General features: G+C 47.2%; 5 protein-coding genes across 28 annotated transcripts; 3 read left to right on the top strand and 2 right to left on the bottom strand.

Annotated features, from left to right (window-relative positions):
* Positions 1 to 369: 369 nt before the first annotated feature.
* Positions 370 to 1,272, bottom strand: LOC140424903 (ragulator complex protein LAMTOR4-like). The gene has a single exon (XM_072508504.1). It carries the CDS (start codon positions 1,209 to 1,211, stop codon positions 912 to 914), a length of 300 nt encoding a protein of 99 aa, XP_072364605.1. The 5' UTR covers positions 1,212 to 1,272; the 3' UTR covers positions 370 to 911.
* Positions 1,273 to 12,180: 10,908 nt separating this feature from the next.
* dnajc1 (DnaJ (Hsp40) homolog, subfamily C, member 1) lies at positions 12,181 to 341,041 on the top strand. The gene is made up of 12 exons (XM_072508505.1): positions 12,181 to 12,408; positions 69,715 to 69,816; positions 69,904 to 69,950; positions 146,393 to 146,558; positions 166,894 to 166,991; positions 182,165 to 182,258; positions 230,162 to 230,252; positions 231,972 to 232,141; positions 312,115 to 312,234; positions 321,187 to 321,235; positions 329,702 to 330,168; positions 339,378 to 341,041. Exons 1-12 carry the CDS (start codon positions 12,265 to 12,267, stop codon positions 339,444 to 339,446), a joined length of 1,617 nt encoding a protein of 538 aa, XP_072364606.1. The 5' UTR covers positions 12,181 to 12,264; the 3' UTR covers positions 339,447 to 341,041.
* A 22,953-nt stretch (positions 341,042 to 363,994) lies between these two features.
* Positions 363,995 to 862,383, bottom strand: mllt10 (MLLT10 histone lysine methyltransferase DOT1L cofactor). Of its 24 annotated transcripts, none has more exons than XM_072508507.1 (23): positions 862,202 to 862,382; positions 860,258 to 860,402; positions 855,380 to 855,459; positions 853,978 to 854,032; positions 839,425 to 839,534; positions 755,294 to 755,397; positions 708,054 to 708,147; positions 659,880 to 659,975; positions 658,132 to 658,396; positions 594,267 to 594,857; positions 581,043 to 581,218; positions 533,719 to 533,883; positions 491,303 to 491,420; positions 482,315 to 482,425; positions 458,323 to 458,392; positions 425,535 to 425,689; positions 397,408 to 397,596; positions 397,200 to 397,288; positions 380,626 to 380,682; positions 378,482 to 378,828; positions 368,829 to 368,928; positions 365,648 to 365,821; positions 363,995 to 365,282 (listed from the first exon to the last, which is right to left on the bottom strand). In XM_072508507.1, the coding sequence occupies exons 1-23, from the start codon at positions 862,238 to 862,240 to the stop codon at positions 365,235 to 365,237; spliced, it is 3,378 nt and encodes a 1,125-aa protein (XP_072364608.1). In that variant the 5' UTR covers positions 862,241 to 862,382; the 3' UTR covers positions 363,995 to 365,234. The 24 variants fall into 24 exon arrangements, with proteins under 24 accessions (XP_072364608.1, XP_072364607.1, XP_072364611.1 ...); XM_072508506.1 differs by having other exon boundaries at positions 365,648 to 365,848; positions 862,202 to 862,381; XM_072508510.1 differs by lacking the exon at positions 533,719 to 533,883 and adding an exon at positions 549,734 to 549,811 and having other exon boundaries at positions 365,648 to 365,848; positions 862,202 to 862,380.
* A 5,712-nt stretch (positions 862,384 to 868,095) lies between these two features.
* Positions 868,096 to 873,567, top strand: skida1 (SKI/DACH domain containing 1). The gene is made up of 2 exons (XM_072508533.1): positions 868,096 to 868,322; positions 868,492 to 873,567. Exon 2 carries the CDS (start codon positions 868,505 to 868,507, stop codon positions 871,019 to 871,021), a length of 2,517 nt encoding a protein of 838 aa, XP_072364634.1. The 5' UTR covers positions 868,096 to 868,322; positions 868,492 to 868,504; the 3' UTR covers positions 871,022 to 873,567.
* Positions 873,568 to 1,033,292: 159,725 nt separating this feature from the next.
* On the top strand, positions 1,033,293 to 1,033,899 carry LOC140425844 (large ribosomal subunit protein eL34-like). Its single transcript, XM_072510231.1, has 2 exons — positions 1,033,293 to 1,033,554; positions 1,033,790 to 1,033,899. Exons 1-2 carry the CDS (start codon positions 1,033,293 to 1,033,295, stop codon positions 1,033,897 to 1,033,899), a joined length of 372 nt encoding a protein of 123 aa, XP_072366332.1.
* The last annotated feature ends 119,534 nt before the right edge of the window (positions 1,033,900 to 1,153,433 follow it).

A 1,153,433-nucleotide genomic window follows, 5' to 3' on the forward strand; every position in this document is an offset into this window, starting at 1 on the left:
CTTCAACTTCATCTTCACTCTCTGATTTCTCCTCTTGTCTTAACCTGGGACTTTGCGACCTTGTGACTACACAATCTGGAAAAATCCCAGGATATTCGTCCTTTAACACTTCAGTTGTCTGATTTTCCACTGCCTTATCAACCACAGTAGGCATCACCCCCACCTAAGATCCAGCTATATCATTACCCAAGATAAACTGTATTCCTGGACAAGATAGTTTCTCTATTACTCCTACTATCACTTCACCACTCTTCACTGGACTTTCCAACTGTACGTTATATAATGGAACACTACTCCTCTCGCCCTGAATTCCACATATTACCACCTTTTCTGGCAACATTCTTCCCAAACTGCATAACTTCTCATCTATTTTTTTTTTTTTTTTTTTTTTTTGGAGTGTGTAACAAAACTTTATTGTGACTTAACTGAAACATGTTACAAGTAGAGAAGCAAAGATTGGTTCCACAGTAACAGCTTCCAAATTTCTACCAATCTCTCTCCCTCTGCAATCCATGAATATACAGGAGAGAGCCTGGTGATACTTAGACCAACGCACGTTGAAGTAATCTTTTTACTAGTTATTGCAAACGTTGAGAGGGGGGGGGGGAACTGATTAAATATAACAGCTTCATAGTCTCGGCAATCTTTTTGATGTCTGGGTAGACGCGATGGAAGTGATTGTCAAACAATGCAGAGGAGTCGCAGCCATCGATAGATTGGGCTGGAAGAAACCACACGGTGTTACATTACTCGCCGCACAATTCTGCTGAAGGAACTAGTCAGGAGGCAGAGTAAATCAGGCCGTTGCTGAACGAGGATTGTGTCCAAAGTCCTCAAGGGGGTGTGCGATGCAGACAAGCAGGAGCAGGAAAGGCTGCTTCGTCTCTCTCGCTCCCCTCCAAAGCAGGAGTTTACACTTCAACTGCCTCTTGAGGGTTATTGTGCCTTTTCACCACAAACACCTTCTGTCCAGAGATCGTTGCCATGTACGTGTGCTCCCCGAATACCACGGACATTCTCTTTAAGAAAGGCTCGGCGCTGCCGTTCATGCAGAGTTTGACAGCGGTCTGCACCATGCGCATGATCACTCCGGCAGCATGTTCATCGTTCTCCAGTTCACCTGCCGAAGCCAATACTCCATCTTCACTAATGACCAGGTAACCCAGCTGGTCTGGGATTCTCTCCAACCCTTGCGTCAAAGCAGAAGCCATCGGCTACAGACACCGGAGCCGCTCCAACGTCCGTCCGCCCGGAGATCGCAGCAGGTCACCTCCATAACTTCTCATCTCTTACCATTAAAGATTGACTAGCTCCCGTATCTCTTAAAATTGTGACTTCTTTACCTGCTTCTCCTGATACACATGAGTAAACTTTACCCACACAAGTAAATTCTTTAAAGAGATCTGGCACCTTCTTATCAATCACCTCTTGATCAAGGTGTGCAATCTTTTGCACCTCCTTCGCTTCACTTGGGCTTTCCTTTACCACTCTAACAAACCCCACTGTCTTATCCTGTTTTACCACATCAGCCTTCCCAATGCTTTTCTTCAACCACCAACACTGTGACTTTACATGGCCTAGTTTATTACAGTGAAAACATTTGAAACTTTTCATTTCTTTTCCACCCTCCTGGATTTCTTTTTTAATCTGAGGTATACTCTCCTTATTATCTCCCATCAGATCACCTTTATCTTTACCACTTGAGTGTTTCTCATGTCCACAGTTTCTATCCCTCACAGGCTGAAACTGATGTCGGAAACCAAGCTTTGATTTATGAACTAATTCATAATCATCTGCCATTTCTGCTGCTAATCTCACAGTTTTAACCTTCTGCTCTTCCACATGAGTTCTCTCGACATCAGGAATTGAATTTTTAAACTCCTCCAAAAGTATAATTTCTCTGAGAGCTTCATACGTTTGGCCTATTTTCCCTTATCCACCTATCAAAATTACTCTGTTTGGTCCTTTCAAACTCCATGTACAAAGAACAAAGAAAAGTACAGCACAGGAAAAGGTCCTTAGGCCCTCCAAGCCTGTGCCGACCATGCTGCCCGTCTAAACTAAAATCTTCTGCACTTCCTGGGTCCGTATCCCTCTATTCTCATCCTATTCATGTATTTGTCAAGATGCCCCTTAAATGTCACTATCGTCCCTGCTTCCACCACGTCCTCCGGCAGCGAATTCCAGGCACCCACTACCCTCTGTGTTAAAAAAACTTGCCTTGTACATCTCTAAACCTTGCCCCTCGCACCTTAAACCTATGCCCCCTAGTAATTGACCCCTCTACCCTGGGGAAAAGCCTCTGACTATCCACTCTGTCAATGCCCCTCATAATTTTGTAGACCTCTATCAGGTCGTCCCTCAATCTCCGTCGTTCCAGTGAGAACAAACTGAATTTATTCAACCGCTCCTCATAGCTACTGCCCTCCATACCAGGCAACATCCTGGTAAATCTCTTCTGCACCCTCTCTAAAGCCTCCACATCCTTTTGGTAATGTGGCGACCAAATTTGAACACTATACTCCAAGTGTGGCCTATCTAAGGTTCTAGACAGCTGCAACATGACTTGCCAATTCTTATACTCAATTCCCTGGCCAATGAAGGCAAGAATGCCATATGCCTTCTTGACTACCTTCTCCACCTGTGTTGCCCCTTTCAGTGACCTGTGGACCTGTACACCTAGATCTCTCTGACTGTCAATACTCTTGAGGGTTCTACCATTCACTGTATATTCCCTACCTACAATAGACCTTCCAAAATGCATTACATCACATTTGTCCGGATTAAACTCCATCTGCCATCTCTCCGCCCAAGTCTCCAAATGATCTGAATCCTGCTGTATCCTCTGACAGTCCTCATCGCTATCCACAATTCCACCAACCTTTTGTGGCGTCTGCAAACTTACTAATCAGACCAGTTACATTTTCCTCCAAATCATTTATATATACTACGAACAGCAAAGGTCCCAGCACTGATCCCTGCGGAACACCACTAGTCACAGCTCTCCAATCATAAAAGTACCCTTCCATTGCTACTCTCTGCCTTCTATGACCTAGCCAGTTCTGTATCCATCTTGCCAGCTCACCCCTGATCCCGTGTGACATCACCTTTTGTACCAGTCTGCCATGAGGGACCTTGTCAAAGGCGTTACTGAAGTCCATACAGACAACATCCACTGCCCTACCTGCATCAATCATCTTTGTGACCTCTTCGAAAAACTCCATCAAGTTAGTGAGACACAACCTCCCCTTCACAAAACCGTGCTGCCTCTCGCAATACGTCCATTTGCTTACAAATGGGAATAGATCCTGTCTCGAAGAATTCTCTCCAGTATAGTTGATGAAAACAGCGGGCCTGGTGGCCTGAAGTGCATATGTTTTAATGCAAGAAGTATAACAGGTAAGGCAGATGAACTTAGAGCTTGGATTAGTACTTGGAACTATGATGTTGTTGCCATTACAGAGACCTGGTTGAGGGAAGGACAGGATTGGCAGCTAAACGTTCCAGGATTTAGATGTTTCAGGTGGGATAGAGGGGGATGTAAAAGGGGTGGTGGAGTTGCACTACTGGTTAGGGAGAATATCACAGCTCTGCTATGGGAGGACACCTCAGAGGGCAGCGAGGCTATATAGGTAGAGATCAGGAATAAGAAGGGTGCAGTCATAATGTTGGGGGTTTACTACAGGCCCACCAACAGCCAGCGGGAGATAGAGGAGCAGATAGGTAGACAGATTTTGGAAAGGAGTAGAAGCAACAGGGTTGTTGTGATAGTTCAACTAGGGAAGGGGCTGTACTGATCTGGTATTGGAGAATGAGCCCGGCCAGGTGGTAGAAGTTTCAGTAGGGGAGCATTTCAGGAACAGTGACCACAATTCAGTAAGTTTTAAAGTGCTGCTGGACAAGGATAAGAGTGGTCCTAGGGTGAAATTTCTAAATTGGGGGAAGGCTAATTATAACAATATTAGGCGGGAACTGAAGAACCTAGATTGGGGGCGGATGTTTGAGGGTAAATCAACATCTGACATGTGGGAGGCTTTCAAATGTCAGTTGAAAGGAATTCAGGACCGGCATGTTCCCGTGCGGAAGAAGGATAAATATGGCAAACTTCGGGTACCTTGGATAACGAGAGATATTGTAGACCTCGTCAAAAAGAAAAAGGAGGCATTTGTCAGGGCTAGAAGGCTGGGAACAGACAAAGCCTATAGAGTCCCCTATGACTATTGCCCTTCTGCGCTTTGAACCTCCCTGCTGAACATCAGAGCCAGCCGTGGTGCCACAGCTCTGGCTGCTGCTGTTTTCCCCTGATAGGCTATTCCCCCCAACAGTATCCAAAGCGGTATACCTGTTCAAGAGGGGGACAACCACAGGGGATTCCCGTAATAAAAATAAAAATCACTTACCTTCCCAGGATGCTCTCTGGTCCTCTCCCTGCAGATTAACAGTTAGAGGCCAGAAGAAAGAGAACAAAATGGGAGGGAAAAAGCACCTTCTCCCACTCTGCACCGAATTACCTCACTGCACCAAATTACCAAGTTCCAATTCCCACTCTGGATGTGTCTCACTCACTCAGGATGTGTCTCCTTCACCTGCGCAAAGCATGTATGTTTGACTAAATTATTTCCTTAAATTTCTAAACCTTTGTCTGTAGGCTTCAGGCACTAGTTAATATGCACCTAAGATCGATTTTTTTCACCTCCTCATACGTCCCAGATACCTCCTCCGGTAATGATGCAAACACTTCCCTAGCCCTACCTATCAGCTTTGTTTGAATCAGTAATAACCACATATCCTGTGGCCATTTCATTTGTTAGCTACCTTCTCAAATGAAATATAAAAGGCTTCCATCTCCTTCTCGTCAAACCTTGGCAATGCTTGGACATATTTAAATAGATTCCCACCAAGCCTTCGACTATGACGCTCTTTCTCACTATCCTCATCACTATCCACCAACTGTACGTTTTCCTTTACGCTTGCCAATTTGAACTTACTGTCATGTTTCATGGCCATTTTCGGAAGTTCAAACTCTCTCTCTTTATCTTTTTCCCTGATCTGTATCTCCCTTTCTTTCTTTTTGTTCTGCTAGGGCTATTCTTTTTGTTTTCCTTTCTTCTCTCTCTTTTTCCTCTCTCTCTCTCTTTCTCTTTTTTTTTTCCTCTCTCTCTCTTTCTCTTTCTTTTTCCTCTCTTTCTTTCGTATTCAAGCTGCTTTAATTCTTTCTCATGTTCAAGTTGCTTAATCTGCAACTGGGTCTTTGCCATTTCTAATGAGTCAGACTGTATCTCAGGCAACTTTAAATGCTTAGCCACCGCCATAATTACCTAATCTTTTCGCTTTTTGTCAGGTAATGTTAACTGCAATGGTTTTGCCAAATCTAACAGCCTGCTTTTAGTCTCTGTCCATAAGGTACTGCGTGTGACCGCCTCCACCCCCAAAAACGTCTGAGCCTCTGAAAGAGCCATTGTCCACAACACACTCCCTACTTAAACTAAAATACCACACCTGAAAAGCACCCACAATATGCTCACCCCTCACTGTCTTTAAGTTCACTAAGCCAATCCAGTAGATAGACTTTTATCCCGGACGAGCCCCCAATGTGTTATAGGGCAGGGTTTAGAGAACCCCAAAGTGTATCATGGAGTTCACCTGACCCACAACTTTTAATAGATTGTGGTATGGGGAGCACACGACCCACTCTACAGGTGTGGTGCAGCAGAAATGGAAAAGTATTTTTTAAAGCAAACCAATGTTTATTCTATGAACTCAAGTTAACCTTTTTAAAACATAGTGAACATCTTAGCAACCATTAATTCAAATACAACTCACAAAGACTACAACACTAAGCAAACCTTTAAGCTTTCCTTTTTAACATCCATACGACTTAAGAACAAAACCTTGATCAGAAGTACATCAGGTTAAAGTCACTACTGAAAACATTCATAATTCTGAATTCACCAAATGATCAAGAGATAGTTTTTTTGATAGCAGAGAGAACAGCAGTACCGCTGCTTGGTGTGGCTTCAGCTACAACACTGGAAACAAAACTAAAACACTGGTAGTCACCACTGTTGTATTATATTGTATATACTGCACTGCATACGAGGGTATTGTGGTAAGGCCCCTGTACTACAGGTACGGGGGTAGATGCCTGCCTGCTGGCTCCACCCAGTAGGTGGAGTATAAATGTGTGTGCTCTCCGAACTGCAGCCATTTTGGCAGCAGCTGTAGGAGGTCACACATCTCTGTGTAATAAAGCCTTGATTACTCTCTGCACTTGTCTCGTCGTAATTGATAGTGCATCAATTTATTACACAGAGGTTTTACAAAGTTGGATCTCCGCATCAAGCCGGATCGCCTGCAGCTGCATTCTCAAGCAGACAACATCAAAAAGGAATTTGTACATTGGCTAGCTTGCTTTGAAGCATACATCGGATCTGCGACAGACCCAATTCCAGAAGCACAGAAGCTCCCGATTCTGTACACGCGGCTGAGCTCTGATGTCTTTCCCCTCATCCAGGGCGTGCCTACCTACGCAGAGGCCATGGCACTACTGAAGGAGAACTACGCTCAGCAGACCAACAAGATCTACGCCAGGCACCTCCTGTCCACGTGGCACCAACAGTCTGTGGAAGATCTCTGGCGTGCTCTGCTCGCCCTGGTGAGGTACTGTGATTGCCGGGCTGTTTCGGCCGTTGAACATTCTAACCTGCTAATGAGAGACGTGTTCATTACGGGTATAGGGTCGGCCTACATCCACCAGCGCCTCTTAGAAGGGGCCACGCTTGACCTCGCGGCGACCAAGAAACTAGCGCTCTCGCTCACAGTCGCCTCACGCAACGTACAGGCGTATGCCCCCGACCGCACGGCTCACCCTTCCTGGGCATCGTGGATCCCGCCAGCGGCCACCCCATTGTGGACCCCATCAGCGACCGCCCCCAGCCAACCCCCCGCCTGCGCCGTGTGGCAGCCAACCAACCCCGGGGGACCCAAGTGCTACTTCTGCGGACAGACAAAACACCCCCGGCAGCGCTGCCCGGCACGGAGCGGGCTCTGCAAGGCCTGCGGCAAGAAAGGACATTTCGCTGCAGTGTGCCAGGCCCGCTCAATCGCTGCTATTCTCTCTGCACCCCCCATGTGCGGCCAGTGGGCACCGCCATCTTCCTTGCCTCAGACCACGTGCGGCCCATGAGCGCAACCATCTTGCTCCCCTCACAACACGTGCGGCCCGTGGGCGCCGCCATCTTACTTGCCTCACAACCAATGGGCGGAGCCATCTTGCCTGCCCCAGGACGCATGTGGCCAGTGGGCGCCAACATCTTCCCCGCCTCAGGACTCCTGCCCGTCGGGCACCTCATCGGGCCACTCATCGCCTGCAACCGGCGACAACGAGCCGTGTCTCGCCTCCGTCACGATCGACCAGTCCCGACCGCACAACCTCGCGACCGCGTCGACAAAGGTGAAGGTCGACGGGCATGAGATATCCTGCCTTCTGGACTCCGGGAGCGGTGAGAGCTTCATCCACCCCAATACGGTAAGGTGCTGCTCCCTGGCGGTACACCCCATTAACCAAAGAATCTCCCTGGCCCCTGGATCCCACTCCGTGGCGATCCGGAGGTACTGCATCGTCACCCTCACCATCCAGGGCGTAGAGTTCAGCGGCTTCCGGCTCTACGTCCTCCCCAGCCTCTGCGCTGCCTTGCTACTCGGCCTGGACTTCCAGTGCAACCTCGAGAGCCTAACCCTGAAATTTGCCGGACCCCTACCACCCCTTACTGTATGCGGCCTCACGAACCTTAAGGTCGACCCGCCTTCTCTGTTTGCAAACCTCACCCCGGATTGCAAACTCGTCGCCACCAGGAGCAGACGGTACAGCACTCAGGACAGGACCTTCATCAGGTTTGAGGTCCAGCGGCTGCTGCGGGAAGGTATCATCGAGGCCAGCAACAGCCCCTGGAGAGGCCAAGTGATAGTGGTGAAAACGGGGGAGAAAAACAGGATGGTCGTTGACCACAGTCAGATCATCAATCGGTACACGCAGCTCCCGCGTACCCCCTCCCACGCATATCTGATATGGTCAATCAGATTGCGCAGTACCGGGTCTTCTCGACAGTGGACCTGAAATCTGCCTACCACCAGCTCCCCATTCGCAAGGCGGACCGCCTGTACACCCCTTTCGAAGCGGACGGGAGCCTTTACCATTTCCTTAGGGTTCCCTTCGGCATCACTAACGGGGTCTCGGTCTTCCAACGGGAGATGGACCGAATGGTTGACCGGTACGGACGGCGGGCCACTTTCCCGTACCTGGATAACGTCACCATCTGCGGCCACGACTAGCAGGGCCACGACGCTAACCTTTCCAAATTCCTCCACACCGCCAAACTCCTCAACCTAACCTACAACAAGGAGAAGTGTGTGTTCAGCACGAACCGATTAGCCATCCTCGGCTATATGGTTCAGAACAGAGTTCTAGGGCCCGACCCCGATCGCATGTGCCTCCTCATGGATACCCCCCTTCCCCACTGCCCCAAGGCCCTCAAACGATGCCTTGGGTTATTTTCGTACTACGTCCAGTGGGTCCCTAATTATGCTGACAAGGCCCACCCATTCATCCACTCCACCGGTTTCCCACTGATGGCCGAGCCTCACCAGGCCTTCAACCGTATCAAGGCCGACATCGCTAAGGCCGCGATGCACGTGATCGACGAGACGCTCCCCGTCCAAGTCGAGGGCGATGCATCAGACATCGCTCTGGCCACCACCCTCAACCAGGCAGGCAGGCCCGTGGCATTCTTTTCCCGCCCCCTCCATGCCTCCGAAATTTGGCACTCCTCTGTCGAAAAGGAGGCCCAAGCTATCGTTGAAGCTGTGCGGCACTGGAGGCATTACCTGGCCAGCAGGAGAAACACTCTCCTCACAGACCAACAGTCAGTTGCCTTCATGCTTAACAACACACAGCTGATTGAGCTCTCCACCTTTAATTACGAGATTTTGTATCACCCCGGTGAGCTCAACGAGCCCCCCGATGCCCTGTCCCGAGGTACATGTGCCAGCGCACAAGTGGACCGATTCCGGACCCTGCATGACGATCTCTGTCACCCAGGGGTCACCCACTTTTATCATTAAGGCCCGCAATCTGCCCTATTCCATCGAGGAAGTCAGGGCTATCGCCAGAGGCTGCCAGGTCTGCGCGGAGTGTAAACCGCATTTCTACCGGCCAGACCGTGCACGCCTGGTGAAGGCCTCCCGCCTCTTTGAACGCCTGAGCGTGGACTTCAAAAGGCCCCTCCCCTCCACCGACCGCAACACGTATTTTCTCAATGTGGTCGACGAATATTCCAGATTCCCCTTCGCCATCCCATGCCCTGATATGACGTCTGCCACCATCATCAAAGCCCTCAACACCATCTTCGCTCTGTTCGGTTTCCCTCCCTCCGTCCACAGCGACCGGGGATCCTCATTTATGAGCGATGAGCTGCGCCAGTACCTGCTCAACAGAGGCATTGCCTCGAGCAGGACGACCAGCTACAACCCCCGGGGAAACGGGCAGATGGAGCGGGAGAACGGGACGGTCTGGATGGCTGTTCAGCTAGCCCTACGGTCCAGACATCTCCCGGCCTCCCGCTGGCAGGAGGTCCTCCTCGACGCACTTCACTCCATTCGGTCGCTCCTGTGCACGGCGACTAACGAAACCCCCCATGAAGGTCTCTTTGCCTTCCCCAGGAAGTCCACCTCCGGGATTTCGCTCCCAACGTGGCTGGCAGCTCCAGGACCCGTTCTCCTCCGCAAGCACGTGTGGCTCCACAAGGCGGACCGGTTGGTTGAGAGGGTAGAGCTACTCCACGCAGACCCGTACGCCTACGTAGTGTACCCCGACGGCCGCCAAGACACAGTCCCCCTCAGGGACCTGACACCAGCTGGGCCTCAAACCCCCCCACTCTGCCTTGGCGCCACCCTCCCTTCCCCCAGCGCACCCCACCACAGCCCCCGCTCCAGGAAAATCCGTCCTCCCCTTGGTCCTACCCGGAGATGAAGAGGATGTCGACACACTCCCGGAGTCACCGACGACCAAGCCGACACCTGACTCACCACCAGCACTGCAGCGCTCTCAACGACGGATCAAGGCGCCCGCCCGTCTAAATTTGTAACCTTCTCTGAAATTTTAATGACAACCTGTATGTAAATAATTTTCTACCACCCCCGCTGGACTGATTTTTAACAGGGGGTGAATGTGGTAGTCACCACTGTTGTATTATATTGTATATGCTGCACTGCATATGAGGGTACTAAAGGTACAGGGGTAGATCCCTGCCTACTGGCTCCGCCCAGTAGGCGGAGTATAAATGTGTGTGCTCTCCGAACTGCAGCCATTTCGAAAGCAGCTGTAGGAGGCCACACATCTCTGTGTAATAAAGCCTTGATTACTCTCTACACTCATGTCGTCTTAATTGATAGTGCATCAAACACACCCTGCAGCCTGCTCAAAAATGAAAGTAAAAAGCGGACAGACAGCCCAGCTCCACCCCTCTCTGACATCACTGCAGTAGTAAACACCCATTTCTTAAAGGTACTCACACTACAGATATTTATATACACACCCATTTATAAACACCCATTTCTTAAAGGTACTCTCACATGACACTTGTCCACAGATCCCTGAGGGCAGCAGGACAGGTTAAGACAGAGTAGTTAAGAAGGCATATGGGACACTTGCCTTTATCCATTGTGGCATAGATTAAAAGAGCTTATAAGGTTATGTTGGAGCTGTACAAAATGGTGGTTAGGCCACAACTGGAGTACTGCGTGCAGTTGTCTTCGTGTCACAAAGGAAGGATGTGGTTGCACTGGAGAGGATGCAGAGGAGGTTCACCAGGATGTTGCCAGGGATGGGGAATTTTGGCTGTGACGAGAGGTTGGATAAGCTTGGGTTGTTTTCTTTAAAGCAGAGAAGGCTGAGCGGGGACCTGATTGAGGTGTCTAAGATTATGAGGGGTATGGACACCGTGGAAGGGTCTTATAATTTTAAGGTGTGGGGCAGGAAGTTGAAAGGAGATTGGAGGAAGTTATCCATAGGATGGTGGGAGTGTGGAATGCACTGCCTGGGAGGGTAGTAGAGGCGGGAAACCTCACAAACTTTAAAAAGTAAGTCAATGAGCACTTGAAATGTGGTAACATCCAAGACTATGGGCCAAATGCTGGAAAGTGGGATTAGTGTAGATTTTGTATGGTTTTGTCTGTGCAGACTTGATAGGTTGAAGGGCCTCTCTGTCCTGTATGATTCTTTGACTCTCTGTTGTCAGAGCCTATACCCTTTGCAGAATCCAGTTCCTTCAGCTGTTTCTTGCTATCTGCCTGGGTCTTCAGGAGGGGGCTTAGATGGATCATCCACTCAGCATTTCTGGGTGAAGGTGTCTGCAAATACTTCAGCCTTGTCTTTTGCACTGATGTGCTGGGCTGCCCCACCATTGAGGATGCGGGTATTTGTGCAGCCTTGTCCTCTGGCTAGTTGTTTAACTGCGCTTCAACATTCATGACTTTGGTTTGATCCATTAGGATGTGCTGCACGACATGTCAGAGTTGCATGGTTCAGACATATTAAACCGAGGCTGCCCTCTCCTCAGGCGGATGTAAAAGGTTCCGTGGCACACTTCTGAAGAGTGTATCACTCAGTGGACATCACGGAGAAAAGCAGATTATCTGGTCATTATCATATTGCTGTTTGTGTGAGCTTGCTGTGCGCAAATTGGGCCTGTGTTTCCCCCATTAAAACAGCCACTACACTTCAAAAGTACTCAATTCGGTCGACACGGTAGCACAGTGGTTAGCACTGTTGCTTAACAGCGCCAGGGACCCGTGTTCGATTCCCGTTTTGGGTCACTGTCTGTGCGGAGTCTGCATGTTCTCCCCGTATCTGCGTGGGTTTCCTCCGGGTGCTCCGGTTTCCTCCCACAAGTCCCGAAAGACGTACTTGTGAGGTGAATTAGACATTCTGAATTCTCCCTCAGCGTCCCCGAACAGGCGCCGGAGCAAGGAGACTGTGGGATTTTCACAGTAACTTCACTGCAGTTAATGTAAGCCTACTTGTGACACGAGTAAAGATTATGATTATTAAAACGCTTTGGGGCGCCCTGTGGCCGTGAGAGGCGCTATATCAATGCACGTTTTTGCTCGGAAACAGTTGAGTTTGGTCAGACGAGTGTGGCCCCTTTAAGAAGTGGGTGAATGAGCCACGTCCCCAGGCCGGTGCCAGGGACTCAGGCAGGCTGAGAGATGCCGTCTCCCCTCTCGCCTTGGGCTCTGATGCTGCTAATGTGTGTGCCCCAGTCCCTGGGCTGGGACACGGCCGAGATGGAGCTTTTCGACCTGGTGGAGGAACTGCAGGAGAACTTTTACCGGTTCCTCGGCGTGGAGCAGGTGAGGGATGGGTAAACAGGCCCGCCTCCGGCCACTGGGCTTACTCTCTGCTGCTTTTGTTGGTCCGGGTTGTGTGTCTCGGCCTGAGTGATGGTGCCGAGGCAGCTCCAGGCTGCCGGGGCCTAGCCCGGGAGCCGCTCCTTTCTGGTGAGGCGAGGCAGGGTTGAAGGAGTGAGAGCGGAGCCGGTGAGATAGGGCCCAAGTCTCCAAGCTCGCCCAGCTCACCCTCCCACCGCTCTTCTGGTGTCTGAGGATTTGTGAAAGAAAATCCCGCTCCCCATCTCATTCACTTAATCGTTTAAGACGCTCAGAAGTACAAACTCTTTTTTAAAAAAAAGTTGGCCAAGGGCTGGTGAAAGGTCCTTTGCTGCTTTGAATACATTTTGTCACAATATCTCTTTTAAGAGAGGGCTGATTTCGTGTGAAGTAGCTGCTTTGCATTTTCGTTTCCATATCAACTGAAACACCTCCAGACTGTATAACCATTGCTACAGTATGTGAGGATTGTTAATGTGTTATGTTGTAAATATGTTTTTTTTTTTTAAAAAGGGAGTATCGATGCTTATTGAAAATCATTTTAAGACTTGTAATCCTCATCCTCAATGTTCATCATCCTCTTTTTGACGTACTGGTGCTGTGTTCCTGTTGCCTTTTGGTTCCCAGATATTGTTCATTAACACACTTTTTGTAAGTCTGTAAAGATCAGAAACGCTATGTTTAATTTTGCCATGCTGATTGGTTTCAAAAGAAAAACTAGATTGGACTGGTTATGTGCACATCGCTTCAGTCTCCAGTGCAGCCGTGAAAGATGGCTCCCTGAAACACTTGCACATAACACCTTAGTTCCTAGCTATCTACGATGACAAAACAATATATAACATCCTTATTTCTTTAAAATGTATGCCCCAATCAATCTACCAATGTCATTAACTTGCTTATTTGAAATCACAAGTTTATGGAGCACTGCTCCTTCACCAGGTGAAGTGGAGGCAGATTCACAATTGCAGCATATAGGAGAGACACAATTGCAAGATAATTACAGATTGGAATGTGAATCTTTAAAGGCAAACAAATCTTTACACGACCAGACAGTGAGTGGAGTGAGTAATAATCACAGGTAATTGAGTGTGAATTATCGCAAGCCAGGATGTGGAGATGCTGGCGTTGAACTGGGGTGAGCACAGTAAAAAGTCTTACAACACCAGGTTAAAGTCCAACAGGTTTGTTTCAAATCACTAGCTTTCGGAGCGCTGCTCCTTCCTCCGGTGAAAAAGCTAGTGATTTGAAACAAACCTGTGGACTTTAACCTGGTGTTGTAAGACTTCTTACTATCGCAAGCCAGGACAGTTAGCAGGATTCTGCAAACCCAGACAATATGGTGGGGGTTACATGTAATGTGGCATGAACCCGAGATCCTGGTTGAGGCAGTCTTCATGTGTGCGGAACTTGGCTACCAGTTTCTGCTCGGCGATTTTGCGTTGTTGAGTGTCTTGAAAGCCGCCTTGGAGAATATTTACCCGAGGATCAGAGGCTGAATGTTGCTGACTGCTGAAGTGTTCCCCGACCTGAAGGGAACACTCCTGCCTGGTGATTGTTGTGCGGTGTCCGTTCATCCATTGTCGTGCATGGTGGGGGTTGTGGTGGGGGGGGGCGGGGGGGGGGAAGGAAGAGTTGACCGGGAGACATTCATTCTTGTCCAAATTCATCAACTTGTACCCAGAGAAGGAGCCAAATAGAAACAAGGCGAACACAAAGCAACTAAAATCTACTTCTAATAAACCTAAACAAAATAAGAACTCTTAAGTTCATTTATCTAAAAAACTACTATAATGAGCTGCAGCCAACTCTTCAACACTGCTCCTGTTTTTTAACTCTTAGGTTAGCAGGGAGACTCCCAACTAGAGTTAAGAAAAATGGTGACAAACAACAAAATACTAAAACCATTGCGCTCTGGACAGGGAGCTACATATTCAGAACAGCACCCCTCATAAAACTAAACCGGAAACTGTAAAAAAAATTCAACCCCAGCAACAGTGGGAAAATACAAAAATAAACATTGAATCATAATAATGTAAAGATTCACATGTCTGTCCCCAACACCCAAAAAAACTCAATCAAACACTGCGCCTTATCTGTGCTTCTTAACAAAGGAGTCCGCCTCTCCCGGCTCATCAAATAAATAATCCTTTCCCTCTAAAGTTACTCTTAGCTGTGCCAGGTACACCACACTAAACCAGACTCCACTTAGTACAAGGCAGCCTTGACTTTGAACGCAACCCTCTTGTCTGCCAGCTTCGCTCCCACTCCTTGGTAAAACCTGATGGCATAGCCCTCCCATTTGAAGTTGCGATGCTCCTTCAGGACAAGGCCTCTGCTGGAGTGTACAATAGGCTTGGTCCAACTCTGAAGGGGACGTGAATCCATCTTCCTCCACCATCTTCCCGAACATCACGGTGGCACAGTGGTTATGCTGCTGCTTCAAAAGCGCCAGGGACCCGGGTTTGATTCTGGCCTCGGGTGACTGTGTGGAGTTTGCACCTTCTCCTGTGTCTCCGTGGGTTTCCTCCGGGGGTGCTCCGGTTTCCCCCCACAGTCCAAAGATGTGCAGGTTAGGTGGATTGGCCATGGTGAATTGCCTCTTGTCCAAAAGGTTAGTTGGGGTTATGAGGATAAGGTGGAGATGTGGGCTTGAGTAGGGTGCTCTTTCCAAGGGCCGGTGCAGACTCCATGGGCAGAATGGCCTCCTTCTGCAATTAGATTCAATGACATCTGCAAAGTACTCTTTGGCGTTGTGCCTTCCACCCTCTCTGGCAGCCTTTTGCCTCCTGAACCGACTCTCTAAAGCATTTCCCTTGCCCTTCAATGATTTGTTCGCTTCAGCTACCAAAGACCTCTCTGCTTCCAATGAGGTAATCTGACCACTGTGTCTCAAAAGGGACTCGTGGCTCCATAGGCTTTCATGGTTTCATTGGTCTTCTCCAGAGCCACTCTGCTGTGGGCCAAGGCCTTCTCTATTGTCACAAGTAGTCTTAGATTAACACTGCAATGAAGTTACTGTGAGAAGCTCCGGCGCCACATTCCGGCGCCTGTTCGGGTACACAGGGAGAATTCAGAATGACCAAATTAACTAACAGTACGTCTTTCAGGACTTGTGGGAGGAAACCGGAGCACCCCGTTCAGTTTGTACTGCTCCCACCTCCCCCAGAACTGGTCCCAATGTACAGGAATCTGAAACCTTCCCCCTCACACCATCCCTCCAGCCTTGAATTCCTCTGATCTATCCTGCTATGTGTGCTCCGACTAGCACGTGGCACTGCTAGTTAATCCTGAGATCACTACCTTCTGAGGTCCGGCTTTTCAATTTACCCCTATATTCTGCATTTAGGACGTCATCTCTTTTTTACTTATCAAAGTGTACTTTGACGGTTGGCTGAACACCCTCCCTCTCCCGAATGTCCTGTAGCCACTCTGAGACTCTTTGACCCCAGTATCAGGGAGGCTAGAATGGTTCGCTGGAATTACAAGATCTCCTCTTGCAAACTTTGTTCAAACCTCCGTTGGCTGGAGCTGCTTGGAGGCTGCAGGCCCCAGTGTGGTGCATCTCCAGTGAGTTCAGATGTTCACTGGAGATGCACCAGTGAGCACCCTTTTTCTCTCTGCACTGGCTGCTGGAAAGCAGGTTGCTTTAAAGGGTCCAGTGAAATTGACAGGCCAGGGAGGGGCCAGTAAAATTGACAGGCCAAGGAGAATATAAGCGTACAGGGGAAGTGCACGAAATTTGCAGGGTGCGCTTTTGGAATAGGGGGAGGTGGCGATGGTCACTGAGCGAGCTGAGCCAAGTTTGTGGGGGGGGGGGGGGGGTTGAGCAACTTATGAATTTGGCCTGCAAGTTGAAGGAAGAAGTGTCCCATGCAGCCAGGATGTGGCGGGTATCCCATGCAGTGGTTAAAAAAGGTATGCTGAAGTGGTTTTATTTCTTCTAATTCTTCTAACTCTCTGAGTCTTATCTGGGAACTTCTGAGATAGATTCCCCAGCACTTATTTTGTGTACTCCCCACCCAAATTCGACACTTGAGGAGCTGGAAGTTACAAGCCATTACCCTGGAGAATTCTGAATTCTCCCTTTGTGTACCCAAACAGGCTGCGGAATGTGGCGACTAGGGGCTTTTCACAGTAACTTCATCGCAGTGTTAATAAAAATCTACTTGTGACAATAAAAAGATTATTATTATTGCAAGATTATAGACTGAAGCTCCTGTCGTGATACTCTGACCACTGGAACTCCGTTTTCTTTCCGGCACAGTGGTTAGCAATGGTGCCTCACGGCGCTGTAGACCAGGTTTCATCCTGGCCCCGGGTCACTGTCCGATAGGAATTTGCACATTCTCCCCGTGTCGGCGTGGGTCTCACCCCCACAACCCAAAGATGTGTGGAGTAGGTGAATTGGCCCCACTAAATTAAAAAAAAAAAAAAAATATATATATATATATATATATATATATATATATATATATATTTATTCAAATTTTCAACAACCCCCCCCAAAAGAAAGAAACAAGAACACAGCAATCAGAAATTATACATTGGATTTCCCCCATATACAATAACCCCCCCCATATACCATTCACCTTCACCCAAACGCCACCCCAAAAGACCCCCCCCCCCCCGTTCGCCCTTGGGCTGCTGCTGCTGACCTCCTCCTAACGCTCCGCGAGATAGTCTAGGAACGGTTGCCACCGCCTGAGGAACCCCTGCACAGACCCTCGCAAGGCAAACTTTATCCTCTCTAGCTTGATGAACCCTGCCATGTCATTAATCCAAGCTTCCACACTAGGGGGCCTCGCATCTTTCCATTGTAGCAAAATCCTCCGCTGGGCTACCAGGGACGCAAAGGCCAGAATACCGGCCTCTTTCGCCTCCTGCACTCCCGGCTCGTCCGATACCCCAAATAATGCCAATCCCCAGCTCGGCTTGACCCGGGCATTCACCACCATGGACATAGTCCTTGCAAAACCCCTCCAAAACCCATCCAGCGCCGGGCACGACCAGAACATATGGACGTGATTTGCCGGGCTCCCCGAGCACCACCCACATCTGTCCTCCACCCCAAAGAACCTACTCAACCTCGCCCCTGTCATATGCGCTCTGTGAGTAACTTTGAACTTCATTAGGCTGAGCCTGGCGCAAGAGGAGGAAGAATTAACCCTACTCAGGACATCAGCCCACAGACCCTCATCTATCTCCTCCCCAAGCTCCTCCTCCCACTTGCCCTTTAACTCCTCCACCGAGGCCTCCTCCTCTTCCTTCAGCTTCTGGGAAATCGCCGAAACCTTGCCTTCTCCAACCCATACACCCAAAATCACCCTGTCCTGAATCCCACGTGCCGGAAGCAGTGGGAATTCCCTCACCTACCACCTCACAAATGCCCTCACTTGCATGTACCTGAAAGCGTTTCCCGGGGGCAGCCCAAACTTCTCCTCCAGCGCCCCTAGGCTCCGGAATCGGGATCCAAACCGAGGCTCCCACCTCGCCCCTGTGTCGCCTCCACTACCCCCAGATCTTCAGCGTCGCCGCCACCACCGGACTCGTGGTGTACCTTGTCAGCGAGAGCGGCAGCGGTGCCGTCACCAGCGCCCTCAGGCTCGTACCCACACAGGATTCCATCTCTAGCCTCTTCCACGCTGCCCACTCTCCCTCCATTACCCACTTACGGATCTTCCCCAAACTCCCTAAGGATCCGCATGACCTCGTCCCCCGGTACAGCCGAAAGTACTCCGACATCTGCCCGTTCGTAGCCGCATTCACCACTGGGGCTCCATATAGCAGCCTGACCCAACTGATGAACCCCTCCCCGAACCCAAACCTCCGCAACACTTCCCAAAGATACTCCCACTCCACACGATCAAAGGCCTTCTCCGCGGCCATAACTGCCACTACCTCCGCTACCCCATCCACCGAGGGCATCATAATCACATTGAGGAGCCTCCGCACATTAGTGTTTAGCTGCCTACCCTTCACAAATCCCGTCTGGTCCTCATGAATCACCCCCGGGACACAGTCCTCAATTCTTGTAACCAGCACCTTCGCCAGCAACCTAGCGTCAACATTGAGGAGCGAGATCGGTCTATACGACGCACATTGCAATGGATCCTTGTCCCGTTTCAAGATCAAAGAAATCAGCGCCCTGGACATTTCGGGGGCAAGGTCCCCCCCCTCCCTCGCCTTATTAAAAGTCCTCACTAGCAACGGACCCAGCAGGTCCACGTATTTCCTGTAGAATTCAACCGGGAACCCATCCGGCCCTGGGGCCTTCCCCGCCTGCATGCTCCCCAATCCTTTAACCAGCTCCTCCAGCCCAATCGGCGCCCCCAAACCAGCCACCTCCACCCTCTGGAACCTCGGCTGATCTACGAATCGTCGCATCCCCTCCTCCCCGCTGGGGGCTCAGACCTGTACAGATCCCCATAGAAGTCCCTAAATACCTCGTTTATTCTCACCGCACTCCGCACCGTATTCCCCCCTCTATCCTTAACTCCACCAATCTCCCTCGCTGCCTCCCTCTGACGAAGCTGATGTGCCAGCATCCGACCCGCCTTCTCCCTGTACTCATACATCGCCCCCTGCGCTTTCCTCCACTGTGCCTCTGCTTACCCCGTGGTCAACAGGTCGAATTCCGTCTGGAGGTTCCGTCGCTCCCTAAGTAGCCCCTCCTCGGGGGCCTCTGCATACCTCCTGTCTACCCTTAGAATCTCCCCCACCAACCTCTCCCTCCCCTCCCTCTTCTCCCTGTGGGCCCTAATGGAGATTAGCTCTCCCCTGACCACCGCCTTCAACGCCTCCCAGACTACCCCCACCTGCAACTCCCCGTTGTCGTTGGCCTCCAAATATCTTTCAATACATCCCGCACCCGCCCGCACACCCCCTCATCCGCCAACAGTCCCACATTGAGGCGCCACAGCGGGCGCTGGTCCCTCTCCTCCCCCAACTCCAGCTCCACCCAATGCGGGGCGTGGTCTGAGATGGCTATGGCCGAATATTCCGTTCCCTCCACTTTCGGGATTAGTGCCCTTCTCGAAATGAAAAAAATCTATCCAGGAGTAGGCCCTATGGACGTGGGAAAAGAAGGAAAATTCCCTGGCCAGCGGCCTGGCAAACCTCCATGGATCCATTCCTCCCATCTGGTCCATAACCCCCCTAAGCACCTTGGCCGCAGCTGGCCTCTTCCCCGACCTTGGCCTAGAATGGTCCAGTGCTGGGTCCAGCCCCCCCCCCCCCCCCCTTATCAAGCTTCCTACCTCCAGCTCTGGAATCCGTTCACCAGTACCACCCGCACCCCCTGCAACCTACCACTCACCATCACATATCGACCTCCATTATCCACTACAATATTCAGTGCCTCGAACGACACCCGCTTCCCCACCAGTATTGCAACCCCTCTGTTCTTCGCATCCAGCCCTGAATGAAAGACCTGCCCTACCCATTCCTTTCTCTGCCTAACCTGATCTGCCACCTTCAGATGTGTCTCCTGGAGCATAACCCTGTCTGCCTACAGTCCCTATAAGTGCGCGAACACCCGGGCCCTCTTGACCGGCCCGTTCAGGCCCCTCACATTCCAAGTTACCAGCCGGATCGGGGGGGGGGGGGGTGACTAGCCATCTCCTTTTCTAGGCCAGCCACGTGCCCGCGCCTCCTGCACCCTCCAGTCCTCCAGGCGGCGGACCCCCGCCCCAACTACCTCTCCTACTTCCAGCTCCCTTTTGGCCAATGCAGCAGCAACCCAGCCCCCCCCCCCCCCCCGCTAGACCCTCATCTAGCCATTTTGCTCCCCCCATGACACTCCCGTAAGTCAGCTGACTCCTGCTGACCCCGGCCTCTCCCGCCATTCCATCGACCCCCCAGTGAGAATCCCCCCTCCCCTTGGCAGTCAGTGTGCACTCCTCTCCAGCACCGCCCTTCACCCCCGGCCCCGCCCCCAACTTTCCCTAACGCGGGAAAAAACCTGTGTTTTCCTGAGCTGGCCCCGCCCTCTCTGGCGCAGCTCCTTTTTGCGGCCATACCCCAACTTCCCATCCCCGGGCCTCCACCCCCCTCTTCCTCCGTGGGGCCCTGCCCCTCCAAACCGACGCCCACACTCTCCCACAGCCCCCACATCAAATCCATTCACACATCCCTACCCAGCACTCAAACAAAAAGAACATTCACCAAACGCGGTAAACACAGTAAACATCCCTCCCACGACACAACCTCAATTTGAGTCCAACTTTTCAGTCTGTATAAAGTTCCGTGCCTCATCAGGCGTTTCAAAATAGTGGTGCCGATCATGGAACGTGACCCACAATCGCGCTGGCTGCAGCATCCCGAACTTCACCGCCTTAGCCCGGTTGAAACCAGCCCTCTTCTTAGCCACCTCTGCACTCCAGTCCTGATAAATTCGGATCTCCGTGTTCTCCCACCTGCTGCTCTGCTCTTTTTTGGCCCATCTCAGAACACACTCTATGTCCACAAAGCGGTGGAACCTCATCACTACAGCCCTTGGCGGCTCGTTGGCTTTGGGTCTCCTTGCCAGGACCCGATGAGCCCCATCCAGCTCCCGGGGCCTCGGGAAAGCTCCCGCGGCCATCAGTGAATTGAGCATCGTGCTCATATATGCCCCGGCATCGGGCCCCTCCACTCCTTCAGGGAGACCCAGAATCCGATGATTCTTCCTACTCGACCTATTCTCCAGGTCCTCGAATTTTTCCGCCAACCTCTTGTGCAGCGCCTCGTGCGCCTCCACCTTCACCGCCAGGCCCAAGATCTCGTCCTCGTTCTCCAAAGCTTTTTGCCACACCTCCTGGATCGCCGCCCCTTGGGCCTTCTGGGTCTCCACAAGCTTCTCAATTGCCGCCTTCATTGGCGCCAGCATTTCGATCTTCAGCTCCTCAAAGCAGCGTTTAAGAAACTCCTGCGACCACTGCGCCCACGCTGCTTGGTCTCCACCCGCCGCCATCTTGGTTTTCCTCCCTCGCACTTTTCGCTGCACTAGGATCACTTTTTTAGCTGCTCCACTCCTGGTCCAATCCACATAATGTCGGGGGGACCTTGATGTCACCTTCCCACACTGGAAGCCGTCGAACAATTGCCATTGGGGCCCCTCTGAAGAGCCCAAAAGTCCGTTCCCGTCGGGAGCTGCCGAACGTCCGACCGAACTAGGCATAGCCGCAACCGGAACTGGCCACACTAAATTGCCCCTTAATTGGAAAAGAATAATTGGGTACTCTAAATTAATTATTTTTAAAAATGTGCGCGGCACGGTGGCACAGTGGTAAGCACTGCTGCCTCACCGCTCCAAGGTCCCAGGTTCAATTCCAGCCCCGAGTGACTGTGGAGTTTGCACTTTTTCCCACTTTCTGCTGGGTTTCCTCCGGGTGCACCGGTTTCCTCTCACAGTCCAAAGATGTGCAGGTGCTAAGGTCAATATTTTCCCGCTTCTGTAGTAGAAAGATTCAACACACTCGTTAAGACAAAATAAGAAAGCTTTATTTTCGAAAAGACTGCATGCAGTACTGGCTGAAACTTGAAGTCAGAGAGCAGTCAACAAAACTGCTGAGTCTTTCGCAAGTTCCGCGCTTTCGCAGAGAATTAGCTCAATATGGAGACATTATCATTATCAAGATTGCGTGACAACAGTATAGTCAGGAATTTGATCGGAAATACAAACGGAAGCATAGAGCAGACCTTTTATGGGGCACATCACTCATACCATTATACCTTGGAGGAAACATTGAAAGGTCGGAATAGAATTATTTCTTCCTGAACTTATCTTGTTTAATTCCTACGGCCCTGGGTTATGACGAGTTAATTTTATCAGGAGTTGCCGAGGTCCGGTGTTTTGGAATGGCTTGACCTTCGCTGATCTTTTCAGACTTCAAGTTATGCAGAGTTGGCCTTATCAGTCTTACAGTCTGAAATGGTTAGGGCAGCATTTCTTACAAGGGTCTGGTGAACTGTGAGCATTCTTTACATGGGCCTGGTGAGCTGGAATGAGTAGTTCAGCCTTTCTTACATTGTATCAAACATTTTGACCAGTCTTCCCATTGACCAGATTCCCATCATGCCATTACTTAATTCGACCATATCACACCAGTTAAGTGGATTGGCCATGCTAAATTGCCCCTTTGTGTCCAAAAAGGTTAAGTCGGGTAACTGGGTTACGGGGTACGGTGGCAGGCCTAAAGTAGGGTGCTCTTTCCAAGGGCTGGTGCAAACTCAATGGGCCAAATAGCCTCCTTTTAATCTTTATTATCACAAGTAGGCTTACATTAACAATGAAATGAAGTTACTGTGAAAAGCCCCTAGTCGCCGCGGTGCCTGTTCGGGTACACAGGGAGAATTCAGAATGTCCAAATTAACCTAATAGCACATCTTTCTGGACTTGTGGGAGGAAACTGGAGCACCTGGAGGAAACCCACGCAGACACAGGGAGAACGTGCAGACTCCGCACAGCCAATGACCCAAGCTAGGAATCGAACCTGGGACTCTGGCGCTGAGAAGCAACAGTGCTAATCACCGTGCCACCCAAATGCTACCGTGCTGCCCAAATGCTGCACTGTAAATTCTATGATTCTTTCATCAGCTCCTACAGGTTTGCAGTGTGCTTTGACTGATGCAATATTAAGGAGCTCCTGTATTGTGTCGAGCCAAGAAAACTTCTTAACTCTCTCTTATCCCTAGAGCTTCCATTCCAGAGACTTTCCATGATTCTTTCAGGGCTCTGCTTGATTCCATGCATCCAATCCTTCGTGTTGCCTCCTTTTCCCTCCTCGTTTACTGAGGTAATCTGCAGCTTTTCTGCAGGGTAGCAGGACTCTCTGTTTCGTGTGTCCCTCTGATTTGGGTTGTTCCCAGCTGTTGAATCTCCGTCCTCCCATCTGTCATCAGCATGACGTTGCTTGATTTCCGAACATCTTTCTTTAGATTATCTTTCTTTGTTAAAATAAATTTAGAGTGCCCAATTCATTTTTTTCCAATTAAGGGGCAATTTAACCAATCCACCTAACCTGCACTACTTTGGGTTATGGAGGCGAAACCCACGCAAAGACTGGGAGAATGTGCAAACTCCACACAGACAGTGACCCAGATCCGGGGTCGAACCTGGGACCTTGGAGCTGTGAGGCAGCAGTGCTAACCACTGCACCACAGTGCTGGCCTGGATTATCTTTCTTGCAAATTTTTAGGAAAGACCTGGTATCATCTGAACAGGCTGATGTTACTTACTTTTTTCCTAGTTACTTATGAATAATGCAACAATATATAACGCAGGAACTTTTACCTGGGTGTGGTTCTCTGGAAATAGTCATGGAGCAAGGAGTCCTGCATCATGGAGCTGCTAGGGATGAATGTGACGAAATCCACTGCATCTCTTTCCAAACCTGCCTTGCAAAGGCACATTCCAGAAGGAGATGGACAATAGTCTGTTTCCTATTACATCCGCCTTGAAGGCAATGTGCAGAGAGGGTGAGACTTTCGGTGTGTAGGAAAGATCTGTCGGGGTGGACCCTTTTCACCACCAGTCAAGCCATGTCTTGCTGCTTTTTTGAAAGTTCTGGCAGAGGCATTCTGACAAATTAATTTACAGTCTACTCAGGGAATCATATTGCAGGATCTACCATCTCCTTTTCTCACAGAGCTTCAAGGATGTTACATGCAGACTACTGCCTGATGCACCTGTGGCCAAAGGTATTTTTCTCAATAAACGTCTCCACGAGGTATAGGTGGATATGGCACAATACAACTGAATTGATCAGTAATGTAGCCAGGCCTGGTTTTGTTTTAATGGCAACATGCTCCTTCCAGTTTATGGCGTACGCCTTGGTCCCTCTAAATGATATCCCAAGTACCTTCAGATTTTGTGAACTGACAGCAAAGGGGACAAAGGATCACTCTGTGGCTAACTTGTTGTTGTCTCTTAATTTGGCTCTGTTTAATTACATTTGCTCAAGAGTCGCCAGGTATCTTTTGATACCGCCACAAGGTTCAAAACTGAATACTGATCAAAGACTCGATACACCAGTTAGTAAGTCCAAAAGCAATGCTCATTTATTTACACACAGTCAAATCTACTCATGCATAAAATTCTATAACCTAAACTACCACTATTACTAAAAGCCTATACTTAGCTTCGGGTGCCCACTCGGTCAGAGGAACAATGGCCATTGGTCAGTTCTGAGGCTGCTGGGTCGAGCTGTTTACAGGGTAGCAACTAGGAGCGTCTATCTCGTAGCGTGTGTTGACTTGGAACTTACTTGGTCTGCAGCAGCTTTGGCGGGTCTCCCCTCGCCAAGGCCAAGAGAGCGATTCTCTCTTAGGGAATCCTTTTTATACCCCAAAAGGGCTTTGCGCACTTTTGGGCGGGCCTTGAACTTGGCCCCAATTAATTGGGCCGTTTCCCAATCGTTCCTATCGATTTTTCCTCCAATAGAGGGGTGGGTTCCCTGGTTGCTGGGCGTGTCCTAGGTGGCCGTTGGTCTGCTTTGTTTTAGTCTCCAATTGCACCTGGATGTCTGTCTTAGCATTGTTTACCTAAATGCTGCCTTTTGTTCCTGGGGATGGCTCATTAGTATGTAGATGGTTCTGCAGTCCTGTCTGAGAGCTGCAGCTCTAATCAACCTTGCACCTGCTTGCTTTTTTCGGTATTGTCCAATTTTCCCTGCATTCTTTGCAAAGTGTCCATTTTGTAATCGGGACGTGGCTATCCCAGATGGCTACAGCCCAGCCCAGTTTGCAGAGAACATGACCTTGCACTTGCCATGATTTACATTGGCTTCCGAGCCCTGTTTGAAGAGGATGTATATGCTCAACAGCCTGCACTGACGATGATTCTGAGCAGGAAACATTTCAGAAGGAGGGAAAACCAGTAACATGTGGCAGGATGGGAAACTAAAACTTGTGGTGGGGTAGCTCTGTTACTTAAGGATGACATTACTACAATAGTGGGAGAAGATATTATTTTGAAAGATCAAAACATAGATTCAGTTTGGATAGAGATAAATAGCAACGGTAAGTCACTTGTAGTAGTGTATAGGCCCTCTTAAGAGTAACTACACTTTAAGAAAATGTATACAGGAAGAAATACTGGGGACTTGTAAAAAAGGTAGGACAATACTCATGGATGATTTTAATCTACATTGGAAGAACCAGATTAGCAAAAATAGCCTGAAAGATGAGTTCATAGTGTTTTCAGGACAATATCTTGGGACAATACATTCTAGAGGGTGACACTGGTTAGCGCTGCTGCCCTCCAGCGCCAGGGACCTGGGTTTATTTCTGGTCTTGGGTGATTATCTGTGTGGAGTTTGCACTTCCTCCCATTGTCTCCGTGGGTTTCCTCCGGGTGCTCCAGTTTCCTCCCACAGTCCAAAGATGTGCAGGTTAGGTGGATTGGCCATGCTAAATTGTACCTTAGTGTCCAAAATGTGCAGGTTAGGTGGGGTTTATGGGGTTGCGAGGATGGGGCGGGGAATGGACTTGGATAGGGTGCTCTTTCAGAGGGTTGGTGCAGAATCAATGGGCCGAATGGCTTCCTTCTGCACTCTAGGAATTCTAGAGCCAACAATAGAGCAGGCTATTCTAGATCTGATACTGTGCTTTGAGGTAGGATAAATTAATGCCCTCACAGTAGGGTAGCAGTGATCATAGCATTATTAAATTTTCGTGTTGGTTGAGGCTGAGAAATGTGAATTGTGAATCTAGGACTAGATTTTAAATAAGAACAGAAAATGCTGGAAAAACCCAGCAGGTCTGACAGCACTGGTGGAGAGAGAAACAGGGTTAACCTTTTGAGTCAGTATGACTCTTATTTAGAGCTCCGAAGAATGGTCATACAGACTTGAAAAATTAACTTCTTTCTCTCTCCGCAGGTGCTGCCAGGCCTGCTGAGCATTGCCAGCATTCACAGTATTTTGCTTCTATTTTAGTGTTTAATTCACTGTCACTTTCTCTTACGATGAATGTAGGAACTTCAGATATATGTATTATCGGTACCTGGTGCAGTAATGACTAAAAGACCTGAGTTAGTGTGTGTACGTATCTACTGCAGTAAGGTTTTAAAAGTCCTGGTTTATAAGACAGGCAGACACTGGTGCTACAGAAGGGGTAATTAAAGTATTGTAAAGGTAAGATCATCATTCATTCCAACCATGTATAGTGTTTCAGTAGGGCAAATGGAATTTTGGTTATAGAAGGAAGGTTCCTTGAGGTTTAGATAATTGAGGGGTTGTGGTTAGCTTTAGTAAGATGGCCATAACCCAGTTATTGGGTTAGAGATGATGTAGATAATGGGAGGAGCCAGGGGCTGAAGCAGTCAAGTGTTGAGTTTCAGTTTAGATTTGGATGTGAACAGAACAGGAGCTTTTTGGCAAATGCTGGAAAGTTAAACAGTAATTTAACACCAGGAAGAATCTGAAGGCTGTTTCCTGAAGGATCTTTCTCTCTCTCTCTCTCTCTGAAGCAGTTTCCCCATGGCATCTCTATGCAGCAAGTATTCCTGTGTTTGCTTACTGTATTTAAAAGTAGATTTTGACCTAAGATGCGGTTTGCTTGAGTGGAGATAAAAGGATAGCAGTTAGGAGTTAAAGTGTTTCATTTTCCCATTGAGCATTGTTTAACTGGTAATTGTATGATGTTCTTATCTGATAAAGTTAGTTTAATATGTTGTGAATAAAGTTTGTTTTAATATACCTATTTGTGTGTGGAGTCATTCCTAGAGTGAAGTAACATTTCCTCACAGTCTTACAAATTAAATAAAATATTGGGGTTTCTGTCTGGTATCCTAGAAAATGTTGGGGCCTGGTCTGGGATCGTAATACTCTTCCAGGAATGATGTTTTATCATTTAAGAAGAGGAAATTACCAGGGTCTGAAGATAGTTGGCTAAAGTGAACTTAGAAATTAGGTAAGAAGTAGGTCAGTGGAGATAAAATGACACACATTTAAGGAGATATTTTGTAACACTCAGCAAAGATATTTCCAGCAAAAAAAAGATTCTGAAAAAGATGCACGATCCATGACTAAGGAAGTTAAATATAGTTTCAAATTGAAAGAGAAAGATGTACAATTCTGAGAAGATTAGTGGTAGGTCAAAAGATTGAACAGAATTTTAAAACCAGCAAAGAGATAATAATAAGGGAGAAACTAAAGTATGAGTGGGAGTTGGCTAGAAATATGAAAACAAGTGGTAAGGGTTTCTACAGGTATTTAAAAATGAAAAGTGTAACCAAAGTGAGCATTGGTCCCTGTCTGAGCTTGAGGAATTAGTAATGAGAAATAAAGAAATGGCAGAAATAGTGAACAGATATTTTGTATCTGATGTAAATAACATCCCAGAAATACTTATAATCAAGACTTGAAAGGGAGGGAGGAACTTAAAACAATTATAGTCACCAGGGAAACGGTACTGATAAAACTGTTAGAACTAAAAGCTGATGTGACCACAGGACCGGATGGATTTTAACCTCGAGTGTTGAAATAAGTGGTTGAAGAGATAATAGTTGTGTATTGGTTTTAATATTCATAATTCCCTAGATTCAGGAAAGGTCCCATCAGATTGGGAAATAGCGAATGTAACTCTTGCAGAAAGCTACAGGCACGTTAGCGAAGCAGCTATGGTAGGAAAATGCAAGAATCTGTTAATTGCTGTGATTTTAAAAAAAAAACCCAGAAATATTGATTTTTGCAGGGATAATGTAACCTTTTTGCAACAAGACACAAGAATGTGTTATGTTGCTTCTGGAACACCAAGCTGGACATGGGGTTCAGTTTGGTTCTAAAGAAATATTTCTCTCCCAACGACTTTCTCAAGATAAGCAAGTCAAACCTTTTTTTCATAAATTTAGAGTACCCAATTAATTTTTTCCAATGAAGAGGCAATTTAGCGTGGCCAATCCACCTAGCCTGCACATCTTTGGGTTGTGGGGGTGAAACCCACACAAACACGGGGAGAATATGCAAACTCCACACGGACAGTGACCCAGAGCCGGGATTGAACCTGGGACCTCGGCACCGTGAGGCAGTAGTGCTAACCACTGTGCCACCGTGCTGCCCCAAGCATGTAAAACCTGATAACATTATTCACTGGTGGTACCTTTAATATATATGTTTTTTTTCTCTTTTCTTTTTACCCTTTTTCAAAAAAACAATTTAAGAGTACCCAATTATTTTTTTTCAAGGGGCAATTTTGTGTGCCAATTCACCTACCCTGTACATCTTTTTCCGTTGTGGGGGTGAGACCCACACAGACACCGGGAGAATGCAAACTTCACAGTGACCGGGGCTGGGCTAGAACCTGGTTCCACGGTGCTATGAGATGGCAGTGCTAACCACTGCACCACCGTGCAGCCCCATATATGGGTTTGCTTAATTGGAATATATGTATATATCTATATGGTGCCAGGGTTAGAAAATAAGTAAAATGTTGTAACTGTTAAATGTAAGCTATTTCTTTTTGCTATTGTGTTAAATTCTGCGTCTAAATGAAAGTTTGTTTTACCATAAAAGCTGTCTGCTGGTCAGTGTATTCACTCTTGTGATTCAGTAATATCTCTCAATTTTCCAAAGTAAAAAGTTGGTTCCTGGTCTGGGCCCATAACAGTAGGGTCAGGAGTGTGTTGCCTGAGAGTGTGGTGGGGGCAGGTTCAATTGAGGTATTCAAGAGGGGATTGGTTATTATCTGAAAAGGGTGAGTGTGCAGGGCTGCATGGAGAGAGGGTGGGTGAATTGTTCCTTCAAAGAGCCAGCACAGACATGAATGATGGGCTGAATGAATGGGCCTCCTATGCTGTTTCTAATCATTCTGTGAATTCACTCCTCTATCATTTTCAGTATTTTTCTTGTGCCTTTACGTTTAAATTTAAATGTCACCATGACACAATGTAACATCCTTTTTGGACAATCTAAACATTAAGAACACCAAAACATATATCATGTTACTCAGCAATGTAAAAGTTAACCACAGTTTTCCCTCCCTTTCTGATTTTTTTATAAAACACTCTACGTTTTTACCTTTGAGTTCCAGTGAGGGTGGAATGATGTGGGTTATAGTCTTCTCTGTTTGAGTTTGAACTTAGTATGAACATTGTAGCATTGATATAGATTGAAGTGATGCAATGTTGTGCTTGTTTGTAAAGTAAGAAAGCAATGATTTTAATGTTTTAGGACTCGGCACAATTAAAAGGATTCTGAAAAATAACCAATATTACAGCACATGACACACCTTCCATTGCACCATCAGCCCACATAATGACATTTTAAAAATATAAATTTAGAGTACCCAATTATTTTTTTTTCCAATTGAGGGGCAATTTAGCGTGGCCAATCCACCTAACCTGCACATCTTTGGGTTGTGGGGCTGAAACCCATGCAGACACGGGGAGAATGTGCAAACTCCACACGGACAGTGACCCAGGGCCGGGATTCGAACCCGGGTCCTCAGCACCGTAGGCAGCAATGCTAACCACTGTGCCACGTGCTGCCCACATATTGACGTTTTGATTTGAGTTTTGATAAGTTTCTTTTAATATTTTGCCTGTTTGTTACAGTGCCCCTTTAAGGAACTATTATTTCCTTCTAAATTAGTTTATTTTACCTGGTTTACCACTGGTTTAGCTCAGTGGGCTAGACAGCTGAGTTCTAATGCAGAAAAAGGCCAGCAGAGCGGTTCAATTCCCGTACCAGCCTCTACCCGAACAGGCGCTGGAATATGTCGACTAGGGGCTTTTCACAGTAACTTCATTGCAGTATTAATGTAAGCCTACTTGTGACAATAAAAAGATTATTATTTTATTATTATTCTATTAAGTGACATGTAGTTACTGTTGTATTATTGCCAAATAACAAGCCAAAGAGTTGTGATGCCAGTATTGCTGCATTTTTTGATCAGCTGAAATGAAACTGTGCTTGCATGTTATACCCGTGAAGTTGTAAGAGGATGGACACTCTACCTTTTAAAAAGCAGAATGTAAAGGGATCAGGTGATCTTTTGTGTTTTCTGAATAGACACTGACTGACTGACAGAGACTGGACGTGTCTCTAGGAGGTTAATTACAATGTAAACAACCTTCTAAGGTGCCTAATAACTGCCCCTCTCCACTTCAATTAAAGAGACTCTGAGTAACAATAACTGATGGACTCAGAGGCCTTATAGAGATGGAAATGCAAATAAAGATATTCGGAAACTATTAATAAATGAAATGTTGGTGGGGATGTCAAACATTCCCCATTGTTTGACAATTGCTTAGCCCTTCAAACTGTATGTGCGAATAATACCGAAACTGCGGTCACATGACAAAAACTAGCTTATGGCAAGAAACACCTTATCAACTGAGATCTTGGCAGACAAGGGCAGTTAATCTGGGGTACAGAAATACCAATGGGAGAAGATTCCAGCCCCTTGCCTGGAAATTCACCAGAGGCAGAGAAATGGGGCTTTTCTTTTACCTGTGGATTATAACTTCACTACAGGGGCTTGACTACAACTTCGACTGGAGAATTCAGAAACTTGCTGTTGCATGGAGCAAGCCACTTTGAGTTCATCGCTGGAAACTTCCAACTCCATTGTTTTCAGTGCACCAAGAGAGGAATCTCAGACCTGCAATGTTTTCAATAACATCTCTAGAACTGTAAGAAGTCTTACAGCACCAGGTTAAAGTCCAACAGGTTAATTTCGAATCACTAGCTTTCTGAGCACTACTCCTTCCTCAGATGAATGAAGAGGTATGTTCCAGAAACATATATATAGACAAAGTCAAAGATGCAAGACGATACTTTGAATGCAAGCCGTTGCAGGTTATTAAGTCTTTACAAATCCAGAGAGAGGGATAATCCCAGGTTAAAGAGGTGTGAATTGTCTCAAACCAGGACAGTTGGTAGGATTTTGCAAGCGCAGGCCAGATGCTGGGGGGGGGGGGGGGGGGTGAATGTAATGTGACATGAATCCAAGGTCCCGGTTGAGGCCGTACTCATGTGTGCGGTACTTGGCTATAAGTTTCTGCTCGGCGATCCAGTCGGGGAACATTTCAGCAGTAAAAGGCATTCAGCCTCTGATCTTCGGGTAAGCGTTCTCCAAGGCAGCCTTCAGGACGCGCGACAACGCAGAATCGCCGAGCAGAAACGTATAGCCAAGTTCCGCACACATATGAGTACGGCCTCAACAGGGACCTTGGATTTATGTCACATTACATTCACCCCCCAGCATCTGGCCTGGGCTTGCGAATCCTACCAACTGTCCTGGCTTGAGACAATTCACACCTCTTTAACTGGGGTTACCCCTATCTCAGGATCTGTAAAGACTTAATTACCTGCAAAGGCTTGCATTCAAAGTATTGACTTGCATCTTAGACTTTGTCTATATATATATATATATATATGTTTCTGGAACCTACCTCTTCATTCACCTGAGGAAGGAGCAGTGCTCCAAAAGCTAGTGATTTGAAACAAACCTGTTGGACTTTAACCTGGTGTTGTAAGTCTTCTTACTGTGCTCACCCCAGTCCAATGCCGGCATCTCCACATCATCTCATCTCGAGAACTGGTAGTAACATTAACGTTTTGGACTCTTTCAGCAATCCAAGTATATGCTACATCTTGTGTAATCATCTTTACTTATCTGGGTATGGCCTTGTGTGAATGAGTGCTGTTGTGTGAATGATTGTGTGGGTGCTGTTGCGTTTATATTTCTGGTGTTGAGAAAAATAAATGTTTATTCTTTTAACTTAAACCTATGAGAAAGCCTGTCTTGTGTCTTTTACAGCACTCAAGGACAAAACACTTACCTAAAATACATTTAGCTGTGGTCAGTTGAGAGTTGGAAAGGGGGGGGGGGTAGTTATCCCACATCTCTTCCCTGTCTGTAACAATGTTAACTCCATGCTTGCTGTCAGTCAAATACTGGTTACATTTTTAAGGCATTGTTCCAATCTGTGTCACAGCCAAAAGAAGCCTTTGTTTTGTCCTGCTAGCATTATCATTGTTGTGCAGACCATAAGGCCTGAAGTTTTATTTTGGGCTGTGCTGATCTCCGTATAGGAGGAGTTGGACAATATAGTTGATCTCCTCGTCCTTGGATGAGAGGGGGGAAGCATTGAAGGTTCCCACTCGCTCTTGCTCTTCAGAGACTTCTTCTAAAAGTGTGCTGTATGGATATAAGGCAAGGGTAGAATTGGACTCCCACACAGAAAAGTACCTTGTCTACACTTTCTGTCTCTGTTCACGTGTGAAGCTAGGACGGCATACTGGAGAGCTGCTACAACCCCAGTAAGTGCTGGAGCTGTTGAAAGATAAAATCAGCAAAAAAACTTTCTATTATACTATGGGTGAAGGAATACCCTTGTGCTTCAGTGAGCGGTTTGCAGTTCGCTTATACAATGCAAAGAAATCCGCCAGGTCCTTAATGCGGTATTCTTTGGGTCCCCGTGATCTACAAAGGAATTAATTATCTTTTAATGCATCTGTTCCTCCAACCTTTAAAACTGCTCTGGTTCTTCTAGTGAAACATTTCATTAAATTATTAGATTGCACCTTATGAAATACAAGTCTTGTTTACTAGCTTAACGCTTTCCTTACTGGTGATCGCACTCTACTGGACTTCTCTGTAGTAGGCCAATATTTTGAAAGTCCTTTTTGTAATGAGCATTTAAAGATCATCTTCCTTTGCCCAGAAACAAATTCTATATTTGATATAGCTAAACTTTCCTTTTGATATCTTTATACGGCAGAAAACCTTTCATTTCCAAAAGGAGACCATTATGCTATTGTGCTGGTAAAATGACTCCAATCTACAAGATCCTAGAACTTAGAAGTTTTATGTTATAACACTACCACTCGTGGGGTAAAATTGTTTCCTTTATTGTTAGGGTATAAATTTGAGCACTGTGCACACTGTAGTATTAAATGGTCTAATGTTTACTGATATTTAATGCACAAGTGAAATGTTTCAGCATTGACCTGGGACACTGAAGTGCTTGCACCTTCTAGAGCAAATTTACTGGCTAGAATTGGCAGCCTCTCGAGTGGAGAGGAAGTTAACTGCAGCTATTTCTAGACCAGTTAGGGATTTCTTCCACCAGTCAACTTCATATTATTGTCAAAAATATTAGTTATTTTTTTCAGATGAGAGCTTTGGGGAATTTTGTTTGTTTTGTTCGCAGTGATGATTTCTGTCCAGGGACCATAAATATAAGGTGATCACAAATTAATTAATCAGGACTTCAAGAGAAACCAATTCACTCAGAATGGTAATATTGAACCTCCTTATTTCCTAAAATGTAATACCTCGTTCATCTCTGTTGAAATTCATTTGTCAAATATGTGCCCTTTCTGCAAATTTGTTAATATCTTCTTGTAATATGTTCTGGCCCATACCTCTCTCTCTCTCTCTCTCTCTCTCTCTCCTCCAGCCCCCTGTCCAAATTTGGAGTTATTTGGACATTGGGTTTATGATTCCAAGTCCAAATTATTGCACAAATTGTGAACCAGCAGTGGTGTTAACACTGATCCTTGTAGAATAACGCTTCCCTCCTTGTGCTTCTCTGCATAACTACCCTTTTACTCCTTGCTTTGTCTTGAAGCTAGCTCACAATCCATTCTGCTACTTGTCCCCTGACTGTGCATTCGCTGACATTAGTTTTTTTTATGTCACACGTTGACAAAGATCTTTTGGCAATCTAGATAAATTACATCCTTTTTTAGCTCTGTTATCTCTTCAAAAAAAAAATCCGTTAGATAGGTCAAGCTAGGCTTCCCTTTTTCATTATATTTTTGGTTTCTAGATATCTCTGTTCTCCCCTTTAGTAGGGATTCAATTATTTTTCTTACTCCTGATGTTAAGCTGATTGGCCTATTGTTTCCCTGAGCATTTTCTATCTCCCTCCTTGGATACAGGTAAACATTAGTTTCTGGCTCATCTCCTGGCGATAAACCCTTTTTCTATCCCTGGGTTTCCTCCAGGTGCTCCGGTTTCCTCCCAGAAATCCTGGAAGACGTACTTGTGAGGTGAATTAGACATTCTGAGCTCTCCCTCAGTGTACCCGAACAGGTGCTGGAGTATGGTGACGAAGGGCTTTTCACAGTAACTTTGTTGCCGTGTTAATGTAAGCCTACTTGTGACAAAGATTATTATTATTCAAAATGTGGAGCGATGCCTCTGCTGTCTCTTTAGATTATTTGAAGTGGTTTTATAAAAGCAATTGAAAATTCAGCCAGTATTAATAGTTCAACCAGTATTGTATTGTGTGGTATGTCTTAGTGCTGTGGTTAAAAAGCCCTGTTTTGTTCAGAACAGGTAGTGAAGAAAGATCTTTGTTTCTCAAGAGTTGTTTTGCATTTATAGGGTTATTTATGAAACTTTTTCTAGTTTGACATTTTTCGCAAATGTGTCTCAATCTTAATATAAAGCAGTACCTGGAGTTCAATGCCCATTGTGTGTTGATTTAGATGATTTCCTTCAGTGTTGGTCAAGTCTCTGCACTTGACATCAGTATCCTTGAGTTGAAGGGAAAAATTAGGAAGAATTTTCTTTCCTAGGCACTATCCATTGACTCTCTTGCCTTGCTGAAAGTGACCTGTGGACCTAAACTAAATCACAGATGAGTCTAATGCTGCCTACAGCTGAAGGCAAGTTTTACAGTGTAAATGTGGAAACCAGATGTTAGATGCTGGACTTGCCAAATCCAAATTGAAAGTGGGATATTTTCCAACAAGTCATGGAGCTTAAAAAAAAATGTATATCAAATTATTGACTTTTCTTTTGGTGTGAAGTAGCTTTGTCGCAGCTACTCGGGGCATTATATAAAATTGATCCCAACCTCCAGAGTAGACCACATTGCTCAAACTAGAGTCGAATAACAAATAGCTACTGAAGCGTGTGTACTCACACACTTCTGTTTTTATTTTTGGCTTAATAGTCGTTTTGAAATTTGGAACCTTGTTTACCATTTGCAAATGATAAATACATCCTAAATTCCTTGTGGGTTTTTAGTTTCCACCCCATCTTTTTCATTGACTGGCCATTTTTCATTTCTTAGTGTTATGGTTCAGCTCCTGTTGATCTATGCTCATCCTAATAATTGACAATAAAGACAACATGAAAGCCCTCATTGAAAAGCAGAATATTGCGGATGCTAGAAATCTGAAATAAAAATAGAAAATGCTGGAGATACTCAGCATGTCAGATCTGCTAAGTATTTCCAGCATTTCTGTTTTTATGTAAGCAAGCTTTGTGCTAATAAGGGCCTACTAAATCTCTCTATTTGAGCAGAAGTGTGTGTGTGTGTGCGTGTGTGCATTTAATAAGGTGAAAAAAGAGATTGTACTCTGGTAGCACAGTGGACTGAGACGAGTACAAAAAGAAGGTAAAGGAAGTTAAGCTGGTCTGCAGAGCTGGAATGGCAAATGAGGTCAGGGTATGTTGTGATGTTTAATGGTATTCTGTGATTTCTTTTAAATCATCAAGTAGGTCTGTTTGAACATAATTTTATTGCTTAACACTAATTGTGAATTACAGAAATCCTTAAAACTGGTAATTCGAATAAAACAAAAGCCTTTTAGAAACAACCTTGAAAAAGGAACTAATTAACATTGAAATAAATTAAAAAGGAGCCTTGAGAGACACGAACCGGGAAGAAGAATGGAACACTTGAGTTGTGTCCCATTGTTGAAACTGATAATTGGAACCTTTACATATGCTCTAAGAAAAAGTGGATAACACTGTTTAGTTTGGGAGAATTTTGTAATCAGCAAATGGGGTATAAACAGAGCTTTATAACGAAGCTCTGAGCCTTCTGAAAGAAGAAGCAACATCAAAAGATTGCGTCCCAGCCTGAAGGGAGAGACCACCAGAGCGAGGGGAATGAACACTTCACTTCTGATTAAGCCGGTGATGTTGTGAAATTCTGTTGATGAATGGTAACATGTGTACCTATCGATATTTTCTAATTGAATAAGAGTTACACACACATCATAAAAAGTGAGGGTATTCTTGGGAAGATACGAACAAGAGTAGGCCACTCGATCTCTTTAGCCTATTCTGGCGTTATAACCTGTCTGGATCCTATTGGCTGGAGACAATTGGTTACCCCAGATTTCTTGGGGAATATGAGCTCCCCCAATGGAGGGAGGGGGTGGGGGTGGCGGGCAAATGCTAGCAGTTGCAGCTGTATAAATATAGTTGGCCAGAAGGAATCATTAGCGAACTACTGCTGCTGTGAACATATTGTTGTAAATAAAGTTGCTTTCTGTATGTCTCCACAAGCTCGTGCTGAATTCTTTGTGGTCTCAAAAGTCATTCAGTTAGATTTTATCTGATCTTTACCTCCACTCCATTTCCCTGTGTTTGTTTGATATCCCTTAATGCCCTTGCTCATGAATGTGCAAACTCACGCAGTCACCCAAGGACGGAATTGAACCCAAGTTTCTGGCGCTGTGGTTAGCAGCGCTAACCATGGTGCCACCGTGCTGCCCCCTGTGCTTGTGGTGGATTAATGATCGAGTCTGCACTGATTCAGCTTAAGGTGGTACTAGGGGCTCACCTAACTAAGGATAAGATGAGTGGGTTATTTGCAGGAGTGGAGGACAAGCGTGAGCGGTGCTCTGTGGGCCCGCTAACCACACCCACATGTTCTGGTCATGTCGAAAGTTGGTACGTTTTTGAGTCTCCTTTAGCACCATGTCAGCGATTCTTAATCTTGTCCATTGGTGGCCATTTTCAGGGTGTCCGATTCGCTGGGGCTGCAGACCGGGGTGAAGGTGGATGTTCTCGCCTTTGCCTCATTGATAGCCCGGAGGTGAGTTCTACTTGGATGAAGATCTTCCGCTCCGCCCAGTGCCCTCGGCCTGGTTTGGTACACCGTTAGGAGGGGTCACTGGAAGGGTTGTACCTGAGGTGGCAGCCATTCATTTCATACTTTAAACAGATAGTCACCGGAGGGGAGGGGGGAGGGTAATTATTTCTCTCTCTCTCTCTCTCTCTCTCTGTCTCTCTCTGTCTCTCTCTGTCTCTCTCTGTCTCTCTCTCTCTCTGTCTCTATATCTATCCTCATAGAATCATAGAATTTACAGTGCAGTAGGAGGCCATTCGGCCCATCGCGTCTGCACCGGCTCTTGGTAAGAGCACCCTACCCAAGCCCACACCCCCACCTTATCCCCATAACCCAGTAACCCCACCCAACACTAAGGGCAATTTTGGACACTAAGTGCAATTTATCATGGCCAATCCACCTAACCTGCACATCTTTGGACTGTGGGAGGAAACCGGAGCACCCGGAGGAATCCCACGCACACACTGGGAGAACATGCAGACTCCGCACAGACAGTGACCCAAGCCGGAAATCGAACCTGGGACCCTGGAGCTGTGAAGCAATTGTGCTAACCACCATGCTACCGTGCTGCCCTCTTTGCTGTAAACTTGAAAGGATCCTTAATCTACAGAAAAAGTAGACAACATTGCCAGAGAAAACCATTGGAGGCCTCTAGATCCTTGAAGGAAGAGGAGCTGTGTTTCTCCATCTCTCTGCTGCTCGTTGCCGGCTGTTTCTGAGTCTGCAATGATGATCATTACAAGCTGAAGGAAAAGAAAGTAGTGAGGGAAGTTAGAAAGATTGGGGGGGGGGGGGTGCTGCTGGGAACCAGATAGTAGATAGCCAGTTGTATTTTTTGCCTATTTAATTATAATTACCATTAATAAAAGGTTACTTTAGGGCAGCACGGTGGCGCAGTGGTTAGCATAGCTGCCTCACGGCGCTGAGGTCCCAGGTTCGATCCCGGCTCTGGGTCAATGTCCGTGTGAAGTTTGCACATTCTCCCCGTGTTTGTGTGGGTTTCGCCCCCACAACCCAATGATGTGCAGGGTAGGTGGATCGCCCCTTAAACTAAATTGCCCCTTAATTGGAAAAAAATGAATTGGGTACTCTAAATTTAAAAAATAAATAAAAGGTTACTTATCTTTAATTTTTACAGACCTGGTGACTGTAGTCAATTTAATTCAATAAAGCAAATTTTACCTGTGTTGCGACACTAGGTGGTGTGGGGCTGGGATTGACTGCACACTAGCCCAGTGTGTCGTAACACAGCAAAGTGCGTTGGAATAGTGGATAATTTGCAGGTTGGAAAACGAACTAAAGGGTTGCTACAGGGGTCAGTGCTGAGGCCTCAACTGTTTTCAATCAATATTAATAACCTAAATGAAAGGGCTGAGTGTATTGCAGCCAAATTTAGAAGACATAATTACATAATCTTTATTAGTGTCGCAAGTTGACTTACATTAACACTGCAATGAAGTTACTGTGAAAATCTCCTAGTCGCCATAGTCTGGCGCCTGTTCAGCTACCAGAAATAGAAGGTATATTAGGGGCTGTTAAGAATGAGGAAATTATGGTAATTAATGTCAGGAGAGAAAAGTACAGGAGAAACTTGAGGGACTAAAATTTAATAAATCCCAGAACCCGATGGACAGCAACCCAAAATTCTAAAAGTGAGAGCTGCAGAGATAGTGGACGTGCTGGCTATAATTTTTGAAAATTCCACAAAAGTTAGAAACCCTAACACCGCTATTAAAGAAAGAAGGGAGAGAAAACCGAGGAAGCCTGACATCAGTCATCAGAAAGTGCTGAAATCTATTATTAAGAAAATCTAAAGAATGCAATTAGAAAGCATAGTATGATTACAACAATTCAACATGGTGTCATGAAAGTGAAATCCTGTTTGACAAATTTATTAGAGATCTTTTGAGATGTAACTTGTCATCTGAGAGTACCTTTAAGAAATGGGTGTTTATAAAAATATTTGTAGTGGATGTACCTTTAAGAAATGGGTGTTTCTCAGTGATGTCAGAGTGTGGATGGAGCTGGGCAGTCTGTCTGCTTTACTTTCATTTTAGGCTGTTTGCTACAGGGTGTGTTTCGTTTCGTTTTGAGAGCTGGATATGCAGGCAAAACAAGGAGCTGTATAAGGATCTCTCTGCAAACTAAAGACAGTCTCCAGATCAATTGGGTGATTTCAAAGTGCTGATTGCTCTCAGTAGTGAATTTAAACCTGATCTCTGTGTTAAAAAGAGTCTTTTGTCTTATGGATGTTAATAAGGAAAGATTAAGATTTACTTATAGAATATTGTATCTGTGTGGAGGATTGGTGTTGATAGTTGTTAAACAGTTTACTGTGGGTTTATGAAGTGTTAACTGGTTTCATAAATAAACATTGTTTTAATTTAAAAGTACTGTGGATCTCTGGTGCATCACACCTGTAAGGTAAACCCGTGTGCTCCCCACAACCACAATCTATTAAAAGTTGTGGGTCAGGTGAACTCCATGATACACTTTGGGATTCTCTAAACCCTGGCCCATAACAAACTAATCGGGTAGATAAAGGGCAACTAGTAGGCAAAGTATACTTGGATTCCAAAGGCACTGCTCTGTGTTCTCTGAAGACTTAATTTCTTCGTCCACGTGAAGCCCTATCTCTAACAGCCATCATCTAAAAAGTGTTCCAACAAAAATTACAATCTATATCAATGACTTGGAGAAAGAGACTGAGAGTAAGGTATCTAAGTTTGCTGACAATACTAGGTGAAAATGAGGATACAGAGGCTGCAAAGTGATACAGACGGGTTAAGTGAGTGGAGAACAAGGTGACAGATAGAGTATAATGTGGGAAAGTGTGAGATTATTTACTTTGGTTATAAGAATAGAAATGCAGAATACTTCAAAGGCATGAAACTTGTAAAGTTTGGTAATCAGAGAGACTTGGATGTGTTTATACAAGGAACACAAAGTTAGTTTGCAGGTTTTTCATAGATTCATAGAAGTTTACAACACAGGAGGCCATTCAACCCATCGTCAACTGGTCAACAAAGATCTGACTGTACTAATCCCATTTTCCAACGCTTGACTCATAGCCGTAACTAAATACTTCTTAAATGTTAGAAGAGTTTCTGTTTCAACCACCCTTTCAGGCAGCGAGTTTCAGACTCCCATCATCCTCTGGATCAAAATGTCTCTCCTCAAGTTCCCTCTTAGCTTTAACACATGCCCCCTGGTTATTGACCCTTTTACTAATAGAAAAAGTGTCTTTCGATCCATCCTATTTATGAGCAGTTCATTTAGCCCCATTCTCCCCATAATCCGACACATTCTTCCTTTTCAGATAATAGTCTAATTTCCTTTTTTTTTAATGCTTCAATTGGACCTGCAGCCACTGCGCTCAGGAAGTGCATTCTGGTTCCCAACCACTTGCTGTGTGATAAAACGTTTCCTTGGGTCGCTTTTGCCAATTACTTTGAAATCTGTGGCCGCTCATTCTCAAACCTATCATGAGGTGGAACAATTTCTACCTCGCTACTTAACAGACCCCTTACGATTTTGAATACCTCTATTAAAACTCCTCTCAGCCATCTCTTCAAGGAAAACAGTCTTAACCTATCCAATCTATCTTTTTAACTGAAGTTCTTTATCCCTGGAACCATTCTTGTGAATTTTCTTCTGCACTCTTTCTAATGCCTCCACAAAGTGCAGTGCCCAGAAATGAATACAGTACTCTAGCTGAGGCCAAACTAGTGTCTTATACAAGTTTGACATAACCTTGTTGCTCCTGTATTCTGTGCCCCTATTAAGAAAGCATAGGACACTGTATGTTTTTGTAGTACCCTCAATAACAACACGAGAGTGTGGAATGGTAAATGAAGGCTTTAATAAGCAGAGAACTAGCCAGCTACAGAGATGAGGGCGTCACCTTATATACGGCGCACTGGTGGGCGGAGCCGGAGGCGGAGTCCCCCAGGGTTCCAAACCCGGTCTTAAAGGGGCATCACTTACATGGTGTTAAGGGTACAGTAATCATTCAGCACATTCACCCCCTGTTTAAAAAAAACGCAGAGTCCGTCGGGGATGAAGTGGAATTACATGTCTATTCTTTTTGGCGGCCTGATCGTCCTCGTCGACCTTCTCAGCTCGGACGGTGGTGTGGTGGACACGGACATCTTTGGTGAGGGTACATCTGGGAGCACGGTGGTCGGAGCCTTCGTCTGGGTCGGGGGGCAGGGGGAATTGCTGGGGGTAGCGGTGCCGAAGGGGGGGTGGCGGTCGGTGTCTACCGGCAGTGTGGGGGTCCACTGGGTGGCCATCAGTGGGGGAACCAGCGGGTGCCAGATCCCGTAGGGAAACTGCGAGGGGGGGGGGGATCGTCAGTGGGGGAACCAGCGGGTGCCAGATCCCATAGGGAAACTGCGAGGGGGGGGGAGCGTCAGTGGGGGAACCAGCGGGTGCCAGATCCCGGAGGGAAACCCTGTCTTGCCTTCCGTCAGGGTGCGCGATGTAGACGTATCGGGGGTCGCATGTAGCAGTTGGACCCTCTCGACCAGGGGATCCGTCTTATGGTTCCTCGCGTGCCTTCGGAGCAGAACAGGTCCCGGAGTCATCAACCAAGGTGGAAGCAAGACCCCAGAAGTGGACTTCCTGGGAAGGCAAACAAGCGATTGTGAGGGGTCTCATTTGTGGCCGTGCAGAGGAGCGACCTAATCGAGTGGAGGGCATTGGGTACGACCTCCTGCCAGCGGGTGTTTGGGAGACTTTCGACTGTAGGGCCAGAAGGACAGACTTCCAAACTGTTGCGTTCTCCCTCTCCACCTGCCCATTTCCCCGCGAGTTATAACTGGTCGTTCTGCTCGAGGCGATGTCCTTGCTGAGCAGATACTGACGCAGCTCATCGCTCATGAACGATGTACCCTGGTTGCTGTGGATATAAGCGGGGAAACCAAACAGGGTGAAGATGTTTTGCTGTGCCTTTATCACGGTGGCCGAGGTCATGTCGGGACACGGACGGCGAATGGGAAGCGGGAGAACTCATCGATGACGGTTAGGAAGTAGACATTGCGGTTAGTGGACGGGAAGGGGCCTTTAAAGTCCACGCTTAGTCGCTCAAAGGGCCCCGAGGCCTTTACAAGGCGAGCCTTGTCTGGCCGGCAGAAGTGCGGTTTGCACTCCGCACAGCTCCCCCCCCTGGTCATGGCCTTGACGTCCTTGGTGGAGTAAGGTAGGTTGCAGGACTTGATAAAGTGGGCGAGCCGGGTAATCCCCCGGTGACAGAGATCATCGTGGATAGCCCGCAGGCGATCCTCCTGCGCGTTGGAGCGCGTGCCGCGGCACAGGGTATCTGGGGGCTCGTTGAGCTCCCCTGGACGGTACTTAATATCGTACGTGTAGGTGGAGAGTTCGATCCTCCACCTCCAGATTTTATCATTTTTAATTTTGTCCTGTTGTGCGTTATCAAACATGAAGGCTACCGACCGTTGGTCGGTAACGAGGGTGAACCTCCTACTGGCTAGGTAGTGCCTACAGTGCCGCACAGCCTCCACAATGGCTTGAGCCTCCTTTTCGACTGCAGAGTGCGGAATCTCCGAGGCGGTGAGGGTCCGGTAGAAGAATGCTACTGGCCTGTCTGCCTGGTTGAGGGCAGCAACCAGGGCGATGTCTGAATCATCGCTCTCTATCTGGAAAGGGATGGTTTCGTCCACCACGTGCATAGCGACCTTGATGATTTCGGCCTTGATGCGACTGAAGGCCAACCGGGCCTCAGCCGTCAGGGGAAATGTCGTGGCCTTTGAGTGGGCGGGCTTTGTTTACATATCTGGGGACCCACTGGGCGTAATAGGAGAAAAGCCCCAAGCACCGTTTGAGGGCCTTGAGGATACGGGGGAGGGGGAGTTCCTTAAGGGGGCACATGCGGTCGGGGTCGGGACCTAGGACCCCGTTTTCCACGACGTAGCCGAGGATGGCTAGTCTGGTTGTGTGGAAAACGCATTTTTCCTTGTTGTAGGTCAGGTTGAGGGCCCGGGCGGTCTGGAGGAACTTTTCAAGGTTCGCGGCATGGTCCTGCTGATCATGGCCGCAGATGGTGAAATTGTTCAAGTACGGATAAGTAGCCTGCAGGCCGTACTGGCCCACCATTTGGTCCATCGCCCTCTGGAAGACGGAGACCCCATTTGTGATGCCGAAGGGGACCCTGTGGAAGTGGAAAAGCCGTCCGGCTGCTTCGAAAGCAGTATAGAGACGGTCTTCCGGTCGGATAGGGAGCTGGTGGTATGCGGATTTTAGGTCGATAGTGGAGAATACGCGGTATTGAGCGATCCGATTGACCATCTCTGCTATGCGGGGAAGGGGGTACGCATCGAGCTGCGTGAAGTGGTTTATGGTCTGGCTGTAGTTCACGACCATCCGTTTCTTTTCCCCGGACCGTACTACCACCCCTTGTGCTCTCCGGGGGCTGTTGCTAGCCTCCATGACCCCCTCTTTCAGTAAACGCTGGACCTCTGACTTGATAAAAGTCATATCTTGGGCACTGTACCGGCGGCTCCTGGTGGCGATGGGCTTACAGTCGGGGGTGAGGTTCGCGAATAGTGAGGGGGGTGCAACTTTCAGTGTTGCAAGGCTGTATACCGTGAGGGGGGCAAGGGTCTGCTGAACTTCAGGGTCAGGCTTCAGTGGCTGCATTGGAAATCCAGACCGAGCAGCAGGGGGCGCAGAGATGAGGGAGGATATAGAGCTTGAAACGAGCGTATTCGGCGCCCTGGACCGTGAGTTTCGCAATACAATACCCCTTGATTTGGACCGAGTGGGACCCGGAGGCGACAGCTATGGTTTGGGAAGCGGGATAAGTGCGCAAGGAGCAGCGCCTTACTGTTTCTGGATGGACACAGCTCTCCGTATTCCCGGAGTTGAAGAGGCAGGGAATGTCGCGCCATTTGATCTGGACCTGTGTCATGGAGTTCCGTAGGTGCTTTGGCCACGATTGGGCGAGGGTGATCGCTCCCAGTTGGTGTAGTCTGAGTCCTCAGCTGAGTCCGATTCACAAAATGGTCACCGCCGTCGGTCGCACATGTTGGGTTTAGAAGATGGCCGCTGCCAAGATGGCCGCCCCCTTGACTCGCACGAGGCCGATGACGCATCAGAAAGGGGCGTGTCCGGCCGGTGCGCAGCTGCGTTGCGGGGCCTGCGGGCCTGTGAGCTCGATTTCCGGGCCTGGTGAGCTTTTTGTTTCTGGGCCTTGGACCTGGCCAGGCAGACCCTTGCGAAATGCCTCTTCTTTCCGCAGTCGCTGCAGATGGCGGATCGGGCTGGTCAGCGTTGACGTGGATGCTGGCCCTGCTCACAGAAATAGCACGGTGTGCCCCCGGTCTGGGTGGGTCTCCACGCGGCGCAGGCCCGTAGCGTGGCTGAGTCTGGGGAAGTCCGAGGGGTCCCGCGGGGTACGTGCCTAGGTTGTGGAGGGCCACTTCCAGTGAGGTGGAGCGTTACCGTGTCCTGAAGGTCTTAGCTCCATTTTCGAGGATGCACTGCCTGATATAGGTCGAACGGATGCCGGACACTAAGGCGTCTCGGATGTGCAGGTTCATGTGGACTTCCCCCATCACATCCTGATGGTTGCAGTTCCTGGCGAGCGCAGTGAGCTTTTCTGGCTGGAGACCGGCGTCCATCCTAACGTTTTCTGCTTATTAAATTGTAGTACCCTCAATAACGACACGAGAGTGTGGAATGGTAAATGAAGGCTTTAATAAGCAAAGAACTAGCCCGCTACAGAGATGAGTGCTCACTGAGTGCCGCCTACAGGGCATCACCTTGTATACGGCTCCCTGGTGGGCGGAGCCTGTGTCCTCCAGGGTTCCAAACCCGGTCTTAAAGGGGCATCACCTACATGGTGTTAAGAGTACAGTAACCATTCATCACAGTTTTATTAACCATTCTCAACCTGCCCTGGCACTTAGTTACTTATGCAGATATCAGCCCAGATCTTTCTGCTCCTGCATCCCTTTAGAGTCTGACCCTTTGTTTTATATTGTCTCTCTATTTCTTCCCACCAAAATGGATCACTTCACATTTCACAGCATTGCATTTCACCTGCACTTGTCCACCAACTTGTCTGCGTTCCTTTAAAGTTCTACACTATTGTCCTCACAGTTCACGATGCTATCAAGTTTAGTATTGTTACAAATTTTGACATTTTGGCCCTGTACAGGTCTAGGTCATTAATATATTCCAGGAAGAGCAAGGGTCCCAAAACTGACCTCTGGGGAACTTCACTACAAACCCTCTCTTTTATCTCTTCAAAAAGCTCCAGAAGTTAATTAAATCCAAATTTCTATTATCCGATCCATGCTCTCTTTCTTAATTAACCTGCATTTTTCCATGCAACTATTAATTTTGTCTGGAATTATGGTTTCTAGAAGTTTCCCCATCTCCAAAGTTAAACTGACTGGTCTGCAGTTGCTAGGATTATCTTTACACAAAAAGGCTGTAATGTTCACAGTTCTCCAGTCCTCTGCACCATCCCTGAATCCAAAGAAGACTGGAATATTATGGTCAGTGTCATTATGGTCAGAAGGTTATGCACCAGATGCATTTAATATCTCATCTATTTCCCCCCCACCTAATTCCTAAATCCCCTATTCGGCTGCCCTCATCCCCTTGTCAGCCGCTCATCCCCTTGTCACTTTTTTTACCATATATGCCCATAGAAGACTTTGGAATTCCCTTTCTATGCTGCCACTCTCTTTGCATACCCCATCTACTTCTCTGATTTGCTTTTTCACTTCCCCTCTGAAACGCCTACATTCAGCCTAGTTTTGGAGTATTGGTGGGGAGGTGGTGGCGTAGTGGTATTTTCACTGGACTGGTGATCCAGAGACTCGGGGTCATTCTCTGGGGATCTGAGATCAAATCCCGCCACGGAAAATGGTGGAAATTGAATCGAGCAAATATCTGGAATTAAAAATCTAATGATTGTCAATTGTTGTAATGTGGTTGAATCTTAAATGCCCTCTGAAATGGCCTAGCCAGCCACTCTGATGTATCAAACCGCTACAAAGTCAATAAAAAAGAAAGAAACCAGATGGCCCACCCGGCATCGAACTCGGCACTGGAAACGACATAGTCAGAATCATAGCTTCCAGATAATGTTCCAGACTGCTATCACCATCCCTGGCAGACCCAGCAGAGGTGGTACAGCCAGGAGAGAGTCTTCAATGTCGCCTCCGGACCACATGGCATGAGGTCAAACATGGGCAAGAAAACCTCCTGCTGTTGAACACCACTTGGAGGAAACAAGGGCACAGAATGTACTCTGGGTGGGGGACTTCAATGTCCATTACCAAGAGTGTCTCGGTAGCACCCTACTGACCGGGCTGGCTGAGTCCTAAAGGACATAGCTGCTAGACTGAGTCCGCGACAGGTGGTGAGGGAAGTAACAAGGGGGGAAAAACACACCAGACCTCATCTTCACCAACCTGCCTGCTACAGGTGCATGAGAGTATTGGTCGGAGTGACCACCGCACAGTCCTTGTGTTGTATGGCACTACCATCATGCTAAATGAGAGAGATTCAGAACGGATCTAGCAATTCAAGTCTTAGCATTCATTAGGTGCTGTGGGCCATAAGCAGCAGCAGAAGTGTACTCAGCCACAATCTGTAACCTCACGGCCAGGCATATCCTTCAATCTACCATTACCACCAAGCCAGGGGATCAACCCCGAGTGCCAGAGGGAATGCCAGGAGCAGTACCAGACATACCTAAAAATGAGGGGTCAACCTGGTGAAGCTACAGGACGGGACTGCTTGCATGCCATATAGCATAAGCAGCAAGTGATGGACAAAGCTGAGTGACCCTTCAACCAACGGATCAAATCTAAGCTCTGCAGTCCTGCCACATCCAATCATGAATGGAGGTGGACGATTAAATAACTCCCTGGAGGAGGAGGCTCCACAAATAGCCCCATCCTCAATGATAGAGGAGCACAGCAGATAGTGCAAAAGACCAGGCTGCACCATTCACAATAATCTTCAGCCATTCTCCAGCATTGGCTCCTTTTACTATTACCTCCCGACTGGTGTATGACTTGAAGGTTTATGATCGTTCAGGTGTAGTGTGAAAAGCTTAATGGCTCCTGATAGTTAGTAATTGTGTATTTACTGTGACGTTCCACTTATTCACCCCCATTTGCTTTCTTTGTGGCATGATTTCATTTGTGATTGCCTATAGGGTCCTCTTACCCACTTGGTATGTTGCGCAAGTAATTATTGCTGTTTGAGCATTGAGATCAATACTGCTAAGCTATCTCACTATGGAAGACATCATCGGTGAACCTAAACCTGTCCTGGCATAACATCTTCCTACATGCACGTCCAGTTGAAGTTGCTGTATAATAGAGAGCTTTTTTCCCCGTTTCCCTACTTCCAGGTGCACCGCCTTAATTTAGATCGGGTAACTTGACACTGATCAATTCTTGGAGTGGCTGGTGTCTGTGGTACGGTGACGGTGATGCACTGCTGCCTCACAACACCAGGGACCTGGGTTTGATTCTGGCCTTGGGTGACTACCAGTGTAGAGTTTGCACGTTCTCCCCATGTCTGTGTGGGTTTCCTCCGTGTGCTCATGTTTCTCCCACAGTCCAAAGATGTGCAGGTTAGGTGGATTGGCCATGACCAATGTATGGGGTTGTGAGGATAGTGCGAGGAGTGGGCCTAGGTAGAGTGCTCTTTCGGAGGGTTTGTGCAGACTTGAAGGGCCTAATATCCTGCACTGATTCTATGGTTCAGAGGTGGAAAGTTTACTTCTAGTTATTGGGATTCTTACTGTTTTCTATGATCCAACTAACACTTGCTTTAATAATCAGTTCTATTTGCCATATTATTTTTTTCTTCTTCTTTTGCCTTGCTAAATGGTTTCACTATCGGCTGGGCTATAGTTTTAAGTGGCAGTTACTCGTTTACACCTTTTTTCAGTTGCAATTATTCACACTTGTGCCTTGACAGTTAGTGTTGGCAGTCAATTTGACTTTGGCACCATCACAGCTGAGTCTAATCCTGTTCTTGCTCAATGCATACATAGGAGCATTTCCAATAGGGTAAATGAATACCAAGCAGCACCAGCCCTAGTCCAGAAGTGTGTTTTTTAATTATTGAAAATATGCTGGTGTGCACATTGATAACAGTACGGATAGGTAAGCCTGAGATGTTCTCATGATGGAATTGCTTGCTGAAGCAACATCCAGATTGTCACATGAGTGATACCCATTTGGCAGTGGCACAAATTATTATCCTGTTTTAAACCAGCTTACTGTATTCTCTGTTGAAGTTACTGGCGCAGCATTGGTTGTGTTCTTTGGATGCTAACTGTTCTCCAGTACACTTTCCTGCATCCTTTATTTGTGTTTGATGCTATATGTTGAGCACTGGCAGGCTATATTTGACATTGTAGATAATACTACAATTGACCTTGGACTGTCCTTTCCAAATATATATATATTTAAAAAAAATATATTTTATTAAAGTTTTTCGATCAACCAGAAATTTTCCATTTTTACAACTTTGTAACAGTATATACATTGTTTTAAAAATAATATATTAACTAACGGCAAGTGCCAACACAAATAAGAAACAAAAAGAAATAGTAACATTGAAAAGATAAATATGAACAGCAAATATATAACAACACACAAAAAAAACCCAAAGACCCGAATGCACCCTCCCCCCTGGGTTGTTGCTGCTACCTTTCCTATTTTCCCTTATCGCTCTGCGAGATAGTCAAGGAACGGTTGCCACCGCCTGGTAAACCCTTGAGCCGAACCTCTTAGTGCGTACTTTATCCACTCCAATTTTATAAACCCTGCCATGTCGTTTATCCAGGCCTCCACGCCCGGGGGTTTAGCTTCTTTCCACATAAGTAGAATCCTTCGCCGGGCTACTAGGGACGCAAAGGCCAAAGCATCGGCCTCTCTCGCCTCCTGCACTCCTGGTTCATCTGCAACCCCAAATATAGCCAACCCCCAGCCTGGTTCGACCCGGACCCCCACCACCTTTGAAATCACTTTTGCCACACCCACCCAGAACCCGTGCAATACCGGACATGACCAAATCATGTGGGTGTGGTTCGCAGGGCTTCCCGCGCACCTCCAGCACCTATCCTCCACCCCAAAAAACCTGTTCAATCTTGCTCCCGTCATATGCGCCCTGTGTAGTACCTTGAATTGGATCAGGCTGAGCCTGGCACACGAGGACGAGGAATTCGCCCTACTTACGGCATCTGCCCACAGCCCCCCCTCAATCTCTTCCCCCAGCTCCTCCTCCCATTTTCCCTTCAGTTCCTCTATCATCGTCTCCCCCTCGTCTCTCATTTCCCTGTATATATCGGACACCTTACCGTCACCCACCCATGCCCCCGAAATCACTCTGTCCTGGATCCCTTGCGCCGGGAGCTGCGGACATTCCCTCACCTGTTGCCTCACAAATGCCCTCATTTGCATATATCGAAAGGCATTCCCAGGTGGCAACCCGTATTTTTCTGTCCGTGCTCCGAGACTCGCGAACATCCCGTCCAAGAACAAGTCCTTCGGTTTCGCAATTCCTGCTCGCTGCCAAGATTGAAAACCCCCGTCTATCCTTCCCGGGACGAACCTGTGGTTGTTCCTTATTGGGGACCACACTGAGGCCTATGCGTCACTCCCCTATGTCGTCTCCACTGCCCCCAAATCTTCAGAGTCGCCACCACCACTGGGTTTGTGGTGTACCTTTTCGGGGAGAACAGCAGCGGTGCTGTCGCCAGTGCTTTTAAGCTAGTTCCCCTACAGGACGCCATCTCCAGCCTTTTCCACGCCGCTCCTTCTTCTTTCCTCATCCACTTACATATCATAGACACGTTAGCGGCCCAATAATAATCACTCAGACTCGGCAGTGCCAATCCCCCTCTATCTCTACTGCACTGCAGGAACCCCCTCTTTACCCTTGGGGTCTTTCCGGCCCACACAAAGCTCATGATGCTCCTGTCCACCTTCTTAAAAAAGGTCTTTGTAATCAGTATGGAGAGGCACTGGAACACAAAAAGAAACCTCGGGAGGACCACCATTTTAACCGCCTGCACCCTGCCCGCCAATGACAGGGGCACCATATCCCACCTCTTAAAGTCCTCCTCCATCTGCACTACCAGTTGTGTCAAGTTAAGCTTATGCAAGGTTCCCCAGTCCCTGGCCACCTGGATCCCTAAATACTGGAAATCTCTTGTTGCCCTCCTCAGCGGCAGCTCGTCTATTCCCCTGCCCTGTTCCCCGGGGTGCATCACAAACAGTTCACTCTTCCCCATATTCAGTTTGTATCCCGAAAACTCTCCAAACTCCCTGAGTGTCTGCATTATCTCAGGCTTCCCCTCCACTGGGTCCGCGACATATAACAGTAGATCATCCGCGTATAATGACACCCGATGTTCTTTTCTTCCTAAGTACCCCTCTCCACTTCCTCGAGCCCCTCAGCGCTATGGCCAATGGCTCAATTGCCAACGCAAACAGTAACGGGGGCAGGGGGCACCCCTGTCTTGTGCCCCTATATAGTCGGAAGTAGTCGGATCGTTGCCTGTTCGTAATCACACTTGCCATCGGGGCCCCGTACAGGAGCCGAACCCATCTAATGAACCCCTCTCCAAATCCAAATCTCTTCAGCACCTCCCACAGGTAGTCCCATTCCACTCTATCAAATGCCTTCTCTGCATCCATAGCCACCACTATCTCCGCCTCCACCTCCGGTGGGGGCATCATCATCACCCCCAACAACCTCTGTATATTGGTATTCAATTGCCTCCCTTTAACAAATCCTGTTTGGTCACCATGCACCATCCCAGGGACACAGTCCTCTATCCTTGTCGCCATCACTTTGGCCAATAACTTGCATCTACGTTCAGGAGGGAGATAGGCCTGTATGACCCGCACTGCAGCGGGTCTTTGTCTCTTTTCAGGATCAGCGATAGCGTCGCCTCCGACATCGTCGGGGGTAGTGTCCCCCTTTCCTTAGCCTCATTGAAGGTTCTCGTCAGGAGTGGGGCCAGCAGGTCCACATATTTCCTATAGAATTCCACCGGGAACCCATCTGGTCCGGGGGCCTTCCCTGCCTGCATGCTCCCGATTCCTTTTACCACCTCCTCTACCTCAATCTGCGCTCCCAGTCCTGTCCTCTCCTGCTCCTCAACCTTCGGGAACTCCAACTGGTCTAGGAAGTGCATCATTCCCTCTTTCCCTTCCGGGGGTTGGGCCTTGTACAGCCTCTCGTAGAATACCCTAAATACCCCGTTCACCCTCTCCGCTCTCTGTTCCATCCTTCCCTCCTCGTCTCTAACTCCTCCGATCTCTCTCGCCGCCCCCCTCTTCCTAAGTTGTTGGGCCAGCAGTCGGCTCGCCTTCTCTCCGTATTCATACTGTACTCCCTGTGCCTTCCTCCACTGCGTCTCCGCCTTACCCGTGGTCAACAAGTCAAAGTCCGTGTGTAGTCTCCGTCTTTCCCTGTATAGCCCTTCGTCCGGAGCCTCCGCATATTGCCTATCCACCTTCAGAATCTCCCCAATCAGTCTCTCCCTTTCTTTACCCTCTTGTTTCCCCTTATGGGCCCTTATGGAGATCAGCTCCCCTCTCACCACCGCCTTCAGCGCCTCCCAGACTACTCCCACCTGGACCTCTCCATCATCATTGACCTCTAGGTATCTTTCAATACATCCCCTCACCCTTCCACATACCCCCTCGTCCGCCAACAGTCCCATGTCCAATCTCCAAAGTGGGCGTTGCTCCTTTTCCTCACCTAGTTCCAGATCTACCCAATGTGGGGCATGATCTGAAATGGCTATAGCCGAGTACCCCGCTCCTGCCACCTTCGGGATCAGCGCCCTTCCCAGGACAAAGAAATCTATCCGGGAGTACACGTTATGGACGTGGGAGAAGAAGGAAAACTCTTTACTCCTCGGTCTAGTAAATCTCCAGGGATCCATCCGTCCCATCTGCTCCATAAAGCCCTTCAGCACCTTGGCCGCTGCCGGCCTCCTCCCGGTCCTAGATCTGGACCGGTCCAGCCCTGGGTCCAGCACCGTATTGAAGTCCCCCCCCCCCTTACCAACTTTCCCATCTCCAGGTCCGGGATGCGCCCCAACATACGCTTCATAAAGTTTGCATCATCCCAGTTCGGGGCATATTCGTTCACCAGCACCACCGCTTCACCTTGCAATCTGCCACTCACCATCATGTACCTACCCCGACTGTCCGCCACTATGGTCTTCGCCTCAAACGATACCCGTTTCCCCACCAGTATTGCCACCCCTCTATTTTTCGCATCCAAGCCCGAGTGGAATACCTGTCCCACCCATCCTTTTCTTTCCTTTCCAAATATTAACATACGCTAACTATACAGCAGGAGTAACTAAAGAATGTTCGGAAAGATGATGTCAATTGTTGTGTCCTACTGCTACTCCAACTTGGTTTCAGTTCATTTGACACAAACCAAAGATTAGATCTGGCCCGTACCTGGTCTGTATAGTTCACTGCTGCACTAGATGATGCACTGAGTCAGTGGGAGAAGCTGAAGTAAAAAAAGTATCAAGTTTGAAGTCTCATTGTTTAAGCTAGATCTGCAGGTCTACTGCCATTGCATGGTGTGATCGCAGAGACATCCAGACCTGGAAAGCTTCAGTTTGGTGTTAATTAATTTCAACTAAAAAAATAAATGAATTTCAACTAAGTTGCCTTTAGGGCACCATAACATTTGCTGGTGTGCCCATTGATAACAGCATGAATAGGTAAGCCTGTGATGGTCTCATGATGGAATTGCTTGTTGACACATCTAGATTTTCACATGAGAGATATCAATTTGGCAGTGTTTGCCATCTGTGGAACACTAGTATATTAACACGAGTGACTGTTTTCAGGGCAGGAGGGTAGAAATAGGCAAAATAAAATCTTAAAAATGACCTAGGTAGGGAAGTGTTGCTGCAGTTGTACTGGACATTGGTGCGACGACACCTAGAGTACTCTGTGTACTGTTTTGACCTTCTTATTTAAGGAGGAGCATACTTGAATTGGAGCAGTTCAGAGAAGTTTCAGTAGGTTGATTCTGGAATTAAGCTGTTGTCTTCTGAGGAAAGGTTGAGTAGGCTGGACCTATACTTATTGGAGTTTACAAGACCTAAGAGATATTTTACTGAAGCATATAAGATTCTGAGGGAACTTGACAGGGTGAATACTGAGGGAACATGACAGGGTGATTACTGAGAGGATGTTTCCCCTTGTGGGGGTGTCCAAAACTAGGAAGCACAGTTTCAGAATAAGGGGTCTCCTATTTAAGATGTGAGATGAGCAGGAATTTCTTCTTTCAGATGGTCATTAATCTTTGGAATTCTCTATGTCAGAGACCAGTGGGGGACTGTATTATTGAATATATTCAAGGCTGAGTAGTTAGGTATTTTATATTGACAAGGGAGTCGAGGGTTATAGGGGATAGGCAGGAAAGTGGAGTTGAGGCCTCTAGCCGGGCTGCCAAGTTTATTGAATGGTGGAGCAGGCTCGAGGGGTTGAATGTCCCTACCCCTCTATTTCTTATGTTCTTCCGTCTCACTTGATGAATCCTCCTCTTCTAGTTTAGGTATCCCACAAAAGGATTCCACACTAATTGCATTGTTTCTGCCTTTCTTTGGAATCCCGGCAGGTGCAGCTTTCAAAGAATTGAATGTGATACTTTGATTCGACACAGGTGCATTTGTATTGTGCCTTTTAACATAGAAAAATATCCCAAGGCATTTGAAGGAAACCTAAAAAGAACTGATGTCGAGCCAAAGAAGGAAAAATCAGCTTGGTCAGAGGGGGTTGTAACAATGGGAGAAACAGGTTTGAAGTAGAATGCTACTTTAGTAGGTTCATGCCATGCCATGTTAACGTAGACACTGCGTTACGCAGATTCTCCTCTCGCCCTAACCTTTGCGGTCAGACCAGGTTTTCTAAATTTTCTACAGCGCAGGTGATGTTTCTGTTTTTCAATTTACATCACCTCACATTTATCTGTTAAAACTGATTTGCCTCTTAATTGCTCAGTCGTCCAAGTTTTTTTTTTAATGTTGTCCTGACTGTGCTGCATTCTTGGTGTTTTCTATAACACCCATGCAAATAAAAATTGGTGTAATCTGCACAATGTTGATAGTGAATTACTTGCTCTTAAAACCAAATCATTAATTAATGAATAACCGTGGTCCCAGCAGTGATCCTTGTGGAACACCACTTTGTCTTCCGCCAATCTGAAATAATAATCTTTTTCTCATTTCTGCTTTCTATTTTCTTGGCCAATTGTGCAGTTATCCGTTTGTTCCCTGACCCCATATGCCTAACCTTTGCTATGAACTTATCATGTAGTATCATGAGGAAGTAATGGTGTTTTGCAAGAAACCTAATGGCAATAATCATGGGTGACTTTAATCTTCTTATTGATTAGACAAATCAAATTGACAAAAGTAGCCTGGTGGATGAATTCATGCAGTGTATTCGGGACAGTTTCTTCAAACATTACATTCCTGGACCTACCAGGGACCAGGATATTTTGGATCTAGTAATGAGACAGATTTAATAAAAGACATCATAGTAAAGGATCATCGAAGCAAGCGCGATCATAGCATGATAGTATTTCACATTCATTTGAGAGTGGAAAATGTGGATCCATAACTAGTGTCCTAAGGCTCAATTAGATAGATACTTGATTGGCAAGGGAGTCAAAGGAATTAAAGGATAGAAGGGAAAGTGGACTTGAGGCTGCAGTTAGAAGAGCCAATATCCTATAGAATGTTGGAGCAGGCTTGAGGGGCTGAGTGGCTTGCTCCTAATTTGTTTGTTTGTTCATAAATTAAACTTAAGGCAATTACATAGGTATGAAGACAGAGTTGGCTAAACATTGACCATCTTGGTTGAAAGCCTCAACTGGATTGTGCACCATCCGTAGGGTTGAAAGACTCAACTGGATGGATGCACCATTCTTAGTTTATTAAGGAAGTTAAGGGTGATATCAAATTGAAAGAAAATGCTGTGAAGATTAGTGGCAGGTCAGAAGAATGGGAACGTTTTAGAAATCAACAAAGGATGACAAAAAAGGCAAAAATTTGAGTGTGAGAGAAAACTAGCAAAAAATATAAAAACAAGTAAAAGCTTCTCCAAGTACATAAAAAGGAAGATAGTAGCTGAAGTGAACTTTAGTCCCTTAAAGGATGAAACTGTGGAATTAATAATGAGAAATGAAGAAATGGCTGAGGCTTTGAACAAGTATTTTGTATTCGTCTTCATGGTAGAAGACTTAAAAACTTCCCAAGGATAATAGAAAATCAAGAGGCAGAAGGGATTGGGACGGTTAAAATGACCACTAACTCCAGCGAATATGTCTTTTTCTCCTCTAGCAATCTCTCGTTCATGAGTATGATTGTCCACCTAAGAACATCTTTGTCAATGGTCATGGATTCTGTGGGTTCATGTCACTAAATAGTCCGATCCTAGAGGCACATCTCTGACCACAAACTTGGCAGAAGGTGGAATTGGTCCTTGGACCCAGGATTGCTGGTGTTCCTTTCTCAGGCTCCTTTTCTGGGCCTCCTCTTGCTGTCAGTTGTTACTGAAGAATTGAGCCACTTCAATTAGGAGGTTTCTTCTGAGCAAGGATCTCCTAGATGTTGACGTGTTGACGTCTATGTTGCATTTCTTGAGTTAAGCCTTCAGGATGTCTTTCACATGCTTCCTTTGTCCTCTTGTTTGTTCTGGTGTCTTCCTTGACCTGGGTGAAGAAGATTTGCTTTGGCAGTCAGGGCTCATCCTGGCCGGCCCAGCGGAGTTGGTTTTGGATGATCATGGTCTCGTTGCTGGTGTTCTTGGCTCCTTCAAGGATGCTGATAGTATACCTATCCTTCCAGCTCATGTGGAGAATCTATTTCGGACAGCATTGATGGTACATCTACATGGCCTTGAGGTGGCATTTGCACATAGTGCAGGTTTCTGAGCCATACCCAAGTGTTGGGAGGACGACTGTCTTGTACATGAGGATCTTGGTATCAGCATGGATGTCGTGGTCATCGAAGACTCTCATCCTTGGGTGTCCGAAGATGAAGCATGCGATTGAATATGGTGTTGGACCTCCGCGCCAATGTCCGCTTTCGATGAGAGGTGGCTCCCCACTTAGGGGATATGTTCCACATTTGAGAGGGTTTCCCCATTGATCTTGTTGGAGCGAGAGACCGGATTGTACCCTAAGACGAGTTGGTAAAGGACTGAGTCTTCTTGCAGTTGGGATTGTGACATGATATGCTTCGCAAAGGCATCAAACGTGGCTTGGAGATTATCTTCCGAGTGCGGCGATGGTCTTGTCAACCACGAGCGATGTCAGTGTTGTTTTCTTCTTGGATTTCAACCGGTTGAAGTTGAAGTTTTCCACCCATCCTGTAGACTGTCCACTCCACTGAGAAGCTTGTTCTTGACAAAGTGAAGGATGGTGGCGATGAAGATTGAGAAAAGGATGGGGGCGTAAATGCATCCCTGCTTGACTCCATTCTTCATGAATAACCTCAGCACGTATGGGAATTGAACCCGTGCTGTTGACCTCGCTCTGCATTACTAACCAGATGTCCAGTCAAACCGGCCCCCCTTGACTCTGTTTTTGACTTGGTTTTGGTCATATTTCCGTTGATGAGGACTGTCACCCACATCTTGCCACGGTGGAATTGGAGAATGTTGGTGAATTTATTTGGACAGCTGACCTTTGACAGGGTCTTAAATAGCGCTTCTCCCGATTGACTGAGTCGAAAGCCTTGGTCAGAGCGATGAAGGCATGTAGAGTGGTTGATGTTGCTCCTGGCATTTCTCTTGAAGTTGTTGAGCAGTGAAAATCATGTCCATTATTCCTCGGTTTGGTCGGAATCCGGAAGGATTTCTTCACGACACTGGGAGAAGGTGGCTAGCATGGATTCGGGTGATGAACTTCCCAGTGATAGGAGAGTAGGAAGATTCCTTGGTTGTTGCCACAGACACCTTTGTCCCCTTTCTTGAAGATGGTGGTATTGATGGCATACCTGATGTTGGCTGGGATTTCTTCACCATCCAAGATCTTCAGGAACATCTGATGGCGATGACAGGTGATCTCTACCCCAAGTTTGAAAATCTTCACTGGAATCCTGTGGCTTTTTGTTCTTCATGTGTTTAACGGCAGCTTCTACTTCATCCACGCTTGTTGGGAGTCCAAGCTCATCTTTGATGGGGAGTTGGGGGATTTCCTCGAACACTACATCATCTACGATTGTAGGATCTACTTCCCTCTGTTCCCTGCCCGTTCATATATCTGTCTAGATGCATCTTAAATGATGCTATTGTGCCCGCCTCTACCACCTCCGCTGGCAAAACATTCCAGGCACCCACCACCCTCTGCGTAAATAAACTTTCCACGCGCATCTCCCTTAAACTTTCCCCCTCTCTCCTTGAAATCGTGACCCCTTGTAATTGACACCCCCACTCTTGGAAAAAGCTTGTTGCTATCCACCCTGTCCATACCTCTCATAATTTTGTAGACCTCAATCAGGTTTCTCTATTACTCCTACTATCACTTCACCACTCTTCACTGGACTTTCCAACCGTACGTTATATAATGGAACACAACTCCTCTCGCCCTGAATTCCACATATTACCACCTTTTCTGGCAACATTCTTCCCAAACTACAGAACTCCTCATCTCTTACCATTAAAGATTGACTAGCTCCCGTATCTCTTAAAATTGTGACTTCTTTACCTGCTCCTCCTGATACACATGAGTAAACTTTACCCACACAAGTAAATTCTTTAAAGAGATGTGGCACCTTCTTATCAATCACCTTTTGATCAAGCTGTACAATCTTTTGCACCTCCTTCGCTTCACTTGGGTTTTCCTTTACCTCTTTAACAAACCCTACTGTCTTATCCTGTTTTACCACATCAGCCTTCCCAATGCTTTTCTTCAACCACCAACACTGCGACTTTACATGGCCTAGTTTATTACAGTGAAACCATTTGAAACTTTTCTTTTCTTTTCCACCCTCCTGGATTTCTTTTTTAATCTGAGGTACACTCCTTATTATCTCCCATCAGATCACCTTTACCTTTACCACTTGAGTATTTCTCATGTCCACAGTTTCTATCCCTCACAGGCTGAAACTGATGTTGGAAACCAAACTTTGATTTATAACTAATTCATAATCATCTGGAGGGCAGCACGGTAGCATTGTGGATAGCACAATTGCTTCACAGCTCCAGGGTCCCAGGTTCGATTCCGGCTTGGGTCACTGTCTGTGCGGAGTCTGCACATCCTCCCAGTGTGTGCGTGGGTTTCCTCCAGGTGCTCTGGTTTCCTCCCACAGTCCAAAGATGTGCGGGTTAGGTGGATTGGCCATGATAAATTGCCCTTAGTGTCCAACATTGCCCTTGGTGTTGGGTGGGGTTACTGGGTTATGGGGATAGGGTGGAGGTGTTGCACTTTGGTAGGGTGCTCTTTCCAAGAGCCGGTGCAGACTCGATGGGCCGAATGGCCTCCTTCTGCACTGTAAATTCTATGATAACTATGATCTGCCATTTCTGCTGCTAATCTCGCAGTTTTAACCCTCTGCTCTTCGACATGAGTTCTCACCACATCTGGAATTGAATTTTTAAACTCTTCCAATTTCTCTGAGAGCTTCATATGTTTGGTCTATTTTCGAAGCCCTTATCCACCTATCAAAATTACTCTGTTTGATCCTTTCAAACTCCATGTATGTTTGACCAGGTTCTTTCTTTAAATTTCTAAACCTTTGTCTGTAGGCTTCAGGCACTAGTTCATATGCAGCTAAGATGGATTTTTTCACCTCCTCATACGACTCCGATATCTACTCTGATAGTGATGCAAACACTTCACTAGCCCTACCTACCAGCTTTGTTTGAATCAGTAATACCCACATGTCCTGTGGCCATTTCATTTGTTTGGCTACCTTCTCAAATGAAATGAAAAAGGCTTCTACCACCTTCTCATCAAACCTTGGCAATGCTTGGACATATTTAAATAGATCCCCACTAAGCCTTCGACTATGACTCTCTTTCTCACTATCCTCATCACTATCATCCAACTGTACGTTTCCATTTACGTCTGCCAATTTTAACTGACTGTCCATGTTTCAAGGCCGTTTTCTGAAGTTGAAACTCTCTCATCTTTTTCCTTGATTTGTATTTCCCTTTCTCTTTCTTTTTCCTCTCTCTCTCTCTTTCTTTTTCCTCTCCACCTCTTTCGTATGCAAGCTGCTTTAATTCTTTCTCATGTTCCTTTGTTTAATTTTGAACTGTATTTTTGCCATTTCCAATGAGTCAAACTGTATCTCAGGTAACTTTAAATGCTTAGCTACCGCCATAATTCCCTCGTCTTTTCGCATTTTGTCAGGTAATGTTAACTGCAATGTTTTTGCCAAATCTAACTGTCTGTCCGTAAGGTACTGCGTGTGACCGTCTCCACTCCCAAAACCTTCTGAGCCTTTGAAAGAGCCATTGTCCACAACACACTCCCTACTTAAACTAGAGTACCACACCTGAAAAGCAACCACAATATGCTCACCCCTCACTGTCTGTAAGTTCACTAAGCCAATCCAATAGATAGATTTTTATCCCCCTCGAGCGCCCAATTTGTTATGGGCCAGGGTTTAGAGAACCCCAAAGTGTATCATGGAGTTCACCTGACCCACAACTTTTAATAGATTGTGGTAAGGGGAGCACACTGCCCACTCTACAGGTGTGGTACAGCAGAAATGGAGAAGTATTTTTTGAAGCAAAACAATGTTTATTCTATGAACTCCAGTTAACCATTTTAAAACATACAGTGAATATCTTGGCAACCATTAATTCAAATCCAACCCCAAAGACTTCAACACTAAGTAATCTTTTAAGCTTTCCTTTAAACATCCATAAGACTTAAAAACATCACCTGTAACTGAAGTGCATCAGGTTAAAGTCACTACTGAGAGCAGTTATTAGTTTTAAATCATCAAAGGATCGATTTACAGTTTTTAGATTACAGAGAGAGTGACTAATATCCCTTCTGGCTGTGACTGTAGCTATCCAGCTCTGAAAACAAAACTAAAACACACCCTGCAGCAAACAGCCTAAAACAAAAGTAAAAAGCTGACAGACAGCCCAGCTCCACCCACTCTGACATCACTGCAGTAATAAACACCCATTTCTTAAAGGTACTGTTACTACAGATATTTATATACACACCCTTTATAAACACCCAATTCTTAAAGGTCCTCTCACATGACAGAGTGGACAAAAAAAATTGCAGATGGAGTGCTATGTGGGAAAATGTGAGGTTGTCCAATTTGGCAGGAAAGATTAGAAAAACGGAATATTTTAAATGTGGAGAGACTGCAGAATGCTGCAGTACAAAGGAATTGGTGTCCTTCTACATTATTCACAAAAAGTCAGCATGCTGCCGCAGCAAGTAATCAGGAAGGCAACTGAAATGTTGGCCTTTATTGCAAGGGAGTATAAAAGTAGGGAAGTCTTTCTATTATTGTACAGTGTATTGGTGAGACCATACCTAGCAAACTGTGTAGGAAGGATTTACTTGCATTGGAAACAGTTCAGAGGAGGTTCACTCGGCTAATGTCTGGGATGAAAGGGTTGCCTTATGAGACAACCTTGGGAGATGTCTCTTATGAGACGAGTCTCATGCTGAGTAGACAGTAAGAGTGCTTTGGTTTTACTACCCCTGGATTGAGGAGGAGAAAATCAGATGCTAATTCACTGTCCATAATCTCCCTGTGGGATGGGTGTTTGTGTAGAATATTGGATAACGTTGGGAGCATCGCAATGAGTGTCTATAGTAAAATTACTTAGTCTCTATTGAGATTTATTAAGTGGCCAGGGGCTACTTGGGCAAGTTGTTGTTGGACAAGGTAACACAGGGTGCCCAATATCTGTATCTTGCAGGAGACGATGCCTGCAGGAGAGAAAATTGCAAAGGAAACTGAAAATGCTGCAAATACACACTGACTATTTGTCATTTAAAATGAAAGCTAGATTAGTGTTTTGTGGATGTCTTTATTTGATCGATATAAATCTTGTCTGTGTTTCTGATGCTGACTGAACTGCTTCAAAAATATAGTTAGCTATTCTTCATTTCCTAATGCAATGTCATATATCATGAAAGCTATTTGAATATTATGTCAATGTTTGCATGGTACGATCAGTTTATCACTTAAATTTGCATTTAAAAATGGTTACTTGTGGGATGCATAAATTATTGACTGTGTGAATTGTACAGTTAGGAATATTTATCCATTGGATAGGGAATTTTAAAAATTCATTCTCGAGATGTGGCAAGCCCATCATTTATTGCTCATCCCTATTTGGATGAATTTAGTTCATCGTAATTTATTTGTTTTAGGAGTCTTCATTTCAGTTTTGTCAGCTGAATTTGGCGCAGTGTAACTTCTGCTCCTTGACAGCTTAAATCTGTAGCAGCATGTCATGTATCTTTTTGTTATAAACAACAAACTGAGTGACCCTATGTCCCATTTGATCGACCTTTTAGACCAGAACTAGTTTCTGATTTCTATTGGCATTAATTCTTCAACCTTTGTCATTTTTACGTTCCATGTGTTCACATAGGGGAGGGGATGAAAAGTAGAAGCATTGTTTTATTTCCAAAGCAATTTAGTACACAAGCAGAGCACAATAATACCAAGGGGAGATGAGCTTCAGTTGTGACATCCTGACTAACCACTTGATGGCAGTGCTGTGGAGCTTGCCATGTCATGATGTGTTAACCACTGTTGATTTAATTATGAATTAAGAAGGAGTTTTATCTTAACTCAAAAGATTCAGTTGATGAATTCCGTACATTTAGTGTTCGTATTAATACCGTTGAAGTCAACACATATTGCTACATGGGTCTGATAAGTGTACTACACAGTTTTTCAAACAGAACTTAATTACAAAAATTAAGTTTTCCCTTTTTCTCTCTCTCCTAAATTGGGTGTTTGAATTTAAAATTATACTTTAGATTCATCCAGATGTTTCAAACTCCTTGATGTTTGTGCAGAAAATGTTGTGAAAATCAAACTAAAGTTTCAGATACAAGTTTATTTACTGCTTGTAGAAAAAGTTTAAGTAATTGAGAAATTGCACATCTTTACAACATAAATACTCTCTTCACATTGTTCATACACTAAAACTGGCATTTCAAATTACTGAAAATGCTAATCATAGATAGAAAGCTGAAACCTGTTCTGCCTGAGAAACCTATGCAAAATTCCAATCGCAGTACAAACTAAAATATATTTCTTTTTAAAAAATAAATTTTGAGTACCCAATTCTTTTTTCCAATTAAGGGGTACATTAGTGTGGCCAATTCACCTGCCCTGCACATCTTTGGATTGTGGGGATGAGACCCATGCAAACACACTGGAAGAATGTGCAAACTCCACACGGACAGTGACTCTGAGCTGGGATCGAACCTGGGTCCTCAGCGCTATGAGGCATCAGTGCTAACTACTGCGCCAGCGTCTGCCCCTGTAAAATAAATTCCTAACTTCTGCGTTGCCATATTCTGTGGAATTTGACATTTCAAAACTAGAGAAATTGGATTATTCAAACAGGTACATTTTGTGATGGTTAAGAAACCATTTAAGTAGCTAAGAATACCAGGAAGGGGCAGTAAGTGGGGAATTTCTTTTTACATTTGTATTGGTTGGCTTCTGCAATATTTACCTTGCATAGTTGCCTCTTGAGTGTTTCCATAGTTGTCCTGTTAATTTGGTTTTTGCATTGAGAGTTATTTCAGGAAGTGTGTTATGATCTGCACTGCTGTGGAAATTGCTCAGACAGATTCTCCAACTGCAGGATGTAATGTAAGTTTCCACATGTGCAACTTTAAAGTCCCTGTTTATGGTGGTCATGTTGGGGAAGGCAGTAAAATGATTGTAAATGTTTACTTTAAAAGTGCATGCATAAAGTATGGTTGTAGTGCTTCAGCAGCTTGGCCTGCTGTCAGCCATGTTTTTCTGTGAGATTATTAAAGACCTGGTTGCAGAACACCGACTTTTTAGATTTGTGTAGCATCACAAATGCATTTATTTTGGAAGTTTGAAACTCCTTGTTTTCCTTGCCTGTTTTTGTGCATCTGATTTCAGCTTGTCTTGCTTCTTATGTAGTGGGAATTTAAAATAAATGCAAAAAAAACACTAGTACTTGGAATGAGCAAGACTAGTTTGTGGGTCTAAGAAATTGACACCTTGTGAGACCTGACTGTGCTCGGGTACTTTTTCGAAATCATCTGTTTTCTGTTCTGTCAGTTTAACCTACAAAGAAGACTTTGGATATCCCAACTTTAAAACCTTTCACTGTCCTATATGAAATATCACTACTACGCAAAAGGGAAAGCAGTTATTCAGATTTGAAAGTGTGTGTAAATTGTTTCCTTTTATTATGTACTGTTAATTTGTCACCACTTCAGTTTTAAATCTTTAATTTAGAACATTTTGCATTCAAGAAAAGATGAAGATGATTGAATGTTTGTATGTATAGTGTAACTTGAGATTGCCATGATTTGTTATTTTAAACTGGGTTTTTACAATTGTCATTGTAAATTTATTTGCATATGGTTAATAGTGCATAGTTCAGTTATGGGCAGGCAGTGGCATACAGCAAGAAAGGTATTAAAGTTGAGTACATACTACAGGGGAGAAGGGAGGTATGTTTAAACTTTACAACAGATAGGGAGAAATATTGATTCATTCAGTAATGTTAAGCAAGCCATTTTTAAGATGGTGGGCCCTAAGGTAGTTGGTCGTAAATCCCCGGCTATTAGCTAAATCCTTAAGAGCATACTACCACAGCTAAATTTGGCTGCCCCAGTGAAAAGGGACGAACCACTGCCGCCCTCCCCGAAAAAAGCTTTGAAGCTGGGGCACTGCTTTTTTTCTGAAGCTGTTTTTTTTCTAAAAACGATTTGTCCCCTTGCTGTATCAGCTTACCTGATGCTTTCCCAATACAATCACACTTCTCAGGAATTCCTCAGTCTATCAAACAGAATATCTGTCTGAAGTATATGCACAGTGGTCCAATTGAATTATCTAACTTTGTAGCCCTTCTAAGTGTAAATCCTTCTGAACCTTCTTTTGTGTTGGTTGAACAACAGCTCAACACCACTGATTTCTGTCCATATATGTCCCCTTGCTAGACAGAGGTTAAAAGTAACCACTCTCAATTAACCAACATAATTGCGTACAATAAAAACTTACATCTCTTTGCTCGGCCCAGCATTAATGTTCTGGTTTGTCTACTATTACATCTTTAGTTTTGAAAATTTAAAGCAGTAAGGGTGAGTTATGTTCAAAACATATTGTCTTGCTACCACCTTAAATCGTTATTGTAGACAAACAACGGGTTTGCATGTGATATATTTGATCATTTTTAATTTGGTGAAGATGAATTCTTAATTAAAATCTGGCGGGTGGGGAGAAATCTACATTCCACAGAATCAGTTCATGCATCAGTGTAGCTTGTACTTAAAATAGTTTTGCATCACGGAAATATGCGCATCAGTGTAGCTTGTACTTAACATAGTTCGCATCACGGAAATATAACTTAGCTGGTATTTTACTAACTATAACTTAGCCAGTATTTTACTATCTAATCAGCTAACAGCTAAAGCCACTATGTGCTGAGCTCTAGGATACAACTTTTACCCTGAAGGCACTGATCCCTCATTTGCTGTTTTTTCATTTGACAAATTTTGGAGCATTCATGTTCCTCTTCATGCAATCCCTAATACTTTCAGTGCTTTCCTGTTAAAAATTCTACTGCGGTTGGTTGGCTCAGTGAAATCTCTAAATGTGATTTTGGTTCAAATGAGATGAGCTCTATGATGGCCGTATCTTTCTTTTTGCCCTGTATCTTTATTACAATTATCGTGGCTCACGACTCGTGATGCATAGAAGAAAGTACACAATTATTATGAGTTTTAATAGTGATACTATGTTGTTACAGTGTGTTATTGTTGCAAATGAAGGTGCTTTATACTGTAATTCTGCAAATTCTAGTGAATTATTTGAAGATTTCGGTTCACTTAATTAACATGGTTCTGCATAAACATAGTACTGAATTTGTACGGGTATATGCATAGGAGACAAAAAAATGTACTCTGGTTTTTGCTGTGCTAACCTTGTTTCAGAATTTTTTCCAAGGCCAGGCATAGATTATATTTAATGCAAGTAAATCTAGCTTGTCAAGGAGCATGCATTTCACACATTTTTATGATTATGCTACCAGTTACTTTTTAAAAGAAAACAAGGCTGTGTCTGTGCAAACAAAATTCTGCTCTAATTAGAATTGGTTTTGACCTTCGTCATCAATGATGCTTTGTAACTGCAGGACTAGAACTGAAAGATGAATAACATTTTTTTTGAGACTAGATAACGCACTGTAAGAAAACTCTTCACATACATGTGATTTTGTGTGTACAATATTGCTTTTTAAAATAGGAGTCATACGAATGGTTCCCTTTTTAGTGAAGCTTTTTAAGTAATTTTGTTTATAACATTAATTGGGTATTTCTGCTGGATTTTTTTTTTTGATTGGTGGAAGGGAGTACATGTTTTTGTCTAAACGGTGAGTGAGAATGACTTCATTGAGAGATCTGGCCAGTGTTACCAAGGCTGAGATAGCAAACAAGCTAAATTGACATCTGTAGAGATCGTCATTTACCAGTGTATTACAGTAATTCTGCCAGTTCATCCACATATGTTAATTTAGTGTTCTTTTACTGTGTAACACAGTTCTGTTCCAAGGTAGTTCCCATGGTGATATTCAGACTTGCATTATTTTTAAATGGGTTAAAAGTGGCAATTTTATTTGTTATCATTTGATTTAGTTTAAAAGAGAAATTGGTGTAATTTTGTGTTTAACACTGGATTCAGAGTAGGTGATGAGAAACAATGGCACAGAAATTATGTTGTGGCATACAAGCAGATGAGCACTTAATTAACTGGCCATCTTAAATTCCCACCTCTGTTTTTTACTGAAGGCATTAACCTGCCAGCATTTTCATGAAAATAATGGAGAAACAATTGTTGGAGATGAAGGTCATGTATTTGCTCACTGGTATTCCATGGTGTACATCTTGGGGCTAATACCTCTGGAACTGTTCAACTATCCCAGGTTCAATCTTTGGCCTGTCCTGAATTAAGTTTCTCTCGGTCAGAGCAACGGTGGTGGGGAAAAAGAGATTTAAAAAAAAATGAAATGACCGTACTCAATTGGTATTGAATGGCTCTGCTGAAAATGTGTCTTTTGGTTGACGCCAGATCTGGCTGGCATGTGTTGCTATCTGTGGTTGAACTATTCTTTGTCTAAATGGGTATCGGAGGGTGCTGTGTTATGGATCCATACTTTAGTGTAAGCAATCACAGGACTGGAGGGAAGAACATTTTTAATAAGTGATTTATTCAGACACGAATGGACTAAAACTTGTGCATTTAATTATATCATCCAATGATGCCCAATTGTTGATGTTTTAATTAAAATGGTCAAACGTAACCGCTCCCAACCAACTGTGCGCGTGGCAAATCTTAAATTATTGTTCAAAAGAAGGTTTTCTGAACAGTTTGAAAAAAATGTTGAGGTCACCTTGTGAACAAAAGCAATGAATTGTTTCAATCAGGGCTTTTAAAAAAAATTGAAGTAGTCAGATTTCCTGATGCACTTATGTGAATGTAATAAATAATTGCACCACAGCCTGGAGATTTTAATTGAAGGTCCAATATTGCATAAAGTGGGGGAAAAAAACAATTGGCCTTATTCAAATTAAAATTTGTCAATAAAAATTGCGATTTCAATTTTTGCAAGTATTAACATTTTTAATTCTTCAAAAAGTGAAATTTGTCACTATTGTCACATCTGAGAATCAAGCCAACATAATTAGAAGTTTCTGAGAAAATATGTCAGCTAGTTCACAATACTATGTTTGCTGCTTTGGCTTTTTTCCCTTTCTCCTGAGATGACGAACAGGCTCCATGGTCTTTTCAGGACTGCCCTTGTTCTGGCTGTTACGATTTACACAACGATTGATGTAGCATATGTGGGGTTGGAGGGGATTGGGGGGGTGGGATGCGGGAAATGCCTGACTCAATTCAGCATTTTCCTCTGTGGAGCAATGACGTAGCACTTAGTGAATTAACAGCACTCATCTGATTTATAAACGTTATTTTGTAGCTCTAAAGATAGTATTACGAAAATTTGTTCACTGTTAAACTGCTGAGAAAAGGGCCCGACAGTTTATAGTTTAATGTAACAACCCTTTGATTAGGGTTTTTACGAAATGTTTTATCTCTATATGCTGTTCGATTTTTTATTTTTGGGGGGGGGTGGGGGGGGAGTTTTCAATTTTTATTTCCGCTTCCAATGTTAACAGTTTTCAAAAATCCCCTATGTTTACGTAATCCAACCGCTGCATTTTTCAAAACTCCTATTTAATCCTAAAAAAACATGCTAAATTTGTCTTCTGTATTTCTTTACATAACTAAATTAGCCACTTTGTGGTAACTTGATGAGTAGCAGCAGCATTACAATGTTCATTTTATTTGCCTGTGAGCTATGTGGCACTTAAAAAGAGCAATTGTGCTTGGGGTCATTGTGATTGGTGCTTACATATATGAACAGTTTTAATACAAGTACAACATTTACAAATTACAATATTGTTATGCTGCAGGTTTATAGCAAAATAATCTAATAAACATGATATTCTATAAAGTAATATGCATTTTCCTAGTATACTTTAGGTTAGAGAGTACAGAACACTAAAGCCTGGATGGATGAATGCCTTGCATTTTTATGCAGTCATTTTGTAATGCTAACAATATTGACACAATTTTCTGAGACATGATGTGCACAGGTTATTAGTTATTAAAATAGAAGTGAAAGGGAATATGTCTGCTGTATCATTAGAGAGTACTGACAATTTGCCCTACACAAACTGAAAGGGTGGAAAAGGATTGTGGGTATATTGTATTTAAATAATTCTTTAGTTTTAAGTTTGAAATTAATTATGAGGCTTTATATGCACCAAGCATACTTGAACCAGATTTGTTCAAATTGTGGCAAACATTTCAGATTTAAAACTTAAGTTCTGGTCATGATATCCTAGTTGTTTCAGATACTGCAAACAATTCTGTGCTGCTAGTCACATTTCTTGTGCTGTTCCTTTTCCTTTTTCTTTAAAGCATAAATTATCACAACGTATTGTTGGAAGCAGAAGTGTGGAACCTGAGGGCTAAATGCTCAGATAACACTTGTCGTACTATTCTGTGTTAATGTCATTCTGTTACTCCAAGAGGCAAATTTTGAATTAAAATGAAGCCATTTGCAGTATTGAAGTAAATTTAGCTTTCAGGATTCTTGAATGGGCAGTGTACTTATTTCCAAGAGTAACATCTGTTCTGGCACTTAAATAAAGATTTGAAAATGTAGCAGGAGAACATTACAGAAAAATAAAAGTACTGCATAATGCTTAATATTAGAAGTTGAAGATTTGCACAAGCTTCTATTTTATTCTATGTCTTCCATTTTTGGGTTTAGTGATTTTAATGCAGGTGGAACATCATTAATTGAGAAATTGCATTTTGCAATCTGTTTATAGAAACCTTTGAGGGGAAAATGACTTCCTTTTTACATAGGTACGGTTAAGCATTATCAAAGTTTTCTAAAACTTAAACTGTATTGAGAAATATATGTTATGTAAATATTTTGAACAGATGTGCTGTTTGAAATTAATATGATGCAGCAAGACTAATTTAGCTGAAACTGTAAATGATTTGTTATTTTCCTATTAAGGTTCAAAACTAACATTTTGTGCAATAACTTGTATTGATTTTGGAATTGTAAAATTGCTTGCTTGATTTTTTGTGTTGTATAGATGTATCAAATCTTCTAATTACTGCTTGTTACAAGCTACTGTGTTTGCAGCGGTCTCACGCATGTAGATTGAAATCTCTTTGTCCAAAGAGGATAGAGCTCTGCTAGAAATATTAATGGTCGTGTGCAGTATTTTAAAAAGATCTGTGCAGCAATATGCAGAGGTTGAATAAGCAGAGACTTGGTCTCCAAGCAAGCAGGTGCCTCTGTTGTTGAGCAGTATCATGTTATTAGCAGGCTGTGTTCCCCTCCCTATTCCTTCACTGTTGAACAAAGTCTTTATCCAGAAGGTTTTAGAGAAAGTATACTGACTTTTTTGTGTTGCAGTAGTTCAGAGAAGTGAAAAAGAATAAGAAGTCAGAACCAATGACTGTTTAGTCATGTGCAGCTGAATGCATAGAGTGGCTGTTGCTCAAATTACATTGCCCGAGGAGCCGTACTGGGTCCGCTGTCTTCCTCGATCATAACACTATGCTAAGAGCCTTATATATATCTGACAAAGTCGACTTTGTATTTTTGCAGGATGCTTCATCTGCAGACATCAGGAAAGCCTATCGGAAAATGTCTTTGATCTTACACCCGGACAAGAATAAAGATGAAAATGCAGAAATTCAATTTAGACAAGTAAGGGCAGCCTTTATTTTTTTTTGTACTTTTCTTGTATTTGTATTTTTGTTTAAACATTTGCATTTTGATCTTTTTTGTTTTTAGTTGGTGGCTATCTATGAAGTTCTAAAAGATGAAGAAAAAAGACAGAGGTATGGTGTTTAATGAAGCCCATTAAAATGTACATTCTTTTGGAGTTAGCTATCATCTTGAATTAATGGAACGATACAAGGCATAGTAACTTGTTTTTAAAGTGTTTGTTCAGATGAAATAGTTATTGTTTGTTTTTGTTTGCTGGTTAAATGCTTTCTTAAAATGAGTGTGTCAATAATAAAACTGCAGGCTGTGATTCATGATGAAGACTGAAGCTACCCTTTACTGCTATTTACCTGTCCGGTTTTGTGCATGAACACTGCTTTAGTATAAAATTGGATTTTAATATTGTTATGATTAAATCGTTGTTTCACATGTGATGCTAATTTCATGTGTGTGTGTGTGTGTGTGTGTGTGTGTGTGGGGGGGCGGGGGGGTTGTTGGTGTTAAAAGCTTCTGAGACCTAAATGTTTTTCCGCTGCCACTGCCTCCTTGCCACTGGAGGTATAAATCTGTCTTATTTTGGCATTTCATGGCAAGTTACTGCGTTTACGATCTGCTATATTGAATTAAAGTGCTAAGCCTTTTTTTTCCCATAGCAATTTGGAAAATGTATTTCTGTTTTATATTGATTTAGTACTGAATATTTATTTGCATTAGTTCCTGGATGAAAGTCTTGAGACGGACAGATATTAATATATAATAGTCAATTCTGGTTTAGAGGATTTTTCAGATGTTAAACAGTCAGTTTGAAAGATGGTTGCGACCTCTGTTCATAAGGTATCCTTTGTTTGAGACATTGCCTTTAAAAAAAAAAAAAAAAAATCTACAAATACATTGAACTTGTGGGAAGAGCTATGTAACTTTCTTGTGAGGCAAAGCTTTACAGATGAATATTGGGTCATAATAGGTTGTAGTTGGTTTTGTATTGCTGTATGTTTAGGTCAGATTCCATGAGCTGGCTTTAAATGATTACACTGTTAAATTTGTCTCCCTATCCCAGTTTTTAAAGTCCTGCGAGTCTGGTGAGAAGAAAACCATGCAAACTCCAGAAACCAGCTTGCATGTTTGTCTACTGAAATCCAATCTTAAACCGCATAAGTTAAGAAGGGGAAGAATGTGCTATAATCGTCATTCAGTTACGCAGATTATGTTTTAATCTGTGCTTTTAATATAACTTTTTTCATTCTAGAAATTTTGGGGGCAAAATCAATCTTGACCTTGAAGTTAAGTGTAGTCATAACTTTCCATTGATCTTTATTTAAAATTTGTATTTGCTCGCAGTACTTTGTCACTGCATTTTTTCATTTAATTGTGTAGTTAAATTTAAAAATTAAACATCACTGCACCAATTAACCGTAGTTTTTAAAACAAAAAATTGTCAGTGCAATATGTATTAGATGAGTCTAAGGAGAAAACCTGCAAATACTGGAAATTGGAGATTAAAAAGTAGAAAATTCTGGAAATGCACAACTTGGTCATTCGCATCTGAAACAACAGATTAATATTTTAAGGATTCATCAATGCCGTCTTAAAGGACCCTCTCCTGAAACTGGAACCTGCCTTTTCTCTTTTTCAAAATGTGTGTAATCTGAGGAGCATTTCCAGCATTTAACAAAAAAAAAAAAAAAAAATTTGTAAAGTAACCAATGAACTATTGAGAAAAGACCTTTTAGGAATATAGAGTATCTGACACTATAAGATGTGAATTCAAGAAAGGAAACCACATGTAGCTGACCTAAGCCATTAAAAAATGCAACACAACTGTTCTTTTGAAATAACTGCATAATCTTTTTACATGTAAATTGTAGGAATTTTATGTACAGTGAGAGGACAAGTGAGTGACCACTTTAGTGTGTGTGTACAATATAAATCTGAATAAAGGTTATTTGAACAAAGTGTGATAATTACAAGGGTTACAAGAATGCATGCTGCGTGCAAGACTTCTAGTATAATGTAGATTGAAATGTTATGTAATTTATATTTTTTAAAATTCCCATCAACTCTTTCTCCCCCCCCCCCCCCCCCCCCCCCCCCCCCACACACACACCTGTGGGGCTGCAATTAGTTGCAACTCCCAGATAGACAAGAGTTGCGCTCAGAGCATTTGCATACAGGAGATAATCTGAGTAAACCAAATCTACCAACACAGCAGCACCCAATTTTCTCGTTTTTAAATAATTTTATTGAAACCAATTTCAATTTTACGGTTTACTGATTATCCAAGAGCTTCAATGCTAATCGTATATAAATTTACAGGCATACATATGGAAAGGAATGATGGGAAATAACCATCTGTCCCTTCAAAGCCACCCCATTCCGTATTGGGCAGCCTTTTAAACCACGGGAGCCACCCCTACATTCATACAGTCTCCTGGTATAGGGAAAAAGGATCCAAGGTCAATTTAGGAAAAAACTCATGGAAATTCCTCTCCAATTCTGAAATGCAAGCAAACTCCCAGGAGATCAGAGTAACCTCATGAGTTTTGCTAATTAATCCCAGCTACCCTTATTATAGCATGAATTGTTCTCTCTCAGGAGCTTGTCCAGCTCCCCTTTTGAGGGTCTGTAGGGATTCCATACTTAGTGCATGCTGAGGTAATCTGTCACAGAAGCCGATAACTCTCTCTGAAAATAAATTATTCTCGTCAGTGTATTTTATATTTGTGCTCCTTACTTTCCCCATCCTTATCTAGCCCAAATAACCTACCTATCAGGACAGAAACAATTCTCATCATCATTGCACTGTATACCTAGCATTCGGATTGAGCTTCTGGCGTAGAAAAACATCTATGAATTTTATTCCCTAAATAAAAGTAAAGTTTTCTGTGTGAATGATCTTGAAATCTGAAGTTTTTTTGAAGTCTTATTTTACTCTCCGAAAACTTGTATTTTGCTTAAGTTTCAATAAATCCTCTTTTAAAAATAACAAGTATGTTGGGCATCGACATAATAGTTCTTGGCTGGAATTTAGCTTGGATTATTTAAATATGAATATGATAGTATTCTTGGTAACATTATAAATTGCAAAATTCTGATACTTAGAATTAACAGATTTTAAAATGGCAGTTTTGCCTCTGTATGAGAGTCCAAGAGCAGGGAATAAAAATTAAACTGATCAGTATAAAATGTGCCAGAGAGAGCTTGAGGCAAGAATTGTATTCCATCACCAGGAGGCAGTATTCAATACAAATTTGACTGCAATAGCGATTGATTATGAAGTGAAATTGAGTAGCCACTTTGTGCAGTACGTGCTTTTAATATGTATTGAATGAAATGTTTAATGTTTTTCACTTTAGCTAGAACTATACATATATACATTCTGTTTCAAAAAGAAATCCTCTTCCCATGATCCTTAAATATGTGCTTATTTTTATAATTGTGCTGTGACACATGGGCACTATTTTATGTAGTACAGTCTTTAGAGGAGGACCAGATTTTGCAGGAGCGTGTCATCTCAGGGTATACTCCACTAGACATGCTTATGCATGTGTTTTATATTTTTACCCAAAGTTGCTGAAGGTGTGAACTGATGGCCCAGGAAGGGCAACCGGGTATTTCTGACCTTGGTGAACAACTGGATATGCAGGGTAATTCCTTAACCTCAGATTTCAGATATAAACTGAGAAGGCAGGTGAATTAAAGTGGGTGAATTCAATGTCAAATTAGGCACAGAAAGAGAAGTGGAAGAGTGAAAAAGACGGAAAGCAAAAGTTTAAAAGAAAAATGTAAAATTTGACATTTTAAAAATCTAAAACAGTTGACAGCCTGAAGAAATAAAACACCACACTTATAATTATTCATTTTCTGGCCAAGAGAGGTTGTTTGATGATCACTAATAATTTTCACAATGTTGAGATTAATGAGTAAGTGCAGTAACTTCATGAAATTCATGGAGAGGTTTTTAAAAAATATATATTTATTAAAGTTTCTTAACACAATTTTTCTCCCTTACAAACAATACCCCCCCCCCCCAAAGGTTGCTGCTCCTGCTGACCCACCTTCCTCTAACGCTCCGCGAGATAGTCTAGGAACGGTTGCCACTGCCTGTAGAACCCCTGCGCAGACCCTCTCAAGGCGAACTTAATCCTCTCCAACTTTATGAACCCAGCCATATCATTTATCCAGGCCTCCAGGCTGGGGGGCTTCGCCTCCTTCCACATTAGCAAGATCCTTCGCCGGGCTACTAGGCAAAGGCCAGAATGCCGGCCTCTTTCGCCTCCTGCACTCCCGGTTCGTCCACTACTCCAAATATTGCTAGCCCCCAGCTTGGCTTGACCCGGACTTTCACCACCTGAGATATTGCTCCCGCCACTCCTCTCCAGAACCCATCCAGTGCTGGGCATGACCAAAACATATGGACATGGTTCGCCGGGCTCCCTGAGCACCTTCCACATCTGTCCTCTACCCCAAAGAACCTACTCAACCTCGCCCCCGTCAAGTTCGCTCTGTGGACCACCTTAAATTGTATCAGGCTGAGCCTGGCACACGAGGAGGAGGAATTAACCCGACCTAGGGCATCAGCCCACAGACCTTCCTCGATCTCCTCCCCCAGCTCCTCCTCCCATTTACCCTTCAACTCTTCTACCAGCGCTTCCCCCTCTTCTTTCAACTCCTGGTGTATTTCCGACACCTTGCCCTCCCCGACCCATACACCCGAGATCACCCTATCTTGAGCTTCTTGTGCCGGGAGCAATGGGAATTCCCTCACCTGTCGCCTCACAAAAGCCCTCACCTGCATATATCTAAAGGCATTTCCCGGGGGTAACTCGAACTTCTCCTCCAGTGCTCCTAGGCTCGCAAACGTCCCGTCGATGAACAGGTCCCCCATTCTTCCGATGCCAGCTCTGGAACCCCCCGTCCATCTTCCCCGGGACAAACCGGTGGTTACCCCTGATCGGGGACCACACTGATGCTCCCCTTGCACCCCGGTGCCGTCTCCACTGGCCCCAGATCCTTAACGTTGCCGCCACCACCGGGCTCGTGGTATACTTAGTCGGCGAGAGCGGCAGCGGTGCCGTCACCAAAGCCCCCAGGCTTGTTCCTTTACAGGACGCCATCTCCATCCTCTTCCATGCCGCCCCCTCTCCCTCCATAACCCACTTGCGGATCATCGCCACATTTGCTGCCCAGTAGTAGCTCCCCAGGTTTGGCAGCGCCAACCCTCCTCGGTCCCTACTGCGTTCCAGGAACCCTCTCCTTACTCTCGGGGTCTTATTCGCCCACACAAACCCCATAATACTCCTGCCTACTCTCTTAAAAAAGGCCGTAGTGATCACGATGGGAAGGCACTGAAACACAAACAGAAACCTCGGAAGGACCACCATTTTGACCGACTGCACTCTACCCGCCAGCGAGAGCGGTAACATGTCCCATCTTTTGAAATCCTCCTCCATTTGCTCCACCAACCTCGTCAGATTCAGTTTATGTAGGGTCCCCCAACCCCTGGCTATCTGGATCCCCAGATACCGAAAGCTCCCCTCCGCCCACCTCAGCAGTAGATCCCCTATCCCTCTTTCTTGGTCCCCTGCCTGTAATACAAAGAACTCACTCTTCCCTACGTTGAGCTTATAGCCCGAAAACTTCCCAAACTCCCTTAGAGTCTGCAGGACCTCCACCATCCCCTCCATTGGATCCGCCACGTACAGCAACAGGTCATCCGCATATAGCGACACCCGATGCTCTTCTCCCCCTCGGACCACCCCCCTCCATTTATTAGACTCCCCCAATGACATGGCCAATGGTTCGATCGCCAATGCGAACAACAGGGGGGACGGGGCACCCCTGCCTCGTCCCTCGGTACAGTCGAAAGTACTCCGACCTCCGCCGGTTCGACACTACACTCGCCATTGGGGCTCTGTAAAGGAGCTTAACCCAACTGATAAACCCTACCCCGAACCCAAACCTACGCAGCACCTCCCAGAGGTACTCCCACTCTACTCGGTCAAAGGCCTTCTCCGCGTCCATAGCTGCCACTATCTCCGCCTCTCCCTCCTCCGATGGCATCATTATCACGTTTAAGAGCCGCCGCACATTGGTGTTTAGTTGCCTGCCCTTTACAAATCCTGTCTGGTCCTCGTGGATTACCCCCGGGACACAGTCCTCGATCCTCGTGGCCAGCACTTTTCCCAGCAACTTTGCATCCACATTGAGGAGCGAGATCGGCCTGTACGATCCACATTGCAGTGGGCCTTTGTCCCGCTTTAGGATCAAAGAAATTGTCGCTTCCGACATTGTCGAGGGCAGGGTCCCCTCCTCTCTTGCCTCATTAAAGGTCCTCACCAGTAGCGGGGCCAACAGGTCTGCGTACTTCCTGTAGAACTCCACTGGGAATCCGTCCGGTCCCGGGGCCTTCCCTGCCTGCATGCTCCCCAAACCCTTGCTCAGCTCCTCCAACCCAATTGGTGCCCCCAAACCAGCCACCTCTTGCTCCTCCACCCTCGGGAATCTCAGCTGATCTAGGAATCGTCTCATCCCCTCTTCCCCCGCTGGGGGCTGGGATCTGTACAGCTCTTCATAAAACACCTTGAATACCTTGTTTATTTTCGTCGCTCTCCGAACCGTGGCTCCCCTTCCATCTTTGACTCCCCCTATTTCCCTCGTGCCATCCTCTTACGGAGCTGGTGTGCCAGCATCCAACTAGCCTTTTCCCCATACTCGTAGGTCGCCCCCTGCGCTTTCCTCCACTGTGCCTCTGCCTTCCCTGTGGTCAACAGGTCAAACTCCGTCTGGAGCCGTCGTCTTTCCCCAAGTAATCTTTCCTCCGGGGCCTCTGCGTATCTCCTGTCCACTCTCAAAATCTCCCCCACACACCTCTCCCTTTCCGTACCCTCTGTCTTCTCCCTATGAGCCCTAATGGAAATTAGCTCTCCCCTGATCACCGCCTTCAACGCCTCCCATACCACCCCCACCCGCACCTCCCCTTTGTCGTTGGCCTCCAAGTACCTTTCGATACACGCCCTCACCTTCCCACGCACCACCTCATCTGCCAGCAGTCCCACATCCAGCCGCCACAGCGGGCGTTGGTCCCTCTCCTCTCCCAGCTCCAGTTCCACCCAGTGCGGGGCATGGTCCGAAACGGCTATAGCCGAATACTTCGTCTCCTCCACCCTCTGGGTGAGCGCCCTACCCATAACAAAGACATCTATCTGGGAGTAGGCTTTGTGTACATGGGAGAAGAAAGAAAATTCCCTGGCCTACGGCCTTGCAAACCGCCATGGGTCCACTCCCCCCATCTGATCCATTAAACCCCCCAAAGACCTTGGCCGCCGCCAAGATGAACCCCATTCGTGATGGGGATTGGGAATTGCAATTATTTCCCATGAACGAGGAATTCCCAGTAAGTGTGGGTCATAAGCTCGCGTTGATTAAGTCCCTGCCCTTTGTACACACCGACCGTCCTCTTTCCAGTCCTTGATTTGGAGCGGTCCAGTGCTGGATCCAACACTGTATTGAAGTCCCCTCCCATTATCAGGCCTCCTATCTCCAGGTCCGGAATGCGCCCCAACATGCGCTACATGAATCCTGCATCATCCCAGTTGGGGGCGCATACGTTTACCAACACCACCCACGTCCTTGCAGCCTACTGCTCACCATTACATATCGCCCTCCATTGTCCGCTACAATAGGCTTGGCCTCAAATGACACCCGCTTTCCCACCAATATTGCCACCCCTCTATCCTTCGTGTCCAGTCCCAAGTGGAATACCTGTCCTACCCATCCCTTTCTTAACCTGACCTGGTCCGCCACCTTCAGGTGTGTCTCTTGGAGCATGGCCACGTCCGCCTTCAGTCCCTTTTTAAGTGCGCGAACACTCGAGCCCTCTTCACCGGCCCATTCAGGTCCCTCTCATTCCACGTTATCAGCCGGATTGGAGGGGCTCAGCCCCCCCCCCCCCCCCCCCCCCCCCCCCGGCCGCCGACAAGCCATCTCCTTTTCTGGCCAGTCCCGTGTCCACGCCTCCCTCACCCTCCAGTCCCCCAGAGGGGGGACCCCCGTCCCGACCACCTCTTCTGTATCCCATTCCCTTTCGGCCAGTGCAGCAGCAACCCCCCCCCCCCCGCTAGACCCCTGTCTAGCTTTTTTGCTCCCCCCTCCCCATTTCACTCCCGTAAGTCAGCTGACGCCTGCTGACCCCGGCTTCCCCCGCCGTCCCATTGGCCTCCCCGCGTGGGAGTCTCCCAATCCATATGCATTCCTTCGTTCCCCTTCCCACCTTTCTTCCCGCGCGCGGGAAAACACCCCGCGCTTTCCAAAGCCTGCTCCGCCCCTCTGGCGCAGATCCTGTCGCGGCCTTGTCTCTCTCCTCCAGCCCATGTAACATTCCTGCGCGTGATTGACCCCCTATATACAACAACCATCACTCATCAAACCCCAAAACATCCCCCCCCCCCCCCCACCCTCAGAAACCCTCAGTTAGAGTCCAACTTTTCGGCTTGTACAAAGGTCCACGCCTCTTCAGGCGTTTCGAAGTAATAGTGTTGGCCCTTGTATGTGACCCACAGTCGCGCTGGCTGCAGCATTCCGAATTTCACTTCTTTCCGGTACAACACCGCTTTGGCCCGGTTGAAACCCGCTCTCCGCTTTGCAACCTCCGTGCTCCAGTTCGGGTATATTCGGATCTCTGCATTGTCCCACTTACTGCTCCGCTCCTTCTTGGCCCATCTCAGGACCCACTCTCTGTCCGTGAACCGGTGGAACCTCACCACCATCGCCCTTGGCGGCTCATTTGCCTGGGGTTTCTTCGCCAGCACCCGATGTGCCCCGTCCAACTCCAGCGGCCTCGAAGGGGCCTTCGTGCCCATCATCGCCTCGAGCATCGTGCTCGCGTATGCCCCTGCATCAGCCCCCTCCACTCCCTCAGGGAGACCCAGGATTCGCAGATTCTTTCTCCCTGACCTGTTCTCCAGGTCTTCGGGTCTTCCCGCGCACCTCATGTGTAGCGCCTCGTTCTGCTCCACTCTCACCGCCAGGCCCACAAGCTCGTCCTCGTTCTGACTGACTCTTTTCTGTACCTCCTGGATCTTAGCTTTGTGGGCCTTCTGCGTGATCCCGAGTCCTTCAATTGCCGAAAGCATAGGCGCCAACATCTCCTTGCGCATCTCCTCGCGCTGCTCCTCGAAGCAGCGCTTGATGAACTCCTGCAGTTCCCCTTTGTCCCTGGCCGCCGCCATTTTGTTTTCTTTCCCTCGCTGCTCCCGTTGCTCCAGTGCCGCTCCTTTGGCTGTTACACTTCTGGTCAGATTGCAGCTTTAAGGTTGCCCTTCCCCCGCCTGCATGCTGGAAGAGGCTTTTGTCTAAACCTGCAGCCAAAGCCAAATCTTTTACTGTTTCTGCCGGGTCCGGCAGCCAAAAGACATAACATTCCTGGGAGACACTGTCAGGGGAATGCTGCAGTATTCTTCCCACACCGGGAAATGTCAAACAAATGCCGTGGGGGCCCTGTAAAAGAGCCCAAAAGTCTGTTCCAAGCGGGAGCTGCCGAATATGCGACCTAGCTCTGCATAGCCGCACCCGGAAGTCGTTCATGGAGAGGTTAAGAACGAGATGGCATATTCGTTATTCATGGGTTATCTCTTCCTTGCTGGTGCTGGCTAGTTTCCACATTTGTTCAGATGACGTTTCATTTTGAGCAAAATCTTGCCCATCGTGTTTGTGTTAAATCAATAGGATAACAAAATAAGTTGATACGTTTTTATACTCCATCACATTCTTGACACTCGACCTGTGATTTGTCGATGATGGAAAGGCTCACCATATTCAGCCTCTGACCTCTTGTAGGTGCTGTATTTATCAATGGGAGATGGTTAGTTTTTCTCCTCTTAGTGATGGCACGAGGGCATGGCAACTGTTACTTGCCACTTATCAAGTGTGGGTATTGTCCAGATTTTGCTGCACGCAAACAGGGATTTTTTAATATCCGAGGGGTTATGGCTGGCACCTAAGACCATGCTGTCATCAGTGAACATCCCTGACCTTTTGTTGAAGGGAAGATCATTTGATGAAGCAGCTGAAGATGGTTGGGCCTTGGGTATTATCCTGAGGAACTCCTGCAATGATGTTCTGGGGCTGAGATGATTGACCTCCAACAACCACTATCATTTTTTGTGCTATGTATGACTGTAGTTGGTAGAGGGTTTACCCCATGATTCCCATTGACTTCAGTTTTGCTTGGGCTTCTTGATGCCATCTCCATCAAATGTTGCCTTGATAACGGTGGCAATCACTCTCCTCACCTCTGGGATACTACTCTTTGTCCTAATTATAATGACGTCTGTGACTAAGTGGTCCTGGCAGAACCCAAACCGAGCGTCAGTTAAGATATTGGTGAGTTAAGTGCTGCTTGATATCATAGTTAACGACCCCATCAATCACTTTGACAGTAGATTGGTATTTGTTTTTACTAGGGCTGGCATTTAGCTGGACTGGATTTGTTCTGTTGTTTTGTGGACATGACATACCTGGGCAGTTTTGGATAGATGCCAGTGTTGTAGCTGTTCGTGTATAACTTGGCTGGGGCACAAATCTTTAGAACTACTGACAATGCAGTGTCGCTATTCAAAGCATTTGCTGTATCCAGTCATTCACCCATTTTTTGATATTACTTGGAGTGACTTGAATAGGCTGAAGACTAGCTTTTGTGATGTTCGGACCTCGTCACGTTGGTTGAAGATGGTTGCAAAATGTTTTAGCTTGGTCTTTTGCACTCTGCGCTGTGCCACCTTTAGTAATGAGGTAGTGTTCATAAAATCGCTGCCTCCTGTTCCTGGAAACATAGAATCCCGACAGTGCAGAAAGAGGTCATTCTGCCCATCAAGTCTGCACAGCCCTCTGAAAGAGCACCCTACCTCGGCCAACTCCCCCACCCTACTCTCGCAACCACACCTAACCTGCACATCTCTGGACACTAAGGAGCTACTTAGCATGGCCCATCCACTAACCTGCACATCTTTGGACTGTGGGAGGGAACCGGAGCACCTGGAGGAAACCCATGCAGACATGGGGAGAACGTGCTGACTCCGCACAGACAGTGACCCAGCGGGGAATCGAACCTGGCGCTGTGACGCCACAGTGCTATCCACTTGTGCTACAGTGCTGCCCACATTCCATAAATGAATGCAAAATTACATACAGATTCTCATTATAGATGTTTACACAAGCAGTTTAATCAAGTATATTAACTTTAAAATGTTATTGAAAATATTGACACAGCACGTTTTCTGGGCATAGTGGCTATGCTCCTGGACTAGTAATCCAGAAATAAGAGGTCAAAACGCACGAGGCAGCTTGGGAAGTTAAATCAAATAAACTTGGAATAAAAGGCCAGTTGCAGTAATTGTGACAATTAAACTATGGCAGTCGGAGGTCCACCTTGTTCATTTGGAAAGGAAATCTATGCCATCCTTGCCTGGTCTGGTCTATGTAACACCAAGCCCACTGTACTGCGATTGACTCCTAACTGCTCTCAGATAGTCTAGAAGACCACTCAATTGTATCAAACCACTACAAAAACTGTAATAGGGATAAAATCTGACAGAGCTCTCCTGTGGTGACTTGGGCCTTGGTGCCCGTCCTGTGAAAACTTTAACTGGTGGCTGCAACCCATACCCGAGCTCCAAGCCAGGGGTATGTAACACCATTAGGATAATGATAAAAAATAGAGAAGGAGGTGCACTGACATTTACTGTACCATCTTCGTTAAGTGAGTCCTCTTTCAATGTTTAGTATTTGAAGCTGCGTGCATCTACCTACAGGGTTTACCCAGTGGTGGTGACTTCAATTAGATACTTAAAAACATCACTGGATGTTTGAAATTGCTGTAGGTGTTCAAGAAAAGGGAAACCTGGTGCTGCTGTAAATCCTAGAGGTAGTGCAGCTGGTTACGCTGCTTTCACAATGGAACCACATTGTGACCAGCTATCTCTAGAACCCCCACATTCCTGTGGTTGTGTTCATTTTCCTCGCCAGGTACATCAAGATGGCTAGGAAAAGCACTGAGATCAAGAACCCGTTCAGGGTTTGGATGGGAAAACAGCAGGTCAACGTTCCCTTGAAGGTGGACAACAATGGAGTGTCCTCCAGTCTCCCTCTAGCTTTGTTATCATGGGAAGTTAGGGCTACTTGGTAGACGCAGTTCACCCCAGAGTTTGTCACATCTGCATCAGATTTGATCAACTGCAGCTCAGTTGCCTGCAAGACTTAGAAACGTGAAAGCTACCAGAAAAAGGACCATAAGCAGAGCAAGTGCAGCAAAAAAAACCAGAAAATGCTGGAAAATTCAGCAAATCTGGCCGCATCTGTGGAGAGAGAAACGGGGTTAACATTTCAAGTCCATGTGACTTATTCAGAGCTAGAAAGGATGTGAGATGTGATGGATTTTGTACTGTTTTAAGAGGGGTGGAGCAAAGTAGGTTAGAGATAGTTGAGAGCAGGGGAGATTGGACAAAGATGTTTTGTGCACAAGACCAGGGCTCGAGAAGGTGCTGATAGTGACATAAAGGTAAGATAGCAGAATGTGTTCATAGCATCCAACTCCAATGCTGTAACTTGTTTGGTGGGTCAGGCCACCTCTACAAAATCTACCCAAAACCCTGACTCAGAACATCCCTATAGAGGCATACCAGGAAGGTTTTCTCAACCCAACAATCATGAACTTGTTCGCCAACCAATGCTCGGCAAATTTTTTTATGGCAGGTTGTACGACATGAAGCCCACATGACCTTCTTATGTCCTTTATCATGGACAACAGTACACAGAAGAGTCTGGACAAAGTGTGAACTCTGGACATGCTTATAAAAGCCAACAGGTCATTTGAGGCAAGTAAAACATCTGGAAGTGACGGTTTGTATTTGACTCTGTGGGACTGAATTGAATCCGACGTGTTGCAAGTGCACAAGAGTATGCCAGAATCCATGAGAAAAGGCATCATCAGCCTCATTTACAAGTGCAAGGAGGAGAAAAGGAGAGGGGGGAAATCCTAAATTGGAGGCCCATTTCCCTGCTTAACATGGACTACAAAATTCTGCTCACGGTCTTTGCCAATTGGTTAAAAGTCTGATCTGGAGTTGGCGATTCATCCTGATTACACCTGCACTGTGCCTGACAGAAAAATCTCATAGCCTTGCACCACTCAGGGATACATTGCCTATGTGTAAGACAAAAAGCTAGACACCCGCTTCTTCAGCTTGGACCAGAAGACTGTTGACAGAACAGCACACACCCACGTGATGGATGTGCTCCCTAAAATGGGGTTTGGGGAGACCAATTAAATCCCACAATTGGATCCAATTATTCTACACCAGCATTGATAAAACAGTTTCAATCAATAAGTGAGAATTTGCAAGTTTTCCACCCCAATCTGGATCCCGTGCGGGCCGTCCTCTCTCCCCTGTCTTGTTCATCTGCTGTATCGAACATTTAGCAGTTTGTCAAGAAGGATGCAGGCATAAGAGGGCTGACAATTCCAGGCTGCAGAGGCACTTGGGTCAAAACCATCCTGTACATGGATGATGTTGCGTTTTTGTTTGGACCGGCTGTTGATTCACAAACTTCGAGCATCTGCAACCATTCTTGTCACAATTATTTGCTTGAAGATTTTCCAAGATTTTGACCCAGTGACCGTTAAGAAATGACAATATAGTTTCAAGTCAGGGGATCTCGGGTGGCGGCCATGAGCTGATTGATTTCACATAAAGTGGCTCCCGCTTGGAGGCTTAGACTTTGACCCTTTCTACCCAGTTAAAATGGGTGCTTTGTTGGAAAAAGTGCAGAATAATTAGAGGGTGTTGGTTTCTCCTCCATGGGGGAATGTTGGCGGGTTACAATACCCGGCAGAAGTCGAATAAAGCTTCAACTCAAGAGGTGGAGAGCCCTTGTGGAGCAGCAACAGAAAGTATGGCGGAGTTGGGTGTGTCGTCATCGCCTACCCTACTGCCGGTGGAGCAGTTGATGGAGTTCATAAAGGGGGAATTCAAGAGGCATCAGCAAGAGTTGCAGGAGGACCGGTTCAAGGCCTGCAAGTTGTTGAAGACCAGGGTGAATGATCAGGAAAATTGACCCAGGAAGCAGAACCTGAGAATCGCCAGGCTGCTGGAGGGGGTCGAGGGAACGAGTGCCACAGATTGTGACTAGGATGTTTGTGAAGCTGGTCGACATGAGTGGGGTCCTTTGTGTAGATCTCCAGGTTTGGGGTGGGGGGAGTGGGGGGCGGGGGGGGGGGGGGGGTGAAGGCAGTGGTCTGATGGTTATATTTGACATCGGTGAGAGGGTGGAAAGACAGGTTGGTGGAGGCTATCATGCAAGTGGACCAGCGATCCTCAGTGGCACTGACTGAGTTATTAGCGGAGCGAAAGAAGCTGCAGGTGGAGTTTGATCTGATGTTGACGGGGAAGGGAGTGGGTCAGCTCTGTTGCTCAAGGGGCGTGTTATGGAGTATGGGGTGTATGCCTTGAGGTGACAGGCGGCCACACTGTAGATGGCGTGGGAGGGTTAAGTTGGGAAAGGTTTAATAAGAGGAAGAATTACGAATTGTTTGTACTTTAACTGTTTTTTGGATGGTTATGTAGTTTTTTGTTATGTTTGACAGCACAGTCGATGACCCCTTCTGTTACTTTGCAGATGATCAAGAGTAGACTGGTGGGGTGGTAATTGGCTGCGTTGGATTTGTTCTGCTTTTTGTGGACAAGACACTTGGGCAAGTTTCTACATTGCCAGGTAGATGCCAGTGCTGTAGCTTTCCTGAAACAGCTTGGCTAGGGGCATGGTTGGTCCTGTTGCAATGTTGTTGGAATATAGTCAGGGCCCAGGCATTTGCAGCATCCAGTGCCTTAAGCTGTTATAAATCTAGAGTTCCCAATTCTTTTTTTTCCAATTAAGGGGCAATTTATTAGCATGGCCAATCCACCTACCCTGCACATCTTTTTGGGTTGTTGGGGTGAGACCCACGCAGACACTGAGAGAATGTGCAAACTTTCCAGTGACCCGGGGCCTGCGATCGAACCTGGGTGCTCGGTGCCATGAGACAGCAGCATTCAGCTATTCCTTGATATCACATCGAATGAATTGAATCAGCTGAAGACTCTTATCTGTGATGCTGGGGACCTGAGGAGGAGACGGAGATGGATCATCCACTTGGCTCATCTGGCTGAAGATGGTGACAAATGCTTCAGCCTTGTCTTTTGCACTGATATGCTGGGCTCCCCCATCTTTGAGGATGGGAGTATTTGTGGAGTTGTCTCCTCCCATTAGTTGTTTAATTGTCCACCATCATTCACGACTGGATGTGGCAGGATGCAGAGCTCAGATCTGATCTGTTCTTTGATTTCTTAGTTCTGTCTATAGCATGCTGTTTCCGTTGTTTGGCACGCAAGTAGTCCTGTGTTGTAGCTTCACCAGTTGCCACCTCATTTTTAGGAATGCCTGAAGTTGCTCTAGGCATGCCCTCCTGCATTCTTCATTGAACCAGGGTTGGTTCTCTGGTTGATCCTCTGGCTTGTTAGTAATTGTAGAGCAGGGTATTTCGCGCCTTCAGGTTACGGATTGTGGTTGAATGCAATTTTGCTGCTGCTGATAGCCCACAGCGCCTAATGAATGCCCAGTTTTGAGTCATTTCACTGTGACATGTGGAGACAATGAAATTTGCTGTTCTTTGGAAGAAAATTTCTTCCTCGGTCAAATTTCTAATGTCCAAAATATTGTTTTGTAATGAAATGATTATTACATCATATTTACCGGGCGGCACAGTAGCACAGTGGTTAGCACTGTGCTTCACAGTGCCAGGGACTTGGGTTCGATTCCCAGCTTGGGTCACTGTCTGTGCGGAGTCTGCATGTTCTCCCCGTGTCTGCGTGGGTTTCCTTTGGGTGCTCCGGTTTCCTCCCACAAGTCCTGAAAGACGCGCTTGTTAGGTGAATTGGACATTATGAATTCTCCCTTGACTGTACCTGAACAGGCACCGGAGTGTGGCAACTAGGGGATTTTCACAGTAACTTCATTGCAGTGTTAATGTTAGCCTACTTGTGACACTAATAAAGGTTATTATGATTATTATTAACGCACAGTAACAGGCGACTTGGAAATTGTGAAAAATGTTTTGTTTGGGGGGAAATGTTTGTTTATAGAGTTTTTTTATTTATTCAAGACTGTGTACACCTCACACTTAATGGGCATGCATGTTAGGAAATTAATTCTCAGCTGGGTGTTTAGAAGCAGAAAACCTTAGCCTAAATACTTTTAAGGCAGGAAGGTAAAGATGGGAACTTGCTGCAGACAGGGAAAGCATGTTGACTACCTGAAAGTGCAAAAGGCCTGTAGCTGGATGATGTAGGAAGTTGACTAATGAGTGACAGTTGTGACTGATTTTTCCAAAACTGTATTTTGATTCCTGACATAGACATTGGGCGAAGCATACGGAGTGTAGTGCTACTCAGTAGAGAAGATGCATGGAGAGATCAGTTCAGTCCATAAGAGGGTCATTCAGGAATCGGGTAACAGCGGGGAAGAAGATGTTTTCGAATCTGTTAGTGCGTGTTAGTCCTGCAGGTCGGGTCATGTGGGCCGGGCCACGGATCTCGGATGATCTAGGGGCTGGTTTAGCACAGTGTGCTAAGACAGCTGGCTTGTAATGCAGAACAAGACCAGTAGCGCGGGTTCAATTCCCGTTCCAGCCTCCCCGAAAAGGCGGCGGAATGTGGCGACAAGGGGCTTTTCATTGTAACTTCATTGAAGCCTACTTGTGACAATAAGTTATTATTATTATTATTATTATTATTATTATTATTATTATTATTATTATTATCTTCTGACCTGTAAGTAAACATAAAAGAGAAAGGCTAGAGATAATGTTAGTGTTAGAATTAAATTTTAAATGGTTAGTATGGTTATAAGCGATGAAGGAAGAGGATCTGTGGGAGAGAGCTCACAGAAATTCGCCATGCTCCAAAGCCATCTTTGTTTCTTTCTGCTGAGCTCTCTGTTCCACAAATCTTCTGCCGTTTTTTTCATTCGTGGGATGTGGGTGTCGCTGTCTAGACTGACAACCAAATTCTGCACTCTGTGTTCAAAAGCTAGGGGCTCTTCCAACTTCTCCATCCTTTCCCCAGGTACTTCCAAATCTTAAGATAGGTTTCATATTGTTAAACTGCTAGACTGCATGCCACGTTTTCCTTGATCCCAGGCCAACTGGGATCCACTCCAAAATGCCGAGCAGTTCCCCTTCCCTCTACTCTCAATCCTCGGGCACGGCACTACAGGACCTGTCCCAGGGTTGACAAAACCATCCTTTCCAATTTCTTGGCACCATCTCTCCCATTGCTTCAGGAAGATTCACTTCCTTCATTCCTGGGATGAAGGACACTTCTTATGAAGAAAGGTGTAACAGGTTAGGGTACGCCTGTACCCATTGGAGTTTAGAAGAATGCGAGATGATCTTATTGAAACATATGAGATCTTGAGTGGACTGGATAAAGTGGACACCAGGAGGATGTTTCCTCTGCTGGGGGAAATTAGAACTGGGGGGGGATACAGTTTAAGAATAAGAGATTTTCCGTTTAAGACCGTGATGAGAAGAATTTTTTTCTCTTGAGTGTCATTAGCGTGCAGAATTCTCTGCCCCAGAAGATAGTGGAGGCTGGGTCTTTAAATTTTTTCAAGGCTGAGTTAGACTGATTTTTGTTAGTCAATGGGGTCGAGGGTGATGAGATGCAGATAGGAAGTGGAGCGGAGACCACATTAGATCTTATTGATTGGTGGAGCAGGCCTGAATAACCTGTTCCTAAGTCCTTTCTTCCCTATGTTTCTAGACCCACGGTGACCCCCTTTAAATAATGGCTTATGCCATGTTCCAATATGACCCATTCTCAATGTTGCTACATTACAAGAGTACCTTTTTCCTACCCCAACTCTGATTGCTGTTCAGTCATGCTTTTGTAATGCTTTTTGGCAAATGACCTTGTCCTTACAGGTATTGGTTGCTCTCCGTGGCAGAAATTGAACGTCACAACTCTCAGCAATGATTTTATTTTGGGCCACTTTCATAGACTAGATTTTTCTGCTTCACGCCAACATATGTTTTTATGATTATTAGTTGCTCTTTGGTATTTTGATAATCAAACTTGGCTGGTGAATATCAGTAAGCCCCAAGATTGTACAGGACATCACATTAATGCATGTTAATGTCCTCGTCTGATGAGTGCACTTCCAGTGATAGTTGCTGGATAGTGATCAGATGCAAAAGCCCAAACTGACTGAAGTTTGTCTCCCATTCCCACTATACATTAATTGAGGTTGGCCATTGTTCTCCGTGAAATTTCCCACACACTAATTTGTGCCAATTCATGCCTCCTTCATTCTACTCTACCCAGTGGGACCAGTTCCCCTGCCATTTGTGAATTTCTATCACCTTTTGTGTCACCATCTTACTATTAAATGTATGGTAGATCACTTTTTAAGTGTATGCATATTGAATCAATAAACAGTTGATGACTTCCGGTGGCGGCATGTAGAGTGGGAGTCGCATGGTGGGTGGCTCCTGCTTGAGGCGTGCTTGAGTTTTAAAGTCCGGTCCTGGGGGCAATTTGCGAATGATTGAATGAAGGAAGTTACAAGGAAGGCAGAGGATGCCAAAAGGATTAAGAAAAACAGCTGTGAAGAAGGGAGGGAGTGAGTGTTCACCGTCGAGTGAGAGGGCCAGCCATGGAGCTAGCAAGATGGCGGAGGCTGGGCTGCCGGGTGGGGCTGCACTGTTCACAGCAGAGATGACGACTGAGGTGATGTCTTTGGAGCTGGAGAAGCAGTTTGCGAAGCACATGCAGGCGTTGAGGAAGGAGATGGCGGTGGCTTTGAAGACGTTGGTGGCGGAGGCAATTGCCCCGGTGAGAGTAGCTGTGGTGAAGACATCGACCAAGGTGAGGGAGCAGAGCGAGAAGGTGAAGGGAGTGGAGGAGGCCATATCGCAGCACAGGGATCAGCTCACGCCGATGGAGGATGAGCTGCGGAGGGTGGTCGAGGCCATTAAGGGGCTTCGAGCAAAGCTTCAGGACCTGGAGAACCGCTCGAGGTGGCAAAATTTGAGGATTGTGGGTTTGCCTGAAGGGACAGCGGGCTCGAGGCCGACTGAGTACTTCGTCAAGATGCTGGCGGAGTTGATGGGGGAGGGTGAGGAGCCGTCCCAGTATGAACTGGGCCGAGCCCACTGGTCGCTGAGGCCGAAGCCAAAGTTAAATGAGCCGCCAAGGGCAGTGATCATCTGCTTCCACAAGTACCACATGAAGGAGAAGGTGTTGAACTGGGCGAAGCAGAAGCTGGAGGCGCAGTGGGTTGGTGCTGGAGTTCGCATATACCAGGACTTGACGGTGGAGCTGGCAAAGAGGTGAGCGGCTTTCAGCCGAGTTAAGACGACATTACACAACAGCGGGTTGCGATTTGGTATGGTGTATCCAGCGAAGCTGAGGGTGACCTACAACGCCAGAGATTTCTACTTCGAGACGGTGGAGATGGCGGAGGCGTTCGTGAAGGCAGAAGGCCTGGGACAGAAGTGAAGACTGGAACTGAAGAGGGGCTGTGGACTGCAAATGGGGAGCTGGGAGAATGTATAAATGTTTCAAATGGTTTTTTAAAAAATCTACATTGTTCTTTATTTACATCACGCTGTTATAGAGTTTAAGGTTTTTGATTGTCATTCTTTGTTACGGTGGTTTTATGTTATTTTATTGAGATGTTTGGGTTTGGTTGTTTTTTCCTGGGGCGGGAGGGGAAGCCTTGAGTGCGGCCTTCCCACGCCAGCTAACATGAGTCGGCTACAGTAAGAAGTCTTAAAACACCAAGCTAAAGTCCAACAGGTTGATTTCGAATCACTAGCTTTCGGAGTACTGCTCCTTCCACAGGTCTTTCACCTGTGAAAGGGGCAGTGCTCCGAAAGCTAGTGATTCGAAACAAACCTGTTGGACTTTAACCTGATGTTGTAAGACTTCTTACTGTGGTCACCCCAGTCCAACGCCAGCATTTCCACATCATAAGTCGGCTAGTGAAAGGAGGTGAGGTGGGGGAGCGGCTGCAGATATTGGAGTCTAGCGAACAGGTTTTGATGGACTGAAGGGGTGTAAAAACAGGGGGAGGGGATCGATACTGGGTGAGGGTTTTTCGAGAGGAAGTGCAGGGGCGAATCGGGGGGGGGGGGGGGAGGGGTTTGATGTTAACGATGGATGAGGGTTTGTCTGGCTCATGGGGTATGGCCTGGTGTTACGGTGATGGTGGATAAGAAGGGAGGGGGGGGGTGTGAGAGACCCCCGGTTAGGATAGTTACGTGGAACTTGAGCGTGTTGGGTGACCCAGTCAAGCGATCAAGGGTGCTGGCGCATCTGAAAGGTTTGAAGGCCGATGTGGCGATGCTGCAGGAGACTCCGTTGAGGGTGAAGGACCAGGTGAGGCTTGGGAAGGGCTGGGTCAGCCAGGTGTTTCATTCGGGATTTAATGGTAGGATTTAGCGGCCCTGGTTAGCAAAAGAGTACAGTTCCAGATGGAGAAAGTGGTTGCAGACTAGGGAGGCAAGTATGTGATAGTGACAGGGGCATTGGAGGGGAGACTGGTGGCGCTGGTAAGAGTGTATGGTCCCAACTGGGATGATGTAGGATTTGTGAAGAAGGTGTGTTGGGCCAAACCCGACTTGGATTCACATGAATTGATTAGTGGATTGGTGCAGGAGCCGAGATTAGTCAGGTCACGGTCTTGCTCACATCCTGTCAGGGGAGGCAAAGGAGTTAGCTGGACTAATGGTGGAAATGGGAGGAATGGACCCTTGGGGAGGTTTCAGCATCCGGGGGAGCGGGAGTACTCTTTTTAAAAAAAAAAAAAAAAAAAAAAAAAATCTTCTCTCCTCAGTCCACAAGGTTTATTCGCAAATTTAATTTTTTGTGGTGGGGCAGGCGCTGTTGGTTGGGGTTAAGGGGTCGGAATACTTGGCAATTCCAATATCGGATCATGCGCCACGTTGGGTGGATATGGTGTTGGAAAGGGGGGCAATGCAGAGGCCGGGGTGGAGATTAGATCGGGGCTGTTGGGGGACCGAGGGTTCTGTGATAAGATTGGGAAAGTAATCGAGGAATATGTGGGGTTCAATTGTACGGCGGAGGTCTCGCAGGTGGTGGTTTGGAAAGCTTGAAAGGCGGTGGTGTGAAGGACCGTGATCTCGCTTTAAGGCAACAGTGGATAAGGAGGAGAGGGTGGAGCATCAAAGGGTAATAGATGAGATGTTGGAGGTAGACAGGAGTTATGCACAAGTCGGGGATCCAGCGACGTTGGAAAAGACGAAGGCGTTACAGGCGAGTTTTGACTGGCTGTCCACCAGGAAGGCGGTGCGCCAATTGAGGAGGACAAGGGGAGCTGTTTACGAATATGGAAAGAAGGAGGGTGCATGTAGGCAGGCCAGCTTCGGAGGGAGCCAGCGGCGAAGAAATTGTTCAAGTGCGGGATAGGGCAGGGAAGTTGGTGGTCGCTCCAGATCAGAATATTAGGGTTTTTACATACATAGATACATTGAAGATAAGAGCAGGAAGAAGGCCTTTTGGCCCTTTGAGCCTGCTGCGCATTTCATCACGATCATGGCTGATCATCCAACTCAATAGCCTAAACCTGCTTTCTCCCTATAGCCTTTGATCCCATTCTCCCAAAATGCTATATCTAGCCACCTCTTGAATATATTCAAAGTTTTAGAAACAACTACTTCCTGTGGTAATGAATTCCTCAGGCTCACCAGTCAGTCTTTGTGTGAAGAAATGTCTCCTTGCATCTGTCCGAAATGATTTACCCTGAATCCTCAGACTGTGACCTTTGGTTCTGGACACACCCATCATTGGTAACATCTTCCCTGCATCTACCCTGTTTAGTCCTGTTAAAATTTTATAAGTCTCTATGAGATCCCACCTCATTCTTCTGAACTCCAGCGAGAACAATCTCAACCTAGTCAATCTCTCCTCATATGACAGTCCTGCCATCCCTGGAATCAGTCTGGTAAACCTTCGCTGCACTCCCTCGAGAGCAAGAACATCCTTCCTGAGAGAAGGAGACCAAAACTACACACAATACTCCAGGTGTGGCCTTACCTAGGCTCTGTATAATTGCAGCAACACATTCCTGCTTCTATACTCTAAACGTCTCGCAATGAAGGCCAACATACCATTAGCCTTCTTTCCCGCCTGTTGCACCTGCATGCTTACCTTCAGCGACTGGTGCACAAGGACACCCAGGTCCCGCTGCACACTCCCCTCGCCCAATTTACAACCATTCGGGTAGTAATCTGCCTTCCTGTTTTTGCTTCCAAAGTGAATAACCCCACACTTATCCAAATTATACTGCATCTGTCATTGATTTGCCCACTTGCCCAACCTGTCCAGATCATGCTGTAGGATTCCTGCATCCTCGTCACAATTCACCCTCCCACCTAACTTGGTATCGTCTGCAAACTTTGAGATGTTACATTTTGTTCCTTCCTCCAAATCATTAATATATATTGTGAATAGCTGGGGTCCCAGCACCGATCCCTGTGGTACCCCACTAGTTATTGCCTGCCAATTTGAAAAGGACCCATTAATCCCTACTCTTTGTTTCCTCTCTGCCAACTAGTTTTCTATCCTGTTATGGGCCAGGGTTTAGAGAACCCCAAAGTGTATCATGGAGTTCACCTGACCCACAACTTTTAATAGATTGTGGTATGGGGAGCACACGGCTCACTCTACAGGTGTGGTACAGCAGAAATGGAAAAGTATTTTTTAAAGCAAAACAATGTTTATTCTATGAACTCAAGTTAACCTTTAACATACAGTGAACATCTTGGCAACCATTAATTCAAATACAACCCCCAAAGAATACACTAAGTAATCCTTAATAAATTCCCAAACAACATTCAGAAGACAAAAGAAACACCTTTTAACAGAAGCACATCAGGTTTAAATTCACTACTGAGAACATTTATAATTCTGAATTCACCAAATGATCAAGAGATAGTCTTTTCATGGCAGAGAGAACAACAGTACACCTGCTTTGTCTGGCTTCAGCTCCAACACTGAAACAAAGCCAAATAAACACATGAACACACCCAAACATTTCTCAAAGTGAAACTAAAAAGCAGAGCCAGAGCTCAGCTCCACCAACACTCTGACATCACTGCAGTAGCATGAGCAGACAAACATTTCTTAAAGTGACATTCTCATGACAATCCACCTCAATACATTTCCCCAATCCCATGCGCTTTAAGATTGCACAATAATCTCTTGTGCGGGACTTTGTCAAATGCCTTCTGAAAGTCCAAATATACCACATCGACTTGCTCACTCTTGTCAACTGTACTGGTTACACCTTCAGAGAATTCCAACAGATTTGTCGAGCATGATTTTCCCTTCATAAATCCATGCTGACTCTACTGATCCTACCACTGCTTTCTAAATGATCAGCAAAAAGTCCTTGATAATGGATTCAAGCATCTTCCCCACTACCAATGTTAGGCTTACTGGTCTTAATTCCCTGCTTTCTCTCTACCTCCCTTTTTGAATATTGGAGTGACGTGACATACCCTCCAATCTGCAGGGACAGTTCCAGAGTCTATAGAATCCCGGAAGATGACCACCACTGCATCCACTATTTCCAGTGCCACCTCCTTAAGCACTCTGGGATGCAGATTTTCCCAGCACCATTTCTCTCCTAATGTTGATCTCCCTCAATTCTTCCCTCTCACTAAACCTTTCATTCTCCAACATTTCTGGTATCTGATTTGTGTCCTCTTTTGTGAAGACAGAACCAAAATATGTATTCAATTGCTCAGCCATTTCTTTGTCCCTTATTATGAATTCCCCTGTTTCAGTCTGAAGGGGGCCTATATTTCTCTTACCAATCTTTCTCTTCACATATCTATAGAAACTATTAGTGTCAGTCTTTATGTTCCCTGCAAGCTCCCTTTCGTACTGTACTTTCGCCTTTTTTTTTCTTTTTTTCCCCACAATGAATATCAAGTTTTTTTTTTTAATTACATGCAAGGCAGCAACAAAATGCCAAGAGGGAAGTCCATAACCTGTGGCCAAAGCCTGCATCATCAATATTGACATGGCTAAATTGGCGGGGAATGTTGACATTGCAATTTACAGTGGTAAATGTTTTGTACTTTCACCTTCTTAATCAATCCCTTGGTCCTTCTTTGCTGAATTCTAAACTGCTCCCAATCCTCAGACCTATTATTTTTCTTGGCCAATCTGTATCTTCTTCCTTAGATTGGATACTATTTCTAATTTCCTTTGTAAGCCATGGATTGGCCCTCTTGCCCCCTTTGCTTTTGTGCCAGACAGGAATGAACAGTTGCTGTAGTTCCCCCATGAGTTCCTTGAATGTTTGCCATTGTCTATCCACTGTCATCCCTTTAAGTAACTCTCCCCAATCTATCAAGGTCAACTCATGCCTCGTATCTTCATAGTTCCCTTTATTAAGATTCAGCACCCTAGTCTCCAAATCAACTACTTCACACTCCATTTGATAAAAAAATTCTAACATGTTATGGTCGCTCATCCCCAAGGGGCTCGTACAGCCAGATTGGCATTGATTCCCTTCTCATTACACAGTACCCAGTCTAAGATGGCTTGCTCTCTAGTTGGTTCCTCCACATGTCAAGAAAACCATCCCGTATACACTCCAGGAATTCCTCCTCTACGGCATTGTGACTAATTTGATTTGCCCAATTTATGTGAAGATTAAAATCACCCATGATTACCGATATTCCCTTCTTACATGCATCTCTAATTTTGTGTTTAATGCCATTCCCAACCTCACCAGTACAGTTTGGGGTCTATATATGACACCCACGAATGTTTTTTGCCCCTTGGTATTTCTCAACTCTACCCATACAGATTCCACATTGTCAGAGCTAATATCCTTTCTCACTATTATGTTAATTTCCTCTTTAACCAGCAGTGCTATGTCACCACCTTTTCTTTTATGCCTGTCCTCCCTAAATACTGAAAACCCTGGGACATTCAGTTCCCATCCCTGATAACCCTACAGCCATGTTTGTAATTTATAATAATCTTTGTTGTCACAAGTAGGCTTACATTAAAACTGCAATGAAGTTACTGTGAAAGCCCCTCGTCGGCACATTTTGGTGCCTGTTGGGGTACACTGAGGGAAAATTCAGAATGTCCAAATTACCTAACAGTACAGTTTCGGGACATGTGGGAGGAAACCAGAACCCTTGGAGGAAACCCATTCAGACACTGGGAGAACGTGCAGACTCCGCACAGACAGTGACCCAAGCCGGGAATCGAATCTGGGATCCTGGAGCTGTCAAGTAATCAGGCAGAGTCAATATGATTCTGTATTACGGTACCGGCCCAGTCCCCCCAATTATTGGGAAACAGGATGAGAAATCCCAACAATTTTTCAATTTGAAAGGATACTTCACCTCCAGGAGTGATTCCACTGACAAATAGGGATTTTTGTATTAAAACAAACTTTTATCATTAACACAGGGCTAATCCAGTGGTTAGCACAGCTGCCTCATGGCGCCGAAGTCCCAGGTTTGATCCCGGCTCTGGGTCACTGTCCGTGTGGAGTTTGCACATTCTCCCCCTGTTTGCGTGGGTTTCACCCCCACAACCCAAAGATGTGCAGCGTAGGTGGATTGGCCACGCTAAATTTCCCCTTAATTGGAATTTTCAATTAACAGTTAAACAATTCTTAAAACATAAAGGAAGGTCTTTGGGTGTACTTTCCCATCTACTACTGAAATTCCAATAAATCAAATTCCACATACTGGTCAATTGCCACTTATTAATAATGATGTGGAGATTTCAGTGTTGGACTGGGGTGGGCACAGTAAGAAGTCTTACAACACCAGGTTAAAGTCCATCAGGTTTGTTTGGAGTCACTAGCTGTTGGACTTTTACCTAGTGGCTTACAGATTGATTGATTCACAAAGCCCTTGGAGAGAAGCTTTTAGAAGTTGGTCTGAGAAACACAACTCCTTTCCTTAGAACCCAAAGCAGAACTCCAAAAAAATGAAGCTAAAAGCAGACACCGTGGAGAGCTGAAAAATGAAACTCAAAACAGGCCCAGCCCCTTCATGAGCAACATCGCAGCCTGCCGAGCTGTTAACTCCTGAATGACAGTTTTAGCAGACATATAATCTGAATACCTTAATCTAAGATCTTTTAATAACATTACTGCAGCAGACATATAATAAAATACATTGATCACATCTGTGAGAGGGAAGTCATGTCAAACCAATTTATTGGAGTTCTTTGAAGATGTAACAAGTGCTATGGATAAAGGGGAACTGGTGGATGCACTGTGCTTGGATTTCCAGAAGGCATTTGATAAGGCGCCGCACTATTATTGCAGAAAAAAAAAGTTCATGGTATAGGGGGTAACATATATTGTCATGGATGGAAGATTGTGTAGGTAACAGGAGGCATAACTGAATCATTTTCTGGTTAGCACGATGTAACGCACAGGGATCCATGCTGGGCCCTCAACATTTTACAATTTATGTAAATGACTAGCCTGTATTTTAAAAAAACATTATTTAGAAGGGAATAAGTTTGCCCCAACAGTTCAATTAATGTATGAATAATTTTCAGAGTTATCTGTGCGTTGGGTTCTAGGGGAAAGCCATCGGGGGGGCCCAGCATCCTGGGTGGTGGGGGGAAAAGTTAAGACCTTCCTTTCAATTCCAGAATCTCCTGATTATGCTCCCCTGCCCCTGGGAGAAGCAGAACCCATTTCTCAATTGGATTCTGAAATAATTTATTTTCTTTTTAGGAATATAAGAGGAGCCATTTCAACTGATGTATAGATAGGTTAAGTGAGTGGACAAAGATCTGGTAAATGGACGATAATATGGGAAATGTGAAATTATTCATTTTGTCAGGAAGAATGAAAAAGAAGCATATTATCTAAATGGGGAGAGATTGTAGAGCTCTGAAATGCAGAGGGACCTGGATGTACAAGTGCATGAGTCGCAAAAGATTAGTCTGCAGATATAGCAAGTAATTGGGAAATCTAATATGATGTTGTATATTGCAAGTGGAATTGAATACAAATGTAGAGGTTATGCTTCAGTTATACAGGGCATTTGTGTGACCACATCTGGAGTTCAATGTACAGCCTTGATCTCCTTATTAAAGGCAGGATGTAAATTTATTGAAAGCAGTTCAGAGAAGGTTCACTGAACTAATGCTTGGATTGAGTGGCTTGTTTGATGAGGGAAGGCTGGACAGGCTAGGTTTGAAATTCCTTTGTTTGCACTACTATTGTCTCATCTGGTATGGTTTTGGATTCCAGTGTTTTTTCAGGGAAATAGCTGAAATTCAATAAATGACTATTTATTTAAATATTTGAGGAGAACATTTGCAACAACTTTCTTTTAAGCTTTAGCAAGTGTATTGCGCATGCAGAATTTGGTGAAAGATTTTCTGAAATGCCTATTGAGATTTTTGAGAGATGGGTTTGCAATGTTTCATTTTGCAGAGAATCCTTTCAGCAAAATTTGGGAGGGTGCTTTTAATTTTGCTAGCTCCAGGCAAGACCATCAATACCCTCCACCACCGATGCACAGTGTCAGCAGTGTGTACAAGGTGTACTGCAGCAACTCACTATGGCTTACTTTACAGAACCTTACAAATTCGCAATCTCTACTACCTAGAAAGACGGGGAGGGGTGCAGATGCATGGGAACATTGCCAATTCCAAATTCTCCTCCAAGCCACACACCATTTTGACTTGGATCTAAACCGTCATTCCTTCATTGCCACTGCGTCAAAATCCTGGAACCCCTCTCGAATAGCACTTGAGTGTACCTACACAACACAACATGGACTGCAGGGGTTGAAGAAGACAGCTCACCACCACCTTCCTGAGGGCAATTAGGGGTGGGCAAGTGCTGCCCCAGCCAGTGACACCCATATTTTGTGAAAGAATGAAAAAAAACACAATGATTTTATAGCCATTTATTGGTGTTAATGCTTGATCCAAGTCACTTGCTCGAAGACACTTGCACGAAGTAAAGCTTTTTTTCTTTGTATGAACTCCACATATTGCAAATAACTGAGCTGTGACTGTCTAAGATGTCTGCTTTTAAAGTGTAGTTTATATATTTTTGGATGAGAATTTAGATCCTGGAAAATCTGATTTTATATTCATTTTATTGAACATAGTTATTTTGAATCTTTTGAACAGTGGTCAGCCTTGGTAAAAGTGGCCACATTTACTTCGGGAATCCATACGAAGCTGAGAAATAGAAGCAGTAGAAGATAATTTGGCCCCTTGAGCTTGCTCTGCAATTCAATGAGATCATGGTTGATCTGATTGCTGCCATAACTCCCATTTCCTGTCTATCCCCACAACCCTTGCTGCCTCCCTTTATAGATCAAAAGCCTAACTAAGCCTTAAATATATTCAATGACTTTACCTCCACTGCTCTCTCTGAAAGCAAATTCCAAAGGCTAACGACTCTTTCAGAGAAGAAATCCCTCCTCATCTCGGTCTTAAAATGGAGACCCCTTATTTTAAAATTGTACTCCCTTGACCATCCCCCTATGGGAGGGGGAGGGGTTAAGTGTCTCAGCATCTACCCTCTCAAGCCCCTCAGAATCTAATATGTTTCAGTAAGATCACCTCTCATTCTGATAAAATTTAGTGAGCATGGGTCCAATCTGCACAGCCCTTCATCATTTGACAGCCCTTCTTCCCAGGAATCAACATAACCACCCTTTGAGCTGCCTCTTGAAGAAAGTATATCCTTCTTTAAGTAAGGAGGCCAGTATTCTAGATGCAGTCTCACCAATGATCTGTTTTGTTGTTGCAAGACATTCCACTTTTATACTCCAACCCCCTTGCAATAAAGGCTAACATTCTTTTTGCCTGCCTGGTTACTTGCTGTGCCTGCATACTAAGTTTAGAGGATGCCCAGATTCCTCTGCATGACAAGACCTTGCATTGAGAACTGTCGCCACTAATGCCTCGCTAACACCAATATAAATGTAGCTTTAGATAGTGTTATCACCCGTTGTGACTTTTTATTGTACTTGACTGCAAGAGATTTTGATGACTCTATAGAAATAAAAGTAGTGTGTATAAAAATGCAAGCAGGCATTCTTGAAAGCTGAGGCTTGTGTTACACAGTTTGTTTAATTTTTCTTGTAATATGTAGCCTTCTAATTGAAGGGTTTCAGTAAAATTAATTGTACTTTAATTTAGCTATTTAATATTGAAAGGTCACTTCCGGTGGCGGCCATGGAGTGAGTGGTCGCTTATTTGGTAGCTCCCGCTCGTGGTGGACCTTTGGGACCTTTTTCCCCAATAATGGAGGATTCGATCGACAAAACATAAGATTGGTGACGTAGAGGAGAAGGATTCCCCACCAGTGTATGGATTTGTGGACCAGAAGTGGTCTGAAAAGTAGAGATCGTTGGTCGAAGAAAGGAGTGGAGTCTGGAAAATATGGCGGAGCGTCAGGGACAGAAACTACTGGCCCAGTGGTCAACGGAGGAGCTGGTGGTCTTTCTCCAGGAGAGCTTTGCTCAGCAAAGACAAGAATACCTGGATCCGATTAAGACGGGGATTGACCGTGTGGAGCAGAGATTGGAAGCCCAGGGCCAGGCGATCCAGAAGGTGGAAGAGGCGGTGGCTGAGCACGATGACCAGCTGGTTGTGATGATGACGGAGATGAAGCTGATGAAGGACCACCTGAAAAGGCTGCAAGAGTAAGTGGAGGATCTGGAGAACAGGTTCTGCCTGCGCAACCTAAGGATTGTTGGCCTCCCGGAGGGCAGCGAGGGATCGGACGCAGGGGCATATGTAGCGCGTATGTTTGAGAAGCTGCTGGGGACAGGTGTGTTTACTCATCCTCTGGAGGTGGACAGGGTGCACAGAGCGCTGCTAAGGAAGCCGTTGAAGAATGAGCCGCCGAGGGCGATGGTGGTACGAATGCACCGGTTCCTGAACAAGGAGCAGATCTTGAGGTGGGCCAGGCAGACCAGGAGCTGCAAATGGGAAGACAATAAACTGCGTATTTACCAGGACTTGGGTGTGGAACTGGCAAAAAAGGAGGGCGAGTTTCAACAAGGTGAAATCAGCCCTCTTTAAGAAAGGAGTGAAGTTCTGCATGCTGTATCCAGTGCGACTGTGGGTCACTTATGAGGGCCCCCTCCGACCAGGCTGATCACATGGAACGTGATGAGAGGGCTGAATGGGCCGGTCAAGAGGACTCGCGTGTTCACGCATTTGAGGAGTTTGAAGGCAGACATGGCAATGCTACAGGAGACACACCTGAGAGTAGTGGATCAGACTAGGCTGAGGAAGGGTTGGGTTGGGCAGGTATTCCATTCGGGGCTAGACTTTAAAACTAGGGGGTAGTGATTTTGATCATCAAGCGGGTGCTATTTGAAGTAGGGAACATAGTGGCAGACTGGGGGAGGGGGAGTGGCAGACTCAGGATGGGGGGTAGGTACGTTATGGTGAGTGGGAAGCTGGGGGGGGGTGGCGGATCATGCCCCACACTGGGTGGATTTATGGGTGAGCAAGGAGGGGGGGGGCCACATCCGCACTGGGGATTGGATGTAGGACTATTAGTGGGTGAGGGGGTGTGCGGGCGGATTAGGGAGGCCATCCAGAATTATTTGGAGATAAATGATACCGGGGGGGTTTCGGCAGCAACGGTATGAGAGGCACTGAAGGTAGTAATTAGGGGGAGCAGATTTTGGTATGGGCTCATAGGGAGAAGGTGGAGCGGGCGGAGATGGCTAGACTGTTTAGGGAGATACTCCAGGTGGATAGAAGGTACTCGGAAGCCCCGGAGGCGGGGTTGTTGAAGGAGTAGCAGATGAAGTTTGCTCTGACATCCACAGTGTCAAGGAGCGGCAGATGGAGTTTGCTCTGATATCCACAGTGTCATGTGAGAGTACCTTTTAAGAAATGGGTGTTTATAAATGGGTGTGTATATAAATATCTGCAGTGCGAGTACCTTTAAGAAATGGGTGTATATAAATATCTGTAGTGCGAGTACCTTTAAGAAATAGGTGTTTACTACTGCAGTGATGTCAGTGTGGGTGGAGCTGGGCTGTCTGTCAGCTTTTTACTTTCGTTTTAGGCTGTTTGCTGCAGGGTGTGTTTTAGTTTCGTTTTCAGTGTTGGAGCTGAAGCCACACCAAGTACTGCTGTTCTCTCTGCCACCAAAAGACTATCTCTTGATCATTTGGTGAATTCAGAATTATAAATGTTTTCAGTAGTGACTTTAACCTGATGTACTTCTGATAAAGGTTTTGTTTTTTAAAACGTATGGATGTTAAAAAGGAAACTTTAAAGGATTACTTACTGTTGTAGTCTTTGGGGGTTGTATTTGAATTAATGGGTGCTACGATGTTCATTGTATGTTTTAAAAAGGTTAACTTGAGTTCATAGAATAAACTTTGTTGTGCTTCAAAAAATACTTTTCCATTTCTGCTCTACCACACCTGTAGAGTGAGCCGTGTGCTCCCCATACCACAATCTATTAAAAGTTGTGGGACAGGTGAACTCCATGATACACTTGGGGGTTCTCTAAACCCTGGCCCATAACAAATTGGGGGCTCATCCGGGACAAAAGTCTTATCTATTGGATTGGCTTTGTGAACTTAAAGACAGCGAGGGGCGAGCACATTGTGGGTGCTTTTCAGGTGTGGTATTTTAGTTTAAGTAGGGAGTGTGTTGTGGACAATGGCTCTTTCAGAGGCTCAGGCGTTTTTGGGGGTGGAGACGGACAGAGACTAAAAGCAGACTGTTAGATTTGGCAAAAACATTGCAGTTGACATTACCTGCCAAACGCGAAAAGATGAGGTCATTATGGCGGTGGCTAAGCAGTTAAAGTTGCCTGAGATACAGTTTGATTCATTGGAAATAGCAAAAATTCAGTTACGAATTAAACAAATGGAACATAAGAAAGAATTAAAGCAACTTGAATACGTAAGAGAGAGGAAAAGGAAAGAGAAAGAGAGAGAGGAGAAAGAGAGAGAGGAGAAAGAGAGAGAGGAGAAAGAGAGAGAGGAGAAAGAGAGAGAGGAGAAAGAGAGAGAGGAGAAAGAGAGAGAGGAGAAAGAGAGAGAGGAGAAAGAGAGAGGAGAAAGAGAGAGGAGAAAGAGAGAGGAGAAAGAGAGAGGAGAAAGGAAAACAGAAAGAATAGCCCTAGCAGAACAAAAAGAAAGAGAAAGGGAGATACAGATCAGGGAAAAAGATAACGAGAGAGAGTTTGAACTTCAGAAAAAGACCATGAAACATGACAGTCAGTTAAAATTGGCAGACGTAAAGGGAAATGCACAGTTGGAGGATAGTGATGAGGATAGTGAGAAAGAGCATCAAAGTCGAAGGCTTGGTGGGCATCTATTTAAATATGTCCAAGCATTGCCAAGGTTTGACAAGAAGGAGGTGGAAGCCTTTTTCGTTTCATTTGAGAAGGTGATTAAACAAATGAAATGGCCGCAGGACATGTGGGTATTACTGATTCAAACAAAGCTGGTAGGTAGGGCTAGTGAGATGTTTGCATCATGATCAGTGGAGGTATCTGAGTCGTATGAGGAGGTGAAAAAATCCATCTTGGGTGCATATGAATTAGTGCCTGAAGCCTACAGACAAAGGTTAGAAATTTAAGGAAAGAATTTGGTCAGACATGCATGGAGTTTGAAAGGCTCAAACAGAGTAATTTTGATAGGTGGATAAGGGTTTTGAAAATAGACCAAACATATGAAGCTCTCAGAGAAATTGGACTTTTGGAGGAATTTAAAAATTCAATTCCTGATGTAGTGAGAAATGTGGAAGAGCAGAGGGTTAAAACTGTGAGATTAGCAGCAGAAATGGCAGATAGTTATGAATTAGTTCATAAATCAAAGCTTGGTTTATGACATCAGTTTCAGCCTGTGAGGGATAGAAACTGTGGACATGAGAAATACTCAAGTGGTAAAGGTAAAGGTTATCTGATGGGAGATTATAAAGAGCGTGTACCTCAGATTAAAAAAGAAATCCAGGAGGGTGGAAAAGAAATGAAAAGTTTCAAATGGTTTCACTGTAATAAACCAGGCCATGCAAAGTCACAGTGTTGGTGGTGGAAGAAAAGCACTGGGAAGGCTGATGTGGTAAAGCAGGATAAGACAGTAGGGTTTGTTAAAGTGTAAAGAAAAGCCCAAGTGAAGTGAAGGAGGTGCAAAAGATTGTACAGTCAGATCAAGAGGTGATTGATAAGGAAGTGCCAGATCTCTTTAAAGAATTTACTTGTGTGGGTAAAGTTTACTCGTGTATCAGGAGGAGCAGGTAAAGAAGTCATAATTTTAAGAGATACGGGAGCTAGTCAATCTTTAATGGTAAGATATGAGGAGTTGTGTAGTTTGGGAAGAATGTTGCCAGAAAAGGTGGTAATATGTGGAATTCAGGATGAGAGGAGTAACTGTGTCGAGGGTGGTAGGATCCAGGGCTGGGGGCTCGCAATATTTGGGGTGGCAGAGGAGCCGGGAGTGCAGGAGGCGAAAGAGGTTGGAATTCTGGCCTTTGCGTCCCTGGTAGCCCGGCGAAGGATTCTCCTTCAGTGGAAAGATGCGAGGCCCCCAAGCGTGGAATCCTGGATCAGCGATATGGCAGGGTTCATTAAATTGGAGAGGATAAAATTCACCTTGAGAGGGTCGGTACAAGGGTTATTTAGGCGGTGGCAACCGTTCTTAGACTTTCTGGCAGCACGATAGACATTGGTCAATGGCAGCAGCAGCTCGGGGGGGGGGGGGGGGGTTACTTTATTTTTGTTTATGTTATTTACACTGGAGGGTCTGAGGGGGTGTATACACCTGTTGTGTTAAGTCGGGGTGTTAATGTTAATTTATTATTTATGTACGGGGGTAGGGGTGCTTTTTTTAGATTGTGTTCTGTACTTAACCCTGTTGGGTTCTGTTTTCTTTCTCATTTTGTTATTGATATTTTATGAAAACCTTTAATAAAAATTATTTTTTTAAAAAAGGGTGAGAGGAGTAGTGTTCAATTATATAAGGTAAGGTTGGAAAGTCCAGTGAAGAGTGGTGAAGTGGTAGTAGGAGTAATAGAGAAACTATCTTGTCCAGGTCCAGGAATACAGTTTATCTTGGATAATATAGTTGGATCGCAGGTGGGAGTGATGCCTACTATGGTTGATAAGCCAGTGGAAAATCAGACAACTGAAGTTTTGAAGGACAAATATCCTGGGATTTTTCTGGGTTGTGTAGTAACAAGGTCGCAAAGTCACAGGTTAAAACAAGAGGAGAAATCAAGAGTGAAGATAAAGGTGAAGTGCAATTATCAGAACAGATTTTTGATCAGATGGTTGAAAAGGAACAAGAACAGGTGGAGGATGAGGTGGATATTTTTAGTTCAGGAAAATTGGCGGAGTTACAACAGAAAGAGATAGAAATAAAACGGATGTATCAGAAAGCATATACGGAAGAGGAATCTTTTAAAATTTTTTTATTTAAAAAAATATTTTTATTCATAATTTTTCACAGATTATTACAACAGAAAAATCGAAACCCCCCCTTTACACAAATAATAAAACAACGAGAACAAAAGTGCATAAATAAACAAATAAACGTTAAACAGTAAACAATAGTGCATGAAATGAAAATCGCTTATTGTCACAAGTAGGCTTCAAATGAAGTTGCTGTGAAAAGCCCCTAGTTGCCACATTCCGGTGCCTGTTCAGGGAGGCTGGTACGGGAATTGAACCTGCAGGTGGCCTGCCTTGGTCTGCTTTAAACCCCGGGTTGCTGCTGCTGCTGACCATCTCCTAAAGCTCCGCCAGGAAGTCTAGGAACGGTTGCCACCGCCTGAAGAACCCTTGCACAGATCCCCTTAAGGCAAATTTTACCTTCTCCAATTTAATAAACCCTGCCATGTTGTTAATCCAGGATTCCACGCTTGGGGGGCCTCGCATCCTTCCACTGAAGCCGAATCCTTCGCCGGGCTACCAGGGACGTAAAGGCCAGAGTACCGGCCTCTTTCGCCTCCTGCACTCCCGGCTCATCCGACACCCCAAATATTGCGAGCCCCCAGCTAGGCCTAACCCTGGAATTCACTACCCTTGACACTGTCCTTGCTACGCCCCTCCAGAACTCCTCCAACGCTGAACATGCCCAGAACATGTGGGTGTGGTTTGCCGGGCTCCCCGAACACCTCGCACATCTGTCCTCCAAAAAAAACGGCTTAGCCTTGCCCCGGTCATGTGCGCCCTGTGCAGCACCTTAAATTGTATCAGGCTGAGCCTTGCGCAAGAGGGGGAAGAGTTTACCCTTCCCAGGGCATCCACCCACATACCCCTCGTCGATCTCCTCCCCCAGCTCCTCCTCCCACATACCTTTTAACTCCTCCGCCGAGGCCTCCTCTTCCTCCTGCATCACCTGATAAGTTGCCGAGATCCTACCCTCTCCAACCCACACCCCAAAAGCACCCTGTCCCATACCCTGTGCGCTGGCAGCAGTGGAAACTCCACTACCTGTCGCCTAACGAACGCCCTTACCTGCATATATCTGAAAGCATTTCCAGGGGGGATCCCGAATTTCTCCTCCAGCTCCCCAAGGCTCGCAAACTTCCCATTTATGAACAGGTCCCCCATCTTCCTAATACTTGCCCTGTGCCAACTCGGGAACCCCCCATCCATTTTCCCCGGGACAAACCGGTGGTTCCCCCGTATCGGGGACCACACCGAAGCCCCCACCTCCCCCCTGTGACGTCTCCATTGCCCCCAGTTTTGAGGGTCGCTACTACCACCGGGCTCATGGTGTACCTCGTCGGAGGAAGTGGCAGTGGTGCCGTCACCAACACCCCCAGGCTTGTGCCCACACAGGACGCCATCTCCAGCCTCTTCCACGCCGCCCCCTCCCCCTCCATTACCCACTTGCGAATCATCGCCACGTTGGCAGCCCAATAGTACCCACAAGTTTGGCAACACTAATCCCCCCCCCTGTCCCTGCTCCACTCCAAGAACACCCTTCTCACCCTCAGGGTCTTCTTCGCCCATACGAACCCCATAATACTCCTGTTAACCCGCTTAAAGAAGGCCTTGGGGATCAGGATGGGGAAGCAATGAAACAAAAAGAAAAACCTCGGGAGCACCGTCATTTTAACCGACTGCACCCTACACGCCAGGGAGAGCGGCAGCATATCCCACCTTTTGAACTCCTCCTCCATTTGCTCCATCAGCCTCGTTAAGTTGAGCTTATGCAGGGCCCCCCAGCCCCTCGCCACCTGAACCCCCAGGTATTTAAAACTTCTTTCTGCCATTTTTACCGGAAGCTCACCAATCCCCCTTTCCTAGTCTCCCGGGTGCATCACGAACAGATTGCTCTTCCCCATGTTGAGCTTATACCCGGAGAAATCCCCAAACTCCCTAAGGATCTGCATCACCTCCGGCATTCCCCCCACCGGGTCCACCACATACAATACATACAATAGCAGATCGTCTGCATACAACAATACCCCCAGCCCCCCTGCACCAATCCGCTCCAGTTCCTAGACTCCCTCAAAGCCATGGCCAGGAGCTCAATCGGCAGTGCAAAAAGCAGGGGGGATAGCGGACACCCCTGCCTCGTCCCTCGGTATAGCCGGAAATATTCCGACCTCCTCCTGTTCGTGGCCACACTCGCCACCGGGGCCTCGTACAGCAACCTCACCAGTTGACGAACCCCTCCCCGAACCCAAACCTCCTCAGCACCTCACACAGGTACCCCTATCAAAGGCCTTCTCCGCGTCCATAGCCGCCACTATCTCCGCCTCCCCCTACACCGCCGGCATCATAATTACATTCAGGAGCCTACGTACGTTGGTATTCAACTGCCTCCATTTCACAAAACCCGTCTGATCCTCGTGTATGACCCCCGGAACACAGTCCTCAATTCGCATGGCCAATACCTTTGCTAGCAGTTTCGCATCCACATTAAGGAGTGAAATCTGCCTATATGATCCGCACTGTACAGGGTCCTTGTCCCGCTTCAGAATGAGAGAAATCAGCGCCCTAGACATCGTCGGGGGCAGGACCCCCCGCCCGTCCCTTGCCTCGTTGAAAGTCCTTACCAGCAGCAGGCCCAACAGGTCCGCGTACTTCCTGTAGAATTCCACCGGGAACCCATCTGGCCCCGGTGCCTTCCCCACCTGCATACTCCCCAGTCCCTTGACCAGTTCCTCCAACCCAACCGGCGCCCCCAGCCTCGCCACCTGCCCCTCCTCTACCCTCGGGAACCTCAGCCGGTCCAGAAAGCAACCCAATCCCCCTCCTCCGATGGGGGCTCAGACCGATACAGCCCCTCGTAAAAGTCCCTGAAGACCCCATTAATACGCACTGCACTTCGCACCGTGCTCCCCCCTCCATCCCTGACTCCCCCGATCTCCCTCGCTGCCTCACGCTTCCGAAGCTGGTGTGCCAGCATCCGGCTAGCCTTCTCTCCGTACTCGTACACCGCCCCTTGCGCCTTCCTCCCCGGCACCACCTCCTTCCTGGTGGTCAACAGGTCGAACTCGGCCTGGAGGCTTCTTCGCTCCTTGAGTAGTCCCTCCTCGGGGGGCCTCTGAGTACCTCCTATCCACCCTTACCATCTCCCCCACTAGCCTCCCCCATCCCTCTCTGTGGGCCCTATTGGAGATCAACTCACCCCTGATCACCACCTTCAGCGCCTCCCAGACCACCCCTACCTGCACCTCCCCATTATCATTGGCCTCCAGGTACCTTTCCATACACCCCCGGACCAGCCCGCTCACCACCTCGTCCGCCAACAACCCCACCTCCAAGCGCCACAGCGGGTGCTGGACCCTCTCCACCCCCAGCTCGAGGTCCACCCAATGCGGGGCATGGTCCGAGATGGCTGTCGCCGAATACTCCGTGTCCTCCACCCTCGGAATCAGCGCCCTGCTCATTACAAAAAAGTAAATCCGAGAGTAGGTCTTATGAACATGGGAGAAGAATGAGAATTCCCTGGCCCCCGGCCTCGCAAACCTTCACGGATCCACTCCTCCCACCTGGTCCATAAACCCCCTCAGCACCTTGACCGCCGCCGGCCTCCTGCTCGTCCTAGACCTAGAGCGATCCAATGCCGGATCCAGCACCGTGTTGCAGTCTTCCCCCCCCCCCCCCCCCCCCCCCCCATTATCAAGCCCCCTGTCTCCAAGTCCGGGATCCGGCCCAACATGCGCCGCATGAACCCCGCATCATCCCAATTCGGGGCGTATACAGGGCCAGCTACGTGCCCGCGACCCCCGCCCCGACCTCCTCTAGAGACTCCAGCTCCCTCTTGGCCATTCCAGCAGCAACCCGGTGTCGTCCGTGTCCCCCCCCCCCCCCCCAGCTAGGTCTCCCCCTAGCAGCATTGCTCTCCCCATTGCACTCCCCTGAGTCAGCTGACTCCTGCTGACCCCGGCCACTCCCGCCGCTCCATCGACCCCCCCCAGTGTGGGAGTCTCCCCTCCCCCTCCTATCCGTCAACGGGCTCTCCCCGATCCCACCCCCTTCCGCTCTCAGCGCGGGAAAATGCCCATGCTTTCCAGCACCGGCCCCGCCCCTTTCCACCCTCAGCGTGGGGAAAAGCCCGCGCTTTCCACCCGACCGACCCCGCCTCCTCTGGCGCAGCTCCCTTTCCAGGCCCAGTCCCAATTTCCCCGGCTCGGGCCTCCCTCCACCACCCCACCGCGGTGCCCCATCTCCATTTCCAGCCACTGCCGCCCACAGGCTTTAGAAACATTGCCCAACCAACCGCACAATCCCCCCCAAAACATGACACACCAGTCCCAACCTCCTCTCCCCCCCTCAGCATCCCCTCATTTCATCCCCAGCCCTCAATCCGAGTCCAGCTTTTCGGCCTGAATAAAAGTCCACATCTCCTCCGGCGTCTCAAAGTAATGATGACGGTCCCTGTAGGTCACCCACAGTCGCGCCGGCTGCAACATGCCGAACTTCATCCCTCTCCGATGCAGCATTGCCTTAGCCCGATTGTACTCGGCCCTCTTCTTAGCCACCTGGGTGGGGGAGGGGAAGGTGTCGGATATCTACCAGGAACTACAGGAGGTGGAGGAAACCCCGGTGGAGGAGCTCGAGGGTAAATGGGAGGAGGTGCTAGATGAGGAGTTGGAAGCGGGTCTGTGGGCAGAGGTCCTGGGCAGGGTTAATTCTTCCTCATCATGTGCCAGGCTCAGTCTAATTCAATTTAAGGTGGTCCACCGGGCACACATGACGGCAGCGAGAATGAGCAAGTTTTTTGGGGTAGAAGACAGTTGTATGAGGTGCAAGGGCAGCCCTGCAAACCATGTCCACATGTTTTGGGCATGCCCGGAGCTTAGAGAGTTCTGGCAGGGGTTCGCGAGGGCAATGTCCAAGGTGCTTAACACACGGGTGGTGCCGAGTCCAGAGATGGCGATCTTTGGAGTGTCAGAGGAACCGGGAGTTCGGGGGTGAAAGAGGCCAACGTCTTGGCCTTTGCCTTCCTAGTAGCCCGGAGACGGATTTTATTAATGTGGAGGGACTCGAAGCCCCCGAGTGTAGAGACTCGGGTTAACGACATGGCTGGGTTTCTCAGCCTCGAGAAAATAAAGTTTGCCTTAAGAGGGTCTACGCTAGGGTTCTCTCAGAGGTGGGAGCCGTTCGCCGGCTTTATCGGGGAAAATTAAAATGTCAATAGCAATCCGTAGGGGGGTGGTGGGGGGGTGAGTGCTTCATTGGGATGGTGTGGGAAGACTGAGTCGCGTGGGCTAATGTCTATTTAATTGTTATTGTATATTCTCTTTTTGCACTATGTTAATGTTCACTCCAGTTTGTTTTGTTACTATTGTTACTACTGTTTTATTATGAAAAATTCTGCGAAACCTTAATAAAAATACTTTTTAAATAAAAAGAAATGGGTGTTTATAAATGGGTGTATATAAATATCTGTAGTGCGAGTACCTTTAAGAAATGGGTGTTTACTACTGCAGTGATGTCAGACTGTGGGTGGAGCTGGGCTGTCTGTCAGCTTTTTTACTTTTGTTTTAGGCTGTTTGCTCGTTTTCGTCTCGTTTTCAGTATTGGAGCTGAAGCCAGACCAAGAAGGTGTACTGTTGTTCTCTCTGCCCTCAAAAGACGATTTCTTGATCATTTGATGAATTCAGAATTATAAATGTTTTCAGTAGTGACTTTAACCTGATGTGCTTCTGATAAAGGTTTTGTTTTTAAGTCGTATGGATGGTAAAAAGGAAAGCTTAAAGGATTACTTAGCGTTGTATTCTTTGGGGGCTGTATTTGAATTAATGGTTGCTAAGATGTTCACTATGTTTTAAAAAGGTTAACTTGAGTTCATAGAATAAACATTGGTTTGCTTTAAAAAATACTTTTCCATTTCTGCTGTACCACACCTGTAGAGTTGGCCGTGTGCTCCCCATACCACAATCTAGTAAAAGTTGTGGGTCAGGTGAACTCCATGATACCCTTGGGGGTTCTCTAAACCCTGACCCATAACACCAGGGAAGGCGGTGGGGCAGTTGAGGAAGGCGAGAGGGGCAGTGTATGAATATGGGGAGAAGGCCAGTAGGATGCTAGCACACAAGCTCAGGAAAAGGGAGGCGGCCAGGGCGATAAGAAGAGTGAAGGATAGAAGGGGGAACACGATTTTGAACCCAGCGGAGTGAATGGGGTGTTCAAGGAATTTTATAGTCGATTGTATGAGTCGGATCCCCCAGCTGGGGTGGAGGGGATGAGGCAACTCGTGGAGGGTTTGGAGTTTCCGAAGATGGAGGAAAGGTTGGTGGAGGGGCTGGGAGCCCCGATCAAGATTGTTGAAGTAGTAGAGGGATTGGAGGCCATGCAGTCGGGCAAGGCCCCAGGGCTGGATGGTTACCCAGTGGAATTTTATAAGAAGTTTTCTTGGGTGCTGGGTCCACTGCTGGTGAGGACATTTAATGAGGCAAGGGAGCGGGGTGTTCTGTCCCCAACAATGTTACCGGTTTCGATCTCATTGATCCTGAAGTGGAAGAAGGACCCAGAACAATGCGGGTCATGTAGGCTAATCTCCCTACGAAACGTTGGTGCCAAATTGCTGGCCAAGGTTTTGGCCTCGAGGATAGAGGATTATGTACCGAGGGTGATAGAGGAGGACCAGACGGGATTTGTCAAAGGCAGGCAGTTAACGTCCAACATTAGAAGGCTCTTGAATGTCATCATGATACAATCCAAGGGGAGGGAGGTGGAGGTCGTGGTTGCTATGGACGCGGAGAAGGCCTTCGACAGGGTGGAGTGGAAGTGTTTGTGGGAGGTCCAGGGGCAGTTTGAGTGGGCAGGGCTTTGTCGACTGGGTCAGGTTGCTGTATCAGATGCCGGTGGCAAGTGTGCTGACGAACCGGGTGAGTTCGGACTACTTTAGACTGAGCTGAGGGACAAGGCAGGGATATCCACTCTCTCCATTGTTGTTTGCCTTGTCTATAGAGCCATTGGCGATGGCGCTGAGAGCGTCAAAGGACTGGAAGGAGCTAGTCCAGAGGGGTGGAGCACAGGGTCTCGTTGTATGCGGACGACCTACTCCTATATATTTCTGACCTGTTAGGGGTGATGGGAGAGATTATGCGGATCTTTGGGTAATGTTGTCAATTTTCGGGGTATAAATTGAATATGGGTAAGAATGAGGTTTTTATGATCCAGGCGAGGGGGCGGGAGAGGAGACTGGGGGAGTTGCTGTTTAAAGTGGCGGGAGGGAGATTTTGGTACTTGGGAATCCATGTGGCACGGGGGTGGGAGCAGCTACATAAATTAAATCTGGCCCGGTTAGTTGAGCAGCACGGTAGCACAGTGTTTAGCACTGTGGCTTCACAGCGCCAGGGTCCCAGGTTCGATTTCCCCGCTGGGTCACTTTCTGTGCGGAGTCTGCACGTTCTCCCCGTGTGTGCGTGGGTTTCCTCCGGGTGCTCCGGTTTCCTCCCACAGTCCAAAGAAGTGCAGGTTAGGTGGATTGGCCATGCTAAATTGCCCTTAATGTCCAAAAAAAAAGATTAGGAGGGGTTATAGGGTTATGGGGATAGGGTGGAAGTGAGGGCTAAAGTGGGTCGGTGCAGACTTGATGGGCTGAATGGTCTCCTGCACTGTATGTTCTAAATGAAGGAGGATTTTCAGAGGCGGGAAATACCTGCGGGGAGGGTACAGACCGTAAAGATGATAGTTCTCCAGAGATTTTTGTTTGTTTTTCAGTGTCCCCCTATTTTTATCGCAAAGGCCTTTTTAAAGCAGGTTTACGTGGTGATTTCTGGGTTTGTATGGGCAGGTAAAACCATGCGAGTAAGGAAAGTGCTGTTGAAGCGGAGCCGAGGGGGGCCGAGGCTGGCCCTACCGAACGGTAGGAATTACTACTGGGCGGCAAATATAGCCATGATCAGAAAGTGGGTAGTGGGGATGCATACAGCAACAGCATCCATAAAACAAATGTCAGTCCAAATCCAAACCTCAGAATCTCGAACAGGTACCTCCATTCTACTTGGTCAAAGGCCTTCTTCACATCCATTGTTATGATAACCTCTGGCGCTCAATCCTTTGATGGCGTTTTTACCACATTCAACAGCCTCCTGATGTTGTTTGGCAACTGCCGACACTTAACAAACCTGTCTGGTCTTCTGAGACAGCATCCAGCACACACCCTTCCACTGCCTCGCCAACACCTGAGCCAAAATCAGAATGTGGTGGAAGAAACCTCCCCACTTTGATTAAGTTCCAAGTAGTTCTTTTAACACCAGGGCCATCTTTTTGCAGTATTTTTTATCTGCCAGGAGCGCTGAATCAAACCTCCACCCTGGTCTCTGCACCCGGTCTGTTTCGAACCTCATGTTTCATAGTTTCATAGAATTTACAGTGCAGGAGGAGGCAATTCAGCCCATCGAGTCTGCACCGGCTCTTGGAAAGAGCACCCTACCCAAGGTCAACACCTCCACCCTATCCCCATAACCCAGTAACCCCACCCAACACTAAGGGCAATGTTGGACACTAAGGGCAATTTATCATGGCCAATCCACCTAACCCGCACATCTTTGGACTGTGGGAGGAAACCAGAGCACCTGGAGGAAACCCACGCACACACTGGGAGGATGTGCAGACTCCGCACAGACAGTGACCCAAGCCGGAATCGAACCTGGGACCCTGGAGCTGTGAAGCAATTGTGCTATCCACAATGCTACCGTGCTGCCCATACCTGTTCACATAATGCAGCTCGTGGTCCGAAATCACTATCCCTGTGTATTCCGCCTCCACGACCACCGACAGCACCAACTTCTCCACCACAAAAAAATTAATACGGAGTGTACCTGATGTACTTGAGAGAAGGAGGAATACGCCATCTGTCCCGGATTCCTAACCAGCTCCTTTGCCATCCGCAACCTGGCTATTGACGTGGGGCTGGAAATATCCATCCTCTGGTCCAACTTGCAATTAAAATTGTCCCCCATTATCAGCTAGTTCATAATGGGAAGACTGCAGAGGAACATGTGTGCAGTTAATTGTGCTCTGCACCTGAAGAAATGTGGCTAATGTAGTGAAAGAGTGCAGCTGTAGCCAAAAGTCATAGAGCATAGACCATTATAGCGCAGTACAGGCCCTTCGGCCCTCGATGTTGCGCCGACCTGTGAAACCACTCTAAAGCCCATCTACACTATTCCCTTATCGTCCATATGTCTATCCAATGACCATTTGAATGCCCTTAGTGTTAGCGAGTCCACTACTGTTGCAGGCAGGGCATTCCACGCCCTTACTACTCTCTGAGTAAAGAACCTACCTCTGACATCTGTCTTATATCTATCTCCCCTCAATTTAAAGCTATGTCCCCTCGTGCTAGACATTACCATCCGAGGAAAAAGGCTCTCACTGTCCACCCTATCCAATCCTCTGATCATCTTGTATGCCTCAATTAAGCCACCTCTTAACCTTCTTCTCTCTAACGAAAACAGGCTCAAGTCCCTCAGCCTTTCCTCATAAGATCTTCCCTCCTTACCAGGCAACATTCTGGTAAATCTCCTCTGCACCCTTTCCAATGCTTCCACATCCTTTCTATAATGCGGCGACCAGAATTGCATGCAATACTCCAAATGCGGCCGCACCAGAGTTTCGTACAGCTGCAACATGACCTCATGGCTCGGAAACTCTATCCCTCTACCAATAAAAGCTAACACACCGTACGCCTTCTTAACAACCCTCTCAACCTGGGTGGCAACTTTCAGGGATCTATGCACATGGACACCGAGATCTCTCTGCTCATCCACACTGCCAAGAATCTTACCATTAGCCCAGTACTCTGTCTTCCTGTTATTCCTTCCAAAATGAATCACCTCTCACTTTTCTGCATTAAACTCCATTTGCCACCTCTCAGCCCAGCGCTGCAGCTTATCTATATCCCTCTGTAACTTGTAACATCCTTCCGCACTGTCCACAACACCACCGACTTCAGTGTCATCTGCAAATTTACTCACCCATCCTTCTACGCCCTCTTCCAGGTCATTTATAAAAATGACAAACAGCAGTGGCCCCAAAACAGATCCTTGTGGTACACCACTAGTAAATGGACTCCAGCCTGAACATTTCCCATCAACCACCACCCTTTGTCTTCTTCCAGCTAGCCAATTTCTGATCCAAGCTGCTAAATCTCCCTGAATCCCATGCTTCTGTATTTTCTGCAGTAGCCTACCGTGGGGAACCTTATCAAACGCTTTACTGAAATCCATATACACCACATCAACTGCTTTACCCTCATCCACCTGTTTGGTCACCTTCTCAAAGAACTCAATAAGGTTTGTAAGGCACGACCTACCCTTCACAAAACCGTGTTGACTATGTCTAATCAAATTATTCCTTTCCAGCTGATTATGCACCCTATCTCTTGTAAACCTTTCCAAGATTTTGCCCACAACAGAAGTAAGGCTCACTGGTCTACAGTTACCGGGGTTGTCTCTACTCCCCTTCTTGAACAAGGGGACAACATTTGCTATCCTCCAGTCTTCTGGCACTATTCCTGTAGACAAAGGTGACTTAAAGATCAAAGCCAAAGGCTCAGCAACCTCCTCCCTAGCTTCCCAGAAAATCCTCGGATAAATCCCATCCGGCCCAGGGGACTTATCTATTTTCACCCTTTCCAGAATTGTTAACACCTCCTCCTTATGAACCTCGAGCCCTTCTAGTCTAGTAGCCTGAATCTCAGTATTGTCCTCGACAACTTTGTCTTTTTCCTGCGTGAATACTGATGAAAAATATTCATTTAGCACCTCTCCTATCTCCTCGGACTACAAGCACAACTTCCCACTATTGTCCTTGACTGGCCCTACTCTTACCCCAGTCATTCTTTTATTCCTGACATATCTATCGAAAGCTTTAGGGTTATCCTTGATCCTACCTGCCAAAGACTTCTCATGTCCCCTCCTGGCTCTTCTTAGCTCTCTCTTTAGGTCCTTCCTAGCTAACTTGTAACTCTCGAGCGCCCTAACTGAACCTTCATGTCTCATCTTTACATAAGCCTCCTTCTTCTTCTTGACAAGTGTTTCGACTGCCTTAGTAAACCACGGTTCCCTTGCTCGACCACTTCCTCCCTGCCTGACAGGTACATACTTATCAAGGACACGCAGTAGCTGTTCCTTGAACAAGCTGCACATTTGCATTGTGCCCATCCCCTGCAGTTTTCCCCTCCATCCGATGCATCCTATGTCTTGCCTCATCGCATCATAATTGCCTTTCCCCCAGATATAACTCTTGCCCTGCGGTATATACCTATCCCTTTCCATCACTAAAGTAAACGTAATCGAATTGTGGTCACTATCACCAAAGTGCTCACCTACCACCAAATCTAACACCTGCCCTGGTTCATTACCCAGTACCAAATCCAATACGGCCTCGCCTCTCGTTGGCCTATCTACATACTGTGTCAGGAAGTCCTCCTGCACACATTGGACAAAACGGACCCATCTAAAGTACTTGAACTATAGCGTTTCCAGTCAATATTTGGAAAGTTAAAGTCTCCCATAACAACTACCCTGTTGCTTTCGCTCCTATCCAGAATCATCTTTGCAATCCTTTCCTCTACATCTCTGGAACTTTTCGGAGGCCTATAGAAAACCCCTAACAGGGTGACCCCTCCTTTCCTGTTTCTAACCTCAGCCCATACTACCTCAATTGACGAGTCCTCATCAAACGTCCTTTCTGCCACCGTAATACTGTCCTTGACTAACAATACCACCCCTCCCCCTCTTTTACCACCTTCCCTGAGCTTACTGAAATATCTAAACCCCGGCACCTGCAACAACCATTCCTGTCCCTGCTCTATCCATGTCTCCGAAATGGCCACAACATCAAAGTCCCAGGTACCAACCCATGCCGCAAGTTCACCCACCTTATTCCGGATGCTCCTGGCATTGAAGAAGACACACTTTAAACCACCTACCTGCCTGCCGGTACACTCCTGCAACTTTAAAACCTTACTCATGACCTCACTACTCTCAACCTCCTGGATACTGGAGCTACAATTCAGGTTCCCAAGCCCCTGCTGAACTAGTTTAAACCCTCCCAAAGAGCATGAGCAAATTTCCCCCCAGGATATTGGTACCCCTCTGGTCCAGGTGTAGACCATCCCGTTTGTAGAGGTCCACTGACCCCAGAATGATCCCCAATGATCCAGAAATCTGAAACCCTCCCTCCTGCACCATCCCTGTAGCCACGTGTTCAAGTCCTCTCTTTCCCTATTCCTCGTCTCGCTAACACGTGGCACGGATAACAACCCAGTGATAATAACTCTGTTTGTCCTAGATCAAAGTTTCCACCCTAGCTCCCTGAATTCCTGCCTTACATCCCTATCCCTTTTCCTACCTATGTCGTTGGTACCTATGTGGACCACGACTTGGGGCTGCTCTCCCTCCCCCTTGAGGATTCCGAAAACACGATCCGAGACATCACGCACCCTGGCACCTGGGGGGTAACACACCAACCGCGAGTCTCTCTCATTCCACAGAATCTCCTATCTATCCCCCTAACTATGGAGTCTCCAATGACTAATGCTCTACTCCTCTCCCCCCTTCCCTTCTGAGCAACAGGGACGGACTCTGTTCCAGAGACCTGCACCTCATGGCTTACTTCTTGTAATTCTCTCCCCCCCCCCCCCCCCCAAACAGTATCCAAAGCGGTATACTTGTTACTAAGGGGAACGGCCACAGGGGATCCCTGTACTGACTGCTTCCTCCCAGCCCCTCTCACCGTCACCCATCTAGCTTTATTCTTTGGAGTAACTACACCCCTGAAGCTTCTATCTATGACCACCTCTGCCTCCCGAATGATCCGAAGTTCCTCCAGCTCCAGTTCCCTAACACGGTTTCTGAGGAGCTGGAGATAGGTGCACTTCCCACAGATGAAATCAGCAGGGACACTGTCGGCGTTCCTCACCTCAAACATTCTGCAGGAGGAACATTGCACTACCTAAGTCAGCTGTTCAAATCTCCAAAACTGCTGAAACGTAGCTAAATCCCCAAAGACTATTTTAGAGACTTTTCTGAATGGAGAAGACCGTCTATTTAAATATTGCTGCTTCTGCTAACTTCCTTATTGTTCCTGTCATGTTTGTGAGGTGGATTAGTGATCAGCAAATAGACACCCCTCGGCTCTACTCTCCTGCAACAATACTAATTCAAGTGCAGGACTCCTATTTAAATATCATAATCAGTATTCATTTCAGGTGGCTGCTTGGATTATGTAAGGACCATCTAGACCTACATGGTGGCTGGTACAGGATACCAACCATAAAATTGATAGGTTTAATACCCGAGTTCGAGTAAAGGACAATATGCAACTCTGCCCAGGATAAAGCAGAATAATATTGAAGTGATAGGTTTTGGGTTAAAACTGAAATAGTATTTAACTTTTAAAATTCCCTTCTGCCATCCATAAGTGGTATGTGGATACTTTAAATTGTTTTCAGTTCTCGAACAACATAAATGCTATTTATCTAGGAGACGGGGATGGATTCACTGCACCTTCAGGTTCTACACAAAAGAATGTCTTGCCACTTTTTTGTTGGGCCTCATTATTTTGTGTTTTTAAGCAATGTGCTTAATCTTGGATTTCCCTTTTACATTACTTGCATACAAACTAAACAAACAGACAAATTAGGGGCAGGAGTGGGCGGCCCCACAAGCCTGTACCGCCATTTAATAAGATTATGGCCTCAAATCTACTTTCCTGTCTACCTCCTATACCCTTGACTCCCTTGTCAATCAAGAATCTATCAAACTTGACTTTGTAAATATTCAATGACCCTGCCTTCACTGTTCTATGGAGCAGAGAATTCCACAAACCAACAATCCCTTCAGAAATAATTTCTCCTCATCTCAATTGTTTTTTAAACTGTTAGCCCTAGTTCTAGTCTCTCCCACAAGGGGACCATCCTCCCAGCATCCACCCTGTTAGTTCCCCTGAGGATCTTCGATCTTTCAATAAGATCACCTCTCATTCTTCTAAACTCCAATTGGTAAAGGTCCAACCTGTCTAAACTTTCCTCATAAGATAACCCCCTCATCCCAGGAATCAATCGAGTGAATGATCTTGGAACTGCTTCAAAGGCGATTGTATCCTTTCTCAAGTAAGGAGACGAAAACTGTACACAGTACTGCAGATGAGGTCCCAACAATGTCTTCCATGCCATTGTAGCAAAACGTCCCTACCTTTATGGTATACTCCCTTGTGTTACAGATAGGAGTGGACAGTTCAAACTGCATAGTGTCTGTAAGCAGGTGTTTTGAATTAGATTTTTCAAAGAATAAGTGCATGTAGTAAAAATAATTATAATTATTATTACATATATGATAACTGTGTTCCCTGTTCCTCATTTTTTGGGATACAGTTGTACTAATAATCCAGTGTAAACTCAAGTTAGGGTTAACTCAGAGAGTTAGTTTACATTACATATTCAAACCCCCTCCACCCCCAAAAATGTTCACCACTTACCGCTCTGCACGTTCAGATTGTAAAAGTGGGATAGAGAAAAAGAGTTTTACAGTATAAATACCACAGAAAATAAATATTAGGCCAGAGGTTGTGTTTCCTTGAAACAAATGACGCTGCTGCATCTGTGATTAGGCCACTTGGCAAGTGTTGACTTTTAGAATTAAGCATACTTTAAGGAGTTGAGATTGCTTCCTCGGCCTGTCTTCTGGACTTCTGACAATTTGATGTTAAAACAAAAGTCTGCCTGCAAAGGCCAAAGATGTAATATTAAGCTGCCCAAAAGGACAGATACTTAGGTCAGGTGATTTCTTTCTCTACACTGATTTCAAGAGGAATATGTATCCAACGTCTGGAATTGGCTTTGATTTCAGGACTGATAATGTCTTAGTCATTAGTTATTGAAAGGAGTGTCTATGTTGAGAGGCACACCCACTGACACTGTGAGCAAGGTTGGCTTATCAGATTCAAATGACATCCCTTCGTTCCTTTTGAAATTGGCCTGAATAATCCCAGATGCAGTGCTAGTCTGTTAGTAGCACTCTCGGCATAACGAGGGAGAAAATAATTATTTTGTTCTTGAAACCCCAGCGGTTAGCTGCCAGACAGAGGGCCAATTTTATAATCAGGTGACTTGCAGCATCCATCTTGATCTTTTTAAGACCAGTTTTAAAAATAAATGACGACCGTGCCTATACCCTTCTATACCCCAACTATTCATGTGCCTATCCAGATAAGTCTTAAAGGTCGCTAACGTATCTGCCCCAACCACCTCACTTGGCAGTGTATTCCAGGCCACCACCACCCTCTGTGTAAAAAAAAAAAAAAAAAAAAAAAAAACTTTCCCCGCACATCTCCACAAACTATCCCCCCTCGCCTTGAACTTGTGCCCCCTTGTAATTTTCAATTCTGCCCTGGTAAAAAGCCTCCAACTGTTTACCCTATCTATACCCCTAATAATTTTATAAACTTCTATCAGGTCGCCCCCCCCTCAGCCACCGTCTCTCTCGGGGCAGCACGGTAGTACAGTGGCTAGCACAGTTGCTTCACAGCTCCAGGGTCCCAGGTTTGATTCCCGGCTGGGTCACTGTCTGTGCGGAGTCTGCACATTCTCTCCGTGTCTGCGTGGGTTTCCTTCAGGTGCTCCGGCTTCCTCCCATAGTCCAAAGATGTGCAGGTTAGGTGGATTGGCCATGATAAATTACCCTTCATGTCCAAAGGTTAGGTGGGGTTACTGGGTTATGAGGATAGGTTGGAGGAGTGGGCTTAGGTGGGGTGCTCTTTCCAAGAGCTGGTGCAGACTTGATGGGCCGAATGGACTCCTTCTGCACTGTAAATTCTATGATCTATGAGAACAATCCTAGTGTATTCAATTTCTACTCCTAGCAAATACCCTCCATCCCAGGCAACATCCTGGTAAACCTTCTCTGTACTCTCTCCAAAACCTCCATGTCCTTCTGACAGTGTGGTGACCAGATATGGACACAGTATTCCAAATGTGGCCTAACCACATTCTGTAACATGATTTTCAAGCTTTTATACTCGATACCCCGTCCTATGAAGACAAGCATGCCATATGCTTTCTTTGCCACTGTTTCAACTTGTTCTGCCACTTTTAAGGATCTGTGGACCAGCACGCCCAGATCTCTCTGTCTCTCTACGCTTCTGATGGTTCTGCTGTTTATTTTATAGCTCCCACCTGAATTGGATCTACCAAAATGCATCACCTCGCATTTGTTTGAGTTAAATTCCATCTTCCATTTCTCCGCCCAATTTTGCAGTCTATCTATATCCTGTTGTATTCTCTGACAATCTTCATAATTATCCGCAACTCCTGCTATCTTAGTATCATCCGCAAACTTGCTGATCAGATCCGCTACGTTTTTTCCCCCCCCATGTCATTTATATATATATATATATTACAAACAGCAGAGGTCACCGTACTGATCCTTGCAGAACACCACTAGCTACAGACCTCCATTCGGAAAAACACCCTTCCACTGCCACCCTCTGTCTTCTGTGGCTAAGCCAGTTCTGAATCCATCCAACTGATTCACACCTGACCCCATGTGATATAATCTTTTGCACCAGCCTGCCATGAGGGACCTTATCAAATTCTTTACTATAGTCTATGTCGACAACATCCACAGCCCTTCGCTCGTCAATCATTTTGATCCCCTCCTCAAAAAACATCAATTAAATTAGTGAGACATGACCTCCCTTGTACAAAACCACGTTGTCATGAAGGGGGGCATTTGGCGATCCCATAGTGGGGTGTCACTCTCCGGGGCTGGGGGAGGGAGGGGGGTAGGTGGTGGTATTTCGCTTTGAGATTGGGGACCCTGTTTCAGGTTTCACCCCTGGCTTCAAAAAAATTATTAAGTGTGGGAAAATTGCAATGGGAATCGCGGCAGAACAGCCTGCGCAATTCGCACAAGTTTTCCTGCCCAAAATAACAATTCAACATCGTTGTTTGCGATTGAAATACTAGAGTCATACCTAGCACAAAGGAAGATGGTTGTGGTTGTTGCAGGTCAATCATTTCCATCCTGGGACAGCACTGCAGATGTTCCTCAGGATAATGTCCAAGGGTCAGCCATCTTCAGCTGTTTCATCCTGTTATCCAATAGTCTTCTATCCATGAGAATATGTTACTCCCTACATCATGAGCCCTTATTTTGCCTGGTAATATTTTATGTGGCACCTCATCAAGTGCCTTTTGGAAACCTAAGTACACTGCGTGTACAGATTCCACTTGTTATGAAGTCCATTTTTTCCCATGTGTGAAGTTAGCAGTCTGGAGATAGTAATTGGTACATGATGACCCACTGCTTGTCACATTTGTTCCTGCCTAGTAACAATGGTGGGACATTCTTTGGACGTTTGGATAGGTCACCAGATCACTTCAAAATCCATGAACAGTCAGTTCAAGTCAGTCAGCTAGCAGATATCCCAGATAATGGATAAAGACACTGGACAGAACAGGTTCCAGTTAAGTTAAGGGAACAGAGAAATGGGTCCCAGTTATAAAAAGGGCTGAGGGGAGCCATTGAGGGGAAAAGTACCACTTTGGAACAGTAGTGTTCTGCTTGGTGTGGCTGAAGAGCTGAAATTGTGCTTGTGAGCTAGTATTTGTGTGTACTCTGGAATCCAGGGGAATGAAATTTCAAGAAGGCGGGATTCAAACCGTGTGAAGTTGATTATCGTCAAAGCCATCCAAGTTGTTGCAACGTTTGGAGAGAATTCAAGGGAATATTGAAAACCCCTGCGGAGTTTCAGGGAGATTGATTGACCCTCTGGGTGGGTTGTTGAGAAATCCATGAATCCATTTTTGTTGTATCTGCCATTTATTGTGTATTGTGGTGCCTTTGACCACAGCGGGCTTGATAATTCATATCTACCTTATCCTGAATGCTAGAATATAAGATAAATATTGGCAATTGTCTTATCTTTTTGAACTTGGAGAGTAAAGTTATTTTTTGTTTGTTCAAAGCACGTAAAATCTTGTGGCTTATTTCACTGAGTTAAGTGTCTTGCCTCTCAAACTTGGCCTACTTTAAAAACTTGGCCTACCCAATTTCTTTTCCAATTAAGGGGCAATTTAGCATGGTCAATCACCTACCCTACACATCTTTGGGTTGTGGAGGTGAGACCCATGCAGACATGGGGATGTGCAAACTCTACATGGAAAGTGACCCGGGGCCGGGATCGAACCCAGGCCCTCGGCGGTGTGAGGCAGCCACCGTGCCGCCCTACTTGGCCTACTTTAAAAAAAATGTTATTGGTCCTGAACAGGATCTCCCAACAACCATTGGTGAGGATCATAGCGCACTTTACTCCCATTACTTGTCACTCCCTCCAAGAACTCTAATAAATTAGTCAAACATGACTTCCTTTTCACAAAACCATATTGACTCGGCCTAATTGCAATAGCCTAATTGCAATAAGATTTTCTAAAGCCCTGGAAGAACCTTCATAATTGATTTTAGCATGTTACCATGACCGATATTAGGCTAACTGGTCTGTAGTTATCGGCTTTCTGCCTCCTTCCTTTCTTGAATAGAGGAGTTACATTTGCTAGTTTCCAATGTGATGGGACCTTTCCAGAATCAAGGGAATTTTGGAAAATTAAAACCAATGCACCTATTGTCGCTTGGTTATAATAGTTTTCTCAGTAACCTTGTCCTGGTGATTTCTCAGTACCCTTGCCCTGATGATGTAAGGACAGTGACAAGTTGATGGAGTGGGCAGATGAAGTTCAATGCAGAGAAGTACAAGGTGATTCATTCCAGTAGGAAAAAGATGGCGGGATAGTATAAAATAAAGTATATACTCTAAAGGGTGTGCAGGAGTAGGGGGACCTTGGTGTATATGTGCAAAGTCATTGAAGGTGGCAGGACAGTTGAGAGAGTAGTTACTAAATACAGCATACTGTACCCTAGGCTTTATTAATAGGGGTATAGAGTGCAAGAGCATGGAGGATATGCTGAACATGTATTGGACACTGGTTGGACCTCCGATCTGGGTGCACACTTTAGGAAGGATGTGAAATCATTGGAGAAAATGCAGAATAGGTTTACAAAAATAGTTTCCGGGATGAAGAACTTAAGTTATGAAGATAGATTGGAGAAGTTGGGGCTGTTCTTGAAGAGGAGAAGACAGAGGAGATTTCATAGAGGTGTTCAAAATCATGAGGGGGCTGGACAGAGTAGCTAAGTAGAAACTGGTCACGCTCATACAAGGATCGAGAACGAGAAGACACTGAGGCCTTTCATGGGCATGGCCCCCCCACTCCTGCCCTGACCCTTGGTAGTACCAACCTGGCATCTGGGCAGTGCCCCTGACACCCTGGCAGTGCCAGGTTGGCACTGCCAGAGTGCCCGGTGCCAGAGGAAGTGCCAGAACTCTGCCCTGTACCCGACCTCCCGGGTTGGGGGGGAGACATGAGCTACAGTGACCTCCAAGGCCCCCTGAGTGGCCATCGTGCTTGGTCTTCATTTGTGGTAAACAATACTAATTGGCCCCTGGGTGAGGCTTCACCAGTCCAACCGATGACTGGGTGTGTGCAGCCTCAACAGGTCTTGCCTAATTAAATGAACCTAATGGCTCATTTACACATAATTATATGGATCACGCCCTGTGAGGTGATCACTGCAGATGTTTTTTTGCGCCTGGCGCGAAGCCTGAATTGGACCTCTCCCGCGATGTTCCCGGCACAATGAGATCAGCGCCGGGTGCGAAGCGGTGGGAAAATTGCGCCCGGTGATTGGTTTCGGTATGGAATGCCTTGCCTTTGACAGGTTCTATTGAGTCATTCAAGAGGGCAATAGATAGTTATCTGATGGGGCTACGGGGAAAAGGAAGGGGAATTGTACTGCCCTAATTCTCATTTGGAGAGCAGGTGTAGGCACAGTGGGCCGAATGGCCGCCTCTGCACGGTAAGAATTCTGATTCTGTAAATGGCTTTAAATTTTCCACTACCCTACCATGAATCCTTGTTGGGTACAATTGCACAAAGTCAATTGCCTTCTTGATATTCAACCCACTTGATTGAGGTGCACGGATATGGGGAAAAGTGCAGGGAAGTGGGACTAACTGGATTGTTCTCAAAAAAAGCTGGAGCAGGCTGGGTGGGCTAATGCCCTCCTCCTATGCTGCACAATTCTCAGTTTTACTCTTTGATCCTATTCTAGTTTAGTCTTGTCAGCTAGTGTTGACAGACATTGGGCCGTACTTCATTTGATGCGCACATGCAATCCCTGTTGAAAGTGCATGTTCGATAATGATCAGCAGTGGGTGCCCTGACTAACTTTCCATCCCTAACACTATGGTACTGCAGGCAACTTTTTCTGCCATTTTGTCAAGATCAGGTGATTAAATATAGACTGTGATTGAGTAGGACACACATAGAAAATAGAAGCAGGGGAAAGAGGCCATTAGGTCCTTCGATCCTATTGCACCATTCATTATGATCGTGGCTGATCATCAAGTTCAATACCCTGATCCCCCCCCCCCCCCCCCCAATATCCCTAGATCCCTCTATTTAATTTCTTCTTGAAATTACAGAATTACATCCTCCAAAGGAAGAAATAACATTTTCTTTTACACAACATCAGAATGTCCTAAAGTGGTTTCATAGCCAAATGATTGCTTTGGAAGCAGCATCACTGTAGGTACATGAGAAACCGACTGTTAATTTGTACACACCCGAGGTCCCAAAAATGTTAATGAGACAATAATTAGATTTTTAAAAAATGATGTTGGTTAAGAGATAAATATTGGCCTGTGCACTGCCTGCCCTGTTTTTTTTTTTACAGTGTCATGGTACCTTTCAATGTGCCGCTGAGAGGATAGACTGGGCCTCGTTTTTAACTTCTCATTCAAAATACTTCTTTAGTCACAATGGCTCAGATACTTCCTGAATAACATTGCTGAGCTATTGGGGAGCCTTGTTTTTATTATTTTAAAGTAGTAGTAAAAGTTCTATTAAAAATGAACGTGTTAACTGAATACAGATGGCAATGCTTATAAAAAAATATTCTGGGAAACCTTTAGGTTACTTAATGATGTGAAGCTAAAATGCATTTTAAATATGGACTGCAAATCTATCAATCGACAGCATTTTGGGCACACTCCAGCATGGGTAAAACCTTATCTTGTGTTTTCATTTTTAAAATGTTGTCAACACCTTTAGAACTGCTTTTGGATTATGTAATTGATTTCTGCTGCAGCTTGTTCTGCTTACCAATGGTGACTACATTGATTGCTGTCAATTATTTCTTGACTGTGTGCCTGGCTGGAATCGCCTCCCAGATTCTACTTGAACAGCTAATTTTACAGTAATTATACTTGAACATTTTGTAGTAGTGCACAGCATAGCTAATTTAATACTAATTCTACACATCCTACCAAATACCCAAGGATAATCATAAACTGCTGTAAATGTTGGAAGCGGAAAGATGATTTTAGCGTACATATTGATCGCTGTGGGTTACAATTTTTCTTGGGAGTGGGCAGTCTTCTAATATGTTAAAGGGACTAAAAACTTCAGCAGTTGTTTACTTTGGATTTGGCGGGGAGGGGGTTGTGGGGGTGATTCAAATTAAGTTTTGGCATGCAAACTGTTTTTGTTGGCACATATTCACATATTTTTGCAGAAGCCTCAGGCAAGAGACGAGGAAATTTTCTATATGCTGTGATTCTATATACTTGCGTTCCATTATAAGTACAGCTTTTCTGTCATTTGTTTTGAACAGGACATTTTTCTTTGCATAATTTGGTTGCTTTTTTCACTATTTTGCAAATGTGCTGTGCTGAAAGGCTGCATGAACCCACTTCTGTTTTATATATTATTTGCTCCCCATATTATTTAAACTGCCCAGTTTAGTTTTACAAGTATTACTTGATAAAGTTGCTCAGGCTGTCTGTAATGTTTCAATTTCACAGAAATATCACGAAGTATGATCAGAACAGGATCTTTTGTTTGGATGCCATTTTTTATTTCACTCCCTCTTCCCGCACCCTCAAAAAATCAAAGGAACCAATTGTCATAATATCCACTCATGTATATAATGAGATGCAGACAGGCAGTGATTGACACAAGATAACCAATGAACACACACAACACAGAACAACCAATCACCAGACAGGACACTACCACTATAAAACACACAAGGCATTAAGACTCTCCCTCTTCTCACAGGATACAGCTACAGAGATAGTTAGAGTGCACAAGGCCGTGAGCACCGTCTCCATGTGACAGAGAGCTAGTCCGGTCAAGCCAGTCAGAGGTTATCAGTTTAGATTAGTAGAGTGTCAACCCACAGCAGATTATGTACAGCAACCAGCAGGTTCAATGAAACAGTGTTGGACCATCTCCTGTGTCGGAAGCCTGTTTCTAGTCTCACTGCATCCAGTTGCAGTCAATGTTAAACCAACTCAGATACCACATCATGGTACCAGGGAACTATTAATTCTAACGAACCTACCTCGAGTGAATCTGCAACGACCAGCAAGCAACCATCCAGCGGCATGGAAAAGATCCAGCCCCTTCCGCATCTCCGGCAACCTCGGCGCCAACTGGAAGGTTTTCAAACAGAAGTTCCTCCTGTATATCGAGGCCTCCGACCTTGAGGCAGCATCGGATGTCAGGGAGAACGCGCTGTTCCTGTCGACTGCGGGGGATCACGCCATCCACATCTTTAACTCGCTCACGTTTGCCGATGGCAAAGTCAAGACGAAGTTCAAGACCGTTCTGCTGAAATTCGACAGCCACTGCGAAGTCGAGGTGAATGAGAGCTTTGAATGGTACATCGTCCAACAGAGGCTTCAGGGTAAGGATGAACCTTTTCAGTCCTTCTTGATCCATCTCCGCATCCTAACGCAGTAATGTAATTATGACTCGACGGCTGATTCCATGCTCCGGGATCAGATCATTTGCGGGATCCAGTCCGACTCCCTGCGGGAGCAGCTCCTCAAAATCAAATAGTTGACCCTCTCCATCGCCATCGAAACGTGCGTTGTCTATGAGCATGCCATAAATCGTTACTCCCGCATCAGGGCGGCAGACACTGCAAAACTGGCCTCACACGAGGCAGAAAGGGTGCAGGCCATCGCAAAAATGCAAGGCCTGAGCATCGAGGAGAGTGGCTGTTTCGCACGCTTTTCCCGGGTCCCTACGCATGCACACCATGACCGGGAGGACGATGAGGCTGAAGACCCTACTGCGCATGTGCAAACGTTGGCCGACCACACTGCGCATGCGCGACGGCGCACAGAATGCGCTGACGTCAGCGTCATGACGTGTCCAAATTGTGGCTCCGCCCATTTAAAGCGACAATGTCCAGCCAAAGGCAGGCTATGTCTACAGTGTGGAAAGCCTGGGCATTATGCCTTCCCTCTGCAGGTCCGCTCCACTGAGCAACAGCCAGCGATCCCAGCTGCAGCGCAGACGTGTCCGCTGCGTACAACAAGGCATGCAGAATTCTGATCCCGAAAGCCCGACGGACCCAGGAAGTGTAGAAGATTGTAGTTTAGTTGGGCAGCATGGTCGGCACGGCTTGGAGGGCCGAAGGGCCTGTTCCTGTGCTGTACATTTCTTTGTTCTTTGTTTGTTCTTTGGACCCCGATGCTGACTGCCTCGAGTCTCCATATCAGGTTGGCATCAGCACCACACGCGAGCTGGTCTCCACCGTGCCTGCAAACCGCCTTTCAATCCTGAGTGTGGATCCTAACGACGAGGGGTGTGCTGTCATCACGGTCAACCAGTGTCGCATCCGATTCAAATTGGACACTGGCGCGTCTGAGAATCTCATATCACAGCTAGACCTCGACAGCAGCCGAAACCAACCTAGCATATTTCCACCAGCCTGCCAGCTCATTGACTACAATGGCAGTGCCATAGATGCCAGTGGATCGTGTCAGTTAGGTGTATCTCACAAGGTAATCAAGGCGACGTTAAGATTCGAGATTGTCTGGCCTGACAAAGTATCCCTGCTCGGTGCTCGCGCATGCAAACTCCTAAATCTGGTCCAGTGACTGCCTTGCCCAATGTGAACTTACAGGCTGAGATAGATGACATTCTCACGCAATACTACAATGTGTTTGATGGGATGGGTATGCTCCCATATCGCTACAAGATACTACTCCAGCCGAATGCCATCCCAGTCATCCATGAACCACGCTGGGTGCTGGCTCCTGTCAAGGATCGTCTGAAAATGCAGCTACGAGAGCTTCAAGACCAGGGCATCATTTCAAAGGTCACGGAACCAACAGACTTGGTCAGCTCCGTGGTTTGCGTCAAGAAACCCTCTGGTGAACTCCGCATTTGCATCGATCCCAAAGACCTGAATCGCAACATCATGCGAGAGCACTACCCGATCCCGAAGCGAGAAGAATTAACCTGTGAGATGGCTCATGCCAAATTCTTCACCAAGCTGGACGCCTCACGTGGTTTCTGGCAGATACAGCTGGACGGGTCCAGTAGGAAGCTGTGCATGTTTAACACTCCGTTCGGCAGGTATTGCTACAACTGCATGCCTTTCGGTATCATTTCAGCTTCCAAAGTCTTTCATCGAATAATGGAGCAAATGATGGAGGGCATGGAGGGGGTGCGACTCTGGACGACGTGGTCATCTGGTCCACGATGCCCGAGGATCACATCGCTCGCCTCAGACAAGTTTTCCAGAGGATCCACGAAAATGGCTTCCAGTTCAACAGGGCCAAATGCTCATTTGGTCGGTCCGCTATCAAGTTTCTGGGTGACCACATTTCGCAGCAGTGTGTGCAACCTGATGCTGACAAGGTGCTGGCAATCAATGCCATGAAGATCCCAGAGGACAAAAAGGCGGTCCTCCGTTTCCTTGGGATGGTAAATTTTCTCGGAAAATTCATTCCTAACATGGTATCCCACACCACAGCCCTTCGGCATCTCATAAAAAAGTCCACAGTGTTCCAGTGGCTTCCCGCACATCAAGCGGAGTGGCTTGAGCTGAAGGCGAAGCTCACCACAGCCCCAGTACTGGCGTTCTTTGACCCGACCAAGGATACCAAGATATCCACAGACGCAAGCCAGGACGGCATTGGTGGCGATGCTCCTCCAGCGAGACGATTCCTCGTCCTGGGCTCCAGTGGCATATGCATCCAGGGCCATGACTCCGACTGAACAACGGTATGCCCAGATCGAAAAGGAGTGCTTGGGTCTCCTGACAGGAATAGTCAAGTTTCATGACTACGTATACAGTCTCAAGTTCACGGTGGAAACAGACCACAGGACTTTAGTCCACATAATCCAGAAGGATTTAAATGATGTGACACCTCAGCTGCAGCGAATTCGTCTTCGTCTCCGCCGATATGACTTTGAACTCGTCAACACACCGGGTAAGGAGCTGATCATCGCGGATGCCCTATCCCGATCCATCACCACGCCGTGTGAACAGGGCGACTTCATTCACCACATTGAGGCACAAGTACAGTTGTGTGCCAGCAACCTCCCAGCCACTGATGAACAAGTTGTCCAAATATGCAAAGAAACTGCCAAAGATCCTCTACTGCAGCGTGTGATGCAACACCTCGCCCATGGCTGGCAAAAGGGGCAGTGCCCCCAGTTCTTCAACGTTAAGGACGAGTTAACTGTTGTTGAGGGGATCCTTCTTAAACTGGATAGAATCGTCATTCCCGAAAGCATGCAAACCATGGTGTCCAGACAGATCCGTGAGGGTCACCTTGGGGTCGAGAAATGTCGACGCAGAGCTCGGCAGGCAGTTTACTGTCCTGGCATCAGCCAGGACATTGTCAACACGGTCCTCAACTGCACAACATGCCAGAAGTTCCAACCATCCCAGCCCAAGGAAACACTGCAACAGCACAAGATCGTGACCTCTCCGTGGTCCAAGGTGGGGATAGACCTCTTTCATGCAAAAGGACGTGATTACGTGCTTTTAGTCGACTACTTCTCCAGCTACCCGGAAGTGGTGAAACCTCATGTCCAAGTCAGTCATCGAAGCCTGCAAAGAGACGTTAGCCAGGTACGGGATACCACTCACATGAGGGTCAACGGTCCATGTTTCTACAGCCAAGAGTGGTCCGAATTTGCACGACCCTACCACTTCAAGCATATCACATCCAGTCCCCATTACCCGCAATCAAACGGAAAGGCCGCGAAGGGGGTCCATATTGTCAAGCGGTTGCTTTTCAAGGCTGCAGACTCAGCCTCTGATTTTAACCTGGCGCTGTTGGCATACAGGGCAACCCCTTTGTCGACTGGTTTTTCTCCGCCGCAGCTGCTCCTGAATAGCAACCTGCAGTCAATTTTAAACCAACTCAGATCACACCCCCATGAGCGACAGTACCCTCTCCAACAATGAGACTGGCGGCACTACTGAAAATGACGGGAAGACCTTCCTCGCAAAGTCCCTCACCTGTCTGAAGTTCTCTGACTGTGAAAGCCCAAATGTCTCTGACAACTCATCTGGACACGCTAACCGCCCCTCTAGAAACCACTCCCCCAACCCTTCCACCCCCTTGTCCACCCAGCCTTGAAACCTGGCATCTAATCTTGCTGGCTCAAACATGTGGTTATCACAGATTGGCACTAGCTTTGACATCCTACCTAATTTATAATGCTGTCGGAATTGCCACCATTTTTTTTTAAACGTCGTGACTGTTATGACATGCAGACATGCAGATAATGGTGTACAGACAGGCAGTTAATGAACACAGAGAACCGGACATGACCAATGAGCAGCCAGGACACTCGGGGGTGGTATCTCACTATAAAAGGCACGAGGCACACTCACTACACCTCTTTCCACTGATGAACATCTGCAGAGTGAATCCGGGTGTATTTACAGTATCACACCTCCAGCACGTGGCTAAGAGCTAGTCTGGTTCAGTCAGACAGAGTAACCACACTTGGGTTAGCAGAGAGTTGAACCCATAGAGAACTGTGCTACTGGTTCAATAAATCAGATTGAACTAACTTCAAGGTCTGGAGTATGTTTTGGTTAAAGCTGCATCCAGTTGCAGCCTGTGTTATCGCAGAGTACATAACACAACATGGTACCAGGTGACTGCTTAATCTAGGTGGTTTACCTCCGTCCGTTCCGTTACGACGAGCAAATGTATCCCGGCACCATGGAGAAGATTCAGACTCCTCCCCCGCTCAGGACCTCCGGCAATCTCAGTGCCAACTGGCGGACATTCAAGCAAACGTTTCTGCTGTACATCGAAGCTTCAGACCTCGTGGGTGCATCTGATGCAAGGAAGATCATGCTTCTCCTCTCAACAGCGGGTGATCAAGCCATCAAACTCTTCAACTCTTTTCACTTCACCGAAGACCAGGACAAGACACAGTTTCAGACCATCCTGTACAAGTTTGACAGTCACTGTGAAGTAGACACCAATGAAATCTTCGAGTACTACATATTCAAACAGCGTCTACAAGGTAAAGATGAATCTTTCAACTCCTTCTTAATTAACCTCCGCCTGCTAGCGCTGTCCTGCAACTTTGGTGATATTGCTGACTCCATGATCCGGGATGAACCTTGAGCCATTGAGTCCTCGAATGTTTCCACTAGCAGCGGTATCAACTCATCTCACCTTTTATTTATTTATTTAAAAAATAAATTTAGAGTACCCAATTCATTTTTTCCAATTAAGGGGCAATTTAGCGTGTCTAATCCACCTACCCTGCACATCTTTGGGTTGTGGGGGCGAAACCCACGCAAACACTGGGAGAATGTGCAATCTCCACACGGACAGTGACCCAGAGCCGGGATTGAACCTGGGACCTCGGCGCTGTGAGGCAGCAATGCTAACCACTGCGCCACCATGCTGCCCTAGCACACCTTTTATAAAATTACACCGGGAACCCGTCATGCCCTGGTGCCTTGCCCGTCTACATGTCTCCAATTGCATTCCAAACCTCTTCTGCTCCCGTAGCTCTTCTAACCCTTCCCGATCTTCTTCGTCCAATGTGGAACACTCTAGCCCTTCCAAAAACTCACCCATGTCTGACTCGTCCTCTGGCGGTTCCAACCTATACAACCTCTCATAGAACGCCTCAAACATTGCATTCAACTTCACAGACGCAGCCACCAGCCCACCTCCAATCTCTCTCACGTGAACGATCTCTCGGGAAGCCACCTGCCGCCTCAACCGGCCAGCCAATAAATGGCTAGCCTTCGCCCCATACTTGTACATTGCCCCCCCCTAGCCCTCCACAGCTGATGTACCGTCATATCCATAGTCACAGATTAAACTGTGTCTGCAGTTTTTTCCTACTAGCCAATAGTTCCGGGGTGGTCCTCCGCATATATAATATCCTCCTCCAAAATTTCATCGAGCAGCCATTGCCGCTCCTCCCTAGCCTTCCTATCAGACTGCACCTTGTATGCACCACCGCCTTCAAGCCTCCCATAGCACCAAGGGCGAGACGTCCCCATTTTTGTTAAACCCTACATGCTCATCAATTGCCCACGCTACCCTCACACAAAGCCCAAGATCTGCTAACAGATCTACATCTAAACTCCCAGGCCGGCAGTCAGGCCTGCCCCTTTCCAGCACCACAGCTACTACAGACTGGGCATGATCTGAAATAGCAGTAGCAGAATACTCTGCTCCCCGAACCCCTGGTAACAGAGACCTCCCCATAATAAAGAAATCAATGTGCGAATATATCTTATGCACCGGTGAGAGAAAGGAGAACTCATTGCCCCCCGGGTGTAGAAACTGCCTTGGATCTGCTCCCCCCCCCCCCCCCCCCCCCCCCTCCCTGGAAAAAAAAAAAAATCTCTCTCTAAAATGCCGCCAATGCCTTTGTCCCCCCCCAATGGGGCCAAAGACTTTGGCTTGGAGCGGTCCACCTTCGGATCCAAAACAATATTACAACCACCCTCCCATAAAACAATTGATGCATACCCATATCCAGGATAATAGCCACTACCCTCTTCATAAACTCTACATCATCCCAATTTGAAGCCTATGACAAATGTTGAATTCTTTACCCGTCAGTCTGGCCTCAATAAAACTCGAGATGAATTTGTAGGCATAGTATTATTTATTCTTAACCAACTTGCAAGTCTGACTCCCTTCTCAGGGACACAGAACACAGAACCAGTCTCCTGGACCCCTTGGAAACGAATGAGGAAGGAGACAAAGGGATCTTTGCAAATACATTCAAATGGAAAATACATTCAAATGGCATCAAGTTTCACATACACGATTCCCATAGGTCATCCTATCCCCCTCCTGACCTGGCCATACATCCTGATTGGCTCACTTCCCATTCCTTAACCCTGGCTTCTTGTTACCCAGCATCCTTTTCTCCTCCTCTACCAGAAACTCTCCCCCCTTCCTTGCCATGCTTTCTGAAATCCTTTGTCTGTGAACTCACTAGAATTAGACCGGCCTACATCTACATTAATGTAACTAATATATTTAAACTAACTATTTTATATCACATTCGTCACCTATTCATAAACCAAAACGGATCTGCCCTCCAACATCCCGAGACCATCACATATCTGCCTCCCTAATCCGCCATCACTGTCTACATCTGAAATCCGACTCTTTAATTGACCAGGATTGCCACTCCTGGGCCCTACTGTCAAGCCCAAGTGAAATACCTGATTTACCCAACCCTTATGGAGTCTTACCTGGTCCCATTATTCGCAAGTGAGTCTCCTGTAACAGCACCACCTCGAGCTCTTCAAATGAGCAATAACTGTCGTTCATTTTACCGGGCCACCCCAGTCTCTGCACATTCCACGTCACCATCCGAATCTGGGGTCTCTCAGCCCCCCCCCATCAACTATCACCAGTACGGGGGATGCTCCCATCACCCCACCACACACCAACCAGAAACGCCTACCCAACCTAGACCCACCCATCAGATGGGACAACGAACACACCTTAGTCATCGTCTGCAACCCCATCCCCATCCCCCAAAAGCCCCAACTACTTCCTCTTTTTAAAAAAAACTGCTCCTATCTCCACCATCCCCATTTCCCCACCATTCACACCTCCTAGGCACACCAAAACCTGCACAAACAGGATCAACAGGCCGCAGCCTCTCCCGCCACATCACTGTTGTTTACTAGCGAACTGCAATTTGCTAGAGGGTAACATCCCCGCCAGAGTGCCCCTCACCTAATAACCAACAAAAATAACCCCAAGGAGCCCTCCATGCCCACCGTAATATCTTGAAAGCCCCTTCCCCCATTTCCAGCCACCCTTACCCCACCTCTCCATTCCCATACACCAGTACCAATCCCTAAAACAACAAAAGACAAAGGAGAGAAGCAACCTCATTCGAAGAACACTCCCAAAACATTAAAATTCACAATGCCTTAATACCAAAAGAAATAACAACACCCCAATAAATGTAGAGTAAGGAATATGCCTGGCATGAAGTTATAGGTTGGACTGGAATACAATTCTGCTGTTTCTGATAGTCCACTGAGCCTCAAAAATATCGACATCCATGCAACCACTTCCTTTATCGGGGGTAATGAGTCCTCCACAGACTGCTTAAAACTCTCCAGCATTCCCCTCCCATGTAGCTTGAAATATTTACTGAACTGCTTCTAAAATTCAGCCGGCATCACCTCTGGCAGCATTTCCATCGTTACTGAAGCAGCCCCACCCGGAGAGCCCGCCTCCACCATCTTTCCTCACACCGCACTCTTCACTGAATCCGACCCTGATGGCAGACTAACGTTCGCATCTTTCTTCAAAGTATTCCTCCTTTTGCAGTTAGACATCCTCTTGTAACCAGCTTTCATTTGGGACAGGTTTCCCTGCGGATTCTCCCCAATAATGGGCCTTTAAAAAAGGCCAAAACCATGGACTCTGGCAGGAGCTGCCCAACATGCCCTCCTACAGGTGGCCACCGGAAACCACCTCAACCATGTATCTACCTGCCACAGATGGATCTGTCCATGACGGCATTGGCAGGAGAGACCACGGCGCTGTCATTGTGGAGACAAATTCCCATCTTCATACTGAGGACGTTTTCCATTATGTTTGTTGCATTGCCCTGTTCCATATAGGATCAATTCAGAAGAAATACAGCAGTTTTAAACTGGGTATTTTTGAGGCTCAGTGGACTAACAGAAACAGGAGAATTGTATTCCAGTGCACCCTATAACTTCAGGCCTGGCATATTCCTTGCTCTACATTTATTGTCACGCCAAGGGACCAATGCTGGTTTCAATGAGGAATGTAGCAGAGCATGCCGGGAGGAAGCACCAGGTGTATTCGAAAATGAGATGTCCAATATGGTGAAGTTACAACACAGAACATGCATTCTAAACAATGGAAGCAGAATGCTACTGACAGAGCACGGCATTTCCCAAAGCCAACGGACTTGATTAGAGCTTGGTATTTCTGCCATATCCAATCATGAATGGTAATAGGTAATTAAACAACTAATGGGAGGAGGTGGCTCAATGATCATCCCATCCTCTGATGGCAGAGCCCAGCACGTGGGTGCAAAAGACCTGGAGTTTGCAGCCATTTCCGACCAGAAGTGCTGAGTGAATGAACCATACTTGCCTTTTCCTAAAACCCCATTAGTAAAGATGCCGATAATGACCAATTCTATTCCCTCCACATGATATGAGCTAATTGGGTGTAGCTATCGTTATGAGGTCTGACAAAATACTGCAAGATGTTCCAGTAAGTTGTAACATTGGCATCTACAAGACAATATGGAAATTGCCCAATTGCAGGTGGATTTCCACTGGCTATAGCATGAATAGCACAAATCAGTGGCTCTCCCTCTAAGAGAATATCAGAAGTGGGGATGATTGTGAGACAATATCATTCTGGACAACATCCAGTCTTAGTTTGATAAGTTGTGAGTACCATTTATGCCATATGTGCCTGGTAATGACCACCTCGAACAAGTGAGAGTCTACACTTCCTCTTGACACGCATGAGAATATAAGAAATAGGAACAGGAATAGGCTTCTGCCTCAAGTCCACCTTCCCAACCTATCCCTATATCCCTTAATACCCTTGGTACCCCAAAATCTATTGATCAATACAACTGAACACCCACAATCCTACCTGCAACCCGTTGAATTTATTCCTCCTCTTGATTCAAAATGTCTGATCCCTTATTTTTTTAAAAATCTGTCCAGGGGATCTGGGCCAGCATTTATTTTCCATCACTAATGGCCCTTGGGGTGAGTGGCTTCCTGGGCCATTTCAGACTGCATTTAAGAGTCAACCAGATTGTGGAGTCACGTGTAGGCCAGACCAAGTAAGGCAAGGACAACAGATTTCCTTCTCTAAAAGACATTAGTGAACCAGATGGGTTTTTGTGACAATCGCCAATGGTTTCATGGTCATCATTAGACTTTTAATTCCAGATTTTTATTGAATTCAAATTTCGCCATCTGCCGTGGTGGGATTTGACCCCGGTTCCCGGAGCATTATCGTGGATTTCTGGATTACTAATCCAGTGACAATATCACTACGCCACCGCCTCCCCAATCTTATTGAGACTGTGATTCCGAGTTCTAAATTTCCATAACAGGCGCAGCGTTCCCCAAGCATCAACCCTGACAAGCCTATTAAGTATTTTATGTGTTTCACTGAGCGCATTCTTCTAAATTATATGAAATTTGGCTTAGTCTGCTCAATTTCTTTCTCATATAATAATCCTCTCACCTCAGTAATGAGTCCAGTGAACATTCTTTGCACAACCTCCAAACATCCTTCCTTGATTAAGAGGCCAAAGACTGAGACTGGGGACTGACTTGGCAGAGTGCAACAAGTCCCAAATCTTGGCTATGCTCCCTGGTGATGTGACATTGTGACCATCTCGAAGGTTTGGTGCCTTGGTGTTTCAATGGCAGAAAATCATCATTGATCAAAAAATCAATCAGAATAGTCACAAACTGTTGCTTCAAGAGCAGGCCAGAGGATTTGTTTTCTGAGGCAAATGACTCATCTCCTGACTCCCCGAAGCCATGTACAAGGCACAAGTCAGGTGTTAATAGAATGCTCTTCACTTGCCTGAAGGAATTCAGTTCTGATAGTAGCTGAAGTTCGACATTGTCCAGGACAAAGCGTTCTGCTTGATTGCACCTGTCACCATCTATATGTTCAAGTATACAATGTAGCCAAAGCATGTGATATCTACAAGATGCACTGCTGAAACTCCCAAACCTGAAACTCCTACTACCTGGAAGAACCAAGGCAGGAGGAACATGAGAAGATGACTGCCTTCCAAGTCATGTACCATCCTGACTTGAAAATATATCAGTCTTCCTTTATCTTTGCCGGATCGAAATTTTGGGATTATTCTACCTGATACCACTGGGGTAATACCGACACCCCGTGTAGTGCAGTGGTTCAAGAAGATGGTTTGCCACCATCTTCTTGAGGACAATTTGGAATAGACAATAAATGCTGGCGTTGCCCATTGATTGAGGGTAATTGTTTCACTCTAATTGGGCAGAGATCAATTTTACCGAAGATCACCCAGAAATGAATCCTGGAATTCTATGGTCCAACATCACTTTGCCATTACTACATCTGCCAAAATCATAGTGGCATTTTCAAAGGGCTAATAATCCAGAGACCCAGGGTAATGCTCTGGGGAATCTGGGTTTGATTCCCACCATGGCAGATGATGAAGTATGAGCTCATAACATTTAAGAAGTATTCAGATGAGCCTTGAAACAAGGCTAGGGACTAAGTGGTGAAAAATGGGATTAGATTAGACAGCTGCTTCATGGTCAGCACAGACATATTGGTCTGAAGGGCCTCATTTTGCGCTGTTAAACTCTATAACTCTTTGCTGAGCTTTTGGCCCAACTTCAATACTCCATTCTTTTCTCATGAGTAAGAGAATGCTTTCAAAGCTCATGGTCTAAGATTGGGACTTTAGCAACTTGCTGAAATACCGTTTTCAAAAGATGGAATTTTTGGCTAGTAAAATTGATTTAAAGAAAGACTTACATTTATATAATGCCCTTCACAGCCACTGAACATCCAATGAAGTGCTTTATTTTGAAGTGTAGTCACTGCTGATGGAAACATAGTGACCGATTTGCTCACAGCATGCTCCCACAAACTGAAATGTGATAATGACCAGGTAATATAGTTTTATTATGTTGGCTGAGGAATAAATATTGGCCAGAACATAGAGCAAAACTCAACTTTCCAGTTCCTCTTTGAAATAGTGCCATGGAACTTTATTGTCCACCTGAGAGAGGGCCTTGGTTTAACATCTGATTTGAAAGATGGTGTCTCCAGCTTTGCAGCATTCCCTTTGTACTGGAGCGTCAACCTTGATTTTTGTGGGCACAGTAAGAAGTATTACAACACCAGGTTAAAGTCCAACAGGTTTATTTGGAATCTCTAGCTCCTTCATCAGGTGAGTCATTTGACTTTAGTGGTCAAGTTCTGGAATGGAACTTGAACACAAAATAGGTAATGGAGAAATGAAGTAACGGCGACGTGAGAAAAACCTTTCGTGCAGGAAGTAGTTAGATTCTGGAATGTAGGGTCAATTGGCATTCAAGAGGGACTTGGATTATTATCTGAAATGGAAAAATGTGCAGGGTTACAGGGCAAAGACAGGAGCCAGCACAGTTATTATGGGCTGAATAGCCTCTTTCTGTTCTGTGACCATTCTGTGATTCTGCTATTGTTGGTCATTCATTCAGCATCTTTATCTTGGAGCCACTTTACCGTGCTACCTTTTTATTCCTTTTTCAGAAACTACCTAACGTCTTTGATTATGTTTTCCTGTCCCTGCATAATGTTTCCTGCTTTCTACTCCACAATTTCAGCTCCCACTTGGAAAACACGCTGGGACATTTCTTTTTAGCTGTGCGGTATTGTAAAAACACTTGCAGAATTCCCAGATAGTGAATGTAATGTGACATTCCATTTTCTCTTTCACATTAAGTAGACAAGAGCAAGCAATGTGGGCAGCACGGTAGCATTGTGGATAGCACAATTGCTTCACAGCTCCAGGGTCCCAGGTTCGATTCCCGTCTTGGGTCACTGTCTGTGCGGAGTCTGCACATTCTCCCCGTGTGTGCGTGGGTTTCCTCCGGGTGCTCCGGTTTCCTCCCACAGTCCAAAGATGTGCGGGTTAGGTGGATTGGCAATGCTAAATTGCCCTTAGTGTCCAAAATTGCCCTTAGTGTTGGGTGGGGTTACTGGGTTATGGGGATAGGGTGGAGGTGTGGACCTTGGGTAGGGTGCTCTTTCTAAGAGCCGGTGCAGACTCGATGGGCCGAATGGCCTCCTTCTGCACTGTAAATTCTATGAAAAAATTCATTCTGAGAAACTGAGCCCACTGTCAAGCTTTTGTATATGCTTATCTGTATTGTAGGTCTCTGCATTTGGACAGTGAGAGATTATTTTCCCAAACGCATCCATACATGATAAACAGAATGGAATTGATATGGTGCTTGTAGAAGTGAACAAGTCAGTCCATCAGGTTTTCTGTTGGCACATTTGCAAACATTATTTCAATATTTTTGATTTAAAAAAAAAAAAAAAAAAGCATTGGTTTATGAACATATGAACCTCTATTTTACAATATATTTTATATTATATTTTCAGGCTTGAAATAACAAGTCACACTTCACATTAGCTTTCTGGATTGCATTGTTATTCTAATGTTATTATTTTAAACTGTGTACGCAAATCAATCCTAAGCTTTCACCATAAGAACTTTTCATCAGAAATTAAGCACTGGTGCATAATGATTCAGGTTGTGTGTCCGTCTAGTTTGGCCAGTCCTTGAAAACCACTGTTTGATTTCTCACTATGTGTGAACTATGATGCCATAATTATTCATGCAAGTAAGAGATACAGCTTCAGATTTCAATTTTATGGCTGGAAAATTTGTAAATAAAATGGTGGGAAATGTCAAGTGTAGTGTTTAACAGAAAATAGGAAAGTTTTTTTTAAAAAACAGAATTGAGGTATTAAAAGCTGCATTAAATGTACTTGAGTTTTAGAATTTTGCTTTCATGGCCAGCAGAAGACATGGTTAAGTCGAAAAATAGGTACACAAATATTTTGAGTACAAATGTGGTTTTGCAGCATAAGCCCACTGTGTAATTTCCTATCATGTTCTTAAATTCCTATCTGTAAAACCCATCAGAGGTAGGTAAATTATTTGCTCCGTACCCCTACCAGTGCACTTTTAAAAACTGTGGTATAACGTTGTGAGTTTCAAATCTGTTAACTCAAAATTTGAAAAATAAAACATTGCAAAATTTCAAAGACTCATTAAAACAATTCCAATGTGACACTAACAATTTTTTGTTAGCCATACCAACCAGTTTGAGTTATTATTGACTACAGATAAGTAGATTTGACTGTTTTGAAGGTTGCAAAGTTACATTTCTGCCATTGTGTTAGAAATTCAGGACTAGTGGTATTGTATTTACTCTGACTCTTTTAGGAAATAAATAGTACATTGTTATGGTACTAAATAAATAGAATCATACAATGGTTACCGCATAGAAGGTGGCCATTTGGCTTGTCATATCTGTGCTGGCCCAGGGACGGCACGGTGATGCAGTGGTTAACACTGCTGTCTCATAGCACCAAGGACCCTGGTTCATTCCCAGCCCCGGGTCACTGTCTGTGTGGAGTTTGCACATTCTCCCGTGTCCAACTGTGTTCCTTTGTGCTTGGAGAGGGCCACAGTGACGGATGTGACGGTTACTTAGCACTAGGGCCTTGTAAGGTAGAGAAGCTTTTAAGTTTTAGTTTAGCTTATTTGATAGTAGTTGGAGATGGGCAGTGAGAGAGAAGGCAGCTCTGCTAGAAACAGCTGGCTTAGATGGTTAGAAATGGAACATCTCTTTCAGATTTGCTAGAAGAAAAGCCAAACCATGGAGTAATGGTTAAATAAACCAGTGCAGAGATCTGAAACGTGGCTAGTTAAGGAAAATAGAGAATTGAAGAGAAGTTCCCAAGAAGTCTGAGGTAAGGGCACTCGAACTGAGAAATGTCCAGTAAAGATAGACTGAGCTGGGAAGAAGGCTGAGATGCCAGGAAGATATCTGAAGTGACTTTCAGGTTTGTTAGATTTTACTACAGCCTGTGGAACATGCGTTGAAATAACAATGGAAATCAGTGATGAATCTTGGAGTTTGTGTAAAAGCAGTTAAGACAAAGGAAACCTAAAAGGGAATGATGTAAAATCCTGGACTGGATTCGCTATTAAAAGTGGAGTGAAAGTGTGGGTTAAAAGAGTAATTTGTAAAACCCGGACTGGATTTTGGAATGCAACCTGCAAAGGGAAAAGTTATGAAAGAAAATTTTGAAACCTGTTTTAGAGAATTAGAAATTCTCATGTGACATGGGAGATATCCACAAACATTCACTTGGGGTTGAGAGGTGAGAGGGGTTGAGAGATGAGAGTGTATTTGCCCACAGTCATCTTGTATGTTTAAAAAGAACTTTCTGTTAATGAGACCATTGTAGATTAAGATGTCATAGAATCATAGAATTTACAGTGCAGGAAGAGGCCATTTGGCCCATCGAGTCTGTACCCGCCCTTGGAAACAGCACCCTACCTAAGCCTACACCTCCACCCTATCCCCATAATTCAGTAACCCCACCTAACCTTTTTGGATACTGAGGGCAATTTAGCATGGCCAGTCCACCTAACCAGCACATCTTTGGATTGTGGGAGGAAACTGGAGCACCCGGTGGAAACCCACGCAGACACTGGGAGAATGTGCAAACTCCACACGGACAGTGACCCAGGGCCAGGGTCGAACCTGGGACTTTCGTACCATGATATAGCAGTGCTAACCACTACTGTACCATGCTGCCCATTTATTAGCTATCCCTAATTGCCTTTGGTCAGAGGGCATTTAAGAGTCAAAACATTGTTGTGGATCTGGAGTCACATGTAGGCCAGACCAGGTAAGGATGGCAGATTTCCTTCCCTAAAGGACATTCGTGAACCAGATGGGTGTTTGCAACAATTAACGATGGTTTCACAGTTAAACATTTAATTTTTACTTAATTGAAATTTCACTACCTGTTCTGATGGGATTCAAACCCAAGTCCACAGAGTACTACCCTAGTACTCTATCATTTCCCCTCAGTATCTTGTATGTTTCAATAAGATCACCTCTCATTCCTCTAAACTTCAAGGGAATAGGCCCAACCTACTCCATATTTGTTTGTTAAATAATCAAGAATGAGTCAAGTGAACATTCTCTGAACTGCTTCTAATGCAGCTATTTCCTTTTTCAAATAAGGGAGACCAAAAATGTACACGGTACTTCTGGTGTGGTCTCACCAAGGCCCTGTCCAGCTGCAGTAAAACTTCCCTACTTTATAATCCATTCCCCTTACAATAAACACCAGCATTCCATTTGCTTTCCTGTTTAAAAAAAAAAAAAAATATTGGAAGGTTTTCATTTATGACAAACAAACAAAAAAATATACAATTGTAACACTTGTAATAAACATAGCAAAAATGTGATTAATCTTTTTAAAAATATATTTAGCGTACCCAATTCTTTTTTTTCCAATTAAGGGGCAATTTAGCATGCTTAGTCTTTGGGTTGTTGGGGTGAGACCCACGCAAACACGAGGAAAATGTGCAAACTCCGCACGGACAATGACCCGGTGCTGGGGTCGAACCCAGATCCTCAGCGCCGTGAGGCAGCAGTGCTAACCACTGCGCCACCATGCCGCCAGAAAATGTGATCAATCTACATAGTTGTAAAAAATGTAGTAAAAATATAGTCCGGAATTACCCCGTTGTAAACTGGAGAGGCAGATGAACACAAAATACAGCACCACAGGAAGAAGCAAAAAATGAAATAAAACTTAGCATGGAGATTTTGCTCTATGTAGGGCCGTGTTGCTGTAGTTTTGCTTGTGAGCACCCGCGCCCCTGGTGTAGTGCAAACATTTAGTTTTCTCTTTGTAGTGATATGGGTGCCTTTTTGGTGAGGATGACTGTGCCCAGCCTCCATGGGGGACGCTGGGCTCGGCCTGGCCATCTCCAACCTCACATCCACGTAGTGTGGTGCGTGGTCTGAGATTACTATTGCGGAGTATTCCACCCCTACTATCCCTGGAAGCACCGACATTCCCACTACGAAGAAGTCTATATGGCAGTAGGAATTTTGGACATGAGAGAAGAAGGAGAACTCCTTCTCCCTTGTATAATTGAACCTCCACAGGTCCACACACCCCTGATTTGCTGCATGAAGGTGGTTAATTACCTCCCCATTCCTGACTTAGTCCCTGGTTTGGGCTGGACCTATCTGCCTTTGGGTCCTGTGCACAGTTGTAGTCTCTCTGTCCACCCCCCTCATGATTGGTTGATGGGAATTGAAGTTGGGGATCTCTGCCATTGTCTTTTTGACAAACTAGTCTGGTTTCAATAGTATGGCTACCCCCTCACCCTCCTGTTGAAGCATGCCTGGTATGCCTGTCAATCCCAGCTTTTCCTTATCCTCAATTCTTCCTTCACTCTTAGATGAGTCTCCTGGAGAAAGACTATGTTGACTCTCTGGCTTTTTAGGTGAGAGAAGACTAGGGATTTTTTTACTGATCCATTGAGTCCTCTCACGTTCCAGGTGACTATCCTGACGGGGGCTTCACTCGCTCACTCGTCACTCGCTCACACTCTAGAGGGAATGGAGGGCACATATCCCCAAATACGGCCTGTCCAACATTCTCCGTATGGGGGCCAGTGCAGTTTCAATTGCCGACTTCATCGCAGACATGAGGTCCTCTTTTACCACCTCCCCATGTTTCTGGAGCTCTGTGGAGATGAACTCCATCAGTTTCTCCATCGACGACCGGCTCAACGTTGGCGACTCTGCTGGGTTGGCCATGTTTAGGTTTGCGTTGCCATGCGAGTCCCTCTGTTCTGGGGCTGGGGTTTTTCTTTCCTTGCTTTTGCTGGCTGTGGTTTGCCGGCATCTTAAATTGGGTGGGTTAGAGATGGGGGTTTGGTTGGTTCAATTTTCTGTATGAATGGTGCCATTTCGGTGAGTTCAAAATGCCCCACGAGAAGTTTCCAGTTGAGCGCCACCTTTTGTGCGACCGCTCAGCTCATCGTCTCCACCGGAAGTCCCTCCATTTGCCGCCTTAATCACTTTTGTACCTGCATTCTAACTTTTTATGATTCATGTACTGGGACACGGGCAGCACGGTAGCATTGTGGATAGCACAATTGCTTCACAGCTTCAGGGTCCCAGGCTCGATTCCGGCTTGGGTCACTGTCTGTGCGGAGTCTGCACGTTCTCCCTGTGTGTGCATGGGTTTCCTCCGGGTGCTCCGGTTTCCTCCCACAGTCCAAAGGTGTGCAGGTTAGGTGGATTGGCCATGCTAAATTGCCCATAGTATCCAAAATTGCCCTTTATGTTGGGTGGGGTTACTGGGTTATGGGGATAGGATGGAGGTGTGGACCTTGGGTTGGGTGCTCTTTCCAAGAGCCGGTGCAGACTCGATGGGCCGAATGGCCTCCTTCTGCACTGTAAATTCTATGAACTCTATGATACCAAGATTCCTCTGCACCATAAGAGTTCTGCAGTTTCTCACCATATAAATGCTTCCTGCCAAAGGGGAAAGGTTACATTTTCTCTCATTGTACACATTCTGCCTAATTTTTTCCCCACCTCACTTAACCTTATTTTTATCCCTTTGTGGACTCTTTTCCTCTTCTTGTCAACTTACTACCCCAGCTATCTTGGTGCATTAGCAAATTTAGTTACCAAAAACTTAGTCCCCTCGTTAAAGTAATTGATATAGATTGTAAATAGTTAGTCCAAAGCTGATCCCTGAGTATTCCATTAGTTAGAGCTTTGCAACCTGTTAATGACCTTTTTAATATTGCAACCCATCCACCTTTCCTTCGTTTCCTACTTTTCCTTCACTTCCTATCTTTCCTAACAACTTTTATCCAGGAATATTTAACACCGAGACCGAACCAGGTCTCTGTTTGCCAAAGCATATTTTCATAGAATCCGTACAGTGCAGAAGGAGGCCATTCGACCCACCAAGTCTACACCAACCCTCTGGAAGAGCACCCTACCTTGGCCCACCCCCCGCCCTATTCCCGTAACTTGCAAGTCTTTGGACTGTGGGAGGAAATCTGAGCACCCAGAGGAAACCCACGCAGACATGGTAAGAAAGTGCAAACTCCACATAGATGGCCCCCAAGGCCAGAATTGAACTTGGGTACAAAGCTGAGTGTAATGAATTATATTGCAATGCATTGTTGCATCTGTGTCACTAATGAAATAGCAGATAATCAAAGACTCCCCTTTAGTGAGTTTTCATGGGAAACCTGGCCAGAATATATCTATCTTGAATATTTGGAATCTGTTTGTTTTAAAAGAACGCACTTTAGGGTGGCCAATCATCCAGGACTAAAAGACGGGCAGATGATTTTCTCCAAGGTAGTATAGGTAGTGCTGCTCTTCGTCTAGCCACTAGGAGGTACCTGGCCATGACTAGGAGTTGCAGACTCATTTTAAGAATAGTTATCCACATGAACCTGGAGCTTAACGTGAAGGGCAAGTACTCAGTGGCTGTGGAACAGGACATTAACATGCTCAAGTGAAAACTTTCTGTTTTTTGTTTGTGCAATAGCATAAATCGGAGGCATCTCCATTTTGATTATCTTTTCAACGTAATGCTTGGGTTTTGGGGCTTTTTTCACTTGTGGATTGAATGAGTTGAGTGTACTTTGCATGAAGTTGGCATGATTTTCTTTTTGGTAATTGATAAAACTCGCATTAAATGCAGCTATTAATATGTACAAAATGATACATGGTGTAACTAGACTGTTACTTCCACAGGGCAACTATTTTTTGGATCATAGCTTGCAGAGCAGTTTTTAAATTTAAAAAAAATTCATGGATAAAATCCCTATTCACAGACGTAGTGTACCAAGTGTAACTTTAAATTTGTGGCAAAAACTTGAAAGGAGAATATTTTTTAATCTCCGATTCTCTGCAACAACCTTTCAGATATTTATATTGTACATTTTCTTTCTTGTTTGCAGATATGATGAAGTTTTGGAAAATGGCTTGCCTGATTGGCGACAGCCTGTTTTCTACTACCGGAGAGTGAGAAAGATGAGTAACGTGGAACTTTCACTGCTGCTTTTCATTATTCTGACTGTGGGACATTATGCCGTGGTTTGGTCAATTTACTTTGAGAAACAACTGGTAAGTTTATGTAGATACAGGATAGAGCATGCTGTTTTGGGGAAAAAATATTATTTGAATTTTATAAAAATATTTGAAAAATAATACATCTGCATTTGTAAACCATCACCCTACCAATCACTATGGCTAGTGTCTCTTTGTTAAAGACCATCCAAGTTTATATGTTTGTTTTAACATGCATTGCAGCATATTGTAGTAGATGTATATTCTAATTTACAAACTTCTTTCAGGTATTGCACATTGTGAACTTGATTTTTAGTAGGAATATGTATGCGTGTTTTTTGTGTGTCACGGACTGACAAATTGTATTGTTTTGAACTGAGATGGAGAAGAATCATTTATAAGATGGGAAATGAAAACTATTCAGCTTAAAATAAAACATTACAAAATGCTGCGGTTTCGGAAAGTTACCCAGGATTTTAATCTGATTCAGTGCTTAATATTTTACACTATGTATACGGATCCAGGCTAGAAGGTGCCATACCTGCTTCTCTGCTGTGAGGTTAACTTTGGGGGGGCGGGGGGGTGAAGTGGCCAGGGACCTACTTCTGGTTTCTGTTTGGCAACCAAAGCTAGGATTGTGTAGGAATGTTGGGTGAGAACAGAATTAAGCTTGATTGGTAAGTTGTTCACTTTTAAGCAGTAAGGCATGCATACAATTGAATCTAATTTGCAGAATAGAAGAAATAAAGAATGGTGAAGATCATTCAGTAGGCATTACAGCAGAATTTCCAAAGTTGTTTACAGGTTTGGGAAAGCTAAAAATAGCATATTTATAACATTAAGCTCAAAAACAAAACAAGTATGTTTATATACACCCAGTAAGGTTGCACCTTACTACCAAAGGTAAAGAAAGAGATTGACTCAATGATGAAACGAGGAGTCATTTCACCCGTAAAAGAGCCAAAGAATTGGTGCTCAGGGTTGACATTGATTGTGAAGCCAAATGGTTCCATAAAAATATGTGTTGATCTTGCACAACTGAATAAAGCTGTGAAAAGAGAAATCCATCAATGGTATCAGTTGATGAGAGTGTTGCAAAGTTGGGGGAAAGCCCAATAGTCTCTAATGTAGATACTAACAGTGGATTCTGGCAAATAGCCACTAGGAAGGGGTGTCCAAGCTTCAATCAACTTCATAATACCATTTGGAAGATTCGGTTTAAACAGTGATCCTTTGGAATAACATCGGCACCAGCGAATGTTCAAACAACAATGTCAAATCTTGTGCTTACGTGGAATTGTTTGCCACATGGATTACCTGTTGATTCATGGGTGCACACGAGCTGAGCATAATATAAGAGTGAGCGCAATGCTGAGAAGACTACAAGAGACAATATTGACACAAGAGTAAGTGAGAATTTTTATAGCCAGCAATCCAGTTTCTTGCTCATCTAGTAAGTGCATCAGAAATAAAGGTATATCCATTGAAAACCAGAGTCATAAAAGAATTTCCAGCTCCCAAGGAACATCACAGAATTACAAAGGTTCATGAATATCAACAACTCCAATGGTAGTTTAGTGACAACACCGAGAGAAGTCAATGCGGCTTTTGAGACGTTCTACAGACGTCTGTACAGGTCAGAGACACCGGAGGGGGTGGGTGTCAGATATGATGGAGTTTCTGGATAGGCTGTCCTTCCTGAGAATAGGGGAGAAGAGTTGGGAAGAGCTGGAGGCCCCGCAAGGCTCGGATGAAGTGCTAAGGGTGATTGGGTTGATGCAGATGAATGAAGTCCCGGGCCCTAATGAGTATCTGGTTAAAAATTAATAAATATTCTCTGACCAACTAGTACTAGTAATGGTAGATTTATTCAATGATGCTCTAGCTCGAGGTTACCTGCCTGATCCACTTTCACAAGCCCTTATTTTAAAGAAAGATAAGGGCCTCACGGAGTGTGGTTCTTACAGGCCCATTTTGCTGCCAGTTACTGACTAAGGTACTGGCTTTGCGGTGAGAGCCGTGAGTCCCAGATATAGTGGTGGAAGACCAGACGGGATTTGTGAAGGGAAGGCAGCTGTCGTCTAATATATGATGGGTCCTGAATGTTGTCCTCTCACCTTCTTCCGTCCCTGAGGCAGAGGTGATTATAACTATGGATGCAGAGCAGAAATTTATTTCATGGGTGAAGTTGCTGTACACAAACCCGATGGCTAACGTTTGTACCAATGCGACAAGATCGGGATACTTTCCTCTGAGCAGGAGTACAAGACAGGATGCCCATTATCGCCGCTCCTTTTCGCTCCGGCGATAGAACCTCTGGCACTAAGAGCTGACAGTAGGGTGGTCTAGCACTACCCAATTTCCTCATGTGTTACTGTGCAGCCAATGCGGAGGAGATGTTGGGGTGGTACAGAGAGTCGGACTCCATGTGGGGGAGAATGGGGGCAAGTTCGGGTAGAGGATTAAGCCTTTGGGCGCGAGTAACAGCATCACTCCCAGTCTCTCCGAAGTGATATTTCTCAAACCCAGTGGTGATTTCCACTTTGAATATATGGAGGCAACTCAGACAACAGTACAAGCTGAGTACCATGTCATTATTGGCTCCTATGAATGGTAACCATTTGTTTCCACCATTGGGATTGGATTCAACTTTTAAGGCGTGTGAAGGGAAGGGGCTAGAGTGCTTCAGAGACTTGTTTATAGATGGATGGTTCGCTGGTTGGGAAGAGTTCTCGGCAAAATTCCAACATCAGGGTCACACCTATTTCGATATTTACAATTGCGCGACTTAGTCCGTGGGTCTTGTCCTACGTTTCCCTTGGCTCCACAGCCTTCCCTGTTGGAGGAAATCTTATGGTTGGCAAGAACTGGGGTGGTGGAGGATTTCGAACATCTGGACCACCTCACTGGAATCTTGGTCGCTTGATTGGGTGAAGGCGGAAAGGGAGGAGTTGGGACCCATCATTGATGAGGATGTGTGGAGTGAGGCCCTTTGTAGGATAAATTCACCTTATCCTGCGAGCCCCATCCAATTCAAGGTGGTTCATAGAGCTCACCTAACCAAAAGTAGGAAGAGTGGAGTGGAAGACAGGTGGGAGCGGTGTTCTTGTGGGCCTGCCAACCATACCCTTATGTTCTGATCTTGTCCAAAGGTGGTGAGTTTTTGGCACTCCTTCCATAGCACCATGTCAGCGGTTCTTAACATTGATCTGGCGCCTTGTCTGTTGGCGGCCATTTTCAGGGTGTCCAACTTGCTGGGGCTGTGGACCAGGGTGAGGGTGGATGCACTCGCCTTTGCCTCACTGATAGCCCAAAGGTGAGTTTTGCTGGGATGGGGGGCATTATCTCTGCCTAGTGCCTCAGCCTGGTTGGGTGACCATATGGACTTTCGATACCTGGTGAAGGTCAAGTACATAGTCAAGGGTTTGGTGGAGAGATTCTACCTGAGGTGGCAGCCATTCATGAGTGGGATTGAATACACAAGTAGAGAGGTTATATGTTAGTTGTGTAGGGCATTGGTGAGATCACTTTTGTAGTACTGTGTGCAGTACTGTTCTCCTTATTTAAAGTAGGATATAAATGCATTAGAATCAGTTCAGAGAAGGTTTGTTAGACTAAATCAGGAATGGGCAAGTTGTCTGGACAGGCTAGGCTTCTATCCGCTGGAGTTTGGAAGAATAGGAGGCGACTTGATATAAAGGTATAAGATCCTGTGTAGGGGTTACTTTTTAAAAATAAGCGGTCACTCGTTTAAGACTGAGATGAGGAATATTTTTTTTCTCTTGAGGGTTGCGAGCCTTTCGAACTCTCTCCCTTGAAATGTGGTGCAAGAAGAGTTTTTGAATATTTCTAAAGCAGCAGTAGATAGAATCTTGATAAACAAGGGGGTGGGGTAGGTGGGAATGTGGAGTTGAAGTTACAAACAGATCAGCCGTGGTCTTATTGAATGATGGAGCAGATTCAAGAGGCCTACTCGTCCTAATTCATATGTTCGAAGGTGATATCAATGGTCCTCTTCTCTGAATTGTTGTGTATGCATTTTTGCTAACCTCTTAGAATTTAAGATAGTAATTTTGGTTTGTAATCTGCATCTAGACCAAGAAGATAATCGGCAAATTGCTTCATCCTCTATTATTGCATTCACTCTGTTTCGCCTCTCAGGGAATGGGTTGCGTAATATAGTGGTCAACGTTTTCCATCTGTCAGCATCCAAAAGAGTACAGCTCGCAGTCCTGTAGGAGATGAATCTGCAGCAATGATAGTGGTAGTTCTGGGTCAGGGATCTGGTGATACCAGCATCTCTTTGATTTTTTTCAAAAGTTCTCCTTTGTGCTTTCTTCCAACAACAGTATTTTCACATCGTAACAGCTGATGTGGTGCATCATTGACGACAGCCAGGTTGAGCAGAAACTTTCCGACTTGGTTTACCATACCCATGAATTTCTGGAGCTCAGTCCTATTCTGAGGAGCTGGAAATTCCTTGATTGCTCTTGCCTTCTGTGGACCAACTCTGACATTGATGCATCCACAATATTCCCTTGGAACTTGGCAGTTGGCTGCGAGAATTTGCCTTTGTTGTTGGGTGGAAACCCTATTTCCTGTGGGTGTTTTATCACGGCTCGCACTCTACTGTCATGTTCCTTCTGAATGGATCAGAACATCATCCATGTAACAGACGACTCCACCTAGTCCTATTTGGATTCTTGACATTGTTCTCTGGGAGAGTTATGGTGTTGCCGAAGGGATATCTGTTGGTACAATACGGCACAGTACAAAGAACAAAACAAAGAATAGTACAGCACAGGAACAGGCCCTTCGGCCCTCCAAGCCCATGCCGACTATGCTGCCCGACTAAACTACAATCTTCTACACTTCTTGGGTCCTTATCCCTCTATTCCCATCCTATTCATGTATTTGTCAAGATGCCCCTTAAATGTCACTATCGTCCCTGCTTCCACCACCACCCCCGGTAGCGAGTTCCAGGCACCCACTACCTTCTGTGTAAAAAGACTTGCCTCGTACATCTACTCTAAACCTTGCCCCTCGCACCTTAAACCTATGCCCCCTAGTAATTGACCCCTCTACCCTGGGGAAAAGGCTCTGACTGTCCACTCTGTCTATGCCCCTCATAATATTGTAGACCCCTATCAGGTCGCCCCTCAACCTCCGTCGTTCCAGTGAGAATAAACCAAGTTTATTCAACCTCTCCTCATAGCTAATGCCCTCCATACCAGGCAACATTCTGGTAAATCTCTTCTGCACCCTCTCTACAGCCTCCACATCCTTCTGGTAGTGTGGCGACCAGAATTGAACACTGTACCCCAAGTGTGGCCTAACTAGGGTTCTATACAGCTGCAACATGACTTGCCAATTCTTATACTCAATGCCCTGGCCAACGAAGGCAAGCATGCCATATGCCTTCTTGACTACCGTCTCCACCTGTGTTGCCCCTTTCAGTGACACCTAGATCTCTCTGACTTCCAATACTCTTGAGGGTTCTACCATTCACTGTATATTCCCTACCTGCATTAGACCTTCCAAAATGCATTACCTCACCTTTGTCCGGATTAAACTCCATCTGCCATCTCTCCGCCCAAGTCTCCAAACGATCTAAATCCTGCTGTATCCTCTGACAGTCCTCATCACTATCCGCAATTCCACCAACCTTTGTGTTGTCTGCAAACTTACTAATCAGACCAGTTACATTTTCCTCCAAATCATTTATATGTACTACAAACAGCAAAGGTCCCAGCACTGATCCCTGCGGAACACCACTAGTCAAAGCCCTCCAATTAGAAAAGCATCCTTCCATTGCTACTCTCTGCCTTCTATGACCTAGCCAGTTCTGTATCCACCTTGCCAGCTCACCCCTGATCCCGTGTGACTTCACATTTTGTACTAGTCTACCATGAGCGACCTTGTCAAAGGCTTACTGAGTTCCATATAGACAACATCCACTGCCCTACCTGCATCAATCATCTTTGTGACCTCTTCGAAAAACTCCATCAAGTTAGTGAGACACGACCTCCCCTTCACAAAACCATGCTGCCTCTCACTAATACGTCCATTTGCTTCCAAATGGGAGTAGATCCTGTCTCGAAGAATTCTCTCCAGTAATTTCCCTACCACTGACGTAAGGGCCAGCTGGATTATCCTTGCTACCCTTCTTAAACAAAGGAACAACATTGGCTATTCTCCAGTCCTCCGGGACATCACCTGAAGACAGTGAGGATCCAAAGATTTCTGTCAAGGCCTCAGCAATTTCCTCTCTAGCCTCCTTCAGTATTCTGGGGTAGATCCCATCAGGCCCTGGGGACTTGTCTACTTTAATATTTTTCAAGACGCCCAACACCTCGGGCACGATTCTCCGCCCCCGCGCCAAAGTGCCCACGCCGTCGAGGTTCACGACGGCGCGAAACGGCCACTATCCCGACCGATTCAGGGCCCGATAATGGGCTAGGAGCGGGGCCGCGTCATTTACACGCGCCAGGCCTTGTCGCCACGTAAAAGCGGCTCCGCATACATGACGCGGCCGGCGCCGCATAACTGGCGTCACCCGCGCAAGCGCAGGTTGGCCGGCGCCAACCCGCGCATGCGTGGTTGCCGTCCTCTCCGAGTCCGCCCCGCAAGAAGATGTCAGATAGATCTTGCGGGGCTGCGGAAGAAAGGAGGTCCTCCTTCAGAGAGGACAGCCCGACGATCGGTGGGCACCGATCGCGGGCCAGACCCCATTTGAGGCCCCCCCCCCCCCCCAGTGTTCCCGCGCTGTTCCCGCCGGCAGCGACCAGGTGTGGACGGTGCCGGGGAGAACCCGCCATTTTGGCCTGGCCGCTCAGCCCATCCGGGCCTGAGAATAGCAGGGGTGCCGTAGAATCGCCATTTTGGGTGTCTCGGGCGATTCTCCGGCCTGCGCAGCGCGGAACTCGACGGGGCCGTTCTCGCCGCTTGGGAGAATCGAGGGAGGGCGTCGGACCGGCGTCGCGGGAAATTCTGGCAACCCAGGCGATTCTCCCAACCGGAGTGGGAGCGGAGAATCCCGCCCCTCGTCTTTTGGGATCTGAATGTGACCCAGGCTATCTGCACACCCTTCTCCAGACTCAACATCCACCAATTCCTTCTCTTTGGTGAATACTGATGCAAAGTATTCATTTAGTACCTCGCCCATTTCCTCTGGCTCCACACATAGATTCCCTTGCCTGTCCTTCAGTGGGCCAACCCTTTCCCTGGCTACCCTCTTGCTTTTTATGTACGTGTAAAAAGCCTTGGGATTTTCCTAAACCCTATTTGCCAATGACTTTTCGTGACCCCTTCTAGCCCTCCTGACTCCTTGCTTAAGTTCCTTCCTACTTTCCTTATATTCCACACAGGCTTTGTCTGTTCCCAGCCTTTTAGCCCTGACAAATGCCTCCTTTTTCTTTTTGACGAGGCCTACAATATCTCTCGTTATTCAAGGTACCCGAAGTTTGCCATATTTATCCTTCTTCCTCACAGGAACATGCCGATCCTGAATTCCTTCCAACTGACACTTGAAAGCCTCCCACATGTCAGATGTTGATTTACCCTCAAACAGCCACCCCCAATCTAGGTTCTTCAGTTCCCGCCTAATATTGTTATAATTAGCACAATTTAGCACATTCACCCTAGGACCACTCTTAACCTTGTCCACCAGCATTTTAAAACTTAGTGAATTGTGGTCACTGTTCCCGAAATGCTCCCCTACTGAAACTTCTACCACCTGGCCGGGCTCATTCCCCAATACCAGGTCCAGTACAGCCCCTTCCCTCGTTGGACTGTCTACATATTGTTTTGAGAAGCCCTCCTGGAAGCTCCTTACAAACTCCGCCCCGTCTAAGCCCCTGGCACTAAGTGAGTCCCAGTCAATATTGGGGAAGTTGAAGTCTCCCATCACAACAACCCTGTTGTTTTTACTCTCTTCCAAAATCTGTCTACCTATCTGCTCCTCTATCTCCCGCTGGCTGTTGGGAAGCCTATAGTAAATCCCCAACATTGTGACTGCACCCTTCTTATTCCTGATCTCTACCCATATAGCCTCACTGCCCTCTGAGGTGTCCTCCCGTAGTACAGCTGTGATATTCTCCCTAACCAGTAGCGCAACTCCGCCACCCCTTTTACATCTAAATTCTGGAACGTTTAGCTGCCAATCCTGCCCTTCCCTCAACCAGGTCTCTGTAATGGCAACAACATCATAGTTCCAAGTACTAATCCAAGCTCTAAGTTCATCTGCCTGACCCGTAATACTTGCATTAAAACATATGCACTTCAGGCCACCAGACCCGCTGTGTTCAGCAACTTCTCCCTGTCTGCTCTGCCTCAGAGCCATACTGACTCTATTCCCTAGTTCTCCCTCAATGCTCTCACCTTCTGACCTATTGCTCCCGTGCCCACCCCCCTGCCATACTAGTTTAAACCCTCTTGTGTGACACTAGCAAACCTCGCGGCCAAGATCTTTATGCCTCTCCAGTAGCAAGCACTGTTGCTTCACTGTGCCAGGGTCCCGGGTTCGATTCCCGCTTGGGTCACTGCCTGTGCGGAGTCCGCATGTTCTCCCTGTGTCTGCGTGGGTTTCCTCCGGGTGCGCCAGTTTCCTTCCACAAGTCCCGAAATATTTGCTTGTTAGGTGAATTGGACATTCTGAATTCTCCTTATGTGCACTTGAACAGGTGCCAGAGTGTGGCAACTAGGGGATTTTCACAGTAACTTCATTGCAGTGTTAATGTAAGCCTACTTGTGACAATAATAAAGATTATTATTATACAAAGCCCCTCAAATGGTGCACTGAACATTCTGAACAAATGAAACTCTTCATCGAGTGATAGTTGCCAAAAGCTACTATTTGCATCTCTGATCATGAACGTTGAACTCTCACCCATTTTACTAAGTTCACAGATGACATAGGATAATATTTACATTCAACTGCTTTGTTCAGCTGAGTAAGATCTATGCAAATTCTGAACGATTCGTTGTGTTTTGACACTGGGATCATCCCCAAACGCCAGCTTGTTGGTTCTGTCACAAATGCAATAATCTCTTGCTTCAAATTAGTGTCCGTTTCCTCCTTTTACCTCTGGCAAGAGTGGATACATAAGGAATTTTTCAGACATACTTATTTTGTTTCAGGGCATAGTGATGTGGTTATTATCTTCAGTCTTCCAAATCCTGTTAACAGCTATGGAAATTCAGCTCTGAAGTTTTTAGCCTGACCTTCTTGGCTTTCTAGTTCCTCTACCCTGCAAATCAGATGTAGGTAGGTACAGGCTTTCCTGCTTAAGAGTGCATAAAGATTTCAGTGATTTTTCTTTCTCTACAATGAAGGGTTGCATTCAATTGTCCTATGACCTTGTTCTATATCTCTTGTAGCTTTTTGCATGGTGGCTGACAGGAATTTTTTGCTGACCACCGTTTTTTTGGTATTTTATGATGTGGGCATCACAGGCTGTGCCAGCATTTCTTGCCCATCTCTAATTGCCCTTGAGGGGGCAGTTGAGTCAACCACATGGCTGTGGATGTGGAGTCACATGTAGGCCAGACCAGGTAAGGATGGCAGATTTCCATCCCTAAAGGACATTAGTGAACCAGATGGATTTTTACGACAATCGACAATGGTTTCATGGTCATCGTTGGACTTTTAATTCCAGGTTTTTATTGAATTCAAATGTCACTGTCTGCAGTGACGGAATTTGAACCTGGGTCCCAGAGCATTACTCTGAGTTTCTGGTTTATTAGTCCAGTGACTATGCCACTGCCTCCCCTTTGTCTTACTTAAAGAGTGTCTTGTTTCCCTCTACCAGGCCATCAGCACACCTATAGCTTCTACTTGGTTCCTTGATCTCTCCAAGGAAAGGTGAATCAAATCATGGATACCTTCTATATCATGGATATTGCTGTCTTTTGAGGACTTCTCTTTTTGCTTCTCTGTATGAGCTTCTTGCTGCAACATACAGCCTGAAAGATAACCCTTCCTTCTTCAAAAATGGCATTTGGCCATTTTGGTGGAGCAATGTTTGAGCCTATTTTTCCTGCCACAATGATTACAGTTAGCTTGGACAATTGATAGATGCTCTTCCTGCTTCCCCTGCTTTTGTATGGTCACCACTTTGTTTTTAAAGAGCATGGAGAGAGAGGCGAGACTTCATTGAAGAACATGGAAAGAGAGGCGAGACTTAATTGAAGAGCACGGAGAGAGAGGTGGGACTTCATTAAAGAGGCGCAGAGAGGTGGGTTTTCATTAAAGAGGCGGGAGAGAGGAAGGACTTATTAAAGAGAGTGGAGAGAGAAGCGGGACTTCATTAAAGAGTGCGGAGAGAGAGGTGGGACTTCATTAAAGAGGTGCAGAGAGGTGGGTCTTCATTAAAGAGGCAGGGAGAGAGGAAGGACTTATTATAGAGAGTGGGGAGAACGGGACTTCATTAGAGAGGCAGGACTTCATTGAAGTGGCGGAGGGAGAGATGGGACTTCATTAAAGAGCGCAGAGAGAGAGGCAAAACTTTGCGGAGAGGTGAGACTTCATTGAAGGGCGTGGAGAGAGAGGCGAGACTTCATTAAAGAGCGTGGCGAGAGGAAAGATTTCAGTAAAGAGCGCGGAGTGAGAAGAAAGATTTCCGTAAAGAGCACGGAAAGATAGACAAAATGTCATTAAAGAGGTGGAACTTTATTAAAGAGTGAACGGTAGGGACAGAAAACCTAAAGAGTCTTAGGAAAACACTAAATTCATTGGCTGGTAAGAAATTGCTAATTTACATGACCTATTATTTTCTTTCAGATAAAAGGTAACCAGGAGAAATGTTTTACAAATTAGGCAGATTAAAAGCCAGCTGAAAATTTAAGTGAAAAATACAAATAAAATAAAATAAAATAAAATAGTGATGCAGGGCCAGGCGATTTGTTGTACCTTCCTGATCTGGGAGCTGGTGAACCCCATTGTGGTTCTGAGTGAACACATCTGCAGCAAGTGTTGGTTGCTTGAGGAACTCCGGCTCAGAGTTGATGAGCTGGAGTCTGAGCTTCGGATGCTATGACATATCAGGGAGGGGAGAGTTTCTGGATGCCATGTATCAGGAGGTAGTCACACCCCTTAGACTAACTATCTTGAATTCTTCCAGTGATCAGGGACAGGAGGGTACGGCTGTTAGTGCGGTAGGTAGAGGGATGCAGGAGGTAGGGTTACAGGAGCCTCTGCCCTTGTCCTCGTTCAACAGGTTGGGAATTCTTGCTCCCTGTGTGGACGGGAACGGGGACTGTGGGGAGGATGAGCAAACTGACCACAGCACCATGGTATAGGGAACCATTCAAGTGGGGGAGAGAAGAGAGATGTAGTCATAATTAGGGATAATATAGTTGGGGGCATATACACTGTTTTCTGTGACCAGGATCTAGTGTCCCGAGGGCTGTGTTGCCTACCTGGTGCTCGGGTTCGGGATATCTCATCTGGGCTGAAGAGGAATCTGGAACGGGAAGGTAAAGGTCCAGTTGTGGTGTTTCACGTAGGTACCAATGACATAGGTAGAACTTGGACAGAGTTTCTGCGAAGGGAATATGAGCAGCTAGGGGCTAAATTTAAAAAGCAGAACCAAAAAGGTATTAATCTCTGGATCACTACCTGAGCCACGGGCTAATTGGCACAGTATCAATAACATTAGGGAGTTAAATGTGTGGCTTAAAGATTGGTGTGGGAGAAATGTTTTGAATTCATCAGACTTTGACACCAGTACATGGGAAGGAGGGGGCGATCATGTTCCGATGGGGCGGTCTTCATCCGAATCATGCTAGAACCAGGATCCTGCTGAATGGCATAACAAGGGCATTAAACTGAATGAGGGGGATCAGTTGCAGGGAAAATTAGAAAACTAAAATTGAAGGATGTGGTAGGAGTGCAGTTAATGAAGTGGCAGATGGTTACTAGAAAATAAAGATGAGGGACAGAACGGGTGAATGTCATTTTGCAACAAGGAATTGTAAAAGAGTAGGGAAATTTGACAATAGCATAAATTTAAAAGCCTTGTATCTACGTATGAGGCATTCAGAACAACGGCATTCAGAACAAAATTAATGACTTAACGGCGCAAATAGAGACAAAAGGTTATGATTTAGTACCGATTACTAAGACATAGTTACAAGGAGACCAAGTCTGGGAATTGAATATCCAAGGATACTTCGTATTTTGAAAGGATAGACTGAAAGCAAAATGCGGTGGTGTGGCTTTGCTGGTGAAAAAAAAGAGTTCAGTGCTGTAATGAGAAATGATATAAGTACTGGAGATCAAGATCTGCTCAATCTGGGTAGAAATAAGAAATAACAACGAGAAGACGTCCCTGGTAGGAGTAATCTATAGGTCCCCAAACAGTAGTTCTGTAGTGGGGCACAGTATGAACTGGGAAATACTGGGGGCTTGTAAGAAAGGTACGGCAATAATCATGGGTGATTTTAATGTGCACATAGACTAGATTAATTAAATTGGCAAGGGACTAGTTTAATCAAATTGGCAAGAGTAGCCTCGAGGGAGAGTTCATTGAATGCATTAGATATTGTTTCTTGGAACAATGTGTTGTGGAGCCAATCAGGGAGCAGGCTACTCTGGATTTGGTATTGTGAAATGAGGAGGGATTAGTTGATGACCTCATAGTTAAGGGTCCCCTAGAATTCAAAATTCAGTTAGGGGGTGAGAAAGCAGAGTCCCACTCTAGCATTCTGGAATTAAACAACGGTAATTACATAGGCATGAGGACAGGTTTGGCATGGGTAGAGTGAGCAGGAAGATTAAAAAAACATCCACGGTTAAGGACAATATAAAGACAAAAAACAAAGGTGTACAATGTTGCAAAGGCCAGTGGCAATCTGGAAGACTGGAAAACTTTCAAACAAACAAAGGGTTACAAAAATAGTAATAAACAGAGCCCAGATAAATTCCGAAAGAAAGTTAGCGCAAAATATAAAAAAGCTCTACAAGTACATAAAAAGCGAGGAGAGTCCGTCACGTGAATGTTGGTCCTTTGGAAGATTAAACTTCGGAGACATGGATAGAGCAGGGACAGGAATGGTTGTTGCAGGTGCCGGGGTTTAGATATTTCAGTAAGCTCAGGGAAGGTGGTAAAAGAGGGGGAGGGGTGGCATTGGTAGTGAAGGACAGTATTACGGTGGCAGAAAGGACGTTTGATGAGGACTCGTCTACTGAGGTAGTATGGGCTGAGGTTAGAAACAGGAAAGGAGGGGTCACCCTGTTAGGGGTTTTCTATAGGCCTCCGAAAAGTTCCAGAGATGTAGAGGAAATGATTGCAAAGATGATTCTGGATAGGAGCAAAAGCAACAGGGTAGTTGTTACGGGGGACTTTAACTTTCCAAATATTGACTGGAAACTCTATAGTTAGAGTACTTTAGATGGGTCTGTTTTTGTCCAATGTGTGCAGGAGGGTTTCCTGACACAGTATGTAGATAGGCCAACGAGAGGCGAGGCCATATTGGATTTGGTACTGGGTAATGAACCAGGGCAGGTGTTAGATTTGGAGGTAGGTGAGCACTTTGGTGATAGTGACCACAATTCGATTACGTTTACTTTAGTGATGGAAAGGGATAGGTATATACCGCAGGGCAAGAGTTATATCTGGGGGAAAGGCAATTATGATGCAATGAGGCAAGACTTGGGATGCATCGGATGGAGAGGAAAACTGCAGGGGATGGGCACAATGGAAATGTGGAGCTTGTTCAAGGAACAGCTACTGCGTGTCCTTGATAAGTATGTACCTGTCAGGCAAGGAGGAAGTGGTCGAGCAAGGGAACCGTGGTTTACTAAAGCAGTCGAAACACTTGTCAAGAGGAAGAAGGAGGCTTATGTAAAGATGAGACATGAAGGTTCAGTTCGGGCGTTCGAGAGTTACAAGTTAGCTAGGAAGGACGTAAAGAGAGAGCTAAGAAGAGCCAGGAGGGGACATGAGAAGTCTTTGGCAGGTAGGATCAAGGATAACCCTAAAGCTTTCGAGTGAGCGTTGACTTGAGACTTACTTGCTTGGAGGCCGCTGGACAGTTCACTCTCAGGGGTTGCTTCTCGTTGCTGAGTGACCCTGTCAAGAAGAACAATTTGAACTTGGGGGCTTTACTTTATAGTCCCCAGGGGCTTCCCGCCCTTCGGGGCGGGCCCCATACCTGGTTCTGGACTTCGTTCCGTCCAATCACTTGGTTCGATTTCTCCAATACTGGAGCTGTTCCCTGATCGTTGGGCGGTCTTTAAGTGTCCGTTAACCTCTTTTGTGTTGGCTGCTGCTGGCGCCGAGGAGTCTGGCTTGGCTTTGTTTACCTTAAAATGTTTTGATTGCTCCGGGGATCGCTCATTAATATGTAGATGGCTGCTACATTACTATGCAGATGGCTGCTTGTATCGATGCTGTCTGGGTTTCTGCAGAGTCTTAATACACAGTAAACTTGCACCTGCTAGTTTTTGCCTGTGTTGGCTGAATTTCCCTTCAGCCTTTGCGGTTCTCCATTTTAAGTCGGGAAGTGGCCAACTCAGGTGGCTACACACCTTCCAGCTCTTGGTCTGTAGCCCTGTAGCACAAATCTAGTGCTCTTGATTAATAAGGAGATTTCTTGGGGGTCAGGGGTTATGGGGAGAAGGCAGGAGATTGTGGATGAGGAACATATCAGCCCCATAATCGAATGGCAGAGCAGACTCAATGGGTCAAATGGCCCAATTCTGCTCCTACGTCTTCTGGTCTTTAAATTGAACATACTCCGCACCCACTGAGTCAGTCATTTTTAGGCTATGGATCTCCCTCAGCCCGAATCACCAATTGACTTTGCTTTCTTACTGTATAGCTTTCTGCTTGGTTAAATTGCCTTTGTTTGGTTGAATCATCTCTCGACTGCAAGTGGTCAGACAATGCTTCATCCAAAACTACAAAACCAATTCTGAATCTGAATAGTTCATCTTTTAAGCTGCAATATTCTCAATTCTCTGCAAGTCTAAAGAGATCATTGATAAGTTTATCAATACTTTTACTTGTCATCTGCGACTTTGTCAAGTTTAGCTTGGTTGACAATTGTATTCTGTCTCAGATTGAAGTAGGATTGAAGTGCATTAAATATTTCAGAGTATGTAGCTTTTTCTGGTCCCTTGCCTGACTAGGATATTGTCTGCACAGCCACCCATTTCATATAGTACCATACTGCCCTCACTGCTCGGCTTTGCAGCAGAGCCTGACGTGGTGTGATTATACGGCAAATCTGTGATGCCACTTCAGATCTGCTTCTGCTTGGTTGTAACCTGATCAAAACTTTCAGGTAATGGCAAAGACCTTTCCCTGTTCTTTCTTGCATTTTGCTTGTTCTTTCACTCACTTGTCACCATTTAATACACTCAGTCTTCTGAAGTAAATCATTAATTTTATTGGAGCATCTCTCACTGCAGGTTTCCTTGCCATGAGGCCCACAAGAGAGAGCAAGATCATATGATAGTACATCACTTCCTGATGATTTGTACTGTCACATTAGCATATACACAGTTAGAATTACAGCACCTTCCAGTACTTTCCTGATTGAATGTGGACTTGGGGGGGGGGGGGGGGGGGGTAATTAACTGGATTGGATTAGCCCTGCTTTTTGTGAACAAGTCGCACCTAGGCAATTTTCCATGTTATCGGGTAGATGCCAGTGTTGTGACCGTACTTGGAACAATTTGGCTAAGGGGTGGTGAGTTCTGGAGCCCAGGTCTTCAGTACTGCAACTGGGTTGTTGTTGAGGCCCATAGTGTTTGTTGTATCCAGTACCATCTGCTGTTTCTTGATAATGCAATGTGTGTTGAATTCACTAAAGATTGACACCTATGATCGTGCGGACCTCAGGTGGAGGCCAAGGTGGATCATCGTTTGGCACTTCTGGCTGAAGATGGTTGCAAAAGCTGCAGCCTTGTCTTTTACACTGACATGCTGGGCTCCTCATCAATGAGGATGGGGATAGTTTAGGAGGCTCCTCTGGTTTGTTGTTTAATTGTAATGGTAGAGTAGGGGGTAAGCTGTGCCATTAGGTTACATTTCTGCTGCTGCTGATGGCCCACAACACTTCATGGTTGCCCGGTTTTGAGTATGAGATCTGTTCTGAGTCTATCCATTTAGCACAGTCCACCCAAGCGATGGAGGATATTCTTAGTGTGAAGACGGACTTGCCTCTAGAACTGTGCGGTGATCACTTCTACCAAAGCTGTCTTGGATCTGCAAAAGGTAGATTGGTGAGGACAAGGTCAAGTAGGTTTTATCCTTTTGTTGGTTCTATCGCCACCTACCAAACGGTAAAAATATTCTGTGACCTTGTTATCCACACTGTTTCTCTCAGTTCCTGTTCAACATGGAGTACTGGTTCATCAGCTGAGGGGAGGGGTGCAATAAGTGGCCATCAGCACAAGGCTTCCTAATCCATGTTTGACTGATGGAATGAGACATCATGGGGTCTGGAGTCAATATTAAGGAATCCACGGTCACTGCCTCCTGACTGACTACCGCTGTGTTACCACCTCCAGTTGGGTCTGTTCTACAGGTGGGACAGGAAGTGACCAGGAACGGTGATCAAGGAGTAGGGACATTGCGTGTGAGGTATGATTCAGTGGTTATGACTATGTTAGGCTGTTGCTTGACTAGCCTGTGTGACCACTCGCCCAGCTTTGGAGCAAGTCCTCTGATGTTGAGGGGAATTTTGCATGGTTAATAGTGATGATGCCATGGTAATTTCCGCATCGTAGGTTGACACTGGGTGGTCCGTCTAGTTTTATTCTTATTTGATTTTCTTGTAGCAGTTTGACGCAACTGAGTAGCTTGTTGGGCCATTTCAAAGGTCAGTTAAAAGTCAACCACATTGCTGTGGATTTGAATCCCATTTAGGCCAGACTGGGAAGAATGGCAGATTTTTTCCCCCCTGAAGAACATTAGCGAGCCAGTTAGGTTTTTACAACAGTCTGGTGGTTTCATGAGTCAAGCATTTTAATCCAGATTTATTAATTTAATTTAAATTACCCCAGCTACCATGAGGCATTTGAACTTGTGTCTCTAGAATATTAGTCTCAGCCTCTCCAAAAACATTATCAATATATGACTGTCACCCATGCAGCTGTGATTTGCAGATAGTACTGATAAGCAGCCCTGTTGTGCATCACTATTTTAAACTAAAGAACATATTACCAGTTAGTGTGATCGACTCAAACTTGCATTAATGCCAGCCATGAATCAGTCAGTAGCACTATCATCTCAACTTGCATTTATGCCAGCCATGAATCAGTCAGTAGCACTATCGTCTCTTGAGTCAGAGAGATGTGGGTTCATGTCTCAGTCCAAGACTTGAGTAAAATATCAAAGTTGACACTTCATGCAGCACTGAGGAAGGGCAGCGCTGTCAGTGGTGCCATCTTTCTGTCAAACTTGAGGCTCCATCTGTCCTCCAGGTGAACAAAAGCTCCCATGGCATTATTTTGAAGAAGAGCAGGGAAGCTATCCCTAATGTCCTACAATATTTATCCCTCAATCAACATCTTTTGGGGAGAAAAGACAGACTTTCTGGTCACTCACGTTGCTATTTGTGGGATCTTGCTGTGTGTAAATTAACTGCTGGATCATTTACATTACAACAATGACTACACATCAAAAGTACTCTATTGGCTGTAAAGCATTCTGGCACATCATGTGTTGTGAATGGCACTATGTATTTGAAAAAATATTTTTTAAAGTACCCAATTCATTTTTTGTTCCAGTTAACGGGCAATTTAGCGTGGCCAATCCACCTACACTGCATATCTTGGGTTGTGGGTTGAGACCCGCGCCGACAGGGGAGAATGTGCAAATTCCACATGGAGAGTGACCGGGGCAGGGATTGAACCCGGGTCTTTGGAACCCGGGTCTTTGGCGGCGTGAGGCAGCAGTGAAACCACTGCACCACCGTGCCCCTCCTGTGAATGCTGCTTTGTAAATGCAAGTCTTTATTTATTTGTGAGTTCTAGGCAATAATCTAAGTCATAAATAACTGAGCTGTTATTAAAAGGTAAAGTTCAGTGAATATTTCATGCTAATGGCTCTGCATCTTATCAATATCATGTGAAATGTCTAATCTCAAATGCTTTTTTTTTTGCTTTGCTCATTGTCTTTAAATCAGAAATTTTACTACACAGTTAAGAATGGTTAAAGAAAAGCTATGTTTGTTAGTATTCCCTTAAGAGTAGAAATATAGTAAGTTGAAAGACTACAATTTAAATATACTATTTTATCTTTGCATTTGGCTTGGGATTCCTGCATCCATAATTTTGGCTAGAATTTCCAATTCCTGTCCTTGACTGGTTCCTTGGTCCCTGTTGCATGGAAATACTAATACAATAATGAAGCCTCGCAAATGTTGAGAGTTATTTTCTTATAGCAATAAATATAAACTAGCAAAATAAACACCTGAGCATTAATTTGAGTTTACAAAAACAGTTCAATTTTGCTACATAATAGCATTCTCTGTAATAATCATTCTCAAATCCTTTTTTTGGGTTTGTGTTTTTTTTTAAATTGCTCATGGAATGTGAGCATCACTGCCAAAGCCAGCCTTTATTGCCCATCCCTAATTGTCCATGAGAAGGTGCTGGTGAGCTGCTGCCTTGAATTGCTGCAACCCATGTGGTGCAGGGGACCGATAGTACTGTTAGGAAGGGAATTTTGACCCACTGATAGTGAAGGAATGGCAATATAATTCCTGGTCAGGTGTGTGGGTGGCTGAGAGGAAAAGTTGCAGGTCTTCAGCCCTTGTCCTTCTCAGGTGGTGTTAGATGGTGCTGTTCAAGAGGTTTTGTTGAGTTGCCGCAATACTGCAATTTAAGGTTATTCCCGTTTATTCTAGCCTTTTTGTATCTTCAAAATAACTTGGGAAACTTTTAGTTGTCCATTTTCTTCTCCTTTCTGACACCTCTTCCTAATTCTGAGTGAGGCAGAAAGCCCCTAAAATGTGGGTTTTCACTGAGCGCTGATCTTGGCTGCGAGGTAAAGGCCAAACTGTTAGAATTTGAGCTTTGAGTCATTGGTGTGATGTGAGGAGAATCTTTTTTTTAAATGCTGAAATGTATCGAGGGAAACTGTTCTGTTGATTTGAGTACACATCCCAGTAACTCTTGAAGCCTGATTACACCATTCTGGCGCATCGTAAGGGTTACATTATTTGTTGCTTGAAATGGAGACCAATTTTTAACATTTCTAGTTGAAAGCAATTATTCTTTTGAGATCAAAATACTTACATATTATATTTCTGCAAAAATGTTCCAACTTCCGAATAACACAAAATTTGCCTAGTTAAGTGAACTCAGTAGGGGACAGCAGCTCATCGCTAACATTAAGAATTTCAGTGATATATAGACCGGTGAGCGAAACGCAGCTTTTCTCACAATGATGCAAATGTGATACCACTTGAAAGCCAAACCCCAAAACATACCTGAGCTAAAGCCAATGGATGTTCACAAATAAATAGAGCCCTGTTTTGGATGCTAACTTTTTGCTTCTCCATATTAAAATTATTTCACATAATTTCAAACACCAAATTATATAAATAATGTTTTCCAATTCTATGAGCAGAAAGTTTCAATATAAGTATTCTTATTTTAAATAATTGTGCAGTTCTATTTTGGAAGCTCATCTCCCACCATAAGGTATTTGGAGCTTAAATGAAGACAAATTTATTGGAGCTCTAAAGATTGTCTAGTGGCATTGGAACGATACACATGCCGAATGACTTAATAATTTGTGTAACAGTATTCTGCATTGGTTCGTTCATGAATGTAGACCAACCGTGGTTTCATTAGCAATGGAATAGTTTCAATAAGCTATTTTTAATTGTGGTAAAACTATTCCTGATGCTTTCTCATGGACCAATTTTAGCTGAAAGGGTTTGAATAGTCAGCCAAAGCGCACTCCTTGGAGTATTTATCCCTGTCATGCCATGGATTTTTATTCTCATCTTGCACAAAACAGATATTAATCACCTTCCCAGCTGCAAAATTGCAACTTTTTACAGACCCTTGCAAATGTGATTTAGTCTTTGTGTACAAAATCTGGTGACTCCTGCGGAGTGGGTAGGGTGGGGAAGGGATCTGGGGAAGAAAGAGTGTTGAATGATTTTAACTTTCAGAAGACATTGAATAGTATATACATTGGTATGGAAATGCGCGTGACTGATAGAGCTGGTCTTTAGTCACCATTTATATTTGGGAAGGTGAATTTGATACTGTGGCAACAGATTATATTGTTAGATGATGTTATTCGATGCAAAACCTTGCTAAAGTCTGCATTGGGTAACTGACATTTTTATTTAGATAACTGTAGGAGCCCACATAAAGATTGTTTCGAAGTCAGACGGTAACTTTGTTTCTTTTTTCTTTCAGGATGACCTCCTCAGCAGAAAGAAGAGAGAGAAAAAGAAAAAAACAAGTGGGAAGACTATGGACGAAGGAAAAGTTGGTGTTTCTGAAAAAAATGAAAGGTAACACTGCAAAATACTTGACATTGTTTGATTGTAAGTTCCTCGAATATTCACCATTGATTCTTAACTATTATTGCCAATATTAGTTGCTTATAACTGGAAAAAATATTAAATGCCTGCATACGTTTGCAGTTTTATGTTGATGATAATTTCATTTGTTGTTTCCTAAGCTGGGGATGTTTTAATTTCAGCATGAAGGTATAATTTGTGATATTGATACATTAGTGTGAGGATGGACAAAACTCCTGGATAGTGTCACTTTCTAATCCTTTTTGGTGTTCTGACCTGTTTCAAGTTTCTTTACTCTCCATGTTGCTGGCCCGCCTCCACATCAGATATTCTGTGTTTCCATATGTCATGTCTACTGTCCTCTTCTAGTTCATGACCCACTGATCCCTCTGCAAGGCTGCCTTGCTTTCTGAAAGTTATTTTTGGTTTGTTCATAAAAATTTCAACAATTTAAATCACTTAACAGTAAAAGTCCATATCTTCTTCCTCCAACCCACAATAAATTCCCTGCTAATTTTAGGTTAATGGGTGAAAGATTTCAAGAGTTGTTAAGCAGAAGATAAATGAAATGAGTAAAGAATGCACAGGGGCGGCGGTGGCATAGTGGTATTGTCGCTGGACTAGTAAACCAGGTACCCAGAGTAATGTCCTGGGGACCCAAGTTCAAATTCCCCCACTGCCGATGGTGAAATTTGAATTCAATAAAAATCTGGAATTAAAGGTCGAATGATGACCATTCTCGATTATTGTAAAAACCCATCTGCTTCACTAATATCCCTGAGGGCAGATATTTTCAAAGTGGTGGTCGCGACTCGTGGGCGGGTTTTGGGAGGATCGCGGCGTTCCGATTGCGGGAATTCATTCAACAGCCGCAGCAGCCAGCTTTCAATAATGCCGGCTGCGAACAGCTTTAAAAATGGCGGCCGCGACTAGCTATCAAAATGCGGGCGCACTGCACATGCGTGCCGCTCATAGTGCACATGCGCGGAGCCCAGCAAGAAGCACAGCCTCCTCCTGACATCAGGAGAAGATTGTTCTTAAAATTCAATGTTATCTTGCCTGAAGCGAGGCAGAGAGGTCACGTGCCCCGAATGCTGATGTCACGTGCTTTGGGCGCGATTGCCCATTTTGCTCCATTTTGTCAGCAGCTAACAAGTAAATGAGGACCAAGGAGGCTCACCTCTCGCATTAAAGGTAAGAGAAAATGGTGGCTCGTGAAGTCCGGCTGGTGAGGGCCCCGAAGGTTGACTGTTGGTAAAAATGGGTCCCCGGAAAAAAAAGTTTGAAAAAGATTGCTTTAGGGAAGGAAATCTGCCATCCTTATCTGTCCTGGCCTACATATGACTCCAGTTCCACAGCAATGTGGTTGACTTTTAACTGCCCCCTCAAAGGCAATTAAGGATGGGCAATAAATGCAGGCCCAGTCTTTGAAGCCCATGCCCCATGGACGAAAAAAAAAAAATGAAAGTAAAGTGCTGCAATAAATATCTTAAATATACAAGTAGGGAGTTTATTTCACAAAACCAGAGATATGCACATTAAGTAATGGCAAAGCCTTAAAAGCAGAACATTGGACTCTGCTTGCACTGACTTTCTCTTTCTCTGCCTGAGAGCAACAAACCTAGGCCAGGATTCAACGTTCTGGAGCTAAGTGCTCCTGCCAGCTGAGAATGGGGGCTGGTCTCCGCTGGCACTAGGTTGCAAGTTCGTCCTTTACCATACAAATTTATGACGTGGAGATGCTGGTGTTGGACTGGGGTGGGCACAGTAAAACGTCTTACAACACCAGGTCGAAGTCCAACAGGTTTATTTGGAATCACTAGCTTCCAGAGCACAGCTCCATCCTCAGGTGGCAAACAAACCTGTTGGACTTTAACCTGGTGTTGTAAGACTTCTAACCATACAAATTTATGCATGGGAGAGAGCTCGCCAGATTCCGTTGGAATCCTATTGAGCGGGCGGCCCGAACCCGAGGTCCGGCGTAGGCCCCCCCTCCCCCTGCACAAAGCTATTCCTGCCCCCCTTGCCAGCACTGACAAGTAGGGACATCCTCCTCTTTCACCCTTCCCCCGCCCTCAAAATGAGCAAGCATGAGGGTGACCCGGGCTGCCCTGCCTCTTCATCAGTCACCCCCATCGGGGAGCTTTGCGTTTCAAAGGCTGCCAAGGGATTTGAAGTCCTTTCAAGTGTGCTTGGCTTTCGAGGAAGCCTCTGATACTCGTAACAGTTGCTGCTTTAAACACTTTTTTGACTGAGGCAGCAGATGTTCGGGAAGGTAAGTGAAAATACAGTGATTTTTCACTGCACTGCCTGGACTGCTCTTCAGCTTTCAGGCAGGGGTCCAGGATTGGGGGTGATGTCTGATGGTGGAGGAAAGGGTTGGTTACCCTTGTGCGTGCTGGTGGGGGTGGGAGGTGCGGGGGGGGGGGGGGGGGGGGGGGTGGAGGAAAGAGGGAGAGAGGATTTCCCTACTTGTCAGGAATTCTACTGGACTTTGGGCGGCACCCCAGTTGTGAACTGACCTCCTTGACCCACCTCGGAGTCCACCGTGTCAGGGCCACGCTTGGGCAAACTTTCACGAAAGCCCGCCGGGGGATCAGACATTTTTTTGGAGGATGCTCCATTTTCCGCCCGACCAGGAATCAGATCACGGTGTCTGCCAATGGAGAATCCACCTCCTAGTCTTTTTTAATGATTGTTATTTCATTTATTTTAATGATTGTTACTGGCAATAAAAGCTCCACCACTTAGACGATCCAGCCCAATGCTTCACTTCATCCTGCAGACATAGTGCCTCAAGTTAGGACTACTATTGATTTTTGCAGATGAGTGCTTATGGGTTCATTTACTATTTCTTGTGGTTATTTTGACAGGCAACAAAAGGTTAAAATAGTAGGCTAATGAATTTCAGGGGGACAAATGCATGTTGCTGGAATGAGTTCTTTAGTTTGTTTGGAATTAAAATGCAGAATAACCTTCTGCAGAAGTGAAATGAAAGTCGCCTTAGTCTCGGAGTGTGACAGAGAGAGCTGACTGGTGGTGATTTAACCTAAGGGTCACTACACCTCAGGTAAGGGACGAGGTTGAGAAAGAGGGGCCTTTGTGGTAACCGGCTGGTAGGGGAAATGAACCCACACTGTTGGCATCGCTCTGCATCACAAACCAACTGAGCTAACCGACCTCTGGCACTCCTCATTGCCATTCAATGCAAGTAAACTCCGTACCCTTGCAATGTATTCAGAATACTTTTGTAACATCAATGGCTTTTTGTATTGTGGCATTAATGGAGAAAATAAGTATGGACAGAGGCAATATTATGTGAGATAACCAAATGTTTGGATAAAAAGGTGATTTACAAAGGCTGATGAGAGGCGATGGAGGTTTCAATGGATTTAGGAGCAGAATTCCAGAGCATAGATGGCTGAAGATACAATTGTCAATGATGAGGGCACAGAGGGGCACAGATAGAGTAGACAGGAAGAAACTTTTCTCCTTGGTGAAGAGGTCAGTGACCAAGGGCATGAATTTAAGGTGAGGGGATGTGAGGAAGAACTTTTTCGGCTAAAGGACGGTGGGTGTCTGGAACTCGCTGCCTGAAAGGGTGGTGGAGGCAAAGACCCTCATAACATCTAAGAAGCATTTAGATGTGCATCTGCGATGCCAAGGCATACAAGCCTATGGGCCAAGTGCTGGAAACGCAGTTATTTTTGACTGGCACAGATGTGATGGGCCGAAGGACCTTTTCCGTGCTGTAGATCTCTATGACTCTATGAAAGGAATGATGCACAGAAGGCCGGTCACACAAACTGAGATTCGACCGCAGCAACAAGAGTTGACAGTTCAGCCCCCTGTTCGACCATTCATTTAAATCATGGCTGATCTCTGCCTCAACTTCATTTCCAAATGATTGCATCATACCTCTCCCTAACATGGTTAATGTTATGTTATATATTTTTTATTGCTTTATGAAGTTTGCAATATTAATCCCATTAACATTGGCAAAAATAATAGTATAGTGACAGCATTTTCTGATGAGCGTTATAATTAAAAATGGGTATTTTACATTATATTTACTTAAAACGAGAAGGGTCCGGTGGATAATTGAAAATGGATAGGAGTGAGTATAGGTTGTGGGAGATCTTTTAAAAATAATTAGCAATGGTTTTTTCAGTTGAGCTGAGAATCCTTCTGTTCCTTCTTCCCAATTTTAGATTTTTACTCTTTTCCATTGTACATTATTCTTCGTAACCTGGAATGGTACCCTATTCTCACTAATTTTGCTTTATTACTCAGCTCCAAGAGAGAGTGCAAGGTTTGCCCACAACATTTTTTGTTCTTTCACAACAATTTTGTGCTCTCTGAAAAACCTAGCTAAAGTTGGGATTAGCAGCATATAGTGGGGCTGAATTCTGACCTACCTCTCATTGAAACATTGCCTTCACATGAATGTACTGTGCCAAAGTTAAGTTGTATATATTTTTATAATCGCAACTGGCAACGCAATTCAGCTTGCAGTTGATAATGTAAATAATGCAATTACACAAAAGCAAACAGCGATATCGTTTTGGTAGTTTTCCAAGTGTCTTTGACACTGATTTCTTGGCCCTAGAAATTGTGGTGGTGAAAGTGAAAAATTGGGCAGCTGCACATATGGCAATTAAAGCATTTTTGGAACCCTTAAAGTCACTGTGGACACTTTGCACAATGGTATGAGTATTTTTTAAAAAACGGCTACTAAATGTAGTTGCCATATGCATACTTTTTTTTAATTAAAAAAGAAGGATGGCCATTGGCCACCAGCTATCACTTGCTTTAGAAAGAGAAGAAGATTTTATTCTTTTTAAAAAAAAAAAAAAGTCTACAACAACAGTGTGCTGCCAAAAAAATCCTAGGAGCTTCTTCATGATTTTCTAAATATAATGAGATCGAGTATTCTATTGTTTGCAAATGTGGTAAATGTAAGGAATTGTCATAATTGCAGTAATTTTATTAAAACCTGGGTTAAGATGCATACAGTCAGTGTGTCTGTTAAAGCTGTGGTTAAGGGGTTGTAAAAGTGAGGTGATTGATTTTGCAGGTGAAGTGTTCTGCTAATGGAATATTGTTTTATGTTTAAGGGACAGCTTATCTACAGGTGTAGGTAATTTATGGTGAGTATTGTGTTTGGTCCTGGCTAACAGCTCATGGGGCATCTTATGGGAGGAAATTGAACAATACCTTATTCTTTGGGTACAGATTATGGAACTCAGGGGAGGAGCCAGGTCTGTCTGAAAAGTTCATTCTCCCTAGCATTTTAGTCTGAACAGAGATTTGTCAGTTTTGGTCCTGAAAGGTTCTCTATCCAAAGATTCTGCACAGAGAAAAGTCAGTGGAGACATGGTTGTTAATATTATCCATGAGTGGTATTTAGACTATATTGATTTACTTAATTGGAATACAGAGGCAGGTATAGAAAGTAAGTTAAAGTTTCTCTTTTTACTAAAGAAATGTTGTAACTGTTAACTGTAAAGCCATTTCGCCATTGTTAATGTGGTTAATTCTATGTTCAAATTAAAGTATTTTTAACATAAAAATATCTGTGGGTCAGTGTTATGACTCCTGTGGTGCAGTTACATTTCCTCACAATTTTACAAATTGTAAATAGTTGGGTTCTTGGGCACGATCTACCGGCCGGGTGCGAAAATGCGCGGGCTGGTTAGATAGCGAGAGAGGCTGAACTAGGGAACCATGCCAGGCGCCGATCAGTTTCCGATCTAACCGGCCCCCGTTGCAGAGATCCGGAGCCCTGAACAGTGTGGCGAGAAACCAATATTGTTCAGTCTCCTCCCATAAGATGCTTGGGGGGGGGCCTGAAATCGGCTCTCGTGGGTCAATGTTCTGGTTTGGTAGATGATGGGGGTGGGGGTCGGCTGGCAGCGGGTGGCCTTTCTTCTCCATTTCTCCAAATTCTGGGATTCCATCGATACTCATCCAAGTAAATCAGAATTAAAGCTAATGCCAAACTTTGATGTGAGATAGGTGAGTGTCGGCAGAGTATTCATTCATTGGGAACATTGCGGCATTTATAGCAGGATAGTGCTCAGTGGAAATCCTTGTTTTTCTCCTTTCTATTCTCCTCAGCCAATTATAGTGCACATATTGACATCCTAAGCTGGTGTCAGGAAAGAGTTAAATGTCCCCTTGTGCCTAAATTTGAATTGGGGTTTTAATTGTTTAATAGATTGCACCAATATATAAATGGGATACGGGTTGCATGTTTTGTTATTGAAGTGATTACTGAACTTGGGAGTCGAAGAAGTCAAAACTTGCTTCCTAGTTCTTACTATAGAGTGACCATCGGAGCTTAACAGCTGAGATCCATTAACTTGACCACTGACCAGACTTGACTTCTGCTTACATTTTGTTTGTATTTACGAATCGCACAAAAGTAGAATTGTTGCGTGGCACACTTTTTACAATGGTTGGATATTTACTTACCATGTGAATAGCAAATACAATGGTTTATGGACACAACAAATATTGCTTTCTTTCCCCCCAAAAAAAACTTTCAACAGTCAATTAGTTATCCTCCCTAGTGATTATTTTTTGCAGGATTTTAATGCCGAGCATAAGGTCAGTTAGATGAATTTGGTTTATGGAGGAAGGGCTGCTATATTTGGCACAGGGTACTGTAAAGATTATGGGCCCTGACGGCATCCCAGTAATAATACTGAAGATTCTGCTCCAGAACAAACTGCGCACCTAGCCAAGCTGTTCCAATGCAGATCCAACACTGGCATCTACCTTCCAATATGGAAAATTGATCAGGTATGCCACGTCCACAAAAAGCAGGACAAATCCAATCCGGTCAATTACTGCCCCATCAGTCTACGCTCGATTATTAGCAAAGTGGTTGTGAATGTGGAAGCATATTTTCCATGAGAATCTAAAACTACAGGTCACTGTTTAAAAGTAAGAGGGGCACCCATTTAAGACCGAGATGAGGAAAAAAATGTTTCTCGGAGGGTCCCCGAGTCTTTGGAACTCTCTTCCTCAAAAGACAGTGGAAGCAGAATCTTAAGGCAGAGGTAGACAGACTTTTGATGAGCAAAAGGAGGGTGAAAGGTTATCAGGAGTGAGGGGAATGCGGAGTTGAGGTTACAATCATGTCAGCCATGATCTTGAATGAATGGTGGAGCCAGGCTTATGGGGTCAAGTGGCCTACTCGTGCTCCTAATTTGTATGTCCTTATCTTATGATGGGATGTGTCATCAACAGTGCCTTCAAGGTGCATTTGCACAGCTAGATGTCATTGATGTCAGTTTGGGTTCCACTGGAGCCACTTAGTTCCTGACCTCATTAAAGCTTTGGTCCAACCATGGTCAGAAGAGCTGAACTTGAGGTGAGAGTGACTGCCCTTGACATCAAGGCAGTGTTTGACCCAAGGAATTTTAGCAAAATTTATGTCAATGGGAATCTGCTGAAAACTGTCCTGGTTGGAGTCATACCTAGCACAAAGGAAGATGGTTGTAGTTGTTGGAGGCCAATTCACCTCAATCCTAGGACATCACTGCCCAGGAGTTCCTTAATGTAGTGCCTAGGCCCAAACATCTTTAGCTGCTTCATCAATGACCATCTCTCCATCATAAGGGTCAGAAGTTAGAATAATGTTCAGCACCATTCTTAACACTTCAGAGACTGAAGCAGTCCCTGTCCATATACTGCAAGACGTGGACAACATTCAGGCATGGGTTGATATGTGGCAAGTAACAGTGCCACCCAAGTGCCAGGAAATGACCACCTCCAACGAGAGAGAATCTACCCATTTCCCTGGACATTTAATAGCATTACCATCACTGGCTTCCCCACTATCAACAACCTGGAGGCTCACCACTGACCAGAAACTGAAATGGACCAGCAATCTGTGGGCAGCACGGCAGCACACGTGGTTAGCACTGTGGCTTCACAGTGCCAGGGTCCCAGGTTCGATTCCCCAGTGGGTCACTGTCTGTGCGGAGCCTGCACGTTCTCCCCGTGTCTGCGTGGGTTTCCTCCGGGTGCTCTGGTTTCCTCCCACAATCCAAAGACGTGCAGGTTAGGTGGATTGGCCATGCTAAATTGCCCTTAGTGTCCAAAAAGGGTAGGAGGGGTTATTGGGTTATGCGGATAGGGTGAAAGTGGGGGCTTAAGTGGGTCGGTGCAGACTCGATGGGCCAAATGGCTTCCTTCTGCACTGTATGTTCTATGAATCTATATCTAAATACTGTGGCTACAAGAGCAGGTCAGAGTCTGCAAATTCCGCAATGAGTAGTGCACCATCCAGGTCCCCAAAGCCTGTCAACCAGCTGCAAGGCACAAGCCAGGAGTGTGATGGGATACTCTCCACTTACCGATGACGACCACTCCAACAGAACTCTAGATGTTCAACATCATTCAAGAACAAAGCAATACATCCGATTGGAACCCAATCCATCAAGGGGCTGTTTAGCACAGGGCTAAATCGCTGGCTTTGAAAGCAGACCAAGGCAGGCCAGCAGCACGGTTCAATTCCTGTAACAGCCTCCCCGAACAGGCGCCGGAATGTGGCGACTAGGGGCTTTTCACAGTAACTTCATTTGAAGCCTACTTGTGACAATAAGCGATTTTCATTTTCAACTTAAACATTCACCCTCTTCACCGCAATACACGGTGGCAACAGTGTGCCCCATATATAAAATGTACTGTAGCAAAGCCCCTTCAATAAAGAGCACCTTCCAAACCTGTAGCCTCTACCACCTAAAAGGATAAGTACGAAGTCTTACAACACCAGGTTAAAGTCCAACAGGTTTGTTTCGATGTCACTAGCTTTCGGAGCGCTGCTCCTTCCTCAAAAGATAAGGGCAGCAGATGTAGGCTTGTTAATGAAGCACGCACCCATTAGACCATAAGATAGACCATATGAATAGGAGCAGAATTAAGCCATTTGGCCCATCGAGTCAGCTCTGCATTCAATCATATCTGTTATGTTCCGCATCCTCATAACCCCTGATCCCCTTATTAATCAAGAAATCCCCTTATTAATCAAGAACACCAGATTTGTGCTTGAGTTGTTACCTGCAGGGATACAGACCAAGAGCTGGAAGGTGGAATTAGACAGAATAGATCTTTGTACATAAGAACTATGAGCAGGAGTAGGAAATGTGGCCTCTTGAGCCTGCTCCACCATTCAATACACCATGGCTGTTCTCATCATGGCCTCATCTCCACTGTCCTGCCCATTCTCTGTAACCCTTCAACCCATTACTAATTAAAAATATGTCTAACCCCTACTTAAATTTACTGTCCCATCGCCTGCACTCTGGGGTAGCGAATTCCACAAATTCACTCACGACCCCTTGGGAGAAGTAGTTTTTCTTCATCTCTGTTTTCAATTTGCCACTTCTTATCTGGAGACTATGACCTTTTGTTCTAGAATGCCTCACAAGAGAAAGTATCTGCTCTCAGTTTACTTTTTCTATACCTTTTATCATCTTGTATATCTCAATTTGATCTCCCCTCATTCTTCTGAACTCTTAGAGAGTATAGGCCTAAACTGTTCAATCTCTCCTCCTATGATAAACCCATCATCTCTGCAGTAAATCTAGTAAACCTCCTCTAAACTACATCTTTCCCCAAATAAGGGGACCAAGGCCGGGATTCTCCAAGCTCACGCCGAGTCGGAAAATTGGCGGTGACGTGGGAAATTCCCGCCACGCTGCTCCGACGTCGGGACGTGATTCTCCGGCGGCAATCGTGCCCGCGCGGTTGAAGCGACGCCGGTCGGGGGCCGCTGAAAGAGGCCCCCGTGGCGATTCTCCGGCCGAAGTCCCGCCGGCATGGTTCCAACCTGGTACCACCTAGCGGGAGCTCGGCCGCAGTGGCTGCCCTGGTGGGGGGGATCAGACTCCGGGGGGCGGCCTCCACGGCGTCCAGGCCCGCAATCGGGGGCAACTGATTGGCGGGCGCCCGCGATCTGGAGGGTAGGGGAGGGGGGCGGGGCCTACCTCCTTCGCGCGGGCCCGCTGTAGGGCTCCGCCATGTTGCGCGCCGCTGCTTTGGAAATGGCCACCACACGCATGCGCTGGTGCAAAGACTGCCACCATGCGCCGCCGCGGAGACGGCCTTCGCGCGCATATTATCGCGGCAGTGCAGGGCTGCGTTTCGGCGCCGGAGCATCGCGCAACACACCGGCGCAGTACTGGCCCCTGAGGGCCGCTGAATCGCTGGGTCAGGAGGCCCGTTGACGCCGGTGTGCACCATTACGGTATTTCCGTCAGCGTCAACACTTGACCGGGAGTTCGGAGAATCCTGGCCCAAAACTGTGCACAATACTCCAGGGGCGCGATTCTCCACTCCCACGCCGGTTGGGAGAATCGCCTGGGCCGCCAAAATTTCCGGGGACGCCGGTCCGACGCCCTCCTGCGATTCTCCCAAGCGGCGGGAACGGGCCGGTCGAGTTTCGCGGGCCGGAGAATCGCCGGAGATACCCAAAATGGCGATTCTCCGGCACCCCCGCTGTCCTGAGGCCCGGATGGGCCGAGCGGCCAGGCCAAAACGGCGGGTTCCCCCCAGCGCCGTCCACACCTGGTCGCTACAGTCGTGGGCGGTGCGTGAACGCTGGGGGGCGGCCTGTGGGGGGGCGAGGGGGGATCCTGCACCGGGCTTCACCTGCAATGTGGGGTGGCCCGCGATCAGTGCCCGCCAATCGTCGGGCTGTCCTCTCTGAAGGAGGACCTCCTTCCTTCCGCGGCCCCGCAAGATCCGTCCCCCATCTTCTTGCGGGGCGGATTTGGACAGGACGGCAACCACGCATGCGCGGGTTGGCGCCGGCCAACCCGTGCATGCGCGGATGACGTCCGTTATGCGGCGCCAGCCTCGTCATCTATTCGGCGCCACTTTTACGTGGGCGACAAGGCCTGGCGCGGGTAGATGACGCGGCCCCTATACTGGCCCATTGTCAGGGCCTGAATCGGTCGGGACCGGGGCCGTTCCGCGCCGTCGTGAACCTCGACGGCGTTCACGGCGGCGCGGCCACTTCGGCGTGGGTGTGGAGAATCCCGCCCCAGGTGTGGTCTCACCAATGCCGTGTACAGTTGCAACAACACTTCCTTACCTTTATATTCTATTCCTTTAGCTATACATGCCAATATTCCATTTACTTTATTATCTGCTGCACCTGCATGCTAGTTTTCTGCGACTCATGCACAGGACATACAGACCCTTCTGCACCGGAGCACCCCAAAGTCTCTCCCCATTAAGATAAGTTGCCTTTCCATTTTTACAACCAAAATGGATGACCTCACACTTCTCCACATTAAACTGCACCTGCCACGTTTTGGTCCACTCGCCTAATTTATCTAAATTCATTTGTAAGGTTCTTCTATCCTCATTCCAACTTCCTGTCCCAACTATTTTAGCGTCATCATTTGGGGCAGCACGGTAGCATTGTGGATAGCACAATTGCTTCACAGCTCCAGGGTCCTAGGTTTGATTCTGGCTTGGGTCACTGTCTGTGCGGAGTCTGCACATCCTCCCCGTTGTGTGCGTGGGTTTCCTCCAGGTGCTCCGGTTTCCTTCCACAGTCCAAAGATGTGCAGGTTAGGTGGATTGGCCATGATAAATTGCCCATAGTATCCAAAATTGCCCTTAATGTTGGGTGGAGTTACTGGGTTATGGGGATAGGGTGGAGGTGTTGACCGTGGGTAGGGTGCTCTTTCCAAGAGCTGGTGCAGACTCGATGGGCCGAATGGCCTCCTTCTGCACTGTAAATTCTATGATCTGCAAATTTGGCTATAGACCTTCTATCCTGGCATCCAAGTCGTTAATGTAGATTGTAAATAATTAGGGCCCAAGGACTGGACACTGTGGCATCCCACTAGTTATATCTTGCCATCCAGAAAATGACCCATTTATCCCGACTCTCTGCCTTCTGTCCATCTTTCTATCCAAGCTAATAAATTACCCTTAACCCCAAGTGATCTAACTTTGTGTATTAACCTTCTGTGCGGCACCTTATTAAACGCCTTCTGGGAGTCCAGGTATACTACTTCTACTGGATACCCATTATCCATTGGCTTGTTACACCTTTGATGAACTTTAGCAAATTAGTCAAACATGATTTACCCGTCATAAAACAATGCTGATTCTGATAGATTGCATTTTGACTTTCCAAAAGTCCTGATATTACTTCCTGAATAATGGATTCTAACAATTTCCCAAGAACAGATGTTAAACTAACTGGTCTGTAATTTCCTACATTCTGCCTCCCTCCCTTTTTGAATAAAGCATTTTAATTAGCATTTGTACAATCCACTGGAAACTTTCCCGTGGAATATTATAACCAATGAAAAAACTACCTTCGCTGCCGCTTCCTTTAACACCTGAGGATGGAGGCGATCAGGCCCTGGGGACTTGTCTATCTTCAATCCCAAGAGTTTGTGGAGTACTGTTTCCCTATTGATGCTGAAAGTTCCACACTTTCTATTACCTCTGAATTCCCCGTTCCTATTGAGATGGTACTTGTGTCCTCCACCGTGAAAACTGAGGAAAATATTGATTGAGCCTCTCCGTCATTTCTGTGTTTCCCACTATTAACTCTCTGGTTTCATTTTCTAAAGGACCAACATTCACTTTAGCGACTGTACTTGTAGAAGTTTTTGCTATCCTTTTTGATATTTTGCGCTGTCATTCTTTCATAATTTACCTTGGCTCCTTTCATTACATTTTTACTAACCCTTTGTTTTATGTTTGAAAGTTTCCCAATCTTCCAGCTTGCCATTGGCCTTTGCAACATGGTATACCTTAGTTTTTGTCTTTATATTGTCCTTAATCTCCTTGCTTAGCCGTGGATTCTTTTACCCCTCTTACCGTCTTTCTTCCTCTCTGGAATATATTTTAGTTGTAAGGAATTGAGTATCTCTTTGAACAACTGCCACTGCTCATCAGCTGTCCTACCTTTTAATCTTCCTGCCCACTCTACTCGGGCCAAATCTCTCCTCATGCCTATGTAATTACCTTTGTTTAATTCCAGAATGCTAGAGTGGGACTCCACTTTCGTGCCCCCAAACTGAATTTTGAATTCTATCATACTATGGTCACTACTCCCTAGAGGATTCTTAACTATGAGGTCAGCAATTAATCCCCCCTCATTATACAATACCAAATCCAGAGTACCCTGATTGGTTCCACAACGTATTGTTCCAAGAAACAATCTCTAATACATTTAATGAATTCTCCCTCGAGGCTATCCTTCCCAATTTGATTAATCCAGCCTATATGCATATTAAAATCACCCATGGTTATTGCCGTATCTTTCTTACAAGCCCCCAGTATTTCCTGGTTTATACTGTGCCCCACTGCAGAACTTTTGGGGGATTTATAGATTACTCCTACCAGGGACTTCTTCCCTCTGCTAACTCTTATTTCCAGCCAGACTGATTCACATCTTGATCTCAGTGCTTATGTCGTTTCTCATTACAGCACTGATCCCTTTCCTCATCAGCAAGGCTACACCACCTCCTTTTCCTTTCAGTCTGTCCTTTCAAAATAATGAGTACCCGTGGATATTCAATTTCCAGACCTTGTCTCCTTGTAACCACGTCTCTGTAATCGCCAGTAAACCATACGCGTTCGCCTTTATTTGCACTGTCAACTCATTAATTTGGTTCCAAATGCTTCGGGCGTTTAGATGCAAAGCTTTTCAATTTGTTCTATTGTCAAATTTCCTTACACTTTTATAATTCCCTCGCCTTTCTGCCCCTCACCTTTCTACCCCTCGCCTTTCTGCCCCTCGCCTTTATTTCTTGGTAACCATCCTCCACCTCGCTAACCTGCACTCCTACCTCCTCCTTTAATTTTAGTTTTCTGATTTTTAGTCCTCTCTGTGCCCCTGTTTTGAAGTTCCATGTATCTGGATGTGGGTTGAGGTCAGCATCGGGTTCAGCTATAATACCTCATGTAGTTGTATAGCCCGAGAACACTTGCTGTCAAGGGTTACGTATAATTGCCATTTGTGCCTACAGAATCATACCCCAAAAATATTTTAATGCTTTAAGGCAAGAAGGCAGGAAATTGATGATAGCAAGAATGATTGATTGACTGCAAATATAGAATTACAGGAAGTGGTACTAGTGTACACCCAGAGCTATTTCTTATATCACCAAATTTATTTTTATAAAATTATAACCCCCTTCCCCCCCCAACCTACCTATGTCCATAGCAATTCTCAAATTAACCAGTTAGTAAAAGAGACAAATAGAAGTAGTTGCAGATAGTAAAATGGAAAACTTGTTAACTTGTCTTAATACAGTCACTTTTATACTATGTGCTGTTGTTTAGTTCACTTTGTCATTTATGCTGTCGAGTCAGATCCACAGAGATCTCAAGAAAGGTTTCCCACGCGAACCTTTGCATTATAGTCCGAGAGAGTAGAACTGCTGACACCGTTATTAAAATTCAAACTATGTAGGATTTCTTTTCAGAAGAAAAATACGTATACATTCCTTTCACTGTAAAGCCAGGTTATGGGAAATTTGAAATGGATTTTGAAAAATGAAGTACAGCCAGCATCAGTTTGGGTGATGCAGTTCATATTTGAGCTACATAATAGCAATCAGATTTCTTCAGTAATTCCCAATCTTGGTCCAGGACCCAAAAACTCTATGAAAGGATCTAAGGTTCTGCATAAGGATCTCTCTCTAACTCGGCTATGTAGCTCAAATGAAAGCTTGTTGTGGGATTGAAACCCTGAGTAAGAAACTTCTAAAGTGTTTCTACAAATTTAATTTCTGAGATGCCACAGCTACTCACAATGTCTCTCCAGCCGACATCTGCCAGCTCCAGCACTCATTCTCTCCCCAGCTTCCCGCTGTTCCACCCCTCTTGGTAGCAGAGGATTGTGCTTTACGCACTCTTGTCTTTCCCTGTGGAGAAATAGCAGACTTTCACTTGGTGTCAATTCCGGTGGTTCTTTTGAGGTCTGTAACTTTTCAATGATTCCAGCTTTATGTATCTGATCTATTGGGTAACATAGCAATACGCCAGATTAACAGGCCAAGCGGTTGCATCCTCAAATAACATAGGACCATTAGCTTGAGTTGCATTGAAGTTTCACTTGTGGAACTTGCTTTCGATAGATTAATTTGTATTTTGTTATGCCTATTTTGCAGATCTGTTATAAAGCCTCACTGGCAGGACCTGTTGCCATGCAAGATAGGAATCTGGTTTTATTTCTTTCTGAAGTCATTACCACAGTGCTATCAGGTAAGAGGAGGAGCAACCTGTAAAGCTATTTATCTTTAATGATCATTTAGTTGAAAAAAACATTCTTATCCTCTCATGAAAAACACAGTTCCTGAACAGCATGCTCCAAAAATTCAATTTTTGCATCTGTAGCATCAAATCCAAAAAAATGTACTCTGCATTAAATATGATTCTGTTGTAGTAATTTTATGATCTATTAAATAATATCCTGCATTTTATATCCATCCTGGAATGTGAGCATTGCTGCCAAGACCAGCATTTATTACCCATCCCTTGAATCATGCAGGTTCCCCATGCTTATGCTGCTCTTGTCCTTTTAGCTAGAAGGTAGGCACTGTAGAAGTAGCTGTGACAAGGTGCACACAGCTGCCACTGTACATAGGTGGTGGAGTGAGTGAATGTTTAAGGTCATGGATGGGGTGCCAATGAAGCAGGCTGCTCAGATCTGGATGGTGTCCAGCTTCTTGAGTATTGTAGGAGCTGCATTCATCCAGGCAGGTGGACAGCATTCCATTCCATTTCTGGCTTGTGCCTTGTAGATGGTGTGCAGACCTTGGGGAGTCGGGGATGACTTACCCGCTGCAGAATTCCCAGCCTCTGATCTGCTTCTGTAGTCACAGTACTTGTATGGCAGGTCCAGTTAAGTTTCTGGTCAGTGGTAGTCCACAGAATGTTAATAATAATCGCTTATTGTCACAAATAGGCTTCAATGAAGTTACTGTGAAAAGCCCCTACATTCCGGCACCTGTTCGGGGAGGCCAGTACGGTAATTGAACCCGCGCTGCTGGCATTGTTCTGCATTATAAGCCAGCTGTTTAGCCCACTGTGCTAAACCAGCCCCTTTATTTAATGGGAGATTCGGGGGTTGGAATGCCATTCAATGTTTTTTTAAAATATGGTTTTATTAAAGTTTTCATTTTATAAAACACAAAATTTTCAAATCCAAACAAACGGAATACCATTTACAAATCCTTGACCTTGGGACCCCGCCACCCCCCCCCCAACAATGAAAATCCCTTAGTCCCAGTCAGATCCCTACCCCTCTTTCCTCTCCTCCTCTTTCCCCCCCCCCCCCCCCCCACCCACCAAATATACAATCTAGGCTCACTGAAGTCCAACAAGCTGCAGCTCCTCCCCCACCTCATTCCCATTGGTTAGCTGCAACTATATAGCTAGCAAAGGTAAACCCCCATCCAGGGTGTATGATCAAAGAACAAATGGCGCACTCCGGCCCGTCCTGGCTACGGAAGAGTAACCAGAGCCCAACACCCTTACATTACCAGGGGTCCTATATTCCCCCATACCGTTACCCTGACCATTACCCCTGGGCAACTGTAGCCCCTTCAATCCCAAATGTGTAACAGATACAAACTCCAACACATCTCAAACCAGCCCCTTCCAATTTTCCCCAATAAAGTCCCAATTGAATCCCTTCAATCAAGTCCAAGTCCATGCTCTTTGAAAAAAGTCTCTGCCTCCTTTGACATATTGAAAAAATGATCTTTCGACCGAAAAGTCATTCTTCACCTTGCCGGATACACCACTCCAAACCTGACTCCCCGCCTGAATAACCTGACTTTACCTTATTAAAAGTCGCACGCCGCTTTGCCAACTCCGCTCTGACATCTTGGTATATCCTGATGATGCTTCCTTCCCACCTTGAGTCCCGATTCACTTTGGTCCATTGCAGCGCGTGGCGGCTCATTCGCCTGAGGCATTAGGCGGAGTACTCTGTGACCCGATCCAACTCTGGGGAACTTGTCTTCTCCTCTCTCTTTCCCCCCCCCCCCCCCCCAAAACAATCACACACACATCTTTGGGTTGTGGGGCGAAACCCATGCAAACATGGGGAGAATGTGTAAACTCCCCACTGACAGTGACCCAGAGCCGGGATCAAATCTGGGACCTCGGCGCCGTGAGGCAGCAGGGGTAACCACTGCCCTACCGTGCCACCCTTCATCGAATGATTACCCCATGTAATCTTCTTGCCATTAATCTTCTCCATATTTTCGCCAAAAAGTTCCTTATCCTATATGATGGGCCGGTTTTGGTCACAAATCCCCGGAACCGGGTTTAAAAAGTCCAAGAAACAAAGACCATAGCAGATCTACCTTATGTGAACCTTCTCCTACCAGTTGCCACCGGAAGTCCCAATGCCATTTGAATGTTATGGCACATTGGTTAGATTGTTGTTGGAAAGAGTGATTCCCTGGCACCTGGGTGGTGTGAATGTTACTTACCATCTGAGCCTTAATGTGCCCAGGTCTTGCTGCATCAGGGCGGAATGGTGATGAACATTGTGCAGTCATCAGAGAACATCCCCACTTTTGACCTTATGATGGAGGGTAGATCAGTGATGAAGCAGCTGAAGGTGGTTGGGACTTGAACAGTACCCTGAGGTGCTACTACACCAATATCCTGGGGTTGAGTTGATTGGCTTCCAACAACCACACCTATCTTCCTTTGTGCTAAGTAATGACTCAAACCAATGGAGATTTTTCCTCCTGATTCCCATTGACTTCACATTTGCCAGTGGCGTACCGCAGGGATCAGTTCTGGGTCCTCTGCTGTTTGTGATTTTCATTAATGACTTGGATGAGGGAGTTGAAGGGTGGGTTAGTAAATTTGCAGACGATACGAAGATTGGTGGAGTTGTGGATAGTGAGGAGGGCTGTTGTCGGCTGCAAAGAGACATAGATAGGATGCAGAGCTGGGCTGAGAAGTGGCAGATGGAGTTTAACCCTGAAAAGTGTGAGGTTGTTCATTTTGGAAGGACAAATATGAATGCGGAATACAGGGTTAACGGTAGAGTTCTTGGCATTGTGGAGGAGCAGAGAGACCTTGGGGTCTATGTTCATACATCTTTGAAAGTTGCCACTCAAGTGGATAGAGCTGTGAAGAAGGCCTATGGTGTGCTAGCGTTCATTAACAGAGGGATTGAGGACTTCCGGTGACGGCGGACGGGAGGCAGCCGCGCGTTGGAGGGCTCCCGTTCGGGAACGGCATTGTCGGGGGTTAACGGCCGGTCCTAGGGCCAGCGAAGGCAGTAAAAGTCGGAGACAGCACAGAGAAGGGGAAATGTTGAAGACCAGCAAAAAAACGGCCGTGAAAAAAACAGCTGAAAGTCCGTCGGGGAGTGGAAAGGTCACCGCGGGGTCAGTGAAGAAAATGGAGGCTGGAGCACCAGGGGAGGCCGCATTGCGTACTGCTGAAGAAATAACTAAGGTGATGGCTGTGGAATTCGAAAGGCAGTTTACAAAATACATGGAGACAATGAGGAAGGAGATGAGGGAGGTTTTGAGTGCGCTGGTGGAGGAGGCGATTTCCCCGGTGATGATGGTGGTGGCGAGCGCAGTGGCGGAGGTGCGAGAGCAAGGGGTGGTGCTGAAGGAAGTGGAGGAGACGTTATTGCAGCACAGTGATCAACTTGCCTCGACGGGGAAGGAGATGCGGAAGGTGATGGACATTAACAAGGATCTGCGAGGAAAAATGGAAGACCCGGAAAACAGATCCAGGCGACAGAATTTGAGGATTGTGGGGCTGCCTGAAGGAGTTGAAGGACCGAGGCCGACTGAGTATTTTGCCGCGATGCTGGCAAAACTATTGGGGGAGGGGGAGGATCCCTCCCGATATGAACTGGATCGGGCTCATCGGTCGTGGAGGCCTGTACCAAAGGCGAGTGAGCCGCCAAGGGTAGTGACTCTGTGCTTCCGTAGGTACAGTGTGCAGGAGAAGGTCCTGAGCTGGGCCAAGCAGAAGCGGGTGGTGCAGTGGGCTGGAGCTGGTATACGTGTATACCAGGACTTTACGGTGGAGCTGGCGAGGAGGCGGGCTGCCTTCAACCAGGTGAAGAGGGCACTGTACATTAGCAAGGTGCAGTGCGGCATTGTATATCCAGCGAAGCTGAGGGTGACTTACAAGCTCAGGGACTTTTATTTTGGAACTGCAGAAGCAGCGGAGGAGTTTGCGAAGGCAGAAGGACTGTGGCAGAACTGAGAAATTGAGAAATGGCCATGTGCCGATGTAACCTCATGACTGTATTTTCTTCTTTTTTGTTTCACTGCGTGCAGGTGTATGGGCTAAAGAAGCCAATGTTGTATATATTTGGACAAGGGAAGTGATGGGACTTTCACTCGAAATGAGGGCTCTTTGGGGTGTAAGTGGATATGTGGGGTTTGTGTGCTAAAAGGGGATTTCTGAGCTTTCCTAGGGCTGGGCAAGGGGGAAAAGGACCCGGGCGGGGGCCTCCCGCTGGCCGGTTTAAGCCGGCCAGTGAACGGGAGTGAGGTGGGGGGAGGGGCTGCGGCCATCGGAGCCTGGCAGAACAGGGTCCGAGTGGTCTAGCCGGGGTGGAAAGTTGGGGGGAAGGAACCGAGGTTGGGGGGAGGGGTTTCTCCTTTGTTTCTTGTTTCCACCGTGGGAGGCTTTGATTTATTGGATGCATATATTGACAGGTGGGCCGTTGTTTGGGGTGGTGGGAGGATGGGATCGTCAGTGTTGTTAAGGGGATTGATTTTGTATTTGTTGCCATTTGCTGTTTGTGGGTGGGGTGTAAATTTTGAAGGAAAATGTGAAAATGGAGAATAAAAAAATATTTTTTTTAAAACCCCAAAAAACAGAGGGTTTGAATTTAAGAGCCGTGAGGTGATGATGCAGCTGTACAAAACTTTGGTAAGGCCACATTTGGAGTACTGTGTACAGTTCTGGTCGCCTCATTTTAGGAAGGATGTGGAAGCTTTGGAAAAGGTGCAAAGGAGATTTACCAGGATGTTGCCTGGAATGAAGAGTAGGTCTTACGAGGAAAGGTTGAGGGTGCTAGGCCTTTTCTCATTAGAACGGAGAAGGATGAGGGGCGACTTGATAGAGGCTTATAAGATGATCAGGGGAATAGATAGAGTAGACAGTCAGAGACTTTTTCCCCGGGTGGAACAAACCATTACAAGGGGACATAAATTTAAGGTGAATGGTGGAAGATATAGGGGGATGTATGAGGTAGGTTCTTTACCCAGAGAGTAGTGGGGGCATGGAATGCACTGCCTGTGGAAGTAGTTGAGTCGGAAACATTAGGGACCTTCAAGCAGCTATTGGATAGGTACATGGATTACGGTAGAATTATATAGTGTAGATTAATTTGTTCTTAAGGGCAGCATGGTAGCATTGTGGATAGCACAATTGCTTCACAGCTCCAGGGTCCCAGGTTCGATTCCGGCTTGGGTCACTGTCTGTGCGGAGTCTGCACATCCTCCCCGTGTGTGCGTGGGTTTCCTCCGGGTGCTCTGGTTTCCTCCCACAGTCCAAAGATGTGCAGGTTAGGTGGATTGGCCATGATAACTTGCCCTTAGTGTCCAAAATTGCTCTTAGTGTTGGGTGGGGTTACAGGGTTGTGGGGATAGGGTGGAGGTGTTGACCTTGGGTAGGGTGCTCTTTCCAAGAGCGGGTGCAGACTCAATGGGCTGAATGGCCTCCTTCTGCACTGTAAATTCTATGATAATCTATGATTAATCTAGGACAAAGGTTTGGAACAACATCGTGGGCCGAAGGGCCTGTTCTGTGCTGTATTTTTCTATGTTCTATGTTCTATTTGCTAGGGCTCCTTTATGCCACACTGGGCCAAATGGTGTCTTGATATCAAAGGCGGTCCCACTTGCCTCACATCACCTCGACTTCAGCTCTTTTGTTCATGTTTCGTCCAAGGCTGTAATGAGGTCAGGAAATAAATCAACCTTGTGCAACCCAAAATAAGTATTGGTGAGCAACCTATTGCTGACTAAGCTTGATAGTGATGTCGACCATCTATCACTTTGTCAGTGATTGAGACCGGACTGATTTGGCGATAATTGACTGGATTGGATATGCCATATTTCATTGTGGACAGGAAATACCTAGACATTATTGGGTAGCTTCCAATGTAGTAGCTGTACTGAAGCAGCTTGGATAGGGGCATGCATTTCTGGAACACAAGTCTTCATTACTACTGACAGAATATTGTCAGAGCCCATAGCCGTTGCTATATCCAGTGGTTTCTATTACGATCCCAGACCAGACCTCAACATTTTCTAGGATCCGGCACAGAAATCAAATATTTAATTTAATTTGTAAGACCAAGAGGAAAAGATACTTTGCTCCAGGAGTGACTCCACGCACAAATAGGAATATGGTATATTAAAACAAACATTATTAACACAGCATTAAACTAACATGAAAATCATACAGGAAATATCTTACAATGCTTAACAGTAAAATGAAACACTTTAACTCCTAACTGCTATCTTTTTTTTTATCTCCAATCAAGCAAAACCCGTCTCAGGTCAAATCCACTTATAAATTCAGTTAGCAAGCACACAAATACTTGCTGTACAGAGATGTCTTGGAGAGACTGCTTTGAGAGAGAACCAGCCTGCAGAGCCTTGCCTGTGTCAAACTATTGTTTAACTTTCCAGCATTTGACAAAAAGCTCCTGTTCTGTTCATATCCAAATCTAAACTGAAACTCAACATCTGACTGCTTCAGCCCCTCGCTCCTTTCATTAACTTGATTATCGCTGTCCCACTAATTGGGTTATGACCATCCTATTAATGCCACAACCCCTCAATTCTCTGAACCCCAGGGAACCTTTCTATAAACAAAATTTCATTAACCCCATTTAGGTAAACACTGTACATGGTTGGAATGAATCTTGATCTTACCTTTACGATTCTTTAATTATCCCATCTACAGTGTCTGTCCTTTAAACCAGGATTTTTTAAAACCTTACTGCAGTAGAGACATGCACACACACTAACCCAGGTTTTTAATGATCACTGTACCAGATATAAATAAATATATATATATATATTATACATAAAACAATATAGATCTGAAATTCCTACATTTATCACATTTCAACCTTATTGTTGATATCACATGGAGTGAATTTCATTGTCCAAAGACTTAGAGCTTTGAGACAGGGGACCTCAGAAGGGACCTGCAGTTGATCGGTCACATGGCACTTCTGGCTGAGAGTGATTGAAAATACTTCTCTTGCACTGACATGCTGGACCTCCCCATCATAGAGTATGGGGATATTTGTGGAGCTGCCTCCTCTGTCCAGTTAGTTTGTTTAATGGTCCATCAGTGTATATGTTTGAGGCAGGAGTGCAGAGCTTTGATCTGATTCATTGGTTGTGGAATCACATTGCCCTGTTTATCGCATGCTGCTTCTGCTGTTCTGCATGCAAATAATGCCGTGTGTTGTTGGCACTTAGTTTTTACGTCAGCCTGGTGCTGATCCTGATTTACTGATTTGATTTGATTTATTATTGTCACGTGTATTGGTATACAGTGAAAAGTATTGTTTCTTGCATGCTGTACAAACAATACATACCATACATAGGGAAGGAAGGAGAGACTGCAGAATATAATGTTGCAGTTATGGCAAGGTGTAGAGAAAAGATAAACTTAATACAAAGTAGGTCCGTTCAAAAGTCTGGTGGCAGTCGGGAAGAAGCTGTTCTTGAGTCGGTTGGTACGTGACCTCAAACTTTGGTATCTTTTCCCTGACGGCAGAAGGTGGAAGAGAGTATGTCCGGGGTGCGTGGGGTCCTTAATTATGCTGGCTGTCTTTCCGAGGCAGTGGGAATTGTAGACCGAGTCGATGGATGGGGGCTGGTTTGCGTGCTGAATTGGGCTACCTTCACGACCTTTTGTAATTTCCTGCGGTCTTGGGCAGAGCAGGTCCCACACCAGGCTGTGATAAACCAGAAAAAATGCTTTCTATGGAGCATCTGTAGAAGTTGTGTAAGTCGTAGGTGACATAATTAGTCTTCTGAGAAAGTAGTCATTGGTTGGCTTTCTTAACTATAGTGTCAGCATGGGGGGACCAGGACAGGCTGTTGGTGATCTGGACACCTAAAAACCTGAAGCTCTCGACCCTTTCTACTTCGTTCCCATTGATGTAGACAGGGGCATGTTCTCCACTACGCTTCCTGAAGTCGATGACAATCTCCTTCGTTTTGTTGACATTGAAGGAGAGATTAGTTGTCGCACCAGTTCACCAGATTCTCTATCTCATTCCTGTACTCGGTCTCGTCATTGTTTGAAATCCGACCCACTACGGTGGTGTCATCAGCAAATTTGAAAATCGAGTTGGAGGGGAATTTGGCCACACAGTCATAGGTGTACAAGGAGTACAGTAGAGGGCTGAGGACACAGCCTTGTGGGGCACCGGTGTTGAGGATGAGCGTGGAGGAGGTGTTGTTGCCCATCCTTACTGATTGTGGCCTGTGGGTTAGAAAGCTCAGGATCCAGTAGCAGAGGGAGGAACCTAGGCCAAGGCCACGGAGTTTGGAGATGAGTTTTGTAGGATGATGATGTTGAAGGCTGAGCTGTAGTCGATAAATAGGAGTCTGACATGGATGTCTTTGTTATCTAGGTGTTCCAGGGTAGAGTGCAGGGCCATGGAGATGGCGTCTGCTGTGGACCTGTTACAGCAGTAGGCGAACTGTAGTGGATCAAGGCAATCCGGGAGGCTGGAGTTGAGTCGTGCCATGACTAACTTTTTGAAGCACTTCATGATGATGGATGTCAGAGCCACTGGACAATAGTCATTAAGGCATGCTGCTTGGCTTTTTTTTGGTACACGGATGATGGTCGTCTTCTTGAAGCAGATAGGGACCTCCGATTGTTGTAAAGAGAGGTTGAAGATGTCTGCGAATACCCCCGCCAGCTGCTCCGCGCAAGACCGGAGTGTTCGTCCGGGTACCCCATCTGGGCCAGTGGCTTTCCGAGAGTTGACCTTCGAGAAGGCTGCTCTGTCGTCTGCAATGGTGATCTCAGATACAAGTTAATCCGAGGCTTCTGGAGTGGAGGGCTTGCTCTCGCTGACCTCTTGTTCAAAGCATGCATAGAATGCGTTGAACTCACCAGGGAGGGGTGCGTTGGAGCTGGTGATTTTATATGCCTTCATCTTGTAGCCCCTATGTCTTGCAGACCTTGCCGTAGTTGGCGGGGGTCCGTGTGGCCAGCCTGGGACATGAGCTTGGTCCGGTACTGTCTTTTGGCATCTTTGATGGATTTCTTTAGATCATATCTGGCTTTCTTGTAGAGGTCAGGGTCGCCTGACTTGAATGCCTCAGACCTAGATTTCAGCAAGCAGTGGATATCCCTGTTCATCCAGGGTTTCCGGTTGGGAAACACGCGGATTTGTTTCTTTGGCACACAGTCTCTACACACTTACGAATGAAGTCAGTTACTGCAGTGGCGTACTCGTTCAGGCTGGTCGCAGAGTTTTTAAATACTGACCAGTCCACTGACTCTAAGCAGTCCCATAGGAGATCATCCGATTCCACAGACCAACAATGCATGACTTTCTTTGACGGATTCTCCCGCTTCAGTTTTTGCCGTTTGGCCGGGAGCAGGAGCACAGCCTTGTGGTCAGATTTGCCAAAGTGTGGGTGGGCGATAGAGCGGTAGGCATGTTTGATATTTGTGTAGCAGTGGTCCAGGATGTTTGGGCCTATGGTGGAACAGGTGACGTGTTGATGGTAACTTGGTAGTACGCTCTTGAGCTTGGCCTGATTGAAGTCCCCAGTTACAATGAACAAGGCCTCGGGATGTTTCATTTCAAGGCCATTTGTGGTGGTGAATATTTCGTCCAGGGCGATTTTCACGTTCGCATGCAGTGGGATGTAAACTGCCGTCAGGATAATGGAGCTGAACTCCCTCGGAAGGTAGCATTTTAGCATCCGCTATTCTAGGTCTGGGAGCAAAAACCCGCCAGTGTTGCTACGTCTAGGCATTAGGAGGCAGACCCTACCTCCCCTAGCCTTGCCTGAGGCCGCCGTACGATCCATTCGATGGATTGAGAAACTCTCTGGTTGTAGGGCACAGTCCGGTGAAGCAGGAGTGAGCCATGTCTCCATGAAACAGAGCACACAGCAGTCCCTTAGTTCTCTTTGAAAAGTGAGTCTGGCATTAAGTTTGTCTAGTTTGTTTTCTAGATTAGCTAGGAGTAAGCTATGCAGAGGGGCTTTGGGGCCGCGTTGTTGCACTCTCACCTGCAGGCCTGCACGTTTTCCACGCTTCCTGGAGTGACGGCTTCTCTTTGAGCCAAGGAGACGGTGAGAGTATGCAGTGTTAAGAGTATAGTTGTGTCCAATGAGGGTCTTCAATCTGGTCGGTGGGTGGATAGAGGATTTGTTGACTTGTTTGTGGTTCCTGCCTCGGAAAATGGGTCTGCGTGGTCGAGTGTTCCGGGTCGCTGTTTGGCTGCGGTTTGGCTTCACAGGTCGGTGGATGTCCAGTCCATGCTGAAGACCGGTAAATGTATGACGTCTCTGGGGTCACGGTTGCGGATGAGGCGGCGGCCGGGTCCATGTGTTGGCTTCCGCAAGGTCCTTTCCAGATTGCGGTCTTCCTTCAGAGGTCGGAGGATCTCTAGACCTGGAAGTAAATTTAAACAATCAGTATTAGTGATAGGTTGTGGGAGTTGATTTTTAGGAGTGTGGGGCGACTGTAGAGGGGAGGAGTGGAGGGAGAGCTTTGGGGTCTGCAGGGGGTCGCAGCTCTCTGGGTCGGTGGCGTTGGGAGCTTTGGGGGGGGGCTCCAGCTGTTGGGATGCTGATCTGTTTTTTTCAGAGCAGAAGAGTGAAGGTCCCGGCTTCTGCGGTGTTTTCCAGGTCTCTGGGAGCCTGTAGAGTGAAGGCCTTGGCTTCCAGGGCATCTTCCTGGTCTCTGGCAGCCGCTATAGGGGAATCCCCAGGCCTGGGACTGCAGCTCCGGCAGCTGCTCTCACATGGTCAGCTGGGCCAGGTCGATTTCAGGTTGTCAGTTTCAGGCATCTCCAGGGTCCTAAAGATCGCTAAAGCTGGAAGTAATTGAATAAGAACATTGTTAGAGAGTTTAAAAGAGTTAGAATGAAGTTTTAGAAGCATAGAACGAGAGTAAACGATAGAATTAGAGGGTATGCTGGGTGCCTCGCTTCGGCGGCAGCTTGGAAAATTGATATGCTCCCCTTCACTCCTCATTAAACCACGATTGGATGGTAATGGTAGACGGAGGAATATATCGGGCCATATACTTACTGATTGAGGTTAAATACTTTTTAGTGGCTCATGAATGTCCAGTTTTGAACTGTTCTAAATCTATCCCAGTTATCTCTGTCACACGCAGCACAGTGGCGCACCTGTGACGGTACTTTGTCTCCACGAGAACTGTGCGGTTGTCACTCCTCCCAATACTGTCATGGATAGATGCATCTGCAACAAGTAGAATACTGAGAGCAAGGTCAAGTAAGTGTTTCCCTTCTGTTTTTTTTTTTGCATCATAACACAATCTTCCAATACAGAAGGGAAACTTTTGGTCTATTCCATTTGTACAAACTCTTCGAAACGCTATCCATGTCCTCTGCTTCTAGTTTTTCCTACAAGTGGAAACATCCTCTCCACATCCACTCTATCCAGGCCTCGCAGTATCCTGCAAGTTTCAATAAGATCCCCCCCCCCCCCATCCTTCTAAATTCCAACGATTACAGACCCAGAGTCCTCAATCGTTCCTCATACGACAAGCTGTTCATTCCAGGGATCATTCTTGTGAACCTCCTCTGGTCCCTTTCCAAGGCCAGCACATCCTTCCTTCGATACAGGGCCCAAAACTGATCATGATCATCTTCTCACATGATAGCCACAGGTTCAATCTTTTCCTCCATAGCTCTTGAGACCAGTGCAGCCCCGCTTCTGCTTCAGTTCAGATCAGCTAACTTGATGGGGATTAGTGATTCAACCATGACTCACCAGGTTGGCATTGTTACCTCAGTTAGTCTAAACCTCCTTCAACCATGCAAACCTCAAAACTCTTAGTTCCTTTAGCTCTAGTTTCACATGCAGTTTACCTGTTCCCTTCACCTCACCCTTGACAGATCATAATTTTAGCTGTCTAGGCCCTAAAAATGAGAATTCCCCACTCAACCCCGCCTTTCGCTTGCCTTCCAAACCCACTCGTTAACTCCTTTCGCTCGCCTCCCCCCCCCCCCCCCCCCCCCCCCCTCGCTTCCCCTTGTATAATCGTGTTTTAAATCTGATATCTTGATCAAAATTTAGTTACACTCCCTGATATCGGCACATTTGAAAATGTCAAATTGTGTTTGTTTTCACTCCTGTGAAGTGCTTTGGAACTTTTCTTACATAAACGGCAAGGTATAAATGCAAACTGTTTTGAATGGTTGTATCCTGAATCATAGTGGAATCTAATAATTCATATGGAAAAAAGCTGTCCTTCATGCAATGGGTTAGATAATAGCTGAGCATGCAATTAAATGCCAGTTTGATTGCTGATCTGGGCTGAGTGCAGTGTTTGTATTTTTAACCTAGGACTGCGAGATTTTTCGCTGAAATATTTTTGCATAGCTTCAGATTTTGTTAATGTATTGTATTGCATTCTTCAGGAATTTTACCATATCTGATATTACCACCTGCTCTGTCTTGTGAGATGTATCTAGTTTTACATTGGCCTTCAAGGGATGCTTTTGACACCTGTTCCAACATGCAGATCTTACACACCTAGCGGCAACCTGATGTGAATTGAGCCTGCCATTGAGAAGTCTTTGATTTGAGATAAATTACTTACTGACAGATGCTATTGATTAATTCAGCAAGTTGCTGCCAGGAGACTTGTATGTCAAGATCTACAGCAAAATGACCAATGAGAAGTAGCTTGCAGCCACTTGTTTTTTGAAAGCTTTTTAAAACAAATGTGGCTCTTTAGTTTCTGCCTAACTACAGTATGCATCATTTGTCGGCCAAATGAATGTGTCAGCAGATACTTGTTAATTGGCATCCGCCTACATCAGTATAACCAAAACACTACTGGAACTGAACAGCTAAAATAGTGGAATGCATGATCAAATTTAGTGCTGTAGTCAGAATGCACCTTTGAACAACCAAATAATTGAGAATTGTAGCTTCCTGTTAAATGTTTGAAATACAAAGATACAAGGGGCGTGATTCTCTGACCCCCCCGCCAGGCCGGAGAATTGCCGGGGGGCGGCGGGAATCCCGCCCCAACGCCGGCTGCCGAATTCTCTGGCGCCGTTTTTTTGGCGGAGGCGGGAATCGCGTCACACCGGTCGGGGGCCGTTGCTGGCGCCCCCCCCCCCCCCCCCCGGCGATTCTCTGCTCTGCGATGGGCCGAGCGGCCGCCCGTTTTCGGCCTGTCCCGACGGCGTAAATTACACAAGGTTTATACCGGCAGGACCTGGCTCTACGGGCGGCCTGCGGAAGTGGGGCGTGGGGGATCTGGCCCCCGGGAGGGGGCACGGTGGCCTGGTCCACGATAGGGGCCCACCGATTTGCGGGCGGGCCTGTGCCGTGGGGGCACTCTTTCCCTCCGCACCAGCTGCTGTAAAGCTCTCCCATGGCCGGCGCGGAGAAGAAACCCCCTGCGCTTGCACAGGAATCGCGCAAGCAGTTCTAGGAACACGCTGGCGCTCCTGCGCAGAGCTCGCACCGGCCGGCGGAGGCCCTTTGGCGCCGGTTGGTGCGGCACCAACCACTCCAGCACTGGCCTAGCCCCCGAAGGTGCGGAGGATACCGCACCTTCCGGGCGGCCCGACGCCAGAGTGGTTCACGCCACTCTTTGGTGCCGGTACGGCCGGCCCGCCGGATAACGGAGGATCCCGCCCAAGATATTTGCGATTTTCAGTCTTGAAAGGACATTTTTGACAGGTAATCTGACAAAGGTATGTAAGATAGTTAATTATATTTTTAAGTCAAATCAAGAAAATTGCTTTAAACTAATGTATTTGAACTACCATTAGGAAATTATTCTTCACACACAATGATCAATATATTTTATAGGCTGACAGGAAACCGCTAGAATAGACTTCTCAACCAATCAGCATTCTCTTCTCACACAGTAAAAATTGTTGTTCCCTTTACATTTGGTATTCTTGCAAATTGTCCCGATGAGTGCAAGATGAAAAGCTTCAACAAAAATGTGCATTTTTTTAAGCAATGCTCAATGATAATAATAATCTTTATTATTGTCCCAAGTAGGCTTACATTAACACTGCAATGAAGTTAGTGTGAAAATCCACTAGTCACCACATTCTGGCATCTGTTCGGGTACACTGAGGGAGAATTCAGAATGTCCAATTCACCTAACAAGCAGGTCTTTTGGGACTTGTGGGAGGAAACCGGAGGGCCCGGAGGAAATCCACACAGACCCGGGGAGAACGTGCAGACTCCACACAACAGTGACCCAAGCTGGGAATCTAATCTGATTCCCTGGCGTGTGAAGCAACAGTGCTAATCATTGTGCTACTGTGCTACCCTAAGCCATATACTACCAAACGACTATGAGAATCGTTTAGTTTAAATGGATGCTGCAGTGAGAGGGACCGTAGTATCTTAATTGAATGGATGAACTAATGTGGCCTGTATTCTTTTCTCATCTATAATTATCCTGTTGCAGCTGGAGATGTATTCAAAAAATACACATACCTTGGTGTGTTCACATCCTGGCCATCCAGATCTCCAGTTCACATTTATATTTGAGTTTAAGGGACATTCACTATTTATTATAGGTCAGTTTGGAGATTTATATGCATCATATTGTAGTGTTGCTGCAGTTCATTTGTGGAGGATGACCAAGACATCAAGGGATGATAAGTTGGTGGCTGAGGCAGATTACCTCAATTGTAGAGGTGAGACATTTGTAACCTACTTGATTAAAAGCAGGTGTGACTCTGCCTAGATGCAATATGATGGATATTTTGATTTGTATATCAGCCCCCTGAAACCAGGTGGCCCACCCGGTATCGACCTTGGCACCGGAAACTATAACGGCAAATGCAGTCCTGTTGACCCTGTAAAGTCTTCCTTACTAACCTTTGGGACTTATGCCTAATTTGGGAGAGCTATCTCCCAGACTAGTCAAGCAAAAGCCTGACATAGTCATACTCGTAGAATCGTATCTTACAGATAATGTCCCTGACACCACCATCAGTAGTGGTATGTCCTGTCTCACCAGCAGAACAGACCCAGCAGAGGTGGCAGCACAGTGGTATGCAGTCAGGAGGGAATGGCCCTGTGAGTCCTCAACATCGACTCTGGACCCCATGAAGTCTCATGGCACCAGGTCAAATATTTGGCAAAGAAACCTTCTGCTGATTACCACGTACCATCCACCCCTCAGCTGATGAATCAGTACTCCTCCATGTTGAACACCACTTGGAGGAAACACCAAGAGTGGCAAGGGTGCAGAATATGCTCTGGGTGGGGGACTTCAATATCAAGCATGAAGAGTGGCTCGGTAGTATCACCATAGACTGAGCTAGTCGGGTCCTAAAGCATATAGCTGCTAGACTGGGACTGCAGCAGGTCGTGAGGGAACCAAGAAGAGGGAAAAGCATACTTGACCTATCCTCACCAGCCTGCCTGCCACAGGTGCCACTGTCCATGACAGTATCGGTAGGAGTGACCACTGAACAGTCCTTGTGGCGACAAAGTCCCGTATTCACATTGAGGATACCCTCCATTGAGTTGTCTGGCACTACCACCGTGCTAAATGGGATAGACTTTGAATAGATCTAGTAGCTCACGATTGGGCATCCAAGAGACGCTGTGGGCCATCTGCAGCCGCAGAATTGTATTCAAACATGATCTGCAACCTCATGGTCTGGCATATATCCCACTCTACCATTACCATCAGGCTTGGGGATCAATCCCGGTTCAATGAAGAGTGCAGGATGACATGCCAGGAGCAACACCAAGCATACCTAAAAATTAGGTGTTAACCTGGTGTAGCTACAATACAGGACTACTTGCATGCCAAACAATGTTAACAACAAGTAATAGAGCTAAGCAATTCCGCAACCAACAAACCAGATTTAAACTCTGTAGTCTTGCCATAACCAGGCATGGATGGTGGTGGACAATTAAGCAACTCGCTGGAGGAGGAGGAGGCTCCATAAATATCCCCATCCTCACTGATAGAGGATCCCAGCACATCAGTGCAAAAGATAAGGCTGAAGCATTCGCCACAGTCTTTGGCCAAAAGCGCTGAGTCGATGATCCATCTCCATCTCTTCCGGAGATCCACAGCATCACAGATGTCAGTCTTCAGCTAATTTGATACACTCCACGTGATATCCTGAAACGGCTGAAGGCACTGGATACTGCAAAGGCTATGGGCTCTGATAATATTCCTGCAACAGTACTGAGGACTTGTCATCCAGAACTAGCTGCGCCTCCAGCAAAGCTGTTCCTCTACAGCACTGGCATTTCCCGGTAATTTGAAAATTGTCCAAGTATGTTCTGTGCACAAGAAACAGGACAAATTCAACCCAGCCATCAACACTGCTATCAGGCGGCATTTACTCATCAATAACCTACTTCCTGATGCTCAGTTTGGGTTCTGCCAGGGTCACTCAACTCATGACCTCATTACAGCCTTGGTTCAAAACATGGACAAAAGAGCTGAACTCCAGAGGTGAAGTGAGAGTGTTGACATCAAGGCAGCCATTGACCGGAGTATGGCATCAACAAGCCCTAGCAAAGCCTGACTCAGCGGGAATCAGGGGGGGGGAGAACCCTCTTCTGGTTGGAGTCAAACCCCTCTCAAAGGAAAATGGTTGTGGTGGTTGGAGGTGTGGTATTTGCAATAATTTGCAGCAAATCTTGGATGACTAGCCTGGATTTATGCATTTTATATGCCCCCGGTGGGCATAGTTCCTGTGTGAGGGGTGTGTAAAATGGAATTGGTGCTGAAATTGGTAGCCCACCTGTAATATTTAAATCATCAATTGAATGACAATTAGGCTATCAAGCCTGTTGAACCTGAAAGAAATGTGCTGTCCATGCCAAAATGTGTTTGGCGTGGGCAGCAGGGTGGGAGCTGGAAGCCAATTTATAACTTCAGATGGGGCGGGGAGGGGGCGGGGGCGGGAGTGCTTTGCTTTTCAGAGGCTGCCCTTTGTGGGGTAGGCGCCTACCCCCCAGGAGACTGAACCCTCTTGCTCCAAACCCTCCTGGACCAAGCCCCTGCACTTGCCTCCTATCAGAATGCTGGGCCTTGGGCTCCTCTCTTTAGCTGTAGTCCTAGCAGCTGCCACTGACCATAGTCTTATGCTGCTGGAACTGATGGCCATCGAGGATGGCACTTCTGCTGCAGTGAGGGGGCAGAAGTCCCACTTGCCCCTTGTTAATGAGCCTCGCAGTGCTTTATTGCTTCGGGGCCAGTCAGTGTGGTGCCATTCAACTTTACATCGTTGTGGCCCCCCAGAATTATTTCACCCTGTGCCTGAAACCGGTGCTTCTAATCTGAACATGTAAGCAACAAGAAACCAGACCTCTTCTTTCTTTGAGTCCCTTATGTTGACTTCCCTTCCACTGCCTCAATGCAAATTGCATACAGGAATTACTTTCTCACACCCCCAGCTCCTCCTCTCATTTATTCTTGATCCTCACCACCTGCGCTCCCCCTTGCTCCCCCAGCCAACCATGTATATCACCAATCCTGCTCTACCCCTCCACATCTAGGAGCTGCAACCGCTCCAGCAAGTTATACTCCGGCAGCTTGGGAAGCCCAACCTCTCCATTCCTTCCGCCCCACAACTTGCATATACCTGAACCTGCTTCCCTTCAGCAGCTCCACCTTCTCCCTCAGCTCTTCCAGACCTGCAAACCTCTCATCCAAGTACAAATCCCTCACCCTCACTAGCACTCCCTCCCTCCACTTCCTATACACAATCCGGCTTAAACCTGTGGTTTCCACACAACCATGTCAGCACCGACATCCCCATCATCCTAAAGTGCCTCCACACCCTAGACGTGGACTGCACCACCAGACTCACTGTGCACCTCCCCGGCGCCAGTGGAAGTGACACCGTCACCATTGCCCTCAGGCTTTACCTTCTACAGGATTCCTCTTCCATCCTACCCACTCTAACCCTCTCCTTCCCACCACCGTCTCATCTTCTCTCTGTTCACTGCCCAGTAGTAGTGCAACAGGTTTGATAGCACCAAACCCCTCTTTCTGCCTCTGTAACCAGGCCCTCTTTACCCTATGTAGCTTCCCTGCCCATGTAAACTCTGAGATCGCTGCATCCAAATTCCGGAAAAAGGCTTTGGGGATATAGATCGGGAGGGTCTGAGTTACAAACAAGATCCTTGGCAGAATGTTCATCTGCCACATGGCCCCTCCCTGCCAGTGTAGGGTGCAGCGTATCCCACCTCCTAAAATTGCCCCATACCATCTCCACCAATGTTGTCAGGTTCCACTTGTGCATCGTCGACAACTTCCCTGTCACCTGGACCCCCAGATACCTGAACCTGTCCCTGGTCCCCTCCTTGGTTGGAGCTCTCAAATCCTTCCTGTCCACCTCGACTATCTCGCCCAACAATTGTCCATACTCCTCCCCCCTCCTCCTGCCCCTGTGCGCCTTGAACGAGAACACCATCCCCCTCCGAACCACCGCCTTCAATGCCTCCCAAAATGTGGCCACCGACACCTCCCCATTCTGATTCAACTCCACATAAGCTCTGACCCCACCTTCTCACAAAACCGCTCATCCAACAAAAGCCCCGAATCCAGCCTCCATCCCGGCCCCTGCTCCTGCCCCAAACTAAGTCTAACCTCCAACCAGTGTGGCGCATGTTTCGAGATCACCATTCCCGCTTACTCAATCCCCAACCAGCACCGCTCGGCTCACGACAAAAAAAAATCAATTCTGGAGTATACCTTGTACACATGCGTGAAGAAGGAGTACTCCCTCTTCCCTAGGTTCCTAAACCTCCATGGGTCCACCATTCCCATCGGTTCCATAAACCATCTCAGCTCCTTCGCCATCCTCAATCTTCCTATTGATTTAGGGCTCGACCTATCCACCCTCGCTTCCAGCACACAGTTGAAATCACCCCCCATAATCAACTGATGTGTGTCTTAAGTCCTGAATCATTCCCAGCAACCCCTTCACAAACCCCACATTGTCCCAATTTTGTGCATATACATTCACTAGCACCACTGGCGTCTCCTCCAACACCTCGCTCACTTTCACATACCTCCCACCCAGGTCTTGCTCTTCCTTTGCCCCTGCAAACCCCATCCTTTTACTCAGCAAGATGGCCACCCCTTGCAGCTTTGAATCAAACCCCGAGTGGAATACCGACCCACCCATCCCGTTCTCAATGACCTGGTCCTTCACCCGGAGGTGCGTGTCCTGCAGAAAGACCACCCCATCTTGAAACTCCTCAAGTACGCAAAGAGCTGAGACCTCATCACCGGCCCATTCAGTCCCCGTACAGTCCATGTTACAAATTTTACCGGAAGCCACGCCTCCAATTGCCTTTACCTTCCGCCAGCATCCCCTTCCGATTCTACCTCTTTGAATTTTGGCCTGAACCGGGCCCACCCAAGATGGCCTCCTTCTCCATCCTTGGCCACGCTCAGTTTCCAGGTCTGCCATGTCGCATTCCCCTCCCACTTGGCCATCCCCATGGCCTCCTCTCCCATCCACCTCCGTTCACCAGCATTACCTGCCAGCATGGAAGCTCCTGCCCAAAGCCCCCTACGCTTGCCCCCCCTCCTTTCCTTCTTTGATCTGTGCAAACGGCTCCCTGTGGATCCCACCCTCCCCCACACCACAAAAGACACATCCAAAACCACAGGGCACCCCTTCCAAAAAAAAACACCAGCGCGGGGGAGGGGGGCAGTTACCCCTTATAAAAATCATTGGCCCCTAAAAAGCAGCAGCAACGACAAAATCACCCAACCCAAACAACCCCCCGCCCCCCCCCCCCCCCCCCCCCCACACTTTATCTGCATCTTTTAACCTCTGCTGTTCCAGCTCCTCTGCCTCCCATCGACATTCAGTTCTCCCCCAATTTATGGTCTCTTATGAAGTCATTGACCTCTTCTGGCATTTCAAAATAATACTCCCGACGATCGAAAATTACCCATAGTTCACCAGGTACAGTACCCCAAACCAAATCTGCCTTCAGTATAACACCGCCTTGGCCTTGTTAAATCCAGGACGCCTCTTCGCCAGCTCCGCACTGATATCTTGGTAGATTCAGACCCGGTTTTCCTCCCATTTGCAGTTCTGCTTCTCCCTGGCCCACTGCAGGATCTTTTCCTTCTCCACAAGCTTGTGGAGCCTGAAAATCACCGCTCGCGGTGGCTCCCCCGCGCTCGGCTTTTGCCTTGGGGACCTGTTCATCTGACCACCTCTGGGGCCTTGTCCAGCACACAAGCCTCGCCAGCATCTTTGAAACGTATCTTGTGGCACTTGTACCTATGCTGCTCTTGTTTGGCCCTTGTTCCACACTAACCAATCACCATTTGTTGGTGTACCATTTGTCAATGTACTCTGTCGATTATTCTTTTGTCTACTATGTACAGACTGTGTATGTTCCCTTGGCCGCAGAAAAATACTTTTCACAATACTTCGGTACATGTGACGATAAATATCAATCAATCAATAAAACTTTCCACACCCTCTGGTATTCCGACGATATGCCTTCTGGACCTGTTCTCCTGCTCCTCTACCTTTGCCCTTGACTTGCAAGGGTCCCCAGGAGCCCCAATACCACTGTAGTTGGACATCACCTTATCCATCTCCCGTATCTGGGACACCTGTACCCTCGGTGGCCTCGTGCATCTCCTTTCATTGCTGGCGGAATTCTTCATTAATAAACGCCATCAACTGCTCCATCTGGGACTTTCCAACTTGCGACAACCCTTCCCTCTCCGCCATCTTCACAATTGCTACTCTGCCAGGTCTCCTCCAGTTCCTTGGCCAGGTCCTTGACCTTTTTTTGCCAGGTCTGGTAACCAGCAGGCAAGCCACTCACCGGGGGTGGGGGGGGGGTTTCATCCTCCACACCTTCAGCTATGCTTTCCTGTCAAAACTTAACCCCACTTTTCGGTAAAAAGAGCTTGATTTACAGATGTGGGACAACCTTCCTCTGTCCTTGTTGGGTAGAGTCCAGACTGTTAAGAAGGACATTCTCCCAAGGTTTTTATTTCCATTTCAATGTCTTCCTGTTTTCCTGGCTAAGGTTTTTCTTTGCCAAGGTTAACAAGTTAATCACCTCTTGTATTTGACCAGGTAAGTCACCGAGAATTCGTAGGTATTCCTTCCGAGGGACCGGCAATTGGTGGGCCTGGCATTACCCAATTTGCTTGCTTATTACTGAATGGCTAATATTGAGAAAGTGCTGGGATGGTTGGGAGAGTCCGATTCGATATGGGGGCAGATGGAGGTGAGCTCTTGCAGGGGCTAGAGTTTACGGACTTCACTCCTGTTCTCCCCAGTGAGGGATTCCTCTAATCCGGTGGCTATATCTACTTTAAGGATATGGAAGTTTAGGCAGCATTACAAGCTGAGCGCTATGTCATTGTTGGCCCATATCTGCGGCAACCATTTGTTTGTGCTGTCGGGTCTAGATCGATGTTTAAGTCATAGGAAGGAAGGCCTTGTGTGTATTGTGGGGATCTGTTCATTGAGGGACAGTTGGCTCGTTGGGAGGAGTTTTCGGTGAAATTTCAATTGTCGGGGTGCACTTGTTCTGCTACTTCCAATTACACGATTTTGTCTGGAATTTCCTTGAGCGCTGCAACCCTCCTTGCTGGGGAGAATCCTATTGCGGGGGAGATTTTCAAATATTTATGTGCAGATTATGTCAATGGAAGCTGTCTCGCTGAACCAGGTGATGGAGAATTGGGAGATGGAGCTGGGACCTGTTTTGGATGAGGACATGTGGGGTGAAGCTCTACGTAGGGTGAACCCATTTCCTCCTACATGTGGCTCAGCCTGATTCAGCTTCAGGTGTTACAAAGGGCTCACTTAACTAAGGCTAGGGTGAGTGTGTTCTTCGCCGAAGTGGAGGAAAAGTGTGAGCGGGGCTCCTGTGGGCATGCGAACCACATCCACGTTTTCTGGTAAGTTTTGGGTCTCCTTCTTTAGAACCATGTCGTGATTCTGAGCACTGATCTCGAACCTTGTCCGTGGTGACCATTTTCGGGGTGTCTGGATTCGCTGGGGCTGCAGACTGGGGTGAAGGCCTCATTGATAGCGCGGAGGCGGTTCTGCTGGGATGGATATCTTCCGCTCCACCCAGTGCCTCAGCCTGGTTGGGTGACCTCATGGACTTTTTGTATCTGGAATGGATCAAGTACACCGTTAGGGGCTGAATTGCGGGTTCTACCTGAGGTGGCAGCCTTTCAATTCATACTTTCAAGAGTTAGTCACCATCAGCTGTTCAGGGCGGGGGGGGGGGAACTATTATTATTGGGGGTGGGTTATTTTGGTCTTTCTTTGGGTGGGATTTATAAGTTCCGTTGGGTGCTTTTTACTTTTTTGTTTCATTTTGTATGATGTACTATTTGATATTTGTATTTTGGGCTGTTTGTGTTTGTTATAAATTAAAACATTTCAATCAAAATATTTTGTCATGTGAGAGTACCTTTAATAAATGGGTGTTTATAAATGGGTGTGCATATAAATATCTGTAGTGCGAGTACTACAGGTAAGAAGGGATGGAGGCTAGGCCAGTTGCATGCGCCTCCTGTAGGATGTGCACTGAGTGCTGAATTTGGTGCTTTTTGAGTGCGATAGTGAGAGTTTGGTGACCGAGGGAGTATAAGGCTTCATTTTTATCTAAAGTTTAGTCTTTCTTTTATTTAGTTAATTAACTTAAAAGTTGCTGTTTGGTTTAGAAGAAGGTGAATTTTCAATAAACTTTAAACAGGCTTCTACTTGTAGGCACTTGCAGCTGGAGCTTGTTAATTAGTTAATTGGATTAGGCCAGTTTTCAGAGGCTAGATTCACAGTATAAAAGTGATTTCCTACAGTGCAGACTTTGTTTGCACTGAGTGCTGAATTTGGTGCTTTTTGAGTGCTATAGTAAGAGTTTGGTGACCGAGGGAGTGCTGAATTTGGTGCTTTTTGAGTGCTATAGTAAGAGTTTGGTGACCGAGGGAGTTAGGTGAGGAGGGAGTAAGGTGCTGCTTTCATTTTGTTTCCGACATTTCCGCAAAGAGTGAGAAGAGAGCCAGGAGTTTACAGAAAGTGTAGCTGACTGGGAGCAGAGTCGGAGGGCGGAGATCTAGTTAGTCCACAGGGCAGCTATATTCTGTCAGGTAAGAAGGGATGGAGGCTAGGCCAGTTGCATGCTCCTCCTGTAGGATGTGGGTGGTGAGGGATACCACCGGTGTCCCCGCTGACTATACCTGCGGGAAGTGCACCCAACTTCAGCTCCTCAAAGACCGTGTTAGGGAACTGGAGCTGAAGCTGGATGAACTTCGGATCATCCGGGAGGCAGAGGGGGTGATTGAGAAGAGTTACAAGGAGGTAACCACACCCAAGGTACAGGACAAGAATAGCTGGGTTACAGTCAGGGGGAAAAAAACAAACAGGCAGACAGTGCAGGGATCCTTCGTGGCCGTTCCCCTTCAAAACAAGTATACCGTTTTGGATGCTGTTGGGGGGGATGACCTACCGGGGGAAGGCCCTAGCGGCCAGGTCTCTGGCACTGAGTCTGGCTCTGGGGCTCAGAAGGGAAGGGGGAGAATAGAAAAGCAATAGTTGTTGGAGATTCAATGGTTAGGGGAATAGATAGGAGATTCTGTGGTCGCGAGCGAGACTCCCGGAAGGTATGTTGCCTCCCGGGGGCCAGGGATGTCTCGGATCGTGTCTTCAGGATCCTGAAGGGGGAGGGTGAGCAGCCAGAAGTCGTGGTGCACATTGGTACCAACGACATAGGTAGGAAAAGGGGTGTGGAGGTAATAAACAAGTTTAGGGAGTTAGGCTGGAAGTTAAAAGCCAGGACAGACAGAGTTGTCATCTCTGGTTTGTTGCCGGTGCCACGTGATAGCGAGGCTAGGAATAGGGAGAGAGTGCAGCTGAACACGTGGCTGCAGGAATGGTGTAGGAGGGAGGGCTTCAGGTATTTGGATAATTGGAGCGCATTCTGGGGAAGGTGGGACCTGTACAAGCAGGACGGGTTGCATCTGAACCAGAGGGGCACCAATATCCTGGGAGGGAGGTTTTCTAGTACTCTTCGGGAGGGTTTAAACTAATTTGGCAGGGGAATGGGAACCGGATTTGTAGTCCAGCAACTAAGGTAGCCGATATTCAGGACGCCAAAGCGTGTAATGAGGCAGTGGGGAAGGGAACACTGACAAAGGAGAGTACTTGCAGGCACGGAGATGGGTTGAAGTGTGTATACTTCAACGCAAGAAGCATCAGGAATAAGGTGGGTGAACTTAAGGCATGGATCGGTACTTGGGACTACGATGTGGTGGCCATCACGGAAACTTGGATAGAAGAGGGGCAGAAATGGTTGTTGGAGGTCCCTGGTTATAGATGTTTCAATAAGATTAGGGAGGGTGGTAAAAGAGGTGGGGGGGGGGGGTGGCATTATTAATTAGAGATAGTATAACAGCTGCAGAAAGGCAGTTCGAGGAGTATCACCCTATTGAGGTAGTATGGGTTGAAGTCAGAAATAGGAAAGGAGCAGTCACCTTGTTAGGAGTTTTCTATAGGCCCCCCAATAGTAGCAGAGATGTGGAGGAACAGATTGGGAAACAGATTTTGGAAAGGTGCAGAAGTCATAGGGTAGTAGTCGTGGGCGACTTTAACTTCCCAAATATTGAGTGGAAACTCTTTAGATCAAATAGTTTGGATGGGGTGGTGTTTGTGCAGTGTGTCCAGGAAGCTTTTCTAACACAGTATGTAGATTGTCCGACCAGAGGAGGGGCAATATTGGATTTAGTACTGGGTAATGAACCAGGGCAAGTGATAGATTTGTTAGTGGGGGAGCATTTTGGAGATAGTGACCACAATTCTGTGACTTTCACTTTAGTAATGGAGAGGGATAGGTACGTGCAACAGGGCAAGGTTTACAATTGGGGGAAGGGTAAATACGATGTTGTCAGACAAGAATTGAAGTGCATAAGTTGGGAACATAGGCTGTCAGGGAAGGACACAAGTGAAATGTGGAACTTGTTCAAGGAACAGGTGCTACGTGTCCTTGATATGTATGTCCCTGTCAGGCAGGGAAGAGATGGTCGAGTGAGGGAACCATGGTTGACAAGAGAGGTTGAATGTCTTGTTAAGAGGAAAAAGGAGACTTATGTAAGGCTGAGGAAACAAGGTTCAGACAGGGCATTGGAGGGATACAAGATAGCCAGGAGGGAACTGAAGAAAGGGATTAGGAGAACTAAGAGAGGGCATGAACAATCTTTGGCGGGTAGGATCAAGGAAAACCCCAAGGCCTTTTACACATATGTGAGAAATATGAGAATGACTAGAGCGAGGGTAGGTCCGATCAAGGACCGTAGCGGGAGATTGTGTATTGAGTCTGAAGAGATAGGAGAGGTCTTGAACGAGTACTTTTCTTCTGTATTTACAAATGAGAGGGGCGATATTGTTGGAGAGGACAGTGTGAAACAGATTGGTAAGCTCGAGGAAATACTTGTTAGGAAGGAAGATGTGTTGGACATTTTGAAAAACTTGAGGATAGACAAGTCCCCCGGGCCTGACGGGATATATCCAAGGATTCTATGGGAAGCAAGAGATGAAATTGCAGAGCCGTTGGCAATGATCTTTTCGTCCTCACTGTCAACAGGGGTGGTACCAGGGGATTGGAGAGTGGTGAATGTCGTGGCCCTGTTCAAAAAAGGGACTAGGGATAACCCTAGGAATTACAGGCCAGTTAGTCTTACTTCGGTGGTAGGCAAAGTAATGGAAAGGGCACTGAAGGATAGGATTTCTGAGCATCTGGAAAGACACTGCTTGATTAGGGATAGTCAGCACGGATTTGTGAGGGGTAGGTCTTGCCTTACAAGTCTTATTGAATTCTTTGAGGAGGTGACCAAGCATGTGGATGAAGGTAAAGCAGTGGATGTAGTGTACATGGATTTTAGTAAGGCATTTGATAAGGTTCCCCATGGTAGGCTTATGCAGAAAGTAAGGAGGCACGGGATAGTGGGAAATTTGGCCAGTTGGATAACGAACTGGCTAACCGATAGAAGTCAGAGAGTGGTGGTGGATGGTAAATATTCAGCCAGGATCCCAGTTACCAGTGGCGTACCGCAGGGATCAGTTCTGGGTCCTCTGCTGTTTGTGATTTTCATTAATGACTTGGATGAGGGAGTTGAAGGGTGGGTCAGTAAATTTGCAGACGATACGAAGATTGGTGGAGTTGTGGATAGTGAGGAGGGCTGTTGACGGCTGCAAAGAGACATTGATAGGATGCAGAGCTGGGCTGAGAAGTGGCAGATGGAGTTTAACCCTGAAAAGTGTGAGGTTGTCCATTTTGGAAGGACAAATATGAATGCGGAATACAGGGTTAACGGTAGAGTTCTTGGCAATGTGGAGGAGCAGAGAGATCTTGGGGTCTATGTTCATACATCTTTGAAAGTTGCCACTCAAGTGGATAGAGCTGTGAAGAAGGCCTATGGTGTGCTCGCGTTCATTAACAGAGGGATTGAATTTAAGAGCCGTGAGGTGATGATGCAGCTGTACAAAACTTTGGTAAGGCCACATTTGGAGTACTGTGTACAGTTCTGGTCGCCTCATTTTAGGAAGGATGTGGAAGCTTTGGAAAAGGTGCAAAGAAGATTTACCAGGATGTTGCCTGGAATGGAGAGTAGGTCTTACGAGGAAAGGTTGAGGGTGCTAGGCCTTTTCTCATTAGAACGGAGAAGGATGAGGGGCGACTTGATAGAGGTTTATAAGATGATCAGGGGAATAGATAGAGTAGACAGTCAGAGACTTTTTCCCCGGGTGGAACAAACCATTACAAGGGGACATAAATTTAAGGTGAAAGGTGGAAGATATAGGAGGGATATCAGAGGTAGGTTCTTTACCCAGAGAGTAGTGGGGGCATGGAATGCACTGCCTGTGGAAGTAGTTGAGTCGGAAACATTAGGGACCTCCAAGCAGCTATTGGATAGGTACATGGATTACGGTAAAATGATATAGTGTAGATTTATTTGTTCTTAAGGGCCGCACGGTAGCATTGTGGATAGCACAATGCTTCACAGCTCCAGGGTCCAGGTTCGATTCCGGCTTGGGTCACTGTCTGTGCGGAGTCTGCACGTCCTCCCCGTGTGTGCGTGGGTTTCCTCCGGGTGCTCCGGTTTCCTCCCACGGTCCAAAGATGTGCAGGTTAGGTGAATTGGCCAATGATAAATTGCCCTTAATGTCCAAAATTGCCCTTGGTGTTGGGTGGAGGTGTTGAGTTTGGGTAGGGTGCTCTTTCCAGGAGCCGGTGCAGACTCAAAGGGCCGAATGGCCTCCTTCTGCACTGTAAATTCAATGATAATCTATGATTAATCTAGGACAAAGGTTCGGCACAACATCGTGGGCCGAAGGGCCTGTTCTGTGCTGTATTTTCTATGTTCTACCTTTTAAGAAATGGGTGTTGACTACTGCAGTGATATCAGAGAGTGGGTGGAGCTGGGCTGTCTGTCAGCTTTTTACTTTTGTTTTTGTGTAGGCTGCAGGGTGTGTTTTACTTTAGTTTTCAGTGTTTGAGCTGAAGCCAGACCAAGCAGGTGTACTGCTGTTCTCTCTGCCATCAAAAGACTATCTCTTGATCATTTGGTGAATTCAGAATTATAAATGTTTTCAGTAGTGACTTTATCCTGATGTGCTTCTGATAAAGGTTTTGTTTTTAAGTCATATGGATGTTAAAAAGGAAAGCTTAAAGGTTTACTTAGTGTTGTAGTCTTTGGGAGTTGTATTTGAATTAATGGTTGCTAAGATGTTCACTGTATGTTTTAAATATGTTAAATTGAGTTCATAGAATAAACATTGTTTGCTTTAAAAAATACTTTTCCATTTCTGCTGTACCACACCTGTAGAGTGGGCTGTGTGCTCCCCATACCACAATCTATTAAAAGTTGTGGGTCAGGTGAACTCCATGATACACTTTGGGGTTCTCTAAACCCTGGCCCATAACAATTTTATAAAAGGAACAAAGTGAACCTGTTTGCTAAGTTTGTAAAAAATGATTAGAAATACAGCCCAAGTACAGATTACATTAATCTTTTGAAGAAACATTTGTTGTATTAGAATTATTACATTTGTTATGCACACTACTCAGTAATTGTACTCTAGGCATTCCTATTCTACACCTTTTTGTTTGTATCTAACAATTATACATTTTGGTTCAATAGTTATTAAAGACTATCCAAATTGAAGCAATTCTTTTGCTAATATACAATAATTGTACCAATTATGCTGCATGCACAGTGCACTTTTTCCACATCTGTCACCAAACTGCATTCTTATCTGTATTAAAACAGTTCTTATAAAAGTACATTTCAACATATATATTTTATGTGCAGTCCACCCTCATGCAAGCATTTGGCAAGTTTTAATATTGGAAATAAAGCTTGTGATTGTTTAATTAGTTGCAAACTACTTCTAACCATATAAAATCAACGACTTTCACTGAAGATATTCCTACCCTTTTGGGGATGGCCTCGGGCTCAATCCCTCATCTTTCTATTACTTAAGATAGGTTTAGAGTGAGGCGCTCCGGAATGTGGTGACTAGGGGCTTTTCACAGTAACTTCATTGAAGCCTACTTGTGACAATAAGCGATTATTATTCATTTTTATTATTATTATCTTTTAAGGTTGTAATTGATTTCCAAATGGTGGGTGAGATGGGGACAAGGGAGGGGGTAGTAATAGATTAACTGGAAATCCTGCTCCTGATTTCCATCTAGTAACTCCTTTGGGTGGGGTGCATTGTCTTTGTCTGACGAGGACAATGTTGTAGTTGGATATGATGTACCCGTACTTGCATAGCTTGTATTTATAATCTGCATCAAATTTGCTCAAGTATAAACAATCAGTTGAAATTTTCAAAATGTTGGAAATTTTTGCTCATTATTGTAACAAAACAGAGCGAGAGCTGCTCCTTTCCATCTTGTTGAAACTTTAAAAAAAAACATTTTATTAGGATATTTGTAGTTTTTATAATAATGACAATAACAGCGACTTAAACATGGTACATGAAACATTTCCATCCCTATCATGCTCTTGGCACCCACAATCAATGAAACAATAGCCTAACCCCCTCCCTCCCTCCGCTAGATTTCAGCCTCTGCTGACATCTTCATTTTCTCCGAGAAAATCAACGAACGGCTGCCACCTCCGGACGAACCCTGACATTGACCCTCTCAGGGCGAACTTTATTTTCTCGAGACTGAGAAACCCAGCCTTGTCATTAACCCAGGTCTCTAGTTTTGGGGGCTTCGACATTAACAGAATCCGATTCTGGGCTACCAGGGAGGCAAAGGCCAAAACGTCAGCCTCTCTCTCCCCCTGGACACTCCAAAGATCGCCACCTCTGGACTCTGCACCACTCGTGTTTTAAGTACCGTGGACATCGCCTTAGCAAAACCCTGCCAAAACCCTCTAAGCTTCGGGCATGCCCAAAACATGTGGACATGATTTGATGGACCTCCCGCGCACCTTGCACACCTGTCCTCTACCCCAAAGAACTTGCTCATCCATGCCACAGTTATGTGTGCCTGGTGGACTACCTTGAATTGTTTCAGGCTAAGCCTGGCATATGATGAGGATGTGTTAACCCTGCTTAATGCATCCACCCACAGTCCCGCCTCTATCTCTCCCCATAGCTTGTCCTCCCACTTGCCCTTTAGTTCCTCTATCTGGGTTTCCTCTGACTCCATAAGTTCTTTGTAGATATCTGATACCTTCCCCTCTCCCACCCATGTTCTGGAAACTACCCTGTCCTTTATGCCCCCTGGTGGCAGGAGCGGGAAGGTCGGAACCTGCCTTCTCAGAAAATCCCGTACCTGCAGATATCTAAACCAATGGCTCTATGGCTGGAGCAAACAACAGCGGGGAGAGGGGACTCTCTTGCCTTGTCTCTGTGCCCAACATCAGCCGATTCATACGCATACTTGCTACTGGTGCCTGATACAGCAACCGCGCCCAGTCGATGAAGCCTTGACCAAACCCGAACCTTCCTAACACCTCACACAAATAATTCCACTCCACCCGATCAAAGGCCTTCTCAGCGTCCATCGCAACCGCCACCTCCAATCCCGCTTCACCCCCCCCCGCCCGAGGGCATCATGATAACGTTTAAGAGCCTTCTAACATTGGCGTGAGTTGCCTGCCCTTTACAGACCCCGTCTGGTCTTCCCCTATCACCCCCGGGACATAGTCCTCTATCCTTGTGACCAATATCTTAGCCAGCAGTTTGCCGTCCATATTCGATAGTGAGATCGGCCTGTATGACCCGCATAGCTCAGGGTCCTTCTCCCGTTTCAGGATCAATGAGATCGAGGCCTGCGACATTGTTGGGGGAAGGATCCCCTCTCCCTTGCCCCATTAAATGCCCTCCCCAGCAGTGGGCCAAGTATCTCCGAGAACTTCTTGTAGAATTCTACCGGGTAGCCATCTGGCCCTGGAGCCTTGCCCGACTGCATGGCCTCCAGCCCCTCCGTTATTTCCTCAATTTCAATTGGGGCTCCCAGCCCTTCCACCAGTTTTTCCTCCACCCTCGGGAACCTCAGCTGACCCAGGAACTGCCTCATCCCCTCCACCCCCATCCGGGGGTTCCGACTCATATAACTTGCTAAAGAAGTCCTTAAATACCTCATTCACCCCACTAGGTCCACGACCGCATTACCACCCCTGTCCTTTACTCTCCCTATTTCTCTGGCCGCCTCAATTTTCCTCAGCTGGTGTGCTAACATTCTGCTTGCCTTTTCCCCATACTCATACACATACACCGCTCCCCTTGCCTTCCTCAGTTGTTCCACCGCCTTCCCTGTAGATAACAGCCCAAAGTCCACCTGTAACCTCCACCGGTCCTTCAGTAGAGCCGCGTCCGGGGCTTCTGAGTTATCTCCTATCCGCCTGGAGTATCTCCCTAACCAACCTATCCGTCTCTGCTTGTTCCACCTTTTCTCTATGGACCCATAGCGAGATGAATTCTCCCCTAACCACTGCCTTCAGAGCATCCCACACTTTTGCTGCCGAGACTTCCTCCGCATCATTTATTCCCAAGTAGTTCTGGATGGACTTGCTCACCTGCCCACACACCCTCTTATCTGCTGATATCCAACCTCCATAACAGGTGCTGCCCTCTCTCCATACTAACCCGTAGATCCACCCAATGTGGGCATGATCCGACACAGCGATTGCCGAGTACACGGTATCAACCACCCCTGGCAGCAGAGTCCAGCTCAGGATAAAAAAGTTGATCCGAGAGTATACTTTGTGGACATGGGAGAAGAAAGAAAACTCTTTCACTCTTGGCCGTCCGAACCTTCATGAGCCTACTCTTTTCCCCCCCCCCCCCCCATCTGCTCCATAAACCCCTTTAATTCCTTCGCTACGGCTGGATTTTGACCGGTCCAATCTTGGACCAATGACTGTATTGAAATCTACCCCCATGATCAGATTATGTGACTCTAGGTCCACTACCTTACCTAACACCCACCTCATAAATTCCACATCATCCCAGTTTGGTGCATATACATTCAAGAGTACCACCCGCATCCCCTCAAGCTTCCCACTCACCAGATTCTCCTTGCCTCAAATGCCACCCGTTTGTTAATCAGGATCGCGACCCCCCGGTCTTAGTGTCCAGCCCTGAATGAAATACCTGGTTGACCCACACCTTCCTCAATCTGGCCTGGTCTATAACCTTTAGGTGTGTCTCTTGTAACATTGCCACGTCCGCCGTCAATCCCCTCGGATGCGCGAATGCGCGAACCCTCTTAACCGGCCCATTTAGCCCTCTGAAGTTCCAAGTAATCAGCCTGGTCGGGGGGATTCCCGCCGCCGATTAGCCATCACCCTTCTTAGGCCAGCCGTCAGCTCATGCCCCTCGCCCCCTCGGGCCCGTCCTCGGACATCCGCCGTCCTCGACCTCCCCTTTGTCCCCTAACAACAGTTCCTCCCCTGTCAGCAGTGCAGCCCCCCCCTCCCCCTGAGTAACAGCTCCAGAAACCCAGCCCCCCGTATCAAACTTATCACCTGCACACCCCCCACTGCGCTTCCGTGAGCTAGCTAGCCTGGTAACTCCCGCCCATGGCACCAGTCATCTACCTGCCCATTCCCCCCCCGCTTGGACATACATAGTCAGAGCATCACAGTCTCCAGATAAACAAACAGTAGAAAAAATCCCTCCACCCAACATCCAATGGAACAGAGTAAACTTTACATTTCTGAGCAGCTGCTCAAACATCTTATCACAACAAAAACCAGAGAAAAAAGGAAGGGGCAAACAAAACAAAAAATAACCCCTTGGTACCGAGAGCACTGCATATTCAACACACCGAAGTGATTTTGACCAAATCGCCACCGAAATGCCCTCCCGCCAGGGTTCAGTGACCTTAATCCCCTGCTAGCCTTTTGTCCTTGATAAAGTTCATAACTTCGTCCGGTGATTCAAAATAAAGTTCCTGGTCCTCAAACAACACCCCGAACTTCACCCCCTTCTCGAAGAGGGCCGATTTTGCCTTGTTAAATCCGGCTCGCCTTTTGGCCAGTTCCGCGCCCAGGCCCTGGTAGATGCGCAACTCACAGTTCTCCCACACACAGCTCCGTGTCTGCTTGGCCCACCGCAAAATCTGTTCCTTGTCCAGGAACCGGTGCATTTGCACCACCATCACTCTCGACGGTTCATTTGCTCGCGGCATCCCTTGCAAGAGCTCCATGTGCTCTGTCCACTTCCAAGGGCCATGTAAATGCCCCATCTCCCATCAACTTTTCCAGCATACTTGCCACATATGCCCTCGTGTCTGAACCCTCACTGTCCTCTGGGAGGTCTACGATCCTCAGGTTTTGTCTCCTGGACTTGTCCTCCAACTTCTCCTGCGACCGTTTCTGATGGTCCTTCATCAGCCCCACCTCGACCTCTAAAGCGGTTAAATGGTCCTCTTCCTTAGACACCTTTTCCTCCATCTTAAGAATCGCCCGTCCGTGGGTTTATAGACCCTGTTGCACACGATCAATCTATGCCTTAATTGGGTCCAGCGTATCTTTCTTTAGGTTGGCGAAGCTCTCCTCAAAGAACTTCAGCTGTACCGTCGACCGCTGTGCACCGGACCAGGATCCTGCGACTCCGCCATGCTTTCCTGCGCTGCTGGCTCTGCATGAATCTTCCTTGCTTGACTATGTCTCGTTACACGGCCACTTCTAGTCCACTGCTCCATACATTGGTGGGCGATTTCTCCTCACTGTCTCGCTCTCCACCAATTTATCCAGTGAAATTCTGAAAAAAACGGGAGAAAAGGTCCAAATTTCATCACAAGCGGGAGCTACCAAATGTGCGACCTCCTACTCCATGCCCACCACCGGAAGTCATCTTATTGAAACTTACAGGATACTGTGAGGCCTGGATAGAGTGGACGTGGAGAGGATTTTTCCACTAGTAGCAAAAACTAGAACCAGAGGGCACAATCTCAGACTAAAGGGATGATCCTTTAAAACAGAGATGAGAAGGAATTTTCTCAGCCAGTGGGTGGGTGAATCTGTGGAACTCTTTGCCGCAGAAGGCTGTGGAGGCCAATTCACTGAGTGTCTTTCAGACAGAGATAGATGGGATCTAGTTTGATAAGGGGATCAGGGCTTATGGGGAAAAAGGCAGGAGAATGGGGATGAGAAAAATATCAGCCATGATTGAATAGTGGAGCAGACTTGATGGACCGAGTGGCCTAATTCTGCTCCTATGTCTCATGGCCTTATTACTTTAGCTGTTAAAATGCATAGTCCTATCTGTAAACTCACAAATATGACTGAAAGAAAGCTTTGAAATAGATAAGTATGTATGCAGGGTTATTCAACTGTTTAGTAATTTATGGGAACGGCCCCCTTTTCATAACCAATACCCAAAAAAAAAAAGAGTGTTTGGGCTGTGAAATTGGGATCCATGGGGCCACTAGAGTTGGCATCACATTAACCTGAAACCACAAAAACGTCGGAACAGGATGCTTTTGTCATTGCTTGCACAAGATGACCTGACAGCAATACGTTGGGCATGCTGTGCATATGTTGAAAGCATGCAGATTTGGGCAATAAATGCTGGCCTAACCAGCGACGCCCACATCCCGTAAATGAATCTGTAAAAAAGACACTTGTAAGAGAGAGGAGAAGCAGTGTGCAGAGGGAGAAAGAAGAAGGACCCACCCACTAAAGGTCTTTAGGGAGCACTTCTTTCTCTATCCTGGCCAGGAGCAATGTCTGAAGTGCCTGTGTTTCATCAAGGACCAGATGACAAAACTGTGCCACCTTTTAAAGTCTAACCTGCAATCACACAGCTGGGTGAGGATGAGGATGGCACTGCCAGTAACCATCAAGGTGACACATCACCGTAATTTTTTGTCAACAGATCCACCCTGGTGGGAGCGAGCAATATTAGCAACACCTTACAGTGCACTGCTCATTACTGCATCAAGGTGGCAGAGGTCTAGATATAGAAGATGGAAATTTATCATGTTCTCATTGATGGGAGAGAAGTAGGAGGAGCGAGCACATGCATGACCTTGGTAGGCTGGCATAATTCCCAGCGCTGCAGTTGCAGTCGGTGGTGCATATCTCTGTGGGCCCCATGTGTAAATGGGGAAGGTGTTTTATAACTGCGAGGGCTCCTGTTCTATTAATGCTTCATTGGTGTGCAGTGTTGCCACCTAAATTGGCCAACTCCCGATTTAAAATGGCGAAGGGCAAAGGCTGATGGGAAAGTCAGCCAACATAGACCAAAACCAGCAGCTACAGGTTTGCTGTGTATTTACCTCTGCAAAGGCCAGACAACATCGATACCAGTGACCATCAGCATAACAATGTAGCAACCATCTGCATACTGATGAGCAATCCCCGGGAACAATAAGTAACATTTTGGACACACAAAGCAAAGCCAGACTCCTCGGCGCCAGCAGGAGCCAACACAAAGGAGGTGAACAAGCACCTCAAGACCGTCCATCGATCAGGGAACCGCTCCAGTATTGGAGAAATCGAATCAAGCGATTGGGACAAAGTCCAATCACTTGGGACCAGGTACAGGGTCCGCCCCGAAAGGTGGGAAGCCCCTGGGGACTATAAGAGTTAAGCCCCAAGTTCAAATCGCTCTCTTCAGCCCTCGTCACCTCTTCGGCCTGCCCGGGTCACCCAGCAACACAAACCAAACATTGACCGTGACCGGTGCAGTGACCACCGAACAAAGTAAGTCTTCAACGCTCGCTACGAGATAGCAATCCGTACCAACTTCGAATCCTGCAGACTCAGAACCCGAACGAAAGGCCATTTGTTCCCCTGACCTGGTGGGCCAGTCCGAAGTTAAGTATAGGCCTGTTAGAGGCTTAGACGTAGAATTTGTGCATGAGTAGCGATTACTGTGTATAATAAATGTGCTTTGATTTGAATCTTACTAATCAGTGTATTGGGTTATTGATCATTACTCGGACTTGAACCTCGTGGCGGTATCATAAAGATACCTGGCGACTCGAGAGCAAAGGTAATAAAACAGAGTAATTGAACCAAGGAGAAAGTTAGCAACAGCAACCATTCCCAGAAGACTCTGTTAGTGAATCCTCCCCCGGTATCTTGGGAGCGATCAATGAAGCATTCATCTTGCCGTCTTGGCACACCGTAAAGAACCACTGGTTGGATGCTGATGGACAGGGCTATCTGCTGTACACCTGACTAATGGTGCTTCTCTGCAGCCCAACAATGTGTCTATAATAGCCATACAGCAACTTGGGATGTCATGTTGCAAACCTTTGGTTCCACTGCCTGGACCACTGGGGAAGACTTCCAATGGTCACAGGTGCATGTCTCAAAGTTCGTGGTGGTCTTCTGCAATTTCCATGGAGCTTGCCACCAGGCCATGGAAAGCTACCTCAGGATGGCACCAAGAACCCATTTGCTACAGACGGGCCAGAATTATCCAGCCGTTGGGATTTTCATTTCCCGCCACCAGTGCACCCCCGCCCACGGGTTTTCCGGCAGTGTGGGGTGGTCTCAATGGGAAATCCTCTTGACAAGTGGTGGGAGTAGAGAATCCCACTGCTAGCGAATGGCGTGCCGCCAGGAAACACGTGGCTGAGGGACTGGAGAATCCAGCCCTGGCTGTCTGAGAATGGATACTCAGATTCTGCTTCCCCTTAAGTGACATTCCACCTTCATAGATGCTCCACAATTTCCAATCGGGCACTCTATCTGCTTGATACCCTCCTGGCCCAAATTCTGATAAATGTCACCACCAAAAGAAAATTCTGTCAGAACGTTATCTGACAACATTTCCAATAATATACAAAAACTGAATTAATTCATCACTGTGCATTCACTTGGATGTGAATTAACAGGCAAACTGTAGTCTGACACACCCCAGTATAGCTGACCAAAACAGGTTCCATGGATTTCTCAACAACCTTCCCAGACGTTTGTCACATTTGTGAGCCAACCAATCTTGCTGAAATTTCATCTTTCTCACAAGGGTTTTCAATCTCCACGTTTGAAGATCTCCCACTTAGACGGCTTTAATGATTACCCACCTTGCAGGGTTTCAATCTCTCTTCCTGAGATTCCTTTTCCTTGGGTCTCCAAGTATACTCAAACTTCACCTTCCAAGGACAATTTCAGATTTTTGGCCTTACCAAGCAGAACATCACTGTTCCAAAGGGGTACCTTTGCCCAAACGGCCTGCAGTATGGAATCACCAAACTTCAGCTGCCTTCTTAATCTTCAGGGTTTATTATCATGCCTACTTTGCTTCGGGTCTGCAGCTTTTCCTTTGATATGGAGCATATTTATCTGCTCCTTTCTCTTAACGAGACCTATTACTATACTCCGTCTTTGACCGTTACCTGGGACTCCTTTTGGGCTCCTTCCATGTCCTGCTCCCTGGGGCACTTACTAGATAATGGCTCTTTGTGTCAGGTCATCTGACTTGCATTTTCACACTGTTATTTTGCTTATGTGTTGGTGTGCAAGGCCTGTCCTTTACTTGAAGAGTTTAAAATAACTGAATTGCACACGAGCGGCCAATTTCCAGCTGGTGCATGTGTTGGAAGACCGGAAGACTGGGGGTTCGTCAGGAACTGGTGTTCCTGATCTCCAAAAATAAGAAGAGGTTTCTTTAACAGCTAGATATCCAACTTCTTGGATATCTGAAAAAGGAAATGCATAAGGTGGAGTGTTGGGGTAAGGGAAGGATAGGCGAGGTGGAAAGCAAGAGCTCCCTAGTTGCACCAGCTGTAACTTGACTTGATAAGGTAGCAGGTTGAATGTGAGGTGGGATTTGAGAAGGGCCATAATGCAGCAACATAATGTCACATGAATGTATGCAGCAACAGACTTAATCATGGCTCATCCCATGATGCAGAACAACATGACTCCCAGGGGGCTCGGAAGATTGCAGGCATGCCTGTTTCCCACTGTTGTTATGTTGCTATGTTTTCTGACGGCACAAAACTTTGTGGGTATGTGAAAGGCGAGGAGGATATAGAGGCTTCAGGGTGATTTAGACAAGTTGAGTGAGTCTGCAAATACATGGCGGATGCAGTGTAACATGGATAATTGTGACGTTATTCACTTTGGCACCAAAGATAGAACGGCAGTGTATTACTTAAATGGTGATAGTTTGGGAAATCTTTATGTACACAGGGACCAGGATGTCCTTGTATGCCAATCACTGAAACCAAGCATGCAGTTAGGAAGGCAAATGGTATGTTGGCCTTCATTGGAAGGTCTTACTGCAGCACACACCTGGAATATTGTATGCAGTTTTTGTCTCCTTACCAAAGAAAGGATATACTTGCCATTGAGGGAATGCAGTGAAGGTTCACGAGACTAATTCCTGGATTAGTAGGATTATCATATTGAAAAAAATCAAAGAAAAAAGCCCCCAGTCCCCACCATCCAGAACCAAATCCCAAATCTCATCTCAGTCCCAGTCCTTGAGCCTTCGTGAATGCCTCCGTCTCCTCCTCTGTCTCAAAATAAAGGTCCTTCAAATTGTGAGTCACTCTCAGCTTCACAGGGTTGACCACTCCAAACCTCACCCCACTGCCGTACAATGCCGTCTTCACCTGCCCAAAGGCATCCCGCCTTCTTGCCAACTCCGTTGTAAGATCTTGGTGTATATACGTAAACCAATGCCTTCCCACTTCACGTCCCGCTTCACCCAACTCAAAACCTTCTCCTTCACATAGTACAGACAATGAACGCCCTTGGTGGCTCATTTGATCTTGGTTTTGGCTGGAGCGACTGATGGGCCCTGTCCAGTTCTTTGTATTGCTTATTTCAGGATGGTTGGCGTAGTGTCCACAAAGACCACAAAATAGCTTTAACTTAAACAGCTATGATTTTAATTACACTACTAAACTGGGATTTGACACTGAGTCCTTAAAAATACAGAACTGATCAATAGCATCTAACTACACTCATCTACTGCTAATCTCACTACTGGTATAAACTATAATCTAACCTTGCTCACACTGTCTGCTCTTATGACCTTCACTAGCTATCTCCTGCATACACTCCTCCGCTAAGGTCTAGCATCGCTGCCTTATATAGTTTTATTTGTAGATCCCTCTAGTGGCTACTCGTGAGACTACATTAACCCTTGCAATGCTGATAGTTATGATAATACCACAAGGGGCAGCACAGTGGCGCAGTGGGTTAGCACTGCTGCCTCACGGCACCGAGGTCCCAGGTTTGATCCCGGCTCTGGGTCACTGTCCTTGTGGAGTTTGCACATTCTCCCCGTGTTTGCGTGGGTTTCGCCCCCACAACCCAAAATGATGTGCAGGCTAGGTGGATTGGCCATGCTAAATTGCCCCTTAATTGGAAAAAATTAATTGGGTACTCTAAATTTATTATTTTTTTTAAATGATACCACAAGAGGGGAGGGCTCTTCCTCTTTCCCCCATCAACTTGGCGAACATGTTGGCAAAGTACTTGGTCAGCTTCTGGCCCTCCACCCCCTCGGGCAAGCCCATGTTTCTCAAATTCTGTCTCCTTGAACCTGTTCTCTAGGTCCTCCACTTTGGCTCTTTATTGACCTCTGTTGCTAACTTTTGCCTTAGTTTAATTGCTCTGTTTTATCACCTTTGCTCTTGAGTCGCCAGGTATCCTTATGATACCGCCACATGGTTCAAGTCCGAGTAATGATCAATAATCCAATACACCGCTTAGTAAGATTTAAATCAAAGCACATTTATTATACACAGCAATCACTACTCGTGTATAAATTCCACGTCTAAGCTACTTCTACGACTAACAGGCCAATACTTAACTTGGAACTGGCCCACCAGGTCAGGGAAACGAATGGCCTTTCGTTCGGGTTCTGAGCCTGCGGGATTCAAAGTTGGTACAGATTGGTAGCTAGGAGCGCTTATCTCGTAGCGAGCATTGAAATAAGACTTACTGGATATCAGCGGTGGCTGGACCGGTCACTGTCGAGGGTTGGTTCGCGTTGCTGAGTGACCCGGTCAACAAGAGAAGCAGAGGGGCGATTTGAACTTGGGCTTGATTCTTATAGTCCCCAGGGGCTTCCCGCCTTTCGGGGCGGTCCCTGTACCTGGTTCCAAGTGATTGGACTTTGTCCCAATCACTTGGTTCGATTTCCTCCAATGCTGGAGCGGTTCCCTGATCGATGGTCGTTCACCTCCTTTTGTGTAGGCTTCTGCTGGCGCCGATGAGTCTGGTTTTGCTTTGTGTGTCTAAATGTTGCTCATTGTTCCCGGGGATTGCTCATTAATATGCAGATGGCTGGTGTTTTGTTATGCTGATGGTTGCTGGTATCAATCTTGTCTGGCCTTTTCAGTGGTAAATACACACTCAACCTGCAGCTGCTCGTTTGTGTCCTGTTGGCTGACTTTCCCATCAGCCTTTGCCGTTCGCCATTTTTAATCGGGAGTTAGCCATTCTAAATTGGGATTTAGCCATTTTAACTGGCTACACCTCCGCCACCCTCCGCAGCTCCTCACCCATCGAGATGAACTGGTGGCTATGTTGCGACGATGCCTATCCACCCCCTCATCTTCTCTCCTTGCTCTTGCACCCGACCGACATCTTTGTCAATGTAGCCTTTATTGAGGCAAGTGCCTTCTCCACCCATTCTGAGCGAGGCCGTCATCTCCCTCCGAAGCACCTCTCAATTCCTGGCGAAAGCCTTTCAAACTCCCCCGGTGCCACCTCAGTCAAAGTCTCAAGTGTAATGGGAGTGGCGCACCTGATGTAACAGTACCTGCCATCTTTCCTCTTTTTGGACTCACAACAGCACTCGCAGGCAGACTTTCGCTTGCCCCCTTCGTTCCCTCTAGAACTTCGACATTCCACTGATTCTTTAGGACTTCCCAAACCAGCTCATCCCAAAAGTCCCCAAAAGAAGGGCTGGATTGGCAGCTGAACGTTGGAGGATATAGATGCTTCAGGAGAGACAGAGGGGGATGTAAAAGGGGTGGGGGAGTTGCATTACTGGTTAAGAAGAATATTGTAACCGTATTGCGGGAGGACACCTTGGAGGGCTCATACAATGAGGCAATCTGGGTAGAACTTAGTAACAGGAACAGCAGGCAATCACAATGTTGGGGCTTGATTACAGGCCCCCCAACTGCAGGGAGAGATAGAGGAGCAGATAGGTGGAGAGATTTTGGATAGGTGCAAAAGTAACAAGGGTTGTTGTGGTTGTGGATTTTAATTTCCCCTATATTGACTGGGACTCACTTAGTACCAGAGGCTTGGATGGGGCAGAGTCTGTCAGGTGTAGCCAGGAAGGCTTCTTGATGCAATATGTAGATATTCCAACTAGGGAAGGGGCAGTACTGGACCTGGTATTGGGGAATGAGCCTGGACAGGTGGTTGAGATTTCAGTAGGAACATTTGGGGAGTAGTGACCACAATTCCGTACTTTTTAGGGTACTCTTGTATAGGAATGTTAAGGTGCTAAACTGGGGAATGGCAAATTCCTGTAGCATTAGACAGGAATTGAAGAATTTGGATTGGGTGCGGCTGTTGGAGGGTAAATCAACATCGAAAATGTGAGAGTGAGAATCTTTCAAGCGACGGTTGATCAGGAGTCAGGAAAGACACATTCCTGAGAGAACGAAGGATAAATATGGGAAGTTCAGGGAGCGTCTGGATAATGAGGGATATTGTGAACCTCGTCAAAATGAAAAAGGAGACTTTTGTACGGTCCAGAAGGGTGGGAACAGTCGAAGCCCTTGAGGGTTTTAAAGAAAGTAGGAAGGTACTTAAGCGGGAAATTTGGAGGGCTAGGAAGGGTCATGAAAATTCCTTGGCAAGTAGGATTAAGGTGAATCCCAAAGCTTTTAATTATTTTTTATTTTGTAAAAAGCAAGAGGGTGGCCGAGGAAGGATTGGACCACTTAAGGCCAGTGGGGGGAACCTGTGTTGAGCTAGAGGAAATGGGCGAGGTACTAAATGAGTAATTTGCATCAGTGTTCACCAAAGAACAGGACTTTGTGGAAGATGGTTCTTGGGTAGGGTGTGTGGACAGTCTGGGTCATGTTGACATCGACAAGGAGGAGGTATCCTTTTAAAGGATATTAAGGTAGATAAGTCTCCTGAGCTGGATGAGACTTACCCCAGAATACTGAGGGAAGCAAGGGAGGAAATTGCTGGGGCCTTGACTGACATCTTGGAATTCTCATTGGCTACAGGTGAGATCCCAGAGGACTGGAGAATAGCTAATGTTGCACTGCTGTTTAAGAAAGGTAGCAGGGATAATCCTGGAAACTATAGGCCGGTATGAGCCTCATGTCGGTAGTAGATAAATTATTGGAGAAAATTCTCAGGGACAGGCTTTATACCCATTTGGAAACAAATGGACTCGTTAGCAATAGACAGCATGGTTTTGTGAAGTGGAGGTTGTGCCTCACTAACTTGATCGAGTTTTTTGTGGAGGTGACAAAGGTGATTGATGAGGGGCGGGCGGTGGATGTTCTTTACATGGACTTCAATAAAGCCTTTGACAAGGAGCCTCATGGCAGACTGGTACAAAAGGTGAAGTCACACGGGTCAGAGGTGAGGTGGTAAGATGGAAACAGAACTGGCTCGGTCACAGAAGGCAAAGTGTAGCAGTAGAAGAGTGTTTTTCTGAATGGAAGGTTGTGACTAGTGGTGTTCCACAGGGATCTGTGCTGGGGCCTCTGTTGTTTTTGGTATACATAAACGATTTGTAGGAGAATGTAGCTGGTCTGATTAGTAAGTTCGCGGATGACATTAAGGTTGGTGGAGTGGTAGGTAGTGTTGAGAATTGTCAGAGGATACAGCAGGACCTAGATAGGTTGGAGACTTGAGCAGAGAAATGGCAAATGGAGTTTAATCCGGATAAATGTGAGGTAATGCATTTTGGTAGGTCTAACATCGAGGAAAATATACCGCAAATGGCAAAACTCTTAGGAATATAGAAAGTTAGATAGATCTGGGTGTGCAGGTCCACAGATCTTTGAAAGTGACAACACAAGTGAACACGGTGGTCAAGAAAGCATATGGAAAATGATAGCTTCATTGAGAATTTGGAAACCGATTCGCCAACACTTCTGGAAACTGGTAATAATAGCTTCATTGAGATTTTGGAGGCAGTTTCGCCAACACTTCGGGTTGGGGGCAGGGTCAAGGGAAATGCCAATTTGGGGTAACCAAAGATTTGAGCCAGGGATTCGGGGGAACCACAGATTTGAGGCACGGAAGTGGGACGGAAATTTTCGGAGATGTGAGGAAAAGGGGATTAAGACACTAAAAGATTTTTTTTCTTGTGGGTTGGTTTGCAGGATTGAAGGAGTTGGGAGCGAAGTATGGGCTGGAGCAGGGAGAAATGTTTAGATACATGCAGGTTCGCGATTTTGCCAGAGAGGAGATACAGAGCCTCCCGGTGGAGCCGGCCTGCACATTGCTGGAGGAGGTGCTGACGACAGGGGGAGACTGGAGAAGGGGCTAGTGTCGACGGTTTACGGGGCTATTTTGGAAGAGGAGAAGGTACCACTGGAAGGGATCAAAGCAAAGTGGGAGGAAGAGTTGGAGGAGAGGTTCTGGTGTGAGATGCTCCAGAGAGTGAACGCCTCCACCTCGTGCACGAGGTTGGAGCTGACACAGCTGAAGGTGGTGTATAGAGCACACCTCACAAGGACGAGGGTGAGCCGGCTCTTTGAGGGGGTAGAAGATGCGTGTGAACGTTGCGGGAGGTGCCCCACAAACCACATTCATATGTTTTGGTCCTATCCAAAGCTGGAGGATTACGGGAAGGAGATGTTTAGGGTAATCTCTAAAGTGGTGCACGTGAAACTGGACCCGGTCCCTCAGGAGGCCATATTTGGGGTATCGGACCAGCTGGGGTTGGAAACTGGTGCGGAGGCAGATGTTGTAGCCTTCGCCTCTTTGATCGCCTGAAGGCGGATCCTGTTGGGATGGAGAGCAACCTCTCCACCCTACAGGATTGGGGGGGGAAGGGGGACTGTATGTGTTAATGGTGACTATGGGTGATTCCTGATTCCTTTTTATTATTTGTTTATGTTAACATGCGGGCAGTTTTTTAGGGGTTGGTGGGAGGATGGAATTGTTGTTGATATGGGGATTGACATTATATTTGTTACTGCTTATTGTTTATTGTTGGTGGGCGCAAATGTGGGCAAAAATGTGAAAAAGGAGGAGAAAAAAATATTTTTTTGAAAAAAAAGAAAGCATACGGAATGCTTGCCTTCTTTGGACAGGGCACAGAGTATAAAAACTGCCAAGTCCTAGAACTTTGGGAAGGCCGCACTTGGAATATTGCGCACAATTCTGTTCTCCACACTACCAGAAGGATGTGGAGGCTTTGGAGAGGGTGCAGAGGAGGTTTACCAGAATGTTTTGATTTGATTTGATTTGATTTATCGTCACATGTACCGAAGTACAGTGAAAAGTATTTTTCTGCGGCCGAGGAAACGTACACAGTACATCGACAAACAGTGACTGGTTACAGTGTGGAACAAGGGGCCAAACATGAGCAAGAGCAGCATAGGGTGTCATGAATAGTGTTCTTACAGGGAACAGATCAGTCCGAGGGGGAGTCGTTGAGGAGTCTTGTAGCTGTGGGGAAGAATCTGTTCCTATGTCTGGATGTGCAAGTCTTCAGACTTCTGTACCTTCTGCCTGATGGAAGGGTCTGGAAGAAGGCAATGCCTGGGTAAGAGGGGTCTCTGATAATGCTGTCTGCCTTCCTGAGGCAGCGAGAGGTGTATACAGAATCAATGTGGGGCTGGCAAGCTGCGTTGGGCTGAGTTCACGAGGATGTTTCCTGGTCTGGAGGGTGTTAGCTACACAGAGAGGCTGAATAGTTTCGGACTGTTTTCATTAGAACGACAGAGGTTGAGGGGTGACCTGATAGAGGTCTACAAGTGTGGTGCTTGGATAGAGTTGATGGGCAGGCACTCTTTTCCAGGGTGGAGTGGTCAGCAACCAGGAGCCATAGGTTTAAGCACCGTGATGCAAAGTTTAGAGGAGATGTGCGAGGCAGGTTTTTTTATACAGGGTGGTAAGTGCCTGGAATGCATTGCCAGGGGAGGTTGTGGAAGCAGATACATTAACGGCATTCAAAAGCCATCTTGACAAATACTTGGATAGGATGGGTATAGAGGGATACGGCACAAGGAAGAGCTGAGAGTTTTGGCCAAGGTTGGAATCATAACCGGTACAGGCTTGGAAGGCTGTAGGGCCTGTTCCTGTGCTGGATTGTTCTTTGTACCCCTGAGACCAGGCAAAATGATCCAAAAATCAAACCGCTGGATTCTCCAGTCGCCGATGGTGAAATCGCGTTTGATGAACGGCCGGAGAATCCAAGTTTCTGATCAAATTGGAGCTGGTGATGCTCCGTTCCGAGTACGCCATACCACATGTTGACGCCGTACCCCCAATGCTCCGCCCCTGACCAGCCGAGTTCCCGAAGGCGTGGGTCTCTCATGGTCTCATCCGTCTGGAGCTCAGCGAGGTGGTTGCGGACTCAGTCCAGCGCTACCACAGTCAGGGGAGGGCCAATTTGCAGGCAGGGGGACATTATTGGGGGCACTGGAGGGGTGGTCCAGGGCATGCGAGCCGGCCAAATGGGGGCACTATTTTGCAGGCTGGGTCCGTGGGCTGTGGCCGCCATGTAGCACGTCATGGCTGCTGCAGGTCGCCGCCATGTTCATGCGCGGCCACGGACTAGTCAATTCTCCGGGGCTTATCGGCAGCTAGAACTGGGTGCTGTACGCTGTCGTCCTGCTAGCCCTCAGGAAAAAAAATCAGCCGTTTTGCGCCAATGTTTCTGTCGTAAAATGCCACCGTTCCCACTCCGGCTTGGGGACATAGCCCCAGAATCGGAGCATCCAGCCCAAAGACTCTAGCAGGAGCCACCAAATGTGCGACCTTCACCTGCATGTCGCCACCAGAAGTGTGGACCACGTATGTGTGGACCAGTACCAAACGGGGCCTGGTCCAGCCTTGCTATGGAGGTCATTAGTTCCCGGGTGGCGGGAGAATTTAATTGAGACTAATGGCTTGTTTAAATATGCATCTCTGGATCTTGCCTAGTGAGGGCAAGATCCAGATCGCGACGTCTCTCGAGGTTCAGATGCCTCTCACGAGACGTCTCAAGTGTCGCAAATCTTGCGAGAGGTCTCTTGCGAGATTCAACAGCCTTGTTGCAGCACCAATTCGGGCGCGGCAAGGCTGGCAAATCACACCAGACATATCTCCTTTCCCCCCGCCATCACTTACGCCTCCATCCAGCGCCACATCCAAAAACCTGGGAGCCCTCTCCCTTGCCTTATGCTTCATTTGCTGTTCTCCAGCAACAGTTGTAGCAGCTTCTGTTGCTTGAGTGCAGCTCACCTTTCAGATGGGTACGCTCCCTTTTAAGAGGTTCAGGCCAGCTGTGCACTGTGCTAGCCATGCAGCCCCCTGCTGACCATGTATTCAGTCACTGCACATTTCACACTTTTCTGAACGCTGATGTCATTTGAATACGCATGCAGTCCCTGTCAGAAGCGGACTGTGTATGGGTAATTGCAATCTCTCAAACCCCGTACTTGATACAGCATCTAAAATAGTCCAGATATCATTGATTCTTCATATTTACACCTGATTTGCTTTTAATGAGTTATTTGTAATTCCTTTTCATAATAAGGAGTAGTACTTGACTCTGCATTCTGGAATAAGTTTGCAGTCTGGAATAAGTTAAGAGAATGCTACCTGACTAATAACCAACCTTTGCATTAAAATTTCACTTGTGCTTGCCTGTTTTCTTCAGTATGCAGTTTCTGTCATTTGTTTTGCATGACTTTTTTTTATGGCGGACCTGGAAGATTCCTTTCAGGCAACTGTTGCATGACCAAGCTGCTTTAGCAGAGGCATTGTTCCACCAGAAAGATCAGCTGTTCTAATATCAGCTGATTGTGTTGGTAGGAACTTGTTCCATGCTGTCTGCGTGCTCTTAATGACCAATCTTGTAGTTGATGTGCCGGTATTTCTTCGAGATAAGAGTCAGGTTGGGTTTCATAGAATTTACAGTGCAGAAGGAGGCCATTCAGCCCATCGAGTCTGCACCGGCTCTTGGAAAGAGCACCCTACCCAAGGTCAACACCTCCACCCTATCCCCATAACCCAGTAACCCCACCCAACACTAAGGGCAATTTTGGACACTAAGGGCAATTTATCATGGCCAATCCACCTAACCTGCACATCTTTGGACTGTGGGAGGAAACCGGAGCACCCGGAGGAAACCCACGCACACACTGGGAGGATGTGCAGACTCCGCACAGACAGTGACCCAAGCCGGAATCGAACCTGGGACCCTGGAGCTATGAAGCAATTGTGCTATCCACAATGCTACCGTGCTGCCCCGTTCAACATGAGTATGGAGTTAAATCTGTTTGGCTCAGCCCAGTAGCAGAATCAGGTTAGGCATACTGGTTAAATATGTTTTAGTCACGTTATGTATGCTCAACACCGACTGTAATGACTTGCACATTAAATTTCCTATCGATCTATCTTTTAATCCCCAAACAGTGATGCTGCATATTTTTCATCTTGCATGCAACCTAGAGAAAAGATGCTCTTTAGCCAAGATGTTACTTGCTCATTTGTTTTTGTTCCTTGAGGTACCTGTACTGTTTCTGGCTGGCTGTTCTAAACCTTTTTAATAATCTGTTTGCCACTTAATTTTAAATTTGAATTTATAAGACGTTTGTGCAAATCTACCTCTTACCTACTATTGCTACTAAGATTATAGTTGATCTATCAGCTATACCAATCAGCTATACAGCTTTCCAATTTTTATTCTCCAGTACAGTAATGGTTTGCCTAGTGTTTGCTGCTTGCGGAAACCACATAGTTGAAAATCAACTAATTTTGCAATGGGCAGTCACCATTGGAGCATGGCGATAGTGGCATTGCACTTGTGCAGCTTCAGAACTCCACTGTTTGCACAGAGAAATGTTTTGACTTGATTCACTAAAATTACATCTATGTTGACTTTCCCGTTATGTTTTATTTATGTCAATTTTTATTCACAGTAATAAAATTGAACTATTCCTCAATTTGTAATCATAACATTGAATGGAAAAATTCTTGCGGGAATTGTGCATACGTTTTTATGTAAATACAGTAAATTGTTTATGGAGCTGAAGGGTGTACATTTTGTTCTTAAAACAAAACCTGCCAAGAGCTTCAGCATTTGCTAATAATTAAGTCATTACAAAATTTGAGGTCCTAATCAGCTACCATAGACTGCCTTTCATTTTGTTTTGATGCATGTAAATGCTGTAATTGATTATGTTTGGAACATTTATATCTTTAAAAATATGGCATCTCATAATTGTGCATTGATTCAAATTGGTTTTTAAATTAATTTCCATGTTTCTAACAATGTGCATGTTTTGTTGTAGGGTGTTAAGGATTTTTACCTGGAATGGAAAGAAATGAAAGTGAAAGAAAAAGAAGAAGCCGAGACTCAGACCCAGCTTGAATCTGTGCAGAGTAAGAAACATCTGTGGTGTGTGACTGGTGTGCTGTTTTTGTCACTGGAGTGAGACTAGTTAACAGATAATGAACAGCTATCATAAACTACTTCACCTTTCTTCTCAATGGAATCATATTTTACCATAGTCCATAGGCTGAGTAATGACATTCATCTATTACTCATTGTCATCAAGAATTACTAGCAAAATATTTCACTAGGCTCATTACAGTGTCTGAGAGAATCAAGCTTACTGTATAAAGCCATATATTATAGTAGGCTCAGCTTTAGACTTGTATAAAATTGTCTCCAACTTGATATGGTTTGCTGAATAGAACAACGACTGCTTAGCATTTTCAACATTCCTTTCTTCAGAATTCATACTGAAACAAATTAAGAAATTAAAATTGTGCGAAACACCACAGCCTTTTGAATGATCCAGTGTTGGGTTTCAAGAATCATACCTTCTCATTCATGTTTGGAAATCTTAGCCTTAAAGGTTTGAGCATATTGGAATCTGAATAATGTCAACCTGTGAATATAAGAAAATGTTAAAATGTTTTTCTGAGTCTGTAAAATGGGACCAGAGTATTTCTATTTTCCAGGTTAACCAATATGTTAAAAGTCATTTTATTTTAAGTAGCATCACTTTGTGAATGCTATTGTGAGAAGAAATGCAGTCAGCAACCATTTATCCGAAATGGGTGTACTTGTCAATGTGCTTTGTTTTTGAAATAACTTCAGTGTACATCAGTTCCTATGCTGAATTGCTATTAGTTAATGTACTGTACAGCATTGGAAATGGGATCAGCCTTCTGAATGTATTCATCTGAACAGTAGAATTTCATGAACTGTTTGGATTACCAGCATTTCCACAGTAAACAGTAACTAAGCGGTCGTGTCTCGAGAATAAAAAGTATGATCGCTTTAATGCTGATTGTCCCAACAAAATACACTCTTGCGACAAAACAAATTTGCGAGTATATCCATGGTGTCCAAAACTACAGAGGAGAATGTTGCTGTGTATCTCATAGCAGTTGGTTGTGTTCTTAATATGGTAAATCATAGTTTGGAAGCACAGTTAATGATAACATTAACATCTTTTTGAGAGGGTAAATGCAAATCATGCAGATTGGCATGGAACTGTTTTATTCTGGCTGTTTTTCATGACCTAATTGCTGATCTGCCTGCATGTCTATCTGCTTTACAACGGAGATTGTGCAGTGTCCTCTAGGGACAGAAGTGGTATGGTAGTGGGGAATTCGATGCAATTTGCAAATTGAGAGAATGCAACATGGGGTCTCATTAAAGCAATGTGTTGCAGCAGAAGACATGAGGTGTGAATAGATAATCTGCTGAAGCTAAATATTACCCTACTGGGTGCATCTTTGCACAGACAGAGTGAGCTATGATGTTATGTCTGCACCTTTCTCAGATTTGTTGGCAGTTTTCCATTTCTTTGTTGTGAGCAAATTTAAAAACAAGAAAAGCCGCTTTCCTTTACTGCAGTTCACAGCTTGCTCAATATCATTATAGCATTTGAAATAATTGATGTTGTCTTTTATTTCTAATTTACATTTATGAATCGCTGAAGGTAACATAATTACCTGATAGTATTATTTCACCCCGTTTAGATGTGCATTGCAGGTGTTAACAGATCTGTCAATTTAAAAAACGCAAAAAGCTTTTTTATTGATCTTTCAACAGTTTAAGCTGAAAAGACATTTTGTACCTTACAGAAGAAAAAAGACCTAAAGTAAAGAAGCCAAAATCTGAGTTTCCAGTCTACACAGCCCCTACCTCTGGAAGTATTGCTTATGTACCATTACATGAAGAAGCTTCAACTATTGAGGAGATTGAGGAGCAGGTAGCTGACTGGCTAGAAGGCAGGTCAAGAGGGCCAAGAAAGGTAAGTAACAAAAATAAATGTATTAAAAATGCAATACTTTTTAATGAGGCTACTTTTATTGCATACCAAGGCATAGTGAACATGGAATGTGCTGTAGATAAGTATTCACGCACCATTTTTAATTTTGCAGAAGTTGTATGCTAAAGATAGTGTACAAATATAGCCAATATTAAGACTGAATCCCGATGCAAACCTAAAAGTTGAACCCAATTTAGATCTTAAAAGTTTTAAGTTAAGAAGCGGTAGGGAATAGAACATTTTCATTTTACTTCAAAATGAATTTGTAATTAGTTGTGGCACCTGGTGAATACTGTTAGACATTTTAACCTAACTATGCATCTTATAATATTCTGATATCCTGTATACTAGTATGAATGTATGAATTGTCCTTTCAAACTTGAAACAAACTCCAGAGTACTTCACTGCAAATTCAATTCCTGATTGGATGCAGTTAATCATTTCATTGATGTATTTCTTTTGAATAATATTTTTATTAGTGGCATTTTCAAGTGTTCATTGATGTATTTTAATCAAACTTTGTTATTCTGGTGAATTTTACATTGCTTAGTGGGTTTGAATGTGTTATTTAATGGAAGGCTTCAACGTGGTAAAGACTTATCTCTATTTGGCAACTGTTTTCATTGGCTAGTCAGATAAATGCTCGTTTACCATGCTGTCATTTTCAAAAATTTGCAGCATTTCCATCAGCTAGATTTTGAAGAAATATATTTTGGGCAGTGGCACATGACTTGCTACCATTTGTGATCCTGACTAGAGCAAAATGGTACATAAAATATGTAGCTGTACTTCTTCCTTTGGTTCATTCAGCGTTTAAAAGAGCTGGAAGAAAAGGGTCGCTGCTTTTGTTGGTGTGTCTTGGTTTGATAAGAGTATAAATAAATGTGTGGACCTGAACACCATACCCCCCACCTGAGATACCTTTTATTTTGTTTGGCAGTAGGACTTGGATTAAGCTACTAGCACACACCCTTTTCATATCTTCAAGACAACACCCCTGAGTTTAAAGAATGCAGAATTTGAATCACAGTAAATCATCACATAGGCAGTAAAAATAAATCAGATTCTGATTTGTGCCATACATCTGAAATATCTAGAGAGCATTAAAGATGCTTTGCAAAATTTTGGTAAATATTTTGGATCAGATTTGGACCCAATTTATATAAAATACATTAATCCTGAGTGTGGCAAATGTTCATGTGCATTGCATAGCTTGAAACCATGATTGACAGAATCAAAACACCTGTAAATGGGAGAAGTATAACGAAAAATATGAACATCATAAGGACAGTGTAAGGGAGGGGTGATAAAGAATTTTATGTTTTGCACTTTGGAAGTTCCACTTTGAAACTGCTGCTTTAATGCCACAATTGCATTCAATTCCTTTTGACCAATTGGACACTTTGTATTGTTTCCCTGGAAGCATTTTGAAATGTATTGTTTTGAACTGAATCTTCTTCGGTTTTGTCAACATGGCTTTTTTGATAAAGCGTATTTGCTTAAGTTTGACATTTATAAAAAAAAATCAAATTAAGGGGCAATTTAAGTGACCAATCCACCTACCCTGCACATCTTTGGGTTGTGGGGGTGAGACCCACGCAGACTCTGGGTGAATGTGCACACTTCACATGGACAGTAACCCGGAGCTGGGATTGAACCCGGGTCCACTGCGCCGCGAGGCAGTAGTGCTAACCACTGCGCCACCCTGCCGCCCACAAGTTTGACATTTATGTACAAATGTTATTTAAAAATACAGTAGAGTTGTATTTCATGCCAGGAGCACTTGTCAGGATAAATCGGTTCTGTAGAAAGCACATCATTTTGAATTATTCACCAATAGATGCTCTACGTGAAACAGTAATTGTTACTCCAGTAATAATTGCTGTTCGATGTTTAGCATTTATTGGTCTGCAGGTAAATGATTAAGGGACATTCAGAAAATATTACAATTGTTTCTAGTTTTCTCCTTTTAGAAAACTGAAACATGCATTTTTAAAATGCAAATATCACTTGCTCTCCTTTATATAGAAGGAGGCTATTACTATGGTATTTTAAATCTGAATTCTTCACTACCGAATACGATTTAATTTCAGTGTTAATAAGTTTCTCGTTTCATTTAATTCATGTGAAGTGCATTGTACAGCATTCACACAATGTTGGTTAATAGTCTAGCATAATAGCTTCTGAGGAAATCACTTACTAAGCATGCACATGAAATTGTTATCATGATACAGATAAACAGGTGCTGTACATGGTATCTTGCTGCTATAAAGCCCAGAATCTGCACTCCTGTTGTCAAAAATGTCATTGCCAAAAGTTCAGAACAAGTCTCATCCTCTTGGGTAGATCAGATAGGGGTTTCAGACATTTGAGTATTAATCTGGCCTGTCTGGGGTTCCTGTTCATTTTTAACTTTCTATTAGGTTTTTCAGAGGCCTAAACTGTTTAGCACTCGGTGATGAACCTGCAAGAAATAACACACTTTCTCTTTCAAGGCAGATGTACAAAAGAAAAAGAAACTATCTTTCTTAAAAAAAACTAGAAACAGCTGCAAGTAATAAATGTATCTAGTAACATCAGCTGCCAGTCTAATCTCCCTTGATGGCCATATAGAGAATAAATAAAATGGGCAAAAACAAACAAAACCATTAGCCTATGAGGAGGCAAAACACAGAAGTGAAAGCACAGTAAGTGCACCTCGGCTGGCTGTACTCTCGGCCTTTTGGCATTGACCCATGCAAAACATCATCAGTATCAAAACAAATTAGTTGCCTCCATGGTTTAGTAGTTCAGTAGAAACATTTATGAAAAGTGCATTGGACTGTGTGATATTTGACGCTCACAATTGTGAGATAATGATACAAAAAGCTTGTTATAAAAATATTTTACAGCAGTATGCTAAACTTGTTTCACAAAATTAGCCTTTGGTTTTTATATCATTCAGAGTAAGATAGGAATAAGTGATAACCCTAAAGAATCCAGCAACCAGAAGTATGACGTATGCAAGAGGCAGTATTGATATGGAGAAAACATTGCCATTGATCTTGCTGAGGATTTGACAACTTAGTCAATCCTGTGGATAGCTTAATTTTCGTTTATGCCGTAAGCTCAAAAGCATGGAGTCAAATCTGTGCAAACTATTTTGCAAAAATCAAATTTGTCAACACTGGGAGCATGCAGTACTCATGAGCAGCAATAGGAAGAACCAGCACTGACTGCATTCTGTGTAAATTAAGGGCTGATGACATTTGATCCTTCTCGGGAGGTAACTACCTGCTTAGTAACAATGAGCTCCCTTCAGACAAATGACCTTTAGATCAGAGGATCTGCCATTACCCAGGACAGTACTTCTAAATAACTGCATGAATTGTCAAATCAAAAGGTAAATGCTCCCTAAAGTGAGATTAGTGGGGACCTTCCAAGCTATGTTAAAATTAACCCAACTTTGCACAGATGCAATTATGTATTAGGTGGAAAGTAAGTGAGGAAGATGCAGATAGAATGCAGTGAAATATTGATGTTGGGTAAGTGAGCAAGAACATGGTAGAATGCAGTGTGGAAAATATGCAAGGGGGAAAATACACCGCACCACCAATCTATATTTCTTGAATTATCAGTGACTTGGAATCAATATGATCTTCCATATGTAGTGATTGTGTAGGAATGTAGATTTTTTTTTTTGTCTCGCAGGTTCTAAAGTTATTTTAGCTTAAATTACTAAACTGTTAGTCACATGATACACAAGCATGAAATGGTGGCTAATCATGAAAATTAGTCTCTATCATTTAATCTACAGTAGCCCCAATCATGAGGTAAATAAAATCTTCACTCGTGGAAAGCCTTGAATGCCACCGGTCCAAATTTACTTGTTTGACCCCAGTATGCACAATTTTAGTTGTTTTTTTACAGTCCTTCATGGGATGTGGGCATTGCTTATTGTCTATCCCTAATTGCCCTTGAGGTGGTAGTGAGTTAACATTTTGAACTGCTGTCGTCAATCGCTAGGTATGCCCTGGGCGGCACAGTAGCACAGTGGTTAGCACTGTTGTCTCACAGCGCCAGGGTCCCAGGTTCCATTCCTGCTTGGGTTACTGTCTGTGCAGAGTCTGCACATTCTCCGCGTGTCTGTATGGGTTTCCTGAGTTTCCTCCCACAGGCACCGAAAGACATGCTGTTAGGTGATTTGGACATTCTAAATCCCTCTATGTACCCGAACAGGCGCCGGAGTGTGGCGACTGGGGGATTTTCACAGTAACTTCATTGCAGTGTTAATGTAAGCCTACTTGTGACAATAATAAAAATTATTATTATTAGTTGTAGGATTTTAACCCATTAACCAAGAACAGCGAACATGTTTCAAAGTCAGGATGTGGGTGACTTGGACAGAAACCTGCAGATGGTTGTATTTCCACAGATGACGGTTTGGTAGTTCAGGGAATATACAATTTGTAGGAGACTAGGAAGTACGGAGGACGTGAGGGACGTTGGGGTGCATGTCCATAGATCTCTGAAAGCAGCAGCATAGGTCGATAAGGTGGTTAAGAAGGCTATGGGATACTTGCCTTGATGCTAATAAGAGGAGGGAGGTTATGATGGAGCTATATAAAATGCTTGTTATGGGTGGCGCAGTGGTTAGCACTGCTGCCTTACGGCGCCGAGGCCCCGTGTTCAATTCCTGCCCTGGGTCACTGTCCGTGTGGAGTTTGCACATTCTCCCAGTGTCTGTCATCCCCACAACCCAAAAGATGTGCAGGATAGGTGGATTGGCCATGCTATATTGGTCCTTAATTAGTAAAAAAAAAAAAGAATTGGGTACTCTAAAATAAATTTACAATTAAAATGCTTGTTTGGGGACAGCTGGAATGATTTGTGCAGTTCTGTCCACCACATTATAGGAAGGATGTGATAGCACTCGAGAGAGAGTGCAGAGGAGATTCACCAGGATGTTGTTTTTCTTTCAGCAGAGAAGGCTGAGGTGGGACCTGGTTACGGTGTACAAAATTATGAGTGATATAGGTAGGGTAGATAGGCAAAAACGTAGTAGAGGGGTCAATAACCAAGGGACAGGAGATTTAGAGGGGATTTGAGGAAAAAACATTTCACCCAGAAGGTGGTGGGAATTTGGAACTCACTGACTTAAAGGAAGGGAAAGGCAGGAACCCTCCCAACACTTTTAGGTGAGCGCTTGAAACGCCATGGCATGCAAAACTACAGACTAAGTGCTGGAAAATGGGATTGTAGTAGATAGCTGCCTGATGGCTGGTGCAGACAAGATGAGCCGAAGGGCCTTTTTTTGTGCTGTATAACTTTATGACTAGGGAGTTAGCGAAGAGGCAAATTGCTGCAGTATATACTGTAGATGGTACACTTTGCTGCGACTAAGTGCCATTGGTGAAGGAAGTTAATGTTTAAGATGGTGGATAAGGTGCCAGTTTACCCTGAATGGTTGAATGTTATTGGGGCTGTACTCATTCAATCAAGTGTTACCCTCTTGACTTTAACCTTTTAGATGGTGGACAGGTTTTGGGGGGACATAAGGTGAATTACTACTGCAGAACTTTCAGCCTTTCATTTGCTCTTGAAGCAACAGTATTTATATGGCTGGTCTAGTTAAGTGTCTAGTTTGTGGTAACCCATCAAAATGTTGATATTTGGGGATTCAGTGATACCATGCTGGAACCATTGTCGGGGTGTAGAGGAGGCTTTAAACTAAATATTGGGGGAGATTTGGAAAGTTAAAGAGAAAGGACAAGGCAATAATGTAGGGTAATGATATGAATATTGATGACCAGAGTGTTACAGGTAGGGATATACGAACAAATGTACATACAAATTAGGATCAGGAGTAGGCCATGCGGCTGCTCGAACCTGCTCCGCCATTCAGTACGGTCATGGTTGATATGGTTGTGGCCTCAACTCTACTTTCTTGTCTACCCGTTATTTTCTTCAATCAAGAATCTATCTAATTCAGCCTTAAAAATATTCAATGATCCTGCCTCCACCGCTCTCTGGGGAAGAGAGGCCCACAGACTCAGGACCCTCTGCGAGAAGAACATTCTCCTTATCTCCTTGTTAAATGAGGTACCCCTTATTTTTAAACTGTGTCCCCTGCGTTCTAGTCTTTCCCACAAGGGGAAACATCCTTTCAGCATTCGCCCTGTCAGGTCCCCTCAGGGTCTCAAATGTTGCAATAAGATTGTCTCTCATTCTTCTAACCTCCAGTGGATGTAGGCCCAGGCTGTCTAAACTTCCCTCATAGGACAGCTGCCTAATTCCAGCAATCAGTTTTGAATGCAATTCTGTCAAAACTATGCACAGTCCTCCATGTATGGTTTCACCAACAACCTTGTACAACTGTAGCAAAACCTCCCTGCTTTTATATTCCATTTCCGTTGCAATAAATGACAACATTCCATTTGCCTTTCAACATTTCAATTGCTACATCTACATACTACTTTTTGTGATTCATGTTCCAGGACACCCTGATTCCTCTGTACCAGAGTTTTTGCGCACTGTCCCGATTTAAATAATATGCTGCTTTTTAATTCTTCCTGCCAAATTGGACAAGTTCACAGTTTCCCACATTATGGCCGTGATTCTCCTGAAACAATTCTAAGTGCTGCTGCCGGCGGGAAAACTGGTGTGTTGCCTGCTGGTGTAGGCAACGCTTCTGAGGTTGGATTCAAAGGCACTTTGCAACTTTATTGGAGGGGGGTGGGTTTAGTGCTAGCCTTGAGCAGGACGGGCCTAAACTTGCTGACAGGTCCGACTCCTCTGAGATCGGGTGCCGTTTTTAAAGGATCTCTGAATAATATGAAAACCCCATCTCCCTAAATTGCTGGAATAACCCCCCCCCCCCCCCCCCCCCAAAATTAATGAAATACGCACCCACCGGCCAAATTTATGGCATGCCACCCCCTTCCCGAATCGTTGGCATTCCTCCCCCCAAAAAAATCCCTGGCATGCCCCACCTCCCTTCAGGCCCTGCCCCTTGGCAGTGCCAACCTATAGCTGTGAAATCCAAGGGGGGGGCAACGGATTGGATTGGATTGGATTATAGTCACGTGTACGGAGGTGCAGTGAAAAGTATTTTTCTACGAGCAGCTCCAAACAGATCATTTAGTACATGAAAATAAAATAAAAAGAAAATACATAAAATGGCAACACAAGGGGCGAGTACCCTCTCTTCATTTACCTCCAAGTTGCCGAGAGGTGTCCTTCAGGGGAGATGGGGGTTAGGAGGGGGGAACCTCGGGCTGAGCTGGAGGGGCTCAGGTTGGGGGTCTTCCCGGGATGGGGGTCGTGTGGCTGGTCTTCCTTCTCTAGCTCTGAAAATCATTAAACTGTCTGCCAACAGATCAAGTTGTATTTAAAAGTCTTCCCTCTGATCTGTTGGAAACCTTTGATGCCTCTCCCAGCATGCCAATATCAAAGATTTGACAGATGAAGATGAAAATCTTCCCTTTGATATGTTGGAAACCTTTTGAAGTGCTTTTTATTTGCAGAGGAAAGATCTGCTATACCGCCCCCAACCCAGGAAAGACTCCTGACCCCCCACCTCCTCAGAGGCCGGAGCCTCTGGCCTCAAACCCAGTAATTATATTTAAATTCATGTAACGGTTTTAACCAGGTTCTCACCTCTTGGCGAAGAGGCGCAGCGGGCTGGGAAATTCGCAATGGACTTGACGCCTGCCGAGAATCCCATTTTGGCATTCACGCCTGATTCAGCAGGCATCCCGCTGGGGCTACCGGCCCCGGAGAGTCGTGGTCTATTTTCCATCTGCCAAAGTTTTTTTTTTAATAAACAATTTTAATGAGGTATTTTTGGCATTACAAACAACAACAGTATATTTAAAAAAGGCAGTGTACACAGACCAAGAAAAATAGTGCAATCACCGACTACCGTCCTGCCAAGGCCTGCCTAATTACCCCCCCCCCCCTCCTGCTGATGATTAATTTACCCTAACAGTGACCCTCTCAAGGCGAACTTAATCTTCCCTAGGCCGAGAAAGCTCGCCATGTCAGTTAGCCAGGTCTCCGACTTCGGGGCTTTGAGTCCCTCCAAGCTAGCAGTATCTGTCTCCGGGCTACCAGGGAAGCAAAGGCCAGAACATCTGCCTCTTTCTCCTCCTGGATTCCCGTGTCTTCCAACACCCCAAAAATCGCCACCTCTGGACTCATTGCCACCGTTGTTTTCAATACTCTGGACACAACGTCTGCAAACCCCTGCCAATATCCCTTACGTTTTGGACACGCCCAGAACATGTGAACATGAGAACATGATTCACTGGTCCTCGCGCACATTTTACACACCTGTCCTCCACCCCAAAGAATCAACTCATCCGGGCCACTGTCATGTGGGCCTGGTGGACCACCTTGAATTGGATCAAGCTGAGCCTGGCGCATGTTGCGGTCGCGTTGACTCTGCTCAACGCATCCACCCATAAGGCATCCTCCATCTCACCACCAAGCTCCTCCTCCCACTTACGCTTCAACTCCTTGGTCTGCGTCTCCTCCGCCCCCATAAGTTCTTTGCAGATGTCCGAGACGCTCCCCTCTCCCACCCATCCCCGCGACACTACACTATCCTGGATCTCCCTTAGTGGCAGGAGTGGGAAGGATGATACCTGACTGTGCAGAAAGTCCCACACTGTAAATATCTAAATTTGTTTCCCCTTGCCAGCCCAAACTTCTCCTCCAGCGCCCTCAAGCTAGGGAAGATCCCCTCTAAGAACAGGTCCCCCAACCTCTCAATTCCCACCCTTCGCCATACTCGGAAACCCCTCCCCATCCAAGCTCCCCGGGGCAAACCGGTGGTTGTCACATTTTGGGGACCAGACCGATGCTCCCACTGCTCCAACATACCTCCTCCACTGACCCCAGATCCTCAGGGCGGCCACTACCACGGGGCTGGTGGAGTACTTCGCTGGCGGGAATGGCAGAGGTGCCGTTATCAATGCCCCCAAAGTGGTGCCCTACATGAAGCTGCCTCCATCTGCTCTCAAACCGACCCTGCCCCCACCACCCACTTCCTTATCATGGCTATGTTAGCCGCCGAGTAGTAATTACTGAAATTCGGCAGGGCATGCCCCCCCCCCCCCCCCCCCCCCCCCCCCCCCCCCCCCCCCCCCCCTCCCCTTGATTCCGCTCGAGTATCACCTTCTTCACTCGCGGGGACTTACCCGCCCACACAAAGCCCAGGATGATTTTGTTAACCCTCTTAAAAAAGGACCGTGGATGAAAATTGGGAGACATTGAAATACAAATAAAAATCTCGGTAGGACCGTCATTTTGACTGTCTGCGCCCTCCCAGCCAACGCCAGCAGTAGCGCATCCCATCTCCGAAACTCGCCCCTCATCTGTTCAACCAACCGGAACAGGTTCAACTTGTGTAACCGGCCCCAATCGTGCACCACTTGTATCCCTAAGTACCTGAAACTGTTCCCTACTAACCTAAACAGCAGCTCCCTCAGCCGACCCTTCTGACCCCTCGCCTGGATTACAAACATCTTGCTCTTTGTCATATTCAGTTTATACCCTGAAAACCGGCCAAATTCCCCCAAAATCGGCATAATTTCACCCATCCCTGCCCCTGGATCTGATACGTATAAGAGCAGGTCGTCCGCGTACAGCGAGACCCTATGTTCCACCCCATCACCGAACCAACTCCTTCTAGCCCCTTGAAGCTCTGAGCAATTGCCAGCGGCTCTATAGCTAACGCAAACAGCAGTGGGGAGTGGGGGCATCCCTGTCTTGTCCCCCGATAAAGTCTAAAAAGTCCGAGGTCGTCCTGTTAGTCCTCACGCTAGCCTCCGGGGCCTGGTACAACAGCCTAATCCAGTCAATAAAGCCCCTACCGAACCCAAATCGCCCCAGCACCTCCCATAAATAGTCTCACTCCACCCGGTCGAACGCCTCCTCCGCATCCATTGCCACAACTACCTCAACCTCCCTACTCTCCGGGGGCATCATGATCACATTGAGCAGCCTTCTTATATTGGCCGCCAACTGCCTGCCCTTGACAAACCCGGTTTGATCCTCCATAATCACATCCGGCACACAATCTTCAATCCTGGAGGTCAAAACTTTGGCCAGCAACTTGGCATCCACATTAAGCAGGGAGATCGGCCTATATTTCATAGAATTTACAGTGCAGAAGGAGGCCATTCGGCCCATCGAGTCTGCACCGGCTCTTGGAAAGAGCATCCTACCCAAGGTCCACACCTCCACCCTATCCCCATAACCCCACCCAACACTATGGGCAATTTTGGACACTAAGGGCAATTTATCATGGCCAATCCACCTAACCTGCACATCTTTGGACTGTGGGAGGAAACCGGAGCACCCGGAGGAAACCACGGACACACGGGGAGGATGTGCAGACTCCGCACAGACAGTGACCCAAGCCGGAATCGAACCTGGGACCCTGGAGCTGTGAAGCAATTGTGCTATCCACAATGCTACCGTGCTGCCCCTATGACCCGCATAGCTCCGGGTTTTGTCCCGCTTCAATATTAACAAAATAGTGGCCTGTGAAATCGTCGGGGCAGCACCCCTCTTATCACTTGCCTCATTGAAAACCTTGACTAGCAACGGCCCTAAAATCCCCGAGAATTTCTTATAGAATTCCACCGAGTACCTGTCCGGCCGCGGGGCTTTACCCGACTGCATTGCTTTCAAGCCCTCAGATATTTCTTCAGCCCTAATCGGGGCCCCCAGCCCATTTACCAGCTCCCTACCCACCCTTGGGAAGGTCAGTCCGTCCAAAAAGCGTCTCATCCCCTCTGGCTCCGTGGGGGGTTCCGAGCAATAGAACCTACTATAAAAGTCCCTGAATGCCCTGTTTAGCCCTGCCGGGTCACCTACCAAATTCCCATCCTCATCAACCACCCTCTATTTCCTGCCTCCCTCTTCCTAAGCTACTGTGCCAGCATTCTGCTGGCCTTCTCCCCATGTTCGTAGAACACGCCCCTCGCCTTCCTGAGCTGCGCCACTGCCCTGCCTGTGGACAGCACCCCGAACTCCGCCTGCAGCGTCCGACGTTCCCTTAAGAGGTCCACCCCCGGGGTCACCGCATACCTCCTATCTATCTGTAGGATCTCCTTAACCAGTTGGTCTGTTTCCGCCCTATCCGTCCTCTCCCTATGAGCCCGGATCTAAATCAGCTCCCCTCTCACCACTGCCTTCAGCGCCTCCCAGACCACCGCTGCTGACACTTCCCCCGTGTCATTAACCTGCAGGTAGTTCTGCATGCACTTCCTCAGCCTCTCGCACACCGCCCGGTCCGCGAACAAGCCCACATCTACCTCCATTGTGGGCGCTGGAAGCTCTCCTCACTGACCTGCAGTTCCACCCAGTGTGGGGCATGATCCAAAATAGTGATGGCCGAGTACCTCGAGTCCACCACCCCTGCCAGCAAATCCCTGCTCAAAATAAAAAGTCAATCCGGGAATAAACCTTGTGAACATGCGAATAAAAAGAAAACTCCTTCCCCGTCGGCTGCCTAAACTTCCATGGGTCGACCCCCCCCTCATCTGTTCCATGAACCCTATCAGTTCCCTTGCCATTGTTGGCAACTTCCCCGTTTTCGAACACGACCGATCCAGGCCGGGGTCGATAAGTGTATTAAAATCCCCTCTCATAACCAACTTGTGCGAGTCCAGATCAGGTATCTTCCCAAGCACCCTCTTTATGAATTCCACATCGTCCCAGTTTGGCGTGTACACGTTAACCAAGACTACCTACCTCCCCTTCAGCTTACCGCTCACCATGACATAACGCCCTCCCAACCCCATCCGAGACTATACTGCCCACCTGAAATTGCACCCGCTTATTGATCAAAATCGCCACCCCTCTAGTCTTGGTGTCCAGCCCCGAATGAAAGACCTGACTGACCCAACCCTTCCTTAGCCTGATCTGATCCGCCACTTTCAGATGTGTCTCCTGTAACATTACCACATCCGCCTTCAGAGCCCTCAGATGCGCGAACACACGTGCCCTCTTTACTGGCCCATTCAACCCTCTGTCATTCCAGGTGATCAACCTAGTTGGGGGGCACCGTGCCCCCCCGCCCCCCGCCGATCAGCCATCCCCTTTCCTGGGCCCGCCTCCAGACCATGCGCCGCATCTCCATCGGCTCCCCTCCTGGCAGCCCCCACCCCGACCTCCTCTCTGTCCCAAAACCTAAGTCCCTCCCTCGTCAGCAGAGTAACTCTTCCCCCCTCCCCCCCGCAACACCGCTTTGTAACTAACCCCTGCCATATATTGATCATATACATCTGCCAAATTTTTGATCAAGCACTTAACCTATCTATATCCCCTTTCAAAATCTTTGAGTCCGCACTTGCTGCCTGTGGGATTAGTGGTGAGGGCAGAATATCTCACGAGAATTGAGAAATGTGATTCTAGCCAGAAAGATTGCGTTTCTCGATTTTCGCTGTCCCTCGATGGCGATGTCACAAAAGCAAGGCGCCAAGCTAATAGATTTGATTGAATTTCAATCACCAATTTTTGGCACGCTTAAGAACACTTCATGAGTTCGGGGCCATAATGTCTGACTCCTTGCTGGACCGTTTCGCCTGTTGATGCCAAGACACCGATACACAAAAGAAACTCCTTACGGAGGCCCACTCCAGCGGATGGTGGACATCACCATTTCCCGGGAGAGTGCGGAGCACGAGGTCCAAGAGTTGCAGGGCTTGGCGGTCCTGAACCTCAGAAGCCAAAGTAACCGCCGACTGACTGCGCCCAGGCCGAAGGATGTGAGCTTCCACGAAGCGGAATCAATCGCAGGACCCAAGGCTGTCACCATGGCACAACTGGTTGACGACCAAGAGGAAGAGCAGCAGCAGTTGCATTGTGTTTCGGACCCCGGGGTCGCGCCCATCTGGATTGCATTAAAGGTGAATGGACACCCCATTGAAATGGAGCTCGATACCGGAACTGCAGTCTCGATGATCTGCCGCGATCAAGTCCTGTTTCCTGACTCTGGACCTGCGGAACACGGATGCCCGATTGGCTATATACACATTGGCTACGTACATTGGAGAGCTTTTGGCAATTTAGGGTACCGCCCACATGACCCTGGCATGCAGTGACCAATCGGTTTGCTCTTGGCGGTAGTCCGCAGAGGAGGACCCAGCTTACTGGGCTGCGATTGGCTGCACCATTTAAAGTTGGACAGGCAACGCGTCTGCCGCACGCACCCCCGCAGCCCGGAAGGAGTGCTAACAAAATTTCCAGGTGTTTTTGCCGAATGCCTCGAGACGATAAAAGGCACAGTGGCCAAAATCAGTGTTGACTGAAATGCGCAATCCCATCAACCCTGTCATTTCCATGCCCGCCCAGTGGTGTACGCTCTGCAAGCCAAGGTCGACGCAGAGCTGGATCGTTTGGAATACTTTGGTGTCATCTGCCTCGTCCATTTCGCCGATTGGGCTGCGCCGGTGGTCCTGGTGCTAATACCCGACAGGCCCATACGTCTGTGCGGGGAATACAAGATGACAGTGAGCCAGATTTCTTGCCTTGACCGTTACCCAGCCCCATGCATCGAGGAACTGTACGGCAAACTCAGGGGGGCCAACTTTCACAAAGCTTGACATGAGCCACGCATGCCTACATCTTGTCCTAGATCCTTACTCTCGGAGGTACGTTACAGTCAACACCCACAGAGGGTTGTACGAATACGCCCAACTGCCTTTCGGGGTTTCATCGGCCTGTGCAATTTTGCAACTTGTGATGGAAAACATCCTGCGGGTGCTAGCCTGGGTGGCCGTATACCTAGATAACGTGCTTATCAACAGTGCCTTTAACAAAGAACGTTTGGAGAATCTAGCCGAAGTCCTCTGGCATTTTGAACATGTTGTTAGGTGAAAACATTTCGGGGAGCACGGTAGCTCAAGTGGATAGCACTGTGGCTTCACAGCACCAGGGTCCCAGGTTCGATTCCCCGCTGGGTCACTGTGTGGAGTCTGCACGTTCTTCCCGTGTCTGCGTGGGTTTCCTCCGGGTGCTCCGGTTTCCTCCCACATAGAACATAGAACATTACAGCGCAGTACAGGTCCTTCGGCCCTCGATGTTGCGCCGACCTGTGAAACCACTCTAAAGCCCATCTACACTATTCCCTTATCGTCCATATGTCTATCCAGTGACCATTTGAATGCCCTTAGTGTTGGCGAGTCCACTACTGTTGCAGGCAGGGCATTCTACACCCTTACTATTCTCTGAGTAAAGAACCTACCTCTGACATCTGTCTTATATCTATCTCCCCTCAATTTAAAGCTATGTCCCCTCGTGCTGGACATCACCATCCGAGGAAAAAGGCTCTCACTGTCCACCCTATCCAATCCTCTGATCATCTTGTATGCCTCAATTAAGTCACCTCTTAACCTTCTCTCTAACGAAAACAGCCTCAAGTCCCTCAGCCTTTCCTCATAAGATCTTCATACCAGGCAACATTCTGGTAAATCTCCTCTGCACCCTTTCCAATGCTTCCACATCCTTCCTATAATGCGGCGACCAGAATTGCACGCAATACTCCAAATGCGGCCGCACCAGAGTTTTGTACAGCTGCACCATGACCTCATGGCTCCGAAACTCAATCCCTCTACCAATTAAAGCTAACACACCGTACGCCTTCTTAACAACCCCCTCTACCTGAGTGGCACCCTTCAGGGATCTATGTACCTGGACACCGAGATCTCTCTGCTCATCCACACTGCCAAGATTCTTACCATTAGCCCAGTACTCTGTCTTCCTGTTATTCCTTCCAAAATGAATCACTTCACACTTTTCTGCATTAAACTCCATTTGCCACCTCTCAGCCCAGTGCTGCAGCTTATCTATGTCCCTCTGTAACTTGTAACATCCTTCCGCACTGTCCACAACTCCACCAACTTCAGTGTCATCTGCAAATTTACTCACCCATCCTTCTATGCCCTCCTCCAGGCCATTTATAAAAATGACAAACAGCAGTGGCCCCAAAACAGATCCTTGTGGTACACCACTAGTAACTGGACTCCAGTCTGAACACTTCCCATCAACCACCAAAGTCCAAAGACATGCAGGTTAGGTGGATTGGCCATGATAAATTGCCCTTCGTGACCAAAAAGGTTAGGAGGGGTTATTGGGTTCCGGGGATAAGGTGGAAGTGAGGGTTTAAGTGGGTCGGTGCAGACTTGATGGGCCGAATGGCCTCCTTCTGCACTGTATGTTCTATGTTCATTCGTGTCACGCACGCTAGCTGACGCCAAGTGGAACTATGCCCAAATAGGAAGGGGGCCTGGCTGTTGTATTAGATGTGAGGAAGTTCCATCAGTAGGTCTAAGGCATTCACAGCCTATACCGACCACAAACGTTTACTTGGGCTATTCAAATAGTATCGAGTGATTCCCGTGATCGCGTCCACCAGGGTCCAGTGATGCACATTACTCCTAGCAGCATAGGAGTACACACTGGAGCACTGCCCGGGCACGCGGATCCCACATGCCGACACATTGAACCAGCTGCTCCTCTCTACAAGACGACCGCACCTGCCTTGGCCGTAGGAGTAGTAGCAGCTCTCCACTTCATGGATTCGTGCTGGTCATGGTGGCTCGCATAAAAGAGTGGACCCAGACGGACCCACAGCTTTTTCTGGTCCGACACATGGTCCAGTACGGGGACCAACACAGAGCTTTGCACGACAATTTGCGGACTTGTACGACGAAGCTCCTGGTGTGGAGGAAGGTGTCTTATTGTGGCGGACAGGGGTGGTTGTCTCCGAATGCGGTCGTGCGCTCTTACTACAAGACCTCCACAATGGACACTTGGGGGATATACAAAATGAGAATGTTTACCTGCAGCTATGTTTGGTGGCCTGGGATAGACCCTGAAATCAAGAAGGTGAGCCAGCATTGTGGCCCTTGCCAGCAGAACCAGAAGGCCCCACCGGCTGGGCCAATGCACCCTTGAGAATGGCTGGGAAAACCTTGGTCCACATAGACTTCGCCGGCCCATTTCAGTGGGCAACATTTCCCATTATGGTAGACGCCCACTCAAAGTGGTTCAACGTCCACAAAGTGCAAACTGTGACCACAAAGAAAATCGTGGATAGGCTGCAGAACACATTCAGCACCCATGGAATACCTGAAGTGCATTGGATAACGGCACCACATTCACCAGCAAAGAATTTGAGTCGTTCATGGCCTCGAACGGAATTGGGCATACACAAACCGCCCAGCCTCGAAAGGTTGGCTGAGCGGGCGGTCCAAACCTTCAAAGGGGCAATGAAGAATCTGACCACCGGGCCTTGGGAGATGTGACTGGCCTGTTTTCTCTTCAGTTACTGGACGACCCCTCATACTATGCAGATGTGGCACCAGCAGAGTTGCTGATGGGACCTCGGCTCAGGATCTGCCTCAACCTCGTCGTTCTGGACATAAGCGCTTGGATCCTCCAGTGACAGGACTGCTCCGAGACAGACATTGGTTTCTCGTAGCTGCACAATTTCAAATGCAGCATGACCTGGACAAATCCAAGTGCCAGGCAATGACCATCTCCAACAAGAGAGAATCTAACCATCATCCCTTTACAATCAGTGGCATTATCATCACTGAATCTGCCAATATCAACATCCTGGGTGTTGCCATTGACTAGAATCTGAAATAGATTAGCCACACAAATACTGTAGCTGCAAGGGCAGGTCAGAGACTAAGAATCCTGCGGTGAGTAACTCACCTCCTGACCCCAAAGCCTGTTCATCATCTACAAGGCACAGGCCAGGAGTGTAATGGAATGGAAGTCGTCATAGTTGCAGAGGACCACAGGTTTCATAGCATTATCATAGAATTTACAGTGCAGAAGGTGGCCATTCGGCCCATCGAGTCTGCACCGGCTCTTGGAAAGAGCACCCTACCCAAGGTCAACACCTCCACCCTATCCCCATAACCCAGTAACCCCACCCAACACTAAGGGCAATTTTGGACACTAAGGGCAATTTATCATGGCCAATCCACCTAACCTGCACATCTTTGGACAGTGGGAGGAAACCTGAGCACCCGGAGGAAACCCATGCACACACGGGGAGGATGTGCAGACTCCGCACAGACAGTGACCCAAGCCGGAATCGAACCTGGGACCCTGGAGCTGTGAAGCAATTGTGCTATCCACAAGGCTACCGTGCTGCCCCTTTTTGGTTGCTCTCCTTTTTGAGAGAGAGAACTGACTGGTGGTGATTTAATAATAATCTAATCTTTATTATTGTCACAAGTAGGCTTACATTAGCACTGCAATGAAGTTTCTGTGAAAAGCCCCTAGTCGCCACGTTCTGGTGCCTGTTCGGGTAAGAGTTCAGAATGTCCAATTCACCTAACAAGCACGTCTTTTGGGAATTTGTGGGAGGAAACCGGAGCACCCGGAGGAAACCCACGCAGACACAGGGAGAACATGCAGACTCTGCACAGCCAGTGACCCAAGCTAGGAATCGAACCTGGAACCCTGGTGCTTTGAAGCAACACTGCTACCCACTGTGCTACCGTACCGTGATTTAAGCTGAGGATTACTGCACCTCAAGATGAGGTACAAGGTTGGGAAGGCAGGGCCTTCATGGTAACCTCAGCCAGAGCGGAAGTAGAGCAATGCCAGCAGTGTGGATTAAACTCCTGTACTGGCTAAGGTTATCTATGAAGGCCCTGCCTTCTCCACCCTGCCCCATGCCTGAGGTGTGGTGGCCCTCAGGTTATATCACCACCAGTCAGCTCTCTCTCAAAGGGAAGAGTAGCCTGTGGTCCTCGAGGACTGTGGTGGCTTTCGTGATAGAATATTCTCCACTTGCATGGATGAGTGCAGCTCCAACAACACTCCAGAAGCTTGGCACCATCCAGGAGAAAGCAGCCCGCTTAATTGGCACATGACCCACAAAATTCACACCCTCCACCACTGGCGCGCTGTGGTAACAGTACAATCCACAAGATGCACTGCAGGAACTCACCTAGGCTCGTTAGTCAGCACCTTCCAAATGCACTATCACCACCATCTAGAAGGACAAGGGCAGCAGACACATGAGAACACCATCTCTGAGAATTGCCGCACCAACCCACTCACCATCCTGACTTGGAAATTCCTTCACTGTCGCTGGGTCAAAATCCTTGATCTGCCTCTCTAATAGCACCGTGGGTATATCTACACAGCATGGGCTGCAGGAGTTGAGCGCAATTAGTGACGGGAAATGAATGCTGGCCTAGCCAGGGATGCCCACGTTCCAATAATTAATTTAAAAACCTGTAGGTCCGACTAAGTAAGGATGGCAGATTTCCTTCCCTATGGACATTAGTGAAGCAGATGAATTTTTATGACAAACTGATATGATCGCTGTTACTGAGATTTATTCCAGATTTATTTAATTCTGCGCTGTCACCATTTTGTGATTCTAGTTAAATTTAAATGCCCCAGGTGCTGGAATTTAAACTCGTATCTGCAGAGTATTAGCCCATATCTCTGGAATACCAGTCCAGTAACATTGCCACGATGCTACCAGTTTTGGGATGCAGCATGGATAGTTTGACAAGTAGCATATGGTAATTTTTATGCTTCCAATAAATGATGGAAAATTATCATGTTCTGTTTCAAATTATTTATTCTGTTTCTCAAATAATATAGCCGTTTTATAGATTTAACACTCACACTTTGAAGTATTTTTCCACAGCATACTTTTGAATACATCTCTTTCGATTGCAAAATGTGTTGCCAGGCTCCACCAAAAGATGGACTACATAATGTAGTTCCTTTTAGAATCTTGAAAACACCATTCATACCACCTCTCGATCCTTTTTTCAGTGCCTAATTTACACATCACTCATCCTAATCCAATTACTCATAATAATCTGATGCTTCCATTTCCTCAATCATTCTGGTTGCTCTCATCTGTATCCTTTCAATAGCAGTAATATCTCTCTTTGTACTGGAGTGACCAGCACTGTACACTGGATGCTTGGTGTAGTTGCAGCAGTAATTTATAAAATGGTCAGATTTTCTCAGTATTTTGACTTAATGCTGACGTTTTTCATACATCCGAGATCTGGTTTGTTATACTCACTTCCACCGAGCACTGTTGCAATTACATCAGTTTGTCATTCCGGATCCTTGGATCTCTGATTTTCCGTAACGATGTTAATAGAAAGAAAGTAATTTATTCCTGATTATCTTTGTTCCCATGTATTTCTCTGCAAGTAATTTTTAAATTTAACCTCATTCAATTTGTAGATGATAGAAAGTTAGCTGTTGTGTTTGTGACTCTTTGTTGCAGATCGTTTAAGAAGGTATCAAATGATGTCCCTGAACGTATCCTAATGGTAGCATTCTCCCAGGTGGATTACAGTCCCTTTACCTCCACTTTGTCATCTATCTGTCTAGCTATTAGGATCCCCATGGAAGACCACTAACTTGAAAGACAACTCTTCAATCGTCTCTGCCTTCCAAGCTCCAGATTTCAATTTATCTGCTGCAGCTTTCAAATGATCTTTGCTTTACTATTCCAAGGCACTAAGAGATAAATCTGTTCTCTCCAGAAGGACCTGATTGTAGGTTACTTGTATTGCTTTCCCAGTGAATACAAAGAAAAGATGTGAAATTGTGTTTGTTTAAATTCTGGAAAATTCCAGGGAACCTGTTTTGAAACTAATGGGAATGAAGTCCCAGACAAGCCCCAATTGTGCTATGAGTAGCATGGAGATCACATTATTGGAGACAAATGGACGTATTAGAGAGAGGCAGCATGGTTTTGTGAAGGGGAGGTTGTGTCTCACTAACTTGATAGAGTTTTTCGAGGAGGTCACAAAGATGATTGATGCAGGTAGGGCAATGGATGTTGTCTATATGGACTTCAGTAAGGCCTTTGACAAGGTCCCTCATGGTAGACTGGTACAAAAGGTGAAGTCACACGGGATCAGGGGTGAGCTGGCAAGATGGATACAGAACTGGCTAGGTTATAGAAGGCAGAGAGTAGCAATGGAAGGGTGCTTTTCTAATTGGAGGGCTGTGACTAGTGGTGTTCCACTGGGATCAGTGCTGGGACCGTTGCTGTTCGTAGTATATATAAAAGATTTGGAGGAAAATGTAACTGGTCTGATTGGTAAGTTTGCAGACGACACAAAGGTTGGTGGAATTGCGGATAGCGATGAGGACTGTCAGAGGATACAGCAGGATTTAGATTGTTTGGAGACTTGGGCGGAGAGATGGCAGATGGAGTTTAATCTAGACAAATGTGTGGTCATGCATTTTGGAAGGTCTAATGCAGGTAGGGAATATACAGTGAATGGTAGAACCCTCAAGAGTATTGAAAGTCAGAGAGATCTAGGTGTACAGGTCCACAGGTCACTGAAAGGGGCAACACAGGTGGAGACGGTAGTCAAGAAGGCATACGGCATACTTGCTTTCATTGGCCAGGACATTGAGTATAAGAATTGGCAAGTCATGTTGCAGCTGTATAGAACCTTAGTTAGGCCACACTTGGAGTATAGTGTTCAATTCTGGTCATCACACTACCAGAAGAATGTGGAGGCTGTAGAGAGGGTGCAAAAGAGATTTACCAGGATGTTGCCTGGTATGGAGGGCATTAGCTATGAGGAGCGGTTGAATAAACTCGGTTTATTCTCACTGGAATGACGGAGGTTGAGGGGCGACCTGATAGAGGTCTACAAAATTATGAGGGGCATAGACGGAGTAGATAGTCAGAGGCTTTTCCCCAGGATAGAGGGGTCAATTATTAGGGGGCATAGGTTTAAGGTGCGAGGGGCAAGGATTAGAGGAGATGTACGAGGCAAGTCTTTTTACACAGAGGGTAGTGGGTGCCTGGAACTCTCTGCCGGAGGAGGTGGTGGAAGCAGGGACGATAGTGACATTTAAGGGGCATCTTGACAAATACATGAATAGGAGGGATACGGACCCAGGAAGTGTAGAAGATTGTAGTTTAGACCGGCAGCATGGTCGGCACGGGCTTGGAGGGCCGAAGGGCCTGTTCCTGTGCTGTTCTTTTCTTTGTTCTTTGTTTATATGAACTTGCTCTCAAAGAGCCCCAACGGAAAAACCCGAAGGACAAGATTTCACTTCTATAAACTTTTTATTTGAGCAATCTAACCAAAATCAGGATTCATTAAAAATGTAAATGAAAGGCAAATTGTGTTCCATAGAATTAATACCCTGGTACATGGTACAATTAGTATCCTGGTACATCAGCTTCTCAAAGTATCTGGACTGTTCTTGCACTTCCTTAGAGCCTCTGGCCTCTGCTTAAAAACTGAACCTTTTAAGTGCCCTACCTGTTCTGGTGATTCAGCTTCTGTTTTCCCAGCAATCTGAAGTCATTGCCCAGTTCATGGCTCTGTCCTTTATCTGTTTTCCGAGCAACCGGAGGTCAGAACCCTGAAGTCACAGCTATTCCCATGAACAGAATCCTTGGTTCTCTTTCAGTTTGGGACTGTTAAAAAAAAAAAAAACCATAGGCTTTGAAACCAGTATGTATCTGGTATAAAATATTTCCATTTATTTCTGCTTTCTTTGGTTTTAGTATCCTCCTTTATACAGGCCATACTAATATCTAGGAACACTGCGTCAAATCAATTCACCTTTGCATATTATCAAGCTTATCTCTGCATGAACACATATTGACTATTGCCAATATAGGTTTCATTGGGGTTTTAAAAGGATGTATATAAGTCAGTTGCAAGGATTCATCCATTTGAAGTCGGTAATGTGAGTGGTTAGAAACATAGGATAAATTACTTCACAAAGAGTTGTTGGGAGTATTAAATGCATTACCACAGAGAGTCATTGCAGAAGAGAATATCACATCTTTTCAGCCTACTTTGTTACCTCTGGGGTAACTATTCAACTCCTGAGTGGTCTCCCATATTCCACCCTCTAAACTTTAAAAAAATATTTTTATCCCAAAGTATGCAAAATACACACAACCTATCCAAAAAAAGTAATAATCCACAGTTTGACATATTTTCCCCCTTTTTCTTCCCTTAACATCTCCCGCCACCAGACCTACCCAACCACCTGCCCACTGGCAACAAACAAGTCCTCAAATAGGGACAGGAACATAATAACCTTTATTATTGTCACAAGTAGGCTTACATTAACACTGCAATGAAGTTACTGTGAAAATCCCATAGTCGCCACACTCCGGCTTGATCGGGCATACAGAGGGAGAATTCAGAATGTCCAATTCACCTAACAAACACGTCTTTCGGGACTTGTGGGAGGAAATGGGAGCACCCAGAGGAAACCCGTGCAGACTCCGCAGAGACAGTGACTTAAGCCGGGAATCGAACCTGAGACCCCTGCGCTGTGAAGCAACAGTGCTAGCCACTGTGCTACCGTGCCACAAATCCTCCATCTTACAAAGAGCCCCTCCCCTGGCCCTCTTGAGACCGAACTTAAATTTTTCCAATTTGAGGAACTCCGCCACATCCCCAACCATGCCGAATGTTTGGTGGCTCCACTGACCTCTACCCCAGTGGAATTTGCCGCTAGGCAATCAGAATGGTGAAAACCACAACATTGCCCCCCAGTCGATCCGACACTCCGAAAATTGCCATCAGTGGATACGACGCCATCTTCACCCCCATAACCTCCGACAGGGCTCCAAAAAACCACTAATTTGGGACATGTCCAAAACATGGGGACTTGATTCGCCGGCCCCCCTCCACATCTCTTGCACTTGTCCTGTACCTCTGAAAAGAACCTGCTCATATGGGCCCGTGTCATATGAGCCCTATGCACCATGTTAAACTGTACCAGACTCATCGTAACACAGGATGACGTCAGATTCACTCGGTGCATAATTCCACTCCAATCCCCCCATCTCAATTCCATTCCCAGCTCTTCCTCCTACTTCCCCTTTATCCCCTCAAATGGAGCCTTCTCCATGTCCGCCAACCACACCCGTCTTCCACCTTTACCTTCAACTCCTTACAGGTCACTCCCAGCATCGCTACCTCTGCCTCCAAGTCCACAATCCAATCGCTGTGATCCATTACCGCCCTTTCCATCTCGTGGATCGTTGCACCTTGCGATCCTAGGTGCATCTCCACCCGCTCCAAAGCCCGACAAAGAGGGACTACTGCTCCATCAACCGCCTTGGATCAATCCTCTTGCATCTCCAGCCGATGCTGACAGAGCTTCCCCTTGATCAACACCATCAACTGCTCCACAGGCAATGGGGTGGACAACGTCGACGGTCCCGACTCCGCCAAGCTTTCTGTAACTGCGCCACGCAGATCCCCCACCTCTGGAGCTGCCCCCTTATTTGATTTCTGCCAGGTGTGGCAACCACCGACATTCCACTTTGGAGGAGAATTCAACTCCCACCACTTATTTTGCACAATGTCCAACAAAGGTGCCCATTAACTGGACAGAAAGGGCCAAAGATAAAGCCCCCAAGCAGGAGCCACCTTCTATGAGACCAATCAGCTCATGCCCCCACCGGAGGTCCCACCCTCTGTAAACCTGAGGCCATCTAAAACTCTCCTGCCCAACTCTTAACTCAGACCCATGTTCATTTCACCTATCAATCCTCTACCCGCTGACGTATATTGGCTGCTGGTTAAGCAACATCTTTATTTTAAAATTCTCCACCATTTTTAAAATTCCTCCATGGCACCATCTCTCCCTATCTCTGTAATCGTCTCCTGCCTCACAACCCTCCCAAGATATTTGCCCTCATCAATTTCTGGTCTCATTTGAAAAAATATATATATTTTTGAGGCATTTATATTATTTCTTTCCAAAGAAGTTGATAAACGGCTGCCACCTCCGCGCAAACTCTATCATCGAGCCCCTCAGGGCAAACTTAATTTTCTCAATCCTGAGAAACCCAGTACTTGTCACTCACCCACACCCCAACTTTGTGGGGTCCGAGTTCCTCCATGCTAGCAAGATCCGTCTCCAGGCTACCAGGGAGGCAAAGGCCAAGACATCGGCCTCTCTCGCCCCTTGGACTCCCGGGTCTTTTGACACACCAGAAATCTCCACCTCTGTCCTCGGGACCATCCTTACCTTCAGGACCTCTGACATAACGTCGGGAAACCCCTGGCCCACCTGGCCATCGCTCACACCTATCCTCCACCCTTTCAAAAAACCTGCTTATCCGGGCCATAGTGGTATGTGCTCTGTTGACCAGCTTAAATTGTATAAGGTCTGGCGCACAACGAGGATGCATTAACTCTCCTCAGGGTATCCTCCCATAACCCAGCCTCCAGCTCCCTACCCAACTCTTCCTCCAATTTCCGTTTCACCTTCCCTATCGGGGCTCCCTCCCAGTCCATCAGCTCCTTATAAATTTTCGATACCTTCCCCATCGGCACCTTATCTTGTAGCCCCTGGGGCGGCAGGTGTGGAAAGGTTGTTACCTGCCTCCGCACAATGTCCCACACCTGCAAGTAACGGAATCCGTTCCCACTGGGCAGCTCAAATTCCTCTTCCAAATCTTCCAAGCACGGAAAGCCTCTGTCTAGAAACAAATCCCCAAACCGCTCGTCCCCGCCCGCTGTCACCCCCAAGCAAGCCAGTAATTGCCACATATCGGTGCCCACACCAAAACTCCCTCCAGCCTCATGTGGTGTGGCCACTGTCCCCACACCCTCTGGGCCGCCACCACTACCAGGCTTGCAGAGTACCTGGCCGGCGAGAACGGCAGAGGCGCCATTAACAGTACCCCCAAGGGCAGCATGGTGGCGCAGTGATTATCACTGCTGCCTCAAGGTGCCAAGGTCCCAATTTGATCCCGGCTCTGGGTCACTCTGGAGTTCGCACATTCTCCCCGTGTTTGCGTGGGTTTTGCCCCCACAGCCCAAAGATGTGCAGGGTAGTTGGATTGGCCAAGCTAAATTGCCCCTTAATTGGAAAAAATGAATTGGGTACTCTAAATTTATTTAAAAACACAGTCCCCCCCAAAAACCCGTGTCCTTGCATGATGCTGTCTCCATCCGCTCCCACACCGACCCCTCCCCCGCTACCCATTTCCTGACCATTGCAATATTCGCCGCCCAGTAGTAGTTTATAAAGTCATCCCGTCCCCGGTCCCCGTCCCCCCTCTTCCGACCCAACAGCACCTTCTTCACCCGCGGGGCCTTATCCGCCCACGCAAACCCTGAAATCACCGTGTTCACCTTCCTGAAAAATGCCTTGGGAATAAAAATTGGGGGGCTCTAAAATACGAACAGGAACCTCGGGAGGACTGTCATCTTTACCGTCTGACCCCTCCCCGCCAATGACAATGGGAGGGTATCCCACCTCCTAAAGTCCCCCTTCATCTGCTGTACGAACCGAGCCAAATTTAACTCATGCAGCTGCTCCCACCCCTGCGCCACCTGAATACCCAAGTACCGAAATCTAATTCTGGTCTCATAAGCACCCACAATTTCAATTGCTTCTTCGGTTGCCTGGGATCCCCTCCCTAAACTTGTCCATCTCTCTATTTCACTTTCCTCCTTTAAGACACTCCTGAAAGCCTACCACTTTGACCAAGTTTATGTCCATCAAACCTAATATCTCCTTACCTGGCTCAGTGTTACATTTTATTTTATATTGCTCCTGTGAAATGCCTTGATTTTATTTTTTGAAAGATTCTATATAAATTTAAGTTTTTGCGAAGAGTAAATAAATATTTGAAGTAAGAAAATAGTGCTAGGTTAGAAAGAAGAGAACTGGTTTAATTTGTATTACTTTAACAAAGAGATCGACGTTATAGCCAAATGGCTTCATTTTTAATATGTCTTTTATAATTCTGTAGAGTGGAGGAGATTAATATTCTGTAGAGTGGAGGTGATTAATATGAACTTGTTCAGAGCCACAATTTCTTGGTGATTTTCATAAGAATTTTCCTCCCTGCGTCGCTCTGTAGCAGAGATTTGAAATGGCATATTCAGATTGAATTTGCAATAGGTACCTGGAAAAACTAGAGCGCCCGTCTACAGGGAACTGAGCTTAGGGCAAAAGGCAACTTAGAAGTTCACCTGCCACAATTATTTAATTGGAACTAAAAAAAAACATTTTAACATTCGTCATGTTGTTGCTGAAACATCTCAAAACACCACGCACAATGAATTATTTCCAAAGCAGTGTGTTTGGATGCACAGAATCACAGCAGACATTCTGGCTTCCTGCACGTGTATAACATCTGATATAAGTATACACTTTGTGTGCCTTTCTGCTGGGATGTATTATGGTTTATTTTGCTCTGTTTCTCCCATACAAATTTAAAAACTGAGAATTTGAGATGTTTGGAAATAACAATACGGCATATTTAGTTGAAATTTTAAGTACATGTAGGTTTGTCTGGCGTTGTAAAGTAGCATTTCTAGTTTTAATCGCTTTCATACATCTGTAACATAACAGAAAAATTATTGTGGTAGTGGATAACTACTTCATCTATCCGGGATGCTTCCAGCCTTCTGGATGACTACATCTGCAGAAAATGTACCCAACAGCAGCTCCTCACAGACACCGTGGTTCGGTTAGAGCATTTGTTAATCGTACACTGAATTGAGACAATCTCTTCCATCGGTAGAGCATCAGACTTTTAATCTGAGGGTCCAGGGTTCAAGTACCTGTTCGGGCGGTGCTTCTTTTAGGGGCTGGTTTAGCTCACTGGGCTAAATCGCTGGCTTTTAAAGCAGACCCAGGCAGGCCAGCAGCACGGTTCAATTCCTGTACCAGCCTCCCCGAACAGGCTCCGGAATGTGGCGACTAGGGGCTTTTCACAGTAATTTCATTGAAGCCTACTCGTGACAATCAGCGATTTTCATTTCATTTTCATTTCATTCATCTTCACCCACCTCAATGATGCTCCTTTATAAAGCAAACTTTCAAACGGATGTTGTTTCATTAAAATCTTCGTCACTTTGCAATTTGTGGAGCTTTATTCCAGGCATAATCACAGAATACTACAGTGTCTCTATCACTCCTGTCTATGACGTTTTCGGCCATCTGCATGCTCTCAAGTGCATCCAACTGCTGCTCCAATCGCACCACGCAGATTTAGTCGTCCGGTACCCTGGAAGCATCACGGACCTCCCACATCTCAGTTAGAGTTCTGCAGCCTGCTTACTGACATTTCTAGCACTAATTAATTAATTATGTCCAAATAAATAGTTATTAAATTTAGTACAAATTAATTAATTACATCAAAATAAATACTTATTAAATTTAGCACTAATTAATCAATTATGTTAAAATAAATACTTATTTAAGTTAAAATTACTGTAGGGCAGCATGGTAGTGGAGTGGTTAGCATTGCTCCCTCACAGTGCCGAGGACCTTGGTTCAATCCCGCCCCGTGTCACTGTCCGTGTGGAGTTTGCACATTCTCCCCGTGTCTATGTGGGTCTCACCCCCACAACCCAAAAACACGTGCAGGGCAGGTGGATTGGCCACGCTGAATTGTCCCTTAATTGGGAAAAAAACAAATTGGGTACGCTAAATTTATTTTTTTTAAATTAACTATATGGCCCCTTGAGCTAGATTTCTCCGATAAATATTAAATTCTGAACGCACTAATCTCCAAGTTACTCCTTTATTTAGTTAATTGCTCTAGTTTTTCAAATTTAGAACAGATTCCCAACCAGCTATTCAGGTCACTGTTTTTCTGTGACGTCACTTTTCAGTTTTGTTCCCAGTCCCCAATATGCAACAGGTACATTATTTATACTTCCTGTTCCGTAGCTCCTCCTCCCCAAGTTCGCGCGGCAACTCCGCTCCCTGCCCACTAGGCCGCGAATCCCTGAGGTAAGTTATTTATACTTCCTGTTCCGAAACTGCTCCTCCCAAGCTCGTGCGGCAACTCCGCTCCCTGCTCACGAGGCCGCGAATCCCCGAGGTAAGTTATTTATACTTCCTGTTCCGAAACTGCTCCTCCCAAGCTCGTGCGGCAACTCCGCTCCCTGCCCACTAGGCCGCGAATCCCCGAGGTAAGTTATTTATACTTCCTGTTCCAAAGCTGCTCCTCCCCAAATTCGAGCGGCAACTCCGCTCCCTGCTCACGAGGCCGCATATCCGCTAGGTAAGTTGTTTATACTTACTGTTCCGTAGCTCCTCCTCCCCAAGCTCGCGCAGCAACTCCGCTCCCTGCCCACTAGGCCGTGAACCCCGAGGTACGTTATTTATACTTCCTGTTCCAAAGCTGCTCCTCCCCAAGCTCACGCGCCAACTCTGCTCCCTGCTCACTAGGCCGCGAATCCCCGAGGTAAGTTATTTATACTTCCTGTTCCGAAGCTCCTCATCCCAGAGTTTGCGCCAACTCTGCTCTTTATCTCCCATCATGGCCTGCTTTCCCACCTATTTTAATGTCATGTGCAAATTTTTCTATGTTACACTATGTCCCTTGCAGATCATTTATATAGATTGTAAACAGTTGAGGTCCGAGGACTGACCCCTGCGGCACCCCACAAGTTACAGTTTGCCAGCCAGAGAAGGACCCATTTATTCCGACCCTCTGCTTTCTGTCAGTCAGCCAGTCCTCCGTCTAATCTAGTACTCTACCCCCAATCATCTTCTGGATCAGTCTTTTATGCAGCACCTTGTCAAACACCTTCTGGAAGTTTAGATACACCACATCCACAGGTTCCCCATTATCCACCTTGCTGATTATGTCCTCAAAGAACTCAAACAAGTTTATCAAGCATGACTTACCCTTCATAAAACAAAACCATGCTGACAATGGTGGATTGAGCTTTGTCTTTCCAAATGTTCAGTCATCTTCTCCTTGAATGATTGATTGTAGCAACTTCCCCACCACAGAGATCAAGGTAACTGATCTATAGTTTCCTACCTTTTGCCCTCTCTTCCTTTTTGAATAGGGGCGTCACATTAGCGTGTTTCCAATCCATTGGGACCCTTCCAGAATCCAGGGAATTCTGATATATCATAACCAATGCATCCACTATCCCTGCAGCCGCCTCCCTTAATACCCTAGGGTGCAGGCTATCAGGTCCCAGAGACTTATCTCTCTCTAATCCCATTAGTTTATTCAGTACTGTTTCCCTGGTGAAGGTTATTGCGCCAAGTTCCTCTGCATTAACTGTAGTTTTTGGAAAAACATTGTTATCCTCTACCATGAAGAAAGACAAAGGCAAAATATTGGTTCAGTGCCTCCATCATCTGTGTTTCCCATTATTACCTCGCCTGTATTGTCCTCAAAAGGGCCAACGTTTACTTTAGCTAATCTCTTCCTCTTTATATACTTATCAAAGCTTTTGGTATCAGTGTGTATGTTTTCTGCTAGTTTCCTTTCGTAGTTCATCTTCACTCTTTTGACTTTGTTTTTAGTAGCCTTCTGCTGAACCTTAAGGTCTCCCAATCCTCCAGCTTACCACTAGCTTTTGTAGTATGGTATGCCCTGGGTTTTGCCTTTATATCTTCCTTGACTTTCTTGTTCAGCCATGGAACGTTTTTCTCCCTTTTACAATTCCTTTTCCTCGCGGTAATATAATAATAATAATGATCTTTATTGTCACAAGTAGGCTTATATTAACACTGCTTTAAATGTTACTGTGAAAAGCTCCTAGGCGCCACATTTCAGTGCCTGTTCGAATACACGGAGGAAGAATTCAGAATGTCCAAATTACGTAACAGCACATGTTTCGGGACTTGTGGGAGGAGACCAGGAGGAAACCCACGCAGACACAGGGAGAACGTGCAGACTCCGCACAGATAGTGACCCAAGTCGGGAATCGATCCTGGGACTCTGGTGATGTGAAGCAACAGTGCTACCAACTGTACTATCATGTTACAGTTTAATTGTGAGGTATTGAGTATCACCCTGAATATCCACCATTGTTCCTCAACTGTCCTACCCTCAATTATTTGTGCCCAGTCTACATCGGCCAACATTTTCCTCAGGCCTGTATAATTACCTCTGCCCAACGCTAAAACTCTAGTATGGCACTCTGTCTTCTCTCGTTCAGTGTGAATTTGAAATTCTAGCATGCTGTGATCACTCCTTCCAAGAGGATCCTTTGCGACAAGACTATTTATCAACCCTTCTTTGTTACATAATATTTAATCTAAAATATCATGCTCCCTAATTGGCTCCATAACATATTTCTCGAAGAAACAATCTCTCACACACTCTATGAAATCCAAGTGGATTAATTCATACTTTTCATCATTATATTCTATCTGCCATGTTCTTTTCCACTTGCCTAAGCTGTCTATATCCCTCTGCAACCTCTGTGTCCAGCTTACTGCTTATTTTCCTACATAACTTTGTATCATCAGCAGACTTGAATACATTACATTCAGTCCCCTCATCCAGTCACCTAATCTTGAGATTATTTGTCATTGGGCAATAAAACCTGTTCTATAGTCACTTGTGTGCCCTGTATTAACACATTATTTGACTATTTTTAAAACTGTGCTTTATATCTCTTCTGATAGTTTTGTTTTTGTTTTCTGGATCCAAACAAAACTGAGTGCCAAATCCAAGTTAGGGATTCTAATTTCTGCTGCCGGGTACTATGGTGATAAATATTTAGACCAAGATTGATCACCAAATAGCTTTCGAACTGTAGAATGCTGTCTCAGCATTGAAATATCCCCACATCATGGACCACTGCTGGACTGGGACTGATGTCCTAGAGGTAGTATTTGCTAAAGTGGCAGGGAGGGTTTAAACTAAAAAGACGGGAGTTGGGAACCTATGCAGGGAGTCAGAGGAAGAGGAAACGAGGACAAAAACAAAAGGCAGAAAGGGGAATAAGAAAAGAGATAGGCAGAGTAACTAAGGGCCAGGTTCAAACAACCACAATAGAAAATATTGGGAACGGGACAAGTAATATTAAAGAGACAAGCCTAACTTTCTTAATGCACGGAGCATTCGCGTAATGCTAATCCGCGGAACTAATCGCGGAATTAGATGTAAATGGATATGATATAATCAGGATTACGGAGACATGGCTGCAGGGTGACCAAGGATGGGAACTGTACACCTAAGGGCATTCCGTATTTAAGACAAAGGAAAAGGCAGTAGAGTTGCATTGCTGTTTACAGAGGAAAGTAACGCTATAGTGAGGAAGGATATTAGCTTCGATAATGTGGAATCTGTATGGGTAGAGCTGAGAAACACCAAGGGCCAAAAACATGAGTGGATGTTGTATAGACCTCTAAACTGTAATGGTGATGCTGGCAATGGCTTTAAACAGGAAATTAGAGATGCATGCGATAAAGCAACATCTGTAAATATAGGTGATTTTAATCTGCATACAGATTGGGCAAATCAAATTAGTCACAATACCATAGAGGAGGAATTCCTGGAGTAAATATGGGATGATTTTCTGGACCAATATGTTGAGGAACCAACTGGGAAACACGCCATCCTAGAGTGGATACTGTGTAATGAGAATGTAATCATTGGCAATTTAGTTGTGCAAGACCCCTTGGGGATGAGGGACCATAATATGCATGATTGGAATAGTCAAATTATCATCACATTGATACCCGTCACAAGCAATCAATCGGAAATGTACAGGTTCCTATTGGGACTTATGATTGGTGGGGCAAGACAGAAAGTCCCAGGAGGGCGGATCTTGTGAAGAGTGCTATATTGTTTTGGATGTGTGCTGAAAAGAGATCCAGGCACGAGGCAGATTTTAAAATCGCTCTCTCTGCCTGATGATTTAGAGAGCTTTCGCCAACCTACAGTTTCCGATTGTATCCGGACACATGACTCTGACGCCTTGTCCCAGGCCTTCCTCTGTGGACGCCACCCTTTTAGTGTTGGCCTGGATGCCAAGCATTGTTGGCACAATCTCCAACGGCTGGACTCCTCCAGCTGTGTTTGCAGGCACTGGAAAGTTGCTTACACCGCCTCCTGTAGATTCTAGCTCTGCTTCTCCATTGACAACAGTCATGGGATCATCTTTTCCAGAAGCGCAACATTTGTCTGGGCGGCAGCTCTTCCCTGGGATCCAGCAGCCCTCCGACCGTCCGCTCCCTGGGGAGACCCTGCCTCCACCTGATGTGCTGCAGCATGTGTGTGGTGCTCACCAGAGGGTAACTCAGGATCACTGTCTTTACCAGCCTTGTTGATCGAGATCCTGCATGAGAAAAGACATGGGGTGAAATCTTTGGAAGGCCAGGTCTGTGGGAGAGGGATGTCTCACTTGCTATTGGGGCATCTGCGTTGCATTGGACTCTCGCTTGTTTGGTACATGCTGAACTCCATTCCAGCCGCTGCTCTCTCCTTGACCTCCCCTGTGAATTGCCAGAGCCCTATCCTCCTACAGGGTGTCTGGGACTCCTGTCTTCTGGCGCTCTCAGTGATTATAGTCCACTTTATCCTTGGGGCACAAGAAGGACATGGTGAGATGCTGGGACATGAGTTTTATGGGGGGTTTGTAGCTGGTGGATTGTGTGTGGAAGGTTCCTGGCCAAAGGGAACAATACATGTGTTGGGGATCGTGGAGGATGGGTTGTAAGGGAGATGCAGGCAAATGAGATGTTATTGGCCTCTCGGGGATTGGAGGCAGATGTGAGGAGTGAGAGACGGGAATGGTGCAGCTGCACAGAGATAGTTACTGACCCAAGCTGATCGAAGGAGGTTGTTCATCATCTTATGGCATTGCATTGCGTAAGTCCTCTTGGCGAGGCTGCTAGCACTCAGCCACTGTGAACTCATCTTAGGCCTCATTCAGGATCATGGTCTTGAGTCTCCACCACACCTTCGGTGAGAGTGTGTTCCTCCTCTCCTCAACGGCATCCAGCATGTGTTCAATGTCAGCATCCAGGAACCTTGGTGCAGGCCTTTATGCAACCATCTTCTTGGCTGGAATGTCAGTCTGTGCTTGTGTGGAGCACTTAAAGCTGCTCCAGCTTGCCAGGCTGTGAAAGCCAATCCCGACCCCAGCAAATCAGGCGCATGTAGGGCCGGGATTCGGGCGGGCTGCACGTGGCCTGCGTGCTGGTCATTTGCATGACATAAATTGCTCCTTGCCCACGCTCCTACCGGCAGCATACAGTTGCCCCGATCCTCCACTGGCAGTAGCTCTTAGTCTCCAGAATGGTGAATCCAGGCCCTGATGTTTCACATCAGTGCGAAAGAAGTATTAAAGACACCTTTATTAAATACTCCGATTTCCAGGCTATGTCTGGAGGATCCATGACGTTTTACGTGGGAAAAATCGGCGCGGCCCCAGCACCGATCCTCCGACTGGGGAGGGGTTAGCAGCCGCAACACGTAAAACGCACGTCCTTCCCAATATAAATGGCTGGAGAATTGCTGGGTCCGAGGCCGCGCATGCGTATGAAGACGACCTGCAGTGGTCGCGCCGTACAACATATGGCGCCTGACGTGCGCAGACCTGACCTGCCAGATGGCGTCCCCCTGGTCACCACCTCGCCACACCCCCACCAGTCCCCCCAGCCCTCGCTGAAGAACCCCCGGCCAGCAGCACGGCTCCCGCCCGACTGTTGGCAGCACTGGACACAGTCCGCAGTGGCCATGCCCATTGGCCCATTGGGGCTGGAGCATCGGGGGACCCCCTTCCCAATGGCGTGCGGCGCGCTCCTCGATGGAGGGAGTGGAGCATCGGAAAACAGGCGCCTTCCCCGATTCTATCGTAAATGGGGATTCTCTGCCCGATCGTCGATTATGAAATCGTCGTCAGGCAACGGAGAATCTGCCCCAGGTGTAGGAGCAGATATAGGAGTTTGAGAGAGATAACCAAATTGCCTTAAAGTTACATAAACAATTTGCACACTCTACTTGTCAAAGGTTAAGAAACCTACTATGCAAGTGTAGTTCATGGTGTAAACAAAGCTAAGAATAATAATCTTTATTATTGTCACAAGTAGGCTTACATTAACACTGCAATGAAGTTACTGTGAAAGTCCCCTAATCGCCACACTCCGGAGCCTGTTCAGGTACACTGAGGGAGAGTCCAGAATGTCCAATTCACCTAACGTGCATATCTATCAGGACTTGTCGGAGGAAACCGGAGCACCTGGGTGAAACCCACGCAGACAAGGGGAGAATGTGCAGACTCCGCACAGACAGTGACCCAAGCCTGGAATCGAACCCGGGTCCCTGGCACTGTGAAGCAACAGTGCTAGCCACTGTGCTACTGTGCCGCTAGAAGAAATTATGAAATAATGTTTTTAATAATTGAAGACCTTGCCTGATTGTAAGCTTTTCATTGGCATATGAATTTAATCCTTAAAGATGACTTTTTTAACGTGGACAATAAATATTTTGTAGACCTGGTAACAGGATTTCTACAATAATACTTCGTAAGGATAATATGGTTATCAAAAAACATGGATAAATGGATAGGGACTAGATTTGGGGCTCCAGCAAAGTTCCTGACTGATTATGGAAGGGAATTTGCGAATGACAGATTTGGAAACATGTGAAATCCTGAACTAGTGGTGATGAATAACACTTTGCAATCCCTCTGTTCTAGCAGCATCATTTTGTGATGACCTGGCACAATTAACCAGGATGAGAGCATCTCTCCCTGAATTGATTTAGTTATTCCAGCCTACTCTGCTTAATATCTAAATCAATGGAATGAATTCTCTGCCTCCCCAGTTGCGTGTTCCTCGGAGGCACGCAGTTGCTGGCAGCGTGTGTCTCCATTCTGCCACTGGCCACTGGGATTTCCCATTGTTGCCACCTCACCCCTCTGGGAAACTCCATGGACAGGTTTGCGCTGTCGACAGAGGCTGTGAATTCACCCCGATATTTTAAAAGTCTCACATGTCTATCTTCCAATTTTAAATTCTACACTAATCTTAATTTCTTTGTTTTAAAATTCTCATCACATGTTCAAATCCTTCCATGGCCTTTCCCCTCCCTAACTATGTAACCTCTTCCAGCCCCTTAACCCTTTGCGATCTCAGCATTTGTCCAATTCTGGCGTTTTGTGAATCCCACACCCTTCAATCCACTCTTGGCAGGTTGTGACTTCACGTATCTCGGCCAGTGCTTTCAGAACTATTTCCTGATGTGACTCCATTTTCTGAAGGCTCAGATTTCCTATGACCTCTGACTGACAATTGGGGGGAGGGATGGGGAGGGCATTTTCCCTAGAAAAAGCAAAGATTCAGCTTTTTGCAACAGAGTGTTTGCAGCAGCAGTCGGACCTCAGAACAGGTGATCAAGCCTTGCCCGCCAACAGAAAAAAACACTACCAACATGTAAAGGGGCCTCCCAGCTGCCAACGTTCAGTCTGGGCCATTGTTGCTGCTTGGAGTTTGTGACCCCAAAATCTCACCCCACAATCCTACTGAGGTTTGCAACTCACACTTGGGGAGTCTCTGGTCTAAGCCTTAAGCTCTGGAGCTCCCTCTCTAAAAACCTCACCACCTGTCTATGCCTCTCTCCACTTTTAAAGTGCTATTCAAAACCTACCTTCTTGACCAAGCTTTTGGCATCCTGGCCTAATGTTTCCTTTTGGCTCTGTCAGTTTTTGTCTGATTATGCTTCTGTGGAGCTCCATGGGACATTTTACTGCCATAAAGATGCTTTAATTTTTTTCTCATAATCGAGGCGCATGTCAGTGCAGTGGTAAGAGTGTCTTACGCTTTTAGAAGTAAGGTGTTAAGACAACATCTCTGTTGTCTGAACCAAGGCGGTTCTCCCTTGTGTTCGGTCCAACATTTCCTTTCTGACCAACATTACTAAAAAGTCTGGTCATTCATCCGTCTGCTGATTGCGGAATAAAGCTGGGCAACAATGGCTTTCATGTTTAACTACAAGTCAGTAGTGGCTGCATTAAAGGTAAAGTGCTGTAAGATATTTACAATACATGATGCGGTAAACAAAATAAAGCTTTTGTTCTCCCTTTTCCATCACAAATAAGAAAATAAGCATAAATTTGATCCATATACTTTAAATGAAAGTATGTTCCCATTTTTATTTGTCAGAGAAGGTCTTTCGATGTTGAGCTGGGCCACACAACATCTGGGCCTACACCTACATTTGATTAATCCACTAGCACGTTGATAAAACTCAATTTTCCCTCTTCTAGTTGGGAGTTGACTTGCTTATGTTCAGCACCTCCCTGCAGTAAAATGGCTGAGATTGGAATTTCGAGTGTGAAAATGCATTCCTTTACTCTGTGACTGCATCCTATTGAACTGCTGTGTCCTGTGCAGATTTAAAAAAAACACTCCCCAGTACATCAAAAAATGAGTAACTGCGTTTAATATCATTCTGTAATTTTTGATAATTTTTAAAATTAGACAGTGTTCAGCAAAAACAACAAGAAAAGGCAGTGAAATCCGTACATACAGGTAACACAGTAAATGTATTAAATTTATCTTCAATTTTAGTTTAGAAGGTTTGACTTCCTGTCTGTCTTCAGTCTTATGTTTAAATGCAACTCTCTTTTTGGTTAAATGAGTTGGGTACTTCCAAGTTTATGCACTGTTAGGATTTAGTGATGGGAACCAGCAGTCTATGTTTGTTTTGTGTAGAGTGGTGTCTAGTGCTGAGAATCAAAATGCCTATTCATTCTGACAGAGGAATTTCATTTGCTCTAAGTGATGTAAGCAGAATCTGAGGGTGGCTTCCCTTATCTTTTTGAAAGGGTAGTTTGTGAACTTTTTAAAGAGTGTCTACATTTTTCTCGTATGCAAGACGAAGAATTGTTCATACTTTGATTTGTTCAATAATTGATTTGCTTATAACCTGTCACGTTTCTGTGTTCCTTTCAAAAGTTTTGCTGAGAAGTGAAATAGAAATATGTGAACATCTGCAATTTAACTGTAACAAACAAATGTAACCTTTTAAATTGTTGCAAAGTGTTTTTATCCTCTCAATTTTCTCGCTCTCTCTTGAAAAAAATGGCTGTTGGTCGAGGAAAGGTTAAGCAGTCACCCAATAGGATCTTTTCCAAATGCACATTATTCATATATGAGCCTCAATGCTGTTGGCAGGCTATTCAACTAAGTGGGTATTAGAGCCAACTTGTCCTCCGCACTTGATGTTCCCATATGAACATTTCCAAACTGATTAAGAGCGGAAGCCATGCCTTCCCCCTTTAAACCCAGGAAAGCCAAAACTAATTTTAGCACATCTCCTGCTTGAAATTAGCTAGCTTATCACTGGATTGCACCTGGAACTTTTCTTTTGTTCTCCCTGTCTCTCTTTCTCTCTTCCTCCCCCTCCCCCCAACACTCTCTTCCGTGTAATACTTTACCGAGACTCAAAGATTAATAAGTACCACTTAAGTGATGTATCTTCGAGGTGACCAGATGTGAGACTGTACCTTAGCAGAGCATCACTCTTAGGAAATGAGAGAAAATTGATTGGAAAAGGAAAAAGCTGCAACTATTTCCCCCCCCCCCCCAAAAAAAAAATTATCTGTTTTGAAAGTGGGAGTGGCAGAAACAGTGGTGTGGTGTTGGTTATTTTGGTATTTTTAAATAACCACAGCACCAGGCTTTTTTATATAATGTAGTAATAAATGAACCACTAAACTGCAGAAAGTGGGTAACACAGACTTGTTTGGAGACTGTTTCCTCAGACATTCCTAATTTGTTAACTGTAATATTTGGTGCTTCTTCTACATTGTACAGCATCATATACTCCTAAACACATGGAATCTTTCAGCTTCAGTTGTACGGCTGTGTTTGTGTTTAGTAGGAGATGACAGCAGACTTACAAATATTACCTGCTGTTGCTCTCCAGTGCCATTCTTTATGTTGCAGACAGTGCACTCCTCAATCGCACCACACTTTACCTATTCATTTTTCATGTAAATCCTGGCTGAACACAAGATGAATGCCTGGAGCTGTACAATGTGTGCACTAACGTAAACTGTTGAGTAGGCCAAATAAAAACCTTGGAGGCACTTCCAAATCGTGCTTATCTGTAAGAGACTGGAGTTCAGATCAGAAGGTGCTTTTAGTCTTGTTACCACCAGTTTTATCCTCACACTAAGAAATAATATTTACAATGTTGTAGAGGATATGGTTCCTGTGTCATTAAAAAGTCTGAGTCAATAAGCTATGGCAGTTTTACTTCTAAAATTTATTTCCAAGCACACAACAGTCTGACCTGGAAATTGCTCGAATCTGCGGGCATTAAACAATTGTAGATTGTTTTTTTTTTTTGTCAGCTGTTTTGTGTATGAAGGTCAATATTTTCAAATCAAAGTTAGCTTCCATTTAGTTCCAACACACGTTACTGCATCTACAGGTACTTGAGCATGACTGCACTCGAGAATAACTGACTTTTTTAAACATAATAAAAGAAAGTTCACTTGGCCATGGTTCCTGTTAGGGAAGTTCTTTGATCTTGTGGCTCCTTTTGGGTAGCCGACTGTTTGGATTTTGCTCCTTCATGTTGTTACTGTAAATTATCTATGGCACCTAAAATGCTGCTGCTTTGTTCATTGTTCACAGGTATTTGGAATCTTGAGAGGAAGGGCACCCTTAAACTGTCAGACTAATGTTAAAAAATCTAACCTATCCTGACACTTACAAGCATCTGACAAACACAATCCAGCTGCAAAATTTGTTACTTTAATGTTTAAGTGCAAGTTTCCCCCCCCCCCCCACAAATGCCAATGAAGCAAATCATTAACACTCCTGGGTAAAGTCGAGGTAGCTTTTTGGGCAGTGCGAAGATTCCAGAAAAAAAAATTCTTGGTTGCTGCCCCTCGATGATCGGATTACGTGGTAGCAGTAATATTCCCATTGATACCACGACAGGAAATTCTCATCAGATGTGGACTCGCAGCTTGCCTTGCAGTTCCATCCAAATATATGAATAAACAAATCTGCACTTGGGGTGAAGCAAAACCTTTGCATCCCTTTGCATCCTGGACATCTGTCTAATTGAGGGAGAGGGGGAGCAGAAAGTGCTGGAAACACTCAGCAGGTCAGGCAACATCTGTGGCTAGATCAGAAAAGTTCATGTTACGCTATGGACCCTTTGTCATAACTAGAAGATACTACAGAAGAGTAGCTTTTAAAAAGGAAGAGAGAAAAGGAAGGGTGAAAGATGTGAACACAGAAGGAAAAGGGGAATGCTTTATAATAAGGGTGACGGTTAGATGCAAAATGTATCTTACAATGGGTGGAATTTAATATAATTGATGTGGGTTCAGCCCGCAGATTGGAGAATTGCATGGCATTTAACTGTCCACAGCGGACCTTTCCCAGGATTCAGGACCCCGCTGCTGGGTATCGCAACTGCTGAGAGCTGCCAACCAATCTGCTAGCTGTCCATTACAGGTAGTGTCATTGGGAATGGTGGCTGCTGCCAGTAATGCAACAAGGGAAAGGAGACTAGGATGGCTGAGGGACCCAGACCACTGGCGCGGATGGAAATCTTAGGCATGGGAATTCAAGGAGTTGGCTTTCAACAGCTGCTCCCTTGCCTGATGCTAGGTCCTTGATTGGGCACAATGCCTTTAAAAGAGGGACCCATCCTGGATGGCTTCAGGGAAATCTGACTGGTTTTGCTGGATGGTCTTCTGGAGGCATGGGAAAGCTGTGCCACTATCCTATAACTCCACCAGTAAATTCTGGTGGGCTCAGGGATAGTTGGTGTCAGTTGGCTCAGTACTAACTGACAACCTGCTATGAGTGGTTGAGCCCGCCCCCCGCCCAACATGGGCTGTTCCCGTCTCCAATTTAATTGTGGGAGGTTTTCTTGCTGATGGAAGACTGACATGGGGTCTCCTGTGTTTACGTGGGCCCATCTGTTGTATTTCCCACCATGATAGTCTGAATTAAATCCAGCTCAGTGTGTGGACAATAAAGTAATGGGGATTGATTGAAGGAAAGGAACACCTTGATTCACTCTTTTACCACCCCGATCAGCTGCTCTTCGCCTTGCGTCTAGCAAATGCAGGAAATGCAACGCCTGCCCATTCACCACCTCTGTTTATATGGCCCTCTACCATGGTTCCCAACCATACAGGAATTAAATGTTGATCTGAGCAGCCCAGGACAAAAATCAAAGGGATGTTTTTAAAAAAAAAAAAGTAATGTTCTTTCATGAAATACTATAGTTAGAAAAATATTGGAGTTGAGGAAAATGGTTGTTTGACTTGGGAGGCAGGAGGGTGCCCTGAAACCTCCAGGAATACATGCAACCAGAGTTTGCAGTTCTATCTGATGCACTTACGAGGAATTTAGTTATAACATCTCTCTTTTTGCAACTGCTTGACCATAATACTGAATTAACATCTTCAGACTTTGACTGAAGCTCCTATTTTTCGTCTGGTAGAAAGTAATGGTGATGTGAAAGAGTACAGCAGTATTTGTAGGGATTGGGGAATGTAGTGGTTGATGCTTGGGATGGCGGACTTTGCAGAAACACCATGCTGACCAATAGTCTGTACAAAAACAAAACACCGGAATTCGAAACACAAAATGCCACTCAGCAGACAAGGCAGCATCTGTGGAAAGAGGAACATGATTAACATTTTTGGTACAGAGTCATAGAGGTTTACAGCACAGAAACAGGCCCTTTGGCCCAATTTGTCTATGCTGCCCAGTTTTTACTACTAATCTAGTCCCAATTGCCTGCATTTAACCCATATCCCTCCCTCTATACCCATTTTACCCATATAACTGTCTAAATGCTTTTTAAAAGATAAAATTGTACACTAGTGACCTTTCATCAGAACTGGCAACGGTTTGAGATATAACGAGACGTAACTTCCGATCTCAATGACGCCTTATCTGCAGACTCTAAAAATGAACTGGTGACACCCCCCCCCCCCCCCCCCCCCAAAAACACCGGACGTTCCCAGAATAGGATTGCACGGCAATTGCCTGGAAGTGCAAACCTCCCATAGGCAATAGCTCTGCACTGGTAACCAAAGAAAACTTGAGATTTAAATTGCAAACTTTGTGGTTCCGACTGTGTTACATCAATAGTTCAAAAACTTCTGTGTAATTATTGTGCAGACTTACACTGACCTCCCTGTCTACTGTCTCGCCTCCACCACCCCCACCCCGACCCAACCCGTCTCACGGGACTTGCCCTGACCTCTGTTTACACCCCAGGCCTGGTCTGACCTGGCCCGTTTCCATCTCCCCTGCACTAAATCCTACCCACTTACCCTATGCATTTATCTTGCCAAATACCTTTAAAACTACCTAGTGCCCTAAAAAGGTGATGCGGCTTACTTACCTTCGACTCTACAGCCCTCTACACCAGGCCCTGGGAATGCACTGTGCTACCCAGATCTCACCCAACCTGAGTTGGAGGATTGGGTGAGATAGGATCAGCTAGATTTTAAGGAAGACCTTTCACAGCGAGTGGCAATCCAACTCCATTGCCATTCTGTTGGAAGTTATGACCCAACAAGTTTTAAGCAAGTGCAAAATCACAAAGGGGGGAGGGAGGCCATAAGAAATAGGACCAGGCCTTTGAACCTGCTCTGCCATTTAATAACATCATGGCTGATCTAACACTCACTAAATCCACTTTCCTGCCTTCTCTCCATAAACCCTTAATCCCCTATCTGATGAAAACGTATCAATCTCTGCCTTAAAAATGTCAAGAACTCTGCCTCCAGAACTTCCTGGGGTAAAGAATTCCAAAGATTCACCACTCTTTGAGAGAAGAAATTCTTCCTCTAATCCGTCTTACAGGAGTATCCCTGTTATTCCGCGACTATGTCCTTTGCTCCTACACTCTCCCATGAGTGGAAACATCCTCCCAACATTGTCTAATCTTACATGTTTCAATTATATCACCTCTCATTCTTCTGAACAGGACCCAACCTGTCCATTCATTCCTCATATGGCAGTCCCTCCATGTGAGGGATCATACTGGTAAACCTCCTCTGTGCTGCCTCCAATTAAAATATTTATTTCCTTAAATAAGGGGGCCAAAATTGCACCCAATAGTCTAAATGTGGCCACACCGGTACCTTGTACGGTTGCAGCAACGCCTCTTAACTTTTATACTCCAGCCCCCTTGAAATAAAAGCCAGCATTTCAGTTGCCTTCCTTATTACCTTCTGCATCTGTATGCTAGCTTTTCTGGTTTCATGAACAAGGACCCCCAAGCGCCCTTGTGCGGCAGCTTTCTGTAGTTTCTCTTCATTTAATTAAGTCTCCCGTCTCATTTTTTCCTTCAAAATGAACAATCTCATATTTTCCCACATTGAATTCCTTTAGGAATTCTTTCGCCTCCTGCACTCCCGGCTCCTCTGCCACCCCAAATATTGCGAGCCCCCAGCTCGGTTTGACCCTGGATCCTACCACCCTCGACACCGTCCTCGCTACGCCCTTCCAAAATTCCTCCAGCGCTGGGCATGCCCAGAACATATGGGTGTGATTTGCTGGGCTCCCTGAGCACCTAATACACCTGTCCTCACCCCCAAAGAACCTGCTTATCCTTGTCCCGGTCATGTGTGCCCTATGCAGCACCTTAAACTGTATGAGGCTGAGCCTCGCGCATGAAGAGGAAGAGTCCACCCTCCCTAGGGCATCTGCTCACGTCCCCTCTTCGATCTCCTCTCCCAACTCCTCCTCCCACTTACCTTTCAACTCCACCACCGAGGCCTCCTCCTCCTCCTGCATCACCTGGTAAGTTTCCGAGATCTCCCCCCCCCCTGCGAGAGCACCCTGTCCTGTACTGTGTGTGGCAGTAGCCGTGGGAATTCCACCACCTGCCGTCTGGCAAACGCCCTTACCTGTAAGTACCTGAAGGTGTTCCCTGGGGGGAGCCCGTACTTCTCCTCCAGCTCACCCAAGCTCGCGAACTTCCCGTCCACAAACAGGTCCCCCAACTTTCGTATGCCTGCCCTGTGCCACCCCGAAAACCCTCCACCTGTTCTTCCTGGGGCGAACCGGTGGTTCCCCCGTAATGGGGTCCACATCGAGGCCCTAACTTCCCCCCCTATGCCGCCTCCACTGCCCCCAAATTTTGAGGGTCGCCACCACCGGGCTCGTTGAATCTGACAATTCTATTTAGACAAAGGTACACAGGTTAAATACAGAAGAAAAAAATAATTCCCCAATGTCGCATAGGGAGACATCCTTTGAGAACATGCAACAATTTTTAGGTCGAGGTATTCTTCTTAGTGAAACAATCCAATTGTTAATGGCTAGTATCTACCCATCTTAGCTTAGAGATTTATTTTCTCTCAAACATCTGCTTTAAACTTGCTTTGTCTATCCTAAGCCTTTCTTAATTTACACTTTTTGTAAAATGTACATTGTCCCACGAAGACCGGTTATCTATGTAATATTCTATTGGTATTGTTCTTGGTCTCTTTTTTTAATATAACATTTCCTCCAAAATCATGGACAAATAGAACACCATATCAACAGCATCAATGAGAGCAAGAGTCCCAAAGACTCGTGTGCGCTTCTCTCTCATTTTCTTTGCCACCCATGCCAGTGAGGCAACTTTTCCCATTCTTACCCACAAGAAAAATTACGAGTCCTGCATTAAATGTAATCTGCCATGGGTTTGCATACTCCAGATGGTCCTGACCGTGTTACAGTGATAGTTATCTAGAAAAGATTTGAAGATGAAAAGCACTTCTACTTTCCCACCTCATTTCTCTCTCTCTCTCTCTCTCTTCTTTGCGCGCTCCCCCCCCCCCCCCCTTACTGGCCATGGGACTCCTCTCACCTTTCCCCTCGCCCCCTCATCCACTCCCTCGCTCTCCGAGTGCACCCCCAGACCTGAAATTCCATAGGACCCCCCCCCCCCCCAACTACACCCCTGCCCTCCAGATGCCCTCATAACTGTTGCAATGGCGACCTCCCCAACCCTCTGACTGCGCTCCACCAAGCTCTCTTCAGCAGAGTGCCCAATCCACTTCCAACTGGCTTCCTGACCTGTGAACCCAACCGTAAGATGGTGATTGAATTTGTATTTAGATTGTTGAAAATTCTGAATATGTAATGAACTGCCTAGAATAGAAAAAGCTAATTTCTGTCACTACAGCAAACTACTGTGGATGCTGGAAATCTGAACTGAAAATCTGGAAATGCTGAGCAGGTCTGACTGCATCAGTTGAGAGAGAAAATGTTAATATTTTGGGTTGGTGACCTTTCTGAACTGATGAAATCAGAATTGATGCATCTGGTTCAAAGGGCATGTGGAGTGTGATGTCATCACTGTTTCATAGCTTTCCCCAGCTCTGATGAAAGGTCACTACCTGAAACGTTAACTCTGTTTCTCTCGACATAGATGCTGCCAGACCTGCTGCAGATTTCCTTCTTTTTTTCAGTTTTTATTTCCGGAATTAGCTTTATTTATTAATAAAACTAGTTATCGTACCTGTTGGTAATTTTTGCCATATTTGCCCCTCTCTGTGTCTCTGTCATCCTGCTGCTGCACTATTTAAATACGCATTTGTTTGCTTTTGATTCCCACTCTGCTGTTTTCTGATTAATTTGTTACTCCAGGAGAAGGACCAATTCTCTCCTTCCTGTTGCATTTTCCCTATCACCATTCTTGTGGCATTTCCCAACAACTGAGAATGGACCTGTTTATTCTGCAGTTTAGAATTTCTTTCAATATTCAAATATTCCTCCACTTTAAATGTAGTCCTCTGTGCATAGCACAACCATTAGAGTATAATCCCTAACATTTTGACTGCAGTTTTCAGGAATAATTACTTGAATAGTGCATGATCTTGAATTTTCCCTGTGCTCCTAAATTGGCAAGCCTCATGGTAGGTTGATATTTTCATCTGTGACAAACTTAATTAAAGATTTTTCTGATGTGCAGTGTTTTATTTTTCATTTTAACTATGAGGTACATGTTTAAATTAATTGACTATATACTATTTGTATATACTGTTTGTATATACTATTTATATATACTGCAGATAGCGGCCGTGCCTGCTTCTAGCCTGCGTTTTGATGGGAATCCTTTTGTTTTGTGTACTGGTACTGAGATTTCACCCCACCCCCCTCTCTTCTCCTCCCCCCCTCTCTTCTCCTCCCCCCCCCCCCCCCTCTCCTCCCACCCACCACCACCGCCTTATCCCACCTTGGGCCTTGCATCTGTGGCACTGTGAAACTGTGAAAAAATGAGAAACTTTTTTTCTAAATGGCAAATAACATGTTTGTTTCGCTTAATAGCCCTACTGTGGATTACCTAGCTGTCCTGGGTTTTAAACTATTATTGCTCAGGCTACAGGAATGCGCCTTGTTTGTTTGAAAAGGATTGTGCTACTGCAACAACAAACTTGAATTTATCCCTAATTTATTGGGTCTTGCAATTAGTTTTATGGCATCAAACGCTTTTCAATTTTGGGTAATAAACTGTGGATGTAATGCAGTTAGCTTTGCTGTTCCTCAGCAATGGAAGGTGTCGGAAACATGGTCGATATTGGGGGGGGGGGACAAAACTCTAAGTAACACAATTAAATATGTCAACTTGTATCTTGAAGGCATCTTTTGCTGTTCTACATTTCTATGGTTGATCCATTTGTTGTTGCTGTCCTGGTCTTTTGTCTCCTCAAGAGGCATGTCTCAAGATGAAACACAGTCCGAGCTAATTTGACCAGTTTGGTATAGCATTACAAAAAACGCTTGAATGTTTCTTGTGCCTTTTTGTTCACTTAACAGTCAATAATTATTTTCATTGTAAATTTTTGAATCAAGTTGCTTACCCCTGTAGAAGTCATCTCGCACATTATGCATGTTTAGCATTAAGTAAGTATAACTTGGTTTAGAATGTATCCATTTTATTTTAGGTGTTTAAAGGGTAGTTCGAACAGATGTCATGGCATTTTGGGCAACATTTCAAACTTTAGGAGAAAAATTCAAACGGTCAGAGTAAATGAAGAAAAATGCTCGGGGCGAGCGGGCGGTGACCCCCAACTAGGCTGGTCACGTGGAACGTTAGAGGGCTAAATGGGCCGGTGAAGAGGGCAAAGGTGTTCGCGCATCCTAGGGCTCTAAAGGCGGATGTGATAATGTTACAGGAGATGCATCTGAAGGTAGCGGACCAGATTAGGTTGAGGAAGAGCTGGGTTAGTCAGGTATTCCACTCGGCTAGATACTAAGACCAGTGGGGGGTCGTGATTCTGGTGAACAAGCGGGTGCCGTTTGAGGTGGGGAGTATTGTTTAGGACGGGGGAGGTCGCTACGTTATGGTTAGCGGTAAGCTGGAAGGTAGGAGGGTGGTCCTGGTCAACATGTACGCGCCAAACTGGGATGATGTGGATTTCATAAAGAGGGTGCTGGGCAGATACCCGACCTGGATTCCCACAAGCTGGTTATGGGAGGGGACTTCAATACAGTTATGGATCCAGGCCTGGACCAGTCGTGCTCAAAAATGTTGCAAATTTTCTCCTTGGTTCAATTGCTCTGTTTTGTTACCTTTGCTCTCGAGTCGCCAGGTATCCTTATGATACCGCCACGAGGTTCAAGTCCGCGTAATGATCAATAATCCAATACACCGATTAGTAAGATTTAAATCAAAGCACATTTATTATACACAGTAATCGCTACTCATGCACAAATTCTACGTCTAAGCTACTTCTACAACTAACAGGCCTATACTTAACTTTGAACTGGCCCACCAGGTCAGGGGAACAAATGGCCTTTCGTTCGGGTTCTGAGTCTGCGGGATTCGAAGTTGGTACGGATTGGTAGCTAGGAGCGCCTATCTCGTAGCGAGCGTTGAGTTAAGACTTACGATTTTGATGATCACTGGAGTCACTGCACCGGTCACGGTCAATGTTGGTTCGTTGTTACTGAGTGACCCGGGCAGGAAGAAGAGAGCGGTGAAGAGAGAGCGATTTGAACTTGGGGCTCAACTCTTATAGTCCCCAGGGGCTTCCCGCCTTTCGGGGCGGACCCTGAACCTGGTCCCAAGTGATTGGACTTTGTCCCAATCGCTTGGTTCGATTTTCTCCAATACTGAAGCGGTTCCCTAATCGATGGGCGGTCTTGAGGTGCTCGTTCACCTCCTTTGTTTTGGCTCCTGCTGGCGCCGAGGAGTCTGGCTTTGCTTTGTGTGTCAAAATGTTACTTATTGTTCCTGGGGATTGCTCATCAGTATGCAGATGGCTGTTCACTTTGTTATGCTGATGGTCGCTGGTATCGATGTTGTCTGGTTTTTGCAGAGGTAAATACACAGCAAACCTGCAGCTGCTGGTTTTTGTCTTGTTGGCTGACTTTCCCATCAGCCTTTGCCGTTCGCCATTTTGAATCGTGAGTTGGCCAATTTAAGTGGCTATATGGGGTCGCGATTCTGGTGAACAAGCGGGTGCAGTTTGAGGTGGGGAGTATTGTTTCGGACGGGGGAGGTCGCTACGTTATGGTTAGCGGTAAGCTGGAAGGGAGGAAGGTGGTCCTGGTCAACATATACGCGCCAAACTGGGATGATGCGGATTTCATAAAGAGGGTGCTGGGCAGATACCTGACCTGGATTCCCACAAGCTGGTTATGGGAGGGGACTTCAATACAGTTATGGATCCAGGCCTGGACCAGTTGTGCTCAAAAACGGGCAGAGTGTCAGCAATGGGAAAAGATCTGAGGGAGTTCATGGAGCAGATGGGGGGGGCCGACCCGTGGAGGTTTGGAAGGCCGACAGGGAAGGAGTTCTCCTTTTTCTCGCACGTCCATAGGGTCTACTCCCGGATCGATTTTTTAAATACTGAGTAGGGATCTACTGACGGGTGGTGGATGCGCAGTATTCGGCAATCACCATTTCCGACCATGCTGCGCATTGGGCTACAGGTGAGTGAAGAGAGCTTACAGCGCCCGCAGTGGAGGCTGGATGTGGGACTGCTGGCAGATGAAGGGGTGTGCAAGAGGGTGAGGAAGTGCATACAAAACTACCTGCAGGTCAACGATACGAGGGAACTCTCAGCAGCGGTGGTGTGGGAGGCGCTCAAGGCAGTGGTGAGAGGGGAGCTGATTTCAATCCGGGCTCACAGAGACAAGATGGACAGGGCAGAAACGGACCGACTGTTAGCGGAGATCCTGCAGATTGACAGGGGACCGGGGATCCAGGGACCCCGAGTGCTAAGCTCTTGAGGGAACGGTGGAGGCTGCAGGCGGAGTCTGAGGTGGGATCCACGGGTAAGGCAGTGGAGCAGCTCAGGAAGGCGAGGGATGCAGTATATGAACATGGGGAGAAAGCCAGCAGGATGCTCGCCCATCAACTCAGAAAGAGGGAGGCAGCTAGGGCAATAGGTAAAGTGGTGGATGGAGGCGGTAACGTGGTAGAGGATGCGGCGAGTGTGAACAGGGCTTTCAAGGACTTTTATAGCAAACTCTATAGCTCGGAGCCCCCCGCGGGGCCGGAGGGGATGAGACGCTTCTTAGACAGCCTGATATTCCTAAAAGTGGGTAGGGAGCTAGTAGAAGGGCTGGGCGTCCCGATCAGAGCTGAGGAGATATTTGAGGGCTTAAAGGCCATGCAGTCAGATAAAGCCCCGGGGCCGGATGGGTACCCGGTAGAATTTTATAAAACGTTCTCCGGGATTTTGGGGCCGCTGCTGATCAAGGTTTTTACTGAGGCAAGGGACAGAGGGGTGCTGCCCCAGACGATGTCGCAGGCTCCCATCTCCTTGATTCTAAAACTGGACAAGAGCCCGGAGTCGTGGGGGTCTTATAGGCTGATCTCCCTTCTTAACGTGGATGCTAAACTGCTGGCAAAACTTTTGGCCACTAGGATTGAGGATTGTGTGCCAAGTGTTATTAGCGAGGATCAAATAGGGTTCGTTAAAGGTAGGCAACTAAAAAGGAGTTTAATTTAGATAAATGTGAGGTGATGCATTTTGGCAGATCGAATCAGGCCAGGACCTACTCAGTTAATGGTATGGCGTTGGGGAGAGTTATAGAACAAAGAGATCTAGGAGTACAGGTTCATAGCTCCTTGAAGGTGGAGTCGCAGGTGGACAGGGTGGTGAAGAAGGCATTCGGCATGCTTGGTTTCATTGGTCAGAACATTGAATACAGGAGTTGGGACGACTTGTTGAAGTTGTACAAGACATTGGTACGGCCACACTTGGAATACTGTGTGCAGTTCTGGTCACCCTATTATAGAAAGGATATTATTAAACTAGAAAGAGTGCAGAAAAGATTTACTAGGATGTTACCGGGACTTGATGGTTCGAGTTATAAGGAGAGGCTGGATAGACTGGGACTTTTTTCCCTGGAGCGTAGGAGGCTTAGGGGTGATCTTATAGAGGTCTATAAAATAATGAGGGGCATAGATAAGGTAGATAGTCAACATCTTTTCCCAAAGGTAGGGGAGTCTAAAACTAGAGGGCATAGGTTTAAGGTGAGAGGGGAGAGATTCAGAAGGGCCCAGAGGGGCAATTTCTTCACTCAGAGGGTAGTGAGTGTCTGGAATGGGCTGCCAGAGGTAGTAGTAGAGGTGGGTACAATTGTGTCTTTTAAAAAGCATTTAGATAGTTACATGGGTAAGATGGGTATAGAGGGTTATGGGCCAAGTGCGGGCAACTGGGACTAGCTTAATGGTAAAAACTGGGTGGCATGGACTGGTTGGGCCGAAGGGCCTGTTTCCATGCAGGAAATGTCTATGATTCTATGATAACTGGTGGCGAATATAAGAAGGTTGCTCAATGTGATCATGATGCCCTCAGAGGGAAGGGAGGTGGAGGTAGTGGTGGCAATGGACGCAGAGTAGGCGTTTGACCGGGTAGAGTGGGAGTACTTATGGGAGATGCTGGGACGGTTTGGATTTGGGGTGGGTTTCATCGACTGGGTCAGGCTGCTATATCAGGCCCTGGAGGCGAGTGTGAGGACAAACAGGATGACTTCCGACTATTTTAGACTGCACCGCAGGACAAGACAGGGGTGCCCCCTCTCCCCACTGCTGTTTGTGCTAGCTATAGAGCCGCTGGCAATTGCTCTGAGGGCTTCAGAGGGTTGGAAGGGGCTGGTTCGGGGGGGGGGGGGGGGGGGAGGGGGGGTGGAGCATAGAGTTTCATTGTATGCAGATGACCTGCTCTTGTACGTTTCGGACCTGATGGCGGAGATGGACGGAATCATGGCGACCCTGGGGGTATTCGGCCGGTTTTCGGGGTACAAATTGAATATGGCAAAAAGTGAAATGTTTGTAGTTCAGGAGAGGGGCCAAGGGGACCGGCTGAGAGAGCTGCCTTTCCGGTTAGTTCGGGACAGTTTCAGGTACCTGGGAATACAAGTGGAGCGGGATTGGGGTCAACTGCACAAGCTGAACCTGTCTCGGCTGGTAGATCAAATGCGAGGGGAGTTCCGGAGGTGGGATGCGCTCCCGCTGTCGTTAGCTGGGAGAGTACAGACAGTTAAAATGACGGCCTTCCCGCGGTTCTTATTCGTGTTCCAGGCTTGGCCTGATTCAATTTAAGGTCGTCCATCGGGTCCACATGAGAGTGTCCCGGATTAGCAGATTCTTCGGCGTAGAGGACAGGTGGTAAAGTGTCTGAGGACCGGCAGACCATGTCCACATGTTTTAGGCTTGTCCAAAACTCAGGAGATACTGGCAGGGGTTCGAGGATGTCATGTCTAGAGTACTGAACACGAGGGTGGCAATGAGTCCAGAGGTGGCGATTTGTGGTGTTTCCAAAAAAAAGAAAAATGCTCTATTATAAATTGGAGGAGGATGTATTGTGGGATGATTTTTTTAAATGTTGTATTTTTGTCATGGAAGATACCAACCAACCTACCCAAAAGCATGGCTTTCTCTACGTAGAACCGTTTAAAAACCATTTTGATCAATAATCAAATTGAATGCAACTAGCTGATTGTAAAATTTAATTCCTAATTTTTAAATCCAATGCTGATTTAAAAAGTGAACAGGCCAAAAGTATCTATTTAACATGATTGCTACAATCTAACATGAACAACTCTTTAAACACTGGAATGTTTCCTGTATCCTTCATTCAGGATCAAATAATTGAGAGAAGCTATTGTAAAAATAAAATCAGCAAAACAAGTTAGTTTTTTGATTATGCATCTGTAAATTGCTTTTTGGGGTATTTTTCTGGATTAAAGGATTATACAAAAGTCAAGTTGTTACTTCATGAAGTAATTTCAAGAGGCCAAAGCAAGTTGGATAAATCCTGCAGTTGTACTGTTTTTTAATAAAAGACTTGCATTTATATAGCATCTTTCATAACCAGGGTCATCACAAAGCACTTTGTAGCTAACAAAGTACTTTTTGAAGTGTATTCACGGTTATAATGCAGGAAATGCAGCCAACCGGCACACTGCGAGCTACCACAAACATCAGTGTGACAATGACCAGATGTTCGTTGATGTCACAGCTGAACATTCCCACCTAATTTGTAATGTTCATTGAGAGATCATTATTGGCCAAAGATAACTCCCCTGATTATATTCAAAATAACGCGGTACTCAAGTGGGAATTAAACCCGCAGCCTTCTGACTCTGATACAAAAGTACTATCAAATAAGGTGTCATTTTTGAATGAAGGAAGTAAATATTTAAACAGAGCCAGCCGCATTTCCACTGGTATATATTTAGTTTGGATTTGAGCAGAGTGCACTCTGATTTCCTTATGCTGGCTTATGTCTGGGATAACCTGAGCCTACAGAGTCATTGTAGCTCACAGACAGTGGTTTCCTAAAATTGGAGCCAAGGACAAAATTCTCCCATCATGGGGCTAAGTCCCGTGGCTGGACAAGGGTGTTTCCTGCTGGGGAGGCCAGCGGAAAACCACGCCGTATCTTCCAGCCCTGATCTAATTGATTATGAATCTGGAGGTTCAGCACTGTTTTCTGGGCATGATGATGTGTGTTCCACTATTGTACCTGGGTGCCATATTGAAAAGGCGCGACAACATCTCTGACCAACCATTGAAGAAGATAGACCTCCTGAAAAAGTAGATGGCTCTTCAGAAAGACACTCTGGAAGACGGACCTTTTCGATGACACTAACTCTGGAAGATCCACCTGTAGATGCTCCCCCCACCCTCTGCTGTAGTGGTCCAGGGTCACTTGCAACCTCCACCCTGAACTCCGAAAGCAGCCCAGGCACTGTTGAAGTGAGTCTTGACCTGCACTCCATGTTGGCCCAGACGTGTCTGGACCGGTGTGTTTTGCTGATGGTGTCGCGGAGAAATGCCATGGGTGGAAGAAGGTTGAGCCTTCATCTGTATCCCATAAGTGGGATGCAAATTAGTTTCACTCCTGTGTCCAACAAATTTCCGGAACTGCCATGGCAGGCACCAGTTGAAGATCCCACAAGAAATTAAGACTGGTGTTAAACTGATTTATGGACTCCTGGCAAATTCTTGCCCCCACCTCCCATTGAACCCGCTGACAAGAGCATGGGAGAATTCCTCCCTAAGATTTTTATTTTGGATTTCTATCCCTCCAGGTTTGGCCTTGAAACTCCAGGAGTCTTGTGACAATGCAGTGAGCAATTCGTGAAACAAATCATGCGAGCATTAAAAACTATTGTGGTGTTATTTTTAGCAAAGTTTTGTAGAGAACATAAGAAATAGAATCAGCAGTAGACGGTTTGACTCCTCCAGTTCACCTCACTGTTTCAAACAATATTGCTCATCTCTGCATCAGCTCCACTTATAGAATCATAGAATTTACAGTGCAGAAGGAGGCCATTTGGCCCATCGAGTCTGCACCGGCTCTTTGAAAGAGCACCCTACCCAAGTCCACATCTCCACCCTATCCCCATAACCCAGTTACCCCATCCAACACTAAGGGCAATGTTGGACACTAAGGGCAATTTATCATGGCCAATCCACCTAACCTGCACATCTTTGGACTGTGGGAGGAAACCGGAGCACCCGGAGGAAACCCACGCACTCACGGGGAGAACGTGCAGACTCCACACAGACAGTGACCCAAGCCGGGAATCGAACCTGGGACCCTGGAGCTGTGAAGCAATTGTGCTAACCACTGTGCTACCGTGCTGCCCCATAAGAGCAGATGGGCATATGGGACTTTCCTGTCTTATGCCCATATTCCACAATTCCCTGAGATCAACAATTTATCAATCTCAGTCTTGAATATGCTCAATGAAGGAGTTTCAACAATCCTCTGGGATAGACATTCCAAAGATTTATAACCTTCTGGGAGAAGAAGCTTCTCTTTCAGTCCTAAATAGCCAATCCCTCTGTGCTGAGGCTGTGCCTGTGTTCTAGATTTTTCAGCCAGGGGAAACGACTGATCTTGTCAACACCCTTCAGAATCTTGAATGTTTCAATGAAATCAGCCCTCATTCTTCTAAAATCTGATGATGATGGGCCTTTCATCATAAGACAATCCTTTCATCCCAGTGAACTTTCACTATGCATTCACCAAAGCAGGTATAACCCTCCTAAAATATGGAGATCAAAACTGCAGACCAGGTGCGGTCTCACCAAATCCGTTTACAATTGTGGCAATGCTTCCTTATTCTTGGACTCCAATCAAACATACGAACAAGGAGCAGATGTAGGCCATTTGCCCCTTCGAGCCAGCTCCGCCATTCTATGAGATCATGGTTGATCTGTTTGTGTTTCGTGTTAAACATTCCCATCTATCCCCGATAACCTTTGGTTCTCTTGCCTAACAAGAATCAATCAACCTCTGCCTTAAAAATATTCAATGACCCTTACCTCTACCAGCTTCTGAGGCAGAGAGTTCCAAAGTCTCACAACCCTCAGAGAACAGATTTTTCCAAATCTCTGTCCTAAAACGATGACCCCTAATTTTAAACAGTGTCTCCTCGTTCTTGAGTCACCCACAATAAGAAACATGCATTCCACGTCCACCTTGTCAAGATCATTCAGAATCTCTAATACTTCATTCAAGTCGCCCTTCACTCTTCGAAACTCTAGTGGAAACAAATCTATTCTGTCTAACCTTTCCCCATAAGACAACCTGCCCAATCTAGTAAATCTCCTCTGAACTGCCTCCCAGTATTTGCATCCTTCCTTAAATAAGGAGACCAAAGCTGCACACAGTATTTGAGATGTGGTCTCAACAATGCGCTGTATAACTGAAGGATAGCATTTGATTAGTCTTAATTACTTGCTGTGCCTGCTTACTAACTTTTTGTGACTTGTGCATTAGAACACACAGACCACTCAGCACGTAGGAATTTTGCAGCCATTCTCTACTTAAATAATACACTGCTTTTTTATTCTTCCTGTCAAAGTGAGGCAGCATATATAAAGGATGTTAGCGTGGGCGAGAAAAATGTAATGTTTATATGTACAACTGTTTATAAACATAAGAAATGCCAATAAAAAGATTTATTTTTAAAGTGAGGTGGCATGGTGGCACAGTGCTTAGCACTGTTGCCTCACAGCGGCAGGGACCTGGGTTAATTCCGGCAGTGGGTGACTACCTGTGTGGAGTTTGTATGTTCTCCCTGTATCTGTGTGGGTTTCCTCTAGGTGCTCCGGTTTCCTCCCACAGTCCAAAGATGTACAGGTTAGGTGGATTGGCCATACTAAATTGTCCCTTGGTGGTCAAAAGGTTAGGTGGGCTTATTGGGTTCAGGGGGTGAGGTGGGATCTGGGTCTAGATAGGGTGCTCTTTCAGAGGGTCGGTGCAGACTCTATGGGCTGAATGGCCTCCTTCTGTACTGTTGGGATTCTATGATGAAAGTGAACAATTTCACATTTTCCTACATTATACACCCATCTTCCAGATCTTTGCCCACTCACCCAACCAACCTACATCTGTCTGCAACCTCCTAATGTCCTATTCACAACATGCTTTCTTACCTATCTTTGTGTCATTGTCACAACCCCCTGGGATAATGCTCAGTCAATTCCAGCCCCACTTGAACCGGAGTCGCAACACAAGTGAAATTAGATGTTATTTTAAAGTACCTGAGGACCTTGGCTGAGCCCAGTGAACTGCAGGCAACATAGAGGGAAAGGTTGATTGAGAGGGAAGAAAAATGATGATAAAATAAAAGGGATAAAAGATCTCCGATGCACTATGATGGTTTTCAGTTAAAGTCTTTCAAAAGTTCAAGCTTTCGCTTATATGCTTTTTCCTTCTAAGCTTGAGAGGGTTTCTCTGGCAAGGCTGTCTACTTTCTTTGTAGATTCAAGAACATTTCAGCTATATAGTAAAAAAGTGCTAGGCACTCATTGGTTTTAGATCAAAAAAGCAGAGAGAGAGAACTCCTTTGGTCAAGTTCTAATTACTTCTGCCCAACTCTCTCAGAAGCATCCTGCAGGAACCGCTCTCTGACTGTTGTCGGCCAGAACACTGTCCCTGGCCAACCCACAGGTCATGAGCCAGCCAATTGAACCAACTTCCTGCAAAGCTGGTTCTTAAGATTCCCTTGGTGGCAACAAATCTGTTTTCTCGTTCCAAGATACAAATCCTGGAACACACTGTCCTGGCCAGCAGTTTGCCTCAGCTTACGTCCACTGCTTAAAGGCGCATTCCGATTATGAGTCCACTGACCAAAAATAATAAAACAAAAGAAAAGAAATGGGAACAAAAGGGAAATCAAGGGAAGGGCTCTTACATAATCTGCAAATTTAGCTTGCATGCCTTCCCTCCCTCATCCAGGTCATTGATGTATACATTGTAAAAAGGTGAAAATCCTCTTACAATAAAAGTCCTTATGCAATTTCCCTTTTGGATTGCTTATTGTACCTGCACGCTAATTTAATGTTTCTTGTTCAAGTACATCCCAGTCCCCCTTTGTAAAGAGTTTCATCTCTTTAAGAAAAATATTCTGCTTTTCTATTCTTACTACTGTGAGTGCACTACAAAGTGCTTTGTGATGACCCTGGTTCTGAAAGTTGCTATATAAAGTGTTTTTTTAAAAACAGTACCATTGCAGGATTTATCCACCCTGCTTTGGCCTCTTGAAATAACTTCATGAAGTAACAACTTCCACTACTAGAGGACTTGATAGGCACAAGCAGCGAGAAGGGGGGTGCTGTGTGAGAAAATATACAGACAGCTACTGGACAGAGCCCGGACACTACTGGACGGGACCAGGCAAAAATGGGAGGACCAACTGGGGACAGAGGTAGGATCCAGAACTGGAGCGAAGCACTGAGCAGGGTGAGCTCCACCACCTCCTGCGCAAGGCAAAGCCTAATGTAGCTCAAAGTGGTGCACAGAGCGCACCTGACCAGAACCCGAATGAGCAGGTTCTTCCTGGAGATACAGGACAAATGTGAATGGTGCCAGAGGGGCCCGGCCAACCACATCCACATGTTTTGGGCTTGCCCCAAGCTTGCTGGGTTCTGGACAGCCTTCTCTGAAGCATTATCCAAAGTTGTGGGGGTGAGGGTGAAGCCATGCCCAATAGTGGCAATCTTGGGGGGGGGGGGGGGGGGAGAGAGAGAAGGAAATAAAAATGGGGAAACCACAAGTGAAGAAGAGGGGTGCTGAAACCAGGGGGGGAGGAGGAAGGGGGGATATCATAGACTGATCCAGAGGGCAGCAAAATGTACGTACAGTTAGTCAAATGAAGGACAAAACAAACCTCTCCGTAAAATAAAGCACATTAGCGCGGGCAACAGAAATGTAATGTCTATAAGTAACAACTATTTATACATATGAGAAAAGCAAATAAAAAGATTTTCAGAAAAAAAACGATGTAACACCTTGACTTTTACATAATCCTTTAATACAGAAAAATGCCCCAAAAAGCAATTTACAGATGCATAATCAAAAAAACTAACTTGTTTTGCTTAATTTTTTCTTACAATAGCTTCTCCGATTATTTGGTCCTGAATGAAGGACACAGGAAACATTCCAATGTTCAGAGAGTTGTTCATGTTAGATTGTAACAATCATGTTAAATAGATATATTTAGCCTGCTCAATTTTTATTAGCATTGGATTAAAAAATTAGGAATTAAATTTCACAGTCAGCTAGTTGCATCCAATTTGATTATTGATCTAAATGGTTTTTAAACGGTTCTACATAGAGAAAACCATGTTTTTGGGTAGGTTGGTTAGTACCTTTCATGACATAAATAAAACATTCTTACGGCTACTTAAGTGAATGAACTCGCACATCCACAAGTTATACTTCATCTGCCATCTTGTTGCCTACTCGGTTAACCTGTCTATATCCCCTTGCAGCTTACATTCCCACCTAAATTTTTATTGTCAGCCAACTCACTCTACGTCTCTTTATCTAAGTCACTAATATAGATTCTAAATAGCTGAAGCACTGATCCGTGCAGCACTCGGGCTGTAACTAGTGAAAACATCCTGTTTAGCCCTACTCTCTTCCTGTCTGTTAACAAGTCGTCTATCCATGTTTATATATTACCTCCAACTTTGTGAGCCCTTATCTTGCATTTTAACTCTGTGTGGTGACTTACCAAATGCCTTTTGGAAATTGAAGTAAACTATATCTAAGGGTTCCCTTTTGCCTACCGTACTAGTTACATTCTCAAAAGTTTCTACAAATTTGTCTCACGATTTCCCTTTCATAAAATCATGTTGTCTTTGTCTGATCATACTAACATTTTCTAAGTGCATTCTCAGGGAACCCAGAGAATGGGTCCAGAAAAGGGGCTGGTTTAGCACACTGGGCTAAATCGCTGGCTTTTAAAGCAGATTAAGGCAGGCCGGCAGCACGGTTCAATTCCCGTACCAGCCTCCCCGAACAGGCGCTGGAATGTGGCGACTAGGGGCTTTTCATAGTAACTTCATTGAAGCCTACTTGTGACAATAAGCGATTTTCATTTCATTTCGAATTCACTAGGGCTCTTGTGGAATTTGGGAATTTTGGAAAATCATAACAAATGCATCCACTATCTCTGCTGGTGTCTCTTGGAACCCTCGGAAGTAATCCATCAGAGATTGGGGATTTGTCAACTTTTAGTCGCTTTTTGCTGATGTTAATTATTTTTAGTTCTCATTCTTATTAGCCCTTTGAGCAACCTCTATTTCTGCTTTGTAGTTTGTGCTTTCTGCTGTGAAGGCAGACTTTAGGTTTGCTCATGACATTTCCTCATTCCCTATGATAATGTCTCCAGTCTCTGCTTCTAAGGGACCGACCTATACTTTAGTTATTCTCCTGAATATATATTGCATATCTCAATACGTTTTATATTCCTGGCTGGTTTAGTCACGTTCTATTGTTCCCTTATCACCAACATTTTAGTCTTCATATGCTTGTTTCTATAATATTAACAGTCCACAGACCTGCAACATTTAAAGCCACTTCTTTTAATCCAATGTTAAACCTAATGTCCCTGGTAAAGCATGGTTGGATCTTTCTTGCAATATGTTTGTTGAACACTACGAAGTGTTTCTTTAAATGTTTATTTACTCCCATATGTTTTCATCTGTTTACTCAATTTGAGTCAATATTGTGTAGTAATTCACCGACTGACCACTAGGAGTCTCATTAGTATATAAGTAAATGCTAGAGTCAGGTGACCGCAGACTGACTAGGGAGCTGGGAGAGAGGTTGGTGTAGGTTCACACTATTAGTCACCTGAGGCGGGATTCTCCTGAATCCGCGTGATGGCCCGACGTAGGTGTAAGAAACGGCGCGAACCCCTCCGGTATCGGGCCGACTGGAAGGTGCGGAATTCTCTGCACTTCCGGGGGCTAGGCCGGCAGCGGAGGGGTTGGCGCCGAAGGGACTGCGCATGCGCAAACCAGCCAGCGTATTCTGGCGCATGCGCAGGGGGGGTGTCTTCTCGGCGCCGGCCATGGCAGACCCCTACAGGGGCCGGCTCGGAAGGAAGAAGTGCCCCCATGGCACAGGTTGGCCCACAGATCGGTGGGGCCCGATCGGGGGCCAGGCTACCGTGGGGTCCCCCCGGGGTCGGATCCCCCCCCCCCCCCGAGGACCGCACCAGCCAACTTACCTGCCAGGTCCCGCCGTGTAGGACCATGTCCAATCCATGTCGGCGGGACTGGCCAGAAAGCGACAGCCGCTCGGCCCATCGGGGCCTGGAGAATTGCCGGGGAGGCCGCTGCCAGCAGCCCCCGACCGGCGTGGCGTGATCCCCGCCGCGCCCGAAAACCGGCGCCGGAGAATACGGCAGCCGGCATCGGAGCGGCGGGGTGGGATTCACGCCGCCCCCCTGGGGATTCTCCGACTCGGTGGGGGGTCGGAGAGTCCCGCCCCTGTTGTTTGTATATATTTGACCCACAGTTAATGTTAATAAATTGTTTATGACTTTAGCTACAAGTGCTCTTGTAATATAAATCAGGCCATCCGACAAGGACATTACATGGTACCAGCACTAGATGGTAATAAACACTGAGATAAAAACTAGCACATCATAGAATGAAGACTGCCACGAGGTCCACAGAGATTTTAAGATTTTGCAAACTGCAAGAATGAACGATAATGGGGTTGTTGAAGCCACCAATGAGTCTCCGATTTCATTGGGAATGCGGACAGCAACTGGTGTGTGTTTAAACAACAATTTAATCTGTTTCTTACTGCAACAAATTTAGGAGATCAATCAGATTCACATCTTTTATTTTTCAAATAAGAGATGAGGGTCCGGTGGTAATGCGAGATGGAATTTTATTGCAAAAAAACAGGTTAGTACATTTCAAAAACTACAAAAATACAAAATAAAAGAAGCAAAAGCCCAGCAAGGCATCAGGAAGAAAACAACTAGAAGAGAAGAGAGGGAGAAGAGAAAAAAAGCAACACTTGTGCCAGTAACCTTGTACCTGTGTTTAATACCGTCCCTGTTCCCCCTTTGCCCCTATTGGTTTCAAGTTTTAAATTGTGACTTCTGAATGGTGGTCTCTACCATCACTCACATTGATATCTGACTTTCCCCCTTTGTATTCTAGCCGAGAGGTTTCTCCGCCAAGCTGACCTTTACTTACTTAGAACAATGCAGCTTGTATTTCAACTGCAGTTACAAGTATTTAAATCTTGGATTTTAACTATTTCCCTACAGTAGCAATGGTCCTAACAGCTGCAGGGCCCAAAGTAATTGCTGTGTTTAATACGTTTAAATTTGCAAACGATGAGGGGAAACAAATTCGGGTATCTGCAGGTGAGGGACTTCCTTCGTAAACAGGTGTCAACCTTCCCGCTCCTACCGCTAAGGGGGATTCAGAACAGGGTAGTTTCCAGAGGGTGGGTAGGAGAAGGGAGTGTCTCGGACATTTATAAGGAGCTTTTGGGGTCGGAGGAGATGCAGACCGAGGAGCTGAAGCACAAGTGGGAGGAAGAGCTGGGAGGTGAGATAGAGGATGGTCTATGGGCGGAATAGAGGACATGGAGGAGGGACATGATTGAGATGTATAAAATTATGACGGGAATAGACAGACAGGAAGAAATGTTCCCCCTTGGTGGAGGGATCAATGACCAAGGGGCAAAGATTTAAGGTTGTTGCTAACTTGCTGTTGTTTCTTAATTTGGCTCTGTTTAATTACGTCTGCTCAAGAGTCGCCAGCTATCTTTCGATACCGCCACAAGGTTCAAAACCAAATACTGATCAAAGACTCGGTACACCAGTTAGTAAGTTCAAAAGCAATGCTCATTTATTTACACACAGTCAAATCTACTCATGCATAAAACTCTACAACCTAAACTACCACTATTACTAAAGCCTATACTTAGCTTCGGGTGCCAACTCAATCAGAGGAACAATGGCCGTTGCTCGGTTGTGAGGCTGCTGGGTCGAGCTGTTTACAGGGTAGCAACTAGGAGCGTCTATCTCGTAGCGTGTGTTGACTTGGAACTTACTTGGTCTGGTGTAGCTTTGGAGGGTCCCTCCTTGCTGAGAGCCAAGGCCAAGAGAGCGATTCTCTCTTGGGGCATCCTTTTTATACCCCAAAAGGGCTTTGCGCGCTTTTCGGCGGGCCTTGAACTTGGCCCCAATTAATTGGGCCGTTTCCCAATTGTCCTTATCGATTTTCCTACAATAGAGGGGTGGGTTCCCTGGTTGCTGGGCGTGTCCTAGGTGGCCGTTGGTCTGCTTTGTTTTAGTCTCCTCTGGCGCCGGGATGTCTGTCTCAGCATTGTTTATCTAAATGTTGTCTTTTGTTCCCAGGGATGGCTCATTAGTATGTAGATGGTTCTGCAGTACCGGTCCTGTCTGAGAGCTGCATTGCTTTTTTGGTATTGTCCAATTTTCCCTGCATTCTTTGCAAGTGTCCATTTTGTAATCGGGACGTGGCCATCCCAGATGGCTACAAGGTAAGAGGCAGGAGGTTCAGAGGGAATGTGAGGAAAAACTTTCTTCACCCAGAGGGTGGTTGGAGTCTGGAAATCACTGCCTGAAAGGGTGGTGGAGGCAGCGATCCTCATAACATTTAGGCAGCATTTTGATGTGCACTTGTGTTGCTGAGGCATATAAGGCTCTGGGCCAAGTGCAGGAAAATGGGATTGGAATATTTAGATGGTTGTTTTTGACAGGTGTAGACCTGATGGGCGGAATAGCCTTCTCTGTGCTGTAGACCTCTATGACTCTGTACTGTTAGGAGGCTGATCACTTACTCAGTATTTTCTGATTCTAGCTATTCCTAACCCCACCAACACAAGAGTCTGCTTTCTGATTTCTGAGCCAAGATCCGTTCTCACTAATCTTCTTATATCATCCTATGTTAGAGCAGCAAGGTGGCGCAGTGGTTAGCACTGCTGCCTACGGCACTGAGGACCTGGGTTCGGTTCCGGCCACGGGTCACTGTCCGTGTGGAGTTTGCACATCCTCCCCCTGTCTGTGTGCATCTCACTCCCCCAACCCAAAGATGTGCAGGTTAGGTGGATTTGCCACGCTAAATTGCCCCTTAATTGGAAAAAAATAATTGGGTACTCTAAATTTATTTTAAAAACCATCCTATATTATCAGGGTGGCTACTCCTTTTCCATTCGGCCCCTTTTTTTCAAATTTTGTGCACCCTGGAATATTTATTGTCGAAATATTGGTTATTTCGGTAATGGCATATTTCTGTAACAGCAATTTGATGTAAATAATTTATCTTTATTTGTGCTGTTGGTTCAGCTAAGAACCCCGTTTTCTTTTTACTGCTGTTCTTTTCATGGACCGTATTTGCTAATGCATTATGACAAAAATTACTACACTGTTCTCTTGCCTCCCCAACCCCCTCCACCACCCCACAACACCTTTGGTTTACAGCTCTTTCGACAGCCTTGGTTATAGAATTCATCATGCCAATGAAACAGCTCCCTCTTTTCTCCGTACTGGTGCCAGTGCCCATTAATCAAAGCCCCTTCCTTCCACGCCACTGTTTGCTCCTTCTATGCCATTTTGTGTGTGACTCAGGTAGCAATGCAGAGAATATTTGAAGTTCTATGTTTTAATTTCGGTCCTGGGTTATTTTCCAGCCTTGGGTGACTGACTGTGTGGAGTTTGCACATTCTCCCCATGTCTGCGTGGGTTTCCTCCGGGCACTCCGGTTTCCTCCCACATTCAAAGTTGTGTGGATTAGGTGGGTTGACCATGCGGCGGTTATTGGGATAGGATGGGAAGTGGGCTGGGTGGAATGCTTTTTCAGAGGGTCAGTGCGGACTCGATGATGCCATGACACCATTTTAGAGGGGGCGGAGACTCAAAAACCAGTGTCAAACCGGCACCCTCGATTTGGCCGTCGGAGAATCCCGCCCTCTCTTTTTCCTTTTACTTATAAATTTTACCGCTGTCTAACCCTCTGTGTTTGTCTATCTTGTGTAGGTGGGGGGGAGGGGGAATTAGGAGTTTGATAATTAACCAGTTGTATTTTCTGCATGTTTCATTACAGTTCCTGTTTGTAATAAAAACGTAATTGTGTTTACATTAACACACCTGGTGACTGACTAATTATTGGGCAGCCAAGGGCCAAAGATTTTGAATTGAATTGAATTTGAATACCAAGGTACAGTGAAAAGTGTTGTTCTGTGTACAGTTCAGACAGATCATTCCAGACATGAAAAAACGCAGGACATACATACATACACAATGGAAATACAAAGGCACGGCCATTCAGTGAGCATACAGTGTAGTGTTACTCTGTAGAGAAGACGTATGAAAAGATCAGTTCAGTCCATTAGAGGGTCATTCAGGAGTCTGGTAACAGCAGGGAAGATGCTGTTTTTGATCCTGTTTGTGCTTGTTCTCAGACTTTTGTATCTCCTGCCCGATGGAAGAAGTTGGAAGAGAGAATAACTTGGGTGGGAGGGGTCTCTGATTATGCTGCCTGCTTTCCCGGGAGGTGTAGACAGAGTCAGTGGATGGGAGGCAGGTTTGTGTGATGGACTGGGCTGTGTTCTCAACTCTCTGTAGTTTCTTATGGCCGAGCAGTTGCCTTACCAGGCTGCGATGCAACCAGATAGGATGCTTTCTATGGTGCAGCTGTAAAATTGGTAAGAGTCAATATGGACACACCAAATTTCCTTAGTTTCCTGAGGAAGCTTAGACACTGTTGTGCTTTCTTGGTCATACCTTCAATTTGAATGGACCAGGACAGATTGTTGGTGATGTGCACACCTAGGAATCTCCACCTCAGCACCGTTGATGCAGACGGTTATGTACGGTACTTTGCTTCCTCAAGTCAATGACCAGCTCGTTAGTTTTGCTGAAGTTGAGGGAGAGATTGTTGTCGTTACACCACTCCACTAGGTTCTCCATCTCCCTCCTGTACTCTGACTCATCATTGACTATTTTTCGAAGAATTATTGGTTAATTCACTTGAGTTGCGATTCTGGGTCAAGTGGGTCTGGAATTGACCGCGTCCTAGCCCAGGGTGTCGTAACACAGGGAGAACTTTACTGTGAAGACTATTTCTATCCTCTGCCCACAACATCTGCAAAAGGGCACTTACCAACAGAAAATTACTGAAAGTGATCTGGAATGTAAATCTTAAATATTTTCTTTCCATGCCCTGTGCATTTTCGGATACTCGAGCCAGTAGTAGCAGCACCTTCAGCTGAAAAGTGCTAATGCGCAATGGGAAAATAAATGGGAACTAAATATAGTGTTGATTTGCAGATGATACAAATTTTGTGGTGGGTGGGGGTGGGGTGGGGGGTGAACTGTGAGGAGAATGTAGCGGTGATTCAGCGGGATTTGGACAGGCTTGAGTGAATGGGCAGATGCAGTGTAATGTGGGTAAATGTGAGGTTATCCACTTCGGTGGCAAAATCAGAAAGGCAGATTATTTCAATGGGTGTAAATTGAGAGACGTGGCTACTCAGCGAGATCTTGATGTCCTCTGGCATCAGTCGCTGAAAGTAAGCGGGAAGGTGCAGCAGGCAGTAAAGAAAGCAAATGGTATGTTGGCCTTCCTAGCAAGAGGATTTGAGTGCAGGATAGGGATGTTTTACTACAATTGGTGAGGCTGCACCTGGAGTATTATGTGCAGTTTTGGTGTCCTTATCTGAGGAAGAATGTTCTTGTTATGGAGGAAGTGCAGCGAAGGTTTACAGGCTGATTCCTGGGATGGCAGCATTATCATATGAGGAGAGACTAAACCAGTTAGGATTATATTTATTAGAATAAATAGGATCTCAAAGAAACTTATAAAATTCTAACAGGATTAGGCAGGATAGATTCAGAAAGAATGTTACCCATGGTGGTGGAGTCCAGAACTTAGGGGTCATAGTCGAGGATAAGGGATAAACCTTTTAGGATTGAGTTGAGGAGACAGTTCTTCACCCAGAGAGTGGTGAATCTGTGCAATTCGCTGCCACAGAAAATGGTCGAGGCCAAAATGTTGTGTAATTTAAAGAAGATATTAGACATAGCTCTGAGGCTAAAGGGATCAAGGATATTGGGGGGAAGGCGGGATCAGGATATTGAATGGCTTTCACAACAACGTGATGGTGGAGGTGGCTTGAGGGGCCAAATGGCATCTTACTACTACTATTTTATTTTCCATGTATGTTTAATGAAGAGATTTGAAGAATAGTGTAACAGACAGTGTTATGATCCCAGCTGACGGGGAGGCAGTGGCGTAGTGGTATTGTCATTCGAATAGTAATCCAGAGACCCAGGGTAATGCTCTGGGGATCTGGGTTCGAATCCCACCACGGCAGATGGTGAAATTTGAATTCAATAAAAATCTGGAATTAAAAGTCTAATGATGACCATGAAACCATTGCCGATTGTCGTAAAAACCCATCTGGTTCGCTAATGTCTTTCACGGAAGGAAATTTCCATCCTTACCTGACCTAGCCTACATGTGACTCCAGACCCATAACAATGTGGTTGGCTCTTAACTGTCCTCAGGATTAGGGCAGCATGATGGCGCAGTGGTTAGCACTGCTGCCTCCCAGCACTGAGGACCCGGGTTTGATCCTGGCCCAGGGTCACTGTTCGTCTGTAGTTTGCTCATTCTCCCATGTTTGCGTGGGTCTCAAGCCCACAACCCAAAGATTTGCAGGTAAGGTGAATTGCTAAGTTGCCCTTTAATTAGAGGGGGGAAAAAATTGGGTACTCTAAATTTATTTTTAAAAACTGCCCTCGGGATGGGCAATAAATGCTGGCCCAGCAATGATTTGATTTGATTTGATTTATTATTGTCACATGTGTTAGTATACAGTGAAAAGTATTGTTTCTTGCATGCTATACAGACAACGCATACCGTACATAGAGAAAGGAGAGACTGCAGAATGTAATGTTACAGTCATAGCTAGGATGTAGAGAAAAGATCAATTTAATACGAGTTAGGTCCATTCAAAAGTCTGATGGCAGTAGGGAAGAAGCTGTTCTTGAGTCGGTTGGTACGTGACCTCAAACTTTTTTCTGACGGAAGAAGGTGGAAGAGAGTATGTCCGGGGTCCTTAATTATGCTGGCTGCCTTTCCGAGGCACGGAATTGTAGACCGAGTCAATGGATGGGAGGCTGGTTTGCGTGATGGATTGGGCTACATTCACAATCTTTTGTAGTTTCCTGCGGTCTTGGGCAGAGCAGGATCCATACCAAGCTGTGATACAATCAGAAAGAATGTTTTCTATGGTGCATCTGTAAACGTTGGTGAGAGTCGTAGCTGACATGCTAAATTCCCTTAATCCTCTGAGAAAGTAGAGTCGTTGGTGGGCTTTCTTAACTATAGTGTCAGCATGGGGGGACCAGGACAGGACAGGTAGAGACTGGTTTGGCTCAGTGGGCGAGACAGCTGGTTTGTGATGCAGAACAAGGCCAGCAGCGTGAGTTCAATTCCCGTACCAGCTGAGAATTCTGAATTCTCCCTCCGTGTACCCGAAAAGGTGCCGGAATGTGGCGACTAGGGGCTTTTCACAGTAACTTCATTGCCTACTTGTGACAATAAAATATTATTTATTATTTATTTAGGTTGTTGGTGATCTGGACACCTAAAAACTTGAAGCTCTCGACCCATTCTACTTCGTTCCCATTGATGTAGACAGGGGCATGTTCTCCACTACGCTTCCTGAAGTCGGTGACAGTCTTCTTCATTTTGTTGACATTGAGGGAGAGATTATTGTCGTCTCACTAGTTCACCAGATTCTCTATCTTATTCCTGTACTCTGTCTCGTCATTGTTTAAAATCCGACCCACTACGGTGGTGTCATTAGCAAATTTGAAGATCGAGTTGGAGGGGAATTTGGCCACACAGTCATAGGTGTATAAGGAGTATAGTAGGGGGCTGAGGACACAGCCTTGTGGGGCACCGATATTGAGGATGATCGTGGAGGAAGTGTTGTTGTCTATCCTTACTGATTGTGGCCTGTGGGTTAGGAAGTTCAGGATCCAGAGGGAGGAGCTGAGGCCAAGGCCACGGAGTTTGGAGATGAGCTTCGTTGGAATGATGGTGTTGAAGGCTGAGCTGTAGTCAATAAATAGGAATCTGACACAGGTGTCTTTGTTATCTAGATGTTCCAGGGTTGAGCGCAGGGCCATGGAGATGGCGTCAGCTGTGGACCTGTTGCAGCTGTAGGCGAACTGTAGTGGATCAAGGCAATCCGGGAGGCTGGAGTTGAGTCGTGCCATGAATTTAAAAAAATTAAATAAAGCCAGAATGGAACCTGGCTTCATAGCTCTATTAAACAAGAAGCATTAACTATATCTCACTAGACAAGAAATAAAGTTGTAAAGGTTTCAACACAGAAACTAAGTAAATAGTTGGTTCTAATTCATGCTATCTTTTTTTATCTCCGCAATACCCTTATAGACCCAACACTCCAGTGAAGAGGTACCACTATTGCAACAACAAGGGTGGAGCTGGTTCTGTTGCAAAGAGGTCTCTTCCTGTAGATTTTTGAACATTCACAAGCATTCCTTCCATAATTGGTATGTCCCTTGAGATCCAGAAAACTCACTCTAACTTCACTATTATTTTAACTTCAGGGCAATACACATAAGTCTCCTAAACTCATTTATTCAGCCGTCTGCCATCATCTTCAGCTAGAGAGAATCTTAAACCTTTTTGTCTTCACTCTATTGGTATATCCATGCCAACTGAAACTAAAGTCATTTGTCTCTCCACATCTCTGTGTGGGTCTTTTCTTTGATCTCCATTTCCTCCTCAACAGCACAGTTTTTCCCACTTTTTGTGTTTGTTTTAACATCCCGAAACTACTAACCTATCTCCTCACTTCAAGAGTCTTAAAACCTCATTAGAAATGCATGCACAGGGCAGCACGGTGGCACAGTGGGTTAGCCCTGTTGCCTCACGGCGCTGAGGTCCCAGGTTTGAATCCCGGCTCTGGGTCACTGTCCGTGTGGAGTTTTCACATTCTCCACGTGTTTACGTGGGTTTCGCCCCCACAACCCAAAGATGTGCAGGGTAGGTGGATTGGCCATGCTAAATTGCCCCTTAATTAGAAAAAATGAATTGGATACTCCAAATTTATTTAAAAAAAGAAATGCATGCATACAAACAGGACCTGGAGACCTCCTGATTCCATCTCAAAAAGCACTCAAAAATGAAACCAACCCAGGTTTCACCTTTCTTAACATGCAAATAAAACGGTATAAATTATACTTAAATTTATATCTTCCTGACACTCCGAAATACACCTTAATTAAAACTATATCTAGTTCCTAAAAGACAGCAAGACTTATTTTTAAATTTGAAATTTAAAAACCAAATCCACCATCGTGGCCAGTGTGCAGTCCTCACAATGTGGTGTCATTTTTTTCCAGGCGGATTTGCTATAAATATCAAACATTTGTTGTTTCTAAAAATCTGCACATTGTAACCACATTCTGTATTAATTATCAGAGGGTTTTGTGCCACAGTGCCACAGTCATCATAATTGAGCAGTGTGTCTAGGTCAAATATTACATTGGGTCTGAAATTATATAACACTGTCCAATTTTCGTGAATATACCATTCATATCAAAAGTATGCTGCGAGTCAGTTTTATTACACTTGTGATTGCAGATTAATTTACACAAAAATTAGAACACTGAATCATTGGCTTCTATTTTATTTTTATCTGGATTTTTACACTCCCCACGCCGGCAGGAGGATGCAAACGGGTCATTTGCGCCGGACTGGAAACCGGATCCTCTTGGCCCCTCTGATGCTCCAGACCTCAGAATTCACGGATTGGGGCAGGTATTTTCAAGCGTGGCTGATAGAAATGGACTTTTCTAATCAGCTACAACCATGAGAGTAAAGGAAGATGATAGAGGTTTAATTGAGAACTCACTAAGAATAATTAACTATAATCATATTAAGCATTACTTCAGTGCAACAATAGCAGGGAATCCACAAAGGGTTAATCCAGATAACACTCTTTAATTTTGAGGTTTCACATTTTGCAAGTTGCTTGAGACTGCAAGCCCCGTGATGTCAACAAGCTAAAAGGCCCCATTGTATAGTAAAACTAGGCGGCTGTCCAGTACAAGTAGTCCCATTTCTATAGGAACAGCCAGTCTTGGGATGATAATTTCTTAACAAAAACTGTGTTTTTCTAATTAAATTGGCAAGCGATGGAATGGGAAATTGGCACCAATATATTTCAATACATATATCTCTTAAATTGATAGACAGACAGTTTGGCCGAATTGAGTGAATTATAAATTAGTTAAAGCCAATCAGAAGTTAAAAAAAAAGAAGGCCAGACCTTAAGATAATAAACTCCTTAAGAATCATTTACCGGGTTGGAAAAACCTATTCTGGAATCACCCTATCTAAATTTCTGAAACCTATTTCTTTGCTGCTGGCTTTTGCTAATCGCCATCTTTCTCCTCCACAGTTCCTACTCTAAATCTATCTTTTTTGAGTCAATGGCAAATGCCCTTGCATATCGCCACACTGAACTCCATCTGCACTAGTTTTGGTCATTCATTTAATTCATCAATATCGCCTTGCATCTCCCTGCTCCCATCTGCACTACTTACTGTGACAACCGACTGAGTCACAGCTTACTTGAACCTCTGAGCTGAAGTTCCAAAGAGGACGAGTTGTTCCTTTTGGCATGCCTTGTGAAAAGTTGCATTCAAAAAACAGAGAAAGTGATATTTGTGAGATATGCTCCAAACAGTGAGAAAGCTCTCAATGTTATTAATGTTTCTAGAATGCATTATAGTGGAAACATTCAAGATTCATGAGAGGGAAATTTGCTTGTGGTATATTTCCTCATTAAAGACATATATATATATATGTAAAAGGAAATACTTGTTTAGACCAAGGTGTTGAAGCACATCACATCGTTAAATCTTAATTCAAGATTTGGATATCCTAGTTTGATGGAATGCTGTCACCAAAGGTGGCCTATTACAAAGGGAGTAGGATAGATAAAACAAACTGAAAAAAATGCTAACGCTGTCATACATGAATTTAGCTTCTGGGTACAAAACTGATCCTCTAGTGAATAATAGATCAAAGCCATCAAACTTGACAGGAGTTGGCAAACAGTGTAAAGCCGTTTCTTTCACCTTAAATGTTGATGTTCTAAAGATAAGTCTGTATTCTGGAAAGGCAATGGATATAATGTGCCACAAAGCAAATAAACCTAAAATGAATAATTTTCTTCTTTATTTTGAACTGCCTACCATGCTTTTCTTTTTAAATGTATGCCTTCAATTGCTGTGCGTGTTTTAGGAGTGGCTTCTTAAAAAGGAAATGGCAGAAAAATGGAGTAGCATATGTCCATTAATATACGTATAATGCAGTACTTATTTTAACCATGCTTCTAGGTTTTCACTATTGAGCCATGCCTTGTTCCAAAATGATCAGAAATGTGCTAGAATTTCAGATATGTGACCGTCTTCTCTTTAACTGTCATGATAAATGGGACTAGATTGTCCAGTCCTCCAGCCACGTGTTTGTCGGAGGAGCGCCGTTTGCTGGAGACGGGTTTCTCTACTCCCGCCGCTTATCAATGAGATTTCCCAAGCCGCCAGGAAAACCCGCAGGCGGGGATGCACTGCCAGCGGGAGCAGAGAATCCCAATGGCCGGAGAATTCCGGCAGGTGAATTCCAGCCATGTTGTGTAACTAACTCACTCATACAAGCATCGCTCAGCAAGTCTGATGTTTCATAGAATAAAGCTGTATTAATATAATTGTAGGCCAATTAAACCAATGTCAAAACACTGTAATTCAATTTAAATTGCAAACTTTCTTTTTTTTTAAATAAATTTAGAGTACCCAATTCATTTTTTCCAATTAAGGGGCAATTTAGCATAGCCAATCCACCTAGCCTGCACATCTTTGGGTTGTGGGGGCAAAACCCACGCAAACACGGGGAGAATGTGCAAACTCCCCACGGACAGTGACCCAGAGCCGGGATTGAACCTGGGACCTCGGCGCCGTGAGGCAGCAGGGCTAACCCACTGCTCCACCGTGCTGCCCTCAAAACTGCAAACTTGTTCAGAAATATATTTGGTTCTTGCAAGCCCAGTGGAAGAAACTTTTGGAAATATTCTCAATAATTAAAAAGGCTGACTGCCCATTTAATTAGATTCACAAATATTAAGTAAAATGATCATTGCTATGCAAAAATTATGTTCCTCTGGAAGATTTGTTGATTTTAAAATTGATTTTCTTAAGAAAAAAACCCACACAATCAGTATTTCCTCACATCTGTTTGAACATCTTTTTGAGATATTTATCGTCTCGGAGAGGCTAAGAACTTACCGTAATCAATATTAAAAATATGTCCTTGTCTTTGGAATTCTAAAGTATTTATTGTCATTTTAAAGATGTGAAGATAGTTTGTCATTTATCCACTTTCTGATGAAGATATTAACTCCTTGCTGTGTCCTGATTCTGTAGTTACTAAGCTCTTGTTATTATCTTGACCATTATTCATATGGTGAGCTTCATGACTATGGCTCATTATGCTGTTTTGCAATGGGGGAGATTGCAGCCAATTCTATCCATTGACTCTCCACACATGCACTTCTAGTATGATGGTTAGATAGCAAACCGGAACTATGCGCTTGATTGTTTTTCTCCCTTTCCTCCCTAATCCAGGATTGACAGCATTCTTGCTGCCATCAAGTGACACCAGCTAGTTTAACGTGGAATTGTGATTAAATTTGATTAAAATATATGATTTAAATATGACTCAGCTGCTGACTGAACTGGATTTTCTTTTTATGCCAACATTGTATGCTATTTAGCTTTTAGGTTATCCAAATAGATTTTGAAAATGTAATTTCCATGGGTTTGTTTTGTGTCACAAAAGATCTACCAGATACTATTGTAAATTGCTTTGTCTTTGTTTCACTTCAGAACCCCAGTCAAAATAGTTATTTGCCGACAAATGTATTCCTGAGTTGAAAACTAATTAAATATAATTTTCTATTGAAGTTGTCAAAATAAATATGTAACTAATAAATTACCCCGCAGGTATTGATATCTCTCCGTGTTGGGCAATCTCCTACCATGACATTGTATATCACTCAGCAGAATGATTCCTGCCTCCATTTCCATGCCAAGCTGGTCTCCATAGATAGCAGCATGCTATTGGACCCATAGACCCTGTTGTATCACCATGTCAGATCTGTATCATGCCTGGGGTTGGGGAGTTCAGGGGTCTCCTTCCCTTCCGGTCCCCCACACCAGTGTATATTTGGACAGGACTGTGCTGCAGACTAATGTGGCCACTGCAACAGAGGTTGGAAGTTTGACCGGGGGTAGGGTATGATGAGATGCCGAGGGATGATGTGTGTGGCCTAACGAAGACTAGGGAGGCAATGTGGAAGGAGGGCTGTATAAAGGATCGGGGGGTGCAAGGGTAAGGACTCACAATGGCAATTAGAAGGGCAAAGTGGTGGATGAGCATGAAGAACAATGGAAGGTAGGGGGAAGCCCAAGGGGATCGAAATTGGACCCTGACGCGGCTGGTTCGCTAATGTCCTTTAGGGAAGTAAATCTGACATTCTTACCTGGTCTGTCCTCGATGTGACTCCAGACCCACAGCAATGTGGTTGACTCTTAACTGTCCCCTGAAATGGCCTAGCGAGCAACTCCGTTCAAGGGCAATTAGGGATGGGCAACTAATGCTGATGTTGTCAGCAATGCCACAAAAGATCTACCAGATACTATTGTAAATTGCTTTGTCTTTGTTTCACTTCAGAACCCCAGTCAAAATAGTTCTTTACCGAATAAATTCAAAAAGCAATCACTAACGATTGGGGGGGGGGGGGGGGGGGATAAATTTCGTAACTTGCTATCTATGTACATGGCTATAAAAATACCCTTCATCATTTTAAAATTATTTTTATTCTTTGTTACTTTACGTGCATTGTTAATATATTTACATTACAGCCTATATTCTTTACACTATTTGGGTTTGATTGGCAGAACTTGAGATAGTGGAATGAACACCATGATTATGGAAACGATGCACTATTGAGACAGACGTGCTAAGAAATAAGCCTTTAAAACAGTCTGCGAGTTGAGGAATGGTTTTGTAGCAAGGTTTCTGATATAAGAGTAAGTACTATTATGGAGCATTGCAACATTTTGACCTTTTTAAAGGGGAAAAAAAAAATGTGATGGCAACATGAAAACACGAGTAGGCCATTCAGTTAGATCATGGCTGGTCTACACCATGACTCCACCTACCCATCTTCATTTCCCTTAAGTACCCTTGCTTAACAAAACTACTATTTCAGTTCAGAAGTCGTTTGATTGATCTAACCTCAAGAACGTTTTTGGGGTGAAGAATTCCGAATGTCCTTACACTTTAAATTTTTTTTTTCTTTTTTGGCAGGCGCAGACACGATGGGCTGAATAGTCTTTCTGTGCCGTATTTGTTTTATGGTTCTATCACCCCTGAACAGTGTAGCTCTAATTTTAAGATTATATCCCCTTTTTCAGGACCCTTCAAACAAGGAAAATGCTTTCTAGTTCTCTCAAATCTTTTAAACGTCTTACATACCTCACTGATTTCACCTTGTTAATCTTTTGTACTTTTTGTACCAGTTTTTCCTGATTTTAATTTGGACCCCTAAGTCCCTCTGCTTATATACAGTTGTTCACTTCTCATTTAGAAATACTTTGTGCTATGATGATCCAGTTGAACAACTTCGCACCTTATTGCATTGAGTTCCATGCAACATGGTTTTGACCATTTGTTTAATCTAACCATGTCCCTCTGCAACTTCCTGCTCCCATCTACACTATTTACTCTGCTGTCATTAAACTTCGATATACAACTCCCTCTTTCTTCATCCATGCCATTTAGAAATATAAGGAAAATTTCTGGCCCCAGGAGAGATCCCGGGGCGTGGGGGTCTATTCTGTCTCCTACCGCCTAAGTATTGTACCTTCCAAATCAATGGATTTCCTCCAATTCCATGTGTGATCATTTTTATGTCTGTTTTGTGGAACGTTGTCAGATGTGTTCTGGATATCTGCAAAAATAATATACTTTGATCTTGCTTATCTACCATGTTAAAACCCTCAGTGAAATTCAGTAGACAATGACTTACCTTTTGCAAATCCATGCTGACCCTCTCTGATCTCTTATTATCAAAACGCTGGATATAATAGATTCTAGTACCAGCCACACTACTGCTGTTGGAGTAAACTGTAGAGTGATGTTTACTTTTAGATTTAAATTTATTGTCATGTGTACTGAGGTACAGTGAAAAGTATTGTTCTGCGTACAGTCCAGGCAGATCGCTCCGTACAGGAAAACATAAGCATACGATAAATACACGCTATAAATATATAAACATGGACATCCGGTGAAGCATACGGAGTATAGTGCTACAACAGTGGAGAGGCTGCGTATAAAGAAGATGCATAGAAAGATCAGTTCAGTCCAAAAGGGGGCCATTCAGGAGTCTGGTAACAGCGAGGAAGACACTGTTTTTGAATCTGTTGGTGCATGTTCTCAAACGTTTGTATCTTCTGCCCGATGGAAGAGGTTGGAAGAGAGAATAACCCATAGTGATTCAAGCAGTGTTAAACTATCTGCTGATGGGGAAGGAGAAGGGAATATGTTAAAACACAGTAGGAAGAACGGTATTCTATTTTCTAAAATATTGTTTGCAAAGCTTGGATGAATCCTTTTCCACACCGGGGTATACCTTCTGTTAGTCAGCAATATTTTCAGCCTGTTGCACAGTCATATGAACCTTACAATATAAATGCAATCAAAAAATCCTTGATAAAATATGTGCACTGCTTGTTATTTTGGATCATGGATTTGCAATTTCTGTAACAATATGCCTATAATTGAAGTATTTATTTTTAAATGACCAACTAGCATTTTGACTTTTGAATATATCTCCTGATTATTGGTAATCCAACATCAGCAGCAATAAAAATTGATTTTGTATGATATGCCATTAAACAAAACAGTCATAAATAGGATTTGTATAATGGTAAAAACAGAAAATGCTGCAATACTCACCTGGTTAAGCAGCATATGTGGAGAGAGAAACAGGGTTAACATTTCAGGTTGTTGACATGTTAACCCTCTTTCTCTCCCATAGATGCTGCATATTTACCACACTCTGTTGCATATTTACAACATTTTGTGCTTTAATTTCAAGCATCTGCAGTATTTTTCATTAATTTGATTTGTACCTTCAGTTATTATCAATCACTTATATCTTTTGTACTGCTGTAAATTTTCCATAAAACCCTCCTCTCTTGTGAGTCAGAGGCCATGAATTCAAGTTGCACTTCTGGTCTTCAGGTAATCTGGCCTTACACTACAATGAAGTTCTGAGAGTGCACTGCATTGTCGGAAGTGCCAAGTTTTGGATTGGCAGCACGGTGGCACAGTGGTTAGCATTGCTGCCTCACAGCACCAGGGACCGGGGTCCGATTCTGGCCTTGGGTGACACTGTGGAGTTTGCACGTTCTCCCCATGTCTGCTTCGTTTTTTTTCCAGGTGCTCCGGTTTCCTCCCACAGTCCGAAAACGTGCAGGTTAGGTGGGTCGGCCATGATCAATGCACGTGGATAGGGCGGGGAGTGGGCCTAGGTAGAGTTCTCTTTCGGAGGGTCAGTGTAGACTCAATGGGCCAATGGCCTCCTTCTGCAATGTAGGGATGCTATGGATGCATGTGAAATTCCATCTGCCCTTTCAGGTGGATGGAAAAGTTAAAATCTAGATTATTGAAAGAAGAGCAGCCGAGTTTTTCAGGTGTTCTGGCCAGTATTTCTGCCTCGATTAACAGCACCAAAAACAAATTAATTGCACACAAATAAATCATCAATTTGGTTGCTTTATATGCATATCAAACCACAGTTTATATATTCTATTTTAAATGTAATCTATTGGCTGAAAAGCACTTTGAAATATCCTGAAAACCTAAAAGGTGCTATGCAAAATTAAAGTAGTTCTTTATTCATTATTTACTCATTTTTCAGTCTCTCGTGCTCTCCTGTAAACTTCAATTCTTGTCAGAGTTCCATAGCATCTGTAGCCCTCCAGCACCTGCTGAAGTGACTATGAGAGACTTTATGGTGAGTAGCGGTGAAGGGAGGATTACAGCAGAATTAAATCCCATCGCGTGTACTGCAGAGATTGCTGGCTTGTGATCAGGTGCGGGAGCAGTGACTGATTTTCTTTTTAACTTTCAGAACAAATGTAATTGTTGAACTAGTACATTCACTCATTCACGTCAGCTTGAATGTAGTGAAAATAGAGACAGATGTCAGTTTGGTACTGGATCCAACTGGTATGGTTCCAACTTGCATAGGGAGCAATTGAGATCAGTAATCATCCTGCAAAATGATACACTTTTTCAAATAATCCTATTGTTGAAAATACTAGCAACCTCCTGCAAAAAGATAGGGGTGGGCACTCTATTTTAAGCACCTCCTAGTAATTTGTGCTTATCTAGTTGAATATCTACAGTAGTGAGTGTCAGGTTTGCAGCTGCCACAAATGGTTTTTATAATCAAATTTTGTGTTCTTTAATAATTTCCTTTTTTTTGTTTCAAATCAGTTTTGTTAAGGTCCATTGGGACCCCCGACAACAGAGACTTTATAGATTTGAGTTCTTGATTTTATTACGTAAAATGAATTCTTTGAGTACCAAATTTCATTTAAAACTTGTAATATATAAACTTTCACTTGCCTGAGAGTTTTAAAAGCTAAATACTTTTTAAAAAATGGATAGAGAAGAGAATATTTTGGTGGGATTTTTCTGCGCACCCCTGTGGGTGTTTTTCACCAGTGGGAGGCGGGATCTTCTGGTTCCCGCCGCTGTCCCACCGGATTTCCTATTGAGTCCGCCCCCTGTTGCTGGGAAACCCGCAGCGGAGGTTCGTTGTTGGCAGACTGGAAGATCCCGCTGGCGAGAATGGCTGGAAATCCTTCCCCCCCCCCCCCTTTTTCGTGCTTGAGAATCCGGTGCACTGAATTCAAGATCTAGTTTCAGATGGTTTGTAATAATTCTCTAAAATTCATGACATTAACAATAGAAGTGATTTATTAAAGATAGTTTAAATTAGTAAAATGTTAGTTTCCAAATAGGGTAAGCAGTATCTTAATGTCTGGTACAAAATGTTCAAACTGAGCTGGGATAACGGACCTCTGCAGTACATGAAGCAAAACCATGCTGCTTTTATGAACTGGTGTTTGATTTTAAGTTTCCTAAATGCAATAAGTAATGCCTTTTAATATGGCGAGGCATTTGTCGTGAATGTAAATCTCTAGCCTCCATCAGTGCAGAGATTGTATCCTGGAAACATTTAATTGGGTTTGGGTCACATATCTGAGCAGGCTACTGTCGTATTAGAATGCAAACGTAGTAATGACAGCTGTCTCCTCGCCATGTGGCATCTGCCATTACTTTGATGTACTGCAGGGATGGATTTTTGGGTCTTGGTTCCAAAAAAATTGGGAGAAGCATGGTATTCAACGACAAAACAGCATGCTTATGCTTCAATTTGAGTGTAAAAAAAAAGCTTGGTTCTGTGTTAAACCAGGGAGAATCTGCTCATGCAATTAACACCTTGAAAACTTATTTAACTCCTGATTTTAAGGAGTTTGCGCTGCAGTATTCATTCATTCTGTCTGGAGACACAGTTGGCTGTTTCTGTGGAATTTTTAATTAATCACTTAGGATGGATTGCAGCCATTATGGCTCAGCGGCACATTGTGCCTGTCCTTGGTTAACTTGTTACTTGGTAGTTGTGATTTTAAAGAACCCTCTCAGTATGTCGCAACAATCTGGTTGTATTTTAGCTAGCTTAAATATTGATTTTTTTTTTTGGGGGGGGGTGGAGGGAGAGGTGACAGTGAATCTTTTTCTTCTAGGACGAATGAAAAAAGGAAATGCTGCCGTTTCTTGAAAAAGAATCGCTAAAATTCCAGTTAAATTGCATTGTGTTTTTTTGTGACGAGTTCTCAGAATGTTATGCAAGCATGAAGTGTTGCTTTTAGAAAGCTAATTAAATGATGGTGCTAGCACTAATTTAAGTTTTAATTTAATTTGAGACATTTTTGATTAAGTCAAACATAGTTTGCACTGGTGAAAAGCCTGTGTAACTTGACCCTATTGTTTTATTCTGTTTGATATATTAAATAATAATTCTGAAATGCCACTCAAATTGGAATATGTTGATTAGCTGCAATATTGTAAAAGTAACGGCCTGCTTGCCAATAGGCAGTTTTCACCCATTTATTAATGTTGTTGACACTATAGCAATTGTAACATTCAGTGAAATGTACATCTGTTTAAACTGAGAATTTTTTAAAATGGCTAATTAGCATTGTTATTTGTAGTAGTATAAATTGCTTTGGATATAAAGCATGAAGCATGGTTGAAATATTGAGTTAGGACACAACGTACAAGAATGCTAGTATGGACTTGTAGGAATGGCTATATCTATTAATTTAGAATTGTTGAAGATTGCAAAACCTGCTTCTATTTTAGTAGCAGTTAAAGAACCCTGGAACAGCCTGTAAAAAACCTAACTGATCAATTTATGTTAGATTTTAATTAACATACTTTGAAAGTGCTTCAACTGAGAATTAATGTACTGCGATCTTTCATTGCAACAGAAACTCTTAAATTTAATGCTTGTTTAAAACCATTAATAATGACTAACTTAAAATTCAGCTGTTATAAACATGCCTGCTTTGAAATCCTGCACCACTCTGGCCCCATTTTGCATTGAGCACATATGCTGGAGTGTAATTTGATACTGTGTGATATGACCTGAGTTTGGGGCAAAGGTGCAGTGCAAAACATTAGAGAGATAGAATTCAGTTCATATCAATGCACTCCAAATATAATATGAGCATCAGCACAAACCCAGTAAGGGTTAACCTGAGAAAAGCAAAACTACAGTATTTAATGTAATGAAATGAATACAAGAGTTTTTAAGGAATTGTAGCTCTTATTTAAATGATCAATTAGCAGCTGTAGAATGACTTGAACCTTGGAGGAAAACCCTCAGGTCAAAATTTTGTTTAAATGTGATTGTTGCATTCTTCTAATGGCTTTAAGAGCTGCATAATTTATGTAGCAATACTTCAATTCTTTGATGATCTTCATTAAGTTTGAAGATTTGGTAATGTGTTTACTTTTCATTTTGGACCTAATTTGGGAACTGTTTAAAAGCTGTAATTAAACTAGGTCTCGTTCTGTAAAATTGTGGTTCATCAGCTCTTTGCTTCTTATATGCTCTCTCTTGTGGCCTGGCCTCTTCAATTTAAAAGTAATGAATTGTGGGTGGTTTTGTAATGCTTCAAGCATAATTATAGAAGGTTTTTCAGAATCCTGTCCCCAATTCACCTTGACTGTGTTTCCCAATTTTAAGGTAATATTTTGAAGTGGTTAAGCTCCTCAATTATATTGACACAAAGACTTTTGTTACATGCCCTCAACCTGGGAATTTATTTCCGTTTATATTTTTAAAAAATGCTTCAATTCTTAACACAATTTAGGGTGCAGTCATAGACATTCTGAAAATATTAAACTATTACAATTTGTTTTACGAGGAAAAAGACTTTAGGAAGAAGTGGAAAAATTCAAAACATTGATCACATTTTGGCAATTGTTTACTGGATTTAAATGGCAGGTCATATTTATGCCCACTTAGCTGCTTCAGGGAACATTCTTGATAGCAGCAGTACAGAATCCACTGAATAACATAGTTTGCTTTGCAAATTAATGCAAATGGCTAGACCTGTCGAGAAACCCTTTACAGGGCAGTGTGCTTTGATTATGACTGAAGTTGCCATTTGGACATGGTGAAAGGAGCATGTTTGAACCATTGATTAGGGGCAGCAGTGAAAAAGTCAGGAAGGCCCCGTTAAGCTTGCAGTGCAGCAGGCGGATGTCAGTGTAGTTTGAGCACAGTGGGAGAATGACAGGGAGGATTAGTGTCAGCAAGAGGCTTTGCGGTAGCTGTGGAGATGGTCCCTAGGGTCACTCACCTCTATGACTGCACTCTGCACTGACGGCTTAGTAATACAAACCCCATGATGCATGGTTGTTCATTACTAGGGTCAGAGATTATTATATATAAAGTATTTATATCTTCAGGGATTAATTTTTTTAACATTCTATTGATGTTTCATGATTGATTCTTTTTTTAAAACTCTGCACATGATTTACCAAGCTTAAGTATTATATTCATTATGAAGATACTATGCTTGTATTGGGCATTTGTTGTAAATAAAGGCATTGTTTAGAAACTGCTCCTGTTTCTGCCATTTTATTGATGGATTTAATTCATTTTGTGTGACATTTCCGCCTGTTATTTTGGACATTATTACAGGCACCCGAGTGGACAGAAGAGGACCTCCGCCAGCTGACAAGAAGTATGGTTAAGTTCCCTGGGGGCACTCCTGGTCGATGGGAAAAGATTGCTCACGAATTGGGTCGATCAGTGGCAGATGTGAGTCACTTGGATTTGCATTGTATATTGAGTGACAAAACTGAACAAGACAGGCAGTGTAAGGGCAGCATACATAGGGTTAGACACTATCTGAAAAAAACTGCAGTTCTTTTAGGACCTGGAAGTGAACCATTAACAAACTAAGCAAGAAGCAGATGTGAAGGAGTTCCAATCACTGAATCAACAGCTGTAATTGATCAGTTGTACAAGGATTCGAGTACTTGGCGGTTTGGGCTACCGTAATGTGATCACAGGAAGACAATGCCACGGTGCAAAACTATGCAGTGAGCCCCTTTTGAGCTGTGACAGGATATTTTTCACATCGGGTTAGGAAGGCAGTTTATATTTTTAAAGCATTCAAACAGAATACTATGACAACAGGTCAATCTGCAAGATTCAACAGATGTTTTTGATTGTGAATATTTAAAATTATTTTGTGAAAACCAAATCACCATTGCCTACTGGTGAAACGGTAAATTATAAATTCCAGTTGTGAAGCAGAGGCAACATGAAAATCTAATCTTACTCATTTGTATGTTGCTACTTTTTGAACGGAAAATAAATGTTCTAGAAGCTAAAGGTTCAAATTGATTGTGTTTGTTGTTGCAAAAGCTGGCCCCTCCAGTCCATTGAGTTAAATTAAACAAGCATCTTTGAAAGCTGGCAGATCAAGAATTGGACTTCTGTATTCTTGAATGTTTCACATGTGCAGTAGTGAAAACTTGGTTACTGTCTCTGAATGTGAGGATCCTCTCTTTGGACCCCTTGGCTTTTTAAATAAAACTTGTATTTAATTGTTGAATCAGTACTTCACTATTCCTGAATATAGACCATAAACGTTAAAGATTATAGCACATCTCATGCAGAAGGAAAAATTGCTATCTCTTCAAATTTTCCATATGTGCTACTTTGCAGTTTTTGGTGAGACAGTAGCCGTTACATAATGTTTGAAATTTGCAATCTAATTGGAAATTAAGCATTTGGATTGAGAAAAGTGTGTTATTTTAGTCATGTGTTAAGCGGCTGCTACAGAAACATTTATTTTTATTTCATTTAGTACATAATTAATACTCATTTATTTCTACGTAACTTTGTTCTAATTATAAAATGTAAAAATGAATGTATTAGTCTCAGTTGGAGAATAATCTATTCAAAGGAAGGGAACGTTGCTCCCTGTAGCACTTGGTGCTCTTGCTCTTTTAATAGTTCACTTTTTGAAAGATGCTATGTGTCCTTTGCTGAGTTCCTTTGTATTTCTTTGTGTTCAAATAATGAAATTTAAACCAATTAGCTGTAACAATTAAGCAGATTTTTGTGTGACTGAATTGCTAAACACAAGGCGGTATGTGTGGATGAATTATCTCCATTCTTGGTTTTGACTTCAAAAGTAAAGATTGCAAGAGTACTAAACAATGCTTTTGATTGTTCTAGAACATGTATTCTTTGCAGTTTCGAGAGCATGGTAGCACAGGGACACTTTAAAAAACAAAACTATTTTCTCCTCGACTGAAAGCATTGAGGTTTTGCTGGGTTTTGGTTCCACAGGCACTGGTCACCCAAAGTATCTTGATCAGCTGAAGGCATGGTGCACCAATTAACTTGGCGGTGCTTAAGAGGCTAAAATTAAAGATTCTTGGAGGGTTGTTATGCAGGTGAAGACTATAGCGATTGCAAATTTTAAAATTGGGATTTTGCTTCACCAGGAGCCAATGGAGGCCAGTGACCTCAAGTAGTAGGTGAATAATCAGAAGAAATAGGAACAGGAGGAGGCCATTTGGCTCTTCGAACCTCCTCCACCATTCAATGAGATTGTGACTGATCTGATTGTGACCTTCACTTCACTCCCTTGCTAGCCTCTAGCTTTGACTCCCTTGTAGATCAAAAATCTGTCTAACTCAGCCTTGAATATATACAATGATCCACTGCTCTCTAAGGAAAGGAATTCCACAAACTAAATCCCTCTGATAGAAGAAATGTTCCTCATCTCTATCCTAATCTCCATCTGCCAAATTTTTACCCATTCATTTAGCTTGTTGATATCCGGACTGGTCATATCCTCATCACAGTTTGTTTTCTGACCTACATTTTCTTATGGACGAGGTGTTTTCAGAACCCCAAAATATATCATGGAGTTCAACCAACCTCCCCCTTTAATGCTATTGTTGCTTTTCCGAGTACACGGCTTGTTCCCTAGGTGTGGGATTACAATTATGGACCCGTGGGTTTTTAAACACACAACAATGTTTATTCCATGAACTCAACTTAACCTCTTAAATAAACATTGGATCTCTTAACACCCCTTACTTCAAAGATAACCCCGAAAATATTACAACACTAAATAATCCTTCAGTTATTCCTTTCAACATCTATGAGACTCAACACCTTTAAACAGAAACACATCAGGTTACTATTATGAGTTTAAATCACCCAAATGATCCAGAGATAGTCTTTCATGGCAAGAGATCACAGCAGATCCAGGTCACTGCAAACACAGAGACACACCCAAGCTCTTTTCAAACTGAAACTAAACTGCAAAATGGCTGAACTAAAACCAAGCTCCACCCACACTCTAACATCACTGCATTTCTTAAAGGTACATTGCTTAAACATCCATTTCTTAAAGGTACCCTCACATGACAATTTGTACCATGGATGTTTTGGATGATGTCATGTTTACATCGGGTAGAATGGGGGACCACCCAGGCGTGCATTGAAATAGTAATGGCGAATGCTGATAAACTGAGTCAGGGACAAAGTTGCACAATGTTATGGAAATGAAAATACTCTAGATTTAAGTGTGGATATGTGCTCAAAGGCTCATATTGGGCTCAGTATAACACCAAGACTGCCAATAATTGGGCTATGCCAGACTGTTGCCAGGGAGAGGGATGGAGATAGTAGCTTGGAAATGGAGCTTTTAATGGAGGCAGTTGTAATGATATGTATAGTACAAGTGTAGTAAAGGGTTAACAAGAGAGATACATGTAACTCAACACTAGGTGGCGTCACTGAGTGATAATATAAAAGGCTGCGTATCTAGGCATGCGGGGGAAGCTGATGGAGATTTCAATGTAGAAGGATAGTGTGAGGTTGAGTTATAGTGTAGTTTATAAATTAGAGAGATTATTGATTACTGATTACTGAATCACAGATTCAGGACTATTTTATTATGTTACTCAGTAAAGTGTGTGAACCTAATCAAGTTAAGTAGTGTAAAATAAATTAGTTTTGATTTAAACTTTGTCGTTTTATATTCTTTGTCAACCCTACATATCTGCCTCTCTTAGAGAACAAGACGAGGAATATAACAGTAGTCTTCCCGGTATTTGATTGGAGGTGATGTTTTTTTCCCTCCATTCTGAAGCCAAGGACGCTGAGACTGATGAAGCATAGTAATTGTTACCTTGTCTCAGATAATTTAACTAAAGGTTGCGAGTCTGGACTGTGCAAGTGAAAGAGCCTTGAGACAATTGCTGCAGTGCATCTTGTAAATGGTACATACTGCTACCACTGTGTGTTGGCGCTGGAGGGAGTGAATCTTTATGGCAGATGGGGTGCCAATCAAATGGGCTGCATTATCCTGGGTCGTGTCAAGTTTCGTGAGTGTTGTTGAACTGCACTCATGCAGGCAAGAGGAGAGTATTGCATCACACTCCTGACTTGTGCCTTCTAGATGTTAGTCTTTGGGGAGGCAGGAGGTGAGTTACTCATCGCAGAATTCCCAGCCTCTGACCTGCTCTTTTAGCCATAGTGGGCATGATGTTCCGGCCACACTGCGCCGGAAAAGCAGCTTGCCGCAGCCCAGCGTGGTAGGTGAAATCCGGGAGACCACCTTCCTGGGATCTACCTGGCTCATAACACCTTGCAAGATTCAATGCAATGTCACGAGACGTTGCAAGAGGAATCCCGCCCACAATTGGTAGGATCAGTTTTTGGCAAATTTGCATATTGGAGCGAGGCAGTATGCCTCACTGTGATGTGCCGATTCCCAAGGTACCTGAGGCTTTGGGATTCAGTCCCTTTGCCTCGGGGACAAACGGGGACCAGACGCCATGACACTCGTGGGACCTCCAAGGGGATTGGAGGCCCCCAGCTGCTTGCCCTTTGGGCAGGGTGTTGCCCTGGCTCTGCTGGCGACACATGGATGCCCTGGCAGTGCCAATCTGCCACCCTGACAATGTGAGCCTGGTACCCTGTCACTGCCAAGGTGCCAAGCTGACAATTTTTGCGCATGAGAGATCGGGCCGTGCTTGCCTGCTGTGGGTGTTGGGGAGTGCGAGAGGGGCGGAGGGACCCTCCCATGTTGTGTTCGGTCTGGGGTGGAGGTTGGGGACTTTTTTGTGGGCCTCAGCGATCAGGAAGCCATTTTTAAATAGCGCCCCATCTCGCGCTGCAACAGGGAGTTCCAGCAAGTGAAGTTCCCTATTGTAAATAACGTGGCTATGTGCGTTCCCCGCTTAGGCCCCTTATTCAAAGCGAGTCGGGTTGAATCGCCATGGATTTCACGGCACTGCGAGTGCCGGGAAACGCACGGCTAAACGCTCTTGCTCGGGGCCTTTGTTCCCTTTTCATAGAATTTACAGTGCCGAAGGAGGCCATTCGGCCCATCGAGTCTGCACCGGCTCTTGGAAAGAGTACCCTTCCCAACCACACATCTCCACCCTATCCCCATAACCCAGTTATCCCACCCAACACTAAGGGCAATTTTGGACACTAAGGGCAATTTAGCATGGCCAATCCACCTAACCTGCACATCTTTGGACTGTGGGAGGAAATCGGAGCACCCGGAGGAAACCCACGCACACACGGGGAGAACGTGCAGACTCCGCACAGTCAGTGACCCAAGCCGGGAATCGAACCTTGGAGCTGTGAAGCAATGTGTTAATCACTATGCTACCGTGCTGCCCTTTTGGGAAGATCGCGTCCATAGTATTTATATAGTTAGTCTTGTTCAGTTTCTGGTCATTGGTAACCTCCTGGATGTTGACTGTGAAGGATTCGGCTACCCCTGCTAACCTATCACCCCTGGCTTACCAAGAATCCATCCACCTCTGCCTTATAAACATACAAAGACACTGCTTCCACAACCTTTCCAGGAAGAGTTCCAAAGACTCTTGACCCTCTGAGTGAAAACATTTTGCCTCACTGTTTTCAATGGGCGACCCCTTATTTTTAAACAGTGACCCAGTGAAAACCGTGAACAGATTTGAGTTGAGACACAGGACTGGAGCAGATTGCAGAGATAGGTTGGAGCAAAGGGATTTTCGAATGAGGACAAGACTTCAAATTAAGTATTTGGAGGATGGTTTGTAATACAAGCTCAGTAAGATGGGGCTGATGGGCGAGGGCGATCTAGTATTGTACAGGATGTGGCAGTAGAGTTCTGTGGGTGAAAGATTGCAAGACATCAAGGATTACGTTGAGTAGTCAGACCTGGAAATGACAAAGGCGTATTTAAGGATTTTAATGGTGGAATAGGGGTGGAGGAGGTAGTGTTGCAATACTCTTGATGGATGGGATGTGGGGTTTAAAGCTCAGCTAAAGATCAAGCAGGCTGCAAAGATCAAAACACTCAACTTGCCCAGTTCATTTGTAGCCAGTGTAAAATATTTGTACTACCTTTATTTATATGGTTGTTTAAATACCAGCAATGTTTTTAATTTGTAATATACACCTTTGCAAGTGGTTATTCTTTGTCTAATCCAGACTATGATTGTGATGAGATGAATAAACCCAAGTGTTGACTTGCTATTTCATGAAAGCTGGTGACAAAGAATTTGTTTCAGAAATGAAGTAAAAGCTGTCAGAAATGTAATGAATCATTTAGTGTTGACATGTAGTATTCATTTGATGTTTTCATCAGCTTTTCACTTAACCCGCATTGTTTATTGCAATCAGAACTCCTCGTTGCTTACCTGATTACCTGTACCAGTGTTCTCTTTGTGCTTTCTCACATCTGTTCTTTGACTCATTTTCCAAGCTGTGTTTGTAGCTCCAGGCTTGACTCTCGTTCTGTCCCACTCTTGCTTGTACTCTGGTGTGTGACAAACACCTGACCTGTTATTCTTTGGGAAAAATCCATGAATATAACTGTCTGCCAGGCTGACCAGACTGTAATGTGATTATTAACTACCGGAGTGCTAAATTAAAGGCAGGGAAAGCTTGAATTACTTATTTCTAAAGTAATATTCATTCAACTCTGGGCATGTAAACTGATTCCGTTTCCCTCTGCGGTCACTAATCTCTTGTATTCAGACTTTGATAGCAAGTTGATAGGGGATTTACTGTCTATATGTATAAGAGACTCAGGTAGAAAACAAAACAACAGACAGGTGGGTTGATGCTAGCAGACCTTTCTAATTAGTGTGGAGCCTGACATCATGTGGCAAAAGGACTGAAGTTAGATAAGCAGTCCCATGTGTCTTTAAAATGATGAGGAAACGATTAACGGGCTTTGTACCAAACAGGTTGGAAAACACTGATTCATGTCACTTTTACATGCATGCAAAAAGAAAATCAAAGGAAAATTTACTATCTAGGATTTCATCATGTAATAGCTGCACCATAGTCATGAATTTTGGGTGATTGACAAGACATAAAAATTGCAGACAAACTAAGGAGCAGTATTTAATGGGAATTCCACATATAGAAGAAATCGCTGTCGCAAGCAAAATTGACCAATAAATGTTTTTCAAGCACGTTTATGTTAGTCACTCTAATGAAATTTGGACCATAATATGTCACATTTCTTTTTAAAGATAAGATGACTAAACAGGCTAGTGCAGCGTTGGAATGCAGAAAGAGAGAGTGCATTCATCAATGTCATGATGCAGTTTTACAGAAAGGGGTCTCATTCAAAATTATTCTCGAGTACAGTGTCCTTTGAGATTTAAAAAATGCTGTTTGACAGTTGAATAGATTTTTTTGTAAATTTTTGAATATGTGTTATACATTGGAGGGATTTGTATTTTTAATGGATTGTAGTCTGAAGTTTTTTAGAACTTAAATAGTCCTGCGTAAAATGCCGTTAAACTTATTCAGACTTGAAAACTTTGTAAAGAGGTTTGGTGTTTTAAACCTGCTGTAGCACGTCAAGCAAACTTGTCTTTTAGGATAATTTGATAAATGTAGTGTAGGTATAAGGTTATTCAGTCTAATGAATGTACAATTTCTACCACCACTATTATTGATATGTGATTTATAATCACTGGAATTTGCAAATTTTAAGCTCCGTAAAACTACTTTAAAAAATAAGACCTGTATCATCTCTGTGAAAGGTTCATCATAAATATTGTGTTTAGTTGTGGTTCAGTGACAACACTCACTCGCCTCTTAAGTAATGAGGTTGGTGGTTCAAGGCCCACGGCAAAGACTTAAACACAAAATGTAGACTCCAGGACAGTACTGAGGGAGTGCTGCATCCACTATTTGAAGTTTTGGGCTGGATTTTTATGGAGCCGGGGGAGACTCTGTACAGGGCTGAAAACGGGGGAGACCAGTTTCCAGGATTCCCCATCCCGTTCCTGGAATTTCTGATTTTCAACAAGGCCTTTTAAGAGTGTCGGCTGGTTCAGGTCACAAGCCCACAACCTGCATTCCTGACCTAGCCAGATGTATTTCTGGGATAGGCAAGTCTTACTGCTCCAAGCTTTTCATGGAATGTATCCAGTTTTTCCAGAAGCTGTTGCTCATGACAGCTCAGAGGTCTCACGAACCATAGTCCGCGTGAGGGAAACTCTTGAAAGGTGCGTTCAAAAGGTTCTCCTCCTGCACCGCCTCATGTCACGGTGTGCCCCTATGCAGCTCCTATGGGACAATAGGATGTGTAAAAAAATATTTTTAAAAGGTTTCCCTTGGGGCTGTGATGTTTCAGCAGTCTAATGGATTTCTGAGCTTTCTGCCAAGACTTAATGCACATTCTTGACGGAGAGCCCTTTTAAACAGCTCGCCTCTACACCCGGCAGCCCCTGGGGCTGTGTCCAAATTCTTTTCCAAGTTAGCTGGCCGTTACCTGCCCATTCTCCCCTCAACCTCACTGGAATGAAAATCCTGCCCTTCCTGGCATTTCCCTCCTGAGGTGGGCAGGTCAAACGAGGTATTTCCTGACTCCCACTACCCGCTTCGACTGTTCCTGAAACTTTTTTAAAACATTTTTTTCCCAATTAAGGGGCCATTTAGTGTGGCCAATCCACCTACCCTGCACTTCTTTGGGTTGTGGGGGTGAGACCCACACAGACACGGGAGAATGTGCAAACTCTACATGGTCAGTGACTCGGGGCCGGGATTGAACCCGGGGCCGGGATTGAACCCGGGTCCTCGGAGCCTCGAGGCAGAAGAGCTAACCACTGCACCACTGTGCCGCCTGATTCCTGAAACTTTTAACCACTGACTCCATCCCTGTTTCTGGCAGCTGGTGGAAGCTGAACTACACAGTTTGCAACCTTGGCATAATATTTTACCCCAAGATGAGCTTTGTGTCATCACTATGACTGCCTATTTCTGCCCCCTTAACATCTCCTAAATCCATCTCTGCCTCTGACAAATGAAGGCGGGAATTAATCCATGGTTTCCTCTCGTAAGTGCTATCATGTCATTCGTTCTAGAAAGTGTTTGCATGGATGCGAGTTTAGAAAGTGTTTGCATGGATGCGAGGTTTAGAAAGTGTTTGTATGTGTGCGTTAGTCCAGCTCCGATGTTTTGCTCCTTGTCATTGAGCTTTGCCAGTGCATGCTGTTGCAGCTTTGAAAAGTGTTCCCAATTAGACAATGTACTGGAGAACACCAAGCACATGTCAGTTTCTTCCCTTCAGAAAATAAGGGGTAGGAAAAGTAGCTGTTGGTAGTATAGTTAAGTTATATGTGCGTGTTTTTTATTTGTATGGATTACATTTTTCTAGTGTGTGATGAATACTTTTAAGAAATAAACAACTGTATATATTTTTTTCTAATATAGGTTACAACAAAAGCTAAACAAGTCAAGGATTTTGTTTCAAGCACATCAGGTATGAGCAGTCTTCATTTAAGTTTCCTTAACAGAATGGGAATAGCGCCCAGTTTGATCTGGTTCTGGGGATTATGTGACATTAATATCCAATAAAATATTGCATTGTGTTGCAGACAGGCAGTGCCACATATGGTTTCTTGCTTCCACATTGGATAAAGCCCCTGGGCCTGTGGCATAAAACTAGTCCTGTTACATGTGTAGCACCTGAAGAATTACAAATAATTGGGAATATGGGTAAAGGAGGAGTGCATTCTGGTCCTTGAACCTGTGTCATTTAATTAGGTCGCGGCTGATCTACACCTCAACTCCATTTACCTGTCTTTTGATCCATAGCCGTCAATACCCTTACCCAATTCTCAGTCATACAAATTTCAATTTCCAGATTTCCACCAACTCTTCTTTGGAAATTGCAGAGAATATAAGGCATAGTATGGTCTACTCCTCCTATTTCTTATGTTCTTAGACCATTCAGCCCAACCAGTCCATGCTGATGTTTCTGCTCCACTTGATCCTCCTCTCATCCTGCCTCTTCTATTAGGATATCCCTCTATTACCTTCTCCCACTATGCTTTTCTGCATTCACCTTGAATGCATTCATATTACTCCCCACAACTACTCCCTGGGTTAGTGACTTCCATTCTCTGGTGAAGAAGTTTCTTCTGAATTTCCTAATTGATTTCTTGGTGACTATTATTATGATCTGGAAAGTAATAAGTGCCACGTAAACTAAATCACAAGAAGGCAAACGCAATTATTTTATACTTTTATTTTGCCATGAGAAAATGCGTGTACTGAAGCCACAAATTCCAGTAACACTTTTGGGGATTTTAAATATTAAATTAAAACATTTATTAACAAAAAGAAAAGAAAAATTAAACATACAAGATTACATTTACACCGTTAAAAATTAATCCTACAGAGGGCGGCACAGTGGTTAGCACTGCTGCATCACGGTGTGAAGACTCAGGTTCGATCCCGGCCCCGGGTCACTGTCCGTGTGGAGTTTGCACCTTCTCCCAGTGTCTGCATGGATTTCACCCCCACAACCCAAAACGATGTGCAGGGTAGGTGGATTGGCCACACTAAATTGCACCTTAATTGGATAAATGAATTGGGTACTCTGAATTCTCTTTAAAAAAAAAAATTAAAAAAAATATTAAAATTTATCCTATAGAGCATTCTGCAAAAGATTCTTAGATGCACAAATAAACACACCCTTTGGCAACAGTTCTGATAGATATGTTTTTTTTGCTATTTTAATTTTTTTTTTCCAATTAAGGGGCAATTTAGCATAGCCAATCCACATCTTTGGGTTGTAGGGGTGAAACCCACGCAGACACAGGGAGAATGTGCAACCTCCACACAGACAGTGACTCAGGACTGAGATTCGAACCCGGGTCCTCAGCGCCGTAGTCCCAATGTTAACCACTGCATCACCGTGCTGCCCTCCAAACATTCCAGTAATATTACCACAAGGCACTACCCACAGTTGTTTCAGGGAGGTATTTCACAGGACTTTCCTCTTTCTCTCACTCGGCTGTCAAAATTCAAGGCTTTAAACCAAAACCCTGCTTTCTGGAGCAACCAGACGTTTCTCTGGGGTGGCATGAAGAATTCTTCACAATTCTGTCCCAGCACAGAGCACTCTCTCCAGGAGATCTTACATGTCCAGCAAGACACATCTCCCAACTTGTCTGTAAATATGTTTTTTATCTTTAATCTTTTCTCATTATCCTTATCCTTCTTTGAAATTTACCTAGAATATAAAAACTTTTTTGTTCTCCTCATAAAATAAAATTGAATAACTTGAATACAAATGTGAGGTAATGCATTTTGGAAGGGCTAATGCAGGTAGGGAATAACAATTGTGAGGTAATGCATTTTGGAAGGGCTAATGCAGGTAGGGAATATACAGTGAACGGTAGAACCCTCAAGAGTATTGAAAGTCAAAGAGATCTAGGAGTACAGGTCCACAGATCACTGAAAGGGGCTACACAGGTGGAGAAGGTAGTCAAGAAGGCATACGGCATGCTTGCCTTCATTGGCCGGGGCATTGAGTATAAGAATTGGCAAGTCATGTTGCAGCTGTATAGAACCTTAGTTAGGCCACACTTGGAGTATAGTGTTCAATTCTGGTCGCCACACTACCAGAAGGATGTGGAGGCTTTAGAGAGGGTGCAGAAGAGATTTACCAGAATGTTGCCTGGTATGGAGGGCATAAGCTATGAGGAGCGATTGAATAAACTCGGTTTGTTCTCACTGGAACGAAGGAGGTTGAGGGGCGACCTGATAGAGGTATACTATGAGGGGCATAGACAGAGTGGATAGTCAGAGGCTTTTCCCCAGGGTAGAGGGGTCAATTACTAGGGGGCATAGGTTTAAGGTGAGAGGGGCAAAGTTTAGAGTAGATGTACGAGGCAAGTTTTTTACGCAGAGGGTAGTGGGTGCCTGGAACTCACTACCGGAGGAGGTAGTGGAGGCAGGGACGATAGGGACATTTAAGGGGCATCTTGACAAATATATGAATAGGATGGGAATAGAAGGATACGGACCCAGGAAGTGTAGAAGATTGTAGTTTAGTCGGGCAGTATGGTCGGCACGGGCTTGGAGGGCCGAAGGGCCTGTTCCTGTGCTGTACATTTCTTTGTTCTTTGTTCTTTGTTGGCCGTATTTATTTATGACCTTTTTCAATTCGTAAACTCCTTTTCACTTCCCTTTGAAATTTAACAATGGAACACAACAAAGCCTCTTTATCTCCTAATGCAGATTTCTACCTTTTTTTTATCTGTAAAACATCCAACTCGCGCCTATTCATTTCAAATGCCTGCCTTGCACACCTACCTGCTTTAATGTCCCGAGATCCGTGCCCCACGCCAAATACTCGTTATGACTCATTTGCATCCTATTAACGAGCCATATTCTCCAGGCCCTCGTGATTCTCTGGTCCTGGGCCGGGAATTATGTGGGCTAGAATTGGTGCAGGTCTTGATGTGTGGCCCTGACAAGGTGGACCTCGTGGTGGGCTAAGAGGGGAACTCTTTAAGGGAGTTGCCCACAAGGCCCATCAGAGGCCATCCTCTTCCCCCCCCCCCCCCCCCCAACAATGCAAGACCTGCCCACCCCCACCAGACCCCCCTCGACCGCTCCCCCATCAGAGACCCTCTAATTAAAGAGACCTCCACCAGTGACCCCCTAATTAAAGAGACCACTACCAGAGAGTCCTGCCTGGAAGCCCCCCAGAAGACAGACTCCTGCCTGGAAGCCCCCCCAGAAGAGAGACTCCTGCTTGGAAGCCCCCCAGAAGAGACCCCTGTTGGAAATTAGAGAGCAGTCCAGACCGAGGCAGTGAAAAAAGATCACTGCTTTAAAACACATCTTTGCAATGCACTTGCTGGCTCAGCACAGGGAGCAGCACCTGTAAATTCCTAGGAGAAACCCAGTTAGCTGTGTTCAAACCCCCTCAGATCTTTCATCTGCAAGCCATTCATTAATTTCTCTGTGATATTGATTTTGCTAGGCTGTGATTGACAGCTTCTACACACACCCAGCTGTCTACAATTGTTTCATGTTCCTTCACCATGAGTGCCTTGAAGGAATTAGACACCACTGAAACTTGATCTGGTCCAGGAGCTGTCAATCATAGCTTGATGTTTATAAACATTGCGGGGGCCTAGCCGCCAGACCTCACTATCAGATGATCCGATCGCAGAATTCCTTAGGAAATCCCTCAAGTCTCGCCATGCATAAATTTGCATAAAATGACCTGTTTCATAGAATCCCTACAATGCAGAAAGAAGCCATTCAACCCATCGAAGCTGCACGGCCCTTCAAAAGAGCTCTCTGCCCATGTTCACTCCCTCGTCCACCCCACTCCCTCGCCCACCCCGTCTTATCCCCATAACCTGCACATCCCTGAATACGAAGGGGCAATTTAACATGACCAATCCATCTAACCCGTAACAGCCTCCCCGAACAGGCGCCGGAATGTGGCGACTAGGGGCTTTTCACAGTAACTTCATTTGAAGCCTACTTGTGACATAAGCGATTTTCATTTTCATAACCCGCACATCTTTGAACTGTGGGAGGAAACCGGAGCATCTGGATGAAACACGGGAAGAATGTGCAAACTCCAGGTCTCTGGCGCTGTGAGACAACAGTGCTAACCATTGTGCCAGCGTGCTGCCCCTTAACATGGCTAAGGATTAAGAGTTGCTTCCAGATTTGTATTCTGAATGTCCACAGATGTGCAGGTTAGGTGGGGTTACGGAGATAGGGTGGGAGAGTGAGCATAGATAGTGTTCTTTCAGAGGGTTGGTGTAGATGTGATTGGCCAAATGGTCTCCTTGTGCACTTTAGGGATTCTATGGGTTATCTTCGTTATCCAGGAGGACCTTATGAAGTGAGCTTAAATTTCCTTTAATTTTTTTTGTCTTGTCATGGTTTAACTTAGTGCTCTATGTTTACCTTGTATCATTTATTTTCTAGTGTATCACTATATCCGGTCACATCTCAGCCCCATGTTCACCTTGAAAACTTTGTTTGTGATCTTCAATGATTGTTATAATACAGGACAGAGAGGGCAGCATGGTGGCACAGTGGTTAGCACTGCTACCTCATGGCGCCGTGGTCCCAGGTTCAATCCCGGCTCTGGGTCCCCCTCTGTGTGGAGTTTGCACATTCTCCCCGTGTTTGCGCGGGCTCCCACAACCAAAAGATTTTGTGGGCAGCACGGTAGCACAAGTGGCTAGCACTGTGGCTTCACAGCGCCAGGGTCCCAGGTTCAACTCCCCGCTGGTCACTGTCTGTGCGGAGTCAGCACGTTCTCCCTGTGTCTGCGTGGGTTTCCTGTGGGTGCTCCAGTTTCCTCCCACAGTCCAAAGATGTGCAGGTTAGGTGGATTGGCCATGATAAATTGTCCTTAGTGACCAAAAAGGTAAGGAGGGGTTATTGGGTTACGGGGATAGGGTGGAAGTGAGGGCTTAAGTGGATCGGTGCAGACTCGATGGGCTGAATGGCCTCCTTCTGCACTGTATGATCTATGTCCATTGTAGGTGGATTGGCCATGCTAAATTGCACCTTAATTGGGAAAAATGAATTGGATATTCTAAATTTAATTTAAAAATAATATAGGACAAACACAAACATGTTGGATCCGATTCCGGGACCGCGTTGCGCCTGGTGCAGATCAGGGTGTGCCGGGTGAATAGCGGGAAATTGCAATTGAGATTCACGCCGGACGGAAACCATTTTGTGGTTCACCCGGTCCGCTCCCGAGGGCGAGTTCCAGGTCTGGCCCAAAAATGGCAAGAATATCATTAACCTTAATTTGCATTCATTTCAATCTCATTAACGAGATTGAAGTCGAATGCTGCGCCCTCCCGAGAATTACCTGACTCCCCAGCGGGAAGTCACATGGGCATTGTTTAGTACTCCTTTTCAAAAGCGTGAAGCTGGCGCAATGGCTACTGAGGGGAAGTGGGTAGCAATTTCCGTTTTCCGGCATGCAGCTCAAGGGCACTGGAGCTGCTGCCCCATTGCTCAGCGGGGCTTGGGCTTGGTCGGGGGGTGCTGAGAAGTTTCAAGTCGGGTGTCACCTCTGGGCCGGGTTGGGGGGGGGGGGGCGGTTGGTGAGGAGCTTTGTGTCTGTGAGGCCTTCCATCCATCTTAAAATATTGTGGCTACCCATAGCAGGGGGAACCACAGCTTCAGCCTGTCTGTCCCACCAAACTCTTCCAGGACAGAGGCCTGCTGCAGCTTCTTTCCTAAAATCAATTTCACCTCCTTTGACTGTGAGCAGCTTCTAGCTTCACAGCTGAAGGCTATTCCAAATGAGGAATTAGCCTTGTGAAAGTACTTCACACACCTCAACTCTCAAGTGCCTCCTCGAAGGCACAGGTGCCATGTCTTGGAGGATGATTAGCGCACTGCATGTCCAGCAAAGTTGATGCCTGAAAAGTGTGCCTGAACTCCAGGAGCATCAGCACCATAGAGGCAGCTGCCAACAATCAAACACTAAAGAGCAAGGCTTCACCATGGAGGATCGTCTCGTGGCCGAGGGGTAAGTGTGTGGATGAGTGGCGGGCAGCTGATCACGTTCTCCCTAATGTTCCCGGCAGTGGTTTGAGGTCTATGGGCTCCTGATCTGACCGCAGATGAGTGTCAGCTCAACTGGCTTTGTGGTTGGCATTCTGAAAGAAGATGGGACAGTCATTGTAAGGGTGGCTTGGAGTATTTGAGAGTCCCGGGATGGATGCCCCAACTGATTGTTGGTCTATCTCCTTCTCTGATTCCTTTCAGATAAAACAATGTTTGCTGGTCTGGACCGCGCAGAGCCTGCCCTCGATGTGCTTGTGGCACCCGAGGCAGGCAGACACTATAGAAGCAGCAACGACAACGCAGGCTGGAGGTGGCATCCCATGTGCAGGAGGCTGCCGACCACCCATCAGGCTAAGGAGGGTGCCAGAAGGGGAGGCCAGCAATGGCCCAAAGTGTACAGGCATTATTGGCCATTCCAATATATTAACAGGAAGGGGTTCCACTCCTGGGATCTTTAGATCGTGTGCGAACACTGCCTTAGAATCATGCACGTGTGTGCCCGCTACCCAGGGAGCGTGCATGACAGCTACATCCTGGGGAACTCTTGAGATCCCCAGTGTCTTTGAGGACGGGTTGGCTCATGGACAAGGGATACTTGCTGAGGACATGGCTGATGACGCTGGTGCGGAGGCCTGAGCCCGGAGCGGAGACCGGATAAAATGAGGCCCGCGTTGCCACCCGTGTTGTCATTCAGCGGTGCATCAGGCTGTGGAAAATGTGGTTCCGATGCCTTGACCGTCTGAGGGCCTCCTGCTTTGTGGTGGTCTGCTGTTCCCTTCACAATCTGGCACAGCATTGGGGTGACATGCTAAAGAAGACAGCGGAGGGACATGCGGGCTCAGCTGAGGGGGAGGAGAAGGTAGTCTAGGAGGTGCTGGAGGACAAGCCCGAGGAGGAACCAAAGGATGGAGGGCAAGTTGCAGCGAGGGTCCGACATCCAAGGAGAACCAGGGAGGCCCTATTGTCTCTAGGTTCTCGTAGGTTGAGGCTGTGTCGATGTTCCTCTCCACAGATGGATAAATATGAGGCTATCCGCTTCGGTATATAGGAAAGCAGATTGTTATTTAATTGAGGTAAATTGAGAGAGGTGGATACTCAGCAAGACCTTGGTGTCCTCGTGTATCAGTCACTGAAAGTAAGCTCGCAGGTACAGCAGGCAATACAAAAGGCAAATGGTATGCTGGCCTTCCTAACAGGAGGATTTGAGCATAAGAATAGGGATGTTTTACTCCAAATGTATAGGGTGTTGGTGAGGCCACACCTGGAGATTACAATTTGAAATTTCCTTCACCATCCCCTCTCTTTAAACAAACCCAGCCTTGTCTCTTTGACTTGAAAACTGCCCTATATCCGCAGTCCTTGAACAAATTGTCGACTTCCAAATCTTTGCCCATCTGTCCTGCAATGGCATATTTAAATCTATCCAATCAGATTTTTGCCTTTGACACATCACTGAAATGGATCTGCTTGAAATCACAAATTGCATCTTCTATGTGCACTTTGGCCGCAGACAGGCCAAGAGGCATTAACATGGTTGAACACACTATACTCCTGCAACTGCTCTTCTCCATTGTCTCGCTCAATGGTATTGCCCTTGTTATATTCCAGTGTTTTGTTATGCCATTATAGACCGAGAATCTTCAACATGCTTCTCTTCCCACAGCTACTGTTACCTCTGGAAACCCCAATGATTTAACCTTGGCCCCCATCCTCTTACTTATCATCATGCTGCTCTTTTGTGAAATAATTGAACGATAATGGTCAACCTCCACTGGTAAGCTGACAACACCCAGCTCTATTGATGCTTCCACTGAATCCCTGTTATCAGACTCGGATGCACCTCTCTTTTCTCCAGTTAAAGTTTGGGAAGGTCAAAACCATTTTTTTAAACCACTGTCATCAACGCTGGAGCCTTGTCACACTATTCAGTTGATTTGGCTGATGTGTCTGGTTGAACTAGATTGGTTGCAATCTCGGCATGCAGTATGACCCTGACCTGAGTTTCTGATCTCCCATCCGTTCCAGCACTATCACTTCTCTGTCTGCAACTTCTGCAACTTCCCTGGCCTCAGCCCCATCTACAACCAAAACCCTTACAGATGAGTATGTAACCTCCTGACTTGACTCGTTCAAAGCTCCCCTGGTTGGCCCCTCACCCATTGGTTTCATGGCATGATGGCAATGATTGTGTCTATGCAAGTGCTTCCGTTCCTTCAAAGTGGGAAAGACATGGTTAATCTTGTATTTACCTACGTAAACATATATAAATGGATAGATTTTTTCACAAATATGTTCTGTTGTAAATCCAAACTGTGGTAAATATTGAACAACATGAGCAACGTTAACCCAAATGTTCTTTTTTAAACAGGAGCGGTAAAACTATTGGATCTGAAATCTGTGTCCCAGACTACAAAGAGTGCTAAACGTGAAGCAATTCTTCCTGATGACATAATCACGAAAAGAGATGAGGAGGTTGAAGGAGAACACGAGTTTGAAAATGGGGATGATCAAGATAATTACACAGAGGCACTGTCCACAGAAACCAGGCCACGGAAACGGAAAACTGCAAAAACATCAGAGACATCGCTTATGATCCAAGAAGAAATTGAACAAAAACAAAAAGGAAGACGTCAGAGGGACTTTGATAACACGGAACTGGATGATGATAGTGACGAGGAGAAGAAAAGGAAAGGGAAGATTCGATCTTCAGAAGAAAGTGCTGAACTGTGGAACCAAAATCAACAAAAACTGCTTGAATTAGCCTTACAACAGTATCCGAAGGGGACTTCTGAACGCTGGGACAAAATAGCAAAATGTGTACCAGGAAAAACAAAGGTAATGTTTCTCTATTAATAGAAAACCTAGATCCATTATACTAATAAAGCTGGCTGACACTCTGTCACTACAGTTATGGCTAATATTGGTTCTTTTTATTGTCTGATAACTTGAAAGATATCATATTTTGATAATTTAATACGGCCTTATCTGATTGGATAGATTTAAATATGGCGTTGCAGGACAGATGGGCAAAGATTTGGAAGACGACAATTTGTTCAAGGACTGCGGCGATGGGGCAGTTTTCAAGTCAAAGATCTTACCAACATGTAAAATGTTCCTTCAAAAATAAGAGTTCAAACTGCAATGATATATATGCCAGAAATCGCTACTCCCACATCAAGGAGGCAGAAACGGCAAAACTAGCCTCCCACGAGGCAGAAAGTGTACAGGCCATCGCTATGCTGCAGGGTGTGAGCATTGAGGAGAGTGGCCGTTTCGCGGGTTTCAGTGGCCGTTTCGTGGGCTTTCCACGGGGCCCGCTCAGGCGCACCATGACTGGGAGGGCAATGATGCGGCCGAAAGCCCCACTGCGTATGTGCGAACGTCGGCCGACCGCACTGCGCAGGCGCGAAGGCGCACGGAACGCACTGACATCAGCGTGCCAAAATTGTGGCTCTGCCCATTTAACGCGGCAATGCCCAGCCAAAGGAAGGCGATGTCTACAATGTGGAAAGCCTGGGCATTATGCCGCCTTATGCAGATCCGCTCCACGGTCAAAAGCCAGCGATCCCAGCTGCAACGCAGACCTGTCCACTGCATACAGCAAGGCATGCAGGATTCCGATCCCAAAAGCCCAACGGACCCAAATGATGGGCAGCACGGTAGCATTGTGGATAGCACAATTGCTTCACAGCTCCAGGATCCCAGGTTCGATTCCGGCTTGGGCCACTGTCTGTGCGGAGTCTGCATATCCTCCCCGTGTGTGCGTGGGTTTCCTCCGGCTGCTCCGGTTTCCTCCCACAGTCCAAAGATGTGCGGGTTAGGTGGATTGGCAATGATAAATTGCCCTTAGTGTCCAAAATTGCCCTTAGTGTTGGGTGGGGTTACTGGGTTATGGGGATAGAGTGGAGGTGTTGACCTTGGGTAGGGTGCTCTTTCCAAGAGCCAGTGCAGACTCGATGGGCCGAATGGCCTCCTTCTGCACTGTAAATTCTATGAAATCTATGATAGTAATTTAATCTGACTCCTTCCTTCCCCTCACCATCACTGCCATGTGCAGTAGCATAGATTGTCTTCCAAATTGGAAAATTATGGACTAATCATAAGATTTTTCAAGAATGTGTATGTGGATTAAAGTATGATGCCATGGAATGGAGGTTCAAAGGTTTGACAGCCATTTGTGTTGAAGTAACTACTTCCATTGTGCTAATAAAAGGAAGGCATTGTAAGTGGAGGAGGAAAAACACTTAAAGGTTTTTACCAGCTTGCTTTTGCATGCCTGATGGTGACTAGCTGATGAAAACAGTGACAGATATCCTGGGTTGAACGGGGCACATGGTGAAATCGGCAAGAAACAAAAGTTGGAGTGGGGATAATGGAAGGCATGCATGTAATTCATTTTGGATATAAATAAACTATTGGGTGGAACTTTGGCGCAGTGGTTAGCTGCTGCCTCAAGGCGCTGAGGACCCGGGTTCGATCCCGGCCCTGGGTCACTGTCCGAGTGAAGTTTGCACATTCTCCCTGTGTCTGCGTGGGTCTCACCCCCACATCCCAAAGATTTGCAGGGTAGGTGCATTGGCCATGCTAAATTACGCCTAATTGGAAAAAAAAAAGAATTGGTTATTCTAAATTTAGTTGTTAAAAAACTATTAGTGCTGTGGAATAAAATACCCTGGACATCCAATGCCCATATCAAGTTTGGCCATGTTATCAACTGCAGGTTGTAGTTTCTATACTACTTCATTTGCAACTGTAAGTGGCGGCCCGGTAGCCCAGTGGTTAGCACTTTACAGTGCCAGGGTCCCGGGTTCGATTCCCGGCTTGGGTCACTGTGCGAAGTCTGCACGTTCTCCCTGTGTCTGCGTGGGTTTCCTCTGGGTGCGGCCACAAGTCCTGAAAGACGTGCTGTTAGGTAAATTGGACATTCTGAATTCTCCCTCAGTGTACCCGAACAGGCGCCGGAATGTGGCGATTTGGGGCTTTTCACAGTAACTTCATTGCAGTGTTAATGTAAGCCTACTTGTGACAATAAAGATTCTTAATTTAAAAACTACGTGATTTAAAAACTTGTCTGAGAGCATCCTAATCTGTCATTATGATTTATCACCATCACCTGTTATTGTTATAGCCTGACTAATTCTGAGTTTATAGTGTTGTTCTATGGACTTAGAAATGGGTGGAGATTGCGCAAATAAATTGCATCACAATTTCTGGAATTTTCTAATTTGCCATGGGTGGGATTTTCCCTTCACTCCCCCCACCCCCCGTGTTTTCCAGCAGTGGTCTATGGCGTTTTGTGTGCTCGTACCCTCTGCTGCTGGGGAACCCATCTCGCTGGGTGGCCATCGCCGGGATCAGAACATCCCGCCGGCAGGAAGCGCCGCACAATTTAATCCCGTGTCTTTCATTTGCTCAGTGGAGGCCAGCAAAGTTTTGTTTTTTTTAAATTAAGGGGCAATTTTAGCGTGGCCAATCGACCTACCCTGCACATCTTTGTGTTGTGGGAGTGAGACCCACGCAGGCAATGGGAGAATGTCCAAACTCCATACGGACAGTGACCTGGGGCTGGGATTGAACCCGGGTCCTCGGTGCCGTGGGGCAGCAGTGCTAGCCACTGCGCCACCGTGCCTCTAGATTTGGGCTAACTCGTGTTTCATACAGTTCCAACCTAACCTGCCTGCTCTAATAATTTATGCCTTGGCTAAAAGGAAGTATACCGTGTGCCGCCTTAAAACATGTCATTTTTATCTCCTGGTGACTTTAGGGAGTCTTCCAAGTTTCCTCTGTTCCTTTAGACTTCCAGAAACCTACCATGTATTGAGTGCTTCATTGTTTGCCCTCCCCAAGTACATAATCTCTCAGTTATCCATTTCCCACTTCACTGTCCACCTGATTAGTCGACTGATTGCTTTCTGCAGTCTGTATCTTTTCTCCTCACAATCAATCACACAGTTATTTTTTTGTATCATAGAATAGAACAATAGGTTACAGCAAAAATAAGGACGCGGAAGTCCAAACCGAGTAGAAATAAAAACAGTTTGATTTACAACAGTATATTTACACTTCCCGATAGACCCCTACCGTGGTCCTTCCTTGGTCAGTGCCTTACTGGCCGACCTTACATACTCTAGGTATTTGAGATACCCCGGCCCTAGCGGGGGAGCTCGTACTCTGCAAGGAGCACGGGGAAGACTGGTATTCCCACTCCATAGCTCCTGTGCGGGATATTACAGTGTCCATGCCAGCTCTCTGCAAGATAAAAAATATCAGCTACTCCTACTCCCCAGCCATTTCCCTATCGTCCTGCAAATTTTCTCTTAGATGCTTACCCAATTCCTTTTTGAAAACCACAATTTAATCTGCCTCCTCCTCACTCTTATGCAGCACATTCCAGGCTCTAACCACTTGCAGTATAAAAAAATGTTTTCCCTCATATTACCATTGGTTCTTTGTGCATTTACCTCATATTGGTGCCCTTCTGACTCACCAATGGGAATAGTTTCTCCCTATCTACTCTGTCTAGACGACTCATGATTTTGAACACTTCTATTGAATCTCTCAATCTTTTTAAGAAAAGCAATCTCTGCTTCTCCAATCTACCCACATAATTGAAGTCCATCATCTCTGGGACCATTCTTTAAATCTTTCCTGCATCACTTTCACTTCCTTCGTAATGTGTGGTGCTCAGAGTTAGACACACTTCACCTGTTGATGTTGAACCAGTGTGTTGTCAAGGTTCACCATAAAGTCCCTGCTTTTGTACCCAGGATCTTGCACACCTTTGTCTGCATATTTGCTTTTCTATTCCCTTCTGACTGTTGGGGGAATCTATGGTATATTCCTAACAGTCTGATTACCACTTCTTCATTCGTCAGTTCAGCTCACATGGCCTCATTTGAGGATTCCCCTGACATATCATCCTCCTCCACTGTAATTGTTTTAAAAAATATATATATATTTCAGTTTCCTCCCCCTTTTTTTTATTCCCCCCTCTTATCTTGTCTGTAAACCCTGTAAGCATGGCTGGTGATCTATCATTCCTTTCCTTCTTTAGATATTACTGAAATATGGCTTATATTATACTTGAAATGAAATGAAATGAAAATTGCTTATTGTCACAAGTAGGCTTCAAATGAAGTTACTGTGAAAAGCCCCTAGTCGCCACATTCCGGCGCCTGTTCGGGGAGGCTGGTACTGGAATTGAACCGTGCTGCTGGCCTGTCTTGGTCTGCTTTCAAAGCCAGTGATTTAGCCCTGTGCTAAACAGCCCCTACTTGTGTGAATCTGTGCCCTCAGCTCACCGCTCTTGTTCAAGACTTCTTGTGTATATATATATACATTATTGAGCAATGCCAGACTCTTTTGTCGTCTGTTTTCCAGCATTTTTTCCCTCTGGCGTCAGTAATCATTTACAAATTTTCTGCCTTCAGTTTTGCTTCACTCTCTTCTGAATCTATGCTCAGGTTCTCATCTCCCTGCCAAACTGGTTTAAACCCTTCCCTACGGCACTAACAAATCTCTGCACAAGATTGGTCCCGACCTTGTTGCATTGCAACCTACCAGGCTGGTACTAGTCTCCCCTAAAACAGGCCCCAACAAATCTCTTCTTCCTGCACCATCCCACCAGCTACGCATTCATCTGCTCTATCCTTGATCTGCATTCACACTAGCAACTGGCACCAAAAGTAATCCAGAGATGAATCATTAGGTATTTTTCAAGCTCCTTCGAATCTTCCTGCATTATCTCGTTGCTTTTTTTGACCTATGTCATTGATACCAATGTCACAACCGCTGGCTGTTCAATGTCTTGCCACTCAGTGACAAGTGGAAAAGTTTGGTGGGAAGAATAGAAAAGCAGTATATTATTTAAATGGAGAAAGATTGCAGAACTCTGAGGTACAGAGGAATCTGGATGTCTTACTAAATGAATCACAAAAAGTTAGTCTGCAGGTTCACAAGTGATGAGGAAGGCAAATGGGATTTTTCATTTATTGCAAGGGGCATGGCATATAAAAATAGGGATTGCTACAGTTGTACAGGGCATTAGTAAGACCACACCTGGAGTACTGTCTGCAGTTTTGATCGTGTTGTTAAGAGGAGATATATTGGTATTAGAAACACTTCAGAGAAGGTTCACATGACTGAATCTTGGGATGAAGGGTTACCTTATGAGGATAGGTTGGGCACGTATATCCAATGGAGTTTAGAGTAATGGGAGGTGACCTTATTGAAGCATACAAGATCCTGAGGGAGACTTGACGGGGTGGACGTTGCGAGGACGTTGTGGGAGAACTAGAATAGGGGTATCAGTTTAAAAATAAGGATCTCACATTGAAGACCGAGATAAGAAGAATTTTTTTCTGATGATCATGAGTCTGTGGAATTCGAATCCTTAGCGAGGGGTAGATAGGGTCTTTGAATATTTTTAAGGCATAAGTAGGTAGATTCTTGACTAACATGCGTATTGGGGACAGGTAGTACAGTGAGTGGCATTGAAGCCACAATCAGATCAATCATGATCATACTGAATGGCGGAGCAGGCCCGAGAGGTTGAATGACCTACTCTTGCTCCTAATTTGCAGGTTGGTATGTTTCATTGACCATGAGCGGAGGGAGGCAACATACCATTCTGGAATCAGTCTGCGACCATGGAAACACCTGTATGTTTCCCTAACTACTGTGTCCCTTATTACTATTGTTATTCTGAAATGCCTCCTCTCCCCTGTACAGCTGAGCCACCCATTATATCATGGGCTTGGATATGGACCATTGCCCCTCATTAGTATTCAGAATTGAATACAAGTTAGAGAGCAAGGTGTACGCTGGGTTCTCCTGAGCTATCCTCCGGCCTGTCTGCCTGCGCACTCTGAAGCTATGGGGTGACCACCCCTTGAAATGCACCCACTGTGTTGCTCTCAGCTGTGTCGATGCACTGCTGTCCAAGCTCAGAAACCTGGGACTTGGAAGTCCTCAGCTGCTATACTCTTCTGAGCACATGGTCATCCAGCACATGAGAGGCATCCTGGATTTTGCATATGGCACAGACTATGCATTTGACAGGACTGAGGGGCTTGCCTATAACCCTGTTTTATTAGACTGCAATCTAAAACTACCAGAAATAACTTGAGACTTGTTCTGAATTTGAATAGCTGGGTTTTCACATTTGTCCTCAAGAAAACTAAGTCACTGTTAAAGGACTTCTCTGCATTGAACATCCTGGGTGCAGGAGACAAGTCCAACAAATGCTGCTTCACACTTCACTTCGCTGGCAGTTTCCCACAGCAATTGCAGGCAAGGTTGCTGCTGATCATCACCCATAAATGGCCTGCACCCAATTTACACAGCCTCATATACTGGTTTCCTGCAATTGCATTTACTCAAAAGATTCTAAAATTATTGCCAGATATTCATAGAATCACTACAGTGCAGAAGGAGGCCATTCGGCCCATGGCTGGCGCGTAGAAGAAACCCCCTGCGATGCGCAAGAAACACACTGGCAGTCCTGCGCATGCGCCAACCCGCGTTGGCTGGCAGCGGCCCTTCACTGCCGGTTGGCGCGGTGCCAACCCCTCCAGCGCCGGCCTAGCCCCCGGACGTGCGGATGAATCCGCAACCTCCGGGTGGCCCGATGCCGGAGTGGTTCGCGCCATTCTTGCCGCCGGTACGGGCCGCCCCGGCAATTGCGGGAGAATCCCGCCCGGGGAGTGTGCAAACTCCACATAGACACCCAAGGCCGGAATTAGAATCATAGAATCTCTACAGTGCAGAAGGAGGCCATTCTACCCTGTGAGTCTGCACTGACCCTTTGAAAGAGCACCCTACCTAACACACGTCCCCACCCTACCCCCGTTACCCAGTAACCCCTCCTAACCTTTTGAACACCAAGCAGCAATTTAGCGTGGCCAATCCACCTAACTTGTACATCTTTGGACTGTGGGAGGAAACCGGAGCACCCGGAGGAAACCCACGCAGACACGGGGAGAAAGTGCAGGCTCCGCACAGACAGTGACCCAAGGCTGGGATTGAACCCGGGTCCCTGAGGCTGTGATTCAGCGGTGCTAACCACTGTGCTACCATTTAAACCCGGGTCCCAGGCACTGAGTCAGGAGTGCTAACCGCTGTGCCCCATATGAAGAAAGACACAGTTAATTGTAATTATTTGATAGTTTCTAAAAATATTATTATCCTCATTGAGATCTCCATTGCATTTTCAATTTTATGGCAAAATAGCATTAGAAATTGAGAAGTTTTACCAACTGCAGGCTCTTCAACATGTTGTCCTAATGTGCCTGATCGATGATTAAGACATTGATACTTTAATTTTAATATTTAGATAAGCATTTGGCCAGACCTCAGCACTTTCCTTGGGCCCTGATTTGTTTTTGCTGATTTTACGTTTGAATGCATTCTTTTAAAAAACATTTGGAGTACCCAATTCATTTTTTCCAATTAAGGGGCAATTTTGGATTGGATTTGTTTATTGTCACGTGTACCGAGGTAGAGTGAAAAGTATTTTTCTGCGAGCAGCTCAACAGATCATTAAGTACATGAAAAGAGAAGGAAATAAAAGAAAATACATAATAGGGCAACACAAGGTATACAATTAGCAGTATTTTCTATTCCCTATACTTAATTTGTATACTTTTTATTTCATACTTTTCACTAATTTAAATCTGTTCTCTGGTGCTACCTCCCTATGTTCTAGTTCCAAAGGTAAGCTAAAGGAACAGAAATGATGATGCAATTCATTTATCTGAACTAAGCAAATCATTTGTAATTGAAACATTATAGTGCCTTTAGTGTGCCAAAGGTGCTTCAAAGGAGAATTATCAAACAAAATTTGACACTGGATCACATGAGATATTAGGGCAGATGCATGGTCAAAGATGTAGGGCGGGATTCTCCGAAATGGAGGCAGAGTGTTCGCGCCGTCAAGGCTCACGACGGCGCGAAACGGCCCCTATCCCGACCGATTCACGGTGCCGCATACATGACGCGGCCGGCGCTGCATAACTGCCGTCACCCGCGCATGCGTGGTTGCCGTCCTCCCAGAGTTCGCCCCGCAAGAAGATGTCTGACAGATCTTGCAGGGCTGCGGAAGAAAGGAGGTCCTCCTTCAGAGAGACCGGCCCGACGACCAGTGGGCACCGATCGCGGGCCAGAACCCATTTGAGGGCCCCCCCCCCCCCCCCGGTGCAGGATCCCCCCGCAGGCCACCCCCCCCCCCCCCCCCCCAGCGTTCCTGCGCTGTTCCCGCCGGCAGCGACCAGGTGTGGACGGTGCTGGGGGGAACCCGCCGTTGTGGGCAGGCCGCTCGGCCCATCCGGGTCGGAGAATCGCGGGGGTACCGGTGAATTGCCATTTTGGCTGTCTCGGGCGATTCACTGTACGCGTCGCGCAAAATGCGATTGTGCCGATCTGGCCACTTCCGTGAATCGCGGGAGGGCGTCGGACTGGCGTCGCAGGAAAATCTGGCGACCCAGGCGATTCTCCGAACCGGCGCGGGAGCGGAGAATCGCGTCCCAAGGTTTTAAGGAATGTCTTTAAAAGTGAGAATAAAGGTAGACGGTAACTCCAGAACTTGTTACCTTGGCAGCTGAATACATGACTGCCAGTGATGGAGTGATTGAAGTCTACGATGAGCAAATGGCCAGAATTGGAAGAGCAGAAATCTCGAAAGGTTGTAGGGCTGGAGCAGGTTATGTAAATGGGGAAAGTGCAAGACCATGGAGCCAGAAGTGTGTAGCAAAAGTCCAGAGGTAGCAAAGGTATGGCTGAGGGCTTCAGCAGCAGCAGAAGAGCAAAGTTACCTACTTGCCTTCTCGGCCCCATACCTGGAATTACTTTTTAACCTCCCGCTTTTTAGATCCTCGTTAAAACCTGTTATTTTACCAAGCTTTCGGCACGCTTTCACATTTCATCCTTTGGTCCTCAGTAACTATTCTTTCTTCTTTGCAAACTTCCTGTGTTGAAAGGTAACTTGTAGCTGCAGCTTGTCATAAAATACCATTAGTTTTATTGTCAATGTTTTTATTGTTCTGCAGGAAGAATGCATAATCAGATACAAACTATTGGCTGAACTGGTTATGAAGCGGAAACAAGCCAAAAGTTGACTGAAAATGGTACTTAGAAAGCACTGGTCTCCCTCCAGAAGCAGTAATGCGCCATGGACAAATATATTGTGTAAACTTGGAGTCTAGTTGCTTATAACTTACCTCAGCTTTCTGTTTTTGCCAATGTCATGTGCCTTAATAAAAAGAAAAAATCAATGTGCCACCATCTCCTACAGAATAATCAGACAATTCATATTTTAGAATTCAATTTGTCAATGCCTTGCACATCTGGATAGTTTTAAATTTATTTGTAAGAAGCTGATATTCTGTACCCCAGTTCCCCACACACCTCTGTATTGGTTTTAAATTTGTATTCTTTTTCTTTGCATATTGTTGATAAGAGTTTTGATTCTAGCAATTTTAATTGATTAATTATTTATAATATACTAAGACAGAACAGGATATTTTGTGACTATGTAAAATTTGAGTGCAAATTAAGATCTTAATTACGGATATCAATTTGAATCAGCTTTTTTCTTTTCTTGCTTTGTTTTCATCCCCATCTCTATTGAACCATGTTGTGTCATCCTATTCTGCTCAAAGGGTGATAGCAGTTCTTCAGTACCTTGCCTAAATGACCATTCTTCATACATGAACTTAACCCGAGTATTGGTGTTAATTGTAGCTGGGTCACACCTGTACCTGTCCTTGGTCGCTATGCACATGCGTACTTCCAGTGTGACTTTCTGCATCGTGAGCAGGACTGGAGCCTTAGCGCTGATTCCTGTCCCTCACTGAAAGATACTGATATGAATATCAGCCCTGACTAGGATCACCTGATACAATGCAGGTAGGTGATCTGACTAGTAACCTTCTCATTTAGGATAGTTAAGTACCACATCATATGTTGTCCCTAGCTACTAAACTCACAGATTGATTTCTTAAAGACTACATAAGTCAATCAGATTTAAATTCTTGAGTTTGTAAAATTGAAGAGATGTGCCAAGGAGTTCTGTAAAATGCATTGTCTTTGCTTGGTTTCTGCAATCTTGTCCATCAGTAAGTTAATATATAGCAAAGTTAGCATTTACTGTAAGCAAAGTGAAGCTTTGTTTCCTAAAGTTGCATGTGTTGCTGGGACAGCACAGTGCAGAAACTTTCACTGGTATTTTTTCTAAAGTCAAACATTTATTGAATTGACAAATGTGATGCATTTGTGGTTATAATTAAGTATGTTTGAATTTTGGTTTATGCAGATGTCTTTTACTGATATTTATATTGATTTAAAATAATCATAGCTTCATGTAGTCACACATTTGTATAGTGACATCTACATGCAATCTTAAGTGAGTTATGATGATATAAGATTCCAAAACGTTTGCTTATTACAGATTAAGAGAGAAATGCTTCAGTCAGTAGTTTCTTTTTTGAATAACAGATTTCTCCTATGTACTGCAACGTACAGTGCATCTAGTTCACAGAGAGGTCAGTTTTAAAATTTCCATCTCTAGGTACACAGTGAAAACGATTTTCAAAACTGTTGATGCTTGATATGCTTTTAACACCAGATATGATATGAACTTGGTATAATTTTCAAGTGTCTGGTGTAAACCCTCTGGATTAAACAATACTGGTACAAAACCTCATCCAATTAAGACTGTTTCCATATTGATTTTCAATGTCTTAATCATATTAAGATCTTGTGCTATATTCTGAACTAACTACATGAAACTGTACTCAGCAGGGTGGTTCCAAGTGTAATTAGGAACTTTTAAAACAGTGTGATTGGTTCTGGAGAAATCATATGATATGCATGCATAAGAAACATTTGCAGGTTTGCAGTGTAAGGGCGGCACAGTGGTTAGCACTGCTACCTACGGCGCTAAGGACCCGGGTTCAAACCCCAGCCCTGGGTCACTGTCCGTGTGGAGTTTGCACATTCGCCCCGTGTCTGCGTGGGTTTCACCCCCACAACCCAAAGATGTGCAGGGTAGGTGGATTGGCCACGCTAAATTGCCCCTTAATTGGAAAAAAAATAATTGGGTACTCTAAAAAAAATTTTTTAAAGGTATGCAGTGTAGTCTTCAACTCCCATGCCCATTTAAAACCTTGAAACCTGTGGCATAATGTTTGTTTTTCCCGAGGTACAAGTTGGGTTTGTGGTAGATAAGAAAAGTTCCAGGGTCCATCTAGTTCACTTATGCCATCCTGGTAGTTCCATGACTAATCACAGCAATTCTTTTATTAATCAATTGCGTCTAGAACAAATGGAGAAATGGGGCAAGGAAACTCCAATGGGGAAAAGATTTGGGAACTTGTAAGTCCAAAGTAATCTAATCTTCCCAAGCATCCTACACTTAAAATGTGATTTACAGATAGAACCAGAATAAAGAAGGAAGGGATTACTCCTGTTCTTTTTAAGGATCAGATTGTTGGTGTCTTATTCAAAAGGTTATGTTTGACACATTTAGCTGAGGTTGACAATGTTCCATCACTTCACAAATTTTCCTCAAAGTAAAGAATCTTGAAATGATTCAAGAACATTTGAAGTTTGGAGTTGTCCAGTGATAAAATTGTTTGGTAGTTCCAGCACTTGAAGACAACTGTTTTGCTGTTCATTCTTTTGGTGGTGGTACTGGTTTTTCTTCTGGAGCTGTCCACTCTAATCCCATTTGCCTCTTTAGGGGTTTCTGTTTATATTCTTCCTTTGAAATTCCTATTCAATTCCCTTTTCAGTGACGATAAAGCCCTGAAAGCCACTTGTGATGAAGGCTCCATGTTGTCATCATAGAAAATTTAGTACAGAAAAAGGTCATTTGGCTCATGGTTTTGGTTTTAGTTCCTTGAAAGAGCTATTCTTGTTTAACCTACCCCTTCATTCTTTTAGTGTCTATCCTATGTTTAGTGCCTCCCTTAATTCAAAGGTTGGTGGAATTGCGGATAGCGATGAGGACTGTCTGAGGATACAGCAGGATTTAGATTGTCTGGAGACTTGGGCGGAGAGATGGCAGATGGAGTTTAATCCGGACAAATGTGAGGTAATGCATTTTGGAAGGGCTAATGCAGGTAGGGAATATACAGTGAATGGTAGAACCCTCAAGAGTATTGAAAGTCAAAGAGATCTAGGAGTACAGGTCCACAGGTCATTGAAAGGGGCAACACAGGTGGAGAAGGTAGTCAAGAAGGCATACGGCATGCTTGCCTTCATTGGCCGGGGCATTGAGTATAAGAATTGGCAAGTCATGTTGCAGCTGTATAGAACCTTAGTTAGGCCACACTTGGAGTATAGTGTTCAATTCTGGTCACCACACTACCAGAAGGATGTGGAGGCTTTAGAGAGGGTGCAGAAGAGATTTACCAGAATGTTGCCTGGTATGGAGGGCATAAGCTATGAGGAGCGATTGAATAAACTCGGTTTGTTCTCACTGGAACGAAGGAGGTTGAGGGGCGACCTGATAGAGGTATACAAAATTATGAGGGGCATAGACAGAGTGGATAGTCAGAGGCTTTTCCCCAGGGTAGAGGGGTCAATTACTAGGGGGCATAGGTTTAAGGTGAGAGGGGCAAGGTTTAGAGTAGATGTACGAGGCAAGTTTTTTACGCAGAGGGTAGTGGGTGCCTGGAACTCACTACCGGAGGAGGTAGTGGAAGCAGGGACGAAAGGGACATTTAAGGGGCATCTTGACAAATATATGAATAGGATGGGAATAGAAGGATACGGACCCAGGAAGTGTAGAAGATTGTAGTTTAGTCGGGCAGTATGGTCGGCACGGGCTTGGAGGGCCGAAGGGCCTGTTCCTGTGCTGTACATTTCTTTGTTCTTTGTTTGTTTGTTGTTATTACCCAGTGAAAACTATTTTACCACCGTAAAATATTACACGATTTTGAAAACATAAATGAACCACACCTATTCATGGGGAAAAGTTCAATTTTCTTCATAACTATAATCTAAGCAAAAACAAACACATGGAAGCAATAACTATATTTCTGTCAGTAGTTATTAAATTGTCCTTGCTGCTGAAGTATTAGAATTAAGTTTGCAATTGCTGACATTAGTAATAGTCTTACATAACATTCTTTTTCTCACAATGTTAGGAGGCTATCTCATTGATATGAGTGTTACTTGAAAGATGAAGAGTGTGCCAGTGCGGGCAAGGAAAAACAAATCGTAGTGTGTGTTGCTTGGCAAGTTCTCCTGAGGATGTGGAATTTGTTGCATCAAGGTTCTGCAGTTCTAGAAAGGAAGATGCCGGGAGAGGTCTCCCATGGGCTTGCCAGCTGCATTACGCCCCTAGATCTCGCAAGGCATCTGAATCAGAATCTTGCCCAAAGTGGGAGTGAGCAAACGGTGCGCGCCCAAGTAGGGTGTAAACATACCTGGTATCTACTGGCCTCCCGCCAAAGAGGTTGCAGCTGGATGCCGTTCAGTACTGGACCACGCAAATGTGGATCAGGTGGAACGGCACCCAGGGGTTCTCCCAGACCATCATAGGCCCCTAGGCGGCCAGGGATAAGGCAGAGTGGCCCCAGACCCTCTCCCTTGAACGTGGGCACCTTGGCACTGCCTGTCTTGCACCTTGGCACTGCCACTTTGGCACCACCACCCTGGCACTGCCTTTGTGTCTGGTTGGCAATGCTAGGGTGGTAGTGCCTGGGTGCCAGGATGGCACTGCCAAGGGTCAGGGCCTGAGGGAGGCCATGCCCATGAAAGGAGGGTGGAGGGGGGAATATGAAGGGTGTGGGGGCCAGGTGAGATAGGAGGGGTCCTCCTGAGAGGTTGGGGGGCCTGTAAGAGTGGGTAGGGAAGGCCTGAAGAGGGGGACCCCCCAGAGACCCCATTGTGGAGTGTCCTCACTTGGGAGGGTGTGGGTAATGCCCATGTGTGTGTGGGGTGTGACATTTCTCATGGGTGAGGGGTGTGGGGCACCCACAAGCTCACTTAGAGATCGGGGCACCCTTTCAAAATGGCGGCCCGGTCGAAGTTCAGCTCCCAGTGATGAAGAAAATGCATGAAAAAAATCTTAAGTGTGGGTTAAACCGGTGAGCAACTCCCCAGGGCCCAAAAAGTGACTAAATCTCGTTATATCGTGGTGGGGAACTCGCCGAAAGAGCTGGCGGGAAACTCCCAGCAAAACCCACCACACATGACACAAACAAACTTTTCCATTAGATCATGCCCACCTATGTGACAATACGTAGAGTGACTGTTGTTATGTACATACTCAGTTTTGTTCTCCAAGTAGAGATGGCATTCAGAGTAGTAGAGGCAAATCTTAGTTTCATTTCAAGATATGTAATGTACAGGCACCATTGTGGCACAGTGGTTAGCGCTGCTCCCTCTCAGCACCAGGGACCAGGGTTCAATTCTGGCCTTGGTGACGGTGTGGAGTTTGCATATTTTCCCCGTGTCTGTGGGGGGTTTCCTCCGGGTGCTCTGGTTTCCTCCCACAGTCCAAAAATATGCAGGTTAGGTGGATTGACCATGATAGAATTGCCCTTTAGTGTCCATGGATGTGCAGATTAGGTTGCGGGGTTATGCGTATAGGGCAGGAAGGTCAGAACCGTGGACCAAGGTAGGGTGCTCTTTGGAGGGTTGGTGCAGACTCGCTGGGCCAAATGGCCGCCTTCTGCATTGCAGGGATTCTATAAATAATTAGTAAATCTGTCCTGATTAGTGGTTGTAGGACACGATGCCTCCGGATCATTAAACATTTATATTTCAGTAAAATCACCTGAAACTATTTTTGCGCTGTTATTGAAGCAGTCAACGAATAATCACCTATCAAATAACTGAAAAAAATACATATTCCTTTGCATTGTTCCTTCACTTGAAATGAATTATTCAAATACGGTTTTATTATTCATTCAAGTTAAAATAAATCTTATAGATTTGGAAAAAAAATAGCATTTTCTTACTTTACCCATGTATTGCAAAATCATTAATTTCATTTGTGACACTTAACAGTGGGAAAATTATGAAAGTTATGATGTTAAATCAGTTATTTTTTTAAAAAAATTGCAAGAGACAGATGAGAATTTTTTCTTTATATGTTCATGGGATGTGGGCGTCGCTGGCTTGTCCAGCATTTATTACCCATCACTCAGGGCATTTAAGAGTCAACCACATTGCTGTGGGCCTGGAGTCACACGTAGGCCAAACCAAGACCGATTTCCTTCCCTGAAGAACATTAGTGAACCAGATGGTTTCATGGTTGTCATTAGGCCTTTAATTCCAGATTTCTACTGAATTCAAATTCTACCTTCTGCCCTGTTGGGATTTGAACGCATGTCCCCGGAGCATTACCTTCATTCTCTGGACTACTAATCCAGTGACAATACCACTACGACACTCCTCCCTATAAATGCTGGAAGAGTAGTCATAAAATTGTAACATTACAGAAGGAGACGATTACGTCCATCACAGTAGGAAGCCATTCCGTGGAGTGAGTCCACTCTGTGGTCTACCCCCATAGCTCTGCAAGTTTATTTCCTTCAAGGCAGTGGTGTAGTGGCATTGTTGCTGGACTAGCAATCCAGAGACCCAGGGTAATGCTGTGTGAGTTCGAATCATTCCAGGGATAGATGGTGAAATATGAATTAAATAAAAATCTGGAATTTAAAAGTCTAATGATGACCCTGAAACCATTGTCGTAAAAATCCATCTGGCTCACAGATTTGTTTCCCGAAAGTACATTAGCCGTCCTTCCCTGGCCTCCATGTATTCCAGGCCCACAGCAATATGGTTGACTCTTAATTGCGCTGAGGGATGGCAGCTGGCTCAGCCATCAACACCCACATCCCATGATCAAAGATAAAAGGTATCCAATCCCCTTTCATTGTGAAATAGTTTATTGTGCCCGAGTTCCAAGTCAACTTCCTTAAATTAACTAAGAGAACACACTGGAGAAGTGTCCTTTATAATGCATCATTACAAGATGATAATTGGCTGTTTGGATAAACTAAGTTGGTCATGGCTGTTATCACAAAGCTATGCTCCTTTATTTTTGAAAATATAATTTTTTTTAACTGATTAGATATTTTGCCATTTGAAATGAGACAGTCTTCTAAGGTGAAAAACAAATAAACCACCCTTGGGAAATGTCTCTCTTCACAATCCCATCAGATAGAGATCTATCTAAACTTGTAACTGTCCCAGGAAGCGAGATTAAAGTGCAAATTACTGGTTATTAAAACAATGGCTGCCAAAGACAGACGGACCTAAATCCTCTTGGAAACCCAACGGATGAAATATTTCAACGCCAAGTTGCAGCCATTGCAGAGAGATTGCAAGAAAGACTTCAGCAGAGGAAGCAGCCTGAAAGCTGGGTGTTCTCTCACTCTCAGTGCTGAAGCCAGCTTTACCAGAAATCTACCAGCGATCTGAGTTCTTGTAATAATTGCAAGATGTTCTACATCTGACCGCATCCACTAAATCAGATCATCCAGATCTATCTCAATGTTTAAAAAATCTATGCCTCCAGGATAATCAAAAGATACTTAACTATATATTCTCTTTTTAAAAAAAAAAAAATTTAGAGTACTCAATTCATTTAACTATATATTCTTTTAACCTTTTATTTTATTAGACTGTAACTTACCTTATTTCTGATGTATGTGTGACTGAATGAAAGACAATGGGTGGGATTCCCCATTTCTGAGACTTGAGTGTTGACTCCAACGGAGAATCTATGGTGCACCTGGGTCGATTCAGCAACTGGAGGGGCTAGCATCAGTGCCGCATGGAACACAACGATTCCAATGAAAAATGGTGCAGTATCGGCCGGGTCCGTGATTGACTTTTAGGAGGCTGACAAGCTGCAGCTGCACTTACACATTACAATCCCTACACACACTTATCCCAGCCAAACAGATGGCAGTGGTTGTGCTGGAGAATTGCGGAGGCCCTGGAGAGTACTGGGTCGGGCCCGCTAATGATATGCAAATGATGCCTACTGTACGTGTGGAGTGAAACGCATTGACTCCATTTTCGAGGTGACAGAGAATCGCAATTTGGCATCAAATCGAAGCCCGCTGCGATTGTGGCGTCGGAGGCCGTTCTCTGCCCAATCGCATTTCCTGATTTTGGCGTCTGCTAATGGAGAATCCCGTCCAATGCCCCTTTTTAACAAAAAATTCCCTTGGTTTAGTGCTGAATAAATTTGCTCTTTCTGACTCCAGAAAGCCTAGTTTCATTCGGTTACATGGTTGAACACATTTCAATTTGGAAAAGAAAATGATAAAACTTAAACCGTCGTTGTGACCAACCGAGGTTGAATAGAGAAGAGCCCTTTCAACCCTTCTCCTCACCTGCATTGTAACTCGTATTTTTTGTAATTCTTCTGTAGGTTCTGGGTATTGCTGGCCCTTGAGAAGGTGTGGGTGAGCTGTCCTGAATTGCTGCAGTCGATGTGGTGTAGGAACAGCAGCGGTGTATTTAGGAAGGGCGGTTCAAGATTTCAACCCAATGACTGAAAAGAAAGAGTGATAATAGTTCCAAGTCAGGGCAGTTTTTCGCTTGCAGGGGGAGGTATTCCCATGCATCTGCTGCCCTTGTCATCAGTGGTAGAGATTGTGGGTTTGGCAAATGCTCTAGAAGGTGGCTTGGTGGTATATGAAACAGTGGATGGGGTACCAACCAAGCTTTGTCCTGAATTGAACGTCAAGTGTTGTTGGAGCTCTACTCATCCAGACAAGTGGAGAGTATTTGATCACATTTCTGACTTGTATCTTTGAAGATGATGGACAGGCTTTGGGTAATCAGGAAGAGAGTTACTCATCTCAGATTTCCCAGGTTTCATAGTGTAGCCCGCACATTTAGGGATGGATTCCCCGGTTGAGAGACAAGTGCTGAGCCGGGACAGAATCATGGGACTTCCAACGATGACAATGGGGGTGTGACTACCGGAGCAGTTCAGGGCCTCCTAATGGGCCGGCCCATGGGCCAGGGAAATACTGAAATTCCAACAGGCGCTGGTGTCGGATTCACTGCAGTCGGGATTGGCACTGAAGAGCCTGACAAGCTGAAGCTGAATACAAGCACACCACTCCCCACACCCACTCATTCCAGCCAAGAAGATGCCACTCAGGAGAGCGGCCCCAAGATTCGCAGATGCAGAGCTGGAGACATTGCTGGATGCGATGGAGTGTGGGGGGGGGGGGGGGGGGGGGCACTCTGTTCCCCAGGACGGAGGCTGTCACCTGCCAATGTTAACCAGGCCAGGGCACAGGTGGCAGATGCCATGGGCCCCACTGCTACGACTGGGAAGCAGTGCCGGAAGAGGCTGCACATACCTCAGGGCAGCCAGGGTGAGTCACCACCACTACCATGCCCCTGGCACACCCCTGTTGCTGCACCCCCCTCCCATACGGCTCGCAGCAGACGGACCGGCAGGCAGTGCTGGCCGACAATGGGCAACCCCTTGGCCAGACGTGCTGAGCCACCACCTCAGTGCCCCTGGCACCATCCCTGTCCCATATGCCCCCCAAGAGTACAACAGCAGCCCCCTCACATCCCAACATGCACCACATGCCAACACCCATACCGACGACCATGGCTGGGTGCCCTAGACACAAAGGCCACCAGCCGCGGGCCCCTGCATTGCCTGTGTCTAAGTGTCTCACACTGTAATATCTGTCCCGCCAGGAGAAGCTAGCCCATGGCCACAGGGAGCTGGTAAAGAGCGGAGGGGGTCCGCCGGACCTGTGGCCCCTTACTGTCATGGAGCAGAGGGTGTTGGACCTAGTTGGCGGAGTGGGAGAGTGGGCATTCGCCAAGACAGAGGTCAGTATTGGACAACAAAGTGATAGTGAAATATGTCTATGGCACGTGAGTCAACCATGACCCCACTCCACCCCACATAGCACGCCCACCTGCGGTCTAACCATGTGTCTTGTCTTTTGACGTGGAAGGTCACCTCCCGAGAAGGCTACTATCCCCTGCTCCCAGCCGCAACCCACCAGACTATGGGTCGGGACCGTCCAGTGTCCCACCTTCCTTGGCGCAACACCTCAGAGCACACCGTCCAGGGACGATGCCGACTTCCTGGTGTGTACAACACACATGCAGCGATACATCAGTGGGAGGTAGGAACTCCGAGGGGGCAGACGGTCGGATGGCGGCCCAATCCCAGGAACTAGCTGACGTCCAGGCGGGCCTCGCGCTCCCATCAAGGCTGGAGATGTGGGCACCGAGCCGGAGACTACATGAGGGGGTGTCAGCAACCATCCAGCACCTGAAGGTGCAGTTGGACGAGTGCAGCACCCCTCAGGAGCATGAGGCAGTGCCCACAATGCGTGCCACCCAGGCTAACCGTGCACAGGTGGAGGCCTTGGATCTGAAGGTATGGGCCATGGGTCACTGTGTGGGTGGTGACAGAGACACAGAACAGGGCAGCCATGTACCAGGACATTGGTATAGCACTCCAGAGCATAGCCCAGTCACGACGGACCATGGCTGCGGCTGTCGAGAGCAATGGATGACCTGAACCAAACACAGAGGGACCTGGAAGTCATTGAATGACATGTCACGGCCCCTGAGTGATGTGGCACAGGCCCAGAGGGACGTGGCACAGTCCATGTGCTCCATGGCCGTGAGCACGGAGACCCTGGTCAAAGCGAGAGCAGGTCTTCAGGACTGGCAGTGTCAGGTAACAGTGGAGCCCCCCGGAGCTCGTTCTAGTCACATCCCCTTCCCAAGGAATTGAACATGGGCCAACGGGCACGCCGAGGGAGAAGGTGGTGATGCGGCCCACACCGGTGACTCCTGCAGGAGAGGTGCTGTAACACTTCAGCACCTCTGAATCTAACCCCCTCCCCCAACCTGTCCCTGGCCCATCCGATGGGCAGCGGGCAGAACATGGTGGCACCATGCCACCTGTGACACACACAAGGACCGGTCGCTTTCGAGGACGCCGCTAAATGTGAACCAGGTCACAGGGAGGGAATCACAGCAGGCCCCCTCCACTCCTGATGTGCTGCCTGGACACCTACCTAGTCAGAGCTTTTGGGCACCTAAGGCTAGAAAGATAGACACCAGTTAAGTTGGCATGGTTGAAGCACATAGGATAGCGTTAGGGGCGAGGGAACAGGTATTCTTCATGGCACTATCACCAATAAACACCTGTACACTGACTTTCCAAACTGCCTATGCCCTTAGTCCATAGAATCATAGAATTTACAGTGCAGAAGGAGGCCATTCTGCCCATCTAGTCTGCACCGACTCGTGGAAAGAGCACCCTACTCAAGCCCACATCTCCAGCCTATCTCTGTAACCCTGTCACGCCTCCTAAACCTTGTTTGGACACCAAGGGCAATTTATCATGGCCAATCTGCCTAACCTGCACATCTTTGGACTGTGGGAGGAAACCGGAGCACCCGGAGGAAACCCACACACACATGGGGAGAATGTGCAGACTCCGCACAGACAGTGACCCAAGCCGGGAATCGGACCAGGGACCCTGGAGCTGTGAAGCAACTATGCTAATCACTGTGCTACCATGCTGCCATGGGGGGTGGGGGGGGGGGGGAGAATTACTTTGAGGTGGACCTACCCGATGCATTATCCATCGCCCATCATCGCCCCCCCACCCCGGACTCCAGCCCCAATACCGAAAGTAACTGTGGGCCCATGTGGAAGAATGGCTAGCACGCATGCAGGGATCACCCGGGTGGACATTGGTATGTGACACCAGCGTGGGTGTCAGACGGCAGACATTGCAGAGCACCACAACTCAATCCAGAATGGGGTGTCATCATTCTGCATCCCATGGACCAGACCTGCTGATGCTGAAGACGGAGGGCCACCATCCTGTGGTGCAGCAGGTGGGGGGGTGGGTTGCAAGGGTGGAACGGGACAGTTCAGCTGCCAGTGGCCAGGCTCCCTAGTCGGTGAACCTGGAGACAATCAAGTTGTCCCATGCGAGGCAGCCCTAGAGCACACGTGCGGACTCCTGTGCATGGCAAGGCCCCATGTCCTGACCTGGCCATCCTCCACAGCCTCCTCGTCCGATGAGACATACTGATCCTCTTCCTCCACCAGCATGTTGCCCCTCTGCAGTGCGATGTTGTCAAGGCAACAGGCCATCATGATGTGTACATCAGGTATATTGGAGGGCTTCGTCTGATGCAGATCTTGAGGATGCCAATGCATCTCGTCGTCCCTGGTTGCTACACGGGCAACGTTGTAGCGGTTTTCTGCATCAGTCTGGGGCTTTCAGATAGGCATCATCAGCCATCACCGCAGCGGGGAACCCTCGTCACCCATGAGCCAACCCCACACCCGTGGGTTTGACTCAAAGGTGTCAGGAACCTTGGAGTCCACCAAGAAGAAAGCGTTATGCACGTTGCCCGGGTGTCGGGCGCAGGCGTGCACGATGTGCTGCCGGTGGTCACACACCACCTGCACGGTGAGGAAATGGAATCCCTTCCGATTGATGAAGGGCACCCCCTCATGCGCTGGTGCCTGCAGTGGGAACATGTCCCATCATCACCCCCTGGACCTGAGGCATTGCAGTGACTCCCGCTGCCTGGGCAACGTGAGCATATTGTGCTGCCCGGGCATAAAGGGCATCAATCGTGGCACATCATATAACGATATACATTAATGATCTGGAAGAAGGAACTGGAGGCACTGTTGCTAAGTTTGCAGGTGATAATACTATCTGTCCCTCTACAGATCTTTGTGAGGAAGCAAGGGGGCTACAGAAGGATATGGACAAGCTAGGAGAGTGGGCAATGAAGTGGCAAATGAAATACAATGTGGAAAGGTGTGAGGTTATGCACTTGAGAATGAGGAATTTAGGCATAGACTATTTTCTAAATGAGGAAATGCTTAGGAAAGCAGAAGTACAAAAGGACTTGAGAGTCCTTGTTCACGATTCTCTTAAGGTTAATGTGTAGGTTCGATCGGCAGTTAGGGAGGCAAAAGCAATGCCAGCATTCATGCCAAGAGGGTTAGACTACAAGATGAGGATGTATAAGGCTCTGGTCAGACCCCATTTGGAGTATTGTGAGCAGTTTTGGGCCCCGTATCTAAGGAAGGATGTGCTGGCCTTGGAAAGGGTCCAGAGGAGGTTCACAAGAATGCTCCCTGGAATGAAGAACTTGTCTTCATTGAGGAACGAGTGAGGACTCTGGGTCTGTATTCGTTGAGAGTTTAGAAGAATGAGTGGGATCTTATTGGAACTTACAGGATACGCGAGGCCTGGATATAGTGGACGTGGAGAGGATGTTTCCACTTGGAGGAAAAACTAGAACCAGAGGACACCATCTCAGACTAAAGGGACGGTCCTTTAAAACAGAGATGAGGAGGCATCTTTTTAGCCAGAGGGTGGTGAAGGTGAATCTGTGGAATTCTTTCCGCAGAAGGCTGTGGAGGCCAAATCACTGAGTGTCTTCAAGACAGAGATAGATAGGTTCTTGATTAATAAGGGGATCGGAGAAGGCAGGAGAATGGGGATGAGAAAATATCAGCCATGATTAAATGGCGGAGCAGACTCGATGGGCCGAGTGGCCTAATTCTGCCGCATGTCTTATGGCACGGATGCACAGACGTCTGGGAGATCCCAGACAGGTCTCCGTTCGGCCCCTGAAACGCCTCCATGACATAAATGTTCAGGGCGACCGTCACCTTGATGGCCATTGGGAGTGTCCGGCAGGTCTTCATACGGCAGGAGCTGCTGCTGTACACGAATCCTGATGCAATGCCTCCTCCCCACCACCTTGCAGGCAAGGATCACAGACAAGGGGTGGGCGGTTGTGCACCTGTTGGGACCCCACCTGAAGTGTGACACGAGTTGTGCACACCTTTCTGGGGGCTGGGTGGATGGAAGCAGGGCGCAGTTGGACTTGGTGACGGCCGGTGTTCTGGCAGGATGGGCCGGTTGGTAGTGCCACATGTGGGGCACCCACCCAGTGGGGGCAATGTGCCGGCAAGGGGGGGGGGGGTGGTAACCAAGGGGCATGGTGCATGCAACCGCTGTTTGGAGTGCACTCCGCCACCCTCCCCCACTCTGTATCCCCTGCAGTGGGGCAGCGCCATGGATGGGTGCAGTGAGGGATGCCAACACCTGGTGGCCACTGGCTGTGCTGGGCCATGTGCGTCCCATTGATGGGGTGTCTCGGAAGAACCCATATATGGCTGGTGGTGCTGTGCACATTCATGGGACATGGTGGGCAGTCAGTGGGGAGCGCAGCCAGATAGCTGTCTTGCAGGCCGCAACTTAAGAACTAAAAGCAGGAGTAGGCCATCTGGCCCCTCGAGCCTGCTGCACCATTCAATGAGATCATGGCTGATCTTTTGTGGACTCAGCTCCACTTTCCGGCCCGAACACCATAACCCTTAATCCCTTTATTCTTCAAAAAACTTATCTATCTTTATCTTAAAAACATTTAATGAAGGAGCCTCTACTGCTTCACTAGGCAAGGAATTCCATAGATTCACAACCCTTTGGGTGAAGAAGTTCCTCCTAAACTCAGTCCTAAATCTACTTCCCCTTATTTGAGACTATGCCCCCGAGTTCTGCTTTCACCCGCCAGTGGAAACAACCTGCCCGCATCTATCCTATCTATTCCCTTCATAATCTTATATGTTTCTATATTCCTTCTAAATTCCAACGAGTACAGTCCCAGTCTACTCAACCTCTCCTCGTAATCCAACCCCTTCAGCTCTGGGATTAACCTAGTGAATCCCCTCTGCACTCCCTCCAGTGCCAGTACGTCCTTTCTCAAGTAAGGAGACCAAAACTGAACACAATACTCCAGGTGTGGCCTCACTAACACCTTATACAATTGCAGCATAACCTCCCTAGTCTTAAACTCCATCCCTCTAGCAATGAAGGACAACATTTCATTTGCCTTTTTAAAATTTTTAAAATTTATTTTTTTTATTTTTTATTTTCAAATAAAATGTTTTTATTCTCCTCATTTTCAATCATTTCAACAAATAAACAACAAAAGAAAAAACAAACAAAACAAATACAGTAACAATCTCCCAAACAAAAAGAGCACCCCATTCAATTTACAGACCAAAACATCCATCCGTACATTCCAGGTCAAAACATTAACAGTCAGTAAACAGTGTAATCAAAAACAACAATAACCACCCCACCCCACCCAAATTATCGATAGCAACCAATTCTCAAAAGTGCCTAATATACAGTTCCCATGAATTGTAGAACCGTTCCTTCAGCCCCCTCAACTCAAACGTCTCCTCTTTTTTAAAAAATATATTTTATACAAAATTTTTGGCCAACCATAACAGTACATTGTGTATATTTTACACAGTAATATAACAATATAAATAACAATGGCCAGTTTTTTAAACAAGGAATAAATAATATATAAACAACATCAAAATTAAAAAACAAAACTAAATGGCAACTGCCTTGTCCCAAATAAATACTCTCCAAAAATACAATTCAGCAGTCCAGTATACAATTACCTATAACAACAACCTATACGTATTATACATATACACTAACATCCATGAGAGTCATTCTGGTTCCTCCCACCCCCCCACCCCCCACCCCCCTGGGTTGCTGCTGCTGTCTTCTTCTTTTCCATTCCCTCTATCTTTCTGTGAGGTATTCGACGAACGGTTGCCACCGCCTGGTGAACCCTTGAGCCGATCCCCTTAGGACGAACTTAATCCGTTCCAGCTTTATAAACCCTGCCATGTCATTTATCCAGGTCTCCACACCCGGGGGCTTGGCTTCCTTCCACATCAACAGTATCCTGCGCCGGGCTACTAGGGACGCAAAGGCCAAAACATCAGCCTCTTTCGCCTCCTGCACTCCCGGCTCTTCTGCAACCCCGAATATAGCTAACCCCCAGCTTGGTTCGACCTGGACCCCCACCACCTTCGAAAGCACCTTTGTCACCCCCACCCAAAACCCCTGTAGTGCCGGACATGACCAGAACATGTGGGTGTGATTCGCTGGGCTTCTCGAGCATCTCGCACACCTATCCTCTACTCCAAAAAATTTACTGAGCCGTGCTCCAGTCATATGCGCCCTGTGTAACACCTTAAATTGTATCAGGCTTAGCCTGGCACACGAGGACGATGAGTTTACCCTACTTAGGGCATCAGCCCACAGCCCCTCCTCAATCTCCTCCCCCAGCTCTTCTTCCCATTTCCCTTTCAGCTCATCTACCATAATCTCCACCTCGTCCATCATTTCCCTATATATATCTGATACCTTACCGTCCCCCACCCATGTCTTTGAGATCACTCTGTCCTGCACCTCCTGCGTCGGGAGCTGCGGGATTCCCTCACCTGTTGCCTCGCAAAAGCCCTCAGTTGCATATACCGGAATGCATTCCCTTGGGGCAACCCATATTTTTCGGTCAGCACTCCCAGACTTGCAAACGTCCCATCTACAAACAGATCTCTCAATTGTGTCACTCCTGCTCTTTGCCATGTTCCAAATCCCCCATCCATTCTCCCCGGAGCAAACCTATGGTTATTTCTTATCGGGGACCACACCGAGGCTCCCGTCTTTCCCCTATGCCGTCTCCAGTGCCCCCAAATTTTCAGAGTAGCCACCACCACCGGGCTTGTGGTGTATTTCTTCGGTGAGAACGGCAACAGCGCCGTCACCATAGCTTGTAAGCTAATCCCCCTACAGGACGCCCTCTCCAATCTCTTCCACGCCGCTCCCTCCTCTTCTCCCATCCACTTACATACCATTGAGATATTGGCGGCCCAGTAGTACTCACTTAGGCTCGGTAGTGCCAGCCCCCCCCCCTATCCCTACTACGCTGCAAAAATCCCTTCCTCACTCTCGGGGTCTTCCCGGCCCACACAAAACTCATGATACTCTTCTCAATCCTTTTGAAAAAAGCCTTTGTGATCACCACCGGGAGGCACTGAAACACAAAGAGGAATCTCGGGAGGACCACCATTTTAACCGCCTGCACCCTCCCTGCCAGTGACAGGGATACCATGTCCCATCTCTTGAAGTCCTCCTCCATCTGTTCCACCAACCGCGTTAAATTTAACCTATGCAATGTACCCCAATTCTTGGCTATCTGGATTCCCAAGTAGCGAAAGTCCCTTGTTACCTTCCTCAGCGGTAAGTCCTCTATTTCTCTGCTCTGCTCCCCTGGATGCACCACAAACAACTCACTTTTCCCCATGTTCAGTTTATATCCTGAAAATTCTCCAAACTCCCCAAATATCCGCATTATCTCTGGCATCCCCTCCGCCGGGTCCGCCACATACAACAACAAATCGTCCGCATACAGAGATACCCGGTGTTCTTCTCCTCCCCTGAGTACTCCCCTCCACTTCCTGGAACCCCTCAATGCTATTTGCCAGGGGCTCAAGCGCCAGTGCAAACAATAATGGGGACAGAGGACATCCCTGCCTCGTCCCTCTATGGAGCCGAAAATACGCAGACCCCCGTCCATTCGTGACCACGCTCGCCATCGGAGCCCTATACAGCAGCTGTACCCATCTAATATACTCATCTCCAAAGCCAAATCTCCTCAACACCTCCCACAAATAATCCCACTCCACTCTATCAAATGCTTTCTCGGCATCCATCGCCACCACTATCTCCGCTTCCCCCTCTGGTGGGGGCATCATCATTACCCCTAGCAGCCTCCGTATATTTGTATTCAGCTGTCTCCCCTTCACAAACCCAGTTTGGTCCTCATGGACAACCCCCGGGACACAATCCTCTATCCTCATTGCCATTACCTTGGCCAGAATCTTAGCATCTACGTTCAGGAGCGAAATAGGCCTATAGGACCCGCATTGCAGCGGGTCTTTTTCCTTCTTTAGGAGAAGCGATATCGTTGCCTCTGACATAGTCGGGGGCAGCTGTCCCCTTTCCCTCGCCTCATTAAAGGTTCTCATCAGTAGCGGGGCGAGCAAGTCCACATATTTCCTGTAAAATTCAACTGGGAATCCATCCGGTCCCGGGGCCTTCCCCGCCTGCATGTTCCTAATTCCTTTCACTACTTCCTCCATTTCGATCTGTGCTCCCAGTCCCACCCTCTCCTGCTCCTCCACCTTAGGAAATTCCAGCTGGTCCAGAAAACACATCATTCTCTCCTTCCCATCCGGGGGCTGAGCTTCATATAATCTTTCATAGAATGCCTTGAACACTCTCTCCGCTCCCCGCTCCATCTCTCCCTCCTCATCCCTCACTCCCCCTATTTCCCTCGCTGCTCCCCTTTTCCTCAATTGGTGGGCCAGCAACCTGCTCGCCTTCTCCCCATATTCGTACTGTACACCCTGTGCCTTCCTCCACTGTGCCTCTGCAGTACCCGTTGTCAGCAAATCAAATTCTACGTGTAGCCTTTGCCTTTCCCTGTACAGTCCCTCCTCCGGTGCCTCCGCATATTGCCTGTCCACCCTCAGAAGTTCTTGCAGCAACCGCTCCCGTTCCCTCCTCTCCTGCTTTCCTTTATGTGCCCTTATTGATATCAGCTCCCCTCTAACCACTGCCTTCAGCGCCTCCCAGACCACTCCCACCTGGACCTCCCCATTATCATTGAGTTCCAAGTACTTTTCAATACACCCCCTCACCCTTAGACACACACCCTCATCCGCCATTAGTCCCATGTCCATTCTCCAGGGTGGACGCCGTTCTTTTTCCTCCCCCATCTCCAAGTCCACCCAGTGTGGAGTGTGATCCGAAATAGCTATAGCCGTATACTCTGTTCCCCTCACCTTCGGGATCAATGCCCTTCCCAAAACAAAAAAGTCTATTCGCGAATAAACTTTGTGGACATAGGAGAAAAACGAAAACTCCTTACTCCTAGGTCTGCTAAATCTCCATGGGTCTACTCCCATCTGCTCCATAAAGTATTTAAGCACCTTGGCTGCTGCCGGCCTCCTTCCAGTCCTGGACCTCGATCTGTCCAGCCCTGGTTCCAGCACCGTGTTAAAATCTCCACCCATTACCAACTTCCCCACCTCTAGGTCCGGGATACGTCCTAACATGCGCCTCATAAAGTTGGCATCATCCCAGTTCGGGGCATATACGTTCACTAAGACCACCGCCTCCCCCTGTAATTTGCCACTCACCATCACGTATCTGCCCCCACTATCCGCCACGATGGCCTTTGCCTCAAACATTACCCGCTTCCCTACTAGTATAGCCACCCCCGTTTTTCGCATCTAGCCCCGAATGAAACACCTGCCCCACCCATCCTTTGCGTAGTCTAACCTGGTCTATCAGTTTCAAATGCGTCTCCTGTAACATAACCACATCTGCCTTAAGTTTCTTAAGGTGTGCAAGTACCCGTGCCCTCTTTATCGGCCCGTTCAGCCCTCTCACATACCACGTGATCAGCCGGGTTGGGGGGCTCTTTACCCCCCACCCCTTGTCGATTAGCCATCCCCTTTTATCCAGCTCCTCACCCGGTTCCCACGCAGCTTTGTCCCCCCCAGGCGGTGCCTTCCCGCCCCGCCCACCACACCCCATACCAGCTCCCCCTTCTCCCCAGCAGCAGCAACCCAGTAAATCCCCCCCCCCCCGCTAGATCCCCCACTAGCGTAGTTACACCCCCCATGTTGCTCCCAGAAGTCAGCAAACTCTGGCCGACCTCGGCTTCCCCCCCGTGACCTCGGCTCGCACCATGCGACGCCCCCTCCTTCCTGCTTCCCTATTCCCGCCATAATTATCATAGCGCAGGAACAAAGCCCGCGCTTCCCTTTTGGCCCCGCCCCCAATGGCCAACGCCCCCAGCTCCTCCACCTCCCTTCCTCCCTCCCCCACAACCTGTGGAAGAGAGAAAAATTACCGGGTTGCAGGATTAACAACATAAAAATCATCTCTCCCCCCTTTTCCCCCCCTCTTCGCCCCCCATATTCGCCCCACCACTTTGTCTCAAACGTTCTTTTTTAATAACCCGCTTATTCCAATTTCTCTTCAACAATAAATGTCCACGCCTCATCCGCCGTTTCAAAGTAGTGGTGCTTCCCTTGATATGTGACCCACAGTCTTGCCGGCTGCAGCATTCCAAATTTAATCTTTTTATGAAGCACCGCCTTGGCCCGATTAAAGCTCGCCCTCCTTCTCGCCACCTCCGCACTCCAGTCTTGATATACGCGGATCACCACGTTCTCCCACCTACTGCTCCGAGTTTTCTTTGCCCATCTGAGGACCATCTCTCTGTCCTTAAAACGGAGGAATCTCACCACTATGGCTCTGGGAATTTCTCCTGCTCTCGGTCCTCGCGCCATCACTCGGTATGCTCCCTCCACCTCCAACGGACCCGTCGGGGCCTCCGCTCCCATTAACGAGTGCAGCATCGTGCTCACATATGCCCCGACGTCCGCCCCTTCTGGAAGACCAAGAATCCTTAAATTCTTCCTCGCATTACTCTCCAGCACCTCCAGCCTTTCCACACATCGTTTATGGTGTGCCTCGTGCATCTCCGTCTTCACCACCAGGCTCTGTATATCGTCCTCGTTCTCGGCAGCCTTTGCCTTCATGACCCAAAGCTCCCGCTCCTGGGTCTTTTGCTCATCTTTTAGCCCTTCAATCGCCTGTAATATCGGGGCCAACAGCTCCTTCTTCATCTCCTTTTTAAGCTCTTCCACGCAGCGTTTCAAAAACTTGTGTTGTTCAGGGCCCCATATTAAACTGCCACCTTCCGACGCCATCTTGGTTTTTGCTTGCCTTCCTTGCCGCTGCTCTAAAGGATCCACCGCAATCCGGCCACTTTCCTCTCCTTTTTCCATCCGTATCCAGGGGGGATTCCCTTCTGGTTTACCGCACAGTGCTTTTAGCCGTTAAAATTGCCGTTGGGGCTCTTATTAAGAGCCCAAAAGTCCATTCCACCGGGAGCTGCTGAAACGTGCGACTTAGCTGGTCATCGCCGCACCCGGAAGTCTTCATTTGCTTTCTTAATCACCTGTTGCACCTGTAAACCAACTTTTTGCTACTCATGCACTAGCACACCCAGGTCTCTCTGCACAGCAGCATGTTTTAATATTTTATCATTTAAATAATAATCCCTTTTGCTGTTATTCCTACCAAAATGGATAACCTCACATTTGTCAACATTGTATTCCATCTGCCAGACCCTAGCCCATTCACTTAGCCTATCCAAATCCCTCTGCAGACTTCCAGTATCCTCTGTGCACTTTTTGCTTTACCACTCATCTTAGTGTCGTCTGCAAACTTGGATACATTGCCCTTGGTCCCAAACTCCAAATCATCTATGTAAATTGTGAACAATTGTGGGCCTAACACTGATCCCTGAGGGACACCACTAGCTACTGATTGCCAACCAGAGAAACACCCATTAATCCCCTCTTTGCTTTCTATTAATTAACCAATCCTCTATGCATGCTACTACTTTCCCCTTAATGCCATGCATCTTTATCTTATGCAGCAACCTTTTGTGTGGCACCTTGTCAAAGGCTTTCTGGAAATCCAGATATACCACATCCATTGGCTCCCCGTTACCTACCGCACTGGTAATGTCCTCAAAAGATTCCACTAAATTAGTTAGGCACGACCTGCCCTTTATGAATCCATGCTGCGTCTGCCCAATGGGACAATTTCCATCCAGATGCCTCGCTATTTCTTCCTTGATGATAGATTCAAGCATCTTCCCTACTACTGAAGTTAAGCTCACTGGCCTATAATTACCCGCTTTCTGCCTACCTCCTTTTTTAAACAGTGGTGTCACGTTTGCTAATTTCCAATCCGCCGGGACCACCCCAGTCTAGTGAATTTTGGTAAATTATCACTAGTGCATTTGCAATTTCCCTAGCCATCTCTTTTAGCACTTTGGGATGCAATCCATCAGACTTGTCTACCTTTAGCCCCATTAGCTTGCCCATCACAATCTCCTTGGTGATAACAATCCTCTGAAGGTCCTCACCTGTCATAGCCTCATTTCCATCAGTCACTGGCATGTTATTTGTGTCTTCCACTGTGAAGACAGACGCAAAAAACCTGTTCAGTTCCTCAGCCATTTCCTCATCTCCCATTATTAAATTTCCCTTCTCATCCTCTAAAGGGCCAATATTTACCTTAGCCACTCTTTAATGTTTTATATATTTGTAGAAACAATGGCGGTCTGTGGCCAGCCACCCCGATCCAGGAGGGACATGATCCCACAGCCCTTCTGGTTGCCCCTGTAACTCCCTCCACCCCCTTCCCTATCCAGTGGCACAACTGGCAGCCCACCATTGCACCTTTGGTGATTTTACTTACCTCCTCTCACTCCCTTGGCAGCTATGGCTCACGGTCCCCATTTTTAAATACAAGTGAACCTTTCCATTCTCACTCCAGCCTGGCAGAGCAGCGTGGGAGGCCCAGAGACTACCAGGTCAGGCCCGTAACGGCCGTTAATGTACAATTTGCATGCCCAGGCCGTGTGTGGAATGCTTTTGAGGTATTGCGTTCCGCGGGGTGACTATGCAACCTCTATTTTTGGCTGATGCAGTATTCTCTGCCCAATACCGATTCGCGATACCGGCTTTAGCCGACGGGGAATCCATCCCTTAGGGTTTGCGGTCAGCGGTAATCTCCAGGAGGTTGACAGTGGGGTAATTCAGTGATGGTAATGCCATTAAATGCCAAGGGAAGATGGTCAGATTCTCTTTTATTGGAAATGGTCATTGCCAGAAATGGCGTGGCACATATGTTACCCCCAAGCCTGAATGTTGTCCGGGTCTTGCTGCTCGACACACACTGCTTCAGTATCTGAGGAGTCAAGAATGTTGTTGACTTTTGTTCGATCATCACATGTTCTTGTGATGGGAGGGCAGGTCATTGCTGAAGATGGATTTTGCATTGAATAAGATTTCCTACAGTGCGGAAGGAGGCCATTTGGTCTATCGAGTCTGTACTAACCCTCTGAACAAGCACCCTCCCTCGGCCCAATTCCCCACCCTATCCCAATAGACCCACCTAAATGTTGGACATCACCTAAACCGCACATCTTTGGAAGGAGGGAGCAATCCGGAGCATCCGGCCGAAACCCATGCAGCCACGGGGAGAATGTAGACTCCACATCGACAGTTACCCAACGCTGGAATTGAACCCTGGGTCCCTGATGCTGTGAGGCAGCAGTGCTAACCACTGTGCCACCATCTTGCCCATAGAACCTAGGATGCATAGTGGCAGGACTGTACAACCTACAAGTTGCTCTTTTGCCACGTAACCTCTCCCACATTAAAGGATAAGGGCAGCATCTTCATAGGGAAACCACCTCCGCCTGCAGGTACTCCTCCACCTGTGGGGTGGGACAAGGAGGGTTACGGAGCGATTGGTCACACCATTCCCATGGCGGTCCCGATTGCTGAAGATGCGCCCAACACTTGCTACCAGCTTTTACGTTGAGAATGGCAGTTGACGGGGAAGCACGGTGGTGCAAGTGGTTAGCACGGTTGCCTCAGCCGAGGTCCCAGGTTCGATCCCGGCTCTGGGTCACTGTCAGTGTTGAGTTTGCACATTCTCCCCGTGTTTGCGAGGTTTCGCTCCCACAACCCAAAAGATGTACAGATAGGTGGATTGGCCATGCTAAATTGCCCCTTAATTGGAAAAATGAACTGGATACTCTAAATTTAAAAAAAAAAATGGCGGTCAATACTGTTTTTTAATGGAAACAAATGAGCTGTTCCAGCCAGAAGCAGCAGCAGAGAGCAATTCACGCACCCTGCACATGGCCTCCTAGTATCAAATCACAGAGCCACAATGTTTCCATTTTCCAGCTGCTGGCAAGCGAACTGTGAAGATAAATGGTTTTCTTAAGAGATGGCCAGAGACTCAAATAGGCAGGGCCAGGATCTCTCAACGGAATTTGCTGGAGAGACCTGCGCAGGGGAATTAAGGGCAGGACAGAGTAATATGAGCTCTGTACAGACAGAGTTCCAGGGCCTCTGGTTTGCAGCCTACGAGGAAGAAATTTACTCGGGAACAAAGCTGTATAAAAATGATTCCTTGAGGTATGGTTTTATCAATTGCAAATAAGGATGCAAAGCCCATGTGTGTGTTATATGCAGGGAAGTACTTTTTCTTTTCTAGATTTAGTGTACCCAATTCATTTTTTCCAATTAAGGGGCAATTTAGCGTGGCCAATCCACATAGCCTGCACATCTTTGGGTTGTGGGGGTGAAACCCACGCAAACACAGGGAGAATGTGCAAACTCCACACGGACAATGACCCAGAGCTGGGATAGAACCTGGGACCTCGGCGCCGTGAGGCAGCAGGGCTAACCCACTGCGCCACCGTGCTGTGCTGCCCCTATGCAGGGAAGTATTGGCAAATGAGAGAACTTTCAGATTTTGAAAGAGTGGTGGGTGAAAAATTCCTTTTGAGGTTGAGGCAGATAATTAATTTTGACAACTTATTCTTCATGTGCAAGGGCAGCTGAAAAACTGAACATACAAAAACTGCTAACACACAAGTTAAATTCCGTTGGAATCCAAAAACCACTTGAAAAATATTTGTACAATAGCACTATTATTTAAGGAATAAATAAATAAAAAGTCAGCTATTTTTGCTGTAGGCGACAGAAGGCAGTAAAGGAGTTATTAACATCAGATATATTTTCCATAACTACTAATTTATACTCACTGTTTTAGTCTCACAATCATCAGCAGACCAGTAATGCCCATGAACAATTGCTGAGACAATTTTATATATCATCCTTTAATACATTTGATATTTTACAACTAAGTAAAATAAACACTACAGCAAATATCTTCAAATCTGTACAAAGTTTGTTACAGAAAAACCAGTGGGTTGAAAGTAAGAATCTAAAATGAACCACACTGCGTTTTCTTTGTAAATATCTACAAAATCCAGTTGGTCTTAATGTTTTCTAAAATTCCCCTGAATGTATAAAAATAAATTAATAAAACAATACTCTTCCAGTCAACTGCACAACTGCTAGTTAGAAATATCACAAACCAAAATATTGAGGTTTTATATTTCAATTTTTCCCCACAATTACTGAAATTCACCAAAGCATATTTACAGATGAGAGATACAAACTGTGCAACATTCAACCTCGAGACTTATCAAGGTAACTTCAAACACTCTTGCAGTTGGATATGTAGAGGGCGTTGGTCTACAGATTGTTCAAACTTGTTTGGCCATGTAGAGAGCTGGGAATTCCTTCCAAAAAGGAAGATGATGTACTATTGGAAATTCCTGCTGCTGTGACAGGAACTGTGATCGAGTGTGTACTCAGCTGTCCAGAGCTAATTTACAATGGACCTAGCAACAGGCACTTGGTTAGGCTGACAGCCAACATATCCCTCAAAAGAACTTTCCCTGGTGGCAGGCTAATCCATTTCTTCCACTTTATAGATTGATCTGGTCCCCCAGCAGCCAAACAAAATCTCAGAAGCCTATTGCGTCACAACTGAGTAGCTATGCTGGGGTGGTCCTGGAAGAATACCACATTCACAGCAAAACACAAAATGCATGCAATGTAAAAACTCAGGTGATGCAAATCCCAAGCCATGCCTGTCACATTAGCAGAACCAGGAACAATCCCTTTGTCACTTTTTTTGCAACCTAACTTGCATGTTATTTAAGAGAAATTTTATTACAAAATCATAACTTTACTGCCATCAAAACAGTTCAAGACAATCACAAAACTGGATGATTCGAGTTTTGCCAAAGAAGTTGAAAACAAGTTCATTTTTCAGATTCCTCGATGCCCAATGTCACTCGAGTGAGCTATTAGTGCAATCAAGCTGCAAGCCTCGCAAACCAAATGTTGTGATGATATAGGAACATCTTGGGAAAGTTATTTGGGGTATATGTTGATATATGGTGACTATCAGTGGATTTGCCACTCTTCAGCTGGTTGAACTGCTGTGACAAAAGGGCAGACACACTCTGGAATTTAAAAATCCTGTGTCAACTTTTTTCCTGTGAAACAGGACTACTACCTTTGTCACTGAGCCTCTGAAAAGAAAGGAAAAAGTGCAGCATTAACATTTTCCACATATTTATAATTAATTTAAAACCTCTCATCTCGACTTCCTAAATTCCATTATATTTTTCAAATAATCTGTTACTTCAAAATACTTAGCTTAAAATGTAATTGTTGCATTGCAAAAATATTCTCTATGTTAACGAAAACAAAATAAATAAAAACAGTCCATTATGTGCCTATGTTTTAAACAAAGCCTAAATAAAAAGCTAAATCTGTGTTTAATTTTAACAACTTTGAAATATAATTCAATTATATGTACAAAAGCAACAGAATAAAATATCTTCCATAATGAATGTCGAATGTAAAATATACTGTTTCAGACTATGACACTTACTGCAACCTTTGGTGTGGAAGTTTCAGTATGAATGGATATGAAAGGATTGGAAGGAGCTGAGTGAAGTGGTTGAGTTTGGGCACTTGCCAGTGGATTATTCATAGGGATCTGTGTTGTTCCAGTGATCTGCAGCTGCTGTAGCTCATGGTGATGTTGGTGCTGTTGCTGCATTATCTGATAAAATAGAGCTTGATGTTGTTCCTAGTTTTAGTAACAATACATGTAAAATGTAAATTTCACATTAATTGGCAGCAAAAATCTGCATCATGGATTTAAGTACATAGATCAAGAGTAATCAAGAAAGAGGGATGAAAATAATATGCGTAGAGTTGGTAAAGGCGAAATACCAGGGAAAATGCTCAGCAACCCACCAAAGTCATTCATGAGCTGTAGGTTGGACATCCTTTAACGTCTCTATCCTCTCCAACTACTATCCAAGCTTTGAGCTCTTAACTAAATTTCATATTCACCAAGGCTACCTAGACAATATTGTCTTCCCATACTTCACCTTGCATGTCAATAAACATCTGTTACCTTATCTTGGAATGATGTGGAGATGGCGGCGTTGGACTGGGGTGAGCACAGTAAGAAGTCTTACAACACCAGGTTAAAGTCCAACAGGTTTGTTTCAAACACTAGCTTTCGGAGCACTGCTCCTTCCTCAGGTGAATCTTGGAATATTCTAATATCTTTCAAGCTGTTTCCAACATATTGGCAGTATATCTACTGTCCTTACTGATCTTTATTGGCTCTCTGCCTCATTACATCAAGTTCAAAATTTTCATCAGCATTTCAAAATCACTCCATGATTATCCCCTACTACAATGTTGTAAACTGCTCCAATCTAGTGGTCTTCAAATCTCCAACTCTGGCCTGCTCTGCAACTCCCAATCCTTCAACTTTACTAGTGGTAGCCAAGCCTTGGGCTGTCTTGTTATTAATTCAAGGGATGTAGGATTTGATGGCTAGGCCAACATTTATTGCCCTGGTCAAGGTGGTGGTAAGCTTCCTTCTTCAATTGCAGTAGACGATCTGGTGTAGGTACACCCACCGTGCTGTTAAGGAGAGAGTTTCAAGGTTTTGACCCAGTGACAGTGAAAGAATGCCAAGATATTTCCAAGTCAGGATGCTGTGCGGCTTAGAGGGGAACTTTCAGATGGCAGTGTTCCCATGTATCATCCTTCTGGATGGTAGTGGATTTGGAAGGTACTGTCTAAGATACCTTGGTGAGTTGCTGCAGTGCACCTTGTAGATGGTACACAGTGCTGCCACTGTGCATGAGTGGGGAAGGGAGTGAATCTCTTAAGGCCTTCTCAAAATCTACTTTTTGAAAATGTATAGTGATTTCTTCTAAGTCTCAGTGACCATTACACCACTCTAGTTTCCATCAGGATGTTTTCTACATTTAAGAAACTATATAGATGCAAATTATTGTTGTAGTATGTATCAATCACCATTAAATTAGACATATGATGCATTTACATTGCAAATATGGGTAACTACAGTGTCTGGTCGAGCCACAGGTTATTTTTTTATAATCTTGTCACAAGTAGGCTTACATTAACACTGCAATGAAGTTATTGTTGAAATCCCCTAATCGCCACATTCCGGCGCCTGTTCGGGTATACCGAGGGAGAATTCAGAATGTCCAATTCACCTAACAAGCACATCTTTCGAGACTCGTGGGAGGAAACCGGAGCACCCAGAGGAAACCCACACAGACAAGGCGAGAACGTGCAGACCCAAGCCGGGAATCGAACCTGGGACCCTGGCACTGTGAAGCAACAGTGCTAACCACTGTGCTACTGTGCAGCCCACATGATGTTACACTGAGCAGAATTCTGGAGACTGCGAGGAATAGTGGGAAGCCATAAAAGTGCAATACTCATAATGAGGAAAGGAAATGATGGGTAAACTAGCTAAATAGTGGTGTTTGAAGTTTGTCATATTTTCTTCCTCTTCGTCATGTTCACGTTTTGTAAGTTATTTGACCCATACTTTCAAGCCATCTTTAAAACAGCATGGAGTGTCCAGCTTTAGTGAATATATGTTTCTAGGTTGTTGCTTTGCCGTGATGGCAATATCTTTCTTGCGGTCAAAGGGAGCATCATGAGGCATGCTCCATTACTCAATGCGGTAACTATTGTTTTGTAATGCTTACCTATAATTTCATTTCTGAATTAAAATACCAGATTTTAAAATAACCTTTTGTTCTATTTAAATTAAATTTCCCTTATTTGTCAATTTTGCAATGTGATTTCTTTATGGAACAAGCAAAGCCAGTTTTGCTCAAATTAAATGAAGGTTTAGAACTCCCCTTTACATGCAGAACAATGAGGTGAATTTACTACCAAGGTGCAAGAGCTCAATCACCCTTCCAGTTGAAAGAGGTGGCAAGGGCGTTTGCTATGACCAATGTTTGGTATGGTCACAACCTTGGAAAGTTTCAGAGACTGGATGGAAACATAGAACATACAGTGCAGAAGGAGGCCATTCGGCCCATCGAGTCTGCACCAACCCACTTAAGCCCTCACTTCCACTGTATCCCCTTAACCCAATAACCCCTCCTAACCTTTTTGGACAACAAGGGCAATTTAGAATGGCCAATCCACATAACCTGCATATCTTTGGACTGTAGGAGGAAACCACAGCACCCGGAGGAAACGCACGCAGACACGGGAAGAACGTGCAGACTCCGCACAGACACCCAGAAGGGAATTGAACATGGGACCCTGGCGCTGTGAAGCCACAGTGCTAACCGCTATACTACTGTGCTGCCCGTTTGGAGCCTTGTTTTTAAAGAAACAAATTACATTTAAAAATATTGTTTTATATCTTGTGATACTCAAACATTTTTTCTGTCTTGCTTTTAACACACTTCATTGGCCAAATCAATACAGGTCTGTAAACTACATTAAAAATGATTCAAAGTTCCCAAAAGCGAAAGCCTCGACAAAAAGTTGAGCAAGGACAATCTTTATACAATTACTCTATACGGTTGTATTACATTTTCAACTTAGTATAATTATATATTTAAATCATACTATTATATATTTAAATTATACTTGCAAGCTATACAATTTACTTAAAATAGAAAATAGTTACAATATATTGGTATGGTAATTAACAAGCTATCAAAAGCATCTTATTCATTTGGAATGTCATAAAAGAATATTCTTACTGGAGTAAGCTGTTGAGATGGCACCAATTGTTGAAGTGGTTGTTGCTGTTGGTGAAATAACAGTTGTCTCTGCTCAGAGAGCAAGCTCAATCCTGGCACACTACAAACAAAAAATATTTTGTCAAAACATAATACATAAAATACACTAAAATAAGCCACATTTTTAATCAGATAGGTTCACCAATTTCAATACCCGGATACAATAGAACATTTTTGATTCAAAGCTGCTTTTTTTATTGCAAAGGGAGGGTAGACACGCAGGTTCTTTTGGCAATGTAACCGCTCTGTAACATTGCTTTCCCCACTAGTTGGATAATACTGCCTGTTGTGTTAGGAAACAGTAATAACATTTTAAAAATTCAATATTTGGGAATGGGTTCTGATGGTTTCATATGTAAAGGACAAACTATTTTAAAATGGAAATTGTAGAAATACAGGTTGGCTGAGTTGATGGAACTATAGTTTTTGATATGCTGATTAGCTCAGCAACACTGCAATCATAAGTTTGTTTACCTGAGGCAAGTTGGCAACAATGGAGGATAGAGAGTCAAAGGTTAAAGTAAAGATGGCAAAAGTTTTTTTTAAAATAGGGTAAATTTCACACTTGCTGGGATGTTGTTTATACTTTTAAAACCTATGAGAAATGTCTTCACCCAGAGAGTGGTGAATCTGTGGAATTCACTACCACAGAAAGTAGCTGAGGTCAGAACGTTGTGTAATTTCAAGAAGGAATTAGATATAGTGCTTGGGGCTAAAGGGATCAAGGGATATGGGGAGAAAGGTGGGATTAGGGTATTGAAATTGATGATCAGCCATGATCAGAATGAATGGCAGAGAAGGCTCGAAGGGCTGAATGGCCTCCTCCTGCTTCGATTTACTAAGTTTCTATGGGAGGTTATTGTTTCCTCAAATTATACCAAATTGCAAAATGCTGTTGAGAACAGGCATGTTGAGAACAGGCAAGTTTCCCTTCTGGGATTTGGAATATTCTGGCATTTAACATCAGCGTGCTTTTTAAAAGTTAAATTTCCATACCCAATTCAATTTCTTTCCAATTAAGGGGCAATTTAACGTGGCCAATCCGCCTACCCTGCAGATCTTTGGGTTCACCCACGCAGACACGGGGAGAATGTGCAAACTCCACACGGACAGTGACCCGGGCAGAGATCGAACCCGGGTCCTCGGCGCCGTGGGGCAGCAGTGCTAACCACTGCGTCACCCTCAGCTGTGCTCTTAACAGTTGTTAAGACTTTTTTGGTCGCTCACCACGAGGTCTTGAGACTTGTATGTTAAACATAAACGATTTATTGTTAATCCTTAACCATGTACATACCCCAGGCACTGCCATGCATGGGTGCTGCCTCCATGATGGCTCCTTCCAGACTTTACTCCCAAAATCTATCATGTGACTCTATACACATCATACCATGGGTGGTACCATTTGCTAATCCCACATTAATCCTTGTTCTGCCTTGCACCTTTATATATTACAATGGCATGCTGCTACAAAATGCAACACTGGCAAGTCTCAATGTCTCTCCACATACTGCATAATAAGTTCTTAAATTTTCCTGTTGACTCAATAAATAAATGCATCATGCATGAACCGTGCAGAGATTTCTGGTTGATGCCAGGGTTATATCAAGTTGATTGATATTCTGGAGGGTCTCAATATTCAGAGAGGAAGTATGGATGCCTGTTGAACTCCAGATTTGGCAAAGTTAAAAACTGGCAGAATGGGTTGCTACTGTTTTGTTGTTGTGCACACAACACAATAACAATGTAGCTTAATGCCACACCTCCATTTGTGACAAAATGGCAACATGATTGCAATTGGGAATTGAGTGAGTAAATTATTGGTAGTCAGTTTTGGCCAAGCCGGTGGCGTAGTGGTGTTGTCACTGGACTAGCAATCTAGAGAACCAGGGTAATGCTCTGGAGTCCTGGGTTTGAATTCCACCATGACAGATGGTAAAATTTGAATTCAATAAATATCTGGAATTAAAAATCTAATGATTACCATGGAACCATTGCTGATTGGCGTAAAAAGCCATCTGGTTCACTAATGTCCTTCAGGGAAGGAAATCTGCTGTCTTTACCCGGTCTGGACTACATGTGATTCCAGACTCACAGCAATGTGGTTGACTGCCCACTTCTGAAATGGCCGAGCAAGCCACTCAATTCAAGGGCAATTAGGGATGGGGAACAAATTCTGGGCCCAGTCACAATGTCCACATCCCAAGAATGAATAAAAAAAATCTCCTGACATACACTGGTGGAGCGAATGGTCCCACCACCTACCCCAACTAGCTGTCAGTATTTCAGAGAAAGGGAAAAAGAGAAAGCATAATTTAACAATGCCCGCTTAAGACACAACAACTCAAATTAGGTTATGGGTTTCTGTATGATCTTACCTACAGTCAACACCTGCACCACGCATATCTGGTGTTGCTAACTTTTGGTTGGTTCAATTGGCTCTGTTTTATAACCTTTGCTCTCGAGTCGCCAGGTATCTTTATGATACCGCCAAGAGATTCAAGTTCAAGTAATGATCAAAAACTCAACACACCAATTAGTAAGATTCAAATCAAAGCACATTTATTATACACACTAAATCACTACTCATGCATAAATTCTACTTCTAAGCTATTTCTACAACTAACAGGCCTATACTTAGCTTCGGACTGGCCCACCAGGTATGGGGAACAAATGGCCTTTCGTTCGGATTCTGAGTCTGCGGGATTCAAAAGCTGGTATGGACTGGTAGCTAGGAGCGCCTATCTCGTAGCGAGCCTTGACTTAAGACTTACTTCGTTGGAGCGGCAGCTGGACAGGTCACTCTCAAGGGTTGCTTCGTGTTGCTGAGTGACCCTGTCAAGAAGAACGATTTGAACTTGGGGGCCTAACTTTATCGTCCCCAGGGGCTTCCCGCCTTTCAGGGCGGACCCTGTACCTGGTTCCAAGTGATTGGACTTTGTTCCAATCGCTTGGTTCGATTTCTCCAATACTGGAGCGGTTCCCTGATCGATGGGCGGTCTTGAGGTGTCCGTTAACCTCTTTTGTGTTGGCTCCTGCTGGCGCCGAGGAGTCTGGCTTGGCCTTGATTATCCCAAATGTTTCGATTGTTCCCGGGGATCGCTCATTAGTATGTAGATGGCTGCTACATTATTGTGCAGATGGCTGCTTGTATCAATGCTGTCTGGGCTTTTGCAGAGTTTAATACACAGTAACTTGCACCTGCTAGTTTCTGCCTCTGTTGGCTGAATTTCCCTTCAGCCTTTGCTGTTCTCCATTTTACGTCGGGAGTCGGCCAACCCAGGTGGCTACACTCCCTCCTTGTGATCCTAACGCGAAGCGTGAAGGATCACATAACTGCGTTGTTCTTCATTCCCTGACCCGGCGAGCACTCTTCTATGGCCTCTACACTGACCATAACTATGCAAGAAAATGTTTTAACTGACAATTCTGAGGGGCACTATGTCAAACAGGGACATGCATTACAAAATAAGAAAATCGGTACCTCTAACTATCCTTAATACACTACACTCACTCAAGCATTCAATCATACTAACTTCCTAAACAATACACACAAAATCGTAGCAGCATTATACACATTGTCCCTGGCTTGGCAGTCAAGCTCAGGTTTGTACAATCGCTCATGAAACATTTCTTTATTCACAACAAAAAACGAAAACAAATGTTCTTTATTATAGAACGCGGGGGTCGGGGGTCTGGTCAAATCCGAAAATAGGGGATCTTATCCTATATACCGGGGTGCGAGCGCGGTAGGCTCTCCTTCTCCATTTTCTCAGACGAATAGTCTGCACGATGCAGCAGAGTATCGCCAATACTAGTAGGGATTCTATCAAGTAGGACAGGGAGTACCAGGTTATAAACCTGTCACACCAAGATGGTGTGGTGTCGCTTGTGACTGGGCTCTGGGTACTATGGGGAAGTGAATCATTAACGGCTGGGGGTGTTGAGGTCAGGGGGTTCGCGTTCGCGCGCAACCAAATGTCCATTATGGTGATGAGCGACGCGGAGGATGTCCTCATGGTTCTTCTTTCTTTCACTTCTTTTCTCTTCTCTGGTCCTGGAGCTTCTGGAGTTCTGTGGGATCAAGCATAGTGTCTGTCACTATCTTGGTTTAATATCTCATATGATAGCATGTCTGTCCTTTAGTGCCAATTACTCCCTTTATAATTGGTCACTATGCATGACTCCCTCATTTTCTTTTCTCCAAAAAACGAATTTCAGGACGACACACTTACAATTGCTGAACCAGTGCGAGCCGTCTCGCAAGCTGTGCGATTTACCATCCAAATGTTTGGAGATGTAAATAGCAGAGGGATGGCAACCTAAGCGTCGCCTGAAACAAAACAAAACTTTTTGAACCAAAAGTGCCGAAATGAGCTGCGTATGGGCCGCGACGGGTAAGAATTGGATGGAATCCCCGGGTAGGACTGCGACCAATGCCGTGTGTGCTCTACCCGAGCGTAGTTGACCAGAGGCAGGGCTGGGACTAATGCCATTTCTCCACTGCCTGAGCAACCGGCAAGAACGGGTAAGAATGTGGTCGTCGGGGGGGTGCTGCCTCTCGATTAGGAGAGCAATTATGAGTCTGGTTCTGTCGACAGACTTGTTCCTCTGAACTATTGTCTGGGACAAACTTGTTCCTTTGACAATCATTGGACGTCAAAGGGAGTGGTGACGTGGTGCCGTGAAAAACTTTCGAGTTTACACACAACACGTAACGATAACATTAACGAACAAACATGCTGCAGGTATCATCAGAAAGGACATCGTAAATCACATTTGGACTGGGGTGTAACTAGCATATGGAGGGAGTGCAGCGTGACCGAAGAAGAGAGGAAGGAGGAGCGAAACAAAAATGAAGTGGCCTTGCTGAGGTAACGCTGCCATGAGAAGTGGTGGGTAAGCGCTCACAGTTTGCTTGGGGCAGCTGGGACCTTGTAGCTGCTGTGGGTGGTGTTCTCTTTCATATCTGGGGGCTAGTCTAGCTGGTGGGGGTCTCCTGCAATCTCGGGCGAAGTGTCCTGACTGCCCACAGTTGTAACATGACCCCTGAGGCATGTAAGGTGGAGCAGGCTCTCTGGTGCATTGTTCCCTTGGGTATGGTTCCCTGGGTGGGGGGTCGGGGCTGTTGGTGTCTTTGCTGGTTCGGAGGGCATTGGTGGGCTGACTCCGTGGCTGTTTCAGGGGGGCTTGACATTCTCGTGCGTGATGTCCTAACTGTCCACAATTGTAGCATTCCTGGGATTTAGGCTGCTGTGGGCTATTTCCCTCATTTACCCATGCAGGGTTCTGGTGCGTCCTAACTGGATGCATGTCTGCCTGCTCTTCCTGCTGTTCTTCGGGTTTCCTAACTGCGGGTTTGTTTTGTACAGACTGCTCCCAGGCGCGGGACAATCTTTAAAAAAAACATTTCTCATTGTGGGCTTCCTCGGAGGGGTCATAATTCGTACAGGCTTTTTGTCCTGCCTCTGTGGCATGGGAGATAAGGGTGCGGGTCCATTTGGCCATACCTTCTTGGGACAAATGGGCACTTGCTAAATTTCCAAAAACTGCTGTGAAATGAATCCACAGGCGTCCAGCAAACGCTGTGGGGTGTGCTGTCTTTTTCTGCCTGCACTTATTCAGGCCTTCTACGGGGTCACCTCTGTTGTAGCCGATCACATCTAGGATCGCTGCGTGCATTTCCTCAAGGGTGTCTCCTCCTACATTCTGTGGGTCGGGAAGGGCTGCTACGACCGAAGGGTCTAAACTCAAAACTGAGCTTTACGTACTCTCGCTCATCCAGGCCGTACATGGTCGCCTACTGCTTTACTCTGGCAAAGAAGTGGTGGGGGTCTGAGGTGGGGAGGAACGGTGTGATTTTCTCGCATGTGTCCCGTAATTGAGTCACTGTTAAGGGGGTGGTGTACAGAAATTCCGTGTCGTCCGATGTGGCTGTGCGGTGGGTGGTGACTGGGTTCATTGCAGCCTGAACCATCTGCTCGGTGGGGGGTTGGGGCGCTTTTCTCTTTTGGAGCTTTCCCTGCGCACATGTTCCCTGAACATATCTCTGCGCTGTCTCATTTAACTCTTCCCAATCAGGGCCGTATTCCTCATCTAACTTTGATCCAAAGGTTTCCTGGAATCCTTTTTGAACTGAAAGCAGAGATTGCCGTTTTGCAATCTGCTTCCGGCACTTTGCGTGGTCTAGTGAGCTTTGTCTTTGCTCCGTGGTGGCAGCATGGAGTGCTCTTAACGCTGCCTTCAGGTTACTACACTGCCTCTACCTGCTTCTCGGTTTCCTCTCGTACCAGGACTGCACGTTGTGTGTCCTGATAAGGCCTTTTCGTACTGGGACTGGAAGCTGCTTGGGTGCGCCAGACAAGACTGGTGTGCCCACTTGGCATCATCCACCTCTCCATCGTTTGCTGCCAACTTCCTCCTTAACTCTACGTTCTCTCTCTACCTCACTAACATCGACCTTGCTCATTCGATGTATGCCTTCTATCTCTTTCGGGAGCGTCCTAACGACCTCCTCTGTGCCTCGCAATTGTGCCAAACAGGACACGATTGCCATCGGCTTGCGAGCTATTCCCAAGCTCTTGTTGTGAATCTCGCTCAGGTTCTCCCACCAAGTATGTCCTATACTCCCTGGACCTGTTTCCTCATTGTTACAGAATTTGCTCCAAAGGGGCCATCCTTTCCCTTTGAGGTACTTCCGGATTTCCTCTTCCCAAACGGGACACTGTCCTACTCTACTGCTGCTGGTCGCTGCGACCACGAATTCTTCTGGGTTCATGAGGCGTTGCATTGCCATCTTTCCTCTCTAAATACTCTTTTAAAATTTGGAACGAGGCGGTGCTGTATTAACGGGTACGGCTTTCGCTATTTTCCGAAATACAAACTCCCGACAGTTTTGTGGCAACAAAAAAATCTATCAGTATTACCTTATCGCCCTGTTAGTTACGCATGCATTTAACACACTTCCGAATTATGAGGATTGATCAGAACTGCTTGAACACTTGTAGTTTTCTGTTCCCAATTGGATCTCTAATTCAAATTTTTAGGTTCTCCCGGTGTGGTTAAGTCACTTCTAGATCGGGTCCCGTCAGATGTCGCCAGTAATATGTTGCTAACTTTTGGTTGGTTCAATTGGCTCTGTTTTATAACCTTTGCTCTCGAGTCGCCAGGTATCTTTATGATACCGCCAAGAGGTTCAAGTTCAAGTAATGATCAAAAACTCAACACACCAATTAGTAAGATTCAAATCAAAGCACATTTATTATACACAGTAAATCGCTACTCATGCATAAATTCTACTTCTAAGCTATTTCTACAACTAACAGGCCTATACTTAGCTTCGGACTGGCCCACCAGGTATGGGGAACAAATGGCCTTTCGTTCAGGTTCTGAGTATGCGGGATTCAAAAGCTGGTATGGACTGGTAGCTAGGAGCGCCTATCTCGTAGCGAGCGTTGACTTAAGACTTACTTTGTTGGAGCGGCAGCTGGACAGGTCACCCTCAAGGGTTGCTTTGCGTTGCTGAGTGACCCTGTCAAGAAGAACGATTTGAACTTAGGGGCTTAACTTTATAGTCCCTAGGGGCTTCCCGCCCTTCAGGGCGGACCCTGTACCTGGTTCCAAGTGATTGGACTTCGTTCCAATCGCTTGGTTCGATTTCTCCAATACTGGAGTGGTTCCCTGATCGATGGGCGGTCTTGAGGTGTCCGTTAACCTCTTTTGTGTTGGCTCCTGCTGGCGCCGAGGAGTCTGGCTTGGCCTTGTTTATCCCAAATGTTTCGATTGTTCCCGGGGATCGCTCATTAGTATGTAGATGGCTGCTACATTATTATGCAGATAGCTGCTTGTATCGATGCTGTCTGGGCTTTTGCACAGTTTAATACACAGTAAATTGCACCTGCTAGTTTCTGCCTCTGTTGGCTGAATTTCCCTTCAGCCTTTGCTGTTCTCCATTTTATGTGGGGTGTTGGCCAACCCAGGTGGCTACACTGGAGAATGGAAACTATTTCAAGATACTGGAGCTTTGAGGAATGTGCAGTCACCATATCCCAGTCTAGTCACTGGTTTCAGTAAAAGGTGTGAGAATCCAATACATAATAACTTGCAATTATGGAGTTTGGAAAAAACCCTTATCCTCAAAGTTTCTTGAATTCCATCACCAAAGCATCTAAATCACCAAGGGAGAAAGCTTTTCTGGAGGAAGGCTTATTTAAGAAAAGAGTTGGAGAAAGAACTACAGAGGCGGAGGAACGTGGTGAGGTGATTTGATAGAAAAACATCAAGGTGAGGATTTGGAATTGAATGAGTTGGGGAACTGAGTATCTGTGTAGGTCAGCAAGGAAGGTGGAAGTGGGCGAATTAGACTTTGCTCGGCTGGATACAAGTGGCTGAGAAAGGTGAGGGTTGCGAGATTGGTTGAAAGAGGTGGAATGCAAGTGGAAAGGTAATGGAAACAGGAGATTTGATAAAGGTGTACAAAATTATGGCAGGTAGTCAATCGAAGTAAAACTATTTCTAATAGCTGGTTGTATAAGAACAAGGGCAATACAGATTTAAGGATATGGGCAGGATGTTGGGCGAAGGGGGTTTGGGAAGAACTTTTTTAAGCATCTAGAATGACCTAAAACCTGCCACACACAGGGATGTTGGAAGTGAAGTCAATCATTCATTTCAAAAGGAAATTGGATGGACACTCAAGAGAAACAAACTTGCATGACTACGGGGCTATGAGACAAATTGGTTTGCTCCATAGAGCCAGAATGGATGCGAGAGTCCAAATGGCCACCTTGTGTGCCATTATGACCTTTTCCTTTGCAGTCAATAAGATGGTTACAAAAATAAATCTGAATATATGGCGCATTCAAAGTCTAAGTGTAAACAAAGACACCAAACTACAGGGTTCCAACTTTCATAAGGCAAATGAAAGAACATTTTCAAACTGCCAGCAAATATCATATGATCAAACATGCAGGAATACATCTAATTATAGTTGGCAATTCTCCTGCAATCTCTCAATAGCTAGCCTGTTCAGAACTGGCATTGCTTCCTGCTCTTGTTAGGCACCAGCATACTCCCCATTGTTGCAGGTAATCGCCCTGCTTGCTGTCCAGTGTGCCTTCCCAGCTCAACAAATTGAAGTTGTCTGCTAACTTGCAAAAGAGTGCTGCAATCAGATGCTCATAACACAGATGGAGCAAAAGGGATGGTAGATGTGGCCAAGGAAAGTAGGGAGAAAGATAAATTTGGCAACATGTATATAGTAAAAATTGTACGTTGTCAAAATGATCTTCTGATCCTCCTTTCTCTACTTCCTATCCATGCCCACTAAGCTTTCTCCTTCTTATTCTGTTATGGCCTGTATCATCTCATTATCATTTAGATTGGCTAGTTACCTTCTGCACGCTAAGCAATTTGCTTGAGAGACTGCACTTAATCTTGTGTACTGGCACTGAAAAACATCTAACATGCATACTTTAATTCTTTTATTCTCCAAGTTGTCTTCATTGACAATTGCTTGGTTCCATTCTTATTTTAGTTTCTTATTTTAAGTTCAGTGCTGGTTTTATTGGCCAAAAGCAAGTTTTCAAATACAGGTATAAATGTTTTAAATATCTTACCTATTGTTGAGATTGGTAGACAGTGGAACAGTTACATTAGGTGGCACAACTGCATGCGATAGCGGATTTGGGTTTTGTGATATTGACACAGGGGTCTGTATAACTCCATTCAAAGCACCCACAAATCCATTGATTGCCAGCTGGTTTCCTGGTAAGGTTCCCATTAACCCACCTACTGAAGACATTGTAGGAATGGTGGAGGCCATTGTTTGCATACCACTAGCTAGTGCTCCTGACATACAGTTAACCTGATGAATTCCTGATCCTTGCAGAGCTGGACTCTGTCCAGTTGAGGGTGGACTAGCAAGAGAAGAACTGCTAGTACTATGTCCACTGGAAGTTCGTTCCTAAAATGAGAACATTTAACTTTAATAAGCAGCATCTTTAAAAAGAAACCTAAGACAAGTAATTCAATAATAACTTGCATTTATAAAGCATCTATAACTAGTAAACAAAGTATCTCAAAAAACACAAACATTGAAAATTAGTAAGGAAGACAAAGAAAACCAACAATGAATGGGTGAAGGTGAAAGTTTGAGAGTAGGAAATAGCCCTCCCATCAATTATGGACTGGAGGCAGCAGAATGTTGCACAGAACGGCAGAGTTCAAGGACTGGGATGCAGGAGTTAAAGAGCTGAAACAGGGCGGGGTCAGCAAAAGATTTGTAAAGGGGAATGAAGATTTTTGAATTAAGTGCATTGTGGAACTAGGGGCCAAACGTTCCGTGTATAGGGGTGATTAGTGAGTGAGGCAGAATTCAGGTGATAATCTTTTGGACACGCTGTATGTTTTGTTGCATGGAGCTTGGAAGAAGGGTGGTGCAGGACTAGAGTCTGGAAGTAACAAAGTATAATAATTTTAGCACCAGTGAGGTTAGGATGATGACACCAATATGGAAGTAAATTATTAGAATATGGAGAATGAAGCTCAGAGCTTGCTGAAACAGAAATGATATGAAAAAATGAAAATCGATTATTGTCATAAGTAAGCTTCAAACGAAGTTACTGTGAAAAGTCCCTAGTCGCCACATTCCGGCGCCTGTTCGGGGGGGGGGGGGGGGGGGGCTGGTACGGGAATTGAACCGTGCTGCTGGCCTGCCTTGGTCTGCTTTCAAAGCCAGCGATTTAGCCCAGTGTGCTAAACCAACCCCAGGACCCTGAATTTAATTTAGTCTGCCAAGTAGCCAAACCAGATAAAATGGCCTTGGCCCCAGCATTAGCAGCTCACCATACTACCCTTGATATTGGAAGCCAGGTGAAAAGTGGACAGAGGTGATTTGAACAGGAAATTTTGAGAAAATTTGGAGATTTGTGTGGGAACAACACATTCAAGGTCCTCAGGAAGGAGAGGTCATATCTGGGATATGGAATAAGTACAGGGTGGACCTTTTGATAAGGCAGTTATGGCAGTTTTAAAAGGAGAGCAGCAGTATCTATAAAAAAGGAGCCAGGAGTATCAGCAAGCATTTGTACAAGATAACACAGCTGAACAGTGTAAGGGTCCTTCTTGTTTATTCCCTTATTTTCCCTTTTTTTTAACCATTACATTTTTGATCAATGGTTGATTAATGGGCATGCGTCTTTAAGGCAAGCAAACGTTCATCTTTAATTCAAGCAAACAAATCCAGGAGCAGGAGAGATCACTGTGCAAGTCTGTGCTGGTTTAAACTGGAGTTGCAGACTAACACGCACCAGTGGGAAAGATGGACTGGGACTTGGTTTCATTGATTTGGCTGGTGGCCATTGAATTGACCCATAAGGCTGTGCTCTGCCTGGTAACAGGTGGTGAGTGGATCTTATCTCACTGGAATAGTCTTGAGACAAGAGGGTTTCAAGTTTCGATTCCAGGAGCACGGAAGGTCTATCTACACCTCTTCAGAAAGATCCAGCTAACGCTCTCCAGAAAGCCTGCTGTGAGGGTTGTCTCTCTCTCTCTCCAAAAAGCCGATGAGTGTTGGATTCCTGAAACTAGACGCATGAAGACAAACCACAAACTAAAAGCAAGGGTTTGAAGAGAAATAAAGTGCCTCTTCAGGAAAGTTGAGAGTACTGTATTTATAAACTACGGAGAAGACCAGTACAGGCTGCAACAAAGGCTTTAATCTGCAAGTTCACTGTGAAGAAAGTATGCTGAAAACCATCACCTGAAGCAAAGACTCTTTTCCCTTCCACTTGCGTTTTTCTGACCCGTTTCCACCCCTCTGTATACAGAGGGGGGGGGGGGGGGGGGGGGGGGGGGGGGAAAGAGTTAAAGTAGGAGTTAGGTATTAGTTCATTGTTAACCAACTGTATCTGCTGCGTATTTCATTATAGTTCTCGTTATAAGTAAACATTAATTGGGCTTACATTTACAAACCTGGTGATTATAATTACTGGCCAGCCAAGGGCAAGAGACTTCAGTTATTTTTTTTTGTAGAAAATATTTTATTGTGGCATTTATAATTTTAACAGTTTTAAATATCAAATTTCAACAAAAACAAAAATACAACGATATAACCAACAAACGCCCCGGGCATAGAACCCAGCCAACATGGCGTACACAAACCATGTCACCTTCCCCAATCACCCCTCCATTGGTTTTCCAATCCTTACTCATCTTTCCCATGCCCCCCCTTTCCCGCCCCCCCTCCCGCTCCCCGGCTGACAGCTTAATTTTTCTCAAAGAAGTCAATGAACGGCTGCCACCTCCAAGTAAACCCCTGCAACAAATCCCTCAAGGCGAATTTAATTTTTTTGAGTCTCAGAAACCCCGCCATGTCATTACACCACACCCCCGACTTCGGCGGCTCCGAGTCCCTCCACCCTAGAAAGATCAGTCTCCGGGCCACCAGGGAGACAAAGGCAAGGACGTCGGCCTCTCTCACCCCCCGGGCTCCTGGGTCATCCGCCGCACTGATGATCGCCACCTCTGGACCCGGACTCCCCCCCCCCCCCCCCCCCCACTATCCCCCGTGTTATGGGTGAGAGTTTAGAGCATGCCTAAGTGTACCATGGAGTTCATCTGACCCACAACTTTTAATAGATTGTGGTATGGGGAGCACACGGCCCACTCTACAGGTGTGGAGTAGCAGAAATGGAAAAGTATTTTTTTAAGCAAACCAATGTTTATTCTATGAATTCAAGTTCATCTTTTTAAAACAGTGAACATCTTTGCAACCATTAATTCAAATACAACCCCCAAAGAATACAACACTAAGTAATCCGTAAGCTGTCCTTTTAACATCCAGAAGAGTTTTAAAAAAAAATCTTTAAACATAAGCACATCAGGTTAAAGTCACTACTGCGAGCAGTTATTAGTTTTAAATCACCAAAGGATCGATTTACTGTCTTTAGATTAGAGAGAGACTCTAATACACTTTCTGGCGGTGACTGCAGCTATCCAAGTCTGAAAACGAAACAAAAACACACACTGTAGCAAACAGCCTAAAACGAAAGTAAAAAGCTGACAGACAGCCCAGCTCCACCCCCTCTCTGACATCACTGCAGTAATAAACACCCATTTCTTAAAGGTACTCTCACTACAGATATTTATATACACACCCATTTATAAACACCCATTTCTTAAAGGTACTCTCACATGACACCTCCCCCCCCCAAAAAAAATAAACCATCAGCTTCAAGATGGTTTCATTTTTCACCATCCGTTAAGAAATGCACACAGTAAATATACTATATTGTTTTAAAAAACAACACACGCAAACAGGTATAATAATATAGTCCATTTTTCTTTCTACCTCCAACTGAAACTGCTTCCGTTCATCACATTCGTGACAAAGCATCGGCTATCACGTTTTCTCGTCCTGCCACATGTACTATTTTTCAATGAAATGGCAGTAACAATAAACTCCAGCGAAACAGCCTTGCATTGTTATCCCGGAATCGCTCCAAAAACATCAATGGATTATGATCAGTATATATAATGGTGTCAGATGGATTGCTGGTCACATAAATGTGAAATTGTCGCAAATCTAGCACCAAACTCAACGTCTCCTTCTTAATCGTGGAATACCTATTCTGGTGAGAATTCAATTTCTTTGAAAAATAACCAATAGGCCGCTCTAGCCCTTCGTTGTCGTCTTGTAGAAGCACTGCACCTACACCCACATCACTCGCATCAACCCCTACTTTGAATGGTTTCGTATAATTTGGGATGGCAAACACAGGAGCAGTGGTTAACACAGCCTTCAGGCCGTCAAATGACTGTTGACACTCCGCTGTCCAATGGAATTTGTTACGCTTCTTGAGCGAGTCCGTCAGTGGAGCGACCACACTGCTGAAACTCAGTACAAATTTCTGGTAAAATCCACTCATACCAAGAAGTTGCATTATTTCCCATCGTGTCGAGGGTATCGGAAACTCCCCAATAACTTTTGTTTCCACATCCCGTGGGACCATTTGACCCTGTCCGATGATATGGCCAAGGAAAGTGGCTTGGGCTTTTCCAAATTCACTTTTGGCTACGTTTATCACCAAACCCGCCTCCTGAAGTCTATAGAATAACTCCATCAAATGTTTTAAATGTTCTTTCCATGTCTGGCTGAAAATTACCAGATCATTGATGTATATTGCACAATTGGGTAATCCTGAAACGACTTTGTTAGTTAAGCATTGAAATGTGGCTGGGGTGTTTTCCATACCAAATGGCATAACTTTGAATTGGTATGTACCATCTGGAGTCACAAAGCTGAAATCTCCTTCGCCCTTTCGGATAAAGGTACTAGTAACCTTTTAAGTAAATGCAGTTTGGAAATATAAGCTGGTTGTCCATCTTTCTCAATGCAATCCTCCAAACGTGGGTTAGGATAAAAGTCCGTTCTTGTAACTACATTAACCTTTCTATAGTCCACACACAACCATTGGGTACTGTCGGGTTTTGGTACCATCACTATGGGTGAGCTCCATTGGCTGCAACCCACTTCAATTATGCCATTTTTAAGCATACTCTCAATCTCTTTGTTAACCTGTGCCAATTTTAAAGGGTTAAGTCTGTATGGATTTGTTTGATTGGAACAGCATTTCCCACATCTACATCATGTATAGCCATTTTAGTACTTCCCAATTTATCTCTACAAACTTGCCCACGTGATATCAATAACTCTTTCAGGTCAGTTTGTTTTTCCTCTGGAAGGTAACTCAATAACTTCTCAATTTTTAACAACATCCTCGTTTTCCAATTTAATTTGAGGTATGTCCAATTCACAATCATCTGGATTTGGTTCGTCACTTTGAGTTAGAATCATTAAAACCTCCTCCTTTTTCTCTCCTTCCCTTTCAAAGTACCTTTTAAGCATATTCACAAGACACACTCGGTGAGTTTTCCTTCTATCCGGCGTTCTTACCACATAATTCACCTCACTTAATTTCCTTTCAATCTGATAAGGTCCACAAAACCTTGCTTTTAAAGGTTCACCTACCACTGGTGACAACACTAAAACTTTATCTCCACAGACAAAACTACGAACTTTGGATTTCTTGTCCGTTACCCGTTTCATCACATTTTGTGCAACTTTTAAATATTGTCTAGCCAATTCACCTGCTCTATTTAATCATTCCCTAAAATTTGACACGTAATCCAATGATGTAATTTCCGATTTCTCACTCACCAATTTTTCCTTAATCAATTTAAGTGGTCCTCTTACCTCATGACCAAAAATTAGTTCAAAAGGACTGAATTTGGTTGACTCATTAGGTGCATCCCTAATTGGATAATCTTGACAATAAGCCCTCAACAATGTCTTTAATGTCTGATGCCACCTTTCTAACGCTCCCTGCAATTCTGGATCATACGCAGTTGATTTAAATTGTTTTATTCCTAAGCTATCCATAACTTCTTTGAATAACCTGGAGGTAAAATTCGATCCTTGATCCGATTGTATTTCTGTGGGTAGTCCATAACTAGTAAAGAATTAAAGTAACTCCTCCACAATCTTTTTAGCTGTAATATTACGTACTGGAATGGCCTCTGGAAACCTAGTAGACACATCCATTATAGTCAAAAGATATTAATTCCCACTTTTCGTTTTAGGAAGCGGTCCTGCGCAATCAATTAGGACCCTTGTAAAAAGTTCCTCAAATGCTGGCATGGGTACTAAGGGTGCTGGTTTTATCACTGCTTGAGGTTTCCTTATCACTTGACATGTGTGACATGATTGACAAAATGTAACTACATCTTTATGTAGTCCAGGCCAATAAAAATATTTCTGGATTTTAGCTCGTGTTTTCCCTATTCCCAAATGATCTCCCACTGGTACCTCATTTTTTAAAAAAATAATTTTTATTAAGGTTTTCATAAAATATCAGTAACAAAATGAAAAAGGAACCCAACAGGGTTAAGTTCAAAACACAGTCCAAAAAAGCAACCCTCCATACCCCCCCCCCCCTGTACATAAATAATAAATTAACATTAACACCCCGACTTAACACAACAAATATATACACCCCCCTCAGACCCCCCAGTGTAAATAACAAAAACAAAAATAAAGTAAAGTAACCCCCCACCCCCGAGTTGCTGCTGCCATTGACCAATGTCTATCGTTCTGCCAGGATGTCTAAGAACGGTTGCCACCGCCTAAATAACCCTTGTACCAACCCTCTCAAGGCGAATTACACCCTCTCCAACTTAATAAACCCCGCCATATCGTTGATCCAGGATTCCATGCTTGGGGGCCTCGCATCCTTCCACTGAAAAAGAATCCTTCATTGGGCTACCAGGGACGCAAAGGCCAGAATAACGGCCTCTTTCGCCTCTTGCACTCCCGGCTCATCTGCCACCCCAAATATTGCGAGCCCCCAGCCCGGCTTGACCCTAGAACCTACCACCCTCAACACTGTCCTCGCTACAACCCTCCAAAATTCCTCCAGCGCTGGGCATGCCCAGAACATATAGGTGTGATTCGCTGGACTCTCCAAGCACCTAACACATCTGTCCTTGCCCCCAAAGAATAGGCTCATTCTTGTCCCGGTCATGTGTGCCTTGTGCAGCACCTTAAACTGTATGAGGCTGAGCCTCGCGCACGATGAGGAAGAGTTCATCCTCCCTAGGGCATCTGCACACGTCCCTTCCTCTATCTCCTCTCCCAACCCCTCCTCCCACTTACCTTTCACCTCCACCACCGAGGCCTCCTCCTCCTCCTGCATCACCTGGTAAGTTTCCGAGATCTTGGTCCCCTGGGTGAAACACGAACAGCTCGCTCTTCCCCATGTTGAGCTTGTACCCGAGAAATCCCCGAATTCCCTGAGGATCCTCATTACCTCCGGCATTCCCCCCACCGGGTCCGCCACATATAGCAGCAAGTCGTCCGCATAGAACAACACCCTATGCTCCTCCCCACCCTGCACCAACCCTCTCCAGTTCCTCGACTCCCTCAGTGCCATAGCCAGGGGTTCAATCGCCAGTGCGAAGAGCAGGGGGGACAGGGGACACCCCTGCCTCGTCCCTCGGTGCAACCAAAAGTACTCAGTCCTCCTCCTGTTCCTGGCCACACTTGCAATCAGGACCTCATACAACAGCCTAACCCACCTGGCAAACCCCTCTCCAAACCCAAACCTATTCAGCACCTCCCACAGGTACCCCTACTCTACCCTATCGAAGGCTTTCTCAGCATCCATCGCCACCACTATCTCCGCCTCCCCCTCCCTCGCGGCATCATGATAACGTTCAGAAGCCTCCACACATTCGTGTTCAATTGCCTCCCCTTCACAAACCCCGTCTGGTCTTCGTGAATGACTTGCGGCACACAATCCTCAATCCTCGTGGCTAAGACCTTCGCCAGCATCTTGGCATCTACGTTTAGCAACAAAATCTGCCTGTAAGACCCACACTGCAGGGGATCCTTGTCCTGCTTCAGGATCAAGGAGATCATTGCCCGGGACATCGTCGGGGGCAAAGCCTCCCCCCTCCCTTGCTTCATTGAAGGTCCTAACTAGCAACAGGCCCAACAGGTCCATATATTTTTTTTAGAATTCGACCGGGAAACCGTCTGGCCCCGGTGCCTTCCCCGTCGCTCCCATCAGCGAGTTCAACATGGTGACCACATAGGCCCCCACATCCAGCCCCTCCGGCAGGCCCAGAATCCGCAAATTCTTCTAGCTCGCCCACTGGTACCTCATGTGCAACTCGCAACACCTCCCTTCTATACCCTAACGGCAATACTACTTGATGAACTTCTGCCCACTTTTCATCCGCCTGCATATGTAAAGGTCTCCATTTTCTCATCAAGGCATCACTTTTATGGTAATAACACTCTGGTATACACTCAGATTCCTTTTCTGTGTATGCTTTCTTATACAACCGTTTTATTTCTATATCTTTTTGTTGTAACTCCGCCAATTTTCCTGAACTAAAAATATCCGCCTCATCCTCCATCTGTACTTGTTCTTTTTCAACCATCTGATCAAAAATTGTTTCTGATAATTGCACTTCAACTTCATCTTCACTCTTTGATTTCTCCTCGTCTTAACCCGTGACTTTGCGACCTTGCTAGTACACAATCCGGAGTAATCCCAGGATATTCGTCCTTCAACACTTCAGTTGTCTGATTTTCCACTGGCTTGTCAACCACAGTAGGCATCACTCCCACCTGCGATCCAGCTATATCATTACCCAAGATAATCTGTATTCCTGGACAAGATAGTTTCTCTATTACTCCTACTACCACTTCTCCACTCTTCACTGGACTTTCCAACCTTACCTTATATAATTGAACACTACTCCTCTCACCCTGAATTCCACATATTACCACCTTTTCTGGCAACATTCTTCCCAAACTACATAACTCATCTCTTAGCAGTAAAGATTGACTAACTCCCGTATCTCTTAAAATTGTGACTTCTTTACCTGCTCCACCTGATACACGAGTAAACTTTACCCACACAAGTAAATTCTTTAAAGAGATCTGGCACCTTCTCATCAATCACCTCTTGATCAGGCTGTACAATCTTTTGCACCTCCTTCGCTTCACTTGGGCTTTCCTTTACCACTTTATCAAACCCCACTGTCTTACCCTATTTTACCACATCAGACTTCCCAGTGCTTTTCTTCAACCACCAACACTGTGACTTTACATGGCCTAGTGAAAACATTTGAAATTTTTCATTTATTTTCCACCTTCCTGGATTTCTTTTTTAATCTGAGGTACACTCTCCTTATTATCTCCCATCAGATCACCTTTACCTTTACCACTAGAGTATTTCTCATGTCCCCAGTTTCTATCCCTCACAGGCTGAAACTGATGTCGGAAACCAAGCTTTGATTTATGAACCAATTCATAATCATCTGCCATTTCTGCTGCTAATCTCGCAGTTTTAACCCTCTGCTCTTCCACGAGTTCTCACTACATCAGGAATCAAATTTTTAAACTCCCTCAAAAGTATAATTTATATGAGAGCTTCATACGTTTTGTCTATTTTCAAAGCCCTTATCCACCTATCAAAATTACCCAGTTTGGTCCTTTCAAACTCCATGTATGTTTGACCAAATTCTTTCAATAAATTTCTAAACATCTGTCTGTAGGCTTCAGGCACTAGTTCATATGCACTCTTCCGGTAGTGATGCAAACACTTCACTAGCCCTACCTACCAGCTTTGTTTGAATCAGTAATACCCACATGTCCAGTGGCCATTTCATTTGTTTAGCCACCTTCTCTAATGAAATGAAAAAGGCTTCTACCACCTTCTCGTCAAACCTAGGCAATGCTTGGACATATTTAAATAGATTCCCACCAAGCCTTCGACTTTGACGCTCTTTCTCAGCATCCACATCACTATCAACCAACTGTACGTTTCCGTTTACGTCTGCCAATTTTAACTGACTGTCATGTTTCATGGCCATTTTCTGAAGTTCAAACTCTCTCTCTTTATCTTTTTCCCTGATCTGTATCTCCCTGTCTCTTTCTTTTTGTTCTGCTAGGGCTATTCTTTATGTTTTTCTTTCTTCTCTCTATTTCCTCTCTCTTTCTCTTTCTTTTTCCTCTCTCTCTCTTTCGTATTCAAGCTGCTTTAATTATTTCTCATGTTCCATATGTTTAATTTGTAACTGAATTTTTGCCATTTCCAATGAGTCATACTGTATCTCAGGCAACTGTAAATGCTTAGCCACCACCATAATGACCTCAGCTTTTCGCATTGTCAGGTAATGTTAACTGCAATGTTTTTGCCAAATCTAACAGTCTGCTTTTAGTCTCTGTCTGTAAGGTACTGCGTGTGACCGTCTCCACCCCCAAAAACCTCAGAGCCTCTGAACGCCATTGTCAACAACACACTCCCTACTGAAACTAAAATACCACACCTGAAAAGCAACCACAATATGCTCACCCCTCACTGTCTTTAAGTTCACTAAGTCAATCCAATAGATAGACTTTTATCCCGGACGATCCCCAAATTTGTTATGGGCCAGGATTTAGAGAACCCCAAAGTGTATCATGGAGTTCACCTGACCCACAACTTTTAATAGATTGTGGTATGGGGAGCACACGGCCCACTCTACAGGTGTGGTACAGCAGAAATTGAAAAGTATTTTTTTAAGCAAAACAATGTTTATTCTATGAATTCAAGTTAACCTTTTTAAAACATACAGTGAACATCTTAGCAACCATTAATTCAAATACAACCCCCAAAGAATACAACACTAAGTAATCCGTAAGCTGTCCTTTTAACATCCAGAAGTCTTTAAAAAAAACCTTCAAACAGAAGCACATCTGGTTAAAGTCACTACTGCGAGCAGTTATTAGTTTTAAATCACCAAAGGATCGATTTACATTCTTTAGATTTCAGAGGGAGACTCTAATACACCTTCTGGCTGTGACTGCAGCTATCCAGCTCTGAAAACGAAACTAAAACACACCCTGCAGCAAACAGCCTAAAACGAAAGTAAAAAGCTGACAGACAGCCCAGCTCCACCCCCTCTCTGACAACACTGCAGTAATAAACACCCAGTTCTTAAAGGTACTCTCACTACAGATATTTATATACACACCCATTTCTTAAAGGTACTCTCACATGACACCTGCCAATCCTTCGACGCTCTCAATGTCAATGCCAACGGCTCTATAGCCAAGGCAAACAACAGTGGGGGAAGTGGACATCCCTGCCTCGTCTCCCAGTGCAACCTGAAGTACTCTGATCTCACCCGATTTTTCTGCACACTTGCCACCGGTGCCTGGTATAGCAACCAAATCCAATCCACAATTTCCTGCCCAAACAGCCCTAGGACCTCTCATAAGTATTCCCATTCCTCCCGATCAAAGGCCTTCGCTGCGTCCATGGCCACCACCACCTCAACCTCTCGCCCCTCTGGAGGCATCATAATTATATTAAGCAACCTCCTAATGTTGGTCGCCATGTACCACCCCTTAACAAACCCCCTCTGGTTCTCCCCTATAACGGCTGGGACGCAATCTTCGATCCTTGTGTCCAGGATCGTTACCAATAGTTTGGCATCTACATATAACAGGGAGATCGGCCTATACGACTCTCAGCTTTCCGGATCCTTATCCCGTTTTAAAATGAGGGAGATCGACACCTGTGACAATGTCAGAGGGAGCACTCCCAACTCCTTTGCTTCATTGAAGGCCCTTACCAACAGCGGTCCAAACACCCCCGAGAACGTCTTGCAAAATTCCACTGGGTAACCGTCCGGTCCCGGGGCCTTATCCGATTGCATCGCCTCCAACCCCTCTGCTACACAAGCCCAATTGGGGGCCCAAGGCCCTCCAACAGCTCCTCATCACCCTTGGGGACTCCAATCCTCCCAGAAACCTCCTCAAAACATCTTCCCCTCTTCTGGGGGTTCCGACTTAAACAATTTGCTATAAAACCTCCTAAATCCCCATTCACCCCCGCCGGGTCCAAGACCATATTCCCACCCCACCCAGATCCCCCAGCAACAACCCCTGCCCCCATCCCCCCACTGACCTTACACTCACCCTCCCATTGTGCTTCCGTGAACTAGCCCACCTAGCTAGCCTAGCAGTCCCCACCCATAGCGCCTAGCATCCTACCCCCTGCTGATTCCCCTCCCCTCCACTCGAATATTAGTGCAAACAAACCATAAACAACTCCTCCCCAAGCCCAAACAAAGAGACCAACCCCCCCACCTCTTAACAAAGGACAAAGAACAAACCTGAAGCCGAAAAAGAAATGGCCCCAAACATAAGTTAACAGCAACATCACAGCATCTCCACCAAAGTTCAAAGTCCTCCTTCTCCTGCCAGTTCATTGTCTTTAACAAAATCTACTGCCTCCTCCGCTGAACCAAAGTACAATTCCCAGCCTTCGTAGGTTTCGGTGCAACATTGTGGGCCGAAGGGCCTGTACTGCGCTGTATTGTTCTATGTTCTATGTCACCCACAGACGTTCCTGGTACAGTAGCCCAAACTTCACCCCCTTCTTGTAGAGGGCTGCTTTGACCTTGTTAAAGCTCGCTCTCCTCTTAATCAACTTTGCACCCAGGTCCTGGTACACTCGATTTCACTGCCTTCCCAGGTGCAGAGCCTAGTCTGTCTGGCCTGCCTCATAATTCGCTCCTTGTCTAGGAACCGGTGCAGCCGCACCGCCAATGCCCTCGGCGGCTCATTCCCCTGGGGCTTCCTCATTAGCGGCCAGTGCGCTCAATCCACCTCCAACGGCTGTGCAAATGCACCCGCTTTGACCTACGCACCAGCATCAGCTCCTTCACCCCCCTCCGGCAAGTCCGCGATCCTTATATTCTGCCTGCGTGGCTGGTTCTTTAAGTCTTCAACATTCTCCTGAAGCCGTCTCTGCGGATCGCGCAGCAGCCCCATCTCTGCTGCCATCGAGGAAAACTGCTCCTCGTGTTCCGCTGCCATCATCTCCTCCATCTTCTAGATCGCCCTGACCATGGACCGTCAGCTTCATTTACATGCAGTTGGCCACCGCCCTGATCGAATCCACCGCCCGGGTCAGGTCCGTCAGACGCTCCTTCTGTTGCTTGGTGAACTTCTCATTCAAGAAGCTCACCAGGTGGTCCGTCGACCATTGAGTTGGCAGGGCCGCTCGCTGCCCCTCCGCCATCTCCACATGCGTCGCAGGCGCCACACCCGCTCCAACCAACTGATTCCCTCTTTTTTGACTGCTTCTGGCCCTCAGCTCCATACACCAGAGAGTCAATCTCTTCCTCTCACTCTCCTGCAGTTGTGGGGGAAGATAGGAGGAGGGGGGCTTGAAGCACTGCTAGAACTGGGAGAAGTCATGGAGACCTTCAGTTCCATGCAGACGGGGAAGGCACCGGGACCAGGTGGGTTCCTGATGGACTTCTACAAAACATCCGCAGCAGCACTGCTCCGCACCTGTGGGAGATGTTTGCAGACTCAACTAGCAAGGAGCACTTTGCCTCCAAAGCTAGCAGAAGCCACTTTATCACTGTTACCCAAGAAATACTAAGACCCAACCGAATGTGGATCCTGCAGACCCATTTCGGTGTTCAATATGGATGTGAAAATACTTGCAAAATCCATGGCCAGGTGACTGGAGAACTGCGTACCAGAGGTGGTCGCAGACGACCAGACAGGCTCTGTTAAGGTAGACAACTAACAGCGATCATCAGGCGCCTGCTGAACGTGACAATAACCCCATCCAGGGAGAAAACACCGGAGGTGATCATCTCCCTGGACTCAGAAAAGATCTTCGACAAGAGTAGAGTAGAACCACCCACATGGCGCCGAGGTCCCAGGTTTGATCCCGTCTCTGGGTCACTGTCCGTGTGGAGTTTGCACATTCTCCCCGTGTTTGCGTGGGTTTCGCCCCCACAACCCAAAGATGTGCAGGCTAAGTGGATTGGCCATGCTAAATTGCCCCTTAATTGAAAAAAAAAATGAATTGGGTACTCTAAATTGAAAAAAAAAGAGTCGAGTGGAAGTAGCTCATTGAGGTACTAGAGCGGTTTGGGCTGGGAACAGGGTTCAGCTCATGGGTGAAACTCATGTACAACGCCCCCATTCGAGCGTATGGACCAACACCACCAGCTCTGGATACTTCCAGCTGCACCGAGGCACACACAGGGATGCCTGTTGTCCCCACTCCTATTCGTCCTGGCCACTGAGCCGTTGACAATCACCCTCAGAGTGGCAGGAAACTGGAAGGGAATCTGAAGAGGAGACAGAGAGTATATAGTCTCACTCTGTGCAGATGATCTGCTCCTCAACATCTTGGACCCGTAAAGCAGCATGGAAATCAAGGAGCCCTTGAGAGTCTGGAGCCTGCTCGGGCTACAAGCTCAACCTGAGCAAGAGTGAAGTCTTCCCTGTGAACCCGAAAGAGGGAGAAGCAAAGCTTGGAGGGAGTAACATTCAAGCGGGCCCAACGCAAATTCCGCTCTCTGGGGATCCAGATTGCCCGAGACTGGACACGGATCCACAAATGGAACCCGACCAATCTGGAGGGGGAAGTAAAAAAAGACCTACGGAGGGTGCAGATGATAAAGATGAACGTGCAGCTCAGGCTTCTCTTCCTATTTAGATTCATACTGATCCACATCCCCAAGGCCTTCTCTAACTTGGTTGCCAAAATTGTCATGGCACTAGTTTTTTTGGGGGAGGGGGGAACCGAAGGAACTCCAAAAAGGTCCTACAGAGAAAAAGAAACATGAGGAGTCTCGCTCTTCCAAACCTACAATACTACGACTGGGCAGCCACAGCAGAAAGAGTGAGAGGATGGGTGAAAGAACCGGAAATGGAATTGGTGAGGATGGAGGAGAGCTCCTGCACAGGGAGGACACTCCAAGCCTCACCACAGCGGCACTCGCATCCCCGCCAGCCAAGCACTCAACAAGCCCAGTGGTGGCAGCCACACTCCGAACCTGGAATCAAATGAGATGGGACTTCGGCCTAACTGAAATGTCCATTATAGCCCCCATTTGCGGCAACCACAGGTTCGCGGCAACCACAGGTTCGCGCCATCCAGGATGGACGCCACCTTTAAAAGGTGGAGACAGGGTGGGGGAACACTGTCCTCTATACGGAGGACAGACTAGTGACGTTAGAGGAACTGACAGAAAAAATGCATCTACCCAACGGGAACGAGCTGCAACACCTACAGGTAAAGAACATCCTCCGCAAGGAGATGACAAGGGGTACACACACACACACACAAGACATTCAATGTTAGAGGAACTACTGGACGCAGGCAATCTAGGGGGGGGCGGGGGGGACTTCGGGGACCTGTACAGACAATTGCTAGAAGGGGCACGCTCTGCATTGGACGAGACACGGGAAAAATGGGAGGAAGAACTAGGGATTGAAATAGGGTAGGGACTCTGGAGCAAAGCACTGAACAGAGCCAACTCCATCTCCACTTGTGCAAGGCTAAGCATCATGCAACTGAAAGTGGTGCACAGAGCACACCTAACCAGAAACCCCGAATGAGGAGGTTCTTCTCGGAGGTGGAGAACAAGTGTGAATGGTGCCTAGGAGGCCCGGACAGCCACACCCACATGTGCTGGGCATGTCCCAGGCTTGTTGGGATTTGGACAAGTTTCTTCGAAGCAATACCTAAGGTTAAGACCACCATAATACTAGTACCAAAGAAGAACCAGGTAGCCTGCCTCAACGAACACAGACCAGTGGCCCTGATGTCTGTTACCATGAAATGCTTTGAGTGGCTATTCATGAGATGGATCAACGTCAGCCTCCCAGGCGGTGTTGATCCATTGCAGTTCGCCTATCACCGCAACTGGTCCACAGCTGATGCTATCTCTCTGGCTCTACAATCAACATTCGAACACCTCGACAACAAGGACACCTGCGTGAGACTGCTGTTCATAGACTACAGCTCCACCTTCAACACCATTATCCCGACAAGACTTATAACCAAACTCTGCAATCTTGGACTTGACCTTCCCTGTGCAGCTGGATCCTTGACTTCCTCACCAACAGACCGCAATTTGTCAGGATAGGCAACAGCATCTCCTCCACAATAGTCCTCAACACCGGGGCCCTGCAAGGATGTGTGCACGCCACTCCCCCACCCCCACCCTCTGTCTGCATCAATGGCTCCGAGGTGGAGATGGTCGTTAGCTTTAAGTTCCTTGGGGGGGGGTCACCAACACCAACAATCTGTCCTGGTCCACCCACGTTGATGCAACAGTCAAGAAAGCCCAATGTCTCTAATTCCCAAGGAAGCTAAAGAAATTTGGCATGTCTGCATCAACTCTCGCAAACCTCTACAGAAGTGCCATAGAGAGCATCCTGGTATGGCAACTGCTCGGCTCAGGATCGCAAGAAACTGCAAAGTTTGGTGAACTCAGATCAACGCATCATACAGGCTTGCCACGCTCCCATTGATTCTGTCTACATCTCCCGCTGCCTCAGGAAGGCAGACAGCATTATCAGAGACCCCTCCCATCCAGGCTTTGCCTTCTTCCAGACTCTTCCATCAGGCAGAAGATACAGAATCTGAAAACCCGCATATCGGAACAGCTTTTTCCCCACAGCTACTAGACTCCAACGACTCTCCCTCGGACTGATTTGCTCCCTATGAGAACACTATTCATGCTCTTGCTCATGTATTTGCTTTGTTTGGCACCTTGTTCCACACTGTACCCAATCATTGTTTGTCGATGTACCATTTGTCAATGTACGCTGTCCATTACTCCTTTTTTGTCTACTACATACGTAATGTGTACGATCCCTTGGCCGCAGAAAAGTGCTTTTCACTGTACTTCGATACATGTGACAATAAATTAAATCCAATCAAATCGAATGGGAGAGTGGAGCCGAGCCCTAAAGTGGCAGTCTTCGGTGTATCAGACCACTGGAGTTGGGAGGGTCCAGAGTACTGGAAAATGGCTAACCTCTGTTTAAGAAGGGAGGGAGGCAGAAGACAGGAATTATATGCCGCCAGGAAATTATAGGCTGGTTAGCCTGACTTCGGTCATTGTAAGATTTGAGAGTCCATTATTAAAGCTGAGATTGCTGAGGGCTTTGAAGTGCAGCATAAAAGAGGACTGAGTCACCAGGGCTTCATCAAGGGGAAGTCAGGTCTTACAAATCTGGTAGAATTCTTTGCGGAAGTGACAAAGAAGTTAGACAAAAGAGAGCCAGTGGACGTGATTTATTTAGATTTCCAGAAGGCCTTCGGCAAGGTGCCATACAGGAGACTGTTAAATAAGTTAAGAGCCCATGGTGTTAAGGGTAAGATCCTGGCATGGTTAGAGGATTGGTTGACTGGCAGAAGACAGAGAGTGGGGATAAAAGGGTCTTTTTCAGGATGGCAGCCGGTGACTAGTGGTGTGTCTCAGGGGTCGGTGTTGAGACCACAACTTTTCACAATATACATTAACAATCTGGAAGAAGGAACGGAGGGCACAGTTGCTAAGTTTGTAGATGATGTAAAGATATGCAGAGGGACAGGTAGTATTGAGGACGCAGGGGGGCTGCAGAAGGCCTCAAACAGGCTAGGAGAGTGAGCAAAGAAGTGGCAGATGCAGTACAATGTGGAAAAGTGTAAGGTTATGCACTAAAGAATGGAGGCATAGACTATTTTCTAAATCGGAAAAGGCTTCGGAAATCAGAAGCACAAAGGCACTTGAGAGTCCTAGTTCAGGATTCAAGGTTAACGCACAGGTTCAGTCGGCAGTTAGGAAGACAACTTCAATGTTAGCATTCATGTCAGGGGGGCTAGAATACAAGAGTAAGATGTACTTCTGAGGCTGTATAAGGCTCTGGTCAGACCGCATTTGGAGTATTGTGAGCAGTTTGGGGCACTGTATCTAAGGAAGGATGTGCTGGCCTTGGAAAGGGTCCAGAGGAGGTTCACAAGAATGATCCCTGGAATGAAGAGCTTGCCATACGAGGAGTGGTTGAGGACTCTGGGTCTGTACTCGTTTGAGTTTAGAAGGATGAGGCGGGGGATCTTATTAAAACTTACAGGACACTGCGAGGCCTAGATAGAGTGGATGTGGAGAGGATGTTTCCACTAGTAAAAAAAAACTATAACCAGAGGACACAATCTCAGACTAAAGGGTCAATTCTTTAAAACTGAGATGAGGAGGAATTTCTTCCGCCAGAGGATGGTGAATCTGTGGAACTCTTTGCCACAGAAGGCTGTGGAGGCCAAATCACTGAGTGTCTGAAGACAGAGATAGATTGGTTCTTGATTAACAAGGGGTTCAGGGGTTATAGGGAGAAGGCAGGAGAATGGGGATGAGAAATATATCAGCCATGATTGAATGGCGGAGCAGATTTGCTGGGCCGAATGGCCTAATTCTGCTCCTATGTCTCATGGTCTAAGGCAGAAGAGCTACTGAGTAAGTAGGTGCTGGTTTAGCACAGCTGGCTTGTAATGCAAAACAAGGCCAGCAGCGCGGGTTCAATTCCCGTACTGGCCTCACCGAACAGGCGCCGGAATGTGGCGACTAGGGGTTTTTCACAGTAACTTCATTGAAGCCTACTTGTGGCAATAAGTGATTATTATTATTAAGTCACTTGAGACAGCAGTCATGGCAGGTAAGGGTTGGTGTAAAAGGAATAGGAGAGTGTGCCTAGCTGTGAGTGTTTATTTGGGGAGGAAGAGGATTCCCCACAGTAGAGTTTGAAGACAAGGGCAATGGGACTCAAGTTGGGCATGAGAGGGTGAGGGAACAAAGACAATAAAATTATGATAAATTGCCGAGTCAAAGATTGAGACTTTGGAGTTAGCCTGGCCAGTATAATGAAAATGACATAAACAATTATCTCAAATACAAAGTAAAATAAATAAGGAACACCTGGATTGGAATTGCAAGTGTGCTTTCAGGCCGAAAACTGTTGCTCAGATGGGGACCTTTACTGCTGTGCAAGGAAGCTGCACTGTGGACTAGAAGAGAATACAATTAATTTTTAACACAACATAATATTTTTAATTGCAAACAATATCACCTGTCAGATTAATTTTAGCATCACATGCACAAGCATATGAAACAGAATGTCACTTACCAGTTTGCACTGTGAACGGATGTATTTGAGTTGTTGGACTGGTATTAGAACTCATGACAGGAAAGGGTACTGAAAGCTGAGCATTTAGTAGCTGGAGGCGCTCCTTCTTAGCTGTCAAATTCTTAATTTGCTCCTCCAGTTGCCGATTTTCAACTTGAAGTTGATGCAGTGATTTCAACATTCCCATAACTATTCAAACAAAAAATGAATTAAATAGTGTTGTTAACTCAAAGGCAAATTAATCGCACCAATAACACAGCACTAAAGAAACAATCAATGCAAAGAAATGGAAGGGCGCACGTTTTAATGAATGGAAGCACACCATAACTGGTAGGATTCCTAGTAAGTGGAGGAAAAAGACAGGGAAAGGTGCAGAAACCTAGAATTTCAAAGTTGGACGTGCAGGTATAGAACATAGAACGATACAGCGCAGTACAGGCCCTTCGGCCCACGATGTTGCACCGAAACAAAAGCCATCTAACCTACACTATGCCATTATCATCCATATGTTTATCCAATAAACTTTTAAATGCCCTCAATGTTGGCGAGTTCACTACTGTAGCAGGTAGGGCATTCCACGGCCTCACTACTCTTTGCGTAAAGAACCTACCTCTGACCTCTGTCCTATATCTATTACCCCTCAGTTTAAAGCTATGTCCCCTCGTGCCAGCCATTTCCATCCGCGGGAGAAGGCTCTCACTGTCCACCCTATCTAACCCCCTGATCATTTTGTATGCCTCTATGAAGTCTCCTCTTAACCTTCTTCTCTCCAACGAAAAGAACCTCAAGTCCATCAGCCTTTCCTCATAAGATTTTCCCTCCATACCAGGCAACATGCTGGTAAATCTCCTCTGCACCCGCTCCAAAGCCTCCACGTCCTTCCTATAATGCGGTGACCAGAACTGTACGCAATACTCCAAATGCGGCCGAACCAGAGTTCTGTACAGCTGCAACATGACCTCCCGACTCCGGAACTCAATCCCTCTACCAATAAAGGCCAACACTCCATAGGCCTTCTTCACAACCCTATCACCCTGGGTGGCAACTTTCAGGGATCTATGTACATGGACACCTAGATCCCTCTGCTCATCCACACTTTCAAGAACTTTACCATTAGCCAAATATTCCGCATTCCTGTTATTCCTTCCAAAGTGAATCACCTCACACTTCTCTACATTAAACTCCATTTGCCACCTCTCAGCCCAGCTCTGCAGCTTATCTATATCCCTCTGTAACCTGCTACATCCTTCCACACTATCGACAACACCACCGACTTTAGTATCGTCTGCAAATTTACTCACCCACCCTTCTGCACCTTCCTTTAGGTCATTGATAAAAATGACAAACAGCAACGGCCCCAGAACAGATCCTTGTGGTACTCCACTTGTAACTGAACTCCATTCTGAACATTTCCCATCAACCACCACCCTCTGTCTTCTTTCAGCTAGCCAATTTCTGATCCACATCTCTAAATCACCCTCAATCCCCAGCCTCTGTATTTTCTGCAATAGCCTACCGTGGGGAACCTTATCAAACGCTTTGCTGAAATCCATATACACCACATCAACTGCTCTACCCTCGTCTACCTGTTCAGTCACTTTCTCAAAGAACTCGATAAGGTTTGTGAGGCATGACCTACCCTTCACAAAGCCATGCTGACTATCCCTGATCATATTATTCCTATCTAGATGATTATAAATCTTGTCTCTTATAATCCCCTCCAAGACTTTACCCACTACAGACGTGAGGCTCACCGGTCTATAGTTGCCGGGGTTGTCTCTGCTCCCCTTTTTGAACAAAGGGACCACATTTGCTATCCTCCAGTCCTCTGGCACTATTCCTGTAGCCAATGATGACATAAAAATCAAAGCCAAAGGTCGAGCAATCTCTTCCCTGGCCTCCCAGAGAATCCTAGGATAAATCCCATCAGGACCCGGGGACTTATCTATTTTCAGCCTGTCCAGGATTGCCAACACCTCTTCCCTACGTACCTCAATGCCATCTATTCTATTAGCCTGGGTCTCAGCATTCTCCTCCACAACATTATCTTTTTCCTGAGTGAATACTGATGAAAAATATTCATTTAGTATCTCGCCTATCTCTTCAGGCTCCACACACAACTTCCCATCCCTGTCCTTGACTGGTCCTACTCTTTCCCTAGCCATTCGCTTATTCCTGACATACCTATAGAAAGCTTTTGGGTTTTCCTTGATCCTACCTGCCAAATACTTCTCATGTCCCCTCCTTGCTCGTCTTAGCTCTCTCTTTAGATCCTTCCTCGCTACCTTGTAACTATCCATCGCCCCAACTGAAACTTCACACCTCATCTTCACATAGGCCTCCTTCTTCCTCTTAACAAGAGATTCCACTTCTTTGGTAAACCACGGTTCCCTCGCTCGGCGCCTTCCTCTCTGCCTGACCGGTACATACTTATCAAGAACACGCAGTAGCTGATCCTTGAACAAGCTCCACTTATCCAGTGTGCCCAACACTTGCAGCCTACTTCTCCACCTTATCCCCCCCAAGTCACGTCTAATGGCATCATAATTGCCCTTCCCCCAGCTATAACTCTTGCCCTGCGGTGTATACTTATCCCTTTCCATCATTAACGTAAACGTCACCAAATTGTGGTCACTGTCCCCAAAGTGCTCTCCTACCTCCAAATTCAACACCTGGCCTGGTTCATTACCCAAAACCAAATCCTACGTGGCCTCGCCTCTTGTTGGCCTGTCAACATATTGTGTCAGGAAACCCTCCTGCACACACTGTACAAAAAACGACCCATCTAATGTACTCGAACTATATCTTTTCCAGTCAATATTTGGAAAGTTAGTCTCCCATAATAACTACCCTGTTACTTTCGCTCTTATCCAGGCTCATCCTCGCCATCCTTTCTTCTACATCCCTAGAACTATTTGGAGGCCTATAGAAGACTCCCAACAGGGTGACCTCTCCTTTCAATGAACAATGAATACAGCACAGGAACAGGACCTTCACCCCTCCAAGCCTGCGCCGATCATGTGTCCTATCTAGACCAACCGCCTGTATCCTTCTATACCCCGTCTGTTCATGTGCCTATCCAGATAAGTCTTCAAGGTCGCTAACTTCTCTGCTAACATATCACCCGCCCCAACAGCCCTGGACACACCCATACCCACTATCACAGCCTCAGAGGTAAGAGCTGCCTTCTTAAAAGTGAATCCGCGGAAAGTGACGGGCCCCGACGGAGTCCCTAGGCGAGCACTCAGAACCTGCGCAGACCAGCTGGCGAGTGTATTCGCAAATATCTGTCACCAACAATCTGTCCTGGTCAACTCACGTTGATGCAACAGTCAAGAAAGCCAACAACGTCTCTACTTCCTACGGAAGCTAAAGAAATTCGGCATGTCTGCATCGACTCTCGCAAACTTCTACCGATGTGTCATAGAGAGCATCCTATCCGACTGCATCACAGCCTGGTATGGCAACTGCACGGCCCAAGATCGCAAGAAACTGCAGAGTGTGGTGAACTCAGCCCAATGCCTCACACAAGCTTGCCACCCCCACTTTGATTCTGTTTACACCTCCCGCTGCCTCAGGAAGGCAGACAGTATTGTCAGAGACCCCTCCCACCCAGGCATTGCCTTCTTCCAGACCCTTCCATCGGGCAGAAGGTATAGAAGTCTGAAGACCCGCACATCCAGACACAGGAACAGCTTCTTCCCCACAGCTACGAGACTCCTCAACAACTCCTCCTCAGACTGATCTGTTCCCTGTAAGAACACTATTCACAACGCTCTGTGCTGCTCTTGCTCATGTATTTGCTTTGTTTGGCCCCTTGTTTCTCACTGTAACCAATCACTGTTTGTCAATATACCATTTGTCAATGTACTGTTGATTATTCATTTTGTCTACTATGTACGTACTGTGTACTTTCCCTCGGCTGCAGAAAAATACTTCTCACTGTACTTTGGTACATGTGACAATAAATCAAATCAAATCAACCTCAACCACCTCACTTAGCAGTGCATTCCAGGCCACCACCACCTCGTGTTAAAAAACTTTCCCCGCACATCTCCACTGAACCTTTCCCCCCTCACCTTGAAAGTGTGCCCTCTTGTAATTGTCATTTCCACCCTGGTAAAAAGCCTCCAACTGTTCATCCTATCTATACCCCTAATAATTTTATAAACTTCGATCAGGTCGCCCCTCAGCCTCCGTCCCTCCAGGGAGAACAATCCCAGTTTATTCAATCTCCCCTCATAGCTAATACCCTCCATACCAGGTAACATCCTGGTAAACCGTTTCTACACTCTCCCAAAGCCTCCACATCCTTCTGGTAGTGCAGTGACCAGAATTGGACACAGTATTCCAAATGTGGCCTAACCAACGTTCTATATAACTGTAGCATAATTTGAGCTTTTATAGTCAATATCCCATCCTATGAAGGCAAGCATGCCATATGCTTTCTTACCACCATTTCTATCTGTGCTGCCACTTAAGGATCTGCGGACCTGCAAGCCCAGAATTCTGTATCCCTATACCCCTGATGGTTATACTCCCACCTGAATTGGATCTACCAAAATGCATCACCTCGCTTTTGTCCGGGTTAAATTCCATATGCCATTTCTCTGCCCAGTTTTGCAGCTTATCTAGATCCTGTTATATTCGCTGACAATCTTCATCACTATCCGCAACTCCTGCAATCTTAGTATCATCCGCAAACCTGCTAATCAGACCCGCTATGTTTTCTTGCAAGTCACTTATATATATTAGAAAGAGCAGAGGTCCCAGTACTGATCCTTGCGGAATACCACTAGTTATAGACCTCCATTCGGATAAACCCCTTCCACTGCTGCCCTCTGTCTTCTATGGTCAAGCCAGTTTTGAATCCATCCAGCTAGTTCACCATCGACCCCATGTGATTTAATCTTTTGCACCAGCCTGCCATGAGGGACCTTATAAAATGCTTTACTAAAGTCCATGTAGACAACATCCACAGCCCTTCGCTCCTCAAAAAATTCAATTAAATTAGTGAGACATGACCTCCCTGGTACAAAACCATGCTGTCTGTCGCTAATAAGGCCATTCATTTCCAAATGTGCATAGATCCTATCTCGGAGAATCTTTTCCAACAATTTCACTATCACTGACGTCAGGCTCACTGGCCTATAATTATCCAGATTACCCTTGCAGCCCTTCTTGAATAACGGTACAGCATTGGTTATCCTCCAATCCTCTGGGATCTCACCTGTGGCCAACCAGGACACAAGGATTTCTGTTAGAGGCCCAGCGATTTGATCTCTTGTCTCCCTCAGTAATCTGGGATAGATGCCATCTGGCCCTGGGTATTTGTCTACCTTAATGCTTTTTAACACACCTAACATTTCTTCCCTCATAATAACAACCTGTTCTAAAGTGTTTACACATCCCTCTGAGACAGCACCAATCAATGTGTCTCTCTCCTTTGTGAATATCGATGCAAAATACTGATTAAGGACCTCACCTACTTCCTCTGGTTCTACACATAATTTCCCCCCTTTGTCCTTGAGTGGACCAACTTTCTCTAGCTACCCTGTTGTTCCTAATATACGTATAAAATGCCTTGGGATTCTTCTTAATCCCGTCTGCCAAGGACATTTTGTGACCCCCTTTTTGCCCTCCTAACTCCCTACTTGAGCTCTTTTCTATTTTCCTTCACTTTCCCAAGTACTTCATCTGTTTTTAGCTGCCTGTAACTCACGTATGCATCTTTTTTCTTTTTGACATGGTTCTGAATTTCTCTGGTCATCCATGGTTCCCAAATCCTGCCTTTCCTGTCCTTCCTTTTTACCGGCACATGCCTGTCCTGCACTCCCATCAACTGCTCCTTAAAAGACTCCCACATGCCAAATTGTGGATTTACCCTCAAACAGCCTCTCCCAAACATAGCCTCCAAATCCTGCTAATCTAGTTGTAGTCAGCCTTCCCGAATTTAGCACCTTAACCCGAGGACAACACTCATCCTTTTCCATGAGCATCCGAAAGCTTACGGAATTGTGGTCACTGTTTGCCACATTCTCCCACTGCAACTTTGATGACCTGGCCGGGCTCGTTCCTTAGTACTAGGTCCAATATAGCCCCATCTCTAGTCGGACTATCCACATATTGTTCCAAAAAACCTTCTTGGACACACTTAACAAATTCCTCACCATCCAGATCCCTAGCTCCAAAGGATTTCCAATCAATATGAGGAAAATTAAAGTCTCCCACTACAACAACCCTATTATTTCTACATACAATCTGCTTACATATCTGTTCTTTAACTTCCCGTGGACTGTTGGGAGGCCTGTAGTACACCCCCATCATAGTGACTGCCCCCTTCCTGTTTCTGAGTTCTACCCAGTGCCTCGTTACTTGATTCTTCCATGGTGTCCTCCCTCTGCACAGCTGTAATATGTTCTCGAACCAGTATTGCAACTCCCCCATCTCTTTTACCTTCCTCCCTGTCTCGCCTAAAACACCTATATCTTGGAATATTTAGCTTCCAGTCCTGTCTATTTTTTAACCAAGTCTCCGTTTCAGCAACCAGAACCAAATTCCACTCGTGAATCAAGGCTTGAAGTTCATCTATCTTACCTGTTATACTCCGTGCATTGAAGCAGATACACTCCAGACCTCCAGGCGCACTGAGTTCGACCTCTCCCAGCCTACCCTTCCTCTTAGCCGGCCTGGTACTATGCATCTCCAGTCTCCACACTTTGTATGCTTTGTACCTGCTCAGAGACATCCAGGACGGCAAACTACCATCCGGGAGTCCTTTTCGCGGCCACAGAAGCGCCTATCTGTGCCCCTGACTATTGAATCCCTTACCACTATTGCTTTTCTACGCTTAAGAGTCCTGGTTTTATGCAAGGAGCAGTGATTACAAAAGTAATGCTGCTGAATTTGTCTAAGACACTGATTAGGAGTCCACAGTGGGAGTTTTGTATAATTTTCTGGACATCACAGTATAGGGAAGGGTACAGTGTGCATAAATCAGAATTATTTAAGGAACTAATAAAAAGCAAGTTAGCAGGAAATTAAAAAAGCAAAATTGGAAGACACATTATACATTTTCATTTTTGGAGAAAATAAAATAAGTGAAACCTCCATTTTGGGTGACAGGATGAATAATCCTATCCTGTAGTTACAGAGAAAGGCTTCTTGGAAATTCAGACTCATTTAGCTGAACAGGTTAATGTTTGGGGTTCAGCAGATGTTCTTAAGATTGTCTAATGTTTAGAGAGAGTAAATAATGATAGATTGCTTCCACTGATTGATAAATTGGTAACAAAAGCATATAGACTTTATCTGAAGAGTCACGAGGGCAAAAATTAGTAGAAATATTTAACACTATTTTCACAGATTTATTCAAACATGAAATGCATAAGAAATGACTATTGAAGTAGAAACTCAAACATCTTTTAAAATAGAATTGGATGTATATTTGAAAAGGGAGAATAGAAAAAGGATGTGAGAAAAACAGGATAATTGGATTGCAATGAATTTGAAGATCCAGCACTAGCCTGGTGGAAAAAATGAAGTGTGTGTCCTGCAGCTTCTCGAATTCAATACAGAAACTGTGGGCTTACTTTAAATCCATTGGAATATTCATCCCGAAAATAGAAATTCTGCTTAAATTCTTTCTCCAAAACTGAATGCTATTTTACAGGGATTAGGATTCTTTCGATTTTACTTTATAATTTCTACAAACTTGCTCGTTCAAAAAATAATCAAATCCAGGTTAAAATAAGGGGAAGAAATTAACTAAACATTTATTGGGCAAAATCTGAAAATTTGTACACACTAGCTATTGAATTGTAAGCCTTTTTCTTTCATTTTGGTGACAGTGCCCTTTACAGGAATCTGCCTGCGGCAGAAGTTCTGCTAACTGAGAAATGCCAGCCAATCAATGGCCAGCAGCTCTGTTGAACAGTAGCGCCACTGGTACATGGAGAACGATTGCCTAAAGATGAAGACTGGAAACTAAGATTTGATTTTTTAAAAAACCAGACAGAAGATTGTAATCCGAGTTACTTTTTGTGAAGAATGGCTCCGCTGAAAGAAGTGTAAATTATCTGGGTATGATTACCCACTGATGTTCTCTTGAATCAGAAACTGAGGACCAATGGAAAAATGGATATCTGGACATGAGTTAAATCCTTACTCAAGAGAAAAACTAGATATGGCTTGGCATTATTGCTTCCTAACAAAAATAAATTCAGATGCAAAGCATTTTGTGAACTGGATGCCCATCAGATGGATACTGATAAAGCTTTAGATCTTTTATTAAACTTCATAGAATTTACAAGAAAGATAGTCTATTAGATGGGACTTTGATAGATTGTCTTTCTTTCCGCCCCTTTTTAAAAATAAATTTAGAGTACCCAATTAATTTTTTCCAATTAAGGGGCAATTTAGCACGTCCAATCCACCTACCTTGCCTATCTTTGTGTTGTAGGGGCGAAACTCATGCAAACACGGGGAGAATGTGCAAACTCCACAAGGAGTGACCCAGAGCCGGGTTCGAACCTGGGACCTCAGCGCCTTGAGACTGCAGGGCTAATCGCTGCGCCACCATGCTGCCCTCACTTTGATAGATTTTCAAAAATGGTCTTTCTATGGAAGAATATACCGGGGACTTTAACAGACCATGTAAAAGATTGGAGATTCCTTAATCAGTGCTTGCATTTAAATTACTGGGTTACCACAGAACCATAGAGTTCCTTCGGTACAGAAGGAGGCCATTCAGCCCATCGAGTCTGCACCAACCCACCTTGTGCCAATATATCACTCATGGATAAGCTCCTGGCCTTAACTGGCAATCGGTTCTCAGAAATAGACACCCTTTTGGATCAAATCACCCTTTTTGGATCAATCAACTCAGATTGCTGTATTAAAGAAAAATCCTGGGGAAGCAGTCATTTCCAGGAGCCTTTATGGTGTTACAAAGGATGGCAGACTCGATGATTGCTGCATTTCTAGATAGTTCAGCAGGTGAAAGTGCCAGAGGAATTACAAACAGCAGGATGAGGATAGAAAGCATTTTTAGCAGATCTGGCAGATGGTAGACAAATTAAATCACGGGCCTGAGGCCCCAGGTTCGAATTCAGTCCTGGGTCACTGTCTGTGTGGAGTTTGCACATTCTGCCTGTGCTTGCGTGGGTTTCACCCCCAAAACCCAAAGATGTGCAGGGTAGGTGGATTGACCACGGTAAATTGCCCCTTAATTGGAAAAAATGAATTGGGTACTCTAAATTTAACCTACCCTCCCCCCCCCAAAAAAATAAACAAATTAACTCCAGGAATGCCCAGGGAACAGTTAACAGGTACTTCAGACATGACTCAAAACATCATTGTGCAATGTATTGCTCAAAGCGGACAGCAAAGTTTTTGACACATGACACCGAGAATTCAGAAGTTGAAAGTGGTAGGTCTGAGGGAACTGAACTAGTCACAAGAAGCTTTAGTCCGTTAATGAGTGTAATAGTGTAGCCATCTGGGATGGCCACTTACAAAGGAAACATGGATACTTGCAAAGACTCAAGGGAAATATGGCCAATACAGGATTCAGGCAAACTCCGAAATGTATATTTGCTAACAGAGAATCAGGCAGTGCAGAAAGAGGCCATTCGGCCCATCTAGTCTGCACCGGCTCTTGGAAAGAGCACCCTACCCAACCACACACCTCCACCCTATCCCCATAACCCAGTAACCCCACCCAACACTAAGGGCAATTTTGGACACTAAGGGCAATTTAGCATGGCCAATCCACCTAACCTGCACATCTTTGGACTGTGGGAGGAAACCGGAGCACCCGGAGGAAACCCACGCGCACACGGGGAGAACGTGCAGTCTCCACACAGACAGTGACCCAAGCCGGGAATCGAACCTGGGACCCTGGAGCTGTGAAGCAATTGTGCTAATCACTATGCTACCGTTTGCTAGACCAAGGTGTAATTCGGCCCGTAGCCTCAACAATCAATGCCCCAATTTGGCCCGTAAGGAAACCAGACGGTTCATGGAGACTGACCATTGATTACAGCGAACTCAATAAAGGTACTTCATTAGCAGCCCCCACTGTTGCCACAAGTCCCGAGACAATGCTCAAGCAGGGACTACAGTCAAGATATTTTAGGGTACTGGACATTAGCAATGTCTTCTGGTCAATTCCATTAGAAAAGAATTGCCGATATAAATTCGCCTTCACTTTCCAAGGAAGCATTTTTTGTGGACATGCCTTCCGCAAGGTTTCCACAACTCCCCCTCCATTTTCCACCGACAATTGGAAAATGGATTATCCAAACTTTCCCGACCCGAATGCCTCATTCAGTATGTGGATGACTTGCTCCTACAAACTGATACCAAGGAAGAGCACATTTCGCTTCTTTCCGAATTATTAGATCTTCTACACTTAAGTGGATGTAAAGTCAACCCGAAAAAAGGCCCAAATCCTAAAAGAAAAGGTATTTTATTTAGACACAATCATCACGCACGGAAAAAGAGAATAGAGCATAAACGGATTGATTAGATTGTTAAATTGCCCGTGCCCCATAATGTCACGCACTACGGTCATTTTTCGGACTGGTTGGTTACTGTAGGAACCATATAGATGGCTTCGCCACCAAGGCAGCCCCACTTTCCGATTTCCTAAAAAGGAACGCCCCTTGGGAATGGCTTCCACAGCATACAGATGCCATTGATGCATTAAAACGCACCCTAGGTACAACCCCCGCTTTGCAGCTACCAGACCCACACTCCCCATACGCCATAGATGTAGCGACCACCGACCGAACCCTATCGGCCGTACTACTCCAAGAAAGGCACGATCGTTTAGGACCCATAGCCTATGCCTCACGAGTTTTGGACCCAGTGGAGCAAGGATTTTCAGCCTGCGAAAGGCACTTGCTCTCATTTTTTTGGGCTGTTCGGTACTTCGCATACATCACAGGCCTCAACCCCGTAACGATTTTAACCGAGCACACCCCAACGCAACTACTGTTAGATGGTAGATTAAAGGACGGTTCAGTTAGCCAGATTAGAGCAGCGCGCCGGACCCTACTCTTACAAGGAAGGGACATCACAATAAAAAGGACAAAGACATTTTTAGCAGATAATTTGCAGTATGAAGGAACCCCACATGAGTGTGAAATCATTGCAGCCAGGCACAACACAGGACCCTTTATTCCTAAATCGCTATCCACAAAAGCAGGCATCATACTGCAGAAAACCCAGCCCACGGATAAATCTTAAAAAATTTATGTAGATGGCTCCTCCACCATTGATAATGGAAAAAGGATTACAGGATGTGGTATATATGTGGAAGACGCGCATTAGAGGCGATATCACAAATTACCAGGACATTTAGGATCGCAGGCAGCCAAGTTAGCAGCCATCGCATACACAGTGCAGCACCCAGGTTCTTTCCCGACCCCCTCAGATACATATATTCGGACAGTTTATATGTCTGTAACAGTTTAATGGAATTCCTGCCCCTGTGGGAATCTAGAGGATTCATATCCGCCGACGGTAAACCCCTACCCTCAGCGCCATTACTGAAGCACATTCTTGAACAGCTAAAGACCGCAAATATGGCATAATAAAAGTCAGAAGCCATCATCGTTCCTCCCCACCCGTTAATGTAAAAGCAGTCGCCCTAGCAAAGGCAGGGTCACGACACAGTCACTTTTGGCAACACCCCCCGAGAGTGCCCCAGTACACGCAGTCTAGGTCTCACAGACGAATATCCAAGATTTAGCACAGGCCCAAAAGGCAGACGACACTCTTCAGCAAATTTTAAAACGGTAACTTCCCAGCCTCCTACGACAAATTCAAGGACACATTGATGGTACAGGACGGAATTGCATTAAAGAATGGAATTTATGTGGTCCCCACCCAGGACAGGAACCAGATTATTTGTCAATTTCATTACGGACACGGACATCAGGGGATAGAAACCACCATTGCCCACTTAAGACCTTTGTGCTGGTGGCCCGATTTAAAAGCAGACGTTACATTATGTTGAAAATTGTTTAATTTGCGCTCAAAATAATCCAGACAGATACTCCAGGAAAGGTCAGTTAAGACACACCCACCCTGTTAATGGCCCATGGACGAAATTACAGCTAGATTATATTGGTTCCCTCCTCCCCTGCAGAAATGGTTTTAAATATATGTGTTGGTGGTGATCGGCACCTTCACAAAATGGGTGGAAGCATTTCCCTCCAGGACAAACATGGCTAAGGCAACAGCCAAGATTTTAACACTGCAAATATTTACACGCTGGGGACTCCCCCGCAGCATTGAATCGGACCAAGGTTCGCATTTTACAGGGAGAGTGATGCAGAACGTTTTGACGATTTTTGGAATAAAACAAAAATTCCATATTGCCTATCACCCACAATCCAGTGGCATTGTGGAACATATGAACAGAACCCTAAAAACGACGATCAGGAAAATGGTGCAACAACACACTACATGGGATACAGTTCTCCCATTTGCACTTATGCTTATTAGGAACACGGTATCAAGTTCCACAGGTTTCACCCCCCACACCCTTATGACCGGATGACCCATGAAAGGAACTGAATATTTATTAGGACTTGATTTGGCCAGCCCCACAGTCACCGCCCTCACCCACGAAAAAGCAGTCCAACGGGTAATGGAAAATGTTAAGGCAGTCCAGCTCGCTACAGCTGTCCGACTAGGCGCTGGAAAAAAGCAGAGTAAGGCCTGCTTTGATAAAACAGTATACCCCATAGAGTATACAGTCGGTCAGCAGGTGATGATTTCCCTATATAACCCCAGTTCATGCCTCTCCCCTAAATTTGCAGGACCCTACTCGATTTCAGATAAAGTAAGCCCCATGGTATATAAAATAACGTATCCTAATGGAAAGTCAGGATGGTTTCATATCAACCAACTTAAGGTTTATGGAACCCAGTGTAGCCACTCACACCACGTCTCCCTGGTAATAGCAGACGATTACACCCCACCCACTGACAACCTAGCCCGCTCCTCCCCCAGCCAGGACAGCATGTCCACAGACCCGACCTTATCTCCACCCCCAGGAATGACTTTCCACTTTAAACTTGATTCGGACACTAGCGACAGCGCTCCAGGCTTACTTGAAATCAACGACCAATGACACAACCGCTCAGGCCCCAGTCGCTCCAGCCCCAGGAACCCCGACCAAGATATGTTTGGCCCCTCATGCCCCCTTTCATTGCCACAGCCAGAGCCACCTCCACCACCCGACGATGGAAATTTGCCCTTTGCAGCTATTGCCCCTTCTGACCAAAGAATTCCCCATTGACACTGTGATAACTCTTGTCGATTGGTACAGAACGATGACTTGGATCCCATGACGGCCCACGCGGCCATGGCACGAAAACGACAGACACGAGTTTGGCAACCGGGAGATGGTGATGACTCGAGTCGGACTCCTGTTATGGTAACCCCTTTATGACACTTTTTGATACGGAACCCTGAGGTGCCCAGTTGATGAGAAAAAGGAACCGATTGAGATTTACGGGGTCCTATTTTCTGATGGAGCCTGCACGCCTTTATTTCTCGAATTTCTTGATACACTTTAGCCTCCTTCCACATTAGCAAGATCCTTCACCGGGCTACTAGGGACGCAAAGACCAGAATGCCGGCCTCTTTCACCTCCTGCACTCCCGGCTCATCCACTACTCCAAATAGTGCTAGCCCCGGACTTTCACCACCTTAGATACTGTTCCCGCAACTCGCCTCCAGAACCCCTCCAGTGCCGGACATGACCAAAACATATGGACATGGTTCGCCGGACTTCCTGAGCACCTCCCACATCTGTCCTCCACCCCAAAGAACCTACTCAGCCTCACCCCCGTCATATGCGCTCTATGAACCACCTTAAATTGTATCAGGCTAAGCCTGGCACATGAGGAAGAGGAATTAACCCTACTTAGGGCATCAGCCCATAGCCCCTCCTCAATCTCCTCCCCCAACTCCTCCTCCCATTTACCCTTCAGCTCTTCTACCAAAGCCTCCCCCCTCTTCTTTCATCTCCTGGTATATCGCCGACACCTTGCCCTCCCCGACCCATACGCCCGAGATCACCCTATCTTGAATCCCCTGTGCCGGGAGTAGTGGAAATTCCCTCACCTGCCACCTCACAATCGCCCTCACTTGCATGTACCTGAAAGCCTTTCCCGGGGGTAGCCCAAACTTCTCCTCCAGCGCCGCTAAGCTCGCAAACGTCCCGTCAATGAACAGGTCCCCCATTCTTCTAATCCCAGCCCGATGCCAGCTCTGAAATCCCCCGTCCATCCTTCCTGGGACAAACCGATGGTTGTCTCTGATCGGGGACCACACCGAGGCTCCCGTCGCACCCCTGTGCCGTCTCCACTGCCCCCAGATCTTTAGCGTTGCCGCCACCACCGGGCTCGTGGTATACCTTGTCGGCGAGAGCGACAGCGGTGCCGTCACCAGCGCCCCCAGGCTCGTTCCTTTGCAGGACGCCATCTCCAACCTCTTCCACGCCGCCCCCTCTCCCTCCATCACCCACTTACGGATCATTGTCACGTTGGCTGCCCAATAATAACCACCCAGGTTCGGCAATGCCAACCCTCCTCTATCTCTGCTACGCTCCAAGAACCCCCTCTTTACCCGCGGGGTCTTGCTCGCCCACACAAATCCCGTAATGCTCCTGCTTACCCTCTTAAAAAAGGCCTTAGTGATCACAATTGGGAGGCATTGGAATACAAAAATAAATCTCGGGAGGACCACCATTTTAACCGACTGTACCCTACCCGCCAGCGAGAGTGGCAACATGTCCCACCTTTTAAAATCCTCCTCCATCTGTTCCACCAACCGCATCAAATTAAGTTTATGCAGTGCCCCCCAGCTCCTAGCTACCTGAATCCCCAAGTATCAAAAGCTCCTCTCCGCCCTCCTCAACGGTAGGTCATCAATCCCTCTTCCCTGGTCCCCCGGATGGATCACAAAGAGCTCACTCTTTCCCACATTGAGCTTATAGCCAAAAAGTCTCCAAACTCCCGTAGGATCTGCATTACCTCAACCATCCCCTCCACTGGATCCGTCACATACAGCAACAGGTCGTCTGCGTTCAGCGACACTCGATGTTCCTCTCCCCCTCGAACCACCCCCTTCCATTTCCCCGACTCCCTTAACGCCATGGCCAAAGGTTCAATTGCTAATGCGAACAGCAGAGGGGACAGGGGGCACCCCTGCCTCGTCCCTCGATACAGCCGGAAATACTCCGGCCTCCGCCGGTTCGTGACCACACTCGCCACCGGGGCTTTATACAGCAGCTTAACCCAACTGATAAACCCTCCCCCGAACCACCTCAACACTTCCCAGAGATACTCCCACTCTACCCGATCGAAGGCCTTCTCCACGTCCATGGCTGTCACGATCTCCGCTTCTCCCTCCACCGATGGCATCATTATCACATTTAGGAGCATCCGCACATTAGTATTTAACTGCCTACCCTTTACGAATCCCGTCTGCTCCTCGTGAATCACCCCCGGGACACAGTCCTCGATCCTCATGGCCAACATTTTTGCCAGCAACTTAGCATCTACATTAAGAAGCGAGATCGGTCTGTATGACCCACATTGCAGTGGGTCCTTATCCTGCTTCAAGATCAAAGAGATCATCGCCTCCGACATTGTCGGGGGCAGGGTCCCCCCCTCCCTTGATTCATTGAAGGTCCTTACCAGCAACGGGGCTAACAGGTCTACATACTTCCCGTAGAACTCCAGCGGGAACCCATCTGGCCCCCGGGCCGTCCCTGCCTGCATGCACCCCAGTCCATTAACCAGCTCCTCCACCCCATCTATCCGGGAGTAGGCCTTATGTACATGGGAGAAAAAAGAAAATTCTCTGGCCAAAGGCCTGGCAAATCTCCACGGATCTATTCCCCCCATCTGATCCATAAACCCCCTAAGCACCTTGGCCGCAGCCGGCCTCCTCCCCGTTCTAGATCTGGAACGATCTAATGCTGGGTCCAGCACCGTGTTAAAATCCCCACCCATTATCAAACTCCCTACCTCCAGGTCCGGAATACGCCCCAACATCCGTTTCATGAATCCAGCATCGTCCCAGTTTGGGGCATATACATTCACCAGTACCACCTCCGTCTCCTGCAACCTACCGCTCACCATCACGTATTGGCCTCCCTTGTCCGCTACTATGTTCTTGGCCTCAAACGACACCCGCTTTCCCACCAGTATCGCCACCCCTCTATTCTTCGCATCCAGCCCCGAATGGAACACCTGTCCCACCCATCCCTTCCTTAACCTGACCTGATCTGCCACCTTCAGATGTGTCTCCTGAAGCATGGCCACGTCTGGCTTCAGTCCCTTTAGGTGCGCGAACACTCTGGCCCTCTTAACCGGCCCATTCAGGCCTCTCACATTCCACGTGATCAGCCGGATTGGGGGGTTCCCCCCCGCCCCCACACACCCCCACCAACCCCTGCCGACTAGCCATCTCCGATCTTAGGCCAGTCCCGTGCTCGCGCCTCCAGCACCCTCCAGTCCCCCAGGCGGGGAACCCCCGCCCCGACCACCTCTTCCATTTTCAGTTCCCCCTCGGACAGTGCAGCAGCAACCCTAGCATCCCCCCCCCCCCCCACCAGATCCACATCTACCACTTTTGCTCCCCCCATATTACTTCTGTGAGTCAGGTGACTTCTGCTGACCACGGCTTTCCCCGCCTTCCCGTTGATCTCCCCGTGTGGGAGTCTCTCCTCCTCCTTACCTTCCTCCATCCCCACCCCCCCTTTTGGCGCGGAAAAAAGCCCGCGCTTTCCTGAACCAGCTCCGCCCCCTGTGGCGCAGCTCCTGTTGCGGCCATCACCCCAGTTCCCTCATCCCGGAGTCTCACCTCCCTCCAGCACCGACGCCCACATTCTCCATCATCATCATTTTGTCTACAGAAAAAAGAGGAAATTTTAGGAACTTTAACCAGAACTCTACCACATCCCCATCCATCATCCCACCCACAAAATATTCTTTACCCATATTTACAACCCCATATACAACCACATCCCCTCAGTTCGAGTCCAGTTTTTCCGTCTGTATAAAGGTCCAAGCCTCTTCTGGCGTTTACAAATAATGGTGTCTGTCCTGATAAGTGACCCACAGTCGCGCAGGCTGCAGCATGCCGAACCGGACTCTTTTTCTATGCAGCACCGCCTTGGCACGGTTGAAGCCAACTCTCCTCTTTGCCACCTCCGCGCTCCAATCCTGGTATACTCGGATCACCGCGTTCTCCCATCTGCTGCTCCGCACCTTCTTGGCCCATCTCAGCACACTTTCTTTGTCTGTGAAGCGATGGAACCTTGCCACTATCGCCCTTGGCGGCTCATCTGCCTTGGGTCTCCTCACCAGGACCCGGTGAGCCCCTTCCAGCTCCAGGGAGGTCGGAGAGGCCTCCGCACCCATCAGCGAATGGAGCATCGTACTCACGTACGCCCCGGCATCAGCTCCCTCCACTCCTTCGGGAAGACCCAGAATCCGAAGGTTCTTCCTCCTCGACCTGTTCTCCAGGACCTCAATTCTCTCGGCTCACCTCCTGTGCACCGCCTCGTGCGCCTCCATTTTTACCGCCAGGCCCAGGATCTCGTCCTCGTTGGTATTCACTTTATCATTCACCTCACGAAGCTCCACGCCCTGGGTCTTCTGGGTCTCCTTCAGCCCCTCGATCGCCAGCAGCATCGGCGCCAGCACCTCCTTTTTCAGCTCCTCCACACATCTCTTGAGGAACTCCTGCTGGTCTGGCCCCCACGCTGCTTGCACTCCGCCCTCCGCCATCTTGCCTTCTTCCCCTCGTTTTGGTCTCTGCTCCAGGGCCTCTTTCCTCATCGTTCCACCGCTGATCCCTGCCATATATTGTAGGGGGGGGACCTCACTGCACCTTCCCACACGGGATTAATCCAAAGAAATCTTCCTCTGGAGAGCCCGAAAGTCCGTTGTCGCGGGAGCTGCCGAAACGCGTGGCTTAGCGCCGCATCGCCGCAACCGTAAGTGTTAGTGTTTTTATGTTGTATGTGTGAGTTAATCTTGTGTGTAAATAAACCATTGTTGAACTTGAACTAACTGACTGGTTGTTGGGTCTTTGATCAATATCCGGTTGAACCTTGTGATGGTATCATCTGATACCTGGCGACTCTGAAAAGCAATATCAATCAATATGAATAGGGGCAATCTTATTGGCATCTCCGGCGCCAATTGGCAACAATAGTCATGGATTCATTTAATTGTGCTATGTGTCATGATTCTTGGCCAGACCCCAAAGTTGGTGGTAAGATTCGGTCAGGGACCAATAATGTTTTGTTTATATTACGCCCAGTGGGTCCCCCAGTACGCAGACAAGGCCCGCCTGCTAATACAGTCCACTACCTTCCCCCTGTCGACAGAGGCTCGCCAGGCCTTCAGCCGCATCAAAGCAGATATCGCAAAGGCCACGATGCGCGCCATCGATGAGTCCCTCCCCCTTCCAGGTCGAGAGCGACGCATCCGACGTAGCTCTGGCGGCCACCCTTAACCAAGCGGGCAGACCCGTGGCCTTTTTCTCCCGGACCCTCCACGCCTCAGAAATCCGTCACTCCTCAGTGGAAAAGGAAGCCCAAGCTATAGTGGAAGCTGTGCGACATTGGAGGCATTACCTGGCCGGCAGGAGATTCACTCTCCTCACCGACCAACGGTCGGTAGCCTTCATGTTCGATAATGCACAGCGGGGCAAAATTAAGAATGACAAGATCCTAAGGTGGAGGATCGAGCTCGCCACCTTCAACTATGAGATCTTGTATCGTCCCGGAAAGCTGAACGAGCCGTCCGATGCCCTATCCCGCGGCACATGTGCCAACGCACAAATAGACCGCCTCCAAGCCCTCCACGAGGACCTCTGCCACCCGGGGGTCACTCGATTCTACCATTTCGTAAAGTCCCACAACCTCCCCTACTCTGTGGAGGAGGTCCGTACAGTCACCAGGAACTGCCACATCTGCGCAGAGTGCAAACCGCACTTTTTCAGGCTGGATAGAGCGCACCTGATCAAGGCTTCCCGCCCCTTTGAACGCCTCAGTTTGGATTTCAAAGGGCCCCTCCCCTCCACCGCATACTTCCTGAACGTGGTGGACGAGTACTCTCGTCACCCCTTCGCCATCCCCTGCCCCGACATGACAGCGGCCACAGTCATTAAAGCCCTTGGCACCATATTCACACTGTTCAGTTGCCCCGCGTATATCCATCGCGACAGTGGGTCCTCCTTCATGAGTGACGAGCTGTGCCAGTTCCTGCTCAGCAAGGGCATAGCCTCGAGCAGGATGACCAGCTACAACCCCCGGGGGAACGGGCAAGTAGAGAGGGAGAACAGCACGGTCTGGAAGACCGTCTTACTGGCCCTACGGTCCAGGGATCTCCCAGTTTCCCAGTGGCAGGAGGTCCTCCCGGACGCTCTCTACTCCATCCGGTCACTGCTGTGTACCACCACTAACCAAACGCCTCATGAGCGCCTCCTTGTCTTCCCCAGGAAGTCCTCCTCCGGAACGTCGCTGCCGACCTGGCTGGCGGCCCCAGGACCCATCTTGCTCCGGAAACATGTGCGGGCGCACAAATCGGACCCGTTGGTCGAGAGGGTTCACCTTCTCCACGCGAACCCGCAGTACGCCTACGTGGCGTACCCCGACGGCCGACAGGACACGGTCTCCCTGTGGGACCTGGCGCCCGCCGGAAACACACACACCCCCGACACCGATCATCCCCTCCCTGCCACCGGCGCACCCCGCAACCGCCCCCTTCCCGGGGTGATCAATCCTCCTCCCGTGCCCGCCCAGGAGTAAAACAAGAACAAACAGCAAAATGCTCCCGGAGACGACAACGCGCGAGCAAGCACCTGCACCACCACCAGGGCTGAGGCGATCGACGAGGAAGACCAGACCGCCCGCTCGACTCGGGGAATCCGCGTGACACCAAGAATGTTGTTGTAACAAAAAAAATAAATTTTTTTGCTCATATTGTAAATAGTTCTCACAAACTTGTACATAGCCCAGTGTAGGGCTAAAGCTGTAGTAACACTGTCCAAAAGTTGTTCCAGGGCCAGCCTTGTAAACCCCTACCACCATGCGAACCACCACCCCGCCGAGTTCCTTTTTAACAAGGGGTGAATGTGGTGGTATGTATTAGGGGTCATGTGGGACCTGTGAAGCCGAGATGCTATTGGCTGACAGATCCCGGGTCCTGGTTGGATCTGCCGACTTCTGGCTCCGCCCTGAAGGCGGAGTATAAGAACCCGAGCTTCTCCCCGCAGCTTCATTCTGTTGCTGAGCTGCTGGGGACAAGCATCGCTTAATAAAGCCTGGATCGACTTCATCACTTCTCGTCTCTCGTAAGTCATTGTGCGCTACACAGGGGTCGCAGATTCGGGAGACCGAAGGAATGATCTCGGACCACAGCAATCGTGTGGTGGCTCTGCAGGCGGAGGTGGGGCTCAGAGAAGTCCTTTGGAAAACGTTGAGGACAAAGGTGGAGGAGCAGGAGAATACCTCGAGAAGGCAGAACCTGTGAATAGTGGGACTGCATGAAGGAGTGGAAGGTGCAAGTGCACAAGGTAAGTCACGAAGATGCTGGTGGGGCTGGTGGCAGAAGGGGTGCTCAAAAGGCCCATGAAGTAGACCGAGTGCACAGATCCCACGCCCCCTCCTGTTTTATGGGACTGTTTGTGTTTAGCATTTATGTGTTTGCTTTTGGGAGAGGCAGCCTGGAGTTCAGGAGGAGTCTTTGTTTGGGTGGGGGAGGGTACGATCAGCAAGGAACCGTCTTCCATGAGCTGAGGAGTGGGGGGAGGGGGATGTAATTGAAGGTGCTTTGGGCAGCAGCTACCATGCTAGCAAGTAATGCTCGTGAACGGAAGTGAAGTGGTGGAGGAGAAGGCCGCGACGTGGCAGGAGGTGAGAGATGATATGGACAGGGGCAAAGAAGGGGGCCATCTGAGATGGGCTAGGTATACGCTGGAATTAAGGGGGCTGGAGTTAAGTGGGGAGGATGATGGATGGTAAAGGGGATTGGAGGTGTAAGCCACAGGTAAGGCTGGTAACTGGGACTGAATGGGCCTGTTAAAAAGTCACGGGTGTTCGTGCACCTCAGTAGCTTGAAAGCAGGGTTGGTCTTTCTGCAGGAGATGCACCTCCGCATGAAGGACCAGGTTAGGTTAAGGAAGGGGGGGGTCGGGCACGTTTTACACTCGGGGTTTGATTCGAAATCGTGGGGCATGGCGTTTTAATGAGCAAAAAATGGGATTTGTGTGTGCAAGGGAGGTGAGGGATCCAGGTGGGATATATATGATTGAGTGGGGTATTGGAAGTGGCTCCGGTGGTGTTGGTAAGTGTGTATGCCCCAAAGTGGGACAATATGGATTTTATGAGGGGGTTGCTGGCAGCGATCCTATATTTGGCCACGCACCAGTTGATCATGGGAAGAGATTTTAATTGTGTCCTAGAGTTGATAGGTTGAGCTCAGGTCGATAGGTAGGGTACGAATGGCGAGGGAGCTGGGTGGGTTTATGGAGAGCATGGGCATGGTGGATCCATGGTGCTTTCAGAACCCAGGGGGAAGGGAGTATTCCTTCTTTTCACACGTCTATAAGGTATATTCGAGGATTGATTATTTTGTAGTGAGCCATGAGATTTTGGTTGGTGTGGAGAGGGCAGAGTATACAGGGATAGTTATCTCGGACCATGCGCCCCACTGGCTGGAGATTCGTTTTAGATCGGGATGAGAGCAGAGGCCGGGTGGAGGTTTGACGGGGGATGGTTGGCGGATGGAGGTTTTTGTGTTAATATAGGGGGGGATGCCATTGGTAGGTTCAGGTATTTGGAGATTCAGGTCACAAGGGAATGGATAGGGCTCCAGAACTTAACAAAGCTGGTGGAGGAGGTCATGGGGGATCTTAGGAGGTTGGATACACTGCAGTTGACGTTGATGGGTGGGTCCAAGTGGTGAAAATGAATATTCTGCTGAGCTTCTTGTTTATTTTATGGTTCTTGCGATCTTTATACCAAAGGCCGATTTTCAGAAATTGGGCACGGTTATTTCGGGCTTTGTGTGGGCGGGAAAGGGACCCAGAGTCAGAGGTCCCTGCTATAGAGTCTGAGGCAGCATTGGGTGTGGTGGGGGGGGTGGGATTGGCGTTGCCGAACATGCCGGAGAATGTGGATAAGGTGCGGCGGTGGTGGGAAGGAGAAGGGGTAGAGTGGGTTAGGATGGAGGGGGAATCTTGTAAGGGGTCCAGTTTGAGGGCTATGATGACGGCAGCATTGCCAATGGCCCCAAGTAGGTATTCAGGGAGCCTGGTGGTGCAGTCCACAGTGAAGATATGGAATCGGTTGGGGAGGTATTTTAGGGTGGAAGGGATGTCGGTGCTAACGCCACTGTGCAAGAATCGTGGGTTTAAGCCAGGGGGATAGATAGAACATACAGTGCAGAAGGAAGCCGTTCAGCCCATCGACCCACTTAAGCCCTCACTTCTACCCTATCCCTGTAACTCAATAACCCCTCCTAAACTTTTTTTGGACACTAAAGGCAATTTATCATGGCCAATCCACCTAACCTGCACGTCTTTGGGCTGTGGGAGGAAACCGGAGCACCCGGAGGAAACCCACGCAGACACGGGGAGAACGTGCAGACTCTGCACAGACAGTGACCCAAGCCGGGAATCAAACCTGGGACCCTGGTGCTGTGAAGCCACAGTGCTAACCACTTGTGCTACCGTGCTGCCAGAGTGTATACAGGAGGTGGAGGGAAGTGGGGTTGGTCAGGGTATCTGGAGGAAGGTAAGGGAGAGGGTAGAGCTGTCGAGGGGGAATGAGTTCAGGTATCTGCAGGTTAGGGACTTTGTGTAACAGTCTGGAGGAGCTAAGGGAGAGGGTAGAGCTGTCGAGGGGGAATGAGTTCAGGTATCTGCAGGTTAGGGACTTTGCGTAACAGGTCTGGAGGAGGTTCCCTAGGTTGCCGGGATACACCCTGCTGGAGCAACTGCTGCTTACGGATACGGAAGGGGAGGGAAAAATTGGGGATATAAACTAGTGGCGGGGGTGCAGGGGGGCGAACGGGTTGTGAAGATCAAGGAGAAATGGGAAGGGGAGTTGGGAGGGGAGATCAATTGGGGAGTATGGAGTGAGGCACTGCGGGGTAAATGGGACCTCCTCTTGTGCAAGGATAAGCCTGATACAGTTTAAGGTGGTGCACAGGGTGCAGCTGACTTGGGCGAAAATGAGTGAGTTCTTCCAGTGGGGTAACCGATAAGTGTGAGAGGTGTGGGCGGGAAAAGAGGAGAAAAGTTGTACAGACTGTATAGTTGATTGTTTTGATACATGTTTGTAAAATACATTTTAAAAAACACCGAGTCAACTAATCTCACTGAAACTCTGTCTCTCTCACAAGGAACTCCAGATGGCACCTTCAAATTCTCGCCGCAAGTTGCTCAACTTGGACAGCATCAATGACAGCACACCTCCCAGGGTTTGTCTCCAGAGATACCTTTCCCCTTGATCCCAGAGTATGCACTCGCAATAATCACATGCATAACTTCTGCTCTTCAGCTGTGCCGAGCAGAACAGTACTGCTGTGAAGGGATAATTTTGCCCAAAGGCTCGGTTGCCTTCTTGGATCTTCAGCAAGCCCTCTTCAATTACGATGGCTTCTCCTGAACCCTGTTCACTTAAAATCTTCTATCCGCAACCTTTTACCTAATGGGAAATACTTTCTCTACTCTCTTTTTAACTGAACTGGGACATTTTCATGTTCATGTTCCTCTCTGAGTATCCTTTATTAGGACTTTTTCCTGTCCCCTCTACCTATCCAACCTCTCCCTGGCCCCCACCTGGGACACCAACTGCAAGGGCATGCTGCTCCCAGTCACATGACCCATGTTTTACACCATTTTTCTTCTCTGCACTTCACGCTGGGCCCAAATAACATAAGAATTGCAAAACTGTGCACATGAGCAAAAGCTTCAAGGTCTGTTGGGGAGCTGAAGTTCTGACTTTCAGTCTCAACGAAGCAAGTTATTGTTTCATACGGGGCGGCACTGTGTCACAGTGGTTAGCATTGTTGCCTCACAGTGCCAGGGACCCAGGTTCAATTCAAGTACTGGATGACTATAGTCCAAAGATGCGCAAGTTAGGTGGATTGGCCATGGTAAAATTGCCCCTTAGTGTCCAGGGATGTGCAGGTTAGATACAGTTATGGGGATAGGGTGGGGGAGTGAGCACATGTAGGATGCTCTTTCAGAGGGTCGGTGCAGACTTGATGGGCCAAATGGCCTCTTTCTGCACTGCAGGGATTCTATCATAATTGATAGTGCTTGCACCTCAACAGTGTATGAAACAGATTGGTTCAAATATTATTTAGATTCACTTAATAGTAAGGATCAAAGTACAATGAGGGAGCATGAAAGTTTTCCTTGTTTCAAACTCAGGGTTAACAACACATTGAGATAATTGAAAAGTGGTGACTCCTTGTAAGATAGCTGGAGGAAGCCACTTTAATGGTACAGATGTAGTGTCCAGTGAGATATCCTTGCTGCTGAGGAAGCTTTCCATGAAAAAGGCCCAAATGAAACTCGACATGGAACATGATAAAGTAATTGGTTTTGGAAAGTCAGTCAATCTACAGTTCACCAATCAGGGAATTATTGCATCCTCTTAACACAATCTGACATGTCTAATCAGAATGTGAAAAAGTGTCAATGGTATCAGGTTATAAGAATTTGGGAAAAGCATAGATTGTATTAAAATTACATAATTTGCTTAGCTTCCTTATCACAGATTAAAAATACTTCTAAAGGCTGCAGGTGCTGCTGATGAGGAGGATACAAGACTCAACGAGTTCGCTTGAAAAATGTGACATCTGTAAAAAGTGATGTAGGACACTGCCATGTCCCATTGCAAGTCTTCCATTAGCTCAAGATATTAAAAAAAAAATTTAGAGCACCCAATTCATTTTTTCCGATTAAGGAGCTATTTAGCGTGGCCAATCAATCTACCATGAACATTTTTGGGTTATGGGGGCGAAACCCATGCAAACACAGGGAGAATATGCAAACTTCACATGGACAGTGACCCAGAGCAGGGATTGAACCTGGGACCTTGGCCCGGGAGGCAGCAATGCTAACCACTGTGATACTGTTCTGCCCTTGGCTCAAGATTTAATGAAGTAGCTGCCATGGGAAAGGTGTGGGATAGGAACAGAAATATTTTCATTTTTCATCCTGTAGACATGGCAACCAGATTCAGTCTTTCTACAGTAATACATGGTAAGGACAAAAGGTTGATTGTAGATAAAGTCATGGAAAATGGATAGGGACTGAACTGGGAGCACCAGCCAAATGTCTGCCTGATAATGGAGGAGTTGGGGGGGTGAAGACATTTCTAATTATGCCTTTAAAGTCATGTGTAAAAACATGAACACTATGGTCATGAAACCACATCCCAAAAGTCCTTACAGCAATGAACTCTGTAAAAGGAATCATGCAGTCATCAATGAGATACTCTTAGCCAATCAACCAACTGCAAATTAACAACTGCAGTCCATGTAAAGGATCCATTTCAGGGTGCTTATAAGTGGTATTAATGTGGTGTTGCCTTGCAACATATTGAATTTCTGGGAGCCAATAATCAAACACCCAAGAGCTGTGCTCCAGCACTGGAGATATCCGCAGGCCCAGAGGGCATGTGTGTGGACCAGGGGAGGGTATTTAAACTTGGTCCCCCTAATGTTCCTGGTATGAGTCTGGGGTCTAGGAGCTCCTGCTATGGCTGGGGGTGAGTGTGAAGAGCGGGCTTCTCTAGCACAACCAGCTTGGTGGATGACACTCAGAGAAGGAGGGACACGTGTGGGTGGGGGAGGCTTGGGGAAAATGAGGGTCCCGGAGTGGAAGCCCCAACTGATTGTTGGCCTCTCTCCTTCTCCAATTCCTTTCAGCTAGCACGATAGATGGTGTTGTCGACCTCACAGCGGCAGCCTTCGAGTTGTTGGTGGAAGCCCAGGTGGCCAGACGCCAGAGAAGGTGGCACAGCGTTGACACAGTTTAGAGGTGGCACCCATGTGCAGGGGGCTGCTGCACACCCATCAGGCCAAGGAGGGACCCAGAGGGGGACGCCGGCGACGACCCAAGGTGTAGAGGCGTCTTTGGTCATACAAGGAGATGACGGACAGTGTGTGCTGCAGGAGGCTCTGACTCAACAAGGAGACGTTGTGGCACCTGTGCCATGTCCTTGCGGACTTGGCACTCCATGGAAGAGGAGGACACCCACTCTCGGTGGCCATGAAGGTTACCGCAGCCCTGAACGTTTATGCCACCGGATCATTCAAGATCTCGAGCGGGGACATGTGCGGCATATCACAAGCTACAGCCTACAAGTGCATCTGTTAGGTCACGAATGCACCTGGTATTCCCAGGCAGTCTTCCATCCAACTACTAACCAGGCCTGAATCTGCTTAGCTTCCGAGATAAGACGAGATTGGGCATTTTAAGACTAGTATGGCCGTAGGCAGAAAAGCTTTAATAATAGCTTTCAAAAGGAAATTGGATAAATATTAGGAGAGAAAAATGCAGGAATGTGGGGAAAGACTGCAAAAATGGTACCGACTGGACTGTTCTTTGACACAGCCGGCGCAGGTCCTATGGGCCAAATGGCCTCCTTCTATGCTATGTTATGTCTTCTTTAACTCTATAGTATGAAAGGAATGCTTAAATACATTTGTTTCCCACCTGTTTTATTGGAGTTCTGATGCAATGAGGTTATTACAATAGCCTCCTTTTATTCAATAATTCTAGCATGGTTACGGGGAGCATATGGATGAAAACAAAATACACTTGTCAAATGAGGTATTATATATCCATAACAATGGTGGTGTGCTCACCCTTTCAGCTATAAAGTAGTTATTTTTTTTAAAACATCTTCACGCTTGGGCTGATAAGTGGCATGTATCATTCATAGCATAAATGTACCCAGCAATGACCATCTTCAACAGGAGAGAATCCAACCATCTCCCCTTGAAATTGAACAACATTACCATCAATGCGCCAGCAATCAGTATGCTGGGTTGCCAATAACCAAAAACTTACCTGGATCAGTCATTTAATACTGTGGCTAGAAAAGCAGGTCAGAGGCTGGGAATTCTGCAGCAATAACTCACCTCCTGCCAGCCCAAAGACTGCCCATCATTTACAAGGCACGAATCAGGATTATGATGGAATGCTCCCCACTTGCCTGGATGTGTCCAGCTCCAACAACTCTCAAGATGCTCAGTACCATCCAAGAAAAAGCAGTATGCTTGATCGCCACCCCATCCACCACCTTAAACATCAATTTCCTCCATCATCGGTGCAGTTTCAGTAATGTGCACCATCTACAAGATACAGTGTAGCAACTCACCAAGACTCATTTGGCAGCAGTTTCCAAACCTGCAACCTGTGTCACCTAGAAGAATAAGGGCAGCAGATGCATGGGAACACAGGCACCTGCAAGTTTCCCTCAAAGTCACAGACCATTCTGAGTTAGAACTATAATCACTAATCCTTCACTGTCACTGGATCAAAATCCTGGAACTTCCTCCCTCGTAGCACTCTGGGTGTATCTAATCAGATTGATTGCAGGTCAAAAACAGAGCTGAGTACCATCATCTCAAAGTCAATTAATGGCACTCATTATAAGAACAGATTTAAAAAATCTGAGGAAGCTATGAACATGTTACCTCTGACATCTGGTAATATTGACACTTGATGTTTTGATAAACCCTTACGCAGAAGAAGAGTTAAAGAACTGCCGTATGAACGACCCATGAGATCTGAAGAGGTGGTGGTGTTTTGTAGATGCCTTTGCAGAATGGCACCCACAACTATGTGACTTATTCAATTATTTAAATTTAGTAGTATATATAAAATGATGCACCCGCAGGATAATTATGACAACAGCAATGTAATAAGAATACAAAAGTATCTTTGACAGCAAGGAAAGAACCATGCAGAAATACAAAATAGGCAGGTTTATGCAGTGTGAAATTATGGAGGTATTGAAAAGTGACCAAGCGTGCAAGTCTCTTGTAAATACATACCTTCTCCAGGACTGCCCTGTTCCAAAAGAAACTGCTGCCCTTCATTCCAGTGTCTTTCCAATAACTGTTCTATACTAGATGCGACTGGTGGCAGGTTCTCCAAGACACTGTTACTTGACTGATCATAACGAATCTGTAAACCACTTGCAGGAGATCTGTTTGAAAGGTGAGGATTTCCAAGAAAAACAACAAAGTTAGTCTATGTAATTCTTATGGAATCTACTTTTTCAAAACAAAGATCCCCCTACTAGTCTTCCAAAATGATAAAGTTTATTTCCCACTCCTTGAGGCAGATACAATCAAACATGTCTGTCCTGCTGCAAATTAACCGTTTCAGGTGTCACTCGGACTGACTTGGGAATAATGCAACAGGGCCAAGACACTCTGCTTTAAGAAAAAACAACTTTGAAGTAATATCGCTCTTTGGTTAGCTAATTGTTTATTAACAATAAATAAAAAGTAAGTAATACCACATTCTTAAATCAAAATTTTGATCCAAAATAAACATGCAGATTGGTCAATGACACAGTGGACTTTTGGTTTAGTGGCATGCTGTGTGAAAGTGTAGCAGATAAACAGACTTGGGGGTTGAAAGTATCCAAAAATAAATGATCGATTTCAGCAGAACTATTAGCAGACAGACATAAATCCTGCAGAAGGTGGTAATGAAAAATCTAACTACTCATCCTGCATCACTGCTAGATCCCTCTCACTAAAGCTCTCTAGAAACATTTGCAAAGGTCTGTGAGCAGGTGACCATTTCTCAATTCTTAAGAAGGGTAAATCAAAAAGCCTGGGCGGGATTCTCTGAAATAGAGGCAGAGTGTTCGCGTATTCGTGAACGCCGTCGAGGTTCACGACGGCGCGAAACGGCCCCTATCGCGACCGATTCAGGGCCCGATAATGGGCTAGGAGAGGCGCCGCGTCATTTACACGCACCAAGCCTTGGCGCCACGTAAAGGCGGCGCCACATACATGACGCGGCCGGCGCCACATAACTGCAATCACCCGCGCATGCGTGGTTGCCTTCCTCCCCAAGTCCACCCCGCAAGATGTCTGACGGGGCTGCGGAAGAAAGGAGGTCCACCTTCAGAGAGGCTGGCCCAACGATCGGTGGGCACCGATCGCGGGCCAGACCCCATTTGAGGCCCCCCCCCGGTGCAGGATCCCCCCTCGCAAGGCCCCCCCCAGCGTTCCCGCGCTGCTCCCGCCGGCAGCGACCAGGTATGGACGGCGCCGGGGGGAACCCGCCGTTTTGGGCAGGCGCCGCCGTTTTGGGCAGGCCGCTCGGCCTATCCTGGCCGGAGAATCGCGGGGGTACCGGTGAATCGTCATTTTGGCTGTCTCGGGCAATCACTGTACCGCGCCGCGCAAAACGCGATTGTGCCAATCTGGCCGCTTCTGTGAATCGCGGGAGGGCCGGCGTCGCGGGAAAATCTGGCGACCCATGCGATTCTCCCACCCGGCTTTAAGATCATAAGACACAGGAGCAGAATTAGGCCATTCTGCCCAGCGAGTCGGCTCCACCATTCAGTCATGGCCAATACGCTTCTCATCCCCATTCTCCTGCCTTCTCCCCATAACCCCTGATCTCCTTATTAATCAAGAACCTATATATCACTGTCTTAAAGACACTCGGTGATTTGGCCTCCACAGCCTTCTGCAGCAAAGAATTCCACAGATTCACTACCCTCTGGCTGAAGAAATTCCTCCTCATCTCTGTTTTGAAAGATCGTCCCTTTAGTCTGAGATTGTGTCTTCTGCTTCTAATATTTCCTACAAGTGGAAACATCCTCTCCACGTCCACTCTATCCAGGCCTCGCAGTATCCTGTAAGTTTCAATAAGATCGCCCCTCATTCTTTGAAACTCCAACGAGTACAGACCCAGAGTCCTCAACCGTCCCTCTACCACAAGCTGTTCATTCCAGGGATCATTCTTGTGAACCTCCTCTGGATCCTTTCCAAGGCCAGCACATCCTTCCTTAGATAAGGGGCCCAGAACTGCTCACATTACTCCAAATGGGGTCTGATCAGAGCCTTATACAGCCTCAGAGGTACATCACTGATCTTGTACTCTAGCCCTCATGACATGAATGTTAATATTGCATTTGCCTTCCTAACAAAATAAGATTTAGTGGGAATGAATTTGACAATAGATTAGATTACATGAGAACACAGGAAATATGAGCAGTAAATCATATAGCCCCTTGAACTTGGGTCTGCCATTCAATACAACCATGGCTGATCTACAGCTTCAACTCCACGTCCTGCCTGCTCCTCAAATCCCTAGATTCCATGAGACCAATAATGTGCCTCAGTCTTCAATATATTCAATGATGCAGCATCCCAACCTCTGGGGTACAGAATTACAAAGATTCACAACTCTTTGAACGAAGAAATTTCTCTTCATCTCAGTCCAAAATGATTTCCCCTTTATCCAGAGACTATGTCCCCTTGATGTAGAATACCCAGCCAAGGAAATAACCTCTCTTCAGAATCTTGTATGTTTCAATTAAATCATATTTCATTCTTCTGAACTCCAGAGCATACAGATCCAATTTACTAAGCCTCTCGTCATAGAACAATCCTCTCTTTCCAGGGATCAATCTAGTGAACCGTTGCTATATTTATTCTAATGCAAGTGCAGAATTAGAATGCCTCTCGACTTCCGGTGGCAGGATGTGAGGGGAAGACCCACACAAGGTGTTTCCCGCTAGAAACGTGACTTGTGCACCCTTCTTCCTGGCACCATGGGGCTTTTGACTCCTCGGAAAAATCCTGAAATTTTGCTGTGCAGAATTCTCTCTTCTCTGAGATGCCGCAAGGGAGGCAAAGCCTAAAAAAAGAACTGGTCTGAACCTGCTCAACTGACTGAAGCCTCTTGAATCAACTAGAGGCAAGATGGCAGAGGCAGCTTCTTATCTGACCACTCGACTAATGGCCGAAGCTCTCATCAAAATTTACAATTTAATAATAATAATCTTTATTAGTGTCACAAGTAGGCTTACATTAACACTGCAATGAAGTTACTGTGAAAATCCCCTAGACACCATATTACGGCGCTTGTAGGGGTACACTGAGGGAGAGCTCAATTCTCCTAGCAAGCACGTCTTTTGGGAATTGTGGGGGGAAACCGGAGTACCCGGAGGAAACTCACATTTTAGTGATTGAGCTCGATAAAATACCGAAAAAGCTTGTTGGCAGATCTTAAAAAGATCATTTGAGGTGACCTTGGCCCCCATTCGTTTAGTTCTTGAAACCACAAACAAAACCATCGAAGATCATGGTGTCTCAATTAAGGGTGTGAATACAGCATTGTCAGGCCAAAGCAGCAGGATGACCTCCCTGGAGTTCGGCCTGGCTTCTGTGATTGAAGTAAACAGATCTTTAACATAAGCTGAATGACCTGGAGAACAAATCCAGAAGACAGAATGCTCACGTCATGGTGTTACTGGAGGGGATTGAGAGCCGGAGCACTACTTATAGATTTATTTGTTCTCATTAGATTTATTTGTTCTCAAGGGCAGCACGGTAGCATTGTGGATAGCACAATTGCTTCACAGCTCCAGGGTCCCAGGTTCGATTCCGGCTTGAGTCACTGTCTGTGCGGAGTCTGCACGTCCTCCCCGTGTCTGCGTGGGTTTCCTCCGGGTGCTCCGGTTTCCTCCCACAGTCCAAAGTTGTGCGGGTTAGGTGAATTGGCCAATGATAAATTGCCCTTAATGTCCAAATTGCCCTTGGTGTTGGGTGGAGGTGTTGAGTTTGGGTAGGGTGCTCTTTCCAAGAGCCGGTGCAGACTCAAAGGGCCGAATGGCCTCCTTCTGCACTGTAAATTCAATGATAATCTATGATTAATCTAGGACAAAGGTTCGGCACAACATCGTGGGCCGAAGGGCCTGTTCTGTGCTGTATTTTCTATGTACTATGTACTACTCAGTATTTCTCGAACCTTTTCCACAAGATGGTGGGCGAGGATTTACTTCTATTCCCCCTCCCAGAATTAAACCGGGCCCATCACTGGCTTTGACCTAATCCTCACTCTGGAGATCCTCTTTGTACGGTGATCGAAGGTTTTCCCGATTTCAAAGAGAAAAAATTGGTTCTTTGATGGGCAAGGGAGCAACAAGATTCTAAGTGGGAGAGCCATTCAATTAGGTTGTACCAGGACATGAGTGCGGACATAGCTAAGAAAAGAGCTGCTTTTAATAGAATGAAGTCCATCCTGTACAAGACTGAAGTCAAGTTTAGGATGGTTTAACCGGCTCATTCCAAGAAAAAGATCACCTTTTGACTCACCGGGAGATGCTGACTCCTTTGTCTAAAAGGTCAAGTTGGCTGGTTTAGCTCACTGGGCTAAATCACTGGCTTTTAAAGCAGACCAAGGCAGGCCAGCAGCACGGTTCAATTCCCATACCAGCCTCCCCGATCAGGCGCTAGGGGCTTTTCACAGTAACTTCATTGAAGCCTACTCATGACAATAAGCGATTTTCATTTCATTTCATTTCATTTATGCTCTGTTTAATCTGTTACATGGCTCTGTGTAGAGGCACTTTGTATTTCGCTTCTTTAAATGTTCATTGTTTGGGTATATTCTTGATGCCCTTAATTATGTTTGAGGGATTTCTGCTATTTGTTCCTTACATTAACCTATTTTTCCCTTCCTCTTTCCATTGCTACCATTTGGTATGATCTTAAATCACCAACGTTTCGTTGCAAGTTAAATACATTTTTATTCTCCAGTTGAGTCTCCCTGTTAATAAGGTAGCCATGATGTGGAGATGCTGGCGTTGGACTGGGGTGAGCACAGTAAGAAGTCTTACAACACCAGGTTAATGTCCAACAGGTTTGTTTCGATGTCACTAGCTTTCGGAGTGCTGCTCCTTCTTCAGGTGAATGAAGAGGTATGTTCCAGAAACATATATATAGACAGATTCAAAGATGCCAGACAATGCTTGGAATGCGAGCAATAGCAGGTGATTAAATCTTTACAGATCCAGAGATGGGGTAACCCCAGGTTAAAGAGGTTTGAATAGTGTCAAGCCAGGACAGTTGGTAGGATTTCGCAGGCCAGATGGTGGGGATGAATGTAATGCGACATGAATCCCAGGTCCCGGTTGAGGCCGCACTCATGTGTGCGGAACTTGGCTATAAGCTTCTGCTCGGCGATTCTGCGTTGTCGCGCGTCCTGAAGGCCGCCTTGAAGAACGCTTACCCGGTGATCAGAGGCTGAATGCCCTTGACTGCTGAAGTGTTCCCCGACTGGAAGGGAACATTCCTGCCTGGTGATTGTCGCGCGATGTCCGTTCATTCATTGTCGCAGTGTCTGCATGGTCTCGCCAACGTACCACACTTCAGGACATCCTTTCCTGCAGCGTATGAGGTAGACAACGTTGGCCGAGTTGCACAAGTATGTACCGCGTACCTGATGGGTGGTGTTCTCACGTGTAATGGTGGTATCCATGTCGATGATCTGGCACGTCTTGCAGAGATTGCCATGGCAGGATTGTGTGGTGTCGTGGTCACTGTTCTGAAGGCTGGGTAGTTTGCTGCAAACAATGGTTTGTTTGCGGTTGCGCGGTTGTTTGAAGGCAAGTAATGGGGGTGTGGGGATGACCTTGGCAAGATGTTCATCTTCATCGATGACGTGTTGAAGGCTGTGAAGAAGATGTCGTAGTTTCTCCGCTCTGGGAAAGTACTGGACGACGAAGGTTATTCTGTCGGTTGTGTCCCATGTTTGCCTTCTGAGGAGGTCGGTGCGGTTTTTTGCTGTGGCGCATTGGAACTGTCGATCGATGAGACGAGCGCCATATCCCGTTCGTACGAGGGAATCTTTCAACGTCTGTAGATGTCTGTTATGCTCCTCCTTGTCTGAGCAGATCCTGTGTATACGGAGAGCTTGTCCATAGGGGATGGCTTCTTTAATGTGTTTAGGGTGGAAACTGGAGAAGTGGAGCATCATGAGGTTATCCGGGGGTTTGCGGTAAAGCAAAATACTGAGGTAACCGCCCCTGATGGAGACGAGTGTGTCCAAGAATGCAACTGATTTTGGAGAGTAGTCCATGGTGAGTCTGATGGTTGGATGGAACTTATTGATGTCATCGTGTAGTTGTTTCAGTGATTCTTCGCCGTGGGTCCAAAGGAAAAAAATGTCATCGATGTATCTGGTGTATAACGTCGGTTGAAGGTCCTGTGCGGTGAGTAGGTCTTGATCAAACTTGTGCATGAAGATGTTGGCATATTGTGGGTGCGAATTTGGTCCCCATGGCTGTTCCGTGCGTCTGGATGAAGAACTTGTTGTCGAAGGTGAAGACGCTGTGATCCAGAATGAAGCGGATGAGTTGCAGAATTGCGTCTGGAGATTGGCAGTTGTCGGTGTTGAGTACTGATGCTGTTGCAGCAATGCCGTCGTCATGGGGGATGCTGGTATAGAGTGCCGAGACATCCATTGTGACGAGGAATGTTCCTGGTTCAACTGGTCCATGGGTGCTGAGTTACTGTAGGAAGTCCGTCATGTCGCGACAGAAGCTGGGCGTACCTTGTACGATGGGTTGCAAGATGCCCTCGATGTAGCCAGAGAGGTTCTCACACAGGGTCTCATTGCCTAAAACGATAGGACGCCCTGGTGTGTTGTTGGCCTTGTGTATTTTCGGGAGGCAGTAGAGATCTCCAATGCAGGGAGTACGTGGGATGAGAGCATGTAGGGTGCGCTGAAGAACTGGATCCAAGGTCTTGATCAGTCTGTTAAGTTGGCGGATGTGTTCCTTGGTCGGATCTGCAGGTAACTGTCTGTAGTGTTCTTGGTTGTTCAGTTGTCGGTATACTTCTTTGCAGTAGTCCGTTCTGTTCAGTATGTGAGTTCCGCACACGAGTGCAGCCTCAACCGGGACCTAGGATTCATGTCGCATTACATTCATCCCCCACCATCTGGCCTGCGAAATCCTACCAACTGTCCTGGCTTGACACAATTCACACCCCTTTAACCTGGGGTTACCCCATCTCTGGATCTGTAAAGATTTAATCACCTGCTAATGCTCGCATTCCAAGCATTGTCTGGCATCTTTGAATCTGTCTATATATATGTTTCTGGAACATACCTCTTCATTCACCTGAGGAAGGAGCAGCGCTCCGAAAGCTAGTGACATCGAAACAAACCTGTTGGACTTTAACCCGGTGTTGTAAGACTTTTTACTGTTAATAAGGTGTTAGTTAACGGGAGTGGTATTAGAGCGTTTTCTGCAGCTCATAACAATAACTTTTAAATGAGCTGAGAGTTTGTGTTTAGTTGTGTTTTGTTAATTATAGGCTTTAGGTAAAGTTATTCTTTGCCACAGTTCCATTTCTTTTGTATCTGGTTATACACGACTGTGTTGGTGTTTTTGGGGTGGGGGGGCTGACTGGGGCAGGTTTTATTTTTAGGTTGCTGATGGTCTCTCTTTGTGGAGTCATCTGGCTTGGCTCGGTGGCCACCATGGGTGGATCTTCTTACTTGGTATTAGAGTGTCCCTGGTATAATCGGTCTCCTTGGGATGGTCGACTCCGGTTTGAGGGGTAGTGGGAGACCTCCCATCCGACTGATCACCTGGAACTTTAATGGTTTGAAAGGCCTGGTGAAACTGTCGCGAACATTCCCTCATCTTAAGAGCCTAAACTCGGATCTTGTTTTTTTGCAGGAGACCCACTTACATATTAAGGATCATAACAGGCTACGCAAAGGTTGGTGGGGCAAGTTATCCCCTCCTAGTTCCAACAGCAGAGCCAGTGGCACGGAGATTCTAATTAATTAAAAGAGAGCAGCCGAAAGCGATCATAGCAAAGCTGTACCAGGACCGGGAAAGGATCCTGACTGGGCCAGGCCGACGAAAGCAAGCTTGTGGGAAGAACACAAAATCCAGGTCTGCCAGGACATTGGGGCAGACCTTGCAAAGAAAAGAGCCGAGTTCAAAAGGGCAAAATCGGCACTCTGCAAGAGTGGGGTGCGGATTGGCATGTTGCTCCCGGCCAGACTCTGGGTTACGTACCAGGGTAAAGAATATTAGTTTACCACACCAGCAGAGGCAAACGGCTTTGTGCGAGCCAAAGACCTGGACAGAGACCAAGCTCGGCAGCGATGAAAGAGTGTCGGGGGATGATTGCAGAGGAAAAAAAAGAGATGAATCCAGAGACTATAGTCTGGACTGTGTGTTTGCGCGGGACTGCACTGTCTCGTTATGAACAAAGAGACCGTGATTCAGAATTAAACAAGGACAGGGAAAGCAGGTGAGGGGGTGGAGAAGGGAACGCAGGCAGTCAGACAATACAGGCAACGGGCTGAAACAGCCCTGGGAGGGGAACCACCGTACTAGCAGGGAGGGCTAGCACAGGAAGACAGGCAGTAATAAGGGCTTCGGCGCATCTCTCGGGGGAGAGGGAGCACTTGGCCAAGGGGGGGGGGGGGGGGGGGGGGGGGGGGGGGGAACGACACAGCGGTAGGGCAGGGAGCACGGGGGGGGGGGAAGAGAGAGACAAGGATGGGGAGATGGGAGGGGGGGGACACACAGAACAGGCAAGGGACAAAACAGGGGAAAAGAATTGGCAGCAAGATTGGCTTTGGCAGGAAGGGAACAGGCCGAGGAATCAACATGGCGGTGCAAGCAGCCACTTTGGAGGGTCCCTGAACAAAAGTGAAACCCTCGCGCAGGGGCCCGACCTCATGGTGAGAACAGTGACCATGGCCATTTTGGACGGCCCCCTAACAAAGGGAAACCCCAGAGTGTAGGGCGCGTCTACCAGGTAAGTATAGTTGATCCCGCAGAAACAGGGGGTCAGAAATCCCCCATCAGGATAGTCACCTGGAATATAATCGGACTTAACGGTCCGGTGAAAAGATCCAGAGTCTTTGCTCACTTGAACGAGCCTGAAGGCCGACATAATGTACCTGCAGGAGGCACACCTGAGGGAAAAGGACAGACTGCTGGTGAGACGCACCATTCATGCTACAGGATGAAGGCTCGGGGAGTGGCCATACTGATCAGTAAGACAACGACATTTACAGAGACCAGGAAGGTTACGAACCCAGGGGAACGGTATGTCATGGTCTGCAGTATTTCTGGTAAATGTGTACGCGCCCAACTGGGACGACACAGACTTCATAAAAAAGACCATGGTGGAAATCCCCAACATAGACACCCACTGACTGATAATGGGGGATGACTTGAACTGCATACAGGACCCGTTGACCAACCGATCAAACCCCAGAATGGGGAAAAGGACAGGCATGGCTAGGGAACTGGGAACATTTATGGAGCAGATGGGGGCGGTGGATACATGGAGGTTCCTGCACCTCGGCGAGAAGGAATTCTCCTTCTTGTCGCCGGTCCATAAGGTATACACCCGAATCGACTTCTTTGTAGTGGGGAAATCGGTGCTTCCAGGAATAGTAGGAGCGGAATACTCCGCAATAGTCATCTACGACCATGCTCTGCACTACGTGGATGTGAGGTTAGAAACGGGATGTGCCCAACGCCCCACATGGAGGTTGGACACAGACACCCTGGCCGATGAGGCCTTCTGCCAGAAAACCTCACAGGCCATAGACGACTATGTGACTAACAAACTGAACGGGGAAGTCTCACCTTTGACATTCTGGGAGGCACAAAAGGGGATCAGAGGGGAAATTATAGCTTACAAGGTGTGCAGAGACAAGGAAGAGAGGGCGGCCAGGCAACAGCTGATTGACTCCATCTTGGAGGTAGACAGAAAGTACTCGGAGGCCCCGACAGTAGTATTGTTAGCGGAGAGGAAAAAGCTACAAATGGACTTTATCCTGCTACCCACAAGGAAAGCAGTGCACCAACTCTGCCAGACACAGGGGACATTCTACAAACACGGAGAAAAGGCTGGCCGCCTACAGGCTCACCAGCTGAGAAAGCAGGGAGCCACGAGGGAAGGAGCGCAGGTGAAGGTCAGCAGAGGCAGTCTGGTAACAACCAAAAGAGGTCAATCGGGCATTCGAGACCTTCTACTGAGGACTGTACACCTCAGAACATGGACGGGGATGCGGGAATGAAACAGTTCCTTGATGGACTGGATATACCAGCTGTGAGGGTGGACAGGCGTGGGGAACTGGAAGCACCAATAGATCTGGGAGAAATTCAGGACAGCATCAGCTCCATGCAGTCGGGAAAGACCTGGGTTCCCAGCGGACTTCTTTAAAAAATTTGCGCCTGCCCTGATACCACATCTAAGGGACATGTTCGCAGACTCGCTAACGAGGGGCATCCAGCCTCCTATGCTAGCACAGACCACGATATCGTTGATACCCAAAAAAGACAAAGACGCGACGGAATGCGGCTCGTACAGACCCAGTTCACGGCTGAATGTAGACACGAAGATACTCGCGAAGGATGGCTAAGAGACTGGAGATCTGCATACCAGAGGTAGTGCAGAAGATCAGACAGGCTTTGTCAACTTAATACGAACATCAGGCGGCTGCTGAATGTAATAATGACCCCAACCCCCCCTTGGAGATAACACCCGAGGTGATCGTCTCCCTGGACGCAGTAATGGCCTTCAACAGAGTCGAATGGAAGTACCTTCTCCAGGTACTGGAGCGGTTTGGGCTAGAAGCAGGATTCATTTCCTGGGTCAAACCCCAGTACAACGCCCCCAAGGCGAGCATTCGAATCAACACTACTAGCTCGGAATACTTCCAGCTGCACAAGGCAGGGATGCCCACTGTGCCCGCTCCTGTTTGCCCTAGCAACCAAACCCCTGACGATCGCTCTGTGAGACGCGAACCGCTGGAAGGGCATCCAAAGGGGAGGCAGAGAGCATAGAGTCACTCTGTGCGGATGACCTGCTCCTCTAGGTCTCAGAACCGCAGGAAGGACTGGGAGCAATCATGCAGATCCTGAAAGAGTTTGGAACCTTCTCAGGTTACAAACTTAACCTGCCGTGGCATTCCCAGTGAACCCAAACGGGGGAAGGTCAGAGTTTGAGGGCTCCTATTCAAACTAGCCCAAAACAAATTCTGCTACCTGGGGATCCAAATAGCTGAGACTGAGCACAGATCCACAAGTGGAATCTGACCAGCCTGGCAGAGAAAGTCAAAAAGGACCTGCATAAGTGGGAAGCGCGCCTGTTCTCCCTGGCAGGGAGGGTGCAGACAATTAGGGGCTGGTTTAGCACAGCGCTAAATCGCTGGCTTAGATAGCAGACCAAGGCAGGCCAGCAGCAAGGTTCAATTCCCGTACCAGCCTCCCCGAACAGGCGCCGGAATGTGGCGACTAGGGGCTTTTCACAGTAACTTCATTTGAAGCCTACTTGTGACAATAAACGATTTTCATTTCATTTCAAAATGAATGTACTGCCAAGGTTCCTCTTCCCCTTCAGATCAATACCGATCTTCATGCCCAAGGCCTTTTTCCAAAACAAATAAGGAAGAAAAGTACAGCACGGGAACAGGCCCTTTGGCTCTCCAAGCCTGCGCCGACCATGCGCCTGCCCGTCTAAACTAAAATCTTCTACACTTCCGGAGTCCGTATCCATCTATTCCCATCCTTTTTTTTTATTTGATTTGATTTATTATTGTCACATGTATTAGTATACAGTGAAAAGTATTGTTTCTTGCATGCTGTACAAACAATACATACCGTACATGGGGAAGGAAAGAGAGACTGCAGAATATAATGTTGCAGTTATAGCAAGGTGTAGAGTAAAGATCAACTTAATACGAGGTAGGTCCATTCAAAAGTTTGATGGCAGCAGGGAAGAAGCTGTTCTTGAGTCGGTTGGTACGTGACTTCAAACTTTGGTATCTTTTTCCTGACGGAAGATGGTGGAAGAGAGTATGTCCAGGGTGCGTGGGGTCCTTAATTATGCTGGCTACCTTTCCGAGGCAGCGGGAATTATAGATAGAGTCAATGGATGAGAGGCTGGTTTGCGCGATGGATCCAGCTACATTCACAACCTTTTGTAAGTTTCCTGCGGTCTTGGGCAGAGCAGACTCCATACCAAGCTGCGATACAACCAGAAAGAATGCTTTATATGGTGCATCTGTAGAAGTTGGTGAGAGTCGTAGCTGACATACCAAATTTCCTTTGTCTTCTGCGAAAGTAGTGTCATTGGTGGGCTTTAACTTATAGTGTCGGCATGGGGGGACAAGGACAGGTTGTTGGTGATCTGTGCACCGAAAAACTTGAAGCTCTCGACCCTTTCTACTTGTTCCCATTGATGTAGACAGTGGCATGTTCTCCACTAAGCTTCCTGAAGTCGATGACAATCTCCTTCGTTTTGTTGACATTGAAGGAGAGATTAGTCGTTGCACCAGTTCACCAGATTCTCAATCTCATTCCTGTACTCGGTCTCGTCATTGTTTGAAATCCGACCCACTACTGTGGTGTCATCAGCAAATTTGAAAATCGGGTTGGAGGGGAATTTGGCCACACAGTCATAGGTGTACAAGGAGTACAGTAGAGGGCTGAGGACACAGCCTTGTGGGGCACCGGTGTTGAGGATGAGCGTGGAGGAGGTGTTGTTGCCCATCCTTACTGATTGTGGCCTGTGGGTTAGAAAGTTCAGGATCCAGTCGCAGAGTGAGAAGCCGAGGCCAAGGCCACGGAGTTTGGAGATGAGTTTCGTAGGAATGATGGTGCTGAAGGCTGAGCTGTAGTCGATAAATAGGAGTCTGACATAGGTGTCTTTGTTACCTAGGTGTTCCAGGGTAGAGTGCAGGGCCATGGAGATGGCGTCTGCTGTGGACCTGTTGCAGCTGTAGGCGAACTGTAGTGGATCAAGGCAATCCGGGAGGCTGGAGTTGAGTCGTGCCATGACTAACCTTTCGAAGCACTTAATGATGATGGATGTCGGAGCCACTGGACGAGTCATTAAGGCACACTGCTTGGCCTTTTTTCGGAACAGGGATGATGGTCGTCTTCTTGAGGCAGATAGGGACCTCAGATTGTTGTAATTGAGGTCGAAGATGTCTGCGAATATCCCCGCCAGCTGCTCCGCGCAAGACCTGAGTGCTCGTCCGGGTACCCCATCTGGGCCAGTGGCTTTCCGTGGGTTGACCTTCGAGAAGGCTGCTCTGATGTCTGCAATGGTGATCTTAGATACAAGTTCATCCAAGGCTTCTGGGGTGGAGGGCTCGCTCTCGCTGACCTCTTGCTCAAAGCGGGCATAGAATGCGTTGAGCTCACCAGGGAGGGGTGCATTGGAGCCGGAGATTTTACATGCCTTCATCTTGTAGCCTATTATGTCTTGCAGACCTTGCCATAGACGGCGGGGGTCCGTGTGGCTAGCCTGGGACTCGAGTCTGGTCCGGTACTGTCTTTGGCATCTTTGATGGATTTCTTTAGGTCATATCTGGCTTTCTTGTATAGGTCAGGGTTGCCGGACTTGAACGCCTCAGACCTAGACTTCAGCAAGCAGTGGATATCCCTGTTCATCTAGGGTTTCAGGTTGGGAAACACGCGGATTTGCTTCTTTGGCACACAGTCTTCTACACACTTACTAATGAAGTCAGTTACTGTAGTGGCGTACTCGTTCAGGGTGGTCGCAGAGTTTTTAAATACTGGCCAGTCCACTGACTCTAAGCAGTCCCGTAGGAGATCATCCGATTCCTCAGACCAACAATGCATGACTTTCTTTGATGGATTCTCCCACTTCAGTTTTTGCTTATAAGCCGGGAACAGGAGCACAGCCTTGTGGTCAGATTTGCCAAAGTTGTGGGCGGGCGATAGAGCGGTAGGCATATTTGATATTTGTGTAGCAGTGATCCAGGATGTTTGGGCCTCTGGTGGAACAGGTGATGTATTGGTGGTAACTTGGTAGTGTGCCCTTGAGCTTGGCATGATTGAAGTCCCCAGCTACAATGAACAAGGCCTCGGGATGTTTCGTTTCAAGGCTATTTGGGGTGGTGAATATTTCGTCTAGTGCGATTTTCACGTTCGCGTGGGGTGGGATGTAAACTGCCGTCAGGATAACGGAGCTGAACTCCTGCGGAAGGTTGTAGGGGCGGCATCCTATTTGTGTATTTGTCAAGACGCCCATTAAACGTCACTATCGTCCCTGCTTCCACCACACCCTCCGGCAGCGAGTTCCAGGAACCCACTACCCTCCGTGTAAAAAAACTTGCCTCGTACATCTCCTGTAAACCTTGCCCCTCGCACCTTAATGCTATGCCCCCTAGTAATTGACCCCTCTACCCTGGGAAAAAGCCTCTGACTATCCACTCTGTCTATGGCCCTCATAATTTTGTATACCACTGGCCTTACCAAACCTGCAATATTACCACTGGGCAGCTATGGCAGAAGGAGGGAGGGGATGGGTACACAAACCTGTCATGTGAGAGTACCTTTAAGAAATGGGTGTTTAAGAAATGTACCGTTAAGAAATGGGTGTTTATCAGTGATGTCAGAACGTGGGTGGAGCTGGGCTGTCAGCTTTTTTACTTTCGTTTTAGACTGTTTGCTGCAGGGTGTGTTTTAGTTTCGTTTTTCAGTGTTGGAGCTGAAGCCAGACAAAGCAGGTGTACTGCTGTTCTCTCTGCCATGAAAAGACTATCTCTTGATCATTTGGTGAATTCAGAATTATAAATGTTTTCAGTAGTGAATGTAAACCTGATGTGCTTCTGTTAAAAGGGGTTTCTTTTGTCTTCTGGATGTTGTTTGGGAAGTTATTAAGGGTTACTTAGTGTTGTATTCTTTGGGGGTTGTATTCGAATTAATGGTTGCGAAGATGTTCACTGTATGTTTTAAAAAGGTTAACTTGAGTTCATAGAATAAACATTGTTTTGCTTTAAAAAAAATACTTTTCCATTTCTGCTGTACCACACCTGTAGAGTGGGCCGTGTGCTCCCCATACCACAACCTATTAAAAGTTGTGGGTCAGGTAAACTCCATGATACACTTTGGGGTTCTCTAAACCCTGGCCCATAACAAATTGGGGGCTCGTACGGGATAAAAGTCTATCTAATGGATTGGCTTAGTGAACTTAAAGACAGTGAGGGGTGAGCATATTGTGGTTGCTTTTCAGGTGTGGTATTTTAGTTTAAGTAGGGAGTGTGTTGTGAACAATGGCTTTCAGAGGCTCTGAAGTTTTTGGGGGTGGAGACGGTCACACACAGAGACTAAAAGCAGACTGTTAGACCTGGCAAAAACATTGCAGTTAACATTACCTGACAAAATGCGAAAAGATGAGGTAATTATAGTGGTGGCTAAGCATTTAAAGTTGCCTGAAATACAGTTTGACTCACTGGAAATGGCAAAAAATTCAGTTACAACTTAAACAATTGGAACATGAGAAAGAATTAAAGCAGCTAGAATACGAAAGAGAGAGAGAGAGGACAAAGAAAAGGAGAGAGAAGGAGAAAAGACTAGCCTTGGAAGAACAAAAAGAAAGAGAAAGGGAGATACAGATCAGGGAAAAAGATAAAGAGAGAGAGTTTGAACTTCAGAAAATGGTCATGAAACATGACAGACAGACCAGCTCCATCCATACTATGATATCACTGATAAACACCCATTTCTTAAAGGTACATTTCTTAAACACCCATTTCTTAAAGGTACTCTCACATGACAAACCCAACAAGGAATGGGTGCAGATGGAGGAGGCCTCCTACAAGGGGACGTCCTCCGGGCCCTCGTCACGGCAGCACTTCCAGCCCCCTCCACGACGTACATATCCTGCACAGTGGTGCTAGCCACACTAAGGATGTGGAATCAGATGAGTCAACATTTTGGTCTGACTGAGATGTCTCCCATGGCCCCCTCTGCAGAAACCACAAGTTCCCACCAGCCATGCTAGATACCACCTTCAGGAAATGGAGACAGGATGGGGGACGTGGACAGCAGGGACTTTTACATGGGAAACAGACTAGTGACACTGGGAGAACTGATGGAGGAATTGGCACTACTGACAGGACAGGAACCTAAGCACCTACAAGTAATTCACTCCGCAAGGAGACAGTAGGGTACCCCAGGGCCCCTAAGACCACAACTGTAGAGGACCCAATAAAAACAACAGTAAAGGAAGGGGCAAACTGCGGGAAAATATATGGACAGCTACTGGACAGGGCTCGAATGCCATTAGATGAGGCTAGAGGGAAATGAGACGGCGAACTGGGGACAGAAGTGGGGTGGGGACTTTGGAGTGAAGCATTGAGCAGGGCCAACTTCACCTTCTCCTGCGCAAGGCTCAGCCTCATGCCGTTCAAAGTGGTGCACAGAGCGCACCTAACCAGAACCCGAATGAACAGGCTGTTCCCGGAGTTGGAGGATAAATGTGTACGGTGCCAGAGAGGCCCGGCTAACCACACCCGCATGTTTTGAGCCCGTCCCAAACTTGTAGGATTCTGGACAGCTTTCTTTTTTTTTAATAAATATTTTATTGAAAATTTTTGGTCAACCAACACAGTACATTGTGCAACCTTTACACAACATTATAACAATACAGATAATAATGACCTTTTTTATTTAAACAAGAAAAAAAAACAACAACAAATAAAAAAATATTAAATAACAAAAATAAAAACTAGCCCTAATTGGCAACTGCCTTGTCTCAGGCAACCCTCCCCCCCCCCACCCCATCCCCCCCCCCCCCACCCCATCCCCCCCCCCCCACCCATCCCCCCCCCCCCCCCCATCCCCCCCCCCCCCCCACCCCCCCCACCCCATCCCCCCCCCCCCCCCCCCCACCCCATCCCCCCCCCTTTCCACATTAGCAATATCCTGCGCCGGGCTACTAGGGACGCAAAGGCCAAAACATCGGCCTCTCTCGCCTCCTGCACTCCCGGCTCTTGTGCAACCCCAAATATAGCCAACCCCCAGCTTGGTTCGACCCGGACTCCTACTACTTTCGAAAGCACCTTTGTCACCCCCATCCAAAACCCCTGTAGTGCCGGGCATGACCAGAACATATGGGTATGATTCGCTGGGCTTCTCGAGCACCTCGCACACCTATCCTCCACCCCAAAAAATTTACTGAGCCGTGTTCCAGTCATATGTGCCCTGTGTAATACCTTAAACTGAATCAGGCTTAGCCTGGCGCACGAGGACGACGAGTTTACCCTGTTTAGGGCATCTGCCCACAGCTCCTCCTCGATCTCCTCCCCTAGCTCTTCTTCCCATTTCCCTTTTAGTTCGTCCACCATAGTCTCCCCTTCGTCCCTCATTTCCCTATATATATCCGACACCTTACCATCCCCCACCCATTTCTTTGAGATGACTCTGTCCTGCACCTCTTGTGTCGGGAGCTGCGGGAATTCCCTCACCTGTTGCCTCGCAAAAGCCCTCAATTGCATGTACCTGAATGCATTCCCTTGGGGCAACCCATATTTCTCGGTCAGCGCTCCCAGACTCGCGAACTTCCCATCCACAAATAGATCTTTCAATTGCGTTATTCCTGCTCTTTGCCACATTCCATATCCCCCATCCATTCCCCCCGGGGCAAACCTATGGTTGTTTCTTATCGGGGACCCCCCAATGCTCCGGTCTTTCCCCGATGTCGTCTCCACTGTCCCCAAATCTTCAGTGCAGCTACCACCACCGGACTCGTGGTATAGTTCCTCGGTGAGAACGGCAATGGGGCTGTCACCATCGCCTGCAGGCTGGTCCCCCTACAGGACGCCCTCTCTAATCTCTTCCACGCCGCTCCTTCCTCCTCTCCCATCCACTTACTCACCATTGAAATATTAGCGGCCCAATAATACTCACTTAGGCTCGGTAGTGCCAGCCCCCCCCTATCCCTACTACGCTGTAAGAATCCCTTCCTCACTCTCGGAGTCTTCCCGGCCCAAACAAAACCCATGATACTCTTTTCTATCCTTTTGAAAAAAGCCTTCGTGATCACCACCGGGAGGCACTGAAACACAAAGAGGAATCTCGGGAGGACCACCATCTTAACCGCCTGCACCCTCCCTGCCATTGACAGTGCTACCATATCCCATCTCTTGAAATCTTCCTCCATCTGTTCCACCAACCGCGTCAAATTTAGCCTGTGCAATGTGCCCCAATTCTTAGCTATCTGGATCCCCAGGTAACGAAAGTCTCTTGTTACCTTCCTCAATGGTAGGTCTTCTATTTCTCTACTCTGCTCCCCTGGATGCACCACAAACAGCTCACTCTTCCCCATGTTCAATTTATACCCTGAAAAATCCCCAAACTCCCCAAGTATCCGCATTATTTCTGGCATCCCCTCCGCTGGATCCGCCACATATAGTAGCAGATCATCCGCATATAAAGATACCCGGTGTTCTTCCCCTCCCCTAAGTATTCCCCTCCATCTCCTGGAACCTCTCAGCGCTATCGCCAGGGGCTCAATCGCCAGTGCAAACAATAATGGGGACAGAGGACATCCCTGCCTTGTCCCTCTATGGAGCTGAAAATATGCCGATCCCCGTCCATTCGTGACCACACTCGCCACTGGGGCCCTATACAACAGCTGCACCCATCTAACATACCCCTCTCCAAAACCAAATCTCCTCAACACCTCCCACAGATAATCCCATTCCACTCTATCAAATGCTTTCTCGGCATCCATCGCCACTACTATCTCCGTTTCACCCTCTGGTGGGGCCATCATCATTCCCCCTAACAGCCTCCGTATATTCGTGTTCAGCTGTCTCCCCTTCACAAACCCAGTTTGGTCCTCATGAACCACCCCCGGGACACATTCCTCTATTCTCATTGCCATTACCTTGGCCAGGACCTTGGCATCCACATTTAGGAGGGAAATTGGTCTGTAGGACCCGCATTGTAGCGGATCCTTTTCCTTCTTTAAGAGAAGCGATATCGTTGCTTCTGACATAGTCGGGGGCAGTTGTCCCCTTTCCTTTGCCTCGTTAAAGGTCCTCGTCAGTAGCGGGGCGAGCAAGTCCAAATATTTTCTGTAAAATTCAACTGGGAATCCGTCCGGTCCCGGGGCCTTTCCCGTCTGCATGTTCCTAATTCCTTTCACCACTTCTTCTACCGTGATCTGTGCTCCCAGTCCCACCCTTTCCTGCTCTTCCACCTTGGGAATTTCCAGCCGATCCAAAAAATCCATCATTCTCTCCCTCCCATCCGGGGGTTGAGCTTCATACAATTTTTTATAAAATGTCTTGAACACTTCATTCACTCTCTCCGCTCCCCGCTCCGTCTCTCCTTCCTCGTCCCTCACCCCCCCTATTTCCCTCGCTGCTCCCCTTTTCCTCAATTGGTGTGCCAGCAATCTGCTCGCCTTCTCTCCATATTCATACTGTACACCCTGCGCCTTCCTCCATTGTGCCTCTGCAGTGCCTGTAGTCAGCAAGTCAAATTCCACATGCAGCCTTTGCCTTTCCCTGTACAGTCCCTCCTCCGGTGCTTCCGCATATTGTCTGTCCACCCTCAAAAGTTCTTGCAGCAACCGCTCCCGTTCCTTACTCTCCTGCTTCCTTTTATGTGTCCTTATTGATATCAGCTCCCCCCTCACCACCACCTTCAACGCCTCCCAGACCACTCCCACCTGAACCTCCCCATTGTCATTGAGTTCCAAGTACTTTTCAATGCATCCCCTCACCCTTAGGCACACCCCCTCATCCGCCATTAGTCCCATGTCCATTCTCCAGGGTGGGCGCCCTCTTGTTTCCTCCCCTATCTCCAAGTCTACCCAGTGTGGGGCATGATCCGAAATGGCTATAGCCGTATATTCCGTTCCCCTCACCCTCGGGATCAATGCCCTACCCAACACAAAAATGTCCATGCGCGAATAGACTTTATGGACATAGGAGAAAAACGAGAACTCCTTACTCCTAGGTCTACTGAATCTCCACGGGTCCACCCCTCCCATCTGCTCCATAAAATCCTTAAGCACCTTGGCTGCTGCTGGCCTCCTATCAGTCCTGGACTTCGACCTATCCAGCCTTGGTTCCAACACCGTGTTAAAGTCTCCCCCCATTATCAGCTTTCCCGTCTCTAGGTCCGGGATGCGTCCTAGCATTCGCCTCATAAAGTTGGCATCGTCCCAGTTCGGGGCATACACGTTTACCAAAACCACCATCTCTCCCTGTAATTTGCCACTCACCATCACGTATCTGCCCCCGTTATCCGCCACTATAGTCTTTGCCTCGAACATTACCCGCTTCCCCACTAATATAGCCACCCCCCTGTTTTTCGCATCCAGCCCCGAATGGAACACCTGCCCCACCCATCCTTTGCGCAGCCTCACCTGGTCTATCAGTTTCAGGTGCGTTTCCTGTAACATAACCACATCTGCTTTAAGTTTCTTAAGGTGTGCGAGTACTCGTGCCCTCTTTATCGGCCCGTTAAGCCCTCTCACGTTCCACGTGATCAGCCGAGTTGGGGGGCTTCCCACCCCCCCCCCCCTTGCCGGTTAGCCATCATCTTTTTCCAGCTTCTCACCCAGTTCCCACGCAGCTGTATCTCCCCCAGGCGGTGCCCCCCCCGCCCATCCTTTCCCGTACCCACTCCCCCCTTTCCCCAGCAGCAGCAACCCAGTAATTCCCCCCTCCCACCCCCCCCGCTAGACCCCCCGCTAGCGTGATTACTCCCCCCATGTTGCTCCCAGAAGTCAGCAAACTCTGGCTGACCTCGGCTTCCCCCCGTGATCACGGCTCGCACCGTGCGACGCCCCGCACCGTGCGACGCCCCCTCCTTCCTGCTTCTCTATTCCCGCCATAATTATCATAGCGCGGGAACCAAGCCCGCGCCTCTCCCTCGGCCCCGCCTCCCATGGCCAACGCCCCATCTCCTCTCCCTCCCCACCTCCCCCCATCACCACCTGTGGGAGAAAGAAAAGTTACCATACCGCAGGATTAAAACATAAAACCCCTCTTCGCCCCCCCCCCATTCGCCCCACCACTTTGTCCAAACGTTCATTTTCATAATCCACTCATTCCAATTTTTCTTCTACAATAAAAGTCCACGCTTCATCCGCCGTCTCAAAGTAGTGGTGCCTCCCTTGATATGTGACCCACAGTCTTGCCGGTTGCAGCATTCCAAATTTTATCTTCCTTTTGTGAAGTACCGCCTTGGCCCGATTAAAGCTCGCCCTCCTTCTCGCCACCTCCGCACTCCAATCTTGATAAACGCGGATCACCGCGTTCTCCCATTTACTGCACCGAGTTTTCTTCGCCCATCTAAGGACCATTTCTCTATCCTTAAAACGGAGGAATCTCACCACTATGGCTCTGGGAGTTTCTGCTGCTCTCGATCCTCGCACCATAACTCGGTATGCTCCCTCCACCTCCAACGGACCCGTCGGGGCCTCCGCTCCCATTAACGAGTGCAGCATCGTGCTCACATATGCCCCGACGTCCGCCCCCTCCACACCTTCAGGAAGGCCAAGAATCCTCAAGTTGTTCCTCCTTGCGTTGTTTTCCAGTGCCTCCAACCTCTCCACACATCGTTTCTGGTGTGCCTCCTGTATCTCCAACTTCACCACCAGGCCCTGTATATCGTTCTCATTCTCGGCTGCTTTCGCCTTCACGACCCGAAGCTCCTGCTCCTGGGTCTTTTATTCCTCTTTCAGCCCTTCAATCGCCTGTAATATCGGGGCCAACAACTCTTTCTTCATCTCCTTTTTAAGCTCTTCCACGCAGCGTTTCAAAAACTCGTGTTGTTCAGGGCCCCATATGAAACTGCCACCTTCCGACGCCATCTTGGTTTCTGCTTGCCTTCCTTGCCGTTGTTCCAAAGGATCCGCTGCAATCCGGCCACTTTCCTCTCCTTTTTCCATCCGTGTCCAGGGGGAACACCCTTCTGGTTTACCGCACGGTGTTTTTAGCCGTTAAAATTGCCGTTGGGGCTCCTATCAAGAGCCCAAAAGTCCGTTCCACCGGGAGCTGCCGAAACGTGCGACTTAGCTGGTCATCGCCGCACCCGGAAGCCCCCTCTGGACAGCTTTCTCTGAGGCAATGTCCAAGGTTGTGGCGGTGAAGGTGGAGCCATGCCCAAGGAGGGCAATCTTCAGGCTTTCCGAATAGCCAGAGCTACACATGGGGAAGAGGGCTGATGCCCTAGCTTTCGCTTCCCTAATCGCATGCCGGAGAATCCTGCTCGACTGGCGATCAGCAGCACCACCCACGGCTGCAGACTGGCTGGCAGAACTGGCGGAATTTGTCCACTTGGAGAAAATCAAATACACCATCCGAGGGTCGGAGGAAGGTTTCCTCAAAGCACGAGGACAACTCGTCGGCCTGTTCCAAGACCTGTTCGAAGCCAACAGTGACTGGAAGGAAAAGCGAGAGAGAGGATAGAAACTCACAACTCTTGGGGGAGGAAGAGAGAGGAAAATTGACAGCACAGCGGGAAAGGGCAGAAGACCCCCCCCTCCTAACCCGTAAAACAGACACAGCAGAAAGCGCACAGGGAAGAGGGGGGGGGGGTGGAAAGAGATCGGTAGCACAGTGGTTAGCACTGTTGATTCACAGCTCGAGGGTCCCAGGTTTGATTCCCGGCTTGGCTCATTGTCTGTGTGGAGTCTGCACGTTCTCCCTGTGTCTGCGTGGGTTTCCTCTGGGTGCTCCGGTTTCCTCCCACAAATCCCGAAAGACGTGCTGTTCGGTAATTTGGACATTCTGAATTCTCCCTCTGTGTGCCCAAACAGAGGGGGGGGGGGGAAAGGCGCACCAAGACAGAAGATAGCAAGATGTACATAAGAACCATATGGACTGTAAACATAAAGTGCCCTGAATTGGATTGTTCTAAACCCAAATCTTTTGTCCCGCCCCATCGAGGATGGCCAATGTTTTGTCCTCTTCTATGGCTCTGATTTGGGGGGGGGGTTTTGCACCCGAATGATAGGGATTTCTCCTTTTTTTTTCTCATGTCCACCATGCGCATTCCCGCATTGATTTTTTCATCTTAGATCGGGCTGCCCTCCCTTCGGTAGGTAGAGTCAGCTGGGTACTCAGCAGTTGTAATTTCTGACCACGTGCCACACATTGTTGATCTGTTGCTGGAGTCCAGCCCCACCCAACGTCCACCCTCAAGATTGGATACTACCTTGCTGACGGATAAAACATTTTGCGAGCGACTATCCACCTCTTGACGACTACATCACATTAAGTAGGCCTGACTCAATCTCCCCTTCCACGTTGTAGAAGGCTCTTAAGGCTGTCCTTAGGGGGAAAATTATTTCTTATAGTGCACGTGTGCTAAAGATGAAGAAGTTGGAGCAGCAGAGGCTGGTGGACTCCATTTTGGAGGTAACCAGTACTTGCTTGATTCTATTCCAGAGCTATGCGCAAGCAGAAAAAGCTGTAGACCCGCAGGCCCAGTTGAGCTACTGACCACTAATAAGGCTGTATGTCAGATACAGCGCACCAGGCGTACATTTTATGACTATGGGGAGAAGGCCAGTCATCTTCTGGCTACCCAAGTGGAATCCCGTGAGATTCTCCAGATACCTAACCCGGGCGGCCACCTCAATTCCACCCGGAATGTGGCTTTTAAATCCTATTACTGTGACCTGTATAAATCTGAGCCTCCCATGGACAAGTCGAATTTGAATGATTTTCTGGACAGCCTGCCCATCCCAACTGTCAAAGCAGACAAGAGTTGTGAGTTGGACTCCTCGTTATGCCTCGATGAGATTTTAAAATATATGGGCTGGTGCAGGCTGGTGAGGCCTCTGGCGCCGATGAGAGTCAATTTCAAACCTGTACAACTTACCTCATTCTATGTTTGGATCCTGCCCCTTTGAATACAGAATACAAGAAATGGGTGGGGGAGCAAGGCTCTGTGCTTGCTGAGGTTGGAGGGAAGCCCTCTACAAGGTGAATTCCACTTCATCTTGTGCCAGACTGAGTTTGGTTCAGTTCAAAGTACTACATAGAATGCATTGAACAAAGGTAAGGATGAGTGGACTCTTTTGAGATGTGGAGAACAAGTGTGACCGCTGTTCACTTGCAGTCTGAACCAGACAATAATGTAACAGCCATTTGGGCTCATCTATAATCCTGGAGGGAGTAAATTGTAGTTTTTTGTGGATTAGTATTGCCATGCCTACCATTAAGTGAAAGATTTGTCCCACCCAATTTTTGCGAAGCCTTATCTGGTCGTTTACCCGGAGGTGGGTCTCCTGCAGGAACACAACACCTGAATTTAGACCTCTCAAATGAGCAAAGCCCACTTCACTAGTCCATTCAAAACCCTCACATAGGTACATAGGAATTAGGGGCAGAAGTAGGCAATTCAGCCCATCGAGCCTGCTGCGCCATTCAATCAGATCATGGTTGATCTCTTCCTGGTCTCAAATCCACCTCCCTACCTGTTCCCCATATCCCTTTAACCAATTTAAAAAAAAAAAATCAGAAATATTTCTATCTCCTTCTTGAAACCATTTAATGACTCAGACTTCACTACAATATGGGGCAGCGAGTTCCACAAATTCACCACCCTCGGTGAGAAGTAGTTCCGCCTCATCTCCGTTCTAAAACTACCGCCTCTCAACCTATACCTGTGATATCTCGTTTTAGATTGCCCCACAAGGGGGACCATTTGGTGTAAGTTTGCTTCATCAATCCCTTTTAGTATTTTATAAACCTTGATCAGATAACCTCTCATCCTTCTAAACTCCAGTGAGTATAATTCAAACTGTTTAATCTCTCCTCAAACATCAACCCTTCATTCCCGGAATCAATCTGGTGAACCTCTGAACTGCTGCCAATGCCACCACACCTTTCCTCAAATAAGGAGGCCAAAACTGGACACAATACCCCAGGTGTGGTCTCACTAACACCCTATACAATAAGGCAGAAAGGAGAACATCCACTGCCTCTCCCACCTAGGTCAACCATTACTTCTGTACATGAACAAGCAAGGAATCCTGTTAAACCACGGTGGAGAGATCCTACCAGGACAGTGGCCTGGCCCAGTCCAAAAACCTGACAAATACAGAGTAGCGGACAATGGCAAACAACTAACTTTAACCCTCTCCCTCCCCTTCTCCCCCACTAACCCAACAACCCCCAACAAAAATATTAAATCTGTACAAAACCTGAACCTATCAACACTAAGCTCCCCTCGCAGGGTGTTTGCGAGTGGCAGCTGCAGTATACCCACTTTTGTACCTTCCCTTCACTAATCTCATCTCTACCTATAGCTGAGAGGCTCTCCATCCAACACTACATTAAAAATTGAGAAAAACCATTAAGGGTAAAAAAAAGTTCCAGATACAACAACCAAGTGACAGCAACGGCACAGTAAGAGAAATACATACAGCACTTGCAGAAAAGAAAACCCCCAATAATAACTTAAGACCATAAGACATAGGAGCAGAATTAGGCCACTCGGCCCATCGAGTCTGCTCCACCATTCAATCATGGCTGATATTTTTCTCACCCCCATTCTCCTGCCTTCTCTCCATAACCTCTGATCCCCTTATTGATCAAAAACCTATGTTTTAAATCACCTATCAGGATTTGGCCTCCACAGCCTTCTGCGACAGAGTTCCACAGATTCACCACTTCTGGCTGAAGAAATTCCTTCTCATCTCTGTTTTAAAGGATCGTCCCTTTAGTCTGAGATTGTGTCCTCTGCTTCTAGTTTTTCCTACAAGTGGAAACATTCTCTCCACGTCCACTCTACCCAGGCCACACAGTATCCTGTAAGTTTCAATAAGATCCCCCCGCATCCTTCTAAACTCCAAGGAGTACAGACCCAGAGACCTCAAACGTTCCTCACATGACAAGCCCTTCATTCCAGGGATCATTCTTGTGAACCTCCTCTGGACTCTTGCCAAGGTCATCCTTCCATAGATACAGGGCCCAAAACTGCTCACAATACTCCAAATAGGGTCTGACTGGAGCCTTATATAGCCTCAGAAGTACATCTCTGGTCTTGTATTCTAGCCCTCTCGCCATGAATGCTAACATTGCATTTGCCTTCCTAACTGCTGACTGAACCTGCACGTTAACCTTAAGAGAATCGTGAACAAGGACTCCCAAGTCCCTTTGAGCTTCTGATTTCCTAAGCATTTTCCCATTTAGAAAATAGTCTATGCCTACATTTCTCCTTCCAAAATGCATAACCTCACACTTTTCCACATTGTATTCCATCTGCCACTTCTTTGCCACTCTCTTAGCCTGTCCAAGTCCTTCTGAAGCCCACCTGCTTCCTCAATACCTGCCCCTCTACAGATCTTAGTATCATCTGCAAACTTAGCAACAGTGCCTTCAGTTCCTTCCTCCAGATCATTAATATATATTGTGAAAAGTTGTGGTCCCAGCACCGACTCCTGAGACACACCACTAGTCACTGGCTGCCATCCTGAAAAAGACCACTTTATCCCCACTCTCTGCCTTCTGCCAGTCAGCCAATCCTCTATCCCTGCCAGGATTTTACCCTGAACACCATGGGCTCTTAACTTATTCAACAGTCTCCTATGCGGCACCTTGTCAAAGGCCTTCTGCAAATCTAAACAAATCACATCCACTGGTTCTCCTTTGTCTAACTTTCTTGTTACTTCCTCAAAGAACTCCAACACAGATTTGTCAGACATGACCTTCCCTTGACGAGGCCTTGCTGACTCAGTCCCATTTTATCATGCACATCCAAGTACTCCGCGATCTCATCTTTAATAACGGACTCTAAAATCTTACCAATGACCGAAGTAAGGCAAACCGGCCTATAATTTCCCGTCTTCTGCCTCCCTCCCTTCTTAAACAGTGGTGCTACATTAGCCACTTTCCAGTCCTCTGGGACCATTCCTGCCTCCAGTGATTCCTGAAAGATCACCACCAATGCCTCCATAATCTCCTCAGCTATCTCTTTTAGAACCTGGGGTGTAGTCCATCCGGTCTAGCTGATTTATCCACCTTCAGACCTTTAAGTTTCCCCAGAACCTTCTCCTTAGTAATGGTCACTGCACTCACCTCTTGTCCCCTGGTTCTCCTGGAGCTCTGGCATCCCACTGGTGACTTCCACCGTGAAGACTGATGCAAAGTAACTATTCAGTTTATCTGCCATTTCTTTGTTTCCTATTATTACTTCCCCAGCCACATTTTCTAGTGGTCCAATGTCTATTTTTGCTTCTCTCTTACCTTTTATATATTGAAAAAAACTCTTCCTATCTTCTTTTATATTACTAACTTGCTTGCACTCATACTTCATCTTCTCCCCCCTTATTGCTTTTCTAGTTGTCCTCTGCTCGCTTTTAAAGGCTCTCCAATCCTCTGGCTTCCCACTAATACTCGCAACTTTGTATGCTTTTTCTTTAGCTTTATGCTGTCCTTGACTTCTCTCATCAGCCATGGATGCCTTCTCCTCCCCTTAGCATGTTTCCTCCTCCTTGGGATGAATTTCTGTTGTGCTCCCGAATAACCCAAAAAAACTCCTGCCATTGCTGTTCCACTGTCTTCCCTGCTAGGTTCCTTTTCCAATCAACTCTGGGCAGCTCCTCCCTCATGTCTTTGTAATTGTACCGTTACATCTGATTGCAGCTTCTCCCTCTCAAACTGCAGGGTAAATTTTACCATATTGTGGTCACTGCTCCCTCAGGGTTCCTTCACCTTAAGTTCCCTAATCAAGTCTGCCTCATTACACATCACTAAATCCAGAATTGCCTGTTCCCTCGTAGGCTCTGTCACAAGCTGCTCAAAAAAAACATCTCTTAGACATTCCACAAATTCCTTTTCTTGCGATCCACTACCAACCCGATTTTCCCAGTCCACCTGCATATTGATGTCCCCTATGATTATTGTAATATTGCCTTTTTTACATGCCTTTTCTATCTCCTGATTTATTTTCTGTGTCCCTTTGCAGCCACGGCTCAGTGCTGCCCAGAACATCGTACCGGCCAATTTCAATGTGCGCAACAAGCTCATTTACCTTGTTCCGTATACTGCGCGCATTTAGGTACAACACCCTCAATCTTGAATTGACCACCTCCCTTTTCACACTTGTCACCTTTTTAGCTCTGCCTGAGGGCGATGTTGTTCTTTTATTTTGGTTCTCTATTTCCCCTTCAGTTATTACACCTTCTAAGCTCACATTTTGGTTCCCACCCCCCTGCCATACTAGGTTAAATCCTCCCGCATGAATTTAGCAAACCTCCCAGCCAGGATATCAGCGCCCCTTCAGTTAGATGTAACCTGTCCTTCTTGTACAGGATCCACCTGCCCCGGAAGAGATCCCAATGGTCCAAAATTCTGAAACCCTCCCTCCTACACCACCAGTTTAGCCACGTGTTTAGCTGCACTATCCTCCTATTTCTCACCTCACTGGCATGTGACACAGGGAGTAATCCTGAGATTACAACCCTAGAGGTCCTGCTTTTTAGCTTACTGCCCAACTCCCTGAACTCCTTCTGCAGGGCCCATTACTCTTCCTGCCTCTGTCGTTAGTCCCTATGTATACTACGACCTCTGGCTGTTCACCCTTCCCCTTCAGGATGTCCTGTGTTCGTTCAGAGACATCCTTGACCCTGGCACCAGAGAGGCAACATACAACGGACTCTCTTTCACGTCCACAGAAGCGCCTATCTGTGCCCCTTACTAGAGTCTCCTATAACTATCGCTCTTCTGCACTTTGCCCTCCCCTGCTGAGCAACAGAGCCAGTTGCGGTGCCACTGTATAACTTCTTCATATAAACTAACCATATCAAAAATTATTTAACTCCAGAACGTATAGCAACTAAAATCTTTAACAAATACAGAGAAAGATTTAAGCAGAGTTCAATCCAAACTTAACAAAAATGTTTGCATCATCTGGGGAGTCAAAGAAGTGATCTTTCTCACTGATAGAAACTCAAAGACGGGCCGGATATAATAACGCAAACCGAATACCCTCTTGAATAGAGCAGACTTCTGCTCGTTGAATGCCACCCTTTTTTTTGCCAGCTCTGCACTGAGGTTCTGGTATCATCAGATCGAGTGCCTTTCCCATTTTATGTTCTGGTGCTCCCTGGCCTACCGCAAGACCTGTCTCTGTTCCTTAAAATTATGGAAGCTTATGATGGTTGCTCTGCACGAGGTCTCGGCCGCAGCACGCAATGAGCCCGATGTGAAAGCCCGCTCGCCCACCATCTTGGGACAACATATTTGCTATGTCCTCCATGGGGGTGCTGCCCCCATTGCCTCCAACAAACCCACGAGGCAGATGTCTGTCACCGTGACCTGTTTTCCAGGTCACTTTACTTTCAAGAATTTATTTGTTTCCAGGACTGAAGACAGATTTTTCGAGCGTCGCGATCCGATAATTGTGATTGGAGAGGGCCTCCTCCATTTTTTCTGTTCGTGTCCCCCCTATGCCTCCATAATTTTGTTCATCCATTTTAATTGGTTTAATATTTGGATCAGGAACTCGTCTACTGGCCTTTTACTTCTCCGGCCAATTCCCATTAATATTTTTTATTTTTTAAAATAAATTTAGAGTAGCCAAATATTTTTTCCAATTAAGGGGCAATTTATTAATAATAATAATCTTTATTAGTGTCACAAATAGGCTTACATCATCACTGCAATGAAATTACTGAGAAAATCCACATGTCATCATACTGTGGCACCTGTTCGGGTACACTGAAGGAGAATTCAGAAAGTCCAATTCATCTAACAAGCATGTCTTTTCGGTCTTGTGGGAGGAAACCGGAGCCCCCTGAGGAAACCCACGCAGACACAAGGAGAATGTGGACACTCCGCACGTTTAGCGTGGCCAATCCGTCTAGCCTACAAATCTTTTTGGTTGTGGGGGTGAGACCCAAGCAGACACGGGGAGAATGTGCAAACTCCACCCAGATAGTGACCTGTGGTCGGAACCAAACCCGGGTCCTCGGCACCGTGAGGCAGTAGTGCTAACCACTATGCCACAGTGCCGCCCCCGTTAATATTTTTTGAGTCCAATTGACACAACGCGGCTGATGTCGTTGGCTAATGGCCACGCAGCCGCCTTGGGCGGGGGAGGGAGGGGGAGGACGACGCTAGTCACCGCCATTTTGTCCCCCATCGAATTTAGGAACACTTCGGAGTCCGAGGAACACACTTGGCTCCCATCTCCCCTATTTTTATTATTCTTGGGTTCATTTTATTGGCATTTTTATAATTTTTAGGGTTAAGGCCACCATTATCATGCTGGAAAGGTTGGGTTCGAAACGGAATGTCGCCAGGTGCGTGTTCCTCGTTCACATCTGCTGCCGGATGTCACCCAACTCCTTTTTTATTGGATTAATAAATTGATATCTGCTTTTATTTGAGTGGGTAAGAATCCCAGAATCCACATTGTTCTGCTCCAGAGAGATAAAGCGACAGGGGACTTGGCCTTACCAAACCTATTGTTTTATTACTGGGCCACTAATATTTAAAAAAAAGTCTTATTGTGGATTAGCGATCCCAATTCAATCTGGGGCCCACTGGAGGATCACTCTTGCACTATATCCACTCTCCTTGCCATAGTTACTGCACCATAGACCTTTCCTCCTGCTAGATTTTCCTCAAACCCAGTGGTGGGCTCCTCTCTTGAGAATCTGGAAAAGGGTTCGACAACATTTTAAACTCCTCTCTCTGACTTCATTGGCCCCCATCCGTAACAATCACCTTTTCTTACCCACTGGGATGGACTCAACATTTAACTCATGGATACAGGGTCTTGAGCACTTTGGCGATTTGTTTGTGGAAGGGATGTTTACCAGTTTGAGAGAGTTAACCGACAAATTTCAGCTCCCCAACTCTCGTTTTTTTCACTACTTTCAGGTTCGTGATTTCACCTGTACGGCTTTCCCTTCCTTTCCTCTGGCTCCACATTCCACTTTACTGGAGAGGATTCTATCCTTGGCTCAGCCTGGTAGGGGGTCTACCTCATATCTATATGGCCACATTCTCTCGTCTGAACCCTCCCCTCTGAAATAAGGGAGGGTGAAATGGAAGGGTGAACTGGGCCCGATACTCACTATCGAGGCTTGGAGACAGGTCCTTTTACAGGGTCAACCCTACATATTCATGTGATCAGCTGAGCCTAATTCAGTTCAAGGTGCTACATAGGATGCATCTGACCAAGGCAAGGATAAAAGTTTTTTTTCCAAATGTGAACAGATGTGATGACTGTTCGCTTGCCCCAGTTGATCATACGCATATGTTTTGGTCCTATAACAGACTTACCAGCTTCTGGGCTGCCTTTTTAGCACCATGTCAGAGTTTACCATTTGGAATTACTCCCATGTCCTCTGGTAGCTATTTTAGGGGTTTCGGATTCACCGGCCGTTCACTCTGGGATAGAGGTGGACGTTGTTCCCTTTGCTTCACTGACAGTCTGGAGGTAGAAAGTATTTGGTTGGAGGCCTCCTGCTCCGCCCAGTGTCTTTGTCTGGTTAGAGGATTTAAATGTCCTTTTTGCATTTAGAGAAAAGTAAATTCACCATCAGGGGTTCAATGGAGAGATTCTACCCGAGATGGCAACTGTTATTTCCTTCTTGAAATATTTAGACACCGTCAGCTGTTAGGGGTTTTAGATACAGTGTTTAAGTTAGTTACTTTTTCAGGGCAGCATAGTGGTGAGCAATGCTGCCTCACGGTGCCAAGGACCCGGGTTCGATCCCAGCCCCGGGTCACAGTCCATGTGGCGCTTGTACATTATCACCGTGTTTGCCTGGGTCTCGCCCCACAACCCAAAAAGATGTGCAGAGAGGTGGATTGGCCACGCTAAATTGCCCCTTAATTGAAAAAAAATAATTGGGTACTCAAAATTATTTTTTTTAAAAGTTTGTTACTTTTTCTTTGTTTGTAATATTTGCATTCTTGTGTTTTTGGTGATTTTGTTAATATGTAAATCTTTAATAAACATACTTTAAAAACATTAGAATGTCTCTCATTCTTGAAAAGAAGTTCAAATTTCACAGCAACAATTTAGCAATTTAGGAAGCAATATCCTTGATATGGCCTTCTCTGTTTAAGTGGGCATATACTGCATCCCCCTAATGATTCCCTTGAGCATCTACCTATTACTATCAGGTTAATGGGCCTATGGTTACCCTGTTCTACCATATAATCATAAAGGACCTGTGGCCACAGCAAAGTGAGTATTTTACTTCTCGCATCAACTGTAAAATGATAGCCTAGGATAACTATTTGATATAATGAAGACTACACAGTGGATTAATATCCAAAGATTAGGTTGCCATACGAACACGCATGTCACCACATAAGTGATAGATTTCCATGACATGCAGGTAAATTCATACAAATGGTTTGGGTTCCACTTGAATTTACAGCTGAATCTTGGTAAACCTGGCTAGTATTAGGAAGATTAAACAAACTCTTATGAAGGATAGGTCCGCTGTTGAGCACTGGCTTTTCTAACTGACCAAACATTCCAATCATTTGGTATTAAAACATTCCAGAACTACTTCTACTATCTCATACTTTCAAAGTAGACTATTATATAGTCAAATACAGCAGCCAGATTCCACAAACAGCAAAAAAAACAAATGACCAATTAATCTAGAAGTGACATTAATTGAAGTTGGTCAAAAAATGCTATAGAATGTTTTAAAGCCAGATGAAATACATCACCTCTTGAGACTGCAGTATTCCAAGTACAGCACAGAAGTGTCAGTCTAGATTATGCATTCAGGTTGTGTGGAGCTGAGTCCCAATCTTTACTCAGAAATGAGAACGTACCATTAAGCCCAGATGATCTGTCCCCTACTTGCTATCTTATAATTATGCATTTCCCTCTTGCCCCTGGGGTGAGAGATTGGTAGGCGATTAGCATTGTAGTCCAGCACAGGTTACTGTCTTCATTCCAAGATGGTGATGAAATGACATGAAAATGCAGGAAAATATGACCAAAAAAGTGAAATATTTTTATTGTCTAAAGTTTGTAATGCTATGGTTTACCGTGGTGAAAGACTTCCTCTTGGTGAACTGCTCCTCCCAGGGAGACTGCGGTTATTGTCCAATTCTTGGTCTGCAAAATTAACAAAACTAATTAATAAAATTATTCAGGGAATGGGAATGCAAAATTTTGTCGTCAAAAAATTTAGCATAGATTACTTTAAAGGATTCTCCTTACTCTAAGTTATACTTCACAAACTTCCATTCTGCATTAGGCCAGTCATTAGTGAGAAGATGGAAAGTGGGAAAGGATAACAAAGAGATAAGAGTATTTTAAAGAATAATTAATCTCTTTCCCAAACTATATACAAATATTTGTCTTGCATGCTGAAAACATATAGTAAGGTTTACAGTATGCAGCTAAGTTCTCAATTGCAGCTACCAATAAGTCACAACAGGATGGCAACAACAAGAAGTCAGCTCCCTTCCCAATGTGGCAGCTGTTCTCAAACAGCTGGTTGGTTGAATCAAGAGTTAATCAGCGACAAGAAATGTGCGAAATAGAAGAAAAAGGAGAAAAGGACATTTTGAATAGTAAACTTGAGGAAAATGCCAGCTCTGTACATCTCTGAATGACAAGTTCAGAGCTGCATTAAGCCTTTCACTTGTAAGCAACAGATGTGCAACCTTGAAAATCGAGAGAAAAACAGCAGATCAAAAACTTAGTCAAAGGAGGAACAAGTTTTTTTTAAAAAACAAGATGATGAAATAACAAAAGTAGGTAAACATCTTTCAACCTCATAGATACATAGAAGATAGGAGCAGGAGGAGACCTTTTGGCCCTTCGAGCCTGCTCCGCCATTCATCACGATCATGGCTGATCATCCAACTCTAGCCAAATCCTGCTTTCTGAACATTGCCTTTGATCTCATTCTCCCCAAGTGCTATATCCAGCCGCCTCTTGAATATATTCAAAGTTTTAGCATCAATTCAAAGTTTTAGCATCAAACTTTGGCTCAGATTTTCTAGCTCTTTAATGCCTTTTGCTTTTAAGGCTAGTCATCTAAACCATATATTGTCTGCTGCTGAGAGATTAAAGCACTAATGTTTCATAAAGAAATTAAAATTATGTTACGTGGCAATTTTGTAGTTGCTATCCAAAGTTAGTCTTATAAAGATGTGATCATGGTCATTGCACAAATTAAACTAACCCAGATTGCCTGCCACTAAATATCAATGGGACAGAAATTTTGAAGTATTATATGAGTAAAAAGTTGTGAAATGGAGTGAGGAAGCATCAACAAGTTAATCATGTGTTTAGCATTTTTGATGGAGTAAGATATATTTGTGAAGCCAATAGAAAAATTGTGAATTTTGCTTGTCCACCATTACAGTCACAGCTGAAAAGTAAATTTGCTAGATTAGAAGTGCTGTTGGCAAATTAGGCAGTTAGGAACATTTCAAAATTCCACTATTGCAGTGGCAAAAGGGGACAAGATAATTTTTTTCCTGCCCTGCATTCAGAGGACTTAGAAGGCACAACTCAATAGACACTAACCCAGACTAGTCCACCTAAACCACGCTGGAGGAGAAGCATGAGGCAGCTCAGGCTCGCCAAGGAGTCTGGACTCAATTATGATATCTAGTCTAAAATTACTTTCAGGGTATGGTAGCCCAGAGAATATGTTACTGGACAGCAATCCAGAAGTTGAGTGTTCAAATTCAAATTGGGAAATTTAACTGAAATCTGAAGGCTAGAAACTGAAAACAAACATTATCATGGAGCCACAATTAGTTGTCCGGTCACCTTTTATGTCATGTTCAACAAATGACCTTTTTAATAGAGGTTCATTGAGGAACATGCCCTAAGTCCCCAGATTATTCTTTGGGGATACAATATACAATGAATCTTTGTTCTAAATAAACCATTGCTATCCTTCCTCACAAGCACTTGGTTTCCAGTGTAGTGTCCTTGATATCATTTTCCAGAGTTTTTATGTATCTGTGTTAGTGACTGTTTGGTAGTGTGGTGAGTGTTGCTCTTCAGTTTCAGCAGGAAAGTGACAGGGTGCTTCCTTGATCTGCGAATAGAGTAGATAATATATTAACAGTAAATAAACACAATCAGACATTAGACTATTATTATATTTGTATTTGTCTGGCCTCAATTAACATATGGGACAATATCATGTTGTATAACATGCAAATCAGGGAACATAATCCAAATAACAAGATATCTACCGCAAGTCCAGTGCTGTCCCCCAATTGTCACTAACCCAAAGTTCTTCAAGCTCTTCCCATCGAAGAGCTTCATCATATGGAACCGCAATGTATGGTCGCGCAGTCTACACATCGTTCCACCCTGAACCCTCCAATTATATGACAATTTTTTCTGCAAACATAAGAGCAGTCCAAAAGACCCAAAGTGGCCAAGGAATTTGTTCCCTGAAATATATTTTCCCCATGCCATGTATACACTTATTTCCTAAATTCATGACTAGATAGCATGCTTTAGTGATGTTGATTGAGGGATAAATATTAGCCAGGATACAGGGGAAAACTTACCTATTCTTCTGTGAAATAGTGTCATAGAATCTTTAAAGTCCACCTGAGGAAGGCAGATGGGGTCTCGTTTCAACATGTCATTTGAAAGTAGGGCGGCACGGTGGTGAAGTGGTTAGCACTGCGGCCACATGGCACTAAGGACCTGAGATTGATCCCGGCCCCGGATCACGGTCCGTATGGAGTTTGCACATTCTCCCTATGTCTGCGTGAGTGTCACCCCACAACCCAAAGACGTGCAGGGTAGGTGGATTGGCCATGTTAAATTGCCCCATAATTGGAAAAAAATAGAATTGGGTACTCTAAATTTTTTTAATGTCATTTGAAAACTGGCACCTCTAACAGCATAGCAATCCTCGGCTGGCATTTCAATACTTTACAGTATTTATACCTTACTTTGTGATCTTAAGAAGGTGTGTAACTCTAAATTTTGTCGAGGTTCTTCAGATCATTGACATCAAGTAAATTATGACTCTGAAATTCTTCATACATGCCTCTTCTGCTGTTTTGAGGCATATTTTACTTTAGAAATCTCGATAATACAGTTCACAAGAAGTTTCTTTGGAAGTCAACTTTTGTTGTCTCCATTCTCAATTACAGCAGTCCATTTTACAGCTGGATTAATTAAGTGGAGCAATTGTGCACTTATTCAAAAAAATATATTATTCATTAACCACTGCAATTTCTTATCAGATTTGTAACATAAAGCAATTTGCTTCAAAGTAATTATAGAAATTATTTAACAATAATAATCTTTATTAGTGTCAGCGCCATAGTGTGATGACTAGAGGATTTTCACAGTAACTTTTTTTTAAAAAAAGTAGGCTTACATTAACACTACAATGAAGTTACTGTGAAAATCCCCTAGTCACCACACTACGGCGCCTATTCAGGTACACGGAGGGAGAACTCAGAATGTCTAATTCACCGAACAAGCTCGTCTTTCGAGACTTGCGGGAGGAAACCGGGGCACCCGGAGAAAACCAACGCAGACATGGGGAGAACGTGCAGACTCCAGACAGACAATGACCCATGCAGGGAATCAAACCTACATCCCTGGTTCTGTGAAGCAACAATGCTAACTACTGTGTTACCATACAACAGATTTACGTCAGGTTTACCCAATAAATTACGATGAGATGCTCATCTATTGACAGTTTATTGATAACAGAAAAACACAATTTAACGATGGTGCAAGCAATTGGGCAATTAATGAGGCAATTTTGTCATTTTTGTATTGTGTACTCAGTTAGTAAATTAGAGAAAAACAATGGCAACTTCCAGGAACTAATGTGATATTTGCCCTTAAAAGTTGTAACCTCTTACTTTCAATAGCCAGTAACAAAGGGGCTCTGAATCTCAAATTCCAATTGAGAAGATTCCTTTTGACTAACAGCAAGGTTAGAGATTTCAAGGCTGAGATCAGAAATTTGATCCTGAACTGTCTATAACTATAGGAATGCATTGTGTCTCAACTTGGAAAATGTACCACTTCCATTGATGGTAACCAACTGTTGAGTTGAGGGCTTGTTCTGTGGCTCAAACACAAATTGTCAATAAGCATTCCATCCTGGCACAGAGATCAGAGTAAACACCAAGATTGTGTTAGAGAAATAATGCATAAGTGGAATTATCAAATATAGTCTAATGTTTAGCAGCATGAAGACATCTACAAATAATAAATGTGAAATTCTACCACAGTGTCAGCTCATTACTTTATTTAGGCTTATGGAAACTCAGGTCCATGGAATTATGATAATCTGTTGCATTCTCGTGATTTGAAACAAACCTATTGCACTTTAACCTAATGTTGTAAGACTTCTTACTGTTGCATTCTAGTTTAGGAAATTAGCGACAGTTGACACACACGGAATAGCTTTGCAAATACTTGCATGCAGAAGCAGGGAATTCAGGCAGAACACAGCCACTAAACAGATTTGCCAAAATTAACAGCCTTCACCCATCATTTTTACTGCAGAGAAAAACCTAAAGTAAACAAAACCACAATATTGCCTCAGTGGTGAAAGTAGAAATTGCTGAAGGTAGATGAAAATGCTAAATGCAGGAGATTTCACCACAGATACAAAGAGCTGCCTATGAATAACTCAAAAAAGCAGAAGAGATGGTAGAGTTAGCAAGAGTCTGGAGAGAAAGAACGAGGTGGCGAACACACGGAGCGAGTTGCAAGGGAGCTGGCCAGGTCACCGATGCATGTGCCGGACTACCCGCCAATAAACCAGTGGATGGAGCTCCTGCGCAGGAGCTCCAAAAGCACAGACATGTTATTAAACTGGAGATGATGGCAACGGTTGCGGATGTCCTGGCCGCCTTCAAAGAGGTGCTGAAAAAGACGGAGCAATAGTTGGAGGCGCAGGAAGCAACGATAAGGGGGCTGGGAAAAGCAGCGATTGGCCAAAGTGACCAAATTGCCTCATTGGAGATGGAGGTGGCAACATTGATGACGACCCAAGAAACACTCAAGGGGAAGATAGATGATCAGAAGAACCGCCGGAATGGCCGAATTGTGGGCCGACCAGATGGTATTGAGGACAGGAACCCCACAGGCAACATGGCCCAGATGCTGGATAAGCTGGTCGGGGTGGGGGGACAACTTCCGTAAACCCCCAGAGAAAGACCGAGCCCACAGGTCACTCCGGCCGAGGCCAAAGACGGGATAGTAACTACCGGTCATCATTCCAAAGCTGTACCAGGATAGAGAGAGGATCCAGAACTTGGCGAGTCACACACGGTCCTGTAAATGAGAGCGACACTCAATCCGGGTGTACCAGGATATTGAGGCAGACCTGGCTAAGCCGAATTCAACGCAGCTACGGTGGCCTTGTACAAGAACAAGGTATGGTTCAAGTTGTTGTACCCAGCCAAGCTCAGAGTAACCTTTCAAGAAAAGAACATTATTTCACCACACCGGCCGAAGTTAATGAATTTGTGCAAAGACACGGACTGGGAACAGAAACCCCCCCATCTGAAAAGTCACCTGAAAAGTCAGGAGTCTTAATGGCCCAGTGAAAAGACCCAGAGTCTTTGCCCATTTGAAAAGTCTGAAGGCCGATGTAATCTTCCTCAAAGTGACGCGCCTGAGGGAGAAGGAACGACGGAGGGTAAGAAAGAGTGGGTAGGACAGACATACTAATCATGTTACGAGATGAGGGTTAGGGGAGTGGCCACACTGCTTAATAAGAGGACAGCATTCTCGGTGGCAAAGACGCTTACGGACCGAGGGAGCCGGCATGTCATGGTTAGGATTGTCCTGAGAGGGACATCAGTGGCTCCCGACTGGAACAACGTGGAATTCATTAAAAAAATTCCCAACATAGACTCCCACCAACCCATTATGGGAGGAGACTTCAACTGTTTACAGGACCCACATGACAGATAGATCCGGGGAAGCATGGCGAGAGAGCTGAATGCCTTCATGAGCAGATGGGGATAGTGGACCCATGGAGGTTCACACACCCAAGGGAGAAGGAGGTCTCCTTCTTCTCCCAGGTTCACAGGGTCTACACTAGGATCAACTTCGTCGTAGTGGGGAAATCAGTGCTTCCAGGGCTAGTAGGAGCGGAGTACTCCGCAATTATAATCTCCAAAGATGCCCCACATTACTTGGATGTGAGACTGGAGATGTTACGGCTCAGCGCCCCCACATGGACGCTGAAAACGGCCTTCCTCGCCGATAAGACAATCTGTGAGAGGATATCCCAAGCCATCAATGGGTATCTAACCTGTAACCAAATTGGAGAGGTCTCACCCTCCATATTCTGAGAGGCACTGAAGGCGGAGATCCGGGGGGGGGGGGGGGGGGGGGGAGGAGAGGAATTATTGCATAGAGGGCACTCAAAGATAGGAAGGAGAGGATGACTAGGCAACAGCTGATTTGACTCCACACTGGAGGTGGCTCGGCAGTACTCCACGGAACTATTGGCGGAGAGGAAAAAGCTACAAATGGACTATTACCTGCTCTCTACTTGGAAAGTTGGGCACCAGACACGGAAGGGGGGGGAACAAAAGCTGGCTCACCAGCTGAGAAAGCAGATAGGCACAAGGGAAATAGCTCAGGTAAAGGATAGGAGTGGCATACTAGTGAGAGGGTCAGAGCAGATTAATGAGGCTTTGCCAACCTCCCAATGGAAGCTGTACACCTTCGAGCCCCTGGACAGGTCACAAAGATGAAGCAGTTCCTCGATGGACTACACATGTCAGTCGTGGGGGAAGATAGCGGATGGGGCCTGGAACCATCATTAGAATGGAGCGAAGTCATGGAGAGCATTAACTCCATGCAGATGGGAAATGCACCGGGGCTGGACGGATTCTCCGATTAAAAAAAAACTTGTGCCAGCACTGGTGGGGGAGATGCACGCTGATTCACTATCGAGGGGAACTCTGCCACCAACGCTGGCCCAGGCCACAATATCAAAATGACAAAGACCCGACAGTGTGGATCTTACAGACCCATCGCACTCCTTAATACTGACGCCAAGATCCTGGCGAAGGCTCGAGTGAGGCTGCTGGAGAGTTGTATGCCGGAGGTAGTTGCGGAAGATCAGACGGGCAGACAGCAAACATCAGACACCTGCTAAACGTGATCATGACGCCATCAGGGGAGAGAACACTGAGTTTGCACTGAGTGCTGAATTTGGTGCATTTTGAGTGCTATAGTAAGAGTTTGGTGACCGAGGGAGTATAAGGCTTCATTTTTATCTAAAGTTTAGTCTTTCTTTTATTTAGTTAATTAACTTAAAAGTTGCTGTTTGGTTTAGAAGAAGGTGAATTTTCAATCAGCTTTAAACAGGCTTCTACTTGTAGGCACTTGCAGCTGGAGCTTGTTAATTAGTTAATTGGATTAGGCCAGTTTTCAGAGGTTAGATTCACAGTATAAAAGTGATCCCCTACAGTACAGACTTTGTTTGCACTGAGTGCTGAATTTGGTGCTTTTTGAGTGCTATAGTAAGAGTTTGGTGACCGAGGGAGTGCTGAATTTGGTGCTTTTTGAGTGCTATAGTAAGAGTTTGGTGACCGAGGGAGTTAGGTGAGGAGGGAGTAAGGTGCTGCTTTCATTTTGTTTCCGACATTTCCGCAAAGAGTGAGAAGAGAGCCAGGAGTTTACAGAAAGTGTAGCTGACTGGGAGCAGAGTCGGAGGGCGGAGATCTAGTTAGTCCACAGGGGAGCTATATTCTGTCAGGTAAGAGGGGATGGAGGCTAGGCCAGCTGCATGCTCCTCCTGGAGGATGTGGGTGGTGAGGGATACCACCGGTGTCCCCGCTGACTATACCTGCGGGAAGTGCACCCAACTTCAGCTCCTCAAAGGCCGTGTTAGGGAACTGGAGCTGAAGATGGATGAACTTCGGATCATCCGGGAGGCAGAGGGGGTGATTGAGAAGAGTTACAGGGAGGCAACCACACCCAAGGTACAAGACAAAAATAGCTGGGTTACCGTCAGGTGGAAAAAACAAACGGGCAGACAGTGCAGGGATCCCTCGTGGCCATTCCCCTTCAAAACAAGTATACCGTTTTGGATGCTATTGGGGGGGATGACCTACCGGGTAAAGGCCCTAGCGGCCAGGTCTCTGGCACTGAGTCTGGCTCTGGGGCTCAGAAGGGGAAGGGGGAGAATAGAAAAGCAATAGTTGTAGGAGATTCAATGGTTAGGGGAATAGATAGGAGATTCTGTGGTCGCGAGCGAGACTCCCAGAAGGTATGTTGCCTCCCGGGTGCCAGGGTCAGGGATGTCTCGGATCGTGTCTTCAGGATCCTTAAGGGGGAGGGCGAGCAGCCAGAAGTCGTGGTGCACATTGGTACCAACGACATAGGTAGGAAAAGGGGTGTGGAGGTAATCAACAAGTTTAGGGAGTTAGGCTGGAAGTTAAAAGCCAGGACAGACAGAGTTGTCATCTCTGGTTTGTTGCCGGTGCCACGTGATCGCGAGGCTAGGAATAGGGAGAGAGTGCAGTTGAACACGTGGCTGCAGGAATGGTGTAGGAGGGAGGGCTTCAGGTATTTGGATAATTGGAGCGCATTCTGGGGAAGGTGGGACCTGTACAAGCAGGACGGGTTGCATCTGAACCAGAGGGGCACCAATATCCTGGGAGGGAGGTTTTCTAGTACTCTTCGGGAGGGTTTAAACAAATTTGGCTGGGGAATGGGAACCGGATTTGTAGTCCAGCAACTAAGGTAGCCGATATTCAGGACGCCAAAGCGTGTAATGAGGCAGTGGGGAAGGGAACACTGACAAAGGAGAGTACTTGCAGGCACGGAGATGGGTTGAAGTGTGTATACTTCAACGCAAGAAGCATCAGGAATAAGGTGGGTGAACTTAAGGCATGGATCGGTACTTGGGACTACGATGTGGTGGCCATCGCGGAAACTTGGATAGAAGAGGGGCAGAAATGGTTGTTGGAGGTCCCTGGTTATAGATGTTTCAATAAGATTAGGGAGGGTGGTAAAAGAGGTGGGGGCGTGGCATTGTTAATTAGAGATAGTATAACAGCTGCAGAAAGGCAGTTCGAGGAGTATCAGCCTACTGAGGCAGTATGGGTTGAAGTCAGAAATAGGAAAGGAGCAGTCACCTTGTTAGGAGTTTTCTATAGGCCCCCCAATAGTAGCAGAGATGTGGAGGAACAGATTGGGAAACAGATTTTGGAAAGGTGCAGAAGTCAGAGGGTAGTAGTCATGGGTGACTTTAACTTCCCAAACATTGAGTGGAAACTCTTTAGATCAAATAGTTTGGATGGGGTGGTGTTTGTGCAGTGTGTCCAGGAAGCTTTTCTAACACAGTATGTAGATTGTCCGACCAGAGGAGGGGCAATATTGGATTTAGTAATTGGTAATGAACCAGGGCAAGTGATAGATTTGTTAGTGGGGGAGCATTTTGGAGATAGTGACCACAATTCTGTGACTTTCACTTTAGTAATGGAGAGGGATAGGTGCGTGCAACAGGGCAAGGTTTACAATTGGGGGAAGGGTAAATACGATGTTGTCAGACAAGAATTGAAGTGCATAAGTTGGGAACATAGGCTGTCAGGGAAGGACACAAGTGAAATGTGGAACTTGTTCAAGGAACAGGTACGACGTGTCCTTGATATGTATGTCCCTGTCAGGCAGGGAAGAGATGGTCGAGTGAGGGAACCATGGTTGACAAGAGAGGTTGAATGTCTTGTTAAGAGGAAAAAGGAGACTTATGTAAGGCTGAGGAAACAAGGTTCAGACAGGGCATTGGAGGGATACAAGATAGCCAGGAGGGAACTGAAGAAAGGGATTAGGAGAGCTAAGAGAGGGCATGAACAATCTTTGGCGGGTAGGATCAAGGAAAACCCCAAGGCCTTTTACACATATGTGAGAAATATGAGAATGACTAGAGCGAGGGTAGGTCCGATCAAGGACAGTAGCGGGAGATTGTGTATTGAGTCTGAAGAGATAGGAGAGGTCTTGAACGAGTACTTTTCTTCTGTATTTACAAATGAGAGGGGCGATATTGTTGGAGAGGACAGTGTGAAACAGACTGGTAAGCTCGAGGAAATACTTGTTAGGAAGGAAGATGTGTTGGGCATTTTGAAAAACTTGAGGATAGACAAGTCCCCCGGGCCTGACGGGATATATCCAAGGATTCTATGGGAAGCAAGAGATGAAATTGCAGAGCCGTTGGCAATGATCTTTTCGTCCTCACTGTCAACAGGGGTGGTACCAGGGGATTGGAGAGTGGCGAATGTCGTGCCCCTGTTCAAAAAAGGGACGAGGGATAACCCTGGGAATTACAGGCCAGTTAGTCTTACTTCGGTGGTAGGCAAAGTAATGGAAAGGGTACTGAAGGATAGGATTTCTGAGCATCTGGAAAGACACTGCTTGATTAGGGAGAGTCAGCACGGATTTGTGAGGGGTAGGTCTTGCCTTACAAATCTTATTGAATTCTTTGAGGAGGTGACCAAGCATGTGGATGAGGTTAAAGCAGTGGATGTAGTGTACATGGATTTTAGTAAGGCATTTGATAAGGTTCCCCATGGTAGGCTTCTGCAGAAAGTAAGGAGGCATGGGATAGTGGGAAATTTGGCCAGTTGGATAACAAACTGGCTAACCGATATAAGTCAGAGAGTGGTGGTGGATGGTAAATATTCAGGCTGGATCCCAGTTACCAGTGGCGTACCGCAGGGATCAGTTCTGGGTCCTCTGCTGTTTGTGATTTTCATTAATGACTTGGATGAGGGAGTTGAAGGGTGGGTCAGTAAATTTGCAGACAATACGAAGATTGGTGGAGTTGTGGATAGTAAGGAGGGCTGTTGTCGGCTGCAAAGAGACATAGATAGGATGCAGAGCTGGGCTGAGAAGTGGCAGATGGAGTTTAACCCTGAAAAGTGTGAGGTTGTCCATTTTGGAAGGACAAATATGAATGCGGAATACAGGGTTAACGGTAGAGTTCTTGGCAATGTGGAGGAGCAGAGAGATCTTGGGGTCTATGTTCATACATCTTTGAAAGTTGCCACTCAAGTGGATAGAGCTGTGAAGAAGGCCTATGGTGTGCTCGCGTTCATTAACAGAGGGATTGAATTTAAGAGCCGTGAGGTGATGATGCAGCTGTACAAAACTTTGGTAAGGCCACATTTGGAGTACTGTGTACAGTTCTGGTCGCCTCATTTTAGGAAGGATGTGGAAGCTTTGGAAAAGGTGCAAAGAAGATTTACCAGGATGTTACCTGGAATGGAGAGTAGGTCTTACGAGGAAAGGTTGAGGGTGCTAGGCCTTTTCTCATTAGAATGGAGAAGGATGAGGGGCGACTTGATAGAGGTTTATAAGATGATTAGGGGAATAGATAGAGTAGACAGTCAGAGACTTTTTCCCCGGGTGGAACAAACCATTACAAGGGGACATAAATTTAAGGTGAAAGGTGGAAGATATAGGAGGGATATCAGAGGTAGGTTCTTTACCCAGAGCGTAGTGGGGGCATGGAATGCACTGCCTGTGGAAGTAGTTGAGTCGGAAACATTAGGGACCTTCAAGCAGCTATTGGATAGGTACATAGATTACGGTAAAATTATATAGTGTAGATTTATTTGCTTTTAAGGGCAGCACGGTAGCATTGTGGATAGCACAAATGCTTCACAGCTCCAGGGTCCCAGGTTCGATTCCGGCTTGGGTCACTGTCTGTGCGGAGTCTGCACGTCCTCCCTGTATCTGCGTGGGTTTCCTCCGGGTGCTCCGGTTTCCTCCCACAGTCCAAAGATGTGCAGGGTAGGTGGATTGGCCATGATAAATTGCCCTTGGTGTTGGGTGGAGGTGTTGAGTTTGGGTGGGGTGCTCTTTCCAAGAGCCGGTGCAGACTCAGGGGGCCGAATGGCCTCCTTCTGCAGTGTAAATTCAATGATAATCTATGATTAATCTAGGACAAAGGTTCGGCACAACATCGTGGGCCGAAGGGCCTGTTCTGTGCTGTATTTTCTATGTTCTATGTTCTAACACCGGAGGTGATCATGTCCCTGGATACAGAGAAGGCCTTCGACAGGATCGAATGGAAGCAACTCATTGAGGTACTGGAACAGTTTGGGTTTGGGCCAGGGTTCACCTAGTGGATAAAACTATTGTACAGTTCTCCCATGGCGAACACATGAACAAACACCACCAGCTCTGGATACTTATGTCTGCAGAGATGCCCATTATCCCACTACTGTTTGCTCTGGCAATCGAGCCACTGGCGATCGCCCTCAGAGCAGCGAAGGGGTGGAGAGGTATCCAAAGGTGAGACAGAGAGCATAGAGTCTCACACTATGCAGATGACCTGCTCCTCTACATCTCGAACCCCATGTCAGGGTGAAAGGCCATGATGTGGAGATGCCGCCGTTGGATTGAGAGATTGAGTGAGAGTGAGAGTGAGAGTGAGAGAGATTTTCCCCCCGCCGTTTTCTTTTTAATCCTACATGGGACGTTGGTGGCGCAGCATTTGTTGCCCATCCTTAATTGCCCTTTAGGAGGCAGTTAACAGTCAACCACATTGCAATGGGTCTGGAGTCACAAGTAGGCTAGACAAGGTAAGGACAACAGATTTACTTCCCTAAAGGACATTAGTGAATCAGATGGGCTTGGGGAGGGAGGAGTCCGAGGTTTGGGAAGAAGGTCCTACAAAGAAGAAGAAATGTGGGAGGCCGGGCCCTCCCGAATCTCCAGTTCCACCACTGGGTGGCCACCGCAGAAAGAGTATGGGGATGGGTCAAGGAACCAGGAGAGGAGTGGGTCAGAATGGAGGTGAGCTCTTGTACGGGGACATCCCACCAAGCACTGGCCACAATCGCACTTCCATGCCCCCCAGCCAGATACTCAAAAAGCCCAGTGGTAGTGGCCACCCTCCAACCGTGGAACCAAATGAGACAGTACTCCTGACTAACCGAGATGTCCACAATCACCCCCATCTGCAAAATTCACAGGTTCATCCCCACAACAATGGATGCCTCCTTCAAGAGGTGTGGACAGGACAAGGGCACACTGACAGTTGGGGACCTGTACACAGACGGTAGAGTAGCAACTCTGGAGGAACTCATGGACAAGTTCCAACTCCCAAGAGGGAACAACCCAAGGTACATACAGATCAAAAAACTTCCTCCGCGAGGAAGATACCAGGACACTCATCACTAGGACTACTGAACGCGGGTGGACTACGAGAGGGGACCATGTGGGTATGTGTGGACGATCATTCGAGGAGGCACGCTCACCCTTGGACGCGACACGAAACAAATGGGAGAAAGAGCTCGGCAGGGAAATAGGGGAGGACTCTGGATCGAAGCATCGCACAGAGCAAAGTTCATCTCCACGTGCGCAGGGCTGAGCCTAATGCAGCTAAATGTGATGCACAGGGTACACCTAACCAGAACACGAATGAGCGGATTCTTCCCGGAGGTGGAGGACAAGTATGAACAGTGCCAGGGAGGCCTAGCCAACCACACCCACATGTTCTGGTCCTACCCCAGACTTGTCGGGTACAAGACGTCTTTCTTTGAGGCCATGTTTAGGGTTGTGGGAGTGAGAGTGAAGCCATGCTCACTAGTGGCAATCTTCAGGGTACCAGAGCATCCAGAGCTCTTCACAGGGAGGAAGCGGACACCCTAACTTTGCCTCCTTGATTGTCCGCTGGAAGCTCCTCCTGCTCGATTGATTCGGGAATGAAAGGGTTGATGTATGAGGAGAGATTAAACAGTTTGGGCTTATGCTCGCTGGAGTTTAGGAGGCTGAGAGGGGATCTGATTGAGGCATATAAAATACTAAAAGGGATTGATAAAGTAAATGTAGACCAAATGTTCTGCTTGTAGGGCAATCTAGAAATAGAGGTCACATATATAGGTTGAGAGGCAGAAGATTCAGAGCTGAGATGAGGAGGAACTACTGCTCGCAGACAATGGTGAATTTGTGGAACGTGCGGGGCGGCAAGGTGATGTAGTGGTTAGCACTGCTGTCTCATGCCGCTGAGGACCTGGATTCGATCCCGGCCCCGGGTCACTGTCCTTATGGAGTTTGCACATTCTCCCTGTGTTTGTGTGGGTCTGACCCACTCAACCCAAAGACGTGCAAGCTAGGTGAATTGCCCCTTATTGGGAAAAATAAAATTGGGTATTCTAAATTTATTTTTTAAAAAGAATTTGTGGAACTCACTACTCCATACTGCAGTGGAATCTGGCTTCAAGAACGAGATAGATATATTTCTGATAAAAGAAATGGGTTAAAGGAATACGGGGAACATGTAGGGAGGTGGATTTGAGACCAGGAAGAGATCAACCATGATCTGATTGAATGGCGGAGCAGGCTCGAAGGGCTGCATTGCCTACTTCTGCTCCTAATTCCTACATGCCCTTGACATTCCCTGTGTTGGAAGGACATCTGGGTATTCTGGCAGACTTGAAACCACTTGTGTACTGTTGGCAGTCTGCTGACTTTGAGGGGCTTGTGGTGCATTCACAGTTTTTCCCTGGGATCTGTCTTGTAGTTAGTGAGCTTGGTTTCAATGACTGGTTCCATCACCAGTCGGCATTTCATGCTCTTGCTTCCCGTGTGTTGAGAGTGCGGTATTGTAGATGGTGAGTCAAAGTATGTTCTATTTTGCTTTGTTGTGGTAAGGCTGAGAGTAGCGCTCAAATCAAATCACAGAATAATTGTTTGTTTTTTTAGTAGGCAGTAGGGTTGACATTTATTATGATCCCAGGCCAGACTCCAATAATGGCTGGGATACTGGACTGAAACCATTTTATTTTAATTTTGTAAGACTGTGAGGAAAGGATACTTTGTTCCAGGAGTGGTTGCATGAAGGAATAGGGTTATGGTATTTTAAATCAAAACTTTATTAATCAGTCAGTCTAACCTCAGTGGTTGGGAAACAATTGGAAGCAATTCTGAGAGACAGAATTAATCTGTGTTTGGAGAGGCATGGACTAATCAAGAACAGTCAGCATGGTTTTGTCAAGGGGAGGTCATGTCTGACGAACTTGAGTGAATTTTTCAAAGAGGTGACCAGGTGTATAGATGAGGGAAATGCATTTCATGTATTCTACTTGGACATCAGCAAAGCTTTTGATAAGGTCCCACATGGGAGACTGATAGTGAAGATAAGGACCCATGCATCCAAGGAAATTTGGCAAATTGGACCCAGAATTGGCTGAGTGGCAGGAAGCAAAGGGGATGGACAAGGGGTGTTTTTCTGACTGGATGACTGTGTCCAGTGGGGTCCCCCAGGGATCAGTGTTGGGGCCCTTGATGTTTGTGGTTTATAGAATTGTTTTAGATAGGAATGCAGGAGCATTGATTAGTAAGTTTGCAGATTATACCAAAATTGGTGGGGTGGTAAATACTGCGGAGGATAATAACAAACTTTATTAGTGTCACAAGTAAGCTTGCATTAACACTGCAATGAAGTTACTGTGAAAATTCCCTAGTCGCCTGTTCAGGTACAGAGAGGGAGAATTCAGAATGTCCAATTGACCTAACAAGCACGTCTATCGGAACTTGTGGGAGGAAACCGGAGCACCCGGAGGAAACCCACGCAGACATGTGGAGAACGTGTAGACTCCGCACAGTGTTCCAAGCCGGGAATCAAACCTGGGTCCCTGACGCTGTGAACCAACAGTGCTAACCACTGTGCTACCATGCCGCCCATGTCCTTAGATGACAGGAGGATATAGACGGGCTGGTCAGATGGGCTGATCAGAGGCAAATGGTAGCATAGTGGTTAGCACAGTTGCTTCACAGCTCCAGGGTCCCAGGTTTGATTCCCGGCTTGGGTCACTGTCTGTGCGGAATCAGCACGTTCTCCCAGTGTTCGCGTGGATTTCCTCCGGGTGCTCCGGTTTCCTCCCACAATCCGAAGATGTGCAGGTTAGGTGGATTGGCCATGCTAAATTGCCCTTAGTGTCAAAAGGTGGAGTGGGGTTACTGGGTTGCGGGAATTGGGTGTAGTGTGGGCTTGGGTAGGTGCTCTTTCCAAGGGCCAGTGCAGACTCGATGGGCCGAACAGCCTCCTTCTGCACTGTAAATTCTATGAAATTCTATGAAACGGAATTCAATCCGGATAAGTGTGAGGTGACGCACTTGCACTTGGCAGGGCATACGAGGCAAGGGAATACATGATAGACGACCGGACTCTGGGAAGCACCGAGGATCAGAGAGGGACCTTGGTGTGCATGTAAGATAGCAGAGCAAGTGGATATAGTGTTTAAGAAGGCATACTTGCCTTTATTAGCCGAGGCATAGAGTTTAAGAGGAGGAAGGTTAGGCTGGAACTATACAAAACGTTGGTTAGGCATTAGCTAGAATAGTGTGTGCAGTTTTGGAATCCAAATTATAGGAGGGATGTGATGGCACTGAAAAGGGTGCAGAGGGGATTTACCAGGATCAATAATGGGAGCATAGATTTAAGGTAAGGAGCAGGAGGTTTAGAGGGGTTGTGAGGAAAACCTTTTTTGTCCAGAGGGTGGTGGGAATTTAGAACTCGCTGCCTGAAAGGGTGGTGAAGGCAGAGGTGCTCAATACATTTAAAATGCACTTGCGATCCTAAGGCATGCAAAGCGGATGGCATAGTAGCAGTGTTCAGTACGGTTGCTTCATAGCTCCAGGGTCCCAGGTTCAATTCCCGGCTTGGGTCATTGTCTGTGCGGAGTCTGCACGCTCTTCATGGGTCTGCGTGGGTTTCCTCCGGGTGCTCCGGTTTCCTCCCACAAGTCCCGAAAGACGTGCTGTTAGGTAATTTGGACATTCTGAATTCTCCCTCTGTGTAACCAGAATGTGGCGATGGAATGTGGCGACTAGGGGATTTTCACAGCAACTTCATTGCAGTGTTAATGTAAGCCTACTTGTGACAATAAAGACAATTTTTTAAAAAGGCTATAGGCCAAGTGCTGGAAAATGGGAATAGAATAGTTGGGTGGTTGTTTGACCGGCGCAGATGCAAAGGGTGCTTGTTGTATGACTCTACTAACACAGTATTAAAATCTTTAACATCCCATCTGAAACTAGCTTACAATTACCCATTAAACAATACTACTATCGTGAATACAATACCGTTATTTGCTATCTTTATTCCCAAATAAACAAGAAAATAGACAATCTCAGCTCTCAAGCCACCCTAAATACCAATGGCACAGAGAAATACTTGCTTTACAGAGTTCTACTTTAAGGAATAGATCTTTAGGCACTGCTTTACAGAACAGATCTTATTCTGGTCTGAACCCCTGCAGAAACTCTAGCTGGATGTCTTCAAAATCTGTTTTCAATTGGCTTGTTTCAGCTCCCCATTGTCCTCAGACAAGCCTGCCCTGCTTTAAATACAGTTAATCTCTTTTAACTAACCTACAGTGAGAATAAACTTCGTTACTTGGTTTCAGCTCCAGCCAGATTAGAACTCAACTGAAAATAATTTCTCAAAATGTCTGATACCTTAGTTCCACCCAGCAATGACATCATCTCATTAAGTTGAAATCTAATTTACGCCCCAGGGAATCCCCTGAACCAAAACAAAATTGCATTACCCAAGCTTTTACAATGGTTAACTGCACCGGACTCCTAAAAACGTAGCTGTCTTTCAAACCAAGATTCTTTTAAAACATGACTACAGCAGTCAAACACTCTCTAACTCAGGCTTTTAATCCTTCCTTCACCAAATACTTGTAAAATAATACACCTGAAATTTTTACATTCATCACACATTTAAGGGCGGCATTACTGTTGCTTATTAAAAAGTTTAAAGGGGTACATCCTTACCCTAGTTCACACCATTATAGTCAGCGTTGTGGTAGCTGCGTCTGTTGAGAATGTTGCTCAGAAGGTCATGCCTGCTGATAATCAGATTCAGCTGGTGCCAATTCCTTGATCTTGGAAGTCTCCAGGACACCTTGTGGCACTGTGCCTTCTGAAAGGTGTTTGTCACACAAAACTCATGGCAACAGCAAAGCTCAAGTAGTCTCTGCCTGTTCTCTTTATCTTTCCCAAGCAATTCAGGTGGGCTATGCCTCATGGTCTCCACCCACTCCTGTGTTGAAATCCCCCAGTAGGTAAAGAAGTTCTGATTTAGGGATTCTGCAGATAGCAGTGTTCAGCTTGTAAAAAATGCTTTCACCACTGTTGTGGATACACGAGGGAAAGGAGGCTGGTGCCACCAGAGGCTTGGAAACTGGCAAATAGAACATACAGTGCAGAAGGAGGCCATTCGGCCCATCGAGTCTGCACCGACCCACTTAAGCCCTCACTTCCACCCTATTCCCCTAAGCCAATAGCTCCTCCTAACCTTTTGGACACCAAGGGCAATTTAGCATGGCAAATCCACCTAACCTGCACATCTTTGGACACTCCTATTAAAACAAGGGTGCAAAGACAGTCCTACTAACAACAGGTCACTCAGTTTAACATCAGGTCGTGAGTAAGGCTTCAGAAACAATATGCAGGGAAAAAACAAGTCAACAAGCACTTGAAGAGGAGAGCCAGCACAAATTTGTAAAGGCGTTACTAATTAAACTGGACTTTTTGCTCAAGTAGCAGAGAAAACTGATGATGGGAATACAATTGATTTGGTCTATATGGATTTTAAGAAAGTGTTTGAAGTACCATATAAAAGACTGGTGACAAAATTGAGGCGGATGGTATAGGAGGGGCGGTATGAGCTTCAGTAAAAACATTGCCTTGTTTGGAACAACGTTTCAATAATATGCCAATGATAGAATACTTGGAGTTGTGGCAAACAGTGAGGATGATCTCAATGAACTGCAGCAAGACATAGACAGGCTCACAGAATGGGGAAACAAGAGGCAGATGGAGAAGTGGTGGCATCGTGGTAATGTCACTGGACGAGTAATTCAGACGCCAAGGTTAATGCTCTGGAGACATGGTTTCAAATCCCACAATGGCAGCTGCTGAAAATTGAAATCCGTTAATAAATCTGGAATTAAAAAGCTAATTCCAGTAATGGCGACCATGAAACCACTGTCGATTGTCATAAAAATCTATCTGGTTCAGTAATGTCATAGTGGCTATTTTGAATGGAGAGTCAGGCTCTGACTGACAACAGATGTGTATCTCTCCAGATGCAAAGCCAGGATTTCAGATCAAATCTTCATCCACTCTAACAAAGCAAAAAATCTGGGGGCATGATTTAACGCCGTTGGTCTGGCGGGGCGGGGCTAGCTCCACAAAGATCAGGGCGCCATCTTTATAGGGCGCACCAATCAGCGCTGAGCACAAGTATCAGTCCCCCTCCACCTTCGCAGCAGTATCACAGGTACTCTCCCTCATCACTGGCAAGCCCACCACCTCCCTGGCATCTACCCTTTCAACACCCCTCCCCCCACCTCCCCAAACACACATAACGAGAACCTCTCCCCAGATATGGCTCCAGGGGTCCCTGCCAACCTTTGCCAAGGCATGTCCCTCTCGCCCGGGTGCTATACTTACCTTTGCGCCTCCCAGTGGGATCCTCTCGATTGATTCCCAGTCCGCTGAAGCTGCTGTAAGTGTCGCTGCAGTAACATCAGCGAAGTTTGAATATTTGGTCAGTGGGTGGGATCATGTGGCAGCAACACCCTATGTGGCCAGGAGACCCTTTAATTATGTTCAATGCATCAAAAATGTAAATGAGTTTTCCGCCCTAGCGTTACAGGCAATGGGCAGGGACAATCCGGAAACAAAATCTCACCAGCAAGAATCTAGTTTCCCAATTCGTGGGACTTTGCACCTGTGTCGCCATTTAAGTTTGCGGCAAATGAGTGCAGAAAATCGGCCCCAGTGAGTTTTACAGCTCATCCAAGTTTCATTTCCATCAATTGTTCTGTAGCCTTGTATGCAAAGGCATTTTAAGTGCTCATCTAAAGGCTTCTTAAATGTTGAGGGTTCCCACCTCTGTCACCATTTCAGGGGGTGACTTCTAGATCCTATCCAGATCCACTCTCCTACCCTATCCTCATAACCCCACCTACCTGCACATCCCTGGACACTAAGGGCAATTTAGCATGGTCAATCCACCTAACCTGTACATCTTTGGACTATGGGAGCAAACCAGAGCATCCAGAAGAAACCCACACAGACACGGTAAGAATACAGGGGTGTGGGCCTATGTAGGGTGCTCTTTCAGAGGTTCGGTGCAGACTCCATGGGCCGAATGGCCTTCTGCACTGTAGGGATTCCATGACTTCTATAACTTAATCAGTATTAGAAAAATACTACATTGAAGAAGGCGGTTCAAAATGCCAGTGTTTGGGTTACCATACCATTTGTGTATTCGTGCTTTGAATTTGACCAAATGAGGAGGCATGATTAATTAAATGCCAGATTTGATGCTCATATCGTTTAAATTTTTAACTTTTAGTTTAAAGCAAAGAAAGTTGTCATTCAAGTCACTTGTTAAGTGAATAAAAGCACGGGACTCCATCGGTTTAGAACAAACAAAAATAAACTTTACTATACAAGGTCAAAAAGATATAACAATTCATAATGTCTATCTTGTACTCTACATCTAGGGTTAATGTGAGGTACATATGAACTAACAGGCAATCTGTGGCTAAACACCACACCGTACGATAAAAAGCTAAGACAAATCCCACAGATTTCTCAGCAACCCGCCCAGACGTCAGTAAACACAGTCAACAAATCTCGGTTAAACTCTCGTCTCCCTCACGAGGGACTCCAAATTTTTCACTTTCAAAGATCCAGCCTTTGAATTCCCTCAAAGCCACTCAAACGCAGACTACCTCAATGACTGCACAGGATCTTACCTCCTAAGACTCCATTCCCCTGGATTTCCAAGCCTGCACACAACCGTAATGTACTGGCGCAAATTCAGTTCTTTATTAACTGGCTAGCTTCATTGGGCTGGCACTGACATTCAGTTTCACCAGGCTCCAATCTCCCCAGCTGCACAATGCTTTAAATGGCTCCCCAGGCTTCTTCTGAGCCCTAATCCTTTCCAGCACGGGATAGTGACCTTCCACCATTTTCTCAGCTCTCCAGGATTTCTCCTGACCTGAATAGACAGGGCTATCAAACAGATCCTGGGACTTCTCCGGAGCCCCAACTATACAGCAACATGTATGCTCTCTGGAGCCTGCTAACAGCACACCTTTTCGGTTTGGCCTTTCCCCATGTTGTAGAACACTCTCTCTCCATCAAACACACAGATAAATTAAAACTCGAGAGCGTTTTTACACTCCACCCATCTTCATGACAACATTGCCTTACCAGGCTCACTGAATGCTTCTAAATTAATTGCAGCTTTAACTCCCGAAACAAAATAAATCTGTGTTGCATTTCATTGCAAACAAAGTCTCTCAAATTCTCCACTAAAGTTGCCACTCCACTCAAGGGCTGGTTTAGCTCACTGGGCTAAATCGCTGACTTTTAAAGCAGACCAAGGCAGGCCAGCAGCACAGTTCGATTCCCGTACCAGCCTCCCCGAACAGGCACCGGAATGTGGCGACTAGGGGCTTTTCACAGTAACTTCATTTGAAGCCTACTTGTGACAATAAGTGATTTTCATTTCATTTCATTTCAAGTAAGCCCACCTGCTTTTTCATGATCTTACCTTTCCAGCTGTTAACCCCTTACGTCAACATGGTCACAATCTTTAAAGTGTAATAGTCTTCAAACAGCTTTAGTTGCATTTATCCCATTTTATACAGTTAAACTTTAATCTCTGCAGAACTAAAAATTACCTCTAAAATATTATGAACCGTGAACTCGGTATTTATAATACCGGTGTGTGTTTCTATCTGGATCAACAACATCACTGGCTGATGAGAAACTAAATGCTCTTTTATTTTAATAGTGGAATATTCAAATATTCTCCACGATAAGTCCACTCAAAGAGCAATGTTCATGAGATGAATGTTGGCACTGATGTAGAATCCTCAAACAGGTTCAACTGAGGCTCACTTCTTTTTTTTTAAATAAATTGTAAAATATTTTTATTCCCTTCCTTTTTCACATTTTCTCCCAAATTTATACCCAACAATTATCAATAATTATGCAATGTCAATCCCCATATCAATAACAACAATCCTATCCTCCCACCAAATCCCCAAACATTAGCCCGCATGTTAACATAAACAAGCAACAAAAAGGAATCAGGAATCACCAATAGTCACCATTAACACATACAGTCCTCCTCCCCAACTCCCTCGCCCCCCAACGTTCGATGTAATCCAATTCTCGAAAATGCATAATGAATAACGCCCGTTAATTGTAGAACCCCTCCATCCTTCCCCTCAGTTCAAATTTGACCTTCTTAACAGTTAAGAATTCCAGCAGGTCCCCCGCCACGCCAGGGCACAGGGTGGAGAGGTTGATCTCCATCCCAACAGGATCTGCCTTTGGGCGATCAATGTGGCGACGGCTACAACATCTGCCTCCGCACCAGTTTCCCACCTCGGCTGGTCCGACACCCCAGATACGGCCTCCCGAGGGCCTGGGTCCAGTTTCACGTGCACCACTTTAGAGATTACCCTAAAACCCTCCTTCCAGTAATCCTCCATCTTTGGACAGGACCAAAACATATGAACCTGGTTTGCACCCCCCGCCCCCCCGGCAACATTCACTCCCATCTTCTACCCCCTCAAAGAGCCGGCTCATCCTCGCCCTTGTGCTCTATACACCACCTTCAGCTGTATCAGCCTCAACCTCGCGCACAAGGTAGAGGCGTTCACCCTCCTGAGCACCTTACACCAGAACCCCTCCTCCATACCCTCTCCCAACTCTTCCTCTCACTTTGCCTTGATTCCTTCCAGCGGTGCCTTCTTCTCTTCCAAAATAGCCCCGAAAACCACTGACACTAGCTCCTTCGCCAGTCCCCCTATCGTCAGCACCTGCTCCAGCAATGTGGAAGCCGGCTCTACCGGAAATCTCCGTATCTCCTTTCTGGCAAAGTCTCGAACCTGCATGTATCTAAATATTTCCCCTGCTCCAGCCCATACTTCGCTCCCAGTTCCTTCAATCCTGTAAACCGACCTCCAAGAAACAAATCTTTTTGTGTCCTAATTCCTTTCTCCTTCCATCAACTGAGGCTCACTTCAAGTTCAATCCCAATCAATAACAGTTTCTTAAAGTTTCTGCAGAAACCTAAAATTACATCAATGGGAAAAATAAACTAATTGCTTAAGCAGAATTGGACGATTGTACAAAGGTAGTGGGAAAAAAGTTCTAGTTGACAACTGGGAAACTCCGACCACTTGAATAAATCCAATAAGTTGAATAGAGATTGAGCCACAGACAGTGCCAATAATTAACACTACCCCTACCCCCCCCCCCCCCCCCCCCCCGCCATTTTCTTTCACTTTTGTGAGAGTCCTGTGCCAACTTGGAAATCAAGGTTTCAATGAAAAAGAAACTCTGAAATAACCAAACTTAAATGTACTTGAAGTAGTTATTCATTTAAGGCCAATTCCTTAATTTAGGAGTTCATTAGTGAACTGATAAGTTTGTGTAGTGCAGAAAGAGAGAATACAAATAGCAGTCAACACATGATGCCTTCAGGCAATAGAAAATCGAGAGTGAGGGCCAACAATTCAAAATTATTTGTAAGGTACATTTCGGTTTGGAAGATGGCTTTTTCCAAAGCAACCTTCATTATTCTGGAACCCAAAGTTAAAAAAATTGTGCTGATGAGGAGATAATTAGAAAAGTTTAAATCAATAGTGGAATGAAATCCTGAAAACATGTAGCACAATGAAAAAAGGATCAACTTCCAAAACAAAGATCCACCCATTTGGTCCATCAAACTAGAGGAAAATCAATTCTAGAGCCACATTGGCAAGTGTCAAAAACCCTTTCCAGTGGCCAAATGATCTCTTTGTTCTGCAAATAGTTTGCTGTGCATGTTGGACCAATTATATTTACCCTATTAGCCAAAACTGGGCAAGAAAATTTGGGTGGTACCAACAGATGGTGACTACTGAGTTCCAATGGAATCTAAAGCACCATATGCTGGTTCGTTGAGAAGCCTAGGGGTTACCTCAGCTGTTGCTCTGTCCCTGGACTTACTTCTGTGCCCGTGGTCCCTACCACTGTAGAGGTCAGACCTGTTGTCCTCCGAGACGGCCTTCAGTTTTTGATGTGCTCCTGCTACTGAAGTTAATGTAGAATAAGCAGGAACTGAAATAAAAAAAGAAAATGCTGGAAATGCACAACAGTGACTTAAATAGGATTTTATAGACATGTGCTTTGGTTTTTATCAAGTGACATTGAAAACTCCTCACAAGATTTGGTGCAAAATGTAAAATCAGAGAAAAACATCAGTAATTACATGACACTGGAGGAAAGAGATTAGAAGCTAAGGTACTTTGCTTAATATGGCTTTTCCCCCTTTCCAATAAAAATGTCAACACAAGAAAAATAAAGGTGACCTCAAGAGTATTTCTCAAGAACCATGCAAACCTAACCCTTAATTGTTAAGGTTTTTCACAATTCCTTTGCATTATAGTGTTGTAAATTTACATTTTAAGCCCAATAAACGAGAATTCATTTATGCTGTGCACTGACTAACCAACTGCCATCTCTAGAAAAGGATTTGTTTACTAGTAAAGAACCCAGCCTGGCCCCTTACAGGGATTTCCCTTCCGTTATTGAGTCACGTGACCCCTGACCTCTCTTCTAGCCAAAAGCATGACTGATTCATTCTTGTTAAATTGCTTAGCCCTCCCCCAGGAGGTCATGGGTGGGAGGAGAGAAAGAGAAAGTATGGCTTCCTTCAGATGTCACTGATTCTTTTGGAAAAATGAAACTGCCACTCCATCCCTCTTTACAAGTTATAGGATAACTTACTATTAGTAACAGTGATTTAGACAAATGCCACCAAAATTAATAAAGGAAAGGTAAAACTGAAAGGGACACATTTTTTACCATTCAAACAAAATGTTCACTCTAGTAGGTTACGATCTTTGACATAGAAAGTAATCTAATACAGTCTCATGAACAATAAAAGGGAGGCTCAGCCCATTCATGACAAAATATAGTGGTGTGTTCTTATTCACTGCACAAAACTAAGAGAATTGAATACATCAATCACTTCAGTCACAGGAGACGTTGCAACATTCCAGTATACCAATAACTTTAGTCAAACATTTACACTTCAAGCACAGAAAAATAAGCTACAATACTGAAAAAGTACATTTTCTTTCCAGCATTTAAATTGTTTTGTCTCAAATAGTACAGTGAAGATACCATAAGATCCTTCAATAACCAGCTTCCTAGAAAAAGTACAAAAAGCAATGGACTATGTCTCAGAGGATGGAAGTTGCAAACAACGAGCAATCTTCTTTATAACATTTTGTTTAGTGGTCAAAAATTATTTCTTTGAAGTGAGAGTATCAGTATGAGTTAGCTATCATGATTCAAAGAAAAAGGACAGCAAAAAACACAATTAATATAAAACGGAACCATTCTTGGTTTCTCATGTAATCCTTATTATTCGGATGCTGCTGCATTTTGCTGTTAAAAAACTGTTGTACAGACTAGCGTCTAATCACTGTACTATGATTTCAATATTTTGTGTGAGGAAGAAGACTTTACCATGACATTTTCTATAAAAACAGGGAGGAAAGCAAATAAATGGTCAATTAAAGGCTTCCCTCCAAAAGAAACTTTCAGGTAGGCAGGTAAGGCACATACCCTCCTCCTCTGGACTAGAAATGCAAGTAGTAATAATAATTGTTTTCTCATTAATAACCGAAACTGGGGGGCAGCACGGTGGCGCAGTGGATAGCACTGCTGTCTCACGGCACCGAGGTCCCAGGTTCGATCCTGGCTTTGGGTCACTGTCCGTGTGGAGTTTGCACGTTCTCCCCGTGTTTGCGTGGGTTTCGCCCCCACAACCCAAAGATGTGCAGGGTAGGTAGAGTGGCCACGCTAAAGTGCCCCTTAATTGGAAAAAAAAAATGAATTGGACACTAAATTTATATTTTAAAAAATAACCAAAACTGAAATGAAAGTGCAATATGATTACAGTATCATTGTCGCACTCAACAGACATTGCTGGTTGGGGTGCAGATTTAATTCTAGATATTTCATTTACTGGATTCTGAAATTCTTTGTAGTTATTATTTAATATTAATGGTACAAGGCTTTAAAATACTTTATAATTCATCTGACTAGTCCCCAAAAGGGATAGCGCTCAATCACATACTTCTTCAAATATCTATCCAATTCTCCTTTAAAACCTTCCACACACTTTGGGCACGATGTTCCAGAAAGATTTCTAAGTGTGGTACGGAGCAAGAACTGATGCGAGCTTCCCGGCGCTAGCCCAGAACGCTATTCAACATTAATCGGTCCACTTAACAAGGCCCCGCAGGCTTCATGCCATAAACGAAGGCTCGACAGTCGATTCGCCAGGATTGCGCTCGCTAGCAACCCCCCCCAAAATTAACAAGGAGCCTGTAAGTCACACCAAAGGGGTGCATTTAAAAGGCAGGCTGCAGCAATGGCGATCTGAGCCAGGTCACCCTGACCAAGTCACTCTCCGCTACTGTTCCCGGCTCAGGCAGCCACCCCGCAAAAAGCCCGACAATTTTCAATGGTTTCTCAGTGGTGTTTTTCAGCCTCCCACTTCCCTTCCACAGCCATGGCGCCCAGTTCATGATTGTCAATACGAGCAATTCACGCTTACGAGACTTCTGCCTGAGCGGAGCAGAACATCACGAAGGGCAGATCATGAAGTGTTCAACCCGTTAATGCCACTTTTGCACGCTGCCACCTGCGCAAGGCCCAAACTTCATTATCACCACCAGTGAGGGACTTGAGCATGGCACTGGAATTGGCATGGGCACAAACCTCTATTCTGGCTGGACACCCGATTCTCTGCCCGACCGCGATTTGTGTTTGCGGCTTCGTGAGGCAGAGAATTTTGTCCAATAGTTGAAAATTCCTACTTCTATTTAGAATTTTTTTGAACTCTGAATTATCAAGAATTGACTCTGCCCTTCACATAATTCTTGGATTCACTCCCCGTCTACAACTGTCTGAACTTGGACATTGGATTGTTTACGTTCCAAATTGACTCACCCTAACCTTATCCCACCAGTGGACATCAGACTTCAACTTTGGACACCCTCATAACAATTCCTCCTTGGTCTCTGCTTCAGGACCAGAACATATAACCCCTAATCCGGGTCATACTTTTGTAATCGGAATTCCCTCAGTGTCCATCAGTGGTTGCTACTCCAAATATATGGCCATTACATCTCCCTTTACCCCCTTGACCATTTTCGGACCATCAAACCCTGTCAGCCAGCCATGTTGATTTTAATTTCTAGTACACTCTCCCTCAATCCCCAATTTTACCCACTCCTTTACTTTCCCACTCTCTTTTCACCATCCCAGGCTTCTATGAAGAGTGCATTGAGCCATGCAATTGCTGCTTCCATATGAGCAACAACCCAAATCAGAGAAATCTTAGAAATTTACTGCATGGAAAAAGACCATTCCACCCATACCAGCTGAAGGAGCAGTAAGTCCACTTTCTAGCTCTCATCAGCCTGATCGGTTATGGCATTTTAAATGCACAAACATAATGAGGGTTTCTGCCTCCACCCTTTCAGGCAGTGAGTGCCAGATCCCTTCATCCTCTACGAGATGAGACTAAAACTGCTCCATCCTTTTCTCTTGCTGACTGCTGAATCCAGCATTTTTCCTGGGGATTCATAGTGTTCATAGAATCCTTACAGTGCAGAAGGAGGCCTCTCGGCCCAACGTGTTGCCACTGGCCCACTGAAAGAGCACTCTATCTAGGCCTTCTTCATCACCCCATCCCCACACATTGATCATGGCCAATCCACCTAACCTGCACATTTTTGGACTATGAGAGGAAACCCATGCAGACACATGGAGAAGTACAAATGCCACACAAGAGTAACCCAAGGCCAGAATCAAACCCAGGGCCCTGGCACTGTGAGGCAGCAGTAAATTAATCTTGCCAACTTCCCCATCCCACTCACCCTCCTCAACAGCTTCCTTCAGCGGATGAAGAATTGCTGCTTCTTCGCATTTTCCTCCAAAACACCCGTTGCCTCACGAATATGAACTTTGTCAATCAGAACCTTACTGTGGATCAAAGTAGTGATGGAAATTTGGCTTGGTCAGAAATTTGACTCAATGGTGACATGTTGTCCCTGACTGAAACCTCCTATTAGATTATATGTTTCACCACTTGGCCTACCCAAATTGTTATGGTGTTGGCATGGCCCTCACCACCAAATCTCACCCGAACACTCTGGCACCATCTATTTTTAGCAATTCACCTCTTTTCTTTAATCCAATCGAAGACATCCTCTGTCAAACATCTGAACTGAGAAAATTCTGTAACTTATGATTTTAATCTCTATCTCAACTCCCTTTGTCTGCTCTTCTTTGATTGTACTGCATTCTTAGCCTCTCTACACCTCTCCCTTTATATAAATGGGCTAAACAGCTGGCTTGTAATGCAGAACAAGGCCAGCAGCGCGGGTTCAATTCCCATACTGGCCTCCCCGAACAGGTGCCGGAATGTGGCTTTTCACAGTAACTTCATTGAAGCCTACTTGTGACATTAAGCGATTATTATTATTAAACTCTATTATTCACAACCTCCCCTTTGACTTTGGTATATGGCTCATGACCAAGACCATGTCAGAGGCTATTTCCCACCACTTTATTCCATCCTTCACCACCCAAATCCTCCACGCCTTTTCCTCTGTGTCACTCCAAGTTACTTACAATTGCGCTTCCACATTCCTTAGCCTTGAGGTTTCTGCACCTGTCATTCTGATTAACCACTCTCTTACCTCCACGTTTGATTACAAGTTCTCAACAAAAACATTACTCAGTCCCTCCCTGGCTGTTCCTTCTGGTACAATTCCATCTTCATGTTCTCAAGGGGTGCAGACTCGAGACTTTCTGTCATATAATTGGTTTAGCCATGAATTATCAGATCTGATTCAGTCATTTCAGTTGTTATTGGGCCTCATCTCTCACTGTTAAAAATATCCGCTGCTCTAGGATCATCCTGGAGAGCAAAAATGAACAACAGCTTTCTTCCTTTAAGTTCCTCACCGATGGTCTCTCGGGCCTCAAGTCAAAAACAAGTACGAGGAGTTCATTGACTTCTTTGCTTTAAGTTTGAGACAATTCGTTCAGCTTCTTACACAGGTTCCCCATGCCTCTCAATTCACATCTGCCACCTTGAACTAGGCCTGTACTTGCACATTTCTTTAACATCTCTCCTTTCCGCTTCGTACCCTTTCCAAATTCACTTGGTTCATGACAATCATCTTATGCTCTGTGGACCCCATTGGCACAACTTCTGACCACCCAATTTTCCTGTTTGGTCCCTGTATAAATATTTTGCTCTCCTCAGGTACTGTCGGCAAAAATCTAAATCCACCTTGAACCTTGCAAGTCTAGCAAACTGTTCCTAGTCACTAACCTTCTGAAGGGCAACTAGGGATGGGCAATAAATGCTGGACTAATCAGCGGCACCCAACCCGTAAAGGAATTTTTGAAAAACTAATACCCTCTTCTTCAAAATCTGTACCCTTTCTTCTTCCCTCAATGCCAGTCTGCCTTGTATACTGTAATGATTGTAATCAAGTGACACCTTCTTCGACAGCACGGTGGTGCAGGGGGTAGCTCTGCTGCCTCACGGCACCAAGGTTCCAGGTTTGATCCCGGCTCTGGGTCACTGTCTGTATGGATTTTGCATATTCTCCCCGTGTCTGCGTGGGTTTTGTCCCCACAACCCAAAGATGTGCAGGGTAGGTGGATTGGCCACGCTAAATTTCCCCTTAATTGGAAAAATGTATTCGGTACTCTAAATCTATTTTTTTTTTAAAGTGACATCTTCTACATCTATGACCATGGTGCATTTTTACTTCTCCACCATCATTGCACACTTTGAAATGATGAACCACACCATCCTCCTCGAAACCTTGGGTGCGATTCTCCACTCCCACGTCGGTTGGGATAATCGCCTGGGCCGCCAAAAAATCCGGGGACGCCGGTCCGACGCCCTCCCGCGATTCTCTCAAGCGGCGGGAACGGCCCGGTCGAGTTTTACGGGCTGCAGGCCGGAGAATCGCCGGAGACACTGAAAATGGCGATTCTCCGGCACCCTCGCTATTCTGAGGCCCGGATGGGCCAAGCGGCCAGGCAAAAATGGCGGGTTCCCCCGGCGCCGTCCACACCTGGTCGCTGCAGTCGTGGGCGGTGTGTGAACGCTGGGGGGGCGGCCTGTGGGGGGGCGAGGGGGGATCCTGCACCGGGCTTTACCTGGAATGTGGGGTGGCCCGCGATCAGTGCCCACCGATCGTCGGGCCGTCCTCTCTGAAGGAGGACCTCCTTCCTTCCGCGGCCCCGCAAGATCCATCCCCCATCTTCTTGCGGGGAGGACTTAGAGAGGACGGCAACCACGCATGCGCTGGTTGGCGCCGGCCAACCCGTGCATGCGCGGATGACGCCCGTTGTGCGGTGCCGCTTTTACGCGTGCGACAAGGCCTGGCGCGTGTAGATGACGCGGCCCCGATCCTGGCCCATTGTCAGGGCCTGAATCGGTCGGGACCGGGGCCGTTCCACGCCGTCGTGAACCTCGACGGCGTTCACGACGGCGCGGCCACTTCGGCGTGGGAGTGGAGAATCGTACCCATGGTCTCTGTTGGATTGGATTGGATTTGTTTATTGTCACGTGTACCGAGGTACAGTGAAAAGTATTTTTCTGCGAGCAGCTCAACAGATCATTCAGTACATGAGAAGAAAAGGGAATAAAAGAAAATACATAATAGGGCAACACAACGTATACAATGTAACTACAAAAGCACTGGCATCGGATGAAGCATACAGGGTGTAGAGTTAACGAAATCAGTCCATAAGAGGGTCATTTAGGAGTCTGGTGACAGTGGGGAAGATGCTGTTTTTGAGTCTGTTCGTGCGAGTTCTCAGACTTCTGTATCTCCGCCCGATGGAAGAAGTTGGAAGAGTGAGTAAGCCGGGTGGGAGGGAACTTTGATTATACTGCCCGCTTTCCCCAGGCAGCGGGAGGTGTAGATGGAGTCAATGGATGGGAGGCAGGTTCGTGTGATGGACTGGGCGGTGTTCACGACTCTCTGAAGTTTCTTGCGGTCCTGGGCCGAGCAGTTGCCATACCAGGCTGTGATGCAGCCTGATAGGATGCTTTCTATGGTGCATCTGTTAAAGTTGGTAAGAGTTAATGTGGACATGCCGAATTTCCTTAGTTTCCTGAGGAAGTATAGGCACTGTTGTGCTTTCTTGGTGGTAGCGTCGACGTGGGTGGACCAGGACAGATTTTTGGAGATGTGCACCCCTAGGAATTTGAAACTGCTAACCATCACCACCTCGGCCCCGTTGATGCTGACAGGGGTATGTACAGTACTTTGCTTCCTGAAGTCAATTACTAGCTCTTTAGTTTTGCTGCCATTGAGGGAGAGATTGTTGTCGTTACGCCACTCCACTAGGTTCTCTATCTCCCTCCTGTATTCGGACTCATCGTTATTCGAGATCCGGCCCACTATGGTCGTAAACTTGTCAGCAAACTTGTAGATGGAGTTGGAACCAAGTTTTGCCACGCAGTCGTGTGTGTACAGGGAGTAGAGTAGGGGGCCAAGTACGCAACCTTGCGGGGCGCCGGTGTTGAGGACTATTGTGGAGGAGGTGTTGTTGTTCATTCTTACTGATTGTGGTCTGTTGGTCAGAAAATCAAGGATCCAGTTGCAGAGTGGGGAGCCAAGTCCTAGCTTTTGGAGCTTTGATATGAGCTTGGCTGGGATTATGGTGTTGAAGGCGGAGCTGTAGTCAATAAATAGGAGTCTAATGTAGGAGTCCTTGTTTTCGAGATGCTCTAGGGATGAGTGTAGGGCCAGGGAAATGGTGTCTGATGTGGACCGGTTGCAGCGGTAGGCGAATTGCAGTGGATCAAGGCGTTCTGGGAGTATGGAGGTGATGCGCTTCATGATCAACCTCTCGAAGCACTTCATTACGACTGAAGTCAGGGCCACTGGTCGGTAGTCATTGAGGCACGTTGCCTGGTTCTTCTTTGGTACCGGTATGATGGTGGTCTTCTTGAAGCAGGTGGGGACCTCGGAGTGGAGTAGGGACAGGTTAAAGATGTCCGTGAATACCTCTGCCAGCTGGTCCGCGCAGGCTCTGAGTGCACGACCAGGGATCCCGTCTGGGCCCGTCGCCTTCAGAGGGTTCACTTTCAGGAAGGCCAATCTGACTTCGGAAGCTGTGATGGTGGGTATGGGTGAATTATGGGCTGCTGGGGCACTCGCCAGCGGATTGTTGGTTACCTGCTCGAACCGAGCATAGAATGCATTGAGTTCATCGGGGAGGGGTGCGCTGCTGCCAGAGATACTGTTCGGCTTCGTTTTGTAGCCCGTTATGTTGTTTAGTCCTTGCCACAACCGCCGAGAGTCTGCGGTTCCCCAGTTCAGTGGAACTGCGCTTGCTTGGTTCCATTCTAACATATCAAATCATAGTCAGAACCCTGGTATTATCTTCTCTTCCCTTTGCTGCAGTGTTACCTCTGGCAAGCACTAAAGATTCATCCTTCACATACACGGTTTTGCTTACTCCACCTATATTCTGCTCTAAGCAACATCATTCACAGGCAGGTATTAGATTTCACGTGTACTTATGACATCCAGCCCCGATGCTGACAAATTGCCCGTCTGATAATTCGCAATTTAGTCCGGCTAAACATTGCTAAGATCACAAATTCTGCACCTTGCCCAACAACTCCAGCACTGTCTCAGTTGAGCAGACTGCTTGAAATTTGCTCAAGATTCTGAAAAGGTAATTCATACAAACTGGTAAAGGCTGGCCATTCGACATCTAGTATTTAAAAAAAATATCTGCAGTATTAAATTTATCAGTAAGCAATTTCTGGTGAAAAACTAATTGGCAGTAGCATATCTCTTAAAAATTAAACCCTCCATAAATCATGTGCCGCATATATCTTTCTTGTCCCTTTCTGTTCAAACTTACCTGCTTGACTGGTCTCAGACTGTGCAATAAGAGCTGCCATTGCGGAGTTGGGATTTAATCGATTTCCAAACATGTGAGATGGTGCAAGATTAAAAGAAGATCCCGGAAGTGCACTTGCCTATGAAGGAAGCGATACAGCACAATTAGAAATGTACATAAAAGAAAGATTTTGAGGCACATATGAGCTGTAATGGGCAAATCTAAAGCTGTCAATTCTGTAAAATTATAAAGAGCTGCATCAGAGAAAAGTAGGAAAAAACGTTTGTGCCTACTCTTCTTTACATAGTGAGTTTCCAGTTTTAATTACGCTTCTGTGAAGACCAACCTTATTTCTGTATAGCAGTGAAAAAGTATACCATCAGACCAAGTGCCCAAACCATTCTTCCATACCACCCAGTTTTACAAGTGAGATGCAAATTAATCTGTGTTGTTCAACATTTTTAAAAAGATAAACTTTGTCCCTTCCTCTGCTACTGTTAGTATATAATTCCATAGCTACTGGCTGCCCTCTAGCTGTTAAGATTCATGTGTTAATTAGTGAATAGTGGAAGAGTATTTCACCACATAGCGAAGTCCAATTCTGCTCAGGCAAGTGGCTACCACTTTTCAGCAACTAACAATCAGGAGTGAAAATCCTGGCTGATTTTGTCCTCCCTACCCGACCTCAAGTTCTGTCTCAACAGAGACCAATTAAATCACCACAGAGCAAGAATGAAAACCAGAGCCTTGATTGTTTGGTGCTTGAGTGGGTGCTGCCTTTAGACCATTATTTCAAGCTAGAAATTAATACAAATAAAAATATCCTAAAATATTCACTTTAACAAAATTGATGAACGCCTTGCCCAGAGGTCCTAATCATTTGGCCTTGCCAGCTGTATGTTTTAATTATTGTAATGTTTATTCAATTCAAGAAGAATGTATATAGTCAGTGAGCTTGGCTATGTGTTCTTACTTTGCAGATTACCAGGCATTGTGAAACTGACAGGCATGTTGCTGCAACAATATATCTTATTAACTGCTGGGTGTAACTACTCCATTCTTCAATGTTGCAAAACCTTTACCCAATAAGACAAAAAGATCCCCTACAGCAAGGGAATCCGTCCCCTTTGCTGATAATATAAAACTAAGCATTACTAAGTTGTAATTTGCTTGCCTGCAGATTCCAGCATTTGACAGTACAATAATATTTGACAAAAAATGATTTTATACTTTAAAGTGCCCAGTTAATGCGGTTTCATTTTTCTGTACAAATGAGCCAAAATTGTATTGTTATAGGGGAAGAAAATACTGCTGAAATAGGATCCAAAGATTGAGAGGGTGTAAAATAGAAAAATCTTGCATATTCATAATTATACTCTCTGTTCCAGATCCATTTTAAACGGAATTGGAAAGGGTACAATTTACAGTAACATACCGACTTGGAAATGGTACAGAGAGGGTATTTACCAGCATGGTATCAGAAGGAGAGATTTTAGTTATGTGGAGAGACTATAAAAACTAGGTTTGCTCTTTTAGCAGAGAAGTCATGGATGACCTAATGGAGATGTTTTGATAAAGTAGGCACGGAGGCCCTGCTCCCACTAGTAGGAAGGTCAGTAAGCAGAGAACAGAAATTTAAGATAATTGGCAAAAAAAATCCAGAGGGGAAATGGAGATTTTTTGAACACTTTTTGCAATCCGAAATACAATACTTGAAAAGGTGGTGGAATCAGATTTGATAACGACTTTCAATAGGAAAATTGGTTAAACCCTTGAAAAGGATAAATTTGCAGAGCTATGAAGAAAAGAGAAAGGGAGTAGGACTAATAGATCTCTTTTAAAGACCGACACAAACAAGATGAGTTTAATGCCCTCCTGTATTGTATGATTCTATGACATTCTACAAAATCACATTCCAAAATGTCTACTCCACACTATATAACCAGATTGCCTCAGCAGAAAAACCAAATGCTGAAAAAAACTAACTGTAAATAATTCCACGTGTAACAAGTACAAAAACAACTGATATTGATATGAAATTTCTAAAGTAATGGAACTTCCCAAGGAGATATTAGATAGCGTGATGAAAAGTATAGGCAAAGAGGCAGGTTTCAAGATGATAAGTAGAGAGATGTAGGGAGGGTACTCCAGAGCTTGGGGCCGAGTCAAACATACACAGAAAGGAGTAGGCCATTTGGCCCTTCGAGCTTGATTACTATGATCATGACTGATTATCAAGTTCAATACGCTGATCCTGCCTTCCTCCCATACCCCATGATCCCTTTAGCCCCAAGAGATTTATCCAATTCCTTCTTGAAATCACAGGTTTTTGACCACAACTACTTTCCGTGGTAGTGAATTCCACGGATTCACCACTCGGTGTAGAAATTTCTCCTCACTTCAGTCCTAAAAGGTTTACCTCTCATCTTCAAACTATGACCCCTAGTTCTGGATTCCCCCACCATCAGGAACATTCTTTCTGAATCTACCCGGTCTAACCCTGTTAGAATTTTATAAGTTTCTATGAGATCTCCCCTCACTCTTCTAAACTCCAATGAATATAATCCTAACAAACTTAGTCTCTCCTCATGTGACAGTACCGCAACCCCAGGAATTAGCCTGGTAAATATTTGCTGCACTCCGTCCACAGCAAGAACATCCTTCCTCAGATCTGGACACTAAAACTGTACACAATACTCCAGGTGTGGCCTCACCAACGTCCTATACAATTGCAGTAAAACATCTCTATTCCTATTTTCAAATCCTCGTGCTATGAATGCCAATATACCATTTGCCTTCTTCACTACCTGCTGTACCTGCTTACTTTCAGCGACTGATGCACAAGGATACCAAGGTCTCGCTGAGTACCCACCTCTCTGAACTTACATTCAAATAATAATCTGCCAGGGCAGAATGGTGGCACAGTGGTTAACACTGCCGCCTCACGCCGCCGAAGTCCCAGGTTCGATCACGGCTCTGGGTCACTGTCCGTGTGGAATTTGCACATTCCCCCATGTCTGCGTGGGTTTCGCCCCCACAACCAAAAGATGTGCAGGGTAGGTTGATTGGCCACACTAAATTGCCCCTTAATTGGAAAAAATGTATTGGATAGTCTAAAAAAAAATTTTTAATTTAAAAAAAATAATCTGCCTTCCTATTTTTGGTACGAAAGTGGATAACCTCACATTCATCGACATTCTACTACATCTGCCATGCATATGCCCACTCACTCAGCCAGTTCAAATCATGCTGAAGTATCGTTGCATCCTCCCCACAGCTCACCTCCCACCCAACTTTGTACCATCCACAAATTTGGAGATAAAACATTTAGTTCCCTCATCTAATCATTAGCCTCATCCAAATCATTAATGTATAATATGAACAGTTGGGGTTCTAGCACAGATCCCTGCGGTACCTCACAAGTCACTGCCTGCTAATTGAAAAAGACCCATTTATTCCAACTCTTTGCTCCCTGTCTGCTAACCAGCTTTCTATCCATCCCAAGACACTACTTGCAATCCCATGCACTTTAATTTTACATAGTGATCTGCTATGAGAGACCTTGTCGAAAGCCATTTGAAAGTCTAAATAAACCACATCCATTGGTTCTTCCTGGTCAACTCTACTAGTTACATCTTCAAAGAACTCCAGTAGCTTTGGCCAGCGCGATTTCCCTTTCATAAATCCATGCTGACTTTGTCTGATTATACCACTGCTTTTCAAATGCTGTGCTAGGAAACCCTTGATAATGTTCTCTAGCAACTTCACTACTACCAACATTAGGCTCACTGATCTATAGTTCCCAGTTTTCTCTCTACCTCTCTTTTTGAATAACGGGCTCATGTTAGCTGTCCTTCAATCTGTAGGAACCATCCCAGAGTCCAAAGAATTTTGGAAAATTATCTGCTATTTCTAGGGCCACATCCTTAAGTACTCTGGGATGAAGGTTATCAGGCCCTGAAGATTTAGCCGCCTTCAATCCCATTAATTTCACCAAAACCATTTCTCTCCCAGTACCGGTTTCTTTCAGCTTCTCACTAAAATGTGTGCTGGTCAGAACTTCTGGCACATTATTCATGTCTTCTTTTGTGAAGACAGAAGCGAAATGCGAATTTAGTTCCTCAGCCATTTCTTTGTTCCCAGTTATGAATTTCCCCATTTCTGACTGTAAGGGGCCTACATTCGTTTTTGCCAATCTTATTCTCTTTACATACCTATAGAAGCTAAGGAAATGGTAGAGCAATTAGAATTGGGGATCCATAGTAAGTCGGAATCAGAGGAGCAAAGACATCGGAGTTGAGCGGATGGAGGACATTATAGAGATAGAGGGAGACAAGGCCATAGAGAGATTTAAAAACAAGGATGAGAAGTTAAAAATCAAGTCATTGCTAGACCTGCAGCTAATATAGATCAGCAAGCACAGGGGTCATAGAGAAATGGGACTTGTTGTGAATTAAGACATGGGCAGCAGATTTGTAGATTTGTGGATGACCTTGAATAAATGGAGGGTAGAATGTGGGAAACCAGTCAGGAGTGTGTGGGAATAGTAAAGACTGCAAGTAAAGGGGTGAGTGTTTCAGCAGCAAATGAGCCAAGACAGTGGTGAAGTCAAGCAAATGTTAGAAATGTAGAAATAGATGATCTTTGAGATAGCATGAATATGAGGTCGGATCTCAGGATTAAATGTGACACCAAGGCTGCAACAGGGGTAATCACAGGCTTCTACCAGGGGGTTTGAAGCAGGGTTTGAAGCAGGGACCAAAATCAATGGTTTCAGTTGTTTCAATATTTAATTGGAGAAAATTTCTACTCTTCCAGAACTGGAAGTTGGATAAGCAGTCTGATAATTTAGCAATAGCGGAGGAGTCAATAGAGGTGGTGGTGAGATTGAGCTGGGTGTCGTCAGTGCACATGTGAAAACAAATGTTGTGCCTTTGGATGATGTCACCATAGGGTAGCATGTAGATAAGAAATAGGAAGAGACCAAGGATTGATCCTTGGGGGCCACCAGAGGTAATGGTGCAATAACAGAAAGAGAAGCCATTTCAAAGTATTCTCTGGTTATAATTATATGGATAGTGGAGAGGTGTTGGAGGAAGTTTGTGTGGTCAAGCGTGTCAAAAGCTACAAACAAGTCTGGAAGGATGCTGAGGGTTACAATCAGTCACAAAGGATGCAATCTGTACACTGATAAGAACTGTTCAGTGCTGTGATGGGCAGAAAACTGATTGGAGGGAGTCAAATGCAGAGTTCCAGTAAAGATAGGAACAAATTTGGGAGGCAATAACAAATTCAAGCTGAGCTCCGAAAGCTAGTGATTCCAAATAAAGCTGTTGGACTTTAACCTGGTGTTGCAAGACTTCTTACTGTGCTCACCCCAGTCCAACGCCAGCATTTCCACATCATGGCTTTTCAGGTGGGATCATTATTTGCAAAGGCTGAGGGGGTCAAGGGTTGGCTTGTTGAGGAGGAGTGATGACAGCAGATTTACAAGAGACAGGGACAACAGCTGAAGAAAGAGAATTGTTTCAAATATCGTCTAACATGGGGGCCGAGAAGGGAAATTTGGGTGATCAGCCGTTGCGCAATTAATTTTATAGCCTCAATATTAACTCGTATTGCATTTACAGTGGATGTGGTGCGTGGCAAGCAGAAACCCCCTTCAGAGAGTTGAGTGCGTGTACAAAACCATTTCAATTGTCAGACATCAATTAAATTGTTCTGAATTGACTCCTGATAGAAGCTGGTAGGAACAATATCAAGGCCAACAGGTGTGTGTGGGAATTTGCACCTGGAATGCAAAAGAACAGTCCATGACACAAGGTTAGTGCCGCGAGACAGTTCCAAATAGATGTGGGTGCTCCAAGGTAGAGAAAATGCCAAGGTTGGGGAAGCCTACTGATCAGAAATTTTAAATATTTATCTAAGCCTCTTCAAGCCACTCTGCAGCCTCTTACTATGTAACAGCTTTGGCATCCTGCAGGTCTTCCAATTTCTGTACTTGCCGTTTCCTGCCTGGATTGGCAGCCCCTGTGCTCCTGAATGCTGCCTGGCTAGAATGGTGGTAGGCTGCTGAAATGTAATCGAACAGCCCTTCCACCTTATCGCCATGAATAAAAATCTTAGTTTGGCCAATTTCACATGGGCATCTTAACAAAAAGGTTTTGACACATAAAAAGTACTATTAGTTACTGAAAATAAGTTCAAAAACTACATTGTTCATTGGATAAATAAGTTGATATGTGGTACCAAGCTGCAGGGACGAGGCAAGTCCCAAGACTTAATATTCTGACCAATGTTAACCTAGTTGATCTCAAGCAGGATACAGTAGATGCTAACACCCAATTGTTTCCATGCTCAAGAGGAAAAAAAATATTTAAGGATAGCTGCTCCTTCCATTTCTCCGAAGCTATAACAAGAAGCACTTAAGTAGGTAGACAAGGGAAGGTCAAGGCTTTGACTACCTTGGTGTAATATTCCCTATATTGAAATAACTTGTGAACACCCATCATCTTGCATCACACAGAATGATCACCTAGGTGAAGCACCAATGCTGCCTGTTTTCATCTTTAGGGCAGGAGGAGAGAAGAATCTCGTTCAGGCTAACTGTTGAAAACCGTTCAAAATACAACTTTCCAAAATGCAAATTTATTGAGCTTTATCCTTTTCTAAAGCACAAAATTTGAACCCTTTAAAAAAAGTAAGAAAATTAATTTTGTGGAATTACCGACAGGCCCTAATATTCAATCAATAACAACTTCAGGAAAGCTGAAATGTCACTTCATTCAATCACTGGGAAAGTGTATAATAATGGTTTCCAGTTTTCATGCTTACTTCATGTATGGTCACAAGTACTGGAACTTTAACAGCATGAGGATCGTGTGGTAATCCTACTAATTATTTAATCTTATTAAACCATTTACGAAATAAGGTCAGGTAGATAACAGATGTCTCACAAATGCTAGAGTCTTCCATATCACAGGCTGTCTGCAGAGGTCTGAAGGTCCTGCTTCCAACTCTAGTTTAGCTACTAAAATCTACATTTCCTATGCTGAATCATTAGCAATTCGAAAGTCATTCCATTGCTTAATTTTTTTGATGAAGTTGGACGTCTAAGCAAAAAGGCATCACAAGTGTGTGTTTTTCACAATGTAAGACTAAACGATAAATCACAGCTCCACCATGACCCCATCTGAGTAACTGTAATTTTGGCAGTCAGCCAACACTACTAGTAGTGAGCTCTTCCAAAGTTTGTATTCATTCATGTTGCAAACCACAATTCTGAAGGCCTCTACTGGGACTTAAGCCAAACAAGCAAAAATGAACCCTTACATCAAGCAGCTGGCCAAATTCTTGCATAATCCAGTTCAGTGAAAAAATGCTTTTCCTTTCATGCTTTTACCCAGGCTCTGAAGTTACTTGTATTAAGTGGTGAATATAAAGTGAGACTGTGATATTAAAGTGCGACTGGACAGACATGCTACAAAAAGTACTACTTGGAGCAGAGGTAGAGAAATCAAATTTCTATAAACCTCTGCTTTACAACACACATGTTTTGATGTAAACTTTGATGAAAACAACATTTAAAAAGAAGCAACACTAAAAACACTTCAGGTCTTAAGTCGTTATTATTTTATAATAATCTTTATTGTCACAAGTAGGCTTACATTAACGCTGCAATGAAGTTACCTTGAAAAGCCTCTAGTCGCCACATTCCGGCGCATCTTCAGGTACACAGAGGGAGAATTCAGAATGTCCAAAAATTACCTAACAGCACATCTTTAGGGACTTGTGGGACCCTGGCGCTGTGCTAACCACCGTGCCGCACAACATTCCTCCTATATTTTCACATTTTGAGCAAATAAAGATGGCTATTTATTTTATTAGATCCTCTGGTGTTCTCGTGTTAGCTTTTGCTGTTGAGTTTATATGTACTTTTACTTCATTCTCATATATAATTTATCAGTGCTTTCATTTGCTTGACATCCATACATTCTATCAGTCATTCCCCTGTTTTTCTCTTCTTTGCCAAATTATGTTTTGCTTGATCTGTTCAGCAGTATCAAGTCTTTAGGCTGGACTTCTGTTTCCAGGATCCAATCCTGTTATTCGGGTGAAATGCATGTCAGGAATTCACAAATACTGGTGGTGGGACCCACAGAGAGACTTTGGAGCCCTGTCCAATGAAGGACGGTGGATAGGCACCCGAGTCTGGAGGGCCTATAGGAGGTTATCCATCACTGGAGGATCCTCGAGATCGAGGCACCCTTTGAAGACTTTTCAATATTTAAAAATAAAAAATGGCCACAGCTACCAGGCCAATATGGAGGGGAATAGAAGCAATGCTGGTTACCCTGGCCTGCCACCAGGAGGCCGCCTCCATCTATCAGCCAGACTTTGCCTGCATGCCAGCATCAGAAAAGTGCCTTCAATTAGCCCTGTATTTGGCTACCTATCATTGACAGGAAGATAGCGATCACACACACTCACCCCTCCCAACACTAAAGCAGCCTCCTACTAAATAGAATAGAGGCGGCAACATGCTGGCAGAACAAAATTGTTGCCACATTTGCCTCTGAACCTCCATGAAAATCCAACCCTTTTATCTTCTCATTTTACAGGCTCTATTACTTCTTTCATCCACTCCACTCCTCATTTGGAATAATAATTTGAAGACTTCCACAAGCAATAGCAGTGAGAAAATACTATTGCTCATTAACAGATTATGCATAGCGATAAAAGGAGTATCACTTAACAAATCTTTGAGGGGTAATGGTGTTAAAGTATAATTAATAACCAAAAGGCACGATTACAGTAGAATCTGAAAATACAATGTACACAATAGGTTCAATGAACAAAAAGTTCCTTTTTGTAAGATCTGAAATTCGCAACATAACCTACATGCAAAAGATGTTGGTCCTAGTTTACAAAAATAAATTGGAAATTGGTAATTCTATCAGTTGCATCAAATTTACAATGGACTGCACTGGAATCGCTACCTACAAGCTTAAGTTTCCAAGCTTCTCTCACAAATGTGTTTGTAAGCAAAAAAACACATTAGAAGTAAAATTAGGAGTTTGGTTAATATTTGGTCACTTACTGGCCAAAGTGAAGTTAAGGGAGAAATACTCAGCAAGAATAGTTTGTTAAACTAATTTGCAATTGGAAGAATGTGGTTTCTTGGCATCAATTAGTATGCAAATGTGTATTTATTTTCAAATAATTATGCACAGAAATTGTTCAAAATGATCAAGTAAAACATTTTCTTAAGACATGGAATCAACCTGAACATCCTTAAGAGTATAATTTATTTAGTAAATATAATAATTTCATTAACAAAATGACATTTCTTCACCTGGATTAGAATTAGACAAATGTATAACAGCTGAAAAATATTTCATTTACAGATCTTTGCAATGCAAATAATTTGATCAAAAGATTTAATGAGCCAATGTGCCTTTCTTTAATTTCCATACACATTCGAAATTTAAACTTCGACACCAGAAATAAATATTACAAGGTTTGTTTTCCGAAGTAACAGTTTTCAAGAAATTCCAAATAGGCATTAAATGGTCTGCTAATACTTCTCTCAACCAGAAGAGGCAGTGTACATTTATCTTGTTACAACAGCAAGAGACTTTTGGTGGGCTCCTGTCATGTACTAAATATTCAGAAAAGTGAGCCAATCTCCAGTAACAAGTTAACAAAGTTCAAAAGAGTGGACATCAAAGAACTGAAAGAATGCTTACTGAGGTCAGCATCATTTGATCATGGCTAGAGCTGAATTTTTAAGAAACCATCTTAGAACCAAAGATATTTTATATTCAGCAGTTTGCCTATTTCAATTGAAGTATAAAATTTACAAATACAATCTCTGGGGCTTTCACACCTGATGGAAACTAGAGGATTCCTGATGACATCACAGATTCTGCAGTGTTCCTGAGAGACAGCATTAATGGAGTTGCTCAGATTGTTGGAGATATTTCTTCAATAGAATTTCAAAAAAGTGTATTAAAATTGGACTGTCTACATCTCAATTGTATTTATTATACCAGTCACTCAGGATGCATCAAGAGCATAAGAAAATCTAATTCTAATTTTTACATAAAGCAGCAACTCTCAAATTTTTTTGGTTTTAAAAAAATTATCATTATTCATCAACACACAAACAAAAGTTTGCATTTCTTTATTTTTTTGGTTTAATTAAAACGTCAGAGTATTCGGATAATACACATGAGGTCCATCAGCACCTACTGACATCAAAAATGTTATTGTTTCGCTTTACATATCGGCTAACTTGCTGCATATCTTGAGAACTTTGGTTTATACTTCCAGAAATTTACCTTTTATTTATACATTAAAACACAATAATATATTCACAAGTTCCAGATGTTTGGATACATAAATATTTAAGATGCTGAATGCAATGAATCTTGTTTTGAGAAGGTCATCAAGAAAAATAAATGCATCAACAGAAAACAAACAAATTGATACTAAACGCAAAGAAAGTAAGAGAAACAATTTTTCTTAGTCAATGTCCCATACAAGCTATGCACTGAGCAGGGTCTCCTGACAATCAGCCCAATTTCTTACCGAGCTCCCCACTAGCAGGGTTTTAATACCCAGCGTGTGATGAGAGATGAAACCAAGTGTGAACAACTTTAAGGTCCCATGAGTAGGGCTGACTGTTGAAGCTGTCAGGTTCAATTGCATCATTCGACATTATTCAATGCCCCAAACTGCTCCCTAATTGTTAGGGGCTTAACATATTCAGTGCCATTGTTTAGCCTAATGCAGAAATGCCCACAGAAGGACTTACATAAAGAAGGGGGAGGGTTTAGATTTTGGTAAACCATGACTGAATTTTCTTTCATTCATAGAGTGACAAGGAAGGGCTGAACAACCAGATGCAATATGTAGCACTTTACACCCTTCTTGGATCATAGTTCATCAATAACCCACCTCAACTAAAACACATCTGTCTAGAATCAATGTGTAAATGAAATATTATATCTGTCTAAATCTACAATTTCTTTTAAATGCAGAGAAGTCAGAAAGATATATTAGCACTGGAGAAGGATCAAAGTATTTTAACAGACAGATATATAACACCAGGGGGTTAATGGTACAACAGATGATACAAACAATAAATGAATGGATGCGAAATCAGTTCAGTTGAAAAGTAAATTGGAAAATCAAGCTTTGAACTCGTTCAGCTAAAATTATGGGCGTGATTTAATGTAAAAATGTCGAGGTGTCATTTTGGGAGCGATTAGCGGGTGTTTCGCAACGGCCAAGGTGGCGAGATCGTGGGCCGTATTTAACAGCATTTGGTGCCGAAAATAAGCCCCTACGAGCACCTCACCATTACTGGCTGTCTTGCTGTCTGATTTCGCAGACTCACGCCTCACTGCCAAGACGGAGCTGCTTTCAAACGCTCCCTCATCACGGACTCCAGTCAACACACAAGCATGGCAGTGCACAGATCTGCTCCTCGCTTTGGGGTTGCCGGCCTGGCCTGACTTCTCGATGCTGTGGATGAGAGAACGGACATCCTGAGGGGGTCAGAGGACCAGCAGCAGGGTCACCAATCCCGCCTGGAAGGCAGTTACCACTTCTCCCCTGGCATCAGTTCTGCCTGCCATCCTACAAATGTCCAATCCTCACCCCCCACACAAATCACTGGCCGACACCTCGCACCCTTCCCACATCAGATCTTCATGCTTGTTCCTTAGCCCCCCTAGCACATCAGGCCCAGTTCTGGAGCCCACACATGCCACAGAACTCCCCCCCCCCCCCCCCCCCCCCACCTCCGATCCATCAAGTGTGCAGCTCACAAAGCCCTCTCTTTGTCCCCTCAGGAGAAGATTTCCCATGATAAGCAGGAAAGTGCCAAGTACCAGAGAACTGAGTCCTCACCCCACATCCCATATGAGGAACGGGCCCTGAAGATCGAGGGGTTGACTGAGGAGACAGCAGTCAACGACAGCGAGGTTGGCCTGTGCCGCAGAGGTGAGGATCCACAGCCCCTTCACCCAGATGACCTGTATCAAGAGAGAATTGTTAGGGCAGCACGGTGGTGCAGTGGGTTAGCCCTGCAGCCTCACGGCGCCGAGGTTCCAGGTTCGATCCCGGCTCTGGGTCACTGTCGGTGTGGAGTTTGCACATTCTCCCCGTGTTTGCGTGGGTTTCGCCCCCACAACCCAAAGGTGTGCAGGGTAGGTGGATTGGCCACGCTAAATTGCCCCTTAATTGGAAACAATACATTTTTTAAAAAGAGAGTTATGTCAGACAAGATGATCCTTCTTCCTCACTGATCACATGTTTATTCAGTCACAGGATGTCCATCTGATGGCACCGAGCAATCCGGAGTTGGTACCCCCCCCCCCCCCCCCCCGGCTCCTCAAGAGACCACCTTGGAGGAGAACTCAGAGGACCCCACCGTCGACACGTCACAGCTATCACCCCCCCCCCCCCCCCTACCACCAGCACAGAGACACACACCTCAGTGGGCGACATTAGTGGGCAACCACACAGTTGCTGTTGCACATCAGGTGGAGGCAGGAACATTCAAGAGAGTCAATAGTCAGAGGTCTGCTGGATCCCAGGACTCGGCTGATCCCAGTCAGATGCCGAGCCTCTGGAAGAGGTTACCTCAGAGCTGATGCAGATGTTAGGACACGGCTGGGAGATTTAGGAGGGTATGTCAGCGACATTCCAGCGAGTGCATTGCTGATTGGAGGTGTCCCAAAGGCTACGTGCGCAGGAGATGATGCGGACAATGCGTGGAAAGCCTGCTGCATGAGGTCACAATCTTGAATGGTGGTGCCCAAGGCATGGCTCAGTCTGTGACGACCATGGCCGAGGGCCTCGACATCATGCCTAGTCGCTGAGGGGCATATCCCATAGAACATAACAGCGCAGTATAGGCCCTTCGGCCCTCGATGTTGCGCCGACCTGTGAAACCACTCTAAAGCCCATCTACACTATTCCCTTATCATCCATATGTCTATCCAATGACCATTTGAATGCCCTTAGTGTTGGTGAGTCCACTACTGTTACAGGCAGGGCATTCCACGTCCTTACTACTCTCTAAGTAAAGAACCTACCTCTGACATCTGTCCTATATCTATCTCCCCTCAATTTAAAGCTAAGTCCCTTCGTGCTAGACATCACCATCCGAGGAAAAAGGCTCTCACTGTCCACCCTATCCAATCCTCTGATCATCTTGTATGCCTCAATTAAGTCACTTCTTAACCGTCATTATGTGTAGCTAAGGCAAATGGAAATGTACAATGTTCACTATTTAAACATGTTACCCTAATACATGTGAAGCCTGTCACCATAATCTTCACAGCTAGTCTGCATCCCCTGTTGCCCACCGCTCCCCCCACCCCCGGGCACAGTAATCCAAGATCAAAGTCCCCGATGCAGATTCCGGTCGAAGGATGGGTGTAAGCATGCTGTAAGGAGAAAGACAGGTGTCAGGCTAAAATGAGGAGCACCAGAGCTTACTTCACAGCGAGTGATCATCACTCTCGCCTTGTACACTGACCTGCTGACAGTCTGAAGCACTGCTCAATGACAGCACAGGTGGCAACATGGGCCTAGTTATTTCAGGTTTCTGCCGCGGTCTCCAGTCTCCATCATCAGCCAGTATCTCAACGGGTACCCTTTATCTCCCCAAGAGTCAACCCATCATCCTGAGGTGGTCCTCGAAGATACCAAGGATCTCCGAGTGTTCCAGGATGTAGCTGTTATGCACATCCCTGGAAAATGTGCACGCACGTGCATGATCCGGAGGTGGTAGTCATTGAACATTCAGGGAGTGGAACCTCTTCCTGTTAATGAAGGGCACTCCCTGATGCCCCAGTGCACACAAGGTGACATGCGTGCCATTTATTACCCCCTGGACCTGGGCCATGCCGGTGATGGCGGAGAATCCTGCAGCCCAGGCATCTTGATGGGCTTGGGTTAGCACAAAGTTGATATAGTCTGCTGCCTGGCAAACAGGGCATCCGTGACCTCACGGATGCACTGGTGGGCTGTCGCTTGTGATATGCCGCACAAGTCCACGCTCGCACCCTGGAATCAAACATATGCATAACAGTTCGGGGCTGCGGTGACCTTCACGGCCACTGGGAGCAGGTGTCCTCCTCCTCCACGGGCGCCAAGTCCACGAGGATATGGTACAGGAGCCGCACTGTCTCTTTGTTAAGACAAAGGCCCCGGTGGCACATGCTGTCCGTCATCTTGTCGAAAGACCAACAACGCCTGTACACCTTAGACTGTCCTTGGTGTCCCCCTCTGGGTTCCTCAGCCAGATGGGCGGCTGGATCTTCAGGGTGTGTGGCCGCTCCCTGCACATGAGGTGCTGTCTGCGTTGCCGCTACTGCAGCCTTCTCCGTGGTCTAGTTGCCTGGGCTTCCACCAGCACGAGGGCAGCCTCTGCGGTACTGACATAATCAGCCATATTGTTGTATCCGTAAAGAATTACACGACAGAGACCGACAATCAGTTACGGCTTCCACCCCAGGACCCTCAAATCCCCCAAACCTCCCCCACCCTTGTGTCCCGCCTTCTCTCAGAGGGCCATTCACCAAGTTAGTTGTACTGGAGAACCTCTTTCTAGACACTCACCCCATGCCACATCAGGAGCCCCAGGACCCTGCCAGGAACATTAGGTGTTCAGATGTCCTTCCCTGAACTACACACTTACCCAATGGTTGCAAGGATATTCCCAGTGCTGAAGCCCAGCTCTTGAGTGTTTGATTGTTGGCTGCTGCCTCTATGGTGCTGACGCTTCTGGGGTTCAGGCAAACTGTCCAGGCTTCAAAGTTTGATTGAAATGCGATGCAATAATCATCATCTGAAACATGGCTGCGTACGCATGAGAAACCACCTGAGAATAGTTTGTTTATTAAATGTCCAACAGTAACAAAGATTTGAAAATCAACAATGTAACATTCCACATATCATACTAACCATTAAACAACAAGGAAACATCACTGTTCCATATTGGTACCAATACAAAGCTATATCAGCTCATTGTCACAAAACAAAACAAATATACTGTATCGTCTCTCGCAGGTTCCTCAACAGAAATGTTGGATAAGCCTGAGAATGTGTTATCATATCCAGAACTTTGTCATAGTAATGATCTGTCCATCAATGTGCGACTTGGTACATGTATCAGTGCCATTCTCCATCCAATAGCAGCTATTGTGCAGGTCCTCCCACATGACCCAATCTCACCGGAACCAAATCCTGGCTTCCACATATTCCAGTGGCACTCAAGGTGCAGTTGAACATCTTGACTTCCAGCGTGTTTAATCCATGGTGACGTGCCAGTTACATGCAGTACTCATCACACCACAGCAACAAAAACATCAGCAATCGGCAAAAGCATTTCTTTAACGGTGTCACATCAGGTGGCCATTTGGATCAATGTCGTGCACCAGGTCCAGCAGTGTCTTCTGGCTTCAAACCGGATTGCCTTCCGGCCTCATACGTCCCCAAGACCGGTATTCCAAGATCCTCCAAGTATTGTCCTTCTTTCGCGCTACAGAAAAAGGAAACAGCAACAACAGCATCCAGGCATTTACAGCTGCAAGCTGCCAACACAACCTGCAGCTGTAAATGCCTGGATGCTGTTGTTGCTCTTGCAACTAACAAGGCCAATTCCCTATTATAAATAGCCTTCAGCTGTGAAGCTAAAGGCTGCTCACAGTCAAAGGGAGTTAAAGTGATCGTCAGCATATAACCAAGAAGAGGGCTCTGTCCTGGAAGCGTTTGGTAGGACAGACAGGCTGCAGCTGTAGTTGCCCCTGTTATGGGTATCTACAATATTTAAAGATGGCTTGAAGGTCTCATGGACGAAAGGCCCGCCGACACCCCCCCCCCCCTCCCCCAGGGGCGACCCCTGATCGCTTCAGCCTTCTGTCTTGCAGGAGCACATGTTAGTACCGTTACACTCTCAGTACGTTGCAAAGAAAAGTGGCATTCGACTGGCCTTATTTTGAGGCTGCTTAATTCAAATTAAGGAATACGTTTTTTTTAAATCTGCACTTTTAAAAAATTATTTTATGGGACGTGGGTACCGTTGGCAATGCCATAATTGTTTACCATCTCCAATTGCCCCAGAAACTGAAACCAGGAATTGGCCATTTGACCCTTCAAGCCTGCTCAACCATTCTATGTGACCATGGCCAATCCTCTACCTCAATGACACCTATTCCCGCTTTGTCCCCATACCCCTTGATGTCACTGAAATCTAAGTAAGAAGTCTGACAACACCAGGTTAAAGTCCAACAGGTTTGTTTCAAACAATATCTTTCGAAGCACTGCTCCTTCCTCAGGTGAATGAAGAGGTGTGTTCCAGAAACATATATATATATATATATATATATATATATAGACATACCCATCATCCCACCATCAGGCTCACCATGGACTACTCTCCAAAATAGGTTGCATTCTTGGACACACGCATCTCCATCAAGGAAGGTCACCTCAGCACTTCGCTTTACCGCAAGCCCACGGATAACCTCGCGATGCTCCACTTCTCCAGCTTCCACCCTAAACACATTAAAGAAGCCATCCCCTATGGACAAGCCCTCCGTAAACACAGGATCTGCTCAGACGAGGAGGAGTGTAACAGACATCTGCAGACGCTGAAAGATGCCCTCGTACGAACGGGATATGGCGCGCGACTCATCAATCGACAGTTCCAACGTGCCACAGCAAAAAACTGCACCAACCTCCTCCTAAGACAAACAAGGGACACAACCGACAAAGTACCCTTCATCGTCCAGTACTTCCCCGGAGCGGAGAAACTACGACATCTTCTTCGCAGCCTTCAACACGTCATCGATGAAGATGAACATCTTGCCAAGGTCATCCCCACACCCCCATTACTTGCCTTCAAACAACCGCGCAACCTCAAACAAACCATTGTTTGCAGCAAACTATCCAGCCTTCAGAACAGCGGCCAAGACACCACACAACCCTGCCATGGCAATCTCTGCAAGACGTGCCAGATCATCGACATGGGTACCACCATTACCGCCCATCAGGTACGCGGTACATACTCGTGAGACTCGGCCAACGTTGTCTACCTCATACGCTGCAGGAAAGGCTGTCCCGAAGCGTGGTACATTGGTGAGACCATGCAGACGCTGCGACAACGGATGAACGGACATCGTGCCACAATCGCCAGGCAGGAATGTTCCCTTCCAGTCGGGGACCACTTCAGCAGTCAAGGGCATTCAGCCTCCGATCTCCAGGTAAGCGTTCTCCAAGGCGGCCTTCAGGACGCGTGACAACGTAAAATCGCCGAGCAAAAACTTATAGTCAAGTTCCGCACACACGAGTATGGCCTCAACCGGGAACTTGGATTCATGTTGCATTACATTCCTCCCCCACCATCTGGCTTGGGCTTGCGAAATCCTACCAACTGTCCTAGCTTGAGACAATTCACACCTCTTTAACCTGGGGTTACCCCTATCTCTGGATCTGTAAAGACTTAATTACCTGCAAATGCTCGCATTCAAAGCAATGTCTTGCATCTTTGACTTTGTCTCTCTCTCTCTCTATATATATATATATATATATATATATATATACATATGTTTCCGGAACATATCTCTTCATTCACCTGAGGAAGGAGCAGTGCTCCAAAAGCTAGTGCTTGAAACAGACCTGTTGGACTTTAACTTGGTGTTGTGAGACGTCTTACTGTGCTTACCCCAGTCGAACGCCGTCATCTCCACATCATTAAAATCTAAAAAATTATCACTTTCTTGAATTCATTGAATGACTTGGCCTTGGTGGTAGACAATTTCACAGGTACACTGCGCTCTGAGTGAAGAAATTTTTCTTCATCTCAGTCCTAAATGGCCAGTCCCATATCCTGAGATAGTATCCCCTGGTTCTAGATTCCCCAATCTCAAAAACATCCTCCCTGCATCTTCTCTCTCCAGTCCTATTCATATTTTATGCGTTCCAATCAGAACTCCCCTCATCCTTCTAAACTCTAGTGAATACTGGCCCAGTCAAACCAATCTCTTCTCATAGGTGAGTCCCGCCAACCCCAGTATCAGTCTAGTAAACCTTCGCTGCACTCCCTCTATGACAAATATATCCTTTCTTAGGTAGAGTGGTCAAGAGTTGACCACATGTGGATCTGGAGTCACACGTAGCCAGACCAGGTAAGGACAGCAAATCTCCTTCCCTAAAGGACATTAGTGAACCAGATGGGTTTTTACACCTATCAATGTAACTTTCATGGTCACCATTACGGAGATTAGTTTTCAATTCCAGGTTCTATAATTTAATTTAAATTCCATCAGCTGCCAGGGTGGGATTTGAACTCATGTCCCCAGAGCATTAGCTCAGACCTCTGAATTATGAGTCCAGTAACATATCGATTGAGTCCAGTGACATGTCTATTATGTCACTCTCTCCCCGTTGCCATTTGATTTATTTCAATTCCAACTACTGAAGAACTCAACTTAATTTATGCAGGAATTAATAAACCTATGCAAAATCATTTGTTGGGCAAGTTACAATATTGCATCCAATTTTAGGTGTCTTACTTTACTTTACTTACAATTGCTGAACGGGATGTGCAAGATCGCCACGAAGATGATGCATTATGAGTGACTTCAGTTCTGAGGAAAGGTGAGAGAAACCTGGCACTTTGCATTAGAAGGTTTTGGAAAATTGGTTTGTGATGTCTAAAATGATGAATGTTTCCAAAAGAGGCAAAAACTATTCCACTGGTCAACAAATTGATAACAAAATGGCAGAAAGTTAGGTATGGAGCACCCGAACGGAAATAGTGGTAGAAGCAAATTACAACTACTATAATTTGTTCCTTCAATGTAGAAAGCTGACTGACCCAGTGGACGGGACATTGAAGCATAATCAGACAAAAATTGACAGTCACAGGAAAAGGCATTACAACAAGTGACCAAACATTTGGTCAAAGAGTTTTAAGATTTGGTTTACAAGGTGGAGAGGTTAGACTTCTGGTGGCGACCATGGTGCGAGTGGTCACGCATTTGGCAGCTCCCGCTCGAGGCTGTTTTTTTGGACCTTTCCCCTGCTTGTAGGGTGGATGTTTTGTAAGACAAGAGGTGTAGGGCTGGCTGGAGAAAAGTTCGACTCCGCTGGTGGGGCTGGTGGATGGATCCAAGGACCAGAAGTGGGTCAAGAAGAAGGGAGCAATTGGAGCAAGAGAATCTTTGTGCGCCACAGGTCAAGATAGCGGAGGGTAAAGGATATGCCTTGCTTGCCCAATGGTTGGCAGAGCAACTGGTGGACTTTTTAAACTGGAAAGTTTAGCTGACAGAGGAAGGAGGCCCAGGCGGACCCAACCATGGTGGTAGAGCAGTTAAAAGTGGGAATGGAGGGCAGCACGATGGCGCAGTGGTAGCACTGCAGTCTCATGGCTCCGAGGTCCCAGGTTCGATCCCGGCTCTGAGTCACTGTCCGTGTGGAGTTTGCACATTCTCCCTGTGTTTGCATGGGTTTTGCCCCCACAACCCAAAGATGTGCAAGGTAGGTGGATTGAACACGCAAAATTGCCCCTTAATTGGAAAAAATGAATTGGGTACTCTAAATTTTTTTTAAAAAGTGGGAATTGACTGAGTGGAGCAGAGGCTGGTGTCCTAGGGCCAGGCCATTCGGAAAGTGGAGGAGGCGGTGGGAGAAATCAAGGAGCAGCTTGATCGTTGGTGGCTGAGATAGATGTAATACGGGAGACTCAGCAGCGGTTACGGGAGAAGGTGGAGGACTTGGAGAACTGCTCCCAGAGGCAGGACATGAGAATCATGGGGATGCCTGAAGGCATCGAGGGAGCGCACGCTGACTCGTATGTAGCCAAGGAGTTGGAGAAGCTGATATGGGAGGGGGCCTTTGACCGGCCCCTGGAGGTTGACCGAGAGCACAGGGCGCTGATGAGGAATGATGAGTTACAGAGGGCGATGGTGGTGCGTCTTCACTGGTTCCTGGACAAGGAGAAAATACGGGATGGTCGAGGCAGACGAGGGGGTGCACCTGTGAGGGGAGCAAGCTTCAGGTGTACCAGGACTTGGGTGATCAGCTGGGGGTAGGAGGCTTAGGCACCTTAGGCGGGGGCTGCCAGGCTAGCAGGGCGGGCTAGTTAACGGGAGCACATTGGGGGGTAATCAGGTGGCAAGTGTAGCAGAGGGGGATAGGATAGTTGTTTTGTTTAATGGCAGGGAGGTTGCTGACAAAGGTGTTATTGCTGTGGCGTAGCATGGGAGGGAGGGGTGACGGTGGACATCTGAGGGAGTACCTGGAATGGCGCGTGGCACAAGCCGGGGGCTGGCCGAAGAAGGGGTATGATTGATCAGCAGGTGAGGGGGGTGAGGTGCCCTCCGATCAGGTTGGTCACATGGAACATGACGGGGCTGAATGGGTCAGTTAAACGGTCACATGTTTTCGCGCACCCAAGGAGCTTGAAAATCGAGGGTCAGCTAAGGCTAAGGAAAAGGTGGGTAGGGCAAGTCATCCACTCGGGATTAGACATGAAAATGCGGGGGATGGTGGTGCTGGTAAATATGCAGGTTTCGTTCGAGGTGAGGAATACAGTAGCTGATTGGGGGGGGGGGTGGTTTGCAATGGTGAGTGGGAAGCTGGAGAGGATGCCGGTGGTCCTTTAAATGTTTATGCCCCAAATTGGGACGAGGTGGAGGCGGGTTCTGGGGAAGATTCTGGATCTGGGCACGCACTGACTGATTTGGGGGGGGCAAAGGAGCTGAAGGGATTCATGGAGCGCATGGGAGAGCACCCGGGTGGAGGCTGGACTTAGGGTTGCTGGCGGATGAGGAGTTATGTGAGCGGATGGGGGCTGCCATTCGGGGCTATGTGGAACTCAATCACTTAGGGGAGGTCTTGCTAGCCATGCTGTGGGGGGCACTCAATGCAGTGATTAGGGGGGAGTTTATATCGATTTGGATGCATAGGGAGAAGGACGAGCGAGCAGAGATGGCAAGCGGAGATTTTGAGGGTGGACAGGAGGTATCCGGTGCCCCAGAGGCAGGATTGTTGAAGCAGCGGCAGAAGCTCCAGATGAAGTTCGGGCTGGTGTCCACAGGGAAGACAGCAGGGCAGTTATGGAGGGCCAGTGTACGGCAGCATAGTGGTTATCACAGTTGCTTCACAGCTCCAGGGTCCCAGGTTCGATTCCCGGCTAGGGTCACTGTGCAGAGTTTGCACGTTTTCCCCGTGTCTGTGTGGGTTTCCTCCGGGTGCTCTGGTTTCTTCCCACAGTCCAAAGATGTGCAGGCAAGGTGGATTGGCCATGCTAAATTGCCCTTATTGTTCAAAAGGGTTGGGTGGGGTTATTGGGTTGCGGGGAGTGTGGGCTTGGGTAGGGTGCTCTTTACAAGGGCCGGTGCAGACTTGATGGGCTGAATGGCCTCCTTCTGCGCTGTAAACTCTATGTAAATTCTATGAGTATGGGGAGAAGGCTAGTAGGATGCTGGCTCACCAACTCAGGAAGCAAGAGGGAGATTGGAAGGTTGAAGGATGGTAGTGGTGGAGTGGTATTGGACCGAGTGGGGGTGAATGCGGTATTTGAGGAGTTTTATGGGAGGCTTTATAAATCGGAGCCCCAGACCAGGGGTTGGGATGTGTGCGTGTGTGTGAATGCAACGATTCCTGGATGGGTTGGAGTTCACCAAGGTGGAGGAGGACCTGGTACAGGGATTCGGAGCACCCATTGGACTGGTGTCTTGTTGAATGATGCCCTCGGAGGAACAGAATGTGGAGGTCGCTAGGGATGGGAAGAAGCCTTTGATCGGGTAGAATGGGAATATTTGTGGGAGGTACTGGGGCGGTTTGGGTTCGGGCAGACTGGACTAGCTCCAGCTGTTGTATCAGGCGCCGGCAGCGTGTGCAAGGACAAGCCAGGTGAGCTTGGGGTATTTTAGGTTGTATTGTGGGATGAGGCAAGGATGCCCATTCTCCCCATTGCTCTTTGCCTTGGCGCTAGAGCCACTGGTGCTTAGAGAGTCAAGGTGTTGGCAGGTTGACAGTAGAGTGGGGAGGAGGTGGAGCATAGGGTCTCGCTATATGCAGATGTCTGTTGCTCTACATATCGGACCCATTGGAAAGCATTGGAGGTACTATGGACATTTTGGTGGAATTCGGCCTGTTCTCGGGGTATAAGTTAAACATGGGGAAGAGTGAGGTCTTTCCGATCCAGGCGAGGGAGCAGGAGAGGAGGTTGGGCGAGCTGCCATTTAAGGTAGTGGGGAGCGAGCTTCAGGTATCTGGGCATTCAGGTGGCGCGGGGATGGGAGCAATTACATAAACTGAATTTGACTCAGTTGGTGGAGCAAATGAAGGGGGATTTCAAAAGGTGGAACGTGCTCCCATTGTCATTGACGGGGCAGGTGCATTCCGTGAAGATGACGGTACTCCTGAGGTTTTTATTTGTATTTCAGTACCTTCCATTTTTTATTGCAAAGGCCTTTTCTAAGAAGATCAATTAGTTGATCTTCGGGTTTGTGTGGGCGGGGAAAGCCCCGCAGGTGAAGTAGGTGCAGTTGGAGCGGAGGTGGGCGCTGGCCTTGCCAAATTTAATGAACTATTACTGAGCAGCGAATATAGCCATGGTGAGGAAGTGGGTAGCAGGGAAGGGGTCAGTATGGGTGCGGATGGAGGCAGCCTTATATAAGGGCACCAGTTTGAGGGCACAAATGACGGTGCCTCTGCCGTTCTCGCTGGCTAGATACTCCACAAGTCAAGTGGTGGTGGCAACCCTGAGAATGTGGGGAAAGTGGCGGCAGCAACTGAGGCTGGAGGGGGCCTCGGTTTGGGCTCCGATTTGTGGGAAACACAGGTTTGTTCTGGGGGGGGGGGGGTTGGATGCGGGGTTCCGGCAGGGATTGAGCTGTTTGTGCGGGCACCTTTTCGAGCTTAGAGGGGTTGGTAGAGAAGATTGAGCGCCCAGCGGGAAAGGGTTCCGGTACTTCCTGGTTCGAGGCTATGTGAAGAAACAGATGCGTCCTTTCCTGACCTGCCACCCCTGGGGTTGCAGGACAAAGTGGTGTCGAAAGCAAGGGTTGGTGAGGGCAGGGTGCAGGAGATTTACAAAGAATTAATGGACTGGAGGGTGCCCCGATAGGAGAAGTTAAGCGAAGTGGGAGGCAGAGCTGGGGAGGGTGCTGGAGGCTGGGTTATTGGAGGAGGCACCGAGAAGGGTGAATGCATCCTTTTCTTTTTTTAAAATATTTTTATTCCCCTTCTTTTTAACATTTTCTCCTAAATTTGCGCCCACCAACAATAAACAATAAGCAGTAACGAATATAATGTCAATCCCCATATCAACAACAATCCCATCCTCCCAACCCCCATACAACTGGCCGCATGTTAACATAAACAAATAACAAAAAGGAATCAGGAATCACCCACAGTCACCATTACACATACAGCAACCCCCCCCCCCCCCCCCCCCCCCCCACCCCACTAATGTTCGATGTCATCCAATTCTTGAAAGTGCATAATGAATAAAGCCCATGAATTGTATAACCCCTACATCCTTCCCCTCAGTTCAAATTTAACCTTCTCAAGAGTCAAGAATTCCAACAAGTCCTCCCCACCACATCAGGGCACAGGGTGGAGAGGTTGCTCTCCATCCCAACAGGATCCGCCTTCGGGCGATCAACGAGACAGAGGCTACAACATTTGCCTCCGCACCCGTTCCCCACCCCGGCTGGTCCGACACTCGAATATGGCCTCCCGAAGGCCCGGGTCCAGTTTCACGTGCACCACTTTAGAGATTACCCTAGAAATCTCTTTCCAGCAATCCCTCCAGCTTTGCACAGGACCAAAACATATGAACGCAACGTTCACACACAACTTCTACCCCCTCAAAGACACGCACATCTGCTACTCCCTCAAAGACACACACATCTTCTACTCCCTCAAAGAGAATGCATCCTTTTCATGTGCTAGGCTTAGCCGCATTCAATTTAAAGTCCACAGGGCGCTTATGACGGTGGCTAGAATGAGGTTTTTTGAGGCGGTGGAGGATAGGTGCGGGCGGTGAGCGGGGGGGGGGGGGACGCGAACAATGTCCACATGTTTTGGGCCTGCCCGAAGCTGGAGGGATTCTGGCGGTGGTCCACTGATGTGATGCCTGAGGGTGAAGGTGGTCCCGAGTCCAGAAGTGGCAAGTTTTGGAGTGTTGGAAAACCCAGGAGTCCGGGGGGGGGGGGGTCCAGGGGGTGAGAGGCCGACAATTTGGCCTTTGCCTCTTTGGTAGCCTGGAGACGGATCCTGTTGAGATGGAGCGACTCGGGGCTGCCAAACCTGGGGGTGTGGGTGAGCGACCTCGCAGAAGTCCTCAGGATGGGAAAAAAATCAAGTTCGCCTTGAGAGGGTCTGCCTGGAGATGGAAACCGTTTATCGATTTCTTCCAGGATGGTTGAGTCAGCAGGGGGAATGGGGGGGGGGACGGGACTTGTATATAAATATCAATATATAAACATTCTTTTAAAAAAAGGAGGTGACAATGCAGAGAAGTTTAGGGGGGAAATTTCAGTGAATCCTGTAGCTGAAGTTATGGAGTCAATGGTGGGACTTGTGAATTATAATATGAACAACAGAGTTTTCTGTGTGCTGAACTTTATGGATGGTGGATAAGGAGAGGTCGGTCAGGAGAGAACTGGAATAGTCAATGCTTGAATGAGCACAGTTCCAACACGCAAGAAGCTCAACACAATCCAGATCAAAGCAGCTCACTTTATTGGCACATCAACCACCACCTTAAATGTGTACTATCTACAGGATGCACTGCAGCAACTGACCCAAGTTTTTTTCACCGCACCTTGCACTTCTAGGCGGTAAAGGTTGCAGGTTTGCAAGGACAACAGCAACATGGGAACACCATCACTTGCAAGTTCCCATTCCTTCACTATCGCTGGGTCAAAATCCTGGAACTTCCTTCCTAACACCACTGGCACTGTCTGTATCTACACTATACAGACTGCAGCAATTTAAGGTGGCAGCTCTCCACCAACTTTTCAAAGGCAATTAGAGATGAGCAATAAATGCCGGCCTAGCCAGCAATAACCACATCGCATGAACAAATACATAAAAAAGTGAACAAATATTTTTCAAAGAGAATGAAGGGAGAAGAGCATCCAGGAATAATGGAATTGTAAGAATCAAGACATGAAAGTTGATAATAGCACCGGCAATAAAAGGCAGAAATAAGAACAGATTGAAAAGAGAGGCTGGGGGATAGAGCTGAAATAGTGATTGGGAAAGCATGTTAGTATTTATTGCAGGGGGCTGGAATATAAAAGTAGAGAAGTTTTACTGGAGCTCTAGAGCACTGATGAGACGAGAGCACGGTGCACAATCTCAGTCTCCTTACTTCAAACCAGATATGGGAATTAGTAGCAGTTCAGATAAGCTTGACTCATACCTGGGATGAAGGGTTTATCTCATGAAGAAAGGTTGAACAAGTTGGGCAAATACCCACACCGCGGTGTTAGAAGAGTGAAACACATGCGATCCTGTTTTTAAAAATCTTTTATTATTGTCACAAGTAAGCTTACATTATTACACTGCAATGAAGTTACTGTGAAAAGCCCCTAGTCGCCACACGCCGGCGCCTGTTCGGGTACACAGAGGAAGAATTCAGAATGCCCAATTCACCTAACAACATGTCTTTTGGGACTTGCGTGAGGAAGCCAGAGCACCTGTAGGAAACCCACGCAGACATGGGGAGAGCGGACAGACTCCACACGGACAGTGACCCAAGCCGGGAACCGAATCTGGGACCTTGGCGCTATGAAGCAACAGTGCTACCCACCGTGTTACCATGAGAGGACGTGACAGGGCAGATCGGGGAGGATGCTTCCCTTTGTGAAGGATACATGAACTAGGAGACATAAGAATAAGAGGTCCCCTTTCAAGGGTTATTAGCATGTGAAATTTGCTTCTGCAGAAAACAGAGGCTAAAACGTTGAATTTATTCAAGGAGAGTTAAATAGTTTTTTAATAGACAAGAAAGTCAAGGGTTGGGGGGGGGGGGGGGGGGGGGGGGGCGGGGGGGGGTTCATACCACAACCAGACAGCCATGATCTTATTGAATGATGGAGCAAGCGCAAAGGGCCAAATGGCCTACCTCTGCTCCTAAGTCCTGTGTTCCTATGCCTATGTAAATAGGTTGTTGCAAGGAAAAAGCTTACATTTATTTCTAATTTTTCACATATTCAGTGCTTCATAAGCAATGTACTGCTCTGGATATGTACTCACTGATTTTAAGTAGGTAAATATGGAATACAATTTACACAAAAAACAAAGAAAAGTACAGCACTGGAACTGGCCCTTCGGCCCTCCAAGCCCGTGCCGACCATGCTGCCTGACTAAACTACAATCTTCTACACTTCCTGGGTCCGTATCCCTCTATTCCCATCCTATTCACGTATTTGTCAAGATGCCCCTTAAATGTTATTATTGTCCCTGCTTCCACCACCTCCTCTGGTAGCGAGTTCCAGGCACCCACTATCCTCTGGATTGGATTGGATTTATTTATTGTCACGTGTACCGAGGTACAGTGAAAAGTATTTTTCTGCGAGCAACTCAACAGATCATTAAGTACATGAGAAGAAAAGGGAATAAAAGAAAATACATAATAACGAGTATAAGTTAAGTAAAAAGTGGATCGGTTTGGGAGAGCTCGCAGAGAGTCGCCTCGTCGTCCGGCGCCATCTTGGTAAATCTCCGGCGCCATCTGTGTAAAAAACTTGCCTCGTACATCTACTCCAAACCTTGTCCCTCGCACCTTAAACCTATGCCCCCTAGTAATTGACCCCTCTAGCCTGGGGAAAAACCTCTGACTATCCACTCTGTCTATGCCCCATATAATTTTGTAGACCTCTATCAGGTCACCCTCAAAGGTTCTTGCAGCAACCGCTCCCGTTCCTTACTCTCCTGCTTCCCTTTATGTGCCCTTATTGATATCAGCTCCCCTCTAACCACCGCCTTCAACGCCTCCCAGACCACTCCCACCTGGACCTCCCCATTATCATTGAGTTCCAAGTACTTTTCAATGCACCCCCTCACCCTTAGACACACACCCTCATCTGCCATTAGTCCCATGTCCATTCTCCAGGGTGGGCGCCCTCCTGTTTCCTCCCCTATCTCCAAGTCTACCCAGTGTGGAGCGTGATCCGAAATGGCTATAGCCGTATACTCCGTTATCCTCACCTTCGGGATCAACGCCCTTCCCAGCACAAAAAAGTCTATTCGCGAGTAGACTTTATGGACATAGGAGAAAAACGAGAACTCCTTACTCCTAGGTCTGCTAAATCTCCACGGGTCTACACCTCCCATCTGCTCCATAAAATCTTTAAGTACCTTGGCTGCTGCTGGCCTCCTTCCAGTCCTGGGCTTCGACCTATCCAGCCCTGGTTCCAACACCGTATTAAAATCTCCCCCCATTATCAGCTTTCCCATCTCTAGGTCCGGAATGCGTCCTAGCATCCGCCTCATAAAATTGGCATCATCCCAGTTCGGGGCATATAAGTTTACCAAAACCACCGTCTCCCCCTGTAGTTTGCCACTCACCATCACGTATCTGCCCCCGTTATCCGCCACTATAGTCTTTGCCTCGAACATTACCCGCTTCCCCACTAATATAGCCACCCCCCTGTTTTTCGCATTTAGCCCCGAATGGAACACCTGCCCCACCCATCCTTTGCGTAGCCTAACCTGGTCTATCAGTTTCAGGTGTGTTTCCTGTAACATAACCACATCTGCCTTAAGTTTCTTAAGGTGTGCGAGTACCCGTGCCCTCTTTATCGGCCCGTTCAGCCCTCTCACGTTCCACGTGATCAGCCGGGTTGGGGGGCTTCCTACCCCCCCCCCCCTTGTCGATTAGCCATCCTCTTTTTCTAGCTCCTCACCCGGTTCCCACGCAGCTGTATCTCCCCCAGGTGGTGCCCCCCCGCCCATCCCCTCCCATACCAGCTCCCCCCTCTCCCCAGCAGCAGCAACCCAGTAATTCCCCCCTCCCACCCCCCCCCGCTAGATCCCCCGCTAGCGTAATTACTCCCCCCATGTTGCTCCCAGAAGTCAGCAAACTCTGGCCGACCTCGGCTTCCCCCCGTGACCTCGGCTCGCACCGTGCGACGCCCCCTCCTTCCTGCTTCTCTATTCCCGCCATGATTATCATAGCGCGGGAACCAAGCCCGCGCTTCTCCCTTGGCCAACGCCCCATCTCCTCCACCTCCCCCCATCACCACCTGTGGAAGAGAGAAAAGTTACCACATCGCAGGATGAGTACATAAAACTCCTCTTTCCCCCCTTTTTAACCCCCCTCTTCGCCCCCCACATTCGCCCCACCACTTTGTTCAAACGTTCTTTTTAATAACCCGCTCATTCCAGTTTTTCTTCCACAATAAAAGTCCACGCTTCATCCGCCGTCTCAAAGTAGTGGTGCCTCCCTCGATATGTGACCCACAGTCTTGCCGGTTGCAGCATTCCAAATTTTATCTTCTTTTTATGAAGCACCGCCTTGGCCCGATTAAAGCTCGCCCTCCTTCTCGCCACCTCCGCACTCCAGTCTTGATAAACGCGGATCACCGCGTTCTCCCATTTACTGCTCCGAGTTTTCTTTGCCCATCTAAGGACCATTTCTCTATCCTTAAAACGGAGGAATCTCACCACTATGGCTCTGGGAATTTCTCCTGCTCTCGGTCCTCGCGCCATCACTCGGTATGCTCCCTCCACCTCCAACGGACCCGCCGGGGCCCCCGCTCCCATTAACGAGTGCAGCATCGTGCTCACATATGCCCCGACGTCCGCTCCCTCCGCACCTTCAGGAAGACCAAGAATCCTCAGGTTGTTCCTCCTTGCGTTGTTCTCCAGTGCCTCCAACCTTTCCACACATCGTTTCTGATGTGCCTCATGCGTCTCCGTCTTCACCACCAGGCCCTATATGTCGTCCTCATTCTCGGCTACCTTTGCCTTCACGACCCGAAGCTCCCGCTCCTGGGTCTTTTGTTCCTCCTTTAGCCCTTCGATCGCCTGTATCGGGGCCAACAGCTCTTTCTTCATTTCCTTTTTGAGCTCTTCCACACAGCATTTCAAGAACTCTTGTTGTTCAGGGCCCCATGTTAAACTGCCACCTTCCGACGCCATCTTGGTTTTTGCTTGCCTTCCTTGCCGCTGTTCTAAAGGATCCACTGCAATCCGGCCACTTTCTCCTCCTTTTTTCATCCGTATCCAGGGGGGATTCCCTTCTGGTTTACCGCACAGTGTTTTTAGCCGTCAAAATTGCCGTTGGGGCTCCTATCAAGAGCCCAAAAGTCCGTTTCACCGGGAGCTGCCGAAACGTGCGACTCAGCTGGTCATCGCCGCACCCAGAAGTCCTCTCCATACCTTTTATCATCTTGTAAACCTCAATTTGATCTCCCCTCATTTTACTAAACTCCTGAGAGCATAGGCCTAAACTGCTCGATCTCTCTTCATACGACAAACCCCTCATTTCTTGGATCAACCTAGTGAACTTCCTCTGAACTGCCTCCAATGGCACTATATCTTTCCTCAAATAAGGGAGGCAAAACTGTGCACAATACATCAGGTGTGGTCTCACCAATTCCTTGTATAGTTGCAACAAAACTTCCCTACCTTTATACTCTATTCCTTTCGCTATAAATGCCAACATTCCTTTCTTTTTACCTGCATGCTAGTTTTATGTGAATCATGAACAAAGACCTCCAGATCCCTCTCCAACGGTGCACCCCAAAGTCTCTCCCCATTAAGATAATAAGTTGCCGTCTTATTTTTCCAACCAAACTGCATGTATCTACGTTAAACTCCATCTGCCACATTTTGGCCCACTCTCTGAACCTATTTATATCCACTTGTAAGATTTTTATTTCCTCATGGCAATTTATTGTCCCACCTATTTTTGTGTTGTCTGTAAATTTGGCTATAGAACCTTCTATCCCTGCATCCACGTCGTTTATATAAATTGTAAGTAGCTGGAGCCCCAAGGACCGAACCCTGTGACACCCCACTAGTTACATCTTGCCATCCAGAAAAATGTCCATTTATGCTGATTCTCTGTTGTCTGTCCATCAGTCAGTCTTCTATCCAAGCTAATAAATTACCCCAAATCCCATGTGATGTAATCTTGTGAACTAACCTTCTGTGCGGCAGCTTATCAAAAGTCCAGATCTTTTTTTAAAAAAATGTTTTAGTGTACCCAATTAATGTTTGCCAATTAAGGGGCAATTTAGCGTGGCCAATCCACCTAGCCTGCACGTCTTTGGGTTGTGGGGGTGAAACCCACGCAAACACGGGGAGAACGTGCAAACTCCACACGGACAGTGACCCAGAGCCGGGATCGAACCTGGGACCTCGGCGCCGTGAGGCTGCAGGGCTAACCCACTGCGCCATCGTGCTGCCCTCAGATATACTACTGTACAGGATCCCCATTATCCACTTTGCTGGTTACATCTTCAAAGAACCTAAGTAAATTTGTCAACCACAATTATCCCTTCATAAAAACATGACGGCAGAGACTTCCGGGTGCGGCGATGACCAGCTAGGTTGCACGTTTCGGCAGCTCTTGGTGGAACGGACTTTTGGGCTCTTAATAGGAGCCCCAACGGCAATTTTAATGGCTAAAAACACTGCGGTAAACCAGAAGGGAATCCCCACTGGACACGGATGGAAAAAGGAGAGGAAAGTGGCCGGATTGCGGTGGATCCTTTAGAGCAGCGGCAAGGAAGGCAAGCAAAAACCAAGATGGCGTCGGAAGGTGGCAGTTTAATATGGGGCCCTGAACAACACGAGTTTTTGAAACGCTGCGTGGAAGAGCTTAAAAAGGAGATGAAGAAGGAGCTGTTGGCACCGATATTACAGGCGATTGAAGGGCTAAAAGATGAGCAAAAGACCCAGGAGCGGGAGCTTCGGGTCGTGAAGGCAAAGGCTGCCGAGAACGAGGACGATATACAGGGCCTGGTGGTGAAGACGGAGATGCACGAGGCACACCATAAACGATGTGTGGAAAGGCTGGAGGTGCTGGAGAATAATGCGAGGAGGAAGAATTTAAGGATTCTTGGTCTTCCTGAAGGTGCAGAAGGGGCGGAGCCTATCGAGTTATGGCGCGAAGACCGAGGGCTGGAGAAATTCCTCGAGCCATAGTGGTGAGGATCCTCCGTTTTAAGGACAAAGAGATGGTCCTAAGATGTGCAAAGAAAACTCGGAGCAGCAGATGGGAGAACGCGGTGATCCGCGTATATCAAGACTGGAGTGCGGAGGTGGCGAGAAGGAGGGCGAACTTTAATCGGGCCAAGGCGGTGCTTCATAAAAAGATCAAATTTGGAATGCTGCAGCCGGCAAGACTGTGGGTCACATATCAAGGGAAGCACCACCACTTTGAAACGGCGGATGAGGCGTGGACATTTATTGTTGAAGAGAAATTGGAATGAGTGGGTTATTAAAAAAGAACGTTTGAGACAAAGTGGTGGGGCGAATATGGGGGGCGAAGAGGGGGGAAAAAGGGGGGAGAGATGATTTTTATGTTGTTAATCCTGCGACCCGGTAACTTTTCTCTCTTCCACAGGTTGTGGGGGAGGGAGGAAGGGAGGTGGAGGAGTTGGGGGCGCTGGCCATTCGGGGCGGGGCCAAAAGGGAAGCGCGGGCATTGTTCCCGCGCTATGATAATTATGGCGGGAATAGGGAAGCAGGAATGAGGGGGCGTCGCACGGTGCGAGCCGAGGTCACGGGGGGGAAGCCGAGGTCGGCCAGAGTTTGCGGACTTCTGGGAGCAACATGGGGGGTGTAACTACGCTAGTGGGGGATCTAGCGGGGGGGGGGTGGGAGGGGGGGGGATTTACTGGGTTGCTGCTGCTGGGGATAAGAGGGAGCTGGTTTGGGGTGGGGGCACTGCCTGGGGGGGACACAGCTGCGTGGGAACCGGGTGAGGAGCTGGGTAAAAGGGGATGGCTAATCGACAAGGGGGGGGGGGTAAAGAGCCCCCCAACCCGGCTGATCACGTGGAATGTGAGAGGGCTGAACGGGCCGATAAAGAGGGCACGGGTACTCACACACCTAAAGAAACTTAAGGCAGATGTGGTTATGTTACAGGAGACGCATTTGAAACTGATAGGCCAGGTTAGACTACGCAAGGGATGGGTGGGGCAGGTGTTTCATTCGGGGCTAGATGCGAAAAACAGGGGGGTGGCTATATTAGTGGGGAAGCGGGTAATGTTTGAGGCAAAGACCATAGTGGCGGATAGTGGGGGCAGATACGTGATGGTGAGTGGCAAATTACAGGGGGAGGCGGTGGTCTTAGTGAACGTATATGCCCCGAACTGGGATGATGCCAACTCTATGAGGCGCATGTTAGGACGTATCCCGGACCTAGAGGTGGGGAAGTTGGTAATGGGTGGAGATTTTAACACGGTGCTGGAACCAGGACTGGACAGATCGAGGTCCAGGACTGGAAGGAGGCCGGCAGCAGCCAAGGTGCTTAGAGACTTTATGGAGCAGATGGGAGGAGTAGACCCATGGAGATTTAGTAGACCTAGGAGTAAGGAGTTTTCGTTTTTCTCCTATGACAACAAAGTTTATTCGCGAATAGACTTTTTTGTTTTGGGAAGGGCGTTGATCCCGAAGGTGAGGGGGACGGAGTATATGGCTATAGCTATCTCGGATCACGCTCCACATTGGGTGGACTTGGAGATAGGGGAGGAAAAAGAACGGCGTCCACCCTGGAGAATGGACATGGGACTAATGGCGGATGAGGGGGTGTGTCTAAGGGTGAGGGGGTGTATTGAAAAGTACTTGGAACTCAATGATAATGGGGAGGTCCAGGTGGGAGTGGTCTGGGAGGTGCTGAAGGCAGTGGTTAGAGAGGAGCTGATATCAATCAGGGCACATAAAGGAAAGCAGGAGAGTAGGGAACGGGAGCGGTTGCTGCAAGAACTTCTGAGGGTGGACAGGCAATATGCGGAGGCACCGGAGGAGGGACTGTACAGGGAAAGGCAAAGGCTACACGTAGAATTTGATTTGCTGACTACGGGTACTGCAGAGGCACAGTGGAGGAAGGCACAGGGTGTACAATACGAATATGGGGAGAAGGCGAGCAGGTTGCTGGCCCACCAATTGAGGAAAAGGGGAGCAGCGAGGGAAATAGGGGGAGTGAGGGATGAGGAGGGAGAGATGGAGCGGGGAGCGGAGAGAGTGAATGGAGTGTTCAAGGCATTCTATGAAAGATTATATGAAGCTCAGCCCCCTGATGGGAAGGAGAGAACGATGTGTTTTCTGGACCAGCTGGAATTTCCTAAGGTGGAGGAGCAGGAGAGGGTGGGACTGGGAGCACAGATCGAAATGGAGGAAGTAGTGAAAGGAATTAGGAGCATGCAGGCGGGGAAGGCTCCGGGACCGGATGGATTCCCAGTTGAATTTTACAGGAAATATGTGGACTTGCTCGCCCCGCTACTGATGAGAACCTTTAATGAGGCGAGGGAAAGGGGACAGCTGCCCCCGACTATGTCAGAGGCAACGATATCGCTTCTCCTAAAGAAAGAAAAAGACCCGCTGCAATGCGGGTCCAATAGGCCTATTTCCCTCCTGAATGTAGACGCTAAGATTCTGGCCAAGGTAATGGCAATGAGGATAGAGGATTGTGTCCCGGGGGTGGTCCATGAGGACCAAACTGGGTTTGTGAAGGGGAGACAGCTGAATACGAATATACGGAGGCTGCTAGGGGCAATGATGATGCCCCCACCAGAGGGGGAAGCGGAGATAGTGGTGGCGATGGATGCCGAGAAAGCATTTGATAGAGTGGAGTGGGATTATTTGTGGGAGGCGTTGAGGAGATTTGGCTTTGGAGATAAGTATATTAGATGGGTACAGCTGCTGTATAGGGCCCCGATGGCGAGCGTGGTCACGAATGGACGGGGGTCTGCATATTTCCGGCTCCATAGAGGGACGAGGCAGGGATGTCCTCTGTCCCCATTATTGTTTGCACTGGCGATTGAGCCCCTGGCAATAGCATTGAGGGGTTCCAGGAAGTGGAGGGGAGTACTCAGGGGAGGAGAAGAACACCGGGTATCTCTGTATGCGGACGATTTGTTGCTGTATGTGGCGGACCCGGCGGAGGGGATGCCAGAGATAATGCGGATACTTGGGGAGTTTGGAGAATTTTCAGGACATAAACTGAACATGGGGAAAAGGGAGTTGTTTGTGCTGCATCCAGGGGGGCAGAGCAGAGAAATAGAGGACTTACCGCTGAGGAAGGTAACAAGGGACTTTCACTACTTGGGGATCCAAATAGCCAAGAATTGGGGTACATTGCATAGGTTAAATTTAACGCGGTTGGTGGAACAGATGGAGGAAGACTTCAAGAGATGGGACATGGTATCCCTGTCACTGGCAGGGAGGGTGCAGGCGGTTAAAATGGTGGTCCTCCCGAGATTCCTTTTTGTGTTTCAGTGCCTCCCGGTGGTGATCACGAAGGCTTTTTTCAAAGGGATTGAGAAGAATATCATGAGTTTTGTGTGGGCCGGGAAGATCCCGAGAGTGAGGAGGGGATTTTTGCAGCGTAGTAGGGATAGGGGGGACTGGCACGACCGAGGCTAAGTGAGTACTACTGGGCCGCCAATATCTCAATGGTATGCAAGTGGATCGGAGAAGAGGAGGGAGCGGCGTGGAAGAGATTGGAGAGGGCGTCCTGCAGGGGGACTAGCCTACAAGCTATGGTGACGGCGCCGTTGCCGTTCTCACCGAAGAAATACACAAGCCCGGTGGTGGTGGCTACTCTGAAAATCTGGGGGCAGTGGAGACGGCATAGGGGTAAGACGGGAGCCTCGGGGTGGTCCCCGATAAGAAATAACCATAGGTTTGCTCCGGGGAGAATGGATGGGGGATATGGAACATGGCAAAGAGCAGGAGTAACACAATTGAGAGATCTGTTTGTAGATGGGACGTTTGCAAGTCTGGGAGCGCTGACCGAAAAATATGGGTTGCCCCAAGGGAATGCATTCCGGTATATGCAACTCAGGGCTTTTGCGAGGCAACAGGTGAGGAAATTCCCGCAGCTCCCGACGCAGGAGGTGCAGGAGAGAGTGATCTCAAAGACATGGGTGGGGGACGGTAAGGTATCAGATATATATAGGGAAATGAGGGACGAGGGGGAGATTATGGTAGATGAGCTGAAAGGGAAATGGGAAGAGGAGCTGGGGGAGGAGATTGAGGAGGGGCTGTGGGCTGATGCCCTAAGTAGGGTAAACTCATCGTCCTCGTGTGCCAGGCTAAGCCTGATACAATTTAAGGTGTTACACAGGGCGCATATGACTGGAGCACGGCTCAGTAAATTTTTTGGAGTAGAGGATAGGTGTGCGAGATGCTCGAGAAGCCCAGCGAATCACACCCACATGTTCTGGTCATGTCCGGCACTACAGGGGTTTTGGGTGGGGGTGACAAAGGTGCTTTCGAAGGTGGTGGGGGTCCAGGTCGAACCAAGCTGGGGGTTGGCTATATTCGGGGTTGCAGAGGAGCCGGGAGTGCAGGAGGCGAAAGAGGCTGATGTTTTGGCCTTTGCGTCCCTAGTAGCCCGGCGCAGGATACTGTTGATGTGGAAGGAAGCCGAGCCCCCGGGTGTGGAGACCTGGATAAATGACATGGCAGTGTTTATAAAGTTGGAACGGATTAAGTTCGTCCTAAGGGGATCGGCTCAAGGGTTCATCAGGCGGTGGCAACCGTTCGTCGAATACCTCACAGAAAGATAGAGGGAATGGAAAAGAAGAAGACAGCAGCAGCAACCCGGGGGGGGGGGGGGCGGGGGGGGGAAAGAGGAACCAGAAGGACTCTCAGGGATGTTAGTGTACATGTATAATATGTATAATATGTATAGGTTGTTGTTATAGGTAATTGTATATTGGACTGTTGAATTGTATTTTTGGAGAGTATTTATTTGGGACAAGGCAGTTGCCATTTAGTTTTGTTTTTTAATTTTGATGTTGTTTATATATTATTTATTTCTTGCTTAAAACTGGCCATTGTTATATTACTGTCATGGTTGGCCAAAAATTTTGAATAAAATATATTTTTTTAAAAAAACATGACGGCTTTGATGGATAGCATTCTGACTTTCCAAATGTCCTGATATTACTTCTTTGATAATTGATTCAACCAATTTCCCAACAACAGATGTTAAAGTAACTGGTCTGTAATTTTCCACATTCTGCCTCCCTCCCTTTTTGAACAAGGGCCTCCACCATGAAAACTGAGGCAAAGTATTGATTTAGCATCGTCACCATTCGTATTCCCCATTAACTCTCCAGTTTAATCTTCCAAGGAACCAACATTCACTTGAGTGACTCGCTTTCCTTTTGTGTACTTATAGAAGCTAAATGACAGAACATCCAACGATGAAGAAACTATGTTGAAGTTGCAGTAAAATTAGATTTTCTTTGCCCCAGGAAGGGAATCAATACACCGAATCAACAGCTTCATTGAGAAGATTGGAGATTTTCTTCGAATTTGTTTCAAAGGGAATAATTAGGAAAGAGTAATGGTCTTTGCCACTGTTGTGGAACCATGAAGAACGGCTTCAAAATCAGAAACTTTTAAGACAAAACCTTTGGTGGCAGCTCCAGCTAGTTTTCCGAATATAATGGATGATGCACGTTTGTGTGGAATGTTATCACCTCACATACTGGATACTCTGGCACCTGTTTTACACTATTATCTGGACTTCTCGCTCTCCTTTAGCTGCTCTTCTCAGTACATATTCTATGTAATAGACAGTACCCACTCTCTGAATGTTCACATGCAATACTCTTTCCCCACATACCAATAATTGGGGTAATTGTCTCCGCAATTACTCATATTCTGAATTAACTACTGCTACCCTGCACTATTTATGCTGATTATTACTTTCCAATTACCCCAAATGCTACCCAAACTGCTGACAATCAGTTCACTACGCTATACTAGTTAAATAGTAAATAACCTTTGGCATTGATAGGTGTGCGAAGAAATATTTCCACATCATAAACATCAACTAAACTGTACAAAAGGATAAGCAAAATGAGGTAGAAGGGCAAAGGGAGGATAATAAATCGCTAAGAAACGTCAGCAAGAAATTTTAAATGTTAAGAAAGCACAAATTAATTATTTTTTAAAAAAGATTTTTTGAAAATCTTTTTAGTGGCTTTTCTCATATTTATAAACAGCTGTTGTGTATATACATTACATGCCCGCGCTAATTTACTTTATTTTACAGAGAGGTTTGTTTTATCCTTCATGTAACTAACTATGTACATTTTGTTGCCCTCTGGATCAGTCTAGTATTCTCCCCGCGCTCCCGGTTGCGCAGTCCTTTGGATCCTCATCTTTTTTTTTCTCCCTAGCTTACTCCTCGTTGCTGGCCTCAAACAGGTTTTGGAACAGGCCGACGAACTACCCCCAAGTATCCAGGAAGCCTTCCTCTGACCCTCGGATGGCGTACCTAATCTTCTCCAGGTGGAGAAATTCCGAGAGGTCAGTGAGCCAGTCTGCAGTTTTGGGTGGTGCTGCCGATCGACAGCCGAGCAGGATTCTCCGGCGTGCGATTAGGGAAGCGAAATCAAGGGTGTTGGTCCCCTTCCCCATGTGTAAATCTGGCTGCTCCGATACCCCGAAGATTGCCATTGGGCATGGCTTCACCTTCACCCCCACAACCTTGGACATTGCCAGCACAAATTAATTTCTAGGGGTATACAATTCAAAAGTAATTAAGTTATGCTGAATTCATATAGGATGCTAGTCAAGCTGCACTTAAAATAGTACTGTGCACACATCATGTCTCCTTACAAAAGGGGCATATAAGCACTGGAGAAAGTGTTTTCAAGAACAGTACGAGAAGATTCCTGCTATTGAGAAAGGTTGAACAGGTTGCGACATTTTTATTTGGTAAAGAGAAGACTTAGAGGTGACCCGACAGAGGTGCTTAAAAATATTAATGGGTTGAATAGGATAAACGTGGAGAGAATGTTTCCTTATGGGAGAACTAGGAGCCAGAAATAATTCCAAGATATACTATAAATTTAATGGAGATATAAGGAGAGATTCTTGACTCAGGTTAAAATGTGTAAGATAAATAACTTATTTGCTTAAAAAAAAAGGAGAAAAATAATAGAAACATATGCTGAAAAACCGAGAAGAGATAAATGGAACAGGAGAGAACTTGTATGGAGTAGACAATAAGCACAGATTACTAGGGCTGAACAGCATTATTTTTTCCTGCATATTCTATGTAATACACAGTACCAACTCTCTGAATATTCATATGCAATACCCTTTCCCCAGATACCAATACTCATATTCTGAATTAACTACTGCTACCCTGCATTGCTTCTGCTGATTCTTACTTTCCAACAACTCCAAATGCTATCCAAACTATTCACTACCACTTCAGTACACTAAACCTTTTTCATCTACCCTTTCCTTGACTTACTAAACATCTAAGTGCCAAATATTTTCGGGTGTGGTTTAGCTCAGTGGGTTAGACAGCTGGTTTGTGATGCAGAACAAGACCAGCAGCGCGGGTTCGATTCCCGTACCAGCTGAGAATTCGGAATTCTCCCTCTGTGTACCCAAATAGGCGCTGGAATGTGGCGAGTAGGGGCTTTTCACAGTAACTTCATTGCAGTGTTAATGTAAGTCTATTTACGACAATAAAAGGATTATATTAAGTATACCAAGATTCATCACATTCTATATATACACATTTAAATGGTATAAAATCTTTAAAAATTGAATTTTGAATACTTTGTGTTAAGTGCTAAACATTTCTAATATGAATTGTGATTTAGTCTTTTCTTATACCACCGCATGCGAACTGCCAATAAAAATGGGAATCTGAAAGGCACATTACAATACTGACCACTGAAAATTTCCCATCAAGTCACTAGGTGGCGGTGTATTATCTTTACCCTAAATCATCAAATTCTATTTCTCTTGCAATAAACAATATCCCAGTTGCCTTCTTAATCAGTTGCTGTATCTGCATACTAACTTTATGATTTGTGTACCAGGACACCCAGATTCCTATGTCCACCTGAGTTATGCAATCTCTTCCACTAAAAGCAGTATATTGCTTCTCTATTCTTCCTGGCAAAGTGGATGAGTTCACATTTTCCCCATTTATACTCTGTCAGCCAACTTGTTGCCCATTCACTTAAACTACCTACATCCTTCTACAGACTCCTTATGTCCTCTTCACAACTTACTGGTCTACCTCTCTTTGCGTCATCATAAAACTAACATCCATACATTCAGTCCCTTCATTAATATATATTGCAAGTAGTTGAAGCCCTGTGGCACCCCACTTATTACATATTGCGAACCTGGAAACTACTCATTTATGCAGATTCTGTTTCCTGTTAGCTATCCATGCTAATGTGTTACCCTCTGCACCATGAGCTCTTATTTTATCTAGGAACCTTTGATGTGACACCTTGTCAAATGCTTTCTGAAAATTGAAGTACATCCAGAAGTGGACTTACACTTTGAGGCCCTGCGCTATCCCTCTTTGGGTGGCTCACATCACGCCCCACCCCCTGGTGAGGTGGCAGCCTACCCCAATGATGTTGAGCCCCGTCCGAATGATGTATAGACCCTCCCATTATGATTTTGAGCCCCACCCCGAATGACAAATGCCTTCCTAAACCCACCCACCCTCAGCTCACACATTGCAAGGCACAGAAATCACTGCTTCACAGACAGTACTCTTATGACAACAAGCCTGTATTGATAAATTTAAATACCTGTTGTTAGCATGATGGTAGAGATGGTCAATATTGTGATGTGTGTGTCTTGAGGAGAGTAAACATGAACTGGCTGATGAGCAACGGGATGGAGAAATCAGCCGATGATATTACTGCAGCACAGCAGGTCAGTGTTGGACAAATGAGCCAGAAAAAGTCCAGTGCAGGAGCAAATACTCCAATGAAGTGGAATGTCCAGTCCAAGTCTAATATTAGTGGCAACTGTCTGGCAGGATTCTGCTCTTTAATTGTCCAGAACAGTAAGAGACTTTCGGAAGGCCAGTAAAGAGCGATTGGGGATGGTGGTGACTCACTGGTTATAACTGTCTGCATGTGACCGCCAGCCATTATATCAGACCAGCATATGTTCTCTCTTGCAGAATAGAATGTAGAATGGAGAACATGGTAGAGTGACAGATCTTTTTTAGATTTTCTTGCTTCATCAGTTGTTTGCAATCCATGGCAACTTAGATGGTTTTTCTTAATTTTTTCTTCATAAAATACCATAGGTAAAATCTTGTCAGGATGCATTTTCAATTGAGAGTATTGCTGAATTTGTCAAATGTCCCTGAATCATCATAATTCACAAATAATTTTTCACTCTTTTCAATACAGAGAAAGAACGTTCACCGGATTGTTAAAAGGATCTTCAGAATGTTTCCCACATTTGGAATGGTTGCCTACAAATCATCGCAGGCAAGTCTGTACAAATCAGCTGGTGATGTTGAAGCACAGAGCTCATCATTATCGATGAAATGAATGAGTTGTTTCACTTTATGATTTTAGTTTAGACGAGCAGCATGGTCGGCACAGGCTTGGAGGGCTGAAGGGCCTGTTCCTGTGCTGTACTTTCTTTGTTTTTTTGTTCTTTATCTTAGTGGTGAATGTATCAATCTTCAAAAAGACTTGTGTGTGTCTTCCCGGCAGAATTCAATTAACATCTTACTGGAGTGGCTCAGAGCATTCTCATCCAAATGTTTGTCGAAAACCACCCAAAATAATTCAACAATCTTCTTCAAAGATTCAAGTCTACTCTGCAATTGCACCATTATTGTCACAAATAACATTGGCAGTCTCACCAATGATCTTCTCTTTCCCTTTGAAGTGATTTGATTGTCTCTATTTTCATCAAAAAATAACTTCCCATGTCTTAAATGCTTCTAATCATCAGAGGAACCTGTAGTCTTTCTTAATGTTAGTGCCTCTGCTTCCACTGAGGTATAGTCAGTTTGAACTTCCATGACAAAACTTCCAATTGAGGCTAACAATTGTGAAGCATTCAATAAAGTTATATAAACATTTTGCAGCAATTTGCTGACAGTATTAATTCTTTGAAATAAAAGGTTCCACAAAAGTAAAAACTGCAATTTTGTACTTTTCAAACTTCTCTGCTAAAGATTTTGCTTCAGCTTCCATATTTTATTTCCCTGAATTTGATGTGGTTATGTCTGATAAGCATTTTTTTTACATCGACTAAGTTCAGTCTCAAGACTGTTCAGGCCACCTGGTGACACAAATTGTTTTGACTGTCAAATGTTTTCCATGTGCCTGCTCCAAGCTGATTCCATCGTCACATAGAAACCGAAAAGGTATACAAGTGAACAAAGTCAAAATATTGTATGGCTGCATCACACGATTCATGTGCTGGCTGCCGATTAAATTCAAGGAGTGACTGGAGCATGGTATGAATAATGCACAAGGGCTTGCATTGTTCAGTCTTGCTTGGAAACCTGAATATTTTCCTGCCATATTTGTGGCATTATCGATGCTCTGCCCATGACAACTTTTGATGTCCAAACCTAAATGTGGAATGATATCCAAAACTGTTTTCTCCAGGCTCTGGACAAAACAGAGAAATCACTCGACAACTTCACCATCGCTGGTCACATGTCATAAAATTAATGTTAATTGGTCCACGTGACTCACATCTGGTGTTGAATCAATTATTATGGAATAGTATTTGGCATCTTTTACTTTATGAGGCAATCGGTTTCAGAGCCGATGTGCCATTGTAGTGAAGTCATTGTAGGTTCTGTGCGTTGAAATGTTGGCTTTTCCTGAGCCACATGTTGATAACTTTTAAAATGCTCTTTGAGAAGCTCGCCAAATTCCCGAAGATATTCAAGGCAGACTAAAAACTTACCTGTGAGTTGGCAATGATGATTCATCACGTTCTCATCGAGGTAGTGCCAAAGAAGACAGCAGTTTGACTGTGGCAACAACACGTCTCAGTACTTTCTTCCAGTAAGAACACTCCTTTTCAAACTGAGCCGATAACACAGCATCAACTCTTCCAAACAATTTACATATTTGAACAAATATACATGTAGCCTCAATATGAATTTTGAAAGTTTCATGATCAGCAATTTCTATTCCAATATTTTTCCAGTTAGAGTACCATCAACAAATTATTGTTTCCCTTTACTAGGGTGAGGCAATAATAGACTGCTTTAGGGGTTTCCGAAAAATATCAACCAATTTCTCCTTTCACCCTCAGAAAATGGGACTCATGATGACATCTAAACTTCTTTTGGCCTCGCACCTCAAACCCTTTTCTCAAATTTTCCACGTTAACTCTGTTCTCTGGTCTATTCATTACAAAATATTCAATCATACCCAGTGGAACAGATTTTGACCATAAGGCAATGTGTCTTCAGGGTAGGTTTCTTTCCTCGCTTCAGCAGAAGAACAATGAGCTTGAGCAGTATCTTGTAGTTCCATTCCCATTTCAGAGTCCACATTCTGTTCAAGTTTTTCAGGCGATGTTTTGTCTCCGGAAATCTGAAGGTTAAAGTCATCAGACAAGTCACCAAAACTTTTTGTGGATGTTGTTGTTGAGGATGAACATGCAGTTTGGGCACTGCTCAAAAATAATTTAGAGTACCCAATTATTTTTTCCAATTAAGGGGCAATTTAGTGTGGCCAATCCACCTACCATGCACATCTTTTTGGGTTGTAGGGGTGAGACCCACACGGGCACTGGTCCTCGGCAGCGTGAGGCAGCAGTGTTAACAACTGTGCCACCATGCCGCCCTTGCTCAATACTTTTAAATAAAGTGCCAAACTGTCTTTTTGCCTCGCTTCGTCCTCTTGCCACGCCTTCAACCTCCTACATTTTTGATTGCTAGATTCTTAATGTCTCTTCATATTGACTAAGGATGATCTGTCTTGATTTCAATGCCCCACAAATAAGTCTTCAGAATCTTCTGTCGAGTGAAGCCTCCTTAAGCAAAAGCAGGCAATTGTCTAAGTTGCTCAAAAGCAGTAACAACTTAAACAAAGCTTATGAGTTGTTAGGGGGGTTGTCTTCGGAAATTGTGAAAAGAATTGGTGAGGATGAGCCAGAGTTCAGTGCCAAAATCCTACCAGAGTAACTGGCTGCTGGCAATAATATTTGGGAAAGCTGTGATGCCAATAGATGGTCAAGGCAAGCCGGGTATCATAAAAGACGCAGCAATTGATCAGAGAAATGACTGACACCAAAAGAGGCAGTAAATTCAACATGCAAAAAAGACAAGATGATGTTGGCTGCTGCCCGACCCCCTCACTCTCAGCCCTGCCTGGCATCTGACTCTTGTCGAATTGCCCCACTTCTGCTGGCCTCTGCTCCCCGATTCCCCAAGACACGACGCCGGCATTTGCCTGGCCTTCTTCGCACCTCCCAACTGCTGCTCTGCTCACCTGCCGGCTTTCACTCGGGTGGCCGGGCCTCAAGCCTCGACCATCGTTTGTGCTCCTGGCTGACTGCTGTTGCGGCTGGCTATCTGGTCTGGCCTCTGTTATCTCTCATTCTCGCCACCCAGCCTAGTACTTTCACTCTCATCCCTGCTGCCTGACTGGCATCTGGCTCTGGTCAATTCACCCCACTCCCAGTAGCCACTGCTCCCCGATTTCCCGAGACATGACACCGGAGCTTGCCAGGCCTTCTTCGCACCTCCCAACTGCTGCTCTGCTCACCTCTCGCTCGGGTGGTCGGGCCTCAAGCTACGTCCATCACGTGTGTCCTGTCCTCGAGGTTGAGAGTTACTCCGTTCCTCCTCTCATTGGCCGTTGACTCTAACTGACTGCATTGAGATTTTCTAAGCACACTTATAACCTCCTTAATACAGGATTTGGGCATTTTTGCTGTGACAGACGTTAAGTTAACTGGTCTGCAGTTTCTTGCTTCCTGTCTCCCTCCTATCCTGAAAGCAGAGTTTTGTTCGCTCCTTGAGGCTTATCCATAAACCCTAGGTTGGACATTATATTTTTGTTCAGAATTATGATTGTGCTAAAGGCTGAGACTGAATTCTAAGGATGTGCCTTATGTCTAATTTCTCAGAATTTATGAATAATATTTAGTTAGCCAAACGGAAATATTTTCTTACCATTTCTAACAGTTTCTGCTCAGTTGTTTTTCAGCATTATTAAAGTAAATTAAGAGGCCAAATGTCAACAGTTTTACTCGAGTAAAGTTTATGTCAGTATTTTTCTTTACACACAATCTTGCAAGTTACTGAATGTGAGTGAGAGATGTGGAGAAAAACAACTAACTTTATGGATTGCAAATGTTATTTGTTTTTATTTTTGTTCAATAAACTTCAGGAAGATCAAACAGAAGAGAGAGGAGTCCTCATTCTAAAGAGTTCATTTTTATGCTACCCATCCTCCTACTGACCCAGCTTCATTGCTGCATTCACTTGCGCCTTCCCTTTGGTTCTCTTATTTCCTTTCCATTTGCCTCTCCTTCCACTCATATTTCTCCACAACCTCTCACATTTTCCTCCAATTTCACCTATCCCTTCTTCCTTGCTGCCCTTTTCTTCTCCATGCCCCTTACCCTGACTTCAATCTTTCCTCCATAACCATTATTTATACTTTTCCCTTGCATTTCCTACTGCTTCCTTTCCGCCTTTAGCACTCTACATATTTGTTTTCCCTCATGCTCTCAGCTCCTTTGCAACCCCACACACCTCATTTTCCTCATCAGGAAGACAATGGTGTAATGGCAATGTCACTGGACTAGTCACCCAGAGGTGCAGGATACAAATCTGTGGGAGCTGGTGGATTTAAAATTCAATCAATAAATCTGTAATTTAAAGCTAGCCTCAGTAATTGTGTCATGAATTGATTGTCGTCATTCACTAATGTAATTTAGGGGAAGGAAATGTGCCACCCTTACCTGTCTAGCCTTCATGTGACTCCAGGTCCACAGAAATGTGGTTGCCTCTTAACTGCCCTCCGAAATGACTTCGCTCATGTTCAGGGACGGGCAACAAATGCTGGCCTTGCTAGCATTGCCTACATCACATTAAACAGTTGCTAAAAAATCCAATCTTGTTCTCAGATATACCTTGGCACCCTACTAAATGTTTATGCCATGTACTCACTACTCCTGTCTGATGACTATTGCTTATTAGTTTCTCAACAATAAGCTGTGAAACTGGTTGTTTGCTTTTTAAAAGCGTATATCAAAATGATTATACACTTGTTAACCTGGCAAAGAGCAGGCCAGGAATCATCCAAGGAGAAAGTAATGCTTTGGACGGTAGAAATTGGCTGCCACATTTCCTACAACAGTGATTAAACTTCTAATGTACTTAGTTTTGTGTAAAGTGCTTTAGGTTTATCTGTGGTAATCTTAATCACAATTATATAAATGAAAGTCTTTTTCATCTTTCCTTCCAATGTGCCTCATTTCACATACATGTATTAAATTTCATCTGTCATACATCACCAGTCTGTCCACGTTCTCCTGAAATCAAATAATCTGCAACCTGTGCACCCAAAGGTTTAGGTCATTAAACATCACAAGAGCAGTGGTCCAAATACTGACCCCAGGCAATCATCACTGTAGATGAGTGCAATAGACTGGAGTTCAATGCAGGCAATTTAAGAAATAAACAGAAAACAGATTTTAAATTGACAAACAGTAGCCAGCAGGTCTTGGAGTGACGAAGGAGACTTGCTTTGTTAATGGTGTCATGTGAAAGTACCTTTAAGAAATGGGTGTCTCAGAAATGTACCTTTAAGAAATGGGTGTTCATCAGAGATGTCAGTGTGTGGGTGGAGCTGGGCTGTCTGTCAGCTGTTTGCTTTCGTTTTAGGCTGTTTGCTGCAGGGTGTTTTATAGTTTCGTTTTCAGTGTTGGAGCTGAAGCCAGACAAAGCAGGTGTACTGTTGATCTCACTGCCATGAAAAGACCATCTCTTGATCATTTGGTGAATTTTGAATTATAAATGTTTTCAGTAGTGAAAGTAAACATCTTCTGGATGTTGTTTGGGAAGTTATTAAGGATTATTTAGTGTTGTATTCTTTGGGGGTTGTATTTGAATTGATGGTTGCTAAGATGTTCACTGTATGTTTTAAAAAAGGTTAACTTGAGTTCATAGAATAAACATTGTTTTGCCTTAAAAAATACTTTTCCATTTCTGCTGTACCACACCTGCAGAGTGGGCTGTGACTCCCCATACCACAATCTATTAAAAGTTGTGGGTCAGGTGAACTCCATGATACACTTTGGGGTTCTCTAAACCCTGCCCCATAACAATGGGAACAGGCAGTAATCAACTGGTGGCAAAAAGTAGATGTTGTGCCCAGTGTGAAGCAGATGCAGCAGCATAAGACATGAGAAGGGAAAGAATAATAAAAAACAGGAAAGTAAAAATTATAAGTTACCCAAGTGGGAAGGATAGGCAGCAGTAACAAATCAGGAGCAATAGGTCTCAAAAACACAATTCAAAGCCATAGTAACACCACCTAACTCAGAAAGAAAGATTATTAAAAATAAAACATAGATTGGCACAGTGGTTAGCACGGCTGCCACACGGCACTGAGGACCCGGGTTCGATCCCGGCTCTGGGTCACTGTCCCGTGTGGAGTTTGCACATTCTCCCCATATCTGCGTGGGTCTCACTCCCACAACCCAAAGATGTGCAGAATAGGTGGATTGGTTTATTTTTTTAAAAGGTAAAGCATAGATGCATGGTGTTGTCAGGTCTCTGGCTAGTTATGGCTAAATCAAATTCCGTTTTTATTGCATGGTGTTCTGGTATTTTAAAATAAATATCTTGATGGTTAAATACTGCAACTATTTAAGCAAAAACTGTAAATATTTCTCAATTCCTTTAACTAAATATTTCTTTTGAAGCTGAAGATACAGTGGGCACCTGGTGTCAGTTATGGAGGCGGACAAAAAAGTTAGTGGCGATGGAAGATGATTGAGGTCTTCGGTAGCACTGGAGGTGTGGCCTTTAGATTTGGTAACAGTAGATTGGAGGGTGATGTCCAAAGTTTAGGCAATGGAAAAGAGATGCCGAGAATTCACAATAATGTCAAGTGAGGGCCCCTGTGGCTTCCCTCTCTGCAGGAGATGGAAACTGGGGTTTGAACTGATAGAAGTTTAATGTGCAATTTGGTTCACTCGTGGATTCTAGGAGTCTATCAGCAGCAGAAAAGCTCTGACAACAATGGTCTAGGGGGTGTGTGGGGGGGGGGGGCATTGTAGGGCTAGTAGCCCTGGTTTGGAAGTTTTTACGGGATCTCCTCAGATATTGCTTTCCAATTGATCCTTAGAAAATTACCATTTCACTCTGTATCTGTCTTCCTAAGATAGCAGACAGATAAATGGTTGCTTAAATAAAATTCAGTCAGCAGTTCTAGCATCTCTTGGAGTGTGAATAGGAAGGGAAGTATGTGCAAACAACCATTGCAATTCGCAAGTCTTGTCATTATAAACATTTCCAGAAACTGGTTCAAAAAATATTATTTTCCAGAGATGAATCCAAAAATAATATATTTTGAAAAAATAGAATATATTGGTTCATATGGTTATCAGGTTAAAGTGCAAAGTTGTGTTATTTGCTCACATGAAATCACATGCAAGTGGTAATTAGATGTGAACTATGTAACAGCAAGCCTCTCAATGTGTCTCAGTCTGACATGCTTTCTGAGGTTTAAAAAGTTAACTGTACTTATCATTTTAAATGTAAACATATTCAAATTAGTTATCTGGTTCGGTATTGAAGATCCACCAGATCTATGAACACTACTTTGACTCACAGAAGAAAGATGTTCAGAACAAGGAGATAGGTGACGACAAAGAACGATGCGGATGGTTCCAGACTGCTGTGTCTCATGGTAGTCTGGATTTGCTGGCTGCGCAGAATCACAAAGGCCACTTGATCGGAAGCTGGCAGGCTTCCTGATCAAGGATACTATGAGCTTCCCATGGAACCAATGACACTAGCATGGAGCTGAATATCTACAGTGCCTCTTATCTGCACAAGAACGGCAAAGGAGTATGGTAATATATTGGAAACTTCTATTTATGCTGTCGCTCGTGGATTGAGAAACTGAGGAGATGTCTGGCCCTGTAGCTATGCTGACAGCGATCTAGACTCCCGTTTAATTGGTTACTCGCAAGACAGAGCGAGTTGGGGTCACCCTCTATGCCATCCTAAGTGCCTTAACTGGCAGCCTCACATATCCATGAGACAGGGAACCGTCTCGGAGAAGCTCAAGAAAAGGTAAATGAGTATAAAGGTTAAGCATTAAGTGATTATTTATAGTATTTCAGCTCAATAAAGAGATTGAAGAAGTCTTAAAATTCATAATATGAAGTTGAGGTTATATTTGTTATGCATTGATGCATGCATTCATTTCATTTCATGATGAGCTTCAAATTCCTAGTTAAGCAAGAGAAAGTCCAAAGGTACAGGATTTTGGCAGATATAGAAGATAGGATAGGTAGGAGGAATGGGACAGATATTGAAACTGTTGATGTGCTTAGCGGAAAGCTTGCTTAGGAGAATCTCTCAATTTGCCGCCATAAAATTCTGGCAACTGGCAGCCAGCTGGGGCCAGTTTAGCTCAGTTGACCGGATGGCTGGTTCGTGATGCAGAGCATGGCCAACAGCGCGGGTTCAATCCCCGTACCGGCTGGGGTTATTCATGATTACCTGCCTTGTCAACCGTGCCCCTTTCCTGAGGTGTGATGATCCTCAGATTAAATCACCACCAGTCAGCTCTCCCCTTCAATGGACATTGCAGCCTATGTTCATCTGGGGCAATGATGACTTTACCTTTACTATGGCCTTCCTCAATCTTCCAATTGTGGCAGTTGCAATGCTTGGCCCTTCTGATTAGCAACGTTGTGGAGCTTGCAGCACACTGCTACAAATCTAGAGATTAGTTTGAGGCAATAGTGCAGATACAAGCACCAGATCTTTGCTTATGGTCACCGATGGTTTGCTCAGTCAGAGCTCTAGTCTGCATGTGGCTCTCATTATATCAGTGACTTGCGTCTATTTGAGGGATCCTGACAGGAGTTATGAGCCACATGTACAGGGGATTCTCCACATCTCCAAGGAAGCAGCAGTCTGATACCTGTTGTCTGATTTGAAGACAGGGGGATTGAAGACTGACACAACACTATGGCATCAAGTTGCCTTCAGCCTGATCAGCAGCCGGAATTGGGAAAGCATTAAATTGCTGTTTCCTTGAGAAGAAAGCATCTGTCACCTGTTTGATGAACAGTAAACTGTTACTGATGCCACATGTTGCTGCCTGTAATGAGTCTGTGGCATATAGTGATTGGCAGCCACCATTACCTTCACAGCTGAAGCAATATTGTATGTGCTGTGGCATTTGGCACCAATTCCTGCTGCAGCAACTGATGTAGGTCAGCGACTTCTAGTTTGCTGAAGCACTACCTCTTCACAGACTATGGTTCTATCATGCTGTGGTAAGGCACCCTGTTCTGATACCTACGTGCTGGAAATGCCTTCTTGGCCCTTGCTTTCTTCAACACCTTATTTGGCCTTCCAATTGTTTGCGCTGCATTCGCCATTGCCTTGGCAGCCTCAATAGTAATCTCACCATCATCTTTACCAGCACTCCTGCAGGGGATGAAGTCGAACAGTACAACAGTAGCTAAGACACAGCTCTATTCTGTAAACTATCAAAAACACAGCCAAAAGAGGGAGAGTTGGGGATTCCTGGAAGTGCTACTGCTTATCCCAGATTCCCCAATGCATTTGCTATGCTTTTCCTGATGACACAAGAATTAGTAAAGAAGTATTTCCAAGCACGAATACCTAAGAGGGGCCAAATTCAAAGACAGAAGCTCTATTTACAGATTTTAATGAACTAGCATTCATAATCAACTTATGCCTTAATACCTACTTTCATTTATTACAACACCTCTAACGTAGCAAAATACCCCATGGAACTTCACAAGGGTGTTATCAATCAAAATATAATGAAGTTAGGGCGGCAAGTGATGCAGTGGTTGGCACGTTGAGGACCCGGGTTCGAATCCCAACCCTGGGTCACTGTCCATGTGGAGTTTGCACATTCTCCCTGTCCCTGTGTGGGTTTCACCCCCACAACCCAAAGATGTGCTAGCAAGGTGGATTGGCTATACCTTTTTATTAAAACAGTAAAAAAATATACACAAGGCCAAATGGTACAAACACTAATTTTGAAACAGGGTACCCCTCCCCTCCGTACCGGCCGCCAGGGGGGTGAGTAGGATACTCTGATTGATTGGCCACGCTAAATTGCCCCTTAATTGGAAAAGATAAATAATTGGCTATTCTATATTTATTAAAAAGTATATATAATGAAGTTAAGCATTACAATAATAGTGATTTTGTGGACGGTTCCAGAACAGGGAATTCCACCACAAAATTGGCTTATGAAACTTCAATATTATGCTGAAAAACTTGGTAAAATGTAAAATAATTAATATCACAGACAGCTTGCTTTCCTAGTGCATTTTTAAAAATATTTGTTCATGGGATGCGGGCATGGCTGGCTGGGCCAGCATGTATTGCCCATGAACTGAGTGGCTTGCTCGGCCATTTCAGAGGGCATTTTAAGAGCCAACCACATCGCAATGGGTCTGGAGTCACATGTTGGCCAGGCTGGGTAAGGACAGCAGATTTCCTTCCATAAAGGACATTAGTGAACTCAACGGATTTTACAACAATCGACAATAGTTTCATGATTATCATTCGACTTTTAATTCCAGATTTATCCAGATTCAAATTTCACCATGGTGGGATTCAAACCCAGGTGATAGTCATAGAGGTGTACAGCACAGAAAAGGCCATTCCGTCCATTGAGTCTGGGCCGGTCAAAAACAACCACCTAAATATTCTATTCCTATTTTCCAGCACATGGCCCTTAGCCATGTATGCCTTAGCATCACAAGTGTACATCTAAATACTTCTTAAATTTTATGAGGGTCTTCGCCTCCATCACCCACTCAGGTGGTGGGTTCCAAACTCCCACCATCCTCTGGGTGAAAAGGTTTTTCCTCACATCCCCTCTAAACCTCCTGGCCCTTACCTTAAATCTACCTGCCCTTGGTCACTGATCCCGCCATCAAGGGAGCAAGTTTCTTCCTATTTACTCTATCTGTGCCCTTCATAATTTTATACATTTCGATCATATCACCCCTCAGTCTCCTTTGCTCAGAGGAAAACAACCACAGTCTATCCAATCTATCAATCGCTAAGTGTCCAGCCCAGACAACATCCTGGTAAATCTCCTCTGCACCCTTTCAAGTGCTGTCACATCCCTCCTATAATGTAGATTCCAGAAATGCACAGAGTACTCCAGATGTGGCCGAACCAACGTTTTATACAATTCCAGCATAACATAATAAAGGCAAATACATTATATGTCTTCTTAGCCATTGTATCTATCTGCCTTGCTACCTTAAGGGATCAATGTACATGCACACCAAGGCCCCTCTGATCCTCGATGCTTCCCACGGTCCTGCCATTTATCATGTATTCTCTTGCACTGTTGGTCCTGCCCAAGTACATGACCTCAACTTGTACAGATTGAATTCCATTTGCCACTGACAGCCCATCTGACAAGCCTGTCTATATCCTCATGTAATTTAAGGTCATTCTCCTCACTCTTTACCACCCTACCAATTTCCAGATCAACCCTTCTACATTTATGTCTAAATCATTTATATAAACCACCAATAGCAAGAGCCCCAAAACTGATCCCTGCGGGGCCCCACTGGACACAGGCTTCCAGTCAGAAAAACAATCCTCGACCATCACCCTCTGCTTCTTACCATTCAGCCAATTTTGGGTCCAATTTGCCAAAATTCCTTTGATCCAATGGAATCTCACCGTTGCCATCAGCCTCCCATGTGGGACCTTATCAAAAGCCTTGCTAAAGTCCAAATAGACTTTGTCAAATGCATTGTCCTCAACTACACACGTGGTCATCTCTTTGAAAAATTCAATCAAGTTGGTCAAATATGATCTTCTCTCAACAGAATCATGATGACTGTTCTTGATTAACCCCTGCCTCTCCAAACACCGATTAATTTGGGGTCTCAGAGTTGCCTCCCAATAATTTCCCCCCCCACTGAGGTTAGACTGATTGGCCTGTGGTTTCCTGGTTTATCCCTTCCTCCCTTCTTGAATAATGGTATTACAGCATTACAGAATAACAGTATTACCCTGGGTCTCTAGATTATTAGTCCAATGACAATATGGTGTGCCACCACCTCCCTCAAGCTGTGATGCAACAGCTTGGACTAAAAATATTGATCATGTCATAAAATATAAATATACCATACCTCAGATTTAATTTTCCTGTATTTTCTCCATCACAGCTCAGATATAGATCAGAGGTTTCACCACTACCTCAAACATGAACTGTTAACCATATACATAGGAAAATTCCAGTAAGATTGCATAATAACTTTCGATGTCCAAAAAATAAATTTTTGCAATTAAAAATATAAAGTCAGCCCTATGTTATTACACTATTTTCTTACATTGCAATAATGACTACACTTGAAAAGTACTTAGCTGGCTGTAAAGTGTGCTATACAAATTCAAGTTTTTCTTTTTTCCTCATCACCAAAAGAATGAACTTGCATTTGAATAGCCCCTTTCATAACCTTAGAATGTTCCAAAGTGTTTTACAGGCAATGAAGCAATTTTGAAGTCTAGTCACTGTTGTAATGGAGGGAAATGTTGCAGCCTGCTTTCATATAGCAAATTGTATAAATAGCGTAAACAGCAATGATAACCATTCTTATTGTTTTTACTCATTTGCATGTACAGAAGTCCATTTTTTTTGGAGACAGGATAATTTATTCTGTTAGGCTTATAGAAAGGACAGTTAAAGTAAAAAACTAATTTTGTGGGAAGTAAAAGAAAAGAGGTACTTGGGTCACAGGTGCTTGTAAATGGATCTTCAGCATAACAGTACAAATGATAAACCATGTGACTACATTTTTCAATTATAAAAATGTTCACAAATTATAATATACTCTTGTACTGGAGTTTTCCTCTGAAGTACTGGTCTCCTGTTACGTTCAGTTCATGTTTTAGTTAATAACCAAATCTTTAATCTGCATTAGGACTGTAATGGAGAAGGAAATTTATGAAAATTAAGTCAGAAAGACTGTATTTTTATTTTAAAACTTTTATGGCAACATTAATATATTTTTTAAAATTTAAAGTACCCAATTAATGTTTTCCAATTAAGGGGCAATTTAGCGTGGCCAATCCACCTACCCTGCACATTTTTGGGTTGTGGGGGGGGGGGGGAAAAAAACGCAAACACGGGGAGAATGTGCAAACTCCTCATGGACAGTGATCCAGAGCCGGGATCGAACCTGGGACCTCGGCGCCGTGAGGCAGCAGTGCTAACCACTCTGCCTCCGTGCTGCCACCATCATTAATATTTTTGATCCAAGTTGTTATAATTTTTGTCTAGCTTTTGCAGCTACTGTACTATTTGATCCCACTTGCTTCTCTCCGGACTCATGGATTGGATTTTCTGGCTGTTCACGCTTGGGGGCTCATATGGTCCCACCGACAGCACACATCCATCATGGGCTTCCCGTCAAAGAGGGGTTAATTTGAAGCAAAACCCCATTGACAACGGCTGGACCAGAAGATCCCACAGTCAGTTGCTGGTGAGACGTCCTCCACTGCTGAGGAGCACGTTGTGTGGGGCAGCACAGTAGCACATTTGCTTCACAGCTGCAGGGTCCTAGGTTCGATCCCGGCTTGGGTCACTGTCTGTGCAGCATCTGCACATTCTTCCTGTGTTTGCGTGGGTTTCCTCCGTGGACTCCTGTTTCCTCGCACAGTCCAACGATGTGCAGGTAAGGTGGATTGGCCATGCTAAATTGCCCTTGGGTTAGGTGGGGTTACTGGTTTACGGGGATAGGGTTGAGGTGTGGGCTTAAGTGGGATGCTTTTTCCATGAGCCACGCGGACCCGATGGGCTGAAGGGCCTCCTTCTGCACTGCAAATTCTATGATTCAATGTGTCAAGTTCTTTCCTATGGCTCTTTTTATCAAGTTCAACATTTAGACCGGAACTTTTCGTCTGTTCTCGTCGTCAGGATCATCCTGCCCTGCCGATGGCGCGCCCCCGCCGCAGACGTCCCAACGGCGAGGAGTGCATTCAATGGGAACTCCTGTTGACAACATCAGGACCAGAAGATTTTGCCGCTGGCCAATGGCGGGCTGCCACAGTTAAACCTCTGCTGACATTTAATTTCCAGGGCTACTTTACCACACCGATTATGCCTCAATTTACCAACAATCTTTTAAAAAAAAAATTTAGAGTACCCAATTCATTTTTTCCAATTAAGGGGCAATTTAGCATGTTCAATCCACCTACTTTGCACATCTTTGGGTTGTGGGGGCGAAACCCACGCAAACACGGGGAGAATGTGCAAACTCCACACGGACAGTGACCCAGAGCTGGATCAAACCTGGGACCTCGGCGCCGAGACTGCAGTGCTACCACTACTCCACCGTGCTGCCAATTTACCAACAATCTTGGCAGTAGATACTCTACAGACATTTACTGTAAGGTTGGTGATGTTGCTTTGGGATAAGTACAGTCAGCAATTACTCTGGAACGTTTTGGACAAAAATATCAAATTTGTGTGATGTAGTCACCCTCTCTTTGGGTAGACAACCAGATTCATTTCTTGGTTGTTTATGGAGGGTCAAGAGCAGGAAAGACCAAGGTTTTATCTTCTAAATGAAATTTTAAAGGACACTATTAAAATACAAGAAAGTAATTCTCCTGTGGGGGCAGCACAGCAGCATTGTGGATAGCACAATTGCTTCACAGCTCCAGGGTCCCAGGTTCGATTCCGGCTTGGGTTACTGTCTGTGCGGAGTCTGCACATCCTCCCCGTGTGTGCGTGGGTTTTCTCCGGGTGCTCCGGTTTCCTCCCACACTCCAAAGATGTGCAGGTTAGGTGGATTGGCCATGATAAATTGCCCTTAGTGTTGGGTGGGGTTACTGGGTTATGGGGATAGGGTGGATGTGTGGACCTTGGGTGGGGTGCTCTTTCCAAGAGCCGGTGCAGACTCGATGGGCCGAATGGCCTCCTTCTGCACTGTAAATTCTATGATATCTATGATAAAATTCTATGAATTCCATTAATTAACCCTTTCAGCAGGTATCCTCTGCAGCTTCCCACATCAACAGACTTAGAAGCTCTACCCAAAGCGGAGTTCTGTAGATTTGTACATTATTAAAACAAAGATAAGGGCAGCAAGGTGGCGCAGTGGATAGCACTGCTGCCTCATGGCGCCGAGGTCCCAGGCTCGATCCCGATCCTGGGTCACTGTCCGTGTGGAGTTTGTACATTCTCCGTGTTTGCGTGGGTTTCGCCCCACAACCCAAAGATGTGCAGGGTAGGTGGATTGGTCACGCTAAATTGACCCTTAATTGGAAAAAATGAATTGGGTACTCTAAATTTATTTTAAAAAACAAAGATATAAATAGAATATGCTGAATTAATAAAGCATTCAAGTCTGAGGTTAAAGTTATTGCATCACTATGGAGAGCTTAATTTTATAATGATGAATTCTACATTAAATTATACGGGGTGACACGGTTAGCACCACTGCCTCACGGCGTTGAGGACCTGGTCCGATCCTGGCGTCGGGTCATTGTTCATCTGGAGTTTGTACATTTTCCCCGTGTCTGCGTGGGTCTCACCCCCACAACCTAAAGATGTGTTGGGTAGGTGAATTGGCCACTCTAAATTGACCCTTAATTGGAAAAAGATAATTGGGTGCTCGAAATTTATATTTTTAAAAATTGTTAACCAAATGCGAACAATACTTAATTTTAGGGAAAATAAATGTCTATGTACATTGTTTTTCCAACACAAACAAAAATTAGAATACATGCAAAAACCTGACCATGCATCTGACAGCATGCTAGCCACACTCAACGCCATCAGTATTGTCTCTGGTTGCTAAATTGAAGTACTGCTACACTCAGTTCAATGAAGAGGTCAATGTGTTTCAGTTGCCTAGAGACTGATGGTTGCTACAGCAGCGCATGATAAGCCATGTTAAAACCAGCTTCAGTTCTTAGCCACAATACCCTTTTACTACAAGTTTTAGAGGGACGTAGAAGCTCAAACCGCCTGAAACTGCTATGTTATCTAGCTTCATTCAACATTCAGCAATATAATAATAATAATAATTGCTTATTGTCACAAGTAGGCTTCAATGAAGTTACTGTGAAAAGCCCAATATCTTTTGTAAAATAGAATAATCCTGCATTCTAATGTGGAGAAAAATTGGATTAAAATTCAGGCAACTATGCTTCTTTTGTTCTTTAAATCAAGTCACATGCTCGAAAAGAATTTTCCCTGCAGCTATAAATTCCTTTCATTCCCAGAAGAAAAGCATGGCCGGGAAGTATGAGACATTTATTTTTGCTTCCACCTTTTGAGTGCCCCATTTTGACAGCTACACTATAACACAATAAGCTGCATCATATTTTGTGTATCATAGAAAAGCCCCTTTCCCCAACTGCATTTGAATTGATTATTTGATGATAAAATAGTGCACCATCTAATGTTAATTCAATGGTATGCATCAAAAACTAAGGATAAAGAATTCCTAATAATTGTACATTTGCTAATTCAAAACTGTAGATGAGAATTCCATATGGTACAATTTCAAATGCTAAAGAGGGATTACAAAATAAAGTCATAGTCCTACATTGATCATCTCAAATTGAAATCATGATGTCAAAGGACTGCTTAATCAGTTTTCCAACCCAATAGCAATGCTTCAAAAGCATGAGGACGTTTACAAATGTATTCTCCGGATATGGAAAAAATGCAAACAGTTTAGATTTTAAAAATTGCATTTCTGATTGTGATTCCGAACATAGCCTACTCTAAACTTTAATGCTTACGGCTCATACTGTCAGCTTACATGGAAACAGATTACATGGTGCTTATCCTTCATGCAGAGCCATTCCACGTGTTGATTTATGTGTTGGTTTTAAGAAGATGTTCCATGTTTATATTGTGTTATTCAATTTTTAAGCACATTTAAATACTTCCTAATTGAATGTAACACACCTTTTATGAAATGAAAATCGCTTATTGTCGCAAGTAAGTATGGAGTCAGACATAGGCCAGACCAGAGAACAGACAACAAATTCCCTCCCTTAAAGGACATTCGTCTGCATGGGGTTTTACAACAATCAATGATAATTTCATGATCACATTACTGAGATTAACCTCACCCCTGTCAGCAGATCCTGTGTCTCAGTGACATCTTTTAAATAAATTTAGAGTACCCAATTCTTTTTTTCCCAATTAAGGGACAATTTAGCATGGCCAATCCACCTACCCTGCACATCATTTTGGGTTGTGGGGGGTGAGACCCACGCAGATACGGGAGAATGTGCAAACTCCATATGGACAGTGACCCAGGGCCGGGATCAAACTGGAAACATTGAGGAAGTTTGGCCGGTTCTCAGGGTACGAATTAAATATGGCCAAGAGTGAGAAGTTTGTAGTGCGGGCAAGGGGCCAGGAGAATAGGCTGAAGGAGCTGTCATTTAGGCTGGTTGGGGAAAGTTTCCGGTACTTGGGGATACAGGTGGCACGAGACTGGGGCAGGTTACATAAGTTAAATTTGACTAGAGTGGTGGAACAAATGAAGAGGGAGTTTCGGAGATGGGATGCACTCCCGCTGTCACTTGCAGGGAGGGTGCAGAAGGTAAAGATGACAATCCTCCCTAGATTCCTGTTCATCTTCCAGTGCCTCCCGATCTTTATCCCACGGTCGTTCTTCAAAAGGACTGGCAAAATCATCATGAGCTTTGTCTGGGCGGGAAAATCCCCGCGGGTGAGGAAGGCGATGCTTGAAAGGAGCCACAGCGAGGGGGGATTGGCATTGCTGAATCTGATCAACTACTACTGGCCGGCTAACATAGCCATGATAAGGAAGTGGATGGTGGGTACGGGGTCTATCTGGGAGCGGGTGGAGGTGGCTTCGTGCAGGGGCACCAGTGTGGCAGCCCTGGTCACGGCTCCCCTACCGCTTGCGTCGGCCAGGTACTCCACCAGCCCGGTAGTGGGGGCGGCCCTGCGGATTTGGAAACAGTGGAGAAAGCATGCAGGGGAGGTGGGTGCGTCGGTTTGGGCTCCAATTTGTGATAACCATTGATTCGCCCCCGGGAACATGGATGGCGGATTTCGAACATGGCGGGGGTGAGGAGGGTGGGCGATATGTTTCTGGAGGGGAACTTTGCGAGTTTGAGGGAGTTGGAGGAGAAAGCTGGGCTGGAAAGGGGAAATTACTTTAGGTACTTACAGGTGTGGGACTTTGTACGCAGACAGGTCCCATCCTTCCCACGCCTCCCGCCAATAGGGATCCAGGACAGAATAGTCTCTAGAGGAGAAGGAGGAGAGGGTAGAGTCTGTTGCTAACTTTTGGCGGCTCTTAATTTGGTTCTGTTTAATCACGTCCCACCAGTAAATGTTGCTCGTTGTGTCTTTACTTAATTTGCTCTGTTTTATAACCTTTACTCTAGAGTAAGTATCTTTATGATACCACCACGAGGTTCAAGTTCAAGGCTGATCAATAACTCAATACACCAGTTAGTACGTTTCAAATCAAAACACATTTATTATACACAGTCAATCACTACTCATGCATTAAACTCTACTTACAAGACTATCTCTAACACTAAGAGCCTATACTTAGCTTTGGAACTAGCCCACCAGGTCAGAGGAACAAATGGCCTTTTGTTCGATTCTGAGTCTGCAGGCTTCAAAGCTGGTATAGACCGGTAGCTAGGAGCATCTATCTCGTAGCGTGCGTTGACTGGAGACTTACTTGGTTGGTGCAGCTGCTAGGCAGGACACGGTCAAGGGTTGTTTCGAGCTGCTGAGAGGTCCTGCCAAAAAGGACGAATTGAACTTGGGGACTCTATTTTATAGTCCCCAGGGGCTCCGCGCCCTTTTGGGCGGACCCCGTACCTGGTTCCAAGTGATTGGACTAAGTTCTGATCACTTGGATCGATTTCTCCAATACTGGAGCTGTTCCCTGATCGCTGGGCGGTTCCTAAGTGTCCGTTGGCCTTCCTTTGTCTTGGCTCCTGCTGGCACCGAGGAGTCTGGCTTGGCCTTGTTTACCTTAACTGTTTCCAATTGTTCCCGGGGATCGCTCATCAATATGTAGATGGTTGTTAGTTTCAGTGCTGTCTGGGTTCCTGCAAGTTCTGATACACAGGAAACTTTGCACCTGCTTGTTTTTCCTGCGTTTGACTGAATTTCCCTGCATTCTTAGCGGATCTGCATTTAAAGTCGGGAAGTGGCCAACCCAGGTGGCTTCAAGTCTCAGATATGTACACGGTGCTCATGAAAGGAGAAGAGTCCCAGACGGAGGAACTGAAACTCAAATGGGAGGAGGAGCTCGGTGGGGAGATGGAGGACGGGGTATGGGTGGAAGCCCTGAGTAGGTTAAACCCAACCGCAACATGTGCCAGGCTCAGCCTGATTTAGTCTAAGGTCATTCACCGGGCCCACATGACGGTGGCTCGGATGAGCAAATTCTTTGGGGTAGAGGACAAGTACGCTAGATGTGCGGGAGGACCAGCGAACCACGTTCACATGTTTTGGGCATGCCCTAAGCTTAGGGGGTACTGGGAGGGATTTGCGGGGGTCATGTCCCGGGTGCTGAAAACAAGGGTGGTGATGAGTCCAGAGGTGGCAATTTTCGGGGTTTCGGAAGACCCGTGAGTCCTGGGGGAGAAAGAGGCCGATGTTCTGGCCCTTGCTTCCCTGATAGCCCGGCGGCGAGGGACTCAAAACCCCCGAAGACCGAACTATGGCTTTCGGACATGTCAAGTTTTCTGGGTATGGAAAAAATCAAGTTCGCCTTGAGGGGATCCGTTTTGGGATTCGCCCGAAGGTGGCAACCATTCATCGACTTCTTCGCGGGAGAGTGAATGTCAGCAGGGGAGGGAAGGGGGAGATTAGAGTAGAGTAGATGGGATAAATAGGCGGGTAGTGCCTATGGGAGAGGAACGGGTATGTGCATTATAGTTTGGTTGAAGTGTTGGTTTTTCGTTGATGTTTGCATATTTCTGTAATCTGTAACTGTTTACAATGCTAAAAATTTCCTCAATAAAATTGTTTGTTAAAAAAAAGTGGACAAATCTCTAGGTCCAGATGAATTGTGCCCCAGGCTGCTGTGAGAGGCGAGGGAGGGGATGACAGGAACTCTGACCCAAATTTTAAATTCCTCTCTGGCCACGGGGGAGATGCCAGAGGACTGGAGAACAGCTAATGTGGTTCCACTATTTAAGAAGGGTTGTAGAGATAAACCAGGAAACTACAGACCAATGAGTCTAATAACAGTGGTAGGGAAACTACCAGGCAAAGTTCTGAAGGAGAGAATATATCTCCACTTGGAAAGGCAAGGTTTGATCAGGGACTGTCAGCATGGCTTTGTCAGAGAAGGTCATGCCTAACAAATTGATTGCACCTTTTGAGGAGGTGGTCAGGTGTGTAGATGAGGGTAGTGCAGCTGATGTCATTCATGTGGATTTCAGCAAATCCACGGAGGTTGAGTGCCTTGGGTTACAGGAATATATAGACAGAATGGTCAAATGGACAGATAAGTGGCAGAAGGAATTTAACCCTGAAAAGTGTGAGCTCATACACTTTGGAAGGAGTAATTGGATAAGGAAGTATTCAATAAACTGCATTACACTAGGAGGTTCTGAGGAATAAAGGGATCTTGGTGCGTTTGTCCATAGATCTCTGAAGGCAGATTAATAGGGTAGTGAAAAAGGCCTTTGAGACATAGATTACAAAAGCAGGGAGATAATGTTGGAGTTGCATTGAACTTTAGTGAAGCCACAATTGGAGTAGTGTGTGCAGTTTTGGGCGCTACATTATAGGAAAGATGTGATTGCACTGGACTGGGTGCACAGGAGATTCACCAGGATACTGCCTAGGATGGAACATTTAAGTTATGAAGAGAGTTTGGATAGGCTTGGGTTTATTTTGTTGGAGCAGAGAAGACTGAGGGGCGAGCTGATCGAGGTGTAGAAGATTATGAGGGGCATGGACAGGGCGGATAGGGAGCTGCTGTTCCCCTTGGTTGAAGAGTCAATCACATGGGGATATAAGTTCACGGTGACGGGGCAGAAAGTTTAGGGGCAATGTGAGGAAAATCTTTTTTACTCAAAGGGTGGTGATGGTCTGGAATGCACTGCCTTGGAGGGTGGCAGAGGCGGGTTGTTTCACATCCTTCAAAAAAGTACCTGGATGAGTACTTGCCACGTCGTAACATTCAAGGCTTTAGGCCAAGTGCTGGTAAATAGGATTAGGTAGGTAGGTCAAGTGCTTTTCACTTGTCGGTGCAGACATTATGGACCTCTTTGCACTGAATGATTCTGTGATTCTGCATCGGAATGCACCTGGAATTTGTAACAAAACAGATGAACTGATGGCGCAAACAGAAATAAATAAGTAGGAGCTGCTAGCCATTACAGAGACATGGCCACATGATGACAGATGGGGACCTGAATATATGATATAATCGCTTATTGTCACAAGTAGGCTTCAATGAAGATACTGTGAAAAGCCCCGAGTCGCCACAATCCGGCCCCTGTTCGGGGAGGCCCGTAGGGTAATTGAACCCGCGCTGCTGGCATTATTCTGCATTACAAGCCAACTGTTTAGCCCACTGTGAAAACCAGCCCCACTGTGCTAAACCAGCCCCTCATGGAAGGGTACGTGACATTTGGGAAGGACAGGAAGCTATAAGTGGAAGGGTAGCTGCATTTATTTATTTTTTTTTTTAAATAAATATTTTTACTCTCCTCCTTTTTCACATTTATCATATTTACAACAAATAATTAACAATAACAACAAATACAATGGAAATCTCCAAGCCAACAATCCCCTTACCCACCCACCCTCAAACAGCTCCCAACATTTGAAATACAAAACACCAATGAAAAAGAATCATCATTAATTTATGCATTCCAACCCACCCCCTCCGAATGTTCAATGTCATCCAATTCGTGCAAATTCATGATGAACAAGGCCCATGAGTTGTAGAACCCTTCCATCCTACCCCTCAACCTGAACTTTACTTTGGAACATAGAACATTACAGCGCAGTACAGGCCCTTCGGCCCTCGATGTTGCGCCGACATGTGAAACCATTCTGAAGCCCATCTACACTATTCCCTTATCGTCCATATGTCTATCCAATGACCATTTGAATGCCCTTAGTGTTGGCGAGTCCACTAATGTTGCAGGCAGGGCATTCCACGCCCTTACTACTCTCTGAGTAAAGAACCTACCTCTGACATCTGTCTTATATCTATCTCCCCTCAATTTAAAGCTATGTCCCCTTGTGCTAGACATCACCATCCGAGGAAAAAGGCTCTCACTGTCCACCCTATCCAATCCTCTGATCATCTTGTATGCCTCAATTAAGTCACCTCTTAACCTTCTCTCTAATGAAAACAACTTCAAGTCCCTCAGCCTTTCCTCATAAGATCTTCCCTCCATACCAGGCAACATTCTGGTAAATCCCCTCTGCACCCTTTCCAATGCTTCCACATCCTTCCTATAATGCGGCGACCAGAATTGCACGCAATACTCCAAATGCGGCCGCACCAGAGTTTTGTCCAGCTGCAACATGACCTCATGGCTCCGAAACTCAATCTCTCTACCAATAAAAGCTAACACACCGTACGCCTTCTTAACAACCCTCTCAACCTGGGTGGCAACTTTCAGGGATCTATGTACATGGACACCGAGATCTCTCTGCTCATCCACACTGCCAAGAATCTTACCATTAGCCCAGTACTCTGTCTTGCTGTTATTCCTTCCAAAATGAATCACCTCACACTTTTCTGCATTAAACTCCATTTGCCACCTCTCAGCCCAGCGCTGCAGCTTATCTATGTCCCTCTGTAACTTGTAACTTGTGGACAGCACTGTCCACAACTCCACCGACTTTAGTGTCATCTGCAAATTTACTCACCCATCCTTCTACGTCCTCCTCCAGGTCATTTATAAAAATGACAAACAGCAGTGGCCCCAAAACAGATCCTTGTGGTACACCACTGGTAACTGGACTCCAGTCTGAACATTTCCCATCAATCACCACCCTTTGTCTTCTTCCAGCTAGCCAATTACTGATCCAAACTGTTAAATCACCCTGATTCCCATGCCTCCGTATTTTCTGCAGTAGCCTACCGTGGGGAACCTTATCAAATGCTTTACTGAAATCCATTTCCACCACATCAACTGCTTTACCTTCATCCACCTGTTTGGTCACCTTCTCAAAGAACTCTATAAGGTTTGTGAGGCACGACCTACACTTCAGAAAACCGTGTTGACTATCTCTAATCAAATTATTCCTTTCCAGATGATTATACATCCTATCTCTTATAAACCTTTCCAAGATTTTGCCCACAACAGAAGTAAGGCTCACTGGTCTATAGTTACCGGGGTTGTCTCTACTCCCCTTCTTGAACAAGGGGACAACATTTGCTATCCTCCAGTCTTCTGGCACTATTCCTGTAGACAAAGATGACTTAAAGATCGAAGCCAAAGGCTCAGCAATCTCCTCCCTAGCTTCCCAGAGAATCCTAGGATAAATCCCATCCGGCCCAGGGGACTTATCTATTTTCACACTTTCCAGAATTGCTAACACCTCCTCCTTATGAACCTCAAGCCCTTCTAATCTAGTAGCCTGAATCTCAGTATTCTCCTCGACACATTGTCTTTTTCCTGTGTGAATACTGATGAAAAATATTCATTTAGCGCCTGTCCTATCTCCTCGGACTCAACGCACAACTTCCCACTACTGTCCTTGACTGGCCCTACTCTTACCCTCGTCATTCTTTTATTCCTGACATACCTGTAGAAAGCTTTAGGATTTTCCTTGATCCTACCTGCCAAGGACTTCTCATGTCCTCTCCTGGCTCTTCTTAGCTCTCTCTTTAGGTCCTTCCTGGCTAACTTGTAACTCTCGAGCGCCCTAACTGAACCTTCATGTCTCCTCTTTACATAAGCCTCCTTCTTCCTTTGACGAGTGTTTTGACTGCTTTAGTAAACCACGGTTCCCTCGCTCGACCACTTCCTCCCTGCCAGACAGGTACATACTTATCAAGGACACGCAGTAGCTGTTCCTTGAACAAGCTCCACATTTCCATTGTGCCCATCCCTTGCAGTTTTCCTCTCCATCCGATGCATCCTAAGTCTTGCCTCATCGCATCATAATTGCCTTTCCCCCAGATATAACTCTTGCCCTGCGGTATATACCTATCCCTTTCCATCACTAAAGTAAACTTAATCGAATTGTGGTCACTATCACCAAAGTGCTCACCTACCTCCAAATCTAACACCTGTCCTGGTTCCAAATCCAATATGGCCTCGCCTCTCGTTGGCCTATCTACATACTGTGTCAGGAAACCCTCCTGCACACATTGGACAAAAACGGACCCATCTCAAGTACTCGAACTATAGCGTTTCCAGTCAATATTTGGAAAGTTAAAGTCCCCCATAACAACTACCCTGTTGCTTTCGCTCCTATCCAGAATCATCTTTGCAATCCTTTCCTCTACATCTCTGGAACTTTTCGGAGGCCTATAGAAAACCCCTAACAGGGTGACCTCTCCTTTCCTGTTTCCAACCTCAGCCCATACTACCTCAGTGGACGCGTTCTCATCAAACGTTCTTCCTGCCACCGTAATACTGTCCTTGACTAACAATGCCACCCCTTCCCCTCTTTTACCACCTTCCCTGAGCTTACTGAAATATCTAAACCCCAGCACCTGCAACAACCATTCCTGTCCCTGCTTTATCCATGTCTCCGAAATGGCCACAACATCGAAGTCCCAGGTACCAACCTATGCCGCAAGTTCACCCACCTTATTCCGGATGCTCCTGGCATTGAAGAAGACACTTTAAACCACCTTCCTGCCTTATGGTAGACTCCTGCAACTTTGAAACCTTGCTCATGACCTCACTACTCTCAACCTCCTGTATACTGGAGCTACAATTCAGGTTCCCAATCCCCTGCTGAACTAGTTTAAACCCTCCCGAAGAGCATTCACAAATTTCGCCCCCAGGATATTGGTACCCCTCTGGTCCAGGTGTAGACCATCCCGTTTGTAGAAGTCCTACCAACCCCAGAATGAGCCCTAATTATCCAGAAATCTGAAACCCTCCCTCCTGCACCATTCCTATAGCCACGTGTTCAACTCCTCTCTCTCCCTATTCCTCGTCTCGCTAGCACGTGGCACGGGTAACAACCCAGAGATAATATCTCTGTTTGTCCTAGATCAAAGTTTCCACCCTAGCTACCTGAATTCCTGCCTTACATCCCTATCCCTTTTCCTATCTATGTCGTTGGTACCTATGTGGACCACGACTTGGGGCTGCTCCCCCTCCCCCTTAAGGATCCCGAAAACACAATCCGATTTCTCGAGTGTTAGGAACTCCAGCAGATCCCCCCGCCACGCCGAGGCACAGGGCGGATAATCCGCCTTCGGGCAATCAGTGAGGCGAAGGCTAAGATATCTGCCTCCACACCCGCTTCCAATCCCAGCTGATCTGATACCCCGAATATTGCTTCTAGGGGACCTGATTCGAGAGCTGTATTTAATGATGGTATCAGCACATGAGAAAGGGATGACCCAAGTTCAGGAAACAGTTTGGGTTCAGATGAGAAATTATGACAAGAAATGTCTTGTGGGCATAGTGTACAGGTTCCTAACTGTAACTAAACAGTAGGACAGATGATCAAGGAAGAGATAATGGGAGCTCGTCAGAAAGGTATGGCGATAGTCATCGGGGATCTGCATATCGACTGGAAAATCAGTTGGGCAATGGTAGCACGGATGAGGAGTTCATCAAATGGTTTTGGGATAGTGTCTTAAAACAGCACATTCTGGAGCCAATTAGAGAACAGGCTATACTAGACCTGGTATTGTGCAACGAGATAGGATTAATTGATAATCTCATATAGGAGGCATCCCTAGGTTGCAACAATCATAATATGTTTGAATTTTGCATTCAGTCTAAGGGAGAGAAGAGTCGGTCCAAGACTAGTATTCTAAACTTAAATCAGGGCAATTAGAAGGGCATGAAAGCAGAGCTAGCTAAGTAAGTTGACAAATGAGTTTAAGGAATAGGCCACTAGAGATCCAATGGCAGACATTTATACGGGATTTTTCAGAATACACAGAATAGCCACATCCCAATGAGAAAGAAAAATTCCAAGGGGAGGATCCACCATCTGTGGTTAACCAGAAAAGTTAAATACAGTACCAAACTTTTTCTAGAAGCATATAATTGTGCAAAGACAGGTGACAGGTCAAAAGGTTGGACAGAATATAAAGAACAGCAAAATGACAAATAGATTAATGAGGGGGAGGGGGGAGAATTAGAGCACGAACGAAAGATAGCCAAAAATATATAGACATATAGTAAGAATTTCTATAGATATTTAAATAAGAGTTAACAGAGTGACTGTTGGTCCTATAGAAAGTGAGACTGGGATGTAATAATGGAAAATAAGGAGTTGGCACATGAATTGCTCAACTATTCTGCATCAGTCTTCACTGTAGAGGAAACAAGTAACAAGTTGTAAATCAGGAAATGAAAGGGATGGAGGAACTCCAGAAAATTACAATCACCAGGAACTGGAACTTAGCAAATTGTTAAGAGTTGCGGCTGACGAGTCCCAGGATCCTGAGAGACTTCATCCTAGGATCTTAAAAGAAATCGCAGGCGAGATGTGTTGGTTTTCATTTTCTGAAATACCCTAGATTCGAGGAAGGTTCTACTACATTGGAAAATAGAAAATGTAACTCCTTTATTCAAAAAGGGAGGGAGACAGAAAGCAGGCTAGTTAGCTTAACATCTGTCATAGGGAAAAACAGAAGCTATTATTAAAGATGCTGGCAGGGCACTTAGAAACACTCAAGGTCATCAGGCAGGGTCAACATGGCTTTGTGAGAAGGAAATCATGCTTCACCAATTTATTGGAGTTCTTTGGTGAAGTTACAGGTGCTATGGTTAATGGGTGATGATGAACCGGTGGATGAACTGTACTTGGATTTCTAGACAGCATTGATAAGGTGCCACATCAAAGGTTATTGCAGAAAATAAAAGCTCATGCTGTAGGGAGTAACATATCAGCATGGATAGAAGATTGGCTAGATAACAGGAAACAGAACAGGCATAAACAAGTCTTTTCCTGGTTGATAGAACATAACAAGTGGTGTGCTACAAAGGGTCCGTGCTGGGGGCTCAACGTTGTACAAGTTTTATAAATGAGCTGGATAAAGGGACTAAATGTATGGTTGTTAAATTTGCTGATGGCACAAAGATAGATAAGAAAGTATGTTGTGAAGATAACATTAGGAGACTACAAGAGGATCTAGATAGGTTTGGTGAGTGGGCAAAGATCTGCCAAATGGAGTAATGGTGTGGGCAAATGTGAAATTGTCCATTTTGGTAGGAAAAATAAAAAATAGATCTAAATAGTGAGAGATTGCAGAGATCTGAAATGCAGAAGGATCTGTGTGTGAGTGCATGAATCACAAAAGGCTATAATGCAGATATATAGCTTTAAATTAGGAAAGCCAATAGAAGGTAATTGTTTATTGCAAAGGGAATTGAATATAAAACAGGGAGGTTATGCTTCAGTTGTACAGAACACTGGTAAGACCACATCTGGAGTATTGGTCTCCTTATTTAAGGAAGGATGCAAATGCATTAGAAGCAGTTCAGGGAACCTTTACCAGACTAATATCAGGAATGGGCAAGTTGCCTTGTGAGGAAAGATTGGACAGGCCAGGCTTCTGTCCACTGGAGTTTTGAAGAATAATAGGTGACTTGATTGAAACCTTTAAGCTCCTGAGGGGTTTTGACAGAGGGGAGGGAGGGGAGGTAGATGTTTCCTGTTGCGGAAGGATCCAGAACTAACATTGTTTAAAAATAAGGAGTCTCCCATTTAAGACAGAGATGAGAAATGTTTTCTCTCAGAGGGCAGCGAGTCTTTGAAACTCCCTTCCTCAAAAGGCATCGGAAGCAGTCTTTGAATGATTTTAAGGTAAGATTAAAACCATGTTGGACAATCAAGTTCCTTGCTGGAGTTTTTGTGCATGCCCATGCCAACAGTTGGATGGATAAAGATGGAATGAAGGTATGGATGGCTAATGTGTGAAATGGGTTTCCAGGTGGTCTACGTAAAGAATGTAGCTTCTTAGTGTGGGGTATGTTCGAACCCATAGAACTGATTAAATAAAAAGGTGCTTGAGAAGAAATACACTGAGACCTCGCTTAAAGTAGTGGTTACGTTCCTGCAAATTGTAACTTTAAGTGGAAACAACTTTGTGAATCATGGCCTCCCATAGGAATCAAAGTTAAAGGCAGAGTTAGATTCCTTCAGATATTTCTCGCCCAGAAAAAAAACTGTGCCATACATGTGCAGCACTGGAAATTCAGAGCAGGGATAACTTGCAAAATAAAATCACTGAACATAACAGTGATGGGCAGCACAGTAGCACAGTGGTTAGCACAATTGCTTCACAGTTCCAGGTTTGATTCCCGCTTGGGTCACTGTCTGTGCAGAGTCTGCACATTCTCCCCATGTCTGCGTGGATTTCCTCCGGGTGCTCCGGTTTCCTCCCACAGTCGAAAGATGTGCAGGTTAGGTGGATTGGCTATGCTAAATTGCCCTTAGTGTCCAAAAAGGTTCAGTGGGGTTGTTGGGTTACGGGGATAGGTTGGAAGTGTGGGCTTAAGTGGGGTGCTCTTTCCAAGAGCAGGTGCAGACTCGATGGGCCGAATGGCCTCCTTCTGCACTGTAAATTCTATGAAAAGAAATGCGGTATAATTTCAAACTGGATAACACTATGTCACCCAAACAAGCCCTGTGAATCACAGCTTCCATGTCTCATCAATAGCACTCCTGAAAATCAGCTCAACGTTTTGCTTCCTTTCCCACTAGCTGTCCATCTCTCTCCTTTCCCAGCTCCTTTCCACAGGCACACAGATAGCAAGACTCTGTGCATTTGCACATAGTTTCTATGCATATGCTGAAGTGACAAAATTTCCATTTGGGTTCATTGAAGGTGGCAGACAGGTTGAGAGAATGGTTGCTGAAGCATACGGCATCCTGGGCTTTATCAATAGGGCACAGAGTATAAACGCAAGGAAGTCATGTTAGGTTAAACATTGTTTTGACCTCAATTAAGAGTAGTGCATTCAGTTCTGGGCACCACACTTTAGGAATGATGTAAAAGCATTAGAGGTGGTGCAGAAAACATTCATGAGAATTGTTCCATTGACACTCTGCAGTCCAGGAGGTGGTCATTCGGACCATCGAGTCTGCTCCAACCCTCTGGAAGAGCACCCCACCTGGGCCCCAATCCCCTCCCACTCCCAGTAACACCACCTAGACCGTGGGACACTAAGGGGCAAATTTAGTATGGCCAATCATCTAACCTGCGCATCTTCAAACTATGGAAAGAAACCAATGTGCAAACTCCACATAGGCAGTCACCAGAGGCCAGAATTGAACCCGGGTTCCTGGCACTGTGAGACAGCAATGCTAACCACTGTGCTGATCCAGGGATGAGGTACTTCAGTGACGTAGAAAGAATGGAGACGTTGGGACTGTCCTCATAGTAGAGAAGGTTGTGAGGAGATTTGGTACAGGTGTTCAAAATCATGAGGGGTCTGGACAGAGTAGATAGGGAGAAACTGTGCCCGCAATTAAAGGGTCAGGAATTCGAGGAAACAAATTTAAAGTGATTGGTAAGAGAAACAATGATCACATGCGGAAAAACCTGTTCATGAAGAGTGGTATGGATCTGGAATGTGTGTGGTGAAAGCACAGTATATTGAGGCTTTCAAAAGGAAAGTGGATCATTATCAGAAAAGGAAACATTTGTAGGGCTATGGGGGAAAGGCAGGGGAATGGCATTAGGTGAGGCCCAGCACAGACACAACAGGCAGAGTAGCATCCTTCTGTGCTGTAATCCGTAGAATCCCTATGGTGGAGAAGGAGGCCATCCAGTCCATAGAGTCTGCACTGACCCTCTGAAAGAGCACCCTACCCAGGCCTATTCCCCCACCCTATTCCTGTAGCGCAATCTAACCTACACATATTTTAACACTAAGGGGCAATTTTTTATCATGGCAAATACACCTAACCGGAGAGAAAATCCACAGCCACTGGGAGAACATGCAAACTCCACACAGTCATCCAAGACCAAAATTGAATTTGGGTCCCTGGCACTGTGAGCAGCTATGAAATCACTATGCCACCGTGCCACTCATTCTGTGAATTAGGGTTTGTATGCATACATGCCTAGAATTAAATGTGAATGCTGCTCTAAACGCCTAGAACCGAATATTCTGAAGTTATTTCAGTGAATACACACAAACAATTGCTATTCATAGGTACACTAAGCCAAGTATCCAGAAATGTATCTATCAGAACTGCAAGCTGAACTGGCAACTGATACACAACAGTTATCAGCTCATTGTCATATTTTCTAAATAGGTTGGATAATGCAGCACATATGAATGATTGAAGTATTCTGCTTGAACATTTGAGTGGATTAATGATTAAAGTTGATTTTTCTTGCACTTTTTGATAAGCAGTCTTAAAAACTTGAAAACTAATCCCACTGCATGCAAGTTCAATAATTTTGCTCTCTGTCGATTAAAAGCACACTATGCCATGTCTTATAAACTGTTGTGGAAAGATCCCGCTTAATTAGCGAAATTGCGGAGATCGGAGATCAAGATATGAAAAATCTCAATGCAATATTATGGGGATGTGTTCAGAATAAGTGTAATGGTGCTGCAGCTTCTGCCAGCTGAAAATCTTGGACTCAGGCATGAGGACTCTGGCTCTCATTGGCATCCCGCCAAAGCTTCAAACCATATTACGCTATTATTCAGTAATCTGCTTTAGAGCAAAATACTTTGCAATCCTAAAATAAACTGCTTGTTGGTGCTCCATCAAAATTAAAAGCTTAATATGCACGAAAACCAGAAAAAATATGATAATGGCTTAGACTTGCCCACTAGTTTTGTTAACAAGATACAATGTCATGGATTGATATTTTAACAGAACCTGCCTATATTTGCATCTAATTCTTCATCTCAGCCATGTGTTGGTGGAGATACTATTTTTTGTGGGGGGTAGAGGAGGAGATGATAATAAACACATGGGGGGGATTATTATTTTACTTATAGACATCTTCCTACCCTGTTCATCACCTAACGACTAGTTTCAATGCAGCACTGCTTGAAATATAGAAACATCTGAACTGTCCATATTTGTTTTGGTGTTAGTCTTAGCTTTACCTGATGAAGGAGCTACACTCCGAAAGCTAGTGATTTCAAATAAATCTGTTGGACTTTAACCTGGTGTCGTTAGACTTCTTACTGTGCCCACCCCAGTCCAACGGCGCCATCTCCACATCTTAGCGTGGTGTTAGCATGCTAGCCCCTGCATTAGGTTATTCTGTGTTGAAGATCCACCGCAGGGTCTAAGAACATAAGAACTAGGAACAGGAGTAGGCCATCTGGCCCCTTGAGCCTGCTCCGCCATTTAATGAGCTCATACACCATATCCCCGAATCCCTTTATTCTTTAGAAAGGTATCTATCTTTTTCTTAAAAACGTTTAAAGGAGCCTCAACTGCTTCACTGGGCAAGGAATTCCAGCGATTCACAACCCTTTGGGTGAAGAAGTTCCTCCTACACTCCGTCCTAAATCTACTTCCCCTTATTTTGAGGCTATGCCCCCTAGTTCTGCTTTCCCCGACCAGTGGAAACAACCTGCCCGCATCTATCCTATCTATTCCCGTCATAATTTTATATGTTTCAATAAGATCCCCCCGCATCCTTCTAAACTCCAATGAGTACAGTCCCAGTCCACAAAAAAAATCTAATCGCACAATTTGAATAACAGGGGAGTTCTAACAGTTTTCTGATCAATATTTATCTTTTAATCAATACTACTAAAAATGTTTTCTAATAATGTATCTCAGAGATATTTGTGGGACCTTGCTCTGTACAAATTAGGAGTTATCTGACATTACAACAGTGAAGAAATTGCTTATCAGCAATGAATTGCTTTGAGACATTGAGATTATAAAAAGTACTGTATAAAGGGATGTTCTTACAATCTTTGAATGCTGTATACTGCATTATAGGGAACACCAAAAATCAAGCCGCATCTTGATTTTCCAATGCAACCTTTCTTTATATGCCCGAGTTTTAATATTTATCTTGTGTTCCATGTCATACACGGGAGTTTGAGAGTGTGCCTCTACTCGTCCTTAGAAATATAGGCAATAGATGTGTAGAGCATTTAGCCCGCTCAGTAATTCGACAAGATCATGGCTTTGCACATTCTCCCATGTGTGTGGGTTTCACCCCCACAACCCAAAGTTGTGCAGGATTGGTGAATTGGCCATGCTAAATTGCCCCTGAATTGTAAAAAAATATATATAATTGGGTACTCTAAATGTATTTAAAAAAAACAAAATCATGGCCGAACTTCTAGCTCAATGTTGTTTTCCGACATTATCCCCATATCCTCGAACATCTGTAGTAATGAGAAATCTATCGATCTCTTGTCTTGAATACACTCAATGATTGAGCCTCCATAGGCTTCTGGGTAGAGAATTCCAAAGATTCACCATACTCCGTGAAGAAATTACTCCTCATCGCAGTCATAAATGACTAACTTTGATTCTGTGTCCCCTATTCACCACCACCACCCCGCCCCAGGCAGGGGAAGCATCCTTCCTGAATATACCTTGTTGATTCCTGTAGGAATTTTACATGCTTCAATGAGATCAACCCTCATTCTTCTAAACTCTACAAAACATAGGCAGAGCGTCCTCAATCTTTCCTCGTACAACAATCCCAGGGATGAGTCTGGTGAACCTTTGTTGCACTCCCTCTCTGGCAAGTTTTCCCTTCCTTGGGTAAGGGGGCCAAAACCGTACACAATACTCTAGGTGCAGTCTCACCAAGGTTCTATGCAATGGCAGCAAGACATTATCACTCTTATACTCAAATCCTCTTGCAATGAACGCAAGAACTAGGAGTAGGCCATCTGGCAACACGAACCTGCTCCTCTATTCAATAAGATCATGGCTGATCTTTTTGTGGACGCAGCTCCACCCGCCTGCTCACTATAACCCTTACTTCCTTTCCTGTTCAAAAATCTATCTATCTTTGCCTTAAAAACATCCAATGAGGTAGCCTCAACTGCTTCACTGGGCAGGGAATTCCACAGATTCACAACACTTTGGGTGAAGAAGTTCCTCCTCAACTCAGTCATAAATCTGCTCCCCCTTATTTTGAGGCTATGCCCCCTAGTTCTAGATTCACCCGCCAGTAGAAACAATCTCTCTGCTTCTATCTTGTCTATTCCTTCATAATTTTATATGTTTCTATCAGATCATCCCTAATTCTTCTAAATTCCAATGAGTATAGCCCCAGTCTACTCAGTCTCTCCTCATAAGCCAATCCTCTCAACTCCGGAATCAACCTAGTGAATCTGCTCTGCACCCCTTCCAGTGCCAGTACATCCTTTCTCAAATAAGGAGACCAAAACTCCAGGTGTGGCTGCACCAGCACCCGATGCAACTGCAACATAACATCCCAGTTTTTAAACCAAATTCCATTTGCCTTCTTTTTTTTTTTATTAAATATTTTATTGAAAATTTTTGGTCAACCAACACAGTACATTGTGCATCCTTTACACAATATTATAACAACACAAATAACAATGACCTATTTTATAAACAAAAAATGAATAAATAATAAATAACAAAAATGAAAACTAGCCCTAATTGGCAACTGCCTTGTCACAAGTAACACTCTCCAAAAATATAATTTAACAGTCCAATATATAATTATCTGTAGCAACGACCTATACATACTATACAGTATATATTAACAACCCCGAGAGTCCTTCTGGTTCCTCCTCCTCCCCCCCCCCCCCCCCCCCCGATCCTGGGCTGCTGCTGCTGCCTTCTTTTTCCCATTCCGTCTATCTTTCTGCGAGGTATTCGACGAACGGTTGCCACCGCCTGGTGAACCCTTGAGCCGACCCCCTTGGGACGAACTTAATCCGCTCTAGCTTTATAAACCCCGCCATGTCATTTATCCAGGTCTCCACCCCCGGGGGCTTGGCTTCTTTCCACATTAGCAATATCCTGCGCCGGGCTACTAGGGACGCAAAGGCCAAAACATCGGCCTCTCTCGCCTCCTGCACTCCCGGCTCTTGTGCAACCCCAAATATAGCCAACCCCCAGCTTGGTTCGACCCGGACTCCTACTACTTTTGAAAGCACCTTTGTCACCCCCATCCAAAACCCCTGTAGTGCCGGGCATGACCAAAACATATGGGTATGATTCGCTGGGCTTCTCGAGCACCTCGCACACCTATCCTCCACCCCAAAAAATTTACTGAGCCGTGCTCCAGTCATATGTGCCCTGTGTAATACCTTAAACTGAATCAGGCTTAGCCTGGCACACGAGGACGACGAGTTTACCCTGCTTAGGGCATCTGCCCACAGCCCCTCCTCGATCTCCTCCCCCAGCTCTTCTTCCCATTTCCCTTTTAGTTCATCTACCATAGTCTCCCCTTCGTCCCTCATTTCCCTATATATATCTGACACCTTACCATCCCCCACCCATGTCTTTGAGATCACTCTGTCCTGCACCTCGTGTCGGGAGCTGCGGGAATTCCCTCACCTGTTGCCTCGCAAAAGCCCTCAGTTGCATATACCTGAATGCATTCCCTTGGGGCAACCCATGTTTCTCGGTCAGCGCTCCCAGACTCGCGAACTTCCCATCCACAAACAGATCTTTCAGTTGCGTTATTCCTGCTCTTTGCCACATTCCATATCCCCCATCCATTGCCCCCCGGGGCAAACCTATGGTTGTTTCTTATCGGGGACCCCCCCAAGGCTCCAGTCTTTCCCCTATGCCGTCTCCACTGTCCCCAAATCTTCAGTGTAGCCACCACCACCGGGCTTGTGGTGTAGTTCCTCGGTGAGAACGGCAATGGGGCTGTCACCATAGCCTGTAGGCTAGTCCCCCTACAGGACGCCCTCTCTAATCTCTTCCACGCCGCTCCCTCCTCCTCTCCCATCCACTTACTCACCATTGAAATATTAGCGGCCCAATAATACTCACTTAGGCTCGGTAGTGCCAGCCCCCCCCTATCCCTGCTACGCTGTAAGAATCCCTTCCTCACTCTCGGGGTCTTCCCGGCCAACACAAAACCCATGATGCTCTTTTCAATCCTTTTAAAAAAAGCCTTCGTAATCACCACCGGGAGGCACTGAAACACAAAGAGGAATCTCGGGAGGACCACCATCTTAACCGCCTGCACCCTCCCTGCCATTGACAGGGATACCATATCCCATCTCTTGAAATCCTCCTCCATCTGTTCCACCAACCGCGTTAAATTTAACCTATGCAATGTGCCCCAATTCTTAGCTATCTGGATCCCCAGGTAACGAAAGTCCCTTGTTACCTTCCTCAACGGTAGGTCCTCTATTTCTCTACTCTGCTCCCCTGGATGCACCACAAACAACTCACTTTTCCCCATGTTCAATTTATACCCTGAAAAATCCCCAAACTCCCCAAGTATCCGCATTATTTCTGGCATCCCCTCCGCCGGGTCCGCCACGTATAGTAGCAAATCGTCCGCATACAAAGATACCCGGTGCTCTTCTCCTCCCCTAAGTACTCCCCTCCACTTCTTGGAACCCCTCAACGCTATCGCCAGGGGCTCAATCGCCAGTGCAAACAATAATGGGGACAGAGGGCATCCCTGCCTTGTCCCTCTATGGAGCCGAAAATATGCAGATCCCCGTCCATTCGTGACCACGCTCGCCACTGGGGCCCTATACAACAGCTGCACCCATCTAACATACCCCTCTCCAAAACCAAATCTCCTCAACACCTCCCACAAATAATCCCACTCCACTCTATCAAATGCTTTCTCGGCATCCATCGCCACTACTATCTCCGTTTCTCCCTCTGGTGGGGCCATCATCATTACCCCTAACAATCTCCGTATATTCGTGTTCAGCTGTCTCCCCTTCACAAACCCAGTTTGGTCCTCGTGGACCACCCCCGGGACACATTCCTCTATTCTCATTGCCATTACCTTGGCCAGGACCTTGGCATCTACATTTAGGAGGGAAATAGGTCTATAGGACCCGCATTGTAGCGGGTCCTTTTCCTTCTTTAAGAGAAGCGATATCGTTGCTTCAGACATAGTCGGGGGCAGTTGTCCCCTTTCCTTTGCCTCATTAAAGGTCCTCGTCAGTACCGGGGCGAGCAAGTCCACATATTTTCTATAGAATTCGACTGGGAATCCATCCGGTCCCGGGGCCTTTCCCGCCTGCATGCTCCTAATTCCTTTCACCACTTCTTCTACCTCGATCTGTGCTCCCAGTCCCACCCTTTCCTGCTCTTCCACCTTGGGAAATTCCAGCCGATCCAAGAAGCCCATCATTCTCTCCCTCCCATCCGGGGGTTGAGCTTCATATAATTTTTTATAAAATGTCTTGAACACTCCATTCACTCTCTCCGCTCCCCGCTCCATCTCTCCTTCCTCATCCCTCACTCCCCCTATTTCCCTCGCTGCTCCCCTTTTCCTCAATTGGTGTGCCAGCAACCTGCTCGCCTTCTCCCCATATTCGTACTGTACACCCTGTGCCTTCCTCCATTGTGCCTCTGCAGTGCCTGTAGTCAGCAAGTCAAATTCTACATGTAGCCTTTGCCTTTCCCTGTACAGTCCCTCCTCCGGTGCTTCCGCATATTGTCTGTCCACCCTCAAAAGTTCTTGCAGCAACCGCTCCCGTTCCTTACTCTCCTGCTTTCCTTTATGTGCCCTGATTGATATCAGCTCCCCTCTAACCACCGCCTTCAACTCCTCCCAGACCACTCCCACCTGGACCTCCCCATTATCATTGAGTTCCAAGTACTTTTCAATGCACCCCCTCACCCTTAGACACACACCCTCATCTGCCATTAGTCCCATGTCCATTCTCCAGGGTGGGCGCCCTCCTGTTTCCTCCCCTATCTCCAAGTCCACCCAGTGTGGAGCGTGATCCGAAATGGCTATAGCCGTATACTCCGTTCCCCTCACCTTCGGGATCAATGCCCTACCCAGCACAAAAAAGTCTATTCGCGAGTAGACTTTATGGACATAGGAGAAAAACGAGAACTCCTTACTCCTAGGTCTGCTAAATCTCCACGGGTCTACACCTCCCATCTGCTCCATAAAATCTTTAAGTACCTTGGCTGCTGCCGGCCTCCTTCCAGTCCTGGACTTCGACCTATCCAGCCCTGGTTCCAACACCGTATTAAAATCTCCCCCCATTATCAGCTTTCCCATCTCTAGGTCCGGAATGCGTCCTAGCATCCGCCTCATAAAATTGGCATCATCCCAGTTCGGGGCATATACGTTTACCAAAACCACCGTCTCCCCCTGTAGTTTGCCACTCACCATCACGTATCTGCCCCCGTTATCCGCCACTATAGTCTTTGCCTCGAACATTACCCGCTTCCCCACTAATATAGCCACCCCCCTGTTTTTCGCATCTAGCCCCGAATGGAACACCTGCCCCACCCATCCTTTGCGTAGCCGAACCTGGTCTATCAGTTTCAGGTGTGTTTCCTGTAACATAACCACATCTGCCTTAAGTTTCTTAAGGTGTGCGAGTACCCGTGCCCTCTTTATCGGCCCGTTCAGCCCTCTCATGTTCCACGTGATCAGCCGAGTTGGGGGGCTTCCTACCCCCCTCCCTTGTCGATTAGCCATCACCTTTTTCCAGCTCCTCACCCGGTTCCCACGCATCTGTATCTCCCCCAGGCGGTGCCCCCCCGCCCATCCTCTCCCATACCAGCTCCCCCCTCTCCCCAGCAGCAGCAACCCAGTAATTCCCCCCTCCCACCCCCCCCCCCCCGCTAGATCCCCCGCTAGCGTAATTACTCCCCCCATGTTGCTCCCAGAAGTCAGCAAACTCTGGCTGACCTCGGCTTCCCCCCGTGACCTCGGCTCGCACCGTGCGACGCCCCCTCCTTCCTGCTTCTCTATTCCCGCCATGATTATCATAGCGCGGGAACCAAGCCCGCGCTTCTCCCTTGGCCCCGCCCCCAATGGCCAACGCCCCATCTCCTCCCCCTCCCCTCCTCCCCCCATCACCACCTGTGGGAGAGAGAAAAGTTACCACATCGCAGGATTAGTACATAAAACCCCTCTTTGCCCCCCACATTCGCCCCACCACTTTGTTCGAACGTTCTTTTTAATAACCCGCTCATTCCAGTTTTTCTTCCACAATAAAAGTCCACGCTTCATCCGCCGTCTCAAAGTAGTGGTGCCTCCCTCGATATGTGACCCACAGTCTTGCCGGTTGCAGCATTCCAAATTTTATCTTCTTTTTATGAAGCACCGCCTTGGCCCGATTAAAGCTCGCCCTCCTTCTCGCCACCTCCGCACTCCAGTCTTGATAAACGCGGATCACCGCGTTCTCCCATTTACTGCTCCGAGTTTTCTTCGCCCATCTAAGGACCATTTCTCTATCCTTAAAACGGAGGAATCTCACCACTATGGCTCTGGGAATTTCTCCTGCTCTCGGTCCTCGCGCCATCACTCGGTATGCTCCCTCCACCTCCAACGGACCCGCCGGGGCCTCCGCTCCCATTAACGAGTGCAGCATCGTGCTCACACATGCCCCGACGTCCGCTCCCTCCACACCTTCAGGAAGACCAAGAATCCTCAGGTTGTTCCTCCTTGCGTTGTTTTCCAGTGCCTCCAACCTTTCCACACATCGTTTCTGATGTGCCTCCTGCGTCTCCGTCTTCACCACCAGGCCCTGTATATCGTCCTCATTCTCGGCTGCCTTTGCCTTCACGACCCGAAGCTCCCGCTCCTGGGTCTTTTGTTCCTCCTTTAGCCCTTCGATCGCCTGTAGTATCGGGGCCAACAGCTCTTTCTTCATTTCCTTTTTGATCTCTTCCACACAGCATTTCAAGAACTCTTGTTGTTCAGGGCGCCATGTTAAACTGCCACCTTCCGACGCCATCTTGGTTTTTGCTTGCCTTCCTTGCCGCTGTTCTAAAGGATCCACTGCAATCTGGCCACTTCCCTCTCCTTTTTCCATCCGTATCCAGGGGGGGATTCCCTTCTGGTTTACCGCACAGTGTTTTTAGCCGTCAAAATTGCCGTTGGGGCTCCTATCAAGAGCCCAAAAGTCCGTTTCACAGGGAGCTGCCGAAACGTGCGACTCAGCTGGTCATCGCCGCACCCGGAAGTCTCCATTTGCCTTCTTAATTACCTGCTGCACCTGCAAACCAACTTTTTGCGATTCATGCACAAGGACACCCAAATTCCTCTGCACATCAGCATGCTGCATTTTTTTACCATTTAAATAAAAGTACATCTTGCTGTTATTCCTACCAAATGGATGACCTCACATTTACCAACATTGTACTCCATCTGCCAGACCCTTGCCCATTCACTATCTATATCCCTCTGGAATATCCCCGAGGAAGGAGCTGCGCTCCGAAAGCTAGTGATTCGAAACAAACCTGTTGGACTTTAACCTGGTGTTGTAAGACTTCTTACTATCACTGGGTGGCCACTGCTGAAAGGGTACGGGGATGGGTCAAGGAACCGGGAGCAGAATGGAGGACAGTTCCTGCACAGGGACACCTCCCCCCCCCCCCTCCCTCCCAACCACCCAGTCAGATACTCAAAATGTCCAGTGGTAGTAGACACATGCTGAGAATGTAGAACCAACTGCAACATCACTTTGGTCTGACTGAAATGTCCACTATGAACCCCAACTGCAAAACCTCAAATTCACCCCCGAGACAATGGACATCTCCTTCAAAACGTGGAGACAGGTCGAACATACTCTGATGGTAGGAGAAATGTATGTAGAAGGCAGTGTAGCGACCCTAGGGGAACTCACGTACAAGTTCCAGCTACCGAAAGGGAACAAACTAAGATACAATCAAATTAAAAACTTCCTCCGCAAGGAGACGACAACATTCCCTCAGGTATGGGCAGTACGGTGGCGCCGTGGGTTAGGCCTGCAGCCTCACGGCGCCGAGGTCCCAGGTTCGATCCCAGCTCTGGGTCACTGTCTGTGTGGAGTTTGCACATTCTCCCTGTGTTTGCGTGGGTTTCGCCCCCTCAACCCAAAGATGCGCAAGCGAGGTGGATTGGACACGCTAAATTGCCCCTGAATTGGAAAAAATGAATTGGGTGCACTAAATTTATTTTAAAGAAACATTCCCCCAGGTACCAGGACACTCACTAGTGGACAGGCAAATGACTGCGGACGGGCTAGGAGATGGGAACTATACAGACATCCACGGATCACCCCTGGACAAGACAAGGGAGAAATGGGAGGATGAGCTGGACAGGCAGATGAGGGGAGGACTCTGGATCGAAACACTGCAAAGGGCAAACTTCACCGCCATGTGCAAGGCAGAGCCTTATGCAACTAAAGGTGGTGCAGAGGGCGCACCCAACAAGAACAAGAATGAGAGGGGTCTTCCCGGAGGTGGAGGACTAGTGTGAACGGTTTCAAGGAGGCCCAGCCAACCACACCCACATGTTCTTGTCTTCCCCAGACTTGTCGAGCACTGGACGTCCTTCTTCATGTCCAAGGTTGTGGGGGTGAGGGTGGAGCCTTGCCCGCTAGTGGCGGTGTTTGGAGTGTCAGAACAGACTGAGCTCTTCATGGGGAGAGGGGTGGACGGCCTAGCCTTTGCCTCCCTGATGGCCAGCCAGACTCCTGCTTGCTAACGATCGGCAGCATCACCCAAGGCTGCAGACTGGTTGTCCGACCTGACAGAACCTCTCAAACTAGAGAAAATAGAATATGCCATTAGAGGATCGGAGGAAGGCTTCCACAAAACGTGGAGGCTATTCACCAACTTGTTCCTAACTTGTTTCAAAAAAGCAACACAAGATCGAGCAGGAGCAGACAATTCAGTCCCTCGAGCCCACTCCACTAAGCAGTAGGATCATGGCTGATCTCATCTCGGCCTCAACTCCATTTTCCTGCCCATTCTCCATAACCTTTCAACCCGTTAATAAACTGTCCATCTCCTCCTTAAATTTATTCAATGTCCCATTATCCACCGCACTCTGGAGTAGTGAATTCCACAGATTCACAACCCTTTGAGAGAAATAATTTCATCTCAACTCTGTTCTAAATCTGCTACACCTTATCCTAAAATTATGACCGCTCCTTCTCAATTGCCCCAAGGGAGGAAGCATCCGTTTTAAAATTAATTTATGGAATGTAGGCATCACAGGTTAAACCAGCATTTATTGCCCATCACAAGTTACCCTTAAGGAGGTGGTGGTGAGTTGCCTTCTTGAACCGCTGCAGTCCTTGAGGTGTAGGTACTCCCACTGTGCTGTTATGGAGGGAGTGCCAGGATTTTTCCCCAGTGACAGTGAAGGAAGGGCAATATAGAAGGGCAATATCCTGGGTGGGAAGTTTGGTAGAGCTCTTTGGGAGGGTTTAAACTAGTTTCGCAGAGGATGGGAACCAGAGTTATGGATCAGAGGATAGGGTAGCTGTTGAACAGGCAGAAATAGTATGCAGTGAGTCTGTGAGGAAGGACAGACAGTTAATAGGGCAAAGTTGCACTCAATGGGATGGGTTAAAGTGAGTCTGTTTCAATGCAAGGAGTGTCAGGAATAAGGGAGATGAACTTAGAGAATGGATTGGTACTTGGAACTACGATGTTGTGGCCATTATGGAGACATGGATTTCACAGGGGCAGGAATGGTTGTTAGATGCTCCGAGGTTTAGATGTTTTAAGAAGAAAAGGGAGGGAGGTGAAAGCTGCATTTATCCAGGCAAGTGGAGAGTATTCCATTCCACTCCTGACTTGTGCTTTGTTGATGGTGGATGGATGGATTTGTTTATTGTCACGTGTACCGAGGTACAGTGAAAAGTATTTTTCTGCGAGCAGCTCAAACAGGTCATATAGTACATGAAAATAAATAAAAAGAAAATAAATAATAGGGCAACACAAGGTACACAATGTAAATACATAGACACCAGCATTGGTGAAGCATATAGGAGTGTAGTATTAATCAGATCAGTCCATAAGAGAGTTGTTTAGGAATCTGGTAACAGCAGGTAAGAAGCTGTTTTTGAATCTATTCGTGAGTGTTCTCAGACTTTTGTATCTCCTGCTCGATGGAAGAAGTTGGAAAAGTGAGTAAGCCAGGTGAGAGGGGTCTTTGATTATGCTGCCCGCTTTCCCAAGGCAGCAGGAGGTGTTGATAGAGTCAATGGGTGAGAGTCAGGTTTGTGTGATGGACTGGGCTGTGTTCACGACTCTCTGAAATTTCTTGCAGTCTTGGGCCGAGCAGTTGCCATACCAGGCTGTAATGCAGCCAGATAGGATGCTTTCTATGGTGCACCTGTAAAAGTTGGTAAGAGTCAGTGTGGCCATACCGAATTTCATAGTTTCCTGAGGAAGTAAAGGCGCTGTTGTGCTTTCTTGGTGATAGCATCGACGTGGGTGGACAAATCCCTCCCAACTGTATACCACTGTGCCGCCACCTCTGCTGGGTCAGTCCTGCCGGTGAGACACAACATACCTAGGAATGGTGGTAGTGGTGTCTGGGACATTGTCTGTAAGGAATCATAGAATTTACAGTGCAGGAGGCCATTCGGCCCATCAAGTCTGCACCAGCCCTTGGAAAGAGCACCCTATTTAAGCCCATGCCTCCATCCTATCCCTGTAAACCAGTAACCCTACCTAACCTTTTTGGACACTATGGGGCAATTTAGCATGGCCAATCCATCTAACCTGCACATCTTTGGACTGTCGGAGGAAATCGGAGCACCAGGAGGAAACCCATGCATACACGGGGAGAAAATGCAAACTCCACGGTCACCCAAGGCCGGAATTGACCCCGGGTCCCTGGAGCTGTGAGGCAGCAGTGCTAATCACTGAGCCACCGCGCCGTCCTTCTGTGAGTATGACTATGTCAGGATGTTGCTTAACTGGTCTGTGAGACAGCTCTCCCAACATTGGCACAGGTCCCCAGATGCTAGTAAGGAGGACTTTGCAGGTTTGGCAGGGCTGCGTTTGTCATTGGCATTTCTGGTGCCTGGTTCGATGCCAGGTGGTCCATCTGGTTTTTTTCGTGTTTTTTCCTTTTTTTTGCGTTTTTATTGTGGTTGAATACAACTGAGTGGCTCGCTAGGCGGTCTCAGAGGGCATTTAAGAGTCAACCACATTGCTGTGGGTCTGGAGTCACATGTAGGCCAGGCCAGGTAAGGATGGCAGATTTCTTTCCCTAAAGGACATTAGTGAACCAGATGTCTTTTTACGACAATCACCATCAGGTTTTTAATTTAAGTAATTTTATTGAGTTTAAATTCCATCACCTGCCATGGTGGGATTTGAACCCAGGTCCCGAGATCATTATCCTGGGTCTCTGGATTACCAGTCCAGCAACAATACCACTGTGCCACTGCCTTCTGAAAGGGAAAGAACCTAAATCTGTTCCAGTGACTCAATTAATTAAATTAACTCTTTGAGTGTAAAATTGGAGCGCATTGGATTACAGGTAGTGTATTGAGATGGATAGAAAACTGGTTGGCAGACAGGAAACAAAGAGTAGGAATTAACGGGTCTTTTTCCAAATGGCAGGCAATGACGATTGGGGTACCAAAGAGATCGGTACTGTGACTCCAGCTATTCACAATATACATAACGATTTACATGAGGGAACAATGTGTAATATCTCCAAATTTGCACATAAATCAAAGTTGAGTGAAAGGGTGAGCTGTGAGGAGGATGCAGAGATCCTTCAGTGTGATTTGGACAAGTTGAATGAGTGGGAAAATGAATGGCAGAAGCAGTAAAATTTGGAGAAATGAGAGGGTAGCCACTTTGGTAGCAAAAACTATTAATTGAATGGCCATAAATTAGGAGAGGGGAATGTACAACGAAACCTGGGTGTCCTCTTATACCAGTCACTGAAGATAAGCATGCAGGTGTAGCAGGCGGTAAAGAAGTCAAGTGGTATGTTGGCCTTTATTGCTAAAGGATTAGAGTATAACAGCAGGGATGTCTTTCTGAAATTATCCTGGGCCTTGATGAGGCCATGCCTCGTATATTATGTGCAGTTTTGATTTCCTTACCCAAGGAAGGATATTCTTAAGGGGATCAGGGGTTATGGGGCGAAGACAGGAGAATGGGGATGAGAAAAATATCAGCCATGATTGGATTGCGGAGCAGACTCGTTGGGCCGAGTGGCCTAATTCTGCTCCTATGTCTTATAGAGGACGCGCAGACAAGGTTTACCAGAGTGATTTGGGATGGCAGGACTGATGTCCTGACGACAGTGAGAGCCTTCTCCCGCGGACGGAAATGGCTGGCACGAGGGGACATAACTTTAAACTGAGGGGTAATAGGTATAGGACAGAGGTCAGAGGTAGGTTCTTTACGCACAGAGTAGTGAGGCCGTGGAATGCCCTACCTGCTACAGTAGTGAACTCGCCAACATTGAGGGCATTTAAAAGTTTATTGGATAAACATATGGATGATAATGGCATAGTGTAGGTTAGATGGCTTTTGTTTCGGTGCAACATTGTGGGCCGAAGGGCCTGTACTGCGCTGTATTGTTCTATGTTCTATGTATGACGAGAGATTGAGTCGGTTAGGATTGTATTCGCTGGAGTTCAGGAGAATGTGGGGGGGGGGGTCTCACAGAAACCTATCAAATTCTTTTTTTCCCTTCTTTTTAAAAAAAAATATACATTTAGAGTACCAAAGTCATTTTTTTCCAATTAAGGGGCAATTTAGCATGGCCAATCCACCTACCCTGCACATCTTTTGAGTTGTGGGGGCGAAAACCCATGCAAACACGGAGAGAATGTGCAAACACCACACGGACAGTGACCCAGAGCTGGGATCGAACCTGGGACCTTGGCGCCGTGAGGCAGCAGTGCAAGCCACTTCGCCACCATACTGCCCAGAAAGCTATCAAATTCTAACAGGACTATACAGGGCAGATTCAAGAGGGATGTTTCCGATGGAGAGGGTGTCCAGGACCAGGAGTCGAATCGGAGGATATGGGTTAGATCATTTAGACAGAGATGAAGGGAACTTTCTTCACCCAGAGAGTGGCGAGTCTGTGGAATTCGTTACCACAGAAAGTAGTTGAGACCAAAACATTGTTGTGTTTTCAAGAAGCAGTTAGATCTCGCACTTGGGGTGAATGGGATCAAAGGATATGAGGGGAAAGCGGGATTAGTCTACTGAGTTGAGTGATCAGCCATGATCATATTGAATGGCAGAGCAGACTCGAAGGGCCAAATGGCATTCTCCTGTTCCTATTTTCTATGTTTATATGTGCCACATGCCAAATACAATGCAGTATTAAAATGCTAAGATTATGGTTTAAGGATTCTCTGGACAATTAATGCATTCACTAAAGCTTGCCAGATTAATTTAATTCAATTTAAATTTTCAGTGTTATGTTCTTATTCACATTTCAAATCAGCAACCACCCACAGCAACATTTTATACTCGTCTATTACCTGACCATGTTTTGGAAGAATATTTTGAAACTTCAGCGGTCGCCCTATATGTAACCATCTATGGTAGATCTCTTTCAACTGGCCCAAAAGGAATGGGTTGAAGGCTTCCTTCTGTTGGTAAACTTTCTATGTTTTTAACAAAGCATATTCATCCCACCATGAACAACAGAGTTGCATTCTTTACTGTTAATTGTTAAAAAAAAAAAAATTCCTTTCTCCCCCCCCCCCCATCTTCCCCCCTCCCTCTCTCCCCTCCCTCCCTCCCCTTCTTCCCTCCCTATAACGCGTGCCGCGCGCGCGACACCGCCTTTCCCTTCCCCCCCCCTTTCCCTTCCCCCCCCCTTTCTCCCTCCTCCCCCCCTTTTCCCTCCTCCCCCCCCTTTTCCCTCCACCCCCCCCCTTTTCCCTCCTCCCCCCCCTTTTCCCTCCTCCCCCCCTCCCTATAATGCGTGCCACGCACACGACACCCCGCGCGACTCCTTAATTGTTAAATTTTCACATTGTGTTTATCATTTTGCTTACTAGCCTTTTAAAATAACAATTAATTTCAATATTTCAGCTCCACTGTGGGGGAGTAGCTTAGTCGCACAATCAAAGGCTCCCAAATTAGATTCCCTTTTGTATTGCTAATCTGCACTAGGCAGTAATAGAGGCACTAAAATTAACCACAGAGAGGTGGGTAAAAAAAATCATCTGGACATCATGTACCTGATCATTATTTCTTGCTGGTATCATGCGATCATTATTTTTTGCTGGAATCACACGAGTGAGAGCAGCATCAGACTAGGCCAGGGACAGGCAAAATACGGACCATGGGCCAGATCCGACCACAAATTACTTGCATAACTCCCAGGCCTGACCAAAAAAAAAAGAGTAAGATTATTTGATCAAAATTGACTTTCTCAGTGAATATTGCACAGCGGCAATGTAATGTCTGCGTGCAGTGTAAGGGCCTTGGTTTGGTTGCTATGATCACATTGCTAATCGGGGAGAGCCGCGAAAATGAGTTATTTTGCAGTTTTCCGTTTTCTACGGATACACAATTGCAACGCTTCAGTGGAGGGATGTAATACAAATGTGAGTTTGTCGAAGAAGGGAAAAGTAGATGCTGAATGTCCAGTGTTTAACAAGGAATGTACTTCAAATACCTCTTTACGGATGTAGCAGAGAAAGTTTGCAAAGTGTTGCAGTAGTCAAAGAATACAGCTTGAAACGATTCTTCGAAAGCAAACATGAAGCAGAGATAAGACATGGTTGACGAGAAAGCTAGACAATTGCATGAGGTGGTTGCTCAAATGAAAAAGGCACAATTTTCTTTTAACCAGACTATATGCAAGTTTTTTACGCAGAGGGTAGTGGGTGCCTGGAACTCGCTACCGGAGGAGGTGGTGGAAGCAGGGACGATAGGGACATTTAAGGGGCATCTTGACAAATATATGAATAGGATGGGAATAGAAGGATACGGACCCAAGAAGTGTAGAAGATTGTAGTTTAGTCGGGCAGCATGGTCGGCACGGGCTTGGAGGGCCGAAGGGCCTGTTCCTGTGCTGTACATTTCTTTGTTCTTTGTATATGTGCCACAAGATGGAATTACCAGGGCGAGCCACATGATGACACATCGCAAAGAACAGCAAGTCATTTTCCAAAGGAGAATTCACAAAGGAATGGTTGGTTGACTCTGCTGCAATATTATGCCCAGACAAGACAAGGCGAACTGTGATGAGGGGTGTGGAAGAAATATCGGAGAATCTGGGTCAACAGGGAAAAGCAAGGTAAAGGATTTTCCTTACTTCGCTACGGCACAGACATAAAAGACAGAGTCCTTTGGTGGTTTTCATACGAGGCATTGACACAAATTTTGAGTTTACAGAGGAAATGGCTTCAATACTGTCAATGAAAAACACAACTACTGGAAAAGATTTCTTGGAATCATTAAATAACAGTGTCTCAAAATATTTTTTAAAATTCATTTACGGGATGTGGGTGTCGCTGGTTAAGCCAGCAGAGTGCTGTTAGGGAGGGAGTTCCAGGATTTTGACTTGGTGACAGTGATGGAACGACGATATATTTCCAAGTCAGGGTGATGAGTGACTTGGGAGAGGAATCTCTAGGTGGTGGAGTTCCCAGGTATCTGCTGCTCTTCTCCTTCTAGATGGTAGTGGTTGTGAGTTTGGAAGGTGATGGCTGAAGAACCTTGGCGGGTTGCTGCAGTAGATGGCACACACGGCTGCCATTGTTTGTCGGTGGTGGAGCGATTGAATGTTTGTGGAAGGGGGAGCAATCAAGCAGGCTGCTTTGTCCTGGATTGTGTCGAGCGTCTTTGTTGGAGCTGAACTCATCCAGGCAAGTGGAGAGTATTCCATTACACTCCTGACTTGTGGACCTGGTGGATAGGCTTTGGGAGGGTCATGAGATGAGTTATAGGCTTTGATCTGCTCTGGTAGCCACAGTATTAATATAGCTAGTCCAGTTCAGTTTCTGATCAATAGGACCCCCAAGATGTGGACTGTGATCATTATTAGAATCTCTAACTTGACTGGCAAAAATGCTGGATTGTTGAAAAGAATTCAGGACCCAAGTGAAAAAAACAACCCAGAGCAGAAAACATTTTCCTGCATTGAATTATTTACCAAGAGGTTCTCTGCAAAATTGTTCTGGAACAAAACCTGTAAACTTTTATTAAAGCAAGAGCATAAACCACAGGCAATTTATCTTTTTTTTTTAAAAGAGGAATCTGAGTCAGGGCGTACGGATATTTCTCTACCATACAAATGTTGGCTGGCTTAGTTTGGGGAAAGTTCAGAAAAGTGTGGGGGATGAAGGCAGAGATTTATTTGATTTTACAAATCATAGGTAAAGACATGAATTTCCTCAACTGAATGATGTGAACTTGCTTGCTGATGTCACGTTTGCCATTGATGTAAACTACTGAATTCTATTCCACTGAATTCTAAACTGCTGAATTCTAAACTACAAGATTTTTTGCTCATGACATGCATTTCCTTATCCAGGCCTTCATGACAAAGTTGCTCTTCTTTTCCTGTTATATTGAAGGCAAGAAGTTGACACACCTCCCCACTTGGCAACAGATTACAATATCTGATCAGAACCTGAAAAGATGTTTCACTGCTGCTTGCTTTGAATGCTGACTTCTCCCGCTGCTCTGAAGATTTTATGAAAGAAGATGACATGGTCTTAATCTCCTCCCTATTCAATGCAATGTGGACAACTCTCCAAGTGACTGCCAACTTGAGCTTATTGACTTTCAGTCTAACTTATCATTTGCGGGGCGATTCAAATAAGTGCCACTCCTAAGGTTTTACGCATCTCTCAGTGAACAGCACTTCCCAAAGCTTTCAGCTTTGACAAAGGGTCATCTCAACTCGAAACGTTAACTCTTTTCTCTCCCTACAAATGCTGCCGGACCTGCTGAGATTTTCCAGCATTTTCTCTTTGGAAGCACTTTCTGAAAATCAGGGGTTATCAAAAGATGCTTGTATTGTTTGGGTCAACTTGCATCTGCGAACAGACATTTTGTATTATGGAATTCAATATATCAAAGAAAAGATCCACCACTAGTGATGACCACCTTGCAGAAGTGATCCGTATTGCAACAGAAATAGCTTCCTTCGTTCATGACCATGAGAGACTTTCTTCTTCAAATTAATTTTTTTTTTGATGGTGATGTAATTTTATTACACAACAGATAGGCTGTGATGGCCCCACAGTAACCTGTTGGCAACAGTATAAATTAAATTCTGAAGAATTTGCATATAAAGCTTCAGAGAGCATTCGGTACCCACTCAACTGTACCATAATCAGGAGGCAAATTCTTTTAGGGGAAAAAAGGGAGGAAACAATTGGTATAAAATGGAGGAAAAAATTAATATCTTATTGGAATAAAGAAAATGGAATATGTTTTTCTCTTTGGTCATGCTATGATCTTTTAATTCTTACAAACAGTAAACAATCTCTTACCTGGGTAGTGGAAATTATAGTTGAAACAGAAACAGTGGCCAAAGGTGATGTGCTCATTGGCTGTGAATAGGTTGCACTTTGTGGAGGTAAAATAGAACTGGAAAGTGGAGTACTGCAGCTTGAGCCTGGTAGTGTATTCTGCAGTGAAACTGGTACTTCAATACTTGTGTAAATACCTGAGAAGAAAAATTGGTTGTGTAAATCTCAGCTTAAAAATTCACACTAACTCATTGTCTGACACTTCCCATTCATCAAAGGACAACAATCTTTCATCTATATATTAATATAAATCCTGCGCCATTAATCATTCATCCAGGATGAGAACCAGTTTTTGGCTTTTCTTTTAAAATTACTCTTGTGCTGCCACCAAAACTTAATCTATTATTGTATTACAACAAATTTACCGAAACAATTCATGGACAATGATAAGGTATTATGCAATTTCCAGATGCTGAAAGACACAGGTTTAATCAACATAATACTTATAACTAGCAGGGACCTGCAAAACACATGCTGTCAAAACAACAGGATTTCTAATTAATCTTCCATCCAAACTTTAAAAAAATATAAATTTAGAGTACCAATTCATTATTATTTCAATTAAGGGGCCCATCTGATGAGCTCAATATTATTCAAAGAATGAAGACTATATTTCCTTAAAATCTACCTCTTATAATTTCAGCATTTACCATTAAAGAAAACAGCTTTCTAAACACCAATCTTGTGCAACGATTAAGTCATTGTTTAAGATTCAAGTTTTTTTAAATGTAAAGAACCCATATAATTTTTTTCCCAATTAAGGGACAATTTAGCGTGGCCAATCCACCTACCTGCACATCTTTAGGTTGTGGGGATGAGACCCACTTAGACACAGGGCGAATGTGCAAACTCCACATGGACAGTAACCCAGAGCCGGGATCGAACCCGGGTCCTCGGCAAAGATTCAAGTTTTGTAGCAACATTATAACAGATCATTCCTCAAATTTAAGATCATGAGGTGACATGCCCACTGGAGTTAGACTGCATGGAAACTGGAGAGTATGTGCATACTGTCATCATCTTCTTCATCTAAAGGACCAAGGCTGATGCATTGTATCAATTCATCGAACAGATTTTCTAAAATGTTTTCATTCAAATCTAGTACATCCTCATTTTTACCACAAAGAATAGCTTTCAAATGATAAATTGTATCAAATAATTGTCCAGCATTTTGCCACACTTAACCAATTCCATCATGTCATCCACCCTACGCCTGCAATCCCCATCCCATGCCATTCACTTCCTCTCATACCATGCCAACCCAACTATTGCATCAACCTATCCTGTTGGGCTCCCCAAACCATGCCAACACCCCTCCCTTCCCCCACCCGGCCATATCAACAACCTTTGGTGTGCACATATGTCAAGCGCTAAAGTCTTTTGCATACCCCACTGCCCTTCACATGCACCAGGCACTACTCATCAATCAAACAAACCCACCAACAAATGTGCCCTTTAAATTGGTCAATCAAAACAGTCTGGACAGACAAACCAAGTATTATTATAGATACTATCACGTCACAAGACTTGATCACGTCTAATTAACTTATCCCAGAAGTCTGTTTCTCTCCCATTTTTATGGTATAAAATATATTACTTTTGGGTTTAATCTTTCTTGGGTGGATTTTCAATATTGCTCATGGTGTAAGTAATTTATTTTCATCCTCCCTCTTCCTCACAAAGTGAATTTAGGAGGAGCAATCTTTTCACCCTGCTCTGCCATTCAAAAAAATCATGGCTGACCTGCTTGCGGTCTGAACTCCACTTTTGTTATCTGCCCCCCATAATGTTCAATCAATCAATCAATCATCTCATCTCCGTCTTAAAGGGTAAACTTCTTGTTCTTAAACTGTGCCCCCCATTCTAGTCTCTCTCAAGTAGAAACATCCTCCCGGTTTCTATCCTATTAAATCCCCTCAGGATAAATAAAAATCACCTATTGTTGTTTAAATAAAATCACCTATTTTTCTAAATGCCAATAAGTATAGGCCCAACCTGTTCATCCATTATTCATGACAAAAGCCCCCCATCCCAGGAATGAATCAAGTGAACCTTCTCTGAACTGCTTCTAATGCAATTTTATCTTTTTTTAAAATAAGACTACCAAAACTGTACACAGTACTCTAGAAGTGTCTCACCAAGATTCTGGACAGCTGCAGTAAAACCTACCAACTTTTACATTCCATTCCTCTTGCAATTAATGCCAATATTTTCCAACCTCGGAATTCTATTTAATTACTGAAACTGCAACAGATGCATCACTGACAAGCGTGTTCCTCTTAAATCTTAATCTTCAGTGACTGATAGACTTAGCAACTCTCAATTTTCAATGTCAGCATCAAAGTGTTTCATAAACATTCACCACAAATACTGTAAGAAAACCAGGGATAAATTCTCTTCTTTGAAATAGTATCATGGGAACTTTTACATCTAGGTGAGAAGGAAGACGAGCTATCAGTTTAACATCTCCTCCAAATGACATCAACTCCGACAGTGTAGCATTCCCTCAATACTGAATTGCAATGTCAGCCTACAATTTCTGCTCAAATCCCTGCAGTCCAACTTGAACCCACAAACAGTGCCACAGAGGCAATGTAAGAAGAGACTACATGAGCTATCTGGTTTAATTTTAATGGGGATACAGGGACAGAAATCTTTGCAAGTGGCAGGACAAGTAGACAAGGCAGTTGTAAAACATTTGGAATCCATGGCTTGATAAATGGAGACATTGAGTGTAAAAGCAATTCATTTATGCTAAACCCTTTGAAACCACTTGTTCAGCAGTCTGAGCATTAATGGAAGGATGTCAAGGCTTTAGAGAGAATGTAAAGGAGAATTAGTAGGGAGGTATCAGGAAGGAGGAACTTCAGTTACGAAGAGAGATAGGAAAAGCTGGGACTGTTCTCCTTAAAACAGAGAAGATTAAGGGAGAAATTGATAGGGATGTACAAAACCATGAATTGCTTTGATGGAGTAAATAAGGAGAAACTGTACCCACTGACAAGGTGGTCAGTAACCAGAGAGCACAGATTTAAACTAACTAGCAATAGAGTCAGAGGCAAGATGCAGAAATATATTACGGAATGTACTACTGAGGGAATGGTGGGAGCGTGGCGATAGGGGATTTTCATAGTAACTTCATTGCAGTGTTAATGTAAGCCTACTTGTGACAATAATAAAGATTATTATTAAGCAAATTCAACGGTAATGTTCAAAAGAAAACTGGATTATGTTCGAAGGGGGAAAATTTGTATGGCTATGGAATAAGGTCAAGGGAATAGGAGTTTTGCATCAGCTTTCTGACACTACATTAATTTACCAACCAATACATCAGATTTAATTTAATGTTATATACTGATTGTATCTGCTTGTATTTAACAAAAATACAGGCTACAAAATGTTGGATATAGTTGTAACATTGAATATAGATTATTTTAAAAGTCAAATTCCAAAGTAATTTGACTCTGAACATTGTTAATTTGCTTATTCTGAAGACACAGAAATGTAATCCCCAAATTAAGATCCATGGTAATGGTTATCAAAAAGGATTAAAAGGCCAGCTTCCTTTTACTTTGTTTCATTTATGCCTCAGGTCTCATCAAAGGAAGGAAACAATGCATTCTTGCATTGCAACGCATTAATACAAGACTAGCGGTTGTTGACCCAGAAAATTGATTAAATTTGATGATTCATGAATTCATACATCTAATTAGTTTAAGCTTCCTGAAGCATGCAGAATCGTTGCACTTAAATATTCATTCTGCTTAATGCAAAGATTATAAATTCAACAGTAAAGATGTTAATAAGGATACAAAACTTGCACTGGTTAATTACTTTGCCAACAATATTGGCAAGGTTCATTAAAAAAAGGACACAAAATAGCAATTTGCAACATTCGACTAGTTGCAAAACTCAACTGATTCACTAATATATTTTAGGAAAAAGAAACTGCTGTTCTTGCTGGCCGATATGGTCTCACGCAAACTGCCCTGAGGTAGCCAAGCAAGTGACTACAAAAAATAACAAGAACAAAACAAGATTGTCGACTCAGTTGCAAACTAAGCATCGAATCAGGAACCAATCTAGACATAGCCGACTTAATCCTGCTAAATCTCCTCCCGAACACCGAGGGATTGTGCCAAAGTTGGGAGAGCAGTGAAGCAACAACCTAACGCACAGTAAACAGAATCATGGCTACTATGGCCCAGACCCCATCAACATCATCCTGGGGAGTCGTGCTCCACCAGTATATTTAGGTGTTGACTTGGTTTTTAAATTGCCTCAACCATTTGAGACATTGCTTTTAACATCTTGAGAACCTGAACTATAAATCGTCCCACTCTTAGATGTAACCTAGCTATTCCTCAAAGCACATGTATTTTCAATTTTCAAACTAAAACCTGGCACCCCACATTTACTTCAATTAAGTTCAATCCACTGCTGTTTTTCCCATGCTCAATATTTTATCAATATCAAATTCCCTTCTAAGTTCTTTGATTCTCAGAATTATTTACATCTCACATGGGGGGGTGGGGTGATTTGGCAAGAGGGGAGTGAGGGAGGTGGGGGAAGAGGAAATAGGGTGACAGAACGGGGAGGCAGGGGTGGTAAGCAGGAGGCAAAAGTGAGCAAGAGGGTGGCGAGGGAGGGGTAGGGACAAAGAGGGTGGCGGGGGACTTCAGGTAGCGGCCATGACCAGCTAGGTCGCATACACGGCATCTCCCGCCGGGATCGGCACTTGAAGGGCGGATGCCGGCGTGGGAAGGGACGCTGGAGAGGTTTCCCCCGGTGCTGTATGGAGGGAACCAGGAGCGGGGCCGTCAAACGAGAAATCGCGGGGAAGGCAGAGCGGGTCCGGGAGGACAAAATGATGGCCGGCGCGGATCGAGAAGCGTGGGCCCAGTGGGCCTGAGAGCAGCAGGACTTTTTGAGGAGCTGCTTCGCAGAACTAAAAACGGAGATGCTGGCCCCTACGAAGGCCTCCATGGAAAAGATGGTGGAGGTTCAGAAGGTACAGGAGAAGGCGATCAAAGAGGTGGAGAGGAAGGTGTCTGAGAACGAGGACGAGATCCTGGGCCTGGCGGTTAGGGTGGAGGCACACGGGACCCTACACAAGAGATGGCAGGAGAGGCTGGACGACCTTGAATATAGGTCTCGGAGTCACAACCTGCGGATCCTGGGCCTCCCTGAAGGTGCGGAGGGGCGGACACGAGCACGTATGTGACTGAAATGCTGGGGATGCTGATGGACGCGAGGGCCTTCCCGCGGCCCTTGGAGCTGGACAGGGCGCATAGGGTCCTCGCCAGGAAGCCGAGGGGGAACGAACCACTGAGGTCGATGGTGATAAAGTTCCACCGCTTTACAGACAGGGAGCGTGTCCTGCGGTGGGCAAAGGAGGGGAGCAGCAAGTGGGAGAACGGCGAGAGCCGCATATACCAGGACTTGGGAGCTGAACTGGCGAGGTGTGCTGGTTTCAAAAGGGGCAAGGCGGTCCTCCACAGCAAAGGGGTGAAGTTCGGGCTCGTGCATCCGGCGAGACTTTGGGTAAGGCACCATTATTTTGATACGCTGGATGAGGCGGGGACATTCATTAGGCATGAAAAGCTGGACTTGAGCTAAGGGGCAGCTGCACGTGGGTGAAACGCGCTGGCGGGGATGTGCAATCGGGGGTTGGCCTGGTGTAAGATTATTGGTAGAATTTAAGTTTGTTTGCTTTCCTTTTCCTGTTTTTTGTTTCAGGGGGCGGGGTGACGCCCGGGTTGTGTTGTCCGGCTCACGGGAAGGACCCGGATGGCACTTACCCTGCGGGGGAGGGGCGGGTTGGGGGGCCCGAAGGAGGAGACAATAGTAAGTTTGGAGATAGAGGCGAGAGCGGCTGGGGTCAGCATGGGTCAGCTGACTTACGGAAGCGCAATGGGGGGGGGGGGGGAAAATCAGTGCTGAGTGGGTGCTTGGCAGGCGGCGGTGGGAGCGGGTGGTTGGGGGGGGGGAGGGGTGCTAGTCTGCTGACTGAAGGTGAGCCAGTTGTTGGGGATAGGTGGAGAGTCGGGCTGGGGGACCTCCGTCGGGAGGACTGGAGCGAGTGGGGGCGCGGGCGCGTGGCTGGCCAAAAAAGGGAGATGGCTAGTTGTCAGGGAGGGGGAGGGGTTGAACCCCCCGTCCAGGCTGATCACGTGGAGTGTCAGGGGCCTGAACAGGCCGGTCAAGAGGTCCCGCGTGTTCTCGCATCTAAAGGGGTTGAAGGCGGACGTGGCTATGCTGCAGGAGACACACTTAAACTTGCTGACCAGGCGAGGTTGAGGAGGGGATGGGTGGGCCAGGTGTTCCACTCGGGGCTAGACTCAAAGACCAGAGGGGTGGCAATTTTGGTGAGTAAACGGGTGGCGTTTGAAGCAGGGAGCATCGTGGCGGACAAGGGGGGTGGTACATAATGGTGAGTGGCAAGTTACAGGGGGCCCAGGTGATGTTGGTGAACGTATATGCCCCGAACTGGGATGATGCGGAATTCATGAGGCGCATGTTGGGTAAAATCCCAGACCTGGAGTCGAGTAACTTGATTATGGGGGGGGGGCGGGGGGGATTACTTTAATACTGTCTTGGATCCAACGTTGGACCGGTCTAAGTCCAGGTCGGGAAAGAGACCGGCAGCGGCCAGGGCCCTGTGGGAGTTCATGGATCAGATGGGAGGTGTGGACCAGTGGAGATTCGCGTGGCCAAGGGCGAAGGAGTTCTCCTTTTTCTCCCACGTCCAAAAAGTCTACTCGCGGATTTACTTTTTTGTGCTGAGCAGGACGTTAATCCCGAGGGTGGAGGAGGTTGAGTATTCAGCCATTGCGGTCTCGGACCATGCCCCGCATTAGGTGGACCTGCGACTGGGGGCGGAGCGGGGCAGTGCCCTCTCTGGAGACGGGATGTGGAGCTGCTGGCGGATGAAGAGGTGTGTGGGTGGATAAGGAGGAGCATTCAGAACTATGTGACAACAAATGACACAGGGGAGGTAACAGTGGCAGCGGTTTGGGAGGCTATGAAGGCGGTCCTCGGGGCGTGGGGGGGAAGAGTTAATCTCTATTAGGTCCCACAGGGAGACGAGGGAGAGGGCGGAGAGGGAGAGGCTGGTGGGAGAGATACTTAGGGTAGACAGGAAGTACGTGGAGGCCCCCCAAGGGGGGGTTGTTAAAGGAGTGCCGGAGATTACAGGCAGAGTTCGATTTGCTGACCACGGGGAAGGCGGAGGAACAACTGAGGAAAGTGAAGGGGGCAGTCTACGAGTGTGGGGAGAAGGCAAGTAGGATGCTGGCGCACCAACTTCGCAGGAGGGAGGCGGCCAGGGAGATCGGGGGAGTGCGGGATAAGGAAGGTAACACGGTGTTGAGCCCAGAGAGGATCAATGAAGTCTTCAAGAAGTTCTATGGGAAGCTGTACGAGGGGAGGGGAAGGGATGAAGCAATTTATGGATCAATTGAGGTTCCCACGGGTGGACGAGGAGTGGGTGGAGGGATTGGGGACCCCGATTGAGTTGGAGGAGGTAGTTAAGGGACTGGCAAGTATGCAGTCGGGCAAGGCCCCGGGTCCGGACGGCTTCCCCGTAGAATTTTATAAGAAGTTCTCGGAGCTACTGAGCCCACTGCTGCAAAGAACCTTTAACGAGGCAAAGGAGAGAGGAACCCTCCCCCCGACGATATCGCAGGCATTGATCTCGCTCATTTTGAAGAAGGAGAAGGATCCGCTCCAGTGTGGGTCCTACAGGCTGATATCGCTCCTGAATGAAGATGCCAAATTGCTGGCAAAAGTTCTGGCCAGCAGAATAGAGGACTGTGTCCTGGGAGTGATTGAGGAGGACCAGACGGGTTTCGTCAAGGGCAGGCAGCTGAACACAAATGTGAGGAGGCTCCTGAATATTATTATGATGCCCTCGGAGGGGCGGGGGGGGGGGAATGCAGAAGTAGGGGCTGCAATAGATGCAGAGAAGGCCTTTGACAGGGTGGAGTGGGAGTATCAGGGGGAAGTGTTAGGTAGGTTTGGATTCGGGGAGGGATTCATAGGGCGGGTCAGGCTACTGTATCAGGCCCCCGTAGCGAGTATGTCCACGAACCGGCTGAGGTCAGAGTATTTCAGGTTGCACCGAGCGACGAGGCAGGGGTGCCCCCTGTCCCCGTTGCTATTTGCCCTGGCAATTGACCCATTGGCCATAGCGCTTAGGACCTCAAGGAGCTGGAGGGGGCACCGAGTTTCCCTCCACGCGGATGACCTGCTGTTGTATATTTCGGACCCGCTAGAGGGGATGGGGGAGGTCATGCGGATACTGGGGGACTTTGGGAGCTACTCGGGGTACAAGTTGAACATGGGGAAAAGTGAGCTGTTTGTAATCCACGCTAGGGGCCAGGAGGAGAGACTGGGGGAGCTCCCGCTCAAGAGAGTGGAGAGGAGCTTTCGATATGTAGGTATACAGGTGGCTAGGAACTGGGATGCCCTACACAGGTTCAACTTATCTCGGCTTGTAGAGCAGATGGAGGGAGACTTTAAAAGGTGGGACATGCTCCCGCTTTCCCTGGCAGGAAGAGTGCAGACTGTGAAGATGACAGTTCTTCCCAGATTTCTGTTCATTTTTCAGTACCTCCCCATTTTCATCCCCAAATCCTTTTTCAAGCGGATGAACAGGATTATCACGGGATTTATGTGGGCAAATAAAACCCCGCTACTATTGGGCGGCTAATGTGGCCATGATTAGGAAGTGGGTTATGGAGGAGGTGTCGGGTGGGGGCGGCTAGAGACGGCGTCATGCAAAGGCACCAGCCTAGGGGCACTAGTAACAGCATCGCTGCCATTCTCGCTGGCACGATACACCACAAGTGGTGACGGCGGCACTGAGGGTCTAGGGTCAGTGGAGGAGGCACAGGAAGGATGAGGGGGCCTCAGTTTGGACCCCGATACGGAATAACCATAGATTTTCTCCGGGCAGGATAGATGGGGGGTTTCAAGGCTGGTATAGGGCAGGCATTAGAGGGATAGGGGACCTGTTTATAGATGGGACTTTCCCCAGCGTGCAGGCGCTGGAGGAGAAGTTTGGCCTGCCCCCGGGAAATGCTTTCACATATCTCCAGGTTCGGGACTTTCTCAAAAAGCAGGTGGGGACATTTCCGCTGTTACCCCCTCGAATGATACAGGACAGGGTAGTATCTGGCGTTTAGGTAGGAGAGGGGAAGGTGTCGGACATATATCAGGAGCTGCAGGAGGCGGAGGAAGCCTCAGTGGAGGAGCTGAAGGGCAAGTGGGAGGAGTAGCTGGGTGAGGAGCAAGATGAGGGTCTGTGGGCTGATGCCCTGGACAGGGTGAATTCGTCCGCATCATGTGCCAGGCTCAGTTTAATTCAGTTTAAGGTGGTGCATCGGGCTCACATGACGGCGGCAAGAATTAGCAAGTTTTTTTGGGTAGAGGCCAGGTGCGCGAGATGTGCAGGAAGTCCAACGAACCATGTCCATATGTTCTGGGCATGCCCGGCACTTAAAGTATTCTGGCAGGGCTTTGCGAGGGCTATGTCCAGGATTTTGGACACGCGGGTGAAGTAGAGTCCAACAATAGCGATATTTGGGGTGTCGGAGGATCCGGGTGTGCAGGAAGCGAAGGAGACCGAGGTGTTGGCCTTTGCCTCCCTGGTAGCCTGGAGACGCATCTTGTTAATGTGGAGGGACTCGAAACCCCCGAGCATGGAGACCTGGGTTAGCAATATGGCGGGGTTCCTCAGCCTGGAGTGAATAAAGATTGCCTTGAGAGGGTCCTTGATGGGGTTCTCCCGGCAGTGGTAACCTTTCCTTGACTTTTTAGGGGAGCAGTAATGTGTCAGCAGCAGCAGTACCCCCGGGCTGGGGGAGGGGGGGGGGGTTGATACTGATATCAGCCAGCTTGTTTTGTTAAATATCTTTCGTTTATTTTGTTATGTAAAAATTCTGGTTGAAAAAAGCTTTAATAAAAACTATTTGTAAAAAAAAAAAGAGGGTGGCTGGGGGGGGGGGCTCGAGACCCGGCAGGCGGCGAGGCGGAAGCAAGAGGGCGGTGACGGAGAAAGGCGTGAGGGCGGCAAGGGGGGGGGGAGAAAGAGGCGTGAGGAATGAGAGGGAGAAAGAGGTGTGAGGGCGGCAAAGGGGGAGAAAGAGTCGAGAGGACGGCGAGGGGGGGGAAGAGGCGAGGGGGAAGAGGCGAGAGGGCGGCAAAGGAGGGGGGAAAGAGGCGAGAGGACGGCAAAGGAGGGGGGAAGGGGCGAGGGGGCGGCGAGGGGGGGGACGAGGCGAGAGGGCAGCGAGGGGGCGGAAGAGGTGAGAGGGCGGCGAGGGTTGGGGGGAAGAGGCGAGAGGGCGGCGAAGGGGGGGGGGAAGGCGAGAGGGCGGCGAAGGGGGGGGGGGAAGAGGTGAGAGGGCAGCAAGGGGGGTTGGGGGGGGGAGAAGGGAGAGGGCGGCGAGACGGGGACGGAGAGGCGAGAGGGCGGCGAGACGGGGACGGAGAGGCGAGACGGCGGCAAGGGGGAGGGGCGGAAAGAGGCGAGGGGGATAGAGGCGAGAGGGTGGCAAAGGGGGAAAGAGGTGAGATGGCGGCGAGGGGGAAGAGGCGACAGAGTGGCAGGGGAGGAAGAGGCCAGAGGCAATTGGCGAGGGGGGGGGGGGGGGGGGGGAGGTTGGAGGAGGCAGAGGCGAGGCAGCTGGGGGGGGGGGGGGGGGGGGAGCAGGCGAGAGGCAGTCGTGGGGCAAGTGGGAGAGAGGCAGTCGGGAAGGCAGCGGGCGAGAGGCAGACGGGGGGAGGGGGGAAGCGGGCGAGAGGCAGTCATAGAATTATAAAATTTACAGTACAGGAGGACATTCGGCCTATCGAATCTGCACCACCTCTTGGACAGAGCACCCCACTTAAGCCCGCACATCCCCGTAGCCCAGTAACCCCACCTAACCGAAGGGCAATTTATTATGGCCAATCCATCTAACCTGCACATCTTTGGACTGTGGGAGGAAACCGGAGCACCCGGAGGAAACCCACGCAGACACGGGGAGAACGTGCAGATTCCGCACAGACAGTGAATCTGCTGGGAATCGAACCTGGGAACCTGGAGCTGTGAAGCAACTGTACTAACCACTGTGCTACAGCTGCCCTTGCAGGAGAAGGAAAAGATTTTGAGGTGGGCCGGAGTCTGTCAGGATTATAGCTGGTAAGGAAAACGGGTCCAGATATACCAGGGCATTGGGCCAAGAGACGGGTGGGGTTCAAAAAGGCCAAGGCGACGCTGAATTGGTGCACGATCTGCTTCAGGGTACTGTACTCAGCCAAAATGTGGGTACCTTTTGAGGGCTGGGATTATTATTTTGTGACGCCGGAGGAAATGAATGATCTCGTCAAGGAACATGGGTTGGGGATGGATGAATGGGGGACATTTGTACCCATCATATACAGTTTCACTTGTTCTCATTTGTTTGAGGAAATTTGGATGTTATATGCTTGGATGTTATGTGCTGTTTGTAACTGGCAGTAGTCACTGTGTCTCTCGAGCCTCTTGGTGCCAGGTGCATATTGTTTAACTTTTGTCTCTTTTTGTACCTTTTGTACAGTTTGTGGTTCGTTATGCTGGTGGCTGTGTTGGTCCTGGGGAGAATTGAGAATGTAACGTATGGGGTTGCTTTGACGTGATTTTCTTTTCATTCTATTGTTATGGGGTTGGGACACTGTGGCGGGGAGAGAAGGGAAGGCAGTGGTGTAGGTTGGGGAAGGGGGGGGGCGGAGAATGGGTGAGTACGGAGGTGTAGGTGGTGCCCTTTGGGCCTCCATGTGGGAGTCGCCACACTAGCAGGCAATGCTAGTGTAGGGGGAGCTGCGGTGGTTAAGCAGCGTGGGGTGGGGAGGGGAGAGGTGTGGCGGAGGAGGGGTGCGACATGGTTGGTGTGGTGGATGGAGATGGGTGTGGACGGAGGGGGCGGCAATCTTAGGTGGGCCCCGTTTAGGGAGGAGAAGGGCGCTGGGTAGAGGCAGAGTTTGGTTGTGAAGGCAGACTTGGTGATCCTAGGCAGAAGCCTCCAGTAAGATTTATGACGTGGAATGTCCTTGGATTGAATGGGCCAGTCAAACGATCCCGGCTGATTGCACACCTGAAAAGGTTAAGGGAAGAAATGATTTTCCTGCAAGAGAGAGACTTGCGGGTGAAGGATTAGATGTGGCTGAGGAAGGGATGGGTGAGGCAAATGTTCATAATCTTATACATCTCAATCATACTCTCCCATCAGTGTCCTCTCTGCTCTAAAGAAAACAATCCAAGCCTATCCAGTCTCTTATAGCTCAGATGCTCCATCCCAGGCAACATCCTGGTGAATCCCCTCTGTATCCTTCAGTGCAACACCTCCTTCCTGTAGTGAGATGGCCAGAACTGCACACAGTACTCCAGTTGTGGCCTAACCAACATTCTGTACAGCTCCAGAGAGGGGTTGATGAGGGGGAGAAAGTGGTGGCGAGGGGGAGGAAGAAAAGCAAAGGGAAAAGGAGGGCCGAGAAAAAACACAAGGAAAGAAAGAGGAGTTGGGGTAGAAGAAAAAAGGAGTTGGGGTAGAGGAAAAAAGGAGTTGGGGTAGAGGAAAAAAAGGAGTTGGGGTAGAGGAAAAAAGGATTTGGGAGTAGAGGATAAAGGATTTGGGGGTAGAGGATAAAGGATTTGGGGGTAGAGTATGAAGGATTTGGGGGTAGAGTATAAAGGATTTGGATTAGAGGATAAAGGAATTAGGGAAGAGGAAAAATGAGTTGAGGGAAGAGGAAAAGGGGTTTGTGGGAAGAGGATGAAGGAGTGGTGAGGATAAAAGAGTGGTGAGGATTAAGGAATGGTGAGGATGAAGGAATGGGGAGGATGAAGGGATGGGGAGGATGAAGGGATGGGGAGGATGAAGGAATGGGGAAGAATTAGGAATGGGGAGGATGAAGGAATGGGGAGGATGAAGGAATGGGGAGGAATTAGGAATGGGGAGGAATTAGGAATGGGGAGGATTTAGGAATGGGGAGGATTTAGGAATGGGGAGGATTTAGGAATGGGGAGGATTAAGGAATGGGGAGGATTAAGGAATGGGGAGGATTAAGGAATGGGGATAAAAAAGAATAAAACAGATTTGTTATGTGGACATTCATATTGTAATAAATGTTTTTGATACATAAACATATCTATACACCTACCTGAACCAGCTGGAGATGAGCTGACACTAAGACTCTGTAAACTTCCATTCCTGAGAAGAGATGGAGATTTCTGCAGACTTGCACTTGCCACACTTCCTGCAGCAGATGTAATAGATGATGATGGTGATGCAGAAGAGAGTGACAGCTGGGAAATGCTATCCTTATTTTTACTTCCTTTTGGTCTGCCAGGTCCATGTTTGTACTTTTTATTTCCCTTTCGTTTTTTCTCTTTTACTGTTGCTTCCTCCATGACTGAAGTTTGAGCTCTTCTGTACCCTGGTACAGCACTTGAAGTCACAGTAGCAACATCAGAGATGTCACAATCTCCACAACCACTCTCCGAGTGTTCCATATTTATTGTTTGGGGAGGTCCGGATGATGTCAGTGGAAGGCCCAGCACAGGACTAGCACTAATCAAAGTTGTTTCTTGGTCAAAAGTTTCTCCCTTAGTTGTCTCTCTGGTTGAGGACTGTTGTGAATGACTGTGACCGTCACTTTTTGTTTCTGGTTCGGTGAATGTTTGAAACTCTTGTGGTGATTGGACTGAACTGCTCGATGATTTTACACTGGTTGGGGTCCCCAATAGACTGCCTGCAACAGAAATATTAGTTAACTGATTAAGTTACATGAGTAAGATGAGTGCAAAAATCAAGAACAGGACTTTGATTTCTTAATCATACCATAAATGAATAGTTCAAGATACTAATGTCATGATTAGCTATACCAATTAGAGCACCATGGCACTCATTCACCTTTTACATCTTTTTTTATAGATCTGTTTAAAATCCTCATGCTTTCTCGAGAAAGCAAGGTGCAGCTTCACAAATAAAGAATTTTCACTTCAGATTTACAGTATTTTTACAAAGTAATAGGAAGTGCACACTTCAAAAGCAGTATTCCTTGGGCAAGCCTCATTAGCGGTTGAGCCAGCTAATAAAGTATCTTTTGCTGACCAATTCAGCAGCTGAATTAAGGAATGGTAGATGCATTTTAATTACTCAGGTATTTCAATAACATTTTAAAAATCTTGTGTTGTGGTATCTGCACCATATATTTAGCCTATGCACGGATTGATAAATCTAAACTGTTAACGGTCAGCTCCCTTTTTGCGACTACGTTTTCCCTGTTACACATTAATTCAACCAAGTCAAAATGGTATCTACTCACTTGAGGAAACTTTTAATATATCAGGGAGTAGTGTCAATTTTAAACTAATGAAGAATTAATTTAGAATTGTTTGGGTCAGTGGAAAGTGATTCAGCAGAGTTTGAAAAATTGTGGATTTTTAAATTGGGGTCAAACAACTCTTTGGGGATTACTAAGTGTTGTAACTACTACAGACACATGAAACAAAGAAATAAACAAAAACTTGCATTTTGCAAGCATGTCACCATGTCTGCACAAAACAGATATTTATAATTTCAAGAACAGTGTCATTATTTGTATGTAGGCAACAACGTCATAGATAGTGCAAAGTTACACAAATAATAAACAAATCAACAGACAGCTAAACAATTTGGGCAGAGCTGTGTTCAAATAGTGTCCTTGAACCATTTCCGGCCAACTAACCAAGTACCTGTGGTTTAAGTTTAACATATTACCGGAGAAAAAATTGCCGCAATTTAACCACTGCATTGCGTTGGGCACGGATCCAAGAGCGCTAGTTAAATAGCAGGAAATTGCAGTCTTCTAACCAGTCCGCTCCCGATGGAGAGTTCCAAATCTCGCCCAAATATGGTGATCACATCATTAACTCTAATCTACATTAATTTCCATCTCATTAGCAAGATTGAAGTTGAATGTAATAGCCTCGAGGGAATTAACCGGCTCCCCAGCTAGAAATCACCCGGTTGTCATTTAGTACACCTTTTTAAAAAGATGAAGTTGCCGCAATGGCTGCTGAGGGAAACAGGTGGTGAGTAGCCATTTTCAGGCATGTAGCTCAAACAGCCCCAGTACCCGGGCTTGGGGGGGTTTGAGCTCAGTCAAGGGCTGAAGCGTTCAAGGTCAGGGGTCACCCTGGGCCGGTGGGGCATGGGATTTGCGTCTGTGAGGCCTTTAAGCCATCTTTAAATATTATGGATACCCATAATATGGGCAACTACGCAGAGGTCCCAGGTTTGATCCTGGCTCTGGCTCACTGTCTGTGTGGAGTTTGCACATTCTCCCAGTGTCTGCGTGGGTTTCACCTCCAGAAAGATGTGCAGGGTAGGTGGATTGGCTACGCTAAATTGCCCCTTAATTGGAAAAATTAATTCAGTACTCAAAAAAACAGGGGCAACTAGAGCTGCTGCCTGTCTGGCTTTCCTACCAAAAACGTGCAGGTCAGAGTCCTGATCTTGGTTATATGCTGACTCCCTTTGGCTGAGAAGCCTCAAACTTCAAAGCTGAAGGCTATTGGTAATCAGGAATTGGCCTCGTTAGTTGTGAGAACACTTCACAGCTCACAGCTCTGTTCAATGTTAGTGTATTTGGTTTTCTTTCAATAACTGCACAGGTGTAGATTTTTGTTTGTACTGATGCTCTGTACTGAAAAGGTGCTTGTGTGTGTATGGCAAGCTACCTTTTCCTTGTCGGTTCTGGTTAATGTGATATATGGACTGCTTTGTAATTTGTTTTCATCTTTTTATATAAAGGTACTGCTGACCGTTTAATAAACAAAATATTCTCAAGTGGCTTCTAGTGGATACAGGTACTATGTCCCAGGCGATGATTATTGCATCGCATTTCAATCAAACTTTGAAGCCTGAACAGTTTGCCTCGACTCCAGAAGCGCCAGCACCAGAGAGGCAGCAGCCAACAATCAAACACTCAAGAGCTGGGCTTCAGCACTGGGCATATTCTCATGACGATAGCGTAAGTGTGTGGACTAGGGGAGGGCAGCTGAGCACAGTCTCCCTAATGTTCCAGGCAGGAGTCTGGGGTCTGGGGGCTCTTAATGTAGCCGGGAGTGAGTGTGCAGAGCGAGGTTCTCCAGGACAACTGGCTCGTTGGATGGCACTCAGAAGGTGGGACACGGAAGAGTGGGGTGGCTTGGGGGATTCAAGGATCCTGAGGTGGAAGCCCTACCTGATCATTGGTCTCTCACCTTTTCCTCTACCTTACAGATATAACATTATGATTATGTTGGTCCTGCAGAGGCCGTCCTCGCAGTGCTGGTGGAAGCTCAGGCGGCCAGACACTGGATAAGGCAGCAGCAGTGTTCCCGCAGGCTGGAGGTGGCACTCCATGTGCAGCGGGCTGCCTCATACCCTGAAGACCCGGTTGCCCATCAGACTGAGGAGGATCCCAGAGAGAAACGCCAACAACAGTCCAATTTGTAAAGGCGTTATTGCTCTTTCGAGGCGATGACAGACAGCATGTGCCGAAGGAGACTTTGTTTCATCAAAGTGAGAGTGCAGCCATGTCCTCTCGATTTGCCACCACATGGTGAAGGACGACACTTGCGCCCGATGACTGTAAAGGTCACTGCAGCACTGAACCTTTGTGCAACCAGTTCATTCCAGGATTCGAGCGGGAACATGTGTGGCTATCACAAGCTACAGTCCACAAGCCCAGGCAGCAGACTATATCAACTTTGTGCTGGATCAAGACCACCAAGATGCCCGAGCTGCAGGATTCTCCGCCATCGCCAGGATGCTCCAGGTCCAGGGGCTAATTGATGGCACGCATGTCACCTTGCGTGTACGGGGGTATCAGGGAGTGCCCTTCATCAATAGGAAGGGGGTTGCACAACCTGAATGTTCAACTCATGTGCATCCACCACCTCCGGATCATACATGTGTGTGCACGCTTCCCAGGTAGTGTGCATGACAGCTATATCCCGGGGCACTCTGAGATCCCCGGCGTCTTCGAGGACTACCCCAAGATGATGGATTTGCTCTTGGAGAATAAGGGGTACCCGCTGAGGTCATGGCTGATGACGGCAGTGTAGAGGCCAGAGTCAGAAGCAGAGACCTGAAATAACAAGGTCCATGTTGCCACCCGTGCTGTCATTGAGCGGTGAATCAGGCTGCTCATAAATGCGGTTCCGATGTCTGGACCGCTCTCATGGCGCACTGCAGTACACTCTTCCACCCCCCCTGCGTCTTCTCCGATCCACCCTCCCAGAGTCCGAGTAACATCACCCCAAGGTGTTGGGCCTGTGTCGGCATCGTCAGTGGTCAATATACAGGGCAGGAGAGTGATGATAACTTACTCAGCAGTAAGCTCTAGTACTCCTCAGTTTATGCCAAAGTCCGTCTCCTGTCTTTCGCTGACAGCGCACTCGCACACATCCTCTGAACGGGGTCTGCAGAGGGGGCATTTGATCTTGGACCACTGTGCCTGTGGGGAGCGGAGTGCAAGAGGTGGCAAGGGAGGCAGACCCTCTGTAAGATTAATGTGACAGAGGCTTCACATGTATCAGATGTAACACGTTTTAGTAGTGAACATTGGACATTTCCATTCCACCGAGTTACAGATAGTGCCCCCCACCAGTGCCCACTGAGTGCAACTCTCTCTTGATCTTACATGGTCTACTGCAACATCTAGATGTCACCCCCATGATTCTAATCAAAGGTGGAGGCAGCCTGCAGCTTTCCATGCACTGTGGCCTTTGATGCCCTTGGCGGACATCCTCTAAAGGGCCTGGAGCGGGAGGGCACCGCCCGACTTGACGGGGTCACTGGCTTTGCCGAACCACTCTGTTCTGCCCGCTGCCCTTGAGATGTGCTGGTGTCAGGAGGGGCAGGGGCGTGGGTTTCGGAAGAACTGGAGACCACTGTTGTCTCTTTGGTGGCAAGGACCTGGGTTGACCGCCAGCGCTTCCTCCTCCCTGACGGGCTCTGGGGATTTCCATGGGATGGAGGGACAGCTCGATTTAGCTCCAGTGGCCTTTGCATCATCTGGCTCTGCCAGTCCTAGCACCTCCCTGTTGTCTACACCATGGTGTTGACGCCCCTCAGTGACTGGGCTACACTATACTGCCCTGGAAATGTTCACCTGCTCCATTCTCCCCATGTCTGCGTGGATTTCATCCCCACAACCAAAATATGTGCAGGTTAGGTGGATTGACACGCTAAATTGTCCCTTAATTGGAAAAAAAATAATAATAATTGGGTACTCTAAATTTATTTTTAAAAAAAGGAAATGTTCACCTGCTTCTGGGACACGTCCATCAGCAACTGGGACATGCTCTGCAGTGCCTTGGAAATGTCTACCAGCGTATGGGACACGTCTCTCAGGTGGGGTGGGGTCTGTTCATGTGTCTATTCAGATAAGTCTTAAAGGTCGCTAACCACCTCACTTGGCAGTGCATTTCAGGCTACCACCACCCTTTGTGTAAAAAAACTTCCCGCGCACATCTCCACTGAACTTATCCCCTCTCACCTTGAACTTGTCATTTCCGCCCTGGGAATAAGCCTCCAACTGTTCACCCTATCTATACCCCTCAATTTTATAAACTTATATCAGGTCGCCCCTCAGCCTCCATCTTTCTAGGGAGAACAATCCCAGTTTATTCAATCTCTCCTCATAGCTAACACCCTCCATACCAGGCAACATTATGGTAAACCTTTTCTGTACTCTCTCCAAAACCTCCACGTCCTTCTGGTAGTGTGGTGACCAGAATTGGACAGTGTGTCTATGCTCCTGATGGTTCTGCCATTTATTTTATAGCTCCCACCTGAATTGGATCTATCAAAATGCAATTGTCCGGGTTAAATTCCATCTGCCATTTCTCTGCCCAGTTTTGCAGCCTATCCATATCCTGCTATATTCTCTGACAATCTTCATCACTATCCACACCACTCCTGCAATCTTAGTATCATCCGCAAACTTGCTAATCAGGCCAGCTACATTTTTTTCCCTCCCAAGTCATTTATGTATAATACATGATGTGGAGATACCGGCATTGGACTGGGGTGGGCACAGTAAGAAGTCTTACAACACCAGGTTACAGTCCAACAGGTGTGTTTGAATCACTAGCTTTCGGAGTGCAGCTCCTTCATCAGGTGAGTGATTTATAACAAACAGCAGAGGTCCCAGTACTGATCCCTGCGGAACACCACTAGTTACAGTCCTCCATCTGGAAAAATACCCTTCCACTGCTACCCTCTGTCTTCTATGGCCAAGCCAATTCTGAATCCATGTGATTTAATCTATTGCGCCAGCCTGCCACGAGGGACCTTGTTAAATGCTTTACTAAAGTCCATGTAGACAAGATCTACAGCCCTTCCCTTGTCAATCATTTATGTCACCTCCTCAAAAACTCAATTGAATTATGAGTCATGACCTCCCTCGTACAAAACCATGCTGTCTGTCGTTGATAAGACCATTCACTTCCAAAAGTGCATAGATCCTATCTCTGTTAATCTATTCCAACAATTTCAGTATCACTGACGTCAAGCTTTCTGGCCTTTAATTACCCGGGTTATCCTTGCTACCCTTCTTAAATAACGGACAGCATTGGCTATCCTCCAATCTTCTGGGATCTCACCTGTGGCCGAGGAAACAAAGATTTCTGCTAGAGACCCAGCGATTTCATCTGCTCCGTCAGCCCTGCGATCTCTCGGCCCCGTTCCTCATAGGGGGTGAGGACTCAGATTTCTGGTATTTCTCCACCCCCCCCTCTCCTACCCTCCACTCCCCCTCATCTCCTCTCCTAACCGTCCCTCCTCCCCGCCTCTCCTCTCTCCCCTCCTCCTCTCACCCCCTCCCTCCCTTAATTGGAAAAGTAAATGAATTACGTACTCTAAATTAAAAAAAAAATACAAAAGTGTTTCGGATGTCCGATTAAGACCAGCAGAAATCCTAGAATCATGTATCATAAATATAAATTTTGCTTCATCATTATAACCCAGTAATTCTGACAAAATGGAAGCATTGATCTTATGAATACCAAATCTTCACATTTTAGGATATTTGATTTTTATCTTCACAGAAAGTTACATTCAAAACATGCCAAAGCAACCAATCCCCAGCTGACGTTAGACTGACTATTAGGTGAAAGATCCTGGGTCAAAGTTTCCTTCAACTGAAGACAACAAGAGTCAATTGTCTCATCCCATGTCATTAAGCCCAGATGACCCCTATTCATTTTGAAAACAAGAGAGATAATGGTTTGAGATGTGCTGCCCGAGGGGTGAAAGAGGTGGCCAGTTTTATCACATGCCAACCGATTTCTGTCTGTAACGGGCGTACATTCTTTTTTATCAATCTTTTTCTCTTTACCTACCTGTAGAAACTTAATCAGTTTTTATGTTCCCCGCTAGTTTACTTTCATATTGTACTTTCCCCTTCATGGCAAATCCCATGGTCCACATTTGCTGAATTTTAACCTGTTCCAATCATCAGCTCTCCGCCTTTTTCTTGCTAATTTGTATGCCTCTTCTTTTAATCTAATACTATCTCTAATCTCCTTTGTAAACCATGGTTTGGCCACAGCTCCCCTTTTAATTGTGCGCCAAAATGAATAAACAACTTTTGGAGTTCACCTATTCGTTCCTTGAATGTCTACCATTGCCTGTCCACCAGTAATGTTTCCCAGTCCATCATAGCCAACTCATGCCTCGTACCATCATTGCTGCCTTTATTGAGATTCAGGACCCTAGTCATAGAATCAACTACGTCACTATCCACCATGATAAAGAATTCTATCATATTATGGTCAATTTAAGATTATCAGTCAGACTTGCAACGTAATTCACTTGAACATGCTAGAAGTTACATATATTCACACACAGGACTCTGTCTTTTGCAAACAGAAGAAGCACGTCCCTTTGTTCAAAAAGGGGAGCAGAGACAACCCCGGCAACTATAGACCGGTGAGCCTCACGTCTGTAGTGGGTAAAGTCTTGGAGGGGATTATAAGAGACAAGATTTATAATCATCTAGATAGGAATAATATGATCAGGGATAGTCAGCATGGCTTTGTGAAGGGTAGGTCATGCCTCACAAACCTTATTGAGTTCTTTGAGAAGGTGACTGAACAGGTAGACGAGGGTAGAGCAGTTGATGTGGTGTATATGGATTTCAGCAAAGCGTTTGATAAGGCTCCCCACGGTAGGCTATTGCAAAAAATACGGAGGCTGGGGATTGAGGGTGATTTAGAGATGTGGATCAGAAATTGGCTAGCTGAAAGAAGACAGAGGGTGGTGGTTGATGGGAAATGTTCAGAATGGAGTACAGTCACAAGTGGAGTACCACAAGGATCTGTTCTGGGGCCGTTGCTGTTTGTCATTTTTATCAATGACCTAGAGGAAGGCGCAGAAGGGTGGGTGAGTAAATTTGCAGACGATACTAAAGTCGGTGGTGTTGTCGATAGTGTGGAAGGATGTAGCAGGTTACAGAGGGATATAGATAAGCTGCAGAGCTGGGCTGAGAGGTGGCAAATGGAGTTTAATGTAGAGAAGTGTGAGGTGATTCACTTTGGAAGGAATAACAGGAATGCGGAATATTTGGCTAATGGTAAAGTTCTTGAAAGTGTGGATGAGCAGAGGGATCTAGGTGTCCATGTACATAGATCCCTGAAAGTTGCCATCCAGGTTGATAGGGTTGTGAAGAAGGCCTATGGAGTGTTGACCTTTATTGGTAGAGGGACTGAGTTCCGGAGTCGGGAGGTCATGTTGCAGCTGTACAGAACTCTGGTACGGCCGCATTTGGAGTATTGCGTACAGTTCTGGTCACCGCATTATAGGAAGGACGTGGAGGCTTTGGAGCGGGTGCAGAGGAGATTTACCAGGATGTTGCCTGGTATGGAGGGAAAATCTTATGAGGAAAGGCTGATGGACTTGAGGTTGTTTTCGTTGGCGAGAAGAAGGTTAAGAGGAGACTTCATAGAGGCATACAAAATGATCAGGGGATTGGATAGGGTGGACAGTGAGAGCCTTCTCCCGCGGATGGATATGGCTGGCACGAGGGGACATAACTTTAAACTGAGGGGTAATAGATATAGGACAGAGGTCAGAGGTAGGTTCTTTACGCAAAGAGTAGTGAGGCCGTGGAATGCCCTACCTGCTACAGTAGTGAACTCGCCAACATTGAGGGCATTTAAAAGTTTATTGGATAAACATATGGATGATAATGGCATAGTGTAGGTTAGATGGCTTTTGTTTCGGTGCAACATCGTGGGCCGAAGGGCCTGTACTGCGCTGTATTGTTCTATGTTCTATGTCTACCTATTGTGCCTATTTTAACTCAAAAAACATTGAGGACAGCCATTCCATGGTTCATTCACCGCAGCATTGCCTCGACCAGGGTCACAGCCATGTGATTGACTCTCAAATGCCCTCAGCGATAGGTCATAAATGCTGGCCCAGGTAGAGATGCCCATATCCAATGATCGAAATAGAAAAGTTGACCTGCCTGTTTGAATTGGAGCAAAAACTTAGCCGTTAACTGTTCCCTGGTGTATTCTCCAGGGTAACACCTCTACCAGTCAGAGAACATTTGCCAACCAATCAAACTCTCTTATGCAGTATAAATTGTTGTTCCCTTAACTATTAGCATTCTTGCAAACTGTCCTGGTAAGTGCAAGATAAAAAGCTTAAACAAGTCTTTTTTTTTAAGCAAAATAGAAAAATATTTAGTAACAAATTCTAATAAAGAATAGTCTGCACAGATTTCAAAAAGGTAGGTCATATTTAACTAATGTATTTGAAGCAACGAAAAGAGTAGACAAGGTACTTAATGTAACATACTTGGATTTCAACAGAAGACTCACGACTAAGGCAGAACACAAAGTTGGAGGACAAAGAGCAGAATAGGTAGCAAACTGGTTAAAAACCAGAAACAGAAAGTAACAGTTGAAGGTAGGTCCTTAGAGTAGCAGAATGTGGGATTGGTGTTTTCCGGGATTTGGTTGTTCACGATTTACATAAATGATATGGACTCAGGAGTCTGAGATACAAATAAATCAAAGTTTGCAGATGTCGCCAAACTGGGTAGTTGGTTAATCCTGAGAAAGAATGCAGCAAAATATAGGATGATATTAATAACGCAAAGAACAGCTACAAAAATAGAAAATTAATTTCAATGCAGATAAGTGCAAGATGGTAATTTTGGAGGTCACCAACTATCTCAAAAATAAGGATCTAACTAGGGTCAAAGAGCAAAGGGATATTAGGGCACAGATTCACAAATCATTAGAAATAGTAAGACAGTTAAACAAAATACAAAAAATGCACTTCAGTTCATTTTCGGAGCAACAAAATTCAAAATCGGACAAGGTTAAAGTTGTATGGAACCTTGGTTAGACCACATTTGAGAATGCTGCTCAGTTCTAGCCCATATAAAAAAGGACATTAAGGCACAAAGGAACTAAAAATTGGAAAATTTAATCAAAACCACTCATGAAGTGTTGGCCTTTACCCTCAAGGGGATTGAAATACAAAAAAAAGTGATACTTCAGCATTTTGGTTAAACCCCAACTGAAGCATTCAGACTGTGAAATTCAATAAGCCCCGAAAATCAGAACACCGCGGGCAATGCGAGACTAACCCGCACCCGTGGCTTCTAAAACTGACAGCACATTCATTTAATTCCGTCTGCTAATTTAAACAATTGTAGCAAGCAGCTAGTGTTAAGCGCACTGCTGAGTGGCTGCATGCCTGAGCGGGAGGCACTAAATCGTAAGAGGTTTGCCTGAGGATCATAGAATCCCTACAGTGCAGAAGGCGGCCATTTGGCCCATCGAATCTACACCAATCCTTCGAAAGACCAGCCTACCTAGGTCCAATCCCCTGCCCTATTCCTGCAACCCCACTCTAAAGGACAATTTTGCATGACCAATCCACCTAACCAGCACATCTTTCGACCTGAGGTTGGAATTGAACCTGGGTCCCTGGCACGGAGTCAGGCAGCAGTGCTAACCACCGTGTCACTGCTAAAGGATAGCTTTCATCAATTAAAATCAGTCTACACCTCTTAAAGGAGATGTATCTTTTGCGAAGAACATATGTGGGAAGTAATTCTGAAAGTGATTTCATTTGGGATAGCGACTAGAATTCCACAGCATGGTAGACAGCAGGCTCCAAATATTTTCCAATGCTACCCTGGAAGCCTTGCAGCAGGCGATGTTATCTGCCCATAAGGAGTCCAACAAAGTTGCAAGACAATGGGACAAGATAGTCAAGTCTCGCCGTGGGGAACTGGGTGCTGCTCTGAAAGAAATTTACGAGTGAACATACAGTCTATTGTCGTACCCATTAACTGTACTAGTAGATTCACATTGCTTAGTGCATCACATGCCCATCGCTCACCCACAAGCAATCTCTATTACAACTCAGATCTAGCAATTGGTTTCATTAAACCCTCACACACTTAGCACTGCTATAATCCTCATATTCACATCTCATAGCTTCCTCACGCTACAAACTATTGAACTATGGCAGCCAAATTACCCACATTAAGTTTCAATTGCTGCTTGATGACAAAGACAGAGACCAAGTCTTGACTTCTTCAAACTCAGCTTTATTCTCTTGACATAAAACTCCTCCGCCCCCTTGTCTTACTTGTTATACCTTTATGTACATACCCAGTGAAGTAGCTGATTAACTTACAATTACCCACAAACACTCTTGACAATTAACTGCCCTCCCCAACAACCTAAATACATTTTCCCCACACTCGCTGAAACACATACCTTTTTCTTGCAGAAGGTAATGAATAATTAGAGGCAATGGCACTAAACCAATAGGGGCAGACATGGTTGCATCTCCTGACCTCAATGGAGGAGACAGAGCTCACCAACATTGAAGCAACCATGACTGAGGCAGCAGCCAGCAGTGAGCTGAAACCATGAAGATAATTGAGTAGTAGCATCGTAGTACGGTGGCGGAATGGTAATGTTACGCAAATCTAGAGGCTGGCAGCTGGTGTATTAGGAATTCAAACAATTAATTATTTAAAAATCTGTAATTAAAAGCTAGTCTCAATAACCGTGACCATGAAATTATTGGATTATTGCAAAAAATCCATCTGGTTCACCAACATCCTTTAAGGAAGGAAACGTGCCATTCTTACCTGGTCTGGCTTGCACATGACTCCAGACCCACAGCAATGTGGCTGACTCTTAACCGCCCTCTGAAATGGCCAGGCAAACCACTCAGTTGCACCAAACAGCTAGAGAAAAGTTGAAAAGGAATAAAACTGGATGGACCACCCTTGGCACCGGAAACAACAGTGGCACACCCTGCCCAAACGACTCCCATGAACCTCTGGGGATTTGTCCCCAAATTGGGAAAGCTATCCCACAGATTCTGCAAACAACCGACACAACCATACTTACCAAATCATACCTTACAGCCAACGGCCCGGATTCCTCCATCATCATTTCTAGGTATGTCCTCTCCCACTGGCAGCACTAGAGGCGGGGGTACAGTGTTATACAGTCGGGACGGAGTAGCCCAGGGAGTCCTCTACATGGACTCCTGGCTGCATTAAGTCTCAAGACATCAGGTCAGATATCGCAATGAAACGTCCTGAAGATCATCAACTACTGAGGTCCCTCATGAATCAGTACTCTATGATCAACACATCCTTGACCTCAACCTTACCAACACATCTGTCAAAGATTCTACAGTCCATGACTGTATTAGTGGGAATGACCATCACACATCTTGTGCGGACAAGTCATGCTTTCACTCTGAGGTTATCCCCATTGTCGCATCATTTCGACATTTGCCACCCAATATTAATGCAGCAAATTCGGGAACACCATCCCACCTCCGCCTTTGCAACAGATCTCTACTAACCCTCAGTGTTTTGCCCGCACGAACAAACTCAGATATCAGCATGTCCACCCTCAAGAAAAAAGCATTTGGTAGAAAGATTGGGAGGGACTGGAAGATAAACAGAAATCTCAGCACTACATTCATTTTTACTACCTGCACCCTCCCTGCCAGTGTCAAATGCAAGACATCCCACCTTTTAAAGTCCCTTCCAACCTCCTCTACCAAGCCCGTCAGGTTCCGCATAGTGGGCCAGTCATGCCTTGAACGGCAGTGCCCCCAAATTTGCCTTCCATGCCGAAGCATTTACCGGAAGGACCTAATTTTTCCCCAACGTTCAATTTATACCCGGAAAAGTCCCCAAATATCCCAGCACTTTCATAATCCTCCCCATACTTTCCAGTGGGTTCGCCACAAACAACAATAAGTCATTGGCATGCGACACCCTGTGCTCCCTACCACCCCTCACAATCCCCTGCCACTCAGTGGATGCACGCAAAGTTATCGCCAGGGGCTCAATCGCCAGCACGAACAGCAGTGGCAAAAGGGGACGCCCCTGTCTCATTCCCCCATGCAACCCAAAATATCCCTAATTCATGTATTTGTCCTCATGCTTGCCATTGGGGAAACATACAGTAGCTGCACCCACGCCACAAATATCGTCCTTAACCCAAACCACTCAAGAATCTTGGACCGGTATTGCCACTTTACTCGATCTCGGGTCTACTCTACGTCCATTGACACGATCCGGCTCACGCCTCTCTGAGGAGGTCATCACTACATGTAGCAACCTCCAGATATTACTGGAGAGCTGCTTTCCTTCATGAACCCCATCTGATCCTCGGCGATCACCTCCAGCACTCAACCCTCCACTGTCTCACCAACGAGTTGGCCAAGACTTTTACGTCCGTATTCATCAACGAGATTGGTTCATAGGGCCCACACTCCATCGGGTCCTTCCCTTTCTTTGGGATCAGCAAAATGGGCGCCTTCGCTAGCGTAACCGGTAACTCTCTCCTCCCCAGTGCCCCCCTCGATCACGTCATTGAACATGCTCAGCAGAAGGGGAGCCAATTCTGCCACAAACTGCCAATGGAACACCACCTAGAAGTCGTCCAGTTCCGGCACGTTTCCCGACTGCATCATGCCAGTGCACTCCATTACCTCCTGCAACCCCAGTGGTCCTCCAGTGCCTGTCACTTCCCCTCTCACGGCTCCAACACCACCTCCCCCCTGCCACCCTCATCTGCACAATTTCCCTTGACGCTGCCTGCCGCCGCAACTGGTGGGTAAGCAGTCGACTCGCTATCTACCTATGCTGGTATTGCACCCGTCGCGCTTGCCATAAATGCCTTACTGCCTTCCCCGTCATCAACCGATCAAACTGCCACTGCAGCTTCTTCCTTTGCTCCAGTAACTCCCTAGTTGGAGCTCCAGAATACCTCCTATCACCTCTAATACCTCTTCCAGCAACCTCGCCTCTCCTCCCTCACAGTCCTATCTCTGTGGGCCTCAAAGAACAAAGAAAAGAACAAAGAAAAGAACAAAGAAAATTACAGCACAGGAACAGGCCCTTCAGCCCTCCAAGCCGGCACCGACCATGCTGCCCGACTGAACTAAAACCACCTATCCTTCCAGGGACCGTACCCTATTAATCTATTTGTCAAGCTGCCCCTTAAAAGTCAGTTTCCACTACCACCCCGGCAGCGAGTTCCAGGCTCCCACCACCGTCTGTGTAAGAAAACTTGCCTCGTACATCTCCTTTAAACCTTGTCCCTACACAAATCTACGCCCCCTAGTAATTGACTCTTCCACCTGAGGAAAAGCTTCTGACTATCCATTCTGTCCATGTCCCTCATAATCTTGTAGACATCTATCAGGTCGCCCCCTCAACCTCAGTCGTTCCAGTGAGAACAAACCAAGTTTCTCCAACCTCTCCTCATAGCTAATGCCCTCCACACCAGACAACATCCTGGTAAATCTTTTCTGTACCCTCTCCAAAGCCTCCACGTCCTTCTGGTAATGTGGCGACCAGAATTGAACACTATATGCCAAGTGCGGCCTAACTAAGGTTCTGTACAGCTGCAGCATGACTTGCCAATTTTTAAACTCAATGCCCCAGCCGATGAAGGCCAGCATGCCGTATGCCTTCGTGACTACCTTCTCCACCTGCGTTGCCACTTTCAGTGACCTGTGTACCTGTAACACCCAGATCCCTCTGCCTATAAATACTCTTAAGGGTTCTGCATACTGTATATTTCCCATCTGTATTAGACCTTCCAAAATGCATTACTTCAAATGCCCAGATTAAACTCCATCTCTCCGCCCAAGTAACTATCCCATCTATAACCTGTTGTATCCTCTGACAGTCCTCATCGCTATCAGCAATTCCACCAACCTTTGTGTCGTCCGCAAACTCACTAATCAAATCAGTTACATGTTCCTCCAAATCATTTATATATATTACAAACAGCAACAGTTGCACTGATCCCTGAGGAGTGCCACTAGTCACAGCCCTCCATTCAGAAACGCACTCTTCCACTGCTATCCTCTATAACCGAGCCAGTTCTGTACCCATCTTGCCTGTTCACCTCTGATCTCTTGCAACTTCACCTTCGATACCAGTCTGCCATGAAGGACCTTGTCAAAAGTCTTACTGAGGTCCATATAGCCAACATCCACTGCCCTACCTGCATCAATCATCTTTGTCACTTCCTCGAAAAACTCGATCAAGATAGTGAGACACGAACTCCCCTTCACAAAACCATCTTGCTTCTCGCTAATATGTCCACTTATTTCCAAGTGGGAGTAAATCCTGTCTCGAAGAATCCTCTCCAATAATTTCCCTACTACTGACGTAAGGCTCACCGGCCTGTACTTAGCTGGATTATCCTTGCTACCCTTCTTAAACAAAGGAACAACATTGGCTATTCTCCAATCCTCTGGGACCTCCCCTTTAGCCAGTGAGGATACAAAGATTCAAACAAAATGATTTCCTTCCACCCACAACCCCCAAACCACCGCTTTCAAAGTCTTCGTAAAATATGGCCAACGAGACCTCCCCATTTTGATTAAGCTCCACATAATTCTTGATTGACCCTGCCACCTTACTTCAGAACTCCTTATCTGGTAACAGCATCAAATCCAACCTCCACCCAAGCCTCTGCGCCAGCCCCAAATCTAACATCCAAGAAATGCGGCATGTGGTCAGTGATCACGATCCCCGCATATTCTGCCCCCACCACAGTTGACCGCCTTACCCACCACGAAAAAGTCAATATGAGAATACGCCCGATGAACATGTGAGGAGGAGGAATACTCCCTCTCCCCCGGATCCACCATCCCTATCTGATCCATGAACGCCACAAACTCCCTCGCCATTCCCAACCTCCACGTCGACTTGGAACGCAACAGCCCATCCTCAGCTCCATTACACAATTAAAATCCCTGCCCATAATCAATTGGTGAGAGTCCAGGTCTGGATTCACACCTGACAACTTCCTCACAAATTCAACATCACCCAGTTGAGCGCATACATATTCACGATCACCATGGGTGCTCCCACAATTATCACAAACCTACTCCCCCTTTCCCGCACCTCCATCGCCACCACAAACACGGTTTTCTTGCTAAACAAGATCGCGGCTCTCCTCAACTTACGAGTCAAACCCCAAGTGGAACTTTGCCTCAACCATCCCTTCCTCAGCCGCATCTAATCTTTCACCCTCAAGTGTCTCTCTTGCAGGAAAATCATCTCTTCCCTTAAACTTTTCAGGTGAGCAATCACCCGGGACCATTTGACTGGCCCATTCAACCCAAGGTCGTTCCACATCAAATCTTACCGGAAGCTTCTGCCTAGGATCACTAGGATCTGCCTTCACAACCAAACTCTGCCACTACCCAGCGCCCTTCTCCACCCTAAACTGGGTCCACCTAAGATGGCCACCGCCGTCGTCCACACCCATCTCCATCCACCACACCAACCATGTCGCACCCCTCCTCCGCCACATCTCTCCCCTTCCCCAGCCCACGCTGCCTAACCACCGCAGCTCCCCCTTCACTAGCATTGCCTGCTAGCATGGCGACTCCCACATGGAGGCCCAAAGGGTACGACCTACACCTCCCTACTCACCCATCTCCCCCCCCGCCCTACACCACCGCCTTCCCTTCTCTCCCCGCCCCAGTGCCCCAACCCCATAACAATAAAAACAAAAGAAAATCACGCCAAAGAAACCCCATACGTTACATTCTCAATTCCCCCCAGGACCCACAGAGCCGCCAGCATACGAACCATAAACTGTACAAAAGGTACAAAAGTGAAACAATATACACCTGGTACCAAGAGGCGCGAGAGACACAGTGACTACTGCCAGTTACAAACGGCACATAACATCCAAGCTTATAACATCCCAATTTCCTCAAACAAATGAGAACAAGTGAAACTATATATGATGGGTACAAATGTCCCCCAATCATCCCTCCCCAACCCATGCTCATTGACAAAATCATTCATCTCCTCCGGCGTCACAAAATAATAATACCAGACCTCAAAATGTACTCACATTTTGGCTGGGTACAGTACCCAAAAGCAGATGTTGCACCAATACAGCATCGCCTTGGCCTTATTGAACCCCACCCGTCTCTTGGCCCAATGCCCTGATATATCTGGACCCGTTTTCCTTACCAGTTGCAATCCCGGCTCACTCTGGCCCACCTCAAAATCTTTTCCTTCTCCTGAAAGGGCAGCTGTAGCTCAGTGGTTAGCACAGTTGCTTCGCAGCTCCAGGGTCGATTCCCGGCTTGGGTCACTGTCTGTGAGGAGTCTGCACGTTCTCCCCAGTGTCTGCGTGGGTTTCCTCCTGGTGCTGCAGTTTCCTCCCACAGTACAAAGATGTGCAGATTAGGTGGATTGGCCATGCTAAATTGCCCTTACTGTTCAAAAAAAAGGTTGGGTGGGGTTACTGGGTTACGGGAGGGTGGAGGTGTGGGCTTGGGTAGGGTGCCCTTTCCAAGGGCTAGTGCATTCGATGGACTGAATGGCCTTCTGCACTGTTAATTCTATGAAACATGTGCAGATGCATAATCACCGCCCACAGCGACTCCCCAGCTCTCCGCTTCTTCCTCAAGGACCTCGGAGTCTTGTCCACCTCCGGGGCCGTGTCGAGAAATTTCTCCTATACCAACTTTGCGAACATCCTTGCGATATAACGCGTGGCGCTTGTTCCTTCAACTTCCTCTGGCAGGCCCACAGTACGCAGATTTTGCCGCCGAGATCAATTCTCTTGATCCTCCACCCTCGCCCGCAGGGATTTGCAAACGTCCCAAGACCACCATTTCCTCATCGATACAATTTGGTCGCTCTCATCGGACACTACCTTCTCCACCTCTTGCAACTTCTCGCCCCTTACGCATCCAAGCGCTTCTCCACTTGATCTAAGGTGCAGAAGAGGTGCAACAGCCCTGCATCTCCTTGCTCTACTGCTGAAATTCCTCCTTGGTGAAGCTCATCAACTAATCCATTGGCAGCTTCGCCACTGACGACGACCCTTCCCCCTCCGCCATTTTCTCAGCTTGTGCTGCGTCACAAGTCCCCTCCAACTCCGCCATGGCTCTCAGTCTTTAACCAGGTCTGATATCCCATAGACATCCCAGTCCAGGACAGAATTTATCACCTTCCACTCTCCTCACAACTTTCCACCAAAATCAGGTAAAAAGATCCAAAACCAACACCTCCAGGAAGGAGCTATCTTGTGTGCGGCCCACACTATGGCCAACACCGGAAGATAGGTTTATAATATAGGTTTTCATTTTTAAAATATATTTTTATTAAGAGTTTCGCCATTTTTACAAATAACACAACAAACCCTCAAAACTGGCATATTTCTCCATACAGGAGTGCAGAAAAAGACAGGAGGACACCAACATAGTTGGATCAACTTAATCATTATGCCCATCACCTCCATTTAAACAAAAAACCTTGAAAGGACAAACGAGAGAATGGGGAAAGAGAGGATAAAACCATGAAAACATGGCAAAATGGTGCACACACTCACATACAGACTCCTTTGCTTTTAATCATGATACATATGAGTAGGCCACTGCTGGGAGGTGACTGAGTGGCTTAAGTCTTAATGAGGAGGGGTTCGAATGCAGAAAGGGCATTCAGTACTCATCCTTATTGTGGCATATCTTAGTTTTTTTTGAGGGGACACTGCCCGGTGTAAAGGTGGAAAGTCTGCAGGTACAGCCCGATGGGTCTTCCGATTTGGTAAGGAATGCGTCCTTAGACTTTGCATTTTTTAAAAATTTGGGGGTTAAAGAATCAAGGGTACATGTCTCGTATCAAAAAATACTTTTATAATGTGTCAATGGTGCCTCTGGCATTGTTGGAGATGGGGAGGTATGTTTTGGTGCATGCCCAAGGGGGGCCCGAAAATCTTTGGCTTGTAAGTTTTTTTTATTTTTGTTTAATAAGCAATGGGAGGCGCTACTTTGAAACTTTGCTCCTGGAATGTGCGGGGAGTACTACATCCTACTAAAAGGAAAAATATTTTGTCGGCCCAGTGCTGGGATCGAACCTGGATCCTCGGCGCCGTGAGGCAGCACTGCGAACCACTGCACCATCGTGCCGCCCCGTCACTGATATTCTTGCGAAAAAACACTCAATGTAGGGCTCAGTTGCTAAACCATCCCGATCAGAGTGGTAAATAATACAGAATCAGGAAGAAATTATAGTGACTAGCGATAGAATCCAGAATTTACAATGCACTGCAGATTGTTACTCCAAAATTAGTGTCTTCCACGGAGTTCACAAAGGCCATGGCCTTAGCCGTACTGTTGAACGTCTTTACAGGGTATCGGATATCAACCTCAATGTAGCAGGATATGACAGGACATATTGCATTCAGATAGCCTTCAGACATTTTCTAACTTCTAACTTTCTAACTTCATCAAAATCCTTGTGCCTCCATTGTATCGCCGCCAAGAAATCTCAGAAGAGACCTTCGCTCCACCATAGTAGCCTCAAAGGCAGGATACAATACACCCCTTCTAATTTAACATTCCCTGCTTTCGTGTCCAGATTAAGAAAACATGGTAGTCAGCTCTCAACAAATTTAACTGGCAGTTTACCCTCCAGCTCCTTCTGATAAACCGACGGCCCAGACATTTTTCCTCTGGCCTTGGTTTTCCAGATCGTTCAGGAAATCTTTTTTTAAAATAAATTACCAAATTCATTTTTTCCAATTAAGGGGCAATTTAGCGTGGCCAATCCACCTACCCTGCACATCTTTGGGTTGTGGGGCGAAACCCACGCAAACACGGAGAGAATGTGTAAACTCCATACGGACAGTGACCCAGAGCCGGGATAGAACCTGGGACCTCGGCGCCGTGGGGCAGCAGTGCTAACCACTGTGCCGCCGGGCTGCCCTCATCATTCAGGAATTCTGACCTACCATGTAACTGCTTTGCCAAAGATTTCATGCGGGCCTCAACTGAGGGTTGCATTTTTGACAGTAAGGATTCTCTCCTCTGCTTCATCGAGCCCTTTACCAGTATTCTGCAGTTCTGTAGCATGAGCACAAGTATTTTGCACTAATAATGCAACCTTAATAATATTAGCAGTCATAAGCCGTAATGTCTTCGAGAATGTTGGATCGAGAGCCCATTCAAGGATGAAGTCGTCATGTTGAGGAGTCGGCTCCACTCCAATTGCTTCTGGCTGCCCTCTTTTGTTGACCATTTTCCTAGGACTTCTCGGCATTTTGGCACCAACATTTAGCTAGAAATCTTCCAGGGATATAATATGGAGTTCTCACTCCTGTATCAGGTAAGTATGACCTGTATGAGCGCGATAAATGAAAGGATTAAAGAGTGAGTAGCGTCAGGGCCCACGGAAGCTCATCTATTCCCATGCTCACATCCACATGTACTTAAATGCACATAGTGTGGTGAATAAGACTGGTTAGCTACAAGCTCAAATATCTGTGTAGGAATTTAATGTAGTGGCAAAAATGGAAACATAACTTCAAAGGTGAGGATATTCAAGGATATAAAAAAAGGGTTCATAAAAAGATACGGAATAAAAAGATAGCGTAGCAATATTGATTATGCAAAATATTGTAAGTGTCGGAAGGAGGAGATGTCCTTATGAGAATAGGTGAGAGAAGGGGAGAAAAATAGACTATTAAATAAAGAAAATGAGAATAGAATGTCAGTCAACGTAAAAGAGAACCCAAAAATCTTCTCACTGCACTCCACAGTATGTGGGTTGTAAGAAGTGGAGTGCATCCTATTAGTGACAAAACAAGTGATGTCGCTTAGAGGTACAGGGCAAGACTATAACACCTAATGAGCACTTTGCATCAGTATTTACTGTGCAAGAGCGTGCTCATAAAATATTGGTAGAAGTGGAAATGTTCAATGTAATGGTTGGCATCAAAATTGAGGTGCAGGAGATACAGAAAAGGCTGGCAATGCCAAGAGTGAATAAGTCATCTGATCTGGATGGCAAGAAAGTGGGGGTTGTGACTGAGGATGGGTATATTCTTCCAATTTTGCCAAGGTACGGGAGAGATGCCAGAAGATTGGAAAATGGTGCATGAGGCATCTTTGTTCAAGGAAGGACATTCTTCAAAACCACGTTGCTTTAAAATTAATGACGGGTAAGGTTTTAGAAACAAAAGCCAGGGAGGAGAGGTGGGGTGAGGAAATCAACAGCCACTTGGAGGGGTTTAACTTAATTAGCAAGAGTCAGCAAAAGAGTTGTAAAAGGCAGATTATGCTTCAGTGATCTAACTAAATGTTTTTGAAGGAACAGAAACAATTGATGAAGAGAATGTGATGACTGTTATTAATATGGATTCTAATAAAGTGTTTGACAAAATTGGGGCTGGTTTAGCACACTGGGCTAAATAGCTGGCTTTTAAAGCAGACCAAGACAGGCCAGCAGCACAGTTCAATTCCCACACCAGCCTCCCCGAACAGGCGCGGAATGTGGCGACTAGGGGCTTTTCACAGTAACTTCATTTGAAGCCCACTTGTGACCATAAGCGATTTTCATTTTCATTACCATATAAGCACCAGGCTGTTTAGAATGTTAATTTGTTAAACTGTGAAAATTACAAATGCTTCAATAAAATGTTTCCTTAAAAGAAAACAAAGTTGAAGCAAATGGAACAGGAGGGTCAGTGTCAAAAGAAAGGCACGGTAGCAGAGTGGTTAGCACTGTTGCTTCACAGCGCCAGGGACCCGGGTTCGATTCCCGGTTTGGGTCAGTCTGTGTGGAGTCAGCACGTTATCTCGTGTTTGCTCCAGTTTCCTTCCACAAGTCATGAAAAACGTTGTTAAATGAATTAGACATTCTGAATTCTGCCTCAGTGTACCCAAGCAGACTTGGGTAGTGCGGCGACTAGAGGATTGTCACAGTAACCTCATTGCAGTGTTAATGTAAGCCTACTTGTGACACCAATAAAGATTATTACTACTTAAATAAAATAATTGACTTAAGGAAATTTGTTAACTTTGCAGTAAATGGCTATTCTTCACATTGGAGGATGGTAGACACTAGTGTTCCCCAAGTATGAGTGATAGGTCCACTGCTTTTGTTTGATACTGAAATACACAATAACATTTCAAAGTTTTCTGATACCAAAACTGGAAGAGTGGCAAACTGTGAGGATGTACAGTAAGTCCCTAGTTGAAGTTGCCCCATTTTACATCATTCCGCTTTTACATTGTGGAGACAATATTTGCATTTAGTGTCAGAAGTTGGTTTAACATAGTTTTGCACCAGCATCATTTTGGAGCAGCCTCTCTCACTCGCGAACCCTCCCTCTCGCCATCACTCCTGCTAGCCAACAACCTTCTGGCTCATCGACCTTTCTCCAGCTTACCTCCACAACATTGCAACTCAAAGCTGTTATATTACTTGTTTGTAATATGTTGTTACTCTTTGCTTTACTTCCAGAATGATCTGATAGCTAGATTTCTCAGAAACTACCAATCTTCAATTCAAAGCAAAATAGGTTTAATGAATAATTAATTAAATATTAATGAGTTTGTTCACTCTTGCAGAACCATCACTGGTCATAAAATAAATCAGAATAAGTATTAACTTTATTTAACATAAGTATTAACTAAGCTATATCTCTAACTGCTGTCTAGTCACTCCTGGTTCGAAGAGACCCAAGATCCTTTGAGTTCACTTATTTATACATGAATCTAGTGCTGCCATCTAGTGGTTGTCTTACACTATAATGTAGTTGTTAACTCTTTATACACCAGCACATATACATATCACTACAAAAGCTGCTTTTGCTTCAAAGCTGATCTTTCCTGTCTCTCACTGCTCATCTCCAGAACCCTCATTCAGAGGAAGGGCTTAGGTGAAGGGAGCATCAAGCAGAAAATGCATAGAGTGGGAGGTTTGATGAGGATGAGTGTTGGCAGCAAGCTAGGGGGTCAGGGAGCATGATAAGAGCTCGGTAGAGGGGCGGGCAGGTCAGCCAAGAGATGGGGGCGGACAGGGGGCCAGGACCGGAATGGCGACAAGCTGGAGGGTTAGCAAGCAGGAAGCAGCTGCAAGCCGGACAGTTAGCGAGTCGGACAGTCAATGAAGTGGCGAGGGTAACCCTGCCTCCAACGCTAACACAGGCCACGATATCGCTGATTTCCATAAAAGATAAGACCTGACAGAATGCGGATCATACAGACCCATTTTGTTGCTCAGCGTAGACGCGAAAATACTTGTGAAAGTCCTGACCAAGAGACTGGAGAACTGCATACAGGAGGCAGTTGCAGAGGGCCAGACAGGCTTTGTCAAGGGTAGACAGCTAACTACAAACATCAGCCCGCTGCTGAATGTAATAATGACCCCATCCGAGGAGGGAACACCAGAGGTGTCATCTCCCTGGACTCAGAAAAGGCCTTCGATAGAGTAGAGTGGAAATACCTCGGTACTGGAGCGGTTTGGGCTAGGAACGGGGTTCACCTCATGGGTGAAACTCCTGTACAATGCCCCCAAGGCGAGCATTTGGACCAACACAACCAGCTTTAAATATTTCCAGCTGCACAGAGGCATAAGGCAGGGATGCCCACTGTTCCCACTCCTGTTCGCCCTGGCGATCACTCGGAATTGAACCCCTGGCGAGCGCTCGGTGAGATGCGAAAAGCTGGAAGGTCATCCGAAGAGGAGGCACAGAGCACAGAGTTTCATTCTATGCGGATGACCTGCCCCTCTACATCTCAGACTCACAGATAGGCCTGAAAGCAATCATGCAGCTCCTGGAAGAATTTGGAGCCTTCTTTGGTTACAAACCCAACCTGGGTAAGAGCGAGGCATTCCTAGTGAACCTAAACATGGGATGAACAGAGCTGGAGGAACTACCATTAAAACTAGCCCAAAACAAATTCCGCTACCTGGGGATCCAGATAGCCCATGATTGAACACGGATCCACAAGTGGAATCTGACCAGTCTGGCAGAGAAAGTTAAAATGGACCTACAAAAATGGGATGCAGTCCCGTTTTCCCTGGCGGGAAGGGTGCAGATGAACGAGATGAATGTACTGCCGAGGTTCCTCTTCCTATTTAGATCCATACCGATCTTCGACCTCAAGGCTTTTTTCCGTAAGATAGACAAAACCATCATGGTGTTTGTTTGTGTGTGCGTGCGTGCGTTTGGGGGGGGGGGGGGGGGGGGGGGGGGGGGGGGGGGGGGGGAAGATGTAAGAACCTAAGGATCCCTAAGTTGACACTGCAAAGGAGGAAAAATATGGGCGGGTTGGCCCGACCGAACCTACAACACAACCACTGGGCAGCCACAGCCGAGAGGGTAAGGGAACGGATACTCAAACCCAACACGGAATGGGTGAGACTGGAGGAGTACTGCTGCAAAGGAACGACCCTCCAGGCTCTCGCCACAGCAGCGCTCCCATTCCCCCCTACCCCCCCCCCCCCCACCCCCTCCTCCCCCCCCCGATGAAATACACATTCTGTCCAGTGGTGGTAGCCACATTGAAGACATGGACCAAATGAGGCAACATTTCGGCCTTCATCTGCGGCAACTACATATTCCCACCAGCCATGCTCGATGCCACCTTTAAAAAATGGAGACAGGACGGGGGAACGCCAGCAGTCAGGGACTTTTACATAGCGCATAGACTCGTGACGTTGGGTGAACCAACGCAAGTCCTGGAATTACCGACAGGACAGCAAATCAGGTACCTTCAAATTAAACACTTTCTCCGCAAGGAGACGGCAAGGTACCCCAGGGCCCCAAGAGACACATTACTGGAGGAACTAGCTGTGGTGGTATGTATTAGGGGTATTAAGGTACCCTGTGATGCCGAGAGGCTATTGGTGGATAGACATTGGATCCCGATTGGATCAGCCGCCTGCTGGCTCCACCCAGTAAGGCGGAGTATAAGAGCCCGGGTTCTCCCAGCAGCCGCATTCTGTAATTGTGCTGCTGGGAAACAAGTCTGCGTAATAAAGCCATCGTTCAACTCCTTCTCATCTCGTCTCGTGAGTGATTGATTGTGCTCCAATTTATTACGCAAAATTTTAAGGAGCTCCGAATCATTCCGGAGTGCCTGCGAATCAGCCCCCACGCGGTAAACTCAGCGGCCACTTTGAAACATTGTTTAGCGTGTTTTCAGGGATACCTCCGAACGGCCCCCGGCATACCTACAGAAGAACAGAAAATCCAGGTCCTGCATGCCAGGGTGAGCCCTGAAATCTGCACGCTCAAAGAGGACGCGGACGATTTCCCGACGGCGATCGCCATGCTGATAGGAATCTACGTTCGGCCCGTCAACCAGGTCTATGCACGCCACCAGCTCGCAACGAGACGGCAAAACCCCGGGGATTCGCTGGACAAATTTTACAATGCGCTGTTAATACTGGAGAGAAACTGCAACTGCCCATCGGTTTCGGCTAATGAACACACAGAGCTGCTGGTCCGAGATGCGTTCGTGGCAGGTATGCTCTCATCCCAAATTAGCCAGGGATTGCTGGAGAGAGACACACTAGGCCTCAAAGAGGCACGGGCCCTCGCGGCCTCGTTTGATGTGGCATCACAGAACGCCCACGCCTACGCCCCCGACCGCGCGACAGCCCCTTGGGTACCGTGGACCCCCGCCGCGACTGAACAACCGGGACCCCCCCGCAGGCCTGCGCTGCCAGAGCAGATCACCCGGGGGCGGGGGGGGGGGGGGGGGGGAAGAGAAGCTGTTGCTTTTGCGGGCAAGGGAAACACCTCCGAATGCGCTGCCCGGCCCGCTCGGCCCTCTGTAAAGGGTGCGGCAAAAAGGGGCATTTTTTAAGCAGTGTGCTAGGCCCGGGGAGGTAGCCGCAATCTCCAGGGGAGAACCCCAAACTCAACCCCCCCCCCCCAGCAATCCATGTGCAGCCAACGCGCGCCGCCACCTTGGGTCCCGGACTCAATGCGGGAGGGATGAGCGCCGCCATTTTGTGCTCCCCCGGCAACGTGCGATCCATGGGCAGCACCATCTTGTCCACCCCCGACCGTGTGCGACCCGTGGCGCCACCATCTTGGCTGACGACTAAGGACCCCGGGATGGACGGCCACACAAGGCCTGAAGAAAACGCCCCGATGCAGCAACTACGACTGGCTTCTGTGACCCTGGACCAGTTGCAGCCCCGAACGCTCCAAACAGCATCAACGGCTATATTTATAAACGGGTACGAGACGCCCTGCCTGATCGACTCTGGGAGCACGGGAGAGTTTTATACATCCCTATACGGTAAGACGCTGTTCCCTTCTGATCCACCCGAGTAACCAAAAAAAAATTCTGGAGGCAGGGTCCCATTCGGTAGAGATAAAAGGGTTCTTCATCGCGAACCTCACGGTGCAAGAGAGGGAGTTCAAGAACTACCGGCTTTACGTCCTTCCCCACCTCTGCGCTGCCACACTCCTGGGATTGGATTTTCAGTGTAATCTCCAAAGTTCGACGTTTAAATTCGGCAGCCCTGTACCCCCACTCACTATCTGCAGCCTCGCGACCCTCAAGGTCGATCCGCCTTCCCTGTTCATGAACCTCACCCCGGATCGCAAACCAGTCACCACTTGGAGCAGATGGTACAGCGCCCAGGACCGATCTTTTATCCGGTCAGAAGTCCAGCGGCTGCTGAAGGAAGGCATAATTCAGGCCAGCAATAGTCCCTGGAGAGGCCTGGTGGTAGTTGTGAAGACCGGGCAGAAGCAGAGGATGGTCGTAGACTATAGTCAAACCATCAATAGGTACACGCAGCTGGATGCGTACCCTCTCCCCTGCATATCCGACATGGTCAACCGGATTGCACCGTACAAGGTCTTTTCCACGGTGGACCTTAAGTCCGCCAACCACCAGCTCCCCATCCGCCCGAGCGACCGAAAATACACTGCTTTCGAAGCAGATGGGCGGCTCTATCATTTTTTCAGGGTTCCATTCGGCGTCACTAACGGGGTCTCGGTCTTCCAACGGGAGATGGACCGAATGGTTGATCGGTACGGTTTGCGGGCCACGTTCCCGTACCTCGACAACGTCATCATCTGCAGCCATGACCAGCACGACCACAACGCCAACCTCCGTAAAGTCCTCCAGACCGTGAATGCCCTGAATCTCACATACAACAGGGAAAAATGCGTATTTAGCACCGATCGTCTAGCCATCCTCGGCTACGTAGTGCGAAATGGAGTGATAGGCCCAGACCCCGAGCGCATGCGCCCCCTCATGGAGTTCCTCCTCCCCCACTGCTCCAAGGCCCTAAAACGCTGCCTGGGTTTGTTCTCTTATTACGCCCAGTGGGTCCCCAACTACACGGACAAGGCCTGTCCGCTAATCCAGTCCACAGTTTTTCCCCGTCGACAGAGGCCCGCCAGGCCTTCAGCTGCATCAAAGCAGATATCGCAAAGGCCACGGTGCACGCAATCGACGAGTCCCTCACTTTCCAAGTCGAGAGCGACGCATCTGACGCAGCTCTGGCGGCCACCCTCAACCAACCGGGCAGACCCGTGGCCTTTTTATCACGCACCCTCCACGCTTCAGAAATCCGGCATTCCTCAGTGGAAAAGGAGGCCCAGGCAATAGTGGAAGCTGTGCGGCATTGGAGGCATTACCTGGCTGGTAGGAGATTCACTCTCCTCACTGACCAACGGTCGGTTGCCTTCATGTTCGATAATGCACAGCGGGGCAAGATCAAGTACGACAAGATCTTGCGGTGGAGGATCGAACTCTCCACCTATAACTATGAGATCTTGTATCGTCCCGGAAAGCTGAACGAGCCTTCTGATGCCCTATCCCGCGGCACGTGTGCCAACGCACAAGTGGACCGTCTCCGAACCCTCCACGAGGTCAGGACCGCCACCAGGAACTGCCAGATCTGCACAGAGTGCAAGCCGCATTTCTACCGGCCAGATAAAGCGTACCTGATAAAGGCTTCCCGTCCCTTTGAACGCCTTAGTCTGGACTTCAAATGCCCCCTCCCCTCCACCGATCGCAACACGTACTTCCTGAACATGATTGACAAATACTCCCGTTTCCCATTCGCCATCCCGTCCCGACATGACCGTGGCCACGGTCATTAGAGCCCTTGGCACCATCTTTACACTGTTCGGTTTCCCCGCCTACATACATAGCGATAGGGGGTCCTCCTTCATGAGCGACGAACTGCGTCAATTCCTCCTCAGCAAGGGCATAGCCTTGAGCAGGACGACCAGTTACAACTCCCAGGGGAACGGTCAGGTAGAGAGGGAGAACGGAACGGTCTGGAAGGCCGTCCTACTGGCCCTGCAGTCCAGAAGTCTCCCAGTTTCCCGCTGGCAGGAAGCCCTCCCGGACGCTGCTGTGTACAACAACGAACCAAACACCTCACGAACGCCAGCTTGTCTTCCCGAGGAAGTCCTCCTCCGGAACGTTACTTCCGACCTGGCTGGCAACCCCGGGACCCATCCTGCTCCGAAAGCATGTGCGGACGCACAAATCGGATCCGTTGGTCGAGAGGGTTCATCTCCTCCACGCGAACCCTCAATACGCCTACGTGGCGTACCCAGATGGGCGACAGGACACGGTCTCCCTGCGGGACCGGGCACCCGCCGGAGCCCCACACACTCCCCCAACACCAGTGACCCCCCTCTGGAGCCACACACACACCCCCCAACACCAATCACCCACTCCCTCCCGCCGGCGCACCCCACAGCCGCCCCCTTCCCGGGTGGATCGGTCCTTCCCCCGGCCCCGAATAGGGGTATTGGAGCAGGAAGAGGCATCGCGACGCTCCGAGAGACGATGGGGCCCGAACCAGCACCTGCATCACCACCGGGACTATGACGATTGGCGAGGACGACCAGGGTACCCATTCGACTCATCGAATCAGTATAATGAAGCAAGGATGCCTCGGTAAATAATTTTTTGGGGTTGCCCAGTAAAAGCGGCATTGTAAGTAGTTGATATCGGAGCATAGCCGCCACGTTAGCGGCATCCTAGGTACCGACTCTGGAAACCCCTACCACCGTACGGCCCACTACCCCGCCGGGTTCCTTTTTAACAAGGGGTGAATGTGGAGGTGTGTATTAGGGGTATTAAGGTACCTGTGATGCCGAGAGGCTATTGGTGGATAGACACTGGATCCCGATTGGATCAGCCGCCTGCTGGCTCCACCCAGTAAGGCGGAGTATAAGAGCCTGGGTTCTCCCAGCAGCCGCATTCTGTAACTGTGCTGCTGGGGAACAAGTCTGCGTAATAAAGCCATCGTTCGACTCCTTCTCATCTCGTCTCGTGAGTGATTGATTGTGCTGCACTAACAAACACAGACAGTAAAGGGGGGGGAAACATCTATGGACGGTTACTGGATAGGGCAAGAACACCATTTGACGGAGCCAGACGAAAATGGGAGGATAAACTGGGGATGGAAGTGGGTTGGGGACTCTGGTGTGAAGGACTGAGTAGGACCAACTCCACCTTCTCCTGTCCTAGGCAAAGCCTCATGGAAAGGAGAAGGGGAAGGTTGAGAGGAGTGAACCCAAGGTAGTCACAAAACAAAACAAGGTGAAAAAGGGAGGGGGAGGGGCCAGGAAGCCCCCCACCCCCGCTAGGACAACTAAAAACGGCAACAGAAAGAAGAACCAGGGAGGAAAACTAGACTACAACAGGGGGAGGGAAAGAGGGCAGATGAAGTGAATACATGTAAAAAATCTTTGTAAATATGAAGAGACTTTATATGTAAATACCAGGTACATCATAGATTGAGCTGTTACTCTTTAAAAACTGGAAAGTACCAATAAAAATATATATATTTTTTAAAACGGAGCTCCTCAATGTATGGGTGCTGCAGTGCTGCTCAGCTTGCTGCCACACAAGTTCATCCAGATGCCATTAGACCTGCAAATACCATGTTCAAAACAGGCTGCAGGGTGTCACAGCTGTGCATCATTCAGATCACCGAGGTGCTGCCCATGAAAGCTCCAGTGACATTGAGGAGTACAAATCTGCAGCCCTCTCAGGCTGATAGTTTTCAGCCTCCCACTCCACTAGTGCCCGTCTTCAAGTCAGCCCAAACTGTTGCCATCCATGTCCAGGTGCTGCAGTCTGAAATTAAGCCAGTTAGGGCCAGAGGTGTGACAGGTGCCCTGCAGTCTCCCCAAGCTGAGCAGTTTTTACAACCATGCTGCGGTAGTACTGCATAGGAACGTTGGGAGAGGCAGAGGCACACAAAGACAGACAAGGGTAATTTGTTAGAATAGATTAGAATTTACAGTGCAGAAGGAGGCCAATCGGCCCATCGAGTCTGCACCAGCCCTTGGAAAGGGCACCCTACCTAAGCCCATACCTCCAGCCTATCCACACATCTCCACCCTATCCCCGTAGCCCCACCTAACCTTTTTGGACACTAAGGGCAATTTAGTATAGCCAATCCACCTAACCTGCACATCTTTGGACTGTGGGAGGAAACCGGAGCACCCAGAGGAAACCCACGCAAACACGGGGAGAACGTGCAGACTCCGCACGGACAATGACCCAAGCCGGGAATCAAACCTGGGACCCTGGAGCTGTGAAACAACTGTGCTAACCACTATGCTACCGTGCTGCCCAAGCACGTTGATGGTTAAATGTTATTTGGCGACTTCCGGTTGCGGCGATGCCCAGCTAAGCCGCACGTTTCGGCGGCTCCAGCTCAAACGGACCTTCGGGCTCTTTTAAGAGCCCCAACGAGAAATTTTTTCACTACGAAACCCGGTGTGGGGTGAGTTAATAGGGAGTCCCCCCCAACGAAAGAGAAAAATATCGGCGGCGGCGGCTACATCGCGAAGAATCCTCGACGATAGGGACAGGAGGGAAAAAGAAGCAAGATGGCGGCGGAGAAAGCCCAGGCGACACGGGGGCCCGATCAAGACAAATTCTTAAGACGGTGTGTGGAGCTACTTAAGAAGGTGGTGCTGACCCCGATGCTACAGGCAATTGAGGGGCTTAAGGAGGCACAAAGGGCCCAGGAGACAGAGCTCCGCGTGGTGGAGCAGAAGGTGACGGATAATGAGGACGAGATCCTGGGCCTGGCGGTCAAAACACAGACGCACAAGGCGCTCCACAAAAAGTGCATTGAAAGGATTGAGGCCCTAGAAAACAGAGCACGAAGGAAGAACCTTCGGATCCTGGGTCTCCCTGAGGGAGTGGAAGGAGCGGACTGCGGGGCTTACGTGAGCACGATGCTAAGCTCGCTGATGGGAGCGGAGGCCCCTTCGGGCCCCTTAGAAGTGGAGGGGGCTCATCGGATCCCTGCAAGGAGACCAAAGGCGGGAGAACCACCTAGGGTGACAATCGTGCGATTTCACCGCTTTCATGATAGAGAAGTGGTTCTGAGATGGGCCAAAAAGGTACGGAGTAGTAGATGGGAGAATGCGGTGGTACGGGTGTATCAGGATTGGAGTGCGGAGGTGGCGAGAAGGAGGGCGAGTTTTAATCGAGCCAAGGAGGTGTTACACAAGAAGAAGGTGAAGTTCGGGATGCTGCAGCCGGCGCGACTATGGGTCACGTACCAGGAGAGACATCACTACTTCGAAACGGCGGAAGAAGCATGGACCTTTATTAAAGACGAGAAATTGGATCGGAACTGAGGGACTGATATTAGAGGGAAATGTCACTGTCGATGTATATAGAGATGTGAATTGGGAAGGGGGGGGGACACTAAGAAATGTGGGCGCCGGTGGGGGTGGGGGTGGGGGGGGGAAAGAAGAGGCATAGGCGGAGGATGAGGAATGGGAGTGGGGTGGGAGAGGGAGCTGCGCCACAAGGGGCGGGACAGCTACAGAGATGTTCCCGCGCCAGCAAGATGATGGCGGGAAGATAGGCGCAAGGTAGGGGGGTCAAGGAGTGAGCAGGAGAAGCCGGGGTCAGTTGAAGTCAGCTGACTTGCGGAAGTAATATGGGGGGAGCAATCACGCTAGATGGGGATCTAGCGGGGGGGGGATAACTGGGTTGCTGCTGCAGAAATCAAAGAGGAACTGGCTAAAGAAAGGGTGGTCGGGGCTGGAATGCGCCACCTGGGAAACGAGTGGGAGCACGGAATCGGGACGTGGGACTGGCCTAGAGAGGGTGATGGCTAGTCGACACGGGAAGGGGGCAGGTAGCCCCCTAGTGAGGCTGATCACGTGGAACGTGAGAGGCCTAAATGGACCGATTAAAAGGGCCCGAGTGTTCGCGCACTTGAAAGGACTGAGGGCAGACGTGGCTATGCTCCAGGAGACGCACCTGAAGGTGGCGGACCAAGTTAGGTTAAGGAAAGGATGGGTGGGACAGGTGTTCCATTCAGGGCTGGATGCAAAGAATAGAGGGGTGGCCATACTGGTGGGGAAACGGGTATCATTCGAAGCAAGGAGCATTGTAGCAGATAGTGGAGGCAGATATGTGATGGTGAGTGGCAGGCTGGAGGGAATGGAGGTCGTGTTGGTTAACGTATATGCCCCGAATTGGGATGATGCAGGATTCATGAAGCGGATGCTGGGAGGTATACCGGACCTGGAGGTAGGAAACTTGATAATGGGGGGAGACTTCAACACCGTGCTGGACCCAGGGTTAGATAGATCCAGATCTAAGACCGGAAGAAGGCCGGCAGCGGCCAAGGTGATTAAGGGGTTTATGGACCAAATGGGGGGAGTGGATCCATGGCGATTTCTTAGACCGAAGGCCAGGGAGTTCTCCTTCTTCTCCCATGTTCATAAGGTGTACTCCCGGATAGATTTTTTTGTTTTGGGAAGGTCGTTGATCTCGAGGGTGGAAGAAACTGAGTATTCAGCCATAGCTATCTCGGATCATGCCCCACATTGGGTGGACATGGAACTGGGTGGACATGGAACTAGGAGAGGAGAGGGAGCAGCGTGCACTCTGGCGATTAGATGTGGGATTGTTGGCGGATGAGGGAGTCTGTGGAAGAGTGCGGGGATGTATCGAGAGATACCTGGAGGCCAATGAAGATGGGGAGGTCTGAGTGGGAGTGGTATGGGAAGCACTAAAGGCGGTGGTCAGAGGAGAGCTGATCTCCATTAGGGCCCACAAAGGGAAAACAGAGGCCAAGGAAAGGGAAAGATTACTGGGGGAGATCTTAAGGGTGGACAAAGAATTTGCGGAGACCCCGGAGGAGGGACTGTACAGGGAGAGACGACGACTCCAGACGGAGTTCGACCTTCTGACCACCAGGAGGGCGGAGGGGCTGTGGAGGAAGGCACAGGGGATGAGGTATGAATATGGGGAAAAGGCTAGTCGCCTGTTGGCCCATCAGCTGCGAAAGAGGACAGCGGCGAGGGAGATGGGGGGAATTAGAGACGAAAAGGGAGCTACGGTGCGGAGAGCAGGGAAGATAAACGGGGTGTTTAAGACCTTTTACGAAAGACTTTATAGGTCCCAACCCCCGGAGGGAAAAGAGGAGATGCGGCAGTTTCTGGACCAATTAAGGTTCCCGAGGGTGGAGGAGCAGGAGGTGGAAGGCCTGGGGGCACCAATTGGGGTGGACGAGGTTACCAAGGGGCTGGGGAACATGCAGGCAGGGAAGGCCCCAGGACCAGATGGGTTCCCGGTGGAATTTTATAGAAAATATGTGGACCTGCTGGCCCCGCTGTTGGTGAGGACTTTTAACGAGGCCAGGGAAGGGGGGGACTCTACCCCCGACAATGTCGGAGGCGACGATATCGCTAATTTTGAAGCGGGATAAAGATCCGCTGCAGTGCGGGTCCTATAGGCCTATTTCACTACTAAATGTGGACGCCAAATTGCTAGAAAAGGTGCTGGCATCGAGGATAGAGGACTGTGTCCCGGGGGTGGTGCACGAAGACCAGACAGGATTCGTAAAGGGGAGACAACTAAATGTCAACGTGCGACGGCTATCAGGGGTGATAATGATGCCCCCAGTAGAGGGGGAGGCAGAGATAGTGGCGGCAATGGATGCAGAGAAGGCATTTGACAGGGTGGAGTGGGAATATCTATGGGAGGTGCTGAGGAGGTTCGGGTTCGGGGACGGGTTTGTTAGCTGGGTCAAACTCCTCTATGGGGCCCCAACGGCAAGTGTGGTCACGGGTCGGCACAGATCAGAGTACTTCCGACTATACAGGGGAACAAGACAGGGATGCCCGCTATCTCCATTACTGTTCGCGTTGGCAATTGAACCACTGGCCATGGCGCTGAGAGATTCCAGAAAATGGAGAGGGGTGATTAGAGGGGGAGAAGAACACCGAGTGTCACTCTACGCGGATGACCTACTGTTGTATGTGACAGACCCAGTGGGGGGGGATGACAGAGGTCATGCAGATATTGAGGGAGTTCGGAGATTTCTCGGGATATAGGCTTAACATGGGGAAGAGTGAACTTTTTGTGATACACCCTGGGGACCAGAGTAGAGGGATAGATGGCCTGCCTTTAAGGAAAGTGCAAAGAAACTTTCGATACCTGGGGATTCACATAGCCAGGAGCTGGGGAACCTTACACAGACTTAATCTGACACGACTGGTGGAACAAATGGAAGAGGACTTCAAGAGGTGGGACATGCAGCAACTGTCACTGGCGGGCAGAGTGCAGGCAATTAAGATGATGGTCCTCCCGAGGTTCCTATTTGTATTCCAATGTCTCCCTATACTGATCACCAAGGCCTTCTTTAAAAAAATAGACAGGAGCATCACGAGCTTCGTGTGGGCAGGGAAAGTTCCGAGGGTAAGGAGGGGGTTCTTACAATGTAGTAGAGACAGAGGGGGACTGGCGCTGCCGAATTTGGGCGACTACTATTGGGCCGCCAATGTGGCGATGATCCGTAAATGGATGATAGAGGGAGCGGCGTGGCAAAGACTAGAGAGAAAGTCTTGTAAAGGGACGAGTCTAGAGGCGCTGGTGACGGCGCCACTACCATTCTCACCCAAAAAATTTACCACGAACCCAGTGGTGGCGGCAACATTAAATATCTGGGGGCAATGGAGGCGACAGAGAGGTGTGCTGGGAGCTCTGGTGGGGTCCCCAATTAGGAACAATCATAGGTTTGCCCCAGGGAGGATGGATGGAGGATTCCAGAGCTAGCACCAGCTGGGAATTAGGAGGGTGGGAGATTTATTTATAGACCAGACGTTTGAGAGCTTGGGAGCGGTGGAGGAAAAGTATAAGCTGCCCCGGGGAAATTTCTTTAGGTATATGCAGGTGAGGGTGTTCACAAGACAACAGGTGAGGGAATTTCCATTGCTCCCGACACAGGGGATCCAGGATAGAATGCTCTCGGGGGTGTGGGTCGGGGAGGGCAAGGTGTCAGAGATATACCGAGAGATGAGAGAAGAGGGGGAGGAGCTGGTGGGCGAACTGAAAGGAAAGTGGGAAAAGGAGCTCAGGGAGGAGATAGAGGAGGGTCTGTGGGCTGATGCCCTAAGCAGGGTAAATTCCTCTTCCTCGTGTGCCAGGCTTAGCCTGATTCAATTTAAGGTGCTACATAGAGCACACATAACGGGAGCAAGGTTGAGCAGGTTCTTCGGAGTGGAGGACAAGTGTGGGAGGTGCGGCGGAAGCCCGGCAAACCACACACATATGCTTTGGTTGTGCCCGGCACTGGAGGGGTATTGGAGGGGAGTGACGGGAGTGATTTTGAAGGTGGTGAAGGTCCAGGTCAAACCAGGCTGGGGGTTAGCTTTATTTGGAGTTGCGGATGAGCCGGGAGTGCAGGAGGCGAAAGAGGCCGATGTTGTGGCCTTTGCGTCCCTAGTAGCCCGGCGTAGGATTTTACTCATGTGGAAGGAAGCGAAACCCCCCGGACTGGAGGCCTGGATAAACGATATGGCGGGGTTCATAAAACTGGAGCAGATTAAGTTTGCACTGAGAGGATCGGCTCAAGGGTTCACCAGAAGGTGGCAACCATTCCTCGACTACCTAGCGGAACGTTAGAGGGAAGATAGATGACCAGCAGCAGCAACCCAGGGGGGAGGGAGGGGTGAGGGGAAAGTTTCATTTTATGTTAATTGGTTAGTTTACCATGTTAGTTAGTTACTCTTTATTAGATTGTAGTTATCATGTTACATGTACTGTTAAATTTTCTTTATGTTTGATGTGTAAGGGGGAAAAATTGTGAACGAAAAATTTCAATAAAATATATTTCAAAAAAAAAAAAAATGTTATTTGGCATAGTTTGATATATGAATTTGGTTTGGAATGTTTATTTTGTGGTCACCTTTACTCCTGCATTTTGCACAACAGATGCTCTGGCAGTCACTAACAAAGGGAAGATAACGTGTATGCCTGCCCTTAAATGGGGAATTTAAAAAAGAAATAAAATTTAATGGGGAATTTAAAAAAGAAATAAAATTTAGAGTACCCAATTTTTTTTTTTACAATTAAGGAGCAATTCAGCTTGGCCAATCCACTTAACCTGCAAAGCTTTTGGGTTGTGAGGGTGAAACTCACACAGATACAGGGAGAATATGCAAACTCCACACCGACAGTGACCCAGTGCCGGGATTCGAACCCAGGTCCTCAGCGCCATAGTCCCAGTGCTAACCACTGCGCCACCGTGCTGCCCCTCTTAAATGGGGAATTGAAGTTACATTTACTGATGTTATGGATATTGTAGGATAACGCAGCCAGAAAGGCGCTCAGTTGGGTGCTGCTCCTTTTCTCCTCTTCAGCTGGTGGCCATCTAGTTGACAACAAGGGTTGTTATGCAGGATACAGCAAACCATTATGATTTGTGACATGCATGGGATTCTTCCGGTGGCGACATGTAGGTAGAGGTCGTGTACGAGGTAGCTCCCGGCAGAGTTCTTGATTTTGGCTTTTTTTGCCCTGTTTCTGGGGTTATTTTTTTTTAAAATCCCATCTACTGAATAATATTTTTTTAAGGAGCTGGCTTAGCACAGTGGGCTAAACAGCTGGTTTGTAATGCAGAACAAAGCCAGCAGCGCAGGTTCAATTCCCGTACCGGCCTCCCCGAACATGCGCCGAAATGTGTCGACTAGGGGCTTTTTACAGTAACTTAATTGAAGCCTACTTGTGACAATAAGCGATTATTATTAATATACGGTGCCCTCAATAAAGAGATAGAATACAAGAACATACAGTGCAGAAGGAGGCCATTCAGCCCATCGAGTCTGCACTAACCTACTTAAGTCCTCATTTCCACCCTATCCCCGTAACGCAATAACCCCTCCTCACCTTTTTGGACACCAAGGGCAATTTAGCGTGGCCAATCCACCTAACCTGCATGTCTTTGGACTGTGGGAGGAAACCGGAGCACCTGGAGGAAACCCACGCAGACACGGGAAGAACGTGCAGACTCCACACAGTGTCCAAGTGGGGAATCGAACCTGGGACCCTGGCACTGTGAAGCCACAGTGCTAGCCACTTGTGCTACCGTGCTGCCCAAGAAAGGCCAGAGGAAAGAAACCTAGAGATAGAAATTCACCAATGGACTCAGCGACTTCACATGGTTCCTCGGTGGAGAAAATGTCGGTGGCTGCTCCTGTGACTCTGGCCACTCCAATCACAGCCAAGAGTTTGAGAAGCAATTAGAGAAACAGAGGAAAGTTATGTTTGGGATTTCGAAAATCCATACAGGCTGCCCTGGGTCCTATACAGTCGAAACTGGAGAAAACCTTTGAGAAGGAAACGGAGGTTGGTGCGCTGATTAAGGGCATGGAGACGACTTTGCCGAAGCAAATTGCCTCGCTGGAGGCTGAGATCACTCTGGTGGCCAGCGAGAATAAGATAAATGGTGTTTGCTGGAGGATGTGGAAGTCCTGACTCCCACGGTGCATTTTTTGCAGATGTTTGGGAAGATGATGGGGGGGGGGGGGGGGTGCATTCACACCCCCTCCGGAGCTGGATAGGGCCCATAGATTTCATAGAATTTAGTGCAGAAAGAAGCCATTTGGCCCATCGGGTCTGCACCGGCCCTTGGAAAGGGCACCCAACCTATGCCGACACCTCCACCCTATCCCCAAAACCCAGTAACCCCACCTAACCTTTTTTGGGACATTGAGGGCAATTTAGCATGGTCAATCCATCTAACCTGCACATCTTTGGACTGAGAGGGGAAAACGAGTACCCAGAGGAAACACGCAGACACAGCACAGACAGTGATCCAAGCCGGGAATCGAACTTGGGATCCTGGTGGTGTGAAGCAACAGTGCTAACCACTGTGCTACCGTGCCACCAGTAGAATGAATCTTTTTTTTTTAATTTAGAGTACCCAATTCTCTTTTTCCAGTTAAGGGGCAATTTAGTGTGGCCAATTCACCTACACTGCACATCTTTGGGTTGTGGGGGTGAGACCCAAACAGACACAGGGAGAATGTGCAAACTCCACACGGACAGTGACCCAGGGCTGGGATCGAACCTGGGACCTGAGGGCCGTGAGGCTGCAGTGCTAACCGCTTCATCACTGTGCTGCCCCAGGGCCCATGAATCTTGACATGCACATCGCCGCCCATGAATCTTGACATGCACATCGCCAGATATTGTCAGGCACCTCCAGAGCAGTCCAGGCAGCTAGCCATTGTTTTAACACCCCAATGGTTTTCCCTATCACATTTCATGTAGCAGTATGGCGTTGTCATATACACATGCATGATATTTCAAAGTTCATCCATGGGAAGTGATTGTTACTGTTTCGGCCACCACTTCATGCCATCCGTAACAGTCCTTGAAATGGTGGTGGTGAACCACCCACCACCTTGAACTGATATAGTCCATGTGGTGTAGGGACACCCAAGCTCTGTTAGGGAGGTGAGAGAATTGCACACTGAAATCATGAAACATATCATCAGACGATAGGCCTTGTTGCTCAGCAGCAACTCTTACCTTCTTGATTCATTGCATGTGGTTGCATGCCACCGTGAAATTCCTTTTGTTTCTGGTACATCTTAGAATTGACATGGTGACTTGTTCACACGCAATGGCATTATGCATCATGGAGGAGCCTGCAATCCATCAACTGATGAAGCTGTGTGCTCATACCTCTCTCTTGGAAGACAGAATGATATGTATTCTTGGAATACAGAGACTCAGTGGACCTCACTTATGCAACAGCTGATAATGAATTGGAAGATGCTGCAAACATTGCCTGCTCTGGCCTGGAAGAGGTCTGACACAAAATATTCATGGTCACAGTCACCTTCACAGCTACTGGCAATGCCCCTCACTGAGGTTGTACTTGTAACTTCTGGATGAGGACGATTTTAGCAATGACATCCTTAGTGAGGCGGAGATCTCGGAAATACCATTTCTCACTGATGTTCAGGAGAATTACTCCCTGAACACCCTGGATGGGTATGGCCTCCACATGAGTCCTTTTTCCTCTTCCTGCTCTGCCTCACCTCTTGCTCATTCTCTTTGTCATGCTTAGGCAAAGGTAGATACATACTGCTGCACTTTGGCTGGGAGTAAGTAGCTGAAGAATTTTTAAAGTCAGAACAGCATGTACCACACAATTCTAAACAGACACCAATGACTTTAAAAAGGACAGCACGGAACACAGTGGTTAGCATAGTTGCTTCACAGCTCCAGGGTCGCAGGTTCAATTCCCAGCTTGGGTCACTGTCTGTGCGGAGTCTGCATGTTCTCCCCATGCCTGCATGGGTTTCCTGCCGGTGCTCCGGTTTCTACCCACAGTCCAAAGATGTGCAGATTAGGTGGATTGGCCATGCTAAATTGCCCTTAGTGTCCAAAAAGGTTAGGTGGGGTTAATGGGATGGGATGGAGACGTGGGCTTAAGTGGGGTGCTCTTTCCAAGAGCCGGTGCAGACTCGATGGGCCGAATGGTCTCCTTCTGCACTGTAAATTCTATAATTCTATGAATTATCAAACACTTCTACAATCACAGCAAGGGCCAGTAGAAATCAACCACAACCAACCTTAAAGCTCTTGATGATCCCTTTAAATATTGCTGGTGGGAGTTCTTGCCCGCTGCTGAACACATGTTGAGCTGTGCAAATTTGAGAGGGCAAACCTGAACGCTATGCCCTAAAATGGCAGTGCTAATATCAAATAAGCATTATGTGCAAATTGATGTCATAAACTGCCTCCTCCCCATACGTCAGATGGATGCTATCTGCCCTCCCGAAAAGGACTATTGGCAGGGCTAGCACCAGAAATGTGCACATGCACCATTTTGGAGGAAAATTGGTACCAGTAGCACCAGAAAACCTGATACTATGTAGCTGAATTTTACAACCTTGAATCTCTCGCATCAGAAACTGCATTGCTGATTTGACCATCAGTATGACTGCCCAACAGAAATGTATAAAGAGGTTTTTCGTTTGCTATCTGGTTTTTCTAGTCTCCTTTATTGTTACAGCTGGCCGAGAGGACAATGGTTTGCTTGCTGCTTTCAGACCATAAACAAAAGGATGGTCAACTGCAAAATACCTTTGTTTTCCAAAGTTGCCAATGATCAAACTGTAAAGATCACGTGTTGAAATGCATAATATTTTACTCAGCACAGCAGAATAGAAGCAGTGGAAAGAAGCAAGAAAGAGGAGAGGTAGAGACAGTGAGAAAAAAGACAAAGAGGAAAAGAAAAAAGTGTCAAGGAGAGAGATTTACATTTCAAAAAATAAAACAAAGAACCCTGGTCTGTCGTAGTGCCCGTCTCACATTAAATTCTCATCAGTCATATTTCCCTCTTAATGAATACCAGTAAAACTAAAGCTTTTGCTTTCAGGCTGCACCAAGAACCCTGTTCCCCTCCCTGATTGCTCACTCAGCTTGAATCATACTGATGGGACTTGACTGTCACATTCAGCCCAGAATTTTATATACAAAATATTAACTATTGCCAACATCACCTTTCTGACACCACCTGTCTCCGCTCTTATATTACCTCCATTGCTGCTGAAACTCAACGACATTTAGGGCCCTATTCAGTTGTAGCACTCGAGCACCTCTCGAGTCAGGCAGTTATGGGCTCAAGTTCGACTTCAGCATCAAATGTTGGCTGACAATCCACTTCAAAATTGAGTGCTGCACTATCAGAGATGACATCTCCCAAATGAGAAGTTAAACCATGATCATCTCTGTACTCATAAAAGGATCGCATGGCACTGGTTTGACAAAGAGTAACGGTACACCTCATTGTAGAACAATGTTATAAGGAGGCCATTCAACCCATCAAGTCTGCATCAACCCTCTGAAAGAGCCCACTCCCCACTCTATTTCCGTAACCCGACACATTTCGGCCAATCCACCTAACCTTTGGACGGAGGGATAATCCAGACCACCTGGATGAAAACCACACAGACATGGGGAGAACGTTTAAGCTCCAATCAGACAGTCATCCAAGGCCAGAATTGAACCCAGGTCCTTGGTGCGGTGAGGCAACAGTGCCTACCATTGTGCACTGTGCCCCCTCCTAAGAGTACGGTTCTACCACAAGTGCTTCTCATGAAGCTTCCAAGTGTCCTTGTGGGTTGTGGTTTTTGGTGTTGGCATCTGCATAGCCGCTGTAGCCACCAATCAGCGAATTGGTGCACGCGAGCCCACAGGAGCGATAGTCGATGCTCAGGTGCGATAATCGATGCCCTGGGCCTTCATGTCACACCCACAAGCATCCTTGAAGCTGCCTGGCTCCAACTATCTCACAATACAGAAAGTCTTGCTCATGTGACCGTCTTACATCTTATGGACATGCACAAGCTAACTAATCCACCTGTTTGATGAGTGCTAAGAAACTTGGGAACTCAAGACTTTGAGGGACTGCCACATCCCTGATTTTGTCTCGCCAGGATATAGCCATAATGCACCACAAACAGTGAAAATAGTTGAGCTTCTTTTCTTGACTGCTGTAAGTCTTCCATACTTCACAGCCTTACAGCAAGGTGCTGAGAACACAGGTCTTATAAATCACCAGCCTACTCCTAAGGGTCAGTTTGACGCTATTCAATGCATGCATATGAATCAGCCAAAGATGGTAGCTGCTTTTCCTGTGTCTGAATCAAGTTCTGTATGAAGGGACAAATTACAGGCAGCACGGTGGCACAGTGGTTAGCATGTCTGCCTAACGGCACTGAGGATCTGGGTTCAATCCCGGCCCCGGGTCACTGCCCGTGTGAAGTTCATACATTCTCCCCGTATCTGCGTGGGTCTCACCCCCACAACAAAAAAAGATGTGCAGGGTAGGTAAATTGACCACGCTAAATTGCCCCTTAACTGCAAAATAAAAATAATTGGATGCTCTAAATTTATTTTTTTTAAATTAAGGGACAAATTGTCTGTCATCTTGGACCCGAGGTAGCAGAATTTGCTTACCACTTCCAGCGGGGTGTAATTTATTGCAATTGGAGCAGAGATGTACCACCTTATCTCATGACCACGGTTTCCTTGACGGTTATAGTCAGGGGTTACAAGTTATAAATGTGGGAAACAGTCCATGAGCCTCTGTAGCAGAGTTTCTGTGTACATGACTATTGAATCGTCATCAGTGTAGAAGGATTCTCTGATCAAGACACAATGGGCAGAATTCTCTCATTTTGAGATGAAGTGCAATGGCAGATGTCTCCGCCAGGACCTGTCGCATCACGCAGAATGATGGGATCCCATGCAAGATTCTGCGCTTGGAACCTCTTAATTATGCACAGGCAAGTTATTCCTGGAGGGACAGCAGCTGGTTCATCCGCCTACCATTAGCTGGCGGTTTCAAACGTGCCTACGCCATTTTAAAATGCCAGTCCAGCACAATCATATCACTCTGCAACCCATCTGCCTTCACCAGACCATGCAGAATGTCCGCAACCCAGAGGAAAAGACTAGCAGCTTCAAGAAGTCTGTTCCTCAAATCAACCACATTCCCCTTTGAGCACATCACCTGCAAGGCGCCCATGTCCCACTTGGACCTCTACCACTGCCTCTGGAGTCTTCATTCATTCATTCCGTCAGTAAACAGTGTGGTATCTCTTTGACCCCCTTATTTGCAAACAGGCTTGCCTCTGCCTCTTTGCTCGTCTCTTTTCTCCCATGCTAACTTCTCTCTCTGGAGCTCGTTCAAACTTTCACAGTTCTCTTTTTCCAATTCAAGCTTTATAATTTATTTTCCAAATTGCTTTTCCAAGGTGCTTCACCTGAAATTGCATAACTATCTCAATGTTTTTATTTAATTGAGCCTCCCTCTCTTGTTTGTCCAATTCCATCTGTTGGACTAAAATATCCACTATGTCCACATTTTTAACACCTGCTTTTACCTCCAACTTCAAACTTTTACTAATTCTACTAACTTAACCTTTAATTGTTGCAAATCACTCAGGGACAAACCTTCCTTTCTCAGGAAAGTCTTAACAATTGACAAAACCATTCTGCTATTCGTTTAGGGTAATAAAATTTATAGTGAACACTTGTTCGCCCAAGCATTAGCAAACCCAATGTACCCATATCACAATTCTAAAGAGTCCCTAATTGCTATGATCTCGGTAGAGATTATTAACTTTCTTTGGGCATCCGAAAACCAAGGTATTTATCACAAAGGTCCAGGTCCACGGTTTGAATCAAAAGAATTGTACTGCACAAAAATCAAGGAATGAGAATGCTCTTACCTTAAATAGGCATGTACATTAAATAGAGTAACTTAATAATAGTCGCTTATTGTCACAAGTAGGCTTCAATGAAGTTACTGTGAAAAGCCCCTAGTACAACGGTACAATGAATACAGCTACTTACACTTTAGACCAAATTTCCCAACTCAAGTTTCCTTCTACACACATTTGACTTGCCCCCTCAAAAACCCAAGTAAGATACTTGGCCTAAATTGGTAGATTAACCATGTGGGATTAGTAAATTTAAAAGATTGATTCATGGGTTGAGATTTCTTCGGCCTTCTGCTTACTTCTGGCAAAGATGCCCCTTCAATTCTCCTTCACCAATCCCATGGTTCTAGATTCCTCGATCAACACAAGCATCGCTCGTGTCCTCTCCTGGTTCTAGGATTCTTTAATTCTGAAGTCTAGCATCTAAAACTCTCTCTCAATTCTCTGCTTGGCTATCCCGAGAAGTTCAACTCATTGTTAGGAGTCCTTCAGTTTACAACAATTTTAGACTCCTCTAGCCAGCACATGGAATTTCAGCTGAATTCTGCTTAAAAGAGATGTTTCCGGCAGCACGCTGAAACCGTGTGACCAGAGTCACCTCACAATCTACTCAATACTATAATTAACTTCTTGTTGACCTTTTTTATATTGTTCATCGCCCAGGCAATTTGACCACATGGATCAGTTACAAGCAGTCGAGTGCTTTAGCAGAATTCATCTCCTCAAGAGATTTAGTTGTTAAAGGAACCATGACCCCAACATAAAATACAGTCTTGGTCCCCAAATGTCACATGGGCCATCGCAATTTGATCATGGCAGATTCAGCACTTACTGAACAAAACAATATCAAGAGAAATAACATTCCTCACATAAGCAATTTTTCAAGCAATGCCGAATGAATGGTACTTTAGCTCAGTCAGTAGTGTAATCCCGGAATCAGAAAGTTGCACTGTGAATCGCCATTAAGGATTTGAGCACAAAACCTCCATTTCAGAACAGCACAACCATTGTATTATTGGAAGTGCTGTCTTTGGATGAGGTGTTAAACCAAAGCCCCATAGGTCTGCTTCAAGTGGCTATGAAAGATCCCATGGCACTATTCAACAAATAGGGAGCAGTTCTGGTGTTCAGCTCAATAACTCTTTCTCAATCAGTACCAGCAAACAAAACAAAATCTGGACCTTTATTTGGAGCTTGCAGTGCCTGGATGCACAACCTGGTTATTGTGTTCACCTATATAAAATCAGTGTTTGCTTTTCAGAACTAATCCTTTTCTCCCCAAATAGTTTGGGATGTCTTGAGGATGTAACAAAGTACAATATAAATAAATGCAAATCCTTAGAATGTCAGAATGATGAAAGAACATGAATTATACCAAATTACTAGCATGCTGCAGTTAACAGTCATCATAAACACTCAAAACAATTTCAGTGTAAACATATTTATAGAATACATTGAAATATTAATCATATATATCCTCATCAACAATGGTGGTATTTAACGTAACCAGAGCTAATAAAGGGTAGTGCTGAGATACAAGATGCATCAAATATGTTCTTATTTAGCAAGTAGCTCTGGTTGTAAGGAAATATTGTGCATGGCTCTTAATTTAAAGTTGTTTAACTGAAGTTATCTGATGGTATACATTCTAACACCAATGGCACAGTTTATTGTGGTATTCATTGACTAATTCATTTTAGTGGAAAAACATTACCCACTTAATATTTTTAGGTTCTCTTTTATATCATCAGTGCAAGGGTATTTCCTGTTTCTTCCCTTATTTCTGCTTTCTTTTATTTTTGCCGTTTTGACTAGTGTATGATTAATGGACATGTGTTTTTAAGGCAAGTGGCCTGTGCCTTTAATTCAAGCAGAGGATTTCATCTCCCTGTGCTGGTTCAAAGCGGAGCTGTAGACCGACCTGCTCCAATGACAGAGATTGGCTGAGACTCGGTTTGATTGATTTTGCTGGTGGCCAATGAATTGGTCCAAAAGGGTGTGCTGTGCCCAGTAACAGGTGGTGATTAGATCTGATCCGACTGGAATGTTTTTCAGAGCTCTAGGGTTGAGTTTGGTTTTAGTTTTGATTCTGGTCGCCTGGTGAAGAGATCTAACTAACTCTCTCCCAAGAAGATACAACTAATTCTGTCCAGTAGGCCTCTGTGAGAGCGGACTCTCTCTCAAGCGATTCTGGGTGAAATTCTCTAGAAACTGCAGAGGCCTGAAGTCAAACCATGAATTGAAAGCCAGGTTTGATGTGAAATGGATTCTCTTTACAGAAAGATAGAGGCGAGAGGTCAAACCTCGAGTTGAAAGCCCAGTTTGATGAGAAATAAAGCTTCGCTCCAGAAAGCCTGCTGCCTGTGAGTACTATCTTTTCTACACTACAGAGGCCTGAAGACTAACCATGAACTGAAAGCAGAATTTGATGAAATAAAGTCTCTGCATCTCCAAGAAAGATTAGAGTCCGGTGCTTTAAAAAAAAACTGCAGGAAAACGAGTACGGGCTGTAAACCAAAGACTTTAATCAGCAAGCGTGCTGTGAATAAAGTGTGCTAAAGAAACACCATCTGAAGCAAGTACTCTGATCTTTTGACCCTCATCCTTATTATGTGTATTCCTTTCCCCCCTCTGTCTTTGTCTTGTGTGTGGGTAGAGGGTAGGACAATTGAAGTGGGTGGTAGGTATTAGCTTGTTGTTAACCAAGTGAATTTACTGCATATTTCATGACAGTTCTCAGTTTAAATAAACAGCATCGTATTTACCTTTACAAACATGCTGAATGTAATTATTGGGCAGCCAAGGGTCAAAGATTTGGGATATTTTTCTAAGAATTATTCATTAATTCACTTGTGACACTGGGATCAGTGACTCTGGATGTGATCGCGCATTTGCCCAGGGCGTTGTAACAGCAGTCATTCTATTGTCACATCCACTTGTTGTCAATCTTATTTTCCTCTTCACTTCCCCTCTCTACTTATTGTGTTTGACCTAATTCTCATTTTAAGAATTCACCTTAAAATGCATCACACACCCTTTTTTGTTTCATCTGTGGTCATCAAGGAGCCCTGGCTTTTGTTCCCTTTACTTGTGCACTTGTTGAAATATAATGAGCCTGTACCTGGAATATCTCTTCTTTAAAAATCACCATTGTAGCTGCCACACTGGCCGGTAATGCTGACGAATGGAAGTGAGGTAGGAGGAGCATGCCGCGAGAGGTGGGCAGGTTTTGGATGGGCGGAGAGGTGGGACTGCGACGTAGTAGAGTTGGAGACTAAGCGTGGTCATGGGCGGAGAGGGGGTCACCTTGGATGGGCCCAGTTTAGGATGGTATTAGGAGAGTTAGAGCCGGAGGGTGAAGATGGCTAATGGTAGACGAGAGAGGAAGCATAAGCCTCCAGTAGGAATTGTAACATGGAACATTTGTGGGTTAAACAGGCTGATTAAGAGGTCAGAGAGACAGTAATTTCGGAACTTAAATGGGCAGGGAAAGTGGCAAGGGTAAAGAGGACCCTGTTACAGAGACTGAAAGGGGGGCTGCGCTCCCGAACATGCTGCACTATTATTGGGCGGTGAATGTGGAAAAGGCAAGGCGAGGCGTTGTTGGGGGGAGTTCCCAGAGTGGGTCGAGATGGAGGAGGAATCCCGTAGGGGATCCAGTCTGAGGACCATCAGCCTCGCTGCCAATAGCGCCGGGGCAGTATACGGGAAGACAGGTGGTACAGTCATCAAGTCTGGGTGTGGAATTAGCTGAGGAAACATTTTAAGTTGCTGGGGATGCCAGTGTTGACACCACTATACGGGAACCATAGGTTTACGGCACGGGAGTTGGATGGGGAGTGGAGGGAGGCGGTGCGGGGGGGGGGGGGGGGCTTGCAGTTGGAAGAGAAGTTTGCAGGTCTGATGGAGTTAAGGAAAGGTTTGCGCTGCCGAGGGGGGAGTGAATTTAGATATATGCAGATGACGGGCTTTGCACGGAAGGAGTGGAGGACGGTTCCCAGGTTGCTGGAGTACACCTTACTGGAGCGACTGCTACTCCTGGATGAGTTGAGAAGGGGTAAGATTGGGGTCATATATGAGTGGATGGGGGAGCAAGGGAAGGGACACAGGCGGGGAGGATCAAGAACAAATGAGAGGAGGAGCTGGCAGGGGGCGAGCGGGGGAGAAATTAGGCTGGGGACTGTGGTGCGAAGCAATGGGTCGGGTGAATGCAATCGTCTCATGCGCGAGGATTAGCATGATTCAGTTCAAGGTGGTGCACAGGGTACATATGACCCGGGTGAAGATGAATGGGTTCTTCCAAAGGATGGTCGATAAGTGCGAGAAATGTCAGCGAGGGCCGGCGAATCATGCACACCCGTTTTGGGATTGCGAGAAGTTGGAGCGATACTGGGAAGTGGTGTTTGTGACGCTATCTAAGATTGTAGGGGTGAAGGTCAGGTCGGACCCAATGGGGGCGATCTTTGTGGCGTCGGAAGTGCTGGAGCTACTGAAGGGGACTGGGGCCTAAGTTGTGGCCCTCGCCTTTCTAATTCCCCTGCAAAGTACCTTGCTAAATTGGAGGTCGGATATGCTGCCAGGGTGGCGGCCTGGCTGGGAGATTTGTACGATTTTCTCCAATTGGTGGATGTTGTTCATAACAATGTTAATGGAACTGTTCGTCACGGGGGTGGGGGAGGGAAGGGATAAAAAGGGGAAAAGATTGTATAAACTGTGGTCTGAGAGTTGTGCAGAGTGTTTTTGTATATGTTGCTGTTTGTTTGGCATAAAACCATTTTTTTTTTTAAATCACCCATTGTTCAGTTAAAGTTTTTTCCATCAATCTTTGGTTCCATTTTACACCGACTAGATTCTCCTTTCATCCATGCCATTAAAGTTCAACCTCTTCTAATTTAAAAGTTCTACTTAAATTGTTCCTTATCCTTAAGAGTCAGAGCGTATCCAGCATGGAAGGAATAATGGAAGGGGGGGGGGGGGGCACACTCCAAAAGTGAATCAAATGAGGCAGCATTTTGGAATAACATAGCCTCCATCTGCAACAATCACAGGTTCATTCCCTCAACAATGGGCGCCTGCTTCAAGAGGTGGAGACAGGACGACGGGACACTGATGGTTAGGGACATGTACACGCACGGTAGAGTAGCGTTCCTGGAGGAACTCACAGAGAAGTGTCAGCTCCCGAGAGGGAACAACCTGAAGTACATTCACATTAAAAACTTCGTCCGCAAGGAAACAACAACATACCCCCAGATACCAGGACAGTCACTGCCAGGAAGACTACTGAACGCAGGCGACCGAGGGGTGGGAACTGGTCAGACATGTGTGGACAACTGTTAGAGGAGCTGCGCAAACTTCACCTCCACATGCACAGGGCTCAGCCGAACGTAACTCTAGGTGGTGCACAGAGTGTACCTAATGAGAACACGAATGAGCGGGTTCTTCCCAGAGGTGGAGGACAAGTGCGAATGTTGCCAGGGAGGCCCAGCCAACCACACATATTCTGGGCATGCCCCAGACTTGTCAGCTACTGGACATCCTTCTTTGAAACCATGTCCACAGTTGTGAGGGTGGAGTCTTGCCCATGAGTGGTGGTCTTCAGGGTATCTGAGCAGCCAGATCTCTTCACGGGGAGGGGGATTGACAGCCTAGCCTTTGCCTCCCTGATCGCCCATCGGAGACTCCTGCTCGGCTGGCGATCGGCAGCTGCACACTGGCTGTCCAATCTGGCAGAATTTCTCAGACTGGAAAAGATAAAGTTCACCATCCATGGGTCGTAAGAAGGCCTTCAAAGGACGTGGAAGCCGTTCATCAACTTGTTTCGAGACCTGCTCGCAGCCAGCAACCAATAAAGTAGGGAGAAGAGAAGGGACGCACGGAACAAGGAAGCGAAAGAAAGGGAGATAATAGGGGACTAACACACCCCAGAGGACCCAGGTAGAAGGGAGGAAACTTACATGAGATTTGTTTGCTCATACCACTGTGCATAAACCACTAAGTGTGTGTTTGGGCCAAGTCTAGCAATGTAAAGTCTACAAGAGGAGCATATTCGTTTAGGAGGTTGCCGGTTGGAACGTCTTTTGTTGATATGTGTTGATTTTGTTTGGCTTTGTTAATTTGTGAAATAAAATGTAAATATCTCAATAAAAATATATTTTTAAAAAGCCATAGAGCACAGACAGAGGCCCTTCGGCTCATTATGTCTACATCGACCATCAAGCACCTATCTATTATAATCCCACTTTCCAACACTTGGTCCATGGGGCTGTTTAGCACAGGGCTAAATCGCTGGCTTTGAAAGCAGACCAAGGCAGGCCAGCAGCATGGTTCAATTCCCGTAACAGCCTCCCCGAACAGGCGCCGGAATGTGGCGACTAGGGGCTTTTCACAGTAACTTCATTGAAGCCTACTTGTGACAATAAGCGATTTTCATTTCATTTCATTTCATAGCCTTGAATGCTAAGGTGTTTCAAGTGCTCATCTAAATGCTTTTTAAATGTGGTGAGGGTTCCCGCCTCTACCACCCTTTCAGGCAGAGAGTTCCCGATTCCCTCTGGATGAAAAGGTTCTTCCACAAATCCCCTGCCCATTACCTTAAATCTATGCCCCATAGTTATTGATCTCTCTACTAAGGGGAAATGTTTCTTCCTATCTGCCCTGTCTATGTCCTTCATAATTTTGAACACCTCAATCAGTTCTCCCCTCAGCCTTCTCTGTTCCAAGGAAAACAACGACAGCCTAACCAGCCTCTCGCAGACTCCAGCACAAGCAACATCCTGGAGAATCTCCTCTGCACCCTTTCCAGTGCAATCACATCCTTCCTATAGTGAGGCGACCAGTACAGTAACAGTATTCTAGCTGTGCCTAACAAGCGTTTTATACAGCTCCATCATAATCTCCCCACTCTCATATTCTATGCCTCGGCTAATAAAGGAAAGTATCCCACATGCCTAGTCTACCGGTCCTGCGGCTGTTAGGGATCTTTGCACGTGCACCCCAAGGTCCCTCTGATCTTCGGTACTTTCTAGCGTCCTACCTTTTGTTGTGTATTCCCATGCCTTTTTAGTCCTCCCCAAAATGCGTCACCTCACAGTTTTCAGGGTTAGATTTGCTACTGTTCTGCCCATGGGACCAGTCCACCTATCTCGTCCTGTAATCTTCTCAATTGCGAGCCTAAATTTGATGATACAATAATTATTCTTACCCAAATATTCCCCACAAATACTTCGACAACCAAGCTCAACTCATTACCCACCACCAAATCTAGCAATGCCTCCTTCCTAGTTGGGCCAAGAACATACATTATCCCAATTATTATTTGTGTAACTAAAGTCACCCAATATCACCGCTTTATAGTTCTTGCACATCTTTGATTTCCTTGTAGATTTGCTCCTTTATTATATAACCACCCCCAGGGGAAGGAGTCCACATCAGGTTGCAGGATAAACAGGAGATTCATTGAAGTTCACTACAGAGACTTTTGTACAAGCTACTCCTCCGAGTGAGTACTGGCCGGTTGGGAGCCAGCCGGCTTTACACCGCAAGTCCTCTGAGGCCCCGCCACCTTTCAGCAGGAGAGCGCGTATTTTCAGAGGGCTTCTGGGAAAACCAGATCTTGACGAAGTAGACTTTTGTTAGGCCACGGTATGAAATCTCTTCCCCCCCCCCCCCAAAGTCCAAACACCCCCATGAACCATTGACTAGTAGGAGGAGGAGAGATCAAGGGAGCAGAGGGCTGACGAACCCTCCTTGGTGCCGGAGGAACCTCTGAAGATCGGGATGGGGGCGCCCCTGGCAGAGTGTACCGCGCCAGAGAACATCTTTTAAAATTGGAACGCCGTGGCAGGACCGTGGCGGGCGTAACCTATACCTCCAATTTCCTCACCAGATGCCCCAGGGGTTCGGGCTCCATCTCTGAATCCAAAGAGGACATTATCATCGGGATGTCCGGGAGTGGGTAGACTACGGCATTACAGACTCGCGGGATCCTGAACCTGGATCGTTAGGAACGGGACTTGCCACTGGTTATGAACACAAAGGAGATCAGCGTGTCCACAGATGATCCAAATGCGGTTGTAACTGCTGAGCTTCTACCTGAACCCGATAGGACAGTAGACCTGTCTGTCGCAGCCCAGTGCCGGATAGCCAATGGACACCTAGGGCGAAATTTCAGGCGAAAACCTGGTCTCCCGGGGCAAAATGACGGGCCGGACAATGTGGGGCAGCGGCACACACCTGCTGATCTTGGGCACATTGCAACATCGCACCGATGTCCAGGAACAACAACTCTAGCAGGTTTGGAGGTGTCGGTCCATGAATAGCTCTGCTGGAGCTACCCGAGTCATGGTACGTGGTGTGGTCTGGGCGCGAAAAAGAATTGGGCCAGATGCGTGTCAAAGGATCCCGTCAGCTGCTTGCGGAGGCCGTGCTCGAAGGTCTGGAGAGCCTTCGCTGCCAACCCATTGAATGCCGGGTGATAGGGGGCCATCCTTACATGCCAGATGTCATTTGTCCGAACAAACTCCAGAAAGTCCACGCTCGAGAAGGACACCCCGTTGTCAGTTACGAGTATCTCCGGGGTGCCATGTGTGGAGAAAGAGAGGTGCATCTTCTCCATCGTTGCTCGAGAGGTGATCGCTGCCATCCGATGGACCTCAAAGCATTTAGAATAGGCGTCTATTAAAATAAAGAAACATTCGAGCCCATAAACAAGCCGGCAAAGTCTGCATGGACTTGGACCCACAGGCAGGAGTGGAGGGGTGTGATAAGGCCTGTATGTTAGCAGGTCAGCAACAGAGGGAGGCAGTGGTAAGGGAAATTGTTCAGGTGAGGGATAAGGCAGGGAAGTTGGTGGTGGCTCCGGATCTGATTAACAAGGTTTTTGAGCAACATGGAGATACGGCGGGGCGTATGTTAGCAGGTCAACTCCGGAAGGAAGCAGCGGCAAGGGAAATTGTGCAGGTGAGGGATAGGGCAGGGAAGTTGGTGGTGGCTCCGGATCAGATTAACAAGGTTTTTGAGGAATTTGATGAGAGGTTGTACAGGTCAGAGCCACCTGGGGGAGACCGTGAGATGCAAGATTTTCTAGATGGGTTGGAGTACCCGAGGTTAGGGGAGGGGGACAGGACTACATTAGAAGGAGCGATAGTGGAGCAGGAGATAAAGGATGAGATTGGGAGGATGCAGTTGGGGAAGGTGGCCGTGCCGGATGGGTTTCCGGGGGAATATTATAAAACATTCAAGGATAAGCTGGCACCCCTGATGGTGGGGATGTTTGAAGAGGCGATAGGGAAGGGGGTGTTGCCACAAACTTTGGGGCAGGCATCGATTTCTCTGTTGCTAAAAAAAGATAAGGATCCGACGGAGTGTGGGTCGTATAGGCCCAGATCACTTCTGAATGTGGACGCAAAAGTATTGGCGAAGGTACTGGCGGGTAGGCTGGAGGGGTGCCTCCCAAAAGTGATAGGTGAAGATCAGACGGGGTTCGTGAGAGGGAGGCAGCTCTTTTCAAACATTAGAAGGGTATTGAACGTCGTTATGGCACCAGCAGAGGGGAAAGAAACAGGTGTTTGCAGCATTGGACGCTGAGAAGGCGTTCGACCGGGTAGAATGGGGGTACTTGATGGCAGTTCTGGAGCGGTTTGGGATTGGACCAAGATTTGTGAACTGGGTAAAGCTACTATATAAGTAGCCGAGGACAAGTGCCCGCACAAACATCTGCTCGAGGTACTTTTCTCACCACCGTGGGGCTAGGCAGGGATGTCCTATGTACCCCCTGCTGTTTGCACTTGCGATTGAGCCATTGGCCATCGCATTAAGAAGCTCGGGGATATGGAAAGGAATAGTGCGGGGGGGAAAGAGCATAGGGTGTCCTTATATGCCGATGACCTGCTGTTAAATGTGTCGGAATCGAGTGTGTCGATAGGGGGAATATTAGAGCCGCTTCGAGTGTTTGGGTCTTTCTCGGGGTACAAACTAAATCTAGACAAGAGTGAGTATTTTGTGGTGTCTCGGCCGGGGGTGGGGGGGCTGCCATTCTGTAGGGCAAGGACTCACTTTAGGTACCTGGGGGTGCAGGTTGCCCGGGAGTGGGCTCCGCACGTACAACATTTCTAGTTTGGTAGGGAGAGTGAAAGCTGATCTGGCAGGGCGGGATGGTCTCCTTCTGTCACTAGCGGGTCGGGTACAGGCGGTTAAAATGAACATGTCTCCGCGATTTCTGTTTATTTTTCAATGCCTGCCGATTTTCCTGCCAAAGGTTTTTTTCCAGAGAGATTGAGGGAAGTGTCAGGTGAGAGTACCTTTAAGAAATGGATGTTTAAGCAATGTACCTTTAAGGAATGGAGCTGATCATATTACTGAAGTGATGTCAGAGGTTGGGGGGTGGGGGGGGGAGCTGAGCTCACTTCTGCTTTTGGTTTCAGTTTGAGGAGAAAGCTGGAAGTGTCTGTGTGTTTTGCTGAGAGCTGCAGGAAGAAACAGAGCTGGTCTGTCTGCAAATCCAAAGACAATAAATATATTGAATGTAACCTCATTTCTGTTTTTGAAGGTTGAAGTCTTTTGGATGCTTAAAGGAACAGTTTGAAGGATTATTTAGTGTTGTAGTCTTTTGGGGTCAGCTTTGAAGTAATGGGTGTTAAGATATTCAATGTTTGTTTTTTTAAAGGTTAAATTGAGTTCATAGAATAAACATTGTTTTGTTTTTAAAAACATTTGTCCATAATTGCTGTATCACACCTGGAGAGTACGCCGTGTGCTTCCCACACCACAATCTATTACAAGTTGTGGGTCGGTTGAACTCCATGAAACACTTTGGGGTTCTGTAAACCCGGACCCAGAACAGAAGGATTACATCGCTCATATGAGGAGGGAAGATGGCCAGAGTTAGAAAGGTGCTACTACAGAGGGGAAGACAGGCAGGGGGTTTGGGTCTTCCAAACCTGATGTATTACTACTGGGCGGCGAATGTGGAGAAGGTGCGGAGCTGGTTAAGAGGGGTTGATTCCCAGTGGGTCAGAATGGAGGAGAGTTTGTGCAGGGGGTTGGGATTGAAAGCACTAGCAACAGAGCCGCTCCAGATGGCCCCTGGGAAATACTCAGGGAGTCCGGTAATAACAGCTTCATTGAGAATTTGGAGACAATTTCGCCAACACTTCGGGTTGGGGGCAGGGTCAAGGGAAATGCCGATTCGGGGGAAACCACAGGTTTGAGCCAGGGAGTTGGGATGCAAATTTTCGGAAATGGGAGGAGAAGGGGATTAAGACACTGAAAGATTTGTTTCTTAGGGGCTGGTTTGCAGGATTGAAGGAGCTGGAAGCAAAGTATGGGCTGGAGCAGGGGGAAATCTTTAGATACATGCGGGTTCGAGATTTTGCCAGATAGGAGATATAGAGCTTCCTGGAGGAGCCGGCCTCCACATTGCTGGAGGAGGTGCTGACGACAGGGGGACTGGAGAAGGGGGTAGTGTCAGCGGTTTACGGAGCTATTTTGGAAGAGGAGAAGGCACCACTGGAAGGGATCTAAGCAAAGTGGGAGGAAGAGTTGGGAGAGGATATGAAGGAGGGATTCTGATGTGAGGTGCTCCAGAGAGTGAATTCCTCCACCTCGTGTGAGCGCGAGGTTGGGGCTGATACAGCTGAAGGTGGTATACAGAGCATACCTCACGAGGCGAGAATGAGCTGATTCTTTGAAGGAGTAGAAGATGTGTGTGAACGTTGCCGGGGGGGGGGGGGGGGGTTGCGCTAATCACGTTCAGATGTTTTGGTCCTGTCCAACGCTAGAGGATTACTGGAAGGAAGTTTTTAGGGTAATTTCTAAAGTGGTGCACGTGAAACTGGATCCAGGCCCCCGGGAGGCCATATTTGGGGTGTCGGACCAGCCAGGGTTGGAAACTGGTGCGGAGGCACATGGTGTAGCCTTCGCCTCATTGATCGCCCGAAGGCGGATCCTGATGGGTTGGAGAACAACTTCTCCACCCTGTGCCCTGGCGTGGCGGGGGAACCTGTTGGAATTCTTGACTCTTGAGAAGGTTAAGTTTGAACTGAGCAGAAGGTTAGAGCGGTTCTACAATTCATGGGCATTATTCATTATGCACTTTCAAGAACTGGATAACATCGAACATTAGTTGGGGGGTGGGGTGTGTTATGGTGGCTATTGGTGATTCCAGATTCCTTTTTATCATTTGTTTGTGGGAACATGCGGGTTAATCTTTGGGGTTTGGTGGGAGGATGGGATCGTTGTTATTGATATCGGGATTGACATATTTGTTACTGATTATTGTTGATTGTTGGTGGGTGTAAATTTGGGAGAAAATGTGAAAAAGGAGAATAAAAGCATTTTTTTAAAAAAAAGGAGTGGAGGGGTGTGGCGGCGGGAAGCTGCTGGTGTTCCGGCAGATGGAGCATTGCTGTGCTAACTTCTCAATGTCGCCATTGAGGCCCGGTCATCATACATAGCTCCTCACCACCATCTACAGCCTGGTCACTCACCACCATCTACAGCCTGGTCACCCCCCCAGGTGCCCTTAGTGTAGGTTTTAACACGAATGCCTAGCCTTTGGGCAGGATCACACCTAGTGTACCCCACAGCAGAACAAAGACATTGATACTTAGTTCTGACATCTGATTAGAAAAATTGGGCAATGAGTGGTGCTGACCACCCCGGACGACGAGGTATAGCACCCAGGCAAGGTTGGGATCCATCCGGGTCCAGTCGCGGATGCAAAATGCGGTAACCAGGAAGGAGTCCATAAAGTTCAACCCAGCAACTATCTCATCTGCCAGAGGGGGAGATGAGGCTGTGGAAGGCACGGGTAGCCGGCTGAACGCATCGGCATGCGCCGTGTCCCTGGCCTATGTCCAAGAGAATACTCATAAGCAGCGAGTAACACAGCCCACCACTGGATGCCCACCAACGCTATGGGCGGAATCACCTTGTCCACGCAAAAAAGACCCAGGAGGGGCTTGTGGTCTGTAACTAGAGTAAAATGGCGAATATAGATGTATTGGTGGAAACGCTCAACTCCAAAGACCACCGCCAAACTCTCCTCCTCTGTGTATACTTGCACTCGATGGTGGTCAGTGTCCTGGATGCGAAAATGGTCGGTCGTTCGCTATCATCTGACATCCGATGGACCAGGATGGCCCCGATCCTGTAGGGCGATGCGTCGCAAGTGATGATTAGGGGCTTACCCTGGTTCTAATGGGTCAACATGCCCATTGCTGTTTGACTCGATGGAAATCCGCCTCCTGGGCAGAGCCCCAGAGCCAATCCTGGTGTTCCTTCAACAGGAGGTGCAGAGGGGCCAGCACCGTTGGCAGGTCCAGGATGAACTTCCTATAGTAATTCACCAGACAGAGAAAGGAGCAAAGCCCTCTATTGTCCATTGGTGCTGGGGCAAGCTGTATGGCGCGCACTTTGTCCTCCATTGAGTGCGACCCTGCTGTGTCCACCTGGTAGCCCAGGTAGACAACCTCTTTAGTGTGAAAACGCACTTATTCTGCCGCAACGGATGCCAGATTCCAAAAAACGTTGGAGCAGTCACCAGATTCCGCAAATGTTAGTGGTCAATTGCACCTGTGACCAGGACGTAATCCAGGTATACTGTGGCTTGCGGGAGGCCTCGCAAAATAACTTCCATAACACGCTGAAAAATCATGCAGGCCGACGAAACCCCAAAAGGCAACCCTGTATACTCAGAGGCATCGCGTGTTGTTGGTAATGTATTTACGCGATGATAGTTCCAGCGGCAGCTGCAGGTACGCATTGCTCATATTGAGTTTGGTGAATGCACTGCCTCCCGCCAGCGTGGCATAAAGGTCCTCTATATTGGGCATGGGCTATCGATCCAACTGTGAAGCCGTATTGAATGCAAGTTTATAGCCGCAGCAGAGGCATACGGTCCCGTCTGGTTTCAAGACTGGAACCAACGGTGCCACACAATGATGCCCAGGTTCACCAAGCGGTCGGGTTCCTCATTTACCCTGTCCACCAACAGGCTGAGGCCTAAAAAAAACCAAGGTTGAGCCTCCAGATCGACGTGGATACATGGCAAGTCGCCGTAACCGACTCATGAAGCCTGCCACCGACTCACCCGGGGCATGCTCTGCTGTCATCAGACAGTAGCATTGGACAGAGACGGAGGGAGCGGTGGTGACATGTCGCCCAATGATTTTCACCGTCTGTTTGAGTGTCCGGCGCAACCGGATACACGAGGTAACAATCATCCCGTACATTTGAGCTCCACACATAGTCAGTAATATCACCATCCGGCGCTCAACATCCATAATGGCATACACTCTGCACAACAGGTCCATCCTTCAACTCTGGCATTGAACGCGTCCAAGCGGCCAAATAAAGGCATCATAAAGGACCGTGGGCGTTATCCTGCAACAGGGGGTCCAGGAGTTAGGTCTGAACGTCAACAGGGGACCATTAGCTTTTCCCTGTCGCCAGACGTCTGTACAAGCTACTTTCCGAGTGTGTACCGGTGTTTTTGTTTTAAAATAAATTAGAGTGCCCAATAAATTTTTTCCAATTAAGGAGCAATTTAGCGTGGCCGATCCACCTATCCAGCACATCTTTGGGTTGTGGGGGCGAAACCCATGGAAACACGGGGAGAATGTGCAAACTCCACACGGACAGTGACCCAGAGCCAGGATCGAACCTGGGACCTCGGTGCCATGAGGCAGCAATGCTAACTGCGCCACCGTGCTGCCCTTGAACCGGTGGGATGTGAGTCAGCTGGCTTTGTACCGAAAGTCCTTGGAGGCACCACCCCCTTTCAGCGGGGCAGTGGGTATTCTCCAAAGGCTTGTGGGAAAACCAGATACCTGACTCCGCAGGCTTTTGCCGGGCCCAGAATATGACATCTATCTATCTCTTTCTGTTTGGAGACCAACAATATCCCCAGTAACAAGATCATACCTCCTTTTTGATTTAAAAAAAAAAAATTTAGAGTACCCAATTAAGGGGCAATTTAGCATGGCCAATCCACCTACCCTGCATATCTTTGGGTTGTGGGGGTGAGACCCACGCAGACACAGGGAGAATGTGAAAACTCCACATGGACAGTGACCCAGGCCCGGGATCGAACCCGGATCCTTGGTGCCATGAGGCAGCAGTACTAACCACTGTGCCACCATGCCGCCTTTTTTGCTTAACTCAGTGGATTCCGTCTTTGCCCCTCATGGACATCCTCCCTTTCCGACGCTAACTAGTGCTGTCATCCCAACCACCACTCCCACTGTTTTGCCCTTCCCAATGTTTTCTGAATACTTTGTATCCTTGAACATTAAGCATTCAGTTATACCATTTGCGATTAAGGTGAATTAGACTAACTACAGTTATTGCAAAGTTTATGAAATGCTTTTGGAGACGTTGTGGGGAGTTGCTGGATTTAGCAGAATCTCATAGCGAGGGATCCAAGGAGGATTTGGTGAACTGTCCACACAAAAGCTGGAATAAATCTGGGGGACTGCAGTTACACTGTCAAGTCTGGAACACAATAGGGAGATGCCACAGAGCCCTGGAAAAGGGAAGCTCTGCACAATATGCTCTGCCAAGTTGGAGCTGGACTCTTCCATGTTTTTTGGCAGTAACAGGAGGCTATCTGATAAGCCTGTAAATGCACCTAGCCTTTCAATGTGCATGCTTATCAACATTCTCCTGTATAATGCCCCATCAGAGTTCAAATCCGAGTATCCAGTGACCTTGCACACAAACTATCTTTTCCTATGTACCCATTCGTGTTCGGCACACATGGAGATCCAGACACTATTCTAGCTTTAAAGAAACATGCACCATCAATATCTGTTTTGGTGGCTGCTAGCATTAGATCAAGCAACAGGGTCTCTTTATTAGTGCTCTAGTGTTGTTCTCTCTCTTCCTCTTGGAGATGGGAAAGTTCAGACAGCAGAAAATCAGCAAGGGAAAGTAGGTGTGAGGGATGGGGATGTTTTGGAAAGCAAGAAGGTCCATTGTCACACTATCAGCAGTTTGTATATCATGCCTTTCTTTACTCTTTCATGGGATGTGGGCATCGCTAGTTGCCCTTGAGGGCAGAGTCTAACATCAAGGAGCTACATCTTGGCCAGATTAGGCAAGGACAGCAGATTTCCTTCCCTAAAGGACATCAGTGAACTAGAATGGGCTTTTAACAACAATTGATGATGGTTGCCATGGTCACCATTACTGACACTAGCTTTATATTCCAGATTTGTTAATTGAATTCAAATTCTACCAGCTGCCATGATGGGATAAGAATCCACATCCCCAGATAGGCCCAAGCCTCTGGATTAGTAGTCCAGTGACATTACCACAATGTCACCATGTCTCCACAAAGGCCATATAGCAGGATGAACTTGAGGTGCAAATCGAAAAGGGGCACAGAACCAAGACTTACCTCAAGTTTTCGGTGACTCGGGATTCTGTCACTGCCAACATAACACAGCATTGATGAAAAGGCTCTGCCATTTCATCTGATGCTCACAGCATTAAGCACAGATATTGGTGCTGCCCGTTTCTTAATCGTTCATATAAAGTTGGGTTCTGCATGTGTGAGATCTTGATCACCGGTATGAGCTCATTGAACATTTTGTCGCACTTCTGTCAAGTCCTCGGAGCCAGACACCAGCACTGACAGCCCTGGATCTCCCTCTCTCTCTCTCCCCTCCTCCCCCCTCCTCCCCCCCGGCCAACTTCTACGACTAAAGCCTCCACACTGCATTTGTTAATCTAGGAGCCCTTCCTCTTCCCTGGTGCTCCATTTACTGTGCCTGCAAATTTTTAGCTCAGTAGTTTAATGACCCAGCCTTAAATTTAAACACAGTTTTCAAACATTAAAATAAAGCATATATGTCACAGCATTTTGTACTTGAGATTACAATGCTTAAAGGCAAGGCAAAGGTTCAAATTATTGACACTTTCAAGAACTTTTTATCCTGAAAACTAAATGCAGAAAACAGTACAGGTTAAAACAGACAAACAGAATGAAAATGCCCCACGGAACAAATTTCTTCGTATCTGGACTCCATCCTCTCTGCCCTTGTTCAGCCTCTTCCCACGTACACTCATGATCCATCTGATGCCCCCAAGTCACATCAACAATTTCCAGTTCCCTGGCCCTAACCGCCTCTTCTTCACAATCGATTTCAATTCCTCAACACCTTCATCCTCATGAGGAAGGTCTGAGGGCTCTCCGCCTCTTCCTTGAGCAGAGGCCTGAACAATCCCCATCCACCACCACTCTCTTCCGCCCGATTGAACTTGTTCTGCAGCTAAATAATTTTTCCTTTAACTTGCCTCACTTCCTGCAAATACAAGGTGTGGTTATGCGTACCCACATGGTTCCCAGTTATGCCTGTCTTCTGTGGGTTATATGGAACACTTTGTTCCAGTCCTACTTTGACCCACTCCTGCAACTCTTTTTCCGCTACATCAATGCTACTTCATGCTCTCGTCTGGACCTGGAAAAATGTATCAACTTTCCTTCCAATTGGGCGCCAGGGTGGCACGGTGGTTAGCACTGCTGCCTCATGGCACCGAGGACCAGGGTTTGATCCCGGCCACAGGTCACTGGCCATGTGGAGTTTGCACATTCTTGCCGTGTCTGCGTGGGTCTCACCCCCACAACCCAAACATGTGCAGGGTAGGTGGATTGGACACGCTAAATTGCCCCTTAATTGGAAAAAATTAAAATAAACTTTCCTTCCACTTTCCACCCCTCTCTCAGCTTCACAGGTCCATACTTCACTTCCTTGATCTCGATCTCCATTTCCGGTGATAGGCTGATTGCAAATATTCATTACAAACCCCCGACTCCCACAGCTGCCTCGACTACAGCTTCTCACACCTTGCTCCCTGCAAGGACTCCATTCCATTCTCCCAGTTTCTCCCCCTCCATCGCATTTGTTTTGATGTAATCTTCAAAAATGGTGTTTCTGACATGTTTTTTTTTCTTTAACTAAGGTATTCTCCCACCTGTGATTAACGGGGCACTCAACCAGATTCAATCCATCTCCCGCAAGTTTGCCCTCACCCCTTCCCCTCCCTCCCTAACCATGACAGGATTCCCCCTTGTCCTCACTTTTTACCCCACTAGACACTGTATTCAAAGAATCATCCTCGCCATTTCCACCAGCTCCAGCCCGATGCTACCACAAAACACATCATCACACCACCCGCCACACCCCCAAATCAGCATTTCCCAGGGATTGACACCCTGATCCATTCGCCCATCACGGCCAACTCATCCTCCTCTTCCCACGGCAACTTCCCTTGCAATCACAGATGGTGCAACCTGTCTCATTACCTCCTTCCTCCTTACCATTCAAAGCCCCAAATACTCCTTTCAGGTTAAACAACATTTCACTTGCACTTCCTTCTCTACATGGGAGAGATGCACTTCCTTCCATTTGGTTTCATGGGGAGACTAAACACAGAAAGGGTGTTTGCTTTGCGGAACAACTTTGCTCAGTCTGCAAGCATGAAGCCGACATTCCTGTTGCATGCCATTTTGAATCAACACCTTGCTCTCATGCTCACATGTCCATCTTTGACCTGCTGCAATGCTCCAGTGAAGCTCAGTGCAAGCTGGAGGAGCAGCATCTCAACTTCTGGTTGGGCACGTTGCAGTCCTCGGGACTCAACGTTGAGTTTGCCAACTTTAGATTTTGACCTTTGTCCTCCATCTTAACCCCACCTTTGTCTTTTTAATATTCCATACATGTATTGCCTCAATGCAATATCCCCCCCTGCCCTCCCCCCTCACATACCAAGTCATCTACTTTTTGTTCTTAAAAGTTGCTACTTTTCATTGCAGTTTCTACATTCTCCCTCCTTTCAGTTCTGACAAAGAATCTAGGGACTCAAAATGTTTCTCTCCTACAACCTGCTGAGTTTTTCAGTGTCTTCTGTTCATGAGACAGAATGAAAAAATTGGACTGAAACTTAACGGTTGAGAAATTTGCTGTGCTTTGGAAACTCAAGTACTCAAATGCCTATTCTTTCATTGTCTAGATATACTTTTTGGTTCCAGAAAGTTTAATCACAAATGTATATTATATGCTGGTCAGAAATCTGTGAATGCGCAGTCCTTGCCCATGTAGTTTTTTTCCCTCTCTTTATAATGGATTCTCCTCCCTCCTCCCCAACCTTCCACACATTCATGTTCAAAACCCAACCTAATTTGCTCATGTAATTCCCAAGGCTGTTTGAAGTTCACTTACTTGCTCGATTTGTTTTATACAGTTCATGAAGCTGTTTTTGAATTTACTTAATTGGCAGTCAGTTAAACAAATAATCAAGTGATGGTAATAGCAGCTTCATATTTAGAAACCTTAAAATTTGGTGTGAACACAATCAATGCTGTCAGTTGTATTATTTACAAAAACAAAACTGCATTCAAACCATTATAACTCGAATGCTTTGACAACACACTTGTGTGATTTTAGTTTATCTCACACTGCTCCAAACAATCATCTGTGACACACCTGTAACTAACTAGTATTTCAGTTTTGTGTTCTACAGCTCAAAATTCTCACTATAGATGCATCCCAAGTTTAGAATTGCACCAACTATATTATCCCTGTACTGCCTATTTCCCAGATGAAAGGGGCATATGAAATGAATGGTTTATTTAACCTCTAATGCCAACAGTGCATAAAACACGTCCTTGTTACTGTCAGACGTTTACAGTTAAAGCTGCAGGATCCTATTTATGATTGTTCAAGGTTATCCAGTAATTCGAGTTTAGCAACAAGGTTAGCAAAGTGTGATTATAATCGTAAACTTATTTTAAAGAATCAGATTATTCAATTTTGCAATGAAGTGAGAAAACGGTTTAATGTCATTAGCTTTATGGCTAGTTTAAAATATTTGTACCAATTCATAATTATTTCATCAATTCTTTAAAATCTATTTTAAGTGCATGATGCTCAATCCCGCATCAGCAGTTTTCAAGTTTTATTTTGAGCGAAACATAATTGCTGTGTGGTCAATTAGCCAATCGTCGAAAGCTAGCAAATATTTTTATACTTTGACTTTATGCTTTCAAACATACAGCAGTCAGAACAATTTAAAAAATGCAAATGTCCTATTTGTTATAAAGGCGACAGGATCCCTGAGTAAATCGAAGCATACCTTGTGGAAAAGGGCTCACTGATGCTGTTGTAACAGATGGACAAGCAGAATTCTTCCCAGTGCCTGGTTTTCTTCCCCTCTGACTGGAACCATGTCCTCCAGATTTCTTCCCTTTGACCTCCAACACTTTAATCTCAGCATTTTCATTCCCACTTGAAGGGTGGGTAGATATTTCCTGGAAATTTGCATTTGTAAATCGAGCAGTAGTTTCTTCCAACCTCTTCAAGGAACCCGATATAAAGCCACTATTGGTGCTTGTATACGACTAGACAATTAAAATTAGGAAAAGAAGATGCAGATTATGAACATTTGCTGCCAACTAATAAGACCTATACTGGTGCCAAAAGAGAACCACCACCAATATTTTGATATTGCATGTGGAATAACCATTCAAAGAATCAATGCAATTATCTCAGACACAAGCAACTCGTCTACACCAACTGTACGAACATTAGCAATTACAATTTTAACAGTTACAATATTTTTTTAATAAACTTATGAGTACCCAATTCATTTTTTTCCAATTTTAAGGGGCAATTTAGTGTGTTCAATCCACCTACCCCGCACATGTTGGGTTGTGGGGGCGAAACCCACAGAAACACGGGGAGAATGTGCAAACTCCACCGGACAGCGACCCAGAGCCGGGAACGAACCTGGGACCTCGGCGCCATGAGGCAACAGGGCTAACCCACTGTGCCACCGTGCTGCCCAACAGTTACAATATTTTAACTATAAAATATCTTGCTTGCATTAGATCCAGCACAAAATTTATATAGAGATATTCAAATCATTTAACCTCATTTGAGGTGCATCTGATTATATAAATATTCCTAAGCATTTTAAAGCTGCTTTTGTATACTTATTGAATTATGTTTATTTGTTATAATTATTGTGACTGTTCTTGGGAACAGATCTGAACTGTCCAGTTAGAATTTAAATTTGAAATCTCTGATTAGTGGAGGATCTCTCAAATAGAGATGATGCATTATATAGTTTCTCGCCCCTCATTGGTGCCTGAAATGGAATTTGTCCTTTCATTTATATATCTAGTGCCAGAGGAATACCAGAAATGCACTATTACACTCCAATTACTGGCTTTTATGTGGTCACTTAAGGGCCTCAATTTGCACATGGGCAGTTGAACATCCTGCCAACTCCACTGGAAAAAAAACCTGCCAACTCCCCACTGCTGGTAAAATTGTAGCAGGGTTAGAACAGGGGAGTAGGCACTGGGAAAAGCAGCTATGGCATGGCACTCAATTTTATGGCCACCTGCTGGCCCACCATCAGGTTTCATAAAATCCAGCTTGTGTCATAGAGTTCTACAGCACAGAAAAGGCCCTTTGACCCATCCCGTCTGCTCTGACCAAGTCTACTTAAAATCTAATGAAGTGATCCGAGCTAATGCAAGGTACCCCACTATGTTCATGGAACTGAACCCTACTTTTAGAGAGGGGCAGGCAGAAAAGTGTGCCTGACTACAAATTAGACCGAATGTCCACCTTGAGCTGCCTTTATAAAACAAAGGGTGAAACTAAGAAAGATGAAATATCTAACTTATTACTGTAGAGCATTCAGAGGTCAATCAGCTCAATTTATATAAAGGTTTAAAATTCTGATGACAAAACGCCTGAAAAGTTTACTCTTAAACTTGAGACACAGAAGCAATAACAGATTTATATTTGGGATTCTATTTTAATAACCCAATACACTAATGGACTTGAATTTTAAAATGTATTCGAACTTACCTTTTCAGTTGTCACAGTGAGAGATGGAACTGTAGCTGTCAAATCTAAAGACTTCTTGATTTTTTGTTGCCTGTATTTATCTCTGTCCTTCTGTTTCTGCAGGAAAGTATATGAATCATGAAATATTCTTTTGTGAAACACATTTTATTTTGCAAGTATTGGAAAGAAAAATTAACAATACATCCCATCCTATTGCATTGCTCATGACCTCATCCTTACTAACCTATTTTGGTTTCCCATTCCCCCAACACTAGTTAGAATTCTTGTATATCAACCTTTCCTTTAGCCCACCAATGGACATCAATACCTCAGCTACCTACTCTTTGGAATTTTATTTTTAAAAGACTCTGCCTCTTCACCTCTTCTCATTTAAGACTCTCCACAAAGGAAGGGGGTCTATGATGGTTACCCAAGAGTTAGAAGTGGCTTTATCCTTCTAACTTCTTCTGGATAACTATTCTGCTAAGAGAGTCAGAATCATCTGAAGTCTCGAATTTAAATCAGAGTTTTGGATGGTTCCAGGTACAGGGTAATTGCCAAATGGAAGTTTAAACTTTCCAGGTAATTCCCATGCAATCCTTGCATAGGGACTTTTGAGGTATCTCTGGGGGCACTTCTCCCCAGAACACCTTCTGGGGTACCTCCCGGTTATGGCCCCCAAGGAGCGGAGGCACCCGAGCCAATAAGCTAGAAACATTCAATTTCTGCACAATTACTCCCAATGTACGAGGCAGATTGAAGGGTGCAAAAGATCTACATGTAAATTTAATTCAAAAATAGATTTTTGTTTACATGCACTATTTGCAGGACTAAGTAAAACTAATAGAAACTCAATGCAAATAGATAAAATTTGAAAATTGTATTAAACTCACAACCTCAAGACATCCCAGAGTGCTTTATAATCTAGCAGTGGCCAAGCTTTCTGAACCTTACAGACTTAGAGGAAAATCTCCACTCATTCGAGAGCCACAAGATATGGTCAACTTTTACAGACACTATTGTGCACATTTACATTTCCTCCCTCCTCATTCTCTTTTTTAATTTAGAGTACCTAATAATTTTTTTCCAATTAAGGGGCTATTTAGCGTTGTCAATCCACCTACCCTGCACATTTTTGGATTGTGGGGGTGAAAGCTACACAGACACAGAGAATATGCAAACTCCACACAGTCAGTGACCCAGGGCTGAGATTGAACCTGGGTCCTTAGCACCGTAGGCAGCAGTGCTAACCACTGAGCCACCATGCCGCACCCCCTCCCTCCTCATTCATCTCCTCCTCAGACTTCACCCAACCTCCCTGCTGGATATCTCCACCCTGCCCCGTGGGAGAGTTGGAATGGAGGAAAATCACTGTCAGCCTAAGCCCAAGGCCCCAATTCTTAGTCTACCCTCCCAGCCCCATTAGTGGCACCCCCTTCACCTTAAAAAGCCTTGGTCCCCCACACACCCCAACAGAGCCTATCCGACCACACTCCGGTGGCATCAACTCCCAGAGACAAGCGGTTAGTCCAGTGTAGGAAAGCAGTCTACAGGCTCCATAAGAGAGCAGCAGCTACTAAGAGCTTGGCCTCTGTATTGCCGAATCAGTGAAATTGGGCTGGACCAGTGGACGCAGCAGGTTCACATACCCAGCCAGAGCACCATCCACTTCTTCAGAATGATTCAGATTAACCCCCACCGCAAGAACAGCCTAGAAAGCATATTGAGCTAAACAATATGCAAGTGGGATGAAGAATAGTTAAAGAAATGTAATTCAAAAAGTGTGCACATAGAAAGGGAAATCCATAGAATTTGCAGTGCTGAAGGCCATTCGGCCCATGGAGTCTGCACCGGCCCTTGGAAAGAGCACCCTACCCAAGTCCACACCTCCACCCTATCCCCGTAACCCAGTAACCCCGCTTAACGTTTTTGGACACGACGGGCAATTTAGCATGGCCAATCCACCTAACCCGCACATCTTTGGACTGTGGGAGGAAACCGGAGCACCTGGAGGAAATCCACGCACACATGGAAGTATATGAAATAGACATGCATATACTCCACGAATACTGGTGAATTAATGGGTACGGTTTAAATGTACCTAAATGTTCCAGTACCTTTAATGTCCTATCAATGCTGGGCTAATTTAATTTTGAAGCCTAAAACAGGATTCGATACATAGCAAAACAGCAGAAGTTATAGTTGAAACATAAATCAGTTCTGGTTACAAAGAAATAGAGATGCTATTCATGCATTGCACCTATCAGATCAGGGCTAAATCCCAATGGGTCTGATCTAAGCTCAGATCCAGCTTTTAACCTTGGAGACAAAACTAAACCGTGAAAGCAGGACAGGAGAACATAGATCAAAACTAACACTTTAACCCTAATGTAAGAAGTTTATTTTACAAAGAGAGTGAAAAACATTTGGTAGCAACTCCCAGGCAGAATCGTGGGATAATTTAACAGAAAACTGTTACAATGTGGGCAGTTACAGTGCTATTCTGGGTGCATCAATTAAAATATGGCATTCCTCATCTGTAAGCAGCCTAATTCAAAGGATCTCATGAAGACAGGTTGAAAGATAAAATAGTTGAGCTAAAACCACTGTGATTCGACAAACGTTCATGCAGGCTGGAAAGTAACCAATGTCGCCCCACTATTGAAGAAAAGGAGGGAGAAAACATGGAACTACAAACCTGATAGTTTCACATCAGTAGTAGTGAAAATGTTAGAATCTATTATTTTTTTGTTTGTTTTTGTTTTTATAAATTTAGAGTATTTATTTTTTCCAATTTATTAGGGGAAATTTAGTGTGGCCAATCTACCTACCCTGCACATCTTTTGGTTGTGGGGGCGAAACCCACGCAAACACGGGGAGAATGTGCAAACTCCACACGGACAGTCACTTAAAAACTAGCATGCAGATGCAGCAAGCAACTAGGAATGCAAATCAAAGGCAGCATGGTGGTGCAGTGGGTTAGCCCTGCTGCCTCACGGCGCTGAGGTCCCAGGTTCGATCCCGGCTCTGGGTCACTGTCCGTGTGGAGTTTGCACATTCTCCCCATGTTTGCGTGGGTTTTGCCCCCACAACACAAAGATGTGCACGGTAGGTGGATTAAACATGCTAAATTGCCCTTTAATTGGAAAAAAAATGAATTGGGTACTCTAAACAATTTTTATTTATTTATTTTTTTTTTTTTTTTTAAAAGGAATGCAAATGGTATGTTGCCATTTATTGGAAGAGGATTTGAGTAATAATAATAATCTTTATTATTGTCACAAGTAGGCTTACATCAACGTCACAATTAAGTTACTGTGAAAATCCCCTAGTCGCCATGGTCCAGCGCCTGTTTGGGTCCACAGGGAGAATTCATAATGTTCAATTCACCTAACAGCACGTCTTTTAGGACTTGTGGGAAGAAACCTGAGCACCCGGAGGAAACCCACGCAGACACTGGGAGAACGTGCAGACTCCTCACAGACAGTGACCCAAGCGGGAATTGAACCTGGGATCCTGGTGCTGTGAAGCAACAGTGCTAACCACTGTGCTACCATGCAACCCTACTGTACAGGAGTAAAGAAGGTTTGCTGCAATTGTATAGAGCCCAGATGTGATCACACCTGGAGTATGGTGTACAGTTTTGGTCTTCTTATCTAAGAAAGGGCATACTCGCCATACAGGGAGTGCAAACGAGGTTCACCAGACTGATCCATGGGAGGGCAGTGTAGTCTGATGAGGAGAGATTTACAAAACTGGGCCTGTGGTTGGTCTCTAGAGTTGAAGAATGAGAGGTGATCTAATTGAAACTTACAAAATTCTTACAGGGCATGACAGGGTAGATGCGGACAGAATGAATCCCCTGGCTGCTGAGTTTAGAACCAGAAAACACAGTCTCAGAATAAGGGGCGGGCCGTTTAAGACAGAGATGAGGAGGAATTTCTTCACTGAGGCTAGTGAACCTTTGGAAAGCGAAGCGGAGAGGAGCGCGGGGGGGGCGGAGAGGAGGGCGGGGGGGCGGAGAGGAGGGCGGGGGGGCGGAGAGGAGGGCGGGGGGGCGGAGAGGAGGGCGGGGGGGCGGAGAGGAGGGCGGGGGGGCGGAGAGGAGGGCGGGGGGGCGGAGAGGAGGGCGGGGGGGCGGAGAGGAGGGCGGGGGGGGCGGAGAGGAGGGCGGGGGGGCGGAGAGGAGGGCGGGGGGGCGGAGAGGAGGGCGGGGGGCGGAGAGGAGGGCGGGGGGGGCGGAGAGGAGGGCGGGGGGGCAGAGAGGAGGGCGGGGGGGCAGAGAGGAGGGCGGGGGGCAGAGAGGAGGGCGGGGGGGCAGAGAGGAGGGCGGGGGGGGCAGAGAGGAGGGCAGGGGGGCGGAGAGGAGGGCGGGGGGGGCGGAGAGGAGGGCGGGGGGGCGGAGAGGAGGGCGGGGGGGCGGAGAGGAGGGCGGGGGGGCGGAGAGGAGGGCGGGGGGGCGGAGAGGAGGGCGGGGGGGCGGAGAGGAGGGCGGGGGGGGCGGAGAGGAGGGCGGGGGGGCGGAGAGGAGGGCGGGGGGGCGGAGAGGAGGGCGGGGGGGCGGAGAGGAGGGCGGGGGTCGGAGAGGAGGGCGGGGGGTCGGAGAGGAGGGCGGGGGGGCGGAGAGGAGGGCGGGGGGGCGGAGAGGAGGGCGGGGGGGCGGAGAGGAGGGCGGGGGGGCGGAGAGGAGGGCGGGGGGGCGGAGAGGAGGGCGGGGGGGCGGAGAGGAGGGCGGGGGGGCGGAGAGGAGGGCGGGGGGCGGAGAGGAGGGCGGGGGGCGGAGAGGAGGGCGGGGGGGCGGAGAGGAGGGCGGGGGGGTGGAGAGGAGGGCGGGGGGGCGGAGAGGAGGGCGGGGGGGCGGAGAGGAGGGCGGGGGGGCGGAGAGGAGGGCGGGGGGGCGGAGAGGAGCGCGGGGGGGCGGAGAGGAGCGCGGGGGGGCGGAGAGGAGCGCGGGGGGGCGGAGAGGAGCGCGGGGGGGCGGAGAGGAGCGCGGGGGGCGGAGAGGAGCGCGGGGGGCGGAGAGGAGCGCGGGGGGCGGAGAGGAGCGCGGGGGGGCGGAGAGGAGCGCGGGGAGCGGAGAGGAGCGCGGAGGGGCGGAGAGGAGCGTGGGGGGGGCGGAGAGGAGCGCGGGGGGGGGCGGAGAGGAGCGCGGGGGGGCGGAGAGGAGCGCGGGGTGGCGGAGAGGAGCGCGGGGGGGCGGAGAGGAGCGCGGGGGGGCGGAGAGGAGCGCGGGGGGGCGGAGAGGAGCGCGGGGGGGCGGAGAGGAGCGCGGGGGGGCGGAGAGGAGCGCGGGGGGGGCGGAGAGGAGCGCGGGGGGGCGGAGAGGAGCGCGGGGGGGCGGAGAGGAGCGCGGGGGGCGGAGAGGAGCGCGGGGGGGGCGGAGAGGAGCGCGGGGGGGGCGGAGAGGAGCGCGGGGGGGCGGAGAGGAGCGCGGGGGGGGCGGAGAGGAGCGCGGGGGGGCGGAGAGGAGCGCGGGGGGGCGGAGAGGAGCGCGGGGGGGCAGTGAGGAGCGCGGGGGGGGCGGAGAGGAGCGCGGGGGGCGGAGAGGAGCGCGGGGGGGGCGGAGAGGAGCGCGGGGGGGCGGAGAGGAGCGCGGGGGGGCGGAGAGGAGCGCGGGGGGGCGGAGAGGAGCGCGGGGGGGGCGGAGAGGAGCGCGGGGGGGGGCGGAGAGGAGCGCGGGGGGCGGAGAGGAGCGCGGGGGGGCGGAGAGGAGCGCAAGGGGGCGGAGAGGAGCGCAAGGGGGCGGAGAGGAGCGCAAGGGGGCGGAGAGGAGCGCAAGGGGGCGGAGAGGAGCGCAAGGGGGCGGAGAGGAGCGCAAGGGGGCGGAGAGGAGCGCAAGGGGGCGGAGAGGAGCGCAAGGAGGCAGAGAGGAGCGCAAGGGGGCGGAGAGGAGCGCAAGGGGGCGGAGAGGATGGGGACAGAGACCTGCGGAGAGGAGGGGGGCAGAGACCTGCGGAGGGAGGCAGAGAGGAACGGAGGGAGGCGGAGAGGGTTGGAGAGGAGCGGTGGGGGGTGGACAGGAGCGGGGGGGGCGGGGTGGGGGCGGAGAGGAGCGGACGGGGTGGGGGCGGAGAGGAGCGGACGGGGCGGGGTGGGGGCGGAGAGGAGCGGAAGGGGTGGAGGGGACCACTATTTAAGAAAGATGGCAGGGATAATCCTGGAAACTAAAAGCTGGTGAGCCTCACGTCGGTAGTAGGTAGATTATTGGAGAGAATTCTCAGGGACAAGTCTTATACCCATTTGGAAACAACTGGACTCATAAGCGAAAGACAGCATGGTTTTGTAAAGGGGAGGTCGTGCCTCACTTGATCAAGTTTTTTGAGGAGGTGACAAAGATATGGGGAGGGTGGTGGATATTGTTTGCATGGACTTCAGTAAAGCCTTTGACAAGGTGCCTCATGGCAGACTGGTACAAAAAGTGAAGTCACACGGGATCAGAGATGAGGTGGTATGATGGATACAGAACTGGTTCAGTCACAGAAGGCAAAATGGAGCAGTAGAAGGGCGTTTTTCTGAATCGACGGTTGGGACTCGTCGTGTTTCACAGGGATCTGTTGTTTGTAGTGTGCATAAACGATTTAGAGCAATATGTAGCCGGTTGGATTAGTAAGTTTGTGGATGACACCAAGGTTGGTGGAGTGGCAGATAGTGTTGAGAGTGTCAGAAGATACAGCAGGACATAGCTAGGTTGGAGATTTGGGCAGAGAAATGGCAAATGGTGTTTGATCCGGATAAATGTGAAGTAATGTTTTTTGGTAGGTCTAACATAGAGGGGAAATATATACAGTAAATGGCAAAACTCTTAGGAATATAGAAAGTCAGAGGTCTGGGTGTGCAGGTCCACAGATCTTTGAAGGTGGCGACACACGTGGACAGGGTAGTCAAGAAAGCATATGGAATGCTTGCCTTCATTGGAAGGGGCATCCTTGATACGGCTGCATTTGGAATGCTGTGCACAATTTTGGTCGCCACACTACCAGTAGGATGAGAAGGCTTTGGAGAGGGTGCAGAGGAGGTTTACCAGGATGTCGCCTGGTCTGGAGGGTGTTAGCTATGTGGAGACGCTGAATAGACTCGGACTGTTTTCATTAGAAATACGGAGGTTGAGGGGTGACCTGATGGAGGTCTACAAGATTGAGGGGCATGGATAGAGTGGATGGGCAATTTCCCAGGGTGGAGGGGTCAGTCACCAGGGGCATAGGTTTAAGGTCCATGGGGAAAAGTTTAGAGATGTGCAAGGCAGGTTTTTCGCACAGAGGATGTGAGTTGCCAGGGGAGATTGTGGAAGCAGATACTTTAACAGCGTTCAAAAGGCATCTTGACAAACACATGGATAGGGTGGGTATAGAGGGACACGGCAGATGGTGAAATTAGAATTCAAAAGTCTAATGATGACCGTGAAGCCATTTGCGAAAAAAACATCTGATTCACTAATGTCCTTTGAGGAAGGAAATCTGCCATCCTTATTTGGCCTCGCCTATATGTAACTCCAGACCCACCTTCTGAAATTACCTAGCAAAACATTGAATTCTAGGGCATTTAGGGGTGGGCAGCAAATGCTGGGCCAGCCAGCGATGCCCGAATCCATCCCATGAATTTTTTTTTTTTTTTTTTTTTTTTTTTTTTTTTTTTTTAAAAGTCCCCAACTATCACCACTCTAATTCTTGCACATTTAGGGACCTATAAAATACCCATTTTGTTTCTCAACTCTAACCAATTGGATTCTGTCCTTGCTCCCTCAAGGACATTCACTCTTTCCAAAACTACAATGTTCTCCCTAATTGGTACCCCAACTCCACTTCCCTTATGTCCTTCCTATCTTTTCTGAACACTTTATATGTCCTTGTATATTAAGCATCCAGTTTTCACCATTTGTCAGCCACATTTCCATTACTATCGCTATATGATATTATAATAATCTTTATTGTGTTACAAGTAGACTTACATTAACACTACAATGAAGTTACTGCAAAATTCCTACACTGCTATTTGTGCTTGTAGTTCACCAACCTCATGCAACACACTTTGTGCACTTACAAATATGCATTGCAATCCAGTCTTTGAATTCTCCATTGACCTTAATAGTTCACATCCATCTGATATGGAATGACTCCACTCAAGTTATGGGAAAAGGAGCAAAATTCTTTGGGCGGGGAGGGGAGCAAAAGTCAAGTAGCGGGGAAAGAGGAAACAGTAGTGGATGATAATGGCATGACAATAACCATCTCCAGCAAGAGAATCTAACCACCTCCATTTGACATTTAATTACATTACTTTCACTGAATCCTCCTCTGTCAACATCCTGGGGGGTTACCATCCACCAGAAACCGAAACTGGAATAGCCATATAAATACTGTGGTTTCAAGAGCAGGTCAGGGGCTAGGAATCCTGCAATTTGTAACTCTCAGAACCACAGATTTGTTACAGCACAGGAGGCCACCATTTGGTCCATCATGTCTACACCAGCTCTCCAAGCAAGCAACATGACTTTGTACCATTTCTCCAGTCTTTTTCCCATACCCCTGCACATCAAGTGAGCATCTAATGCATTCTTGAATGCCTCAATTGAACCTGCCTCCTCCATACTTCCAAGCAGTGAATTTCAGACTTAAAACCACTCACTGCACGAAAAGGTTTATTCTTGCATGACATTTGCTTCTTTTGCAAATCATTTTAAATCTGTGCCAACTTGTTCTTGATCCTTTTACAAGCGGGAACAGTTTCTCCTTATCTACTCTGTCCAGTCCACTCATGATTTGGAATATCTTGATCAAATTCCTTCTTCTCTCCAAAGAGAACAGTCCCAAACCCTCCAATCTATCCTCATAACTGTAGTTTCTCATCCGTGGAACATTCTTGTAAACCTCTTCTGCACTCTCTCCAATGCATTCACATTGTGCTGCCCAGAACTGGACGCAATACTTCAGCTGAGGTCTAGCTAGTGTCTTGAATAAATTCAGCACAACCTCCTTGCTCTTGTACTCTATGCCCCGATAAATAAATCCCAGAATATTCTATGTGCTTTATTAACAGCTCTCTCCACCTGTCCTGCCACTTTCAATGATCTATGCACATATATACTGAGGTCCTCCTGCTTCCTATAGGCCTTTAAGAACTTTGCCCCTTATTTTGTATTGTTTCTCCATGTTCTCCCTACCAAAATGCATCACCACATACTTCTCCACATTGAACTTCATTTGCCACTTATCTGCCCACCTCCTGACTTCCCAAAGCATGTCCACCATCTACAAGGCACAGGTCAGGAGTGTGATGGAATACTCTCCACTTGCCTAGATTAGTGCAGCTCCAACAACATTCAAGAAACTTGACACCATCCAGGACAAAGCAGTGTGCATGATTTACATGCCATCTACAAACACTCGCTCTCTCCACCACTGACACACACCTACAAGATGCACTGCAGGAATTCACCAAGGCTCCTCGAAATCAACTTCCAAACCCACGACTGTTACCATCTAGAAGGACAACGGCAGTGGACACATGGGAAAACAACCACCTGGAAGTTCCCCTCCAAGCCACTCAGCATTCTGCCTTAGAAATATATCGCTATTCCTTCACTTTTGCTGGGTCAAAAATCCTGCACCTCCCTACCCAACAGCACTATGGGTATGCCTACACCACATGGTTCAAAGAAGCAGCTCACCACCACTTTCTCAAGGATAATTAGGGATGGGCAATAAACGTTGGCCTGCCAGCAATGCCACAGCCCTTGGGTGAATCAAGTAAAACACCGGCATAAAAACAATAGCTGAACAATGGGCTACTATCACAGAAGATATAGTTCAGTCACAGTCAAGTCACTTCACTTGAAAGGGAAAGGTAGGGCAAACAAATCCAGAGCTCCCTGGATGACCAAAACAGTGATAGAAATGAAGATAAAGACGAAAACATGTGCTTATGACAGAAAGAACCAGACTGAATATAGGAGGTTCAAAGTGGAGTTGTAGAAACAAATAAGAGAAGCAAAGAAGCAGTATGAAAAGAACTAAAAAGGAATCCCAAAGACTACTATAGGCTTATAAATAGTAAAATGGTGGTAAAGGAATAGTAGAACCAATTAGGGTCCAAAAAGATATTTATAGATGGAGGCAAGGGGCATAGCTGATGTATTAAATTAATACTTTGTATCTGTCTTTACCAAGGAAGATGATAGAACATAGAACATACAGTGCAGAAGGAGGCTATTCGGCCAAACGCGTTTCCACCGACCCACTTAAGCCCTCACTTCCAACCCTATCCCCGTAACCCAATAACCCCTCCTAACCCTTTTTTTTGGTCACTAAGGGCAATTTAAAAAAAAAATCAAGGCCAATCACCTAACCTGCATGCCTTTGGACTGTGGGAGGAAACCGGAGCACCCGGAGGAAATCCACGCAGACACGGGGAGAACGTGCAGACTCCGCACAGAGTGACCCAGCGGGGAATCGAACCTGGCACCCTGGCGCTGTGAAGACAGAGTGCTATCCACTTGTGCTACCCGATGCATGCTACTCAATCCATGATGCTACCCAATCCATGGTGAAACAAGTAATTCAGATACTAAATGGGGTCAAAATTGATAAGGAAGTGACATTGGATAGGCTGCCTACACTAAAGTTGATAAGACATCTGGACTGGATGAGGTGCACCCAATATGAGAAGTGAAGTGGAAGTTGTGTAGGCACTGCCCACTATTTTTCAGTCTTTCTCAAACTCAGGGGCAGTGCCAGAGGACTGGAGAATTACAAACATTTCACCCCTTTGTTCAAAAGGACTGTAAAAATAAGCTCTGCAGCTACAGGGCAGTCAGTTTAACTGTGGTGGTGGGAACATCCCCAAACAATAATTCAGGGCAAAATTAATAGTCACATGGACAAATCCTGATTAATTAATGAAAGCCAGCATAGATTTAAGGGAAAATTGTGTTTAACAAATTGTTTTTTGGAAGAGGTACAGAGAATTGATGATGGTGTGCTTTGACCTCCAAGTGGCATTTGATACAGTACTGCACAATAGACGTATAAGCAATGCTATAGTCCATGGAAGAAACGGAACAGTAGCAGCATGTATATGGAATTAGCCAAGTGACAGAAAGAAAGAGTAGCAGTTAATGGATTTTTTTTTTCCGCTTGAGGAAGGTTTGGAGTGGAGTTCCCCAGAAGTCAATGTTGGGACCCTTGTTTTTTCCTGATCTTTATCAGTGACCCAGACCTTCGCGAACAGGCGCAACACTTGTGGATAATAACTTTGAAGCATTGTGAACGGTAAGTAGAACTTCAAAAGGACACAGGCAAGTTGGTGGAATGTGCAGACAAGTGGCAGATGGAGTTCAATGCAAAGAAATGTAAAGTGATTCATTTTGGTAGAAAGAACATGGAAAAATGGTATAAAATAAAGTGCATAACTCTTAAGGGGATGCACGAGCAGAGGGATCTGGATGTATATGTGCACAAGCAATTGAAGGTGGCTGGACAGGTTGAGAGCAAGGTTAATAAAGCATAGAGCATGCTGGGCTTTATTACAGAGGTATAGAGAAAAACAACAAGGAAGTTATGTTGAACTTGTACAAGACACAAGCTCGGCCTCAGCTGGAGTATTATGACCAGTTCGAGGCACCGTAATTTAGGAAGGATGTGAAGGCATTTTAGAGAATTCAGAAAATATTTAGGAGAACGGTTCGAGGAATATGGAAGTTCAATAGCTTGAACAAGTTAGGATTGTTTTCCTTGGAGAAAAGGAAGCAGAGAGATTTTATAGAGGTATTCAAAATCAGGGTGGGTCTGGACAGAGTAGATTGGGAGAAACTGTTACCATTTAGGAAAGGATTGAAAATGAGAGGGCACAGATTTAAAGCAATTGGTAAAGGAAGCAAAAGCAACATGAGGAAAACCTTTTTCACACAGCAAGTGGGTACGATCTGGAATGCTCTGCATGGGAGTGTTGTGTATGCAGATTCAATCAAAGCATTCAAAAGGAAATTAGACTGTCGGGCAGCACGGTGGCACAGTGGGTTAGCCCTGCTGTCTCACGGCGTCGAGGTCCCAGGTTCGATCCCGGCTCTGGATCACTGTCCGTGTGGAGTTTTCACATTCTCCCAGTGTTTGTGTGGGTTTCACCCCACAACCCAAAGATGTGCCGCCTAGGTGGATTGGCCACGCTAAATTGCCCCTTAATTGGAAAAAATGAATTGGATACTCTAAATTTTAAAAAAAAAAGGAATTAGACTGTTAACTGGAAAGGAAGAAGGTGCAGGGTTATGGAGAGAAGACAGGAGAGTGGGACTAAGAGAATTGCTCATTCAAAGAGTTGTTGCAGACTTGATAGGCCGAAGGGCTTCCTTCTGCACTTAACGATTCTGGGCTTCATAAATAGAGGTCTAGAGTACAAAAGCAAGGAAGTTATGATGAACCTTTACAAAATACTAGTTCAGCTTCAACTTGACTATTGTGTCTACGGTTTTAGATAGGGTGCAGAAAAGATTTACAAGAATGATTCCAGGGATGACGCACATCAGTTACGTGAATAGATTGGATAAGCTACGATTTTCTCCTTAATCAGAAGGTTGAAAGGAGATTTGATAGAGATGGACAGAATCACGAGGCGTCTAGATGGAGTAAAAAGCGAGAAACTGCTCCCACTTGCAGAAGGATCAAGAGCTAGAGGACACCAATTTAAGGCAATTGGTAGAAGATCCAACGGCAGACAAGAGAACAGCTATGTTACACAGCAAGCGGTTAGGATCTGGAATGTACATCCTGAGAGTCTGGTGGAGAAAGACTTTCAAAAGGGAATTGGGATAAGTGCATGCAAGTGAATAAAATTGTTGGGCTATGGGGAAAAGTAGAGTGGGACCAGCTGAGCTGTGTCAGCACAGAGAAAGCGGAGCAAAATACCTCCTTCTGTGCTTCTATAATTTGATAATAGTAAATCTTATAGTTTCCTCCTTAATTTATTTTTGGCTTTTCGCCAACTCTGGGACTTGATACTCATCCTTGACTGCAACGGTGGATTCAAAGCAAGTGTTTAGCAAGTCTGTCATTTTGGGACTTTCAATTACATCTGGTATAAAATTGTTAAAATAATGACATCAATGATGTCACTGTTTGCACGGAGTGCTGAATTTGGTGCATTTGAGTGCTATAGTGAGAGTTTGGTGACTGAGGGAGTATAAGGCTTCATTTTTATCTAAAGTCTAGTCTTTCTTTTATTTAGTTAATTAACTTAAAAGTTGCTGTTTGGTTTAGAAGAAGGTGAATTTTCAATCAGCTTTAAATAAAGCTTCTACTTGTAGGCACTTGCAGCTGGAGCTTGTTAATTAGTTAATTGGATTAGGCCAGTTTTCAGAGGCTAGATTCACAGTATAAAAGTGATCCCCTACAGTGCAGACTTGTGTTTGCACTCAGTGCTGAATTTGGTGCATTTGAGTGCTATAGTGAGAGTTTGGTGACTGAGGGAGTGCTGAATTTGGGTGCATTTGAGTGCTATAGTGAGAGTTTGGTGACTGAGGGAGTTAGGTGAGGAGGGAGTAAGGTGCTACTTTCATTTTGTTTTCTACATTTCCGCAAAGAGTAAGAGAGCCAGGAGTTTACAGAGAGTGCCGCTGGCTGGGAGCAGAGTCGGAGGGCGGAGATCCAGTTGGTCCACAGGGCAGCTATATTCTGTAAGGGAAGAGGGGATGGAGGCTAGGCCAGTTCCATGCTCCTCCTGTAGGATGTGGGCGGTGAGGGATACCACCGGTGTCCCCGCTGACTATACCTGGGGGAAATGCACCCAACTCCAGCTCCTCAAAGACCGTCTTAGGGAACTGGAGCTGAAGCTGGATAAACTTTGGATCATCCGGGAGGCAGAGGGGGTGATAGAGAAGAGTTACAGGGAGGTAACCACACCCAAGGTACAGGACATGAATAGCTGGGTTACAGTCAGGGGAAGAAAAACAAACAGGCAGACAATGCAGGGATCCCTCGTGGCCGTTCCCCTTCAAAACAAGTATACCGTTTTGGATGCTGTTGGGGGGGATGACCTACCGGGGGAAGGCCCTAGCGGCCAGGTCTCTGGCACTGAGTCTGGCTCTGGGGCTCAGAAGGGAAGGGGGGAGAATAGAAAAGCAATAGTTGTTGGAGATTCAATGGTTAGGGGAATAGATAGGAGATTCTGTGGTCGCGAGCGAGACTCCCGGAAGGTATGTTGCCTCCCGGGTGCCAGGGCCATGGATATCTCGGATCGTGTCTTCAGGATCCTTAAGGGGGAGGGGGAGCAGCCAGACGTCAGGGTGCACATTGATACCAACGATGTAGGTAGGAAAAGGGGTGTGGAGGTAATAAATGAGTTTAGGGAGTTAGGCTGGATGTTAAAAGCCAGGACAGACAGAGTTGTCATCTCTGGTTTGTTGCCGGTGCCACGTGATAGCGAGGCTAGGAATAGGGAGAGAGTGCAGCTGAACACGTGGCTGCAGGAATGGTGGAGGAGGGAGGGCTTCAGGTATTTGGATAATTGGAGCGCATTCTGGGGAAGGTGGGACCTGTACAAGCTAGACGGGTTGCATCTGAACCAGAGGGGCACCAATATCCTGGGATGGAGGTTTTCTAGTACTCTTCGGGAGGGTTTAAACTAATTTGGCAGGGGAATGGGAACCGGATTTGAAGTCCAGCAACTAAGGTAGCCGATATTCAGGACGCCAAAGCGTGTAATGAGGCAGTGGGGAAGGGAACACTGACAAAGGAGAGTACTTGCAAGCACGGAGATGGGTTGAAGTGTGTATACTTCAACGCAAGAAGCATCAGGAATAAGGTGGGTGAAATGAAGGCATGGATCGGTACTTGGGACTACGATGTGGTGGCCATCACGGAAACTTGGATAGAAGAGGGGCAGAAATGGTTGTTGGAGGTCCCTGGTTATAGATGTTTCAATAAGATTAGCGAGGGTGGTAAAAGAGGTGGGGGGGGGTGGCATTGTTAATTAGAGATAGTATAACAGCTGCAGAAAGGCAGTTCGAGGAGTATCAGCCTACTGAGGTAGTATGGGTTGAAGTCAGAAATAGGAAAGGAGCAGTCACCTTGTTAGGAGTTTTCTATAGGCCCCCCAATAGTAACAGAGATGTGGAGGAACAGATTGGGAAACAGATTTTGGAACGGTGCAGAAGTCACAGGGTAGTAGTCATGGGTGACTTTAACTTCCCAAATATTGAGTGGAAACTCTTTAGATCAAATAGTTTGGATGGGGTGTTTGTGCAGTGTGTCCAGGAAGCTTTTCGAACACAGTACGTAGATTGTCCGACCAGAGGAGGGGCAATATTGGATTTAGTAATTGGTAATGAACCAGGGCAAGTGATAGATTTGTTAGTGGGCGAGCATTTTGGAGATAGTGACCACAATTCTGTGACTTTCACTTTAGTAATGGAGAGGGATAGGTGCGTGCAACAGGGCAAGGTTTACAATTGGGGGAAGGGTAAATACGATGTTGTCAGACAAGAATTGAAGTGCATAAGTTGGGAACATAGGCTGTCAGGGAAGGACACAAGTGAAATGTGGAACTTGTTCAAGGAACAGGTACGACGTGTCCTTGATATGTATGTCCCTGTCAGGCAGGGAAGAGATGGTCGAATGAGGGAACCATGGTTGACAAGAGAGGTTCAATGTCTTGTTAAGAGGAAAAAGGAGACTTATGTAAGGCTGAGGAAACAAGGTTCAGACAGGGCGTTGGAGGGATACAAGATAGCCAGGAGGGAACTGAAGAAAGGGATTAGGAGAGCTAAGAGAGGCCATGAACAATCTTTGGCGGGTAGGAGCAAGGAAAACCCCAAGGCCTTTTACACATATGTGAGAAATATGAGAATGACTAGAGCGAGGGTAGGTCCGATCAAGGACAGTAGCGGGAGATTGTGTATTGAGTCTGAAGAGATAGGAGAGGTCTTCAACGAGTACTTTTCTTCAGTATTTACAAATGAGAGGGGCCATATTGTTGGAGAGGACAGTGTGAAACAGACTGGTAAGCTAGAGGAAATACTTGTTAGGATGGAAGATGTGTTGGGCATTTTGAAAAACTTTGAAGATAAACAAGTCCCCGGGCCTGACGGGATATATCCAAGGATTCTATGGGAAGCAAGAGATGAAATTGCAGAGCCGTTGGCAATGATCTTTTCGTCCTCACTGTCAACAGGGGTGGTACCAGGGGATTGGAGAGTGGCGAATGTCGTGCCCCTGTTCAAAAAAGGAACTAGGGATAACCCTGGGAATTACAGGCCAGTTAGTCTTACTTCTGTGGTAGGCAAAGTCATGGAAAGGGTACTGAAGGATAGGATTTCTGAGCATCTGGAAAGACACTGCTTGATTAGGGATAGTCAGCACGGATTTGTGAGGGGTAGGTCTTGCCTTACAAGTCTTATTGAATTCTTTGAGAAGGTGACCAAGCATGTGGATGAAGGTAAAGCAGTGGATGTAGTGTACATGGATTTTAGTAAGGCATTTGATAAGGTTCCCCATGGTAGGCTTATGCAGAAAGTAAGGAGGCATGGGATAGTGGGAAATCTGGCCAGTTGGATAACGAAATGGCTAACCGATAGAAGTCAGAGAGTGGTGGTGGATGGCAAATATTCAGCCTGGATCCCAGTTACCAGTGGCGTACCGCAGGGATCAGTTCTGGGTCCTCTGCTGTTTGTGATTTTCATTAATGACTTGGATGAGGGAGTTGAAGGGTGGGTCAGTAAATTTGCAGACGATACAAAGATTGGTGGAGTTGTGGATAGTGAGGAGGGCTGTTGTCGGCTGTAAAGAGGCATAGATAGGATGTAGAGCTGGGCTGAGAAGTGGCAGATGGAGTTTAACCCTGAAAAGTATGACGTTGACCATTTTGGAAGGACAAATATGAATGCGGAATACAGGGTTAACGGTAGAGTTCTTGGCAATGTGAAATGAAAAATGAAATGAAATGAAAATCGCTTATTGCCACAAGTAGGCTTCAAATGAAGTTACTGTGAAATGCCCCTAGTCGCCACATTCCGGCGCCTGTTCAGGGAGGCTGTTACGGGAATTGAACCGTGCTGCTGGCCTGCCTTGGTCTGCTTTCAAAGCCAGCGATTTAGCCCTGTGCTAAAAGAGGAGCAGAGAGATCTTGGGGTCTATGTTCATACATCTTTGAAAGTTGCCACTCAAGTGGATAGAGCTGTGAAGAAGGCCTATGGTGTGCTAGCGTTCATTGAGAGGGATTGAATTTAAGAGCCGTGAGGTGATGATGCAGCTGTACAAAACTTTGGTAAGGCCACATTTGGAGTAGTGTGTACAGTTCTGGTCGCCTCATTTGAGGAAGGATGTGGAAGCTTTGGAAAAGGTGCAAAGGAGATTTACCAGGATGTTGCCTGGAATGGAGAGTAGGTCTTATGAGGAAAGGTTGAGGGTGCTAGGCCTTTTCTCATTAGAACGGAGAAGGATGAGGGGCGACTTGATAGAGGTTTATAAGATGATCAGGGGAATAGATAGAGTAGACAGTCAGAGACTTTTTCCCCGGGTGGAACAAACCATTACAAGGGGACATAAATTTAAGGTGGAAGATATAGGAGGGATATCAGAGGTAGGTTCTTTACCCAGAGAGTCGTGGGGGCATGGAATGCACTGCCCTTGGAAGTAGTTGAGTCGGAAACATTAAGGACCTTCAAGCAGCTATTGGATAGGTACATGGATTACGGTAAAATGATATAGTGTAGATTTATTTGTTCTTAAGGGCAGCACGATAGCATTGTGGATAGCACAATTGCTTCACAGCTCCAGGGTCCCAGGTTCGATTCCGGCTTGGGTCACTGTCTGTGCGGAGTCTGCACATCCTCCCAGTGTCTGCGTGAGTTTCCTCCGGGTGCTCCGGTTTCCTCCCACAGTCCAAAGATGTGCAGGTTAGGTGGATTGCCATGATAAATTGCCCTTAGTGTCCAAAATTGCCCTTAGTATTGGGTGGAGGTGTTGACTTTGGGTAGGGTGCTCTTTCCAAGAGCCGGTGCAGACTCAATGGGCCAAATGGCTTCCTTCTGCACTGTAAATTCAATGATAATCTATAATTAATCTCGGACAAAGGTTCGGCACAACATCGTGGGCCGAAGGGCCTGTTCTGTGCTGTATTTTTCTATGTTCTAATGACGTGCACCATTATCAATGTGCAAACCTGCCAGCAAGTTAAGAACACACCAATACTTCTAAATCTTCAGAATTTAAAAATAAATGTACACTGCCCTGCAGTTTGCTTCACATATACAGCCTCTATTCCTTAGCCTGCTTCACTGGTATCTTTAAGAACTTGCTGGATTTGCACATTAACTACCAATAAAACTCACCACAGAAAGTGGCATCTAATGACTAACATTAAGTGCCCTTTTAACAATGTTAATTGTTCATAACTTCTAACAATTTAGGTGGCACAATGGTTAGCACTGCTGCCTCATGGCGCTGGGGACCCAAGTTCATTCCCGGCCCCCGGGTCATTGTCCATGTGGAGTTTGCACATTCTCCCAGTGTCTGCGTGGGTCTCATTCCCACAATCCAAAGGTATGCAGGCTAGTTGGATTGGCCATGCTAAATTACCCCTTAATTGGGGGGAAAAATAATTGGGTATGCTAAAAAAAAAATTTTTAAACTTCTAACAATTTAGCTGTGGTGTCTCATTCCTTCAGGTCATGAATGGTTTGCAAGTTTACAAAGATCAAATTTAAAAGTTTTATTTATCTTTTCTTGCCACTTTTCTCTCTCTCACAATCCAATCTTTCTTTTCTGCTTTCTGTACCCGATTTGACTCAAATCCAACCCCCATTCCACCTCAAGTGGCTCCTTGTTTTTATTTCTCAATCCTCAAGTCTCATTAGTTAAGGTACATTGTCCTCCATGCCATTCACAGAGGTTTCTAACACCTGGTTACTTTCACCACGCTGTTGTCAGCTCACACTTGAAAATGAAATGAATTAAATGAAAATCGCTTATTGTCACAAGTAGGCTTCAAATGAAGTTACTGTGAAAAGCCCCTAGTCGCCACATTCCGGCGCCTGTTCGGGGAGGCTGATACGGGAATTGAACCATGCTGCTGGCCTGCCTTGGTCTGCTTTCAAAGCCAGCGATTTAGCCCTGTGCTAAACAGGGCTAAATCCATATTCTAGCCAGTTTGAACTGAAAAATGTTTTGAGCAGGGTAAAGTATAATAATACACTGCAAGATGTCTCCACATGTTGGTCTTTAAGGGGACTATATTATTCTATTTCTCTTAATTTACTTCTTTAAACCTGTAGTGGTGTTCTTGATATCCCGCACACATTTCTTGTATTCCCCTTTAAAGGTTTTTACTACTTATTTTGGATAAATAAATGTAATGCATGCAATATTGTCAGATTGTGCACTTGGGTCCATGCAATCCCCTCAAATTAGTTTTATTGTAAAAGAAAAGTAATCTAACTCACTTTAAAAGCATTCTGTCAACAAGTTTTATGTTTTAAAAAATAACTGACTATAGTGTACTACGCACAAGTATCTTTACAAATTATTCAATATACTCTTTTCTCCTTTGCATGGAGTCAACCCGATTTGTCCTGAAAATGTAGAGGAGTCACTCAAACATTAATCTCATGCACTAGATAAATACTGGTATCTCTTCTAAGAGAAAACATTCTTAAACACAAAGATTTGCTTGGGGAGCCAGTGATATTAATTGGCCGCAGGCCTATACGGGGGATCAACATCTAGAGTACAGAATGCTATTTGAAGCAGGCTGAAACTTTTTTTTTTTTTTTTAAATCTTTTTATTAAAAGCTTTTTCAATAGAAAATATAATACACATCATATGCTACAAGTTACGATATATGAAGAATACAATCAACAAATCCAGTCCACCCCCTCAATGAATTACAACAAAAAAACCTTCAACAACTGACGTGACGAGCACCTTGAAAAGAAATTAATGAATGGCCGCCATCTTAGGTAGAATCCTTCAACCGACCCCCTAACGCCTTCTCCAAATGCAGAAATTCCATTAGGTCACCCAACCTTGCTGAGGCACTGGGCAGAAACCACCTCCTGGCTATTAACAAATAATGGCGAGGACATCCACCTTCACCCCCGTCTGCAGCACCTGCAAGTCTCACACCCAGAAAACAGCCACCAGAGGACAAGGCTCAAGCTCAACATGAAGAATCACTGCATGGTATTAAAGAAGGGGGCTCAAAAGCGAAACAATTTGGGACACAACCAGAACATGTGCATATGATTAGCCAGCCCCAAGAACACCGCTCACACCTATCATTTACCCCCCCAAAAAAACACATCCTTGCCTTGGTCAGATGAGCGCTGTGCATCGCCTTGAACTGAATCAAACTAAGCAGAGCACAGGAGGACTTGGAGTTGACCCTATGAAGAGCCTCGCTCCACACCTCATCCAGAATAGGACCCAACTCACCCGACTATTTTATCTTCACCTCATTCAACGGAGCCGACTCAGCTGACCACAAATACTCAAAATACGTCCCCCCACCAGACCCGGCCAAAGATTAAATCCTCTTCAATTGGGAGGACGGTGGCACCGGGGAAAATAAAGAATCGTCTTCTGCAAAAAATCATGAATCTGGAAGAATCTGAAAAAACTGTTCGCAGGGGTTTGAAATTTTTCCGACAGCTCCTCTGTTTGAGCTGCTCGCAGAAAAATACTTTTCACTGAACCTCAGTAAACATGACAATAAACAAATCCAATCCAATCAAAACTGGTAAAACCTTCCCTGCACGGCCAAGTCCGCAAGCCATTCCAGATGATTCCCCTCCCATGTCCTAAACATAAGAGTCCAAGCTCGCCGGCACAAAGTGATGATTACTACAGATAGGGGCTAACAACGACAGGGAGTTAAATTTAAAATGCTGTCTCAACTACTTCCAGATGAGGAGGCATGGTGGCGCAGTGGTTAGCACTGCTGCCTACCGCGCTGAGGACCCGGGTTCAAACCCAGCCCCAGGTCACTGTGTGTGGAGTTTGCACATTTTCCCCATGTCTGTGTGGGTCTCACCCCCACAACCCAAAGGTGTGTAGGTTAGGTGGATTGGCCATGTTAAATTGCCCCTTAATTAGAAAAAAAATAATTGAGTACTCTAAATTTTTTTTTAAAAAAGAACTTCTTCCAGATTCATAGGGTGGACACAGGAGAGAACGAAAGCGAGTCAGTCACTAAAGCACACAAATTAGTGCCCCTACCAGAACTCACCTCCATTTGCCCCCAAACGGAACCCGGATCACCAACCACCCAAGTACTCTCTCGATATTAACATCCAATAATAAAATAACAAATTGGGCGAAGCTAACCCGCCTGACTGTCTACCCCTTTAAGGAAATGCCCTGCGGATCCGTGGGGTCTTGCCTGCTCAATAAAAGAGGACACTAATTTGTTAACTCTAGCAAATGTGATTTAAGGAGAAAAATGGGGAGACAAAAAATAAAATAAAACCTCAGGAGGCCATTCGATTTAATAGCTTAGAACCTGCCTGCCAGGGACAGGGGAAGATTTTTTTTTTTTTTTTTAATTTAAGAGTATCCAATTCTTTTGTTTGCCAATTAAGGGGCAGTTTAGCGTGGCAAATTCACCTACCCTGCACATATGTTTGGGTTGTGGGGATTGACCCACGCAGACACAGGGAGAATGAGAATGTGCAAACTCCACATGGACAGTGACCCAGGGTCGGGATCAAACCTGGGATCTTGATGCCATTAGGCAGTAGTGCTCACCACTGCGCCACTGTGCTGCCCTATACAGTAAACAAAGTCAGCAAAGCATGCTCAACAAACCTACTGAAATTATTTGAGGCTGTAACTCGTAGAATAGATAAGGGAAAACCAGTGGATGTGGTGTATTTGGACTTTCAGAAAGATTTTGATGAGAAGTTAGTGGGCAAAATTAAGGCACATGGGATGGGAGTAATGAATTGCCATGGATCAAGAATTGATTGACAGACAGGAAACAAGTGGAAATAAATGGGTATTTTTCTGAGTGGCAGGCAATGACTAGTGGGGGACCGTAGGGATCAGTGCTAGATCCGCAGCTGTTCATGATATATATATATATATATATATATATATATATATATATAAAAATGACCTCGATGAGGAAATCAAATGATGACTCAAAACTGGGCGGAACTCAGTTGCGAGGAGGATGCAAGAAGGTTTCAACGTGATTTATAAAAGTTGAGTAAGCAAACACATGGACGATGTAGTGCAATGTGACTAAATGTGATGTTACACACTTCAGTGTGGAAAAACAAAAAGGTGATTTTTAAATGGTGATATTTTGGGAAGAGTGGATGTATAAAAGAATGTGGGTGCCCTTATATACCAGTCAATGGAAATGGCGATGCAGGTGCAGCAATTAGGAAGGCAAATGGTATGTTGGCCTTCATTGCAAGAAGATTTGAGTTCAGATGTAGGGATGACTTACTGCAGTTACACAGGGCATTTGTCGCACCACACCTGGAGTATTGCGTGCAATTTTGGTGTCCTTACCAAGAAAGGATATACTTGCCATAAAGGAAACGTAGTAGAGGTTCACTAGGCTCATACCGGGGTTGGCGGGACTATCCTCTGAGGGATTGATTCGACTGGGCCTGTATTCACTAAAGTTTAGAAGGATGAGAAGAGATCTAATTGAGAAGTACAAAATTCTGGCAGGGCTGGACAGACCAGATGCAGGGAGGATGTTTTCCCTGGTTGGAGAATCTGGAACCAAGAGACACCATCTCAGGATACAGGGTAGAACAGTCAAAACTGAGATGAGGAAAAACTGCTGTGGATGCAGTCACAATGTATTCAAGAAAGAGATAGATAATTTTTTAGATTTTAGTGGCATCAAGGTGTATGGGGAGAAAGCGGGAACATGGCATTGAGATAGATCGGGAATGATCATACTGAATGGCGGAGCAATCTTGAAGGGCCAAATGGCCTACTCCTAGTTTTTATGTTTCATAGTCAAATGTAGGTTAACTGCAAGTCTTTATTGGCTCTTAGAATTATTTACAGATATACAATAAAGATGTCGCCTTCCCTATTGGTATACATGGCTCTGTCCAACACTCAACTGACCTTTGGTAGAGGTCATGTGTTCTCTTGAATCACTTTGTGGGCAGCACTGTACTCAATCCCACATTACTCCAGACCCTCATACATACATTGCCGCCCCCAGCCTGCATCCAACAGTTCACCTCATGTCTTACATTTACATTGTCATTACTACATTATCACGACCCCACCTTCCCCCCCCCCCCGTCAAGTCCTGGAATTGAAATGTTCAGGCAGTCTGGAGGCCTTACTAACTTTTCTTTTCTCATTCGCATTGCTGTCAGAGAAGAGGTAAGCCCTGTTGCTGCTGATTCTTCTTGTAGATTTGGAGGTTATTCTGGCATCTACACATATTCCTCGATATCTCCTCGTTGAATAGTGCGGTTGGGCAGTCTAGGAATGGGGAGGAGACTCCCCTGTTTCTCCTGACTGTGCCCTCCACTGTGCCAACCAGGTAGAAGTGAAGTTGGTCCTCGTCCTTTCTAACAAGGGTACTGTCTCTCTCAGGGCCTTTTATCCAGACTTTGTCACCTGTCTGTAATTGCAGCAAGCGTCTTGTGCAGTCCCTTCTGTTGAAGGGGGAACTTGCTTCTGCCTGGAAGACAGTTCTCTTTCTTGGATGTCTTGGTAATCCTTGGTGATCAACCCTGGTAGGGCAGCACGGTAGCACAAGTGGCTAGCACTGTGGCTTCACAGCGCCAGGGTCCCAGGTTTGATTCCCTGCTGGGTCACTGTCTGTGCGGAGCCTGCACGTTCTCCCAGTGTCTGCGTGGGTTTCTTTCGGTGCTCCGGTTTCCTCCCGCAGTCCAAAGACATGCAGGTTAGGTAGATTGGCCATGCTAAATTGCCCTTAGTGTCCAATAAGGTTAGGAGGGGTTATTGGGTTACGGGGACAGGGTGGAAGTGAGGACTTAAGGGGGTTGCTGCAGACTTGATGGGCCGAATGCCCTCCTTCTGCACAGTATGTATGTATGTTCTACGTATGAGTTTTTTAAAACAGGATTGGGTGTTGTGTGCGAAGTTCCTGCTCAGCAGGTGTTCCGATGGGGTCAGGCCGCATTGTAAAGGGGTGGACCTGTACGTGAGCAGTGCTGTTGGAAAGTCCTCATTTTTTTTTAGTAGAGTTTTTACACCTCATTCAGCCTACACGGTAGCACAGTGGTTAGCACTGTTGTTTCACAGCGCCAGGTACCCGGGCTCGATTCCCGCTTGGGTCATTGTCTGTGCAGAGTCTGCACGTTCTCCCCCCATCTGCATGGGTTTCTTCGGGTGCTCCGGTTTCCTCCCGCCGTCCAAAGCTGTGCCGGTTAGGTGGATCGGTGACATTAAATTGCCCAGTGTCCAAACATTAGGTGGGGCTGCTTCGTTACGGGAATAGGGTGGAAGTGTAAGCTTAGGTAAGATGCTCTTTCAGGGTCCGGTATAGACTCGATGGGCCAAATGGCCTCATTCTGCTCTATAAATTCTACGATTCTACCCATTTGTGGGTATATCGGGGAGCTGGAAGCTAGATATGATGGAGAAGCATGCAAAGCACTCATCTGAAAATTCTGTGCTGTTATCGGACATGATCTCGTCTGAGATGCCATGGCTCACAAACATCTATTTTGGTGCCTTAGTTAATGGCTCTGTGGTAGTCGTATATAGTTGCTTCATTTCAAGCCATCTGGAGTAGTATCCCACCACATAAGGAAATTATATGTTTATTTTTTAAAAAATAAGTTTAGTGAAAATTTTAATTCTGAACAAAATAGTATGAAACAATTAACCTAAGTTACAATATCAAAGAACAAGTCAAACAAGCAAAAACCTTGTTAATTAATTTAACTCCACAGAACAAACCAGTCCCCTTAACAACTGGTGGTGACTAGCTCTTTAAAAACAGAAATGAATGGTGACCATCTTAGGTAGAATCTTTCTACCGACGACTTGATGGTGAACTTAACCTTAACCTTCTCCAGATGTAAGTAAGATATGAGATCACCCAACCAAGCTGAGGCACTGGGCGGGTAGGATTCCTCCACCCAAGCAGAACCCTTCTCAGGGTCATTAACAAGGCAAAGGCGAGGACATCCGCCTTCACCCCGGCTAGCGCACTGGTGAGTCTGACACTCCGAAAATGGCCACCAGCGGACATGGCTCCAAGTCCACAATTGAGTATCGCTGACATAGTGTTGGAAAAAAAAAGTCACAAAAGCTTCCTAACTTGGTTGAAGACCAGAACGAGTGTGGTTCGCCTCCCGTCCACCCAAGAACAACGCTCACAATTGTCCTCCACCCCAGCGAATAATCCACTCATCCTTACTTTAGTCAGATGCATCCTGAGCACCACCATGAATTGGATCAGACTAAGCCGAGCACAAGAGGACGTGGGGTCGATCCTGTGGAGGGCCTCGCTCAAAACCTTATCATCCAGAATGGGACCCAATTCACCCTCCCATTTCATCTTTACCTCATTCAAGAGCCAACTCTGCTGATAATATCTGGCCATATATGCATGAAATAATCCCCCCACCAAGACTGGAACCAGGGAATCAACATTTCTCCTCAGCTCCTCAAAGCTGGAAAACCTTCCCTCCACAAACAAGTCCCCAAATATTTCCAACCCTTTCCCCTCCCATTACTAAACCGAGTCCAAACCCACTGGCAAAAATTGTTGCAGATCGGGCCATCGAAGACATGAAATGGAGTTTAAAAAGCTCTCTGAACTGCTGCCAGATTCCTAGGGTGGGCACCAAGACTGGATTCAGGACTAATCTTACCAGACCAAACGTCAGCAATGTACTTATTATTGCCCCAAGGATAGGACCCTTACAGGAACTCACCTCCATATCATCGATATCACAATAGTACCTTCTGAATATTGGCTGCCCAATAGTAAAATAATAAATTGAGTAAAGCCAAGCCTCCTGATTGTCAATCTCTCTGAAGGAACACCCTGTGGATCCTTACGGTCTTACTCGCCCAAATAAATTAGGACACTAATTTATTAGCTTGAACAAAGGAAGACTTGGGGAGAAATGTGGAGTGACAATGAAAAATAAATAAAAGTCTATGCACCAACTGGGATGGCACAGCATTCATTAATAAGGTGCTGGCGGGGCAACAGGGTGGCAGTGGTTTCCACGCTCTGGGAGGCCCTGGAGGTTGGGGGGTAGTAGATAATCACTATTAAGGTGCATTGGGATAAATTTGGGAAGGTGAAGAGACAAGATACGGGTGGATTCCATTCTCAAGGTGGACCACCAGTACCCGATCTCCCTGACATCAGAGTCATTGACGGACAGAAAGAAATTGCAAATGGATTTTGAATTGTTCTTGATTGATAAGGCAGTGACCCAGCTATGTCGGTCGAAGAGGACTTTTTAATGAGTATGGAGAGAAGGCTAGTTGTCTGTTGGTTCACCAGCTGAGGCAGCCTCCCAGGAGATAGTGCAGGTTAAAGATTCGGGTGGCGTGATAGTTTCTGCTCAGAGAAGGTTAATGAGGTGTTTGAGGCCTTCTACCACGGAGTAGGGTGCATCAATGAGGCAAGTTTTGGATGGGTTGCTCTTCCTGGAGGTGGAGCAGGAGAGGAGGCAGAAGTTGGAGATATCGAGAGGGCTGGAAGAGTTCATGGGTTGTATTCAGTTGATGTAGATGGGCAAAGCACCATGTCGGGATGGATTTTAGAATTTGTTGATTAGTTGGTCCCACTTCTGCTGGGTATGCTTATTGATTCCGGTTCCTGGGGGGTGTTGCCATCCACGCTGAAGAATGACAAGGATCCGTGGAATGTGGGTTGTATCGTCCCATTTTGTTAGCAAAGAGGAGATGGGAGACTGAGCGAGGCTCTTCATAGGGTCAACTTTGCCTCATGCGAGAGGTTAAGCCTGATCCAGCTCAAGGTCGTGCACAGGATTAGGATGCGTAGAAGTTGGTTCCTCTCCGGGTGGAGGATAGGTGTGAGTGATGCTCTCAGGGACAGGTGCCACCTGAGCACTTGCCTTTGTTGGGGCACCTGATGGGATTTTAACGATTCTACTTGATGTGGCAGTCCTTCATCCCCTTTTGCAAGGAACTGGTTACCGTCAGCTGTATTCGGGGCAGGGAGTGGGGTTGACTTATTTTTTAGTCTGATTAAAGTTTTGTTTTCTTAGTGGGAGGGGGGGGGGGGGGGGGGGGGGGTACTTCAGGAATAATATGGGGTGAGGATTTGTTGTATTTGTAATAATGAAAATTTTGTTTGATTACAAATATTTTTTTAAAAAAAGAAATATAAATCTGGAGAGTCCGTTCAATTTAATAGTCTAAACCCTGCCCGCCAAGACTAGGGAGAGATTGTCCCACTTCTGCAAGTCAAATTTGACAGCTTTAATAATAGTATAACTTAAATTAATAAGCGAGGGCCAATCTAATAAGCGAGGGCCAATAGTGAGCCGCCCAGATCCCAGATACCGAAAGCTAGATCTAGCAAGGTGAAAAGGTAACATCCCCAGATAAACTCCCCACTCCCGGGTTTTAACCGGAAAGCATTTGCTCTGAATCAAATTCAACTTATACCCAGAGAAAGAGCCAAAACACCCAAGCAGCTTCATTTTCCCATCCATAGTGGAAACTGGGTCCGTTACCTGCTCCACCCCTCCCCGACTTATCCCCCTCCACTTAAGAGAAGACCTCAGCCCTTTGGCAAGCGGTTCTATTGCCAAAGCACACAGGAGCAGAGACAATGGACATCCCACCCCATCCCAGCGTGCCCTATTCAGCAGAAAGTAGCCAGAATTCAACGCATTTGTGCAACACAGGCAGTAGGGGCCCTATACAAAAAACAAATCCAGGATATAAACAAATCCAAACCTCTCAAGAATCTGAAAGAGATATCCTCACTTCACTCTATCAAAAGCCTTTTCAGCGTCTAGGGAAACAATCACCTCCAATTTGGGCAATGAGGGGGGTGATGAGAATAACATTTAACAGACAACGCATATTGACCGACAACTGACCTTTGACGAAGCCGGTCTGGTCTGCTGAGGTCAGCTCTGGGAGGCAGGGCTTCACTGCTGTGCCAGCACTTTAGCAAGTAACTTAACGTTTGCATTTAAAAGTGAAATAGCTTAGTACGACCCACACTCTGTTGGGCCTTTGTATTTCTCAAGGAGCAAGGAAATATAGGCCTGTGCAAGAGTGAAGGGCAATTAAACCTGGGTTAAGGGGTCATCAAACATATCTAAAATTAGAGATTGATTTCCCCGCAAACATCTTTTAAAACTCAATGGGGACGCCATCAGGGCCAGAATCTTTACCCGTCTGCGTCAACCTAATGTATTTCATAATTTCCTCTGGGCTCAATGGGGATTCCAGCTCTTCATGCCTCGCCCCCTCCACAGTTGGGATGGATAATCCATCCCAAAAAAAATCAGTCAGGGCTGAAATCTTCGTCAGAGGCTCCGATTTAGAGAGATCCGGATTAAACGTCTCAAAGCCGCTCTGACCGGAGGCGGGGCGGAAACCAGGCTGCTACTTGAGTCACGCACCTGTTCAATCTCCTGGGAAGCCGCCTGCCGCCTCAGCTGGTGAGCTAAGAGGTGATTGGCCTTCTCCCTGTGTTCATAAAATACACCCCTGGAACGTATCCGTCGATAATAATTCAAATTGCAGCTTTTCCTACTTGCCAAAAGCTCCGGGGTTGGGGCATATGGTGATCCATCTCAAGAATGGAACCCACCAGTCTCTGCCGCTCCGCCCTCGCTTTCTTCACATGTGCACTTTGTAGGAAATTATCTCCCCCCTGATAACCACCTTAAGGGCTTCCCACAGCATAGGTGAGATAAGACTCTTTTATTAAATTTAATATATTCCCCAATAGCAATTGACCTGTGGTCACAAAATCTCTTGGCTGCTAATAAAACCGCATCCAATCACCATGGTGGACCCTGGGAGGGACCAATTCTAGTGCCAAATCAACAAAATGTGGAGCATGATCGAAATCACAATCGCTGAGTAGCCCGCCATCTCTACGAAAGGGAGGAGACACCTATCCACCACACAAAAGTTGATAAGCGGGTGTTCCAAGTGCACATGGGAGAAAAAATAAAAATCATTATCACCTGGGTGCCAACAGCACCACGGACCCAAGAGACACATACATGGAGGACGCTTGCAGTTGTTCAATGAAGTTGGCATCCAGTTTTGTCGGGAGGCTCAATGTGGCCCTTGAAAGTGCGCCTGCTATTGCTTGTTTTTTTTACCTTAGATACATTCCATCACATAGGCGAACCTCATGAGGCGTGGGGGAAACCTCTGGATTTCAGGAGGCATCTTTGCTAGCTCCTTCTCACCCAACAAGGAGACTAGTAGCTTATGGTCAGTTTCGATTGCAACCTTGAGGCTGAAAACTTTGCACATGCCCATGCAACTGCTAGGGCTTCCTTTTCTATGATGGTGTACCTCATCTCCATGTCCACCAGCACTCTGGATGCATAGTACACAGGTTGGCGACTTCCATCCAGTTGTTCCTGGAATAGGACCACTCCCAGACCTATGAATGAAGCATCTATTTCTATGGTGATGAGCAGAGCTGGCTTGTCATGGGCCAGAATGTCCGTGGAGAGCAGCACCGCTTTGATGTGATCGAATGTTTGCACTTGATAGGTGTCCCAGCACTATGCATGGTCTTTCTTAAGTAAATGCCTCAAGGGTTCTGGGATTTGTGCTAAACTCAAGTATAAGTATTTTGCCAGCTGGTTCAACAGCCCCAAGAATCGCTGCAGGTCTAGAATAGAGGATGGAGTTGGGAACTCGCTGATAGCCTTGGTTTTTTTCCGGTCGGTCATGATGCCTTTGTTGCTGACAATGTGGCCCAAGACTTGATCACCTTCTGCCCAGTTTCCTGCAGTCTCTAAGACTGCTGTGAGTCTCTTGTCATGTCCACCTACCATTGCACTATGAGCCAATACGTTGTCCATGTAGCAAACTAACAACCACTTATGGTTGACATCATATGTTGGGGTGGCACAGTAGTTAGCACTGCTGCCTCACAGCACCAGGGATCCGGGTTCAATTCCAGCCTTGGGTGACTGTGGGGGGGGGTTTGCACTTTCTCCCCGTGATTGTGTGGATTGCCCCCAGGTGTTCTGGTTTTCTCCCACAGTCCTAAGATGTGCAGGTTAGGTGGATAGACCATACTACATTGCCCCTTCGGGTCCAGGGATGTACAAGTTAGGTTACAGGGATAGTGCGGTGGAGTGGGCCTAGTAAGGTGATCTTTCAGAGGGTCGGTGCAGACTCAATAGGCTTAATAGCCTCTCCCTCTACACTGTAGGAATTCTATGGTTCTATTTCTGGCGCCACCATGATTCCATATGGCAGGCAGATAAAGCAAAATCTGACAAACTGAATCAGAGAATCCCCACAGCGCAGAAGCAGGTCATTCGACCCATCGAGTCTACACCAACCCTCCGAAAGAGCACTGTACCCAGGTACACTCCGTCGCCCACCGCTCAAACCTGTAACCTAATCTGCACATCCCTTGACATTATGGGACAATTTAGCATGACCAATCCACCTAACCTGCACATCTTTGGACTGTGGGAGGAAACCAGAGCACCCATTTGGGCAGCACGGTAGCCTTGTGGATAGCACAATTGCTTCACAGCTCCAGGGTCCCAGGTTCGATTCCAGCTTGGGTCACTGTCTGTGCGGAGTCTGCACATCCTCCCCGTGTGTGCGTAGGTTTCCTCCGGGTGCTCCGGTTTCCTCCCACAGTCCAAAGATGTGCGGGTTAGGTGGATTGGCCATGATAAATTGCACTTAGTGTCCAAAATTGCCCTTAGTGTTGGGTGGGGTTACTGGGTTATGGGGATAGGGTGGCGGTGTTGACCTTGGGTAGGGTGCTCTTTCCAAGAGCCGGTGCAGACTCGATGGGCCGAATGGCCTCCTTCTGCACTGTAAATTCTATGATGAAATCTATGATGATGAAACCCACAGAGATAAGGGGAGAACGTGTAAACTCCATATAGACAGTCACTCAAGATTGAAATCGAACCAGGGTTCCTGGTGTTGTGAAGCAGCAGTGCAAACCACTGTGCTGCCTTTAAACAGTGGCACCCAACGTGGGGCAGAGTAATAAACGAAGGGGGAGCTGCAAAAAGCCGCTGTTTGCATCTACTTCAAAAATACCATTTTCTTCACGAGTTTGGTCAGGCTTTAGTCGATCGAGGATGTGGGACGTGCTTCCCTCACTACGGTTTTATTTTTTAAAATGTTTTTATTTAAAAATAAATTTAGAGTACCCAATCCATTTTTTCCAATTAAGGAGCAATTTAGCGTGTCCAATCCACCTACCTGGCACATCTTTGTGTTGTGGGGAGAAACCCAGACGGACAGTGACCCAGAGCCAGGAACGAACCTGGAACCTCGGCGCCGTGAGACTGCAGTGTTAACCACTGCATCACCGTGCTGCCCAACTACGGTTTTATTGAGCTGTGTATGAATGGGACCTACTCAAGTTTTAGGACTGGGACAATCCCAGAACATCATGTAGATTGTTGTACGACTGGAGAGATGACTCCCACATTTGTCATCTTGTCCAGTTGCGCTGCACCTGCTGCTTGAGTGGGTGTGGGATTATATGATGTGAATAGACAATCTGGTTTAGCATGTGTGTGTGATCCTGTATGCGTTTTCAGTTGCCTCAGACTGAACAGTATCAGGAACACACATTAGTATCTGCAGTTAGGCCCTTTGCTAGCTGATCTTGCCAATCTCCTGTAATAGATTAAGTTCAACACAAGCTTTGCAGTTTAGTAATGAACTTTCCTGACTGTGAATCAGAGTCTCATGGATTGTAACCTCAGTGTCGCCTGCAAGGTGTTTTAAGCCTCCTGCCCATATAGGGGTGCTGTGGGCAGCACCAGCCACTGGGTCACCAGCCATGGCCGTCTATCTGACTGACTGTCCCTTTGCCTCGCGTGTCTAATTTAAAATTTGTGAAATGGCCTTCTACTTAAATGTCTGCATTCCAAAATGAGAAGCCAAATAAGCTCACCCAAGAGGCATAGCTGTCTCTCTTCCGGCTTGCCGACTCAACCTGGTGGATAATCTTTGGGCCTTCTGTGCATTTCAGAGTTTTCACCCTGCACAGTTTGCCATCGTGTCCAATCCTGTTGCACGGAAAGTATTGAGCTGAAATTGCAGGACATTGATCTCACCTGTAGGGGAGATTTGCTCCACAGCACTGGTCGCTCTGCTGGCCGATTCTGGTGTTGCTTTCCTTCGCCTAGAAAGGCCTGCGTTTTGGTTGCTCAATTAGCTGATCGGTGGGTTGGCCTCCAATCCACGATTTATTTTCTCCCCTTAAAATGGTTCTGTGCTACACAGTGGTCTGACTGCCTAACTATCTGGATTGACTTTTCCACGGTTAGATCTTTATTTTCTTGCATGAAGTCAGAAAGTATGTCGTCTGCTACTCCTACCACTATTCTGACTCTGATAAATTCAGATTTGAAGTTGCCATGTTTCACAATCTTCTGCCATCCTGTACAGATCAATAATGAATAAATCAATCAACAGTTTCCCCTGGTTTCAGGACTTTCTGTTAAATCTAATTAGAGTATTTTATTACTTCTTAGATTAAAATAAATATTAAGATTATAGTACCCCTTCAAATGTAGCAGACAATTCACTGATTTTGCAATAATGTTTCTCATAGAATTTACAATGCAGAAGGAAGCCATTCGGCCATCAAGTCTGCACCGGCTCTTAGAAAGATCATCCCACTTAAGCTCACACCTCCACCCTATCCCCGCAACCCAGTAACCCCAATTCACTTCTTTTTGGACACCAAGGGCAATTTATCATGGCCAATCCACCTAATGTTGTCCACAATCGGGCCTCCCGAGTAAAGTCGCTATAGTCCCAGATGACCATAGGCTGTTTTCCCCTTTGAGGGGGAGAGCTGACTGGTGGTGATAAAACTGGAGGATCACCGCAATTCAGGCGAGGGGCAAGGTTGAGACGGTGGGCCATCATAAATAATCTAAACCGTTACAGGGATTGAATCCGCGCTGTTGGCCTAGCTCTGCATCATGAACCAGCTGCCCAGCCAACTGAGCTAAACCGGCCCCCTCGACAGAGTAAATAAATGTTGTATCTTATGAATATTTTCCTCCAAAGCCACCAATTATATGACTGATCTTGGCCTTGGATTAATCCAAATTGAACTGTCAGTGTGGATTCTGATCCATGCTCACGTTAAGTGTAGGTTCTGTCTTTGAGAAGTTTCTGAATTTGAAGATGGCACTGCCGTTAGGCGATAAAGGGATTTCCTATACTTGCCAGTTTTAGCAGGCTCTGCTACAATGACGATTGTACAGTTTGAAAATAAAATTTTCAACAACAGCTTACTGCAGAGTTCTCTTGCTCAGCATTTATGGTAAGTCACAAATTCTTCAAATCCTGGCTTTTGCTTTCCTTTAGCTGTGTTTAAAAAGGCCCAAAGTATTCAATTAATTATTAATAAAAATAAAGCAGAGCGAGTTCTATTAAGGTGCTGACTTGGGGATCAGGCTTGAGCAATGCTTTTTTTTCCCAAACTGCACTTCTGACTCTGAAATTGTTAAAGATTTCTCAGGATTTGCTGTTGCCTGGAATTTTAAAATATTTAGTTCACCCTTGCTAGGTCTGCTGACTGCTCTGGGATTTGTAACGGAGGTGTAACGGAGTCTTCTGTTACAGTAAGGAACTGTAAATCTCTGTCTTCAGCTTCCAAGCCTTCCATTGGTGCTTTTTCTTGGCATTTTTTTCTTTGCGCTTATGCTTCTGAAGCTTATTTTTGGGTCAGACTATCTTGCTGTTTTCTATGCAAAATTGGTTATCATGTTTCCTACATTACAGCAAGTGACTATATCATGTTGCAAAGCTCTTTGGGATATCCTAATATCAAAAAGGTTGCTGCACAAATGCACGGTAATTTGTTATTTCTTCAACTAGCGGGTCCAAATTGGTGCATTCTATGCTGAAATGCTGCAGACTGAAGTAGAGCCATCTATGCCCAGAGTTGCTCAAAGTCGTCCTCCAAGGCTATATAAAATTTTCTCAATGAGAGCTCAGCAGCCTTCAACTTTCAAAGCTGTCACCACTTGTAGAAGCATCAAGTTAGGAAAACAAACACACAAGATGGACAATATATGCTTGCATGAGGGCCATTAATTTTTTTTTTTTTTTTTTGCCTGTGCTGTTTGATAAATTTGCATTTGTTCTGGATTTGAGGTTTGTTTTTGCGATGCAGCAAGGGCAACATCCATAAATTTGAAGTGAATGAAGACAATCAGATTTCAGGTCCAAGAGAAACTGTAACAATTGCTGAGACTGTTGGCAAATTGGGAGTGAGAGGTCTGTTAATACTCAAACTGCTCTTCAATGAGCTTTTACCTGAGTTGGGTGGATAAACACTAGTGGCAGTTGCCATGCCACCCTTTCTTGTTTTCCATTTACCATCACCCCAGTTTTTCGCTCTTCAACAATTTATCTCATTCAGCTTAACCTTCACTTGTAATCATATCTTCAAATGACAAAGTAGGAAGGGATGGGAGTGCAACCTGAAATTTACCCGGCCACTTTTTAAGAAAACAAAAGCAGGAAATTAAACCACCTCAGCAGCAATTAGTAAATTAAACCAACTAGCATGAAGACCCGCTCATCAGAGATATTTAAAGACGACTTCCGGGTGCGGCGATGACCAGCTGAGTCGCACGTTTCGGCAGCTCCCTGTGAAACGGACTTTTGGGCTCTTGATAGGAGCCCCAACGGCAATTTTAACGGCTGAAAACACTGTGCGGTAAACCAGAAGGGTGTTCCCCCTGGACACGGATGGAAAAAGGAGAGGAAAATGGCCGGATTGCAGCGGATCCTTTGGAACAACAGCAAGGAAGGCAAGCAGAAACCAAGATGGCGTCGGAAGGTGGCAGTTTCATATGGGGCATTGAACAACAAGAGTTTTTGAAACGCTGCGTGGAGGAGATAAAAAAGGAAATGAAGAAAGAGTTGTTGGCCCCGATATTACAGGCGATTGAAGGGCTGAAAGAGGAACAAAAGACCCAGGAGCAGGAGCTTCGGGTCGTGAAGGCGAAAGCAGCAGAGAATGAAAACGATATACAGGGCCTGGTGGTGAAGTCGGAGATACAGGAGGCACACCAGAAACGATCTGTGGAGAGGTTGGAGGCACTGGAAAATAACGCAAGGAGGAACAACTTGAGGATTCTTGGCCTTCCTGAAGGTGTAGAGGGGGCGGACGTCGGGGCATATGTGAGCACGATGCTGCACTCGTTAATGGGAGTGGAGGCCCCGACGGGTCCGTTGGAGGTGGAGGGAGCATACAGAGTTATGGTGCGAGGATCGAGAGCAGGAGAAGCTCCCAGAGCCATAGTGGTGAGATTTCTCCGTTTTAAGGATAGAGAAATGGTCCTTAGATGGGCGAAGAAAACTCGGTGTAGTAAATGGGAGAACGCGGTGATCCGCGTCTATCAAGATTGGAGTGCGGAGGTGGCGAGAAGGAGGGCGAGCTTTAATCGGGCCAAAGCGGTACTTCACAAAAAAAAGATAAAGTTTGGAATGCTGCAACCGGCAAGACTGTGGGTCACATATCAAGGGAGGCACCACTACTTTGAGACGGCGGATGAAGCGTGGACTATTATTGTAGAAGAAAAATTGGAATGATTGGACTACGAAGATGAACGTTTGGACAAAGTGGTGGGACGAGTGGGGGGGGGGCGAAGAGGGATTGTATGATTAATCCTGCGGTATGGTAACTTTTCTTTCTCCCACAGGTGGTGATGGGGGGAGGTGGGGAGGGAGAGGAGATGGGGCGTTGGCCATGGGAGGCGGGGCCGAGGGAGAGGCGCGGGCTTGGTTCCCGCGCGATGATAATTATGGCGGGAATAGAGAAGCAGGAAGGAGGAGGCGCCGCACGGGGCGAGCCGTGATCACGGAGGGAAGCCGAGGTCAGCCAGAGTTTGCTGACTTCTGGGAGCAACATGGGGGGAGTAATTACGCTAGCGGGGGGTCTAGCGGGGGGGGGGGGGGGGGGGAATTACTGGGTTGCTGCTGCTGGGGAAAGGGGGGAGTGGGTACGGGAAAGGATGGGCGGGGGGGCACCGTCTGGGAGAAATACAGCTGCGTGGGAACTGGGCGAGAAGCTGGAAAAAGATGATGGCTAACCGGCAAGGGGGGGGGTGGGAAGCCCCCCAACTCGGCTGATCACGTGGAACGTGAGGGGGCTTAACGGGCCGATAAAGAGGGCACGAGTACTCGCACACCTTAAGAAACTTAAAGCAGATGTGGTCATGTTACAGGAAACGCACCTGAAACTGATAGATCAGGTTAGGTTGCGCAAAGGATGGGTAGGGCAGGTGTTCCATTCGGGGCTGGATGCGAAAAACAGGGGGGTGGCTATATTAGTGGGGAAGCGGGTAATGTTCGAGGCAAAGACTATAGTGGCGGATAACGGGGGCAGATACGTGATGGTGAGTGGCAAATTACAGGGAGAGGTGGTGGTGTTGGTAAACGTGTATGCCCCGAATTGGGACGATGCCAATTTTATGAGGCGAATGCTAGGACGCATCCCAGACCTAGAGACCGGAAAGCTGATAATGGGGGGAGACTTTAACATGGTGTTGGAACCAAGGCTGGATAGGTCGAAGTCCAGGACTGGTAGGAGGCCGGCAGCAGCCAAGGTGCTGAAGGATTTTATGGAGCAGATGGGAGGGGTGGACCCGTGGAGATTCAGTAGACCTTGGAGTAAGGAGTTCTCGTTTTTCTCCTATGTCCATAAAGTCTATTCACGCATAGACTTTTTTGTGTTGGGTAGGGCATTGATCCCGAGGGTGAGGGGAACGGAATATACGGCTATAGCCATTTCAGATCATGCCCCACACTGGGTAGACTTGGAGATAGGGGAGGAAACAAGAGGGCGTCCACCCTGGAGAATGGACATGGGACTAATGGCGGATGAGGGGGTGTGCTTAAGGGTGAGGGGATGCATTGAAAAGTACTTGGAACTCAATGACAATGGGGAGGTTCAGGTGGGAGTGGTCTGGGAGGCGTTGAAGGCGGTGGTTAGGGGGGAGCTGATATCAATAAGGACACATAAAGGGAAGCAGGAGAGTAAGGAACGGGAGCGGTTGTTGCAAGAACTTTTGAGGGTGGACAGACAGTATGCAGAAGCACCGGAGGAGGGACTGTATAGGGAAAGGCAAAGGCTGCATGTGGAATTTGACTTGCTGACCACAGGCACTGCAGAGGCACAATGGAGGAAGGCGCAGGGTGTACAGTATGAATATGGAGAGAAGGCGAGCAGATTGCTGGCACACCAATTGAGGAAAAGGGGAGCAGCGAGGGAAATAGGGGGGGTGAGAGACGAAGATGGAGAGACGGAGCGGGGAGCGGAGAGAGTGAATGAAGTGTTTAAGACATTTTATAAAAAATTGTATGAAGCTCAACCCCCGGATGGGAGGGAGAGAATGATGGAGTTTTTGGATCGGCTGGAAATTCCCAAGGTGGAAGAGCAGGAAAGGATGGGATTGGGAGCACAGATCACGGTAGAAGAAGTGGTGAAAGGAATTAGGAACATGCAGACGGGAAAGGCACCGGGACCGGACGGATTCCCAGTTGAATTTTACAGAAAATATTTGGACTTGCTCGCCCCGCTACTGACGAGGACCTTTAACGAGGCAAAGGAAAGGGGACAACTGCCCCCGACTATGTCAGAAGCAACGATATCGCTTCTTTTAAAGAAGGAAAAGGATCCGCTACAATGCGGGTCCTACAGACCAATCTCCCTCCTCAATGTAGATGCCAAGGTCTTGGCCAAGGTAATGGCAATGAGAATAGAGGAATGTGTCCCGGGGGTGGTTCATGAGGACCAAACTGGGTTTGTGAAGGGGAGACAGCTGAACACGAACATACGGAGGTTGTTAGGGGTAATGATGATGGCCCCACCAGAGGGTGAAACGGAGATAGTAGTGGCGATGGATGCCGAGAAAGCATTTGATAGAGTGGAGTGGGATTATCTGTGGGAGGTGTTGAGGAGATTTGGGTTCGGAGAGGGGTATGTTAGATGGGTGCAGCTGTTGTATAGGGCCCCAGTGGCGAGTGTGGTCACGAATGGACGGGGATCGGCATATTTTCGGCTCCATAGAGGGACAAGGCAGGGATGTCCTCTGTCCCCATTACTGTTTGCACTGGCGATTGAGCCCCTGGCGATAGCGCTGAGAGGTTCCAAGGGATGGAGGGGAATACTTAGGGGAGGAGAAGAACACCGGGTATCTTTATATGCGGATGATCTGCTACTATATGTGGCGGATCCAGCGGAGGGGATGCCAGAAATAATGCGGATACTTGGGGAGTTTGGGGATTTTTCAGGGTATAAATTGAACATGGGGAAGAGTGAGCTGTTTGTGGTGCATCCAGGGGAGCAGAGTAGGGAAATAGAAGACCTACCGTTGAGGAAGGTAACAAGAGACTTTCGTTACCTGGGGATCCAGATAGCTAAGAATTGGGGCACATTGCACAGGCTAAATTTGACGCGGTTGGTGGAACAGATGGAGGAAGATTTCAAGAGATGGGATATGGTAGCATTGTCAATGGCAGGGAGGGTGCAGGCGGTTAAGATGGTGGTCCTCCCGAGATTCCTCTTTGTGTTTCAGTGTCTCCCGGTGGTGATCACGAAGGCTTTTTTCAAAAGGATAGAAAAGAGTATCATGGGTTTTGTTTGGGCCGGGAAGACTCCGAGAGTGAGGAAGGGATTCTTACAGCGTAGTAGGGATAGGGGGGGGCTGGCACTACCGAGCCTAAGTGAGTATTATTGGGCCGCTAATATTTCAATGGTGAGTAAGTGGATGGGAGAGGAGGAAGGAGCGGCGTGGAAGAGATTAGAGAGGGCGTCCTGTAGGGGGACCAGCCTGCAGGCTATGGTGACAGCCCCATTGCCGTTCTCACCAAGGAACTATACCACGAGTCCGGTGGTGGTAGCTACACTGAAGATTTGGGGACAGTGGAGACGACATAGGGGAAAGACCGGAGCACTGGGGGGGTCCCCGATAAGAAACAACCATAGGTTTGCCCCGGGGGGAATGGATGGGGGATGTGGAATGTGGCAAAGAGCAGGTATAACGCAATTGAAAGATCTATTTGTGGATGGGAAGTTTGCGAGTCTGGGAGCGCTGACCGAGAAATATGGGTTGCCCCAAGGGAATGCATTCAGGTACATGCAATTGAGGGCTTTTGCGAGGCAACAGGTGAGGGAATTCCCGCAGCTCCCGACACAAGAGGTGCAGGACAGAGTCATCTCAAAGAAATGGGTGGGGGACGGTAAGGTGTCGGATATATATAGGGAAATGAGAGACGAAGGGGAGACTATGATGGACGAACTAAAAGGGAAATGGGAAGAAGAGCTAGGGGAGGAGATTGAGGAGGGGATGTGGGCAGATGCCCTAAACAGGGTAAACTCGTCGTCCTCGTGCGCCAGGCTAAGCCTGATTCAGTTTAAGGTATTACACAGGGCACATATGACTGGAACACGGCTCAGTAAATTTTTTGGGGTGGAGGATAGGTGTGCGAGGTGCTCGAGAAGCCCAGCGAATCATACCCATATGTTTTGGTCATGCCCGGCACTACAGGGGTTTTGGATGGGGGTGACAAAGGTGCTTTCGAAAGTAGTAGGAGTCCGGGTCGAACCAAGCTGGGGGTTGGCTATAGAACATAGAACATAGAACAATACAGCGCAGTACAGGCCCTTCGGCCCACGATGTTGCACCGAAACAAAAGCCATCTAACCTACACTATGCCATTATCATCCATATGTTTATCCAATAAACTTTTAAATGCCCTCAATGTTGGCGAGTTCACTACTGTAGCAGGTAGGGCATTCCACGGCCTCACTACTCTTTGCGTAAAGAACCTACCTCTGACCTCTGTCCTATATCTATTACCCCTCAGTTTAAAGTTATGTCCCCTCGTGCCAGCCATATCCATCCGCGGGAGAAGGCTCTCACTGTCCACCCTATCCAACCCCCTGATCATTTTGTATGCCTCTATTAAGTCTCCTCTTAACCTTCTTCTCTCCAACGAAAACAACCTCAAGTCCGTCAGCCTTTCCTCATAAGATTTTCCCTCCATACCAGGCAACATCCTGGTAAATCTCCTCTGCACCCGCTCCAAAGCCTCCACGTCCTTCCTATAATGCGGTGACCAGAACTGTACGCAATACTCCAAATGCGGCCGGACCAGAGTTCTGTACAGCTGCAACATGACCTCCCGACTCCGGAACTCAATCCCTCTACCAATAAAGGCCAACACTCCATAGGCCTTCTTCACAACCCTATCAACCTGGGTGGCAACTTTCAGGGATCTATGTACATGGACACCTAGATCCCTCTGCTCAGCCACACTTTCAAGAACTTTACCATTAGCCAAATATTCCGCATTCCTGTTATTCCTTCCAAAGTGAATCACCTCACACTTCTCTACATTAAACTCCATTTGCCACCTCTCAGCCCAGCTCTGCATCTTATCTATATCCCTCTGTAACCTGCTACATCCTTCCACACTATCGACAACACCACCGACTTTAGTATCGTCTGCAAATTTACTCACCCACCCTTCTGCGCCTTCCTCTAGGTCATTGATAAAAATGACAAACAGCAACGGCCCCAGAACAGATCCTTGTGGTACTCCACTTGTGACTGTACTCCATTCTGAACATTTCCCATCAACCACCACCCTCTGTCTTCTTTCAGCTAGCCAATTTCTGATCCACATCTCTAAATCACCCTCAATCCCCAGCCTCCGTATTTTTTGCAATAGCCTACCGTGGGGAACCTTATCAAACGCTTTGCTGAAATCCATATACACCACATCAACTGCTCTACCCTCGTCTACCTGTTCAGTCACCTTCTCAAAGAACTCAATAAGGTTTGTGAGGCATGACCTACCCTTCACAAAGCCATGCTGACTATCCCTGATCATATTATTCCTATCTAGATGATTATAAATCTTGTCCCTTATAATCCCCTCCAAGACTTTACCCACTACAGACGTGAGGCTCACCGGTCTATAGTTGCCGGGGTTGTCTCTGCTCCCCTTTTTGAACAAAGGGACCACATTTGCTGTCCTCCAGTCCTCTGGCACTATTCCTGTAGCCAATGATGACATAAAAATCAAAGCCAAAGGTCCAGCAATCTCTTCCCTGGCCTCCCATAGAATCCTAGGATAAATCCCATCAGGTCCCGGGGACTTATCTATTTTCAGCCTGTCCAGAATTGCCAACACCTCTTCCCTACGTACCTCAATGCCATCTATTCTATTAGCCTGGGGCTCAGCATTCTCCTCCACAACATTATCTTTTTCCTGAGTGAATACTGACAAAAAATATTCATTTAGTATCTCGCCTATCTCTTCAGACTCCACACACAATTTCCCATCCCTGTCCTTGACTGGTCCTACTCTTTCCCTAGTCATTCGCTTATTCCTGACATACCTATAGAAAGCTTTTGGGTTTTCCTTGATCCTTCCTGCCAAATACTTCTCATGTCCCCTCCTTGCTCGTCTTAGCTCTCTCTTTAGATCCTTCCTCGCTACCTTGTAACTATCCATCGCCCCAACCGAAACTTCACACTTCATCTTCACATAGGCCTTCTTCTTCCTCTTAACAAGAGATTCCACTTCCTTGGTAAACCACGGTTCCCTCGCTCGACGCCTTCCTCCCTGTCTGACCGGTACATACTTATCAAGAACACGCAGTAGCTGATCCTTGAACAAGCCCCACTTATCCAGTGTGCCCAACACTTGCAGCCTACTTCTCCACCTTATCCCCCCCAAGTCACGTCTAATGGCATCATAATTGCCCTTCCCCCAGCTATAACTCTTGCCCTGCGGTGTATACTTATCCCTTTCCATCATTAACGTAAACGTCACCGAATTGTGGTCACTGTCCCCAAAGTGCTCTCCTACCTCCAAATCCAACACCTGGCCTGGTTCATTACCCAAAACCAAATCCAACGTGGCCTCGCCTCTTGTTGGCCTGTCAACATATTGTTTCAGGAAACCCTCCTGCACACACTGTACAAAAAACGACCCATCTATTGTACTCGAACTATATATTTTCCAGTCAATATTTGGAAAGTTAAAGTCTCCCATAATAACTACCCGGTTACTTTCGCTCATATCCAGAATCATCTTCGCCATCCTTTCCTCTACATCCCTCGAACTATTAGGAGGCCTATAAAAAACTCCCAACAGGGTGACCTCTCCTTTCCTGTTTCTAACTTCAGCCAATACTACCTCGGAAGAAGAGTCCCCATCTAGCATCCTCTCCGCCACCGTAATACTGCTCTTGACTAGCAGCGCCACACCTCCCCCTCTTTTGCCTCCTTCTCTGAGCTTACTAAAACACCTAAACCCCGGAACCTGCAACATCCATTCCTGTCCCTGCTCTATCCATGTCTCCGAAATGGCCACAACATCGAAGTCCCAGGTACCAACCCACGCTGCCAGTTCCCCTACCTTGTTTCGTATACTCCTGGCATTGAAGTAGACACACTTCAAACCACCTACCTGAACGCTGGCCCCCTCCTGCGACGTCAAATCTGTGCTCCTGACCTCTATACTCTCATTCTCCCTTACCCTAAAACTACAATCCAGGTTCCCATGCCCCTGCTGCATTAGTTTAAACCCCCCCAAAGAGCACTAACAAATCTCCCCCCCAGGATATTTGTGCCCCTCAGGTTCAGATGTAGACCATCCTGTCTGTAGAGGTCCCACCTTCCCCAGAAAGAGCCCCAGTTATCCAAAAATCTGAAACCCTCCCGCCTGCACCATCCCTGTAGCCACGTGTTTAAATGCTCTCTCTCCCTATTCCTCATCTCCCTATCACGTGGCACGGGCAACAACCCAGAGATAACAACTCTGTTTGTTCTAGTTCTGAGCTTCCATCCTATATTTGGCTTCCTTGGCTATATTTGGGGTTGCACAAGAGCCGGGAGTGCAGGAGGCGAAAGAGGCCGATGTTTTGGCCTTTGCGTCCCTAGTAGCTCGGCGCAGAATATTGCTAATGTGGAAAGAAGCCAAGCCCCCGGGGGTGGAGACCTGGATAAATGATATGGCGGGGTTCATAAAGTTGGAGCGGATTAAGTTCGTCCTAAGGGGGTCGGCTCAAGGGTTTACTAGGCGGTGGCAACCGTTCGTCGAATATCTTGCGGAAAGATAGATAGGGGAGAACAAAGAAGGCAGCAGCAGCGGCCCAGGACTTTGGGGGGGGGGGGGGGGGGTGGCCTGAGACAAGGCAGTTGCCAATTAGGGCTAGTTTTTTGTTTTTTTTTTGTTATTTAATATTTATTTATTTGTTATTGTTTTTGTTTAAATTTAAAAAGGTCATTATTATCTGTATTGTTACAATGTTGTGTAAAGGATGCACAATGTACTGTGTTGGTTGACCAAAAATTTTAAATAAAATATTATTTTAAAAAAAAAAGAGATATTTAAAGACATCATGTAGCACTGTCAGGTTTGTTACTGGTTTACTATTCAATTGACATTTTTTTAAACTTAAAAAGGCATTTGCTAAGATACGGCAATATAGTTGTTATACTAGACCGTGGTAATTTGAATATTACAATTCAGTTTAGAAAAGTTATCAGTAAAGATGACCAGGAAACTGTCAAGCTGTCATAAAATTCAACTGGTTTTTCACCAATGTATTTGACTCGTAATTATCCTTTGAAGCACCCATGCAAGCCACTCCCATCTAAAACAATAAATCCCAGCCTCAACAGCGACACTCAGTCCAAGGATAAACTTTTTAAAAAGATACAACACGATAAGACAGAACCCTATGGGACCAGTGGCACATTTTGGGTTAATGAGGAATATCATTCTCACTGACCTAAGATTGTTATTAACAGTAGCAGTTCTGCATGCTGATCAGCACTGTAAGGAATTTCCTTTCAGCCCTCAAGGCTGTGCATGACTCTCCCTCACACGGCTACTCACCTGTTCTCAGCACAGACAGCGAATCTCTCCTGATGGACAGGATAGTTAGCAAAGAGCACTGGACTGAGGAATTTCGGATATGCTTAACTGCCCATCCACCATAAATGGGGCCACTATAGAAAAGCTTCCAGGCTAGCTAGAGTGAAAATGTGGACAGCAAACCTTCTGTGTGGAGGTTGACAAAGTCATCAGATCCCTGCCCACAAGGAAAGCTCCAGGTTCAGACAGGACCTCAAGAGAAATTTGAAAATCTGGGGAAGCCCAGTTAGCTGTTAAATTCACATAATAATATCACAGAATGTGGGACTAACAAGCCATTCCCCAGGAGTTCAATGATACCACAACTGCTCACATGTACAAGGGGGAAGGACAAAATATGTGTGTGTGGCAACCAGAAAGAAATCTCATTGCTTGTGATAGCTGGTAAGATTCTTGCAAGAGTCCTACTCAGCAGTCTGGTAAACCACAAAGCAAAATGTGTGCTGCCAGAAAATCAAAGTGGGTTCAGGAAAGATAGAGGCAATTGCGACATGATCTTCGGCAAATACAATAGAAATTCCAGTGACAAAAATTGGGACTCGACTGTGCCTTTGTTCGCCTGACGTGTGGATTTTGTGGAAAGTCTTAGCTAAATCTGGGTGTTCTGATAAAGTTGTAAACCTGGTATAATGATCACACAATGGAATGACAGCTGTGGTGAATACAACTGACTCCTTTGAGGTAACAAATGATGTGAAGCAAGGGTAACAAGTGGTGTGAAGCAAGGGTATGTCACAGCCTATTCTTTGTTGCCATGTTTTCTGGAATATTTGATGGAGATGTTGATGGAATATACATCCAATTCAAACACATGTTAATTTCTTCAACCTGAGATGAATCGAGATCCTCAACTAAGGTATCAGAGATGATGGGAATTGCTGTTTGCTAATGATTATGCCTTTATGTCACCCACTGAGCAAGGCCTTCAATGGATAATGGACTGCCTTTCACAAGTGCCCAACGACTATGGGCTCACCATCAGCTCAAGACAGAGATACTCCACCAACTACCAAAACTCTGCACATACCCCACCTAATATAACCTCACAATAATACCCATCATATGAACATGGAGGAGTAAGCTCAGTGAGCCTGCTCCACCATTTCACAAGATCATTGCTAATCTCATGGTAACCTCAAATTTGCACCCTGCCTCCTGTGACAACCCATCACCCCCTTGCTTTCCAAGAATCTAGCCACCTGTGCCTTAATAATATTCAAAGACTCTGTTTCCACTGCCTTTTCAGGAAAAGAGTTCCAAAGACTTGTGACCATCTGGGGAAAAAATTCACCTCATTGTTTATAAGTAAGGCGTGACCCCTAGTTCTACATTCTCCCACATGAGGGAACATCCTTCCCACATCCACCTTGTCAATACCCATCAGGATCATTATATATTTCAATCAAGTCGCCTCTTAATCTTTTTTTAAAATAAATTTAATGTATCCAATTCTTTTTTCCCAATTAAGGGGCAATTTAGCATGGCCAATTCACCTACCTGCACCTCTTTGGGTTGTGGGAAGAAATCCATGCAAACACAGGGAGAATGTGCAAACTCCACACGGACAGTGACCCGAGGACGAGATCTAACCCGGGCCCCTCAGTGCTGTGAGGCAGCGGTGCTAACCACTGCACCACCGTGCTGCCATGCTGCTTACTCTTCTAACCTCCAGCGGACATAATCCTAACCTTTACTCATAAGACAAATGCGCATTCCTGGTATTAGTCTGGTAAACCTTCGCTATACTGCTTTTTAAAAAAAAACTTTGAGTACCCAGTAATTTTTTTTCCAAAGAAAGGACAATTTAGTGTGGCCAATCCACCTAACCTGCACATCTTTGGGTTGTGGGGGCGAAACTCACACAGACACGGGGAGAATGTGCAAACTCCACAGGGACAGTGGCCCATGGCCAGAATCGAACCCGGGTCCTCAGCGCCGTAGGCAGCAGTGCTAATACTGCGCCACCATGCCGCCCTATTGTCTGAACTGCTTCTAACACATTTACATCCATCGTTAAATAAGGTGACCAATACAGTACTCCAGATGTGTCTGGAAGTATCTCGGAAGCACCACCTCTAGAACTAGCTACATTGACAGCGAGGCAGGAAACAGAATTATTATTATTTTATTTATTTATTATTTTTATTTATTTATTTATTTATTTAATTTTTTTTATTTTTTTTTTTATAAATCGGCGGGCGTTGGCATCTGGACCAGCATTTATTGTCCATCCCTATCTCCTCAGAGGGCATTCGCAAGTCAACCACATCACTGTGGATCTGGAGTCACAAGTAGGCCAGATTAGATAAAGATGGCAGATTTCCTCCCCTAAAGGAATTAGTGACCCAGATGGATTTTTAAGACAATCGACAATGGTTTCATGATCAAAATTAGACTTCTAATTCCAGGTTTTTATTGAATTCGAATTTCACCACCTGCTATGATGAGATTTAAACCCAGGTCCTTAGATTTTCCCCTGGGTCTCTGGATTACTAATCTAGTGGCAAAAGCACTAACTACCACCTCCCAGAGGAACCAGACCATACTCAGCATTTGATCGTTCATGCAAGAAACTGTGATGGAAACAAAGTATCAAATTTTTGTGTACAAAACCTTAGTAATACCTATTCGCCTATAGGCTGTGTGACATGGACTGTCTACTCCAGACATAAGCAGTTTTATAGTTTGAATACAATTAAACATTCTTGACAGGCTGTGAGCAAAGGCAATTCATACAAACTTTTTGTTTGAAGGCTAGATTTAAAATTCCCAATGTCTTTTTTTAAAATAAATATTCTATTTATGTAGCACCTTTTATGAAATGAATGTCCCAATATGCATCACAGGAGCTTATCAAACAAATTCTGATACTCAGCCAAGTACGGAGATTTTAAGACAGATAATCAAAGGTTTGCTCAAAATCATAGGTTTTAAGGAATGTCTCAAAGGAGGGCAAAGAGGGAGAGAGAGAGAGAGAGAGAGAGAGAGAGAGATGCTCAAGCCAATATCTTTGAGACTTCTAGAGCTGGAGATGACGACAGAGATAGGGAGGTGTGAGGCGATGAAAGGGTTTGAAAACAGGGATGAGAACTTTAAAGTCGGACCGTTGTTTAGCTAGGAGATAATATAGGTAAGCGTACGCAGCAGTGAGGGGTGAATAGGAGTTGGTGTGTCAGGACATGGACAGTATAGTTTTAGATCACCTCAAGTCTGCAGAACATAGAACATACACTGCAGAAGGAGGCCATTCGGCCCATCAAGTCTGCACCGACCTACTTAAGCCCTCACTTCTACCCTATCCCCGTAACCCAATAACCCCTCCTAACCTTACTGGACACTAAGGGCAATTTAGCATGGCCAATCCACCTAACCTGCACGTCTTTGGACTGTGGGAGGAAACCGGAGCACCCGGAGGAAATCCACGCAGACACGGGGAGAACGTGCAGATTCCGCGCAGACAGTGACTCAGCGGTGAATCGAACCTGGGACCCTGGCGCTGTGAAGCCACAGTGCTAGCCACTTGTGCTACCGTGCTGCCGAGATAGAATGTAGGAGAGGCTGACCATGAGTAACAAAGGCATGGGCGCTTTTACGTTTCCAGATATCCATATAATCTATGTAGGAAAACAGTACTAATTATAACTTGTATTGCATTTAGCGCTGCCATTTATCCTTTTGATACTCATTTCTTATCTCCACTCACTGAAGTAGATCAAAACCAGATTTTTAAACTCGGAAAATACTCTAGTTTCAACACTACTTCATTACCAATTAAGTGTTCAAGATTTTTTACATTATTTGTTAATTACCTTCAGAGTAACAGGCAGTCCACATCCCTTTCTACGAAATATATATATATATATATATATATATATATATACAAAATACCCTGTACAGCAGAAGTGAAATGGTGAGGTCAGAACGATATAAAGTGTACTACCATAGAGTAGCAAGCAAGGTTATATGGTAGAACAATTCCCCCAGCTTGTTTCCAGAAAATCAATTCAATCACAAAGGGTTGTTACTCTGGATTTTTCTTTACAAAATTCTTGCCATTACTTATGAAAAACTCATAGAACTTACCAATTTGCCAAAATGGTATTTACAATAGCCACAGTATTTAACGTTATCAGCTTCCGAACCTTCTTCTTCACACAGAAGTCCTGCCAGCTGTGCACTGAACAAAAAACAATAAAGTTGTCAAGATGATAATACTACCAAAGTTACCGAATTACATGATGCAAAATCTGAAGAGGTTACACCTGCGATTGAAGTTAATTCTTCCTTCTTTCCAACCCTCCCCCAACAGTTTCACGAGCATATAAAATGCTACTTTAAATGCGATCCTAGCTTCATCTCTTGCAATCGGTCAAGAATTCAATTTTCCAATATATTGTTATTTCACCAAGTAAAACGCCATTAGCTTGGATCAGAACGGAGCTGGAGCACTACTTAGGTGGAGATGGTGATAGTGATCATGCCATTGGACCAGTAAACCAAGCTAGTCTCAGTAATGGTTGTCATGATAATAGTGTGATTGTGGTAATGGACTCCAGTATTAGATACAATACGGTACACTCTATACTTCAAGGGGCCACCTGGTGGTCAGGTGCACATGCAAGGGGACATTGTAACAGGCCGCAATTGCCTTGTAAATGTTCTGAAAATGTGTCAGTAATAAATTTAGTTTACAGCAATGGTGTCAGTCATCCTGCAACATAAAAACAAGACAATGGTGACCTTGACAACTATCATTGAATTTCTGGTTCACGAATGAAGGGGATCCGCCATGCTTACCCAGGCGGGCCTACATGAGACTCCAGACCCACAACAATGTGTTTGGCTCTTAACTGCTCTTCAGAATGGCCTAGCAAGTCACTTAGTTCAAGGGAAGTTTGGGGTGGGCGTGCATGCTCATTGCCAGTGACGGCCACACCCCATGCAATTATTGTACTAGTTTGTTTCTAAGTATGAAATTTCCGCAATGGTCAAGTGAATGTGGAGGACACCTTTTATGACAGTGTCACAGATATTAGAAGGACCCAGCTTTGATCCATGGTCTATGCTGAATTGGAGTCAAGGAGTTAGGAAGGATCAGAATGCGAGGAGAGTTAAGATGCTCTTCATCCACAACATGTTCCATATGGCTAGCGTCTCAAATAGCTTCTCCTAATAAAATTACTGCCAGGCTTCATTTTCTGACCCCTGTTTAAAAATATGGGCAGCGGTGAATGTTTGTCACCTCTAAATCAGAAGCTCTGGGCTGGTAGGCCTCATCAGCCTTAATTGGCAGACTAGCTGGAAAAGGTTAACTCTGATTTTAAAACCCTCAACTATGGATTAACCAGCAATGTATAGGTTGGCTGAAAGTATAGAACATCACAAATAGTGCCTTCAGTCTGCTCAGCAACTCCTCTTAGGAGAAGTATACCTCCAAAATCAAACCTACATACTTTCAACTGTTACACTTGCACCAGCGCAATGCTAGCTGCCGAGAACAAAGGAGTGGGAGAGGCTCTGCACAAACCCTGCCACTTAAATATATTCAGCAGGCAGATGGTTCAGCAAGTCATCAACCAAAATATCAGACATACCAAGCCCTCTGGCGAAGGGGAGTAACATAGACAGGTAGACACGACTGGCCTTCTCCGCATGCTCATACATAACCCCCTTGAGCGCCCCAACTGGCGCACTGCCTTGTCTGTAGATAACACATCAAACTGCATCTGCAGCTTCTTCCTACAAGCCAGAAGCTCTGGGGTTGGGTCATTCAAGTACCTGTGGTCTATGTTCAAGATATCATCTGCCAACTTTTGACGTTCCTCCCTCACCTCCCTATCCATGTGCATTCTGTGCAAAATTCTCTCAGGGCCTTCCATAGAACTGAGGGCGAGACAGACCCATTTCCATTAAACGCACATACTCGTCAATAGATCTCGCTATCCGTCTACAGAACCCCAAGTCTGCTAATAACCCAACATCCAGACTCCATGCCAGCCACTGAACAGGATCTATTTCTAATATCAAATCTACGAGATGTAGAGCATTGACTGAAATGACTATGGCGGAGTATTGAGGTTTCCTCATACCAGGCAGAAGAGACTTTCCCATCATGACAAAAATCAATCCTCGAATATACTTTATGTACTGGGAAGAAAAAAAGAGAATTCCTTACCTCCAGGATGCATAAATCGACAGGGGACACAGGACCCCCCCGACCCCCCCCCTTTGCTACCTCCGAAGGGCCCAATAACTTTGGTGTAGACAGGTCTAGTTTTGTATTTGGGATACAAATCAACTCCCCTCCCAAGATCAACTGATGCGCATCCAAGTCAGACTCAAAAACAGCTTCTTCCCCGCTGTTACCAGACTCCTAAACAGCCTGCTTATGGACTGACCTGATTAATAATACACGCCTGTATGCTTCACCCGATGCCGGTGTTTATGTAGTTACGTTGTGTTGCCCTATTATGTATTTATTTTATTTTCATGCACTTAATGATCTATTGAGAAAAATATTTTTCACTGTACCTCAGTACACGTGACAATACTTAACCCTGTTGGGTTCCTTTTTCATTTTGTTATTGATATTTTATGAAAACCTTAATAAGAATTATTGTTTTTAAAAACAGTACACATGACAATAAACCAAATCCTAATCCAGAGGATGCTACTTGCAGTCTTCGGTCACAATCTTGCAACCGCAGAGTGAAACTCACTCTCCACAGATCAGGACATTACGTGGAATTCATATCCTCCTGTGACAATAGAGCTGATCTCTACAGATGCAGGAAAGGGGAAGAAAAGGAAGCCTAAACACAGCCTTCTTTCCCTGTTCCAGGCTGATCGTCTATTTACAGCCATCAGAATGTAAAGAAAAAGACTACTAGTTATCGTATGAAGCTCAGTTCATGACTATTAGAACACTTCCGAGAGAATAGACCAGTGTGCAGAACAGAATTCCGGGCAGCAACATCGACGTAGCCGCGCACCCCACCGTCAGCGAAAAGGGCCCCATTGATGTAGGTTATACGTTCTATTGGATTGGCACGTCCAAATACCACCCTCTCAAATTTTCATTTGCTATTCAATCTGGCCTGGCATAATACCTCAACTCACTTCCAACAGGGATCATTTTTTGTCTCTTTTCTTTGTTCATTGGGTGTGGGCCCTGACAGGGGGCTACCCTCACTAGCAGTTAGAACTCAGCTAATTAACAGGAGTGAGGTTGGGGGGGGGGGGGGGGGGGGGGGAAAGAGAGAGAGAGAGGGGCTACAGCCTGTTGGACCTGTTCACAGATTTTAACAAGCCTAGAAGGTGTGTTTGGTGGGGAGGAGGTAAGGAGAGTCTTGTTTAATGGGAGGTAGCTGGCAGGTGTTAAGGAGGGGGCAGGGTAGATTGCTAACGGTGTCCAAGGTCTTTTCTTTGTTTCACCTTATGGGTGGGGCTGGTGGCCATCTTGGGTGGGCCTCGGTTCAAGGAACGTGGAAGAGGAAAGGGAAAATCCCTCCCGGTGGAAATGGCTGACTTGAGAAGGAGGGGACAGGGGGTGAGAGACCTGCTAGTCACGTACAATGTTAGGGGCTTGGGAGGCCCAGTGAAACGATTGAGAGTTTTCTCTCATCTGAAGAATTTAAGGGGCGATGTGGTGCTTCAGCAGGAGACCCATCTCCAGGTGGGGGATCAGACTCGGCTTCGGAAGAGTTGGGTGAGCCAGGTGTTTCACTCGGGCTTTGATAACCGGGCCGGGGGTTGGTGGCAATCTTGATTAATAAAAGGGTAGGGTCATGGCAGATCAGGGAGGTAGGTACGTCATAGTCTCTGGGACGCTGGAAGACGTTTGTGGTGTCAGTGAATGTGTACGCCCCAAACTGGAATGATGTAACATTCATGAAGAGATTGTTGGCCGCAATACGAGACTTGGATACGCATCTGTTATCTTGGGAGGGGACTTGATTTGTGTCCCGAATCCAAAACGAGACGTGTCTACGCCAAAGTCGTTGGGCCCTTCAGAGGAAGCAAAGGTGCTGTTGGTGTTTATGGAGAGGGGGGGGGGGTCGTATGGTAATTTATGCATCCTGGGGGTAAGGAATTCTCTTTTTTTCTCCCCAGTACTTAAAGTATATTCGAGGATTGATTTTTTTTATAATGGGAAAATCTCTTTTGCCTGGTGTGAGGAAAGCTCAATACTCCGCCATAGTCATTTCAGACCATGCTCCACATCTCGTAGATTTGGTATTAGAAATAGATCCCGTTCAGCGGCTGGCATGAAGTCTGGATGTGGGGTTATTAGCAGACTTGGGGTTCTGTAGACGGATATTGGGGGCTATCGACAAGTACGTGGGGTTTAATGGAAATGGGTCTGTCTCACCCTCAGTTCTATGGAAGGCCCTGAGATAATTTTGCACAGAATGTACATGGATAGGGAGACAAGGGAGCAACGGCAAAAGTTGGCAGATGATATCTTGGACATAGACCACAGGTACTTGAATGACTCAACCCCAGAGCTCCTGGCTTGTAGGAAGAAGCTGCAGATGCAGTTTGACCTGCATGGGGGTTATGTATGAGCTTTTGGAGAAGGCCAGTCGTCTCTTAGCTTGTCAGTTGAGGTGGCAGGTGGCCTCCCGAGAGATTATTCTGGTCAGAAACTCAGGTGGCAGGCTGGTGTCAAAGTTAATGGGGCGTTACATAATTTCTTTACTTAATGTAGACACCAAGAACTTGGCCAAAGTGTTAGCACTGGTGCTGTAACCATGACTTCAAGTTATTGGGGAAGCTCAGACAGGTTTTGTGCAAGGCAGGCAATTGTCATCTAACGTGCAGTGATTGCTAAACGTGGTGCTTTTCTCGTGAGGGGTCGGATCCAGAGGTAATCGTCACATTAGGTGTCGAGAAGGCATTTGATAGGGTAGAATGGGGGTATCTTTTTGCGGTCTTGGAGAAGTTTGGGTTCGGGCCCAAGTTTGTGTCCTGGATACAACTGTTGTACAAGTCTCCAACAGCTAGTGTCTGTACCAATAACACGAGCTTGGGGTATTTCCAATTAAATTGGGGCATGAGGCAGGGTGTCCTCTGTCCCCCTTCTTGTTTGCATTGGCGATAGAGCCTTTGGCCATCACTTTGAGAGCTTCACAGAAGTAGAGGTGGAGAGTGAGGGGAGGGGTGGAGCATAGGGTGTGTCCCTGTGTGCTGATAATCTCTTACTTTATGTGACAGACCTGATCCCAAATGGAACTGCTGAGGCACTTTGGCTCTTTTTCAGGGTACAAGCTTAAAGTTGGGGAAAAGAATGAGTGCTTTCCAGTTAATCCCCCGGGGAGGGGAGTCAATCTAAGGGTGCTACCTTTTCGTATGGCTGGTTCCAGCTTTAGGTATCTGGGGGTTCAAGTAGCCCAGAATCACGCTCATCTCCGTAAACTGAACTATACAAACTTGAGAGGCAGGGTCAGGGCCGATCTGCAGACGTGGGGTAATCTTCCCCTGTCCTTGGCAGCCGTGGTTCAATCAGTAAAGAAGAACATTTTGCCTAGATTTTTGTTTCAGTGTTTGTGGGTCTTTCTCCACAAATTCGTTTTTGGGCAAGTCAAAAAGTTGCTTACCTCCTTTATATGGGCCAGCAAGACTGTGAGATTCGAAGGACAGCCCTTCAAAGGGATAAGACAGTCAGGGGCCTTGGCATTGTAGAACCTGATATTTTATTACTGGTTAGTGAATACAGAGAAGGTGTCCAGTTGGTGTAGTTGTACGGGAGCTATGTTGGTGCAGATGGAATCAAAGTCGTTTCTGTTCTAAGGGCATTAGCGATGGCCTCGCTCCAGTTCTCACCGACAAAGTATTCAATAAATCCAGTGGTCATCTCCACTTTGGAGATATGGAGACCATTTACAGGATTTTAAATTGGGGTCAGTATCGAAGTTAGCTCCGATTTGTGCAAATCATCTGTTTGAGCCTGCGAGACTGAATGCCATTTTTGGGAGTTGAAAGAGAAGGAGTTGAAGAGAATGGCTTATCTGTTCCTAGGGGATGTCACAACCTGACTTTCAGATCCTTACAAGTTCGCAACTTTGCGAAACAGATTTCCCAACATTCCCCGTTGCGCCGCCAACCTCCCTAATGGTGAGGGTTCTCTCGCTTGCAGAGTTGGAGGGAGTACCCCTGGTATTTATGGACAGATTATGTCAGAGGATTCAGCGTCGGTGGAGGTGGTTTTGGCAAGGTTGGAGGAATTAGAGCCCATTCTAGATGATGAGGTGTGGAGTGAGGCCCTGCGGGGGTGAACGCCACGTCCTCATGCACAAAGTTTGGTTTAATCCAACTCAAAAGTAGTTTATAGGGTGCACCTGACTAGGTCCAGAATGAGTTGTTGCTTTGCGGGGGGTGGAAGGTAAGTGCAAGAGCTGTTTAGAGGGTCCGGCCAACCATGTACACATGTTCTGGCCTTGCACCAAACTTGTGGGTTTTTGGGTCTCCATCTTTAGCACGTCGGATTCTGAAAATTGAACAGGAGCCCTGCCCTTTAGTGGGCATATTTGGGGTGTCCGACCCGCTGGAGCTACAGACGGGCATGGGGGCTAATGTCCTGGTCCTCGCTTCGCTGATTGCCCGGAGGAGAGTGCCGTTGGGGTGGAGGTCTGCTTCTCTGCCCCGTGTCTCAGTGTGGCTGGGATTTCTGATAGAGTTCCTATGCCTCGAGAAAATCAAGTACACAGTGAGGGGATCAATTGAGGGGCTTTACCAGAGATGGCAGCCGTTTATTGTGTATTTCAAAGAGCTGGTCACCATTAGTTACTTGGGGGGCGGGGGGGTAAATTTAGTGAGGGGTTAGGTTGTGCTGGGGGGGGGTTATTCTGTTTCGCTGTTTGGATTATTTTGTATTATGTATAAAATGGAAACACTTGAATAGAAATAGATATTTTTAAAATTATATTCTTACACTTATATTGTTCTTCGTTTAAGTCTTGCCATTAACCAGTATGCAACACTCATTTGTGCTTATGCACCAACAATGACACATATAGATAACATGAAAGAAGCATTCTATGATGACCTCAGCAAGGCAATTAACTCCTTCTCTCTAAATGCATCGGGTTTGACCTAACCATGTCAAACAGTTTTAGTAAGAAGTCTTACAACACCAGATTAAAGTCCAACAGGTTTGTTTCGAATCACTAGCTTTCGGAGCACTGCTCCTTCCTCACGTGAATGTTTTAGAGCAAGCAAACAAACTGAAAACAATATTGATGCATCCCAGATTCAAACAATGGCACATGATGCTCTACGTTATTGCATGAGAGATCTCAATGACGTGCACTCTACCTACTCCCTTAGGGAGGTGCAGAATGCTGATCTGACCACCAATTTATCGAGAGGATCGTGTCTTTGAAGATAAAATTGAAGGCCTTGGCACAGTCAAGCCACAGAGGAATTCTAATGTAACTGTTGTGAAAGACATAGTCAAAAGACAAGAACTGGAACTCAAACTAGTCAGGAATTGCTGATTTCTTGGGAGGACAATATTGTTATTGAAGATTCTTTGGAAAAGTAGAAGAATGTTACTTAAAGTACAGCATCTAAGGTCCTAGGATTTGTTCAAAAAAAGCACAAACACTGGTTTGACAACGACCAAAACAGAGAGAGACAAGCTCCTAAACAAAATGCAGCACTTCCAGATCTTGCATATCTTTTTTTTGAAAAAGTATTTTTATTGGAATATGTCATTTTTACAAAAATCGCATCAAAACAAGCAAAAAAGATGAAGAAAGCATGCCATAGGTATCAACATACAACAGGTACAGCTTAAAACAGTAGTCATCGCAAGACTGGGAACAAAGACCGGATGAATCAGGAACAAAATCCCCAACATATTTCTCCTCATGGATATAAAACCTGTCTGCATGAAAACAGGATATAGGCAACATCATACCCATAGCTTTGAAGCAAAATGACAGAAGGAAAAAAATAATATCCCGGGAACCCCAGAACTAAAAGCGAAACAGACGAATACTCACACTGAAAATTAAGTTCTTCTCCATGTCCAGGCAAGCACATTTAGCCATAATATAAATACAATATGACAAGGAAAGAACCAAGCACCACCAATACCCCCAACAAGTCACAGTCCTGAGCAGGATAACATACACTCTGCCCAGGCCTCAAACAGGAAAGGGCACTATTAAAAAAAAAGTGATTAGCTTTCACTGGAGCACCTTCCTCGAACATAACGAGGCCAAAACCAATCCCACCAACCCAAACCCTCCACCCCCTCCGGCTCTGCTCGTCTTCCTTCCCACGATATATTAGAATAAAGATGCATTGCACAAATCATAAATTCAACATTCAGTTTAACATGATATAAACTTATTAAACCATAGGGGCGGCACGATGGTACAGTGGTTAGCACTGCTGCTTCACGCCGCCAAGGACCCGGGTTCAATCCCGGCCCCGGTTCACTGTCCGTGTGGAGTTTGCACATTCTCCCAGTGTCTCCGTGGACCTCTTCCCACAACCCAAAGAGGTGCAGGGTAGGTGAATTGGCCATGCTAAGTTGCCCCTTAATTGGAAAAAAAGAATTGGATGCCCCCCCCAGCGTTCACGCACCGTTCACGACGGCAGCGACCAGGTGTGGACGGCGCTGGGGGAACCAGCCGTTTTGGCCTGGCCGCTCGGCCCATCCGGGCCTGAGAATAGCGGGGGTGTGGGAGAATCGCCATTTTGGGTGTCTCCGGCAATTCTCCGGCCTGCAGCCCGCGGAACTCGACCGGGCCGTTCCCGCCGCTTGGGAGAATTGCGGGAGGGCGTCGGACCGGCGTCCCGGGAAATTTTGGTGGCCCAGGCGATTCTCCCAACCGACGCGGGAGTGGAGAATCTCGCCCAGAGTCTTTGAATATTTTTTAAGGCAGAGGTGGTTAGATTCTTGGAAAGCAAGGGAGTGATGGGTTGTGAGTACTTGGGTACTCTTAAATTTATATTAAAGCAGTGGTGCAGGTCATCACACCCGAATTATTCACTTCCTTGCAAGTAAATAAATTGCACTGCAGAGCCAAGACATTCGGACAGATTAACATCATTACAAGCAGCCATCATCTATCGGAACACACTGCACCATCAGGACGGGAAGCCTCTCAAAACCTGCAGTGCCACTACTGAGAAGACCACACCCGAACTCCTTCCAGTTGTCACAAATTAATGAATTTAAGCATTTGTCTCGACTCAACGGAAATATTGACAAGCAAATCGCAGGACAGTATGACAAGAAAAGACATAAAAGAAATGTGCAAACTGATAGAGGGTTAAAAGACTAGCAGAGCTGGAGCTCATGAAAAGGCAGCCGCACCCATGCTCACATCACATGACCCACCAGGTTACATAAATGATGAGAAATCAGCAGCAAGGAATGGCAAATACCATCATGCACAGCAAATGCATGGAATGCCCAAATTTATGGAGCCAATGGTGGGAAAACAAGGCCGATGAGCTTCAAGCAGCTGCTGATTTAAAAAAAACCTGAAGGTGATGTGTTATATATGTTGGATTAACACGGACTGCAATTCGATGCAGTATCATTTGAAAACAGGCTTCCAACGCTGTAGATGGTTCAACACTGCTTCATTGAACTTGCCGAGTAGTGTACACAGTTCGCTGTGGGTCGACACTCTTATTAATCTAAGCTTGCTAACCTTGGTCTGGCTTGCCCAGACTTGCTCTGTGCCATGTGTAGTAGGTGCTGACTGTACATTGCACCCTGACTGTTGCTACAGCTATCACCAGTACGAAGAGGCTGAGCCTTCCTGCCTAGTGTGTTTTATACTGGTAATGTACCCTGTAGTGTCCTGCCTGCTGATTGGTTGTTCTGTATTCTTTGTGGTGATTGGTTCCTGTGTGTGTCCATCACTGCCTGTCTGTATCTCATTATGAACATGAATGTATACTATGACATCTCCCCTTTTTAAATAAATTTTGGATGCTTGTGGCTGTGCGCTTGTATTTACATGTGTGACTATGTGCAAAATGGTGAGTGAGTGAACATATATACATGGGAAGGTGTCTATCGTGCATATACAGAACAAGGTGAACAAAATTTACACAGTTAAAGTCTATAAGTCCAGTCTTTGTGGTGGGCGACGGATTCTTGTCGACCGCTTCAGAGATGGGGGGGGGGGGGGGGGGGGGGTCTCGACAGGCAGGATTGCTGCCAGATTGGCGGGCTCGTGGTTTGAAATGACCGGAGGAGGCGTCTCGACATACGGAGGGGTGTGGTCAGGTGGTGGTGGGAAGGCTTTGCGCAGTGCCCTTCTGTTGCGCCGGAGAATGGAGGCATCAGCCATGTGAACAACGAAAGACCTGGGGGCAGCCTGTCGTACAACAACAGCTGGGGCTGACCAACCTCCCTCAGGCAGCTTGATGCGAACAACATCTTCTGGAGCCAGCACAGGCAAATCAGTGGCATGAGCATCATACGTGATCTTCTGCTGGTCCCTGAGTCACTGCACTTTTCTTAGCACCGTGAGGTGATCAAGGTCTGGAACGTGGATAGCTGGAACAGTTGTCCGCAGGTCGCGATTCATGAGTAGTTGAGCCGGAGACAGACCAGTCGACAGAGGGGCTGCCCTGTATGCCAACAGAGCAAGGTTAAAATCAGATGTAGAGTTTGCAGCCTTGCAGAACAGCTGCTAGACAATGTGGACCACTTTTTCCACCTTCCCGTTTGACTGCGGGTAATGGGAACTGGATGTGACATGTTTGAAGTGGTAGGATTGTGGACAGTTGGCCCACTCTTGGCTGTGGAAACATGGACTGTTGTCGCTCATCACTGTGAGTGGTATACCGTGCCTGGCAAACGTCTCCTTGATGACCGATTTTGACGTGAAGTCCGACAGCTTCACAACTTCTGGGTAGTTCGAAAAGTAATCAATCAGAAGTACATAGTCACGCCCATTTGCGTGAAAGAGGTCTATTCCCACCTTGGACCACAGAGCGGTCACGAGCTCATGTTGTTGGAGCGTCTCCTTGGGCTGAGATGATTGGAATCTCTGGCATGTGGTGCAATTGAGGACCATGTTGGAGATGCCCTGGCTGATCCCAGGCCAGTAAACTGCCCGTCGAGCTCTGCGTCGGCATTTCTCGACTCCAAGGTGACCCTCATGGATCTGCTTGAGCACCATGACCTGCATGCTGTGGGGGATAACAATTCGATCCAGTTTCAGAATAATCCCTTCAACAACCGTCAAATCATCCTTGACATTAAAAAAACATTTGCAAGGTGATGCATTACCCTTTGCAGCAGAGGATCTTTGGCAGTTTCTGCTCGTATCTGGATGACACGTTCATCAGTGGCCAGGAAATTGCTGGCGCACATCTGCACCTGTGCCTCAATTTGGCGAATGAAGTCTACATGTTCGCAGGGCGTGGTGATGGATCTGGATAGGGCATCCGCGATTATCAGCTCCTTGCCTGGTGTGTAGACAAGGTCGAAAACATATCGGCGGAGTCGCAGAAGAATGCGCTGTAGCCAGGGCGTCATGTCATTTAAATCCTTCTGGATGATGAGGACTAAGGATCTGTGGTCTGTTTCCACTGTGAACTTTGGCAGACCGTATACGTAATCGTGGAATTTAACGATTCCTGTTAGGAGACCCAGGCACTCCTTTTCAATCTGTGCGTACCTTTGCTCAGTCGGAGTCATGGCCCTGGATGCGTATGCCACTGGAGCCCAGGACGAGGAGTCATCTTTCTGGAGGAGCACCGCACCAATGCCATCCTGGCTTGCGTCCGTGGATATTTTTGTTTCCTTGGTCGGGTCAAAGAACGCCAGGACTGGGGCCGTGATGAGCTTTGCCTTGAGCTCCATCCGCTCCGCTTGATGTGTTGGTGTCCACTGGAATACTGTGGTCATTTTTACTAGATGCCGGAGGGCTGTGGTGTGGGATGCCATGTTAGGAATGAATTTTGCCAGAAAATTCACCATCCCCAGGAAGCGTAGTACTGCCTTTTTGTCCTCTGGGGCCTTCATGGCATTGATTGCCATTACTTTGTCGGAATCAGGTTGCACACCCTGCTGGGATATTTGGTCACCCAGAAATTTAATTGATGAGACCAAATGAACATTTGGACCGGTTTAGCTTGAGGCCTTCTCGTGGACCCTTTTAAAGACCTGTTTGAGCCGATCCATGTGCTCCTCGGGGGTCGTGGACCAGATTATCATGTCATCCACATAGACACGCACACCCTCGATGCGCTCCATCATTTGCTCCATTATGCGGTGAAAGACTTCGGAGGCTGAAATGATACTGAAAGGCATGCAGTTGTAACAGTAGCGGCCGAACAGAGTGTTAAATGTGCAGAGCTTCCTGCTGGAGTCGTCCCAGTTATATCTGCCAGAAACGACGTGAGGCGTCCAGCTTGGTAAAGAATTTGGCGTGTGCCATCTCAGAGGTTATCGGGATTGGGTAGTGCTCCCTCATGATGTTGCGATTGTGGTCTTTGGGATCGATACAGATTCGTATTTCGCCTGAGGGCTTCGTCACGCAGACCATGGAGCTGACCGAGTCTGTTGGTTCCGTGACCCTTGAATTGATGCCCTGGCTTTGGAGCTCTTGCAGCTGCGCTTTTTAACGATCCTTTAGAGGAGCCAGCACCCGGCGTGGTGCATGAATAACTGGGGTGGCATCCGGCTTGAGTAGTATTTTGTAGCGATACGGGATCCTGCCCATCCCATCGAACACATCAGGATATTGCGTGAGGATGTTGTCTCTGTCAGCCTGTAGATTCACATGAGATGAGGCAGTCGGAGGTGCAGAGGACATGGCATGGATTCGCTGTACCAGATTAAGGAGTTTACATGCACAGGTACCGAGCAGGGATGCCTCGTCAGGCCTGACAATCTCGAATCTTAACGTCGCTGTGATTGCCTTGTGGGATACAACCAGATGACACGATCCACTAGCAGCTATGGAATTGCCATTGTAATCAAGGAGCTGGCAGGCTGGCGGAAGAATTTTGGGTTGGTCTCGGATGCTGTCGTGGTCTGCCCGGATATGAGGTTTGCAGACGCACCAGTGTCCAGTTTGAATTGGATTCTGCACTGATTCACTTTAATGACAGCGCGCCATTCGTCACCAGAGTCCACACTTAGGATAGAGAGGTGCTTTGCATGAGTGGAGGAGACATTCTCACGTGTGGTGATAATGCCCACCTGATATGGAGACTCGAGGCAGTCATAGATTTCATAGAATTTACAGTGCAGAAGGAGGCCATTCGGCCCATCGAGTCTGCACCGGCTCTTGGAAAGAGCACCCTACCCAAGGTCAACACCTCCACCCTATCCCCATAACCCAGTAACCCCACCCAACACTAAGGGCAATTTTGGACACTAAGGGCAATTTATCATTGCCAATCCACCTAACCCGCACATCTTTGGACTGTGGGAGGAAACCGGAGCAGCCGGAGGAAACCCACGCACACACGGGGAGGATATGCAGACTCCGCACAGACAGTGGCCCAAGCCGGAATCGAACCTGGGATCCTGGAGCTGTGAAGCAATTGTGCTATCCACAATGCTACCGTGCTGCCCATCATTTGGGTCCGTTGGGCTTTTGGGATCGGAATCCTGCATGCCTTGCTGTATGCAGTGGACAGGTCTGCGTTGCAGCTGGGATCGCTGGCTTTTGACCGTGGAGCGGATCTGCATAAGGCGGCATAATGCCCAGGCTTTCCACATTGTAGACATCGCCTTCCTTTGGCTGGGCATTGCCGCGTTAAATGGGCAGAGCCACAATTTTGGCACGCTGATGTCAGTGCGTTCCGTGCGCCTCCGCGCCTGCGCAGTGCGGTCGGCCGACGTTCGCACATACGCAGTGGGGCTTTCGGCCGCATCATTGCCCTCCCAGTCACGGTGCGCCTGAGCGGGCCCCGTGGAAAGTCCACGAAACGGCCACTGAAACCCGCGAAACGGCCACTCTCCTCAATGCTCACACCCTGCAGCATAGCGATGGCCTGTACACTTTCTGCCTCGTGGGAGGCTAGTTTTGCCGTTTCTGCCTCCTTGATGTGGGAGTAGCGATTTCTGGCATGTTCATGGACAACGCACGTTTCGATGGCGATCGGGAGGGTCATACGTTTGATTTTAAGGAGCTGTTCCCGCAGGGAGTCGGAATGGACCCCGAAAACGATCTGATCCCGGATCATGGAATCAGCAGTCGAGTCATAGTTACATGACTGCGCTAAGATGTGGAGATGGGTCAAAAAGGAGTGAAAAGGTTTGTCCTTACCCTGAAGTCTCTGTTGGAAGATGTACCGTTCAAAGCTCTCATTTAGCTCGATTTCACAGTGGCTGTCGAATTTTTGCACAATGGTCTGGAACTTTGCTTTATCTTCTCCTTGGGCAAACTTGAGCGAGTTAAAGAGGTGGATGGCGTGATCCCCCGCCATCGACAGGAGCAGCGTGATTTTCCTGGCATCAGATGCTTCCTCAAGGTCGGATGCTGCGAGGTGTAGGAGGAACTTCTGTTTGATTACCCTCCAGTTGGCGCTGGGGTTGCCGGAGATCCGGAGCTGTGGAGGGGCCTGGATCTTTTCCATACCGCTGGCTGTTTGCTACTTGCTTTCCGGTCGTTTCAGATTTACTCGAGGTAGGTCCGTTAGAGTTAATAGTTTCCTGGTACCATGATGTGTTATCTATGCTGGATTAACACGGACTGCAACTCGAAACAGCATCACTTGAAAACAGGCTTCCAACGTTGTAGATGGTTCAACACTGCTTTATTGAACTTGCCGAGTAATGTACACAGTTCACTGTGGGTCGACACTCTTATTAATCTAAGCTTGCTAACCTTGGTCTGGCTTGCCCAGACTTGCTCTGTGCCATGTGTAGTAGGTGCTGACTGTACATTGCACCCTGACTGTTGCTACAGCTATCACCAGTACGAAGAGCCGAGCCTTCCAGCTTCGTGTGTTTTATACTGGTAATGTACCCTGTAGTGTCCTGCCTGGTGATCGGTTGTTCTGTATTCTGTGTGGTGATTGGTTCCGGTGTGTGTCCGTCACTGCCTATCTGTATCTCATTATGAACATGAGTGCATATTATGACAGAAGGCTCTACATAAAACTCTGTGATCAGTCTATGGCCCTAAAACCAACAGTGTGACACTCATAGGAAAAGAGTAACTAAAGCTATTCTTGATCCTCTGGAGAGGGAGTTAAGGGAATTGATCATGGCAAAATAAAGAAATGGCAGAGGAGTTGAACAGGTATTTTGTATCTATCTTCATTGTAAAAAGACTTGGAAAACATACCAAAAATACTTGAAATTGAGGTGAGAGGCGGGAAGTTTACAATCCCCATCACCAGGGAAAAGGTACTGGGAAAACAATTAGACCTAAAGGAGGACAGGTTCCCAGGGCCTGATGGCCTGCATCCTATTGTCTTAAAAGAAATGATGTAAAGATGCCGGCGTTGGACTGGGGTGAGCACAGTAAGAAGTCTTACAACACCAAGTTAAAGTCCAACAGGTTTGTTTCAAACACTAGCTTTCGGAGCACTGCTCCTTCACCTGAGGAAGGAGCAGTGCTCCGAAAGCTAGTGATTCGAAACAAACCTGTTGGACTTCAATCTGGTGTTGTAGATTTCATACTTAAAATAAATGGCTGTAGAGTTGTTGAGGCGTTGGTTATCTTCTTCCAAAATTCCTAAAATAATGAAAGGCCCGAGGGGATTAGAAAATTCTGGTGTTGTAAGATTTCATACTTAAAATAAATGGCTGTAGAGTTGTTGAGGCATTGGTTATCTTCTTCCAAAATTCCTAAAATAATGAAAGGCCCGAGGGGATTAGAAAATAGCAAATGCAATATCTTTTATGCAAAAAAGGTGGGAGACAGAAATCTGGAAACTGTAGGCCAGTTCACCTAACATCTATCACAGAGAAATGCTAGTATCCATTACTACGGATAGAAAGATAGAAAATAGAGATCCTTCAGTATGATTTGGACAAGTTGAGTGAGTGGGCAGATGCAGTATAATTTGGAGAAATGAGAGCTTATCCACTTGGGTAGCAAAAACGAGACGGCAGACTAACGTCTGAATGGCCATAAATTAGGAGGGAGGAATGTGCAACGAGACCTGGGTGTCCTCATACACCAGCCACTGAAGGTAAGCATGCAGGTACAGCTTATGGTAAAGAAGGAAAATGGTGGGCGGTACGGTGGCGCAGTGGTTAGCACTGTTGCCTCACGTTGCCGAGGACCCGAGGTTCAATCCCGGCCCTGGGTCACTGTCCACGTGGAGTTTGCACATTCTCCCCGTGTCTGCGTGGGTCTCACCCCCAAAGCCCAAAAAGATGTGCAAGGTAGGTGAATTGGCCATGCTAAATTGCCCCTTAATTGAAAAAAATAATTGGGTACTCAAAATTTATTTTTAAAAAGGCAAATGGTATGTTGGCCTTCATAGCGAGAGGTTTCGAGTGCAGAAGTAGGGATGTCTTGCTGCAATTGATGAGCGCTTGGTGAGGCCACACCTGGAATATCACGTGCAGTTGTGGTCTCCTTCTCTGACGAAGGATATTCTTGCTCTAGAGGGCATCGAGAGAAGGTTTACCAGACTAATCCCTGGGATGGCGAGACTGAGGTATGAGGAGAGATGAGTCGGTTAGGATTGTATTCGCTGGAGTTCAGGAGAATAAGGGGACTCTCATAGAAATCTACAGGACTAGTTAGGGTAGATGCAGGAGGATGTTCCCAATGGTGGGTGTGTCCAGAACCAGGGGTCACAGTCTGAGGATATGGGGTAGACCATTTAAGACAGAGGTGAGGAGAATATTTTTCACCCAGTGTGTGTCGGGGACAACATATTTGCATGGATAAAGGATTGGTTAGCTAACTGGAAGCGGTAAGTAGGGATAAATTGGCCTTTTTCAGATTAGTGAGCTGCAAGTAGAATGCTGCCAGTATCAGTGCTGGGCTTCAACTATCTATAATCTCCATCAACAATTTTAATGAAGGGACTGGATATATAAGCAGACACAACAAATAATTGGGAAATTAGAAAATCAAATGGTGGCCTTTATTGCAAGGGGAAGTTAGGACATTTTACTGCAGCTGCACAGGGCCTTCATGGGACCACATCTAGAGCACTATTTAAAGTTTTTAGTCTCTTTTATTTGTAAAAGGATAGAACACATTAGAAGCAGTTCAGAGAAGGTTCACTAGACTTTCCTGGGATGAAGGGCTTATTTTATAAAAAAGGTTGAATAGATTGGGCCTATACCATATTGGATTAATGAGTGGTGATATTATTGAAACACGAGGTCCTGAGGTGATTTGATAGAGGGGATACAGGAAGAATGTTTCCTCTTGTGGGGGAGACGAGAACTAGGGTAGACATTTTAAAAAGGAGAGGTGTTGGGGGGGGGGGGGGGGGGGGGGGGGGGGGGAGATCATGTGATGCGAGTGCAGCAGCGGCTGCTTTTTCGTGAGCTTTGGCTCTGTTCATCTTTTAATCCGCCTTTTCATCGTGGTGTGCATTTCATGTTTTTTCTTGGTGTACTATGTCCCAAGAAGTGCTTGACTGGTGTCTCTACATGAAAGAGCAACGATAAAATGCTTAAATCTTGTTTATTCGTGGTAACTGGAGTGGACAGGGATGGGGTCCTGCTTTCCGTGGCACAGTTGCCATTAAGCAGTGCTGAATGTCTTAACAGTGCTGTGTGCATCGATAAATGATGGCTGCCAATGAAGATGTCGCTCTGGCTGAAAATCTAGACTGTGGTACAGGGTATCGGGGCTCAATTCCACAAGTTGCAGGCTAAACGAGGTGGCTCTTGCAAAAGAGCGAGAACTGCCCCTGGTGAGGGTCCACTTCTGCACCGGTGAGATCCCGCTGCATCGCCTGTCGTCCAGCCTGACAGATTTAGGGAGAGGGGGAGCGAGGGAGGGAGGGAAGGAGGGAGCGGGAGGGAGCGAGCGGGAGGGAGCGAGCAGGATGGAGCGAGAGTGCAAGATCCACCACTGAGACCAGTCCTTGGTGCGAGGCGTTGGAAGAGTTTCCTAGGAAGTTCAAGAATTGGATGCCATGTTTTGGGGCTCTTGATTTGGAGGATGGATGTATCAGCGTCAATGCAGCACAACATATCCTGTTTTCAAGGCAGGCCTGGGGTCGATTTGGCCTGCCAAGTTCCCGATGCGAATCGTGAGGGGCTGGTGATGGCCGAACCGGTATCATCCCTGCTGGCCGGGGCGAAGGCTGTAGACTGCCCGAGTGTTGGTGAGACAGCATGGTGGAAGTAATGGTGCCGTGATTCGATCGTTGGAATCCTTCAAAGATCCTGAGGAGTGCTCGTTAATCCTGTTTTATACTTGGCCTCTGCTTTCTTTGAAGTCTTTATCCTGGGGATTACCTGTAACTCAGTCTTTATAGTGGACATGGCTCCCTGTTGATAGTGTTGTCATTGGCTTGATGTTGTCTTTTTTCCCTACAGTGAAATGTGTAATATGGGTGTGATATCGCTGGTTATTCTGATTTAGCAAATTCATGTTAAGACAAACGTTAAATGCAGGATTTGTGCAGTTTCAATCCTAAATATATTAGGTCTTACAATGTCTGATAATCTTCATGGTGAAGGGAGGGCTGTGTTCTTTGTTGTCTCCCCCATCTTTTTTCTTTTATTTTTTCAACTTTTCCAATTAAGGAGCAATTTAGCATGGCCACCCACCTACCCTTCACATGTTTGAATTGTGGGGATGAGACCCACGCAGACACGAGGAGAATGTGCAAACTCTACACAGACAGCGAACTGGGGCTGGGATCGAACCCAGATCCTCGGTGCAGTGAGGCAGCAGTGCTAACCACTGCACCACCCTTTCCCATCTTGGTTAGAGGGAAGATGAGCAGAGCTGGAGCAGGTCATAGAGTCAGAGTCGTTCAGCACAGAAAAGGCCCTTCGGCCCATCGAGCCTGCATCGACGATAACTACTCTAAATCTCGTGCTGATCCTACTTACCAGCACTTGTCCCATATCCTTGAATGTGATGGTGTTTCAAGTGATCATCTGTGCTTTTTAATGTTTGTAAGGTTGCCCACCTCTGCTACCTTTCCAGGCAGTGCATTACAGATTTTCTTTTCACAAATCTCCTCGGAATCTCCTGCTCCTCACCCTAAAACTATGCCCTTTGTGATTGACCCCTCAAACAAGGGGGACAGCCGCTTCCTACCCTATCCAAACCAGTCATAATCTCATACACCCCAATTATATCCCCCCTCAATCTTCTCTGTGCTAAAGAAAAGAATTCAAGCCTATCCAGTCTCCCCTTAAATGCTCCATCCCAGGCAACATCCTGGTGAATCTCCTCTATACCCCCTCTAGCACCCCTTCCTAGTGAGGTGACCAGAACTGCTCACAGTATTCCAGCTATGGCCTAACGAACAGTCTGTACAGCTCCAACATTACTTCCTTGCTCTTATATTCTATCCCACGACTGATAAAGGCAAGTGTTGCGTATGCCTTTTTAACAACTTAGAGCAGCATGGTAGCATAGTGGTCAGCACAGTTGATTCACAGCTCCAGGGTCGCAAGTTCGATACCCGGCTTGGGTCACTGTCTGTGCGGAGTCTGCACATTCTCCCAGTGTCTGCGTGGGTTTCCTCCGGGTGCTCTGGTTTCCTCCCACAATCCAAAGATATATATATATAACAAATAATAAGGGACCCAGTACTGATCCCTGTGGTACGCCCCTGGACACCGGCCTCCAATTACTCAAACTGCCTTCTAACACCACCCTGTGTGTCCTATTATAAGCGAGTTTCGGATCCATCTCGTCAACTGTCCTTCAATTCCATGTGCTCAACCTTCTCAATCAGTCTCCCATCAGTCTCCCATGGTGGGACCTTGTCAAAGGTCCATATCAACTACATCAAATGCACTTCCTTCATCCACACACTTGATCGAAAAATTGTATCAAATTTGTTAGGCATGACCGCCTTCTAACAAAGCCATGCTGACTATCCCTAATCAACCCATGCCTTTCGAAGTGAAATTAATTCTCTCCTTCACAATTTTCTCCAATAGTTTCACTACCACTGACGTGAGACTCATCGTTCTGCAATTCCCTGGTTTATCTCTACCACCCTTTGTGAAAAGCCAACAACATTAGCTGTTCGCCAGTCCCGTGGCACTTCTCCCGTGGCCTGAGATGAATTAAAAACTTTTGTGGCAGATCCCCTGCAATTTCCTGCCTCGCCATCCATAGCAGCCTCGGATGCAATTCATCTGGGCCTGGGGATTTGTCTATTTTTAAGCCCGTCAAAGCCTCCAATACTACCTCACTTCGTATGTCAACCTGTTCAAGGTTCACACATCCCATTTCCTGAATTCTGTACCGGTGTCCTCCTTCTACAGAGTGAAGACTGATGAGAAGTATTCATTTAACACCCTAGCAATGTCCTGCGGCTCCACACACAGATTGCTCCCTTGGACTCTATGGGCCCTACACCTTCCCTGGTTAACCTCTCCCCATAATGTATTTATAGATATCTTCAATTTTGGGTATCGTGTTGATCCCCTGGGTGACAGGAAGGGGGGGGGGGGGCGGGAAAAAGAGAAAAGAGACTCTGGGTATGACCATGTGAGTGACCGAGTATGAGAATAACTTTGGTGACCTGTTGCTGCCGAGCCTCCCTTCATAATTTTGTAGCTGTATGACTGATGTCTGTTCAGTCCCGGGCCTGGAAGGGGGTTGGATTGCGTTGTGGGGTACAAATATAATTCCCCATATTGCTGGGGTACTTGTGAATTTTATTTTGTGTTCTTATGTAGTGATGGGTATGATATAGCTCTATGTTGTTGACTGTATCCTGCATTGGTGACTTTTTGTTTTGTTGCAGTATTTGTAGAAATTTAAAAATCCAATAAAAAATATTTAAAAATAAGAGGCCTTTTAAGGTGGAGGTGAAGAGAACTTTCTTTCCGTGTGTCGTTAGTCCATGGAATTTTCTTCCCCAGAAAACAGTGGCAGCTTGGTCATTGAAATTATTCAAGGTGGAGTTAGATACATTTTTGAAAGACAAAAGGAAACAAGGGTTATGGGATATGTAGACAGGAAGTTGGAGTTGGGACCACAACTGGATCTGCCATTGCCTTACAAATGGTGGAGCGGGCTGAGAAGCTCGAATGGCCTGTTCTTAAATCCTATATCCCATTCTCTCAGCAAATGACAAGCAGCTTTTAATAAACAGGCATGGCTGGAGCAACGCAGCAATCTTCTAAACCAACAATCCAGTGAGTGCAATGATACCATTAAGTCACTTCCCAGCACCATACTTTGGAAGAGCTTGATCTTGATCCTTCTCAAACAGAAGTGAAGTGGGTGAGGTTGAAGGCCTCCCTGGCCCTCCAGACTGCCGGATCCTTGCCACTGCCACTTGTCTTCCATCCTCCAGCTGGTCCTGGGGGTCCTCCCCAGGCTTGTCCTCCAGTCCCTCCTGGTCCTGCGCTTCCTCATCCAAGGTGGCCACATATTCCTCCACCTGCAGCACGTCGCCCCACTACGATACCAGATTGTGTAGGACACAGCAGATCACCACAACGCAGGCAACCCTCTGCGAGGGGTATATTGTAGTGCATCACCAGAGCGGTCGAGGCATCGAAACAGAATCTTGAGGAGCCCAATGTACCGCTCAATGACAACCCTGGTAGTCCTGTTTCATCGGGTCTCCGCTTCGGTCACCGGTCTCTGTACTGGCGTCATTAGCCAGGTCCTCTTATCTCCCAGAACCAACTGGCCATCAGCTGGTGGTCCACGAAGAGGCCAGGGATATCGGACTACCTCACAGATGTAGCTGCCATGCACACTCCTGGGAAGCATGCACACACGTGCATGATCTTCGTGTGGTGGTCGCACACAAGCTGGATGTTCAGGGAGTGCAACCCCTTCCTGTTGATGTAGGGTACTCCCAGGTGCCCCGGTGAGAGCAAGGCAACATGCGTGCCATCTATTATCCCCTGATACCATTGAGTCACTTCCCATCAATGGCGGAGAAACCAGCTGCCTGGGCATCCTGTTGGGCTTGGTCCATGCCAATGTTTATATAGTCCACTGCCCAGACAGACTGGGCATCCGTGACCTTGTGAGATGTCACACAAGTCCCTGCTCGAGTCCTGGAATGATCCCGAGACGTAGAGGTTCAGGGCTGCGGTGACCTTGACTGCCACTGGGTGTGGGTATTCTCCTCCTCCACGTGGTGCCACATCCACGAGGACATGGCACAGGTGTCGCACTATCCTCTTGCTGAGGCGGAGCCTCCTGCGACACACTCTGTCAGTCATCTGTTCGAAAGACCGGCAACGGCTGTATACCTTGAGCCATCCCCCTCTGGGTCCCACCCTGGCCTTATCCGCGGTCAGGTCCTCAGGGTGTTTGGGGGGGGGGGGGGGGGGCCTGCACATGGGTCGCTGTCTCGAGCCTCGACGCTGCTGCCGCCGGCTCCTCAGGCATCTGGACACCAGGCCTGCCAGCAGCACCATTAGGGCAGATCCGCGGGGTCCAAGATATCGTCCTTACCGTGGAATATCTAGAAGGAATTGAGAGAGGGTGTGAGACTGACAACCAGTGGGGTCTTCCACCCCAGGACCTTCTAGTTCTCCGCCCCCCCCCCCCCGTCCCATTGTTCGAATGTTGGCCGCTGAATATGTGGTATTGCCTCCCGCAGTGTTCATGCATAGTGTCCAGGCATCACAGTCTGATTGGGATGCAAGGCAGTAACCACCACATGCAACATAGCATGCCTACCCATCTGGACGAACTTGGGATCTGTGAAGTGCTCACTTAACTATGACTGTCAATTCCAAATTAGCAATAGCCTTCAGCTGCAGGGCGAGAGGCCTCCGCAGTCAGCGGGAGTTATAGGTGGTCGGTGGGGCAGGCAGGCTGGGGTTGCCCCTGGAATGGGAACACACGATCCAGGACATGGCAGACCAGTGGGCGCTGAGACCCATCCCCCCACCTCTTCAACTTGCAACAGCTCAAGGCTTGCACAAAGGTTACTGGACAGCAAATGAGTAAACTATTGTTTGCAGATGACTGCATTCATAGCATATACTCTGGAGGACATTCAGCTACTTGTCAATCACTTTGCCATAGCCTCAGAACTTTGGCCTAATAATTAGTCTGAAGAAGTCAGAGATCTTGCATCAACCCACCCCTGGCCACATACTTCCCACAGTCACTATTAACAACACACCTATCTTGGGAGTACCGCCTGTAGTAACACTGATAAAATCAACCATTGCCTGGCAAAAGCAAGCTCAGTGTTTGGCAGGCTCATTCATAGACCTCGGAAAGAGCATAGCGTTTCTCGCAAAACAAAGATCAACATCTATTAAACAGTGGTTGTTAGATCACTTTATTGATGAGAGACCTGGACAACATACTGGCATCACATAACCCAACTAGAAGCATTCCAACTTCACTATCTGAGATCTCTTTGCAACATCAAGTTGGAGCAAAATATCCCCAACACCAAGATCCTTGCAAAGTGCCGTATACCTGGCATCAACAGCATGTTCATCAGAACTCAGCTTCGTTGGGTTGGTCACGTGGCTTACGTGGAGGATACCCACATACCAACAGCAGTATTCTACCGCTAGCCGAGAACGGGAACCCGCATCATAGGATGTCCCAAACTTAGATATAAAGACATCTGAAAGCCAACCTCAGAGGTTGCAAGGTGGGTCCAATGCATGTTAAATGAAACCTTGGACAAATTTCAAATGGCAATATCATTGTCACCACACAATTTCAACATCCGAGGAGAACAGAGTGCAGCTCAAAGCCCCTCCATTCATCCCTCCAACATGGACTTCTTATGCAGTATTTAAAATCACTTATGCAAATGATGACAAGATGACATCAACCAATACTGTAAGCTGGTCTTTTTTGGCTGAACACTCATCCGTCAAAACAAAAGGAGAATCCATGAATTATAATGAATTAATTTGTCTCAGCTAAAGCAGCAGGTCAGTCACCATGGCCGGCCTCAATATCGAGATGATAGCGGGTGGAAAGCATTACCTAAAAGTTGAATTTGAGAGAATTTATAAATCAGCATTGGCTGAAATTCTTGATACTGGCTGTACATCTGACCAAGGGTCAAACCCATTTGGCTCATGACAAACTAGTGGCTAACCTTCTTTGGAGGAATGGTAGAAAAGAGGTGGTAGAATGGAATGGAAGTGACTCCAATATGCAAAACCAGATAGAAGTTCAGAGCCAAATGAACTCTGTGGCAGAACTTGGTAAATCAAATATCTGAGCCAAACTGGCCTGCAGTATTTCAAAGCACTATTGAATAAACAGCAACCAAGTTCATGAATAGACCCATTGCTAAGGGCTGGGATGCTTCCCATTCAACTCTAGATAAATCTGCAAGCCAAGGGACTAACAGCTAAGTGAATTCAGGCTGATCGAGTACCATGAAGCTGTATTCTAGTAGCTGTAGTTTTTGGATAATTAATCTTCAATAGTATTATGCTACTCAACTGGCTCTAAATTGCAGCTCTGCCCGTGTGCACCTATGTTGTTTAAATTAAAATTAGTGGAGTGTGCCTCCAGAGGAACAGTGTGCATTATCATCTTGCAAGCCATTTAACTAAGTGGCTATCTTCATGTATAAGCATGGACAATAAATATCAGAATATTTTACAATAGGGGCACCACAGTCAATCCTAATTCGATGATCAAGTGACATTAACAGACATGCACTTTGCAACATGGAGCATAAGTTAGCAATCAGAAACTGGAACGTAAATTATTCCCCTTCCCACCCAAGCACACAATAACTGCAGCACACCAACCTTAGGGCCAGATGAAATCAAATAACAACAAAGATCAGGTATCAATCCTAGGACCCTGCTGACCTAAATGGCCAGGTACCACATGAAGTGTAATGATATGTTGAACAAATCTGCATTGCTGCTCAACAACACCTGGACAAAATATGTGAGCGTCAACCCATGATGGCACTGAGCTGGTGTATGATGCCATTATGTCTACAAACTCCTACCCAGCATCCTACTAAACACTAACATGTACCAGCTGGTACATGAATAAGCCATGTGTGAGAGATACTGAAGGATAACCTGGCTCTATGGATCTTGTTCAGCAAGTAATCAATACCTTGAAAGAGATGGGGAGGAGATATAATATTAAATGATTCTCCAACTGGCTCAGTTGGCATAGTCATTGGGTTCTTGCTCCACAGTCACTAAATCCCATGTTCAATTTCCAGTTAACTGCTCACTAAAAGTAGTGGAGCTACTGCAATCGGCCACAGAACCCCTAAGCTAGAACAGGACAAAGATCATCCACGTTTCCCAATTGTGATAGTTATCCAGGAACTATTGCTGAAACAACGTCTTTGGACTTCAGGTAAAGTTTGATTATGACGCACCTATGTTTAACAGTCTTCTGATATGGGCAGTGTATATACAATAACAAGAGCAATTTGAATAAGTTTCCAGAGGTTGACCAGTACCTGCTGAGCCAAACTGAAGGAAATGTGAACTTTTATTACTTTTTGCATCTTTTCATACCGTTTGTGTATTATGAATTCCTTTTCATTTGCATTTTGTATTTTGAATGAATTCCTAGTTTTTGAAGAGTTGATGTTAGATGTGTGAGGAAGTGGGTCACAGAGACCCAAGCTGCAGGAATAAAAAGAATGCAAAAGCTGAGACCTCCGGTGGCAATATGTAGGGGGAAGATGTGCACTAGGCGGCTCTTGCTACAGTACTGTGCTTTCAGCCCTTTTCTTTTAGTTCCAGGGTTTATTCTCGTTTGAAAACCCACATATTTAATGGGATATGGATCCTATTTCAGTGAAAGCACAGAAAGGGCATGGGGAAAAAGGCAGAAAGTAGAGGTTCATCGACAGAATGTGAGGCCTATCAGGGCTCGTCGCGGAAAAGATGGCAGAGGCAGCCTCTGGGGCTCTGGCTACTACACTCATGACCAAGATGCTTACGAGCACTTTGGCGGGGGAGTGTGTGTCGGGAGACCTCCGCAAATCGATGGAAGAGGCCTTAGCGCCCATCCGAGTGACTTTGGAGAGGACCAACGAAATGATGAAGGCCCATGCAGCTACGATAAACAGCATGGAGATGGCTCTTTCAAGGTATAGTGATCAGATTGCCTCAGTGGAAGCGGCGATATCTCCGGTGGCCGAAGCGAATAAATCGACTAAGGTGAATAATTTAGAGAATTGGTCCAAGAGGCAAAATGTCCGAATTGTGGGACTGGCGTAATAGGGTATTTTGCGGAGATGTTTGGGAACATGATGGGATGGGGTGGATTTACATCCCCTCCAGAGTTGGACCGGGTCCACAGTATACTCTTGTAAAACCCTCACCCTGAGGAACCACTGCGTGCAGTAATTGTGAAGTTTCATAGCTTCAAAGAAAGGGGGGACCCCGAGATGGGCGAGGGAGCATTGAGACTACGAATGGGAAGGTTCTACCATCAGGTTCTACCAGGACGTGGGAGCGGAGCTGGCAAAGGTGGCAGCTGCATTTAACAAAGCCACAGCCGCTGTGTACGAGTCCGGTTTGGGGTTCTGTAATAATAATCTTTATTGTCACAAGTGAAGGTTACTGTGAAAAGCCCCTAGTGGTCACATTCCAGTGCCTGTTTGGGTAGAGAGAGGGAGAATTCAGAATATCCAATTCACCGAACAGCACTTCTTTCGGGACTTGTGAGAGGAAACTGGAGCACCCGGAGGATACCCACGCAGACACAGGGAGAACATGGAGATTCCACACAGACAATGACCCAAGCTGGGAATCGAATCTGGGACCTGGGAACTGTGAGGCAACAGTGCTACCCACTGTGCTACCGTGCCGCCCATGTATCCGGTGTGGATAAGAGTGACTTTCGATGGGAAAGACTATTATTTTAATGAGCCGGGAGAAGCAGACGCCTTTGTAAAGTCACATGGATTGGGCGCTGTATGAATAAGACTTGTGGGTATTGGGGGGGTGAGCATGTTGAATTATTGACTTTTTTGGGTTCGATGTGGGGAAACTGCGGAGACCTATACGGATGACTATTAGAAAGGACACGCTCCCCACTGGACGAAACACAGGAAAAACGGGAGGAAGAACTAGGGATAGAAATAGGATGGGGGATCTGGAGTGAAGCACTGAACAGGGCCAACTCCACCTCAACTTGCGCCAGGCTAAGCCTCATGCAACTGAAAGTAGAGCGCTGAGCGCACCTGACAAGAACCGAATAAACAGGTTCTTGCGGGAGGTGGAGGACAAATGTGCCAGGGAGGCCCAGCCAACCACACCCACATGTTCTGAGCATGCCCCAGACTTGTCGGATTTTGGACAGCCTTCTTGGAGGCAATGTCCAAGGTTTTGGGGGTGAGGGTGGAGCCATGTCCAAGAATGGCAGTCTTCGGGGTATCGAAACAGCCAGAACTATTCATGGGGAAGGGGCCCTCGCCTTTGCTTTCCAATTCGCCCGCCGAAGAATCCTGCTCGGCTGGCAATCAGCAACAACCCCCACAGCTGCGGACTGGCTGTCGGAAGAGCTGCATATATGTAAATAGATGACAATCAACTACTGCAAGATATGTAACCTAATAAAACAACAAAAAGAGGGGGCCGGCGCGATCGGCGATACCCATGGAATGTTCTTGTATATTGTACCAGATCCACATACCGTGGTCTATTGTCCAGTGTGTAAAATGAAAAACTGCGATAAAAACATTTTCAAAATAAAAACCACATTCCTATGTTCTGGTCTTGTCCCAAGTTAATCAGCTTTTGGGTCTCTTTCTTCAATACCATGTTGGAAATATTCAACGTTGATTTGGAGTAATGTCCACCGGTGGCTATTATCGAGGTGTCAGGCTTGCCAGTGCTCCAGATGGGGGTGACGGCTTACGTCCTCGCTGTGGTGATATGCCTATGGGCTATATCATAGTTGGAAGGTGTGCGACCTCCAACCAGCAGGTGGTGGTATAGACACACAATGCAGTCGCTAGACGAAGGTCATGTGACCTGTGACTAAGGGAGACATCAGGCCATCTACAGAAGAAGATTGAGAGGGTAATAAGACATGCATGTGAATGGTCAGTGCTAGGTGCAAGTTCCAGAGGAGTAGTTAGCAGACTCCATGATAAGAAAATCGTAAGAAAATGCTGAAGCTCGAGATGGACGGACTGAGGGCCCCCACCAGCTTCAGACGTCCGGTAATGTAGGTGAGAACTGCCGGCTGTTCAAACAGCAGTTCAAACTTTATGTTGTGGCCTTGGGCCTACAGGCCCAGCCTGATGAAAGGTGAATTACGTTGCTGCTAACAATGGCAGGTCCACGAGCGCTTGAACTGTTTGTGTTTGATAATGAGGAGGATCACAAGAAATTTGCTGAAGTGATGAAGCACTTCGATAAGCATTGTTCCCCTAAGAAGAATGAAATGTTTGAGCGCTATGTGTTCCATATACGTACCCAGAGACTTGGCAAATCATTTGACAGTTGTGTCACGGACTTGAGGCTGGAGGCCCAGTCATGCAACTCCAGCGACCTGAAATCTTCATTAATCCACAACCAAAGTGTCTTTGGTTTACTTGATGATAAGCTTCAGGCGATATTATTGCGTAAGGAAAATTTGGTGCTGGAAAAGTCTGTGAAGATTTTCCAGGCGAGCAAGATAGCTATACAAATAGGTGCACTCTGCTCAAAAACGTTTGCCGTGGCGGCAACGCGAAGGATCTGGGGCCAGTGGAGACGGCACCGGGGTGCAATGGGAGCATCGGTGTGGTCCCCGATGAGGGGTATCCACCGGTTTGTCCCGGGGAAGATGGACGGGGGGTTCCAGAGCTGGCATCGGGCGGGGATTGGAAGAATGGGGGACCTGTTCATCGACGGGACGTTTGCGAGCCTAGGGGTACTGGAGGAGAAGTTCGATTTACCCCGGGAAATGCCTTTAGATATATGCAGGTGAGGGCTTTTGTGAGGCGACAGGTGAGGGAATTCCCGTTGCTCCCGGCACAAGAAGTTCAAGATAGGGTGATCTCGGGGGTATGGGTCGGGGAGGGCAAGGTGTCGGAAATACACCAGGAGTTGAAAGAGGGGGAAGCGGAAGAGTTGAAGGGTAAATGGGAGGAGGAGCTGGGGGAGGAGATCGAGGAAGGTCTGTGGGCTGATGCCCTAGGTAGGGTTAATTCCTCCTCCTCGTGTGCCAGGCTCAGCCTGATACAATTTAAGGTGGTCCACAGAGCGCACTTGACAGGGGCGAGGCTGAGTAGGTTCTTTGGGGTGGAGGACAGATGTGGAAGGTGCTCAGGGAGCCCGGCGAACCATGTCCACATGTTTTGGTCATGCCCGGCACTGGAGGGGTTCTGGAAAGGAGTGGCGGGAGCAATATCTCAGGTGGTGAAAGTCCGGGTCAAGTCAAGCTGGGGGTTAGCAATATTTGGAGTAGTGGACGAACCGGGAGTGCAGGAGGCGAAAGAGGCCGGCATTCTGGCCTTTGCGTCCCTAGTAGCCCGGCGAAGGATCTTGCTGATGGGGAAGGAGGCAAAGCCCCCAGCCTGGAGGCCTGGATAAATGATATGGCTGGGTTCATAAAGTTGGAGAGGATTAAGTTTGCCTTGAGAGGGTCTGCGCAGGGGTTCGAGAGGCGGTGGCAACCGTTCCTAGACTATCACGCGGAGCGTTAGAGGAAGGTCGGTCAGCAGCAGCAGCAACCTTGGGGGGGGACGTCCTGGGGCGGGGGGGGGAAAGAGAGAGACTGCCTGGGAGGGTGGATGAGCAAGAGATAACATGAAGGGTGGGGGAAACTGGCACGTACGGGAGAGGGCCAGTGTACAAAGCTGTGTAAATATATCATTTTGCCATGTATATATCTTGCTCTGCGCGATTTCTCGTTTTTTTTTGTTACGGGGGGGGGTTATTGTTTGTAAGGGAGAAAAATTGTGTTAAAAAAACTTTAATAAATATATATATATATTTTTTTTTTTAAACACGTTTGCCGCCAATATGGAAGAAGGAGCCAGCGTCATTAGTGCTGTGACGCACGTCATGAAGAAATGTGGTCTCAGTGCGGGCAGCCATTTAAAAAAAATAAAACATTTTATTAAGGCATATGGTTTTATAATAACAAAAGACACAACTACAGATATAAACACAGCTCAACGCGTAACACATCCCTCCATCTCCCACAGTTCTCACCTAAGTTAGACCAACAGTCTCTCTCCCCCTACCCGCCCCCCTTGCTCCCGACCCCCCTCCCCCCCTTTATTGAATCTGATGGTTCAATTTTCTCTGAAGAGGTTGATAAATGGCTGCCACCTACGAACGAACCCTAATGAAGAATCTCTCAGGGCGAACTTGATTTTCTCAAGGCTGAGAAACCCAGCCACGTCACCAATCCATACCCCTGTTTTCAGGTGCTTCGAGTCCCTCCATGCTAGTAAGATTGGTCTCCGAGCTACCAAGGAGGCAAAGGCCAAAACATCAGCCTCCCTTGCCGCCTGGACTCCCGGGTCTTCCGACACTCCAAAAATCACCACCTCTGGACTCGGTGCCACCCTCACCTTTAACACCCTGGACATGACATCTGCAAATCCCTGCCAGAATCTCCTGACCTTCGGGCATGCCCAAAACATGTGGACATGATTTGCGGGCCCTCCTGCACATTGCCCACACCTGTCCTCTACCCCAAAAAACCTACTCATCCTGGCCACCGTCAGGTGTGCCCGATGAACCACTTTGAATTGTATCAGGCTGAGCCTGGCACATGATGAGGACGCATCCTCATGCTCAGGGCATCCTCCCACAGACCCGCCTCCAACTCCTTTCCCAACTCATCTTCTCATTTAAGTTTTGTCTCCCCTATCTGGGTTTCCTCCCACTTCATAAGTTCTTTGTAAATTTCCGATACTTTACCCTCCCCCAACCCCACTCTAGAAACTACCTTGTCCTGTATCCCCTGCAGCGGAAGGAGAGGAAAGGTAAAAACCTGCCTTTGCACAAAATCCCTTACCTGGAGATATCAGAACCCATTCCCTCCTGGCAATTCAAACTTCACTCCCAGATCCTCCAGACCGGGAAAGCTCCCATCAATAATAAGATCCCCCAGCCTCTCAATACCCGCTCTCTGCCACCTCTGAAACCCCCCATCCAACCTCCCCGGCACAAACCGGTGATTACCACATATTGGAGCCCACACCGACACTCCCGACACTCCCATGTGCTTCCACCATTGCCCCCAAACTCTGAGCCGCCACTACCACTGGGTTTGTAGAGTACTGGGCCGGCGAGAACGGCAGCGTGCCGTTACCAATGCATCCAAACACGTGTCCTTACATGATGCTGCCTCCACCTGCTCCCACACCGACCCCTCCCCAGTTGCCCACTTCCTAATCATGGCAATATTTGCCGCCCAGTAGTAGTTCCTAAAGTTCGGCAGTGCCAGCTCTCCCTCCCCTCGGCTCCACTCCAGCAACACTTTCTTTACTCTCAGGATTTTACCAGCCCACACAAACCCAGATATCACCCTGTTCATCTGTTTAAAAAAGGCCTTTGAAACAAAAATAGGGAGTCACTGAAAAACAAACAAAAATCTCGGGAGAACCGTCAAATTTACGGTCTGCACCCTCCCCGCCAGTGACAACGGGAGTATGTCCCATCTACGGAAGTCCTCCTTCATTTGTTCCACTAATCGGCCCAGATTTAATTTGTGTAACTGCTCTCATCTCCTTGCCACCTGAATACCCAGGTAACGAAAACTACTTCCCACCACCTTAATCGGCAACTCCTCCAGTCTCCTCTCCTGCCCCCTCGCATGGATCACACAAACCTCACTTTTACTCGTATTCAATTTGTACCCCGAGAACCGGCCAAATTCCCCTATGATCCGCATAACGTCTCCCATCCCCCCTAACGGGTCCGAAATATATAGGAGTAGGACGTCTGCATACAGCGAGACCCTGTGTTCCACCCCTCCCCCGGACTAGCCCCTTCCAGTCTTTTGACACTCTCAGCGCCATCGGCTCTATAGCCAAGGCAAACAACAGTGGGGAGAGGGGACATCCTTGCCTCGTCCCCCGGTGCAATCGGAAATAGTCGGAGCTCACCCGGTTCGTCCGGATGCTCGCCACTGGTGCCTGGTACAGCAACCGAACCCAGTCAATGAAGCCCTGCCCAAACCTGAACCGTCCCAGCACCTCCCACAGATATTTCCACTCCACCCAGTCGAAGGCCTTCTCCGCGTCCATAGCAACCACCACCTCCACCTCCCTCCCCTCGGAGGGCATCATGATCACATTCAGGAGCCTTCGAACATTGGCCGTTAATTGCCTACTTTTAACAAACCCCGTCTGGTCTTCCCCTATCACCCCCGAAACACTGTCCTCTATCCTCAAGGCCAGGATTTTGGCACCATCATTTAACAGGGAGACTGGTCTGTAGACCCACATTGCTCTGGGTCATTCTCCCGCTTCAGGATCAATGAAATCAAGGCCTGTGACATTGTTGGGGGGAGAACACCCCGCTCCCTTGCCTCATTTAATGCCCTCACCAGCAGCGGGTCCAGCATCCCAAAGAACTTCTTGTAAAATTCCACTGGTTAGCCGAGCGGTCCCAGGGCCTTGACCGACTGCATGGCCTCTAATCCCTCTAGTATTTCCTCAATCCCGATCGGGGTTCCTAGCCCCTCCACCAACTCTTCCTCCACCTACGGAAACTTCAACCTTTCCAAAGACTGCCTCATCCCCTCCAACTCCAGCTGGGAGCTCCGACTCATATAACCCACTGTAAAACTCTTTAAACACCCCATTCATCTCCGCTGGGTCCAGTACCACGTTTCCTCCTCTGTCCTGCACTCTTCCTATTCCCTGGCCTTCTCCCTTTTCCTTAGCTGGTGTGCTAGCATTCTACAGGCCTTCTCACCATACTCTTATCGCCCCTCTCGCCTTACTCAACTTCCCCACCGCCTTCCCTGTAGATAACGGCCCAAACTCCATCTTCAGCTTCTGCCACACCTTCAACAACCCTACCTCTGGGGCTTCAGAATACCTTCTGTCCACCTGGAGTATCTCCCTAACCAACCTGTCCATCTCGGCCCGTTCCACCTTCACTCTGTGAGCCCGTATCGAAATTAGCTTCCCCCTAACCACCGCCTTCAGCGCTTTGCATACAGTTGCTGCCAAAACTTACCCCGCAGTGGCCTCCCCCACCCGTCCGCACAGCTCCTCATCTGCTAACAGTCCTACATCCAGTCTCCATTGTGGGCGCTGACCCCCCTCTTTGCTTTCTCTTAAGTCCACCCAGTGTGGGGCATGGTCTGGCACAGCAGGCGCCAAATACTCAGCCTCCACCACCCCAGCCAGCAAAGTCTTGTTCAAAACAAAAAAAAAATCAATCCAGGAGTACACTTTGTGAACCTGGGGGAAAAAAGAAAACTCATCCCAGTTTGTTGTGTAAATATTTACTAAGACCACCGGCATCCATAAGACCATAAGACATAGGAGCGGAAGTAAGGCCATTCGGCCCATCGAGTCCACTCCACCATTCAATCATGGCTGATTTCAACTCCATTTACCCGCTCTCGCTCCATAGCCCTTAATTCCTCGAGAAATCAAGAATTTATCAACTTCTGTCTTAAAGACACTTAACGTCCTGGCCTCCACCGCCCTCTGTGGCAATGAATTCCACAGACCCACCACTCTCTGGCTGAAGAAATTTCTCCTCATCTCTGTTCGAAAGTGATTCCCTTTTATTCTAAGGCTGTGCCCCCGGGTCCTAGTCTCCCCTGCTAATGGAAACAACTTCCCTACATCCACCCTATCTAAGCCATTCATTATCTTGTAAGTTTCTATTAGATCTCACCTCAACCTCCTAAACGCCAATGAATATAATCCCAAGTCCTCAGACGTTCATCGTATGTTAGGCCTACCATTCCTGGGATCATCCGTGTGAATCTCCGCTGGACCCGCTCCAGTGCCAGTATGTCCTTCCTGAGGGGTGGGGCCCAAAATTGCTCACAGTATTCTAAATGGGGCCTAACTAATGCTTTATAAAGCTTCAGAAGTACATCCCTGCTTTTATATTCCAAGCCTCTTGAGATGAATGACAACATTGCATTTGCTTTCTTAATTACGGACTCAACCTGCAAGTTTACCTTTAGAGAATCCTGGACTAGGACTCCCAAGTCCCTTTGCACTTCAGCATTATGAATTTTGTCACCGTTTAGAAAATAGCCCATTCCTCTATTCTTTTTTCCAAAGTGCAAGACCTCGCACTTGCCCACGTTGAATTATCAGCCATTTCTTGGACCACTCTCCTAAACTGTCTAAATCTTTCTGCAGCCTCCCCACCTCCTCCATACTACCTGCCCCTCCACCTATCTTTGTATCATCGGCAAACTTAGCCAGAATGCCCCCAGTCCCGTCATCTAGATCGTTAATATATAAAGAGAACAGCTGTGGCCCCAACACTGAACCCTACGGGACACCACTCGTCGCCGGTTGCCATTCCGAAAAAGAACCTTTTATCCCAACTCTCTGCCTTCTGCCTGACAGCCAATCGTCAATCCATGTTAGTACCTTGCCTCGAATACCATGGGCCCTTATTTTACTCAGCAGTCTCCCGTGAGGCACCTTATCAAAGGCCTTTTGGAAGTCAAGATAGATAACATCCATTGGCTCTCCTTGGTCTAACCTATTTGTTATCTCTTCAAAGAACTCTAACAGGTTTGTCAGGCACGACCTCCCCTTACTAAATCCATGCTGACTTGTCCTAATCTGACCCTGCACTTCCAAGAATTTAGAAATCTCATCCTTAACAATGGATTCTAGAATCTTGCCAACAACCGAGGTTAGGCTAATTGGCCTATAATTTTCCATCTTTTTCCTTGTTCCCTTCTTGAACAGGGGGGTTACAACAGTGATTTTCCAATCCTCTGGGACTTTCCCTGACTCCAGTGACTTTTGAAAGATCATAACTAACGCCTCCACTATTTCTTCAGCTATCTCCTTTAAATCTCTAGGATGTAGTCCATCTGGACCCGGAGATTTATCAATTTTTAGACCTCTTAGTTTCTCTAGCACTTTCTCCTTTGTGATGGCTACCATATTCAACTCTGCCCCCTGACTCTCCGGAATTGTTGGGATATTACTCATGTCTTCTACTGTGAAGACTGACGCAAAGTACTTATTTAGTTCCTCAGCTATTTCCTTGTCTCCCATCAAAAAATTACCAGCGTCATTTTGGAGCGGCCCAATGTCAACTTTTGCCTCCCGTTCGTTTTTTTTTATTAAATATTTTATTGAAAATCTTTGGTCAACCAACACAGTACATTGTGCATCCTTTACACAATATTATAACAACACAAATAACAATGACCTATTTTATAAACAAAAAATGAATAAATAATAAATAACAAAAATGAAAACTAGCCCTAATTGGCAACTGCCTTGTCACAAGTAACACTCTCCAAAAATATAATTTAACAGTCCAATATATAATTATCTGTAGCAACGACCTATACATACTATACAGTATATATTAACAACCCTGAGAGTCCTTCTGGTTCCTCCTCGCCCCCCCCCCTCCCCCCCCCGCACCCCCCACCCCACCACCCACCCCCCACCTCTCCCCCCCACCCCACCACCCACCCCCCACCTCTCCCCCCCCCCCCCCCGATCCTGGGCTGCTGCTGCTGCCTTCTTTTTCCCATTCCGTCTATCTTTCTGCAAGGTATTCGACGAACGGTTGCCACCGCCTGGTGAACCCTTGAGCCGACCCCCTTAGGACGAACTTAATCCGCTCTAGCTTTATAAACCCCGCCATGTCATTTATCCAGGTCTCCACCCCCGGGGGCTTGGCTTCTTTCCACATTAGCAATATCCTGCGCCGGGCTACTAGGGACGCAAAGGCCAAAACATCGGCCTCTCTCGCCTCCTGCACTCCCGGCTCTTGTGCAACCCCAAATATAGCCAACCCCCAGCTTGGTTCGACCCGGACTCCTACTACTTTTGAAAGCACCTTTGTCACCCCCATCCAAAACCCCTGTAGTGCCGGGCATGACCAAAACATATGGGTATGATTCGCTGGGCTTCTCGAGCACCTCGCACACCTATCCTCCACCCCAAAAAATTTACTGAGCCGTGCTCCAGTCATATGTGCCCTGTGTAATACCTTAAACTGAATCAGGCTTAGCCTGGCACACGAGGACGACGAGTTTACCCTGCTTCGGGCATCTGCCCACAGCCCCTCCTCGATCTCCTCCCCCAGCTCTTCTTCCCATTTCCCTTTTAGTTCATCTACCATAGTCTCCCCTTCGTCCCTCATTTCCCTATATATATCTGACACCTTACCATCCCCCACCCATGTCTTTGAGATCACTCTGTCCTGCACCTCGTGTCGGGAGCTGCGGGAATTCCCTCACCTGTTGCCTCGCAAAAGCCCTCAGTTGCATATACCTGAATGCATTCCCTTGGGTCAACCCATATTTCTCGGTCAGCGCTCCCAGACTCGCGAACTTCCCATCCACAAACAGATCTTTCAGTTGCGTTATTCCTGCTCTTTGCCACATTCCATATCCCCCATCCATTCCCCCCGGGGCAAACCTATGGTTGTTTCTTATCAGGGACCCCCCAAGGCTCCAGTCTTTCCCCTATGCCGTCTCCACTGTCCCCAAATCTTCAGTGTAGCCACCACCACCGGGCTTGTGGTGTAGTTCCTCGGTGAGAACGGCAATGGGGCTGTCACCATAGCCTGTAGGCTAGTCCCCCTACAGGACGCCCTCTCTAATCTCTTCCACGCCGCTCCCTCCTCCTCTCCCATCCACTTACTCACCATTGAAATATTAGCAGCCCAATAATACTCACTTAGGCTCGGTAGTGCCAGCCCCCCCCCCTATCTCTGCTACGCTGTAAGAATCCCTTCCTCACTCTTGGGGTCTTCCCGGCCCACACAAAACCCATGATGCTCTTTTCAATCCTTTTAAAAAAAGCCTTCGTAATCACCACCGGGAGGCACTGAAACACAAAGAGGAATCTCGGGAGGACCACCATCTTAACCGCCTGCACCCTCCCTGCCATTGACAGGGATACCATATCCCATCTCTTGAAATCTTCCTCCATCTGTTCCACCAACCGCGTTAAATTTAACCTATGCAATGTGCCCCAATTCTTAGCTATCTGGATCCCCAGGTAACGAAAGTCCCTTGTTACCTTCCTCAACGGTAGGTCCTCTATTTCTCTACTCTGCTCCCCTGGATGCACCACAAACAACTCACTTTTCCCCATGTTCAATTTATACCCTGAAAAATCCCCAAACTCCCCAAGTATCCGCATTATTTCTGGCATCCCCTCCGCCGGGTCCGCCACGTATAGCAGCAAATCGTCCGCATACAAAGATACCCGGTGCTCTTCTCCTCCCCTAAGTACTCCCCTCCACTTCTTGTAACCCCTCAACGCTATCGCCAGGGGCTCAATCGCCAGTGCAAACAATAATGGGGACAGAGGGCATCCCTGCCTTGTCCCTCTATGGAGCCGAAAATATGCAGATCCCCGTCCATTCGTGACCACGCTCACCACTGGGGCCCTATACAACAGCTGCACCCATCTAACATACCGCTCTCCAAATCCAAATCTCCTCAACACCTCCCACAAATAATCCCACTCCACTCTATCAAATGCTTTCTCGGCATCCATCGCCACTACTATCTCCGTTTCTCCCTCTGGTGGGGCCATCATCATTACCCCTAACAACCTCCGTATATTCGTGTTCAGCTGTCTCCCCTTCACAAACCCAGTTTGGTCCTCGTGGACCACCCCCGGGACACATTCCTCTATTCTCATTGCCATTACCTTGGCCAGGACCTTGGCACCTGCATTTAGGAGGGAAATAGTTCGATAGGACCCGCATTGTAGCGGGTCCTTTTCCTTCTTTAAGAGAAGCGATATCGTTGCTTCAGACATAGTCGGGGGCAGTTGTCCCCTTTCCTTTGCCTCATTAAAGGTCCTCGTCAGTACCGGGGCGAGCAAGTCCACATATTTTCTATAGAATTCGACTGGGAATCCATCCGGTCCCGGGGCCTTTCCCGCCTGCATGCTCCTAATTCCTTTCACCACTTCTTCTACCTCGATCTGTGCTCCCAGTCCCACCCTTTCCTGCTCTTCCACCTTGGGAAATTCCAGCCGATCCAAGAAGCCCATCATTCTCTCCCTCCCATCCGGGGGTTGAGCTTCATATAATTTTTTATAAAATGTCTTGAACACTCCATTCACTCTCTCCGCTCCCCGCTCCATCTCTCCTTCCTCATCCCTCACTCCCCCTATTTCCCTCGCTGCTCCCCTTTTCCTCAATTGGTGTGCCAGCAACCTGCTCGCCTTCTCCCCATATTCGTACTGTACACCCTGTGCCTTCCTCCATTGTGCCTCTGCAGTGCCTGTAGTCAGCAAGTCAAATTCTACATGTAGCCTTTGCCTTTCCCTGTACAGTCCCTCCTCCGGTGCTTCCGCATATTGTCTGTCCACCCTCAAAAGTTCTTGCAGCAACCGCTCCCGTTCCTTACTCTCCTGCTTTCCTTTATGTGCCCTTATTGATATCAGCTCCCCTCTAACCACCGCCTTCAACGCCTCCCAGACCACTCCCACCTGGACCTCCCCATTATCATTGAGTTCCAAGTACTTTTCAATGCACCCCCTCACCCTTAGACACACCCCCTCATCTGCCATTAGTCCCATGTCCATTCTCCAGGGTGGGCGCCCTCCTGTTTCCTCCCCTATCTCCAAGTCCACCCAGTGTGGAGCGTGATCCGAAATGGCTATAGCCGTATACTCCGTTCCCCTCACCTTCGGGATCAATGCCCTACCCAGCACAAAAAAGTCTATTCGCGAGTAGACTTTATGGACATAGGAGAAAAACGAGAACTCCTTACTCCTAGGTCTGCTAAATCTCCACGGGTCTACACCTGTCATCTGCCCCATAAAATCTTTAAGTACCTTGGCTGCTGCCGGCCTCCTTCCAGTCCTGGACTTCGACCTATCCAGCCCTGGTTCCAACACCGTATTAAAATCTCCCCCCATTATCAGCTTTCCCATCTCTAGGTCCGGAATGCGTCCTAGCATCTGCCTCATAAAATTGGCATCATCCCAGTTCGGGGCATATACGTTTACCAAAACCACCGTCTCCCCCTGTCGTTTGCCACTCACCATCACGTATCTGCCCCCGCTTTCCGCCACTATAGTCTTTGCCTCGAACATTACCCGCTTCCCCACTAATATAGCCACCCCCCTGTTTTTCGCATCTAGCCCCGAATGGAACACCTGCCCCACCCATCCTTTGCGTAGCCTAACCTGGTCTATCAGTTTCAGGTGCGTTTCCTGTAACATAACCACATCTGCCTTAAGTTTCTTAAGGTGTGCGAGTACCCGTGCCCTCTTTATCGGCCCGTTCAGCCCTCTCACGTTCCACGTGATCAGCCGAGTTGGGGGGCTTCCTACCCCCCCCCCCCCCCTTGTCGATTAGCCATCACCTTTTTCCAGCTCCTCACCCGGTTCCCACGCATCTGTATCTCCCCCAGGCGGTGCCCCCCCGCCCATCCTCTCCCATACCAGCTCCCCCCTCTCCCCAGCAGCAGCAACCCAGTAATTCCCCCCTCCCACCCCCCCCCCCCCAGCTAGATCCCCCGCTAGCGTAATTACTCCCCCCATGTTGCTCCCAGAAGTCAGCAAACTCTGGCTGACCTCGGCTTCCCCCCATGACCTCGGCTCGCACCGTGCGACGCCCCCTCCTTCCTGCTTCTCTATTCCCGCCATGATTATCATAGCGCGGGAACCAAGCCCGCGCTTCTCCCTTGGCCCCGCCCCCAATGGCCAATGCCCCATCTCCTCCACCTCCCCTCCTCCCCCCATCACCACCTGTGGGAGAGAGAAAAGTTACCACATCGCAGGATTAGTACATAAAACCCCTCTTTGCCCCCCACATTCGCCCCACCACTTTGTTCGAACGTTCTTTTTAATAACCCGCTCATTCCAGTTTTTCTTCCACAATAAAAGTCCACGCTTCATCCGCCGTCTCAAAGTAGTGGTGCCTCCCTCGATATGTGACCCACAGTCTTGCCGGTTGCAGCATTCCAAATTTTATCTTCTTTTTATGAAGCACCGCCTTGGCCCGATTAAAGCTCGCCCTCCTTCTCGCCACCTCCGCACTCCAGTCTTGATAAACGCGGATCACCGCGTTCTCCCATTTACTGCTCCGAGTTTTCTTCGCCCATCTAAGGACCATTTCTCTATCCTTAAAACGGAGGAATCTCACCACTATGGCTCTGGGAATTTCTCCTGCTCTCGGTCCTCGCGCCATCACTCGGTATGCTCCCTCCACCTCCAACGGACCCGCCGGGGCCTCCGCTCCCATTAACGAGTGCAGCATCGTGCTCACATATGCCCCGACGTCCGCTCCCTCCACACCTTCAGGAAGACCAAGAATCCTCAGGTTGTTCCTCCTTGCGTTGTTTTCCAGTGCCTCCAACCTTTCCACACATCGTTTCTGATGTGCCTCCTGCGTCTCCGTCTTCACCACCAGGCCCTGTATATCGTCCTCATTCTCGGCTGCCTTTGCCTTCACGACCCGAAGCTCCCGCTCCTGGGTCTTTTGTTCCTCCTTTAGCCCTTCGATCGCCTGTAGTATCGGGGCCAACAGCTCTTTCTTCATTTCCTTTTTGATCTCTTCCACACAGCATTTCAAGAACTCTTGTTGTTCAGGGCCCCATGTTAAACTGCCACCTTCCGACGCCATCTTGGTTTTTGCTTGCCTTCCTTGCCGCTGTTCTAAAGGATCCACTGCAATCTGGCCACTCTCTCCTCCTTTTTCCATCCGTATCCAGGGGGGATTCCCTTCTGGTTTACCGCACAGTGTTTTTAGCCGTCAAAATTGCCGTTGGGGCTCCTATCAAGAGCCCAAAAGTCCGTTTCACAGGGAGCTGCCGAAACGTGCGACTCAGCTGGTCATCGCCGCACCCGGAAGTCAGTGACCTCCCGTTTGTTTTTCATGTATTTAAAGAAACTTTTACTATCATTCCTAATGTTACTGGCTAGCCTACCTTCATAATTGATCCTCTCTTTCCTTATTTCTCTCTTTGTTATCCTCTGTTTGTTTTTGTAGGCTTCCCAATCTTCTGACTTCCCACTACTCTTTGCCACATGATAGGCTTTCTCTTTTGCTTTGATGCATTCCCTAACTTCCTTTGTCAGCCATGGCTGCCTAATCCCCCCCTCTGATAACCTTTCTTTTCTTTGGGATGAACCTCTGTACTGAGTCCTCAATTACTCCCAGAAACTCCTGCCATTGCTGTTCTACTGTCTTTCCCACTAGGCTCTGCTCCCAGTCGATTTTCGTCAGTTCCTCCCTCATGCCTCTGTAGTTACCTTTATTTAACTGTAACACCTTTACATCTGATTCTACCTTCTTTCTTTCAAATTGGAGATTGAATTCTACCATATTATGATCACTGCCTCCTAAGTGCTCCCTTACTTTAAGATCTTTAATCAAGTCTGGCTCATTACATAACACTAAGTCCAGAATGGCCTGTTCCCTCGTGGGCTCCATCACAAGCTGTTCCAAAAAGCCCTCCTGTAAACATTCAATGAATTCCCTTTCCTTGGGTCCACTGGCAGCATTATTTACCCAGTCCACCTGCATATTGAAGTCCCCCATGATCACTGTGACCTTGCCTTTCTGACATGCACTTTCTATTTCGTGGTGCATTTTGTGTCCCCGGTCCTGGCCACTGTTAGGAGGCCTGTACATAACTCCCATTATGGTTTTTTTGCCTTTGTGGTTCCTCACCTCTACCCACACAGACTCCACATCATCTGACCCTATGTCATTTAGTGCTATTGATTTAATTTCATTCCTAATTAACAAGGCAACCCCGCCCCCTCTGCCCACCTCCCTGTCTTTTCGATAGGTTGTGAATCCCTGGATGTTTAAATGCCAGTCCTGAACCCCCTGCAACCATGTCTCTGTGATGCCTACCACATCATACCTGCCAGTCACAATCTGGGCCACAAGCTCATCTACCTTGTTCCGTACACTGCGCGCATTTAAATATAGCACCTTTAATTCTCTATTGACCGTCCCTTTTTGTTTTCTTAGTGTGGTGGACCTTGGTTTACTGAGCCTTTCCATACACTGTCATATTTTGTGGATGGGGACTATCGTAACCTCTCCTGAGTTTTGTATTTTCGTGCTTTTTTGTATTCCTAAGCAGCTACGCTTCCCACTGATTACTTCACCTCTTGGTTCCCTGACTTTCCCTTCCCCCCCAATCTTTAGTTTAAAGTCCTATTGACCACCCTATTTATTCTTTTCACCAGAACACTGGTCCCAGCTCGGTTCAGGTGGAGGCCATCCCAACAGTATAGGTCCCCCCTGTCCCAAAACTGATGCCAGTGTCTCATGAAAAGGAACCCCTCTTTCCCACCACTCTTTCAGCCACGTGTTAACTTCCCTGATTCTTGCCTCCCTATGCCAATTTGCATGTGGTTCGGGCAGTAATCCGGAGATTATGACCCTTGAGGACCTGTTTTTTTTAAATTTGAATCCTAGCTCTTTATAATCTCTAAACAGGTCCTCTTTCCTAGACTTGCCTATGTTGTTGGTACCGACATGGACCACAACAACTGGATCCTCCCCCTCCCTCTCCAGTATCCTTTCAAGCCGGTCAGAGATGTCCCGCACCCTAGCACCGGGCAGGCAACATACCATGCGGGACTCTTTATCCTGCTCACAAAGGATACTATCTATCCCCCTGATAATAGAATCCCCTACAACTTCCCACTTACCATAACATACCTACCCCCCAAATCCGCCACTATGCTGCCTAGCTCAAATGAAACCCGCTTATTAATCAAGATCGCAACCCCCCTAGTTTGAGAATCTAGCCCCGAATGAAATACCTGCCCAACCCAACCCTTCCTCAGCCGAGTCTGATCCACCACCCATAGGTGTGTCTCTTGTAACATCGCCACGTCCGCCTTCTGCCTCTTCAGATGCGCGAACACACAAGCTCTCTTGACCGGCCCATTCAGCCCTCTCACGTTCCATGTGATCAGCCTGGTCGCGGGGGGGGGGCAACCCTTGCCGATCAACCATCACCCTTCTTAGGCCAGCCTACGGCCCGCATCCCGTGCCTCCTCAGGCCCGCCCTCGGGTGTCCATCGTCATCGACCTCTCATTTGTTTCCAAGCTCCAGTTCCCCCCTCCCACCCCCTCGCCCCTAAACAAAACAACACTCCCAACCCCCCATAACAGACAAGTCACCTGCTCGCCCCCCACTGCACTTCTGTGAGATAGCCCTCCCAGCTAGCCTGGTAGCCCCCGCCCATGGCACTAAGTATTCTACCCCCCACTGATCATTCTAAGCGGACGACAGGAGCCGCTGCTGTGTGTTCGAGGTGCAGCCGTGTTGGGCACTTTGCAAAACAATGATTTGCACGTTCCACCATGGACCATACATGAGCGCTGCATGCAGTAAGATGAGATAACACGGCCGCTGAAATCGTTCTTTGCTGAACCACAAATCATCGGCTGCACAATCGACTGGAGAGAAGGCAAAAGTGTAACAATCTGAACGAAACCAAAGTACAAGTGTCAAGTACCAAGAACAGCGACAAGAACTATATCAAATGAATCAATTGTTCTTCAACTTCTTCGGTCCCACTGAAGTTCCACAGGGTGGAATTTTAAGCCAAGCTTTGCAGCCAAACAAAAGGCTGGTTTTGAACTTGCCGTTCTATTTCATTAACAAATAATCCCGTATGTGAAACTATATTTTTCAGGTGAAAAGACTGACAATGAATCTGAATCCGAGGACGATTGCTATGAATATCTGCTTAAGGTTATCGACGATGATGTAGAAAGAGATGACATGGAAAGTGAGACGGAGGACGAACACTATGAGCTACTTGCACATCGCTTCTCCAGCAGAAGAGATGAGGCTCCAGTGGCACGGCTCCGGTGGTCATCAAGCAATGACGAGGTGGTCACGGGGGACGCACAGGCCGTGCTGGACTCTGTGGAGTGCAGGAGTTTGGAGAGCCGCATGTATAAATTGAAGCTGTTGATACTACCGAAGATCAGCTATTGATTGAACCAGAGACGCAAGAAGTCGTCCCAATCTTGGAAAAACTGGCCTCAAGAGGTAAGTGGTGACCCATTACAAGTCCTTGAAACTGCTCCAGTAATTTACTCCCAAGCAGTCGATGGCGAATGGGAAGACACAGATAAGATGCTGATTACAGCGACGTGGAGATTGCAATAGTAGGCAACTCTGACACTGATTCTGAGGATGACCTAATGACTATTTAATTATGCAGCTCCACAGTCTTTGAGCAAGAACGCCAGTGCCTGGATCAGCTCAGCCAGAAAGTATAGTCACAGCCAGTGATGAAGAGCAAGTCACCGATGCTCCAGCATGCCAAGAAGAGCTGAATCCACCAATCCCAGTTACATCCTGCATGCCGGCACTAGAAACATTAAGATCATTTTTTTACAGGTAACATTAAACATTAAATTTTATACATTCATTATTTTTCTTTTTAAATTTAGAGTATCCAATTATTTTTTTTCCAATTAAGGGGTAATTTAGCATGGCCAATCCACCTACCCTGCACATATTTCGGTTGTGGGGATAAGACCCACGCAGACACGGGATAATGTGCAAACTCCACACGGACAATGACCCAGGGCCAGAATCAAACCTGGGACCTTGGCACCGTGAAACAGCAGCGTTTGTACATTCATTATATGTAGCTGGTAAAGTGACCGAATTTTACTAAAGTGTCCATAAACATGTTGCTCCTGACAAGTGTCCATTTCCTTTGTACAGCTCTCATTCTTTCGAGTTGTTGCCCACCTTGTCAGAGACTGGTCTACTTGCCAGCATCTTGCTTCTCTTGCGCTTCGCCCTGTGCCTTTGAAAGGCCTGTGTCCAAGACTGCCATACTTGTGTTACCAGTTGCTTTCTCTTTCTTGCATGATATTGCTTGTTACTTGCGACTGTTTTCGTTACTGGTTGGTTGGTGGGATGAATTAGTTCTCCCAGTCTTCTCTTTTTTTCTCTTAAGTGTTAGGACATGGTGATGTATTTTGGTGTCTCTTGGTTTTGTTTTTTCATAGCAGTCTCTGGCATGGCGCTAGTTGTCGTTACATGTTGAGTTGTTTGCAGAGGTTTAGGCATCGCGTCATCTCTGGGTGGTGCAATCACGCCCACTTCTGTGGCCTCATCGACATGCTGGATTATCTCCATGATAACGTGCTCTATATCAGATTGCCATTTTACCACACAAGACTCAATAAACAATTCTGGTTTGGACAAGTTGAAGTGTTTAACTACAAAGGACCAAACACAACACTTGCCTCTGCGAGAGATAATTAAAGTTGGGGGTGGAAGGTGGAAGTTTGTGCAAAACATTAATATCGGCATAGACCCAAGTTGGGTTGAATGGCCAATGCCGATTAGATAGCCCAACATGCCTTCCAAAACCTCTAATTTCCATCCTGAAGTTACCATATCATACAGGGGAACTGTTCCACGTTATCAGCAGACATCCCAGGTGGCCATTATACATGTGCCAGTCCAGGCAAGACTGTCCACTGACATTTCAATTGCGAGGAGCATCACTGATTAACTCAAATATTTTGCTGTTTGTGTCTAATGTGTAATATCCATCACCTATAACTACATTATATGAACTATTGTGACATGCCTTCTATTGCTAGTTCAAAAGTGCCTCAACATGTAAAAGCAACAGTGCTTTGTCAGGTAGATCAACAAACTTAAGAACATAAGAACTTGGAGCAGAAGTAGGCAATTCAGCCCCTCGAGCCTGCTCTGCCAGTCAATACGATCATGGCTGATCTCATTTCGGCCTCGGCTCCACTTTACTGTCCATTCTCCATAACCCTTCAACTCATTACTTATTAAAATTCTGTCTTATCTCCTCCTTAAATTTACTCAATGTCCCGGCATCCACCGCACTCTGGGGTAGCGAATTTCACAGATTCATGACTCTTTGAGAGAAGTAATTTCTCATCTTTTTAAATCTGCTACCTCTTATCCTAAAACTATGACCTCTCATTCTCCATTGCCCCACAAGAGAAAGCATCCACACTGCTTCTACATTGTCAATGTTTTATCATTTTATATACCGTAATTTAGATCTCCTCTCATTCTTCTAAACTCAACAGTGTATCGGCCTAAGCTGCTCAAACACTCTTCGTAAGACAAACCCCTCATCTCTGGATTAAATCTAGTGATCTTCCTCTTAACTGTCTCCAATGCAACTACATCCCTCCTCAAGAGGCCAAAACTGTACACAGTACTCCAGGTGCGGTCTCAACATGCCTTGTACAGTTACAGGAACACTCCCTACTTTTATACTCTATTTCTTTAGCCATAAGTGCCAAAAATCCATTTGCCTTCTAATTACCTGCTGTACCTGCGTACTAGCTTTCTGTGATTCATGACACAATGACACCCAGATCCCTGCGCAGCAAAGCATTCTGACGTTTCTCTCCATTTAGATGATAAGTTGCCGTACTTTTCTTTCCGACCAAAATGGGTAACCTCTCTCTTATCCAAGTTAAACTCCATTTGCCAAATTTTGGCCTACTCACCTAACGTATCCATATTCAATTGTAAATTTCTTATTTCTCTACTGCAACTTCTTATCCCAACTTTTTTAGTGTAATCTGAAGGTTTGGCTATATACCTTCTATCCCTGCATCCAAGTTATTAATATAGATTGTAAATTGGGTCCAAGGACCAAACACTACAGCAGCCCGCTAGTTACATCTTGCCAACCAGAAAAAGACCCATTTATCCCAGCTCTCTGCATTCTGTCGGTTAGCCAGTCCTCTATCCAAGGTAATAAATTATCCCTAACCTCATGTAATTTTACCTTGTTATTAATTGACCTTTTGTGCGGCACCTTATCAAATGTCTTCTGGAAGTCCAGATATACTACGTCTACAGGATCCCCATTATTCATTTGGTTTGTTACATCATTGAAGAACTCTACACTTTATAAAATCAAGCTGACTCTGATGGATTGTGTTTTGATTTTTATTTTAAATGTCCTGTTATTACTTTCTTAATAATGGATTCCAACAATTTCTCAACAACAAATGTTAAACTAATTGCCTCCCTCCTTTCACACAGTAGTAGAGATCATCCCGACCATAACACTTAATGTGGCACTCTAGGTATGCATTAACTGGAGTCCTTATGTCCATTTCTCACAAAATAAATGATAATACTAACCAAGTCACATGAAAAGCCTGTCGACATCCATGTTTATTACAGGTCATACACGCACCAGTTGCTGCTTTGCTTTCACGACCTTGTTCCTCACAGATGTAGCAAGTCTGGAGGGAGAAATAGACAATTTTTAAATTCAGCAATTCTTAATAATTGTAAGATCACAATACATGTGAAATCGGATCAATCAGGTCCACTCACGGGATCACAAATATTTTAATAAATTTTTTTTTTTTTTTTTAAACTTCCATACAGTGAACACTTGTTCCTGCAGCTTTTATCACACTTTCTTTCAGCATTCACTATTAGCTGCAATGTCAACATATGCAATTCAATTTTGGGAATACAACTGTAAGAGTTACAAAATCCATGAGGAGCAAATCTCAGTTGTACGCTGGCTCAGACATGTACTCTATGTATTTGGTGCAATAGGGTTAAAAGTCTAGGTTAGTATGTGCATGACTGCAGTGGTAGTGTTTTTAAAGAGCCCCGGATTGAAGGATTTGGGGAGCCAGATGTGCAATCAAGGCATCGTAAAAGCTTGAGCTAATGGAGCTTCGTTTGGATTAAGGGGAGTTAATTAGATACATTGTTTTTCAGCTTGGTAAAATGATGTAATTAATGGGAGGAGTTGAGGTACCAGGCATTTTGCAGAAAAACAGTTTAGTTGAGTTTTAAAGATTGGGATGTGAGCAGAAGTCAAGTATCTGTTCTCTTTGCAGTTTAGTTAAAGAAATGTCTGCAAATAGATTAGCAATTTCTTTCTAAGTAGTTCAGAATTGTGCGCCTGGAAGGTGAGCTGAAACAAGTAACAAGCAGCTTCTGAAGAAATACAGCCAAGTTTTCTGAAGACTTTAATTACAGATCTTGCATTCTTCTGACAAGGTCAGACATCTTTCTTCAGGTGTCAAAAGATCTCTCTCGATGCTCGACTTCCGGTGGCAGCTATTAAGGAGTGGGTCGCACATTTGGTGGCTCCCGCTCAGGTCGGACCTTTGGACCTATTCCCCCAATTGTTTACCGGACTTGATTTGGAAAATTGATGGTCGAGGCAATTGTTGATTGGATTCCCACACCGGTGCATGGAGAGGCAGACTAGAAGTGCTCGCAAAGGAAGAAACAGACGAACAGAGAAGGCTTGGGCTGAAGCAGGAGTAAGCATGGCGGATAACCAGAGTCTTGGCTTGTCGACCGAGCGGTCAACGGAGCAGCTGATGCAATTTATCCAGGAGGGCTTCGCCAAGCAGAAGCAGGTCTGCTTGGACCTGATTAAAGAATCAATTGCACGGCTGGAGCTCAGATTGGATGCCCAAGGTCGGGCGATCCAGAAAGTAGAGAAGGCGCTGGCTGAGCAGGAGGAACATCAAACTGCGGTGGAGTTGGAGGTGGGGATGCTGAGAGACCAGCAGAAAAGGCTCCTGGAGAAGGTAGAGGACCTAGAGAACAGATCCCAGTGGCAGAACCTGAGAATCGTCGGTCTCCCGGAGGGTCCAAAGGAGCGGACGCTGGGGCATACATAGCGGGCATATTCGAGAAGCTGCTGGGGGATGGGACATTCTCCCGACCCTTGGAGGTGGACAGGGCTCACAGAGTGCTAACGAGGAAGCCACGAGTGGGGAAACCCGCCCCCCAGCCCTCTCCCGAGGGCAATGGTGGTGAGATTCCACAGGTACTTGGACAAGGGGCGTATTTTACAGTGGGCGAGGCAGACACGGAGTTGTAAATGGGAGAACAGTATCCTGCGGATCGATCAAGACCTGAGTGCAGAGGTGGCCAGGAGAAGAGCGGGGTTCACTCAGATAAAGTCGACCCTTTTTAAGAAAAAGGTGAAGTTTGGACTGCTGTCTCTGGGTCATGTATGAGGAGCAACATTTTTATTTCGAATCGCCCAAGTCGAGGAAGCGATGGACTTCGCAAAAAGGAAAGGACTGGTGGCGGACTGAGGACTTTGAACTTTGCTGCAACGTTCACGTTAAGAAGGTTTCCTGTTTTTTGTTTTTCATACGTTATTTGTAATGCCTTCTGTCGTGATTTGGGGCCAGTTTCAGAGCTGAGTGAGTTAAATTTTACATTTGCACTGATGTGGGATGGAGGTGTGTTTGTTAGATGCTGGATCTTTTGTTTGATTTTTTCTTTGTTTATCGGGTTTTTTTCAGGGCAATTGTGTTGGGACGGATTTTTTGTTTGAGTAAGTGTGTATGAGCTGGGGGAAGGAACAACAGATGGGAAAATGTCTGGCACCATGGGCGGGGGTCACCAAGCTAGCTGGGCGGGCTAGCTCACAGAAGCGCAGTGGGAGGTGAGCAGATGTTATGCTTGTCGAAGGGGTCGGTTTACATTGTGCTGCTACGGGGGGGGGGGGGGGGGGGGGGGGGGGGTGTTCTGCTGATGGGGGAAGGACATTTGCTGAGGGACAGAAAGGAGGTCGGGGGCGGAGGCTGCCTGGGGGCGGGCCGGTGGAGGCGTGGGGCGCGGGCTGGAGACTGGCCCAAGAAAGGTGATGGCTGATCAGCGAAGGGGGGGCCCCAACTAGGCTGATCACCAGGAATGTAAGAGGACTAAATGGGCCGGTTTAAAAGGCCACGCGTGTTCACTCATCTGAGGGGACTGAAGGCAGACGTGGTAATGCAACAGGAGACGCACATTAGAGTAGCTGATCAGATCAGATTAAGGAGGGGATGGGTCAGACAGGTTTTCCACTCGGGGCTTGACTCGAAGTCTAGAGGGGTTGCGGTCCTGATTAATAAGCGAGTAGTGTTCGAAGCGGGAAGAATAGTTACGGATGTGGGAAGCCGGTACATTAAGATCAGTGAGAAACTGGAGGGGGTGCAGGTGGGACTAGTAAATGTGTATGCGCCAAATTGGGATGATGTGGAGTTTATAATGAAAATGAAAATCGCTTATTGTCACAAGTAGGCTTCAATGAAGTTACTGTGAAAAGCCCTTAGGCGCCACATTCCGGCGCCTGTTTGGGGAGGCTGCTACGGGAATTGAACCGTGCTGCTGGCCTGCCTTGGTCTGCTTTCAAAGCCAACGATTTAGCCCTGTGCTAAACAGCCCCTATAAAGAGGATGCTGGGAAAGATCCAGGATCTAGATTTGCATAAGTTGGTCATGGGAGGGGACTTTAACACAGTTATTGACCCTGGTTTAGACCGGTCGAGCTCAAAGACGGGCAGGGTGCCAGCAATGGCAAAGGAGCTAAAGGGGTTCATGGAGCAGATGGGGGGGGGGGGGGGGGGGGGGGGGGGGGGGCGTGGAGATTCGGGCAGCCGAGAGTGAAGGAATTTTCCTTCTACTCGCACGTGCATAAAGTGTACTCCCGGATTGATTTCTTTATTTTGAACAGGGCTCTACTGATGGGGTTGGTGGACACGGGATATTCGGCGATCATAATCTCAGATCATGCCCCCAACTGGGTTGACCTACAGGTTAGCAAGGAGAGTAGCGCCCGCACTGGAGGCTGGACGTGGGACTTTTAGCTGACGAAGAGGTGTACGAGCGGCTGAGGATAGGTATTCAGAACTACCTGGAAGTCAACGACACGGGTGAAGTTTCGGCAGCGGTGGTCTGGGAGGCATTGAAGGCAGTGGTTAGAGGGGAGCTGATCTCGATACGGGCCCACAGGGAGAAGGTCGACAAAGCAGAGACAGACCGACTGATAAAGGAGATATTGCAAGTCGACAGGAAGTATGCGGAGACCCCAGAGGCAGGGCTTTTAAGGGAATGACAGAGGCTACAGGCGGAGTTTGGATTGTTAACTACAGTGAGGGCGGTAGAGCAACTGAGGAAGGCGAGGGGGGCGATCTAGGAGCATGGGGAGAAGGCCAGCAGAATGCTTGCACAGCAGCTTAGAAAGAGGGAGGCACAGCTTAGAAAGAGGGAGGCAGCCAGGGAGATAGGGAAAGTAAAGGATGTGGACAGGAGCCTGGTTGGGGACTCAGCAGGGGTGAATAAGGCGTTCAAGGTGTTTTATAGTCGGCCGAATGGGTCGGAACCTCCAGCGGGGTCGGAGGAGATGAGGCACTTCTTAGGGGGGTGCTGAATTTCCTGAAGGTGGATGGCGAGTTGATAGAAGGACTGGGGGCCCCGATTGGATTGGAAGAGATAGCGGAGGGTCTGAAGGCCATGCAGTCGGGTAAAGCCCCGGGGCCGGACGGGTACCCAGTGGAGTTCTACAAAAAGTTCTCTGGGATATTGGGGCCGCTGTTGATGAGGATATTCAATGAGGCAAGGGAGCGTAGGGTGCTTCCCCCGACGATGTCAGAGGCCATGATCTCATTGATCCTGAAGCGGGACAAGGACCCAGAGCTGTGTGGGTCCTATAGGCCGATATCCCTATTGAATGTGGACGGCAAACTGCTGGACAAAATCTTGTCCTCTAGGATTGAGGATTGTGTCCCGGACGTTATTGGGGAGGATCAAACTGGGTTCGTTAAGGGAAGGCAGTTGGTGGCCAATGTAAGAAGGTTGTTAAATGTGATCATGATGCCCCCGGAAGATAAGGAGGTGGAGGTCGTGGTTGCAATGGACGTAGAGAAGGCTTTTGATCGGGTAGAATGGGAATATCTGTGGGAGGTACGGAGACGGTTCGGACTTGGGCGGGGCTTTATTGACTGGGTCAGGTTGTTGTATCAGGCTCCTGTTGAGAGCGTACGGACGAATAGAACATCGGACTATTTTAGGCTGCATCGGGGGACTTGACAGGGATGCCCCCTCTCCCCACTGTTGTTCACGTTAGCCATTAGAACCACTGGCAATTGCGCTGAGAGCCTCAAGGGGCTGGAAGGGGCTGATCCGGGTGGGGAGTGGAACACAGAGTCTCGCTTTACGCAGACGACCTGCTCCTGTATGTATCGGACCCACTGGAGGGGATGGTAAAAATTATGAGGATTCTGGAGGAATTTGGCTGGTTTTCGGGGTATAAACTAAATATGGTGAAAAGTGAGATGTTTGCGGTCCAGGCAAGGTGGCAGGAGAGGCGACTAGAAGAACTGCCGTTTAGAGTGGTAGGGGGAAGCTTTCGGTACCTCGGCATCCAGATGGCGCGGGAATGGGAACGGCTGCACAAACTAAATCTGACCCAACTAGTGGACCAAACGAAGGACGATTTTCGGAGATGGGACACGCTTCCGTTGTCACTAGCTGGGAGGGTGCAGCCAGTGAAAATGATGGTCCTCCCGAGATTCCGGTTTTTGTTTGTGTCTCCCCATCTTTATTCCGCGGTCCTTTTTTAAACGGGTCAATAAAGTAATCACTGGCTTTGTATGGGCGGACAAGACCCCGCGAGTAAAAAGGGGGATGCTTGAATGGAGCTGGGGGGAGGGCGGGCTGGCGCTGCCGAACTTCAGTAATTACTATTGGGCAGCGAACATAGCCATGATCAGGAAGTGGGTGGTGGGGGAGGGTCGGTATGGGAGCGTGTAGAGGCGCCCTCATGCAAGGGCACCAGCTTGGGGGCGTTGATAACAGCGCCTTTGCCGTTCCCACCGGCACGGTACTTCGCCAGCCCCGTGGTGGTGGCGGCCCTGAGCGTCTGGGGGCAATGAAGAAGGCATGTGGGAGCATCGGTGTGGTCTCCAATCTGTAATAATCACCGGTTTGCCCCGGAAAGGATGGATGGAGGGTTTCGGAGATGGCAGAGAGCAGGGATTGAGAGGATGGGGGATATGTTTATAGAGAGGAGCTTTCCTAGCCTGAGGGAGCTGGAGGAGAAATTTGGATTGGCGAGGGGAAACAAATTTAGGTACCTGCAGGTGCGGGACTTCCTATGCAGGCAGGTTTCAACCTTCCCGCTCCTACCACCAAGGGGCATACAGGACAGGGTAGTTTCTGGAGTGTGGGTGGGAGAATGGAGGGTCTCTGCCATTTACAAGGAAGTCATGGGGTCGGAGGAGATGCAGACTGAGGAGCTGAAGCGCAAGTGGGAAGAGGAGTTGGGAGGAGAGTTAGAGGATGGTCTCTGGGCGGACGCGTTGAGTAGAGTCAACCCACCCACAACCTGTGCCAGGCTCAGCCTGATACAATATAAGGTCGTTCACCGGGCTCACATGACACTGGCCCGGATGAGCAGGTTCTTTGGGGTGGAAGACAGGTGCGCAAGATGTGCGGGAGGACCAACGAACCATGTTCACATGTTCTGGACATGCCCGAAGCTTAGCGGATTCTGGCAGGGGTTTGCGGATGTCATGTCCAAAGTATTGAAAACAAGGGTGGCACCGAGTCCAGAGGTGGCGATTTTTTGGGTGTCGGAAGATCCGGGAATCCAGGAGGAGAAAGAGGCTGGCGTTCTGGCCTTTGCCTATCTGGTAGCCTGGAGACGGATATTATTAGCTTGGAGGGACTCAAAGCCCCCAAAGTCGGAGACCTGGCTAACTGACATGGCTAGCTTTCACTGTCTGGAGAAAATCAAGTTCGCCTTGAGAGGGTCAATGTCAGGGCTCACCCGGAGGTGGCAACCGTTCGTCGACTTCTTTGCAGAAAATTAACTGTCAGCAGAAGGGGGGGGGGGGGGGGGGGAAGAATGCCAGGGAGAATGCCAGGGGTTAGCTTAGTTCAGAGTAGGGGGTTAGTAAAGGTGGGACCTGTAAGGGAGGATATCGACTTTCGCACTATGTTTAAAATTCATGTATGTTGTTTATTTTGTTGTAAAACCATAAATACCTCAATAAAATGTTTATTAAAAAAAAGATCTCTCTCGATGTAATGAATCCAAAGAACATCTCTGTACAGCAGGTATTCCTGAGTGCTAACTGTATTTAAAAGAGAGCCGAGATGGTTATGTTGTTTGAGTGGGAATAAAGATAGCGGGTTATTGTGTCACTGTATTGATTAGCATTGTTTAAAGGGTAATTGTAAGTGATTTTCTGGTGTGATGTTAAAGATATTTTTTTTTTTAATATAAATTGAGCACCCAATTATTATTTTCTTTCCAATTAAGGTGGCCAGTGCACCTAACCTGCACACCTTTGGGTTGTGGGGGCGAAACCCACGCAGACACGGGGAGAATGCGCAATCTCCACACGGAAAGTGACCCAGGGCCAGGATTCGGACCCGGGTCCTCAGCGCCGTAGTCCCAGTGGTAACCACTGCGCCACGTACCGTCTTGATGTTAAAGATATTTTAATACTATATTAGTAATAAAGTATGCTTTAATATAGCATATCCCAATTTTGCATGAAATTATTCCTGCAGCTTGGTATCCTTTCCTCACAGTCTTACAAAATTAAAATTAAATTATTGGGGTTTCTGTCCAGATCCTAGCCACTCTTGGGGCCTGGTCCGGGATGATAATAGAAGCGAGCTTAAAAATTTATATTCTTCAACTAACCATGGGTAGCTTATTAATTTCCAAGTCTTGCAGGTGTCACTTACATCTGTAATAGTTCCTCAATCGCACTTTGTTGATTTACTTTGAACCATGCAGCATCAAAGCAGAATTAAAGAGATGGGGAAATGCAATTCAAAGATGAGGGAAACGGCTATAACATTGACATCAAGCAGGGGACTTCAGGTGACGGCGGGCGGGAGGCAGCCACACAATGGAGGGCTCCCGTTCGGGAATGGCATTTTCGGGGCTTTAAGCCCAGTCCCAGGGTCCACGGAGGCGGCATAAGCAGAGAGAAGGCATAGAGGAGGCACAGTAATTGAAAATGTCGAGGGTAAGCAAAAAAACGGCCGTAAAAACAACAGCTGAAAGTCCGTCGGGGAGTGGAAAGATCACTGCGTGTTCACCAAGGAAAATGGAGGCTGGAGCACCAGGAGAGGCCGTATTGCTTACGGCTGAAGAAATAATTACGGTGATGGCTGCGGAATTCGAAAGGCAGTTTACAAAATACATGGAGACAATGAGGAAGGAGATGAGGGAGATTTTGAGTGTGCTGGTGGAGGAGGCGATTTCCCCGGTGACGACGGCGGGGGCGAGCACAGTGGCGGAGATGCAGGAGCAAGGGGAGGAGCTGAAGGAAGTGGCGGAGACATTATTGCAGCACGGTGATCAACTTGCCTCGATGGGGAAGGAGATGCGGAAGGTGATGGACATTAACAAGGATCTGCGAGGAAAAATGGAAGACCTGGAAAACAGAGCCAGGCGACAGAATTTGAGGATTGTGGGGCTGCCCAAAGGAGTTGAAGGACCGAAGCCGACTGAGTATTTTGCCGCGATGCTGGCAAAACTATTGGGGGAGGGGGAGGATCCCTCCCGATATGAACTGGATCGGGCTCATCGGTCGTGGAGGCCTGTACCAATCACACTTTGTTGATTTACTTTGAACCATGCAGCAGCAAAGCAGAATTAAAGAGATGGGGAAATGCAATTCAAAGATGAGGGAAATGGCTATAACATTGACATCAAGCAGGGTAGTGAGCCGCCAAGGATAGTGACTCTGTGCTTCCATAGGTACAGTGTGAAGGAGAAGGTCCTGTGCTGGGCTAAGCAGAAGCGGGTGGTGCAGTGGGCTGGAGCTGGTATACGTGTATACCAAGACTTTACGGTGGAGCTGGCGAGGAGGCGGGCTGCCTTCAACCGGGTGAAAAGGGCACTGTACATTAGCAAGGTGCAGTGCGGCATTGTATATCCAGCGAAGCGGAGGGTGGCTTCCAAGCTTAAGGATTTCTATTTTGGAACGGCAGAAGCAGCGGAGGAGTTTGCGAAGGCAGAAGGACTGTGACAGAACTGAGAAATTGCCATGTGCCGATGTAACCTCATGACTGTATTTTCTTCTTTTTTGTTTCACTGCGTGCGGGTGTATGGGCTAAAGGAGCCAATGTTGCATATATTTTGACAAGGGAAGTGATGGGAATTTAACTCGAAATGAGGGCTCTTTGGGGTGTAGGTGGATATGCGGGGTTTGTGTGCGAAAAGGGGATTTCTGGGCTTTCCTAGGGACGAGCAAGGGGGAAAAGGGACCCTGGCGGGGGCCGCCACACTGGCCGGTCTAAGCCGGCCAGTGAATGGGAGTGAGGTGGGGGGAGGGGCTGCGGCCATCGGAGCCTGGCAGAACAGTGTCCGAGTGGTCTAGCCGGGTTGGAAAGTTGGGGGAATGAACCGTGGTTGGGGAGGAGTTTTACAAGAGGCAGCGGACAGGAGGAGTTGGGGGGGGGGGGGGGGGGGGGGGGGGGGGGGGAGAAGAGAGAGAGAGAGAGAGAGAGAGAGAGAGAGAGAGAGAGAGAGAGAGAGAGAGAGAGAGAGAGAGAGGACTCTATAAGTTAATTGTGACCAGGCGGTCCCAGACTCCTTTTTCTTTTTCTCCTTTGTTTCCACCGTGGGAGGGTTTGTTTTCTTGGATGCATACATTGACAGGTGGGCTGTTGTTTGGGGTGATGGGAGGATGGGATCGTTGTTATTGTTAAGGGGATTGATTTTGTATTTGTTACCGTTTACTGTCTGTGGGTGGGGTGTAAATTTTGAAGGAAAATGTGAAAATGGAGAATAAAAACATTTTTTAAAAACATTGACATCAAGCAACAGCAAAGGACTTATAAAACAACTAATTTGGAATAATGAATCAGGAGACTATAGTAATAAAAGAAACGAATGAACCAACTAAATTGCTCAAAACACTTCTAGAACATTTTATCCATAATTACTTCCCAGAGTAACTGAAATTTCCAGTGTCCAAAAAATAGTTTTAAATAAAATTTGAAAATCAAAAACAACATATTTCATAAAATAAGTAAACGCAATTGTAAACTCAGGCTCACTCAATTGTATTAATGTCTAATAATTTCATTAAAGCCCTGATTTTGAATAGGTATTATTCCCTTGGTATCAATCATATCAAAATATTTTCTAGCACGTGTTATTGGTTTTATGCATCCCACTATTATGTGAGAATGCTACAAAGCAAATTGGAGATGCAATTCTCAAAGGTTTATTTGTGGCAACTCTCACATTAAAGTTACCAGCTTTCTTTTCCATTATGAACTGCTGGATTTTTGACCTCATTCACACTGTCTGTCCTGGAGACAGAACCTGAGGATCATGGGGTTGGCGGAGGGCATTGAGGGAGCCGATGCTGGCTCGTATGTAGCCAAGATGTTCAGGAAGGTGCTGGGAGAGGGGGTCTTCGAGCGGCCCCTGGAGGTGGACTGGGCACACAAGTGGCTGATGAGGAAGCCACAGGATAATAAGATGCCGAGGGCGATGGTGGTGCGGTTGCATCGGTTTCTGGAGAAGGAGCGGATTCTGAGATGGGACAGGCAGACAAGGTTGTGTACCTGGGAGGGCACCTTCGAGTATACCAGGACCTGGGTGCGGAGCTGGCCAAGAGAAGAGTGGGAAGGGGGAGGGGAGAGTTGTGGTATGAAGAGCATTGATGATGGTGGACATCCGAGGGCGGGCCCGAGGGGGCGCGGGACCCGAGCTGGAGGCTGGCCAAGGAGGGGAAATGGCTGATCGGCGGAGGCCCCGGAGGCGGGGTTGTTGGGGGAGCGGCAAAAACTCCAGATGGAGTTTGGCCTGATATCCATGGGTAAGGCGGTAGGGCAGTTAAGGAGAGCTAAAGCACCTGTCTATCAATACGGGGAAAGGATAGTAGGATGCTGGCACATCAATTGAGTAAGCTGGAGGCAGCAAGGGAGATCGGAAAGGTGAAGGATAGGGGTGGGAATACGGTCTTGGACCCGGGGGGGTGAATGGGGTGTTGGGGGATTTTTATAAGGGATTGTAGGAGTCGGAACCCCCAGCAGGGGTGGAGAGAATGAGGCGCTTTTTGGAGGGGTTGGAGTTCCCTAGGGTGGAGGAGGACCTGGTGGAGGGATTGGGAGCCCCCATTGGGTTGGTGGAGGTTGTGGAGGGTATGGGGGCGATGCAGGCGGGCAAGGCCCGAGCGGGATCCCAATGGAATATTATAAAGTATTTTCGGTTGACTTGGGGGCCCCTGCTGATAAGGGCGTTTAATGAGGCGAGGCAGCAGGGGGTGCTCTCCCCTACGCTGTTGCAAGCCTTGATCTCTTTAATCCTAAAGAGGGGCAAGGATCTAGAGCTGTGTGGGTCCTAGAGACCAATTACATTGTTAAACGTGGACGTTAAGTTGCTGGCCAAGATTTTGGTTTCATGCCAGAGGTGATAGTGGAGGACCAGAAGGGGTTTGTTAAGGGGAGGCATTTGTCATCTAACATCAGGTGGCTGTTAAATGTTATAATGAGGGGTGGCACGGTGGCACAGTGGGTAGCACTGCTGCCTCACGGCGCTGAGGGCCCGTGTTCGATCCCGGCTCTGGGTCACTGTCCGTGTGGAGTTTGCACATTCTCCCAGTGTCGGCGTGGGAATCACGCCCTCCCTCCCCCCCCCCCCAACAACCCAAAGATGTGCCGGTTAGGTGGGTTGGCCACGCTAAATTGCCCCTTAATTGGAAAAAATAATTTGGTACTCTAAATTTTTTTTTTCGTGATGTCCCCGGAGGGACGAAGTGTGGAGTTGGTGGTCGCCATGGATATGGAGAAGGCCTTCGACCAGTTGGATTGGGACCGTGGGAGGTGCTGGAGCAGTTCGGGTTTGAGCAGGGATTGTTGGATTGGGTCCGACTATTGTATCGGGCACGAACAGGGTGAGTTTGGAATATTTCAGGCTGCATCGGGGCAGGAGGCAGGGATGTCCACTCTCCCCATTGCTCTTTGCCTTGGCTATAGAGCCATCGGCAATTGCGCTGGGAACATCAAAGGAATGGCAGGGGATAGTACGGGGTGGTGGAGCATAGGGTCTCGCTGTACCCGGACGATCTGCTGCTCTTCATTTCGAACCCTTAGGAAGGTATTGGGGGGATTATGGGTATATTGGAGGAGTTTGGCCGGTTTTCGGGATATAAGCTGAATATGGGGAAGAGTTCAGGGGTGGGGAGAGTATCCCACAGTGAGACAGGGGGTGGTGGTGGTGGACGTCTGCCTGAGCCTTTATAATAGTTACCCACAAGTCAGAAGAGGTTTTAATTCTAACTTTTTCTGGGTAACTAATTTGTTTAACAAAGCCAGACCCTCCAAAGTTTGTGATACAACTCACATTTCCGGATGGTTTCCAGTGCAGGGCAATTGCCCAGAGGAACTTTGTACTTCTGGGAAATTGCAGTGCAAACCCTTACCTGGCGGGATTCCCCACCACATCTTTAGGGTATCCCCAAATTTAATTTCATAGAATTCATAGATTTCATAGAATTTGCAGTGCAGAAGGAGGCAACTCGGCCCATCGAGTCCGCATAGGCCCTTGGAAAGAGCACCCTACCCAAGCCCACAACTTCACCCAACTCCCGCAACCCAGTAACCCCACCCCACCTTTTGGACACCAAGGGCAATTTAGCATGGCCAATCCACCTAACCTGCACATCTTTGGACTGTGGGAGGAAACCGGATCACCCGAAGGAAACCCACGTAGACACGGGGAGAACATGCAGACTCCGCACAGACAGTGACCCAAGCCAGGAATCGAACCTGGGACCTTGAGCTTGAGCTGTGAAGCAACAGTGCTAACCACTATGTTACCGCGCTGCCCAATGCTGGGGAGCTCTGAAGCTATGGCCCATAATGATCGATCTATTTTATGAAATGATTTATCTACTGCTTTAAAATAAATCCCCCACGCCGCAAGACACAACCTGTTCCACAAGTCTATCACCATTTTAGGTCAAGTAAACATTGCTGCCATTCCCCATTTTGAAATGCTTTATGTTGAACTATGTCATCTAATCCTTGCAGCTTGCATCTGCCAAAGCTTTTATGCATAAAAGTTTTACATATCTGAGAAACCCATATTCCTCTTCTCCAAGGAGCAAAGTTCCAGTGCACACACGCTTTGCTTAAATTGCAGAGCTGAGTTATGAGTAATCAATCATGTAGTCCTCCTCTGAACTCAATAAGGAATTCAGAAGAAACATCATTACCCAGAGAGTGGTAGACTGTGGAACTCGATACCCCAAGTAGTAATTGAGGCAAATAGCATAGATGTATTCAAGTTAGGCAAGTACATTCGGGAACAAGGAACAGAACGATATACTGTTACGGTGAAATGGAAGTAGGGTGGGAGGACACTAGTACAGAGTTCACCTGCACAGAATATTTGGGCCAAATGGTCTGGTGCTGAGCTGTAATTTATGTCATTCCAGATGTGGCCTCACTAAAGCAATCTACAACGTCAACATCACACTGTCTCAGAATAATAAGTCACATCTTTTGTTTAATAACCCATTTAATAATGGTTTATTTGCTTTCATCACTACCCTGGAGCTAACAGTTACCCACCAAAACTTCAAGGTCTCTTTCTGCTCTGATACCTGAAACATATATCATTTATTATAGAATGTATTCTCCCTTCTCTGATGCCACAGTTTTAGTTATCATGTTGAACTTCATCTGTTACCTTTCTGCCCACTAACCTGGTGTTGTTAAGAGAGGGATATATTCGGAACGTGGGTCCAGAAATGGGATCAAAGATGTAGCAGACAATTTAGTGGTGAAACAGACTGAGGGAAAAACTGCTAGCACGGAGTCAGAGGGATACGCCTACACCTGGCCTGAGTTACATTGTCCCATGCAGACTTAAACTCGTTAGCAGGAATACACAGGATGCCCCTGTTCAGCAAGGGTAAGTCACTCAAGATCCATTGTCCTTCGAGAGACTCCTGTCTGACCAGCCATTAGCCCATTACAGAGTCTGATGGCCTCTTTGTCCGTCAATGGGAGGTTAGTTGTATGTCAATAGCATGGCTCTATTCGTTTGCATAAAACGGGAGCGGAAAATCAAACAGCCACAGTAAGGATATTGCTGTATCATCTTTGCCTGCCTATGTAAGTGGAATGAGAGCTGCATGTTCATTTGAAGTGCTGTTTAATGGGAATGTGTGTGTAAAGGTTAAGAAACTACATGTAGTCTGTTAATGTTAGGGTTGAAGCGTAAACGTTAATATATTGTTTCGGATTTGTTAAAACATTTTTTATATTATCACTCCTGGAACGAGTCGATCTTTCCGCACCACCTTAAAAACTAAAAGGGTTGGGCAGCATGGTGGCACCGTGGTTAGCACTGCTGCCACACGGCGCCGAGGTCCCAGGTTCGATCCCAGCTCTGGGTCACTGTCCGTGTGGAGTTTACACATTCTCCCCGTGTTTGCGTGGGTTTCACCCCCATAACCAAAAGATGATTAGGGGCTGGTTTAGCACAGTGGGCTAAATGACTGGCTTCTAATGCAGAACAATGCCAGCAGCACGGTTCAATTCCCGTACCGGCCTCCCCGAACAGGCACTGCCGGAATGTGGTGACTAGGGGCTTTTCACAGTAACTTCATTGAAGCCTACTTGTGACACTAGTGATATTATTATGTGCAGGATAGGTGAATTAATTGAAAAAAATGAATTGGGTACATTAAAAAAAAAAATTTAAACTTAAAAAGTTATGGTCCTGGTCCAATCTCTTAGCCACTGTGGAGAGCTGACCAGGCGCCCATAAGAGTGTCCAAATCTCTAGATTATTGTACATTGTTTACGACAGCAAATGGATGTACGGACCAAATATTACATCCTGATTCATTCACAAAAATTACGATAATAAACCCAATTTCTTTTTTTTAAATAAATTTAGAGTACCCAATTAATTTTTTCCAATTCAGAGGCAATTTAGCATGGCCAATCCACCTAGCCTGCACATCTTTGGGTTATGGGGGCGAAACCTACGCAAACACGGGGAGAATGTGCAAACTCCACACAAACAATGACCCAGAGCCGGGATCGAACCTGCAACCTCGGCGTCGTGAGGCAGCAGGGCTAACGCACTGCGCCACTGTGTTGCCTTCTCAACCCAATTTCAACCTCTGACTTCAGTCAACCCAGTTTTGACTCTAGCATCTCTCGGTCTTCCACAGTCTTTTGCAGACTATCGTTCCCTCATACTTCAGAGCAGCCTAATGTTTTGCTACCTTTTCCATAGTGAATCAATGATCAGCTTCCAAAGTTACTTGATGGTGGCACAGTTTCAAACAACTTCCTGAACCCCAAAACAGCTTGTATTTATGTAGCATATTTAATGCAATTTTTAAAAATCCCAAGGTGCTTCACAGGAGTACTACAATACAAGTTTTGACAGCCTTATCCTGCAGATATACAACCTCCTCAAAGGAAATCAGTAAATTTGTCAGATATTATCTGCCTCTAAAACCACACTCTCTAATTCAGCTGATGTTAATACCAGCCAGTTGACTTGAGAGAAAAAGATGCATGAAAATTAAAGCTAAATCGATAAGGAGCTAAGGGAATAAGTCAAGTACTCACATGGATGGTTAAATGCTGGTTTCAAATTGAAAAGTGAGGCTGGCCTGTGAAACTTATATAACATACATATATTTATTACTTATTCACCTTCAGTCGTTGAGGCAAATACTATTTCCCACAGCCAATCAAAAAGGGTTTCATTTGCTAAGTGAGGGGATCACTTGCAAACTTATTTCCAAACCCGGTCAATGGCAATGTGAACTCATGTTGTACTTCTACATGCCTGTTGACCACGAGCATCAAAATGGCAACTCTGCTAGTCTTCTTGTTCGGCGATCACTCACTAACGAATATGATTATCCACCTAAGAAACTCCGTGCCAGTCAAGCGGAGTTGGTTTCAGCTGCTCATGGCTGTATGTTGGTGCTCTTGGCTCCTTCAACAATGCTGATGTTAGTATGTCTGTCCTCCCAGCTGATGCAGAGAATCCATCTCCGACAGCATGGATGGTACCTCTCCAGGGCCTTGAGGTGGCGCCTGTACGTGGTCTGTAGTTGGTGGGGGGTGGGGTACTTGCAGGTGGTGCTGTTCATATACATCTGCTGCCCATGTACTTCTTGATAATAGAGAGGGGGTTTTGGAAGGTGCTGTCAAAGAAGCCTCAGTGAGCTGTTGTAGTGCATCATCGGAAGGGAATACATGCTGCCACAGTAGCAGTGGTTAGCATTGTTGCTTCGGGTCCCGGGTTCAATTCCCGGCTTTTAAGGGCCAATTTGCGTGGCCAATCATATAGATCATAGAATTTACAGTGGAGGAGGCAATTTGGCCCATCGAGTCTGCACCGGCCCTTACAAAGAGCACCCCACTCAAGCCCACATATCTACCCTATCCCCATAATCTCCACTTAACCTTTTTGGGACACGAAGGGCAATTTAACATGGCCAATCCACCTAACCCACACATCTTTGGACTGTGGGAGAAAACCGGAGCACCCGGAGGAAACCCACGCAGACACGGGGAGCGTGTGCAAACTCCACACGGACAGTTACCCAGAGCCGGGAATCGAACCTGGGACCCTGGAGCTGTGAAGCTACTGTGCTAACCACTATGCTGTGCTGCCCGATAACTGATGACGTGTGGGTGGAGATGAGCAAAAAAAGCATGGTTGCTTATTGAACAGTGCCCTTTCCTTATTTCTATAATTTCCTATGATATTTACATTAAGCTAAACATTATCATTACAAAAGTGATCAGTAAATTTAAATTTATTACTTTATGGTTTGTTTGAGGTTGCGCGGTTGTTTGAAGGCAAGTAGTGGGGGTGTGGTGATGACCTTGGCAAGATGTTCATCTTCATCGATGATGTGTTGAAGGCTGTGAAGATGTCATAGTTTCTCCGCTCCGGGGAAGTACTGGCATCCCCACACCTCCACTACTTGCCTTCAAACAACCGCGCAACCTCAAATAAACCATTGTTTGCAGCAAACTACCCAGCCTTCAGAACAGTGACCACGACACCACACAACCCTGCCATGGTAATCTCTGCAAGACGGCCAGATCATCGACATGGATACCACCATTACACGTGAGAACACCACCCACCAGGTACGCGGTACATACTCGTGCAACTCTGCCAACATTGTCTACCTCATACGCTGCAGGAAAGGATGTCCCGAAGCGTGTTACATTGGCGAGACCATGCAGACGCTGCGGCAACGAATGAACGGACATCGCGTGACAATCACCAGGCAGGACTGTTCCCTTCCAGTTGGGGAACACTTCAGCAGTCAAGGGCATTCAGCCTCTGATCACCGGGTAAGCGTTCTCCAAGGCGGCCTTCAGGACGCGCAACTACGCAGAATCGCCGAGCAGAAACTCATAGCCAAGTTCCGCACACGGGTGTGGCCTCAAATAGGACCTGGGATTCATGTCACATTACATTCATCCCCCACCATCTGGCCTGCGAAATCCTACCAACCGTCCTGGCTTGATACAATTCACACCTCTTTAACCTGGGGTTACCCCATCTCTGGATCTGTAAAGATGTAATCACATGCTAATGCTTGTATTCCAAGCATTGTCTGGCATCTTTGAATCTGTCTATATATGTTTCTGGAACATACCTCTTCATTCACCTGAGGAAGGAGCAGCGCTCCGAAAGCTAGTGACATCGAAACAAACCTGTTGGACTTTAACCTGGTGTTGTAAGACTTCTTACTGTGCTCACCCCAGTCCAACGCCGGCATCTCCACATCATGACTAATAACAAAAACAACTTTTCAGAGCCAGCATGGGTGTTTAGAAGTAATTATAAAGTTAGCATGCTATTGAAAATAGAATTCCAATTATTTAAGACTGACAACTATATAAAAGATCTTTATTAGTTTCATAAATAGGCTTACATTCTAACTGCAATGAAGTTACTGACTGTGAAAATCCTCTCGTCAACACACTATGGCACCTGTTTGGGTATACCGAGGGAGAATTCAGAATGTCCAATTCACCTAACAAGCATGCCTTTCGGGACTTGTGGGAGGAAACCGGAGCACCCGGAGGAAACCCTCGCAGACACGGGGAGAACGTGCAGATTCCACAAAGTGACCCAAGCCGTGAATTGAACCCGGGAAGCAATAGTGCTACCACTGTGCCACCGACTGCCCCAGGACCTGATGGTCTGCATCCTACATTATGAAAGAAAGTAGCCGCAAAGGTAATGGATGCATTGGCTGTAACCTTCCAAAATTCCACATATACTCCAGAGGTCCCAGTCGATTGGAAAACCAGAAATATTGCATTGCCGTTCAAGAAAGGAGGGCTGTTGGTGAGGAAGTCAAGGATCCAGCTGCACAGGGAGAGGTCAAGTCCAAGATTGCAGAGTTTGGTTATAAGTCTCATCGGGATAGTGGTATTGAAGATGGAGCTGCAGTCCATTAACAGCAGTCTCACGTAGGTGTCCTTGTTGTCAAGGTGTTCGAGTATTGATTGTAAAGCCAGGGAGATAGCAACTGCTGTGGACCGGTTGCGATGGTAGGCCAACTGCAACGGATCAAGACCATGTGCGAGGCTGGCGTTGATCCATCTCATGACTAGCGGCTCAAAGCATTTCATGATAACATGTCAGGGCCACCGGTCGGTAGTCATTGAGGCAGGCTACCTAGTTCTTCTTTGGTACTGGTATTATGGTAGTCTTCTTGAAGGTGGGGACCTCGGAGTAGAGGAGTGAGGTGTTGAAGATGTCTGTGAATACATTCGGCAGCTGGTCTGCGCAGGTTCTGAGTGTTCGCCCAGGAACTCCGTCGGGGCCCGTCGCTTTCTGCGGGTGCACTTTCAAGAAGGCAGCTCTTACCTCTGAGGCTGTTAATGCGGGTGTGTCCAGGGCTGTTGGGGTGCTTGGCACTGATGTGTGGCTGACTGTTCAAAGCGGTCATAGAACTTGCTCAGTACATTGGGGAGGGATGTTCCAGCCCCAGATATTTCGCCGGCCTTGCTTTGTAGCCTGTGATCTTGTGTAAGCCCTGCCATAGACGCCATGGGTTTGTTTCGTTGGCCTGGGGCAGTTTTGTTGGCCTGGCCAGGGCGGTATTGTCTTTTGGTGGCCCAGATTCCTTTCCGTACGTGGCAGCACGGTAGCACAAGTGGCTAGCACTGTGGCTTCACAGTGCCAGGGTCCCAGGTTCGATTCCCCGCTGGGTCACTGTCTGTGCGGAGTCTGCACGTTCTCACCACGTCTGCGTGGGTTTCCTCCGGTTTCCTCCCACAGTCCAAAGATGTGCAGGTTAGGTGGATTGGCCATGATAAATTGTCCTTAGTATCCAAAAAGGTTAGATGAGGTTATTGGATTACAGGGATAGGGTGGAAGTGAGGGCTTAAGTGTGTTGGTGCAGACCCGATGGGCCGAGTGGCCTCCTTCTGCACTGTATGTTTTATGTTGCACCTGGATTTCTTATATAGGTCACGGTCGTCAAACTTGAATGCTTCCGTCCAGAACTTCAGCAGGGAGTGAACCCTTTGGTTGAGCCAGAGTTTCCGATTGGGGAAAACCCATATTGTCTACTTTGCTACACAGTCCTTGACACACTTACTGATGAAGTCTGTGACTGTGGTTGCGTACTCGTCCAGGTTAGCTGCTGCGACCTTGAATATGGACCAGTTCACAGACTCCAGTCGCGGAGGATGTCCTAGAATCATAGAAGTTTACAGCATGGAAACAGGCCCTTCGGCCCAACCAATCCATGCCGCCCAGTTTTTACCATTAAGCTAGTCCCAGTTGCCCGCACTTGGCCCATAACCCTCTATACCCATCTTACCCATGTAACTATCTAAATGCTTTTTAAAAGACACAATTGTACCCGCCTCTACTACTACCTCTGGCAGCCCATTCCAGACACTCACTACCCTCTGAGTGAAGAAATTGCCCCTCTGGGCCCTTCTGAATCTCTCCCCTCTCACCTTAAACCTATGCCCTCTAGTTTTAGACTCCCCTACCTTTGGGAAAAGATGTTGACTATCTACCTTATCTATGCCCCTCATTATTTTATAGACCTCTATAAGATCACCCCTAAGCCTCCTACGCTCCAGGGAAAAAAGTCCCAGTCTATCCAGCCTCTCCTTATAACTCGAACCATCAAGTCCCGGTAACATCCTAGTAAATCTTTTCTGCACTCTTTCTAGTTTAATAATATCCTTTCTATAATAGGGTGACCAGAACTGCACACAGTATTCCAAGTGTGGCCGTACCAATGTCTTGTACAACTTCAACAAGACGTCCCAACTCCTGTATTCAATGTTCTGACCAATGAAACCAAGCATGCCGAATGCCTTCTTCACCACCCTGTCCACCTGCGACTCCACCTTCAAGGAGCTATGAACCTGTACTCCTAGATCTCTTTGTTCTATAACTCTCCCCAACGCCATACCATTAACTGAGTAGGTCCTGGACTGATTCGATCTGCCAAAATGCATCACCTCACATTTATCTAAATTAAACTCCATCCGCCATTCGTCGGCCCACTGGCCTAATTGATCAAGATCCCGTTGCAATCCTAGATAACCTTCTTCACTATCCACTGTGCCACCAATCTTGGTGTCATCTGAAAACTTACTAACCATGCCTCCTAAATTCTCATCCAAATCATTAATATAAATCACAAATAACAGTGGACCCAGCACCGATCCCTGAGGCACACCACTGGTCACAGGCCTCCAGTTTGAAAAACAACCCTCTACAACCACCCTCTGCCTTCTGTCGTCCAGCCAATTTTGAATCCAATTGGCAACCTCACCCTGGATCCCGTGAGCTTTAACCTTCTGCAACAACCTACCATGCGGTACCTTGTCAAAGGCTTTGCTAAAGTCCATGTAGACAACGTCTACTGCACTGTCCTCATCTACCTTCTTGGTCACCCCCTCAAAAAAACTCAATCAAATTTGTGAGACATGATTTTCCACGCACAAAGCCATGCTGACTGCCCCGAATCAGTCCTTGCCTCTCTAAATCCTGTCTCTCAGAATACCTTCTAGCAACTTACCTACTACAGACGTTAGGCTCACCGGTCTGTAGTTCCCAGGCTTTTCCCTGCTGCCCTTCTTAAACAGGGGCACAACATTCGCCACTCTCCAATCTTCAGGCACCTCACCTGTGGCTGCCAATGATTCAAATATCTGTGTTAGGGGACCCGCAATTTCCTCCCTAGCCTCCCTCAACATCCTGGGATACATTTCATCAGGTCCCGGGGATTTATCTACCTTGATGCGCTTTAAGACTTCCAGCACCTCCTCCTCTGTAATATGCACACTTCTCAAGACATCACTATTTATTTCCCTTAGTTTCCTAACATCCATGCCTTTCTCCACCGTGAATACCGATGAGAAATATTCATTCAGGATCTCACCCAACTCTTGTGGCTCTGCACATAGATGTCCTTGTTGATCCTTAAGAGGCCCTACTCTGTCCCTAGTTACTCTTTTCCCCTTTATGTATTTGTAGAAGCTCTTTGGATTCTCCTTTGCATTATTTGCCAAAGCAATTTCATGTCCCCTTTTTGCCCTCCTGATTTCCCTCTTAACTCTATTTCGACAATCTCTATACTCTTCAAGGGATCCACTTGATCCCAGTTGTTTATGTACGTCATATGCCTCCTTCTTTTTTTTGACCAGAGTCTCAATATCTCGAGTCATCCAGGGTTCCCTACTTCTACCTACTTCTGTCCTCTGATGCCTTGGACCAGCACTGCACGGATTTCTTGACTGACTCAGCATGCTCGAGTTGCTGTTTGTAAGCCGGAAGTAGGAGTATTCACTTGCGGTCGGATTTGCCAAAGTGTGATCAGGGAATGGAGCAGTAGGCGCCTTTGATGCTCGTGTAGTACTGGTCCAGGGTGTTTGCGCCTCTGGTGGGGCAGGAGATATGTTGATGGAGTTTGGGTAGAACCTTCCTGAGGTTGGCGTGGTTGAAGTCTCCAGCCATGATTGTCAGGGCTTCAGGGTGATTTGTTTCTTGGTTGTTGATGGTGGAGTGTAGTTCGTCCAGTGGTTTCTTCACTTCCGCCTGGGGTGGGATGTAGACTGTAAAATTCCAACAGTTGATGTGGTGGGATTTGAACCGATGTCCCCAGAGCAATAGCCTGAGCCTCTACATTATCAGTGACATTACATTACACCTATGTCACCTATCTCCTCCTGAGGAGAATAGAAAGAGTTTGCAAACGAATACAGAGTGGGGGCAACAATTTGGCAGATGGATTACAATGTGAGGTTGTCCATTTTGACAGGGAGAATAGAAAAGCAGAATATGATTTAAGTGGAGACTGCAGAATGCTGCAGTACAGAGGGATCTGCAGTCCATGTACCTGAATCACAAAAACGTTAGCATGTACACACAACAGCAGTGATTAGGAAGGCAAATGGACTGTTGGCCTAAATTGCAAGGGGGTTGGTGTTTAAAAGTAGGGAGGGCTGGCACAACTGTTGCAAGGTATTGATGAGACTGCACCTGGAGCATTGTATGCAGTTTTGGTCCCCTTACTTGAGGAAAATACTTGCATTGGACACAGTTCAGAGAAAGGTTCACTAAGCTTATTCCTAGAGCAAAGGGATTGTCTTTTAAGAAAAGGTTGAAATGTTGGCCTATAAACACTGGAGTTTAGGAGAGACTCTTATTAAAACACAAAAGATTATTAGGGTTTGACGAGAGTATGGGGGATCTAAAACTGGGCACAATATGGGCGGCACAGTAGCACAGTGGTTAGCATTGTTGCTTCACAGCGCCAGGCACCTGGGTTCAATTCCCAGCTTGAGTCACTTTCTGTGCGGAGTCTGCATGTTCGCATGTCTGCGTGAGTTTGCTCCATGGACTCCGGTTTCTGAGGTTTCTCACAGCGCTGAGGTCCCAGGTTTGATCCCGGCTCTGGATCACTGTCCATGTAGAGTTTGCACATTTCCCCATTTTTGCGTGGGGTTCGCCCCCATAATCCAAAGATGTGCAGGCTAAGTAGTTTGGCCAGGCTAAATTGCCCCTGAATTGGAAAAAGTGAATTGGGTACGCTAAATTTATTTTTAAAAATAAAATATTTAAAAAGTCTCAAAAGACATGCTTGTCAGGTGAATTGGACAATCTGATTTCTCCCTCAATGTACCCGAACAGGTGCCTTAGTGTGGCGACAAGGGGATTTTCACAGTAACTTCATTGCACTTAATGTAAACCTATTTGTGACACTAATAAAGATTATTATAATTTTAAAAAATAAAGGGACTTTCATTAGTTAGAATTTCTTCTCTCAGGTCATTAGTCTGTGGAATAGTTTCTCTTTTTTCCTTTTTTTTCCCCCCCCCCCCCACTGCCAGCAGTCCCTCCCGCCTCCCCTCACAAAATAACAATCCCAACTCCATCAACACTCTAACCACCTGCTCACCTCCCACTGCGCTTTCGTGAACTGGTACGCCCAGCTAGCCTGGCAGCCCCTGCCCATGGCTCTAGTATCTTACCCCCCACTGATTCCCCCCCCCCCCCCCCCCCCACTCAAACACTATCCTGGTGCAAACAACAACACCAACAGTCAAAACCCCAAAACAAAGAAAAGAGCAAACGCCCATCCCCACAGAACACAGGACAATGGCCCCCAGAGAAAAAGAAAAAACAGAAACGCACACCTCCTCCAAAGTTCAATGTCCTCCTTTGTCCTGCCAGTCCACTGTCCCTCACAAACTCCATCACTTCCTCCGGTGTCCCAAAATAAAGTTCCCTGCCATTATAAGTCACCCAAAGGCACAGTGGGTTAGCACTGTGGCCTCACGGCCCCTAGGTCCCAGGTTCAATCCCGGCTAGGGGTCACTGGCCGTGTGGAGTTTGCACTTTGTTTGCGTGGGTTTCGCCCCCACAACCCAATAATGTGCAAGCTCGGTGAATTGGCCACGCTAAGTTGCCCCTTAATTGGAAAAAATTAATTGGGTACTCTTAAAAAAAAAAAAAATTTAAGTCACTCAGAGGCGAGCAGAGTACAGCATTCCAAACTTCACCTTCTTAAAGAGGGCAGCCTTGAACCCAGCTCTCCTCTTGACCAGCTCCAAACCTAGGTCCTGGTACACACAAAGTTCACTGCCCTCCCATCGCCTTGTCTGCCTGGTCCACCTCAGAATCTGTTCCTTAGCCAAGAAGCAGTGCAGCCGTACCACCGACCCCCTTGACAGCTCATTACCCTGCGGCTTCATCAGCAGTGCCCTGTGCACCCGATCCACCTCCAAGGGCTGTTCAAAGGCCCCCTCTCCTAGCAACTTCTCAAACATCCGAGTCACGTATGAGCCAGCATCCACTTCCTCGCTGCTCTCTGGTAGCCCCACGATCCTCAGATTCTGCCTCCAACACCGGTTCTCCAAATCCTATACCTTCTCCTGCAGCCGCCTCCGTGTATCCTGCATCACCCTAACTCGGCCATCAAGGTGAGCTGCCTCCTCGTACTCCACCACCGTCTCCTCCACCTTCTGGTTCGCCTGGCTCCGAGCTTCCAGCCTGGTTTCCAGGTGGTCATACCCCGCCTTAATCGGATCCACCGTCCTTGCCAGGTCCACCAAAGTCTCCTTCCTCTGTTGGGTGAACTTCTAGTTCAAGACGACCACCAGCTGCTCCATCGAGCACTGAGACGTTAGGGCCGGACCCTTACCCTCAGCCATCTTCCTGTGTCGCAGGTATAACTTCTTGTAAATGCTCCTTCATTTTAAAACTACTCCTTGATCACAAATCCATCCACCAGTGGGACACCCACTTCTTTCACCACTGCTGCACCTTTTTTCCTCAACACATCCACATATTCGCTGGGGAAAGGTCCAAAAACACCACCACGTGCGGGAGCTACCAAATGTGCGACCACTCACACCATGGCCACCATCAGAAGTCCTGTGGAATTCTCTTTCAAGCAGCAGTGAGAAGCTGAGTCATTGAATATATTTTGGCTAGAGTTAGACAGATTTTTGATCAACAAGGGAGTTGAGGGGGACAAGCAAGAAAGTCCAGTTCAGGGCACAATCGATCAACCATGATTTTATTTCATGGCGGGGAACGCCCAATAGCGCATTCCACTAATTGCTTCAACAACGCACCCTTTGGGCAAATACAAAAACTACGGATACCAATTTACACCATAAGACATAGCAACAGAAGTGGGCCATTCGGCCCATCGGGTCTGCTTCACCATTCAATAAGATCATGTCTTATCTGAAGTGATAATCCTCAACCCTACTTTCCCACCTTATCCCCATAATCCACAATTTCCTTACTGATTAAAAATCAGCCTATCAACGACCCAGCCTCTACACCCCTCTCCGGTAAAGAAGTCCTCAGATTCACTACCCCCTCAGAAGAAATTCCTCCTCATTTCGGTCTTAATTGGACGGTACCTTACTTCAGGGATTATACTCTCGGATACCAGACCCTTACACAAGGAGAAATAACCTCTCAACATCTACCCTGCCGAGATCCAGAGAATCCTAGATGTCTCAACAAGGTTGCCTCTCATTCTTCTAAACTCCCATGAGTACAGGCCCAATCGACTCATCCGCTCCTCATGAGAAAATCTCTCTATGTCTGGGATCAACCTAGTGAAGTGCCTCTAAAATCAGTATATCGTTTCTTAGATAAAGGGGACTAAAACTGTGCCTTATTTTATTAAGTCTTCGCTATTTTCATGTTCAATTCACTTGGAAATAAAGGTCAACATTAAATTTGCCTTCCCTATTACCTGAATCTGCATGCAACTTTTTGTGATTTATGTACGAGAATCCTCAAATCCCTGTGCTGCAGCTTTCTCCATTTAAAAAATATTCAACTCCTTTATTCTTCCTTCCAAAGTGCATAACTTCACATTTTTGTACATTATAATCCATCTGCCAAGTTTTTTTTTATAAAGTGTTTTTATTAAGGATTTTTCATATTATACAGAACAAAGGTAAACATGAACATACATCAAACACAAAAATATATGTACACATCAGTCTTCTTCCATTATTTAATCTCAGTTGTCTTACGTTATTTACAACGGTTGCAGTCTTGTTTTACGTTTTCCAGTAGGCGGTAAGTACTTTTTCTTCCTGACCCCCCTCCCCTTTTAGTCGTCTGGCGTGCCCTCATCCCTCATTGTCAGACACAGTCAGTCACACACACAATCACACACTCAGATCAGTTTTTCTAACTAGTCGAAAAGGCCTTGGGGATGACTTCCGGGTGCGGCGATGACCAGCTAAGTCGCACGTTTCGGCAGCTCCCAGTGGAACGAACTTTTGGGTTCTTAATAAGAGCCGCAACAGCAATTTTAACGGCTAAAAGCACTGTGCGGTAAACCAGAAGGGAATCCCCCCTGGATACGGATGGAAAAAGGAGAGGAAAGTGGCCAGATTGCGGTGGATCCTTTAGAGCAGCGGCAAGGAAGGCAAGCAAAAACCAAGATGGCGTTGGAAGGTGGCAGTTTAATATGGGGCCCTGAACAACACGAGTTTTTGAAACGCTGCGTGGAAGAGCTTAAAAACGAGAAGAAGAAGGAGCTGTTGGCCCCGATATTACAGGCGATTGAAGGGCTAAAGATGAGCAAAAGACCCAGGAGCGGGAGCTTCGGGTCGTGAAGGCAAAGGCTGCCGAAAACGAGGACGATATACAAGGCCTGGTGGCGAAGACGGAGATGCACGAGGCACACCATAAACGATGTGTGGAAAGGCTGGAGGTGCTGGAGAATAATGCAAGGAGGAAGAATTTAAGGATTCTTGGTCTTCCTGAAGGTGCAGAAGGGGCGGACGTCGGGGCATATGTGAGCACGATGCTGCACTCGTTAATGGGAGCGGAGGCCCCGACGGGTCCGTTGGAGGTGGAGGGAGCATACCGAGTGATGGTGCGAGGACCGAGAGCAGGAGAAATTCCCAGAGCCATAGTGGTGAGATTCCTCCGTTTTAAGGACAGAGAGATGGTCCTCAGATGGGCAAAGAAAACTCGGAGCAGTAGGTGGGAGAACGCGGTGATCCGCGTATATCAAGACTGGAGTGCGGAGGTGGCGAGAAGGAGGGCGAGCTTTAATCGGGCCAAGGCGGTGCTTCATAAAAAGATTAAATTTGGAATGCTGCAGCCGGCAAGACTGTGGGTCACATATCAAGGGAAGCACCACTACTTTGAAACGGCGGATGAGGCGTGGACATTTATTGTTGAAGAGAAATTGGAATAAGCGGGTTATTAAAAAAGAACGTTTGAGACAAAGTGGTGGGGCGAATATGGGGGGCGAAGAGGGGGTAAAAAGGGGGGAGACATGATTCATATGTTTTTTTTATTTTTATGTTGTTAATCCTGCGACCCGGTAACTTTTCTCTCTTCCACAGGCTGTGAGGGAGGGAGGAAGGGAGGTGGAGGAGCTGGGGGCGTTGGCCATTGGGGTCGGGGCCAAAAGGGAAGCACGGGCTTTGTTCCCGCGCTATGATAATTATGGCGGGAATAGGGAAGCAGGAAGGAGGGGGCGTCGCACGGTGCGAGCCGAGGTCACGGGGGGAAGCCGAGGTCGGCCAGAGTTTGCTGACTTCTGGGAGCAACATGGGGGGTGTAACTACGCTAGTGGGGGATCTAGCGGGGGGGGGGGGGGGGGGGGGGGTGGGGGGGGGGATTTACTGGGTTGCTGCTGCTGGGGAGAAGGGGGAACTGGTATGGGGTGGGGTGGGCGGGGCGTGAGGGCACCGCCTGGGGGGACACAGCTGCGTGGGAACCGGGTGAGGAGCTGGATAAAAGGGGATGGCTAATCGACAAGGGGGGGGGGGTAAAGAGCCCCCCAACCCAGCTGATCACGTGGAATGTGAGAGGGCTGAACGGGCCGATAAAGTGGGCACGGGTACTCGCACACCTTAAGAAACTTAAGGCAGATGTGGTTATGTTACAGGAGACGCATTTGAAACTGATAGACCAGGTTAGACTACGCAAAGGATGGGTGGGGCAGGTGTTTCATTCGGGGCTAGATGCGAAAAACAGGGGGGTGGCTATACTAGTGGGGAAGCGGGTAATGTTTGAGGCAAAGACCATAGTGGCGGATAGTGGGGGCAGATACGTGATGGTGAGTGGCAAATTACAGGGGGAGGCGGTGGTCTTAGTGAACGTATATGCCCCGAACTGGGATGATGCCAACTTTATGAGGCGCATGTTAGGACGTATCCCGGACCTAGAGGTGGGGAAGTTGGTAATGGGTGGAGATTTTAACACGGTGCTGGAACCAGGGCTGGACAGATCGAGGTCCAGGACTGGAAGGAGGCCGGCAGCAGCCAAGGTGCTTAAAGACTTTATGGAGCAGATGGGAGGAGTAGACCCATGGAGATTTAGCAGACCTAGGAGTAAGGAGTTTTCGTTTTTCTCCTATGTCCACAAAGTTTATTCGCGAATAGACTTTTTTGTTTTGGGAAGGGCGTTGATCCCGAAGGTGAGGGGGACGGAGTATACGGCTATAGCTATTTCGGATCACGCTCCACACTGGGTGGACTTGGAGATAGGGGAGGAAAAAGAACGGCGTCCACCCTGGGGAATGGACATGGGACTAATGGAGGATGAGGGGGTGTGTCTAAGGGTGAGGGGGTGTATTGAAAAGTACTTGGAACTCAATGATAATGGGGAGGTCCAGGTGGGAGTGGTCTGGGAGGCGCTGAAGGCAGTGGTTAGAGGGGAGCTGATATCAATCAGGGCACATAAAGGAAAGCAGGAGAGTAGGGAACGGGAGCGGTTGCTGCAAGAACTTCTGAGGGTGGACAGGCAATATGCGGAGGCACCGGAGGAGGGACTGTACAGGGAAAGGCAAAGGCTACACGTAGAATTTGATTTGCTGACAACGGGTACTGCAGAGGCACAGTGGAGGAAGGCACAGGGTGTACAGTACGAATATGGGGAGAAGGCGAGCAGGTTGCTGGCCCACCAATTGAGGAAAAGGGGAGCAGCGAGGGAAATAGGGGGAGTGAGGGATGAGGAGGGAGAGATGGAGCGGGGAGCGGAGAGAGTGAATGGAGTGTTCAAGGCATTCTATGAAAGATTATATGAAGCTCAGCCCCCGGATGGGAAGGAGAGAATGATGCGTTTTCTGGACCAGCTGGAATTTCCTAAGGTGGAGGAGCAGGAGAGGGTGGGACTGGGAGCACAGATCGAAATGGAGGAAGTAGTGAAAGGAATTAGGAGCATGCAGGCGGGGAAGGCCCCGGGACCGGATGGATTCCCAGTTGAATTTTACAGGAAATATGTGGACTTGCTCGCCCTGCTACTGATGAGAACCTTTAATGAGGCGAGGGAAAGGGGCAGCTGCCCCCGACTATGTCAGAGGCAACGATATCGCTTCTCCTAAAGAAGGAAAAAGACCCGCTGCAATGCGGGTCCTATAGGCCTATTTCCCTCCTGAACATAGATGCTAAGATTCTGGCCAAGGTAATGGCAATGAGGATAGAGGATTGTGTCCCGGGGGTGGTCCATGAGGACCAAACTGGGTTTGTGAAGGGGAGACAGCTGAATACGAATATACGGAGGCTGCTAGGGGCAATGATGATGCCCCCACCAGAGGGGGAAGCGGAGATAGTGGTGGCGATGGATGCCGAGAAAGCATTTGATAGAGTGGAGTGGGATTATTTGTGGGAGGTGTTGAGGAGATTTGGCTTTGGAGAGGAGTATATTAGATGGGTACAGCTGCTGTATAGGGCTCCGATGGCGAGCGTGGTCACGAATGGACGGGGGGTCTGCGTATTTTCGGCTCCATAGAGGGACGAGGCAGGGATGTCCTCTGTCACATTGAGGGGTTCCAGGAAGTGGAGGGGAGTACTCAGGGGAGGAGAAGAACACCGGGTATCTCTGTATGCGGACGATTTGTTGTTGTATGTGGCGGACCCGGCGGAGGGGATGCCAGAGATAATGCGGATACTTGGGGAGTTTGGAGAATTTTCAGGATATAAACTGAACATGGGGAAAAGTGAGTTGTTTGTGGTGCATCCAGGGGAGCAGAGCAGAGAAATAGAGGACTTACCGCTGAGGAAGGTAACAAGGGACTTTCGCTACTTGGGAATCCAGATAGCCAAGAATTGGGGTACATTGCATAGGTTAAATTTAACGCGGTTGGTGGAACAGATGGAGGAGGACTTCAAGAGATGGGACATGGTATCCCTGTCACTGGCAGGGAGGGTGCAGGCGGTGAAAATGGTGGTCCTCCCGAGATTCCTCTTTGTGTTTCAGTGCCTCCCGGTGGTGATCACGAAGGCTTTTTTCAAAAGGATTGAGAAGAGTATCATGAGTTTTGTGTGGGCCGGGAAGACCCCGAGAGTGAGGAAGGGATTTTTGCAGCGTAGTAGGGATAGGGGGGGCTGGCACTACCGAGCCTAAGTGAGTACTACTGGGCCGCCAATATCTCAATGGTATGTAAGTGGATGGGAGAAGAGGAGGGAGCGGCGTGGAAGAGATTGGAGAGGGCGTCCTGCAGGGGGACTAGCCTACAAGCTATGGTGACGGCGCCGTTGCCGTTCTCACCGAAGAAATACACCACAAGCCCGGTGGTGGTGGCTACTCTGAAAATTTGGGGGCAGTGGAGACGGCATAGGGGAAAGACGGGAGCCTCGGTGTGGTCCCCGATAAGAAATAACCATAGGTTTGCTCCGGGGAGAATGGATGGGGGATTTGGAACATGGCAAAGAGCAGGAGTAACACAATTGAGAGATCTGTTTGTAGATGGGACGTTTGCAAGTCTGGGAGCGCTGACCGAAAAATATGGGTTGCCCCAAGGGAATGCATTCCGGTATATGCAACTGAGGGCTTTTGCGAGGCAACAGGTGAGGGAATACCCGCAGCTCCCGACGCAGGAGGTGCAGGACAGAGTGATCTCAAAGACATGGGTGGGGGACGGTAAGGTGTCAGACATATATAGGGAAATGAGGGACGAGGGGGAGATTATGGTAGATGAGCTGAAAGGGAAATGGGAAGAAGAGCTGGGGGAGGAGATTGAGGAGGGGCTGTGGGCTGATGCCCTACGTAGGGTAAACTCATCGTCCTCGTGTGCCAGGCTAAGCCTGATACAATTTAAGGTGTTACACAGGGCGCATATGACTGGAGCACGGCTCAGTAAATTTTTTGGAGTAGAGGATAGGTGTGCGAGATGCTCGAGAAGCCCAGCGAATCACACCCACATGTTCTGGTCATGTCCAGCACTACAGGGGTTTTGGGTGGGGGTGACAAAGGTGCTTTCGAAGGTGGTGGGGGTCCAGGTCGAACCAAGCTGGGGGTTGGCTATATTCGGGGTTGCAGAAGAGCCGGGAGTGCAGGAGGCGAAAGAGGCTGATGTTTTGGCCTTTGCGTCCCTAGTAGCCCGGCGCAGGATACTGTTGATGTGGAAGGAAGCCAAGCCCCCGGGTGTGGAGACCTGGATAAATGACATGGCAGGGTTTATAAAGCTGGAACGGATTAAGTTCGTCCTAAGGGGATCGGCTCAAGGGTTCACAAGGCGGTGGCAACCGTTCGTCGAATACCTCACACAAAGATAGAGGGAATGGAAAAGAAGAAGACAGCAGCAGCAACCGGGGGGGGGGGGGGGGGGGGGGGGGGGGGGGGGGGGGGGGGGGGGGGGGGGGAAAGTAACCAGAAGGACTCTCAGGGATGTTAGTGTATAAGTATAATATGTATAGGCTGTTGTTACAGGTAATTGTATACTGGACTGCTGAATTGTATTTTGGGAGAGTATTTATTTGGGACGAGGCAGTTGCCATTTAGTTTTGTTTTTTAATTTTGATGTTGTTTATCTATTATTTATTTCTTGTTTAAAAAACTGGCCATTGTTATATTACTGTGTAAAAGATACACAATGCACTGTTATGGTTGGCCAAAAATTTTGAATAAAATATATTTTTTTTAAAAAAGAAAAGGCCTTGGGGATGTAGATCAGTATGGATCTGAACGGGAAGAGGAACTTGGGCAGTATATTCATCTTGATAGTCTGCACTCTCCTTGCCGGGGAGAGTGGGAGTTTGTCCCACCTCTGCAGGTCTTTTTTAACATCCTCCACCAGACTGGTCAGGTTCCATTTGTTGATCAGTGTCCAGGCATGGGTGATTTGGATCCCCAAGTAGCAGAATGTGTGTCCAGCCTGTTTAAATGGCAGACCCTCCAGTTCTGTCCCTCCCCCATGCGAGTTCACGGGGAAGATCTCACTTTTGCTCAGGTTCAGTTAATAACCCAAGAAGGCTCCAAAACCCTTTCAAGAGCGCCATGATTCCTTCCATGCTACTTTGTGGGTCTGAGATGTAGAGATGCAGGTCACCCGAGAGCACAAGACTCTGTGCTCTCGGTCTCCTCTCTGGACCTCCTTCCAATTCTTTGCCACCCCAAGCACGATCACTAGTGGTTCAATCGCCAGGACGAACAGCAGCGGGGACAACTGGCATCCCTGCCGTGTGCCTCTGTGCAGCTGGAAGTACTTAGAGCTGGTGGTATTCGTCCGTAACTTCGCCGTGGGAGTGCTGTACGGGAGTCTCACCCAGGTGGCAAACCCTGCTCCAAGCCTGAACCACTCAGTTCCTCTATGAGGTACTTCCATTCGACTCTGTCGGAGGCCTTTTCTGCATCCAGTAATATGATCACCTCTGGTGTCCTCGCCCTGGATGCGGTCATTATCACGTTCAGCAGGCACCTGATGTTCAATGTTAGCGGTCTACTTTTGACAAAACCGGTTTGGTCTTCTGCTGCCACCTCTGGTACTCCAGTCTCCTGGCTAGAATCTTGGCCAGTATTTTCATTACCACGTTTTGCAGAGAAATGGGTCTGTAAGACCCACATTCTGTTGGGTCTTTGTCTTTCGTGGGCATCAGCGTGCTTGAGGCTTGTGCTAGCAAAGATGGCAGGGTGCCCCTCGCCTGCGACTCTGTAAAGATCTCCCACAAGTGCAGGGCCAGTGCTGTATCTGCCAAGTTTTTGCCCACTCACCTAACCTGTCTATATTCCTCTGTAGATTCGGTGTGCCATTCTCACACTTGCTTTCAGACCTGTTTTTGTGTCATACACAAACATGGCAATCGTATATTCACTTCCCTCATCCAAGTCATTAATATATATTGTAAATAGGGGCTTCCGGTTGCGGCGATGCGGAGCTAAGCCGCACATTTCAGTGGCTCCCGCTTGAACGGACTTTTGGGCTCTCCGGAGAAGCCCCAACAGACAATTTTTGACCGATTCCCGTGTGGGAAGGTGAGAGCAAGGTCCTCCTTCCGTCGTGTATGGAGGGGACCAGAAGTGGCGCGGGGGAAAAAGTGGCTTTGGAGCAGCGGCAGAAACGAGGAGGGAAAAACAAGATGGCGGAGGGCAGAGATCGAGCAGCATGGGGGTCGGACCAGCAGGAGTTTCTCAGGCGCTGCGTGGAGGAGCTTAAAAAGGAGGTGCTGGCACAAATGCTGACAGCGATCGAGGGGCTGAAGGAGACCCAGAAGGCCCAGGAGGTAGAGCTAGATGAGGGACAAAACCGACGAGATCTTGGGCCTGGCGGTGAAGATGGAGGCGCACGAAGCGCTGCACAAGAGGTGGGCCGAGAGATTCGAGGTACTGGAGAACAGGTCGAGGAGGAAGAATCTCCGGATTCTGGGACTCCCTGAAGGGGTGGAGGGGGCCGATGCCGGGGCGTATGTGAGCACGATGCTCCATTCGCTGATGGGTGCGGAGGCCTCTCCGAGCCCCCTGGAGCTAGAAGGGGCTCACCGGGTCCTGGCGAGGAGACCCAAGGCTGGCGAGCCGCCAAGGGCGATAGTGGCAAGGTTCCATTGTTTCGCGGACAGAGAGAGTGCCCTGAGATGGGCCAAGAAAGAGCGGAGCAGTAGATGGGAGAATGCGGTGATCCTAGTCTACCAGGGCTGGAGCGTGGAGGTGGCAAAGAGGAGAGCGGCTTCAACCGGGCCAAGGTGGTGCTGCATAGAAAGAGGGTGAGATTCGGAATGCTGCAGCCAGCGCGACTGTGGGTCACATATCAGGATCGACACCACTATTTTGAAACGCCAGAAGAGGCTTGGAGCTTTGGACCTTTATCCAAACGGAAACATTGGACTCAAACTGAGGGTCTGTGGTTGTGGGGGAGGTGTTGACTGTATACAGGGTTGTAAATATGGGTAAAGAATGTTTCACGGGTGGGACGATGGATGGGGAAAGAGTTTGGAATAGGGTTGCTGCTGCATTGGCCGAGGGGGAACTGAAAACGGAAGAGGTGGTTGGGGCGGGGGTTCCCCGTCTGGGGGACTGGAGGGTGCGGGAGGCGCGGGCATGGGACTGGCCTAAAATAGGAGATGGCTAGTCGGCAGGGGGGTGGCCCAATCCGGCTGATCACGTGGAATGTGAGGGGCCTAAATGGGCCGATTAAGAGGGCCCCAAGTGTTCGCGCACTGAAAGGGACTGAAGGCAGACGTGGTCATGCTTCAGGAGACACATCTGAAGGTGGCAGATCAGGTCAGATTAAGAAAGGGATGGGTAGGACAGGTATTTCATTCGGGGCTGGATGCGAAGAATAGAGGGGTGGCAATACCGGAGGGGAAGCGGGTGTTGTTTGAGGCCAAGAACATAGTAGCGGACAATGGAGGTCAATACGTGATGGTGAGCGGTAGGTTGCAGGGGACGTGGGTGGTATTGGTAAATGTATACGCCCCGAACTGGGACGATGCTGCATTCATGAAGCGCATGTTGGGGCGTATTCCGGACCTGGAGGAAGGAAGCTTGATAACGGGTGGGGATTTCAACACAGTGTTGGACCCAGCACTGGATCGCTCCAGATCTAGGACCGGAAAGAGGCCGGCTGCGGCCAAGGTGCTTGGGGGGTTTATGGACCAGATTTTGGGGGGGGGGGGGGGGGGGGGGGGGGGGGGGGAGTGGATCCGTGGAGGAGATTTGCCAGGCCTTTGGCCAGAGAATTTTCTTTTTTCTCCCACGTACACAAAGCCTACTCCCGGATAGATTTTTTTGTTCTGGGCAGGGCATTGATCCCGAAAGTGGAGGGAACGGAGTATTCGGCCATAGCCATTTCAGACCACGCCCCGCACTGGGTGGAACTAGTGTTGGGAGAGGAGAGGGACCAACGCCCGCTGTGATGGTTGGATGTGGGACTGCTGGCAGATGAGGAAGTGTGCGGGAGTGCATTGAAAGGTATTTGGAGGCCAACGACAATGGGGAGGTGCAGGTGGGAGTAGTATGGGAGGCGCTGAAGGCGGTGGTCAGGGGAGATGGAGAAGAGAGAGGGCAGGGAAAGGGAGAGGTTAGTGGGGGAGATCCTAAGGGTAGACAGGAGATATGCAGAGGCCCCCGAGGAGGGACTACATAGGGAGCGGCGAAGTCTCCAGATGGAGTTCGACCTGTTGATCACAGGGAAGGCAGAGGCACAGTGGAGGAAGGCACAGGGGGCGACGTACGAGTATGGTGAGAAGGCGAGCCGGATGCTGCCACATCAGCTCAGTTAGAGGATGGCAGCGAGGGAGATAGGTGGAGTCAAGGATGGAAGGGGAAGTACGATGCGGAGTGCGGTGAAAGTAAATGAGGCATTCAAGGCCTTCTATGAGGAGCTGTACAGATCCCAGCCCCCAGCGGGAGAAGAGGGGATGCGACGATTCTTGGACCAACTGAGGTTCCCGAGGGTGGAGGAGCAAGAGGTGGCTGGTTTGGGGGCGCCAATTGGTTGGAGGAGCTGATTAGAGGACTGGGAAGCATGCAGGCAGGGAAGGCCCCGGGACCAGATGGGTTCCCGGTTGAGTTCTATAGGAAGTACGTAGACCCGTTTGCCCCGTTGCTGGTGAGGACTTTCAATGAGGCGGGGGGGGGGGGGGGGCCTGCACCCGGCAATGTCGGAGGCGATGATCCCTTTGATCCTGAAGCGGGATAAGGACCCACTGCAATGTGGGTCATACAGGCCGATCTCGCTCCTCAACGTGGATGCTAAGTTGCTGGCAAAAGTGCTGGCTACGAGGATCGAGGACTGTGTCCCGGGGGTGATTCACGAGGACCAGACGGGATTTGTAAAGGGCAGGCGGCTAAACACCAATGTGCGGAGGCTCCTAAACGTGATAATGATGCTATCGGTGGAGGGAGAAGCGGAGATAGTGGCAGCTATGGACGCGGAGAAGGCCTTTGACCGAGTAGAGTGGGAGTATCTCTGGGAAGTGTTGCGGAGGTTTGGGTTCGGGGGAGGGTTTATTAGCTGGGTTAGGCTTCTATATAGAGCCCCTGTGGAGAGTGTGGTTACGAATCAGCGGAGGTCAGAGTATTTTCGGCTGTATCGAGGGACGAGGCAGGGGTGCCCCCTGTTGTTTGCATTAGCAATTGAACCTTTGGCCATGGCATTAAGGGAGTCCAGGAAATGGAGGGGGGTCGTCCGAGGGGGAGAGGAGCATCGAGTGTCACTGTATGCAGACGACCTGTTGCTGTATGTGGCGGATCCAGTGGAGGGGATGGTGGAGGTCATGCAGATTCTAAGGGAGTTTGGGGAGTTTTCGGGCTATAAGCTCAATGTCGGGAAAAGTGAGCTCTTCGTGGTGCATCCAAGGACCAGGGAAGGGGGATAGACGACCTACCGTTGAAGAGGGCGGAAAGGAGCTTTCGGTACTTGGGGATCCAGGTAGCTAGGAGCTGGGGGGGCAGATGGAGGAGGACTTCAAACGATGGGACATGTTGCCACTCTCACAAGCGGGCAGAATACAGTCAATTAAAATGGTGGTCCTCCCGGGGTTTCTTTTTGTATTCCAGTGCCTTCCAATTGTGATCACCAAGGCCTTTTTTAAGATGGTAGGCAGGAGCATTATGGGTTTTGTGTGGGCGAATAAGACCCCGAGGGTAAGGAGGGGGTTTCTGGAGAGTAGTAGAGAAAGAGGGCGGCTGTTGTTGCCGAATCTGGGTGGCTACTACTGGGCAGCCAATGTGGCGATGATCCGTAAGTGGGTGATGAAGGGAGAGGGGGCGGCATGGAAGAGGATGGAGATGGCGTCCTGTAAAGGAACGAGCCTGGGGGCGCTGGTGACGGCACCGATGCCGCTCTCGCCGACAAGGTACACCACGAGTCCGGTGGTGGCGGCAACGCTAAAGATCTGGGGCCAGTGGAGACGACACAGGGGTGCAATGGGAGCCTCGGTGTGCTCCCCGATCAGGGGTAACCATCGGTTTGTCCCAGGAAGGATGGACGGGGGGTTTCTGAGCTGGCATCGGGCAGGGATTGGAAGAATGGGGGACCTGTTCATTGATGGGGCGTTTGTGAGCTTAGGGGCACTGGAGGAGAAGTTTGGGCTACCCCCGGGAAACGCTTTCAGGTACATGCAAGTGAGTGAGGGCGTTTGTGATGCGGCAGGTGAGGGAATTCCCGCTGCTCCCGGCACAGGGGATTCAAGATAGGGTGATTTTGGGTGTATGGGTCGGAGAGGGCAAGGTGTCGGCGATATACCAGATGAAAGAAGAGGTGGAGACTTTGGTAGAGGAGCTGAAGGGTAAATGGGAGGAGGAGCTGGGGGAGGAGATGGAAGAGGGTTTGTGGGCTGATGCCCTGAGTAGGGTTAATTCTTCTTCCTCATTTGCCAGGCATAGTCTGATACAGTTTCAGGTTATTCACAGAGCGCATATGACGGGGGTGAGGCTGAGTAGGTTCTTTGGGGTGGAGGACAGATGTGGGAGGTGTTCAGGAAGCCCGGCGAACCATGCCCATATGTTCTGGTCGTGCCCGGCACTGGATGGGTTCAGGAGGGGTGTTGCGAGAACTCTATCTAAGGTGGTGAAAGTCCAGGTCAAGCCAAGTTGGGGGCTAGCACTATTTGGAGTGGGGGACGAGCCAGGAGCGCAGGAGGCGAAAGAGGCCGGCATTCTGGCCTTTGCGTCCCTGGTAGTCCGGCGAAGGATCATGTTAGTGTGGAAAGATGCGAAGCCCCCCAGTGCGGAAGCCTGGATAAATGACATGGCAGGGTTTATCAAGTTGGAGAGGATAAAGTTTGCCTTGAGAAGGTCTGTGCAGGGGTTCTCCAGGCGGTGGCAACCGTTCCTAGACTATCTTGCGGAGCGTTAGATGAAGTTCGGTCAGCAGCAGCAGCAACCCGGGGGGGGGGGGGAACATAGAGCAAGAAAATACATAAATGTTCAGGAAAGTTGATATGTGCGGAGGAATACAATGTACAAAGTTCTGTATTATGTTGATTTGATATGTTTATGTCTTGCTATGCGACTTTTCTTTTCTTTTTGTTACCGGGGGGGGGGGTTTGTATGGTTGAAACTTTTGTTGAAAAATTCTTAATAAACATATATATTTTTTAAAGTATATATAGTAAATAATTGCGGCCCCAGCACTGATCCCCCTGCCACTCCACTAGTTAAAGATTGCCATCCTGAAAATGCCCCTCTTATCCCAACTCTGTCTTCGATTAGTTCATTAATCCTCTATCCAAGCTAATATACAACCCCCAATGCCACGGAGTCTTATTTAATTGAGTAGCCATTTATAATAATTATAATCTTTATTATTGTCACAAGTAGGCTTACATCAACACTGCAATGAAGTTACTGACAATGAAAATCCACTAGTCGCCACACTCCGGCGCCTGTTCGGGTACACCGAGGGAGAACTCAGAATGTCCAAATCACCTAACAAACGTGTTTCGGGACTTGTGGGAGGAAACCAGAGCACCCAGATGAAACCCACGCAGAGACGGAGAGAAGGTGCAGACTCCGTACATCGTGACCCATGCCGGGAATCGAACTTGGGACCTTGGCGCTGTGAAGCAACAGTGCTAACCATTTTGTGCAGTACCTTATTGAACACTTTTTAAATGCAAGTATATTACATCTACTGGTTCCCCTTTATCTATCTTGCTCATTACCACCTCAAAGAATTCAAATGAATTTGCCAGGCATGATTCATGAAGCCATGATGAAGCCATGTTGACTCTGCGTGTTCTATTACATACTTATAACGGACTCTTAACATTTTCTCAATGACAGATGTTAAACTAACTGGCCTGTAGTAATCTGTATTTGTCTCTTTCTGTTTTTGAATAAGAGTATTACATCGGCAGTTTTCCAATCCTCTGGGACTTCTCCAGAATTTAAGGATTCTTGGATTATTGCCAGTGCATCCAATATTTCTGAAGCTAGTTCCTTGAATATCCTAGGATGCAACCCATCAGATCCAGGAGTCTTATCAGTCTTTAGCATCATTAGTTTCCCTAGTACTTTTTCTCCAGTAATACTTATTGTGTTGACTTCCTCTCCCCTTCTGGAATTCCACATTGTGCTGCACATATGTAGGTTTACAAAGCTGCTGCCAGTTCCATTGGAGTATTGACAGTTTCATATCATTACCACCTCAAACTCCAGGCCATTGGCATTTCTTGTATACCACCCCCATTGCGTCCGACAAGTCCAAAGTCTGCAGCAACTTGCATGCATTAAGGCAACAGCTGTCTAGCTGGGAATAAGGCCACTGCAAACATTCTAGAAAACCGGTTTTATTTGCATACAACAAAAAGAGTGAAATATTTAGAAACTTAATGATCTCTTACAAATGGTTCAGACGAGCGGCATGGTAGGACAGTGGTTAGCACTGCTGCCTCATGGAGCCGAGGTCCCAGGTTCGATCCCAGCCCCGGGTCACTGTCAGTGTGAAGTGTGCACATTCTCCCCATGTCTGCATTCTCCCCCACAACCCAAAGATGTAGGTGGATTGGCCACGCTAAATTGCCCTTTAATTGGAAACAAAGTTTTCGAACAGAAATGGTGTGGTCAATAAATCCAATTTGAAAACCTATCATCAGACAGCACTCAAGTACAACATCTGCACTCAGTGGTTGGAAAGATGCTGGAAAACAAAGTTGACACGCCACAATAGCTACAACAGTCCACCAAGCCACTGCGGCAAATTGAAAAATTACATTTTTTGAATCATTAAAATGTGACATTTCACTTAAAGAATGCGCCATTCGAATTACACAATTTACTTCCAATATTGCAATGAGACAAAGCAATTGTGGAATTTAGAAGACATTTAAGGACCAGCTTACAAGTTTTCTAGAAGTCAATTAAGTAGAATTAAAAACGTGGTGCTCTGGGGCTGCATGTGGCACAGTGGTTAGCACTGGGACTGCAGCGCTGAGGACCCTGGTTCGAATCCCGGCCCTCGGTCACTGTCCGTGTGGAGTTTGCACATTCTCCCCATGTCTGTATGGGTTTCATCCCCACAACCCAAAGATGTGCAGGTTAGGTGAATTGGCCATGCTAAATTGCCCTTTAATTTGAGAAAAAATAATTGGGTACTCAAAATTTATTTTTAAAAACATGGTGCTCTCCCAGTCAGGAGGAAGGGAGCCGGAGATGGTGGTGGCACTGCACGCGAAGAAGGCATTTGTCAGTGTAGGGTGGTGTTGGAGGTTTGGGCCTACGTTTGTGGCGAGCGGTAAGTTGTTATATCGGGAACCAAAGGCGAGTTTGCGCACAAATGAGGTGAATTCGGGGTATTTTCAGTTACATAGGGGAACGAAGCAGGAGTGCCCCATGTATCCCTTCCTGTTTGCACTGGCGATAGAGCCCTTGGTGATTGCGTTGAGATGCTCGGATAAGTGGAGGGGGATAGTGAGTGGGGTGTGTGGAGCATAGAGTGCCTTTATAGGCCGATGATTTGTCGTTGTACATCTCCAACCCGGGTTCCATGGTGGAGGATGTAATGGGTCTGCTCAGGAGATTCTGGGCTGTTTCAGGTTCTAAGCTGAATTTGGAAAAGAGAGCGCTTTATGGTACCTTCTCCGGGGCGGGAGCTGGCTTGGAGGGTTGCAGTTTTGGGTGGCAACTACTACCCACTACTGGTGCTGTTTTTTTTAAAAATATATTTATTAAAGTTTTTTAACACAATTTTTCTCCCTTACAAACAATAACCCGCCCCCCCCAACCGTAACAAAAAAAAAAAAAACGAGAAATCGCGCAGAGCAAGATATATACATGGCAAAATGATATATTTACACAGCTTTGTACACTGGCCCTCACCCAGTTTCCCCAACACTTCATGTTATCTCTTGATCATCCAACCGCCCACGCAGTCCCCTCCACCCTCCCAGGACGTCCCGACCTCCACCCCCCCCCCCAAGGTTGCTGCTGACCGACCTTCCTCTAACGCTTCGCGAGATAGTCTAGGAACGGTTGCCACCGCCTGTAGAACCCCTGCGCAGACCCTCTCAAGGCGAACTTGATCCTCTCCAACTTTATGAACCCAGCCATATCATTTATCCAGGCCTCCAGGCTGGGGGGCTTCGCCTCCTTCCACATGAGCAAGATCCTTCGCCGGGCTACTAGGGACGCAAAGGCCAGAATGCCAGCCTCTTTCGCCTCCTGCACTCCCGGTACGTCCACTACTCCAAATATTGCTAGTCCCCAGCTTGGCTTGACCCGGACTTTCACCGCCTGAGATATTGCTCCCGCCACTCCTCTCCAGAACCCCTCCAGTGCCGGGCATGACCAAAACATATGGACATGGTTCGCCGGGCTCCGAGCACCTTCGACATCTGTCCTCTACCCCAAAGAACCTACTCAACCTCGCATCCGTCAAGTGCGCTCTGTGGACCACCTTAAATTGTATCAGGCTGAGCCTGGCACACGAGGAGGAGGAATTAACCCTACCTAGGGCATCAGCCCACAGACCTTCCTCGATCTCCTCCCCCAGCTCCTCCTCCCATTTACCCTTCAACTCTTCTACCAGCACTTCCCCCTCTTCTTTCAGCTCCTGGTGTATTTCCGACACCTTGCCCTCCCCGACCCATACACCCGAGATCACCCTATCTTGAACTTCTTGTGCCGGGTGCCCCGAGGCTCACAAACGTCCCGTCGACGAACAGGTCCCCCATTCTTCCAATCCCCGCCCGATGCCAGCTCTGGAACCCCACGTCCATCTTCCCCGGGACAAACCGGTGGTTACCCCTGACCGGGGACCACACCGATGCTCCCATTGCACCCCGGTGCCATCTCCACTGGCCCCAGATCCTTAGCGTTGTCGCCACCACCGGGCTCGTGGTATACTTTGTCGGCGAGAGCGGCAGCGGTGCCGTCACCAACGCCCCCAGGCTCGTTCCTTTACAGGACGCCATCTCCATCCTCTTCCATGCCGCCCCCTCTCCCGCCATAACCCACTTGCGGATCATCGCCACATTTGCTGCCCAGTAGTAGCTCCCCAGGTTTGGCTGCGCCAACCCTCCTTGGTCCCTACTGCGTTCCAGGAACCCTCTCCTTACTCTCGGGGTCTTATTCGCCCACACAAACCCCATCATACTCCTGCCTACTCTCTTAAAAAAGGCCTTAGTGATCACGATGGGAAGGCACTGAAACACAAACAGAAAGCTCGGAAGGACCACCATTTTGACCGACTGCACTCTACCCGCCAGCGAGAGCGGTAACATGTCCCATCTTTTGAAATCCTCGTCCGTTTGCTCCACCAACCTCGTCAGATTCAGTTTATGTAGGGTCCCCCAACTCCTGGCTATCTGGATCCCCAGATACCGAAAGCTCCCCTCCGCCCTCCTCAGCCCTATCCCTCTTTCTTGGTCCCCCGCCTGTAATACAAAGAGCTCACTCGTCCCTACATTGAGCTTATAGCCTGAAAACGCCCCAAACTCCCTTAGAGTCTGCATGACCTCCACCATCCACTCCATTGGATCCGCCACGTACAGCAACAGGTCATCCGCATATAGCGACACCCGATGCTCTTCTCCCCCTTGGACCACCACCCCTCCATTTATTAGACTCCCTCAATGACATGGCCAATTGTTCGATCGCCAATGCAAACAACAGGGGGGACAGGGGGCACCCCTGCCTCGTCCCTCGGTAGTCGAAAGTACACCGACCTCCGCCGGTTCGTCACGACACTCGCCATCGGGGCTCTGTAAAGGAGCTTAACCCAATTGATAAACCCTACCCCGAACCCAAACCTACGCAGCACCTCCCTGGAGGTACTCCCACTCTACTTGGTCAAAGGCCTTCTCCGCGTCCATAGCTGCCACTATCTCCGCCTCTCCCTCCTCCGATGGCATCATTAACACGTTTAAGAGCCGCCGCACATTGGTGTTTAGTTGCCTGCCATTTACAAATCCCGTCTGGTCCTCGTGGATTACACCCGGAACACAGTCCTCGATCCTCGTGGCCAGCACTTTTCCCAGCAACTTTGCATCCACATTGAGGAGCGAGATCGGCCTGTACAATCCACATTGCAGTGGGTCCTTGTCCAGCTTTAGGATAAAAGAAATTGTCGCTTCCGACATTGTCGGGGGCAGGGTCCCCTCCTCTCTTGCCTCATTAAAGGTCCTCACCAGTAGCGGGGCCAACAGGTCTGCGTACTTCCTGTAGAACTCCACCGGGAATCAGTCCAGTCCCGGGGCCTTCCCCGCCTGCAAGCTCCCCAAACCCTTGCTCAGCTCCTCCAACCCAATTGGTGCCCCCAAACCAGCCACCTCTTGCTCCTCCACCCTCGGGAATCTCAGCTGATCTAGGAATTGTCTCATCCCCTCTTCCCCCGCTGGGGGCTGGGATCTGTACAGCTCTTCATAAAAGGCCTTGAATACCTCGTTTATTTTCGTCGCACTCTGAACCGTGGCTCCCCTTCCATCTTTGACGCCCCCTATTTCCCTCGCTGCCATCCTCTTACGGAGCTGGTGTGCCAGCATCCGACTAGCCTTTTCCCCATACTCGTAGGTCGCCCCCTGCGCTTTCCTCCACTGTGCCTCCGCCTTCCCTGTGGTCAACAGGTCAAACTCCATCTGGGGCCGTCATCTTTCCCCAAGTAATCTTTCCTCCAGGGCCTCTGCGTATCTCCTGTCCACTCTCAAAATCTCCCCCACTAACCTCTCCCTTTCCATACCCTCTGTCGTCTCCCTATGAGCCCGAATGGAAATTAGCTCTCCCCTGATCACCGCCTTCAACGCCTCCCATACCACCCCCATCCGCACCTCCCCGTTGGCGTTGGCCTCCAAGTACCTTTCGATACACCCCCTCACCTTCCCACACACGTCTGCCAGCAGTACCACATCCAGCCGCCACAACGGGCGTTGGTCCCTCTCCTCTCCCAGCTCCAGTTCCACCCAGTGCGGGGCATGGTCCGAAACGGCTATAGCCAAATACTCCGTCCCCTCCACCCTCGGGATGAGCGCCCTACCCAGAACAAAGAAATCTATCCGGGAGTAGGCTTTGTGTACATGGGAGAAGAAAGAAAATTCCCTGGCCTGCGGCCTTGCAAACCGCCATGGGTCCATTCCCCCCATCTGATCCATAAACCCCTAAGTACCTTGGCTGCCCAACATGCGCTTCATGAATCCTGCATCATCCCAGTTCGGGGCGTATACGTTTACCAACACCACCCACGTCCCTTGCAGCCAACCGCTCACCATTACATATCGCCCTCCATTGTCCGCTACAATAGTCTTGGCCTCAAATGACACCCGTTTTCCCACCAATATTGCCACCCCTCTATTCTTTGCGTCCAGTCCCGAGTGGAATACCTGTCCTACCCATCCCTTTCTTAGCCTGACCTGGTCTACCACCTGCAGGTCTGTCTCTTGGAGCATGGCCACGTCCGCCTTCAGTCCCTTTAAGTGCGCAAACACTCGAGCCCTCTTCACCGGCCCATTCAGGCCCCTCACATTCCACGTTATCAGCCGGATTGGAGGGGCTCTCAACCCCCCCATGTCCCGCCGACTAGCCATCTCCTTTTCTGGGCCAGTCCCGTGACCATGCCTCCCTCACCCTCCAGTCCCCCAGAGGGGGGACCCCCGTCCCGACCACCTCTTCTGTGTCCCATTCCCTTTCGGCCAGTGCAGCTGCACGCCTCACCCCCCCCCCCCCCCCCCCTGCTAGACCCTGGTCTAGCTTTTTTGCTCCACCCACGTCACTCCCGTAAGTCAGCCGACGCCTGCTGACCCCGGCTTCCCCCGCCGTCCCATTGACCTCCCCGCGTGGGAGTCTCTCAATCCATATGCATTCCTTTGTTCCCCTTCCCGCCTTTCCAAAGCCCGCTCCGCCCCCTCTGGCGCAGCTCCTGTCTCGGCCTCGTTTCTCTCCCCCAGCCCATGTAACATTTCCTGCGCGTGATTGACCCCCTATATACAACAACCATCACACATCAAACCCCAAAACATCCCCCCCCCACCCTCACAAACCCTCAGTTGGAGTCCAACTTTTCGGCTTGTACAAAGGTCCACGCCTCTTCAGGCGTTTCGAAGTAATAGTGTTGGCCCTTGTATGTGACCCACAGTCGCGCTGGCTGCAGCATTCCGAATTTCACTTCTTTCCGGTACAACGCCGCTTTGGCCCGGTTGAAACCCGCTCTCCGCTTTGCAACCTCCGTGCTCCAGTCCGGGTATATTCGGATCTCTGCATTGTCCCATTTACTGCTCCGCTCCTTCTTGGCCCATCTCAGGACCCACTCTCTGTCCGTGAACCGGTGGAACCTCACCACCATCGCCCTTGGCGGCTCATTTGCCTGGGGCTTCTTCGCCAGCACCCGATGTGCCCCGTCCAACTCCAGCGGCCTCGAAGGGGCCTTCGTGCCCATCATCGCCTCGAGCATCGTGCTCGCGTATGCCCCGGCATCAGCCCCCTCTACTCCATCAGGGAGACCCAGGATTCGCAGATTCTTTCTCCTCGACCTGTTCTCCAGGTCTTCGAGTCTTCCCGCCCACCCCTTGTGTAGCGCCTCGTTCTGCTCCACTCTCACCGCCAGGCCCACGAGCTCGTCCTCGTTCTGACCGACTCTTTTCTGTACCTCCTGGATCTTAGCTTCGTGAGCCTTCTGGGTGATCCCGAGTCTTTCAATTGCCGAAAGCATAGGCGCCAACATCTCCTTGCGCATCTCCTCTCGCTGCTCCTCGAAGCAGAGCTTGATGAACTCCTGCAGCTCCCCTTTGTCCCTGGCCGCCGCCATTTTTGTTTTCTTCCCCTCGCTCCCCCCGTTGCTCTAGTGCCGCTCCTCTGGCCGTTACACTTCTGGTCCGTTTCATAGAAGTTGGAGGGGGACCTCTCTCTCCTCTTCCCCACGGGCTGCGTCAAAAAAAAAAAGTTCCGTTGGGGCTCCTCTAATGAGCCCGAAAGTCCGTGGTAGCGGGAGCTGCCGAATCGTGCGGCTTAGCTCCGCATAGCCGCAACCGGAAGTCGAGAGGGAATCCTTTTGGCAGTGTTCGCTTCACCAGTCTGCCCCAAAAAGTCTATGGAAACTCCTGAAAAAGGTCTGGGAGTCCGTTCCAGACAGGAGCTGCCAAATGCCCGACCTACTCCTCCATGGCCGCCACCGGAAGCCTTGTCCCTGCTTCTTCAATGGCCTTGGTAGATCTTTTCACAGTTGTTCCCTCTGCTGCTAGAATTCACCTTTGATAGAGTCAAGTCAGATTGCAGCTTTAAGCTTGCCCTTCCCCCGCCTGCATGCTGGAAGAGGCCCTGTTTATCCTGTTGCAGCCAAATCTTTTACTGTTTCTGCCGGGTCTGGTAGCCAAAAGACATAACATTCCTGGGGGACACTGTCAGGGGAATGCTGCAGTCTTCTTCCCACACCAGGAAATGTCAAACAAATGCCGTGGGGGCCCTGTAAAAGAGCCCAAAAGTCCATTCCAAGCGGGAGCTACCGAATATGCAACCTAGCTCTGCATAGCCGCACCTGAAAGTCTATTGGTGCTGGTTTAGCACAGGGCTAAAGAGTTGGCTTTTAAAGCAGACCAAGGCAGGCCAGCAGCACGGTTCAATTCCAATACCAGCCTCCCCGAACAGGCGCCAGAATGTGGCGACTAAGGGCTTTTCACAGTAACTTCATTTGAGGCCTACTTGTGACAATAAGCAACTTTCATTTTTCATTTCACTTTAGGTATTTGGTGGCTCAAGAATGGGCCCGGTTTCATAAACTGAATTTCACGAGCCTGCTGGATACTTCAAGGCAGATTTGTTGAGATGTGATAGCCTTCCCCTATCATTAACAGGCCAGATGCAGGCGAGTATCTTGCCAAGGGTTGCATTTTTATTTCAGTGCCTACAGGTCTTTTTGTCGAAAGCATTTTTATGGGGGTGGAACAGTTGATTTTGTCGTTTGTCTGGGCAGGTACGATAGCAAAGTTTTGGAAGACAGTGCTTCAGAGAGGGTGGCAGTGAGGGGGATCTGGCCCTTCCAAACCTGTTGTATTATTATTGCGTGGCAGACACAGCGAAGATGCAGGGTTGGAGTAGGGAGCTCCCGGAGCCTATGTGGGTGAGGGTGGAGGCAGGCTCTTGTAGTGGGTCGGGGTTGCAGGTGCTGGTAACGGCGCCACTCCAGTTTGCCCCAGAGAATTACGCAGGGAGTCCGGTGGCAGTGGCTACGGTAAAGATATGCCGGCAATTTCGGCAGGACTTTAGGTTAGGGGCGGGGTCGAAGCTCATACCGATCCGAGGGAATCACCACCGAGTCTAGGTTTAGGATGGAAGGAGCGAGATGTGATGGAAATGAAGGACTTATTTCTAGAAGGGCTGTTTGCGAGTCCAGCCAATCATGTACATATGTTCTAGTCCTGCCGAAACTGGAGAAATTCTGGAGGTCGTTATTCAGCACCATGTCAGCGATCCTGCACATGGATTTGGAGCCCAGTCCCCTGGGGACAATATCTGGGTTGTCAGGCTTGCCAGAGCTGCAGACACGAGTGGGGGTAAATGTTTTAGCCTTCGTCTCGCTGATTGCTCGCAGGGGGTCCAGTTGGGGTGGGGGTCAGCTTTTCCACCCTGTGCCTCAGTATGACTGGGGGACTTGGAGTTCCTGTACGACGGTTAAGTTCATTTTGAGGGGTGTGAGTGAGGGATTCCAAGAGATGGGGGTCTGTTTATATTACACTTTAAAAGAGTTGGTTACCGTCAGCTGCTAAGGGGGGGGGGGGTTATTTTTGAGTTACTCGGGTGTTAGAGGATGGAGAGGGGGGTTAGGATCTTTTGTTGTTTTACTTTGCTGTGTTGTATATTTAAAATGTTAAAATTTGAATGAAGGTATTATTTTCTGAAAGAATTAACAAGCAAAAATTTAGACATCAGGACTTCCGGTGGCAGCTATGAAGGAGTAGGTCGCACATTTGGTGGCTCCCGCTTCGGTCAGACTTTTGGACCTTTTCCCCTGACTTTTTTGCGCTTTTGAGCACGGAACTGAAAAGCAAATAGCACTCAGGCACAGGACCCATACAGAATTGCATGGTCCTAAGAAGCCGGAGGGACCATAAACAACAGAAGAAGTGGTCGAGTAAGGGCACACTGGAGGCTGTGAGAGAGACCAGCATGGCTGGTGTTCAGAGCAAGGCGCCGACAGCCCAGCCCACAATGGAGCAGCTGCTGCAGACAATGCAGGAGGGCTTTTTGACTCTGAAGCGTGACAACTTGGAGCCGTTACAGGAGTCGATTGACCGGATGGGAAAAAGGCTGGATGATCAGGCTGAGAGGCTCCAGCAGTTGGAGAAGTCAGTGAAGGAGCAGGCTCACTTTCAAACGGTGGCCGATGTGGAGATTCAGAGGCTGAGGGACCAGCAAAAAGTGCTTCTGGAAAGGCTGGAGGACCTGGACCACAGATCTCGCCGGCAGAATGTGAGAATCGTGGGCCTCCCGGAGGGGGCAGAGGGGCTAGACGCTGCTGCATATGTGGAGGGTATCTTCCAGAAGTTGTTGGGGAATGAGGTATTCTCGCGCCCGCTGGTGGTGGACAGGGCACACAGAGTGCAGGTGAGGCAGCCGCGACAAGGGGGTCTCCCACGAGCGATGGTGGTACGCTTTCGCAGGTACCTGGACAAGGAACGGGTGCTGCAATGGGCAAAGAGCACAAAGTTGTATTTGGGACAATACCACCCTCCATGTGTACCCGGATTTGAGCGCTGAGGTGGGCAGGAGGAGGGGAGGCTACAGGCAGGTGAAGGGGATACTGTATAAAAACAAGGTAAAATTTGGGCTGCTTTTCCCGGCACGACTGTGGGTCACGTATAAGGGTCAGCACCACTATTTTGAGGTACCCGAAGAGGCGATGGACTTCGTTAAGAAGCAAGGGCTGGCCTTGGGCGGAGGCCGTTTGGACTCATGTTAGAGCTTTTAAGTATATGTGGTGTCTCGCCCGTTTTGAAAAGTGCCTGCATGTTTGGGTCAGTTTTTGTTGTTTCTTTTTTCGACCTTGTTGGGGGGTTGGAGGGTGGTAGGGATGTATCATCTTTTTTTTTTTTGCGTGCTTTACCTGAATGTTTCCTGTTTGGGCTCTTTGATTAGTTGGAGTTTGGCTGGGGGGACATTAATAAAGAAAACAGTTAAAAGGGTTGAGTTAAAATGGATGCTTCAGGGTAACTTTGTGCAATTTGTTTCGGTGTCTGTATGGGAAGGACCGAAGAGGGCCTGTTATTTCTTATCTCTTTTTTTTCTTGTTTAACTTGAATGGTGCTATTGTGGGGGTTGTTTATGACTTGTATAGAGTGTTTCCTTAGGTAGGGCTGATCTGGGGAAGTGGTGTGAGGAGGTCATGGGTGGAGCCGGTCAGGAGGCAGGACAGATGAAGCGTGACACATGGCTGGGGGGCTGGCCAAGGAAACGGGATGGCTGATCGGCAAGGGGGGGGGGGTGCCCCCCAACCAGGCTGATCACCTGGAATGTTAGGGGGTTGAACGGGCCAGATGCGTTTGCGCATCTGCGGGTTCTGAAGGCGGACATAGTCTTGCTGCAGGAGACTCACCTGAAAGTGGCAGTCCAGGTTAGGTTAAGGAAGGGCTGGGTCAGTCAGACTTTTCATTTGGGGCTTGATTCTAAGACGAGGGGGGTTGCGATCCTGATTAATAAAAGGGTACAATTTGAGGCGGAGGGCACAGTCGTGGATGGGGGTGGTAGGTTCGTTATGGTGAGGGGTAAGCTTGAAGGGGTGAGAGTAGTCCTGGTCAGTGTGTATGCCCCTAATTGGGACAATGTGGATTTTATTAGGAGGATGCTAGGGAGGATCCCCGACTTGGACTCGCGTAAGTTGATCATGGGCGGGGACTTTAATACAGTCCTGGACCCGAGCCTGGACCAGTCATGTTCAAGAACGGGCAGGTTGCCAGCGATGGTAAAGGAACTGAGAGGGTTCATGGAGCAAGTGGGGGGAGCAGATCGGTGGAGATTTAGCCGGCCGACGGAGAGAGAGTTCTCGTACTACTCCCACGTCCACAAGGTGTACTCCCGAATTGACTACTTTGTTGTGAGTAGGGACCTGCTGGCCGGAATGGTGGGGGCAGAATATTCGGCAATTGCCATATCGGACCATGCTCTGCACTGGGTAGACTTGCAGTTTTGTAAGGACAGCTTTCAGCGCCCACCATGGAGGCTGGATGTTGGACTACTCGCGGACGAGGCGGTGTGTGAGAGGCTGAGGAGATGCATGCAGGTGAACGATACTGGGGAAGTCTCGGTGCTCTGGGAGGCACTGAAGGCAGTGGTGAGAGGGGAGCCGATTTCAATCCGGGCGTACAGGGACAGGACAGATAGGGCAGAGACGGACCGACTGTTTAAGGAAATCCTACGGACAGACAGGAGTTACGCGGAATCCCCGAGGCCAGAGTTACTCAGGAAACGACAGAGGCTGTCGGCCGAATTTGGGGTGCTGACTACAGGCAAGGTTGTAGAGCAGCTTAGAAAGATAAAAGGCACGATTTATGAGCATGGGGAGAAGGCCAGTAGAATGCTTGCGCAGCAACTAAGGAAGAGGGAAGCGGCTAGGGAAATAGAGAGGGTAGAGAACGGGGAAGGTAACCTAGTGGGCGATCCAGCAGGGCTCAACAAGGTCTTTACGGTCTTTTATAGGAAGCTGTACACTTCAGAACCACCCCGGGGGGGGGGGGGGGGGGGGGGGGGGAATGATGAGGCGATTCCTGGACGGACAGACCTTCCCAAGATTGGGAAGGGGGTTGGCGGACGGACTGTGGGCTCTGGTCAGGATCAAAGAGGTATTGGGGATCCTGAAGGTCATGCAGTCGTGTAGAGCCCCGGGGCCGGACGGGTACCTGGTGGAGTTTTACAAAAAGTTTGCCAGGATAGTGGGGCCGGTGCTGGTCAGGGTCTTTAACGAGGCAAGAGACAGAGAGAGTTTACCCCCGACGATGTCGCAGGCCACCATCTCGCTCATTCTGAAACGGGATAAGGACCCGGAGGCCTGTGGGTCATTACAGGCCGATCTCTAAACGCCAAGTTACTGGCCAAGATTTTGGCGACCAGAATTGAGGACTGTGTACCGGATGTAATTGTGGAGGACCAAACCGGGTTTGTAAAGGGGAGGCAGCTGGTAGCCAACCTAAGAAGGCTGCTCAACATGATTATGATTCCCCCGGAGAGTAGGGAGGTAGAGAAAGTGGCAGCCATGGATGCTGAAAAGGATTTTGACCTGGTGGAGTGGGATAATTCGAGCTGGAGGTCAAGTGTGCTAGATGCCCCGGGGGGCCGGCTAACCACGTACACACGTTCTGGTCGTGCCCTAAACTCAGGGGGTATTGGCAGGGATTTGCAGATGTCATGTCCCGGGTATTGAAAACTGGGGCGGTAATGAGTCCTGAGGTGCAATCTTTGGGGTTTCGGAGGACCCGGGAGTCCAGGAAGAGAGGGAGGCCGACGTTCTGGCCTTTGCTTCCCCGGTAGCCCGGCGACGAATACTGTTAGCATGGAGGGACTCAAAGCCCCCCGAGGGCTGAGGTAAGGCTATCGGACATGGCGTGCTTTCTTGGCCTAGAGAGTCAAGTTCGCCTGGAGAGGTTCACTACTAGGGTTCACCCGAAGGTGGCAGCCATTCATTGACTTCTTCGCAGAGGAGTAAGCGTCAGCGGGGTGAATTCTTTGCAGAGGCGTAAGCGCGGGGGGGGGGGGGGCTAGGGTAGTGCAGAGTAGAGCAGGGGGATATTGAGGCAGGTCTGTGCGTGAACAGAGCCGTGGTTTGCACTATGTTTAATTTGTATCTTGACTTTTTTGTACTGTACAATGTCATTTTTTTTAATGTGCCTAAAATACCTCAATAAAATTGTTTGTTAAAAAAAAATTTAGACATCATGGCTATATCCTATTTTTGAATCTTCATTTCTGAATTCTCTCAGCTGAGAAGCAGATCCACAAACTTGTGTCTTAGTTATTGTTCAAGAAAACAGATTTGTAAATAGTACATTCTCAGCCGGCCTCTTTTAAAAAAAAAAGAGTATGGACGCTACTCAGGTTAAAACTTTGAAATCTGTCCCCTTTTCCAAACCAATTTGAAAAAATGCTACTTGAGTTTTAGGGTAATTAGTCATCGTGCACAAGGGACTATATGGCTCTCTCCAGAGAGAAATGCAAGCGGTTATATAGATTGCGAGGCACCTCTCCACATCAAGCATGGGGCAAGGCAAGGAGGAAGGCTTCCATGAACTATCTCAGCTGTTACAGGGATTGAACCCACGTCACTGACATCACTTCATCAAGCCAACTGAGTTAAACAACCCCCACACCTGGCTTTTATTGCTCAGGTGTTGTGCAAGTATAGTTGTGGGGCATTAACATCAACAGATGTAAACTGTAGTACAGCCTGTGAATAACAAATCTTGCTAATAATATTTTTTAACTATTCAGCCAGTCATTCCAAAATTGTGGTGATGCTCCTCTGGTACAGAGGAGAGGCAATTGCTCCCTGGAAGATGTTGGGCAGGACTAGCTGGAGCTTCTTCACTCATTGAATGTTTACAGCCCATTCAGGCTAGGTATTTGCAATGGTAGTCCTCTCCACAGATCGATAAATGTGAGGTTATCTGTTTCAGCTGCAAAAATAGGAGAGCAGATTATTGTTTGAAGGGGTGTAAACTGAGAGGTGGAATTCAGCAAGACCTTGGTGTTCTCGTGCATCAGTCGCTGAAAGTAAGCATGTAGGTACAGCAGGCAGTAAAGAAGGCAAATGGCATGTTGGCCTTCATTGCGAGAGGATTGGAGTTTAGGAACAGGGGTGCTTTACTGCAATTGTATAGTAAGAAGTCTTACAACACCAGGTTAAAGTCCAACAGGTTTGTTTCAAATCACTAGCTTTCGGAGCACTGCTCCTTCCTCAGGTGAATGAAGAGCTAGGTTCCAGAAACATATATATAGACAAAGTCAAAGATGCAAGACGATACTTTGAATGCGAGCTTTTGCAGGTAATTAAATCTTTACAGATGAGAGAAGGGTAATCCCAGGTTAAAGAGGTGTGAATTGTCTCAAGCCAGGACAGTTGGTAGGATTTTGCAAGCCCAGGTCAGATGGTGGGGGGTGAATGTAATGCGACATGAATCCAAGGTCCCGGTTGAGGCCGTACTCATGTGTGCGGAACTTGGCTATAAATTTCTGCTCGGCGATTCTGCGTTGTCGTGCGTCCTGAAGGCTACCTTGGAGAATGCTTACCCGAAGATCAGAGGCTGAATGCCCTTGACTGCTGAAGTGTTCCCCGACTGAAGGGGAACATTCCTGCCTGGCGATTGTCACGTGATGTCCGTTCATCCGACATCGAGGAAGGAGCAGTGCCCCGAAAGCTAGTGATTCGAAACAAACCTGTTGGACTTTAACCTGGTGTTTTAAGACTTCTTACTGTGCTCACCCCAGTCCAACACCGGCATCTCCACATCATGGCAATTGTATAGGGCATTGGTGAGGCCACACCTGGAGTATTGTGTGCAATTTTGGTGTCCTTATCAGAGGAAGGATGTTCTTGCTGTAGAGGGTGTGTAGCGAAAGTTTACCAGGTTGATTCTGGGATGGCAGGACTGTCATACAAGGAGAGACTAAGTCGGTTAAGGATTATATTAACTGGAGACAAGAAGAGTGGGCAGCATGGTGGCGCACTGGTTAGCACTGCTGCCTCATGCCGCCGAGGACCTGGGTTCAATCCCGGCCCACTGTCCGTGTGGAGTTTGCACATTCTCCCAGTGTCTGCATGGGTGTCAGCTCCACAACCAAAAATATGTGCAGGGTAGGTGGATTGGCCACTCTAAATTGCCCCTTAATGGAAAAAATGAATTGGGTACTCTAAACTTATTTTTTTTTTTTTTAAATAGAAGTGAGAAGGGATCTCATAGAAACTTATACAGGATTAGACAAGATAGATTCAGAAAGAAATTTCCAATGGTGGGAGAGTCCAGAACTAGGGGTCATAGTTTGAGGATAAGGGGTAAACCTTTTATGTTGGAGGTGAGGAGAAAATTCTTCACCCAGAGTGGTGAATCTGTGGAATTCACTACCCCAAAATACTTGGTAAAAACATTGTGCAATTTCAAGGAGTTAGGTATAGCTCTTGATGCTAAGGGAATCAAGGGATTTTTTTTGGGGGGGGGGGGGGGGGGGGGGGGGATAAGAGTATTGAACTTTATTATCAGCCATGATCATAATAAATGGCAGAACAGGCTCAAAAGGGCTACATGGCCTCCTCCTGCTTTTTACTATGTAAGTTCCTATGTATCTTTCCAAATTTAAGCTTGCTTTCCTTATCCTTTATTATTTCTTGTTCAATCAAATTCTTATTCAAAAGAAATGGCCAGAAAATCTGCTTTTGTTCTATCGATTAAAGGATAATGTTGGAAACCAAAATAACTCTCCAGCTCATCTTCAAATAATGTAATGAAATTTTTATATCCATCTAAAAGCAGGCAGGCCTCAAGTTTTACATTTCTTTTGAAGGATGGAGCACCTCCAACAGCAATTATTCCTCAGGAATGCAATAAACTATCAGCCTAGATTAGGTGTTGAAGTCTCTGGATTGGGACTTGAACCCACAACCTTTTAATTTAAGAGGCAAGAGTGCTACTGCTGAAAAGGTCAATAGATTATCAATGCCGATTATGATCATTACCTTTAATGCATCCTTTATGCTTCATTAGCATCTTCCTTGCTTATTCATTTGTCATTTTTTTTTTGCAGCATGAACTTGATCAGATAGGAGCAACATGAAATCGCAGATTGAAAAATTGAATGTTTTTATTCACAGACAAAGCACGTGCTCAAGGTGTTATCTACTAGTTCTCCTGTGGCATTGCTCACAAAAGTAATGTGCTGTTTTCTAAGAATCAGAAAACCAAATACCACACAATGCATTATCATACAATGGTGGACCCTTCACGTTTTATGGCAAAGTGGTGAAGTGTTTGCCAGTTCTGGCTCCAGATCAAAAGAGCCCTGCATTAATTAAGTGGACTTCTCCTCCTCTAATTATTATCTTTAATATGACAAAGAGCTAAAATAATATGTCTGCAACTCCAGATGGCAATTTTTCACACCAAATTTAAAGTGCAGACCCTGACCTGCATTCCAACATCCATGTTGGAGTAGACAAGCACAGTAAAATATCCATATTTCCATCAAACAATAATTAAATACTGAAATTGATACACACAGACACTGAACATTTCCATCGATTTAGGTTCATAACTTATTTTTTTTAATTTACCAACCAAGGAGCAATCCAGCATGGCCAATCTACCTACCCTGCACATAGTTGGTCTGTGGGGGCGAAACCCCCGCAAACACGGGGAGAATGAGCAAACTCCACACGGACAGTGACCCAGAGTCGGGATCGAACATGTGACCTCGGTGCCTTGAGGCAGCAGTGCTTTTATTTAATTATAAATTTAGAGTACCCAATTCATTTTTTTTCCAATTAAGGGGCAATTTTTAGTGAGTCCAATCCACCTAGCCTGCACATCTTTGGCTTGTGGGGGCGAAACCCACGCAAACACGGGGAGAATGTGCAAAGTCCACACGGACAGTGACCCAGAGCTGGCATCGAACATGCCTTGAGGCAGCAGTGCTAACCACTGCGCCGCCATACTGCCCTATTTAGGTTCATAACTAAACATTAAATATCTTCAAGCCTGTTAACTTATAAATTAAACATTCTTAACCATAATTAAGCACATAAAAATCTTGCCTTATGAGACAGTCCCTTAGTAAGCGATGTCTTTTTAAATCTAATTTTCAGATTGCGCCGAAAAACTTATTTGGCATCTCTAACCAGGTGTATAATGAAACACAATTATTAAACATACTATTAGTTGCAATTTATCCAGGAGTCCAGCTTAGGTGGTTGGCCATGCTAAAGTGCCCCCTTAGTGTCCAACAGTTGGGTGGGGTTATCAGGATGGGATAGGGGAGTGAGCCTAGGTAGGGTGCTCTTTTGAAGGGTAGGTGCAGACTCAATGGGCTGAACGGCTACTTTCTGCATTGCGGAGATTCTATGATTTCAGTCAAATGTAAAATGCAAGGAATAGAAGGAGTCAGGCCATATGTCGTCAAATTTAAAAATGAACAGGACTTTCCAAGCACTTGGAAAAAACGATCTATCACGAAACTCGCATGTGAAAGTGCAAGAGCAGTTAATGCTAGTTGCTTCCTATCATTCTTTAAAACTCTAGAACCACGCGAGCAGGAAGTATTCACTATTTCACAAACAAAAAGGACAAAAGAAATTCCCTACTGCCTCAGGCACCACTTACAATTCAATTACATAGAATTTACAGTACATTAGCAAGTCATTTGGCAACAGTACTGGTTATGCTCCACAGGAGCTTCTTCCTACTCTATTTACTTAATCCCATCCTGTCAATGTATAATAATTATAGCAGGCATGAGCTCATAACTAACTTAGTTGGCTAGATAGCTGGAGTATAGTGTGGGTTGAATCCCCATACCAGCTCTGGTAGTTCAGGGAGGCATGCCACTTTTCCTTGCCCCATGCTTCATTCAGAGTGATGCCTCTCAAACATATAACTGTTTGTGGCTCACTAACAAAGAGGGATGCTAATAGTCCCTCGTGCTCTATGGCTAATTACCATATTTGAACCAAACATGTTTATAGAAAAGGAGGTTCCTGTGTCTGGCTTGAATGGGAGAGGAAGCTCCTGAAGTGCCAGGAGTATTGGCATGTTTAGTTATCTCAGATTTCTTTAAATGCTCATTAATATAATCTCAAAGTATGGTTTTTGAGAGTTTATTCACAACGGACATTAGACCACAGCTGTCAGTCTTACTTCTAAAACTATGGTGCCAATCTCCAATTTCCTGAGACATTAGCTCCATTTTAACCAGAAGGCAGTGGAATCCTTCTTTTATATCTTTGGCATCTGGCTGCAAATTTAATTCAACATCTTTGCTGGAAACCTGGCGTAGCTTATTATAGCTATTGCTTAATGTAAGACATTGAAACATATCAGGTTAAATTATTTTTTACTGACTAGAAGCTTTAAAACGTAAAGCATGGTTATGGGAACCCTTCAATAGACTTCTGAAGTCAACAGTGATAACAATGGGTAACCTAAAATATCAAACACAATACCGGACATACCGAAAACATTTTTAAATGGGACATGGGTGTCGCCGGATGGGCCAACATTTATTTCCCATTCCTAATTGTCCTTGTGGGGGCAGTTAAGAGTCAATCACATCGCTGTGGATTTGGAGTCACGTGTAGGCCAGACCAGGTAAGGTCAACAGCGATCCTTCCCTAAAGAGCATTAGTGAATCAGATGGGTTTCTACGACAATCAACAATGATTTCATGATCATGATTAGACTTCTAATTCCACATTTCTAATTCAAATTTCACCACCAGCACTGGTGGGATTTGAACTTGGATCCTCAGACCTTGTCCTGGACCCCGCAACAATACCACTAGGCCACTGCCGCCCCTAAAGGTAGCAAACATAATCTTGCTGCTTAAGAAAGGAAGAGAAAAAGGGAATTATAAACCCGTTAACTGTACACTAGTAGGACAAATGCTATTATTTATAAGAAACATGACTACTAGGCACTTAGAAAATCATAATATGATTAAATAGTCAGAGATTTCACTATCCGTATGCAGTTTGCACATTCTCCCCAGTCTGCGTGGGTCTCACCCCCACAACCCAAAGATGTGCAGGTTAGGTGAACTGGCCACGCTAAATTGCCCCTCAATTTAAACAAAATGAATTGAGTAGTCTAAAAAAATTTTTAAAGAAACAAAAATCAGAGATTTATAAAAGGGAAATCATTAGACCAATTTGATTAAAGTTCTTTTAAGGATATAACAGGTGTTAAAGAGTCCTTCCTGTTGATTTCCGTGTTATCATTTCTTTTGTTTCATTTGATCATTTTTGGTCTGTGGATTCATAATCGGAATGTCCCTTTAAGCAGTGGTCTTCAGCTGAGGCAGCCTGCTAATCAGGACAGTGCGTTTCAGGATTCAGACGAGGCAGCGCTTCACGTGCACCTCCTTCAATCTGGTCTATTGCATTCGCTGCTCCCAATGCAATCTATTCTTCATCGGAGAGACTAAACGCCGACTGAGTGACAGCTTTGTAGAACACCTTAGATCCATCCGCAAGCGGACCCAAACTTTCCTGTCGCTTGCCATTTCAACTCACCGTCCTCTCATGTCCACGTGTCTGTCCTCGGCGTGCTGCAATATTCCAGTGAAGCCCAGTGCAAAGTGGAGGAACAGCACCTCACTATCCGATTAGGCACGTTACAGCCTTCCAGACTTGCCATTGAGTTCAACAAATTATGACTGTGGACTCTCCCCTCCACCTTCGCCCCATATTTATTTCTATCAATTTAGTTTCATTTCTTCCATCAATCCATTTTTCCCTCACCATTGTGTCCCCCCCCCCCCCCCCCCCCCAAACTCAGGCCATCTGTTCCCTGTTGTTCTTTGACATATATTAATATACAAGGGCAGCACGGTGGTGCAGTGGGTTAGCCCTGTTGCCTCATGGCGCAGAGGTTCCAGGTTCGATCCTGGCTCTGGGTCACTGTCCATGTGGAGTTTGCACATTCTCCGTGTTTGCGTGGGTTTCGCCCCCACAACCCAAAGATGTGCAGGGTAGGTGGATTGGCCACGCTAAATTGCCCCTTAATTGGAAAAAATGAATTGGATACTCTAAATTTTAAAAATATACATATATATATATATATACATATATGTTATATAAATATATTATATAAATGTATAGGTATAAATATAAATATTAGGTGTACAAGGTGATGAGGGGCATGGATAGAGTGGATAGCCAGAGACTTTTCCCCAGGGTGGAAATGGCTGTCACGAGGGGACATAATTTTAAGGTGATTGGAGGAAGGTATAGGGAGATGTCAGAGGTAAGTTCTTTACACAGAGTGGTGGGTGGGTGGAATGTACTGCCAGCAGAGGTGGTGGAGTCAAAGTAATTAGGGACAGTTACGCGACTCTTAGACAGGCACATGGACAGCAGTAAAGTGAAGGGGTGTAGGTGAGGTTGATCTTAGATTAGGATAAATGGTTGGCACACATCATGGGCTGAAGGGCCTGTACTGTGCTGTACTGTTCTATGTTCTAAATAGAGTGGGACGCAAGCGGTATTAGGCAGTTACATGTTTTGTGTTAAGTTTACAAACCTGGTGACTGCAGTTCATTGGGCTCAGTCAAGGTCCTCAGGCATTTTAAAATAACATCTAATTTCACTTGTGTTGCGACTCCGGGTCAAATGGGGCTAGAATTAGCCATGCCCTAGACCAGAGTGCCTTGCATAGAACATAAACAGACAGTGCAGAAGGAGGCCATTCGGCCCATCGAGTCTGTACCGACCCACATAAGCCCTCACTTCCACCCTGACCCCATAACCCAATAACCCCTCCTAACCTTTTTGCTCACCAAGGGCAATTTATCATGGCCAATCCACCTAACCTGCACGCTTTTGGACTGTGGGAGGAAACCGGAGCACCCAGAGGAAATCCATTCAAACACGAGAACGCGCAGACTCCGCACGGACAGTGCCCCAGTCTTAATGCAGGTACGGTGGGGAGCCAGTGTATTTGGTTTTTCAAAAGACATTCAGGTGCCCATACATGTTATTATACCCAATTAGGTCTCATGGGGGCAATATATTCACATACCTGTGCAAACAGGGGTCAAACTATCGCACCAACGCTCTTCTCCCAGGCGGCATGGTGGCGCAGTGGTTAGCACTGCTTCCTACGATCTTGGACCTGGGTCACTGTCTGTGTGGAGTTTGCACATTCTCCCTGTGTCTGCATAGGTTTCCCGCACACAACCCAAAAATGTGCAGATTAGGTGGTTTGGCCATGCTAAATTGCCCCTTAATTGAAAATAAAAATTGGGTACTCAAAATTTTTATTTTTTATTTTTTTAAAACAACATTCTTCTCCATCTTCCTCGCAGCAACACTCCACCCAGTCACCCTGAAGCTCTCTGCTGGAGTGAAGCTATCCTACTGGACAAGTGGGAAGCTGTTCAATCCCCAACGCTTCCGGGCCAGTTAAGCTGCAGTATGCAGACGACGCCAGTGTTTGCGCGCATTCAGAGACCGAGCTACAAACCATCGTTGACGCGTACACCGAGGCATATGAGAGAACGGGCGCCAGGCTAAACATCCGGAAAACAAAGACTCTCTATCATCCTGTCCAGCCACACAAAACTGCCCCCCAACCATCAAGATCCACGATGAGGACTTCCGGGTGCGGCTATGCGGAGCTGAGCCGCACGATTCGGCAGCTCCCACGACCACGGACTTTCGGGCTTGCTAGAAGAGCCCCAACAGAACTTTTTTCGACACTAACCCGTGGGGAAGGTAAGAGGGAGGTCCCCCTCCAACTTATGAAACGGACTCGAAGCGTAGCGGCCACAAAACTGGCATTGGAGCAACGGGAAAAACCGGGGGAAAAAGACAAAATGACGGCGGCCAGAGACAAAGTGGAGCTGCAGGAGCTGGAGCAACGGGAAAAACCGGGGAAAAAAGACAAAATGGCGGCAGCCACAGACAAAGTGGAGCTGCAGGAGTTTATTAAGCACTGCTTCGAGGAGCAGCACGAGGAGATGAGTAAGGAAATGCTTTCGGCAATCGAAGGACTAGGGACCACCCAGAAGGCCCACGAGGTTCAGATCCAGGGAGGTAAAAAAAAAAAAGAGTTGGTCACAACGAGGACGAGATCTCGGGCCTGGTGGTGAGAGTGGAGCAGAACGAGGCGCTACACAGGAGGTGGGCGGGAAGACTTGAAAACCTGGAGAACAGGTAGAGGAGAAAGAATCTGCGGATCCTGGGTCTCCCTGAAGGAGTGGAGGGGGCCGATGCCGGGGCATACGCGAGCACGATGCTCGGGGCGATGATGGGCAAGGAGGCCCCTTCGAGACCACTGGAGTTGGACGGGACACACCGGGTGCTGGCGAGGAGACCCCGGGCAAATGAGCCGCCAAGGGCGATGGTGGTGAGGTTCCACCGGTTCACGGACAGAGTGGGTCCTGAGATGGGCCAAGAAGGAGCGGAGCAGTAAGTGGGACAATGCAGAGATCCGAATATACCCGGACTGGAGCACGGAGGTTGCAAAGCGGAGAGCGGGTTTCAACCGGGCCAAAGCGGTGTTGCACCGGAAAGAAGTGAAATTCGGAATGCTGCAGCCAGCGCGACCGTGGGTCACATACAAGGGCTACTTTGAAACGCCTGAAGAGGTGTGGATATTTATACAAACCGAAAAGTTGGACTCTGAGGGTTTGAGGGGATATTTGAGGTTTGACGTGTGATGGTTGTTGTATATAGGGGGTCAATCACAAGAAATGTTACATGGGCTGGGGGAGAGAGACAAGGCCGCGACAGGAGCTGTGCCAGAGGGGGCGGAGCGGGGTTTGGAAAGCGCAGGGTTTTTTGTTTTTCCCGCGTGCGGGAAGAAAGGTGGGAGGGGGAACTCCCACACGGGGAGGTCAATGGGATAGCGGGGGTCAGCAGGTGTCAGCTGACTTACGGGAGTGACATGGGGGGAGCCAAAAAGCTAGACAGGGGCCTAGCGGGGGGAGGGTTGCTGCTGCACTGGCCGAAAGGGAATGGGACATAGAAGAGGTGGTCGGGACGGGGGTCCCCCGTCTGGGGGACTGGAGGGTGAGGGAGGCGTGGACACGGGACTGGCCCAGAAAAGGAGATGGCTAGTCCCCCTCCAATCCGGCTGATAACGTGGAACGTGAGGGGCCTGAATGGGCCGGTGATGAGGGCTCGAGTGTTCGCGCACTTAAAGGGACTGAAGGCGGACGTGGTCATGCTCCAAGAGACTCACCTGAAGGTGGCGGACCAGGTCAGGTTAAGAAAGGGATGGGTAGGACAGGTATTCCACTCGGGACTGGACGCGAAGAATAGAGGGGTGGCAATATTAGTGGGAAAGTGGGTGTCATTTGAGGCCAAGACTATTGAGGTGGACAATGGAGGGTGATATGTAATGGTGAGCGGTAGGCTGCAAGGGACGTGGGTGGTGTTGGTAAACGTATACGCCCCGAACTGGGATGATGCAGGATTCATGAAGCGCATGTTGGGGCGCATTCCGGACCTGGAGAAAGGAGGCCTGGCATGGAAGGGGACTTCAATACAGTGTTGGATCCAGCACTGGACCGCTCCAAATCAAGGACTGGAAAGAGGCCGGCAGCAGCCAAGGTACTTAGGGGGTTTATGGATCGGGGGGGGGGGGGGGGGGGGGGGGGGGGGGCAGGCCAGGGAATTTTCTTCCTTTTCCCACGTACACATGGCTTACTCCCGGATAGATTTCTTTGTTCTGGGCAGGGCGCTCATCCCGAAGGTGGAGGGGACGGAGTATTCGGCTATAGCCGTTTCGGACCATGCCCCGCACTGGGTGGAACTGGAGCTGGGAGAGGAGAGGGACCAACGCCCGTTGTGGCGGCTGGATGTGGGACTACTGGCGGACGAGGTGGTGTGTGGGAAGGTGAGGGGGTATATCGAAAGGTACTTGGAGGCCAACGACAACAGGGAGGTGCGGGTAGGGGTGGTATGGGAGGCGTTGAAGGCGGTGGTCAGGGGAGCTAATCTCCATTAGGGCTCATAGGGAGAAGACAGAGGGCATGGAAAGGGAGAGATTAATGGTGCAGATTTTGAGACTGGACACGAGATACGCAGAGGCCCCGGAGGAAAGATTACTTGGGGAAAGATGACGGCTCCAGACGGAGTTTGACCTGTTGACCACAGGGAAGGCGGAGACACAGTGGAGGAAAGCGTAGGGGGCGACCTGAGTAGGGGGAAAAGGCTAGTTGAATGCTGGCACACCAGCTCCGTAAAAGAATGGCAGCGAGGGAAATAGGGGGAGTCAAAGATGGAAGGGGAGCCAAGGTTCGGAGTGCGACAAAAATAAACAAGGTATTTAAGGTCTTCTATTAAGAGCTGTACAGATCTCAGCCCCCAGCGGGGGAAGAGGGTATGAGACGATTCTTAGACCAACTGAGATTCCAGAGGGTGGAAGAGCAAGAGGTGCCTGGTCTGGGGGCACCAATTGGGTTGGAGGAGCTGAGCAAGTGTTTGGGGAGCATGCAGGCGGGGAAGGCCCCGGGACCGGACAAGTTCCCGGTGGAGTTCTACAGGAAGTATGTACACCTGCTGGCCCCGCTACTAGTGAGGACCTTTAATAAGGCAAGAGAGGAGGGGACCCTACCTCCGACAATGTCAGAAGCGACAATTTCTTTGATCCTAAAGCGGGACAAGGACCCACTGCAATGTGGATCGTACAGGCCGATCTCGCTCCTTAATGTGGATGCAAAGCTGCTGGCAAAAGTGCTGGCCACGAGGATTGAGGACTGTGTCCCGGGGGTGATTCACGAGGACCAGACAGGATTTGTAAAGGGTAGGCAGCTAAACACCAATGTGCGGCGGCTCTTAAACGTGATAATGATGCCATCGGTGGAGGGAGAAGCGGAGATAGTGGCAGCTATGGACGCGGAGAAGGCCTTTGACCGAGTAGAGTGGGAGTACCTCTGGGAGGTGCTGCGTAGGTTTGGGTTCGGGGGAGAGTTTATCAGTTGGGTTATGCTCCTTTACAGAGCCCCCGTGGCGAGTGTAGTGACGAACCGGCGGAGGTCGGAGTACTTTCGACTGTACTGAGGGTGTCGCTAAATGCGGATCGGGTGTCGCTATATGCGGATGACCTGTTGCTGTACGTGGCGGATCCAATGGAGGGGTTGGTGGAGGTTATGCAGACTCTAAGGGAGTTTGGGGAGTTTTCGGGCTATAAGCTCAATGTAGGGAAGAGTGAGCTCTTTGTATTACAGGCGGGGGACCAAGAAAGAGGGATAGGGGACCTACCGCTGAGGAGGGCGAAGGGGAGCTTTCGGTATCTGGGGATCCAGATAGCCAGGAGTTGGGGGCCCTACACAAACTGAATCTGACGAGGTTGGTGGAGCAAATGGAGGAGGATTTTAAAAGATGGGACATGCTACCGCTCTCGCTGGCGGGTAGAGTGCAATCGATCAAAATGGTGGTCCTTCCGAGGTTTCTGTTTGCGTTTCAGTGCCTTACATTCGTGATCACGAAGGCTTTTTTTTTCATAAAAGAGAGTAGGCAGGAGTATGATGGGGTTTGTGTGGGCGAATAAGACCCCGAGGGTAAGGAGAGGGTTCCTGGAACGCAGTAGGGACCGAGGAGGGTTGGCGCTCCCAAACCTGGGGAGCTACTACTGGGCAGCAAATGTGTCGATGATCTGCAAGTGGGTTATGGAGGGAGAGGGGGCGGCATGGAAGAGGATGGAGATGGCGTCCTGCAAAAGAACGAGCCTGGGGGGATGGCGTCCTGCAAAAGAACGAGCCTGGGGGCATTGGTGACAGCACCGCTGCCGCTCTCGCCGACAAAGTATACCACGAGCCCGGTTGTGGCGGCAACGCTAAGGATCTGGGGCCAGTGGAGACGGCACAGGGGTGCAATGGGAGCATCGGGGTGGTCCCCGATCAGGGGTAACCATTGGTTTGTTCCGGGGAAGATGGACGAGGGGTTCCAGAGCTGGCATCGGGCGGGGATCAGAAGAATGGGGGACCTGTTCATTGACGGAACGTTTGCTAGCCATGGGGCACTGGAGGAGAAGTTTGAGTTACCCCCGGGAAATTCCTTTGGATATATGCAGGCGAGGGCTTTTGTGAGGCGACAGGGGAGGGAATTCCTGTTGCTCCCGGCACAAGAAATTCAAGACAGGGTGATCTCGGGTGCATGGGTCGGGGAGGGCAAGGTGTCGGCAATACACCAGGAGATGAAAGAAGAGCAGGAAGCGCTGGTAGAGGAGTTGAAGGGTAAATGGGAGGAGGAGCTTTGGGGGGGGGGGGGGGGGGGGGGGGAAGAGAGAAATCGAGGAAGGTCTGTGGGCTGATGCCCTGGTTAGGGTTAATTCCTCCTCCTCATGTGCCAGGCTCAGCCTGATACAATTTAAGGTGGTTCACAGAGCTCACTTGACGGGGGCGAGGTTGAGCAGGTTCTTTGGGGTAGAGGACAGATGTGGAAGGTGCTCAGGGAGCCTGGCGAACCATGTCCATATGTTTTGGTCATGCCCGGCACTGGAGGGGTTCTGGAGAGGAGTGGCGGGAGCAATATCTCAGGTGGTGAAAGTCCAGGTCAAGCCAAGCTGGGGGCTAGCAATATTCGGAGTAGTGGACGAACCGGGAGTGCAGGAGGCGAAAGAGGCCGGTCTTCTGGCCTTTGCGGCCCTAGTAGCCCGGCGAAGGATATTGCTAATGTGGAAGGAGGCGAAGCCCCCCAGCGTGGAGGCCTGGATAAACGATATGGCTGGGTTCATAAAGTTGGAGAGGATCAAGTTCGCCTTGAGAGGGTCTGCGCAGGAGTTCTACAGGCAGTGGCAACCGTTCCTAGACTACCTCGCGGAGCGTTAGAGGAAGGTCGGTCAGCAGCAGCAGCAACCAGGGGGGGCTCTGCCTGCGGGTGTGGATGAGCAAGAGACAACATGAAGAGTCGGGGAAACTGGCACGTACGGGAGAGAGCCAGTGTACAAGCTATGTAAATATACTATTTTGTCATGTATATATCTTGCTCCGCGCGATTTCTCGTTTCTTTTTTTTTGTTACGGGGAGGGGTTATTGTTTGTAAGGGAGAAAACTTGTGTTAAAAACTTTAATAAATATGTTTTTTTTTTTTTTTTTTTTAAAAGATCCACGATGAGCCCTTGGACAACGTGGATCATTTCCCATACCTCGGCAACCGCCTCGACGTGCAAGCAGACTTGACGATGAAATCCAGCATCAACTCAAATGCGCCAGTGCAGTCTTCGGACGCCTGAGGAACAGGGTGTTCGAAGACTGAAACCTTAAATCCAGCACCAAGCTCATGCACCAAAAACATGGACAGTGTACATCAGACACCACAAATCCCTGGAGAGATATTACCAATTATATTTGCCCTATTATGTATTTTCTTTTCATGTACGGAGGGATCTGTTTGAGCTGCACGCGGAACAATACTTTTCACTGTACCTTTGTACATGTGACAATAAACCAATCCAATCTTACCTCCGCAAAATCCTGCAAATCCACTGGCAGGATTGGCATACAAAAGTGAGCGTCCTCGCCCAGGGCAATATCCCCAGTATCGAGGCACTGGTCACGCTCGATCAGCTGCGATGGGCGGGCCATATTCCCGCATGTCTGACACAAGACTCCCGAAACAAATGTTCTACTCCGAGCTCCGCAATGGCAAGCGATCACAAGGAGGGCAGAGGAAACGCGACAAGGACACTCGGACAGTCTCCCTAATAAATGCAACATCCCATCAACACATGGGAATCGCTTGCCTTAGAATGCACACACTGGAGAAAAAGCATCCGCGAAGGTGTCAATCACCTGGAGTGCTGTAGGGTCCAGCACGAGGAGGTCAAGTGTAAACAGCGAAAGGAGATCGCAGAATCCAGAGCGCCCCACCCATCTCATCAAACACCACCTGCCAAATGTATGACAGAGTCTGCAGATACAGGATCAGACTATTCAGCCACCGCAGAACCCACCTCCCCGGAGTGAAAGTAAGTCATCCTCGACGTTGAGGGACTACCCAAGATATTCACATAAAAGTGAGAATTGTTTAGTGGTCATAAAATAGGCAGTAAACATGAAATTTTCACATTGGCAAACTATACCTAATGGGATATCACAAGGATCAATACTTGGGCCTCAGCTATTTACAATCTATATTAATAACTTAGATGATGTGACTGAGTGGTAAGTATCCAAGTTTGGGGGGGAAATACAAAGTTAGCTGGAAAGTAAGTGGTGAGAAGGATGCAAAGGTGAGCCGGTCAAGAAAATGGCAGATGGAATACCATGTGGCAAACTGTAAAGTTATCCACTTTGGTAGACAAACATATTTATTTTGAATGAGAGATATTGGGGAATATCTGCAGAGAGACCAGGTGCCCTTGTGCATGAACCACAAAATTAACATACAGATACAAAAGCAATTAACAAGGTAAATGGTAAGCTTTTGTTACAAAGGTACTGGACCATAAATGTAAAGAATATTTACTACAATTATACAGGGCATTGGTGAGGCCCTACCAGAAGCAGTGTATGCAGCGGTCTCCTTAACCAATAAAGGAAGTATCTTCCCCCACAGTGTGACAAAGGTTTGCTAATCTGGTTCCTGGGATGAAAGAATTGTCTAATGGGGCAGCACGGTAGCAAAGTGGTTAGCACTGTAGCAAAGTGGTTAGCACTGTTGCTTCACAGTGCCAGGGTCCCAGGTTCAATTCTCAGCTTGGGTCACTGTCTGTGCGGAGTCTGCAAGTTTTCCCCGTGTCTGCGTGGGTTTCCAACAGGTGCTCCAGTTTCCTCCCACAAGTCCAGAAAGATGTTAGGCGAATTGGACATTCTGAATTCTCCCTCAGTGTACCCGAACAGGCGCCCGAGTCTGGCGATAGGGGATTTTCACAGTAACTTCAATGTAAGCCTACTTGTGACAATAATAAAGATTATTATTTGAGGAGAGATTGGGCCCATATTGCCTGGACTTTAGAAGGAAAGGCAATCAGATGTAAACATATAAAATTCTTTAGGACATGACAGGGTGAATGCTGCGAAAATATTTCCCGTGTGAGGAATGTAGAATTCACAGTTTCAGAACAAGAGGTTTGCCTTTGGAGACTGGCATAAGGAAATTGTTCACTAACGGCGGTGTATGCTTTTTGGAAATTCTCAACCCTGGAGAGCTATGGATGTACAGTCATTACATATGTTCAAGCAGAAGTTAATAGACTTTTGGGTATTTGGGGAATTAAGGGATTACATGAATAGTGCTGGAAGGTAGAGTTGAGGTCGAAAACCCAAAGCCTTGTTGAAAGGTGGAGCAGACTTGAAGGATCAAATGGCCAATTCATACTTAGTTTCTTATGTCTTACAAAGTTTGTATATTGCAATTGCATTAATTTCTCTGAATGGGTTCTCAGTAGCTCCTGCTAATCCAGTTATTGCTTTTTTGTCTCCAAGGTTAGTTTAAAACTTTGAACGAATACCCAGCTTCATCATTCTCCCATCTGTATTCCAGGGTCACTTAACCATTGAGGATCATTTTAAATCTTGTGACCAATGCATACAAAATTGCTCAGCAGTTAAGATATTGTCCTTCCCTGTAACTTCTTTAAAAATTTACTACACATTAATTTTTAGAGAAAGTTCAAAAGCCTCCAAGAATCTGCATCCTTTTTAAACACCAGTGGGTTATGTCATTATGGCCTGCTGGGAAAATGCAATTCATATTGTCACAACCCTTTTCATGAACAACTTTGTTTCTGGATTTATTTTTAGCTAGCTTTGTCTGAATTTCAATATAAAATCCCTTCATTTTAGATGTCCCAGCAGGCAAGGATTGTTCTGCGTCTACCTGTTCAAGTTGTTTTTTTAAATTTAGAGTATCCAATTCTTTTTTTCCAATTAAGGGGCAATTTAGCATGGCCAATTCACCTACCCTGCACATCTTTTTGGGTTGTGGGATTGAAACCGATGGAGACATGGGGAGTATGTGCAAACTCCACATTGCAGTGACCCAGGGCCGGGAGCGAACCCAGGTCCTCGGCACCATGCGGCAGCAGAGCTAACCACTGCGCCACCGTGTTGCACGTACCTGCTCAAGTTTGTTCATTATTTTAGTAACCTCAGTTACATCACTCTTCAATTTCTTCATCTACTAGGAATATAACACAAATTTAACAATTTTCTTTAAATGCTAGCCTTTCACCAATAATAGTACTATCCTTCCCAAGATGTGAACCTACAAACAAGATCTGAACAGCATTCCTTTAGCTGCAGTAAACTTCCTCACTTTTATGGTTTATGTATAAATCTTCTCAAACGGGGCAGCATGGTGGCGCAGTGGTTAGCACTGCTGCCTCACGGCGCCAAGGTCACAGGTTCGATCCCTGTCCGTGTGGAGTTTGCACATTCTCCCAGTGTTTGCGGGGGTTTCGCTCCCACAACCCCAAAGGATGTGCAGGGCAGGTGGATTGGTCATGCTAAGTTGCCCCTTAATTGGAAAAAATAAATTGGGTGCTCTAAATTTATAAAACAAATAATAAATAAATCTTGTCAAATCAGCTAGGTTTTCCACTCCCATTGTCTTGCTGAAATGTAGATGAGAACAGAATTGGAATCAATTGGAATCCTTCCATAATCCAGAAACCTGTGAATATTGTCAGAGTTCATACATTAAGAACAGTAAGTTGAACGTGGAACCAGTGTTCTGACACCCATGAAACCTTACTCCAGCAAGATTTAGCTAGTATTTTCAGAAAAGGGGCACAATAATCGGACAGAAATAAAAATAACTAGTTAAGAACATTGCACTTGAATTCAATTATTTATTTAATTGGCAACAGATAACTGTCCTGCTACACGGGAGGGCCAGCACCGTGGCACAGTGGTTAGCACAGCTGCCTCACTGCGCCGAGGTCCCAGGTTCGATCCCGGCTCTGGGTCACTGTCCGTGTGGAGCTTGCACATTCTACCCGTGTTTGCATGAGTTTTGCCCCAACAACCCAAAGATGTGGAGGGAAAGTGGATTGGCCTCACTAAATAGACCCTTAATTGGAAAAAATTAATTGGGTACTCTAAATGGTTTTTTTAAAACTGTCCTGCTACTCATTTGATAGGTTTTGTTTGCCTGTCTGCACCATATGAAAACAGAGGAATCCTGTATCAGATGCCTCCATGAAAGGCACTATTTTACCAATGCACAAATTTTAAAAATCTTTCAGGGACCAAACATTTGGGGTCAAATGCAATCAAAATCCATAAATAGCAAAAGGGAACACCATGGCCTACATGCAACCCTCCAAACAAGACACCATCCTGGCTTGGAACTATATTGCCAGTCCTTCCTCTCGCTGGGTCAAAATCCTGGAACTCCCTTCCAACAGCACTGTGAATGTACCTACATCACACAGATTGCAGCAGTTCAAGGTAGCGGCTCACCGTCGCCTCTCAAGAGCAACTAGAAATAGGCAACAAATGCCCTTCTAACCAGCAATGACTGCATCATGTGAAAGAATGAAATGGCAGATTTTCTAACTTTCGTTACTTATGCTTCACTTATTGTGCGAAAACGAAAACATTTTTCTACTATCAAAATTGCTTCATTTGCAAATCACTTTAAATCTGTGCCCTTTTGTTCTTGAACCTTTTACGAGCGGGAACAGTTTTGCCCCATCCACTCCATTCAGCCCCTCATGATTTTGAACGTCTCAAATCTCCTCCTCGCCTTTTTTTCTCTCAAATCTCCTCCTAGCCATTTTTCTCTCAAAGGAGAACAGTCCCAACTTCTCCAATCTATCCTCCAATTAATTGAACTTCCTCAACCGTGGAACCAGTCTTGTAAACCTTTTCTGCACTCTCTGCAATGAATTCACATCCTTCCTGTAGTGTGGCGCCCAGAAACGTACACAATATTCCAGCTGATGTCTAATCGGTGTCTTACAGTTCAGCATAACCTCCTTGTACTATGTGCCTCCAATAATAAAGCCTAGAGTTCATTATGCTTTATTAACTGCTCTCTCCACCTGTCCTGCCACCTTCAATGATCTGTGCACATATACACCTAGATTCCTCTGCTCCTGCAACCCCTTAAGAATTTTACACCTTATTTTATGTTGTCTCTCCATTTTCTCACTAACAAAATGTATCACAGTAAGAAGTCTTACAACACCAGGTTAAAGTCCAACAGGTTTGTTTCAAACACTAGCTTTCGGAGCACTGCTCCTTCCCAAGTGTTTGAAACAAACCTGTTGGATTTTAACCTGGTGTTGTAAGACTTCTTACTGTGCTCACCCCAGGCAAATGTATCACCTCACACTTCTCCATATTGAACTTTATCTGCCCCCCTCCGCCAACTGGTCAATACACTTTTGCAGTTCTATACTGTCCTCCTCAGTTTACAATACTTGAAGTTTTGTGTCATCCACAAACTTTGAAATTTTCTCCTGCACACCAAGAGCTTGATCATTAATATATATCAGGCAAAGCAAGGGTCCCAATACAGACCCCTGGGTTACACCACTACAAACCTTCCTCAAGCCTGAAAAACATCCATTGACCATTACTCTCTGCTTCCTATTATTCAGCCAGCTTTGTATCTACATTCTTACTGCCCCTTTATTCCATGAGCTATAGCTTTGCTCACCATTCTGTTTTGTTGCCCTGTATCAAATGCCTTCTGAAGGGCCTTATACACATCAACAGCCTCATTGACCCTTTTGGTTAGTTCCTCAAAAAACTCCAGTAAAACTTAGTTAAGAAAGATTTCCCCTTCTTCCCAATCAACACAGATTTTTCTTGTGACTACCAATGCTATCTCGAATGATTGTTTCTAGAAGCTTGCCCACCACTGATGTTAAACTGATTGGCCTGCAATTGCTGGGGCAATCTTTACAACCTTTTCTGAACAAGAGAATATAACATTTGCAATTCACCAGACCTTCCCCAAGTCGAGAGAAGACTGGAAGGTTATGGCCAGCGCCCCACAATTTTCATCATCACTTCCTTCAATACCCTTGGATGTACCTCATCTGATCTAGGTGCTTTGTCAACTTTCAGTACCAACAGTCTATTCAACATTCTGTTCAATTTTGAACCCTTCGAGGAAGAGTTCCTTCATCTGTCACCATGTCCCAGGTAGCATCTACCTTCTTGGTAAAGAAATATGTAAAGTATTCATTTAATACCCCAGCCATGCCCCCAGCCTCAGTGTGTAAATTCCCTTTGAGGTCCCTAATCTGCCTTTTACAACTTTTTTACTATTTCTCGGTCTATAGAATAATTCAGAATTTCCCTTCATGTTGGCTGCCAATCTTATCTCATAATCCCTCTTTGCTTTTCTGATGAGGTTTTTAATCTCCCATCAGAACCTTCTGTATTCCTCTTGGTTTTCAACTGTATTTTCTACCTTACACCTGGTTATATGCACACTTTTCTTCTCGATTTTAAACGTTATCTCCTTTTTCATCTAAGGAGCTCAGGATTTGTTTGTCCTACCTTTGCCTTTTAAGGGAGTATAACTTGACTGTGTCCGGACCATTTCGGTTTTGAAGGTAGTCCATGTGCGGCTACAGTTTTTCTCGCCAACCTTTAACTCCAGTCCAACTGGCCCAGCTCTGTTCTTGTCCAATTGAAGCCGGCCCTCTTCCAGTTAATTATTTTTACTCTTGATTACTTATTTGCCTTTTCCAACATCATCCTACTCACTGAACGCTAAACATCTCAGGGTGGCAAGACTCTTTCCCAGAAGCATACAATTGTACCACCAAGGTGAGCTGTTACTCAAATTAGGGAAAGGAAGAAAATCTTAATATTCAAAAATGCAAGTCATATTAAGCATTTTTAAACAGCCAGATTAAAGGCAGTCACTGGCCAAAAACTGCCTATCCTCTCTGCCACAGAACAGCAAGTAGTGGACCTTGAAGACCTATAAAAGAGAAAAACTTTTTAAAAGTCCCTAATTCTACTGATGCAGCGCTGTGGTTAGTTGTTATATGAAACTACCATGAACATGGGATAAGAATGGAATATTCAACAGGTCAGTCAGCATCTGTGGAGAGGAGAGAGTGAACAATTCAGGTCAATTATCGTTCAATTGGGGGGGGGGGGGGGAAAGAGAGAGAGAAGAAGAAGAGGAAGAAGAGAGAGCGAGACATGTAGTGGTTAGCAGTGCTACCTAGCGGTAGCAAGGACCTGGGTTTGATCCCAGGTCTCACCCCCACAACCCAAAAATGCGCAGGGTGGGTGAATTGGCCACTCTAAATTGGCCCTTAATTGGGGGAAAAAATTGGGCACTTTAAATTTAATTTTTTTTTTTTTTTTTTTATTATCTTTCAATGAATCTGGAGACTTTTGATGAAGGTCTCTCTCAAAAGCAGACCAAGCTATGATTTTGTGTTGAAACTGGAACTGCTGTAGTTTACAAGGTTAAAATAAACAGAAAAATATTAAGATTGACAGTTCATTTTCCAAGCACACAGAACAGATTTGAAATGTTGATGTTTCAAAATCATTGTTATGAATATGAACACCATTTTTATAACAAATTTCTTAAATCTAGGCTGTAAATTAAACCTAATACAGTAGATTAATCATTTTGCAACAAAATGCTTACTTTCATGATAATTTAATCACTTAACTGTAGTTAACAGGCCTTCTACAGTACCTACATAATATATTTAATTTGATAACAATTTTGATAGCAAGTTCGAAACACGCAACTGTGCAGACAGAATTAGGTAGTACTGCTGCAGAGTTATGTATTGAATGACAAAAAGGAACAGGAAAAGACCAAAAGGGCCTAAACGTCCATTTCATTTGATTTCAACTCCAAATTTACTACAGAAACATAGGAAATAGGTGCAGGAGTAGGCCATCCGGCCCTTCAAGCCTACACCACCAGTCAATATGATCATGGCTGAACATGCAAATTCAGTATCCCACACCCGCTTTCTCTCCATACCCCTTGGTCCCTTTAGCCGCAAATGCCACGTCCAGCTCACCCTTGAATATATCCAACAAACTTGCCCCAATAGCTTTCTGTGGTAGAAAATTCCACAAGTTCACAACTCAGAAGTTCTTCCTCATCTCAGTCCTGAGTGGCTTGCCCCTTATTCTTAAGCTGTGACCCCTAGTTATGGACGTCTCCAATATCCCGCATTTAACCTGTCCAGTCCCATCAGGATTTTATATGTTTCGATGAGATCCCCACTCATTCTTCTAACTCCAGTGAGTACAAGCCCAGTCGATCCAGTCTTTCTTCATATGTCAGTCCTGCCATACCGGGAATTAGTCTGGTGAACCTTCGCTGGACACCCTCAATAGCAAGAATGTCCTTCCTCAAACCAGGAGACCAAAACTGCACACAATACACAAGGTGTGGCCCGTTCTCTCTTTGGAAACATACATTAGGACCTCTTAGATCTATTTATATTCTGAACTTCAAAGGCCTGCCTGGTAACTTATTCCAAAAGGTTATTATCCATGTTCAAAAACTCGTGCCCGACGACTTTATTAATTTCTAATTTTTAAAACATGTCCCATAGATTCCCTACAGTGCAGAAGGAAGCCATTGGGTCCAATAGGTTTGCACTGACCCTCTGAAAGAGCATCTGATGGGACTTCTGGTTGCGGCTATGCCTGGGTAGGTCGCACGGTCGGCAGCTCCCGCCAAGACGGACCTTTGGGCCCTTTTAAGGAGATCTAGCGGCACTTGGACGATGAGTCCCGGTGTGGGAAGGAAGCAGTGAGGTTCCCCCAGCTCTGTATGGAGTGGGCCAGGAGCTGAGCAGTCAAAAAGTGGCACTAGAGAAGAGAGAACGGGCACGAAAAAGCAAGATGGCGGCGGGCGGGGACCAGGCAGCGTGGGCTCAGTGGTCTCGGGAGCAGCAGGAGTTTTTGGGAAGCTGCTTCGCGTAATTGAAGGCGGAGATGTTGCCCCTATGAAGGCGTTGATTGAAAGGCTGGTGGAGACCCAGAAGATGCAGGGGTGGCAATAAAGGAGGTGCAGCAGAAGGCCTCTGATAATGAGTATGAGATCCTGGGGCTGGCTGTCAAGGTGGAAGCGCACGAGGCGCTGCATAAAAAATGGCAGGAGAAGTTAGAGGACCTGGAGAATAGGTCGAGGAGGAAGAATGGATGTGGGACTGCTGGCGGAGGAGGAGGTTTGTGGGCAGGTTCGGAGGTGCATCCAAAAATATGTGGAGGCCAATGATAATGGGGAGGAGTCGGTGAGTGTGATTTGGGAGGCGCTGAAGGCAGTGGTCAGGGGGGAGCTCATTTCAATCAGGGCTCATAGGGAGAAGAGGGAGAGGATGAGATTGGTGGGGGAGATACTGGGTGGATAGGAGATACACTGAATCCCCCGAAGAGGGGCTGCTGGGGGGGGGGGGGGGGGGGGGGGGGAAGAGTTTGACTTGCTGATTACGGGGAAAGCTGAGGCCCAGTGGAGGAGGGTACAGGGAGCAGTGTATGAGTATGGGGAGAAGGCGAGTCAGATGTTGGCGCATCAGCTGCAGAGGAGAGAGGCAGCTAGGAAGATTGGGGGAGTCAGAGATAGAGCGGGGAACACGGTGCGGAGTCAAGCTAAAATAAACGAGGTCTTTAGGGACTTTTGTTTTTCAGTGCAGTACAGGCCCTTCGGCCCTCGATGTTGCGCCGACCTGTGAAACCACTCTAAAGCCCATCTACACTAGTCCCTTATCGTCCATATGTCTATCCAATGACCATTTGAATGTCCTTAGTGTTGGCGAGTCCACTACTGTTGCAGGCAGGGCATTCCACGCCCTTACGACTCTCCGAGTAAAGAACCTACCTCTGACATCTGTCTTATATCTATCTCGCCTCAATTTAAAGGTAGTCCCCTCGTGCTCGACATCACCATCCGAGGAAAAAGGCTGTCACTGTCCACCCTATCCAATCCTCTGATCATCTTGTATGCCTCAATTAAGTCAGCTCTTAACCTTCTTCTCTCTAACGAAAACAGCCTCAAGTCCCTCAGCCTTTCCTCATAAGATCTTCCCTCCAAACCAGGCAACATTCTGGTAAATCTCCTCTGCACCCTTTCCAATGCTTCCACATCCTTCCTATAATGCGGCGACCAGAATTGCACGCAATACTTCAAATGCGGCCGCACCAGTGTTGTATAGCTGCAACATGACCTCATGGCTCCTAAACTCAATCCCTCGACCAATAAAAGCTAACACACCGTACTCCTTCTTAACAACCCTCTCAACCTGGGTGGCAACTTTCAGGAATCTATGTACATGAACACCGAGATCTCTCTGCTCATCCACACTGCCAAGAATCTTACCATTAGCCCAGTACTCTGTCTTGCTGTTATTCCTTCCAAAATGAATCACCTCACACTTTTCTGCATTAAACTCCATTTGCCACCTCTCAGCCCAGCGCTGCAGCTTATCTATGTCCCTCTGTAACTTGTAACATCCTTCCATACTGTCCACAACTCCACCGACTTTAGTGTCATCTGCAAATTTACTCACCCATCCTTCTACGCCCTCCTCCAGGTCATTTATAAAAATGACAAACAGCAGTGGCCCCAAAACAGATCCTTGTGGTACACCACTGGTAACTGGACTCCAGTCTGAACATTTCCCATCAACCACCACCTTTTGTCTTCTTCCAGCTAGCCAATTTCTGATCCAAACTGCTAAATCACCCTGAATCCCATGCCTCCGTATTTTCTGCAGTAGCCTACCATGGGGAACCTTATCAAACACTTGACTTAAATCCATATACACCACATAAACTGCTTTACCCTCATCCACCTGTTTGGTCACCTTCTCAAAGAACTCTACAAGGTTTGTGAGGCACGACCTACCCTTCACAAAACCGTGTTGACTATCTCTAATCAAATTATTCCTTTCCAGATGATTATACATCCTATCTCTTATAAACCTTTCCAAGATTTTGCCCACAACAGAAGTAAGGCTCACTGGTCTATAGTTACCGGGGTTATCTCTACTCCCCTTCTCGAACAAGGGGACAACATTTGCTGTCCTCCAGTCTTCTGGCACTATTCCTGTAGACAAAGATGACTTAAAGATCGAAGCCAAAGACTCAGCAATCTCCTCCCTAGCTTCCCAGAGAAGCCTAGGATAAATCCCATCCGGCACAGGTGACTTAACTATTTTCACATTTTCCAGAATTGCTAACACCTCCTCCTTATGAACCTCAAGCCCTTCTAGTCTAGTAGTCTGAATCGCAGTATTCTCCTCGACAACATTGTCTTTTTCCTGTGTGAATACTGACGAAAAATATTCATTTAGCACCTCTCCTATCTCCTCGGACTCCAAGCACAACTTCCCACTACTGTCCTTGACTGGCCCTACTCTTACCCTAGTCATTCTTTTATTCCTGACATATCTATAGAAAGCTTTAGGGTTATCCTTGATCCTATCTGCCAAAGACTTGGCTCTTCTTAGCTCTCTCTTTAGGTCCTTCCTAGCTAACTTGTAACTCTCGAGCGCCCTAACTGAACCTTCAGGTCTCATCTTTACATAAGCCTCCTTCTTCCTTTGACAAGTGTTTTGACTGCTTTAGTAAACCACGGTTCCCTCGCTCGACCACTTCCTCCCTGCCGGACAGGTACATACTTATCAAGGACACGCAGTAGCTGTTCCTTGAACAAGCTCCACATTTCCATTGTGCCCATCCCCTGCAGTTTTCCTCTCCATCCGATGTATCCTAAGTCTTGCCTCATCGCATCATAATTGCCTTTCCCCCAGATATAACTCTTGCCCTGCGGTATATACCTATCCCTTTCCATCACTAAAGTAAACGTAATCGAATTGTGGTCACTATCACCAAAGTGCTCACCTACCTCCAAATCTAACACCTGTCCTGGTTCATTACCCAGTACCAAATCCAATATGGCCTCGCCTCTCGTTGGCCTATCTACATACTGTGTCAGGAAACCATCCTGCACACATTGGACAAAAACAGACCCATCTAATGTACTCGAACTATAGCTTTTCCAGTCAATATTTGGAAAGTTAAAGTCCCCCATAACAACTATCCTGTTGCTTTCGCTCCTATCCAGAATCATCTTTGCAATCCTCTCCTCGACATCTCTGGAACTTTTCGCAGGCCTATAGAAAACCCCTAACAGGGTGACCTCTCCTTTCCTGTTTCTAACCTCAGCCCATACTACCTCAGTAGACGTGTCCTCATAAAACGTCCTTTCTGCCACCGTAATACGGAGATGCGGCAGTTCCTGGACCAACTGAGGTTCCCAAGGATGGAGGAAGGGCGGGTAGAGGGTTTGGGGGCCCCGATCGAGATGGAGGAGCTAGTTAAGGGGTTGGGGAGTATGCAGGCGGGCAAGGCCCCGGGGCCGGATGGGTTCCCGTTTAGTTCTACAGGAAGTTCTCGGAGCTGTTGGGCCCGTTGTTGCTGAGAACCTTTAATGAGGCGAAGGAAAAGGGAATCCTTCCCCCGACGATGTCGCAGGCTTTGATCTCGCTTATCCGCTGCAGTGTGGCTTTTATAGCCGATTTCACTCCTCAATGTGGATGCCAAGCTGTTGGCAAAAATTTTGGCCACCAGGTTTGAGGATTGTGTCCTGGCAGTGATACATGTGGACCAGACGGGGTTAGGGCAGGCAGCTGAACACGAACGTGCGGAGGCTCCTGAATGTGATTATGATGTCCTCGGAGGGGGGGGGAAATGCAGAAGTGGTAGCGGCAATGGACGCGGAGAAGGCCTTTGACCGAGTGGAATCGGAGTACCTGTGGGAGGTGTTAGGCAGATTTGGGTTCGGGGAGGAGTTCATAGGGTGGGTTAAATTACTGTACGAGGTCCCGGTGGCGAGTGTATCGACGAACCGGCTGCAGCCAGGGTATTTTAGGTTGTACCATGGAACGAAGCAGGGGTGCCCTTTGTCCCCCCTGCTCTTTGCCCTGGCGATTGAGCCGCTGGCCATGGCGTTGAGGGAGTCCAGAAACTGGAGGGGATTGGTTCGGGGGGGGGGGGGGGGGGGAGAGAGAGAGAGAGCATTGTGTCTTACTGTATGCGGATGACCTGCTGCTGTACATTGCAGATCCGGTGGAGGGGATGGGGGAGGTCATGCAGATCCTTAGGGAGTTTGGAGACTTCTCGGGATATAAGCTCAACGTGGGGTATCGCTGGCTAGGTCATAATTCCTCATCCCTAATTGTCCTCGAGGTGGTGGTGAGCAGCCTTCTCGAACTGCTGCAGCCCATGTGGTTTAAGAACAGCCACAGTGCTGTTAGAAAGGGAGTTCCAGAATTCTTACCCATTGACAGTGAAGAAATGGCAATGCAATCCCAAGTCAAGATGGTGAAACTTGGAGAGGAACTTGCGTGTGGTAGCATTCTCATGGTTCTGCTGCACTTGTCCTTCAAGGTGGTAAGAGGTTATGGGTTTGGAAGGTGCTATCGAAGGATCCTTGGGCGAGTTAGAATCATAGAATTTATAGTTGCTGCAGTGCATCTTGCAGATGGTACACACTGCTGTCACTGCGCGCCGGTGGTGGAAGGAGTGAATGTTTTAAGGTGTAGATGAGGTGCAAATCTAACAGACTGCTTTGCCCTGAATGATATTGAGCTTCTTCAGTGTTGCTAGAGTTGCGTTCATCCTGGCAAATATGAAGAGTATTCCATACACTATGTGACCAGTAGATGACAGACAGCCTTTGGGGAGTCAGGAAGTGAGTTACCACAGAATTCTGAAAAGCACAAATCTTCACTGCTATTACCAGAATGTTGTCAGTACACATCATAGTCTTTGCGGTATCCAGTGCTTTCATCTGTGACACTGGGGATACAGGCAAAGGACTGCACTAATCATTTTTCACTAAGTTTTTTGTTTAAGAGCCTATTTTAGGCTGACTACTAAATATTTGTTTATTCTAAGCATATATCTAACAAAATCAGAGTTTTGGGGATTGACATTGTATTTGTTACGATTATTGGTGGGTGTAAATTTGAAGAAAATATGTGAAAAAGGAGAATAAAATGTTTTTGTTTTTTAAAAAAAGAACACTGGAAATTGTCTTGGGATATTTGAGAGGGATCTCTGTAATCAGAGAAAAGTAGGAACCAAGCCAAGGAAGGAGGCGTTAGGATGGAGGCTAGAAGGTTGGGTAAAGAGAGTAATTTGGCGCAGTGGGTTAGCCCTGCTGCCTCATGGCGCCGAGGTCCCAGTTCGATCCCGGCTCTGGGTCACTGTCCGTGTGGGGTTTGTACATTCTCCCCGTGTTTTCGTGGGTTTCGCCCCCACAACCCAAAGATGTGCAGTCTAGGTGGATTGGCCACGCTAAATTGCCCATTATTTGGAAAAAATGAATGGGGTACTCTAAATTTATTTTTTAAAAGAGTTATTTGAGGGTGACCTTAAAAGAGGAGAGAGGTAACAATGTTTAGGGAAAGGATTCCAAGCTAGGACATGTGTAGCTGAAGCTATGGCTGGCAATGATGGGGAGGACACAGTTGTGGAATAAAACTGGAGATCAAGAGTTAGGGGGAACATAGAGTACGAGTGTTGGAAGTTGCGCTGTTGGGGAGGGAGGAGACGTTCAAGGAATTTTATGGATAAAAATTCTAAATCTAAACTAGCGCTTAGCATCATTTTTGACCCCGAGCTCAACTTCTAACTCCAAATCACCTCGCAATGCAAAGCCTGCCTACTTCCACCTCCGCAACATTGCCGGTCTCCACCAATCTCAATTAATCTTCAGCTGAAACTTGGCCAACCTTCTGTTTTCCAATCTCCAAATGCTTAAGCTCATCCAAAACTCTGATGCTGTTAGATATAAGCTTGTGTAACACTTTGAACTAACCCTCACCCAAGCCTCTATTTCCTGAGGGACAAGGACCCAACCAAGTGTGGTTCATACCACCCCATCTCACTTTTAAACATGGACGTTAAGCTGCTTGCTCATGTTCTGGCGCTTCTGGTTTGGATCCATCATTTAAATCTTGGAAAGCAAAGGGACTTGGGCATTTTGGGGTCTTAATGTGTGGAGGGGAGGTTTGCTAGTTTTAGAGAGCGGGCTGACAAGTTTCAGCTACCCAATTCTAGCCTCTTCCATTATTTTCAGGTTTGTAACTTTTCTCATCAGGTTTTCCGTTCCTGGTTAAAGAAGATTTTATCCTCGAGTCAAGCCTGGCGAGGGATCAATTTCGGACCTATATGGCTATATTCTCTGTTCAGATCCCGCCCCACTAAATGGAGCGAGGGAGAGATGGAGTCGGCTGGGTCTTTTACCTTCTAGTGAGGTTTGGAGGGAGACCCATTACAGGGTCAATTCCACATCCTCTTCTGCCCAGTTGAGCTTACTTCAGTTCAAAATGTTACACAGGATGCACTTGACCAAGACAAGGATGAGCGAGTTCTTCCCAAACGAGGAGGACAGATCTGATCGTTGTTCACATGCCCCAGTTAACCGTACACTTGTGTATTGGTCCTGCCCCAAACTTGCCAGCTTCTGGGCTTTCCTTTTTAGCACTATTTCGGACATTCTCCAAGTGGATTTTAAGTCCATGTCCACTGGTAGCTATATTTGGGGCTTCAGATTCACCAGAGTTTCACTCTGGGGTGGGGGTGAACATTGTCACCTTTGTCTCTTTAAGTTGAATTTTGTGTTTTTGTTTTAGAGTTGAGTGTCATTTTTGATTTTGTACTCTTGCGTTTTCGTTGGTTGATTAAGTAAGATTCTCAGGCCTCAATGACACATATACCCGTCTAGGTTACATCAATCTGCCAAACAAGTTGGGTCAATCAACAGTGCTTTGGACGAGAGATACCAGTCAGGTTCAGGTATTAAATGACCAAATAGAAGCATAGAAAATAGGAGCTGGAGGAGGCCATTCAGCACTTTGAGCCTGCTCCGCCATTCATTATGATCATGCAACTCAATAAACTAATCCCGCCTTTCCCCCCATATACTTTGATCCCCTTTGCCCCAAGTGCTATACCTTTTTGAAAATAAATTTAGAGTACCCAATTCATTTTTTCCAATTAAGGGGCAATTTAACGTGGCCAATCCACCTATCCTGCACATCTTTGGGTTGTGGGGACGAAACCCACGCAAACACGGGGAGAATGTGCAAACTCCACACGGTCAAATGCGATATCTAACTGCTTCCTGAAAACACACAATGTGGTAACGAATTCCACAGACTCACCACTCTCTGGGTGAAGAAATTTCTCCTCATCTCTTTCCCAAGAAATCTAAAAGATCCAAGAGATCCTAAAACTACCATAGTTGATTTGATAACAGAATTCTATTTAAGCCATGTCATTTTGAAGCCACTTTGACACACGGCAATATTTGAGTTGACCTTCCTTTCCCTTCCCCTGCTCAGGTGTATTTGGCAGAGCAGATACCTATTCTGACTCTCACTTAGGTTCTCGGGCATCACCTTCTTTCCTCTCCCTCCAAAAAGCACAGCAAAGTTGGGTTAGTTGTGACACATTTTAAGGTGCTGTATCTTGCAAAGTGGAATTCAAAATTCCACATCCATAAATTCCACCTTATTACACTTCAGAGCAGATTTTTACAGCCAGAACAGAAAAACAATCAATCATGTAGTCTTTAAGTTGCAATTCACAGATCTTGATTTATAGCCAATTTACCTTCCCATAGCCATAGAAAGTACATACTCCACTCTAAAGCAAATGGAGTGAGAGTTACAAGAAGCTGAATAGCATTAGCAGTGTACTAATAGCAGGCATCCTGTCATAAAATGAGAGAAAAACTTAAAAGTAAAGCCATTTTGGGGCAGCACAGTGGTTAGCACTGCTGCCTCAGAATTGCTGCCTATGGCGCTGAGGACCGGGGTTCGAATCCCGGCCCTGGGTCAATGTCCGTATGGAGTTTGCACATTCTCCCCGTGTCTGCGTGGGTTTCACCCCACAACCCAAAGATGTGCAGGTTAGGTGGATTGGCCACACTAATTGCCCCTTAATTGGAAAACAGAATAAAATAAAAAATAATTGGGCAGCACTGCTGCCTCACGGCGCCGACGACCCGGGTTAGATCCTGGTCCCGGATCACTGCCAATGTTGCACATTCTCCCCATGTCGGTGTGGGTGTCACCCCACAACCCAAAACGATGTGCAAGGTGGGTGAATTGGCCACGCAAAATTGCCCCTTAATTAGAAAAAAAACAGAATTGGGTACACTAAATATTTAAAAAGTAAAGCTGTTTTTAAAAATGTAATTGTTTATTAATATGCATGAAAAATTAATGTTTTAAAAAATACAGGACTCCATGGCTTAGCAAGATAATGCACTGCCTAATGTTGCTACTGAACAAGATTGAACATTCAATCACATCAGTGTTGAATTGATTGATTTCTAGCAGGCCAGGCTGTTTTAGCTAACAAGTTCTGTTTTCACTTAACGTATACCATGTTGGAATTTGATGACCACCATATATGGACAATTGTCTGGTTTCAGGAAAAAAAAGGAAACATTCGAAAAGAACAGAACTTCAGAGGTTTCTCAATCTAATTTGTAATCAATCTGGCTGTCTCTCTACAACTTAATTTGAGCTGAAACATACTGCTCTGTAACTATACGTACTACGTATCTTTGTTCTTCATAAGTCATTGCTTTCAATTTTAATGGTGGACATTTGTTGGAGGTGACAAATTAATAACTAATCAACCATCAATTCTTGGCGGTAGACAAAATTATTTTAAGCATATTCAAGAGCAAACTAATCCAGACGAAAAACAATCCCTCTGTTTAGTTTTGTGAAAATAGAATTGTAAAATGAGTTCCCATCTGGGTTTTCTCCAGGTACAATACATGAGCGAAATGTAGTATGGCTGGTAATTTGAATCTGCTAACTTCTGTTTCTTACACTGCATAATATGGAAAGAGACATTTAAGAACAGTTAGAATAAGTGATTCAAAATTTTTGCTACCATTGCAGAAAGCTACTTAAAAGGCCCGATTTCAAACTGAAATTTCAAATGGGCGAGGATATCTATTGGCCGTTTCGAGCTAACATTTAGAATCAGCAGGAAGCCCACTTGTAATGATACAGAGCAAATGATGCAGCATGGTGATGCAATGGTTAGCACTGCAGCCTCACAACTCCAGGGACCCAGATTCAACTTCAGCCTTGGGTCACTGTCTTGTGTGGAGTTTGCACTTTCTCCTCGTGTCTGCGTGAATTTCTTCCGGGTGCTCCAGTTTCCTCCCACAGTCTAAAGATGTGCAGGTTAGGTGGATTGGTGTGTGTGAAGTTTGCTCTTTCTCATGTCTGCGTGGATTTCTTCCGTGTGCTCCGGTTTCCTCCCAGTCTAAAGATGTGCAGGTTAGGTGGATTGGCCATGATAAAAAATTGCCCGTGGGATGCACAGGTTAGGTGAGGTTACGGGGATCGGGCCTCTTTCTTTCCGAGGGTCGGTGCAAACTCAATGGACCAAATGGCCTCCTTCCGCACTGTAGAGATTCTATTATTCTATGATTTGATGATGCCATATCCTGGAAAAGCATCTAATCAGATATTCCTACAGATTACACAATGGAAATGTAGCTAGTAGACTAGCTACTGTAGCAAGATGATGTGTTTATAGGTATCCCCAAGACCCAAGCCTGAAACAATTTTGTTGGAAGTGCGTATTTGAATGCTTTCACTACAAACTATCTGAAAATTAGTATAATTTTGGTTTGGGTTTAATAATTTAATTACCTTGTTGAAGCGTTCATGGGGGACGTACTGCAGTACAATGGGTTCCATTGTAGTAACATTTGCAAACTGCACTTCTGGAATATAAAGTGCACAAACCACATGGGCCCAACCTGCACATAAATCAAAACAAAACAAAAAAAACATTATAAACTACAGAAAGTCACACACAAAGTTTAGATTTTGTCTGTTAAGTACAAAAACAAAATCTTTTCAATTCAGTTTATAAGAAAAAAATTCCTTAAATCAGTCTGTGAGCAATTAAAGAAAACATAGCATTACATTCATATCAAATTGACCAAAGGCATCCCGGCACGGAGCTTGAAAATCCTAGTAATGTGCTGAATGCGTTGAATGAGCAGCTTGGCATGTGTCAGTTCCTTGGCTTGTAGGGTTTCCAAACCAATAGTCTAAGACTATGACACATTAAACGCACTGTGCTGTTACGTGGCATTATGCCAGACACACGTGGGAAACACTGGTGGAAGACCAACAAAGAACCTTGTAGCTCAGCATTCCTGACAATCATCCAGATGGTTCAAATTTCTAACACCATCCCCCTCCCGCAATGTTAACTACCAGGCATAAACAATTCTAGCCTAGAGTGATCCACTATATAGTAATCACTTTGATCACAAACTCTTCAAATCTTTAAAGAACTGTAACTAATATTTTTATAACAGTGAAAATCCAAATATTACAATCTTCTCTCCAGTGATTGTGATAACGCTATATACATTTTCCCATAGATAATATTTTGTTTTCAAAGTACTCGGCTTAATTTTCAGTTGAACTTTCATGCTCTTGTACGATAAATATGCCAATATAACACCCTAAAATACAAACACACATTGACACAGTTTTAAGTAGTTACGACCAGATAAAGTAGTTAGTAATTCAAATTAAATCTCAATCCTTTCTTTCCCAACAAGAAAACCAAAAATGATAAATATATTACTGAGTTGAGGCAAACAGATAAAAATGTTTAAGACTATTTTTGGTTCAGGTAAAATGATTGAAGGTTTAGTAATTGTACAAATATATCTCTACAGTCGAGATAGTACAGAGAGGTCCAATGTATTGAAATAAACTGTACTGCGCCTGACAAGCAACTCAATTTCAAAAATTCATCACCTGGGTCCACACTTGCAGCATCATTCACAGCAGCCAGATTTTGTGCACACATAGATATACACATTACAATCTTCACATAACTCCACTACTTGCTTCTTTTAATTATTTTATTCATTAATTAAATGTCATACAAATTAATCTTAGAAACAGAGATGTATACGACCTGGATTAAACGTTCACTATTACTGAGTCTCTAACTCTGAACTCTGCTGCTAATATTCCATTGTAAAACTACCACAAACAACCCTCCAAAACTAAGTGCAAATTTCTTGTCAGCACTGAGCTGTTTTTTAATTTTTTCTATTAAGGGGCAATTTAGCGTGGCCAATGCACCTACCCTGCACATCTTTGGGATGTTGGGGTGAGACCCATGCAGACACGGGGAATGTGCCAACTCCACACGGACAGCGACCCAGGGGCGGGATCAAACCTGGATCCTCGGCACCTTGAAGCAGCAGTGATAACCACTGCGCAACCGTGTCACCCTCCAACTGAGATGTCAACTCTCAAACTAAAGTCAAACGGTAATTAAAAAATAATCTCCTGGGTAGCACAGTGGTTAGCATTGCTGTCTCACGGCACCGAGGTCCCAGGTTCGATCCAGCTCTGGGTCACTGTCCGTGTAGAGTTTGCACGTTCTCCCCGTGTTTGCGTGGGTTTCGCCCCCACAACCCAAAGATGTGCAGGGTAGGTGGATTGGCCACGCTAAATTGCCCCTCAATTGGAAAAAATGAGTTGGGTACTCTTAAAAAAAAATTTTTAATTAAAAAAAAAAATCATCTCCTAAACTTCCCCAAATTTGGGTCAGTCATCAAATGTACTGCCGAATGTGGAACCAAGCCATATGAATCAAGATGATCCAGGGGTCAATATATATTTGTCATATTTGCTGATGTCGGCTCTCGGTGGCACATTAAACCTACCTCAATCCCCTGGAGGGGATAATCAATCAGGATTATGAAATTATACATCCGCAAATCTGTATATGCGGATATCAGGAAGGGCAAAATTAGTGTTATCTGGAATTTCCCAATAGCCACTGCACAGAATGACTAATTGCCTAGGCTCAGAGTACAATTAATGCCAATGGAATTAGACTCCCAGCACGGTGGAACAGAGTGAGAAAAATTCTTCACCTCAGAGCCCTGCTAATTAATCAGTAACAAAATACACTGCTTACCTCTGACACTGTGCTTTACAGACCAGGAAGATCACATGTATGGTGCTAAAATAGTATATAGCTACTGGAACAGCAATATTGCCACAACAACCAACCTCAAGTTTCGGACTAATGTAGCTTGGCGAAAAGGTTAGGGAAGGGCAGAGTAGAAACCAGCCACCAATCCCATGCTAAATAGGTAAATATCCATTTACCGAATTAGGCAGAAGACATTCTGATGATTCGCAACAGTTTTGTGATGCTGTAGATCAGTACAAATACCAGTCTCCACTCTTTCCTTCTGGATCCTCCTATCCAGAAGCTACCCAACTCTGTAAAACCCAGCTCTTAAATATAAGTTTTTAAAAAAATAATTTTAGAGTATTGAAATTTTTTTTTCCAATTAAGGGGTAATTTAGGGTGGCCAATTCACCCAACCTACACATCCTTTTGGGTTGTGAGTGAGAAACCCACGCAGACATGGGGAGAATATGCAAACTCCACATGGACAGCAACCCGGGGTCGGGATCGAACCTGGGTCCTCTGCTCCATGAGCCAGCAGTGCTAACCACTGTACCACCATGCTGCTCCTCTTAAATAAAAGTTTCAATGAGACTCACCAACAAGGAAAACAGGACAAAATTATCCTAAAAATAGTACATCCATTGGTGGTCACTTTGCAAAATTCTTTGGACTCTGGAATGGTTCCTATAGATTGGAGGGTCGCTAATAGGGTGGCAGGGTACCACAGAGGCTAACACTATTGCTTCACAGCTCCAGGGTCCCAGGTTCGATTCCCAGCTTGGTTCACTGTCTGTGCGGAATCTGCGCGTTCTCCCCATGTCTACGTGGGTTTTCCACAGGTGCTCTGGTTTCCTCTCAAGTCCCGAAAGACGTGCTGTTAGGTAATTTGGACATTCTGAATTCTCGCTCGGTGTACCCGAACAGGCACCGGAATGTGGCGACTAGGGATTTTTCACAGTCACTTCATTGCAGTATTAACGTAAGCCTACTTGTGACAATAAAGATTATTATTATATAACCCCACTATTCAAAAAGGAGATAGAGAGAAAACAGGAGAACTATAGACCAGTGAGCCCAATGTCGGTAGCAGGGAAGCTGCTGGAGTCCATTATCAAGGATTTCATAGCACAGCATTTGGAAAGGAGTGGCATAATCAGACAATGACAGCATGGATTTAGGAAAGGGAAATCATGTTCGACAAATCTACTGGAATTCTTTGAAGATGTAACTAGTAGAGTTGACCAGGGAACTGCCAGATGTGGCTTATTTAGATTTTCAGAAGGCTTTCGACAAGGTCTCACATAGCAAGATTTCTATGTAAAGTTAAAGCGCATGGGATTGCAGGTAGTGTCTTGAGATGGATAGAAAGTTTGTTGTTGAAATAAATGGGTCTTTTTCCGATTGGCAGGCAGTGATTAGTGGAATCCCACAGGTACCTGTGCTAACCCACCTGTTCACATTATATATTAATGATTTGGATAAGGTAACTACATGTATTATCTCCAAATTTATTTGCAGATGATACAAAGTTGGGTGGGAGGGTGAGCTGTGAGGAAGATGCAGAGATGCTTCAGCAGGATTTGGACAGGCTAAGTGAGTGGGCATATGCATGGTAGGTGCAGTATAATGTAGGTAAATGTGAGGTTATCCACTTTGGTAAGATAGATTATGATTTGAATGAGTGTGGGACAGCACGGTAGTGCTGTAGTTAGGACTGCAGCTTCACGGCGCTGAGGTTCTAGGTTCGATCCCGGCCCTAGTTAGTTCACGGTCAGTGGAGTTTGCACATTTTCCGTGTTTGCTTGGGTTCCGCCCCCAACCCAAAGATTTGTAGGGTAGGTGGATTGGCCACGCTAAATTGCCTTCCCAGAGAGTGATGAATCTGTGGAATTCACTACCACAAATGAATTTCGGGACCTGGAATGTTAGGAAAAATAACAAAGCCTCCGGCGCAGATGGAATTTCTGAAGTACTAAAATGCAACAAAGAGGCACTCTGGACACAAATGCAAGTCCTTTATCACCCTTGTCCAGAAGGAAGATAGCATGCCAAGGATCTCAGAGATGCCGTAATTGTGATAGTTTTCAATGTCGTAATTGGGACAGATCAGACTGCGAACATTAGAGGGGTTTCCCTACCCTCTACCACGGGAAAGGTCATCGCGACAATCTTCCTCAGCTGGATCCTCCTAACAGTTCCTCCCCGAGTCTCAATGTCACTTCTGCACATCAAGAGGCACAATGGATGTGGGTAGCATGGTGGCGCAGCAGTTAGCACGGCAGTCTCACGGCACCGAGGTCCCAGATTCGATCCCGGCTCTGGGTCACTGTCCGTGTGGAGTTTGCAACATTCTCCCTGTGTTTGCGTGGGTTTCGCCCCCACAAAACAAAGATGTGCAAGGTAGGTGGATTAAAATTCAGCACCATTCTCCACCTGCTCCACGATGACATGCAAGCCGTGATACTCATCAACGGATCCACTACAGACCCCATACAAGTGCAAACTGGGGTCAAGCAGGGCTACATCTTTGCACCAAACCCTTCTCCATCTTCCTCACTGCAAAACTCCATCCCATCACCATAAAGCTCTTCGCCGGAGTGAAGCTAACCTACAGGACAAGAAGGAATTTGTTTAACCTCTGTGCCTCCAGGCCAGACATGGCAAGCCCCTGGGCAACGTGGACTATTTCCCAGATCTCGGGAACCTCCTCCCAGCACGAGCAGGCATCAACGATGAATACAACACTGACTCCAATGCGCCAGCGTAGCCTTCAGATGGCTGAATGTTCGACAACCAAGTGCTCAAATCCAGCACCAGGTTCATGGTCTACAGAGCAGTCGTGATTCCTGCCCTCCTATATGCATCAGAAATGTGGACAACGTAGAGCAGACGCCACAAAATGCCTGGAGATATAGCACCAACGTTGCCTCTGCAAAATCCTGCAAATCCACTGGCAGGATAGGTGTTCTTACACAAGCGTCCTCTCCCAGGCCAATATCCCCAGTGTTCAACCAGCTGCATTAGCCAGGTAACACTGAACACATGCCCAACACAAGACTCACGAAGCAAGTGCTCTACTCGGAGCTTCACAATAGCAAGTGATCACTAGGAGGAAACCCTACAATGACATTCTAAAACCTCCCTAAATAAATGCAACATCCCCACCAACACATGGGAATCACTTGCCCTAGAATGCAAAAACTGGACAAGAAGAATCTGCAAAGGCACCAACCATTTTGAGCGTCACTGAGTGGAAGTCAAACATTAGCAGTGGAAAGAGCACAGAAACCAGAGCCATCTCACCCACCCAGCCAGAGAGTCTGCGGTTCCAGGATTGGTCTATTCAGCCACCACAGAACCTACCCCACCCCCTGGAGTGAAGCAGAAGTAGGCCTTTTGGCCCATCGAGTCTGCTCTGCCAATCAATGAGATTGTGACTAATTTGATATAATAGTCATCTCCACTTCCTCTTCATAACCCTGGATTCCCTTGCTGATTAAAAATTTGTCCATCTCCGCTTGAACATACTTAACGACCCAGCCTCTGCGGTAAAGAATTCCACAAATTCACTTTCCTCACAGAGAATAAATTCCTCCTCATTTCTGTCTTAAATGGGTGACCCCTTATTCTGAGATTATGCCCTCGAGTTGTAGACTCTCCCACAAAGGGAAACAACCTCTCAACATCCATATTGTCAAGCTATATGTCTCAATAAGATCACCACTGGGGCAACACGGTGGCACAGTGGGTAGCCTACGGCACTGAGGACCCGGGTTCGAATCCCGGCCCCATGGACCCGAGTTTGAATCCCGGCCCCGCGGACCCGGGTTCGAATCCCGGCCCCTAGTCACTGTCCGTGTGGTCTTTGCACATTCTCCCCATGTCAGCGTGGGTTTCAACCCCGCAACCCAAAGATGTGTCGAGTAAGTGGATTGGCCACGCTAAATTGCCCCTTAAATTGGAAAAAAAATAATTGGGTACTAAAAAAACAATAAGGTCACCTCACATTCTTCTGAACTCCAAGGAGTTCAGGCCCAACCTACTCGTCCTCTCCTCAAGAAAATCCCTCCACACCCAGGATCAACCGAGTGAACATTCTCTGGACTGCCTCCAATGCCAGTACATCTGTCATTAGATAAGAGAACCATACAGCATCATACACACATTTGTTGTTTTGTCATAATTTATCTCCTTTGTCATCAAATTAGCCCTCTTTTTGGCTCTAAGGGTGGATGTGGAATGTACTTAACACATACCTGAACAGCTCTTCCTTAAATATCACCCATTGCAGTTCTGCTCAGCCTCTGGTTCCACTTTACCCTGGCTAGATTCCTTCTCATCACACTGAAACTAACCCTCTTGCATTAGTAAGGTGCCTCTGATAAGGTCCCACTCAGTTTAGTAAACAAAATTAGAGCATGTGGAAAGGGGGCAATATCTGGCATGGATTGAGGGTTGGTTAAAGGACAGAAAGAGAGTGATAATGAATGGGTTCTCACTTGGAAGACTGTGATTAGTGGAATACAGCAAGGATCAGTGTTTGGGGTACAGCAAGGATCACCATCTACATCAATGATCTGGATGTGGGGACCAAATGTAACATTTCCAAGTTCACCGATGACACAAAACCTGGTGGGAGTGGGAGTTGACAGGAAGATGCAGAGTCTTCAAGAGGACTTGGGCAGGCTTAGTGAGTGGGCAAGAACATGGCAGATGAAATATAATGCATAAAAATGTGAAGTTATCCACTTTGAAAGGGAAAACCAGAAATGCTGATTATTTCTCAAATGGTGAGAGGTCAGGGATTGTTGATGTCCAAAAGGGACTGGAGTGTCCTTGTTCACAATTCACCCAAAGCAAACATGCAGGTGCAACAAGCAATTAGTAAGGCAAATGGCCTTTATTGCAAGAGGATTTGAGTACATGAATAAAGAATAAGTGAACACAGGGTCTCAGAATAAAGGAGCCAGCCATCTAGGACTGAGATGAGGAGCAATTTCTTCACTCAAGATAGTGGATCTTTGGAATTCTCTACCCTAGTGGGCTGTGGAAGCTCAGTCATTGAGTATGTTCAAGACAGAGATAAATAGATTTCTAGATGCAATGGCATCATGGGATGTGAGGATAGCATAGAAAAATGGTGTTGAAATAGATGATTAACTATGATCTAGTTGGGTGGAAGAGCAGGCTTGAGGGGCTGAATGGTCTATTCATTTTCCTATAGTAAAACTAGTTCCTTTATCCCTGCAGCAGAACCTTGTACCATGCAACTATAGGTTTACAAATCTGTTGTCATTTAAGGATACTCATTTTAACAACATAAATTTACAAAGCCTGGGTATTGGCTTCACTCTTCCACATTCTGAATCACAGGCACTACCAACTGTTAAGCTTTAAAACAAGGTGGCTAATCAAAATATATACAAATATAAAATAACAATTTCCATTTACAATACTTGGAACAGACACACAACATTAATGCCATATTAAATTCTGGAAAGAAAATTATATTCCTTATAAACTGCAATCTCACATTTAAAAGTAAGAAGGCACTGGATAACATTAAAAGAAAATTCATAAACGTCCACGTATTTTGTTGAAGATTTCAATGAAGACCAAGTCCCAGAGAAGCTCAGGCACTGCAACTCAACAAATAAATATTCAAGAACTAAATGTGAACAGTTGTGATTTTAATCCACTTGAATTAAGTTGTCTAGACTTCAAAACAGTCTGCTCAATAGGCCAGCTGGCACCTCAAAAACTACAATTTAAGACAGGGAAGTTTTGAAAATAATACTGGACTTTAGCTTTAGAGCAACAAAATGAATAAACTGCAGCTTGTAGCTCCACATTTAAAATATTACATGCAAGCACAAACACACAGAAATACATGACAAATGGTAATTCATCTGACAAAAAGCCAGTGGGAGCTGAGGGAACGCAGTAACGACACAAGATTAAAAAATGAATATTAGGTCTAACACCAATCTGATTTATCCCTGCAAGCAACCATGCCACTCTACTTTGACATAATAATCACTTCAAAATAATTTGCTGCATACAGCATGGGATCGTGTCAAGCGACACCAGTATAAATTAAAGTATATCAATGCACATTTTTATCATGTAATAAAAACTTAAAACGATAGACAAATATCAAAGCACATTCTATAAAGGTTCTTAATTTTTTGTTCTAATTTCTTTCTTCCAATTTCTAACATCAATTTTGACCCCACCACTTCTGAAGTCCTCAACACCTTGCTGAAAGAAAGCATACCCATACAATCCCTTGCCATTTTACATGTATGATTCGGGACAGCAAATGTCAGCAAGTTATTTGACATCAACTATTGCACCCAAGAATGTATTGTAACCTCCCTCAGTCCAAAAATCTATTGCACATAAACACCAGTTGCCCAGAAATCTTTTAAACAGACACAAGCAACCCATGGACTTGCCACTCGAGTATTTGGGCGCTGCAATAAATCAAAAAGGCATGGGCTCAGTAAAGATAATGAACATTTAACTCCTTACTGCTGATCGCTTATTTTTTTGGAAACAGAGTGCTGGAGCAAGCAGAGCAGGTATAAAGTACAAGTTTAATGTACAAAAGTTAAACAAACTCAACGTTGTGTTCTTATAATGCAAGACTTGTAATCCACAGTAGTTGTCACCATCAGTAGATAGTCACCCTGACTGCTCTTGCCGTTGATGGTCAGCCATTTATATCTCAGGTAAATATCTAAGGACAGCACGGTGGCGCAGTGGTTAGCACTGCTGCCTCATGGCACCGTGGTCCCAGGTTCGATCCCGGCTCTGGGTCACTGTCTGTGTGGAGTTTGCACATTCTCCCCATGTTTGCGTGGGTTTCACCCCCACAACTCAAAGATGTGCAGGGTAGGTAGATTGGCCATGCTAAACTGCCCCTTATTTGAAAAAATGAATTGGGTACTCCAAATTTATAAAGAAGAAAAAAAAAGTATTTATATCTACAATATTTTCCAGTTCACCAACTTGCGATTAGTTATTCCAAAGTCATTCTACAATCCAGAAAAATTCCAAAATCCAGAAACAATTTGTCCCAAGCATTTGGGACCGAAGAGATTACAATATATTGCCATGTCTTTCTACAAGGGCTTTTAGCAGGGGTCACTGGATACTGGTCAAAAACAGAAAACCAGCTAACTTCCTGAGGCCAAATAACTGCCGAAATTGAGAACAAACAAGCACAGGTTTTAAATCAAACTAACTTTAGAACCAACCATAGATGTTTGTGCCAGCTCTTCTTCATATTAACCATCTAAACCATCCAGGACAGATACAAGTCCAAAGACGAGGGGCGGAATTCTCTGTCCCGCCACACCCGTTTTCTGGTGCGGCGCATCCCCGCCGGCAGCGGGATCCTCCGTCCCAGCAACCGGCCAATGGGCATTCTCATTGTGGGCACCCCCACACAGTCAGGAAATCAATGGCCGCGAGTGCACTGCCAGCAAAACGGAGGACCCCGCCAATGGAGAATCCAGCCCAAGGATTCTAAAAACCTAGACAACTAAGCATCAGAGGGTTCAGATCATCTGTAGTAGGTGGGGAGAGATCAATTTGTCACAAAGCAAATCAAGACTATGAACTTTTGGTAAGGTGCGATATGCTGAATAAAACTTCATGCAATTGTAAACACCCAGTACATGTGGAGTTGCAATAAACTACTAGGGAAATCTGTTTATACAGCAGAAAAGTGCTCAGTAATATCTTCATATCATTCTAATATTACCAGGCAAATCTTACACAGCTGATCACAAGTCAATATAAATCCATAGGGACTCACTCAAACTAAAAGATTAACTGAAGAAAGATCTTCCCAATGGCAAGTCCAAACAGTTCCAGCAGTTTTGCATAGGATTATAGCTGATTCCACAGTCTGTGCTTTACAAACTTCATACTACCACTACAGATCTCACAGTAAAATCTCTAAAATACATAGATCAAAAAAGAGCATCATACAAACAATTAGTGTATTGAAAAAAGATTCAATAAAAATTATATTTCATTAAAGTTGGTAAAATACAGATTTAAGTGGTTATATGACCAAAACAATAGGCATTTGAGTGCTAAAAGCAAACATTCCTGAAACCACCATGGCCATAACACCATCCTGTAGTAATGAATATTCCTTGCAACTTAATTAATTTCATTCCTTATAGTGTAAAACAATCAGGAACAATATATCAGTAACGTCTTTGAAACTGCTTACAAAAGAAAAAATTGCCGACAAAACAAGAGTACCACGAGAATTTGGTTTATTAACGCAAGTCATGCCTTGCAGAGCACCACAATCTATTTGAAATCACCATCCAATAGGACTTTTAAATGGGGGCAGGTAACTTTAAACTTTAGAAACCTTGCAGATGTCTGCGGGAGCTCCAGTTTCAGGAGATATAAATCACACTGTGTCAAACAAGGATTATGAGCAAGAGAACTGCCATACCATTGTACATATGCTTATCCTGTTACACCCAATAAGAACAAGGACATCCTTTGGACATAAATAATGTGTCCTGTTTAATGAAGTACATTAATATAAAGTAGACAGTGCTCATACAAAGCAACATGCTTTGAACACAAACAAAATTGTTAAAAGCCTCAGCATATATGCCACTGTGGCAGGTACCTTATGCATATTCTTCCCATTTATTGCAACTGAAGTGCATGTACAAATCAAAGACAAAAACAATTAATTAAAAAATTGAATTTTACACATCCTACCCATGATTACATCACAGTGGCACTCAGTACTTTAATTAATATGGTACTGCAATTCTAAGACTAAGATAGTTGTCTTTGAGTCGGTCTGTTTGCTCTTCAGACTCTCAGTTTACTTAATAGATAAGCTCATTGAGCAAACCTAAAAGAGTCATCGCCTACCAAAATGAAACGAGGGAAGAAAAAGAAATGATTACTTCCACCCCCTCCACTTACAGGATCCCGGGTTTTACAGATACAGGCATAAGAGTACAAAAGCAAGAACGTTTTGGTGAACCTCTTTTTTTTTTTTTAATTTAAAGTAACCAATTTATTTTTTTCCAATTAAGGGGCAATTCAGCAGGGTTGTGGGGCGAGATCCACGCAGACACGGGGAGAATGTGCAAACTCCACACAGATAGTGACCAGGAGCCAGGATCGAACGCGGGTACTCAATGCAATGAGGTAGCAGTGCTAACCACTGCTCCACCGTGCCGCCCTTGGTGCCTGATTTGGAGTATAGAGTCCAATTCTGGCCACCCCACTTCCTAGAGTGTGAAAGCACTGGAAAGAGAGCAGGAAAGACTTAGGAGAATTATCCCAGGGATGAGAGGCTTTAGCATTTGAACAGATTGGAAAGCTGGAGGTGTCGTTCCTTCCCCCACCCCCCGGAAAAAAGGTCGAGATTTGATTGGTGTTTAAGACCATGAGGGGTCTGGACAGAGTAGATTCGGAGAAGCTACACTCATTGGCCGAAGGGTTGAGAACCAGAGGATACAGATTTAAAATGAATGGCAAAATAACAAAAGGCAACACAAGGAAAAACTTTTATTTTGAAGCACAGCAGCTGCTGAAAATCTGTAATGCACTATCCCAAGTGTAGTAGAGCCAGATCCAATCAAGGTGTTCAAAAGTGAATTGGTTAATTATCTAAATAGAAAAGAAAATTAGAGGACTACGGGGAAAGGCAAGGGAGGGGGAAATTAACGGAGTTGCTGTTGCAGAGAGCCAGCATAGACATGACTGGCCGAATGTTACAGCACGAAGGAGGTCATTATATGGTTCTCTCATCAAAGGATTATCTTGTGTGGAGGAATAGTTCAACAGGCATCAGCAGCTCTTCACCAACTCACTTAGCTGGTCATTTTTCGAGTGAGACTCTAGATAGTGCCAAACTATTTGACTATGAAAGACACCACAACCTTGATCCAATCTTCATCTCATGCACACACGGCACTTACAACAAACAAATTCAAAAGATAACCATCCAACAAGTTTGGTCATGTTTTTTCTTGTAGGGCGGCATGGTGGCACAGTGGTTAGCACTGCTGCCTCACAGCGCCAGGAACCTGGGCACAATTCCGACCTTGCGTGACTGCCTGTGTGGAATTTGCACTTTCTCCCCGTGTCTGCGTGCGTTTCCTCCGGGTGCTCCGGTTTCCTCCCACAGTCGAAATATGCGCAGGTTAGGTGCATTGGCCATGCTAAATTGCCCCATAGTGTCCAGGGATTAGGTGGGGTCACGAGGAGAGGGCGGGGTAGGCCTAGGTGGGCTGATCTTTCAGAGGGTCAGTGGTAATTTGATGGGTCGAATGGCCTCCTTCTGCACTATAGGGATTCTATGATTCTAGAGCACAGCTGCTACAAAAATTCACAGCAGTTAACTCAGTCAGGAGTCAAACTTTCCAAACCAGGGACACCCATTTCTTTCAACTATATGTACAGTAGTATTTAGGACTCGCATTTAACAAAATCAGTTTAATACTCTTATTAAAAGTAGAGCATTTCATCAGTATTGGGCAGCACGGTAGCATTGTGGATAGCACAATTGCTTCACAGCTCCAGGGTTCCAGGTTCAATTCCCGCTTGGGTCACTGTCTGTGCGGAGTCTGCACATCCTCCCCGTGTGTGCGTGGGTTTCCTCCGGGTGCTCCGGTTTCCTCCCACAGTCCAAAGATGTGCAGGTAGGTGGATTGACCATGATAAATTGCCCTTAGTGTCCAAAATTGCCCTTAGTGTTGGGTGGGGTTACTGGGTTATGGGGATAGGATAGAGGTGTTGACCTTGGGTAGGGTGCTCTTTCCGAGAGCCGGTGCAGACTCGATGGGCTGAATGGCCTCCTTCTGCACTGTAAATTCTATGATAATCTATTGTTTGATAGCAAGCAGGATTTCCATCCCCCGCCTCGGAAGGCTGTCAACCACCCAGATTGGCAGACAACTTCCCAAACCCTCTCGGCAGTGCTGCAGTGGCCAGAAGAGGTAGTGCAACATAGTGCCTGAGCCAATGTCCCGGGGCCACACTTCAGGAAAGAACCAGGGGTCCCGGGGGTTGGGAGGATGGCGATCTGGGTAGGCTCCAAGTTCCCCAAGAAGAGGGCGCCCCCCCCCACCCCTCTTACGGTCAGAGATGGTGTATTCGGCACTCTGATCCCAAACTGGTGTTGAATATATAGGAATGTATAATTTACTATATTAAAACTTTCCTGATAAAAGCAGCAAATATATTACTGTAGATTATAATTATTCGTCAGTTGCAAAATGAAACTCAAGCATGTTACCAAAAGCAAAATATTCAGCTGGAAAAGGCTAGGTATTAAATTTGCATCTATTAAATCCCACTTAAAATAAAGTAGGCTATTTTAAAAGTTACGCAGATAAGTAATTTCACATGCCAAGTACTGAATACATTTTATGCTGCCATCCCTCAAGCATATAGACATGCAAACCACATATTGTTATGAAATCAGCATACACAGCACAAATAGAAATCATTTCACAGACAATCAGCCACTAGATGGAGTCCACTTTTCAAAATATATACTTAATATTTCCTTTTCAGAGTGAGTGAAAAAAATGATTGCTGTGTGAACAAATAAACCACATGGAACATTCACTCTTATGATTTATTAGACTCAATGTCACTGTTTTCTATAAATGAGAAGAACAAAACACAAAATCAGCAAATGCTGCCCAAGTATCAAGATACATGTCCTTGCATATATCCAACCACTAATCTCTTCAAAATGAACTTCATTGAAGCCTGCTTGTGACAATAAAAGGTTATTATTATGAATGTGATCTTGAAAGCAGATAGCATATCAACTATACAGAAATTCCTTCTGTAGTTGCTTTCCAACAAATATTCAAATTCTGAATTACTGTAAATATTTAGGAAAACGATTACTACCAAGATTCGTTAACAACCTTCACTTGTTAACCAAGTGCAAATTTTAATTTAAAAATCTAAACTAAAAAACTAACAAAACAGACTAAATGCCTTTTATACAGATTTTCTACAGATTTCCTCTCTAAAGTAGTATTTGAGTCCAACTAAAAAGTTATGCCTACTGACGAAAGAATAGTGTTTTCCCTGTTTATTAACCGGATGGCGATATCCGTACAATCACACAATTATCACTAACACACAATTTGTAACATGCAAAAATATATAAAATTGTCGTAAACATATGACAGTTTAGCTTGTTAAAATGTACTTACCTCCGTTGTCGGTCCTCTTGAGAGCGCCATCCTTATGAGGGCAAAGTTCACATTTCTTGGAAAAAGAAAGGTATAAAAATAAACAAGTACTCTACTCTATACCACATGTAAACTATTGGCGTTCGCTGCCAAGCTGTGCTGTCACTAGAATTAATCACAATCAATTAAGTCACCTAGTATCTGTCATTTATTGAAATCGGTTTCGATTCAAACGCCCAACCTCGTATACTTCAATAAGGTCCCACTCTATATGCATAGCGTCGAAAATTAGCATGCTCCACTTATTTTACCCCCAACTGCGCTGAAAATGTCACTTGCTCTCGCCTTTCTACTCTTAAATAACATTGTTGTACATTGGTCTTGTGACGCATACACAAATACCTCTAACAGAGCAACACAACTGAACTATTTTTTCCATCATTTTGCCATCTAATAAAATTTGCTAATATACCAATGCCAGAATTGCCATCTCCCACATACACAAACAATACGTGGAGCCGTTTGCATGAAGACTCAAACGAGCATTCGTACTCCTACAACTTCGGGGCAATCGAAACTCAACCAGCTAAAAAAAATTTAAATCGTTTGTTTCAGCCCACGATTGAAATTTTTAAGTCCTTGTTTTACTCATTAAATACTTTTTTTTTTTAAACAGCCCAAGTGAACCTCCACCCCAGAAAACGTACTAAGGCGACGATCCTTTGGTTTTGAAAAACAACTCCCTCTTGTAGCTCTGCTAAATGAATGTCGTTGAGGCGCTGCCCTACATACTGCAAATAGCAGCAGTTCACCGTCTTCCGCATATTTTATTTTCGTCACTTTGGGAGGCCGCTGATCATGTAGTGAAAGCACGCAATGATGACGGTTCTGTGCTCCCAACGTGATTGCTCCACCAATCGACACCAGGCAACTAGGGAATTAAAAAAATCCACATTCTCTGCAAAACCGGCACGTGAGCCATAATAAAAGGGGGAAGGGAAGAGAAGAAATCACATCCAGCCATCTCAACAGCTTTGTTACGCCAGTGACCATCATTTTATCCTAGTGTCTTAACAATCTGTGGCACATGTTTTGAATCCTTGACTACAGAACTGTTCAATCGACATTATATAGCTCTACAAGATTAGAACACAGTCCGTTTTTGAACAGTAAAAAAACTAACAATCGCTGTGAGGAGCAATAAAATACGAAGCGCTTGTACTTTGCATTTTCTTGGAAATATTCAGTCCAATTTCCACAAGCTGAGGTTATGAAGGAATTTATTGCAACTATTCATTTTGAAACTGCAAAGATCACAATATCAGGTTTTCTCGTCATTGCTGGAGTTCGTCAGCAGCAGTTTAGAGCTACAGTTAAACCGGAGATAAATCTCTTACAGGGCCTCAGAAAGTCGTGGACTCACCACTCGAGCGGCTCTTTCCTGCGATTCACATTTTCGACAAAACCACGGTCCAGTGGGTACTTGCACAATGCCATAACATGCTGCAATAGCAAAGAGGGGGAAAAACAATCTATTTCCAACTTCCCACCATTAAGCAACACTAAAAGCAGCAGTGCATTCACATACAAAACTGTTCTATTTGTCATACAATCCTATAGATATTAGCCCGACTTCCTGTAACAACATCTTGAAACCAAAAATCCCATGCAATTTGTTTTCATCAAAACCCAAAGTGTCAACTTCGGAGAGTCTGTAAAGAACCACTCAAATTGCACAAAATACTTGAGGAAAAACTGGTTTATAAAAATGCTAATAAAATTTACTTTCCAAAGAAAGATTTCAAAACAAAGTATTAAAAAAATACATATCCAAAATAATATATTCAATTATTTTTTCCTTTGTCCTTTAAGGCCTCCATTAAAATTTTTACCTGTAAGGCCTCAACTCCCCTCAAAATACTGGGCTTGGATATGATCTTTTTTGTCCACAACACAGGCTGTGTTAAGTTCAGACTAGCAAATATGCCATGTACATTGTACACTATTTCACAGAATGCATCAGAGCATTTATGTTAGCCAAAAAATGCAATGTTTATCATCCAGCATCTAACAACCTTTCTGGTTTTTTTGTTTATTATTTGAAAAAAATAATACGTTTGCAAATTTCAAACATGTTATTCAAGGAAAATCTATAATTAATTTATAAGAGATAATGTTCAGTTTGCATTCATTAAAGGTTATTGAATGAGGACATTTCCACTGCAGGGCAAAATAAGAATAATAATGATCCCTAAATTGAAAAAAAACCTTTCTATCTATCCTTATTTTAATTTAAAACAGAGTACAAGGGAGAAAATAGCAGATTTATTGATTACACACCTGTTGTAGCTTTAATTGTTGTTGAAATCTTATATGCTAGTTATCTCAAAACGTACTAAGAGACTTTCCTCATTTTAATTGACCTGGATATTTTTTACAGAAGTCATACAGTTAAATTTTGAAATTGAATAGCTGATTACTTTTGTTTTGAACATTAGAAATGTGAACCGCCTAATTACCAACACTTGTGAGAGAGAAACAATGTTGCTTTTCCTTAGCTTAATAATTCAAATTATTAAATGCATTTAATTACCAGATCACTTGTGCTTGTGGATAGTTAGAAAATATTATTTTTCTAATTATTGCCACGTGATTTTGAGAAACAGATAGTAAAACTTCCGAGAATCAAATGACAAAAGGCAAATATGTTACATTTAAAGTGGTCTAAACTATGCCAGTGCTACCAAATTTGAGACACCAGATCCCATGAGGCAGATATATCCTCCTCTGCTGGATGACAGTGACAGAAATAAGCAGTGAGCCAAACCACAAGTTCCACTGTTATACACAAATGCCACCTCACACAGATATACACAAACATCTTCACATAATATATTTACACACAAAAAACACAAAAATAACACAACATACATTTGAATGTTTAAATATCAGCACGTGGATAATATGCGTACAAACATGCCCAAGTTTATATCCAGACTAATACATGCGCACATACACAAACATTTATGCATATACAGGCAGACACAATGTGTACATGTAAATATATGACTGCATCGATGTCAAGGTAGCAACATTGTTTAGGCACACACTAGGGCTGGTTTAGCACAGTGCTAAATAGCTAGCTTTTAAAGCAGACCAAGGCAAACTAGCAGCATGGTTCAATTCCCGTTCCAGCCTCCCCGAACAGGCGCCGGAATGTGGCGACTAGGGGCTTTTCACAGTAACTTCATTTGAAGCCTACTTGTGACAATAAGCGATTTTCATTTCATTTAATTTCACTTGCACAGATGTACATGCTCATAAACACAAACAGGCACTCACACATATACACAAATATAGACTTCCAAATAGGTACATGCACACACATTTACACAGACACATGTGCAAATAATACACATGCACAAATGTATATATGGTGTACAGATATATGTACACTTCTGCACATGCATATACATATACACAAACATGCACATCGCCACTCAGCAGTCCAGAGACAAATATATATGTGTGCACAATGTGCATGTACAAACCTGTAAGTACATATTCATGTGTATATGCACGTACATGTACACTAAATGTCAGTTATACACATACAGGAATACAAACATACAGTTTCACACACACAAAACACATACACATGCAACAGATAAAATTACATATATACTTATGAACACTGCCCAGTCCATCACACAAACCCGCCTCCAATTCACTGACTCTATCTACACCTCCCACTGCCTTGGGAAAGCGGGCAGTATAGTCAAAGACCCCTCCCACCCGGCTTATTCACTCTTCCAACTTCTTCTATCGGGCAAGAGATACAAAAGTCTGAGAACACGCACAATCAGATTCAAAAACAGCTTCTTCATCGCTGTTACTAGATTCCTAAATGACCCTCTTATGGACTGACCTGATTAATACTACACTGCTGAATGCTTCATCCGATGCCAGTGTCTAGATATTTACATTGTGTACCTTGTGTTGCCCTATTATGTATTTACTTTTCTTTTCATGTACTAAATGATCTGTTTGAGCTGCACACAGAAAAATACTTTTCACTGTACCTCGGTACACGTGACAATAAACAAATCCAATCCAAATACAAGTACAGGTACACACATGCAGACAGAAAATTAAATATCTTTATGCACAAATACAAGTGCAAATACAAGCACGTAGACACATGCATGCAGACAGACTGCATGGCATGTGCAAACATGTTTAGTCTGGACATAAACATGTGTGCATGCTTGTGCATATATAAATCCACATGTTGATATTTAAACATTCAAATGTATTATATATAAATATATACACACCTATGCTAGGTCTATAATATACACCACAATCCAAGCCATTTCACAGAAGTGTTATAAAAACAAGACAAATGGTGACACAAATAAAAACATGAATATAGAGACACAAAAAATGCTGTATATACACTTACATGCATTACATATATAAACCCATATACACATGCAAATATTCACAGGTTAAAGCATGTACAAACATTACAACAAAAACACAAACACATCATAACATGCAGTGCACACTATAACATGGTGTACATACACACTCACATGCATACAAATTGACAAGCAATTAAGTGTATGTTTCTGCACATGTGGTTGTACATATGTATACATGTATCTGTATTCGTCCGAATCTATGTGGACAAATATGTTTACACACGTGTATACATGCACATACTGTACATTATGTATTCACCCATGTTCCATACATATTCATGAATACAATTATACATGCATATGCAGACCTCTATATACAGACGTGTGCATAGATATTATAGACATAATGTAAATAGATGTGCTAGTATATATGTACAGACACGATATTAATTGTGCACAATTACATATACAAGTGCATCTATATCAATGCGCACCATAGAATCCCTACAGTACAGGAGGCCATTCATCGAATCTGCACCATGCCTCTGAAAGAGCACCCTACACAGGCCCACTCCCCCACAACCCCTTGACCCCAACTAACCTTTGGACCCTAAGGGGCAATTTAGCATGGCCAATCCACCTAACCTGCGCATCTTTGGACTGTAGGAGGAAACCGGAGCATCTGGAGGAAACCCACAGTCACAGGGAGAACATGCAAACTTCACACATCACCCAAGACCGTAATTAAGCCTGTACGCCAGGCGGTGAGGCAGCAGTGCTAACCACTGTGCCACCATGCCGCTCCAGGGCTAAATCGCTGGCTTTGAAAGCAGACCAAGGCAGGCCAGTAGCACTGTTCAATTCCTGTAACAGCCTCCCCGAACAGGCGCCGGAATGTGGCGACTAGGGGCTTTTCACAGTAACTTCATTTGAAGCCTACTTGTGACAATAAGCAATTTTCATTTTATAGAAGTGCACTTAGATACACATCTACAGACATTTATATGTGCATCCACACATTTACGTATAGACAAGTCGGTGTATATACACACACATGACTAAATATTTGATGCACAGATACATATAGCCACACATGCATCCATGTAGTGTTGGCACATAAAAAGACAAATACTTTTTATATACAGACGTACATATACATCAAGATGCATGTATTAACACATACATGCATGCAGACTTGAACAGACTAGCACTCGTGGACACAGCAATGCCAACATACATGCCATTCTTGCAGACTATATACACAACAAACATACATAGAGGCACAAAACAGATACCCATACTGCACAGATACATGCCATGGCACATACACATATCTAGAGATGCGTACAGATATACTGCACATACACAGAGAAATTTGGAACCTAGAAATCGTGTAGGCCATTTAGCCTCACAAGCCTATTCCTCACTTCAATTAGATGCACACATATAATACACATACACACACCTGCACGAGTACAGCCACATATAGGCATTCATATACATACATTAATACAAATTACTAATTCTATTGCATCATTCCAGTTAAATGTAGGAAACTATAAAGTCACGACATGGAATCTAGGGAGTTAGGCATCACCTCTAATCAAATGGGACGCTTTATATACAGGAGAAAACACAGATCAGCCACTTAAGCCAATCTTACTAAAGCAGGACGACATCATAAAAACCATCTGAAGTTTTTTTTAAATGAGTAACGAGTTCTGACCTTCCCAGGCCGAACACTGATGCGGAGTTGAAGGAGAAAGTCAGGGGCCGAGGCCTCCACGCCCAGGCTGGGAGAGGTGTTTCCCTTGCCCCACAGCTTCTGTTTTTAAAAAAATATTTGTATACATATAGACACACATTGTTTTTACCTTGATGAACAGCAACATTACAACCGTGTCCGTCACAGTAAACGAGGGGGTTTTCAGCCCAGCCTCTCTCGTCTGAGCAAACGCAACAACCGCCAATCATCTCCTTCATATTTGAAAAGTCAGCCGGAAGTCCACTTGAAACCATCTACGAGTAGAAGGGAAACGAGAGGGAAAAGATAGGGGAGCAAAATGGGACAGGGATGGGGGGAGGGGGAGAAGAATCTTGTTTTTAAATTCACGTCCCACATTGCTGCAGACCCATGTTGACGCGCGCGGGGAGGTTGTGTGCGCGCGCGCGTGCCTGTGTGATGGAGTTGGGGGGGGGGGGGGGGGGGGGGCGCAATCTCAACCGCCTGAGTTCAGGTTGGGCCGACAGCTCGAGCAGGCGCATTGGCGACCCACGAAGGGAGAACGAGGAGGAAGGGCGGGTGGGGGGAGAGGGGAGGGGCGTGCGCGAGAATATTCACGCGCAACCGAAACTGTTAACGGAAACTGCGCGCGAGCCTCCGGTACTCTGTGTGTGTGTGTTTGTTCAGTGTGCACGGAGGAGGGGGAGGGAGTGGATTTATCGTGATTGACAAGCTCGTCGACCAATAGGCTGCTCGCGTTTAGAACCTCAGTGTCAGCCCATTCCAGGACGCCCCGGGTCTTTTTTCTAACCCCCCCCCCACAAGAATTTTTTTAAAAAATGAAATGGGGATTTCAGCTTCCGGTTCTGCTGCTGCTGCTTTTATTTAAAACTGCTTTCCTCCTCCTCGTCGTGCGCGCATTGAGGGACTGAATGGGCATTATGGGTATATAAATGAGAGCCAAAGCCGGAACGAGCGAAGGTTAAAGGTGACTCACTCAACCTATCCTTACCCACGTGAATCAGACTAAGTAGTTGCAGATCTCAACATTTGAGTTGCAGAGCGCAGCAGAGAGGGGAGGGGGCGGGGACGGGGGTGGGAGATCTGGAAAGTTACAAATAGTTTAATTTCTACTTTGTTTTTTTTATACGTAGATATATAAAGAATCTGCTGCAGGTTTTGAACTTTAAATATCCCCGGGAATACAGCACAAAGAGGTTATATTTTTTAAAACACCTATTCATTTTTGAGGTAATCACTCTGTTCACGGTAGGTTCGTCAAATCTGCAAAAAGCGCGCTGCAAGCTCGAGTTAAAATATAACCTTTTTGACCAGCTTGATAAAGAGTCAAAATACAGAGCTATCAAACTGATTAGCTTTCTTTTTAAGTTCGATTTTACTTTAGATTCAGAACGCTGTAGATAAAGGGACAATGATACTAGACATGGAAAGAAACGCTGGAATCTCTCAATGCATGCGTTAGACACTGCTGATTTGCAAACATCTTGTTATTAAAAAATCTTCACTGAAAAATCTACTTTTTCCCCTGTATTTTTCCGGAAATCTTTGCATTAAAAAGGTTCAATCAACTGTGTTACGTTAATCCTTCCATGTTACCAGAGTTAAAAATGTTGAGCTTTACATTGGACGCAATGTTGCGAATTCCTTTTTTTAAAATAATATGTATAAAGTCAGCAAAATACATGCACACCGGTATTTGTAAACATGGTAATCCTTTATATATGTTCGGTTTGTCGCCATAAAATCTCTTGGACTGCTGGAAATATTACTTATGATATGTACAGTTAGAGATTAAAAGGGAATACCGCGTCGCTTTAAGACGCTGAATTCACATTTCTGCGGGAAACATCAGATGTGCTTTCTCCGCGCTTGGACATTTTGTGCTTCCAACTTTATTCTGGTTGAAAACATCCAAAGTGAAAGTTATCTTCAATCGAGATATTTGCTACTTAAAACACCTTACGCCGCTGTAGATTAGAAATGTCCAAGTGATTTTCGAGATCGGGAATGATTTCCCTTTGTTTCTGCCTTGCTGCCCACGGACCCAACAACGGCATGCTTGGAAATGGCTTACCTTCTGTGCTTTAAAATCGACAAAAGTGTTTCCGTGCATACTAGATCTCAGGAGCTCTTCAGCGGTCGCTACAAATATAGCAATCGGTGTTTAAAGCACTATATATTTTCCTAATCTTGTTGTTTCTTTAAGGACTGCGTTGCCGAGCACGTTGTTGCAGTAAGTAGACCCCCGCCTTCTGAATCGGTTACGTTACGACCCTCTAGTCCATCCTAATTCTGCTGCTGCCAGTCGAATTGAATGCCGAACTTTCAAAGGAAGTGGCCTACAACTCCAGTAACAGCCCAGAAAAAATAAATATTTTCCTCGAAGTGTACTTTTGCTTATGTATCTTTGAGCACTGCAATTGTTTAAATTTGATTTAAGTCAATGCGTTTTAAGCATAAGGAAAAATCAATGGCAAAGACACTGCCCCCAAGTCCCAATAATATTGTTACAAAAATGTTTTCCTTGTTTTGAAATAAATCGTCTTGTTCATGTTCCTCATGAGGCACAATCAACAGACTGCATTCAAAAACCTGGGCAAAGTTTACATTCTGCACGGAATTTTGAATTCAACCAGGAAAAAGTAAATTCCAGTCCCGAGTAAATATTCAGCGAAACTGTGGAAATAGTTCGCCCTGCTTTACCACGATGTACTAAAGCTGGAAAACATTCCATATTTTCATCAGAAATGTGTACTGTATCTAACATGACAGGTTTAGAAAGAAGATTGAAATTGGGTTAGTCATAGGCAACGGTCTTTGTTTTTATCTGTTGCTAATCGTTAGTTATTGCCCAGCCACAATGTAATTACACTTTAAATTACGCGATCTAAAAATCCAATAACATGTGAATTTTATAACCTGACTGGGATTTTCAACGATACGTATCATCACAAGCTAAGTGTTGTGATGCAACTAATAGTAGTTCATTTCAACCTTTATTCTTGTCGGTTAACATAGCAAAATTGCATAACCCAGTGTCTTGAAGGTACTTTTTAAAAAATGTTCAGCTCATACATTAAGGTTCACATGGTATTGTCAGCTAACAGCTATCTGAATCTATTAAGGTACTTGTTGTCTCCCCTAACTTGATTGGTTAATGCAAGTTTCTGAATAAATATTTCAGTCTTTAAATAGACAACACAGGGAAGTTCATCCCTCAACAAATTATAAAACTATTTGGGACACTACCTCTTCTTGCCATCTGACTGGAGTTAACCATTTCTTACATAATTTAATCGATTTATACTACTTTCAGGACTGATGCAAGCTAAAATCGCGGAACTTGCGTGGGTAGATCATTTTTTTCACCATGATTACTTGGTTGACCAGAAAACTCTGAATTCCTACTTTATTTCTCTTGGTACCTATTACTTGAATATTGATACTTGTGAGAGAGGAGTATAGTCCCCTTAGCTGCTTTTTCTTGCTTAACCATTATCACTAAGAAAGGGCGTCCTTTCTTTTTAGCAGAATGCACACTCTTATGGTCTGTCGAGAACAAAGCCTCCCCAGCCCCCCTTTTGCATGTTCAATGCTTTGCAAATTTAGAAAGGCTGCATTGAGTTCGGGATAGGTCAGGGGGCAGGAGAGGGGTAGAAAGGTCAACACGTTTTGATTATGGGTCAGTAGACAATTGGCATACAGTCTATATGCAAGTAAAATAGAACAAATTCCTGCTGGAAATCCATCCTGGACGGTTCAAGTCGCAGTTAACATTTATTCTTCGACAAACTATTTTTTTCTTTTTGCCATGCATTCATCTAAAAGGGGAAAACAACTATTAAGTACGTGGTGAATTTGTAGAAAAACCAAACAATATGTAAATATTCTACGCAGCTGGTATATTTATAAAGTGTCACTTTTTGCGGTGCTTAAAATTTATCACAGAAGTGATACTTCACCACACGCAGTAAGGCTCGTTGTTTTTGTAATAGTATGCCATTCGGGCGAACACAATGACAATACTTTATAAGTAAACAGGATTGGTTAAACTTAGATATCTCTTGAACAAATATACAATATTAACACGCATCTTGGTGTCCTTCAGTTCCAATAGTTTTCCTGTACTAACCCTCAACCGTCCTTTGTACCTATCCTATATTAAAATGTACCTTACTATTAATTGTGGATTAACAGATCGTTCTGATGTGATTATTGGTTTGATACAAGTCGGGATTTTTGACTAGAGATATAAAAGTCTCATTAATTCGATAAAGTGTGTCATTAAAACGTCTGCTTTTCCATCTTATCGATATGTTATATATTGTGACTGCATCATCTCAAAAACTGTTTAATATGCTAACTATCGTAGTTTCTAAAGTACACATTTTAACAGTGCAGCTAATTGCATGGTTGTAAAAGCTTATTTCGTCGAATCAAACACTTTTTGCCCAAGGAGGGAAGCAAGAAATCATTCTGCAAATGCGTGAGTCATGTCTCTTTCTGATGGCGGTGAATAAAGATAAACTGGGGCCTCTGACTAAAAATCATGAACCATCGCACAACATGAAGTTAAACAGGCCACTAGGCTTTTATTTATTTAGGGGTAAAATTGATAAATAAGATTTGTTGACAATTGAGATCAAAGCTGTTGATATACAATTCCATCCAAACATGGATGGCAGTTGGTGTTTAAAACAAGCACATTAAGTTCTACTGTCCTTTGTGATTTAAAAATGTGCTCATAATTTAATTTAAATAAAGCAAAAGTATTTATATGAATATATTTCTAAAAACTGCAGTATGATATTTTGTGTGAGTAAAAATCAAATTTGATTATTTACCCTACTGCTGGATATCCATCTCGTTCGACAGTTTATTTCTGCAGCTAATTCGTGTTTCCTATTTATCCTGGCGAATATAAAATATCCTGTAGTAAGAGTGGATTATGTTGTGTTTGCGGAATGTTCAATACAGAAAATAGATTATTTTATGTTACTGCTCCAAATTCTATTTATTCACACTATAAGTTTAATGTATCAAATGAGGAATCGTGTGTATCTGCGGGAATCACCTGCTATTGTAATTAGAACAATCATTGTTGTCCTATGAAGGATGTTGCTGTCGCTGAGATCAAATCATTCACAATGGTCTTATATTTGATTAAAATGACAGGCAGCCACCTTGCTGTGCTATCTTGCTGTTATCAATTCAGACATCTAGACGTTGGATGAATATACATATAAAATCCTTCTGTGTGGTTGTATAACTGCATTGGTGTATTTTCCCTCCCTTATATTTTAATCAAGGATTTTGCACCTATACTCCAATGATGTATGTCGGTGGCTAGTAACCCAAAAAAACAGCTCGCCATGCAACTCCATCCGGAGGCAACCTGTCTTTCGTGTACTTATGGAAAGGCCTCGAAAAGCTTCTCTTCAGATTCAACCCCATGTTCCTAAACAGCCTGGGATGTACGACGTTTAGTGATGTGCAAGAGCGACCTGTCATTTTCTGTCAAATATTGATGGTGAAAAAAAAAACTGATGGCAGAATTAAACAGCAAAATATGGTTGTATAAAATGCAAGTATGACAGTAATTGTTCCGTAATTTTGTGAATTGTACGCAGAAATTATTAAATATGCCTTCGTTGTTCTCAGTTTAGCATAAACAGGAGTTCCCCAAATGCCTTGCGTGCTCCAAATGGACGGCCATGACATGTTTTGCCCTTATGGTCCCCATAATCCAGTTTTATACATTACATCAGCTGCATAAATGTAAAGTGATTTGATGATTATTCCATTGTACTGTCTGTGTAGAATATTCAATATTGGCAAAAGCTAAATGTACGTTGAATTTGTCTTTATATTTTCTGTTGAGCTTTTTTTTAATAGCACATTGTGCAAATCGTAATCCAAAATTCCTTTAATAACAATCAATATATCTTTATGGAGATGAAGGCCGGCCTGTAAAGATGACCTATACTTGGGCGAAGCGCAACTATTCTGTATGAGTCTCTGTTTTGACACATTTTATGATACTGTGAACCTAAGAATTCATACAAACCAAGAACCGTTTAAACGGAAGGCTAATAAAGAAGCATTAAATATCTGCTTGTCGTCAGCAATAACTGCAATGATGCGTTGTCTGGTGCATTGACCATTAAATGAAGTTTGATTGTAGAAATAACTAGCTCCCTTTCATCGCTTCAGTAACCCATCGCCCCTCTGCAGTTTAATACTGTTGCGTCGCAAATAACGCTTCTGTTCCGCCTAATATGCACCGGGTCACCCTAATTTTTAGACTTTCTCTCGGATTGCGTCTAAATTTGTGTGTAGACCTTTTCTAGCGATCTATACTGTATCATGTTCGGTTTTACATTTGTAAGAATAGTGCTTGGCTTTCTGCATATTTCTTATATACCCAGTAAAATCGCCCAACTGCCGTACAAGATTTTTTCACGCTGCCTGCAATCGACTCTCTTTATGCTGAACTGCCCGGTCAAGAAGAGCTCTCGTATATTAAATTATTTGGATATTCAATCACGATCCACACTGCTTTTTCTTCACCGCAGTAAAATATAAAGTTTAACGCTGTTGCGGAGGCCTTCATGGCAGTTTCCAGATACCTGCTTCACCAATAGCGAGGTGGCCATTGTGAAAACGGATTTCTATAAAAAGCACAAAATACGTGTGATCCATCCAATCTGTTTTCATCCAGCAGAAGAGATAAAGTTTTTTTAAACTTGACTTCAATTCAATATGTATGTTCAGTTTCACGAGGCATTATAATATCCGTGTTTATGACTCTTGCTGTGGATGTTATGCTAATCTGCTGTGTGAACTGCGAGTAAGTTCACTCGTCTTATTCAGTGAGGGACTGTTGCAATACCATATTTATCACATGGAGATCTGTGTGTGTGTGTGTGTGGGGGGGGGGGGGGGGTGCTGGGAGGATTGCACGCTCACATTCAAAAGTACATTTTTTAATGAACAATGTCCCTTTTTCGAAAACGTAAGGGCGAATTTAAAAACAGAATTTATAAAATGTAAATATTCCGCCAGGCTTCTCGATTTCTACAATCATAAAGTTCCAATTAATACGTGGTCCCCTGTTAATGGCTTCATGCGATGGGCTCAGTTCATACGCTTTGAAGAATGGGGGGAAATAAGCCTGGCATTTAGCTAGTTGCAGACGCTCGCCCAACAGTCATGTCGTACGCTGTGCTGAAGCAAGGTTGCTAATACATTCTGCAAATAACAGTTAAACAGGAAAATGTTAAATGCACGATTACAAAATTTTAGAATTCTGTTCTACCATGGATATAATGTGGGCTTTATCCCCGTCACATTGTTAAACATGTGCTGCTAAACAAATAAGACAATATATAAGAAATAAAATTCAAATTGTCTAAGAACGCGCAATCTTGAACCGCCTGTAGTGCAAACTCGAGGCTGAGTCCGGAAAGGTGATCCCCCCCCCCCCCCCCCCCCGAGAAAATATATTTTAGATTAAAACCACAAAATGTTATTAATATATTTCTTATGAAATATGATTAGAACTTTTGACTTAAAGGAATTAATGGCTCCGGAAGCCTATGGGGGAACTCTTTCTTTAAATGAATGCAATATCCATATAATATGTGCATCAATATTTTGAATCGAAAGCAATGGTTGAGCTAAACAACGTGGAAAGTCAAATATATAACTATTAAGTGCAGGCTTCTTCTACATACATTTATATCCACAATGTCGGAAGGCATAATATATAAATGCATACAATAAACCAGGTAGCTTGCGGCTGCTGAAGCGCTATTTTTTGGATGATGTTTTGCCTTGGCGGGGGGAGGGGGGGGGGTGAGGAGGTGCTGTGTATATTAAAGATTTGCATACTAACTGTATTTACTTCAGCAAGAGGGTGGGAGTATAAGGCTATGCTAATTAGTGGGGGATTTTTGGAAGGGGGTGGAATATCAATTTTTATTGCATCACCTGTCAGTGACATCCAATCAGAGCTGGCTTTAGGGGAATTAATTGATGAAGGTGTCTCCCGACGAACTCACTTCACTCTGTCATCTTATTTGTGGGAGAAGCAGCGACGGGAATAGCAGCTGCATTTTTAGCCTCTCTCTTTTCATTCTCTCTTATACAATACAGTATATCCATGAGCATTTGGAATTTTTTTTAAATTGCAGGTATAGCAATGATCATCACTTGAAAATTAAGCTTCAGATAATGAACAGGCGATGTTGATTTTTTTGATAGAAATCTATTATCGTACCATATGTTATGTATTAAATATATCCCAAAGTTTTTCTTTAATCAGCTGTGTCAGAAACAATAATTCTATGTGTTTTTAAACAGGATGCCATGAGGAATGTCGAATTCCGCAGTCGATGTTTTTTTTCCAGCGAATGTGGGACATAATTTAGGTGGCAAAATGGGAGACTTGGAGTCGGGTTATGAAGAAGTGGATGGCGTGAGACTTGGCTATCTTATAATTAAAGGGAAGCAAATGTTTGCGCTTTCCCAAGTATTCACGAATCTGCTGAAAAACATACCCAGAACAACTGTGCACAAGAGAATGGACCATCTAAACGTGAAAAAGCATCACTGCGATTTGGAGGAATTAAGGAAACTCAAGGCAATAAATTCTATTGCTTTTCACGCAGCTAAATGCACTCTCATTTCTCGGGAGGACGTGGAAGCCCTGTACACCTCGTGCAGAACTGAACGAGTTCTTAAGACCAAGAGGAGGAAAATAAACAGGACATTGTTATCAACCGGACTTAACCAGGAGAAAGCCCCCACTGATCGCTACGCAAGTTTTTTGAAAGAGAACAAAGTTTGGTTGAGTTTGAATGGAAAAGCCCAGCCTTTGGCTGGAATGAGCCGAGCTCTGCAAGGAGACAGCAGCTCGCTACCGGCCTCCAATCTACCTCAATTCTACAGCAAATTTACCAGCCACAGTTACACTGAAATGATCCGATCACACTGCAAAATCCCCCCAAACTATGAAACCGCGGAAATATCAAGCAACTGTGTCGCACTTCACACAAACCACTCCTTATTTCGGAGCATGATTTGCAGGCATCCCGTGTTTTACCAATCCGCCATCGCCTATTACCCCAAGTCTCCAAACGCTACCGGGTTGACGTATTACTTAAGGCGCAAAAGTTCGTGTGAAATCACTCAAAAACACTCGGGGAGTTCGAGCACGGCCAAGCGAGTCTTGCTGGCGGCAGCTACGCCGAAATCTTGCAAAGCTAAAGGAGGCTACCAGTGCTTGAACAAATTCCATGTTGGCAGCGGACTGCATTGTAACCAGGGGCCCTTGCAGGAAAGCTGCAGCAGCGACTCCGAGTCGAGCTCCTTCTCTGATCGCGCAGACAACGACTCGGACTTTGGATCAAGTTTGTCGAGTTCCAGCAACTCGGCTTCTTCGGACGAGGAGGAGGAGGACTCGCTGTCCGAATCCTCCGACGTGACCTCGGCCAGTGATGAAGACAGCTCGTCCGAATCCGATTCCAGCTCCGTCTCCAGCCAAGTCTCCGTTCAAAGCATCCGATTCAGGCGTACCAGCTTCTCGAGCATCTGCAGCAAGCCCCTTGTCTTGACGCAGCCCAGTTTCCACTACCAGTTCCAAGCCAAAAGCAACAATGTGGTGTACGAAACAGCCAGTAGCGATCTCCTCGAAGGGCGAACTTCCCTTTGTAATTTAAAGTCCGCCACTATTGTTAAGAGAAACGAGCAGAACTGGACTATTAAGGCACACAACGTATGCTGCTCGACTGGCTATGGAAGTTGCTTTGCCGAGATAAATAATGAGAGGATATCTGAGCTTGCATTCCCACATTCCGAAATTTCCCATTATCTGAAGAGGACTGAATCGGCGAGTAACTGTGCTAAAGACGGGGGCCCTGCACCTAACCCAAAGGGAAACACCGAGTTTCCACAACAAAGAACATTAACAGACTTAAAGAAATGCCTTGGAGCATCTATAACACACTGTGCAGAAGAAAACAACGTGACAATAGTTTCCCAGCCTGCGGACACCCATTCCCCATTTGCAGCAAATGCAGAAAAAGACTCGAAAATCGGCAATTTCATCGCACTGTCCTCAGCTTTCCAGAGTTTAAACACGGACAGCAGTCAGGGCCCCGGCGTCCGTACCCAGAGTGACGGTGCAGACATGGGGAAAGCAATTATGCACAATATTACAGTGAAATTAGAAGAAAATAGCTGCGAGGAAGAGTACGAATATGTGACTCAGCAGCCTGGGAAGAAACTCAAGTATGCGTGCAATGTATCGAAGCGAGCAGTGACCACTTTAAGGGAAAATAAAATACCAGACTGTTTTTCGACTAAAGCAAAAGAAAGCCATGTGTGCACTGAAAAGGCCACCACTTCCCAAAACGCATGCAGACGGAGCGAAGACCTTCAACGCACTTTAAACATTCCAGTATTAGAGGATTGCGAATTTCGAAACGGTGCAAGAATAAGAAGGAATTACAGGACTTTGGTGCTGGGGAAACAGCACACTTTGCAAAACTCGTCAGTCAAAACAATTGTGAAATCAGAGAATCCGCGTCTTACAGGTAAAACAGATGTGCATGAAGGAACACTCGAAGAATTTGCTGGTACAAATAAACGTAAACGAGTAGCCAATGGTGTAGCATCCACGGTGAAAAGGCCATTTAATTTCATGGCAAATTTTCCCCCTCCACCGTCACTAATTATTGGCAACGATGGGGATTTGTGCCCTGCTTATTCACTGAACTCTACTAAGGATCCCGAAGCACCTCAGAAGGCCCATCCCGTGTGGAAATGGCAGATGGGTGGTGCTGTAATACCTCTCCCGCCTAGCCATAAATTCAGACGATTTAACTTATGAAAGAGATATTTTGGATCAGGAAACTTCTGCTTGTGCAAAATTATATTAAAAGATTTACTTTCCTATTTTCTTTGCCATGAGCCATGGGCGGATATTAAGTCTCGACATACAGCAAATTTTCATATTGGAATATTGTTTTAAAGACCTAAAACCTTCCGTGTGGATTATTCTTTTGATTTACCAAACACTGCTATCTACTGACCGAGGCATTCCACCATACACTTTCTGAACTACTAATGTCACTTTGAGGTTGTTTTACAGTTGTTTTCAAGCAATTTAAATAAAAAAAATTCGATGTTCAAATTCTTAGTACCTCCACAAGGTTACTGCACACTGTACGTCAGAAGTCGACATAGTGAAATGTTAGAAATGAGCCATTAAATTTATGCACTACAGTTTTAAATCGCAAATGACTTGATGTTTTGCCTGCGTGATTGATTATGCTGTATTGAGTCCGTGGCAAAGTATGAATGTGTGTTTAACTTAAAAAGAAGGAAAAATGTACTTTCACCTGAGTCAATATGGCCGTCATTCTATATAAAATAAGCTTTTATCTTGAAAAAGTCCACATCATAGGCGTTTAGATAGATAAGCGCAAGCAGGTTACTGATTTCAAAGCTTTGTTGCCTTTAGTTCTTAAACGTAAAATAATTGCTTTAAATGCTCACCACTGGAACTCTGAGAATAGCTGCAAATTTAACCCTAGTTATAGTGCTAATGTTTCATAAGTGTTTTCATCTGACCTAACTTTATACAGGCTTGCACACAAATAACTAAGATAAAAACAACAAATAAATCACTGATTAAGGAATGCATACAAAGCAGAATCAATTAACAGTCAGGGATTTTTAATTTTGGTGACCATTAGATTTTAACATTTAATTTGAAGACAATGAAGAAATAATACAGGCATGTGGCCCACCAGGCAACTTACAGCTTTCAGGCCTTACTAAACTAATTCTGCGTGTGATGCAGATAGTAAAGATTCACTGAACATACCAGGAATGCTGCAAATGACAATCATTCAACCATATTTACATTTACACACAAAAACTGCATTGCAAAGAATTGGGTGAGGCATCTTTTATTTACTGCAGTCAGGGGCTTACTCCAGAAAATCTAGTGTTTGCACTCTTAATATTATATAACTTAGCCTTGCAGAGAAAAGGTTCATAAATGATGTAGATGTAGCTGGACCTCATTTGTTTCTTTTTCTAGAATCTAATATGTTATTATTTACACAATGCTTGAAGTGCAGTAGGTAAAGTCACTTGGCATTTTAATTTAAGAATGACAATTATATGGATTGGCAAATGGTATGTTAATTAGATATTTTGCACACAATGAGAACGTTTTAGTTCTCTGAGATATGCAAGATAAGTGTGGTGGTTTTAAATAAAGGTGTTGTAAACTTTGTAAAACTGAATCAAAGGGAAATACACATAAATTAATTATTTAGAAAAGATGTTACATTTGTGCTTTGCACACACATAAGTGTCTAGGTCTCTGGAAAGTGGTAATGGTAAGGCTGGTGTTGGTAAATTCACTTTTCAGGATGCATAACCAGTTTTGGCATTATAAGAGAATTACAAAGAGAACAACCACGTGAATAACAGAAACATAAAATGAAAGTTCTTGTGTGTTGTCACTATCTTCTGTACATCTTTTATGGACTCTCATGACTTACATTCAAATATTTATAGAATTGTTACATGAATGATGAATCAGAACGTGCAGAATAAAAGTACACGAGTAACTAACGGTGCTGTTAGCAGTGTCAGTAGATACCACTTTGAATCCCCCTATCACCACAGACTAGTCCCTTGTTATATCTCCCAAGGTCACTCGATATTCGAACCAGACAGTGGTAATTTCAGCTTTCAATACGATCCTCTATGCTTCTCATACTCCATTAATTGTGCATGTTTTTTTTGGAAACGTTTTACAATAATGGATAAAGCAGAAGCTTTTACTTTACTTTATCGTAGTCTACAGCGATTTTATTCCTAATCCATGTACATAAATAGGTGAAATTTTCAACCAGCGAACACGCATGACACATTGCTTATTTAAGTTAATGTGCTGCTAACTGTAGAACACTTTGCCATTGTTGACATATGTGACTTATTAGCAGTCTATATTGCGATGATTTATCCTAAGAGTCTTGGTTTTAAAAGGGGTGTTCTCATTGGTCAAGCACTGATTAAAAACCATTTGAAATACTGTAAAATTAACGATGGAAAGACCATCCCACAAATGTTGCTTTCAGCAAAACAGCTTCATTTTGTGCCATTTTCCATAAAGACTCAATAATTGTTCACCCAGCAGCCATAATTTAATGAAAGCAGGTATCTCTATGTGTGTAAAGAGTTGTTCAGAAGGCCAAACAATGATTTAAGTATATTCATATAGGTGATGTAGTTGAATGCATTTTGATGTTGAAACAACAAGTCTTGTATGAACATTGAATTCACACGCTTGTATTGAGTGATCTCCATTTCTTTTTTTTTAAAGTGAAAATCATTGTTGCTGTGTGCGTTATAAAAGTTTCTATTTCATGTTCTGCTAACGCATTTTTTGGTCTGTTTTAACATGTCCCACCTCTGTTTTACCTCTTTTTAACTTTAAGGCGGCCTGAAATTAATGCAGTAAAAGGCTGGTAAATTTTTGCATGAGGCTCTCACAATAGGGGTTTAGTGGACTGACAGTTTCAAAACAAGGCCGCTTGCCTCTCCAGATGCTTGGGTTTCTCCTCACACCATCCTTCGTATTTAATTCTCCGCTGCGCATACCTTAGTTTGCAATGTAAAGATTGCAACAGCTGTGTTTGCAAACAAAGGCCATTTTCAGGGTCAGTGCCACTTATTTTATAGTTACTAAAACTGGTATGATCTGCGAAACTGCAAATGCCTATGTTCCACGGCAAATATAATGAATGGGCTACATTGTTTAGCTGGTTGGGTTGAAGGGGATTTATACGTTAACGTAAAGGTTTTGTCTTGCACATAGTGATTTATATATATATATATACACACACACACATGATTATATGTATATGTATATAAATCTGGGTTCAAATAATAATGATGATTAGCCTAAACAAGCTGTTGAGATAAACAAAACAACAGTAGTAGATATCTTATATCCTGTAGGAAATGCTTAAAATTTCCGCCATATTGCTCCACTGATCTCAAGGTCTTTGTTGTTATTCAGTTAGAACTAGTGTTTACTGAATTTGTGACTACCTCATTAGTTTAGGCGGAACAGATCTTCCTTTTAGTGTGATTTATAACATACGCTCCTCTGACATTTTTCTCCACAATATTAAGCAGCAGCATGCTAAGGAATAAACTGGAATTAAACTCCATTAAAGATGGCGAATCTGTGTGTGGTTAGCAATTTGCCCTCTCTTCCCCGCAGTTCACATGTTAATTTCGCTGTTAAGCAGGGTTGTCCAGTTTTCTTTTGTGTTGTTGGCCTGTTGTTCCAAAAGCACCCCCAAAATAAAGCAAATTAAACTATATCACCGCAATCTAAGCATCAGCATTCCTCCTGATCGGAGTTCATGAAATTCGACAGTTAATAACGCCGATTTAAAAAAACAACTTTACATCTTAACGTTTCAAAACCACATTTTTAATCGTCTAATGAGTTTCTGAAGCCACAGTCAGGCAGATAAAATAAAAGCTACATTGGGAGTCTGAGTAAGATGAACTTTATCACAACTAGCATTTAAAACATTTAGATCTGCTAAAAAAAAATCTAACAATGAGACATTTTGATTTAATACCGATAGCATCGGAATGTTGTGGATGGAGTTTGCTTAAAAATACGAGATGAGCACAGCTAGAATGCGTGTGCGTCCCCTGAAACCCAATTTACTTACAAAGCGTGTGAAATTACGCAGTGCTCTCCTAAAGACTGGATAATTTATCGTAAATAGTCAGCTCTTTGTAAACGACTTTATTATGTTGTTTCTTGTTAATTGTTGAGAATCCCTATTGTTAGACGTGAATAGGTTTATGGGCTAACCTGGTCATTGCTGCAATCAAGAGACAGTAAATGCTTGCAGTGGCGTGCCTTAAAACACAGGAATCTAAAATGCAATCTGGGCGACCTGTTCACCCAAAAGAAAATTAGGTGCACGGATTCGCTGGGCTGTCACGCTTAATGAGCGCAATACCAAAGCGTTATATTGAGAACAACAACAGTACACAACTGTTAAAATGACAGTACGAGACTTATAATCTTTATAAATTACCAATTTGACACAAATCAATCTGTAAACTGGCTTTTATTTTTAAGTGATTCCACATTTGTGACATCACTGCTCTTCTTCCGAGCAGAATGAGCCCCTCTTGGATTTCAAGTTAGAAGGCGAGAGATAACCCTACATGCTCACACGTTCTACCCAGAGAAAAAAAAAATCGACAGAATCAAATGATTGAATACAGATTACTGCTGATCGTAATGGAAGATGTCGTAATTGGATTCTGGTACTGTGTGAAGTTTGTGTTTTCAAGAAATATGGAAAAGTCGTGTTATACAGACGGCCTCCTAAACACACTGTTTACCGATTCAGAAACAATCCATCAAAGGACATTTGTGAAGCATTTCACAATCAATCAGGAAAATCGTTGTACAATCAAATTATCGATTTTATTGGAATCTTAGGGTGTAATCTTTAACATCGCCCCTTTATTGTCTTAGTTTTGAGAGGCGGGTGGAGCCTCAAGCATCCGCAGGTTAAATTTATAGTGTTTTTAAAACTCCAATTTTGAGAACAAACAGGCTTGTTTCATTAATCTGCGATTGGTATTCCCAGAGACAGCAAAGGACCCAGCAGGGGAACAGACGCTAGTGACACGTGGGGTCGGGATATTTTCCAAAAGTGGAGGCGTGTTAATTCTTTACTTTCAGCGGCCCTTTCCCCGCACTCTTGTGCTGCAGTCACGCTTTGCTATGAATGTTTTTTTAAAAAATAATGCAATATAGGTATACGCACTATAAAACATTCAATTGTGCTAATGATTAAAACCACGAGATTGCAATAAAATCAACCTTTTGGCAGTATTACTGCGTTTTGTAATTTACGCACACAAACAAGATTTATGTTTTTAACTGTAGGTGATTGGGACTCTGCTCCAAGAGGAAACAGGGACAAAGTGAATCTGTGTGTCAGGAAAAGTTGGAATGTTCCTTCCGATCGTAAAATATATAAACTCCTGCAGACCCTGAAACGTGTTTATAGGAGCCAGCAGTCGATTAGACCGACTCGCAATTAATGTATAATATGCAGTTCATGACTTTGGTCAAACTATTACATTCTTTTGTTGAAAGAAAGACAATTGCTTCTGTAAAATGGTGCAGGTCAGAATGAAACATCCGTTTTAGGCGTGCGAAAAATATTGGCGTTTGTCGTGATGTGTTTCGTGTCCTGTTATCACTCAGCATTCCCCTAGCTTCTGTACCAATTTGTTGTCTTTACTCGTGGAAACCTTTTTTTTTTAAACACTGTAAACGGATGAAGGCTGGCTTGCTTGGTGCAACTAAAGAGATAAGACAAGCTTCAAGGCAAGGTAAACGGAACCGTTCAGAAAATGTTGTTTAGGCCGGATCTCTAAACATGCCCTTTAACGATCTGTTCGATCTTATTCGTGCCAGTTTTCGGTAACAGTCGATAGAAAGTTTGAATGATAGGTATTCTACTCCGAGAGCAAAGCATGTCTTTTGGAAATTCCCAAGGTTTTCTTGTTTACGTTGAATTAATTGTAGGATTGCAGCTCACCCCCCCCCCCCCCATCAGTTGTAAATGTCCATCCCATGAAACCAAGTGATTTAGTCCGATGGAGCACCAAAGAGACGTTCATCATCATCTTCTATAGTCCCCCCCCCCCCCCCCCCCACCACCACAATAACCTCCACTCGCTTTAGCTACTGTAAAACCTGCATTCTGTGTCTGTTCTACTACATCTCGGTTACAAATAACACAGAGCCTCTTGATTATGCCTTTCGAGAAATAGGCTCTAATACATGAAAATGCCATTTCTGACTTTAAACAGTGTGGATATCTGCATTGTGAAATCATTATGAGCTACACAGGTCATGTAGGCAACTTGTTTTCGAGCTACCCGCTAAACTTCAAGTAAAAACCACACAACAGCAAAGAGATCAATTGTCATGCATATTTAAAATCCCATCAAAATAAAATGTAGGTTATATACGTCTAAAATAAAGGATATATTACATTTTAAAGATTCTCAAAAACTAATTAAACTATAGTAATAAAACATTAGCTGCTTTTTAAGCTATGAAAACAAGAAAGGGGTATCCAGGGGGACGGGGGGAGGGGTGGTAATCACAGGAATGAGAACACAAGACCTTGCAATGAATTGGCAAGTTATCGGCAGAATCCAATGAGATTCTGGATAAAACAATCAAATGATAGTTTATTCGTGATTATTTTATATTCCTGCATAGGGCTTCCCCATTTGCACATCTTTCGCATTGTATCGATGGTGTCCGTGTAAAATTGTAGTAGCTTTCGTTTCCTTTTTCTTTAAACTTTGCTAATTGACTTTTACAATATTCTGATCTGTGAGACTTTAGTCAAAACCGAACAATTTTTGTATTGCATGGTCACATTTTTACAAAGTATATCACGAAAGCAAATGTCGAACTGGAGACCGAGATGGGGATTCAGAAGTACAAATTAATTTTCATTTTAAAATATGTTGCTATCAATTATGAGACTGGGCCTTGTTGTCACTAGTTGCCAGTTTCTGACCAATATAGTATCCATTGAAAATTGAGGCGATTAAGCTGTTCTGCACCAAGGACCGAAAAGTAAGATTTCATGCGCCTATCATTTGTGCTAAATGTGGCAGGGATTGTAATCTGGGTTAGGACTGATACCCAGTTTATGAAACGGCCCAGAAGCTAGATTTGCATGTTCGCCTATATGTTCAAATATCCTTTTGTATTGCAAAGACAAAATAGGGGATTTAAATATCATACACAATTATAAATTTAAGAGGCACCATCAGCTCTCTCCGAAACTCAGGGGTTAGAACAAACAAGCTGGATCTACATCAATGGTTTTCTCTTTGTTCTGACTCTACGCCGAACAGCTGCTTTGGCGAACTCTGCATTTCCACTTCATGTACGGCGTTAAAGTGCTATCCATTGATCCAATTTTATTATTAGATAGAACTAGACAATGAGCATAATGTGTTTTTAATAGTCTCAACCAGTGCAAAAAATAAACTGCATTTCCCTCTCTTTAGGGTAATGAAAAAACAAGCAGGTTGTTTTCCAGTAAGCACGGCGCATGTTTTATAGCCGGTGCAACGATAATGCAAGGCTGGCACGAGAATAAGACATCCAGCCCACCGAGTCCACTCCTTTCTTAATATTGTGTGCAACTTACACTGTCGTGGTCTCTTCTGGAAATAATAATATCCTGAGCAGGATAAATAATCACAGGTAAAACCTCAGAGAGAGGGAGAGAGAAAAGAGATGATATTTATCCCTGACCACCCACCCCTGCTCGGTAGTCGCATTTGTGATACTTGGCATTAAGAAACGACGTGAGCCCAAACTCAACGTACATTGCAGCACACGAGTATGCACACAAATGTACTGGAACTTATTCAACTTAATTTACTTACTAAGTACTCATGACAAAAAAGTGTTGCAAATCACTGCGTTGGGCTATCCCCTATTTTAAATATATGTTCTCGGAAATATATTTTGGAGAAGAAGGTATGTTTGCTGAACTATTTTGTAACACTTGCTAACTTGTGGAGAACGATTATTTTTTTAAAATAAATTTAGAGTACCCAATTCATTTTTTCCAATTAAGGGGCAATTTAGCGTGGCCAATCCACCTACCCTGCACATCTTTGGGTTGTGGGGGCGAAACCCCCGCGCAAACACGGGGAGAATGTGCAAACTCCACACAGACAGTGACCCAGAGTCAGGATCGAACCTGGGACCTCGGCGCCGTGAGGCTGCAGGACTAACCCACTGCGCCACCGTGCTGCCCTCGAGAACGATTATTTAACGGGAATCCACTTTCCTTTATCAGATGCAAGGCAATGGTATTAAGCCAAAGCCTCTCAGGCTATCTTTTGCAGATTCCCTCTGGAGCTTGGTGACAAGGAAAGGTTAACGTTTATTTTTGGAGGCAACCCCAACAAATGGGATTAGGAAAATAGCAACAAGATTTCCTGTTTTGCATGCATAGCGATTTGTGACAAAGAGACATATTCAAATTGGAGGTTAAAGCCGAAAATTAAATTGGAATGACCTTCCTCTGCAACCTGCTGAAGTCAATATCAATTAATATAATTGCAGAGCAAGGCGTGTAACTTTTTGCCTATTTTTACATATCTTCTATATATTCATAATTCAAGTTTAGTATCTCAGCATTAAAATTGATGTAGCCCTCTCGTAGTATAAATGTTCCTAACCAATGCGGGTACCTATTTTAGCAATGGGCAGTGCAAACATGAGGGGGGGGGGGGGCAGCAATACCTGTAATCATAGTCACAATCGAGGGTGAATGGCAGAACTCCACAATGAAAGAAAGAAAAAGGCACTTAAGGTTCAGTGGCTTGTATGGTGAACTTTTGTAAACTGGAAATAAACCTGAACAGTGAGGTACGCCAAATGTGCTGTCGCGTTGACCAGAGCCAATATATTCCTTCAACTTCTGTATCGGCGCTCACAATTGTGATTAAACGTGGTGGATTCCTTTAAGCTGTTTTGTCTTTTGCACCTTGACCTATCTTCCGGAAAGATAAACACTTCTGGCATCTGCATGTTCTGACGGTCGGATTTTACTTAACAAATAAGAAGGTGGACCTGTTATCCTAATAGAGAACAATGTGCACACATCGCGTATCCCTAAAGAGTTCCACGCTGTCCTTAAGGTCGACATTTCACTACGTGCACTAATTCATGTGGTAGATAGTCCCTCACTTAAGTTGTAATAGTTGGAAAACTTCGGATTCCCCCGTTATTTTAAGACACAGACCATTCTGAGGAGTAATATTTTAAAATAGTCTCCAGTCAACGCGGCTGAATTGTGAACAGCATTTATGTTGACTTGCCAGCAATCTTTACAAAAATGCAGAAGCAGGCACCTCGCAGGGCGTGCAGCTTACTTCAGAATTCACCATTGTTACCAGGCACCTTAAACAACTTATTTAAAGGACAGAATCCAAAGATGGCCAGTATGTTTGGACTTGTAGCTTCATCTTCTTTGAGTGAATTACTTTGGAAATCTAATAAACCTCCCGAGGAGCTCGAAAGCACATGACAAGGATTCTACCCCAGATAATCAAAGATAAGAATGATAAGCATAAACAAAAGAGTGCTATACCAGAGCAAAAACTCAGTTGGGATGTTCAAATCTTTGTGCTACTCCCGCATAGAAGACGACCTTTAAAAAAAGTTACGCATTAGTACGAAAGACTGGGCGAAAGATATTTATTTGGAGAAACTTTTGTGCATCCACCCGGCTTGTAAAATCCTAATTACCGATGTCGCCCAGAAAATGTTAGCATCTCCCCACCCCCTCGTTCCACATGGCCGGCAAATAGTGAAATCACACATCTTTCCAACGACGTTGGAACTTACAAGCGCCGTTCTCTTTATATTTGTAACCTTTCAACAAAACGGAATTAAATATCTGCTCTAAAGCAGTGGCTCGTATTGCTTTAATGAGATGTACCACACTGCTTCTATTGGGTTTCCCGACTGCATTCATTGTCCTTTCCAGTGGCTGGAATTAAATAAACCCAAGAGTGGTCTTAAAAAAAAACGTGCTGAGTAAACACGGTCGTGTTTGTAAAGCGCCAGGCAACATCTCCGGCTGAAAGATTGGGACTTTTCTCTCTCTCCCTCTCTCTTGGATTTAACAAAATAATGACCTACATTACGAATGAGTGATCATACGGCCATTTCATTGTAAGTTAATATAAGAGGAAAAGCAGTGACGTTGGACACAAACAATGGCATTCTGAATCACCTCCTTTGATTGACGTTTAGGCTGCCCGACCTCGGGGAATAGGTTTCATTACGGAGAAGCACGCGAGCATTAGGGAGGATTTATTATTTTAGGCCAGCTTCGCAGCCCTTCATTTTATTTCAAAATCACACATATCGAAAAATTCAAAATCTGGCGGGTTGCGGAGTCAGAGAGAGGAAATAACCCACAGGATGAAATGCACACCGATTTGAACACGCGTCCCGGCCAAACGCATGCAGCTGCCCATCTTCGAACGGGAAAATAAGACGTGATTTTAAAATATATATATTTATAAAACTGTTCCTGGTGCCACCCTAATGAATTCGCAGCGAGAGGAGACAGTCAACACGCTCCTGGGTATTTTACACCGCTTAAATAAAACAGGCTTCGGAGGGGAAAGAGGCAACCAGATTTTCCAAATTATATGGAAATAAAGGCATTTTGGGAATGCGCGTTTTCCAAAGTTCCAGTCGACACGATCACCTGGATCAGTGGGAGTCAGTGAGATTCGCTGTTCAACAAGGAATCAGAGTCACCAACTCTGAGTCATCTGAAAATGTAAAAGAAAAGTGACAATTCTCCAAAGCGCCAATTACTCTTCCCCCCCCCCACCCCCATCCCCGCAACCCTTTTTGCTTCAAAGATTTTCCTCCCAAACAGTGGATAGGTGAGGGCAGAGCACCAACAATGCTGCAATCTCTGACTTTTAGCAGTGATCGCTGTGATTTGGCTCGGGGTTTATGAGCTGGAAATGAAGGAAGCGCCTCTGCTCATGTTAAAAAGCTTCACGAATCGCAGAACCGGCATCGTGAACGCGGGGGGGGGGGGGGGGGGGGGCATTCCCATTCCCATTCCCATTCCAACTTCATTTGGAAGGCTACCGGGGAACTCTCACGAACTGTTTTAGTGTTAAATCGCTTTGAGGTCAGAAATCTCCGCATGACCTGTATCTGGTTGACATGTAAAAGACGTTTGGACACCTATCTAACTTGGCTTTCCGAAACGGTTTCCAAAAATGAAAGCGCTTTTGTCGGGTGGTTCTCGTTTATCATCACTTGTGGATCACCTTCACCCCCCTCCCTCCCTCACCGGGAATTACCACCAAATCCCCCGCCCCTTATTGTTTTGCAGGATTATGTATTGCCGATGAAATAAGCATGCATATCTTTTGAGGAGCGCAAACCTGCAGCGCCCCAGTCCGGATAGGCAGGGAACTGCAGCGAGGCGCCTGCAGGAACACTGCCCACAAACCCTTTCCAGCCTCGCACATTGGCCGAGCCATCCACTTTTTGAGCGTCTTCTGTTGACCAGCAGATATCTAACTTTAAAGCCACAAAATCAAAATTAGACTAATAGTACTTGTTTTGGTCTGATGCAAAAATGAAAACAGAGCCTCGCGATCTTTACAGATGCTCATTTGATATATTCATAATTATTAGCTTATTACAGCAGGAAATCAAGTTCACAAAAGTCTTCAGAAAAACATTTGACAGCTCGCAACATAACGTTTTCTAAGCTCCCATTCCAAAACGGTGAGTCATTTTTTAAAGATTGAAATAAAACATTAACCGTGAATGAAATCGAAAGAGAAATGACCCAAAACGTGTCTGACGGGTAATCAGGTTGCGATTCAGAGGCGCATTCCGTTTCAGGAAGAAGCCTCGTGCAGTTTACAGGCTCACCAAGAATCTTTAATATAACGAATCTGCCATCAAAATCAGGATCTGGGACTTCTGCTGATAATTTTAGACAACTTATAGCTGTACGAATTGGAGAGTTGCAGCGAAGTGTAACCCCGGTGTACATATTTCTAATTCCTCCGTGGTAAGTATTGATCTCTGTTTTATAGAAAAATAAGAGAATTTGAACACCCGCCCAGCTGTTCCAGCGGCTGTTAAAATGAGCAGAGTCCCTGAGCGATAGGACCAGTGGGCATGGTAACCTGGCAGGGTTGGTGTTAACATCGCACAATACAGCTCTACATGGCAGTCCTCTGCACACTCCTTGTGTGTGACCCTCATGAAATCACTGTTCATACACATAAAAGTTTAGAATCCAATTATGAACCAGATGTTTTTTTTTGGGGGGGGGGGTAAAAAAAACAGGTTGTGCACTCTTAAGTTTGTTGATTAAATCAATGCAATTTTACTACCGGTTTCAACTACAGAGACGAATTTAGAGCTGCCACATGCATATTCTCAAGTGAATATAAACATCTTACAAACAGGTTGGAAAGGGATCGAATATAAAACGCGCCAGCCGATGGATTAATTTAGAGCAATAAAGACGATCGCTGCCAATCGACATCTTGAATTGTAACATATTGAAATTCATAATCCTTCCTCCGAACTGACACCGAATCTGAAACAAGGACCCACGTGTAGTCTTTAAAAGTATATGGGACCATCGAGGCTTCGCGCGCACAAAGGGAGGGATGGAGGCCACCCTGCTCGCGCCTGCCCTGCGCTCCAGCTATATTTATTAATTTAACAGTATGTTGCCCGTGGTCGACAATACTGCCCATAGAAACATGCAGCATTGCATTCAAACAAGTGACCACGCTGCCAACCACGCACACAGGAAGGAAACACTGTTACATTTGCAATTCAGATGAATTTCCCGCGGCCGTGTTAAATGCATTTAAGTGCATTTAGCGTTGGTATCACGACCTGCCCTTGTTTCATTTATCATTTAATGCCACGCATCACATTTTATTTCTGTAACCTCGGAATGTTTTTGCTAGGTAATTAAGGGAAGTGCAGTGTTTATGTTTCCTCATTTTATTTGCAGTTCCACGGTGAATACGCTTGCCAGGATGACGAACGCCGAAAAAAGGAACAAACGGCACTTTCAGAGATGTGCTAACGCGGTGATAAAAAACATCAAAGAATGTACAGAAATTCAATCATAATTTTAAATGACAAAACATACCTCGAATAAAAATAATATCCACAGAGCAGCTGGGGTAACATTTCTTGGGCTTGCTGTGTGCGCACATCAGAAACATAATGGAAAGACTCTCATCTTTGGTGATTCTAACACAATTTACAAATGGCAATCATTGGAACTCTGCCCGCCATCTTTATGATTTCACGAACACAAGTGATTGGTAAAACAAAATCCTTTCCTAAGTGGCAAAATCCTTTTTATGTACATTAAACAACAGGGCATCAATAAACACAGATGTTGGGCAAAAAGGACAAAGTTCAGTCGATGCACAAGGGATCAGTCAGCATCTGTAACCAGAAAAGGAAGGTTCGGACTTTTTGGGTCTGAAATGAAATAAGCTGCCCTTTGAGTTTACTGGTGCTGACTGACCTGCTGTTGTGCACATCGACCACCCTTTTTCTATCAGCAGCAGTGAAGAACTAGCAGCCAACCACTGTGCATCAAGGGCCCTTTAATCTTCCTCAACTTAAAACTAAAACATCATAATTATAATAATTATAAGATTATTACTGAAAAGGGAGACACATCGCCAATTCTTTTTGACTCATCAGGACACATACAAGAATGCCAAATTTCAAACTATCACAACAATTTATACTACAGATTGTTAGCCAAGGCATTGCCATCGAGAAAACAATGGGTAAATATAAACTCCCCAAGCTTCACCCTAATTCAAAACAGAAATATAATCAGGAGAATTATGCGGTCAATTGCTTATTTTAAAACTGAGGTGGATAGGCTTTTGTTAGCGAAAGGTATCAAGATTTGGTGGAAATGGTGGATATATGGAGTTTGGTCACAGATCAGCCATGATCTAATTGGATGGTGGAATAAGTTTGAGGACCTAAATGGCCTGCTCTTGTTCCAACGTTCCGAATGCTAACTTTTCACACTTTGATTACCGCTGTGGCAGTTCCTATTTAATGACCCAGGACTTAAGACAGGGGCAAAAAAAATCTTTCCTCAACGTTTGCTAATGTTTGTCAATATGCTGATGTAGGAATCCTTAGAGTAGCGCGTGCAGTACACAGCTGAATAGTTTGTTAGTGCTTTCTCCCATTCATGTTTTCCAATTACAGCAAATAAATGTGCAAAGATTATCAGTTCAATACTTTATTGGAACACTTTCAGCCGGTTAGATGAAGCTCACAGATGAGCTCCTCAAGATACAATCATAGAATCTTTGAATGCCAGATCATACGGACAGAAGCCAGAATACAACTCATCAAGTCAAACTCATCTAAAAGTTTTTTCACACAAGTAACTTGGTATAATCCCTCTCTCCTGTTCACTCCTCATAACTTTTGATAGCCCTCCTTTTTTTCCACTTCAAATCATTTTGGATTCTGCTTCAATGATAGTTTCTAGCAGAGAATTTTACATTCTATTCTTTAATAAATTCAGAGTACCCAATTATGTTTTCCAATTAAAGGGCAATTTGGTGTGACCAATCCACCTACCCTGCACATCTTTGGGTTGTGGGGGTGAGACCACGCAGACATGGGGAGAATGTGCAAACTCCACAAGGATAGTGACCCGGGGCTGGGATTGAACCTGGTCCTCAGCGCCGTGAGGCAGCAGTGCTAACCACTGTGCCACCGTGCCGACCAAAAGTTTTACATTCTGAACACTCTGTGTGTAATTAAGTTAATTTTTGAACCTTTAATTTTGTTGATGATGATATTAAGTTTGTGCACCCTTGTTTCCATTTCAACAACCAGTAGAAACAAATCATTATTGATTGTCTGTCATGAGAATGTCACTTTAAGAAATGTCTGTCTGCTCATGTTACTGCAGTAATGTCAGAGTGCGGGTGGTGCTGAGCTCTGGCTCTGGTTTTTAGTTTCACTTTGAGAGAAGCTTGGGTGTGTCTGTGTTTTTTTGGTTTCGTTTTCAGTGTTGGAGCTGAAGCCAGACAAAGCAGGTGTACTGTTGATCCCTCTGCCATGAAAAGACTATCTCTTGATCATTTGGTGAATTCAGAATTATATATGTTTTCAGTAGTGAATGTAAACCTGATGTGCTTCTGTTAAAAGGTGTTTCTTTTGTCTTCTGGATGTTGTTTGGGAAGTTATTAAGGATTACTTAGTGTTGTATTCTGTGGGGGTTGTATTTGAATTAATGGTTGCTAAGATGTTCACTGTATGTTTTAAAAAGGTTAATTTGAGTTCATTGAATAAACATTGTTTTGCTTTAAAAAATACTTTTCCATTTCTGCTGTACCACACCTGTAGAGTGGGCCGTGTGCTTCCCGTACCACAATCTATTAAAAGTTGTGGGTCAGGTGAACTCCATGATACACTTTGGGGTTCTCTAAACCCTGCCCCATAACACTTTGCATAACCCTTCATAATCCTAAAAGTTTTAAACTTTTTCCCAAGTACTACTTAGAATTATAGAATCATAGAATTCCTATATTGGCCACGTGAAATTGCCCCTGAATTGGAAAACAAGAATTGGGTACTCTAAATTTCTAAAAACAAAATTCATGTATGTTGCAAATAACAATGGGTCAAACAAAACCATCTGTGCAACATCACTTACCACATCTTTCCAGTCCATGATAAGCTTCTTTACTCCTACACTTTTCTTCCTACCCATCAACAATCTCTCCACATGACCATATTCCTCTTAGTTACCCTCCATTTGTACCTTACCAAATATCTCTGAAAATTCATATAAATTACATGTGCCTCAATTCCTTTATCTCTCCTGTCTGTTTTTTTTAAAGAATTCAAAAAGGTTTGTCAATGTTGACCTTCACTTTAGAAATCCATGCTATGAATTCATCCCTGATTAAGTCAAGTTTTTCCAAGTGCTTAGCAATATTATTCTGTGTTATAAGCACAAACAATTATCCAGCATTCAAATGAAACTAACTGGCCTGTAACTTCCAAACTTCTTTTTTCAAAAAGTATTTTTATTCACATTTTTCAATCTTATACATAAACAGTAAAACAATGAAACAATAAGAAAAGTCCCCGGAGCTCTCCCGCCCTGTGTGAAACAAACCCCACAGAACCCCCCCCCCCCGTACATAACTTTCTCAAGATTAAGAAATCCATGAGATCCCCCCACCCGTGCTGAGGTACTGGGTGGAGAAGCTGACCTCCACCCAAGCACCACCCATCTTCGAGTAATCGGTGAGGTAAAGGCCAGGACATCAACTCCCGCCCCTGTCGGCAGCTCCGACACCCGAAGCATGGCCCCCAGGGGACAGGACTTCAGTTCAATTTGTAGAATCACCAACATGGTGCTAAAGAAGGAGACACAGAACCCCACGTGCTTAGGATACGATCAGAACATGTGCACATGATTAGCCACAATAACCTCCTGCTCTCTTCCTTCTGCCGGAGATAGTACCACGTTAAAATTCCACCTCACATTCGACTGCAACCACCGCCCGTTCACAATCCCTGTCTGATCCTCCCCAATCTCTTGAGGAAGACACTCCTTCAACCTCAGCACTAAAAACTTAGCCAAATTCTTGGCATCCACATTTAATAAAGAAATCGGGCAGTACAACACCGCACTCCACTGGGTCCTTATCCTTCTTTATCAGAACCGATATTGATGTGTGCATCTGGGGCTGGTTTAGCACAGTGGGCTAAACAGCTGGCTTGTAATACAGAACAATGCAGAACAATACCAGCAGCATGGGTTCAATTCCCGTACCGGCCTCCCCGAACAGGTGCCGGAATGTGGGACTAGGGGCTTTTCACAGTAACTTCATTGAAGCCTACTTGTGACAATAAGCGGTTATTATTATCATTGTCTCTGGAAGAGACTCCGTGCTACTGAATCCTCAAACATCTCCACCAATGATGGCATCAGTCGATCAGCAAACGTTTTATAAATTCCACCAGGAACCCATGTGGCCCCGGCGCCTTACAGGTCTGCATTCGCCTAATCGCTGTCTGGATCTGCTCCACCCCAATGTCTCCTCCAACTCTTCCCTGTCCTCTTCCTCTACCTTAAGACACTCCAGCCCCTCCAGATATTCGGCATATCTGACTCCTCACCCAATGGCTCTAACCTGTACAGGTTCTTGTAAAATGCCTCAAAAGCCCCGTTAACTTTATCCGGCACAGACACAAGTCCACCACCCGAAGCTGGAAATCTCTCTGGTGGCTGCTTGCCATCCTCAACTGACCAGCCAAGAGATGACTGGCCTTCTCCCCATACTCATACATTACCCCCTTTGAGCACTGTAACTGGAGCACCACCTTATCAGCAGATAATAGATCAAATTTCATATGCAAATTCTTTCTACTAGCCAGAACTCTGGAGTGGAGTCACTCCAGTACCTGCCATCCATCTCCAAGATCTCGTTCTCCAGCCATTGGAGCTCTTTCCTTGTCTCCCTATCCACCTGCGCCTTATGCAAGATTATCTCCCCTCTCCACCACCTTCAAGCCTTCCACAGCACCGAGGGCATCACCTCCCCATTCTTGTTAAACTCCTATACTCATCAATCATCCTAGCCATCTTGTTTTAAAATTTAGGGTACCAATTAAGGTGCAATTTAGAAGGGAGGCAAGGTGGCACAGTGGTTAGCAGTGCTGCCTCAGGTGCTAAGGACCCAGGTTCGATCCTGGCCCCGGGTCACTGTCCATGTGATGTTTGTACATTTTCCCAGTGTCTGTGTGGGTGTCACCCCCACAACCCAAAGATGTGCAGGGTAGGTGGATTGGCCACGCTAAATTTCCCCTTAATTGGAAAAAAAATAAAAAGGAACAATTTAGCGTGGCCAATCCACCTACCCTGCACATCTTTGAGTTGCGGGGGTGGTACCCACACAAATATGGGAAGAATGTGCAAACTCCACACAGACAGTGACTCGGAACCGGGACCGAACCCGGGTCCTTGGGGCTGTGAGGCGGCAGTGCTAACCACTCACTCCAGCCATCTTCACACAAAATCCCAAATTCACTAACAGCCCCACATCCAAACACCACGCCTCCAAAACCACATCCAACAGGTGCAGAGCGTGATCTAAAATCACTATCAGAAAATGTCTGATTCTCCTTACCCCTGGAGCAGAGACCTCCTCATCACAAAAAAGTCGATAAGTGAGTGCATGTTATGTACTGGAGGGAAAAGGAGAGTTCCTCGGTCCCCAGGGTGCAAAAACCACCATGGGTCTGCTCCATCCAGCTCCTTCATGAACGCTGCCAGTACCTTCGCTACCCCTGAAGAGGCCAACGACTTCAGCTTAGACCGATCCAACTGAAGGTTCAAAACATAATTCAAATCTCCCCCAAAAATCATCTGGTGCATATCCATTACTGGTATGGCAGCCAGCATCCTCTTCATGAATGCTACATCTTCCCAGTTTGGAGTGTACACGCTCACTAAAACCACCAACTTATCTTCCAGCGTCCCCGTAAGTATGACATATTTACCATTCTGATCCACTACCACCTTCCCCATCTGAAACCAAACTCTTTTAAAAAAAATGTATTTTATCACAGGCGTGTATCAAAACAGGTTACAACCCATAAATACCCCAGGAAATATACTTCCCAGAAATCAAATATACAGTCTGTACAATTGTTTTCCTCTTTTTCACCCTCACACTCCTCTGCGACGAACAGCTCCTCAAACTCGGTCACAAACATCCTCCATCTTTCCTCAAACCCTCTTCAAGCCCCTTAACTCATACTTTATCTTCTCCAACTGCAGGAAGTCGTACAGGTCACCCAACCAAGCCGTTACCCCTGGTAGTGATGCCAACCGCCACTCTAGTAGAATTTGCTGCCATGCTGGCGCAGTGGGTCAGCCCTGCTGCCTCATGGTGCCGGGATCCCAGGTTCGATCCCGGCTCTGGGTCACTGTCCGTGTGGAGTTTGCACATTCTCCCCGTGTTTGCGTGGGTTTCGACCCCACAACCCAAAGATGTGCAAGATAGGTGGATTGGCCGCGCTACATTGCCCCTTAATTGGATACTCTAAATTTTAAAAAAAGAATTTGCTGCCATGCAATCAGAGAGATGAAGGCCACAACATCGGCCTTCCGCCTCTCCATGAGCTCCGGCTTCTCTGAAACCCCAAATATCGCCACCAAAGGGTCCGGGCCCATCTCCTCCTCTACTAGCCTGGCTAAGACCGCGAACACTCCAGCCCAGAATCCTCCCAATTTTTTTCAACACCAAAACATGTGAGCGTGATTCGCTGGCCCCCGCCCACACCTCTCACACTCATCTGCTACCCCCTGAAAGAACCCACTAATTTTTGCCAAGTCATATGCACCCTGTGCACCATCTTAAACTGTATCAGGCTCATCCTTGCCCAGGAGGAGGTCCCGTTTACCGTACGCAGTCCGTCACTCCATACTCCCCAATTGCTCTCCCCTTCCAGTTTTTCCGTGATCTCGCCACCTGTTCGCCTCCCTGCTCCCCCAGCCACTTGTATATATCCCTAATTCTTCCGTCCCCTTCCACACCTGGAAGCAGCAGTCGCTCCAACAGGGTGTATCCTGGCAACCTAGGGAACCCCCTCCAGACCTTTTGCACAAAGTCCCTAACCTGCAGATACCTGAACTCACTACCCCTCGGCAGCTCTATCTCTCCCTTAGCTCCTCCAGACTGGCGAACCCTTCCTCCAAATATAAATCGCTCATCTTGGCTAGTCCCACATCCCTCCACCTCCTGTACACACTATCCATCCCCCCCGGCTCAAACCCAGGATTCTCGCACAGCGGCATTAGCACCTCCCCAACCGATTCCATATCTTCACTGTGGACTGCACCACCGGGCTCCCTGAATACCTACTCGGAGCCGTTGGAAACTCTGCTGTCACCATAACAGACCCCTTACAACATTCCTCCTCCATCCGAACCCACTCCACCCCTTCCCCTTTCCCCCATTGCCACACCTTATCCACATTTACCACCTCTGCCTCTGTAACAGTGTCCTCCCCACCCTCGGCACCTTTCCCGCCCAAACAAAGTCCGAAATGATCATGTCCAATTTCTGAAAGAAGGCCTTTGGTATAAAGATTGGGAGAGCCTGAAAGGTAAACAAGAACCTCGGCGGAATATTCATTTTCTCCACTTTGACCCTCCCCGCCAACGTTAAGACAGTGTATCCCACCTCTTAAGATCCTCCCTGGCTTCCTCCACCAACTTCATTAAGTTCCACTTATGGAGCCAGCCCCATCCATTCCCTCGCAATCTGAATCCCAAATACCTAAACCTATGCTTCGCTACCGTAAATGGCATCCCCCCTAAATTTGCCCACCGTCCCAGCTCATTCACTGGCAAAACCTTGCATTTCCCGGCATTCAGTTTATGCCCTGAGAACCCTCCAAACCTCCCAGCAGGCCCATAATCCTTCCCGCACTCTCCAGTGGATCCGAAACATAAAGCAACAGGTCATCAGCATAAAATGACACCCAATGCTCCCTCTGTCCCCTCAAAACCCCCTGAGAGCCGTCACAAACAGCTCTATGGCCAATGCAAGCAGCAACGGCGACAGCGGGTATCCCTGCTGTCGTGTTGTGTACTCTGGGATAACACAGGCTGCAACTGGATGCAGCTTTAACCAAAAGATACTCCAGACCTTGAAGTTAGTTCAATCTGATTTATTGAACCAGTAGCACAGTTAGTACAGTTCTCTATGAGTTTGACTCTCTGCTAACCTAAGTGTGGTTACTCTGTCTGACTGAACCAGACTAGCTCTCAGCCACGTGCTGGAGGTGTGATACTGGACATACACCCTGACTCACTCTGTAGATGTTCATCAGTGGAAAGAGGCGGAATGTGAGTGCCTCGTGCCTTTTATAGTGAGATACCACCCCTGAGTGTCCTGCCTGCTCACTGGTCATGTCCGGTTCTCTGTGTTCATTAGCTGCCTGTCTGTGCCTGTCTGTATATCATTATCTGCATGTATGCATATCATGACATCGCCCCTATTGTTTTCATGTTTTGTTGACACATGGGAACGTACCTACATGTGGTGGCATATATTAACATATTTACAAGCGGTGTCATATGTGAACGTATTTACATGTGAAGACAGCTGTCTAATGTGAGAAAACAGAACATAGCAAACAAAACAAATGTTCATAAGTCCAGTCTCTGGAGCTTGCGTCTGATCCTGGTCGACCACTGGAGAGGTGGTGGTGGGGACGATGGCGCCTTGACAGGCGGGATGGAAGCCTGACTGGTGACCTCGTAGTTCGAGGTATCAGGAGGTGGCAAAACAACGGACGGAAATGGAGAAGAAAGCAGTTGCGAGCAGGCAACTTTGCACAGTGCCCGTCTGTTTCGTTGCACAACAGAACTATCAGCCATACGTACAACATACGAGCGGGGCGCAGCCTGTCGAACAACGACAGCTGGAGCAGACCATCCACCATCCGGTATCTTGATCCTGACCGTGTCTGCCGGGGATAACACGGGCAAATCGGTGGCATGAGCATCATAGCCCTGCTTTTGCTGGTTTTGGAGCTGCTGCTCCTTCTGCAGCACCGGGATGTGATCCAGGTTGGGCAAGTGTATGGCTGGAAGTGTCGTCCACAGGTACCTGTTCATCAGGAGTTGAGTCGGCGACATGCCAGTGGACAGTGGAGTCGCCCTGTACGCAACCAGTGCGAGGTAGATGTCAGAAGCAGATTCCACGGCCTTGCAAATGAGCTGTTTCACAATGTGCACCCCTTTTTCAACCTTCCCACTGGACTGCGGATAGTGTGGGCTGGAAGTGACATGTTTGACATGGTAAGACTTGGCAAACATAGACCACTCGTGGCTGTTGAAGCACGGGCCATTGTCACTCATGACAGTGAGTGGGATACCATGCCTGGAGAATGTCTCCTTGCAGGCCTTGATGACGGTCCGAGATGTGAGGTCTGAGAGCTTCACGACTTCAGGGTAATTGGAGAAATAGTCAATAATCAACATGTAGTCACGACCATTCACACGAAAGAGGTCGATGCCAACCCTGGACCACGGGGAGGTCTCGAGTTCATGCTGCTGGAGCATCTCCTTGCTCTGCGCTGGCTGGAAGCGTTGACAGGTCGCACAGTTGAGGATCATGTTCAAGATGTCCTGGCTAATACCGGGCCAGTAGACAGCCTGCCTGGCTCTGCGTCTGCACTTCTCGATGCCCAGATGTCCCTCATGGATTTGGCGGAGCACCAAGCTCTGGAGACTGAGTGGAATGACAGTCCGGAGTCCAGCTTGAGGAGGATCCCAATAATCACCGTCAGGTCGTCCTTTACATTGTAAAATTGAGGGCACTGCCCTTTCTGCCAGCCATTGGCGAGGTGGTGCATGACACGCTGCAAGAGGGGGTCTTTGGCAGTCTCCTGGCGGATACGAACCACCTTCCCATCAGATGCCGGGAGGGTGCTAGCACACAGCTGCACCTGTGATTCAATCTACCGGATGATTTTCAGCGGTTCACTAGGCAATGTGATGGAGCAGGACAATGCATCAGCGATGATGAGCTCCTTGCCAGGCGTGTACACTAAGTCAAAGTCGTACCTTCTGAGTTTGAGGAGGATGCGCTGCAACCGAAGTGTCATGTCGTTCAGATCCTTGTGAATAATGTGGACCAGAAGCCTATGATCCGTCTCGACATTGAATGTCGGCAGGCCGTAGACATAGTCGTGAAACTTGACAATGCCAGTGAGAAGACCCAGGCATTGCTTCTCTATTTGCGCATACCTTGTTTCGGTGGGCGTCATGGCCCTCGGTGCGTAGGCTACCGGTGCCCAGGATGAAGTGTCATCACGTTGAAGCAGCAGCGCACCGCTGCCATCCTGGCTCGCATCTGTGGAGATCTTCGTCTCCCTGTCTGGGTTGGAAAATGCCAAGACGGGTGCAATGGCGAGCTTGGCTTTCAGCTCCAACCACTCTGCCTGATGTGCTGCCTTCCATTCAAAGGCAGTGGATTTTTTCACCAAGTTTCATAGGGCCGTGGTGTGTGAGGCCAGGTTTGGGATGAACCTGCCCAGAACATTGACCATGCCCAGGAGGTGCAACACCACCTTCTTGTCTTCAGGGACCTTCATGTGGTTTACTAAAGCAGTCAAAACACTTGTCAAGAGGAAGAAGGAGACTTATGTAAAGATGAGACATGAAGGTTCAGTTAGGGTGCTCGAGAGTTAAAGTTAGCTAGGAAGGACCTAAAGAGAGAGCTAAGAAGAGCCAGGAGGGGACATGAGAAGTCTTTGGCAGGTAGGATCAAGGATAACCCTAAAGCTTTCTATAGATATGTCAGGAATAAAAGAATGACTAGGGTAAGAGTAGGGCCAGTCAAGGACAGTAGTGGGAAGTTGTGCTTTGAGTCCGAGGAGATAGGAGAGGTGCTAAATGAATATTTTTCATCAGTATTCACACAGGAAAAAGACAATGTTGTCGAGGAGAATACTGAGATTCAGACTACTAGACTAGAAGGGCTTGAGGTTCATAAGGAGGAGGTGTTAACAATTCTGGAAAGTGTGAAAATAGATAAGTCACCTGGGCCAGATGGGATTTATCCTAGAATTCTCTGGGAAGCTAGGGAGGAGATTGCTGAGCCTTTGGCCTTGATCTTTAAGTCATCTTTGACTACAGGAATAGTGCCAGAAGACTGGAGGATAGCAAATGTTGACCCCTTGTTCAAGAAGGGGAGTAGAGATAACCCCGGTAACTATAGACCGGTGAGCCTTACTTCTGTTGTGGGAAAAATCTTGGAAAGGTTTATAAGAGATAGGTTGTATAATCATCTGGAAAGGAATAATTTGATTAGAGATAGTCAACACGGTTTTGTGAAGGGTAGGTCGTGCCTCACAAACCTTATTGAGTTCTTTGAGAAGGTGACCAAACAAGTGGATGAGGGTAAAGCAGTTGATGTGGTGTATATGGATTTCAGTAAAGTGTTTGATAAGGTTCCCCACGGTGGACTACTGCAGAAAATACGGAGGCATGGGAGTCAGGGTGATTTAGCAGTTTGGATCAGAAATTGGCTAGCTGGAAGAAGACAAAGGGTGGTGATTGATGGGAAATGTTCAGACTGGAGCCCAGTTACTAATGGTGTACCACAAGGATCTGTTTTGGGGCCACTGCTGTTTGTCATTTTTATAAATGACCTGGAGGAGGGCGTAGAAGGATGGGTGAGTAAATTTGCAGATGACACTAAAGTCGGTGGAGTTGTGGACAGTGCGGAAGGATGTTACAAGTTACAGAGGGACATAGATAAGCTGCAGCGCTGGGCTGAGAGGTGGCAAATGGAGTTTAATGCAGAAAAGTGTGAGGTGATTCATTTTGGAAGGAATAACAGGAAGACTGAGTACTGGGCTAATGGTAAGATTCTTGGCAGTGTGGATGAGCAGAGAGATCTCGGTGTCCATGTACATAGATCCCTGAAAGTTGCCACCCAGGTTGAGAGGGTTGTTAAGAAGGCGTACGGTGTGTTAGCTTTTATTGGTAGAGGGATTGAGTTTAGGAGCTATGAGGTCATGTTGCAGCTATACAAAACTCTGGTGCGGCCGCATTTGGAGTATTGCGTGCAATTCTGGTCGCCGCATTATAGGAAGGATGTGGAAGCATTGGAAAGGGTGCAGAGGAGATTTACCAGAATGTTGCCTGGTATGGAGGGAAGGTCTTATGAGGAAAGGCTGAAGGTTAGTATTCGGCTGTTTTCGTTAGAGAGAAGAAGGTTAAGAGGTGACTTAATTGAGGCATATAAGATGATCAGAGGATTGGATAGGGTGGACACTGACAGCCTTTTTCCTTGGATGGTGATGTCTAGCACGAGGGGACATAGCTTTAAATTGAGGGGACATAGATATAAGACAGATGTCAGAGGTAGGTTCTTTACTCAGAGAGTCGTAAGGGCGTGGAATGCCCTGCCTGCAACAGTAGTGGACTCGCCAACACTAAGGACATTCAAATGGTCATTGGATAGACATATGGACAAGAAGGGAATAGTGTAGATGGGCTTTAGAGTGGTTTCACAGGTCGGCGCAACATCGAGGGCCGAAGGGCCTGTACTGCGCTGTAATGTTCTGTGTTCTATGTTCATGGCTTCGATGGCCTTGACCTTGTCTGTGTCCGGGCGCATGCCCTGCTGAGAGATCTGGTCACCTAAGAACTTGAGTGTCGACATGCCAAAGCAACATTTGGACCTGTTCAGCTTCAAGCCATTGGCATGGACACGGCGGAATACCTGCTGGAGACGGGAAACATGCTCTTCAGGGGTCGTGGATCATATGATGATGTCGTCCACGTACACATGAACCCCTTCAATGTCCTCCATCATCTGCTCCATGATGCGATGGAAGATCTCCGATGCCGAGACAATGACAAACGGCATGCGATTATAGCAGTATCTGCCAACGGTGTGTTGAAGGTGCAGAGCCTTCTGCTGGACTCATCCAGCTGGATTTGCCAAAATCCATGTGACGCATCTAACTTGGTGAAAACACGTGCGTGTGCCATCTCACTGGTGAGTTCCTCCCCCTTCGGGATGGGGAGTGCGCACGCATTATATTCTTATTGAGATCCTTGGGATCAATGCAGATGCGCAGGTCTCCCGAAGGCTTTCTAACATATACCATCGAGCTGACCCAGTCAGTCAGTTCGGTTACCTTGGAAATGATGCCCTGTTGCTGAAGATCCTTGAGCTGTGCCTTCAGGCGCTCCCTCAGCGGAGCTGGGACCCGCCGTGGTGCGTGGACCACTGGCTTGGCATCAGGTCGTGGCAGAATCTTGTATCGATATGGCAGCATTCCCATCCCGTCGAACACATCCGGATACTGAGCGAGGATATCGTCAATGCCGGCCTGAAGATCCACATTGGAGGATGTTGTTGTGTAAACCCGCTGCACGAGGTTCAGCTGCTTGCAGGCATGCGCGCCAAGTAGGGATGCCCTGTCTGGCTTGACAATTTCTAAACATAATCGTGCATGGGTGCTCCGGTTGGAGACGAGTAGATGGCAGGATCCCAGTGCCATGATGGCATTTCCGTTGTAGTCCAGGAGCTGGCAGGCTGCTGGAAGGACCTTGGGGAGCTTCTTGATGCGTTTGGAATCTGCCTGTGAGAGGAGGTTGGCAGAACCACCTGTGTCCAGCTTAAAATGGATGAAACACTGGTTGACCTGCATCACCGCAAGCCATTCGTCTGCAGAATCCACAACGAGGATGGATTGAATTTGTGATGAGTTGGATGTGGCATATTCAAATTTGGTAATGATGCCCAGACAGTAGGCGGAGTCCAGGCATTCTTCCTCTGGATCCGTGCCAATCTCCTTGCGCTCTTTCACTGTGTCCCAATCGCGACTGGCAGGGTAATATGCTTGATTTTCAGTAGCTGCTCTCTCAGAGGACCAGAGTGAATTCCAAAAACGACCTTCGGTGAAGTGAAAAGAGTTGAAGAGTTCGATGGCTTGATCACCCGCTGTTGAGAGGAAAAGCGCGATCTTCCTTGCATCAGACGCACCCATGAGGTCTTAAACTTCGATGTAAAGCAGAAACTTTTGCTTGAATGTCCGCCAGTTGGCACTGAGATCGCTGGAGGTCCTGAGCTGGTGAGGAGCCTGAATCCTCTCCATAGTGCCTGGGATCGGGCTTAAAGCCCCGAAAATGCCGTTCCCGAATGGGAGCCCTCCATTGTGCGGCCGCCTCCCGCCCGCCGTCACCGGAAGTCCTGGTATTATAGGTATTACGGTACCTGACAGGCTAAAGCACCATTGGTGGAAACTGTATGCTTTCTATTGGTAGACTGTACGATAGCTCCGCCCTGATAGGCGGGGTATAAAAACCCCTGCCGCCCCAGCAGCCTTCGTTCTGTACCTGAGCTGCTGGGGGAAACATCTAGCTTACTAAAGCCTTCAGTTGGACTACAACCTCGCTTTAGTGGTCATTGATCATGCATCACTATCCAACACCTCCCTCAGACCCAGGGGCTCCTCCAATGCCTGCCTCTTTGCTTTCTCCAAAGAACAAAGAACAAAGAAAATTACAGCACAGGAACAGACCCTTCAGCCCTCCAAGCCCGTGCCGCCCATCTAAACTAAAATCTTCTACACTACCGGCGTCCGTATCCCTCTATTCCCATCCTATTCATGTATTTGTCAAGATGCTCCTGAAATGTCACTATCGTCCCTGCTTCCATCACCTCTTCCGGCAGCGTGTTCCAGGCACCCACTACCCTCTGTGTAAAAAACTTGCCTCATACATCTCCTCTAAACCTTGTCCCTCGCTCCTTAAACCTATGCCCCCTAGTAATTGACTTCTCTACCCTGGGAAAAAGTCTCTGACTATCCACTCTGCCTATGCCCCTCATAATTTTGTAGACCTCTATCAGGTCGCTCCTCAACCTCCTTTGTTCCAGTGAGAACAAACCAAGTTTATTCAACCTCTCCTCATAGCTAATGCCCTCCATACCAGGCAACATCCTGGTAAATCTCTTCTGCACCCTCTGTAAAGCCTCCACATCCTTCTGGTAGTGTGGCGACCAGAATTGAAAACTATACTCCAAGTGTGGCCTAACTAAGGTTCTATACAGCTGCAACACGACTTGCCAATTTTTATACTCAATGCCCCGACCAATGAAGGCAAGCACCTGGGGAAACTCCAGCCTTGGCCAGACCGCGCCCCATATCCCCCTCCTCTCCCCTCGGGTCCGCCTCGTACAGTACTCCCAGGTGCCTCGTTTATCTTCCCCGGCTCCAACACCACATCCCCAGCCCCAGTCCGTATCTTCAATATTTCCCTGGATGAGGCCTGCCTCCGCAGCTGGTGCGCCAGCACGCGGCCCGCCTTCTCCCCATGCTCATGTAACACCTCCCTTGCCCTACGCAGTTGCTCTACCGCCCTTCCCATTGTCAGCCTGTCAAACTGCCCCTGCAAACTTTTCCTTCTTGCCACCCCTCCGCAGTGGGCACCCTCGAATACTCCCTGACCACCTCCACTATCTTGCTCACAAACGGTCATGTTCCTCCCTCCTTTCCTTATCCGCACGAGCCTTAAACAAAATAATTTCCCCCCGGACCACTACCTTCAGTGCTTTCCAAGAAATGGCCGCTGACACCTCGCCATTTTGATACAACTCCACATACTCCTTAATCACAAAAACATCTATCCGCCAACAACCCCGAATCAAACCTCCACCCTGGCCTCTGCTCTCGTCTTGATCTCAACCGAGTCTCCAGCCAGTGGGGCTAATGGTCCGAGGTAACTATCCCCGCATACACTGTCCCCCTCCACCCCAACCGCAATTTCCCGACTCACTACAAAGTAATCAATTCTCAAATACACCTTATAGACTTGCAAAAAGAAGGAATACTCCCTTCCCCCTGGGTTCTGAAAGCGCCATGGATCCACCATACCCATCCTCTCCATAAACCCCACCAGCTCTCTTGCCATTCATACCCTAACCATCGACCAGGAGCTCGACCTAGCCACCTTCGGCTCTAGGACACAGTTAAAATCTCCTCCCATGATCAACTGGTGTGTGGCCAAATCCGGGATTGCTGCCAGCAACCCCCTCATAAAATCCACATCATCCCAATTTGGGGTGTAAACATTTACCAACACTACTGGTGCCCCTTCCAATACCCCACTCACAATCAAATATCTCCCACCCGGATCCCTCACCTTCTTCGCACTCACAAATCCCGTTTTTTTACTCATTAATATCGCCACTCCCCTCGATTTTGAATCAAACCCCGAGTGGAAAACCGGCCCAACCCACCCCTTCCTTAACCTAACCTGGTCCTTCACACGGAGATGTGTCTCCTGCAGAAAGACCACCCCTGCTTTCAAGCTCCCGAGGTGCGTGAACACCCGTGACCTTTTAATCGGCCCATTTAGTCCACAGACGTTCCATGTTGCCAGCCTTACCGGAAGCTTACGCCTACAATCACCTCTATTGTCCATCATCTTCCCCACTTAACCCCCGCAACCTTAATTCCCCCCTATACCTAGCCCATTCCAAATGGCCCCCTTCACCGCCCCTGACTATGTCATCCCTCACCCAGGGCAGCACGGTGGCACAGTGGTTAGCACTGCTGCCTCAGGGCGCCGAGGTCCCAGGTTCCATCCCAGCGCTGGGCCACTGTCGTGTGGAGTTTGCACATTTTCCCCGTGGTTGTGTGGGTTTCACCCCCACAACCCAAAGATGTGTACGGTCGGTGAATTGGTCACACTAAATTGTCCCTTAACTGGAAAAAATGAATTGGGTACTCTAAATTTATAATTTTTTTAAAATGTCATCTCTCACCCCCTGCCATGTCGCAACATGTCCCCTCCCCCGCCACTCCTTTCCGCCTTCTCCCCCCCACTTCACTCCCGTTCACCAACATCACCTGCTAGCGTGACAGCCCCTGTCCAAAGGTACCTCCCCCCAATGACCTCTCCTCCTCTAATTCCTCAGCTCCAAGCTCCCTACTGACCTTACCTACCCCCACCGAATCCAAGGCCGCTTCCCCGAAAAGCAAACAAACAAATGCTGAACACAAACAGTCACATAAAACAGGTCGGGGGGGCATTGGAACATCCATCCCCACATAAACCTTTCACCCCTTACAACCGCAACAGTAAACAGCAAACCCAAATAAAGGACCCCCTCCAAACCGGAGGGGACACAAACCCCCAATCCCACCCTCACTTCGAACATGTTCCCAAGCATTACGAAGTGTCAGCACTCCGGTTCCCAAGCATTGTCCACTCAGTTCTCCCTCAGTTTATGCTCCTTAATGAAGTCTTTGGCCGCTTCTGGGGTCTCGAAATAATACTCCCGGCCCCTGTCACCCATAATTTCGCCTAGTATAGCACCCCAAACCTGATCTGCCGCCAATACTGCATGCACTGCTTTGGCCCTGTTGAACCCTGCCTGTTGCTTTGCCAACTCGGCTCCAATGTCCTGATAATTTTGGACCTTGTTCCTTTGCCACTTGCAATACGCTTCTCACTGGCCCAACGCAATATCATCTCTTTCTCCACAAATTTGTGGAGTCTCACGATCACCACCCGTGGCGACTCCCCGGCTCTAGGCTTCTGCCTCAGGGCCTCAGGGTCCATTTCAGGGCCTTATCTAGCACCCTTTCCGCCACCAGCCCCGCCAGTATCTTTGAGACGTACCTCGTGGCACTGACACCTTCCACTCCTTCAGGCAGGCCCACTATTCACAGGTTCTGCCTTCCCGAGGTATTCTCCTGCTTCTCCACCTTTACCTTCAACGTCTTACACAGGTCCCCTAGGAGCCCCATCTCCACCTCCAGATCCACCACACGATCGCTGTGGTCCGAGATCACGCCTTCAATCTCCGAATCTGTGATCCCTCCAAACACTTCTCCAAACGTTCCATCGAACTCTTCAGGGGTGCCACAGCTCCTTCAATGGCCTTTGAGCGATCCTCCTACATTTCCTTCCTCTGCTACCGGAATTCCCTTTTAATAAAAACCATCAACTGCTCTATCTGGGGCTTTCCACCTTGCATCAGCCCTTCCCCCGCAGCCATTCTTGCACTTGCTGCTGCTGCACTACTGGCCTCCTCCAACTCTTTAGCCTGGTTTCTCACCATCTTTTGTTGGGTTTGGTAACCAACAGACATACCACTCCTGGGGGAAACTACTCCTCCAACCTTCACCTACGCCTTTTCATCAAAGTTCCATCTAGTATCGGGTAAAAAGAGCTCTTTACTGTGCCTTCAAGCAGGAGCTGCCCTGTGTGTGACCACTCACACCATGGCCGCCATCGGAAGTTCCAAAACCAAACTCTTTTATTATAATAATAATCTTTATTATTGTCACAAGTAGGCTTACATTAACACAGCAATGAAGTTACTGTGAAAAACCCCTAGTCGCCACACAATGGTGCCTTTTCGGGTACACAGAGGGAGAATCCATAATGTCCAAATTACCTAACAGCACGTCTTCCGGGACTTGTGGGAGGAAACCCACGCAGACACGGGGAGAACCTGCAGACTCCACACAGACAGTGACATACGCCGGAAATCGAACCTGGGATACTGCCGCTGTGAAGCAACAGTGCTAACCACTGTGTTACTGTGCCACTCACATTAATTAGTATTGCCACCCCAGGCCCTGTTGTCAAAGCCCAAGTGAAACACCTGGCTCACCCAATCCTTATGGAGCTAAATCTGATCCTTCACCCGCAGGTGGGTCTCCTGAAAAACCACCATATCGCCCTCAAACGTTTCAAATGAGAGAAAACTCTCTCTCACTTCACTTTCATAGAATTTACAGTGCAGAAGGAGGCCGTTTGGCCCATTGAGTCTGCACCGGCCCTTCGAAAGAGAACCCCACTTAAGCCCACACCTCCTCCCTATCCCTGTAACCCAGTAACCTCACCTAACCTTTTTGGACACTAAGGCAATTTATCATGGCCAATCTACCTAACCTGCACATCTTTGGACTGTAGGAGACAACGGGGAACGTGCAGACTCCGCATAGAGAGTGACCCATCTGGGAATCAACCTGAGATGATGGAATCGAACCTGAGACCCTGGAGCTGTGAAGCAACTGTGCTAACCACTGTGCTACCGTGCTGCCCCCACTTAGGCTCCCAAACCCCGCACATTCCACGTAACCAATCGAATCGGGGGTCTCTCACCCCCCTTCTCTTCAAGTCAGCCATTTCCAACGCGAGGTGTTCTCCCCTCCATCCCCCATATTTTTTTAAATATAAATTTATTAGAGTACCCAATTATTATTTTCCAATTAAGGGCAGTGAGACCCACACAGACTTGCGGAGAATGTGCAAACTCCACACAGACAGTGACCCGGGGCCAGGATGGAACTCGGGTCCACAGTGCTGTGAGCAGTGCTAACCACTGTGCCACCGTGCTGCCCACCCCCATATTTCTAAAACCAGAGCCCACATAAGATGGCAACCAGCCCCACCCACCAGATGGGACAAAGAAAAACCCCCAATCACTGTCAGTACTCTACCTCATCCCTCTCCCTCCCTATCCCAGGAATCCCCCAGCAACTTCTGTTGTGTTATGCTGTTTCGGATAACACAGGCTGCTACTTGATGCAGTCTTAACTAAAGGATGCTCCAGACTCTGAAATGAGTTCAACGTGTTTATTGAACTATTAACACAGTTCTCAAATGAGTTTGATTCTCTGCTAATCTAACTGTAGTAACTCAGTCTAACTGTACCCGCTTGCTCTAAGCCACGTGCCGGGGTGTGATACTGCTGATCAACCCTGTCTAACTCTCTAGATGTCTGTCTGTGGGAAGAGGAAGGGTGTGAGTGCCTCATCCCTTTTACAGTGTTTATGTCATGCCCCCTTGTGGTGATGCTACCTCTGGGTGTCCTGACTGCCCATTGGTTGTGTCCTATTCTGAGTGTTCATTGGTTGCATGTTTGCATATCAAGGCAACTTCCTCTTGACTTCCGGTTGCGGTGATGCCTTGCTAGCCGCACGTTTCGGCGGCTCCAGCTCCGACGGACCTTGGGCCCCAATGGGAAATTTTTGGGCAACGCAACCCGGTGTGGGGTGAGTGAGAAGGGAGTCCCCCCCCCCAACGAAGGAGGAAAATACCGGCGGCGGCGGCTGCAGTGCGAGGAATCATCGACCAAAGAGACAGAAAGGGAGAAGCACAAGATGGCGGTGGAGAAAGCGCAGGCGACATGGGGGCCCGAGCAGGACGAATTTTTGAGACGGTGCGTGGAGCTACTAAAGAGGGAGGTGCTGACCCCGATGCTACAGGCAATTGAGGGGCTCAAGGAGACACAAAAGACCCGGGAGACAGAGCTCCGCGTGGTGGAGCAGAAGGTGACGGATAATGAGGACGAGATCCTGGGCCTGGCGGTCAAAACACAGACGCACGAGGCACTTCATAAAAAGTGTACTGAAAGGATCGAGGCTCTAGAAAACGGAGCGCGAAGGAAGAACCTTCGGATACTGGGTCTTCCTGAAGGTGTGGAAGGAGTGGACTGTGGAGCTTATGCAAGTACGATGCTGAGCTCACTGATGGATGCTGAGGCCCCTGCGGGCCCCTTGGAGGTGGAGTGGGCACATCGGATCCCGGCGAGAAGACCAAAAGCGGGAAAACCACCCAGGGCGATAATCGTGCGATTTCACCGCCTTAAGGATAGAGAAGAGGTCCTGAGATGGGCTAAAAAGGTGCGGAGTAGCAGATGGGAGAATGCAGTGGTACGGGCGTACCAGGATTGGAGTGCGGAGGTGGTGAGAAGGAGGGCGAGTTTTAACCGAGCCAAGGAGGTGTTGCATAAAAAGGAAGGTGAAGTTCAGGATGTTGCAGCCGGCAAGACTATGGGTCACGTATCAGGAGAGACACCATTATTTCGAGACGGCTGAGGAAGCATGGACCTTTATTAAAGAGGAGAAATTGGATCGGAACTGAGGGACTGATACTGCAGGAAATGTTATTGTTAATGTTATGGTTGATGTTAATAGAGAAGTAAATTGGGAAGGGGGGGAGACATTGGGAAATGTGGGCGCCGGTGAGGGGGGAAAGACGGGACATAGATGGAGAATGAGGAAGGGGAGGGGGAGAGGAAAGCGAGCTGCGCCACAAGAGGCGGGTCAGGTAAAGGGATGTTCCCGCGCCAGAAAGAATATGGCGGGAAGACAGGCGCAAGGCGGATGGGAGTTCCCCACACGGGGGTGTCGAGGAGTGAGCAGGAGTAGCCGGGGTCAGTTGAAGTCAGCTGACTTACGGAAGTAATATGGGGGGAGCAATCACGCTAGAAAGAGATCTAGCGGGGGGGGGGGGGGGGGACGACAACTGGGTTGCTGCTGCGGAAATCCAAAAGGAAATGGCTAAAGAGTGGGTGGACGGGGATGGTGTGCGACGCTGGGAGAACGAGTGGGAGCGCGGAGGCGGGATATGGGACTGGCCTAGAGAAGGTAATGGCTAGTCGACACGGGAGGGGGCAGGTAGCCCCCTAGTGAGGCTGATCACGTGGAACGTGAGAGGCCTGAACGGACCAATAAAAAGGGCCCGAGCGCTCGCGCATTTGAAAGGACTAAGGGCAGACGTGGTTATGCTCCAAGAGACGCACCTAAAGGTGGCGGACCAAGTTAGGTTAAGGAAAGGATGGGTGGGACAGGTGTTTCACTCAGGACTAGACGCAAAGAACAGAGGGGTGGCCATATTGGTGGGGAAACGGGTAGCATTTGAAGCAAAGAACATCGTAGCAGATAGCGGAGGTAGATATGTAATGGTGAGTGGCAGGCTGGAGGGAATGAAGGTCATGTTGGTTAATGTATATGCCCCGAACTGGGACGATGCGGGATTTATGAGACGGATGCTGGGGCGTATACCGGACCTGGAGGTAGGAAACTTGATTTTAGGAGGGGACTTTAATACTGTGCTGGACCCGGGGCTAGATAGATCCAGCTCAAAGACCGGAAGAAGGCCGGCAGCGGCCAAGGTGCTTAAGGGTTTATGGACCAAATGGGGGGAGTGGATCCATGGCGATTTCTTAGACCTAGGGCTAGGGAGTTCTCCTTCTTCTCCCATGTCCATAAAGTGTACTCCTGGATAGATTTTTTTGTTTTGGGAAGGTCGTTGATCTCTAGGGTGGAAGAAGCTGAGTATTCAGCCATAGCGGTTTCGGACCATGCCCCACATTGGGTGGACCTGGAATTAGGAGAGGAAAGGGAGCAGAGAGCACTCTGGCGATTAGATGTGGGATTGATGGCGGATGAGGGTGTGTGTGCAAGAGTGCGGGGGTGTATCGAGAGATACCTGGAGGTCAATGACGATGGCGAGGTCCCTGTGGGAGTGGTATGGGAAGCACTAAAAGCGGTGGTCAGAGGAGAGCTGATCTCCATTGGGGCCCACAAAAGGAAAACAGAGGCCAAGGAAAGGGAAAGATTACTGGGGGAGATTTTAAGGGTGGATAGGGAATTTGCAGAGACCCCGGAGGAGGGACTGTACAGGGAGAGGAGACGACTCCAGACGGAGTTTGACCTTCTGACCACCAGAAAGGCGGAGGTGCTGTGGAGGAAGGCACAGGGGAGGAGGTATGAATATGGGGAAAAGGCTAGTCGCCTGCTGGCTCATCAATTGCGAAAGAGGACAGCAGCGAGGGAGATAGGAGGAATTAGAGACGAAAAGGGAGACATGGTGCGAAGAGCAGGAAAGATAAATGAGGTGTGCAAGACCTTTTATGAGGGACTGTATAGGTCTCAACCCCCAGAGGGAGAGGAGGGGATGCGGCAGTTCCTGGATCAATTGAGGTTCCCGAGGGTGGAGGAGCAGGAGGTGGTAGGCCTGCGGGCACCGATTGGGGCGGACGAGGTTATTAAGGGACTGGGGAGCATGCAAGCAGGGAAGGCTCCGGGACCAGACGGGTTCCCGGTGGAATTTTACAGAGAATATGTGGACTTGTTGGCCCCGTTAATGGTGAGGACGTTTAATGAGGCCAGGGAAGGAGGGACTTTACCCCCGACAATGTCGGAGGCGACGATATCGCTAATTTTGAAGAGGGATAAAGATCCGTTGCAGTGCGGGTCCTATAGACCTATTTCATTATTGAACGTGGACGCCAAATTGCTGGCAAAGGTACTGGCATCGAGGATAGAGGACTGTGTCCCGGGGGTGGTGCACGAAGACCAGACAAGGTTCGTAAAAGGGAGACAACTGAATGTGAACGTGCGACGACTATTGGGGTGATGATGATGCCCCCAGTGGAGGGGGAGGCAGAGATAGTGGCGGCAATGGACGCAGAGAAGGCATTTGATAGGGTGGAGTGGGAGTATTTATGGGAAGTGTTAAGGAGGCTTGGGTTCGGGAACGGGTTTATTAGCTGGGTCAAACTTCTTTATGGGGCCCCAACGGCAAGTGTAGTCACGGGTCGACTAAGATCGGAGTATTTCCGACTATATAGGGGAACAAGACAGGGATGCCCGCTGTCTCCATTGTTGTTCGCGTTGGCAATTGAACCTCTGGCCATGGCGTTGAGAGACTCCAGGAAATGGAGAGGGGTGATTAGAGGGGGAGAGGAACACTGAGTCTCGCTATACGCAGATGACCTATTGTTATACATGTCGGACCCAGCGGGGGGGATGATAGAGGTTATGCGAATGTTGAGGGAGTTCGGGGATTTCTCGGGGTATAGGCTAAACATGGGGAAGAGTGAATTATTTGTGATACATCCAGGGGACCAGAGTAGAGAGATAGAAGGCCTGCCTCTAAGGAAAGTGGAAAGAAACTTCCGATACCTGGGGATTCAGATCGCTAGGAGCTGGGGAACCTTGCACAGACTTAATCTGACACTGCTGGTAGAACAAATGGAGGAGGACTTCAAGAGGTGGGACATGCAGCCTCTGTCACTGGCGGGCAGGGTGCAGGCAATTAAGATGATGGTCCTCCCGAGGTTCTTATTTGTATTTCAATGTCTCCCTACACTAATCACTAAGACCTTTTTCAATAAAATAGACAGGAGCATCACGAGCTTCGTGTGGGCAGGGAAAGTTCCGAGAGTAAGGAGGGGGTTCCTTCAGCGTAGCAGGGACAGAGGAGGATTGGCACTACCGAACTTGGAGAGATTACTATTGGGCCGCCAATGTGGCAATGATACGTAAATGGATGATGGAGGGTGAGGGTGCGGCGTGGAAAAGACTGGAGAGAAAGTCCTGTAAAGGGACGAGTTTAGAGGCGCTGGTGACGGCGCCGCTACCTTTCTCACCAAAAAAGTTTACCACGAACCCGGTGGTGGCGGCAACATTGAATATCTGGGGGGGACTTCCGGGTGCGGCGATGACCAGCTAAGTCGCAAGTTTCGGCAGCTCCCGGTGGAACGGACTTTTGGGCTCTTAATAAGAGCCCCAACGGCAATTTTAACGGCTAAAAGCACTGTGCGGTAAACCAGAAGGGAATCCCCCCTGGATACGGATGGAAAAAGGAGAGGAAAGTGGCCGGATTGCGGTGGATCCTTTAGAGCAGCGGCAAGGAAGGCAAGCAAAAACCAAGATGGCGTCGGAAGGTGGCAGTTTAATATGGGGCCCTGAACAACACGAGTTTTTGAAACGCTGCGTGGAAGAGCTTAAAAAGGAGATGAAGAAGGAGCTGTTGGCCCCGATATTACAGGCGATTGAAGGGCTAAAAGATGAGCAAAAGACCCAGGAGCGGGAGCTTCGGGTCGTGAAGGCAAAGGCTGCCGAGAACGAGGACGATATACAGGGCCTGGTGGTGAAGACGGAGATGCACGAGGCACACCATAAACGATGTGTGGAAAGGCTGGAGGTGCTGGAGAATATCGAGGAGGAAAAATTTAAGGATTCTTGCTCTTCCTGAAGGTGCAGAAGGGGCGGACGTCGGGGCATATGTGAGCACGATGCTGCACTCGTTAATGGGAGCGGAGGCCCCGACGGGTCCGTTGGAGGTGGAGGGAGCATACCGAGTGATGGCGCGAGGACCGAGAGCAGGAGAAATTCCCAGAGCCATAGTGGTGAGATTCCTCCGTTTTAAGGACAGAGAGATGGTCCTCAGATGGGCAAAGAAAACTCGGAGCAGTAGGTGGGAAAACGCGGTGATCCGCGTATATCAAGACTGGAGTGCGGAGGTGGCGAGAAGGAGGGCGAGCTTTAATCGGGCCAAGGCGGTGCTTCATAAAAAGAAGATTAAATTTGGAATGCTGCAGCCGGCAAGACTGTGGGTCACATATCAAGGGAAGCACCACTACTTTGAAACGGCGGATGAGGCGTGGACATTTATTGTTGAAGAGAAATTGGAATAAGCGGGTTATTAAAAAATAACGTTTGAGACAAAGTGGTGGGGCGAATATGGGGGGCGAAGAGGGGGAAAAAAGGGGGGAGAGGTGATTTTTATGTTGTTAATCCTGCGACCCGGTAACTTTTCTCTCTTCCACAGGTTGGGGGGGAGGGAGGAAGGGAGGTGGAGGAGCTGGGGGCGTTGGCCATTGGGGGCGGGGCCAAAAGGGAAGCGCGGGCTTTGTTCCCGCGCTATGATAATTATGGCGGGAATAGGGAAGCAGGAAGGAGGGGGCGTCGCACGGTGCGAGCCGAGATCACGGGGGGAAGCCGAGGTCGGCCAGAGTTTGCTGACTTCTGGGAGCAACATGGGGGGTGTAACTACGCTAGTGGGGGATCTAGCGGGGGGGGGTGGGAGGGGGGATTTACTGGGTTGCTGCTGCTGGGGAGAAGGGGGAGCTGGTATGGGGTGGGCTGGGCGGGGCGGGAGGGCACCGCCTGGGGGGGACACAGCTGCGTGGGAACCGAGTGAGGAGCTGGATAAAAGGGGATGGCTAATCGACAAGGGGGGGGTAAAGAGCCCCCCAACCCGGCTGATCACGTGGAATGTGAGAGGGCTGAACGGGCCGATAAAGAGGGCACGGGTACTCGCACACCGTAAGAAACTTAAGGCAGATGTGGTTATGTTACAGGAGACGCATTTGAAACTGATAGACCAGGTTAGACTACGCAAAGGATGGGTGGGGCAGGTGTTTCATTCGGGGCTAGATGCGAAAAACAGGGGGGTGGCTATACTAGTGGGGAAGCGGGTAATGTTTGAGGCAAAGACTATAGTGGCGGATAGTGGGGGCAGAAACGTGATGGTGAGTGGCAAATTACAGGGGGAGGCGGTGGTCTTAGTGAACGTATATGCCCCGAACTGGGATGATGCCAACTTTATGAGGCGCATGTTAGGACGTATTCCGGACCTAGAGGTGGGGAAGTTGGTAATGGGTGGAGATTTTAACACGGTGCTGGAACCAGGGCTGGACAGATCGAAGTCCAGGACTGGAAGGAGGCCGGCAGCAGCCAAGGTGCTTAAAGACTTTATGGAGCAGATGGGAGGAGTAGACCCATGGAGATTTAGCAGGCCTAGGAGTAAGGAGTTTTCGTTTTTCTCCTATGTCCACAAAGTTTATTCGCGAATAGACTTTTTTGTTTTGGGAAGGGCGTTGATCCCGAAGGTGAGGGGGGCGGAGTATACGGCTATAGCTATTTCGGATCACGCTCCACACTGGGTGGACTTGGAGATAGGGGAGGAAAAAGAACGGCGTCCACCCTGGAGAATGGACATGGGACTAATGGCGGATGAGGGTGTGTGTCTAAGGGTGAGGGGGTGTATTGAAAAGTACTTGGAACTCAATGATAATGGGGAGGTCCAGGTGGGAGTGGTCTGGGAGGCGCTGAAGGCAGTGGTTCGAGGGCAGCTGATATCAATCAGGGCACATAAAGGAAAGCAGGAGAGTAGGGAACGGGAGCGGTTGCTGCAAGAACTTCTGAGGGTGGACAGGCAATATGCGGAGGCACCGGAGGAGGGACTGTACAGGGAAAGGCAAAGGCTACACGTAGAATTTGATTTGCTGACAACGGGTACTGCAGAGGCACAGTGGAGGAAGGCACAGGGTGTACAGTACGAATATGGGGAGAAGGCGAGCAGGTTGCTGGCCCACCAATTGAGGAAAAGGGGAGCAGCGACGGAAATAGGGGGAGTGAGGGATGAGGAGGGAGAGATGGAGCGGGGAGCGGAGAGAGTGAATGGAGTGTTCAAGGCATTCTATGAAAGATTATATGAAGCTCAGCCCCCGGATGGGAAGGAGAGAATGATGTGTTTTCTGGACCAGCTGGAATTTCCTAAGGTGGAGGAGCAGGAGAGGGTGGGACTGGGAGCACAGATCGAAATGGAGGAAGTAGTGAAAGGAATTAGGAGCATGCAGGCGGGGAAGGCCCCGGGACCGGATGGATTCCCAGTTGAATTTTACAGGAAATATGTGGACTTGCTCGCCCCGCTACTGATGAGAAACTTTAATGAGGCGAGGGAAAGGGGACAGCTGCCCCCGACGATGTCAGAGGCAACGATATCGCTTCTCCTAAAGAAGGAAAAAGACCCGCTGCAATTTGGGTCCTATAGGCCTATTTCTCTCCTGAACGTAGACGCTAAGATTCTGGCCAAGGTAATGGCAATGAGGATAGAGGAATGTGTCCCGGGGGTGGTCCATGAGGACCAAACTGGGTTTGTGAAGGGGAGACAGCTGAATACGAATATACGGAGGCTGCTAGGGGTAATGATGATGCCCCCACCAGAGGGGGAAGCGGAGATAGTGGTGGCGATGGATGCCGAGAAAGCATTTGATAGAGTGGAGTGGGATTATTTGTGGGAGGTGTTGAGGAGATTTGGCTTTGGAGATGAGTATATTAGATGGGTACAGCTGCTGTATAGGGCCCCGATGGCGAGCGTGGTCACGAATGGACGGGGGTTTGCGTATTTTCGGCTCCATAGAGGGACGAGGCAGGGATGTCCTCTGTCCCCATTATTGTTTGCACTGGCGATTGAGCCCCTGGCAATAGCATTGAGGGGTTCCAGGAAGTGGAGGGGAGTACTCAGGGGAGGAGAAGAACACCGGGTATCTCTGTATGCGGACGATTTGTTGTTGTATGTGGCGGACCCGGCGGAGGGGATGCCAGAGATAATGCGGATACTTGGGAAGTTTGGAGAATTTTCAGGATATAAACTGAACATGGGGAAAAGTGAGTTGTTTGTGGTGCATCCAGGGGAGCAGAGCAGAGAAATAGAGGACTTACCGCTGAGGAAGGTAACAAGGGACTTTCGCTACTTGGGAATCCAGATAGCCAAGAATTGGGGTACATTGCATAGGTTAAATTTAACGCGGTTGGTGGAACAGATGGAGGAGGACTTCAAGAGATGGGACATGGTATCCCTGTCACTGGCAGGGAGGGTGCAGGCGGTTAAAATGGTGGTCCTCCCGAGATTCCTCTTTGTGTTTCAGTGCCTCCCGGTGGTGATCACGAAGGCTTTTTTCAAAAGGATTGAGAAGAGTATCATGAGTTTTGTGTGGGCCGGGAAGACCCCGAGAGTGAGGAAGGGAGTTTTGCAGCGTAGTAGGGATGGGGGGGCTGGCACTACCGAGCCTAAGTGAGTATTACTGGGCCGCCAATATCTCAATGGTATGTAAGTGGATGGGAGAAGAGGAGGGAGCGGCGTGGAAGAGATTGGAGAGGGCGTCCTGCAGGGGGACTAGCCTACAAGCTATGGTGACGGCGCCGTTGCCGTTCTCACCGAAGAAATACACCACAAGCCCGGTGGTGGTGGCTACTCTGAAAATTTGGGGGCAGTGGAGACGGCATAGGGGAAAGACGGGAGCCTCGGTGTGGTCCCCGATAAGAAATAACCATAGGTTTGCTCCGGGGAGAATGGATGGGGGATTTGGAACATGGCAAAGAGCAGGAGTAACACAATTGAGAGATCTGTTTGTAGATGGGACGTTTGCAACTCTGGGAGCGCTGACCGAAAACTATGGGTTGCCCCAAGGGAATGCATTCCGGTATATGCAACTGAGGGCTTTTGCGAGGCAACAGGTGAGGGAATTCCCGCAGCTCCCGACGCAGGAGGTGCAGGACAGAGTGATCTCAAAGACATGGGTGGGGGACGGTAAGGTATCAGACATATATAGGGAAATGAGGGACGAGGGGGAGATTATGGTAGATGAGCTGAAAGGGAAATGGGAAGAAGAGCTGGGGGAGGAGATTGAGGAGGGGCTGTGGGCTGATGCCCTAAGTAGGGTAAACTCATCGTCCTCATGTGCCAGGCTAAGCCTGATACAATTTAAGGTGTTACACAGGGCGCATATGACTGGAGCACGGCTCAGTAAATTTTTTGGAGTAGAGGATAGGTGTGCGAGATGCTCGAAAAGCCCAGCGAATCACACCCACATGTTCTGGTCATGTCCGGCACTACAGGGGTTTTGGGTGGGGGTGACAAAGGTGCTTTCGAAGGTGGTGGGGGTCCAGGTCGAACCAAGCTGGGGGTTGGCTATATTCGGGGTTGCAGAAGAGCCGGGAGTGCAGGAGGCGAAAGAGGCTGATGTTTTCGCCTTTGCGTCCCTAGTAGCCCGGCGCAGGATACTGTTGATGTGGAAGGAAGCCAAGCCCCCGGGTGTGGAGACCTGGATAAATGACATGGCAGGGTCTATAAAGCTGGAACGGATTAAGTTCGTCCTAAGGGGATCGGCTCAAGGGTTCACCAGGCGGTGGCAACCGTTCGTCGAATACCTCACAGAAAGATAGAGGGAATGGAAAAGAAGAAGACAGCAGCAGCAACCCGGGGGGGGGGGGGGGGGGGGGGGGGCGGGGGAGGAACCAGAAGGACTCTCAGGGATGTTAGTGTATAAGTATAATATGTATAGGTTGTTGTTATAGTAGTAATTGTAATTGTATGTAATTGTATACTGGACTACTGAATTGTATTTTTGGAGAGTATTTATTTGGGTCAAGGCAGTCGCCATTTAGTTTTGTTTTTTAATTTTGATGTTGTTTATATATTATTTATTTCTTGTTTAAAAAACTGGCCATTGTTATTTATATTGTTATATTACTGTGTAAAAGATACACAATGTACTGTTATGGTTGGCCAAAAATTTTGAATAAAATATATTTAAAAAAAAAAGAATATCTGGGGACAGTGGAGGCGACAGAGAGGGGTGCGGGGAGCCCTGGTGGGGTCCCCAATCAGGAACAACCATAGGTTCGCCCCAGGAAGAATGGATGGAGGATTTCAGAGCTGGCACCAGTTGGGAATTAGGACGGTGGGAGATTTATTTATAGATGGGACTTTTGCGAGCTTGGGAGCATTGGAGGAAAAGTATAAGTTGCCCCGGGGAAACTTCCTGAGATATATGCAGGTGAGGGCGTTGACTAGACAACAGGTGAGGGAATTTCCGCTGCTCCCGACACAGGGGACTCAGGATAGAGTGCTTTCAGGGGTGTGGGTCGGAGAGGGCAAGGTGTCAGAGATATACCGAGAGATGAGGGAAGAGGGGGAGGAGTATGTGGGTGAACTAAAAGGAAAGTGGGAAGAGGAGCTAGGGGAGGAGATTGAGGAAAGTATGTGGGCTGATGCCCTAAGCAGGGTAAACTCCTCTTCCTCATGCGCCAGGCTTCGCCTGATTCAATTCAAGGTGCTACATAGAGCACACATAACGGGAGCAAGATTGAGCAGGTTCTTTGGAGTGGAGGACAAATGTGGGAGGTGCGGCGGAAGCCCGGCAAACCACGCACATATGTTTTGGGCGTGCCCGGCACTGGAGGGGTATTGGAAGGAAGTGACGGGAGTGATTTCGAAGGTGGTGAAGGCCCGGGTCAAACCAGGCTGGGGGCTAGCTCTATTTGGAGTTGCGGATGAGCCGGGAGTGCAGGAGGCGAAAGAGGCCGACGTTGTGGCCTTTGCGTCCCTAGTAGCCCGGCGTAGGATCCCACTCATGTGGAAGGAGGCGAAACCCCCCGGACTGGAGGCCTGGGTAAACGATATGGCAGGGTTCATTAAACTGGAGCAGATAAAGTTTGCCCTGAGAGGATCGGCTCAAGGGTTCACCAGGCGGTGGCAGCCATTTCTCGACTACCTAGGGGAACGTTAGAGGGAAGACAGATGACCAGCAGCAGCAACCCAGGGGGGAGGGGGAGGGGGGGGGGGGGATTTAGTTTAGTTTATGCCAAACGATTATGGGGTTTAGTTATTTGTGTATTGTTAAAATTTCTTTACTGTTACGTTTGCTTTGTAAAAGGGAAAAAAATTGTTGTTTGGAAAACATTTTCAATAAAATATATTTTTTTAAAAAAGACAACTTCCTCTTGAACCAACACTTTTCTCCTCCGTCCTCCCCCATTCCCCCCATCATTCACACCTGCTAGGCTCTTCAAAACTTGCCTAAACAGGTCCAGTAACTGCAGCCCCTCACCCCACCTTACTCTCGTTCACTAGCCAACCTCAGCCTGTTAGTGAGGTAAACCCCTCCCCCACCAGAGCCCAAATCACATAAATAAACAACCAAAAAAAAACCCAAATCACCACACCGAAGAGTCAAAACTCCCCACTCTCTCCCTCAGCCTGAATCTACCCAACAACACTTCCCCTCCCTCCAACCAAATGCTCACTATAAACCACAAATGCCCATCCAAAAAAATAGACACCACAACAAACAGAAAAAGCCCCAAACAAACCACATCAATTTCAATTAACACCAACTCTGTACATAAAAGAAAAAGGGAGATGGGAAACAAGGGAAAAAAATCAGACAAAACATACATCTTTACAACAGATGTCCCCATACAAACAAGTCCCAACTACCAGTAAAGTCTCTTTCAAACCCACTCAGTTCAGGCCAAGTCCTTGAGCCCTAATATAAGCCTGCGTTTCCTCCGCCATCTTGAAGAAATGGTCTTTGGCATTATGCGTAACCCTCAACCTTGCCGGGTACACCATACCAAACTGCACACCACTCTTGAAAAGCACTGACTTTGCCTTGTTGAAGGCTGCCTGCTTCCTTGCCAATACTGCCACAACACCCTGGTATATTTGAATACTGCTACCTTCCCACCAAACCTCCCGATTCTCCTTGGCCCACTTCAGGACCCTCTCCTTGGTCCAATAGCTGTGAAAACATGCTATCACCGGTCGTGGTGGCTCATTCACCTGTGGTTTTGACCGGGGTGGATTCAATGGGAAATCCTATTGACAGCAGGGGGACCAGATGATCCTGTCGACAGACAGTGGCGGGCTACCTCCTGCAGCCAAGAAACAAGCAGCGGTGGGTGTGGAATATCCCCCCCCCCCCCCGCCTTTGTACTTATAACAATTTTCTTTTTGACAGAACATTGGAATGTTATTGTTGGAATCTCTGCTATTTCATCATTAGTTTCTCTCGGCATCTTGGGGTGTAAAACTACCTGGTATAATTTCTCTTTGAATAATGAACTCCAGTAACAACATCGTATCTACATTCTGAATATCCACCTTCACTGTGAAAACTGAAGAAAAATATTTATTTAGTTATCTGTCATTTCCACTCTACATTATAAGCCTGACTTCTGCAACTGTCATTGGTTCTGCTCTACCTTGGCTATACTTGATCAATATGCATATGAAAAGGATAACATTAATGTTTTTGTGATTTTTTTCTTAAGTTTTTTTGACATACCTCAATCTTTCTGATCTCCCTTTTATAGATTTTTGATGTGTTCAATAGGATAAAAAAATTAAGTGAGTTGAACATTCTAAAGTTGCTCATCTACAAATGGCAAATTGTAAACAATAGAATATCACCGAACACTGTGTATCTGTAAAAATTATATTTTGATTGAATCCTCAAACTAAGCAAAGTGGCAGGACGGACAGAAAATATCCAGAGAAATTAGTTTTATTGAACTAAAAGAAGCAAACAAATCTCCATTATGGAAATAAGTAGACAAAAGTAAAATTGCCCACTCACTGGTGTGCAAATTATAGCCTCCAGTTATTATGTATCGAGCAGGTCTGAGGAAACACTGAGTAAAATGTTCTGCTGCCATCTCAACTCTTCACAACCAAACACATTTTGTACACATCAGGCAAATTTGTGGCTTTGTTTGTCCTTCCACTGAGCAGGTTTTGACTTCCATTTCATGGCAGATAAGGGTTGGAGATTAGCTGGTCCAAGCAAGCAGCAAATATGTTGGACATTGGAACCCTGAGTGGAATCATCAGCATTTCATTAAGAAGAGCAATAAAAAAGCTCAAACCATGCGCTAGATACCAACACTTTCCCTCTGACCTAAAGCCCCCCCATCTGAGAAGGAAATAAGAACCCCAAGTTGCTGCACAGCTACTCCAGACTGTATGATGAGAAGGGTCATGGATTGCACTCAAGCAATCCTGAAATTTCCTGAGGGCCTCTTCTTCATCTCATAACTTCCTCCTTTTCCAGGATCTGAACCTTGCAGGTCTCTAGGGTTCCTGTGACCTTTGACAGTAGAATAGATCTGGACTGTCTCTAGTGCCTGATTTGTACATATGCGGTACTGTGCTGGTAGTCACAAAGCTATAGGGAAATGGAAGCTTTCAGTAATCCCTATCCTGTTGCCCCACTGGAACATGGCAACTTGTGCACGTAGTTATAAAGAAGACAGACAGAAGAAAATGTTTTCATTCATTGAGGCAAGTATCTGGCATTGGGCTGTACTGTCTGATTTGCCTTCCCCATGCATACTTGGAAGTGGACAGCAGAAAATCAAAGGCTTTATGCCCACTTTGCTGCTCCTACGCAGCCCACAAACACTAACAACTCTCACATCTCTGCCCTGGTTTATTTTTGGTTTTGAATGTTAACTTGGTAAACTGGCAAACATTGATGAGTTGCTTAAAAAAGTGGACACAGGCCAATAAAACCTAACAATTGAAGATTAATCCTGATTACATAATGTGACAATAGCCACTTAAATTGTAGGTTGCTCAACATTAATTTACCTGTTCGAAGGGGGAATAAAGGTCGACATTAATTATGCAGAAAATAATGGAATAGATTATCATGAGCAACCTTTTTTTTAAAGTGTTTTCATTGAGGATTTTTAAACTACACTAGGCAAAAGCAATTGTGAACATACATTGAAAAATAACAGGAATGAAATAATAAAATAATAAACAATAAATACAATAAAATAAATCTAAAAAAGGAAAAATTGTATATACATCCGTTGTTTTTAGCTATTTACGTCGACTTCTTGTTTTGCGTTCTCCAGTGGGTACTTACTCTCAACCGGATCCCCCACTTTCCTCCCCCCACCCCCGCTTTCTTCTCTACCGTCCTCCCCTTCTAATCGTCTGGTGTGCCCCCTTTCCTCTTCAGCTCTTGTATTCTGTTCTTGTGTGATTGTTGTGATGCCGTGTATTTTGTTGTTTGCTTGCTGATCTTCATTGGGTTCTATGTTTCATTGTTCCCTTCCCCCCTTTTCATTGGCATACGTTATTGTGTTGTGGCTTTCAGCTCCCTCGGTTTACTGGCTGTTTGCTGCAAACAGATCTTGGAACAACTGAGTGAATGGCTCCCATGTTTTGTGGAAGCTCTCTCCCGAACCCCGGATGGCGAATTTGATTTTCTCCATCTGGAGAAATTCCGATAGGTTGGACAGCTGGTCTGCAGCTTTGGGTGGTGCTGGTGATTGCCAGCCAAGCAGGATTCTCTGGTGGGCGATTAGGGAAGCAAGGGCAAGGGATTTGGCCCTCCTCCCCATGAATAGATTTGGCTGTTCTGAGACCCCAAAGTCTACACTCTTGGGCATGGCTCCATCCTCATCCCCACCACCTTGGACATTGCCTCGAAGAAGGCTGCCCAGAACCCGACCAGTCTTGGGCAAGGCCAGAACATATGGGCATGGTTGGCCGGGCCTCCGTGGCACCGTTTGCATTTACCCTCCACCTCTTGGAAGTACCTACTCATTCAGGTTCTAGTTAAGTGGGCTCTATGTACCACTTTCAGCTGCATGAGGTTTAGCTTAGTGCAAGTGGTAGTGGAGTTGACTCTATGCAATGCTTCGCTCCAGAGTCCCCACCCTATTTCAAACCCCTAGTCCTCCTCCAATTTTCCTCTTGTCCCGTCCAGTTGTGTGTTTGCCCTCCCCAGTAGTTGCCCATACACGTCGCCGCATTTCCCCTTCCCCAAGATGTCCACGTCCAGTAGGTCCTCTAACAACGACGGTTGTGGTGGTCGTGGGTATGTCCTCGTTTCCCAATGTAAGAAGTTTTTGACCTGCATATATCTTAGTTCGATCCCCCCTGTCAGCTGGAACTTCTCTATTAGTTTCTCGAATGTTGTCAGTGTAGAAGTCCCTAACTGCCAGCGTCCCTCCATCCTGTCTCCACCTTTTGAAGGTGACATCCATTGCACACAGGCGAAAACCTGTGGTTATTGCAGATGGGGACCTTAATGGACAGTTTGGTTAGCCAGAAGTGCTGTTGCAGTTGACCGAAGTTTTGCTATGACCACTGGGCTTGTTGTGTATTTGTTCGGTGTGGATGGGAGTGCCACCATAGCCAGGGCCCGGAGGGAGGTCCCCCTGCAGGAGCCATTGTCCATTCTCACCCACTCGGCCTCTGGCTCTTTTATCTACCCCTTTACCCTTTCCGCGGTTGCCGCCCAGTGGTAATGTTATATGTTTGGGAGGGCAAGGTCCCCCATGGTTCTCGCTCCCTGCAACATCTTTTTTAGGATCCTTGCACCTCCCCGGCGTCATACACACATGCACAAACGCCATAATCAGTTTTTCTAATGAGTTGAAGAAGGCTTGGGGATGTAGATCAGAATGGATCTGAACAGGAAGAGGAAGCTGGACAGTACATTCACCTTAATCATCTGCACTCTCTCTGCCAGGGAGGGTGGGAGTGTGTCCCACCCCTGCAAGTCCTTTTAAACTTCCTCCACCAGACTGGTCAGGTTCCATTTGTGGATCTCTGCCCAGTCATGAGTGATTTGGATCCCCAGGGAGTGGAATTTGTGTCAGGCTTGCTTAAATGGCAGCCCCTCCAGCTCTGCCCCTCCCCTTTGCGGGTTCACCGGGAAGATCTCACTTTTGTCCAGGTAGAGTTTGTAGCCCGAGAAGGCTCCAAACTCTCTCAAGAACGCCATGATTTCTTCCATGCTGCTTTTTGGATCCGAGGTAAAGAGGAGCAGGTCATCTGCATAGTGCAAGACTCTGCGATGACTGTCTTCTCTCAGGATCCCCTTCCAGTTCTTTGCCGTCCTGAGTGCGATCGCCAGTGGCTCGATCATGAGGAAACCTGAGAATCATATGTAAAATGCTAATCCAGCAAACAATAGTCAAGATAGATTCTGGTTTTACTTCTTTGAGGAAATAACAACCTAAGTAGACCATGGAAAACTCAAAAATGTTTCATAGATTTCATAGAATTTACAGTGCAGAACGAGGCCATTCGGCCCATCGAGTCTGCACCGGTTCTTGAAAAGATCACCCTACTTAACCCCACCCTCCACCCTATCCCCGTAACCCAGTAACCCCACCCAACACTAAGGGCAATTTAGCATGGCCAATCCACCTAACCTGCACATCTTTGGACTGTGGGAGGAAACCGGAGCACCCGGAGGAAACCCACGCACACACGGGGAGAACATGCAGACTCCGCACAGACAGTGAACCAAGCGGGAATCGAACCTGGGACCCTGGCTCTGTGAAGCTATAGTGCTAACCACTGTGCTACCGTGCTGCCCACATGTGATGCACCTTTACTTCAAAAGGCTTTTGAGAACACTTGCTAATTGTTATGTGTGCGGCCTTGGCTGTGCGTTCCCCACTGAAGCCCAGTATCTAACCCGGGTGCCATTTTATAGCGTCGTGTTTCTTGGCACTGTGAGGACCGGGAAACCTGTGGCTAAATGCCCTCACTATGGGACTTTGTTCCCATTTTGTTAAATCCTGCCCAGTGTTTCAGATTGATAACCTTTCATCTACAAGTCACCGACCTGAAATGTTAACTCTGTCTTTCTTTCTCTATAAATGCTGCTGACCTGTTGAATGCAGCATTTTATGTTTTTATTTTATACTTCCAGCATCTACAGCACTTTCTTTTTTTCTGAATGTAATAACTTTCTCAAGGCCAGTCTTCCAATAACAAACCCCTTTATTGCAGTAATGGAGAAGGCTGGTTCCAGGGCTTATAACACAAGCAACCAAGCCCAGGAACCCACGGAGATGCTGGTCCGGGTTGGAACAGCAGGTTTTAAGCTTCCGCCATACATTTCCTATTGGGCAATGTATTAATTGCTTAATTGAGGAATTCATATTCCATGAAGCCCAAGGGGAGATCTATTGACAATTCCTCGTGTCCTTCATGGCCACCATAACATCCCTCCCCGCTTAAGTCCATTTCTCCCTCAGCATTCCCGCGGCGAGGAGGTGTCTTTCACCTCTTTGCGATTGGTCTGAAGTCCGTCAAGGATGAAACTGGATCAAGATATCCATGATGCCAAGTTAGGAGGGGCAGTGGATTCAGATGAATCAGTTGGGAAATTATAAGATAATTTGGACAAAATAGAGTACCCAATTATTTTTTTCCAATTTAGCGTAGCCAATCCACCTAACTTGCACATCTTTGGGTTGTGGGGTGAAACCCACGAAGACACGGGGAGAATATGTAAACTCCACACTGACAGTGACCTGGGGCCGGGATCAAACCCTCAGCACCATGAGGCAGCAGTGCTAACCACTGCACCACCGTGCCGTCCCTGAAAATGTATTTTTTCATGGAATTGACCATGAAGCTTGTGAACTAATGTAGAAAGAATTACCATGAGCCCGGCAGAAGTTGAACCTGGAATCTCCTGATCCGTAGTCAGGAGCGTTATCCATTGCACCACTGGCCCACAATTTGGACAAAACGGGTATGCCAGTCGAGCAATGGCAAAGGGAGTTCAATGGATACAAGTTTAAAGATTGACACATAGGGAGGAAAAATAGATTCACAGGAAGTCTGTGAAGATTGTTAAAAGAGCTAAGGATTCAGTTTGAAAGGAATGTCTTGGAAGACTTGGTGCTCAATATGTCCAACCAATGCAGAGTAGCAATCAAGAAAGTCATGAGGATGATTAACTTTATAGCCAAAACAATGGGATATAAATCAGAGAAAATATTGCTCAAACTTTATAGCAGTTCTGGTCACAAAGAGATATTGAATTGTTGGAGGCAATACAGAGAAGAGCCCTGTACTCTATCTCAGTGCCAAGAGTCTGAGTTATGAGTAAAGCTGCCAAGAGATTTCGGCTTTTCAGAATTGAAAGGCGCCAACTCAGAGGTGATCACAAAGAGATATATAAAATTGTTCAGCATTTAGAAAAAGAAAAAGCTAATCTTGAATATTATTTGAGCTAAATAGTGGCAACAAAACTGGGGACCCAGGTTCAAACTTATAAAGGGTAGCTTTGGGACTGATATCTGAAGAATAATTAAGGTATGGGATAGACTTGCACAGAGAATAGTGGAGGCAAAATCTTGGAACTAATTGAATTCTAAAAGGCAGGACACTTGGAACTTACTGGATGAATGCTTCGTTCTTCTTCGGCAATCACTCGCTAATTAGTATGATTGTCCAATATGTGCTGAATAGCTTTCCTCAACCATAATCATCTTAAAATGATGTGAAGAAGAAATACATTTGTTGTCGACACAAAATTAGTGATGCATTTCTATTGGGGGTGGGGGGGAACAATCCTCGGTCCATTCTTCCAGAAAAGTTTGATTTTTACCCGAAACATTATGCATTTTGTTGCATTTTTAAGAATGTTTATGTCATAATACATGCCTAATCTAAAAAAACCAGACTGACAAAGTGACAAATGGACCTAGATTTTCCAGTTTGTCAACCATTTTTGGGTAGATTTGTTTGGTAGCGGAAAATCAATTACCAAATCATTGTGCCAAATCACATCTCCTAATAACCTGGTAAAAAATTGCTTCTTTGATGTTATTGGAATTGAAAATCAGGAGAGATGCATAATGGATGCGTGATTCGATATCATCTATTATAATCTATTGCCCATGTCAAAACTACCCCAAATGAATCTTCCCTGTTTCTTCCCCGTCTGTCACTGTTTCACCTGCTCCCATTTTCATAACTGCAAGCTCTCAGTCTCTGTCTCTTTGGAGATTCTCTCAATCTCCACTTCCATATTGTACAAGTTTATCATATTTACAAGTCTCACTTAATGATTATTCAATCCACAATTCCTGAATATACAAATTTTCTTTTTTTGTCAGATCCTTGTTGAAATTGTCAACCGTTTCTTCACCTAAACTGCAATATTTCCCGGAGGAGGCCTTGTGTTACAGTAGTGTCGCTAGCTCTGAGCTGGAAGCTTTGGGCTTGGGTTCTACCCCAGGGCCTGAAGGCCACGGAAGGCGTGTTCGTGGCATGATCAAGCAGGCTGACTGCCAACCTGTAAATCCTCTGATTATGTCTAATGCAGGCAGTAAGAACAGGAGAGTTCCCTGGTCAGCCAGAACTATGTGGTAGCTGCAGCGCAACAACTTCCCCACGTTAAAAGTCTCGACACACATGCTCTTACCATGGGTCTGTGGCATTTGTCCTCCTCACTCTGAGAGAGAGCGTTCGTTCCTTCATCAAAATTGCTGTTATCACCCTTTTCGAAACAACATCTTTGACTTCTAAGTTCTCATCAATCGCAACCCCGTCTCCAACCTCCCTTTCCTGAGTAAAAAAATGGGACTGGAGAGAATGGTGACAGAGGTGGGCAAAGGTAGAGAGAAAGTGGCGCCATGTCTTATATCCTGTGCATGCACATTGACATTCCATCTGACTACAACTGTAGTGAAAGAAGATGGAAGGATTCACTAAATGGTAGGCAATGGAGAGATTGAGGAGGACGAACAATGTACCACAGAGGATGTTGGTATAATTAAACAGGGTGTGATGTGATCATGAGTGAGGCAGTATAAACAATGCAGGCAAGCACTGATAGAAGTAATTATCCGCTGTTTATTTTTACGTGAACTGGATCCAAGGACATCAAGCTTTTATTCGAGTCACACAAAAGAAAAGGCAAAAAAAGGAATAAATCGCTTTCAGAATTTGTTTTCAGAATTGCTGTTCCCCTTGTTCTTTTGTTCAGTGCTTTGGCAGTTTCACACATGGCCATAAGAAAGAGGATTAAGAATAGAAGGGGAGATAGTATATGAATAGCATTGGAACCTGAAGATGGAATTGCTCCATTTAACTCACTCCCTAATGACACTTCCACGTTTTATTGTCTGTAATTATTTTTTCCTCTTCCCTGGCTTCTTACACAATGAACCAACTATGGAGGGCTCTCATTCTGAGCATCTGGAGAAGCTGAGTGCCTGGTTACCTCTTTTTCAGCTCCATCCTTTCTCAAGCAGCGTCTTTACTTTGTAGAGCACTTTGCATGAGTCTCCGAATCTGCTGGCTAGCCTACTGTTCTTTTTAAAAAATAAATTTAGAGTACCCAATTAGTTTTTTCTAATTAAGGGGCAATTTAGCGTGGCCAATCCACCCACTGCACTTCTTTGGGTTGTGGGTGTGAAACCCACGCAGACACGGGGAGAATGTGCAAACTCCACACGGACAGTGACCCAGGGCCGGGATTCGAACCCGGGTCCTCAGCACCCTAGGCACCAATGCTAAACATTATGCCACCGTGCCACCTGGGATCATCTACTATTCCACTGAGTAACTTTACAATGATTCTGAAATCCATGACATAAGGCAGGATTCCCAACCTTTTTGAGTTGTGTAAGCTTAATGGCCTCCAAAGTGCATTAGGGAACCCCAAGTATCCTCATAATATTGATGCCTATTTTTTAACCACAAAATAGGTCGGAAAACAGAAATTGAATGTAACAAGTATTTTCTAGCTATTTTGTTTCATATGTTAGGAATTAGGAAGAGGCACACAGTCACAAATACATTCACCAGCTACATGGCCCCCTCACATTAACCACTAGCCAAACCACCCTCTCATGGCCCCTTAACATTAACCCCCAAAGTATTATCCAGTTTAGGAGTGGGGCAATCTGGTAATAATTAAAACGTTCGCTAATTTAAAAAAAATTAAGTCTCAACTTGCGATTGACCTAGCAGGGTTTCTCAGGCTGGAGAAGATAACGTTTGCCATCCATAGGTGGGAAGAAGGCTTTCATTGGAAATGGAAGGTGTTCACCAACTTGCTTCACGACAAGTTCGTAGCCAGCAATCAATAAAGTATGGATGGGGGAGGGGGAAGCAAGTCACGGAACAAGGAGGAGAAAGCAAGGAGGGAGGGAAGGCTTGGGCGGGGGGGAAGGGGGGAATGTTGAATGCACCCAAGAGGAACACGGGGGACAGGCAGTAGGGAGGAAAACTTCAAGAGACCGCTTTGCTGGCAAATTAATGCTTGAACCACACTGTGCATAAACCTCTGTAAATGTGTATTTTGGCCAAGTCTGGCAATGTAAAGTCTGCAAGATCCGTACATTCGTTAAGGGGGGCTATTGTTACAGTTGTCGGTTGGTACTTCTTCTTTTGTTGATATATGTGTTGGTCTTGTTTGGCTTTGTGAATTTGTGATACAAAGGGATTTACCAACCAACCCGCTACGTGTTTTTCAGTGCAGAGGCGGCCGGCCGCCTGTGGGATTTACTGACCCCACCATTGTCAGCGGGATTTCCCGGTGACTGCACCCCTCGTTGCTGGGAGAGCCGATACTCTCTAGAGTTTAGAAGACGAAGGGAAGATCAAATTGAGGTATATTAGATGATAAAAGGTACAGATAAAGTAGACATGGAGCGGATGCTTCCTCTTGTGGGACATTCTAGAACGAGAGGTTATACTCTCAGGATAAGGGGTAGCCAGTTTAAAAAAAAATTTAGAATGCCCAATTCTTTTTTTTTCCAATTAAGGGGCATTTAACGTAATCCACATAACCTGCACATCTTTAGGTTGTGGGGGGTGAAACCATGCAGACACGGGGAGAAAGTGAGTTTAAAACAAAGTTGAGGAGAAACTACTTCTCCCAAAGGGACGTGAATCTGTGCAATTCGCTACCCCAGAATGTGGTGGATGCTGGGACAGTGAGTAAATTTAAGGAGGAGTTAGAGAGATTTTTAATTGGTAATGGATTGAAGGGTTACGGAGGACAGGCAGGACGGTAGAGATGAGGCCATGATGAGATTGGTCATGATTGTATTGAACGGTGGAACAAGCTCGAGAGGCCAAATTGCCCACTCCTGCTCCTGGTTCTTATGTTCTAAGATATCCATCTAATTCCACCTTCTAGCTCTTGGTCTGTAGCCCTGTGGGTAGCAGCACCTCAAGCACAAATCTGTTCTTGATTAATAAGGGGATCAGGGGTTATGGGGAGAAAGCAGAAGAATATATCAGCCATGATCGAATGGCGGAGCAGACACCATGGCCAAAAGGCCTAATTCTGCTCACATATCTTGTGGTCTTATGAACTCTCGACCCTACGAGAGAAAAACATTATCCTCATCTCTATCTTAAGATGGCTAGCCTTGAGGTAGAGGGTGACTGTGAAGTCAGAATGGTTGATTGTGTTTTAACTGATTGGGTCAGCTACAAGAGGGAATGTGCAAAGCCTGGTACCAGGTCTGTGAGACTGCCAGAGGATTAAATACAAGTGATTTCTTGCTTCATTACCTAAAGTGATAAACTTCAGTGAAAGCCTGTTATTAACATTTATTGTCCTAACCGTTCCAATTAGTGCAACTTCAGAGCCAAGGAGAGCTGCTAGGCAAAAATAGAAGGTGATCAAAGTGGTATGTGGAACTAATGGCATTGAAATATTATGTGGCCGATCTAGTAACGATTAGTGCTTATATTTTCAGGGTTTGCCAGCACAGTTGAGTCAAGGCAAGATTCCTATCTGCCACCCTGACCCTGCTGTGACCCTGACTATTTTTATGGATTGGGGCTCTTGAAAAACCCATGGTGGTTTCCTGGTGGGATTTATGACACACAGAGGGAGCCCAGCTCTGTTGGACAAGGAGAGACAACTGCTTCAATGTCAGGAAGTGAAAACCACCTGTAAAGGTGTTAAACAAGGGCCGATTTCTCTGAGTTGGCTGAACAGCTGGTTCGTGATGCAGAGCGAGGCCAGCAGCATGAGTTCAATCCCCATACCGGCTGAGGTTATTCAGGAAGGCCCTGCCTTCTCAACCTTGCCCCTCACCTGAGGTGTGGTGACCCTCAGGTTAAATCACCACCAGCCAGCTCTCCCCTCAAAGGGGAAAGCAGCCGATGGTCACCTGGAACTATGCCGACTTTAGTAATTGCACATACTCATTGTTAACACCAAACCCCATACAATGGGTGGGAGGGGGGAGGAGGTGGTGTAGTGGTATTGGCACTTGACTAGTAATCCAGAGACCCAGGATAATAATTATAATAATAATCTTTATTGTCACAAGTAGGCTTACATTAACATTGCAATGAAGTTACTGTGAAAATCCCCTCGTCGCCACACTCACCCGGTGCCTGTTCGGGTACACAGAGGAAGACGTCAGAATGTCCAATTCACCTAACAACACGTCATTCGGGACTTGTGGGAGGAAACTGGAGCACCCGGAGGAAACCCATGGACACACGGGGAGAACGTGCAGACTCCGCACAGACAGTGACCCAAGCAGGAATTGAACCCGGGACCCTGGCGCTGTGAAGCAACAGTGCTAACCATTGTGCTACAGTGCCGCCCATAATGCTCTGGGGATCCAACATCAAGTTCCACCATGGCAGTTGGGTTTTAAAAGCCCACCTTTTTGGGACATTTCATTGAGAAGAAAGTAAAATACAATGGATCTTTCGTGTGAATTTAATGGTTCTGGTGGTTCACAATGGCTTTGCTGATGTCATGGCTGCATAATGGAATTCCTCAGAATGGTGGTGCGGGAAAACCCATCCATTCTTCAGGAGATGCAAATGGCTGAGATGCAAATTCTATTGTGTATCAACGCTCGAGTTGTCAGGGGCCATTTAAGTGGACAGTGGAAAAACAGATACTCTGGTCACCTGATAGGAACCAGGTTGTCAGAAGGAACTTTTATTAACACACCTTTTAAGAAAAGCTTCACTCAGTGGGGAAGTTGAGGGGTATTCAGAGGAGGGAGGTCCAGCCCAGCGGATGGCCAGAGGGGCAGTATATGAGTATGGTGAGAAGGGGAGCAGGTTGTTAGCCCACCAGCTGAGGAAGCAGGAGGCGGTGAGGGAGACTGGTAGGGTGAAGGATGGGATGGGAAGAATGCTGCTGGACCTGGTGGGGTGAATGGGGAGTTTGAGGATTTTTATAGGAGGTTGTGTGAGTCGGAGACCCCGGCCGGAGTGGGGAGGGAATGCGGCAGTTCTTGAATGGGTTGGAGTTTCCCAGGGTGGACGAGGTGTTGGTGCAGGGATTGATGGGCCCTTGTTAGCTGAGGAAGGTGATGGAGAGTATGGGGGCGATGCAGGCAGGGAAGACCCTGGGGACAGATGCATTCCCTGTGGAGTTTTACAAAAGGTTTGGGGGGGACCTGGGGCCGTTGCTGGTGAGGGCATATAATGAGGCTAAGTAGAGGGTGGAGCTTCCCCCTACACTATCGCAGGCATCCATCTCTCTGATACTGAAAAAGGGTGAGGATCCGGTGCAGTGTGGATCGTGCCGTCCAATATCATTGTTGAATATGGACGCTAAGTTGTTGGTGAAGGTGTTGGCTTCGCGAATTGAGGACTGTGTCCCCGGGGGCAATAGGAGAGGACCAAATGGAGTTTGTGAAAGGGAGACAGTCGTTGGCAAATGTGAGAAGGCTGCTTAATCTGATTTTGATGCCTCCAGAGGGGCAGGAAGTGGAAGCGGCAGTGGCGATGGACGCGGAGAAGGCTTTTGATTGGGTGGAGTGGGAATATCTGAGGGCGGTGCTGGGGCGGTTCGGGTTCAGGCAAGGGTTTGTGGACTGGGTCCAGTTTCTGTACAAGGCGCCAGTCGCAAGTATGCAGACGAAGCGGGTTAGCTCGGGATAATTCGGGCCGCAACGTGGGACGAGACAGGGGTGCCCACTCTCCCCGTTGCTTTTTGCCTTGGCTGTAGAGCCATTGGCAATGGCGCTTAGAGCGCCAAGGGACTGGAAATGGATTGTGTCAGGGGGGTGGGGGAGGGGGGGCGGTGGGGGCGTCGAGCACAGGGTTTCGCTGTACGCGGATGGCCTATTGTTAATATATTTTGGATCTATTGTGGGGGCATTGGCAGCATTATGGAGATTTTGGAGGATTTTAGTCGGTTCTCCGGATACAAGTTGAACATGGGTAAGGATGAGGTGTTCCCGATTGAGACCAGTGGGCAGGAGAGGGGATTGGGGGAGCTGTCGTTCAAGGTGGTGGGGGCGAGCTTTAGATACTTGGGCATTCAGGTGACGCGGGGTTGGGCGCAGTTACATAAGTTAAGTTTGACATGGTTGGTGGAGCAGATGAAGGGGGATTTTAAGAGGTGGGATGGCTGCCTCTGTCGTTGGCGGTACGGGTGCTGACAGCAAAGATGACAGTGATGCCAAGGTTCCTGTTCATACCTCAGAACCTCCCAGTCTTTGTCCCAAAGTCATTCTTTAAGAAGGTTAACGCGCTGATCTTGGGGTTTGTATAGGCGGGGAAAACCCCACGGGTCAAAAGGGCTTTATTGAAGCAGGGGCGAGCAGGGGGTGGTGTTGGCATTGCCGAATATAATGAATTACTACTGGGCAGCAAACATCACTTTGGTTAGGAAATGGGTAGTGGGAGAGGGGGTGGTATGGGGGCAGATGGAGGCGGCTTCTTGTGGGGGAACGAGCTTGAGGGCATTGTTGACAGCGCCTTTGCCGTTCTCACTGGCCAGGTACTCCGGGAGTCCAGTGGTGGTGTTGACCTTGAGGGTATGTTGGCCTTGAGGGAAGCAGCAATTGAGACTGGAGGATGCCTCGGTGTGGGCACCAATCTATGATAATCATAGGTTTGCACCGGGGGGACTGGATGAGAGGTTTTTGGGGATTGAACATTTCAGGGACCTATTCGTAGGGCGATGCTTTGTGAAATTAGAGGACCCGGAAGAAGAGTATGGGCTGCCTAGGAGGAATGGTATTGGGTACTTGTAGGTCCGGGATTTCGTAAGGAGAGAAGTGCCTTCCTTTCCCGGGTTACCACCCTTGGGGCTACAAGATAAGGGGTTGCGAGGGAGAAGGTAGGGAAGGGGAAGGTGACCGAGTTCTACAAGGAGCTGATGGATTAGGAGGGGGACATTACGCGGATGTGGGAGGAGGAGCTGGGGGGGGGGGTGGGGAGTGGAGGCCGGAACGTGGGAGGATGCTCTGCGGAGGGTGAACGTGTCCTCGTCGTGTGCGAGATTCAGTCTTATCCAGTTTCAAGTAGTCCAAAGAACGCATATGACGGAGGCGAGGATGAGTATGTTCTTTGAGGGAGTAAGGGGCAGGTGTGAGCTGGGAGGCCCGCAAATCAGGTCCGCATGTTTTGGGAATGTCCCAAGTTAAAGGGGTTCTGGCAGGAGTTTGCGTACGAAATGTCCAAGATGTTGGGGGTAAAGGTGGCCCCGTGTCCAGCGGTAGCGATATTGGGGAGTCGCAAGACCCTGGAGTCTGAGGGGTGAGAGAGGCCGATGTTTTGGCCTTTGCCTCCCTGATACCCCAGAGACTGATTTTGCTCCGGTGGAGGGACTCGGAGCCGCCGAAAGCGGGAGTGTGGGTGAGCGACCTGATGGAATTTCTGAGGCTGAAGAAGGTCAAGTTCGTCCTGAGGGGGTCGGTCGATGGGTTTACTCGGAGGTGGAAGCCATTCATTGACTACTTTAAGGAGGTTTGAGGGGTCAGCCGAGTTGGGGGGGGCGGGGCCGGGTTTAAGGGGGTTAAAAAGGGGAAGGCAGGATGGGAGGAGGGGGTATAGCGGGGCAGGAGTGGCTACTGGATATTTGTTAAGTTGTATGATTTTATTTCTGCTTTTATCTGTTTTGTTTGGTGTTTGTTTATGCAAATTCCTGAATAAAATATTTAAAGAAAAAATTATTCCTCCTTTTTAAAAAACTTACAAGAAAACCTGTCCTTTATCTGTTCTGGTGAGGCAGGTCACTCAAGGGGTTAAATAACTACTTCTTTAAAACACCTCTATTTGCAGTTCATAGAATCATACAATTTACAGTGCAGAAGGAGGCCATTCGGCCCATCGAGTCTGCACCGACCCTCGGAAAGAGCACCCTACTTATGCCCACGCCTCCACCCTATCCCCATAACCCCACCTAACCTTTTGGACACTAAGGGGTAATTTATCATGGTCAACCTACCTAACCTGCACATCTTTGGACTGTGGGAGGAAACTGGAGCACCCGGAGGAAACCCACGCAGATACGGGGAGAAAGTGCAAACTCCACACAGGCAGTGGCCCAAGGCCGGACTTGAACCCGGGACCCTGGAGCTGTGAGGCAGCGGTGCTAACCACTGTGCCACCGGGCCACCAAGAGGTAGAAAAAGGAAGGGACCATCCTACCATTCTCCCCAGTCAAATTTTTTAAAACGTTTTTATTCTCCTCCTTTTTCACATTTTCTCCCAAATTTACACCCAACAATAAACAATAATCAGTAACGAATGTAATGTCAATCCCCATATCAATAACAACGATCCTATCCTCTCACCAAACCCCCAAACATTAGCCCGCATGTTAACATAAACAAATGACAAAAAGGAATCAGGAATCACCCATAGCGCATAAGTTCCCCTCTCCCCAACCCTCCCAGCCTCCCCCTCTAATGTTCGATGTAATCCAATTCTCGAAAGTGCATAATGAATAACGCCCATGAATTGTAGAACCCCTCCATCCTTCCCCTTAGTTCAAATTTGACCTTCTCAAGAGTCAAGAACTCCAGCAGGTCCCCCCGCCAAGCCAGGGCACAGGGTGGAGAGGATGATCTTCACCCTAACAGGATCCGCCTTCGGGTGATCAACGAGGCGAAGGCTACAACATCTGCCTCCGCACCCGTTTCCAACCCTGGCTGATTCGACACCCCGAATATGGCCTCCCGGGGGCCCGGGTCCAGTTTCACATGCACCACTTTAGAGATTACCGTAAAAACCTCCTTCCAGTAATCCTCCACCTTTGGACAGGACCAAAACATATGAACGTGGTTTGTGGTGCCCCCCCCCCCCCCCACCCCCCACCCCCCCCGCCCCCACAACGTTCACACACATCTTCTACCCCCTCAAAGAGCCAGCTCATCCTCACCCTTGTGAGGTGTGCTCTATATAGCACCTTCAGCTGTATCAGCCCCAACCCCGCGCACGAAGTGGAGGCTTTCATCCTCCGGAGCACTTCACAGCAGAACCCTCCTCCATACCCTCTCCCAACTCTTTCACCCACTTTGCCTTCTCCTCTTCCACTCCCACCTGTAACATTAAAGAGAACTCCTTGTAAGCCAAAAGGGACAGGAGTGTGTTCCCGATACCTCAAGCAATTCTTCCGCTAATTGCTACTATTTGCTCTCGATTGCACAGATTGCACTTGCCCCCTCCATCAACACTGATCTTAAGCTCCTTGCTCCATGATTGGCTGCCTCCCCACCTTCCAGATACGGTTCTCAGCATGCCTTGGATTAGCTGACATCTCCCCTGCCCCCCACCTTGTGGTTTCCATTTCCCCCTCCCTGTTTGACTATTGCGTTCCCTCATTTCCCCGTTAATTTCGGGCTCAATGAGAAAGATAGAGATCAGGTAGAAAAGAAAGCTTGAAAAGGAAACAGTGAAATTGATAGAAGGATTTTTGCTCTTTACCTGAAGATGGCTCAAATGCGTTCTTGTCAGTTATCTCCAGACCAGATGAAAGGTCATTAGATTGAAATGTTGACTCTGTTTCTCTCTCCACAGATACTACCAGACCTGTTGAGTTTTCCCAGCATTTTCTGCTTTTACTACAGCTAGTCACTATTCTCCTTGGGGAGTGGGGTCTCTGTGGTTGAGTTGACTTCAAGATGGCAGGGCCTTGGAACCTTGACAATGCTCTGTAGGAGATCTGGTAACCTGATAACTGAGCTACATAGGCCTGCAGGGCTTCAGGCGCTGTTGGTGACTGACTAACCAGTCTGACATATTAATGGAACCTGGAGGGGTAGATCTGTCACCGAGATCTGGGTTTCTTCTCACTCACTTCCATTTAATCCTGCAAACCAATGCTCTAATTGATAGCGTGAATTGAACTGGACAAGAAACGAGATGCTTCCCAGCAATATGCTTGATGTGAGTTCACACTTGCTTCTTATAGGGCTTCCTTCCGTAAACTGTGCAGTTTTAGGCTGGTTAAGCCCATCTATACATCTGCTCATACATGAGTTTCCTAAACATTTGTTTCTTTCAATATGCTGCCAGGTTATTTCTATTTAAATATATGGGATGGCTCACTATAATTAGGAGAAAGCATATGTTATAAATCAGGCAAACATAACTTCTGCAATTTAGATTTTCTCATAGCTTGGTTTATAGACTCTTAAGGCTGTTAATGGGTTTCCATTTTGGTGAATACCGTGATGGCTAAAAGATAGCTAGATCACATATCACAGATGAGGAGCTGGATCTAGATTCTGATTTGGGGCTGATTGTATTGGTCAGAAATGTAAAATCTAACCATTCTGCCGGTGTCCCGTTCTTCTGGAATTTTCTGCAGGCAGTAATGGTAAAGGTTTAAAAGGTAAATATTCGCCATATTTGGGCAGATGTACTCAAATAAAATGTTAATGATGCAAAATATTATTTGCATATTTCTGATCGCTATTGCCTTAGCAACACTACAGCCATGATTATATTCCCAGTGGCAATGTCCTAGAGGGGTGGCCCTTCCTGTGACACTGCTAGAATTTGGGATGGGGGAGGCACGGTGGCGCAGTGGTTAGCACTGCTGCCTCACAGCACCGAGGACCCGAGTTTGATCTCAGCCCTGGGTCACTATCAGTGTGGAGTTTGCACATTCTCCCCATGGGTCTCGCCACTACAACCCAAAAATGTGCCGGGTCACACTAAATTGCTCCTTAATGGGGAAAAAATATTTTTTTTAAATAAAAAAAGAACTTGGGATGGGGGCTCATCATCCATGAATCAACCTCCATCAAGAGAAAGCCAGTCATTAAATAGCTGCAAAATCCCAGCCAGGCATTTAAAGTGGTAGAAGCTTCCCAACGAGCACATTGGTCAACTTAAGAAGAGACTGTGGCCTATGCTATGATATACAAAAGCAATCATTAAAAAAAATTTTTTTAGAGTACCCAATTCACTTTTTCCAATTAAGGGGCAATTTTGCTTGGCCAAACCATCTTTGGGTTGTGGGGGCGAAACCCACGTAAGCACGGGGAGAATGTGCAAACTCCACATGGACAGTGACCCAGAGCCGGGATCGAACCTGGGACCTCGGCACCGTGAGGCATCAGGGCTAACCCACTGCGCCACCGTGCTGCCCCTACATAAGCAATCATGTAGCTATTAATAGATACGACCTCCAACCAGCAGGTGGCAGTAAAGAACAACCACGTGACACTGTTACCTCGGGGTGTCTGGAGATAGTCGTCGTAGTGGATAGTCACATTTGTAGTAGCTTTTAATTAATTAATTAATTAATTGATAGTTAGTAGATTTGATAGTTTGTAGATTTTGATAGTTTTCTTATTGTTATTTGACCCACGTTATCGTTTAACAATAAACATTCAACTAGTCACGAATCAAACGTTCTCTAGTGCACTAATTCCATTCAGCCAAGCCCCAGAACATTACATGGTACCAGGACTGGTTCTGAAGATCTAAAAAGACAAAGGTAACAAGGAAAAGAAGAAAACAAAATTCTACTAACCACGTAGAGTATTGACAGAATATAACTCAATGCACTGCTAGTCATTGAAGTCCGTGATGGAAGGTCTGAAGACACCACACCAGCTTTGAGTTACTGGTAATGTAGATGTGAACTTGCGCACATTTAAACAGCAATTCACATTTTACATGGCAGCTCTAGGTCATCAGGCACAGCCTGATGAACGGAGAATACCGTTGCTGCTCACCGTAGCAGGTCCAGAGACGATAGAAACCTTTAACACCTTCACATTCGATAATGAAGCTGTTGAATTAATTTTGACGAAGTCATGAAAAAATTTGATTGACACTGTACACTAAAAAAAAACCATTTGAACGGTACTTTTTTTGAACACATACACAACAGGCAGGTGAATCGTTCAACAGCTTCTTAACAGACTTGGGTTTAAAGGTTCAGACATATAACTTTGCATCTTGCAAGTGTCCATGATCAGAGATCAGATTGTATTCGGTACTGACAATGACAAAGTTTGGGAAAGATTGTTGAAGGAGAATGAACTCTAGCTCGATGATACCATTAAAAGTTTTCATTCCAGTGAGTTAGCTGCGCAGCAGATTAGCACTCCAAACTTAAAGAATTTTTGCACGAAGATTGGAGATGCAGCCAACACCATTAATGTTGTGACACAAGGCAAAATGTGGTCCCAACAGTGATGGCCATTTTAAATGAATACCACCATTTTGTGTAAACAATGCACAACAAGCACTCGCAAATGCAATGTCCAACGTTCGGAAAAGTGTGTTCTAAATGCAAACGCAACAATCACTTTGCAAAACAACGTTTTTCGAATGAAAAATCAGAAATACAAGAATCAATAAATGTGACTGAAGAGATCAATCTGGAAGACACCTTTTTGTTAGAACGGGATGCAAGCTAAAAAGTCTTTGAAGTAAATTTGCAATAATAGCAATGCAAATACAATAGTTCATAGAGATAACTGGACAGTTCCTCTGATGATTAATAAAACATTAGTCAATGTAAACTCGACATACGAGTGAGGGACAATCTTATAAGTTTATCGGATATGCAAGAAATGAAAATTAAACCGCATGTTTTGAATAAAATGGCACTTTTGAAGAATTACAATGGCAACAGAATTAATACTCTAGGAGTATTCGAACTAGAAGTCAGAATAAAGAATAATATGCATAAAGTGGAGTTTTCCATTGTAGCGGCTAAGCGTGAATCACGACTGGGAGTGGAAGCCTGTGAAGTACTTGAATTGGTAAAAAGAGTATACAGTGCTGACTGTGCTGTAACTAAGCAAAGTAAACAGTGGATTCAATCCTTAAAGCGTTTCCAGAAATATTCCAAGGATTCGGAGTTTTGCCACTCACTAATTGGATGCAACTGAAGGATAAGGTTCAACCTGTAATACAGGAAAATAACGAGTAGAGATCCAGTTTACAACAACAGGATGAACACTACAGCCAAGCAAATATTATGATGGAATAAAACTGTACTAGCAACAATACAGCCGAATGTGATCAATTCCATGAACCCTGCAGTAAATCGGATGCCAGATCCACAAAATTACCCACTGACCAGTGTAATCATTGGTTACACCACTTGAACCTGTAAAATTAACAGTAGTGTTTGTGCCGACACCAAAACTCAGTCAGGTGGTGTTAAAATAAGGGATCTGGGACCTATGGGCCATGAGGCGTACATTACGAAGGAAATCAAAAGCAATGCACCAAGGGATCTGGTCAGTACTGAGGACATGATGGAAGAATAATACATGGACGAGGATGTGCAAGTACACATAAACTTTGTGGCAGTATCCCTTCCAATGTCCGATGCAAAATCAAAATTGATCAAAGAAGAAACCAACAAGGATGAAATGCTACAGAGGATCATAAAATATCTCAGTGAGGGATGGGCAAAAGGACCCTGTTCTAAATATTATAACACTCGAGTGGAGCTAAGTGCAGCCAATGGTTTTTTGCTCAGGCAAAACAGGATTGTCATACCATAATCTCTACGATCGATAATTCAGCAGAAGATTCATGAGGCATAGAAAAAAAATGCAAGCGAAGAGCTAGAGACACGGTATACTGGCCAGGCATCAATCAAGACATTCAGATCAAGATAGAAAACTGTGCAACTTGTCAGAACCTTCAGTATAAACAACGAAAAGAACCAATGCCAATGGGCGAAATAATAACGATTCCATGGCAGAAAGTGGTAATGGATCTTTCTATCTGGCAGGAAAAGAATATCTGTTAGTGATCGACTATTTCTCTAACTTTCCAGAAGTGGTACAGCGAGCCAACTCATCAGCCAGGTGTGTCATCAAACATACCAAGGACATATTTGCTCATCATGGAATACCACAAGTTGTCATGAGCGTCAATGGCCCATGTTGTAGCAGTCATGAATGGACAGAGCTCGCACAGAGCTATGATTTTCAACATATTACTTCTCGTCCCCTTTATCCACAATCCAATGGGAAGGCTGAAAAAGGTGTTCACATTGTGAAGCAGCTACTCAAAAAAACTATGGACAGTCAGGAAGATCCATATCTTGCATTACTTAGCTATAGAGCAGCACCATTGATTAATGGATTAGCACTTTCACAATTGTTTTTTTAAAAATATTTTATTGAAAATTTTTGGCCAACCATCACAGTACATTGTGTATCCTTTACACAGTAATATAACAATATAAATAACAATGGCCAGTTTTATAAACAAGAAATAAATAATATATAAACAAAAACAAAACTAAATGGCAACTGCCTTGTCCCAGATAAATATTCTCCAAAAATATGTTTTAACAGTCCAATATACAATTATCTATAACAACAACATATACATATTATACTTATATATTAACATCCCTGAGAATCCCTCTGGTTCCTCACCCCCCCCCCCCTTGGGCTGCTGCTGCTGTCTTCTTCTTTTCCATTCCCTCTATCTTTCTGTGAGGTATTCGACGGACGGTTGCCACCGCCTGGTGAACCCTTGAGCCGATCCCCTTAGGACGAACTTAATCCGTTCCAGCTTTATAAACCCTGCCATGTCATTTATCCAGGTCTCCACACCCGGGGGCTTGGCTTCCTTCCACATCAACAGTATCCTGCACCAGGCTACTAGGGACGCAAAGGCCAAAACATCAGCCTCTCTCGCCTCCTGCACTCCCGGCTCTTCTGCAACCCCAAATATAGCCAACCCCCAGCTTGGTTCGACCTGGACCCCCACTACCTTCGAAAGCACCTTTGTCACCCCCACCCAAAACCCCTGTAGTGCCGGACATGACCAGAACATGTGGGTGTGATTCGCTGGGCTTTTCGAGCATCTCGCACACCTATCCTCTACTCCAAAAAATTTGCTAAGCCGTGTTCCAGTCATATGCGCCCTGTATAACACCTTAAATTGTATCAGGCTTAGCCTGGCACACGAGGACGATGAGTTTACCCTACTTAGGGCATCAGCCCACAGCCCCTCCTCAATCTCCTCCCCCAGCTCTTCTTCCCATTTCCCTTTCAGCTCGTCTACCATAATCTCCCCCTCGTCTCTCATCTCCCTATATATGTCTGACACCTTACCGTCCCCCCCCCATGTCTTTCAGATCACTCTGTCCTGCACCTCCTGCGTCGGGAGCTGCGGGAATTCCCTCACCAGTTGCCTCGTAAAAGCCCTCAGTTGCATATACCGGAATGCATTCCCTTGGGGCAACCCATATTTTTCGGTCAGCGCTCCCAGACTTGCAAACGTCCCATCTACAAACAGGTCTCTCAATTGTGTTACTCCTGCTCTTTGCCATGTTCCAAATCCCCCATCCATTCTCCCCGGAGCAAACCTATGATTATTTATTATCGGGGACCACACCGAGGCTCCCGTCTTTCCCCTATGCCGTCTCCATTGCCCCCAAATTTTCAGAGTAGCCACCACCACCGGGCTTGTGGTGTATTTCTTCGGTGAGAACGGCAACGGCGCCGTCACCATGGCTTGTAGGCAAGTCCCCCTACAGGGCGCCTTCTCCAATCTCTTCCACGCCGCTCCCTCCTCTTCTCCCATCCACCTACATACCATTGAGATATTGGCGGCCCAGTAGTACTCACTCACGGTCGGTAGTGCCAGACCCCCCTATCCCTACTACGCTGCAAAAATCCCTTCCTCACTCTCGGGGTCTTCCCGGCCCACACAAAACTCATGATACTCTTCTCAATCCTTTTGAAAAAAGCCTTCGTGATCACCACCGGGAGGCACTGAAACACAAAGAGGAATCTCGGGAGGACCACCATTTTAACCGCTTGTACCCTCCCTGCCAGTGACAGGGATACCATGTCCCATCTCTTGAAGTCCTCCTCCATCTGTTCCACCAACCGCGTTAAGTTTAACCTATGCAATGTACCCCAATTCTTGGCTATCTGGATCCCCAAGTAGCGAAAGTCCCTTGTTACCTTCCTCAGCGGTAAGTCCTCTATTTCTCTGCTCTGCTCCCCTGGATGCACCACAAACAGCTCACTTTTCCCCATGTTCAGCTTATACCCTGAAAATTCTCCAAACTCCCCAAGTATCCGCATTATCTCTGGCATCCCCTCCGCCGGGTCCGCCACATACACCAATAAATAGTCCGCGTAAAGAGATACCCGGTGTTCCTCTCCTCCCCTGAGTACTCCCCTCCACTTCCTGGAACCCCTCAATGCTATTGCCAGGGGCTCAATCGCCAATGCAAACAATAATGGGGACAGAGGACATCCCTGCCTCGTCCCTCTATGGAGCCGAAAATACGCAGACCCCCGTACATTCGTGACCACGCTCGCCATCGGGGCCCTATACAGCAGCTGTACCCATCTAATATACTCATCTCCAAAGCCAAATCTCCTCAACACCTCCCACAAATAATCCCACTCCACTCTATCAAATGCTTTCTCGGCATCCATCGCCACCACTATCTCCGCTTCCCCCTCTGGTGGGGGCATCATCATTACCCCTAGCAGCCTCCGTATATTCGTATTCAGCTGTCTCCCCTTCACAAACCCAGTTTGGTCCTCATGGACTACCCCCGGGACACAATCCTCTATCCTCATTGCCATTACCTTGGCCAGAATCTTAGCGTCTACATTTAGGAGGGAAATAGGTCTATAGGACCCGCATTGCAGCGGGTCTTTTTCCTTCTTTAGGAGAAGCGATATCGTTGCCTCCGACATAGTCGGGGGCAGCTGTCCCCTTTCCTTCGCCTCATTAAAGGTTCTCATCAGTATCGGGGCAAGCAAGTCCACATATTTCCTATAAAATTCGACTGGAAATCCATCCGGTCCCGGAGCCTTCCCCGCCTGCATACTCCTAATTCCTTTCACTACTTCCTCTATCTCGATCTGTGCTCCCAGTCCCACCCTCTCCTGCTCCTCCACCTTAGGAAATTCCAGCCGGTCCAGGAAGCACATCATTCTCTCCTTCCCATCCGGGCGCCGAGCTTCGTATAATCTTTTATAGAATGCCTTGAACACTCCATTCACTCTCTCCGCTCCCCACTCTATCTCTACTTCCTCATCCCTCACTCCCCCTATTTCCCTCGCTGCTCCCCTTTTCCTCAATTGATGGGCCAGCAACCTGCTCGCCTTCTCCCCATACTCATACTGTACACCCTGTGCCTTCCTCCACTGTGCTTCTGCAGTACCCGTTGTCAGCAAGTCAAATTCTACGTGTAACCTTTGCCTTTCCCTGTACAGTCCCTCCTCCGGTGCCTCCGCATATTGCCTGTCCATCCTCAGAAGTTCTTGCAGCAACCGCTCCCGTTCCCTACTCTCCTGCTTTCCTTTATGTGCCCTTATTGATATCAGCTCCCCTCTAACCACTGCCTTCAGTGCTTCCCAGACCACTCCCACCTGGACCTCCCCGTTATCATTGAGTTCCAAGTATTTTTCAATGCACCCCCTCACCCTTAGACACACCCCTTCATCTGCCATTAGTCCCATGTCCATTCTCCAGGGTGGACGCCCTTCTGTTTCCTCCCCTATCTCTAAGTCTACCCAATGTGGAGCGTGATCCGAAATGGCTATAGCCGTATACTCCGTCCCCCTCACCTTCGGGATCAACGCCCTTCCCAAAACAAAAAAGTCTATTCGCGAATAAACTTTGTGGACATAGGAGAAAAACGAAAACTCCTTACTCCTAGGTCTGCTAAATCTCCACGAGTCTACTCCTCCCATCTGCTCCATAAAATCTTTAAGCACCTTGGCTGCAGCCGGCCTCCTTCCAGTCCTGGATCTCGACCTGTCCAGCCCTGGCTCCAGCACCGTGTTAAAATCTCCCCCCATTACCAACTTTCCCACCTCTAGGTCCGGGATGCGTCCTAGCATACGCCTCATAACATTGGCATCATCCCAGTTCGGGGCATATACGTTTACCAAGACCACCGCCTCCCCCTGTAATTTGCCACTCACCATCACGTATCTGCCCCCGCTATCCGCCACTATGGTCTTTGCCTCAAACATAACCCGCTCCCCACTAGTATAGCCACCCCCCTGTTTTTCGCATCTAGCCCCAAATGAAACACCTGCCCCACCCATCCTTTGCGTAGTCTAACCTGGTCTATAAGTTTCAAGTGCGTCTCTTGTAACATAACCACGTCTGCCTTAAGTTTCTTAAGGTGTGCGAGTACTCGTGCCCTCTTTATCGGCCCGTTCAGCCCTCTCACATTCCACGTGATCAACCGGGTTGGGGGGCATCCCCCCCCCCCCCCCCCTGTCGATTAGCCATCCCCTTTTTCCAGCTCCTCACCCGGTTCCCACGCAGCTGTGTCCCCCCCCAGGCGGTGCCCCCCCGCCCACCCCACCCCATTCCGGCTCCCCCCTCTCCCCAGCAGCAGCAACCCAGTAACTCCCCCCTCCCACCCCCCCCGCTAGATCCCCCACTAGCGTAGTTACACCCCCCATGTTGCTCCCAGAAGTCAGCAAACTCTGGCCGACCTCGGCTTCCCCCCGTGACCTCGGCTCGCACCGTGCGACGCCCCCTCCTTCCTGCTTCCCTATTCCCGCCATGATTATCATAGCGCGGGAACAAAGCCCGTGCTTCCCTTTTGGCCCCGCCCCCCATGGCCAACGCCCCATCTCCTCCACCTCCCTTCCTCCCTCCACCACCACCTGTGGAAGAGAGAAAAGTTACCACATCGCAGGATTAATAACATAAAACTCATCTTTCCCCCCCTTTTTCCCCCCTCTTCGCCCCCCATACTCGCCCCACCACTTTGTTTCAAACGTTCTTTTTTAATAACCCGCTTATTCCAGTTTTTCTTCCACAATAAAAGTCCACGCCTCATCCGCCGTCTCAAAGTAGTGGTGCCTCCCTTGATATGTGACCCACAGTCTTGCCGGTTGCAGCATTCCAAATTTTATCTTCTTTTTGTGAAGCACCGCCTTGGCCCAATTAAAGCTCGCCCTCCTTCTCGCCACCTCCGCACTCCAGTCTTGATATACGCGGATCACCGCGTTCTCCCACCTACTGCTCCGAGTTTTCTTTGCCCATCTAAGGACCATCTCTCTGTCCTTAAAACGGAGGAATCTCACCACTATGGCTCTAGGAATTTCTCCTGCTCTCGGTCCTCGCGCCATCACTCGGTATGCTCCCTCCACCTCCAGCGGACCCACCGGGGCCTCCGCTCCCATTAACGAGTGCAGCATCGTGCTCACATATGTCCCGATGTCTGCTCCTTCTGCACCTTAAGGAAGACCAAGAATCCTTAAATTATTCCTCCTCGCGTTATTCTCCAGCACCTCCAGTCTTTCCACACATCGTTTATGGTGTGCCTCATGCATCTCTGTCTTCACCACCAGGCCCTGTATATCGTCCTCGTTCTCGGCAGCCTTTGCCTTCACGACCCGAAGCTCCCGCTCCTGGGTCTTTTGCTCATCCTTTAGCCCTTCGATCGCCTGTAATATCGGGGTCAACAGCTCCTTCTTCATTTCCTTTTTAAGTTCTTCCACGCAACATTTCAAAAACTCTTGTTGTTCAGGGCCCCATGTTAAACTGCCACCTTCCGTCGCCATCTTGGTTCTTGCTTGCCTTCCTTGCCGCTGCTCCAAAGGATCCACTGCAATCTGGCCACTTCCCTCTCCTTTTTCCATCCGTTTCCAGGGGGGATTCCCTTCTGGTTTACCGCACAGTGCTTCTAGCCGTTAAAATTGCCGTTGGGGCTCTTATTAAGAGCCCAAAAGTCCGTTCCACCGGGAGCTGCCGAAACGTGCGACTTAGCTGGTCATCGCCGCACCCGGAAGTGACTTTCACAATTGTTAATGAATCAACAACTCAGAATTACCTCACCGTGTATCTCACAGGAACCAACCAGTTGGAAACTTGTGAAGAAGCTCACATCTCAAAAAAGGAGGCAGAAGAAGTATTACGATAAATTTACAAGATGTCTGCAACCGTTAGCATAGAACGACACAGTCAGGGTAGAAGATCCTGATGGAAATAGATGGTTGAAGTGTGCAAAGCTAATACAACTATCAGATCTGCAGTCATACATCATTGTCACGAGGGGCTGTGGGCAGATGCCCTAAGCAGGGTAAACTCGTCGTCCTCGTGTGCCAGGCTAAGCCTGATTCAGTTTAAGGTATTACACAGGGCGCATATGACTGGAGCACGGCTCAGTAAATTTTTTGGGGTGGAGGATAGGTGTGCGAGGTGCTCGAGAAGCCCAGCGAATCATACCCATATGTTTTGGTCATGCCCGGCACTACAGGGGTTTTGGATGGGGGTGACAAAGGTGCTTTCAAAAGTAGTGGGGGTCCGGGTCGAACCAAGCTGGGGGTTGGCTATATTTGGGGTTGCACAAGAGCCGGGAGTGCAGGAGGCGAGAGAGGCCGATGTTTTGGCCTTTGCGTCCCTAGTAGCCCGGCGCAGGATATTGCTAATGTGGAAAGAAGCCAAGCCCCCGGGGGTGGAGACCTGGATAAATGACATGGCAGGGTTTATAAAGCTAGAGCGGATTAAGTTCGTTCTAAGGGGGTCGGCTCAAGGGTTCACCAGGCGGTGGCAACCATTCGTCGAATACCTCGCAGAAAGATAGATGGAATGGAAAAAAGAAGGCAGCAGCAGCAGCCCAGGATCGGGGGGGGGGGGGGGGGGGGGGGAAGGATGGGGGGGGGGGGAGGGGGGGGGGGAGGAGGAACCAGAAGGACTCTCAGGGTTGTTAATATATACTGTATAATATGTATAGGTCGTTGCTACAGATAATTATATATTGGACTGTTAAATTATATTTTTGGAGAGTGTTACTTGTGATAAGGCAGTTGCCAATTAGGGTTAGTTTTCATTTTTGTTATTTATTATTTATTCATTTTCTGTTTATAAAATAGGTCATTGTTATTTGTGTTGTTATAATATTGTGTAAAGGATGCACAATGTACTGTGATGGTTGACCAAAGATTTTCAATAAAATATTTAAAAAAAAATACATCATTGTCACGGATGAAGGCAAGTTCTAAGAAGAAACAGAAGAGCCTTGCTGAACAAGCAACCCCTTGTTTCAGAACCGCCGGATGATGTTGAAAGCAATCTCAGGGCAACTGAAAAAACGCTAACTCAGCACACAAAAGCAGAACAAGCTGAAGATGTGCAAAGCACAGAAACACAGCAAAAACCATCTTCAACAACAGTTGAAAATCAATCAAACTCACAAATTCAACCAATGCCGAGAACGTCGACAAGACACGGAAGCAAGCCAAACAGATTGAATTTGTGATGAATTGTAAACACGTAAATAATTGAAGCAATATGCATATCATATGCATTGTATATTAAATATAAATAATGTATCTAAATATTACTCATTTCCAAAGGAAAGGGGATGTGATGATATGCATAAGCAATCGTGTAAATATTAATAGATACGACCTCCAACCAGCAGGTGGAAGTAAAGAACAACCACATGACACTGTTACCTTGGGGAGTCTGAGGTAGCCGTCGTAGTGGATGGTCGCATTTACATCAGCTCTTAGATAACTTCTTATAGTAATTGATAGTTAGTCGATTTTGACAATTTACTTATTGTTATTTGACCCACGTTATTGTTTAACAATAAACATTCAATTAATCACAAACTAGGTGTTCTCTAGTGCACTAATTCCAACCGGCCAAGCAACAGAACGTAACAGCCAACACAAGAAAGTAAGCGGGGACTGGATTGGTGAGTGAAGAGCCCACCACATGATCCTCCACGATGGAATCTCTGCCATTAAAGTTGCTAGCTCATGGCAAAATTGGGAAACAGTACTATCATGACCAGGCAGGAGGGTAATCCTCTGGGGATCCGAGCCTATTCCATATAGAAGAACTTGGAATCACTACAGTGCAGAAGTAGGCTATTTGGCCCATCGAGTCTGCACCGACTCTCTGAAAGAGCAACCTACTGAGGCCCAATTCAAATACCCATAACCTCTCCTAGGAGCAATTCAGCATATCTAATCAACCTAACCTGCACATATTTGGACTGTGGGAGAAAACCGGGGCAGCCGGAGGAAACCCACGCAGACATGGGAATAACATGCAAACTCCACACAGTCACCCGAGGTCGGATTCGAACCCAGGTCTCTGGCGCTGTGAGCCAGCAGTGCTAACCCAATATGAGATTGTACTCCTTTCCATTTTTCTCCCTTTGTCCTGACCTCTCTCATTAAATAGTTCTTTCATTCTATGGCAGTGGTGAGCAACCTGCAGCCCGGCCGCCACATGTGGCCCATCTGGGTTCTGAATGAGGCCCATGAGACTTTTCATTGATTGTTGCCCACGTGCAGCGTTGCCACATTCCACTAATTTCCATCCGCATAGTCCCCCCAACCCCCACCCCCCAGGCGTGACTAAACTCCGACACATGTAAAGCAAGGGCAGCACGGTGGCGCAGTGGTTAGCACTGCTGTCTCACGGCGCCGAGGAGCCGGGTATGATCCTGTCGGTGTGGAGTTTGCACATTCTCTCCGTGTCTGCATGGGTCTCACCCCCACAACCCAAAGATGTGCAGGGTAGGTGAATTGGCCATGCTAAATTGCCTGTTAGCTGAAAAAAAAGAATTGGGTACTTTAAATTTTTTTAAATGTAAAGGAAGGGCAAGTGAAGTGAGCTGCGTGCTGATTGCTCACAACATTGACTGTGAGAGCTCTGCGTCAAAAGTGTAAATGTTTCTTCTGTTTTTACCATTTGAAGTTGATGATAATTCTATTAATATATAAGTGATTAAGTATTTTTTATAACTTATGAAATATTCAGCGTGTATTAAATGATTTAATCTTATTCATATGGTCGTGGCTAGTGAACAAGCTCGATTTCAATCTTACAGCCCGCTGAGATGAAGGAGGGCCACTCAAGTTGCCCACTCGCTAGCCTTGATTGCCCATAACAGCCTCCCCGAACAGGCGCCGGAATGTGGCGACTAGGGGCTTTTCACAGCAACTTCATTTGAAGCCTACTTGTGACAATAAGCGATTTTCATTTTCATTTCATTTCATCACTGTTCTGTGGAATCCCACAAACTGACTGAGTAGCACATAATCATCAGCCCTAAAATAAAAGCCCATTCCTTGATCCAGTGGCTCAATTGCAATCAGGACCCAGAGTCTGGGCTCCCGCTTGGGATAGACTCCCTTAACTTCTGTCATTGAGTGCAAGTGCCTGTGATTATCTATCATTCACCAAAGGCAAATATATTATTAAGGAGGGCTACCTACTTAATATGACAAACAAACCAGCAGAAAACTTATAAAAAGCCTCCTGATTGTGCTCAGTACTATATTATATGTCAGTGCATCCCAAGGATCGTAGGTGACCTTTCACTGGATTCAACCCAGCCCGACAGGCTTGGGTTCCTGTGACGTAGCATTGGTTGCACAGCCTAAACAATGACCTTGGAGTTTAGCGCCACTCTTTTCTTATAAATAGCTCAGAGATCATTGTGGAAGAGAACTGAGAAAGAATGAAGGGGCTGTGGTAGACGGGGAGCATTAACTAATGTGATGTGATTTTTCGCATTGCACACCGACTGCAGTCATTTGTTGTCATTTTCAATTGCACTGATTGGCCTGATGCAGAGGAATATGTAGTTTGAAATGTATGCATTCAATGATTTTCAGTACCTGAGGGAAATCAGCAGTGTGACAGATTGTTGTTGTATTTGTTTTTGCTGCAGGGTTTTAGGGAAACAGATGTGACTCTCTGCTCTCTTACCCCCGATACAGCTGTGACTTGGTGGATATGTTTCCATGTGCTGAAGTGAGTGATTCTTACGTAATTGGCAAAGCTTGGATGATAACAATGGTGTAGGATGTAAGTGTTATGGCTACTTTAACTGCTACAGGCAATGCCTTGGTAACTACAGGCTCAGTAATAAATGTTAGGACTCATATCCACCCACCCCTTATCTGCTGATTTTGAATCACATAAGGCACTGCTGCTCTGAGGGAACCAGGGTTGTTATTTGAGGACCTGTGAATCATTTCTGGGCCTTGTGGCTTTTAACCAGCTGTGCAAGTCCAGTGCTTGACTGGGAGTTGGTTGCCCAATCACAGGTTTTGTTCAACACACGAACAGCTGTAAGTCATAAAAAGAAGATGTTTGTTTTATTCTCCATAAAGTATAAACTTATTATCCTACTACACAAAGTGTGAATTTAATTGACAACTTGTGGTGGTATGTATTAGGGGTAGTACGGTACTTGTGAAGCCGAGAGGCTAGTGGCTGACAGGTCCAGGGTCCTGGTTGGATCCGTCGCCCTGAAGGTGAAGTATAAGATCTCGAGTTCTCCCAGCAGCCGCATTCTGTAACTGAGCTGCTGGGGAACAAGTCTTGCTTAATAAAGCCTCGATTGATTTCATCTCTTCTCGACTTGAGTGATTAATTGTTGCGCTACAATTTATTAAGCAAGCTTAAAAGACTATGGAGCTCTGGATCCCCCCGGAGTGTCTGCGAATCAGTCCCCATGCAGCAAACTCGGCGGCCGTGTTTAAACACTGGCTAGCGTGCTTCGAAGGTTACCTTCGAACGGCCCCCGGCCGGACCACGGAAGATCAGAAAATGCAGGTCCTGCATTCCAGGGTGAGCCCAGAGATCTACACGCTCATCGAAGACGCGGAGGATTTCCCGACGGCGCTCGCCATGCTGAAAGCTGTCTACATTCGGCCCATAAACCAGGTCTACGCACGCCACCAACTCGCGACGAGACGGCAAATCCCCGGAGAATTGCTCGACGAGTTCTACAGCGCGCTCTTGATTTTGGGAAGGAACTGCAACTGCCCGTCGGTGAGCGCAAACGAGCACACGGAGCTCCTAATCAGGGATGCTTTTGTGGCAGGTATGACTTCTTCTCAAATTCGCCAAAGACTGTTAGAAAGAGACTCATTAGGACTCACAGAGGCACGGGCCCTTGCGGCCTCCCTCGACGTGGCCTCACAAAATGCCCGCGCCTACGGCCCCGACCGCACTGCAGCCCCTTGGGCTCCATAGACCCCCGTTGCAACCGACTCCCCGGCATCCCCCACCCCCCCCCGCAAGCCTGCGCGGCTAGGGCACCAGACTATCCCGGTGGGCCCCGCTGCTATTTTTGCGGGCAGGCGAAACACCCCGGCAGCGCTGCCTGGCCCGCTCAGCTATTTGTACAAGCTGCGACAAAAAGGGGCATTACGCAGCGGTGTGCCAGTCCCGGGGGGTCGCCACAATCTCCGGGGGAGAACGGGGACAGCAGACTCAACCCCCCCAGCGCTCCATGTGCGACCCGCGGGCGCCGTCATTTTGGGCCCCGGACACCACGCGGGGAGGATGGGCGCCGCCATCTTGTGACCCCCCGGCCACGTGCGATCCATGGGGGCAGCCATTTTGATAGCCTTGATAGCCAAGGACCCCAGCATAGACGGCTCCACGGGGTCGGAAGAAAGCGCCACGGTGCAGCAACCAAGACTGGCTTCGGTGACCCTGGACCAATCGCAGCCCCGGACGCTCCAAACGGCAACGACAACGGTGCTGGTCAACGGGTACGAGGCGCCATGCCTAATCGACTCTGGGAGCACAGAGAGTTTTATCCACCGGACATGGTAAGACGCTGTTTTCTCTCTATTCGTCCGAGTACCCAAAAGAGTTTTCTGGCAGCGGGATCCCATTCCGTAGAGATCAAAGGGTTCTGCATCGCGAACCTAACGGTGCAAGGGAGGGAGTTTAAGAATTATAGGCTTTATGTCCTTCCGCAACTCTGCGCTCCCACTCTCTTGGGGTTAGATTTCCAGTGTAACCTCCAGAGCCTAACGTTCCAATTCGGCGGCCCAATACCCCCACTCACTATCTGCGGCCTCGCGACCCTCAAGGTTGAACCGCCTTCCTTGTTTGCGAACCTCACCCCGGATTGCAAACCCATCGCCACTAGGAGCATGGGTGGGACCGAACATTTATCCGGTCTGAAGTCCAGCGGCTGCTGAAGGAAGGCATAATCCAGGCCAGCAATAGTCCCTGGAGAGCCCAGCTGGTAGTTGTGAAGACCGGGGAGAAGCAGAGGATGGTCGTAGACTATAGTCAGACCATCAATAGGTACACGCAGCTAGATGTGAACCCTCTCCCCCGCATATCCAACATGGTCAATCGGATTGCACAGTACAAGGTCTTTTCCACCGTGGACCTCAAGTCCGCATACCACCAGCTCCCCATCCGCCCGAGTAACCGCAAGTACACGGCCTTCGAGGCAGACGGGCGGCTCTACCACTTCTTAAGGGTCCCATTCGGCGTCACGAACGGAGTCTCGGTCTTCCAACGGGAGATGGACCGAATGGTGGATCAGCACTGGTTGCGGGCCACGTTCCCATACCTCGACAATGTAACCATCTGCGGCCATGACCAGCAGGACCACGGCGCCAACCTCCGCAAATTCCTCCAGACCGCTAATGCCCTGAACCTCACCTATAAATGCGTTTTTAGCACCAACCGTCTGGCCATCCTGGGATACCTAGTGCGCAATGGAGTGATAGGCCCGACCCCGAACGCATGCGCCCCCTTATGGAATTTCCCCTCCCCCACTGCTCCAAAGCCCTGAAACGCTGCCTGGGCTTCTTTTCGTATTACGCCCAGTGGGTTCCCCAGTACGCAGACAAGGCCCGCCCGTTAATACAGTCCACTACCTTCCCCCTGTCGACAGAGGCCCGCCAGGCCTTCAGCCGCATCAAAGCGGATATCGCAAAGGCCATGATGCACGCAATCGACGAGTCCCTCCCCTTACAGGTCGAGAGCGACGCATCCGATGTAGTTCTGGCGGCCACTCTCAACCAAACGGGCAGACCCGTGGCCTTTTTCTCCCGGACCCTCCACGCCTCAGAAATCCGCCACTCTTCAGTGGAAAAGGAAGCCCAAGCCATAGTGGAAGCTGTGCGACATTGGAGGCATTACCTGGCCGGCAGGAGATTCACTCTCCTCACTGACCAACGGTTGGTAGCATTTATGTTTGATAATGCACAGCGGGGCAAAATCAAGAATGACAAGATCTTGAGGTGGAGGATTGAGCTCGCCACCTATAACTATGAGATCTTGTATCGTCCCGGAAAGCTGAACGAGCCGTCCGATGCCCTATCCCGCGGCACATGTGCCAACGCACAAGTAGACTGCCTCCAAGCCCTCCACGAGGACCTCTGCCACCCGGGGGTCACTCGATTCTACCATTTCGTGAAGTCCCGCAACCTCCGCTACTCGGTTGAGGTGGTCCGTACAACCACCAGGAACTGACAAATCTGCGCAGAGTGCAAACCGCACTTTTTCAGACCAGATAGAGCGCACCTGATAACGGCTTCCCGTCCCTTTGAACGCCTCAGTTTGGATTTCAAAGGCCCCCTCCCCTCCACAGACCGCAACGCATACTTCCCGAACTTGGTGGACGAGTATTCCCGTTTCCCCTTCGCCATCCCCTGCCCCGACATGACAGCGGCCACAGTCATTAAGGCCCTTGGCACCATATTCACACTGTTCGGGTGCCCCGCGTATATCCATAGCGACAGGGGGTCCTCCTTCATGAGTGACGAGCTGCGTCAGTTCCTGCTCAGCAAGGGCATTGCCTCGAGCAGGACGACCAGCTACAACCCCCGGGGGAACGGTCAGGTAGAGAGGGAGAACGGTACGGTCTGGAAGACCGTCCTACTGGCCCTACGGTCCAGAAATCTCCCAGTTTCCTGATGGCAGGAAGTCGTCCCAGATGCCATCCACTCTATCCGGTCGCTGCTGTGTACCACCACTAACCAAACGCCTCACGAGCGCCTCCTTGTCTTCCCTAGGAAGTCCTCCTCCGGACCGTCGCTGCCGACCTGGCTGGCAGCCCCAGGACCCATCTTGCTCTGAAAACATGTGCGGGCGCACAAATCGGACCCGTTTGTCGAGAGGGTTCACCTTCTCCACGCAAACCTTCAGTACACCTACGTGGCGTACCCCGATGGCCGACAGGACACGGTCTCCCTGTGGGACCTGGGGCCCGCCGGAAACACACACACACTCCCAACACCGATCACCCCCTCCCTGCCACCGGCGCACCCCACGACCGCTCCCTTCCCGGGTGGATCGGTCCTCCTCCCATGCTGGCCCAGGAGTAAAGAAACAGGGACGAACAGCGCAACGCTTCCAGAGACGACAGTGCCCGAGCCAGCACCTGCACCGCCACCGGGGCTGAGGCGATCGATAAGGACGACCAGGGCACCCGCTCGACTCGTGGAATCCGTGTGACACAACAAGAAAAGAAAAACAAACTTGTGAATAATTCTGACAACCTGTACATAGTTGACTGTTGGGCTAAATGCATAGCCACTGTACGAAATCAGTTCCAGGGCCAGCCTTGTAAACCCCTACCACCATGCGAACCACCACCCCGCCGGGTTCCTTTTTAACAAGGGGTGAATGTGGTGGTATGTATTAGGGGTAGTACGGTACCTGTGAAGCCGAGAGGCTATTGGCTGACAGGTTCCGGGTCCTGGTTGGATCTGCCGCCTGCTGGCTCCAACCTGAAGGCGGAGTATAAGAGCTTGAGTTCTCCCAGCAGCCGCATTCTGTAACTGAGCTGCTGGGGAACAAGTCTTGCTTAATAAAGCCTCGATTGATTTAATCTCTTCTGTACTTGAGTGAGTAATTGTTGCGCTACTCAACTGCAGTTGTCTCCTGAAGCAACTGAACCCAAAAAACTGTATTTTCCCTTTACAGATGCTGACTGACCCACTGTGTATTTTCAGCATTTTCTATTGGTATTTGATCTGCTCTTATCATCTATTACTGGTGAAAAATGTTTGATAGGTAGACACTGGGGAGTTGCTTTCCCTGTCTGAGGAATCTTGAGAATGGCAGGGTGTGGGGGGGAGGGGTGGTGGTGTGGGCAGTGGGTGCAGAGCGCGTACAGCCAAGGTTAAGAGCAGATCATTTAGGACTGAGATGAAGAAAAAATTCTTCACTCAAAGGGTTGTGAATTTTTGGAATTCTTTGCTCCATAGAATGTTAGATGCGCCATCCCTGAATATATTTAAGGCTGGGATAGACAGATTCTTGGTCTCTCCAGGAAGTAAGGGACAGGGAGAGCAAGCGGGATGTGAAGTTTAAGACAAAGATCAGCTATAATCATATTGAATAGCAGAACAGGCTCAACAGGCCGTCTGATGTATTACCATAATTTTCAATAATGGACATAGCCTAGCATTGACCCTGAGAGATCTTAAAATTCTCATTGTTTCTCGACATTCAGATCCTTATTTATGTCATAGGATTTTGCTGGACTTAAGGTAATAATTTACCAAGAATATACTTACACTATATTTCACTTGAAGGTCAGCTCACTTGACCGGATGGCTGGTTCCTGATGCACAGCAATACCAACAGTGCAACTTCAATTCCTGCACTGGCTAAGGTTACCATGAAAGCCCTACCCTTTCAACCTTGTCCCTTGCCTGAGGTGTGGTGACCCTCAGGTTAAATCGCCGACAGTCAGCCATCTGTGATTCTGGCGACTTTCGATTCTGTTTCTCTCCTGACAGACGCTGTGAGACCTGCTGACCAATCCCAGCACTTTCTGTTTTATATTCAGATTTCCAGCATCCATGGGATTTAGAGTCATAAAATCATAGAGCTTTCACAGCACAGAAAGACGCCATATTCCCATTTTCCAGCACTTGGTCCGTAGCCTTGTATGCTATGGCATTTCAAGTGCAAATCTCAATGCTTCTTAAATGTTGTGAGGGTTCCTGCCTCCACCCCCTTTCAGGCAGTGAGTTCCAGATTCCCACCATCCTCTCTCTGGGTAAAAATGTTTTTCCTCACATCTCGTATAAACCTCCTGCCCATTACCTTAAATCTATGCCCCATAGCTATTGACCCCTCCTCTAAGCACGGTAGCGCAAGGGGATAGCACTGTGGCTTCAAAGCGCCAGGGTCGCAGGTTCAATTCCCGGCTTGGATCACTGTCTGTGCGGAGTCCGCACGTTCTCCCAGTGTCTGTGTGGGTTTCCTCCGGGTGCTCCGGTTTCCTCCCACAGTCCAAAGGTGTGCAGGTTAGGTGGATTGGCCATTATAAATTGCCCTTAGTGTCCAAAAAAAGGTTAGGAGGGGTTATTGGGTTACGGCGATAGGGGGGAAATGAAGGCTTAAGTGGGTTAAGCGGAGACTTCCGGTTGCGGCTGTGCGGAGCTAAGCTGCACGATTCGGCAGCTCCCGCTACTATGGATTTTCGGGCTCATTGGAGGAGCCCCAACGGAAATGTTTTGACGACAACCCATGGGGAAGTGAAGAAAGAGGTCCCCCTCCAACTTTTATGGACCGGACCAGAAGTGCAACGGCCAAAAAAGCGGCATTGGAGCAGCGGGAGAAGCGAGGGAAAAAACCCAAAATGGCGGCGGCCGGGGACAAAGCGGAGTTCGGGCCGGAGCTGCAGGAGTTCATCAAGCGCTGCTTCGAGGAGCTGCGCAAGAAGATGCTGGCGCCTATGCTGGCGGTAATTGAAGGACTAGGGATAACCCCGAAGGCCCACGAGGTAAAGATCCAGGAGGTGCAAAAAAGAGTCAGTGAGAATGAGGACGAGCTCTTGGGCCTGGCGGTGAGAGTAGAGCAGCACGAGGCGCTATACAGAGGTGGACGGGAAGACTCGAAGACCTGGAGAACAGGTCGAGGAGAAATAATCTGCGGATCCTGGGTCTCCCAGAAGGAGTGGAGGGGGCTGATGCCGCGGCATACACGGGCATGATGATCGGGGCGATGATGGGCCTGGAGGCCCCTTCGAGGTCGCTGGAGCTGGACGGGGCACACCGAGTGCTGGCGAGGAAGCCCAAGGCAAATGAGCCGCCAAGGGCGATGGTGGTGAGATTTCACCGGTTCACGGACAGAGAGAGGGCCCTGAAATGGGCCAAGAAGGAGCGGAGCAGCAAGTGGGACAATGCAAAGATCCGAATATACCCGGACTGGAGCACGGAGGTTGCTAAGCGGAGAGCGAGTTTCAACCGGGCCAAAGCGGTGCTGCACCGGAAAGGAGTGAAATTTGGAATGCTGCAGCCAGCGCGACTGTGGGTTACTTACAAGGACCAACACTATTACTTCGAAACGCCTGAAGAGGCGTGGACCTTTGTACAAGCTGAAAAGTTGGACTCTAACTGAAGGTTTGTGAGGGTGGGGGGTGTTTGAGGGTTGATGTGTGATGGTTGTTGTATATAGGGGGTCAATCACGCGCAGGAAATGTTATATGGGCTGGGGGAGAGAGACAAGGCCGCGACAGGAGCGGCGCCAGAGGGGGCGGGGCAGGCTTTGGAAAGCGCAGGGTTTTCCCCGCGCGCTGGAAGAAAGGCGGGAAGGGGAACGAAGGAACGTTTATTGATTGGGAGATTCCCACATGGGGGGGTCAAAGGGACGGCGGGGGAAGCCGGGGTCAGCAGGTGTCAGCTGACTTACGGGAGTGATATGGGGGGAGCAAAAAAGCTAGACAGGGGTCTAGCGGGGGGAGGGGAGTGGGGGGAGGGGGGGGGGGGAAGGGTTGCTGCTGCACTGGCCGAAAGGGAATGGGACACAGAAGAGGTGGTCGGGATGGAGGTCCCCCGGCTGGGGGACTGGAGGGTGAGGGCGACGCGGACACGGGACTGGCCCAGAAAAGGAGATGGCTAGTCGGCGGGGGGGGGGGGGGGGGGGCTCGAGTGTTCGCGCACTTGAAGGGACTGAAGGCAGACGTGGCTATGCTCCAAGAGACACCAGGTCAGGCTAAGAAGGGGATGGGTAGGACAGGTATTTCACTCAGGACTGGACGCGAAGAATAGAGGGGTGGCAATTTTGGTGGGAAAGCATGTGTCATTTGAGGCCAAGACTATCCTAGTGGATAATGGAGGGAGATATGTGATGGTGAGCGGTAGGTTGCAAGGGATGTGGGTGGTGTTGGTAAATGTATCCGCCCCGAACTGGGATGATGCTAGATTCATGAAGCGCATGTTGGGGCGCATTCCGGACCTGGAGGTAGGAGGCCTGATAATGGGAGGGGACTTCAATATAGTGCTGGACCCGGCACTGGACCGCTCCAGATCAAGGACGGGAAAGAGGCCAGCGGCGGCCAAGGTGCTTAGGGGGTTTATGGATCAGATGGGGGGAGTGGACCCATGGAGGTTTGCAAGACCGCAGGCCAGGGAATTTTCTTTCTTCTCCCACATGCACAAAGCCTACTCCCGGATAGATTTTTTTGTTCTGGGCAGGGCGCTCATCCTGAGGGTGGAGGGGACGGAGTATTCGGCCATAGCCGTTTCGGACCACGCCCTGCACTGGGTTGAAATGGGGCTGGGAGAGGAGAGGGACCAACGCCCGCTGTGGCGGCTGGATGTGGGACTGCTGGCAGACGAGGTGGTGTGTGGGAAGGTGAGGGGGTGTATCGAAAGGTACTTGGAGGCCAACGACAACGGGGAGGTGCGAGTGGGGGTGGTATGGGAGGCGTTGAAGGCGGTGATCAGGGGAGAGCTAATCTCCATCAGGGCTCATAGGGAGAAGACAGAGGGCATGGAAAGGGAGAGGTTAGTGGGGGAGATTTTGAGAATGGACAGGAGATACGCAGAGGCCCCGGAGGAAATATTACTTGGGGAAAGACGACGGCTCCAGGCGGAGTTTGACCTGTTGACCACGGGGAAGGCGGGGGCACAGTGGAGGAAGGCGCAGGGGGCGACCTACGAGTACGGGGAAAAGGCTAGTCGGATGCTGGCACACCAGCTCCGTAAGAAGACGGCAGCGAGGGAAATAGGGGGAATCTAAGATGGAAGGGGAGTCACGGTTCGGAGTGTAACGAAAATAAACAAGGTATTCAAGGCCTTCTATGAAGAGCTGTACAGATCCCAGCCCCCAGTGGGGGAAGAGGGGATGAGACGATTCCTAGACCAACTGAGGTTCCCGAGGGTGGAGGAGCAAGAGGTTGCTGGTTTGGGGCACCAATCGGGTTGGAGGAGCTGAGCAAGGGTTTGGGGAGTATGCAGGTGGGGAAGGCCCCGGGGCCGGACGGGTTCCCGGTGGAGTTCTACAGAAAGTACGTAGACCTGTTGGCCCCGCTACTAGTGAGGACCTTTAACGAGACAAGAGAAGAGGGGACCCTGCCCCCGATAATGTCGGAAGCGACAATTTCCTTGATTCTAAAGCGTGACAAGGACTCACTGCAATGTGGATCGGACAGGCCGATTTCGCTCCTCAATGTGGACGCTAAGTTATTGGCAAAAGTGCTTGCCACGAGGATTGAGGACTGTGTCCCGGGGTGATCCATGAGGACCAGACGGGATTCGTAAAGGGCAGGCAATTAAACACTAATGTGCGGCGGCTCTTAAACGTGAAAATGATGCCATTGGAGGAGGGAGAGGCGGAGATAGTGGCAGCTATGGACGCGGAAAAGGCCTTTGACCGAGTAGAGTGGGAGTACCTCTGGGAGGTGCTGCGTAGGTTTGGGTTCGGGGGAGGGTTTATTAGCTGGGTTAAGCTCCTTTACAGAGCCCTGGTGGCGAGTGTAGTGACGAACCGGCGGAGGTCGGAGTACTTTCGGCTGTATCAAGGAACGAGGCAAGGGTGGCATCGGGCGGGGATTAGAAGAATGGGGGACCTGTTCATTGACGGGACATTTGCGAGCCTAGGGGCACTGGAGGAGAAGTTTGAGTTACCGCCGGGAAATGCTTTTAGATATATGCAGGTGAGGACTTTTGTGAGGCAACAGGTCAGGGAATTCCCGTTGCTCCCGACACAAGAAATTCAAGACAGGGTGATCTTGGGTGTTTGGGTCGGGGAGGGCAAGGTGTCGGCAATACACCAAGAGATGAAAGAAGAGGGGGAAGCGCTAGTAGAAGAGTTGAAGGGTAAATGGGAGGAGGAGCTGGGGGAGGAGATCGAGGAAGGTCTGTGGGCTGACGCCCTGGGTAGGGTTAATTCCTCCTCCTCGTGTGCCAGGCTCAGCCTGATACAATTTAAGGTGGTTCACAGAGCGCATTTGACGGGGGCGAGGTTGAGTAGGTTCTTTGGGGTAGAGGACAGATGTGGAAGGTGCTCAGGGAGCCCGGCGAACCATGTCCATATGTTTTGGTCATGCCCGGTACTAGAGGGGTTCTGGAGAGGAGTGGCGGGAGCAATGTCTCAGGTGGTGAAAGTCCGGGTCAAGCCAAGCTGGGGGCTAGCAATATTTGGAGTAGTGGACGAACCAGGAGTACAGGAGGCGAAAGAGGCCGGCATTCTGGCCTTTGCGTCCCTAGTAGCCCGGCGAAGGATCTTGCTAATGTGGAAGGAGGCTAAGCCCCTCAGCGTGGAGGCCTGGCTAAACGACATGGCCGGGTTCATAAAGCTGGAGAGGATTAAGTTTGCCTTGAGAGGGTCTGCACAGGGGGTCTCCAGGCGGTGGCAACCGTTCCTAGACTATCTCGCGGAGCGTTAGAGAAAGTTCGGTCAGCAGCAGCAGCAACCCTGGGGGGGGCGGGGGAGGAGAGTCTTGGGAAGGGAGGAGGGGGGGGGGAAATGGGGGATTGCTTGGGGGGATGGATGAGCAGGAGATAACATGAAGGGTGGGGGAAACTGGCACGCGCGGGAGAGAGCCAGTGTATAAAGCTATGTAAATATACCATTTTGCCATGTATATATCTTGCTCAGTGCGATTTTGTGTTATTTTGTTACGGCGGGGGGGGGGGGTTATTGTTTGTCAGGGGAAAAAATTGTGTTGTTAAAAAACTTTAATAAATATTTTTTCTAAAAAGTGGGTTAAGTGGGTCGGTGCAGACTCGATGGGCCAAATGGCCTCCTTCTGCACTGTATGTTCTATGTTCTAAGGGCAAACAATTCCTTCCTATCCATCCTAGCTAAGCCCCTCATAATTTTATACATCTCAATAAAGTGCTGTGGGCACCAATCTGATCCACAAGGGCCATCAAACCAACTGAACCAACTGACCTCCCAAGTTGCAGTGGCTACATACACGTTTACATGCATTTTGTAGTCCGGAACTATGAATAGTGATTGTAGAGGTTCTAATTTTCTTTCAATCACATGGCTGACCAGGAATCTCTCCTGCCCCTACCACCTGCCAGTGGTGTATGCTGGAAGGATTTGAGATTGCTTTTCAACCTATTTGGCTGCTTATGAATGCACCTTTCTTGACCATCAAGACCTGGAGTGGGACTTGAACCTGGAGCTTCTGGCTCAGAGGCAGTGCCACAAGACCTCTTATCCTAACATCCCTGATGTATAATACACAACATTCAAAACACTGGAGGTAATTTGATCCCCAGTGCCAGGAATTTGAGCTAAGAGGAAAGATTGGAAATTGGAAATGGCGGCAGTGTGTCAGCTGTACATTTTACACCTTGCTGCTTTTTCTTTTCATTGAGATCCTTTGCTTTTATTTAGCCTGCAAATGCTCACTGCCAAAGATCACGTATGAATAATGGCCAATAGCAGGAGGTGCCAGAAGGTGGCTTTGAAACAAAGGCCCACTAACTGGGCTGTTGCATGCTGGCAAAGAATGGGCAAGTGGGGCCAAGAAACTGGTTACATCGTCTGGTTACTTTTAAGGCTGGAATAAAGTGATCTTGTGTTAAATGTGCATTTTCACTTAAATATTACAATGCATGCTGATGTAGGTATATTAAATGCAAACATGATTCCATAATTGGTTGTGGGAAATGCACTGTCTGCCTCATTCACCCGTATGAAATAGCCAATGAAAGCCAGACTAACGCAGACCAGAAAGGAAGTGTCTCCTTAAAGGGGAACTAACTGTCTTTTCCAATTATAATTTTTCAGAGTACAGTTTAATTGTGGGACCTTGATCTTCCTCTGCTATCTCGCCCCAAATTGAGTGGAAAATCAGTGAAAATAACAGGAAACTAACAAAGTGTGACCTTTTGCCCTCTCACTATCCTAACTTTGATTTTTATTTGCTTGCCCCTGCTGCAATCATCCTACCCTGCCCACTTCATATAAGGGACATGGGGCCCAGCAAGCTGTCCATTTCTCTGCCTTCTTCTGTTGATTCCTATGATTAGGTCAGAGCCTCTTGATGCATATTTGGGGGACCGTCCTCCTTCAATAGGTCTCTGTTCCTTACATGTTTAAGCCTTAGTCCTAGCCAAAGGATAACAGCTGCCTTTTTCTTTCATACTCTTTGGGATTTTCTGCTCCTTTAACTTTGGGTACCCTCCCCTTTGGGTGATGCAGCAACAATCCATCTACAGGAGGCCAATGGTGAATCTAGCTTGTTGGCACTTTCCTAACAAGCATATTTAATATCTCTTCATACTCGTTTGGGGCCATGGTGAGGTAAAAGTGGGTGTTCTGATTCAACATTCTTAAACAAAGTCTTAGGATGGCTGCACAGCTCAATCATGTCTTACAATTCAGTACAAACATGATAGCTGAGCTTATGATATCTTGCTGGGCATTGCACAACATCTGGCAGTTTTGTAACACATGTATTGTTGGTTGAGCAAGAGAGTTGGGCCAAGTCAAATGGTGTATTGCCCTGCAGATAACAGCCAGTTGCAGCCATGTTTCTGCTGATGGGCTGTGCCTCGGCATGTGTGGACATCTGTGTGAGCGGGCGTCCAATAACAATGAGTGTGGTGAAGCCCACCAAGGTGAAGCCAAAATAAGACAGACTCTTGGAGATCAGAAGTCCTTCATTATAGTGTTGAAAATAAATTTCTAAAGTGCAAGAAAGGCCTTGGAGGTCTGATTCAGGTACTCCCAAAGTTGAATATACTCCCATGTTGATGACATTTCAGATCAGTGGTCATGCTCCACTTATAGTAGGGGATTCCTTCACATTTGCTACCATGTTCTTCAGAGATCTTGGTAGTAAAATGATGGCAAATTAATTAATGCTGATATTTCCTTCTTCATTTAAATTCAGTCCCGGTGAGGTTGTATTCTAACACTCTCAGGTGAGACAGACTAACGTCTCAGCCTGCAGATTCCTGTTCTCCCATGGCACGTGTTCCTGTTAATCTGTGATTTATCTGGCGTTGAAACATCTGTCGACATTCCTCATGTTTCTGGTAGGTAGTTGTTGTAGTTAGAGCGATGGCCCAGGATGCTGTGTTTGTTGCCACCTGGAGGCTGATGAACAATGTATGTCAGAATGCTGCAGGATATTTTTTCAAACAATGCTCACAAACTAGCATGTGTACTATGAGCACATGCTGGGATGCATATTAGTAAGTGAGCGGAGAAAGAACACCAGGGTGGTCACACCCATCACCACATTCATCCAGACTCACTCTCATGCTCTCCAGCCTCAGTATGGGCCTGTTCAAAGGGATATACAGCTTTCATCTGTTGCATCTACATAGAATCACAGAATGATACACTCAGAAGGAGGCAATTTGGCCGATTGTGCCTGTGCTAACTCTTTGAAAGAGTGTCTTGGCTTTCAATGGAGAGATTTATAAATAAATACATTTAGAGTATCCAATTATTTTTTTTGAAATTAAGGGGCAATTTAGCAGGCCAATCCACTCCCGTATAGTCTGGCTTTCAACAGAGAGATATCCATAGAATCCATGGAATCATTGCAGTGCACAAGGAGCCCATTTGACCCATCGAGTATGCACCAGCCCTCTGAAAGAGCACTCTATCCAGGCCCACTCCCTTGTCCTATCCCCGTAACCCGCGCATTGGTCATGGCTAATCCACCTAAAAGGCAGCACAGTGGCGCAGTGGTTAGCACTGCTCCTCACAGCTCCAAGGACCCGGGTTCGATCCCGGCCCCGGATCACTGTCCGTGTGGAGTTTGCACATTCTCCCCGTGTCTGTGTGGGTCTCACCCCCACAACCCAAAAAGATTGCTGGATAGGTGGATTGGCTATGCTAAATTGCCCCTTCATTGGGAAAACAAAATTGGATATTCTAAATTTATATTTTAAAAATGGCTAATCCACCTAACCTGCACATCATAGGACACTAAGGGGTAATTTAGCATGGCCAATCCATCTAACCCGCAGACCTTTGGACTGTGGGAGGAAACCGCGGCAACTGGAGGAAACCCATGCAGACGTGGGGAGAAAGTGCAAACTCTACACAGTTACCCAAGGCCAGAATTAAACCAAAGTCTCCATTGCTGTGAGGCAGAAGTGCTAACCACTGTACCACCGTGCCGATATTGTTGAAATAAGTTCGAAGGGAATTCGCTGTAACACTGTACTGTCCACCCTGTATCCCAGCTTGTGTGAATAAATAACTCACCGACCAAATGCAAATATATCATCAGTCCCATTTGAAATGGCAATGGTAAAATGCCGTGGCATAGAATGCATGTTAAGCTTGCTCAAGGCTGTTTTCTGAGGGATTTAACATATAACCTCAGCTATGGTGTAAACTTTATGGACTACATACTTTGCCCATGATATTAGGAAAGACTGCATACCCTTAATTTGGCAGACTTCCTGAGTCTATTAAACTTTATTTCATCTGCTCCTTTGTCCTTTGGGCATTGGACACATCTTTAACTCATTAGGCCAGATCTTTCCAAGCTGAGTGCACACTTCTCCTGAGGGGAGAGTAAAATGGAGACCCTTTTTTCCTGCCCTTCTTTCAGAAGCACCTTCATTGGGGTATCAGTGATTTGCAACATTTTGCAGATGTCTCATAAGTGTCATTGTTTGCAGAAAAACAAGTAACACACACACTGTTTAATCAGCAGTCGGAGCCTTTAAGAATTGCAAAAGTGCACCGTTTCCTGACCTGACTGCAGGCAGTGAACTCCTGCTGACAGGCCCAATCCGTGTTGGGAGTTTCCTATTAGTAAATGTGTCAACTTGGGAAATCATGCGAGATTGACCCTCCCATGGTTTCACTAAGTGTGGTTTCACTCATTGTGCTCCAGTCCCAACATTTCAACACTGGGACATATCAAATATAACTGTACAAAATCGATCCGGGGAAACCAGGAGTGAAGAAAATTGGCGAAGATTTTTTTAAAGATTGCTTATTCAGATATCCATTGAGACAACAGGGCTGGATTTCCCTCCATGGAAGGATTACCCAACTATAGGATCTGTGACCCTGGTCTGACCCTGTTGCATTTCCTGGGTCAGCTTAATTTTAATACTGAGTAGTTGGGCTCCAAGCACTATTTGCATCCTCTGTGGAGGCTCACCTCTGCAGGGGAGGAAGGAAATCCAATGCAGATGCAGCAGCTTAAAAGGCAGGCCAGGCAGTGTTTGAGCGAGCAGAAAACCTGCATACGCTCTATTTTGTTCTTAAAGGCAAAATAGCCTAAACTGAACGAATGAACTGCCACAGGAGGTGGACGCAGAATCCTCAGGTCTCTCACTAGTTTCAAGGAAAACATGCTGGTACTTTTGGGCAGGCTTAAGAAGAACAGAGAAGTGGGTAGGGAATGAGGTGGTGGCAGGAGTAGGGGTTTGGGAGAAGTACCCACCGCTAATTGGCCATGAAGTTCGTTCAGTTTCAGTTGCTCAATGCAAATTTTCATCTCAATATATTCCAAATCCTCACGCTCACATCTTGTGGTATGATTGGTGTTATGACCAATGAACACCTCATTTATCTACCTAATCCCTTTTTATTTCTTTTATCTCTCCTTGGAGTACCCACAGTGAAAAGCTGATGACAAGAACCAAGAATAATGTTTTCTCTACTTCTGGGTCATTCACCGCCCTACCTCCAAATTTACGTCTGCTGACATTCATTCTCTTCTCGACAGGAAACCAGCCAAAAGACACACTTGGAGTAAATACCTGTGGTACTGAGGTGATGGGCAGTGCACAAGGTGGGAATCTGAGCACAGATGAGCATTAGGAGCTGGTGTTGAAAGATGAAGAAGTGGTTATTCCTGGATTTGGCCGAGGAGACATCAACCCTCAGCTCAGGTTTCTTAGGAGCCAAACCTTCAGTGATCCAACATTTATTCAAAGAAAACAACGGTAACTATGCTGGGCTGTTCCCATACAGGGAGTTAGTTTTGTAGTAGCTTTGACTCCCTTCTTCTCCGGCTGATTTACTTGTTGAACACGGCCATCAACCTCCACTCTGTCTCCACTGAGGTCTGCAGCTTCTTGGGGTGACTCTGACCATCTAAATTCACTTGCTGGATCTTTTGATGCCACACTGATGTTCTTCTCTTCCTTTGTATTGGGAAACTTGCCCCTGCCAGAAGAACACTGTGTATTCTTAATGAGTCTTAATCCAAGAAGATAGGTATGGACTCAGTGGGTAAAGAGACACATGTAGAAGTCCTACCCTGTTGAAACTCTGCCCTAATGAACAGAATTTTGCATAGTTACTACTTCTAAATGGGAATGATATAGATGACATGCTGTCCTAAAATGAATTAATTCAGGCAACATTGATATAAACGAAATGAAGGTCCCAGATTAATCAAAGTAAATGAATCCTCAGGCTAGGTGGTATAAATCCTCAGAATGTTGGATCAAAATTTATGAGGACTTGGCCATAATGAACAGCACACCTGCTCCTTCCAAATCCACACTGGTGGAGGTGGGAGTTGAAAATGTTCTTGTTGATCTCACAGTGTCACAAGTTGTGAAAAGCAATTAGAGGTCTCTGCAGGCAGAATGACAAACTTCACTGTTTTACCCAGTGTCTTCCTACTAATATAATTCCAAGTTGCAGAAACAGCGAGTGAAACTCTCCACCTTCTTCAGGCTCTGAAACACCTCAATTCCGCCGGACTTCGTTGTTGCCGACAACAGCTGTTCCTTGTTAATTACCATTTTGAATTACCTTGAATGATTTGTGAGCCTAAAAGCAGGAAACTCATAGCTTGAGCTCCATTGGCTCTCATTATCATATATTCAAATTGGCTAGTTTGGACTTGACTGGCCAGAAAAATGCAAGGGAATTGAATGGGTTAGATTTTTTTAAATTTAGAGTACCCAATTCATTTTTTCCAATGAAGGGGCTACTTAGCGTGGCCAATCCACCTAGCTTACACATTTTGGGGCTGTGGGGGCGAAACCCACGCAAACACGGGGAGAATGTGCAAACTCCACACGGACAGTGACCCAGAGCCGGGATCGAACCTGGGACCTCGGCGCCGTGAGGCAGCAGTGCTAACCCACTGTGGCACCGTGCTGCCCGAATGGGTTAGTTTTGGTGCGGTAAAAGGCTTCTGTCCCATTTTCCTGCTGCAAATGCTTAATTGCCCTGATTATACACTGAAATTATGCCAAATACAGCATGAAAATTCTCCCTTAGTCTCTGTGTTTCATCGCGCAATTTGTTTAATTTGTCTCATGTGTGGTGTTCTGCTTCTGCGTAGGCAATTCATAAACAAATTATTACAGAAGGTTAAATTGTGTCTGGGTGAATTTGGACGAATCATTATACGACTGTCATCAGCTATTATATACATTGTACAAGGTGAATCATGAAAAAAATGAGAAAAGGAACCTTGAAGCACTTTCTGAGGTGGTAACAATTAGGGAGTCTCAACCAATTGGATCCTCTTTATCAAAAAGGTCATTGTTGCCAAAAGTCTCATTTGGTGTTCCATATAAGGAAAAACACGAGCTTTCACGGTTTTTATTGTTATTTTGCTCGTGATGTTATGTATTGTGCATTTCCCTGGGGAAGTTGAGCAGGAGTCTGTAACTACCAAGGAAGAAGTACTTACGCTGCCACTTAAAAGAACTGTTATAAGTTTTCACTGCAGTGCTGACTGAGAACTCAGCGGTTTTACTTATTAGTTTGCTTAATCTATTTTAAGTGAACAAGCAAGTTGCTACTGGATAAGCAACATCCTGATCTGTAAGAACCATAGAAGCATAGAACCATCGAAACGTTACAGCACAGAAAGAGGCCATTTGGCCCATTTGTCCATGCCAGCCCGAGGACACCCAGATGACCTTTCTAATCCCACCTTCCACACCCAGTCCATAGCCCTGTAGTTTACAGCACTTAAGGTGCAGATCCAGGTATTTTTTAAAAGAGTTAAGGGTCTCTGCCTCCACCACCAACTCGGGCAGTGAATTCACCACTACCCTCCGAGTAAAAATGTTCTTCCTCATGTCCCCTCACACCTTTAAAAAAAATATATTGTTATTAGGTTTTTAACATTTTACATAAAAGATACGACATATAAATCAAAACTGGGCAGCACGGTAGCATAGTGGTTAGCACAGTTGCTTCACAGCTCCAGGGTTCCAGGTTCGATTCCCGGCTTGGGTCACTGTCTGTGCGGACTCTGCACGTTCTCCCCGTGTCTGCGTGGGTTTCCTCCTGGTGCTCCGGCTTCCTCCCACAGTCCAAAGATGTGCAGGTTAGGTGGATTGGCCGTGATAAATTGCCCTTAGTGTCCAAAAAGATTGGGTGGGGTTACTGGGTTACGGAGATAGGTTGGAAGTGTGGGCGTAAGTGGGGTGCTCTTTCCAAGGGCCAGTGCAGACTTGATGGGCCAAATGGTCTCCTTCTGCACTGTAAATTCTATGATCTAAAACATGTAGGCACACCCTCAATAAACCCCAACTAACCAAAAGCAGAACCTCCCAACCCTTACACCCCCCCTCCTGAATAGAAACCCCTCCACTAACAGCTAACAGTGACCTGATCTTAAAATGCAATATAAACTGACACCATCTCCGATAGAATCCATCAATCGCTCCCGTCATGTAAACCTAAACTTCTCGAGACAGAATAACTCCATTAAATCACCCAGCCATGCTGTGGCACTGGGCGGTGCCGCTATCTCCAACTCAGCAGCATCCGTCGTGGAGCCAGCAATGAAGCAGAAGCAAAGCATCCGCCATCACCCCCGTCCTCAGTTCCAGCTGGTCTGACACACCAAAGATTGCAACTCATGGTCAGGGCTCCAAATCCACATTTAAAATTGCCAATATGGTGCTAAAAAATCCCCCCAAAAACCAACCAACATGAGTGCATGGTTCACAGGCCCCTCCTGCACAGCTCTTTCTTCAACCCCCTCAAAAAGAGACTCATTCGGGTCTTGGTGAGATGCACTCTGAGCACCACCTTTAGTTGTACCAAACTTCACGCAGCATGACATAGCATTCACACTACGGAGAGACTCACAACACACCTCCTCCTCCAAAATGGGAACCAGTTCCTCCTCCCACCTAGCCTTCACCTCCTCCACCGATACACACTCTTCCCCCATGATCCGTCCATGTATCCCAGACGTGCTGCCCTCCTCCGAACTCACACATGACGACCCCGCACATAGAATAGAATAGCGACAGTGCTGAAGGAGGCCATTCGACCCATCAAGTCTGCACCGACCCCCTGAAAGGGTGCCCTACCTAGGGTCAGGCCCCCATCCTATCCCCTTAACCCAGTAACCCCACCTAACCTAACCTTTTGGACACTAAGGAGCAATTGATCATGGCCAATTCACCTAACCTGCACATCTTTGGACTGTGGGAGGAGACTGAAGCACCCGGAGGAAACCCATACAGACACAGGGAGAAAGTGCAAACTCCACACAGAAAAGCACCCGAGGCCGGTTTTGAACCGGGGTCCCGAGAGCTGTGAGGCAGCAGTGCTAATCACTGTGCCACCGTACCACCCATGTTATAGGCCAGGGTTTAGAGAACCCCCAAGTGTATCATGTAGTTCACCTGACCCACAACTTTTATTAGATTGTGGTATGGGGAGCACACGGCCCACTCTACAGGTGTGGTACAGCAGAAATGGAAAAGTATTTTATAAAGCAAAATGATGTTTATTCTATGAACTCAAGTTAACCTTTTTAAAACATACAGTGAACATCGTAGCAACCATCAATTCAAATATAATCCCCAAAGAATACAACACTAAATAATCCTTAAGCTGTCCTTTTAACATCCATAAGACTTAAACAAAAACTTTTAACAGAAGCACATCAGGTTAAAGTCACTACCGAGAGCAGTTATTAGTTTTCAATCACCAAAGGATCGATTTACAGTATTTAGATTACAGAGAGAGAGAGACTAATACACCTTATGACTGTGACTGCAGCTATCCAGCTCTGAAAACTAAACTAAAACACACCCTGCAGCAAACAGCCTAAAATGAAAGTTAAAAGCTGACAGACAGCCCAGCTCCACCCACACTTTGACATCACTGATAAACACCCATTTCTTACAGGTATATTTCTTAAGCGCTCATTTCTTAAAGGCACTCTCACATGACACCCATGAAACGATTCTCTCCAGCAACGCTGACGACGGCGCAACCGGGAATGTCGGAAACGCTCCCTGGACCCAATAACGCACCTGAAAGTACCTGTTCACATCCATCCCACCAAGACCTACCTTCTCCCTCAGCTCCTCCCAATCAGCAAATTGACTCTCCAGAAATAAGTCCTTTACCTGCTTCAGCCCCTTACCTTTCCATCCCCCAAATGTGGCATCAATTATCTCCAGCTGAGGGCGGCATGTGGCGCAGTGGTTAGCACTGGGTCTACGGCGCTGAGGACCTGTGTTCGAATCCCGGCCCTAGGTCACTGTCCGTGTGGAGTTTGCACATTCTCCCCATGACTGCGTGGGTTTCACCCCCACAACCCAAAGATGTGCAGGTTAGGTGAATTGGCCATGCTATTGGAAAAAAAATAATTGGGTACTCTAAATTTATATTTTAAAAAAAGCTCCCCCTCCCTCCATGCCCCTCACGTGGCCAACAACAAAAAACCACTCTTCCCAGCATTCAACCTAGACCCCGAAAATAAACCAAACCTCTCCAATATCACCAACTATCACCCATCACCATCCCCAGGACCCTTAAATACAACAAAAGACCATCAGCGAACAAAGATACCCTGTGCTCGACTCCCCCCTGCACAATCCCTCTCCATTTATCCTAGGCCCTCAAAGCATCGCCAATGGCTCAATTGCCAACGCAAATAGCAATGGGGACATAGGACAGCCCTGCCTCGTCTTCCTATACAACCTAAAGGGCCCCGAATTTGTGTTGCTAGACCGCACCCTATCCGACGGTGCTTCATACAACAACCTTTTCCCCATGACACAAACCCGGGCTTAAACCCAAACTTCCCCAGAACTGTAAACAAGTATCTCCAATCAACCTTATCGAAAGCCTTTTCTGCGTCCAACGACATGATTATCTCTGGCTCTGGCCCCACTGCTGGTGCAAGAACCACGTTGCGTACCCGCCTCACATTGGACAACAGTTTCCTGCCCTTTACAAAGCCTGCTGGTCCTCTCCCACAACCTCCAGGAGGTATGGCTCTCAACTTAACGCCAAAACCTTAGCTAGAGGTTTTGCATCCACATTAAGCAGAGAAATCAGCCGATATGACCCAAACTCTGTGGGATCCTTATCCTTCTTGAAATGAAAAATGAAATGAAAATCACTTATTGTCGCAAGTAGGCTTCAAATGAAATTACTGTGAAAAGCCCCTAGTCGCCACAGTCCGCGCCTGTTCGGGGAGGCTGGTGCGGGAATTGAATCCGCGCTGCTGGCCTGCCTCGGTCTGCTTTAAAAGCCAGCTATTTAGCCCTGTGCTAAACCAGCCCCTACTTTAGAAAGCAGATAGAAGCCTGCCCCAGGGTCTCTGGAGGGGAATCTTGTGCCAGTGAAACATCTCCAGCATTAATGGGACCAACTAATTCACAAACTTATTATAAAATTCTTCCGGGACCCATCTGGCCCCAGCGCCTTCCCAGACTGCATCTGTCCCAAAGTCATGCACAATTCCTCCAACCCCAATGGTGCCTCCAATTCCTCCCGCAGCTCCTTCGCTACCTGACGAAACTCCATACCCCTCTAAGAACCCCAACATCTCCTCTTCGTCCTCCGGCGGCTCTGACTTATAAAGCCCGTCGTAGCAGGCCCAAAACATTGATCTTTTCCAAGGCCGACACCAATCCCCCCCGAGCTCCCACACCTGCTCCCTAGTTGCTTCTTGCCACCTTAACCGCTGAGCAAACAGGCGACTGGCCTTCTCACTATAATCATAAATTACCCCCTTTACCCGCCGTAGCTGACGCACCACCCGGGCCGAGGACAACAGGTCAAACTGCATTTGCAGCTTCTTCCTGCGCGTCCAAAGCTCTGGTGTAGGATCATTTGCATACTTCCTATCCACCACCAAGATTTCATCCACCAACTCCTGGCACTCTTGCCTTGCCTCCCTATCCACATGCCCTTGTACAAAATGATGCAACACGGCAGCACAGTGGTTAGAACTGTTGCATCACAGCACCAGGGACCCGGCTTGGGTCACTGTCCGTGTTGTGTTTGCACATTCTCCCCGTGTTTGCGTGGGTTTCGCCCCCACAACTCAAAGATTATTATGAATATTATTATTAAGACCTCCCCCATCACTGCTTTTAACGCCTCCCACACCGCAGAGGGTGTGACCTCTCCATTCTCATTCCATGTCTCTAGTTCTCTATGGCCCTAGAAATCTTAACACAGAATCCAAGGTCAGCATGCAAACCCACATCCAACCACCACCAGTATGCTGCGCCCAACCGGCCTCCAGCTTCAAATACAGTCTGTAGCGCACAAAGACTCACGAGAGACGAATAGAGATGAAGTCGATGAGGCTTTATTAAGCGTGACTTGTTCCCCGCAGTTCAGTAGCTGACTGGCCTGCGGGGGAGAACTCCAGGTTCTTATACTCCGCCTTCAGGGCGGAGCTAGAGGTCAACAGCCAACCAGGACCCGGGATCTGTCAGCCAATGACATCATGGCTTCACAGTCCCACATGACCCCTAATGCATACTACCACATTCACCCCTTGTTAAAAATGAACCCGGCGGGGTGGTGCTTCGTATGGTGGTAAGGGTTTACAAGGCTGGTCCTGGGAGGAAAACTTTTGCATGTACAGAGGTTTTTATTGTTTTGAACTATTTACATTAAAAGGGGGAAAAGGAAAACGTTCTCGTTACAGTCCACAATATAGTAGTGTTACATTGATGCCACAAGTCGGTCGGGCGGTGGTCGTCCTCGTCGATCGCCTCGGCCCCGGTGGTGGTGCTTGTTCCCGTGTTGTCGTCTCCGGGAGCCTTATGGTTTCTGCTTCCGCTTCACTTCTGGTCGGACCTGGGAGGAGGACCGATCCCCCCGGGAAGGGGGCGCTCGCGGGGTGCGCCGGTGGCAGGGAGGGGGTGATTGGTGTCGGGGGGGTGTGTGTGTTGCCGGCGGGCGCCAGATCTCGCAGGGAGACTGTGTCCTGTCGGCCGTCGGAGTACTCCACGTAAGCGTACTGCGGGTTCGCGTGGAGGAGGCGAACCCTCTCGACCAACGGGTCCGACTTGTGCGCCCGCACATGTTTTCGGAGCAGGATGGGTCCTGGGACCGCCAGCCAGGTCGGCAGCGACGTTCCAGAGGAGGACTTCCTGGGGAAGACAAGGAGGCGCTCATGAGGCGTTTGGTTAGTGCTAGTACACAGTAGCGACCGGATGGAGTGGAGAGCGTCCGGGAGGACCTCCTGCCACCGTGAAACTGGGAGGTCCCTGGACCGTAGGGCCAGTAGGACGGTCTTCTGGACCGTGCCGTTCTCCCTCTCTACTTGCCCGTTCCCCCGGGGGTTGTAGCTGGTCGTCCTGCTCGAGGCTATACCGTTGCTGAGCAGGAACTGGCGCAGCTCGTCACTCATAAAGGAGGACCCCCTGTCGCTGTGGACGTATGCGGGGCAACCGAACAGTGTGAATATGGTGTTAAGGGCTTTAATGACTGTGGCCGCTGTCATGTCAGGGCAGGGGATGGCGAAGGGGAAACGGGAGTACTCGTCCACCACGTTCAGGAAGTATATGTTGCGGTCGGTGGAGGGGAGGGGCCCTTGAAATCCAGACCAAGGCGTTCAAAGGGACGGGAAGCCTTGATCAGGTGCGCACCATCCGGCCTGAAAAAGTGCGGTTTGCACTCTGCGCAGATGTGGCAGTTCCTTGTGACTGTACGGACCTCCTCCACAGAGTAGGGGAGGTTGCGGGACTTTATAAAGTGGTAGAACCGAGTGACCCCCGGGTGGCAGAGGTCCTCGTGGAGGGTTTGGAGGCGGTTAATTTGTGCGTTGGCACATGTGCCGCGGGATAGGGCGTCGGACGGCTCGTTCAGCTTTCCGGGACAATACATGATCTCATAGTTGAAGGTGGAGAGCTCGATCCTCCACCTTAAGATCTTGTCGTTCTTAATTTTGCCCCGCTGTGCATTATCGAACATGAAGGCTACCGACCGTTGGTCCGTGAGGAGAGTGAATCTCCTGCTGGCCAGGTAATGCCTCCAATGTCGCACAGCTTCCACTATGGCTTGGGCTTCCTTTTCCACTGAGGAGTGGCGGATTTCTGAAGCGTGGAGGGTTCGGAAGAAAAAGGCCACGGGCCTGCCCGCTGGGTAAAGGGTGGCCTCTAGAGCTACATCGGAGGCGTCGCTCTCGACCTGGAAGGGGAGGGACTTGTCGATGGCGCGCATCGTGGCCTTTGCGATATCCGCTTTGATGCGGCTGAAGGCCTGGCAAGCCTCTGTCGACAGGGGGAAGGTCGTGGTCTGTATTAGGGGGCGGGCCTTGTCTGCGTACTGGGGGACCCACTGGGCGTAATATGAAAAAAAACCCAGGCAGCGTTTTAGGGCTTTTGAGCAGTGCGGGAGGGGAAATTCCATGAGGGGGCGCATGCGTTCGGGGTCGAGGCCTATTATCCCATTGCGCACTACATATCCCAAGATGGCTAGCTGGTTTGTGCTAAACATGCACTTGTCCTCGTTGTATGTGAGGTTCAAGGCTTTAGCGCTCTGGAGGAATTTTTGGAGGTTGGCGTCGTGGTCCTGCTGATCGTGGCCGCAGATGGTCACGTTGTCGAGGTACGGGAACGTGGCCTGCAACCCGTGTTGATCAACCATTCGGTCCATCTCTCGTTGGAAGACCGAGACCCCGTTTGTGACGCCAAATGGGACTCTTAGGAAGTGGTATAATCGCCCGTATGCCTCGAAGGCTGTGTACTTGCGGTCACTTGGGCAGATGGGGAGCTGATGGTAGGCGGACTTGAGGTCCACGGTGGAGAAGACCTTATATTGGGCAATCCGATTGACCATGTTGGATATGCGGGGGAGAGGGTACGCATCTTGTTGTGTGTACCTGTTGATGGTCTGGCTACAGTCTATGACCATCCTTTGCTTCTCCCCTGTCTTTACTACTACCACCTGTGCTCTCCAGGGACTGTTGCTGGCCTGGATTATGCCTTCCTTCAGTAGCCGCTGGACTTCGGACCGAATGAATGTCCGGTCCTGGGCGCTGTACCGTCTGCTCCTAGTGGCGACGGGTTTGCAATCCGGGGTGAGGTTTGCAAACAAGGATGGGGGCTCAACCTTGAGGGTTGCGAGGCCGCAGATAGTGAGTGGGGGTATTGGGCCGCCGAATTGAAACGTTAGGCTCTGCAGGTTGCACTGGAAATCTAATCCCAGTAATGTGGGCGCGCAGAGTTGGGGAAGGACGTAGAGCCTGTAGTTTTTAAACTCCCTCCCTTGCACCGTTAGGGTCACTATGCAGAAGCCTTTAATCTGTACGGAGTGGGATCCTGCAGCTAGGGAAATCTTTTGCGCACTGGGACGGATGGTCAAAAAACAGCGTCTTACCGTGTCGGGGTGGATGAAGCTTTCCGTGCTCCCGGAGTCGACCAGGCATGGTGTCTCGTACCCGTTTATCAGCACCGTTGTTGTCGTCGTCTGGAGCGTCCGGGGCCGTGCTTGGTCCAGCGTCATTGAGGCCAGACGTGATCGTAGTGTTTGAGCTTCTTCCTCGAACCCCGTGGAGCCGTCGACACTGGGGTCCGTTGTTGCCGTCCAAGATGGCGGCGGGGTGAACAAAATGGCCGTCCCCATGCGCCGCACAGGTCTGGGGGATCCCAAGATGGCGCGCCCCTCCTCCCCTCGTGGTGGCCGGGACCCAAAATGGCGGCGCCTGCGGGTCGCACATGGGGCGCTGGGGGGGTTGGGGAGCGTCAGAAACGCGCAGATCGCCTTGTTCTCCGGGTACAGCGGTAGTCGGGACCCAAACTGGTTGCGCCTGCGGGTCGTACATGGGGCGCTGGACAGCGGTGGCCGGGACCCAAACTGGTTGCGCCTGCGGGTCGTACATGGGGCGCTGGGGGGGTTGGGGAGCGTTAGAAGCGCGCAGGAATCCTTGTTCGCCGGGGACCGCGGCGACCTCCCGGGACCGGCACACAGCCGCGAAATGGCCCTTTTTCCCACAGCTCTTACAAGTCGCTGTGCGGGCCGGGCAGCGCTGCCGGGGGTGTTTCACCTGGCCGCAGAAATAGCAGCGGGCTCCCCCGGGACGACGTGCCGTCTGAACCGCGCAAGCCTGTGGGGTGGGGGGGAGGGGGGGTTTGTCGCGACGGGGGTCCACGGAGCCCAAGGGGCTGCCGCACGGTCGGGGCCGTAGGCGCGGGCGTTTCGCGCGGCCACATCTAGTGAGGCTGCAAGGGCCCGTGCCTCTGAGAGTCCTAGCGACTCTTTTTCTAAAAGTCTTTGGCGGATTTGGGGAGAGTTCATACCAGCCACAAAAGCATCGCGCATCAACATGTCCGTGTGTTCCATCGCGTTTACCGGCGGGCAGCTGCAGGCCCGTCCCAAAATTAGTAGCGCGGCGTAGAAAACATCTATCGATTCTCCGGGACTTTGCCGTCTCGTTGCGAGTTGATAGCGTGCGTAGATCTGGTTCACTGGGCGAAGATAGATGCTTTTTAGTGCTGCGAACGCCGTCTGGTAATCCTCTGCGTCTTCGATGAGAGGGAAAATTTCTGGGCTTACCCTCGAGTGCAGGACCTGTAGTTTCTGGTCTTCTGTGACCCGGCCGGGGGCCGTTCTGAGGTAGGCCTCGAAACAAGTCTGCCAGTGTTTGAAAACTGCTGCTGAGTTCACTGCGTTGGGGCTGATCCTCAGGCATTCCGGGATGATCCTGAGCTACATAGTTCTTTTAAGCACGCTTAATAAATTGTAGCGCACAAAGACTCACGAGAGACGAATAGAGATGAAGTCGATGAGGCTTTATTAAGCGTGACTTGTTCCCCGCAGTTCAGTAGCTGACTGGCCTGCGGGGGAGAACGCCAGGTTCTTATACTCCGCCTTCAGGGCGGAGCTAGAGGTCAACAGCCAACCAGGACCCGGGATCTGTCAGCCAATGACATCACGGCTTCACAGTCCCACATGACCCCTAATGCATACTACCACACAGTCAATGCAGTGCATGGTCCGAAATGACCACTGCCGAATACTCTGCACCTTTTACCACAGGGAGCAAACTCTTACTCATCACAAAAAAGTCAATCCTTGAGTACACCTTGTGTACTGGGGAAAAAAACAAAAACTCTTTACCCCCTGGGTTCACAAACTGCCAGGCATCCCTGCCTCATTCATGAATGTTGCAAACACCTTCACCAACCCCAAAAGAGATAGCGACCTTGGCCTGGAGAGATCCAACTTTGGACCTAAAACACAGTTAAAATCCCTCCTAAAATCAGCTGGTGTGTGTACAGCTCCAGGATGGCCACGAACAGCCACTCCATAAATTTAACATCGTCCCAATTCGGGGCATGCACATTCACTAACACAACTGCCCTGAAACCAAAATCACCTTACTCACCAAAATCGCCAGACCCCTTGACCTATTGTTAAACCCTGAATGAAAAACCTGACTCACCCACGTCTTCCGCAACCTGATCTGGTCCCGCAGCAGAAGGCGAGTCTCTTGCAGGATACCACATCAGCCCCCAAACCTTTCAAATGGGAAAAAACCCTTGATGTGTTAAGTGAGTTGGTTCAACGTTGACTGCACCTGGATGCAGTGAAACTAGAAACAGGCTTCCGACACAGGAGATGGTCCAACACCGATTTATTGAACTTGCTGATTGCTGTACATAATCTGCTGTGGGTTGACACTCTATTAATCTAACTGATAACTGGTCCTACTGGCTTGACCAGACTAGCTCTCTACCACATGGAGATGGTGCTCACTGGCTTGTGCACTCTAATTATCTCAGTAGCTGTGTCCTGTGAGAGAGAGAGAGAGTCTTAATGCCCTGTGGGCTTTATAGTGGTGGTGTCCTGTCTGATGATTGGTTGTTCTGTGTCGTGTGTGTTCATTGGTTATCCTGTGTGTCAATCACTGCCTGTCTGCATCTCATTATATACATGAGTGGATATTATGACAACCCTTGCCCTCTTTACTGGCCTCCCCAGTCCCCGCATTTCCTGGTGATTAATCTTGTTGGGGGTCTTTCACCCTCCCTCCCACTCGAGTCAGTCATCAGCCCCATGATTTATCCTTCCTGCCCAAATTCCTGGATCCCAGGCCCACCTAAGCTGGCCACTGGTCCCACCCCTAAGGTGAGACAAAAAAAAACACTTGGGCACTGTTAGCATTCTCCCCTCCCCCAACCACCATAAGACCATAAGACATAGGAGCAGAATTAGGCCATTCGGCCCATCGAATCTGCTCCGCCATTCAATCATGGCTGATATTTTTCTCAACCCCATTCTCCTGCCTTCTTCCCATAAATCTTAATCTCCTTATTAATCAAGAACCTATCTATCTCTGTCTTAAAGACACTCAGTGATGTAGCCTCCACAGCCTTCTGCGGCAAAGAGTTCCACAGATTCACCACCCTCTGGCTGAAGAAATTCCTCCTCATCTCTGTTTAAAAGAATCGCCCCTTTAGCCTGAGATTGTGTCCTCTGGTTCTAGTTTTGCCTACAAGGGGAAACATCCTCTCCACGACCACTCTATCCAGGGCACGCAGTATCATGTAAGTTTCAATAAGATCCCCCCTCATCCTTCTAAACTCCAAAGAGTGCAGACCCAGAGTCCCCAACCGTCCCTCATATCACAAGCTCTACATTCCAGGGATCATTCTTGTGAACCTCCTCTGGACCCTTTCCAAGGCCAGCACATCCTTCCTTAGAAACGGGCACATAACTGCTCACAATACTCCAAATGGGGTCTGACCAGAGCCTTATATAGCCTCAGAAGTACATCCCTGGTCTTGTATTCTAGCCCTCTCGACATGAATGCTAACATTGCATTTGCCTTCTAACTGCCGACTGAACCTGCACATTAACCTTAAGAGAATCCTGAACAAGGACTGTGGGCACCAGGCTCACAGACAGCCTGGCACCATAGACCACCCCATTACTCCACTACCCAAACAAACAACTAGGCCCATTGTAACCCACGTAAACAGGCCCAACAGACTGCAGCCTCTCCCCCCACTCCACTCCCGTTCGCTAGCCTCACCTCTCCTCTCCTCATCGCTAGCAAAGTTGTCCTCAGCCAAGGCCCTTCTCCGATGTCCCATCAGAAGTAACAACTGCTCCAACTCTTCAGGCTCAAACCCCACCATCATTAACAAGCATCTTTCCCCTTCAAAACTTACAGGGCCATCCCCCCCCACTTCAGACAAGACCAAAAACACATAACTCACAAAGGCATAGGTACATAACACAGGCATTATCCCTTCACACCCAGAGTCTCAAACAGTCCATCTCAACTTTGTTTCTCTGATCAAGGCCTCCGCCTGCTCCGGTGTATTGAAGAAGTGATTCTTGAGTCCATGCTGACCTGCAACTTCGCCAGCTACACCACCCCAAATCACAGGCCCTTGCTGTAGAAAACAGCTTTCACCCTGTTGAAGGCCACCCACCTCTTGGTCAGCTGAGTCCCAATGTCCTGGTATATCCACACCATGTGCCCTTCCCAATCAATATTCTGAATCTTCTTTGCCCACTCCAAGACCCGTTCCTTCCATTGGTAATTATGGAAGCTGATAATCACTGCTCGTGGTGCCTCATCGTGCCTTGGTTTTTGAGTGCCCGGTGAGCTCTGTCCAATTCCGGATGGGGGCAGACACACCTCATCTCTGTCCACCAACCTAGAAAACATCTCCGCAAAGCACTGATTAGGCTTCAAGCCCTCCAATCCCTCCAGCAGCCCTACCAATCTGAGGTTTAACTGCCTGACATGTTCTCCAGATTGCCCACCTTCAGCCTCAGGCCTTTGTTGCAATCTCAGCCTCCAACAAGGCAAGCCGATCCTGGTGCTGCGACACCCTCCGCACCCTTCAAAGTCTCACCCTGCACTTTACCTAGTTCGAGGTCTTCACCACCTGCACCTGAATTGGACCCAGTGCGTCCTCGATAGTGTCTTTAAAGGATTCTCTTATCTCCTTGCTGTACTGCTCAAATTGCGAATCCATTTGCTTACCGACAAGTCTAAAGTAATGGGTGCGGCGGCCATCCTCCCTCTTTCACCTACCTTCGGTGGACTACCCTCCTGAACCTTCTTTGAATTGGGCTTCTTTATTGATGGTTGCAACAGGACTCCATCCAGTAACAGTTCCCTAAGCTTACAACAGACATGTGGTCATCAAACTCCCCTGAAGAAATGGGTAAAAGAAATCAAAAGCAAAGACCCAGCCAGGAGCCACTTTCCATGTGTCTTGCTCTTACATGATGTCACCGAAAGTCCCCCTCGCCACCTTCTGCCGCTTATCTTGAATCTAAATCTCCTGGTTCTAGGATTCTCCATCAAAGGAAACAATTTTATTCTGTCCACTCTAGCACTTCCTCTCATAATTTTGTTCACCTCAATCAAGTCACCCCTCAGCCTTCTTTGTTCCAAGGAAAATAACCCCAACCATTCCAATCTCTCCTTGTAGCTACACTTTTCTAGCCCTGGCAACATTCTTGTAAACCTCTTTTGCACTTTCTCCAGAAGCAATTATGTCCTTCCTGGGGGGAGAGGGCAGCACGGTAGCATTGTGGGTAGCACAATTGCTTCACAGCTCCAGGGTCCCAGATTCGATTCCGGCTTGGGTCACTGTCTGTGCGGAGTCTGCACATCCTCCCCGTGTGTGCGTGGGTTTCCTCCGGGTGCTCCGGTTTCCTCCCACAGTCCAAAGATGTGCAGGTTAGGTGGATTGGCCATGCTAAATTGCCCTCAGTGTCCAAAATTGCCCTTAGTGTTGGGTGGGGTTACTGGGTTATGGGGATAGGGTGGAGGTGTGGACCTTGGGTAGGGTGCTCTTTCCAAGAGCCGGTGCAGACTCGATGGGCCGAATAGCCTCCTTCTGCACTGTAAATTCTATGATGATAATGTGGTGACCAGAACTGCACACAATACCCCAGTTGTGGCCGCACCAGTGTTTAATATAATTCCAACATTATATCCTTACTTTTATATTCTATACCTCTGCCAATGAAGGAGAGCATTCTATTTGCTTTATTTACAACCTTGTCTACCTGAATTGCTGCTTTTTAGGGACCTGAGTACGTACTCCAAGATCTCTCACTTCATCTACCCCTCTTAGTATATTCCCATTTAGCATGCACTCTCTACAACTGTTTGACCTCCCTAAATGCATGACCTCGCACTTTGTGATTTGCTTGACCCTTCAAGATCATAGAACGTCAGAAAATGTTACTGCATTAGCAATACCATTGCTTTTATCCATTTTGCATTTCCAGCTCCACTTATTAATATTTTCGAACAGTCTTTCGGAGTCAAAATTCAGTTCCATAGCACCAATTTGTGTCAAAGACCACCTTGATGAGGGCATTATGAGCAAGAACCAGAACTATGCAGAGTAGGTGGATAGTGACATCAGACAATGCACAATGGTGCCATTTTAAACCTTGCCTGTCCAGATAATGTCCTTCCTTAAACATGAACAGCTGATCATATGCTCATCAGCTGGAAGAACTCCCTGGCAGTGCAATCTGATACCAGGAGGAGTGAGCAGTAGATCAGGATCACTCTGAAGCAGACTGGGAGGAGGGTACAACAGGCCAAGATCACTGCGAAGCCGATTGGAGAAGTGTGAAGCAAGTCAGGATTACTGCGAAGCAGATTGGAAGTAGTGTAAAGCAGGGCAGGAACACTGTGAAGCCTTAAAAATCACCTTCAAATTCTCTCCCATAGTGCTGACAGACAGTGGCAATGGTGTAACATCTACAAGATGCTCCACAGCAGTTCACGGAGGCTTCAACATCCACGACCTCGACCACCTGGAAGGACAAGGACAGCGGAAACATAAGAACACCATCACCTGCAAGGTTCCCTCCACGTCACACACCTACTTGACTTCAAACAGTATCAACCTTCCTTCACTGCTGCTGGGTCAAAATCGTGGTACTCCCTTCCTAACAGCACTTGTGGGTGTACCTACACCACATGATGGCAGCAGTTCAGGAAGGTGGCTCACCACCATCTTCTCAAGGGCAGTGTGAAGTAGACTGGGAGGAGTGTGAAGCAGGTCAGGATCACTGTGAAGCAGACCGGGAGGAGAGTGCAGCAGGTCAGGATCACTGTGAAGCCGGTCAGGATCACTGTGAAATAGACCGGGAGGAGTGTGAAACATGTCAGGATCACTGTGAGACAGATGGAGAAGTGTGAAGCAGGTCAGGATCACTGTGAATCAGCCCATGAGGAGCATGAAACAGGTCAGGATCACTGTGAAGCAGACCAGGAGGAGCATGAAACAAGTCGGGATCACTATGAAGCAGATCAGGAGGAATGTGAAACAGGTCAGGATCACTGTGAAGCAGGTCAGGATCACTGTGAAGTAGACCGGGAGGAGTCTGAAGCAGATCAGGATCACTGTGAAGTAGACCGGGAGGAGTCTGAAGCAGATCAGGATCGCTATGAAACAGACTGGGAGGAGTGTGAACCAGTCTGGATCACTGTGAACCAGGTGGCAGGAGTGGGCAGCAGGTCAGGATTACCATGAACCTGGCCGGGAGGAGTGTGCTGCAGGTCAGGATTGCTGTGAAGCAAGCTGGTAGAAGCCTGCCAGGATCACTATGCAGCAGGTCAGGATCAATGTGAAGCAAAGTCCAATCACTTGGAACCAGGTACAGGGTCCGCCCCGAAAGGCGGGAAGCCCCTGGGGACTATAAGAATCAAGCCCAAGTTCAAATCGTTCTTCTTGACCAGGTCACTCAGCAACGTGAACCAACCCTCGACAGTGACCGGTTCAGCCGCCGCTGATATCCAGTAAGTCTCACTTCAACGCTCGCTACGAGATAGGCGCTCCTAGCTACCAATCTGTACCAATCTGTACCAACTTCGAATCCCGCAGGCTCAGAACCCGAACAAAAGGCCATTCATTTCCCTGACCTGGTGGGCCAGTTGCAAGTTAAGCATTGGCCTGTTAGCTGTAGAAGTAGCTTAGATGTAGAATTTGTACATGAGTAGTGATTGCTGTGTATAATAAATGTGCTTTGATTTAAATCTTACTAAGCGGTGTATTGGATTATTGATCATTACTCGGACTTGAACCACGTGGCGGTATCATAAGGATACCCGGCGACTCAAGAGCAAAGGTGATAAAACAGAGCAATTAAACTAAGGCAAAAGTTAGCAACATTATTTGGCGACATCCTGACGGGACCCGATCTAGAAGTAGAAAACCACTCCGGGAGAACCCAGAATTTGAATTAGAGATCTAATTGGAAACAGAAAACCACAAGTGTTCAAGCAGTTCTGATCAATACTCATAATTCGGAAGTGTGTGTATGCATGCGTAACTAACAGGGCGATAAGGTAAAACTGATAGATTTTTTGTTGCGTCAAAACTGTTGGAAGTTTGTATATCGGAAAGTAGTGAAAGCCGTACACGTATTTACAGCACCGCCTTAGCTCCCCTGTTCCAAATTTAAAAGAAGCATTCGGATAGGAAAGATGGCAATGCAGGCAATGCAGCGACTAATGAACCCTGAGGAATTTGCAGTCGCAGCGACCAGCAGCAGTAGAGTGGGACAATATCCCATCTGGGAAGGAAGAGATCAGGAAATATCTCAAAGGGAAAGGATGGCCCCTTTGGAATGAATTCTGTGACAACGAGGAATCAGGTCCCGGGAGTATAGGACATACTTGGTGGGAGAACCTGAGCGAGATCCACAAAAAGAGCTTAGGGAAAGCTCGCAAGCCGATGGCAATCGTGTCCTGCTTGGCACAATTGCGAGGCAGAGAGGAGGTCGTTAGGACGCTCCAGAAAGAAGTTGAGGGCATACATCGGATGAGTAAGGTCGATGTAAGCGAGGTAGAAAAGGAGAATTTAGACTTGAGAAGGAAATTGGCAGCAAAAGATGGAGAGGTGGATGACGCCAAAAGGGCTCACCAGTCTTGTCTGGCGCACTTAAGCAGCATCCAGTCTCGATACGAAAAGGCCTATCAGGACACGCAACATGCAGTCCTGGTACGAGAAGAAACGGAAAAACAGGTAGAGGCATTACAAAAACAGTGTAGTGACCTCAAGGCAGCATTAAGAGCACTCCATGCTGCCACCACAGAACAAAGACAAAGCACATTAGACCATGCAAAGTGCCGGAAGCAGATTGCAGAGCTGCAATCACTGTTTTCTGCTCAAAAAGGTTTTCAGGAAACCTTTGGAGAAAGATTAGATCAGTAAGACGGCTCTGATTGGGAAGAATTGAATGAAACAGCGCAGAGATATGTTCAGGGAACATGTGCGCAGGGAAAGCCACAAAGGAGAAAAGCGCCCAAACCCCCACAGAGCAGATAGTTCAGGCTCCAATGAACCCAGTCACCACCCGCCGCACAGCCATAGTAGATGGAATTTCTATACTACACCCCCTTAACAGTGACCCAATTATGGGACGCGTGCGATACGATCACACCGTTCCACCCCACCTTAGACCCCCACCATTTCTTTGCCACAGTTAAACATCAGGCGACCATGTACGGCCTGGATGAGCGAGAGCACGTAAAGCTCACCGTTTTACGTTTAGACCCGTCAGTAGCAGCAGCCCTTCCCGACCCCCAGAACGTAGGAGGAGGCACCCTTGCTGAAATGCATACCGCGATCCTGGATGCGATCGGGTATAACCGGGGTGACCCCGTAGATGGCCTCAACAAATGCAGGCAAAAGAAAGCCGAGCACCCCACAGCGTTTGCTGGATGCCTGTGGATTCACTTTGCAGCAGTCTTCGGAGACTTAGACCGTGCCCATTTGTCCCCAGACAAGATGGCCAAATGGACCCGCACCCTTATCTCCCATGCCGCCGAAACAGGACAGAAAGCTTGCGCGAGTTATGATCCCTCAGAGAAGGAGAAGTGGGTAGTGAAAAGATTGTCCCGCGCTTGGGAGCAATCTGTTCAAAGTAAACCCACAGTCCAGAATACCGAGGAAAAGCAGGTCGGCCCAGATATGCAGGCAGTAAAAACAACACACCAGAACCCCGCATGGGTGAACGAGGGAAAGAACAGCCCCCCACCCAAGTCACAGGAGTGTTACAACTGCGGACAGTTGGGACACTTCGCAAGAGAGTGCAATGCCCCTAAAAAGCCACAGAGAGCCCAGCAGACGGGCACTCTGAGTAAGAAAAAGACAGAGCCCATTCAGAGCGTTAGCGCCCGTTCAGATCAGAAGGACTTGACTGGAACGGACTGACGGTGTACGGGCTCCCCCAGTTGGGTCTGCGACACCCTTTGGGATAGGTCCGGACGACCGGTAGTTGCAGCAAATATTCGGGGACAGCCCATCGAATTTCTATGGGACACAGGAGGGTCCCGCACCACAATAAATTCCTCCACCATGTTCCAAAAAGACACGTGGCCCATTACAGCCACTATCACCCTCAGCGGCTTTACAGGCCACTCACAGCAGAGACACATCACAGCCCCTGTACCCATTCAAATCGGCACCATCACCACCAAGCACCCCGTAGTTTTAGTTGACCTGCCCCACACAGCAGAACACATTCTGGGAATCGATTTCACGAATTCCCACCACCTTTCATTCGATCCAGTCAACCAGTGTGTCTGGAAGATGGCAAAATCCGCAAGAGCCCCCGCAACGCTCAACATAGGAGAGTACATGAACAAAATTAGCACAGTAGGCGAATTTTGGTTCAACCCGACCATGCTTAGTACGGACAAGCAGGTTAGGGCAGTTCTGCAAAAGAACAGGGCAGCATTCGCGACCCACAAGCACGACTGTGGACGGATGACTGGCTCCGTACAAGTAACAGGACCTGACCCTAGACCCCCAAAACAGTATGCATTTCCCCAAGAGGCAGAGGGAGAAATCTCAAAGGTAATAGAAAGCTTATTAGAGCAGGGCGTACTTAGATCAGTAGCCTCCACTAATAATGCCCCGATTTGGCCAGTGAGAAAGCCCGATGGATCATGGCAACTGACCATCGATTACCGGGAACTCAACAAAATCACCCCCGCAGCAGCCCCGACAGTAGCAACAAGTCCCGAGACCATGCTCAAGCAGGGACTCAATTCCCGATTCTTTACGATTTTGGATGTCAGTAATGGATTCTGGTCCATTCCATTGGCAAAGGCGTGCCAGGACAAATTTGCCTTCACCTTTAAAACACAGCAGTACACGTGGACGTGCCTGCCACAAGGATTCCACAACTCCCCCTCCATTTTCCACCGACAGCTGGCAAATGGTTTAGCCAAATTTTCTCGCCCCGAATGTCTGGTTCAGTACGTAGATGACCTACTACTGCAGACAGACACCAAGGAAGAGCACATTGAGCTTCTGTCCGAACTCCTGGAACTCTTACACTCAATCGGTTGTAAAGTCAACCCCAAAAAGGACCAGATTTTGGAAGAAAAGGTGATATATTTGGGAGCAATTATCACACATGGTAAACGCGAGATCGAGCATAAAAGGATTGACTTGATTGCTAAATTGCCCCTTCCCCAGAACGTTTCAGCCCTCCGGTCATTTTTAGGACTGGTTGGCTACTGCCGAAACCACATTGACGATTTCGCCAGCAAGGCAGCACCCCTCTCAGACCTCCTAAAGAAAGGAGCCCCCTGGGAATGGCTTCCGCAGCATACAGATGCTGTGGACTCTTTAAAACAGGCACTCATAGCAGCCCCCGCAATACAAGTTCCAGACCCGCTTTCCCCTTACGCCATAGAGGTAGCGACCACAGACCGCACCCTTTCGGCCGTGCTCCTCCAGGAACGGCATGACCAGCTAAGGCCCGTAGCTTATGCCTCCAGAATTTTAGATGCTGTGGAACAGGGATTTTCAGCCTGTGAGAGGCACCTGCTCGCAGTATTCTGGGCAGTTTAGTGTTTTTCGTACATTACCGGACTGAACCCCATCACAATTCTCACCGAACACACCCCCACCCAACTTTTACTGGACGGACGACTCAAGGACGGTACAGTTAGTCAGATTCGAGCAGCTGGATGGACCCTTCTCTTGCAGGGACGGGACATCACTGTGAAAAGGACAAAGACGCACACCTTCTTAGCCGGCAACTTACAGTACCCCGGAACCCCCCATGAATGTGAGATTATCTCTCCACACCACAACACAGGCCCCTTTATCGCTAAAACACCCCCCAGAAAGATAGGTAGTTCAACCCAGAGCCCCCAGCACACGGACACTTGTGAGCCCATAAAGATCTATGTGGATGGATCTTCCACAGTCTTGGATGGGAAGCGCATAACAGGTTGCGGTATCTATGTCGAGGACGCGCAGGGACGCGCCCTTGAGGAAATATCATTAAAACTACCCGGACACTTAGGCGCGCAGGCAGCAGAGCTTGCGGCCATAGCATATATAGTTGAGCACCCAGATTCCTCCCCCAGCCCAGCAGACATATACTCGGACAGCCTCTATGTCTGCAACAGCCTCACAAAATTTCTGCCCCTGTGGAAAGCAAGAGGATTTGTTTCCGCAGACGGAAAACCCCTCCCCTCAGCCCCATTGCTCCGTCACATTTTAGAGCGAGCCCAGAACAGGACTTATGGGATAATCAAAGTCCGCACTCACCATCGTTCCTCCCCCCCCTGGAAATGTGAAAGCCGACGCACTGGCCAAAGCAGGTTCCAGGCATGGATATTGTTGGACACCCCCCGAAAGCGCACCAGTGAATGCAGTTCAGGTCTCACAGACAAAGATCGAGGATCTAGTGGAGGCCCAGAAGCAGGACAGCAATCTAAGGGAGATTGTAAAAGGAATCTATCCAGCACCCTATGAGAGATTTAGAAATGCACTGACCACACATGACGGTGTGGTGTTAAAAGACACCCTTTATGTGGTTCCTGAACAGGACAGGAATCAACTGATTTGTTTGTTCCATGACGGTCATGGACATCAGGGAATCGATCCCACTACAGCCCATCTCAAGCAGCTTTGTTGGTGGCCGAATTTAAAGGATGATGTAAATCATTACATCGAAAATTGTCTTATCTGTGCCCAGAATAATCCGGACAGATATGCCAAAAAGGCTCAACTCAGCCACACCCGACCCGTTAATGGCCCCTGGACTAACCTCCAGATTGATTTTATAGGACCATTGCCCCCTTGCAGGAGTGGCTATAAATATGTACTTGTGGTAATTGACACATTTACAAAATGGGTGGAAGCATTCCCAGCCCACACAAACACTGCAAAAACCACAGCCAAGATTTTGACCCACCACATCTTTACAAGATGGGGACTCCCCCGCAGCATTGAATCAGACCAAGGTTCCCATTTTACGGGACGTGTCGTGCAGAACGTCCTCACGATATTTGGCATCACCCAAAAATTCCACATAGCATACCACCCACAGTCAAATGGTATCATAGAGCGCATGAATCGGACCCTAAAATCCACCCTCAGAAAGATGGTCCAGCAGAACAACACCACTTGGGACTCAGTCCTCCCTTTTGCGCTGATGTTTTTGCGTAACACAATTTCTACTTCCACAGGTTACACCCCCCACACCCTCATGACCGGACGCCCCATGAAAGGCACAGAATATTTATTAGGTTTGGATTTGACCAGCCCCGAAGTGACGGCCCTCACACACGAGAAAGCAGTACAACAATTAGTGGAAAATGTTAAAACGGCTCAGCTAGCAGCCGCAGTAAAATTGGGCACAAGGAAGAAACAGAGCAAGGCTTGTTTCGACAAGACAGTGCATGCGACTGAGTACAGTATCGGTCAGCAAGTTATGCTCTCTGTATATAACCCCAGCACATTCCTGTCACCAAAATACTTGGGTCCGTATTCCATTGCGGATAAAGTAAGCCCTTCCGTTTATAAAATAAAGTACCCCAATAGTAAGACTGCGTGGTTTCATATAAACCAGCTGAAGGCATATGGAGCACAGTCTAACCACGCACACCACGTCATGCTCGATGCAACACACCACGCCCCGCCCACAGCCAACGTAACCCTACCATCCCCCAACACGTCCAGCCCAGCCACGGACTCAACCTCAACTCCACCCCCGAAATATACACTCCGCCCCGGAACGCCCACAGACTGCAGCAGCACAGACAGCGACTGTGACTCGGACGATAGCCACAGCACGCCTCCCTACTATCCCCATGCAACAGGACCCACACCCAGTGATTCCGACTACGATCCAAGTGATCCCTTCATGATCACTTTCCTGAACAAACCCCACCACCGACCACCGAACCACACTGACGACCCCGATTTTGTCCCCACACAGCTAGACACCAATTACTGGCACCGAGATAACTCGTTCAGACTCGTCCGCAACAACGAGAGCAACCCCATCTCACACCATACAGTCCTTTCAGTCCTGATACACTCAAGAGTGTGGCACCCGGGAGAAGAGGACGACCTTGGGTCTGACTCCCAAACCGAGAACCCCTTTGCGACCCTGTTCGCAACCGAGAACTGGTGTCCAGATGATGTTTTAAAAGGAACCGCTTGGGAGAAGTGTTGTCCTTTCTGATGGAACCTGCAGAATGTTTTATGTTGTTTGTACGTTTGTTAAATGTTGTATGTCCGACAGGAGAATTTTTTTCTCACTGCCCCACGCCTATTCGGCTGAAACCTCTAAGGACTTGCCTACAGAGACTCACCGTTGCCGGACACTAGTTCAGCGGAACTAGCTTGTCTGCAGAGACTGGTTAAGGAACCAGACGCCCGTTCGTAACTGCCCTTCTGGTTCGAAGGTAGAACCACTACGGCAGCCCCACCACGATGACTACATTTGTTGGCCGTTCTTGTCGGTTGCTCAGGCAGTGGAGAAACGGCTTGGGACCTGCCCTGCCTGGGAACCCCCCCTCTGGTCAACTATGCTTGGGTAGGGGAGACACAGCATTGGTAGCCGTCCTACCCGGGGACTCCATCCAACTCTTACCCGTCGCGGCCCATACGCACCTCATTTTGGCACTTTTCGTTCAAAAAGTTTTGTTTTGTTTAGGCAACCTTTAGGTTGCCGACCACATGCTATTTACATCCTGATGTGGATGGTAAATTGCACAGTCTGCGAGACGGCTCGCACTGGTTCATTATTGGGAAGTGTGTCTTGTCCTAAAATTCGATTTTTGAAAAAAAATGAGGGAGTTACACATGGTGACCAATTATAAAGGGAGTACTTGGCACTACAGGACAGACACACTATCGTACAAGATATTAAACAACGATAGTTACAGACACTATGCTTGTTTCCACAGAACTCCAGAAGCTCCAGGACCGGAGAAGAGAAGAAAGAAAAGGAAAGAGAAGAGCCATGAGGACTTCCTTCACATGGATCAGCATCATCTTTATGGACATTTGGTTGCACGTGAATGCGAACCCCATGACTTCAAGCCCCCCAGCCGTTAATGTTTCACTTCCCCGCAGTACCCAGAGCCCAATCACCAGCGACACCACATCATCTTGGTGTGCCAGGTTTATAACCTGGTACTCTCTGTCCTATGTAATAGAAACATTACTGGTATTAGCGATACTCTGCTGCATAGTGCAGACTATGCGTCTACGGAAATGGAGAAGGAGAGCCTACCGCGCTCGAACCCCAGTATATAGGATCAGATCCCCTATGTTCGGATACGGCCAGACCCCCGGCCCCCGCGACCTATAATAAAGTGCATTCACTTGCGTTTAATGTAAATAAAGAAATGTAAAGAACTGTTCATGAGTAAATTGTACGATCCTGAGCTTGACTGCCAAGCCAGGAAGACTGATGTATAAAATGCTATGATTTTGTTTGTATGGTTGAGGAAGTTAGGATGATGAAATGTTTAAGTGAGTGTAGTGTATTAAGAATAGTTAGAGGTTCCCAGTTTATTGTTTTGTAATGCATGTCCCTGTTTGACATAGCGCACTTAGAATTGTTAGTTAAAAATTTTTTGCATAGCTATGGTCAGTGCAGAGGCCATGAAGGAAGTGTCCCCCCACCAGGTCAGGGAATGGAAAGTAACATAGTTATGTGCTTCGCGTTAGGATCACAAGGAGGGAATGTAGCCAGTTAAAATGGCTAACTCCCGATTTAAAATGGCTAACTCCCGATTTAAAATGACGAACGGCAAAGGCTGATGGGAAAGTCAGCCAACAGGACACAAACGAGCATCTGCAGGTTGAGTGCGTATTTACCTCTGGAAAGGCCAGACAAGATCGATCCCAGCAACCATCAGCATAACAAAACACCAGCTATCTGCATATTAATGAGCAATCCCCGGGAACAATGAGCAACATTTAGACACACAAAGCAAAACCAGACTCTTTGGCGCCAGCAGAAGCCTACACATTGGGAGGTGAACGACCACCTCAGGACCGCCCATCGATCAGGGAACCGCTCCAGCATTGGAGAAAATCGAACCAAGCGATTGGGACAAAGTCCAATCACTTGGAACCAGGTACAGGGTCCGCCCCGAAAGGCGGGAAGCCCCTGGGGACTATAAGAATCAAGCCCAAGTTCAAATCGTTCTTCTTGACCGGGTCACTCAGCAACGCGAACCAACCCTTGACAGTGACCGGTTCAGCCGCCGCTGATACCCAGTAAGTCTTACTTCAACGCTCGCTACGAGAGAGGCGCTCCTAGCTACCAATCTGTACCAACTTCGAATCCCGCAGGCTCAGAACCCGAACGAAAGGCCATTCGTTTCCCTGACCTGGTGGGCCAGTCCGAAGTTAAGTATAGGCCTGTTAGCTGTAGAAGTAGCTTAGACGTAGAATTTGTACATGAGTAGTGATTACTGTGTATAATAAATGTGCTTTGATTTAAATCTTACTAAGCGGTGTATTGGATTATTGATCATTTCTTGGACTTGAACCACGTGGCGGTATCATAAGGATACCTGGCGACTCAAGAGCAAAGGTGATAAAACAGAGCAATTAAACTAAGGCAAAGTTAGCGTCAGACAAATTGAGAGAGAAGTTAATAAAGCATATAGCATTCTGTGCTCTATCAATCAGGGTATAGAGTGCAAAAAACATGGAAGTTAGCATCAGCAAAATGATGGAAGGGTTTTATCAACACAGTTTTAACAAGCAGCACTTTGCGCAGCAGTAACTTACTCACTGACACACAGTTTAGGTTCTGACAGGGCAACTCAGCTCTTGTACCAATTACAGGCTTGGTCCAAACCTGACCAAAAAATCCGAACTCATGGGGTGAGGTGAGAATGACTGCCCTTGACATCAAAGCCGCATTTGTCTCAGTGAGGCATCAAGGAGCCCTAGCAAAACTGAAATCGATAGGAATCATAGGTAAAGCTCTCCACTGGTTGGACTCATACCTATCACAAGGTCATTGTGGTTGTTGGAGGCCAATCATTTAAGTCCCGGACATCACTCACTGCAGGTGTTCCTCAGGGTAGTGTTCTAGGCTCAATCATCTTTAGTTGCTTCATCAATAACCTTTCTTCCATCATAATGTCGAAGCTAATGATTGCACAATTCAGCACCATTCACAACTCCTGAGATACCGAAGCAGTCCATCTCCATATACATCAGAACCTCAACAACATTGAGGCTGCAATAAAAACAGGAAATGCTGGAAAAACACAGCAGGTTTGGCAGCATCTGTGGAGAGAGAAACAGAGTTAACATTTTGACTTTGTATGACACTTCTTCACATTCAGGCTTGGGTTGACAAGTGGCAGCTAACATTCGTGCCACACAAGTGCCAGGCAATGATCATCTCCAGCAAAAGAGAATCTAACTATCGCCCCTTGATATTCAATGGCATTACCATTGCTGATCCCCCCTCAGTCGACCTCCTGAGGGTTACCATTGACCAGAAACTGAACTGAACCATCCATAAAAATACTTGGCTGCTTGAGCTGCTCCGAGGATGGTAATTCTGCGGTGAGTAACTCACCTCCTGGGCAGCACGATGGCGCAGTGGTTAGCATTGCTGCCTCACGGCGCCGAGGCCCCAGGTTCGATCCCAAGCCTGGGTCACTGTCTGTGTGGAGTTTGCACATTCTCCACGTGTTTCCGTGGGTTTCACTCCCACAACCAAAGATGTGCAGGTTAGGTGAATTGGACATGCTAAATTGCCCCTGAATTGGAAAAAATGAATTGGGTACTCTAAATTTATTTTTTAAAAACCTCACCTCCTGACTCCCCAAAGTCTGTTTCCCATCTATAAAGCACATGTCAGGAGTGTATGGAATACTCTCCACATGCCTGGATGATTACAGCATCAACAACAGACAAGATCCAGGACAAAGCAGTCCACTTGACTGACACCCCATCCGTCACCTTAGAATTCACTCCCATAGTGCTGACATACAGTGGCAATGGTGTAGCATCTACAAGATGCTCCACAGCAGTTCACGGAGGCTTCAAAATCCACGACCTCGACCACCTGGAAGGACAAGGACAGCGGAAACATAGGAACCTGCAAGGTTCCCTCCACGTCACACACCTACTTGACTTCAAACAGTATCAACCTTTCTTCATTGCCGCTGTGTCAAAATCATGGAACTCCCTTCCTAACAGCACTGTGGGTGTACCTACACCACATGATGGCAGCAGTTCAAGAAGGTGGCTCACCACCATCTTCTCAAGGGCAATTAGGGATGAGCAATAAATGCTGGCCTCGCCAGTGGCATCCACACCCCATGAAAAAATTTAAAAAAGTTATTTTAAAGCTCTATGAAACGCTGATTCTGCCTCCACCGGACACTACACTTTAGGAAGGGTGTGAAAATATTACAGAGGGTGCAGAATATACTCATATGGTTGATTGGAGAGGTTGAGGCTGTTTTCTTTGGAGGGAGACTTTTTTTCATAAATTTAGAGTACCCAGTTCTTTTTTTCTCCAATTAAGGGGCAATTTTAGTGTGGCCAATCCACCTAACTTGCACATCCTTTGGATTGTGGGGGTGAAACCCACGCAGACACGGGGAGAATGTACAAACTCCACACGGACAGTAACCCAGGGCCGGGAATCAAACCTGGGTCCTCAGCGCCGTAGGGTGCAGTGCTAGCCACTTTGCCCCTTGCTGCCCGGAGAATAGACTTTTAAGAGGCGATTTGACAAAGGTAAAACAGAATAGATAGGGAAAAGCTATTCCCATTAGTGGAAAGATTGAAAACCAGAGGGCGCAGATTTAAGGTAATTGGTAAAAGAAGCAATGACAACATGAGGAAAAGCTTTCTCACACAATGAGTGCTTAGGATCTGGAATGCACTGCCTGAGAACGTGGTGGAAGCAAGTTGTATTGATGCTTTCAAAAGGGAATTGTATCACTCCAAAAAGGAAAAATATTGCAGTTTTACGGGGAAAGGCAGGGAAGTGGCACCAGGTGAATTGCTCGTTCAGGAGGCCAGCACAGACATGATGGGCTGAACGGCCTCTTTCTGTCCTGTAATCATTCTGATTTTATGATTTAAAAGGATCATCAACAACTTACAGGTTTGTTGCTGATTAATTTCTACTGGCTCTGTTTGAGTGTGTCGAATTTCGTGGTGTTTTGAGGAATCAATTACAGTTTGTAGAGTCTGCACGGAGTGTGTGTTCATGGGGAATGTGTTGGTTGTGATTGAAAGGGCCTCTGGCACTTCACTTGTTTCCATTCATGGGTGCCATAGTCATTCCTCTTGGGCTACAGCATGAGAGGGAAATGGTGCAAAAGCAGAAAATAAAAAAGACAAACTGTTCACTGAAGGAGGAGGAGGGGGAGAAAACCTCTCCGCGGGAGCTCTCATCTAATGACTTATAGCAAGGCAGGGTCGGCACTGCTATTAGCAGGAGCCCTGAATTGATTGAGATTGTTGGTGGTCGTGTGAAAGTGATGTGGTGAATGTAGCAGCATGTAAGGCTCGCGGTTTATTTGTAAAGAAATGGCATGTGAAAATGCAGTCGCTGACCTTGTCCACTTGTGTGCATTATTAAATGTCTTGCAATACTACCTGCAGTTCCTTGAAGCTGTACTATTTTCTTCCCACACTGCCACCTGATCCCCTGAGGAAAGAGGATCCCTCCAGCCCTGTGCACGTCCTGCATCAAGGCCTATAGCATGGCGCAGCACTGAATCTTGGACATGCTCTCTAGCCTGTTGCACCATTTTTCAAGGTTTTCCCTTTTTCCTGTTATTTAACTTCTCCGTTCACCACTTCCAGCCAGAATTCACCTTGTCTTTAATTAGAAGATCGCATGAAGTTTGCTTGCAGCCTGTATTACTTTCAATAGACATGAGTTAATCATGCATTGTGCACCCTGTGTACAATTTTAGTGACTATTCAATTTTGTTCCAAGAGCACTACATTGAATTTGGGAATTGACAGTCTCTGGCAGTCTCTGAACGTTTTCCTTCCACTCTGCATCTGGCAAATGTTCAGTAGCTCAGATTTTCTTTTCTTCAGTTTTAATGCCTGTTGTCAGGTGTGGCTCAGTGGCAGCAATCTGCCATTTGAGCCATAAAAGCTACGAGTTCAAGCCCCACTCCATAGAACATAGAACATTACAGCGCAGTACAGGCCCTTCGGCCCTCGATGTTGCTCCGACCTGTGAAACCACTCTAAAGCCCATCTGCACTATTCCCTTATCGTCCATATGACTATCCAATGACCATTTCAATGCCCTTAGTGTTGGCGAGTCCATGACTGTTGCAGACAGGGCATTCCACGCCCCTACTACTCTCTGAGTAAAGAACCTACCTCTGACATCTGTCTTATATCTATCTCCCCTCAATTTAAAGCTATGTCCCCTCGTGCTAGACATCACCATCCGAGGAAAAAGGCTCTCACTGTCCACCCTATCCAACCCTCTGATCATCTTGTATGCCTTAATTAAGTCACCTCTTAACCTTCTTCTCTCTAACGAAAACAGCCTCAAGTCCCTCATAAGATCTTCCCTCCATACCAGGCAACATTCTGGTAAATCTCCTCTGCACCCTTTCCAATGCTTCCACATCCTTCCTATAATGCGGCGACCAGAATTGCACGCAATACTCCAAATGTGGCCGCACCAGAGTTTTGTACAGCTGCACAATATTGCCGTACTGAGGGAATGCTGGACTGTCAGAAGTGCTGCCTTTCAGATGAAATATGAAGCTGATGCCCCAGCTGCCTTCTCAAGTTGATGTGAAAGATCCCATGGTACAATTCAAAGAAGACCAAGCAAGTTACTCTGGTGCACACTTTTTCCTTTAACCAAAATTACTGGAAACGGGGGGCGGGATTCTCCCACCTGAAGGCAGAGTGTTGACGTCGTCGTAGAAACTGGAGAGTTTTAACGACGGTGTCATCGAACCGCTATGTGTAGCGATCCTCTGCGCTACAGGAGGCCAGCACGGCACTGGGGCGACCCATGCCACTCCAGCTGCCGATGCCGGCGTCAAATGAGCGGTGCGGGTCTGCGCATGCGCGCTGCGACCGACACAAATGCGTGGTAGCTTCCTTCTCCGCGCCGGCCCCGATGCAACACGGCGTAGGGCTATAGGGGCCGGCGTGGTGCAAAAGACGGTGATTTAATTTGAGGATCACTAGGTGAGGGGCAAGGTTTAGAAGGCGGACCTTCATGAATAACCTCAGATGGTACAGGAATATGAACCCACCCTGCTGGCCTTGCTCTCCATTACAAACCAGCTGTCTAGCCAACTGAGCTAAACCGACTCCCGGATATTAAACTAATGTTAACATTATAAAATAATTAGCTTACAAATACAAGTTAAACAATGGTCAACAATAAAATGAAACCTAACTGTTATGTTCTTTATCACCAATCAAGCAAACACCATCACAGGAAAACCCACTTTTAAATAAAGTTAGCAAACACAGGAATACTTGATGTATAGAGATGTCTTAAAATAGAGAGAGACAGATCCTTTGGGAAGCAGCCTGCAGACTCTTGCCTGTGTCAAACCATTGTTTATCTTGACAGCTTTTTCCAAAAGCAGCTGTTCTGTTCAGAGCCAAATCTAAACTGTCTGATTCCAAAACTGACTGCTTCAGTCCCTGGCTCCTCCCATGAATTACATGATCCTTATCCCGCTCAAATCCCATGACCCGGTTACTTAAGTTTAAACACAATGGGCTGGATTCTCCGTCCCACAACACCTAGATCGTGTTCCCCAATGGGTCGGAGAATCAAGCGTTGGGGGAAAATCGGGATCGACGTTGGCCACCAATCCAATTTCAATGCTCTGATCCCTGCTTGAGTGATTGGAATGCACTTCGTGCTTGGACTGCACTTAACTCTCTTTGGTGTGGTCACTGGGGTTTCACCACTTAGCGTCACTGATCCGTGATGGTGGATGAATGAATCAAGGCTGCAGCTAGTTTGTAGAATCTGTCAAGCACCCCCCACTACTAGAAAATTGAAACACAGGTCACAGCTATTCTCCTTTGAGGAATGGACACGTGGAGATTCAAGGTAAGTGCTACAACTTTTTTTTTTTCATTTCCCTTGTCTGGACTGCTCTCTAACTTCCAGATAAAGATATTTTTTCTGGTGGGGTCTCCTTTCTGGGGGGAGGTCTATGGGGCGGGTTCCCTTTAGTCAGAGGGTCTCTGTGTGGGTCTCTTTAGTTTGCGGGTCTCTGTGGGGTCCCCTTAGTTAGGGACTCCCTATGGGAGTCCCTTTAGTTAGGGGGTCTCTGCAGGGGATATAGCCTTGTGGGGCATCGTGTTAAGGATGATCGTGGAGGAGGCCCAGGTCATGGAGTTTGGAGATGAGATTCGTAGAAATAATGGTGTTGAAGCCTGAGCTGTAGTCAATAAATAGGAGTCTGACATAGGTGTCTTTGCTATCTAGGTGTTCCAGGGTTGAGTGCAGGGCCAGGGAGATGGTGTCTGCTGTGGACCTATTGCAGAGGTAGGCGGACTGTAGTGGATCAAGGCAATCCGGGATCTCTGGGATGCTGGCAGGTGTTGGCGACAGCTGTGACTGGAAATCTGTGTCAACATCAGACTTGAGCTCCAGGGTGTCCTGAGTCTCGGGTTGAGGGCTGTCGTCCGAGCTGCTCAGCTCACGGGGGGGGGGGGGCTCTTACTGTGGCACTGAATGGGTCCACCCTATCACCAGCAGGTCCTGCAGGACACAAGACAAGACGCATCATTAGACTGCGGTGCCGGTGGTGAGTGGGGTTGGTGGGGGTGCGGGTGGTGTGGTGGTGACGTTGAGTGTGGCGTGAGGGTGAGGATGGTATTGGGGGGCGTTGTTGACATTCATGTCAGGGGGAACCACAAACCAGCAGGGCCTCACTACCTTGTATGTGGCTGACCTCCACCCAGGCGACCTCCCTCTCGTCCGGGCGGCCGACCATGTCCAGGGCCCTCTTCTCTGCCACGGTGAGGAGCTGCAAGTCCGATGGTTCCCCTCCAGTTTTCGTCTGCTCCCGGCGGTTATGAGTGGTCTCCTCCTGGAGGGGGGGGGGGGGGGGGGTACTGGCGAATCCGGCACCGTTTCCCACTGGAGCGATTGTGTTCCATGTGGCCCTGGTGCTAGCCCCTTGACAGTAGCTGGATCGGTCCAGGTGCGGTGCCAGTTTTGCTGTCATGGAACACCACGAATCCTGCGCCAGCGTCAACACTACGGCGGGATTCTCCGATCACCGATGGCGAAATCGCGTTCGGCTTTTACGCTGAAATCGGGGGCGGTACTGTTTTTCGATACTCCACCCCCTCAGAAATGGCGTACTCGGAGGTACGCTTCCGCCGTATGGACAGCCTCAGGACGTCACCGAGGCCCTCCCCTGATGCTCCGCCCCCGATGGGCCGAGTCCCCGAAGGCGTGGGGAGCATGTCCTCACAACTTTCAGGGACCTCGTGTGGCGGCTGCGGACAGTGTCCAGCGCCGCTATAGTTGGGGGAGGGGAACCGTTCTGCTGGCGGGCGGGGGGGGGGGGGGGCTTCGGCAGGGGTTGGGGGACTGGTAGGGGGGTGGTCCTGAGGTGGTGAGGGGGGGTTATACAGAGGGAGCTGTTTTTGGCCGGCTGGGTCTGCGCGGCCACAGATGCGGCCATTTTTCGGCCGCGTCCGCAGGTAACGGCGGGGGGTTTACGCTGAGCGGCTGCTAGCCCCCCACTGGGTGGAGGATCGGTGGGGGGCGGTGCCGACTTTCGTAAGACCGGAAGGGTCCTGCGGACATAGCTGCAGAATCGGAGAATCCACCCCCGAGTCTCAGGAACGGAGAATCCTGCTGCACATCCCCAACACTGCTGTGCTCCCTCAGTACTGCACTGGAGTGTCAACCGTAATTTTTGCACTCAAGCCCCGAACTGGGACTTGAACATCGAACATTGTGATTCCAAGCCGTGTGTGCTAACTGATCCAAGGCTGACACACAAGGTTGATTTGGTTTTGAGAGAACACATATCATACATTGTCACTTCGGGGAAGTACCATGGAAGTAAACAGCACTCACAAACAAACGTACCGTTTTAAAAAATTTGGTTCTCATAAACGTTTGGAAAAGTGTAGCCCAGAATGATCCCAATGCTAAGATTTATGATTGGCAGGGCCATATCTGTGGTGATGTTGAGGTGCAACTTTGGATTTTCAGTGTAGCAACACTTTCAATCGAAGTCTCCAAAAGTGCCTTCTGACAAATCGAGGTATGAAAACCACAGTCTGGTGAGGTGAGTAATGACTAGTGGGTACAGTTTAACCTGCCTGCCTTCTTCTGTTGATCTTTCGATCTTTCTCTTAAAAAACACATGGAGTTTCCATGGTAACACTCATTATGCTATTGTTATGGTGATGGCTGAAAAATGGCCGTGCCTATACAATGGCCCCCAAAGCATCAGGCAATCCGAGAGGCAAAACAGGATAAGAAGTCATCAAGTTCTGCAAACACTCATTTTTAATTATTTCACACAGCTTCTTAAAACTGTGTAACAGTTATTTTGTAGGATGTGACATGAATTAGGCAAGCATGAGTGCTGGACCATTTGAGGCTATGAAGTCGCTGACTTCATTTACAAGGATTTTCCAATGAATTATTGGGCCTTTTTGGCTCCCTTAACAATTAGTGTGGGGAAATTGGATCGAGCACTAAAGGGGTAATATGGCTCTCCACCCCAATTTCCCATCAGTTTTGAATCAGGTGGAATGGGTCAGAAATTGAACTCTTACATTATTCTTAAGTTAGATTGCTTTTAAGATGTTGAAAAATCCAGCACCAAGTGATGAAGAAAAGAAAGCAACATGACATGCGAGAGCTGGAAATTATTTTCTCTGCATCAGCACTCAGGACATCATCTCAACTGGACTGGCTTATTTCTGCAGCCTGGATCTAACCAGCTATTGCTTAGTTGAAACAATGATAGGGGTCGGTGTTTAAAAATAAAGGATCACTCTTTTAAGATGAAGATGAGGAGAAATTCTTTCTCTCAGAGGGTCATGGGTCCGTGGAACTCTTCCTCAAGAGGCAGTGGAAGCAGAATCTCTGAATATTTTAAAGGCAGAGCTAAATAGACTCTTGATTAATAAGGGGGCAAAAGGTTATTGGGGGTAGGTAGGAGTATGGGGATGAGGTTACAATCAGATCAGTCATGATCTCATTGAATAGCGGAATAGGCTCGAGTAGGCCGAGTGGCCTACCCCTGCTCCTAATTCGTATGCTTGCATGTTCATATAATAAATACCTCTACATGTCCATTCCCAAATTGTTATGTGATGACAACACATGCCCAAATAGCCAAAGAGCCTCATATAGACAGATTAAACTAAAGGACAAAATATTTGCTGTCCTTTTGCAGTCATGGACAGAGACCGTTTCTGTATTTCAGTCAAGGTTTCAGGTGGTTTATTCAGAAATTTGTGATCAATGCATTTGGGGATTCACTGTTACACATTTATTGTTCACAAGAATTCTTGTCATACATTCATTCTTCACCAGGAAGCATTGTGACACAAGCATTACTAATTACCATAGCAATATGCCCAGAAATAATTTGTTATAACTGGGTGGCTGAACAGTTGAGGTGCATTTTTAAAATATTGTATTTTTGAAAACTCTGTTCTGATTTTGGTGGATGTATGAACAAGTGATAGGGTTGTTGGGAGTTGTTTTTTCCGAGCAGACTTCTGCGATGCCCTGAAAGCATTACCTTGCTATTTAAAGATAATGACATTTCTGCAGTGTTTCAAAGTGTCTCAATAATAGCATTTTAGGTAGGCTGCCTTATGGCAGAATGGTGGGGGTTGAGGGAGATGCTGAGAGGGCATGCATGGTAGTTCGAGTGAAATGTTGGGAAGATGTGTGCATAGAAATCACACTCTGCAGGAGATTTATATTCCATTCAATACACCCTTTGTATTTGATTTAGACGAATTATAGGTGGGTATACAAATGGAAAATACATTAGTTTTATGGCTTTATTCTGTAACCTGCAATTGCAATCATAGCTACAATCAGCAGTGTTTTAACCTGCAAGCAATTGTATTCCACAAAGAGGCTAAACTTGTTACTCAGACCAGACGAGGTGAAGTATTGTGGTGCTGTTTTTTTTTAGTGTTTCCCAAGGAGTTTTTAACAGAATCTTTTCCAAATGCTAACACCCAAGTTTGTCAAGTAGTCGCCCGAAAGGACCTAGCCAATGGTTGCCAAAGAACTGACCAGTTTTGTAATACAGGTAATGATCTTAGCAATGGGTATTTGTCACCCTACATTTTTCTGAGGAAATTATTTTTGTAAATATGATGTGTGCTGAGGAACAGGTTTTAAATGTTTCTCGTGTTTAGAGGAATGATAAGAGCTTTTTTTGTTTTTGCAACCAGAATTTTCTTCTGGAGAAATGCTCCAAAACCTGTAAACAACTGCTTGCAAAAGTTAGAATAGAAGAGTGGTAGTTATCTGTAGAATCATTCCAAAGCTCAGACTCTATGTATTGAATGACCTGAACCCATTAAACTAATCTAGCAAATGCAATGAGAACTTCTTCCTTTGTCCAATCACCAGTAAGACTGTTCCTCAACTTGTCGACAAATTTTGAAAAGGGGAAACATCAGACCAAGACACGTGAACAATCTTTTATCTTCAATTGGAATATAGTTAAAAGGTGGAATGCCTTCTGCATTTCTCTATACAGGAATGCTCCTTTTATTTCTGCCACTTAACTGAGTCTCTTAACAGAATATGGCTGGTATTTTTCCTATTCATAGGCAAAGCAAAGTGCCTCTTTACTTTGTCCAACTTAAGCAGATAGTGGAATCATGTAAACATGAAGAATTTTTCAACACAACCTGAAACATATAAACCTGGTTATATAGGAGATAGGTAGATGCAGTGGGCCAGCACAATCTTCTTTCATCTACTCTGGCAGGCATTTGAATCTAGCTCACACTAATGGGCTGGGAAAGTCTCCTCCCCTCTCTCTGGCAGAAAGGGTCAAGTTGCATGATTCAAACCAGTGTCTAGTGAGTGTGAGTTCACAGCTAAAATTGGCCATAATTTGTCGTAATTCATCACTAATTGGCACTTTCATGTAGAGACCACAATAGCAGCAATGTTGGAGATGAAAATTCAAGCAAGGTAATAGGAGCATGTACTTTTGAGGAATTGAGAGAAGAAAAGACACAAGGAAGAGAGTAGCCAGGAAGCCACTGTGGATAGTTTTGCACAACTACTATATGTAAATATACGCATAATTGTTCCCTTGGTGGGGCACATCATCAACGTGCCTTTCATTTGCCAGCCCTAAGCAGCTTGTCAACAGCGGGGGAGGATATTTCCTCTCGGTTTGGCTCCCTGCCACTCTGGGAGCTCCTATTCCTCTCCTGCTCATCCAGCTGCTGCTGTAACTTTGTGTGCTCCCATTGATACGTGGAGGCTGTTCCTGCTTTTGCATGGCCACTCATGCTGCTGACCCACATCTTTCCAATGTTCTTTCCGTTGCTCCCGTCACTCCTGGCCACTCCCTCTGTTCTGGCACGGGTTCCATCCTGATGCAATTTTGGGACTTTCTGTCTGTTTCTCACCTTTCCCCAGGTCAGTTCAATGTTCTTCCGTGTCGACTGAATGCTCCTCCATCGCTCTTGCTCGACAAGGGCTGCTTGCAGTTCTCTCTTTTCTCCTCAGGCTCATTGCCAGTCTCTAAGTTCTGCTCATAGGCTGCTCAACACAGCCTCTACTGCCCCTAGACTCCTATTAGTCCTTCCATTCTCCCAGGCCACTGCTCAATCGCTTGGTGCTCCAACGGCTGTTTCACTCCTCCATCTATATTTTAAAACAAAGCTCGGATGATTTTTTTAACAAACACAGGCATTCACCATTTGTTACATTTTAAAATGGCCAATTGGTGAACTCGGGTTCAAATTCTCCATTATCATTGGGAATGTTCTTAAATATAATAGCCTGGAAATTTCTGGGGCTCCGTTCTGCTCATGTAGCCTTAGAACCAGAATGAGAAACAGTCTTATCAATGTATCCTCATTTTTACTTGTTGCCATGTAGCCTTTCCCTACTGTAGTAGCCTAGACCTATTGTCCATGCTTCAATGTTAATGAGTATGTGGATGAATTGATTGGAGACTAAAGGCAAGGAAAAGCATGGCAGAAGAAGCTGAGGGAGGGAACAGTGATAAGAACAAGCCTAGCTCCTTATAATACCCCTGCCACTTAATCTCACCCTGGCAAACAGCATCACAAATACATCCATGACTTGTATCAGAAAGTGACTTTGAGGAGAATACATTGAGTGACATGCAGAGCACAAATAAGCAGGAACTTGTGTAGGTGGCACAGAGGGGCAGGAAGCAGCTGGCTGGAAGGCCATATAGCGTCTGTTTATATCTGAGGAGGGCAGGGATCTATAGACTGGGGCTGTTTGTAGTTTAAAAATCACTAGTTTTAGTGTGACCATCATTTTGTAATTTGAACTAAAATATTCTTAAGCATTTTCTGCTAAAATTGATGGAAACCATTTTAATAAAAATAAACCAGTATTATTGGAAATCAACCTGATTAGTTAAGTAGACGTTCTTAACTGTGAGACAATTAAAGAGTAAGTAATTAATTTTTAAAAAATAAATATTTTTATTCTCCATTTTCACATTTACTTCAGAATTTAAACCCTACCAACAAACAGTAAATGGTAAAATAATACAATGTCAATCTCCTTATTAACAACAACGATCCCATCCTCCCACCAACCCCCAAACAACAATCCACCTGACAATACTTAATTTAAAAAAAAATTTAGAGTACCCAATTCATTTTTTCCATTTAAGGTGGCAATTTAGCGTGGCCAATCCACCTACCCTGCCCATCTTTGGGTTGTGGGGGCGAAACCCACGCAAAAACGGGAGAATGTGCAAACTCCACACGGACAGTGACTCAGAGCCGGGATCTAACTTGGGACCTCGACGCCGTGAGGCAGCAGGGCTAACCCACCTGACAATATAAGCATCAAATAAAACAAACCCTCCCAAGGTGGAAAAAAGAAAGGAAAAAAGAAAAAGGAATCAGGAATCGCCTATGGTCACCATTGGCATATATAGTCCATCCCCCAACCCCCCCTAGTATTCAATGCCATCCAATCCCCGAAAGAGTACTGTGAATGACACCCATGAATTGTAGACATCCCCCCCCACCCCCCTTTAGCACACAACCCCAGCATACACACCCAAGCCCCAAAGAACCATCATTGCAAATGAAAGTCTCATCTCTTCCCTTGTCCAAATATATACACCGTCAACTCACCGTCATCCTGTACCAGCCTCCCTGAACAGGTGCCGGAATGTGGCGACTAGGGGCTTTTCATAGTAACTTCATTTGAAGCCTACTTGTGTCAATAAGCAATTTCCATTTCCATTCCATTTAGTACATACACCAACACGCAGTGAAAAAATAAAGTTACATGAGGATTCAAAGAGGCTACATCGGTAAATGACCATTTCCCAATTCTGCCACAGTCCTTCTGCCTTCGCAAACTCCTCTGCTGCTTCCACCGTCCCAAAATAAAAATCCTTGGATTTGTAGGTCACCCTCAACTTAGCTGGATATACTATGCTGCACTGCACCTTGCTGATGTACAGTGCCTTCTTAACCCGGCTGAAGGCAGCCCGCCTCCTCGCCAGCTCCACCGTAAAGTCCTGGTATATGCATATACCAGCTCCAGCCCACTGCACCACTCGCTTCTGCTTTGCCCAGCACAGGGCCTTCTCCTTCACACTGTACCTACGGAAACACAGAGTTACTACTCTTGGCGGCTCACTCGCCTTTGGTATAGGCCTCCACAACCGATGAGCCTGATCCAATTCATATCAGGAGGGATCGTCCCCCTCCTCCAATAGCTTCGCCAACACCATGGCAAAATACTCCTTCGGCCTCAGGCCTTCCAACCCTTCGGGCAGACCCACAATCCTCGGTGGATCGGTTTTCCAGGTCTTCCATTTTGCATCGCCGACCCTTGTTGGTCTCCTTCACCCTCCGCAACTCCTTCCCCATCGAGGTGAGTTGATCACTGTGCTGCGATAATGCCTCTTCCACTTCCTTCAGTGTCTCACCTTGCTCCCGCACCTCCGCTGCTGCGCTTGATACCGCCGCCCTTATCGGGGCAATCGCCTCCTCCACCAGCACTTTCAATATTGCCCCCATCTCCTTCTTCATCGCTTTCATGTGTTTTGTGAACTGTTTTTCAAGTTCTACAGCCATCACCTTGGTCATTTCTTCTGCTGTGAGCGATGCGGCCTCCCCTGGTGCTCCAGCCTCCGCTTTCCTTACAGTTCCTGCGCTGACTTTTTCACTCCCCGACGGACTTCCGTTAACCCCCTTTTTCACGGCCTTTTTCCTCCCAAACTTAGACATTTCTCCTTCCTGTGCCTTCTTACGGCCTTTTCAGCCTCCATTGCCCCCTGGCGTGGGATAGAGGGAAATAGAGGTGTGGGATAGAGGGAAATTTGGCATTAAAACTCCAAAATTCCTATTCCCGAGCGGGAGCCCTCCAGTGTGCGGCTGCCTCCCGCCTGCCGTCACCGGAAGTCAAAGAGTAAGTAATTAATTAATAGATATGTTAGAAATGCTGAAAATGTAATTTGAAACACAAATGTTTATGACTTTGTAATGCTAAGCATATTATTAACACTTGATTTTTAATATAAACTTTTAAAGTGCTGTGAGAGAAAGATTAATGTGTGTTTATCAGGCCACAGAATAAAGAGATAACATGAATGTTAACCTTGACAAGAAGAAGGACTGAATAGGCCCTTGTCTAAGGGACCTCAACTGCAGATGACAGACCAATTGTTGCTCGACGTTCAAGCTTATCTCAAGATAAAGGTTATCGGGCGAGATTCTCTGTCCGCCCCGCAGCATGATTCTCGTGGTGGGAGGGTGTCCGCTGTTGGCCAGCAGTAGGATCTTCCAGTTACGTCGCTGTAAATGGGATTCCCCACTGATTCAAGTCCACACCGCTGGGAAACCCACGGCGGGGTGCATCATCGGCAGGATCAGAAGATCTCACCAGCGTGAACAGCCGGAGATCTCGCCTACGGTTTGAGAAGTATTGTCTTAAAACTGGGGCAATGTGAGCAATTAGCTAAAACCCAATGCGCTAGTTCTTATTTCATTATTTTAGTTCCTAAAACATTTTTTTTAGAGTAACCAATTCATTTTTTACAATTAAGGGGCAATTTAGCGTGCCCAATCCACCTAGCCTGCACATCTTTGGGTTGTGGGGGTGAGATCCACGCAGACACAGGGAGAATGTGCAATCTCCTCACGAACAATGACTCGGGGCCTGGATTGAACTCGGGTCCTCAGCACTGTGAGTTCTTATTTCATTACAGACAAGTTATAATAATAACCTTTTATTGTCACAAGTATGAAGTTACTGTGAAAAGCCCCTAGTCGCCACATTCCGGCACCTGTTCGGGTAAGCAGGAATTGGACCCACATTGCTGGCCTTGTTCTGCATCACAAACCAACTATCTAGCTCACTGAGCTAAACCAGCACTTATAGACCAATTGGCTATTTTACAACAATTGTCTAAGGTGGCCTTTCAATTTGCAAAGTATAAAAAAGGGATTCTGAGAAGCCATTTTGGGAAAAGGCAGGTAGAAACAGAGAGACAGAGAGGCATAAGAGGAGGCGGAGGCGGAGGCGGTGGCCGAGGCCGAGGCCGGGACAGGGACAAGGACAGGGAGAGATAAACAGAGACAGAGAGAGATAGACAGGGACAGGGAGAGATGGACAGAGACAGGGACAGACAGAGAGAGATGGACAGGGACAGGGAGAGATGGACAGAGACAGGGACAGACAGAGAGAGATGGACAGGGACGAAGAAGATGAAGAAGAGAGGCGACAAGAGAGTTATGCGCTGTGAGCTGCGTTTGCGGTTCTTTGGATTTGTCACTTGGTCTGAGAAAGATAGTGAGAAGCCTGTTCAATTGTTAAAGTTAATCTTTCTTTTCTTCCAGTTAATTACTGCTAATTGCTATGAATTGATACTTTGCTTTTTAGCCTTTGCGTTTGATAAGGTTCCCCATGGTCGGCTTATGAAGAAAGTAAGGAGGTGTGGGATAGAGGGAAATTTGGCCAATTGGATAAGTAACTGGCTATCACATAGAAGACAGAGGGTGGTGGTGGATGGAAAATGTTCAAACTGGAGACTAGTTACCAGCGGTGTACCACAGGGATCAGTGCTGGGTCCTCTGCTATTTGTGATTTTTATCGATGACTTGGAGGAGGGGGCTGAAGGGTGGGTCAGTAAATTTGCTGATGACACCAAGATTGGTGGAGTAGTGGATGAGGTGGAGAGCTGTTGTAGGCTGCAAAGTGACATTGATAGGATGCAGAGCTGGGCTGAAAAATGGCAGATGGAGTTTAACCCTCATAAGTGCGAGGTGATTCATTTTGGTAGAAAAAATTTGAATGCGGATTACAGGGTCTATGGCAGGGTTCTGAGGAATGTGGAGGAACAGAGATCTTGGGGTTCATGTCTACAGTTCTCTGAAGGTTGCCACTATTAGAGCCGTGAAGAAGGCTTATAGTGTGTTAGCGTTTATTAACAGGGGGCTTGAGTTTAAGAGCCGCGAGGTTATGCTGCAACTGTACATGACCCTGGTGAGACTACATTTGGAGTATTGTGTGCAGTTCTGGTCAGTTTACTATAGGAAGGATGTGGAAGCATTGGAAAGGGTGCAAAGGAGATTTACCAGGATGCTGCCTGGTATGCAGGATAGGTCTTATGAGGAAAGGTTGAGGGAGCTAGGGCTTTTCTCTTCGGAGCGGAGGAGGATGAGAGGCGACTTAATAGAGGTTTATAAGATGATGAGAGGCGATGTAATAGAGGTTTATAAGATGATGAGAGGGATAGATAGAGCGGATGTTCAGAGACTATTTCCTCGGGTGGATGTAGCTGTTACAAGGGGGCATACTATAAGGTACAGGGTGGGAGATATAGGAGGGATGTCCGAGGTAGGTTCTTTACTCAGAGAGTGGTTAGGGTGTGGAATGGACTGCCTGCTGTGATAGTGGAGTCGGACACTTTAGGAACTTTCAAGCGGTTATTGGATAGGCACATGGAGCACACCAGAATGACAGGGAGTGGGATAGCTTGATCTTGGTTTCGGACAATGCTTGGCACAACATCGAGGGCTGAAGGGCCTGTTCTGTGCGTACTGTTCTATGTTCTAGCTTTCTAACTTGTTACCTTTTCAATGGTAAACACTTTCTGAATTCATAATTTAAAGTTCTCTTTCTTGCAATACGGTTAAATCTCCAGAATCTGATGTGATTTGCGATTGGGAGGTTAATGCAAACAAGTGAACCCCATGAATCTTAGTTAAAATAAATAAAAAACTACTTATAGGCCCCAGCTTTAAAAGCAGGTTGCTTTCTACACCTGAAAAATGTTCGCAATGTGCCTAGCTGCTTTTTAAAAATTCATTTACAGGTTGTGGGCATCGTTGGCTAGGCCAGTGTTTATTACCCATCCCTAATTTCCCTTGAGAAGGTGGTAATGAACTGCCTTCTTGAACCTTGTAGTCCCTTTGGTGTAGGTACAGCCACAGTGCTGTTAGGGAGAGTGACTAGTGTCAGAGTGACACTGTGCAGTATTCTGCCACTTGGGCTAGTTTGGAAGATATGGCAACTTCAGGGTAATCTGATGCACAAACCCTCCCCCATGTTCAGACTTCTACCAGACAAACCATTGACTGTAATGTTAACTCTACCATGGAAAGGTTTGTTGATCAAATCAAGAGCTGCTGAGATGACCATTAATAGTGTATTGCATTGTCTTGCTCACAGTGACATAGAGCCTGGGAGAAAGTGTAGACATGAGAAGCCCATTAATGACTGAGTGCTTTTTCCAGTGACAACACATCCACACAATTCTACCAAACCCTCCTGATGTCTTCATATGTAAACAGGTACGGCATCACGCCTGTGTAATTGCTGCAGGTCACAGTGGGACATTCTCAGGTGTGCTGATGAAGATCAAGCACCAGATTAAAGTGTTCTGAGAAAGATTAATGTGTGTTTCACACAAAGCACAAAGGCTGTTAGGAGGGAGAAGCACCCTGAAAGCAGAAACTGGAATCTGAGAAACATCAGAGGCAGGATACTCTGTTTATTTTTAGAGTACCCAATTATTTTTTCTCCAATTAAGGGGCAATTTAGCCTGGCCAATAACCTGTACATCTTTGGGTTGTGGGGGTGAAACCCATGCAGATATGGGGAAAATGTGCAAACTCCACACGGACAGTGACCCAGGGCCGGGATTATGCATAGGCATAAAGGAGATGTTTGGGTCACCTGTGACTGAGACAAGCTCTGCAGTGCCTTGGCCATTCCCATCTGAGAGCGGGACATGTCCCGCAGAACCTCATGAAGGTCAGCCTGGTACTGGGTGACATCCCCAACAAGGCAGACATTCTGTCGAGACCCTCAGCCATGGGCATCATCAACTGCACGACACCTTGGACACCTTCACTAATGGTGCCTACGTCGTGCACCAGGCTCTTCACTGCGGTCGCCACCTAGCAGTGTTGGCCTCGGTGCCATGCATTGCTGGTGACATCACTTGCAGCCTTAGCCTTTGGGACTCCTCCAATCAGCTATGGATCTGCTGCAATGATGATGGCATCTCCCTCTAAATGTCTCAGCCACTTTCTAATGTCTCCATCAGCTCCGGGTAATCCTGTTCCAGTGGCTCAGCAGCAGGCTGGGGCTCAGTTGTGTCCTGGGATCCAGCAGCCCTCCGACTGCTGTCCCACTTGGGGGTCCCATCCTCCACCTGATGTACATCAGCAACAGTGTGGTGCTTACCAGATTGTGCCCCATAGGCCTGTCCATTAATATGTCCCACCGAGGTGTGTGTCGCTGCGCTGGTGGAGAGTGGGTATGACAGCTGTGACACGAATATTTCGGTGGCATCCTCTGAGCTCTCCTCCGAAGTGGTCTCCAGGGAGGCTGGAGAGGGTGTCACCCAGAATGTCGGCTGGAGGACCTGCGGAAGAATGGACATGTGGTCAGTGGGAGGGATGGGTCTGTCAGTAAGGCAATAACAACTAACATTTGACAGGTCCCCCGGATCCTCACCTCTGCAGCATCTGCCAGCCTCCGCGTGGGTGACTGCCCTGTCCTCAGCCACCCCAGTCACCTCTAGGGCTCGCTCCTCAAAGGAGGTGGGGAATCTTAGGTCTGGCGCACCACCGCCAGTCTGGGCGATTATGGGACAGTTTTTCTTTTTTTTAAATATAAATTTAGAATACCCAATTCAATTACCCTGCGCATCTTTCGGTTATGGGGGCGAAACCCACGCAAACACGGGGAGGATGTGCAAACTACGCAGACAGTGACCCAGAGCCGAGATCGAACCTTGGACCTCGGCGCCGTGAGGCAGCAGTGCTAATCACTGCGCCACCGTGCTGCCCATGGGAGAGTTTTTCTTGAGGAGACACACACGTGGTTCACAGTGTTGGGAAGTGGGGTGTGAAGGGAGGGTTGGGAGGGTTGGGGGGATTTGGAGAGGGAGGATTGGGGGTCTCATGGCGGGTTGCGGGTGGATGCTCCCGTGGGGGCCGACAGGTCTCTGAGCTGGAGGCGGGGTGGGGGGGGGGGGGGTGCATTGGTGCCTACTCACTTGTGCTGCCCGGTGTAAGTCATTGACCTTCTTCCTGCACTGGAGACCAGTCCTCCTGGTGACTCTCCCGGTGCTCACAGCTGCCACTCCCTTGTCCCAGGCAGCACTGGCTGCCCTATAGATAGCCCTCCTGGACCCTTGGGAGAACAGGACATCCCTCCCAGCCTCCACGGCATCTAAGAGCCCCTCTAGGTCAGCGACCCCGAATCTTGAGGCTGGTCTCCTCGGTGCCATTGGTGTGAGCTGGCTGGGGTTGGCTGAGCAAATGCTGCTTGACGTTGTTAGCGGGGGGGCTGGCAAGTGCAGTGTTGGCGAGCCCGGTGCCGTGAATCTGCTGGTGAGCCTTCATTTGCGGCGAGAGCCTCGCTGGGCCGAGCACCAGGACGGTCGAGCCAATTCCTGCCCACTACAACACTTAGAAATCTTTCTGGCCACTGCTGCCTCTCAGCGCCGAGGACCCGGGTTCTGTTGCTCCACTAAACTGACCTAGGACCCATATCCTGGAAAGTCAAATAACTACGGCAAGTCTTTAAACTAATAAAGGTGGATAGGGAAGGATTCAGAAAATGGTAAATTCAAAAGCAGTAAGTGAAATGTCAAGGTTTACTGTAGAGCAGTGTTTTTTGTCATAATAAGTGGAGTGGATCAGCAAAGGACAGTGAGTGTAACAAAAGCTCCAGGGCATTCGCGACTAAGGTGACATCAGGGAAAATTAGCCCAAGCTAAAGGCATCATAATCTGAATGTGGAAAATATTCAGAACAAATGAGATTAATTAATAGCACGTACAAAAATTAAGCGGTTTGATCTACTGGCCATTATGGATACTTGGTTGCAAAGTGACCAAGTTCAGGAACTAAATATTCAAGGATACTTACTTTGAAAAGAGATGGGCAAAATGAAAAGATGGAGGGCTATCACTGATAATAAAGGATAGGATAAAGACAGTAAAGGGAAAAGGATCTTAGACCAATAAACCAAAAAGTAGAATCAGTTTGGATGAAGCTAGGAAAAATGGGGCAGAAACTACTGGTGGGTGTTGTTTTTCGGCCTTCTAATGGTAGCTGTGGTGTAGGTCAAAGTTCAAATCAGGAAATTAGAGCTGCATGTAATAAGGGCACTACAGTAATCACAGAGAACTTTAATCCTCATATTCAAGGGGAAGAAAAATTGCAGTAATTGCATGAAGCACATGTTCATAGAATGTACACACAAGGGCAGCACGGTGGCGCAGCGGTTAGCATTGCTGCCTCACAGCGCTGAGGTCCCAGGTTCGATCTCGGCTCTGGGTCACTGTCCGTCTTGAGTTTGCACATTCTCCCCATGTTTGCGTGGGTTTTGCCCTCACAACCCAAAGATGTGCAGGCTAGGTGGATTGGCCACGCTAAATTGCCCCTTAATTGGAAAAGAAAAATGAATTGGACACTCTAAAATTTATTTTAAAAAAAGAATGTACACACAATAGTTTCCTCGGTAAGTATGTGGAGGAACCAACTAGAGAACAGGCTATTTTGGATCTAGTACTACACAGCGAGAAAGGTTTCATTAATAATTGTAAAGGGACCGTTATACGGCACTGAGGACCCGGGTCACTGTCCGTGTAGAGTTTGGACATTCTCCCTGTGTCTGCGTGGGTTTCACCACCACAACCCAAAGATGTGCAGGTTAGGTGGATTGGCCATGCTAAATTGCCCCTTGAATGGAAAAAAATAATTGGGTGCTCTAAAGAAATGAATTAAAATAAAGGGACCTCTACGGAATTTTATATTGAGTTTGCAAGTAATTTAGTTGAGCCCAAAACAGTAAAAAGCCTAAAAGCTTAAATCTGGACAAAGTAAATGATGGAGTACTGAACAGCGAATTGACAAAGGGTCGAGAAACAATTAAAAGATGGGACATTAGATAGGCAATGGTGATCATTTAAAGAATACATACCTTGCAACAAGTATACATTCTTCTAAGGCATAACAATCCACAGAAAAGATGGTCCAACTGTGGCTAACAAGAGGATAGTTTTAGATCAAAGGAAGAAGCTTGCAATATTAATAAAAAGAGTTGCAAGCCTGAGATTTGAAGGGTTTTAGAATTCAGCCAAGGAAGACTGAGAAAATGATAATGAAAGAGAAAAGGGACTATGAGAGTAGACTAGCAGGAAGCATAAAAAGAGAGTGGAAATGTTTCTATTGGTATGTAAATAGAAAGAGATTAATGAGAGGAAATGTGGGCTTATCAGAGGTAGAGACAAGTGAAATCACATTGGAGAGCAAGGAAATGGCGGAGACATTAAACAAATACTTTGGACTGAATAATATGCTGTGAAAACGGGGATAATATGGGCCCATATCAACCTATTAATAATAATATGAGGTCAGGTCACCATCCCAAAGTAATCACACCCTATCCAGATAATGTGTTATTCAGGTGGGTCTAGAAATTGGAACCTGCCCACTTTACTCAAATTTTATTAAATGACATAGTTAAGCTTGGTAATCTCCCAGCTGACTGCAAGAATATGTTGTGTAAGCAATAGAATGCTTGCAGAGTGTGTTTCCCGCCATATTGGTTTCTTGTTTTTTTTTAATCAGGCAGCATGTCCGGGTGTGTTTCAATTCTCCGGTTGTGCCTGGGATTCAACTTGGCAGGTTAGGCTGCTGTCTCGGCTGGCAATGCTTCATACACAAAGCAATTTCCACTTTAAACTTCTCTTATGTAGAAGCCTTAATCCTCCGACAGAGAGGTCCATTTGACGGACACCATTACCTCAGCCTTCTAACTAGGGAATGGTTGTCTCCGGGACACACATCCTCCAGTGAGGAGGACAGCAGGAGGAGGAGAGTGAGAGGAAGAAGGGCAAATTTGAGATGTCCAGGTGGTCCATGAGGGTGGCAGAGCTCTGACAAATGAAGAACGTGATGGAGGCATCATGAATCCTCAGCTGAGGTGCAGAAGAACTTATGCAGTCCCTCGACTATACAGGCAGAGGCTAAACTATTTTCAGATGACCGAGACACAAAACCAGTGGAGGCTCAGGGTCTCAGAGTCACAGTCACTTCCCTCTTTGACATGCTGGTACGGGAGATATCTTCCAACTGTATTCGGTAGGTCGCCCAATGCCTGCAGCTTTAAAAGTCACAGTTGTGCTTAACATCTTTGCAACAGGATCCTTTCAGGCAGCATGTGGAGACCTCAATGGCATTACACAGTCTGCTGCATACCACTGCATCAAAGTCTTCACTGATGTTATGTTCAGAAGGCCTACCAATACATTTATTTCACAAAGGATGGTCGGAGTCAACTCAAGAGGGCCAAAGGGTTTGGGGCAATAGCAGATTTCCCCAGGGCCCAGAGAGTCATTGACTGCATACATGTCACCATAAAGGCTCCAGCTGGCCAGCCCTGTGCCTTTCTGAACAGATATTTCCAGTTGCCAGGCTGATACAACGAGATCTCCCCTGCCAGCATGTCACAAATATTGTGTGACCATAATTGTGCAGGGATGCACGAGGTACCCAGGCAGCAACCACGACTCGTACGTTCTGCGTAATTCTCAGGTGCCAGACCTATTCAGCGATCGTGATGCCAAGGATGGTTGACTTCTGGGTGACAAGGACCAGCTATTGAAGATATGGGGCTGGATTCTCTGATCCTGCCGCTATGTCCGCAGGATCCATGTGGTCTTACGTCCAGAAAATCGGAGCTGCCCCCTCACTGATCCTCCATCCGGTGGGGGGCTAGCAGCCGCGCAGTGTAAAGCCCCCGGCTTTACCTGTGGATACGGCTGGATAATGGCCAGGTCTGTGGCTGCGGCGGCCTTGCCGTACAACATGGCACTGGCTGTGCGTGGACCCGGCCGGCCAAAAACTGCCTCCCTGTGACCAGCCTCGCCACCCCTGGACTATCCCCCACCATTCCCCCCCAGCATCGCGGGAGGGCCTCGGGTGATGCTCTGAGGCCGTCCAGATGGTGTGCAGCGTACTCCCTGATTACACCGCTTTTGAGGGTCGGAGCATTGCAAAAAGGCACCACCGCAGAGTCTGGCATAAACGGGGATTCTCCGGCCGATCGGGGAATGGGATTTCGGCGTCCGCAATCAGAGAATCCAGCCCATGGTTCATGACTCCAGTGAAGGCCCCAAGAACAGAAACAGATAGGAGCTACAATAACAGCTATGGAAGCACCAGGGCAATCATACACCAGACAATTGGGCTGTTGAAATTGAGGTGTAGATGTCTTGACTGCTCAGGATTCGCATTGCAGTACACTCCCATAAAGTGTGTCACTCATGGTCATAGCATGCTGTGCCTTCCATAACCTCACCATTCAGAGAGGGGATGCCCTTGAGGATGACTTTTAAAAATTCATTCATGGGATGTGGATGTTACTGCATAGGCCGAATTTATTGCCCATCCTGAATTGCTCTTCAACTTTCAGAGGGCATTTAAAAGTCAGTCACATTGCTGTGGGTTTGGATCCACATGAAGGTCAGACCGGGTAAGGACGACAGATTTCCTTCCCGAAAGGACATTCGTGAGCCAGATGGGTTTTTATGACAATCGACAATGGCTTCATGGTCGTCATCAGATCTATAATTCCAGAATTTGTATTGAATTCAAATTTCACCATTTGCTGTGGTGGGATTTGAACCCAGGTACCCAGCACCTTACCCTGGGTCTCTGGATTACTAGTCCAGTGACAATACCAGTATGCTACCGGCGCCGAGCGAAGACAAGGTATACCTCGGCATACAAGGTACAAGGCCTTGCACGTGATTACAAGGATGGCCGTGACACAGGGGATGCTGTGAAAAGGCAGAGGTTCTAAAGGATTGTGAATTCTGATCTCAGAGATGCGGCCACTGCATATGTCTCAACATCATTCCATATGGAATGTGGGAGTCATGTCATCGTCCCGTCAATGCACTTACCGTGTCCAGTCCTGGACAGTCGATGCATCCTGCCCCGCCTTCAATTATTAATGCTCATGTAGATCCCCGAGAAGAAGTTCAACAGTTCAGGCATATTGAAACAATCTCTGCATGAGGGACCGTGAAGTCAGGAGTTATTCACATGAGCATTATGAGACATCTCATTAACAAGCAGACTAAACGCACATGTGACTCGCTTGGTGACTATTCTGGAGTTTTCTAAAAGCAGCCCCAAACTCAGTGGTGCTGGTGTTCGCTACTCCTCCAATCACAGATTGTTTCTCTCCCGCCTTTTCTGCTGATAGAATAACCAGTCAGCCTATCAGCACCAAACGCTGCAGAGAGCCTGCCTGTGACTGGTGAACAGCTCCATGCAAAACTTTCCATTCAAATCTACCTCTTTGACTGGCATTTTGAAAGCTTCCACTGGGGGGACCACATAGAGGGGCTTCATAGACCACATCTGGCCATACACTGGACAAGCCTGATCTTAAGATGCACTGCAGCAACTCATCAAGGCTTCTGAGACAGCACTTCTTGCAACATCTATCACTTAGAAGGACAAGGGCAGCAGATACGTTGGAATACCACACCTGGAAGTTCCCTTCAAGACCACTCACTATCCTGACTTGCAAATATGTCGCTGTTCCTTCACTACCGCTGGGTCAAAATCCTGGAACGCCCTCCCTAACAGCACAGTACCTATACCAGGTAGACTACAACAGCTCAATAAGGCAGCTGTTAGATTATCGATTCATTGATTTATTGATGTTTTTAGGTGCTAATTGAACGCATAGCTAAAGAGTGGAATTATTCAAAACGCCTTGGGCTGGATTCTCCATCTGCGGGATGTTCCATTTTGCCGGCAGCCCAGGGGTTTCCCGATGGTGTGGGGCTGCCCCACAATGGGAAACCCCATTGACCGGCCGGCATAACGGAGCATCTCGCCGGAGTGCTGAAATGGAAATGTGGCACGGCGGGCGGAGAGTCCAGCCCCATGACTGTGAAAAGACAGTCATTTTTTCAGATAATGAATTAAACTATTGAACTCTCGTGTCTTGTCTGTAGAAGCTTAGACATTGTTTCAACAAATGTTTCATCTAATGAATTGACAATTGTATTTCAGTGCATTTAGGAATAAGAATATATCAACTAATTAGTTACAGCAAGGTCTAAAGCCAGCAGTGGCGTGAGAAATCTATTCTCATGAGGCTGCGCACGAAGACACTGAATTATTCATGATGGATACCAGCCAATCTTAAGTAATGCCCAATGTTTGATTAATAAATCATCCTCTAAGAAACAGACATCTATTTGAGCAATTCAGGATGTCTCAGCTGAGAATTAGAAACCAATGAGAGTAAATGAGGGATTAGACCATCGATTAAGATTCCCTTAAAGTAAGACCTCGTGGCCGATTTCGGCCTCCTGAGGTCCTGCCTTCCTGAATCATCCTATTTGTTTATTTTAAAAGTGATTCCTTTATGTTTTATGTTAAATTATTTCCTTTGCCATGTATTTGACCAACTCATGTATTGTTTGATATTTCTTTTTAAGTTTTGATTTAGTTCATATGCAAGTGTAATAAAGTAAATAATTAGCAATAAAGTTGTATTTTCGACACCACCAATCAACCGGACAATCGGCTCTTAATTAGAAGATAAAATAAGAGATCCTGCAGCAGCTCATCACCACATTCTCAAGGACAATTAGTGATGGGCAATAAATGCTGGCCTAGCCAGCAATGCCCCCATTCCTTGAATGAATTAAAAAAATCATGGGAACACTAACACCTGCAAGTTGCCCTCTAAGTCACACACCATCCTGTCTTGGAAATACATCGCTGGGTCAAAATCCTGGAACTCTCGCCCTTACATGACAGGGACTGTAGCGGTTTAAGAAGGCAGTTCACCACCATGTGCTCAAGGGCAGTCAGGGATGTGCAATAAATGTTGCAGTTTCTAGTGATGCCCCCACCCTGGAATTATTTTTTTCAGCCTAACATCTATAGTAGATAAAGTGCTACAATCTATTCTTTTTTTAAAAATCAATTTAAAGTACCCAATTCATTTTTTCCAATTAAGGGGCAATTTAGCGTGGCCAATCCACCTACCCTGCACATCTTTGGGTTGTGGGGGCGAAACCCACGCAAACACGGGGAGAATGTGAAAACTCCACACGGACAGTGACCCAGAGCCAGGGTCGAACCTGGGACCTCGGCGCCGTGAGACTGCAGTGCTACCACTGCGCCGCCGTGCTGCCCTGCTACAACCTATTCTTCGGGACATGAATGTAAGGCATATAGAAAACCATAGTATGACTAAGCAGATGAGATTAAGTGGATTTATGAGACGGAAATTGTGTTTGACAAAATGTTTTGAGAATCTAAATAATGAGATAGACTAGGGGGAAGCAATGGATATAGTGGGCTGGATTCTCCGCAGCCCTGCGCTGAAATCGCGTTTGGCGCAGGGGCGGAGAATCAGCGTTCGTGCCGAAATCGGGCCCAGCGTCGGTCCTGCAATTCTCCGGGACCTGAGAATCGGCGTTTTCGCGGAGTACTCCATGCGGCTGGGGGCCCATTGCCAGAGGCCTGCCCACCGATCCTCCGTTCCAAGCCGGACGAGTTCCCGACGGCGTGGTTCTAACCACCTATTGCCGTTCGGGAAGCCCGCGTGGCGACTGCGGTCTCAGTCCGCGACACCCTGGTGGGGGGGGGGGGATCGGACATCTGGGGGGGCCCTTATGGGTGGCCGGAGGACAGATCTGGCTGGTCGGATCTTCGGGCGTGCGGCCGATTGGGGGGAGGGGCCTACATCTTGCAGTTGCCTCCGTGGTCCGAGTCTGCCATGGTGCAGCGGCCGCTGCCGTGCGCATGAGCGGACTCGAAACTGGAAGTGCGGGGGGCCGCATCCACAGCTACAGCTGCGTGAATTACTCCAGGTCCCTGTTAGCCCCCTGCAGGTAAGTGAATCGGCTCAAACTTTCTTCAGGAATCTTCGGAGTAAAAAGCCACTGTTTTCACGCTGGCGTGGGGATATAGCCCCATTTTGGGGGAATTCAGCCCACTGTGTTTGGATTTTCAAAAAGCATTGGATAGGGTTCTGTCAAGGGGTTATTTCATAATATTAGGAATCATGGGGTTGGGGATAACATGGATTTAGGGTTGAGTAATGGACAGAAAACAAGTCGATTTTGAGTTGGTAGGCGGCAACTAATGTTGTGCTGCAAGGATCAATACTTGAGCTTCAGCTATTTACAAACTATATCAATGACTTAGATGAGGGAACTGAGTGAAGCAAAGTTAAGTGGGAAAGCAAGTGGTGAGGAGGACGCAAAGCAGTTGCAGAGGGATATAGACATTTTGGATGAATGGGCAAGAACATGGCAGACACAATGTGGCAAAATGTGACGTTATCCACTTTTGTAGGAAAGACAATAAAAACAGAATTTTATTTGAATGGTGAGGCACTGCAAAATGTTTTCATTCACGTTATTGAATCACAGAAAGTTAACGTGCAGCTTTAGCAAGCAAATGGCAAATGGTAGCTTTGATTACAAAAGGATTAGAGCAGGGTTTACCAAACATTTCCAGCCATGGAAACCTTTTGACATCTGAAGAATATTGATGGAATCCCTCAGAAACATTCTTTTTTTTTAATAAGCAATTTTATTGAGGTATTTTTGGCATTGTAAACAGTTACAGTGTACAGTAATGTGCAAATATCAACACAAAGCAGAAACATAGTGCAAAAGACCACTCCCCTCTCATAAACAGTACCCGCCTATTTATCCCTACTATTCTACTCTAATTTACCTAACCCCCCTTGCTGACATTTATTTCCCTGCGAAGAAGTCGATGAATTGTTGCCACCTTCGGGCGAACCCTAATACAGATCCTCTTAAGGCGAACTTAATTTTTTCCAGCCCTAAAAAGCTCGACATGTCTGAGACCCATGCTTCGGTCTTTGGGGGCTTTGAGTCCCTCCATGCCAGCAGTATACGTCGCCAGGCTACCAGGGAAGCAAAGGCCAAAAATTGCCACCACTAGTTTCCGGTACCTGGGACACAAATCCCTCCCAGTATCTCCTAAGTTTTGGGCATGCCCAGAACATGTGGACGTGATTCACTGGCCCTCCCGCACACCTAGCGCATTTATCCTCCACCCCCAAAAATTTACTCATCCGGGCCACCGTCATGTGGGCCTGGTGGACGACCTTGAACTGAATCAAGCTGAGCCTAGCAGTTGAATTTACCCTACTCAGGGCTTCCGCCCATACCCCCTCCTCCATCTCCTCGCCGAGTTCCTCCTCCCACTTGAGCTTCCGTTCCTCTGTCTGGGACTCCTCCCCTTTCATAAGTTCACGGTAAATATCCAAGACTTCCCCCTCCCCTACCTCTCCCCTAGACACTACTCTGTCCTGGATCCCATTTGGCGGGAGGCGTGGGAAGGATGGACCTGTCTACGTATGAAGTCACGCGCTTGCAAGTACCGAAAGTCATTCCCTCTGACTAGTCCGAATTTCTCCTCCAAGGCCCTCACCTCGGAAACATTCTTAATATTTTGATGGATTAAACAACAAAAAAATGATTGTTTTAGTGCAATAGGTACAAACATACAAAAACAAACAGTTAAAAAGCTTTTCTATTTTGTATACATTTATAATTAAAAAGTTCTCTTATTCAACAAATACTTTGGTCTTACCTTATTTTTGTTATTTTTAATGAGGGGATTGATGCCGCTTCATTTGTTCAGAAATTTGTTCAATATTAAGAGTGTTGCTGGAGAGCTGGGTTCTGGTATCAGACATGTGCACACACACACTCGAAGGAAGCACACAAACACTTCTCTTTCACATACAAACACACATACACACCCACACTTCAACATCTCTCTCTCTCACTCACCCACACTCCCACTCCTCTCTCACCCACACTCCCACTCCTCTCTCACCCACACTCCCACCTCTCTCTCTCACCCACACTCCCACTCCTCTCTCACCCACACTCCCACTCCTCTCTCACCCCCACTCCCACCTCTCTCTCTCACCCACGCACCCACTCCTTTCTCACCCACACTCCCACTCCTCTCTCACCCACACTCCCACTCCTCTCTCACCCACGCTCCCACCTCTCTCTCTCACCCACACTCCCACCTCTCTCCCTCTCACTCACCCACACTCCCACTCCTCTCTCACCCACGCTCCCACTCCTCTCTCACCCACACTCCCACTCCTCTCTCACCCACACTCCCACCTCTCTCTCTCACGCACACTCCCACTCCTCTCTCACCCACACTCCCATCTCTCTCCCTCTCACTCACCCACACTCCCAATCCTCTCTCACCCACACTCCCACCTCTCTCTCTCACCCACACTCCCACTCCTCTCTCACCCACACTCCCACTCCTCTCTCACCCCCACTCCCACCTCTCTCTCTTACCCACGCACCCACTCCTTTCTCACCCACACTCCCACTCCTCTCTCACCCACACTCCCACTCCTCTCTCACCCACGCTCCCACCTCTCTCTCTCACCCACACTCCCACCTCTCTCCCTCTCACTCACCCACACTCCCACTCCTCTCTCACCCACGCTCCCACTCCTCTCTCACCCACACTCCCACTCCTCTCTCACCCACACTCCCACTCCTCTCTCACCCACACTCCCACCTCTCTCTCTCACGCACACTCCCACTCCTCTCTCACCCACACTCCCATCTCTCTCCCTCTCACTCACCCACACTCCCAATCCTCTCTCACCCACACTTCCACTTCTCTCTCTCACCCATACTCCCACTTCTCTCTCTCTCATACACTCCCACCCCTCTCTCACCCACACTCCCACCTCTCTCTCACCCACACTCCCACTGCTCTCTCACCCATACTCCCACTCCTCTCTCACCCACACTGCCATCTCTCTCCCTCTCACACACACAAACACACATACAATTTTTAAATTAAATTTTGAGTGCCCAATTCATTTTTTCCAATTAAGGGGCAATTTAGCGTGGCCAATCCACCTACCCTGCACATCTTTGGGTTATGGGGGCAAAACCCATGCAAACACGGGGAGAATGTGCAAACTCCACACGGACAGTGACCCAGAGACGGGATTGAACCTAGGACCTCGACGCCTTGAGGCACCAATGCTAACCACTGAGCCACCGTGCTGCCCACAAACACACATACACATCCACACTCCCACCTTTCTCTCTCTCTCACTCACCCACACTCGCACCTCTCTCTCTCACACACACACAAACACACCTATACTCCTACTCCTCTCTCTAAGAGTGAAATAAAGTAAAATAACAAACTGTCTTTTTGTCTAGCTTTGTCCTCTTGTCTCTCCTTCACTTTTCTGCGCTTTTGACTGCCATAATGATGGTGTTGCTTCACATATTTACTGATCTTTCTTGATTTTAATGAATATGAATTTTCTGAAAGAGCAGGCTTTTGTTTGACTCTTCAGCCCTGGAGGTTGGATCACCCTTGTTCTCCTAGTCACTTTGATGATAGCCACCCTGAGTCCCAAAAGGCTGGCTCACCCCTTTTTTCACCAATTTGCCTGGCCCCAACAGTGCCTTGTACCTTACCTCAACCAGCCACCTTGCTGCTGGCTACCTGGCCATGGCCTTGCCTGCCCAGCCCTGTCTGGGGGTCAAGTCGTCCCACTGATCCCCTCAATGACTGGCACCTCACACCTCACCTCGCTCATCGATCTCGCCTCGTTACTGGTTTCCTGGCTATGGCCTACCCTCCTCAGCCCTGGGTCGAGATCATAGAACACCTACAGTACAGAAGAAGGTCATTCAGCTCATTGGGTCCGCACCGACCCTCCGAAAGAGCACTCTACCCAGGCCCACTCCCCGCCTATCCCCATAACCCCACCTAACCTTTGGACAGTAAGGGGCAATTTAGAATGACGAATGCACCTAACATCTTTGGGCTGTGGGAGAAAACCAGAGCAGCCAGAGGAAACCAATGCAGACACGGGGAGAATGTGCAAACCCCACACAGACAATCACCCACTGCCGGAATTGAACCTGGGTCCCTGGTGCTGTGAGGCAGCAGTGCTAACCACTGTGCCACCGTGCAGTGCCGCCCCAAGATTGAGAAACATGCTGCTTTTTTCACAAAAACTCAGAACTCTTCAACTTGAATGCTGCCTCTCTCCCTCCTCGTCAACTCAACAACTTTGGATCAGTGTTTTCCCACGCTAAGGGGACTCAACCAATCAGAATCTGATGTTGCTCTACATTGCCTGCTATCAGGCTCTGATTGGTGCCAAAACAACAGCCCACAGACACCGGCCAGCATGTCCCTCCCCCCCATTGGTCAGGGCCCTGTGCCGAGGTTCGGTGTTTTTCATTCTACGTCCTGCTCCCCTCGCTGCTCAACGTTGGCTACCCAGCTGGCTGGCTCACTCACCACCTCCCTCAATGCTGTTTCACCTATTTGCCTGACCCTGGCGGCGCCTTGCACCCCACCTCGACAGTCTTGCCTCGCTGCTGGATCAGCTGCCTGGCTATGCCCTGTCCAGCCCTGGCCTGGGGGTCAGGTCACCCCTGCTCCCCTTGACGACAGTCTATTTCCGAGTCCTGACTCACCACCTCCTGGGTGGAAGGCTCCGGGTGTGCACCAGACAATCCTCTTCTCTATGGATGTCAGAGGGCTCCTAGGCTCTTCCAGGGGATGGTGGTGAAGCTGGAGTGAAATCCAGAAACCCCACCGTCCTCTGGCCCTGACACTCCTGGATTCCCACAAATGCCTACACCATGCTGTTGGTGCCCAGCACCATGCGGCTCATGCCCTCAGCAATGGAGTGCATGACCTGAACCATGTGATTTTTTTAAATCACAGAATTTTTACAGTGCAGAAGGAGGCCATTCGGCCCATCGAGTCTGCATGGAAAGAGCATACTACCCAAGGTCCACACCTCCACCTTATCCCCATAACCCAGTAACCCCACCCAACACCAAGGGCAATTTTGGACACTAAGGGCAATTTAGCATGGCCAATCCACCTAACCTCCACATCTTTGGACTGTGGGAGGAAACCAGAGCACCCGGAGGAAACCCACGCACACACGGGGAGGATGTGCAGACTCCGCACAGACAGTGACCCAAGCCGGAATCGAACCTGGGACCCTGGAGCTGTGAAGCAATTGTGCAATCCACAATGCTACCGTGCTGCCCTCGCTGCAACCCTCGCCATGGACTGCACGTCCGCCATGGCCGCCACTGTGGACGCCACCCTCACAGTGTTGGCCGGGTTTCCTTGGAGTGCTGTCACCTTCCCCTCAGGCAGAAGGTGATGGGACTCCTTGGGTCAGCATTGCAGTCGGAGGACAGATGCTTATTTCCCTTCTTGACGTTCATGACTTTGTCTTTGTAACCCCAGCAGCTGCGGGAAGACCAGTCCCAGAGGCTCATCAACTGACGAGAGCTCAGCAGAGTCCTGGGCTCCAGCCTCCCTCTTGATGCCGGATCCCTGGGATGTCCCTGCTTCCACCTGCTGTGGATCATTAGCTGTGCGGTGTCACCAGCGAGTGACCCGAAGCCTGCCTACCAGTTATTCCCACCAAGGTGTGAATATCTGCACTGGTGGAGGGTGGGGCGACAACTGTGATGCCTCTTGATGCCTCCTCAATGTCCACCTCTGAGGTATTTCCCTTGGAGTTGCTAAGGTCCGTTGGTTTGAGAGGGCAAAAGGATTGTCTGGGCTGGTCGATTGATTGACCTGCAAGGGAAGTGAGGTGGTATTAGTGCAGGACAGGGCATAAGGATAGAAGAAACTCTCACATGAGGATGGCACCATGGCTGTTGAGGGTTCTGACTTTTGTCTCTTGCTGCCACTTTGCCCTCAGTCCAGGTGCGGTCCTGCTCTTTCCCCTCAGTTCAAGGGCTTTCTTCTCAAATGGAGTGAGGGTCTTCAGCTCAGATATCAGCTGTGCCCACTCATGCCAATTGTGCTTGAGTTCGTCCTGCAATGAGACAGCTGGGGAGATTATAGGCAGGACCTATGTCGGATCATTCAGATGGGAAGGATGTCTGGCATGCGTGATCGGTTAGTGGAAGTGGGGATGCGAAGGAGAGAGGATCCACTCGGGGCATAAGGGATGGGGGGAGGGAGTTGACAGGCGAGTATTGGGACCCCATGAGGTGGCTGGGAATGGGTTCACCATGGAAGTGTGATAGGTGTGTTAATGGGTGCGGGTGTACACATGAGAAGCGTATCTTACCCTGGCTGCATGAAGAAGGTCATTCATCTTCTTCCTGCACTGGATCCCTGTCCTCACTACCGCTGTCACCGCCTCCATGCGGGGCTGGTCACCTTGCTGACTGGCCGCCTGCCTGTGGAGGGTAAAGGCTGTTGTGCCTCTGCTCCACCTCATCCAGCATCTTGGTCAAAACTCCCTCTGAGTATGGTGGGGCTGTCTTTCTGACTGCCATCCCCCTGAGTGGATTTGGAGGTGTTTAAAAGGTATGGCCCCATGATTGCTGAAACCAAGAGATGCCCGGGCGAGTGAATCAGAAGGAAGCCACCATGAACACAGTAAGAAACTCGTGAAAAAAAAAAGATTCGGAAATTCTTCTCACCGCCAACACCAGCGGCATTCTCTCCAGGTTTCACGCTGAAACCAACACTTTGAAAAATTTGTAATATTCCACCCAAACACACACACCCAGCTCTCTCTCTCTCACAAACTCCTGCTTCTCTTTTGCACTCACCTCTTCCTCTCTCTCTCCCACCTCTCCCTCTCTCTCTCCCACCTCTCCCTCTCTCTCTCCCACCTCTCCCTCTCTCCCTCCCACCTCGCCCTCTCTCTCCCACCACTCCCTCTCTCTCTCCCACCTCGCCCTCTCTCTCCCACCTCTCCCTCTCTCTCTCCCACCTCTCCCTCTCTCTCTCCCACCTCTCCCTCTCCCACCTCTCGCTCTCTCTCTCCCACCTCTCCCTCTCTCTCTCCCACCTCTCCCTCTCTCTCTCCCACCTCTCCCTCTCTCCCTCTCCCACCTCTCCCTCTCTCTCTCCCACCTCTCCCTCTCTCTCTCCCACCTCTCCCTCTCTCCCTCTCCCACCTCTCGCTCTCTCTCTCCCACCTCTCCCTCTCTCTCTCCCACCTCTCCCTCTCTCTGTCCCACCTCTCTCTCCCACCTCTCTCTCTCCCACCTCTCCCTCTCTCTCTCTCACCTCCCTCTCTCCCACCTCTCCATTTCTCCCACTCACCCTCCCACCTCTCTGTCTCTCTCCTTCCCTGACCTTCCCACCACGCCTTTCCCTCTCTCTCCCACACCCATCCACCCTCCTCCTACTCTCTCTCATACCCACCCTCACACCTCTCTGTCTCTCTACCTCACCCACCTTACCCTTTCCCTCTCTCTCCCCATCCACCCACCTCCTGCTCTCTCGTGTACCCACCCTCCCACCTCTCCTGCTCTCCCACCCACACTCCCACTGCTCCCTCTCTCTCTTCCACACACCCTCCCACCTCTCCCGCTCTATCTCCCACCCACCCTTCCACCTCTCCCGCTCTCTCCCACCCACCCCCCCATCTCTCCCGCTCTCTCCCACCCACCCTCCCACCTCTCCCGCTCTCCCACCTGTCATGATATTCAAACACACACATCATGATAGACACACCAACAGACAAATCAGAACACACAACACCACAACCAATGACAGAAAGATATAAAAGCACAGACACGACCCCTGGTGGTCAGTATTAGCTGCAGAGGAGAACCAGGACACATCTATTGCCAAACACACTCAGGGAGACAGCACGTGCAGAGTATCCAGAACGAACTGTATTATAAGAGTTATAATAAAATAGAGTTGTACCACATACAACTGTGTTGGCTCATCTGTGCACCAGAGCACCCAACACCACATGGTACAGGAGTGGATCGATACCTGCCGGCATACCTCAGTGTACAGAGACAACCAGCAGTGCCCAGGCATGATGTACGAGCTCCCGGTTCCGCAGGCGCTCCAGTGCGACGGCGACCTCCACGAAAACTGGCGGCGATTCCGGCAAATGTTCGAGTTGTTCCTGGCGGCAGCTGAACTCAAGGACCTGGATGATAAGGAAAAAATTGAATTTCTCCTCACCGTCGCCGGTGCAAGGGCAAGAGCAATGTTCAGAAGGTTCAGGTTCTTCAGGAGGCAGCAAAGACACGATTACCAGGCAGTCCTGGGCAAATTCTCCAAGTACTGTGAAGAATACGCAATCCAATGGGGACTTAAAGGTAAGAAAAGCTGCAGTACTCACCTCGTGGCTGGGATCCCGGAGCCCGAAATCCCGGGCCTGAGAAAAGGCTGGGTCGAGGTCGGCGGCCATCTTGCTAAAGGTATAACGCTAGCACAGTTGCGCGAGAAGTGCGCAGAACCGGAAGTTTCGTTTGCGCATGCGCGAGATGCTGCGCATGCGCAGTCAAGAAAACGGCCATCGGTAAAGGAACAGCGATCTGAGCATGCGCAGTCGCTTCCTACGTGCTACATACCGAGCGTCAGGATGTCAGAGGCCCCAGACTGCACCAATTTAAAAGGGAAATGTCCCAAATCCAATTTAAAAGGGAAACGTCCCAAATCAAAAAAACAAAAATCTGTTAAAGCTGTAAAACAACCTTCCTTCACCTGGAATGACAGCACAGTGCCGCAAATTGACCCAGGAGATGAATTTAACCTCCGAAGAACCCTCCGACAAGCAGTTACCTACGCACAAGCCGATGATTCCGACCTTGAATACTTCGATGACGATTTTTACAGTGTTTCCGGACCTCGCGAGCCCAATGATAGCTCCGTGGTCCTATATGACTATGACTCGGACGAACCTTTCGTGTTGCACATTGGCGGCCCCCACATTGAATCCGACGCAGATGCGGATTCATTTTTCGGATTTGAGGATCTTCAATCCAGCAGATATGACGTTCCAACTTATCAGTACCGGATGATGCTGCAGCCTGACATTAACAGACAGGGAGCGGTGCAAGCACACGGAGAGTGCCCTGCTGCCACACAGAGCGTGGTCCACGTCCCGCTCAACGTTCCCGACTCTATGAAAGAAGACATGCAAGACTCCAGAGTGCAGTCCTCGCATGAACCAGAAGTGACTCCAGTGTCACAAGCCTCCACAGAGAGCTCGTGGACAGCCTCCACGATAGAAGCAACGCAAGACTCCAGAGCGCAGTCCTTGCACGAACAAGAAGTGACTCCAGTGTCACAAGCCTCCACAGAGAGCTCGTGGACAGCCTCCACGATAGAAGCAACGCAAGACTCCAGAGCGCAGTCCTTGCACGAACAAGAAGTGACTCCAGTGTCACAAGCCTCCACAGAGAGCTCGTGGACGGACTCCACGATGGAAGGAACGCAAGACTCCAGAGCGCAGTCCTTGCAGGAACAAGACCATGAGGGTCTAGCAACCTCTCCTGACCAACCAGCGGCAGACGATGCAAGTCTGCCATGCTCCCGTGAACAGCAAGAAGGCTATAACAGCCTACCATGCTCCACTACACAGCAGCATGACCATGACGGTCTCTCATGCTACAATAAAGGGCACAGCGCTGAAGACTGTTCAAGCCCAACTGAAGACAAGCCAAAGGAATCGCCTCGTCCAAGCCCGAAGAAAAAAGGTTTATGCGCTGACCTTCAGGATCATTGTAGCCGAACAGAGATTAATAATGCTGCACGGCCACAGAAGGATGCTGAGGATTTGCTAACGAAATTAATTGAATGTTTAACTTGCAAGGAGCAGACTGAGAATTGCCAGTGTTTTAGTACGGATCGAAAAAATGGACAAGACATTGATCCTCAGGTAATGGAAATAACACAACCTGAATCATATCTACAGCAGGGACAAATGTCTCCCTTCAACACAATGCCGCAAAATCCCAACTTCGGAGACCAGCAGTTAGTCAGTAATGACTCTTCAAACCTGGAGGGGAACATTAATTGCATTGAACCCATACACACTCCACTGATTATTGAGCAGAACATTGGAGCAAGAATCCTGAGGACACCGACATCGAGTAGCCAGATAACGAATTTAAAACCCACAGCAGTTTCAAGTGAACCAAGTGTGCTTTCCACTAATGGTGAAGATGCAGATAAGGTCGACCCGATTATCCATTGTACCACACTAACCCCAGTGATTAAGCAGTTATGTATGGGGAGTATAATGTGGGCAATTGAGAACAGTAAAAGAGAGACTGTGACCATGCCAGTCCCAGCAAAATCAGACCCAGAGACCATGAAGGCATGTACATTAAACAAAGTTACATATGAGGTACCTGAGAAGAAAAGTGAAACGGAATGTTCTTTGGAAAATGGTACAATGTCGATAGAAACAGTGGATCCTATATTCGAGACCATACATATGGGAGAATTTGGGGGTAATAAACAAGGTTCTGCAATGTCTGGGGGAAGATTTAAAGTTCCAAAGAAGAAAAGCCCAAATGAAGGACAATGGCAAGACAATGACAGTCCACCGACATGGTGTGCACCACCAGATGAAAACTCTGACAATTTACCCAACCCTAGTGAACAGCAAGCTGCTAATGACGATCTATCCACGGGATGTGAGACAAGTGACGACAGCATCCCACTTCCCATGCAAAAGGTGCAAGGTGACAGACCTCGCCTAGTGCGTACCGAGGCACTCAACGATCACGGTGGGACCACTGACGACTGCGGTGGCGGCGCACCGCTTCCACCCTCGATGGCTCGAGCCTCTCCACTGGTTGGTGCATTCCTGCATGTTCCGACTCCAGAAGTGCAGCTTCAGGGAATCTCGGCTGCCTCCAGTGAACCTGTTGGGACTCCGGACGGGGGGCATCGACGGAAGGCAGACCGGACTCCAGATGGGGAGCAGCCAAGCGCCGACTCTGATTTGCGCACGCCAGACCTTGCTCCGGACGGGCGGTGTCGCGGCCTCGGTGATGGCACGCTCAGGGTGACGGCAGATGCCACGGCGACAGGGAATGGATCGCGTGGCAGTCCCACTGGGTCGGCAGTGGCAACCAGCACCGGCGGTCCAAGATGGACACACCAACTCGCGCCATCGCCAGACGTTGATGCGAGCAACAATTCTCTCTCCAAGGCGACATGCTTCGACGTTTCTCTGCGGAGTCGCCCTTCCGGCACAGCAGGTGGCCGGAACCAGCGTACACGGTCTTGGCCAACTTCCACATCTGGCACAGTCATCGCCTTGCATGATATTAGTGATGGTGCTACTTCGATGGCAACGACCCATCGGCTACAAGATGCCGTCCACCACAAACATAAAAAGAAAACAGACTCCACCTTGTTCCTGGCATGCAGGGCGGATGGATTGGTGCGTAGACGAAATCAGCGGGCTTTGTGCCGCCTTCCACGCTCGCAACTGCACCGTACGCACACGCCGGATCCTCCACTGGTTCCCAAGGATGATTTCGTGGAGATGCCACGGATCATGCCCCTTCCATCGCCACCAGAACCAAACCACAGCCAGGGCACCACTAACAAAGATGTTGAATGTTATATTTGCACGAATGAAAAAACCAAGCACTGCACGAAGTACAACAAAATGGTAAAGTAGAGACTTCGGCAACAGCATCACCTCCAACAGTCCAAGGTGAACCAGTGTGACCCCAAATCTCCACAGCTGAACCGGCTTGAGGACCAGCCCATTCTTGAGGCGGTCACCCATTAGACTGGACTTATAACGCTGTTCATACGTTCAAAAAGTCAAACACTTCTGTATTATAACCTGTTGTTGTTTATTGTTCCAGATATCGTCTGACCGGACCAATGTTCAAGTTTTTTTTTTCTCTCGCATCCAAGTTTTGTTATGGTACAACCTTGTTAGTGTGACGCACCCGACATCGCCCCATGTAAATAGTTACGTCACAAACACACGCTGTACACAACACAAACGCACACTCTTAGATGCACTCACGACACAATTATATTTATAACCACGTAGGCACTTGTCTTTGTAAAAAGGGGGGATGTCATGATATTCAAACACACACATCATGATAGACACACCAACAGACAAATCAGAACACACAACACCACAACCAATGACAGAAAGATATAAAAGCACAGACACGACCCCTGGTGGTCAGTATTAGCTGCAGAGGAGAACCAGGACACATCTATTGCCAAACACACTCAGGGAGACAGCACGTGCAGAGTATCCAGAACGAACTGTATTATAAGATTTATAATAAAATAGAGTTGTACCACATACAACTGTGTTGGCTCATCTGTGCACCAGAGCACCCAACACCACACCACCCACACTCCCAACTCTCCCGCTCTCTCCCACCCACCCCCCCACCTCTCCCGCTCTCTCCCACCCACCCTCCCACCTCTCCCGCTCTCCCACCCACACTCCCAACTCTCCCGCTCTCTCCCACCCACCCTCCCACCTCTCCCACTCTCTCTCCCCCCCACCCTCCCACCCACCCTCCCACCTCTCCCGCTCTCTCCCACCCACCCTCCCACCTCTCCTGTTCTCTCTCCCACCCACCCTCCCGCTCTCTCTCCCACCCACCCACTCACCCTCCCGCTCCCTCTCTCCCACCCACCCTCCCACTCTCTCTCCCACCCACCCTCCCACTCTCTCTCCCACCCACCCTCCCACTCTCTCTCCCACCCACAATCCCACCTCTCCATCTCCCTCCCTCACCGACCTTCCCGCTTCCCCTTTCCCTTTCTCTCCCACATCCATCCACCCAGCTCCTGCTCTCTCTCATACCCAACCTCCCATCTCTCCACCACTCTCCCACGCACTCTCGCACCTCTCCTGCTCTCTCTCTCCCACCCACCCTCCCACTCTCTCTCCCACCCACCCTCCCGCTCTCTCCTACCCACCCTCCCACTCTCTCTCCCACCCACAATCCCACCTCTCCATCCCTTTCTCTCCCACACCCATCCACCCAGCTCCTGCTCTCTCTCATACCCACACTCCCATCTCTCCACCTCTCTCCCACCCACTCTCCCATCTCCCGCTCTCCCACACCCACTCTCCCACCTCTCCCGCTCTCTCTCCCACACCCACTCTCCCACCTCTCCCGCTCTCTCTCTCTCCCATCCACCCTCCCACTCTCTCTCCCACCCACCCTCCTGCTCTCTCTCACCCATCCTCCCACTCTCTCTCCCACCCACAATCCCACCTCTCCATCCCTTTCTCTCCCACACCCATCCACCCAGCTCCTGCTCTCTCTCGTACCCATCCTCCCATCTCTCCCCCTCTCTCCCACCCACTCTCCCATCTCTCCCACTCTCTCTCTCTCCTTCACTGATCTTCCCACCTTCCCACCTCCGCTTTCCCTCTCTCTACCACACCCATCCACCCAGCTCCTGCTATCTCTCATACCCATCCTCACACCTCCCCCCTCTCTCCCCCAACCGTCCTCCCACCTCGACCACTCCCGCCCTACCACCTCACCCTCTATCCTGTATCCACCTTCCCACTCACCCTCTCTATCTCGGCCACCCACCCTCCAACCTCTCTCTCTCCCCACCTATCCCCCTCTCCCACCCAACTTCCCACTTTTATGTCTCGCTGCCTGCTCCCCGACCTCCACCCATCGGCCTTCAACTGGACTCTTGGTCCATGACCTGCCAGACTTATGGTACCCACCCTCTTGAACACTGGTCTCTCGGACCCACACCCTACGCCCTTGGAACCCCATTCCCAACCTCTCGACATCCAGCCTTGGCCTCTTGGGTTCCCAGCCTCAGCCTCTCGACTCCGGTCCCCGGCTTCGGTCTCTTAGACTCTTGACCCTTAGCATCAGTTTCTTGGACTCTAGGCCACTGGCCTCAGCATCTTGGACTCCTAGCCTCTTGGATTCCTGGCCTCCTGGACTCTGAGCTCCTTGGACTCTTGGCTCATGTTCCTCCAGCCTCAGCCTCTCCTCCTCCCCATGCGTGTGGCTACCTCGCTCGCCATCTGATTGCCTTCGCCCTCACTCTGACTTTGCTGTTATTTCCAGCTCTACCAATCAGAGGCTGGCATCTCAGTGCATTGCCTGCTGATTGGCTGACTAATGCACCAATCAGTAGCCAAAAAAGTGAAAAACTGCCTTTGATAGGACAAGCTGGAAGGACAGCTTTTCTCAAATTGAAAACTGGTGGACTTACCGCGGAACCTCTGGACGAGTCCCACGGAACCCCAGGGTTTTTGAAATACTGGATTACAGTATAGAGTAAAGAAGTCTAACTACAATTATAGAGTACGAAGTCTTACAACACCAGGTTAAAGTCCAACAGGTTTGTTTCGATGTCACTAGCTTTCGGAGCGCTGCTCCTTCCTCAGGTGAAATCAGATTTCACCTGAGGAAGGAGCAGCGCTCCGAAAGCTAGTGACATCGAAACAAACCTGTTGGACTTTAACCTGGTGTTGTAAGACTTCATACTGTGCTCACCCCAGTCCAACGCCGGCATCTCCACATCATGGCTACAATTATAGAGGGCATTGTTGAGGCCACGCCTGGACTATCTGCTGCTTGGTCTCCTTCCCAAAGGAAGCATGTACTTGTCCTAGAGGGAGGGCAATAAAGGTTTATTCGACTTGTTCCTGAGATGAGGGATTTACCTCGGAGGAGGGAATGAGTAGACCCGACCGACATTCCCTAGGGTTAAAGGAGTTGAGATGAGATCTATATGAAACACATAAGGTTGCTAAGTAGATTGAAAGGGCAGTTGCTGAGAAAACATTCCTCATGGTTTGGCAATCTAGAACACGGGGATCACAGTTTCAGAATATGGTGGCAGCCACTGAGGAATCATAAATCAGAGAATTTACAGTGCTGAAGGAGGCCACTTGGCCCATCGAGTCTGCACCGGCCCTTTGAAAGAGCACCCCCTACTTAAGCCCACACCTCCACCCTACCCCCGTAACTCAGTAACACCACCTAACCTTTTTGGACACTAAGGGCAATTTAGCACATCTATGGACTGTGGGAGGAAACCGGAGCACCCGGAGGAAACCCACACAGACACGGGGAGAAAGTGCAAACTCCGCACAGACAGTGACCCAAGCCGGGAATCGAACCTGGGACCCTGGAGCTGTGAGGCAACAGTGCTAACCACTGTGCTACCGTGCCGCCCATAATGAGATGAGGAAAAATGTCTTCACTCAGAGGATTGTGAATCTTTGGCATTCTCTACCCCAGAAAGCTGTTGAGTATATTCAAGATGGAGATCAATATATAGTTGGCATTATAGGAATGAAGACATGTGGGGATAGCGTGGCAGGCAGAGTTGAGGCTGAAGATGCCATGATCATGTTGAATGGTGGAGAAGGCTAGAAGGGCCAAAAGGCCTCCTCCTGTTTCATATGTTCTTATTTTGTTGACTCTGTGTCACTGTCATTTGCACTGGATGGATCGTGTTGCCATCACCAAGGGAGGGAAATCAATTTAACTTTACACTGTCACTGCCACGTATGCTTCAAAATGCATACAGAGCAACAACTGTGCAGGCTGCGTATATCTACAGGGTAATGCTGTAAGCGAGTGGCATCATTTTCAATCAGCAATAAATGTTTGACTTGACGAGCTACAAGCCAAAATCCTGTCAGAATCTGCATGGTGAGAAGTTTCTGGCAGGTCACATAAATACAAAGTGCTTACCTGGAAACAGATACTGCCTGCAGTTAGAAATAAATGGGATATGTGGCTTTTTTGATGGATCTGAATTTTTTTGAATAACTCAGCTCAAAGTTTAATTTCATAACTGGGCAATGTGATTACCTTCATCAGTTTTACCCGCAATTAGTATTCGATCTGATCGGAAAGGAAACAAATATTGCGAACATTTATCAATGCAGTCACGATTTTTTTATTTCAAAGGTAACAGTAAATTAAATAAAATTGTTCCTAGGTCTCAAAATTGCCATGAGTTGGGGCCATAATCCCATGCTGTCAAATTACCAGTGCATGGTGGGACAAATCCACAAAAGACTTTTAGATAAAATCATCTTGCACAACAGGATTCAAATGTTGCAATTCTTCGCTATACTTCAATGGCGATATGAAAGTAATGCAACATTGGAGTAAAAGTGTTCATCTTCCATGAAGAATTTGACGTGCAACTGAGACCATGTGTCAACCTATTTACAGAAACATGAACATCTGTCCTTTACTAAAAACAAAACGTGCTTACATTCGGGGTTAATTAAAATTGAGAAATGAATAGCACAGGCCTGAAAGCAACCCCGCGCTATGATGCACCACAGTTTGTGGCCATCAGCATAGCTTATTGTAAGTACCTTGCCCTCAGAGTGTTTGAGAGCTGACTGAGTGCTTTTTAATTATCAACAATATGTGTAAATATCAGTTGTCAGTTTTCAATTGTTTTCTGATGCATTAATTCATTCTGATCCTGCTCTCCTGGTTCCCAACGCTTCTTCATATTCCACTGTATGTTACGGCTGCAGAGATATCTGGACCAGGTCAGGTTAAATGGAAAGGATGATCAACCTTTTGGAGCAGTGGGTTCGATGCTTCTAATGCAACAACCAATGAGTGGACCATGTCTGATGAGGAATACATTTCCAGAGAGACTGACTGCCATTTGAAATCTAAAGAATATTACATCCAAACAAGGTCTGTAATTTACTTATTTCATTAAACATCTTCAAGGTGCCTTCAAATATTTTACCTACAAAGGTCTGTAATTTAATATGGTCAAAATATAAAGTGATGTCAGCGGGGAAGGGAAATAAACAGAACGGAATATAAATTACCAAAGCTCTAAGCTGAAGAACAACGAATGAGAGGGATTTGAAGGTATTGTGGAAACCAAAGCTGAGGAATTCTTTCACAAATAATCCATCTTCAGGAGGCTAAGTGGCCACATAAGCCTCCAATATTGTAGCCGAGCAGGAATTGGGCCTCACATCAGGCTGGTGCAGTCAAAGAGACAGGCTTTAAGCCCTTTGCAGAGTCAAATAAGGAAGTGATGGGTAACCTAGGCTAGTGATTTAAAAAAAAAATTTAGAGTACCCAATTAATTTTTTCCAATTAAGGGGCAATTTAGCGTGGCCAATCCACCTAGCCTGCATATCTTTGGGTTGTGGGGGCGAAACCACGCAAACATGGGGAGAATGTGCAAACTTCACACGGACAGTGACCCAGAGCCGGGATCGAACCTGGGACCTTGGCGCCGTGAGGCAGCAGGGCTAACCACTGCACCACCAAGGCTAGTGAGTTGGCCGCATGAATGGCCCTCCTTCATCTCAGAGGGCTGCAAGATTGAAATCAGGCTTGTTCACTAATCATGACCCCATGAATAGGATTAAATACATTTAACACACGCTGAATATTTCATATCAAATTATAGTAAATGCTCAATAATTTAAATATTAATAGAACTGTCAACTTCAAAAGGTAAAAGCAGAATAAATATCTACAATTTGTGCACATGGCTCTCACAGTCAGTGTTGTGTGCAAGCAGATGCACCTCACTTCACGTGTCCTTGCTTTACGTGCAGATCACTACCGTCATACTGGTAGGAAAAAAAACTATGCGAGCAGAAATCTGCAGAATGTGGCAACTGCTCGTGGGCAATGGTCAATAAAATGTCTCGCGCTGGGTGCAGCTTTAAAGGATGATTCAGCTCCTGACATACTGCAATAGGCTGTCCTACAACACCGCTTCCAACAAGAAAAGATTGGCTCGCAGACCTATTAACCGCAGTGTGTTCCTGTATACCAGGAAGGTGGGCAAAGCACCAAATTCCACCTGTGGCATCTGTTCTGGAAGACTCCATGGTATTCGGGCTGTCAGACCCAAGGTCGTAATGAGATTGTCAAAGACCAAGAAGTATGTCAGTCGAGCTTATGATGGATCCATGCGCGCCAAGTGTGTACATGACAAGGGCGGCGCAGTGGGTTAGCCCTGCTGCCCCACGCCGCCAAGGTCCCAGGTTCGATCCCGGCTCTGGGGCGCTGTCCGTGTGGAGTTTGTACATTCTCCCCGTGTCTGCGTGGGTTTCGCCCCCACAACCCAAAGATGTGCAGGGTAGGTGGATTGGCCACGCTAAATTGTCCTTTAATTGGAAAAAATGAATTGGGTACTCTAAATTTATTTTTAAAAAGTGCGTACATGACAGAATTAAGCATGCATTCACTATTGAGGAGCAGAAGATAGTGACCAAAGTACTGAAGGCCCAAGCACAAAGCCAGAACCAAAGTGAACTGTGTAGTTTTGTATAAACATGGAAGTAAAAAACAAATCGGCAAAAATTTCATGGGCGGGACTCTCCGTCGGTGGGATTCTCCGTTCTGCTGGTAGCGCACCCTCACACCCGCGGGTGTCCAATGCTGGTCACCACACTACCAGAAGGACATGGAGGCTTTGGAGAGAGAACAGAAAAGATTTACCAGAATGTTGCCTGGTATGGAGGATATTAGCTATGAGGAGAGATTGAATAAACTGTGATTGTTCTCCCTAGAGAGACGGAGTCTGAGGGGTGACCCGATAGAAGTATATAAAATGATGATGGGTATAGATAGGGTGAACGGTTGGAGGCTTTTTCCCAGAGCGTAAATGACATCTACAAGAGGGCACAAGTTCAAGGTGAAGGGGGATAGGTTCAGTAGAGATGAGCGGGGGAGTTTTCTTTACACAAAGGGTGGTGTTGGCCCGGAATGCACTGTCAAGTGAGGTGGTTGAGGCAGATACGCTAGCGACCGTTAAGACTTATCTGGATAGGCACATGAACAGACGGGGTATAGAAGGATACAGGCGGTTGGTCTAGATAGGACACATGATCGGCGCAGGCTTGGAGGGCCGACGGGCCTGTTCCTGTGCTGTACTGTTCTTTGTTCTTTGAGATCGAGAAACCTGCTGTTTTTTTCGCAAAAACACAGGAAATCTTTGCTTTGACTGCTGCCTCTCTCCCTTCTTGTCATCGCAACAACTTTGGATCAGTGTTTTCCTGCTCTGAGGGGACTCGACCAGAGTCTGATATCGCTCTGCATTGCCTGCTGATATGTGCAAATGAGCCTTCAGCAAATGCAGAGCGATCAGGCTCTGATTGGTACCCAAGTACGGTCCACAGGCATCGGCCAGCACAGGCCCTGTGCATAGGCAGGGTGTGTGATCCATCGCATCGCCGCCTCACTTTCAGACAAAGGAAACCTGAAGGGAGAGGTGTGAAACCTGAAAGTGAAATCTTGATGAAAGCAGCAGAAGGAAAGCATAATTTAAAACAAGGTTTGCAAGTGTGACTTTTGAAAGCGGAATCTGAAATCACTCGTGCAAGACGGTGTTCAGTGAGACAAGGTGGCTCACGGTATAAGAATCATCTTGGGGTATTTTGAGGAGAAATCCACAGGTTCAGAGAGGAGTGTGTCTTACCACAAGTCATCTTGTGTGCTTGAAAGGGAATTTGTGTGTGAATGAGACCATTGTAGCTTAAGATGTATTTTATAATCTATGTTAATCTTAAAATCTTGGTGTAATTGTTAAAGTAAAGGGAGCAAAAGGCTATTGTATAATAATCCAACTTTTCATGTTTAATAAATGTTTTTTTTCTTGTTTTTAAAACTAATTAGCAGCTCTGTGCCTGTTCCTCCATGTTTTAGTGAAAAAAGTAGAAGTTACGGTCTTTTGAACCAGGGTTCCATTCTGTCCGTCCGCCCAGTTATAACTTCAACTGGGATCAGAACACTTGTAGGAAGATGTTGCTGTGATTGGAGGGTCTGGAGTGATTGCGATTCAACAACACGAGTGCAGGTCAGGCACTCTCAGTAACTGAATTCCAAAGTTACTTCAAAACGTTTTGGCATAATAAAGATGTTGAGGGATATGGGTTTAATCTGGGCGAGTGGCAATTGGCGGGAGGTGGAGATGCAGGAACATGGTCTTCCCTGATCAATCTGTGTGGAGGAACAATCTCCAGGGGTTAAATGTTGTTCTCATGCTGCTGCTCCCCCAGGAAGGGCATGGGTAAAATCTCAGTTATACCTACAGGTTACCAAACCCACAGGGGAACTGAGTGCTGTGCAGATTGAATGCGTGCATTTAGTGGCGGGTCATTTTTTTTAAAAAATGTCGAGTACCCAATTATTTTTTCTAATTAAGGGGCATTTTTTAGTGTAGCCAATCCACCTAACCTGCACATCTTTGGGTTGTGGGGGTGAAACCCATGCAGACATGGGGAGAATGTGCAAACTCCACATGGACAGTGACCCAGGGCCGGAATTCGAACCCAGGTCCACAGGGCCGGAGGCAGCAATGCAAACCACTTTGCCACCGTGCTGCCCAGCAGTGGGTCTTTTGAGCCAGGGTTCCATACTAGGAACCCTGGCTCAGTGAAAGAGCACGAGGAGAGTGGCGGGGTCACAGGGTGAAAGAGGGCAAGAAGAGCGGTGGGGTCACAGAGTGAAAGAGCGCGAGGAGAGCGGTGGGGTCACAGGGTGAAAGAGCGCGAGGAGAGCGGCGGAGACACAGCGTGAAAGAGCGCGAGGAGAGCGGTGGGGTCACAGGGTGAAAGAGCGCGAGGAGAGCGGCGGAGACACAGAGGGAAAGGGCGCGAGGAGAGCGGTGGGGTCACAGTGAAAGAGCGCGAAGGAGAGCGGTGGGGTCACAGAATGAAAGAGCGCAAGGAGAGCGGCAGGGACATAGTGAAAGAGCGCGAAGGAGAGCGGTGGGGTCACAGTGAAAGAGCGCGAAGGAGAGCGGTGGGGTCACAGAGTGAAAGAGCGCAAGGAGAGCGGTGGGGACACAGTGAAAGAGCGCGAAGGAGAGCGGTGGGGTCACAGAGTGAAAGAGCGCAAGGAGAGCGGCAGGGACATAATGAAAGAGCGCGAGGAGAGCGGCGGAGATACAGTGAAAGAGCGCGAGGAGAGCGGTGGGGATACAGAGTGAAACAGCATGATGAGAGTGGTGGGGATACAGCGAAAGAGCGCAAAGGAAAGCGGTGGGGATACAGAGTGAAAGAGCACGAGGAGAGCGGTGGGGACACAGTGAAAGAGCGCGAAGGAGAGCGGTGGGGTCACAGAGTGAAAGAGCGCAAGGAGAGCGGCAGGGACATAGTGAAAGAGCGCGAGGAGAGCGGTGGGGTCACAGTGAAAGAGCGCGAAGGAGACCGGTGGGGTCACAGAGGCGAGCGGCAGAGACACAGTGAAAGAGCGCAAGGAGATCGGCCGGGACGCAGGGTGAAAGAGCGCGAGGAGAGCGGCAGGGACACAGAGTGAAAGAGAGCGAGGAGAGCGGCGGGGACACAGTAAAAGAGCGCGAGGAGAGCGGCACGAACACACAATGAAAGAGCGTGAGGAGAGTGGCGGGGACACAGAATGAAAGAGCACGAGGAGAGCGGCAGGGACACAGAGTGAAAGAGCGCGGGGTGAGCGGCGGAACACAGGGTGAAAGAGCGCGAGGAGAGCGATGGGGACACAGTGAAAGGGCGCGCGGAGAGCAACGGGGACACAGTGAAAGAGCGCGAGGTGAGTGGCGGGGACACAGTGAAAGAGCGCGAGGAGAGTGGCGGGGACACAGTGAAAGAGCGCGAGGTAATCAGCTGGGACACAGTGAAAGACCGCGAGGACAGAGGTGGGGACAAAGAGTGAAAGAGCGTGAGGAAAGCAGCAGGGACACAGTGAAAGAGTGCAAGGAAAGAGGTGGGGACACAGAATGAAAGAGCGCGAGGAGAGCGGCAGGGACACAGTGAAAGAGCGCGAGAAGAGCGGCAGGGACACAGAGTGAATGAGCGCATGTAGAGCGGCGGGATCACCGGGTGGAAGAGCGCGAGGAGAGTGGCGGGGACACAGTGAAAGAGCGCGAGGAGAGTGGCGGGGACACAGTGAAAGAGCACGAGGAATGCAGCTGGGACACAGTTAAAGAGCGCGAGGAGAGCGGTGGGGACACAGTGAAAGAGAGCGAGGAGAGCGGTGGGGATACAGAGTGAAAGAGCGCAAGGAGAGCGGCGGGGACACAGTGAAAGAGCACGAGGAGAGCGGCGGAGACACAGTGAAAGAGCGCGAGGAGAGCGGCGGGACACACAGTAAAAGAGCGCCAGGTGAGCGGTGGAGATACTGAGTAAAAGAGCGCGAGGAGAGCGGTGGGGATACAGAGTGAAAGAGCCGAGGAGAGCGGCAGGGACACAATGAAAGAGCGCGAGGAAAGTGGCAGGAACGCAGGGCGAAAGAGCGCGAGGAGAGCGGCAGGGACACAGTGAAAGAGCGTGAGGAGAGCGGTGGGGACAGAGTGAAAGAGTGCAAGGAGATCGGCGGGGATGCAGGGTTAAAGAGCGCGAGGAGAGCGGCAGGGACACAGAGTGAAAGAGCGCGAGGAGTGCGGTGGGGACACAGAGTGAGAGAGCGAGGAGAGCGGTGGGAACACAGTGAAAGAGCGCGAAGGAGACCGGTGGGGTCACAGAGTGAAAGAGCGCAAGGAGAGCGGCAGGGACATAGTGAAAGAGCGCGAAGGAGAGCGGTGGGGTCACAGTGAAAGAGCGCGAAGGAGAGCGGTGGGGTCACAGAGTGAAAGAGCGCGAAGGAGAGCGGTGGGGTCACAGAATGAAAGAGCGCAAGGAGAGCGGCAGGGACATAGTGAAAGAGCGCGAGGAGAGCGGCGGAGATACAGTGAAAGAGCGCGAGGAGAGCGGTGGGGATACAGAGTGAAACAGCGTGATGAGAGTGGTGGGGATACAGCGAAAGAGCGCAAAGGAGAGCGGTGGGGATACAGAGTGAAAGAGCGCAAGGAGAGCGGTGGGGACACAGTGAAAGAGCGCGAAGGAGAGCGGTGGGGTCACAGAATGAAAGAGCGCAAGGAGAGCGGTGGGGACACAGTGAAAGAGCGCGAAGGAGAGCGGTGGGGTCACAGAGTGAAAGAGCGCAAGGAGAGCGGCAGGGACATAATGAAAGAGCGCGAGGAGAGCGGCGGAGATACAGTGAAAGAGCGCGAGGAGAGCGGTGGGGATACAGAGTGAAACAGCGTGATGAGAGTGGTGGGGATACAGCGAAAGAGCGCAAAGGAGAGCGGTGGGGATACAGAGTGAAACAGCGTGATGAGAGTGGCGGGGATACAGCGAAAGAGCGCAAAGGAGAGCGGTGGGGATACAGAGTGAAAGAGCGTGAGGAGAGCATCGGGGACACAGTGAAAGAGCGCGAGGAGAGCGGCAGGGAGACAGTGAAAGAGCACGAGGCGAGCGGCGGAGATACAGAGTGAAAGAGCGCGAGGAGTGTGGTGGGGATACAGAGTGAAAGAGCCGAGGAGAGCGGCAGGGATAGAGTGAAAGTGCGCGAGGAGAGTGACGGTGACACAGTGAAAGGCCGAAAAGAGAGTGGTGGGGACACAGAGTGAAAGAGCGCAAGGAGAGCAGTGGGGACACAGTAAAAGAGCACGAGGCGAGCGGCAGAGACACAGTGAAAGAGCGCAAGGAGATCGGCCGGGACGCAGGGTGAAAGAGCGCGAGGAGAGCGGCAGGGACACAGAGTGAAAGAGAGCGAGGAGAGCGGCGGGGACACAGTAAAAGAGCGCGAGGAGAGCGGCACGAACACACAATGAAAGAGCGTGAGGAGAGTGGCGGGGACACAGAATGAAAGAGCACGAGGAGAGCGGCAGGGACACAGAGTGAAAGAGCGCGGGGTGAGCGGCGGAACACAGGGTGAAAGAGCGCGAGGAGAGCGATGGGGACACAGTGAAAGGGCGCGCGGAGAGCAACGGGGACACAGTGAAAGAGCGCGAGGTGAGTGGCGGGGACACAGTGAAAGAGCGCGAGGAGAGTGGCGGGGACACAGTGAAAGAGCGCGAGGTAATCAGCTGGGACACAGTGAAAGACCGCGAGGACAGAGGTGGGGACAAAGAGTGAAAGAGCGTGAGGAAAGCAGCAGGGACACAGTGAAAGAGTGCAAGGAAAGAGGTGGGGACACAGAATGAAAGAGCGCGAGGAGAGCGGCAGGGACACAGTGAAAGAGCGCGAGAAGAGCGGCAGGGACACAGAGTGAATGAGCGCATGTAGAGCGGCGGGATCACCGGGTGGAAGAGCGCGAGGAGAGTGGCGGGGACACAGTGAAAGAGCGCGAGGAGAGTGGCGGGGACACAGTGAAAGAGCACGAGGAATGCAGCTGGGACACAGTTAAAGAGCGCGAGGAGAGCGGTGGGGACACAGTGAAAGAGAGCGAGGAGAGCGGTGGGGATACAGAGTGAAAGAGCGCAAGGAGAGCGGCGGGGACACAGTGAAAGAGCACGAGGAGAGCGGCGGAGACACAGTGAAAGAGCGCGAGGAGAGCGGCGGGACACACAGTAAAAGAGCGCCAGGTGAGCGGTGGAGATACTGAGTAAAAGAGCGCGAGGAGAGCGGTGGGGATACAGAGTGAAAGAGCCGAGGAGAGCGGCAGGGACACAATGAAAGAGCGCGAGGAAAGTGGCAGGAACGCAGGGCGAAAGAGCGCGAGGAGAGCGGCAGGGACACAGTGAAAGAGCGTGAGGAGAGCGGTGGGGACAGAGTGAAAGAGTGCAAGGAGATCGGCGGGGATGCAGGGTTAAAGAGCGCGAGGAGAGCGGCAGGGACACAGAGTGAAAGAGCGCGAGGAGTGCGGTGGGGACACAGAGTGAGAGAGCGAGGAGAGCGGTGGGAACACAGTGAAAGAGCGCGAAGGAGACCGGTGGGGTCACAGTGAAAGAGCGCGAAGGAGAGCGGTGGGGTCACAGAGTGAAAGAGCGCGAAGGAGAGCGGTGGGGTCACAGAATGAAAGAGCGCAAGGAGAGCGGCAGGGACATAGTGAAAGAGCGCGAGGAGAGCGGCGGAGATACAGTGAAAGAGCGCGAGGAGAGCGGTGGGGATACAGAGTGAAACAGCGTGATGAGAGTGGTGGGGATACAGCGAAAGAGCGCAAAGGAGAGCGGTGGGGATACAGAGTGAAAGAGCGCAAGGAGAGCGGTGGGGACACAGTGAAAGAGCGCGAAGGAGAGCGTTGGGGTCACAGAATGAAAGAGCGCAAGGAGAGCGGTGGGGACACAGTGAAAGAGCGCGAAGGAGAGCGGTGGGGTCACAGTGAAAGAGCGCGAAGGAGAGCGGTGGGGTCACAGAGTGAAAGAGCGCGAAGGAGAGCGGTGGGGTCACAGAATGAAAGAGCGCAAGGAGAGCGGCAGGGACATAGTGAAAGAGCGCGAGGAGAGCGGCGGAGATACAGTGAAAGAGCGCGAGGAGAGCGGTGGGGATACAGAGTGAAACAGCGTGATGAGAGTGGTGGGGATACAGCGAAAGAGCGCAAAGGAGAGCGGTGGGGATACAGAGTGAAAGAGCGCAAGGAGAGCGGTGGGGACACAGTGAAAGAGCGCGAAGGAGAGCGGTGGGGTCACAGAATGAAAGAGCGCAAGGAGAGCGGTGGGGACACAGTGAAAGAGCGCGACGGAGAGCGGTGGGGTCACAGAGTGAAAGAGCGCAAGGAGAGCGGCAGGGACATAATGAAAGAGCGCGAGGAGAGCGGCGGAGATACAGTGAAAGAGCGCGAGGAGAGCGGTGGGGATACAGAGTGAAACAGCGTGATGAGAGTGGTGGGGATACAGCGAAAGAGCGCAAAGGAGAGCGGTGGGGATACAGAGTGAAACAGCGTGATGAGAGTGGCGGGGATACAGCGAAAGAGCGCAAAGGAGAGCGGTGGGGATACAGAGTGAAAGAGCGTGAGGAGAGCATCGGGGACACAGTGAAAGAGCGCGAGGAGAGCGGCAGGGAGACAGTGAAAGAGCACGAGGCGAGCGGCGGAGATACAGAGTGAAAGAGCGCGAGGAGTGTGGTGGGGATACAGAGTGAAAGAGCCGAGGAGAGCGGCAGGGATAGAGTGAAAGTGCGCGAGGAGAGTGACGGTGACACAGTGAAAGGCCGAAAAGAGAGTGGTGGGGACACAGAGTGAAAGAGCGCAAGGAGAGCAGTGGGGACACAGAATGAAAGAGCGCAAGGAGAGCGGCAGGGACATAGTGAAAGAGCGCGAGGAGAGCGGCGGAGATACAGTGAAAGAGCGCGAGGAGAGCGGTGGGGATACAGAGTGAAACAGCGTGATGAGAGTGGTGGGGATACAGCGAAAGAGCGCAAAGGAGAGCGGTGGGGATACAGAGTGAAAGAGCGCAAGGAGAGCGGTGGGGACACAGTGAAAGAGCGCGAAGGAGAGCGGTGGGGTCACAGAATGAAAGAGCGCAAGGAGAGCGGTGGGGACACAGTGAAAGAGCGCGAAGGAGAGCGGTGGGGTCACAGAGTGAAAGAGCGCAAGGAGAGCGGCAGGGACATAATGAAAGAGCGCGAGGAGAGCGGCGGAGATACAGTGAAAGAGCGCGAGGAGAGCGGTGGGGATACAGAGTGAAACAGCGTGATGAGAGTGGTGGGGATACAGCGAAAGAGCGCAAAGGAGAGCGGTGGGGATACAGAGTGAAACAGCGTGATGAGAGTGGCGGGGATACAGCGAAAGAGCGCAAAGGAGAGCGGTGGGGATACAGAGTGAAAGAGCGTGAGGAGAGCATCGGGGACACAGTGAAAGAGCGCGAGGAGAGCGGCAGGGAGACAGTGAAAGAGCACGAGGCGAGCGGCGGAGATACAGAGTGAAAGAGCGCGAGGAGTGTGGTGGGGATACAGAGTGAAAGAGCCGAGGAGAGCGGCAGGGATAGAGTGAAAGTGCGCGAGGAGAGTGACGGTGACACAGTGAAAGGCCGAAAAGAGAGTGGTGGGGACACAGAGTGAAAGAGCGCAAGGAGAGCAGTGGGGACACAGTAAAAGAGCACGAGGCGAGCGGCAGAGACACAGTGAAAGAGCGCAAGGAGATCGGCCGGGACGCAGGGTGAAAGAGCGCGAGGAGAGCGGCAGGGACACAGAGTGAAAGAGAGCGAGGAGAGCGGCGGGGACACAGTAAAAGAGCGCGAGGAGAGCGGCACGGACACAGAATGAAAGAGCGTGAGGAGAGTGGCGGGGACACAGAATGAAAGAGCACGAGGAGAGCGGCAGGGACACAGAGTGAAAGAGCGCGGGGTGAGCGGCGGAACACAGGGTGAAAGAGCGCGAGGAGAGCGATGGGGACACAGTGAAAGGGCGCGCGGAGAGCAACGGGGACACAGTGAAAGAGCGCGAGGTGAGTGGCGGGGACACAGTGAAAGAGCGCGAGGAGAGTGGCGGGGACACAGTGAAAGAGCGCGAGGTAATCAGCTGGGACACAGTGAAAGACCGCGAGGACAGAGGTGGGGACAAAGAGTGAAAGAGCGTGAGGAAAGCAGCAGGGACACAGTGAAAGAGTGCAAGGAAAGAGGTGGGGACACAGAGTGAACGAGCGCGAGGAGAGCGGCAGGGACACAGTGAAAGAGCGCGAGAAGAGCGGCAGGGACACAGAGTGAATGAGCGCATGTAGAGCGGCGGGATCACCGGGTGGAAGAGCGCGAGGAGAGTGGCGGGGACACAGTGAAAGAGCGCGAGGAGAGTGGCGGGGACACAGTGAAAGAGCGCGAGGAGAGTGGCGGGGACACAGTGAAAGAGCACGAGGAATGCAGCTGGGACACAGTTAAAGAGCGCGAGGAGAGCGGTGGGGACACAGTGAAAGAGAGCGAGGAGAGCGGTGGGGATACAGAGTGAAAGAGCGCAAGGAGAGCGGCGGGGACACAGTGAAAGAGCACGAGGAGAGCGGCGGAGACACAGTGAAAGAGCGCGAGGAGAGCGGCGGGACACACAGTAAAAGAGCTCCAGGTGAGCGGTGGAGATACTGAGTAAAAGAGCGCGAGGAGAGCGGTGGGGATACAGAGTGAAAGAGCCGAGGAGAGCGGCAGGGACACAATGAAAGAGCGCGAGGAGAGTGGCAGGAACGCAGGGCGAAAGAGCGCGAGGAGAGCGGCAGGGACACAGTGAAAGAGCGTGAGGAGAGCGGTGGGGACAGAGTGAAAGAGTGCAAGGAGATCGGCGGGGATGCAGGGTTAAAGAGCGCGAGGAGAGCGGCAGGGACACAGAGTGAAAGAGCGCGAGGAGTGCGGTGGGGACACAGAGTGAGAGAGCGAGGAGAGCGGCGGGAACACAGTGAAAGAGCGCAAGGAGAAGTGCACGGACACACAATGAAAGAGCGCGAGGAGAGCGGCGGGGACACAGAATGAAAGAGCGCGAGGAGAGCGGCAGGGACACAGAGTGAAAGAGCGCGAGGTAGCGGCAGAACACAGGGTGAAAGAGCGCGAGGAGAGCGGTGGGGACACAGTGAAAGAGCGTGAGGAGACCATCGGGGACACAGTGAAAGAGCGCGAGTAGAGCGGCGGGGACACAGCGAAATAGCACGAGGAGAGCGACGGGGACACAGAATGAAAGAGCATGAGGAAAGCAGCAGGGACACAGTGGAAGAGCGTGAGGAGAGCGGTGGGGACACAGAGTGAAAGAGCGCGAGGAGAGTGGCGGGGATACAGTGAATGAGCACGAGGAGAGTGGCGGGGCGCAGAGTGAAAGAGTGCGAGGGGAGCGGCGGGGCACAGAATGAAAGAGTGCGAGGAGTGCGGTGGGGACACAGAATGAAAGAACGTTAGGAAAGCAGCAGGGACACAGTGAAAGAGCGTGAGGAGAGCGGTGGGGACACAGAGTGAAAGAGCGCGAGGAGAGCGGCGGGGATACAGTGAATGAGCACGAGGAGAGTGGCGGGGACACAGTGAAAGAGCGCGAGGTAATCAGCTGGGACACAGTGAAAGACCGCGAGGACGGAGGCGGGGACACAGAGTGAAAGAGCGCGAGGAAAGCAGCAGGGACACAGTGAAAGAGCACAAGGAAAGAGGTGGGGACACAGAGTGAAAGAGCGCGAGGAGAGCGGCAGGGACACAGTGAAAGAGCGCGAGAAGAGCGGCGGGGACACAGAGTGAATGAGCGCAAATAGAGCGGCGGGATCACCGGGTGAAAGAGCGCGAGGAGAGTGGCGGGGACACAGTGAAAGAGCGCGAGGAGAGTGGCGGGGACACAGTGAAAGAGCACGAGGAATGCAGCTGGGACACAGTTAAAGAGCGCGATGAGAGCGGTGGGGATACAGTGAAAGAGAGCGAGGAGAGCGGTGGGGATACAGAGTGAAAGAGCGCAAGGAGAGCGGCGGGGACACAGTGAAAGAGCACGAGGAGAGCGGCGGAGACACAGTGAAAGAGCGCGAGGAGATTGGCAGGACACACAGTAAAAGAGCGCCAGGTGAGCGGTGGAGATACTGAGTAAAAGAGCGCGAGGAGAGCGGTGGGGATACAGAGTGAAAGAGCCGAGGAGAGCGGCAGGGACACAATGAAAGAGCGCGAGGAGAGTGGCAGGAACGCAGGGCGAAAGAGCGCGAGGAGAGCGGCAGGGACACAGTGAAAGAGCGTGAGGAGAGCGGTGGGGACAGAGTGAAAGACCGCAAGGAGATCGGCGGGGATGCAGGGTTAAAGAGCGCGAGGAGAGCGGCAGGGACACAGAGTGAAAGAGCGCGAGGAGTGCGGTGGGGACACAGAGTGAGAGAGCGAGGAGAGCGGCGGGAACACAGTGAAAGAGCGCAAGGAGAGGTGCACGGACACACAATGAAAGAGCGCGAGGAGAGCGGCGGGGACACAGAATGAAAGAGCGCGAGGAGAGAGGCAGGAACACAGAGTGAAAGAGCGCGAGGTGAGCGGCAGAACACAGGGTGAAAGAGCGCGAGGAGAGCGGTGGGGACACAGTGAAAGAGCGTGAGGAGAGCGGCGGGGATACAGTGAATGAGCACGAGGAGAGTGGCGGGGACGCAGAGTGAAAGAGTGCGAGGGGAGCGGCGGGGCACAGAATGAAAGAGTGCGAGGAGTGCGGTGGGGACACAGAATGAAAGAACGTTAGGAAAGCAGCAGGGACACAGTGAAAGAGCGTGAGGAGAGAGGTGAGGACACAGAGTGAAAGAGCGCGAGGAGAGCGGCGGGGATACAGTGAATGAGCACGAAGAGAGTGGCGGGGACACAGTGCAAGAGCGCGAGGAGAGTGGCGGGGACACAGTGAAAGAGCGCGAGGTAATCAGCTGGGACACAGTGAAAGACCGCGAGGACGGAGGTGGGGACACAGAGTGAAAGAGCGCGAGGAGAGTGGCGGGCACACAGTGAAAGAGCGCGAGGTAATCAGCTGGGACACAGTGAAAGACCGCGAGGACAGAGGTGGGGACAAAGAGTGAAAGAGCGTGAGGAAAGCAGCAGGGACACAGTGAAAGAGTGCAAGGAAAGAGGTGGGGACACAGAGTGAACGAGCGCGAGGAGAGCGGCAGGGACACAGTGAAAGAGCGCGAGAAGAGCGGCAGGGACACAGAGTGAATGAGCGCATGTAGAGCGGCGGGATCACCGGGTGGAAGAGCGCGAGGAGAGTGGCGGGGACACAGTGAAAGAGCGCGAGGAGAGTGGTGGGGACACAGTGAAAGAGCGCGAGGAGAGTGGCGGGGACACAGTGAAAGAGCACGAGGAATGCAGCTGGGACACAGTTAAAGAGCGCGAGGAGAGCGGTGGGGACACAGTGAAAGAGAGCGAGGAGAGCGGTGGGGATACAGAGTGAAAGAGCGCAAGGAGAGCGGCGGGGACACAGTGAAAGAGCACGAGGAGAGCGGCGGAGACACAGTGAAAGAGCGCGAGGAGAGCGGCGGGACACACAGTAAAAGAGCTCCAGGTGAGCGGTGGAGATACTGAGTAAAAGAGCGCGAGGAGAGCGGTGGGGATACAGAGTGAAAGAGCCGAGGAGAGCGGCAGGGACACAATGAAAGAGCGCGAGGAGAGTGGCAGGAACGCAGGGCGAAAGAGCGCGAGGAGAGCGGCAGGGACACAGTGAAAGAGCGTGAGGAGAGCCGTGGGGACAGAGTGAAAGAGTGCAAGGAGATCGGCGGGGATGCAGGGTTAAAGAGCGCGAGGAGAGCGGCAGGGACACAGAGTGAAAGAGCGCGAGGAGTGCGGTGGGGACACAGAGTGAGAGAGCGAGGAGAGCGGCGGGAACACAGTGAAAGAGCGCAAGGAGAAGTGCACGGACACACAATGAAAGAGCGCGAGGAGAGCGGCGGGGACACAGAATGAAAGAGCGCGAGGAGAGCGGCAGGGACACAGAGTGAAAGAGCGCGAGGTAGCGGCAGAACACAGGGTGAAAGAGCGCGAGGAGAGCGGTGGGGACACAGTGAAAGAGCGTGAGGAGACCATCGGGGACACAGTGAAAGAGCGCGAGTAGAGCGGCGGGGACACAGCGAAATAGCACGAGGAGAGCGACGGGGACACAGAATGAAAGAGCATGAGGAAAGCAGCAGGGACACAGTGGAAGAGCGTGAGGAGAGCGGTGGGGACACAGAGTGAAAGACCGCGAGGAGAGTGGCGGGGATACAGTGAATGAGCACGAGGAGAGTGGCGGGGCGCAGAGTGAAAGAGTGCGAGGGGAGCGGCGGGGCACAGAATGAAAGAGTGCGAGGAGTGCGGTGGGGACACAGAATGAAAGAACGTTAGGAAAGCAGCAGGGACACAGTGAAAGAGCGTGAGGAGAGCGGTGGGGACACAGAGTGAAAGAGCGCGAGGAGAGCGGCGGGGATACAGTGAATGAGCACGAGGAGAGTGGCGGGGACACAGTGAAAGAGCGCGAGGTAATCAGCTGGGACACAGTGAAAGACCGCGAGGACGGAGGCGGGGACACAGAGTGAAAGAGCGCGAGGAAAGCAGCAGGGACACAGTGAAAGAGCACAAGGAAAGAGGTGGGGACACAGAGTGAAAGAGCGCGAGGAGAGCGGCAGGGACACAGTGAAAGAGCGCGAGAAGAGCGGCGGGGACACAGAGTGAATGAGCGCAAATAGAGCGGCGGGATCACCGGGTGAAAGAGCGCGAGGAGAGTGGCGGGGACACAGTGAAAGAGCGCGAGGAGAGTGGCGGGGACACAGTGAAAGAGCACGAGGAATGCAGCTGGGACACAGTTAAAGAGCGCGATGAGAGCGGTGGGGATACAGTGAAAGAGAGCGAGGAGAGCGGTGGGGATACAGAGTGAAAGAGCGCAAGGAGAGCGGCGGGGACACAGTGAAAGAGCACGAGGAGAGCGGCGGAGACACAGTGAAAGAGCGCGAGGAGATTGGCAGGACACACAGTAAAAGAGCGCCAGGTGAGCGGTGGAGATACTGAGTAAAAGAGCGCGAGGAGAGCGGTGGGGATACAGAGTGAAAGAGCCGAGGAGAGCGGCAGGGACACAATGAAAGAGCGCGAGGAGAGTGGCAGGAACGCAGGGCGAAAGAGCGCGAGGAGAGCGGCAGGGACACAGTGAAAGAGCGTGAGGAGAGCGGTGGGGACAGAGTGAAAGACCGCAAGGAGATCGGCGGGGATGCAGGGTTAAAGAGCGCGAGGAGAGCGGCAGGGACACAGAGTGAAAGAGCGCGAGGAGTGCGGTGGGGACACAGAGTGAGAGAGCGAGGAGAGCGGCGGGAACACAGTGAAAGAGCGCAAGGAGAGGTGCACGGACACACAATGAAAGAGCGCGAGGAGAGCGGCGGGGACACAGAATGAAAGAGCGCGAGGAGAGAGGCAGGAACACAGAGTGAAAGAGCGCGAGGTGAGCGGCAGAACACAGGGTGAAAGAGCGCGAGGAGAGCGGTGGGGACACAGTGAAAGAGCGTGAGGAGAGCGGCGGGGATACAGTGAATGAGCACGAGGAGAGTGGCGGGGACGCAGAGTGAAAGAGTGCGAGGGGAGCGGCGGGGCACAGAATGAAAGAGTGCGAGGAGTGCGGTGGGGACACAGAATGAAAGAACGTTAGGAAAGCAGCAGGGACACAGTGAAAGAGCGTGAGGAGAGAGGTGAGGACACAGAGTGAAAGAGCGCGAGGAGAGCGGCGGGGATACAGTGAATGAGCACGAGGAGAGTGGCGGGGACACAGTGCAAGAGCGCGAGGAGAGTGGCGGGGACACAGTGAAAGAGCGCGAGGTAATCAGCTGGGACACAGTGAAAGACCGCGAGGACGGAGGTGGGGACACAGAGTGAAAGAGCGCGAGGAAAGCAGCAGGGACACAGTGAAAGACCACAAGGAAAGAGGTGGGGACACAGAGTGAAAGAGCGCGAGGAGAGCGGCAGGGACACAGTGAAAGAGCGCGAGAAGAGCGGCGGGGACACAGAGTGAATGAGCGCAAGTAGAGCGGCTGGATCACCGGGTGAAAGAGCGCGACGAGAGTGGCGGGGACACAGTGAAAGAGCGCGAGGAGAGTGGCGGGGACACAGTGAAAGAGCACGAGGAATGCAGCTGGGACACAGTTAAAGAGCGCGATGAGAGCGGTGGGGACACAGTGAAAGAGAGCGAGGAGAGCGGTGGGGATACAGAGTGAAAGAGCGCAAGGAGAGCAGCGGGGACACAGTGAAAGAGCACGAGGAGAGCGGCGGAGGCACAGTGAAAGAGCGCGAGGAGAGCGGCGGGACACAGAGTAAAAGAGCGCCAGGCGAGCGGTGGAGATACAGAGTAAAAGAGCGCGAGGAGAGCGGTGGGGATACAGTGAAAGAGAGCGAGGAGAGCGGTGGGGATACAGAGTGAAAGAGCGCAAGGAGAGCGGCGGGGACACAGTGAAATGCACGAGGAGAGCGGCGGAGACACAGTGAAAGAGCGCGAGGAGAGCGGCGGGACACACAGTAAAAGAGCGCCAGGTGAGCGGTGGAGATACTGAGTAAAAGAGCGCGAGGAGAGCGGTGGGGATACAGAGTGAAAGAGCTGAGGAGAGCGGCAGGGACACAATGAAAGAGCGCGAGGAGAGTGGCAGGAACGCAGGGCGAAAGAGCGCGAGGAGAGCGGCAGGGACACAGTGAAAGAGCGTGAGGAGAGCGGTGGGGTCTGAGTGAAAGAGCGCAAGGAGATCGGCGGGGATGCAGGGTTAAAGAGCGCGAGGAGAGCGGCAGGGACACAGAGTGAAAGAGCGCGAGGAGTGCGGTGGGGACACAGAGTGAGAGAGCGAGGAGAGCGGCGGGAACACAGTGAAAGAGCGCAAGGAGAGGTGCACGGACACACAATGAAAGAGCGCGAGGAGAGCGGCGGGGACACAGAATGAAAGAGCGCGAGGAGAGCGGCAGGGACACAGAGTGAAAGAGCGCGAGGTGAGCGGCAGAACACAGGGTGAAAGAGCGCGAGGAGAGCGGTGGGGACACAGTGAAAGAGCGTGAGGAGAGCATCGGGGACACAGTGAAAGAGCGCGAGGAGAGCGGCGGGGACACAGCGAAATAGCACGAGGAGAGCGACGGGGACACAGAATGAAAGAGCGTGAGGAAAGCAGCAGGGACACAGTGGAAGAGCGTGAGGAGAGCGGTGGGGACACAGAGTGAAAGAGCGTGAGGAGAGCGGCGGGGATACAGTGAATGAGCACGAGGAGAGTGGCGGAGACGCAGAGTGAAAGAGTGCGAGGGGAGCGGCGGGGCACAGAGTGAAAGAGTGCGAGGAGTGCGGTGGGGACACAGAATGAAAGAGCGTTAGGAAAGCAGCAGGGACACAGTGAAAGAGCGTGAGGAGAGCGGTGGGGACACAGAGTGAAAGAGCGCCAGGAGAGCGGCGGGGATACAGTGAATGAGCACGAGGAGAGTGGCGGGGACGCAGAGTGAAAGAGTGCGAGGAGAGCGGTGGGGACACAGAATGAAAGAGCGTGAGGAAAGCAGCAGGGACACAGTGAAAGAGCGTGAGGAGAGCGGTGGGGACACAGAGTGAAAGAGCGCGAGGAGAGCGGCGGGGATACAGTGAATGAGCATGAGGAGAGTGGCGGGGGCACAGAGTGAAAGAGCGCGAGGACTGCGACAGGGACACAGTGAAAGAGCTCGAAGAGAGCGGTGGGGACACAGAGTGACAGAACGGAAGATGAACGATGGGGATACAGAGTGAAAGAGCGCGAGGAGAGAGGCGGGGACACAATGAAAGAGCACGAGGAGAGCGGCGGGGACACAGTGAAAGAGCGCGAGTAGAGCGGCAGGGACACAGTGAAAGAGTGCGAGGAGAGCGGCGGGGACACAGTGAAACAGCGAGAGGAGAGCGGCAGGGACACAATGAAAGAGCGCGAGGACACAGTGAAAGAGCACGAGGAGAGCGGTGGGGACGCAGTGAAAGAGCGTGAGGAGAGTGGCAGGAACGCAGGGCGAAAGAGCGCGAGGAGAGCGGCAGGGACACAGTGAAAGAGCGTTAGGGGAGCGGTGGGGACAGAGTGAAAGAGCGCAAGGAGATCGGCGGGGATGCAGGGTTAAAGAGCGCGAGCAGAGCGGCAGGGACACAGAGTGAAAGGGCGCGAGGAGTGCGGTGGGGACACAGAGTGAGAGAGCGAGGAGAGCGGCGGGGACACATTGAAAGAGCGCAAGGAGAGGTGCACGGACACACAATGAAAGAGCGCGAGGAGAGCGGCGGGGACACAGAATGAAAGAGCGCGAGGAGAGCGGCAGGGACACAGTGAAAGAGTGCGAGGAGAGCGGCGGGGACACAGTGAAACAGCGAGAGGAGAGCGGCAAGGACACAATGAAAGAGCGCGAGGACACAGTGAAAGAGCACGAGGAGAACGGTGGGGACGCAGTGAAAGAGCGTGAGGAGAGTGGCAGGAACGCAGGGCGAAAGAGCGCGAGGAGAGCGGCAGGGACACAGTGAAAGAGCGTTAGGGGAGCGGTGGGGACAGAGTGAAAGAGCGCAAGGAGATCGGCGGGGATGCAGGGTTAAAGAGCGCGAGCAGAGCGGCAGGGACACAGAGTGAAAGGGCGCGAGGAGTGCGGTGGGGACACAGAGTGAGAGAGCGAGGAGAGCGGCGGGGACACATTGAAAGAGCGCAAGGAGAGGTGCACGGACACACAATGAAAGAGCGCGAGGAGAGCGGCGGGGACACAGAATGAAAGAGCGCGAGGAGAGCGGCAGGGACACAGAGTGAAAGAGCGCGAGGTGAGCGGCAGAACACAGGGTGAAAGAGCGCGAGGAGAGCGGTGGGGACACAGTGAAAGAGCGTGAGGAGAGCATCGGGGTCACAGTGAAAGAGCGCGAGGAGAGCGGCGGGGACACAGCGAAATAGCGCGAGGAGAGCGACGGGGACACAATGAAAGAGCGCGAGGACACAGTGAAAGAGCACGAGGAGAGCGGTGGGGACGCAGTGAAAGAGCGCGAGGTGTGCGGCAGGGACACAGTGAAAGAACGTGAGGAGAGCGGCGGGGACACAGTGAAAGGGCATGAGGAGAGCGGCGGGGCACAGTGAAAGAGCGCGAGGGGAGCGGTGGGGATACAGTGAAAGAGCACGAGGAGAGCGGTGGGGATACATTGCAAGAGCGCGAGGAGAGCGACGGGCACACAGAGAAAGAGCGCGTGGAGAGCGGCGGAGACACACAGTGAAAGAGCGCGAGGAGTGCGGTGGGGACACAGAGTGAGAGAGCGAGGAGAGTGGCGGGAACACAGTGAAAGAGCGCAAGGAGAGGTGCACGGACACACAATGAAAGAGCGCGAGGAGAGCGGCGGGGTCACAGAATGAAAGAGCGCGAGGAGAGCGGCAGGGACACAGAGTGAAAGAGCGCGAGGTGAGCGGCAGAACACAGGGTGAAAGAGCGCGAGGAGAGCGGTGGGGACACAGTGAAAGAGCGTGAGGAGAGCATCGGGGACACAGTGAAAGAGCGCGAGGAGAGCGGCGCGGACACAGCGAAATAGCGCGAGGAGAGCGACGGGGACGCAGAATGAAAGAGCATGAGGAAAGCAGCAGGGACACAGTGAAAGAGCGCGAGGAGAGCGGCGGGGATACAGTGAATGAGCACGAGGAGCGTGGCGGGGACACAGTGAAAGAGCGCGACGAGAGTGGCGGGGACACAGTGAAAGAGCACAAGGAAAGAGGTGGGGACACAGAGTGAAAGAGCGCGAGGAGAGCGGCAGGGACACAGTTAAAGAGCGCGAGAAGAGCGACGGGGACACAGAGTGAATGAGCGCAAGTAGAGCGGCGGGATCACCGGGTGAAAGAGCGCGAGGAGAGTGGCGGGGACACAGTGAAAGAGCGCGAGGAGAGTGGCGGGGACACAGTGAAAGAGCACCAGGAATGCAGCTGGGACACAGTTAAAGAGCGCGAGGAGAGCGGTGGGGACACAGTGAAAGAGAGCGAGGAGAGCGGTGGGGATACAGAGTGAAAGAGCGCAAGGAGAGCGGCGGGGACACAGTGAAAGAGCACGAGGAGAGCGGCGGAGACACAGTGAAAGAGCGCGAGGAGAGCGGCGGGACACACAGTAAAAGAGCGCCAGGCGAGCGGTGGAGATACAGAGTAAAAGAGCGCGAGGAGAGCTCTGGGGACACAGAGTGAAAGAGCCGAGGAGAGCGGCAGGGACACAATGATAGAGCGCGAGGAAATTGGCAGGAACGCAGGGCGAAAGAGCGCGAGGAGAGCGGCAGGGACACAGTGAAAGAGCGTGAGGAGAGCGGTGGGGACAGAGTGAAAGAGCGCAAGGAGATCGGCGGGGATGCAGGGTTAAAGAGCGCGAGGAGAGCGGCAGGGACACAGAGTGAAAGGGCGCGAGGAGTGCGGTGGGGACACAGAGTGAGAGAGCGAGGAGAGCGGCGGGGACACATTGAAAGAGCGCAAGGAGAGGTGCACGGACACACAATGAAAGAGCGCGAGGAGAGCGGCGGGGACACAAAATGAAAGAGCGCGAGGAGAGCGGCAGGGACACAGAGTGAAAGAGCGCGAGGTGAGCGGCAGAACACAGGGTGAAAGAGCGCGAGGAGAGCGGTGGGGACACAGTGAAAGAGCGTGAGGAGAGCATCGGGGTCACAGTGAAAGAGCGCGAGGAGAGCGGCGGGGACACAGCGAAATAGCGCGAGGAGAGCGACGGGGACACAGAATGAAAGAGCGTGTGGAAAGCAGCAGGGACACAGTGGAAGAGCGTGAGGAGAGCGGTGGGGACACAGAGTGAAAGAGCGCGAGGAGAGCGGCGGGGATACAGTGAATGAGCACGAGGAGAGTGGCGGGGACGCAGAGTGAAAGAGTGCGAGGAGAGCGGCGGGGCACAGAGTGAAAGAGTGCGAGGAGTGCGGTGGGGACACAGAATGAAAGAGCGTGAGGAAAGCAGCAGGGACACAGTGAAAGAGCGTGAGGAGAGCGGTGGGGACACAGAGTGAAAGAGCGCGAGGAGAGCGGCGGGGATACAGTGAATGAGCACGAGGAGAGTGGCGGGGGCACAGAGTGAAAGAGCGCGAGGACTGCGACAGGGACACAGTGAAAGAGCGCGAGAAGAGCGGCAGGGACACAGTGAAAGAGCTCGAAGAGAGCGGTGGGGACACAGAGTGACAGAACGGAAGATGAACGATGGGGATACAGAGTGAAAGAGCGCGAGGAGAGCGGCGGGGACACAATGAAAGAGCACGAGGAGAGCGGCGGGGACACAGTGAAAGAGCGCGAGTAGAGCGGCAGGGACACAGTGAAAGAGCGTGAGGAGAGCGGCGGGGACACAGTGAAACAGCGAGAGGAGAGCGGCAGGGACACAATGAAAGAGCACGAGGACACAGTGAAAGAGCACGAGGAGAGCGGTGGGGACGCAGTGAAAGAGCGCGAGGTGTGCGGCAGGGACACAGTGAAAGAGCGTGAGGAGAGCGGCGGGGACACAGTGAGAGAGCGTGAGGAGAGCGGCGGGGACACAGTGAGAGCGTGAGGAGAGCGGCGGGGACACAATGAAAGAGCACAAGGACACAGTGAAAGAGCACGAGGAGAGCGGTGGGGACGCAGTGAAAGAGCGCGAGGTGTGCGGCAGGGACACAGTGAGAGAGCGTGAGGAGAGCGGCGGGGACACAGTGAAAGGGCACGAGGTGAGCGGCGGGGCACAGTGAAAGAGCGCGAGGGGAGCGGTGGGGAGACAGTGAAAGAGCGCGAGGAGAGCGGTGGGGATACATTGCAAGAGCGCGAGGAGAGCGACGGGCACACAGAGTAAGAGTGCGAGGAGAGCAGCGGGGACACAGTGAAAGAGCGCGTGAAGAGCGGCGGAGACACACAGTGAAAGAGCGCGAGGAGTGCGGTAGGGACACCCTGAAAGAGTGCAAGGAGAGCGGCGGGGACACAATGAAAGAGCGCGAAGAAAGCGGTGGGCATACAGAATGATAGAGCGCGAGGAGAGCGGCGGGGACACAGTGAAAGAGCGCGAGGAGAGCGGCGGGGTTACAGAATGAAAGAGCGCGAGGAGAGCGGCAGGCACACAGTGAAAGAGTGCGAGGAGAGCAGCGGGGACACAGTGAAAGAGCGCGTGAAGAGCGGCGGTGACACAGAGTGAACGAGCAGGAGGGGAGCGGTGGGGATGCAGTGAAAGAGCGCGAGGAGAGTTGCGGAGACACAGAGTGAAAGAGCGCAAGGAGAGCGGCGAGGACACAGTGAAAGAGAGCGAGGAGAGAGGCGGGGACACTGTATGAAACAGTGCAAGGAGAGCGGCAGAGACACAGAGTGAACGAGAGCGAGGAGAGCGGCATGGACACAGTGAAAGAGCGCGAGAAGAGCGGCAGGGACACAGTTAAAGACGCGAGGAGAGCGGTGGGGACACAGTGAAAGAGAGCGAGGAGAGTGGTGGGGATACAGAGTGAAAGAGCCGAGGAGAGCGGCAGGGTCACAGTGAAAGAGCACGAGGAGAGTGACGGTGACACAGTGAAAAACCGCAAGGAGAGTGTCGGGGACACAGAGTGTAAGAGCGCAAGGAGAGCGGCGGGGTCACAGTGAAAGAGCACGAGGCGAGCGGCAGAGACACAGTGAAAGAGCGCGAGGAGAGCGGCGCAGACACACAGTAAAAGAGCGCCAGGCAAGCGGTGGAGATACAGAGTGGAAGAACCAAGGAGAGCGGCAGGGACACAGTGAAAGAGCGCGAGGAGAGTGGCGGGAACGCAGGGTGAAAGAGCGCGAGGAGAGCGGCGGGGATACAGTGAATGAGCACGAGGAGAGTGGCGGGGACACAGAGTAAAAGAACGCAAGATGAACGGTGGGGATACAGAGTGAAAGAGCGCGGGTAGAGCGGCAGGGACACAGTGAATGAGCACGAGAAGAGCGGCGGGGACACAGAGTGAAAGAGCGCAAGTACAGCGGCGGGATCACCGTTTGAAAGAGCGCGAGGAGAGCGGCGGGGACACAGAATGAAAGAGCGTGAGGAAAGCAGCAGGGACACAGTGGTAGAGCGTGAGGAGAGCAGTGGGGACACAGAGTGAAAGAGCGCGAGGAGAGCGGCGGAGATACAGTGAATGAGCACGAGGAGAGTGGCGGGGACGCAGAGTGAAAGAGTGCGAGGAGAGCGGCGGGGCACAGAGTGAAAGAGCGCGAGGAGTGCGGTGGGGACACAGAATGAAAGAGCGTGAGGAAAGCAGCAGGGACACAGTGAAAGAGCGTGAGGAGGGCGGTGGGGACACAGAGTGAAAGAGCGCGAGGAGAGCGGCGGGGGATACAGTGAATGAGCACGAGGAGAGTGGCGGGGGCGCAGAGTGAAAGAGTGCGAGGAGAGCGGCGGGGCACAGAGTGAAAGAGCGCGAGGACTGCGACAGGGACACAGTGAAAGAGCGCGAGAAGAGCGGCAGGGACACAGTGAAAGAGCTCGAAGAGAGCGGTGGGGACACAGAGTGACAGAACAGAAGATGAACGATGGGGATACAGAGTGAAAGAGCGCGAGGAGAGCGGCGGGGACACAATGAAAGAGCACGAGGAGAGCGGCGGGGACACAGTGAAAGAGCGCGAGTAGAGCGGCAGGGACATAGTGAAAGAGCGCGAGGAGAGCGGCGGGGACACAGTGAAACAGCGAGAGGAGAGCGGCAGGGACACAATGAAAGAGCGCGAGGACACAGTGAAAGAGCACGAGAGAGCGGTGGGGACGCAGTGAAAGAGCGCGAGGTGTGCGGCAGGGACACAGTGAAAGAGCATGAGGAGAGCGGCGGGGACACAGTGAAAAGGCACGAGGAGAGCGGCGGGGCACAGTGAAAGAGCGCGAGGAGAGCGGTGGGGATACAGTGAAAGAGCGCGAGGAGAGCGGTGGGGATACATTGCAAGAGCGCGAGGAGAGCGATGGGCACACAGAGAAAGAGCGCGTGGAGAGCGGCGGAGACACACAGTGAAAGAGCGCGAGGAGTGCGGTCGGGACACCCTGAAAGAGTGCAAGGAGAGCGGCGGGGACACAATGAAAGAGCGCGAGGAAAGCGGTGGGCATACAGAAGGATAGAGCGCGAGAAGAGCGGCGGGGACACAGTGAAAGAGCGCGAGGAGAGCGGCGGGGATACAGAATGAAAGAGCGCGAGGAGAGCGGCAGGCACACAGTGAAAGAGCGCGTGATGAGCGGCTGTGACACAGAGTGAACGAGCACGAGGAGAGCGGTGGGGATGCAGAGAAAGAGCGCGAGGAGAGTTGCGGAGACACAGAGTGAAAGAGCGCAAGGAGAGCGGTGAGGACACAGTGAAAGAGAGCGAGGAGAGAGGCGGGGACACAGAGTGAAACAGTGCAAGGAGAGCGGCGGAGACACAGAGTGAACGAGAGCGAGGAGAGCGGCATGGACACAGTGAAAGAGCGCGAGAAGAGCGGCAGGGACACAGTTAAAGACGCAAGGAGAGCGGTGGGGACACAGTGAAAGAGAGCGAGGAGAGTGGTGGGGATACAGAGTGAAAGAGCCGAGGAGAGCGGCAGGGTCACAGTGAAAGAGCACGAGGAGAGTGACGGTGACACAGTGAAAAACCGCAAGGAGAGTGTCGGGGACACAGAGTGTAAGAGCGCAAGGAGAGCGGCGGGGACACAGTGAAAGAGCACGAGGCGAGCGGCAGAGACACAGTGAAAGAGCGCGAGGAGAGCGGCGCAGACACACAGTAAAAGAGCGCCAGGCAAGCGGTGGAGATACAGAGTGAAAGAGCCAAGGAGAGCGGCAGGGACACAGTGAAAGAGCGCGAGGAGAGTGGCGGGAACGCAGGGTGAAAGAGCGCGAGGAGAGCGGCGGGGATACAGTGAATGAGCACGAGGAGAGTGGCGGGGACGCAGAGTGAAAGAGTGCGAGGAGAGCAGCGGGGCACAGAGTGAAAGAGCGCGAGGAGTGCGGTGGGGACACAGAATGAAAGAGCGTGAGGAAAGCAGCAGGGACACAGTGAAAGAGCGTGAGGAGGGCGGTGGGGACACAGAGTGAAAGAGCGCGAGGAGAGCGGCGGGGGATACAGTGAATGAGCACGAGGAGAGTGGCGGGGGCGCAGAGTGAAAGAGTGCGAGGAGAGCGGCGGGGCACAGAGTGAAAGAGCGCGAGGACTGCGACAGGGACACAGTGAAAGAGCGCGAGAAGAGCGGCAGGGACACAGTGAAAGAGCTCGAAGAGAGCGGTGGGGACACAGAGTGACAGAACAGAAGATGAACGATGGGGATACAGAGTGAAAGAGCGCGAGGAGAGCGGCGGGGACACAATGAAAGAGCACGAGGAGAGCGGCGGGGACACAGTGAAAGAGCGCGAGTAGAGCGGCAGGGGCATAGTGAAAGAGCGCGAGGAGAGCGGCGGGGACACAGTGAAACAGCGAGAGGAGAGCGGCAGGGACACAATGAAAGAGCGCGAGGACACAGTGAAAGAGCACGAGAGAGCGGTGGGGACGCAGTGAAAGAGCGCGAGGTGTGCGGCAGGGACACAGTGAAAGAGCATGAGGAGAGCGGCGGGGACACAGTGAAAAGGCACGAGGAGAGCGGCGGGGCACAGTGAAAGAGCGCGAGGAGAGCGGTGGGGATACAGTGAAAGAGCGCGAGGAGAGCGGTGGGGATACATTGCAAGAGCGCGAGGAGAGCGATGGGCACACAGAGAAAGAGCGCGTGGAGAGCGGCGGAGACACACAGTGAAAGAGCGCGAGGAGTGCAGTCGGGACACCCTGAAAGAGTGCAAGGAGAGCGGCGGGGACACAATGAAAGAGCGCGAGGAAAGCGGTGGGCATACAGAATGATAGAGCGCGAGAAGAGCGGCGGGGACACAGTGAAAGAGCGCGAGGAGAGCAGCGGGGATACAGAATGAAAGAGCGCGAGGAGAGCGGCAGGCACACAGTGAAAGAGTGCGAGGAGAGCAGCGGGGACACAGTGAAAGAGCGCGTGATGAGCGGCTGTGACACAGAGTGAACGAGCACGAGGAGAGCGGTGGGGATGCAGAGAAAGAGCGCGAGGAGAGTTGCGGAGACACAGAGTGAAAGAGCGCAAGGAGAGCGGTGAGGACACAGTGAAAGAGAGCGAGGAGAGAGGCGGGGACACAGAGTGAAACAGTGCAAGGAGAGCGGCGGAGACACAGAGTGAACGAGAGCGAGGAGACGGCATGGACACAGTGAAAGAGCGCGAGAAGAGCGGCAGGGACACAGTTAAAGACGCAAGGAGAGCGGTGGGGACACAGTGAAAGAGAGCGAGGAGAGTGGTGGGGATACAGAGTGAAAGAGCCGAGGAGAGCGGCAGGGTCACAGTGAAAGAGCACGAGGAGAGTGACGGTGACACAGTGAAAAACCGCAAGGAGAGTGTCGGGGACACAGAGTGTAAGAGCGCAAGGAGAGCGGCGGGGACACAGTGAAAGAGCACGAGGCGAGCGGCAGAGACACAGTGAAAGAGCGCGAGGAGAGCGGCGCAGACACACAGTAAAAGAGCGCCAGGCAAGCGGTGGAGATACAGAGTGAAAGAGCCAAGGAGAGCGGCAGGGACACAGTGAAAGAGCGCGAGGAGAGTGGCGGGAACGCAGGGTGAAAGAGCGCGAGGAGAGCGGCGGGGATACAGTGAATGAGCACGAGGAGAGTGGCGGGGACACAGAGTGAAAGAACGCAAGATGAACGGTGGGGATACAGAGTGAAAGAGCGCGAGTAGAGCGGCAGGGACACAGTGAAAGAGCACGAGAAGAGCGGCGGGGACACAGAGTGAAAGAGCGCAAGTAGAGAGGCGGGATCACCGCTTGAAAGAGCGCGAGGAGAGCGGCGGGGACACAATGAAAGAGCACGAGGAGAGCGGCGGGGACACAGTGAAAGAGCGCGAGTAGAGTGGCAGGGACACAGCGAAAGAGCGCGAGGAGAGCGGGGGGGACACAGTGAAACAGCGAGAGGAGAGCGGCAGGGACACAATGAAAGAGCACGAGGAGAACGGTGGGGACACAGTGAAAGAGCGCGAGGAGTGCGGCAGGGACACAGTGAAAGAGGGTGAGGAGTGCGGCAGGGACACAGTGAAAGAGCGTGAGGAGAGCGGCGGGGCACAGTGAAAGAGCACGAGGAGAGCAGTGGGGATACAGTGAAAGAGCGCAAGGAGAGCGGTGGGGATACAGAATGATAGAGCGGGAGGAGAGCGGCGGGGACACAGAATGAAAGAGCGCGAGGAGAGCGGCAGGCACACAGTGACAGAGCGCGTGGAGAGCGGCGCTGACACAGAGTGAAAAAGCACGAGGAGCGCGGCGGAGACACAGAGTGAAAGAGCGTGAGGAGAGCGGCAGGAACACAGAGAAAGAGCGCGAGAAGAGCGGCGGGGTAACAGTGAAAGAGCGCGGGTAGAGCGACGGGGACACAGAGTGAAAGAGCGTGAGGAGAGCGGCGGGGACACAGTGAAAGAGCGTGAGGAGAGCGGCAGGGACACAGTTAAAGAGCGCGAGGAGAGCGGCAGGGACACAGTGAAAGAGCGTGAGGAGAGTGGCGTGGACACAGTGAAAGAGCGCAAGGAGAGTGGCGGGGACACAGAGTGAAAGAGCGCAAGGAGAGCGGCGGGGACACAGTGAAAGAGCACGAGGCGAGTGGCGGAGATACAGAGTGAAAGAGTGCGAGGAGAGTGGTGGGGATACAGAGTGAAAGAGCCGAGGAGAGCGGCAGGGATACAGTGAAAGTGCGCGAGGAGTGCGGCGGGGCACAGTGAAAGAGCGCGAGGAGTGCGGCAGGGACACAGTGAAAGAGCGTGAGGAGAGCGGCGGGGACACAGTGAAAGGGCGCGCGGAGAGCGGCGGGGCACAGTGAAAGAGCGCGAGGAGAGCGGTGGGGATACAGTGAAAGAGCGCGAGGAGAGCGGTGGGGATACATTGCAAGGGCGCGAGGAGAGCAACGGGCACACTGAGAAGGAGCGCATGGAGAGCGGCGGAGACACAAAGTGAAAGAGCGCGAGGAGTGCTGTGGGGACACCCTGAAAGAGTGCAAGGAGAGCGGCGGGGACACAATGAAAGAGCGAGAGGTAAGCAGTGTGCATACAGAATGATAGAGCGCGAGGAGAGCGGTGGGGACACAGTGAAAGAGCGCGAGGAGAGCGGGTGGCACACAGTGAAAGAGTGCGAGGAGAGCAGCGGGGACACAGTGAAAGAGCGCGTGAAGAGCGGCGGTGACACAGAGTGAAAGAGCACGAGGAGAGCGGCGGGGATACAGTGAAAGAGCGCGAGGAGAGTTGCCGAGACACAGAGTGAAAGTGCGCGAGGAGAGAGGCCTGGACACAGCGTGAAAGAGCGCGAGGAGTGCGGTGGGGACACCCTGAAAGAGTGCAAGGAGAGCGGCGGGGACACAATGAAAGAGCGAGAGGTAAGCGGTGGGCATACAAAATGATAGAGCGCGAGGAGAGCGGTGGGGACACAGTGAAAGAGAGCGAGGAGAGAGGCGGGGACACAGAGTGAAACAGTGCAAGGAGAGCGGCGGAGACACAGAGTGAACGAGAGCGAGGAGAGCGGCATGGACACAGTGAAAGAGCGCGAGAAGAGCGGCAGGGACACAGTTAAAGATGCAAGGAGAGCGGTGGGGACACAGTGAAAGAGAGCGAGGAGAGTGGTGGGGATACAGAGTGAAAGAGCCGAGGAGAGCGGCAGGGTCACAGTGAAAGAGCACGAGGAGAGTGACGGTGACACAGTGAAAAACCGCAAGGAGAGTGTCGGGGACACAGAGTGTAAGAGCGCAAGGAGAGCGGCGGGGACACAGTGAAAGAGCACGAGGCGAGCGGCAGAGACACAGTGAAACAGCGCGAGGAGAGCGGCGCAGACACACAGTAAAAGAGCGCCAGGCAAGCGGTGGAGATACAGAGTGAAAGAGCCAAGGAGAGCGGCAGGGACACAGTGAAAGAGCGCGAGGAGAGTGGCGGGAACGCAGGGTGAAAGAGCGCGAGGAGAGCGGCGGGGATACAGTGAATGAGCACGAGGAGAGTGGCGGGGACACAGAGTGAAAGAACGCAAGATGAACGGTGGGGATACAGAGTGAAAGAGCGCGAGTAGAGCGGCAGGGACACAGTGAAAGAGCACGAGAAGAGCGGCGGGGACACAGAGTGAAAGAGCGCAAGTAGAGAGGCGGGATCACCGCTTGAAAGAGCGCGAGGAGAGCGGCGGGGACACAATGAAAGAGCACGAGGAGAGCGGCGGGGACACAGTGAAAGAGCGCGAGTAGAGTGGCAGGGACACAGCGAAAGAGCGCGAGGAGAGCGGGGGGGACACAGTGAAACAGCGAGAGGAGAGCGGCAGGGACACAATGAAAGAGCACGAGGAGAACGGTGGGGACACAGTGAAAGAGCGCGAGGAGTGCGGCAGGGACACAGTGAAAGAGGGTGAGGAGTGCGGCAGGGACACAGTGAAAGAGCGTGAGGAGAGCGGCGGGGCACAGTGAAAGAGCACGAGGAGAGCAGTGGGGATACAGTGAAAGAGCGCAAGGAGAGCGGTGGGGATACAGAATGATAGAGCGGGAGGAGAGCGGCGGGGACACAGAATGAAAGAGCGCGAGGAGAGCGGCAGGCACACAGTGACAGAGCGCGTGAAGAGCGGCGCTGACACAGAGTGAAAAAGCACGAGGAGCGCGGCGGAGACACAGAGTGAAAGAGCGTGAGGAGAGCGGCAGGAACACAGAGAAAGAGCGCGAGAAGAGCGGCGGGGTAACAGTGAAAGAGCGCGGGTAGAGCGACGGGGACACAGAGTGAAAGAGCGTGAGGAGAGCGGCGGGGACACAGTGAAAGAGCGTGAGGAGAGCGGCAGGGACACAGTTAAAGAGCGCGAGGAGAGCGGCAGGGACACAGTGAAAGAGCGTGAGGAGAGTGGCGTGGACACAGTGAAAGAGCGCAAGGAGAGTGGCGGGGACACAGAGTGAAAGAGCGCAAGAAGAGCGGCGGGGACACAGTGAAAGAGCACGAGGCGAGTGGCGGAGATACAGAGTGAAAGAGTGCGAGGAGAGTGGTGGGGATACAGAGTGAAAGAGCCGAGGAGAGCGGCAGGGATACAGTGAAAGTGCGCGAGGAGTGCGGCGGGGCACAGTGAAAGAGCGCGAGGAGTGCGGCAGGGACACAGTGAAAGAGCGTGAGGAGAGCGGCGGGGACACAGTGAAAGGGCGCGCGGAGAGCGGCGGGGCACAGTGAAAGAGCGCGAGGAGAGCGGTGGGGATACAGTGAAAGAGCGCGAGGAGAGCGGTGGGGATACATTGCAAGGGCGCGAGGAGAGCAACGGGTACACTGAGAAGGAGCGCATGGAGAGCGGCGGAGACACAAAGTGAAAGAGCGCGAGGAGTGCTGTGGGGACACCCTGAAAGAGTGCAACGAGAGCGGCGGGGACACAATGAAAGAGCGAGAGGTAAGCAGTGTGCATACAGAATGATAGAGCGCGAGGAGAGCGGTGGGGACACAGTGAAAGAGCGCGAGGAGAGCGGGTGGCACACAGTGAAAGAGTGCGAGGAGAGCAGCGGGGACACAGTGAAAGAGCGCGTGAAGAGCGGCGGTGACACAGAGTGAAAGAGCACGAGGAGAGCGGCGGGGATACAGTGAAAGAGCGCGAGGAGAGTTGCCGAGACACAGAGTGAAAGTGCGCGAGGAGAGAGGCCGGGACACAGCGTGAAAGAGCGCGAGGAGTGCGGTGGGGACACAGTGAAAGAGCACGAGGCGAGCGGCAGAGACACAGTGAAAGAGCGCGAGGAGAGCGGCGCAGACACACAGTAAAAGAGCGCCAGGCAAGCGGTGGAGATACAGAGTGAAAGAGCCAAGGAGAGCGGCAGGGACACAGTGAAAGAGCGCGAGGAGAGTGGCGGGAACGCAGGGTGAAAGAGCGCGAGGAGAGCGGCGGGGATACAGTGAATGAGCACGAGGAGAGTGGCGGGGACACAGAGTGAAAGAACGCAAGATGAACGGTGGGGATACAGAGTGAAAGAGCGCGAGTAGAGCGGCAGGGACACAGTGAAAGAGCACGAGAAGAGCGGCGGGGACACAGAGTGAAAGAGCGCAAGTAGAGAGGCGGGATCACCGCTTGAAAGAGCGCGAGGAGAGCGGCGGGGACACAATGAAAGAGCACGAGGAGAGCGGCGGGGACACAGTGAAAGAGCGCGAGTAGAGTGGCAGGGACACAGCGAAAGAGCGCGAGGAGAGCGGGGGGGACACAGTGAAACAGCGAGAGGAGAGCGGCAGGGACACAATGAAAGAGCACGAGGAGAACGGTGGGGACACAGTGAAAGAGCGCGAGGAGTGCGGCAGGGACACAGTGAAAGAGGGTGAGGAGTGCGGCAGGGACACAGTGAAAGAGCGTGAGGAGAGCGGCGGGGCACAGTGAAAGAGCACGAGGAGAGCAGTGGGGATACAGTGAAAGAGCGCAAGGAGAGCGGTGGGGATACAGAATGATAGAGCGGGAGGAGAGCGGCGGGGACACAGAATGAAAGAGCGCGAGGAGAGCGGCAGGCACACAGTGACAGAGCGCGTGGAGAGCGGCGCTGACACAGAGTGAAAAAGCACGAGGAGCGCGGCGGAGACACAGAGTGAAAGAGCGTGAGGAGAGCGGCAGGAACACAGAGAAAGAGCGCGAGAAGAGCGGCGGGGTAACAGTGAAAGAGCGCGGGTAGAGCGACGGGGACACAGAGTGAAAGAGCGTGAGGAGAGCGGCGGGGACACAGTGAAAGAGCGTGAGGAGAGCGGCAGGGACACAGTTAAAGAGCGCGAGGAGAGCGGCAGGGACACAGTGAAAGAGCGTGAGGAGAGTGGCGTGGACACAGTGAAAGAGCGCAAGGAGAGTGGCGGGGACACAGAGTGAAAGAGCGCAAGGAGAGCGGCGGGGACACAGTGAAAGAGCACGAGGCGAGTGGCGGAGATACAGAGTGAAAGAGTGCGAGGAGAGTGGTGGGGATACAGAGTGAAAGAGCCGAGGAGAGCGGCAGGGATACAGTGAAAGTGCGCGAGGAGTGCGGCGGGGCACAGTGAAAGAGCGCGAGGAGTGCGGCAGGGACACAGTGAAAGAGCGTGAGGAGAGCGGCGGGGACACAGTGAAAGGGCGCGCGGAGAGCGGCGGGGCACAGTGAAAGAGCGCGAGGAGAGCGGTGGGGATACAGTGAAAGAGCGCGAGGAGAGCGGTGGGGATACATTGCAAGGGCGCGAGGAGAGCAACGGGCACACTGAGAAGGAGCGCATGGAGAGCGGCGGAGACACAAAGTGAAAGAGCGCGAGGAGTGCTGTGGGGACACCCTGAAAGAGTGCAAGGAGAGCGGCGGGGACACAATGAAAGAGCGAGAGGTAAGCAGTGTGCATACAGAATGATAGAGCGCGAGGAGAGCGGTGGGGACACAGTGAAAGAGCGCGAGGAGAGCGGGTGGCACACAGTGAAAGAGTGCGAGGAGAGCAGCGGGGACACAGTGAAAGAGCGCGTGAAGAGCGGCGGTGACACAGAGTGAAAGAGCACGAGGAGAGCGGCGGGGATACAGTGAAAGAGCGCGAGGAGAGTTGCCGAGACACAGAGTGAAAGTGCGCGAGGAGAGAGGCCTGGACACAGCGTGAAAGAGCGCGAGGAGTGCGGTGGGGACACCCTGAAAGAGTGCAAGGAGAGCGGCGGGGACACAATGAAAGAGCGAGAGGTAAGCGGTGGGCATACAAAATGATAGAGCGCGAGGAGAGCGGTGGGGACACAGTGAAAGAGAGCGAGGAGAGAGGCGGGGACACAGAGTGAAACAGTGCAAGGAGAGCGGCGGAGACACAGAGTGAACGAGAGCGAGGAGAGCGGCATGGACACAGTGAAAGAGCGCGAGAAGAGCGGCAGGGACACAGTTAAAGACGCAAGGAGAGCGGTGGGGACACAGTGAAAGAGAGCGAGGAGAGTGGTGGGGATACAGAGTGAAAGAGCCGAGGAGAGCGGCAGGGTCACAGTGAAAGAGCACGAGGAGAGTGACGGTGACACAGTGAAAAACCGCAAGGAGAGTGTCGGGGACACAGAGTGTAAGAGCGCAAGGAGAGCGGCGGGGACACAGTGAAAGAGCACGAGGCGAGCGGCAGAGACACAGTGAAAGAGCGCGAGGAGAGCGGCGCAGACACACAGTAAAAGAGCGCCAGGCAAGCGGTGGAGATACAGAGTGAAAGAGCCAAGGAGAGCGGCAGGGACACAGTGAAAGAGCGCGAGGAGAGTGGCGGGAACGCAGGGTGAAAGAGCGCGAGGAGAGCGGCGGGGATACAGTGAATGAGCACGAGGAGAGTGGCGGGGACACAGAGTGAAAGAACGCAAGATGAACGGTGGGGATACAGAGTGAAAGAGCGCGAGTAGAGCGGCAGGGACACAGTGAAAGAGCACGAGAAGAGCGGCGGGGACACAGAGTGAAAGAGCGCAAGTAGAGAGGCGGGATCACCGCTTGAAAGAGCGCGAGGAGAGCGGCGGGGACACAATGAAAGAGCACGAGGAGAGCGGCGGGGACACAGTGAAAGAGCGCGAGTAGAGTGGCAGGGACACAGCGAAAGAGCGCGAGGAGAGCGGGGGGGACACAGTGAAACAGCGAGAGGAGAGCGGCAGGGACACAATGAAAGAGCACGAGGAGAACGGTGGGGACACAGTGAAAGAGCGCGAGGAGTGCGGCAGGGACACAGTGAAAGAGGGTGAGGAGTGCGGCAGGGACACAGTGAAAGAGCGTGAGGAGAGCGGCGGGGCACAGTGAAAGAGCACGAGGAGAGCAGTGGGGATACAGTGAAAGAGCGCAAGGAGAGCGGTGGGGATACAGAATGATAGAGCGGGAGGAGAGCGGCGGGGACACAGAATGAAAGAGCGCGAGGAGAGCGGCAGGCACACAGTGACAGAGCGCGTGAAGAGCGGCGCTGACACAGAGTGAAAAAGCACGAGGAGCGCGGCGGAGACACAGAGTGAAAGAGCGTGAGGAGAGCGGCAGGAACACAGAGAAAGAGCGCGAGAAGAGCGGCGGGGTAACAGTGAAAGAGCGCGGGTAGAGCGACGGGGACACAGAGTGAAAGAGCGTGAGGAGAGCGGCGGGGACACAGTGAAAGAGCGTGAGGAGAGCGGCAGGGACACAGTTAAAGAGCGCGAGGAGAGCGGCAGGGACACAGTGAAAGAGCGTGAGGAGAGTGGCGTGGACACAGTGAAAGAGCGCAAGGAGAGTGGCGGGGACACAGAGTGAAAGAGCGCAAGAAGAGCGGCGGGGACACAGTGAAAGAGCACGAGGCGAGTGGCGGAGATACAGAGTGAAAGAGTGCGAGGAGAGTGGTGGGGATACAGAGTGAAAGAGCCGAGGAGAGCGGCAGGGATACAGTGAAAGTGCGCGAGGAGTGCGGCGGGGCACAGTGAAAGAGCGCGAGGAGTGCGGCAGGGACACAGTGAAAGAGCGTGAGGAGAGCGGCGGGGACACAGTGAAAGGGCGCGCGGAGAGCGGCGGGGCACAGTGAAAGAGCGCGAGGAGAGCGGTGGGGATACAGTGAAAGAGCGCGAGGAGAGCGGTGGGGATACATTGCAAGGGCGCGAGGAGAGCAACGGGTACACTGAGAAGGAGCGCATGGAGAGCGGCGGAGACACAAAGTGAAAGAGCGCGAGGAGTGCTGTGGGGACACCCTGAAAGAGTGCAACGAGAGCGGCGGGGACACAATGAAAGAGCGAGAGGTAAGCAGTGTGCATACAGAATGATAGAGCGCGAGGAGAGCGGTGGGGACACAGTGAAAGAGCGCGAGGAGAGCGGGTGGCACACAGTGAAAGAGTGCGAGGAGAGCAGCGGGGACACAGTGAAAGAGCGCGTGAAGAGCGGCGGTGACACAGAGTGAAAGAGCACGAGGAGAGCGGCGGGGATACAGTGAAAGAGCGCGAGGAGAGTTGCCGAGACACAGAGTGAAAGTGCGCGAGGAGAGAGGCCGGGACACAGCGTGAAAGAGCGCGAGGAGTGCGGTGGGGACACAGTGAAAGAGCACGAGGCGAGCGGCAGAGACACAGTGAAAGAGCGCGAGGAGAGCGGCGCAGACACACAGTAAAAGAGCGCCAGGCAAGCGGTGGAGATACAGAGTGAAAGAGCCAAGGAGAGCGGCAGGGACACAGTGAAAGAGCGCGAGGAGAGTGGCGGGAACGCAGGGTGAAAGAGCGCGAGGAGAGCGGCGGGGATACAGTGAATGAGCACGAGGAGAGTGGCGGGGACACAGAGTGAAAGAACGCAAGATGAACGGTGGGGATACAGAGTGAAAGAGCGCGAGTAGAGCGGCAGGGACACAGTGAAAGAGCACGAGAAGAGCGGCGGGGACACAGAGTGAAAGAGCGCAAGTAGAGAGGCGGGATCACCGCTTGAAAGAGCGCGAGGAGAGCGGCGGGGACACAATGAAAGAGCACGAGGAGAGCGGCGGGGACACAGTGAAAGAGCGCGAGTAGAGTGGCAGGGACACAGCGAAAGAGCGCGAGGAGAGCGGGGGGGACACAGTGAAACAGCGAGAGGAGAGCGGCAGGGACACAATGAAAGAGCACGAGGAGAACGGTGGGGACACAGTGAAAGAGCGCGAGGAGTGCGGCAGGGACACAGTGAAAGAGGGTGAGGAGTGCGGCAGGGACACAGTGAAAGAGCGTGAGGAGAGCGGCGGGGCACAGTGAAAGAGCACGAGGAGAGCAGTGGGGATACAGTGAAAGAGCGCAAGGAGAGCGGTGGGGATACAGAATGATAGAGCGGGAGGAGAGCGGCGGGGACACAGAATGAAAGAGCGCGAGGAGAGCGGCAGGCACACAGTGACAGAGCGCGTGAAGAGCGGCGCTGACACAGAGTGAAAAAGCACGAGGAGCGCGGCGGAGACACAGAGTGAAAGAGCGTGAGGAGAGCGGCAGGAACACAGAGAAAGAGCGCGAGAAGAGCGGCGGGGTAACAGTGAAAGAGCGCGGGTAGAGCGACGGGGACACAGAGTGAAAGAGCGTGAGGAGAGCGGCGGGGACACAGTGAAAGAGCGTGAGGAGAGCGGCAGGGACACAGTTAAAGAGCGCGAGGAGAGCGGCAGGGACACAGTGAAAGAGCGTGAGGAGAGTGGCGTGGACACAGTGAAAGAGCGCAAGGAGAGTGGCGGGGACACAGAGTGAAAGAGCGCAAGAAGAGCGGCGGGGACACAGTGAAAGAGCACGAGGCGAGTGGCGGAGATACAGAGTGAAAGAGTGCGAGGAGAGTGGTGGGGATACAGAGTGAAAGAGCCGAGGAGAGCGGCAGGGATACAGTGAAAGTGCGCGAGGAGTGCGGCGGGGCACAGTGAAAGAGCGCGAGGAGTGCGGCAGGGACACAGTGAAAGAGCGTGAGGAGAGCGGCGGGGACACAGTGAAAGGGCGCGCGGAGAGCGGCGGGGCACAGTGAAAGAGCGCGAGGAGAGCGGTGGGGATACAGTGAAAGAGCGCGAGGAGAGCGGTGGGGATACATTGCAAGGGCGCGAGGAGAGCAACGGGCACACTGAGAAGGAGCGCATGGAGAGCGGCGGAGACACAAAGTGAAAGAGCGCGAGGAGTGCTGTGGGGACACCCTGAAAGAGTGCAACGAGAGCGGCGGGGACACAATGAAAGAGCGAGAGGTAAGCAGTGTGCATACAGAATGATAGAGCGCGAGGAGAGCGGTGGGGACACAGTGAAAGAGCGCGAGGAGAGCGGGTGGCACACAGTGAAAGAGTGCGAGGAGAGCAGCGGGGACACAGTGAAAGAGCGCGTGAAGAGCGGCGGTGACACAGAGTGAAAGAGCACGAGGAGAGCGGCGGGGATACAGTGAAAGAGCGCGAGGAGAGTTGCCGAGACACAGAGTGAAAGTGCGCGAGGAGAGAGGCCGGGACACAGCGTGAAAGAGCGCGAGGAGTGCGGTGGGGACACAGTGAAAGGGCGCGCGGAGAGCAACGGGGACACAGTGAAAGAGCGCGAGGAGAGTGGCGGTGTGGTAGTATGTATTGGGGGTCATGTGGGACTGGAAGCCCTAATGTCATTGGCTGACAGATCCCGGGTCCTGGTTGGCCGTTGACCTCAAGCTCCGTCCTGAAGGCGGAGTATAAGAAGCCGGTGTCTTCCCCCGCAGGCCAGTTTACTATCGAGCTGCTGGGGAACAGACACGCTTAATAAAGCCTCATCGACTTCACTACATTCGTCTCATGGAGTCTTTGTGCGCTACAATTTATTAAGCGCGCCTAAAAAGGATTATGGAACTCAGGATCATTCCAGAATGCCTGAGGATCAGCCCCCACGCAGTGAACGCGGCAGCAGCCTTCAAACACTGGCAGACTTGCTTCGAGGCCTACATCAGAATGACCACCGGCCGAGTCTCAGACGAACAAAAACTGCAGGTCCTGCACTCGAGGGTGAGCACGGAGATTTTCACCCTCATTGAAGACACCGACGATTTCCAGACGGCGTTCACAGCACTCAGAAGTCTCTACGTTCGGCCAGTTAACCAAATCTACGCTCGCTACCAGCTCGCGACAAGACGGCAAGCTCCCGGAGAATCGATGGACGAGTTCTACGCCGTGCTGCTGATTTTGGGACGAGCCTGCAGCTGCCCGTCGGTGAATGCAAACGAACACACGGACATGTTAATGCGCAACGCTTTTGTGGCAGGTATGCAATCCTCCCAAATCCGCCAAAGACTTCTAGAGAAAGAGTCGCTAGGACTCTCAGAGGCACGGGCCCTAGCAGCCTCCCTAGACGTGGCCGCGCGTAATACCCGCGCCTACGGCCCCGACCGCGCGGCAGGCCATTGGGCCCCGTACGTACCCGGCGCGGCAAACCCCCTACCCCCCCCCCCCCGGACACCCCACAGGCTTGCGCAGTCCAAACGCCGAGTCGCACCGGGGGCGCCCGCTGTTATTTCTGCGGCCAGGCGAAACACCCCCGACAGCGCTGTCCGGCCCGCGCAGCCATCTGCAAAAGCTGCGGGAAAAAGGGCCATTATGCGGTGGTGTGCCGATCCCGCGAGGTCGCCGCCGTCCCGGGGCCACTGGGAGCCCTACAAGCAGTCTATGCGTCCCAACCTCCCCAGCACGCCATGTGCGACCCGCAGGCGCAGCCGCTCTGGGTCCCGACCACCGCGGTCCCGGGAGAACTGGGAGCCCTGCACGCCGCCTACGCTCCCCAACCCCCCTCCCCGCAGCCCATGTACGACCCGCCGCCGGCGCTACCGCTTTGGGTCCCGGCCAACACTCTCCACGGAGAGGAGGGGGTTTTTCGCGTCCCTAACGCCACCCTAACCCCCGTCCCGCGCCCCACGCCTGACCCGCCGGCGCCACCTACTTGGACCCCGACCACCGCTGTCCCCGGTGAGGGAGCTCCTCACGCTCCTTGCGCTCGCGGCCCCACGCCTGACCCGCCGGCGCCGTCGACTTGGGCCCCGACCACCGCTGTCCCCGGTGAGGGAGCTCCGCGTGGTCCTAGCGCTCGCGGTCCTAGCGCTCGCGGTGAGGGAGCTCCGCGCGGTCCTAGCGCTCGCGGTCCTAGCGCTCCCCAGACCCCCCAGCACACCATGTGCGACCCGCAGACGCCGCCAATTTGGGTCCCGACCACCACGAGGGGAGGAGGGGCACCGTTGTGCGACCCGCAGACGCCGCCATTTTGGGTCCCGACCACCACGAGGGGAGGAGGGGCGCCGCCATCTTGGACCGCCCCCGACCTGTACGACGCATGGGGGCGGCCATTTTGTCCACCCCGCCGCCATCTTGTGATCCCCCAGCCACGTGCGATGTATGGGGCGGCCATTTTTGTCCATCCCGACGCCATCTTAGACGGCAACAACGGACCCCACCCCACTACTACAACCACGGCTCGCTTCGATTACGCTCGATCAGGCTCGGCCCCGGACACTCCAGACGACAACGACAACGGTCCTAATTAACGGCCACGAGACGCCATGCCTAGTCGACTCCGGGAGCACGGAAAGCTTTATACACCCCGACATGGTAAGACGCTGTTCCTTAACCACCTATCCCAGCGCACAAAAGATTTGCCTGGCTGCAGGATCCCACTCCGTACAGATCCAGGGATTCTGCATAGTTACCCTAACGGTGCAGGGGAGTGAGTTCAAAAACTACAAACTTAACGTCCTTCCCCAACTCTGTGCCCCCACCTTGCTGGGATTAGATTTCCAATGTAATCTACAGAGCCTTACGTTTAAATTCGGCGGCCTCATACCCCCACTCACTATCTGCGGCCTCGCTACCCTCAAGGTGCAACCCCCGTCCTTGCTTGCGAACCTCACCCCGGATTGCAAACCCGTCGCCACTAGGAGCAGACGGTACAGCGCCCAGGACCGGACCTTCATTCGGTCCGAAGTCCAGCGGCTACTAAAGGAGGGCATAATCCAGGCCAGCAATAGTCCCTGGAGAGCGCAGGTGGTAGTAGTGAAGACAGGGGAGAAACAAAGGATGGTCATTGACTATAGCCAGACCATCAACAGGTACACACAACTAGACGCGTACCCTCTCCCCCGCATATCCGACATGGTCAATCGGATTGCCCAGTATAAAGTCTTCTCCACCGTGGACCTCAAGTCCGCCTACCATCAGCTCCCCATCCGCCCAAGTGACCGCAAGTACACAGCCTTCGAGGCAGACGGGCGATTATACCATTTCCTACGGGTCCCTTTTGGCGTCACAAACGGGGTCTCGGTCTTCCAACGGGAGATGAACCGAATGGTTGATCAACATGGGTTACGGGCCACGTTCCCGTATCTCGACAATGTAACCATCTGCGGCCACGATCAGCAGGACCACGACGCCAACCTCCAAAAATTCCTCCAGACCGCCAAAGCCTTGAACCTCACGTACAACGAGGACAAGTGCGTTTTTAGCACCGACCGGCTAGCCATTCTGGGCTACATAGTACGCAATGGGATAATAGGCCCCGACCCCGAACGTATGCGCGCACTCATGGAATTTCCCCTCCCGCACTGCCCAAAAGCCCTGAAACGCTGCCTGGGGTTCTTTTCGTACTACGCCCAGTGGGTCCCCCAGTACGCAGACAAGGCCCACCCCCTAATACAGACCACTACCTTCCCTCTGTCGACAGAGGCTTGCCAGGCCTTCAGCCGCATCAAAGCGGACATCACAAAGGCCACGATGCGCGCCATCGACGAGTCCCTCCCCTTCCAGGTCGAGAGCGACGCCTCCGACGTAGCTCTAGCGGCCACCCTTAACCAAGCGGGCAGACCCGTGGCTTTTTTCTCCCGAACCCTCCACGCCTCAGAAATCCGCCACTCCTCAGTGGAAAAGGAAGCCCAAGCCATAGTGGAAGCTGTGCGACATTGGAGGCATTACCTGGCCGGCAGGAGATTCACTCTCCTCACTGACCAACGGTCGGTAGCTTTCATGTTCGATAATGCACAGCGGGGCAAAATTAAAAATGACAAGATCTTAAGGTGGAGGATCGAGCTCTCCACCTTCAACTATGAGATCTTGTACCGGCCCGGAAAGCTGAACGAGCCGTCCGATGCCCTATCCCGCGGCACATGTGCCAACGCACAAATTGACCGCCTCCAAACCCTCCACGAGGACCTCTGCCACCCGGGGGTAACTCGGTTTTACCACTTCATCAAGTCCCGCAATCTCCCATACTCTTTAGAAGAGGTCCGTACAGTCACAAGGGACTGCCACATCTGCGCGGAATGCAAGCCGTATTTTTTCAGACCAGATGGAGCGCACCTGATTAAGGCTTCCCGCCCCTTTGAACGCCTCAGTCTCGATTTCAAAGGGCCCCTCCCCTCCACCGACCGCAACGCATATTTTCTTAATGTAGTGGACGAATACTCCCACTTCCCTTTTGCCATTCCCTGCTCCGACATGACCGCGGCCACAGTCATTAAAGCCCTGAACAGCATCTTCACACTGTTCGGTTACCCCGCATACGTCCACAGCGACAGGGGGTCCTCTTTCATGAGTGACGAGCTGCGCCAGTTCCTGCTCAGCAAGGGCATAGCCTCAAGCAGGACGACCAGCTACAACCCCCGGGGGAACGGGCAAGTAGAAAGGGAGAACGGCACGGTCTGGAAGGCCGTCCTACTGGCCCTACGGTCCAGGGATCTCCCAGTTTCACGGTGGCAGGAGGTCCTCCCGGACGCTCTCCATTCCATCCGGTCGTTATTATGTACAAGCACTAATCAAATGCCTCACGAGCATTCATCCTTGTCTTCCCTAGGAGGTCCTCCTCTGGAACGTCGCTGCCGACCTGGCTGGCGGCCCCAGTACCCATCCTGCCCCGAAAGCATGTGCGGGCACATAAGGCAGACCCGTTGGTCGAAAGGGTTCACCTCCTCCACGCAAACCCCCAGTACGCCTACGTGGAGTACCCCGACGGCCGACAGGACACGGTCTCCCTGCGGGATCTGGCGCCCGCCGGCACCATGCACACCCCCCCGACACCATCAACCCAACCGCCCCCCTTCCTGCCACCGCCGCACCCCGCAACCGCCCCCTTCCCAGGAGGATCAGTCCCCCTCCCCTTTGCACCGACAGCTGAAACCGTACGGCTCCTGGAGGCGACAACACTGGTACAAGCACCACCACCACCGCCGGGGCCGAGGCGATCGACACGGACGACCAGACCGCCCGACCGACTCGTGGCGTCGATGTAAAACAAAGATGGACTGTTCAAAGAACATTTTGTTTTTTTCCTATACCCTCTGTAAATAGTTGCAACAGGACGAAACTGTCCAATACTGTACTACCATGTGAATGTTCTATCCTCCCAGGACCAGCCCTGTAAACCCTTACCACCATACGAAGCATCACCCCGCCGGGTTCATTTTTGACAAGGGGTGAATGTGGTAGTATGTATTGGGGGTCATGTGGGACTGGAAGCCCTAATGTCATTGGCTGACAGATCCCGGGTCCTGGTTGGCCGTTGACCTCAAGCTCCGCCCTGAAGGCGGAGTATAAGAAGCCGGTGTCTTCCCCCGCAGGCCAGTTTACTATCGAGCTGCTGGGGAACAGACACGCTTAATAAAGCCTCATCGACTTCACTACATTCGTCTCATGGAGTCTTTGTGCGCTACAGGCGGGGACACAGTGAAAGAGCGCGAGGAGAGTGGCGGGGACACAGTGAAAGAGCGCGAGGTAATCAGCTGGGACACAGTGAAAGACCGCGAGGACAGAGGTGGGGACACAGAGTGAAAGAGCGCGAGGAAAGCAGCAGGGCCACAGTGAAAGAGCGCAAGGAGAGAGGTGGGGACACAGAGTGAAAGAGCGCGAGGAGAGCGGCAGGGACACAGTGAAAGAGCACGAGAAGAGCGGCGGGGACACAGAGTGAATGAGCGCAAGTAGAGCGGCGGGATCACCGGGTGAAAGAGCGCGAGAAGAGTGGCGGGGACACAGTGAAAGAGCGCGAGGAGAGTGGCGGGGACACAGTGAAAGAGCGCGAGGAATGCAGCTGGGACATAGTTAAAGAGCGCGAGGAGAGCGGTGGGGACACAGTGAAAGAGCGCGAGGAGAGCGGTGCGGATACTGAGTGAAAGAGCGCAAGGAGAGCGGCGGGGACGCAGTGAAAGAGCACGAGGAGAGCGGCAGAGACACAGTGAAAGAGCGCGAGGAGAGCGGCGGGACACACAGTAAAAGAGCGCCAGGCGAGTGGTGGAGATACAGAGTAAAAGAGCGCGAGGAGAGCGGTGGGGATACAGAGTGAAAGAGCCGAGGAGAGTGGCAGGTACACAATGGAAGAGCGCGAGGAGAGTGGCAGGAACGCAGGGTGAAAGAGCGCGAGGAGAGCGGCAGGGACACAGTTAAAGAGCGTGAGGAGAGCGGTGGGGACACAGTGAAAGAGCGCAAGGAGATCGGCGGGGATGCAGGGTTAAAGAGCGCGAGGAGAGCGGCAGGGACACAGAGTGAAAAAGCGCGAGGAGTGCGGTGGGGACACAGTGAAAGAGCGCAAGGAAAGGTGCACGGACACACAATGAAAGAGCGCGAGGAGAGCGGCGGGGACACAGAATGAAAGAGAGCGAGGAGAGCGGCAGGGACACAGAGTGAAAGAGCGCGAGGTGAGCGGCAGAACACAGGGTGAAATAGCACGAGGAGAGCGGTGGGGACACAGTGAAAGAGCGTGAGGAGAGCAGGGGGACAGAGTGAAAGAGCGCGAGGAAAGCGGCGAGGACACTGTGAAAGAGAGCGAGGAGTGAGTAGGGGACACAGCGTGAAAGAGCGCGAGGAGAGCGGCGGAGACACAGAGTGAAAGAGCGCACTGAGAGCGGTGGGGCACAGAGTGAAAGAGCGCGAGGAGAGCGGCGGGGATACAGTGAATGAGCACGAGGAGAGTTGCGGGGACACAGAGTGAAAGAGTGCGAGGAGAGCGGCGGGGCACAGAGTGAAAGAGCGTGAGGAGTGCGTCAGGGACACAGTGAAAGAGCACGAGAAGAGCGGCAGGGACACAGTGAAAGAGCTCGAGGAGAGCGGTGGGGACACAGAGTGAAAGAACGCAAGATGAACGGTGGGGATACAGAGTGAAAGAGCGCGAGGAGAGCGGCAGGGACACAGTGAAAGAGCACGAGAAGAGCGGCAGGGACACAGAGTAAAAGAGCGCAAGTAGAGCGGCGGGATCACCGTTTGAAAGAGCGCGAGGAGAGCGGCGGGGACGCAATGAAAGAGGACGAGGAGAGCGGCGGGGACACAGTGAAAGAGTGCGAGTAGAGCGGCAGGACACAGTGAAAGAGCGCGAGGAGAGCGGCGGGGACACAGTGAAACAGCGAGAGGAGAGCGGCAGGGACACAATGAAAGAGCACGAGGACACAGTGAAAGAGCGCGACGGAGTCACACAGTGAAAGAGCGCGAGGAGTGCGGTGGGGACACCCTGAAAGAGTGCAAGGAGAGCGGCGGGGACACAATGAAAGGGTGCGAGGAAAGCGGTGGGCATACAGAATGATAGAGCGGGAGGAGAGCGGCGGGGACACAGTGAAAGAGCGCGAGGAGAGCGGCAGGGACACAGAGTGAAAGAGCGCGAGGTGAGCGGCAGAACACAGGGTGAAATAGCGCAAGGAGAGCGGTGGGGACACAGTGAAAGAGCGTGAGGAGAGCAGGGGGACAGAGAGAAAGAGCGCGAGGAGAGCGGTGGGGACACAGTGAATGAGCGCAAGAAGAGCGGCAGGGACACAGTGAAAGAGCTCGAGGAGAGCGGTGGGGCACAGAGTGAAAGAACGCAAGATGAACGGTGGGGATACAGAGTGAAAGAGCACGAGGAGAGCGGCAGGGACACAGTGAAAGAGCACGAGAAGAGCGGCGGGGACACAGAGTGAAAGAACGCAAGTAGAGCGGCGGGATCACCGTTTGAAAGAGCGCGAGGAGAGCGGCCGGGACACAATGAAAGAGCACGAGGAGAGCGGCGGGGACACAGTGAAAGAGCGCGAGTAGAGCGGCAGGACACAGTGATAGAGCGCGAGGAGAGCGGCGGGGACACAGTGAAACAGCGAGAGGAGAGCGCCAGGGACACAATGAAAAAGCGCGAGGACACAGTGAAAGAGCGCGAGGAGAGCGGCGGAGTCACACAGTGAAAGAGCGCGAGGAGTGCGGTGGGGACACCCTGAAAGAGTGCAAGGAGAGCGGCGGGGACACAATGAAAGAGCGCGAGGAAAGCGGTGGGCATACAGAATGATAGAGCGCGAGGAGAGCGGCGTGGACACAGTGAAAGGGCGCAAGAAGAACGGCGGGGACACAGAGTGAAAGAGCGGCGGGGACACAGTGAAAGACCACGAGGAGAGCGGCGGGGACACAGTGAAAGAGCGCGAGTAGAGCGGCAGGGACACAGTAATAGAGTGCGAGGAGAGCGGCGGGGACACAGTGAAACAGCGCGAGGAGAGCGGCAGGGATACAGTGAAAGAGCGCGAGGACACAGTGAAAGAGCGCAAGGAATGCGGCCGGGACACAGTGAAAGAGCGTGAGGAGAGAGAGGCGGGGACACAGTGAAAGGGCGCGAGGAGAGTGGCGGGGATACAGTGAAAGAGCGCGAGGAGAGCGGCAGAGGCACAGAGAAAGAGCACGAGGAGAGCGGCGGGATCACAGGGTGAAAGAACGCGAGGGGAGCGGCGGGGACACAGTGAAAGGGCGCAAGAAGAACGGCGAGGACACTGTGAAAGAGAGCGAAGAGAGCAGCGGGGACACAGAGTGAAGGAGAGCGGCGGAGACACAGAGTGAAAGAGCATGAGGAGAGCGGCGGGGACACAGAGTGAAAGAGCACAAGTAGAGCGGCGGGGATAAGTGAATGAGCGCGAGGAGAGTTGCAGGGACACAGAGTGAAAGAGTGCGAGGAGAGCGGCGGGGCACAGAGTGAAAGAGCGCGAGGAGTGTGTCAGGGACACAGTGAAAGAGCGCGAGAAGAGCGGCAGGGACATAGTGAAAGAGCGCGAGGAGAGTGGTGGGGATACAGAGTGAAATAGCCGAGAAGAGCGGCAGGGACACAGTGAAAGAGCGCGAGGAGAGTGCTGGGGACACAGAGTGAAAGAGCCGAGGAGACCGGCGGGGATACAGAGTGAAAGAGCGCGAGGAGAGCGGCGGGGACACAGTGAAAGAGCGCAAGGAGATCGGCGGAGGTGCAGGGTTAAAGAGCACGAGGAGAGCGGCAGGGACACAGAGTGAAAGAGCGCGAGGACTGCGGTGGGGACACAGAGTGAGAGAGTGAGGAGAGCGGAGGGGACACAGTGAAAGAGCGCCAGGCGAACGGTGGAGATACAGAGTGAAAGGGCGTGAGGAGAGCGGTGGGGATACAGAGTGAAAGAGCCGAGGAGAGCGGCAGGTACACAGTGAAAGAGCGTGAGGAGAGCGGTGGGGACACAGTGAAAGAGCGCAAGGAGATCGGCGGAGGTGCAGGGTTAAAGAGCGCGAGGAGAGCGGCAGGGTCACAGAGTGAAAGAGCGCGAGGACTGCGGTGGGGACACAGAGTGAGAGAGCGAGGAGAGCGGCGGGGACACAGTGAAAGAGCGCAAGGAGAGCGGCACGGCCACACAATGAAAGAGCAGGGACACAGAGTGAAAGAGCGCGAGGTGAGCGGCAGAACACAGGGTGAAAGAGCGCGAGGAGAGTGGTGGGGACACAGTGAAAGAGCGTGAGGAGAGCATCGGGGACATAGTGAAAGAGATCGAGGAGAGCGGCGGGGACACAGTGAAAGAGTACGAGGACAGCGGCGGGGACACAGTGAAACAGCGCGAGGAGAGCGGTGGGGATACAGAGTGAAAGAGCCGAGGAGAGTGACAGGGACACAGTGAAAGAGCGCGAGCAGAGCGGTGGGGATACAAAGTGAAAGAGCCAATGAGAGCGGCATACAGTGAAAGTGCGCAAGGCGAGTGACAGTGACACAGTGAAAGAACGCGAGGTGAGCGGTGGGGACACAGTGAAAGAGCGCGAGGGGAGCGGCAGGGACACATTTAAAGTGCGCGAGGAGATTGACGGTGACACAGTGAAAGAGCGCAAGGCGAGTGACAGTGACACAGTGAAAGAACGCGAGGTGAGCGGTAGGGACAAAGTGAAAGAGCGCGAGGGGAGCGGCAGGGACACATTTAAAGTGCGCGAGGAGAGTGACGGTGACACAGTGAAAGAGCGCAAGGGGAGTGGCGGGGACACAGAGTGAATGAGCGCAAGGAGAGCGGCGGGGACACAGTGAAAGAGCACGAGGAGAGCGGCGGAGTCACAGTGAAAGAGCGCGAGGACAACGGCGCGGACACACAGTAAAAGAGCGCCAGGCGAGCGGTGGAGATACAGAGTGAAAGAGCGCGAGGAGAGCGGTGGGGATACAGAGTGAAAGAGACGAGGAGAGCGGCAGGTACACAGCGAAAGAGCGCGAGGAGAGTGGCGGGAACGCAGTGTGAAAGAGCTCAAGGAGAGCGGCAGGGACACCGTAAAAGAGCGTGAGGAGAGCGGCGGGGACACAGTGAAAGAGCGCAAGGAGATCGGCGGGGACGCAGGGTTAAAGAGCGCGAGGAGAGCGGCAGGGACACAGAGTGAAAGAGCGCGAGGAGTGCAGTGGGGACACAGAGTGAATGAGAGTGAGGAGAGCGGCGGGGACACAGTAAAAGAGCGCAAGGAGAGTGGCATGGACACACAATGAAAGAGCGCGAAGAGAGCGGCAGGTACACAGTGAAAGAGCGTGAGGAGAGCGGTGGGGACACAGTGAAAGAGCGCAAGGAGATCGGCGGAGGTGCAGGGTTAAAGAGCGCGAGGAGAGCGGCAGGGACACAGAGTGAAAGAGCGCGAGGACTGCGGTGGGGACACAGAGTGAGAGAGCGAGGAGAGCGGCGGGGACACAGTGAAAGAGCGCAAGGAGAGCGGCACGGACACACAATGAAAGAGCAGGGACACAGAGTGAAAGAGCGCGAGATGAGCGGCAGAACACAGGGTGAAGGGGTGGGGACACAGTGAAAGAGCGTGAGGAGAGCATCGGGGACATAGTGAAAGAGATCGAGGAGAGCGGCGGGGACACAGTGAAAGAGTGCGAGGAGAGCGGCGGGGACACAGTGAAACAGCGCGAGGAGAGCGGTGGGGATACAGAGTGAAAGAGCCGAGGAGAGCGACAGGGACACAGTGAAAGAGTGCGAGCAGAGCGGTGGGGATACAAAGTGAAAGAGCCAATGAGAGCGGCAGGGATACAGTGAAAGTGCGCAAGGCGAGTGACAGTGACACAGTGAAAGAGCGCGAGGTGAGCGGTGGGGACACAGTGAAAGAGCGTGAGGAGAGCGGCAGGGACACATTTAAAGTGCGCGAGGAGAGTGACGGTGACACAGTGAAAGAGCGCAAGGGGAGTGGCGGGGACACAGAGTGAAAGAGTGCAAGGAGAGCGGCGGGGACACAGTGAAAGAGCACGAGGAGAGCGGCGGAGACACGGTGAAAGAGCGCGAGGACAACGGCGCGGACACACAGTAAAAGAGCGCCAGGCGAGCGGTGGAGATACAGAGTGAAAGAGCGCAAGGAGAGCGGTGGGGATACAGAGTGAAAGAGCTGAGGAGAGCGGCAGGTACACAGCGAAAGACTGCGAGGAGAGTGGCGGGAACGCAGTGTGAAAGAGCGCGAGGAGAGCGGCAGGGACACCGTGAAAGAGCGTGAGGAGAGCGGCGGGGACACAGTGAAAGAGCGCAAGGGGATCGGCGGGGACGCAGGGTTAAGGAGCGCGAGGAGAGCGGCAGGGACACAGAGTGAAAGAGCGCGAGGAGTGCAGTGGGGACACAGAGTGAATGAGAGTGAGGAGAGCGGCGGGGACACAGTGAAAGAGCGCAAGGAGAGTGGCATGGACACACAATGAAAGAGCGCGAGGAGAGCGGCGGGGACTCAGAATGAAAGAGCGCGAGGAGAGCGGCAGGGACACAGAGTGAAAGAGCGCAAGGTGAGCGGCAGAACACAGGGTGAAAGAGCGCGAGGAGAGCAGTGGGGACACAGTGAAAGAGCATGAGGAGAGCATCGGGGACACAGTGAAAGAGCGCGAGGAGAGCGGCGGGGACACAGTGAAAGAGTGCGAGGAGAGCGGCGGGGACACAGAATGAAAGAGCGCGAGGAAAGCAGCAGGGACACAGTGAAAGAGGGCGAGGAGAGCGGTGGGGACACAGAGTGAAAGAGCGTGAGGAGAGGGGCAGGGACACAGTGAAAGGGCGCAAGAAGAACGGCGGGGACACAGAGTGAAAGAGCGCGAGGAGAGCGGCGGGGACACAGTGAAAGAACACAAGGAGGTTATATTTTTGTGTTTGTTTTGTTTTTTGGGGGGCAGCAAACTATCTTTGTGTCATATAGCAGAATCACTAATTTAAAGGCTTCACTCGGGAGTGTCGTAACAGTATATTTTTACTTTTTTTTCTAAGGGCCAAACGGGTGTTTAATCTTTTCTTTTTTTTGTTTTCCCCTTTAAATCTCTTCGGGAGTTCTGATCAGAGGGGATGGAGGCTACGGCAGTTGCATGCTCCTACTGTAGGATGTGGGTGGTGAGGGACACCACCGGTGTCCCCGCTGACTACAACTGCGGGAAGTGCACCCAACTCCAGCTCCTCAGAGACTGCGTTAGGGAACTGGATGAACTTCGGAACATCCGGGAGGCAGAGGGGGTGATAGAGAGGAGTTCAGGGAGGTAGCCACACCCAAGTTGCAGGACAAGAGTGGCTGGGTTAGTCAGGGGAAGGAAAACGAACGGGCAGACCGTTCCGGGGTCCCTCGTGGCCGTTCCCCTTCATAACAAGTATGCTGTTTTGGATGCTGTTGGGGGGGGATGACCTACCGGGGGAAGGCCCTAGCGGCCAGGTTTCTGGCACTGAGTCTGGCTCTGGGGCTCAGAAGGAAAGGGGGGAGAATAGAAAAGCAATAGTGATAGGAGACTCAGTGGTTAGGGGAACGGATAGGAGATTCTGTGGTCGTGAACGAGACTCCCGGAAGGTATGTTGACTCCCGGGTGCTAGGGATGTCTCGGATCGAGTCTACAGGGTTCTTAGGGGGGAGGGGGAGCAACCAGAAGTCGAGGTGCACATAGGCACCAACGACATAGCTAAGAAAAGGGATGAGGATCTATAAAGTGATTTTAAAGAGTTAGGTTGGAAGCTAAAGAGCAGGACAAGCAGAGTAGTGATCTCAGGATTGCTACCAGTGCCACGTGCAAGTGAGGCAAGGAACAGAGAGCGAGTGCAGCTGAACACCTGGCTACAGGGCTGGTGCAGGAGGGAAGGCTTCATATATGTGGATCATTTGGATATCTTCTGGGGAAGGTGGGACCTGTACATGAAGGACGGATTGCACCTAAGCTGGAGGGGCACCAATATCTTGGGTGGGAGGTTTGTTAGAACTCTTCGGGAGGGTTTAAACTAGTTTGGCAGGGGGATGGGAACCAGAGCTATGGATCAGAGGATAGGGTAGCTGTTGAACAGGCAGAAATAGTATGCAGCAAGTCTGAGAGGAAGTATAGACAGTTGATAGGGCAAAGTTGCACTCAGTGGAATGGGTTAAAGTGTGTCTGTTTCAATGCAAGGAGTGTCAGGAATAAGGGGGATGAACTTAGAGCATGGATCAGTACTTGGAACTACAATGTTGTGGCCATTACGGAGACATGGGTTTCACAGGGGCAGGAATGGTTGTTAGATGTTCCGGGGTTTAGATGTTTTCAGAAGAATAGGGAGGGAGGTAAAAGAGGAGGGGGTGCAGCACTGTTAATTAGGGAGTGCACCACAGCTACAGAAAAGGAGGTAGTTGAGGAGGGTTTGTCTACTGAGTCAGCACGGCTGGAAGTCAGAAACAAGAAAGGAGCAGTCACTTTATTGGGAGTTTTCTATAGACCCCCCAATAGCAACAGATAGTTAGAGGAACAGATTGGGCGGCAGATCTTGGAAAGGTACAGAAGTAACAGAGTTGTTGTCATGGGTGACTTCAACTTCCCTAATATTGACTGGAACCTCCTTAGTGCAAATGGTTTGGATGGTGCAGATTTTGTCAGGCGTGTACAGGAAGGTTTCCTGACTCAATATGTAGATAGGCCGACTAGGGTGTAGGCTATATTGGACTTGGAGCTCGGCAACGAACCAGGCCAGGTGTCAGATGTCTCAGTGGGAATATTCGGTGACAGTGACCACAACTCCTTGACCTTTACCATAGTCATGGAGAGGGATAGGAACACACAGTATGGGAAGGTATTTAATTGGGGGAGGGGAAATTATACTGCTATTAGACAGGAGCTGAGGAGCATAAAGTGGGAACAATTGTTCTTGGGGAAATGCACAACAGTAATGTGGGGGTTGTTTAAGGAGCACTTGCTGCGAGTGCTGGATAGTTTTGTCCCACTGAGACAAGGAAGGAATCATAAGGTGAAGGAGCCTTGGGTGACAAGAGAAGTTGAGCTTCTAGTCAAGAGGAAGAAGGAAGCTTACGTAAGGTTTAGGAAGCAAGGATCTGACTCGGCTCTAGAGGGTTACAAGGTAGCCAGGAAGGAACTCAAAAATGGACTTAGGAGAGCTAGAAGGGGGCATGAAAAAGCCCTGGTGGGAAGGATTAGGGAAAACCCCAAGGCGTTCTACACTTACGTGAGAAATAAGAGGATGATCAAAGTGAGAGTAGGGCTGATCAGGGATAGTGGAGGGAGCATTAGCCTAGAGTCTGAGGAGATGGGGGAGGCCCTAAATGAATATTTTACTTCAGTATTCACTGGAGAGAGGGACCTTGTTGCTCATGAGAACAGTGTGAACCAGGTTAATAGACTCGAACAGGTTGATATTAAGAAGGAGGATGTGCTGGAAATTTTGTAAAGCATCCGGATAGATAAGTCCCCTGGGCCTGACGGGATATACCCAAGGTTACTATGGGAAGCGAGGAAGGAGATTACTGCGCCGTTGGCGATGATCTTTGCGACCTCACTCTCCACTGGAATAGAACATAGAACATAGACCATTACAGCGCAGTACAGGCCCTTCGGCCTTCGATGTTGCGCCGACCTGTGAAACCACTCTAAAGCCCATCTACACTATTCCCTTATCGTCCATATGTCTATCCAATGACCATTTGAATGCCCTTAGTGTTGGCGAGTCCACTACTGTTGCAGGCAGGGCATTCCATGCCCTTACTACTCTCTGAGTAAAGAACCTACCTCTGACATCTGTCTTATATCTATCTCCCCTCTATTTAAAGGTATGTCCCCTCGTGCTAGACATCACCATCCGAGGAAAAAGGCTCTCACTGTCCACCCTATCCAATCCTCTGATCATCTTGTATGCCTCTTAACCTTCTTCTCTCTAACGAAAACAGCCTCAAGTCCCTCAGCCTTTCCGCATAAGATCTTCCCTCCATACCAGGCAACATTCTGGTAAATCTCCTCTGCACCCTTTCGAATGCTTCCACACCCTTCCTATAATGCGGCGACCAGAATTGCACCAGTACCGGATGATTGGAGGGAGGCGAGTGTTGTTACCCTATTCAAGAAATGGAATAGGGAAATCCATGGAATTACAGACCCATCAGTCTTACATCTGTGGTGAGCAAAATATTGGAAAGGATTCTGAGACATAGGATTTATGATTATTTAGAAAAACATAGTTTGATTAAAGATAGTCAGCATGGCTTTGTGAGGGGCAGGTCATGCCTCACAAGCCTCATTGACTTCTTTGAGGATGTGACAAGACACATTGATGAAGGTCGGGCAGAGGATGTGGTGTATATGGACTTCAGTAAGGCATTTGATAAGGTTCCCCATGGTAGGTTCATTCAGAAAGTTAGGGGGCATGGGACACAGGGGAATTTGGCTGTCTGGATACAGAATTGGCTGGCCAAAGAAGACGGTGAGTGGTAGTGGATGGAAAGTATTCCGCCTGGAGGTCGGTGACCAGTGGGGGAGTTGTAGATAGTGTTGAGGGTTGTTGCAGGTTACAACAGGACATTGACAGGATGCAGAGGTGGTCTGAGAAGTGGCAGATGGAGTTCGACCTCGATAAATGTGAAGTGATTCATTTTGGAAGGTCGAATTTGAATGCTGAATACAGGGTTAAAGGCAGGATTCTTGGAAGTGTGGAGGAACAGAGGGATCTTGGGATCCATGTACATAGATCCCTCAAAGTTGCCACCCAGGTTGATAGGGTTGTTAAGAAGGCGAATGATGTGGTTGGCTTTCATTAACAGGGGGATTGAGTTCAAGAGCCGTGAGGTTTTGCTGCAGCTTTATAAAACCCTAGTTAGACCACACTTGGAATATTGTGTCCAGTTCTGGTCACCTCATTCTAGGAAGGATGTGGATGCTTTGGAGAGGGTACAGAGGGGATTTACCAGGATGCTGACTGGAATGGAGGGCATGTCTTCTGAAGAAATATTGAGGGTGCTAGGGCTTTTCTCACTGGAGCGAAGAAGGCAGAAAGGTGACTTGATAGAGGTGTACAAGGTGATGAGAGGCATGGATAGAGTGGATAGCCAGAGACTTTTCCCCAGGGCGGAAATGGCTGTCACGAGGGGACATAATTTTAAGGTGATTGGAGGAAGGTATAAGGGAGATGTCAGGGGTAGGTTCTTTACACAGAGAGTGGTGGGTGTGTAGAACGCGGAGGTGGTGGATTCAGTGTCATTAGGGACATTTAAGCGACTCTTGGACAGACACATGGACAGCAGTAAATTGAAGGGATGCAGGTTAGGTTGATCTTACATTAGGATAAATGGTCGGCACAACATCGTGGGCCGAAGGGCCTGTACTGTGCTGTACTGTTCTATGTTCTAGGATCTTCCCGTCCAGTTGTAACATCAACTTGGGAGACTTCCGGTTGCGGCTCTGCCTAGGTAGGTCGCATGTTTGGCAGCTCCCACCGGGAACGGACCTTTGGGCTCTTCAAAGGGGCCCCAACGGCAATTGTTCGATGGCTCCCAGTGTGGGAAGGCGAGAACAAGGTTCCCCTGACACTATATGGATTGGACCAGGAGTGGAGCGGTTAAAAAAGTGATCCTGGTGCAGCCGAAAGTGCGAGGGAGGAAAAGCAAGATGGCGGCGGGTGGAGACCAAACTGCATGGGCGCAGTAACATCAACTTGGGGGGATGATAACACAAGCCTCTCTATTCTGCCCTGTGGGCCACTATCCGGCCTGTCAAGCCTCACCACCTTGCTCCGTGAAACCCAGTGTTTAGATTCCAGGAAGTTGAAGATTTTGCAAGGAGCTGCTTGTCCAATCACAGGCCAATTCTCTCCCACATTTGCCGCTCATAGACAGTGTTGAATCTGCTGGGTGGGGAGGTTTTCAGGGAGGGGGTGAGGGAGAAAAATAGAGTGGCTACTGGGCAGGGGGTGTAGGGGGACAGAGTGGTTGGCAAATGTTGGGGGTGGGGGGGGGAGTTAATGTGGCTGCTGGGGTGAGAGTCTGGCTGCCGGGGAGTGACTGACTGCCTGGGGGAAGGGGGGGGGGGGGGAGGGGGGAGAAGCTGGTTTCCACAGTAACAGAGTGGATGTGGGTGGGGATGAGTTAATGAGCACCCTGAGACTGGGAGTGACCTGGATACACTCACCCTCTAATGGTCACCTTTATTAATTTACTCATTTTTTAAAATCATCAATATTTTGCTTTGAATTTGCTTTATTTTTGTGCGATAAGTTGTTTCTTTTCTTCATACCTCAACTATTTAAAAAAATGTTTAATATTGTGCCAAACCTTGGGCTGGATTCTCCACCCTTGGGATGCTCCATTTTTTTTTTAAGTTAGCATATCCAATTCATTTTTTTTCCAATTAAGGGGCAATTTAACTTGGCTAATCCACCTACCCTGCAGATCTTTTTAGGCTGTGGGGGCGAAATCCACGCAAACAGGGAGAGAATGTGCAAGCTCCACACGGACAGTGACCCAGAGCCGGGATCGAACCTGGCACCTCAGCGCCGTGAGGCCCTGGGATGCTCCGTTTTGCCGGTAGCCCGGGGGTTTCCCGACGGCGTGGGGCTGCCCCAAAATGCGAAACCCCATTGACCAGCTGGCGAAACGGAGCATCCCGCCGGCGTGCTGAACCAGAAATCTGGTGGGACGGAGAATCCAGTCGCTTATCTTTCCAAAATTTGTGCATCGGTCCCTTGAGTGAGGAAAAAGTTGAAATGTGGCTTCTCCTGCGAAAAGGTTGGATGAGCCTGATCTACAAAATACACTCACCAAGGATTCTTCATCAGCACCTCACAAGCCCATGGTATCTACCACCAAGAAGGATAAGAGCAGCAGATGCCTCCACCTTGAAGCCACACAGGATCCTGACTTGGAACTATATCACCATTCCTTTACTGTCGCTGGGTCAAAATCCTGGAACTCCCTCCCTAACAGCGCTGTGGGTCTACCTACACCACATGGACTGCAGCAGTTCAAGAAGGTGGCTCATCATCGCCTTCTCAAGGGCAATTCGGGATGGGCAATAAAAGAATTTTAAAATTGACAAATAAAAAATAATATTGGATTGTCTTGAATACAGCTGCTGCATTTAGGAAAATCAGGTCTAAATAGAACCTAGCGGAGATCCACAAACATGTGCTGTGGGGTGCAACCAGCAAGGTAACTGAGCTCTGTAGAAGAGCCATATGGACTTGAAACGTTAACTCTGTTTATCTCTCCACAGATGCTGCCAGACCTGCTGAGCATTCCAAGCCTTTCCTGTTTTTATTTCAGATTGCCAGCATCTGCCGTATTTTACTTTTAGTAACCTAAGCGATTCTCCTGACCTCACATTAAACCCACATGAAGGACCTCCGGTGGCGGCATGTAGGAGGAGGTCGCACATTGGAGGGCTCCAGCTTGAGGCTTGACTTTTTTTTAGAATTTAATGCCCGGTCCCAGGGGCAGTCTTTGGTTAAATAAGTGCAGGAAGACGTAAGGAAGAAAGATGTCCAAAACCCAAAGGAAAACGGCCGTGAAGAAGGGGCCGAATGAAGGTTCGCCGTAACGTGGAAGGGTTGGCTCAGGAACTGGAAGGAAGGCGGAGGCTATGTTGCTGGGTGAGGCCGCACTGCTCACGGCAGAAAAGGTGACCGAGCTGATGGTCGTGGAACTTGAAAAACAGTTCGCAAAGCACATGGAGGTGATGAGGAAGAAGATGGTGGCGGTATTGAAGGTGCTGGTGGAGGAGGCGATTGCCCCGGTGAGGGTGGCGCTATCGAGAGCATCAGCTGAGGTGCGGGAGCAGGGTGAGACACTGAAGAAAGTGGAAGAGGCATTGGCGCAACACAGTGATCAACTCACCTCGAAGGGTAAGGAGCTGCAGAGGGTGCTGGAGGCCAACAAGGGTCTGCGAGCTAAAGTGGAGGACTTGGAAAACAGATCTAGGCGGCAAAATCTGAGGATCGTGGGTTTGCACGAAGGGGTGGAGGGCCCGAGCCGACGGAGTATTTTGCCAAGATGTTGGCGGAGCTATTGGGGGAGGGGGAAGACCCCTCTCGGTACGAACTTGATCCGGCTCATAGGGCGTGGAGGCCTATACCAAAGGCGAATGAGCTGCCAAGAGCAGTGACTATTTGTTTCCGTAGGTACGGCGTGAAGGAGAAAGTCCTGTGTTGGGCAAAGCAAAAGCGGGAGGTGCAGTGGGCTGGAGCTGGTATACGTATATACCAGGACGTTACTGTGGAGTTGAAAAGGAGGTGGGCGGCCTTCGGTCGCGTGAAGACGGCACTGTATAACAGCAGGGTGCGGTTCGGCGTTGTGTACCCAGCTAAGTTGAGGGTGACCTGCAATCCAAAGATTTCTATTTCGAGACGGTGGAAGTGGCGGAGGCGTTTGTGAAGGCAGAAGGACTGGGGCAGAAGTGAGAAATGGGACTGAGGATTGGTCTTGAACTGAGGGAAGGGAGTGTGGAGCAGTGTATGTAGCTTTAACTTTCACTGCATGTTGTTTATGTGCTAAATGAGTCGACACTATTTATTTGGACAAGGTAAGAGTTGGGATTTTCTTTTGCAATGATGGTTCTTTGGGGTTTGTGTGTTTACACTGGGGGGGTGTATTAAAGGGGATTTCTTTGTTTTCTTGGGACTACACTGGCTAGTTTAAGTTGGCTAGTGAACGGGAGTGTGGTGGGGGAAAGGGATGTGGCCATCAGAGCCTGGTAGAACAGGTTTCAATGAGCCAAAGAGGTGTGAAAGGTTGAGGAAAAGGACCCATACTGGGTGAGGTACTTGGAATGGATTGGATTTGTTTATTGTCAAGTGTACCAGGGGCAGCACGGTAGCACAGTGGATAGCACAGTTGCTTCACAGCTCCAGGGTCCCAGGTTCGATTCCCGGCTTGGGGTCACTGCCTGTGCGGAGTCTGCATGTTCTCCCCGTGTGTGCGTGGGTTTCCTCCGGGTGCTCCGGTTTCCTCCCACAGTCCAAAGATGTGCAAGTTAGGTGGGTTGACCATTCTAAATTGCCCTTAGTGTCCAAAAGGTTTGGGTGGGGTTACTGGGTTGTGGTGATAGGGTGGAGATGTGGGTTTGGGTAGGGCGCTCTTTCCAAGGGCCGGTGCAGACTCGATGGGCCGAATGGCCTCCTTCTGCACTGTATATTCTATGTACCGAGGTACAGTGAAAAGTATTTTTCTGCGAGCAGCTCAACAGATCATTAAGTACATGAGAAGAAAAGGGAATAAAAGAAAATACATAATAGGGCAACACAACATATACAATGTAACTACATAAGCACTGGCATCGGATGAAGCATACAGGGTGTAGTGTTAATGAAGTCAGTCCATAAGAGGATCATTTAGGAGTCTGGTGACAGTGGGGAAGAAGCTGATTTTGAGTCTGTTCATGCGTGTTCTCAGACTTCTGTATCTCCTGCTCGATGGAAGAAGTTGGAAGAGTGAGTAAGCCGGGTGGGAGGGATCTTTGATTATGCTGCCCGCTTTCCCCAGGCAGCGGGAGGTGTAGATGGAGTCAATGGATGGGAGGCAGGTTCGTGTGATGGACTGGGCGGTATTCACGACTCTCTGAAGTTTCTTGCGGTCCTGGGCCGAGCAGTTGCCATGCCAGGCTGTGATGCAGCCCGATAGGATGCTTTCTATGGTGCATCTGTAAAAGTTGGTAAGGGTTAATGTGGACATGCTGAATTTCCTTAGTTTCCTGAGCAAGTATAGGCGCTGTTGTGCTTTCTTAGTGGTAGCGTCGACGTGGGTGGACCAGGACAGATTTTTGGTGATGTGCACCCCTAGGAATTTGAAACTGCTAACCATCTCCATCTCGGCCCCGTTGATGCTGACAGGGGTGTGTACAGTACTTTGCTTCCTGAAGTCAATTACCAGCTCTTTAGTTTTGCTGGCATTGAGGGAGAGATTGTTGTCACTACACCACTCCACTAGGTTCTCTATCTCCCGCCTGTATTCTGACTCATCGTTATTCGAGATCCGGACCACTATGGTCGTATCGTCAGCAAACTTGTAGATGGAGTTGGAACCAAGTTTTGCCACACAGTCGTGTGTGTACAGGGAGTAGAGTAATGGGCTAAGTACGCAGCCTTGCGGGGCCCCGGTGTTGAGGACTATTGTGGAGGAGGTGTTGTTCATCCTTCCTGATTGTGGTCTGTTGGTCAGAAAATCGGGGATCCAGTTGCAGAGTGGGGAGCTAAGTCCTAGGTTTTGGAGCTTTGATATGAGCTTGGCTGGGATTATGGTGTTGAAGGCGGAGCTGTAGTCAATAAATAGGAGTCTGATGTAGGAGTCCTTGTTTTTGAGATGCTCTAGGGATGAGTGTAGGGCCAGGGAAATGGCGTCTGATGTGGACCGGTTGCAGCGGTATGCGAATTGCAGTGGATCAAAGGCGTTCTGGGAGTATGGAGGTGATGCGCTTCATGATCAACCTCTCGAAGCACTTCATTACGACTGAAGTCAGGGCCACCTGAAGGCATTCGGCATACTTGGTTTCATTGGTCAGAACATTGAATACAGGAGTTGGGACGTCTTGTTGAAGTTGTACAAGACATTGGTACGGCCACACTTGGAATACTGTGTGCAGTTCTGGTCACCCTATTATAGAAAGGATATTATTAAACTGAAAAGAGTGCAGAAAAGATTTACTAGGATGTTGCCGGGACTTGATGGTTTGAGTTATGAGAGGCTGGATAGACTGGGACTTTTTTCCCTGGAGCGTAGGAGGCTTAGGGGTGATCTTATAGAGGTCTATAAAATAATGAGGGGCATAGATAAGGTAGATAGTCAACATCTTTTCCCAAAGGTAGGGGAGTCTAAAACTAGAGGGCATAGGTTTAAGGTGAGAGGGGAGAGATTCAGAAGGGCCCAGAGGGGCAATTTCTTCACTCAGAGGGTAGTGAGTGTCTGGAATGGGCTGCCAGAGGTAGTAGTAGAGGCGGGTACAATTGTGTCTTTTAAAAAGCATTTAGATAGTTACATGGGTAAGATGGCTATAGAGGGTTATGGGCCAAGTGCGGGCAACTGGGACTAGCTTAATGGTAAAAACTGGGCGGCATGGACTGGTTGGGCCGAAGGGCCTGTTTCCATGCTGTAAACTTCTATGATTCTATGATTCTATGATTCACCGGTAGTCATTGAGGCATGTTGCCTGGTTCTTCTTTGGTACCGGTATGATGGTGGTCTTCTTGAAGCAGGTGGGGACCTCGGAGTGGAGTAGGGACAGGTTAAAGATGTCCGCGAATACCTCTGCCAGCTGGTCCGCGCAGGCTCTGAGTGCACGACCAGGGATCCCGCCCGGGCCCGTCACCTTCCGAGGGTTCACTTTCAGGAAGGCCAATCTGACTTCGGAAGCTGTGATGGTGGATATGGGTGAATTATTAGATACTGGGGCACTCGACAGCGGATTGTTGGTTACCTGCTCGAACCGAGCATAGAATGCATTGAGTTCATCGGGGAGGGGTGCGCTGCTGCCAGAGATACTGTTCGGCTTCGTTTTGTAGCCCGTTATGTTGTTTAGTCCTTGCCACAACCCCCGAGAGTCTGTCTGTGACTCTAGCTTCGTTTGATATTCTCTCTTGGCATCTCGGATGGCTTTGCGGAGGTCGTACCTGGATTTCTTGTATAGGTCAGGGTCGTCTGTCTTGAACGCCTCAGATCTGTCCTTCAGTAGGGAGTCAATCTCGCGATTGAGCCATGGTTTCCAGTTGGGGAACGTACGTACTGCTTTCTTTGGCACGCAGTCGTCCACACATTTGCTGATGAAGTCTGTGACGGTGGTGGCATACTCATTTAGGTTGGTCGCTGAGTTCTTAAATATGGACCAGTCCACTGTCTCTAAGCAGTCACGTAAGAGCTCTTCTGTCTCCTCGGACCAGCACTGCACAACCTTCTTAGCTGGATTCTCCCGCTTGAGTTTCTGCTTGCATGCCGGGAGAAGGAGCACCGTCTTATGGTCTGATTTCCCAAAGTGCGGTCGGGGGATGGAACGGTAGGCGCCCTTGATTTTTGAGTAGCAGTGGCCAAGAGTGTTGTTGCCCCTGGTGGGACAAGAGATGTGCTGGTGGAATTTTGGCAGTACACTCTTGAGGTTGGCCTTGTTGAAGTCTCCGGCCACGATGAACAAGGCCTCCGGGTGTTCTGTTTTGTAGTTATTTATAACTGTGTATAGTTCGTCCAGCGCCTTCCTCACTTCTGCCTGGGGTGGGATGTAGACCACTGTGATAATGGCTGAAGTGAACTCACGTGGAAGATAATATGGGCGGCACTTCACGGTCAGGTATTCCAGGTCTGGGGAGCAGTAGGTCGCCAGGGTCGCCACATCCAAGCACCAGGAGGAGTTGATGAGGAGGCACACCCCTCCACCCTTCGCTTTGCCTGATGATGCCGTGCGGTCCGCCCGGTGAATTGAGAAGCCTTCCGGTTGTATGGCACAGTCCGGTGAGGCGGGGGTGAGCCATGTCTCTGTGAAACAGAGTACACAGCAGTCTCTTCCTTCCCTCTGAGAGGTAAGTCTGGCATTAAGTTCATCCAGCTTGTTTTCGATCGCTTGGACGTTTGCCAGGAGTATGCTGGAGAGAGGGGTCTTTCGAGAGAAAGTGGAGGGGAGGATTCTGGGAGGTGTTGGAGGGATTCTACAAAACATGGGCGTCATTCATTGTACACTTTCGGGGATTGTATGGCCTTGAATATTGGCGGGGAGGGGGTGGTGTTGGGGGGATGGATTATGTATGTTGATGGTGACTGTGGGCGATTCCTGATTCCTTTTTGTTTTTTTTATTTGATGTTTGTGTTGACATGCGGGCTGTTGTTTGGGGGTTGGTAGGAGGATGGGATCGTTGTTGTTGATGAGGGGATTGACATTGTATTTGTTGCCGCTTGTTTGTTGGTGGGTGTAAATCTTGAAGAAAATGTGAAAAAGGAGAATAAAAATATATTTTTTAAAAACCCGCATGAAGCGCTGTTTGCCACCTCTCATCTCTCTCCTTCCATCACGATCTTGACTGGCCTGCTCCTGCAATTGGCGTCGCTAGCTGAGCCGGCCCACAGCTGCGTATTGGAGGGGAGCTAACTCTTCCATGATCCAAATTAAGCTATCTGAACATAGAAAGCCCAGCTGCTCTTCAGTGGTCCCCAGTGGCCTCTTTAAGAACTGCAGGTTAGTCCTTTGATGATATTTGATAATGTGTGGGGCTCTTATGCTCAGTTCAGTTTTGGGAATGGGAGGTCATGGCCAGAAATAGGTCCCAACAATGCGCATTTTGCACCCAATAAACAGGTTTAACTTGGACTGCCATCTTTGTGGGATCCTAGCTGAACAATGCCTCATTTTCCACTGCCTTTATATTATTATTGAATGCTCCAAGCCTCTCATAATGTTATGAAACATGACCTTCCTTATGCTTGAACCTGAAATTCAGGGGTTTTAAATTACAGAGAGAAGATGTATTTGCAACCGTCTGGAATTTGGGGCAGAACTCGGATCTGCCTTCTGTACGAAGCAAATCAAATTCTGGTTTGGGGCGGGGGCGGTGGGGGGAGTGGGCCACTCTGCAGGAATATCTGGGCAGCTCCCAGGTTTCTCCAGAAATTATGTCCATTCTGTTCAAACAAGCCCCCGAAGGTTATCAGGAAGATGATCAATTCCAGATAGAATTCCTCAACTACATAAGATGGCTTTTGGCTTCCTTGGACCTAAAGATAATAATTTCTTCCTTCTTGCTTCACGTTCTGGGAGTGGAGACAGCCAGACCGGTGAGGGGTATCTCTACTGGGGCAGATGATAAATACAGAACGAGGCCCGGGCCTTCACTCACCTTCCGGGAGCGGAGACAGCCGAACCTGTGATGGGCACATCTACTGGGGCAGCTGATAAATACAAGCGAGGCCCGGGCCTTCACTCACTTTCCAGGAGCAGAGGCAGCCGAACCTGCGATGGGCACATCTACTGGGGCAGTGGGCTGAGTTAAAGATTGCAGGAGTGACATCACAGTACATTTATTGGTTGGTGAGATACTGCGATTAAATGCAGAGAAGATTCAGGGGTGGAATAGGGAGGTGGGGCTTTGTGGGTGAGGATTGAGGCGGCTCATGTAGGGGTCCAGGTTTGCAGGTGCTGGCAATGGCGCCGCCCCCAATGGCCCCAGGGAAGTACTCGGTGAGTTCAGTCATGGTGGCAACGCTGAAGATCTGGAGGCAGTTTAGGCAGCATTTTAGGTTGGGAGCGTGCTCGGGGAGGATGCCGATTAGGGGGAATCATGGGTTTGAGCTGGGGACGATGGATGCAAGATTCCAAAGATGGAAAGAGAGGGGGATTAAGGAAATGAAGGATGTTTCTGGGAGGGTGATTTGCGAGTTTGAAAGAGCTGAGCGAGACGTTTGGGCTGCCACGGGGGGGGAAGTTTAATCGAGGGGCTTCAGGCAAAGTGGGAGGAATAGTTGGGGGTGGCACTGGAGGATGGATTGCGGTGTGAGGTGCTGTGGAGGGTAAACGCTTCGACTTTGTGTGCGAGGCTGGGGTTGATACAGCTGAAGGTAGAATACAGGGCACACCTTATAAAGTCAAGGATGAGCTGGCTGTTCGAGGGGGTGGAGGATGTCTGTGAGCGATGTTGGGGGGGGGGCCCTGCGAACCATGTACATCTGTTTTGGGCCTGCCCAAAGCTGGAAAGGATTTGGAGGATTGTTTTCAGCACCATTTCAGGGGTTCTGCATGTGGAGATGGAGCCTGATCCCCTAGAAGCCATATTCGGGGTGTCGGACTGACCCGAGTTGCAGGTGGGTACAGATGTGTTAGCCTTTGCCTCACTGATCAGTCATGGGCGGGTCTTATTGGGGTGGAGGTCAGCTTCTCTACCCTGTGCCTTGGCATGGCAGGGGGGACCTGTTGGGAGTTTTTTTGTGTTTAAATAGCTTAAACTAGAAAAAATGGATCATTCATAAAGAAGTAGCTCTTTGAATTTCAGTAAGGAACACTAGCTATAGGGAAGTAAAGTTAAATTAAGTCAAAGTGAATGAGGTAATTTAGTAAACAAAGTAAGATAAAGCTAGAGAGCAAAGCCAACGAGAAAAAAGAGCATGAGAAAGAGTGAGACTGAGAGCGTAACAGGGAGGATTAAAGAGCTCGAGAAAGAGTGAGAGCGGAGCAGGGAGGATAAAGGAGCACAAGAAAGAGTGAGAGCGGAGCAGGGAATATAAAGGAGCACAAGAAAGAGCGAGACTGAGAGCACAGTGCTAGCTTGGAGGTTGGAACTCCTGAGGTGACGATTTGATTCAAACGTGAAAGGGGGCATGTGGAATTGGGCGAGTACAGTCAGGTAAGTATTTACTACTTTTATCCTTTATAGTTTGTACGGTCTATATTTTGTGGTCTAAAGTTTGGGTTTGTAAGAGCTACATTCTGTAGTAAGGAGGACCAGGGAAGAAAGATCCTGGAGTAACTGATATTATTTGATTTTAAGTATCTTCCAAAAGGTTCAACTTATTGGGGTAAGTCATGGCCGGAGAGCTCAAAGCTTGTGGTGTGGTCGTCCTGCTCTTTGTGGGAATCTGGGAACATTTTCAGTGCCTGGGGAAGAAAGAAATGGCTGGCGAACTAAATTCTTACTTTGGTTCTGTCTTCGCAAAGGAGGACACAAATAAAATACCAGAAATGTTTGTTTAGTGAGAGGGAGGAACTGAAGGAAATCAGTATTATCAGTATTAGTAAAATGACCATTTTTAAATGGCGCCCCGATCATTCAATCCCCCGTGCGACCCCAGACCACCTCCCCCAACACCCCAGCTCACGTGTTGGGGGCCCTCCAGCCCCCCGCATCCATCTCATACAGGCAGTGCACCCCAAGGTCCCTTCAGAAAGATGGCATAAGATGGCACAGGAAAAATGCCACTTGGTCACTTAGGCCTGCCAGCCTAACATCCTGGCAGTGCCCCTGCCAACCTGACAGTGCCACATGGGCACCCTGGCAGTGCTGGGCTGATAGGGTGCCCAGGTGGCACTGCCAGGGTGCTAGGCTGGCAGTGCCAGGGTACCAGCATGGCACTAACAAGTGCAAGGGTGCCACCCTATCTGGAGTCCCTCTGACACTGCTCTTGGCATAGGTTGGCACTGTCAAGTCCTCATGGGTACCGCAAGGGGCTTTTCATTAATGTGCGATGGTTGGGGTGGGGGTTGGGGTGTGCGGGCACTGAGTTGCGGGCACTGATTGCCGACAAATCATCTGCGATGGTGGGGTACGGAGATGATTGTCTGGGGGGGTGGGAAGCTCCCAATGGTTGTCCGGAGGAGAGCCCCCTGATACCTCCGTGGTGGGATCTGGGGGCTGTCATAATATACACCAGTATATCATGGTGCAGACACACACTGATAGACACACAGTGGGACCAATCAACATACACAACACCGCAGCCAATCACCAGTGAGAGCACACGCACTATAAAGACAGGGGGCATCAGAGTTCCCGCTCATTCGAGTAGCAGCTAGCTAGGAGCACAGAACACAGACATTCCCCATGTGCTGAGTGCATCAATTGGTTAGGACAAGGCAAAGGTCTTTAGTTAAAGCTAGTATCGTATTTACCCACAGGTCAAGTATGTTTAAATAGTTAACCTTTTAATAAAATAGTGTTGCACTACTTCAAGTGTTGGTGACCTATGTGATCCAGAACACCCAACACATCAGGGCCCATTCAGTATCAGTTCTGATCGGGGAGCCTTTTAAATATGGCACCCCGATCTCTGTGGAAATGGGTTCCGACTCTGTCAGGCCCCACTCTGCCAGAAAGATGGCAGAAACCACTCTTTTTTTTTAAAGAGGCTCAAGATCTGGAGAGAAAAGTGATTTGTGCAATTAGAGAGTTACATGCCAGTTTTCAGTCTGAGCCTGACACTTTGCTGGTAAGATCCCTGCCTATGTTTCTAGCTTAGGAAGGTCTTCCAGAGAATGGCTGCGTGCTGCTCTGATTAAACTCAGAACATTGTGTCATGATATTCAGATAAACATCATGGTGCAAACACACATACACACTGATGGACAGATCAATGGACCAATCAACACACACCCAACATCACAGCCAATCACAAGCAAGGGCACACGCACTATAAAACGGGGAACACCACAGTTCCCGCTCATTCCAGCAGGAGACAGCTCAGGGCACAGAGCTCACAGCAAGCCACTCAGACATTCACCATGTGCTGAGTGCCTCTCCAAGATAGTGTTAGGGCTGGGTCCACAGGTTAAAAGGTAATGAACGAACCACAGTAACAAGTTTACAGATGTTGTTATTGATAGTAATAAAACAGAGTTGTACCATCTGCAACCGTGTTGGTTCGTTTGTGTAGCAGAGCACCCAACACGACACATTGTCCTCAGCATTTCGGACAAGATTGGCCTTTTGCCGGTGGATGCACCTCACGTCCTCTCGGTGCAAAGCTAACCAACTGACTGATTTGAGTTATGTGCCTTAAGGATGCCCTGTGAGAATTGCGGTGCCTTCTAACTCGGTTGTCCTGCCTCTAAAATGACCATCATGCTGACTTAGAGACACATTTCCAGTGTTCATTCAGTCTTGCCACTCTTACAAAGGAAGCAGTTGCCACAGGAATTAAATTTAAACAAACAATCACTCCAATTACACAATGACTTCATGCAATTAGTAGCTGTGTTGGGCTCATGAACAGTGTTGATATTTGCTGGAGGTAGAAAACTGGCCTCAGCACCCCTGGAATTTGGAAAGGGGAATCAACTACCTGTTGACATATATTGTTAATAAAATAACTTATGGCACCTTGCCATGTTTCTCAGGACACCCAATGAATTAATTGTGAAGTGCAGCTGCTGTTATGTAAGTGAATGAGGCAGCGATCGTGCACACAGCAAGGTCCCAGATACAACAATGACATGAATGACCAGTTCATAAAAAGAACAGTTTTAGGGAACGCCTTTTAATACTGTGCCTTTTTAAACCCCTGACTGCTTGCGGAGAATTTGTCTGTTTATTACTATTCATGACAAGTCAATATAACCGGTAAAGATTTTTTTAAAAGGGACGAATGTTTAAAGTAAACTAGTTGCAACAGCAGGGAACTGCAATATAAAAAACATCCACTGGCACATAACACTGAAATGTAACGGCACACATTTACCCTTCTGAGTGCTCAACCTCTTTTGGAACTTGCATGTTTGTTAACTGCCAAAAGTGACTTTTCTGCAAACGCAGGAACTTGGAAACAAAAACCTGAAACCTGAATCTTTCTTCTCTTTTCACAGAAGCTGTCAATCCTGCTGTTTGTTTTGTATTCTCTATCAAGAATAGGCAGTACAATTGATCGTCACTTTACTATGTAAACTTGTTATAAAAAGCAGTGATAATGTAAATGTCACATTTTCAGTTTTCAGCCAATATCTTCCAAAAAGGAGAGCCTTCCCATGCAGTGCAGCTGACTGAAAGGGTCGGCTTTATTACACCTGAAATTGTGACCAACTTCAAACTGAATCCATTGTCCAAACACTGGACTAAAAGTTAAGTATGATCCATTTGTGGGATCAGGGATTGTGAAATGCAGTTACTACACATCCCATTAAGGTGATGGAGGCAGCACACAAACATTGTAGTTGGTTGCACACTCAGCAGAGGACCCAGGTTCAGGCACGGGAAGATGAGTTAAAGCTGGCCTGCGCATTTTAAAGCCAGCCTGCATCGCTCAAAGCAAAGATGCATTCTCCCTGTAGTCAAGATGAAATTGTTTCTGAAAGTGAGAAATAAGGAAGAAAGACAGTTAATGGAGCAGTGGGCCAGAGCAAGGGCATCCAGTTTCTCAGTTGTAGCGCTGAAAGCCTTCGTACAGGATGTGGAAAGGAGGACAGTGGTGGGGGAGGGGGGGGGAGACAACCAGAAGGGCCTCCAGACAAACACTTCAAAGAAAATGGGATCAGATAACTGCAGGATTCAAGTGCTGGAAGAAGTGAGATGAACTGGTCAAAGTCAGGAAATGCATCTTCAAATGCCCTATCCAACCAACCACCACCATCCTACCCATCATAGCACACTGCTCAATGTATCACACTCATGAAGAAATCAGGACTCATGACTAATGTTCAAATGCTCCAACTGACTCTCAAAGGTGAATATGACACATGTTCAGCTTTTTAGGCTGGGTTCTTCTGCCCCGCCTGCCGCAAGAACGCCACGGCCAACCCATTGGCCTCAGGCGGGATTCTCCGGTCGCTGGGCGACTCGGCCAGAGAATCTCGTCCCGTGCATTAAAGAGAGGGCATTGCCAGGATCTGCAAGTTCCCAAATTGCAGGCCAGGTGCTAAATCATTGTTCGACGCCGACTGCTGCACACTCTACATGCACAGCATGCCTTTGCTTTCGCTCTTCCTGAAGCCAGTAGCACTATGGAACAAAAATGTGTGGCCACTCACTTCATAAACTGAATATATTAAGAGATCCAGTTTGTTGCTCAGAGTTGATTTTCAACTTTTCATTTGTGTTGTAAAATAGGCAGCTTGAATTAAGGTGCTTTAGACATTTATTGTAGGACAGTGGACATTTCTTATTTTATTCTTTCATGGGTTGTGGGCGTCGCTAGCAAGCACCAGCATTTGTTCCCCATGCCGAAACTGCCCTTGAACTGAATGTCTTACTAGGTCATTTCAGTTAAGAGCCAACCACATTGCATTGTGAGGACATTCCTTCCCCTGAAAGCCATTAGTGTTTTTTTTCCAACAATAGTTTGATGGTCATCATTATACTTTTAACTTCAGGTTTTTTACTGAATTCAAATTCCACATCTGCCAGGGCAGGGTTTTAACCCAAGTCCCCAGATCGTTACCCTGGTTCTCTGGATCACTAGTCCAGCGAAAACACTACTATGCCACCACATCCCCAGTATGCAAACTTTCAGCCTTCCTGCGTTGAATAAACGCTTAGAAGAAAGTGCATTCATAATTTTTAATCCTCTTCCCTCTTAGAATCAAAAGGATAACAGCACAAAAGGAGGCTATTTGATATATTGCATCTCTGCTGGTACTAATTCTTCAGTTGATTCTACTTTCTCTAATCCCACTTTCCTGCCTTTTCCATGCAACATTGCTCTGCCCAGCTGGGTAACAAATTTGCAAGCTGATGATAGTGCCTACATGCATTATAATGTAAAGATGCTCAGCAGAGCAAGGGTTAACATGGGACTAGAGAGTGGCACTGCCTGCAGTGTAATATATGTAGTCACATGGTCAGAGAACAGTCTAGAAGCAACACTTTCTAAGTAGTTAACCTGAATGGTGGAACACAAACACCATGCATGACCATATTTAAATAGTTAAGGCCTGCTGCGACAACTCTCACGAGGACTACTTGTCGACCTCCCCGTGAGGCTCGTGGAGAATGTGTTCTCATAGTAACGGGCAGAGGCCCACCCAACTGGGAGTCATTACTGAGCCCTTTAAATGCTGCAACGTGAGTTACGTTAGTTCCAGGCTGGGACACTTGTGTTGTACATCGCTTTACTTTGGAGTTCAGAATAAATCTGTTTAAACCTTCCTCTTCATGTCTCCTGGATTACTACACGACTGGTGACGAGGAGGAAGAACAGGATTCTGGACCGCCCTACTTTTTTTAAAAAACAACTCCGGTAATGAAATGTTTGAAGAGAACCGGAAATGCCACTATTTGGGGATCTCGAGCTGTATGATGCTAGCGTAGAGGATTGACCCCAGTACACGAAAGGAACCCGCTATTTTTTTCTTGCGAATGGCATAGAGGGTGAAGACTGGCAAAAGGTCATCCTTCTGCCCGCTTGTGGAGCCCCGACATTCACCATCATAAGTGTCTGATTTCTGGCAGCCCTGAACTCGAAAACCTTTCATGAACTTGTAGAATTAGTGAAGAACCAGTACCACCAGAGACTATCGGTAAATCTCCAGCGCTACGGGTTTAATATAGCCAGAAGAATCCCTGAAGAACCCATGATTCCTGACCAGGCTCAGGAATCTGACAGAATACTGTGAGTATGGGTCATCCCTGCTGGAGATGCTACTGGACCGACTGGTATGCGGGATAAACAATGTCACGACACAGAGAAAACTGCTTGGAGAACCCACCCTGGACCTTAAAGGAGTCAAAGAATTAGCACTGTCCCTGGAAAATGCTGAGAAAAGGAAATAGGAACTTCAAGGTTAAATGGACTGTTGCATGATCAACATCGAACGACCCCAATATAGATAAACTGGGCTTCCCACAGAAACCACCTCGTGCCATGCCTACCACCTGTTCACCACTCAGCCACAGAATGCAAGGATATGGGTTGTTGGTCACAAAACCCCAGAAATGTTAGTAAAGTTCCCCCAGAGGGCTTTGGGAAACAGTCGCAAAAGTACTGTACCGGAAGACGAAGGATACACCCAAGGCAACGCTGCCTGAATCCTCAGTATGCATATCGCCCAGGGCAGAAACCAAAGCTACCTCAGCCTGGGCCTTGCAAATCCACCAGCCCAAACAGGACAAAGTGATGCAGTTGAACCCCCGCAAAGTTGCCCGAATCAAATTTAAACTCTGGGTCAATGGTTAGCCCTGGAAAATGAAGTGAACGCAGAAGCTGCTGTATCCATTATATGGGAACAGATCTTCAGGTGCCTCCGAGCGAGCATCATGAATCTGGGCCTGCGAGACACCAGGGCCAGGTTGGCCATGTACATTGGGGGAGTCTCGACGAATCGTAGAGTCACCGTTACCCCGGTTACCCATGGCGGCAGACGGTCCGCCTCCCCCTAATAGTCATTCAAGGATCAGGCCCAGTCTCCTGGGCAGAGATTGGCTGCAAAATTTCCGATAGGACTGGCAGCTGGTGGCCATCATTGGGAAATATCCCAAGATATTTCATAAGGCCTCTGCAAAATCAAAGGAGCAAGAGCAAAAATCTACATTGACCTGGAGGCCCTATCTAAGTACTTCAGGGCTTGACTGGTCCCCTATGCTCACCAAGGCAGAGGCCAAACCTGGGCGGCTGGAGAACCTAGACATCATATACCCAGTACAATTTGTGGAATGGGCTGTACTAGTAGTTCGGTTACTAAGTCCCAATGAGTCAGTTCGCTTTTGCGGAGACTATAAATTAACTCAACAAAGCCTCCCGCCTTGACCAGCTCCCCATGCCGCATATCAAAGACCTCTACGAAAATCTGACTGGAGACTACACATTGACCAAGCTGGACATGAGCCATGCGTACTTCCAACTGGAGCTCAATATGGCATCCAGAAAATATGCCACCATGAACAACCATAAGGGGTTTTACGAATACACCTGCCTGCCTTTCGGAGGGAGTCTCATCGGCAATGCACCATTTTCCAGCACATAATAGAAAATATCGTTCAAGGATTGCCTAGTGTGACAGTGTACCTGGATGATGTATTAATCACAGGAGCCACCGAAAAAGAACACCTGTCAAACTGGAGGAAGTCCTTTGCAATTCTCTGATGTGGGCGTCTGCTTCAAAAGAGAAAAGTGATGTTTCAGGTTGGTGAGATAACATATCTCATATAGGCCCATGGCATTGTTGAATACAGATGTGAAAGTGCTAGCTAAGTTGTTGGCGGGCAGGAAGGAGGGTTGTGTCCCAGGGGTGGTTGCAGAGGACCAAACAGGCTTCATACAGGGAAGACAGCTCTCGAGCAATATAAGGAGGTACTTAAAAGCCAAAAGGTGGGCAGCACAGTGGCGCAGCGGGTTAGGCCTGTTGCCGAGGTCCCAGGTTCAATCCCTGCTCTGGGTCACTGTCCGTGTGGAGTTTACACATTCTCCCCGTATTTGCGTGGGTTTCGCCCCCACAACCTAAAATGTGCAGGGGAGGTGAATTGGCTGCACTAAATTGCCCTCAATTGGATAAAAATGAATTAGGCACTCTAAATTTATTTTTTTTAAACCCCAAAAGGTCAGAAAGACCGTGAAGCCCCACTTTCACAGTTTGGATTTGTACTGAAAATCACGATCAAGTAATTTTGCCCTTCTGCTCCATGGGAGGTTTCTGTCCCTTAGGACACCTGCGTTACTAAATGTAGTCATGAATCCGTTGGGAGCCCAGGTACTGGAGGTGGTGGTGTCCATGGACGCGGAGAAGGCATTCGACCAGGTGGAGTTTGAGGTTCTGGGAAGGTTTGGGTTTGGGCCAAGGTTTGTGGCATGGTACGCTTGTTATATGTGGCACCAAGGGCGAGTGTGCAGATGAATGATATGAGCTCACAGAGCTTTGAATTACACAGGGGAACAAGGCAGAGGTGCCCGCTGCCGCCACTGTTGTTTGTGCTGGCTATAGCGCCTTTGGCGATGGCTCTTAGGGGGTCAGCGGAGTGGCAGGGGATTATGAGGGGATAGAGGGAGCATCGGGAGTCGCTCTATGCCACCGACTTACTGTTGTATGTTTTGGACCCGCTGGGGAGTATGGGAAGGATCACGAGCCTGCTGGGGAGGTTTGGGGAGATCTCAGGGTATAAGTTGAATGTAGGGAAAAGCAAAGTGTTCCCGGTTAATGAGTTGGGATGGCGAGCCAATTTACGGGGGATGCCATTTAAGGTGGCTAGGAATAGGTTCAGATATTTGGGAGTACAGGTATTTGGCGATTCAGATAGCGAGGGAATGGACGATGCTCCACAAGTGGAACTTAACAAAGCTGGTGGAGGAGGCCAGGGAGGATTTAAGTGGTGGGATACATTGCAATTGACTTTGGCCGGGAGGTAAAGATGAATATTCTGCCGAGATTCCTGTTTACTTTTCAGACATTCCTGATCTTTATACCAGAGGTCTTTTTTCGGAAGCTGGACATGAATATTTTGGACTTTGTATGGGCGGGGAAGGTGCCAAGGGTTAGGAGGATCCTGCCACAGAGGCAGAGGCAGCAGAGAGGTTGGCGTTGCCGAACCTGCTTCATTATTATTATTGGGCGGTGAATGTGGAAAAGGTGCGGCGATGGTGGCAAGGAGAGGGGGTAGAATGGGTTAGGTTGGAGGAGGAATCTTGTAGGGGTCCGGCCTGAGAGCTATGGTGACAGCAGCATTGCCAATGGCTCCGAGTAGGTATTCAGGGAACCCGGTGTATACAGGAGGTGGAGGGAAGTGGGGTTTGTCAAGGTGAGGGATTTGAACCTGGAGGAAGGGTTTGCCAGTCTGGAGGAGCTGAGGGAGAGAGTAGAACCCCTGAGGTGAGGGAGCTTGTGCGGAAGGTTTGGGACGAGTTCCCTAGGTTGCCGAGATATACCCAGCTGGAGCGACTGCTTCCGGATTTTGAAGGGGAGGATAGAATTGGAGATATATACAGGTGGCTGGGGGAGCAGGGAGGTGAGCGTGTGGTGAAGATCAAGGAAAAATGGGAAGGAGAATTGGGAGGGGAGATCATGGAGTGAGGCACTGTGCAGGGTAAACGTGACCTCCTCATGTGCACGGATGAGCCTGATACAGTTCTGGGTCGTACATAGGGTACATATGACTCGGGCAAGAATGAGTGGGTTCTTCCAGGGGGTGGCAGATGAGTGTGAGAGGTGTGGGCAGGGACCAGCGAATCACACGCATGTGTGCTGGGGCTGTGAAAAGTTGGAGAGTTTCTGGGCAGGAGTGCTCACGGCCCTAGCAAGGAGGGAGGGGGGGGGCGGGGGTTGAGCCGGACCCTTTGGTGGCGATATTTGGGGCTTTGGAGAAGCCAGAGCTCATGGAGAGGAGGAAGGCTGATGTCGTGGCCTTCGTCCTTCTGATTGACTGGCTTACTGGAGTGGCGGTCGGCATCGCCGGGGGGGTAGCGGCCTGGTTCGACGACCTGCATAGTTTCTTGCGGCTGGAAAAAAATAAAGTATGACCTAAGGGGCTCAGCAGAAGGGTTTGAGACAAGGTGGGGGATGTTTGTGACAATGTTTGAGGAGCTGTTCGTTCCGGGGGGAGAGAGTGAAAAAGGTGTACAGACTGTATAATTTTTAAAAATATAAATGTTTTTTATTGGGTTTTTGAACAAAGTATATTTACCGTTATGTACACAGAATAAAATATCTACGTATATATATATAAATATATAAGAAGGGAAGAGCACACACAAACAACCCAAAAAATAAATAAGTAAAATAAAATAACTGGTAGGGTATTATGCACTAGATCAACAACAGCAACTCTGTACAATTGGCAATATTATTTTTAACACATTAGTAGGCATCTGTTTGGGGGGGAAAGGGGGTGGGGGGACGGGGACTGGGTAGGTAAATATACATTTGGGTGCCGGTGAAACAACTACAGATGGCAATACTCGAATGGGTCTGATGTTGGTGTTGTCACTTGCTTCTCCCGGACGGATTTTGCTGCCGTTGTCGTCTCGCGTTCACCTCCGCTTCAGCCGTTCCTCACGTCTTTCGCTCGGATTTTCCTTGCTCTCTGTTCCTTTAGATGCCAAGTTTGTTATCGTTTCCCGTGCCCTCCTTCCGGCTATCATTCCCTTGCCTCCCCCCCCCCCCCCCCACCTCTCTGGTCCCCCCCCCCCCCCTCTCATGCCTTGGCTACTTTTCTCTGATTCTTGGCTACCTGGCTATTCTTCTGCTTGTTCGTTGGTCACAAACAATTGGGTGAATGGCTCCCACGTTCTGGCCGTCGTCTGACCCTCGGATGGCGAATTTGATTTTCTCCATTTGGAGAGATTCTGAGAGGCCGGACAGTCAGTCTGCAGCTTTGGGTGGTGCTGCTGACCGCCAGCCGAACAGGATTCTACAGCGGGCGATCAGGGCAGACTGTATAGTTGACTGTTGGGAAGCATTTTTCCCAGGATGTTTACGTGTTGTAACTTTTTTGATACAGGTTTGTAATGAAATACATTAAATAAAACACACTATCCTAGGGTCCCGCTTGTGGCCACAGTAATGCATGCTGTGCCCCTGAATATTGAGTCCCCTACTACTATCACTCGCTTCGGCTTAGCCCGACCCTGCTCTACAGCAGAACCAGTTGTGGTGCCACAGGCCTGGCTGCTGCTGGCATCTTATCCTGAGAGGCTATCCCCCCCAAAAGCATCCAAAATGGTATGCCTGTATCTGAGCGGAATAGTCACAGGAGGCTCCTGCCTTACATGCCTGCCTCTCCTGGTGACCACCTCCCTGAAGCTAGTGTCTGTCACACTCTCTGCCCTCTGTATGCTCCACAATGAGTCCAGCTGCTGCTCCAACTGAACTATGGGGTCTGTGAGGAGATGCAGCTGGTCACACTTCCTGCAGACATAGCCGTCAGGGGCACGAGAAAGCTCCCTGATCTCCCACATCTGGCAGGAGCAGCGTACCACTGCCCTAACTGCCATCTCTGCCCTTGTACACTTAAGGAAGATATTAGAATCTTGCATTGCTTGTCCTCCTCACAGTGCCCTTTTTGGTGAGAGGAGGAGGGAGGGAGGGAAACACTAATGTAGTGTTACAGGCTGAACCACTCCTTGGCACCAGTTCTTCGGCTACCCACAGTACGGTCTTAGAATCATAGAATTTACAGTGCAGAAGGAAGCCATTCAGTCCACCGGGTCTGCACCAGTCCTTGGAAAGAGCACCCTACCTAAGTCCACACCTCCACCCCATCCCCAAGTAATCCCACTTCACCTTTTTTTGGACACTAAGGGCAATTTATCATGGCCAATCCACCTAACCTGCACATATTTGGACTGTGGGGGGAAACCGGAGCACCCGGAGGAAGCCCACGCAGACACGGGGAGAACATGCAGACTCCACACAGACAGTGACCCAAGCCGGAATCGAACCTGGGATCCTGGCGCTGTGAAGCAACTGAGCTAACCACCATGCTACCATGCCACCCTGTGCTACCATGCCAAGATGACTGAGTTGTTCTCTCCCAAAATCCTCTTCTGCCGCCTCTGCTGGATGATGCAGGGAGATAGGATGATTCGGGAGATAGGTGGCCCAGTCAGTATTGGCATAGCAGCTAGTGACAACCTCTTCCTTTCATTGACCCGGCTGAGGACTCGGGATATGCGCAAAAACATTGCTTTCAGAGCATGACAGTCCTTAACACGGTCCAGCTCACAAGGGCCACTCCTTTCTGTATACTTTAAGTCAGTGACGGCACTGATATGCAATCAATTCCCGATCAATTTGTGTGCTGTGACATGGATCACACAAAGCATCACTAGGCAGCTGTTCAGGAGCAAAGCGACATCCGCACAGGTAAGGAGATAGCTTCATTAAGATGAGCAACACACCTCCGACATCACACACTCATACTGCTCTTGTAGACATTTGGAATGTTCTGGATTGATCTGGTACGGGTGCACCCTTGTTGGCTGCTGGTGCGGATGGGGCCAATGGCAGAGAGGGCGGTTGGAGCGGCTGGCCACTCTCGGGCTGGCTTGGGTGGATGACCCATGGGGCATCTGGCTGGTGCTCTTCACCTTTGGGTGCCCGATGGATCTTCCCTGTCTTTTTGGGGAGAAGGAGAAACTGGAAGAAGGTCAAAGTGCCCTGCCCCCCTCTTGCCTAGTCACTGCTGAAATGCATCCATGGCTCGAACGGCGGTATGCAGGTCCAAGCGCAAATCAAGCAGAAATTGCTGGATCTGGGTCTCCAAGATGGCTGCCACCCTTCCAATGGGGACTTTGATGCGCACACATGCTGGAGCCATGTAATCAGATAGAACGTGGATGGACTCTTCTAGCCTTCGTTCCAGTCTGATGTCCTCTGACAACTCTATCCATGGATCCACTGCCTGTCTCTGCATTTCAAACATTTCTCTTACAGCCAACTGCAGAGGCTTGTCACTGGGATCAATCTCAGCAGGGCACTGGCATCCAGCAGTCATATAAGTGTCAGAGACCTTGGCTATCACTGCTTCCTCCTGTTAGGAACCTACGTCTATGAGTTGATCACCAGATTGTGAATCCGAGCCTATCTAGAATTAGGACCCACTGAGGTGCATGTATCTGCACTTTTGGAGTGCAGATGAACAGAATGACGGTCCTTCCTCTGAGGGTATGTCTGCTTCCTCTGAGATGGGTCTGGGACTCTGTCTTGTTCTTAAGGATGTTCTCCCTCTTTTCTTACTCGTACTTGAAATGAAAAAATGAAATGAAATGAAAATCGCTTATTGTCACAAGTAGACTTCAAATGAAGTTGCTGTGAAAAGCCCCTAGTCGCCACATTCCGGTGCCTGCTCGCAGACTTCGAATAGAGAGGAGAAGATTAGTGATCGACGAGGCAGATTCATAACAGTGGCACATTGGTTAGCACTGCTGTCTCACAGTGCAGGGACCGGGTTCAACTCCAGCCTTGGGTGACGGTCTGTATGAAGTTTGCACATTCTCCCCGTGTCTGCTTGGGTATCCTCCGGGTGCTCCGGATTCCTCCCACAGTCCAAAGATATGCAGGTTAATTGCCCTTAGTGTCCAAAGATGTGTGGGTTAGGTTTGGTTATGAGGTTACAGGGATGGGGTGGGATCCTGGATAGGCTGCTCTTTCAGAGGATCGGTGCAGGTTCAATGCTTCAATGCGCCTTGACAGGGTTGCAACTCTAGACGTGCATGTCAGTCCTGGCTCTCTCTTTGTTGTGTGAGATCTTGACTGTGAGCACTATTAATGGAAGAGCAGTTCAGAAGAATGCCTCCCCCCAGCCCAATCCCAGATTAAAACATTGTTTGTGCAGGAATTTACATAAAATGATGATCTTAAAGTGGTTCTAAAATATTCCGTGCTGATGTCTCATTTGTCGGTTGTGCGCGACATTCCTGTGGGCTTGAACTCTTGAAATACCCAATATCCATACGAGAGTGTGAGTTTGGAGTGAATAGAAGTTTCACTTACCCTGGTGGAATGGAGCAGATCAGTCATCCGTTTCCTGCACTGCAGGGCAGTCCTTCTCAGTGTGCCATGGGCGCTAACCTTCCTGGTGACCTCCTCCAAGACCAGTGTGGTCAGATGTAAAACCTCTTGCTCCCACCTTTCAGAAAGATGACCACCAGCCTTTCCTGGGTGGCCTGGAGGAGAATCTCCAGGGAGGCTTAGTTAAACCATGGGTGCAGAGGGGGTTTCTTCTCATGGGGGGCATTGTTTTCCTCTCCACCACAACATTTGGCCTGCAGTGAGTGTAAGTCTGTCTGGGTGCCATTTAAATATACTGCCGGACATTCAACCCCATTACGTAACAGCAGGGCCGGTGAACCCCTGCCCTCCCCACCACAAAATTTGCCAAGCTTCTCGCCGATGCATAACTAGTGAGCTAAAAAGGGGAAGATCACGTATGTTCAGCCATCCGGCTCTCCAGCGGGAATCACACCAACTCTCCTGTCTGCCACCGGACTTAGTCTCCATAACGGAAAATTCCACCCCAGTGTTTTTGCAAAAGTACGCCTGGTCAGACCAGACATATCGATATGCCAAATGCAGCTTGTGGAGAGAGAGGTGTTCAGCAATGATCAGCAGAATGATACCAGGGCATAAATTAAGAGGCCAATTTGCAGAAACTTGGCTTACTGTTCTTTAACTTCAGGTGGTTGAGTGGTGAACGAAGCAAGAAAGTATTTAGAGGGATTTGAGAGACTAAATACAGAGAAAATATCTCCTCTGGTTGGGATAACCCAGAGCAAGAAAGCAATAACATTAAAACTTTAGAGATTTGGGTATTATGGGCATATTGGAGGGATTTGGCTGGTTCTCGGGATATAAATTGAATCTGGGGAAGAGCGAGGTTTTTCTGATTCAAGCAAGGGGGCAGGAGACGAGGCCGAGGGAGATGCCGTTTAGAGTAGTGAGGGCGAGCTTTTGATATTTGGGTATTCAGGTGGCGCGGGGTGGGAGCAGCTGCACAAGCTGAATCTGGCGTGGTTGGTGGAACAGATGAAGGGGGATTTTGGGAGGTCGGATGTGCTCTCGCTGTCGGGGTGGGTGCAATCGGTGAAGATGGCGGTTCTCTCGAGATTCTTGTTTCCAGAATCACCTGATCTTTATCCCTAAGGCTTTTTTGAAGAGGGTGAATGAACTGATTTCAGGGTTTGTTTGTGCGGGTAAAGCCCCACTGGTGAAGGTGCTGCTGGAACGGGCCGAGGGGCCAGTGCCGGTATATCGCCTCCAAATTTGTTAAATTACTACTCGGTGGCGAATTATAGAGCCGAATATATACTGGTTAGGAAATGGGTGGCGGGGGTGGGGTCGGTGTGGGAACAGATGGAGGCAGCCTCTTGTAAAGACTCAAGCTTGAGAGCACTGTTGACGGCGCCTTTCCCGTTCTCGCCAGCTAGGCACTCCACTAACTCGGTCTTGGTGGCAACCCTGAGGGTGTGGGGTCAATGGAGACAGCACCTGAGGGTGGAGGGGACCTCGGTTTGGGCACCGATCTGTGGGAATCATAGGTTTGTTCCGGGGGGATGGATGGGGGGTTCCCAGGGTGGCAACGGGTGGGCATTGAGCGGTTTGGGGGCACCTTCTCAAGCTTGGAGAAGTTGGTGGAGGAATTTGAGTTGCCCGCTAGGAATGGGTTCCGGTATTTGCAGGAGAGGGATTTGGTCTGGAAGCAGATACTGTCCTTTCCTCACCTGCCGCCCCAGGGGCTGCAGGACAAGGTGGTGTCAAAAACAGGGGTAGGTGAGGGTAGAGTGTCAGACATTTCTAAGGAGTTGATGGATTGGAAGGGATCCCTGATCGGGGTAGTGAAGCGTTAGTGGGAGGAAGGGTTGGGGAGGGAGCTGGAGGCTGGGTGTGGGTGGAGGCTTTGAGGAAGGTGAATGCATCCTCGTTGTATGCTAGGCTTCGCCTTATTCAGTTCAAGGTAGTCTACAGGGCACACGTGACTGTGGCCAGAATGAATAGGATTTTTGGAGGGATGGAAGATAGGTGTGGGCGGTGTGTGGGTGGGCCCGCAAATCATGTCCATATGTTTTTGTCCGAAGCTTGGGGGAATCTGGCAGGGGTTTGCCGACGTTATGTTGGAGGTCCTGAAGGTGAAGGTGGTCCCTGGCAGAGTGTCTTAGGCTGGAGGAGATAAAATTCACATTGAGAGGCTCTGTGGAGGGTTTGTCCGGAGATGGCTGCCGTTCATCGACTTCTTTGAGAACAGTTAAATGTCAGCAGCGGGGAGGGGGGGGGGATAAAATAGGGAGGAGGGAAGCTGGGAGCAGGAGGCGGGATGGTGTGGTGTTAGGTATTTAGTTGGTTTGATTATTTGCAACCCTGTTGGCTTGTTTTGTTTTATGGTTGTGTTTTAAATATAAAAATGCCTCAATAAAATATTTTTCAAAAAAACACATTAGGGATGGACCATTTAGCTATGAAATTATGAATCACTATTTTACAACAAATGTAGTGGAAATCTGGAGCTCTGCATCTATGAGGCTGTTAAGACCAGTTTAATTGAAATTTTCAGGACTAAGTTTGATTGATTTTCATTAGATAAGGCTGCCAACGATAGAAAAATGGGGCTGAGATTACACCTCAGCCATAATCTAATTAAATGGGAACATCTCAAACGGGTGAATGACCTATACCTCTTTCATGTTGATCTGACAGTTTGCTGTGAGAATATGTTGTACAATTAGCTCTCAAGTTTATTCCTGATAATTACATCATTTTGTAAAGAATTTATGTAAAACTAATCAGCCTGTATTTGCCTGTGAATATTTTTTTCATCTTTTCAATAGGGACACACTATCACCCTCTTTCTGATCTACTCATTCCTTCCAAATGTCCATTGAATTTCTCATAACAACTGATTGCCTATAAAAAAAACCTTCTTCATTTCTCTCAGAAGTCTGGGATGATGGATATAATCTAAAGATGGGGATTTCCTTTCAGCTTATCTAGCACTTACAAAGATTAATTTTTTGCCTGCTTCGCTTTTTGTGTCGATGGCATGTTGTTTTGTGGGTATTTCCGAGGAAGTAATCATTCAGAATATTTATAACTTCATATTCACCCTCAGTTTCAAAAATATTTGTATAGCTTATTATTTTTAACCTCTTCTCTGCCCCTATTATGATTGTAATATTACAATTTTTTCCCGTTAAGTTTTGCCCCTGCAGGTATGTCCTTTTCTACGTTGGCCTCTTTGATCTCCTATTTGATGTTTACATGTTCCTGTAGCCATCCCACGCAGTCCTTTCGCCCTCCAGGATTTGCTGAAGTTATTTCTGCATTGCTGCCTCACAGCGCCAGGGATCTGGGTTTAATTATAGCCTTGGGTGACTGTCTGTGTGGAGTTTACACATTCGCCCTGTGTCTGCAGGGGTTTCCTCTGGAGTTTCCTCCCACAGTCCAAAGGTGTGCTGGTTAGGTGGATTGGCCATGACAAACTGCCCCTTAGTGTCCAAAGGTGTGCAGGATAACTGGAGTTACAGGGATAGGGCGGGGGAGTGGGCCTAAGTCGGGTGCTCTTTTGGAGGTTCGGTGCAGTCCAAAGATGTGCAGGTTAGGTGGATTGGCCATGCTAAATTGCCCTTAGTGTCCAGGGATGTATGGGTTAGGTGGGGTTATGAGGTTGCACGGATGGGGTGGGATCCTGGATAGGCTGCTCTTTCAGAGGATCAGTGCAGATTCAATGCGCCAAATTACCTCCTTCTGCACTGTAGGGGTTCCATGGCATTTTGCTATCAATTTGTTGGTTAATGTATGTGGTGCTACACTTTAGTTAGTCTGAACCTACTAATCTATGGTAGTCGTTTGTTCTGCATTCTCAACATTATTTCTTAAAGGTGTTTCACCAGTCCCTCCAGACATGTTTTTAAAAATAAATTTAGAGTACCCAACTCATTTTTTCCAATTAAGGGGCCAATCCACCTACTGTGCACATCTTTTGGGTTGTGGGGGAGAAACCCACGCAAACACGCGGAGAATGTGCAAACTCCAGTGACCCAGAGCCGGGATCGAATCTGGGACTTGGCGCCGTGAGACAGCTGTGCTAACCACTGCGCCACCGTGCGCCCTGTCCCTCCAAAAATGTTGCTGAACAATCTCTTCCAATCCATTTGCTTCATGGATTTTCACAGTAACTTCATTGCAGTGTTAATGTAAGCCTAATAAAGATTATTCTTTCGAAGTCCGAGTGCCACTCCCTCAGAAACTCTGCCTTTTCAATCCAAATGGTTGATGGACATTGCCAGCCCACGAACTGAAGTCATATTAAAAATGTATACACCTTCCTGATGCTCTCACCTCCTCCTCACCCACCTCACCCCCAAACATAAAGGTGAACCCAAAATGGTGTTAGATTTAAATTTGCCTCCTTCATCAGCTGGTCCTTTTTTTTGTAATGCGGTATCTGCACACGTGCACTGTGCTCCAAAATAGACTTTGACTTTCCAAATCCGATGAATAAAGCTTTTAAACTTAATGAGGTGAATTTTCAACATACACCCAACCCCAATCTTTGCACAGGCACATGGGGTAGTAACAAGACCAAATTTCTGTGCAGCTCTTTCACTGAAGTATTGACAATTTTTCCTTTCCAATCCATTTACTTCAGCTATTCCCGCAAAATCTTCAAATCCAGGGGCATCTCACTAAAAATCTTGTTTTAAATTTACGTCTACAAAATGGGCAGTAGCAGAACCACAATTATGGGAAAATTTGAAGCACTGACCTATTGCTTATTGCCCGCCCGTTCCAATTGTGAGGAGGACCTCAATCTAAGCTGCCAGATCTTCAACCAGAAGCAAGGCAAGAGATTCATTAGGAAATGGAAGACAGGGTCAGGTGAAATAGTTATGGCGTTTGACCCCAATTTCATCTCTGCCTGTATTGGTACCATCAGTTCCGGACATTGCCTACTAAATATGGGTGGTTCGAGTCAGAAGCTGAAAGTGATCCTCAGTTTCGCAGGTAATATGATGGAATGTTTTAGGAGGTATTTTCCTCATCTTTCATGGCGATTCTTCTGCAACTTAGTGTGCTTCAGAGTGCTTATAGATCCTGCAGAACATACTGAGCCTGTAAGTACCCCTTGTCAATGTATTTATTTCTACAGAAAGACCCTTCTAATAGCCCAGCTTTGCCAAGAGGAGGAGGAGCAACAACAGGGCACGCAAATATAAAAACACAAGAAATCGGAACAAGAGTAGACAATACAACCCATCAAGCCTGCTCTGCAATTCAATGCAATCATGATCTTGGGCTTCAACTCCACTTTTGCACCACACCCCAATCTAGTATGTTTCAATGAGATTGCCTCTTGCTCCCAAGAACATAAGCTTAATTTACTCAGCGTCATTTCAAGGATCAGTTTAGTGAACCTTCGCTGTACCGCCTCCGATACAAGTATCTCCTTTCTTAAATATGGAGGTCAAAACTGCACGGAATATTCCAGACATTGTCTCACCAAAACCATGTACAAATAAAGAAAGACTTTTTTACTCCTGTACTCCATTCTCCTTGCAACAGAGGCCAAAATGCCACTTGCCTTCCTAATTTCTTGCTATCCCTGCATGCAATTTTCTGCATCCCTGTATGAACACACCCAAGATCCCTCTGAACATCAACATTGACAAGTTATGTCCCTTTAAAAAATATTCTGCTTTTCTACTGTTATGGCAAAGTGAATAACCCCACTCTTGAATGAAATGAAATGAAAATTGTTTATTGTCACAAGTAGGCTTCAAATGAAGTTACTGTGAAAAGCCCCTAGTCGCCACATTCCGGCGCCTGTTCGGGGAGGCTGTTACGGGAATTCTTCCCCTCCCCCATCTTGTTGCCCATGCACTCAACCTGTCTATATCTCTTTGCAGCATCCCTGTGTCCTCCCCACAGCTTACCGTCTCACTTAGTTTGGTATTATCAGCAAACTTTGATACATTACTCTCTGTCTCTGCATCTAAGTCATTAATATAGATTATAAATGGCTCTGGGCCCAACACTGATCCTTGCAGCATTCCAATGTCGTAGCCTGTGAACTTGAAAATGTCCCATTTTTGCCCACTATTTGCCTCCTGTCAATTAACCAATCCAAACTGCATATATCGCTGCAGTCAGAGGGACAGTAAATACAAGGAGATATCTTCTCTGGAATCATTACTGTTCTAACAGCATGTATAAATATAGGAAAGCATGGCAGCAATCCTCTGAGGAGCAGTGCTTAAAGGCTTTGCTTCCTTAGGAAGTCAGAATTGAAACGCCATTTACAATGAAATCTGCAACTAACTGCTCACACAGTGTCACCTGTTGTCGTTAAGATTACTGTAACTCTGAACTTATTTGCCTCCAGCGCTCTCCGGGGTTCCATAGCAGAGATCAGTAACATACGTTTGCAATTTCTAGGCTGAACTTAATGGCCATGGCCTTGGCTTTTTCCACTGGCCAGAAGACTGGTAGCAATCCAGCCACTGCCATTTCCCAGAGATTAAATTACAATCAGGCACTTATTTGACTGCCGTTGAGGTTTCCAAATGACAATCACACCTTCACGAGCTGTCAGCGAACTAGAGAGCCAAAGCTCTTCAGACCCATCAGCAACACCATGATAATAAAGCCAAATCTGAAATACAAACAAGTGAAGAAATCCGGGTCCTCGGCGCCATGAGGCACCATGTTGCCCCTAGTGAATATATGTGTTGGCTTTTGCCGTGGCTTTGTGATTTATAAATTGTTGGATATAAAATATAAAAACATTTTTTTACAAAATAAATGCTTCTTGGCCTTTTGGCTAAAATCAAATGTCAGATCAAGCCCAAGATGAGGTGCGATGCCAGCTTGTCAGCTTGGATCTTGTTTGTCTCTCTTGTGGAGACCATGAATTGGCTTCAATTTGAATTTGAATTGGTTTTTGGAGCAAGCAATGAGATGGATTAAGGGTTTGCCTTGTCCACTCTGCACATTGGCTTTGTAACTTTTAGGATGGAATTATTTTTTTTAAAAGACAGCATGAAGAACAAGAGGGCCAGATTCAAAACAGTTCGCAAAAGGAGTAAAAGTGATGTGAGGAAAAATGTTTTCACTTCCGAGGGTAATTGGGGTCTGGAACAAACTTGCTGAGAGGGTGGTAGAGGCAGATTTGATTGACGTATTCACTATGGAATTGCATTGCTCTCTGAAAAGAAAGAATGTAAAGTTATGGGGGTAAGGTAGGGGAGTGGCATGAGGTAGAATGCTCTTTTAGAAAGCTAGTGCAGACCCAATGGGATCTGAACTGTAAAGATTCAATGGAAGTGCCAGATCTTGGCAAAGGGCGCATGAGGGGCCTGGGAAGGGCGGGGGTTGAGGTTAGTGGAAGGGCAGAGCTTGGCATAGGGGCATGAGGGGGTCATAGGGGGGTTACAGGGTTGGTGGAATGGCAGAGCTACTTGGCATAGGGGTCATAATGCTTCACAAATCTCTCCAACCTCAATAAATGAGGGATTCAGCACATCAGTGCAAAAGATAAGGCTGAAGCATTCAGCCAGAAGTGCCAGGTGAATGATCAATCCAGGCCGCCTCTGGAGGCCAGAATCACAAATGCCAATCTTCAGCCAATTCGATTCACTCCATGTAATATCAAGAAATGTCTGAAGGCACTGGATACTGCAACGGCCATGGGCCATAAGACACAGGACCAGAATTAGCTATTTGGCCCATTGATTCTGCTCCACCATTCAATGAGATCATGACTGATCTGATATGATAATCCTCAACTCCACTTTCCCACCTCACCTCCGTAATCCTTGATCCCTTACTGATTAACATCCGTCTATCTCAGCCTTAAACATAAATTTAGAGTACCCAATTATATATTTTTTGCAATTAAGAGGCAATTTAACGTGGCCAATCCACCTAACCTGCACATCTTTGGGTTGTGGGGGTGAAACCCATGCAGACACGGGGAGAATGGACAAACTCCACATGGACAGTGGCCCAGGGCCGGGATTCGAACCCGGATCCTCAGCGATGCAGTCCCAGTGCTAACCACTGCGCCACGAGCCGCCCGGCCTTAAACATACTTATCGACCCAGCCTCTATAGCTCTTTTGAGGTAAAGAATTCCACAGATTCACTACCCTCAGAAAATAAATTTCTTCTCATCTCGGTCTTAAATGAATGACCCCTTACTCTGAGATTGGACCCTCTGGTTCCAGACTATCCCACAAGAACATAGAACATAGAACGATACAGTGCAGTACAGGCCCTTCGGCCCACGATGTTGCACCGACATGGGCAGTCAAAAAACAAAAGCCATCTAACCTACACTATGCCATTATCATCCATATGCTTATCCAATAAACTTTTAAATGCCCTCAATGTTGGCAAGAGGAAACATCCTCTCAGCATCTACCCTGTCAACCCCCCTGAGAATCCTCTATGTCTCAACAAAGTCAACTCTCATTCTTCTAAACTCCAATGAGTATAGGCCCAACTTACTTAACCTCTCCTCATAAGAAAGTCCCTCCATACCGGGATCAACCTTGTGAACCTTCTCAAACTGCCTCCAATGCCAGTATATCTTTCTTTAGTTAAGGAGACCTGGCAATATTCTAGCAACAGTAATGAAGCCTAGTTGCACCCCTAGCCAAGTGTTCCATACAGCTAAAACACTGGCATCCAAGTATCCACAAATGTAGAAAATTGCCCAGGTATATGCTATGCACAAAAAGCAGGACAAACCCAACCTGGCCAATTATTGACCCATCGGTCTCCTCTTGATCATCAGTAAAGTGATGGAAGGAGTCATCAAGAGTGCTATCAAGTGGCACTTACTTAGAAATAACCTGCTCATGGGTGCTCATAAGTGTCAGGCAATGACCATTGCCAACAAGATAGAATCTAACCATTTTTGCTTAACATTCAATGGCATTACCATTGCTGAATCCCCAACAATCAACATCCTGGGGGTTACCATTGGTTAGAAACTGAACTGGACTAGCCATATAAATATCCTGGCTACAAAAACAGGTCAGAGGTTAGAAATCTTGCAGCGAGTAACTCACCTCCTGACTCCCCAAAGTCTGTCCACCACCTACAAGGCACAAGTCAGGAGTGTGATAAAATACTCCCCACTTGCCTGGATGAGTGCAGCTCCTACAACACTTAGAACACCATCCAGGACAAAGCAGCCCACTTTATTGGCCCCTTCCATTCACTCCCTCCACCACCCACAGTAGCCCTGTGTACCATCGACAAGATGCACTGCAGGAACTCACCAAGGTTCCTTTGACAGCACCTTCCAAACCCATGACCACTACCACCTAGAAGGACAATGGCAGCAGGCATTTTTATTAGAAAATATTTTATTGAGGCATTTATAATTTTAACACAATGATATAACCAACAGCACTGCTGCCTCATGGCGCCGAGGTCCCAGGTTCGATCCCGGCTTTGGGTCACTGTCCGTGTGGAGTTTACACATTCTCCCCATGTTTGCGTGTGTTTCGCCCCCACAACCCAAATATGTGCAGGGTAGGTGGATTGGCCACGTTAAATTGCCCCTTAATTGGAAAAAGATGAATTGGGTATTCAACATTTATTTTTTAAAAACTATATAACCAACAAACCCCCCCTGAGCACAAACCCCAACCAACATGGCTTACACAAACTGTGCCACATTCCCCAACCACCCCTCCATTGGTTCTCCTGCCCTTACTCGTCTCTCCCAGGCCTCCCCTCCCACACCCCCCCCCCCCGCCCCACCCCTGCTGACAGCTTAATTCTTCTCGCTCCCATATCGACCTTCCCCCACTACCCACTTCCTGACCATCTCAATATTCGCCGCCCAGCAGTAGTTAATAAAATTCGGGAGAGCCAGCCCCCTTGCCCCCATGCCCCTGCTCCAGCAGCACTTTTTCACCCGCAGGGTTTTACCCGCCCAAACAAATCCCGAGATCTCTGTGTTTACCTTTTTGAAGAACGCCTTGGGGATAAAAATTGTGAGGCTCTGGAAAACAAACAAACACCTCGGGAGGACCGTCATTTTAACTGTCTGTACCCTCCCCGCCAATGACAACGGAAGCGAATCCCACCTCCGAAAGTCCACCCTCATCTGATCTACCAACCGACCCAAATTTAGTTTATGCAGCTGCGCCCACTCCCTCGCCACTTGGATACCCAAATATCGAAAGCTCTCTCCCACCATCTTGAACGGCATCTCACCAAAACTCTTCTCCTGTCCCCTCGCCTGGATCGCAAAGACCTCACTCTTACTCATATTCAATTTGTATCCCGAATTCCTCTAATACTCCATGATCCCTCCAATTCCCCCCAGCGGGTCCGATATATAGAGGAGCAGATTGCTCGGGTAGAGCAAGACCCTGTGTTCCACCTCACCCCTTACTATCTTCTACCAGACCCTCAACACCCTCAATGCCAGTGCCAACGGCTCTATAGCCAAGACAAACAACAGTGGGGAAAGTGGACATCCCTGCCTCCAGGTACAACCTGAAGTAGTCCTATCTCACCTGATTCAGCCGCACGCTCGCCACCGGTGCCTGGTATAGCAATCGAACCCAATCCACAAATCCCTGTCCAAACCCAAACCGCCCCATGACCTCCCATAAGTATTCCCACTCCACCTGATCAAAGGCCTTCTCTGCGCTGGCGGCATGTGGCGCAGCGGCTAGCACTGGGGCTGTGGCGCTGAGGACACTGCCCTGGGTCACTGACATGTGGAGCTTGCATGTTCTCCTCATGTCTGTGTGGGTTTCACCACCACAACCCAAAGATGAGCAGGTTAGGTGGATTGGCCACACTACATTGCTCCTTAATTGGAAAAAAAATAATTGGGTACACTAAATTTTTTTAAAAGGCCTTCTCTGCATCCATGGCCACCACCAACTCAACCTCACGTCCCTCTGGAGGCATCATAATAACATTAAGAAATCTCTTAATGTTTTTCGCCAAGTGCCGCCCCTTAACAAACCCCGTCTGGTCCTCCCCTATTGCTCCTGGGATGCAGTGCTCGATCCTTGTGGCCAGGATCTTCGGCAATAATTTGACATCCACATTTAACAGGGAGATCGGCCAAACAACCCACAATTTTCCGGATCCTTATCCCGTTTTAAGATGCCTGTGATATCATCGGGGGGAGCACTCCTAACTCCTTTGCTTCATTGAAGGCCCTTACCAGCAGCGGTCCCGAATCCTCTGAGAACTTCTATCGGGTACCCGTCCGGTCCTGGGGCCTTATCCACTTGCATCGCCTCCAACCCTTCTACCACTTCTTCATGCCCAATTGGGGACCCCAAGCCCTCCACGAGCTCCTCATCAACCTTCGGGAACTCCAGCCCTCCCAGAAACCTCCTCATCTCCTCTTCCTCGGCTGGGGATTCCGACTTATACAATTTACTATAAAACTCCCTAAACACCCCATTCACCCCCGTTGGGTCCAAGACTGTGTTCCCTCCTGTGACCTTCACTTTCCTAATTTCTCTCGCCGCCTCCTGCTTCCTCAACTGGTGCGCTAACATCATGCTCGCTTTCTCCCCACACTTGTGTACTGCCCCTCTCACCCTTCGCAACTGCCCAACCCCCTTACACGTGGTTAACAACCCAAACTCCATTTGCAGCCTCTGGCATTCCTTTATCAGCCCTTCCTCCAGGGCTTCTGAATATCTTCTGTCCACCTCCAGGATTTCCTCCACTAGCCTTTCCGTCTCCACCTGCTTCGCCTTCTGTCTATGCGCCCGAATCAAAATAAACTCCCCCCTAACCACTGCTTTCAGTGCCTCCCAGAACATGCCTGCCGAAACCTCCCCGTGCCATTAATCTCAACATACCCCCAGGTGGCCTTCCTCACCCGCTTACGCACCTCTTCCTCCGCTAACAGTCCCACATCCAGCCTCCATTGCGGGCATTGCCCCCCCCCCCCCCTCCCTTACTCACTCGTAAAACCACCCAGTGTGGGGCATGGTCCAACACCACTATTGCTGAATATTTGACAAACAGCACCCCTGCCAACAATGTCTTATCCACCACGGAAAAATTTATTCGGGAGTACACCTTGGGCACATGGGAGTAAAATGAAAATTCTTTTGCCCTCGGCATCCCAAATCTTCACGGATCTCCCCCGCCCCCCCCCCCCCCCCCCGTCCCCCCAGTCCCCCCCCCCCCCACCATTGTGCTCCATGAACCCCCTCAAAGCTCCTTAGCTGTAGCCGACACCCTCCCTGACCTTGAACTCGACCGGTCCAGTCTCGGATCCAGGACCGTATTAAAGTACCCCCCCCCCCCCGCCCCCCATAATCAGCCGATGAGAGTCCAGGTCCGGATTCTTCCCCAGCACCCGCCTCATAAATTCCACATCATCTCAGTTCGGGGCATAAATGTTGACTAACACCACCGACATCCCTTCCATGGCCACATCCGCCTTCAATCGTTTTAAGTGTCCGAACACATGGGCCCTCTTGACCGGCCCATTCCATCCTTGCACGTTTCAAATTATCCCCTGTTCTCTCACACCCCCCCCCCCCCCCCGCCCCACCTACCGTTGGGCCAGCCTCCAGCCCGTGTCCCGCACCTCCGCAGGCCCGTCCTCGGGCGCCTACCGTCATCAATCCTCCTTCGCTTACACTTTAATTATCCTTCCCCTGTCAGCTGTACTCCCCCCCACCCCACATATCCCCCAGCAACAGCCCCTGCCCCCATCCCCCCACTGACCTTCAACTCACCCCCATTGCGCTTCCGTGAACTGGCCCGCCTGGCAGTCCCCGCCCATGGCACTTAGCATCCTTAGCTGATTCCCCTCCCCTCCCTGCTCGAACCTTAGCGCAAACAAACCAAAAATAACCCCTGCCCAAACCCAAACAAAGAGAGACCAACCCCCATCTCTTAACAAAGGACTAAAAACAAAAACAGACCTGAAGCCAAAAAAGAAATGGCCCCAAACATAACTTAACCATAACATCATCACAGCATCTCCACCAAAGTTCAAAGTCCTCCTTCTCCTGCCAGTCCATTGTCTCTGACAAATTCTACCACCTCCTCCGCTGATCCAAAATACAATTCGTAGGTCACGCACAAGCATGTACAGTAGCCCAAACTTCACCCCCTTCTTGTAGAAGGCTGCCTTGACCTTGTTCAAGCTCGCTCTCGCCTTGACCAACTCTACACCCAGGTACTGGTAGACTCTAATTTCATTGCCCTCCCAGGTATAGCGCCTCGTCTGCCTGGCCCACCTCATAATTCGCTCTTTGTCCAGGAACCGGTGCAACCGCACCACCATCGCCCTCGGCCACTCGTTCCCCTGGGGCTTCCTCATTAATGCCCTGTGCGCTTGATCCACCTCCAATGGCCATGCAAACGCACCCTCTCCGAGCAGCTTCTCCAACATCCTCCCCACCTATGCACCAGCATCGACTCCTTCACTCCCCTCCGGCAGGCCCACGATCCTTATATTCTGCCTGCGTGACCGGTTTTCTAGGTCCTCGACCTTCTCCTGAAGCCGCATCTGCTGACCACCCATCAGCCCCATCTACGCTGCCATCAAGGCAAACTGCTCCTCATGTTCCCCTGCCACCTCTTCCATCTTTAGATCGCTTGACCCTGGACTGCCAGCTTCATTTCTACGCGGATGACCACAGCCCTGATCGAATCCACCACCCGGACCAGATCCTCCAGGCTCTCCTTTCATTGCTGGGTGAACTTTTCATTTAGGAAGCTCACCAGCTGGTCTGTCAACCACTAAGCCAGCAGGGCCGCTCGCTGCCCCTCCGCCACCTCCACATGCGTTGCAGACGCCGCACCAGCTCCAACTGACTGATTCACTCTTTTTCAACAGGTTCAGGCCCTCAGCTCCATACACCAGAGGTCAGTCTCTTCACCTCACTCTCCTGCACCTATATTCCACCTCACATCCACCTGTTAGCCAGGGAAAAGGTCCAAAAAAAAAACGCAACGAGCGGGAGCTCGGAAATATGCGACCACTCACTCCATTGTCGCCACCGGAAGTCAATGGCAGCAGACATGTGGGAACACCACCACCTGCACATTCCTCTCCAAGCCCCTCGTCAACCTGACTTGCAAATATATCACTGTTCCTTCACTGTTGCTGAGTTTAAATCCTGGAACTCCCTTTCTAACAGCACGGAGGGTGTACCTACATCCCATGGACTAGAGCGGTTCACTGCCCTCTCAAGTGCATTTAGTATCCTAGGTTTTGTTGCTGTTGCTCCTGCTAATCCAGCTCTTTGCCCCAATACCTTTGAGGAGGCTGAGAGCCTGGAACTGGCTGAAGAATCTGGCAATGCCCATAATCCGGAGATCGTATTAACTTTTTGGCAGGAATTCTCATGAATACTTTTTTGGTCTGTTGCACACCTAGCAGCTGACCAAATTCTAACCTGGTTGGCAGATAGGAGGCAGAATCACAGGAGTGTGCACAGGGTGAGCCTTGGGGATGATGCGGATAACTGGTAGGAGGAGAGAAAAGCCGCAATCAGGAGGAAGGAGGGAAAAGTCTTATTTCAGGGCCTCCCATCTGCCCCTGGCTGAAAGTGGCACTCAGTTTATGAAATTGGCAACTCTCACCTTCCATTACATACATAGATACATACATAGAAGACAGGAGCAGGAGGAGGCCTTTTGGCCCTTCAAGCCTGCTTCGCCATTCAACATGATCATGGCTGATCATCCAACTCACTAGCCTAAAATTGACTTTTCCAATCCCAGGTAATCCTAGGAAGAAGTAGTGAGTTTTAAACTGGCTCCCAATTGTATTATGATTTCAACCTAATTAAGTGTCTCACCTCCCCATTACTGGACATCCCCATATCTGCTGCTGTAAAAAAAGTGCAGGTGTATAGATGTTGGAGATGTGTTCTGCCTATTTAACATTTTAATCCTGCCACTCTTCGTGTATGATGGGGGTAAATATCGAGGTCTCTGTGGTGTCCCAGGTCTTGTTTCACCCATTGTCCAGGTCGTATCTCTTTGTACTGTGCCAGTATCCTTTGCCAACCTCCCTGCGCTGTGCCTGTTTTGGATGCCAACCTCCCTGCACTGTGCCTGTTTCCTATCCCAACCTCCCTGCACTGTGCCTGTTTCCTATCCCAACCTCCCTGCACTGTGCCTGTTTCCCATCCCAACCTCCCTGCACTGTGCCTGTTTCCCATCCCAACCTCCCTGCACTGTGCCTGTTTCCTATCCCAACCTCCCTGCACTGTGCCTGTTTCCCATCCCAACCTCCCTGCACTGTGCCTGTTTCCCATCCCAACCTCCCTGCACTGTGCCTGTTTCCTATCCCAACCTCCCTGCACTGTGCCTGTTTCCTATCCCAACCTCCCTGCACTGTGCCTGTTTCCTATCCCAACCTCCCTGCACTGTGCCTGTTTCCTATCCCAACCTCCCTGCACTGTGCCTGTTTCCTATCCCAACCTCCCTGCACTGTGCCTGTTTCCCATCCCAACCTCCCTGCACTGTGCCTGTTTCCTATCCCAACCTCCCTGCACTGTGCCTGTTTCCTATCCCAACCTCCCTGCACTGTGCCTGTACCCTATCCCAACCTCCCTGCACTGTGCCTGTTTCCTATCCCAACCTCCCTGCATTGTGCCTGTTTCCCATCCCAACCTCCCTGCACTGTGCCTGTTTCCTATCCCAACCTCCCTGCACTGTGCCTGTTTCCTATCCCAACCTCCCTGCACTGTGCCTGTTTCCTATCCCAACCTCCCTGCACTGTGCCTGTTTCCTATCCCAACCTCCCTGCACTGTGCCTGTTTCCTATCCCAACCTCCCTGCACTGTGCCTGTTTCCCATCCCAACCTCCCTGCACTGTGCCTGCACCCTATCCCAACCTCCCTGCACTGTGCCTGTTTCCAATCCCAACCTCCCTGCACTGTGCCTGTTTCCTATCCCAACCTCCCTGCACTGTGCCTGTTTCTCATGCTGACCTTGGCGCACTGGGCCTCTATTCTATGCCAACCTGCCTTTACTGTGCCTCTTTCCTATGCCAATCTTCTTGCACTGTGCCTGGTTGGTGCTTCTGCTGGCCATTTCTGCTTTGAAGTCTGTCAAAGTTTAACTAAATTACATTAATCACTGGTTAAAATGTTCCACTAATTTTCAGTTCTGATATCTTTTTAAGAGGTTGCCCAACAAAGCTAGGATAAAACCTAACAGTTCGGTGCTGATGAATAATGTGCAGACGGCACAGTAAACCGCCCTTTCCTCAATATGCCTTTTAATGTTATGTGTGCAACAGTTACCAGCAAGTTAAATGATTTTATGATTTGACCATTGAGGACACAAAATGAAAAGGTTGAACCGGGGAAACAAGGCTGAAAATAACTGTCAAAGTCCATGCATTATACCCAATCAGCCATTTGTTGAAACTCAGTGTAACATTTGGCTGACAAGTCATTCGTTGTAACCAGTTTCTGAATCATTTCAATACTTTTTTTTTCTTTTTAAAAATAAATTTGGAGTACCCAATTTATTTATTTTCCAATTAAGGGGCAATTTAGCATGGCCAATCCACCTAGCCTGCACATCTTTGTGTTGTGGGGGCGAAACCCACGCAAACACGGGGAGAATGTGCAAACTCCACACAGACAGTGACCCAGAGCCGGGATCGAACCCGGGACCTCGGCGTCGTGAGGCGGCAGGGCTAACGCACTGTGCCACCGTGCTGCCCATTTCAATACTTTTTGTGAGTTATTTTGTTGATCAAAGCCTGAGATGTTAGTGTGGAGGGGCGGAGCATTTTTCATTTGAAGCATCGAATATTTGGATTAAACAGTCCCAGGTAAAGCATTGGAATGTTGAGTATAGATCCATTTATACTTTCTAACAATGTGTCTCAGCTCCACTCTCAAGAAAGCACTGCCTGCTGCAACAGTGCAAATTTTCTAACTATTCTATGGCCTCAATGACTGATATTGCCAATTAGTGCTCAGTTAGTAGCTTTGTGCTATGGGCCCACTAAGAAATGGATAACACTGCCTACATTTATTTTTATCACTAATCACTAGAGGATACTCTGCTTTTAAATTCAATTTCAGTTGATGCACACAGTAAGTCAATCTAAATTCATCTACCTTAAGTCTGTCATCCATTTACCACTTTGTCCAGTGTCTCTAGTCAGTCTACATTGTTCGTGTACACTATTGGCATTGCATGTACTTTGTTGAATTGGAATCATTAGAATTCAGATTGTTTAAGTTTGCTGGAACTTTCAGCTCATAGATATTCAACAGCCATTTTAAGATTCGTACGAGCACATCAGGATATGTTGACGGTCAAACTCCACTCTTTGGCTCACTAAGATTAAAATTAAGCTTTTATTTTTCATCTACTGAAGCACCTGTCTTTCTGAAAAAAATGATGTCTTCTGCAATCAGGTGAAAAATGGATGATGCTTAAAATATTTCTTAGACGGAATTCACGATATAAGTGTACGATGTTGATCTGTGTGTTTTATGCTTTTCTTTTTTCTGTAAGGGGGGGTTTTGTTGAAAATTTGCTAAAATTGAATAAAAATATTTTTAAAATATATTTCTTAGACAACACTTGGTGAGTCTTCAGTTTTCTCACAGATGGGCAGCGCGGTGGCCTCACGGCGCCGAGGTCCCAGGTTCGATCCCGGCTCTGGGTCACTGCCCGTGTGGAGTTTGCACATATTCCCCGTGTTTCCGTGGGTTTTGCCCCCACAACTCAAAGGTGTGCAGGGTAGGTGGATTGGCCACGCTAAATTGCCCCTTAATTGGAAAAACTGAATTGGGTACACTAAATTTATTTTAAAAAAAGTTTTCTCACAGGTGCAGGTTGCTCATGAATAATGATCCAGTAAAAAAAACAAGGTAAGAGCAGAGCAGAAAATGCTGCTTGATAGCGGGTTAATCAAGAAATGAAAACAAAAAGTAAGAACAGTAAATGCTGGAAATCTGAAATAAGAACACGATAATACACAGCAGGTTAATCTTAGAACCATAGAATTCTTACAGCGTAGAAGGAGGCCATTCGGCCTATGAGGACCCTATCTAGATCCACTCTGCCCCCCTCCCCCCATAACCCCACTTAACCTACACATCCTTGGACACTATGGGGCAACTTAGCATGGCCAAGCCACCTAACCTGCACATCTTTGGACAGTGGGAGGAAACCGGAGCATCCGGAAGAAATCCACGCAAAGTGCAAACTCCACACAGACAGATCACCCTGAAATTGAATATGGGTCTCTGGCGCTGTGAGGCAGCAGTGCTAACCACTGTGTTACTGTGCCACCCGTAATCAGCATCTGAGAAAATACTGATTGTAGCAATTCAAGAGTGCACTTTTCATCAGACTGAAATTGATACTTAGTGTACAATTGCACAATGTCATTTGGCATTCTCCATCTACTATTTTAACACAGGCAGATTATAACCTTTTAATATAGAAAAAAGAGAAATGCCATAGCAACACTTACTTCTTTTATGTATTGTTTTACAAATTTTCTTTGAAAAGACACTACAATTGTTGCCAATAACACTGGCTACAAAGAAGGAAGCCAGCTAACGTTTCCTGCTTCTGATTGCTCTAGATAAAGATGCGCATGTGTGCTGTCCTAGCCTCCGTAACCTCCAGGCCAGAATTTTTTGGATGCCGGTGTCTCACTTCCTGTCATCTGAAGAGTTGGTGGGGAAGGCATTCCAACTTCAAATGCCCTGCAATCATTTCACTTTCAAATGAATATAATTGGCTGCAAGTGGAACTTGTGTCCCTCACTCTGGAGAAGTCCCGCATCAGAGAGGGCTACTGGCCCATTTGACTGTTCCAGTCCCTGTACTGACAGTGCTGCAGTGGAAAGAAGAAGAAATGGTGGAGGATGCCTGAGACTAAATCTGGGCACTGAAGGTCCAGGTAAAGGGTCCAAGGGTGCGGAGGGAAGTGAAGGCCTGAATGGAGAGGGGTGGCGAGGTTGGCGGGGTGACAAAGCAGATGTTCAGGGTCTTGAGGGAGAGGCTGGGGAGGGCATGGTCGGGGAGGATGAGAATCCGAGGGAATTCCATCCCTTCAATTATGCACTCCCTCTGCCACCTAAAAACATGTAAAATTCTGACCCTCGTCTTACATCCCATTCCATATTCTTCAATCCTTTGACTCTGGTCTCTGGTGTGTCTCTCTCTTCCTTTGCCCCACATCTGGTGGCAGTTTTCAGCCAGCCCACTGTCTGAGAAAATTCTTTCCTAAACCCATTTCACTCCTCCCTTAAAAAGTCTTCTCAAATCAAAGTGTAGCAATTTGATTACACCTGGTAGGATGTATGAGCTAGATCATGTGATCCATGGATCATGCGAAATTTGAGGGCAGCACGGTAGCAGAAGTGGATAGCACTGTGGCTTCACAGCGCCAGGGTCCCAAGTTCGATTTCCCGCTGGGTCACTGTTTGTGCAAAGTCTGCATGTTCTCCCTGTGTCTGTGTGGGTTTCCTCCGGGTGCTCTGGTTTTCTCCCACAGTCCAAAGACGTGCAGGTTAGGTGGATTGGCCATGATAAATTGTCCTTAGTGACCAAAACAAAAGGTTAGGAGGGGTTATTGGGTTACGGGGATAAGGTGGAAGTGAATGCTGAAGTGGGTCGGTTCAGACTCGATGGGTTGAATGGCTTCCTTCTGCACTGTATGTTCTATGCATTTTCTGTTCATGCTGGGACCTCAGCAAAATGATTCCAGTATGGAGCCATTGCTCCCTGGATTGTTGATTGGCTGCACATCATATGAGCGACATGGGAAATCAGGCATCTGAGATGTCACTTAAAAGCAGCCACTGCCTCTTAAAAGGGAGGTGCACAATAGCTTGCAATAAGCCGGGGAACTTTTGCAAATAGGACAAAAATGAGTGGGAGACATCGAGATAGGGCAGCCAGGTTCTCCAATGCCATGCTAAAGGCCTTTAGCCAGGCAGTTGACAGGAGCAAGATCTAGCTGCCACAAATTGACAGAAAGCTCTCAGGATAACACCACTGCTACCAGTGGGAAGAGGATGGTTAAGGAGATCTATGTCAGTGAGTGGCTGGAACAAAAGAAATTCAGCAACCTCACCAGACCTGTCAAGATCATACTTACTTTCTTACTTTCTCCTCAAGCTTTCACCATCTCCAGCTTCACTGCTCACAATACTCTCGCCACTCCTCTTCACTTTCCTGCAATTGCTGCACTAAATTTCACTCTACCTTGTGCATGCATAGCTCCCTGGGAGAGCGGAGTAGCAACCTCAAGATAATAATAATAATCTTTATTAGTGTCACAAGTAGGCTTACATTAACACTGCAATGAAGTTACTGTGAAAATCCCCTGAGCAAGGTTTCATAGGAGAGATTCCAACTCTCCTCTCTCGGTATGACAGCATTCCTAACACCCAGCCCCTGGTGCCCTTGTTGGTACCACACATCCCTCTGGACCAGACTGCCTGGTCAATGTGAGGTGCTGCAGTCTGTGGCAGAACTGTTTTAGCTTGCCCACAAAGGCTATTTGAATTCTCCTCCATGGAAGCTCAGCAACCTCCCATCTTGCAAGCTGTACATATATGAAATATGCTGAAAGCTTTCATATTTAGAAAGATGTCAAAATGGTGATGGAGAACATGCAAGGCAACGTGTGTTTATGTATGCCATCTTGCACCACGGGAAATCTGCAGTGCTTAATTGTCTTGCTCTGCTTTGTCTGTGGTATTAATCCTGGCGGAGACAGTGTCAGTCAGTGGCCTCCTTACAGACTGTAAGGTACGAGATACCACTGAGGTGACATGCTATAACTGGATGGAACTATGGTTTAGGTTTACAGTGACCATGACAGTGTCAGGCAGTGTGTCCATGTCTGGCTTGAAACCCGAGTTGTGGCTACAGCAAGTAACATCGGAACTGGTCATCTAGAGGTCATTGACTGAAATGTTAACTCTGTTTCTGTACTGATGCTGCCAGACCTGCTGAGTATTTGGAGCATTTTCTATTTTCCTTTCAGATTCCCAGCATTCACAGTATTGTACCCGTGTATAGATCAATGATAGCCTCCTTTGCGAACCAAAGCCATATTTCTCCTCAGGTAAGAGCCCCCTTGTTAACCCATTCTGGGTGCGTCCTCCTCCCACGCTCTCTCCGCGTTTCTCCCCCTCCTCCAGTGCCAGAGACAGCCTTACCAGCCTCCACTCTGCAGTGAAGCTGTTTTGAAAGCAGCTAAAATCAGCACTGCACCAGCAAACTTTTCTCCTCAGACGTCAGATGTGAAGTGAGAAAGAAAGGTCAGAGGGATACCCATAAGTTAATTAGCAAGCGAAAAGAGCAGACCAGTAATGAACTTCCGTGGATCACCCCTTTAGATAGTGCAGCTGAAGGGTCTTTGCTGCCGGTATGAGCTGCTGAGTGAATTTATCATGTGGCGTGTCATGTGTTGGGGCAACTCGTTTCACAAAAGGATCAACAACACATTTAGGACGCCTTATTCAAGCATTTTAATTACTGTAACAAATATTACCATATTTCTGGTGTGCACAGCGGATGGCGAGGGATGTGCATGATCCAATATGAAAGGCACAGCACATCTTGTGTGCAGAGCCAGGCATGCTTGCACTTCCTGCCTCATTGGTCATTTAACCAGCTGATTTATGCCTGAAAACCGTTCCAGTGCCAACAAATGTGTGGGACAGCAACACTTCAGCCAAGATTTCAGTCACCTCATCGAAAATTTCCCCTCATTCTGCGTAGCCTCCTTTTTCATGGGTTGTGCAGAGCATTGGCATCTGATACATTGAGGGCACCGGACAAATGTTAAGTTATTGTCGTTGAGGGAGCGAAAAAGGAGGAACAAAGAGAAATCCGTAAAGGTATTTGAACAAATATGTTATGACACATTGGATGCAATTCCACAAAATATCCTGGAAAATTGTGGAGAGCACACAAGGATTTCCAGTACATGCTCCCAGTGGCTGAGCCTGCACACCGGAAGTGCAATTTAATAAAATTACTCCCATTATGGACACAGACTTTGATCTCGACTGGATTGCTGGAGATGGGCGCTCCACGTCTGCAGAGCTCCCACTGAGCATTGCAATGTAAATGAGAGAAGTGCAACTCTGCATAATGTCATCAAGTGGAATCAGAGCAGGAATACCAGAGAAGCAACTTCTCTCAATATAAACAAGAACCAGTTTGATGTTAAGACTACCTAGAGTGAGTTGTATTATTCCTTCTGCTCATGATAACCGGAACAATTATCTTAACGGACTCCCTGGAGAGAATAATGTTTTCGCTCTTTGACTTGATGACAAGAATGATTACTTAGCTGACTGCATTTACAAGCTCAGTTCACCTCTCCATAAGAAACGTGCTCGAGGCACAAGAGAGGAATCTCTGATCAACTAAACAAAACTACTCGAGATTAAATAAATAAATATAAAAGCTACTTCTAATTAAACTAGAAGACATAGTTGCGTTATCTCTAATCAGATCTTTGTGACCCTAAACAAGAAATTCTTGGGGAATCTGCGTGACATGCAGGAGAATGGATGAACACAGCCCACTGAGTTTAAGGGGCCCTCCTTGCTGAAGGTGGAGGAGGGGAAGAGGGCAATCAATTTAGTGTGGACTGCAAACAAGATTACAAGGAACGCTCTCTCAATCACACGAGATTTTCATTCTATCACACTTACAGCGTCGTGGGTGTTAACAATGAATCATGAAATAAGTGTAACTCGCTATTGTGATATCAACTTAGATTTCCCCCTCTGGTTTTTCCTCTTTTCCTAAGGGTGTCCGTTAATCGTCTAACTGACCCTATATTGGCCTTGATAAATTTGATAAGATCAACATCATTTAAATTCCTCCCCCCCCCCCCCCCCAGTCTTGCTGTAGAACTTTAAATGCCGTCAGCAAGCTGAAGGGGCCACGCATTCGCCTTTGCAATATTTAGATTTTTAAACCATGAAAAGTTCAGATACAGATCTCCGGCTTTCTAAATTTTCTGAGGCTTCCAGCAAAATTTGCAGAACAATATTCAATTGAGGGGCAAAGCTCAACCTGGAATGCAGGGAGGTTGGCGCAGGAAACAAGTATAGTGCAAAGACGTTGGTATAGGAAAAGGGCACAGGGCAGAGGTTGGCATAGGAAACAGGCACAGTACAAGGAGATTGGCATAAGAATCAGGCACAGTGCAGAGGTTGGCATAGGAAACAGGCACAGTGCAAGGTGATTAACATACGAAACAGGCATCGTGCAAGGGTACAGAAAACAGGAACAGTGCAAAGGGGTTGGCATAGGACACAGGTACAGGACAGTTGACAGAGGGAACATGCCCAGTAAAACAAGGTTGGCATAAGAAACAGGCAAAGTTGGAAGAGATTGGCATAGGAAATATGCACAGTGGAAGGAGTTTGGCACAGAAACAGGCACAGTTGGACGATGTCAGCATAGGAAACAGGCACAGAGCAAAGAGGTTGGCGTACGAAACAAGCACAGTGGGAAGAGATTGGCATAGGAATCAAGCACTGTGAAAGGAGCTCAGTGCAAAGAGTTTGGTAGAGTACAGTGCAAGGAGATTGGTATAGGAAACAGGCAAAGTGCAAAGAGATTGGCATAGAAACAGGCACAGTGCAGAGAGATTGACATGGGAAACAGGCACAGTGCAAGGAGATTGGCATAGAAACAGGCATCGTGCAATGAGATTGGCATAGAAACAGGCACTGTGCAAAGATGGGTGGCAGAGAACCTTTTGCACTGTGCTGGTTTCTTAGGCCAATCTCCTTGCAGGGAGGATAGCATAGGAAACAGACACAGTGCAGAGTTTGGCATAGAAACAGGTACAGTACAAGCATGTTGGCATAGGAAACAGGCACTGTGCAAGCAGTTTGGTATAGGAAACAGCCACAGTGCAAAGAAGTTGGCTTGTAAACAGGCAGTGCAAAGAGGTTGGCTAGTAAACAGGCAGTGCAAAGAGGTTGGCTTGTAAACAGGCAGTGCAAAGAGGTTGGCATAGTAAACAGGCATGCAAAGAGGTTGGCATAGTAAACAGGCATGCAAAGAGGTTGGCTTGTAAACAGGCAGTGCATAGAGGTTGGCATAGTAAACAGGCAGTGCAAAGAGGTTAGTTTATAAACAGGCAGTGCAAAGAGGTTGGCATAGGAAAGAGGCAGTGCAAAGAGGTTTGCATAGGAAACAGGCAGTGCAAAGAGGTTGGCATAGGAAACAGGCACAGTGCAAAGACTCTAGCATAGGAAGCAGGCATGGTGCTGGAAGATTGGCGTAGGAAACAGGCACAGTGCAAGGAGGTTGGCATAGGAAACAGGCACAGTGCAAGGAGGTTGGCATAGGAAATGGGCACAGTGCACGGAGATTGGCATAGGAAACAGGCACAATGCAAAGAGATTGAAATAGGAAACAGACACTGCAAACAGGTTGGCATAAGAAACAAGCACAATGCAAGGGATTGGCATAGGAAATGGGCACAGTGCACGGAGATTGGCATAGGAAACAGGCACAATGCAAAGAGATTGAAATAGGAACAGACACTGCAAACAGGTTGGCATAGAAAACAAGCATAATGCAAGGGATTGGCATAGGAAACAAGCACAGTGAAAAGAGATTGGCATAGGAAACAGGCACAGTGCAAGGAAATTGATATAGGTTGGCATAGGAAACAGGCACAGTGTAAAGAGGTTGGCATAGAAAACAGGCAAAGTGTAAAGAGGCTGGCATAGGAAACAGGAATAGTGCAAAGAGGTTGACATAGACAACTGGCACAATGTAAGATTGGCATTGGCAACAGGCACATTCAAAGGGGTTGGCATAGGAAAAAGGCATAGTGCAGGGAGATTGGCATAGGAAGCAGGCACAGTGTAAGAAGGTTGGCATAAGAAACAAGAATCTGCAGGAAGATTCGAATAAGAAGCAGGCACAGTGCAAGGGAATTGGCATAGGAAACAGGCACAGTGCAGTGTTTGGCCCAGGAAATAGTCACAGTGCAACAACGTTGGCCTAGGAAGCAGGCATGGTGCTGGGAGAATGGCATAGGGAACAGGCACAGTGGAAGGAGTTTGGCATAGGGAACAGGCACAGTGGAAGGAGGTTGGCATAGGGAACAGGCACAGTGGAAGGAGATTGGCATTGGCAACAGGAAGAGTGTAAGAAGGTTGGCATTGGAAACAGGACCCTGCAGAGAGGTTAGCATAAGAAGCAGGGACAGTGCAAGGAGATTGGCATAAGAAACATGTACTGTGGTCAGAGGTTGGCATAGGAAATGGGCACAGTGCAGAGTTTGGCAAAGGAAATAGGCACAGTGCAGAGTTTGGCAGAGGAAAGAGGCATAGTGCAAGGGGATTTGCATAGGAAACAGGCACAGTGCAAGGAGATTGGCATAGTAAACTGGCACAGTGCAAAAAGGTTGATATAAGGAACAGGGACAGTGCAAGGAGTTTGACACAGGAAACAGGCACCGTGCTGGGAGATTGGCACAGGAAACAGGCACAGTTCAAGGAGTTTGGCATAGGAAATGGGATCAGTGCAGGGAAATTGGCATAGGAAACAGGTACAGTGCAAGGAGATTGGTATAGGAAACAGGTATAGTGCAAAGAGATTGGCATTGGAAACAGCTACAGTGCAAAGAGGTTGGTCTAGGTAACAGGCACAGTGCAATGAGATTGGCATAGGAAACAGGCACAATGCAGATGTTGGCATAGGCAACAGGCACAGTGCAAAGAGATTGGTATAGGTAACAGGCACAGTGTAATGAGATTGGCATAGGAATCAGGCACCATGCACATTTGTTGGCGTAGGAAACAGGCATAGTGCAAGGATATTGGCATTGGAAACAGGCACAGTGCAAGCAGTTTATCCCTATAGCAAAATATTTAACTGTAATTGTTTCATTGTAACATAAGCTGACCATAGGGAAATTGTGTAACACCATGTTAGGCCACTGCCCCACCCTCCAATTCTCAACAAAAACACAACAATTTCATTGTTCACGAAAGTTATTGGAGATTAATATTTGAGTGTAAAACCAGCATTTCTCCTGATCCTATGGGCTTTCTTCCTGTTGCATTTGATGAAAACTATCCCCAATTATCCCACAAGATCAGACAAAGAGGAATTAGCCACTGTGGTGATATGCTGTGTACAGTTCTGTATATAGTTAGCGATGCAACCTCCAACCAGCTGGTGGCAATAGAGATCTATCACGTGATTTGAGTTACGGGCCAGTTGGTAGTAAGATGTACATGAGGATAGTCGCACTCGAAATAGCTCCAGGAGAATTCACTGATTTAATTTATTCGTTACTGTCTGTACCACAATTCATTAGTCATCTTTCCATGTGTTAATATTATTAATAAATCATCTTACTAGTCCAAGAACTAGATGTTCTGTGTGCATCTGTCCTACGGCTATAACACAGAACATAACAGCCACAACACTTATGAATGTGTTTTCAGCACGCAATGTGCTGAAGCTCTTCAAGAGTTTACCATGATTCGCCGGAAGGATACTTTTACACTACTAACCATTGCCAGAAAGTGTGCCTTTACTCACAATCTAACATACATGCAACCCACTAAAAGTCCCATGTGTGTGGTTGCTTGTTACATGCATCGTCTGACTGTTGACATTGGGGTTAAACTGCGCCTCATGGTAGCCTAGGGCATTTACTTTTTCCAGCTGAATTAATGACAGGAATAAATGCAAGAAAGGAAAGGAATCACCTAAAAAGGGTCACAATCCAGTTCTGGGTTTTCGTCATCCACATCAAATTAATTTAAAATGCTATGATATACAGGAGGCAGTAAGCTCTCATCTGAGTACTCTCATGAAATGGCAACAATGATGAAAAATTGGGAAATGTCCGGTGAGGAAAACAGGTTTAGAATTAGCAGACAAAACATTCAGTAATCTAAATTGCTGTCAGGGCTCGTACCCAGCCCCTACTGCTGTGATGAGTAGTTTAGGACCACTCATAACTCTTTCAGTTTTTAATCAAACTCTAAGAGCAGACCCACTGAGTCCTGGTGAGACCGATCCAATTGTCAGTAATTGTGAGAAAATGGCTGAAATCTTCCTCCTTTTTATCACCTGTTTTTGTGGCACATTTGGATGGCGGGGGCAGCAAAATGAATCAGGGAGGCCCAGTGCTGAATCCCTGTAAAACACACCATTGAAATTTCCCTCCGCCCATAGTATGGGCAGCATGCAGAGCTGGTGCATTCGCAACCTTGCATGGAAATTCAGTTTAAATTTCTGTTTTCAGTGAAATGTTTCATTTCTTTTCTTTTAATGCCTGTGACCCACCTCTCTGAATGAATGCCTCTGTAAAAGAAGAACTGTTGGTTGTTAGGCAGTCGTAACCAGGTGGAACTATAGCTAAAGGCCACCATCTGAGGACTTATTTTTTGACAGCAAAACTTTGCTGCTCACTACTTGTTTTTTTGCTGCTTTGTGCAGCTCAACCTTGCTAATAGGTTCAGCATTGCCCCTGGTGCTGTGTCCCCTCATTTTTTTTTCATCTGAATACATTCACCACAGGAGACTATGGTGTTTCGTTTGCGCATTTCCTTTTATCCCTGTCATGAGGAGGAAGAAGAGGAGGATTAGGAGGAACAATACGGAGATGCCAGGCTAATCAAGCACCACAGCCTGGCTTGCTGGCAGCACTGCTGCCTCTGAGTTAGAAGGTGATGGGTTCAAATTCCACTCCAAAGACTTGAGCACATAATCTAGGTTGACACTCGAGAGCAGTACTCAGAAAGTTGTATTGTCAAAGTTGCCGTCTTTTGAATGCAAAAGATGGCTTGGCACTATTTGAAGGCGAGTAGGGGAGTTCTCCTGGTGTCCCAACTGACATTTATCCCTCGACAATCACCAGGAAAGAAGATTAACTGATAATTCATCTCATTGCTGTTTATGGGACCTTGCTGTGCGCAAATTGGCTGCAATGTTAAGCCTATTTAACAACCGTGACGACACTTCAAAATAAAGCGTTCATTGTGAAGCACTTCAGGACGTCCTAAGGATGTGAATGGTGTTATGTAAATGCAAGTTTGTTCTTTCCTTTTATATAGAGGGCATTCATTCTCCACCCACAGGTAGCCACAGCTCCAGCAACAGTAAAACTCACAACAACATTCAATTGTCATCTTACTGGGCCACCTGTACACTTGGATTTCCGGCAGCATCAAGATAAATTTATAATTAGAGACTGAAGCAGTGTTGTGCAGACTGCCCTGTGCATTTTCTTATCTATGTGCTGTATTGCGAGGCAGGCGACTAGGCAGTGTTAAATCACAACGTTGATTTATTTAACTAAGAAGAACATTATACACAGAACAGTATAACTACTATACAGGTCTAGTTCCCTCGACTCCCTATCCGACCTCATCATCTCAGACAATGGTACTGCCTTCAAAGCAGAAGTTTCACCTCTTTGTCAAATCCAATGGGATCCAGCATGTAAGGACACTCCTACCACCCCTCATCAAACAGACGGGCTGAAAGAGCTGTCCAAACTTTAAAAGCATTGATTAAAAAACAAGCTAATTGGCCACTACTGCTTCAATTAGTGGACTTCTTGCTCTCGTACAATACAACTCCGCATACCACCACTGACTTATTAACGAGCAGGTACCCCATTTTTCCAAATTTGTCATGGAGGGTGGAGGCTAATTAAACCTCACAGAAAGGCCACCAAAATACAGCCAAGAAGGACAATTTAGTGTACAAAACCTTGGTGGAGGACTAGAATGGTTTCCTTCAAGAGTTGTTGCCAGGACTGGGCCAGTATCCTGTATCATAGACCAAACCCCAACAGCCAGATCCGCGCCTAAACCCCTGATAGGCTGTCATTTGCACGAACCTCCCCATTGGCTCCTGGCCGGTCATGTGGCCTGCGAAGGCTCACCCTCTTAAAGGGGCCAGGCTACCACATTCCCCCTACCATAAGTTCCCTTACAGATCTCTGATATACAGAAACAGAAAAATTCTTAATTACAATTATATACAGTTAAAGAGAGTTATGATAAGTGAACTTAAAGTGAAGTTCATAAGGTAAATCTATCAGGTCACTTCCTTTTTTTAAAAATATGTTTTTATTAAGAATTTTTCAACAATATTTTCCACCTTACAAACAACCCCCCCCCCGTAACAAAGAAAAGAAAGAGAGCTTGCGTGGCAAGACATGAACATGGCAAGTCAATAAGATACAGAACTTTGTACATTGGATTCTTCCCGTACATATCAGTTTCCGGATCATTCATGTGTTTTCTTGCTCAAATACCCGCCAGAGAAACCCCTATTACACATCTAGCTCTTTTGCTCCCCCCATATTACTTCCGTGAGTCAGCTGACTTCTGCTGACCCCGGCTTCCCCCGCCTTCCCATTGATCTCCCCGTGTGGGAGTCTCCCCTCCTCCTTACCTTCCTCCATCCCCCCCACCCCCCTCCTTTTTTGCACGGGAAAAAACCTGTGCTTTCCTGAACCAGCTCCTCCCCCTGTGGCGCAGCTCCTGTTGCGGCCATTATCCCAGTTCCCTCATCCCTGCGTCTCACCTCCCTCCAGCACCGACGCCCACATTCCCCATCATCATCATCTCGTCTACAGAAAAGAAAAAAAAGGAAATTTTAGGAATTATAACCAGAACGCTACCCACATCCCCATCCATCATCCCACCCATGGAGTATTCTTTACCCGTATTTACAACCCCATATACAACCAACATCTCCCCCCACAACCACATCCCCTCAGTTCGAGTCCAGTTTTTCCGTCTGAATAAAGGTCCAAGCCTCTTCTGGTGTTTCAAAATAATGGTGTCGGTCCTGATAAGTGACCCACAGTCGCGCAGGCTGCAGCATGCCGAACCTGACTCTTTTTCTATGCAGCACCGCCTTGGCCCGGTTGAAGCCAGCTCTCCTCCTTGCCACCTCCGCGCTCCAATCCTGGTATACTCGGATCACCGCGTTCTCCCATCTACTGCTCCGCACCTTCTTGGCCCATCTGAGCACACTTTCTTTGTCCACGAAGCGATGGAACCTTGCCACTATCACCCTTGGCGGCTCATCAGCCTTGGGTCTCCTCGCCAGGACCCGGTGAGCCCCTTCCAGCTCCAGGGGGGTCGGAGGGGCCTCCGCTCCCATCAGCGCATGGAGCATTGTGCTCACATACGCCCCGGCATCAGCTCCCTCCGCTCCTTCGGGAAGACCCAGAATCCGGAGGTTCTTCCTCTTCGACCTGTTCTCCAGGACCTCAATTCTCTCGGCCCACCTCCTGTGCACCGCCTCGTGCGCCTCCACTTTTACCGCCAGGCCCAGGTTCTCGTCCTCGTTGTCATTCATTTTGTCTTTCACCTCACGAAGCTGCACCACCTGGGTCTTCTGGGTTGTCATGATATTCAAACACACATCACAACACACATCATGATAGACAGACCAACAGACCAATTAGCACACATAACACGACAGCCAATCACAGACAAGAGCAGACACAATATAAGACAAGAAACACGACACCTGCTGGCCAGTCCATCTGGAGACAGGACAAGGCCAGGACCTCATTAACAAGACACTCACACAGTCACCACGTGCTGAGTACCAAGACAGATGTGTAAATAACTAGTTGGAATAAAACTGCGTTGTACCAATCGCAACCGTGTTGGTTCGTCTGTACCTCAGAGCACCCAACACCACATGGGTCTCCTTCAGCCCCTCGATCGCCAACAGCATTGGCGCCAGCACCTCCTTTTTCAGCTCCTCCACACAGCGCTTAAGGAACTCCTGCTGGTCCGGCCCCCATGCTGCTCGCTCTCCGCCCTCCGCCATCTTGCTTTTTCCCCCTCGATGTTGCCGCTGCTCCAGAGCCTCTTTTTTCGCCGCTCCACCGCTGATCTTGGCCATATATCGAAAGGGGGGACCTTACTGCACCTCCCCACACGGGATCAATTCAAAAAAAATTCCGTTGGGGCTCCTCTGGAGAGCCCGAAAGTCCGCTGTCGCGGGAGCTGCCGAAACGTGCGGCTTAGCTCCGCATCGCCGCAACCGGAAGTATCAGGTCACTTCCTAACTCTTGCCATGCATCTCAACATGGCAACTGGCTTTTCCAGACTGGCGGCAACTGAGTCTACAGCAAGGGCAGGAAAATTGGTAGAGTCCGAAGTAGAGGCAGTCCTTTTTTAAAAATTTAAAGTACCCAATTCATTTTTTTTCTAATTAAGAGGCAATTTAGCATGGCCAATCCACCTACCCTGCACATCTTTGGGTTGTGGGGGTGAGACCCATGCAGACACAGGGAGAATGTACAAACTCCACATGGAAGTAGAGGCAGTACTGACTACCTCTTTAACCATTTCTGTGGCACCTGCTGAAAAGATCTCGGTTCCTACACCACTGACTCGGCAAGTGGTATACTGGTAGCTGGGAATTGGTCCACCTACCCATTACATGCTGGATCCCATTGGATTTGACAAAGAGGTGAAACTTATGCTTTGAAGGCAGTACCATTGTCTGAGATGATGTCCTATAGGCCGTGAATGGCAAAGATTTGGCGCATCTTGCCCACGGTGGGCGCCACAGTGGTCGAACGCATAGGCTGGACATCTGGCCACTTTGAGTGGGTGTCTATCACAATCAAAAACATCATACCCAAAAAGGGACCCGCAAATCCGATGTGGAGCCTCGTCCATGGACACCCCGGCTACTCCCAAGGGTGCAAACCTGCTGAAGGTGGAAGGTCATGTTGAGTCTGACATTGTTGGCGCTGAGGACTCAGGTTTGATCCCGGCCGTGGGTCACTGTCCGTGTGGAGTTTGAACATTCTCCCGTGTCTGTGTGGGTTACATCCCCACAACCCAAAGATGTGCATGATAAGTGGATCGGCCACGCTAAATTGGCCCTTAATTGGAAAAAAATAATTGGGCACTCTAAATTTATTTCTAAAAAGTCTGACATTGTTTGCAATAGTTGACCATACTTTTGATCTCCTTGTCGATCCCTGGCTGCCAAACATAACTCCTGGCTGCATTTTCATCTTGGACTGACCAGGATTACCACTGCTTCATTCTTGAAGAAGAGGCTGCCCTCCTGGGGGTAGCACTATCACCCTGCAACCCCAAAGGAGAATCTCATCCTCACAAGTGCATACAGAGCCTGATCTGTTTTAACTTCTCAATATGCCATCTCGTGAGAACCATCCTTTTAACTCTTGCCAACACAGGGTTTCGGTTGGTCAGCGTCTTAATGTGGCGAAATGAAATCGGTAGAGTGTCAAGAAAACTTTGAGCCAGGATGATCTCCTGTGAAGTGGGAGATTCAGGTATTGTTTGTGGTAGTGGAAGCCTGTTCAAAGCATTTGCATTTGATATCTGGGTTCCCAGACTATGCTGAAAGGTAAACGAATATGCAGCCAAGAGCACATCTTTGCACATGGGCCGCCGATTTTGGCGGGAAGGGTTTATCTTCAGCAAAAATGGCAAGTAATGGTTTATGGTCCGAGGAAATGAAGTACCGGCCATAAACATATTGATCAAATTTTTTTTACGCTGGGTGGCATGGGGGTGCAGTGAGTAGCAGTGCTGCCTTGCGGCACCGAGGACCCGAGTTCGATCCCGGCCCCGGGTCACTGTCCGTGTGGAGTTTTCACATTCTCCCCATGTCTGCGTGGGTCTCACCCCCACAACCCAATGATGTGCAGAGTAGGTGGATTGGCCATGCTAAATTGCCCCTTCATTGGGAGAAAAATGAATTGGGCACTTTAAATGTATTAAAAAATAATAAAGCTTTACGCCATGAAAGACTGCCAGACTTTCAATGGCGATCTGGAAACATTTCCTGCTGGCATTTGACAGTGTTCTGGATGTGAAGGCGACAGGCTTTTCCACGCCATCTTCCATTCTGTATGAGAGCATCGCACCAATGCCATATGGTAATGTATCGCAAGTGACTACGGTGGGTTTATCTGGGTTGAAGTGGACCAGCAAGGCTGAAGACTGCAGGGACTGTTAGCCTGATCGAAAGACTTCCTCTCGAAATCTTCCCACTTCCAACATTGATTCTTCTTCAACAGTTCATGTAGGAGTGCCAAAATGGTAGACAGATTGGTTAAAAAGTGGCTGTAATAGTAATAATTGATCATTCCTAAAAAGAGCTTCAATTCTGACGTATTCCTTGGTTCAGGTGCCCCTATTATTGCCTTTATCTTATCTTCAAGGGAGTGCAATCCCATTGCATAATCTTAGAAATCTAAATATGTGACTTCATCAGCCAGAAACATGCACTTCTCTCGCTTTAACCAAATACCAACTTCTTTAAACCTCTTGAGGACTTCTTCCAAATTCCGTCTGTGTTCCTCTGGTGTTGCTCCCGTCACAAGGAGATTACCCAGATACACAAACCTTCAGAATTCCCTGCAAAAGGCCCTCCATTGTGCGCTGGAATTTAATAATAATAATCTTTATTATTGTCACAAGTAGGCTTACATTAACACTGCAATGAAGTTACAGTGAAAATCTCCTAGTCGCCACTCACGCCACTGTTTGAGTACACAGAGGCAATATTCAGAATATCCAATTCACCTAATAGCATGTCTTTTGGGACTTGTGGGAGGAAAGTGGAGCACCCGTAGGAAACCCACACAGACACGGGGAGACTCCGCACAGACAGTGACCGAAGCAGGAATCGAACCTGGGACCCAGGCGCTGTGAAGCAACAGTGCTAACCACTGCACTACCATGCCGTCCATATCCCACTGCTCAATGAAATATCGAAGGAAATCTTATTTTAAATATAAATTTAGAGTACCCAAATCATTTTTTCCAATTAAGGGGCAATTTAGCGTGACCAATCCACCTAGCCTGTACATCTTTTGGGTTGTGGGGGTGAAACCCACGCAAACATGGGGAGAATGTGCAAACTCCACACGGACAGTGACCCAGAGCCGGGATCGAACCTGGGACCTCGGCGCTGTGAGGCAACAGGGCTAACCCACTGCGCCAGCGTGCTGCCCTTATCGAAGGTAATCTTGTATATTGGAACAAATATCCATGAGTATTTATGGTAACAAACTTTTTTGACTCATCTTCCAACTCAAGCTGCTGGTATGCATGGCTTAAATTCAATTTGGTGTATTCGAGACCCCCTGCCAACTTGGCATATAAATCTTCTATCCTGGGGATGTATATTTATTTAGTTTAGAAGCCTTGTTCACTATCATCTTGTAATCACTGCAGATTCAGACTGTGCGATCCGGCTTCACACTCGGACGATCAGTGCTGCCCATTCTGAAAACTATCCTGGAGTAATTACCCCCAGGTTTCCCAGATGCTTCAGCTCCACCTCACACTGGCCTGGCGTGAAAAACATTGGTGTTGCTTCTGACTCTACATAGATCTTTGCCTTCACTCCTTTGATACATCCTATCTCCCTCTGGAAGATCCCATGGTATTTCCGTGGAAGTTCCTATAAAATCCCATCAGTGACGCTGAATATTTCTAACCAATTGAATTTGATTTTCTTCAGCCAATTCCACTCCATTCATTACGATTAAAGGCAGCTGGGCTGACTGCTGTTGGTATGATACTGGTATGGACGCCTTCCCCAATATCTTCAGTGCCTCCCCAGTGTAGGTGGGTAAGGTGGCCGATGTACTGCTGAGATTCACAGGCTACAGTCCTCCCTGCAGCAACCTAAACGTTTGTTCACCGACAACTGTGACCTCCAGTTTAGGTGGACGGCCATTGACGGCAAGGACAATCTCAGTGGGGGGTGTTTTGCTTAATCTCATCATGTTAAGCTTGTGTACTTCTGATTTTTCTTCTGGGTCTTCCTCAATCTTCCTCAAACACTGTGCTAAGTCAGGCTGAACTTTGTCCTCTCACTCAACAATTTCTCCTTTAACATGTCTCATTCCTCCAAACCAAAGGTGCGGCTAGAGTACCTGCATGGGTCCCAGTTTTGCCTGTCTCACTTTTGGGTTTCTGGAACATTCCTTGTTCCAGTCCTAATCTGGCCCCAGCCCACAACTCTTTTATCGGTACATCGACAACTGTTTTGGTGCCACTTTATGTTCCCATCTGGACCTGGAAAAATGTATTAATTTTGCTTCCAATTTCCACCCATCTAGCACCTTCACATGGTCCATCACCGACACTTCCTTCCCTTCCTTTACCTTTCTATTTCAATTTCTGGGAATAGACTGTCCACTAATATCCATTATAAACCCACTGACTCCCACAGCTACCTCGACTGCAGCTCTGTGGGCAGCACGGTAGCACAAGTGATTAGCACTGTGGCTTCACAGTGCCAGGGTCCCGGGTTTAATTCCCCGCTGGGTCACTGTCTGTGCGGAGTCTGCACGTACTCCCCGTGTCTGCGTGGGTTTCCTCTGGATGCTCCAGTTTCCTCCCACAATCCAAAGACGTGCAGGTTAGGTGGATTGGCTATGATAAATTGCCCTTAGTGACCAAAAAAGGTTAGATGGGGTTATTGGGTTACGGGGATAAGGTGGAAGCGAGGGCTTAAATGAGTCGATGCAGACTCGATGGGCCGAATGGCCTCCTTCTGCACTGTATGTTCTATGTTCTTCACACCCCACATCCACTTTCCAAAATGGTGCTGCTGACACTTCTTCATTCTTCCTTAATCATGGCTTCCCACCCACTGTGGTCAACAGGGCTCTCAACTGTGTCCGCCCCATATCCCGCACCTCTGTCCTCACCCCCTCTCCTTCCTCCCAGAACCAGGATAGTGTCGACCTTGTCCTCACTTTTCACCCCACCGGACTCTGCATTCAAAGAATCATCCTCCGCCAGTTCTGCGAAATCCAGCATGATTCCACCACCAAATACATCTTCCCCTCACTCCACGTCAGCATTTTCAGGGACCATTCTCTCTGGGATACCCTGGTCCACTCCTCCATAACCTTCAACACCTCACCCTCTTCCGACGTCACCTTCCCATGCAATCGCAGAAGGTGTAACACCTGCCCTTTTACCGCCTCCCTGTTCACCATCTCAGGCCCTAAACACTCTTTTCAAGTGAGGCATCGCTTCACGTGCACCTCCTTCAATCTGGTCTATTGCATTCGCTGCTCCCAGTGCAGTCTACTCTACATTGGAGAGACTATACGCAGACTGGGTGACTGCTTTGCAGAATACCTCCGGTCTGTCCACAAGCAGGACCCAGACCTCCCTGGTGCTTGCCATTGCAACTCACCGTTTTGCTCGCACGCCCATTTGGCCTGCTGCAATGTTCCAGTGAAGCCCAGCACAAACTGGAGGAACAGCACCTCAACTTCTGATTAGGCACGTTACAGCCTTCCAGAATTAACATTGACTTCAACAGACTGTGAACTGTCTCCTCCACCTTCCCCCATTTTTATTTCTATCAATTTATTTTCATTTCTTCCATTGATCTGTTTTTCCCTCACCACTGTTCCCCCTCCCCCACTCCACTTGGGCCATCTGTTCATAGTTGCCCTTTGACACACTGCTCACCTTTGTTCTGCCATTCAAACATTCTAATCTCTTGATGTGCTACTATCAGCACCCTTCTTACCCTTAATCACCTCTATTTACATTCCCTTTGTCTTCTGTCCTTGAGATCGTTGTCTATCTCCACCTATCCAGCCCCACCGCTCCACGCCCCCCCTCAGGACAGTATAAATCTGACCCCATTCCAGTTCTCTCTAGCTTTGACAAAGAGTCATCCAGACTCAAAACGTTAGCTCCCTTTTCTCTCCACAGATGCTGTCAGATCAGCTGAGATTATGCAGTATTTTCTGTTTTTGTTTCAGATTCCAGCATCCGCAGTAATTTGCTTTATCTTCCTCAATCTTGTTCACTGGCGTCACCAATGTTTTCTTTAGCAACTTGGAGTAGACTGTCTGCCTCTCCATGTGGCTTGTATATGATCTTTCTTATTACATCTGAAACAGATGAATCCCTTACACTTGCATCTGTCTTGGGGATTCTCTCCCCCCACAATGGTAACAAGCCCCTTTCCCTTAGTATTTTTCTTCTTCTCTGGTTTTGCTGCTCCCTTGCTTTGGGAACTTCGAGTGGCCATCACTCCCCGACACAACTGGTTCACCTTGCTTTGCACATTTTGCAATTCAAAAGCTCTTTGTTCGGCGTATTCAGTCCCTTGAGCCAACTCAACCCCTTTGTCCAAGATTATCGTGGTTTCTGCCAGCAACCTCTTCTGAATATATAAATTGTTAATTCCACACACAAAAGCGACCACGCAACATGTCCCTGAGAGAAGTACCAAATTCACAATGTCCAGCCATTTGTCGAAGTCTGGTTGTAAACCGAATACTGTTTCTCCAGGCCCTCTAAAGCCTGCGTGAAATTTATAGCACTGCACAATAATGGAGGACTGGGATTGTAATGGTCCCTCGCTATCCACCAACTGATCAAAGGACTTGGAGTCGGGGGCCTCTGGAGATGTTAAGCTTTGCACATGGTTAAATGTTTGTACGCCGCAAACTGTCAGTAATATTACTTTCTGTTTATCTTCTGCCGCAATTTCACTGACAGCGAAAGACCACTCTTTCCCCCCCTTCCAATTTCAATGAGTTTCCTTCAGTTGAATTCTGGTCGCCAATGTTGTATTGCGAGGCAAGCGATGGGGCAGTATTAAATCACAACTGTGATTTATTTAACTCAGAACTTTATATACACAACAATACAACTACACACAGATCGACTCCCCTCAACTCCCAAGCTAACTCTGACCAAATTCCAGCAGCCAGGTCTGCGCCTAAACACCTGATAGGCTAATGTTCGCATGCTCCATTACGGTAGCACAGTGGTTACCACTGTTGCTTCACAGTGCCAAGGACCAGTGTTTGATTCCCAGCTTGGGGGTCACTGTCTGTACGGAATCTACACATTCTCCCCATGTCTTTGTGGGTTTCCTTTGGGTGCTCCAGTTTCCTCCCACAAGTCCCAAAAGATGTGCTTGTTAGGTGAATTGGACATTCTGAATTCTCCCTCCGTATACCCGATCAGGCACCGGAGTGTGGCGACGAGGGGATTTGCACAGTAACTTAATTGCAGTGTTAATGTAAGCCTACTTGTGACACTAATAAATAAAGATTATTATTATTATTATTATTAAGCATAGGCTCCATGCCTGTCACGTGACCTGCAAAGGATCGGCCCTTAAAGGGGCCACGCTACCACACTATGCATCTTGCACATCTCAATGAGTGGGCTGGCAGTTTTTACGGACCATGGCTTCCCTGGTCAAAAGTACAGTCAACAGGACTCATGGCACTACAGGTGCACACAATAAACATTCTCTTTTAAAAAAAACAAATTTAGAGTACCCAATTCATTTTTCCAATTAAGGGGCAATTTAGCGTGGCCAATCCACCTAGCCTGCACATCTTTAGGTTGTGGGGGCGAAACCCATCCAAACACGGGGAGAATGTGCAAACTCCACATGGACAGTGACCCAGAGCCAGGATCGAACCTGGGGTCTCGGTGCCGTGAGGCAGCAGTGCTAACCACTGCGCCACCGTGCTGCCCACAATAAACATTCTCAACGGCAACATAGATAATGTCCTCAAAGTGGCACTGTTGTGCAAAGGAAGCAGTTTATGTGTTTGAATGCACACTGTCAAAAACATTTCCATTTTCCCTTGATTTAAGATTATCACAATCCCATACTGTTTGCCAGTCGAAGGGTGTTGGGTAACCAAGGTTATCTCTGCAATTGTGGTTGATGACACCAGCTCATATTCTGGGAACTCCGAATGACTACCAATACAGAGGTGCTTATGTTGTTACTGAATAGACCACAAGTTTCGTCAGCGCTGTTTGAGTATGGTGGAATAGTGGTAATGTTACTAGGCTAGCAATCCAGAGACATGGACCAATGTCCTGGAGACATGAGTTCAAATGGCAGCACCTTGGCTTGTAGAATTTAAATTTAATTAATTAATACATTTAAAATTTTAATAACTAGTTTCAATAGAAATGATCATTTTATGTAAAAAAAAACATTTGGCTCACTAATGCCCTCAGGGAAGGAAATCTGTCACCCTTATCAGGCCTGACCTACATGTGACTCCAGATCCACACAATGTAGTTGCCTCTGAAATGGCCTTAAGCCACTCAGTTGCATCAAACTGCTACCAAAAGTTACATAAGAATAAAACCAGGCCGAGCACTCAGCACTGATTAGACACTGGAAAAGACACAACTATTGTTTATTTATCTATTTTTAAAAAAAAATTTCATTCGGGTTTTTCTTTTAATGCAAAACAAAGATGAAAGTGAACATACACAGAAACTATATACATCGGTCACCATTCACAGCTTTAATTGGGCCTCCTAAACCCAACTCCCCCTTTCTTCTAGATCCCCTCCCCTTCTTGCTATCTAATAATAGTAATAATCTATCTTGTCACAAGTAGGCTTACATCAACACTGCAATGAAGTTACTGTGAAAAGCCCCTAGTCGCCACATTCCGGCACCTGTCCGGGTACACTGAGGGAGAATTCAGAATGTCCAATTCACCTAACGAGCACATTTTCCGGGACTTGTGGGCCGAAACCGGAGCACCCGGAGGAAACCCACAAAGACACGGGGAAAACGTGCAGACTCCGCACAGACAGTGACCCAAGCCGTGAATCGAACCTGGGACCCTAGTGCTGTGAAGCACCGCTGCTAACTACTGTGCTACCGTGCCACCCATACCGAGATCCCACGGTGCTTCGGAGCTCTGCAATCTGTCACCATTTAGATAACATGCTTCACATTTTCACACATCTTACCCCAGTTGCCCGATCTGTGCCCACTCACTTAACCTTTTTACATCTTTTTGAAGCCTCCTTATGTCCTCTTCAAAACTTACTTACCTAACTTTGTGTTGTCAGCAAATTTGGCAACCAGCCCTTCATTCAAGTCAGTTATATAAATTCTAAATAGTTGAGGCCCCACTACTAATCCCTGTGGTACATCTTGCCACCCTGAAATCGACCCCTGTATGTGTGCTCTCTGCTTCCTGTTAGCCAGCCAATATATTTTCCATGCCAATATGTTATCCCCTCTAACATAACATCCAAAGTTACTGACTGGAAATAGCAATTTCACTTAGTAATGGACTGCACTGTATGGGCAATTTAGGGCAATTTATCATGGCCAATCCACCTACCCTGCACGTCTTTGGACTGTGGGAGGGAGCCGGAGCACCCGGAGGAAACCCACGCAGACATGGGGAGAATGTGCAGACTCCGCACAGACAGTGACCCAAGCCGGGAATCGAACCTGGGACCCTGGTGCTGTGAAGCCACAGTGATAGCCACTTGTGCTACCGTGCTGCCCCAAGTAGGTTAAAGGCTGGGAATTCTGTGTCGATTAACCTGCCTTCTGATTCCCCAAAGGCTTTCCACAATCTATAAAATATTACTCGGGAGTGGGAATAAATACTCCCCATCAAGAAGCTGAATGCTGTCCAGGACAAAGGAGCCCACTTGATTGGGACACCACTCACCACCTTAAAAATTTGCTCCCTTCTGATGTGGAACTATATCGCTGTTCCTTCACCATTGCTGGGTCAAAATCCAGCGGGAGTCTCTGCCTAGCAGCACTTCGGGCAAAATAGAAACTGTACGGTGTTAAACAAATACTCCATTACATGATGCTTATGGTGATAATTGTGCCCATAATAGACAGTCCAGCTTCCATGTATTCTGTCTAGCTTACACGCAGTTATATTGTGTTAGCCTATTGCTGGAAATAATGTTTTTTCACCTTGGTTAATACAAAACACTGATTCATGTCTGGCACTCAAGGACGTTTTTTCAGTCAGAAAACACTTTTTAAAACCTGACCTTGATTTTCGTTCGTTAGTCAATGTAGCCAAGGAGCATAAAGTTCAGAACTGACTTTGTGTTAACACCCCCATATTCAACCTCAATTACTTATTTGAAAAGTTTATTAAAGCGAAGCATTGTACTTAAAATGTCAGTATGATAGAAACAAAGGGAGGGAGTTTCATGGAATATACATTGGAATGGATGAAGGATTGTGCTTAATCTCCTGAATGATTAATTTTTATAATGAACAACTAACGGTGTCTGTAAAGCAATGTAGCATTTCCAAAGCCAGTGTTATGCAAGTAAGAGGATTGTGGTGAATATTTGTGACCATCCAGTTTTCATTACTTAGGTATGTATATTACTGACAGGGGGTAAGCCTGCATTATTTGGTGTTCATAGCAAAGTTATGGTTGCATTTTTGTGTGAAGAACACATGCACTTTCGCTCTCAACATAGTTAATACAGGAGATCATCCTCTAAAGTTAGGAAGATTTATTGTTGCAACTCCAATCTTAACCTTGAAAATTCCACATGAAGTAGATTTGCTAAGGAGCAGCAGATTGAATTTAATGGATACTAACTGATCTTCTGCATCCTTTTTGATGGCGGTGAGGTTTTATTGTGATCCCCTTCCAAGATGAGGAAGCCAAGAGGAGCAGGAGGGGGGTCAGGAGTGGAGCACAGTGGTGGGGGAGGGGGGAAATCGAGCAGACCATGGGATACAGTGTTGTGAAAGTAAAACCACTAGTTCTGGAAAGATGTAGGGACTTGACCTAATAAACAAGGCACACAGGAGATGGAGAAATGCGATGTCCGCTATTGCGAGAATCTGTTTTGTGAGGGAAAGGTTTTTTTTGATAAAGTTGGCTTTGTGTCTTCAAAAGGGGCAGGGCAGTATCCCGTCTGAACATCAGAACATTGACAACTTTCACTGGGTTTCGGATGAATGCCCCATTCACAAGCCGAATTGGAAACCTAAACAGCTGGCTTGCAATGCAGAACAAGGCCAGCAGCACGGTTCAATCCCCGTACCGGCCTCCCTGAACAGGCACCGGAATGTGGCGACTAGGGGCTTTTCACGGTAACTTACTTGAAGCCTACTTGTGACAATAAGCGATTATCAGGGGGACGCTCTTCATTCTCCTGCCACCTGAAAGGAACAGCGACGAGTGAGGGTGAGTAAAGCAACCTGGATGGGCTTGCCTCCCGCCCACGGCCAGCTCCTGTGTGCGTGGGTGTGTAACCCCCCCCCCCACCTGACCAGCACTGAGGGGGGGGGAAAAGGCCCAACTTTAATGTGGAGGCTCCTCGGCTGCTCAGCCTCAGCATCGCCTGTCAGAAATTCATGGGTAAACAACACAAACGATTTGCTGTCCTTTGAATTAATGAATGGAAAATTGTGACTGACATGCTTACGATTTTCTAACATGCGAACGACGCCATCAATACGGACTTGGAATGCTGCACACCGGTAATTAACAGAGGAAGCTGGTCTGCGTTAATTCACCAAGTACCAACAGCTGGGCATCCTGCTCTCATTAAAGCTTCCTCAGTATTCTTCTGCCTGGACAGCTGATGAATTTTTCACAGCAAGCAACCCCCCGCCCCCCACCCCCCCCCCCACTCGCCCTCCCGCCTCCCCCCAACCACTCTTCCCCCTCACTCTCCCTCCCACTCCCCCACTCCCCCCCACTCTTCACCCCACCCCCTCACCTCCCACCACCTCCCTCACTCCCCCCCCCCCACCGCCCTCACTCCCCCCCACTGCCCTCACTCCCCCCACCCCCCATCACTCCCCCCCCACCCACCCATCACTCCGCCAACCCTCACTCCTCCCCCCTACACCCCTCACTCTCCCCCCCCACACCCCTCACCTCCCCCTCACTCTCCCCCCCACCCCCCCTCACTCTCCCCCCACCCCCCCCTCACTCTCCCCCCCACCCACCTCACTCTCTACCGCCCCCCTCACTCTCCCCCCACCCCCTCACTCTCCCCCACCCCCACCCCACCCTTCTCCCCCGCACCCCCCTCTTCTCCGCCCCCACCCTCCCCTCTTCTCCCCACCCTCCCCTCTTCTCCCCCACCCTCCCCTCTTCTCCCCCAACCCTCCCCCTCTTCTCCCCCTCTTCTCCCCCACCCCTCTCACTCACCAACCCCCTCACTCTCCCCCCACCCCCTCACTCTCCCCCCACCCCCTCACTCTCCCCCACCCCCACCCACCCTCTCTTCTCTCCCCACCCCCTCTTCGCCCCCACCCTTCTCCCCACACCCCCCTCTCTCCGCCCCCACCCTCCCTCTTCTCCCCCACCCTCCCCTCTTCTCCCCCCACACTCCCCTCTTCTCCCCCCACCTTCCCCTCTTTTCCCCAACCCTCCCCTCTTCTCCCCCTCTTCTCCCCCCACCCCTCCTCACTTTCCCCACCCCCACTCTCCCCCACCCCCTCACTCTTCCCCCCACCCCCTCACTCTTCCCCCCACCCCCTCACTCTTCCCCCCACCCCCCTCACTCTTCCCCCCCATCCCCCTCACTCTTCCCCCCCACCCCCTCACTCTCTCTCCCACCCACCCTCACTCTCCCCCCCACCCACCCTCACTCTCCCCCCACGCACCCTCACTCTCCCCCCACCCTCACTTCCCCCCCACCCCACCCTCACTCTCTCCCCTCACCCCACACTCACTCTACCCCCACCCCACCCCACCCTCACTCTCCCCCCACCCCACCCTCACTCTCCCCCCCACCCCACCCTCACTCTCCCCCCCACCCCACACACTCTCCCCCCCACCCCACCCTCACTCTCCCCCCCACCCCACCCTCACTCTCCCCCACCCCACCCTCACTCTCCCCCACCCCACCCTCACTCTGCCCCCACCCCACCCTCACTCTCCCCCCCACCCCACCCTCACTCTCCCCCACCCCACCCTCACTCTCCCCTCACCCCACCCTCACTCTCCCCCCACCCCCTCACTCCCCCACCCCCACCCCCCTCACTCTCACCCCCCCACCCCCTCACTCTCCTGCCCCCACCCCCATCACTCTCACGCCCCCACCCCCTCACTCTCACGCCCCCACCCCCCTCACTCTCCCGCCCCCACCCCCCCTCACTCTCCCGCCCCACCCCTCCTCATTCTCCTGCCCCCCTCACTCTCCCACCCTCCACTCTCCCCACCCCATCCACACACCCTCACTCGCCCCCCTACCCTCCCTCATTCTCCCCCCCACACCCCACCCTCACTCTCCCACACACCACACCCTCTCTCCCCATCCCACCCTCACTCTCCTCCCACCCCACCCTCACTCTACCCGCCACCCCCACCCTCACTCT

This window comes from Scyliorhinus torazame, chromosome 6, assembly GCF_047496885.1.
Source record: "Scyliorhinus torazame isolate Kashiwa2021f chromosome 6, sScyTor2.1, whole genome shotgun sequence".
Classification (NCBI taxonomy): domain Eukaryota; kingdom Metazoa; phylum Chordata; class Chondrichthyes; order Carcharhiniformes; family Scyliorhinidae; genus Scyliorhinus; species Scyliorhinus torazame.

Bases quoted from the DNA above. Each gene is read 5' to 3' on its own strand.
- LOC140424903 (XM_072508504.1), bottom strand. From the start codon at position 1,211: ATGGCTTCTGCTTTGACGCAAGGGTTGGAGAGAATCCCAGACCAGCTG.
- dnajc1 (XM_072508505.1), top strand. From the start codon at position 12,265: ATGCCGTCTCCCCTCTCGCCTTGGGCTCTGATGCTGCTAATGTGTGTG. The intron at 182,259-230,161 runs GTAAGAGGAGGA...GTTTTGTTGTAG, and splicing joins CATTACCACAGTGCTATCAG to GGTGTTAAGGATTTTTACCT. The intron at 330,169-339,377 runs GTAATGTTTCTC...ATTGTTCTGCAG, and splicing joins GTGTACCAGGAAAAACAAAG to GAAGAATGCATAATCAGATA.
- mllt10 (XM_072508506.1), bottom strand. From the start codon at position 862,240: ATGCACGGAAACACTTTTGTCGATTTTAAAGCACAGAAG. The intron at 839,535-853,977 runs GTAAGTACATTT...ATTTATGTGCAG, and splicing joins CAAGAGGACCGACAACGGAG to GTTGGGCCCATGTGGTTTGT. The intron at 594,858-658,131 runs GTATGCTTCGAT...TTTCTGTTGCAG, and splicing joins AGTGAGCCCTTTTCCACAAG to GCAGTCTATTGGGGACCCCA.
- skida1 (XM_072508533.1), top strand. From the start codon at position 868,505: ATGTCGAATTCCGCAGTCGATGTTTTTTTTCCAGCGAATGTGGGACAT.
- LOC140425844 (XM_072510231.1), top strand. From the start codon at position 1,033,293: ATGATTCAGCTCCTGACATACTGCAATAGGCTGTCCTACAACACCGCT. The intron at 1,033,555-1,033,789 runs ATGACAAGGGCG...AAAAGTGCGTAC, and splicing joins CATGCGCGCCAAGTGTGTAC to ATGACAGAATTAAGCATGCA.